The 1,153,433-nt window shown below is 39.2% G+C and overlaps 1 protein-coding gene, 1 long non-coding RNA gene, 1 other non-coding gene and 1 pseudogene across 4 annotated transcripts; 2 read left to right on the forward strand and 2 right to left on the reverse strand.

Moving 5' to 3' along the window:
• Window positions 1-60,284: 60,284 nt before the first annotated feature.
• Window positions 60,285-761,363, reverse strand: LSAMP (limbic system associated membrane protein). Of its 2 annotated transcripts, XM_055568267.1 has the most exons (9): window positions 760,715-761,363; window positions 377,632-377,864; window positions 290,553-290,678; window positions 106,767-106,901; window positions 96,792-96,912; window positions 96,179-96,327; window positions 85,539-85,574; window positions 66,879-66,911; window positions 60,285-61,328 (listed from the first exon to the last, which is right to left on the reverse strand). In XM_055568267.1, exons 1-9 carry the CDS (start codon window positions 760,867-760,869, stop codon window positions 61,231-61,233), a joined length of 1,086 nt encoding a protein of 361 aa, XP_055424242.1. In that variant the 5' UTR covers window positions 760,870-761,363; the 3' UTR covers window positions 60,285-61,230. The 2 variants fall into 2 exon arrangements, with proteins under 2 accessions (XP_055424242.1, XP_055424243.1); XM_055568268.1 differs by lacking the exons at window positions 66,879-66,911; window positions 85,539-85,574.
• Window positions 496,329-501,219, forward strand: LOC129643554 (uncharacterized). The gene is made up of 3 exons (XR_008710366.1): window positions 496,329-497,751; window positions 499,646-500,194; window positions 500,493-501,219. It is a non-coding gene; the product is annotated as an uncharacterized LOC129643554 (long non-coding RNA).
• TRNAK-UUU (transfer RNA lysine (anticodon UUU)) lies at window positions 515,289-515,361 on the reverse strand. Its single transcript has one exon. It is a non-coding gene; the product is annotated as a tRNA-Lys (tRNA).
• A 29,391-nt stretch (window positions 761,364-790,754) lies between the features above and the next one.
• LOC129644460 (small ubiquitin-related modifier 2-like) lies at window positions 790,755-791,082 on the forward strand (annotated as a pseudogene).
• Window positions 791,083-1,153,433: the final 362,351 nt, after the last annotated feature.

A 1,153,433-nucleotide genomic window follows, 5' to 3' on the forward strand; every position in this document is an offset into this window, starting at 1 on the left:
GCAAAATGGTGGCAGAGAAGGAGGGGAAAGGGTAAATATGGTATGATGGTTAATTTTATGTGTCAACTTGACCGGACTATGGTGCCCAGCTAATGTGTTTTAGGATGTGATTCAGTTCAGTTCAGTTCCTCAGTCGTGTCCAACTCTTTGCAACCCATGAACTGCAGCACATCAGGCCTCCCTGTCCATCACTGACTCCCAGAGTTTACTCAAGCTCAAGTCCATTGAGTCTGTGATGCTATCCAATCATCTCATCCTCTGTCATCCCCTTCTCCTCCTGCCTTCAATCTTTCCCAACATCAGGGTCTTTTCCAATGAGTCAGCTCTTGGCATCAGGTGGCCAAAGTACTGGAGTTTCAGCTTCAACATCAGTCCTTCCAACGAATATTAGTATGAGATTAGTATTTATTTATTTATTTATTTTCACACAATGGAACATGGAATATAACTCAACCATTAAAAGGAACAGAATTGGTTCATTTGTCGAGATGTGGATGGACCTACAGAGTGTCACACAGAAAAAAAAACAAATATTGTATGTTAACTCATATATGTAGAATCTAAAATAATGGTATAGATGATCTTACTTGCAAAGCAGAAATAGAAACACAGGCATAGAGAACAGATACATGAATACCAAGCAGGAAGTGGGGGTGGGGATGGGAGGGATTGGGAGATTGGGATTGACATATGTATGCTATTGATACTATGTATAAAATAGGTAACAATTGAGGACATACTGTCCAGCATGGACACTGTACTTAATGCGCTGTGATGCCCTGAATAGGAAGGAAGTTCAAAAGGGAGTGGATATATGTAAATATACCGCTGATTCATTTTGCTGTAGTGTTGAAAGTAACACATTATAAAGCAACTGTACTCCAATAAAAATTAATTTTAAAATAGAGATTAAAATTTAAATTGCAGGACTTTGAGTAAAGCAGATCACCTTTAAGTATGTGGTCAGACCTCACCCAATCAGGTGAAGACCTGAATAAAATAAGATTGATCCTTCCCCAAGTAAGAGAGCATTCTCCAGTAGATAGACTGAACTCAAACTGGAACATTAGCCCTTCTGGTTCTCCAGTCTGCCAACCCATTCTGCAGATTTTGGACCTGTTAGCCTCCATAATTATGTGAGCCAATCCTTATAAAAATCTCTTTTTCCTCTGTGTACATATACTATTGGTTCAGTTTCTCTAGAGAACACTAATACATATGGTATGGTTAATAAATGTATAAAGGAACATCATCACATTAGGTATATACATTTCTTAAAGAGGTATCTCATTTTAGGAATACTAACATATGAAAAATCCACATTTTAGGAATCAGGAAATATGTCCATACTCAATTTCAAATTGTCTACCTTCCAGGCTGTGAGTGTCCTAGCACTCCAGGACTGCCTGCCTCTCAGTTCAAAGCCATCTTCCAGGTTTACTTCAACTACTTTATATTCAGTTTAAAATGAAGTTGCTTAGAAAATTTGAGTAAATATAATGCCACCTGCAAAATGGTGTCTATCTTCACAACTTTGGCATCCTATTAGCTAAACCTTCCTTACCATGGATAAGCCCTTACCTGAGAGCAATCTCAAGTCATATAGGTAATAGCAAACTGAATCATGCATCACTGACAAAATTTCCAGATCATTTCTAATTGCTTGGTCTTTGTATTATAATTCATCACAAGTAAAAGAAAGAGTAGCTGGATTTTCTGCTGATGGCAAAATTTATAATGCCGATGACTAGAAAAAAGAAAAGAACGTGTGCTGATTGGTATGACCAGTTGAATAGTTAAGAGAGGGAGAAGAACATAAATCCAGAGTCCTCAAAATCTATATTAATACTCTACGCTTTTTCTTTTTTCATCTCTCATATTAAGTTGGCTCATTTAGCAAATGAAAATGGAACTTTTTTAAAAGACAAAAAACTTCCCTTACGTTTTTGTAAGGAACTGAGAGGGAAAGGTCTGCAGGGCAGTGCTGAATCATCATTATTGTAAGTAGGGTTCCCTTGGCCATTGTTCCGGCTTCAGCTTATACCTTCAGAAACAGGCATTCTCCCTGCACCAGATAGAGTTAAACCGGCACTTGCTGAATTTGGGTGAGAAAAGTCGCTTTGTCCTACTCCTACAATATTGACTCCAGCTTGGCTGACAGTGAGGAGACAGGTCTATTTCAGTGACTCGAGCAGATTGGAAGTCCATTATGACACCAGGCAACATTCTGCTCCTCCAGGAAACCCTCCGCTTTGGGATTTGGTCATGTAGTGGACTCCTGAGAAATAACACAGGGAAGAATTTATCACAAGTTGGGATGTAAAGGGTGAAAAAGAGAGAGAAATTGAAGGTGGCTGTTTGGTTGTGAGTCTGAGAATTTAGAAGGATGCTGGCGGCAAGGAAGACAGATGGAATTGTGTGATCGCAGGGACATTTGACATTAGATAAACAAGTTGGCTGTTTGCCTCTTTAAGCCCCATTTATTACTACTTAGACTGAATTGATTTTTGCATGGCAAATATTGACTCATCTTTCAAAAGTCCCAGCTAAAATGTCACCTCTGTAGAAAAGCCTTTCAGACAATCCCTAGGCATTTAGTTGCCTCTCCAGAGCCCACAAAGTGCTCAGTGCATGCACTGTTCATGCTGCTATATTTCCCATGCTGCGAATTGTTTCTTACACATTTTGTCTCTGTGACCAATGAGTCAGCGTGACACGGTAAAAAGAGCACTGCTTTGGTATAGACAGACATGGTTCCAGTCACAGCTCTGTCACCATAGAATAGAGAACTCAGAGGTAATTTGTTACATGTAACATGGGGACACTAGCAATTCTGTGGGACTGTGGTAAAGATTAAACTAGAAACATACCCCAGAGCTTGGCACAAATGTGGCACTTAATTCATGCTCTTCCTCTCTCTTTATCTTGTTACATCATGTGCCACAGTTAAGTGCAAGACTGATGGATCACCCAACACCAAAACCCAGAATGACCATGACAAGTGTTTAGGATGAGTTGCATTCAAGATCTGGAGAAGGAAATGGCAACCCACTCCAGTGTTCTTGCCTGGAGAATCCCAGGGATGGCAGAGCCGGGTGGGCTGCTGTCGATGGGGTCGCACAGAGTCGGACACGACTGAACCGACTTAGCAGCAGCAGCAGCAACATTCCAGATCACCATACATGCATAAAAGCAGTTAGGATATCTCCACAGAGTACATGTTGTGCCATCTGTCTTCATTTTATAACAGTCACACCTGCCATTCCAGAATTATGAGACTCTCTTGCAGAAAGGTGGAGTGGTACATGACACTGGGGTAGCAACACAATGCTCCAGATCATAGTGTTCCATGTCCTTCGAAGTAACTGCCTTTTGAACCATGCACAGTCACCAGACAGGGACTGCAAACACCTGATTCTCAACATGTAGGATGGGAGTCTTGTTTAATTTTTATGCGACCTAATTGCCAAGTGTCTAAAGCTTAATGTGCTGTGCTATATGAACATTTTGTAGATTTAACACTGGTTAGCTGTCATTTTGATGCCAGAAAAGTTTTAGGGGATAAAATGGTACCTGACCAACATCAAATGACTTTTTGACTGCAAGAAATTTGGCACGTGGAAAAGTTCTGTATGTGAAGAGGAAAAAGGAAAATAAAAGTGGATTTGAAAGATTTAAAAAAAGGAAGGAAGTGGGTTCTTGAGATCCCTGGTTCCTAGCACAGTATAGATCCCCAATAAATGTTTTTTGAAAGAGTAAATTGGTCCACTGTGTCTCTACGCTCTATGAAGTCACCTTTTCTTATAGTCACTGTGCAGTCTTTATGTGTCCATCTTTTTCACACTGTGAAATACTCAAAAACAGTAGACCATTAATATTTGGACCAACAGAATCTCCCTGCTACTCAGCAACCAACCCTTCATGGCTCTCTGCCTTCTGGCCACTTGCTGGGATGGGCTTCTTGTTCTCCTTGTGGCTGTTTCTGAGTCATGTGACTAGTTCTAGTCATAGAGTTATAAGTAGTAGTGGTTTCTAACATAAGCAAATACGTGCCCATGTGAGACCTCAAATTCTTTCTTTCATCATTGCAATTGGTAACACTCAAGATGGTCAATGGCTTGTGTCCTTGAGAGAATACAGAGCAGAGCTCTCATCTTCCACCTACAATCTAGGAGGGACAAGCTAAGTAGTTAAGAATTAGCTGATTTAAGCCACTAAGATATGGTGGATGTTCATTATTGTAGCCTAATCTCACCTGTTCTGACTGATAGAGGCAGTAATGGATAGAAATGTCTAGCACTATATTCAATAAAAGGCAATTATCAGAAGGCATGTTAAATAAATCCAATTTACAGTATTTTGCTATTTAAGAAGAGTTTCAAGTGTATTCTGTCATTAGCACTTCATAATCCCATGACATGGCCAAGAGAGGGATGTGATTGCTGTCTTATAGATGGGGCAACTAAAACTGGCAGTTGATATCCCTGAGAACTTTAGCAAGTCATACACAATTTTTCAGAGTAAGGAGAAGAATCCATGGGTTTTGCCTTTCAGATAGTTGACCTTTGACAAAAGCACACAGGAAATAGTAGAAATATATAATTCACATTGATAAAACTCCTACTCTTGAGAAGCTTACAATTTCACAGGGAGCAAAACGAATTGAAATAGTTGTAAAGCAGCATTGAAAGCTTTGGCTTTATTTAAGTTCTAAATTATAGGTATAAGGGAATAAACTATAGAGGATCAAAACCAGGTAAGATTAATTTGAAATACAAGAGTCAGGCAGAATTCTTCATATAAAGATGAGATTTGAGATCAGATATATAGCATTTAATCTGAGACAATTTGCTCTAATGAAACTACAAATTCTATATTGTATTCGACAATTAGTTAATTCTTACTCATATTTCAAGACTCAGCTCAGATGCCAGCACTGGCTGAGAGATCCTTCCTGACCGTCCCCATCTGCTTAGCGACTCCTCGTGCCATGGCACTTAACTTCTTCTACTAGCACTCCTTGCACTGTTGTTGCGGTTCAGTTGCTCAGTTGTTTCCAACTCTTTGAGAAGCCGTGGACTGGAGCATGCCAGGCTTCTCTGTCCTTCACCATCTCCAAGAGTTTGCTCAAACTCACGTTCATTGAGTTGGTGATGCCATCCAAACATCTCATCCTCGATGGTCCCCTTCTCCTCCCACCTTCAATCTTACATCAGGGTCTTTTCTAATGAGCCAGCTCTTCTCATCAGGTGGCCAAAGTATTGGAGCTTCAGTTTCAGCATCAGTCCTTCCACTGCAATAAAATTACCCATTTAATTGTCTACCAGTGTGTTGATGATTAGATCCTAAATTCAACTGTCTATTAGACCCTAGGATTCTAAGGGCAGGGACCAAGTGTTTGTTGCACACCCAGCATCTAATGCTGAGGTTGACAGTTCAGTTGTTACTTAGTTGCTAAGCACACTAGGCTCCTCTGTCCATAGGATTTCCCAGACAGGAATATTAGAGTGGGTTGCCATTTCCTTCACCAGCAGACCTTCCTGACCCAGGGATCAAACTCACGTCTCCTGCATTGGCAGACAGATTCTTTACCACTGAGCTACCAGATTTGGTAGTCACACAATAATATTTGCAAAATGGACTGATTGTGTCTCCCCAGAGTTTTTATGTTGAAGCCTAATCCCCGATGTGATGGTATTAGGAGGTGGGACCTTTGAACGGTGCTTAGATCATGAGGGTGGAGCCCTCATGAATGGGATTCGTGTCTTTATGAAAAAGGGCCCCACAGAGTGTGCTCAGTCTTTGCACCGAACAGGGAGAAGTCAGCAGTCTGCCATCCAGATGAGGGTCTTCCCCAGAACCTAACCAAGCTGGCATCTTGATCTTAAACTTTTAGCCTCCAGAACTGTGAGAGAGAAATTCCCACAGTTTATAAGCAGTTTATGATGTCCTATTACAGCAGCCTGAACTGACTAGGACAGTTATGAGTAGAAATTGCAGTATTTTTCAATGGCCCAGAGAAAAATCTGTTAATGTTGAGAATACTTTGCCGATTAACTGATCCCAAAACATCTTGGTCAGCGCCTACACCACCTCTGCCCTTGAGGAATTTACACAGAGCTTGTCAGTGGGAGAACAGAAGTACACCAATACTGCCCGAGTTCCAAAGAGACACCCACTTGGGCTCTGAGTTGATAATGACACACACATGTGGTCTGACAACTCAGAAGTGATTTTTATATTGGGTGGAAGTGGCTAAAGAGAGACAAGGGAAAGAGGCATATTTTCCCCCCAGACCAGAAAGCAGAAGGTATCCCCTATTATACCCCTTCTGACTAAACTGGTCCTGACAGTGCAGGGGCCATTAATAAAGGTTTTCTAGCCTGTCACATGCTTGTGTGGGCTTAAAAGCCCTGTTCCCCCAGGGCCATTAGAAAAAGGACTGGATCTGCTACAGCATATGCATCTGTCAGGCAGACGTTGGCTGCTTGCCACTGGAAATGCCAGGCCTGGCTGCTGACTTGACCGATGGGGCAGAAGCTGTGCACAACTGTGGTCTGGAAAGAAGTTGGGAGAGGAAGATAGTTCCTTCGAGCACAGGAAAAAGTGTGGAACAGAACAACTTAATAATAATTTTTTTTTTTTTCTAGTCAAGTGCAGTAGTGAGAAGGGGGGAAGAGTAGAACGAGGAATTCGATCTGTAACTGACTGTGAACAATCAATTGAGATAACTCACTACCTTCGGACCAACCTAATAATATTTTTAAAAAGGCATTTAATAAGTGATTCATCTGTGTTCTGAGATGCATGTGTTTTGCCATGCGTAATGCTCATCACTTTATTTTAAAGTGAGTGCTGTATCTCTGTCCCTGATCCTCAATTTCTTCATCTTGGTAAGGAATAAAATGCCTTTTGAGGTAATGCCAGTCAATGTGAGAACTCAGGATTCTTGGATGAGAAATGCTAATCTTTAACCACTTGCTCTTTGGCCTCCTGTGCCTTTTCATGGTGATGGCACAAATCTGAAAAAATTGGCCAAGAGAAGATAGAAAGAAGAAGGCTAGAGAGGGAGTGGAGATTTTGTTGTGCTGAGAAGCATTTTATTTCATCTCTGCCTGTTTTGCTCTGAAATCGTCTTTGTACCTCCTAACATTTCATTATTCAGCTCTTTCTGCATTTACAGAAGAGTATACAAGGTTTAATGGAGTCCCCTGATTTTTCCCTTTGAAATATTTATGGGTCTTTAGCAGTTTCTTTCATGCTCACCTTCTCCTCCATCAGGGAAGAGACCTTGGAGGAGACAGCTGAGAGGAAGCAGTGCAGGAGATGTGTGTGTGTGACAGGGGCTTGCTCCCAGCTCCAGGAGCAGAAAGAAAGTCCTCACCCCCAAGGAGCTTGCCTGCCTCCACCAGATCTGAAAGAAAGGCAGTGAGGAATGGCACATTCTGGGAAGTGGATTTTGACTATGTCATTTCTCTACCTATGTCTGCCCCTCACCCTGACCCCTCCACGAGACACGAGTCGCCAGGGGTCAAATAATGAGAAACTGCCTCCATGAAAAAGCTTAGTGAAGTCAGCAAACAAGATAAAACGGGAATGGGCCTCATGCTTCTCAAAATGGCATCTTTGCATCACCACCTTGGGGCCCCTGCTCCACCCTCAGACCCTCTCACCCAGCTCCATTTTCTACTTGCATCCATCTATTGCCTCTCAGTCACAGGAGTAACATAGCGTCACATAGTGACACAGCAGGGACCCTTGATGGTTTTAATCTTGGCTTACTGAAGTGAAAACAAGAAAAAAAATATGTATATGTTTATTGTTCAATTGGTAAGTCCTGTCCAACTCTTTGCCAACCCATGGAGTGCAACATACCAGTCTTCCCTGTCCTTCAGTATCTCCCAGAGTTTGCTCAAATTCATGCCCATTGAATCAGTGATGTTATTTAACCATCTTATCCTCTGTGGCCCTCTTTTCCCTTTGCCTTCAGTCTTTCCCAGCATAAGGGTCTTTTCCAATGAGTCAGCTCTTCACATCAAGTGGTCAAAATGTTTGCGCTTCAGCATCAGTCCATCCAGTGAATACTCAGGGTTAATTTCCTTTAAAAATGACTGGTTTAATTTTCTTTGCTGCACAAAGGACTCTCAAGAGTCTTCTCCAGCACCACAGTTCAAAAGCATCAATCCTTTCTTTGGCGCTCAACATTTTTTATAGTTCAGCTCTCACATCTGTACACGACTGCTTGAAAAACCATAGCTTTAACTATATGGACCTTTGTCAGTAAAGTGATGTCTTTACTTTTTAATACAGTGTCTATGCTTATCATGGCTTTCCTTCCAAAGAGCAAGTATCTTTTGATTGCATGGTTACAGTCACCATCCGTGTGATTTGGGAGCCCAAGAACATAAAATCTGCCACTGTTTCCACTTTTTCCTCTTCTATTTGCCATGAAGTGATGGGACTGGATGCTATGGTCTTCATTTTTTGAATGTTGAATTTTAAGCCAGCTTTTATACTCTCCTCTTTCACCCTTATCAAGAGGTTCTTCAGTTCCCCTTTATGCAGAGTGGTATCATCTGCATATCTGAAGTTGCTGATGTTTCTCCCAGCAATCTTGATTTCATCTTGTGATTCATCTAGCCCAGCATTTCGCATGACATACTTTGCATATAAGTTAAATAAACAGGGTGACAGTATACAGTCCTGTCGTACTCCTTTTCCAATTTTAAAAGTCAGTTGTTCCATGTAAGGTTCTAAGTATAGCTTTTTGACCTGTACACGAATTTCTCAGGAGATAGGTAAGGTGGTCAGGTATTACCATCTCTTTAAGAATTTTCTACAGTTTGTTGTGATCCACACAGTCAAAGGTTTTTAGCATAGTCAATGAAGCAGAAGTAGCTATTTTTCTGGAATTCCTTTGCTTTCTCTATGATCCAACGAATTTGACAATTTGATTTGTAGTTCCTCTGCCTTTTCTAGCTTGTACCATCTGGAAGTTCTCAGCTCATGTACTGCTGAAGCCTAGCTTGAAGGATTTTGAGCATAACCTTACTAGCATGTGAAATGTAATGCTACTGCCCGCCTATCAGACATGAATCCTTTTCTAGAGCAAAGTCTAGCTCTTTTAATAGCTGTCCTTTTCAGAGTACTTATTATGTTTCAGGTACCACAATTATCTTCTCAAACAAATCCTCTCTGAGAGAGGAGGAATTTGAGGATGGCGAAATCAAGTAACTTCAAGCTTCTTCTGGATGAGTAAGATTTGAACCTCACTCTAATTCCAAACTCCAGGCCTTCTTCATTTTTCTGCCTCTCTTGCTAAAAGTAGTTTGAGAGCTCAAACCCTTAGTATTATTAAAACAAACAAATGTTTTTCAAGCTTGGAGGATTCATGAATAACTCCAATTAAATAAGTTAAAAATAAAGATTATAAATTAAATAAAAACCATAATAATTGCTCATTGTAAGCTTATATAAATATCGTATAATCAGATATAAATCATCTTGAATGGAGAAATCCCTATGGGAAGGAATTATGAAACTGTATTTATACGCATAAAGGAAAAGATACATAAGACTTAGAGATGAAATAATATGCAAGATAAGAAAACAGTGTCTAGAAAAAATAGATTATTTATTAATACTGTTTTTTAGACCCTAAAACTGTCCTCCCTTTCCCTAGGAATTCTCCATTTAACATAATCTATAGTCAGATTACATGATATTAATGTAACATCTCTGTGTATTCACTGAATATGCATTTATTGAGCAATGATAACTAATATTTATTAAGTACTTATTATGGTTTCAGCACTGATCTAAGTATTTTACATTTATTGCCTCATTTAATCCTCACAATGATATGAAGTCCACATTATTTTATTCCCATAGACAGAAAAGCACAGAAAGGCACAGAGGTTATGAAACCTGCCCAAGGCCACTCAGTACAAGGCAGAAACAGAACTCAAACACAGGAAGTCTGTTTCCATACTACAAAAGATACATCTCCTAACATTTCTCCACACGTTCACAGATGTATCTTTTTGTAGGAAATGTATTTCCAGATCTCAACCTCTAATCCAGGATCCTTCACTACTTCTCAAGTGTCAGGCACTGACCATTAGATGACAAGGGTACACACAGCTCCCTCTTAAGGATCTCATAGTCTCAAAGGAAATAAAAACCTGGGATCAGACTTCTCACCCACGACCTCTGACCCAAGCCCCCCAAACATCCTGCATTCTGTTGAGATTTCAGTGAAGGCAGGTCCCAGAAACCCAGAAAAAAATACATCCACTCCCTAAAAAGAAGCTAATGTTGAACTGTTACAGAATTGTGTAAGAGATGCAAAATCAGTATAAAAGAGCATTAGAGTATTTTACACTATTCCCCTATAACACACCTCCTGAGGTAGAAAAGTAAAAATTGACATGAGGTATAAAACTGAGCTCTGATTTTATCTGAGAAACCATTTGGCCTGCTTGTCCCAATATGCTGAAAAGGCAGTTCTGCCTGGCCATGTAAAAATAGAGCTTTCCCCAACTCAGTTCTGTAGGGAGTGGGTAGGACTCCTGCCTTAACTACTGAGATAAGAGAAGCAGAAATGAGAAATGAAACAGCCGGTTAGAGGAAATTGGTGCAGGGCCAGAGGCAAAGTCCCTGTCCCTCATTGCTATGGATTCTTTTCCCCTTTAAAAAAGTTAATGTTCTTTGCAGGGGCTTTAAAACATAAAATGATATTACATAATCATCCCAGCTGGGATAGAGGTTTGATAGTCTTCCTTGCCACCTGAATTAAGTGGATCATCAGGCAATTTCTCTGCAAAGGTCAAATGAGTAGAACCCTCCAGTTTCCCCATCTCTTAAGGCCTGAGATAGAGCTGAACATAAGCATCAGGCATCCTCTGCATATGCCCCACTGTCAGAATCTGATAAAATACAACAGGATTAGGGTCCAAAAGAGGGCCATGAGAGTGAAACAAAACTGAATCCTGAATGCCAACCTCTTCCATAAAATATCTCCATCTCACAAAATCAGCACATTTACACTTCAATACAGTCTCACTGACAAACTGGTAATTAGCTCATCTTCTGCTCTCATTTAAGTTAAAATATTTATTGGCAAATTGTACCTGTAGCTTGTCCCTACATATCATTAGCAACCGTTTTATATCCTCTGGATCTCTCTGGTCCTTTGTTTTCAGTGAAATGTAGCTAATACTACATAGTTCCTTAGATTACTGTGACAACAACAGGAAATCAGATCAGATCAGTCGCTCAATCATGTCCGACTCTTTGCGACCCCATGAATCACAGCACGCCAGGCCTCCCTGTCCATCACCAACTCCCGGAGTTCATGCAAACTCACGTCCATCAAGTCAGTGATGCCATCCAGCCATCTCATCCTCTGTCGTCCCCTTCTCCTCCTGCCCCCAATCTCTCCCAGAATCAGAGTCTTTTCCAATGAGTCAACTCTTCGCACGAGGTGGCCAAAGTACTGGAGTTTCAGCTTTAGCATCATTCCTTCCAAAGAAGTCCCAGGGCTGATCTCCTTCAGAATGGACTGGTTGGATCTCCCTGCAGTCCAAGGGACTCTCAAGAGTCTTCTCCAACACCACAGTTCAAAAGCATCGATTCTTCGGCGCTCAGCCTTCCTCACAGTCCAACTCTCACATCCATACATGACGACAGGAAAAACCATAGCCTTGACTAGACGGACCTTTGTTGGCAAAGTAATGTCTCTGCTTTTGAATATGCTATCTAGGTTGGTCATAACTTTCCTTCCAAGGAGTAAGCGTCTTTTAATTTCATGGCTGCAGTCACCATCTGCAGTGATTTTGGAGCCCAGAAAAATAAAGTCTGACACTGTTTCCACTGTTTCCCCATCTATTTCCCATGAAGTGATGGGACCGGATGCCATGATCTTTGTTTTCTGAATGTTGAGCTTTAAGCCAACTTTTTCACTCTCCACTTTCACTTTCATCAAGAGGCTGTTTAGTTCCTCTTCACTTTCTGCCATAAGGGTGGTGTCATCTGCATATCTGAGGTTATTGATATTTCTCCTGGCAATCTTGATTCCAGCTTGTGTTTCTTCCAGTCCAGCGTTTCTCATGATGTACTCTGCATATAAGTTAAATAAACAGGGTGACAATATACAGCCTTGACGTCCTCCTTTTCCTATTTAGAAACAGTCTGTTGTTCCATGTCCAGTTCTAACTGTTGCTTCCTCACCTGCATACAAATTTCTCAAGAGGCAGGTCAGGTGGTCTGGTATTCCCATCTCTTTCAGAATTTTCCACAGTTTATTGTGATCCACACAGTCAAGGGCCTTGGCATAGTCAATCAAGCAGAAATAGATGTTTTTCTGGAACTCTCTTGCTTTTTCCATGATCCAGCAGATGTTGGCAATTTGATCTCTGGTTCCTCTGCCTTTTCTAAAACCAGCTTGAACATCAGGAAGTTCATGGTTCACATATTGCTGAAGCCTGGCTTGGAGAATTTTGAGCATTACTTTACTAGCGTGTGAGATGAGTGCAATTGTGTGGTAGTTTGAGCATTCTTTGGCATTGCCTTTCTTTGGGGTTGGAATGAAAACTGACCTTTTCCAGTCTTGTGGCCACTGCTGAGTTTTCCAAATTTGCTGGCATATTGAGTGTAGCATTTTCACAGCATCGTCTTTCAAGATTTGGAATAGCTCAACGGGAATTCCATCCCTTCTACTAGCTTTGTTCGTAGTGATGCTTTCTAAGGCCCACTTGACTTCACATTCCAGGATGTCTGGCTCTAGGTCAGTGATCACATCATCGTGATTATCTGGGTCATGAAGATCTTTTTGGTACAGTTCTTCTGTGTATTCTTGCCATCTCTTCTTAATATCTTCTGCTTCTGTTATGTCCATACCATTTCTGTCCTTTATCGAGCCCATCTTTGCATGAAATGTTCCTTTGGTATCTCTGATTTTCTTGAAGAGATCTCTAGTCTTTCCCATTCTGTTGTTTTCCTCTATTTCTTTGCATTGATCACTCAAGAAGGCTTTCTTATCTCTTCTTGCTATTCTTTGGAACTCTGCATTCAGATGTTTGTATCTTTCCTTTTCTCCTTTGCTTTTCACTTCTCTTCTTTTCACAGCTATTTGTAAGGCCTCCCCAGACAGCCATTTTGCTTTTTTGCATTTCTTTTCCATGAGGATGGTCTTGATCCCTGTCTCCTGCACAATGTCACGAACCTCATTCCATAGTTCATCAGGCACTCTATCTCACAGGAAATAGTATATGTAAAAATGTTAACAACATAGTTGCCTGGATGTGGTTGGTCTATTGCAAAAATGGTTGCAGTTTTTGAGCCCCTTATGTGCCTGTGTCCTTTGTAATATGACTTTGGAGCTTCTTCCCTTAAGAGGTGGAGACTATTTCCCAGTCTGAGCATCTAGACTGGCCATGTACTTGCTTTGGCTAATAGAATGTAACAGAAGAGATGGTGCATCTTGTAGGCTTTTGTTCTCTTTATTGTCCCCTGGCTTTTGCTGTAAATAAGCCTGGATGACCCTGTTGGAAGGATGTCACAGAAACATGAAGAAGAACCAAGGCTGTCTTAAACCACACAAGAGAGAGTCTACAGCCAGTCCCCAACCTTGAGGGACTCCATCCAACTTCAGCAGAGGCTTTACCCAGATGACTGCAGATGCATGACTGAAGCCAATTGAGACCAGAGGAAGCACCCATAGGCTCCAGAGCAATAGTAAATTCTTGCTGGACTTCCCTGATGGTCCAGTGGTTAAGATTCCTCGCTTTCACTGCAGGAGGCTCAGGTTTGATTCCTGGTTGTGGAACTAAGATCCTGGATGCTGCGCAGCACAACCAAAATAAATAAATAAAAAATAAATGGTTGCTGTTTTAACCCATTAGGTTTGAGGATGATTTATTATGAAGCAGGAGCTTAGCAATATCCTAAGTCTTACCTTGATCCTCAGGGTCAGAAGACACAGGAGTAAAGTCCAGGCTTCTGCAACTTCATAATATCCCAGCTTCACACCTGGGATGTTAGTTTAAAAAATGTACTTTTCTAGGACCTATCTTAGTTTTAAATCAGAAATTAGAAGTAAAGGGACATGAGATTTGCATGTTTAACAAGCTCCTCAGATGATTCTTAATCACCAGTAGGAACAAATGCTCTAAGACAGCCTTTTTCCCTCTTGAAAGTACATGCCACACTTTGAATAAACTTTTCTCTGGCTATCTGGAGTCATAGAACTATAACTTCAAATTTAACATCTCTTTCAACTGAGTTATGGAGGAAAACCTTTAAAACTATGCAATAGTTTGCAAACACACACCTTTACACACAAAATTTCATGAACCAGACTTTGGCAAGAGTGAGTGGCAAGGTTCAAAGGCCCTGTTGTAAGCTTGGCTGCATATTGGAATCACCTCAGGGAGCCTTAAAAACTGAGCTGAGTCTCAGTCCCAGAAATTCTAATTTCATTGGTATATGGTATGGACTCGTCACTGGAATTTTTTAAACATCATTAGATAACTCTAATGTGCAGCCAAGTTTGAGAATCACAACTCTCAATTCTGCTACGCAGCACCATTTCCAGTTAAATAAGAAAAAAATTTAATAAATCAAACAAAACAGGTGTGTGTCTCATGGCCATTAAGATTCCCTGTGATGGTCCAAATTACCTACTCTTCAGGAAGTCTTGTAGCTCAGTTGACATCATTTATCAGCAACCTGGAAGAAATCATGGGACATGGAAATCTGGCCAGATACTTCTTAAATTGCTAGTACATTAAATTCTCCCATGAGGTTGGATTATTTGGCCATTGATATTCTACACTTTTTTTTTTTTTACAAATATGCATTTATTCTAGGAGTATTTTTCCCAGTATATTAAGTGTATTGTCAATTACTGTGACTGGAGCACATATTTGGTGAGGAATCTTAGTTTGAACAAAGAGCAATCCTTCCATATCCTTGGATGGTTTTAGTCTTGGTTGACAATGGCCAGCTCTACAAACATCATCATGAGTAGATGCCTTGTTTAATTAAAGTGTTGATACTATCATTAATGTAGGATGCTAATGTGATGTGTGAACCATACAACCCCCTCCCCTTATTACTTGAAATCCAGATTAATATAATTTCTTAAAATAAGCAAGGATGGGAGGAGAAAAAAAATGGCACGTGGGTTGATGCTTAACATTTTTGTTGATTTGTTGTCTGGTAACTAAGCATTTTTAAAGCTATGATTTTAATTACTCAATCAAGCAGAACCTGAAACAGCTCTTCTTCTACTGGACTGGTTCTTTCCTGCTGAGTCTTGATTGTGAAATAAGAATTTAAAGAAATCAGTGCTCATAATTGCCTTACCTATGATGCTTATGTCAATATAACCACCAACAAATATAAGTATTGAACACTTACTATATTCTAGAGATTGTACTAAGGTCTTTATAAGCACTGGCTGTTTTATTTAATTCTTAAAGTTGCCTTGTAAGGCAGAGCTATTATTGTTACCATTACCTGTATTAAGGGAACTTTATGGACATTATTTACCTTTTTTGTTCTTTAGCTTCTTTGTACTTTATATAAGAAGAAGTTAAAGAATTAGAAAAGCTAAATAATTTCTACAAAGGTCCCTCAGTGAGTAAGTAAATAAATGCAGTGCAGTCAAGATTGGATCTTTGGCTGACAGACTCAACCACTAGACTATATTGTTACATGTGGCATGCAATGTAGTGTAATAACACTTACCAGAATCAGTATGCGCAGAGTGGGGTGTAAACGTAGAGAAATTTCCAAATCCTGTTTTGTTGCGTGGTTGAAAAAACAAAATCCCAGAAAGATAAAGTGATTTGTTTCAGGTCATGGAGCAAGTTTTTGGCAGCAATAAAATTAGAATCCATGATTCCTCAGAAAATGTTCTTATACCTCCACATTTTAAAAAAAAAAGAATCTTAAAATTTGAATTATCATCCATAAAACACAGTTTCCAGGAATGTTTTCATATTCTAACATATATGTGAAATGATTAGCTCAGTTCCTAGTACATAGTTGGTGCTCAAAAATATTAATACTTCCTTTGACATTTTCACTAAGATGCTTTCTCTCTTTATTAATTATTCAGAAGAATTAAAAAAATACACTTGACCTATATGCTACACACCCTCTTAAAATTCACTCTTCTTATCTTCTCCTGATTACTCTCCACCTCTGAAAAGATCATTTTCAGTCTTCTTTAAGTCTCCTTTTCCTTCACCTGATCCTTAATGATAATGCTTTCAGATTTTGTCTCCATTCTCATCTCTTCCCAGTCTATACATCCTCCCTGGCAATTTGTTCCTTGTCTATTGCTTCATCTACTTCCTGTGTGCCAATGATATATTTTTTAAAATGTACCTTAAGGTAAGATATCTCTCCTGAGCTACAGTCGTACAGTTTAAACTGCCTACTGTATACCTAAATGTCATCCTCTCTGAGGTTAAGGGATACATGATTCAGTGTAGAACATTTGAGGGGATGGCGCTGAACGCAAATACAGAAGTTCCACCTTAGTTGTCTGAAATGGATCACTGCCCTCCCTGCATTTAACAGCAAAGCAGACTAATTCAAGACTTCAGAGATTCCCAGTGGGTTAGCCTGCCCCTCTTACAGGTAGAATCCAGAACTTATCACTTCAAAGGTTTATTTTAGAACCTCTATTTTAGGATATGAGAGTCTTTTCTTTGTTCATTTTTTCCCTAGGCAAACTATATATTTATCTGGATGCAGAAGTATGTATTTATACATACTGATATACATACATATACATTTATATGCATAATAAACATTCATATACACATACATATAGATAAATAAACATTATCCCCTTCTCATAGCATGGTTGAAAGGTAGCTGGGTGGGGTGGGAGTAGAGGCCACAACATCAACATATTTATTCATAGCATGAAAATATTCATCCAATCGCCTACGCACTTTCCAAGAATGAAATGTTTATCAAAATGTTCACAGACTGTGCCATGCTGCTATGAAATCATCCTATCATGCCCAGAATTATTCCAATTACCAGGTATTCATACACCTCCCACAGATCTTTCTACAGGGGTATGGCATTGAGCGAGGGGTCTCTGTCTGCCTGCCTTCCCAGACGTAGAGCCATCCGGAAGCCGCCTGTCTGGAGCAGCTGTCTAGAGATGGTGGAGAGCAGGCAGAAGGCTGGACTTTCCTGGTGGAGATCAGAGTAAACAGCCATTGCTGCCACAGTGCTTTAGTCCACAGGGATGGAAATGTTCACTTCCAGGTGGAGTTTAGCACATAGATTTACTTCTATATTTTATGAGGGTATTAATTCTGAGTCAGACTTTCATTTTTACTCTGTGAGGGTGCATATTCCTAAATTCAATTTCCTATAAGTATAAAATATATTAACTTGGTTTTACTTTGAATATGAAAAAAAACATATAAAGGAGATGGACAATTTTCACTTCTACTTCCCACCTCAATTTATCAAGCCAACCTTCCCACCCTAAAATAGAATTGTCTTAATATTAGTATTATTTCAAATTCCCCCTGAATATGGATCATTGCCTATACAACTGAGGGCTTAATTAGTGCTATTATTTTATAAAATTCAGAAACATGCATGTATAAATTCTATAATTAAAGATCTCCATGAATTTCCATTTGTTATATGTATATAATTAAAACTTATCTCTTCACCAGGTTTTCAATTTCTAAGTATAAAATTTTATATTAATTTTAAAAGCTTGAAATCAGTGAAGCATAGTAGAAAAAGTAAGAGGCACACAATGCTTGGAATTTTACATTTCTTTTGCATTTAGTTACTGTGTGACCTTGGTCAAGTTACTTATCATCTTTTTTAGCTTTCGATTTCATATCTGTACATTGGGAATAACAATGCCTATGTCTCAGGATTAAACACCTTCTAGTTCTCACTTTCACTGTATAATCATAAGGGATTTGATTTAGGTCATACCTGAATGGTCTAGTCGTTTTCCCTACTTTCTTCAGTTTGAGTCTGAATTTGGCAATAAGTTCATGATCTGAGCCACAGTCGGCTCCCGGTCTTATTTTTGCTGACTGTATAGAGCTTTTCCATCTTTGGCTGCAAAGAATATAATCAATCTGATTTTGGTGTTGACCATCTGGTGATGTCCATGTGTAGAGTCTTCTCTTGTGTTGTTGGAAGAGGGTGTTTGCTATGACCAGTGCATTCTCTTGGCAAAACTCTATTAGCCTTTGCCCTGCTTCCAAGGCCAAATTTGCCTGTTACTCCAGGTGTTTCTTGACCTCCTACTTATGCATTCCAGTCTGAAGGAAAGTTATGACCAACCTAGATAGCATATTCAAAAGCAGAGACATTACTTTGCCAACAAAGGTCTGTTTAGTCAAGGCTATGGTTTTTCCAGTAGTCGTGTATGGATGTCAGAGTTGGAGTATGAAGAAAGCTGAGTGCTGAAGAATTGATGCTTTTGAACTGTGGTGTTGGAGAAGACTCTTGAGAGTCCCATGGACTGCAAGGAGATCCAATCAGGCCATTCTAAGGGAGATCAGTCCTGGGTGTTCTTTGGAAGGAATGATGCTAAAGCTGAAACTCCAGTACTTTGGCCACCTCATGTGAAGAGTTGACTCATTGGAAAAGACTCTGATGCTGGGAGGGATTGGGGGCAGGAGGAAAAGGGGACGACAGAGGATGAGACGGCTGGATGGCATCATGGACTCAATGGATGTGAGTTTGAGGGAACTCCGGGAGTTGGTGATGGACAGGGAGGCCTGGCGTGCTGTGATTCATGGGGTTGCAAAGAGTCGGACACGACTGAGCGGCTGAACTGAACTGAACTGAACTGAGAGGTTAGTTCTGAGTCCCTTACCTCCTCTAGGCCATGGGAGGGAGGGTGACATGAATCTTCATCCTTTTTGGTGTGGCTAGACTATGAGGGAAAGAGATGGCTTTCATGCAGATGAAGCAGGAACTCTGTGAGTAACAGTAATAGTCATTGCATTCAGCCTGGGTTCTTCGGGTCCTGCGCTTCCCCAGTAGCTCAGAGGTAAAGAATCTGCCTGCAATGCAGGAGACACAGAAGACTCAGATTCGATCCCTGTGTCAGGAAGATTCCCCTGGAGGAGGAAACCCACTCCAGTGTTCTTGCCTGGAAAATCCCATGGACAGAGGAGCCTGGCGGGCTATAGTCCATAGGGTCACAAAGAGTTGGACACAACTGAGCACGTACACATACATACATATTTCAGGTCCTAGCAGTGCTCAGAATCTCTCCTCTGCCAGTCTCTGAAGCTCTACCGTGCACTGACCCCTCTAGCACTGCAGCTGCCCCCTCCTCTCTGATCCCAGCCGATTACTCATTTTCAAGCATGATTTTGGATGAAGGTGAAGCGGCAGCTTTTTCCTTTTTCCAGGTATCCCCAACAGCAGGAGACAAAGATGACGCAGATAAAACCAATTTGTAATAAACTCACCAAAGCAATGGGGTTGTTTTGCTGCAAAGGGGTGTTTTTAATGTGAAAACATTGAAAGCAAACCCTCTCTAGACTGTAGCCAGAAGAGAGAAACAGCAGGCTCGTCCTCAGCTATTAATTTAGCTGTAAATTAATAATTGAAAAGCTGTCCTACAGAGAAGGAGGCATCCAATCACAGCTCTGGGAGTCAACCTCTCTCAGGTTTTGTCCTTCCTGGACAGGGCTGGAGGATGATTTTCATGGTAGCAAGACTAAAGAAATATAAATATATGGCTATGGCTTAGCTAACCTTCCTCCTTGACCACAAGGCACAAAAATGACCAATTCTTCAATGATTTAGAAGGCCCAGAAAAGGAAAAATCTGCAAAGGAAATTCTTCTGAAATAATGTAAAAAGATATATGTCTCTCTGTACAAAACTGATTAACTGTGATTTAAAATGTCTCTGTAGCACAAGGCTTTTGTTTTGGATGAAGTGGGCTATAGAGAAGGTGACAGATGACTCACACAGGCTGACAAACTGAGCTGATGACTCGCTATCCTGAAGTAAACCAGAAAAGATCAAAAGATGAGGAAGGTAAAGCCACAGTATTATACTGCAGGATGGAGGGGCCAAGATCTAAGAGGATTCTTTTTCTCACAGTTGCCACTTGAACCCTCCCTGAGCCCCAAGACCAAGGAGGAGGCAGATTAGAAAAGCGCTTTTTCATCCCACTCTATGCAGCATTAATGGCATAAAATCCCATTAGTGCACTCTGGGGGTTCATTTCAAAACAGACAATGGCCTCTGAATCAGTCTGCCATGCATAATCATTTGGCAATAGGGAAATTACACAATCAAAAATTTAGAGAAGCTTTATGAAAGGCAGCTATATGAGGTCATACCTATTCCTTCTTTTGTGCGGATGAGAGGAATCACTTTAAGGCCAGCCAAATAGTATTTACTTCCTAGCTGAATTTTTGTGATCAAGTCTGGAAAGAGATTCTATATTCTTTTAGAAGAGAAAGTAAGAGGAAGTAGTTTGACGATTATTTTATAAGCAGATAAAAATAATTCTACCTCCCACCACCTTAGATGCTCCTGTGACCAGCCCTTTTAAAGGGAACCCTCCCACATTCCCTTCTGTTACACTCAAGTACAGAAGAATTGTCCTTTGTCCCTGTCTTCCCTCTGTATTTGCTCCTCAGCTGGCTAACCCTGCTTTTCCAGTAGTTTGTCAGACTTTATTGCACACATTTCCTTCAAATGCATGTCTGATAGTAAAATATCATCATCATGTATCTCATCCTTTATTTTCAGATACATTTACTGTTCCATTTGTACAGTTCCTTTCTATTCTTAATGTGAATTCGTATAGTAGATTATCTCAATTCCTATAACTGGGCTGTAACAAATTCTATCAGAGTTCTCTCAAATCCTTCTTTCTCTTTCTATTCCCACTGCCATCACCCAGCTTAAAAATCTTATTATGCCAAGTGAAGGTTATTGCCATCTTTATTCTGGGTTTTGTATCTTCAGTTATTTTTTTCTTCAATTTCCCCTGCTGGTAGAGTAATCTTATAATAACAATTTCTGGTTTAACTCTCTTTTGCTTAAATGGCTTAAGTGATTGGCTTAAATAAAAGAATTAAATTATTTGTCATATAAAAAAGCCCTTCAGCCTAGCATTTATAGCCCTCCATGTAAAAGGCCCAAATTATCTTTAAAAAAAAAACAAAAACAAAAAAACACACAAATCTTTCCTTTATCCATCTTTTCCCACCCGCCTCTGGAAAATTCCTTCTGGAAAAGGTCTTTGAAGAGTTCACTAGGCCATATTTTCCTGAGTAGCCATGTGAACCCACCCATCTGGCTACATATGATTGAACAAGGGGTAGACAACTTGACCCAACTGGACCAATCAGATTTTCTCTTCAAGGAATTTGGATTTAGGATGCAACAGCTCAGTTGGTTATGTAACATCACTGGGCTTAGATGGAAATGTGGATGCGGGAGTGCATGGCTGTCATTTTGCCACAGCTGTTTGGAGCCTATGGGATGCTAAGAACTGTATGAGAGCACTCTGCAGAGAGAAGCACGTAAATGGAGCAAAAATCCAGAAAATAGTAAAAATAAGAGGCCCAGAAAGAGAGTTATTAAAAAGTAGATGCCTCAGTTCTTGAAGCTGTATCTGCTTTTAGTTCTACACAGATATGAGGTTTGGCTGGTCTTCCTGCGCTTGGGTTCCATGAAGTACTCTTCTACTTAGAATGCTGCTGCTGCTGCTGCTAAGTCGCTTCAGTCATGTCCGACTCTGTGTGACCCCAGAGATGGCAGCCCACCAGGCTCCCCCATCCCTGGGATTTTCCAGGCAAGAACACTGGATTGGGTTGCCATTTTCTTCTCCAATTCATGAAAGTGAAAAGGGAAAGTGAGGTCGCTCAGTCGTGTCCGACTCTTAGCGACCCCATGGACTGCGGCCCACCAGGTTCCTCCGCCCATGGGATTTTCCAGGCAAGAGTGCTGGAGTGGGGTGCCATTGCCTTCTCCAACTACTTAGAATAGAGCCTCATTAAGTTAAGATAGTTTGAGTGAATTTCCACTTCTTGTAAACAGCCCCTGACTAATAAATATTCCCCAGGGACAACCAGATTAGCCTTCCTGCTCAGCCTGAAATACATCTTGCCATTTCTCACACCATCTGTCAGAAAGGCCCTCAATTTTCATTTCTCACATTCTTTAGCATTTATTTCAATGCCATTTCTTTTATCTTTCATGATCACCCTCGTCTCAAAGATAGAACAACTTGCAGCAATTCTGCAATCTCAAAGTGTCAAGAGAATTTCAGGAAACGACTTGTGATCTATTGGATCTTTGGGCAAATAGTTCAAGAGGGAGAAAAAGTAGGACAGTTCTCTGTTTTTTTTTCAGAAGGAAAAATCTATGTCTCACTTCTCCTTAGGAACGAACCGGTTCAACGAGTTAAAAGACATTTGGGGCAGAGTTAAATCTTTCATCTTCAGTCCCCATTTGGCCAGTGCCTTGACCTTACCCCCTGCCTCTCTACCAAGAAACACTTTTTGTCTTATTTTAATGATGCAATCCCATACCTTGGGTTAGTGGTGGGTGATACAACCTCCCTGGGTATACTAAAGGGGCCCCCCTGTTCCCTTTCCTTCTGTGTTGTATAGCCCAAACTGGCCACTTCTGACTACCATCTGACACTGAATTTGCCACTCACAGTCACCTCAAGGTCCCTCTCGTTAGCATTCGTGTTCCATGGGCTCCTGCTCATTGAGTATGTAGTGCCTTGGCTCTTTTCCGCAATGGTTCACACTGAAACTCATCTTCCCCCTGTTTTCACAGATTCTGTTTTGTACTATACTGCAAAACATTTTTTTTTTTTATCTTGTGTGTTAGAGGAGCCTGATGAATTATGGGCTTCAAGCATTTGGTCCTGACTTTGCCCTGACAACTTTACAGTTAAAATGTGCACTGGTTTTGAAGTAGGTTGTTGTGATAATTTCTCCTTCATCAGAGGTCTCCATTGATGAAGTCTCATTTGCTAGCAAATATTATTTGAATTCTAAGAGTCACTGTATTTGGAACTTACTTTAAAAAAATCACTCACACATTTGTTAATTCAAGTTTTAATTTTTTCAGTCTCTTCAGGGTAAGTCTTTAATTCCACAGAAATCACACCACTTGTTCTATTGGGTGCTCTTTCCAGCCCTCATAGACCCTGACACTGCCAATCAGCTGATATATCATCCCTAAACACTTCTCCTTGACTTCCTAGACTTGGGAACCTACCTTTCTAGTCACATGGCACCTGCTAGTCTCTGTTCTTTATCAGAGCTCCCTTTTATGCTTCCTTCTAATCATCCTGCTCCTGAAATTTCCTATGCTCTCTTATAACCAAATTCTTTTCTGAAAAATAATCGTGTAATACATACATTAGTCACATCTAAGCAGACCTTTCTTCTGTAGTATTCTGATAGCCAGATTTCTATGACATGGCCTTGCTCCTTTCACTGTAGCTAGACATTCAATCCAAGGTCAACCATTCATGCTTTTTTCTTTTGGAGACTTGAACAGAAGTGGAAGCATCATGTTTCAGTGCCGACAGGAACAATTTAGTGAAGAGCAAACATTTGATAAATTAGTAGAGAGAAAAGGGAACTAGTTGGATCAATGTCTTTGAGTAGACAAGAATCAATGGAATCCAGTCCACAAATGGAGAAGTTAGTTTTGGATAAGAGTACGGGAATCATCTATTGTAACAGGAGGGAAGAGATATACATAGTTACAGATGCTGGTAGATGACAGAGTAGTTGGCCATTTTCTACTGACTGTTTCAGCTTCAAGGAAAGTGGGAAATAAGTCATGAGGTGAGGCAAGGAGATGTTGGAGGTTAGAAAAGAAAAAAAAAAATCTGAATAGTTGTAGAGGAGGTTGGGAGAGGGAAATGAATCACACAGATTGATTGCTTACTAGTGGTGAGAGCCCACTTGGGAGTCAAGATCATAAATTTGAAGTTAGTGTTGTTGTCTGTTTTTCTCCAATTATGTTCAATGGCACAGGTGCAGTTTGAAGCAAAAACAGATTCCAGCATGAAACTGAACTAAGCATGTACTAGAAAGCAAAAAAAGAAAAAACAAAAGAGTTAAGAAAATGATTTCAATGACTAAAGAACTTAGATGGGTAAAGAGAAGAGTGCAGGTACCAAGGGGGTAGGAAAAAATAACAGAACTGTAGGAGCCAAAATTTGGAGATTCACCTAGAGTCAAAGTATTGTACAGATTGGGATACTAGAGGGAATTGAGCCAGAAATTGAGAAAATGATGGACTGAGAATGGGAGGCAAGAAGATAAGCTTCTAGAGGATCTGCAGCTATTGGGGTGACCAATAATGTGAGAGTAAGTGACTGAGGTTGGGGAAGAACAAGATACCTGCAGAGAAAGAGTTTTAAAAAACTGAGAGGTGAGGGTACTGGAAGGATCATCTCAGTGCACATAAAAATCATGAAGAATAAAGGTAATCATACTATTAGATGAGCCAAAAGTTCAAAGTCAAGGAGGGGAGGGCAATTTCCCTGGTTAAGATTTCCAGTGGTTAAGAATCCACCTTTCAATGCAGGGAATGAAGGTTCAGTCCCTGGTCAGGGAATTAAGATTCCACATGCCATGGGGCAACTAAAGCCACACAGACATCCTGCATACCAAAACTAAGACCAGATGCAGCCAAATAAATAAATAAATATTTTTAAAAAGAAAGAAAGGAGGGGAAAAAATGGCTTAGGTCTTGGTAGATGTAAAGGGTCATAAAGGCTATAACTTAATGTCATGCGATTCAAAGTTGAGGGAGTTTCAGGGAGAAGGAACAGAGAATGGTCTAAAAGTGATGGGGAAGCAGCTCAAAATGATTATACAACCAGAGCTTATTGTGCTTATTAATTGCTGGAATATCTGCTCAGTTGCTCAATTGTGTCCACCTCTTTGTGACTCTCTGGACTGTTAGCCCCTCATACTCTTCAGTTTCTGGGAGTTTCCTGGCAAGAATACTGAAGTGGGTTGCCATTTCCTCCTGCAGGGCATCTTCCTGGTCCAGGGATCAAACTTGCATCTCTGGCATCTCCTGCGTTTGCAGGCAGATTCTTCACCCACTAAGTCACATGGGAAGCCATGCAGTAATTGCTGGGCTCGGTCTTAAGACACTAATATGTTTTAATTCATTTAATCCTTAACCATTCAGTGAAGTAAATACTATTATTACCCTTGTTTTAAAGACCCTGCTGCTACTGCTGCTGCTGCTAAGTCGCTTCAGTCATATCCGACTCTGTGCAACCCCATAAGACGGCAGCCCACTAGGCTCCCCTGTCCCTGGGATTCTCCAGGCAAGAACACTGGAGTGGGTTGCCATTTCCTTCTCCAATGCATGAAAGTGAAAAGTGAAAGTGAAGTTGCTCAGTCGTGTCTGACTGTTAGCAACCCCATGGACTGCAGCCCACCAGGCTCCTCCATCCATGAGATTTGGAGTGGGGTGCCAGACCCTAATGCTGGGGAAGATTGAAGGCAAAAGGAGGAGAATGGGGTGACAGAGGATGAGATCATTGGATGGCATCACTGACTCAACGGACATGAGCCTGAACAAGCTCCAGGAGATGGTGAAGGACAGGGAAGCCTGGTGTGCTGCAGTCTCTGGAATTCCAAAGAATCAGACACAACTTTGCAACTGAGCAACAACAATAAGGATGAGAAAATCAAGACCTAGAACTGTAACTTGCTCAAGGCCACACAAGTAGACTGGCTCCAGGGGATGTGCTCTTTTTTCTGAAAAATTTTTCTAAAACCTTTTCATTTATAAATAATTTTAGAATTACAGAGAGGAGGCAGAAATAGCACAGTGAGTTTCCATAGTCCCTTAACTCAGCTTACTGTAATGTTAACATCTTGCATAACCAGAACACTCATAAGAACTAGGACATGAATGTTGATACAAAACTATTAACTAAACTACAGAATTTAAGCAATGTTTATGCCTATGTCCTCTTTCTGGTCCAGGATGAATCCAGGATCATGTTATTGCCTTTAGTTTTGCTGCTTCTTTAGTTAACTCTAATCTGTGATAGATCCTTATTATTCCCTTTTCTTTCATAAACTTGATGCTTTTGCAGAGTCCTGGTCAGTTATTTCATAGAAAGTTTCTTAATTTTGGTCTGTCTAGTGTTTTCTCACAGTTAAATTCGTGTTGTGGCTTTGGGCATGAATATCACAGAAGTGATGGTGTGTCCTTCTCAGTACATCATTTCAGGGGGTCCAAAGGTTCATACATGTTATGCCTGGTGATGTTACTCTTGAGCACTTGGCTAAAGTGGTGTTTGTTAGACTACCCTACCATAAAACTGTTACTTCCTGACCTGCATATAGATTTCCCAAGAGGCAGGTCAGGTGATCTGGTATCCCCATTTCTTTCAGAATTTTCCACAGTTTGTGGTGATCCACAGAGTCAAAGGCTTTGGCATAGTCAATAAAGCAGAAATAGATGTTTTTATGGAACTCTCTTGCTTTTTCCATGATCCGGCGGATGTTGGCAATTTGATCTCTGGTTTCTCTGCCTTTTCTAAAACCAGCTTGAACATCAGGAAATTCACAGTTCATGTATTGTTGAAGCCTGGCTTGGAGAATTTTGAGCATTACTTTATTAGTGTGTGAGATGAGTGCAATTGTGCAATAGTTTGAACATTCTTTGGCATTGCCTTTCTTTGGGATTGGAAAGAAAACTGACCTTTTCCAGTCCTGTGGCCACTGCTGAGTTTTCTAAATTTACTGGTATATTGTGTGCAGCACTTTCACAGCATCATCTTTTAGGATTTGGAATAGCTCAACTGGAATTCCATCACCTCCACTAGCTTTATTTATTGTGATGCTTCCTAAGGCCCATTTGACTTCTCAGTCCAGGATGTCTGCCTCTAGGTGAGTGATCATGCCATCATGATTATCTGGGTCATGAAGATCTTTTTTGTACAGTTCTTCTGTGTATTCTTGCCACTTCTTCTTAATATCTTGTGCTTCTGTTAGGTTCATACCATTTCTGTCCTTTATCGAGCCCATCTTTGCATGAAATATTCCCTTGGTATCTCTAATTTTCTTGAAGAGATCTCTAGTCTTTCCCATTCTATTGTTTTCCTCTATTTCTTTGCACTGATCACTGAGAAAGTCTTTCTTATCTCTCCTTGCTATTCTTTGGAACTCTGCATTCAAATGGGTATATCTTTCCTTTTCTCGTTTGCTTTTTGCTTCTCTTCTTTCACAGCTATTTGTAAGGCCTCCTCAGACAGCCTTTTTGCCTTTTTTGCATTTCTTTTTCTTGAGGATGGTCTTGATCCTTTTCTCCTGTACAATGTCACGAACCTCATTCCATAGTTCATCAGGCACTCTATAAGATCTAGTCCCTTAAATCTATTTCTCACTTCCACTGTATAATCGTTAGGGATTTGATTTAGGTCATGCCTGAATGGTCTAGTGATTTTCCCTACTTTCTTCAATTTAAGTCTGAATTTGGCAATAAGAAGTTCATGACCTGCCTCTTGAGAAATCTGTATGCAAGTCAGGAAGCAACAGTTAGAACTGGACATGGAACCACAGACTGGTTCCAAATAGGAAAAGAAGTACGTCAAGTCTGTATATTTTCACCCTGCTTATTTAACTTATATGCAGAGTACATCATAAGAAATGCTGGGCTGGATGAAGCACAAGCTGGAATCAAGATTGCTGAGAGAAATATCAATAACCTCAGATATGCAGATGACACCACCCTTATGGCAGAAATTGAAGAAGAACTAAAGAGTCTCTTGATGAAAGTGCAAGAGGAGACTGAAAAAGTTGGCTTAAAGCTCAACATTCAGAAAACTAAGATCATGGCATCTGGTCCCATCACTTCATGGCAAATAGATAGGGAAACAGTGAGAGGCTTTATTTTTTTGGGCTCCAAAATCACTGCAGATGGTGATTGCAGCCATGAAATTAAAAGACACTTACTCCTTGGAAGAAAAGCTATGATCAACCTAGACATCATATTCAAAAGCAGACACATTACTTTGTCAACAAGGGTCCATCTAGTCAAGGCTATGGTTTTTTCAGTAGTCATGTATGGATGTGAGAGTTGGACTATAAAGAAAGCTGAGCACCGAAGAATTGATGCTTTTGAACTGTGGTGTTGGAGAAGACTCGTGAGAGTCCCTTGGACTGCAAGGAGATCCAACCAGTCCATCCTAAAGGAAATCAGTCCTGAATATTCATTGGAAGGACTGATGTTGAAGCTGAAACTCCAATACTTTGGTCACCTGATGTGAAGAACTGATTCATTGGAAAAGACTCTGATGCTGGGAAAGATTGAAGGCAGGAGGAAAAGGGGATGACAGAGGATGAGGTGGTTGGATGGCATCACTGACTCAATGGACATGAGTTTGAGTGAACTCTGGGAGTTAGTGATGCACAGGCAGGCCTGGCACGCTGCAGTGCATGGTGTTGCATAGAGTCGGACACGACTGAGCAACTGAACTGAACTGAAGCATTAAACCACTGTTTTTTTTCTTTTGTAATTGTTAGATACCTTGAGAAATATACTTCGAGACTATGTAAATATGTTTTTTCCTCTCAACAAAGGGTCTGCTCATAACTACCATTCTGTGTTTCCCCTAATCAAAGTAATTTTATTGGGGAATTAGGAATGCATTAATAGAAAAGAGGGCATTTAATTTTAATCAAAAGCTAGATTTTCATAGCAGAAATAAGAGGGAAGAGTGTTCCTGGCTGATGGGATAGAATCAGCAATGGCTCAGAAGTCTGAACGTGCATGTTGCAGTCAGTGAGACTAGCATGTAGGCTGATGTGGTAAAGCTAGAGATGAGACTTAAAAGATACCAGAGCACCATGCCTTGAATTCTCTGCTAAAGAATTTGTATCATTTTCCAAGTACTTCATTTTCTTCAGTTTCCAACAAACTGCAATTTTGGTGGTGAGGAGGGTGAGGGGGAGAAGTCCTACTTTTTAGAGTGTGTATCTTTATCTATAAAAGGACCTCAGACAATCTCTAAGGCACCTCTTACTCATGAAGTTTTATGATTCCATGAATTGGTAACATGTTGATTCTTTCCATGGGCTTCCCTGGTGGCTCAGCTGGTAAAGAATCCACCTGCAATGTGAGAGACCTGAGTTTGATTCCTGGGTTAGAAAGATTCCCTGGAGGAGGACATGGCAACCCACTCCAGTATTCTGGCCTGGAGAATTCCATGGCCAGAGGAGCCTGGCAGCTACAGTCCATGGGGTCGAAAAGAGTCAGACAGTATTGAGTGACTTTCACTTTCACTTTCTGATTCTTTCCATGCCATTGTACACATAGCTTGCTGCTGCTGCTGCTAAGTCACTTCAGTTGTGTCTGACTCTGTGCGACCCCATAGATGGCAACCCACCAGGCTCTCCCGTCCCTGGGATTCTCCAGGCAAGAATACTGGAGTGGGTTGCCATTTCCTTCTCCAATACGTGAAAGTGAAAATTGAAAATGAAGATGCTCAGTTGTGTCTGACTCTTAGCGACCCCATGAATTGCAGCCTACCAGGCTCCTCCATCCATGGGATTTTCCAGGCAAGAGTACTGGAGTGGGTTGCCATTGCCTTCTCTGATACATAGCTTAGTGGCTTTCAAAAAAAAATTTATCCTATGAAGCCACTTTCTCTTTTCCTTTCGTGAAACCTTACTCATAATCTGAGTTGTTTCAGTTGAAGAGGATGCAGGAACTTATTAGCCAGACTCTCCCTCCCTACCCCCAACCATTGCCTCCAATCAAAAAAAAAAAGGAAAAGAAAGGAAAGGGTTGATCAGGGAGAATGATGGACTCAAGTTTTGACATAGTTATATTGATGAGATAATAGGATTTTTTTAAATCAGATAGAAAATATAGGGGTAGCTGTGAGGATTACCTTGCTTTACTGTACAGTCTTCCATGGGTCGGTGGCAATACAATTAGAGACCAAGAACTGTTCCTTCTCCTGGAATCATGAATTTTAAAAAGTTCTGAGATGGCAGTGGGGGCTTCCCTGGTGACTCAGAGGGAAAAGAGTCTGCCTGCAATGCAGGAGACTGGGTTCGATTCCTGGGTCAGGAAGATTCCCTGGAGAAAGGAATGGCTTATCCCCTCCAGTACTCTTGCCCAGAGAATTCCATGGACAGAGGAGCCTGGCAGGCTATAGTTCATGGGGTCACAAGAGTCGAGTATGACTGCACACACACACACACACACACACACATACATGCACACGCATGCACACACACACACGATAGTGGTAGACGGAAAAGAGGAGAAAAACAACAAAGGATACTTGGAAAAGCAGGGCAGGATGTCAATAAATTGGCAGGAAATGTAAAAAGCACTGGTTCTGCCGTGAATTTAGAGACCCACCAGAAAGACCACCTTGATTCTTCCCTTAGGCATTGGGGAAGAAAAATAAAAGGGTACTCAGATCAGCAGTTAATAGGGTTTCCTAAATCCACTCAGTTCTATTAGCAAATGTGGCTTTGTAGCCAGGCTATATTGATAAAAATAATTTTACATTGCCTCCTTTTTATTACTGAATGCTGTTATGCTTTATAAGAGAGCCCCAGACTGATCTTAAAATTCCAGATCAATGAGAGACAAGCTATGATGGATTGTCACCAGGTTCTCGATGTTCTCTGTGAGCTTACTCTGTAATGACTCTCTGTGACTGGGTGGTGCCTTTGATGGCTCCCTGGTGCAGACATATACAGCAATTTTGAAACCTTGCCAATTTGCTGGACTTGTTACTTTAAATCACTTGTCTTTTTAAAAAACTAGCTAATAGTCTGTGTGGTATAACCATTTTAATTTTTTCAAGTATATTATCACAAATAACATCACAGTTTTTGCTTTCTGGGTTATCAGTATCAGGGATATTTTGTTTTGTGTCTGCATTATTCCAGGAAAGATTTAAGATGGCTTCAAGGGTACATGCCATATATCAAGATAACGTAAATTAGAAACAAATGAGAAAGAGAAAAGTTAAACATAGGGTCAGGACATAAATTAGAATCAGAAATGAAACTAATGCAAAACCAGATTTCCATTCTAAGCTTTTTAGCATCCATTTATATAAATTCTAAGACTATAAGGGCTTAGGAAACAAGTTTATTTCAGCGAGGAATAGATTTTTTTCTTAGACTCTAAAACCATTTCTCTTGAGGATTTTTATGAAAACATGCTACATTATCAGGAACGAATTCTTCAACAACATTCTTATGTTTGAGGCAATGCATATTGTAGGGCTGCTTCTTAAAAAAAATCCCTCAAAAAAAGAAAATGTTCATGGTATCAAACTGGATACATTTTGAAAAAGCTATTCTAGAAGTCTTGGAAAGGGGTTGGTGATAAAAAATCCATTAAGTTAGCAGTTCTGCTGGCTAAATTTAATCCAGAAGCAGAGTTTTACAATATCTGGAGAAATGGATGTACTGCAAACCATCAGGCTTTACCTGTTCTCTCAGCTAAGTTCATGAGGGCTATTGGGCAGCTATTATGCTACAGTCAGAGACATGGTTAGTTGGAGGGACCAGAGACCCACATTACTAGCACAAGAAAAGAATATAGGGATACAGAGAGGGCTCCCACAATTTAAATATGAGAAGTAAACGACAGCTTGGTTTTATTGGAAATGTATCTGGAAACTGCAAAGAAACAAAGGCTGCTGATTGACCTGTTTCTTTCTCTGGGCTTACCCTGTCATCTCCACCATTTTGTATCTGCTGTTTTCTTCTCACTAGAGAGGCTTTGCCACCATAGCCCAAAGCAGCTGCTCTAGCCCTCAGAATTCATAATTCAACATCCACGGATGATAAACATCATTCACTTGAATTGCCCAAACCCAAATTCCCAGGAAAGGCACCTGACTCAGCTCTTCTTTTTGACCACCATAGGCAGCTGTCAAGCATTAGAGAAATGACCTTTGATCAAGTGTTTCTTGGTCCAAAAAGTGTGTGTAGAGGTGTGGGATATTTGGTATAGATCTTAGGTGTGACACTTCCAGGATAAGAGTTGTAAGTGAGGACAGGACCATCACTCAATGTGGCGTGCCACCTGGCTAGCCACATTTCTTAAGAAAACAGCCTATTGCATGGTCGTGCGGGATGGGATATTTTCTAGACAAGGCAAGCTGGTCCAAATCAATTCAGAGAAATCTGTTGGGGGGAGGAAGATAGAATCATCTGCTGGATCCTTTCTATATTGTTTCTCCTTTATCAAAATTGGCCCCATAAAGCAGTAGCTACCACGCACTTTGTTCATGTCACTCAGGTGCTCCCATGCTCTGCAGCTTCATTTTAGTCCAAAAGCAGTGGGCGGAACCACAGTCCTAACTGACGCATGTTTTTATCATAAGTCTATCCTTAGCCCATTTATCCAGACTAGATGCCCTATTCATTGTCTAGTTATGTAAAGAGAAAGTGCCTAATAACCAAAGGGAATTTGTGTACTGTCTTCACACATCTTACCCTTTGTGCTAACCCTCTGTATTACCTGGGTTCGATCCCTGGGTTGGGAAGATCCCCCAGAGAAGGGACAGGCTACCCACTCCAGTATTCTGGCCTGGAGAATTCCATGGACTCTGTAGTCCATGGGGTCACAAAAAGTCAGACAGGACTGAGCAACTTTCCCTTTCCCTTTCCCTCTGTATTAACTGGGGTGTGCATAATAGAGGTGGGGGAGAAGACAAAGGTCACAGATCACTGCTCCTTTCTCATCCCTTTTCCTTGATCAAACTCAAATCCAAGACAAGTTACTTGCTTAACTGCACATTTTCTAGAATTTAGGATTACCTTTCTATCTATTAAAATATTTTAAGACAGATAGGTCTATTCAGCTAATCAGTGATCTCTGAAGAGTATATGTACAAGATGATTCAACAGAATGCAAAAAGAAAATATTAGGCTTTCTGTTTATTTTTATTTCACCCTTTAAAAAGATTTATTATTTCTGTGTGTTTTAAATCACATACAAAACATTAGTATAGAAATGCAGCTACATACTTTATAAAAAAAATACATATTTGAGGGTATATGCTCAAAATTATTTTTTCTGAATTGAGTACATGAACTAAAATTTGGAGCCCACTGGCATCAAATTCTCAATGAATGGACATTACAGTATGGTTTTTATATCTAGATAAAGATGAATAGTTCCCATTTTGGGCCTGTGGCCAAATCCGACTCTAACGTCCTCAAAAGGACTTGGACTCAGCACATTACATTATTCAGTGCATTAGGCTTTCAAACAGCTCACCATTTATTTAAATGTTTATTTGGTATGAAACACTTTATTTTGTATGAAACACAGATCAGGTTATGGTCATTTATTTATGTTTAATTTTGAATTAGAAAGTTTGAAACAACTAGTCCATGCTTAATACAGAGTGAGGACCAGCCTCTGAGTATCAGCTTTCCTCAATTTACAGGGTTCCCTGGGATCCTTGTTAGAACAGTGAAGTTTTGAATAGGGAACCAGAAAGTTAGGCATCTGTTTTTATGTGAGTGTGTGTGTGACCACTCCATTAGCTAATGCGTGCCTTATGTCCTACAATCAAACATATAGTCCCTCCACATGTATTATAATTCCTAATATATGTAGATAGTCAATGATTGTTTAACTGAGTGGGGCTGAGATCTAAGAGGCCTCAAGGATCACTATTTCAGTGGTGAACAAGGGGACAAAGACAGAAGGCTATGGGTGTGGGAAGAGTGGACAGGTCCTAAGGCTTAGGTGAGCACTTTCCATTTTATTCATAGAAAAATCCTGTAAAATTGGTGTCATTGTCATTAAACAAGTTGCTCCTTTCCTAAGAGCCTCAGGTTTCTCACTGAAATAATGTTACCTTGGAAGTAAGTGGTAGTGTTAAGATTTGAACCCCTGACTCTCTGCTGTGGCACCTTTCCTCTCAGTAATTTAGATCTGCTCAAGAAACCTCATGTTGACACCCAGGATCATACTAATAAATATAGATATTACAAACTTAATACTTAGGAGACGTTTGGAAGCGGCACAGACTGGGAAGGATTAGAGTGAAGGATGGAATTAAAAGTACAAGTTTTAACATACTAAATATCACCCAGCATCACTGTTTGTGGCTGGCCTTTTCTGAATTTGCTACTTGTGCCAGAGAGGTGAGAACAGGCAATTATTCTTCATATCTTTTTTTTTTTTTTTTTTGTAATTCTTGATATCCTGTTTATCTTGTAAGACCATAGTGAATCCTGCTTGTCTTAATTTCTGTTGAAAGGTCTGGGCTGTGTGATTCTATCTGAGTTGATGTGTCTTCTCCTCTGGAGTTCATACTCTAAAATCACCCACAGCACTTTCCTCTTTGCTGATCTTTCTCCCACTGAATCTCTACAGCCCCCAAATCAGTGGTGCTAGTGGTAAAGAATCCAGCTGCCAGTGCAGGAGATATAAGAGACACAAGTTTGATCCCTGGGTTGGGAAGATCCCCCGGAGAAGGAAATGGCAACCTACTTCAGTATTCTTGCCTGGAAAATCCCATGGACAGAGGAGCCTAGCCAGCTATAGTCCATGAGGTCACTAAGAGTCCGAGACAGATGAGTGACTGAGCACACACACCCACACACACAGCCCCCAAATTAGGAAAGTAGTCTGATGAGTACCTAGAAAGAATATTGCTGGGGCCCATAGATCTGTGATTTACTTTTGAATATTCAAAATACATTGCTTTCTCCCAAGTAGTGAATACAGTGACCTTTTTGCTACAACCATAAAGATGTCTATATATATCTGGTGGCTTTGTGCTATGTCTGCATGGCTAAGATGGAACCGTACTGCCAAGAATTCTTTGTTTCCAGGTTAGGGCCAGCCACAAGAGACTCTCTATGAGATATGGAAGGCAGGAGAAGAGCAGCCATCCTTCTTCCTTGAAAGGAGGCACAGGTCAGGTGTGGTTACAGCTCTTGCAGGTTGCTGCTGATTCACTGGCTCATGCATGTGGCTCTCATGCCTTCGTGGCAGAGACCATATGCCTTGCATGAATGATTTCTTAGTCCTTAAAAAATAATAGAGGCCACCTTTATAGTAGTCTAGTGCTTTAGTGTCCTATTGCCCATTTCATTCAATAATTTTCCATTCAACAGCAATCATTGAATACTTACAATGCTTCCAGATCTATGAATTTCTATGAGGGATTCAAAAGAAATATAAGACACAGTTCCTAGTCTCAAGAAATTTATAATCTAATAGTTTTTTTTTGTGCTTAATATAAATTTTTTATTTTTCATCAATTGTAAGTTTCTAGAAAACTTTGAGTTTAGTACAAAGCTATTTTTTTTCCTCTGAGCCAATAGAAAATGTTAGCAATACAACGCTTCATAATCCTTGAGCCCTTTATTGTGTGCATATATATATGTCTTCTATGTAACTTCACTATAATCATCAAATCAAAAATTAACATTGATTCTTTGCTCCTGTCCTATCTTCAGATCCCATTCAAGTTTCACCACCAACTATCCTAACAATGGTGTTTATAACAAAAAGAGGACATGAGTTGCATTTAGTGGTTATGTCTCTTCAGGTTTTCTTCAATCTGGAATAGTTCCTCAGTTTTTCCTGATTCATAATCTTGATAATTTTGAGGACTGCAGGCCAATTATTTTGTAGAACCCCCCTCTGTTTGAGCTTGTCTACATTTCCTCATGATTATGCTCATCGCAGAAGTGATGCTGTGCTCCTTCACTGCATCCTATCAGGAGCCCATGATTACTGATGATGTCCTCGTTAGATTTTCAACTTATGCATTAATTTATTTATGTCAGTGTGATTCACCTATTTTATTCAATAATTTGTAATCTGTTGCTCTCATACTTAAATGTTCAAATTATCCCAGATTTTTCCAGTGACAGTTCATACAAGCTTCTGTTCTTTTTCTATGCTTCTCTTATTCTCTGAGCTTTTTTTGGCTATGCTAGATCTTAGATGCTGCATGGCTCTCCTCTACTTGTAGAGATCGGGGGTCACTGGCTGTGGGCTTCTCATTGCGGTGGCTTCACTTGCTGCGGAGCGTGGGCACTTGGGTCTGCAGGCTTCCGTAGTGCAGCTCCCGGGCGCTAGAGCACAGGCTCAATGGCGGTGGCACAGGGGCTTAATTGCTCCAAGGCATGTGGGAGCTTCCTGGATTGGAGATCGAACCCATGTCTCCTGCACTGGAAGACAGGCTCTTTAACACTGAGTCACCAGAAAAGCCCTTGTGTAGCATTTAAAAAAACAAAACTTTTTGACACAGTATAAAGCTCCAGGTTTATTTTATACTTTCTCTGCTCTGACCCGGGATTCAGCCAAGAGCCTCGGTTCCTTTTATTGAAGATAGGTATTTAGAAAGCAGGTTCCAGGAACTGAGCTCATTACTTTGGGGTGTTACTGCTTTTATGGGACAGTGCTAGGATTATGTCTGTGTGCACACAGATGCATGGTGTACATTTAAATATACGGTTATCTGCTCTCACCTATCTGGTATCATCTATCATCTCTATTTATATCTGCCTCTATAAAAAAAAAGTAAATTCCCACCACTACCTCTGATTCCATCCTATCATGATAGGTTCATTCTATTTTCAGTATCCCCCCTTTCTTCTATGACAATGAGAAACATAGCTTCCATCATCCTCAATAACTTTATTTTTTTGGTTCATTTCCCTCACTGTTACTACTTTCCCACAGCCAAGGCCACACCATGACACTAAGCTTCAGGGCCTCTCACGCCCATGCTGGGACACCTATGAAAGCTGGGGTTCTAGCACCTTCATGATGGGAAGGGAAAGTCAGGTCATAATCAGCACAATTTTGCATGGAAGCATTTTTGATAAATTGCCTGAAAGTATCTCAGAAGAAAACAACCTGATTGTGGACTGCTTCTATTATTTGTTGGGATTTTCTTTTCCTTCTCAGTAAACATTTACTTTTAGTAGCTAGTTTTTTAAGCAATATTTTTTTTGTCCTGAGATAGGGTCCTCTAAATTGAATATGATTAGCCACCTCAAATTCTAAATATTTACTTTCAGCAGCTTCTTTGGTAAAAATTTATTATTCTTTTCCTTAGCTAGCTTCTCTAAACCGAAAGAAGTTTAGGCACCCCAAATTCTGGACTTGCCTGTCGATACTATGTATTTCTGGTGCATTTTCTTATTTAGAGCCAGGCCTATAGTTAACCTTTGAGGCAAACACTGGGACGGTCAAATAAAAACACTGAACCTCTGCCAACTTAGGTCATTTGCTCAAAATCACATAGCTTGGAACTTGAAGCCAGCTTTCTGACGTCAAGTCCACTGCTCTTTCTAATATATCATACTCCCTCATGGATTACAGCCTTGATGTAATGATGGCTTGGGGTTGAAGAGCTAGTCCTTCAGGGAGCATAGAGTTTTTCTCGCTTGTTGAAATGTGAGTAGGGAAAATGTCTGCTTTTTCTCCACTAGGCAGGAAGTGCCGGCAAAGTGTACAGATTAGTATAGACCCTAGGGAAGACTTGACAAACTATAGCCCATAAGCCAAATCCAGACTGCTAACTGCTTGTCTTCCCCTGCCTGTTTGTGTACAGACTGAGAAGTAAGCTAAGAATGGGTTTTACATCTTTTAATTGTTGAAGAAACTTTAAGAATAATATTATATGGCAAGCAGAAATTCACATTCCAGTGCTCATAAATAAAGTTTTATTAGGACACAGATATGCTCATTCATTTATATATTATTTCCTGCAATAATAGAGTAGTTGCAACAGAGACTATATGGCCACAAAGTCTATAAGATATCTACTATCTGACCCACGCTGGGAAAATTTGCTGACTCCTGGACTAGAGTCACACATTCATCTGCATTTAAGACTTGGTGCCACCTTTTACTAGTTGTATGACTGTGCTCATTTTATCTAAGTTCCCATGTCTTATTTTCCTCAGACAGAAAGTGGGAATAATGATGTCCACTTCAGTGGGTTATTATAAGAATCAAATGTAGCATAAGAAGCCCTCTGTAAATGTTTTTTTGTTATTTAGTCCCTCAGCTGTACCCAACTCTTCTGGGACCCTGGAATATAGCCCACAAGGCTTCTCTGTCCATGGGGATTCTCCAGGCAAGAATACTGGAGTGGGTTGCTGTTTCCAGGGGATCTTCCCAATCCAGGGATCAAACCCACATCTCCTGCACTGGCAGGCAGATTCTTTACCACTGATCCACCAGGGAAGAGGCCTGTAAATGTTAGTGTTACAAATATATGGAGAGATGAAAAAAATTACATCTCCTTATTTGTCTAAGATAATTTAAACGATGGCCCAGCTCTCACAGATCAACATTGACAGGTAAACTTACTTCCATCATTTTTTAGAGGGGATCCTTTCCACCTCCATTGGGATCATACAAGAATCCCAGGGGCTCAAAAGTATCCCTAAAGAGGTCACTTGTAGGTAATCCCTGTTGTTTCTTTGATCCAGCCCACCTGGCCTGGCCCCAGGCAGGGAGCTCTGATGGTGAATCCTCATCCTTCACTAGTACAAGAGACCATGGAACGTTCCCCACAGCTCCCATACCTAGGGCCCCAGGAATGACAACACTCTTCTCTCCCAAGCTTTGGCCACCTCTGGGCACTGGGCGGTAGCAGAGTTCTGATCCATTGTGACACCCTTTATGGGGCCATTTTTCCCAGGCTCTTGAATCCAACTCTGTCCTCAGATCACCCATTCCCTTCTCTCTATGGAGAAAGGAGCCTCCGCATGGAGCCTCCTTCTTGATAGCTCAGTTTTGCACTGCTATAAACCCCGAGTATACCAGCAATCCTGTTCAGATGCCTCACGAGGCCATGCAGGTGAAAAAGCTGAGTGTAAGACAATAGGCGGAGGCAAATACTGTGGCAAACTGGCCTCTGCTCCTCGGTTCCCACCCATTATCACCATTTAGGGCCAGCATCTCCAGATGTTCTGTTTGTTCAAGGGAAGCTGTGAATCTGGGTCATTACGTGAAAATTCCCAAAAACTCTCTGCAGGCTGAATCTTGCCTAAAGTTAGCCAGATAACCCTAGCTTCTCTAAATGTAAATAAACATAAGGCTGCTAACTCCTCTGGAAGTGGAAAGACCACAGACCTAGCTGCCTTCTTGGCAGGGAAAAATACCTCTCCTGCTCTCAATCTGAAACCATGGAAATATTGATAAGCTAGAATTAAATTCTCAATTAACTTTATTTTGGCATATTGCTATTAGTTATTATTTTACTACGGTTTATGTAAAACAGTTCATGCCTGGCACAGTTAGCTCTCAATAAATGTTTATTATTACTATTTTACTAATGGTATTACCCCCATTTTAGAATATTTTAGAAGGAGTGGAATGCCAGTGGGGCACCAGGAATATATGTGTGTGTGTGTGTGTGTGTGTGTGTGTGTGTGTGTGTGTCTGGGGGCTGACCTATGACAAACACATCCACAGAGCTCCAATTCCAGCCGGAGGAACCAGCAGGTTGACAGGTGCCGTTACCGCCACCTGCCGTCCAGCTCGCAGAACTATCACGGTTCACAGCCGCGCCCGCAGGGCTGGGATGCTCGCTGGGCTGGCCCTGTGAGGCTGCAAATCCATCTTCCCCTGCAACACACACACACACACACACACACACACACACACACACTCACACACACACACACACTCTGTAGGTTGTCTCCGTCTCTGCCTGACGAACACACACACACATACACTGTAGGTTTCACTCTGTAGGTTTCTCCGTCTCTGCCTTGGCGCACACACACACACACACACACACACACACACCCACACACACACCCCACACACTGTAGGTTGTCTCCGTCTCTGCCTGACGAACACACACACACTCTGGGTTTCTCCGTCTCTGCGTGGCACACACGCACACACACACACACACCACACACACTCTGTAGGTTGTCTCCATCTCTGCCTGGCCCCCAGATGGCCAAACACAACGCCGGCTTTTCGATTTCTCCTGATACACACACACACACACACACACACACACACACACACACACACACACGGCAGGCAGGCTCCGTCCCTGCCTGGCCCCAAGGTGGCCAAACATAGAACTCCTCTTTTTGGATTTCTCCTGACCTGGCGACACGGGTGATTGGTCCAGCTACCAGGAGAGGGGGAGTAGGAGAAGCGCCTTGGGCGCCGGGACCCCAGGGACCCAGACTGAGAGGAGCGAACAGGAACCCCGGGGAAACGCACGGCTGCGGGACCCAGCGGATTCGCCCAGCTCTGCCTCTTTTCCTTCCCTTATCAGAGGCAGCATGACTCACTCCTTTGTTTCTGGAAAAGAGGTATCTGTACTGGCCCGAGGCGGAATTCACCCCGCCCGCACTCATTAGGAATCGCTTGCTTATTCGCTGGGACCAGCCGTGCTCGCCGGAGATGCGGGCAGAATTCTTACGCGGGCTGACAGCCGCAGTGATGGGTGACACCGAACCAGCGACCCTCTGAGCCCGCCTCCCAGGCAATCCCGGGCGTGCCTGGCGGTGGAACTCGCCGGTCGGCGCTCATCTCTGCCCCCTGGTGGCTGGTGTGAGCATCGCAGCAGCGCCCACCCCACAACTCACCTGCAGCACCCCGCAACGTCACCTCTGGGTGTTTTTCCAAGGGAGCATTTTTACAGTTCCATTCAGCTGCTGGGGATAAGAGATGTGGTTCTCAGATTAATTACTAATGAATGAGAAGGTTGTGTGTGTGTGTGTGTGTGTGTGTATGTGTGTGCAGGAGAGAAACTCTAAGAGCGTGTTTGTGACGGGATAATGGAGAGGAGAGAGAGTAGAAAAAAGGAAGAAAATTAAGAAGCGAGAGAGGCAAAGTGACAGTGATGAGGGAATAGAATGACAGCAAAGGATGCATAAAGAATGTAGGGAGCAACAGTTTGATGAGAAATGGGAAGGGACTTACGCATGAAAAAGGGAGGAGGATTTGACATCTGCGAGAGGGAAAGTTTCATTTCGGTGAAGTGAACCTTGTGAACATCTCAATATACCTGTCTCCTATTTTGCATTCCATTTTGTTTGGCAGCTGCTAGAAATGAGTTTCCATTTTTCTGTCTTGTTTTAATATTCTTATGTCTCCCACGTCACTAGATCATTGGAGGCAGAAACAAGTATGCCATACATTCCTGTCTGACAGAGCCCAGGGTGCACGCAGGCTTATTAACGCCTGGCCTAGCCCAGCCACTACCAGCCACATCTGCTTTTGTTGTCTGATCCAGATTTCATGCTCATTCTCTCTCCACTGACCTCTATGTGCTAGCTTGTCCTTTGGGAAATAGACCAGTAGCTGCTCCGAATCCAAATGTACATGACAATCAGGCTCACAAAGGCTTCTGCCACCTAGTCTTCCACCAACAAACCAAGCAAAGCCCACCAGCAACATAGAGCTTCAAAAATGAGTTCTTTTGAATCACATCTGTAGCTTCTGACCTAATCCTTTTCATCTTCTCTAGAAGTACAACAGAAGGAGAGAGGTTTTGCAAGGTCTCTGCTAGCTATAGCTTATACAAGCCGTGAGAAGGTTGAAAAGGATTTTCCCTATCCCAGTCTCTGTTACTATTTTGTCAACATTACCCAGTCTGGTTCCAGATTTGAGGGAGGGGGGTCACATTTAGAAAGCCTGGAGAGGATGATAAAAACTGTTTTGGCAGGAGATAAATCAATGCATATGGGCGTGGGCAGTGATGCCCAAACTCATTCACCACAACAAATGGTCTCATGAAAATGTTTTGGTCAATACAGCTAATTTTGCTTATGAGGAGCAGTTGCCTATCTGCATGAGTGAATGGAGGTGGGATGGACATCTCATGGTCACTTGGAGGGGTCTCTCAGCAGAGTGGTCATCTTGGTGTTTGACACTTATTCTGGAACATTCTGGAGATATTCTAGGAATGTAGTTTGGAGATAAAATATTTCTCATTGAGGTGAATGGATTGTGATGCAGATAAGAAATAGGAAGAGAAAAACGTGTTGGGCCCTCAAAATGCAAAGCCTTTTTATAATATGGCTTCTATTATCAAGTGGGGAGACACATTATTCTTGTCAGTGTATGAGAGTTAAAGATGCTCCCCAGGGCCAGGGCAAGACAACACCATGGAGGAGAAGCATAGGTTTTTGCCATAGGCTTTTCAGAAACATTCAACAATCTAAATTCCCATTGTTGAATAATTCTTTAATTATCTTCCTAATGTTTGAACATTTACATTTCACTTCCTCTTTTTTGACAGCTCTTTCTGCTTGAATCTGCTTAGTGCATTTTCTTTATTTTTTAAATTAATTAATTTATATTAATTAAAGGCTAATTACTTTAGAATATTGTGGTGGTTTTTGCCATACATTGATGTGAATCAGCCACGGGTGTACATGTGTCCCCCACCCCAAAACCCCTTCCCACCTCACACCAGCTTTGAATGTCCTGTTTCATGCATTGAACTTGGACTGGTCATCTATTTCACATATGGTAATATACATGTTTCAATGCTATTTTCTCAAATCATCTTACCCTCGCCTTCTCCCAGGGTCCAAAAGTCTGTTCTTTACATCTGTGTCTTTTTTGCTGTCTCGTATATAGGATCATTGTTACCATCTTTCTAAATTCCATATATATGCTTTAATATACTGTATTGGTGTTTTTCTTTCTCACTTACTTCACTCTGTAATATGCTCCAGTTTCATCCACCTAATTAGAACAGATTCAAATGCATTCTTTTTAATAGCTGAGCAATATTCCATTGTGTATATGTACCACCATTTTCTTATCCATTTGTCTGCCGATTGACATCTAGGTTGCTTCCATGTCCTATCTATTGTAAATAGTGCTGTGATGAACATTGGGGTACACGTGTCTCTTTTTTAAGTCTTGTTTCCCTAGTGTGTAAGCCCAGCAGTGGGATTGCTGGGTCATATGGCAGTTCTATTTCCAGCTTTTTAAAGAATCGCCACACTGTTCTCCATAGTGGCTCCATTAGTTTGCGTTCCCACCAACAGTGTAAGAGAGTTCCCTTTTCTCCACACCCTCTCCAGCATTTATTGTTTGTAGACTTTTGGATAGCAGCCATTCTGACTGGCGTGAGATGGTACCTCATTGTGATTTTGATTTGCATTTCTCTGATAATGAGTGATGTTGAGCATCTTTTCATGTGTTTGTTAGCCATCTGCATGTCTTCTTTGGAGAAATGTATGTTTAGTTCTTTGGCCCATTTTTTGATTAGGCATTTATTTTTCTGGTATTGAGCTGCATGAGCTGCTTATACATTTTTGAAATTAATTCTTTGTCAGTTACTTTGTTTGCTATTATTTTCTCCCATTCTGAAGGATATCTTTTTACCTTGTTTATAGTTTCCTTCATTTTGCAAATGCTTTTAAGTTTAAGTAGGTCCCATTTGTTTATTTTTGCTTTTATTTCCATTACTCTGGGAGGTGGGTCATAGAGGATCTTGCTGTGATTTATGTCAGAGAGTATTTTGCCTATGTTTTCCTCTAGGAGTTTTATAGTTTCTGGTCTTACATTTAGATCTTTAATTCATTTTGAGTTTATTTTTGTGTATGGTGTTAGAAAGTGTTCTACTTTCATTGTTTTACAGGCAGTTGACCAATTTTCCCAGCACCACTTGTTAAAAAGATTGTCTTTTCTCCACTGTATATTTTTGCCTTCTTTGACAAAGATAAGGTGTCCATAGGTGCATGGATTTATCTCTGGGCTTTCTGTTTTGTTCCATTGATTTATATTTCTATCTTTGTGCCAAACTGTCTTGATGACTGTAGCTTTGTAGTATAGTCTCAAGTCAGACAGGTTGATTCCTCCAGTTCCATTCTTCTTTCTCAAGATTGGTTTGGCTATTTGAGGTTTTTTGTGTTTCCATACAACTTGTGAAATTATTTGTTCTAGTTCTGTGAAAAATATCATTGGTAGCTTGATAGGGATTGCATTGAATCTATAGATTGCTTTGGCTAGTATACTCATTTTCACTATATTGATTCTTCCGATCCATGGACATGGTATATTTCTCCATCTATTTATGTCATCTTTGGTTTCTTTCATCAGTGTTTTATAGTTTTCTATATATAGGTCTTTTATTTCTTTAGGTAGATTTATTTCTAAGTATTTTATTCTTTTCATTGCAATGGTGAATGGGATTGTTTCCTTAATTTCTCTTTCTGTTTCCTCATTGTTAGTGTATAGGAATGCAAGGGATTTCTGTGAATTAATTTTATATCCTGAAACTTTACTATATTCATTGACTAACTCTAGTAATTTTCTGGTGGTGTCCTTAGGGATTTCTGTGTAGAGGATCATGTCATCTGCAAACAGTGAGAGTTTTACTTCTTCTTTTCCAATCTGGATTCCTTTTATATCTTTTTCTTCTCTGATTGCTGTGGCTAAAACTTCTAAAACTATGTTGAATAGTAGTGGTGAGAGTGGGCACCCCTGTATTGTTCCTGAGTTTAGAGGAAATACATTTTCTTACCATCTTCCATCAGAGGTTCAGCCATGGAAGCCATATTTTAGCTGGGTTTTGTTGAAGCTGTGACAGGCTGAATCTATTGACAATTTACTGAGTGGTTGGTGAGTGCTTCTCAGCTCCATGCTCAGAGCTGGGCCATGATGAGAGCTCTTCTCACAGAATTCAGATAAATCTGTGGATCTATGCTGTGGAGCTGGGGTGGGACACTCTCTTAACTATATTCTATTGAGAATGGAAATGTAGTGTGCGTGTGTGTGTGTGTGTGTGTATAGTCTCACAATATGTTTATTAACCACCCTTCCCCAGTGGCTCAGACAGTAAAGAATTTGCCTGCAATATGGGAGACCTGGATTTGATCCCTGGGTTGGGAAGATCCTCTTGAGGAGGGCATGGCAACCCGGTGCAGTATTCTTGCCTGGAGAATCCCCATGGACAGAGCAGCCTGGCAGGCTACAGTCCATGGCATTGCAAAGAGTCAGACATGACAGCGATGAAGCACACAGCAGCTCACACACACATGCATACTAATGTTTCTTGTTTTTTTTTAATTTTTATTGGAGTATAGTTGCTTTACAATATTGTATTAGTTTGTGCTCTACAGAAAAATGAATCTTTTGTACTTATACATATATCTTCTCTTTTTTGGGATTTCCTTCCTATTTTGGTCACCACAGAGCATTGAGTAGCATTCTCTGTGCTACACAGTATGTTCTCAGTTATCTATTTTATAAACAGTATCAATAGTATATATATGTCAATCCCAATCTCCTGGTTCATCCTACCTCCCCATTTTCCCCTTGGTGTCCATACATTTGTTCTCTACATCTGTGTCTTTGTTTCTTCTTTGCAAATAGGTTCATTTGTACAATTTTTCTAGATTCTACACATATGGATACTCCTGCCAATGCAGGAGACATGAGAGATGTGGATTCCATCCCTGGGTTGGGAAGATCCCCTGGAGGAGGGCATGGCAACCCACTCCAGTATTCTTTCCTGGAGAATCTCATGGACAGAGAAGCTTGGCGGGCTACAGTTCATGGGGCTACAAAGAGTTGGACATGATTAAAGTGACTTAGCATATATAGTAATTGTCACCTAGGGTTGAAACATAAAAAACATTTAGCAAAAATCTCACATGGACCAATAAGCCTGCTTTCTGTACTAGATTGCTGAGACTACTGAAACAAAATACCACAGATTGGGTGACTTAATCAACAGAAATTAATTTTCTTATAGTTCTGGAGGCTGGAAGTCCAAGATCAAAGTGCCAGCTGGATTGGTTTCTCCTAAGGTCTTTCCTTGGCTCTCAAATGGCCACATACTTGCTCTGTCCTCATATAGTCTTTTTCCTCTGTGTTTGCATCCCTGCTGTCTCTTCTTTTTATAAGGAAACTATTCATATTGAATTCAGGCCCCGCACTTACGACCCCAGTTAACTTTGATTGCCTCTTTAAAGGCCCTATTGCCAAACACAGTCATATTCCAAGGTCCTGGGGGGGTATTTAGAACTTAAACTATAAATTTTGAGGGGACACTATTCAGTCCATAACTCCCTCCAAGCAGATTCACATGGGCTAGTAAAGCAGGCCATTAAGTGTTCTCTTCCAAGTTCCACAGGGAGTTCAGTTCAGTTCAGTCGCTCAGTCGTGTCTGACTCTTTGCAACCCCATGAACCGCAGCACTCCAGGCCTCCCTGTCCATCACCAACTCCCGGAGTTCACCCAAACCCATGTCCATTAAGTCAGTGATGCCATACAACCATCTTATCCTCTGTCGTCCCCTTCTCCTCATGCCTTCAACCTTTCCCAGCATGAGGGCCTTTTCCAGTGAGTCAGTTTTTCGCATCAGGTGGCCAAAGTACTGGAGTTTCAGCTTCAACATCAGTCCTTCCAATGAACACCCAAGACTGATCTGCTTTAGGATGGACTGGTTGGCTCTCCTTGCAGTCCAAGGGACTTTCAAGAGTCTCCTCCAACACCACAGTTCAAAAGCATCAATTCTTTGGTGCTCAGCTTTCTTTACAGGGAGAGAGGTCTAATATTAGACCAAAAGGCATAGAAATCAGGACCTAGGGTATCACTATTCTGCCAGCTCTGTGATGTTGGCCAGGCAGTTAATTTTCTGAGGCTTGGTTTACTTATCTATGAAACATGTACTAACTCTTATTATGCCACCTTTAATTATTATTGCATTATTACTATTTGATGCCCTGAGATAATTATGTAAAAAAGTTCTGTGAAATGATATGTGCTGCTTCAATATATGATATTTTATAGTGAATCTTCCGAATGGTAACTTTTCTTTGTGCTTGGAGATAATATTGTGGTTAAAGACAGTGCCTGTGGAGGTATACAATCTGAGTTTGGATTCCAGTCTATTCACTGCCTTTGGGCTCTCATTTAGCTATGAAAGATTCAGTTTCTTTCTATATACCATGGAAGGCATAATGTAAATAGTCATATAGAATTCATATGATGATTCAAGAAAAAAATGTGTATAAAATGTGTGGGCTTGAAAATGGTATATTTATCACCACTGTCAACAATGTATTCCCTTAAAATCTTTCCCTTTCCCACACTGTGTTCACCTCCAAATGGAATTCAGTCCTACTCTTGATTTGGGGTTCCTGAATAATCTTTATGACACCCTTCTGTGCCAATGATAGCAATTTATTTTTCAGTAAGGTCTTTTTCCTTTTCCTCCTTTTCCCTAACCAGCTTTCAGTGGGATGAAGCTCTGCGCCTTGGTAAAGATGGAAAAAAACACTCACGAAATTTCCTTTCAGACATATCATCTCCAGTTCCTTAAAGCAATCCCATGTCACATCCTGCATGAGCATCGTAAGCAGTTCTTCCGCTATGCAGTGCTGATTTACAGACACAATGGCATCTCACTTAACATCTTTCAAAACATCTCTCTCAACCTGAAGCTTGAGGAAGCAGCTGAAGATGAGGATCAAAAACAACAACAACAACAACAGTATTCCTCTTCACTCTCAAGGGCCTCCCAGCCCCTAGCAGAGCACCCAGCAAGTAGTGAGAGCCAACAAATACTTGGGTGATGAATGATTACACAAATGGTGTGCTGACAAGAGAGTAGCCAAAACACTAACCCTGTTTTTTCAGTGACAGATAATAAATGGGGAAAATTCCAGAGGGGATAATGTTGGAGGACAGCATGAAGCTTAAAGTTAAGGAAACATTGTGTGTGTGTATGAAAGAGAGAATGGAGCAGGAAGTATAGTTCAGAATCAAATAGTTTTTTTTTTTAATTGAATGAAAGATTTTTAAAAATTTACAGTGCTTTACAATGTTTCACACACACAATTTCATATAATCCTATAATAACCCATTTCTTCTCCTACCTTTCCCTTCACCACCCCTCCCCTTCCCTCTCCCTAAGAATCAAATAGTTTAAAAAGAAAAGGAGGAATCAGGACACAGCACATGAAAAAGAGTTCTGAAGAGCTGTGTCTTCTCTTCGTAAACCATGTTCACAGTCCCATCTCTTAGGGATCCCAGTTTAACTTGAACCCAGCTCTAGGCATTCATAGTCTGGCCAGATAGCAGGACTCTGAAAGGGTCATTAAAATGGCATATCTGCATCACGAAAGAATTGACTTATAAACCATTGTTAACTATCTGTCTTTCCAGCCAGATTTGAACTCCAGTGAATCCAAGATTGCCTTCAGGGAACAAGTGAATAACTGAGCATGGTGCCCGATCCACTACAGCCTCTTCATGAAGAATGAACACCACAGTGGTTGGTATCTTCGTATTTCTCCAGAGTGTTTTCCCACCACTCCTACTGAACCACTTGTTAATTACTAAGCAGTAACCTTGCATCTGTAGCTGCCACATTCTTCTGCACGCACCTCCCTTTCCAGGTTGAATTTTGCACCATGTCAACAAATGGTGGTTTTCTCTCTCCAGCTTGACTGGCCACAGATGTCTTCATTGGCTTTCCTTCCTTCTCACCACTACATCACACGTGTTGATCTCCAGTTAGTTCTTTTGTTATTTATGTGATGATATTTTAGGGCATATTCATTTCAAAAAGGATAATGTGCTTAGCAAATGTTATATATGCAGGAGGTTTTAAGTGGGACTAAATGCAGCAATTAATGCTAATGAGTCTGCTGTTAGCATGTAATATTCTTGGTTTTATAATCATGCATTACCGGATGTGGAGCCTCAGTTTGTTTAACAGATGCTGAACTTAATGGCTACATTCTCTTCCCATGGATAAGTTAGCTTTAGTTAAATGTACCATTAAAAATAACCATTTAAAATGCTAATGAAAACAGAGACTGTATCTATCAGGAATTTTGTTTTAACCTCTGGTTTTACTACTTCTTGTTTTCAAAAGGACTTTGGGAAGAGGAGGAGCTTTTTGTCTACTTAAGGTGCTTTAAACAGAAAAAGAAAAGTTCAGTTCATTGCAGTTCACATGTAGTGTCTGTAGGCAAAGTCAAGAAAAAGGGATTCACAGTGAAGGTCAATGTCACTACAGCCTGGGGACTTCAGGCCTGCCTTGTTAACACTGACCATACTTGGAAACTGACTCTCCTGTGGTTGGCATCTCTTGTTTCTTTTCAGTGTTCATTTCGGATGTGAGTCAAAATTGAACAGTTTGAGTTAATGGTAGTTCAACTGGTTAATATCCAAATACGGTCTTTGTGAAAGTACCATTATTCTATCAATAGATCTTTGATCTAGGATCAAAGAGGGAAAAATACCAGGATGTTGCTACTTAGGAATGAATACCTGATCCTTCCTGAACATCAAGAAGCCTAGTTTGGGCTTTCTCATGGGAAGATGGAGTTTGTCTAATGAAGGATTAATAGATGCCCAGGGAGAGCTCCATACCTTTCTTTATTGCATCTCTAGTGATGCCCTAAAACAGATTCTCCAGGTCTCTGAATGTGGCTGCATGGTGACCAGGATAGGGTCAAGGGATGTCTGTGTGTTGGGAGAGCCCATGTGTATTTAATGGTTATGACTCAGGCCTCCTGGACCTTCTAGTTTCTTGGCTCAGCTATATACCTCTCCAGGCTAAGTCAGTTCAGAGCAGGGTAGCTGGTACATGCTAGGAAGAGCTACATGGGGAGGGATTAGCCAGATGCAGTAAGCATGTTTATAAGGAGCTTTTTCAAGTGTGAAATCTAACTCTCTTGTTTGTAGGAAGTGACTTCATCCAGTAGGAATTCTCATTCCTTCCCCTAGTGAGTCCTCTTGGTTCTGGGAGCTTTTGTTTTCTCTTTTTCTTTCAGAATTTACTCAAATAATAATGTATCTGGGGGAGAACCGATGCTACTTGAAGGCAATGTAATCTCAGGATTGTTGGTTCAGAGCTTTGGAGCTTATATATTAAGGTAAAAACTCAGTAGAGCAAGTTAGGCTAATTATCTGGAAGCCAGAAAATAATGAAAGGACAGAAAGGCATCTTCATAGTCTGAGGATTTGGAGTCAAAGTGTTTACAGAATAGAGGTCTATGGATGGAGCCTGTGGTTGCTGCCACATTTTTTTCATTGACAGTTGCCCAGGAGCTTTTGAAGGCTTTTAAGATGGAGCTGCTGCTACTGCTAAGTCACTTCAGTCATGTCTGACTCTGTGCAACTCCATAGATGGCAACCCACCAGGCTCCGCCGTCCCTGGGATTCTCCAGGCAAGAATGCTGGAGTGGGTTGCCATTTCCTTCTCCAAGGATGGAGCTACTTTGAGCTAAAAGTGCACCATTTCTCTTAACCAGACCAGCATCCTTTCTGATCTTGAGGTTTTTGATCATGTTCACCTCTGGATTTGCTCCCATTAGTAGGAACATCTTCTCCAGGCATGCAGAACCTGCGGTAGAGGTTCTTTGGGAAATAGGAACCTTTGCTACCTGATCAGTGGATGTCTAGTCTGATCTGGGAGATTCAATAGGACAGGGTGAGCAGATAGAGTAATACAAAGTAAAGATAACATGGCCAGTGAAAATTTCACACTATCTTATGGAGTGAAAACTTAATGTCTTGTTTTAACATACATGCCAAATCAGCTAGCAGAGATTGTTCAGTTAGCTGGTGCATCATTTCCATGCATGTTCTCACATACAGCTCCCTGGGTTCACTATACCTCCTCAATAGTTTGAGATTCTTTGGTCAGGAAATACCTTTGACTGATGGAAATCTACCCTAACTGTTCAGTTGCCAGTCTGGGGAGTAGAAGTGAACAACTTAGGTAGAAAGTGGAAAGAGGACCTTTTCCTCTTCACAACAAAGACCATTTCAACTTCAGTCTTGGGACTCTAGGCAGCCAAGTTTCCATATTTGTGTAACAATTTTTGTGTATGTGTAAGGGAGGGATCTGCCTTTTGTTCCAAAGTTTTAAATTCAGGAATCTTCCACAGCTGTGGTGAGGTTATAGTGATTGGTAAAAAAGAATTCCATATGGACTAAATTTGTTGGTTGCATGGAACATGCTTCAGTTCTATTTTGACAAATGTTTGCTAAGCCATTGGGGCCTTTTACATGCCAGGTCTGAAAGAATCACAAGAGTGGAAAAGACATGGTCCTTTCCTTAAGAGATCATAGACTGACCTTTTCCCCAATCTCACCTACTGCTTTGAATGTAATTTTAAATAGATGGGTATAAAGGGGGTAGAAAATGGGAGTGAATAATAAGGAATTTCTTCTGGGTTACAAAGAAACTTCTGACTTGATAGCAAAGCCTACAGCTGGTGTTAACTTTTTAACATGAAGCTTCTGTGACTTAAAGGAAATAGAATCTCAAATCAGCTGGGGGACAATGCTCATTGAGACACAAGTGGTTTTTCACAAGATCAGTAAAGGGTGGTGTATATTAAAGACTTTAGCTAACCTTTGTCCCTACTTCCTGGGAGGTAACCTCTAAATCCTTGGAATTTTTCTAAGTCATAGGTGTTTCTCTGTCATTTCCTGTTGGGCTCTCTTGGACCACGCTTGATGAGGGGATTCATGGTGGGACCCTAGATGGTTTATGCTAACAAGAAGACTCAAGGTGGGGTTGGCTGTGCCAGAAAGACCCACCCACTATGTGATTAGAGCACTGGGGCAGGAGAGGGGACCTGGAACACTGAGGTCAACCAGTAGCCAGTGAATCAATCAATCATGCCTAAAAGCAATGAAAGGCCAGTTAAAAACTCTGGGCACCTCAGCTTGGGAGAACTTCAGCTGGCAACACTGTACTTCGTCACCCATCAACGCGCTGGGACAATGGACTCATGCTTGGGGCTCTCTCAGACGTCACTCTACACATCTCTCCCTTTGGCTGATTCTTTTCTTTTTGTAAACATTTTTACTGGGACAAATGTTCAGACAATATATTCCTAGTGGTCATCAAATACTTTTTCTTGGCCACATGGCATTTAGGATCTTAGTTCCCCACCAGGGACTGAACCATGCCCCCTGCAGTGGGAGCTGAGAGTCTTAACCACTGGACTGCCAGGGAAGTGGCTGACTGATTTGTTATCCTTCTGTATAATAAAACTGTGATCACAAGTATAACATTTTCCTGAGTTCTGTGTTATTCTAGAAATTATTAAGCCTGAGATGCTAATGGGAATCCCTGAAATTGTAGTCAGCTGATCAATCATCCTGGCCTGAGGATGCTGCATTTGTGTCTGACACCTGATGTGAGGGCGATTTTTCTTGAGAATTAAGTCTTAAGCTTGAGTTTGGCAAACTCATTGAAGAAGGGCATTATCAGGAGTTTTACATAAAATTCAGATTGGGGCGATGGGCCTGTAAACTGTCTCTTTAAACTGGAGGGGAACAGAGGTTTTGCTTCTGTGTGAGACCCCCTGCTGATTGTTGAAAGCAATCGTTAGTGCTCAGCTCCTTCGCCTCAGCCACCCACCCCAATTTGGGATCAGTTCTTTTTTTTTTTTTTTAACCCAATTTGGCAGCTCAGGGTCAAACCTCAGACCCTCCAGATCACTTCTGATGCACAATTAATCCGCCTCACCTGTTTGGATTGCTCATTTCTCATTTTCTGCCACCATCTCCTGTCTGTCCTGTGCAATGCTGCTGGGGTTCTATGGAGATTCTGAAGACATTTTATGAAGGTAATAATACCTCTCACCAAGAACAGAGAACAGCTTATTTCATAAGTTTAAAAAAAAAAGTGACTTTAGAAGAGAATTGATTTCCTCCTACTGCTATCAGGTTGGATCTTATTAAAACTAAACCTTAAAGGATGACCTTTATTATGGAGATTTTAAAGGAGTACACCCCCTAATGATTTTTCGTATCATGTCCAAAGGTCTCACTCAAATCTAAAACTCACAGAGTCTTAATGCTTTATCTGTAGCTTCTCAATGGTAATTTCTGCTTATTTCTTATTATCCCTTTAAGGGAGGAAAAGAAAAACTTTCAGAAACTCTCTTTGCTGAGATGAAGACAATTATTGTAAATACCACATTCCCTTCTGTGACAGAAAAGACACAGATAGAGGGCCTTCAAGGGATTCTTCAGTGTCTGGTCTACCCCTTCCTTTACATATTTTTCATTATCATTGGCTTCATTTCTATCTTATTCATGAAAAAATTCCAAGAAGCAGTGCAGTCAACCACAAGATCACTGACTCAGGTCAATGAAGACACATCTCCTTTTCACGTTTATTTCATTTTGTTTTAAGATCACAGAAGAGCAGAGCATTCATACGTGTAAAGTAACAGAAGAGAGAAACTGAATTCAAATACATTTAAAAAGAAAAGGAAAAAAGCTTTTTTAATTTTAATTTGTTTAAACACACATTTGCGCTTTTTATTTTCCTTCACAGAGCTAGTATCCAGGGAAAAAATCCCCCCAATAAACAAATATTAAAAAAACAAAACAAAACCTTGAACAACAAAAAACCCAAACAAAAAATGGCCATGAGTTTTTGTCATCAAGGAAAGTTTTGCTTATGTCTACAGGGATGAAAAAAGGAATATATTTATATATATATATTTATATGTATATAACACTGTTAATAAGGAGAATTCTAACCAAGAGCAGGATTTATACACCCTTCAGTAGAGCAGTGAGAAGGAAGGGGTGAACCAGTGCCGGGGAAGGAAGTTGGAGGTTTTCTCCCATGCCTTTCTCCTTCTGTAATTTCCACTTCACCCTTCTCTCACTCCCAGTAAATACTTAGGGAGCAGAACATGGTCATAATTCACCAGGATGAACCTTTAACATTCTCTAGTAAAGAACAAAGACTAAGTAAGGGAGTTTTTGCTTTTTGTAAAGGCTCCAAATAGCTTAGAATTACTGCTGCATGCCAGAAAGCGAGTGGTCCCAAGGGTTTTCTTCGTTTACAAGAAACAGATTTTCACTCTGTACCTGCCTTTACATAGAGAAGGCTTATGAAGAGAAGAACATAGCTGTAGGAGTTGGTCCAGGAGCATCACTCAAAGACGCCTCTGAAATCACCCTGGAAGTGGGGAGTTATCCATGGGCAGGTCACTTTCCCACTTAAAGAGAATTTCAGACCTACTCTAAGCACATTGCAAATTGTCATTTATATAAAGTGATACTAATGCTGGGAAGTTATGAATAATCCTTGCTTTTCAATGCACAGGAGACATATTATTTCTGTTCTCTTAGGCAATGCATGAAAAGCTACCATTGGACAGATGCTAAATTGAGCATCCAGGATAGTGTGGGTCTATACTTTGATGGGTCAAGACAAGTGCACCTGTGCTCAGGCTGTCCAGAACAAGGTGCATGATAGTAATTCCTCATCAACCACCTGAGAAACCATCCTATTTACCCTCTGCTTGGAGTATTTAACTTGTACATTTGATTTTGACCTTCACAACTCCTATTACATTCAGCTCTGTAACCTGCTAAAATGTGTTTATTTTTGTCTTGTTTTCAACTTGTTTCTTTAAAATTGTACTGACTTGTATTTTGTGAACGTGAGGTTTGTTTTCTCTCCATCCATTTACTTGACTACATAGCCTATAAGTCAAATTTAGAGAAACTTATGCCATGAGATGTTTCTTCCAAAACAAAATATATTATCTTGCTCATTTCTCCTAGAACAGACTTTTGAACCTACCTGGGATCACTTGCTTATGGCCACCTGAACAAGCAAAGAGGTTTCAAGGACAACCATTTACTATCACGAGGCACTTGGCCCAGGAGGAGAAGATTGATGTTTCCTTTCCCTTCACATGAACAACTTCCTCACTAGTTCTGTGACCAATACCTAGTCTGGCTATTTTCTCCCTATGAAAGATTATTAGAATATAGTCCAACAGTTAGATTTTATAACATTTCAATTAAAGAAACAACTCCAGCTCTCTCAACGCCATCGGTATAATTTGAATGCGTCCCTTCTCTATGTTACTAAGAAATTTTGATTAGGAGAGAATTATAGAACCAGTCCAGGGACCCTGTATTCTAGAAAGTTTTGGCTTTTGACATGGAGATGATGGAAGGATGGTTCCAAGAAGTGAAGATCAAACTAGATCAAAGAGATCAAACCAGAAACAACAAATAGCTGCTTAGAATGACAAGCTGGGCACAGTGCTACATGAAGATTCACTTCTTATTCAGAATCAGAGAGTTTGGAGATGGCAGAGGTTTTAGAGAAATCATTCGAATTTCTCACTTTCAGGATGAGAAAACCAAAACTCAGAAAGTTTAACTAATTTGCCAAAGGTCATATGACTTGCTTATAGGCCAGACCTGGGGCTAGAACTCATTTCTCCTGACTCCCAATCCACTTTCCACCTACTTTGCTTTATAAAGTTGTCATTTGTCTTGGGTAGAGGAGTATACTTTAAGCATAATATTAATTTGACCCAAATTCCTTTCGATAACAGTCTTTGCAAAAAATTCATGTGATCCCTGAAGAGATCTCTTTGATGACTCCTTATGTACCAGCTGTGCTGATCACAGAAGACATATATATGTCATTCTATTAAACACATCAGACACTTCAAAAAGACTTCAAGAGAACATGCTGAGAGAGATACTCCCAATGAAAATGATTCTGTCCTCATTTGCTATAGTCAGTATAGAAATATAGGTAATAGATCCACCAGATTAAGCAAGAGCAATTCTTTCCTAGAGTGATTTAGCAAGATATTTCTCAAAGACATAACATTTTTCAATATCCCTTAATTTCTTAGGATTGAGATGACGAAGAAACTATCCCAATGTTTCTGTTGAATGGAAAATAAAGACTGAGTAATACTGTGCTCATCAAGATATAGGTGACTTACTTTCCGTGGAGCTATTGAAATGAGACTTTAGGTTGTAAGTAAGAAGCAACAACAACAACAACACTTGACAGTTGATGTAACAGACACATGAGCCCTTCGGACTCAGTCGTCCCTGTCTCTTCATTTCCCTTGCTCTGGGGTCAGGTGGGACAGCTGTGGTAGGTGTTGGACGGAAGTCCTGACTTCCTAAGTCCTAAGAGGTCCTGAAGGAACATAGAGGTGACCTCTTGGGAACAGAGCAGGATGCGAGCCTATAACAGTTCTGTGGCTCTGCTTCCTTTTGCTGAGACAATCTTATGTTTGGGCCATTAGTCATCTTTCATCCCATTCTGACCTGTGACAGGCTTTGGTTTTTATTTATTTTTATTTGATTTTTTTTCCTTTCAGATTCATATGTTCAGCTGAACTTGGGCATTGCATGAAAAATGAAGTTTACATAGTTTATATTATGTACATAAACTACCGATTTACATTGATTTACACATGATTGGTGCCTAATTTATTAATCAGCACACAGAATGTAAATGCGCTGAAAGGAAATCAAGGTTTTAAAATAAATTTTCCATAATATCCATAAACATTTACGCTGGTGTAAATGTTAAACCAACACCTGACGTTAACACCAGCTAGCTTGTCAGCGGGTTAGTTGTGCACTGGTTGCTGTGATTGCTGGGTGAAGATAAAGTCTTCCTTGCCTATCACTTGGCCACATTTAACAACATAGCTGCGAACAAGAACGGTTTACTTCTCTTCCACTGTATGCACATAAATGTAAACTTCATTTTGCATTTAGTGAGACATTTACAGATATTATGCCAATTGCTATAGAAAATTTACTCCACTAGAGCAAATGCACTAGAGAAGAAATATTTTAAACATTTAAGAAAGAAGGAGACTTCCTAAATTGGATTTACATTTCTTAACTCAGGGTCTTCGCTGTTTCTGTGGTATATTTAATATTTGTCTTCAAAATATTAATTGTTTTGTAGGTCGGATAACAGCATTGCACTTATATATCTATAAAAATGATACTTATTAGAAATCAAGGCTAAATACAGGTTGAAAGTTTATGAAGTCGAAGAGCTAAAATAAGGTGATGGTTATTCCCATGGAACATGATCCATAAGCAAATTCCTTTCAAACAAATCATTACAGTGTGGAAAAATGGGGCTCCACGTCTTTCAAAATGAAGTATAGCTCTTTTTTAAAACCAAATTCAATACTTTTCTTCCTTTTAAGTTTAAATCATTATTCTAGATTTGGTTTATAATACATACAATATTGCAAATATAGCATCTGTAAAGATAAGGTTTAAAAAAAATACATACACATATATATATATTTCCACAAATAATTTAAGACCTTCAAAAAACAAAATGGGGAATTCTGGGATGCAAGCCAATAGACACATTCAAACCACAACCAACCTGGGGATGGAACCTATGATTCTGGAACAGTTAAGAAGCTAATAACTCAGTAGGTAACAACTGAGAAATATTTTCATGCTGAGGAGTTTAGTTTTTGTGTGCAAAGGAGGTAAGTCCATTTTTGGAGGAGAAACAGATTTTTGTTTCTGTCCTCCAATAACATGAAAATCACGAGTACTTTTACAAGGTCTCTATGGATAGCCCAAATTGTCTGAAGACGTAGTAAAAAAAAAAAATGCCCAGGGCAAAGGTGATGTCTGACTTGGAAGAGAAGGCAAAGGTCAGTGGGACAATTCTTCCCATTAGAAAAAGCAAAGACCTATCCCTAAGCCTTAGTTCTTTCAGGGCAGAGGGACGTTTTGTGCCCAAACTAGTAAGACTGTTCCTCCAATAGGGCAAAACCTTCTGATGAACAACTGCACAGAGGAAAGAATTTTGCAGTTGTAAAACCTAGGATAGTTTTCATTCTTCGGGAAGGACCCATCATCAAGGTCATTTCTGCTTTGGTTAACTGTAAGTCAGGTCTCAGGATTTTATTTTATGAAGAGTGGAGTTTCAGTTTGCATACAAAGGATATTAAATGTGTTAGCCATTCAGATTAATTGATGTATTTCACTCCTCTCAGTATATTGTTTCCAGCCAGTTGATTCTTTTCATTGCAGGATTTCATGCTTTGATTACCAACGGACAAAAGTCTTGAAGAAAGTTATCACATTGTGATGAACTAAATTCCAAGAAGTCCCATGTTTAAACTTATTATGTCCATGTCAGTAATCTGGCTTCTACCTTTTACCTGACCCTTTTCCAAACTATGTTCTCTTCCATTTTTCACATTGCTCAAAAACATCCTCAAACCTATGAAATTTCTGGGGTCAATGATTGCTCTGAAACGGGAGACAGGACAAAATTCCCAGATCCTACCAGAGATATATGCAAACACCACAATATTCAATACATGTTTAATTACGTTTAATATACGGACCATTTTAATAAAACTCAGGGAACAAATGGCGCTGACAAGGCAAAGACATTCCTTTCAATGAGAATCTCCTTCTATAAAGCCAAGACCTTGTCCTTAGGATAGGGTAGAGGCAATAAGAAATCGAGGTGTGTGATGAAAAATCCATGACATGCCATGGGGATCTGTTCCTGAAATTGATACTAAACTGAATTAACTCCTGTTACTTTTCTTTTCTTATGTATCTTTAAATTAGCATGCACTCCACTAAAGCTTCCACTTAAGGATGTGGTTGACTCTTCAATATAGGAAATATTGATCGTCAAGGATGATAAGATTTTATTCCTGTACTAAGAAGACTAAATTGTTAGAGAAATCCCTGATTGTCAATAAATTGATGCTGCCTAGGAACAAGGCTCACCTTCTCTATGTTTAAGTAGCTACCATCTTGGATAAGAATTTTGGTCCTATGCCAGGATCTGCCACAAATACTTTTACGCACTCCCAAGTCCAGTTTGTCCTTCTGTTTCATGTCTAAACTGCAGAATCATAAAAGAAGTCTGGTGATAAGCTTTTAAAATAATAGAATCCCCTAGAAGAGATTAAAAGTACCACTCATCAGGAGATCATTACCTTTAAAGACTCATTGCAAAGAGTCTTCAATTAATAAAATCTATCAAGATAAATTTCAGATTTATTATTTTCCTTCCTTCCTCTTCACTCTCCTTCTATACTCCTTCCCTTTCTTCCTTTTTCTCTTCCTCACTCCCTTTCTTTCTAGTTCTTCCTCCCTTCCTTCTTTCTTCCCTTTCTTCCTTCCTTTTCTGATTTGCAGTTATGAAGCTTCCTGTTTCACATCATATAACAGCCATTTTCCAGGTTCTAAGACTTGGTGAGGTACCATATTTGGCTCTGCTGCAATACATTCCACTGTGACCTCAATAACAATCCTATGTCTTCTCACTAATGAGCCATTTCCAATGCCTATTAGTCTAAGTAAAAGCAACGGTTGGTTTCCTGACAAAGATATCTACACACCGGGAGCTCTCTCTGTACGGCTTTTCCTAAGAAAATCCTTCTGGTGTGGTAGTGATGTCAAGATTTGTGGTATGTATATAGCTTTTGCCTAAATGATTACAAGTTTCTCAGCTGTTCTGGTTGAGAGCTAACTCATATTTCAGGGTTAACAATAAGATGTCTCTTGTATATGTAAACTTAAATATCATATCTCCCACTGTATCTTTTTCAGGAGACAAGAAGCCAAGAGTAAGTCGGAAAGATGGAATACAGCGCTGTTCCTGGTGGCCTGGTGCAGGATAAGGACGGAGTGCTATCAACAGCAGTGCTGTGAACACCATCCATGGATGAGAAAGGAGATGATGTGGGCAATCAAACCAAGTATTAGCCTAGAACACCAGGACAGAGCTGCAAAGGAGCACAAGGAGTAGATTTCTCCTTTGTTATGGACAATGCTTTGTATTGGGGCTCTCACAGTATTTCTGCCACATGAGTAGGGACCTGGGTATCTGTAGTTCTCTTGCCTTGCTCATGGCTCACTGTATTTTATCTGAAATATGGAAAAATCTCTGCTCAGGAAAATCCATGGGAGCAAATGCAGTGTTAACTGAAGATTGGAGAGGGGGCAAAACAGGGCTGCTAAGGATCTCCGCGTGGCTCAGCATCCTTTCACTAGGACTTAACCCTTGGAGACCTTCCCACTTCTGGGGATTTGCTCCATACCTGCTACTGCTGCGGCAGAGCAGGACCAAGTCTGCAAAAAGCTGGGAAGCACATGAATCCTTCGGACTCACTCGTGAAACAAGAGTGAAATCAGAAACTTCTGTCCTAGGTCACCTTATCCGCATCACTGATTCTTTCTACTGTTTGCTCACCCCATCAATAGTAGGCACTTTCATTGACAGTGATAATCTGAGTGACTCTGGACTGGGTTCTGATGACTGGACTGGGAGGAAGATGAGGATCTGCCCGTAGGTGGGGCACAGCTTGGTCTGAAATACACGCTGAGGTCCAGTGACAGCCATGGATGGGGGAGCGGCTCTGCTCCTTGCCTCCTTCCCCTCCCACGGCCCCCAGCACCTCGTCACAGCCGCATCTCAAGATTACAATGAGGGACAGTATCTACAGCACAATGAGTCTATGTACACGTGGACCATTCCCTCGGCATGCTTTAGAGAGAGGCGCACACGCCCACACACGTACACCCACGTTGTGTGAGAGAAAGAGAGAGAGAGAGAGAGAGAGAGAGAGAGAGAGAGAGAGAGAGAGAGAGAGAGAGAGAAAGAGAGACAGCACGCGCGCACAGTGGAGAGAATTAAAATGGCACTTTCTAGCATCTGCGGCATGACGAGTGCTGGGAGGTGGGGGTTAAGGGGTGGGAGTGAAGGGAAGCTGCCGGGGTGAGGATAAAGAGCAGATATCCGGCACGGATGCGGGGCAGATCGAACACGGAGATGGTCTTAAAAGTTGGAGGGAGAGTGGAAGCAGGAAAACCAGATAAAAGGTCAGGTAGGACTCCAGCATGGATTCCATTGATAGTCTGAATGGCTATGCGTCAGCTCAAATTAAAAAACAGAATAAAATGATGTTGGTAGTATAAACACCAAGGCAAGACCGTATTTTTTTCTTTCCCCGCAGATGAAAAAGGATGAAGGAAGGATAAAGAGTGTGTGTGTGTGTGTGTGTGTGTGTGTGTGCGTGTGGTGGGGGGTTAACACCCATCTGGTACTTCTTCACTTGTCATTTTTTTATAACATCAAATCTCCTTAATTGATGGAGTCTTTACACAGTCTACATTTGCTTAGATATACACATTTCTTGGTAGAACTTTTCCCACCTGGAATTATACTTCAATTTTTATTGATGGACTTTCAAATTGTTTTAAATGTTGTATTTTCTTCTTCATTTTCTTATTTCCCCCTTCATTTATAAACACACAAAGTTGTGAAAGAAACAGTCTCCCCCCATTTCACTCTCTCTCGCTCTGTATCCCGTGTGACGCATTTTTGTGTGTGTTTTTTTTTAATTATTTTTAAACTTTTATTCTATTAACATTTGCTGAGAAGGCAGAGCAGAGATGCTGCCAGCAGCCACAGTGGTACGGCCAGACTGATAGATCCATTTATTCCTCTCACCGACCCAGGTCCTGCAGTGCAAAAGAGAGAAAAGTAAGTCATTATTAATACATCCGGTCCACTCTGTGTCACAACTGACAGCTTCTTGTTTCAAAGGTAAGACTGGACCATGTACCAGCATCTCAAAGTCTGGGCACTTATATACAGTCTAAGAAGGACTCACCATCTTTTCTAAATCCTTCTGGTTGATCTATAAGTATCTTAGGGATATCTTGTATGATGCTGGATCAGTCTCCTCTCCACCCAGATTTATCCTGCACTCTCTGGTCTGCACAGCAGTGGGATGTCAGCACTCATTAAGATTCCAAGCATTGCTGAGGGTCCTTCAGCAGCCAGACACGGGCTCCTCCAGCTGATTCACCACAGTATCTCCATCAGTAAAATGTGGAACCAGTGGGCGATGCTCTCTTCTCAAGGGGGCGGGGGAGGGGTGGTGGTGGCGGCAGCGGCTATTTATTTGTTAGTGGGGAGAGGAATTGTTTTAAAGTAACGTTTTTGGCTGGGTGGCACCTTAGCTGCAAGGCAGAAAATAAGTCAACTCATGGTGGGATTTTAAGCAGCAGCAGGGGGTCATCTGGTCCAAACCCTTCATTTGATACTAAAAACTAATGATGACAAAAAAAAAAACAAACAAATCTAGCCAGGCAGGTCCAAACTGGAGCAGAGCTGAGACTTGCACTTGCCCAGAATTCATCCTGGAGGGGTTATCTGTGGGTTTCCCACTGCCATCCTGAGTTTTCCCAGTGTAGAAGAATTTGGGGGATGTGGGTGTGCAAATGGAGAAGAGAGTGGGGGAGGGATTTGTGTATTTACACAGAAAGAATTGAGGCAGTGAGTGTAGGTCTAAGCTTGCCTCCTATGCTTTGCCTGTTGCATTTCCTCCTTTTGTATAGTTCTGTTCATTTAGATTCATTACAAGAGGAAAACAGTTTTTCACAACAGAGACTTTTGGATTTAAGACTGTATGCTTAGACATGACATTCAAAAGGAAAAAATGGTGTCACTGTAACTATGGGTCAGTTGAAAGTTTTGAGGGCACTTAAGGAGATCAGTATGTATGAATGAGTGTGTATGTGAGTGTGGGTGTTTGTACTTGTGCAAGTGCAACGGAAGCATCCTCTGGCATGTGAACATTTCCAAAATTGTCTACAAACATACCAGGTCAGATATAAAATAACTGGGAAAATGTTGAATATAAGAATATTCTCCCATCTATGTTTCACATATCAATAAAAATACTATTATAGGAACAACAGCAATCAAAGACAACCAAGAAACAACTACATAGCACTTACGACACGTCCTGTTAAAAATGCTTCACAAATATAAGCACACAACCATGTTACAAGGCAGGTCCTCTAGTGAACCCTGCTTTCCAGTGAGATAAGGGAGCCACAGAGAGGGTAAGTTCACCACATGAGTTTACACAGTAAGCAGAGAGCTGGGCTTTCCCCCAGTGACTGACTCTAGAGTCTGTGCCTGTCACTGCTGCACAGTGAGGTTATGTGGTGAAGGGGTGCCCCGAGTCTCCTGTCAAACATTTGGCAAATGAAATCTGGGTTTGTTTAAAACAGTAGCCCAGAACCAACAAAGCAACAGGAAGGTATCCATTATCTTTGAAAAAAATGATTTTCAATAGATCTTTTTTTTTAAACTGAAATGTCTTATTGAGAATATTAAAAATGCTACTTAATATATAATATATATATAAAGTTTGAATAGCATAGTTACAGTATAAAATGAGTGTTTGAGTGTTATTATGTGTTGAGCTATGGAAACACAGAATAAACGATTTAAATATCCAGTCAATTCTTTAAGTTTTCTGAATGACTGTAGGATTATATTAATAAGACACTTTAGCTACCTTCAGGTTCATGCCTTACATGAGGAATTAAGGATCAAAAAGATTATGCATTCTGCATAAAGCGCCTGATTAGTAATGGTGACCAGGCACTAGAATCTAGATATTAAGTCAATGTTTTTCCTAATTCACACCCCCCCACACACACATCATTCTTTTTGGCCTTTGGGGACCTTTAAGCTCCCTTAACGGCCCCTCCCCAGGGCCCCCAGCCTGATGGCAATGCAGTCCCCTATCATTTTCATTTCTCTCCGGGCTTTAGATGTCATGAGTTCTGTGGCACGTTTGTCTGGATTAGTGTGTCAGTGATGCTTCCCAAACAGAGAGAGACTACACACAAATTGAGGCCAGACAGGGTTAAGCAAGGATGATTTTTGTTTTGCCCCAGGGATCCTTTGAAAACAGGTTTTCAGACTCAATTCTGCCTATTTCCTTAATCTCATTTTTAGTGCTGAGACAGGTTGGATTATCTTTCAGACATCTTGGAGTTGAGTGGTACCTGGGGGAACCTAAAAAGTCTAGTCTTAAACCATTTTATTTGAAGGATAGTAAATATGTGAAAAAACAAAAATGCCATCACTGAAAAATATGATATATGCATATATGAACCTAGATACACATGTTCACATATAACATTCTTGCTAATGTGTGTACACATACATATGCAGATACCAAGAGAAGTATATTTGTTATATGCATACTCATATACACATATGATAGACACATGTTAAAGTTATTTTAACACACAAAGTTGACAATTAGCTATTACTCTTACATGCTATTCTATGTTATACATGGGGAATCTTAGTATGACTCTTAATAATCTTTAATTTTATCTCTAATAGAATTGTTACTACATAACTGAAATATATTTTGTGGCTCTCTGAAAGATATTTTCCTCTCTATCAATTATTATTTATTAAGTGCATTAAGTGCTCTCATATAGCTATTTGATGTGCTTATATGACTTGCTCTTTTCATAATTGATTTTGAGAGTAAATAAATAGGCTTGAAAAAACAAGGGTAAACTGGTGATAGTTGGGGAATCAACACAAGTGTGTATACAATTACAGATACATGTATATACGACTGCATAGGAGACTACTTCAGTTAATGGCTATTTCAGGGAAGAATCATCAGCAAAATCATTAATTATGTTTTAGTTCATAGTTATGAAATTTCTGCTTATTTGTGGAAATGCAAATGATAAATCTTATTTCCCACACCAGATGGCCACACTCAGCAAGTGCTTTTATACACTGACAGATATAATGAAAGCAAGAGTCTGCAAACATAAATTAGTCTTAAGAATAGATGGGCAAATAGAACCACAATTCAAAAATTGCTACATGTTTTTCACATAACAGAAAAAAATCATATTTTGGTATTTAGCCACATCCTATATATATGTATGTATGTGTATGTGTGTTTATCTAGTAAACATTTAATAAGAGGTAGCAACAGAGGATTAGATGGTTGTATGGCATCACCAACTCAATGGACATGAGTTTGAGCAAAGTTTGGGAGACAGTGAAGGACAGGGAAGCCTGGCTTGCTGCATTCCAAAGAGTCAGACGTGACTTAGCGACTGAACAACAATAACAACAAGATTGTTGTTATTGTTATTAACTCTGGAAGTCTGTGTTACCGGATGGCATGAAATACCTCTGGATCAAAGACACTGTTTTGCGAACTGGGTCAAGGCTTTTAATGTTTGACATGAAAAGTGCAAAATTTAGCTGCAGCGGGAGTGGGAATCTTGAGTCAACACACCAGGTCAAGGTGTTCAACTCCAAAGGTAGTTGAGACTCTGTATCAAGGTGAAGGCCGGACGGCGCTTTGCCAGGACAATGCTTATCCAAGGGAATTGGTGATTAAGGGCAAGACTGATAGAACATAGTTCAGCCATACAAGAAAAGAAGGGCCAGGTGAATTTAAGCTCAAACTCTTCTTAGAATTATTAAGGACTGACAAAATGACTAAAATAAAAACATAAACAATATGCAAAACAATTGTTAAACAAAGGAGAAAAATAATCTACTAAATGTCTCTTAGATATTATCTAGATGCTCAGGCTGAGGCCCCCTCAGTGGCCTGGAGCCACATTTAAAAGGGAAAAAGACTGACTTTGGTGCCACCTGCTGATCATTTTCTGCCAGTACAGCTTCCTCTGCGTGAAAGAATCCACTGGGAAGGAGAGCCTGTAATTTCCAGGCTGGAGCAAATTATAAGAGGGGGTATACTGATGTTTTCTTTGAGCAGTGTGTCTTGAAAATAAATTTGGGTTCCATCTCCATAATGCTTTATGCATTATCTCCCTTTTCTATAAAGACGGTCTTGGGTAAGTCTGAAGTATTCTCACAATGAAGTTGGAATTATCACACTTTTTCCATCAAAACAACATCAAATATTTTGACTTGCAAAATCTTGAAACTTTAGGCCATTACTTTCCTTTGAGTGACACTATGAATTTTTCTCATTGATCTTTGAAATTAAAAAAAAAAAATCGCATGCTCTATTTTCCCCTCCACTCCAAAGCTCTGTGGTATCATTGTGTTCTAACAACACCAGTTACTTAAGATTCAAATGTAATGGACAATTGTGGCATGCAGAGAGAAGAAGGTATGAAGAGGACAGCAGTTTATACTTCTTGTCCCAAATAATCTTGATCCTATATACATATTTCTGGTCACGTCTTCCCTGCTGCATTCTGTGAGGGCTTGTTAGCACTGGTCATAAACTAGATGCTGGCCCTTTCCTGGGTGTAACCAACAAAGCTGGTCCACAGTCTCTGAGGCTCACTGCCTGGTTGGGTCTAAGGACCATAAGAATAGGTTTTCACTCTTGAGAGTGATCTTGGTAGCCTCAGCCCCTTTGACACTCAGACTAGAAGATGTCTTCATAGGAGACACTTATCAATCCAAGTGGGTGGCCATGAAAATTTATGCAGGGTGGTGCCTGCCACATAGATTTTTCCATGACTCTGGTATGGGAACAGACACTGTTAGGGATTTCTGTTGGTCTTGCAAAGATAACACATCAGAATTGGTAATTGTTTGAATCTTAGGGTCCATGTCATGAAGTGTTGACCTGACTATATTGTCTTTGTAGGGGAAAGTGTGTGAATCACGTGCCACGTGGCTGACAGAGCTACATGAGACAGTTTGACAGCACAAAAAGGCAGTTACCAGATGTCCCTGCAGCCTGGGTATAGGGTGGCAGGGCCAGGATATGGGAGAAGGTTCTGGCAGGAGGGAATAGGGAATGCTCAAGTTCTTCATTTTTGGAGACCCTACTCTATCTCCTTGAGCAATATATCTGCTTCAACAGCCAACGAGGGGTGATGAAGTGGACTCTCTGTCTCAACTGAGAGCCCTGACACTGGGAAGTGGACATTTCCAGAAGTGCAGCTCTGCAGGAATTAACCAAGGGAACTTAAGGACAATGGGAAAGGGAATAACTTGCTCAGTTCCAGAGATTAAAAAATGAATAACTCAAAAGCAATAGAGGGGTCATTGTTGGATCAGAGGCTTTTTGTAAATGAGAAAGTTCACAGTTTGGGAAAAATAGTGGCACATGTGTTATGGAAATTATTATCACAAATTATCAATAGGGAATAATCACGTGTAGAAGGCTCCAATGTATTGCTGCGGACTCTCAGTTTTAACACACAGAAGGGAATCAGAAATAAGAACCATACCTTTTTGCTTGAAGTGCACGGTGGTGCCAATTTCTAAAAAGGAAACATTTAGCAAAACAAAAACAGGTAAAAAATTCTGAATCAATTGAGAGTAAGCACAAAGGTCGTCTGGTACTCTCCACTGCAAGGAGAACGAGAGGAAAGGTGAAAGAGCACGCTCAGAGGAACACATGATGGTAGAGACTGAAAGAAAGGTACATGGAAAGAGAATGCTTTGTTGGAACAAATGTGTGGTTGGAGGTGGCAAAAGCAATTTGCAGCTTCAGGTACTTGATGTAACATGTGATGAGTGCAGACCAGTACGAGATCTCTGAGGATGGCAGATGAAAGGACTCTTGACTGCAATGTAGCCAAGGAGAGGTTGTGTCTGCCTCCCCACCCCCCACCCCATTCTACCCTTTTGCGTCTGCTTTGCTCTACTCACACCCGTTACCTTTCCTCCTTTTCCTTTCTACCATTTTTTCCTAATACACTAAATCCCTTCCCACATTACAACCTTTGCCCTCGCACCTGCTTGGAATGTCCCTCCCTAGACCTCTGCCTGGCCAGCTCAGTCACTTCATTCAGATTTCTGCTGAAATGTCAGGAAGGGTTCCCCCCATCATCTTCTCAAAACCACTATCCTCTGTGACTTCCTGTTATTTTACCCTGGTTTGCTAATATTAATAGTCCTGATCCCTACTTTTCACCATGTTACACATTTACTTACTTGCTTGTTCAGTTTCTCTCCTCCATGAAGGCAGCCACAGTGCATATCTTGTCACTCATTGTACCCTGGTGCCTAGATCAGAGCCCAGCATGTAGCAGGTATACAATAAATACTTGTTGAATCTACTAATAACTCTTAGTGTTGGGAGAGCTTCTATAGGTAAAATGCTTGGATTCCCTCTTAAGTATCTTGATCAATTAAAGCACAGCGCTCCTCGATATTTAGAAGTAAATATCAAAAATTTCCATAGGATACTTTGACTCTCAGGACCAACTGGATCACTGATCAGATATAGGAGTCCAAACCATGGAAGCTGGACATAGGTTTTCTTCTCTGTGAGGATCAGGACACAGCCCTGCATTCCTGAGTGGCATGCTTTCACTAAGGGCATAAAGTGACCTGGACTCTGAAGAGAAAAAGAAGCTTCAGATTTGGAACCCAGTCACCTCACCATCCTGCTTTAAACTGGCTTATGCTTTCTCATGACTTCCAGAATAAAGACCAAAATATTTAGCATGCCATCCATGGCTCTGCCCTTTCACCTTTCCAGCCTCATCTCATGCGGAGATGTTTATTATCCCTGTGTCCCAGCCCACAAATCTTCCTGATGGTCCATGGTACCCCGTTTTCTTTGTCGTGGGGCTATGGCCTGATGATATCTCTACTAGGAATCCCACTCATCCGTCAAAATTTAGTTACATATTCCACAGAGAAATCTTCCTTAGTCTCCTTGGTAAAATGAAGTCCCTCTATTATAAGCTCTGTTCTCCTTCACAACACTCATCTCAGTTTTAATTTCAAATGTATTTGTCTGGTGTTTTGATGAGTGCTTATTTCACTAGTGGGCTATGAGTTCCATGGAAGCAGGAACTGTGTCTGTTACTGCTCCCTTGTTGGCACAGCAAATGAATGACGGCACTCTGAGTACACAACGGACCAAAACAGCACGGGCCAAATCACTGAAATATGAGAAGAATAAAGATATGCCAGGCATCCTTCTAACAGAGGAGCTGACACTGTTAAAACAACAGAGAGTCTGAGTAGCTAAAATCTTTATCCTCTGATTTAGCACAAAGGGGTCCGAGCTTCAGAATCAGGTCTGCAAAGTTTTGGAGGTTCAGTGCAATCTAGGAATCCTCTCCCTCACAGATTTTCCTTTTGCATTTATGATTTGAGGAGATCACAAGGAGAAGTCTCAAACAGCCTGATGTTTTCTAGCATACTCATGATGGCTATAAGAAGGGCACCACTGTCCTAGCATCCAAAGTCTTGAAAATGTTTGGCTACTATTCAGCATTTGCTGGGCTGTTCATAGAGCAAACTGTGTCCACAAGTGAGGACAGATGTGGGGTGAGGCAGCTGGGGGTGTGTGAAGGTTCTTTTATACCATGATTGCTGGTACACTTCTGAAGACACTCAAAGCCATCAGCATCTGCCCTTCTGTCCTTGACGAGCTAGTCCATTATTTGCAGAAGGATGGAGGTCCATTCAGAAGATTGGAGCACGATTTCTGCTCCTCTTCTAGCAGAAGCCAGTTACTGAGGTCACTGTCATCTTAGAAGTGAAGTCAGATTCTATTAAGACTTAACATGCTGGTGTCCACCTGATCAGCATGATCCACAGATCACCTGACCAGCAATGTTTCATTTGTGTATTAAACATGCTGTCACCTGTTTTCTTTCATAATACCTGTTCTCACAACTTTTCTTTAAAATCAGCATATTGCTTTTAAACATTGCAAAATCTCTGTAGAGAACTGCTCATCAAAATATGAGGAAAATGAGGCCCAGACAGGTTAATCAGTTCCCCAAGGTCACACAGACAGCAAGAGGCAGAGCTGAGACTGAAATTCAGGGCTCCCACTTCTCCAGGCAGAACTCTGTCCATTATTCACAATACCCCTCTGGAATTTTTATGATAGCAGGGCTGAGTAAGTATAGCCTACATAACTCTAGGGTTATCACTGAGACATTTATATGATTCAATATTGACTGGGGAAACTTTGGCTCTGCTCCTGTGCAAAGTACAAGTTCTCCTCTTTCTTTGCTCAAATTCTTTGGTTTATCATTCTTTAGAATTTATAAGGACCTCTCAAGGTTCCAGGTGGTGCAGTGGTAAAGAATCCACCTGCCAATGCCAAAGACGCAAGAGATGTAAGTTTGATCTCTTCTCCCCTGGAGAAGGAAATGACAACCCACTCCAGTATTCTTGCCTGGGAAATCGCATGGACAGAGGAGCCTGGTGAGTTATAGCCCTTGGGGTTGCAAGAGTCAGACATGACTGAGCACAGCAGCAGCAGTAGCTCAGGGTCACAGAGTGATGCTCTTCACCCTAAGGGGTTTAGATTTCCTGATGGGATCATCTTCATGCAAAGAACCCCTTAGGTTTCCCATGGTCCATCCCAGGTCTCATAGAATAATTCCAAGCAGTTGTTCAAGAACCTGGGCAGGCAGGGACACCAACAGTTCTGCTTAACTAGAAATTATCACTTCATTTCTTTTTGCCTCAGTTTCATCAACTGTAAAGTCAGTTTAATTAAAAGCTTCCTGTAAGTTTGTTCTGGGGCTTCCCTGGTGGCTCAATGATAAAGAATCTGCCTGTCAATGCAGGAGACCCAGGTTCAATCCCTGGGTTGGCAGGATCCCCTGGAGAAGAAAATGGCAACTCACTCCAGTATTCCTGCCTGGGAAATCCCATGGACAGAGGAGCCTGTCGGGCTACAGGCCATGGCGTTGAAAAAGAGATCAACAAGACCTAGTGACTAAACAACAACAGCTTTGTTCAATCACTTAGATAATTATCACACTCTGCTTGGAATGCTGCCAGACACATGCTAATTGCTCAATAAATAAGAGTTGTTGTTGTCAGATTTATGGTAAAAATCGCTTACAGAGGAGACTGTCAGGAAAAGTTTTGTGGAAAAAGAGAAAAACAGATCTTCAAAGTCAGCCATGGCAGTACTGTTTCAAAAAAAAATTTTTTTTTTTAAATCTATAGCACTACGGATGAACAAAACAAGATTCTAGCACACTGAGGTGATAACGAAGCAGACTGATTAGGGAGCATTTTGGTCAGGAGAAAACTAGCAATAGGTTAACCAGTAAAGGGAACGGACTTGAGCAAAAGTCTGAATGTCCTAAATGGGAACAGACACTGCCTTACTAGTTGATTAAAAATAATTTAACAAAAGAATTCAAAAACATTGCTCAAACTTTACATTCTATGAAGAAAATATTTTAAAAAATCAGATAAAAAATATACTCTTGTTTAAGTTATCTTTAAAAAGCAAACTGCCAGTTAAAAGTCTAGGAAGTCTTCCCTATGGCAATGAATGACATAGTTTGTGAAATACCAACGATCTTAAGGCTTGGAATTCCATTTGTATTTAGAAAAAAGAGAATGTAACTTTTATTTTGTATTATTATGTCTTATTCATCCACTACTGTTGGAGTAGACCGTTCTCTTTTGAGGAGCAAAATTTTGAACATTTTTGAGGAGGGCTCTTTGAAAAGTTGGTTGTATGCTGCCATCTTGCGGTAATACTAAACATGTTCCTTTGCGTCGTCTAAAGTAATTACCTTTGTCCACCAGGTGGCAGTAGTGAGAAAAATTATCTTTGTTATTTTCAAAAGGAGTCTTTCCTATTACAGATCAAAAAAAACAAAAAACAAAAAACAAAAAAACTCTTGGTCCTTAACAACTGACAATAATTCTTTCTTTTCCAACATGAAGGCGCTCTCAAGTTCTTGAGTAAAACTGCCTTGCCAGGGATACCAATTCTGTAGGGATTCCTGGATATACTCATTAGAATATATCTGACACCTACCATTTTTATGCCTCTCCTGAAGACTTCTCCCCACACGTCAATTTTGCTTCAGCAAATAGACTTAACAAGTAAGCATGGTAGTGCCAGTCTGAACAATGAAATAAAAGGATAAATCTACAGCAGCAGTACAATGGACAAAATTTTAGGGGGTTCAAGTACAAAGAAAGTTCTAAAATTCTGTGAATACATTATTGTCATATGCTTAGATCTCAGCTCCTGATGAGGGTGTAGGAGGCAGCAGTGGGGAAAAGAATTTAATACTAGAAAAGGCAAGTGCCTTGATAAATTTATTTATGCCAATCTGTCTTTGACTTTAGACTTTCAGATTCTTTACAACCAGCTGTATTAGGCAAATGTCCCAGGTGGTACTAGTCATAAAGAACCTGCCTGCCAATTCAGGAGACAAGAGAGACACAAGTTCAGTTCCTGGGTGGGGAAGATCCCCTGAGGAGGGCATGGCAACACATTCCGGTATGCTTGCCTAGAAAATCCCATGGACGGAGAAGCCTGTTGTCCATGGGGTCGCAAAGAGTCAGACACGACTGAAGCGACTTAGCACACAGCACACACAGCGTCAAAAACTGCTGACTGGGCCCTGCTCATCGGCAGGACGTCTTCCTTGTTCACTAATGTAGCCTCGGCCTCACTACTTCTTCAGCACAGAGTCTGTATTCAATAGATTGGGTGATTAAGTGTCTGAGTACATAAATGAATAAATGAATGAGTAACTGAGTGAATTAATCCATCAATACCTTAAGAGCTGCCCTCTAAAATTCTAGGTAGGGGGAAATATTATTCTTTGAAACCACCATGCTTTAACACAAAGGCAAAATGACTGTTGGGAATTCACAGTCATTTAAAGAATAATAAGGGGCGAGGAGGTTCTTCAGAGAAGGCAATGACACCCTAACTCCAGTACTCGGCCTGGAAAATCACATGGGAGGCGGAGCCTGGCAGGCTGCAGTCCATGGGGTCTCGAAGAGTCGGACACAGCTGAGCGACTTCACTTTCACTTTTCACTTTCATACATTGGAGAAGGAAATGGCAACCCACTCCACTGTTCTTGCCTGGAGAATCCCAGGGACGGGGGAGCCTGGTTGGCTTCCATCTATGGGGTCGCACAGAGTCAGACACGACTGAAGCGACTTAGCAGCAGCAGCCGCAGGAGGTTCTTTCATTAGTCTCCAAATCCCTGGCAGGTAGAAAATTTTCTGGAGGACCGAGCTTTATTTATGAATATCCTCATGAAATTTAAACCTTAGAAAACAAAAACCCAAGCTTTTTTTTTTGTTTCAAAGTCCGGAAGATTTCTTCTTACCTTTCATCTGTCACTATGCGGTAGGACTAGGTCTCTTGCCATTAAAGTGAGTGTTGTGAAGGCAAGAGATGCTTCATTGGAAGCTCTAGAGTTTACAGTTTGGTAACTCCGTCACTGCTGCTGCTGCTGCTGCTAAGTCGCTTCAGTCGTGTCCGACTCTGTGTGACCCCATAGACGACAACCCACCAGGCTCCCCCATCCCTGGGATTTTCCAGGCAAGAATACTGGAGTGGGTTGCCATTTCCTTCTCCAGTGCGTGAAAGTGAAAAGTGAAAGTGAAGTCGCTCAGTTGGGTCCGACTCTCTCACTACCTGAGGAAAGTTCTGTATCTATATTTATGAAGAGTTACCGCATTTCGCCTTCTTTGAATTCTATCTGGGAGAGGAGGTGAGGGTACAACAAACCCATGAGGAGAAGAATTGATTTTTAGTGCTCTGACAGCTTACCTCTAATCCTCTGCTTATAAGCATTCATTCCAGTCCACAGGTAGGATATATAGAGTTTGAGGGTTTATATTGTTTGCACAGTTGCTCTAATTCCAGGGTATTTACTTGAACATAAATGGCTCACTTTTCAACCTGCCACAGTCACTGGAACAAAGAAACGTTCTCTGTTGCATATGGCACAACTCTTTTTAAGCTTTCTGATGAGCCCTGGGTTTTGAAAATAACATATTAGCAGACTTAACTAACTGGATTTTTTTTTGTTTCCTGTATCAGAATGAATAAGGATGTATGTTCAGCAGAAAGGGAAGGTCCGAATTCAACAGGGGATCTATCTTCCAATTGTCTGGGGAAAGTGAGAGAGGGATGGAGTTAAAATCATTAAGAAGTTTAATAAAATAAACATTTAAGAATATTCCCTGTGCCACTTCCTCCTTCACTGAGGCTGAGGACCTGAAGCATAACATCTCTAAGTGTCCTCCATGGGAATTTATGTGTTTTTGTGCTCTCTTTTTTTTTTTTTTTTTGCCAATATTTAAAAAAATAAAACCTTTCCTATTATATTGGCTTAAAAGGGGGACATTTTTATTAATTCAATTTTCAAAGCCACACTCTGAAAGTTGTTAATTTCTTTCTCAATGGTTTCTCCGCTCTATTTGGAGGCTTTAGGGATTAGCAGCTTCTACTTACTAGAATTATTATTATTTTTCCTTTTGACATAGAAAAAAACATGTCTGTGGTTTCTATTTGGATTGTTAGAGTTTTAATTTTCTTTTTTGTACTATATCCATATTGTATAAACTTTAATGCCTAATATTTATAGAGTAATGTTCTCTGAGAATCTCAGTGATCATTCTAGGTCTGGTTCTGGAGGAAAAGCCAACATAGAGAAATAGGTCTAATCCTCAACCTTAAGGTTGTAGCTGTTTTCTGACCTAGTTCATAGGCCAGTCACTATCCTGACAACTAGGGAAATATGCCAAACTGGCTGGGGAAACTAAAGTCTTAGCTCAGCATGTCATCAATATTTGAGAAGTCAAGTTGGCCTCCCCCTTAGCTAGATTTGGGTCAGAAAAGACTCCTACACTTCACTTTTAAATACTCCTAGGGGCTTCTGATCATTGATCATGACCAGGAATGGACTTCAGATAGTCTGATGCTGTTTCAAAATGAGTCAGAGACATGAATGATGTATCAAGCTTTTTGCCACCCTGGATATTCTGGTGATAATTCAGTGTTGAATGAATGAGTATATCCAAATCAAAATGAATGTTGATATAATGTCTCATTATATAATAGAATAATTGAGAAAAATGAATGTGGATACAATGTCTCATTATATAATAAAATAATTGAGAATCATTCCTTATTCTCATCAATTAGTGGACCAACCCTCCACTATGTTCTATACGAAAGAGAATCGGAGAAAATATTTTTAAAATAAAAGTTCATCTCATTAAAAAGAAGATAACTTTGTCTTATACCCCAATTTAGAGAGAGAAAGTAGGAGGTTAGGTAAGGGGGACTCTTACTGGAAACCCTGGAGGTGATTCAGTGGAAATGTCTTGTAGGGTGAGTCAGGTTTGACTCAGGACCGGGAAGAGCGGAGGGTGTGCTGGTCCCTGTGGAGTGGGCAGTGGCCTGGGGCAGGGACTCCTGAACCTGACTGTTCTGTGACCTTGAGCAAGACACAGGGCTAGGCCAGCCTCAGAGGGGCAGAACGCAGAGAACGGGTCAGGTGTTTTCACTCGAATATGTTATAATACACCGACAGCTCAAAGATTCAGACAAAACATTTGTTTCTATTATATTAATGGTGTTATCTCTGAGGAGAGAGATTATATATAATCTTTATTTTCTTCTTTATAGTTTCATATATTTTCAAATTCTTCCATAATGAAAATGCATAACATTTATTATCAGAATGGAAAGCTATTTATAAAAACAAGTCTGGGGTAAAGAAAATAATCCCCTAAATCTGGGGAAAAGAAAATAATAAATTTCTGATTCTTTAGCTTTGAGTTGACATCATTACAAGGAGACTGAATTTGCCCCGCCACTTTTTAGTTGGCTGGTATTAGTGAAACTAAAGAGAAGCTTAGATAGGTGAGGTCTAATTTCTATAAGGAACATTGTCTTTACAGCATGAAATGACAATGCAATAAAATATGTATTATATGGGTTTATGAGGTCCTTCTGACTGCACGCTTGAAGTAATTGCTCTGTGGAGTAAGTACAGGTACATGAATTGACTTTAACTGCTATAGGCTCTGCTCGATGGTGATACGGACTGTTCCAGAAAGTACAGGATCACTAAGCACTCCCAGCATAAAGGAAGGGTTTCATTAAGTCTCTTAAAGCAAGTCAGCCTGCTCAAATCCTGCAGGTTTCTTATTTAGTCTGAGAGGTTTAATTTTTAATAATCAGTGAATTAAAATGTTAGAGAATGCCCAATGGGGTAAGTTTAATAAAGGAATTTCCCTGGGTCACTCCACCTAAAAATACATATAAGATAGAAAAACTCCAGAAGTAAATTTTTTTGAATCAGTAAGTTATTAGGGCCAGAAACGAACTTTTTGCCTTAAAGAAGAAACAAATGCGTATCTCCTGTGCCTATAACACAGCCATTGCACCTGTGGGTAAAATCCTGGCATTTGGTCCTCACTGGAATGAAAGAACAGTCATCCAATTTCATAAAGAGCTACTTCCTAGCCCCGAATCTACTTATTGTTGGGGCAAAGTAGATTATAGTTGAAAAGACATAATTTCATGTACATTTGGAAGCCTTCTGTGCCTTCATGTATTTGACTGGCTAAAAAAGGATTTTAAAAGTACAGGTTTGTGTAGGTCTCTAGAGATTTGCCTCCTGTCTGGTTTTCTCCCTCTGTTTCCATGCTCTAAATTGTCAATTGCAGATCCGTTTCAGAATACATTTTAGATTTAAATTCTAAGGGATTCAAGACTGGCCTTAATCCGTGTAATATGTGTTTTCATTTCATATGTTTGAAACCAAAAACATTCAAATACCATGAAACAAGGTAACTCGCTGTGGAATTTGAATGCGGAGATAAGTGCATTTGTGAGATTTCCTGGGATTTTAAGGCTCTCACAAATAAGAAGATAAGGGATTAAAAAACAGTGGTACGCTCAGAGTTACCCCAGAGCCTGCGTCTATAGCACTGACTGCTGCAGGGCAGAGAACTTGGTGAAGGCGGTTCTGCTTTAGAACCTTGGCAGTGCCTTTACTACTGGGAGCGCCAGGACCCCTCAGGGATTTATCTGTAATTCCTGCTGTGTCACTGACTTGAAACATAATACACCTCCAGGTTCTAGAGCAAGCAGCTCCTGGAAAACACAGATGGCTCCAACTGACCTGACCATCCCTACAACTAACTTAAAAGCCTACTGTCAAACCTCCTTGTTGAGAGGCTGAAAGCTTTCTCTAGATGCTCTGATAGAGAATGGCTCTCAGCATCCTCCAGAAAACTCACGTCTGTAACACCACCTACCACATAGTATACCCTATCCACACATGCCCACAGTAGTCAGGTTGACAGCTGTTCTTTCTTATCTTAAATGTGTAACAGGTGGTAATGCCCATCTCTTCTAACTCCACTGATTTATCACATTTCTTTTGTTTTTAAACAGGCTAGATGCAAATGAGGAAAAGTAAGAAACTATTAGGAAAAAAATGTGGGTTTTCCCCCCATATTTAAAAAATTATTTAGACACTATTGTTGAGCTGTCTCTGGATTCTAATCCTCTTCAATCCTGGGATGTTCTGCTCCTTTCTCCCTTCTCTTCTTTCTGCCTTAATTTTAAACTTCACTTTCACTGGTCAGAGAACTGACTGGTCCAGGTTAGCTAAGATGTCCCTGTGCTGAGTTCTCCATAGACCACACAGGTCTCCTCAACTTAGCAAACTTTCTCGTAACTGCTCATCAACAACTACTGCCCTGGCAGGTCTGTAAGGTCTATTATTGTGGAGGTCGTGTCCGGCTTCTTTTCACAGCCCTTCCCAAGTATCTAGCTCGGAGCTAGAGCTTGACAAAGAAAGTACTAGGATGGTACTTTTTTTTTTTTTTTTGAAGGAATGGATAGTGTAACCAAAATACTGTGTATTGTCAAATAAACTTCGTCTGGGCCAGAAACTAGTTTTCACTGCCCACCAAGAATGAGGTTTCTTTCTGGTGTTCCTAATGGTTGAAAATCAGATGAAAAGGAAACATGAATAGAAAAAAAAGGAACTTCACAGAGCGAAGGCAAGTGGAGAGTACATTTAAAGACAGAATAGAAAGTGACGCATTCGTTTAATGACAGATGGGAAGACCAACCTCCAGTGGGTGAGAGCATGCCGTCTATTTCAGCACTGTGACATGAAGTAAACAACCTTCCACAATGAACTTACCTGTGTTCAGGAACTCCAGGGACGAGAACACATCTCCCAAGTTACTCTCTAAGTTGTGATTCAACAAAGAGAAGTGAAAGCTACTGCTTTTCTTGCGTTCCTTTTTTCCCTTAGTCATTTCTGCCCTCCAAACATTCACATGTACAATTGAGAAAGCACTTCAGAATGGCCAAGCAACTTTCCAACATAGCACATGGGTGGGGATGCTCAGTGTCCTGAGGGCTACAGAGGATGGGATGGTGCACGGGATGGGTACTCAGTCAAGGCACAGTTATCTGTTTTGTTTTTTTTTAAACCACAGGATGCTACGGTTGCCCCAAGCAAGATTCTCTTAAGTAGTTAAAAAAGAAAAGTCATACTGGAACTACAAGGTTTGGAAGGTAAGTGGTTAAAACAGAAGAATCTCCATTGTGAGTATGGGGCAGATAAAGTAGAGTGGACTGATAGCTGTGATTTATAGCAAAGATACTCTGTTAGTGGTAATGTCCAGCCATTAAAACGTTCATATGTGTTACAGAAACGTGGGAAGCATTTTATTTTACAACCAGCATTGTGATGAGTAAAATAGTGCAATAAACTATGGCAGTGTTCAGGTCCCCAGGGTCCAATTATGAAGCATGATAAATGACTTGTAAGGTCTCTCCTCCTACTGATTTGCAGTGGATATAAGCTGACGATTCTCGGTGGAGTCCTAGTGAGTGGTCTGCCTACTCCCATCATATATCTGGGTACAAATGAACACTTTAAATTGGAATTCCAAACTCATTATGCCACGCTGTGTCCTGACTTGGCAGGTGTGTTTCTTCACAGCAGTGTACAAGGGGAGATGTAAGGTGGGACCTCTTAAGCTGGGGGATTTTTCCCCTATGGCAGTGCTTGTTTAATTTAATGCCTACAAATGACTTGTGGTGATTAAAGACCATTGTGGGGACAGAGTGACTGTAAAAGGGAGGTTCTTGTGAAGGTTCATGTGTATCTAGCCTCTCCAGATAGATGGGATAATGGCTTTGTGGTGCTTCCCTGGGTGGTATCCAGTGTCAAGAATTGAATGCTAACACCATCAAAACCTTTTCTTTGGTTTTGTTTGAAGGATGTCAAAGAGAGAGTGTATAAAAAATGCAAGGTGAATTATGGTGGAAAATGTAGAGAAAAAGAAGATCAAGAAATACAGATAACAAAAATAAGAATTTCAGGTGAAAAAGAAAAAGAGGGAGCCAAGGGGCAGACTAAAATGAAAGATTATAGTTTTGCGGGGCTATCCTATGAAATTTGTCAGGAGCCAAGACTTTACTGATGATTGAATTCTTGGAAGAATATGTGTTCTTTCTTGACTTTTTTTCCTTTGAAACTTTCTACTTATTATTATTTTTTTTTATTTTTATTGTAGCATAGTTGCTTTGCAATGTTGTGTTAGTTTATATTGTACAAGGGAATCAATTACACATATACATACATCTTTTTGACTCTTAAATAGTGCCACTTCCTTTAAGGACTCTTGATCTTTTCTCTGAACCTAGAGCAAAACTTCCAAAGAAAGGACCATCATCTTGGCTACACTCAGCAACTCTCCTCAAAGTACATGGCTATTTAACCTTCAGCTGAGGGACTGAACCCAGGTCTCCTACATTGCAGGCAAATTCTTTACTGTCTGAGCTACCTTTTGGTACCTTTTGGTACCTTTTGATAGTGATGTACTGGAAGTTCCCAGCACATCACTACCCACCTGCTAAATGTCACACTTGATGCAAACACCAGGGTGAGCTCCCCTGGAGGTGCTCTCCAAAGACCAAAGGGACCTGTATAAACATTTTCTGTCCATTCAAGATCCTGGTCTTGTCACCCTTTGGGGCAGCAAGCCAGTATTTTTTGCTGCAAATCTCTTTGAGCTCTTCTTAGGCAGCTTTATTCCTTTTAATTAAAAAGACAAGACTGTCAATTACTTAAACTTAATCCCCACATGTAATTGTTACTTTGAAAGATATTTTTTCTCATAAAGCTCATAGAAGAGAAATATTTCCATCAAATTAAAATTTAGTGGGAGCTTGCATTTTCAAAAATTATGTATATTCATCTTTAAGTCCCTGCTGGCTATAGAAATCTAAATAGCACAGCAAAGTTTAAGTACGGGGATCACCATGAAAGGCTGCCTGATGCAGGCAGATCCAGACTAGGAAAACAGGAAAAGGCATTAGGAAAGAGTCCCAGTACTAAAAATTCTCCTACCTTTAAATTGATGCTATAGGATTTTTAGCCATTTCACTTGAAGCTAAATGTAAATTCTAAGAGAGGTTAAGATTTCCAAGCTTCTTTTGAACTTTTAAATAAGAGCATGAATAAATTCAGAATTATTCTGGCTAGAAAACTTTTATGAGGAGAGAATAAGAACTTCTTAGGAAATGGCAAAAGGAAGAATGAAACAGTAGAAGAGCAAAACAAGAAGTGGATTCAACAGAGAGAAGTGCATGTTACAATCAGTCCAAATTGGTGGTGTGGCCCACCTGTTACAGTTGAGTCTAAGTCACTGAATTGGTGGGTAAAGTATTGATTCTAGGTGAAGTATTGGCCAAACTATCCCCCTTGAGATAAACCAGGAGGAAGTTAGACTTTTGTTCCCGTGAAAGGAGTCAGGGGATTGTTGTCAGATATTCATGTCAACTCTCAGTTATCTTCATGTGAATTAATCAGGGCTTGTGATTCTACTGTAAATTCGTGTTGACATGGCTACCTAAGTTCTGTCAATAAAATCAAGGCCCTTATTTCCATTGGCTAGTGGGAAAGGAGCAATGCACTTAAACACTGAAGCCTTTCCTAGGACATGCTTTACACCTTTGACCAGAAAAAAAAGGGCAGGTTTTTTAGATTGATCATTATGGACTAGTCTGACAGGTGCTAATGCCCAATCGGGCATCCCCTGCAAGTGTGTGCCTCACAGTAGAGAACTGTGTAACCGTGGCTCCTCTGAAGTGGAGCGTTATGACAGTGTTGAAAAATAATGAAAAGTATACTTTGGCCTTAGGATACTTCTGTATTTAAACTGTTAACAGTGTGGGTATTTCAGACACCCCTAGAATCCAAAATACAGCCATCTATAACAAAGCCAAGGGTTTCCCTGGTGGCTCAGATGGTAAAGAATCCGCGTGCAATGAAGTAGACCTGGGGTCAATCCCTGAGTCAGGAAGATCCCCTGGAGAAGAGAATGGCTGCCCACTCCAGTATTCTTGCCTGGAGAATCCCATGAACAGAGGAGCCTGGAGGGCTACAGTCCATGGGGTCGCAAAGAGTTGGACACGATTGAGTGACTATGCACAAGCACATAATGAAGCCAAACCAAGTTTTATCAAATTAATATCTAGGCAACGTAATACTCGATACAAGTGCATCTTTAAAAAGTATAAGACAAATGTGTATCTGAATAGGATTATTTTGAATTCAATAAGCATTCTTTTGAGGAACTTGAAGCTCTCTTTTACATATTATTTAAAACACCACTTTGAGTTTGTAGGCATGAAAAATATAATTTCTTTCCCATTTCACAGTTGGAAAAACTAAATTAAAGAGAACAATGCTAGTAATTATCCATGATTAATAGAGGTGTGTATGTAAATCAGCCTGAATAAGTGTGTGAAATTAGATGTCCTGATGCCAGATAGCTCTGCTCATGTTTTTTAACGACTAAGCTTTCAAATCTCTATGTGTTGAGTGGGTCTGGAATGAACTTTGTAAAGGTGTATGGATATTAAGGCAACTGTATTGTTTATTATAAGCATTATAATACATAAAATAAATTAGATGAGTGTTTAAAATTCATTAGACAGATATATCTAATACATATCTAATGAACATGAATGCATACATAATGTCTATTTATAATGTGCTAGAGTTTATACATGTGCCTGGGTGCAACAAGGAGTAGACTGAAATTTGGGTGGAATTTGATGGTTAAAAGTGTGGGAGAAGGTGCATGTTAGTTTCTTAGGGGTGTGGGGATTAATTGGATTAGTACATGCCAAAGCTCTTAGAATTCTATTGCTACATGAGAATTCCACTATGTTAACGATTATTATTATTATTACTGTTATTACTAGACAAGGTGACACAGCTGTTATAATAAGGAGCTGAAAAGAAGCATCTGTCTTCAATACCTGGGAAAATATCCTACAGAAAATAAATGAAGCTGTAGGGGTGGTCCAGGCACCCTCACAGCCTGGGATCTTTGGAGGATTTTTCCCCCAGTTTTTCTTCCATGCCAGTGGTCTGACTTGAGAACCCATTCCTGGGAGTGCTGGGTGAGGGTAGGTCCATCTCTTCCTCTTTCTGGATACAGAATCTGGCTGTTCTGATGCCAGGCCTGCCCTGAGCCAACACTGGTCTCCCTGTGGGAGGAAGCAGACCAGGCGGACTGCAGATTTCTACAAGCCTGGTTTGTTTGTGGGCTGGATTTTAATTTTTTTTTAAACTTTAATTTGGGAGGGGGGGTTGTTTTGTTTTCAGAGTGAGCTTTAGACAGCTGTATTAATCATGCAAACCCAGCCATGTGCAATGCGTTTTATCAATGGAAAAACAGGAACGGAATGGCAAGCAGCTGTGAACAAACCCAATGCAGTGCCTGAACTTGGAAGATAATCTCAACATTTCCCAAACCCGCTCGCCACGTGGGGTTAGTGAATGGAAAGGCTGTTCACTTGGGATAAATAATCAGATGGGAGGCAAACAGAGGAGACAGATTCTAGGGTTATTAATTTTTTTTTTTTTTTTAAGTGGCAGCGATTACGACCAGAGAGCCTTGAGCTCACGGGAATTCTTCACTTGAGGGTGATAAACACACAACAATGGTGGTTTGTCCTTGGCCTTTTCTCTTCTTTCCCTTTATTTTTAACTTCCTGAGGCTGGTTTCCTCACCTCACTCTGCGCCTGCGGTCCTTCTAAAGGTGAGAGCCTGTCTGGTTCATGTCCGTCACGAGGGGCTGTTCCCAAGCGAGTTGATGGGGAGGAGATGGGAGCCCGGTTACCATGTCTCAGTATTCAGAGCCCTCAGGAAATGATTTGAGACTAACAAAGTGAGGAACGCTCCCTCAGATATTTAGAGTTGGCTCTTTCCTCATTTTACAATTCAGTGGATTTTCTGCAGTGATATAGTCAAGGATAGTTATGCAAATATATGCAATTCAGGACTCATTTCAGAATAAATAAGCCTAAATTAAAATTAATGGGAAAAACACCTATCAGAAACAGATCAAAAATGGAACACTATTTGTTTTATTTATTTATATGTGTCTCTTAAATTAAGGAGCAGGGAAGCACCCTGATTTTTGGGTTTTTTGTTGTTTGTTTCTGGTATAAGAGGAAAGGAAATTTGAAAATTTCTGATTGGCTGCAGACAATACAAATTATTCTTTGGTGTAATTCCAGTATTATTATTATCACTGCAGAAAATCAAGTTATATGATGAAGGGAACCCAAGGGAAATACATTTGATTTATTGAGCCTTGTTTTTGTTTAATCACAGCTTGAAGGGGTTTAGGACTGCATTCCTGCTGTGACTCTGCTGTTTATCCCCAGTCAGCTTGATGAGCCATGTAGAGTGGGGGTAAGGAGGGGAGACCCTCCAATGAGAGATATTAACAATGAAGCAGCTGAAATTAAACATATGTTTCTGTTACTGGAAAGTAGGAGGGAAAGTTCTTTTTTTTTATGACGGGAGGACAGAAAGAAGCTTTGGGACTTTATCCTACTTTCAAAACACCTTAAGGAAATTAATTGGCTCAAAATCCTTCAAGCCATTTGCATCAACCATCTGCTTCAAGACATCTTCACACTTTAGGGTGGGAAGGTAGGATTCCACATAGATGATGACAACATAGGATATTTAATGAAATGAAGGTGTCTTGTCCTAGAGCTATGACCACAGTGAAGCAGTCTTCTTTTCTTAGAGACTTCAGTACTCAAGGGGCACCAAAGATTAAGGATCCTGTGTGTTAGTATTTTTTTCCATAGGAAACTGCATTTCACATGGGCTGCCATCTTGATTGGAAAGAGGAGGGGGGAACAGATTTGATTCTAGAAATTAAAAGTCCTTATGAGACATAGAAAACTTAAGAGGGTACTTTCTATAACCACCTCTCTCACCAGCTACCCCAAGTCTCCATGAACAGCTTTTCAATTTCTACCAGCAGAAGCCCTAAGTATTAGTAGTAAGAGAAACTATATTCTCTAAAACTATTGGATCTAAAGAAGCTATATCTACGGTCTATCTACAACGCAAAATCAAACTAGGGTCATTCTCCAATCAGCAATTCCGTTTGTGGGAATATATCAAGTTCAACAAAATCCCACAAGCTCCATCCTGGTCCAGACTGTTTTTCAATATCAAACACTGTTACTTTGTGAACAGTGTGTGGCTTCATTTTGTTCAATGTTATATGTATCATAAAGAGTAATCAGATAAAAATATTTGGCTTTGGGGCTGCAGAACTGTTCTCATAAAGGATACCTTGAGTCCTAGTGACACTGTACAAAGCTCGTCTCGGATGGAGCACGACCTCTTTGAGAATGTTGTCCATTGGGACAAATGTGTATGTGCATGTTTGTCACATCAAGATACTTGCAAGATGGCAACATGATAAAATGGTGTCAATCTCTGCAGCAACAGTGGAAGATAAATGTCTTAAAATAATTGCGGCATGTCAGGAATTCAAAATGGGATACTTCCCATGAACACTAAGTCTCATGTCATGTCTAAAAAAACAGACACATTTTAACAGTCTTATTTTTAGTGGCTGGGGAAGAAAACGTATTTCATCAATGTAGAATCTTATTCAACAGAATTCTAAGAATATTTTGGACCTTACTTGAAATTTAAGAATAATTCTTTTATTAAGCTGTCTAGTTGATCCCTGAAACCTTGCGATTCTCATTTCTAATATAATGAAAATAAGTTTGTCTATATGTGAATATATGCATATGCAACACATTGCATTATTGACACTCTGCATATCTACACTCATTTCTGGCCTAATTTTTAGTTTAGACAAGTGTTAATGAAACATGATCCATCTTCAAACTTAGAAAACAGCAGCTTCCAACCTTTAATTCTGAGCACATTTCCTTTAGAGTGTATACGATAATCTTGTTTAATTGGATTTATTTTCTCTGCACGAGGCCCTGCATGGCCTACTTTCCATTTTTTTTCCTCAGGTCTTTGAGTGTTATTTGCAAATCACTTTTCTGGAATTTAATTTCAATGGTAGGTTGGTTTCATTTCAGATTTTTGTATTGTTTTAATTTTATTTGCCAATTTGCCTTTAAATAGCCTTAAGCTAGAAGGTTGGGGCTGTAACTTGCATCTAAATGTGCTGTAGGAAGCAAAATTTAATTTGAGTGTGTGGAAAGTTCTGTGAAAAAGAATACCAAATGACTACCTTGTTTTCTCATTTGTGTTTTCTAAAATAGTTGTGTTTAAAAGGAAAAGTCCCCAAATGAGCCACAATTTTAAGAAAAAGAAATGTCCTCATAATATGGTTGAGTTCAACCTTTGGTGATAGGTAAATTCATTTCTACAAGTGATACAAGTGATTTCAGATTTGGATAGTATAAGGTGGTCAGTTAGAAGATTCATATTTTTATGAGCTACAGAATTTAACTAGCTGTGTTCCAAATATGTAAGTTCATAGTTACCTGTAATATGTTTTAATTGAACAAAAAATCACTTTCTTAGCTTAGTACTATCTCCCCAGTTACTGACCAACTTGAAGTATAGACCAGTTTTCTGCCTTTCAATTCATGTGAGGACAATTGACTGACTTTTCTTTGAAGGTTTAAATTAAAAAAAAAAAAAAAGTTCCTTTTTGTATGTGTATGTGAATTTTGTGAATGTATTTATCCCTTTTGTGTTTTGAACATTACAGATGATGGAGAATGACCCAGCAATAGAGCTATGATGATAAAAACCATACTGACCTTGAAGGGGGTGGGGGATTGTGGGTGAAACACGCTCTAAAGGGGAAAAAATAGTAAGCATCATGGAGAATTTATATGGATCGATAAATAGATATAGATATATCTTACTCATGTTTAGCTACTTGGACAATTATAAAATAGAAGAGTTTTCATACCTAGGGGATCATATCTCCTATACAGCATTTGTCTGTCCTTCCTGCCAGTGCTAAATGATCAGAGAGCTGTTAGTAAAATTTTAAATCCAAAGCCTTAAAAAAAATTAGCTAGAGTAGAGGATAACACCCTATTGTGGTAACCTTACAAATAGAATCCTACCCTCCTCTGGAGAACCCACCAAGATTAGAGACTTTTTGGAGTGTTTAAATTAGTAGTGATCAGATTCAGGGCATATATCTTGGTCCTGGTGCTGGGCTCTTTAACTTCTGATGGATGAACCTGTGGTAACTAACAGCTCCTTTCCTCCCTCTAAGCCCTCCTGTTCATATCAGCTTTAGCCAAGCATCTGGAAAATTTATTTTGGTAAACACTAATTCAGATTTTCCTTCAAATTTTTCCTTCCACATTACTGATGCCAGGACAAGAGTTATGTTAGGATATAAGCTTCTTGCCATGATACAATTTGATTTTTAGTCTTTTCCTTAATCCCACACACTTATGATAGCACAATCTCATCTGAAGTTTGAAGTCAAATGTGCTCGATGACAACTACCAGTGAGTAGTAAGACATGCTTTTCTTTTAAACACAAGGGTCTCAGCTTATGAGTTTCTCCGAGTTTCATCCCAAAGCTACTAACCGTAAACTGAACATGCTGAAGGAGCTCAGGCTTTAAGGTATCCTCTATCTGACTCATTAAAACCCAGGTTTAATTAAACTCTTCTCTGAGGCTCTTTCAGAGAGAGAGAATGTTGCATTAAGGATAAGATGCTTTACTTGGTACCCCCAAACCCTATAATGTAAGTATAATCATAATGCTTTTCTACATTCCTCCTAGCAGCTTGGTTAGATACACACCAGGGATAAATGAAAATTAACAACAGTCTAAACCATAAAAAGGAAAGCATATTTACATATTCACATCTGTTCTGTTTGCCATCTCATATCATAAGCTCAGAAATTCTGACTAGATTTTTGGCTGAAATTTGGGCACTTGGTACATATGGACACTAAGAAAACCAAGTCTCCTTGCAGAGTGAGCTTTACTCTAACTTGGATGAAAGTTTTGGTTTAATGCCAAAGTTCTGTAAGTGCATTAAGATGGAACAGGTCAATAACAGCACAGTGAACAATTGTGTCTTAGTTCCACAAGTGTGGAGGAGAAAAATGCTTTAAACCTCCACCAGTTACTTGGTATTAAAGTTTCCAGCTTTGAAAATAAATAGCTAAACTGCTTTCAGCATTTATAGAGCAGTTGGAGACTACTGTTCCATATTATATTCTATACATCCTATCTTATTTTTATTATTACAATTATTATTCATCCTGTTTAAATGATTCAGCTTAATATTTTCTCATCACACTGTTCACAGCTGGATAAATGCACTCTGCTCTCATTTCAACAAGACCATTTATATTGCTAAACCATCTCATCCACCCTCCTCTTCACCTCTTCAAGTTTCCCAGCTTGTCATTATCGTCTCAGCTCCACCCTGTTATCATCATCTTAGCCCCATCACGGCCCATTAGTTATTCTCATTCTCTTAATTCCCTACTGACTTATCTTTCCTTAGATCCTTCCCCATCCCAACTTTTTAAACCTTATTCTTCCAACATCATTTCACTTTCATTTCATCCAAGAGTAGCTGGTTGAGAGGCTTTGCCAAGTCTTAACTAACATCATCAAGTGGTGTATACTTAAACACGGGGCCCCAGAGATAGTAAAATGGCTTCGAAAGAAGCAGGGAGGCTCTCATTTAAAGCGTTCCCTCCAGGGATGGGTTGCTTAGGTGGTACTTGAAATTTAATCAAGCATAGGTTAATGATTTTTTTTAATTAAAAAGAGAATTTTAAAACTTCCATACATTGATGTGGTACTGGCTCAGTGTAGATTTCTTTGTATTTTTATTCTTTTATACTCAGTCTCAAAATATTTTACTAATCTATGTATTTCTCTAAAATATAAGGTAATTGATCAGTAGAATAGTCTTTCTTTAATCTGTTGAATACTCCCTTCCTAAGGGTCAAAGGCTGAGTATAAGGCTGGACTCTCTGCTCAAAATCTCAAGGTACCAAAAACAAGCCAACAGTCTCACTAGTGTAGCAAACCCAGGCTGCTGAGAGTTAAGGAAAATAGGAGTGGGAGGTGTTGGAAACGTTGCCCCTGGGTGAGAAGAAAAAAAACAGTGTCTAGTCAGTGAAAAGACATCATTAGTGAAAAAGGGAGGAAGAAATTAGATGCCATTTTATCTCTGAACTACAAAAGATACATCTCCCAATACTTTCCCTATATCAGTTCAGTTCAGTTGAGTCCCTCAGTCTTGTTTGACTCTTTGCGACCTCATGGACTGCAGCATGCTAGGCTTACTTGTCCATCACCAGCTCCTGGAACTTGCTCAAACTCATGTCCCTCAAATCAGTGATGCCATCCAACCATCTCATCCTCTGTCATCCCCTTCTCCTCCTGCCTTCAGTTTTGCACAGCATTAGGGTCTTTTCTAATGAGTCAGTTCTTCACATCAGGTGGCCAAAGTATTGGAGTTTCAGCTTCAGCATCAGTCCTTCTAATGAATATTCAGGACTGCTTTCCTTCAGGATTGACTGGTTTTATTTCCTTGCAGTCCAAAGGACTCTCAAGAGTCTTCTCTAAAACCACAGTTCAAAATCATCAATTCTTCAGCACTTAGGTTTCTTTACAGTCCAACTCTCACATCCATACATGACTACTGGAAAAAACCATAGCTTTGACTAGACAGACCTTTGTCGGCGAAGTAATGTCTCTCCTTTTTAATATGCTGTCTAGGTTGGTCATAGCTTTTCTTCCAAGGAGCAAGCATCTTTTAATTTCATGGCTGCAGTCACCATCTGCAGTGATTTTGGAGCCCCAAAACATAAAATCTTCCACTGTTTCCATTGTTTCTTCATCTATTTGCCATGAAGTGATGGTACTGGATGCCATGATCTTAGTTTTCTGAATGTTGAATTTTAAGCCAACTTTCAACAAGAGGGTCTTCAGTTCCTCTTTGCTTTCTGCCATTAGGGTGGTGTCATCTGTGTATCTGAGGTTATTGACATTTCTCCCAGAAATCTTGATTCCAGCTTGTGCTTCATCCAGCCCAGCATTTTGCATGATGTGCTCTGAATATAAATTAAATAAACAGGGTGACAATATACACCTTGACTTACTCTTTTCCTGATTTGGAACCAGTCTGTTGTTCCATGTCCAGTTCTAACTGTTGCTTCTTGACCTGGATACAGACTTCTTAGGAGGCAGGTCAGGTGGTCTGGTATTACCATCTCTTTAAGAATTTTCCATAATTTGTTGTGAACCACACAGTCAAAGGCTTTGGCATAGTCAATAAAGCAGATGTAAATGTTTTTCTGGAATTCTCTTGCCTTCTAGATGATCCAATGGATGTTGGCAATTTAATCTCTGGTTCCTCTGCCTTTTCTAAATCCAACTTGAACATCTGGAAGTTCTTGGTTCATGTACTGTTGAAGCCAGGCTTGGAGAATTTTGAGCATTAGTTTGCTAGTGTGTTAGATAAGTGCAATTGCGCAGTAGTTGGAACATTCTTTGGCATGGCCTTTCTTTGGGATTGGAATGAAAACTGATCTTTTCCAGTCCTGTGGCCACTGCTGAGTTTTCCAAATTTGCTGGCATATTGAGTGTAGCACTTTCACAACATCACCTTTTAGGATTTGAAAGAGCTCAACTAGAATTCCATCACCTCCACTAGCTTTGTTCATAGTGATGCTTCCTAAGGCTCACTTGACTTCACATTCCAGGATGCCTGGTTCTAGGTGAGTGATACATACCATTGTAGTTATCTGGGTCATGAAGGTCTTTTTTGTATAGTTCTTCTGTGTATTCTTGCCACCTCTTCTTCATATCTTCTGCTTCTGTTAGGTCCCTACCATTTCTGTCCTTTATTGTGCCCATCTTTGCATGAAATATTTCCTTGGTATCTCTAATATTCTTAAAGAGATCTCGAGTCTTTCCCATTCTATTGTTTTCCTCTATTTCTTTGCATTGATCACTGAGAAAGGCTTTCTTATCTCTCTGTGCTATTCTTTGGAACTCTGCATTCAGATGCTTGTATCTTTCCTTTTCTCCTTTGCCTTTAGCTTCTCTTCTTTTCTCAGCTATTTGTAAGGACTCCTCAAACAACCATTGTGTCTTTCTTTTTCTTGGAGATGGTCTCGATCACTGCCTCCTGTACAATGTCACAAACCTCCATCCATAGTTCTTCAGGCACTCTATCAGATTTAATCCCTTGAACCTATTTGTCACTTACACTGTATAATCGTGAGGGATTTGATTTAGGTCATACCTGAATGGTCTAGAGGTGTTCCCTATTTTCTTCAATTTCAGTCTGAATTGGCAATAAGGAGTTCATGATCTGAGCCACAGTCAGCTTCTGTACTTGTTTTTGCTGACTGTATAGAACTTCTCCATCTTTGGGTGCAAAGAATATAATCAATATGATTTTGGTGTTGACCATCTGGTGATGTCCATGTGTAGAGTCATCTCTTGTGTTGTTGGAAGAGGTTGTTTGCTATGACCAGTGCATTCTCTTCACAAAACTGTTTTAGCCTTTGCCCTACTTCATTTTGTACTCCAAGGCCAAATTTGCCTGATACTCCAGGTATCTCTTGACTTCCTTCTTTTGCATTCCAGTCCCGTATAATGAAAAGGACATCTTTTTTTGTGTTAGTTCTAGAAGGCCTTGTCGGAGAAGGCAATGGCACCCCACTCCAGTACTCTTGCCTAGAAAATCCCATGGACGGAGGAGCCTGGTAGGCTGCAGTCCATGAGGTCACTAAGAGTTGGACACGACTGAGAGACTTGACTTTCACTTTTTCATGCATTGGAGAAGGAAATGGCAACCCACTCCAGTGTTCTTGCCTGGAGAATCCCAGGGACGGTGGAGCCTGATGGGCTGCCATCTATGGAGTTACACAGAGTCGGACACGACTGAAGCGACTTAGCAGCAGCAGCAGCAGAAGGCTTTGTAGGTATTCATAGAACTGTTCAACCTTAGCTTCTTCAGCTTTACTTGTTGGGGCATAGATTTTGATTACTTTGATACCGAATGGTTTGCCTTGAAAATGTACAGAGATCATTCTTTTATTTTTGAGATTGCACCCAAGTGCTGCATTTCAGACTCTTTTGTTGACTATGAGGGCTCCTCCATTTCTTCTAAAGGATTCATGCCCACCGTAATAGATATAATGGTCATCTTAGTTAAATTCGCCCATTCCGGTCCATTTTAGTTCACTGACTCTTGTTATCTTCTGTTTGACCACTTCCAATTTACCTTGATTCATGGACCTAACATTCCAGGTTCCTGTGCAATATTGTTCTTTACAGCATTGGACTTTACTTCCACCACCAGTCACATCCCCAGCTGGGCATTGCTTTCACTTTGGCTTTGTCTCTTCAGTTTTTCTGGAGTTATTTCTCCACTCTTCTCCAGTAGCATATTGGGACCTACAGATCTGGGGAGATCATCTGTCAGTGTCCTATCTTTTTGCCTTTTCATTCTGTTCATGGGGCTTCAAGGCAAGAATACTGAAATGGTTTGCCATTCTCATCTCCAGTGGACCACATTTTGTCAGAGCTCTCCACCATGACCCATCCATCTTGGGTGGCCCTACACAGCATGGCTCATAGTTTCATTGAGTTAGACAAGGCTGTGGTCCATGTGACCAGCTTGATTAGTTTTCTGTGGTTGTGGTTTTCATTCTGTCTGCCTTCTGTGGGATAAGGATAAGAGGCTTATGGTAGCTTCCTGATGGGAGAGAATGACTGTGGGGGAAACTGGGTCTTGTGATATGTAGGGCTATACTCAGGGCAGGGCTGTGTTCCCTCCCTGTTGTTGACCTGAGACCAAACTATGGTGGAGGTAATGAAGATAATGGTGACCTCCTTCAAAAGGTCCCGTGGATGCACTGCCTCACTCAGTGCCCCCGACCCTGCAGCAGGCCATCACTGACCCACGCCTCCACCGGAGACTCCTGGACACTCCCGGGCAAGTCTGGGTCAGTCTCTTGTGGGGTCACTGCTCCTTTCTCCTGGGTCCTGGAGTGCAAAGGTTTTGTTTGTGCCCTCCAAGAGTCTGTCTCCCCATTCCTGTGAAAATTCTGGTGGCTCTATGGTGGGGTTAATGGCAGTCTCCTCCAAGAGGGCTTATGCCACACCCAGGTCTGATGCACCCAGAGCCCCTGGCCCTGTGGCAGGCCACTGCTGACCCGTACCTCCTCAGGAGACACTCAAACACTCAAAGGCAGGTCTGGTTCAGTCTCTGTGGGGTCTGCTGGTGTGCACAAGGTGTTGAGCCCTCTGAGCATCTATGTATACACATCTAGATAATGTGTTAGTCTGGAGCCTGGACTCTGGAAGGAGGTTCAGTTCAGTTCAGTTCAGTTGCTCAGTCGTGTCCGACTCTTTGTGATCCCATGAATCACAGCATGCCAGGCCTCCCTGTCCATCACCAACTCCAGGAGTTCACTTAAACTCATGTCCATCGAGTCAGTGATGCCATCCAGCCATCTCATCCTCTATCGTCCCCTTCTCTTCCTGCCCCCAATCCCTCCCAGCATCAGGGTCTTCTCTAATGAGTCAACTCTTCGCACGAGGTGGCCAAAGTACTGGAGTTTCAGCTTCAGCATCAGTCCTTCCAATGAACACCCAGGACTGATCTCCTTTAAGATGGACTGGTTGGATCTCCTTGCAGTCCAAGGGACTCTCAAGAGTCTTCTCCAACACCACAGTTCAAAAGCAAGGAGGTTACCTGAGTTTAAATCCCATAAGTCTTATTTAGTAACACTAATTATTTGACCTCTTTGTAGAATGGAGGAATGTGAGTGCCTGGTAAAGTAAATCATCTTTCCTGGTGATTAAGCGAGATCACACATGTTAGGTGTTTGGCACGTGCACAGTATGTCCTATGTACTCGCTAGATAAGAAGTCATTATATTATGGATAAAATCATCTCCCTTATTCTTCCTCCCTAGTTATTTCTTTAAAAATAACTCCATGTAAGCACTGAAAGAAGATAGTTTCCCTTTGTGGGTATCTTGCAGTCACAAGTTTGGATACATGGGATCTGTTATTTTACATATGCTGGCAATAGAATATCTCTTGGCACCACCAGACCCAGTCTTCACCCATACGATGCATATTCCTACATCTGACAAAAGCTAAGGAGCTGAATCCTTGTCCATCCATGTTGTACTGCTGGATTAATGTGTTCAGAAAAGCAATACAATGTAACACTTTGCCCAGGATGAAGACAAAGCTATCAAAGGCATTACTTGGATAAATAGACTAAGGTATTATGGATCCTTAATAAACAAGAAGACTAGAATGAATGGAGGACAAGACAAATGAGAAAGGAATGATTCCACTGGCTTAGAAAAAATTACTATGAATACAATGTATTCTTGCCCTCTTGTTCAATTATTTTGACCCCTTTGGAGGTCAGTATTTGAATAGAGTATGGAGAAGTGTATGTCTGTGTGTGGTGGATATATCAGTGACCGCAAACTGACACTGCATACCCAGTCAGCGCACGTCACTGTGGTAGACATGGAAAATATGCTGATGCACCTGTGAAGGTGGATAATTGTGAACTCTTCAGGGGTTCTGGCTCGAGATTTACCTGCCGCTGCCTCTGGCTGGCCGCAGCTCACCAGCTGCCTCGTCTGTTCTGGACTGGCTGGGTCAGCAGAGCACCCTGCTGCCCACATGATGCTGTCTGTCACATGGGGCTGGCCGCGGCCACCCTCCCAAGCATCTGTCTCCTCCTGACCTTGTGCTGTGGGAAAGTACTGCTACCAGCAGTGTCTTCCTTCTTCCCAATAAACCTGTCTACTTTGAATCTAAGTAATGGGCAATATGTTCACACACGTACTCTCTTTTTCCTTGTCTTCTTTTCCTTGTGTGCTCTCTTCCTCCACCCCCACGTTTCTTTTGCCTGTGCAGAACTGGCTACAATAGAGTCATGTTCCTAAAATATCCAGCGATGAAGGCTTTAACAACATATCTCCCAAACCCAAACTGGGGTGGCAGGGTGGGCATGGTGGACTTGCTATTCCTCCTACAAGAAGCAGAGCTTTCCCCTTAAAATATTCACACTTGGGCCTTGGGTCGAAAAAACAGGACTGTAAATTTACTAATGTTTGGCAATTTTAATAGCTTCTTTTCACCTCAAAGCTCAGTGACCTTTTGCATCTGTTCTTCCATAAGGATTACACCTCCTAACATTCCCATCAAATGGGAAATCAATTCCAGGCCAAATGCTGAGACAGGTGTCTGTGTGCAGAGCAGGTGCCTGTGTGGGCGGCCCTGCAGAGGGTGCCCCGGAAGTGGCACATTAACCACAGCCCTGTGCACTTCTCAGATGTATAATGAGGGTGACTTCTACAAAACCATCAAGGACAATATGACCATGATACACTTGCCCGATTTCTTGATTCTTAGTTAACAAGCAGAAATTCTGTAAGATTCTTGATATTTCTTTACCTTACTGGGTGGAGTCCTTTACGTGGACTTTTGTGAACAGAACCATAGTATTTTAGAGCTTGAGATGACCTTTCATTACTACCAGTGGTATCTCTATTATCTTTGACCTAGCCTGTGCTCTTTTTCTCCTCTTCAAATGATTCTTTTCCTCTTTTTCTTTCTTTCATACCTGTGTAAAATAGGCTACCATGGAGCCTACACCATCTTTCTATCCTTCTTGCCCTTCCTCTTTCTCAGTCTATAGGTATCATTGTATTTATTATTTGAAATATGTCATAGCACAGTCCTTCTGAGTGGGAGAAGAAGATACTTTTATGCCAATTTATAGTTGCTCACTTTCTCTAACTAATCCAATCATACCATTTTCTCTTTTCCAATCCCCCTAAAAACCTCTTGTTATCTGTATGTTGTTCTACTTAATCAGCTCCCCTTAGATTTGTCAGAATCTCAAGTTTCAGAGTTGAGGCTGCTTTCCCCTCTATTTATGGAATCCCTAGTCAGGAATGAAACAGGTAAGTACATTTCTTAATAAATGTCTTCTCAAATGTTTTGAGATATCAATGTCTCCAGCTTAAGTCAAAAACACTGAGGTTTGGTCTTTGGAGACAAGGATATGAATTTTAAACTTCATATTGACACAGCATTTGTAGCACACCTGTATCCCATCAAACTTACAGACTGAAGTCAATGGGAGTTATGGATGAGAAACTGAAGGTCAAATTCAGAAGAGTTTGCAGTGGTGTTTTGTTTGTTTTTTAGTAAGTGGAGTTGGATCTTGAACAGTTTTAAAATGACTTTAATATTATGTTTCAAGGGAACTCTTAAATTGATTCTTCTCTTAAATATCTTTTCCTTGAAGGCTTATCTAAACTGAATAAAGCAAGATGAAGACATTTCTCCTGGCCCTAGTGTTTCTAAATTTTCCAATTTAGCCCATGAAGGAAACAACAACAACAAAGCTTCTGGTAGCTTGTTATTTCATAATAATAATAATAATAAATTTGTTGGACTTTCTCTGGCCAAATGAACTCTCTGGTCCAGCATGTACTAACTCTTTGGTTTGTTTTACTTATCCTGATAAACATTTTCCTATCCTAATTGTCCTCATTTACCCTGATCTCATGGATCATACTTCTGTTTTTCAGGAGGCATCTGATTCTACGCTCATATGCTCATAGCTGCCAGGCCAACAAGTCGGGGGGCAGGTATCTAACTATAACATGCTGTTCAAGGGAATGACTAGAAGGTGGGCTTTCCTATGAAATTACTGTTTCCAGTAACTTAAAACAACTTGCCCTTCCTTAGTCTGCCTTGAGGATCTTCTTTGGTCTTCAGAAGAATCTTTGCTTCTCTCTCTCATCATCCTATTTCTCTTCCAAAAAATCTATCAGATAAATAATGTTTCTTGCTGTCATACTGAAACCTTTCTGCAACCATTTCTCCTCCTTTAGATTTTATGTTTTAATCATTCATTCCACTCTACCTCTTGTGTTGTTAAAAATACACTTTCTTTCTCCAGCTTCTCCCTTCTCCCAGCACCTTATCCATCCTCCCTGAATACTGCTTCTTCAATCACTCCCATGCCTGCCATTTTTAAAGAGCCATCCACTTTCCAGGATCTTACATCATCTAGGCTCCTTAAAGAGACCATCACCAGAGAGATTTTTGTTGAATGAATATTCTTACAGTTTAACCAACCAGGAAAGAAAAACTAAAAAAATCAGACAAAGAAACAAGGCAGTTATCACAAGTAAGTCAGGGACTAGAGAGGGCAGGTATTCCATTTGTAAATTTTGTCTTATGATAGGGATTGAGAACTTGTGGTTTTGTTTCAGTGGTGATACTCTGATTTTTGCATAAGTTTATATTTAATAGTAAGGGAATGATGTTCAGATTTTCCACAGGAGAAACTTCGACTTGGTTCTCCTAAGTGGGCTCCCTCTTTGGCATACTTACTGAAAAGGACGAGGCTGGCGTTGGTCATCCCCAGATTGTTGGCAGCCACGCATGTATAGTTGCCATAGTGCTCCTCAGTGACATTGGTCACTGTCAGGGAAGACTGGCCCTCCGTGCTCTTAATCTCAAGGCCATTGGCACTATTTATCCTAAGGGTTCAAAGACAGAAGAGTAAAGAGAAACAACTATGAAGATTTGGCGTAGTCATTTATTTTTCATCTTTTAAATTGAAGAAAAGGGAGCGAAAGGAAGTAGTTAGAGCCTGTTGATCCTGCTCAATTCCTCATTTTAATGGCGCAGTCCCAAAGTATCAGAATAAAGTCTACTGATGGAGATAGCTCGGGAATGGATGAGTTTCACTGGGCTTTGGTTTCTGTTCCAGGCGAGAAAGACATGCAGGTGGAAACTGCCCACTCTGTGCATGTAACCTGCGTGCTTTGGGGCTGGAGTCCAAGAGCTACAGCTCCAAAGCACTAGGTAAAATGCCTTGGAAAAGGAATAGTCTAATTGGAAAGGCCTAGTAATTATGGCTGGGGTGGGTGTTTCATCAGGGCTTCTGGTTTCCCTCGCTGAGGAGTGAGACCCAGGAGGGCCCAGCAGATTGGGAACAAACCTGGTGTCATCTCGGTACCACTCAAAGTCAGGTGCAGGCACTGCCGAGGCCTCGCATTTGAGGGAAGCTTTTCGGCCGGTGGTGGCTTCGTTGCTCTTGGATTCCGTGATAGTGGGAGGATCTATAGGAAGGACAGACACACAGTTTAGTTTACATGACCTTTGGATGGTGCTCCAGAATTTCCATGCCAGGAGGAATTAGAAAGAATAGTGTGACTGCAGAGGAGCAGGACAATAACAGTCTTAAAGCTCCATTTATGTGAATGATGTGATCAGCTGAATGGGATTGATCACTAGAAAACTAAATGAAAATCAGAGATCAATGAAACTGTAGACTTGGTTTATTTAAATGTGGCACTGAAAAGGGTTTTATAGAAATGAAATCTAGGGTTTCTTTTTCTCTTCCAATAGATCATCCATTATTCCAATCACAGGTTATCATATTTACATAGTTTTTTTTTTTCTTTTTGTACATTAAGTGGTGATACTAAAGGACTTGGGATTTGGAATGTGTAATCTGAGCTTTTTTCTTTTTCACCTTCATCAGCATCATTATTATTGTTACCTTCAGAGATGGTAGTAAGAAATCTGACCAAAACCATAGAGCACTAAAGTCCTTTTATCTCAGGCTTAGCCTGATACCATTGCAAGAATTCAGGAAAACAAACTGATGCTAAATAATTGCTATACTGTTTTTCCTCCTCTGTGTTCCATTATTTCCATTCTCCAGGTCAGTTTTGCTTTTATGAGTGAGAGTGCAGTTTGAAGTCTATCATGGTACATGAATATCTTCCTGGGGTTCCATCTTCTCTCTTTGGCTGTTGCACACTTGATTTTTTCTGCTTAGTACTGGGCCTACAAAACTGACAGCCTTGAAATGAGCTCAGAAATACATTCTAATTTTCCATGATTCTCTCAAGCAATCCCATGGAAAGTGGAACAAGGGTTTACAGGATCACAGGACTCAGGCACAAGGGTAAAATTAAGCTCTAGGCTTGAGGATGCTGTGTTTGTGCAATTTATGGACTTTTCAAGGAGAAAAAATCTTCTGTCCAAAGGTCATTTGCCAGAAAATGGCAACTTGGCTGTGTGTACATGGATAAAATAGACCCAAACCACCTGTTTATATTTTACAGATGAAAAACCTTATTTAGGTAAATTAGTGAAGTGAACTTTAGTATTAAAAAATCATTGAATTCATCTCTGCTCTTTAGCACCTGGTTCAAGTCACTTTTTTTTCAGGGTTTTATCTTCATAATCAAAAACTATTTTCCAAGTTTTCTGCCTCTAGAAGATCTGGATTCTCTTAGTTTAAAAAGACGTACAAAAGCATCAGGTTAGTCTGCAATTTTCTCCCCCATTTCATTTTCACGTGAGCTTGGGCATCTTTAAATTACTGTCAGAGAGAGGAAGAGTTAGAGCACACCTGGAGAGCAAGGCCAGCCCATGCGTAAACACGTGCCAGAGAGGGAGGGGTTGTTGTTCTGTTTTAGATTGATCTCCTCATTTCTGTAGAGACACAGAAAGGCAACATGGAGAGTGGAAAGAACCCTGGACTAGAACCTAGGCTTGCTGGAATTTAGTCTCTGTTTGGTTGTGTGGACTTCCCATCACACACTGTATCTTTCTGAGGCTTGGTTTTATTATTTATAAAATGAAGGAACAATACATTAGAGATCTATAGAGTATCCCTTCAACTTGGGAAAAAAAAAACAAAAAACGGCCAATTCTAACCCAAACAGCCCATTCATCACAAATGGGTAGCATGAGGACCCAAGTGTATTTTCATACCTTTAATCCTTAAATTGCTAATTTCAAAATTGTAACTCATTTATCTAATATATGGGTTGAGGGGTCAGGATTAGCAACCAGAAATAGAAACTGGAGGTCTGATTTTGACTCTTAACCAGAGCTGTGGCCTGGTCAAATGTCTGTACCCCTTTGAGCTTTCTCTTTCTCATATTTTCAAATAAGAAATTAGTTTAAAATGATCACCAAGGTTCCTTTTAAAATTCTTTCATTCCATAATTGGTTATGTCGATTGTTAGAGCACATGAGTTCAGAGGTTAATGTAATGATTAGAGGTAGTGGTATGAGGGAGGTATTTGTACAGAGGTGGGGCATTGAGTAAAAATTAAGAGCTTGGATTTAAAGTTTGACAGACCTGAGCTCAAATTTAGTCTCTGTCCTTCATAATTAAGAGAGCTCATTACTTTGTCTAGAGTCCCACTGTTGCAATATTGTCATCTATAACATGCTGGAACCAGAGGCAGGGAGGATCATTTGGAGATTGCTGAAGGAACCCAGAGATAGCCTGCACTAGGTTTGTGATAAAAGGGATGGAAAGGAATGAACAGGGCCGATTTGAGATGGAGAGATATGGGCTGCAGAACGGACAAGATTAGATGTGAACAGTGAGGGAGGAGTATCAAAGATAACACCCAAGTTTCCAACCTGAGTACCCACGTGATGCCGTCAATGAATAATGTTAGTTTCCCATCTTCACCGCCTTGCTGTATTAGATTAGGTTCTTACATTGCTAATAACCCTACAATCTGTAGAATGTTGAGCAGAGGGCTGATCTTGTTTGTGAGTCTATAGGTTTGTTTAACTTCTTAATTTGTAAAATGAGTTTTCACCAGTGTTTGTGAGTTTCTGGACCACATGGTTAACAGTGTGATGACCAGCCCCAACCTGGGCCAGACTCCATGTTTTCCATTGCCACCACCCTGGAGCTCATAGTTGGAGCGCCTCAACATATTAAGAGTCCATGGTGGAGGTCTTCCAGCCCCTCCAGCATGGGACCAGTCATACAAGTCCTAGCTGTACAGTTTTACAGAAGTGTTTTTCCTCACTCTGGATGTTTCCTTCCGTGTGGTGGGTGGGAGCTTACTTAGTAAACCTCCTTGCTCTGGAACCCAGGGGGTGATTTTTCTACCAGAAAAATTAGGGAAGAACAAACTCGGTTTGTTTGCTTCATCTCTCTTCTTTCCTTCTTCTGGGACCAAACTTCTGGTGGGGATCAGAGGTTCTCTGCTTCTCTAGACTGATGTCTTACATAGGCTCTCTCCTTCCTGCTCTCATGTGGGCAGGCCTGTCCTGGTCCAGGACTGCCATGTCTGGGGAGGTAGATGGGGCACACCAAGTTACTACCTCTAACCATGTTGATTTCTCACAATAGGGGCAATTGGGCCTCCTGTATGTCTCTTTTACTCATTTCTCAGAACCTGAATAGCTAAGTAGTAAGCTATTTATTGGGCTTCCCAGGTGGGATAGTGGTAAATAACCTGCCTGTCAATGCTGGAGACATGAAACACAGGTTCAATCCCTGGGTAGGGAAAATTCCCTGGAGAAGGGAATGACAACCCACTCCAGTATTCTTGCCTGGAGAATCCCATGGACAGAGGACCCTGGCAAGCTACAGTCCATAGGATCACATAGAATCAGACACAACTGAAGTGACTTAGCACGCGCGCACACACACACACACACACAAGCTATTTATTAGCTCCCCAGAGATGCCAGCATGGTGAGGGTGGTGTTGAACTAGGGTTGAATATTTTTAAATGCATTGATCTTGGGACAGGATGAACTGGTCAGTTATAAAGGCCAAACACTTGTTCTTCTCCTTGAACATCTAGGAAGTTTCTCATACCAAGGTGTAGTCACAGAGAATGGTAAATGTATGAATAGTTCATTACTTCTAGTATTTCTCAAATGACACAATGGTGCAGGTCTGTTCTGTCCCACAGCTTATTGGAATGAACATTTCAAAATTCATTTATAATGAACTTTGTATAGGTGAGGCTAAGAAAGTTATTACAAATCATATCATGGCATGTCTAGTATGGTTAAAATAATAGATGTCCTTGTTCAAAATACAGTTATAATTAAAATGTGGCTTAATAAAAATGCTGCACAGAGGTCCATTGTTATTCTTTACCTGACTTTGCAATAGCTTACAATTGTCAGAGGGCTCTTCTGGTTATTACTTTAAAATTTGGGGTTCTGAAAATATTAATAAGGGTTTTCTTCTTATATCACCATCAACAAGACTCTTTCAATTAGAATGAACATGATAACAATGATAGTGGCCTGGCAAACAGAATATCATCCATTTAATCTTCCCAGTGTTTGGAATAATAGTATAAAGGAGCAAAATTCTTAATAAAAGATTCAATTTATAGACATTTACCATGTGTCAGCACTCCCCTAGGCTTTATTCATTCTTTTCATCCAAATAGTAGCCCTAGAAGTAAGGATTATTAACCCTATATTATGAATGAGAAGGCAGGTCTGCAGAGGGTTAGTTAATTCTGCAAATTCGCACAGCCAGCATTTGATGGAGTCCATATTTGAACTCATGTTCTGAAGCCCATACTCTGAACTTCTCTGTATTTCCATTTGAATGAGTTCTTTTGGAGAGAAATTGACTCCTAATATGGAAGAACACCATTTTGGAGAGCATGCTGGTAGCTTAGAAGGTAAATGTTACATATTCAGCTATTATAAAGCACTCAAAGTGGCAGAACATACACTGGAACAGTGGATATAAACCCACACTAGAAATCAGGATTTGTGGGCTCAATTGCTGCCTCTGCCACTTAGGTTGTTGCCTCTTGAGGGTGACATGTTAACTTCTTAGAGTCACTCACCTTTGAATGTAGATAATAAGACCTTCCTACCTGTCTCACAGGCTTGATGAAAAGACCAAATGAAGTCTCATATGTCAGAGCACATTTATTATCTGAAGTGATGACATTTATTATTATTATTATTTTTACTATTTGTCACATGATATCTTGGAAGGAAAGAGGGCTTTAGAGTTAGACCTGGGCAAAGTCCTGTCTCTACCACTCACAGGTTCTTTGGTCTTGTGGCAGACAATGCTTACGTTTTCTGAGCTCTGTTTTTGTCCTCTGCATGGGATGATTTGATTATCCCCCAGGTTAATGTGTGATGGTGGGCCAGCTGGGTGGGTGGGGCCATAGAACATCGGCAATAAGAAAGTCATTGTTTTCAGAGAATTTAAAAACAATAAAACTAACTAAAAGTTGTCTTTTTTTTTTTTTTACAGATCCATATGTTACCAGCAATACTAAAGCAAACATACCAAAAACTGTCAGTGATAAAGTAGGTCAATACTCCTTTTGTGGAGGCAGGCCAGGTCCCATACACTCTTTCCTTGGTTGGCCACTGTTGGTGAGGTGATTACAGTGAACTATACAAAATCTCCAATAGTCTTGGTACTCTGGAGGTACGCAGGAAATGATGGTTATTGCTCACATTTCAAAGTTCCAGTAGAAAATTGCAGTACTCTGGATTCTTACTGAATAGTTCATCTGACAATCCCATAATAGATTCACGGACATTAGGATGTGTCTTTACTGACATCATCCCCAACACAAGAGTAAAATTCAGGTTGTCATGGAGAATAGAGAGGTGTAGCCATGAAGTGTTAGAGAAGGTAGCCAGTCTGGTTCCATATTGAGCAGTTATTTTCCTCAACTTTTATCATTAGGTGATGAATCAAAGTATTGAAGAGTTCAGTTAAAATACAGATACATTATCTGGAGACAAAGGATGTCCCCAGTCACAGTTGTGGAAAATATGGTAGGTAACCTCACTTTCATTGGAAAAGACTCTGATGCTGGGAGGGATTGGGGGCAGGAGGAGAAGGGGACGACAGAGGATGAGATGGCTGGATGGCATCACCGACTCGATGGCCCTGAGTTTGAGTAAACTCTGGGAGTTGGTGATGGACAGGGAGGCCTGGCGTGCTGCAATTCATGGGGTCGCAAAGAGTCAGACACGACTGAGCGACTGAACTGAACTGAACTGATCGAATGTAAGGGTGAGCTTTAGAAACGCCAAGGTCCCATGTCCCACAGCACCTTGTTGGGTTGGTTAGCTCTGGACACCAGAGTGGAGGTAGACCTGAGTTCAAAGGGAGAAAAGAAGAAAATAAAAGTAACAGAGTGACAGTGTGATCATAGTTGGAGAGGTAGCCATGGAAAAGCTGAAGGCAGGAATATTAGCTGCTCAATGGGTTCGGCAGCAGGCCTGACAGCTGGGGGGCAGATTTTGAGAAAAAGTTCTCCAAGAATCGGAACAGCATCCAGTATAAGAAGAGTCCAGATAAAATTCAGTCCTCTGGCTGCCCACTCCATTGTTCTTGCCTGGAGAATCCCAGGGACAGGGAAGCCTGGTAGGCTGTGGTCTATGGAGTTGCACAGAGTCAGATATGACTGAAGCGACTCAGCAGCAGCAGCAGCAGCACTTGCTGAACACTTACTGTGCACTAGACATTATCCTTGGGATACTGGGCACTGGGCTAAGACAGATCCAGGAGTAGCTACTTTTAACTCTCCATGAGAACTGAAATTGAGGAATTACACCTAGAACCAGTAAATGGAAGGACAGTGGTCCCTAGGGTTGGTATCTGGATGAAATTGGTAGCTAAATTCTAAGATATGAGAAAATAGAAGTCCTGCCTATTAAATGAAATTTTATTAAGTTTATTTAGTTGAAGAGATTTCAGGTCAATAATTTAGCTTCTGTAAATTCTGGGACCTCCTACCACTTAGAAAATAGATTTTGCATGTCTAATGCAAATGGCTATGCACAGTGCTACAGACCAACTGTGGAGAAGGATTATCCAGTGAAGTCGCTCAGTCGTATCCAGCTCTTTGCGACCCCGTGGACTGTAGCCTACCAGGCTTCTCCGTCCATGGGATTCTCCAGGCAAGAATACTGGAGTGGGTTACCATTTCCTTCTCCAGGGAATCTTTCTGGCCCAGGGATGGAACCCGGGTCTCCCGCATTGGAGGCAGACGCTTTAACCTCTGAGTCACCTGAATTATCCAAGAGGAATAAAAAGGAGAGCTTGTAAGATCCAGTTTGTGAACTAAACAGAGGAACTGTTTTGACTCTCTTGTTTACTGCTTTAGCTTTCAGTGCCCTGCAACAAATATCTGTTGGCAACTAAGTAAATGAATCAATGAGATGCAAGTAGGAAAAAATTACCAGCACTGGGATTTTTTTTTTAAGTGGTACGCTGAATCAGTTTCATTATGATGATCTATTCAGCCATTAATTCTCTTAGTCATTCTGCTCCCCTGTCCTAATTGCAAACCTTGTGCCTTGAAAAGGAAGAGGAATCAGCTTAAAGAATAGGCCATTTTCACAGTACAACAACTACTCGTGCTCAGTCATGGCCAGCTCTTTGCGACCTCATGGACTGTGCCCACCAGGCTCGTCTGTCCTTGGGATTCTTTAGGCAAGAATGCTGGAGTGGGTTGCAGTTTCCTCCTCCAGGATATCTTCCCGACCCAAGGATCGAACCTGCATCTCCTGCATTGGTAGGCAGATACTTTTACCGCCTAGCCACCTGGGTAGGCAGGCTTATATGAGGTGATGAAGGTGATGCTGGAAATTTGTCAGTTTCGATGAATTTTGCTAACCAGACCTCGAACTGTAATTTCATCTTGGAGACTTCATCTTCTTAATACAACTGCACTTAAGTAGGGTGAATTGTTTGAACGGACAACAGGTGCAGTGCCTAGTTGTTTTAATATAATATAAACACAGCTTAATGAAGTGCTGGTAACAAGGTGTTTCCAAAGGACATTGACTTAGAATATGCTTCTTGATTTGTGACCAATATCAATTTGCAAAGTCTGGAGAAATGTTAAGAGAGCAGAATTTACCTGTGAGCGTGTGGGTCACCTATTCATTCAGTAAACATTTACGGAGAAATTTTTATGAAGCATGTGTTAGGTGCTGCCGTTTAGGACAGACTGGCTGACTAAGCTCATTTTAGTTTCCTGTGTAATTCCTTATGACATGTCTTTGTAGCATCTTGAGGCTCTGTACATATTCTTCTGTGGATCACTCATCATTTGGAAAAGCTCACATTTTTATAAAAGGCTTTTCTTGAAAATTCTCAGTATTTTCTTCTGTTCTAAGTTACACTTCAGGGACAGTCAAGAAGGAGCAGTGTCAGACTAATTACACTAATAATAATAGGACCCAGGCGGCTGGCTTTGATCTAGGGAACCATCTGCAACGCCGACCGCTTTGATGTTTCACACAATGGAAGCATAAATATTTTCAATGTACTCCATGATTGGACTTTCAGAAATCTAATTAAGATGAAGGTCAATTAAGAGAAAATAAAATCTTAACTCCAAAAGTCAGAGAAGAGGTGGAAGAGGACGGCATGGCTGTGTGTACATAAAAGAGGCTAGCTAACCTAATTATAAACTTATATCAACACCAGAGAAATTGCCTTTCATGTGAAAAAAGGTCCTAAAGCATTTTATAACATTGAGATCATTAATGTGTCTTTGAAACACACCCAGGACTGGAAAAGAATAGTAATACTGGAATTTCAAATCTCTATTACTTAAAAAAATGATCACAGACAGTGACAGCATAAAAACACTCTGGACCTTTTCAAACGCAGCCCCTTGCTTCTTGGAAATGAGTGCCATAGATGATACAGCAGCGTTGTATCTGTAGATCCGTCAAAGTCTGGTGTGAAGGGGATTTCGCTTTCTGTTTCAGAAGGCTGCCAGGCTGGAGCAAGGCCATGGGAAAGAGTGCAGCCCAGAATAGACCAGGTCACCTAAGGCAAATTTCCTTGGTTCTCTATGCCTCTGTTTCCAATTTTTTAAAATCAGACTAAGGATGATTATCCTATGAGTTTGCTGTGAGGATTAAAGCTCAAATATAAATCCCTTAGTACATACTAAGAGTTGAAAACACCTGTTCCTCTTTCTCCTAAGGAAAGGCATGGGCTTTAGAATCAGACTGGAGTCTGAATCCCTTTTCTCACCCTTGCTTTCTGTGTCACTTTGGAAAGGCAATTACACCTCCTTGGGCTTTAGTGTTTCAAACCCTGAAACAGAGTCACTGGTATCTACCTGGCTAGCACTTCATACAGAGCCAGCAGCACTTAGGTCAACTGCATGGAAGGCTTAAGATGGTGGAAAGCACCTTTTCACTGTCCAAAGCATATTTTCAAATATGGGTTAAGATGTCTACGCATGTGTATCTGTGCGCTTTTGGGCATGTGTGTATATATGTCATCTGTGCATATGTGTCTGTGTGGAGTATGTACTTGTGTATGTGTATGTGTTAAACACACAGGAGAGAAGAACTGTCAGGACACACTTTTGTCCCTGTAACTAGCCACAATTATGTGATGTGGAACTTGAATGACATGGAAAGTCACTCCTCGCTGAACAGGGTAAACGAATTCTCTTTATTCCTTTGCTGGGTGACACACATCATGTGGATCTGCCCCTGCCTCCCCCCTCTTCTCTTTTGAACTACATCTAAGGATCCTTTCATCTGAGAAGTTCAAAGTATGCCCACTTACCTATGCATCTTACTGAAATCTTCCTTTCTAATCTGCCCAACTTGGGGACAAATGCATAACCAATATTAACCTATCAGGTATCCCCAGTCGCCGTCAGGGACACATGGTATCTGACCACGGTGGCTTAAGTTTGTTCCCAAGGCCAATTAGCTCAATAGCCGAGGATAAAATATGATCTTGAATTATTCTCTTCTGACAAACAATCCATTAAGATGGAAATTCCAGCTAAAACAGATACAGATTGTTGTTTTTTCTAAAGTGGTATGACCTTGTCTTCACAAAGACCAGAAGAGTGATTGCCTGAACTGCTAGTGCTGTCTGATCATGTTTTCTTAATTCTATAGTCGGAGTCAAAGACAGAGTGTATTGTTGAATGCATTATGGGTTATATTTAGAATTGGTACAGTTGATTTATCAAATTCAAAGGCCAAGTCCTGCCCTTGGATATGTCCAATGTACAAATGTGCATCCCTGACCAAAGGAGCATCTGCTTGGAATGCAATGTTCTCTTGCTAACAGGATCTGTAGAACTCGCGGGACATGGAGGCGGGCCCTGGGCACATGGCCTCTGCCAGCTCCTGCCATACTCACAGTTCACAGTGACCTTGACTTGTTTGACATCCGCCGAGGAGACCTCATTGGCAGCTTTGCACTCGTATTTGCCTGACTGCTCCCTGGTGATGCCGAGGATCTCCAGATATTCTTCTTCTCCTTCAAATTCTCTTCCTGAAAAACAGAGGTTTGCATGATTTTTTTAAGTCTAAAATATGCAGCAGATCGCCTTTTTCTTTTTCTTTTTAGAAGCAATAAATCCACATGGCTTTTCAATAATTTGATAGTGTTCTTTGTCTGAGGTCAGGCTCTATGGATGCAGACTCCAAGACAAAAAGTCATGTGAAAATGATAAAGGAAACAGTGTTCTCAGGAAAAACTGGTAGGGGAGTGGGAAAATGGGATCTGGGAGAGAAAGGAGCCAAGCCAGGGAGCAGTGCCAAGTCTTGTTTCACAGCGGGCAGCCTGGCTCAGTCCCCCAGGGAGCTCTGGGCACAGCATGGAGCCCAGTTCCAAGTTGTCCCCATCAAGAGTCAAGAAACTGGAATGTTTATACATCACACTCATCAGTCACTGGTTAAAGGCTTAGAGCAAAGTGGGAGTTGTGGGGAGGGGCATGCCAGTCGTAAAGGGCTCAGAGAGGCAGCCCCAAAGGGCTGAATCATCCATTAGACCACATTGCAAATCACACTTTCCACTAAAGTTGTTATTAGGACAAGCTGCTTCCTTTTGAGAAGCTGTCAGTCTTCTCACCCAGCTTACATGGAATTCTATTCACAAAGGTCATGTCCGAAACCCCGTGTTGTAGTTATGGCTTCCTTCTTCAGTACCAAACTACATCATCCATGAGACTTTCAGGGCATGGACCAGATCCATGAGAATGTGCTGCTGATGGCTCATTTTGTCACATGGTGGGGTGGGGAGGGCTAGGGAGCTAAATATCATTGGCCTAATTCATTGGAACCAGGGGTCTGGAGGCCCATTTTGGAAAGCTGCACAAAGCTGGATGTGTCCATTTTTATAAAGAAATTTCAAGATATGCAGGTTTGTTGATTAAATGACTTTCTTTCTGCAGGTGCAGGGGTGAGACATGGAGGGGGAGGAAGAGAAAAAGGGGAGAGAGAAGGTGAAGAAGAATGGGGATTGAGTAGGGAAGAGTTTGGCCAGAAAGTCCTACAGACTGCAGCTAAATTCAACTTCCGTCACCCTCAAGTTACCAATGCCTCTGCTTTTGCATTAGAACAGAGTAGCTGGGAGGGTCCTAGAGGACACAGTCCTGCCACTGCTTCTGGTCCTTCTACACTAAACGGTACCAAATAATAGCTCTGTTCAGATACTACAAGCTGCTTTCCCTTTCTGGAAATTCTCTGAAGGCCAAATCAACATAACAGCCAGCCAGCAGAGAGACAAATTCACTGTCTAAATATGTCAGCTAACTCTGCTAACTAGGTTCCAAATAAAAGGTAGTGCCTCTTGATAACATCCTTTAACACAGCTGTCAGGAATTCTCTTAAGTTTCGCGTCTTCTGTTAATTGTCACTATCACTAGTTTTGAGGAAACTTTGAAATCCCAGCAACAAAAAGGGAATAGTTATAATAATTTGGTTTGGAGTCCTGCACATTATCAAGTACATGCTTCTACTGAAAATTTTATAGAATTAGTCTGTAAGTGCCTAGCTGCATATGGGCTTCCCTGGTGGCTCAGTGGCAAAGTATCCGCCTGCCACTTCAGGAGACATGAGTTCCATCCTTGGGTGGGAAGATCCCCTGGAGAAGGATATGGCAACCCATGCCAATATTCTTGCCTGAGAAATCCCATGGACAGGGGAGCTTGGCAGGCTACAGTCCATGGGGTCGAAAAGAGTCACACACAACGTAGTGGCTAAATGACAACACGTAGCTGCATATTACAGTATGCATATGAACAAGGTCCATTCCAAGAGCACGTTCCTAAGGCCAATTTGTCCATAAGTTCAACAAAGTTAGCTTAGGTACCCAACTAACATAATCAGCTATATAGTAATGTAATGTAATGTGTTTATAATACTTTTCACACAAATAATACATAAAAACAAACAGAAATAAAGAAAACATTTTTAATCTTATTGAACAGTATCTTGAAAAGTTATAGTACAACAGCTGGCATACATCTGTGTACAGGCAAGAAGAGTTACTGACTGGAGGAGGAAGAGAAGATGGGAGATAGGAGTTAAGAGTCATCAGCAATAGGAGATGAAGGGCAAGCTGCAGTTTCACTCATGCCTTACGTGACTGGACATGCAAGGGCACATTCACATCTTTGAAAGTTTGCAACTTGAAGGTTTGTATATAGGGGACTTACTGCATTTATAATACGCTATTTTTTTCTTCCTTCTGTTTTCACTTTTTCCCTTCTCCACACTCATGCAAGTAGTCAGATCTGACTTCTCATGTCACAGAAGTTGAAGGTGGTAAGAAAGAAAACAGAAATCTTGGAAAGGGTAACAGTCTACTTTACTGGATTAGCTGGGAAGAATTTGGGCTTGGAGGAGACAAAAAGATCTTTCCAGCATCCTTGCAACCATGAACTTAGAGTCATGCCAACTAAGTGATGCTAAGAATCTTCAAGCTAAATATAAATACTCTGAAGACAAATGGCAACACTGACAACTGCAGACTAAAATAGGACAAAGCTCATTAAAAATCTGAAGTGCAAAGTGGGATTTACAGTAAAGACAGCATTATTGATTTTGAGAATAATGGTGGATTATAATGAAAAAAGAATTGAAGATGAGTTCAGAATAGTTTGGGATTTCTACCCTGCTCTGCTTCCACATCCATCAACTTTATTCCTAGGTACAGAGTTGTTAGTAGAAGAAAGAGAAAAGGACTAGAGTTTTCTTATAAATGGCCAACAACACTGAATTCTTTTCCCATTCCATAAAATAACTAGAAATGCTGAGCAATGAATCCCTATCTTGCATTTTTCTTTCAAGTAGTCATGTAGGGATGTGGGAGTTGGACTATAAAGAAAGCTGAGCGCCGAAGAATTGATGCTTTTGAACTGTGGTGTTGGAGAAGACTCTTGACTGCAAGGAGATCGAACTAGTCCATCCTAAAGGAAGTCAGTCCTGAATGTTCATTGGAAGGAGTGATGCTGAAGCTGAAACTCCAATACTTTGGCCACCTGATGTAAGAACTGACCCATTTGAAAAGACCCTGATGCTAGGAAAGATTGAAGGTGGGAGGAGAAGGGGATGACAGAGGATGAGATAGTTGAATGGCATCACCAACTCAATGGACATGAGTTTGAGTAAACTCCGGGAGTTGGTGATGGACAGGGAGGCCTGGTGTGCTGCAGTCCATGAGGTCACAAAGAGTCGGACATGACTGAGCAACTGAACTGATCTTGCATTTTGAATTTCTGAAAGGTATAAACCAGTTCCAGGCATGAGAAAGATGATTTTTAGCAACAACCAAGGCCCTGTCCATTTGGGAGGATGGCACCTGTGAGAGTAAACACTGTGATGAATTAGAAAAAATAAAGTAACATTTATTGGGTTTGGCATCTGGGATTCTCACATGAATACTAATGTAGGTATTCATCATTTCATTTTTTTCCTGATAGTGTGTTAGTCACTGAGTTGTGTCTTACTCTTTGCAACTCCATGGACTGTAGCCTGCCAAGCTCCTCTGTCCATAGAATTCTCCAGGTAAGAATACTGGAGTGCGTTGCCATTTCCTTCTCCAGGGGATCTTCCCAACTCAGGGATTGAACTTACATCTCCCGCATTGCAGGCAGATTCTTTACCATTTGAGCTACCTGAGAAGCCATGATAAGCAGATAATAAATCAAATCTTCATGGGATGAATTTTCAATCTTATGTGTTTAGGAAGAATTCACTCAATACTCCCTCAGGAAAAAGGGGGAGTTTTCCTTTAAATGTCCTACCCATAAGGCAGAAAGGTCATTTTGCTTCTCCCATGCTAGCTCTCCTATGCTCTGAAGGCCACCTGTCTCTCTGGAACACAGTGTGCACAGCTGGTCCATCAGAGCAGGGGATTCTCAAGACGCTAACCAAATATAGTTAAGAGAAACTAGACAGTCTTCCCTCATTCAACACTCTTGACAAAAATTTAAAATATTAAACAATATCTCTGGGCCCTTCTTGTCATTCTTCCTTTATCTCTTGGATTCTTCAGTGGGACCTCTTATCCTGCCATTTTTTGCTAGTCTATTTCTCTTGTACCCACAGGACACTATGCCTACAACACACAATCTCTCACTTGATCATTTCTCATTAATCCACTGTGATTTGAGAGGAAATGTGCTTTTTTTTTCAGTTGCTAGAAAGTCAAAGAACCAGACTATAAATTCCTTGGAGACTGTGTCTTGCAATATCCCCATGCACAGCACAGGGTCTAATACAGACTGCTGCTGCTGCTAAGTCGCTTCAGTTGTGTCCGACTCTGTGTGACCCCATAGATGGCAGCCCACCAGGCTCCACCATCCCTGAGATTCTCCAGGCAAGAACACTGGAGTGGGTTGCCACTTCCTTCTCCGATGCATGAAAGTGAAAAGTGAAAGTGAAGTCGTTCAGTCCTGTCTGAGTCCTAGCGACACCATGGACTGCATGCAGCCTACCAGGCTCCTCCGTCCATGGGGTTTGCCAGGCAAGAGTACTGGAGTGGGGTGCCATTGCCTTCTCCGGAACACAGACTAGTTACTCAATAAACATTTGTTGAGTTAGCTTAACTGACTGAGAAAACAACAGCAGAAACTAGGGTCAGATTCAACACATCATCTCGCTTACGGGAACCAACTATTGGAAGGTAATTTCCATACCTTCTGTTCTTTCTGTGACAGAAGCTGATGTGTACATTCACTCCCTTTTAATGATGCTAACAAAGAACAATTTCACTGGGGAAGGATGGGTGTGCTGAGTATTCTGCTGTTGAAACGCTGGATGGGGCATCTCTGGCAGTGTCCTAAGGATGTATCTGCTGTGGGTATTTATTATTTCAGGAGAAAGTGCAAGGCCCCAGGTGGAAATGGGCACAATGCCATTTTTTTCATCTGACCAACTGCAGTTTCTTGTTTCAAGGCATGGACTACAACACATTTATCTTAAGTCGCAGAATTTTAAAATGCACTTAGATCTTCTTGTTCCCCTCCTTTGGCCCCCATGTGTCTGTACCCCTCAGGGCACCTATTTTCCCATTCTTTCAGTTTCGGCAGACTAGCTGCTCTCAACCCAGGGGTCCTGTCACCCTCTCGCTCTACTCTCTCAAAGGAAGACTCCTGGACCAGAGTCTGCCACTCCACCTGTTGGTAAATTCTCTGGTGGAATATGGGCCCTTCTCATATTAGCCATAGTGTGGCTAATATGGGCCCTTCTCTTGTTCCTATCATTTCAGCCCTTGTATAAATGTTTACTTGAAATGCAAATTTCAGTATTTTGGTATTTTAAACATCTCAACCTATTTCCACAAGCTTGCTCACGTCGCTGAGTGTTATATTTATTCTGGGATCTGGCGTTTAGTTTAAATCTCCCTTTGCTTGCTGTGCTTTTGTGTCTCCTGGCAATATTCAGCTACCAGGCTAAATAACTTCTCGTCCTCCTCAGTGAATGTACCTTTCAAACTCTTCACATAATTAGCATATTGCCCCTTAGCCACTGTTTACTCAAGTTGTACATATTAGTTCTTTTAATATTTCTTCATAAGTCAGAGAGAAGGGCCTCGAGCTGACGGCAGGAGGAAAATGTTCTCTTCTGTGTTCCCTGATGTAGAGGCAAATCAGTCAGGAATAAGACCAATTAAAGTATACCAGGTGCTACCTTCTGAGTACAGTACCTTCAGAGGATCGTGCTTTGGTGAAATCTGTAGAGTTCACATCCAAGATGTTGATTTATTTAGATTTCCAAGGTCAACCAGGCATTTGGAAGCAAGCAGCCATTTTAAATTAAACACATGGCCTTGGTGTTTCTCTATCTCCCCTTCTTTCCTTCTTCCCTCTCCTCTACCTCCCTCCCCTTCAATATGCATACATACAAAGGGCTATGTATTTACATATAACCATTTAACTTTTAGGAAAAGCATGCAAATTCACTAACACCCAAATATTTGCTCACTAAACACAGCAAGCCTATTGAAAATTCTCCATGGTATGACATCCAATACCCTATTTAAATTAAAAAAAAAAAAAAAAGATTTCTACCCTAATAATCATTGTATCTATCTTTCTTTTACCTTTATCTGAGATACAGGAAATAAAATTTAGAAAACTTTTTAAATTTGAGTGTTTTATGACTTTAAAATAAAATTCCAAGGATTCTCACGTTAGGAAATGGATGAAGCATTTCCCCCCACTATTCTGAGTTATATGTATCACATCTCTGTAGATCATTCTTTTACTGAAGCGAAGATGGGTTTTAAATGGGGTTGCCATTCCCATTATTAACCTAAATTGGAATATTTTCTAAGTAAGTGATTGTAAACCCATTGGCTGTAAATACAAACACATATACATAGATTAATGAAAGGCAAAGAAGTGGCACTAGTCTTTCAGGTATATATGTATGTATGTATGTGGGTGTTTGTGTGAGTCTGTGGTCAGAAAGGGGGGAGTGAGGAGGGTGAGCAAAACCCAGCTATGAACTTCTACCTCTAAAAAGAAAAGACAAAAAGGATCACGAATCAATGATGCCATTTGAAGTTCCCTGTGGTAACTTCAAATGCTGTAACAAGTTTCTGTTCTTACAGTACATTTCATGTTTTCATTTTTTTTTATCCTAAGGACATACCTGTTCCTGTTTTTGCTTCTTCCTTTTTTTTTATGCACATTACTTTCTGTACAGACATGCTAAAAAAAAAAAAAAAAAGAAAGGAAGAGAGAAACACAAGAAATCTAGGGAAAAAAATGCTTGTGATGGGGTTCTGTTTATATTTCCAGCCATGTCTCTAGATCCTTTGAAGTTTTTGTTTCTCTGCTTCACATTCTACCTGAGAGATCGTTCAGTATTTGACAACATTTCTGTCCAAAGGTGGAAACAGCTTCTCATTCCCACTTTTCATCACCCATCAAGGGAAGGGTGAAGAGTAGTAACCGATCCATGATTGAAAGAAGGGAGGGTAGGCGGCAGACACAGCTGCCAGAGCAGCAATCATAAGAGAATAAGGAGACACAGGGAAAAACAATGTATTGAAGGGAATGGGGGCGGGGGGGGGGGGCGCGGTGGGCGGCGCGGAGGGAATGGAGAGAACGGATACAATGAGGATGATTATAAGGAATAGTTAGAAGAATAGAAATGAAAGAATAGAGAGAATTCTCCAGAGACAGAGGCATCTGACTATTAAGATATTTGTACCTACATAGAAGGGACGGGGTTGGTTACTCTGCTGCAGAAATGCTCCCTCTTTGAATAGTAAGACACAACATGGTGTGGATTATGCAAATTGGCCCCATGCCTTCTGTGGCCCCAAAGGGTGTAGTTAGTACCCAGAAATCAGAGGCAAGCACAATGCCTGGAAAGATTCACAACGGGCTTTGACTCTATGAATGAGCATAGGGCAAATGAAGAAGTACACCCTGGCGTTATATTTCCTGGCATCCAGAGAGATCCAATTCATTACAGTTTGGGTTTTTGCTTTCATATACAAAACATCAGCTAGCTGACATCGTTTGAGCTCAGCATCCAACCAGAAGCTGCCTTCCACACATCCTTCTCAGGGCCATGTCGTTTTGTTATTGTGCTCACACTTAACCATCCCCTCCTACTTGGTGTCAGTTTACAGAAACCATTCAGCCCTTCTAAATGCTAGGCTTGGAATCAAGATCCTCTATGTTTAGTCCTCTGACGGGGAATTGTATTGGTGACAGCTAATCTTCCGCTGTAGGGACCATGTCTGGCTTTGCTCATCATTGTCCCCCTAGTGAACAGCACAATGCGGGATGCTGGAGTGCTCAAGAAATATTGCAGAGGGACTGTGGAAGGCGCTACCACTTGATAAACACACGTAAGATACTTTGCTAAGTGACTCAGACATTATCATATTTAATTCATAGTGATGACTCAGAGGATAAAGAAGCTGCCTGTGAAAGGTTGTTGTTGAATCACACGAATACACCGGGATTCTTGGCCCCCGGAGGAGAAGAATTCAATCCGGGGCCAGAGACGAGGCTTGATCGCTCAGAGCTTTTGTGTAATAAAGTTTTATTAAAGTATAAAGGAGATAGAGAAAGCTTCTGACATAGGCATCAGAAGGGGGCAGAAAGAGTACCCCCCTGCTAGTCTTCAGCGGGATGTTATATAGTCACTAGCAGTCTGTTAATGAAAGAAAGGAATGTTTTAAAATTTAGAATGGCACCAAATGGTTTATCTTGGGCCATAAAATAATTAACTTGAATCTTAAAGAAGGACAGACCACCATACAAATAGTTTCATTTACATAGATTAGGGGAACAATATCTGAGTATAACATACTGGTTTGTCAAGTAGGTTTTGGGCCAAGAGGCGAACCGACTTGGAGACTGAGTTTGGGGTAAAGGCGTAGTACATTAGCATAGCTTAAGACAAACATTTCCATAAGAAAAAGGCATTGGTTATCTCTAGGCTCAAGAATAGCTAACTTCAGGCGAAACCAGGTGTCATTATGGCAATACAGTATTTTAAGAGAAACCTCTCTTTAAATTTGTATAGAGAAGGGAAAAAATATTGCTAGTTTGTTTCCTCCTGCCGCTTAAGAGAGATAAAAATGTCTGACACTTGCAGGCTATGTCCTCTATTTGGAGACCCCTGGCCTTCTTACCTGTTACCCTCTCACCTGCAATGCAAGAAACCTAGGTTCCATCCCTGGGTTGGGAAGATACCCTGGAGAAGAGAATGGCAACACACTCCAGTATTCTTGTCTGGAGAATTCCATGGACAGAGGAGCCTGGTGGGCTACAGCCCATGGGGTTGCAAAGAGTCAGACACGACTGAGCTACTTTCACACTGACACCATTAAGATGAGGAATCCAGGTTTAGAGTGTACCTTTAAGGAAATTTCTGGAGTTTGTAATGATATTAAGGAAGAACGCAGGTTTGAACCAGGTCTGTGGACATTTGGAGACCGTTTTCCTATCTAGGCATGACTATTTTTATCAGTAAAGATTCTCGTTAGCTGAATTCTTAGCTCTCGGAATCTGCTCTAGTTCTGTCTTCTGAATATAAATATGAGGTTGAGAATGGGACACTTAGGAATTTCCAAAACAGTGGAGCTCAGTTATAGATAAAGAAAATAAAAAGACAGTCTTCAGTTTTTTCAAAGTTTCTGTACTTACTCACTCATCAAGAGAATCAAATAAAGCAATCAATGAGAAAAAAGCTGGTATTTACAAGTTTACACGTGCTCATTTACAGAGGTGCTTCCAAAAGCAGTATAAAGCCATTGCTGTACACAAGTGCCAACAGACAGCAAAGGGGCTGCGGGACAGTGTGCAAGTGGCAGTGAGGTCGCTCAGTCGTGTCCGACTCTTTGCGACCCCACACACTGTAGCCTACCAGGCTTCTCCATCCATGGGATTTTCCAGGCAAGAATACTGGAGTGGGTTGCCTTTTCCTTCTGTAGAATGCACTTATATTAGTAAAGATTTACTGGGAGAAGTGAGTTTTCAGGAAGTTGAAAAACACAAGTGGAGAGAATCAGAGCCAGCGAATTGTAAAAGGGTGTGGCAATCTGGTTATCCTGCCTGAAATAGAGTTCTCCACACAGGAGAAATGAGCAGCGTGATATGACAGCAATACATAGGCTGGGGTGTGAGGGGTGGTGTGAAGACTCTGAACTTGCCATGTTCGGTATCTCTGCATCTCAATGAAGGCACAGTGGCGCCTTCTGGCTCCCATAAGGCATTGAGTAAGATGACATTTCAAAAAATGATTTATTTTAAGCTTTCTTTTTTCCATTTTTCCTTCCTTTCTTTCTTGAGAAAACAGGGTATGTAAGTGGGGAACGTCATGGAAATTTTACTTGTCTGAAGTCCTTTGTATAACAACACCGCTTACTCTAGGTGCCAATTTCTTGGTGTGCTGAGTACCAAAATGTACAGTATTAAGCTGCCCTGTGAACTGCTGTGAGAGTGGAGATGTTTCTTCAAGGTTGTCAAACAGCCATCATCAACCCTGACAAACTGACAGTGGTTCAATACTGCGGAGGGTGCTGAGGCAGTCTAGACTCAGTGGGAAAGAGTGGAGATGTCTGTGAGGGCAGGAGAAGGGAATGCATGGCCCACCCTTGGAGCCTCACCTGCCCTGGGGACTCCTGTGGTCCACTTGAGTTTTCTACGGTGTGAAGAAATATATTCTAAATACAGCATGTTTTCATAGATTGAAAGCTAGTGAGTTCCTGGATTTGAAGGCTGTTGGTACCATTCAGGCAAGTAGGAAAGAGTGCATATTTGGGGATGAAAATAATGAGCTCCATTCTTGACAAGGTTGGTATCAGGTTGGACTATCCTGGGGATTGCATTTCACAGGCATTCAGAAATATATAGAACTGCTCAGAAACTAGGGCTAAATGTGATTAAACATGTAATATATATACTGGTAGTAATTCAAGCCTTGGTAGTAGGGACTATAGTACATTTGTATGATGTAGCATTATGTCATAAAGCAAGGAATCACTGTCTTACTTCTTTTTTATTATTCTGGGATGAGGGGAAGAAGAGGCAAAGAGGTAAAACTGGAAAAAAAAAAAAAAACCCAAACACTTAGAAGACTCCTTTGGAATAAAATAGACATAAAATTTTCCGCAGGTGTTGATTGTTTTCTAGACTATTTCCTAAGAAGGGGGGAGGCAGAGATTAGAGCTGCTGGTCAGAGGCAGCAACAACCAAGATCCTCCCACCCTTGTCATCAGAACTGCAGGGGTCTTCCATGACCTGTCATTAGTGACTCTGCCAAGGCTGAGGATTAAATATCAAGAGAGATGAGAGCAGTGGCTGCTGCTTTTAAGAGTCACATAAATCAATTGGCATTTTGTAAGTGAATGTGTTAAACTCAGCAGGGCAACTGCACTGTGGAAGGATTACTGGGCATAATTTTGTGGCTGCTGAGAAGTCTTTGAAAGGTAATTAAAACAAAGGAGGTCTTGGCCACATCTGGTCCTTGGTCCTGTCATCCCAGGCCCTGATGTTGCAGTCACATTACTGGAACTCAACCCCAAACTCTCAGTCTCCCTTCTTAATCTAGCCTCACTGCTAAATGAGCCCTTCTAACCAATATAGGAAAGTATTCTTGCTTAGAGTCAATAAGCAAGTAATGAAGAGGAAAGTAGTGGGTAGGGATGGGGGGAGGCCAGGAAAGAAAATGGTTTAACAGACTCACAGACAATAGAGAACAGATTTGTGGTTGCCAAGGGGGAGGGAGAGTATGGAGAGGATAGACTGTTTGGAGCAAGCAGATACAAACTATTATAAATGGAACGGATAAACAAGGTCCTACTGTATAGCACAGGGAACTATATCCAATATCCTGTGCTAAATCACAGTGGAAAAGAACGTAAAAAAGGATGGATGTCTGTATAACTTAATCACTTGGCTGAACAGCAGAAATTAACACAACATGGTAAATCAAGCATATTTAAATTTAAAAAATAAATAATTGAAAACCCAGTGAATAAGAAGAAAGTTTAAAAAAAATAAAAGAAAGAAAATAGTTTAAGCAGGTAAGAAGTCTGGCAAATTGCTTCTTGCCTTTAGACCGAAGTGAATGAATGAGCAATTACCCCATCAACTTTCAGTTTGTGTTGCCGCCCTCTGTGGACCAATGCCCCTCAGTCTTGGGGTTTTTCAGCCTCTGTGAGGCAGATGGATTGTAGTGGAAGTGAGGGTCTTGGCTGCAGAGTTGGGGCTACACTGGAGAGGTGGAGTGGGAGGGACAAGGAGCTCATGCCTACTCTGGACAGCAGTCGCCCTCCCAGGCTGGGCCCAGGCGAGGCTATGAGGCCAGTGGGCCAGCGCTTAATAACAAAACGGCAGTGATTTGTCTCCACCGCTATTTATGTTTCAAGTGCATGACAGGCTGTCGGTGCAAGTGAGGGTCGCTAAATTTACTGCCTTTCAGATTACTGCCACAGTCTCTGACTTGACAAGTCACTTCATTTAAAAAGCACTGTGTGAGGATGTTTCCTCCACTTCTTTTTAAATAAAAACAAAGGGAGAGGAAAAGGCCACCGCAGAGGTTTAAATGATTGAAATGAAGGAAGCCCCCAAGACTGCCTTCGCCTGATGGGAGGGCGCTGCCTTTACACACTCCACTGTAATTAAAGTGGCAAGTGAGGGAAAGGGGTGGCCTCGAAGTTCTTGGTTTGACTGATTTGTGGACTGGATGATATTTTTATGCAGCTGGGGTGGGGGTGTGTGTGTGTCATAAAATGAATTTTCATACCTTAAACATTCAAGTGGAGATTCCTTTTAAACAGCTGGATATTGTTGTTTAAACAGCTGGATATTGTTGTTTAAACAGCTGTTGTTGTTTAGTCGCTAAGTTGTGTCTGACTCTTGTGATCCCGTGGACTATTAGCCTACCAGGCTCCTCTGTCCATGGTATTCTTCTCCAGGCAAGAATACGGGAGTGGGTTGCCATGCCCTTCTCCACGGGATCTTCCCAACCCAGGCATTAAACTTGTGTCTCATGCTTTGGCAGGCCGATTCTCTACCACTGAGCCACCAGGGAAGTCCAAATAATTGGATATAGGTGAAGAATAAAACTACTTATTTTTTAATACTTTTATATCTGTTCATTTATTTTCTGAGCTCTTTATAAACAGAAGAAGATAACTACAGCCAAAAAAAAGTAATTAATCATCAGTGAGGTAAAGGGGATAGAGTTAGGGTGACTCCCAATGATGAATAAGAGTAACAATTCAAAATATAAAGTTTTGGCATAATAAGACCTAAATACTTAAAAATACATATGCTAGTGGATTTTGATCTGAACAGTAAAGCACGGTTTCTGTGTACAGTTACAAAGAGTCATTTGACAAATATCTATTGCTACCATGTGAGGCCAATATTTAAACCAGAATTACAAGACTTAGAGGAAGTATAAGAAATATATTATTCCTAACTCTATGGAATTCACACACTTATCAAGGATAGATACAATTAAATACCCCTGGAAGGCCCTGATTTTATTTCATATGAGTGGTGGTGGTTTAGTCACTAAGTCCTGTCCTACTCTTGAGACCGCATGGACCCCTGCCAGGCTCCTCTGTCCATGGGATTCTCCAGGTAAGAATACTGCTGTGGGTTGCCATTTCTTTCTCCAGGAGATCTTCTTGACCCAGGAATTGAACCTTCATCAATAAAGTTAATACATAAATATTAAGACTAAAAATGTATTTAAAATACATGACATAAAAGGGGCTTCCCTTGTAGCTTAGTCAGTAAAGAATCTGCCTGCAATGCAGGAGACCTGGGTTTCATCCCTGGGTCAGGAAGATCCCCTAGAGAAGGAAATGGCAACCCACTCCAGTATTCTTGCCTGGTGTAACCCCACGGCCAGAGTGGCCTGGCAGGTTACGGCCCATGGGCTTGCAAGGGTCAGACATGACTGAGGGGCTAGGCACACATGACATACAGTAGTGGCTTCCAGTTGGCGCTAGTGGTAAAGGATCTGCCTACCGATGCAGGAGACATCTGCATCTGGCAAGGATTGAATCCAAGGGGATTGAATCCCCATGGTCCATGGGGATGCCAAGAGTCAGACGTGACTGAGCAACCAAGCACACACGCACAAACATGACATAAAAGGGCCAAACTCCTCAAAAAGTTGAATTTTCAAAGTCAGCAGGCTCGACTGACTATTTGAGAGACAGTTTGACAATACCTACTAAAGCTGAGGACATGAAGGGATCCAACAATTCCACTACTGTGTGCAGAGATGTCCACAGCAGCATTGGAAGCACCCACATTGTGAAGAGATTAAATAGATTGTGGCATATTCATATAACAGAATCCTAGACAGCAAAGAAAATGAAAAGATGACAGCTCTATATAGCATGTGGGCAATCTCCCAAACAATATTGTGTGAAATACATAAAACAATCAATATAGTACATAAATGCCCTCCTATGAAAACTACAGATAAGCAAAACCTATTTTTTTCATGAATGCTGTGCAGTTGTAAAATTACAAAGCAAACCAATGAAAAGTTCATCACAAAGTATTTTTCACTGTTTTGTGTGTGTGTGTGTGCGCGTGCGCTTAGTCATTTAGTCATGTCCAACTCTTTGTGACCCCATGAACTGCAGCTCACCAGCACCTCTGTCCATGAAATTCCCCAAGTGGGTAGCCACTCTCTTCTCCAGGGGATCTTCCCAACCCAGGGATCAAATCCAGGTCTCCGCATTGCAGGTTTATTCCTTAATGTCTGAGTCACCAGAAAGCCTGCACTGTTATATCTAGTATCTATTATGTGCTTTTCATATAAATGTATTCACTTAAGAAAGTTTCATTCACATGCTATAACTCTATCTAGTCATTAAAAGATTGTTGGTTATAAAATACTATGTATATCTGTTTTGAATTTATATATATACATAAATGCATATATTTATATGTATACTTTTTAACACATTTGCTTGTATGTACACAATATCTACACAATATTACTTGCAGTCTGATTTATGGATTATGGAATCAGGAGAGGCAGAAGCATGTGGTCAGGAAATTTCTCTTCATTTTATGCTCCCTCTACTGCTTGAATTTTTGACATAAATCATATATTACTTCTATATTAAAAGTTTCTTAAAAATGGAATTGGATTTAGTAATTTCAGTCTGGGGGAAAGACTTACCCACCCTTGTGGCTGTTATCCTCAGGGCAGGTTTTTCATAATGAAAAAGAAAATCTCTGAGATTTTTCTATTTCTGGCATAAGGAAAGAATTAATGGGAAAATAAGATGCCATTATCAAATGACAGGAGGAATAGTAGCCAGGAAGTTGATACCACAGAAAATCAGAGCAATTCTCTAATTAGCATGCATTAAGGAGATCCAACCAGTCCATTCTGAAGGAGATCAGCCCTGGGATTTCTTTGGAAGGAATGATGCTGAAGCTGAAACTCCAGTACTTTGGCCACCTCATGCGAAGAGTTGACTCATTGGAAAAGACTCTGATGCTGGGAGGGATTGGGGGCAAGAGGAGAAGGGGACGACAGAGGATGAGATGGCTGGATGGGATCACTGACTCGATGGACGTGAGTCTGGGTGAACTCTGGGAGTTGGTGATGGACAGGGAGGCCTGGTGTGCTGCGATTCATGGGGTCGCAAAGAGTCGGACACAACTGAACGACTGAACTGAACTGAAGGAATTTTATACTACGTAGGCATTGTCTGCTTCAGTCAACCTCCTGTACTATGTCTATTAAAAAATTGTGACCTGCAGGCCCACTGTGCCCTGAATCAGTGAGACTCAAGCATGGCCAACTGTTAGAAGCTCTTCACCCACTATTGAGAGGGTTCTGGACTTCCGTGCTTACCCAGAATGTGGCAGGTACCTGTATGCACAGTCAGACACTTTTTCTCTTCCTGTTCTCCACCCTGCTGACCCGTTTGCTTGGCTGTTCGTTGGTCCATGTTGCTGGCACTCATATTTCACTCCAGTGCCCATCTGGGGCTAAACTATGAACTTGACCCATCATCTAGTTGTCAGTAACTCCATTCTTCTGAGGCTGGAGGCTTGTAAGTCCTCTCCTTTCTATCACTGATTAATAGCCTGCTAGCCTTGATGCAGCGCCACTACACAGGAATCTCTGTACCCTATTATCATCATAGCCACGGGACCTGCATATTCTGAGAACAATCTCAACTTGATTTTCTGTAATGATATGAACCAAGAGCCTTTCAGAAAAGGGGAGGAGGTCTGAGGTGTAGGTAGAAAGAATCCATCCTTTCTTTCTAGTGTTTTTCTTCTTTTATATTCCTTCAGCCCAAGCAAAACTCAACTTATCTTCCCCCTGCCCCCCTGCCTGGGGGACTTCTAAATTCACTAGTGGCTTAGGCCCCCTAGGATCTAACAAGCAAGAATCATGAAATTACTTCCTTAAAAGTATACAATTTATAGGATCTATATAGAGACTTTTTATGGATGGAGAGAGCAGGTACTAAATAATACCTGTCATACAAAAATATTAGGCTCAGTTTTTTTTCCCCCCACAGTATATAGCACAGAACTTTGTATCTCAACCAAGCACATAAATGTACTCAATCATTTGTTTATATCAGACAAGTTCCCAGGTCGGTGTTGAAGCCATTTTGTCTTACTCTAGGAAGCTGATCAATCTGCTTAGAAGGTTTTCCTTCTCATTCTTACCTTACTTCTCATTCTTACCTTATAAGGATCTCACTGCAACCATACAAATAACTGTATATATAGAGATTCAGTTGCTAATAGATTTCAATCTGTGCTGTGTGCTGTGCTTAGTCTGACTCTTTGTAACTCCATGGACTGCATCCTGCCAGATGCCTCTGTCCATGGGGCTTCTCCAGGCAGGAGTACTAGAGTGGGTTGCCATGCCCCGTTCCAGGGGATCTTCCTAACCCAGGGATTAAACCCAGGTCTCCCACATTGCAGGCAGATTCTTTACCGTCTGAGCCACCAGGCAAGATTTCAGTCTAGGACTGTCAAATACTTGTTGAAGACACTTGAGAATTGCAAAGCATACTGTTATAGACTGAATATTTGTGTTCTCCCAAAGTTCATATGTTGAAATCCATCACCCTCACTGTGATGGTACTAGGATGTAGGGCCTTTTGGAAGGTGCTGAATCCCTGAGGGTGGAGTTCTCATGAATGGAAGTAGTGCCCTTATAAAAGAGGCCCCAAAGAGCTCTCTGGCCCCTTCAGTCATGTGGGGACACAGGAAGGAGACTGCTGTATATGAACAAAGAAGTGAGTTCTCACTGGATACCAAATCTGCTGGCACCTTGATCTTGGATGTCTTAGCCTCCAGAACTGTGTGATGTAAGTATTTGTTGTTTAAACCATCCAAATTATGATGCTTTGGTATAGCAATGTGAACTGACTAAGATAACCTCTCTACTGAGTATGCTGTGTGTATGTGTGTTAGTTGGTCAGTTGTGTCCAACTCTTTGCAAAGCCATGGACTACAGCTCAAAAGTTCCTCTGTTCATGAGGATTCTCCAGGCAAGAATACTGGAGAGGGTTGCCATGCCCTCTTCCAAGGAATCTTCCCAACCCAGGGATCAAACCCAGGTCTTCCACATTGCAGATGGATTCTTTACCATCTGAGCCACCAAGGAAGCCCATTATCCATTTATTTAAGAGTCTCTGAAGTAGATCCAAGGACTGCATATTTAGAAAGCAGGCAACTTGGACTGTAATTATTTATGCATGTCCTAGAAATGGCTTCACTGAAGTGAGACCATGGACTTTTCTATAAGGACTATTAAAAATTACCATTTTGAGTACATTTTCTGTGCATTTGATAAACTTCAGTTAAATATTCTGTCAAATACATTACTCTATAACCTTTACAAATGGCCTCCATGCATCAGATATTTGAGGAGCACGTCACCTCAAATGAATTTTAAAACTTGCTGCTGTTTTTGAAATAAAAGGTAGCTGCATGAATCAGTGTTTCTTCCCTTTTGTTTTCACTTCAGAAAAATTATGCAAATATTGTGCCTAGGCATAGTGATCAGCTTATCTCAGGTTCCTGCCAGCATCTATTCCAGTGCCTCTCAAACTGTGATCCATAGATGACATGTGTAAGAACCACACTGGGAGCTTATACAAGCAGATCACTGGGCTCTTCAACAGACTTATTAATCAGAACTGCCTGAGGTGAGACCCAGGCATCCGTATGTTTATGCAGCTCCCTACTACTTGGGCATACCTACATTTGGTACTCATGCAGCTGATCTCAGTAGTCTGAGATTCAGAGGCATATCCCCTTTCTTCTCTCTAACTGCAGTTGGCAGGTTTAGCCTTCACCTGGGATTGGGGATCAACCCAGTTTTTAGGTTGGGGGAGATTGAAGGAGAAAAGTTAAATTATCAAGAGAAGAATCAATGTTCTCCATTGAACTTGACACTCAAGTCCCATCACTGAGCTAAGAATTCTTCTGTTTGTTAGTACCAATTTGTAACATGCAGGCTTCTTACATATACTAGTTCATCTATCTGCACAGGCTTATTCTTCTCTCTTTATTTAAAAATGAAGCTACTTAAGTTTAGTAAAATTAAGAAGCTTGCCCAACATCACACAGAAAATAAATAGCAGAGCTAAGATGTCTGTGTGACCCTATTCCTGGGACTAATCTCCATCTTGCCTACCAGTACTAGATACCATAACAGCCAATGCTGACTATCTGCTGGCCTGCCTGGGACTCTAAACAAAGCTTGGGTCTAGTTCCTAATTGTTTGCTGTCCTTTACTTTCCTTTCTCTCTCTTGCTCCTGTATTTCACTGTGTTTTGCTGGACATGATCACTAGATTTTTTTTTTTTTTTAAATTTTATTTTATTTTTTAAACTTTACATAACTGTATTAGATTTGCCAAATATCAAAATGAATCCGCCACAGGTTTACATGTGTTCCCCACTAGATTTTTATACTGTAAAAATCACCAAGAACAACTCATTTATATGCAGAGTTGGATAAGAACACACAAACTGCCTTTCCTACCTCCATTATGCATAAATTTTGTGACAAAAGCACCTTTGATCAGTAGATAAGCTATCTGTGAACTTGAAGAATGACAGATGGATGGCTGCTGAACTTCTCAAGAATTAGACAATTTTCTAAGAGTAAATTAATTTGTAAACAGATGGATATAATTTCCTCGGATCATGTGACATAGGATTCTGAGCTATCCTACCTCATACTCTTGCAGTGTGGCTGTAGAGTTTGCATGGAAATTACATGTGGCCAACATGAGGTGTAAGCAGATACAGTGATACAAAGCAGAGGCTGCCTGTGTCCCTGAGTCCCTGAGGGTGCCTGTGTGGTGAGATTTGACAGGTTGCCAGACAGGATGAGGGTGGTGGGTTTGGTTGCTAAGTCATGTCCTACTCTTGTGACCCCATGGACTGTAGCCCCCCCAGGTTCCTTTGTCCTCTTGTGGGATTTCCCTCAAGAATACTGGAGTGGGTTGCCATTTCCTTCCCCAGGAGATCTTCCCAACCCAGGGATCAAACCCGAGTCTCCTGCATTGCAGGCAGTCTCCTGCACTGTAGGTGGATTCTTTACTACTGATCCACATAAATTGCCTCAAAGATATCAAACTTTAAAGCTTAATTATTTTCCCATTAAGACTCCTTTAACAACGCAAATATTAATGCATATGGTTACACCTTTTATCAGCTAATGTCTTAATTGTCAGTGAACACCTAAGGGACTTGTCAGCCTGCAGGCAATCAGAACAGGGAGCTGTGGGAAGAGGTTCTGAGGAACGCAAGGACTGGACTGGAAGAAGACACTTGGAAAAGAGTGGTTGCAGCTCAATACCACACTGAACACACATCTAAATGTTGGAGCTAACAGTGAGACAGGAAATAATTCTCACTAACATCTAAGTTGTGGTGTGAAATTAATTACAGATAGGAATAAAAAGGTCATAGCTTATGATATTTATAAATAAATAAGTCTTGGAATAGGTATAAAACACACTAAAAATCTTTGGGTTCATTTGAGGTCATGGTAGGGGTCTTTTAAACTTGCTGATGCATGTCTTGATAAGAGCAATAATGTTCAGGTTTTCAGAAGATAATTGGGTAAACTCTGAGCAAGATGTCTTGGAATGTATTTAAAAAATCAATAGACTCTTAAATATCTTCAGCCTCCTCTTCTTTATCTATATTCTAAAATACTGCTGGTTTCCAGAATATGATTATATCAATATCTCACCATAACATGTACTGATGACCTTTTAGATTCCTGGTCTAACAAACCTTACTTGCAAAAAAAAGTTAAGCACCTCGAATCACTACCTTTGGACAGGTGGTTTCACCTTAAGGCAAACTTAGCAGTGCCTCTTTGACAGCAGCACTGTCTGACCTGCTGTGTTCAAGGGTGGAGGAGATCACAGGGAAAACGTGAACGCAGGAAAGCACAGGGAGGGAGCCATGCAGAAAACAATAAGGCAGCAGAGTGGGGCATGGAGATCATAGGGAGAAATCTAGCGAATCAGCCTGTGGGGAAGAAAAAGAGCCTGAAGTAGATTCATAGATACCTGCAAAATCAGCCTGTCGGCAGTCAGGGCAGCCAGCTTCATTTTGGTTGGTTGAATCTAAGCCTAGTCACAAACATAGTTCCTTTGTATGACATATAATCACCATGCTAAGAAGCGGCTATCTGTCCTACAATCTGAAAGTAAATGAAGAGACGAGCATATGACAGTAAAAGTGGCTAGGTATAGAAAAGCTTAAGGGTCACAAAAGTTTGGAGTGGACATTCCCGTCAACATAGCGATAACCTTTAGGCTTCTTTAAAAGACTGGAGGCTCAAACAATTTTTTTTTTTTTTTTTACCAACATCCCTGGTTTTGATATAGTTCCAGGTGATCTAAGGGCAGGTTGTCAAAGTACTCTCTGCACATCAGGGATAAGGATAAAGTTTTGTCCTTATGTTCAACACTTATTTAACGAAATCTACCTAAAGAACTGTTGAGTGCTGTCATGCATGAGAGCTATCAGCCACTGGCACAAGAAATGGGGGTTCTGTAAATTTTCCAAATTATAATCCAGGACACAGGTTCTCAAAATTTTTCAGGTAGCAGAGCACTGGATAATCATGGTGAGAGGGTAACAAGCAGGAAGGCCAGGGGTCTCCAAACAGGAAATAGGATGCAACTGTCAGATATTTTTTATCTCTCCCTTAAGTGGCAGGAGGCCTCAAACGGCAAGTGGCAGATTTTTTTCCTTTTTTATACAAAATTAAAAGGAGGTTTCTCTTAAAATTCTGTGTTGCCATGATGACACCTGGTTCCATCTGAACTTAACTCTTCTCAAACCTTGAGCTAACCAATGCATTTCTCTTATGGAAATGTTTTTCTTAAGCTATGTTAGTGAAACTATGCATTTGCTCTGGAATCTGACTTTCTTCAAAATGGTTCCACCTAAGACTAATTTTTTCTTTTCTCAAACCTTGGGCTGATACTAGCTCAACAAACCAGTATTCATATCAACTGTTTTATGGCTGGGGGATGACACACCTCGTGCCATCCGTCTCAAAAATGCACATTGTGGAAGTAGGGCCTGGTGAAACTCCCTCAGCCTTGAGGTGTCTCTCTTATCTGATTAATAGCTTTCTAACATACATAAACTAGCTTGCTAAAACTAGCAAGGGGGGCACCCTTTCTGCCCCCTTCTGATGTCTATGTAAGAAGCTTTGTCTATCTCTTTTACACCTTAATAAAACTTTATTACACAAACTCTCTGAGCAATCAAGCCTCACCACTGGCCCAAGATTGAATTCCTCCCCTCCAGAGGCCAAGAATCCTGGTGTCTTTCACAGCTCAGCAACAACCTTTCAGTAGTACTGTTAGTCTAACTCAAATACAAGAAGCTAAATATTTGACTATGTGATTTTGTTCATCCTATACCTGCATTGGATTGTTTGATTTTAATTCAGAAAAAAAAAATGGTATAGACATTAAAAAATTTGAGAATGTTTTATGGGACAACCTTCAATCAATAAAATCCTATTTTATTCAGTAATATTTTCCTTCTATGAATCAGTAAAAAAAATGCCAATGTTTGATTTTAGCAGCAGAACCCTAAGTTCAGTTTCTGGAATGCCAGGGTTCCTTAGCATGTAGTTTGAGAACCATCGAAGAGATTTTAAAGAACAAATCAGTGCAATCAAACTCAAGAGACAAACTAAAATCAAGTGATATAAAGGGATAGTAGATCAACTGCCAAGCTCCAAGTTTGATAGACATAAGTGGAAAGGTAAATGCAATCAGGTGATTGACATCCTTGGGTTCTTCACAAAGCTGAACTCTCTATCTCATGCTACTGAGACAGAGAGAGAGGAGTCTACAAGCACAGGAAGGGTGGCTCCCCTTTGTAATGAGTACCGGCTCCTCAGAATAAAAAGTATAATAGAGAATTTAATCTGACAACTATTATACTGCAAAGATAAAGCATAAGAAGACAATACTAAAATGTAAAAGAATATGTTATTACTTAGGAAATCATTATATTAATAACAACTAATTAATAATAAAATTGCTTTAACTGTCGATATTCATTACTTTTGAATATTCTGCATACATGCTAAGTTGCTAAAGTTGTGTCAGACTAACTGGGGTCCTCTGTCCATGGGATACTCTAGGCAAGAATATTGGGGTGGGTTGCCTTACCCTCCTCCAGGGGATCTTCCTGACCCAGAGATTGAACCTGCATCTCTTATATCTCTTGCATTGCTAGGCGGGTTCTTTACCACTAGCACCACCTGAGAAGCCCTTTGAATATTCTAGTTTCTTTCTTTTGAATCTAATGAACAGAGCATAACCTGCCTGATAACTGAACCACTTTTAAAATGTAAGATTAGAGATTTAACACAGATGTTTTTCCTGATTGAAAATCTTTCATTGATGGCATATATCTAGAAATCTATATTTATCCTATTATTTTATTGATAGTCAAAAATGTTCTTGAAAAAAGTATTTCCTGAGATTGAGCTTTATTTTTTTTCCAAGTTTGTCTTAAGTTGGAACCAATACAGGTGCAGAGATGGAGTTAGCAAGCTATACCCCATGGGCCAAATGTGACCTCTACATATTTTTGTATAGCCCATAACTAGGAGTGGTTTTGCACTTTAGAGTAATTTTAAAAAATTAAAACAAGAAAAATATCTGTGGCACAAGAATCTGTATTTTAACACTATGGGGATGATCCAGGGGTGCACCCTCACTGCAAAAGCTTCGCAAAAACCCCTTGGTTCACAGTCCCCTTTGCCCTGGACTCAACAAACTGGCCATGATATGAAAAAAGAGTTCAAAACTCTGGCTGCAGGTCTGAACTGTAATATTTTAGCTTTCATCCTGAGACTTTCTACAGAAGAGAGTTCTGCACTGGCCACGGCGTTGCTCCCAGGTGAAATACAGTCAAAGTTAGAATCAGACGAACAGCCTTACACTTGTTTCTTTCCAAAAAAGCCAAAAAGACCCAAGGCATTGCTTTTGCCTGCTGGAGAGACAGTGATCACAAACCCACAAGGTGCATAGCATTTGGGTTCTCACAGCAGAGAAAAGCCATTATATGAAATCACACACAAACACCCAACAAGATGGGAGAGAAACGCTCAAGAATTGTTCATGGAGCTTTCAAATTATGAAACGAGAAATTATATTTCCAAGAGTTGAAAAGTTTTCCCCACTGAGAATTGTGTTATCCCAAATTCACAATAAACCTCATTCTCATTTTATGCTGCCTGGGAGTTCTTAAAATTGATGGACCATAGAAGAAATGGCATGACATTCTCATAAGGACTGGCAGCCTGGAATGGCTAAATGGTTTAGACCCTGAAATGTAGAAATATTCATTCCCCCTTCCCCCTTTTAAATTGTCCTCTTTGTTCTGAGTCAAGGCTCAAGACAGTCTATACAGCACAGACAGAGAAAGAATGGCCACAGGAAATCAGAAGACAATCGGCCTTAAAAAAGTGCAGCCCTGGGAAATCAACCTTACCATAGAAGATTTCAAAGTCCCTAGAAGATCTTGGAAAAGGCAGTGAGTTAAAAGGAAAAATGTTAGTAGTGCAGTGCTGAAATAAAGTATAAAGAAAGGACAACCCTGTTAAAATTATTCCAATGTACAAACAGCAACCAAAATTGCTTTGCACATTATTTTAATGTACAAAGAAAACCAATCTGAAAGTAATATATGTGTGTGTGTATGTGTATGAGACAAAGAGATAAAAAGAGAGAAAGTGTCTCCAATTTCCTACTCGTTTACATTTTCCCCTCTTTGTCCCACCTGAAGGTGCCTTGATTTTCCTGGGATACTGTTGATGCTTTGTAAGATTCTAGGAAGAAATAAACATTTAAGTGAATAAGCAAAGCAGGAAGCAGCATCTGCTCTATACAGCTGGAAAAAGTATGATGTACACTGTCAATCCTTTTGCTTCAAGACATAAAGCAGTCACCAGCTGGACTCAGAAACATGTAGTAGAGGGCCTTGTGAGAAAGAAGAGTTATAAGCTGCTCAGAATAAGTGTGCAGCTTGGCTGATACAGTTAAGAGGATGCTAGTTCTCAAAGTATTAAAATGTTCATGACTAGTTGTTGTTTATATCGCAGCATCTCCTTTTTTATGTCCTTTTTTATTTCTTCTCAGATTTCTATTGGTTTACATACTTTATTTCTGAAGTCATGAAAACAAGAGAAGAAAAATTAAATATAAATGCAAAAATAAAAGGACTTACAAGAATGAGTAAAGAAGTGATCACATGAGTGTCTACTTCTTGAGTAGACTCGTGTGTGTGTGTGTGTGTGTACTTGAAAATATAGAAGGAGATGAATTGACGATCCTCATTGTTCAATAAATTTTGTTGCCTTCATTCTCCCAAATCAAAGACATTGAAATCACTTATTCTTCAGTGCTTAGAACAGCTTGAAAAATCCTCTGGGCAGGTGGGATTTCTCCCTCAGCCACCTTTAGACATCACCTGGTCTCTACTTCAGCTCTTGAAGAGTTGGCAAAGGTGAGTGGAAAGGCATCAGGAATTAAGAAGGGGGATAACGGAAGAGTGCGAGATAGAAAATAGGAGTAGAAATCTGAAAAGAAGAGAGTCAACAGTGCCAGGAGAAGGACTACAGTACAAGGTAGAAAAGTGAACAGAATTGAGATCCTTGAGAATTGATAAATGAAGAGTTTAAATGGTGTGCAGAATGAAAATACTAAAAGGAAGAGGAAAAATCACAAGTATTTATTGAGTGAAAACTATGTGCTAAGGACATGAATTCTATTACTCAACCTTCTTGAAAACTTTAATACAAGTACTATTATCTCTGTAGATGAGGAAACTGAAGCTCTGAGTTATTAAGTATCTGGCTTAAAATCATACAGATAGTGGGGAAGGAGAAGAGAACTAATATTAGTTCTCTAAACAAATATGTATTGAGAGCTTACTGTGACCCAGGCATGTACTAAGCAATTCCACACATACTAATTTATTAATTCAGGAAGTTTAACATCCATGCTAAGTCACTTCAGTCATGTCCGACTCTGTGCGACCCCATAGACGGCAGCCCACCAGGCTCCCCCGTCCTTGGGATTCTCCAGGCAAGAACACTGGAGTGGGTTGCCATTTCCTTCTCCAATGCATGAAAGTGAAAAGTGAAAGTGAAGTCGCTCAGTCGTATCCGACTCTTAGGACTGCAGCCTACCAGGCTCCTCTGTCCATAGGATTTTCCAGGCAAGAGTACTGGAGTGGGGTGCCATTGCCTTCTCCGTTAACATCCATAGATAACATATATAGTGTGTATATATATATATATATATATATATATATATAATTCATACATATTATATATAACATATAAAATATATAATACATAACATATGCATATATTTAGAGATGTGGTAAGACACAGAGAGACATCAGAATTAGTTTTTCAAGATTATAAAAATAAGTGACAGAATCAGGATTTGAATTCAACTCTGTCTAGCTCTGAAGTCCATGCTTTTTTTAAAAAAAAAAAAATATTGGAGTATAGTTTTTTTATAATGCTGTCTTAGTTTCTGCCATACAGCAGCATGAATCAGCCATATGTATATGTATATCCCCTCTCCCTTGGACTTCCTTCCCTTTCAGGTCACCACAGAGCACAGAGTACAGCTTCATGTGCTATGCAGTACGTTCTCATTAGTTATCTATTTTATACATAATAGTGTACATATGTCAATTCCAATCTTCCAATCCATCCCATTCCTCTTTCTGCCCTTAATATTCATACATTTGTTCTCTGCGTCTGAGTCTCTATTTTTGTTTTGCAAATAAGTTATCTATACCACTTTTCCAGATTCCACATATATGCATTAATAGATGATATTTGTTATTCTCCTTCTGGCTTACTTCATGCTGTATGACGGTCTCTATGTCCATCCACATGTCTGCAAATGGCACAGTTTCATTCTTTTTTATGGCTAAGTAATGTTTCATTGTATATATGTACCATATCATCTTTATCCATTCTTCTGCTAATGGACATTTAGGTTGCTTCCATGTCTTGGCTAGTGTAAACAGTGCTGCAGGGAACACTTGGTTGCATGTATCTTTTTGAATTATGGCTTTCTCGGGGTATATGTCCAGCAGTGGGATTTTAAGTCTGTGTTTTTAACTAGAGCAGAAATTCTATTTTAGAAATTGGAAAAAGGGACTAGACTGAAAAAGAGATCTATAGCTTGAGAGAGAAGAAATTTAGAAATAAAGAAAAAATAAAGACATGTATTCTAAGATAGGAGATATTTGGTGAATAGATCAAATATAGTTAGATCAGATTTTAAAACTTTCTGTTACAGCAAGAGAGTCAGAAAATTTACTTTAACATTTGCATTGGATTTTTCTGGTGATTCTACTTTATTTTACCTGCTTTGTTTCATTTTGTTTTACAAAATAAGTAAGCCTGTGTAGTATAATCGAATCTTGGAACTGAATTTAGGGATCCTGAGTTTATAGCTTTGCCATTAACTTTGAGCAAGTCATTGGCAGTCTCCAAAGTTCACTTTCCTCATCTGTAAAATAGAGGTTATAATACCTTTCGTGATGACCTTATAAGATGGCTATGAAGTTCAAAAAAGGTAATATATGCAAATTACCAAGTGCTATACATTTATAAGTAAATGCACACAGTTAAATTTCATAGCATTCCTGTCCTAGGCTATTGGAGAACCTCCAGCTTTCTCTTCCTTTGTCCCCTCTGTGGATTATCCCGGGATTCGACCTTCCATGCAGGAATCAGTCCATAAAACTGCATGCCCAAAGGAGCTGGCCACTACTCATTTGCATGGGTCAGAGTCTGCATGTTCTAAGAAATACTTTACACTATGAGCTCTGCCATCTTATAGGTTTATTCTTCCCTTTTGGAGCTATTCCAGAAATTTTATTGTATGTTTAAATCTAATCAAGACTTGACTATTGCCTTTGACTATTGCAAAACATCCGTTTGTTTTGTTTGGCATAATGAAGTTGGAACTTTAGATTTCAGCGTACAGATTAATGCAAACAAAACATGCCATTCCTCTTCCTCCAGAAAGACATTCCTCTCCTCTCTCTCTGGGCTTTTTCTAAGTCAACCTTCAAGAATCAGTCCACATGACAGCTCCTTTATGAAGCCTTTCTCAGCATCTTCCCTTCTGCTCCTCCTCCTACTCAAAATTACCCCTATTCTCAGCCTAAACTCTTTTGGTCTCCCTATAATTGCCAGTAATTTTGTTCACGCAGTCATGGCAGCCTTGATCAGGTTATTCTGATATTGTTTGTATATATTTCTGTCTCCCTGACTCGATGATGAAATTCCTAAGGTGAGATCTCCAGGTCTATTTATCTTTATATCCCTGCCACTGCATTTGTTCATTGACTAATCTATTTATGTCGTCAACTAAATATGTTATTGAGTGCCTGTTACATGTCAGACCCTGTGCTAGGTATTAAAGACAGGGAGGGGAATAAAACCAACCCATTTTCATGTTCATGAAGTTTGCCTCTTAAATGTGTGTGTGTGTATATGTGTGTGATTATTTGATTAAGTCTAAATTACAACCCTGATCAGTGCTAAGAAGGCAATATCACCTAAGAAAAAGTCACTTAAATTGTTATCTCAAGAATAAGTGCTTTATCAAAAAGTAAGGCATTCACAGAACATAGCAGATGATTAAACACACAAACAAACAAATGGGGGACTCTTCAAATAAAACATACATTCAATGGAAATAATTGTTATTTTAAAGTCTTTCTATTCATATCTATATTATCTCAGGTAACTCTTGTAACAACCGTATGAGAGAATATTATTGCTTTTCTTCCTTTCTATAACAACTTCATAATGGAGAGATTAGAAGTAACAGTGAAACAAATGTAAAACAGACTGTCTACTTTTAGTTCAAATCACAAATTTTTCTGGAGATTCTCTCCCAAATATTTTTCTCAGAAGAGATATTATCCTGTTCCTTTCTATCAGAGAAAACCAGCCAAGTAATCTTAATCTATCATTTGAATTTATTTTTTCCAATTTTATTTTTTATCTTCACTTCCCAAATAAGATGACTTCATACCCTCACTAAACTGTACTGAAATATTTAATTGAGTGAGAGATGAAAGTAGGGGCTTTAGAAGTGGCTGCAGTATTCCATTTTAACAAATTTGATAAGCTGTAACCGTATCTCTATAAATAGACATGTATTACTAGAGGGTGCAGAATAATTTAATATTATCCCAAATATCACTATGCCTGTCACTTAGTAGATACTCAATAAATGATGACTTTCTGATGATGAATCAGATGATTTGTCTTTGACAAGCCATTGCTGTTATGACTGAATATTTATTTGAGAGTTCACTGCCAGGGTTAAAGACTGTGGTCAGAGGACAAAGTAAAGCTTGCTAGGTTATGGAAACGGTGCTTGTTGTTCTGACCTCATCAGCATCAGTCCCAGGGGTCTTGGACCTAATACCAGAAATAAGTCTTATGACTGCATTAAGGAAAATTAGAGTTCCTCTCTATAGGATCACAACCAAGGAAAAGTGAAAATATGCATATATTTTGAAGTAACCTTACAAAATGTGACCCTGGCTGAGCTCTATACAACAATGTTGTTCTGAAGTTTAGGGACACTGCTGCTAATGCTGATGGTATATTTCTATAAAGGTAAAATCCTTCCCCTAACTTCCACACACAGGTGGATTGAGTTTTTCTTTTCCTTCTTTCATTAGAAAGAGCACTGAGGAATTCCTTTCTGTTCCAAACTATAATGAGGACTGTGTTTGGGAGATTTGTCTCTGTAGCTAATCTTTTATGCTAATCAGTCCTACGGTTATCTCCACACACCCCTACTGTTTCAGATCTTTTGTATGCATTATGTCTTAGCCTTGTAGAGGATTTTAAACAGTAATGTCTTGAGCTCCTTATTCACTTGTGCTCAAAGAAATAGTTCTGATAAAGAAAGCTAATTGTTTTTTGAAGCAACAAATGATATTCAGAGTTTCATAGCACTCATTCACTTTACCTTGAGGAAAGTTTAATTTCCATCAGTTTAATTTCTGTACTGACCAGTATAATGTATTCAGACTCACCAAACTGTACTGCTATGAAATGAGCGTGTGTTGGCACTGTGTTATTACAAGGAGGTCCAAGTAGAAAATGCTTTCTGCCACAGAGTATGAAGCTACTATTGATTTCTCCCTTATTCCTTTGCTCCATTGATCTGATTTCTGTTGCAATCCTGCCATAAGTCTATTGTCTGGACCAAGGCCTGTTCATCACAACCCTGTGCAATGACTTCGCCTGTGTTCCTGTCATCATGATCTCACTCTCAGGGTCTCACCCAGGACTTACCTGTTATCCTGTGCCGCTTATTTCAACCACCCCCGGAAGTTTTACTTATCCCTCTTCCATTCTCTTTTTCTCTTCCTTTGTGCTTTTTTCCTCTGTTGTGATCATAAACATGTGAGGAACAACAGGCTGGGATTTCATAAAATCCCTGAGTTATGAACTGAGAAGACATGGATAGTTCCCCATTATCAGGAGAGCAGTTTTAATTAGCTTTTTCCTAGAGTTCTTCCTCATTTGGTCCACCCTCTCTCCCCTCCCTAACTCACCCCTTCCTTTCTGGAAGCTTTCCAGCAATAAAGCAGAAGGAGGCAGTCTGAGAAAGGTTAGGCAAACACAACAATATTACTGGAATAAGTAACATATTGCTCATTAAACATTTAAAATCAACAGTTGCTCGCTCGATCTGCCAATATTTTGAGAAATGCCAGTTTTACTGCTAGGTGCCACTTGGCTTGAGCTGCTTAATTCATGATTTGTGAACTGACATCCAGGATAACAAAACCATATTCCAGTTAGGATTTTTTTTGCCGTCAAGAGGAAAGCTGAAATATCACAACACAAAGCTCCCTGACTGTTCTGCCTCTCCTTCCTGCCTCCCCCCTTCCCTCCCTCCCTCCCTCCCTCCTGCCTCTGCCTTCATTCCAGAAACAAATGGATGTGTTAAAACAGTGAAATGTGTTTGTGGAAGATAAATAGTTTATCTTAAATATACTGTTGTAGTGTCAAACCGAGTCTCAAATACATGTACATATTTTATTCACAGACATAACATTTCAAAATAAGTAGCGTTTTTTTCCTTTTCAAACATTTATACATGAGTGGAGGCCTGCAAAAAATAAGCAAGGAACGACAGTGTACCTCAGATCCTATCAGTGTTACGTGCCGATCTCATCAAGCACATGAGCCCAGAGCGCAGTGTTTTGTTCCATAAGAGGCGTCCCTTCCTGAGTGGCGGCAGAGAGAAGTCTCTAGATTTTTAACACATCTTGTTTCTTGCATCCATTGTGAAGTTTTGCTGTAAGTGTGTCACTTTGTGGCTAAGGCCTTCAATCCTATGGTCACACTCTACGTATACTTCAGCGAGGAAATCCTTCAGTCAGTTGGATCATTAGTAGCTACAGCCCAGACATTGCACTGTCCCAGGGAGAGGAATTGCAACAATAAATAGAATATGTGCTCCCCTACCCTTAGGCGGATCATATGTTACTGGAGAGATAGCTAAGCAAATGGATGGTGTTGACGTGCTATACACATGCTAGAACTGAAGTGTTTTGATCTTCTACTACAACTCAGGCTTTCAACACAACGGGCTAGGGTGTGTGCCATCAGGCCAGTGGGCTCCACCTCCCTGACCCATGCCCACAGGTGCCGTTTCCATCACAAGTATGAAGTGTGTGGCTGCCCTGGCTGAAATGTATTAAACGTACTAAAATGCAATTCTCCATATCTCCACAATGTCATGGGCTTCCCTGGTGGCTCAGTGGTAAAGAATCTGCCTGCCAATTCAAGAGACACGGGTTTGATCCTTGAGTTAGGAAGATCCCCTGCAGAAGGAAATGGCAACCCACTCCAGCATTGTTGCCTGTGAAATCCCACGGGCAGAGGAGTCTGGTGGGCCAGTCCATGGTGTTGCAAGAGTCAGATGTAACTTAGCAAGTAAACTACAACAACAGAGCCAGTAGGGGTGGTCATGAGTAGGAGAGAGAATGTCACAGGGACGTGGGACCCTTCATGAATGTCCTCTCAGAACACTGGTGTGTCTCAGCTTGAGATAATATAAAATGAAAGGGGAGCAAGGAAAAGATGATGGAGGGCACTCTGCACAAGCCTGATGCCATAGGGCATGGGACACAACTGTGCTGCTTAAACAAAGTGGGACAGGGGGCCTCTCTGTTGGCTCAGATGGTAATGAATTTACCTGCAATGCAGGAGAGCTGGGTTCAATCCCTTAGTTGGGAAGATTCCCCTGGAGAAAGGAATGGCTACACACTCCAGTATTCTTGCCTGGAGAATTCATCAATTTTGGTTAACAAGAGAGAACCAAAAGAATGCATTCTCCTTGTTCATTCAGTTCAGTTCAGTTCAATTCAGTTGCTCAGTCATGTTGGACTCTTTGCAACCCCGTGAACCGCAGCCCGCCAGGCCTCCCTGTCCATTACCAACTCCCAGAGTTCACCCAAACTCATGTCCATCGAGTCAGTGATGCCATCCAATCATCTCATCCTCTGTCGTCCCCTTCTCCTCCTGCCCTCAATCTTTCCCAGGGGTCTTTTCAAATGAGTCAGCTCTTCGCATCAGGTGGCCAAAGTATTGGAGTTTCAGCTTCAACATCAGTCCTTCCAATGAACACCCAGGACTGATCTCCATTATGATGGACTGGTTGGATCTCCTTGCAGTCCAAGGGACTCTCAAGAGTCTTCTCCAACACCACAGTTATTAATAACTGATAAAAAATTTACTCTATACTTTGAGAACATGTTTTTCTATAATAGAATTGTAATAGTAATAATGATGGTGGGACAGGTCAACAGGTCCAGAAGTAAGAAAGAATTACCTGGGAGTGAATCTACAAATATGGCAGCTAAAAAAGATTTGGGGACTCCATAGAGTTTTGGTGAATTACAGCATCAAATTGAGTAGTAGAGACTGATGCTCTGTATTTGCACTATCCACAGGATGAATGCATTATTCCAAAACTGTAGTTCCCATATCTCAAAATTTTGATGAAAGTTACATGACAGTATATTTATGACAGGCCTTAAATAACCACTCTCATGCATTTGGGACTGCAAGTTCAGTCAAGTTCACATCATTATTACCATTCCTTCGGTTTACAGAGGGCAAATTTTATGATCCAAGAAGTACAGTCCAGCCAAGCAGGTAAGTGGGTTCAGATTTATTGTGAATATGCACTATTCTACCCTTTTCTGTAGCCTATGATACAAGTCCAGAAGTGTGTGCATTTAATAAAATTAATGGAAATTGTCAATTTCAAATTACCCAAGCCATTGGATGCTCAGAGTATCATAAATGAGTAAATGAAACTCAAAGATAAAAGCCAAACTTTATACTGCTAAAAAATTTCAACTTCCACCTCCATCACTGAAGCATTTATTAGTTACCATCAGGTGGAAAATCTGACCAATATGGTCAGATTTATATGCCTCTTTAGAACTTGTACACACTAGTTTATATTGCTAATAATAAATAAAAGCTGATGTTATAAAGTAAGAAGAGGAGTTGTAGTCACTCATTCACTGACTCATTCAACAAACATGTCATTAGTGTTTAAGTCCATTAAGCATAGGACTATACAGATGGACGGAGAAGGCAATGGCACCCCACTCCAGTACTCTTGCCTGGAAAATCCCATGGACAGAGGAGCCTGGTGGGCTGCAGTGCATGGGGTCTCGAAGAGTCGGACACGACTGAGCGACTTCACTTTCACTTTTCACTTTCATGCATTCGAGAAGGAAATGGCAACCTACTCCAGTGTTCTTGCCTGGAGAAACCCAGGGACGGGGGAGCCTGGTGGCTGCCGTCTATGGGGTCACACAGAGTTGGACACAACTAAAGCGACTTAGCAGCAGCAGCATACAGATGGAGGGCAGGGCTTCTGTCCTGCCAGGGCTCACATTTGAGTGACAATTTTAAGGCTAGACAGGAAGCCCTGAGAAACTGAGAATTGGCTGATTGGCTAAGCTAACATGCAGATGTGAAATAAGATCATCTTATTGAGAAAGAGGTCAACTTTTAAAAAAGGAAGCCCTGATAAAACTAACAGCCATTGCTCTGAGCACTGGGATACCCCAAATACAGTCTTTCTTTTCTGATCCTTCATTAAAGAAGTCTTATGGCAACCCCTATATCACAGATCAAATGCTTAATTTGACTTTAAGATATGAGTATTAAACATAATCTTGGTAACTATGAATTTAAATTTATTTAATTTTATATTTTTTGAAACATCCTAACTAGGTGTAAATATTTAGGCCCATTAAAGAAACACATAAATAAAAATAAATTTAAAAGCTTCTACAGATCTTAACACTCTGATGACCACAGATAGTAAGGGACAAACTCTATTGCTTAAGCCACCATAGACTGGATGGCTGCCTGGACATCAGTGACTTTTCTGGTGACCATTTCTGTGTCACCAGCCTCTGGATAGGCTGACTGATCCCAGGGGGAGAAATGACTTAGGCTAGACTAATAAACTCTTCTAGAAATGCAAAACTTGTGTGGAGAGTCTTAGAATGAGAAGTTTCATTGATGGCATCATGCTACAGAGAAAGTCCCCAAACATCTCCTGCTTTAGGGTCATCTTATTTTTGCCATATCAAGGATATATTTTCATCCTTTCCTTCAAGTCTAGATTGGCTCCTGAAAATTCCTAATAAATTCTGTTTTGCCCTGTTAGGTCAGTTAGTTTCTGTTGCTGATCACTGAAGAACAGTACCAGAGATAAATACTCAAAAACCAACTTTTGCTCTTGAGATACTCAGAGTCTCTACAAAATACAGGGCCAAACTTAAAATTCTGTTTACTTACCAAACCTCAGTAGGATAATCTAAGTTCAGAATTATGAGTAAAATGTATGTTATCATCTAGCAGCAAACACAGAATATTTTTTTATGTTAGAAAATTACATTAAAAGATTATGGTCAGACTGAAGCCTAAACATTTGATATCTGCTGTGTTATAATAATGTACATGGTGCTTAATGTGCCATTTCCAGTGAGACTGTATCACCCTTACACCCAAAGTTATTAATGCCATACTTGAAGCTGTAACCTTTTAATAACGGTCTTACCATTTTCATTCATGTATCCCCAGGTGGCGCTAGTGGTCAAGAACCCACCTGCCAATGCAGGAGACATAAGAGGCACAAGTTTGATCCCTGGGTCAGGAAGATCCCCTGGAGAAGGAAATGGCAACATACTACAGTATTCTTACCTGAAGAAGCCATGGACAGAGAAGCCTGCTGAGCTACAGTCCATAGGGTTGCAAACAGTCAGACACGACTGAAGCAACTTAGCATTCATTTTCATTCACAGATGGTGTTGCTAAAGGTGGCTGTACACCTGTATTCAGGTAAAGATTTAACACATAACCCTCGTCTTGGTCAGTCTAGGCCCTCATTCTCTGTCAGTCTCTGCATCTTTGAAAACTTCCCTGGGGTCAATAAGTTGTCATGCCTGTGCTTTCTACCATTTGAGGCCCTGCATTAGGTATACTTAAAAAGAGCAATCCATACACCCAAGTGATTTGGGTGTCACTTGCATATCCTGCATTTCCAACTACTCTTTTTGCCTGGAATTATAGAGCCTTTCTGCATGGTTTAGGACCTTGCTTTACTGTGCTCTGCTAGGATGTCTTCCATTCACCTTCATGATCTCACCTACCCAGCTGCTTATTAGTCTTGTTCTCTTTATCTTGCCAATGAAAACTATCTTAAGAGCAAACATTCTTCTCTTGCTGCTTCTTGACTTGTTGTGTTCTTATATATATTCACTTGCTACTTAAATGTGGGTTCTATAATGCCACTGATTAAGCCAGGTGGGATGTGTGTAATAGGCTGAATGAGATTAATGGTCATAAAGAAAAATTGGAAAAATATTAAATTTCCATAAACTGTGAAGTTAGAGTCAGATTGGGCCATGCTCATCTCTTCACTCACCTAATAAATATTTGTTGATTATTGCAGTCTGTGCTTTGAGGAGCTAGTCCGGATTCCCTTTGCTAAGGGTGTACCTGTTTTCTAGCTGCTGTGAGGACGATGGTCAGCAGCTTATAGCTGTGGCCTTCTCTGAAGAATTTTTGGTGGATGGGAACTGATATGTCCCTAAATGCTGGGGTTGCAACTTACCTGCTCCCAAGTGATTACTGACATACTGATTCAGGATTAAGCCTAGCCCTTCTGTCCCAAGGTGGGACAACACTGCAGTACTATTTACAATCCAGAGCCTCCCCATGGGCTGGGATAAGGTAAGAGCTTCCTTGAAGCGCTATTCTTTTTGGATATTTCACCTTCTGCACCCCATTTCTCTTTTGCTTACAGGTGCTTTTCTGAGGAATACTCCTCAGTAAATCACACAACCCTAATCCCCTGTTGCAGTCTCTATGCCTAAGAAATCTGACCTAGGGCAATCACCTACTTTGTGCTAGGTACTAGGGCTAAATATTTGAATAAGACATCATCCCTTACCCCTAAGTGTTGGGTTATTTCTGTTCTGGATTCCTCTAGACACATTTTCTTCCAATAATTGCTGATCCAATAAATGATTTTCTTGATTATAATTTTCTGTTTTTTGGAACCCATAGCTTCTTGATACACTTAATCAAGACCCATGTTCCTAGAACATCATGTAATAGACTCTGTAAATAGAGTCATATTTGAAGTGGCATGATCAGATCAGATCAGATCAGTCACTCAGTCGTGTCCGACTCTTTGCGACCCCATGAATCACAGCACGCCAGGCCTCCCTGTCCATCACCAACTCCCAGAGTTCACTCAGACTCACGTCCATCGAGTCAGTGATGCCATCCAGCCATCTCATCCTCTGTTGTCCCCTTCTCCTCCTGCCCCCAATCCCTCCCAGCATCAGAGTCTTTTCCACTGAGTCAACTCTTCACATCAGGTGGCCAAAGTACTGGAGTTTCAGCTTTAGCATCATTCCTTCCAAAGAAATCCCAGGGCTGATCTCCTTCAGAATGGACTGGTTGGATCTCCTTGCAGCCCAAAGGACTCTCAAGAGTCTTCTCCAACACCACAGTTCAAAAGCACGAATTCTTTGGCGCTCAGCCTTCTTCACAGTCCAACACTCACATCCATACATGACCACAGGAAAAACCATAGCCTTAACTAGACAAACCTTTGTTGGCAAAGTAATGTCTCTGCTTTTGAATATGCTATCTAGGTTGGTCATAACTTTCCTTCCAAGGAGTAAGCGTCTTTTAATTTCATGGCTGCAGTCACCATTTGCAGTGATTTTGGAACCCAGAAAAGTAAAGTCTGACACTGTTTCCACTGTTTCCCCATCAATTTCCCATGAAGTGATGGGACCAGATGCCATGATCTCTGTTTTCTGAATGTTGAGCTTTAAGCCAACTTTTTCACTCTCCACTTTCACTTTCATTAAGAGGCTTTTGAATTCCTCTTCACTTTCTACCATAAGGGTGGTGTCATCTGCATATCTGAGGTTATTGAGATTTCTCCCGGCTATCTTGATTCCAGCTTGTGTTTCTTCCAGTCCAGCGTTTCTCATGATGTACTCTGCATATAAGTTAAATAAACAGGGTGACAATATACAGCCTTGACGAACTCCTTTTCCTGTTTGGAACCAGTCTGTTGTTCCATGTCCAGTTCTAACTGTTGCTTCCTGACCTGCATACAAATTTCTTAAGAGGCAGATCAGGTGGTCTGGTATTCCCATCTCTTTCAGAATTTTCCACAGTTTCTTGTGATCCACACAGTCGAAGGCTTTGGCATAGTCAATAAAGCAGAAATAGATGTTTTTCTGGAACTCTCTTGCTTTTTCCATGATCCAGGTGATGTTGGCAATTTGATATCTGGTTCCTCTGCCTTTTCTAATGCAAAGATGGACTTGATAAAGGACAGAAATGGTATGGACCTAACAGAAGCAGAAGATATTAAGAAGAGATGGCAAGAATATACAGAAGAACTGTACAAAAAAGATCTTCATGACCCAGATAATCACGATGGTGTGATCACTCACCTAGAGCCAGACATCCTGGAATGTGAAGTCAAGTGGGCCTTAGAAAGCATCACTACGAACAAAGCTAGTGGAGGTGATAGAATTCCAGTTGAGCTATTCCAAATCCTGAAAGATGATGCTGTGAAAGTGCTGCACTCAATATGCCAGCAAATTTGGAAAACTCAGCAGTGGCCACAGGACTGGAAAAGGTCTGCTTTCATTCCAATCCCAAAGAAAGGCAATGCCAAAGAATGCTCAAACTACTGCACAATTGCACTCATCTCACATGCTAGTAAAGTAATGCTCAAAATTCTCCAAGCCAGGTTTCAGCAATATGTGAAGTGGCATGAAGAGTATCCAAATAAAAGTGTTACTGTCAATCCCTTTAGAAATTGAATAATCATGAAATTATTCTACTTTGAAATTTCCTTACAGCACATTAGTATAAAAAGACTGTACTGATTTCCTGGGTAATGTATTAATGCCAGAGGAATTTACTACTGGCTTCTCCATTCCCACCCCTTCCCCTCCCCATTCTTACATTTGGACTCCCATTCCTGCCTTAATGGTTTTGATATTTTGGCCCCAGTCCTTCCTTCCTGCTAAGTTTACCTTATGCTGATCAAATCCAGTTATTTTCCCATATTTCTTTATGCTCGGCATGTGGGTGGAATGGCTTATAAGCAAGAATTTGTCATGGTATAGGGAGAATAAGGCAGAGAGACTGAATGAGGAGTAGAACTGAAGTCAATGCCTATTCCACTAAATTCCAAAGGATTACTCACATTTTTTTCAGTTTTTAAAACCCTCTTTCATCAATTGCTTCCCTGGTGGCTCAGACGGTAAAGTGTCTGTCTACAATGCGGGAGACCTGGGTTCGATCCCTGGGTCAGGAAGATCCCCTGGAGAAGGAAATGGCAATCCACTCCAGTACTATTGCCTGGAAAATCCCATGGACAGAGGAGCTTGGTAGGCTACAGTCCATGGAGTGGTAAAGAGTTGGACACAACTTAGTGACTTCATTTTCACTTTCCTTTTCCTTTCATCAATTGCTACTGGAAACAAGAAGACCACTGGCTAGCACTTGGGAATACCTTGATTAAACAGAAGATTTTGTTACACTGTAGTCTATTAGAACAAATTTGGATAAAAGAATAGAAAAGTGACCCCAAAAGGATGAGAAGTAAGAAGGTCAGGAGGCAAGAGGATAAGCATAGAGATAAAGGAAAGAAAAAGTGGTGGGGAGAAGAGTCATGGCGTGACTGTGTACTGATGGAACAAGGGCTGGGAAATACTCATTACAAGATTACGTGGGTACCCCATGCGGAGCTGACTGGCATATGACTGGATCTATAGTGTAGAAGCAAAGAGTCGGACACGAATGAGGGGAACTGAACTGATAGTGTAGAAGGCATAGGCAGTGCATGTGGATAGCATATGTATAGAATTCAGGTCCTCGGCGTAGCTGATAGGATCTCCAAGCAGGCCCTGGGTCCATCTCTTGGGATCTGTAGAAATCCTGGATCTGAATCAAATATGGGGCAGTAATCTTGGCTATTCTCTACTTACTCACTATTAAAGACACTGTTTACATAAAGAAATGCTAGGGTATTGTAAATTAGAAGAGAAACAAAAGAACACCAGAAGAGGAGAATGAGTCAGGGTTGGCTGCGGCTGCTGCTGCTGCTAAGTCGCTTCAGTCGTGTCCAACTCTGTGTGACCCCATGGACTGCAGCCCACCAGGCTTCTCCATCCATGGGATTCTCCAGGCAAGAACACTGGAGTGGGTTCCCATTTCCTTCTCCAGTCAGGGTTGGCACAAATGGTTAAAGCTAAAATGAAGTATTTTTATTTTTTTTTTAATTTTATTTTTAAACTTTACATAACTGTATTAGTTTTGCCAAATATCAAAATGAATCCACCACAGGTATACATAAAACACCATACAACAATGGAGAGAATAACAGTGAATGAAATCAAATAAAAATGAGAGACATGACATTTATGATAAGTCCAAATGGCTAAGAGACTCAATTAATTTCTTAAATATTGTTTTAATAAGAAAACAATTACTGTGTATGACTAGGACATAATTAAGTTTCTGCAAAAACAGGTCCTAAAAGCAGAGAATGGAGTAATTGGAAAATCCAGACCTTAACAAATCAGTGACACTAGGCATACGATACCTACAATTGACTTGATAGTTGTGTCACAGTGATTGAATTGGATTTTGCAAAGGTATGAAGAAAAGAGAGAGCTCTGTGTATGTCCAAAAGATGTGGTAATAATGGATGAATGCAAATAATTTTCATAATGGGTAAAGAGAATGATTTTGGAGGCTGACTACAGCAGTTTTTAAAAGGAACAGATGTTCATAGAGAACAATCTTAAACATCAAGATGACAGGTAAGCAATATTATCTTGAGAAGAATAAATGGTGGACATCATTTCTGATAGCTTTATGGTGGACGGAATCATAAGCAAGTATAAAAAAATCAACACAGGACAACTCATATAGTTGAAATTCAATAAATGTGAAATAGAGAGTAAGATTTTAATTCAGCTCAAATTCAATTCTAATTTAATGCTATTAATTTGTCAACTAGAGATTCCAAGGGAACATTTCATGCAAGATGGCCACAATAAAGGACAGAAACTGTATGGACCTAACAGAAGAAGAAGATATTAAAAAAAGGTGGCAAGAATACACAGAACTATACAAAAAAGGTCTTAATGATCCAGATAATCATGGTGGTGTGATCACTCACCTAGAGCCAGACATCTTGGAGTGTGAAGTCAAGCGGGCCTTTGGAAGAATCACTATGAACAAAACTAGTGAAGGTGATAGAACTCCAGCTGAGTGATTTAAAACCCTAAAAGATGATGCTGTTAAAATGTTGCACTCATTATGCCAGCAAATATGGAAAACTCAGCAGTGATCACAAGACTAGAAAAGGTCAGTTTTCATTCCAATCCCAAAGAAGAGAAATGTCAAAGAATGTTCAGACTACTGCACAATTGCACTCATTTCACATGCTAGCAAACTAATGCTCAAAATTCTCCAAGCTAGGCTTCAACAGTACATGAACCAAGAACTTCCAGATGTTCAAGCTGGATTTAGAAAAGGCAAAGGAACTCAAGATCAAATTGCCAACATCTACTGGATCATAGAAATAGCAAGAGAATTCCAGAAAAACATCTACTTCTGCTTTATTGACTACATAAAACCTTTGGCTGTGTGGATCACAACAAACTCTGGAAAATTTTTAAAGAGATAGGAGTACCAGACCATCTCATTTGCCTCCTGAGAAGTCTATGTGCAGGTCAAGAAGCAACAGTTAGAACCAGACATGGAACAACAGACTTGTTCTAAATTGGGAGAAGAGTATGTCAAGGCTGTATAGTGTCACCCTGTTTATTTAACTTACATGCAGAATGTGAATGTACATAATGTGAAATGCCAGGCTGGATGAAGCACAAGCTGGAATCAATATTGCCAGGGGGGAGAAATAGTGGTAACCTCAGATAGGCAGATGACACCACCCTTATGGCAGAAAGCAAAAAGGAACTAAATAGCCTCTTGTTAAAGGTCAAAGAGAAGAGTGTAAAGCAGGCTTAAAACTCAACATTCAAAAAACTAAAATAATGGCAACCAGTCCCATCACTTCATGGCAAATAGATGGGGAAACAATGGAAGCAGTCAGAGACTTTATTTTCTTAGGCTCCAAAATCACTGCAGATGGTGACTGCAGCCATGAAATTAAAAGACATTTGTTCCTTTGGATAAAAGCTATGATCAGTGTAGACAGCATATTAAAAAGCAGAGACATTACTTTGCCCACAAAGGTCTGTCTAGTCAAGGCTATTATTTTTCCAGTAGTCATGTATGGATGTGAGAGTTGGACCATAAGGAAGGCTGAACACCACAGAATTGATGCCTTTAAACTGTGGTATTGGAGAAGACTCTTGAGAGTGCCTTGGAGTGCAAGGAGATCAAACCAGTAAATCCTAAAGGAATCAATCCTGAATATTCATTAGAAGGACTGATGCTGAAACTGAGCTCCAATACTTTTGTCACGTGATGGGAAGAACTGACTCATTAGAAAAGATGCTGATCCTGGAAAATATTGAAGGCAGGAGGAGAAGGGGATGACAGAGGATGCGATGGTTGGATGGCATCACTGATTCAAAGGACATGAGTTTGAGCAACCTCTGAGAGATGGTGAAGGACAGGGAAGCCTAGCATGCTGCAGTCCATGGGGTCACAAAGAGTCGGACATGACTGAGTGACTGGACAACAACAATTTTGTCAATTAGTAAAGATTTATCATGAATGGCCAGAGATGTAGTTCTGATGACCTCTTTAGAGGGAGTATTATATGGTTCATTGGGGCTTCCCTGGTGACTCAGATGGTAAAGAATCTGCTTGCAATGCAGGAGACCCAGGTTCAATCCCTGGGTCAGGGAAGATCCCCTGGGGAAGGGAATGGCTACTCACTCCAATATTCTTGCCTGGAGAATTCCATGGACAGAGGAGCCTGGCGGGCTACAGTCCATGGTGTTGCAAAGAGTCAGACATGACTAAAGGACTACAGTTGTTGTTGTTTATAAGGTTAATCATTGTGTATAAGAATGACTATGGAGACATTGCAGATGACATAGATTTAAAGATATTACAAATGTCAGAGAACATAAAATAATGCAAGGAATGCCAACTCACAAATATAAACAGAAAGCATCTAAAATAAGATTGAGTTTGGAAAAAACAAATGTTCTAGCAGAGGGAAAAAACAATCTAACAGACACATATATTCAATTAGAAGATAAACCTGGAAATCAGTAACATTGAACAAAGAACAAGTATGAATGATTAAAAGAAACACAAGTATATTATGAGTACAGCAAATATAAACAAAGAGTTGTTCTTTTAGATGCTCAGCATAAGGAAGCACTCTTCAAAGGTCAGAGAAGCGCTTGTAGATATGACACAGGGAAATTAAAATTAAAAAATGTTATTTAACACTTAGGATGTGCAAAATACTAAGTAAGGTTCAAATTAATGTATATGAAACATGCAAAACAGAATTGAATATCTTTATGACACAAATATTTAAAAAATGAGAAAATTTATGGAAGAAAAGAGCAAGCCTGAGATGGAGATGCTGTAAGAACGCTGCAAACTTAACTTGAACAAGAACACAAATTTAACACCTGCAATGTGCAGTGCAATGTGCTTGGTGTTCTGAAACAAACAAATACAGCAGAATTTGTATTCATGTATTCATGTTCTCCAGTCTTTTAATTTTCTTTGGGAAAGAGATTTATATATAACATAACTTGCCATATTCAAGAACTTTAAAAGCTGTAAATATGGAATAATGAAAAGGACAGTAGAGTGAGCAGAGATCCAAGATCCATTATGATTATGAGATTAAGTGGTTGGATGAGATAATCTCAAATCCCTTCTCTATTTTACAATTCCATGGTTTTCCTAGAAAAGATTAGAAGACAAGAGAGGGAGTGAAGCTATATCAACCAAGGAAATAAAAGAGTGAATTGAAGAAGATAGGTTTAATATCAGCTATAGGCATGATCAGCTGGTCAAAAGCAAGGCTGTACTCATAAAGGATTTATGCTCTAACTAGCACAGGCCAAGTTTGAAAGATAAAACAACAGTTTGGGGGAGGGTACTGTTTGCCATATAATGCAAGATACTCCTTTATCTCAAAGGATATTGGAAGGATATTCCAAAGGACATACCAAACAGGATATTGGAAGCAATTTAGAAGAGCAAAGTCAAAGTTAGAACCAAGAATCATGCAGGTTGATGCTGCCAGGATCTGAAGCAGTACCATGGAGAGCTCCCACCAAGCCTGATGGCCTGAAGACAAGGTTGCTCTGTCATTCCATTAAAATTCCCCATCCACAAAGGGAGTGCTCGAGCTCATAAATTACCCAAAGAAGAGTAACTTTGGAGTTTTCATCTGTAACAGGGCTTTGTCTGCCCAAATATGGCTTCCAAAAGAATACTGGTTTCTCTAATTTTTTTTATTCTTTATGTCTTTTAGTCTCTAATAGAAAATTGCCTTTTTTTTTTTTTTTTTGAGAGCACAGATCCTAAGTCTTCTCCTTTGATTCACTCTCTCTTGGTAAAGGACTTATTTAAGAGAGCACAAAGGAATTACTGATGAACATGAACATCAGAGTGAATATGCAATATCTACCCATTCATTCCTTCCTTATTTTTATTGGATATTTTATAATATTACTATGTCCATATATTAAAATATTATTAAAATGAAAACTATAAGATAGCCTATTAATTTCTACCTTATAACACAAAATAAATGGTAAGGGAGAATCTTATTTTAACAAACATCAGGCAAAATATATGTAATTCAGATATGTACTATTTATGATATGTTTTGTGATGTCTTGCAGGCATCATTTTAAAAGGTTAGTATGGATAAATGAATGAAGAAAAGTTAAGGTGAAATATTACAAAAACATATTCAAAAGTCAAAAACATATTCAAAAGTCAAAAGCATATTCAATAGAATCAGAATGTTAATTATAGAAAGGACTTGGGGGATTTAAGTCCTTATTATACATTTGAGATAAATGAGACCAGAAAGATGAAGTTAGTAGTTGACAGTAGCTCCAATTAAAATTTAAATCTTCAGATACCTATTGGTTTGCAGTCTTTTTCTTAAACTACATGCTAATCATCACTATTATTCAAAATATAATTTATGAATTTCTTTTACTGGTTTACCAGGTAAGTGTACTTATTCAAACATTTACTCTCAATCTCTATATTTATCTCATAAATATATACATTTTTATATAAGTATAATGTATATTTATAGACAGTTAACATTTTACCAGCTGGCACTGGCTGGTGGACCATACGTTGAGCAGCAGTGATGTAAATGACAATACGCACCCATTTGAAATTAGAACAGCCAAAGATGATTATAGAGTGAAAAGACGCTATGTCCAAGTAATTGAAGGTTCAAAGTTCAACTCTAAATTGTCCTTTTTTCCCCTCTCACTTGAAATACTAGTGGAATTGTGTTCCTGTATTTCCTCCAAACAAAATTGTTAATGCTGCTTTTAGTTTTGACTTTCTGTGTGCCCAGTGCATCTATTCCTGGTTGTCAGAAACAAAGTGGGCACGTGGCACTGGCTGAATAGGCTAAAACTTCAACTCCACAAACATGCTTCATTTATGACCCAGGATGAAATGGAGCAGTTGTCTGAAGGGTGGGGCGCAGGTTAACAATGTGTTATCCTTTTGTATGTACTTTGGAAATTGGAAATCACCTTTAAATAGTAAGTTAACATTTTTTTTGCTCAAATTGCTGAATGTTCCATTGCTGCCTATGTAAGCAGAGTTCAGCAATAATGTTCCCTTGGATAAATATGCTCAACTTTAATCATTTTTAAAAAACCATTCTCCCATGTCAGAGGCCTAATACATATGCCAAAAAAGCATCAGCAATAATTAACATACAAGGAATTTTATATGTTCTTGCTATTAGAACAACAGGTTTTCTTTGAACCATTTTGACCTTAAAACATGGGGCAAAGTAACAGTCCATGCAGACAGGAATGGCCTTCATAAGAACCCAAATCATTTTTTTATCAAATGTTTTATCAGCAAATTCAATTAGTTTTTGAAGTAGCTGTTAATACCTTCTAACACTGAATACATACTCTATGGTAGAACTGACTAGGGTTAGTGTGCTGACTCTATGCAGCTGCCTTTCTCCTTCCCATTACATATATTATCAGTAAAGTTTTATTATGTCTATACATGTATGCAAGTATCAGAAAATCTAAGAACAGCTTATTGACTTTTATCTTAGAGCATACATCAAAGATAAGTTTTATTTTAATACATAGCATAAAGCAAGGTTCTGCATATATTAAGATCACTTCACTGCTCTTGATAAAAATGAATGAGATGCTTTAATAAATATCAGCCATCTAATAATTTCATTTGGGGCTTCACCCGTGGTGGCTCAGTGGTAAAGAACCCACTTGCCAATGCAAGAGATGCAGGAGATGTGAGCTTGATTCCTGGATTGGGAAGATCCATTGGAGGAGGAAATGGCAATCCACTCCAGTATTCTTGCCTGGAGAATCATAGGGGGTCACAAAGAGTTGTACACGACTGAGTGACTGAGCATGCATGCACACAATAATTTTATTTAACTCAGATGTTGCTCTTCTGGTTTTTCATTAGGTAGAAAAATTATATTAAATAAATTCATGTAGGAATATAAATATTTCTAATATTTTTATCCCATGTCTCCTAATAGCAGCCAATTTTGAGGGGTAGGGATAGGATGTGTTGTTTTTCAAAGCCAGGGATGAAAGCTGAGGCCATTGTCATTTAATGAATCATCAGTTCATTAAGTGTTTGGTACATATACACATCCACAGTATTTTAAGGGATGAAAGAGGCAATGGCTAGAAATAGGTAGTAACTTAGAGTAGGTGACCTCAGAAAGATTGGTGGATTATGTATTCTGCTTTGTGAATTGCATGTGAACTAAGAACTGTTTCATCTGGCTACAGTTAGCTTAATCATGCTAAAAATAAAAACAAAAACAAAAACACAGAGTGAAGTACTGACTGATATTTATCAGGTAGTAAGCACTGTTTTGGAGAAGGCAATGGCACCCCACTCCAGTACTCTTGCCTGGAAAATCCCATGGATGGAGGAGCCTGGTAAGCTGCAGTCCATGGGTTTGCTAAGAGTTGGACACGACTGGGCAACTTCACTTTCACTTTTCACTTTTCACTTTCATGCATTGGAGGAGGAAACGGCAACCCACTCCAGTGTTCTTGCCTGGAGAATCCCAGGGATGGTAGGGCCTGGTGGGCTGCTGTCTATGTGGTCGCACAGAGTCGGACACGACTGAAGTGACTTAGTAGCAGCAGCAGTAGCAAACACCATAAGATACTCTTTTTCCACTGAATCAAAAATCTTGACCTATTTAATGGTCAGTAAGAAAAGCCACATCTCCCACATCTTAAGGGTCTTCACTCTAGATGGAAGAGATAGATACCTGAAGCCTTAAGGTCTCACAGGTCAGAATTTATCTGGCATCCTTTTCGCTAGCAGCTGCAGCCATTTGATGCTGAGGGGGGCTATGGTGAGGTGAAAGATGCTGACTGCTCTTCATTGTCATATATTTTATCTGAGGCAAAGGGCCATGAATCCTCATGATCTATAAGGTGACTGCACCAAACCCAGAGAAAATCATGAGAGCAGGTTAGAAATTAGAATGTGACCATTAGGTAGTTCACTGAATCAAAAAAAATTCTATATTTAGGTTAAAAAGTAGTAATATGAAGAACATACAGCCAATCCTATTAAAAATTTAATGGTAAGTACCAAATGTTTATTACTTATAAAGAGTACACAGGTGTACTTCAGAGATATTGTGGGTTCAGTTCCATACCACTGCAGTAAAGCAAATTAAATACAGTTACATTATTTTTTTGTACATATAAAGTTACTTAAGTGCATATAAAAGTTATTTTTACAATATACTGTAGTCTGTTAAGTGTACAATAGCATTTTGTCTAAAAAAGCAAAGGACATACTTTAATTAAAAAAAAAATACTTTATTGCTAAAATTTGCTAACCATCCTCTTAGGCTTCAGTGAGTTGTAATCTTTTGGAAATAGTAACATCAAAAATCACTGATGACAGGTCACCATAACAAATATAATAAAAATGAAAATGTTTTAAATATTGTGGGAATTACCAAAATGTGACACAGAGACATGAAGTAATAAGAAAATGTTGTTGGAACCATGGCGCTGATAGACTTGCTCAAAGCAGGGTTGCCACAAACTTTCAGTTTGTAAAAAATGCAATTAAGCAAAGCACAATAAATCAGGTATGCCTGTCTTTATGCTTGTAAAGAGTTCTTGCTCTGCTTAACATCCTCTCAGCACCATTCTTCATGTAGTTTTCATGTAGTTCAGCTCAGTCTCCTGGGATTCTCCCACTTGTCCTGAGAATATGTCTTGTTCTTGAAGCCTGAGCTCCAGCAAGAACATATATAAAGTTGACCTGAACCCAAACTGCAGCAGGAAGCCAAGCCCATCTGACTTGCAGCCTGATGCATATTCATATGGCTGAGCCTCATCTAGATCGATTGTGTGTGTGTGTGTGTGTGTGTTGGTCGCCTAGCTGTGTCTGACTCTTTGTGACCCCATGAACTGTAGCTGGCCAGGCTCCTCTGTCCATGAAATTCTTCAGGCAAGAATACTGGAATGGGTTGCCATTTCCTTGTCCAGAGGAAATCAGTTGAAACATAGATCAGTTGAGACATGGTTAAGTTGAAAACCTATGAATAGAAGTGTGTGTGCTTAGTCACTCAGTCACATCCAATTCTTTGCAGTCCCATGGACTGTAGCCTGCCAGGCTCCTCAGTCCATGGGGATTCTCCAGGCAAGAATACTGGAGTGGGTTGCTATTTCCTCCTCCAGGGGATCTTCCCAGACCAGGGATCAAACCCAGGTCTTCCACAATTCAGTCGGATCGTTTACCATCTGAGCCACCAGGGAAGCATGAATAGGTGAGTGAAGGCCTATTTTTGAAAATTCAGAGTTTGAAGACTGTTTGTCACACAACATTATTGTGCCAAGAACTAACGGACGTAAGTATCAAGCCTGAATTAAGGGAAGCGATCACTGGCTAAATGGTAGACACTGTCTTAGGAAAGTACAGTGACATTCACCTCATCATTTGACTGAATTTAGATCAGGCACTGACGAATAAAAGAGAAAAAAAAATCCTTTCATGTAGGCATGCTAAGTTGCTTCAGTCATGTTCGACTCTGTGCGATCCTATGGACTATAGCCTGCCAGGTTCCTCTGTCCATGGGGTTCTCCAGGCAAAATACTGGAGTGAGGTGTCATGCCCTCTTCCAAGGGATCTTCCCCACCCAGGGATGGAAACTGCATCGCCTATGTCTCCTGCACTGGCAGGCAGGTTCTTTACCACTAGTGCCACCTCAAAATACATGTATGTGTGGGGGTGTGTATACAGCTCTTTATATAAGCAATCTGGTTGATTTAGAAAGCAGCAGCATAAGAATCCTTATTCCATTTTTTTTCTCATACACCATGAAATACCACAGCAAGACTTAAAAGAAATAAAAGCTCTTAAGTGCCAATTAATTATCTTTTTATTGACTTAGCTGTGCTAAGAGCTACTTCTCTTAGTACATTTGTGTTTGTTTTCCTATTACCACCCCAGGCCTTTTCTGAAGCTTCTAGTCCCATCTGTTCCAAAACCTAGCTTTTATTTAGACTATAGCTGTTAATTAACATTTTTCTGCTACCTCACACAACATCTGACCCTATGCCAGTATCTCAGTGTCTTTTGGTATAAATCCCTTTTGTCGTTCAGAGTTCCACATTTCCCCATTTTCTCTCTGAAATCAATACTCCCTAATACCTTTAAAGAGAAGTGGGGAATATACTCAAATTGATCTTCATGCACTCTTGAATCCCTGGTCCACTGTTTCACTGAAACCTTGCTCCCCTTGACAACCAGACTTCCATGCTTACTGCCTGGTCTCTTGAAGCTCACCATCTTTCTTTTTGATGTTTTTAAAAGTTCAAGCAAAAAATGCACAGGTTAAACAGATTTCTATTTTCTTCACAGCCCCTTCTTTACCACCCTTATCTCAGACTGTTGGGAAGGATAAGTTTAGAAAAGAGGCGAGTCAGTTCTGCGGCACAACGGGATTGTTGAGGTTATTTGGAATGGAAGCCTTGTCTGTCCTCTTTGGCTGGAAGGAGTGAATGTGGAAAAACAAGAGACAGCCACTCCATACTAGTCTTCTAAGCACTACAGATGTCAGTTCATCTCAGGGCTAGGCTCTGTCTTCCAGAACACAGAGCAGATAAACTGGTCCCCCTCTCCATTCTGCCTCGTAAGCGGAGTTAAAAGCTTGTTCCTGAGGATGGGCAACATTCTCTGTGTTGAAAACTGGAATGCAGTTAGCTGTTATTCTACTTAGTGGAAATCATGCTTTTTTGAAATTAAATGTAAAATATGAGGTTGAATAGCTGTAAAATCTAAATATCCTTAATGTTGTATTAGAGAATTTTCATAGCTCTATGCACTGCTAGGCATGTGTGTGTGTGTGTGTGTGTGTGTGTGTGTGGTGGTGGTGGTGGTGGTTTCTAAGGAATAAAACTTGGATTCTGGGGCTCAAACTGGGGTTATATTTGGATGGGTCTAGGAACTTCAGAAGGAGTTCAACTATAAAGTCTGGGTATAGATCCAAGTGCTGGAAAAACTGAGATTTCTCTATGAACATCATTGAATTAAGTCTCAGAAAGCCTGATTTTCAGCTCTGGTTTGGCCCCCTATTAGGTGTAACTCATAAATGGATAAGGTGGCATTCACGTATCAATGAAATAATCCTGGAGAGCAAAATGAGAATGAAAACTGGCAATGGGCTTATAGATTAATATTCTATAACTACATGATAAGCCTATAAGAATAATTTATTATATCTGAACTCTCTATAAATGGTATAATACCAGCAATTCTGTTTAGGCATCTCTACCAGGCTATTGCCTAAGATACAGTCTTAAAAACTGAACAGCATGAGAGAATCCCTGTCCATGTCTCCATTACTACTAAAAGAATGTGAAAAATGTACAAATCATATTAAGAGCATCTATATTGCATTTAAAACATAGTTGCAGTGGAAAAGATAATTCTAGGCACACCCACAGAACTGGCAAGAACATCCTCTTTCACATCTCTCTCATTTGTTATTGTTTGCAGACAGTATGTACGTAACACTTTATTTTATGTAAACAAATGAAAAAACTCAATAAACAGTATATCCCTTCATACTTTGTGACAGTAAACTTCTATTTTAATGAGATTTGGATTCAATAAAATGATTCCGATTTCTCTTCGAGTTGGTTAAGATAAGATTCTATCTGAATTCCTAAATCTTAAAAGCATCCATAGTCCTCAGACAGGCCCAATGCAGAAAATGTTAATGCACTCTCTTTCTGGGTCATTCTGCAAATAATCCCCTGAACTTGTAGACAGGATATGGAGTATCAACCCATAATGCTCCATAATTATTAATGACTTTACAGATTAATAGTCAAATAACTCTACTTGATAATCCAACAAGAATAATTTACTTTCCTACTACATCTAAACTCTATGAAACAATATGGCATGCGTAGTTCAGGTTAGACGTCTCCTCTAGGGTACATTAGTAGTTTGGCATGAGGATACTCTTCACTTTTCTAATAAAGGTTAAGATGTCCCAGGTAGAGGCAGTTGAATCCAAATTATGATGGCATTTGCTTTTTAAGTCCTCTCTCTTCTTCTTTACTTTTCTTTTTTTTAATTTATTTTTTTATTTTTTGGCCACATCACATGGTTTGTGGGACCTTAATTCTCCAATCAGGGATTGAACCCACAGCCTCGTCAGTAAAAGCATGGAGTCCTAACTATTGGATTGCCAGGGTTTCCCTGTATTGTTTCTTTTCTATATTTCCAGAGCAAATCTTCTGTTCTGGCCTGTGTAAAGCCTTTTGTAAGTTTATCTTTTCTTTTACCCACACAACAAAATGAATGAAAGTGAAATTTCAGTAAAAGAGAGTGACTAAGCCTTTACATATTCATGCACAAATGACTGATAAGCCTTATAGTATTACATCCCCCCCACAGAGATACTTCCATATGGAAAGAGTATCACACACCACAGGGATAAGTATGTAGCGGGGAAAGCCTGAGCAGTTTTAGTCTTCTCATTAAGTCCTTCTCAACTAGTGTGCTGGGTCATACAAATGTGACAGGAAGCAGTTTCAGGTATGCAGAGATATTGTTCTCCTTAGTCCTTGGAGAACTCACCCAACTCCCCCCTCATCATGAGAAGCCTGGTTTAGTACGTGGGAAGATGTCATCATTTTCCATTCATTTCTTGATGTGAAGTGTTTGTGGGAAGCTTGGTTGGGACACAGGTAGACATTTTGGATGGGCAAGGGGTATTTCCATCATGATACAGATTACACCATAGTGTGCCCTTTGTATACATTTCTCACCCTTCCCCAACTTACTCCTAAAGACACTCCCAGTTGTATGCAGAGGGAAGGCCAGGGACCAGAGGTGGATTTACTAGATACCTATTTGTCATGGAATGATGGCAGGAAAACACCCAATATTCCCCCTTTTATTTATCCACACTTACTGCTATGTTGCTATGAAGTTTTGTAGGCCCCTTCCATTTCTGACCCTGGGCTCAGCCAGATGACTTGCTTTGACCATTGAAATTTAGCAAACATGATGCATACTGAGGCCTGTTTTGCTCATGCCTTTTGCTACTGCCATGAGAAGAAACAAGCTTAGCTGACCTGATGAAATTTGAAGGGCATGAGAAGAGCTGAGTGATCCCAAGTGATGCCAGTCAAAGCCTTCTTAGAGCAGTTGACACCCTCAATACGCAAGTAATCTCAGCCAAGATGAGCAGAGCCACTTTGCCAATTATCCCACACACGTGGGCAAAATATGCTTATTGTTGAATGTCACTGAGTTGTAGCTGTTTGTTGTATGGCAGCACTCAACAGGTAATGGATAGGCTAATGAAGCTTAAGCTTCAGGGTCTCTTACTTGTCAAAGTCTCTTTTGAAGCCCATGGGAGAGGCCTTGGCCATTTGTTCAATTTGGCCAGATATTTTGTAAAATTTGCAAAAATATGATATTCTAAGCACAGCAGGTTACAACTGTTGCTTTCTTTCACCCCTCATCAAGACAGTATGGTACTGGCACAAAAACAGAAATATAGACCAATGGAACAACATAGAAAGCTCAGAGATAAACCTATGCACCTATGGGCAGCTTATCTATGACAGAGGAGGCAAGAACATGCAATGGAGAAAAGACAGCCTCTTCAATAAGTAGTGCTGGGAAAACTGGACAGCTCCATGCAAAAGGATGAAGCCATGATACTTCTGATTAAGGCTAAATAAGGACAAAAATCCCTCCTCCCCTTGGGAAGGTGGGAGCTGACATAAGAATCAGGAAATACAGCCCCAAACTCCTGCCTCTTTAATGAATATTCCACCCATTCATTTTCACACTGCATATGACCAACTCGTCAAAGAAACTCAGGGCAGCTACACAACTGGCCCCTCTCCCCCTGCGAGTGTACTATTGCTTAATAAATCCTTGATTTGCTCACTTGACCTCAATGCCTTATTTTTTTTAATGTAAACTGAAGGCATTTATTAGCAATCTTACTTTTAGGAAAGTAGTCTTTCACATTATTAGAAATACTGGGTGTGGTGGCATGGGAAGTTGTAAAATCCCACTGTATCACTGAATCAAGCAATATTTAAATTTCTTGTCAATTTTGCATAAAACATTAAAACCAACAAAGATAACATAAAATGTTTAGTTTGCCACCAGAATGAAAACACTGGTCAATAGAGTCAACTCTAAGAATATTTGAACAGTTACTGTATGAGAAAACTTGAAATGCATTTATTTGACAGCTCAAAGATGAGAGGATCCCAATAGAGGTTTCCTTTCCCCCAAACTGACAACATTCCAAAACATGTGCATGGTATTGCCAATAACAGATATGAAATTGAAAGGAATTTTTAAAATTATCAATGCTATAATATATCTTTGAACATTGGTAGCAAAGAAGAAATTAAATTATCTTTCTACATATTCTATAGAAAAATTATAAAAATGTAGTCTTATAAAGAAGCCATCAAAATATATACAACCAAAAAATGGAGGGATAAAAGTATTAGATGTATATCAGCAGTTAGTTAATAAAATGATAATCTCTAGATTTTGTTGTACTTCAGTATGGTAGCTTGGACTGTAAAGAGTCTGCCTACAATGCTGGAGACCCGGGTTCAATCGCTGGGTTGGGAAGATCCCCTGGAGAAGGAAATGGCAACCCACTCCAGTATTCTCGCCTGGAAAATCCCATGGATCGAGGAGCCTGGTGGGCTACAGTCCATGGGGTCGCAAAGAGTCGGACACAACTGAGTGACTTCTCTTCTTCACTTCACCAGTTTTTAAAGTTTTTAATTTATTGCAACATCTATTTTTACTGTAAGTAAAAATTGACTTTTATACCCAAAATGTATTCTTGTTTTTCAAAAGGATGCCCAAATTATGGAAGTTTTAAGCCTTAAGGAAGCTGGAGGCCCATGTTGGGAATCACCAGGCATACTTCGCAGTTGTCTCCTGCCAGGCAGGATGTCACTGCGTCACAGCCCCTTCCACCTTCTAACTCCTTCTATGCCGTAGTTCAGTCAGGTCTCATTTTCTGCTTTCCTACTTGCACTTTCACTTTCTGTTCTCTCTCACTCTTAATTTAGATGGCCCCATTATGCACTACAATCAGAATTAAAGTATGTATGGATACGTCTTTATTGCACCAGCCCTAGCCCAAGAATTTAGATGTCTCTTTTCTAGTGTAGAAGGGGAAAAAGTGGAAGAAGTGACAGATTACATTTTCACTTTAGTTCAGTTCAATTCAGTCGCTCAGTCGTGTTCGACTCTTTGCGACCCCATGAATTGCAGCACACCAGGCCTCCCTGTCCATCACCAACTCCCAGAGTTCACTCAGACTCACGCCCATCGAGTCAGTGATGCCATCCAGCCATATCATCCTCTGTCGTCCCCTTCTCCTGCCCCCAATCCCTCCCAGCATCAGAGTCTTTTCCAGTGAGTCAACTCTTCGCATCAGGTGGCCAAAGTATTGGAGTTTCAGCTTTAGCATCATTCCTTCCTATGAACACCCAGGACTGATCTCCTCTAGAATGGATTGGTTGGATCTCCTTGCAGTCCAAGGGACTCTCAAGAGTCTTCTCCAACACCACAGTTCAAAAGCATCAATTCTTCAGCACTCAGCTTTCTTTACAGTCCAACTCTCACATCCATACATGACCACTGGAAAAACCATAGCCTTGACTAGACGGACCTTTGTTGGCAAAGTAATGTCTCTGCTTTTGAATATGCTATCTAGGTTGGTCATAACTTTCCTTCCAAGGAGTAAGTGTCTTTTAATTTCATGGCTGCAATCACCATCTGCAGTGATTTTGGAGCCCCCCAAAATAAAGTCTGCCACTGTTTCCACTGTTTCCCCATCTATTTCCCATGAAGTGATGGGACCAGATGCCATGATCTTTGTTTTCTGAATATTGAGCTTTAAGCCAACTTGTTCACTCTCCTCTTTCACTTTCATCAAGAGGCTTTTTAGTTCCTCTTCACTTTCTGCCATAAGGGTGGTGTGCATATCTGAGGTTATTGATATTTTTCCTGGCAATCTTGATTTCAGCTTGTGCTTCTTCCAGCCCAGCGTTTCTCATGATTTACTCTGCATATAAGTTAAATAAGCAGGGTGACAATATACAGCCTTGACGTTCTCCTTTTCCTATTTGGAACCAGTCTGTTGTTCCATATCCAGTTCTTGCTGGGCTCCAAAATCACTGCAGATGGGAACTGCAGCCATGACATTAAAAGATACTTGCTCCTTGAAAGGAAAGTTATGATGAAGCTAGTGAAAGTGAAAGTTGTTCAGTTGTGTCCAACTTTTTGTGACCCCATGGACTATACAGTTCATGGAATTCTGCACGCCAGAATACTGGAGTGGGTAGCCTTTCCCTTCTCCAGGAGATCTTCTCAACCCCTGGGATTGAACCCAGGTCTCCCGCATTGCAGGCAAATTCTTTAACCAGCTGAGCCACAGTGGAAGCCCCATGATAAAGCTAGACAGCATATTAAAAAGCAGAGATATCACTTTGCTGACAAAGGTCCATATAGTTAAAGTTTTTTCCAGTAGTCATGTATGGATGTTAGAGTTGGACCAAAGAAGGCTGAGATCCAGAGAATCTATGCTTTTGAATTGCGGTGCTGGAAAAGACTCTCGAGAGTCCCTTGGACCACAAGGAGATCAAACCAGTCATCCTAAAGATAATCAACCTTGAATACTCTTTGGAAGGACTGATACTGAAGCTTCTATATTTTGGTCACCTGATGCAAAGAGCTGACTCCCTGGAAAAGAGCTGACTCATTTCCCTGATGCTGGGAAAGATGGAGGACAGGAGGAGAAGAGGGCAACAGAGGATGAGATGGTTGGATGGTATCACTGACTCAACCGACATGAATCTGAGCAAACTCCGGGAGACAGTGAAGGACAGAGGAGCCTGGCATGCTGCAGTCCATGGGGTCACAAAGAGTTGGACATGACTTAGCAGATGAACAACAACCTCTAGTGTAATCAGAGAAAGGTCTGTGGTGCACTGGCTTCACGTAGGGCAGTCATACCCAGATATCTGATTCATCCGCCCGAGCCCTAACATTTTCCTCAGCACCTACCATTCCTTGCTTCTGGCCACCGTCTATACCCTAATATTCCCTTCCGTACTTCCACTTTGTCCCTATTTACATGCTGCACCTAAAAATAAAAAGTGAGAAGCTGGGAAGTAAAGTATGTGCTAACCATATGTGAGTTTATCCAAGACCCTTTGGATGAAAGAATATCCTCACACTGAAATGCTATATGATATAAAGTGGGGAGAATAAGCTCATTCTGAGCTTTCTATGTTAGGCTATAATTTGGGGAGACAGAGAACACAATGCAAGAAAAAGTGAGGGCTTCGTGGCAGACCATCTTATTTAAAATACCATCTTCTGAGTTAGGATCACTAACTCAGCATTCAGATTTAATTCACTGTTCCTGAAAAATGAAACCATTGATACATATTTTTTTCACACAAGGAGTTCAGAAAAAAGTCTCAAGTCACTGAAAGAAGGATTAATTTGCCTGTAATGAAACTGACATGCAGGAAAAATTTAAAATCAATCTCGTGCTTAAAAGTGGAACAACACAGATAGTACTTCCATATTTTCTCCCTCTTCCTACTGCTAACTTGTTACCAGTGAACACATATTATGCATATTACCCACAAATCTTTCCTCTATTTAAATTAAAAAAAGAAACACCATGTTTTTAATCTATCTATTTGCACTTGGCTGTCAAAACTCACAAAAGCACTCTGATTTCCCTTCATTATTCTCAAGAGAACCAAATGCAGATGAATGAAAAAGAATGAAAGGAGGGGAAATCAAGGGTTAATACATCTTGCTAAATGCAGGAAAATGTAAAATAAAGGAAAAAGGAGAACTGAGTTTATTCATGGACTTTAAAAAATCTATGTTAGGTTTTTTCCAATGACAATTACCAGAATCATCAGGTATAAATACAGGCTTTGATTCTTTAACTATCAGATTGCTGTTCTACGATCCTTTTTTCTATTTCACAAGCAATGGCTCTTGACATCAAAGCAGTCCAATCTCTTGATTGGACTTACAGAGTCTTAAAGGCCAGGAAGGACCATCCCTAAGAACTCTGGGGATGTATCATTTTGATGTTGTTGGTCAAAGATCTTGGACAGCCAAGAGACCAAATGCTCATCAAAGGATCAGAGAGATGAAGTTGGATGACTCCTAGTAAGTTCTGGGTCCTGGGGGCAAGGTGTCTCTACAGGAACAGTACAATCTCCACTAGTTACACAAATCAACTGATCATTAGAACTTCATGAATGCAGTTTACAGGCTTAGCAAATAAAAATAAAGGATGCCCAGCTAAATCTCAATTTCAGATTAATAGCACATCAATTTTTTTAAACGGCAGTGTTTATTTTTTGTCTTTTTTTTTTCTTGCAAGGTATTTACTTTACAGTATTGTGCTGGCTTCTGCCATACATCAACATGAATCACATCAATTTTTAATATAAAACCCTGGATCTTCCCTGGTGGTCCAGTGGTTGAGAATCCACCTGCCAATAGAGGGGACACTAGTTCAATCCCTGCTCCGGGAAAATCCCACATGCCGCAGAGCAACTAAACCCAGGGGCCACAACTACTGAAGCCTGTGTGCCCTAGGGCCCGTGCTCCAAAACAAGAGAAGGCACTGCAACTTGAGAGTAGCCCTCACTCTCTGCAACTAGAGAAAGCCTGGGTGCTGCAACGACGACCCAGCACAGCCAAAAATAAATAAATATACAAATCTTTAAGGAAAAAAAAAAACTTTTTCTGGGAGTGGATCAAGGGGCTGTATATGTTCTTCAGTATGGATCTATGGACTGTGGGAGGAGCAGCTAGGCGGAAGTAGCATGAGAAGGGATGTGTGTGTGTAATACATAATAAGGACATATGACAAACTTGTAATTCCCTTTCAGTATATTTATTCCTGGCAGAATAAAATCTATCTGTAAGACCATATTTATCTAAGACTCTTTGGAAATGATTCCTTCTGGATAGCCAAGTTTTTTGTTTGTTTGTTTCTTAATAGCTGGGGAGTTCCATCTTTAGGCAGTAAGACATTTTACATTTTAGCTTCTTTGCTTGGAAATCTTCCTTAAATGTGTCACACATATATTCCTGCCATTTTAAACAGAAAACACTGCTATTAAGTAAATTTCTGGGACTTTTCTGGCGGTCCAGTGATTGATACTTCATCCTTCAATACAGGAGGTGTGGGTTCGATTTCTGGTCAGGGAGCCAAGATCCCACATGCTTTGTGGCCAAGATATAAATACAGAAAACAGAAGCAATATTCTAACAAATTCAATAAAGACTTTAAAAGAATGGTCCACATCAGAAAAATCTTCAAAAGATTCATCTTCTTTCCTTGAAGAGTCAGGGTTATAATCATGAGCATCTATTACTTCAATAGATTTTGATATCTTTAAAATTCATTGAAGGATCTGTTGAACTATTGGCTCTTTCACTAAATATAATCTCTATTCTGCTCTGAGTTTTAAATATTCATATCTGCTTTTGTTTTTCCTGTCTTCTCCTGGTCAGGCTATTAACTGTTATTCTTCCTCTTTTCTAATTTTTCAAAATTCTTTCTCCCTTCAATTTGTTTCTCTTTATCTCCTAAGGTTTAAAAATAAGACAGCAAGGCACTAAATTTTGCCCTTAAAATTGTATGAAATTTAAAAGATTCCATGCTGCTGCTGCTAAGTTGCTTCAGTCGTGTCCAACTCTGTGCAACCCCATAGATAGCAGCCCACCAGGCTCCTCTGTCCCTGAGATTCTCCAGGCAAGAATACTGGAGTGGGTTGCCATAAAAGACCCCATATTAAGATACTAATGGAGTCTCCTATGAAGAAAGCACATTAACAGGTAAAAAGTGACCATAAGCTGTCCAAATAGTTGCCACATAGATATTCTACTCAAATTGATTCCTAGCTAGTACCAGGTAGGTATTGTTATAAAGTGGGCACTATCTATCCCAGGTAGAAATGTAAGATGCAATATGCTGCCTCTGGATATATACAGAGTGGTACCTGAGGTAAAAATAATCATGGAGAAAAGAGGGTAGAAAAAGATGAGACCAGTAGCCTATAGGGTTGGTGATTTTTGGTCCAACAGACAGTAGACACCAGGGCCATCAGAAACAAAAGAGACCATCTGGTCTGCCATGCCCTAGTTTATGTGAAACTTTAGCATTCATTTAATCACCTGTACCGTGGTTTTCTCATTTGTAAAATGATGTTGATAGGTAATACCACTCTTGGGAAGTAAGGAATATTTCCTGCTGTTGTCATTTTTCTAAACTGCTCCTAAGGACACAGTGTCTACTATTTTTCCATGTGATTAGCCTCAGTGCAAGGACTTTCTAATGGAACAGAACCCCAGTCCTTATGGTCGTGATTTACAAGTGCAGAGTTTCTATGTCTTGAAGGTGGCACTTCTGTGCTTATGCATGGGCTGATCTCTTCTATTCCCTAGAAAACAAATCTTGAGCAAGGCCTGCCATTTGGTTTGGAACTCCATGTCTGTTTCTATTCCCACTCTTTGCCTCTGACACAGATTGGGCTAATGAAGACCTAGACTTTTAGATGTGTGTGGCGGGGAGAGGGTAGGGTGGGAAGTGAATAAATAAGAAGCCTTACTTATGACTCCAAGTTCAAGTTTCCTATTGGTACCTCTTACCTGAGAAACCTTGAACTGCATAGGGTTGGGCTATGGTGTTTGTGGGCAGAAGAGGGGGTGGTGGAGGGGCATTCCTTAGGTGTTTGTCCAGCTATTTATAAAGCCAACAATTTATTCCCTTATTTGGTTGGTGTCATTGTTGCATACAATTTTCTCTATAGCAGACTTGGAGGGAAGAGGGCAAAGCAGCATGAATCTAACTCAGCCCCATCCAGAAATCTTCTCACCCCTAAGGATTATGGTGACTACATGATATGAAAGCTTGACACACAGTAGGCCCTGTGTAAGAGGGAAGGGGACAGAGTAGAGGAGATTAAAATGGAAAAGTGGTAAATCACTACCTGTTAGGTAATGTTCTACCTAACAGGGAGCCTGTGAGGAATAACTGATGAATGATTGTAAAGCTTTCTGGAAAGATAAAAGCTATAGAAATGCAAAATAATAATATCAAGGAAGTAGAGATGTCAGTTGAATATAAAAGAGACAGCTTTTATTCCCATACAAATATCTTGGTCACTATCAGCAGCAGCGAAGAAGAAAACAGAAGAAGAATATGTGACAGTTTAATAGCGTTTTGTTAAAAATAGAACACGTTTTAAGAGTGTCTGGACTTTCTTTAAAATGAAAAGATGAGACCTGACTCACTGCCTGATGGAATAGATTCAGAAATGCCTCTGGCAAAAATCACTGGCTTTCCCACCTCTGATTTCTTACATTAATTAAACTGGAAGGGCAAATTTGGTTTATGAGAGGAACGACTCCAGGAGGCCACACTGGTAGGCAAAGTACCACTTCACATGGGGGCAGTTTGTGTGTCCAACTCTGAACAGCTCAGTCTTCCACCCTAGATTTAAATCTCACTTGAGCTTCAAATCTCTGGCCCATCATATTCCTCCTGAGGATGTCCTAGGGGTTTGAATAAATTGAAAAAACACCCACCAGCTTAAGGATTTACATTAAGGAAACTGGGGTGAGGGGGAGCTCTTAGCTCTTTCTATGAGTGTTCTGAGACTGCACTGCTATGCAAAAAATAGTTCATCTGGTAGAATGAATTTGGGAAACACTGTATTAAAAAAACCAGTTTATTTTTAAATGTAAAAGTCCCTACAACATTTAAAATGTTATATGTATTGTGAATTTCCAAAAGATAAAGGCAGTGTATTCCTCAGATTTATCTGACCATGAAACTGCTTTCCAGAGTGTTTAATAGAATAAGGCATAAGGCACACTTTGGGGAATATTGTTCTGGGGCCACCTACAGATTTTTCTTTTCGGCTTAGGCTTCCTAAGTATTTTCTAGAGAGAGCTGAATTTCCAGAAGAGCCAAGGAAACGGAGTTGAGGATTCCATTTCAGTCTGAACAGACTATTTCGGTTGCATCTCAGACCACTTTAGTAGCAATAGATGATTCTCTAAATTTGTTCTAGAGCCTGAAGTTTGCTGCATACATTCAGGCACCCAAAAGAGAGTTCTTTGAGCTTAACAAGATATAATTAGATGGAGATCCATCTAGTAACCAGCCAGCGGCCCATCCTCCCTCAATGTGCCTGAATCAGGTAGACCTCACGTAGAAAAAAAGCTCAAGATTTGGGCAGCATGAGGCTTTTTTATCTGAAGATTGTGAGAAATCTTCAGTTATGACCACCTCACTGAATAGCCATAAAGGGAGCTCAAACTAGGCAAGAGAGGAACTAGTGTGTGTAAAGTTCTCTTTGGTCACTCTGAGTGCACTTTGAGTGTGGGTTACAGAGGCCAATGAGCTATCATTTGAAGCCATACATCAAAATGTAGACAGCCATGGGCATCTCAGATGGTACCACAGTATAAATGTAGACAAATTAGTTCAGTATCTAGAACCCAAAGGATACAATTGTGCTGAAGTCATGGAAAAGGATAAAAGAAGCCTCATTTTAACATTAAACACACATGCATGTAACTAAGGCGGCCAATCTGAAGCCAAAGCAGATGAGTTCAGGGTACAAAGAAGAACATTTTTAGCTAGCTCAGCTTCCTTTCAAACAGTCTTTCTCAACAGTGAAAGCTTTCTGAGAAGTGCATTTATATAGGTACAAAGCATGTGTCTCCGTGACAGCAGGAGTCTTTATTTGCATCAGATTTACTTTAACACCTGTTTGTTTCAGAGGGCAGAGCCTTCCTAGGAAATCCTCCAGAAATGGGATTACATAAGGGAAGGATGCCTCACTTTGGAAAGAAGAGGCAGAGCAGAGCATTCACAGAGCATTCACTATAAGTCATTGGGCCTACATTCCTTGGTGAATAAAAGAAAGGTACTTTTAAAAAAATTATTATTAGGAGAGCTGTGATTACCCTTGTGTGCATAACTGCCTGATGCCTAATTTTAAACCACATCCTAGGAACACATAAGTATTCATCAGAAGGTGGAGAGTGAATTATCTCAATAACTCAATCTTACACATCCACTAAATCTTATTTGTCAAATTGCCATGAAATCTAAATGTGATGCTGTTTTATTCTGTTGATTAGAATGATCTGGTATCTGTCTCTATACATAGTCCAAACATCAACTTTGCACAGTCAGCAACACACTAGATTCTTAAACACACAGAGAAGGGGACATGGCATCTGGCTCTGCTTTAAATTGTGCTTACTATTGACAACAAAATGCTCTAAAAATGGCACTGGAGTCTATATTTATTCACATCTAATTTATTGCACAGGGACAGACCTAGTTTCCAAACTGAAATATGGTCTTCCTGATGACCATTAGGAATGTCCTGCTTTCTTAAAATGTGAATGGCAGAAAGACAATGAAGGATCACTATAGATAATAATCCTTTACTTCCTCACAGTTGTTCTCTAAGTATGATAAATAATTTGGATGTGGAATTACACTTAACTATTTACCCTTGGGATGTCTTTTTCATGACAAGCCTTCCCTAAGCTCAAAAGACTAGAGAATTTCAGTGTGGACTGTGATCTTGCAGATGCTACTTTCTAAAAAAGTTGAAGTAGGACAAGAATAAGAGCTTCATCTTAACTCAAATTGCTCTTGGATATCAGAGCCAGCGTTTCCTACAAACTTTGACCCTAAGTCTCAAAGACAGGCATTTGAGGATCATCTACATTTACCAGTTTTCTGCATAGTGTTAAGTTGGAAGGTAAAAGAGCAGATGCACAACCAAAGGGAGAAAAGTTGGCTGTCCCATTGATTTGACTCCTGGTTTTGTTTTTTTTTTTGTCTTCAGTATCAAGGGGGAAACTAAAAATAAAATAAAAATGGCAAATTAGAAAAAAAAAAAATTGTATTCTCTTGTTAGGTGCTTCACGGGCCCATGGCCCTAATACAGTGGATTCTGCATCAGATGAAAACAATTGATGTTGGCTTATGGCTATAGATCCTGTAGTCAAAACTGTCTAATGTAGTATAAACTATTTTCTTATTTATTTGTTAAAATTCTTCTTTACTGAAGTTTTTACCTTTTTCTTTCCAGATTTTGACAAGGTCAAAAAAATTTCCATATCTCCAACCCACACATATTCTCCTCATCCCTCTGTGTTCAGCTTTGCTCTGGTCGTGAGTAGCAGGTTCCTCTTTAAAGCTTAGTGAGAAAACTAAAGCAGCAAGAGCACATTTATGGACTGCCATCAGCTTCTCAGAACAAACCTTTTGGAGTCTCTGCTACAAGAAACATTCTGGGTCTGAGAGTCTGGATTTAAACTGTCAGTGATGGCAACTAAGAGCAACTTACATAATCACTGCCTTTTGCCAATTTAGCAGCAAAATACTAGCTGGAAGGCATATGAAGAAGGCATATGTATAATAATACATTTTTATAGGTTTCAAAGTGTGTCCTTGGCTGCCTTCTCTTCTCGTTCTACTTACTTAACTTAGGCTGCAATTACCCCCTTGATGTGGATACATCCCAAAATAGTGTTTTAAGGCCATGTCTCTCTGCTGAGCTACAGATACATTATTTTCAACTATTTTCTACATATATTAACCAGCATTTCAAAAGTAACATGTCAAAAGTCAATTTTCCATCCTATCGTCACAAACTAGCTTATCCCCTTGTATTTCCTCTCTCAATGTGCTCAGTTGCTCAGTTGTGCCTGACTCTCTGCAGCCCCATGGACTGTAGCCCACTAGGCTCCTCTGTCCATGGGATTCTCCAGGCAAGAATACTGGAGTGGGTTGCCATTTCCTCCTCCAGGGGATCTTCTTGACTTAGGGATTAAACCCGCATCTCTTGAATCAGCAGGCGACTTCTTTACCACTAGCGCCACCTGGGCAGGCCAATATATGGAATCTAAATCCCCTTAGTAACCTAAGTCAGAGTACTGTTAAATCATCTTAAAATTTCAACTTCCATAATATCAACATCCAATTAATGAAGTTAGCTCCCATACATCTTCCTTCTCCATTACAATGGCCTTAGTTGGACATGTTATCTTAACTCATTAAGGCAACTAATTTCTAGGCATATTCAGAGTATCATACCTAACAAGTAGAGAATACAAATTCTCCTAAATACATATGGATCATTTACATTAACTAGTCACATTCAGGAACAAAAAAGCAAGTCTCAATAAACAGGACTGGTATTCACAGATCACAATCTCTGGCCAAAATGCAATTAAAATTATAAGCTGGTGACAAAATTTAACTAGAAAACAAAATCCTGTCCATTTAGAAATTATAGATAACTCAGGAGCAATGGTATAAATCTTAATAGAGTAAGAATGAACAATAAAAGAAATACTGCAAACCAACTCCTCTGGGTTTCAGTTTTCAGAGGGTGACCTATGACATTAAGTGTTTACATTATGAAGAAAAAGATGTTGAAGATTAATGAGCTCGGCATATACTTTTAGAAGTTATTATATGCAGAGTATATCATAAGAAACGCTGGGCTGGAAGAAGCACAAGCTGGAATCAAGATTGCCGGGAGAAATATCAATAACCTCAGATATGCAGATGACACCACCCTTATGGTAGAAAGTGAAGAGGAACTGAAAAGCCTCTTGATGAAAGTGAAAGAGGAGAGTGAAAATGTTAGCTTAAAGATCAACATTCAGAAAATTAAGATCATGGCATCTGGTCCCATCACTTCATGGGAAATAGATGGGGAAACAGTGGAAACAGTGGCAGACTTTATTTTGGGGGGCTCCAAAATCACTGCAGATGGTGAATGCAGCCATGAAATTAAAAGACGCTTACTCCTTGGAAGGAAAGTTATGACCAACCTAGATAGCATATTCAAAAGCAGAGACATTATTTTGCCAACAAAGGTCCGTCTAGTCAAGGCTATGGTTTTTCCAGTAGTCATGTATGGAAGTGAAAGTTGGACTGTGAAGAAAGCTGAGCACCGAAGAATTGATGCTTTTGAACTGTGGTGTTGGAGAAGACTCTTGAGAGTCCCTTGGACTGCAAGGAGATCCAACCAGTCCATTCTAAAGGAGATCAGTCCTAGGTGTTCATTGGAAAGACTGATGCTAAAGCTGAAACTCCAATACTTTGGCCACCTGATGCGAAGAGTTGACTCACTGGAAAAGACTCTGATGCTGGGAGGGATTGGGGGCAGGAGGAGAAGGGGAAGACGGAGGATGAGACGGCTGGATGGCATCACCGACTTGATGGACATGAGTTTGAGTGAACTCTCGGAGTTGGTGATGGACAGGGAGGCCTGGTGTGCTGTGATTCGTGGAGTTGCAAATAGTTGGATATGACTGAGCGACTGAACTTAACTGAACTGAACTGAAAACAACAACAGAATAAACTCATAGGAACTAGAAGAAAATGACAACATAGATAAGACCCTGAATTATTGTAAAATGGAACAATATGACAAAAACACGGAAGAAAATGAACAAAATTATGTTTGTCCTTTAAAAAATTAAAAATTATCAAGCTTCTGTCAAGAGTAGTCAAAAAAAAAAAAGGAGAAAAGATACAAGTAAATATTAGGAGTAGAAATACTATCTAGAAGTATAGATGTTAGTCAAAAATTGAGTATCACTATAGCTGAAAAAGACAAGAAACGATCATGCATATTTTCAGAATTATTGTTGTGAAATTGCTTTAAAAATTTAGATGAACAATTATATATCCAAACAATATCACTTATCAAAACTGATTCAAGAAGAAATCTTAAAAGCTTACAGTTTTATACTCATTTTAGAAGTTACTCTTATAGATTCAAATTCCCCCATCCCTCCAACACACAAAAAACAGGCTCAGATAAAACTGTAAGAAACAAATTAGAAGAACAATTCAAATTTATCTTATCACTCCATGTTATTTCATTTTATTAGGCTAGCAAAACTGAAATTATTTCAAAAAATGTGTCCTAGTCTCCTCTCTCATTTCTCCCAGATCTACCCTTCATTCTCAGTGCAATTTTCCTGAAATGCAGATCTGATCCTGCAAATCTTTTGGGGATACACTTTAATCGTTTCTCATTACCACCAGGATAAACCATCAAAGTTCCTTCCTCTGGTACCCTGTCTCCTCATTCATCTCATCTCTTGCCTGCCTTTCCAACTTCATCATTCTTCATTCCGCACACATCTCTATTGCACTTTCCCAAAGATACTGTGCTTTTGCACTTCTCTGCTTTTTTACTCACTCTCTGACTTTACATTCTTTTCTTTAAAAACTAGATTTAGTTGTTTCCTCCTTTGCAATGTGGGAGACCCGGGTTCGATCCCTAGGTCGGGAAGATCCCCTGGAGAAAGAAATGGCAACCCACTCCGGTACTCTTGCTGGAAAATCCCATGGATGGAGAAGCCTGTAGGCTACAGTCTATGGTAGGCTACAGTCTATGGTAGGTTACAGTCTATGTGGTCGCAAAGAGTTGGACACGACTGAGCGACTTCACTTTCTTTGGACCCCAGGGCATTTTTGCATATCTTCCTCACAGCACCTATCTCACCATATTGAACCCTGCTTTCAAAAACAGTTTGTATTTTTCACAATAATGTAAATTTCTTAAGGGAATTTGTTTGTGGGTCTTCATGGCTCAGCACATGACTGGCACTTGACGGTTATATAGTATATTTCAGTGTATCATGGATGAAATGATTTTCTGTATGCTTGTCTTGCAATTAAATCATCAAGTAGAATCTTATTTCTGTGGGAAATAAGTACAAAGGGTACAGAGAACAACCAAAAATGCACTTTTGAAATACACTCCATTTGTAGGTTGGGATTGTCTCTATTAGTCATGAAAAGTTTCTCAAAAGTTTGGAATATGGGGAGACAATAAGAGCATCACCTTTCTCTCCTAAGTACTTCAAAGGGCAGGAAGCTCACTGATGAGATTGGGAAGCATTCTTTAGTGCACAGACACACGGCATCCTGAAAAAAAATCAATGTTTTACCTTCCTCCCTGCTGGGTTTCATTTCACAATACAGAGCTATCATTACAAGCTTCCAAAATATACCTGTTCAGTTTTTCATCTGTGAACAACATTGCACTCATTTCAATTAAATTTCAAAATAGGTACTCTAGAGTCCTGTCTAGAATTTTTAATATTTGGCCTTTAATATAAATTGATCCTTTTCGAGTGAGTCAGTAACACAAAACCAGGAAGAGGCTTTGAGAGTTATTAAAGTCACAGGCTGTGCAGCTGTATGGGGCTTACTTGGGAACATGTACTATAGGAAATTCAGCTCTGCATAGAGAAGTCACATGTTTACAAGACATCAAAGATCTGGCATGAGAACCCAGCAGGAGACACCAAGATGCTCATTTCCCTCAGCTGCACTGGCGCTTGCAGTTCTCGGCAAAAGAGGAGGCTTCATGCCGATTGCCCCTCAGGTGCATCCCTCATCCTAGAGTGTCAGCAAGTCAAGAGCCTATAGAATGTTTGTGAGGGGCTTCTGGGAGTGAGAAAATACCGGGCACTCCTGGTTTGCAAAATGCTGGGGAGGTGAGGTGAGGTCAGCCAGAATTCCCAGGTCATGGGGCTCTGGCAGAACTGGAAATAGCAAAAAAATTTGGCATTCTGTCTGTTCATCTGACCACTGGACCATGGAAACAGGTGCTGAAACCTTATGGAGAGTAATTAGAACTCCCATCCAGACTATAGGCTTTTGCCAATGTCAAAAGGAAAAAAGAGCTGATGAGGTTACCAGCCCAGGGAATTTCACTCTGAGGCTCTCGCCTTCAGTATTATGCCAGAACAGGATTCAGTGATGGAGTTCTGCCATTTATAACATGTGTCCCTTTGTCTTTGAGAGATCAGAAGTTACTTTTATTCACTCCATTTCGTCTATCTGAGATCAGTATTTATTAGGCATGGTACTGAGACTACACTTGATTTCCCCTCAGTTTTCTTGAATTGTTTTTCATATAAGTCTTGAGGAAAATAATACTGCTCTGGAGAGCAAAAGACTTAAATGAATCAGATGTTGTCTGGGGGTAGGTACTGCCATGAGATCAACTTCGTTATCATAGTTATTGCAACATGTAGCTATCTGCAGAGTAAACTTCAAAGAGCAAGCAGTTTACAGCTCTGTAATCCAAAGAGGGAGACAGTATGGAAGAGCAAAAAGATCTTTAACTTGAGAATCCCATTTCTCTCTCCTCCTAGCTGCATATCCAGGAGCAAGTCACTTCAACCATCAAAGGCTTAATTTATTCATCTGTAAAGTAAAGCTAATAGCTTTGTTTGCTGAAGGCTTTAAATAAATTACTATGTATAAAGAGTTTGGCACAGTTTTTGGCACACAGCAGGTGCTCCTTGCATGTTAAGTCCTGTTCCTTATTTTAGACATGCTTTTCCAAGAGAGCTCAGAGATGAGATGTGGTCCAATAATCAGGTATTACATATTAAACTGAATTAGGGTTGGCTAATTATATCTTTGCTAGTTTGATTTCAAAGAATGAGCAAATAACTTTTGGGGAACTGATCTGAATTCTTAGTCGGGTTCTATATAGAGAAACCAAGTAAGGAGGTAAACAGTTACCCTAATAATTTGATGTTATCACCAAGTCAGAATAATTGGGATATGGAAAACAAACTCCCTTTCCTTCAACAACAGCACAAGTGGGTTGGTTCCCCATCTCAGTCCTGAACTGTCAAACAGCCAACACACCCAATGGAATTAGCTACAGTTGCCTTCAAGTCTTGTTTCCTGCTTCCAGCTTGCTCCCACTTGGATCAATTTACTGCTCAGCTTATAAACCTTAGTTCTAACTCCCATTCCTGCTTCTCTAGCTTATCCATCTTCTGAGTTTCTGCTCTCCTTCAAGCTCACTGTAGGCTATGTCCCCAGTCAGATTTGCCTGACTCCACATCAAAGAAAATTCACAGGGAAGAGTAAAATAACAAAAGGCAGTTCCCAAATAATTGGGTACTTGTTTGTGAGCATAATATAAACAGTAAAAAAAATGTTTTCAATGAAATGGTTTAGTTTGTAATCAAAGCAAAATTACATATTTGTATCTGAAGCATTTTGCAGAAGCAAAGGAAAGGCTGCTGCTGTTGGCTAAGATGCCCAACCGCTGTTGGATAAGACGGGACAACTTGGGAGATACTCAAAGTCTTCTTATCATGAAGATCACCACGACACTTGCTGAGCAGTTTCCACTCAGACAACATAGTTTGTCTCATGTCACTGCTGACTTTAACAGTCTGCAGATGGATCTTTCACGTTAAAAGAGTGCTAGGAGAAGGCAATGGCACCCCACTCCAGTACTCTTGCCTGGAAAATCCCATGGATGGAGGAGCCTGGTAGGCTGCAGTCCATGAGGTCGCTAAGAGTCAGACACGACTGAGCGACTTCACTTTCACTTTTCACTTTCATGCATTGGAGAAAGAAATGGCAACCCACTCCAGTGTTCTTGCCTGGAGAATCCCAGGGACGGGGGAGCCTGGTGGGAGGCCGTCTATGGGTTCGCACAGAGTCAGACATGACTGAGCGACTTCACTTTCACTTCACTTTCAGTGACCTATACTTAACTCATGGAGAGATTTGAAGCCAGTCGGTGAAGTCCTGCTGCTTAACCAAAAGAGGACAATAAGAAAACTTTCCCTATATTTTCTTAAGAAAAAGAACCAACACTGGAAACCTCTCTCTCAACATCTGATCTAATGATTTTAGGTCACTCCACACCTTAGAAAATTGCTGTACCAAACTTAATCAATTACAGACTTATCCCTTATCTTATTGCTAATATGGATTCTCTAGTATAATCTGTCCATCTGTAAGGATCAGAATAGAACATTGCTGATGGGCAGATTTGCAGATCTCAAACATGGGAACTGATCTTGGTATTTAACTAAGTGAAGGATAAGATGAACTCCTATTTAAATCTTCCACAAGTCCAACTTTGACGCTCATAGCTTGACCTTTTCTCATATATTCTTCATATATTCAGCCTGTGATATTTATATAGAACTTATTTCTACTATGACCAGATCACAAAAGAGAAATAGGAAAATAAAAGGATGAGACAGCATTACTATGTGATTGCTGTTAATATATCCCTTTTAGTGCAAAAAAAAAAAAATTATTTTTGAGTCCTTAATCTACATCAGAGACTTCACAGTTTCCTTCCTGAAGTCCTCTCCACTTACAGCATGCCTGTCTTCACCACCAACCTACCTAGAAGATCAGTCTGGCCCCAGGCACTGAATCCCTCCTGCCCTCAGTCAAGAGGGACATAAGGTGCTCTAATTCACTTCTAGCGTTCCAAACCAGATCACCCTAGATGTTTGTTTTGTCTCCCATGACTTTATACTTGAATTTAAATAGTATAACTTTTATCTATTTCTGGAAGTCTCACTTTAGCTGCTAATTCTGGTAAAACCTGGATTCCTGTGTTGTTTGATATAATATATACACTTTCCTTATCTTAATGGCTGTGTAGATTCAGTATCTGTCTAGGACTGGGGAGTGACCTGATTTTAGACAGTCTTATTGCCTCCTCCCTCTTAGCCTTGATTTCCCTTTTGCTATCTCAATAACAACAGGTTTCTGATACCAACTGCATTCTGGAATTCCAAGTGTTTGGGGTCTAGATTTCTGACTCTCTGCTCACTTGCCAGATCTCATATTTCTGCTAGTTCCCCAGTTTGGCTTCTCTGAGTCTGCATAATCATGAAAATGGTCCCTTTTGGCTTGTTTTTTACACTTTTTTTTTTTTTTTTTTACATTCATGACATATGAGTGTAAATCAGTTGAAAGATATCCAAATGAATGATTCAAGTGTCAAATGCCCAGGTGTTTATTTCTGTTCTCTTGGTATAGTCATTCACTTAGCTTACAATAGTACTTGTTTTTATTTCAAGAGCAATATAAGATTCCACCACCATCATTGCCTACAAATACACTTTGACTTGGAAACTCCTATTTCCAGGTGCTGACTCAATCTGTATGTTTATATTTCCTAAATTTTTCTTTAAAATTAAGAAATATATCACTTCTTAGGATGAGCAGTATCTGTTTGATAGGTTGAAGGCCTCTCTCTGTTTGATTTTGGGGCAATGGTACCCAAGGATACAACTTGAAATGTTCTAAACAGCCACAGAGATATCATCTGTACTCCATCAACTGTGGGTGAAAAGTAGTAAGAGACTAGTCAAGATAAATATACTTTCATGAGAAATTTGTTATATTAGAGAGGAGGTAATTTTGTGTTCATTTAGCTCATTCTATATAAAATTTCTATTCTATAAAAAATTCTATATAAATGTACCCTTCTAAAAAGCCAACACGAATATATTTACCCTCCTCTTTACACTACTATGTTTAGCTTAGTTATTTTTTGCTTGTAAAGACACATCTAAATTCTTGATTCTGTGTGTTCATATTAGTGTTTGTCTTAATAATAACAATACTTTTCCCATTATATACATGTTCTCTCATTTGATCTTCTTATAACCCTGGGAAGAAAGTAAGAAAACATTTTTAATATACTTAGTTTACAGATGCTCAGAGAAATTAGGTAAAATATTTAAGGCCCTAGGGCTAGTAAAAAGTAAAATCCAGGTATTTCTCTAAATCCTCCTTCTTTCCATCCAGCAGTTCTCAAGACTTTTCACTTAAGAAAACTGGGAAACAGAGTCAAGCAGATTCTTGTTTCTAGAGATCTACAATATAGTTTCAAAAGTCTATTGCAAATGTAAGATGTCTTTGATGTTTCATGTTTTATAAAAATTCAGGTAAAATTTGCATTTTCTCTGTATTATATCAGTGTGTCTTTCATATAAGCAATGCCTACTCTAGCTTTTCCACCCCTCTTTTGATTTTTTTTTATGCATCTTTTTTATTTTGTCTCACTATTACCTAAATTAAATTAATATTAAGCAAAACTATATTTCATTGTACTTAATTCTATGTACATAGAACTTAAAAATAGAAACTTTTTAAACATAATTTTTGAAAGAAATTCTGGATGTAGGTTCAAGATATTTACCTTAAGCTGTTTTGATTTTTTTTTTTTTTTAACTGGAGTATAATCACTTTACGATGTTGTGTTAGTTTCTGCTGTACAACAGCATGAATCAGCTGTACATGAATCCTCTCCCTCTTGAACCTCCCTTTCATCCCTCTAGGTCATCACAGAGTACTGGGCTGAGCTCCCTGTGCTATACAGCAGCTTCCCAGTGATTTTTTAAACTTTAAAATTTTGAGTTAACTGTAAATTCACATGTAGTTGTAAAAGATAATGCAGAAATCACTGTGAACTGCCTAGTTTCACCATGGTAAAAATATGGCACAATACCACAGTCAGGGTGTTGGCATTGATTCGTTAAAGATACTAACATTCCGTCAACACAAGGATCCCTCACATTCTCTTTTACCGCCACAATACTGCCTACCCGTCCCCATCTCTTCCTTAGCCCGAAAAACACTAGTATGTTCTTCATTCCTATAATTTTTTCCTTTTCAGTGTTATATAAATGAAATTGTAGAGTATATAACTTCTGGTGTTGGCTTTTTCCAGTCAGTGTAATTCACTGAAGAATCACATGGGTTTCTGGGAGTATTCATAGTTTATTCCTTTTTATACCTGACTTGTGGCCCATGGAATTGATATACCACAGTTTAACTTTCACTGGACATTTGGGTTGTTTCTCCTTTGAGGCTATTATAAATAAAGTTGCTATAAACATTTGTGTACAGGCTTTTGTGTGAACATAACTTTTCATTTCTCTAGGAGAAATGCCTAGGAGTATGGTCACTGGAGCATATGATAGTTGTATGTTTAATTTTTAAAGAAAATGCCAAACTTTTTTCCAGAGTGGCTGTACTATTTGACATTCCCAATAGCAATATATGAGTAAGTCAGTTTCTCCACATCCACACCATCATTTGGTGTTGCAATATTTTTCTTAATTTTAGCCATTTTGAGAGATATGTAGTGGTACCTCATTGTGGCTTTAATTTGCACTTTCCTAATAGTTAATAATGTTGAAAATCTTTTCATCCTTGTTTGCCATCTATATATCCTCTTCAGTGAAATGTGTGTTCATTTGTTTTGTTCATTTTCTGAGTTGTTTTTATTTGTTTTCTACTACTGAGTGTTGAGAGTCTCATATATTCTAGATATCAGTCCTTTGTCAAATAAGTAGCTTCTCCCACTTTCTAATTTATTTCACTTTTTTCAGAGGTATAAGTTTTTAATTTTGATGAAGTCAAACGTCATTTTTTTCTTTTTATGGATTATATATTTGGAGTCAAGTGTAAGAGAACTCTAACACCTAGGTTGATTTTTTTCCTCTAAAATTTTATAGTTTCATAGCTTATACTCAAGCCCCTTTGTTGGTCCTTTGGTTAGAGAGAGCAAGCTTTAGTTGAGGGTTTTTGGTCTATATTCATTGGCATTTCCAGGTTGCCAGTTTCTACAACTCTAAGTCTGGGATATATAAACAAAACAAAACCACAGGGAAGTTACAGCCATCTTGATCCTTGCATCCCAAGGACCTGACCTAGTTTGTCTCTTCTCTCGAACTTTTAGACTCTTCTATGTTTGTTTTAAATGAATCATGTGCTGCTGCTGCTGCTGCTAAGTTGCGTCAGTCGTGTCCGACTCTGTGCGACCCCATAGATGGCAGCCCACCAGGCTCCCCCGTCCCTGGGATTCTCCAGGCAAGAACACTGAAGTGGGTTGCCATTTCCTTCTCCAATGCATGAAAGTGAAAAGCGAAAGTGAAGTCGCTCAGTCATGTCTGACTCCTAGCGACCCCATGGACTGGAGCCTACCAGGCTCCTCCGTCCATGGGATTTTCCAGGCAAGAGTACTGGAGTGGGGTGCCATTGCCTTCTCCCAAATGAGTTGTGTAGGCTTTTGTAATTTTATTTTTCTGGAGAAATAAGGATAAATAAGTTTACTCTGTCTTTCCATAAGTGGATGTTCCCCAATTTAACTTTTAAGTAGAACCTGATGGTTTAGAAAATATGTCATGTTTATTCTGGCAGGTGAACTATATGATTTTAATATGCTCTTCAAAGTCCATAGCACAAGACTATGGGGGGGGTGGTGGTGTGGGCACAGATACTTCAATAAGTTGCAGGATTTTCATGTTGATGATTTAAAAATGAGAGAGAAAAACCGATCTTCATCAGTTAATTACCTCTAGGGGAGAGCATATAATTGATACTATTTTTTTCTCTCTGACTTTACTTTCCTCTAGACTTAACAGCAACTCATTTTCCAGTGTTTTTACTCCATCCCACTCAACTGGTTGTATTGACATCTCCAGCTCACCGGCTGCATGACAAATCTACATCCTTATTGACCTACAGGCTTCTGTCAGTCCACAAATGTTTATTGAATGCCCCCTGGGGCAGAGACCTGTGCTGGGTGCCCAGCAAGCTAGCAGCAGCCAGTGTCCTTTGGCCTTCAGCCTCCCCAGAGCAAGGACTGTCAGACAGCTGAAGGGTGCACAGGTGTTTTAGGTTAAAAAAAACTGCCCTAGAAATGCCTTTCTTCAACAAAGCTCTTTTGAAGCTGTCTGAGTATAATCTTCAAAAAAAGGGGGAGGAGGGGAATATGTAAACTTCCACTGATGAGGGATCTCTCTTTGACATGGAAATTGAGGAGAAAAGTGAGTGATACATCATTAATATGGGGCTCTTCCATGAAACATTAGTTTTTCCATAAGGACAGTGTCTTCTTCATGCATGTCTCCTAGCATGGTCCCTGGCACAAAGCAAAGGCTAAAATCTACATCGCATTGAGCCACAATCATGTGTAAAGCTATGTAAAGCCACCTTGAGAAGGTAATGTCCAGGGAACCAAACTGCATAAATCACTATGGCAATTTTGCCAGAATCCTTCTACCCTGATCACCCTCAATATCTGATTAAATTCCTTATCCCCCATTATGCCACCCTTGATATCTGATCATGCTGGCCTGCCTTTAGCAAGAATACAGCTAGGTCAATTGCAAGGTTAAGAAATCCCTCTTATACTTGGATATCTCTTCCTATAGTAATTTTGATCGGCTAGCCTCCACCTCCCAACCCCAAGCCCCTGCCCTAACTTAGTCCTTGGCTATAAATTCCTACCTGTTCTTGCTGTATTGGGAGTTAAGCTTGATCTCTGGGCCCTACTGGAGTAGTCTTCATATTTTTCACAAGTCCTGAACATGCCTTCCTTACTATTTTGACAATGTCAGAATAAGTTTTCCTTTAACAATCTCTAAATCTAGGGGAGAACTTGAGAGGTAGCTTCTTTTCTCTTTCTTTCTCTTATCATATTTCTTTCTATTATCCCTAAGAGTTAGATAAACTGAAGAGATAAGCATCTCTCTTAAGCTATCCCTAGATCTATGCTTTTTAGCCGCATACCATATAAAATCTGACCTAGTGTCAGGAAGAATGGGGCCTTAAGTGCTCTAAGGCACAGAGACACAAAACTTATCCACTCTTCCTAACCTCTCGGGATTTTTCTGCATTGATGGCAAATTGGAACCTGGAAGTTTATTTTTATCCTTGAAAGGGCTGTATCCTGGGTTTGACTCGAAAGGGGATGAGACAACAATCACCTTGAAAGGGGCAAGGGTGGGGAGAGGTGCAGAAGGTAGGGACTGTTTATTTCTTTTATTTACCAGGAAGCCAGAAAGCAGTGAGAGGCTGATGTCTTGCTGTGATATAGAGACTGTCTGAAAAGGGTTTTCCTCTCACCCTTTTCCTGCTCTTATGTAAGTGAAGCTGGAATTGGGACACCCAGGATTTGCTACATCTTTTTACTCTCTAGTTCTTTTCAACTGCGACCAAACACCCGACTGAAAGTCTGACATCGCTAACTTGGCTGAGACAACTCCCACACTATTAAATATGGCTAAATCAGCTCTGTTCTATTGGGCAAAGTTTCATGACAACTCAAGTGATAAATTTAGAAGTGGAGAAATGAGATGGGGTTTTCTCAAGTGTCTGCTTGCCTACTTCTAAGTGGTTTGGCTGACTACAGAATTTTGCTGCTGGAAAAGACCTTTGAGATCAACTAGGTCAACTCCTCCCTTATTTTAAGCATGAGGACATGAAGTTTAGAAAGGTGAAACAACATGACTTAGATCCTGCAGCTAATTAACGGCAGGGGTGGATCTTGAATCTAAGTTTTCTCACTCCCAGCTTTTTCTTCTCCATCACTGAATGAAAAACTTCTGAGGTCACCTTGCTGCAGCCTTTAAATGTTAGTCTCAGAAAGTGATCTAGTCATGGGATGACCTTGTGCCAGATACAATCCCTAGAATATTATGTGAACTCTGGCCCAGAAGGGAGGGTAATTAACATAAAGTCACCAGAAATACCTTGGGAAGACAGCTGTGTTTCCAGTCATTGTCATTTGACAGAGAATGAATGAGATATGGGTTTGAGGCCTTGTTTTTACTTTACAGATGAATGAAGCACATCCTAAATGTAGAATATTAAAGCTTAAGGTCCACACCAATCATACAGCAGTGAAGTAGATGCAAGAAAATGCAAGAGGCATAGAGGATGCCTGACCCTGCTTATAGTTATGCCTCCTACCTGTTTTTTCTCTTCAAAACATACTGCTTAATCAACTGGGGCCTGAACTGTAAGGGATTCAGAAGAGAGCTCTGATATGGGGAGCTCCAAGGGGCTCAACAGTCATGAGACAAAATAAACAGATATTTTCAATATGGAAGCCAAAACATCTTAAATATACAATAAGCACTATTAACTTTATATAACATGTTTGGCAAATATCACCACTTCCTCTCAAGTATAAATTCCTATCATCTAATGGAACTTAATCAGATCAAGAGCATAAAGGCCATTCAATCATTCATAACATTGATGTATGAGATGTATCAAGCTAGGGAAAATCTCTCTAGTGTTTAGTGGTAGTCTTTTTTACCTTCTCTTACAATAATTTCATGTTTATCATATGTTTTTTGTCCAGCTTTATTGAGATATAACTGACATACAATATTTTTTAATACATTGTGATAGTTTGATACATGCATATATTGTGAAAAAGACAAAATGATCTTGATTTGTTTCCAAGGCAAACCATTCAGCATCACAGTCATCCAAGTCTATGCCCTAATGCTGAAGAAACTGAAGTTGAACAGTTCTATGAAGACCTACAAGATCTTCTAACATCAAAAAAAGATGTCCTTTTCATCATAGGGGGTTGGAATGCAAAAGTAGGAAGTCAAGAGATACCTGGAATAACAAGCAAGTTTGGTCTTAGAGTACAAAATGAAGCAGAGCAAATGTGAACAGAGTTTTGCCAAGAGAACACACTGTTCATAACAAACGCCCTCTTCTAACAACACAAGAGACAACTCTACACATGGACATCACCAGATGGTCAATACTGAAATCAGATTGATTATATTCTTTGCAGCCAAAGATGGAGAGCTCTATACAGTCAGCAAAAACAAAACCTGGAGCTGACAATGGCTCAGATCATCAGCTCCTTATTGCAAAATTCAGGCTTAAATTGAAGAAAGTAGGGAAAACCACTAGGCCATTCAAGTACAACCTAAATCAAACCCCTTACGATTGTATAGTGGAGGTGATCAATAGATTCAATGGATTAGATCTAGTTGATAGAGTGCCTGAAGAACTATGGACAGAGGTTCATAATATTATACAGGAGGTGGTGACCAAAGCCATCCCAAAGAAAAAGAAATGCAAGAAGGCAAAGTGATTGTCTGAGAAGGGCTTACGAATAGCTGAGAAAAGAAGAGAAGTGAAAGGGAAAGCAGAATGGGAAAGATACAGCTAACTGAATGCAGAGTTCCAGAGAATAGCACGGAGAGATAAGAAAGCCTTCTTAAGGGACATTGCAAAGAAATAGAGGAAAACAATAGAATGGGTTAGACTAGAGATCTCAAGAAAATTAGAGATACCAAGGGGACATGTCATGCAAAGATGGGCACAATAAAGGATAGAAACAGCAAAGACCTAACAGAAGCAGAAGATATTAAGAAGAGGTGGCAAGAATACACAGAACTGTACAAAAAAGATCTTAACGGCCTGGATAACCACGATGATGTGGTCACTCACCTAAAGCCAGACATCCTGGAGTGTGAGGTCAAGTGGGCCTTAGGAAGTGTTACTATGAACAAAGCCAGTGAAGATGATGGAATTCTAGCTGAGCTATTTCAAATCCTAAAAGATGATGCTATTAAAGTGCTGTACTCAATATGTCAGCAAATATGGAAAACTCAGCAGCAGCCACAGGACTGGAAAAGGTCAGTTTTCATTTCAGTCCCAAAGAAGGGCAATGTCAAAGACTGTTCCAACTACCTCACAACTGCACTCATTTCACACGCCTGCAGCAAGGTAATACTCTAAGATTCTTCAAGCTGGGCTTCAATAGTACATAACTGAGAACTTCTAGATGTACAAGTGGGTTTAAAAAATGCAGAGAAACCTGAGATCAAATTGGAGAAGACTCTTGAGAGTCCTTTGAACAAGATCAAACCAGTCAATCCTAAAGGAAATCAACCCTGAATATTCATTGGAAGGACTGATGCAGAAGTTCCAGTATTTAGCCACTTGATCCTAAGAGCTGACTCATTGGAAAAGACCCTGATGCTGGGAAAGATTGAGGGCAGGAGGAGAAAGGGGTGACAGAGGATGAATGAGATGGTTGGATGACATCACCGACTCAATGGACATGAGTTTGAGCAAACTCTGGGAGATAGTAAAGGACAGGGAAGCCTGGTGTGCTGCAGTCCATGGGGTTGCAAAGAGGCAGACATGACTTAGCAACTGAAAAACAATACATTGTGAAATGATTGCCACAGTAAGGTTAGGTAACACATCATTCACCTCACTACTTACCAGTTTGTTGTTGTTATGGAGAAAACATTTAAGATTTACACTTTTAGTGATTTTCATTCTTTTACATTAATTTCATTCATTCATTTCTTTAAAATCCAATTTTCCAGTTATTTTAAGTAATTTAAAAATGCTTCTAGGATGAGGTAATGATTGCATATACTTTCATTTATTTCTCATAACAATAATCTGATGAAATAGCTACTATTCTCATACTATAGGTGGGAAAATTAGAGCTCTGAGATTGTAATTTACTTGTCCAAGGACAGAAGATACATGCAGGTCTGTCTGTCATAAAAGAATTATATACCTTGCATATATACTTTTATATTTCTAGAGACCTGGGGAGGATAAGTATAGAAAGTAGAGAGATAGGAAAAATAGTGGTAATATTTGCCTTATAAATGGTAGCTTCACTTTTCTATGAATGAGATCCCCAATGTGTATATTATTAAAAACTCTTAAGTAAGAGACTCATAGTACTGCAAAATATAGAATAGAGGAACTAGGGGCTTTGTTAATGATTTCCTGAAACTTGCCTCGGGCTTGCAGCTGGGAAGAAGGAAATGATTGCATCCCAAGGCACACAGTAACTTACTGTGGATGGTTTCAGGTATTTCTCAGGTTGGGAAACATAGGGGAAAAATAAAATATTAAGGTAAGGGTTGAACTAGGACATTAAAAAATGGTCAGTAGCTGTGGGCAATCCCTGGATACTTGCTTCCATATTTCTAACTTGCAACCAAATCTTTGGTTCCACCTCTTTAGCTGATTGTTTATTACTCGCCTTGGCTCATATATTGATGCTCCCTCCTGAAATAAAACACTTCAATCCCGGGATCACAGCACCAGGACAAGTCTCTCAGTGATTTCTTCTTCATCACTTTTCTGGAGGTAGCTCCCAAGTTGTGTTATCACCACCTTCTCTTCCTTCCTGATACTTCTAAAACATATTCCAGTTTATTTTTTCCATCTTCAGAAACTACATAACCCATGTTTCTTTGTTGGGCACTATTAATAAAGGTCACTATATGTTTTTCATATTCTCATCATTTTTTTCTAATCTTCCTCATTCTACTAAACACTCTTAAAAACACATTTTCCAAGTTCATCATAACTACTAAATATCTGAAAGCTTGCTTAGTTTAAGAACAGTATCCCCAGTAGGATGAAGGGTTAATTTGCTATTTATTGGATATTCAAAATGGAATGAAATTTTCTTCACTTTTCCCATTTTTACAATTTGCCTGAACATTTATAAAACTATTTATTTTATTAGGTACAGTACATTAACCTTACAAACATGCTAATGACTGAAAATCTGCTGCCTCGGCAACTTCTCTGAATAGAAAAATTATTTCTCTTTATCAGAGAGATTTTAATTATATATTATTATTTCCTAAGAGCACCTCCTGTTCCAAACTGATGCAGTCTTCAAAATGCAAGGACTGTTCAGTGAAAAATAAGAAACAAAGTAGAACCTGTAGCTAACACCGTGGCTGCAGACAGAGGTCATGTTCAACTGCACATTTCTATCTGCTGACCTCTCCAGCTCTCTGATCCTACGGGTCAATGGTCATTGACTGTTAGCAGAGGACAAAGAAGCAGTTTTATTCTTTGAGTGCCATTAAGACCCCAGGTCTGATGGTGGATTCTTATGTAGGGATATTACCAGCACAGATCTAGGATAAGATCACTCTATTTCAAGCAATGCAAAGGTTAGGATTATTCTTCCTAGCCATGGCACAAAAAAAAAAAACAAACAAAAAAAAAACACCAAGTGAAATCAAATGCTCAAAGATTTCTCTCAAAGCTGAGAAATGAATGATGTTATTAGGTATGACATTATGTGTTCCTTCAGTAAAACAAATCCCAATTCAGTCATTCAAGGGACACTTTCTGAGATCATGATAACCTCTTAGGATAGCCTGCTTAAATTTGAGGTGTGGGGGAGGGCTTTTTATGCTGTGTCTGGCCAATACTTTCACCTACATTAGTCTCCTACTGGGATAGCTGTGATGAAGGGCATAGGAATAGCCCACAGTTGGAGCAATTATTCTGGCCCTGACTATGGCTTTGGCAGGGTGATGATGAACTGCCACTCTCAGTGGCTGCTTTGCTCAGAATAAATCCCCAGATGGCTTTATTTTTAGATTTGGGATGAGATTCCAAAAGATAGCATTTTGTCCCTATTTCCATGGTGCTTATGGCTGAAAGAGATGGGAGCAGGGTATTCTTAACTGCCTCAAAAGTTGTTTTGAATGAGTTAAATTTGACCAGATTAGATAAGAGCTACCAATCACTTAGTACTTTCTACATGTCAATCATTGTGTTAAACTCTTTACATGCATGATCTAATTTAGTCTCACAAACTTAACACAATCTACAGTGTCTCCCAAGACAGGCGAAAAGAGGTGAATTATCTGTCCCAGAAGAGTTGATGCATCTTTATTTCCTGTAGGACAGGCCACACAGTACTTAAAAATTTCTGCTATTTTTTTCCCAACTGTCCTGTTCGATGCTGGGCTGTCAATAGGACATTCTATATTTAGTTTTCTGAATCTACAAATTAAATGCCAACACAATCCATTCAGAGTCATGTTTCTATACACCTGGGTTTATTTAGCCTTGAGGGAAAAAGTTGCAGGTGACCTTTCTTTATTGTGCTTACCAGACTCAAAATACATATAGTTAAAGTAGCTTGACCAGATCAGCTCAGAAAGACAGATATAACTGCCTCATAACAGGCCAGAGTTATGTTGGCCAACACTTTGTTTTCCACTACAATTCTAGAGGGCCGTTTTGGGTTAAGTATGCACATGAGAGGTGTGTGTGTGTGTGTGTGTGCACATGTGTGTGTACCTATTGATGTATGTGAAGTATGTCTGTGAATGAGTGTGAATGGGGTGTCTGAGATGTGAATATTGTTAACATCTCCTTTGTTGACTTCTTTCTTTTCTGCATCTGAAAATGCTACAAAACAGGTTTTATTATTTCTTCCATTCGTTCACTTTCCACAGAAATCTCAGGTTGCAAGAGGGAGGTTCTGATATAGACTGAAGTTGGTGAATTCTCTGTAATGGTCAAATATGGATGAAAAAGTTGAATGTACTATAATAATTTATCTCTGAAAAATAAAAATGTCTCTTTCATATATATATTATGCATAATGTTCTCTCTCTGAATACACATGCATATATACATACACATATTACATATATATCAGTTAAGTTTGCTTCAACCTGAAGAGTCAATAATTCTGGAAAAATGCAAATTCCATAGTGAGGTATAGGAAAAGATTTATAATATAGATTTTAAGAATCACTTACAGGAAAGAGAGAAGAATAGCATGGTGGTCTAAAGCATCCTGGAGACTTAATTGGCTTTAGAACCCAACTTCATCACTTGCTAGCTATGAGACTGGAAAAATTTTGCCTAAGCCTCAGAATTCTCATATGCAATAGCAGAGACAGTAACAGTTGTTTATAGGGTCATTGTAAGTCTTTTTGGAGTAGTGTTAACTATAAGCACACTGTTGTACAGCAGGTCTCTAGAACATTTTCATCTTGCATGACTGAAACTTCATTCATTGAATACTATCACTCTCGTTCCTCCTTCCCCCAGCCACAGGCAAGCACTGTTCTACAGTTGACCCTAGAACAACATAGGTTTGCATAGCGTGGGTCCACATATATAGGAACTTCCTTCAATAGTAAATACTATAGCATTACTTGGGCTTCCCCTGTGGTGCAGTGGTAAAGAATCTGCTTGCCAATACAGCAGATGCAGGAGACATCTGGGTTCAGTCTCTGGGTCAGGAAGACCCCCTGGAGGAGGAAATGGCAACCCACTCCAGTATTCTCACCTGTGGAATTCTATGGACAGAAGAGTCTGGTGGGCTGCAATCCATAGGGTCACAAAGAGGTGGACATGACTGAGCATGCACACACAGCAGTACTACATGATCCATATTTGGTTGAATCGGTGGCTGCAGAACTGTGGACATGCTAGAACCACATATATAGAGAGCTGACTCTAAGTTATAAGTAGATTTTTTTTACTATATAGATGGTCACTGTGCCTAATCCCTGCATTAGGTCAAGGGTCAATTGGATATTCTGTTTCTATGGATCTAACTACTTCAGAAATGTAAGTGAAGCAATGTAGTACTCGTCCTTCTGTGACTGGTTTATTTCATGCTTCAAAATGACCTCAAGGTTCAACTATGTTGCAGCCTATGACAAGATTTCCTTCTTTTTCATGGCTGAATGATGTCCCATTATATATATGTCACATTTTCTTTATACATTCAACCATTGCTGAACATTAGATTGTTCCCATCTCTTGTCTACTAACAATATTACTGCAATGAACATGGGAATGCAAATATCTCTTAGAGATCTTGACTGCAATTCTTTTGGATGCATATCCAGAAATAAGATTACTGGGTCATATGGTAGTCCTAGTTTTAATTTTCTGAGCAACCACCACACTGTTTTATCATATTAGCTAAACCAATTACATGTCCATCAACAGTGCACAGGTTCCAGTTTCCCCTCATCCACGCCAACACTTGTTTTTCTAGTTTTGTTTCTAATCGCCAGCCTAATAGGCATCAGGTTATATTTCATTGCGTTTTGATAATAATGTTGATCATTTCACATACATGTTCACCATTTGTATGTCTTTTTTGGAGACATGCCCATTTTAAATTGTTTTTTGTGGGTTTCTTTCTTTCTTTCTTTTTTTTTTCTTGTGCTATTTAGTGAGAGGGGCATGCTGTTTCCCACCTCCATCACCCCCACCCCCACAACCTGGGGCATTTATAATCTCTTCCTCCTCCTGGCATCTTTCTGTGGCATTGCAAATTACCTTGTTTCATAGCACCTAATGCACTGTTCCGGAGAAGGCAATGGCAACCCACTCCAGTACTCTTGCTTGGAAAATCCCATGGGCGGAGGAGCCTGGTAGGCTACAGTCCATGGGGTCGCTAAGAGTTGGACACGACTGAGCGACTTCACTTTCACTTTTCACTTTCACGCATTGGAGAAGGAAATGGCAACCCACTCCAGTATTCTTGCCTGGAGAATCCCAGGGACAGGAGCCTGGTGGGCTGCCGTCTATGGGGTCGCACAGAGTCGGACACGACTGAAGCAACTTAGCAGCAGCAGCAGCAATGTACTATTCTTGTCAGCATTCACAAAGCATCCAAATTCAACTGGTTCCCATCAAGGCCCAGGGTCAAGAGAACAGATGTCAGTCACTCCCAAAAGCTAGAATGACAGATGCATTATCCACTCCTCTGCTTCCCTCCCAAAGAAGAAGTCCTGAGTTGGTGCCTTTTCCCAATCATGATGAGCTGTGCCAGCCATGGCAAGTCACCCCACCTCTTTGTTCTCAGTGCCCTTCAAGAATCCAAACCACATCTGTTCTGTGGGCACTTTAGGTGGACAGAAACAGAAACTAGTCCCTTAGGCAGCCTTCTAACAAGGTGGAGCATTGGATATACTCTACTCTTTTCATTCTGCTGAGGAAGAAGTTCCAAGGTGGTAGATTCTTTCCCAGTGCAGAGCTGGATCAGCTTGGGAGAAGGGCTGATGCAGATAAAATGGCTAATCTGTTTCAATGCCATGGCTCTTGGCTTTGTATTCACCTGGGGTGCTGAAATTTCTTAATTGGATTCTGGAATTCTCAGAAAGGTATTTTGGTTCATATATCATTGTTAAATCAGTATTTCCCTGGGGCAACAAGGACTGGGACTTCTTTATTCTGTGATCTTGCCAATATCATTTCTCTCTTTTATTGAGATAATCTATGTGAAGTGCTATGCATAATTCTTATATGTAGTATATGTCCAATATGTTCAATTGGCTATTACTATTATCAGAATCATCTTCTTTTACTTTACTGAACATTTGAACTATTTACTGAACATTTGTACTATTTACTGAACACATCATGCTTCCATGTCTTATAACTTATGCCTGGAATGGCTTTTCCTTCCCTTTCCACTCAGTGAACTTCTACTTAGCTTTCTAGGAGAAGTCTTAATGTCATCATTGTAAATCACACACACACAAAACCTTCTAAAATATTCATAGCACTTTTTTCATTTTTACTTTAAAATCCATACCACATAGTATCATCATAGATTTAGATTTCAGCATTACCTGTTTTAGAACTTCTTCAGGAGAGGGGCACAACCTAAACTGATCTGTGTTTCTATTCCTGACACCTATCCTTTCTGTTTTCTGTCCATATCCAGCAAGGTGACTGGCATGAGGTGCTTGTTAAAGGTCTACCAAATGAATTGTATAGGGTAGACATGCTGTTTTCCTGGAGTCTCCAGGAAACCTGATTTCAATTTTACATTAGCAAGAAATAATAGTTTTATTCTTTCTTAATTTGAATTTTTTCATCTTGACTAAAATTCTCAGCCAAAACGAAATGTCAGTGGATTTGTTCTGGATGGCTCTAAAACAGTGAATGTATAAGCATGGCAAAGACAATGTTGACATTGAGAGGAAACTTACTGATTGCCCAGGGGCTTCACTGACGACTCAGCAGGTCAAGAATCAACCTGCAATGCAGGAGATGCAGTTTGATCCTTGGGTCGGGAAAATCCCTTGGAGGAGAAAATGACAACTCACTCCAGTATTTTTGCCTGAAAAGTCCCAAGGACAGAGGAGCCTGGCGGGCTATAGTCCAAAGTGTCACAAAGAATCAGACACGACTGAGCAACTGAGTACACACTACAGACTGCCCAAGCATTGTTGCTTCTCATTTACTAGAGGAATAAACTGACTTATCCAAAGTCACTTGGCATTTTAGAAAGAGTGAAGATGTTGCCTCACTTTGGTTCAGGTGGAAGGCAATCTTGAAAGATTATTTCATTAAATATTACCTATGCTGATGAAGCAGGACACATTTTCTCTTGTTATTTTTTTCTAAAATTCTTCACTGAATCTCTTAAGAAGGTATAATAGGAAGTCTCTTAGGAAGGTATAGCACCTTTTAAAAAACATTAGAAATTACCCATGAATAAATGTTGGCTCAAATTGATGTTAACTAGAAACCCATTTTAATTTATTCCTTGCAACTAAAATCCTTCTAAAACATAAAGTCCTACTCCTTCTCTGTTAGTTCTGTCCTGCACATAGACTCAGGCTAGGGAATCCCCTGATGTGGGTCTTACACCTCAGCAGGCCCTATTCTGGCCCTTCTCCTTCTCATGAGACAAAGAATCCATGGGACTAATGGGGCATGTTTTCCCACAGCCAGTATCTACTCCACAACCATGTTCTAGGTGTATGGGACTCCCAAATCCCCTGCCACATAGCTCCTAATCTGCTCCCTGGCTATCCTTGGGCTTCCTTCCCAGTTCATTCTTTGGAGGGTATACCATGTCTCAGGTTTGCGTATTTGTAAATTCCGGCGGTAGACAAGAGATGACTGTTTATGGGGAGTACCTATGGATCTTGGACACATGCGCCAGGGTGTCTGCACACGTGTTCAGAAGGCTGCCTGTACTATTAGACAAAGCCAAATGTAGAAAGAAGAGGAATGGGCTCTGAGCCAGGATCCAGGATTCAGCTCTTAACACCACCATATTCTGGCACAGAATTCTGAGGTATTCAAGAACTTTAATTCAGACTTGGCTTTTAATGCCTTTAAAAATAATTTTATAAGTTAGAGGATAGGCTTTTTTTAAAAAGCTTGATTTGTAGCTTTATATATATATATATATTAGGTTATGGGCATTTTCACTTTTGCTCCAGGGCCCAGCATTAGGGGAGGGCTTGCCTTCCTTGATAAGTTGTCATGAAATTGACTAGATTTGTTTTGATAATTGCAACCTGTACAATATAGGCCAGAGACATTGCCAACATTATATAGGGTAGTTAATGTGAATTGACCCTGAAACATACCCTGAAAGTTCTTCTTAATTAAACTTTCAGTTATTTGTTCATTTATTTTAAATTTTGCTTTTTATTCTAAAAGTGGAATGCTGCTGATTGAGTGTTCCAATTAATTGGGTCAATCAACATTTTTCTGAATAATATTATTTATGAATTGATAGAAGATGTTGACAGGCATAGTGCAGAAAAACAGGAAGAGATGCTGAATCAATGAGAGGGTCTTCATAAGGCAAACCAGATGCATTTAATCAGGCTTTGGGGACAATGGTAGATCCGAAGGCCAAAATCATGAAAGAGAACTGGGCAACATACATTATGAATGCATAAGATACAAAGAAAATCACAGAGAAGTATCACAGTACATCCTAGAATTCATTAAAAGGAAAAACTTGTGAGGGAATGTGTTGAACGCTGTGTGAGATGTATGAAGAAATGAGGAAAACAGGTGCCTGGAGATGAGCAGGTGCTGCCTCCATGGCCATGGGCAATGCTGTGCTAATTCTGGGCACTGCACTTAAGAAGCAACATGAGCACTTGAAACATGTTTAAATGACAGTGACTGGGATGATAATGACATCATCTTTTATACAGAGGGATCAAGAAAAGGTGTTGTTTTCTGATACCTGGAGGACTGCCACATTCAAGTGCTACTGAACTTCTTCACAGTCCCAGAGGACATAAGGGCAAAGGACAGGGAGTCACAGGGAAATGGGTTTTGAACAAGCATATATATATATAAGCAAATACCTAGCACTGGGAGTTCACCTAACACAGTTCCATCAGGACAGAGAAAATGAGTGTTGGGTTTACAGCTGGATCACGAATGTAATGGTTCTTCAATATGGTTGAACATCTGGTGGAGCCTTTTGAAAAAATAGGCATATTTTAATTCCCATCACCAGAGATTTTGATTTAGAAGGTTTTGCAGAAGTATGCTCCTCTGAAGTCCTGAATTGTTCCACAGGGGTGCTGATGTGCATTACAAATCAAGAGCCATTGCCTTGCTGTGAAATACAAGCTTTGGTACATGCTAAAACTTAATAATTTATTGACTCTGGACCTTTGCACTTACTGTTCTCTCTGCCTAGAACATTATTCTCAGACTCCTGAAAGTTTTGCTGCCTCATTTCATTCAGATCTAAGATAGGTCCATCTCCCATTCTCCCATCACTTCTTTCTGTTTTCTTTTCTTTCTTTTTTGTATTGCTCTTTATGAAATTTTATTTGTTTATCTCTCTATGGGTCACTTTGCCACTAGAATATAGGTTCCATGAGAACTGTGACTTTGTCTTATTCTCTGTTGTCTAGTCATGGCTTAGAATAAAGCCTAGGGAATCATAAAGGTTCAACAAATACATGTTAAATTAATGAGGAGAAACTTCATGAATGAGGGCTTGTTGATGATTGATGGTTTGCTTGACAGACTGAATGACAACTCACCCTCCTCCCCACTGGAGAAGTTATTAAAACAGATGCTAGACCACATTTTTTGAGGATGCTTTGGGGTCAGTCACGTATCACATGTAAGGCTGATCTCTAAAGTTTCTTTCCAGCCACAAAGATGACATAGGGGATGGTGAAATGAAGAGAAGGAGAGGACAGGCATAGAAGACGGCAGAATTAAGGAGGAACTCGAGAGCACTGGAGTGAAACAGCTTGCTGAGAAGCTGGCAATGGCAGCTGACTTGTTGAAATATTCACCACACTCTGAAATAACAGATGTTATTTGAGGGATCTGTGTGAGCATTTGTAAACTGCTGCTTTCTATGCCTTTCTCCTTCTCCCTGCATCTCACACACAGCAGCTTGCTGCCTGTCCATCCACTCCTAGAAGGTATTTTTCTTCTTTCACAAAGACAGAACTAGTGCCCTTCTACCTAACCGTGGTCATATACTATCCCATTCTTGAAGAGAAGCATCTGCATGCCTCCTGCCCTTAATTATTTGTCTTCGCCTTGTTCCTCTCCTGCCACTCACCCTTGCTCACTCTTCTTGGGCCACACCAACCTTTCTCCTCTTTCTTAAACACACCAGGCATGTCCTGATTTCAGGGTTTGGCACCGGTTGCACTCTTTGCCTAGAAGGTCTTCCTCCAGAGGCCACCTGACTCCTTCCCTCCCCTACTTCAAGTCTCTGCTCAAATCTCGCCTTCTCAGTGAGTCTGATTTGACAACCCTGTCTATAACAGCAATCTCACCCTCTCCACATATTTATGAAACCATTATCCTGCTCCATATTTTTCACTGTTCCATGTACTCCTTGCCTGATAATATGTTTTTAAATTTTATTTATTGTATCTAATTAGCTATCTGTCTTCCCACAACAGCTCCTCCTATTAGAACATTTATGAGGAGAGCAAAGCATCTTTGTTTTGTTTGAAGATGTATTCCCCATGAGCAGAGGAGTGTCTAGCACATAGTATACAAAACAATACATAATAAACATATGTTACATGGCAAAATGAATGAATGATGTGTTAAAATTAAATAAATCCAGGAAAGAGTTCACTTAACAATTTTCATCCAATGAAGCAACTTGGGAATCCCTGATCCTTTGGACTTCATAGCTTGTGTTCACATTTGTTTTCCTTCTTCAATGATTAATTTACTCAAAAAGCATTTACCACTGTGTATAGAAGGCCTCAATGAGTTCTTGAAAGAGGCAAAATCAAGAGAAGATAGTCCTAACTAGCTCGCAGTGCAGCTATGAAAAAACAATGATAAGAACGTGTGCATACTTGCATGCTCAATTGTGTCCAACTCTTTGCGACCCCACAGACTGTAGCTTGCCAGGCTCCTCTGTCTATGGGATTCTCCAGGCAAGAATGCTGGAGTGGGTTTCCATGCCCTCCTCCATGGGATCTGCCTGACCCAGGAATCAAACCCACATCTCCTATGTCTCCTGCATTGGCAGGCAGATTTTATACCACTGCACCACCTGGGAAACCCCTTATAATAAGAATATCCTGTGACTAAAGACTGTGGGTTATCAAAAAGGCTTGCACCACATTTCCTTTGCTAATATGTAAATGTGAAACATAAAATAACTTTATCACATTATTATATTTGTTTAATGGAAATCGGAGATTTGGGGGAAGATGGGAGCTTCTTTCACAATGTTAAGTGCATATTGTGAATCTCTGGATTTGTTTTATAGGATTTCTTAAATCCTGTAAAGTGATAAGTCATAAGACCTTGGGGAAAAATAGACATTGTGGCAACAGAGGGATTCCGGGAGGTGGGGGTGGGAGGGTGAGGAGAGGTATAAAGGGGCTGTTGGGGAGAGGGGTGTACAGGAGAAGGGTGAGAGAAAGAGGAAGAATGAGTCCAGAATATTCATAAACTTGATCCCAGGACGTATCAGTCATACTCTGTAACCATGGATCTCAGATCACAGGCCAGTGAAAGGAAATGGAGAGAAAATGACAATCCTGAGCGAATGTTAACGTATTTTCACTGAGGTGTTTGTTAAAGGCAGAGAGAAGAATACAAAGGCAAGGATTTGCAGTGTGAGAAGACTATTGTCATGAAGGTTGGGATGTTAATGTGCCTCTGTGCCCTGGAGAATCCCATGGACGGGAAGCCTGGTAGGCTGCAGTCCATGGGGTCGCACAGAGTCGGACACAACTGAAGCGACTTAGCAGCAGCAGCAGCAGTGCTCTATTTCACTTAGGATTTATTGGGCAGATTTTTGAGATTCTGCTTGTATATGACAGGAACTTGAACATGGCCTCCTTTTACCTGTAATAATATTCTACAAATATCTTGCCTGATTAATGTGGACTATGAATATAACCAGATGAAGGGGTGTCCCTAAGCCCCACCAGGAAACCCTCTTAATAATCTAGTGCCCCTAGTGGAGAGTAAAGGTAATTAATTAACTAAGGAAAGCATGGCAGAATAGTAAAACAAAACGTAATCCTGATGTCTGGAGGAGAACCATAGAACCATAGAACCTTCAAGAGAAAGGAAGGAGAGTCTATAAGCATCGGTGAGGGCTATAAACATGGACAAATTAATGAGGCTACATGGGACTGTACTTGTGATATTATCACAGACCTCAGGCCTCAATCCTCACATAGGTGGTATTTCAACTAATGATATTCTGCACAGAAGAAGAGTGGGTGAAAATGCAAAGAAATCCTCTTCTTTAGTCACACGGTGGTGGCTCTGAGGAGGAAACATCTAGATGTACTGAGAAGGTAGGTGAAAATACACACATGGCATTTGTTGTTGTTCAGTGGCTCAGTTGTGTCCGACTCTGCGACTCCATGGACTGCAGGATGCCAGGCTTCCTTCACCAACTACTGGAGCTTGCTCAAACACATGTCCTTTGAGCCCGTGATGCCACCCGACCATCTTGTTCTCTGTCATTCCCTTCTCCTACCTTCCATCTTTCCCAGCATCGTGGTATTTTCCTAATAAGTTGGCTCTTTGCACCAAGTGGCCAAAGTATTGGAACCTCAGTTTTAGCATCAGTCCAATGAATATTCATAGTTGATTTCCTTTAGGATTGACTGGTTTGATTTCCATGCAGTCCAAGGGACTCTCAAGAGTCTTCTCCAATCTTGGTTGAGAGTTAAAGAATTTGGTGTTCTGCAGAAGCTCAGCCATTGACTAGTTATGTAATCATAGATAAGTAAATTTTACCTTTGAAATAGGTAGGTTATAAATTCCTTTCCTACTAAAATGCTATGAGATTCTGACTTTGTTACATAAAGAAAAGTAATATAATAAAAGCAGAAAAGAGCTCATTCTGAGATACACAGGGCTAGGTCTATGACTCTGCAGTAAAAGCACTAAACTTCAAGAGAAATTAAAAGGACTAAGTGGTCCTCCTACCCCATCCCTACACCCCCTAGTTTCTTGAAATTCTATCCTTGGTGTCAGTCTTTTGTGATTAAGTATAATTTTATTCCTTGGTGGCACAATTGGTAAAGAAACAACCCACAATGTAGGAGACCTGGGTTCAATCCCTGGGTTGGGAAGATCCCTTGGAGAAGAGAGTGGATAATATGTGGTTGATTTGCTACCAGAGCAAGGAGAGACTCTCTTAATTATGACAGTCTCCTGGTCAGTAGATTCCTAGGGAGATCAGATGGGGAAACCCAGTCTACAAGAAGTTAAAGGAGAAATATATGAAAGAAGAAAACCTACTCCAATTAAATGGATTAGCATTTCTTATCTATATTTCTTAACTTTCTGTCACTGAGCAGCACACATACCAATAAAATGTTATGAATCTTTTGGTTTGAAGGGCTTTGTATACATCAAAATATTTCACTGGTGGCTTAAATCTCAACTTTTGCATTTTCCACTATGAGGGATGAGAGGGGATTAACAGTTACCTCTGTCTTCGGAAGTTTCTCCCCTTAAACACCATGATACCATGGGGCTTTTCCTGGCTTGTTTTTCAGGAGGTCAACTGGTCCTCTAGGTCTAGATACATAGGTTGAGAATGTAAGCCTGAAAAATCTTAAGCGCATATTCTGAATTATTTGCCTTACATTTTATAAAGACAAGAAGACAAAAAAATTATATCTTAAATTGAAGTGAGTCTCAGGTTCTTTAATGAATACTTCTTGCAGAAAGTGCGATAAGGTCAACATTGACTGCAGATGATGACAGACCCAGTTGGGTGTTATTCTAAATACATCACTTCCAGTATCACCCTTGGCAGCACCCCACTTCCTCCTTCCATCCTGGATTTCCCATCAGATATGGAGAGAACTCATTACTAACCAGGATGGGAGAACTGATGCTAACACCCACTGCAGCAGTTCAGTCAACCCCTTCATTACTCTTCCTTCTGGCCAAACTCCCAGCAGCCTCTGGTGAAAACCTTGGCCATGGAACACTGCAAATCCCAGGGCTCCTCACTAACACTTCACTTTTCATGGAGGTCATGACTAAGCCGAGCAAGACTTTCTTTGCCTGCCCCCAGCTGAGTGACCTGCTTTCACAGCAGCACCATTTCTCTAATGAGATTGTTTCACAAAGAGAAGAATGAAATCAAGTGTCAGGGGCTTGGATCAAAGTGATTCTTATGCTCTGAGGCACAGGGTCAGACTGCAGGTAGGAATGAGCTCTTGGACTAGACAGGATCCTGTTGAGAGCACCACCCCACCACCCTCACGTCTCTCCTTTCTCCTTGTCAAGACTGACCTTTAAAATTTTAGGAAGGATCTCCCATGCAAATACTTGAATTTGTTTCAAGAAAAATTCCTAGAATATCAAACATACAGCTATTCTTCTGAGCATGTAGCTCAACTGACACAAATTCCCATGATGATTTCCATGAGGTAGGAGATACTATTACTTCAAGTTTATTAAAGGAGGAACTGAGGCTCAGAAATGTTGAGTAACTTGCCACCAAACCAAGTGCTAGTAAGTGGGAGAGTGGAGATTTTAAATCATTTTCATTCATCTCCAAAGTTTATAAGCTCAAACCCTAAGACACAGCAAGTAATATATACCTAACACTGAGGGGGGATATGTGGGGGTTGTTGAGATGAAACAGATTAGGTGTGGCTTCAAACAACTATATACAATGCATGCTACTGCTAAGTCACTTCAGTTGTGTCTGACTCTGTACGACCCCATAGATGGCAGCCCACCAGGCTCCCCCGGCCCTGGGATTCTCTAGGCAAGAACACTGGAGTGGGTTGCCATTTCCTTCTCCAATGCATGAAAGTGAAAAGCGAAAGGGAAGTCACTCAGTCATGTCCGACTCTTAGCGACCCCATGGACTTCAGACTACCAGGCTCCTCTGTCCATGGGATTTTCCAGGCAAGAGTACTGGAGTGGGGTGCCATTGCCTTCTCCAATATACAGCATATTTGAGACTGTATACAATGCACAGTATATAGAAATATACAGTGTATAGTTGAGACAGACATGAGTATAAATTATAGAAAGACAATATAAGGAAGAATGTGAAAATTGTGGGCCTGAGTCTTCTGACCACAGTGCCACATCTCAACTTCTGTGTGATTCTAATTGATGGAAGGGAAAAGTTTTATAGGGTAATTATAAATTTAGCTGGGCCTGAATTGGTACTGTTTTTTAATATGGATGTCTTTTTATTTTTACTTATTTTGGCCATGCTGCAGCATGCAGGATCTTAGTTCCTCAACCAGGGATCAAACTTATGACTCCTGCAGTGGAAGTGAGGAATCGTAACCACTGGATCACCAGGGAGGTCCCAAATTGATTTTTTTGAATATGCTTGCAATGCAGGAGACCCAGCTTTGATCTCTGGGTTGGGAAGATCCCCTGGAAGAGAAAATGGAAACCCACTCCAGTATTCTTGCCTGAAAAATGCTATGGACAGAGGAGCCTGGTGGGCTACAGTCCATGGCATCACAAAGAGTTGGACACGACTGAGTGACTAATACATTCAAAGAGTGTGTAGGTCATTCTAGGAAGCGAGAAAAACATGTAAAAATCTCAGATGTGGGATAAGATTGCAGAATTAATTTCAAAATCACTGAATAGTCAATTATGGATAGAAAGGAGAGATGGCTCATTGCTAAAGCTAAAGCCTAAAGAAGCCTCCCAGATTCTGTTTTGTACAAATGGTACAATTTATATATTATGAAGATCATAGGGCAGTCAATTTGGAGGAAAAATCAAAACACATGTAACATTTCTGTAGCTAATCTCTAGATATTCTATGTTTATTAATTCTTAGTCTTTTCTAACATGGAAGTCACTCAAAAATTGTACCTATTTCATGACTTCCTTGACTAGAGGAATATTCATCTAATTAAAAATGTTTTCTGATTACTAACAATGTACAAGTCACTGGTTAAATAAGAGAGCAGTGGCCAAGAAGCACATATTAAATTAAAGAAAGAGAAGAGATAAATGAAGAGATAAATAAAGAGATAGATTTATCTCAAATGAAGAGATAAAGCACTGGAAAATAAGTCTCCATGGTGAAGAATGGGCACACAGTGGAGACAGGAGGTGACGTGGCCGTTAAAGAAAGGAGGAGAAACTGAATTAGTCCTTGAGCAGTCCTTCAACAGATAATGATTTAGAGGAAGAAGGAGAAAATCAAGCGGGAGAATCAGGGTGAGTGAAGTGAGAGCTAGTAGCCAAGGAGGGCTAGAGCACAGAAGGGCATGATCTAAGTCTAGACAAGAATGGGGAAACTCATGGCTCTGCACGGCAAGCTGAGCTTGGACTCTACTAAGACAGCAGTGGGAAACCACTGAAGGTTGTACATCATGTAGTGACAATACCAGAGCATTAGAGACTCTGATTCTGCGGTGGTAAGCTTGAATGGTTTGGAGCTGGAGAGACTGGAAGTGTCAAAGACCAGGTGCAATTCTATAGCTCTGGCTCAAGTAAGTGGTCACAATGGTGACAATGGAAATGATGGGATAGGTTGAAAGTTGATACAGAGAAAAGATCAATAGGATTTGTGGGTGACGAAAGCTGAGTGCCGAAGAATTGATGCTTTTGAACTGTGGTGTTGGAGAAGACTCTTGAGAGTCCCTTGGATTGCAAGGAGATCCAATCCATTCTAAAGGAGATCAGCCCTGGATGTTCTTTGGAAGGAATGATGCTAAAGCTGAAACTCCAGAACTTTGGCCACCTCATGTGAAGAGTTGACTCATTGGAAAAGACTCTGATGCTAGGAGGGACTGGGGGCAGGAGGAGAAGGGGACGACAGAGGATGAGATGGCTGGATGGCATCACCAACTCGATGGACGTGAGTTTGAGTGAACTCCAGGAGTTGGTGATGGACAGGGAGGCCTGGCATGCTGCAATTCATGGGGTCACAAAGAGTCGGACATGACTGAGCGACTGAAATGAACTGAACTGAACTGAACTGAAATTTATGGAACAAAGGAGAAAGAAGAATCAAGGTAGTATCAATACTAAATGGGTAGAGGTAGAATTATTAATATTAAGAGAATCCAGTTGTCATAAAAAAAGATCTATTGACCATGTTGAAATTGAGGTATCCGTTAGACATACAGATAAAATGATTAGTAGGCAGAGAATTCATGTCTAGAGTTCAGAACAGCCTATTTTTAAGCTCTGGACTATATAGGCTTAAAAGCAGCCCTGGAGGAAAGAGAAAACAGTAGCAGAAAATCTGCTAAGAGATTTTCTTAGCAGATTTCTTATTAAAGAGATAAGAAATATCTCTATATTCAGGTGACAAGGAGATGAACAGCTATCTAAGGAGTTGGCAGAACTTTCTTTGGCAAAGTGTGACAGGACAAGAAGAGGAGTGTCAACAATGTCATAAACTGCAGAGTCATTAATGAGGATGTGCCATTTGGGGCTGGTAACTTTCTGGGTAGGAAATAGAGAGTGTGGGACAGAAGTCAGCAAGTAGAATTAATATGGGCCAAGGAAGCAGGGACAATAAACATAATCCATTCTTTTCACAATGTGGGCACTGAGAGGAAAAGGGAAAGATGGAGCAGTAGATTGAGTAACTAGCATTATGCTCATGGAAAGTTTTTACAATGGAAAGCATAATTCTTTCAATGTCTTTTGGATATGGCCTTGGAACTTAAAAGCTTAAATTTATTCCCCCAAACGGTTTCCTTAAATGTATAGTTTACATCATGTTTTTAAAAAGTATTGTTATTGAACTTAATGAATGCCCTATATAAGATACAAGTATACTACATTTTATTTGAACCTTTAGGCCATGAGAAATTTAGACAGTGTATTATGTAAACAGCAGGATTTAATGCACTAATAGTTTGAGAAGATAGAGTTTGTGTTCTGACATTAAGTCAAATAACTTCTTATATTTTCTGCACAAATTACTTAAGCCTGGCTCTGTTCCCATGTGTATAGGAACAATATAGTAATGGTCCTGGGTGTGTCAGTGACCAGCTGTGCAGCCTGGGACAAATTAATTGGCTTATATGGGCCTCTGCACCACTTTCTAAAAATAATGATTTTAGATACAACCTCTTAAAAAATTCCAGCTAGGAAATGTTATGTTTTCCCTGTCTTATTACATGGAAGGGAAGGTATATTTTGGGGAGGGTATTGAAAACATTCTGTATATGTGATAGATTGGCCTAGAAAATTGGTCAGGCTTTAAGAGAAAATGTTTCAAAAACTGAGCACCTAATGATTCATTTGGAAATAAGGACAAGGCATGGGTTGAGACCAAATACATATATTTCACCAATTGGGGGGTGGATGGGGAGAGAATGACAGTTTCTGGAATGTTAACTATAATTTTGAAAAAGAATACAGAAAGGTAATTCAATAAATAAAATATGGAAGCAAATTCTTTATGTGGTCAAACTATACTTCCAGACAAGTGTTTTCTGTTGGCTTAATGAATAAGAATCCTTGAAGTTGTCTTCCAACACATAATAATGTGGCCAGACTCTTTGGATATATCCTATTTGGGTGATGGGAAAGAACAGACTAGGAACGAGGGAGGAAAGAAACAGAGAAAGTAAAGTTCATTCAATACAGGCAATTTTGTCACCTTGCTCAGTTTCAGATGGAAGAAAGTCTTGATTCTGAGGATGATGAATGAACTGGAGGCATGAGAGGGCCCAAGAGATAATTTCTCTGCTTTCTGAGAAAGGGATGTGGGATAAAGAGCCTCTTGAGAAAGTCAAGTGGAAAGAACCACAGACAACGGCAAATTGCAATCTTACCTTCATGGTTTTCGAGAGGCAGTGGACGGAGCACGTGTGCTGTCCTTCACCTACTGTTGGTTCCTGCAGAATGGAAGTCCATTACCCATAGGAGGTATTACGGTCTGAATGTTGTACCCCTGCCCCCATTTGGATGCTGAAATGCTAACTGACAAGTGATGGAGTTTGGAGGTGGGGCCTCTGGGAGGTGATTAGGTGATGAATCAGCCTTCATTAAAATAATTAGTGCCCTTATAAAAGTGGTGCTAGAGAACTCCATCATCTTTTCTGCTGTATGAGGTTGCAATAAAAAGATAGCTATCTAGGAAACAGGTTCTCATCAGACACCAAATCTGCCAGAGCCTTGATTTTTGGACTTCTCAGCCTCCAGGACTGTGATAAATAAATTTCTGCTGTTTATAAGCCACTCAGATTATGGTATTTTGCTAGAGTGGCCCAAATGGACTCTGACAGGTGGCTCTGCTATTTTCTACCAAGTTCTCTCTTCATCTCCTTCTCCACTGCCTTGGGACGGGATGTCAAAAGGCCTCTCTCACTAGGAGTGGGTTGGATAGTTGCCACTTCATTCCTTTCTGATCCTGAGACATATCTCTGCATCTGCTGTATTCTATATGAGAAAAGACTACCATCTCAGAATGCCAGGATGGAGGATGTCTTTGGGGTAGTAGGAAAGGAGGATTTTTCACACTGTGATGATTTCAAGAAATAGCAAAAATGTTTTAGTATCTGTAAAAGCTAGCAAGGTGTCATGACACTTCTTGGCTGAAAATAGCACTCTTTCAGGACCCAAAACATAATTCGAGATGTCCTGCCAGTCTCCTCTCTATTCTTCTCGCCACACATGCTATAATGCCTGTCCCAGGCAATTCCATCAGTTGTGACTTTGTGATCTGACCAAACCTTCACTATTTTGGTATTAAATTGGATTTGAACTTGGGTCTCAATTCAATTCAGTTCAATTAACATTTATTGAACACCCACCAGGCAAGGTCTTCAACCTTCTCTGTAAGTCACATCCAAACTCTCTAAACAAGCAAATTGAACTGGAAGTCGGTAAGAACCACACTTTTCTAAAACACTTCCAGTATCTTTAAGTATTTTGCTTCTTAAAATATCTCAGGTTTGTTTTAGAGAGCAGTATTACTTGGTAACTGAGAAGGCTTAAAAGACTAATTTCATGTGAATCTTCACCTGCATCAGGAGAATGGCTTCTGCCAAAGATTCTGTAGGTCATATTTAAATGGTAAGTCAAGAATAACAAGGCCACAGATTTGAATTTCTGACACTGGCATTTCAGAAATCAAATTTGAGTGTTTCATGACTCTGTTTTGGGTGCTTTTTTCTTCACTATTTATTAAACCATTTTGAAAACAGGTGTCATGGAAAAAGAATCCTGGATTGGGCATACATTACTTGTGGGACTCTGGACAAATTACTTGATTCTCCCTGGGTTTACTTATTTCAGTAATATCTATTATCTGTCACACCATATCTAGTACATTAGATGAATAATTCTTCCTCTTATACATTGGTCTTTAAATGATGTCCTTTATATATGGAAAGAGAAAATCATTAAATGCAACAACTGGTTTTGTTCTATTCAAATGTGCTTTAAATGTTTAGTTTGGTTGAGATCATGACAACATTATTATCATAGCAATATTATTGCCAAAATAATAATATCTTCTTGCTTGAGGTTAGTTGTCAGAAAAACAACAGCTGATGTGTTAGACAGATTCCTTTTGATTTTGGTCTGGACAGACAATTGGAGTGATGATAGAAGGCCATTTTTGTTTTGATTTTTCAGGGAGTTGACGAAGACCTATTACTAGTCTCCAGAGTAGAGGAAGATAGGTGAGATCCCTAGGTGATAAGGGAAAGCAGCAAGAGGGAGATAGGGGTGAGGGGGAGATTTCTAAGCTACAGTAAAAGTCTTGTTCAAAATTAATGTATTCAACTTATTTAAAATTATTATATTAAAGCTCTACAATATTTCTGGGTACAGCTCTAGGTTCAGGTAATACATATAGAGTTGCTACATTAAAATTAGCTACCATAGGGAAATTCTGATCACAGGAAGAAAATTTGAGGAAATATGCAAACTAGATATGAGTAACTTCAGCATTTGTCAAACTGTAATTAATAGGTGTTGTCATTTAGTTCAGTACATAAACTATATTCAGAAATTTTAGTTAAAGCTTCTCATGTTATATCTCTTTCAGATATTCATGTATTATCCTAAGGATGCCACTAAAATAATATTCATCAAGATGTTTTAGATCACAAACATAATGTAAAATGAAAATGTGTGCCTTATCTATTTACTGACTTTTTATGTTTTTTTTTTTGTATAAAATTTTTCTTTGAGGAGACCCTACCACTTTTTCTACCAGACTATTAACAGCAGCTGGATCATCAAAAAAGCAAGAGAGTTCCAGAAAAACATCTATTTCTGCTTTATTGACTATGCCAAAGCCTTTGACTGTGTGGATCACAATAAATTGTGGAAAATTCTGAAAGAGATGGGAATACCAGACCACCTGACCTGCCTCTTGTGAAACCTGTATGCAGGTCAGGAAGCAACAGTTAGAACTGGACATGGAACAACAGACTGGTTCCAAATAGCAAAAGGAGTACGTCAAGGCTGTATATTGTCACCCTGCTTATTTAACTTATATGCAGAGTACATCATGAGAAAAGCTGGGCTGGAGGAAGCACAAGCTGGAATCAAGATTGTTGGGAGAAATATCAATAACCTCAGACATGCAGATGACACCACCCTTATGGCAGAAAGTGAAGAAGAACTAAACAGCCTCTTGATGAAAGTGAAGGAGCAGAGTGAAAAAGTTGGCTTAAAGCTCAAAATTCAGAAAACGAAGATCATGGCATCTGGTCCCATCACTTCATGGCAAATAGATGAGGAAACAGTGGAAACAGTGGCCGACTTTATTTTTTTGGGCTCCAAAATCACTGCAGATGGTGATTGCAGCCATAAAATTAAAAGATGCTTACTTCTTGGAAGGAAAGTTATGACCAACCTAGTCAGCATATTAAAAAGCAGAGACATTACTTTGTCAACAAAGGCCCGTCTGGTCAAGGCTATGGTTTTTCCAGTAGTCATGTATGGATGTGAAAGTTGGACTATAAAGAAAGGTGAGCACTGAAGAATTGATGCTTTTGAACTGTGGTGTTGGAGAAGACTCTTGAGAGTCCCTTGGACTGCAAGGAGATCCAACCAGTCCATCCTAAAGGAGATCAGTTCTGGGTGTTCATTGGAAGGACTGACGTTGAAGCTGAAACTCCAATACTTTGGTCACCTGATGTGAAGAGTTGACTCATTTGAAAAGACCCTGATGCTGGGAAAGATTGAGGGCAGGAGGAGGAGGGGATGACAGAGGATGAGATGGCTGGAAGGCATCACCGAGTCAATGGAGATGAGTTTGAGTAAACTCTGGGAGTTGGTGATGGACAGTGGGGCCTGGCGTGGTGCAGTCCACAGGGTCACAAAGAGTCGGACATGACTGAGTGACTGAACTGAAATGATTAAAAGCAGCTCCTGGGACTGACTTCTGGAATTTTAGGAACAATGAATAGAGAATATAATTTGGTGCAATATAATTTTATGTGAATTGCAATTTTGCCATAAAATATGGTAGTATAAAAATATAATGTTTTACATTACATACAAATTTTAAAATACGGTGGCTGGTCTCTTAATCAGATTCCACTTACCACCTTCATCTTACTTAATGCTCTTTTCATCCATTGAAAGGGATGACCACTGCATGCTGAATGGTATTGGCTAGTGCTGTATGGCTACCTATTTCTTCCACAGTTAAGTCATATGCTTATAATGACATGGTTGTGTTTATTATCAAACCTATTTCTCACAGTTGTATTAGTAACTATAATTAAGTAATTTAACTTAATATTGTATAGACCACTAAAATACATATGTGAAAGATATGCAAAAGAAAGAAGCCAGTCTGAAAAGGCTACATGCTGTCCATGAGTGGTATGATGCCAACTCTATGACATTCTGGAAAACGGCAAAACTATGGAGACGAAAGAGCATCAGTGATTGCCTGAGGGGTTGGGGGAAGGATGGCAAGGTGGAGCACAGAGGATTTTCCAGATAGTAAAACAATTATGCTGTAATGGTGTAAAGGTGATGCTGTGTGTTTGTCAGATCTATAAAATATGGAACACAAAGAGCTAACTCTAATGTAAACTAAATGGAATTTATTTAAAAAGAGAGAGAGAGATTGGAAACATTCACTAAAGGAAAGGTGCTTAAAAAGTATTGTTAAGTTGGATGTGGGCAAGACAACTGTAAAAGAAGAAAAGCAACTGTAAACATACAAAGGTCTCTAGGTTTTCACTGCACATAATATAAAACTGGAAACTGAGGAGGATCTATTATGGATGTGGTTTATGAGAGAAAAATGACACTGAACTCTAATCAGCAGACCAACACTCACAAAATACTATGATCCTAAATCAAGAGATAAGTGGATACATTTATTTGTATACATTTAAATACTGAAATGTCTACAGGATGTATATTTTTCTACGATTTCCATGTTTGAACTAACTTGTCCAATGACTAAACATTTAGATTTCCTTTTGTATCAGATTCCTTCAGTAATGAGTATCTTCCAAAATATTTTACAAAAAGCCAAGAACTATTATATCAGATGACATGTTGAATAAGCTGTAAATACTATTTATGCTCTTAAATCATGAATGTACCACTTTAGCTAAGCAAAATGTCAATATATGCCATATTTGGTAAAATTAGTCCTGAATAATATGAGTTATCAACTTATAAAAGGATTTAAAAGACCAAAAAAATGCAGGTAGAAGAAAGATGAATAATAAAAATTTAATTCTCTAGATATATCTTATTAAAAGTAGGCACGTAAATAGAGAAAGATTAATAGGGATTTTCAGCATGTGAACAACTGCAGTTACATAAGGCTACCAAAACAAACATCTGAAAAAACATCCATTCAGACTGAAATGCATTTTCTTGTTTCTGTAAATATATCCTGTCTGAGATGTTAAATCCATTCACTTCAGTACCATGCCTTTAAAAAAAATTTCTAGCACAAGGACAGCAGGCATTCAACAAATATTAATTCATTATAAGAACATGTAAACTTGGTAGTTTTCATTCTGTTTCATTGATTTTCCAATTTGGGGTCAATTTTAAGGGAAATCAACCCTGAATACTCGTTGGAAGGACTGATGCTGAAGCTGAAACTCCAGTATTTTGGTCATCTGATGCAAACAGCTGACTCATTGGAAAAGCCCCTGATGCTGGGAAAGATTGAAGGCAGAAGGAGAAGAGGGTATCAGAGAATGAGATGACTGGATAGCATCTCTGATTCAATGGACATGAATTTGGGCAAACTTTGGGAGATGGCCAAGGACAAAGAGGCCTTGTGTGCTGTAGTCCATGGGGTCACAAAGAATAGGATATGACTATGTGACATGGAACAACAGACTGGTTCCAAATAGGAAAAGGAGTACGTCAAGGCTGTATATTGTCACCCTGCTTATTTAACTTATATGCAGAGTACATCATGAGAAACGCTGGGCTGGAAAAAGCACAAGCTGGAATCAAGATTGCTGGGAGAAATATCAATAACCTCAGATATGCAGATGACACCACCCTTATGGCAGAAAGGGAAGAGGAACTAAAGAGCCTCTTGATGAAAGTGAAAGAGGAGAGTGAAAAATTTGGCTTAAAGCTCAACATTTAGAAAACGAAGATCATGGCATCTGGTCCCATCACTTCATGGGAAATAGATGGAGAAACAGTGGAAACAGTGTCAGACTTTATTTTTAGGGGCTCCAAAATCACTGCAGATGGTGACTGAAGCCATGAAATTAAAAGACACTTGTTCCTTGGAAGAAAAGCTATGACCAACCTAGATAGCATATTCAAAAGCAGAGACATTACTTTGCCAACAAAGGTCCGTCTGGTCAAGGCTGTGGTTTTTCCAGTAATCATGTGAGAGTTGGACTGTGAAGAGAGCTAAGTGCCAAAGAATTGATGCTTTTGAACTGTGGTGTTGGAGAAGACTCTTGAGAGTCCCTTGGACTGTAAGGAGGTCCAACCAGTCCATCCTGAAAGAATCAGTCCTGGTTGTTCATTGGAAGGACTGATGTTGAAGCTGAAACTCCAATACTTTGGCCACCTCATGTGAAGAGTTGACTCATTGGAAAAGACTCTGATGCTGGGAGGGATTGGGGGCAGGGGGAGAAGGGGATGACAGAGGATGAGATGGCTGGATGGTATCACCGACTCGATGAACATGCGTTTGAGTTGGTGATGGACAAGAAGGCCTGGTGCGCTGCAATTCATGGGGTTGCACAGAGTCAGACACGACTGAGCGACTGAACTGAACTGAACTGAACTGATTTGATGTGACTGAAACAACAACAAATGTTTCAATGAAGCCCCAGTCTTAGTTTTCCCATCGTAAAAAGATATATAGTAAAATTGAAGAGGATATATATATATATATATATATATATATATATATATATATACATACATGTAAAACCTAAAATAGAACAAAAGAAGCAGGCACTGACCTCATTGTCAGGATTCAGCATCATGTTCCTTTTACCATATCAGATTGCTTACTGAAGGATAATGTTTTATTTCTTTTATAAAATTATTTTATTATTTTTACATTACATTTTCCCTACTAGTTGTGCAGCAATTTGGTACTTTTTTAATAAATTCTTCTAAAATGAACATATTAGTACATTTTGAACTGCAAAAGAGAACCAGTAATTTGGCTAGTTGATGAAAGAAGAAGTAATAGATTTCATTATACAAAGACATAAATGGAAGGATAGGTTAAGGAAAGAAAAACAAAGTAAATAGCTTTGCAAACAAATTTAGTGTTGCATTTGATTTCTATCATGTTATCCAGTTTAAGCATATGTTTTTATTACTTTCTCCTTTATAGGAAAGCTTGTGTGTGTGCTCACTCACTTTTTAGTGTCCAGCCTTTTGTAACCCATGAACTGTGGCCCACCAGGTTCCTCTGTCCATGGGATTCTCCAGGCAAGAGTACTGGAGTGGGTTGCCATTTCCTTCTCCAAGGATCTTCCCAACCCAGGGATCAAAACTACATCTCCTGTGTCTCCTTCATTGGCAGGCAAATTCTTTACCACTTGAGCCATCTCAGAAGCCCCTTATATGAAAGCTTGGCTCCTTTAAAAAATTTTAATATTTCCCATCATCAAAGTCATAATTTTATTGGTTAATCCAGATGAAGAATTTCTAATGAGAAGTCAAAGCTGTAAAAACTCAGACAAGGCCAGACTATGAAGACTGAGTCACCATTTCTCCTCTATAAGCTGATAATTATCTCACACTGTCACAGAAGTAATTACATAGTGGAGAATATATATGTACTATAAGAGGGTGCAACATTCCGAAAAGTATTCCACTGTTTTCAATACAACATTTGAACTGTAATGTTTCTAGTTGCGCTCACATCTTTTGTCTTTGCTTCATCTTATCACCATAAACATGATTGATTCCATCATCTTAATACTAGAGTACTAGAAACTCTCAATGTGCTTGTTAAAATGCGTTTTCCAGCCTCCCCCCTCCCATAAGATTCTGATTCAATAGGTCTTCAGTGAAGCCTCAGAATGAGTATTTTTAAAATTGTCCAGTACATTTTCATACAAGTAATCTATAGACTGTATTTTGGAAACCTTGGATAAATACTATCTTGAACTTTTTGCTTTTATGTTAAAGATGAAAAGGGAATCATACTAGCATTCATGGCTTTAATAGCCTCCTTGTATGTAGTTGTCAACACTAGCATTTTCACAGATTGATTTATAGTCCAGTGGAAGGAGATGAGCATAGGTTCAAATGAGCGTAATGCAATGCAATAAAAAAGTACTCAGTGAATTGCAAGGATGAACAATGTAAGTTAAGAAGAGCTCAGACAAAGGAAAAATAATTTTCAGCTGTAAGATTCAAGAGAATTCATTTGAAATGAGATTTGAAAAGTGAGCATTTATGTGGGGGGAGAAAAGCAGCTCCATAACAGGGCAGGTTATGAAGAGACACCTAGAAGAAGAAGGTTTCACCTGTGGTACAGCAGGTGCACAAGTGAGGCAGGAGCACAGGATGTGGGTCAGACTATCAGATCAGTTCAGTTCAGTCACTCAGACATGTCCAAATCTTTGTGACCCCATGGACTGCAGCACGCCAGGCCTCCCTGTCCATTACCAACTCCCCGTGTTTACTCAAACTCATGTCCATTGAGTCAGTGATGTCATCCAACCATCTCATCCTCTGTCGTCCCCTTCTCCTCCTGCCTTCAATCTTTCCCAGCATCAGGGTCTTTTCCAATGAGGCAGTTCTTCGCACCAGGTGACCAAAGTATTGGAGTTTCAGCTTCAGCATCAGTCCTTCCAATCAATATTCAGGACTGATCTCCTTTAGGATGGACTGGTTGGAACTCCTTGCAGTCCAGGGGACTCTCAAGAGTTTTCTCCAACACCACAGTTCAAAAGCATCAATTCTTCAGTGCTCAGCTTTCTTTATAGACCAACTCTCACATCCATAAATGACTACTGGAAAAACCATAGCCTTGACTAGATAGATCTTTGTTGGCAAAATCTCTGCTTTTTAATACGCTGTCTAGGTTGGTCATAGCTTTTCTTCCAAGGAGTAAGCGTCTTTTAATTTCATGGCTGCAGTCACCATCTGCAATGATTTTGGAGCCCAGAAAAATAAAGTCTGACACTGTTTCCCCATCTATTTGCTATGAAGTGATGGGCCCAGATGCCATGATCTTAGTTTTCTGAATGTTGAAATTTAAGCCAACTTTTTCACTCTCCTCTTTCACTTTCATCAAAGGGCTTTTTAGTTCTTCACTTTCTGCCACAAGGGTGGTGTCATCTGCATATCTGAGGTTATTGATATCTCTCCTGGCAATCTTGATTCCAGCTTGTGCCTCATCTAGCCCAGCATTTCTCATGATGTACTCTGCATGGAAGTTAAATAAGCAGGGTGACAATACACAGCCTTGATGTACTCCTTTTGCTATTTGGAACCAGTCTGTTGTTCCATGTCCAGTTCTAACTGTTGCTTCCTGATCTGCATACAGATTTCTCAAGAGGCAGGTCAGGTGGTCTGGAATTCCCATCTCTTTCAGAATTTTCCACTGTTGATTGTGATCCACACAAAGGCTTTGGCATAGTCAATAAAGCAGAAATAAATGTTTTTCTGGAACTCTCTTGCTTTTTCCATGATCCAGCGGATGTTGGCAAGTTGATCTTTGGTTCATCTGCATTTTCTAAAACTAGCTTGAACATTCATGGTTCATGTGTTGTTGAAGCCTGGCTTGGTGAATTTTGAGCATTACTTTACTAGCTTGTGAAATGAGTGCAACTGTGCGGTAGTTTGAGCATTCTTTGACATTGCCTCTGTTTGGGTCAGAGTATAAGGAAGAGAATTTGGGGAGGTCGGCTAGGCTGAGAATTAGATTACTGGTCTATTCTCATTATTCCCTGATTTGGCTCTGACTTCTCATTAGAAATTCTTCATCTGGGTTGGCTCCTCCTCTAAACCAGTAGCACATACTCTTCTAGGGAATGTGGGAGCTTAAAGTCCCTCTTTTACTGGACAGTTAAAATGAACCCCTTAACTGAGGTGATGACCCCCAGTGAGAGAATAAGTTGAATGCTGTTTTCTTACCACTCTACTATTGTTAGACTGACGTATGCATGCTTGTTCAGTTACTCAGCTCTGTCCGACTCTTTGAGACCCATGGACTGTAGCCTGCCAGGCTCCTCTGTCCATGGGATTCTCCAGGTGAGAATACTGGACAGAGTTATTTTCTTCTGGGGATCTTCCTGACCCAAGGATCGAACCCACGTATTGCCAATCCTGTACTGGCAGGCGGCATCTTCGCTACGGTGCCACCTGGGAAGTTCATGAGACTATTATCCCTTAAAATCAGTGAGACTCTGAGCACCTGACAGGCAGTCTTCTCTTAACTCCCTATGATCTTACTTCCTGAAGTTCCCACTGAGGGGATTTTTCTCTAAGTAATAGGCAGCTGCAAATCCTGATTTGTAGCTGTTCTCATTTAAATGCCTGGAAGATGCTACTTCACCTTCTCAGGTCCCATCTGAAATCTGAACTATTAATAGGCTGCACATAAGGACCTTTAGAGTGTTCTGCTATTCCTGTGACCTCACTGCTGCCTCTGGGGAGCCTTGGGCAGGACCTGGGATTGTGGGTAGCTCTTAGAGGATCCTACTTTTTCAAGAATGCCTGAACTAGTCCTTAAACAAGCCTTTGGGGAAATTCCCAACTGCCTTCTAACTGCTTCTCTCTCTCCCCCTAAGGGAGAATGCATCTCCTTCTAACAGACTTATTTAGGAGCAAGTTCCCAGAAGCTCTCCTTCTGGTGGCTTAAAGTCTAGAGATTCCTGAAGAGGAAAATGATACATAACCAAAAGGACAGATTTCTAGTGCTGTATTAAAAACAGTCATTAATATCACTTTTCCGCAGTACTTAATGAGGGTGCCAGCTGGTGGTAAAGATGAATTTCTGACTGTATACTCTTACTCAGGGCCTCTGGAGAAGGGAGCTATGGCTGGCTGAGGCATTTAGAGTTTGTGCTCAACTCTTAGTAGGAATGTCCTTGCTGGTGCTGCTGAGGGGATGAAGGATTGAAGGTGAGTCATTAGTGCTCATTGAAAGTAAGACCATATCGACCACAGGCTATTAAAGACAATCTCTATGGATGCATGCATTATTATCAATAAAATGACAGTTTTGCCTATTTGAAATTCAGCCTCGTGCTTCACACTGAACCCTTGGGTGATTGTCAATTCAAACTTTAAAGAGGACTTGATCAACTAAGTTTCAGTCCCTGCAATTCCACCCTGTTATAGTTTAATTATTCCTGGTGGAAACAAACAAACAAAAAATGGTGGCTTCAGGGGCTCTGAGACCCCAGTGTACCTCTTTCTACCAATACTGAAGTAATCTTAGCTACCACTTACGGAGTGATTATGGGACCAATACTTTATACATTTTCTTAGTTAATAATCGTAATAGCTGTTTATGTTACTACCTTTATCCAAATCTTACAAATAAGGAAACTGAAACTCAGAGTTAAGGTATTGTCCAAGGACACATGTACGACAAGCAACGGAGTCAGAATTTGAACCCAAGACTATCTGATTCCATATCCAGGCCTTTTTAACCTCTGTAGTGCAGTGTGTCCTAGGGTCCTGGGCCCATCCATGGTCCCGTCCACTGTGCATTTGCTCAGATTATCTGGGTCACCTGAAGAGTTAGGTCCCCTGTCTGAATTCCCTTCCTTCCTCACATGTACCTGTCAAAAGAATATATATTTATTCAATTCAATCTTCTCTGTAAAGACTAGCCTAATTTCCTTTTCCTCTTTTTTACACTCCTGTAACCAGATATGGGCTCCATTTTTCAGTATCTTCAGCAACTTTCTTATAACTGGCTATTTAACTGAAAAATCTCAAATTCTGGCTCACACATAGACTTAATCAAATGTTTTTCATATGATGGATGTTCAATAAGTTATCTATAAAATGCAATTTGCTAAAATTATTTGTAGGATTAATATGGATCAGGGTTCAGACCAAGTATCTATCCTACGAGGTATGGAGGCTTTGGATTACGGGTCTTTGTGTTCCATGGGAGAACTGAGGGTCGTGATGAAGTTTCTGGCTCTATCAGGGTTGAAATAGAGTAAGGACATAGGGGATGAGAATCAAGAGAATGCTTAACAAAGGTTACACAACTTTGAAGCTCCAGGGCCACTGAGCTATGACTCATCTCACCTTTATCCTAGGGCAACTTTCTTTTTGCTACATTATGCTGACATAAACAGAATGACCAGAGATATTTCAAGTATCTTGCCATCAATATTTCTGGTCCTAGAGTGCAACAACTTTTCCCTAAAAAGGTGATTGGAAAGTTTAGAAAACAGTTTAAATTAATTGATTCTTTACTGTTATAGAAACCCTTTGCTCAAATATACACCTCTCAATTATTCACAGATGGATCATCAAGGACAAATTTTCCTTTTGAGTTCTTATTGACACCGCTGCTGCTGCTAAATCGCTTCAGTCGTGTCCGACTCTGTGCGACCCCAGAGACGGCAGCCCACCAGGCTCCGTTGTCCCTGGGATTCTCCAGGCAAGAACACTGGAGTGGGTTGCCATTTCCTTCTCCAATGCATGAAAATGAAAAGTGAAAGTGAAGTCACTCAGTCGTTTCTGACTCTTAGCGACCCCATGGACTGCAGCCCACCAGGCTCCTCCGTCCATGGGATTTTCCAGGCAAGAGTACTGGAGTGGGGTGCCATTGCCTTCTCCGCTTATTGACACTATCACTACTCAATTCACCTAAATCCTTTGTTAAGGCAAGTTTAGTGTACTATTCTTTGAAGTTTTTGAATACAGTAAGAGTTTGAAAATACTGTTTTAAAGTCAAACTCTTAATCAGAATGTTGTCTGAAAATTCTACTTACATATTTAATACATTTTGATTGAACAAAGCCAATTTTTCCAAACTAAACTGAGAAAATTTATCAGCAGGAGAGCAACACTAAACATTAAAAAATACAAAGAGGAGTTCTTCAGTAAGGAGGTGAACAATTCCACATAGAAGTACAGTAGAGCAAAAGAAATAAAGAGCATCCTAAAGGGTGAATATGTGGTCAGTCTAACTGAAAACCCATAGTTTAAAACAAAAATAACATCCTGCAGTGTTTGAGATATATGGTGCATTAAAATATGCTGCAACATATATTTCAAACACTATAGGATGTTATTATTGTGGGTAAATGGAATTGAAGGGTTGTTTTGTTTAATAAAAGTATTAATTTAAAGTAAACTCTAGTAAGTCAAAAATGTACATTGCCATGTTTATGGTAACCATTAAAAGAATGTTTTTAAAAGTGTATAGTGAACAAGGGAGCACTCTTCATAATGTTGGTGGGAATATAAATTGATATAACTACTATGAAGAACAGTATGGAGATTCCTTAAAAAAAACAAAAATAGAACTACCATATGAACCAGCAATCCCATACCTGGGCATACACCCAGAGAAAACTATAACTGGAAAAGGATACATACACCCCAATGTTCATCGCAGTACTATTGACACTAGCCAGAGCATGGAAGCAACCTAAATATCCGTTAAGAGAGGAATGGATAAAGAAGATGTGGTACATATATACAATAGAACATTACTCAGCCATAAAAAGGAATGAAACTGTGTCATTTGCAGAGAAGTGATGAACCTAGAGACTGTCACACAGGATTGAAGTAAGTCAGAAAGAAGAAAATCAAATATCATATATTAACATGTATATATGAAATCTAGAAAAATGGTATAGATGATCCTACTTGGCAAGCAGAAGTAGAGAAGAAAGCTATGGACACCAAGTGGGGAAGAGGGGGAGTGGGATGAATTGGGAGACTGAGATTGACATATGCACATTATTTATACTATAAATAAAATAGATAACTGATAAGCTGAAAGTCCTTCTTCTTTCATCAGAAAGTCAAAATGAGGCCTTAATTGAGGTGACCACTCTCAATGAAACAACAAATTGGATGCTGTCTAGCTCATGAAATTCTACTCAGTGCTCTGTGAGAAAGTGAAAGTCACTCAGTCATGTCTGACTGTTTGTGACCCCATGGACTGTAGTCCATGGAATTCTCCAGGCCACAACACTGGAGTGCATAGCCTTTCCCTTTTCCAGAAGATCATCTCAACCCAGGGCTCAAACCCAGGTCTCCCGCATTGAAGGCAGATTCTTTACCAACTGAGCCACAAGAGAAGCTGGCTCTGTGGGAAAAAAACCCAAAAAAGAGGGGATATATGTAGCTGATTCCCTTTTCTGTACAGTAGAAACTAATACAACATTGTAAAGCAATTATAATCCAATAAAAACTAGGAAAAAATCATGAAAAGGTAACGAGAAAAGCCCCAAATATGCCAAATCAAGCAACACTTTTCTAAATAAGCCATGGGTCAAAAAAATATTACAATGGAAATTAGAAAATTTTTCAGCAGTATAACAGTGAAAACAAGATACAAGCGTGCAGCTAAATTAGTATTTGAAGTAAATTTATGTCTTTAAATATATTAGAAAATTTTAAAAGACTAGAAATAATGATATAAGAATTCATTTAGAAACAAATGAAAGGCAAAACTGAAATAGAAAATCATAAATAATAGAAATTAATAAAGCAGAAGGCAGATATACTATAAAGAAAATAAAACTTTAGTTTAGTTTTTAGGAAAGAATAATAAAGTTGATAAATTCATGTGAAATTATTTGCAAAAAGAAATACACCAAAACTTCTGAATACTAGGAATGAAAAGGTATACAATAGTACAGAATTTATAGAGAATTAAAATATAAAAACTAAATGTAAATAACTTAGTGCCAAAGAATTTGAAAACTTGGATGAAAATAATGAATCTCTTGAAAAATAATTCATCAAAACTGGCATAAGAAGTATCAGAAAACCTAAATAGCCCAATATTTATTGAAGAAACTTAATGCATAATTAAAACCTTCCCACAGAGTAAACTATAGGCCCTTCATTGATGATTTTTGCAAACATTTAAGCCAGGGGAAAAATTCTTCCAGAGAATAAATAGAAAGGGAAATATTTCCAAAAGCATTTTTTGAAGTCATTAAAACTTTGATAACAAAACCTGACCAAAAAATGCAAGAAAGTAAAATAAAAAGCTAATTTTTAAATAAATGTAGATGTAAAAATAAAATATTAGCACATTGGAATCATATATATTACCTTATACAAATATAATAATATTTCAAACCAGGTTAGACTTTTTTTCTCAGAAACACACAGTTGGTTTAACATTTGATAAAAATCAATGAAATTCACTGTATTAACAGAGTAAAGAAGAAAAAATATCATTTTCTCTATATATGCACAAAATGAATTTTTTTCAATTTTATTACACATTCATTACAAAAACTCTGCAATTAAGATAAGAAAAAAATGTTCTCACTCCAATATAGGGGATCAACCAAACATCTACAGTAAACAATACATTTGATCATGAAATATTGAAAGTTTTCCCTTAGAAATAAGAAATGAGACAAGGATTTCTGCTGCCCTTCTAATCATACTACATGAAGCCCACAGGTAGGGCAATAAAGCAAGAAAAGTGATGAACGTTAGGAGAATTGTAAAGGAAGTACTAAAACTGTCATTATTTGCACATGACATTATAGTGTAACTAGCATGTACACATAATACTGAGTGAAAGACACCAAACACGAAAGAGTACATATGATGGCATCCCATTTTACTTAAAAAGAGAGAAAGAAAGCCTTCTTCTAAAAGTGAAAGAAGTAGTCATGACAGCTGTTACTCGAGGGAGTGGTAACGCTGAGAAAGGCAAGAGGGAGGTGTCGGGGTTTCTGGTTGTGTCTTTATTTCTTGATGTGGGATGTGGTAACACTAGTATGTCCACTTTGTGGAAAGTCATCAAAATGCATACGACTATTAATCTGTACTGCATGCACATTATAATTTAATTAAAAGTTTATAAAATAATTTTTAAACTAATTGCCTAATAACCTATGCCTATAACAGGCTTAGATTAAAACTGACAAGTTGACAATTAAGTGTGATACAAGTTTATGAATGAACTGGTGGAGAGTGGAATAAACTGAGGGAGGGGTGAACTTGGTATAAGACAACCTCAATAGGTTGTGCATTCTTGTCATGTAAGAGCTTACTCTTGTGTCTCTAAGCTGGGAGCTCCCTGATGGGAGGGCCACTGTCAGGGGTCTGTCAAAGACTATGCATTTAGGAAAGTGTTCAGGAGAGAGCTCAGAGAGAAAGTATATTTTTGTATAGGTAGGGCCTTTGATTAAGCTCTGCAGAAAGGCAATGCTCATCTTACTATGGAATTTGAGTGTTAAACAGAAAAAATCTTGGGCCTAGATAGTCAAATCTAAAAGCATTTCAATCTCCTCTGGACCAGTCTTAACAATAAAGAGGGCCTATTTGAAATGATATGAATTTTTAAATATACATCCTCATAAGTAAGAAAACATATTACAAAGAAGATTTTACTGAATGGAGATTTCATTCATTTGGTTTCCAGTTCATTTTCTGCTTACCTTCTTTTATGCTTATTCAAAACAACCTCGTGTTTTCTCAGGCTCAATAGGCTTACTTGGGGTCTGATCTCTTGCACAACAGATTTAGGTTGAGGGAAAAGCAGGATATGCAAAAAGCAACAGACATAATAAATTTGAAATATAAAGAAAACTATCATAGTAAAAACAATTGCTGAATACTTACTGTAACTGTGTAAAATACTAGATTATTTAATTTAATATTGACAAAATGTTATTGTGTTAGTCACTCAGGCCATATCTGACTCTGGGACCCCAAGGACGGTAGCCCGTCAGACTTCTCTCTCCATGGAATTCTCCAGGTAAGAATACTGGAGTGGGTAGCCATTCTTCTCCAGGGGCTCTTCCCAAACCAGGGATCAAACCCAGGTCTCTTGCATTGAAGGTGGATTCTTTACCATCTGAGCCACCAGGGAAGCCCCAGTCTTGACAAAAACACTATACAAAAGACATTGTTAACCCTACACTTACAGATGAGCAAAGTGAGGTTTAGAGATTGAAGTAATTTATCCAAAGTTAGATAGATGGATGGTAATTGGCAGAAAGGGGATTTGAACTTCTTTCAGTCAGACCCAGAGCCTCTTCTCAAGCACTATATTTCACCTATGTGGCAGTAGAGATAGCCACAGGGGATATTCCTTTTGTTTGGTTTTCAGAACCCTTCATTCAATTCCTGCCGATTTTTTCCCCCGTACATGACTATTTTGTTTTATCTTTGAAAAAAGGAGAGTAATCAACTTTGATTATTGGGTTGATTTTCCATGGCACATTTTAATCCTGAGTCATTTTCTATGCATCCTAGTCACATATGTATGTATGTAGTGGAATCAGACCAATGTTAATTAGCAAAACTGATCAGTGAGACAAATTTAATGAGATGAAACAATAGTGTAGCCTATTTTTATATATACACGTCTCCATGATAAGCCAAATAAACTCCCTTTTAAGCAGCACTGGGGGTTTCTGCAACACTCTCTCCAGTCAGGCTTACTCTTTCCCCAACTTTTCCTTTACTGGGCAATTCAGCTCAGTGCTCTAGCTAGCAAAATTCTGGTGCCAGCAGGGCTACCATAAATGTGACCTAAAAAAGACTTAAAAATTAAAAGGGTGTTTGTAAGGAGTGCCAATAAAATAGGAAGACCACAAAATGTGCAAAATTCCTTACCAGAGTCTACAAGTCCTTGCAGAATCTGGCCTCTGCCTATCTCTCCAAAGTCTTCTTATGGCAGGGTGGCTCTCTCTCACTGTGCTTACCTGCATTGTCCAATTTTCTCTTCCCCTAGTCCATGCCTGCTTCAGAGCCTTGCTTGGGCCTCCTGGTCCCCTTGCCTGGAATGCCCTTTGCCCAGTTCTTCCCAGGATGGGTCTATTCTTCTCTTCTAGGTCTAAGCTCAAATGTCTTCTTCTGTGACAGGCAGTCCCTGAGCTCTTTTGCTAAAGTAATCATTCCTGAGCCCTTGACCTCCTCTTACATCACCCTAGTGATTTTACTCCTTTTGGATCACATATAATAATCTAAAAATATCTTATTCATTTGCTTTTTAATTGTTTATTTTCAGTCTTATCCCCTAATCCCCTTTCCTTATTTCCAGGTGGCATGCTATATCCATAAGATACTTGATGAATATTTGTTGAAAGTTTGTTTGTTCCTTCCTTCCTTCATTCATTTAATTTTCTGAGTCTCCCTGTTTGGAGGGCCTGCAACTTTTCCCCATTCATTTCTGGCATTTGGACTGCCATAAGCAGCCAAGCTAGGAACACAGCTTTACTGTAAGACAGCCCACAGTGGGCCTTTGCTGAAGGACAGGGCCTTATCTCTACTGCCATACCCTTGGACATTCATGTACTTAGCTCTGAGATCTAGTGATGGGATGAAATCGACTTGCCTGCTCCTCCAGATATACAAGTATAGGGATACAGCATTGGGGAATGAGAAAAACCAAGTTCAAACTATGCAGGGACTTTTTAAAAGAAGAGGCCAGATAAGTTGAAATGGGTATGACAAATGTAGAGAGAAAGAGGACTGGAAAAAATACAAAGGTCTGATACATTCTTTTAGACACTCAGCTGCAGCACTGAGATAGAACACTCAACTGCACTAAAGCCAAGCTCTTTCAACATTGAGACTAAAAATGAACTAGAACAAAAGGGCAATGTGTTTTTAACAAATCACATTATTTTAGTATGGCTGGCAAGGAAAGGGTATTCTTTTGCCAGAGCCCAGCATGCATTAGATGCTACATTTAAGATAGTCTCTGACCAAAGAGGAAGACACTGACTCAGACTTTTACAGTAGTTCCATAAGTATTTCCTCCTCAATGTACCATATCCTATTACCAAATCAGTCGAGCTGGTTCCTGATCTTGTGGATCAACCTAGTCCTTGCCATTTTAGGCTAGGCCTACTCTACTCGACTTTGGTATTATCTTTCTATCTGACTGCTCTCTAATGTATCTGATACTTTATCTATAACTTGGAGGTAAATCTTGAGCTAAGGCTCAACCTTTGAATCTTGAATAGGATTTCTCTGTTTTCTTGAAGCTTCTCTAGAATTATAATTGTTCTACCCATGTTCTGGTTTAATCCTAACTTCTTTATTAAACCATGTTAACATCCCACAAAAATAGAGGTGATAGCATACTGCATTCATTCCTTTAATCCATTCATTTACAAATGCTTATTAGGCATCTACTGTATGTGAGACTGTGTACTACCAGTAAACAAAACCAGCATGGTATTTACCCTCAAGAAACTTATATTTGGGAAGGGGAGACAGATATTTTAAGAAGTTACTGTAATACTGCCAGTGGGAAAAGAAGGGGTGCTCACCCAGCACACAGCTGTAGGTGTGTATTATCACATTCAACTTTCTGGAAGAAACGCTAAGTTGAGGCCTGAGGCATACACTGGAATGAGCCAGGTACTTTGTAAGGACAACTGCAAAAGAAAGTCTCTCTCCTTGCTGCTCTTATGGCACCCACATCCTGCCTGCTTGGCTGGTCAGGGAGCTCATGTAACTCTGGAGTTGCCTTCAACACAAATCTCCAACATGAGTCCAGCTGATCCTGAAAGGATGAGTGGTCTCTTTCACTTAACTATTTGGACAGGTCAAGAGAGTGAATGCCTATGCATAAATCCCCAATGCCGTCATTAGGTCAGCATAAGATCTTTTTTCCCCAGGAGCTTTATTAAAAAATTTAAGATACTACCAAAGAGGAAAACTGAAACTGAGTCACACATCAGGGTCAACAGGGGTGTAACTCCATTCAAATGTAAGCTACTATGATGCACCTTGCCCAGAACCTCACCTGGAAATGTGGTACTTTCTATGATAAGTTTGAGGTGGCTATATTAAGAAGAGATGGCAAGAATACACAGAAGAACTGTACAAAAAAGATCTTCATGACCAGATAATCATGATGGTGTGATCACTCACCTACAGCCAGACATCCTGGAATGTGAAGTCAAGTGGGCCTTAGGAAGCATCACTACAAACAACGCTAGTGGAGGTGATGGAATTCCAGTTGAGCTATTTCAAATTCTAAAAGACGATGCTGTGAAAGTGCTGTACTCAATATGCCAGCAAATTTGGAAAACTCAGCAGTGGCCACAGGACTGGAAAAGCTCAGTTTTCATTTCCAGAGAAAGGCAATGCCGAAGAATGCTCAAACTACAGCACAATTGCAGTCATCTCACATGCTAGCAAAGTGATGCTTAAAATTCTCCAAGCCAGGCTTCAACAATACGTGAACTGTGAACTTCCAGACATTCAAGCTGGTTTTAGAAAAGGCAGAGGAACCAGAGATCAAATTGCCAAATCCACTGGATCATCAAAAAAGCAAGAGAGTTCCAGAAAAAACATCTATTTCTGCTTGATTGACTATGCCAAAGCCTTTGACTGTGTGGATCACAATAAACTGGAAAATTCTGAAAGAGGTGGGAATACCAGACCCCCTGACCTGCCTCTTGAGAAATCTGTATGCAGGTCAGGGAGCAACAGTTAGAACTGCACATGGAACAACAGACTGTTTCTAAATAGGAAAAGGAGTACGTCAAGGCTGTAGATAGTCACCCTGCTTATTTAACTTCTATGCAGAGTACATCATGAGAAATGCTGGGCTGGATGAGGCACAAGCTGGAATCAAGATTGCCAGGAAAAATATAAATAACCACAGACATGCAGATGACACCACCCTTGTGGCAGAAAGTGAAGAAGAACTCAAGAGTCTCTCGATGAAAGTGAAAGAGGAGAGTGAAAAAGTTGGCTTAATGCTCAACATTCAGAAAATGAAGATCATGGCATCTGGGCCCATCACTTCATGGCAAATAGATGAGGAAACAGTGTCAGACTTTATTTTTTTGGGCTCCAAAATCACTGCAGATGGTGATTGCAGCCATGAAATTAAAAGATGCTTACTTCTTGGAAGGAAAGTTATGATCAACCTGCTGCTGCTAAGTCGCTTCAGTTGTGTCTGACTCTGTGTGACCCCATAGATGGCAGCCCACCAGGTTCCCCTGTCCCTGGGATTCTCCAGGCAAGAACACTGGAGTGGGTTGCCATTTTCTTCTCCAATGCATGAAAGTGAAAAGTGAAAGTGAAGTAGCTCAGTCATGCCCATCTCTTAGCAGCCCTATGGACTGCACCCTACTAGGCTCCTCCGTTCATAGGATTTTCCAGGCAAGAGTACTGGAGTGGGTTGTCATTTCCTTCTCCGATGATCAACCTAGACAGCATATTAAAGAGCAGAGACATTACTTTGCCAACAAAGGTCTGTCTAGTCAAGGCTATGGTTTTTCCAGTAGTCATGTATGAATGTGAGAGTTGGACTGTAAAGAAAGCTGAGCGCCAAAGAATTGATGGTTTTGAACTGTGGTGTTGGAGAAGACTCTTGAGAGTCCCTTGGACTGAAAGGAGATCCAACCAGTCCATCCTAAAGGAGATCAGTCCTGGGTGTTCATTGGAAGGACTGATGTTGAAGCTGAAACTCCAATACTTTGGCCACCTGATGTGAAAAGCTGACTCTTTGGAAAAGACCCTGATGCTGGGAAAGATTGAGGGCAGGAGGAGGGGACAACAGAGGATGAGATGGTTGGATGGCATCACCGACTCAATGGAGATGAGTTTGAGTAAACTCCAGGAGTTGGTGATGGACAGTGGGGCCTGGCGTGGTGCAGTCCATGGGGTTGCAAAGAGTCGGACATGATTGAGCAACTGAACTCAGCTGAACTGATGATAAGTTTTGGGCCTCTCAGGATGTACTAGTGGTAAAGAACCTGCCTGCGAATGCAGGAGAGGTAATAGACCAGGTTCCATTCTTGGGTCAGGAAGATCCCCTGGAGGAGGGCATGGCAACTCACTTGAGTATTGTTACCTGGAGAAACCCATGAACAGAGGCGCCTGGCAGACTACAGTCTATAGGGTCACACAGAATCGGACGCGCCTGAAGCAACTTAGCATGTATGCATGCATAAGTTTTAGAAAGAGAGTTTCACCTCTTCCGTCATTATTCTCCAAATAGCTACATTGGAAAATTTACAATCTGGTAGAAAACGAAGATTCAGCAAACCCCTAGGGTATGAGATCAAGGACTTGGAGCCTGAACCTGTGCATAGAGTTCTGCAAGAGAGATCTGAACTAGTAGGAGTGAAATCCCCAAATGAGTGATTCTGCCTTGTTCTGAAAAACCAACCCTGAAACAGAGAGGCTTCTACTGCAGCTCAACTAGTCACTTCCAAATGACCTGAATGCACACAGGACAAAAGCTCTGGCTTGCCAGATTGGCACCATTAAATACCCACCCCCATTAAATTCACCTCTTCTGTACCATGGGCTTAAATTGACTCAACATCCCGCTGGTTGCCCACCTGTTTTCAGATAGGAAATACTTTTTGGTAGAAGATACTCATGTTCTAAAGATTGCTTTATGAGAGTTTCACTAAAGATTTGGATTTAGGTTCATGTCGCTTGTTTCCATGACAGAAGAAATCCAAATGGCAAGAGGGAAAGAAAATGCTGGGGACTTACATCAAAACTTTTGCAATTCTTTAATTACTTTCCAATAAAATATATCAGTCTAGATTTAATTCTAGCACATAAGGAGTTTCAAATGTTCCTTGGATTTAAGATATTTATCCCTTCATCCCCAATCTCCCCTTATACACTTCAAAGAAGTCAGTCTGGGCTTCCCAGGTGGTGATAGTGATAAAGAACCCGCCTGCCAATGTAGGAGACGTAAGAGCTGCAGGACTGATCCCTGGATAGGGAAGATTCCTTGGAGGAGGGCATGGCAACCCTTTCAGTATTCTTGCCTGGAACATCCCATGGACAGAGGAACCCGTGGGCCACAGTCCATAGGGTCACAAAGAGTTGGACATGACTGAAGCAACTTAGCACACATGCAAAGAAGTCAGTCTACTATTCTTCAGATACCATAAGCCTCTAGAACTTGCAAGCACACCTTAATTCAGAGACTTTTGAGAAACCGACCCAGTCTAAATGTACCCCTAACAAATACTTATAGTCAAAATTAATACCCAAGCATTTACAATTGTCCAACTTTGTTTTAAGGGCCCTGATGCTGTCTCCATTTTGTGTGTGTGTGTGTATCTTGTAGAAAGTTAACTCAAATTATCTGAATATGTTACGTGGCGTAAAGATAGTCATGATGGGCATTAGAAGTTTGACATTTTTATTTGAAAAAGTTTAGTATCTAAAAGACTTCCCTGGTGGCTCAGACGGTAAAGCGTCTGTCTACAATGCGGGACACCCGGGTTTGATCCCTGGGTTGGGAAGATCTCCTGGAGAAGGCAATGGCACCCCACTCCAGTACTCTTGCCTGGAAAATCCCATGGACAGAGGAGCCTGGTAGGCTACAGTCCATGGGGTCGCTAAGAGTCAGACACGACTGAGCGACTTCACTTTCACTTAGTATCTAAAAAGGGTCAAAACTCCTATCAACACATCAGAAAGCTCTACTAATGATAGATGCAGGAGTCCATTCTACATCACATTCATTCCCAAGGGCTACAAACAACTCTGCAAACGGCTTATGTTAGAAATAGAGCCGGTTTAGGAAGCTATCAACTTGAGCACTTTGTTGCCACTGACCCACTGAACATTCAGTGAGACTTTGTCAATTCTATCCTGGCCCCAAACTGCATCCAAAGTATCCAGAGGCCCCATCACCAATATATTTACTTTTTATTTTTAATCTCTTCTTTGGGAAGACCTCAGCTCAAATACACCTGTGACAACTGGATACAACCACCTGAATTGCAAAGGGGTACTGGGAACAATAGATAATTCACCAGTTTTTTTTTTTTTGTCATTACATGACTTCACACTGTGAGTTCTACATCAAGACAAAGGAGCTGAGGAATTTTTTTTCCATGTCAGTTTCAAAGCTTTTGTGATATTATATCAATGACCATAATGGCTCAGTTGCTTCCATCTCAAAGCCTTGGAACTATCCTTGTGGTTTTAGTCTTCAGAACAAGAATATATCTTTTTTTTTCTGGAAAACATGCTGACCCTCTTACAGTGGAGAGCTCTCAAAAATATGCTCTCCCAAACCATAGGATTTCCAGTTGTAACAATCATCACCTAATTATGGAACGTCTTTGTCTATTACCTCTGTGTTACTCATATCTCTTGTCCAGTGTTTTCTCGTATGTGCTGCTCAGGTTTCTCAAGAGTGGAGAGAGGGAGGGAGCTCCTCTGGTGCTCCAAAAGGAAAAAGTAAGAAAAATTCTACAATTGCCTGTGATGCCATGATAACCGTTGCCAAGCTTGTTACTTTTATTGAGATGAAAATAATTACATTTTTTGTTTATTTATTCCTATGTATACACACATATGTGTGGCTCACTTTATGAAGAATTTGAAGTGCTGCATAAATACATGCTTATCAGAATTGCACAATGCCTTCTTAATATCTTCTTCGTAGAATTTTACATGTAAGAGGGAAAATGACTATAAGTATTGAGATGTTATCACAAATCTTCCAATTACATGTTCTATTTTCCAACTAGATTACAAATGACTAAAAGGTAGAGATCATTTTTTAAAGGATCTTCAATGGACTCAGAACTGTGTTTTCAAAAGGGGGGCATTTGAATGCTTCCAAGATGTTTGTGAAATTCTCTGCTGACATTAGTATTTCTCCTCAGTGTGCTCAGACATTGTAAGTCATGTGTGATAAGTGAGGAGGAAGTTGAGCATAAATAGGAGGTTGATACAACTTACCTGAAGGTCAGCCAGCAAGCTGGGGTTTGGGGGAGGACAGAATTAGAACTCATACCCCTCCATTTTCCAGACTGGTGCTTAGCCCACTGAACCCTACTGCCTCTGACTCAGTGCATGAATATAGACTGTGAAACACAGATTGTCTGAACATATGGCAGAGAGGATGAGAAGATGATATTCCATAGCAGGATTCGTTTCTGCAGACGGGTGGCTGCAAAGGTTGTTTTTCTGCAGAGGATTCAGCAAGTGAAGCGTTAAGTGCTTTTCTTACTTCTGTCTCCAAATGAAACAACTTTTCCCCTTGAATGAGATCAATTTCTGGGCGTTCCTATTGTCAAGGGAAACTGGTAGAAGTGAGGCCAGGAGGGTTGCAGGCCTTCTCATAGGCTGTGGGGAATAGGCGATAAATCCCACGCTGAGCAGTCAGCGTTAGACCTGGAGGGGGGCCTGATAATTGTTCCCTCTCCTTTCTCAGCAAACCGTATCCTGTATTTAGGACATAGGTTCTAGAAATGTCTCTTGATCAAAATGCTTCTAATTCTCCTTAGCAGTAATCTATAATATCTATGCTCTTAATAAAGCCTACCTATTTATTTATAACTAGATGCCACTAATAATCTAGTTTAAGGGCTTCATAAAATATATTGGACAAGTTATTATGGATTTTAGCCCCAGATTCTTTCTTGAGCAGGATACAGAAATATAAAGTTTATAGAGAGGGGAAGAAAGTCAGAGATTAGACAGGGTTCAGGCTTTTAAGACAGAGAATCCAAAAGCGTTAAGGATTTAAGGTACAAATTAGGGTTGTGGTTTTCAGATTCGTGGAACCTCCAGGAAGAGGCAGTGGGGAGATTGAATGGACAGGGTTCTATACCCCTCTTCTTGATTTATACATTGTGTATCTGTGCTATCTAATAGAGCTCAGTGTCAGAGTTTGGTTGGAAAAATAGAGGGTTTTGTAACTCAAAAGACAGTTTTCAAAGCCTGATTTAGGAAATGGTTGGTTCTATACAATAAAACGTAGTAGTTAAAAGCATGGCGATTGGTTTAGGCAGAATATAGCTCTGCATCTAACTAACCCTTTGAACCTGGACCAGCTGCTTACCCTCTCTGAACCTTCATTCTCTCCTCTATAATAATTTTCTCTGCCTAACTGAGATAGCACATAGAAGTACTTGACGTTGAGACTGGCGCACAGTAAACATTCAATGACAGGTAGCTGCTGTTACAATTTTACCATTGATATTACTATTACTTTTGCTATTATTATAGATCTGAGAGAGAGATAAAGAAGGCTGAGCACCACAGAATTGATGCTTTTGAATCGTAGCACTGGAGAAGACTCTTGAGAGTCCCTTGGACAACAAGGAGATCAAACCAGTCAATCCTAAAGGAAATCACCCTGAATATTCATCAGAAGGACTGATGCTGAAACTGAAGCTCCAATACTTTGGCCACCTGATTCAAAGAGCTAATTCACTGAAAAAGACCCTCATGCTGGGCAAGACTGAGAGCAGGAGGAGAAGGGGACGGCAGAGGATGAGATGGCTGGATGGCATCACTGACTCAAAGGACATGAGTTTGAGCAATCTCTGAGAGATAGTGAAAGACAGGGAGGCCTGGCATGCTTCAATCCATGGAGTTGCAAATTCGGACACAACTTTTTGACTGATCAACAACCACAACAACCTCCAGAAATGTGAAAAAATAAATCTCTGTTGTTTATCCCACCCAGTCTGTGGCACTTTGTTGTAACAGCCTAGCAAACCCTGGAGATTTCATATTTTAGTTCAGTTCCAAAAGGTGGCCTTTCTTTACCAATCCAAATGCAGGCAAAACAGTCTGAGGCCTAGTGTTCCCCTGGAATTTCAGTTCTACTCCTCCTTTTTCCTAAATAGAATACTGTTAGTATATGGTTGATCTTTATGTATCCCCCAAATCAGCACTGAATTTTTTTTATCCAATATATTTCAGCCAACTTTTCATCTGGTACTCCCTCCCAACCCCATCTTTTCAGAGTCTTCATAATGACCCTGCCTTCCAACTACACCCTGGGACCTTGCATATCCAGGCCCACCTAGAAGAGGAGCTTAAAGAGTTAACAGTTAAGGTTTTAAAAAGATGATATAATGTCTGCCAAGATAATGCCTCTGGAATACCCTGGAATCAACTGTTAATAAAAGGCAAACAATTTTTTAAAAATTGTTTTTTTCCCATAAAGGAAAAAAATTATTTTTAATCCAGCTGCACCCAAAATGAAATAGCTATCAAAGAGAGCTCCCCCATCAGCTGTCAGCTCACAGCAACTTCAATCAGCTAATGTGTCTGAGCCTGCGGTAACATCTCCCCAGCAGCCTCCCACATGCCAAGCTTGACTGCTCTGTTCGAGCCACATTAAACCTGTCTGCCATCAATCCCCAGGTTTCCTCTGCAGCGGCAACTTAACTAGGTGAGGGAGCTGGCATCACCAAGAGGCAAATGCTATTTTAGAGGAACTGAGAGATGCCGAAAGAAGAGCGGTGGTAGAGAAAAGCTAGATATAGGCCATTAAGCAACAGGGTTTTTCTCCTAAGATCTTCCTGTATTGTCATTTCTATGCAGATGTGTTGTTTTAGAATTTTCCAACATCAGAACATACAGTGGAAGATGAGTTAGGAAGCACCAAATCACAGCAGGCTGGCTACACCTTCATGCTATTTTATCTTATGGAGAAACTGAAGGACACTGTCAGTTTCTTTCCACTCATCTCAGAGATGGAGACCCATCTTTTTCCAGGATGGGCTAGAGCTGCTTTCAGAATTCACTGCAAGAAACACTAAGAAAAGCATGTTTTCTTTTCACCCTTTCAGAAAAATCTGGCTTGAAGCTTACTCACAGTGTGTATCACCACTGGAGGAGCTGATCTAACTCCCCATTCCCCATCCCCACCAACAAAGATGCCAATGAAGGGGACCTCACCTCTCGCAGTAGGGCCAGAAAGAGAAGCAACTTAGTTACAAAAGAGAGAAACAGTCCCCAAAGCAATTGTCTGCACTAGCAACCAGAACACCATGTGGGCAGCTCCACCTTCTCCTTCACTCCCTTTCTGGAGGCCAGTTTCACAGACTGCTTGAAGACCACAGCAGGGCTGGATCTGGAGAGGCCTCTGAGAATAGAAGCTGAACTTCTATTTGAAATGCCTCCGTCCTGCTGTCCTTAAATAACACTGACTACAATAATGGGCATTTATATCGATAGGGTCCTTCAGAACCTTTATTAAATCCTTCCAAATATACTCTCTTACTTCTCTCCAGCAAAGATAATATGCTTTGTGGCAGGTGCCCAGAAGATGGATGCATAGCTCTTGGTTACTGGAGCCACCTGCTGTCTAAAATAACTCCCTTATTTGTGTCCAGATTCTGAAAAATGCCCAGCAAAGGCACTGGCCTGCAATTTTTTTTTTTTTTTTGACCCAGTAATGTGTGCCATGTTGTTTTAAAACCACAAAAACTCAGCCATGAGACTTTAATGATCCACTTGCTGGATCACACATTCAAATATGTGACATTTGAAGGAGCATTGCAATCAAGTAGCCATCCAGTCTGGCCTTGAAATACTGGGATAGAGAATTTAAAAGTAATAATCTCCATCATTCTGACTCTCATTGAACATCATTTCCCTCTTAAAAGGCTTAACCTTTCTTTTCACTAATTCCATTTAACTCACTCCTTTCCCCCAAAGCCATGAGTATAAAGGCAGTTCCTACAGAACATGACCAGTGTTGTAAGAGTAAAATTTTCTTCTTGTCTTGTATTATACAATTTGGGATAATTCTCTAAGGACACAAACTGGCATAGTGAAGACAGTTAAGACCTTGAGTAAGAAGATACAGGTGCGAGTTCCAGCTTGCTCAATTACCACCTTGTGAATTGGGAGGTCTATCAGTCTATCTGTTTATAAGAAGAGAATGAAATGGTATGTCCTCAAGAGGGTTGCAGAGAGAGTTCAATGGGGTAATAGATGTGAAAAGAATTTTTAAATGGTAAATTGTACATATTCATAAGTTGTTTATTCCTTTTTTAATTTTTCAACTTTTAGGTTATTCCTTGGAAATTTGTGCCAAAGCTGTAAGAAAGGGAGAAGGGCAAGAGTGTGGTGATTTAATTAGATCCACAGGACATTGCCTTCACAATGTAGTTGGAGGCCCCGGCCCTTTGGATTTCAGCTCGTTGATACGTGGTAACTTAACATGCAAACGAAAGGCCTCAGAGGACACCCAGTCTCCACATGTGCCAATTAATCAGAGGAAACAGTATCATCCTCTAATTCCACTAATTAGAGGATCATTCACAAGCTACTAGGCTTCTGCGCTAGTGAGGTTTAATACATTTGCAATAAATTATAAGTAATACTTTAGCCAGGGACTAAACTGCTGCTGAGCAATATGATAAGAGGAGGGCTCAGGTTACCTGTACATTTAAAGACATTTTAAAAATTAATTTCCTTTTTATTATTTTCCATCCTGAAGTGTTCTGAACACATTGGTTGTATGGGGCAGTAGCTCCCCATGGTTCAAAGTAACAAGGGTCCAGAAATAATATATTAAGTACAACTATTAACTACTGTGATTTAATTTTAACCATTTAAGCAAATGTATAATTTATCCAAATAGTTGCTTGCTTTAAAATAAATTGTGAATTTATATACTTGTTCTAATGATGCCACTATTGCTAAAAATCAAGGGATCCCTTGAGAATTGCCTTCACAGACTCCTTTATTCATTTAAATCTTCTCAAGAGTGGCAAATTTTCAGCTTCAATTTGAAGGCAGATAAAAGATGTTTGGACCCACTCTGACTACTAAGGTAGGTAATCAAGCAGAATAACCCTATGGTCATCACTTGAAGGACCTATCTCATCACCTATATGCCTATGTGAGGGGATTTTGCTAGAACAAAACTCTGGCTATTAGATTTGAACTCCATTACAAGACTGAGTTTGTTCGAGGGTAGATTGGATATATCTAGTTTAAATCTATTTAAAAGGATTCTGACTTAAAAAAAAAAATACTGTAGTTAAAAGCTTTCACACAGCAAAGGAAACCATAAATAAGTCAAAAACACAACCCTCAGAATGGGAGAAAGTATTTGCAAATGAAGCAACTAACAAGGGATGAATCTCCAAATTATACAAACAACTCATGCAACCCAACAGCCATAAAACAAATAACCCAATCAAGATTAGTATGGGAATAAGAGCTAAATAGGCATTCCTCCAAAGAAGACATATAGATGACCAAGAGCCATATGAAAAGGTGTTCAGTATCACTAATTATTAGAGAAATGCAAATGAAAAATACAGTGAAGTTCACCTCACTATGGTCAGAATGGCCAGCACAAAAAAATCTACAAACAATGAATGCTGGGGAGGGTGTTGAGAAAAGGGAAACTGCTACACTGTTAGTGGGAATGTAAAATTGGCACAGCCACTAAGGAGACCCATATGAAGGTTCCGTAAAAAAATAAAAATAGAACTGTCACATGACCCTGCAATCCCACTCCTGGGCACACATCCTGAGAAAATGATAATTCAAGAAGATACATGTACCCCAGTGTTCATAGCAGCACTATTTACAGTAGTCAGGACATGGAAGCAACCTAAATGTCCATCAACAGAGAAATGGATAAAGAAGATGTGGTACATATATACAATGGAATATTCAGTTCAGTTCAGTTCAGTTGCTCAGTCGTGTCCGACTCTTTTTGACCCCATGAATTGCAGCACACCAGGCCTCCCTGTCCATCACCAACTCCCGGAGTTCACTCAGACTCACGTCCATTGAGTCAGTGATGCCATCCAGCCATCTCATCCTCTGTCGTCCCCTTCTCCTGCCCCCAATCCCTCCCAGCATCAGAGTCTTTTCCAATGAGTTAACTCTTCTCATAAGGTGAACAAAGTATTGGAGTTTCAGCTTCAGCATCAGTCCTTCCAATGAACACCCAGGACTGATCTCCTTTAGGATGGCCTGGTTGGATCTCCTTGCAGTCCAAGGAACTCTCAAGAGTCTTAGCCATAAAAAGAGGCTTTTGGCTTTTAACCTCCCTCAGAGAATGAGTATAAGAATCGAGGCCTTTGCTCATGCTGTCTCTAAACCTAGGATGTTTTGTTATAATTCAAATCCTATCCATTCACTATTAATATAAAGTTTATGCATGCATGCTAAGTCACTTCAGTCATGTCTGACTCTTTGCAACCATAAGTACTGTGGCCTGCCAGGCTCCTCTCTCCATGGGATTCTTCAGGCAAGAATACTGGAGTGGGTTGCCATGCCCTCCTCCTGGGGATCTTCCCAACACAGGGATCGAACCTGCATCTTTTACATCTCCTGCATTGGCAGGCAGGTTCTTTACCACTAGCACCACCTGGGAAGTCCATAAAGCTCATATGCCATCTCAATTTAAAAGGTTTTTCTGATAGTCTCTAATCTGCAGATTTGCTCTGTTCTTGAGCTTTCATTTGTCTACTTGAACCTCTTTTATGGCACTTACTACTTTCTGTGTTTTATTGTGTTTGGTTTAATATAGTTCTTATCACTTCTTATAGATAGTACACATTTGAGAAGTAGGATTTATGTCTGATTCTTCTTTAAATCACACATAGCCAGCTTAAGCTTTGAATATTATATTTACCTAATTAATATTAGTTAAATAATGAGTTACTGAGCAGCCTGGAGATTTTATTTAGTATATTGCAAGAATGCCTTCTATCACCACTTCTATTCAGCATTATGGGGAGCTCCTGACTGGTACCATAGGACAAGAAGAAAAAGTGTAAGGACTAGAAAGAAAGAAACAAAAATGTCCACTATGCAAAGGATGATAAAATTGTTTATATAGAAATTCAATAAAAATCTGTACATTTGGGTTATTAAGAGAGTTTACAAAACCGGATGACTACAGAATGAAAAAGCAAAAATCGACTGCATTTCAATATACCAACAGATTCATTCTAAAAAGATAAATGAACAATAGCAGCAATACTGTAACACACTTAGGGATTAATCCAACATGTATGTGCTGGGCCTTTTTGCATAAAATTGTAAAACTTTACTAAAAGCCATTAAAGATCTGACAAATGAAAACTATACCATATTCATGAATAAGACTAGCTAATATTATAAAGATGTCACTTCTCAAATTGACCATTAGATTTAATGACAGTCTGCCAAGTGTGAATTGCATTTTTTAAAATTGTTGTTGAACTTCACAAACTGGTTCTAAAATTTATGTGCAAGGACAAAGAGCCTAGGACAACTAAGAAATACCTGAAGCCAAAAAATAAGATGAAGAGAGGATCCCAATTTAACAGATAGCAAGTCTGCTTATAAATGGCTTCTGTGGTGGCTCAGATGGTAAAGAATCCACCTGCAATGTGGGAGACCTGGGTTCAATCCCTGGGTTTGATCCCTGGGTTGAGAAGATCCCCTGGAGGAGAGCATGGCAACCCACTCCAGTATTCTTGCCTGGAGAATTCGCATGGACAGAGGAACCCGGCTGGCTACAATCCATGGAGCAAAGAGTTGGACATGACTAAGCAACTGAACACAGCGCAGCTACTTATAAATACAAGGCAAATATGTATATAGATATTTAAATACAGAGAGAAAATACAGGAATATAGAACTAGTTCTCAGAATCAGACTTCTGTTTGTAAGAAAACTTGTATATGACTGAGCTGGCATTTTCAAGTTAGTAGGAAAATGTTAGACTCTTATAATTGTGCTGAAACAATTTTAGTTATCCATTGGGAAATAAATAAAAGTGTAGTACCAGGACTTCCCTGGTGGTCTAGTGACTGAGACGCCAGGCTCCCAATGCAGATGGCATGGGTTTCATCCCTGGTCTGGGAATTAGATCCCGCATGCTGCAACTAAAGATCTTAGATACCAAGTGCCACAACTAAGACCTGAAGCAGCCAAATAAATAAATACATTTTTTTTAAGTGTAGTCCTACTCTAAAATATATAAAAAAAATCAGTTATAATCCACTGAAATGCATATGCTAAGATAAAGCTTCAAAACTTCTAAGAGAAATTGTATTAATATAATCATAAAGTGAGGAAGGATTTCTCAAACAAGATATAAAATGTTTAAATCATAATGGAAAGGACTGATGAATTCAGCTCCACTAAAGAACTTCTTTTCATCAAACATTTTGAAAAAATAAAAACCTAAGGCACCAACAAGATTTTTTTTCACAATTTTTATAACTGATGAAGGGTTATTATTCAGAATGAATCCAAAAACTCATAAAATCAATGAGAATAAGATAAACAACATAAAAACGGGAATACACGAACAGGCAGCTCAAAGACAAGGAAATCCAAAAGACTAATAAGCATATGAAAAGATGAAATTCTAGTATCAATTATATACAAATTTTTAATGGTCTTATATTAATACCTATCATTTTGACAAAAATTTAAAGTCTGATCATTTTAATTGTGACAAATAGAGAAACAAAATCTCTCTTAATTTTCAGATGGGGGTATAAATTAGTATAATCAGTGGGGAAGAGCCGGCTAGTTACCACCCAATATTTGTCTTTCTTTTCTTTCTCAGTAATAAGAACTCTATTTTTAGCTGAATTCCTGACCAGTTAGACTAAAGACTTCATTTCCAACTTTCCTCTGTAGCCAGATATGACCATGTAAATTCTGGCCAGGGAGATACAAGTAAAAGCGCTATGTGCATGTTTGGGGAAAGTGCTAGCAACTTCTTATTTCTTTCTCCTTGACAGCCAAAATGTGGATGTTCTGGCTGGAGCTTCAGAAAGCATTGGGACCTTAATTTGAGCTTGTGGATGAAAACAGCACATGGGAGGGGATCTACACACTAGAAGGAGCCTGGGTCTCTGACAGTGTGCCTTCTAACCTTTGGACTGACCACTCTCAGACTTCTGGAACCTAAGACAGAAATGCATAGCTCTGAACTACTGCAATTCTGGATTTTTTATTACTCACAGTTGCCTAAACTAATCCTAACCAATATAACCTCATTAAGAAAACTTGGGGCATTATCTCATGAAGTTGAAGATGTACAAATCCTATAGCCCAGCAGTTTACTCTACTAAGTATGTGCCTTGAAAAACTACATCCATATGTGCATCAGGAAGCATGTCAAAAAATGTGCATAATAACACAGTTCTAAGACTAAATATTGGAAACAATCTGAAAGTCCATAGATGAAAGAACAGATTATTCACTGTAGTGTTTTCATTCAATAAACTACTAACATACAGCTAAGAGTAAACTAAATCTCTAAGGAAACCATCAGCATGATATAATTTATAAAACTCAACAACAGGACTTAAACAATATATTCTTTAGTATTACATACATCAATATAATTTGTAGGTAAAAGCAATGGAATAATACATTCAAATTTAGACTAGCCATTACCTCTATTATCCTGGAGAAGGGAATAGTTACCCATTCCAGTATTCTGGCCTGGAGAATTCCATTAACTGTATAGTCCATGGGATTGCAAAGAGTCCAACACGACTGAACAACTTTCACCTACCTTTAGTATGAGGGAGAGGGGCTGCAATCAGAGAGGGGCATAGAGGGAGCCTCAAAATACTGAGAAGCTTCTTTTTATAAATGCTAGGCACTAAGGTCCGTCTAGTCAAGGCTATGGTTTTTCCTGTGGTCATGTATGGATGTGAGAGTTGGACTGTGAAGAAGGCTGAGTGCTGAAGAATTGATGCTTTTGAACTGTGGTGTTGGAGAAGACTCTTGAGAGTCCCTTGGACTGCCAGGAGATCCAACCAGTCCATTCTAAAGGAGATCAGCACTGGGTGTTTTTGGAAGGAATGATGCTAAAGCTGAAACTCCAGAACTTTGGCCACCTCATGTGAAGAGTTGACTCATTGGAAAAGACCCTGATGCTGGGAGGGATTGCGGGCAGGAGAAGGGGACGACAGAGGATGAGATGGCTGGATGGCATCACTGACTCGATGGATGTGAGTCTGAGTGAACTCTGGGAGTTGGTGATGGACAGGGAGGCCTGGCGCGCTGCGATTCATGGGTTCGCAAAGAGTCAGACACAACTGAATGACTGAATTGAACTGAACTGAACTGAAGTACAAGAATATTAATTTTATTATTTTTATTATTAGTTTAATACATGTTTTGACATTCTTTGAATTTTACTTTATAATTTTTTTTTCCCCTACAGTACAAGTGGGAAAAGAGTAAGGAGGACAAAGCAGTGCTTGGATTTTGAGGTGAGTGTGTGAAATCTACCTCTGAGACCACAGAGATTTAAGCCTGACCATGGTGGCTCAGTGGTAAAGAATGCACCTGCCAATGCAGGAGATGCAGGTTCAATCCCTGTGTTGGGAAGATCCCCTGGAGAAGGAAATGGCAACCCATCCCAGTATTCTTGCCTGGGAAATCCCATGGACAGAGGAGGCTGGTGGGCTATGGTCCATGGAGTTGCAAAAGAGCTGGGCACAACTCAGCAACTAAAAACAACAATCATAACTCTTAGGCTTATGCAAAGTTATGAGAGCAGAGCACTTCCATCTCTGCTTTTAACTATGCAAAAGTTTATTGAGGGTAGGCAAACTAAGTAGATGAAGGCGACTACCCCTCTGGCAAGGAGACTGAAAGCTCATGTTTAATCGTTACCACCATAATTGTCCCCTCAATGGCTACCACCTTCACCATTTTCACACCATCATTACTTTGTATTATCTTTTTTTTATCTTGGCATTTTACTAGGCTGTATATCATTACTGACCTGCCTCTTGAGAAATTTGTATGCAGGTCAGGAAGCAACAGTTAGAACTGGACATGGAACAACAGACTGGTTCCAAATAGGAAAAGGAGTGCGTCAAGGCTGTATATTGTCACCCTGCTTATTTAGCTTATATGCAGAGTACATCATGAGAAACGCTGGGCTGGATGAAGCACAAGCTGGAATCAAGATTGCCAGGAGAAATATCAATAACCTCAGATATGCAGATGACACCACCCTTATGGCAGAAAGTGAAGAGGAACTAAAAAGCCTCTTGATGAAGGTGAAAGAGGAGAGTGAAAAAGTTGGCTTAAAGCTCAACATTCAGAAAACTAAGATCATGGCATCTGGTCCCATCACTTCATGGGAAATAGATGGGGAAACAGTGGAAACAGTGTCAGACTTTATTTTTCTGGGCTCCAAAATCACTGCAATTGGTGACTGCAGCCATGAAATTAAAAGATGCTTACTCCTTGGAAGAAAAGTTATGACCAACCTAGATAGCATATTGAAAAGCAGAGACATTACTTTGCCAACAAAGGTCTGTCTAGTTAAGGCTATGGTTTTTCCTGTGGTCATGTATGGATGTGAGAGTTGGACTGTGTAGAAGGCTGAGCACCAAAGAATTGATGCTTTTGAACTGTGGTGTTGGAGAAGACTCTTGAGAGTCCCTTGGACTACAAGGAGATCCAACCAGTCCTTTCTGAAAGACATCAGCCCTGGGATTTCTTTGGAAGGAATGATGCTAAAGCTGAAACTCCAGAACTTTGGCCACCTCGTGCGAAGAGTTGACTCATTGGAAAAGACTCTGGTGCCAGGAGGGATTGGGAGCAGGAGGAGAAGGGGACGACAGAGGATGAGATGGCTAGATGGCATCACTGACTCGATGGACATGAGTCTGAGTGAACTCTGGGAGTTGGTGATGGACAGGGAGGCCTGGCGTGCTGCGATTCATGGGGTTGCAAAGAGTCAGACACGACTGAGCGACTGAACTGAACTGATATCATTACTCAATAATCCTCAACAGTCCAATGAGCCACATATTATCAACCTTTCATAAGATCTACTTAAGGTTAAGCTCAGAGTGATGAAAGAACAAGCCTTATCATAGCTAGTAACTGGCAGTGCCTGGGTTCAAATGCAAACTTGTCTGTTTCTAAAACATGTTCTTTCATACTGCTTCTCTTACTTCAAATATGGCTATTTTTTACTGTCATTCCTTCAGTTACAATAATGAGTACCAACAGCTCCTATGAAGCAATATTCATAGAGATATTTTAAAGGATTAAAAGAAAGGGAAGAATATAGTGAATATATGACTGAATAATGACAATATTTCTGAAAGGTAGAAAGATGAGACACTGAGAGAAAAGAAGCAAGGCATTCTGAAATACTGAGGGTGAAAGAACATAAATAGAAGACAAATTAAAGCCAGAGAAATAGGCAGAAAGAAGAAGAGATCAGGAGGATGAACAGAAAATAATAAGATCATCCTAAAAAATTTACTTTTTTCCTTTTCCTTGTCCCCAGAAGCCTCTCTCCTCACCTTGGAATAGGTGTTTCATCTTTTGAAATAAGTTGGATAAATAAGAAGCAAAGGTTGAAAAGTAATTTCAAGTCCACAGAGAAAACCTTAGGATAAATTGTTTTTTCCTCATAAGCCTTTCATCCAGATAGCTTTAAGATCTCATGGATTTGGCAATAATTATAGAAGTAATACTAATAATAATAATAATAATAATACTGTCTAGCTGGTGTTTTCCCCTTAGCAGCATATCTGTACCAATAGGTTTGTCACAAATATATCTTCAATTTTACACACTCATATGCATGAATCCATTTCTTAGTGTACAGAAGTAAGGGCTCTTTCATGCTCTTGGACCTCAGTGTATTTGGAATTTTCTATTTGGACATCTGTGTTAATGAGGTTCTTTCAGGTCAGAAAAAAGAAGTTCTTGATTTAACTTATTATGTATATTTGAATATTTTAGCTGTGCATTTGAATGTATATATCAAAGATATATGTAGAACTTTCTTTGGGGTGTGAAGACTCAGACTGTTAGGGCGAGAGTATGAAACTTTGCACTCGTAAAAGTTCTTTAAAAATAGGATATCTACCTGCTTATTAAAAAGGGTAATTTTGGTACTGCTGGCTAGCAGGGGGGATGTGTGAAAGAACTGTTCTTCCTCTAAATTCTGTGACTGTTGTGTTGTCATGAGACCTGTGAGCTGAATGTATTGTATGGTTTTAATAGCAATCACTGTACATTACAGTTCATTTAAACCTTCTTTTGATTTTAATGATGTTATAGGCGTTGAGGATATGAGAGAGGAAAGAGGCAGAAATAGTAATGGAAACAGTTTATTCAGATTCTTCAAGGCCTACCAGGGCAAGAAAATTCAAGGGTATAATCAGATAGATTTGAGAACCAATCCTATTATGGATAGATACTATATATGTGCTGGAGGGGAAACTGGGTCTGGAAGTAGTGGGTCTGGAGTCAGGAAAAGGGTGCAAAACAGGTTTTTCATTCTTCATTTTAAATGCTCAAAATTATGCCTGTACGTAAAGAGAAATATTGATGAGGAGAAATATAATTATGATGAAATACACCTGTTTTCCCCCAAATTTCACAATAAACAGAGGTTTATTTATTTCACAATAAACAGAGGTTAATAATGAAGTTAAAATCCAGTTGACTTTCTAAACTAACACAATGATGTGTTTAAATTACAATGACAAGAAAAAACTACTGTTAGAATTGAATGATAAAGCTCTTTAAAACGGCTTTATCTTATTTTCAAAAGCCCTAAAGCGGAATACTTTCTCATTTGCTTTCATATTACTAAAAAGACTCTTACTTTTATATGAAAACTAGTTCTCATTTTTAATATACTAATTGACTTAATACTACTGAAGCTTTAAACCCATTCTGGGCAGCAAGTCTTATTTTCCTAATTATTATTATTTCATTGCTACTGAGCATCAGTAATATACTAGATATTATCTTAGCTCTTCCTAAACGTTAATAAAATATAAAGGTTCTCTATCCTTTTGGTGATTCTAACACTTAATTATCTTAGCTATTAACTCTTGTCAAAGTCATCATCACTCTGAATTTCCTTTACATAGTACACATGAAGTTAACCAGTTAGAATATCTGTTAAATGGTAGGCTGTTTAAGAAAGACTCATGTTTTTTTCACAAAGAAAGTGCTTAATAAATGCTCACGGGATGAAGGAATGGATGGATCAATTATTTGTATAGGTTTAGCAGAAATTCAGCTTTTTGAAAAAAATGGATTCCATGCTTACAATTCCCCCTGTGATTTCATTCTGAATTGCACTGAACCATTCTTTGAGAAGATACATTTTCTAGTTTTTTGTTGCTCTGCTGCTGCTGCTGCTGCTAAGTTGCTTCAGTTGTGTCCAACTCTGTACGACCCCATAGATGGCAGCCCACCAGGCTCCCCCGTCCCTGGGATTCTCCAGGCAAGAACACTAGAGTGGGCTGCCATTTTCTTCTCCAGTGCATGAAAGTGAAAAGTGAAAGTGAAGTCACCCAGTTATGTCCGACTCAGCGACCCCATGGACTGCAGCCCACCAGGCTCCTCTGTCCATGGGATTCTCCAGGCAAGAGTACTGGAGTGGGGTGCCATTGCCTTCTCTGCTCTATAACAGTACAAATGTTACAAATTCTATATATCCACTAGATAAAGAAGAAATAGTTTTCAAGACTACAGATCTCACTAGGTTTAGGACACCAATAGGAAAGATCCAAAGGGAGAAAATTTATTAAAGCTGGTTATAATTATAGACTTCGCTTCTCATTCTATGAACAAATTACCTCAGTTCATAAAGAGGCGTGTGGAAGGGACTCTCCTGGTGGCCCAGTGGTTAAGAATTTGCCTTCCAATGCAGGGGATGCAAGTTCAATCCCTGGTCTGGGAACTAAGATCCCACATGCTTGTGCACCACAACTAGAGAGCCTGTGTGCTGCAATTACAGATCCCACGGACTCTGGAACTAAAGGGCCCATGAGTCTCAACAAAGATCCTGCATGCTGCAACTAAGACCTGGAGCAGCCATAAATAAATCAATAAATGGGTTTAGAGAATTGCTAGAAACTATGTGGACAATATCCAGCATTTCCACAGAAATACAGGGCTAAAGGACAACCAAAAGTTGTTGGAACTAAATCAAATTACTGCAAAAATAAATCATCTGACTTTAAATGGAGAAATTTGGAAAAAATAAAGGTATAAAATGCCTAATTAATAGAACTGTGCACTAAACCAGTTAAATTTTACTCTATGTAAATTATACGTTGATAAAGCAGACTAAGAGAAAGGCCTTTTAAAAGTATAATGTCATTATTAAAAAGTTTCCTCCATTACTATGGCTTCAGTAAAGTCATGGAATTTATTATCAGACGAAGGTGATTGTAAAACTTAAAAATATTTCTGTCAAGATTAAGAGAACTGACTGTGAGGCCTAACAAATAAGGAAAGCTGAATTATGATATTTTGGGCAAATTTAAAAACCACATATAAGCACTAGCTTATATATTGGTAAAACTTAGTAGATATGTGAGAGGGTTATTACGAGAACTTAACATGATAATGTATATAACACACCTAACATATAGCCCCAAATGTTTTGAATTATTCTGCCAGGGCAATCAACAAATGTTTCCCAGAGAAGTGTGAGTAGAAAGGACATTACTGACAAAGAGAGAAGAATGAACAAAGGGATTGAGACAGACAAGAAAGTCACTCTAGTTTGAAAGCAGTATTGGGTATCTGAAAGGGAAACATGGAAGACACATCTAGAAATGTGGGATATCACCAGATGGTGGATGGTGTTAAATGTTATTTTAAGGAGTTTGGATTTTATTCAATGGGTAATAAAAAGCAGCTAAACATTTTGGAGTAGTAGAATGACATGGTTTCAACTGTACTTTATGATGATTAGTTTGGCAGCAATCTGTAAGGACAGATAAGAGGAGAGAATCACTGGAAGTGGGAAGTTTGTCTAGGAGATGGAGTGGTGGTGTTTTAGTTGCTAAGCTGTTCCACTCTTGTGACTCGATGGACAGTAGCCTGCCCAGCTCCTCTGTCCATGGGATTTCCCAGCAAGAATACTAGAGTGTATAGTCATTTCCTTCTCCAGGGGATCTTCCTGACCTAGGGGTCAGATCTGCATTTCCTGCATTACAGGTGGTCTCGTGCATTGCCCAAATGGATTCTTTACTGCCGAGCCACCAGGGAAGCTTCTTATTTAGGAGATAATACCACACATAGTGACAGTAAGGTCTTGAATTAGAATGGCAGTGGTGGTATAGTACTAATGCAAAAGGTATGGATTTGGGGGCTGTTCTCTACGTAGAATTGATAGGAAGAAATGGAGAATAGTAAGGAGCAAGATAGATAAACAAGCCAAAGCTGTTTTTGAGGTTTGCAACCTGGACATCTTGGAGTGTTTCTGAGACATTAAAGATATTTTACTGGAAGATTATGGGTGTGTTTGAGATACAAACATGAGACATCTGAGTGGGCTTTTGGCTTATCTATTGTAAATACAGATCTGGAACTAATGAAAGAGACTGTGATATAGTTTTGTCATTTTTCTGATTTATAAAGATGATTGAAGCAGAGGACTGAGGATAGAACCTTGGGGGGGATTCTTGATATTTAGAAGACAAAAGGAGGAAGCCAATGAGACAGAGAAGATAATATTTTCTGAAAAACTGACTTCAATAATCTTTAAAGGCAGGGGCTTGATTAATGAAAGGTCCAGAGCATGAGAGAGAGAGAGAGAGGAGGTGACAGTGTGTAGACATAGGATCAGGAAAACTCATTCAAGAATAAACACAATTTTCTTGACTTCTGTACTTCTATTTCATGCAGTTATCCTCCCACTTTTCTGACCACAGAGATTTCTAACCACTAAACTATTGATTTTTACTTGGTCATCATTGTAGATAACCTCTCATACTATGTTACTGACCTCTTGATAGTCCTTAATTAATATCTTCTACGTGAAGCACATCTCTATTTCTAGTACATGTCTCTTTCCTAAATCCTAGCCTACATTTCTAACCATTCACATAGTCATAGTCTCATATCTGTCTACCTGATACTCAAACTCAGCATGACCCAATATCTCTCTTTCCAAAGCAACTTCTATTTTGGCTTTATTTCACCATTCTTTCAGTTGTGATGGTTGATAGTATATGTCAACTTGCCTGTGCCAGACTTGTGATCAAACATTATTCTGGATGTGTCTGTAAGGGTGTTTCTGGATGAAATTAACATTTGAGTTGGTAGACTGAGTAAAACAGAGGTCCTCCCTAATGTGATGGGTATAATTAACTGAAGATGTAAAAACAGAACAAAAAGGTGGAGCAAGAGGGAACTTGCTTGAGCAGGGACATCAGTCTTCTCCTTTTCTTGGACTGAAGCTTAAATCATCAGCTCTTCTGGCTGTCAGGTCATCAGACTCAGATTAGAACTACATCATTGGTACACAATGTTCTCCAGCTTGCTGACTGCAGATTTGGGGATTTCGCTCAGCCTCTAGTATCATGTGAGTCAATTCTTTCTATAAATCTAATTCCTTGGTTCTGTTTTTCTAGAACCCTAACTAATAGACCAAATCACTACAGTTTGAAAGCTTTCAAGAAACTTTGATTTTCTCTTCTCTTTCACGTTAATCATTAGTAAATTTCTCAGCTTCCGTCACCATGTTTAACACTCTTCTTCATTTCCTTTGATACCCCTCCAGGGGATGATTGAAGTCTTCTTCCAATTGCATTTCTCTTTCCCCTTATTTCAATCTGTTCTATTTTTGGCTGCCAGATTAGTCTAGCCAAAGAAAATGTTGATCATGCCAAATAATTTCTGTGGCTTCTCACTTTCTACTTAATCAAATGCAAATGCATTAGCCATTCAATAATACTGTCCATAAAATAGTTCCAGTTTAACCGAGGGAATAAAAACTTCCTTATTTGGATTCAAAACACTTAAGTACATAAGAAAAAGATTAGGGGAGATAGCAAGGAGAAAGGGGTAGAAGGAAGAAACTGGTTTAGCAGCTATAAATAAGCCAAGCCAACTAATTTTATTGGAGGCATACTATAGATATGACAAAAAACACAATCTCCTTAAAAGTGCTGAACAGAAACAATAATCAAGAAATATTACCACCATTGAAGGAACTGTGAAGAAAAAAATTTCAGAAGATACTAGAAAAAGATGATCTCTCAGGGATAGATAATACAGTATTACTTTATCCTATTTGATCAGGATTCATAGTGAATATTTTATTCAGTACTAGGTATTATTCTATAAGATGGATACAGAAAAAAAAAAAGAATTCTTAGGAGAGTAAGCATAATGTTGAGTAAACAAAATGAATTTTATGTCATTAAAGTCCATGTTATATATCATGTTACATGAGATATTGCTTAAGGAACTGATGATATTTTACAAGAAAATGAGAAAATTTAGAGGGACCTGAGATGTCTTTTAAATATATAAAGAATAATCAGGAAGAAAGGTAATTTAACTTGTATGGTATGGCCCAGACAAGCACATTAGGACCAGCGGGTGAAAGAAGATAGATTTGTGCTCAATGTAGAAAGAAGCTTCTTATAGTCAGTGTAGTCAAAAGGTGTACTAAGGTACTTCATCAAAAAAGCAAGAGAGTTCCAGAAAAACATCTATTTCTACTTGATTGACTATGCCAAAGCGTTTGACTATGTGAATCACCACAAACTGTGGAAAAATTTAAAGAGATGAGAATACCAGACTACTTGACTTGCCTACTGAGAAAGAAATCTGTATGCAGATCAGGAAGCACAGTTAGAACTGGACATGGAACAACAGACTGGTTCCAAATCGGAAAAGAAGTACATCAAGGCTGAATACTGTCACCCTGCTTGTTTAACTTATATGCAGAGTACATCATGAGAAACGCTGGGCTGGATGAAGCATGAGCTGGAATCAAGATCACTGGGAGAAATATCAATAACCTCAGATATGCAGATGATACTGCCCTTATGGAAGAAAGTGAAGAAGAACTAAAGAGCTTCTTGATGAAAGTAAAAGAGCAGAATGAAAAAGTTGGATTAAAGCTCAATATTCAGAAAACTAAGATCATGGCATCTGGTCCCATCACTTCATGGGAAATAGATGGGGAAACAATAGAAACAGTGGCAGACTTTATTTTTGGGGGCTCCAAAATCACTGCAGATGGTGATTGCAGCCATGAAATTAAAAGACACTTGCTCCTTGGAAGAAAAGTTATGACCAACCAAGATAGCATATTAAAAAGCAGAGACATTACTTTGCCAACAAAGGACCATCTAGTCAAAGCTATGGTTTTTCCAGTAGTCATGTATGGATGTGAGAGTTGGACTATAAAGAAAGCTGAGCACCAGAGAATTAGTGGTATTGAACTGTGGTGTTGGAAAAGACTCTTGAGAGTCCCTTGGACTGCAAGGAGATCCAACAAGTCCATCCTAAAGGAGATCAGTCCTGGGTGTTCATTGGAAGGACTGATGCTGAAGCTGAAACTCCAATACTTTGGCCACCTGATGCGAAGAACTGACTCATTTGAAAAGACCCTGATGCAGGGAAAGACTGAAGACGTGAGGAGAAATGGCCGTCATAGGATGAGATGGTTGGATGGCATCACCGACTCAATGGACATGAGTTTGAGTAAACTCCGGGAGTTGGTGATGGACAGGGAGACCTGGTGTGCTGCAGTCCATGGGGTCGCAAAGAGTCAGACTCGACTCAGGGACTGAACTGAACTGAATTGAGGGTACTTCAAGAAAGAGTGAGTTTTCTGTCATCAAAAGTTTTTCATTTATTCTGAGAAGAATATTACAGGGTTAATTGAAACATCACTAAAAGAGCCATATGACCTCTAGGGTTTCTTCCAAACTACCTTATCTAAAATCCTATCTTTCTAATGCAGATTTAGCCCAATCCCTTTAAGTTTACCATAGGTTCTTGTCAGACATGGCTACTGAGAATCTCTTATGTTTATATCTTCCCAACATAATTCCTTTACTCAGGTTTTGTCCTTTTCCTGAAATGATTCTTGACTAACACACTCAGCAGCTTGAATGCTACCTGGGTTATTCTTTATTGAATGTCTCCCAACTTAAGTACCTTCTCCTTATCATCCTATCTACTTGTTGTTGTTTAGTAGCTAGATGGAGTCTGATTCTTTTGTGATCCCATGGACTGTAGTCCACCAAGCTCCTCTGTCCATGGAATTTCCCAAGCAAGAATACTGGAGCTGGTTGCAATTTCCTTCTCCAGGGGATCTTTCCAACCCAGGGATCCAACCTGCATCTCCTGCATCTCCTGTCTCTTCTGCATTGCAGGCAGATTCTTTACCACTGAGCCACCAGGGCTTCCCAGCTATTAGGTATGATGAAAGAACTGGAATGAACATAACAGAACATTGAAAAATCTTTGTCTTATTTTTTCTCCTCCTTCCTCCCTTCCTTCTTCTCCCATTCCTCCTCCCTCTCCTCTCCTCCCCTTCACTCTCTCTCTCTTTCTCTCTTCCATTCAAGTTTAAACATAAATAGTTGATTGGGGCAAGTTCCAGTGGTTCCAGTTGTGAAAGAAGGAAAAAACTGAAATAGAAAGAAGATACCATTTTCATGGCCTTGAGGGGCTGAATGAATTAAATTCACTTTAGATTATTAACAACTTGGTAAATGTTATGACAGATGTAATAACTATCATATTTGAGTAGTCAAAGGTAAAATCCCCAAGGACACAGCTCTGGGATTTGGAAAGAATTTGAAAGGGCACAGCCTTCTGCAGTAAGTCTAGGAAGTTACAATCAACCCCTTCTTTGGCGGGGCAGCTATACCCCTATAAAACAGAATGGTAAAGGACAACTTTGATATTATGTGGACCTTTTAAACATTGGTTCCCAGGAAGAACATGATAGATTGAAATGGTATTTTAACATCTACAAGATGCTTTTATGTACAATTTGTCATCTGATTATCACAACAATGAGATAAACAGACATTTTAATCCTTATTTGCAGATAAGGAAACTCAAAATCCCTGAGGCTAAATCCTCAGGATCTTTAATATTCTATTCTTGGTAGCTCAGTGGGTAAAGAATCTGCCTGCAATGCAGGAAACCCAGGTACAATTCCTGGGACAGGAATATCTCCTGGAGAAGGAAATGGCAATCAACTCCAGTGTTCTTGCCTGGAGAATCCCATGGACAGAGAAGCCTGGCAGGCCACATCCATGGGGTCTTAGCGACTAAATGACAATGACAACCCCCATTTATAAAAAATGACCCATCAGCAATTTGCTATGAATTTTTGAAAAATTCTGGTGCCAAGCAAGAAATTTTCATCCTTTCATGATAGTGGTAAATTACAAGGAGAAAGTAAGCTCAGAAATGTGGTATTATTAATAGTGTTGCTACTAAGTAAAGCAACTTTACCCTTTGAAGATCTCATCCAAGGTAACAAACAAATCTCATCACATTTCACAGAAAGGAAAAAGAAGACAAGGAGTCAGTAAATAAAAGAGATGAGTGGTTAAAAAAAAAGAAAGAAAAAAAGAAATAGGGCTTAGCAGTGGATTGCTGATGGAGGCTTGGTTTTTAAGGAGGAGGGAACTACCATAAAACAAGAAGAATTAGTGTGATGCCAAGATTTGATTTTGCAATTAGGAACAAACTGGTGATTGCCAAATTTAAAGGAATGCAAAAGAGGTGACCAAGAAGATGAAGTTCACTATTTTTAAGGATCTGGTCCAAAAGACAGTATTTGTTTATTGGTAGAAAAGGCAACAATGTAAGAGGGTTAAAGTAGAATATTTAGAAGATAGGAAAAACAGCACAGAGAATAGGCGGAAAGAAGAGACTACGATAGCTGGTCTTATTGGAGCTCTTTCCTCTATCTTAGAACACTGTTTATCTTGTACTAGTATTTATTTTAGGAAGGATAATCTGAAGCAGAGAAAAGGGAAGATGAAAATGCTTATGCCCAAGGAATCAAGCTTATAAGGCAGAGGGAAATGAGAAGAAGCCAATGATATTTTGGGATTTACAAGCTTGAAAATAATGGGAAATTCTTGTCATATCCATTATGGAATGAATATGAGATATTTAGAATGAGTTAGATAAAAGTATTTGCCAGCAGCAGCAAGGATTCAGCTGATATAAGAAAGCATGGCTTTGATGGTTCTATGATTTTCTTTAGCAGTACCTTTGGGCTCAGGAATATAAACAGAAATTAGATAGTGGCTATTGCTCTGATCAGATGTTTAGAATGTAGTTTTTTTAATATAACCTTGGAATGAGCTTCCAGGGAAGACCAACAAATCTCCATTCTCTAAAATCTCTAGCAACAGAATAAACAATGATGTTCTTTTGAGTACTATGATCCCATGAAAAATAATTTTGATCACTCAGATATTTCTCCTCTAAATAGATTTAAAAAAAAGAGATCATTCCTTATAATCATAATGTATTTTCCATTAGTACAAGTATTAATCTCTGCATGTAATAGGTGTTTAATAAATATTTACTAAATTAGTTCTATAGCTTTAAAGCAATTGGAGCACTTTCAATGAAGCTTATGATTTTTCTGCTTATAGATGCCCTTTCATCATTAGTAGATTTGTTCACTATTTTCCTTCCACATTCTACTAAGCTAAATTTGCATACTCTTTGGCTCTAAAACCAATGTATATTTCACTTTCAGTAAGATATGGTACCTGTAATTCACTGCATCTTATTTTAAGTTAAGCCTGTCATACACAATACATAATCAACCTTGTTAGGCTCCAACATTTTATCCTAAATTTGGGAGAGGTTTTAATTTAAAAAAATATTCTCTTAAAATTTCAGACTACAGATCCTTTGCCAATTCATTTCCTTCTTAAGAAGGGATCATTTCAAACAAACAAAACAAGAGAAAAATAAATGATCACTTTATTTAAACTGTAAATTCATTACCGGTTTCATAATGATGCCAAAAAAAAGGTAGATTGTAATTTCTTTCTCCTGCTGAATTAGTGTTGAAATCTTCTCTTATAATTTGGAAATTTTCCACATTTCTCAAAACTTCTAAATAGATAATGTTTTACAATTTCTCACTATTTTTCCTCAATTTTCTTCCTGTATAAAAGAAAAATAAGCCCCATAGTGACCCCTATTTGCAATTTGCCTTTCTATTAGTGTAGGGGAAAAGTCTAAATTTTTACTTTGAGACACAGACAGTAGGAAATATTTCTGTGTTAATTTTCACACATATTCTCTTCAATCCTGGCTTTATAAAAGCGTAACGGAAAATACTGGAATACATCAAGCTGGCTGACACGTTTTGAAACTCTTAGATCCCTTGAATAATTATTGAGACCTTTAGGTTATTATGTGTACCAAGTCTTTTAAGGTTCATCCACCTCTATTTTCCATCTAAAGGAGACCTTGGTCCTTGTGACTTCAGAAAGGACAAGCCCCAAGGTCCCAGCTGTGTTCCCCTTTTATCCCCTAATCTGAGTCATCTCACTCACCTCTAAGGCCATGTAGCTCTTGCTGTTCTCTGTTGCATGAAGTGGCCTTTATGCTTCAGAAAATTTAAAGGTCATTTTCCTTTCTTTGAAACCTCACTACATTTTATTACTTAAAGTGTCAGTTTCAGTAAAAGAAAACAGAGAGGTGAATTGTTATTTTACTGGTGATAACCAGAGCTTTGGGGAGTACCCCTGAGAGTTGTTTTCAAACCTGGGTCATAATGCCAATGTCCCAGACTGAGTTCCCTTCCCTTTTAAACACCATAAACTATAACCCAACAATGGCACTGTATTCCTGGTGTGAAATGAAAGTTGTTCCATAAGAAATTGCTTCACCAAAGAAAACATTTATAAATAAGAAAAGAAGTGAGCTCACTGAATAAACAATGAACATTAAGAGAGGGCTAAATGATTTTGCCCTTAAAAGCTAGTTCTTTTAGAAGATTTTGTGAAATTAACATCCACTACAGCTTCATGGTAAGCTTCTAGGATAAATAATTAGATATTTACCTAAGTGGAGCCTTTTGTGGTAAATAGGAAGCAACAGGTAATACCTTACAAAGTCCCTTTTGTTTGTTTGTTTTGGACCTATACTGTTAATAGTAAGATCTTATAAACAATTGTTTTGTTGCTGCTCAGTCACTCAGTTGTGTCTGACTCTTTGTGACCCCATGGACTGCAGTAGGCCAGGTTTCCCTGTCCTTCACTATCTCCTGGAGTTTGCTCAAACTCACCTCCGTTGAGTCAATGATGCCATTCTACCATCTCATTCTTTGTTGACTGCTTCTCCTCCTGTCCTCAATCTTTCCCACTTTCTAAAGATGCAAAGTACATTTTCCAAACCTGTTAACACCGTAGCTTTGTAAACCTGCACTCTGATCCATTATTTTATAATCATTACATACCTGAATGCTGCCTTTACTCCATTTTCTGACATCAACTGGTTACTAATCACATGAAATGAATTCCGGTTAGATGGTTTATTTGCCATGAATTCTGATTGGCTAGTGGCTCAGATGCATGAAGGTCACTTACTGAATTGTTTTGTACACTAGTCAATAGTGTCCCATGTTCTCTAGCAGTCCCGATTTCTGACATTATTTAACAACAAAAAAACAACAAGAAAGAAATCCACACATCGGAATTCCGACCAAGAGCCCTTGTCTCCTCTCAATGTGGGAAGCAGAACTCCAGCTATGATAATTACATCACTCCTTTTCTGGCACTTTCCCAGTGCCACAGTCAGTCACATAACAAAATCTTCACAGAGATATCTAAAAACACCCAACTTTCATGTGACTAGGTGTGGAATGGTAAAGGTGTCACTAATGATGGGAAAGTGTAATTTGGAGGTCCAAAGTGTACTGGTTTCATTCACATTTATGCTTTTGATGAATTGGTGGTTTTTTTTTTCTTTAGGAAAAAAAGGAACATTAATGCCTTCCTGTGTTATTCCTCTTTGAAGGAGAGAAGCCATTGAATAAAGCTTCATCATCATTACCAATGTATTCTGCAGACAAAGGGATAGAGTTGAGACATTCCAAAGCTTTTATCAACTGCTGTTGGAGAAATAGAGGCAGTAACACCTTTATGCAACTGGTGGATGCACATGAAGGATGAACTCTGCATACAGAAGAAAACATTTACAGAAAGGAACACAGGGATGGGAGGGGACTGCAGGAAATGCAGATGGTATGACTCCTGTTCAGAAGATATGTTTGCCAAGTTCTCTAATTTCATATTTTAGGAACTGAGCTTCCAAATCATCTGGATGCCTTTTGTTAGCTCACACTGATTTTGGAACATTTCTCATAAGAGAGAGATTGCTTATTCAAATATTTAATTATTTATTTTAAATGAAAGGGGGGGAAAATCCTCCAAATGACCCATGATTCTTCTGGTACAGAAATTAATGAAACGACTCAGAAGTGAGACCGTCAGAGGTTCTTGGTGTCTTTCCATACTCTGGTTTCTCATTTTTCAGCTTCTTCCTGTGTTCAGTTTCCCCCTTTATTGTTCACTTCTTTCTTTGCCTCTCTGAGCTTCCATCCCCCATTCCTCCAGCCTCTCCAATTACCAGCAGTGCTGATTGTATTTCTCCTCTTTCTCTTTTTATCTCCTTCACTGTCTCAGCCAGAGCTTTTCACGTACCTGAGATTTTTTATTTTTAAATGCTTCTTCCTTTTCTGTTTATCTGCTTGTCACTGTCTTTGCTTGCCTTAGCCTCCTCCCGTGGGTGAATTTTTATCTCTTTTCTCTATCTTAACCAATCATTGCCCATGGAGGCTTTTTTTTTTTTTTTTTCCCTTTCTTCTTCACTTTTTTTTTTTTTTAATCCAGTCTAAGGCAAAGTATGAATAGTGTATCAAAGAGGTCATTTGAGATCCTATTTAAAAACAAAGATATGGAAAACAAAACTTAATATCCTTTTCTTGTTGCCCTCACCAAAACCAAAATACAACAAAAAACAAAACCCCAACTAAAAATATGACTTTCTGAGACACAAAAAGGAACACAGAGATGGATTATTTCAGTCATTATAGGAGGATCCTAACATCTAAGGTGACATTTAGTAGTATAAATAAATTAATGGCTAAATTGCAAATATATTGTTTTTAGATTTTGTGCTTTTCAGAGTTAAGGTTTCTGATGATCATATATTGAGTTAACACATATTTACAGAGAGGGCTGCCTATGAGTAGTGTTTTCCAAGATATGTAGTCAACATTTAGCCAGAGAATTATTTGGGGCCTGCAGGGAGAAGGCAGATAGGCAAGAGAAGTGTTCCCAAATCAGTAGCAGTAGAACCACAGCGCGTTCTCTGTGTCAGCACGAAGGTAGCAGTATTAACACGAAGGCAATAGGAAACGGCGGATGGTGTTTAAACAGAAATGGCACGTGGCTAATTTACGTGGGAAAGCAATCATGTTATAGCCATGCAGAGAACAAAGTGCAGAAATGTCAGAGAGGAGGCAGGAAAACCAGTCTGGAGATTCTTGCAGTATCCTATACAAGACATGATAAGAAATTTTTTAAAAAGGTAGAGAAACAAGAATAATTCAAGACAGGTATTAAGTCATAAGCACAGTGACAAGTTGGGTATGAGGAGTAAGAAAATAAGAAAAGCCTGGGATGACACTCAACCTTCTGTCTTGAGTAAACTCTGGTGCCACAATTTCACGCTAGATACTTTTGAAAAATCTTGGACCACCATGAGCAGAAGTTGAACTTTAAAAGTTGTATCGTTTCCAAAGAGAACATACGTCCAAAGTCCTACTGCAGATGTCAACAAGAAAACGGTGGGTGAGTGACGGCCTCCCCGACCCCTCACAGAGGGCAGATCTAGGAGCCACTGAGAAGAAAGCAGGCAAGCACACAAGATCAAAGAGGCTCAACAACCCCCAGGTTGGGGGCATGGGGCCCTCACAATATAACAGCCAGTGGAACTGTCCTGGATCCATGACCACGATGCATCTCCCATTTCTCCCTCTCCCGGTGGAAGTCCACTGTGATTATATCACCTCTGCTCCATCACTGTATGTTAGGGGTACACACGATGGGAAAGGGGAGGGGACAGGCAACTTATCTTTTTCTGTCCTCATTTGTTGAACTGAGAAGACCAATATCTGGATCTCATGGGTAAGGCTGTGGAATTTGAGGTGCACACGGTGACTGGGTTGTCTTCCTAAGGGAGGGGATCGTGGTATTCTGTGTGAAAAAAGAAGTCTGTGACTATCTGGAGGCTAGAAGAGTTGACTGTGGCAGGGAAAACGTTTTGCGTTTACTGTGTCTTCCTTCATTTACTTCTTTCTGGGTACAAATAAAATCACATGTTTAGTCTTCTCTGCAGTCAGGTAGGGTCAAAAGTGTGCATCTTGGCCGATGAATTATGAGTGGAAGTAAAGTTATGAGCTAGTGACCTACCGTGTCCCCGCCTCTCCCCCCATCACAGTGATCTTGGAGGCCACGTTTACAGCCATAAGGTGGCAGAGCTACACGATGAAGAATGATATACATGGGACTGTAATATTAGGGTGTGAAGTACCTTTTTAGTGTGTTACCTCACTGAGATTTTGGGGATTGCAAAAGAATCAGGCACAACTTAGCAACAAACAAATAACATAGAATCAACATCCTCATAGTTTAGAGACATTCATCAGATAGAATATAGTTTTACAAAGTTTCATTTAAAGCAAGGTTTCTTGGATGATTTATGAATTCTTCTTCATGCTATCATATGATAAAACATCAGGACCTATTTTATCTATATATCAAGTTCTGCATCATACCTACAAATGATACTTCTGATATGGGATCTTTAATACACATATATTTTGCAATAATGAAAAAAATGCTTGAATACAGAGCTTCTTTCTACCAAACAATTGCATGGAATGGCTCCCTTATCATTGTATACATAAAAATCTTCAAATCCTTCAAATTCGTCCACCAAGTCAGAACTCCTACTTTGCTTCAAAGTTTCTCTCTATCTAAGGGTAATAAGAAATTGTAGGTCTGTGATGTGTCTAAAACTAAATATGTATTTCCTCTCTAGTCACACTCTACCTGGATGCCTTTCCAATCTGATGTCTACATTGTCCTTTCTTCTCTACAAGTATGAGAAGATCCATCTTATCCAAAAGCTATCTAACTACAAGAACACCAGAAAAATGTAAACCACTGCAAGGGGTAACCTCTTTATTCCTTGATTTTAGTGATAACAAAGTCACATAAAAATTGTCACTTCAAATGCTCCCAAATAGATAATTTGTCATTCTTAGCTACTATATTTCACTTAAAATTACATCATTAATTATCTTATAGCATTTCATTTGGTTCCATGTACTCATGGAAACAACAAGCATACTTCAAAGAGTAGTAGCAAGGAAACATATCATATAGATAATTTATCTCTTAAAGGTAAATTTTTACATTAAATGAGTTGTTTTGAGAGATGAGAGTACAGCTCAAGATATGTGGCAAATAGAACTGAAGAAAGTGAAAGAAATTCACAGGGAGAGAAAAGAAGGAGGAAAAAAGGGAAAAGTGAATGCTTATGTTCTGTGTATAATATAAATAAACAGCAAATAAATGCTGGCTACATCCTTAGTGGTTTTCTATTCAAGGAAACAAAACCATCATAATTATAATTTTCATCATACTTCCTAAGAAGATAGTGGTAATTTGACAAACATCACTAGTCAATAAGTAGTAGTTTTAATTTGTACTAACGACAAAGCTTGAGACTTCAGATGAAGCTTGATACTGGACACTACATTAGTATTATATCTGGCTACTGACATCTCAAGTGAAAGTGTTAGTTGTGACCACATGGAGTATATAGCCTGTCAGGCTCCGCTGTCCATGGAATTCTCCAGGCAAGAATACTGGAGTGGGTTGCCATTTCCTTCTTCAGGGGATCTTCCCAGCCCTGGGATCGAATCCAGGTCCTCTGCATTGTAGGAGGATTCTTTACCATCTAAGTGACAAGAGCTGTCTGACATCTAAAAGGATACCAAAATCTTGTTAGAGTTCTTTTTCTCTTTGTCCATCAGTTAATAATTGAAAAGTATTCTATCAAGAAACTAGATCATATTAATGCAATTGGTCTCATTTGTAGTAGTAAAGAAAAAAAAAATCTTTGTGTGCTGGAATTCTTGGGTGCAGCCTGATATATTTTTATTGTCAGTGACCCAGGAATATTGTTCAAGGGTTTGTAGGATGTCTATTTCCAGAAGGAAACCATTGCCATTTTTGCAATATAGTTTGGCACTAGAATCATTTTCTTCAATTCTTAGATATAAAATAGACTGGATAGGACAGCTTGTTTTGTGGCCCCAGTGTTTAGCAGTTAATATTAGTGATGATAAATAGACTAAATCTAGGCTGCGGACACAAGTTAGAGTAACTCAGAAACAATCCAGAATCCTGTAAGAGGCATCTGATACCTAGCAAAATGATAGAAAAGAGTATCTCAGGCATCATTCAGGGCTATAATATAATCGGGGAGAAGTCCTTGCATAGGATGAACATTTAGGATCAGGCTTAAGATCTAGAGAGGTTTCTGAACTAAGTGTGTTGAGATGACACATAAAGAGATTTATATGAAGATCAAGAGAATCCAGTTCCTAAGCGGCTGACTGTGGTTTTAAAAACATCCCTGTACTGATTCCTCCTTGAAATGTAATCCAGTCAGTGAGATAGAAATCTCCTTACACTTGAGTCTTATTTGTCATAATTATGCATCTTTAGGGTTTCATAATGACCAATTTAATCACTCTGCTGTTTAGAGGACTATAACAGCCAATCATGATAATAGGTTTGGTATTTGGTAGGAACCATTTAACGCCCAAGAGCCCTTATTCTGAGCCTCTTGATGCTACTTCAACTTGACAGGCAGCTTCTGATTAGCACGCTTTGCAAAACCTTTGGTAAAACGCTCAATTCATTTAAATAAATTCTGTGACCTAGTAGTATGCATGTTGTCTTGCAAACAAGGTCACCATGTGTGAGAAGTTTTCTCCAAAATGCTTATTTTCTTCCTGGTCATCCGTTATAAATCTGAACACACCAATTAGCCTCTACTTCCTTAAGAATTCCAAGTGTAGCTTGGTTCTAACTGGTGGCTGGTAACATACCAGGACTTCCAAACAAGCCTTGCCATTGTCATTGAGCAATATTGCGAAAGTCATGAGCTATGTCCATCTAAAACTTACCATTTTCCTATCATCAAAGGCACTTTCCAATAACTTGTCACACTAACATGATGAAAAACAGCACAGGATGTTAGGATATTTGTTCTCCACCTTCAGTGGACATAAGGATAACCCAGAGAGTATGCTTTCAATGTAGATTCTCTGAATTTACCCTCAGAGACTCTTATTTATTATGTCCAGGATGCCTTCCAAAACCCCATTTAGCAAGCACGCCAGTGATTTTCATATAACTAGCACATGATCACATCTTGAGAATTATTGTATAAGGCTCATTACTGGTAGGTTGGCTACCATAGGTAAAGATATCTCAGAATTTTATCTAAATGCATTGATAAAATGATTTTCCTTTTTTTTTTTCCTGACTCTGCCCCTATCCCCTCTAAACTAAAGAATCTCTTTTCTAAATTATCTTGCAAATGAACATTTGAGTGCATTTATTTCCTTGGGGAAAAAAAGAAGGTAAGAAAATACAGAGCTCTTGCAATTACATTTAAAAGTGATTTTGGAAATCTTTGCCAAGATCATAACTCAACAGTATGGTATTTCATGGTAAGATGTGGGTTCAAGTACCATCTATGGTATTTACTAGATTTTAGTTATTTAACCCTCTAATCTTCAGTATCCTCATCTGTAAAATAGGAATAATGATATATTTCTTTTAGAACTCCATAAAAATTAAATACAATTTTACATATTTATATGTACATGTAAGATACATAAAAGATTTTACATAGACATAAAAGATTGTATATACATATAAGGTCAGGGCTTATATCAGGGCTTGCCTGATAGCTCAGTTGGTAAAGAATCCACTTGTAATGCAGGAGACCCCAGTTCAATTCCTGGGATGGGGAGACCACCTGGAGGAGGTATAAGTTACCCAGTCCAGTATTCTTGGGCTTCCCTTGTGGCTCAGCTGGTAAAGAATCCACCTGCAATGTGGGAGACCTGGGTTTAATCCCTGGGTTGGGAAGATCCCCTGGAAAAGGGAAAGGCTACCCACTCCAGTATTCCAGCTTGGAGAATTCCATGGACTGTATAGTCCATGCAGTCACAAAGAGTCAGACACAACTGAGCAACTTTCACTTTCTTTCAAGATTACACAAATATACATCTTAGTGAGGTGCTTGACCCAGGGTAATCTTAAAACTTTATTGTAATTAGTAAAGGACTAGAAAGAAATGTTAACATTTTAAAATATCTTTATCTGGGAAAAGGAAAATGTGGCTTCTAGTCACTCTCCCTAACCTAGCCTCCTGGTCCTCCTTACAAGTATAAATAGCAAAAAACCATAGAAGAAAAAAGTCCCATTTGAAGACCGACAGGCTGAAGCTCTGGATGGAATGCCACAGAATGCACTGCAGGTGGCTAAATGTGCTGAGGTCGGCCCATGCCCAGCAGGACTGCTGCAAGCTCAGATGGCAGGGATACAGCAATGCCCTGCTCTAGGGTAGAGCGGATCATCTGGAACTGTCTCCTTTTCCCCACCCATGTTTGCTCTTGCACATGCTACTAGATTTTTTTTTTTTTTTGCTCACTAATGACCCAGTTTTATTCTGAAAGGGGACAAATGAAGGTGGATGACATTAGCTGCAGGAACTAAGTTATCTTCTTTGCTGTCAGTAATAGTTTGAGAAGAAAATGTGCAGCACACATGATTTTGTTAGAACATCCTTTACCAAGCATGTCAACAGAAGAGCAACACGTTGGGTTGTTTTCCCCAGATCAGATGTCCTCGTCCCCCAGCTCTAGCTCCGCGCCAGCAGCAGCTTGGTGTGACGCAGATGGGGACCCGATCAAAATGGCTGCCTAAGCCCTCATTTTTGATGGCCGCTGTGGTTAACGAGGTCAGAAGGTGGGGGAGGGCGCCTACTGATGACTCAGAACTGCAACCACCCCCCACCCAGGGTTAAAACTTTTTGCTGCTGTGGCTGCTGGTCTTCTTGCTTTAGAGTCTTGGAGATAGATGTTTGGACTCCTATCAGTGAGTAAGATGGTCAAAAACATCCTCCTTTCTCTCCTATCAGGATTAAAGTCAGCATGCAAGCAGATGAAACCACTGAGTGGATTTAGTCATTTGAAGCCTTAGAGAGAAATCTTTTCATGTAATGCAAATAAATAACAGAAGATATCTTTTGCAAAATGTTTTCTTCATTGAAAACTTTGCAGAAATGCATTTATTTTGTGTATTGACGGGCTTCTTTCCTTTGCGGTGGATTGATGACGTGATGTCGACATAGTTCATAAAGATGATGAAAGGGTAACAATGGGATAACTTGTAGTAAAAGTAAATTTACAACAAGTCAAAGCTATCTAGAGGTGGATAATTAAGTCGTGCCTTGACGTGACTACTCGTAAATTTATCTGCTGCCTGAATTAAAACTGTGTGTCAGTTTAACACTGACTTCCTTCTTCAGTCATAGGACTCTGAGAACTCGGTGGAGATACTCTTCTCTGCCTCTCTTCCTGTCTACCTGGTTCATACTGGTTGTATGGATGGTGGCAATTTCTCTAGCTCTTAGTTTCAGATTGATATAACATGAAGATATCTAACCTCTAAGATATGCATGGTTTAGTGTTCTATTCTGTAAGCATGGAATAATTTAACATTTCCCCTGCACACAATATAGGGGTATTTTTATTATTTACAAGTCAATGTTTGTAGAGCACGAAGATTGTTGAGCAAAATTGTAATAAATGTTCACAAAAGGAAACAAACATTTCCTCTAATTTTTTTCAGTGGCCGTTTGAATATCTGACACAAACCTGGGCTCTCAGCTCCAGTGAAAAAAGCGTTAGGGAAAATCCCACTTTTGGTTTTCATTCCAACTGCTGTGTTACCTCTGGTCATGAGTTCCTCTGATCTGTGGGGCATCTAGGAGCTATAAGGAATTTAGTATTCCATAAAAGAATCAATCTGTCAAAAATTCTGACTATATTACATAGGTTCAGATAATCTTATTAACATTTAATGATTATATAAACTAAATTCACCTATTCCTCTTTTGAAATTTGCTAATAACTTGTCTCTTGAAAGCTTTCTAAAGTTATGACACTTCATGCTAATTTGATTTTTTATTTTCATGACTGTTTCCCCTGTGGTCTTAAAGGAACAGATTTTACTTTTCATTGTAAAGATTAATATACATTTTTTTTTTACCTTTCCCCTGAAAATTGTGACACTTTTGAAATGGTGGTATTTTTAAAAAATTTAATATAAAAACTGAGATATACCTTAAAATGTAAAATAATCATATTTCTCCCATCCTTTTCCCTTTTCTTATTGGTATGCAATATTTTTTATTCCTGACAAATGTATGAATCAAAATCAGAATGTTGATTTATCTCAGCAAAGGCATGCTATACTTGAAAAAAATGGTGCTGGTGGGTCATGAGCGCAGACCCTTAGAAAAAAATATTGCAGAGATTGTTTTCCTGGTTTGAGTTCTGTTTGAGTCTAACAAGTACAAGTTCAAGTCCCACAGTTTCCACATGGTGGAAGTTGGGACAAATAAACTTTTGTCATTTTCCCCCCCATTTCTCTGATATGAGCCTGGACTTTGGAAATGACCAGAGGCAGCCTAGCATTGCAGCAGTGACAATAAAAATCAGGAGAGTGACTTTCGGGATGTCAGAGTGGCTTCAGCTCCCAGATCTCCTGTTCATGATGGTGGCATATTCAGGGAGAAAAAAAAAGAAGTCAGCTTTAGGGAAAGAGAGAGGAACCAGGATGGAATTTCATGAGTCTGGGGACTTGTAAGGGTAATTCTCATGAGGAGAGAAGGATAGTCTATAGGCAAGAAGGGAGCTCCAGTCATTATGATAGAAACAAACACCACCCCCAGGATGCAGCCTTATTTGGCAACCCAACTTGGGAAGTGGGTCATATCACTTATCAGCTATAAAATTATTTAATTATAAAAGTATATGTCTCTTTCATAAGGCATACTTTCTCTTAGTATTATTTGAGTCTGTATCTGTAACTGATGTATTGTGCTATTGAATAATCAATAGAGGGGACACATTTAACTGCTGAAAGGCAGTTTCATTTCAGCACAGAGTTAGTGATCCCTACATACTGGTAGTGAAATGCTTTGAGATTTGTATGGTGAGAGGGAAAATAAGTCAATGGAGCGTTATTAAGATTGAATCCTCTTTTTGAGAGGCTTGTTTTATATACTAAACTGTCAAGTGAAGTTTGGCCAGAATGAGGCCACTCTTCCTTTAACTTCAATTTGTGATCCTGAAGGAACTATAGTCCAGTTTAGCTATTAAATCAGTGCATTCTACACGGATTCGGATTTGGTTAATAACAGGCATTTGCGTGGAGATGCTGGGGTGATAACATACTAGTGAATGTCTTTCTCCCCCATATCTCCCTGAAACAGATGTAGCAAGTGCGATAGAGGTGTAAGTGAGAATGGAGCTATCTGGGCATGGCATAGCGCCCATTTTCCCAGACAGGTGCAAATAAAAATTTATGTAAAGCATTCCCAGAAGCCTTCCTGTGTGCCTACCATTACTGGTCTTGCTAGTTCAAGTTTGCAAGATTTCCCTACACAGAAGTCATTAAAGGAGTTTCTCTCTCTCTTTTTTTTAATAAGGGAAGGAGACTGCACTGCCTTAGGGCCATCCATTTTCTGTGTGATGCCACCATTATTCTTGTCAATAGCAAATAATTAAATGTATACATGTCAACAGCTTGCCTCTTCAAGCGCTCACTCTATCTTCACCCCAAGGCCCAAAGGGCCTGTATATGTTTGAGATCAGTGCTGATCCCAGAGAAGGGGGCCCTTATTCCTTTTGTTTAATTTAGCATCTTCACTCTCCTCTGTATTCAGGACCCAGTTGACTTCTGGACACATGATACTGGCTGCTCAGGGAATACCTGTTGGTGATGGTGATGATTATTCCATACCTCAGATCATTAGCAGTTTCTCTGAAGAAAAGACACCAAACTCCTTAATTATTGGTTTTATGTTTTTGTTGTTAGTGAATTTAAGAAACTGTACACATTCCAGAGGGTGTTCAGAAGATAGTTAGTTTCAGGAACAGATTCAGATTTTTTTTCCCAATCATCTATTTAATAATCAATGTTGTACTAGGTTTACAGAGGTAGGGCAAAAGTAAAATAGGAAGGTATATGTTTTAGTTCACTGATTTTATATGTTAGTAACAGGGCAGAAGAGTCATTCAGTGCAAAACTGAGAAAAGTAATAAATAGTACTATTGATCACCAATGATTTATCACACAATTGGATTTTCCCATAAAATTAATGAGCATTTATTAGGAGCTGTTGGGGAAACCAGTATATTTTATTTATCTGTGAAGCATCAATGATTTATCTCTGGGGATATGTGAATAATTATCAGAGAAAGCTTAGCTTGAGACATAATATAGTAACAACCAGAACTCTGAATTGAGTAAATGCCTGGGTTGCATTGATTATTATTGCCAAACAACTGATTTGGAGTGGTGTAGAATATATTAGAATTTGAACAAAACATTTGAAATATGTGGACTAGACAATGGCAGAGTGAATTCATATCTAACTGAAAACTTCTCCCAGAAAATCAAAGGACTGGTGTCAATTTGAGGAACTTATAAAGAACATGAAAATCAAATTTACTGATTATAATCTGTTAAACAGATTAAAATAGCTAACCCACAGAATAACAGTAATAATAATAATCACACTTTGAAATTTACTACATGTTAGGAATAGTTACATGGTCCTCCATCCATGGATTTTCCAGGCAAGAGTACTGGAGTGGGCTGCCACTGCCTTCTCCGTGAATAGTATCCAAAGGGTGACATATTCTGGAGTGACATATGCAGATAAACTCCCATCACTTTTTATTTCAAGCAAAATTTTCAGGGTATGGATGTCTTGTTTAGACTTTTGTAACAAGAATTTCGAGATCATTTCCTTATTGTAATATTTCAACAATAAAACAAATCTACTCTGATTGCATGTAACAAGGATAAATGCAAAGATTTTCCCTGACATTAAAAAACAGTGATGTAAATTCAAGATGGGAAATAGATGGCTCATTAGACTTGTGTGTGAAATCACTGAAAAGCTTTTTGCTTGACTGTGATCTCACAGCCACTGGTATGGCTTTGGGCTAAAAAGAAATTCCATCAAAATCCTCATGAAACTCATGATAATTCATTTAGGTTAAATTCATATAGTTTTCCTTATCCTTTATTCATTCCTCACTTTATTGCAATTTTCTCAGGAAAGGTCATTTCATCTCCCCTTAGGGTTCCTTCACTTTTCAAGAAAAATAAACCAGGTCTATTCAACCTCAAGGTAAGAATGAATTGGATTCCAGGTCAGAGCCATACTCCAGACCTGCCTCCCCATTTCGTACCCACAGAGAAAACCAAAGACAGGACTCCTAGCCGTTTCCCCGCCTGATAGTAGAGAAGTGGGTCTGCTGGCGAGATACCCGTGCAGGCTGGGGAGCAATGCCTCCTTGTGAGTCCAGGAGTTAGTTACTCATTATCTACCCTGGTGGAACGCACACTCCAGTGTGTATAGGAATCGCAAAGAAAGCTTGTTAAAATCTAGGTTCCCGGACCCCATACTTAAGAGACTGTTTCAGTAACTTTGACGTGAGGCTTTAGAATTCTCCATTTTAAAAAACACATAACCAAGCAGATTCAGCTGTGTGTTCATTCATTTGCTAATTAATTCAACACATATTTTTGAGCAGTAAATATGCCCTGGGCACCCTTCTAGGTTACAGCAGGATTGCTGAGGATACAGCAGTGAACATGACGTACAAAGCACATGGTCATCGTGGGACTCACATTCTGCCGTGGGCTACAGAGTTTAGAATCTCACAAAGAAGCAAATCATGAACTTTCAAACAGTGACAGTGAGTAAAAAAAATAACACACACACAGTGGAAAAACAGTAGCAGAGAATGAATGCTATTTGAGCTACGTTGATTAGAACAGCTTTTCTTACAATGCTGTATTTAAACTGAAACCTTAAGATATAAAGAAGCATGTGTATATATATATATTGTATATATTGTATACATGTGGGTATATATATGTTGTACATTATATAAACACATTATATACATAGGCATGTATATACATATGTGTATATACATATGTGTATATACACATGTATGCATGCATAAACATTTACACACATGCATGTGCACACACACAATATGTGTATAAACACATACGTATATGCACACACATGTATATAATATGTGTATACATGTATGCATGTGTGTGTGTCTGTATACACACATATGTATATACACGCATATAATGAGTCTGAGGGTCAAGATGTACAGCAAGTGCAAAGGCCCTGAAGTAGGAAGAAGCTTGATGATCCTGAGTAATAAAAAGTAGTTCGGTGTGGCTAGAATAGGGTTTCTCAACAGTAGAACTACTGATGTTTGAGCTAAATAATTCTCTGCTATGTGGGCTTTCCTGTGTATTATTGGGTCTTAGTAGCATCCCTGACCTCTTCCCACTAGTGCTGGCCGTACCCACTCAGTTGCGACAACCTACAGTGTCTCCAGCTATTATCTCTCAACCTGAGTTGAGAACCACTTTATGGTTGAGCTGTTGGGAGAAGGAGGATGGTAGGAAATGAGGTGATAAAGTAGAGAAAGGCTAGATCACATAGGGCTATAATGATCACTGAATTTAATTCCAAAAGATTCTGGAAATCACTGGAGGATTTTAACTGTGATTGTTGAAGTTATATGGTCAACTTTTATTTTTAGAAGGACATTCTGATGCTAGGCGGGAAACAGGAGGTAAAAAAGCAGAAGCTAGGACTACTGAAGCAGTATAACAGAAAGATGGTGGGATTGAAATAGGTTTAGGAGAGAAGATTGTAAGAAGACAGTGGATTCAGAAAGTGTATTGGAAGGAGTCCTAATAGGTCTTTGGGTGGCTGGTAGACCACCCCTGGAGAAACAATAATCTTGATCTTTGCTGCTCAAAATGGGATTCACAGACCAGTAGCATGGTCTTCACCAGGGAACTCAGATGTACTATCCCAGATCCTACCTTCCCCAGACATGCTCAAACAAACTCTACACTTTAGTAAGCTCCCCCAGGCAATAGCTATGTATCTCAAAGTCTGAGAAAGCAGCTCCAGGCTAGCTTTTCATTATATTTATAAGAAAAGAGATGCTCTGAGAGGAAGGGTGGTCTGTCCGAGTTCACAGAGAGAGTCTTGGGGAGTCAGAACTAAAACCCACTTCTTCCATCTCCTGGTCCCAGGTCCTCACTAGCAGCTTGCTCCATAGGATAATGTCTCCTGTTAGAGTCCTTCCTTAGCCAGAAATTGCAATTTTTGTCCCTTAATTCTTATAGGACAAGAAAAAGTCACCCTTCAAAAAATAAAAGATTGAAATTCCTCCAGGGAAGAAGAACGAAAGACCCATGGTATCAATTTAGAGCAAAAAAGCGTTTAAAAACCAATTACCAAGCTGTGTTGCTGCTGCTCACAGGGCTGGCATCTTTTCCTCGCTCGGAGTGTTAACACTGCAAATACAAAACAAATCCCTTGAAAAATGATGCCAGGCTTGGAGTGTGGGCAACAATGATGAGGCTCTGAGATCAGACCCTGCTCAGAGAGCTGTTCAGTGACAGGAATCTTCTGGATCACAGGCAGCAGCAGGATTTGCAACTTGAACTATGCAAGGAGAGATTTTGGAAAACTGAGTATCAGTCCGTTTCCCTTGCCTTTATCATCCCATTCTCTGGCTGCCCAGACTGGCCACTTTCTCATCCCCCAAGGAAACGGACCATTTGTCAAATTCTCTTCTCCTCAAAACCTAAAGCACGAAATAGCTAGTGTCCTTCTTGGCAGCTCCTGCAGAGCTAATATGCTGTGCTTATCCCAATATGTGGGCCCCATCATATCATAAATTAGAGAGACTGCTTTGCAGGATGAGCTTAAGGCAAAATAAGGATAAGGAAAGTAATTCAAATCCTCAAGTCTGATTTTCATTTGACAAGATACTGATCTTTGTCTCTCAGCCCAGTGAGTGCGAGGGCAGTCCTGCCTCCTTCGAAGCCTGGGAGTGAAGGGGGAACCACTTCAGGAAGGAGGTTTTAAAGAGCGGATAGGAGGTTTATAAAGAGTGGATAAACCAACTGCTGAATGAGCACGGTGGTCAGTGGGCAGGGAGATGACCACAGATTCACAAGGGAAGGAAGACAAAGGAGTGCCTTTTTAGGGCTGAATGCAAAACTGCTCCTCTCTGTAGGGGTCTGGCCCCCAAAGCACATACTTCTGTCATTGTACAGCTGTCAGCTGCCATTATCAGGTTCCTGACAGAGACAGGCAGAGATCCCCTGTGCTTCTCCCCAGCAAGCGAAGCTAGGCAGTGATGCAGGGTGTGTGTGAGTGTGTGTGTGTGTGTGTGTGTGTGTGTGCATGCATGCGTGCTGGGAACAGACAACAAAGAAAAAAGAAGAGGGATTAAATATTAGTGCAAGCGTGCTCAGTCATGTCCAGCTCGACTCTTTGCAACTCTATGGACTGCAGCTTCTCTGCCATGGCTTCTCTGCCACCGCCAGGCTTTTCTGTTCATGGGATTCTCTAGGCAAGAATACAGGAATGGGTTGCCATTTCCTCCTCCTGGAGATCTTCCCAATCCAGGGATCAAACTTGTGTTTTCTGCATCTCCCTGTATTCGCAGGTGGATTCTCTACCACTGAGCCACCCAGGAAGCCGTTAGTTCTGAACACTCAGATATTTACACAGTACAGAAAGAGACTAGGATTTGAGCCAGATTTTCCATTCTGTTATTAGGACTGTAGGTAAGTCATTTTATGCCTCTGGTTTTCTTTATCCTTCTTCACCCACCGAGAAGAGCAGAAACCTATGATTTATGGACTCCTTAGCAAGTGCCAGGCCCCATATTAGAGCACATTGTAAGTGCCAGCTCAATCTTCACAGTAACCCAGGTAGGAACTATCCTTCCCCCCTTTTTTTTTTCTTTGCAGTTGAGGACACTGAAGCTTAAGGAGGTTAAATAAATTTTCTCCACAACACTCAGGCAGGGGATGATGGACCCTGGATTTCACCCAGGCTGTGAGTCTGGAGTCCTCAGGCTACAGACCCCTCAGGCTACACATCTTCAAACAAGGATGTCCAGCTCATTCAGTGTCTGGGTGTCAGCTGAGGCTTTGGTGGGAAAGCACATAGTACTCTGAGAGCTGCATGCATGTTGCTGTTGCTGCTGCTAAGTCGCTTCAGTCATGTCCGACTCTGTGCGACCACACTGGAGTGGGTTGCTATTTCCTTCTCCAATGCATGGAAGTGAAAAGTGAAAGTGAAGTTGCTCAGTTGTGTCCTACTCTTCGCGACCCCATGGACTGCAGCCCACCAGGCTCCTCCATCCATGGGATTTTCCAGGCAAGAGTACTGGAGTGGGGTGCCATTGCCTTCTCCGTTAGCCATAGTTATTTAAAGAATTCAGCATTAACTTACTTACTCATTGAGTACTTGCTGAGAACCTGGTTCTATTCTACAAAGTGTGGTCAGTTTTCCAATATGGAGGAGAGTGAAAAAAAAGCTGTTGGCTCTTTTGTCAGCTCACTTACATTTTATCAAGTGTTTGGAATAAAAACAGTGCTATCCGTACAGCAGGTTCACAACACAGGAAATCAAGGATACCCCACATGCTCACCAAGTGAAACAAAACAACTGCTACCTAATCTCTGTTCTACTGGAGGTCACTTCCAGTGAGTTCTAGTACCAAATGGCATTTAAAAGTAACTCCATAGTAAAGGACTGATGCTGAAGCTGAAGCTCCAGTATTTTGGCCACCTGATGCAAAGAACTGACTCATTGGAAAAGACCCTGATGCTGGGAAAGACTGAAGGCAGGAGGAGAAGGGGACGACAGAGGATGAGATGGTTGGAAGGCATCATCAACTCGATGGACATGAGTTTGAGCAAGCTCCGGGAGTTGGTTAAAGACAGGGAAGCCCGACGTGCTTCAGTCCCTGGGGTCACAAAGAGTTGATGTGACATGATGGAGGGATTGAACTGAACTGAACTGAACAGTAACCAGGAGTCCTCCTTCTGTGTCTCATTCTCTCTCTCTCTCTCTGGGAAATTTCAAAGCAAATACCTGAAATCAGTATTTTAATTCTGACACAGTTATACCGTATTCCAAAAGCTGTAGTTTAATAGACATAGTCTAGGTGCTACATCATAAATGATGCTTTATCTAGTGTTCATTACATGGAAATGTTACTATTAGCAGGTGCTTCTGTGTTTCAACGGTACAATGGTAACTGATGTTCACAATGATTATCCCAAGGCAATGCAATTTCCTAAAGTGCTTTGTAGATCACAAAAAGATCTACAAAGGAAGAAAAGAAAAAAGGCAAGAAAAAAGAAGTTTCCATTAGTATATTTTTGCATTATAGGTTATCATAATAAAATTCTTTGAATATTAGTAACCTGTTACAAAATGTGATATGAATCAGAGCATCTCCATTCCCCATCATGCCAAAACAGGTAATTTGATATAGACACATGCTTAGTATCTTTTTCTTTCCCCAAAGCTTAAGCCAATTTTTTATTACTGCATGTTGTCTATGAAAAACTCTTAAGTGTTGACTCTATGCATTATTGTCATATAACTGCTGTAAAAAAAATTGCAAATTTAGTGTTTAAAACAATAAGCCAATTCTTGAGGTGAGAAATCCCAAATGGGTCTCACTAGGCTCAAAATCAGTGTCAGCAGAGCTACCTCCATTCTGGAGATTTTAGGGCATAATCTGTTCCCTTGCCTTTTCTAGCTTCGAGAAGCTGCTGCTTCAGGGGAACCCTTGGCTTGTGGGCCCTTCCTCTTTTTTCATGCCAGCAGTGCAGCATCTCCAACTCTCTCTCTCTGAGCACAACCCCTGTTCTTGTCATCACACCTTCCTCACTCTGACCTCCTGCTTCCCTCTGATAAGGACCTTTGTGCTTACATTGGGTCCACACACTTAATTCAGAATAATCTCCCATCTCGAGGTTGTAACTTAATCACATCTTCAAAGTCCGTTTTGCCAAGTAAGATAACATATTCACAAGTTCTGGAAATTAGAATATAGTTATGGGGTGCATTATTCCGTATACCACATTCGGTTTAACAATGACTCATTCATCGCAATGTTTTCTTTCCCTATCATTTCTCTTTGGCTTTGAATATTTCAAAGCAGTAGCCTTTTCCCATATACGATGGGTAGGGTGACACTGACATGAAAATTAGCAAAGTTCACGAAGATTAAAAGAAGCAAGTTCATACGGAATCTCTTCTAATATTTTACCAATGGGGTGAAAATCAGCAAGAAAGGGGCAATGTGGACCACTATCCACTGAACCATGTCTGGCCTAATAGCCCTTGAAGTGAAGTGAAGTTGCTCAGTCATGTCCGACTCCGCGACCTCGTGGACCGTAGCCTACCAGGCTTCTCCGTCCATGGGCTTCTCCAGGAAAGAATACTGGAGTGGGTTACCATTTCCTTCTCCAGGGGATCTTCCCGACCCAGGGATCGAACCCCGGTCTCCCGCATTGGAGAGAGACGCTTTAACTTCTGAGCCACCAGGGAAGCCCAAATGAGAGTTTCTTAGACTTCTATTTCTTAAACTTTTAACTTAAAGGTTAGAACAATTTGAATTTAGGCTATGAAAGGAAGAAAGAAAATGATGGAGAATATTTTCCCGGTGCCAGACAGTAGCGAACTCAAGAGGAAATGAGGAAGGAGAAACGAGAAGGCAGACAGCCATTCTGAAAGAAGCTTTGGATGCCATCTGACAGGCCTTTTGAGTGTGCGGGTTTGGCTGCCTGCCCACTCACCATGTGCCCTACATCCCTCTGTGCGTTGCTGGAGAAGCAGGAAGGCACATCCTTGGAGAAAACATCCCAGCACACCCAGAGAATAGGGTAAGTCATAACTAAGGTGATGAGAGAGACACCAGCCGGGGGTAGTCGAGGTTACAGCTGTTGTGGACAAAATGTTCAGACAGCAAGGACATTTACACAGGTAGAGCCAGATGGGGTTTCTGTTTCTCAGCTGTAGACAAACATCCTCTCTGCTAACCTTCTGCCCTAAACTCATACTGGCTGCTTGCCTCTGAAGTATGTTGCATATGTCTTTTTTTACCTCAAGTTTGGGTATTTCATAATTCTTGCTATTTGCAAAACCATTATGGTTTAGACAGGACACGTGAAAGATCCACTATAAGCAATGCCTAAAGGAAAATATCTATTGTTGCAAGCCCAGGTGAAGCACAGAAAAAATCTTCTACTGCTGAAGCACTGGGGGCACAGGAAAGATGGAGATGCATCACTGTTTGCTGGATGGTTTCTCTTGGTTCTTCCTCCAGGCATGATCACTTGTGAATTGGTGTCTTTGCACACAAATCATGCCTTCTTCCATTAGAAATTCTAAGAGAACAACAATAACAGCAACTATCTTTATTAAGAGTTAAACAGGTCAGGTGTTATGGGAAGTACCTCAGGAACATTATCTCTTTTAGTGCCACAATGATAATGAGAAAGTCAGATGATTCTTCCCCATTTCATAAGAGGTCATTGCATGGCTTAAGGAAGTCATTTTGTCATGATCATACAGTCAGCAAATCATATCTAAAACTCAAACCCAGGTGAGCCTATTTTCTAATTTTTTCCTCTTAGCAACAATGCATATTTCCTTTATATTTTTCCATAAAGGCCTTTGTCTTCATAGGGAAGCTCATAGAATTATGCAATCTTTAAAATCTCTTCTCCTCAGGTTACTTGATAAAAAAGCAAGGTCTAATAACATTTAATTTGAATATGGCAATACTTGGAGATTCCCATATTTTGCCTTTCATAATTCATTTAGATAACACTTGAATTTCATCATTCTTTTCTAAGATAGCAGTGGGTTGAACAGTGGCTGCCAAAAGGACATGGCCAAGTCCTAACTCCCAGAACTACTGCTGCTGCTGCTGCTAAGTTGCTTCAGTTGTGTCCGACTCTGTGTGACCCCATAGACGGCAGCCCGCCAGGCTCCCCCATCCCTGGGATTCTCCAGGCAAGGACACTGGAGTGGGTTGCCATTTCCTTCTCCAATGCATGAAAGTGAAAAGTGAAAGGGAAGTCGCTCAGTTGTGTCCGACTCTTCGCGACCCCATAGACTGCAGCCCACCAGGCTCCTCCGTCCATGGGATTCTCCAGGCAAGAGTACTGGTGTGGGGTGCCATTGCCTTCTCTAAGTATGACCTTATTTAGGAAAAGGATCTTTGCAGTGGTACTTATTTAAGGATCCTGAGCTGAGGTCATCCTGGATTATGTTGGAACCTAAATCTAAGGACTGGTGCCCTATAAGGGAAAAGAAAAGGAGACTTGAGACACTCAGATACAGAGACACAGAGGAAAAGGGTATATGAGGATGCAGGTGGAGATTGAAACAATGTTACCACAGGCCAAGGAAGACCAGGAGCAACCAAAAGCTGGAAGAGGGTGGGAAGGATCCTCCCCTAGTGTCTCAGAGGGAAGGAGGCTCTGCTAACAGCTCAAGACAATGAGAAAATAAAGCCACTATGCCTGTGGTAACTTTCAGTGGCAGCAAGTTACCTAGAAAACTGACACACAGGTATGTTTTGATGATGCAGGTATCAAGGTAGTTTGGCAAATGTTATGAAGGGAAACTGTGACTACAACTGTGTCTTAGGAATGCAGCTTTGTACCTTAGTTTCTTACTGATGTAAACTGAGAAATCACAAGGTATGTGAAAGTGAAAATGTTAGTAGCTCAGTCATGTCCAACTCTTTGCGATCCCATAGACTGTAGCCTGCAAGACACCTCTGTCCATGGGATTTTCCAGGCAAGAATACTGGAGTAGGTTGCCATGCCCTTCTCCAGATCTTCCCAACCCAGGGATCGAACATGGGTCTCCTGCATTGAAGACAGATTCTTTACCATCTGAGCCACCAGGGAAAGTCCTATTTCTAAAACTTAAAAGATCCAATAATGTCAAATTCTATAAACAACATAAGCAAATCATGTTTTTATATATACATATATATACACACACACATGTATAAGCAAATGTATATGTATACACATCTGTAAGCAAATGTATACACACATGTATATATACTCATGTGTAAGCAAATGTATATAATATACTATAAATGTATAAAAAATCTGTGTCATTTGTTGTATATTTGATTGGTTTCTTGTTAAAGATCAACTTAGAGAAAAATTCATTTAGAGATGACTAATATCTGGTTTCCCAGGTGGCTCAGTGGTAAAGAATTCTCCTGCTAATGTAGGAGACACAGGCGATGCAGGTTCAATCCCTGGGTTGGGAAGATCCCCTGGAGGAGGAAATGGCAAACCACTCCAGTATTCTTGCTGGGAAAATCCCATGGACAGAGGAGCCTGGAGGGTTACAGTCCATGGGGTTGCAAAGGGTTGGATACGACTGAGCACACACACACATTTTTCTCTGTCCCTGATCAAAGCCAGGAATGCCCCTAGCAATGGTCTCAGGTCCAATTCTTAATTCATAAGTTATCACCTATAGAACTCTGGGCTTGAGCTGGGAATTGGTTCTGAAAAATTCATGGAATCATTCCTGAGTGACTGGCCAGTATCTCCTATAATTAGCAATTACAAATGTTGTATTCCTTGGAAGTGACTGGCAAGGGCTAGACATCCCATCATTAATAGCAGTAATTGAAACTAGTTAGGGTATTGGAGAAGGAAATGGCAACCCACTCCAGTGTTCGTGCCTGGAGAATCCCAGGGACGGGGGAGCCTGGTGGGCTGGTGTCTATGGGGTCGCACAGAGTCGGACACGACTGAAGCGACTTAGCAGCAGCCACAGCAGCAGCAGCAAGGTATTATTAGTGTTGATGATAGGCAACCCACTCCAGTATTCTTGCCTGGAGAATCCCAGGGACAATGGAGCCTGGTGGGCTGCTGTCTATGGGGTCGCACAGAGTCGGACACGACTGAAGCGACTTAGCAGCAGCAGGAGCAGGTGTAGTAATAATAGCAGTAACGGTATATGTGGTGAGAAAAGACTTAAATTATTTTTGTTTGTCTGAATCTCATGGAACTCTCTCATTTAAGATAGAAGGATCAAAGAAAGAGAACCAGTTCCAAATCTGGGTGTTTTAATGGATATTGAGAATCTGTTACATCCCAGAAATGTACCACCTTAGGTAGCTGAGATTTTAAAAACAGACTGTGTGGATCTGATAAAACAACTCCAAGGATGTATCCATAAGAAGACACTATTTAGAACCAGGTCAGAAGCAAGATGAGGTGCTTACAGGCTGCCATGGTAGTAGCTCTTTATAAGTCTTCCAGTTACCAATCATCCACCCTTACACAGCATGATAGAATAAGCTTGTGAGTTACCATTGCTGCCAGACACTTCCTTGGCAGAACCATACCATAGACAAGAAGCAGACCTTAGTGAGGATTCACACATATTCTTAAAGGCTTAGCAACACTGCACAGTAGACTCAGCAGAGCCTCTGATCCACTCTGACAGCCAGCAGTCAAATCAGACTGCTACAGAGACCTTAGGGTGCTTAAACGTTCCTGGGGAATTATCTCCTCTAGAGACAGTCAGCAACAGAACTGCCAAGGGCAGAAGTTAGAGCTACTCCTACATATATAAAACAAATTTTCCAAATTTTCCTTCCCACCTGGCTTCGTATATTATAGGAATTACTGAGTGGGACATGCTTTGAACTTCCTACAGTTTCTCTGACATTATGGGGTTTCCTCTATTGATAGGACATTTGGACTTAGAGAGCAGAGCCAGCAAGAGTGCTATTGCCATTCCCAGTTGGTCTCTGGATTATGGCTGTCGAGCATATGCAGCCCTAACCCCTATATGACAATATTTGGAGATGTGGCTTTGGAATGTAATTATGTGCATGTTCAGTCATGTCCAACTTTTTGCAACTCCATGGACTGTAGCCCACCAGACTCTTCTGTCCATGGGATTCTCCAGGCAAGAATACTGGAGTGGGTTCCATTTCCTCCTTCAGGGGATCTTCCCCATCCAGGGATCAAACTACATCTCCTATGTCTCTTGCATTGGCAGGTGGATTCTTTACCACTGCATTACCTTGAGTTAAGGTCATGAGGGTGGGGCCTTCATGTTGGGATTAGTGCCCTTATAGGAAGACACACCAGATATTTTGCTTGCTCCCTCTCTCTCAATCATGTACCCACCAAAAAGAGGTGCAGTGTGTACACAGAGAGATACTAGTTGTCTAGAAACTAGGAAGGGAGTTCTCACCAGAGTCTGAGCATGCTGCACCTTGGTAGTGGACTTCTTGCCTCCAGAACTGTGAGAAAATAAATACCTGTTATTTAAGGACCCTAGTCTATGGTACCTTTTTTTACGCAGCCCAAGCTGAATAATAAACTATGTGCATGTGTTCTAAGTCACTTCAGTTGTGTCTGACTCTCTGCAACTCTATGGACTGTAGCCTACCAGACTCCTCTGTCCATGGGATTCTCCAGGAAGGAATGCTGGTATGGGTTGCTATGGATCAAACCTGCATCTCTTACGTCTCCTGCACTGGCAGGCAGGTTCTTTATCACTAGCACCACATGGGCAGCCTGAATAATACACTACAGTGATTGTTTAAAAAAAAAAAAGTGGACTTACTTGATTTTTTAAATGAGTGGGCTTATAGAAGTCATTACAGAGGCAGCAAGCATAGTTACCATAATTAATTAGTTTCTGTGAAAATAAAAGATGTCTTCCTCTTCAAGGAACAAGGGAAACCACCTATCTTCTCTCACATGGCTCCAAAATTAAGCTGCCCAAATTCAAGAATTACCCGAAGAATTGTCCACATCTCTGTCCATACCAACTGATACTAATCTATGGGCAACCAAGTCCTCAATACCATGTGTTATATTTGGAATGCCTCTTGTTCTAAGGTGAAATTTTGGAATTTATAATTTGTTGCAATTTGTAAAGCAATTTTCTTGTGGCTTCCTTCCTTTCTTGGAGTGGTGAGGGTTTTTAAAAATACAAAATGTCTCTTAGATTGCCCCATGAAGGCTAACTTTCTGTAACTACTTTTCTGTTTGCCTTTCAAATCCCTCATTCCTTGATCTGGATCTGTCTTTCCACAGGTACAACATTTCAGTGACCAGGCCAAAAAGAAGATATTTTTGAAAAAGACTGATGTCATTCAAAGACTGACATTTCAGTTTTTATTACTAGAATACCTTGAAGAATTAGATCTGATTTGCATTGATATTTGCCAACTGAATTATTAAAGTTCTTTTTTTTTTCTTTTCCCTTTCCCTCATCAGATTTTAACACTTTAGTCAACAATAGACAAAGTCACAATTTAACAATCATATGACTTCACAGAGACTTCTGGGCTTTTGAACTGTTGACCAACTTGAGAAAAAAAATATCAGATTTGATGCATAAAATGAAGGTGATTACATATAAAGGAAATGGCAAGAGGGCTTACTTAATTTTTTAAATGAGTAGGCTTATAGAAGTCATTACAGAGGCAAAGGTTTTTTGTTGTTTTGTTTTTGTAAAGGAATCTGCTTCTCACATCTATTTCTTAAGTGACCTGGGGTAACTTCATTGACATGTCTTTTGTGGGCAATGTGACACCATTTGAGTTACCTATTGAGGTTTTTCTCTTTTATTAGAATTAATTGTAGACTCAGTGTACTGGAACATTTGAAAATGAACATGTATGCCTAAAGAAGGATGAGGGTTTCAGAAATGTGTGCACATTTAAAGTGATATATTAGCCTTAAATATCATTAGACTGTAGATGGAAAAAAAGTGGGAATTTCTGCGTAGTTTTTACTTCTAAACCTCTTCATCTAAAGTGACAGAACTACTAGTCATAAAAGTGCAATAGTGCACCTCTACATCAAAGTTTTAAACATATCAGACACACACACACGCAAACCAGGTCATCAGGTTATTAACATAGAATCTCAAATGGTTCCATACTCATGCTTGGTAAAAATAGCACATAATCCTACCTCAAAAAGATATATTTTCTTTACATCCTTTATAGTGCGGGAGTCCTATGAGTTTATGGCATATCAGAATCACCTGGCAGATTTGTTAAATTACAAATCCCTGGGGCCCCCTCTTAGAGTTTCTGATTCTTGTAGATCTGTCTGAGGTCTGATAATTTGCATTTCTAACAAGTCCTCAGGTGATGCTAATGCTGCTGGTTTGGTGACCAGACTCTGAAAAGCTCTGCTCTGGTTTTATTACTTATTTTGGTTCAATGGTGTGCGTCACAGCCTTGCAGTCAATTCTTTCTACTCTCTAACCAAAATAACTACTGTAATTTGAGTCTATGTTTGGCTCTGTAGAATCTAAGATAATAGTAACAGTAAGCATCCCTTGAATAATGCTTTATCATTAATAAATCATTTTTGCAAACACTATCTCATTTGACACAGCACAGGTATCCTGGTAGGTGGGCAAGTATTATATTATTCATATTTTACAAATGAAAGTAGAGAGCTTAATGAACCCACTCAAAATCCCTAAAAAGTAAATGGTGAAGAACAGAGATTTGAACTCAAGCTTTCTGACTCTTAAATCCTGCATTCTTTCTACCAAGTCACTCTTTCTCTTAATCCCTTACAGTTTTTAGACAGCTTTACCCTATTCAAACTACCTTCATATTCATTATCTAATTTGATTTCTCAAAGCAACAGCACAAGGCAGACAGAGCACATATTATTGTCTAGATTTTTTAGGTAAAGACATTATTAAAGATGATGAGAAAAGTGGCTACTGTCATTCAGACAGTATTTCTTCATACACAGGCTAAAATTTTCTTGTAATATTTAGCAGCAGCATCTGATGTAAAGCATCAGATGGTTCTCCTTTCCAAGTCATATTCAATGGTCCAGTATTCTAACCCCACCCCTAAACCTACACCAGTTTTTGCTTTGTTTTGTTTTCTTGGTAGGAATATATTTGGAGGGAATGCAGGTGGAGATGAAGTTTAGGGTTATCAGTAGAAAGGGAGGGAAAGTTCTTAAATTGTAGACTTTAAATACTAAAGAAAACAGTTTTATCTGCATACAAAGACTTTTTCACCTCTCATCTTGGGTTTTTCAAAGTTTAATGTGTATACAAACCACCTGAAGTTCTTGATGAAATGAAAATTCTGACTCAGTGCATCTGGAGTGGGGCCCAGCATTCTATAAAGCTCCAAGGTGATGCCAATCCTGTTGATCACAGTCCAACCTTGATAGGCAAGGGTCCATCCTATTTCTCAACACCATAATTATTTTTACTATTCTCTAAACTATCTATGAAGCTCTAGGGTGAAACAGAGAAATTCAATATAAAATACTGTAATAATATTTTGTGAATACTCTGTACATTGTGGGACTTCCCCAAATGCTATTTTGTGCTAGGCTATTTATAACACCCTTGTATTTTCCGACCTAGTCTCATCTCAAGATCTAGGATGATGCTGAAAATGTGGTCCATGGACTGGCAGAGCCAACATTACCTGGTCCTTGTGAGAAACATAGAATTTCAGGTCTCATCTCAGACCCCCTGAATTAGAATTCACATTTTAACATGATTCTTCAGATGATTTTCCAGTACAGTGAATTTAGAGATTCACTCCTTTAGATCTTTTTGCCCATGTGTACTTACACAGTTATTATGCTCATGTAGCTGGTCTTCTGGCTCACTGGGAGGATCTAATCCTCCAGAATCCCAGAATTCACCAAAGGAATTCAGCAAAAGAGATGATTTAAATGTGGAGTGAGGCAGGAAATCTGCATTTTTTTAAAACTTGCTTTGAGGTAATCCCAATGACTGGCCAGATGTAGAAATCTAATAGTGGAGATGAAAGTTATGCCACATATGGCTACAGCCAGAACGGATGGTTTATAGGTAGGGAATCATACGAGATGCTATAAAGCTTTCAGCTATGCAGCAGAGGTTCATTTTTCAGACTGACTCAACCTGTGAACTGTTCTCTACTTCTAAAACCAAGGTGGGTCTGAACTTCTGCCCCCCAACTCCCACTACAGCACTAATGCATCGGTGTGACAGTGCTGAGAGCTTTGTTACCACGTATTAAATTTTTTTCCCCAGATACGGAAACCTGAAGTAGGCATTTTAGTGTGTCTTACAGAAAGACAATGTCCTATATATTTGACACAGTAAAGCAAAAATACAGTTTCTGAAGATTCTATTCTTAAAGTCTAAACTTCAAGCAGATTCTAACAGAGTCTGACATTTAGCTAGCATAAGTAATTCATTTATTCATTCAGTAAATTTTTGCTGATCATTTACTCTGTGCTAGGCACTATACTGGCACCAAGAACATGTAGGTATTTGCTTTCATAAGGAAAATAGTAAAAACATAAACATTTAATTACTGAGTGTGAGACCTGCTTAGGAGAAGAACAACACGTTAGTGATAAAGAGAATGTCAAAGGATTTGATACAAGAATGTAAAGATTTCAGAGCATTCTCTGTAGTCCAATGGATAATAATGAGAATCCCATAGAAGCAAACCAGCACGTCAGGGCAACAAAGAAGAAATGGATCTGAACACGACCTAGAGAGCTTTCCTGAAATTTCCAAAACCTTCTTAGTAAGAGATTATCAAAACTATTAGTTGGAGAGCCTTAGTTAGATAATTCTATTGTACCATTTGCTGTTTGCTTTCCTACTCATCCATCCTTGAATTACTTGTCAATGTCTATGTAGTTTACACTTCACAATGTGAGTTATTTCCCAACAATACTATTTTTATAAAGCCTTTAATTGAATAACTCAATTGGTTGGTGGATTGATTGAGCACTTATATGCCAAGCAATGAACTAAGAATATACATATAAGTAGGATACAGTTTCTGCACTTTTATGGATCTTATAATCCAGAGATTGCACATAATTAAAATGAAATTTTATTACTTCTATTATGTGGCTTCCTGAAGGAAGTGTCATCTTGAACGCTTCAAAAGAAAAAGTTATACGGGCAAAATGATGATACAGGTGAGATGTGAAATCATGTTTGAAGAAGAAAACCAGGATGTGTGAAGGCCCCAAAGCAAGTGGACAAAACATATTCTTGAAATATAAGTAGTATTAATTTAATCTATCTACTACCTAAAGTAGAGTGATTAGGGGTTTAGGGATAGGAAAATAAATTGAATGAAGGATTCTGCCGTGCTTAGTTTGAACTTCATCCCAAAGGCAATGGGAATTCTAGCAGGAAAATTAACTCAATAATTTTAAAATTTAAAAATAGCATTTTTGTAGTAGGGGTAAAATCCCATGGACGGAGGAGCCTGGTAGGCTGCAGTCCATGGGGTCGCTAAGAGTCAGACACGACTGAGCAACTTCACTTTCACTTTTCACTTTCATGCATTGGAGAAGGAAATGGCAACCCACTCCGGTGTTCTTGCCTGGAGAATCCCAGGGACGGGGGAGCCTGGTGGGCTGCCGTCTATGGGGTTGCACAGAGTCAGACACGACTGAAGCAACTTAGCAGTAGGGATAAATACCTAGTAGCAAGAGGTCCAACTGGAAAACTGGGAGAAATTCTTGGTCATTTTTTGGTGTTGTACTACCATTGCCTGAAATATCAATTTTATTAAGAAAATAATCACTGTAATTTACAACCTATAGGTTTTCTACAGCTACGGTTAATAATGTATTAGCTGTTACATAGCCAGACTCCGGGAGAATGGTCCCCTAGGAGAAGACGCACGGACACATGAATAAAGCAGATCAGAAAATCTCTCCCTAACAAGTTGCTGTCATGCCCTTTTGAAAAATTAACACCTCAAATGAGTATGTTGAGATATAAGGCAATATAAGATGTGAAATATTAAGACTAGCCTTGGTGAGGAAATTCCCTAGTGGTCCACTGGCTATGACTCTGCGCTCCCAATGCAGGGGGCATGGGTTCAATCCCTGGTTGGGAAACTAGATACCACATGCTGCGGCTGAGAGTTTGCATGCCGCAACTAAAGATCCCGCGTGCCACAATGAAGATCAAAGATATCACAGGCCGCAACTAAGACCTGGCACAGCCAAATAAATAACTATAAATATTTAAAAAAAAAAAAAAGACCAGCCTTGGTAAGAGCATTTAAAAAGTTTGCCTGGCTGCTTGCTGGAATGGATAAAGATGGCATGGAAGTCGTCTACAATCAAATCATCAGCCTCCTCCAAACTTTCACTATGGAAAGCTGACATATGGATTAATAATAATTAAAATATATTGAAAATAAGGATATCAATAATAGCTAATGCCATACTAAAGACTTTGCTTACATGTTCTCTTTTAATTCTCATGATAACCTTTGGCAAAGATTTTATTTTTAGAGCTACTTTAAAATTAGAAAACACAGACTCTTTGGAATAATGGCAAAAATATTTGAAGTCATGAGACGCTGAGAGATGTGGACTCTATTTCTGTTCTACTAGGCCATGTGCAAACCCTGTGATTAAGCTATCCCTCTACCCCCTACATGGACGCAAGCTTCTAAAATGTCCTGGAGCACTCATAGCCAAGCTAGTGCCCCAAGGACAAATTTAGGACAGCTCATTTCTCTTCAGAAAGTTTTCTGGGGATCTGATGACAGATCTGGGGAGGCCAAGAGTGAGGTGCTGGTGGTCCAAGGGCATTGGTACAACGCTCATCAGAATGGCCAGCACGTCTGCTTGTGGAAATCCTCCCATGGCTTAAAGACTGCCCGTGTCAGTTGTTCTGAGTCTCTTAAGGATTTTTAAGGTTTGGAGGCCAGTGATCATGTAGCTACATTTTGTAGTCTTCATTTTCTAGATTACCCATTTGTTTTAATGACAAGGTTACTGAAAGGGTTTGTATTTACTTGATGAGGCTATTATGAAATTATATGCATGGGAAAAGAATATGTTTCTGACCTAAATTTAAGATTTTTTGTTGTTGTTTAGTTGCTCAGTAGTGTCCAACTCTTTGTGACTCCATGGACTGCAGCCTGCCAGGCTCCTCTGTCCATGGGACTTCCCAGGCAAGAATACCGGAGTGGGTTACCATTCCTTCTCCAGGGGATCTTCCCAGTCCAGGAATTGAACCTGCATCTCCTGCATTGACAGGCAGATTGTTTACCAATGAGCCACCGGGGAAGCCCAAATGTAAGATACTCACATACAAAAATAACTATCTATATACCTGTTATACTGGTATATACTACATTGTATATTTAAAATCAATATACAAGTAAGGTTCTGAAAAGAAAAGATAGCAAGAGTTTTCTATATTTTCCTGCTCTTTGAAAGGGGAAACTAAGAACGTTAAAAAGTAAAAGGAAATAATGTATGCTAAAGAAAGAGATTAAATGATTAAATTGTAAAAGAAAATCATCATAACCTAACACTGACATCATGGTTTCACATAAAGATGCTGGCCTGTATTCGTCAATGCATTGTTTACATGTGCTCTTTTGTTACAGAGTCCAGTCTTGCTTTGCTCACTACACGATGGGCCAGTGAATCCAAGAGAGGAGGGGTTGAGACAAGGAAGAGACTTAAATCAGGAGCCAGCTGACCAAGAAGATGGCACGCTAGCACCTCAAAATAATCCTCTTATCTGAGCCTGGATGCCAGGTTCTTTTATAGATCAGAAATGGGGGGAGGTGAGGAAGCAAAGTAAAAAAGCCATTAATCTTGTAAAAATCTCCTAGAATGGCAAGCCTCAGGCAGGGTATGTGTTAATTTCTTCCTTCCTGCCATCTACAGGTGGACAGGGTTCTGAACAAAGGCAATTTAGCTTAATAGTCAGGCAGAGGGGCAGGATTCTCTGAGGCAGCCCATTCTGTATGATTATAATAACAAAAGTAATGAAAAGCAAGTCAGAAAGAAACAGTTCCAACATGGAGTCAGAATTGGCTTCTCTGCAAAACCTTCTCTGCCAAGGATACTCTTCCCACCTCTATTTTCTTGCCCTGGTTCTATTTATCCTTGAGGTCTTAGCCTAAGCTTCCTGGAGCTTTGCTGGCCTTGCAGATTTTGCTATGTTGGCCCTGTTTTATGGTCTTATTGAATGCCACTATAATTTTCCTTTGTACTATATAAATCTATTTAAGTGGTTATTCACGCAATTATTAGCTTAATACTCTGCTTTCTTGTTGAACTATAAGTTCTACTTGTGCAGGGACCATGTCTGTCTTGCTTCTCATTTTGGCCTTTTACAGAGTGAGCATTCTATAAATATTTCTTTTCAGAAAAACAAAGTGTAATCAAGATCAAGATTAATTTGAATATAATTCTATATTGATGGAAGATATGCTTTAAAAACAATATATATTTTGGGGCTCCAAAATCACTGCAGATGGTGACTGCAGCCATGAAATTTAAAGACGCTTGCTCCTTGGAAGAATCAAGCTATGACCAACCTAGACAGCATATTAAAAAGCAGAGACATTACTTTACCAACAAAGGTCCATTTAGTCAAAGCTATGGTTTTTCCAGTAGTCATGTAAGGATGTGAGAGTTGGACTATAAAGAAAGCTGAGCACCGAAGAATTGATGCTTTTGAACTGTGGTGTTGGAGAAGACTCTTGAGAGTCCCTTGGAGTGCAAGGAGATCCAACCAGTCCATCCTGAAGGAAATCAGTCCTGAATATTCATTGGAAGGACTGATGCTGAAGCTGAAACTCCAATACTTTGGCCACCTGATGCAAAGAACTGACTCATTGGAAAAGACCCTGATGCTGGGAAACACTGAAGGCAGGAGGAGAAGGGGATGCCAGAGGATGAGACGGTTGGATGGCATCACCAACTCGATGGACATGAATTTGAGCAAGCTCTGGGAGTTGGTGATGGACAGGGAAGCCTGGCGTGCTGCAGTCCATGGGGTCACAGAGTCGGACACAACTGAGCAACTGAACTGACTGACAGGTAAGACAATAAAAAGAAAACATAGCAAGACTTTTCTTTGTTTTTCTGCTCTTTGTAAACAGAAAATGAGAATATTAAAAATTAAAGACTGCAAAAATAAATAAAAGTAATCAATAGAATATGTTGAACCAATATTGTTTAAATTATCACTAAATGGTCAAGACTCCTTACCTGCAAAGGTAATAGACTTGACTCTTTCATATCATTATATTGATACTACCAAGACTGTCTTAACAGAACCTTCTGGAAGGTCCATAAAAGAAATCCCAGAGAAAGACTTTTCTGAAACTTTAACTGTAGATTATATAATCTCTACGTTCTCTCTGTAAAATGTGAACTAAACTAATTCTAACATGCTAACTGAAAAGGCCAGATGATAGCTACTTGCAATATATGCTTCTGGAATTCAACTTAAAGAAATGAATTTAGTTTAACATTATGTATTTCTTCCAAACCCATGAAGGCAGAGTCTAGGCTGGACATATTAATAATTGGGTAAGTTATAAAATCAGAAGTAAGACAGATGGAGCTATAACATCAATGGAGTTTAAGAGCACTATTAGGCAAGGATTCAACTTGTAAATGAACTGAAAGAGTCTGGCTAAGTGATAAAACCCAACCTCCAATGAACAAGGGGATTTCAGACTCTTCAGAGTCCTGTTCTCCTTAGAATGTTTTCCCCACCCCATCAACATAGAAAATGCTTCTTTTTTATGGAAAGACAGTTGATGTACAACTATATTTATATAAGTTATAGGTGTACAATATAGTGATTCACAAGTTTTAAAGGTTATACACTGTTCATAATTATTATAAAATATTGGCTACATTCCCTGTGTTGTACAATATATCCTTGTAGCTTATTTATTTTACACATAATACTCTGTACCTCTTACTCCCCTACCTCTATATTGCCCCTCCCCACTTCTGCTTCCCTCTGCCCACTAGAAGCCACTAGTTAGTTCTCTTTATGAGTCCGTTTATTTATTTTTTTATATTCACTAGTTTGTTGTATTTTTTAGATACTACATACAAATGATATTATATATTTATCTTTCTCTCTCTGACACTTCACTTAGTATGATAATCCCTAGTTCCATCCATGTTGCCACAAATGGCAAAATGTAGTTCTTTTTTATGGCTGAGTAGCATTCCATTGTATAATTAAACCACATCTCTTTTATCCATTCATCTCTTGGACACATAGGTTGCTGCTGTATTTTGGTAATTGTAAATACTGTTGTTTGAACATTGGGATGCATATATCTTTTCAAATTACTGTGTGTTCTTTTGTTCTTTTATAAATATAAAATATTCCTTACATGAGCTTTCTATATGTGGTGCTGATGTTAAATCTGACTTAGGCAAGAGAATTATAAAATGCCTACTAAATTGCTCTCAGCCTGAGGGGCTAAGTTCTCAGTGTTCCAGGTATAGGAAGCTACTGAGGATGTAAAAACTTTTGTAGAAATGAAATATATAGAAAAACTATTGTTGTCATTGTTGTTTAGTCACTAAATAGTGTCCAACTTTTTGTGACTCCATGACTGTGGCCCACTAGGTTCCTCTATCCATGAGATTTCCCAGGCAAGAATATCGGAGTGTATTGCTATCTCCTTCACCAGGGGATCTTCCTGACCCAGGAACTGAACCCGCATCTTCTGCATTGGCAGGTGAATTGTTTACCACTGAGCCACCAGGGAAGCCCAGAAACTCTGTAACCATGAACAAACCTGACAAGGCATGAGGCACAGTTGAGAAAGATACTTCGTCTGGAATGTGAGAAGAAAGATTTAGAAACAAAGTTAAACGAAGATGGGAGCAGCTTAGCTCATAGAAGTGAGATCAAACACACCATAGAAAATACATGTTACAGTGCAATTGCCCTCTGGGAATTACAGGATTATGAAAGTCTAACTTAATTAAGGGAGAAAATAGGTCACATTTAACAACCGCATATGTGACACATCATTTTGACTATAGAAGAACTGAAGAGGAGAGAAAAATTAAGATATCAAAAATACAGGGAAGGGAACCATAGAATTCATCAATCTCTTCTCCTCCATCTATATCAAGTATGCTCTGATTTTATATATATAAAAAATTCACCATTGTTCTAATCTCCCTCATTAAAAAACACTTGAAGTATTCTTGAAAAAGAAATTTCAGGTGTCAAAAGAAAAAGAAACAAAATGATCCAACAATTTTTTTTTAAAAAAGGACTGAATTAAGAGGTAATAAATATTCTTCTTCTCATAAAAATATACCTTGCACCTACTTTCCTTTCTCCCCCTTGTGTCATCAAGTGACAGGTAATCAAGTACTTGTGAACCCTGTATGAAATCTCCCCCTTTTCAGGGCTCAATGTCCCTGTGGGGTCGAGCTAATTACAGGTACATTTCCTCTGCAAGGCAGTCACACTCTGTTCTATTGAAGGCACAATTAATTATTGAACAAAGCTAGCTGGAGATTTTTGCTCGTATGGCCATGGGTTGCAGGTAGCTTTGCTGTCACACAGGGAGCAGAGCCTCTTCTTTGAGTGTCTTTATGAAAGGCTTTGGATTATAGCTGAAAAGGATCAACCCCTGTTTCCAAATTTTGCAAAGGAAAACACACAAAACAACCCCCCCCCAATTTCCTGTATAGAATAGTAAAGACAAATTCTCTCATGTAATCAAAATATGATTATGATCAGGTGGTTATTTAGATCAGATGTGAAAAAGATGAAAAAGTAGACGGGAATTAATACCCATTGTAGAGCGAATTGGAGTCTGTCCTTGAGTCTGTGGGCTTCCCTTGGGCTTCCCTAGTGGCTCAGAGGTAAAGAATCTGCCTGCAATGCAGGAAACCTGGGTTCGATCCCTGACTTGGAAAGATTCCCTGGAGGAGGGCATGGCAACCCACTCCAGTACTCTTGCCTGGAGAATCCCATGGACAGAGGAACCTGGCAGGCTATACAGTCCATAGTGTCACACAGAGTTGGACACGACTGAAGCAATTAAGCAGCAGCAGCAGCTTGGGTCTGTGAATGGAGCAAGGAAGTAGTTTTGCAGGTGCCAGAGCAGGATTTGACCCAGAGAGAGGGTCTAGATAGATTATAGAAGAATAAAGTTCTTTCTCTTAAGATGTATTTAGGAACTTAATGGGAGATCTTCCCAAAGCCCTATGGAGTCATAGACGAATGCAGAAAATCCTTGTCCCATGCTTCAAGCCATAGTCTTGAGCAAGGGTCTATAAACTATTCTGTAAAGGGCCAGATAGAAAATATTTTAGGCTTTAAGGGTTAAACCATATCTGTTGCAACAAGTCTGCTGTCTTTTTTTTTTTTTAAAGCAGCCATAGACATCATATAAATGACTAAGCATGGCTGTATTTCATTAAAACTGTATTTAAGGGCGTGGAAATTTTAGTGTCCATATATTTTTTAAAATTCTTTTGATTTTTTTCTAACCATTTAAAAATTATTCTAAGCTTGCAAAAAAAAGTGAGGTGGGTTGAATTTGGCCCAGGGACTATAGTTTCCTGACACCACCCTCCCCCGACTATTGGGAATTCTTCTGTGTACACCAATTTTTCTATTAATTTTGAAGTCCCTCAGGTTCTCTGACTGTATGTAAATGGTCCCTTTATTCTGGAAGATCTAGCTTGTCCTTTGATCTTTAGATGACTTGAAATATCATGGATAACCAGATTATTCAGGGTTCAAACCATTTGTTTACTGTCATTAACAAGTTTACTAAAGTTAGCCATGAAAATCTACAGTTATAGAACAAGCCTGGGGAAGTCTTGAAACTGGTTTGATTTCATTACTTTTCTGAACTGAGGGGATAAAAAAGAATTATCTTTCGTTTCAGATCATCAATAGTATTTTTCCCTGAAAAAAAAAACAAAACAAAACTATTTACTAGTCAATAATGCACCAAAGGGATAAGGCATTTTTATTAATATTAATGCAGTTTATTTCTTGATTATAACTTGAATATAATCTATTTCCTCCTTTCTTCTTTTCTTTTATCTGCCATATAGTCCATAAAAATAAGAGATCATAAATACTATACAAACATTTAAATTAATTACAAAAGGGAGATGATATGAAAATAACTATAAGAAAACAAGATGAAAGCAAGAGTGTGTCTATATATGGATTTGATGCCATAAATCCCACACAGTTTGTTCAAAATCCATTTCATTAAGGTGTAATTTATATGATTTCCTCTATTCTTTTTCAGACTGGTTATAAATTTGGCTCTAAGTTTGGTAACAGTTAATACAATGAAGGACTCCTCATTATTTGTAAAAATTCATTGTGTTCATTTAAAAAAACAAACCATTGCTTAGAAATAGGACAGTAGAAATACTGAAATAAAAGAGGAACTTCCTCAAAGGGTCCTTTCAGAGGAAACTATGTAATGCAATAACAATCTTTCAAAGCAACATTACAGAAAACGCAATGATTTCAGAGGATATCTTCTATAAATCCTTAAATATGTGCCCCAAACTTTTATACCAAATTGTCACTTAGTAAAATCAATTTTACAGGAGAAAGGTAGGTATGTTGTGGGATTGAGGGTTAATATATGCAATTCCATTCAAGGAGAATGTGCTCTGGAGGTTAAATTTAATCCAGGGGAAAGGTATATGATAACCAGTGGCTCAAACTTCAGATAATCCTGCATTTGTATTTTTTTCCATGTGAGGTTTAAAATGAGAATGAGAGGATATGAGTTTGAAGTTCATCCCATAAATAAGTGCCTCATTTACTGCTTTTATATATTCTCAACAAATAACAAGCTGTAAGCATTAATAACAAGAATGAGTTTTGACTTAACATCATCTTAAGAAAATAGAAGCCTCTAATCAAACTGGTGCCTAAATAAAAGACTATTCCATAGGTTAGTCCAAACTTCACCTGGTAAATTAATTTGAGGGCTAATATGAAATGGAGGCCCATATTTTCACACCACAAAATACAAAATTATTTAAAGATGCTATAACTAAACACTACCCTAGTCTGGTCTTTCAGAAGTATATCAATATAGATCCCATTATCTATCTAGCTTTGCATAACAATATTTATGGTGTTCACTTCAAAATTAATATGTTGTATTTGAATCTGTAGATATTTATATGAGAAAATGTTAAGAGAATATCAGATATAAATGAGTTAAATGTTTGGGGCTAGTTACCAAAATAAATGATATTTTATAAGAAAAATTGATCCACAATTCCTCTTTCTGGAAGAACTAAATAGCAGACCCGATTCTGTAAATACTGTGTCATTCACAAAGGCATAGTTTTGTAGGTAAGAAAATTCAGTCTGTGGAGTAGAAGAGGACACATGCAGTTAATCCTAAATAATTCGGTAAAAACATTTAAATGGGATTTAAAAGGCAGTAGAACCTCAGAACCTAGTGACGGTTGTGGGAAGGAGGAGGGGAGAATGCAGACGACATTTCTGAGAAATGATTTTCCAACTTTTATTAAATTAGCATCAATAGCTGGAGATGCATAATGAGTTCATGAAGGTTAGTCCATGCCTGGTGCCCCTCCAGAGAGCCAGATGCTAAGGACAGGCTATTGCAAGTCACAACTTTGTATTATTCCTGAAAGATTCCTTCACAAAGTGCTACAGTATTAGGAAACTATATTTAAGAGCAAAGCAACACAAAAAGCACACAAAGAATTATGGGAATTTAATCCATACAAAATATTGTCCCAAGACATTCAGATACCGACCTGCTTTAGACATAATTATTAAGTCATTTAATGCATTTAATGTTTCTATATTGGTTGCCTTGGGGGAGTGGCCTATTAAAATGAAATGTACCTTATATATAAACCACAGAACTATATATATAGTATAATATATATATGGTATGGTTATAGACTTTATAGAGATGGACATAGAGATGACCCTAAACAAGTTAGCTCTATGCGACTATTCTAACAGTGTTTTTTAAAATTTATTTACTTTTTAATTGAAGGATAATTGCTTTAGAGAATTCTGTTGGCTTCTGCCAAACATCAACATGAATCAGCCATAGTTATACAAGGGAGGGAGGTTCTAATAGTGTTTTAATAACAATACACAGCCTTGCCTTTTGGATCCAATGGAATCACAGAAGCATGAGGATATTTTAAACGGTGTGTTGTATCTTGGGGCCTGGAGAGTTGCTTACCGGTTGGCGTAAGGTGTCTCCAGGTGATCACAGGTTCAGGACGGCCATTGGCCATGCAGACCAGGGTGACGTTGCTGCCCTCATTCACAGTGACATCCGAAGAGATGTTGGAGATCTTTGGTGGAACTGTTAAGACAAAAACAAATGGAATAAATAACCACATTATTAAAAGTAGGTTTGCAGTGCTGGTCCATGCAATTGGAAGTGGCAAATCTAAGCAAAGTACTTTTCTGACTTGAACCATTTGAATTTTTGTGTTAAGAAGATTACATACTTTAGAACTTCCTTACAGGTTCAGTGAGCAGATGTAAAGGATGGGTCTTACTATAAGGTGAGAATCTTTCCACTGTGGTCAAGCACTATAGGAAGTACACAGAGTAACAAAATGAAAATATCTTAGCTCTTTTATGATTCCAAGGGACCTGGTTTTGTTATTAGAGAGTGTGCACAAGTATAAGCATTAAGAATAGATTTTTCTTATCACTAGGTGCTACTTACATTTATTTTCTTATGTAGATAAAATGAATGTATTTCCTTCAAATGTCAGGAAAAGAAAAGCAATGTTATTTAATATCAGATTGCAAGTTGTGTTATTAAGATGCAGTAATCTGGTTGTTTACAATCTAGCCACATAATGAAATCCCTAGTTAATCACTACAACAGAAAGTCCTAAATATCATCTTGGTGACTGACAGGTCTGATGATGTTACCTCAGAGGTTAAACATGGAATTTATAAGGCCTATGTCACAGACAGGAGGGAGTGCATGTGTGCTAAGTCTCTTTAGTCACAACTGATTCTTTCCAACCCTAAGAACTGTGGCTTGCCAGGCTCCTCTGTCCATGGATTCTCCAGGCAAGAACACTGGAGTGGGATGTCATGCCCTCCTCCAGGGGATCTTTCAGACCCAGGGGTCTAACCTGCGTCTCTTGCATTGGCAGGCAGGTTCTTTACAATTAGCGCCACTGGGAAGCCCCAACTTCAGTTCAGTCGCTCAGTTGTGTCCGACTCTTTGCGACCCCATGGACTGCAGAACACCAGGCTTCCCTGTCCATCACCAACTCCCGGAGCCTACTCAAACTCATGTCCATCACGTCAGTGATGCCATCCAACCATCTCATCCTCTGTTGTCCCCTTTTCTTCCTACCTTCAATCTTCCCTAGCATCAGGGTCTTTTCAAATGAATCAGTTCTTTGCATCAGGTGGCCAAATATTGGCGTTTCAGCTTCAGCATCACTCCTTCCAATGAATATTCAGGACTGATCTCCTTTAGGATGGACTGGTTGGATTTCCTAGCAGTCCAAGAGACTCTCAAGAGTCTTCTCCAACACCACAGTTTAAAAGCATCAATTCTTCGCTGCTCAGCTTTCTTTAGTCCAACTCTTACAACCATACATGACTACTGGAAAAACCATAGCTTTGACTAGACAGACCTTTGTTGGCAAAGTAATGTCTCTGCTTTTTGCTATCTAGGTTGGTCATAGCTTTTCTTCCAAGGAGCAAGCGTCTTTTAATTTCATGGCTGCAGTCACCATCTGCAGTGATTTTGGACCTCCCCAAAATAAAGTCTGTCACTGTTTCCATTGTTGCCCCATCTATTTGCCAACAAGTGATGAGACTGGATGGGATGATGGGAAGACCCAAGACCTTATGTAAATTATATGTATTATCTCAATAACTCCTTATAATAAGTAAATAATATCCTATGAGGATTTTATTTATGGGTAGGAAAATAAGTTATAGAAGAGGCTAGGTGACAAGCAGAAAACAGATGTGAATCTAAAAAGACTCCAGGGCCCACAGTCTTAAGCCCCTACTTGAATGAAACTTCATCTTCACAATCCAGGCTACCAGATGGCCAAAAATAATGGGAATTATTTTTTGGTGATATGAGAAATAAGTCCCCAGGGGCTAGCTGTACTGCCGTCTGACTTCCTTCATTAGTGTTCAGGGCAGCAACATTAGATTTCATACTGGTGGGCTTAAGTGGAAAGTGAATTACTTACTCACAAATTTCATCACAGAGGTTATGCCCTGATTACAAATTGCAGAGTTTATGCTATGATGATGATTTTCCTTTTCCTATTTTTTTTAACTCTTAGTTGCTTGTGCTGTCCCTGAGAAACTATGTGTCAGGGGAGGGAAGAAGACAAGAAAGCATGAAGAAGTTCAATAAAAAACAAAACCAAAAAACTTTTTTCCCCCACTCTTCCTGCCCATTAGAGACTGTGCAGAGACAAATAAAACGGGAACATTTTCTGCTTGTAGAAACAGCTGCCTGACAACCATAAGATTCCGCAGATCTCTGTTAGCAGTTATTGATGGTACCTGGGCAACTGACCAGGGCAGAGTGTCAAAGGAGGAAGTGGGAGGAGAATTCTCTTGACTAGCATTCTTCTCACAATGGCATCTTATATGGCCTCTGGGTAGGAACCAATCATTCCAAACCAAACACAATGGCAGAAATAGAATGTAGTTGATTCCTGTTACTTATTAATTTCTATTGGTATAGTTTCTGTTTCCTCTTTGGGTTAAGAGTATTTTTCTCATATTCATACATTGACTTATAATATAGTATCTTAGACTTTTACAAGGAGGACCTGAAAAGTTATACCCATTTAATAGGGAAGAACTTGAGGCCCAGAGTGGAATAATGGCTTATCAAAGGTGATCCCATCAAGAAATATGGCTAGGCTTAGAATTCAGAGCTCCTGTATGTCCAATTGTTCTATTGTTTAATAGTCACACTTTCTCTTTCCCAATTGAATAAGCCATTGTTCTGATCATGTCCCATAACAAATACAATACTACTCATGATGGTGTTGGAGAACAAGACTTAGACATCCTAGGAATCTTTCCTCAACAACCTAAAACCTGCAAAAGGAAGCTGTATAGTAATTACAAGAGCTCACATCACTTAATTCATTGCTAATTCTGAATTCCAAGACAGGACACAGAGTACAGAAAACAAACAAACAAACAAACAAACAAACACAGATATGGTCTGATTTAAAAAGAAAAAGTGGAGGGGGAAAGACTCCATACCCCTAAAATATTGACTATAAAAACATGAAAATTAACAAAACAAAAATCTCCAATGGTCAAGATCCCTGAGAGCTTTTAACAATGATAACATTTACTATATTGCCTCTCCTTTATACGAGGAATATATATGTACTAAGGACTTTGATTTTACATGGCACAAAGCGGGGGGTGGTCACTTGTTCAATGTTATATAGACAGGTGGTGATAAAACTGAGAATAAAATAAAGAATAATTGACTACAGGGCTATGTTTCGGCCACCAACTATATTCCTTTTCCTAATTAAGGACAATATGTTCAGGCTCTGGCTCTCAGATACTGGAGACGTAGACAGCATTTGAGCTAAACAGTTAGAAATGTAATCATGCTGACATTGTATCCCATCCTGGGTCACTAACTAATAGTTTTTACTCCACTGTTTATCTTCCTATTTTATTGGAAGTTTTTTCCCATAAGCATTTATATATGATGTAGTCTTTCTGTTCTAGAAAGAAGACCCCCCCCCACAACCCTGCCAAATCCCATCTTACCTACTTTCAAACCTCTCTATCTCCACGTTCTTGAAGGAATTGTTCTATCTCATGTCTTCATTCCCTAATTCACATTTCATACTCCAACCTTCAGTGCAATCTAGACTCACTCATTAACTTCCAAAGAAACTGCTCTCAAGAAGCTCACCAATGTCCTTGAACCATATTGCTTTTAGTTCCAATGAAAAATTTTGTTATTATTCCCATTTTTCTCTGAAGTACTTTTTGTTGATAGTAACATCATTTTAGCGCGGGTGGCTGTGACCTGTGCATTTAGCGTGGGCGGATGCGACGTGCGCTACCCCACGTCCGAGGTTAGGGGCAGAAGCCGGGAGGACCCCATGCCCGAGAGGAGGCGGCCAAGAGGAGTTACCCCACATCCGAGGTCAGGGGCTGCAGCCGGGAGGAGCTACCTCACGTGGAGGAGTGGTGGCTGCGTGGGCGCAGAAGGGCCTAGAGGAGCTATTCCACGTTCAAGGTCAGAAGGGGTGGCGATGAGGAGATACCCCTCGTCCAAGGTAAGGAGCAGTGGCTGCACTTTGCTGGAGCAGCCGTGAAGAGATACCCCATGTCCAAGGTAAGAGAAACCCAAGTAAGATGGTAGGTGTTACAAGTGGGCATGAGAGGGCAGACACACTGAAACCATACTCACAGAAAACTAGTCAATCTAATCACACTAGGACCACAGCCTTCTCTAACTCAATAAAACAAAGCCATGCCCCTGGGGCCACCCAAGACAGGCGGGTCATGGTAGAGAGATTTGACAGAATGTGGAAACGAACAGAGATCATTCTGTCGTTTTTGAGATTGCAAAACGTTTTTGAGATTCTCCACTGGAGAAGGGAATGGCAAACCACTTCGGTATTCTTGCCTTGAGAAACCCATGAACAGTATGAAAAGGCAAAATGATAGGATACTGAAAGAGGAACTCCCCAGGTCAGTAGGTGCCCAATATGCTACTGGAGATCAGTGGAGAAATAACTCCAGAAAGAATAAAGGGATGGAGCCAAAGCAAAAACAATACCCAGTTGTGGATGTGACTGGTGATAGAAGCAAGGTCCGATGCTGTAAAGAGCAGTATTGCATAGGAACCTGGAATGTCAGGTCCATGAATCAAGGCAAATTGGAAGTGGTCAAACAAGAGATGGCAAGAGTGAATGTCTACATTCTAGGAATCAGTGAACTAAAATGGACTGGAATGGGTGAATTTAACTCAGATGACCATTATATCTACTACTGCGGGCAGGAATCCCTCAGAAAAAATGGAGTAGCCATCATGGTCAACAAAAGAGTTCGAAATGCAGTACTTGGATGCAGTCTCAAAAACGACAGAATGTTCTCTGTTCATTTCCAAGGCAAACCATTCAATATCATAGTAATCCAAGTCTATGCCCCAACCAGTAACACTGAAGAAGCTGAAGTTGAACGGTTCTATAAAGACCTACAAGACCTTTTAGAACTAAGACCCAAAAAAGATGTCCTTTTCATTATAGGGGACTGGAATACAAAAGTAGGAAGTCAAGAAACACCTGGAGTAACAGGCAAATTTGGCCTTGGAATATGGAATGAAGCAGGGCAAAGACTAATAGAGTTTTGCCAAGAGAACGCACTGGTCATAGCAAACACCCTCTTCCAACAACACAAGTGAAGACTCTACACATGGATATCACCAGATGTTCAATACCAAAATCAGATTGATTATATTCTTTGCAGCCAAAGATGGAGAAGCTCTATACAGTCAACAAAAACAAGACCAGGAGCTGACTGTGGCTCAGATCATGAACCCCTTATTGCCAAATTCAGACTTAAATTGAAGAAAGTAGGGAAAACCACTAGACCATTCAGATATGACCTAAATCAAATCCCTTATGATTATACAGTGGAAGTGAGAAATAGATTTAAGGGACTAGATCTGATAGACTGCCTGATGAACTATGGACGGAGGTTTGTGACATTGTACGGGAGACAGGGATCAAAACCATCCCCATGGAAAAGAAATGCAAAAAAGCAACATGGCTGTCTGGGGAGGCTTTACAAATAGCTGTGGAAAGAAGAGAAGCAAAAAGCAAAGGAGAAAAGGAAAGATAATAAGCATCTGAATGGAGAGTTCCAAAGAATAGCAAGAAGAGATAAGAAAGCCTTCCTCAGTGATCAATGCAAAGAAATAGAGGAAAACAACAGAATGGGAAAGACTAGAGATCTCTTCAAGAAAATTAGAGATACCAAGGGAACATTTCATGCAAAGATGGGCTCGATAAAGGACAGAAATGGTATGGACCTAACAGAAGCAGAAGACATTAAGAAGAGGTGGCAAGAATACACAGACGAACTGTACAAAAAAATCTTCATGACCCAGATAATCACGATGGTGTGATCACTGACCTAGAGCCAGACATCCTGGAATGTGAAGTCAAGTGGGCCTTAGAAAGCATCACTATGAACAAAGCTAGTGGAGGTGATGGAATTCCAGTTGAGCTATTTTCAAATCCTGAAAGATGATGCTGTGAAAGTGCTGCACTCAATATGCCAGCAAATGTGGAAAACTCAGCAGTGGCCACAAGGACTGGAAAAGGTCAGTTTTCATTCCAATCCCAAAGAAAGGCAATGCCAAAGAATGCTCAAACTACCGCACAATTGCACTCATCTCACACACTAGTAAAGTAATGCTCAAAATTCTCCAAGCCAGGCTTCAGCAATATGTGAACCATGAAATTCCAGTTGTTCAAGCTGGTTTTAGAAAAGGCAGAGGAACCAGAGACCAAATTGCCAACATCCACTGGATCATCATCAAAAAAGCAAGAGAGTTCCAGAAAAATATCTATTTCTGCTTTATTGACTATGCCAAAGCCTTTGACTGTGTGGATCACAATAAACTGTGGAAAATTCTGAAAGAGATGGGAATACCAGACCACCCAATCTACCTCCTGAGAAATTTGTATGCAGGTCAGGAAGCAACAGTTAGAACAGGACATGGAACAACAGCATGGTTCCAAATAGGAAAAGGAGTACATCAAGGCTGTATATTGTCACCCTGCTTATTTAACTTATATGCAGAGTACATCATGAGAAATGCTGGCCTGGAAGAAGCACAAACTGGAATCAAGATTGCCGGGAGAAATATCAATAACCTCAGATATGCAGATGACACCACCCTTATGGCAGAAAGTGAAGAGGAACTAAAAAGCCTCTTGATGAAGGTGAAAGAGGAGAGTGAAAATGTTGGCTTAAAGCTCATCATTCAGAAAACGAAGATCATGGCATCTGGTCCCATCACTTCATGGGAAATAGATGGGGAAACAGTGAAACAGTGTCAGACTTTATTTTGGGGGGGCTCCAAAATCACTGCAGATGGTGACTGCAGCCATGAAATTAAAAGATGCTTACTCCTTGGAAGGAAAGTTATGACCAACCTAGATAGCATATTGAAAAGCAGAGACATTACTTTGCCAACAAAGGTTCGTCTAGTCAAGGCTATGGTTTTTCCTGTGGTCACGTATGGATGTGAGATTTGGACTGTGAAGAAAGCTGAGTGCCGAAGAATTGATGCTTTTGAACTGTGGTGCTGGAGAAGACTCTTGAGAGTCCCTTGGACTGCAGGGAGATCCAACCAGTCCATTCTGAAGGAGATCAGCCCTGGGATTTCTTTGGAAGGAATGATGCTAAAGCTGAAACTCCAGTACTTTGGCCACCTCATGCAAACAGTTGACTCATTGGAAAAGACTCTGGTGCCGGGAGGGATTGGGGGCAGGAGGAGAAGGGGATGACAGAGGATGAGATGGCTGTATGGCATCACTGACTCGATGGACATGAGTCTGAGTGAACTCCGGGAGTGGGTGATGGACAGGGAGGCCTGGCGTGCTGCGCTTCATGGGGTCGCAAAGAGTCGGGCACGACTGAGCAACTGAACTGAACCGAACATCATTCTTCCTTTCTTAGTTTTTAGGTCACCAAACTCAACTGCTTTTCCTCTTATCCTTTTGGCCAGCCTTCCAAGTTTAACTTTTGGGCTTACCTTATCCCATTCCCTAAACATCTGAAGGTCTGATCACTGTCCACTTTTTTTTATATTATGCACTGTGATCACTCACTACACATATACTCTTTAGCTTCAGAAGCTACAGCCATGATACTGAAGACTTCCAAATCAGTATCTTCAGCCCATGTTTTTCTCATGACCTTTACATCTATACTTTCAATGAACTGACTATTCTATAGTTATCAACTGTTTCACAGAAATACAGGATTTAATATAGTCAGAATTGGGGTCATCATCTTCCTTCCCACAGAGAACTTGTAGTCTTGTGATCAGTTTTTTCTTTAAGTAATGGTGTTATTATGCAAACAGTTGCCCAAATCAAAAAAGAAGTTTATCTTCCTTGATTGCTCTCTCTCCTTTACTGTCCCCGCATAAAGTGGCCCCCCAATTATATGGCTTATGACTTTTAAATATCTTTCAGATTCATTTATCACTCTCAATTGCATTATAACTAGTTTTTTTTTTTTACCTCTAAGTGTTCTCTCTTCAATTCATTCACCATACTGCAATCACAATTTTCCCCTAAACTGCAAATATGAGTATTATATCCTTCAACCTCATTGCCCTCAAGATAAAATCAAAACTTCTTAATATGACTTAATAGGCCATTCATGGTTAGCCCCTGATTCTCTCTCCTGCCTTATTTCATATTCTGTTTGAGTTGTACCAACCAATCAGATCAAACAACTTTTGGTTCCTGGAATACACCATCTTTGTTTACTCCCAGGCATTTAACATTCTACTTATTTTTTTTCTAATGGAATAGTTTTCTTTCAAATTTTCATATGGTTGTTCCATTTCCTCCTTCGGGTTTCAGCTTGTCAGCTTGATTTCTCACTTGTTCCAGGAGACTGTCTTGTCATCATCCCGACCCCACTCCAGCCCACTCCTGATTCCATACTGGGTGCCTATCTTGTGTTTTCATATTGTACCCTGTATTTCTCCACACAGCACTGAACAATAATTGCTGGATTATTTACCTATGCCTGTCATTAAACTGAAAGAGGCAGATAAGGAGGGCTTTTGTTTTCTTGACCACTAAATCTTACAGAGCACAGTATTTGGAATATTAAGTGCTCACAGAGTGTTTGGAAAAAAAAAAAAAGAATGAAAATCTTCTCCCCAATTCTTTTCTGAGCTCAAGGAAGTCATCTCATTAAATTTTTCTCAGGAAAGAGCAAGCTCTTATTCTGAACAACTAAAACAACACAGCTTTTATCAGTATGTCTTTAGTAACCAATCCAGTTATCTATTTTGGTGTCAACTGGAAAAAAAATTAGCCATGGGGCAAAAAAATGTTCATATATTTTAGGAATTACAATAAACTTGATGTCCAGTTACCCCGATTATGGACATTTTGAGTTTTAATTTCTTTTTTCTTCTATTCCTCAGGAGTTTTATACATAACATACATGTATGTATATAAATATATATATACCTTTTTTGTTTGATGACTTGAAAGTTCCTTCCTAGTTTCCTATAGCAATCCATGCAGTCTACATTTACCCCATCACTGAAAACATTAAAGTGACAAATCAAAGTTTTTATTCTATTACCAGTGAAATTTTAATAAAGATTCTGAGAAGTAAAAAAGTGTTTTTATTATTATTGGCATTTTACACATGTGGACATAGGCACAAAATGGGGGAAACAAAATCACATTAGCTAAGGAATTATAGAGCCAGTCCCCAAACCAAAAGGCTTACAAATCTTCTATACTTAACTCCTCTCTATTACACTTGCTTTTGCAAAAGTGGTTCCAAATAGTTTTTAATCTATTTTAATTCTCAGTAAGGATGACTACTCAGGAAATACTGTTTAACATGTTAACCTTATTTGCATCAGCAAACATAAGTTATTTATCAAAGTCACTGAAATATTGATTTATGCTCAATTCTTGGGTTATTACAGTATCTGGGTAATTTGTTTTGGTTTTCTCTTTCTTGAGTATTTCCTAACAATTTTTATTCAAAGTATATTAGTACTTTTCAAATTTATTTTTATTTAAAAAATATTTTATTGGAGTATAGTTGCTTTATAATGTTAGTTTCTGCTGTATAATAAAGTGAATCAGTTATACATATGATGTATAAGATTAACAGCTGGTAAGACATCATGTGTGCTGTGCTTAGAGGCTCCATGGACTATAGCGCACCAGGCTGCTCTGTCCATGAACCTTTCCAGGCAAGAATACTAGAGTCGGTTGCACTTCCTACTCCAGGGGATCTTATATATCCCCTCTTTTTTAGCTCTCCTTCCTAGCTAGGTCAGCACTAAGTAGAGTTCCCTGTGCTATAGAGTAGGTTCTCATTAGTTAGTTAACTGTTTTATACATAGTAATGTATGTCCTGGGTGTTCATTGGAAGGACTGATGCTGAAGCTGAAAGTCCAATACTTTGACCACCTTATGTGAAGAGTTGACTCATTGGAAAAGACCCTGATGCTGGGAGGGATTGGGGGCAGGAGGAGAAGGGGACAACAGAGGATGAGATGGCTGGATGGTATCACCGACTCGATGGACATGAGTTTGGGTAAACTCCGGGAGTTGGTGATAGACAGGGAGGCCTGGCGTGCTGTGATTCACGGGGTCTCAAAGAGTCAGACATGACTGAGCGACTGAACTGAACTGAACTAAATGTATGTATGTATGTATGTCAACCGCAATGTCTTAATTTATCCTACCCCTTCTTCCACCCTTGGTATCCATAAGTTTGCTCTCTACACCTGTGTCTCTATTTCTGTTTGCAAATAAGTGGAAGCATGGAGTCCTATCCACTGTACCACCACAGGTGAGTCCCAATGTCTTAAATTTTTTGTTTCTCTTTCTCTTGTGCTTTCTTCTATTGCTTCTGGGTATATTAGATCCTTCTATAACATCAGATCAGTTAAATGTTTACCTCTGTTTCTTTTTTTGTTTTAATGATCTGTTTCATTAAAAAAATTGAACTCTTTACATCATATGTAATATACTTACGGTGTGAATTGTAACTAGATTTTCTCCCATATTTTTTAGCCAATTTCCCCAATAGCATTTACTAAATAATATAAAATGTGTACATCATTTTAGTTTCCAGAATTACCATACATAGTGTAACCTATTTGGCCAGAGTAATATTTTCTGGGAAACATAAATATAAACCTTACTTACCACGCCAAGTAATTTATCAAAATATTTGAAAATATAATTCAGTAATCTTTCAGACACCACATTATTATTAGGTGTTGCTTGTTTCAAAATTAATTGTTTATTAGAATAACCCCTCTTAAAATACTGAGTGAAAAACATAATTTAGATTTAGATACCCATCTTTCAGGACATTAGCAAAATACATTATTCAAAGTAATCCTCAGGGTTTCCATTGTTAAAAAAAATGTAGAGTGAATATGATGCACCATAAAGTTATTTTTAAATCTGAATTATTAAATAGGTAATATTTTTTCATTGAAATTCACATACAGTTGATGTTAAATGCATGTTTTTCCCCTTATATTCAGTACGAAGTGAATGGAAGTTTCTAAAATAATGCTAGCATCTAGTTGTTCTGGGATATATGAATTCCTTCAGCTGTGCAATGAATCAGCATTAAGTAAGATTAGGACACAGTCAATTAGACTCTGGCACTCATGGTTTTATTGTCCTGTGTCACTTTTTTGGTAATTTTCTTATCCACTATCTCTACTAGATCTCTAGGGTTTGCTCTGTTTTTTGGGGACTCAGAGCTGCCTCTGCATTTTTGTACAGTTTTCCAGGTTCAAACTCATTCCTTCTTCTCTTTTGTATGAGACTAACATTTCTCGTGTATGAACAAAGGTGGAAATGCAGGCAAAGTCAAGGATATAGTAGACTGTTTTACCTGCCCCAATCCGTGCCTTCTTCTTCTGGTAAGACACCCTAGTTTTCCTTTGGAGAACTACCTCTCATCTCACTGCCTTTGGTTTGCTGGGATTTTCAATCAGGTGACCGTTTTTTTTCCCCTCAGCCAATGAAAATTACCTAAGTTATATATTTCAGACCCTCTCTCTCTAGAACTGACTGGGAACAATAGCTATTGGGGACAATAGCTCAGCAGGTAATTATTCTGCCTATGATATAGGAGACACAGGAGATGTGGGTTCAATCCCTGAGTCAGGAAGACCCCCTGGAGAAGGAAATGGCAGTCCACTCCAGTATTTCTTGCCTGAAAAATGCCAAGAACAGAGGAGACCGGCAGGCTGCAACCCAAGAAGCTACAAAGAGCCTGACACAACTAAGCACACACATTCCCTAGAACTTGGTTTTTATAAAAAATAGATGAAGAAGTGGAAACCGATTGGCTGTGTTAATGTCCAGTTTTCCACTCTACCTTGTTTCTACAACCTGTGCCATGCCCGGGCCCTCCTATTGTGGGGGGTACACATTTTTCTGTTCCTGGAGCATGTTATTTATTTTGGCCAAAGATATCAGTACAGGTCATATAAGCAGAGTCTTGACAAGTGCTGGCACAACTGGACTCCCTTGGTCTTCTGCCTCTGCCATCATCAGGAGAAGAACATGCTCAACTGAGTCTTTTGATCCCAGGAGAAGGAGGATGGGAAGCGGCAAATAGGATTGCCAGATAAAATATGACATACTCAGTCAAACAGGAGTTTCAGATAAACAACAAATTTTTAAAGTATGTTCCAAATATTTCATGGAATATATTTATACTAAAAAGTTATTCATTATCTAAAATTCTAATTTAACTGGAATCCTATATTTTCACTTGATGAATCTGACAACCCCAGGAACACAGTCACCTGTAGTGAAGCCCAGCATAGAAGTGTCCTGACTTGTACACTTGTGAGAAACAAAGAATAATTATTATTGCTTTATGCCCATGAATTCCAGACTGGTTTGTTCATCGGCAATAGTTAGCTAAAACATAGCATGAAAGCAACCACCTGAAAGAACCATTATTTTTCACTAGTGTCTGCAACTTGCGTCAAGAGATCCAGGATTTTGCGGTTTCCAGGGCAAGATATTTCTGCTTTTCCTTTGGTTCTGTGAGCTATTCCATATTCTTCCAATGTATCATCCCCTTCTTACATAAAATTAGCCAGTCAATTTCTGTTTCTTAAACCAAAAAATCCTAATTGTTCCAAATTGAGAAGCAGTCATAGTAAGGGAAAATTTTGAAGGGGGTTCTTTCCATAGAGGAAAGGAAAATTGTCATCTCTGCTTAGGTCCTCGTTGTACTCCCACAGAACCAACTTAGTTGCATATCTACCATTGCATCTTATCTGCCAGCACGCATTGCTTTAAAAATACTCCTAGGTTTGCACAGCCATCTAATTTTGGCTGTGAATGTTTTACTGCCTTTATCCTCAGTTCCTAACTGACCAGCCTACAGAAGGAAAATAGTAAGTTTCATAATAGGGGAGAAAAGTGGTCAGTTGGCTCATTTCCCTAACCTCAAATAATTAGTGTTATTACTTGTATTCAATTCAAAATGTCATTCCTAATGGTACAAATTAGAAACAAATTGGTCTCAGTTATTGTTCATTTGAAGTTGGGGCAAGGTGTGTGTACCACTGTGTATGGCAGTGAGGGGGTGTTAAAAACACAACACTGTCAGCTTCCTAATTTCTACCCTTTCTTTCCTAAGGTTAGACAAACTTAAACCCTATCTTTTGCATAGATAACAGACTATGGAACAGTATGGCAGGTATATATAAGAATTGGTTTCAAAAATCTACAGGGATTTTTTGAGTAGCACTTGTTTTTAATAAGCACGATCAAAGAATTCAACAATAAGGATAAAAATACACAATATAACTCATAAATGCCATCTTGTGAAAAATCAATCATCCATCCAGCCTGGCATTTGCTTCTGAAAATGCCACTGAAGCACGTTTAGCTGCATGGTGTGGTAGTTTCTAGGATGGATGACAGGAATGGAAAATGTAGCACAGTGAACTAGACTGAGAGCCAGGGCATTCTGACCCTGCCCTGCCACCGGCTCATAAGGCGACCACACATTCTCTGATATGTGAGTTTGATTTTGAATCCCCATGATTAGGCACACTGTAGGCACTTAATATATTTTGAATGTCTAAAAATGAGCAAACTAATGACCGATTATTTAAATCTGTTTCCTCATCTGTTAACAGGAAGCAATGTGAAACATTGATATTAGGCTATGTTATGGGATTACTATTAGGGCCGAACATGAGTGAATGGAAAGAGGTTCTACCTATAGTGTAGCCATTATTTATTACATGCTAACACTAGTTAAAAAAAAGCAGTGTTGGCCTTATTCCTTCTAAGATAACATGATAAAAGAATTCTTACATTTCTATGGCCAATGGTATTCTAAATATAGTTTTACAGCCACCGTTATTGTCAAAAGGATAAAAGTAATTATTACAATTCATAATTGATTATTAATATCAGTATTAAAAATAAATTACCCCAAGGACATGCACTCAGTTTTTATCTATTAATGGACAGAGCTATGTCAATATGTCATATGTCAATATTGACATATATCAATATGTTAACCCTTCAGTTAATGTCTGGACACTTTATAACTACAACAAAAAGTGACATAAAAATATCATAGATATGATAGTGTAGAACCATAAGTTAAATAAGTTTTCCCCAAATTTTTAGAAGCTCCAGGGAAAAAGCAAAAGCTTTTTCCCCGACTCCAGGTCGGGGAGGGATCAATTAGAAGGCTGGGATTAACATGTGCACACTGCTACATACATACAGACATACACACACACACACATATATATATATATATATGGGCTTCCCTGGTAGATCAGTTGGCAGAGAAGCTGCAAATCTGACTGCAATGCAGGAGACCTTGGTTTGATTCCTGAGTTGGGAAGATCCCCTGGAGAAGTGAACAGCTACCCACTCCAGTATTCTGGCTCGGAAAATTCCATGGACTGTATAGTCCACGGGGTTGCAAAGAGTCAGTCGCAAAGAGTGACTTTCATACTGCTATATATAAAACAGATAAGCAACAAGTATAGCATAAGGAACCCTACTCAGTATTTTGTAATAACCTATAAGGGAAAATAATCTGAAAAAGGGATGTACACCTGAAACGAACACAACACTGTAACCAGCTATATTTTAATAATAAATAATGGATCAAAGAGGAAAACACTCCCAATAAACTTTTGTCACCCTGATATAATCTGTACTGTCTTGCAGACAACAGATATTGTCAGGGGTTTTGTGTCTGTAATTTGAGTCTCTGAGGCCTTAGACCTTGCAGTAGAATAAAATAACTCGCAATGGTAATTTCTTTCCATTAGTACTAGCTCCCACTCTTATTAGGATCCATTTGTAAGGCAAAAAACATCAGCCTCCAAAGCAGGTATTTGAAAAGGAGCACTCTCCAGGAACATGATTCCTTTTAGATACAAATTTCATGGGTGAATGGGAAAATATGGGTTCTCTGAGTGTCAGATGAGGCTGAAGCTAGGAGAAACTCATTATGAGCTTCAGTTACTCAAATTTCTCTGCCAGGAATGATTACAAATGCTGCACTTATGCATGTAGCAAACAATGAACAAAGTAACTTAAAGAAAGAGGACTAATATGCTAACAATTTTGAGAAAAAGATAGAATGTATGTATAAAACAAAGCAATACCAAGTACCATATGACTGATAATGTGGTAAGTCTAAGTCGCTTCAGTCATGTCTGACTCTGTGCGACCCATAGACGGCAGCCCACCAGGCTCCCCTGTCCCTGGGATTCTCCAGGCAAGAACACTGGAGTGGGTTGCCATTTCCTTCTCCAATGCATAAAAGTGAAAAGTGGAAGAGAAGTTGCTCAGTCATGTCTGACTCTTCACGACCCCATGGACTGCAGCCCACCAGGCTCCTCTGTCCATGGGATTTTCCAGGCAAGAGTACTGGAGTGGGGTGACATCGCCTTCTCCGATAATGTGGTAAAGTCAGGGAAACTGCAGTGAGGAAGTTTGTGAAAATGACATATTAAAACAATGGGCAGTCAAGAAAAAGCCATCCTCTTTTAATTTTTTTTTAATCCGGCAGGAGTAGTTTCTGAACTGTACATGCAACTAAAAGTGCCTGAAGCCTCACTCATTACAGTCCTCTGAGATGTAGCTGGCATTTGACTGTGTGGCCAAGCTGGGTAAGACATACTTTTCTCGGCTTTGAGTCCTACATTACATAGCATTCTCAAGTGGTGCCATGAGTTCCTGACACTGTTCTAGGCAGTCAGATTCATCCCCAAACTGTCCCTATAGACCCATCCAGACAGTAAGCACTACCAAAAGGGAGGGTTAATTTGGGTCAGCCTGCTGTAAATTACTCAGATCTAGTGGCCATGGGACAATGACTTTCTATGCATTCATTTGCATACCGCTCAGTGGTTGATGTGTGCTTAGGGTGTTACATGTATGGCATAGATACCTGCATCTAGTTGAGTTCCCTAGTCTACCTGAAAAGAAAGTACATTAAATTGGAATTTTTCTATATTTATTAAATGCTCACAATTTACCCTGGCATCTAAGTGTGTGGGCTGGTTTAAAAAGGGGACAAATTATTCAGACAGCAACATTTGCATTCATGCCCAGTTAAGGATGCCCATTATTGCTGTTTCAGCAATAGGTTTACTTCGTGGGATGTCAAATGGCTGTTTCCACGTACGGGTCATTGCCTTGCTAAATAAGAGCAAATGGATCTATTCTGACTCTGCTCACTGAGGCTGCACTTACTCAGCAAGTCAGCAGCTCCTCCAAAATCTCCTATTCCCAGATCTTTGTTCCAGCTGTTTGGATATTCATTTTTGCTAATCAGGGAAAGCATCCAGGAGTTGAATTAATGGATAAGAGGAAGGAAGGAATCTGCCCTCTTCCTTTACCTGGGCCAAATCACTTTCTTGTTTCTGGAACTTACAGAATCATCTTCAGATGCTGTCCAACCAGAGCAGATGGTTTTGTTATTTGGCAGCAATAGGGGTAATGAGCAGAGGGAAGCTCAAAAATACCAGGCTACCTAGGGTAGGTGGCAAATAGCAACTGGGCTGTTTCCAAGGTCTGAGAAATGGCGCCTGGAGACTTTACAAGAGAAGAGAAATGTATCTTTTCCCCCTTTGCACTCAAAAAGACATATTTTATATGATAAAGGTTGGTGTTCACTATAATAATAGAATAGGTGAAAATTCAGGCTATATTCCTGAATCTACTAAAAACCCACCCCTTCCTCCAGGAAAACCCTATAAGATTTAGCCTTAAATAATGAAAATGAAAGTGAAGTCGCTCAATTGTGTCCCACACTTTGGACGCCATGGACTGTAGCCTACCAGGCACCTTCGTCCATGGGATTTTCCAGGCAACAGCATTGGAGTGGGTTGCCATGACATATCCTTAAAAGCTACAAAGTACTTTATGGGCCACCTATTTCTTTTTCTGTTTTCCATTCAGTTCAGTTCAGTCACTCAGTAGTGTCCGACTCTTTGCCACCCCATGAACCACAGCATGCCAGGCCTCCCTGTCCATCACCAACTCCCGGAGTCCACCCAATACCATGTCTATTCAGTCGGTGATGCCATCCAACCATTTCATCCTCTGTATTCCCCTTCTCCTTCTACCCTCAATCTTTCCCAGCATCAGGGTCTTTTCCAATGAGTCAGCTCTTCCCATCAGGTGGCCAAAGTATTGGAGTTTCATCTTCTACATCAGTCCTTCCAATGAAAACCAAGGACTGATCTCCTTTAGGATGGACTGGTTGGATCTCCTTGCAGACCAAGGGACTCTCAAGAGTCTTCTCCAACACCACAGTTCAAAAGCATCAATTCTTCTGTGCTTAGCTTTCTTTATAGTCTAACTCTCACATCCATACATGACCGCTGGAAAAACCATAGCCTTGACTAGACGGACCTCTGTTGGCAAGGTAATGTCTCTGCTTTTTAATATGCTGTCTAGGTTGGTCATAACTTTCTTTCCAAGGAGTAAGCATCTGTTAATTTCATGGCTGCAATCACCATCTGCAGTGATTTTGGAGCCCAGAAAAATAAAGTCTGACACTGTTTCCCCATCTATTTGGCATGAAGTGATGGGACCAGATGCCATGATCTTAGTTTTCTGAATGTTGAGCTTTAAGCCAACATTTTCACTCTCCTCTTTCACTTTCATCAAGAGGCTCTTTAGTTCTTCTTCACTTTCTGCCATAAGGGTAGTGTTATCTGTGTATCTGAGGTTATTGATATTTCTCCCTGCAATCTTGATTCCAGCTTGTGCTGCCTTCAGCCCAGCGTTTGTCATGATGTACTCTGCATACAAGTTAAATAAGCAGGGTGACAATACAGCCTTGACGTACTCCTTTTCCTATTTGGAACCAGTCTGTTGTTCCACGTCCAGTTCTAACTGTTGCTTCCTGACCTGCATACAGATTTCTCAGGAGGCAGGTCAGGTGGTCTGGTATTTCCATCTCTTTCAGAATTTTCCACAGTTTATTGTGATCCACACAGTCAAAGGCTTTGGCATAGTCAATAAAGCAGAAATAGATGTTTTTCTGGAACTCTCTTGCTTTTTCCATGATCCAGCAGATGTTGGCAATTTGGTCTCTGGTTCCTCTGCCTTTTCTAAAACCAGCTTAAAATTCTGGAAGTTCATGGTTCACATATTGCTGAAGCCTGGCTTGGAGAATTTTGAGCATTACTTTACTAGCATGTGAGATGAGTGCAATTGTGTGATAGTTTGAGCATTCTTTGGTGTTGCCTTTCTTTGGGATTGGAATGAAAACTGACCTTTTACAGTCCTTGTGGCCACTGCTGAGTTTTCCACATTTGCTGGCATATTGAGTGCAGCACTTTCACAGCATCATCTTTTATGATTTGAAATAGCTCAACTGGAATTCCATCACCTCCACTAGCTTTGTTTGTAGTGATACTTCCTAAGGCCCACTTGACTTCACATTCCAGGATGTCTGGCTCTAGGTGAGTGATCACACCATCGTGATTATCTGGGTGTGAAGATCTTTTTTGTACACTTCTTCTGTGTATTCTTGCCACCTCTTCTTCATGTCTTCTGCTTCTGTTAGGTCCCTATCATTTCTGTCCTTTATTGAGCCCATCTTTGCATGAAATGTTTCCTTGGTATCTCTAATTTTTTTGACGAGATTTCTAGTCTTTCCCATTCTATTGTTTTCCTCTATTTCTTTGCATTGATCGCTGAGGAAGGCTTTCTTCTCTCTCCTTGCTATTCTTTGGAACTCTGCATTCAAATCGGTATATCTTTCCATTTCCCCTTTGCTTTTCACTTCTTTTCGCAGCTATTTGTAAGGCCTCCTCAGCCAGCCATTTTGCTTGTTTTCATTTCTTTTTCTTGGGGATGGTCTTGATCCCTGTCTCCCATACAATGTCAAGAACCTCCGTCCATAATTCAACAGGCACTCTGCCTATCAGATCTAGTCCCTTAAATATATTTGTCACTTCCACTGCATAATTGTAAGGGATTTGATTTAGGTCATGCCTGAATGGTCTAGTGGTTTTCTCCACTTTCTTCAATTTCAATCTGAATTTGGCAATAAGGAGTATATGATCTGAGCCACAGTAGGCTCCTGGTCTTGTTTTTGCTGACTGTATAGAGCTTCTCCATCTTTGGCTGCAAAGAATATAATCAATCTGATTTTGGTGTTGGCCATCTGGTGATGTCCATGTGTAGAGTCTTCTCTTGTGTTGTTGGAAGAGGGTGTTTGCTATGACCAGTGTGTACTCTTGGCAGAACTCAGTTAGCCTTTCCCCAGTTTTATTCTGTTTCCAAGGCCAAATTTGCCTATTATTCCAGGTGTTTCTTGACTTTCTACTTTTGCATTCCAGTCCCGTACAATGAAAAGGACATCTTTTGGGGTGTTAGTTCTAGAAGGTCTTGTAGGTTGCCATAGGACTATTCAACTTCAGCTTCTTCAGCGTTACTGGTCAGGGCATAGACTTGGGTTCCCGTGATATTGAATGGTTTGCCTTGGAAATGAACAGAGATCATTCTGTCATTTTTGAGATGGCATCCAAGTACTGCATTTCAGACTCGTCTGTTGACTATAATGGTTACTCCATTTCTTCTAAGGGATTCCTGCCCACAGTAGTGGATACAATGGTCATCTGAGTTAAATTCACCCATTTCATTATTTTTCCTAAAAAAATTAAACGTGAGACAAACACTGCTTGTATCCCATGGATGAATTCTTTAGCTGTTAAGAGAATATCATAAACAAGTCTGTATATTAAACGCAGAGAGAATTTTAAATCAGAGAGAAAGGAGCTGTAAGTGATCAGGGAAAAGAATCAGAAAGTATTAAGAGACCAATATACTGCCTATTCTGCTTAAGAATGATACAAATCAACGTTTATTGAGAGCTTACATGTGTAAAGGGCTTATGTGGGGCATGGCAGAGGTGAGAGGTAAAACAATGATGATTATAACCTAGATCGGCCAATTTTTATTGTTTCCACAGAAATGCCAGTATGAGCTTATGACACAAATACTAAGGCTATTTAACATTTTCAAATGGCTTACTGTTCATCTCTTTTCTTCATTTTATTTTGGGAAGCAGAATGCAATACACAGAGGTAACTATAGTGCAGGTGAGAATTCCTTGCACTTAAAAATTCCATACCCATATTACTAGCATAAATTCTATTTTTTTAGTTGCTTAGCCTTAAGCAACTAAGAAAAATAGCACATAGTTGTACGTAGGGAAGGAGGTAGATTCTAATAGAAACCAATTAGGGTGAACGAAAGCACGCCTAGATACAATGAAAATAATAACAGCTGTTTCCTGCCACTGCTCAAGAGCCCAGAAGATAGACTATTTAGACAAAGAATAGGTCTGACAGGAGGTTTTAAGAATTTCTTTCTTTACATTGCCCCTGTTCAAATCTTACCATGAACCATTACAAACAGAATGTGGAACATTCACATTATTTACTTCTAACCAAACAGAGTTACTATTGTAAATTAATACATTCAAGCTTATTATAATTTTTCAAACACTATATACAATGGTAGAAAACACAGTAATTATTTCAAGTGCTAAATGTAGCTAGGAGAAATAGAATACTTTCTTCAACTATAAGTAGTTTTGAAAATTCCAGAGAGGTAAATAGGTGTGCACTATTTATGGTGTGGAGAAAACATAAAAAACAAAACCTCAAGTTGATGAACATGAGGTAGTTCTCCATTTTATCTTTGCTTGCCCTACACTGGAGATGCAAATGAACACCAAGCAATGAAAGAATATACAAGCAAGTAGAAAAGTAAGGAAAAAAATAATAAAATGATAAAAGATAATTAAATAATATCTTAGGTAGTATTTACCCCTCACCTCTGCCGACATCCCACAAAGTGCCTCTATGTGCTCTGCATGCATGTGTTCCCACCTGTGTTCCACTCTTTGCGGCCCTGTGGACTGCAGCCCACGAGGCCCCTCTGTCCAAGTGATTTCCCTGGCAAGAATACTGGAGTGTGTTGCCATTTCCTTCTCCAGGGGATCTTTCTGACCCAGGGATCAAGCTCACATCTCCTGTGGACGTGGCACATAGATTCTTTAACCTGAGCCACCTGGGAAGCCTTCTTGCTGCTGCTGCTCCTAAGTCGCTTCAGTCCATAACGGCTTCCCTGGTGGCTCAGCTAGTAAAGAATCTGCCCAGAATGCAGGAGACCTGGGTTTGATCCCAGGGTTGGGAAGATCCCCAGGAGAAGGGAAAGGCTACCCACTCCAGTATTCTGGCCTGGAGAATTCCATGGACTATACAGTCCATGGGGTCGCAAAGAGTCAGACATGACTGAGCGACTTTCACTTCACTTCACTTCACTTCCCTAGTAGCTTAGTCAGTAAAGAATTTGCCTGCGATTCAGGAGACCTGGATTCGATCCCTGGGCCAGGAAGATTCCCATGGAGAAGGAAAAGGCAACCCAACCCAGTATTCTTACCTGGAAAATCCCATGGAGAGAGGAGCCTGGGCTCCTCCTGGACAAGTGGGTTATAGTCCATGGGGTCGCAAGGGTGAGACATGACTTAGCTACTAAACCACCAGTATATAAAACAGCAGTATGTCCCTTGCCTTATTTGATCCAAACCCTATCCCTGTGTGATAGCTTGACCAACTTTATTACTACCACCTCCCACCTAAGTATTGATTGGATAATTACTGAGCTTGAAGTTCAGTAAGGTCTCAAAGCTTTGGCCAAGGTCTCAAAGCTAGAAAAGGAAACCATTAAATTTATAACCAGCTCTTCTGATTGTGTTAAGATGATCCAGAAGACCTTGATATATCACAGACTACTTCTCAAATGGTAGATGCTGCCATGATGATTAAACAACTGTTTCCAGAGTAAACAAGAACAACTAGAGCCAGGATAACCTGAATAGATGAGCAGTTGTCCTGAGTACGGTGACAGAAATGCTGTTAAATGTATAGAGACTCTGGAAATTTTGTTTACTTTCATTTGTTTTCTCTGCATTATTCAATTCAATAATAAGATATAGTTAAGAATTGGGCTTTCTGATTTTTAAGGTATTTTTAAAATAATGCTGATAGTATTCATATCTGTAATTTGAAAGACTTCCAACAATTTTACAGTTGATAGTAGATCCATCCTCACATGCCTTATATACTGCCTATATTATATTTCCTCTCCCTTTGTTTGGCTGAGGGCTTCCTGGGTGGCATTAGTGGTAAAGAATCTACCTGCCAATGAAGGAGACATAAGAGACATGGGTTCGATCCCTAGGTCAAGAAGATTCCCTGAAGGAGGGCCTGACAACCCACTCCATTCTTGCCTGGAGAACTCCATGGACAGAGGAGTCTGGTGGGTTATGGTTCATAGGGCTGCAAAGAGTTGGACACGACTGAAGTGACTTAGCATGCATGCAGTTTGGCTGGTGCAAATGGGATTCCTCTCCTTAAAACTCAAGAGGCAGGCACGGTGGTGGCGGTGAGGAGAAAATGGTCTGTGTCTGCTTCTACAGATGAATCCTGAATGGGGTGAGTCTCATTAATCTTGAGTTAAATGTGAAGTTAGACATGAAGGCACCTCGGGTCCCACCTGTTTGTTCAGAGCCTTAGGCATGTTATGGAGAAAATGTCAAAGATTTCTATTCCCTTGTTTCTGTACCCTGCAGTGATGTTTTATTCAAACCTTCATGTCCTAAGGACACAAATGCTGCCTATTAAAATCTCCCCCACCTGGCTCCCAATCTCACACATAAACATGCACAACAGCCGTGTTTAGGAGACCTGCTGATCAATTCTTGCAAAAAGCAGTCTATTGGTAACATGCTGCGAGGCCAGAACACTCGGGCAAATGCTTTCTGAGGCAGTGTGACCCTCCATGACTGTATTTGTCTCCATCTCACAATGCCTGTCCTTATACAACATAAAGTGTCCATTGACCTTGTCTTCCAACAAGAGATAGTTTTAACTGTGAGGGGAACTCTGGGTTCATATTGAGAAAAACTGACTGCTGGGAAAATAGGGCAGGGTCAGTGGAGAAGGCAACGTGGATGTGACTGAGGACGAGTGAGAATGAGCAGTGCTTCCATGAGCGAAGGGGAGCAGGAGGAATCTCTCCGGCGTGGCTCTGCATCAGCTCTGTAGTTGGTATTGCCCTGGAGTCCAGCAAGGGTAGCAGCTTGTCCACGGGGCCCGGGCCCAACCCTATGGAAATGCATTGGAGTTTCTATAGAGACTGTATGGAAAGTAGGAGCATTAGAGGGGAAACGTGAGCAGGCCCGTGGTCTCTGTCCATCCTAGGTCTGTGACAAGCACACAGGGCAGGTGGTGGAGCAGAAGTCAGGTAAAGGTGGTCATGGTGATCATGCAATGGGATGCACACTGGCCCAGCCAGTCGTCTTGTCTACTAACATTCAACTGACCTAAGGCAGCTGTTATGGTAGCTGCTTCATTCTCTATATGCCACATACCTCACAGGGCAGAAGCATGCGGTAGCAGTAAGATTTCTGTGTCCTTTGTCAGTTCCAAACAGTTCCAGATGGACTGAGAACAAGGCTTCTTGGCCACCAGAATGATTCTTGAGTCTCAGCCCACATCTTTTCCTGTTCAATCCATGGGGAAAGTGCAAGTGCTCTTTCTGCCTGTTGCTTTACGCATTCTTCCTCTGGCCTCAGCCAAGGCACTTAACCTCATCTAGAAGGTGACTTGGTCCTGAGAGTCTTTGGTCATTGATGATCTTTGATTTGCAAGATTCACACTCACGCATACCTGTCACACCAGCAGGCGAGCACAGTGCCTAGCCTGAAGGGGCTTCTCATTAACTTTATATTAGAGGAGTGAAACAAATAACTTACTGCCTCCTCAATGCCATGTGTAAAATTATGGAAACAATTATACTCAAGACCACTTGTGATTACTTTGCTCTGTTAGCTTTTTGCTAATGCTCCCTTCCACTAATTATACAGCCATCACATCTCTCTTGATGGTAACACAGCCCAAGAGGCTCAAGTCCAAGCTGTACATTTTCAGCTATTTGCCCTTCCTCTAATGATGAGAGGCTATATGAGAGAAAATAATATTGCTTCTTTCCACGTCCTGTAAATTGATTGTATGCTCAGAATAGCTAAGGTTTAGTGAAAGTGTAAAAGAAAATCTTCTTCATCATATTTAACATACATATGTATATATAGTGTTACCAAAGACATACATAAGAATGTCAGACACCCCTGTTTTCGTGAAGCTCCATAACACATTATGCTTTGCTTTATGCTGGTCCCTCTGATGGCTTTGGGAGTCAGATCAGGTTTCAGCTATAAGCCAGCTGGTGCCATTCATTTAAAGGAAAACAGTTCTGTAAGTGAGCAAGATTCTAATCACTAAATCTAATTACAAAAGAGGGTAAATTATTATAAATGTTTTTAGAAGTGTCTTAAAACACTGTGAAAGAGAAAAATTATCAACCAAACAGAAATCTGCTATGCTGGTCGTTGATAGCATCATTAGGGATTAGGACATTCACATGTGTAAATGTTCTATGCTCTGCCTATTTCTGACGCCTGAATCTAGCATTCACACATTAAAAACTTTATAACCTTCCTCTCTTGTTCAATCAGATGCTAAACTGTTCGACTCAAAGTACACCTTAGTTTATAGATCCTAATGGGAGTCATAGGAACATTTCACCTACACAACACTGAAGGGAACCTCACATCATTCAGTTAAAATGGTAACAATTAGTCAAGGGAAGGAAGAGGTGGTGGGAAAAAGAGACACGTAAGATAGATATGTATATCATCCAGTGCAGATCCATCCTTTTCTATTTAATGTCCTTCATTAAATATTTCAAATGCCACACATTCTCCACATCACAATGCAAAACCAAAGACAAACACATTAACATTTAATCTCTGGCTTCAGAGCAGGCCGTCTGCCTGGGCATTTATTGCATCAGTCGTATCTGTGCGTTGTCAGGGTGTCACGGGCCTCATCCTTTAGCCCATCTGCTTCCTCACGGGATGAATGTGTGTGCTTGCCACGTGCAGAGCTCTTCAGAATGCTGTTTTCAATTCACTGTCCACTGTGCCCTTGGGAGTTGTGGGAGAGGTTATTAGTGCTCACCAGGTGTCTACATGTCTCTCTGCATTTTCCAACCACCTGTGGTTAGTATGGAACCATATACCTGGGGTCCAGCCAGTAAAATGTTAAAGAAAGGAAGGTAAGCCACAGCTGGGCCCTGGCCCTTTAAAAAAGTTGGTGTGTTGCTCCAGCTCTTTCTTGTCATGAAACTGGGGGCATATGTGATCCAGATGGCAGAGTTGCTATGCCAGGAGCCGCCCATCCTAGACTGGAGTTCATAAGCAAGAAAGAAGCCTCAAGAGTTCAGCAATATATGCTGTGGCAGCTAACATTAATTACTCTGATCAAGACGTCATTGAGAAGAGCAAAGTATAAAACTACTATTTAGAAGTATATTGGCCTAAAGTTGGAAACTGGATATGATATTCTCTTGAGGTCCCTCCTATTTTATGATGATGCCTGTTGAATGAAAATTCTCTTCTTCATTCAGTGAAGACTTTGAACATTGCTCACGACTACACGATTGATCTTCCAGTCTAAGCGTCCATTTATTTTGTTATTTTATGACCAATCGTTGCCTCCTGTCTGACATTGGCTATCACCTATAAGAGGTATTGGAACCTCTCCTCTGCTCTGTGGTATGGAGGCCACTGGGCAGAGTCAGAAATGGTGGTCTTTCCCCAATTCTGTGCTTTTCTTTTTCTTGCCACCTATCAGAGGTTTTCTGCCTTTACACCTTCCTCTGATGATAAGCCTCTGGTGTTAAGAATCTGAAGGTGCCTGCTTCCAGTCCCCTCTTCTGAAAGCCACAGATTATAGAAATTTGGTATTCTCAAGTTTGAATTTTATAATTTCATATAGGATGCAGATTGTGAAAACAAGTACTTATTAAAAATCTAAGCAAAGATAGTATAAAGGAATATTATTTGAATTAACAAAATAGTATCTCCCATCACGAGTCACAACCTCTATTCCCAGCTATAGAGATAATGAAACATTACCAGATATTTCTAGAAATTGCCTGAGGAAATATTGTACTGAAATGCTTTTTGTACTCTAGGTATTATAACCAAATCTCTCTTTATTTGCATATGCTTGCTAGTAAATAGCACAGCTGCCTAGAAATACGTGAGTCCTGGGTTATATTTTTGGTTTTCCCTCTGTTCTGGTATCTTTTGAACCTATAGGGTCAATGCTCTTTTTTTTCCCTTTCCTCCAGCTGAAGGAGGAGGACAATGCCTCAGGAATTATTTAAGGAAACTGTGTTACATAACCAGCACAAGGACTCCGGGACCTCTGTATTAGTTTCCCTTACTTAAATACCAAATCACACTTTATCAGAACAAATAAGGTTCGAACATGAGAGGAGCATGTCCTCAGCTTTCCTGTAGTGAAATGGTTCTATATTTGGCATTCCACAGGCCTCCTTATTATACAATCACTTCTTCATGGGAAAAACATAAAGGAATTTCAATGAATATGTTTCTAGTACAGGAGTTATTTTTAAGGCCAGCCAGGGAGAATTTCAGGATAATAGTGAGGGGGACATGCTGAAAATGTGTGACTCTGAATAGAAAATAAGATCTGACCCACATAAGTAAACAGAGTTATCTAAGAGCAGCTTCATTCACTAAATAGAAGGCTGCCAGGAGACCTAGATTTTGAGCCTTGTGCATTCGCTCACTCCCAGCAGGGCTCCTTCAGGCCACAAAACTTCATACCTCAGTGTATTCATCTCCAGAAATAGCATATGCTAATTTTCTAGGTTCCAGGAGGGATACAAGGATTAAGAAAATAATTTAGGAAAAGTATATTAGGTATATATGCTTACATACTTTAATTTTTTTCCTGGAAATCATTAAAGGAAGATAAAATTGAGTCAGGATTGTATGTTAATATGACCAATTTTCATGAGACTGTAGAGAATGTCCCATGACTCTGTAGTCATACTTGGCCTCATACGTGTTATAACATGACTTAGGGACTTAGGAATTGACATTTATAGTCTGTATATAAATCAACAATATCCTGTATAAAAAGATTTTACCCAATCTCAGTGATGTAAGCTTATTGTATAGAAAAGACAATTTTAGGAGCCAATAAGGAAGACTGCTCCTTGAGTTGGACCACCCAGCCCCATGGCTTAGGATTCCTTGTACCCATGAATGTAAGAGGTGAAGAGTCTAAGGTCAAGGTGTGGGTGTGATAAATGTTCTGGCCAAAGGAAGAACTTAGTAATGCTTGAAGTTGTATAAGGGTAGGGACCTTCTCTTTCAATACATATTTATAAAGTATAATTTAGTGTCTAGACACTGAGCCCTGAAGCCAGGCAGTTTCCAATTCCAGTTCCTCATCCATTAGATCTTGGGGAAATTGTTTAGTCTTTCCTGGGCTCGATCTTCTCATCCACAAAATGAGAATGTTAACCTGTCTCAGAGGATTTTCAAGTATTCGATGAGATAATTAATGCATGTGAAATACTTTAATCTGATGTCTTGAATATGGTAAATGCTTAGAATAAATGCTGCTGACCTTGGAACGTGTTGAAGCCACCTGATTAGGATGTTGTGGACAGTGGCTGAAAATATATTTTTGGACATGTGAAGGTATAAATGAATGAATCAGTGAAAGGCAGAAAACTTCTGTCTAGAAATGCACTTTTAGGCAATAATGGTGAACAGTACCTTCTATTTACTTTAATCTATGATATCTCTGAAGAACAGACTAAAGCATATACCTAGTATTTATTTTTCAACAATGTGATACACTGAATGCTTTCTTTCTAATATTTCTAATGTTTTTGTTCTCATATGAATCGAAGGAAGCCCAGCTATGTCTACAGTTTCCTAGCACTGCTGCTTTTAATTGAAGGCAGGTCTAAAATAAAGAAGTGCACATCAAAAAGGCAAAGGAGGACACCAGAATAGAAATATTGCCCAAATGCTTATTCTTTTTCCATATCATAAGCCTAATAGGGCTTCCCTGGTGGCTCAGGTAGTAAAGAATCTGCCTACAATGTGGGAGACCTGGGTTCGATCCCTCGGTTGGGAAGATCCCCTGGAGGAGGACATGGCAACCCACTCTAGTATTCTTGCCTGGAGAATCCCCATGGACAGAGGAGCCTGGTGGACTACAGTCCACAGGCTTGCAGAGTTGGACACGACTAAGCAACTCAGCACACAATGACTAAGATCATCTCTTATATTGGTTAAGACTTAAAGTTGATTGGGAAACCACAAATGGATAATTTCTCTTTTGTGCAATTAAAACACCAACCTTAAGGCAGCGTTACAATATTTTGCATACTATTTGCTTCAGGTTTTCATGAGAGAGGAAAAAAATTTATTTGATGCAGTTCCAAGGTCTTGCATTCTTTCCTGCCAGCGTTTGAAATAGCCTATATTTAAATGTATGGAGAGGTGTCTTCAGAGAACCACAGGCAGAGAATTAGAAGTCTGTAACTGGAAGAATCTTTTGGGGTTGAGAAATGTAAGCTATTGTGAAAGCTCAACAATACATGTTGAAATAATTAAATCTTTTGGAAATGATTGAACTAGAGGTTTTCAAATAAGCAAATCTACATTTGTCATGCACAATTTTGTTTATGGAAAGCTGGTGGGTCTCCTTCCTGTTTAGGTAATTAAAAATAGTCATCTGATAATCATTTATTATCAAACATTTTTGCACATGGAAAAGAAATGTTCAGGGGCTGAGACCTTGCTTGCAAAATTTCATCCTTCAAAGGAAGTCTTTCTCCAGAAGCTATTATTCCCTATCAGAATGGGATTAAAAGTGTCACTTCACACCTAAGTAACATGTTCACAGCACACAGCATCTCTCCCTTGGTGGCTGGGTTCCAGGGCCTGCATTTTATGTAGATGCCATGTGCCATCCTGAAGAGCTGGACCATTTCCAGTGGCATTAGTGTTTGGAGGAAGAGCTGTTGCTCCTCGGAACTTTACTTCTCTTATGAATATTATTGTCTCAGTTTATTTTAATGCAATGAGTGGGAAAGAAGGTAGGAATAAAATGCATGCACAGAAGCCTCTATCTAACCATCCTGCTGATTTGGACATCACAAGAAGAGGCACAGGAAAACCTTTGAGAGTTTGAAGCCTGCTGTGTGAGAGAGATAAAAGTAGAAACAGCAAATTGGCTGCAATATGAATGGCAGGTGCATTTGTTCACTGGAGGCAAGTTGGCAATTTTGTTTTCAATGACCAGCTTGTCTCTCGAAGATTCACCTTTCAAAGTCCTCCCTTTGCCCTCAACTTACATCGCCGAGCTCTGCCTCATCTTGAATCCCTATGCGCCAGGTAACGGTGACTCTACACTCTTTCTTTTTGGAGAAGAATGTCCTGGTCCTCTTTTCTGCTTATGAGGTATTGGACTTAAAAAAGAAAGAAATGGAAAACATGCTGAAGTTAGCACAGTGGCGCAACATAGCCAGAGAGGAAGCCAATGTGTTGTGTGTGTGGTTGGTTTTGTCTCATCTGGATAAACACAGACTCAGGGGAGGGCAACTCTCTTGCAAAACACTGGGCGTCTGACCTCCCTCCAACATTCCTACAGACAGCAGAGAATTCAAAGCCCTTGTTCTTACTGCCAGGATGGGGCATAAGAAATGCAGGTCAGAGGAGAATTCAGGATGGAGAGGCTGATGAGAGAAATCTGTCTTCACTAAAAGGAGATGGAGGGAGATGACAGTTGTCCAACTCCCTGCCACAGATAAGCAAGGAGAAATGACTGCTTTCTGGGTACAGCTCATCTGGACCAAAAAAAAAAAAAAAAAAAATCATCCATTTCCCCTTAACATAAAGGCACACATAACCTTGAAATGTATATGACATACATGCCAACCATTACTTATTTTTGTGCCTAGCAGTCTCATATATTGTTTGGTCCTTAACCTCTGTGTTTCCATCATTGTTAACTATCTTCCATCATTGTTAACTATCTTAGCAATTCCTCGTTTGAACATTTTTGGTAGAGATGGAAAAGATCATGGTAGGCTCATCCATGAGAAGTTCATATTAGGGATTCTAAAGTATATGGCATGAACAAGGCCACATGATTATAAGGCCTAGTCAACAAAATGGCAAATTGATCTTGGGCAACAATCAAAAGAAGGGTGTACAGCAAGTAAGTGATTTCTGAAATGCACAGTTGTCTGGCAATGAACATCAATTTATCAAAAATATTTGTCCCAGGGGTAGCTGAAAATTGATGAAACAACACTGTCTCAACATTGTTTCTCTCCTTTATGAAATCAAAGGCTTCTGCGTTTAGGCAGGTGAATATGATTCCTACTCAAAATTCAGTTTGTTTGCAAATGAATGACTAAACTAAATGAGTGTCCCCCAGGATGGGGCCTCTTCTACCTGCTCCTAGAGTGGAAGGAGAGGGCAAAAAACTCAGATGTTTCACTTTTCAAGTGGCGTTGATCGTGCCATAAACACGTGCACAATAAAGAATGAAACAGTAGAAATTGCAGTAGAAACTAGTGCTCGATACTAACAACAACAACAACAACAAAACTTGATATTCTCAGTAGACATAGCTCCTGGGATATCACTGCATTTTAATTTAGCAAGAAGGAAACAAAGTCATGCATATGTTTTGAGTGCCATTAAAATAAGTTAAAATACACATAAGTAAACCATGGCTTCCAAATGGAATACATCACTGGATATAGCAAACTGTTGTAAAACTTCTTGAAAGTAGGAACATTTTCTCCAAGAATATACTTGGAGCATCAGTGGTGATGGTTTAGTCACTAAGTCGTGGTCTGACTCTTGAGACCGCATGAAGGGTAGCCCACCAGGTTCCTCTGTCCATGGGAATTCCCAGACAAGAATACTGGAGTGGGTTGTCATTTCCTTCCCCAGGAGATCTTCCTGGCCCATGGATCGAACCCGGGTGTCCTGCATTGCAGGCAGATTCTTTACTGACTGACCTACTGGGGAAGCCCCGCTTGGAGCATTAAATTATGCTTTAAGTAAACTGTATTATCTTTTTTTTCTTGCTATAGACTTCTGCACACTGCTAACACAGAAACTATTTACATACACCCATGTGTGTGTGTATACATACATATATATATACACACGATTTAGTTAGATTTGTTGAAGTCGACTGTATATTAAGTTTATGGACAATGTCAGGTGTTGAGCAGGACCTTCAATGCCTGAAAACCATGTCTACTATTCTGAAGCGTGTGTGAGTCTATCAAGTTCAGGATTACCTTTACTTATGTTCCCTCTGTGAGAAGTTGTGAAGGGGCGGGATAAGAATACCTAAGATCTACCGAGCACTTACTGTTTCCACTTACGAATACATTGAATCCTCTTTATTGCACTAGGAGATAAGTACCATCAATATTTCCACTTTAAAGATGAGAAAACTGTTACATAGAGTTGTAAAAACAGCTATGTTCTGCTAGAAGCTCCAGGAGGATAGATCTAGTATCTGTTTTTCTCAGTCTGACCCTGATCTATTTGGAAAATTCATACTCTTCACAAATCTTTCTAGTGCAGGGCCTCTCAGACTGGCACTACTGACATTATGGGGTGGATAGCTTTTTTGTGTGAGTTGTTCTACTTATTTACAGAAGGTCAAGTAACACCTTGGCCACCAGTTACTAGGCAAGATGCTTGTAGCTCATCTAGCCCTACTCCTGCCCCCGCCCCCGATAGGTGTAACAAAAATGTCTTCAGACAGTAATAAACATCCCCAGGGACTAAAACTACCCCTGGTTAAAAATCACTGCTCCAGATGGTTGTATTGGGTAAACTAAGGAAGCATGTTAATCTACCAGAGTATAGGTAAGGGTAGATGGTGTGGCCTTTCTTTCCCAGAGACAACGGTAGCTCCTACAATAGAAGGCTTGCTTCTAAAATCAAATGACCCTTGTCTCTGGTCCAAGAGTAAACTTACCTATGGGGTCACGTTATTAACCAGCTCTAAAGAGTATATTATTTTCATTCTTTAGGATGGTGCTCATTTAATAAAAAGGAATAAAGGATAGTTTTACCTGTTATCATTACTTTTAAAACATGCATCTCTGGAAACTACATCTTTTTAAAATAACAAATTAATCAATTCTTTAAAAACCTCTTAATGTACGTTCTTGCAAGTTTCTTTGACAAGCATTGTTACCTTCTCCTATATTGAATGTGAGAGATGAGGATTCTGGCAGGCTAATACATAATTACTATCAGCTTAATGCTGATAGACGTGAAAAGGCAGCTGGTGATTCTTGACTCTGTTTAAGGGAGAACTGATGCCACCAGCTGCAGAACTCAGAGCAGACATCACCTCAGCCCAAGGCAACATAATGCCACTTCCTGGCCACTGACACAGCATCACAGTGTGTAACACAATCACACAAAACTTATCAGGAATGCCGCCATGTTATCTCGCTGCTCTGCAAAGCAGACTTGCCAATAGCACCTGGCCTGTGTGCAAATGGCTCTTTATGATTGGATGGCAAATGGAAAGAATCCATTGTTGATTTCTCTGATCCCTCTTTATTAACTTAAGACAGATTTTTTTGCAGGCAGATTCTTCACCATCTGAACTACCAGGGAATCCCACTTATGGAGAAGGCAAGAGCACCCCACTCCAGTACTCTTGCCTGGAAAATCCCATGGACAGAGGAGCCTGGTAGGCTGCAGTCCATGGGGTCGCTAAGAGTCGGACATGACTGAGTGACTTCCCTTTTACTTTTCATTTTCATTCATTGGAGAAGGAAATGGCAACCCACTCCAGTGTTCTTGTCTGGAGAATCCCAGGGATGGTGGAGCCTGGTGGGCTGCCGTCTATGGGATCACACAGAGTCAGATGTGACTGAAGCGACTTAGCAGCAGCAGCAGTAGCAGCACTATTCCTCTGTTAGTTCGGGTAGTATCAAGGACGAATGCCTTCGATACATGGATGGACAGCATGTACCCAAGAGAAATGCTCAGTGCTGATTCCCTGGTAGTGTGTGGTGTGCTGAGAGAAGTGATGCTCCGCTTTCAGTATGGAAAGCAACAGGAATAATAATATGTAAATTGATGCATCAAGATTTCTGAAAGCTCAGCATTATTTCCCCTTGCCCAAAGATTTCACCTCGCCTTATTAACTATTCTAACAACCCTGCCTTTTTTTTCCCCTGTTTGTTTGTTTGTGTAATTCTTGTTTCCTCCCATTTAGCACATAGAAAAAAGCATTAGTAACACTCTTGGTTTTAAATGAACCCTATTAATATTCGTCTTTGCAAGGGACTCTGGGATAATTTTGATAAATGTGGCCATGAATCTGATCCGACAGAGCTGAGTGTGATGTTTGTGTGTTCATGGGGAACTGCCTCGTGCACAAAACGAGGACAGACTGAGATGGAGAGTCTGGCAGGTCTCTCTTTCTGAACCACCGCTAGCAACCTAAAGAAGAAATGTAATTATACTTTTTAAAAAAGGCAAAACAAAATGAGCAATCCTTATGGAGACGAAACAAGCCCTACTACTTCATGATTAGTTCTGATAAGGAAGTTATTTACCCACTGGAATCCTCAGGTCTCATAGCCCTGACCAGCCAGACCCCAAAATCTGTAGGGGAGGGTAAGGAAACAGACTTTGGGTATACGGGAGAAAGAGATGAGCACACAGGACTCAGGCTGTGTTTCTCTCTTTCTCCCGACCAATGGAAGTTGACCCTTAGACTAGATGCCTTGCATGTGGTGTTACATTTCCAGTATGGAAGAGGAAAAAAAGTCAGGCTGCCATTTCTGAACAAGCTTTAGAGTGGATGACAGAAGTTCTTAGATATAGGATCATTCTATATACATGGATTGCCTGAAGATAGCCTCACGAAAGCTGTTAGCTTTAAAGTGGAATACATAAACAAACAGTATTGAAGGATCCTGAGCAGCATGCATCCTGCATGCTAAGTTGCTTCAGTCATGTCCGACTCTCTGTGACCTCATGGACTGTAGACCGCCAGGCTCCTCTATCCATGGGATTCTCCAGGCAAGAATACTGGAGTGGGTTGCCATGCCCTCCTCCAGGGAATCTTCCCGACACAGGGATCGAACCCATGTCTCTTACATCTCCTGCACTGGCAGGCAGGTTCTTTACCACTAGTGACACCTTGCTGCTGCTGCTGCTAAGTCGCTTCAGTCGTGTCCGACTCTGTGCGACCCCATAGATGGCAGCCCACCAGGCTCCCCCGTCCCTGGGATTCTCCAGGCAGGAACACTGGAGTGGGTTGCCATTTCCTTCTCCAATGCATGAAAGTGAAAAGTGAAAGTGAAGTCACTCAGTCGTGTCCGACTCTTAGCGACCCCATGGACTGCAGCCCACCAGGGTTGCATGGGATTTTCCAGGCAAGAGTACTGGAGTAGGGTGCCATTGCCTTCTCCGAGTGACACCTTAGGAGCAGCATAAAGACAGTTATACATTATGCTAAAGGATCTTTTGACCTAAGTAAGATGAAACTCCACATATGGGCACATAGAATAAAAGAGAGAAAATTAAACTTCTTTCTACAACTATGTCCAAATGTTGCCTTATTTCTCTTATACATTCTTTTATTAATTTTTATTATGAGATTTGGTTCTATTTGGGGAACCAGTGTCCATTTCTCAACACAAAAGTACATAGATAATCACAATGAGCACCTTTGAAGAGGACACTGGAAGGAAACAAGTAGGGAGTGAGATAATAGCGGTGGCGGTTTGGTGATCATCTTTCAGCAAGAGATAGCAAACCTGGGAGAACATGATAATAGGGCAAAACATGTGTAAAGCCACAGACAGCTCAGAAAGCTTATTCTTGGGGAGGGAGTAAAAAGGTACAAAATATGGGAATTGTTCACAATTTTGATAAACGTTTCTGAGAAGCAGAATGGAAAGGTTGATGATTACACAGCTATCATTGATTGAGTATATACAATAATAGCAAGCGGTGATCTAGGAACGTCTTATTTAATTACCAGATTCTTCTTGATATGTAGATATTATCATTAAACCCACTTTACACATAATTAAACTCAGGCTCAGAGAGATTAACGAGGCTGCAAAGTAAAAGCATTACTTTCACAGGTTCAAGTTTAGGGCTTCAAAATCCCAAAGCCTACAAGCTCCATTCCTGCCTAACCTCAGAGCAGAAGCTCTTTTTCTTTACTTGCTCCTGACAGTTTGACCCTTGTACTGGGACATGGGAAATAGAAATCCCTTTTGATAGGCTATAAGTAAGTGTGTTGCTACCCAAGCCATTCTTCATCCATATAATTGTTAATCTTTCTCTAAAGCCTCAAATAAACAACTCTATTAACATAACAATTCTTAGACTTGAAAAGATGCAATGGAGCTTGTGTGTGCGTGTGAGTGTGTGTGTGAAACTGACATGGCTCTTATCCAGGGCCACATTGCCTTCGAGCTGTTCTTAGCTTGGTTGCTGGGAGCCTGCACTTGGTAGAGGCAACTCCATCTGGTGGTCCAATCAGAACCCATTAAGCGCAGAGGTAGACTGCCTGGAAGTGGAAAATATGGAGCAAGGAAGCTCAGCTTGGACCACGTGACTTCACCTTTGAAAAAAAGAGACGGGGAAGAAAAACACAGCCCACACAGCCTATGGAGCAATTGTTCCCACACGGCAACTCTGGTCTAATCGATTTGGACACCACAGCTAATTTTCCCTCCGACATCTGTTAGCACACATTAGTGGATGTCGTTAGGTAGGAAGGCATGGAGTAGATGGGGAGCAGAGCTCAAAGGCCCTGGTTTGGGGTTACTGGAGCAGACCAAGGAATGACAGCAGATAGAGTCTGCCAACACCCAGATAGTCAGATGCTTCTGCAGTAGCAACACTGAAAGCGAACAGTCATGGCTGGAAAACCATGGCAGTTGTGCATAATAAGCCTGATCTTTTTGTGTGTGTTTGCCCAAATAATAAGTGTTTTCTGCACTTCCAAGGGCAAAAGAAAAGTGCTTCAGACATCAACAGAACCAAAACTAACATGAAATAAAGATAAGCATTGTGAATGCTCCCTTTCATCTTTCCCCAAGTCTCACTCATTCTTGGATTTCTGACACAGCACTGCAGTGATGATTCCAGGGTTCACTCACACGAGTCAGGCAGGTGATAAAATGCTAGTCAGGTTAGAGTTGTCCAAATCATCTCCCATGGCAAAGGGCTGAGAAATCAGTCCTGTTTTATTTATTCTTTCTTGTGTGGCTGTTCTCAGATACTTAACTGATGCCAGAGTGCAGTTTCTGTCCTTTGGGACATGTTTTGCAGTGGAGCAAGTCAGAAAAATCATCTGATGCCCTCAAGGAAATCCTTCCCGAGCTGGTCTATACTGATGACTACTTTCTCAACGAATACATTTAAAAGATTATGATCCTCTTTCAGAAGCAGTACAGTGTTCTGAATTGCAAATAAGCTGAAAAAAGAAAAGACTGCCACTCAGTCCAAAACAGAAAAATCCTACACGTAGGCAAATACTTCTATCAGTGATATAGACCTAATCTTTCCTTCACAGCTCCTGGCGTCCGTTGTAACATATGCCTCTAATCATTTCATTTCATTCCCCTCTGAAGCTTCACATCCCCAAATTCCTGTATTCCTCTTACTCCATTTACAATGGATGACTTGCTATTTCCTGAGCATCCCAGACAACCCTTCATCTATGTGTTTCTTTCTTTTGACCACCTGGACAACCCTAGCTTTTATTCAAGGCCCTGCCCCACATCTCCTCCTCAGTGAAACCTTCCTCATATTCCAGGGAAAGGGTCACTCCCTCTCATATGTCAACTAGACTTCACTCATGTTTCCATAGATTTTGTTATACGTTGTAATTTTTTGTTTGCATTCCTATTCTTCCTTCTCAACTTCTCACCCAGGCATCGACACAAACATTTGGCCCCTGATGGCAGGGCTATGATATTAGTTGTCTTTGAATTTCCAAAATCTAACACAGTGCTGGGCATATAGTAATAGTAGGCTGTTAATAAATATCTGCTGAAAGGATGAATTTATGACTCAACTTTGCTGCGGACTGTTTTGGCAGCAAGTAGTGGAATAACTCATGCAGGAGAAGAGCATTAATGATAGGACTTCTGAATGACAAGGTATCTTTTACTTGGTAGAGCTGACAAATGTATCCATCTTGAAAAACCTTGTCATGTGTCTGCATGCTTTATATAAGACGGCAGAGACAGACTCTCCAAGCATAACATCCTGGGTTTTCACCCAGTCTACGAGGGAGGGAGAATTTTGTGCAGTGCAGTTTGGAGGACTCCATTATGGTGGCTTCTATCTGAGACCCTGAAAAAATGATTAAATAAAGTGGGGTGACAAATGATAATGCATAAGGTACCCACGAAACCATATTTCTGATGTGTGACATAGCTATGGACAATCCACCAGAGGAAATATAAAATAGTCATATGACTTACATCGTGACTAGATCAAATAAATATAAATGTAACAATAGCCATTCTTGTAAGCTGCTTTGACTCCTGCACTATCTTAGGGATAGGAGAGGGTAGGACTAAATTAAAGTACTTATTTAGTGCTCATTACGTATCAGGCACTATGTCAAGTCTTTTCATGTTGCTTTAGACAGTTCTTATCTGATTTAATAGATTAGAAACTGAGGTTTAATAAACTGTTATGACTCACCCAAGTCACGGATCTCAAGCTGTAGTACCAAAATCGAACAAGCTCTGGTTTCAAGGTCATGACACTTCTCAGTATGTAATAACTTTCTACTTAGGTTCTGCATTATGACATGAGACAAAATATGGTTCAGAGAAGACACGGGAATTAAAAATAAAGATGGCTGAGGAGCTACTGAAATAGAAGAGGTGAAAGGTAGTGCAAGAATGGATGAGGTGAGGCCCACTGCTGCTGCTGATGGGGAGTTGATGCTATTCAAGTTCAATTGAACACAGTACCTCCTCTTGGTTCACTCTCAGACAATGATTAAGAGACGATAAATACAGTGCCTGAGTTATAGAGGACTGCAATGCCCTAGCGGAGCTCGAAGCCAGGGGTGTCCATCTGTCCTAGCTTTAATGGGATTGATCAGGCTTTGCTATCTTTGCTTTCTGCCAAATAGAATCAGAAAGCATCCATGTTAGTAATTTGGGAGCAGTTTTTGGCCACGTAAGTGGTTGTTAGTAGAATTTATGGACAGTAAAGCTTGATTCAGGGCCAGCCTCTAGCAAAACCAGGGAGTAGACAGTTCATCTTCTCTACCTTCCTAAGTGTTCCACTGTTCCCAGAGCCGATTAGTCAGGAAAGAAAGAATTTGAAACATTCCAGTACTTTGTAGCAAGGTATTGGTAGTATCAGCTATTTCTTTCCTCCACCTTCTCCCAACAAAAAGGTGTTTGCCTTTTAAATTGTCTTGTAATAGAGGTTTCAATAGGGTGGTCACTTCCATAAGCATCTGTGTGTGTGTGTGTGTAATAAAGTTTTATTAAAGTATAAAGGAGATAGAGAAAGCTTCTGACATAGGCATCAGAAGGGGGCAGAAAGAGTACCCGCTTGCTAGTGTTAACAATGAAGTTATATAATCCAAAGAATGTCTGGAGGTTGTAAAAGACCTCATCAGACCTACTCCCATAATTTCCATTTTAAGATAACACTGTCCTCAGGCAGGATACATGCTTGTAAAGACCAGGTCTACTCCCATAATTTACATTTTAAGATAACAGAAGGTTTAATCCAGAGACTGTCCTTAGGCAGGATACCTTATTGTTATATAATCCTAAGGAATGTGGAGAAAGAAAAAAAAAAGTTTGTCCTTTCTTCCTCCTTGAGAATTCCAGACCCCTCTCTCCTTGGGGACCCCTAGACTCCTTATCAACCTACCTAGGAACTGACTCTCTCATTCCCCCCTTTTCTTTTAGGAGAATTATGTTGCCTAGGGTAAAGGGGCGTCGTTCTCGTTCCATAACTGCTTCCGAGCTGACAAAGGGCGTTGTCCCTAAATTGGTGAGGCAACATATTCTCCTAATCCTCATATTTAGGATATCTGATCCAGGGGCCCCAAATAGTAGCTGGAGGAAGTTGCAACAGTAGCATCTTAACTGATTACTCATTAAGTTGTTATTTTCTTTTCTTTTTGTTGATTAGATATGAGGGGCCTCTAGCTGTCTCAGCTATTTCTAAATTTTATTTTATTGGATCAGTTAGCTATTTTTTTCTGAAGCAAAAGATCTCTGGATGTATAAAAATGGATTTTTAATATCAATGATCAGCTTTCAGAAATTAGGTAAAAATATCAGTGTTTTCACTTTCCTTTTCTATTGCATGCATATTTTAACCAACATCAATTGCTGAACCAGAGCAGACTGCAAGCTCTTATTTGAGGAAAAGCCAATGGTCCTGCTTATTTACCCTACTTAGAGAATCTGTCTCTTTAAACAAAAGATAAAGTGTTCCATGCAATCAGGGCTTACTCTTTGTGCTGGATAGCTTCCATCTGAACACCGCCTCCCTGCTCTGTACCCTGGAAAGCTGACCATATGAATTACATCAATGGCATCCTTGCCTGTGGCTTCCAGTTGGTATTGGCTGGTGAGGAACATTGCTGAGAGATTTGAAGGACTGAGGAGAGTGAGGTCTGGGCATGTATGGCCCTGGCTCCTAAACCAGTGTCTTTATGGGCTGCCTGCACTCTCCCACTACAGTCTCAGCTCTTGTCAGAGGCTCCCAGCACACAGCTCTCTCTTTTTCTGGCTTCTGTTAGCCTCTCCCTCCCATTTACCTTCTTCAGACCTAGAGGTGATTACAGCTTCCTGAGGTTCCTAGCTCTGGGGCACTGCACTATCCCCTGTCATCTCATTACCCCCTGCCTCTTGCCCAAATATTAAAAATATTCTCTATTAAACTCCTTTGAAATTATCCAGTTTGACTGTGCCATCTGTTTCCTGCAGGGACCCTGACTGATAAAGCCCTATAACTGAGATTTACCTTTATTTTGAAGCCTGAATATGGTCCTTGGGGAAAGTAGAAAAAAATGCATCCTCTAAGACACAGTGGAAAATAGGCAGTCCAGCCTAGAGAAGCACCAGGAAACCAGATGAATTTCCCATGCCAGAAACTGGCCGTTATAATGTGGCTCACATTTACCCACTAAAGTATGCTTCCCAGCCAAGGTTTTAATAGCAAAATAAAAGGTTTGGAGTCAGCTTTGCTTTCCCTATGCCAAGGGAATAGTTCCCAGTTACTTCTAAATGACTTTTCTTAAAAAATGATCCAAAATATGAGTCGCTACGAAATGCTGTCCTTTTCCCAACAGTCATAAAATTTATTTGTATCAATGTGTGATCAATGACATCTTGTGAAAGATAAATTGCACCTCGGAAGGCCACAGAGAAGGGCACTCTGGAGTCCAGAATTCCAACCAGACTCTAGTAACAAGTACAGAAATTCCAGGAAGGTGTCAAATAATTTTTTTTTTAAGTGCACAAAGTATTTTAAATGGTGACGTAAAAAAATGTAATTCCATGACTGACTCCAGCAGAAACCTGGTTGACAGCAGAAGGGACATATTTGGGAGCCTCATTTCCCCTCCAGAGGGATGGAATCTGTGATTGAAAAAAACAAGAGCTTCACACCTGGCACAGCTCAGAGTTGTGAATCATCAAGGCGAGACCAGGGGCAGCAAGGTGAATGGCAGTGACCCAACCCTCCCTTCCTTGTCAGGTTTTAGCCTCGTATACATTTGGCACAAAAACCAGGGGTTTAAAATAGCTTTCCTGCAGGTTCCATGTGACTCGTCACTGGACCCAGACAGCACAAAAGGGCTGATTAGTGAGGCAAAAAAAAAAAAGGATCTTCTCCTGAGATGACTTCCAAAAGCTGCTTCTTGCAGCACAAATCTCCCTTTGAAAATGCAGAACTTGCTGGGAAAGGCAGCAGCATCCTCCCCTCTAAATGACTGAATTTTGCTGGGAATTTTTTTTTAAATAAAGATCACCTTCCAGCTCCAAAAGTCTTCAGTTGAGAAGCAAATGAAAATTCAAAGGACATTATTTCCCCAAAGCCACTACCCTAGCCTTCTTTCCGCACTGGCCTTGAACAAAAATTTCAACCTCTTCTTCCCAGAGTTAGGCACAGTGGCTTCCTGGCCAGCTCGGGTCGCCAGCTGAATCACAGGGAGGTCACTCCTACTCTGGGTGCCCTTGACAAAGTGGCAAAGGCCCCATGCATGTGGGCCTGTCAGGTGAGAGGCACAGGAGGTGCTGATCACCAAGGTGGTGCAGGGGTTTGGGAGAGGGAAGGATTCCATTTTCCTCTCCTGATGAACTAAAATCCCTCCCTGCGGAGATACAAGTGAAACAGCTGCAGTCCTGTCACCAATTGCTTCAGAACGGCTTGCACCCATTGATTCTTTAAAGGTTGAGCAAAGCACAGGGAAACAAGAAGTGCTAAGATGAGAAATGAAGTAAAGAAAACAGATGAAGGTGGGATTTCAAAGAAGAAAAAGAAGTGGTGGGAGAGAAGCCATGAGCTGAAGAATTGCTGCTCCAGGCTGGTCAGCGATCCAAGTACTTCAGGATGGTGGCTGGAGGGCCAACAATAGATGCTTCACAAGGATACCCTGACTGATGATAGCTTATGGGTGTGGACAAAGTCTTCTATGCATAGAGCTGGCAATAAAGAGAAAGGAGAGAAAGAAGGTTCTCTTTCATAGGAGATTATAGGAGAGGATGAAAGATAATCAAAGAAGGAGAAGACAAAAGAGGAGGAAGAGGAGACAGAGATGGAGATAAAGTTGGGAGGAAGGAGAAAGAGAGGGAAAAGACAGAACATACATCATAATTAAAAACTTTGAGGGAGGTTCAAGAGGGAGGGGATATATGTATACCTATGGCTGATTCATGTTGATGGCAATAACCAAAACAATACTGTAATTATCCTTCAATTAAAAATAAAAAAAGAATAAAAAAAAAAAACTTAGAGGAAAACAGAGGAAACATTGCATGCGGGTTTTGTTTTACTTCCCTCTTACTCCATTGAACATTTTGGTTTAGAGCTTTTACAAATAAGTATTAAGTATTTATTTTAAATTCAGGAAACATTCATATAGAATGCATACTCTCTGTATAAATTTATTATAAGGATTGCTTCCTCTTAAGATCTTGTACAAAAAACTCTTGAATGGCTTTATGCCTCCAAGTCCCTGGCAGGTGGACACTGTGCCAGTGAGACCAAGAAGTTCAATGTTAAAGGATGCTGGAGCAGCAAGACAAGACATTCTGAAAGAGTTCTAGTGTTTAAACTCTCATTAAGAGGAAATTATTCACCTGCTGGCTATCAGTTCCTAAGCATTTGGGCTCCATTACCCAAGACACTGCTTGCAGAGAGGGTTCACACTTGAGCATTCTGGTAGCAAACAAGTCAGTGTGATGTTGTTTGGGTGCTCATGGGCTCCCAGACCTATATCACAGTCCTTTGCTTAGCTGGATGGGATTTGATTGTACATGCTCTTTGGCCTCGCTAACTCGATAGAGGGAGTCAACTGGTTCTGAAGCAAAACTGGTTTCCATTAAAGGCAGCAGAGTAGAATGCAGAGACTAGAAATGAGATTGGTGTAAGCATGTTTTCCTGGCTTTGACTCAGTGGACAGGGAAGGAAGGCAGTCACCCTGAAGCCCTGTGGCACTGTCCATTATCTGCTGCTGTCACTAAAAGTAAAAATTCTTAATTTATAACATCAAGAACCTATTTTCATATTATATTTGAGAATTATATATCCCAGTTTCTGATCTGCAGCCCTGACTGCAATAGTCAAGTGTTGTAGTCAATTAGATCATGGCTATTGAGCTTCTAGCTCAAGGCACTTAGGAGAGAAATAGGCAATTTACTCAGGACTTTTTCCTGCCCTCTGGTCTTACAGTATAGAGGAGAAAACAGGCATACAGACAGCTACAGAATAATGAAATGGGTGATAACCATAGGATAAAAGCAAAAACAGAAGAGTTTTGAGGAAGGATATATCACTTATGGATGCTGGAAAAGTCTCTTGGAAGAGACAGCAATTAATATGAACAGGAATATTGAAGAACATCAAAAGGGTGAAGAGGAAATTCTAGGCAGAGGAACTCTTTATGTTAAGGTTCCAGGGTGGCAAAGTTCATAAGTTTTACAGGGATAGTTTTCCAGACCAGGAGCTTGATAAGAGTGATACGCAGGGAATGCAAGTAAAAGTAATGAGAGACAAGGCTGGAGCATCAGGTTATAGGAAATGCAGGGAAAAGATGAATGTCAGGCTAAAATATGGCACTTTATTAACAGGTATTAGTACCGTGGAATCATTCAAATGTTTTTGCATAGGAGAGTAACAGCCACTAAGTGAAGTCTCTCAGTCGTGTCCAACTCTTTGCAACCCCATGGACTACAGCCTACCAGGCTCCTCCGTCCATGGAATTTTCCAGGCAAGAGTACTGGGGTAGGTTGCCATTTCCTTCTCCAGAGGACCTTTCCGACACAGGGATCGAAGCCAGGTCTCCCACACTGCAGGCAGATGCTTACCATCTGAGCCACCAGGGAAAGTCCACAGTCACTAGTGGGTTTTCTAATAAATTTATTTTTGGCTGTGCTGGGTGTTTCCTGCAATACACAGGTTTCCCGAGTTGTGGCAAGTGGGGGCTGCTCTCTAGTTGTGGTGCATGGGCTTCTCACTGTGCTGGCTACTCTTGTTGCTCCCCTAGTAGCTCAGCTGGTAAAGAATCCACCGGCAACGCAGGAGACCTCAGTTTGATTCCTGGGTCGGAAAGATCCTCTGGAGAAGGGATAGGCTACCCACTCCAGTATTCTTGGGCTTCCCTGGTGGCTCAGCTTGTAAAGAATCTGCCCGCAGTGAGGGAGACCTGGATTTGATCCCTGGGTTGGGAAGAACCCCTGGAGAAGAGAATGGCTACTGACTCCAGTATTCTGGCCTGGAGAATTCCACAGACTGTATAGTCCATGGGGTCACAAAGAGTCAACATGACTGAGTGACTTTCACGTCACTCCTCTTTTTGCAGACCACAGGCTCTAGGCACGCAGGCCCAGTAGGCAGCTCACAGACTTAGGTGCATCATGGAACATGGGATCTTTCCAGACCAGCAATCAAACCCATGTCCTCTGCACTGGCAGGTGGATTCTTAACAACTGGACCACCAAGCTAGTCCCCACTAGTGTATTTTTAAAGGCAACTTGAATAACAAGATAGATGGGAGGCTTTTAGAGACAATTGTTAAATTTGCTTTTCTTTCAGTCCAACACGTTTAATGCTTAGCTTTTGAACAGTGTGTTGACTTCCTATTGCTGCTGCATCACAAATTACCATAGACTTGGCAGCTTCAAGCAGCACAAATCTATCTTTTTGTAGTTTTAGAGGTCAGAAGTCCAAAATGGGTCTTGTTGATCTAAAATCCAGGTTCTGGCAAGGGTGTGATCCTCCTGGAGGCTCAAGGGGAGAATCCACTCCTTGTCTTTTCCAACTTCCTGCCCACACTCCTGGGATCCTGCTCCCTCCCTCCATTTTCAATATCAGCAGTGTAGCATCATCAAAAATCTCTCTCGTCTCTGACTCTCTTTTTCCATCATCACAACTCCTTCCCTGATTCATTTATAGACCTCGGTGATTACATTGGGCTGACTTGGATAATCCAAGATAATCTCATCTCAAAGTCCTTAACTTAATCACATCTGAAAAGTCCTTTTTGCTATGTGAGATAACATATCACAGGTTCCCAGGATAAGGCTGTGAACATTTTCAGAGTGTTATTCTGCCTACCACAGACACACTTATCTTACAGTTGTTGCTGTTCAGTCACTCAGTCATGTCCGACTCTTTGTGATCACATGGACTGCAGCACACCACGTTTCCCTGTCCTTCACTATCCCCCAGAGTTTTCTCTGATTCATATCCATTGAGTCTGTGATGCCATCTGACTATCTTATCCTCTGCCGCTCCCTTCCCCTTTTGCCTTCAATCTTTCACAGCATCAGGATCTTTTCCAATGAGTCAGTTCTTTGCATCAGGTGGCCAAAATATTGGAGTTTCAGCTTCAGCATCAGTCCTTTCAATGAATATTCAGGTTTGATTTCCTTTAGGACTGACTGGTTTGATCTTCTTACAGTCCAAGGGAGTCTTCTCTAGCACCACAATTCAAGCGCATCAATTCCTGGGCACTTGGCCTTCATACAGTCCAACTCTCATATCTGTACATGACTACTGGAAAAACTATAGTTTTGACTATACGGACATTTGTAGGCAAAGTGATGTCTCTTCTTTTTAATATGCTGTCTAGGTTTGTCATAGCTTTCCTTCCTAGGAGCAAGTGTCTTTTAATTTCATTGCTGCAGTCACTGTCTGCAGTTATTTTGGAGCTCAAGAAAATAAAATCTGTCACTATTTGCACATTTTCCCCTTCTATGTGCCATACTCACAGTATAAAGTATAAAAGGAGAGGGTGGAATGTGTGATGCTTTAAGCATAAACTCCCAAAGACCTGTTCTACATTTCAGCCAGTGAAACTGACCCTGTTCATAGTTTCTCATTGGCAGATCAGAGTAGTCTGGGAAGAAAGGGCTTCATTTGGAACTTTGCTGTACCACCTATATAATCAAACCATTTTGCAATAACACTTCTTATCAACACTGCACAAAGATTTAACAAGAATTCATTGAAAAAGTAGAAAAATAATTTTTGCAAAAAAAATAGGTTAAGTATCTGGAAAAACAAGATCATTTCTCTGCTTTTGCCTGAAAAATTGGCAACAAAGAGCCTGATATTTATAGTCACATCTACTGCCATGTGGTAATGCCCAGTTCCCAGATCACAGAACAGTAGTGACCTCTGTTTAGGCTACTCCTTTCTAAAGCCTGAAGCTTTGACAGGTTTAGTTATTTTCTTCTTATTCTGTATTCTATTTTAAATGCTCCAGAATATGAAAACATACTCTGAAATATAAGTATGACAATATAAGGGTATAGTGCAAAGATTTGTGACCTGGGATGTAGAGAAATACGATGATTGTCCCTGATTTGCTGATGATTAGGACCAGTGAACATTAGGACTAAAGAACACTACCATGCCTCAATTTTCCTTTGTGTCACCCAAGGATTAAAAAATATTAGCTCTAGGCATGCTATGGCGATGTTGTGGGATGAAAAGAGGTAGTGTGTGTGAAAGTCCTGTGAATAAAGTTAAAATTAATGGATGTTACTGTCTATTCATTGACCATATACAGTTTATCATGCATGGTGCTACACTGGGGATACAGTGATCAGCACATGTGGCTTAAAGCCAAGAGTGGACGAGCATAACCTGAAAACAAATATAGTGAATTGTGAACAATGCTATAAGAGAACACACACAATTGCGTGTTTATTTACCTTATTTGACAGCTGAATGGTTAGAGATGAATATGATAATTTGAGAAGTCTATTTAGAATGATGGGGACAAGTGTTCTCTAGAAGTCAAAGTGATTTCAACCTTGGGAATATAACAATATATCTCCCATTTTAAAAAAATGTAAATGACTGCATTTGACAGTGTCTTCAGCTCACAGGTAGACTAAAGGAGAGAAATGGGGCTCTTTGGAACTCACTGCAGACCACGTTTCTCATCCTGGCTCACTCTTGGACTTATTTCAGGATCAGTCATATTTGTCATTCTTCAAACGTGTGTGGAAGGAGTAAGGAGTGATTGGATAAAAGTGACAGTACATTCCATATGCTTCCTTTTTAAAATCACTTATATAGCAAATCTGCTTAGTCTACATGTCAAAAGAGGATTTTTCAAGCTAAGGTTGCAAATTCCAGTAGGTTCTGAAATTCTATCTGTTTTTACTTCATCACTATTTTCAAAGTGTTTGCTCTAAGAGTACATTTAACATTATAACTAAGCAAAAGATGGAAAAGGAATCCTGTTTTATGTTTCTTTTTTTCCTGTACAGCTTTTTTGATTTGATAGAATGCGTGAAGCAGCATTTATATTAAGCCTGGGGGCTTGCCATTTAGCAAATAATATTTCTTATTCTATGATTACAAAGAAAGATATTAGCTCTCCATCCTCATTATATTAATTTTATTTATTTATTTTCACCTGGGATGTATACTTGCAACAAGAAAGAATATAAACTAGAGTATAGAATTTTCAGCTAATAACAGTATAATGTTTTATATATTAATACAAAGATGTTTGACTAAATGACAGTCATTAGACTGTGTCTTTCTCATATTGTGGATGGATAAAATCAGATTATCTACTTTCCTGTCCATTTTCTTCCATGATCAAATATACATGGTGAACTTGTTTGGGATAAAGTGAAATCTGGCACAGAGCTAAGAAGTTTATGGAGGAATATGACCCATAACTAAAAATGTGATTCCAACAGAAGAAATGACCTGAGATATATCATAACCATACTTATTATTATTAGAAAGCAGAGAGTACAACATGCTATACAAACCTTCTTCAGAGAAGACTAGTTCTGATTAACTCTGTGTGTAAAAACTATTTTTTAATAACAAAGTCACCTTAAAGTTTAAAAAGTCAACTCTATAAAAATAATTTCAGCTGCCGTTGTCTCCACTCTCTGTATTTTCTATGCTCTGTCGATGTCTTCCTCATCTGCCAGAAAACTCAAGTGGGTACAACAGACCTTACTTTTCTGCTGTTGGAGGAAAGGTAACCAAGAAACAAGTCCTCACCAAGGCATTAGGTATCTAGATTCTCCATCCCCTGAATAGTTTTACTCATTGATTTGCAGATTCACTAAACAGATCTTTAGCATCTATTACATACTGAACAGTAGCCAAATATGGCATTTATTAAGTGAACAACAGAGAAACAACCTGATGTGCAATATAAAGGGATGCATAGGAAAACTGAGCTATGAAGAGTTTTGGGTGGAGCTTCTATAAAGTTAATATATATCACTAAAAACCAAAGCCTGACCTTGGCCATAGCACCTGATGAGAACTCTTCTGAATAGATTTCCAACTAAAGTCAGGATCCATTGACAGCCTCTTTTGTGAATGCTGCAGAACCACTGGTTCCTAGGAAACTTCATTTTGGACAGACCTTCACTTACTGACTTTTACTACTTTTACTGATAAAGATGAAACAGTTAAAACACTCAAATGTGTCAACAAGGTACTAGATTACAAGTAGGAGCACATCAGTACATAAAAGGTTATTTTGACATTTTTAGATAACACATGCATGTGTGATTTATCTTCCTGTAGACTTAGTTTCTGGAGAAGGAAATGGCAACCCACTCCAGTGTTCTTGCCTGGAGAATCCCAGGGGCAGGGGAGCCCGGTGGGCTGCCGTCTATGGGGTCGCACAGAGTCGGACACGACTGAAGCGACTTAGCAGCAGCAGCAGCAGCAGCAGCAGACTTAGTTTCTCCTTTTCATCTGCCTATCATCTTTCCTTTAAAGAACTGTATCCACCTGCTAGGGCTATCATGCAACTGATGACAGTGCCGGTCATCTGACTCAAGTGAGCCATCAGAGTACTGTTCCCTTGGAAAGAGGTCTGGGTTAATGCGCATATGACTAACAGGACACATCAGCATCTTCGTTTTCGTGGGCTGAAATGGTTGAAGAAAGAGAAACAGAGGAGGGGAGAGGACAGAGAGATAAGAGAAAATTTAAAATTCTCCTTCTGGGTCACTTTTTCATTATATGTAAGATTCCTGACTGAGAATAAGGTTAACATGGGAGAAATCATAGGCAAGAGGTAAGGAAAGGAATGGAGTTCTTAACACATCATTTGAACTTCTGGATCCAACAGTGCCTAAATTTATAAGCAGAGTTAATTATAAAAATGCCTAAAATTAAACCACCCCTATGTCTTCCAACAGTACAAGAGAAGATTCTACACATGGACATCACCAGATAGTCAATACTGATATTAGACTGATTATATTCTTTGCAGTCAAAGATAAAGAAGCTCTATACAGTCAGCAAAAACAAGACCAGGAGCTGACTGTGGCTCAGATCATGAACTCCTTATTGCCAAATTCAGGCTTAAATTGGAGAAAGTAGGAAAAAGCCACTAGACCATTCAGGTATGACCTAAATCAAATCCCTTATGATTATACAGTGGAAGTGACAAATAGGTTCAAGGGATTAGATATGATAGACAGAGTGCCTGATTAACAATGGATGGAGTTTCATGACATTGTACAGGAGACAGGAATCAAGACCATCCCCAAGAAAAAGAAATGCAAAAAAGCAAAATGGCTGTTTGAGGAGGTCTTACAAATAGCTGTGAAAAGAAAAGAAGTGAAAACCAAAGGAGAAAAGGAAAGATACACCTATGTGAATGCAGAGTTCCAAAGAATAGCAAGGAGAGATAAGAAAGCCTTCCTCAGTGATCAATGCAAAGAAATAGAGGAAAACAACAGAATGGGAAAGACTAGAGATCTCTTCAAGAAAATCAGAGATACCAAAGGAATATTTCATGCAAAGATGGGCTCAATAAAGGACAGAAATGATATGGACCTAACAGAAGCAGAAGATATTAAGAAGAGGTGGCAAGAATACAGAGAAGAACTGTACAAAAAAGATCTTCATGACCCAGATAATCATGATGGTGTGATCACTGACCTAGAGCCAGATATCCTGGAATGTGAAGTCAAGTGGGCCTTAAGAAGCATCACTAAGAACAAAGTTAGTGGAGGTGATGGAATTCCAGTTGAGCTCTTTCAAATCCTGAAAGATGATGCTGTGAAAGTGCTGCACTCAATGCCAGCACATTTGGAAAACTCAGCAGTGGCTGCAAGACTGGAAAAGGTCCGTTTTCATGCCAATCCCTAAGAAAGGCAATGCCAAAGAATGCTCAAACTACCACACAATTGCACTCATCTCACACGCTAGTAAAGTAATGCTTAAAATTATCCAAGCCAGGCTTCAGCAATACACGAACCGTGAACTTCCAGGTGTTCAATCTGGTTTTAGAAAAGGCAGAGGAATCAAATTGCCAATATCCGTTGGATCATTGTAAAAGCAAGAGAGTTCCAGAAAAACATCTATTTCTGCTTTATTGACTATGCCAAAGCCTTTGACTGTGTGGATCACAATAAACTGTGAAAAATTCTGAAAGAGATGGGGATACCAGATGACCTGACCTGCCTCTTGAGAAACCTGTATGCAGGTCAGGAAGCAACAGTTAGAACTGGACATGAAACAACAGACTGCTTCCAAATTGGGAAAGGAGTATGTCAAAGCTATATACTGTCACCCTACTTATTTAACTTGTATGCAGAGTACATCATGAGAAACGCTGGGCTGGATGAAGCACAAGCTGGAATTAAGATTGCTGGGAGAAATATGCAGGTGACACATATGCAAAGATATGCTTTCTTCCTTATGGCAGAAAGCAAAGAAGAAATAAAGAGCCTCTTGATTAAAGTAAAAGAGGAGAGTGAAAAAGTTGACTTAAAGCTCAATATTCAGAAAACTAAGATCATGGCATCTGGTCCCATCACTTCATGACAAATAGATGAGGAAAGAGTGAAAACAGTGGCAGACTTTATTTTTTGGGCTCCAAAATCACCACAGATGGTGACTGCAGCAATGAAATAAAAAGATGCTTACTCCTTGGAAGAAAAGTTATGACCAACCTAGACAGCATATTAAAAGCCGAGACATTACTTTGCCAACAAAAGTCCATCTAGTCGAGGCTATGGTTTTTCCAGTGGTCATGTATGGATGTGAGAGTTGGACTATAAAGAGAGCTGAGCACCAAAGAACTGATGCTTTTGAACTGTGGTGTTGGAGAAGACTCTTGAGAGTCCCTTGGACTGCAAGGAGTCCTAAATGAGGCTCCTAATGAGTCCATCCTAAATGACAGCAGTCCTGAATATTCATTGGAAGGACTGATGCTGAAGCTGAGACTCCAATACTTTGGCCACCTGATGTGAAGAACTGACTCATTTGAAAAGACCCTGATGCTGGGAAAGATTGAAGGCGGGAGGAGAAAGGGACGACAGAGGATGAGATGGTTGGATGGCATCACCAACTCAATGGACATGATTCTGAATAAACTCTGGGAGATGGTGATGGACAGGGAGGCCTGGTGTGCTGCAGTCCATGGGGTTGCAAAGAGTCAGAGATGACTGAGCGACTGAACTGAACTGATGTCTTCCAGTTACATGAGCTTTACTTTCTTCTTTCTACTTAACCTATTTTGATATATTTTTTGCTATTGATTTATTCACTCTAAAAATATTTAATAAACAACTATGACTATGGTTTGAACATGCACGTACACATAACATACACATAGACATATGCATATACATATATACAATGAATGAAATAAAATAGACTTGACTTGGCAAAATGAATTACTTTTGAGGAAAAGGGTATATCATGTTCATGTAATGTACCTACACTTTCCTGTGCCAGGTTTTTGAGAACGAAGAGCTTTTATTCCAGTGAAACTGTAATGGGATGACATGGTTACAGTGGGAACAACAGTCTACTGGGAGTCAGAATAGTCAGAGTCTGCTGAATGACCTATAGTGAATATGTTTTGCTTTTAAAATCAGAAAAGGAATGAAGCCAGCTCCATTTTGGAAGTGAAATGAGGAAGGTCTAGCTTCTAGTTTCAATTCTTCCAAAGCTGGGTCTTTGATTATAGCTTCCTTCCTTTGTAAAAGGGGGTGGGGGTAGGGGTGGAGCAGTGTCTTTCAAACTAGAATCAGCGATCCTGAGGTGGTTTGTGGAGCACCTCGAGGTGTGAAATGTGAGATGAGCCAACACACTAGGGCTCCCAGACCTTTCTCCTGTGCTTTCTAGTACCGCTCTAAACATATCTCTTTTATCTACTAAGTTTGAATATCAGCGTCAACTGAAGGGTTGGTGTGATTTAAAATCTGTGTAGGAAAAGTTTATAATCACTGAGCTTGATGATCCCTAAGGCTCTTTTGCTTTCAACACTCTTTGAAGTTAATTTCCAATTTAAATTTTTTACCAAAAATTTAGTACCCAATTCACAAAAAATAACCATTTTCTGTAACTGCCTTTACTCCAAGTGTATTGGTTACATTAGGATACTTAGAATTTTACCTCTTAGACTGTGGTATATAGAAGTCAAAACAGGAAACTTAGTGTGAGAGCTAAAATCAGTGTTTTAGATACTGTAGTCAGATACAGAACACTTAAGCAATAGAAAAAGCATGAACCCAATTTATATCACTGTGACATAAAAGATAAAGAAGCCTGATAAAGATGACTAAAGATCAATGACTTCTATGTTTCTGAGACACATCGAAGTCTTCAGCCACTTAGCCTCTCAGAAATGGACTAAACACAGATGAACAGTGTTCATAAATTAGCAAAAAGGGCTTTGTTTTATTTCTGGAATTTCAAATAAACACTGGCTCTGTCTAGTCTGTCCCCGACACCTTGGCAAATGACTGTAACATATAAAGGGCTATGACATGTTCCTCATCTAGTTAAGAATATGCATCCCATGCAATAACCCAAATGGGAAAAGAATTTGAGAAAGAATAGAAACATGTATATATATAACTGAATTACATTGCTGTACACCTGAAACTAATGCAACATTGTTAATCAACTGTGTCCCAAGATAAAATAAAAATTAAAAAATAAAAAACAGACATGAGCTTAAACATAAAGACAACCACAGTGGTGTCTGGAGATTAAATTTTCTACATCTAAACGAGAGCATAGCTCATTTAGCACCAGATTAGCTAAAGTTTCAGGGGTTTAGGTTTCACTCTAAAATATTATACTTCTTTGGTAGACTAAAGGGCTGAATTATTCTTACTAGAGCACGTTTAGTACACTACAGAGGCAAGACATCAGAAGAAACACTTGCCTTTTGCCTTACCAACTCTTTCCAACCGCTTATGCATTTCAAGGGACTAAAAGCATGAAAAATACAATTTGGAAAAGATACATTCCTTTACGTGTTTACCAAAGTAGAATTACTATAGGAGAAGTTATATAGCTCCTGAGCATTCTGAAAATGAAATAATGACTACCTTTGTTTCACTTGTTTGAGCTATCTCCCTTCTTTCTCCAGCATTTCCTATATCAAGCATCACAGTTCACGTGGGGAAAGGCACAGTATAGCTCCACCAGAGCAGTCAATGGGCTGAATCTTTTTCTTTTAACGGGCAGGGCAAGTGTTTTCTAACATAGCAATTTTCCTTCAGATCTCAGCTGTGATAGACTAGAGTTCTTGTACAGCCAAGTAACCAAACAGATGAAATGAGGTCTTTTAATTAGGTGTCTGTATTTTCACGGGCTCACCTGGCTGCATCTCAGCTTCAGATGATGAAAAATCACCTGAACCTTCTCTGATGAAAGGCCCCTTACTCGGTCAGTGGGTGCGCATGTGAATCACCAGGAAAGGTAAAAGGGAGCCCTCACTGATACACCTGAGCCTGCAACCCTCCTGCTGGAGGCATGGCTGCCCTGCCACACCCCCTGGGGTTCTTCCTGAGTTCTCCTGCCCCCAGCCTTGTTTCTAGCTGAGTAGAGCCATTCTGAGATTTATATTACATAGCAATGCCTCCAGGCAGAAAATGCTGCCAACAGCTACTTGCTATGGGGGACTGGGAAGATGCAAAGGCTTTCTTCAGATTTTCTCTGCCTCTCTCCTCTCTTCCCTTTTCCTGTCTTCTCTGCTTCCATCACTCCCCTCCTTTCCTTTCTCCCTTTCTCTCTTGCCTAAATCTTATCAGTGATACATTTCTTTACTAGTAGAGTTGTGAAAATAGCAAAATACAAGTAACTTGTGAATTTTTCTCTTTTCCTTCCTCTTAAATCAAAGTACAACGTTGGAAAAAATGCACAAATATATCAGATCTTTTTAAAAGAGGCAATTCAGATACTCAGGGAGTTAAAATAGCTAAGAAAGCTTGAGCACTAATGAAGGTAGTGAGAGATGGGATCTCTAAAAAGTAAGAATATTTAAAAAAAAAACACATTCAATTCATTAAATTTTAATACTTTTAATATCCAAGGCTCTAGGATATGAGAGATACCCAAATAAAATCCCATGATGAAAAATAAAAAAATAATAAATTCATAACATTTTGAAGTTTACTTTCTAGCAGACAGGAATATAGAGGAGACAGGAGACTATTCAGTCTCGAGCTGCAAGGGGAATGTAATCATTGAGAACAGAGTCAGGCTCTAGGAGAGAGCTTGCATGCTTCTTATACTTATTGCAGTAATATTGCAACCCCATGGACTGTAGCCTTCCAGGCTCCTCTGTCCATGGAATTCTCCAGACAAGACTACTGGAGTGGTCTGCCATTCCCTTCTCCAGGGAATCTTCCCAACAGAGGGATCAAACTCCGGTCTCCTGCATTGCAGGCAGATTCTTTACCATCTGAGCCACTAGGAAGCCCATATAGAACATATTAAACAGATATTTATTGAATATATTAATATTTACTAATTTTTAGGTAGTACATATAGTGGAAAAGCTGAAAGATATTACTCATATTGTCATAACCTATTTTATTTGTTCTCTTAACAAGCAATATGACGATATGAAATAAAATACCAGTGCAAAACTGATGACAGTTGTTTTTTCTGAGGAGAAAACTAGGCTTGGGAATTATGGTCAAGGGAGCTTCTAATTTATCTGTGTTGTTTGAACTCTTATAATACATATTCATGAACTACTTATAAAGTAGAAAAAAGATAAGTAAAGATAAGGCAATGAGATAGAGTCAGTTTCATTATTTTACTGTTATTACTGTTTTCCTTGATGGCATTTATATATGATTGGTACTCAATGAATTTAAAAAAATGAAAGATTTTTTATGGGACTTCCCTGGCAGTCCAGTGGTTAAGACTCTGCACTTCCACTGCACCAGGAACAGGTTTAGTTCTTTGGTTGGGGAACTAGGATTGTAATGTTATATGGTGCAGCCAAAAATAAATAAGCAAAATAGAAGTTTTTCTGCCAATAATAACGAAAGAGTAATGTGAGAACCACAAGACTTCGTTGGGATTAAAAATAGAAATATTGAGATAAAGGTTTGCTAGGATAAAACAAACTATTAGTATTTTTACATAGTATTTCTCTAAAATCCAAATGACATAAATATAGTTTCATTTATTCTCCAAAGCCCAAAATACAGGAAAAACCATGTGCTACTATTTTTCCTTCTCAGAGGACAATGAATTAATAATAACAGTAATAGTGATAATATTAATAGCTAATTCTTATTGAGTGCATATACTATATGAGGCATTGGATATTTGGATATACATATGTATCTGCATGTGTGTGTGTGTGTGTGTGTGTATATATAATATATATATCATTATATATATACGGGAATGGAAAGCAAAAGTAGGAAGTCAAGAAACACCTGGAGTAACAGGTAAATTTGCCTTGGAGTACAGAATGAAGCAGGGCAAAGGCTAATAGAGTTCTGCCAAGAGAACACACTGGTCATAGCAAACACCCTCTTCCAACAACACAAGAGAAGACTCTACACATGGACATCACCAGATGGCCAACACCGAAATCAGATTGATTGTATTCTTTGCAGCCAAAGGTGTAGAAGGTCTATAGAGTCAGCAAAAACAAGACCAGAAGCTGACTGTGGCTCAGATCATGAACTCCTTATTGCCGAATTCAGGCTTACATTGAAGAACTTTGGGAAAACCACTAGACCATTCAGGTATGACATAAATCAAATCCCTTATGGCTATCCAGTGGAAATGACAAATAGATTTAAGGGACTAGATCTGATAGACACAGTGCCTGATCTAACTATGGACGGAGGTTCATGACATTGTACAGGAGACAGGGATCAAGACCATCCCCAAGAAAAAGAAATGCAAACAAGCAAAATGGCTGTATGAGGAGGCCTTACAAATAGCTGTGAAAAGAAGAGAAGCAAAAAAAAAGGAGAAAAGGAAAGATATATCCATTTGAATGCAGAGTTTCAAAGAATAGCAAGGAGAGATAAGAAAGCCTTCCTCAGTGATCAGTGCAAAGAAATAGAGGAAAATAATAGAATTGGAAAGACTAAAGATCTCTTCAAGATGATTAGAGATACCAAGGGAATATTTCATGCAAAGATGGGCACAATAAAGGACAGAAATGGTATGGAACTAACAGAAGCAGAAGATATTAAGAAGAGGTGACAAAAATACACAGAAGAACTGTACAAAAACAATCTTCACGACCCAGATAATCACAATGGTGTGATCACTCACTTAGTGCCAGACATCTTGGAATGTGAAGTCAAGTGGAACTTAGGAAGCATCACTACGAACAAAGCTAGTGGAGGTGATGGAATTCCAGATGAGCTCTTTCAAATCCTAAAAGATATGCTGTGAAAGTGCTGCACTCAATATGGTAGCAAATTGGAAAAACTCAGCAGTGGCCACAGGACTGGAAAAGGTCAGTTTTCATTCCAATCCCAAAGAAAGGCAATGCCAAAGAATGCTCAAACTACTGCACAGTTGCACTCATCTCACACGCTAGCAAAGTGATGCTCAAAATTCTCGAAGCCAGGCTTCCGCAGTTCATGAATTGTGAACTTGCAGATGGTCAAGCTGGTTTTAGAAAAGGCAGAGGAACTAGAGATCAAATTGCCAATATCCACTGGATCATGGAAAAAGCAAGAGAGTTCCAAAAAAACATTTACTTTTGCTTTATTGACTATGCCAAAGCGTTGACTGTGTGGCTCACAATAAAATGGAAAATTCTGAGAGATGGGAATACCAGACCATCTGACTTGCCTCTTGAGAAATCTGTATGCAGGTCAGGAAGCAAGTTAGAACTGGACATGGAACAAGAGATTGGTTCCAAATCGGGAAAGGAGTACGTTAGGGCTGTGTATTGTCACCCTCTTTATTTAACTTATATGCAGAATACATCATGAGAAACACTGGGCTGGATGAAGCACAAGATTGCTGGAATCAAGACTGCTGGGAGAAATATCAATAACCTCAGATATGCAGATGACACCACCCTTATGGCACAAAGTGAAGAAGAAATAAAAAGCCTCTTGATGAAAGTGAAAAAGGAGAGTGAAAAAGTTGGCTTAAAGCTCAACATTCAGAAAATGAAGATCATGGCATCCGGTCCCATCACTTCATTGTCAATAGATGGGGAAACAGTGGCTGACTTTATTTTGGGGGGCTCCAAAATCACTGCAGATGGTGACTGCAGCCATGAAATTAAAAGACGCTTAGTCCTTGGAAGGAAAGTTATAACCAACCTAGATAGCATATTCAAAAGCAGAGACATTACTTTGCCAACAAAGGTCTGTCTAGTCAAGGCTATGGTTTTTCCAGTGGTCATGTATGGATGTGAGAGTTGGACTATAAAGAAAGCTGAGCACAGAAGAATTGATGCCTTTGAACTGTGGTGTTGGAGAAGACTCTTGAGAGTCCCTTGGACTGCAAGGAGATCCAACCAGTCCATCCTAAAGCAGATCAGTCCTGACTGTTCATCGGAAGGACTGATGTTGAAGGTGAAACTCCAGTACTTTGGCCACCTGATTCAAAGAGCTGAGTCATTTGAAAAGACCTTGATGCTGGGAAACATTGAGGGCAGGAGGAGAAGTGGACAACAGAGGATGAGACTGTTGAATGGCATCACCAAGTTGATGGACATGTGTTTGGATGAACCCCGGGAGTTGGTGATGGACCGGGAGGCCTGGTGTGCTGTGGTCCTTGGGGTCACAAAGAGTCAGACACGACCGAGAAACTGAACTGACCTGAACTGATTTATCTATCATTTATTTATTTAATTTGATCCTAGGTTTCTTGGATCTGAGATTTGTGTGTTTTGCTAATTTAAAAAAAATTCTTCACCATTATCCCTTCAAATATTTCTTCAGTCTTATTCTATCTTTCTCTCTGGAATTTTACCATTTCATGGTTATACAATGATTAAAATGCTTTGTTCTATATATATTTCAATTCTTTATTTTCTGTGTGTTTTTATTTGGATAATTCCTATGATCTGTCTTAATGTTTACTGATTCTATTCTCTCTTGTGTCTCGTCTGCTGATAAGACAATAAAATTAATTTTTTTATTGATGTATTTTCCACTTCTGATTTTCTCTTTTGGTCTTTTTATAGGTTTTACCTAAGATTTTCATTTCTTCATGTATGTTGCTGATCTTTCCCTTTAAATTCTTTAACATACATATCATGGTATTGAAGTCTTTTTTGATATTTCTAATATTTGAGTCATCTCTGGGTTTGTTCCTATTGACTATATTATCTCTTAATGGTAAATTCTATTTCCATGCTTCTATTGCCCTATAATATTTCATCACATGCCCCACACTGTGCATAACAGAGTAGAGAGTGAGATAAATGATGTGTTTACACTTAGACAAAGGCCAATCACTTTTACTTTTGGAGAGTTAATGTTGAGCATTGGATAAATCTAGCCTATAGCTGGTCTAAATTTGGACTTTGTTATTTTAGTTGTCTACACTACATCACTGAGGGTAAACTCTTCTAATAACAGATTGACATGCCTTGATTTTAATCTAAGATCTGGAATGCAGTTCTTTTTTCATTCATCTCCTCTGTTTTTGCTCAGATAGGACTTGTATCCTTTCTTATTGGTATTAGGGGGATGGATCTCAGCCCTCCTGCCCTTCCCTTAATTGTAGATGGCCAATGATTTAAACTCAGTGAGAAGCACAAAGTGCAGAAGAGTTTTGGTGGATTTTTTAAAATTTTATTTATTTATTTGGCTGTATTGGGTCTTAGCATATTCAAAAGCAGAGACATTACTTCGCCAACAAAGGTTCGTCTAGTCAAGGCTATGGTTTTTCCAGTGGTCATGTATGGATGTGAGAGGTGGACTGTGAAGAAGGCTGAGCGCCAAAGAATTGATGCTTTTGAACTGTGGTGTTGGAGAAGACTCTTGAGAGTCCCTTGGACTGCAAGGAGATCCAACCAGTCCATTCTGAAGGAGATCAGCCCTGGGATTTCTTTGGAAGGAATGATGCTAAAGCTGAAACTCCAGTACTTTGGCCACCTCATGCGAAGAGTTGACTCATTGGAAAAGACTCTGATGCTGGGAGGGATTGGGGGCAGGAGGAGAAGGGGACAAGAGAGGATGAGATGGCTGGATGGCATCACTGACTCGATGGACGTGAGTCTGGGTGAACTCTGGGAGTTGGTGATGGACAGGGAGGCCTAGTGTGCTGTGATTCATGGGGTCACAAAGAGTCGTACACAACTGAGCGACTGATCTGGTCTGATCTGATTGGGTCTTAGCTGCAGAACATGGACCCTTTCTAGCTGTGGTACATGGACTTCAGTAGTGGCAGCAAGTGGCCTCTCCAGTTGTGGCACACAGGGTCCTGAGTGCATGGGCTCAGTTGTTGTAGCACTTAGCTGCTCCATGGCATGTAAGGTCTTATTTCCCTGACGAGGAATCACACCTGCATCCCCTGGATTGCAAAGCAGATTCTTAACCACTGGAACACCAGGGAAAACCAGAAGGGTTTTGTTTGTTTGTTTCTTTGGCTTCTTCCTCAGAAATAGAATGGCTATGAATTTTTGCTGCTGGTCTTTCCTTAAGAATAGACTATTGTAGGCATACCTGACTTAGTGCACTTCATTTTACTGCATTTTTTAATAAATTAAAGATTAGCAGTAACCCTGCATTGAGCAGATCTATTAGTAACATTTTTCCAACATTGTTTTCTCACTTCATTTCTCTGTATCACATTTTGGTAATTTTTACAATACTTCAAACTTTTTCACTGTTATATTAGTTATGATGGTCTGTGATCAGTTATCTTTCATGTGACTACTGCAAAAAGATTATGACTGCTGAAGGCTCAGATGATAGCTCAGCAATTTTTAACAAGAGTTTTTTTTTTTAATTAAGTTATGCTCATTTTTTTTTAGACATAATGTTATTGCACACTTAACAGATTACAGGATAGCATTAACACAATTTCTATGCACTGGGAAAACAAAAATTTGTGTGACTTGATTTATTTTTATATTAACTTTATTGTGGTGCTCTGAACTGAACCTGCAATAGCTCCAAGGTATGTTTGTGTAGCTGTCTGGTATGTGGTATAAAGCCCGAAATGCCTTTCCCAAAACAACCCAAGGACCTTAGATTGCTTTAACTAACATCTCCTCATTCCCTTATCTTCCTTAGTAACATTGTATTAAATAGTTCTCTCTTATTTTTAATTCCCAATTTAGACATTGTTTTTAATTCAAAGTCTATTTATAATTACCAAAGTGTTTGCTAATAGCTTTGCTCATGGTTTCTTGTATTTTACTCCTTCCTTCTAGGTTTAACTTTTATCTTAATGAGAAACATTTCCCACTCAGGAGATGTATCAGTGAGGTGTATGAGTGTTACATCCTTGCAGTCTTTAATAGTGTGAAGTTTTTTTTTATTTTTTATTTTGCTGTCAATCTTGAATAATGCTTTGCCTGAATTGATTTCTAGGTAGCTGACAATTATCATCTCTCAAAACTTTAAAACAGTTATTCCATTATTTCCTGGAATCTACATCCTAAAGGAAATCAGTCCTGGGTGTTGATTGGAAGGACTGATGTTGAAGCTGAAACTCCAATACTTTGGCTACCTCATGTGAAGAGCTGACTCATTTGAAAAGACCCTGATGCTGGGAGGGATTGAGGGCAGGTGGAGAAGTGGATGACAGAGGATGAGATGGTTGGACGGCATCACTTGACTCGATGGACATGGGTTTGGGTGGACTCTGGGAGTTGGTGATGGACAGGGAGGCCTGGCGTGCTGCAGTTCGTGGGGTCGCAAAGAGTAGGACATGACTGAGCGACTGGACTGAACTGAACTAAACTGCTACTGGAGGTCTTTAATCAGCCTGACCATTTTTCCTCTGTAGGCAATCGCTTTTACTATGGTGTTTTGAGACTTCTTCCCTTTGTCTTCCATGTGTTTCAGTTGCATCATAATGTGTCAGAATTTCTAAATGTTTTTATTCTTGGTATTTTTGATTGAATGAGATTATTTAATATATGATTTATGTTTTAGGTTCTGGAAACATTTTCAGACTCAATTCAAGTAATATCTCTCCTTAATTTTTCTGTTCTTTCCTGAGACTGCTCTTAGATGTATTCTGCAATTTATTCAATGTCCCATATCTCATAACATACTATTTTTCAGATATTTCATATGTTACTAACCTGGGATTAATCCTTGGTGATTTATTTTGATCTATCTTCCAATTACTTAACACTCCTTCTACTGTGTCTAACCTAGAACTTAACTCTTTCATGGCAAGAGTTTTGTTTTTGTTCTAATGTACCTGTTCTTTTCTCAAGATATTCTGTTCTTGCCTAATGAATAACTTGTTTGAAAATTTAAGCATACTAATTTAAAGCCCCTTCTAGATTGTTCTACAATCAGTGCTTTCTCAAGTATAATCCACCCGTATATTGGACTCCCACAATATATTTAATGACATCAAATGATATCACGAGTTTACACATTTAAAATTTTTGAATTAATCTTAAATAGAACCTATCACCTGAAAGAAGCTCTAGGTTGAAGATATCCCCTATGAGGTACTCTCATGATTGTTTTTGCTAGAGATATATGATAATCATAGGTCTTGAATGTAGTTTCTTATATACACTTGAATGAACAATGGCAAAATGTGGTCAAAATGTGTCAAAATACTGAGCGCAATATCTATTCATTTTTCAAGTTTTATTTTTTTTTTAATTTGAAAGTAAGAGATTGAGAATTTGTGCAGATATTGGTATATTCCTAGTCTCAGGTGTTATTAGAGCCACTAGTTCTCTTCTGTATCCTTGGACAGGGAGAATTACTCCAGATCCAGCTCTCATAGTGACAAGTCTTTGCTGACTCCTAACTTAAAGTGTGGAACCCAGTTCTAGCAACTCCACTTTGAAGAAGATCTCACATCTTACTTAGTCCCAGCTCCCATCTTGACATTAACGTCTTGACACTTAACCAGTTCTGCTACTACAGTGAACTTTTACTTTTAACTTCTTTTCACTTCAGTGTATTTTCCTTTAATTTTGACATCTGAAAATTACAGTTAGTTAGAACATTCAAACATCCTTTACTGATGAAAGGCTTAGATTAACCTGAAACACTCCAGCTTACATATGTGTGTTTAGCTTTGGGCCATTGGTGGAAAATTATCAGGTACTTATTCTAGATGTCCAATTCAAGATTATACAAAATAATAATGATAATAGTAATAGTAAAATGTTGAAAAATTTTACCCTAAGCTGCTTTTTTCTGATGGCCACTTATCTCATACATAAGCAATACTTAGTCAGCCATTACTTAAAAGATGACTTTTCAAAAAGAAATCAATGTCTCCTGTAGACAGGTGGACAGCAATCTGTTTGGAGTTTGTGACTGAGCCAGCATAGGAATCTGTGAATAGCTGTTCACTGGGACTGACAGCGGGTCCAGCCTAGGCCCATGCCAAGCCAAATAAGAAGAGAAATTATAGTCAGTATAAAGCAATTCAATTCATATAGCATTTATTTTGTTATTATTATTATTATCGTAATCAAGTCATTTATGTACTCCATTGCTCAAATAGAGATTGTAGTCCCTAACACCACACATTATACAGGTATGCAGAGAACAAGCCCAGCAGGTATACTATCTAAGCAATATCTCCAGATGGCCATTTCCCTGCTAATTCAAATTAAATATTCCCAAGAGAATCATTCAGTGTTTTTTTTGTTTGTTTTTTGTTTTTTAATATGCCTCCTCTGTGTCCAAGGAAGCAACATTAGGAAAGCAAGCAAACAAACGAAAATGACCTCTAGAATCAGACAGACCTGAGCTTGAATCACAGAACTATCACATATTAGTTGTGTGAACTGGGTGACTTACTCAGTCTTTTCTGTCTCCATTATCTCACTTGTAACAGGCCTGATAATAATCACTCTCTAGGGTTTCTGTATAGATAGTGAGTGTGTGTCTGGTACACACAGCAGCTTCTTCAAAGGGGGAGGCCCCTGCGTTATCATGACACTCAGTGACAGTCTAGTGGAAACATGCTAGAAGAAACTTAGGTCCACTTTAAAGTTCTTTATTGTTTGCCTGATAATATTTGAATATTTCTGGTAGACACACAGTCTTAATTTAAAATAGTTAGCTCTCGCTTCTTTATCCATAGAATTGTAGTCTAGATATCTTTTTTCTGATACAATGTTTTCCAGAAACTGCCTTCCAAAGCACCCTATTTCAAATTATCTTTTCCATCACTGAAGATTCCACCACTCGTTTTTACCAAATTAACATCTTTTGACTTTAAGAAACTTTCAATCTCATAGTGAGTAAAGAGTAAGATTCTCATCAATTACCTTTAAAATTCTTTATATGACATCCTCAACCTAATATAGCTCCTCCTAATCACCTACCACTTTCTCTGCTTCTAAGATCATTTCCACTTATTTATGGTCTATTGTATGAAACTCCTGTTTCTTTAAATTTTTTTCCTCCAAAGCCCTCCCTCCCATTTTATATCTGATCTTCCAAACAACTGTGGAAGTTCCACCTGTTCCAGAAAGCCTATCATACTACTTTTTAAAAAGAGAAGTCTTAGCTGAGTTCATGTCTCCATTAGTAGAGCAATTCTCCTCTTCTTAAGTCCTCCCCAACTTAGGGAAAACATTAGTAACTCCCTTTAATATACAAATCCCACAACTCTCTCTTTAGGCTTCAATTTGACTAAATATATTCCTTTAATATCTTCCTTTTTATCTGTATATGATGTCTTAATATCTGAGCTTGTACCCTCCTAGAGAGTATATAATGTGTTGGCCTCAAATGGTAGCCCATGCAGAGAGATACTTCAAAAATATTACAAAAGTTGCTGAAGAGGGAGATGACCAAAAATGCAGCATTACTGGCTAACCTGAGAAATGCAAAACTCTAAAATTCTAATTTTACCCAAACCAATTCTACCATCCTATGCCCAGAAGCACTCAAGCAGGAAGGCTGCACAGCTTACACACACTGCTGTGAGATGCAGAACTCATACAGCAGCCGAGGTACATAAATATGCAAATCATAGATGTATACAGACACAGCCTTCCAATAGAGAACACCAGCTGTTATAGGCAGCAGAATCACTTCAAGGACTTGGCATTGGTAAACCGGCAAATACCCCCTGGTGGTTGCTGCCCCATCAATCATGGGCCATTTGGCCAGGCTGCATTCTTGAACAGGTTTTCTCCCCCTTTTTAACTGAGTTTAACTCAAATAACTTTTTTTAGGGTGATGAAATAAGCTGCTATAAAGTTTAATCTTAGTTGAATATAGGAAGTTTACTGTTCTCTGGACACATTCTTTCCTGTATTTTGCCATGAAAAAGAAATCTATACCCTCTTATCCATCCCCCTCCAAAGAAAACAAAGTTAAAACATCAAGTTAATGTTTTTGTTTCTCATTATTTAAGAACTATTAGGAAAGATTCTGCTGGGATTTGGGTAATGAGCAATGTGCAGGGTTTAGCAGTTTGTTCAGTTTTTGTTTTTTTTTTTCCCCAGAGACTATTGAAGACTATCATTCCAGAAAACTCTAGACCTTGAAGTTATCACAGTGATTATGAAATGAAAGTGGACTAGGGAGGAGGATGAAAATATATAATGAATATTGACAAACCTGTGGTACCCCCAAAGTCCATGGAAACTCTAGTTTAATGTGGAAATGAATAAGAAATTTATTTCTCAACAAACAACAAGAATGGTTTACAACCATAGAGGCATTCTGAGAGAAGTAAATATGCCATCAATTTTAAATAGCAGTATTATCCAGCAGAGAGCAGATCAATGAAAGTTGCACAGGTTTTCAGATGCTTCAGGATATTAAAGAACAATCCCATTTCCCCCTTCATAAACCACTCCATCCAGAAGCATAATTTAAAAAGTGCCATAAATCATTATCTGCTTGGCAACCAATCAGCATTCAAGAAGGTTCTATCTACCCCTCTTCTTCTGCCTTGGAACTATCTGAAATGTTCTCATTTTTGTTAACTTGTAAACCTGGTACAGTTCTTCTGACTGCATACTTGATAGAAAATAATGTTTTCTTTCAGATTTAATATGTTTTCATCATAGCAAAAGAAGAAGAAGTTATATTTTTATAAATTACTGGAAGAGTTATATTTATATAAGTTACTAGAAAAGAAACTTATATTTTTCTTTGGAAAACTTAAAGTACTCAATAATTATTAGTTGCGTGATGTTCATTACATGCTTGTAAAGAAGTTTTATTCCTTTAAAGAGATTTATTGCATTTTGAAAGATAGAGGGAACAGGGTACAGATAATAACAAAGATTTGCTCCTTCCATACAAAGGGAAGGTGATGAAGAATCACAATGAATAAAGACTAGGATTTTCATCAACTCTCAACGTCGTTTACATGATTTCATCATCCAATGTGAAGGGAGATGTTACTCCCTTGTGAACCTGGATATTACTGTTAGAAAGTAAGACCATCATTAGTCTATTATCCCATACTTTTGAACCTTTTATTTTCTGAAGTTCTGTGTGGTTTCAAAGAGAAACAGAGCACAGTCTGTGCATGCTGGGAGTATATACCTGTAAAGGAGATAAGACGTATATTCAAATAGCCATGTTATAAAGTGAAATGTGATATGTGTTCAAAGAGAAACAAAGTGCTTCCAGTGTTAGAAAGGAGAGAGCTTGCTGGTAGATGGTAAGATCAAATGAGCCATGATCTGTAGAAACCACCCTACATAGAGTGTGCAGGGTGATTTTTAACCCCTCATCCAGGACCTGTTATTCCCTAGCTTAAAATTGTCGATTGATTTTGAACACACCTGAAATATCTGCATTTCCCCCTGCAAAAGCCAAGCCTGACCACAGCTGCAAAACTCCATGCAACTCTGATGCCTCTTATTTCCCATCCCTCTTTTCTCACCAAAGTCTAGCTCAATGGCCACATACCCTAATTCTGCATGGAATCCCCTTCTCACATTTCATGACAGACTAATTCTACTTGCAAAACTTCACAGAAAAGTTTGATTTTCCAGGGATAGAGTATGCACAGAGGGAGAAATTTTCTTGGAATAATATGTTAGGAAAAATCATTCATAGGTAGACCGTTCTGTGTTGATGTTAGAAGTTGAAAGTTTTGAGACAAAGAATGCCAATATCAGAGCTCTAGTTCACAAATATCTAGAAGGGATAGGTAGGACAATTTAGAATACAGAAAAGTGGGAACAAGAAATACAACTTTTCTTGAAAAAATATAGGAAAGAGGTAATGAGGGTCTAAATTAGAAAAGGTAAGAAAGTATGACTCACACGGGGTGCAACTGATTGAATGAAAGAGACAGAGAGACAGATGGGGATGGGTCAGTAAGAAATAACCCTGCTTTCAGGGAGATCAATTATGCCATCATCAGATATAAGGAAATCAGAAGAAAGAGAAGGGATGCTTTGGAGGGAAAGATTAATTTTGATTTGACACAATAAATATGAAGATAGAAATGTTCATGAAGTATTTTACAGCAGGATTTCCCATCCCCTCCATCCCACTTAAAGAGCAAGGCTGGCAATGGAGACTTAGAATCAAATTATACAGATATTACATCAAAGATGAGGTCATCAAAGGATAGAACCTAGACCCAAAGAAGAAGCAAGGATAGGTCTCATGAAGAATACAGTGATATGAAGATCATACACCTAAAGGATTTCAAGCTGACATAATCTGAGAGACAGAAGGAACCCTAGAACAGGGTATTATTTCAGGAAATAAGGAGAAAAGAAAGTGCAAGAAAAAAGAGTCCTTAGCTGTATGCCTGAATAGAAGTCAAAGAGAATGACAGAAGAGGACTGGCTCTTGAAAAAGGAGGAGCAGTGGGAAGTCATAAATACAAAATAAGAAGACTAGCAAAAGTTGTTTTAAGCCATTGAGCTGAAAATCAGCAAGGGGTGTATGGGGAGATTTCTAAAAAGCATGAGAAATCAGCTAAAGTTAGGATGACTTTGTAAGGTACTCACTGAAATCTTATGATGTCCCATTTTCTAGATACCTTTAGATGAGAGCGAGAAAAGGAATATGAAAGTTACTGGAGAGGTCAAGAAGATCATAAGATCTTATGATAAGATAATAACAAGATCAAACAGATAAAGATCAAACAGATTTGAATTCAGGGTGCCAGTAAGGAAGCCACCAAAATGTCAGACTGTGGGCTCCAGCCTGGGTAAACAGGCCTCAGTATCAGTCAGTTCAGTCCCTCAGTCGTGTCTGACTCTGTAACCCCATGGACTGTAGCACGCCAGACCTCCCTGTCCATCACCAACTTCCAGAGCTCACGCAAACTCATGTCCATTGAGTCAGTGATGCCATCCAACCATTTCATCCTCTGTCGTCCCCTTCTCCTACTGCCTTCAGTCTTTCCCAGCATCAGGGTCTTTTCCAATGAGTCAGCTCTTCGCATCTAGTGGCCAAAGTATTGGAGCTTCAGCTTCAGGATCAGTTATTCTGATGAACATCCAGGACTGATTTCCTCAAGAATTGGCTGGTTTGATCTCCTTGCATGCAACGGACTGTCAAGAGTCTTCTCCAACACCACAGTTCAAAAGCATCAATTCTTCGGTGCTCAGCTTCCTTTATAGTCCAACTCTCACATCCATACACGACTACTGAAAAAACCAGAGCTTTGACTAGACGGACTTTTGTTAGCAAAGTAATGTCTCTGCTTTTTTACATGCTGTCTATTTTCGTCATAATTTTTTTTCCAAGGAGCAAGTGTCTTTTAATTTCATGGCTGCAGTCACCATCTGCAATGATTTTGGAGCCCCCCCCCCAAAAAATATCTCACTGTTTCCATTATTTCCCCATCTATTCATGATGCTGTGATCACTCACCTAGAGGCAGACATCCTGGAATGTGAAGTCAAGTGGGCCTTAGAAAGCATCACTACTAACAAAGCTAGTGGAGGTGATGAAATTCCAGTTGAGCTATTTCCAATGCTAAAAGATGATGCTGTGAAAGTGCTGCACTCAATATGCTACCAAATTGGGAAAACTCAGCAGTGGCCACAAGGACTGGAAAAGGTCAGTTTTCATTCCAATCCCAAAGAAAGGCAATGCCAAAGAATGCTCAAACTACCGCACAATTGCACTCATCTCACATGCTAGCAAAGTAATGCTCAAAATTCTCCAAGCCAGGTTTCAGCAATTCGTGAACCATGAACTTCCAGATGTTCAAGCTGGTTTTAGAAAAGGCAGAGGAACCAGAGATCAAATTGCCAACATCTTCTGGATCATGGAAAAAGCAAGAGAGTTCCAGAAAAATATCTATTTCTGCTTTATTGACTATGACAAAGCCTTTGACTGTGTGGATCACAATAAACTGTGAAAAATTCTGAAAGAGATGGGAATACCAGACCACTTGACCTGCCTCTTGAGAAATCTGTATGCAGGTCAGGAAGCAACAGTTAGAACTGGACATGGAACAACAGACTGGTTCCAAATGGGAAAAGGAGTACGTCAAGGCTGTATATTGTCACCCTGCTTTTTTAACTTCTGTGCAGAGTACACCATGAGAAACGCTGGGCTGGATGAAGCACAATCTGGAATCAAGATTGCCAGGAGAAATATCAATAACCTCAGATATGCAGATTACAGCACCCTTATGGCAGAAAGCGAAGAAGAACTAAAGAGCCTCTTGATGAAAGTCAAAGAGCAGAGTGGAAAAAGTTGGCTTAAAGCTCAACATTCAGAAAACTAAGATCATGGCATCCAGTCCCATCACTTCATGGCAAATAGATGGGGAAACAGTGGCTGACTTTATTTTTCTGGGCTCCAAAATCACTGCAGATGGTGATTGCAGCCATGAAATTAAAAGACGCTTAGTCCTTGGAAGGGAAGTTATGACCAACCTAGGTAGCATATTCAAAAGCAGAGACATTACTTTGTCAACAAATGTTTCTCATCAAGGCTATGGTTTTTCTAGTAGTCATGTATAGATGTGAGAGTTGGACTATGAAGAAAGCTGTGTGCAGAAGTATTGATGCTTTCGAACTGAGGTGTTGGAGAAGACTCTTAAGAGTCCCTTGGACTGCAAGGAGATCCAACCAGTACATCCTAAAGGAAATCAGTCCTGGGTGTTCAATGGAAGGGCTGATGTTGAAGCTGAAACTCCAATATTTTCGCCACCTTATGTCAAGAGCTGACTCATTTGAAAAGATGCTTATGTTGGGAAAGATTGAGGATGGGAGGAGAAGGGGATGACAGAGGTTGAGATGGTTAGATGGCATCACCGACTCAGTGGACATGATTCTGAGTAAACTCCAGGAGTTGGTGATGAACAGGGAGGCCTGGCATGCTGCGGTTCATGGGGTCGCAAAGAGTTATACATGACTGAGCGACTGAACTGAACTTAACTGATTTGCCATCAAGTGATGGGACTGGATGCCATGATCTTACTTTTCTGAATGTTGGGTTTTAAGCCAATTTTTTCACTCTCCTCTTTCACTTTTATCAAGAGATTCTTTAGTTCTTTGCTTGAAGCAAGCACACAGTTGAAGCAGCTTACAGGAAATCCAGATAGTTGGAGTTTTGTTTGATTATGGGGTTGTTTTTTTTTATTTGTTTGTTTTGAAATCAGGATGGGATTTATAAATTTTATAATGGAAATTGTTTATGCTACAATTTTACTTGATCTGAGGAGACTGACAAAGTCCTTCTCACATAAAATGTTTTGTTTTTCTTTTCCAAGAGTTTGTAATAAAATTCAACATTCAAAAAACTAAGACTATGGCATCCAGTCCCGTCACTTCATGGCAGATAGATGGAAAAACAATGGAAACAGTGACAGATTTTATTTTCTTGGGCTCCAAAATCTCTACAGATGGTGACTCCAGCCAAGAAAATAAAAGACTCTTGCTCCTTGAAAGAAAAGCTCTGACAAAACCTAGCCAGTGTATTAAAAAGCACAGACATCACTTTGCAAACAAAGATCCATATAGTCAAAGCTGTGGTTTTTCCAGGAGTCATGTATGGATGTGAGAATTGGACCATAAAGAAGGCTGAGCACTGAAGAACTGATGCTTTCAAACTGTGGTGCTGGAGAAGACTCTTCAGAGGCCCTTGGACAGCAAAGAGATCAAACCAGTCAATCCTAAAGGAAATTAACCCGAATATTCACTGGAAGGACTGAAGCTGAAACTGAAGCACCAATATTTTGGCCACCTGATGCAAAGAGCTGACTCATTGGAAAAGACCTTGATGCTGGCCAAGATTGAGACCTTGATGCTGGCAGGAGAAGGAGGCAACAGAGAATGAGATGATTGGATGGCATCACCGACTCAGTGAACATGAGTTTGAGCAAACTCAGGGAGATAGTGCAGGACAGGGAAGCCTGGCATGCTGCAGTCCATGGGATTGCAAAGAGTCAGGCACGACTGAGTGACTGAACAACAACAACACAGCATTATCTTTATAATATCTTTTTTAAAAAGAATATATGTCTTTGAAAGTATAAGAAATTAAGGCCTTATCATTTTAGAATAAACAATTTTATGACTGCTTCCACCATATAGAAAAGACAGAACACTTAGGTGAGAGAATAAAGGAGGACTGAAGGAGAAATGATAAATAAAAGGGAAAATAAAATGGAGGTGGAAATTGACAAAGAAATTCTGCTCTCTGAAAAATTTTATAAAAGCCTGTCCTTTCAATAATCATGACTTTATTATTTTGATGATTCATAAACAATTTTATAGATATAATACATGTACATATAATAAAACTGGAAACTAAGCAAAAACAACTTTACCCATAAAATCAATATTTGAAAAATTAATATAAAACTATTTTGGTATATTTCATTGCATTTACTTTTCCAATGAATGTACAAATGCACATGGTGTAAGCTGTATATTTATTCTAGTTTATAAAATTAAGGTTATGGATTATAGTGTTTTGTAATCTGCCACTTCAATTAACCATACATTGTAAATATGTTTATTACATAATAAAATGTCTTATAAATCATGTTTTATAAAGCATGGTAGTTAATGGTTGCTTAGATTCATAAGTCAGAGTTCTTAATTGGAATAAAGAGAAAGCATCTCTAGTTCTCCTGTGCCTGCCATTGCAACCAGGAAGCATGTAAAACCAGAATTAATACCAAAAAGTTTAATGAGGCAAGAATGACTGCTGTTGAATCTGAACATGAGATGACATAGCTCTCACCACTGACAGCATGGTTCTAGATGCGGGTCTTAGCAGAACATCAGAGATACAGCCACTACTAGATAAACTCCGGAGAAGGCAATGGCACCCCACTCCAGTACTCTTGCCTGGAAAATCCCATGGACGGAGGAGCCTGGTAGGCTGCAGTCCATGGAGTCGCTAAGAGTCGGACACGACTGAGCGACTTCACTTTCTCTTTTCACTTTCATGCATTGGAGAAGGAAATGGCAACCCACTCCAGTGTTCTTGCCTGGAGAATCCCAGGGACGGGGGAGCCTGGTGGGCTGCCATCTATGGGGTCACACAGAGTCGGACACGACTGAAGTGACTTAGCATAGCATAGCATAGCATAGATAAACTCACTTATGAATGTCACCAACTGCCTGAATAGATTCTCTTTGGTCCTGAGTTTCTTGTATCAGTAATTTGTACTAACAATTCTGAGCCTGAGGCAAGTGCAGTGGAGTTTCAAGGCTGAATATCAGGTTTAAGTCCTAGTTTTGAGGGTATCTCAATTTCATTTCAGCTTTCACTCTGGGTAGTAACGTCTATGCTATGCTAAGTCACTTCAGTCGTGTCCGACTCTGTGTGACCCCATAGACGGCAGCCTACCAGGCTCACCCGTCCCTGGGATTCTCCAGGCAAGAACACTGGAGTGGGTTGCCATTTCCTTCTCCAATGCAGGAAAGTGAAAAGTGAAAGTGAAGTCGCTCAGTCGTGTCCGACTCTTAGCTACCCCATGGACTGCAGCCTACCAGGCTCCTCCGTCCATGGGATTTTCCAGGCAAGAGTACTGGAGTGGGGTGCCATTGCCTTCTCTGGTATTAACATCTACATTCCAACAATACTGAAAGAGAAATTCCTAAACACAGGGAAGAGGTTTGAATGTCAGGCATTCTAATGTGCATTTTAATAGCATTTCTTTCTATGAAATGACTCAAGTTTACTTCCTCATTCCATATTCTGATATATTTCAGGTGCTTTCCAGAATTCATTGAAAAATAATTCTGTGATGAACACTTTGTACAAAAATCTGTACTTCCATTTCAGAGGATTTTCTTTTTACACATTTTCAGAAGTGGAGTTATTAGGTCAAATGATACAAACATAGTTGAAAACCATGATGGATAGAGCCCTACATTACTACATTACTCTAGGCCTACACTGGTGAAGTTTCTACTCATTTACACTCTCAGCAGGGAGCTATAAAAGTGTCAGTTTTCCTACTGACTTGCCAATTCTGGCTAGCCACATTCTATCTACATTAACCCTTTCCCAGTATTATGGGTGCAAAAATAATAATTTATTGTTGTTTTACTTTATATATTCTTGATTATAATGGCAGTTTTACAGTTTTCCAGATGTTCTCTATTTTCAATGATCCTTTTGTAAATTGGCAATTTATGTCCTTAAACAAACCTTAGTCATATTTTCTGTACTGATTTTTTCCTATTTATTGAAATTCTTATACTGATGACATTAAGATTTTATCTGTTACCTATTTTGTTTTAAAATCACTTTATTCCTCATCTTAATTTTAGATATTTATATATTTATAGTGAAATTTATTCTTTTTTTCCTTTATGCTTTTTTTTTTCACTTGTTTTTATGCTGCTGCTGCAACTTTAAAATTGCTTCTCATCCTCACTCAGCCTAGTCAGGAGGAAAGAAGAGAATCCACAGTTCAAAGGGGAACAAAGGGGTTTAGCTTCTTCCTACTTCTGTGAGAGTGTAATTGCCACTCAGGCACTGAGAAGAGAAACCAGCCTTGTTCTTGCAACTGAGGGTCCACATGTAATAGCCTTGCCTAGGAGGAACTCAGATGTCTGACCAGCAGATTGCAGCAGATCAGAAAGTACAACATGGACCTTTTGTTGTCCTCTGTCCAGGCTGACCTGAAGAGAGATCATTCTATCTGATCACAAGTGGTAAGGCATTCAAGGCCAGAGCTCCCTAGGCACATGTATGCCACAAATCCTCTAAGAAAGTTCCAGAGATGGCATTAGAGCCTCAATTTACATGGCTGCACTGTAACCATGCTGCATTATCCCGCTTTCAATTTCATACTTGCGGACTTTTGAGGACTGACTATCGTTCATAAGGACCAGACATAGGAAAACCTAGGCCCCCGAAAGGAGGTTTCCCAAGATATGCCTATTACTAAACAAGAAATTGAATTAAACAACAATACCTGGAGCTATCTGAATTTAGCTCCAAAATGAGATTTCTACAGGAAAATTTCCTAGATTCAAATTATGAAAAGTGATGGGCACAAAGATTTTTTAGGCTCTTCCAAAGCTCGCTCAATTCAGTTCAGTTCAGTCGCTCAGTCATGTCCAACTCTTTGCAACCCCATGAATCGCACCATGCCAGGCCTCCCTGTCCATCACCAACTCCCAGAGTTCACTCAGACTCACGTCCATCGAGTCAGTGATGCCATCCAGCCATCTCATCCTCTGTCATCCCCTTCTCCTCCTGCCCCCAATCCCTCCCAGCATCAGGGTCTTTTCCAATGAGTCAGCTCTTCGCATGAGGTGGCCAAAGTACTGGAGTTTCAGCTTGAGCATCATTCCTTCCAAAGAAATCCCAGGGCTTATCTCCTTCAGAATGGACTGGTTGGATCTCCTTGCAGTCCAAGGGACTCTCAAGAGTCTTCTCCAACACCACAGTTCAAAAGCATCAATTCTTCGGCACTCAGCTTTCTTCACAGTCCAACTCTCATATCCATACATGACTACTGGAAAAACCATAGCCTTGACTAGATGCAAAGTAATGTCTCTGCTTTTCAATATGCTATCTGCTGCTGCTGCTGCTAAGTCACTTCCGTCGTGTCCGACTCTGTGTGACCCTATCTAGGTTGGTCATAACTTTTCTTCCAAGGAGTAAGCATCTTTTAATTTCATGGCTGCAGTCACCATCTGCAATGATTTTGGAGCCCAAAAAAATAAAGTCTGACACTGTTTCCACTGTAGCTTGCTGCTGCTGCTGCTAAGTCACTTCAGGCGTGTCCGACTCTGTGTGACCCCATAGATGGCAGCCTACCAGGCTCACCCGTCCCTGGGATTCTCCAGGCAAGAACACTGGAGTGGGTTGCCATTTCCTTCTCCAATGAATGAAAATGAAAAGTAAAAGGGAAGTCACTCAGTCATGTCCGACTCTTAGCGACCCCATGGACTGCAGCCTACCAGGTTCCTCCGTCCATGGGATTTTCCAGGCTCAATCCCTGATTCATTTTCTCATCCAGTATTTCCTACTGCTACTGCTGCTGCTAAGTCACTTCAGTCGTGTCTGACTCTATGCGAACCCATAGACGGCAGCCCACCAGGCTCCCCATCCCTGGGATTCTAAGAAGGCTTTCTTAACCCTGTTTGATGGTATCATCGACTAAACGGATATGAATTTGAGCAAATTCCAGGAGATAGTGAAGGACAGGGAAGCCTGGCATGCTGCAGTCCATGAGGTCCCTAAGAGTAGGACACAGCTTAGTGACTGAACAACAACACAACAACTCTGTTTACATACATATTTATTGATGGTCCTTTTTGATTTTTCTTTTATTTGAAAGACATCTCTATGTTCCTCTATGCAAAGTTTACACTAATTTACACTCTCAACAGGGAGATATAAAAGTGTCAGTTTTACTTTTCCCTTTATTTTCTACTTTTAAATCTTTAAGGGATCTGGTATTAATTTTCATGAGTGGTTGTTCAGTAAGTACGAGTATTTACTTTTTCTTTAATTATTCAAAATCATCTGTTGAATAAGCATACTTTTTTCCATGATTTTAAATAAAGCTAGATCTAGTGTATGGTATCAGAGAAGGCAATGGCACCCCACTCCAGTACTCTTGCCTGGAAAAACCCATGGATGGAGGAGCCTGGTGGGCTGCAGTCAATGATGTCGCGAAGAGTCGGACACGACTGAGCGACTTCACTTTCACTTTTCACTTTCATGCATTGGAGAAGGAAATGGCAACCCACTCCAGTGTTCTTGCCTGGAGAATCCCAGGGACGGGGGAGCCTGGTGGGCTGCCATCTCTGGGCTCGCACAGAGTCGGACACAACTGAAGCGACTTAGCAGCAGCAGCAGCAGTGTATGGTATATGTTGTAGTGTTTATGCATTTCATTTATACCCAGCCACTTGGTCATTTATGAATAACTTTAAAATGATGTTAATACATAGAAGTAGAGCAGAATTCCTGTCCCAATAATACAATTTAAAAAAGTGTATTGACTATGTCCATTTATTCTTTATAATTAATTTGACAAATTAAGTATAATTTCAATCAAAAACTCCCCTAAGTAATTTTTAGGTGTATAAAATTTATATTTATCTTGGGGAAAATTGTCATTTCCCATTATTTGTGTTGCCATTCAAAAATGAAGTATTTTTGTATGGCTGTCCCCTTTACTTTTCACCTGAATCTAATGCGACATTGTTAATCAGCTATCCCCAATACAACATAAAAGGTTTACAAGAATGAAATAAAAGAACAAGGTATTTTCTTTCCAATTAAGTAGCAATACAAATGAAACAGACAAAGACAAAAGAACTTCTTTCCTGCCAAGTAAAATGATATCAATTTTTGCTTTTAGGTTCTCCACACTATTTATTTAATTTATTCTTAAATGCTTTTTATATTATTAAGGCTTTGTGAGCAGGCATTTTATAGTATATTTTGTAAACACTTATTATAACCAAATATAAAAATTAGTAACTTTACATGTTTCTTCAGATAATTGGACAACTTATCAAACTGCTATTAGTAATAATATTTTTAGTACTATTAGTACTATATAGAACTAATACTAGTACTAATATCTTTGGTCATTAGTTTATGAGGGTTTTCTAAAATTAGTAATCACTTTAGCTAGATTATAGTTAAGTTTCTTTCTTTTATTCCCCACAACTAAACCTTTTAATTTTTTTGTCCAATTGCATTAACTAAAACTTCCAGAATAATTTAAAAAAATGACCATCGGTATCCCCATCTTATTCCTGAATTAATTATTATCGAGGCTACCTATCTTTCTCATGTTAAAAAAGAGACCTTATTTAGTTCATATGTGTGAGTATTTAACAAAATCAATAATATAAGTTATTTGAATTATATCATAGGTATTTGTTTTGGTTATTGGGATTATCTTATAAAGTTTCTCCTCTGACTTTTTGATGTAATATATCTTATTCATAACTTTTTATAATGGTGTATGCTTAAAATCTTGTTTGATTATTTAATATTCAACACAGTATAATTTTGATTACATTTTTTATTTATTAAAATTTAATTTTAATTGTGATTTTGTAATTTTTAATTTATTCACTAATATTTAATCCTGATACCCACCTTAACAACTTAGCAAATGAGCACAAGGACAATATTAAATCCTGATACCCACCTTAAATATTATTGTGTCTGTTTTTAGTTTCTTTTAAAATAATTTCAAATTTGCAGAAAAATTACAGGATCAATACAAAGAACTCCCATATACTCTTCACACAGCAACTCTATCCAAGTTTTGTCAATTGTCACAACAAAGTCTTTTCTAGCAAAATGATCAATGTAAGATAGTATATTATATCCAGTATCATATTATGCCAGGCTGGATGAATCACAAGCTGGAATCAAGACTGCAGGAGAAATATCAACAACCTCAGATATGCAGATGATACCACTCCAATGGCAGAAAGTGAAGAGGAGCTAAAGAGCCTCTTGATGAGGGCAAAAGAAGAGAGTGAAAAAACTGGCTTAAAACTCAACATTCAAAACATGAAGATTGTGACATCCAATCCCATCACTTTATGGCAAATAGATGGGGAACCAATGGAAACGGTGACATTTTCTTTTCTTGGGCTCCAAAATCACTGCAGACAGTGACTGCAGCAATGAAATTAAAAGACACGTGATTCTTGGAAGAAAAGCTATGACAAACGTAGACAGCATATTAAAAAGCAGAGAAATCATTTTGCTGACAAAGGTCCATATAGTTAAAGCTATGGTTTTTCCAGTAGTCATATATGGATGTGAGAGTTGGACCATAAAGAAGGCTGAGCGCCAAAGAATTGATGCTTTCAAATTGTGGTGCTGGTGAAGACTCTCTTGAGAGTCTCTTGCTTGAGCTACAAGGAGGTTAAATCAGTCAGTCCTAAAGGAAACCCTGAATGTTCATTGGAAGGACCGATGATGAAGCTGAAGTTCCAATACTTTGGCCACCTGATTCAAAAAGCCAACTCACTGGAAAAGACCCTGATGCTGGGAAAGATTGAGGGCAGGAGGAGAAGCGGGTAACAGAGGATGAGACTGTTGGATGGCATCACAGACTCAATGGACATGAATTTGAGCAATGTCTGGTAGATGGTGAAGGACAGGGGAGCCTGGCATACTGCAGTTCATGGGGTCACAAAGAGTTGGACACAACTGAGGGACGGACCATATTATGATAAATTGAGTATTTCTTCTGTCTCTTTAGACTTTCACGACCTTGACATATGAAGATTACAGGCCAGTCTTTCTATAGAGTGTCCCCAACCCCCTTAGAAACATCCCTTGGATAGACCTGGGCACAGGCTGGGGCTGCTTTCCCACTATATTCAAACTTACTTAATAGTTTTTCCCACTAAAAAGAAGGAAAAAGGTCTTATCGTTTTTTGCGTCCTTTGTCACTGAGGCAGACCTCGGCTTTGACAAAATTTAAAGAAAACTCAATCATCTCATTGTTGCCTATTTATTGCAAACTGAAATGATGAAAATACACATATATTGAAAAATATATGTGTCATCTTTCTTGACTTTTCAGTTCAGTTCAGTTTAGTAGCTCAGTCGTGTCCAACTCTTTGCGACCTCATGAATCACAGCACGCCAGGCCTCCCTGTCCTTTTAGGTATATGATTTTTTTTTTTAATGTCTTTAAATTTTGGAGTGGGGATTTATTCTACATTAAGATGTCTGTGTGGTTACCAGCACAGAGATGTGCTAGTTTTTACACAGAATTTTACCTATTAAGATAAGGAAAACTACTATTTCAAGTATTTTCAAATAGTACTGTATGCCACAATAAATTATCATCATCTGTGGCATTTATGTTTTCTATACACTACCAAAAAGAATCCTCTCCCCACAAAAGCAAAAAACCCTGTGTACTAGTAACCACACAGATATTATGTAAATGCAAATAAAAATAACTGTGGCATAGACTGGATATAGCTAAACTAGCAGATGCAGATCTAATGTAGAATAAATCCCCACTCCAAAATTCCTCCTAATCACCATCAAACCTTGACCCAAAGTTATTAAAATTGTTATTGGTATAATGATTCAAGAATATATACTGCATCTTCGAATAGAGCTGAAAATTTATTGGTCTTTGTCGTCAAGTAGCTCTCTTCCTTTCGTGGAGTCTGGGTTTTACACTGAACCAAGGGAACAGCTACCCATTCCAATATTCTGGTCTGGAGAATTCCATGGACTGTATAGCCCATGGGGTAGCAAAGAGTCAGACATGACTGAGCGACTTTCACGTCACTTCACTTCAGCTCTGGGTACTAAATAACTTTTTCTCTCTTCTTTTACTTCTCTCAGCTTTAAGAAAGACAAAATATAGGTTAGAGCAGAAAGTATGTGGGTGTAAATAGTGGCTTTATTTTAATAACTAAAATGCATGCATGCTAAGGCGCTTCAGCTGTGTTCGACTCTTTGTGACTCTATGGACTGTAACCCACCAGGCTCCTCTGCCCATGGGATTCTCCAGGCAAGGATACTGGAGTGGGTTGTCATGCTCTCCTCCGGGAAATCTTCCCAACTCAGGGATCAAACTCACTTCTCATTTATCTCCTGCATTGGCAGGCAGGTTCTTTATCACTAGTGCCACCTGGGAAGCCCCAAAATATCTAAAAGATGGACTGCAAATACGTATACAGAGCTTGGAGATCATAATTAATTATGAGTGGGTGGGCCTGATTTAGACAAGACTTGAAGTTCTTCCTGCAGGGGAACTATCAAATTAAAACTACATGAGGTAATATTCCCAAATATTTTAGCCCCAAAATTTCACTTCTTCCCATTACACTGGCTCTCTGATTGCTGATGTGATTAGTGATGTCCTTAAAGTCTGATCCTGACCTAATAACAGCCAATCAAGAGGCTATTGTCTGAAAAATTAAGCTGAAGAGTAGGAAAATTAGTAGATTTCAGCACATAAAATCCAAATGAAATTCTAGTTAATCAGTAAGATTCAATAATCAACAGAATTATCCCTCAGATCAAATATAACTAAAAATGGTCTCAAATTCTTTATTTCATTAGAACATTTAAAAGATGTATTGAGCTCCAGGCTAAGTTGAATTGGAATGCAGTGGCAAACAGTTTGTGTAATATTTTGTAGGCAATGGTAAACTATTTAAAAAATAATCAGTGCAACATGATACTGATTAAGGAAGGGAAAGAGGGACGAAAGGGAAGGGAGAACAAAGGAACTAATGAAAGAAGGAAAGAAGAGAGCAATTAAAAGAGACCAAAGGATGGCTGCTTTGAGTTCTGGGTAATAGATATTAGTCAGAATTAGGAATGTTTGAAGGAATGATGCTAAAGCTGAAACTCCAGTACTTTGGCCACCTCATGCGAAGAGTTGACTCATTGGAAAAGACTCTGATGCTGGGAGGGATTGGAGGCAGGAGGAGAAGGGGACGACAGAGGATGAGATGGCTGGATGGCATCACTGACTCGATGGACCTGAGTCTGAGTGAACTCCGGGAGTTGGTGATGGACAGGGAGGCCTGGCGTGCTGCGATTCATGGGGTCGCAAGGAGTCGGACACGACTGAGCGACTGATCTGATCTGATCTGATAGGATTGCAAAATGCATCCACGAATTTAAATCTTAGGAACAATAAGTTCTATACTAGTATTCATGAAAACACTAAATGTTTCCCAACATTTGAATTTTCAATTATTAAATTAAGAGAGCATCTACAGACATGCAATTGCAAGCCAATATATGCTTGGATTAATGAGATACAGGAAATATGAAAATTTTAGTGTGAGGATAAAACACACAGGGTCTCACAAGAGTTAACTTTCATACTTTTTCCATAGTTATATTGGTTTAATTCAGGTAATTATGCAAGGAGATCAAGCCAGTCAGTCCTATAGGAAATCAACCCTGAATATTGGATTGATGCTGAAGCTGAAATTCCAATATTTTGGCCACCTGATACAAAGAACTGACTCACTGGAAAAGACCCTGATGCTGGGAAAGATTGAGGGCAGGAAAAGAAGAGGGCAAGAGGATGAGATGGTTGGACAGCATCACTGACTCAATAAGCATGAGTATCTTACTTTTACGTTTTAAAAATATTGTTGGGAGGAGAGTTTGGAGGAGAATAGATATATGCATATGTATGGTTGAGTCCCTTTGCTGTTGACCTGAAATTATGACAACATTGTTAATCGGCTTAATGAAATAAAATGAATATTTTTAAAAATGTTAATGAGAATAGCATAAAAAGAAAGCAAAAGATGCAACATGGAAATGATGATTCCAGTATGGGTAACAGACTCAAGAACAACGTAATAAATACATTGAAAACATGATAAATGTTATAAGGTACAATGAATGAGACATTTAATAAGTAAGATCTACATTTAAAAAATAACATCATGACAGGGTGTCCTTTGTATTCACATACACATGGAGATTCCTAATGTTACAGCTAAAAAACTACCTTGTTTTTGGAGCCATCTTTCCTAGGGCTCAAGAAGATGAGATTAATCTCTGTATTCAATGAGTCCACAGATTTATTTTTACTTTTAATTTTTCTATGACAAGGCCCTAGTACCTGCTTTGCAGAGTTTTAGATATAATTTGATGCCATGTCACACAGGAAAATGAACAGGCAGGCAGCAACAAACCCCTCTCACTGATTGCTTAGATTGCCAAGACAGTGGTTCTTGGTTTTCCCACAAGTATCTGAAGCACCTGCAGAGCGTAACACACTTGTAAATTTTGGCCACATTCCCAAGCCTTCCAATTCAGTTGTTCTGGGAGTGGTTCTCAGGAATCTGTATTTTGTAAAGTATAATAAACCAAATTCTTGATTTTTTTGCAGCTTATGCAAGGATCAGATAAAGAGAAATATTGCCTTAACACAAGTGTCTCCATCTCTGGCATAAGCAGAAAAAAATAGGAAATCATAGGAAGGAAGGTAACATTCAGAGAGAAATGGACATTATTAATTGGAAGGATGCCAAATAAATTTATTTATATTATTTAAGTGAAAGGTATTGTTTTCTCAATCTTTGAGTTTAGAATCTGTAAAGGAGGTGGTGTAAGAACCAAACTATCTGGCTTTAGAAGTGGGTCCCATCTTTTATTAAGTATCTCAAATGAATGTTTGTATTTGAATAGCCTGACTTCTACAGATGCAAAATTTAATTTCACTAATCGCAAGTGATCCCAAAGGTCATTATTGATTTGTGAATTTGCTGATGCAAAACTTTCACCTGTGTTCCTCATGAGGAAGATGTGTGGAGATGTCATTTAGCTAAAGATTGAGTTTAGCGAACCATGAAGCATATTTATTTCAACACAGGTTATTTTCTGTGTAATGACTCTCATGAACTGATTTTTAAAAAACTTACTTTCTCTCTGAAAAATAATCACCAAAATAGGAGAGAAAATGTTGGAGACGCTGAAAAGTCATTCACATTGTGGAAATATATATTAATTAAAGGAATATACATATTTCCAGGAGAAATGAAGGGATACAGGAGAAATGTGAGGGGGACAAACACTTAAACATTTATCAAGTTGAGATTTTTGAGGTCTAGAGAAGTTTGCATATCTCAACCAGTTTTTTTGTTGTTTGTTTGTTTTGTTTTGTTTTAGTTTTGATACATGAAATGGACAGTTTAGGGAGAGATTTTCTTTCCATAGGACTAGGCTAGGTAAGAAGCCTTAGAGGACCTAAGATGTTATCATGAAAGTCAAGTTATTTTCCAAGCTACTATTCCTATCTCATGTCCAAGAATAGTTTAAATATTAGGGGATGTAGCATTATTTGAAATTGAATGAAATTATGCAGGATTATTTCCCTAGATGTTCTTAATGTACATACTACTTTTAAAGTAGTGGCTCTTAAGGTGTGGCCCCAGTACCAGCAGCATCACTATCACCTGGGAACGTTTGAGAAGTGCAACTAGGGTATGAGGACGTGTGAGAGTGCAAATTATCAGGCCTGATCTCCAGAACGACTTAATCAGAAATTGTGGAGTGGGGTGTACCACCAATCAAAAATAGAACTTACCAAACTCTCTATGTGTTGTTGATACACGCTGCATGTTGTCCTCAGACATCCTTATTAAAAGTAGCTAAAAACTTAAAGGTGATGCTGGTCTAAGAAGCCCTTTAGAAGCCCAAAGAAGTAAAGTTCAAGACTAGATGCCAAGGGAAAGGACAACTGAAGAAAATACATCGAAGGAACCCAAATAACAGCTGAAAAGAGCCTACTCAAGGGTCTCATGCAACAAGTGGAGGGTGTTGTTGGACTCTGGGAAGCACCCAGGACAAAGAGAGCCTCATGAGAGTTACTCCAGCAGCAGCAGCCTGCTTGTTGTCACAGCGGTTATCATCCTCATTGGTATAATTATCACTATCACCACCACCACCACCACCACCATCATCATCACCTTATTTGGTGAGAACACATGATCTCCAGAAAACAAGCTAGGGGCTTACCTAGGTCACGTAATCTTTAAATTAAACCAAGCTTTAGGGCAACTAAAGATGGTGACTGCAGCTATGAAATTAAAACATGCTGGCTTCTTGGAAGAAAAGCTATGACAAACCTAGACAGCATATTCAAAAGCAGAGACATCACTTTGTCAACAAAGGTCCATCCAGTCAAAGCTATGGTTTTTCCAGTAGTCATGTGTGGATGTGATAATTGGACTATAAAGAAAACTGAGCACTGAAGAACTGAAGCTTTTGAACTGTGGTGTTGGAGATGACTCTTGAGAGTCCTTTGGACAGCAAGGAGATCAAAACAATCAATCCTAAAGGAAATCAGTCCTGAATATTCATTGGAAGGACTGATGCTGAAGTTGAAGCTCCAATACTTTGGCCACCTGCTGTGAAGAGCCAACTCACTGGAAAAGACCCTGATGCTGGAAAAGATTGGACACAGGAGGAGAAGGGGCCAAAGGAGGATGAGATGGTTGGATGGCATCACTGACTCAATGGACATGAGTTTGAGCAAGCTCCAGGAGTTGGTGATGGACAGTTGGTGATGGTGTGCTGAAGTCCATGGGATCACAAAGATTCGGACACGATTGAGTGACTGAACTGAACTGAGGCCTTAGAAGAATCAAGTGAAAGTGAAAGTCACTCAGTCATGTCTGACTTTTTGCAACCCCGTGCTCTATACAGTCTATGGAATTCTCCAGGCCAGAATACTGGAGTGGGTAGTCTTTCCCTTCTTCAGGGGATCTTTCCAATCCAGGGATCAAACCTAGGTCTCCTGCATTGCAGGCAGATTCTTTACCAGCTGAGCCACAAGGGAAGCCCAAGAATACTGGAATGGATGGCCTATCCCTTCTCCAGTGGATCTTCCTGACCCAGGAATCGAACCAGGGTCTCCTCCATTGCAGGTAGATTCCTTACCAACTGAGCTATCAGGGAAGCCCCAAATAGGTTACCCCAAAATTGATTTAAAGCAAGAAAGAAAACTGAGATATGAAGCCCCACTTTCTTAACTACTGTTCTTCAGTGATATCTCACAGCATCTTTAAGCTAAATATGACCCCACTGGGCAAAGAAAAAGAATACAGTATTTATTTAATAACGAGTTATGTGGGATTTGCAGGAAGCATGTATGGTGAGTAAGGAAGAACTTGAAAAATTCAAAAGACCCTTATATTTTGAAGGAAGGTGCTGTGAGATTGGAGGAAAGAAGGATAGCAGACATGCCTATAGGCAGAATCTTTGATGTGGTGAAAACATGTAAAATGGAGGCAAGGAGAAGGAGGCAGTGTGAATAAATAGCGGTAAAGGGGTGGACCCACTGACATAATCATAAAGTTGAATGTTCTAAGGGGAATCGAATCAGCCATCTGGTGCTAGATATCAAATGCCAACATCCATATAACTGTCCAAAACATCTCCCTTCATAACTCAGGTTCAAGGAGGAAGCAACCTTTCATCATCGCCCTTACAAGAACAGGCTTTGTTGCTCATTTTTTCTTTTAAAGCAGTATGGTTAAAAAGAAAATACTATAATATCTTGAATCAAACAGATATGGGTTTGAAACCCAGTCCTAAACCAAGAGGCAGCCTTGGGCAGCTCCTTATCATTTCTGAACTTCAAACTTTTTTCATATTTATAATAAAGTTATTAATAGCTACTTCATAATAACATTAGAAGCAAACAAGATAATGAATAAACAGTACCTCAACTGTATAGTTCTTTTCCATCTCTTAATATTAAGTTAAACTCAATAACTTAATAGGGAAGTATAAGCAGCATGATCTGACCTAGTTTTAGCTCTAATTCTCTCAAGATTGTTGTGTTAGTAGCTAAAATGTACGTACATGAATGAGGAAAAAGGAGGAAGGGCTTTGGGCACTTGGCACTAAGAACTCAAATAGGAATTTGCTGCTGCTGCTGCTAAGTCGTTTCAGTTGTGTCCGACTCTGTGTGACCCCATAGACAGCAGCCCACGAGGCTCCCCCGTCCCTGGGATTCTCCAGGCAAGAACACTGGAGTGGGTTGCCATTTCCTTCTCCAATGTATGAAAGTGAAAAGTGAGAGTGAAGTCGCTCAGTCGTGTCCGACTCTTAGCAACCCCATGGACTGCAGCCTACCAGGCTCCTCCATCCATGAGATTTTCCAGGCAAGAGTACTGGAGTGGTTTGCCATTGCCTTCTCAAAATAGGAATTTGGTAGTTCTTAAAAAGTCACAGCAAAAAAATTCCCATTCCAGTTGAATGTGCTTCAATTTGATTCCTTGTCTGCTTGGTTCCAAACTACTCCCTGAACTCTCTGTGTGACCTTGAGCAAGTAAGCTAAACCTAATTAACTTCTGTTTCCTCATCTAGAAACCAAGGGATGTAATCCTCAGATTGCCCAATTTTGTTCCCTGTAGGACAATATATTCTCTAGCTGTGGTCTCTAGTGAGTTTCCAATAACATTAAAGACTGTGAAGGTATTAAAATTGTGTAGGAATTTCACAATATAATGTGTTGCTGGTCATTAGATAAAATCTGTTCTAAGGGACCTTAAGTAAACTAATTATCCCCCTCTCTTTGCCATTAAATGAGGTAGAACTTTTCCTTTTGTTTTGAAGTGTGTGTTTGTGTGTGTGTGTGCGCTTGTGTGCAGGCCTGTGTTTTGAGGAAGTTGCTAAGTTAACCTTTTACATATTTACACATCTATAGTTATGTTTACACACTTAAATGGACTGCCTGACATCCAAACCCTCATGTCTCTTATTAAGGAACTCAAGTGCTATCCTCTAAACTACAAGGAAAAGACTCTATGCTGTGCTGTGATAGGCACTTCTCAAGTCAGTAGACATGCCTTTTACAAGTAATAAAATGAAGCTGTCAGCCATTGCAAATGGACCAAGATAGAGGTCACATGACTAAACCACCCCTGCACAGGTACTCTCTGATGTATTTTACTCTGGTTTCAATCTATTAATCAGAGGAGTTGGGAGAGCAATAATTTAAATGCTGCAATAATCAATTCCATAACACATTAATAGAAGCCACAGTCAAATTTTGCATACAACTAACTGCACTGGAATCTTGACAGGAGTCCTAGGGCCATGCCTAATTTGCATTAAATTTACATAACATTGTAAATCAAGAATACATGAACACAGCCCTAATATTTGTTAGTGCTTAGATCCTTCCTGGTAGATGGATTGAAACTGCTAGTGGTTTGACTCTGCTTGCAATAAAACTGTACAGCTGATCAGCTTTGTTCTCATTCTGCAATTATGGGGAAAGGGCCCCAGGAGAGCTATAGTTTTGGGGCTTGCGTATGCCATTTAAGGTTTTGATCCTGTAAAACCATGACTCAGATGTGCCCTTGGAAGCCCCAATCTGGAAGCAGATTATCCCCAATGATTTTGCAGATCTTCGTCACGGCACTTGCTCACAAATAACTTGCCGTGAAATAGAGATACAAACTACAAAGAAAGCCAGCCAGCTGAGAGGATGCCAAGGCTTCTGGAAATTTTTATTTTTCCAAATAACGTTTACTATCAGAAAAACAGATAATTAGTGATATTCTTTAAACTGAGGACAGACAGAAATCACACCTTCAGCAAAAGCATCCAGTATCTAACAGTGTGAAAAAATGGACCTCACATGGTTCCAAGCATTCTGTGTGTTCTTGTGTCTCTGTGGACAGCTGTGGTCTTTGCTGTGTGTTATGACACTCAGGGTTAAGAGAAAACATTCTCACCAAGGTTATTGACTCACAGTGGCAAGACTCCTTTTTCTTTTTCCTCCTCAGTTCTATTATTTAAAGTCTATACCCATTTAAAGTTTTTCTATGTAAAAAGAAAATAGATAGTAAAGTGCCATAATGAATTTGGAATTTGCCACAACGAATCCTTTATTCCAGAAAGGATTACTCGAGTATTTTGTATGTCATGATTATTTTCTGCCGCTCGCCTCTCCTTTACCATCTTCTCCTTACCTTGCACGATCAAGTAAACTTGGGAGGTCTTCGGCTCATGTTGTGTCTGCACTGAGCAAGTGTAGGAACCCTCATCGTAGACATCCACCTTCTGGATTCGCAGGCTGTACTCCAGAGAATGGCGTTTCTCCAGCTCAACCCGAGGGTCCAGAGACCACTTGTCATGCCCAGCAAAAATGATGCCAGAACGGTTCAACCAGGCCACCTTTGAGTTCTTATCTTCTACAACGCACCTGGCAAAGTAGAACAATGACATTAGAGCCTTAGTTACACCCGGATCTGCATTCATTCTTCACACAATTTGTCTCAACAAGGCCAATCAAAAGAAATGACTGTGTGCAGGATGAATCATGGCCATGCCATTTCTTAAGAGTCCCGAATAGTGTCATAATTTCTCCTTTAAGATCTAATCCCCATCCACTGGACGGATGTCAGTATATCACACTCAACGGGGCAATAAACAATCAGGGAGAGTAATGCAGGCAAAGTTAAATGGATATCAACTTCCCATTGGATTATATTCTTCTTGCCTAGGAAAAGGTCATTCCATTTGTTTAAGTTACTTTGAGAATTAGGCAAATGATAATATGACACATTTACTCAGTTTTGAACTGCATGTATTCTTTCATTCAGTTCAGTTCAGTTCAATCGCTCAGTCATGTCCGACTCTTTGAGACCCCATGGACTACAGCACACCAGGCCTCCCTGTCCATCACCCACTCCTGGAGCTTACTCAAACTCATGTCCATCAGGTTGGTTTTGCCATCCAACCATCTCATCCTCTGTCAGCTCCTTCTCCTCCTGCCTTCAATCTTGCCCAGCATCAGGGTCTTTTCCAATGAATCAGTTCTTCGCATCAGGCAGCCAAAGTATTGGAGTTTCAGTTTCAGCACCAGTCCTTCCAATGAATATTCAGGACTGATTTCCTTTAGGATGGACTGGTTGGATCTCCTTGCTGTCCAAGGGACTCTCAAGAGTCTTCTCCAACACCACAGTTCAAAAGCATCAATTCTTTGGCACTCAGCTTTCTTTATAGTCCAACTCTCACATACATGACTCTGTATGGGACTCTCTCTATACACGACTACTGGAATAACCATTGCTTTGACTAGATGGACCTTTGTCGGCTATACTAATTTTTTAGTATTTCTTAAAGGCTTATGTGAAGGTGGATTCAAATTATGCCCCACCATTGAATCAACAGGAATTAGACTGAATTTTAGAGTTTACTTCTGATCATTCCAAGTTCGGAATGCCCACCCCCAGGAATGAGAAGTGTGTGAGCAGATCTAGGGGTAAGTAGATAGGTATTGTAAACAAAATCAAAGCTCGTATCATCTTGCCTAAGTCTGGTTCCACCTTTTGAAGGCAGCAGGTTGTAGGCTGGGAAGACAGCTTGCTACCAGCATTTCTAGCACAATAGAATGAATTCAATCTTTTCTAGTAAATGAAAAACTAATTATTCCAAGGAATATGAAGGGAAAAAATATTGATTTGAATAACTACTTATTTTAGAAACCTAAAAGGGTTTAATGGAGAAAATCATACTACAATTGCAGCAAGAATCTGGAAATGGAAAAGTCAAGCCAAAAATCTTCTATATCTTTGGCAAGATTTATGTCTGCCCCACAGGGAGGTGGTCTCAGACCCTGTTCACAGCTGCAGAGCCAGCTGCTCAGTACTCTGGGGCACGAGGGACGGACAGAAGAAGCCAGGATCATGACAGCAGAACAATAAAATGCCATGTTCCCCTGTGTTTTCCAAACTAAGTCCAATCCAGATTTTCTGTCTGGTCCAAACAGCCATGTGTGGACAGGAAGCTGATACACTATCCACAGGTGTAACTACATAAAGATACAGAGTCCAATTCATCTCTTCTAAAAGAAGGAGAAATGTGGAATCTTTTAAAAATAACTCACTTATGGTACAAAAATCATTCTCATCCTATTATTTTGGGGTAAATTTCAAATTTTAGTAAAAATGAGATTTCATTTAATTACATGAGTGCATGATATAAAGGTTTTTCTTTTCCTCTTCGCTTATTTATTTTCAGAAACATAGGTAGATTAAGGGCGTCCCTGGTGGCTCAGTGGTAAAGAATCCACCTGCAATGCAGGAGCCACTGGAGATGTGGGTTCAATCCCTGGATCAGGAAGATTCCTTTGAGGAAAGCATGACAACCCATTTCAGTATTCTTGCCTGGTAAAATCCCATGGACAGAGGAGCCTGACAGACTACAGTCCATAGGGTTGCAAAGAGTCAGAAATTAATGAAGCGACTGAGCACAGAACACATGTGGATTAAAGTACCATTTAGTAGCTCCAATATATGTTTCTCTGCCATGCAGATATTATTGAGATCAATTATGCTTGATAATTTAAGACTCTTCTAAAGGGGAGGGCAAAGCTAACTTCATGAATGCTACTTGCTTCTCTCCTGACTCAATTTTACTTTCCCTCTTCCATTCCTTGGTGGTACCATGTCTCTGTCATTGGTGGCATTTGTAGCACTTCTCAACTTAGAATCAGTTATGAATCAATAAATAGATTATTTGCTATCTTCCTCTAGATCAGTAATAAAGTCTGATGTAGGTGTTCTGTGTTTTTCTTTTCTACTGAGAATAATGGAAATTTCTCTTTGCCAAACATTTTAATTTTCTATCACAGTTATTATTGGGTTGCTTTCATCATCTACACAGCTCAACACAGTAGTAACCAGTATGTTATAGCATAGAGGTGTACCTTAAATGGTGTTTAGCCTGGAGGAAGACTAGAATATGTTTATCTTGAGAAAATACATTATATATATATATATAACTATAAATAAAGAAATGGTATGGACCTAACAGAAGCAGAAGATATTAAGAAAAGGTGACAAGAATACACTGATTTATACAAAAAAGATCTTAATGACCTGGATAACCATGATGGTGTAATCACTGAACTAGAGCCAGACATCTTGGAGTGCAAAGTCAAGTGGGCCTTAGGAAGCATCACTACAAACAAAGCTAGTGGAGGTTATGGAGTTCCAGCTGAGCTATTTCAAATTCTAAAAGATGATGCTGTGAAAGTGCTGCAATCACTATGCCAGCACATTTGGAAAACTCACCAGTGGCCACAGGACTGGGAAAGGTCAGTTTTCATTCCAATCCCAAAGAAGGTTAATGCCAAAGAATGTTCAAACTACCACACAATTTCACTCATTTCACATGCTAGCAAAGAAATGCTCAAAATCTTTCATGCTAGGCTTCAACAGTACATGAACTGAGAACTTCCAGATATACAAGCTGGATTTAGAAAAGACAGAGGAACCAGAGATCAAATTGCCAACATCCATTGGATCATAGAAAAAACAAGAGAATTCCAGAAAAAAACATCTACTTCTGCTTCACTGACTATGCTAAATCCTTTGTGTGGATCACAATAAACTGTGAAAAATTCTTAAAGAGATGGGAATACTAGACCATCTTACCTGCCTCCTGAGAAACCTGTATGCAGGTCAAGCCACAGTTAGAACCGGACATGGAACAACAAACTGGTTTCAAATTGGGAAAAGAGTACATCAAGGCTGTATATTGTTACCCTGCTTATTTAACTTATATGCAGAGTACAGCATGCAAAATGCTGGGCTGGATGAAGCAAAATCTGGAATCAAGATTGCAGGGAGAAATATCAATAACCTCAGATATGTAGATGAAACCACCCTTATGGTAGAAAACAAAGAGGAACTAAAGAGCTTCTCAATGAAAGTGAAAGAGGAGAGCGAAAAAACTGGCTTTTAAAACTCAACATTAAAAAAACGAAGATTATGGTATCCGGTCCCATACTTTATGGCAAATAGATGGGGAAACAATGGAAACAGTGACAGACTTTATTTTCTTGGGCTCCAAAATCACTGCAGATGGTGACTCCAGCCATGAAATTAAAAGACACTTGCTTCTTGGAAGAAAACCTATGATAAACCTAGACAGCATATTCAAAAGCAGAGACATCACTGCCAACAAAGCTCCCTTATAGTCAAAGCTATGGTTTTTCTAGTAGTTATGTATGGTTGTGAGAGTTGGACCATAAATAAGGCTAAACATCAAAGAATTGATGTTTTGAACTCTGGTGTTGGAGAAGACTCTTGAGAGTCCCTTGGATACAAGGAGATCAAACTGCTGCTGCTGCTGCTGCTAAGTCGTTTCAGTCGTGTCCAACTCTGTGTGACCCCATGGACTGCAGCCCACCAGGCTTCTCCGTCCATGGGATTCTCCAGGCAAGAACACTGGAGTGGGTTGCCATTGCCTTCTCCAATGCATGAAAGTAGAAAGTGAAAGTGAAGTCTCTCAATCATGTCTGACTCTTAGTGACCCCATGGACTGCAGCCTACCAGGCTCCTCCATCCATGGGATTTTCCGGGCAACAGTACTGGAGTGGGTTGCCATTGCCTTCTCCGGAGATCAAACTAGTCAATCATAAAGGAAATCAAACCTGAATATTTATTGGAAGAACTGACACTGCAGCTGAAGTCCAATACTTTGGCCATCCGATGTGAAGAGCCAACTCACTGGAAAAGACCCTGGGCTGGGAAAGATTGAAGGCAGGAGGAGAAGGGGATGACAGAGGATGAGATGGTTGGATGGCATCACCAACTCAATGGACATGAGTTTGAGCAAACTCTGGGGGATGGTGAAGGTCAGAGAAGTCTAGCATGCTGCAGTCCATGGGGTCACAAAGAGTCAGGCAGGGCTGAGGGACAACAACAATACATACATATTTTGTCTTATTCATTAGGGTACCTCCAAGCACTAATACAGTATGAAAGAGACCCTGGTACATGCCCGTCATATGAACCAGCAGTGCCACATATGCTGAGAGAGGATATATGGTTACCTATATTCACTCCTCCCATCCCAAGCCCTTACAGCATCCACTAATGGACTGCGCAGATGTCCTTATTAGTGAAAGGCAGAGTTTCTAAGTTGAATCTTTTGGGTCCTTTGGACACTTTAGCAATTTTTTTTTCTGTGGAAAAGTTAAAATTAGCACATAGATCATGACTCCAAATTATTCTCTGAGAGTTCAGATCTATCTTACCTAAAGAAGTAATTGACTATTTCAGCAAAATTGCCAGACCTATAAAGATGCATCTACTGAAACAGTACAAAGTTATGTGGAAATTCTGCTGTAATGGTCCACATGGTATTTTATTTGTATATTGTGTTTTATTCAAATTTATTTTTCATAATTTCTCCTTTACTTCCAAATAAGTGAAAGGAACACTAGAATACATACATACACACATACACTCACACTTTTCACTAATCAATATCATTAGCCAACTCCACGCACCAGAGCACAATGTAGCATTTTTAAAAAGGAAATTGAGACTCCTCCAGATATTTAAGGCTTCTTCTTTTATGCAGCTAATGGTTCAGAGTAAGTGTGTTGACTTTATAAACTAGAAAATAATCTTTCTACAACATGGCTAAAACATTCACAATGAAAAATGAGCAAAAAAAATCATAATTTTAGAGTTAATTTAACATTAAGAATGTTTAAATCTTGATTTAAAGTGGCAACTATTTTAAACCATAAGATGTGCATATAAGAGAAAAGATGATCAAAGTAATAGTCTCAACTACAGAAAAGTGTAGAAGTTTTGTTTGTTAAATGAAAATAACTGGTCACATAGGATAGTCACAGATGCCTAGCTATTCGGAAATGAGGAAATGCCAATTAAAGAGAGCGCTGGGTCCCAGCAAGTGCTGACTGGCCAGTAAGCATCATGAGCTTGCATCTGAAGTTAAGTGGCTTAAATGTCTATTAGGCATGCCTGTGGAGTGAGTGTTCTCATGCCATACCACTGTAATATGGCAATAAATGATCCCCCACCCAGAATGCTGCTTCAGTACCAATCTAGTTCAAAAATAAATACCTAGGCACTTCATCTTCTAAATCGACTCTGGCCAAAGCAGGGAAAGAACAAAGAGACACATTTTTCAAATCTGTGTTATGTGTTGTTTGGATTTAATAGAATGTTTCCTTTAAAAGCTTAGGATACACAAATCATTCCAGGATTTAGAAAGGACTGCATGGTAAAGAGAGTAAGTGTTGGTCCCAAGAAGAGAGGGCAGGGACTGACCCTCCACTCTGGGTGGGATTTCTGGCAGGTGGCTGAGGCCATGAGGATATAATACAAAGTGTTGCCTTTCCAGGAAATCTTGATTAGCACCCCATCCTTTTACTTGGCTCCTTCTTATTACTCCCCAATGTATTTGAGTTATCTGTACTTATCTTTCTTCATAAGCTTATTAATGAGAGTGACCCTCAAGAAGTCACCTATGGAACCTTCATGGGGCCAACAGAATAACCCACCATGTATATAGTAGGCACTCGCTAAAATGTGGAATAAATAAACTGAATTTAACAAACTGCTATTAGATCAATTATCAAATATTTGTTAATTATTTAATAGGTACAGTATAGATGGTAACTATTTTAACTTTTCTTAACTAATAATTAAAATTTTCAGATACATAGGGAAAATTTAAAGAGAATTACTCAGTATGGAATTAACGTGAAATCAAGAGAGAAATAATTGTTATCAATGAAGAAAAATCATTCCTGGGAATTAAATAATCTATATCACACATTAAAAACAGTGAAAAGAAGTATAAAGCACTAGATAAACATTTAGTGAGTTGCCCACATTAACCACGAACCCACAAATTTCACATTATTACTTACCTTAACTATGAACCTATGATTTTTTTTTTCAAATCAGCTTTAAAAAAATAAAAAGGGAAGCAAACACATTTCCAACTTCCCTGTTCAGCATGTCTGAATCCATAAAACTGTCACAAAAAATCAATTTACCCATAAAAATTCTCAAGCATTGGATCTCTGCAAGTACTTTACACCAAGTATATTATGCACAGGTACATAAATAGGTACATTGACAATTCTACTCATACTGCATCAAGTCTGGGGATTACACTTCCAAAACAAAGAATTTAATTGGAGGCAGAAAGAAATGCTAAATTTGGTTTGAACCAATAGATGGCTTAATAACATATTTACTGACAGTACATCCTTGATGTAAGTGATACATATCTAACAGATATTAAGCCTGTTCAGCTGCTACTAGACACAGCTCATTTCTAATGAACATTACTGGCTGCTATAAATGGACCGAGTTAGTATTTATATTTATCCAGACTTTACTTTTGAAGAGTATAATTTGGTATTTATTCTACAATAACAAATAAATATATTTTACTTAGTTTCACACCAGTTATCTGCCTTCATACTTTCTAATTATACAGACTGGGGAAAGTGTAGCTGGATGGGTGAGAGAGATTTGTTTCTTAGATTAAGAAAGAACAGTGAGATGAGTGGTTTTTAAGCGGGGGCAATTTGTGCTTCCAGATGATATTTGGTAATATCTGAAGACATTTTTTTGAATATCACAATTGGAAAGAGGAGGCTGTTTCTGGTATCTGGTGGGTAGAGGCCAAGAATGCTGCTGAATCTCCTACAATGTAAAGGATACCCCAACAACAAAGACAAATCCCAAGGGAAATGTTGGCAGGGTTGAAGTTGAAAAAGTTGAGTTAGACCTTGGTCCCTTGGTTTAAAGATCTGGGAGCATAAGTCAAACATCTACAGTACAATGCTGTTTTTTTTCATAAGCTACTACTGCTGCTGCCAAGTCGCTTCAGTCGTGTCCGACTCTGCGCGACCCCATAGACGGCTGCCCACCAGGCCCCCCCGTCCCTGGGATTCTCCAGGCAAGAACACTGGAGTGGGTTGCCATTTCCTTCTCCAATGCCTGAAAGTGAAAAGTGAAAGGGAAGTTGCTCAGTCGTGTCCGACTCTTAGCAACACCATGGACTGCAGCCCACCAGGCTCCTCCACCCATGGGATTTTCCAGGCAAGAGTACTGGGGTGGGGTGCCATTGCCTTTCATAAGCATATACTCCTAAATTTATAAGCATTTAATTGCCACCGGCAAAGCCCTTGAATTATAAGTCACATTTGTGACAAGAGACACTACAATGAAGAGTAGTGATACTCTGGTTATAAGGTAATAGTTAAGGAATCATGCTGCTTTGTTGTTGTATTTTAAGTCTTAATTATACAACAGTGTAATCTTGTACATTGCTGATAGTACAAGAGAAAGCTATAACTTAGTTCCTTCCTAAATTAATGCTGGAGAAATCGTTTGACCTTAGTGTTTGTTTGTTTGTTTTTTAAATGGGTCAGTAATACTTAGGACAGGTAAGGGAGAATCAACTCAGTCAGGGCAAATTTGACTTTTTAAGGAAATAATTAGCCTTTATTCATAGAAGAACTATTTTTTAAAAATTAACTTCTACTATTTTTTTCACATCTGTAATGTTTTTCTCTTTTACAAGATGTGGGATGATTCCAGATATGGATGGGAAGTCTTTAGGAATGTGTTAGTCCTTTATTTTGATGCCTTCTGCTTTATAATTTTAATCCTACAAATGAAACCCTTAATGAAGCAACAAAATTATCTCATTTCCCACTAGAAAGAAAGACACTTGGTCTGGAAATTCATCTGGTTCATTCTCAGCATTACAGCGGGCCATTAGGAAATGCTCTAAGCAGAGGCAATAAAGTATCAGAAATATCCCAAATTCTCCTGTGTCAAAAGTCATTACTCTGGGAGTTTCCTGGTGGTCCAGTGGCTAAGATTCTATGCTACCAATGGAAGGGGCCTGGGTTTGATCCCTGGTCAGGGAATTATTAAAAATCCCACATGCAGCAACTAAGAGTTTGCATGGTACAACTAAAAATTCCACATGCCCCAGCTAAAGATCCCAAATGCCACAAATAAGACCTGGCACAGCCAATAAATCAAAATAAATATGCAAACAAAAAGTCATTAGTCTGATTTTATCCTATTAGTATAATGAAATCTAGCAACACATATGCAAACACATTTTTAAAAATACTAAATTAGTTAAAAGCCAAATTTAAAGAATTTTGAGTTATTAAACATTTTGGATCATCTCTGCTTTATTACCATATTCTAAGATTAAACTCTCAGTGGGTAAAGAATACACCAGCAATGCAGGAGACACAGGTTTGATCCTTGGGTCAAGCAGATCCCCTAGAGGAGGAAATGGCAACCCACTCAAGTATTCCTGCCTGAAAAATCCCATGGACAGAACAGCCTGGCGGGCTAGAGTCCACAGGGTCACAAGGGGTCAGACATGACTGAGCAACTGACCACACACACACACAAGATTAAACTCAGAAAGAAATAAGAGAATTGTGGTGATTCATTGCTGACCTTCAGTCACTCCTGCTTCCCTTGCCTGTGACAAGAAGTTTCAGTTTTCTAGCTGCCTTACTCCCATCTCTACTTCTTTCCGGTCTTGACTTCTGGCTTGACCACTGCCTGCACATTCTATTTTTCCTGTGCATATCTGCTCTATTAAACTTGATATTCTTTAGGTAGAAACTGATCTAGATTTATGACAGTTTATTTTCCTTGATTCATCCTGAATTTTTAGTCCAATTAACAATGACACCATTGAACCTTTGAATGACACCAACGAACAATGACAACATTTATATGATAGGATCATCTCCTCCCCCATAGGTTCTCTGTACACATTCATGCACAAGTCCCTGTACGCACATATGTATATGCACACACAGTAGTGATGGATGCTCAAAAGGGTGAGAATACAGAGGTAGTAAACCACAGGAATCCGATTCAGGTGAACCTATTGCTGGTCACAGTGATTCAGGAATCTGCATACTACTGATGGAATATGATATAAAAGACATGCACTGTTTAGTTCCTGAAGATAACTGATTTAAGTTCTGACCTGCAGTCTATTTCCTATTGCCAAACAGGTGAGTCATTTAGACTTTCTGTATCTTAGTTTTTTCATAAGTAAAATGAAGTTCATGATACTTTCCCTGATCTCTCGGAAGCAGTCTTACAGTAGCTCTATGAATAAAATGATGTGATGTACCTGGAAATATTTCATAAGGTGTAAAACAATATCTATGCTTATACTTTACCATGGTAACATATGGTAGATAAAAAGGAAATGGTCATATATAGGGATGACTATGGGACAGGGGAGTCTGGTGGGCTGCCATCTATGGGGTCGCACAGAGTTGGACACGACTGAAGCGACTTAGCAGCAGCATAAGGAAAATAATGATTTATACAAATCATTCAACAACTTTCTCTCTTTATAGCATGGTATCTACTAAATACATAAAATCAATAATGCCTTTCTTTAAAGTCTCAATTTACATTAGTTATTTGCATGCGCTAAGTGTTCTTGCCTGGAGAATCCCAGGGACGGGGGAGCCTGGTGGGCTGCTGTCTATGGAGTTGCACAGAGTTGGACACGACTGAAGCAACTCAGCAGCAGCAGCAGCATACTAACAAAGCATCCTTTCTGCAACTGAGTTATTATCTATTAGGATGATTATCATCCATGAGAACAAAAGAAAAAAAAAAATATCCACAGTGGCAAACAGTAAAGCCAGGCCAGTCTGCCATCCCCAGAGTAGTAAAAAGTCCTCCCTAGACATGCTTTCTGTCTCTTACGATCACTAGGGAGCATCTGGTCCAGCCATGAGTGCATTCTCACGTATGCATATATATGTGTGTGTTGCTCTATTTTCAGGTTCATATTCTTAAAGGAGCATAAATACATATTACATGAAGGTGGTACAGGTGAGGAGAAGGGCAAGCAGAGAAGGAGCAGAACCACCAAATTAAGAGTTGAGTACAGCGCCACAGTTCTAGAACAACCTGTGTTCCTCTGGTTGTCACATCAACAGTGTCTCTCTACATTTACATAAAAAATGAAAAAGAGGAAGACAAAATTTTTGAAAAGAAAATTTGAGATTGAGACCAGGAGAAAACTGATTTCTATCCCAGTCACAAGTGGAGTTTGGATCAGTCCCAGGAATATTTATATATGGTTAGAAATAGCTCCTCTTGGTTCGTTTGAAGAATCCTGGTCCCTTTAGAAAATAAATCATCACCTTAATCACACCATAATTCAAGATTCCCCATTTTCTTGTCACTGGTAGGGTGGAAAAGCCACGGGTTCTGTAGTATAGTAGCTTTAGGCAAGTTACTTAGTGACACAGAAAACAAGTTTAGGCCGAGAAGCCGGTTTCCTGCTCTGCATTTTCGTTCCATCACGTTCTCCACTCTGTGATCTTGGGACATTTGCTTACCTCTCTATGCCTGGTTTTTCTTATCTGTAAAATGAAAACTACAGTAGTATCTACTTCAATGAGTAGTTGTAATGCTTAAGTAAGGTTAGTTTGAAACATAGAGCAGTGCCTGGCCCTAAATGGGTCCACTCCTACTGAAAAGCTTCAGTGTTTTTCTTCAGCGAAACAGAAACAATTACTATGTCTCCATATTGTGATCATTAAACGGGATAAAGTATTAAGAGTACTTAGCGAGCTACCTCTTGCCTAGAAAATCCCATGGATGGAGGAGCCTGATGGGCTGCAGTCCATGGGGTCGCAAAGAGTCGGACACGACTGAGCGACTTCACTTTCACTTTTCACTTTCATGCATTAGAGAAGGAAATGGCAACCCACTCCAGTGTTCTTGCCTGGAGAATCCCAGGGACGGGGGAGCCTGGTGGGCTGCCGTCTATGGGGTTGCACAGAGTCGGACATGACTGAAGTGACTTAGCAGCAGCAGCAGCAAGCTACAGTGGAAACAGTGTCAGACTTTATTTTTTTGGGCTCCAAAATCATTGCAGATGGTGACTGCAGCCATGAAATTAAAAGATGCTTACTCCTTGGAAGAAAAGTTATGACCAACCTAGATAGGGTCACACAGAGTCGGACACGACGGAAGTGACTTAGCAGCAGCAGCAGCAGATAGCATATTGAAAAGCAGAGACATTACTTTGCATCTAGTCAAGGCTATGGTTTTTCCAGTAGTCATGTATGGATATGAGAGTTGGACTGTGAAGAAAGCTGAGCACCGAAGAACTGATGCTTTTGAACTGTGGTATTGGAGAAGACTCTTGAGAGTCCCTTGGACTGCAAGGAGATCCAACCAGTCCATTCTGAAGGAGATCAGCCCTGGGATTTCTTTGGAAGGAATGATGCTCAAGCTGAAACTCCAGTACTTTGGCCACCTCATGCGAAGAGCTGACTCATTGGAAAAGACTGATGCTGGGAGGGATTGGGGGCAGGAGGAGAAGGGGATGACAGAGGATGAGATGGCTGGATGGCATCACTGACTCGATGGACGTGAGTCTGAGTGAACTCCGGGAGTTGGTGATGGACAGGGAGGCCTGGCATGGTGTGATTCATGGTGTTGCAAAGAGTCGGACATGACTGAGCGACTGAACTGAACTGAACTGAGCGAGCTTTGGAAGAGCCTAAAAAATCTTTGTGCCCATCACTTTTCATAATTTGAATCTAGGAAATTTTCCTGTAGAAATCTCATTTTGGAGCTAAATTCAGATAGCTCCAGGTATTGTTGTTTAATTCAATTTCTTGTTTAGTAATAGGCATATCTTGGGAAACCTCCTTTCAGGGGCCTAGGTTTTCCTATGTCTGGTCCTTATGAACGATAGTCAGTCCTCAAAAGTCCTCAAGTATGAAATTGAAAGCGGGATAATGCAGCATGGTTACAGTGCAGCCATGTAAATGGAGGCTCTAATGCCATCTCTGGAACTTTCTTAGAGGATTTGTGGCATACATGTGCCTAGGGAGCTCCGGCCTTGAATGCCTTACCACTTGTGATCAGATAGAATGATCTCTCTTCAGGTCGGCCTGGACAAGGACAACAAAAGGTCCATGTTGTATTTTCTGATCTGCTGCAATCTGCTGGTCAGACATCCGAGTTCCTCCTAGGCAAGGCTATTACATGTGGACCCTCAGTTGCAAGAACAAGGCTGGTTTCTTCTTCTCAGTGCCTGAGTGGCAATTACACTCTCACAGAAGTAGGAAGAGGCTAAACCCCTTTGTTCCCCTTTGAATTGTGGATTCTCTTCTTTCCTCCTGACTAGGCTGAGTGAGGATGAGAAGCAATTTTAAAGTTGCTTTTGTTTTGATTCTTGCTATGAGTCCCTGTTTCTGTGAAAAATCTCTCTCATTTAGAAGGAGAAAAAAAAAAAAAAAACTGCCTTTAAGTTGTACCTTTGAAAGAATAAAATTAGTCTTGGAATCCTGGCTCCAATTTCTAGTTAAAATTTTCAGTCACTATGCAATTAAAAACAACTCCACAGCTATTTAAAGAAAATGTTGTTGCCTTCTGAGTCATTACAAAGTAAATATAAAAAATATGCTAAGTTCTCGAAGGGAAAAAAAACGGGCTTTGTACCACAAAGGGTTTACTCTTTATCTCCTTCCAGCAGTAAGGAAAATAAAAAGTGCTAACAATAAATTATAATGCACTTAGGCTGAGCATCCTGGTGTATGAGGCATGGATGAGGCTACAAAGTCAGGAGACTATTTTCCATAAGCCTGACTTGAAAACCCAGGCCCTTCCTCCTTTATAGTCTTATCATACCCAGCATTATGTAAATATTATCATTGGAGCAGAATCAAGTTAGAATATGACTCATCGTTACATGCATTTAGATATAATTTGGATCAAATTTATGCCCTCTAAGATATGACAATTAATAGATATAGCATGTTTGATATAACAGTTAACATATAGTAAGTATGTAAATAAATAGATAATGAAACTGTCTGCCAGCACTACCATTAGACAAGGGCTTTGTTATCTACATTGCTTTTATAGGTAGAGTAGACGTAAGAGAAATAAAGGCAGATAAATATAAAGAACAATAGAAGTCTTGATTTTTTAAATGTACTTTGTGGATTCAAATGTGAAATAGGGGACTCTAGCAGCTGCAACTTGTAGGAACACATGTGATCAAACAGATCCATCTCAGGTGAAGGAAATGCAGTGGTCCCCTCGCCCAGCTGACAAGAAGCTGATAGATCACTGATGCTTATAAATCACCAGAACAGTTCTCACATGGAGAATTATCATCATAGGGATTTTTCTGACTTCCATGGTTGCTTTTTCCATCACCCACTTTCTCCCTCACCTCAGAAGTTACTGAAAGAATGAGTATGAAGGTAAGAGCCGATGAGTTTGAGATGAAAGCCCGCCTGCCAGAGCTCTTGTAAGGTTCTCAGATGACTCAAACGGGAGAGTGGTACCTGCAACCTCAATCCCCAGCCTAATAAAGCACTGACCCTGGGAGGTCAATAAAGATGAGAAGTAACTGGTGTCTGGACTTAGGAGGGAGAAAAAGTCAAAGACCATCACTCCTGGGCTACTAAATTCACAGAAAAGCTTAATTCTGAAATTTCACAGCCAACCTGAGTTAAAAGGAGAGCCACAGATGCTGCAAGGTGAAGGTCATGTTCTGAGTTCTAGAAAGACCCAGAGGGATGGTATGGGGAGGGAGGAGGGTTCAGGATGGGGAACACATGTATACCTGTGGTGGATTCATTTTGATATTTGGCAAAACTAATACAATTTTGTAAAGTTTAAAAATAAAATAAAATTAAAAAAAAAATAGAAAGACCCTTATGATTCAAAAGCAGCATCCTTTAGCCTTAGAGCATCTGTGTTCCATTTCCACCCTCTCCCCCGCCCCAATCCCTGCAGCACTTTGACTGTATTATAGAAAAGGCATCTTCTCTCACAGTGACTCGGAAAATATGGCTGTTAAATGAAAGGACAGGCAGAGAAAGAGAAAGACCTTAATCTAATACAGCATTGTTTTTAAATACTTCCTTTATTTCTTCTGGATTATTTATCACTATTTTGACATGGCACCAGGAAATCTGTTGAAATTGGTATATGTGCTCAGGAACCTAACCTGAATAGCAGCCAGAAGTATATTGACTAATTTGATATTAATTATATTGTTGATATTAATAGTCAATATTACTTTGATTAATAGCCACTCTCCTTCACGAACATGTCACCTTCATCTGGCTTTCTCAAGACCACTTTCAGAGTGATGTTGTTAATCCACTAATTGCCAAACCCAGCGGATTTATTTTAAGTATCTGTCCTATTTAATCGCGTCATAGCTGTCAACACTGTTCACTGCCTGTTTTTCATTTTCTTGACTCTTTTCCTGAATCTGCTATTTCTCACTTTGCACAATCAGCACCTCTTTCTCCACTTACTTTTCATATATTGTTATCCAGGATTGTATTTTTCTTGTTTCTTGGCTTCATGGAGTAGTTTTCATACACTTATCAGTTTTTGGGTTTTAATTACACTTCATCAGATTGAAATTTAAAACAGCATACTCAGCTATTCCACATAGATTAACTGAAGGCACCTCAAATTTAGCATATTTTGAATTGAAATTCATTATCTCCTATCATTCTCTGTCCTTCCAAATTCCCAATCTTAGTTCCACAGAATCATAATCCATCTATGATGATGTAGTTAGTAGCCACAGAGCTATCCTTGTTTCCTTCTTCTCCTGCAGGTCATTTTTGTAATCAAATGTTCTTTTCACATTTTCTGGCCCTGAGATCAGCCTCTACTCTCCATCCTCACTGCCACCACGATTGCCTGGGACCTCTTCATCTGTGACCAACATCACTTCCTACTGGTGTTCTAGCCTCCAGTATTGTTCCTCTTACCCACCCCTACCCTACACCACCCATCACTCATACAGAACAGGACATTCATAAAGTTGGTCATGTTTAAATGCACTTCATCTTTGTATTTTAAACATTCACATAGATTAGTGTAAGTCAGTTCAGCCTATCTTTGTAGCCTGGTTTCTAGACGTTACATTCCCTGTGAGCTGCTACAAATCTTATTCTTTATTCAGACGCCAATCTAATTCCTCCTAGTTCTTGTCTACCTTTCATCTAAAGTACGTTTTGCAGCCTTATTCAATTGGCAAGTTCATACTGCCTATACAGAATCCATCTCAGAAGTGCCCTCCCCGTGAAGCGTTCACCAGTTTCCCTAGCTGCCTGCCTGCTGTGCTAGTATTAGAATTCTTTGTTGTTCTGCTTCTTGTGACAAGTTTAAGAGTGAAACAAGCCCAGGTCCTCTCAATTTTACATTTCTATTGCCATACAAAGTGCCTGACACATAAAAACTCTCAATAGTCATTCGATGGATGAATAAATATACCAAGAATCTCTCTCCTCTCATCCTACCTTCTTAGAGGTATCTTCTTCCTGTTATATCCCTGAACATGGAAGAATCTTACGGTTCCCAGTGGTTTTAAAAGAGGAAAATGGAGGCAGGATGAGGCCCTTTTGTCTTTTCTAAATAAACCATCTTATTTCCTTTCATTTGCTGCTACCACTACTATTTTCTCTGCCTCTCTTTGCCTGAAAAGATGATAATATCTTTTCAATGATATGACTGTGCTACACTACAATAAACATATAAATACAAAAGTGTTAAAAAAAAAGTAAAATATAATGGAAACTTTGCAACTCAATTTCTGAAAATAAGCTGCATACTGAAGACATAAGATGGTTTCAAATATAAGTGTCTCTCCTTTTGTCCTGTGAATCTGAATCTTGATATTACCTTGCTGGTGTCTCCTGTCCTAATGTTAATACTTAAGCATGCAAATGAACATATTTAATCCACACTCAGATGTTGCACTGAGAACTACTTACCTTCGGTAATATAACCTAATCTCTATGAGTTTATAGAGAGCCATAGCCAATTTTCTCATTGTTTATCTCTAGTGAAGTAGGTTCGGAGAGGGCAATGGCAACCCACTCCAGTACTCTTGCCTGGAAAATCCCATGGACAGAGGAGCCTGGTAGGCTGCAGTCCATGGAGTTGCTAGGAGTCGGACACAACTGAGTGACTCCACTTTCACTTCTCACTTTCATGCACTGGAGAAGGAAATGGCAACCCACTCCAGTGTTCTTGCCTGGAGGATCCCAGGGATGGGGGAGCCTGGTGGGCTGCCATCTATGGTGTCGCACAGAGTCAGACGAGACTGAAGCGACTTCGCAGCAGCAGCAGTGAAATAGGTTAATTTGACTTCACAGAACATGAACATTTTTTGTATCCCCACTATCTTTACTTTGAAATTAGCAATTTTTTGTTTGTTTCCTTCAAGATAATAATAGGGCCAAAAAGACAACCAGGAAGGGTGATAAAGAGACACATAGACTGGAATTTCTTCACTCATCCTGCCTGGGAGGCCACTGAATTTAGACATTCTACAGTTTTCTAGTCAATAAGGAGCACCATAGCTATTCATCTAAAACTATGTTCATTCTTTAATATTGGTAAATTTTGTCCCGCATTTCTTTTCTCTGATTATTCCAAGATATATTTTCATTCTGGATGTCAATGTCTCATGTCCAAATCAGCAGTCAAGCAAAACTTCCCCAAAAACAAAATGGGAGTGGGTAAGCATTAATAAAAATTTTTAAATGATTTAGAACTGAACTTATCTCAGTCAAATGGATAACAATATATCACTGCTTCTATATATCTTGCTCTTTGTTGTCCTCCAAGGAGAAATCTCCCAAAGTTCCTCAAACACTATTTTCTAAAAGAACTCTATTGAACAAAGGAACTCTATAGCTCATGAAGATATGCTCCTTCTATTCAAACTTCAGGGACAGCAGTGTGGATGGCTTTCCTCAGAAGTGAAATAGTCTCTACTGTCTTAAGCAGTATATTTATCCTGTCTTGAGACGAGACTATAGTAATCTCATAGGCATGGTACAAATCATTTATTTTTCTTCATATTTTCTGTGTCACTTCCTTTTTTCCCATCATTTTGCCATACTCTTTGCATTAAGAACATGAATCAATCTAAGAAAACAGCTTATTTATATGTCCTTCCCTTTTGTTCTACTGTAATGTGAATCCCTTAATCTTTATGAACATTCTTCTACCTGGATAAAACCTAATGCCATGTCACACGATGCTTCACATTAAAATTATATCTCTGCTAGACTATAAAATTACGGAAGTCAGAATCCCTAATTTCTCTGTTCTAAGTATATTAGTGCAGAAATGATTTGAGTTCATAAAAAGCTCGCAGGTATTTAATAAAAAGCTATCTAAAAATAAAGGTAATTTCAAATACATAATTTCCTATGGATCACTCTACCTCTGTTTAAAACACCTGTATCACAGATACTGTGATTGAGAGTAACAACACAGGAACTTTAGAAAATCCACCATTAGAGGTCAGAATCTGAGTATATGAGGGCAAAGAATGCATTGTTCATTAAACAGATACTCCCTCTAAGTAAGTTTAAGCTGATTTCTTCCTCAGTCCCTGAGTTCTACACAAGGCTTCTTGGTCCCCACAGAACTCAGTGTGAGCACTGGTTGATGAGTCCAATCTCATCATTTCAAACCCTTTGGCAGTTTTCACTTACAGATTTCTTCTAATCATGATGCAACAAAATGGCAAGAGGAAAATAAAGCAAGATCAAAAGATACATATTCAATGTAAAATAGCTCAGCCTGTTAGCCCGAAGCAACAAATAAGTGAAGAACATTCTCCATTGTGTAGTAAAGTGTGTTTCTGGGAGGCTAATGTTTGATGCAAATCTGCCTGAGGCAACATTAAAACAAAAAACAAAACTCAACAAGCCAACAAGAGCAAATCAGACTTGCATGTTTTGTTCTTCCATAGAGCTCATCTAATCTTACATCCATCATGTAGGAAATTTCATATTATTTTACAAAGAATATTAGAAGAGATTAACAATCTTACATAAATTATTAACCTCTTCTATTATATTAGCCTGCCCTAAATCTTTCACTTTTAAATAGCAAAGAGTGTCTCATACCGGGATTGCACAGGACAAAGATACTGTAGAAAATAAGTTTGTTACAGTTCTTTGCAGACCATGCAAAAGTTTAGTACTGAAATCACTTCTAAAATGGGAAAACACAATTAATTCTGTTGTGTTACTCTACAGTTCCAAGCTTCTTCATCCTACCTCTCCAGAAGGGAGGGTGTGAGATCAGGCCACAATCTCCCCAAAAGACCTCACAGCTAGCTATCCCATTCCTTCTCAGCAAGAGATGAATAGCTATAAAGAATATACTATAGGCCAGAATGACGCTTGACATAACAAACACTCTTGTACTTGCCATCCTCATAAAACATTACGGCCATAGTGGGAGCTTAGCTATAGAAGAGCTGTTACCTGGGTGGCTCAGGTACTTTCAGAGTAGATTCCACATTAGAAAAAGGTCAGGAAAAGTGCTTGAACATCAGGAGGCATAGATCTAGAAGAGCCATTTCTTTTCTAGAGGACTTTTGAAAGATGGACTAGGAACAGGATAGTTAGCACTTTGACAGCATTTAAAAGGCTCTTTGCTAACAGAGATATTCCTCAGTTTAACTGGGGAAAAATCTTTGGCCTCAGCTAGAGACTTCACTTTCACTTTTCACTTTTATGCACTGGAGAGGGAAATGACAACGCACTCCAGTATTCTTGCCTGGAGAATCCCAGAGACGGGAGCCTGGTGGGCTGCCGTCTATGGGGTGCACAGAGTCGGACACGACTGACGTGACTTAGCAGCAGCAGCAGCAGTGATACCAACATCCATTTGATCATTGAAAAAGCAAGAGAGTTCCAGAAAAACATTTACTCCTGCTTTATTGACTATGCCAAAGCCTTTGATTGTGTAGATCACAACAAACTGTGGAAAATTCTTAAAGAGATGGGAATACCAGACCACCTTACTTGTCTCCCACAAAATCTGTATGCAGGCTAAGAAGCAACAGTTAGAACTGGATATGGAAAAACAGACTGGTTCCAAATAGGGAAAGGAGTAGGTCAAGGTTGTATACTGTCACCTTGCTTATTTAACTTATATGAAGAGTATATAATACAAAATGCCGGGCTGGATGAAGCACACACTGGAATCAAGATTGCGGGAGAAATATCAATAACCTCAGATATGCAGATGACACCACCCTTAAGGCAGAAAGCGAAGAAGAACTAAAAACCCTCTTGATGAAAGTGAAAGAGAAGAGTGAAAGAGTTGACTTAAAACCCAACATTCAGAAAAGTAAGATCATGGCATCCTGTCCCATCACTTCATGGCAAATAGATGGGGAAACAGTGGAAACAGTGGCTGACTTTATTTTTGGGGGCTCCAACATCATTGTAGATGGTGACTGCTGCTACTGCTAAGTCACGTCAGTCATGTCCGACTCTGTGCGACCCCATAGACGGCAGCCCACCAGGCTCCCCCATCCCTGGGATTCTCCAGGCAAGAACACTGGAGTGGGTTGCCATTTCCTTCTCCAATGCATGAAAGTGAAAAGTGAAAGTGAAATCGCTCAGTTGTGTCCGACTCTTAGTGACCCCATGGACTGCAGCCTACCAGGCTCCTCCGTCCATGGGATTTTCCAGGCAAGAGTACTGGAGTGGGTGCCATTGGTGACTGAAGCCATGAAATTAAAAGATGCTTGCTCCTTGGAAGAATCAAGCTATGACCAACCTAGACAGCATATTATAATGCAGAGATATTACTTTGCCAACAAAGGTCTGTCTAGTCAAAGCAATGGTTTTTCCAATAGCCATGTATGGATGTGAGAGTTGGAGTATAAAGAAAGCTGAGTGCTGAAGAATTGATACTTCTAAACGTGGTGTTGGAGAAGACTCTTGAGAGTCCCTTGGACTGAAAGGAGATCCAACCAGTCCATCCTGAGGAAATCAGTCCTGAATATTCATTGGAAGGACTAATGCTGAAGCTGAAACTTCAATGCTTTGGCCACCTGATGCACAGAACTGACTCACTGAAAAAGACCCTGATGCTGGGATAGATTGAAGGCAGGAGGAGAAGGGGCCAACAGAGGATGAGATGGTTGGATGGCATCATCAACTCGATGGACATGAGTTTGAGTAAGCTTTGGGCGTTGGTGATGGACAGGGCCGCCTATCGTGCTGTAGTCCATGGGATCGCAAAAATTTGGACATGACTGAGCGATTGAACCTAGTGATACACAGTCAGGGTAAAGAACAAGTATCCCTGACCGATCCTTTGAGACTCTGTCCCGGCCACAGTAGAAGCATAATGTGAGAGGACTAACTGCCACAAAGACCTCCCAGCTTCTCACACAGTCTGCTAACTGCTGGACGCATCCCTCTCAATAGAAACAGTTCTGGAGCTGACTGTAGGACAGTTGGCTGTGAACTGCGGTACAGTCAAGCAGGCATCCTCATTGACAAATGGTAGCACAGGTAGTAACTGTCTTCCTTTGATCAATATGAAGTTTTATTCCCTCTGACTGGTACCAAACAGAAGGCAATTCCTGATACTTGTGGGTTCATGAATCTGCACTAAGACAGGAGTTAATTCTTCATTTTCATCAAGGCCATTAGAGCATCCACAATTTATTTAGAATCACTTAATAAAATGCTGATTTCAAAATGCCTCTACTTCGAAGCTGGTAACTATAATATCCTAGGTAAAACTAGATTTTCACAAAGTGATACAGCTTATGATCTTAGTAGCTGGTTCTTTTTTTCCCTTCCTTCTCCCCGCAATTTAACATCATTTTTTTTTTTGGCCAAAGGTTATGAAAATTTCGTATAGTGTGTTATTTGCAAGACTATTTCCTTTCTGTTTCATTAATTCTGCTAATTTTTCAATTAATTTAGGTAATGACATTCACTGTGCTTTTTTTTTTTTTTTTTTAACTACTCTCCTGATAAGCACTTTCTAATGGAAAAGGTATATCGGCTGGCTGTGTTTTCAGTGAAGTTGAGGCAGTCTCTGTAATGAATGTTGGTGCAAAATCAAGCAGACTCTAGCAACGAGTTGGCAGCTTGTAAAAGCTACTCTAGTTCTGCTAACAAGCACTGAATTTTCAGTGGCAAAGATAGGGAGAGGAATAGCAGGTTTAGATAATACAAGGCAGCTTTTCCACCAGTCTGTGAAAGATAATTACTCAGTGGGACTTATCTGGACAGAAGCCATGTGCCCATGATGAGACCTGCTTCTTGCAGTAATAAGATTTCCCTAGCTGGATAACAAAATAGAAAGTTACATTCTAACATGGATTGCTGAATAGCTAACACAGAGAAAGTAGAGGTCTACAAATGCTTTTAACAATGGAGTTCAGATTAGGATTGTGATAGGCTGTAGAAATGTAGATCCTGGAACCATGACAGAGCAAAACCAATCACTCTTTTAGTGATAGAGAATATGCAAATACAAGCATCTTAACAAAAGACTAAAATGTATGATTGAGGGCTAACTAGAAGAGGAGAACAGAGTTCAACCTGACTACTTAGTTTAAAATGGCTAGCACATCGTTGGGCTTCCCTGTTGGCTCAGTGGTAAAGAATCTGCCTGCAATGCAGGAGTCTCAGGAGATGCAGGTTCCATCCCTGGGTCGGGAAGATCCCCTGGAGGAGGGCATGGCAACCCGATTCAGTATTCTTGTCTGGAGTATCCCATGGACAGAGGAGCCTGGAAGGCTACAGTCCATAGAGTGAAACATGACTGAAGCGACTTTGTACACACAGACCCACCACATTCTTAGAACTCAAAGGAGGGGCATGGGATGGGCAGTGAGTGTCCAGATGACTATAATAAAAGAGCTAAGAGTTAGAATGGCTCACAGTCTGAGAAACAATCACTATTTTACAATTAAGTGTTATAATCCCTACTCAATTTTTTAGTATTTTAATGGATGGATCTTTTGATCCGTGGTTCATACTAGCTTCAAGTTTTCAGAAACACTGGAATCAGCCTAGGAAGTCTGTAATTAGAAAGGCTGCATCTGGTGGAACCCAAAAGGTGGTTTTGGGAACTCTTGGGATTGCTAGTAATTAGAGAAGGAAGGCAGGAGACAATCTGGTTTGAGAAGGGAATCATCAGAGGAGTTACCTATGCTTGTCTCTCTAGGGAATCTTCTTTCAACTTCCTGGACTAGACTCCACAATATCTACATCATCTACATCTGTATTTCTCTTCTACTTCCTGCAGGCCATTTCGATAACAGAAATTTACAAACTATTGTATTTACAAATAATTGCTTCAAGTGAAATGTTCTTTTCACATTTTGATCAATCAATACCGAAATGGTTGTCATGACTTTAGCTTTTGATATTTTAAATATGAGTTTCCATGTTACATACACACCCAGATAATTTGAGGTGCTGACAGAAGATTCTGAAACATTTTCCTAACAACTAATGAGCTTCCCTGGTGGCTCAAATGGTAGAGAATCTGCTTGCAATGTAGGAGACCGAAGTTCAATCCCTGGGTCAGGAAGATCCCCTGGAGAGGGGGCTGGCTACCTACTCCAGTATTCTTGCCTGGAGAATTACATGGACAGAGGAGTCTGGCAGGCTACAGTCTACAGGGTCCCAAAGAGTTGGACACCACTGAGTAACACTTTCGCTTTCCATGAGTTCCAGCTTCTGGGATTCTAGTGGCCAGATACCTTTTTGGGTAAATTTTGATTAATTAATCAATTTAGTGTACTCAGGCAGATAAAAGACTATATCTACAATAAAACATAAGAAAAACATGAGAGAGTGTGCTTGAGACAGAAAGGTGCACCCACAAACTGTGTGAGAAAGTGTGAGGAATAGAGAAAGAGTGGAGAAAGAAAAGCTGCAGAGCAACTATTAGAGAATCAGATTAAAGTGCTGATGTAAAAAATCAAAGGAAATTCTTCTATAAAAATTCAGAATGACCTTTTTAAATATAAAAGATATATAGAACATAAATAAAAATACTGTATTCAGAAATGTTAAGTCATGCTCTCTCTCTTCATCTTCTGTCCTACACGCCCCACCCCCCCCCTCAGTAAAACAGCAAACTTGAAAGATCAGTAAATGAGATTGGATAGAAAACTCTAGAAATTTATAAATATTTTCACTGTATGCTTTATGATTATAAAATAACATGTGTTTGGCATTAAAAGTTAAAAAATACAATATAGACAAAAATAGTCAGAATATTGACAACATTTATCTCTGGTGGTTTATAATTAAAGTTATACTCCAAGTCACACAGCTGTTTAACTGGAATTACATTGAGCTTACATTTTATTTATTTATACACTTAAATAAGTGCATATATCTTTAAACTTGCTTTACTGTATTAGACACATAGTGCATGTTAATCACTGAATAAATTAATTTCCCTCTTATCTACTTACCAAGTAGCTCTTCAAGGTGTTCCCATAAAATAAAAATTCTGGGACAACTCACATCAATGCCTGTGCATCCCACCACTTATGGGGCTGCTGCTGCTGCTGCTAAGTCGCTTTAGTCATGTCCAACTCTGTGGGACCCCATAGACAGCAGCCCACCAGGCTCCCCAGTCCCTGGGATTCTCCAGGCAAGAACACTGGAGTGGGTTGCCATTTCCTTATCCAACGCATGAAAGTGAAAAGTGAAAGTGAAGTCGCTCAGTCATGTCTGACTCTTCGAGACCCCATGGACTGTAGCCTACGAGGCTCCTCCGTCCATGAGATTTTCCAGGCAAGAGTACTGGACTGGGGTGCCATTGCCTTCTCCACTTATGGGGCTAGACTCTCATAACTCACTGTGCTTGGTAAAATTAAATTTATTTGAGAGAGTTGCTTCTGTAAACCAGCAATGACTCTCCCTCACTCCACTCTCAGGATTTGTAAGCAACTCCTAGGCTGTTCCTAACTAATGTTAGACTGTGTCCCTACGGAGTGTTTATTGCTGTGTGATGTGAGGTTCCAAAGTCAGTCTAGTGTAATCGGCCCATGTAGAAAGGAAGTTCAAATCTCAGCTCTACAAAACATCAGCTATAAAAATTTAGGAAAATTGTTTCAACTCTCTGAGTCTCAGTATCCCCATTAGATTGTTTTGGGGGCTTACTAGATCATTCCATGTAAAGACCTTAGAGTATTACCTGGTAAATGGGGAATGATCAATAATTGTTACATAGTATTGTTGGTGTTGTCATGGTTGTTGTTATTACCATTTCTGTTGTTATTATTATATTTACTAACCACAAAAATGGAATGAAGAAGGATGGTATATGAGACTATTTTTTTTCTGAATCAAGTGGGTCAGTAATTGCAAGATACAGGGAACAATTAGAAGAGACCCAGGAACAACCACTCTGAGGAAAACACTGATTGAGGTGTAAATTACTGAGCTGACCTTTTAAATCAGAAGAAAGAAAGAAGTTAAAGATCATATGAAAGATATTGAACTTTATTTAAGCCCTGTGCTCCCAGAAAGCAAGAATGATTGGGAAACCCCCAACCCCCAGGTTTGTGTTCCAGGCAATGGATAACCACAAGGGACCCTGGTGCCCTGAGATCTTATGGATTAAGACTCATCTGCATCCTTCCTTACGACTTTCATAAGGCTCTGATTTGATGAGTCCCTGACTCCATTAAACCTTGACTCCCTTCCCTCCCTCTGACTGCAATAACCTGAATACTGTTTTGTGTTCAGCAGCTCAGTTGTGTCCAACTCTTTGCAGCTCCATGGTTGTAACCTGCAAGGTCCTTCCATCTATGAGATTTCCCAGGCAAGAATTCTAGGGTGGGTTACCATTTCCTCCTCCAGGGGATCTTTCCTACCCAAGGATCAAACCTGAGTCTCCTATAGTCACAGTTGGCTTCTGACACTAGTGCTACCTGGGAAGCCGTATAACCCAAATACTATTTTCTGTTTTCTTTTGTCTTTAACACGTGTCACAAAGTTCTCCATGCTGGGTCACCTTTTGGAAGAATAGGCTGGAAGCAGTGCCCAGAGCAATCTTGGACAGTGCATGGGATGTCAGGAAGAAGGTAGAAAGAGAAGACTTTATTCCTGTTTGTGTGTGAGTCTATTCATTATACTATCCCTCATTTCACAAAATATATGCATTCCAGAAATGCACTTTTTCTACTGCCTTAGGGACTGCTATTAGAAAACCAGAGATCTCTGGGAATCATAAAATCCTGAGATGTAATAAAAGCAGACACTTAAGAAAGCAGTAGTACCACTTTTTACACTCGTGTATTTAAGAGAAATAACTCTGCTTTTATAAAACCCTAACAGTAACACTCTCAACTTTTATAGTCTTACAATACTCATCAAATAAGTCATACAATGCAAACACTGAAAGTGAACCCCTCAGGTAGATTTCAGACTCCAATGGTCTGCCTTCATTTTGGATCTTTTCTCCAGGTGGGCCATAAAGTTAGGAATTTGGCACTCTTTGTCTATTTAGTTCAGTTATTATGTCAGTGGGGTGCAGAGTCCCTATATTTTATTATGTTTTCCTTTTATTTTATGCCTCTGGGTTAACATTTGAGAAGCCCCACTTTTAGTATCTAGAATAACTTGCAAATATAGGTGCTTTTCAATAGTATTTTATGAAGTGGAAGGAATTGTTTTGTTTATTATCCATCTCTTTATAATTGTTTGCAGGTTTTGAAGATTTTTGGAAACATTTTAAATGGAATTTTTAGTCTTGCTCCAATTTTATAAACTGATACAATAGAAATAGTATAGCTTGCATTTGGAGACTTATTTTTTCTTAAAATAAGCCAATACATTTATGTTAGTTTTAATAGAACCTGAATGGGAAACACAGCCAAAAGCAGCCAATAAATTGTTTTTAAGCCAATATTGTTGAGCACTTATTCTGTGCCAGGCACTGCTCAACTATATGTATTACTAGCTTTAATTCTCACAGCCTTTGTAAGACAGATACTCTTGATTATCTCACTCTACAGAAAAGGAAAATGGTCACAAATAGGTCAAGTACATTGTTCAAGGAATCTGAGTTAATAAATGGTGCTAGGAATGGTATCTAGTCCATTCTAAACTGTTTACTTTCTACATTCACTGCAGGACTATAACCATGTTGATATTCTGTTTCTGTCCTGGGCTCAGGCTGTATCTCCTCTAGTCCATATTTTTCTCATTTTCTGTTTATTTAGTCATTTTCATGGAAAACATCCTCTGGTAACTTTTTGATTAAGATATGTAACATGTATATTATTTTACACATCACAAATATAATTAACAAATGTGACCAAATGTGTTTAAAAAAAAAAAAATCGGCTTTGTTGAGTAGAGAGCTCTAGATCAGAAATCATTTTCCTCCAGAATTTTGAAGATATTTCCCACTGAATTCTAAATCCCAGTTTTGCTATTGACAAGTCCAAAATCACTTTGATTATCTTTTCCTTTGAACATGACTTGCTTTTCTGTTCTTTTTCCTACTTGGATGTTTTAGTTCTTCTTTGTCCCAAGGTTCTGAAAGTTCAAAGTAAAGTGCCTTGAAACTCTTTCAGCCTGGAAATTCATATACTTCAGCTCAGGAAATTTTTATTAAACTATGTCATTGATGATTTCCTCCCTTCCTTTTTATCTCTTTCCTTTCCTGTAGTTACTACTATTTGAATAGTAGGTCTCCTGGACTGGGCCTGCAATGCAATTAGTTTCTCCTTTCTATTTTCCATGTTTTTGTCTTTTGCCTATACTTCCTGTATGATTGTCTCTGCTCTTAATGTCAGTACATTTATCGAGTTTTTCACTTCTACCATCTTCTTTCAAATTTACCAGACCTCTTGTGTATGAATGTGATATCTCCTCTTGTTTAAGAATATCAATAATATCTAAAGGTTTCTACTATTCAAATCTTCTTTCCCTCAAACTGCCTTATCTATTTGTTTCTTTTGGTTTCTCTCTTTGGTACTGGGGAAGATCCACTAGAGAAGGAAATGGCAACCCACTCCAGTATTCCTGCTTGGAGAATCCCATGGACAGAGAAGTCTGGTGGGCTACAGTCAATGAGGTTGCAAAGAGTCAGACATGACTGAAGAGACTTAGCATGCACTTTGGTATTAGAAGCATTCTTCAGATGTTTGGTAATCTCTGCAGTCCATGGGACTGCTAAAGAGTCTGACGTGAGTCAGCAACTAACAACAATAACAAATCTTCATATGTTATTCATATTTCAAATAAAACAATACAGTGAGTTCTCAGAAGACTCTCTCTTGGATCCCAGTCAGAAGTCTGATTACCATGAGACCAACATGCTGGAGAGTCTGTGTACAGGTACACTGGCCAAAATATGTAGCTGAGCCTGCCTTTCTAGTCATCCTGTCAAGGTGCCAGATGAGTGAGTGGAGCTCACCTTGGCTCAGTTGTGGGCTAAATAGCATGGAGCAACCTTGGTCAACACCACATGAAACAGAAAACTCATCTAGTCAACACTCTGGCTAAATTGCTAGATTTTGAGATATGATAAAGTAGTGCTGTTTTTGGAAATGAAGATTTGGATAATTTTTACACAGTAAAGGATAATCAAATATTAGATTCATATGGACTAATAAGGCAAGTGTTAGTCAATCAATCGTGTCTGACTCTTTGTGACCCCGTGGACTGCAGACCGCCAGACTCCTCTGTCCATGGAATTCTCCAGGCAAGAATACTGGAGTTTGCAGCCATTCCCTTCTCCAGGAGGTCTTCCTGACCCAGGGATCAAACCTGGGTCTCCCATATTGCAGGCAGATTCTTTACTGCCTGAGCCACCAGGGAAGCCCTGGTAATATCTAAAATACTGGTGTGTTAAAATGAATGAAACTTCAATAATGAATTAAAAAATGATGATTGGGAATTCTGAGTGTGAGTGGGACTCCTTGACTGAAGAGTTAGGGCAGGATGGTCTGGCTGTGCTGTTCCTCCAAGAAACAGTCTATTTTCCCCGAAAATTATTTATTTGGCCATTATTTTAAAAATAAGATTTATATTTTAGCAGTTTTACATGTACAGAAAAATTACAAAGTCAGTATAGACTTGCCATAAACTCCACACCAATATTTCTCATTATTAACATATTACATTAGTATGATATATTTGTCACAATTAATGCGACAATATTGATACATTATTATTAACGAAAGTCCATACATTATTCATATTTTCTTAGATTTGCCAACTATCCTTTTCATCTTCTAGATCACATGCAGGAGACCACATTAGTTGTCATGTCTCTTTAGGCTCCTCTTGGCTGTGAAATTTTCCCAGACTTTCTTTGGTTTTAATGCCTTTGCTAGTTTTGAGGGGAGAAGGCAATGGCGACCCACTCCAGTACTCTTGCCTGGAAAATCCCATGGGCGGAGGAGCCTGGTAGGCTGCAGCCCATGGGGTCGCAAAGAGTCGGACACGACTGAGCGACTTCACTTTCACTCTTCACTTTCATGCATTGGAGAAGGACATGGCAGCCCACTCCAGTGTTCTTGCCTGGAGAATCCCAGGGACGGAGGAGCCTGGTGGGCTGCCGTCTATGGGGTCGCACAGAGTTGGACATGACTAAAGCGACTTAGCAGCAGCAGCAGTTTTGAGGAATATTAGGTATTTTACAGAATGTCTCTTTACTGGAATTTGTCAGATGTTTTTCTCCTGATTATCCTGGAGCTGTAAATTTTGAGAAGGAAACTATGGCGGTAGAAAGCCATTTTTGTTAACTGCATATTAAGAAGGGTCCATACTGTCAACATGACTTGTCACTGTTGACACTGACCTTGATCACCTGCCCGAAGCAGTGTATGTCAGGTTTATCCACTGTACAATTACTTGTTTTCTTTTCACTTCCTATAGTCTCCTCTTTGGAAGGAGGTCATTATAAGCAGCCCGTACTTAAGGAGTGGGGAGTTATTCTCCACCTCTTGAAGGCACAGAATCTACATAGATCATTTTAGAGTACTTCTGCACAGGAGATTTGTCTCTTCCCACAATTATTTATTTACTCAATCACTTATTTATGTCAGTATGGACTCACAGATATTTATTTTATGATGCCCCCTCCTTTTCTTAGATCTTTCCTTGTACGTTAGTTATAGTCCCCAAGAAAGAGTTGCACATTATTCTGACTAGAAGATAAAATCTTGTTGTAAATACACTGCAGTCTCAGTGGAAAATGAGGTCTAAGGTTGGGGTCTTGCTATTTAATATGCAAATATTATATATCTGACCCTCAGCTGTATTTGGTAACCCCTAGTACAAAGACCCTGTTTTAATTTCTCCAGAGAATGAAATAAAATTATTTTGCTTAGTTTAGTCAAGGAGAGTCAGCCAGAGGCATGCAGAGAGGAAGGGATCTAGGGATTTAACTCACTTTTCATATCATTCAAACACGTTTTCTTATTTCAGTTGCTCCTTCACCTCAACCTTAATCTTTCCCCTACTTTCAATGGTATATGGTGCTGCCAATTCCTGAACAGTTTGTAAGAAGACTTGGCTTGTTTCTCATGTTTCCTTGTTAATGGCTTAGGCTTCAGCATTTTCACGTCTGCTAAATCAGTTTCGTCACAAAAAACTGTGGAAAATTCATATAGAGATGGTAATACCAGACCACCTGACCTGCCTCCTGAGAAAACTGTATGTAGACCAGGAAGCAAGAGTTAGAACTGGACATGGAACAACAGACTGGTTCCAAATAGGAAAAGGAGTACATCAAGGCTGTATATTGTCACCCTGCTTATTTAACTTCTATGCAGAGTACATCTTGAGAAACACTGGGCTGGATGAAGCACAAGCTGGAATCAAGATTGCCTGGAGAAATATCAATAACCTCAGATATGCAGATGACACCACCCTTATGGCAGAAAGTGAAGAAGAACTAAAAAGCCTCTTGATGAAAGTAAAAGAGGAGAGTGAAAAAGTTAGCTTAAAGCTCAACATTCAGAAAACTAAGATCATGGCATCTGGTCCCATCACTTCATGGCAAATAGATGGGGAAGCAATGGAAACAGTGACAGACTTTATTTCTTTTGGGGGGGGGGGGGGGCTCCAAAATCATGGCAGATGGTGAACGCAGCCGTGAAATTAAAAGTTACTTACTCCTTGGGAAAAAGTTATGCCCAATTTCAGTCAGTTCAGTTCATTTCAGTTACTCTGTCATGTCCGACTCTTTGCAACTCCATGGACTGCAACACACCAGGCTTCCCTGTCCATCACCAACTCCTGGAGCTTACTCAAACTCATTCATGTCCATCGAGTTGGTGATGGCATCCAACTACCTTATTCTCTGTCATCCCCTTCTCCTCCCCCTCTAGGATGGTCATAACTTTTCTTCCAAGGAACAAGCACCTTAGACAGCATGTTAAAAAGCAGAGACATTACTTTGCCAACAAAGGTCCATCTAGTCAAAATATGGTTTTTCCAGCAGTCATGTATGGATGTGAGAGTTGGACTATAAAGAAAGCTGAGCGCTGAAGAATTGATGCTTTTGAACTGTGGTGTTGGAAAAAACTCTTGAGAGTGCCTTGGACAGCAAAGAGATCCAATCAGTCCATCCTAAAGGAAATCAGTCCTGAATATTCATTGGAAGGACTGATGCTGAAGCTGAAACGCCAATACTTTGGCCACCTGATGCGAAAAACTGACTCATTGGAAAAGACCCTGATGCTGGGCAAGATTGAAGGCAGGAGGAGAAGGGGCCAACAGGATGAGATGGTTGGATGGCATCACAGACTCAATAAACATGAGTCTGAGTAAACTCCAGGAGTTGATGATGGACAGGGAAGCCTGGCATGCTGCAGTCCATGGGGTTGCAAAAAGTCAGACATGACTGAGCAACTGAACCAAACTGAAATCAGCTTGACTCATTCATCTCCTTTACAGCTTTCAAAATCGCATTTGCTGTCCTCTCCTATCTCCCTCGTATGTTGATCTTTAGAGACAAACAAAAATTCCTTTACAGCAGGTTTAGTAGAGTCTGGGGGAGAGTGAAATTGGAGGTTTGTTTAATCCACCATCTTTTCGCAGATATGCTCGGGATTATAGACTTAGCTCCATGAGACCAGAGGTTCCATCTCACTCATCCTTGTATCCTCATCACCCCCACATGTGCTTGACAAAAAAAAGGAGGTAAATACTAATTGAGTTTCTTAAATGAAAACAGGAAACAGAGTCGGGACTCAAATACAAATCTAAGTTCAAGTTAGTTTTTATTTTTTACATTGTACTAAACTTCTGCTCCATCTCAGTTATAAAGTTTGTATTTTCAACATTTAAAATGGAATTTGTCATGCATAAGATCATGCAGATCAGTACTTTTCAAATTTTTTATGTGTGTACAAATATCCTGGGGATTTCTTAAAGTGCAGATTCAATTTTAGTAAGTCTGGATGGGCTGTCTCTCTGCTGGTCCAAGAACCACTAACTTGTACAGCAGGAATATTTGGTAATGGATATATAGCACTGTGTATCCTGGCATTATAAAATGCTGCCGTTTCCCATTTCATTTCTTTGTAAAGTTAAATTTTGTCAAAATCTGGGCCTGGATTGCAAAAAGTTGAGTTTTCTTGGGGAAAGGAAGGACCAGGACCTCAAGTCAACCTACTAAAGTAGAAACTACTCAATAGATTCCATCAAATATGCATAAGATTGTGAACTGTGGAGAAATGGCTGGGAATCAGAATTATTACAGACTACATACATGTATGTATTCATATATATATTTTTATACCATATCTAATACCTTCCTTATACCAAGCTGATTTAAAATGGCTTATCTATGCATGCTAGTAATATTTATTAAGAGAGACAAGGAAATCAAGGCAAAGGGGAACGGATGATAAGAAATACAAAATTAAACTAATGTTGAGGTTAGTACACAGAATATATGCCATGGTTTCTGCAAACTAATGACAAGGGTATCATAAATATTTCTATGGGCATTCAGCACAAAAATGGATAGATACACAGTCATGTACATCAGTTGCTATGGCTAAGAAGACTTTTTTTTTTTCAGTTTACTTTCACAAAGAAGAGGCCACATAATGTTCATGCAATATTGTCAAGGACACCTTGAGAGTAATAATCTTATATGGCCACTCAGATAATATATACTTGTTCAGGCATGAATTTAGGTGCTGATGATGGCGAGATAAAAATAAATAACCTTTCTTAAAGAGTTCATGATTTTATGGGGATCCTAGGAAATTTTCAAGTAGGATGTGTCCAATAGAAGTACAAAATTTTCTGGTAGCTCAAATGAAGAAATTAACTCAGCCAGGGTAATGACAGGGGTTTGGACTGTTTTATGGAGTAAGAAATAAAATCATGCCTGAATCAAGTATATTAAATGTTGCCAAAAATCACTAAAAATACAAAATCTTAATCTAAGTGGGTTCTTCATTGTGGTCAGTAGACATAAAAGCAAACAGAAAAAGAAAAGAAATACAAGAAAATATGTGCAATTAGGGAGTTCTGGCAACGGACGTGTAGATATCCAGCTCTAGGAGACAGAAGTTCAAGGAAACCAATATCTCTTTATTTGCAGTATAAGTCAGGAACACAAGTTTCTGGGGACCCAATGTAAGGGCAGTCCTAGAAGCAAGGTTCACAGGAGTTTGGCTGCAGCTTCTGGAGCAGTCCAGCAACCTAGATGAGTGGTCATTACCAGTTTTGGTTCCTAGATATATTTGAAAATATGACTAATGTTATTTAACCTCTCCTGAGAAAAACCCCAGATGTACACACATGCAAAGTCTTAATTTGGACTTAGGGGTTATAAGAACATTACAGACCTTTTTAAGACTTCCTTAGGTCTAAGTAAAAAACAAATTCAATGTAATGGATGTATCAGGCTATCATTATAATTTGAGATTGGGAACAATTTAGGTATTATTGGAAACTTCTTTTATTTCCATTGTATGCTCATCAAATGACATTCTGATTATAGAATATCAACAAGTTAAGGCGGATGACAAATTCATGAAGCCCATTACGGGAACCTAAGCTTAAGAAGACTCAGGCTAAGGGCAATGTGGTGGCCGAGAGTTGCAAAGGTCACAACCTCTTCGATTTTTTAAAATCCCAATCACATTTCATTCGTGTGTACTTTTCTTATGACTTGCACTACCTACCATTTCTGCAGACACGTAAGGCCTCAAGCTAAAACGGAAATCTTGCACTCTTGCTTCACACTGAGACCGCAGTGAATAAAAGATAAACAAGTACTTTATCAATGTACAAATATCAGGCCCAGAAACAAGTCTGCAACTCTTTGCACCTTCCTAGGAAATGAAACCACAAACTTCATGGGTCATGAAGATCTATACATTCAATCAGTTTGACACAATTTGACCTCAGGTAAACTTACTTGCAGTTCTTTTGTTTCTTCTTGAATGGATCACAGACTTCTCTCACAATTAGAATAGTAGCTAATATAATATATGTCATTCTCTACCCAGTCCCCAGAATCTAAAAATGGTGGCTCACAGAGAGTGAGATGCTAAGTGGTGCCAAGCATTTCTCTGTACAATATTTGACTATTATCTCAACGAAACTGTCCCCATCTGATGCTATGAGGAAGGTGCTATTATGATGCTTATTTTACAGGAAGTCGCAGGTTATGTAACTTGCCCAAGTTCCTATGGCTGATAAATGGCAGAGCCAGGTCAAAACTTAGGCAGGCTGAAACTGCAGGCTGCGCTGTTCATTATTTCACTATACTCTCTTTCAGAGGCCCTCACTGGGCAAAGATAAAAATCAAGGTATTAAAAGAATGGATACACGATAAAAGTGGGAATAATGCGGGAAGCCAGTTACATAATATTACTTGAATTCAATGGGATTCTATGCTGTCATTAAAATGTAGGTTATAGGAATATTTTTAGTGGGGTAAAATATTCACAATATATTGCTCAAAGATCAGAGCAAATATAACTGCACAGTAAAACCCATTTATATCTACAGACACACAGAAACAGGAACTCACAAGCACGAATAAAGGATATATATCAAAATGTTAATCATGATAATTGCCAAGTGGTGGGTAAATAGGTAGTTTTAATTTATTTTCTCAAGAACACTTTGCTCCTGATCTTTGCACAGCTGGTTCCTCTTGTTTTTCAGAGCTTAGTTCAAATGTCACCTTATCAGAGAAGTCTCTCCCGACTTGTTGGTGTGAAGCAGACAGCCATCGGTGCTCTCTTTATATTTCTATATATGAGATCATGCTATCACACTTCAATATTTATTATCTTTCATTGGTAATTTTTATATTTTTTACTTTTCTATCATTTCCACTATAATAAATCTCCATGTCCCTCTTACTCACTTCTCTATATTCCCAAGATTTAGAAAGTTGTGTGAGAGCTCTGTAAATATTTTTTTATAAATGAGTGAAAAAATGATAAATGAATAAACAATATATCTACAATCTAACAAACTCAAAACATGTCATTTTACTAAAGTAAACCTCAACCTCAAATTTAACCAAGGGAAGTTCACAGATTCTCACCCTCCATGTATCCCTACATGGAGTATGTGTAACTGGGTAGCACAGAGCTACAGTAGCCATGCGTCACATGGAGGAGATGCTCCCTGCTCTTATATTACATCTAGTGAGCCTGAAAGACTTTTAAACAAGTTGACCTTTGAACAATGTGGTCCACTTATTCACAAATACTTTTCAATAAATACATATTAAGTACTACAATGCTCAGGCAGGCTTCCCTGGTGGTTCAGATGGTAAAGAATCTGTCTGCAGTGCAGAAGACCCGGGTTTGATCCCTGAGTCATGAAGATCCCCTGGAGAAGGGAATGGCTACCCACTCTGGTATTCTTGACTGGAGAATTCCATGGACAGAGGAGCTTGATGGGCTATACTCCATAGGGTGGTAAAGAGTCAGACACAACTGAGCAACTAACACACACACACACACTACTTAATCCAGGGGTGCAGAACCTCTCCTACATAACTTTAATGTTAAATTGTGGGTTTTCAACTGCATGGAGGGAGGATGTCCCTAGCTTTCACATTGTCCAAGGGCCAACTGTAACTGTGTAAAGAAAAAAGATACATAATATAAACCATAGGGACTCACAGGATGGGCCAAAGAACTAAATAGACATTTCTCCAAAGAAGACATACAGAGGGCTAACAAACACATGAAAAGATGCTCAACATCACTCATTATCAGAGAAATGCAAATCAAAACCACTATGAGGTACCATTTCACGCCAGTCAGAATGGCTGCGATCCAAAAGTCTACAAGTAATAAATGCTGGAGAGGGTGTGGAGAAAAGGGAACCCTCTTACACTGTTGGTGGGAATGCAAACTAGTACAGCCACTATGGAGAACAGTGTGGAGATTCCTTAAAAAACTGGAAACAGAACTGCCTTATGATCCAGCAATCCCACTGCTGGGCATACACACTGAGGAAACCAGAAGGGAAAGAGACACGTGTACCCCAATGTTCATCGCAGCACTGTTTATAATAGCCAGGACATGGAAGCAACCTAGATGTCCATCAGCAGATGAATGGATAAGAAAGCAGTGGTACATATACACAATGGAGTATTACTCAGCCATTAAAAAGAATACATTCAAATCAGTTCTAATGAGGTGGATGAAACTGGGGCCTATTATACAGAGTGAAGTAAGCCAGAAAGAAAAACACCAATACAGTATACTAACGCATATATATGGAATTTAGAAAGATGGTAACAATAACCCTGTGTACGAGACAGCAAAAGAGACACTGATGTATAGAACAGTCTTATGGACTCTGTGGGAGAGGTAGAGGGTGGGAAGATTTGGGAGAATGGCATTGAAACATGTATAATATCATGTATGAAACGAGGCGCCAGTCCAGGTTCGATGCACGATACTGGATGCTTGGGGCTGGTGCACTGGGACGACCTAGAGGGATGGTATGGAGAGGGAGGAGGGAGGAGGGTTCAGGATGGGGAACACAGGTATACCTGTGGCGGATTCATTTCAATATTTGGCAAAACCAATACAATATTGTAAAGTTTAAAAATAAAATGAAATTAAAAAAAAAAGAAAAAAACAAAGAAACAAAGAAAATAACTCATTTGTTGTTCAGTTCAGTTCAGTTCAGTCACTCAGTCGTGTCCAACTCCTTGCGACCCCATGAATTGCAGCACACCAGGCCTCCTTGTCCATCACTAACTCCCGGAGTTCACTCAGACTCATGTCCATCGAGTCAGTGATGCCATCCAGCCATCTCATCCTCTGTCATCCCCTTCTCCTCCTGCCCCCAATCCCTCCCAGCATCAGAGTCTTTTCCAATGAGTCAACTCTTCACATGAGGTGGCCAAAGTACTGGAGTTTCAGCTTTAGCATCATTACTTCCAAAGAAATCCCAGGGCTCATCTCCTTCAGAATGGACCGGTTGGATCTCCTTGCAGTGCAAGGGACTCTCAAGAGTCTTCCCCAACACCACAGTTCAAAAGCATCAATTCTTCAGCACTCAGCTTTCTTCACAGTCCAACTCTCACATCCATACATGACCACCGGAAAAACCATAGCCTTGACTAGACAGACCTTTGTTGGTAAAGTAATGTCTCTGCTTTTGAATATGCTATCTAGGTTGGTCATAACTTTTCTACCAAGGAGTAAGCGTCTTTTAATTTCATGGCTGCAGTCACTATCTGCAGTGATTTTGGAGCCCCCAAAAATACAGTCTGACACTGTTTCCACTGTTTCCCCATCTATTTCCCATGAAGTGGTGGGACCAGATGCCATGATCTTCGTTTTCTGAATGTTGAGCTTTACGCCAACTTTTTCACTCTCCTCTTTCACCTTCATCAAGAGGCTTTTTAGTTCCTCTTTACTTTCTGCTATAAGGGTGGTGTCATCTGCATATCTGAGGTTATTGATTTTTCTCCTGGCAATCTTGATTCCAGCTTGTGCTTCTTCCAGCCCAGCGTCTCTCATGATGTACTCTGCATGTAAGTTAAAAAGGCAGGGCGACAATATACAGCCTTAACGCGCTCCTTTTCCTATTTGGAACCAGTCTGTTGTTCCATGTCCAGTTCTAACTGTTGCTTCCTGACCTGCATACAAATTTCTCAAGAGGCAGGTCAGGTGGTCTGGTATTCCCATCTCTTTCAGAATTTTCCACAGTTTATTATGATCTACACAGTCAAAGGCTTTGGCATAGTCAATAAAGCAGAAATAGATGTTTTTCTGGAACTCTCTTGCTTTTTCCATGATCCAGCAGATGTTGGCAATTTGGTCTCTGGTCCCTCTGCCTTTTCTAAAACCAGCTGAACATTTGGAAGTTCATGGTTCACGTATTGCTGAAGCCTGGCTCAAAGAATTTTGAGCATTACTTTACTAGTGTGTGAGATGAGTGCATTTGTTTTTAAATTATCACAAAATTACAAGAGCAAGTCTCATGGTAAAGGCAATGATAGGAAAACAGCAATAAGTGATTAGGGTTGACCAGATCTCCTCTGTTGATTATAAATAGGTTATGAGCAAAAGGTGAGTGAGCCACCTTTGCATTTGGATATAAGTGATTTATCTTAACAGGAGTTTTGGGAAAGTGGACAATTTATTTAATCGTGGGGCATAGCTAAATCACTTTTTCCTCAGAGATACAGTTTTTTTTCTCTCCATATACTCTATATTTAACTTGTACTTCTGACAATGCCTATGGAAAGAAATAGCAAGGAAAGTCTAGGTGTTTCAACTCTGATGGCATTCTAACAATAGGCAAAGCTATTCCACATGGGAAACATTATGATGTGGAGGAAAGTTGGAAGATTAATAATAATTACTGATTTACCATTGAACTTGAAGAACAAAAGTATTCTGCTTTAATTGCTACACTCTTTCCTTTACCTCTTTCAATAAAACCATTGTGAATCAAAAGTGTTCTCTTGGATTATGTTTTGATTTTAAATGAATACATGTACCCAAGATACTAGGTCTGATATGTTAAACTTAAAAGATTAAAAAAAAAAATCACTCTCTGTACCAAGATTTTATTAGCATAGTAGAAACTAGTAAGGTTTGCCCAATTCACCTTTGGAATATGTTCTAAGTGCCTTCTCTTTAACACTGTGCAATAGTCCCAGAAATTTTGAAATGAATTAAATTATATTCCAGGTAATATAAGGTATAATGGGGAGAAAAGGTCTACTCATTAAGAGACTACAGGATTACAACTCTGGAACAAGGGGTCATATGCCTTCCTTAGCACAAAGATATGATTTGGAGAAAAACATCACTGCAACTGCATCAGGAACTACAAGAATTCAAGTTTGAGGCAAAGGCTGCCTTACAGCCTTACATGGTCAGACCAGTAGGCATAAAAGCAACAAACATGGAATTCTTTTCATGCATCTTGTGGGACACAAATTTCTCATCTAGAAAGAACAATGGAATCACTTAGCATAGACCACTAACATACAAAAATGAGAAGTAACTGAGCAAGTTCAATTAAGAAAGGCCCACAAAGGTCGTAAGTCTTTATCCAGTGAAACTTCTGAAGTTTGACTAGGAGACCTAACCACTCTCAAATCTCAGAGAACCAAAGATATCATTGCTTCTCATTCATGGAATTGACCTATGGGCTCAGAGGCCTTCCAAGGTGCTCCAGGGTCATACTAAAGTATTACACTCTTATCCTAAACTAATCCTGTCTTCAGGGAATCATCCAGGGTACAGTCTTTGTCTCAAACCTTGAGCAGTTTATTTGATTAAATCATTTGGGAGAACCAAATCTAAATATATATCTTCACATGTAAGCATTTTAAACTAATTAAAATGTAAATAACCTAGAAAACATTTTAGAGATTGATTTACCACCAACCATATTTATAAAAGCAAATTACAGTTGTGAACAAGTTTCTGGCCAAGAGAAATCTGAAAACACAAAATGAAAATGTAAAAACATGAGGGGAAAAACAGAGTCAATATTCACCATTTAACTCCACGACTACAGAATGGGTGGAGTTAGTTAAAGCAAAGAAGTTGTTTATAACAGCTACAGATTGCTGTAGACATGAAGATGACCACGAACACACTCAAGAGAAAAATATACAATTGGGGTAACAACTGAAAATTTTACAAAAATATTCATTTTGCACATGCAAACAAAGAGTGATTATTTTCATTTGAAAACTTTCCTCCTCATCTTTATCAGCAAAGACCTGACTGACTTTTACTAATTCTGAGGGGATAAATCAGATGACAGTCTTCAGAAGGATGCAGAGATTCTGGGTTTTGAAGGGCGAAAGTTAGAAAGAGGACTTCCTCCATGCAGCACGTCAGGGTCATTTACTTCCCATGGGCCTCTGACTTTGCCTTTGGTGTTCCCATTGCGTATGGTGTCCAGCCCCCTTTGTCTCTTTTCCACTTGAAAGCAGAGAATAGTTTCTCTTATTGGGAGCGAGATAGTGACAAACTTACTTCCATATATGAAGCCAGCTCTGGAATATCATCATATGATAAAGTTCTTATACAAACAAAATGAGACTTCATCTGTCGTGTGCTTATTTTTTCCCAGCAATAATCAAGAGGTTGCCATCTTTTGAAATATTGCATTGCTTCCCCATTCTCTACTTCTCTCTTTTACAGTTGTCAATTATTTGTTGAAGTTTTTGTCCCCTCCTACTCTTTCTCCTTTCTTCAGTATGTTCCTTTATGTTTCCTTAAGGTTCATTTTCATTTTTTGCAATTTGTCTTTCCCCATTAAGAGTCCCCCACACCCCAACCCGCCCCTGACAGTGGCATCTCTCTCTCATTCCTCTCTGCTTTTTGAAAACCTTTCCCAACTCCTTTAACTTCCTTCAACTTGACTTTCTTAAGTTCAATAGGAATTGGCTTCCCACAGATTGATTGTATTCATTTTCTGCTCTATTTCAGTTGGAAAAACAGTAAAATGGAGGATCATTTTGCACCTGAGTTCCTAGTAGTTTTGCTAGAAACTCACCTTCAGTCCAGTACTCATAATGGGCTTTATAAACCATGGCAGTCCAATAAATAATAGAGAAAAACAAACCAAAAAAATTTTGGCAAAGTATGTTTGATGGTATTTCTTCTGGTAACAGTGAAAACTGGGAATGATTTACAATTAGTAATCAAAGGCAAAAAGACTAAGGGTAGGGAATCAGCATCGATAGGTCAGGCTCATTCATTGTTTTTTCATAATAAATAATATTCCTTCACACAATGAGGAATACAAGCTGTGGGGAAAATGTGGATGATAGAATGTGGACTTAACCTTCATGATGCAGCATTTTACATCCATTCGCAGACAGGATTCTTCTTTAGACTCCAAGAATGAAGAGACAGTTTTTGTTTGTTTGGGACAGAAAGATTGAGAAATTGAGATAAACATGTCTCTGGACTTTGAATACAGAGATCTGAAGCTTCTAAGCTTTTACCTACATGAAAAGAAAAATCATGACGAAAACAGGGAAGCTCATACATGCAGCTGACACATCTGTACATCAGAATGTATCTTCTGTTTGTGCTTAGTTGCTCAGTCGTGTCTGACTTTTTGTGATCCCTTCGACTGTAGCCCACCAGGCTCCTCTGTCCATGAGATTCTCCAGGCCAGAATACTGGAGTGGGTTGCCATGTCCTCCTCCAGGGGATCTTCCCAACCCAGGGATCAAATCCAGGTCTCCCACATTGCAGGCAGATTCTTTACCATCTGAGCCACCAGGGAAGCCCAAATCTTCTGTTTAGCAATATATAAACTCAACTTGAATCTCAGCTGGATCAATATGAGTCATGACCCACTCCTGCTGCCTCAATGTAACTGGTGAGATTTTGTGGGTATATGGAGCCAGAAAGCCAGAGCCCAAGAACTTTCTCAAGACCACAGTCAATGAACATGCATAAAGAATACTAATCTCTCTATCAGATTTATCTTAGATGTTGGTTCAAGATCTAATGAATGATAGGAAACAGTAGCATGAATTACGTTTGTCATTTACATCTGTTAAGCATCTAAGTCCAGATGTACTATATGTAGCATGCTTGCAGATATGAATAGGATTTTGATCTACTCCTTAAGGGGTTAAAAATTCAGCTGGGAGATGAGGAAAGCCTGTCAACAAATCTTATTATTTGTACATGAGATGTATCTGTATCCCAACTTTTGCTCTGAGAAATTTAAGGCATTCCATGAAACAGAAATCTAGCTAGAATGAAAGGTGCTGCTTCAGACCTTAATTAATTATTTCTGTAAATTTTTCAGATGTTTAATTCACTTTTGTGATTTATTTACAGGGAATAACTCAAATGATATAGTAGGCAACTCCAGGATTTACTAAGAATTGTCTACTAATAAAATGAAAAATGCATATTTTTTAATTATTTAATTTCCTATATGAGTGTTCAGTTAATTTGGATACCAAACACATTTGGTTTACTTGTTGAACTACATAGTGGCTGATCTGATTGTTTCTGTGGATAACGACAATCAGTGTATCTTTTCTGTGTCTTTTGTATCTATAGAATTCACCTTAGTCAAATGGTAAGAGTTCATTATTTTTTTTTCAAGTGCAGTTCAGGCATTTTTAATGAAATGAAAGGATGCCCAACTGGTGGGGAAAGAACCAGAAACTACTGTTCAAATGAATACTACTGAAGTACATTTGGAAATCTTAAACGTTTTTATGAGATGTGGAAATTCACAAGTACAAAAATACTCACATTTTAAAATAAAGTTGAGAAAGAAAGTTCTTTTTAATATACCTCTTCTCAAAGTGGGAATTAGTGTCTCTAGAAAGGCAAAAAGTTGAGTAGGCAAATGTTTTCAGTGTTTGTGGATGTTACCTGTGCAGACACTTGCTCATGAGGTAATTAATAGTGAAATCTTCTGCTTTTCTTTTTTTAAATGATGGAGACATACAGAAACATAAGGCATTTTTATGTTTCTCTGGTTTATTCTTTAGGAGATTTAATTTAATTTTAAGAAACATGTTGTTTAGTTGCTCTGTCATGTTCTACTTTTTTTGCAATCCCATAGACGATGGCCCTCCAGGCGCCTCTGTCCATAGATTTTCCCAGACAAGAATATCAGAGTGCTGTTTCCTTTGGAAATGGCAACCCACTCCAGTGTTCTTGCCTGGAGAATCCCAGGGATGGGGGAGCCTGATGGGCTGCCGTCTATGGGGTCGCACAGAGTCGGACACAACTGAAGTGACTTAGCATAGCATAGCATTTCCTTTTCTAGGGGATCTTCCTGACCCAGTTTTGAACCCCCGTCTTCTCCATTGCTACATTTCCTCTAAAACCACTATTTTTAAAGATCAGCTTCATAGATCACACTTCTTAGCATCTCTGCCAGAAGTTTCAAAGCTTCACTGTCAATTGTTCAACAGGTTCCTCAAAACAGCTTTATCTTCATTATCACAACTGGGCCAATCAAGGTGTTTTAAGCTTGTGGACTATTGTTATTGGCTTGTTTTAGTTTTTAACTTGAATCTCTGATATGACTGTCTGCAACTGTCAAATTTTAACATTCGCTCATTCATTCAAAAAACATTTACAGGATATTTCAGGAAGTGTCGTAAATTTGAGGGGTCACAAGAGTGAAGATGGAATTGTCACCCTAACAAGATCATAGTACAGTGGAGGAGGAGTCATGTTGATTGAACAACTATGATCAACCAGACTTCTTTTTATAGACATTTCTTCATCATTTCTCCCAAGAAAACAATGAAGATGCTCAGAGAACTTAGTCAATTTCACACAGCTAGGAAAAAGTTTTAGTGAAATGCAAACACCTGAGTTTCTGACTCCAGAAATCAGACTTTTCTCCAACTACATGGTTTCCCTGTAAATTGGTGGAGCAGTTTCTTACTTTATGCTGCATGAATGTACACATTCCCACCATGTTCATGGGTAAGAGGTTAACTGTATTTGTTTATGTTACTTACCTTCAAAACAAATTCTCATAATTGCATTCTGATCTGTATCAGGTGATATAATGAACAAAGTTAAGAAACATCTGCACTGCCATCTATTCAGAATGAACATTGGAACACCAAAGAACAAAATTCTACTTCAATATTCCAAAGAACAACATCATCTAAATCAGCAGTCCCCAACCTTTTTGGCACCAGGGACTGGTTTCATGGAAGACAATTTTTCCATGTAGGTGGGGGCAGAGTATGGTTCAGGTGTTAGTGGGAGCAATGGGCACTATGGGGAGTGGCAGATGAAGCTTCGCTTGCCTGTCTGCTGCTCATCTCCTGCCATGAGGCCAGGTTCCTAATAGGCTGTAGGGTATGGGTCCAAGGCTGGGCATTGAGGAGTCCTGATCTAAATGACTATTGTCCCTGTATGTGAGGCCAATCCCATCATTATAATTGCATGAGGCATTTCTCTTACTTCTTGGCACAAATACTTAGACAAAATATTCAGACAGTATATTTCTTCAACTAAGATTAGGAAGTAGAATAAGAACACAATATAGAAAAAGAGGGAAAATTTTAATTCTCACTTTCCTGTGATACCTGCAAGAAAAGAACATTAAACAACATTGTCACTAATATTTTTGCTCAGTGCCATTCATATGTCACCCGAGTTAACTAAACACCTTTCAGCAATGTGACAACATTCCTGGGTATTTGTCAAAAACAAATGTTGAGGCTACTGAAAAATATAAAAATCACAGATTGAATTTGGTGGGTTCATAGATGTGCATGGAAAGGCAAGACTGTGTAAGATTATGTGACTATACTTATATTACATCCATGATATCCCTTGAAAACCTTAACAAAATGTGAATTCATAGGACCTTGATATTTGGCAATGGGAAGCGTTGATAAAAATTTACTTGGCAATTCAGAGGAGTGTCAGATAATAGAGTAGGTACACAATATAATTAGAAATACTGAACTTTCTTTTACATACACAACAGCCTGTGGCAAAGCTCTGGGTAAATCATGAACATCAGAGTGGAACCGCATTGCATTTCATGAACAGCCTCCAGCCAAAAAAGACAAATAGGAAAGGTCCTGATTAAATATTTGCTCAGAAAATACCCTCTGATAATATACTGCCAATTTCCTACCTTGGGTAAATAGCATCCCCCTCTTCCAAGGTAAGTAGGTCTCTGCTATATTAGATTTTATTGACAAAAAGGAACTCTGGCCACAGAACACATAGCAGTTATGTGAAGGGTATGGCGCAGCTTGTCTCAAAACAGTGTTGTGTGACCTTTGGCGAGGACCCAGTGGAAAATCACTCTCTCTAAAGGAAACCAACACCCTTTTCTCTATAATCCTGCTAGCATGATACGGTGTTACTGAAGCAAGCTCTGCTTCCAGTGGCCGCAGCACAAATTGCCTCATTTGGCTTGGTCACCGGAAGGACGAATGCCAGGTGGAGATACGCACACATGAGCATATGCAAGGTTTCCATGGAAATGCTACTTGTTCTGCCTGAACGGCCTTGGGGATGCATCCAGCCCTGCGGGGATATGCCATCTTTTTCTGGAGGTCAGCCCAGTGAAAAGTGAAACCTTAAGAAACGCACCATACTCTGGATTCTATGTGTTCGTCTGGAGGCTGATTAAAGGGACTGGATTATCAACCTCACTTTCAACATTTATTATATATCACTTCCTGATATTCTTGTATGGCAGAGTCCAAACATGAAGACGACAAGCTCTCCCAAGCATACTGGGGGAACACTCCCAGTAGTTTCAAACACCATATTTTAAGGAGACAAATGTTCTAGTCAAGTGTGCCCCAAACCATGGTTTCTGGCCCATCACATGGCTGCTTATCTAGCTGACATTCTCTTCCCCTTCACTTTGCATATCTGCCACTGCCTCCTCCTCGATACCTGTCTCCCGTACTTACAAAATGTATTGGTCTATGGTCCAGGGAATTACTTGGAAAATAATTTGGCTGATTAAGAGTCCTGCAAGCTGACATTAGCACACAAATGCCAATGTTATCAGTATCTGGATAGAAAGCTTAGGTTGACTAAATCTCAACAGTATAGGGACAAACATAGGTTGCAAAAGTTGTTACAGGACCTGCTTTGTACTTTTAAGTAGCTCTTAGTCACTTTACGACTGATTGGAAAGAATAACAATACTTATTCAACTAAAACATGTACTACAAATGTTTCTATTTTAAAAATAAAATTTCCCAGATGGGACAAGAGATACTTGTATTTTTTTTCTATATATCATTGAGTATGTTAGAAATACAATTTGAATAGGGGCATCTTTTTATGATAGGGCTTCCCAGGCAGTTCAGTGGTAAAGAATCTGTCTGCCAAGCAGGAAACATGGGTTTGATCCCTGGATTGGGAAGATTCCCTGGAGAAAGAAATGGCAACCCACTCCAGTATTCTTGCTGGGAAATCCCATGGACAGAGAAGCCTGGTGGGCTACAGTCCATGTGGTCACAAAAGAGTCAGACATGACTTAGTGACTAAATGACAATAAATCTGTTTAAGATAATGATGAAACTCAAAAATACTTTATTCTTATTCTTACTTTTTTATTCTCATTGTCCCTCTTAAGTGTTTTGTTAATATACATTCTTTTAAAGTTAAAATACATTAAGTATAATTTTTAAATATATAACATCTAGTCACAGGTTTCTTAACATAAATAATTAAAAACTACCTACTTAGAAATTCTACACATTTATCTAACTTCAGGTCATGTCTGTATGGACACTCTCTTTACCTCCCCTTTTCTCATCTCTATCATCCTTCTCTTTCCTGTTCTTTTCTTTTAAGTTTTATTGGAATGTAGTTCTTTGCAGTGTTATGTTAGTTTTAGGGTTACAGCATGATTCAATTATACATATACACATATTCATTCTTTTTCAGATTCCTTTCCCATATAAGTTATTACCGAATATTGAGTAGCATTCTCTGTACCATACAGTGGGTCCTTGTGACTTTTTAGACATAGCAGTGTGTGCATACAGAGAAGGCGATGGCACCTCACTCAGTACTCTAGCCTGGAAAATCCCATGGACGGAGCGACTTCACTTCCACTTTTCACTTTCATGCATTGGAGAAGGAAATGGCAATCCACTCCAGTGTTCTTGCCTGGAGAATCCCAGCGACAGGGGAGCCTGGTGGGCTGCCGTCTATGGGGTTGCACAGAGTCGGACACAACTGATGCAACTTAGCAGCAGCAGCAGTGTGTGCATATCTCTTTCAAGTTCTTCCACTTCTTGCACACAATTTTTCTCTAATAAAAGTGTACTTGTTATTTAGGCACTCCAGCTTCATTCACTTAACTTAGTTGAATATATAAAAACACACATTTTCAATCCCTTTGATTGTGTATGTTGGCTGAGACCCACTTGCTGACTGAAGGGAAGTTGCCCAGGGCCGAGCCAAGCAGTGTATCGAAGATAGGGATGTGACCCAATCAGAGACAGTAAAATGGAATGAGGATGTTTGAGGATTTGTTTGACTTCCAGGAAAGGCTTGCTCTTCCCAGGGGATTTAAAGCCCAAAGAATATAAGGTCTAGGGCTGCTATAGCCATGCTGTAACCATGAAAAGAGCGTTTCTCTGGAAATAAAGTCAACAGGGAAGCAAATAAGGCAAGACATAGATAAAGTGGTCAACTGATGCAGTTAGCTCTTCTACTGTTTCTCATTTATGTGAACCAATAAATAAACTCCCCCAATACTTGAGCCAGTTTAAGCTAGGTTTTCTGTGACTCATAAACTTAATGATACACTCACCCTATAAAAAATGCCAAACAGGTAAACAGAAACTAAGCTCTATCCGAGTAGCCCCCACATTTTCAAGTCCAAGGATCCCTTTGAACAACTGCTGCTTTAATCTTTTGTAGCTCAATATCAAGGTAACAATACAGCTGGTTAATGAAAAAATAGTCCAAAGGCCTCATAACTAATGTCCTTTGGGGACTTGAAAAACAAGTATCTTTAACCTGGTAGCATATATCATTCCTCACAAGACACTTGGCAGCTGTGATAAGCATCAACCAGCACACATGGCAATAAGGATTGGGATAAAGAGAATGTAAAAGGTTAGGTTACCTTCAACTCACTGCTCCACACCTGATGGATTATTTGTAATAAGACACAGTTGTTCTTATTTCCTTTGTGAAATAGGGACTGTAAGGACTTGAACAGAAGTGAAAAGTATAATTTTCCAGTACATTTAATGCATTATTTATCATGAAAATCTTACGACTGGACAGTCTCCAAATTTTTAAGAGGAAAAAAAAATTTCAGGTAGCTTTCTCTCTCATATTGTTTCCCTACAAATGCCCCCTTTTCTTCACCTGTCCTTTATTGCCTTCAGTTCAGATCAGTCGCTCAGTCGTGTCCAACTCTTTGCGACCCCATGAATCGCAGCACGCCAGGCCTCCCTGTCCATCACCAACTCCCAGAGTTCACCTAGACTCACGCCCATCGAGTCAGTGATGCCATCCGGCCATCTCATCCTCTGTCATCCCCTTCTCCTCCTGCCCCCAATCCCTCCCAGCATCAGAGTCTTTTCCAATGAGTCAACTCTTCACATGAGGTGGCCAAAGTACTGGAGTTTCAGCTTCAGCATCATTCCCTCCAAAGAAATCCTAGGGCTGATCTCCTTCAGAATGGACTGGTTGGATCTCCTTGCAGTGCAAGGGACTCTCAAGAGTCTTCTCCAACACCACAGTTCAAAAGCATCAATTCTTCGGCGCTTGGCCTTCTTTACAGTCCAACTCTCACATCCATACATGACCACAGGAAAAACCATAGCCTTGACTAGACGAACCTTTGTTGGCAAAGTAATGTCTCTGCTTTTGAATATGCTATCTATGTTGATCATAACTTACCTTCCAAGGAGTAAACGTCTTTTAATTTCATGGCTGCAGTCACCATCTGCACTGATTTTGGAGCCCCAAAAAATAAAGTCTGACACTGTTTCCACTGTTTCCCCATCTATTTCCCATGAAGTGATGGGACCGGATGCCATAATCTTCATTTTCTGAATGTTGAACTTTAAGCCAACTTTTTCACTCTCCACTTTCACTTTCATCAAGAGGCTTTTTAGTTCCTCTTCACTTTCTGCCATAAGGGTGGTGTCATCTGCATATCTGAGGTTATTGATATTTCTCCTGGCAATCTTGATTCCAGCTTGTGCCTCATCTAGCCCAGAATTTCTCATGATGTACTCTGTATATAAGGTAAATAAGCAGGGTGACAATATACAGCCTTGACGTACTCCTTTTCCTATTTGGAACCAGTCTGTTGTTCCATGTCCAGTTCTAACTTTTGCTTCCTGACCTGCATACAGATTTCCTTAGCTCTCTCCATTCTCTCCCTTAACTAGAATGACAACAACAAAAAGTTTCAATCAATGAGTAATTAATGATATGGAGTTATTCAACAAATCAGTTCACAGTTTATTTTAGCCTTAGGACATACATCCGCCCAAATACACTTTCTTGATGTATCATGTAAGAGAACCTTTAACCCATTCCTCAACCTATTTCCTATTCCCTCATGGCATCTCCTCCACCAGCTCCATGTTGGTATAAATATAGTACAGGGAAATGTTTGGTAAAAGAGAATGAGATTGTGATCATAAATGGTTCCTCAGATCATTAAACCAAAGTTTTAGAGCCAAACTTCTTCTCTGGGTCTGAATGAGGCCCGGACATTTTTTTAACTATAAGAAACCCCAGAATGGAGATTTCAAAGATTAGCCTGTGCCTTTTTGTCCAGTCAGCTGCAGAGAGTGCAGAAGAACACTTAATGAATTTAAATTCTGACTCAGTCACATAACTCATGAGAATCTGAGCAGTTGGTTTAAACTCAGTGAGTTTCAGTTTTCACATTTAAATTGAGGGTGGATGGTATCAATAATAACTACCTAATTAATTAATTCTACATTTTTTTAGCACGTAGCTAGGCATGATTCTAGGGGTGCATGATACACTTTGATTAAAATAGTCAAAATCCTATTTTAATGGAGTTTATATTTTACTTAATAGTATTATTGAATGAACTAAATGATATAATTTAAACAAATCCACAGCAGTGCCTGGGACACTGTAAAATACAACACGTGGTATCCAAGAGACTTCATTCCCAGTTAGGTTGTTATCAACTCTTTCATCTGTTATACATTCCTCTAGTCTTTGAAAGGTTTTTGAAAAACTTCAGTAGGAGGGTTAGGCTTTGGGATGAGCCAAAACATAATTTGAATAAGCCAGAACATTTCCTTGAATAAAATACTGGGGGCTATGAGCCAATATTGCTTTTAAAACAAGACAAACATTTTCTAGAATAAACTATTTTTTAAGCCATCCTTGATTTCTTTCTGCAAATTTTTCTTTGCAGCAATCCTACTCCCCAAACATACTGCATATTATTTCCCTTCCTGCCTTTCTACTGCTACTTTCCTAATATACATTTCCATAGTCCTAGTATAAATTACCACCATCTCTGTCTTCCCAGCAGCCAGAATTACTCTTAAAAGGGGAAATCAGATGATCCTCACCAGCTCTAAAAATCTTCTGATGCCTTTATGTTATTCTTACCATAAAATCCAAACTCTCCTCATTGATCGCCAAAGCCATTACATCACTTTCCCTCCAGCTCTCAAACTTTCTACTGTATCCACCCATCCGTGCTCACCAGGCTTCAGACACTCCTGCCTCACTTCTCAGGCATGTTTGCACCTCAGGGCCTTTGCATTTACGTTATGTTTGCTTAGGTAGGCATCCTCCTCTCCTACAGTTGTGTCATGTACTCTTTCCTAGTTCAGATCCTATCATTTCATAGGGACCTGTGCTGACCCATAACTTCTTCCCATCCTCCAATCACTCTCTTCTCCCATCCCTTTCAAGTACACTTTCCAGGAATGCAAGTCCCTCCTCCACATCTAGACTACAGGGTACTTAAGCAGAGATTTACTGACTTGTTCTCTGTATCTCCACTGTCTAGTGGCTGGAGGCACTAAATAAATATTTAAGTAAATGTATAAAATCTATGGAATTAACAATTATCTGGGCAGGCACATAGATATTTATTTCTAAAATTTTGCCAGGCTTTCAATCATTATATAAAATGTTATTGATGATATGCTTATGGTGTGTAAGGATCTACGAGCATATAGAGAGCATTCCACATACATCACTAATAAGCATTTTCCATGTGGTCTTTACAGCAGCTTTGAGGGTCTGGAGTTATTATAACCTGGCCATTTAAGGTTTAGGGGACTAAAAGCCAGAGAAAGCAAGTTCTACTCAAGTAAAACCTACTTAAGAATTCACAGGTCATAAGTTGCAGATTTAAATCCAACTGTCTGACACTATAACTGGTGTTCTTAATCTTACAAACATCATCATCAACTGTATCTTCTCATATCCAGAGTGATAACCTGTCAAAACTAATAATGTTAATAGAGAGCATTTACTGAGTGTTTACCATGCAGAGGGAATTATCGTCATTAATTCTCACAACAACTGTAAGATGTAGGACCTTTGTTTTTCAGTTGAGAACAACTCAGCGTAAGTCAGTCAGATGGAACTTGAATCCAGTCTGGTCTGACTCCTGAAACTGAGCTGTTAACTGCTATGGGGCGGCATTTCCAGACCCAGGGGAAGACAGTATCACTTGCCAAGTCACAGATGACAGGAACCACTAGTCTAGGCCTGAGCTACAAGCTGGGTGCAGCCCTACTGCATGACCAGCACATTCATCTTGGTCAAATGACAGATGCATTGTGTCTCTAACTGTGGAAACCAGGAATCACTCTGTTGGCCAACCACCAACTCTCTGTCAGGAGGGGAAAAACAACCAGGAGCCTGAACTTTCACTATTACATTAGCGGGGCCTCCTTCATTTATTTTGTAAGCAATAAACTCGTCCTTTGTTTCAATTAGGAAGCTTCAAATGAGATTGAAGATAACACATCCCATAATTTCTCATCCTTCCCTGTTTCACAGGCTCAGGCAGAACTGATTCCAGGGTGGAATTTGCACTCTCCTGATTGATGAGGCTAATAAAGCACCTTTATTGTGATATAAATAGCCTTAAAAATGTCCTACAGAGTCAATATTGGTGTTTGATGGCCTCACATAGGCAGGGCCCTTGTCTTAAGTAGCACTAAAGCCTGATGAGTTATGGTTTTGAAAAAGTTTGTCATTGAATTTGGATATTGATTTGTGGGGCTACAAGGTGGCAGTATCCACATTAGTGACACAGATGGAGCAAACTATTTAAAAAATACTCATTTCTTTCGCACACCTAATACATCAATAATTTTAACACCCTGCTGGATCATGCAGCTTTGACAAGGGAATGGAACATACATAAAACAAATCACAGAGGTATTCATTCAACCAGATCAGTGACTATTGCTCTATCCACACTTTAGTTGTGAAAGAGCACAGTACACTTCCTAGAAGGTAAGAATATGCTTTCAAATCCATCTCTCTATTATACATGCACTCACACACACACTCACTGGGATCAATGCAGGTATAATAAAAGAACAAAATGTTCTTACTCTAATTGACTTCAAAGCCCTTGGGTTAAACTCTGAGTGTTGAATTCCAGGGTAAAGGCTATTTATTAATTTCTTGGCATGCTGGGAATAGCATAAGCTAAAGGTTATGGCCCTTTATAAACAGTTATTTCATGTCTTTCTTTTAAACTTCTTAACAGTTTTAAAAGTTACATTAAAAATCTTTGCTTTTCTCTTTTCCTGCCCATCTCCTTATGCTTGGCAGTATCATTGCCTCCTGTCCACTTGTCTAGTTTTTACAGTTTCCTCAGTACATATCTGTGTGTGTATGTGTCTTGACTCTTGGGCATATGTATTTCTACACTTGCAGAAACAGGATCAGAAGATGATATAGAAGTAAGGTAAGGGTGTTATGGTGTCACGTAGGGAAGTTATAATGTCAAAGCTACTCACTCAGTCAGTACATCACTAGACAATGGATTTTTTAGCTCTTTATATCAGTTTCCTAGGGCTATTGTGGGGTCTCCTTCTAGCACAAGCTGGAATCAGGATTGCTGGGAGAAATATCAATAACCTCAGACATGCAGATGACACCACTCTATTGGCAGAAAGCGAAGAAGTAAAGAGCCTTTTGATGAAAGTGAAAGAAGAGAGTGAAACAGTTGGCTTAAAACTCAATATTCAGAAAACAAAGATCATGGCATCCGGTCCCATCACTTCATGGGAAACAGATGGGGAAACAATGGAAACAGTGAGACAGTGTATTTTGGGGGGCTCCAAAATCACTGCAGATGGTGACTGCAGCCATGAAATTAAAAGACACTTACTCCTTGGAAGAAAAGCTATGACCAACTGAGACAGCATATTAAAAAGCAGAGACATTACTTTGCCAACAAAGGTCCGTCTAGTCAAAGCTATGGTTTTTTCAGTAGTCATGTATGAATGTGAGAGTTGGACTATAAAGAAAGCTGAGCACCGAAGAATTGATGCTTTTGAACTGTGGTGTTGGGGAAGACTCTTGAGAGTCCCTTGGACTGCAAGGAGATCCAACAGTCCATGCTAAAGGAAATCAGTCCTGAATATTCATTGGAAGGACTGATGCTGAAGCTGAAACTCCAATACTTTGGTCACCTGATGCACAGAACTGACTCATTGGAAAAGACCCTGATGCTGGGAAAGATTGAAGGCGGGAGGAGAAGGGGATGACAGAGGATGAGATGGTTGGATGGCATCACCGACTCAATGAACATGAGTTTGCATAAGCTCCGGGGTTGGTGATGGACAGGGAGGCCTGGTGTGCTGCAGTCCATTGGGTTGCAAAGAGTTGGACACAACTAAGTGACTGAACTGAGGGCTGTTGTAACAAATTACTACCAACTAGATGACTTAAAACAAAAGAAATGAATTTTCTCACAGGTCTGAAAGTCAAAAGTCCAAAATTAAAGTGTTGGCAAGGCTCCAAAGGACCTAGGGGATCCACTTCCAACTTCTGGTGACTATTGGCAATTCTGGTTTTCTTGTTTCATAGACACCACTCCCACCCCTGCTTTCTTCTTCACATGGTCTTCTTTCCCATGTTGCTTTCTGTCTTCTCCATCTCTGTCTTTTACAGAGGTACTCACCATTAGATTTAAGGCTCACTCTAATCAAAAATGATATCATTTTGAGATCCCTATCTCAAATACTTCAGCAAAGCCCTTTATTTCAAATAAGTTGCATTTTGAAGGCCCAGGTCTTTTGCAGGGGTCACATTCAATTCACTATACCCATCTGTAGACTTTCAATTTGATTAAAATATACTGAGGTTGTCCCTTTTTTTAAACAAGTAATATATATTTTCTCTGGCAATGATGCATACTCTAAGACCAACCACAAGTATAAAAAATTGGCTAATAATTCCCTGGTGGCAAGCATGGTAAGAATCCACCTGTAAAGCAGGAGACTTGGGTTTGATCCCTGGTCAGGAAGATCCCCTGGAGAAGGGAATGGCTACCCACTCCAATATCCTTGCCTGGAGAATTCCACGGACAGAGGAGCCTGGCAGGCTACAGTCTACAGGGTTTCAAAGAGTCAGACACAACTGAGCAACTTTCACTTTCACGGAATCAAGATGCTATCTACACTTTCTACTTTTCTCTTTATCCTTCCAATAAAGTTGCATGTAACATTTACATCTTTTGAGGAAAGGCCAAATACAGTCTTCCATGTTGAAAAAAATATATATATCAAGGTTTACAGTGATTTTATAGATATCCCAGCTAATCAATTATTTTGGGATTACTGATTGATCTTCAGAAGAGTTTGAAACAAGACAGAAAAATCTTAAGTACTTATAAAATTCTAAATTCTAGTGAGGAGACCATTGTGCTTTATGTTAAAGAAAATTGGTTTCATAGTAACCTATATAATGATGTCCTTATCAATGGATAATGGAAACTCACAAAAGGGTGGGGGGTTTATTTGTGTCTACAGGCACTAAATATAAACAGATCATCTCTTTTTCAATTAAAAATCCCATAGGAATCAACATAAAACTAACAAATACATTCATAAGGCAAGAGCTTAAGAAAACAAAGCTTGACCATGTTAACAAAAGAATAGGACATACAAGAAGCAGTGTTTTCACATTTGAAAAACCTAGAGATCTTATTAAAATGCAGATTCTAGTACAGTATGTCAGTGGTAGGTCCTGAGATTCTTTATTCTAACAAGTTCTCAGGGTAATGACCAAGAACCATTCTTTGAATATGACCACAGTTTTAGAGAATCAAGCTATAACAACAGGGCTGGCAAATAATTATAATGTTACACAGGCTAAAGATTATAAGGCTTTTTGTCATTCAGCAGAAATTCACTGGGCTTCTGTTCTGTACCAATCATTTTGGTAAATACAAAAATAAATGGAATATAACGCATAATCTCAAGATTTTCTCTGCAAATTGTGAATTTTTTTTCTGGCATAAAATCTTTCATCTACCTTCTGTTTCAAAAACTATTAGGGTGTTAATAGAAATAAAATTTTATAAATAGGCAAAAAATAATTATATTTAGCAATTTTTTTCAGAGAAGGCAATGGGACCCCACTCCAGTACTCTTGCCTGGAAAATCCCATGGATAGAGGAGCCTGGTGGGCTGCAGTCCATGGGGTCTCTAAGAGTCAGATACAACTGAGCGACATCACTTTCACTTTTCACTTTCATGCATTGGAGAAGGAAATGACAACCCACTCCAATGTTCTTGCCTGGAGAATCCCAGGGATGGGGGAGCCTGGTGGGCTGCCGTCTATGGGGTTGCACAGAGTTGGACACGACTGAAGTGACTTAGCGGCAGCAGCAACTTTTTTAAATACTAGTGTAATTGGTCTCTATCCCAAAGGTACAGCCTGTCTGCAGTGAGGGCAGCATCCTTCCTAAGGAGTGTTCTCACAGAGATGACATGGCAACACACTCTTGGTAGGATTTGGGGATCAAAAATCAGAAAGGTACTGTGAGTTCTAGGTTGGAAGCAAATGCAATGATGAGCAGGGATGACTCACACAGAGATGATAAAACATTCACAGAAGAAAGCATTTAATTTCTAGAAAAATAGATAGGCTCTTGGTTTTGAATTAATTTAATTCTACACATTGCTAAAGGGATGTTCTAGAGGATAATGGCCCTAGAAGCTGAAATCTAAATTTATGCAATTGCCTCTTTTTTCACTTTGGCTTGAATGAAGATGATAGATTCATGAGTAGGTAGTAGCCAAGACAATTTGTTTATGATTGCTGTTGAGTCAAGGTTTCCCCCCCCCCCTTTTTAATTTATTTATTTTTAGTTGAAAGATAATTACTTTACAGTTTTGTTTTGGCTTCTACCAAACATCAACATGAATCAGCCATAGGTTTACTCATGCCATAGGTTTACTCCCACTTGAAACTCCCTTCTACCTCCCTTCCCATCCCACCCCTCTAGGTTGTTACAGAACCCTGGTTTGAGTTCCCTGAGTCATTCTGCAAACTCCCATTGGCTATTTATTTTATAAATGGCATTGTATATTTCCATGTTACTCTCTCCATACATCTCACCGTCTCCTTCCTCCCCCTGCAGCTGTATACCTAAGTCTGTTCTCAATGTCTGTGTCTCCATTGCTGCTGAGTCAATTTTAAATGAGAATCCACCAGGGACTATTCTAATCATGACAGCTGTCTAGATGTCTGCACTGTCAAGTAAACATATACAGTGAGCACTATACATACAGGCATATGTATTAAATACAACAGGGGGAGGGTTTTTAAGTGCTGGGAAGTGAAGTGAAAGCTGCTCAGTCATGTCTGACTCTTTGTGACCCCATGGACTGTACAAGTCCATGCAATTCTCCAGGCCAGAATATTGGAGTGGGTGGCTGTTCCCTTATCCAGGGGATCTTCCCAACCCAGGGACTGAATGCAGGTCTGCATTTCAGCTTTACCAGTTGAGTCACCAGGGAAGTCCAAGTGCTGGGAAACTTGCACTGTAAGGAATCTGCTCATGTTCCCTCTACAGTGGAAGACAGCAGTGACTTCCTGATTTTCTTCAGACCTGAAAACTCAAAGCAAGTTGCAGTATCATGACTTTTGACCCAGTAAATTCTCACAAAAGGGCAACTATTATGCTGGCAGAATCACAAACACAGCTCGTTTTGTGAACACTGTGAAAGGATGACTTCACATTTACACTTATTTTGATCAGAAATATTGAAGACTACAGACTACTCAGTTTTGACATGAGACATGAATTTTTGACCAGTTAGTGGACTGGGGGTTCTGACACCAACCTGCCATCACGGCATCAGTGAGGACGACAAATGGCTATTATAGCTGCTATCACCAAATCTCATGACATAAAGATTAAGTTCTGTCTTCAAAAAAGTTTAACTGTTATCTCTTCATCCCCAAAGCAGACGCAGTGGATTAAATGTTTGCGTTTGCTATCTATTAATACATTGATCAAACAAGCTAGCTAGATGTCAAATATATGCTCCACGATTTTATGTTCAACTATACTGCTTATGATCAACCTATGGGGTTTTATTTTCCTGGCCTATACTGACCAGTTTAAAACAGCACACATAGGGCCTATTTTTAGATCTATAATGCTTCCCACGATTTCTGCTTTTGGGGGATGGGAAAGATGCAGCCAGAGACAACATGGTTATCTGTTCTCTCCTCAGCCATGCATTCTATGACCCACTTCAGTACAGAAAGGGGAGCATTGTTTCTGCACACTGCGTTTTCTATTGGGTTACAGAAACTTGCCTGTGGTTCTTATAGAAAATATGTCCTACTTTTTGCCGGAAAATATATCCAGCAAAAGGGCATAGTGGAAAAGAGATGGTTTTATAAGTCCCAAATGTTACCAGGATTCCTTCAGGTCTGTACAAGTTACAACGCTTATGATGGAAGACAGGAGAGAGCTGTAAAGGATCCCTTAACACTGGGTTGGACTCTCAGAAGGAGGAATGGTCTTGAGTCTTCGAGTCTTCCAGTCTTACGGTGGCATGATGGGTTTGTGTAATGGGTGGGTTTGTGTAATAGGCTCCTTGTGTAATGAATGGGTTTGTGTAATTCTCACTCTGAACTATATTTGGCAAAATAAGATGTGCTGCTTAGTTTCTTAGAAGTTGATTCCCTTCTCCTATAGAGGTGGACTTTGAAAAACCTTGAGGAAAAGCCAAGTGCAATAACCCTAGTGTACCACCAGGTGACAGTGTTTCTAAAATTCCTCTATGATTCTAGAGCACCCAGGCCTGGTTTTGAAGGGACCACATTTTAACAGAAAGGTTTGTGAACAATCACATGATTGTTTTTAAACAGTAAATCAAATTAGTTACTGAATTTCTTTTCCTAATTCCAATTATTCAAATATGATGAGATCGCACACTCAGGTGACAGCAGGGGACGGTTAACCTTATGCTGAGTAGGCCAGAATGACTGGACCATCTTAGAAAAGTGGTTAAGCAGTTTGAAAAGCTGATTTTCAGCAATCTCCCTGAAAATGAGAATCCACTAAATTGAATTAGAGAATGCAGAAAGTGTAATTCATATGCATTATGTAATGGCAACAACATACAACAACAGGAGATCTTAAAGCAACTGGTAGTCTAGCCAAAAAAAAAAAAAAAAAAAAAAATCATGCAATTGCTCTCTCTATATCTAGGAGCATGCCCAACCATTAGAGCTGGTGGCTCAAGTCCCACTCATTTCTATTAAAGTATCTCTAATACATTGGCTGCCAAGCTGATTGAGATCCTGTTTATAGTTTACTTGAAAGTATATATACTTTATATTAAAACTTATCTACAGTAAGTGGCAGGGCTGTGATGTACATCTAGACCCCTGATTATAAACAGAGTTCTCCCTATTACATGCCATACCACTGCTGTCTACTACATCTATTTTTAGGCAGGTTGAAGAAACATGACTATAAGACGATGGTAGAAAGGTGAGAAATAGTGGAGGGAGAGATGCTTCAGAAAGGTGCATATTAGTAGAGAAGGGTGAAAATATAGGTGGAAAAAGATTAACATGCTCTCAGCCTTCTATTTCACCTCCCCCTCCTTCTCACCTCCATTTCTATTGCACTCTCCTATTCTCATTATTACTTCTACATCTTCCTTTTCTCATTATTACTTCCATAAATCCCAAGTTAAATTACAGAACAAGGCAGGAAAAGAAATGACTCTGTAATACTGCTGAGTGACTATGGCAATACACATATCCCATGGGTCTTCATGTGGCCCGTCTAGTCTACAAGCCATAAAAAGGGACACTAATAACCAAAGGGATCACCTTATGTTTTATGTCAGATTCCCCAGAAAACAGTCTCTGGAACTGAGATTTGCCTGCAAAAGCTCTGGAGTTGGAAGGGCCTTTCAAAGTTGTACAACTTTTGGGCAAAGGAAACTTAACACTCCTTAGTTCAGTTCAGTTCAGTCACTCAGTCATGTCTGACTTTTTGCGACCCCATGAATCGTAGCACGCCAGGCCTCCCTGTCCATCACCAACTCCTGGAGTTCACCCAAACTCATGTGCATAGAGTTGGTGATGCTATCCAATTATCTCATCCTCTGTCGTCCCCTTCTTCTCCTGCACCCAATCCCTCCCAGCATCAGGGTCTTTTCCAATGAGTCAACTCTTAGCATGAGGTGGATAAAGTATTGGAGTTTCAGCTTTAGCATCAGTCCTTCCAATGAACACCCAGGACTGATCTCCTTTAGGATGGACTGGTTGGATCTCCTTGCAGTCCAAGGGACTCATGAGTCTTCTCCAACACCTCAGTTCAAAAGCATCAATTCTTCGACGCTCAGCTTTCTTCACAGTCCAACTCTCACATCCATACATGACCACTGGAAAAACCATAGCCTTGACTAGATGGACCTTTGTTGGCCAAGCAGTGTCTCTGCTTTTTAATATGCTATCTAGGTTGGTCATAACTTTCCTGCCAAGGAGTAAGTGTCTTTTAATTTCATGGCTGCAATCACCATCTGCAGTGATTTTGGAGCCCCAAAAAACAAAGTCTAACACTGTTTCCACTGTTTCCCCATCAATTTGCCATGAAGTGATGGGACCAGATGCCATGATCTTTGTTTTCTGAATGCTGAGCTTTAAGCCAACTTTTTCACTCTCCTCTTTCACTTTCACCAAGAGGTTCTTTAGTTCTTCACCTTTTGCCACAAGGGTGGTGTCATCTGCATATCTGAGTTTATTGATATTTCTTCTGGCAATCTTGATTGCAGCTTGTGCTTCTTCCAGCCCAGCATTTCTCATGATGTCCTCTGCATTTAAGGTAAATAAGCAGGGTAACAATATACAGCCTTGACATACTCCTTTTCCCATTTGGAACCAGTCTGTTGGTCCATGTCCAGTTCTAACTGTTGCTTCCTGACCTGCATATAGGTTTCTCAAGAGGCAGGTCAGGTGGTCTGGTATTCCCATCTCTTTCAGAATTTTCCAGGTACAATATTCATATTTAATTCTTTTTTTGCATGCTACCCCTTCAGACATTTGAAGACAAATCATGACCCTTCTAATGTGAATTAAAATCCCCTCCTAGACAGCTTATTAAAAAGCAGAGACATTACTTTGCCAACAAAGATCCATACTATCTTATATTTGTATTTATTATATTTGCACTATCTTATATTTGTCAATGTTTTGGAGTAATTTGGTCAAATTTATCTGGATATAATATAAAACTTTCATTTGAGTACATACAAGCTCAGGTTTATTATATGTTGTTGATAAAAATCTATTTGTTACATATTATTGTTACTACATCATATTTCTTTTTATTTCAATTTGCCTGCTTTTCTCACTGTTTTGTTTTCAACCTTTCTATGCTCTAGATGTTCCATGGTTTGAAATAATTACGTACATATATACACTCACATACACACACAGAAACACACATATTCAATTTAAATAATCATATATAACTATAGTAGAGTTTTTCCAGTGGTCATGTATGGATGTGAGAGTTGGACTGTGAAGAAAGCTGAGCACCAAAGAATTGATTCTTTTGAATTGTGGTGTTGGAGAAGACTCCTGAGAGTCCCTTGGACTGCAAGGAGATCCAACCAGTCCATCCTAAGGGAGGTCAGTCCTGGGTGTTCATTGGAAGGACTGATGCTGAAGCTGAAACTCCAGTACTTTGGCCACATCATGTGAAGAGTTGACTCATTGGGAAACACCCTGATGCTGGGAGGGATTGGGGGTGACAGAGGAGAGATGGGGACGACAGAGGAGGAGAAGGGGACAACAGAGGATGAGATGGTTGGATGGCATTGCTGACTCGATGCACATGAGTTTGGGTGAACTCCGGGAGTTGGTGATGGACATGGAAGCCCGGCATGCCGTGATTCATGGGGTTGCAAAGAGTCGGACACGACTGAGCGACTGAACTTACCAACTATCTATAGTAGAGTTGGGAATAGAATTTTAGGAAAATAATTAGTTTCTTTTGTCACTTTGAAAAGAATATTTCCATGGTCTTCTGGGTTGTATTGTTGCTGTTGAGAAGTTTTCTTCAACTAAACTGATGTTTCTTTTTAGGCATTGTTTTATTTTGTTTGATTGCCTTCAAGATTACATGTGATAATTCTTTAGATTCACTACAAGCTGGCTTGGTGCAAATTTACTTCTGTTTATTCTGCTTGAGACTTTAGTTTCTTTAAATTCTTTAGACTTTCTTATCCATTATCCCTTTGAATATTTTTCTCCCAATTTTATCTATTCTCTGTTTCTGAAAATCTTATTAGACCTTTGTTGGAATTCTCATTCTGTATTAGTCAAGGTTCTTCAGAGAACCAGAACCACCCTTCAGTTATTTGAAAGATAGCTTTCATATCTGTCTCAAGTGAAGTCACTCAGTCGTGCCTGACTCTTTGCAACCCCATGGATAGTAGCCTGCACCAAGCTCCTCCGTCCATGGGATTTTCAAGGCAAGAGTACTGGAGTGGGTTGCCATTTCCTCCTTCAGGGAATCTTCCCAACCCAGGGATCAAACCCAGGTCTCTCACATTGTAGACAGATGCTTTACTGTCTGAGACACCAGGGAAGTCCCAATCTTTCTCAAGTCTTCTCCAAATAACTTCTGTTCTTAAAAACTAAATCTCATGTGCCAGTTGTTTTTTAAAAAATTTCAAATCCCACATATGCAATTGTGAATGAATTTTTCTCATTGAACTAATAAACAGAAAAAGAGTTTCTGCTTTTACTTCTATATTCCAGTACTTTTCACTACATATCTCTATTCCAAAACATGTTCATATAATGTGATATCTGATTTATATACTTCCATCTATTGCTAAACTCGTGATCTTAAGAGCAGGAATTGAGTCTAGCATATAATTGGTCCCTAAAAATGGTTATCTAAATTTACAAAATTTAAACAGCTTTAGTATTACCAGACCATGAAACATCTCTTTTTCAGTGGACTTGGAACTGAACTATTTCCATGGGTAAAACAGGCGAGACATAGGTTAGCTGCTGACAAAAAGCCCAATATGACTCAATCATATGTTGTACCATTTTAGACAAAATGCTGTCTTGAGTGCAGAGAAGTCTCATGTTTCCTCCCATCATCAATTCTAACACATCAATTGGAATAGTAATTATGTGTTGTATGAACGAATGGCAATCCTAACAGAAGAGATGCTGGCATGGTGGTGTATACTTAACAGGGAAACACAGTCTGGTGAGGGTAAAGAAAGAGGGATGCTCAGATACCTAAAGAGTTGTCAGAGAAGAAGGATTAGGACTTTTCTATGTGGTTCCAGTAAACAGGATTGTATCTACTCAGTAGAAGTTAAAGGCAAATCAATTTGGGCCTAAAAGAAGACATTTATGACAGTCTTAACCATACAAAAATAGAATGGACTTTCTGGTGTTGAAGAGATTGAAACACAACTTATTAGAAGTGTTGAAGGAAATTCAGGAATTTAGAATAATGATACATATCATATGAATCATTAAAAAAAAGAAAAACTAAACTTTTCAGGGTTCTGTCAAACTATGGATTTCAGTGTTTCACGGTCAAGAGGTAAAACTGGATCATTATCCCCCACCCCCCACCTGACTAATTCTATGGTGACCTGTTTGCCTTTATTTATTTATTTTTTTAACAAAACTTCAATCAGACTACTGATTTGAATTGAAATTGCAGTCAATTTGACAACCAAAGATTTTTGCACATACAAAAAATGGTAAACTTGACATAAACTATCTTTTTTTCCTGAGATTTGTATCATTATTCAAAATATTGAAAACATTTAAAATTCTATATCTACTATTTAGTATGTTATATAAGCTCATCCAGATTTCTGCTATATACCTAGTCTCTATTCTTTATATCCTTATATAATCCATTGACAGAAACACTGGTACTTACAATAAACCTTAAGAAATTCCTTCTAGGTGAACTGAGCCTTATTAAAATTTGATTCTTTTTTCTCTGTTCTGTCACCAGTGGTGTCATGGCATACATTCTCCAGTGTTTTGCTAACATTCATCTATGCTACATACACTCCATTCTTCTAATTAAAAGTTTTTCGTAAGATACAGGAGCACATTAGTTCAGTTAGACATAATTTTTTTTCAGTGATCCTATCTTAGCTCATAGTTATTATCACTATGTGATTATTACTTTCTTTTCTTACAATTAAGTTAGTCATCTCAGGCCCTATATCATATGGTTTGGGATATTTACTCATTTTCAAAAAATTGGGCCCCAATTTTAGTATGTCTAGTTCTCTAGTCCATTGTCTTTACTTTTTCAAAAATCCCCCAATGGGTTTTTTAAAAAATTTTATCAGCAGGCACTGGAGCATATTTATTTTCTTGGGTTTTTTTTTATTTTCTTGGGCTCCAAAATCACTGCAGATGGTGACTGCAGCCATGAAATTAAAAGACACTTGCTCCTTGGAAGAAAAGTTATGACCAACCTAGATAGAATAGGAAAAAGCAGAGACAATACTTTGCCAACAGAGGTCCATCTAGTCAAAGCTATGGTTTTTCCAGTAGTCCTGTATGGATGTGAGTGTTGGACTATAAAGAAAACTGAGCGCTGAAGAATTGATGCTTTTGAACTGTGGTGTTGGAGAAGACTCTTGAGAGTCCCTTGGACTGCAAGGAGATCAAACCAGTCCATCCTAAAGGAAATCAATCATGAATATTCTTTGGAAGGACTGATGCTGAAGCTCCAATACTATGGCCACCTGATGTGAAGAACTGATTCCTTAGAAAAGACCCTGATGCTGGGAAAGATTGAAGGCAGGAGAAGTGGAAAACAGAGGATGAGATGGTTGGATGCCATCACTGACTCGATGGACATGAGTTTGAACAAGCTCCAGGATTTGGTGATGGACAGGGAAGCCTGGCATGCTGCAGTCCATGAGGTTGCAAAGAGTTGTATACCACTGAGCGACTAAACTGAACTGCTCTGGAGCATATTTCATCTGGCCAAGGGAAATTGAACTAACTGAAGGTAGTTAGATGCTCTCATTATTTCTGTGTGTTTTGAGCTTCATCTTTCCCAGTTGGGAAATCTTTTTGTTACCCAATGGAAAATTCAAAATGGGAAAAAGTGGTTCTATTCTTCTCCTTTTGTTCTAGCCTCCCTCTCCTTTATTCTTACACTTAATTTGATAACACGAATATATACTTCTTTATCCTTATATATTTTCCCTACAGTTCACGTAATCCTGACTTCACACTATTAAGAGATTTGTGGCAGTTTTTGATATTTTCCCCCCATCATATATTGATACTTGATATTTTTTTCTGCAAAAACATATCCTTCTTCAGTTGTGTTCAAATGGTGTTCAAATTTGTACCCTCAGAGTTAACTGAGAAAACAAAACAATGACAACCACAACAGAAAACCAAGAATAAGGAACTGTATTTGATTGTATATTGATAGTTTATACAAATCAACCATTTATCCAATTTCCTTTTAAATGAAATGGGGACTCACCAGGCAGACCTGAAGTAGTGCTTAGATAATGTCACACAGGTGATTCCTGCTCTTCTTCTCTGGATTACGACTACTAGGAAGAGCTCAAGTTAGTAAAGAGAGGAACAATGAGAGAAATTTGCCTTCACTTTCCCTACATTTTGGTGCAAAAACCTTATATTTTGCTACAACATAAAGGATGTTGGTTATATTACATTTATAGTCACATCCAGTTCCAAATAAAAGAAGTTATTTGCAGGGGAGGGGGGGGGGCTTCAAACTAGTGTTTAAGAAGGAGATACTGAGCATCTAATAAGTCCACCGCAGTTTCTAACCATGTGGCGAATTTATATCCATAAGTCCTAGTGAGTTAATGATATCAGAACATAATGATAAGCCATCTAACATCTTTGTTGCACGTAATCTCCTTGCCTTTTAAAATGTATCTGTCACAGTAATTTAACATGTGACTGGTAAATAGATAGGGGTCTATTCCAAACGCAGAATAAATGAGTAACTGATATCAGACAATAGTCTCCAGTATGTTCCAAAAGAAACATGAAACAGATTTTGGAAAACAGCACTTCCTCTCTGCTATCTGCAATCACAGAAGTCAATAGAGAAAATAGCACAGGACATGAAAAGACCAGTTATAATAGGAGGCCCACTGCTATGCTGTGACGCAGCCCAGAGCAAATGACTGCACAAGATCATCAATTCACCCCTAACGAGCTGTTGCTAGTGTTCTGTTCAACCTTCCACTAGTCACCAATTATGCTTACAGTTAGCAGTTTGAGTACATATTTACTTCTCTGGAGAGTGGGTTAGGTGCAGAGTTGTGGTGAATGGATCACAACATGGCCCTCATGCCCTCAAAATGCAGGCTCTAAGAGACCCTGCAGTAGAGTTAGATCTGTGCTGGAAGAAAGGGAAAGGGAAGAAGAGGAGAAAACAGTTTGGTGAAAAGGGCTGCAAAGCAGGGTAGGAGTGGAGGTTGTGGACTGGCTTTGCTGTCCCTAACAGGAAATTACAACAAATCTGAAAGGCTTGGCCTGTGACTAAAGAAGCATTTGTTCCCGACCATTAAACCTGGCTTGCTCACCAGAAGGATTTTACAGTCCCTTTGACCATGTTGAAAATTTGAGGATGGAGATAATCCTTTTCACTCCTGTTTTTGTTGGTCTGCAAAACTGTTTGAGAGATTGCACCTTGGGCATTTGTCAGCGAGGTCTAATGCACATTTTGCTCTCTTTCAACGGGTATTCAGCAGACTTCACATCTCTAAAAATTCGACTTAGTCCCTGCCTATTTTCTCATCTATGGGGGCTGGGCAGCTCAGCGTTATCTGAGAGGTGGCAGCTGTTGCTATTACAGACAGTACTCAATGGTTCATTTATCTGAATATGTACTGTTACTCGGCAAGATCTCAGGGAAAGAGACTTTGTTGTGATGGTGATGCACTCGTTTTTTGATGGGGCTCTTGAATAAATATCATTTTTTAAAAGAGAGAGTTCTCTGAGTGACTGGAAGAATTTCTAATAAACATACTGACTTTAGCAGCTGAGAGATACATGAAAATACCTTGTATATCCACAAGGTTCCATATACATATATAGTGTTGAAAAAGCAAATATCATTCTAACTATAGCACTGAATATTACTCAGAATACATATGAAAAGAAATAACTACATTAATTAGCCTGGTTGCAATTAACATGTTCAATTATTAGGTGATATAAAATGTTGAATTGAAGGTGCAAAACTGATTCAAAAGTATGTAACTTCACTAAAGCCATTCAGTGTGCTTTAATTAGTAAATTACACTCTTCTGACCTCATGAGTGTCTTAGTGTTAATTTCACAAGCTTGCTTTTCATATCAGGGGCCTGGGCTTAGTCATCACTTTCAATTAAGCTAACACAAGAAATCAAGGCCTAGAATTTATTCAAGTAAATACATTCTTTTTAAAATTCCCAATGTATAAATTGATCTTTAATTCATAAAATAGTTAATTATTTTCCTCTATAGTAGACTCTATTCTATTGTTTGATAATTGTGTGTAATGTCTGTACCTGTTGACTTAAATATCCTTAGATATTTGGTTTAAAGAAATTTTAAAAGCCTCAAGTTAAATGAGGAGTATTTTTCAGCAATGCCATTATGACTTTTGAAACTGCAAATGAATGCTTTAAGTGAAATAAATTCAAAGACCAACTACATGGTAGCAGAAAGAAAAGTAAAACCAGTATCTATTATCAATAAAAAAAGACAAGCCAAAGAAAAGCTAGAGATGATAACAGTTTGAAGAGGGTTGAGGGCCAAGAAAAGGAGTTTGAAGATAAGTGATGCAGTTATAGAAGTCGGAATGATTAAAGATGTAATGAAAAGAGGCATATAGCTATCTATCTCAAGGGCTGAATATGCCCGAAGAGAGGGAAAAAGCAGTTTTAATTTGACCCCAAAATGTTCAAAGCAAGTTTTAAAATATAAAGGAAAAATATGAGGATGTAATGGTATAATAAAAATTAATTTGGAGAGAAGAGAAACTTGCTGAATAAGTAAAAAATCTAAATTGCAAAATATAATAAGAAATGCAATTTCACTACTTTAGCATATGTAAAGTAAACTGTCTTTGATTCATAAAGTATTTCCAGGTAGTGCCCCATTGGATCGGCTTTAGGGATTGAAAGGGGATTCTACAGAATCTCAGATGAGGGAGGGAATATGCCACAGCCTATTTTGCAGCCTCAAGTAGTACTTAAAGAGTTTTTGCCTTCCCACAGCCCATTTTCAATTCCGTTATTTCAAAATCCTTTCTCACAATGAGCAAAGACAGGTCCTGAGGATACTGAGCTGAAAGTCAAAGTCATCTGCATCAAGAAACTTACAACTTAATGAGGAAGACAAAAGAGCAAGAGTGGAATTTATGAGCACTGCAACAGAGGGTGATGATTATATGCATAGTGTGCCACTGAGTTTCAAAGGAAGGTTTCTGTTTATCTGAGCCTGAGCCGAAGTGAAGAGGACACAGAAAGAAGGGGTTTCTTAGAAATGGTACCATGTCAACTGAGTTTTTAAAATGTATAGGAGCTAACAGTGTAAGTCATGGAATGGGTATTCCAAGCAAAGCCAACACATTTAAAGGCCTAGAGCCTGAAGGGGAATTTGATGTTATCATGGAGCCTGTAGATACATGGAAAAGATTGAACAGGTATATATTCCTTTTTCAATGAGAGATCCAGAAGTGACACAAGACTCTGGCCATAATGAGACCAGCGATTAGTTGGTGAACAAAGAATAATTTCCTTATATTTCTGTTCCAAGTTTTCTTCTTTCCTTTCTAGTTTATCTGACCTCTGTGGACCTGAACTTGGGCCTACTCAACAACCATCACCTCTAGTCTAAGATAACTCTTGGACTTCATTCTTCCTCACCAAGCTTGGGAAATGGTCCAGTTGGAACTGGTTTATTTGGGAGCTAGTTCTTGTGGGGGTGGGTAGCCGAGTTGGAATTAGTTCATTTGTTCTATAGGGTACACACTCAAATCCCACCTTAGGTTTAATTTTTTCTTTTTTTGCTATACAAAATGGGAAAGAAGTGTCTAGTTTTGTGTATAGTATTATTTATTCATTTTCAGCATATGGGATTCTCTTTTCCTTTGGCAGACACTGATTCCAGCCCCTGTCCCCCAGGTCACAAAGATTTAGGGTATTTACCCTATCAATCAGGGAATTGGTTCATCTGTATGCATTGATGCTGGAATCTGTTTGTGCTGTTTTTGTTGGAATTTGTTTGCGTCTTTTACATTTTGGTGTTATAAAGCTTATAAAAATGGGAAATGTTTCATCTATCCTGAAAGAAAGATCTTTGGGGTGCATATTAGACATGTTAAGATCAGAAGAGCAATGCCGCTGAATGGCTCACAATTAATCTGGCGGTCAGAAGCGTTTTACAAAGAGGAACACTGGTAATGAACATGCCTGGGTGCTCCCTTGGACTTGAGGTGTCCAATTCTAATTTCCCCTACAGGAGACCTGGAGAAGGAAATGACAACCCACTCCAGTATTCTTGCCTGGAGAATTTCATGGACAGAGGAGCCCAGCGGGCTACAGTCCATGGGGTTACCAAGAGTCAGACACGACTGAGCAACTAAACACACATGCACCAAACTTGTTTAGTTCCCGGCCCAGATCAGGTCTGACATAAACTCTTGGTATAAGTTATTTGAATTTGATTATGTTTAAAACTTTTTTGGGGGGGGACTTATTTTGGGGGCTTAGTCTCATTCCCTAGACTTGTGATACACATTACAACACTGGCAAACATTTATTGAGAGCTTTACTCTGTGGCAGGCATACTCTAAGCGCTTCCCATGTATAAACTCACTTATTCCTAATAATTACTCTATTATTTGTCTGTATTGATTATCCATAGTCTGATATTTAAACTGTAACTTTTACACTAAGGAATGTACAGAAGGTCACAGCTAGTCGGTGGAGGAGCTGGTGCATTCACTCAGGCAATCTGCCTTCCAGGTCTGTCCTCTGAACCCTGACACGGCACTGCCTCAGTTGTTTGGCTACATTATGCCTTAGCTGGAGTAAATTAAGCTTGTATACCTTGGGTTATTGACTGCATCTCCACTTAAGTGCTTTATTGTAGCAATGGATTGATCAACGAATATTGAACGAGCAGCATCTATATGCCAGGCTCACTGTTCTAAGCATCTAGATACACGGAAGTGGGAAGGGGAGGAGTCATGTGGTCAATATTCTTATGTAAATTAAAGTCTAATGGTGGTTGAAATTATAGATCCTGTGAGATGGAACCTGTAGGGGGATCCAGAAATCATGAAATTTACTGATTTAGCAAAACAGGAAAGTATGATCCCAAACTAAGATTCATTATAAATACACACACACACACACACAAAATTAAAGCTATAAACACATAATTAGAAAAGTGTGAACTAAAATCCAATCTCTGTATTTCATCACCCTGGTTTTGTCTCACACTGTGAAACTCCTGAACAGTATCTGTGTTAAAGAAGAGCCTCTGAGCATGGTCTCGGATCAATGCACCAAACAATGCTTTAAAAAGATTAGGAGTACATTTGCCAAAATATTATCAGTGTTTACTTTTCCATGATACTATGAATAATTTTTTAAACTGTCTTTTATAGCTTAAAGAGGACGGACAGACACTGAAGATATATAAATAGGAAAATGTTTAAACTGAGAAAGATCCTTTTCTTAAAAAAAAAAAAAAATTCGGATCATTTAGAATCACTTTAACCACTGTTACAAAATTCCTTGAAGTTTGAGTTCTTACTCTGCCCACGTTCCTCTAAAGCAGAAGCTCCTCTGTTACTTTTCAGCCACTCTAAACCACCTGAGAACTCAAGGGATTTCTCAGACTGCACCTCCAATGACTTAGCTAATGACTCATCCCAACTATTGGAAAATGAGAGTGACTCCATATTTAGGAGCTCAGGTCTGCAGGATTTCTTCTGAATAATGGCTCTAAATTATGCCACATGCTTTGGAAGGCTTGCTTTTTCCTAAGAGATGATTTATCAAGCTGTGCTATCCCTACAGTAAATTGACTAGGCGAAAAAACTCAAAGGTGAAAACAGCATTGGAGCTGGAGAGGCCACACACATTTCCTGATAATGGTCTAATGATTAAGGAGAAAGAATAAGATTAACCTAGAATTTTCAAATTGTCCCATTTAACTAAATGGACTATAGTCCATTTTCCCAACTCCAATGCAGCAGTGTGTGTGTATATATATATAAATATAAAATATATTGATAGAGGAAATACATTTATATGTCAATGTTTTATATATACATATGTGCATAGACATTTATATATCAATACATTTATATATATACAAATATATATATTTGTATAGAATAATGATGGTACATAATACCAGTAGTGGGTTTAACAGAGAACCATAGGACTTTTCTCAGATGGTCCATCCTAAAGGAGATCAGTCCTGAGTGTTCATTGGAAGGACTGATGTTGAAGCTAAAACTCCAATACTTAGGCCACCTGATGCGAAGAATTGACTCATTTGAAAAGACCCTGATGCTGGGAAAGATTGATGGTGGGAGGAGAAGGGGACGACACAGGATGAGATGGCTGGATGGCATCACTGACTCGATGGACGTGAGTCTGAGTGAACTCTGGGAGTTGGTGATGGACAGGGAGGCCTGGCGTGCTGCGGTCCATGGGGTCGCAAACGGTCAGACACGACTGGGCAACTGAACTGAACTGAACCATAATAAGATGGCAAAATCATAGAGAACTATGGGTGGGCTGTCATACTATTTAGAGAAGAATTGGTATTGGGAAAATTAGATTGCCCTTCTCTCAGGTCTTGCTTAAGGTTGAGAATCAGTTGCAGAGTCAAAGAAGCACTCCACCTAGAAACCTCTTAATTTAATCTTATGAGATTTATTTAAGAGTAGTTTTGACACTGCCTTTAAATAAAACCTAGTCCAAATTTTAATGTTTACAGTAGTCAGCAACTACTCATTCATCACCTTGACTAACGAGATCTGGTAGATTTGCTCTACAAATAAGAGAAAGAAAAACAAAGATAGATTTTACATAAAATTGTTGTCAAATCTTTGTTTTGAGAGCATCAAAACCAACAGACATACTGGAGTTTCAACAATCTAAGCATTCTAAATCTGTGCTCGCTTATTCCAAAAAAATAGACAAATCTCCCAAAACAGCTCATATGCTAGAATAACCTATAATGATAACCGATAACATAAGCAGCTTAATAGTTTTCCTGGACTTATGTACCTCATAGTGTTGTGAGGATTACTAGAGTTATTGCAAGTAAAGCACTTACTCGCTGTTCTATTATATATTTTCAGACAATAAAGCAATATGCCAAGAGAGATGTGATCCAGATCTTGATGATGATAAGCACTGTCCTGATAACTGTCAATCAGAAATATACTCTGTTTTTTTTAATGGCTGCATAATACTCCGTTGTGTATATGTACCATAGCTTTCTTATCCATTCATCTGCTGATGGACATCTAGGTTGCTTCCATGTCCTGGCTATTATAAACAGTGCTGCGATTGAATCAGTTCTAATGAGGTGGATGAAACTGGAGCCTATTATACAGAGTGAAGTAAGCCAGAAAGAAAAACACCAATACAGTATACTAATGCATATATATGGAATTTAGAAAGATGGTCACAATAACCCTGTATACGAGACAGCAAAAGAGACACTGATGTATAGAATAGTCTTATGGACTCTGTGGGAGAGGGAGAGGGTGGGAAGTTTTGGGAGAATGGCATTGAAACATGTAAAATATCATGTATGAAACAAGTTGCCAGTCCAGGTTTGATGCACGATACTGGATGCTTGGGGCTGGTGCACTGGGACGACCCAGAGGGATGGTATGGGGAGGGAGGAGGGAGGAGGGTTCAGGGTGGGGAACACATGTATACCTGTGGCGGATTCATTTTGATATTTGGCAAAACTAATACAGTTATGTAAAGTTTAAAAATAAAATAAAATTTAAAAAAAAAAAAAAAAGAAATATACTCTGGCCAACCTTAAGAAACTGCCAGGCCAAAGACTCGACTACATGGGTTATGCCACTTGGTACATTATGTACCTTGACTAATTTAGAAAGGCATTTAAAAATATTCTTACTTTTACCAAGGTTTTAACACGAAAAAAATTTACACATACAGAAAAGTCAGTCTGTATAGTGAACACCTATATATCCACCACTCAGATTCTACAATTAACATTTTATTATATTTGCTTAGAAAGCCATCTTAATGTCAAAGCTTGGAACACAAGGAGTATTCTCAAAAATGATGCATTCACTGACAAAATCAGTTGCTCGAGGTTTAACATGCTCTAGTAAAATCCATTCTCCATAATTAGTTAAAATCTTTTCCAAACTCAAAAAGAATCTTCTCACCTACTGATTAAACTTTTCACAGCTTCCCACTGGGCTCAGGTTAATGACTAGCAACATGTGCAGCAATGCCCCGCCTGATCTGGAACCTAAGCTGTTCTTGAGTCTCACCTAATTAGACCTCTCCCTTTCATCTGTACAGGGCTCCTTTCCGCTCTTCGAATATGCCTTGTTCCCTCCACCTTCAAGGCCTTGACACATCTTCTTCCCCATCCCTACTTATTTTGCTTACTTAGCTTATCAATGGCCTCAAAGAGGTCTCCAAAGTAGGAGGTATGCACCTTATAAGGAAAGAAAGCCAGTTGTTTGGAGACTGGAGAGAGAAAAGATGTTTTATTTCTACTTGCTTTTACCTAAATTAAAGGTAAATTAAGCTGTGAAAATGTTGAAATATCCATAGGCAAGAATACATAGAGGTAAATCACACATAATAAATGCACATTTGGAGTATAAAAGTGTTTTCAGGTCACTGCCTCAGATCTCAGATCTCAATTGTTACCTCATCATAAATGCCTTCCCTTATTAGTCAGCCTGACACAAAATTCCCCCTGTAGACTCGGGGCATGATACATGTCTGTGAAGCTTTGTGGTAGTAATAATTTTACATTTATCTTGCATGCTAATTGATTACATCTGTTCTCATTCACTGGACATTTGCATGAGGGGCAGGCACTGAAGTTTAGTTTTGATCCTTTTTAAAAAAATACTGCTTAATTAATAGCACATTCTTGATAAACATTTGGTTAATACAGAGGTGTGTGTGAATAAGTGTGTACCCATGTGTATATGAAATGTATATATATATTAGAAACATATATGTATACATATATATTTGAAACATATGTATGTGCATATATATATATATATATATATATATATATATATATATATATCAGCTCTTCAAAGGGAAGGCTGAAGGTTTTTTCCCTTCTCTATTTGTAACCAATAAACTCTCCATTTCTCCAGTTCCTTTTTCCGCTGATTTCAGTGGGCTATCTCTGTGTCATATGTTTGTTTGCGACAGACTTGTCAGGACAAAGCTCAAACATCAGCTGGGTCCATGATGTTCACAGTAATTGCAAAACTGTTTGCTGTAAAACAGATTAAGAGGCCCTACTCAGCAAGCACTGAGCCAAGTTCTTCCCTGGCCACTTCAGGAACATGTGGCAGGACTCTGTAATGTGATGGATAACATATGAAGAGCGGAGGGCTGCCCATATGCTGCTGCAATTTTCCTGTACAGGATGTGCTCTTTGGACTTAATAACGGTGATTTAGGACACTGGTGAAAATTCCAGCTCTCCTTAGGTCTCATTCAGAGTTTCCAGGCAGGGGATAGCAAACCTATAATTCCTCACTGCAGGAAAGAAAATGAAAGAAGGGAAAGAGATCCCTAGGACTGACTTGTATCAGAACTGATTAGATGTTTTCCTTTCTACCTGTCACAGAAAGGAACATAATGCTGCTAAAATCCTGAAAGTTGAGTAAAACAGTGCAGGATGTCATATAAACCCCTTCTAATTTGGGTTGGGGTTCAAGAAAGAAATGCTGGAGATATGTATAAGATATACATATACCTAATATGTATAGTGTTAGTCACTCAGTTGTGTCCAACTCTTTGTGATCCCATGGATTATAGCCCTCCAGGCTCCTCTATCCATGAAATTCTTCAGGCAAGAACACTGGAGTGTTGCCATTCCCTTCTCCAGGAGATCTTCCTGACCTAGGGATTGAACCCAGGTCTCTTGCATTGCAGGGAGATTCTTTACCGTCTGAGCCACCAGGATATAATCAGTGGTAAAGGATTAGCAAAACATATGTTTGATGTTTGGGAGGGGTAACAAGATAAAAGAATACACATAAAAGGATGCTGAGGTCCTGGTGGGCAGGAAGTATGGTGTGATGAGAATATGGCTATTAAATATTTTAAGTTGAATCAACTTTACTTACAGAAAAAAAAAAATCAGAGTGCTACATTTTAAAAGGACACAGGAAACAGGAAATCTTTTGGAAGAAAGAGACCAATATGATGAGATGACACAAAATCATACCTAAAATAAAATGGTTCAAAAAAGCAAGTCATAGTCAGGATGTAACCAGGGGGAAGGAAAGCTCTAGAGGAATGTGATAGGTAGCATTAGGTGGAAAAGGGTGTTTCATGAAAGGAGTATTTGGTGGAGAATTAGGCATAGCCTATATAACCTTAAAAAGTAGCATTAGAACCTGTGGCTGCTGCTTAGTCGCTTCAGTCATGTTCAACTTTGTGCAACCCTATGGACTGTAGCCTGCCAGGCTCCTCTGTTCATGGGATTCTCTAGGCAGGAGTACTGGAGTGGGTTGCTATGCCCTCCTCCAGGAGATCTTTCCGACCCAGGGATGGAACCCAGATCTCCTGCGTTGTCAGCAGACTCTTTACTGCTGAGACACCAGGAAAGCCCAGAACATGTGGAAAGATGTCTTAAAGACAAGAGTTCAACTCCATTTTAGGAAAGGTATTATTAGAACTCTGTGACAATCAGGTAGCCAGCCTCAAGAAGGAGAGTGAATGTGGACCACTGGAAGTGATCAATCATAACCCAGATAATAGATTTCCAAATCTACCAGATTATCAGGGTCATCTGGGGAACCTTCCAACCACACCCAGACCCAATACAAGTGATTTTTTTGTCTAGGCAAAGTGTAGGACCCCAAGCTATGTGAGCATTCTGCGATGGTACAGATATAATTCAAGCAGGATTAAGTAGATCATTTCTAGGAGTCCCTTCATCCCTCAGACTTTGATTCTACCTGTCTTTTTACTTTTTAGTTATATAATAATCAAATAACAGATAAAAGGAGAAGGACATCAGAGAATATTTGAAGAATTTTATGATTCATGATTTTTTAGTGAGAATTTTTAGTTTCTCCAGCTGTTCTTATGCTTTGTCCCTTAGTCTCTGGTTATGTTTACAAATGCAGTCTTTGGCAAAAAGAACAGGTAATGATTCTTCTTGCAAATCACTTTTAAAAAATTTAGAAATTATTCTCCTGATGGGAATCACTTTATGACCCCTAAAACATGGATGAGAGATATAGTTCAGTGAAGAGAAAGAGAAGAAAAATAACGAAATAGAAACAAGCAAGGTTAAAACTATTAAAAATAAAATGTATTTGGTGACATTTTGCTGACTGATATGTGGATGTGTAACAGATATCTGGACATACTCTATGAAGCATTTTAAAACTTCACTGCAGGTAGAAAACATTTGAGAAGTTTGTTAATGTGCAGATTTGAAGGCTGCACCCAAGAAATTCTGATTTAGTGGGTCTTGAATGGGTCAAAATTTTGTGTTTTTAATAAGTAGAAGGAACAACTGCACAGACCAAATTTAGAAAAAGAATATTTTACAGTGCTCTTTGACAGAACATTCTGCAGTGATGGAAATACTCTACACGTGTGCTTTTAATGAAGTAGTCCCCAGCCACATGTGACTTCTGAGTACTTTCAAAGCATCTAGTGCAGGTGAGGAACTGTTAGATTTTATTTCATCTTAATTATTTTAAATTTAAATACCCACATGTGGCTAGTGGCTGTCATATGCGGTTTAGTTGCTAAGTCATGTCCAACTCTTGTGATCCCATGGACTGTAGCTCACCAAGCTCCTCTGTCCATGGGATTTCCCAGGCAAGAGTACTGGAGTGGGTTGCCATTTCCTTCTCCAGGAGATCTTCCCAACCCAGGAATTGAACCCAGTTCTCCTGCATTGCAGGCAGACTCTTGCACTGCTGGCATATTCTTTACCAACTGAGCTAGAAGGGAAGCCTGGCTATCATATTGGAGAATTCTATTTTAGAATATATGTACTTTGTTTTGGGACAAGGAACATGCAGTTGTCTTTTGTATTGTACCTACCACAGTAAGGAAGCAAGAGATACTATATTGAAATAAGAATGACATGATATAATTTTTGCAGGATATTTCCATTCAATCCATGAATAAACATAGCAGTATGATTTTATATTGTCAGAGTAAACATGTTTATTTGTATCCCAGTCTGTAAAGAGTGAGGAACGCCATTTTCATAAGGTGAACAAAATGAAACATCTGTGGTTAACTTCATTGATTTGTACTTAAAAATAACTGTACACTAGGAAGGAGGTATGTTATTGGATTATATGGCAATCCCACCAATTAACTTAACAATTTCTCTGCTGATAGCTGATAGGTCAAGCACAGAAGCCTTGACTAGGTGTTAGGAATGGCTGTACCATAGCTTATGACAGTCTCCAAATCCATAGACCTCCCTTTCTAAGCAAACACTAGGAATATCGACTGTCAAGAGAGTCACAACAGAAGAAACTGAGATTCCAAGTTATCTTATAGTGTTTAGTGCAATATAAATATTCTAAATCAAAGAGCATCAGGGTATAGTATTCACACAGCAAAAAGAGATGACACAGCAGACCATCCCTCCAAAATTAGCTGGATTCCTGTGTCAAGGTTAGCAGAGGTGTGAAACCTTATTTTCACTAGACCTGTGCTGAGAAATATTAAGCCAGAAAAGTTATAAAATGTACGCATACAAACACACACACACAGACAAACACACACACACATAGACTAAATAGATGGGGTTTGGCAGGCAAGGGAAGAGAATGGCGGATTGGGATGTTGGAATGAAAGTGCATAATCATGTCAAAATAACTCACCCCCAAGCAGAAAAGAAAATAAAAGGGAAGTAGGGCAGAAAAGAAAGAACACTAATGGATCCGCCTCCTTTGCCCCCAGAGACAAAGGTTCTTTCTGCACATTCACATTAGCATTTTGGCATATGAAAATGAATTCTAGTGCTGGTCTATAACAAATTACTGCTCTGCTAGCTGAAATCTTAGATAATCTCACGTGGCTGGCAATAAGTGGTTTTAAAGAATTGCTCTTAGTGTGTGATTGGCGAACATGTGTCTTGTGTATGAGTTGATATTGGCAATATTCCATGCAGCTTAGTGAAGGTGCCTGGTTCTTGACAGACCCTCTTCTGGAAAACTGGCTCTGGCCTGAAAACAGAGGTAGGGAGGGATTCTGAAGCCAGTGTCTCTATATCTTTCCCCAGTGATGCCAGAATATCATGAGGGCTTACTTTTAATCAGAGTTGGGAAGCTATTGCCTATTATAATGTTTTAAAAAGCTATCCTCTTCATGGCACATCTCAGCATCCCTTTGGGGCAATCCCTTGTGGGTTCAACTTCTTTGATCAGCACTGCTTTATAGATGCAAAAGAGGAAGCTTCTATCCCTAAAGGTCATTTAATAAATCAGTGTGTTTGGTTTGGGATTAAAATCCTGATTTTCTGATGCTTAGTCTCAGGAATATTTTACAATTCCATATTATTCCCCTATCTTAATACCATGCTTCTAAAAAAAATTTTTAGAAGAAGTTTACAGATTTCATTCACAAGACATAAAAAGATATGTTTGGCAAAACTAATACAGTGTTTGAGGTTTGAAAATAGAATGAAATTAAAAAAAAAAAAGACCTTATGTAACCTAAAAAAAAAAAAAAAGATTCATACCCATTGGTTGTGGGTATTAAACATTTGCACTTACAACTTTGTCTTTCTGTCTATCTAGGTGTGTATATATGTATGTATGTATATACTTTGCATTCCAAGGCTGTAATTTTGCTGCATGCCCTGCTCTTGATAAATCTCTGTGACCTACTGTCTGGCAGCAATTCTAGGCTTTGTTCTCCCTCTAATAGCATTTCCAGCACAGGTTCTGTTATGGCTGCATAGCATTTGGTGAGCCTACCTGTCCCCCACCCCCCACCCCACCCTGCCTTCTTGCTCTCTGGCCCACCAAGGAACAAGGGATGACTGGAAGTTCCTGTGGGGAAAAAAAAAGAGCTTCAAGGAGAGGGAAAACAACAAAATGAAAAGGGAAAAAAAAAAGTAAGAAGGCCACGCATGTATATTTTACAGTTTTCAAATGCTTTCACATTCGGAAATAAGATTCACACATGCATTCCAGGGAGTCTCTGAGTTATCTAGACAGATTCACTGCTAAGGTTAAAGCTTGATAGAAAAGGTTTCTAAGTATTACTGACTTTTGCTTTGCATTTTGAGATTGTTCCCACTAAATTCTCAGTTTGAATTGGGTCCTTTGAATCACAAATATACCAAATATTGTGCACATGTTAGATAATAGTGATTTTTAACTCAACTACACATAGTACTTCTAAAATCCCCACCCTGTTTACTTAGGCCATAAGCATCTGGTTTCCACAGTCAGATCATTTACCACCCAACAATGCCTGATTTTGATGGACAGAAGAACAGACGGTCTACTTAAATCCTTTGAAATTCTCAGCCCAGCTCCTTCCCTTTCATTCCTGACTCCAGCATCTAAGAATTATGCCAGATAGTAAGGAAAATGAGTGAGGATCAGGAAGAGCTTTTCAGGTGACGATGTAGATGTGGAGAAGATGTTTCACTGTAATTAATCTTGTTTCATTTGAAATCAACATGGGGTGGCTTATCCACCTTCATCCTCTTCTCATTGTTTCAGGTAGAAGCATGCATATGATGCTTCCTCTGACCTAAAGGAGCCTCTTTAGCTTAGTGAGAACAATAAAAGCAAAAGGTGTCTCTGCCCTGTGCCTATTGGTGTCAGGGGAACATACAGGAGCTGTTCCCACCTAGTAGTAGTTAAAGTGTTAGTCACTCAGCCCTGTCCAACTCTTTGTGACCCCATGGACTGCAGCCTGCCAGCCTCTTCTGTCCATGGAGTTTCCCAGAAAAAAATACTGGAGTGGGTAGCCAGTCCCTTCTCAAAGGGATCTTCCTGATCCAGGGATTGAACCCAGGTCTCCTGAATTGCAGGCAGATTCTTTACCATATGAGTCACCGGGGAAGCCAATACTGAGATATCAGCAATGGCTTACTGTAGGAAGAACAGCTAATTCTGACTATTACAAGTAGATGGCTTTTATCCACTATTGCCTCTGTCTCCTCACTTGTAGCTTTGATAAAGATCGCATGCAGTTCTAACATTACAGGGATAGTAGATGTAAACATTTGCTAAATCTACCCTTACTTGCAGATCACAATGCTTTGTCCAGGCATAAAGTTAGTATGTGTGAGCAGAGGTCAAAAACAAGTTGACATTTTGTACACTGAGCATATAAACCAAGTCTACCTACCTCCACCCTTTGGAGGGGCTCAGGTGCTGGTTTCAGAAGCCTGGCCCTAGCTCATCTGCAGTCACCACTGACTTCTCTACAGCCAGATCCTGGTTCCATACCACAGTGGTGCCCCATCATTGCAGCTTCCTCCTCTCGTGTTAAATCAATAGTTTATGACATGTACAAGGGAAAGCTGTAAATTTAATTTTGTTCCCTGCAGTGTGATTCCTATCTTGTTTGCTGGCAACATAATGAATATGTTTGCCCTCCAGACCCCCCACCCAGTGGAGCAATTGGAGGATACAGAAAGAGAAAACAGGAAAGCACAATTAGGTATATGGATTAAAACTGGATTAATCAGAGGCTCAGCTAAAGATAGGCATATGCCTTGCTTGTGTGTATGTGTGTGTATACACAGATATTTTTTCCCCAGAAATCCACTAAACAGGAGATGGTAATTAAGGAAAATGTGGGCTCTATCTGTGACTTGGAAATTTAAGGGTGGTTCAACTAGGTTGTTTTTAATTATGATGGAAACTGAAGCAGAACAGGCTGGCTCTACTGACGCCACAGGCTTCATCTGCTGCACCCCGTCCCCGGCTGCTCCACTTCTATGCTGCAAAAATGCAAGCTTCCTTATTACCAGGGACCCTGCAATGCTGATTCCCTGAATGTCTTCCCTTGCTCTATGCCTGACTGGCTTCCTCCAACTAAGTTCTCAGCAGCCCTCTCAGCCGATCCAGGCTCTCCAGATTCCTTTAGCCCCGCTGCATAATCTCAAGAGCCTTTCTCATCTGAAAACATCCTGTATAGAGATAGATCTATCTATCTCTTCATCTGTCTATCTGTTAATATCTATCTATAGAATAGGCACATGTTTTCTTTTTCTAAATTTTTCTTACTATAATGTACATTTGGGGCCAGGGGGTGGGGCAGAGAACTTGTCTATTTTATTCCAAAGCAGTTCTAGCAACCACCATAATACCTATCACATGTCATTGTTCAGTGGCATGCAGAACCAGTGAATAAATGGTATACTGAGCTAGAAGTTACTCAGGGAGAAAAAACTCATATTTTAAGCACCTTCTGCTATTATAACAACAAACCAATTGGTACCAACACAGATGCCCTTTAAATAGCACTCACCACATGTCAGACACTGTTCTATGCTCTTTGCATACAAACATTTTATCCCTACAAAAAACTTAGGAGGCAGGCACTATTATTATCCATATGTTTTAGATGAGGAAACTGAGGCATGGAGATCTTTAGTAATTTCCCCACATTCATAGAATTACCAAGTGGCAGCACCAGTATTTGGACTCAGGCATCTTGACTTCAGAATCCATGCTCTTAGGGACTCCACTAGATTGTCTCTCAACTAACATCATTATCACAAGCAATCACAGGCACTCAGCATAAATAAAACAATAAAAACAGCAAAAGGCCATATGTGTATGTGTGTCTGTACGTACATATTTTTTTATAATTGCATCAGTCTACTGGCTTCAAAACACAGAGTCATTGCTACCAGAAAAAAACAAACAAACAAACAAAAAAAACAATATAGACATTCAGAGTCCTGGGACTTGAAGTCACACCACTGAACCTATTAAACTTTGAACTTAAGCAATTTATGCAGCTGTATTGTTTACGAGTAAAGATATTTTTCTTCATAGCATCATTTGGGCTGAGAGGTTGTTACAGAAATCTACTCTTCAGAGACTGTAGAGAAAAAACTGTGGTGGAGTGTGTGTGTGTGTATGTATACACAAAGATTATGGAACTTGAGAAGAGGAAAGAAAGGCCTCAGAATCGTATTAAGTATTAACAGCCTTTGTAGCTGGTCCAAATGTCTCTCCGTTTATCATTCTATCTATCCATCTATCCATGGCAGCCACCAATGGCTGCCATGCGTCCATCACTGTGTAAGTGATATAAGCAGGGCATCTAAGCAGTGACCAAGGCCAACACTGCCCCTGACCCTCATGGAGATACATCCTGGCAGATCCTGTTCTTAGCACTCACCACCTCTCATCTCTATAGAGCTATTACGCAGGGCCAATTTGTAAACAGCACAGAGAAAAATCTGTGTGTGAGTGTGAAGACCAAATGCAGATCAGGAAGAGAAGTGCAGGGCATTAGAAGCAGCAGTGCTGGGTAATGAGAGGAAGGACTCTTGAGAGAAAAATAGCAAGTAGGAAAACAGGAAATGAAGGTGAGAGGACCTGGGGAAGGAGCAGAATTGAAGAAGGAATGACAGCTTTGTACCAATAGACTCAGCACGTTGATCCCACGTATGTAGGACAAGTCTAACTATTCAAGTTAAAGTGTTTTAAGATTATGGAAATATAAAGCTGTTTAAATTGTTCTTTTTTCTAAAGAACACAAAGGACTCCACCAGCCCATCACCACTGTGTTTGTTTTGGGAAGCTATCCTGAGAGCTCTTGTTTCTCTATAGATCCATGGGTCTGTTAGGGTACAGGAGAGAAAATCCCTGGGGAGGAGCTCTCTGTGCCATGTGGGTGGCAGACCCATGGCTACATTTCCCAAGAATCAAAGGACATTCATTTACATTTGAAACAAGAGGGGGAAAATAAAGCACCATCATTTCATTGTCAGTTTTGTTCCAATCAACCCAACCCTCACCATCACTGCCAAGTAGACCTTTGACAGAAATTCATCCCAGAAATAGGATGGAAAATTTTAATGAGATTATTTTGATGTTCACAACCTCTAAGAATGTTCCCCAAAAGTTATGTGGTGGGATGCATTTTCTTCTGTTTTTCCTGTGCATAACTCTGCTCCCTGAGGATGTAACTTGGCAAGTCCTGACAAGATCGATTGGAATATTCCTGGCTACACAATATGTGCTTGTCCCTGTGGGGTAAGCTGTCAGGGCACAGAATGGCCTTGATGACCTGAGCATCTCCCTCACTGATGCCTCCAAGTTCACTCACTGTTAGTGATAATGCTTAAGGGAAATCAGGGAGTCATTATGGACAAGATACTTGTAGATTCTGTTTCTTCACTTAATCACCAGAGATCACAGTACAATTCATTATATATTTTGAAAGTGAAAGTGAAAGTGTTAGTCACTCAGTCGTGTCTGAGTCTTTACAATCCCACGGACTATAACCCACTAGGCACCTGTATCCATGCAATTCTCCAGGCAAGAATACTGGAGTGGGTAGCCATTCCCTTTTGCAGGGGATCTTCCCAACCCAGGGATTGAACCTGGATCTCAAGCATTGCAGGCATATTTCTAAATATGAAATCTAATTATGCTGTCTTACAGGTATTTTTTTTTTCTAAAATGGAGATTTCCTCAAAAGGGACATCTGATTTGTTGATCAAATAGTTTTACTCCTTATACATATGAGATGGGGAAAAGCATATGTGAAAAAGTAAAAAGGCAAGAAATACTACAACTTAAATTGTTCCTTTACCCCTAAACTATCTAGTGAACCTTAAAGACCCTTTGCTATTTTGTGATTTACATCCAGACCAGAAACCAAAATTAGAGAGAGACAGGCTTAGGCAAGGGCTGACAACAGGGTTGGAGGTGTCCACCAGAGGTTAAGCTTCTAGAGTTGGTTTCCCTTCCAGTTCATCCACTTATCTCTCTCTGCCTCCTAGATCAAAGTGTAGCAGCGAACAGCACAGTCCTTTTGCCTGTTTTCAGGAAGACTGGAACCCAACAATGCCAACATGAACAGTGTACTGTTTGCAAAGAATGCCATCACCATTTAGAAGGAAGGCCTTCAAGAAATTAAACTTACCTTTTATAGCTTTGGTTTACATTTTAAAAGTAACTCCCCACCCCCTAAGATAACTCAGTTTCTTTATACTCACTCTATTCTTTGTAGGAACAGGAGAACCACTGATGATTTCTGCTAAATAGGTTTTAAAAATCTAATTTACTTCCCCCCACTTCTGTTGTTGATTACTGGCAGTGGGTCTTGCAAAACTAGACTCATCTATTTTTAATGTCTGCCACTCGGTACATTTTTAAAATAGATGGATGTGAGTTTGAGTAAACATTGTGCCTCTTGTTACGGGCTGTGAACATCCACAGTGGGTGCTGGAAATTTTCTGAGTCAAAGCTCACTGTTATTAATAATTGCTGGCCTTAAACCTCATCTATGAGAAGTCATGCAGCCTGGTCTCTTGTTAGTCTATAATCCATTTCTTGTGTTTCTTGCGTTTGTGTGCTTTACTATATAATGTTTAGATGTTTAAGACATCACATTTTTCAAGTTCCTCTTCAATAAGGCAATACAATAAAAAAGTATATATTTAAGATTTTTAGATATATAAATGTAAATATAATATATATTTATATATAATATAAATATTTATATATATTTAAGCAAAATTCAATTTGAACATTTTTTCAACCAACACTTAAAGCAAGAAAAAGTAAGAAAAGTATCAAAATTTTAGCTATCAGTTGCCTTAACTTGCTGTATAAGCCAATCAGCAGAGACCAGTATTTATGATTCAGTCTAATTATGCTGGTGGCTCAGAGGGTAAAGAATCTGCCTGTAATGCCAGAGACCTGGGGTCTGAATCCTGGCTTGGGAAGATCCCCTGGAGAAGGGAATGGCAACCCACTTCAGTGTTTTTGCCTGGAGAATTCTGTGGACAGAGGAATCTGGTGGGCCACAATCCATGGGGTTCAGCAAGAGTCAGACACGACTGAGCGACCAATACACACACACATAAGTAAAAATGCACTTGCTTTTGTGGCTGTGCTTTGACTTAGAGTCTTTGTAAATACAGACATAGATAGATATACAGATATAAATACTTACATCAACTTCTACAGGATTCATAGATATAGATACCTATCTATCTAGAGATAGACAGACAGATGACTTGCCTATTTTAAAATGTAAAACTTGCTTTGTGTTAAAAGCATTGGATAAAAAGTTTATTATTATGGAATAATTTTATGACTGGGGAAGACAGATGTGCAGAATGTTTAAAAACAGGAGTTCTCGAGTCCAGGACACTGACCTCCATCTCTTGCTTGCTGTATGACGGTGGCAAATTAGTTCATCTCTCTGACCCTTACTCTGGAGAGGAGTATAATAAAACCTATTTGAGCTGGTAAGAACAACATAATATGCAATGAATGCATTTACTATGTGACAAGAAGTGGGATTAGCATTCAATGTATTAATAACTACTTGGATGCTTCTGACTATAAAAAAGAGAAAATCCTGACATAGGATTTAAACCAGGAGACGTTTATTATCTCACAGAACAAGAAGAACAAGGTGAGGCAGGCTCCAGGACGGCGTGTTAAGATTGTTGGCTTTGTTTCTCTGGATTTCTATGTGGGTTCAGTTCTCAGGTGCAAGGAGACTCTCCAAGAAATTTCTAAATAAATTTTTTCTTACATATCATTGCCCAGAACAGGGTCATGTGCAGGATAAAATATTAAGAGTATGCAAACTAAAATACGATGGCTTGAGCTTGAATTCCAGCATGACAACTCATAAGTGTTGTCTCAATGATTTTATTTCACTGAACCTCAGAATCCTTATTAAAATGAGGATATCAATACTACTTTCCTCACTGGATTGTTGTGATGATTATTTGGGTTAATACAAAGAAAACACTTAGAAGAATACCCGGCACATAATGAATGTTTGATAAGAATTAATTATATTGAATTATAAACCAATCACTGAGAAGAGGAATGAAATTGCTGTTATTGGTTTAGATAAATTTGCTAGCTGGAGAAATGGTCACTTTTCACTGAATAATGTGGAAGAATAGAAATCTTAACTTTAATTGAGTTATATTAAGTAGGCAACCAAGTCTGATCACCACATTCAAAGTACCAATACTCTCACTACTTTTCCTGCTTTTTAAAAACATCACCATATTATATTTCTTCCCAAATGAAAACCCATTGGCTGAACTACAGGTGAGTCCTACTTGATGATTTGATTATTATCTATTATCTTCAACATAAAGCATGTATTTGTCAGCAAGTATATTTTAAAAATATATTTGTACAACTCCTTGTCACCCATGATATCACTGAACTAGGATTTCATTCTAGCCTTGAGTCATTTTAAGTCAACTGAGCCCAAAGGACCCAGAAACCCTGAACTTACCTTTCCTCTAGGAAAGTAAGGGGACATGAAAAGGGAATTTCTAGACGTAGGAGTGTAAGGAGCAGGTAGAGCAGCTGCTGGATGAGAGGGGAAGAGATTATTTATCAGTATCTCTTTGGAATTCAACACAGTGCCCAGTGCATTGTGTTTCCTCAAAAACTTGGCTAATGGAATGAATGGGCACACATGAATCCTTGATGAGGGGAGCATGCATTCATTCAAATACATTTTATTTATATAATAAAATTAATTTAGCTTGCATACAGTTCTATTAATTTTGGCAATGCATACAGTAATGTGGCCACCAACATAAGAAAGACATAGAACAGTTTTTTCACGTGTGTTTAGTCATTCACTCATGTCCAACTCTTTGTGACCCCACGGACTGTAACCTGCCAGACTCCTCTGTCCATGGGATTCTCCAGGCAAGAATACTGGAATGGGTTGCCATTTCCTTCTCCAAGTTTTATCATACTTTCCTTCTAAATTTATTCAATAAGTATCAATCATCAAGTACTGGCTAAGTATCTAATTATGAGTTGGTGAGTAAAGAAGAGATGACCTCTCACAATGTAGCATTGTAATTGATTGTATGTTCACAATCCTACATAACTAGATGGCAAAAAAGTTTACAATTTCACAATTCCAAATAGGTGAGAAGTAAAACTGGATGTTTTTAGCAATTTCAACATTTTACGGTTTTTCTTTCAAATTTTATTGAAAAATATTAAGTTCTTTCAAGCTAATTATCAGTGTCTCTGACTTCTGCTATAGGTAAGAACATCTATTGGAACCAGATATAAATACCTGGAATTTGTTACTGGGGCTTTCCAAACAACTGATATTTTTTCTATAAGAGTTTGTAATAGAGAAGAGAAAATGCAATGAGGAATAGAGGTAACTTTAAATCTAGGTTTTAAGAGTATCTGAAAATTTCCAAGAAAGATGGTAGCAATATTAAAGAGAGGATATGGGGTAGAAATGTAAGCACCTATCATAGCAACTCTCAATTTTTCTCTCAAGAAGGTCTGCTTCTGGAATCATTAGTGTTATTGATGCTATATATCATGATCCAAGCTTTGTTCAATAACCTAAAGGTTGATGATCAGTTTACTTTCATTGGCACTTCTTCCCTACCCCACATCATGACAGAAAACAGAATAAAGTTTCCACACCTACAGTGACTACTGGGAGATAGGTAGAAGTGACTGAAAGGAGATAAAAGAGCTCCACTTTCTCAAATAAGATACAGAATGAAATAAATTGCCAATAGTGCAATTATAATAGTTATGCATGGATGTGGGAGTTGGACCATAAAGAAGGCTGAACTCTGAAAAATTGATGCTTTCAAACTGTGGTGCTGGAGAAGACTCTTGGACAGCAAGGAGATCAAACTAGTCAACCCTAAGGGAAATCAACCCTGAATATTCACTGTAAGGACTGATGTTGAAACTGAAGCTCCAATACTTTAGCCACCTGATGTGAAGAGTCAACTTATTGAAAAAGACATAGACGCTGTGAAAGGCTGAGAGCAGGAGGAGAAGGGGGTGACAGAAGATGAGATGGTTGGATGGCATCATGGACTCAATGGACATGAGTTTGAGCAAATTCCGGGATATAGTGGAGGACAGGGAAGCCTGGTGTGCTGCAGTCAAGGAGGTTGCAAAGAGTCAGACATGACTTAGCAGTTGAACAACAACAAGCATAATCTACCACCTTCTCAAAAATCTTAATATCTACTTTTTTGAACATGCATAAATTTTAGGTTAGTTAAAAGAGCCAGGTCAGTTGTGCTAGATACTAGTTAAGCAAAGGAAGCTTCTCATTGGGAAAACCCCCACCTGCATTTATTTTCATTGCCTCGCCCAACTTTGGAACAACAGAGCAGGACATATGTACTGTGTCCTTCTCAGTGTGTCAATTAAATGGCTAAACACTGATCAACTTGTGGATAACAAAGATCCATTAGAAGAATATTAATGGTGACTCTAGAACTTTTAGTCCTGTGCATAATGTCTGCCAATATTTCAGCAGTTAAAAGATATATAAGCTATTTGCTGTTACCTTCTGTTACCATTTTCTTTACACCAGAAATAGGGCTTTTAATCTGAAAGACGGAAATCTCTCTTTCTTTCTGTCTCTGTACCTCCTGCTCTGTCTCCAATGTATATAGTATGTTTTTAATGTATCATCAAATATTTTGAAAATCTAGAAAATGGATTGTTGGATTATTAAATAAGTTTAAAGGCAAGTGTTTTAATTAAAGGTAAAGATAGAATTTATGTAACAGTTGATGTCAAGGGTGGCATAACAAAAGGAACAGAGGAAGTGGGAGAAACAGATTCTTTTTTGTAACCATTGGAAAAGCAATCTCTGATTTTTCTTGCCTTCTTCCTCTTCCATCTTTCCTAGTTCCAAAGATGCATTTCACATAGTTGCATTGTTCTTGGACAATCTATTTCCTACCCCTTTTGAAAAAGTATCTAGCACTTTGATTAAACAGTTTTCGGTCCTCACATTCCCATACTTTCAACTTTGACAGTTTAATTTCCAGACTCAGAACTTTTCCAAATCAGAAAATGCCAGATTTGTGCACTGTCACAGGTAAAAATCAAAATGGTCTTGGTTATTTCCAAAGGTTGTTCAGCTGCCTTTGGACACATTTAATATCATGACTCAAAAGATTGTTTCTTAGAGATTATGGCTGCAGTATGAGCTACCATGGCAATTAGTTCTTATAAACTTCCCAAAACAACAATAACAACCAACACTGTTATGACTATTGGTAATGACATCTTGCATTTACATGGAACTTTTTATTTGATCTGATTCCTAAATATTCTACAAGCCATATTCTTGGGTATCACTTCACCCATCTTCAGTATGCAGCCGCCTTAGGGTAAAAACTAATAGCTGTTAACTTAGCACTGGCCCACAAAATAACACATTAAGACGATTATTCTCTCTTTGGATCTAAGGGGATTTTATAATAATAGCAATCATAATAGCTGTGTCTTTTTTATGCTCATTTTCTTGCCCTACTCATAGACCAGAGGCATTATTCAGTAAAGAAAACACAAGGACTTCATTATAAAACACCTAAAGAATACCCTATGAAATTACTGGTCATCAAATCCAGTCATATCTCATATGTGTCCTTTCACTTCCACAACAGGGATAATGAACAACTTCCTGCAGTATAGGGGGATTTTTGAGTCTAATTTTCATATAACTTTCCTAGCTTTCTACTCCTCTTTTACATATAGCTAAGTCTATTTCAAATACAATATTCACTTAATCCAAATCATGCAGAGTGGCTCCCTGCTGTCTATCTCATCATATGCAAGCTCTATCAATTTCCTTTCAAAATTGCCCATCCACCTTTCTCTTTTCCATTATTGTCTTTGAATATGACTATGTGTATTATCCTTTGCTTTAACCCATTCCCCATCACCTGGCCTTATTTTTTGTATTTTGTCTTTCTGCATTGGCTCATGCCTCCCATCCTCTGCCCACAAATGGCTTCTCTATCAATATAAGGACAAGTCTAGACTCCAAGAATTCTTCCTTAATAAATAAATTCACCACTGGAACCATCCTTTAGTCTATGTGGTGATACTTTCTTATAGTATATCAATATTGTCCCAAGACATCTAAAATCATCATTCTCTAATTAATTTTTAGGTTTCCCAATTAAGACGATGGTCTGCAAGGCCAAGGACATGCCCTTTTGTTCCTTTGACTCTACCAAAGTATCTCGACCTGTGCTGGGAAGCCAAGGAGTACTCAATAAATACTGATTCAATAATTATATGATAGGTATACATCCAAGGAATATGAAGACAGAACAGACCTGTGGAGCACTCAAGCTAGCCTGAACAGAACCACAAGCATACACAACTTAGAATCAAACTTTTTGGGGTGTGGGAGGGAGGAGACTGGGTCAAAGTTGGTATCATAGAAGAGCAAACAGACATCTTTGCAGATGGGTCATGAAGAAAGCATTTCTGTGCTGAGAAGCAGAGCCACGTTTCCTGGCACTTTCAGTATAATGCAAAGAACATTGTGCTAATGGTAATTGTATATCCAACGAAGACTCAAATGGAAAGATGTGAAAGCCTAACACCCAAAGGCAAACATTTTTCTGTTTATAAAACTGCATCCTTCTGTAGTAACACGGAATCATAAAAAATTAAGAGGTAGAAGAAGTTTGAGGTCACACAGTTTAACTCTTTACTTATGCATAAATTTCTGATATAATATAAAGCTTGGCATAAGACTAAAGAAACTTGCACTATTTCAATCATCATCCTCACCAGTAGAGTCAGAAACACAGAAATATAATAACTGGTATATTCAGACATATTACTGAGTACCCTATATGTGCAAATAATTGCACTAGAGACAGTAGGAAATAAAACAGTTCACAAATGGATGAGAAATAATCTTTGCCCTCAAAAGAGGTAGGAAGGTATAAAGCTTGCAGAAAAAAATCCACAAGGGAAAAATGAAAGAAATATTAAGTATGGGACTGGTATAGAAGTTATTCTATGTTTTAAATTACAAAACAATGAATCATTGACAAAGACTGTCAAATATCTAAGAACAGTTAGTATCACTTCATGATCAAGCCCCATCTTAACTCATCCACTGCCATGATCTTATCTGTCAAATTTAATGAAGGATGCACCAACCAACCAAGCAAGTAAACAAATAACCAACCAGCCAAGGAAGCAAAACCTCTTCCTTAGTGACAGAAATGATGAATATCAAAATGTAATATCCACTAGATACTAAGGTACATGAGGTTGGTAACTAAGCTTATTCAGCTTCAGGCTGTGTTCGATGCACTATACTGGATGCTTGGGGCTGGTGCACTGGGACGACCCAGAGAGATGGTATGGAGAGGGAGGAGGGAGGAGGGTTCAGGATGGGGAACACAGGTATACCTGTGGCAGATTCATTTTGATTTGTGGCAAAACTAATACAATTATGTAAAGTTTAAAAAAAAAAAAATACCAGAGATTGGATGGCTTATAAATGACAGAAATTTATTTTCCACAGTTCTAGAGGCTGGAAGTTCAAAATCAGTATGCCAACATGAATTGGCTGAAAGCCCTTGTCCAGACCATAGACTTCTCCTCAAATCCTCACGTTGAAGAAGGGACAAGGAATCTATCTGAGGGTTTCTTTCATAAAAGAACAAATTCCATTAATCACTTCCCAAAGGCCCCCACTACTAATGCCATTCACCTTTGTGAATTAGGATTTCAACCTGAGGATTTGGGAGACACAAATAATCACTCTATAGCAGGAACCATAGGTAGCTTTTATTTGTATGATTGAAGTAGTTAGTTAGACCTAGCAACATACCTAATATCTGGTACATAGAAGGACTCAGTAAATACTCATAGAATCTTGAACCATATGATGAGAGGGAAGTGAGTATGAAAGAAAGTAATAACATTCTGCCTTCATAAGTGACTTCAGACAGGATGCGTATTTTAAAAAGTGAGAAACAGATATCAAAAAGCTTCTAATGTTTGAAGGATTGTTTAGAGTTGGACCATAAAGAAGGCTGAGCACTGAAGAATTGATGCTTTTGAAATGTGGTGCTAGAAAAGACTCTTGAGAGTCCCTTGGACAGCAAGATCAAGCCAGTCAATCCTAAAGGAAATTAACTCTGAATATTCATTGGAAGGACTGATGCTGAAGCTGAAGCTCCAATCCTTTGGCCACCTGATACGAAGAGCCGACTCACTGGAAAAGACTGAATCTTTCTTGATACTGGGAAAGACTGAAGGCAGAGAAGAAGCAGGGTGATACAGAGAATGAGATGGTTAGACGGCATCATGGGACTCAACGGACGTGAGTTTGAGCAAACTCTGGGAGACAGTGAAGGACAAGGAAGCCTGGACTGCTCTGTGGTACATGGGGTCGCAAAGAGTTGGACAAGACTTAGCAATCAAACAACAGTAAGGTTAGTATCAGGTCTGCATATATTTCTATTTATCCCTAGTATAGTTGATTTCGCTTATTTTATTTTTTTTAGTTTTTAAAATTTTGTTGTTTTGTGAATGCTGTTTTCCAAAGTAAAATCTCACTGGAAATGCAAGTTATACAAAATAATAAAAGCAAAGTTGGCAAAAGCTGAAGCTTTTCTTATTAGAAAACATCTTTAGAAGTAGTTTACAAATGCTAGAAATCATTGGGATAAGCTTTAAAAGCCACTGCCCTGAAAGATTCAAGAAGTACATTGCAATTCTAAGGTATAATGTCTGTGTACTTACTTGTGTTGTAGTTTTGTATGTAACACTGATTATAAGACAGAATTGTAATTCCCAAGACTGACATTTCTGAATTGTGGTATGCCTCAGAGATTTGGGATTAGGAAATGTTTGGTTCTTGCATTTCATAAGTGACAAAGGAACCTTCCCAAAATCAAAGGAGAGATATCTTACCTTCTGATTGACGTTAATAGGAATCCACATACTATAAAGAATATAAATACATAAGGCAGCCATGATACAGCCCTCGTGAGGTTCAACAATTGTAAAATAGGTTTGGAAGTTTTCACAATGTGGCCAAAGAGGGTTTGTGTATATTTTATAACGTGAAAAGTGAAATGAAAGTCTCTCAGCCCTGTCGGACTCTACCACCCCATGGACTATACAGTCCATAGAATTATCCAGGTCAGAATACTGGAGTGGGTAGCCTTCCCTTTTCCAGGGTATCTTCCCAATGCAGGGATAGAACCCAGGTCTCCCGCATTGCAGGCGGATTCTTTACCAGCTGAGACACAAGGGGAGCCCAAAAATACTGGAGTGGGTAACCTATCCCTTCTCCAGGGTATCCTCTGAGGCATACCAGGAAAACCGGGGTTTCCTGCACTGCAGGTGGATTCTTTACCAACTCATCTATCAGAGCAGGATCCTATAATGTGAAATACCACATTATGAACAAGATCAGAAGCAAGTATTATATAAAAGAGGAATGTTTTAAAAAGTAATTCCTTCAGAATTATCCAGGAATTAGAAGTATAACAGATCTCATAGAAGTGTTTTGTAAAAATTCATCTCTCAGAGAGAAAAAAAGGGGAATGGTGGTGATAATTGTATCACTGTTTCTTATGGCCTAAATCATCTCATATTCAAAATAAGTATAGGCAGTCACCCATTTATTCAGCAGGTAGCTACTGAGCACCTACTATGTGAAACCTGTATCCTAGCTTTTTATAGGAATGAAGAGCTTGATAAATGCTGACTTGTGGACTTTCACAATCCAGATAGAGAGACTAATGCTTCCATCACACAGCTGCTAGGATACAAGGCAAATCATGCTAAATTTTATCAGAGATATTGGAGCTAAGTCAGTAGAGAATTCTGTAAGTAGGAATGAGGAGTTTAGATTTTGCATGAAAAAACAGTGGAAGCAGGGTGAGTATGTGGTGATCTCTTTCTGATAGTCCTATGCATACGTGTGTGTTTATGTGGGCTTGCACATACTTGCACACACACACACACACATGCAAAATGGCAGACGTTAAAGCAGGCAGATCAGTTAGGAGGCTGCTCTAAATGTGGGCCTTATTATCTAAACCAGAGAAATGGTAAAGAGGGTGGGAAGTACAAGATGAATTAGAGGCACATACTACAGTAAAGAATCTGCCCACAATGTAGGAGACCCAGGTTCGATCCCTGGGTCAGGAAGATCCCCTGGAGGAGGGCTTGGCAACCCACTCCAGTATTCTTGCCTGGAGAATTCCATGGACAGAGGAGCCTGGCAGGATACAGTCCATGGGGTCGCAAAGAGTCGGACAGGACTGAGCAACTAACACTTTCACTTTCACTATGAGTGCTAGAAAGGATTAGGGTAAGTGCAGGTGATGAATATTCTCCTTCCCTACAGAAGGCTACCACTGAAAAAGAAACATATTCTTGTCACCTGGGGGCCCAAGATAAACCAAATCTACCTTCTGACTGTCTATTTTAGCCTCTAAGACAGATAATAACAAAAATTTTAAATAATGAATAACAAGGCATGAAGTGGGTATTTTTGGATAACACTGCAAGCTCTTTCTTGGTAAAAACCTCTTACCCGAAGCTCCTTCAAATGCAATCTCGTCTTACGGTCTTTGCTTTTCATCCTCCTCCTCCTGAAACAATCTGAACACTTGGAGTTTTGTCAAATTGAGTTTTAACGACTTCATAGTGCCATGAAAAGATGTTGCATTTCAGTAAGGGTTTCAGATCATCAAGTTTTAAAACTTTCTTAAACAATTGCCTCTTGACAGCAGTGGCTTCTTCCCATTTTCTGAAGAATGAAGTCTGTGCTTGTATCACAGTTTAAATTTCTCCAGGAGTAAAGAATCTGCCCACAATGTGGGAGACCTGCGTTCAATCCCTCGGTTGGGAAGATCCCCTGCAGGAGAGCCTGGCTACTCATTCCAGTATTCTTGCCTGGAGAATCCCACGGACAGAGGAGACTGGTGGGCTACAGCCCATGGGGTCGCAAAGAGTCAGACACGACTGAATGACTAATTACACACATAGTCGAACAAGTTGAAAACAAAGACATAAACCAAGACTTCTTCCTGGCAGCTCCTGCTGCTTCAGGCAGCAACCTCAATTCCCACAAACCACAAAAACCTTTGCACGACATCTCTTAGAAACAGATTCATCTGCAACACTTCCTCACACAACTCTTCAGCTCAGCGAACACTCTAGTGAGAGCACTGGGGTGCAAACTTCTGTACTCCGCCACCTCCCAGGGGAAATCCCTGTCTACACTTGATACCTGAGCGCTGGAAGATAAATTTCAGTAGATGGAGGTGCTTAGAGAGGGAACAATTGATCACATGGACATGTTTGACAGTCCCCAAGGATATCAGTGTCAGAAAAATGTGATAAAATTGTACCTTACCAATTGCTACTAGAAAAGCACACTTCTGACCCCGTGGTCTCTTTTGACGTTTTTTTAAATAACATGCTTGCACCTGACCAAAGAAATAGTATCTGTTCTAAGTATACCTAGTATGTTTATAACAGCACTATTACCAAAAGTTTGGGCTCAGATTTCAAGATATGTATTCATTTTCAGTCAATCTTTTTTTTTTAATATGACAAATATTTTTTAAGATTATAGCCATATACTTAGTCTCCAGGACATTAGAGGGGCTATGTATAATAAACGTATGTCAGAAAGCATGTTTTTGCTAAGGACATATTTCTGGGTTAGATGGACATAGTCCCTGCCCTTGAGGAATTCAGAGCTCACATGAAGCAGGGGACACGCATTAAATAAATAACTATTTGATTGAACACCTGATTACAAGGATGATAAGGGAAAGACAGGCAACAAACAAGATGCTATGAGAATGCATTAGCAGAACTCGGAGACATGAAGATTTGGATATTTAGATTTCTTGTCCCTGATACTGTGTATCATACTTTCTCTTAAGAGTTAGAGCATTAGACATGGTACTGAGTTCAGTATCTGTCATAGTTAAGAAAAGCGCCGCTCCACAGGGAAGACTTCTGGAAGGGTGAAGAACATGGGGGGTGAAAGCTGGAAACACTTCTGGCTGTTATAGAAAAGAATGGTCACAAAACCCCTTAGGGTGTAATAAGTTAATCACCCTCAACAAGGGTTGAGGAAATGAAGGAGAAGAAGCAAATATAAGATATGACAAGATGTGATGACCAACAGTTTTATGGGCTAATCCCTTTGGTGCTTAAAAAAGTTATATGTTTTTGTTACTAGATTATGCTCTGGTATATGCTGGCAAAGCAACCAGCACAATAAAATGCATAACTATTATGATTATTATTACTATAAATCCCTTTAAAGATCTGAACAGAGAATAATGTGTCGATGTGGTACTTTGTGGCATGTTAAACGTCTGCTAATTACTTGTTACCCCAGTGTTGGCTGCATCCTAAAAATGGGTGGAGTGATTCTATCAATAATGATTTACAGAATATTAAAATACTAAAAGATTTTTTTTCACACAAAAGACAGCAAATGGGTGCTGCTGAAAATTAGAACATCTGGCTCAGTGGTAAAGAATCTACCTGCCAATGCAGGAGATGAAGGTTTGATATCTGGGTTGGGAAGATCACTTGCAGGAGGAAATGATAAGCCACTCCAGTATTCTTGCCTGGAAAATCCCAGAGACAGAGGAGCTTGGCAAGCTACACTCCACGGGGTCAAAAGAGTTGGGACTTGACAGCATGCACCCCCACCAAAAAAAAGATAAACTTGATAGTGTTTTATACTTCAAATAGTGAAATACTTTGTCTGACATTTATGTAGGAGTTTCCCAGTTAGTCGACTTCATTCAGTTATAACTTAACTGTAAAAATAAGAACACTGTCCAATAACAAGTACCCTTATTTGAATCATTATTTTTAAACTTCTTTGATAACTGCCTTCAGCAGAGCTGTGCCAAAGTGGTAACAAAGGACAGATTTCCAACACAAAGTGAAAGGTGCTATTCAACATGTAGTTCACCTGTTGTCAGCCTCAAATACAAAACCCTGATGCAAGGGACCCTGATAATGAGTTTTGAACTGACACAATTATTGTTAAAATACTTGATTTAACATCTACATAGAAAGCTTATCTCTGTAGTGATTTACAACATCCCACATGCACCTCCTCAGTTCCCTGAGCATGCCCATCATTCACAGAATCAAAACCTCTTGCAGATAGTATTTCATAATGATGATATAAGTATAACCGATGCAAAGTCAAGGTATTACCATAGTTTTAAATACCTGGAATTTGTACTGCCCACTTACTTTCACAAAGCATGCTCAGACAAATTATTTTTACTACTCATGACAATGTTATGAGGCAGATAGCCACTGTCGTTCATCCACCAGACTCCCAAACTCAGAGCTACTGGGAATCGAGACTGTAATTTCCTGTCTATGTATCTGGTTTCCTAAAGAGAAGGAAAGAATACAGAATGGGGAAAAGACAACCTCTTCAATAAATGAGGTTGGGAAAACTGGACATTTACATGCAAAAGAATCAAACTGAACTACTTTCTCACACCATATACAAAAGCAAACTCAAGATGGATTTAAGGTATAAATGAAAGACCTGAAACTATAAAATTCCTAGGGGAAAAAAAAGGGTGCAGTACACTCTTTGACATTGTTTTTTTGTTTGTTTTTTTATTTTATTATTATTTTTTAAATTTTATTTTATTTAACTTTACAATATTGTATTGGTTTTGCCAAATATCAAAATGAATCTGCCATAGGTATACATGTGTTCCCCATCCTGAACTGGGATGAACCTCTGGGTCGTCCCAGTGCACCAGCCCCAAGCATCCAGTATCATGCATCGAACCTGGACTGGCGACTCATTTCATATATGATATTATACATATTTCAATGCCATTCTCCCAAATCATCCCACCCTCTCCCTCTCCCACCGAGTCCAAAAGACTGTTCTACATATCAGTGTCTCTTTTGCTGTCTCGTATACAGGGTTATTGTTTTTAACAATATTTCTTGAGCTATGTCTCTTCAAGCAGGGGGAACAAAAGCAAAAATAAACAGATGGAACTATAGAAAACTAAAAAGCTTTTGCATAGAAAAGGACACTATTACCAAAATGAAAAGTCCTCCTAACGAATGGGAGAAGATATTTGGAAACAATATCTGATGAGGGGTTAATATCCAAAATATGCAAATAGTTCATACAGATCAATATCAGAAAACCAAACAACCCAACTGGAAAAAGGGCAGAGGGCCTAAATAGGCATTTTTTCCAAAAAAGACATATAGATGGCCAACAGACACCTAAAGATACTCAACATCCCTCATCATCAGCAAAATACCAACCAATACTATGAGATATCACCTTACACTTGTTAGAATGGCTATTATCAAAAAGACAACAAATACAAACGTGAGCGAGGATGTGGAGGAAAGGACTCATCTCATGCACTGTTGGTGGGGAGGTAAATTGGTGCAATCACTACTGAAAACAGTATGGAGGTTCCTCAAAAGATTAAAAATAGAACTCCCATGTGTGTATGTGTGTGTGTACTCAGTCGCTTCAGTAGTGACTCTGTGACCTTATGGACTGTATCCCCCCCGGCTCCTCTGTCCATGGGATTCTCCAGGCAAGAATACTAGAGAGGGTTGCTATGCCCTCCTCCAGGGGATCTTCCCCACAGAACTCTCTAGCGGTCCCACTTATGGGTATTTAAAAAAAAAAAAAAAACCCCATACATATGTCATTTGTGACAACAGATTAATCTAGAGGGTATTATGCTAAGTGAAATAAATCAGGCAAAGACTAATATTGCATCCTTTCACTTGTATGTGGAATACAAGAAAAAAACAAGTGAACAAACATAAAATAGAAATGGAGTCACAGATGCAGAGAACGAATAGGTGGTTGTAAGATGGGAGGAGGGCAGTGAGTGAAACAGGTAAGGGAAATTAAGATGTACAAATTTTCAGTTACAAAATACATGAGTCATGATGATGAAATGTAAAACATGGGGAATACATTCAATAAAAATGCAATTTACATACTATAATAATTCAACAGAAGTATACTGACAGATAGTAATAGGCTTATCATGGTGATCATTTTATGATGTATAGAAATATGACATCATTATGTTGTACACCAGGAACTAATAGAGTGTTGTAGGTCAATTATACTTCAACTTATAAACAAACCCATAGAAAAAAACAGATCAGATTTGTGGGATCAAAGGCAGGGAGTGGCATGAGGAAGAACTGGATGAAGGTGGTCAAAAGATACGAACTTACAGTTATATGATACATATATACTAGGAATGAAATGTACAACATTCCTGGTATAATTAACACTGCTATATGTCACCTATGAACTGTTGTTAAGAGGATAAATCCTAAGAGTTGTCATCACAGGAATATATTTTTAAAATGTTTCTTTTATTTTGTATCTATATGAGATGATGAATGTTCGCTACAAGTATTGCAGTAATCATTTCATGATGTATATAAGTTAAATCATTATGCTGTACATCTTAAGGTCATATGGAGCTATATGTTAGTTGTATCTTAATAAAAGGGGAAGAAAATATAACAGATTTGCAAATCCAAAACCACAGACTTTTCAAATGAGAATCTCCTGTGAGGGACACAGTAATCTGTATTTGTGTAAAGTTCCCCAGGTGTGTATGTTTTAGTCTATCCAGTCCATTTCAGTTCAGTTCAATTGCTCAGTCATGTCCGACTTTTTGCAACCCTGTGGACTGCGCCACGCCAAGCTTCCCTGTCCATCACCAACTCCTGGAGCTTGCTCAAACTCATGTCCATAAAGTCAGTGATGCTATCCAACCATCTCATTCTCTGTCATCCCCTTTAGTCCATCCAGTGATTGCATTTAGGAACTATTGATGTGGAATAGTCATGGAGATAAGCTGAATATAAGTTACAAATTTTATAAAAATGAGTGGAACATGTGTTTCAGCTTCTGTGAGAATGGCCACCCTGCTTGGTATCGGCAGGCCTTGAGTGTGTTTTGTTTGAAATTTCTTTTTATTTAAAGCAGCTGGAAATCATTTTCCCATGGAAATAGCCTGGTAGATACTAGTCAATTCCAAGAACATTCAATAAAACCTCTGTAGCCAATGACGCAGACAAATACCAATGCCATGAGTTGCTACTTCAGTTATTCCTTGGGTTCTTTTCATAAAAGATATTTTCTGCAAGTAAACAGATATACCATCATCTAGAAATCAACTGCCTCATTTATTTGTTCATTCAATTCTATTTAAAAATTATATATCAATATATATGTAACTTCATATATGTTAGGCATTGTGCAAGGCAGTAGAGATAAGATAGAAACAGCCTCTGTCCTCATGACCCCTGCAGTCTTAGAGAAGAGTCTGCCATTAAAATAAGCCACTAGAATAAGTTATCTTAAGTGCTATGACAAAATGCTACAGAAATGCCTGGGGATGGCACCTGATTCTTTCAGCATAGTAGTTTCTGCACGTGTAAAGGGAGAGTAGGGGAAAAATTAGAGAAGACAAGAAAACCATGGGAAGCTAATCTTGCCTAACATCATTTTTTAAACAGAATGAGGAAAAAGGCAGTAAAGAATCACCTGGGGTTTTGTTGTTGTTATCTGTCTGTTAATACAGATGCCTGAGTCCCCACATTAAACACAGCTAATCTGAGTTTTGGGAGGGGAGAGTTGAACCTGGTGACGTCTGTTTTTAAATATTCTAACCATAAAATATAGAACATTTTTCTTGAGTCTTTCTTATACATAGGCTCTGTGCTCTACATTGATAATACAAAGAGTAAAGGCTCAGACCTTATTATCACACTGACTATTGTTGACTTACTGAGAGAGATCTATAAACAGCAAGGAACACTGGATAAGGTAGGGTCCATAGTCACTATTAATCATAATTGTTGCTCTCTGAATATTTACAAGTTCATACAATACAGCACCTCTTTTGATCAGTATTTCCCTTGAGTTTCCAAGTTTGCTTTCAGAATTGGACTTCAGACTGAGGTAAATGCGTGCTCTTAAGTTTGATTATTTTGAAATTGGGGCTATCCACATGTGACATGTAGGGTAAGAATGCTTGAGTCCATAGAGGTAAAACTAAACTCCTAAGCGGATCTCCTCTTTAAGGAGACCCCTTAATTTAACACAGAAAAACACACAACGCAGTTGCATCCTACCCTTCCAGCTTGGCCGTGCCTATTTGACTGCACAGGGAAGGTCAATTCACTTCACCATGATCACATGCTTATTGGGCAAAAGGCACAACATGAGATGTTACAAAATATGTACAGGTAAGACACTGGCCTTGGAGAGATTTTAATTTGGGGTAACAGAAGAGAGTATTAAATGGGAAATAAACACATGCACAGGTGTCAGGAGAGTGTAATGTGTTAGTGAGGGCATATATGGGTTCAGAACTCATAAAACTGAGTCTTCCCAACTTATTGGTTGGGTGATTTTGAGCAAATTACTCTACATTCTAGAGCATAAGTTTCCTTTCCACCAAAATGGTGATAATGACAATACTGACTTTACTAGATAGAGTTCCTGACACCTTGTTAGCATTCAATTAATAAGCAGTAGTTGCTGATTTTAGTATTAACAGTGTGACTATCTTTAGATTTTAGTGAATCAACATTTCTAACTAGGCCATATGGAGGGGATTATAAAAGACAAAGACTAGAGGGGGAAAGTATTCCTGATAATCATAATAAGAAGAAAAATAAAGAGATATCAAACTCAGGACACATTTGAGAAAGGACAAGTTAGACACTGGGGTGGGGACGGAAATGGACACATATAAGCAGAAAGCAAGTATAGGATAGGATACTACACTGATTGAGTCCCAGTAGAAAAGTACCTTAAATACCATGTTAATAGGAATAGGAGACATTCTGTAAGTCATAAGGCCTTGAGCAGGAGGGAAAACCCTGGTCAGATATTCTGGTAGGATGCCAACTCTGAAAGAAGTATGAAGACTGAACTTTAGAGAATAGAGAGTGGAATCTGGGAGACCCATTAGAAGATTGTAAAAGATTAGAGGGCTCTGAAATCTACATCTTCATCATCAACATCACCATAATTACAAGTGAATTTATCGAGCACTGCATATACCAACTAATTTAAATTTGAACACAATCCTATGGTGTCATTTACTATATTCCTAGTTTACAGGTGAGAAAACCAAATTACAATGAGATTCAGCAATCTGCCCAAGATCACAGATGTAGTTAGTGGAAAGACAAGAATATATAAGCAGTGGACTCGAGAGCTTGCACTCCTCATCTCCACATTACACTGAATCTTAGAGGAAAGAGAAGAGACACAAAGGGTGATAGGCTCAAGATGACAGAACCAATATGACCAGGTAACTGAATTGGGCATGGAAATTAGGAAAAGGGGGATGTCAAAAATAACCCAGACATTTTGAGCTGGGGTAACTGGGATTTGGAGGCACCCTTAAAATATGACATTTGGCAGAACAGTTCCCTTTTTGGTGAGGAGGTTTGAAGAATGTGTTGCAGGTATCTGCAGGGGCACCTGCGTAGATGTAAATGTGTAGCATTTGGAAGCATTTTGAAACAGAGATCTCTGTGTTAGAAGACAGGAAAGAAGTGAAGGATGTAGGTGGAGTACATCTGTGGGAAGGACAAACAGACGTAAAGAAGAAATATGGACCTCAAAGAAACCAATCCAAAAATAATCTTGTAGAGCTGAGCTGAATCAATAGACTTTTGGTTCCCCGATGTCTTTTTCTGTTGTTAGCCTTCCACATTATCTGAAATACCACCACTGCCTTTTAACCATGTAAAATCTATCTATTTATCTACCGTGATCCATCAAACATATATTGCAGTATCACATTTATTAAATTATAGAAAAAGTTAATAGCATTTTCCCCCCTGTTTTAGTTGGCTTTCCTGTTACGATAAAGCTAGGGAGATGACCAAAATTATTTTCTAATTAATAATTTACAGAGACTGGAAATTTAAGAAGGGGCTGTCATAGGACTGGAAGAAGTACATAAAATATTTTCACTTGTTAATGAGTACTATCATTTTCATAAAGTGTACATTTGAAGCTTTATAGTGTTAGTCATCTGACCTCTTGGTTTTTTTTTTTTTTTCTCCTTTGGGAATTCAAGCCCTATAAAAACAAAAGGGAAATCCTGTGCCTGTAGAAAATATTTTTCAATTGACAGAGGGGCCAGAGACTCTGAGAGGGTATGGTTTACAATCTTACAGTAAATTGTGAACATTCACATTCTTCCACTTCTTACTAAAATCCATTTGGAACCAGCATTCTTGAATACATAGACATCCTTTATTATGCTATTCATATATATAGCATTTATCACTTTTAGACTAAAAAGTTCTACAAATTTAAAATCTACCAAAGTGGAGAATCTTTTCATTTGTCCTGAAAATTACCTTTTTCAAATTTCTAGGGGTGTCCCATAATGCTGTTATATCACACTCTTATTAACAAGTGGTATCCTCACGAAGCACTTTCTGGTTTGATCTCAAAGTAGGCTTTTGAGTCTCATTCTTCCTAGCCTGGGCTCCCATGCCTTTGGTCCTTTAAATCACTTAATCTCCACTTTCTGTGGCTCTATTTTGCCACGTGCAGTTCAGCTGAACAACAGCAGTGTTGTGCTGTGTTCAGTTTTGAATTCCCATCTGATGATACCATCTAATGATACATGATTTTACTAACATCAAGTTCAGATGGTGTCAGCAGGAAATAAGATATAATGACTTCCAGTCCTCTGTTATACTCTTGTTGGCCTCCTAGCTCCCCACACACATCCACACAGTGTACTCAGTCACGTCTGACACTTTGAGACTCCATGGACTCCAGAGGCGACCAAGCTCCTCTATCCATGGAATTTTCCAGGCAAGAATACTGGAATGGGTTGTCATTTTCTATTCCAGGGAATTTTCCCGACCACGGGATAGAACCTGCTTGCATCTCTTTGTGTCACCTGCATTGGCAGGCAAATTCTTACCACTGAGACACCCTTTATACTTGCCTGCATTGGGTTTTACCTATCCCTTCACTGAACTAATCACAGTTTCTCTTGAGAGGTTATTTCAGTTTATTCCCTCTGAGGTGGTATCTCACAGCCCTGAAAATACTGGCACAATATAGAAGAATTTACTAATTATTTCCTTTTTTGGATTTTTCACAAGAAGTATAATGTGTATAAATTTGTATTAAGCCAATTTTGTGAATTATCTTTATGTTTGATTTCTTATTTTTAAGTAAACTTCATATCAAAGAAACAAATTTTTCCAGTATGAATTTTAAAGTTTTTTTAAAATATTTTCAAATGTCGTAAGAAAGATCTTAGTAGTTTTTTTTTTTTATTATTTCCATTTATAGAAGCTGTGTTACCTTTCTCTCAACAATGAGGATTTGTAAATAATAACTAATTCTTTTCATTATATATGTCACTAGTAAGACCAATGTTAAAGTGATTCTATCATGTTATCTAGCTATTCTGAATGGAACACTGGTAGTGCTCAGAGATTTACTCACCCATTTTATAAATAAATGGAACCAATATTTTGATCAGTTTCTCTGATTTTGCTTTTTTCCTCTAAGCCTGCTATTCATACACTGATCTTCAAGTAATGCTTCAAATTCCTTAAAAGATTCTGTCCCTAGGAATACAGGTATGGTTGAGTTACATATAGACAATATCAGAATATCGAAATCAGATTGATTATATTCTTTGCACCCAAAGATGAAGAAGCTCTATACAGTCAGCAAAAACAAGACCGGGAACTGACTATGGCTCAGATCATGAACTCCTTATTGCCAAATTCAGACTTAAATTGAAGAAACTGGGAAAACCACTAGACCATTCAGGTATGATCTAAATCAAATCCCTTACAATTATGCGTGGGAGTGACAAATAGATTCAAGGGATTGGATCTGATAGACAGAGTTCCTGAAGAACTATGGATGGAGGTTTGTGACATTGTACAGGAGGCAGTGTTCAAGACCATCCCCAAGAAAAAGAAATGCAAAAAGGCAAAATGACTGTCTGAGGAGGCCTTACAAACAGCTGAGAAAAGAAGAGAAGCTAAAGGCAAAAGAGAAAAGGAAAGATATACCCATCTGAATTCAGAGTTCCAAAGAATAGCAAGGAGAGATAAGAAAGCCTTCCTCAGTGATCAGTGCAAAGAAATAGAGGAAAACAATAGAATGGGAAACACTCAAGATCTCTTCAAGAAAATTAGAGATACCAAGGGAACATTTCATGCAAAGATGGGCTCAATAAAGGACAGAAATGGTATGGACCTAACAGAAGCAGAAGATATTAAGAAGAGGTGGCAAGAACACACAGAAGAACTGCACAAAAAAGATCTTCATGACCCAGATGATCATGAAGGTGTGATCACTCACACTCACCTAGAGCCAGACATCCTGGAATGTGAAGTCAGGTGGGCCTTAGGAAGCATCACTACAAACAAAGCTAGTGGAGGTGATGGAATTCCAGTTGAGCTATTTCAAATCTTAAAAGATGATGCTGTGAAAGTGCTGCACTCAATATGCCAGCAAATGTGGAAAACTCAGCAGTGGCCACAGGACTGGAAAAGGTCAGTTTTCATTCCAATCCCAAAGGCAATGCCAGAGAATGCTCAAACTACCACACAATTGCACCCATCTCACACACTAGCAAAGTAATCCTCAAAATTCTCCAAGCCAGGCTTCAACAGTACATGAACCATGAACTTCCAGATGTTCAAGTTGGATTTAGAAAAGGCAGAGGAACCAGAGATCAAATTGCCAACATCCACTGGATCATTGAAAAAGCAAGAGAGTTTCAGGAAAACATTTACTTCTGCTTTATTGACTATGCCAAATGCCTTTGACTGTGTGGATCACAACAAACTGTGGAAAATTCTTCAACATATGGGAATACCAGGCCAGTTTACCTGCCTTCTGAGAAATCTGTATACAGGTCAAGAAGCAACAGTTAGAACTGGACATGAACAACCGACTGGTTCCAAATTGGGAAAGGAATATATCAAGGTGGTATATTGTCACCCTGCTTATTTAACTTATATGCAGAGTACATCATGAGAACTGTTGGGCTGGATGAAGCACAAGCTGGAATCAAGTTTTACAGGAGAAATATCAAAACCTTAGATGTGCAGATGATACCACCCTTATGGCAGACAGCAAAGAACTAAAGAGCCTGTTGATGAAAGTGAAAGAGGAGAGTCAAAAAGTTGGTTTAAAACTCAACATTCAGAAAACTAAGATCATGGCATCTGGTCATCACTTCATGGTTGAATAGATGGGGAAACAAATGAAACAGTGACAGATTCATTTTGGGGGGCTCCAAAATCACTGCAGATGGTGACTTCAACCATGAAATTAAAAGATGCTTGCTCCTTGGAAGAAAAGCTATGACCAACCTAGACAGCATATTCAAAAGCAGAGACATTACTTTGCCAACAAAGGTCCGTCTAGTCAAAGCTATGGTTTTTCCAGTAGTCATGTATGGATGTGAGAGTTGGACTGTAAAGAAGGCTGAGCGCCGAAGAATTGATGCTTTTGAACTGTGGTGTTGGAGAAGACCCTTGAGAGTCCCTTGGACTGCAAGGAGACCAAACCAGTCCATCCTAAAGGAAATCAGTCCTGAATATTCATTGGAAGGACTGATGCTGAAGTTAAAATTCCAATGCTTTGGTCACCTGATGCGCAGAACTGACCCTGATGCTGGGAAAGATTGAAGGCAGGAATAGAAGGGGACGACAGAGGATGAGATGGTTAGATGGCATCACCAACTAGAGAAAGCTCTGGGAGTTGATGATGGACAGGGAAGCCTGGCATGCTGCAGTCCATGGGGTCACAAAAAGTCAAACACGTCTGAGCAACTGAACTGACTGACTGAGCTTCAGGTGGGCTCTTAACAGGGATCAGGGTACCTGTCTGAAATATACTTTTACTATTACATTTTGAGTACCTCTTAGGAAATCTTCCTATGATTATTATTTTTTTTTAATTTTATTTTATTTTTAAACTTTACATAATTGTATTAGTTTTGCCAAATATCAAAATGAATCCGCCACAGGTTTATTGCATGTATGGTGCTTGCTCTGGTTGGTTGATTATCCAATTTTTCTAGTTGCTTTCTCTCTCCCAAAGATGCTTTTTTTTGTTCCTTCCAACACAGACATTTTGACTTAGCTGGTTCTTCAGTTTTGCTTGGTCTGTTTGATCCTCTAAAGGCACTTATCATGAACTTCCAATGAGGTATTTTTAAATGTTTTAAGGTTTCTTGTGGTTTATTTAACTAATTAAAATAAATAAATTTAATTAAAAAATTATCTGAAAAGCAAAAAAAAAAAAAAATAGTCATCTATTCTATTTGGAAATCTTATCATTCCCTATTTTTCCCCAATGTGTGCATTTAGACACTCCATATCTTATCCTTTAGATATGGCAAATTCTTATCCTTTATTTATCACTACTTGTTCTTCTTCTATAGTTTCTCTCTATCCCTACGTAGTTTAAAGTTAGGCTCATTTTTGGGGGGAAAGACTATCTCGAGCATGTCCTTATAGACACATTTGTTATTTGAGTATTTCCACACACTGGAATTCTCTTGTGTTGCTGTTGTCTTTGTACTACAGGGTTTTTACTCTGCTTCTGTTTATACTCCCCTTCATATACAATGCTTCAGACCTTTCTGTGTAACCTTCTTATAGATTTCAAAGGCCAAAAAGCACCATACTATCTTGGTTATCTATTCTCCTCAACACTACCAGATTTTTAAAATAGCGATCTCAACCAGTGTTTAAAAGAATGTGAAATATAGTGCAATGCTTTAAAACATTCTAATTATCTTTCATCATTGTTTAGCAGTAAATGAATGTTCAGGCTTTTTTATTCACTACAGTGCCATAAGTACTTCCTAGGAGGCTATTTTTTCTCTAGCCCATTCCTGCTCTGTAACCAGTGTTATTTCTTACTGTTGAAAGCGGGAGAGTTGGGGTGAAGGATGGAAATGGGGGAAAGGCAGCAGAAAAATCTCTCTAGTGTCTTCTTTAAAGAAAAGTAATGACTTTCTCCCAGAAGAAAATCAAAGGCTGCATGAAATTCTGCCCCTTTAAAAAATGTAAGCTGATTTTTTTTTTTAAATGCCAGGCACTTTTATCCTTATAGCTTAAAGGCAAAGAATGAATGAAATGTAGAAAATGAAGAACATGTGACAGCATCAAAGAAGCAAAGCAAAGCTGGAGAGTGTGTCTGGCTATGTCAGGCCAGGGTGGGTCTTTCTAGGCAGACCATTAAGGCAATCTGGCTGCCAGATGAAGTGTTTATGAAAGGGCAGAAAAGATCTATAAAGACTTTTTGATGTTTTAAAGGAACCTCTCCTTTATACCTCCTCCTCCCTTTCCCCCTGCCTCATCTTGTCCCCACCAATGCCATCCCACTTGTGAGGCAAACCACAACCATCTGTAGAAGTGTTTTATATTTTAAAGCATTTGGATCGTGGCTTGATCTCTACTGTGAGGGATACTGGAGCATTTTTCACTTCTGCTGGGAGAAAATGGTGAAATGCTGGGTAGATCGGGTAAATGCTTCTGGGAGATAGTGAGAGGTGGTGGTTAATCAGAGTGGAATTAATCAACTCCTATTTACCTAATCAAGATAAGGATTATTTCTTGAATAGACTTAATTACATCACGTTGGCACCATTAGGACATCATGACAAATCCACTCATTTTATAAAGAGGAAATCGAGCTTCAAGGGCTCACAATTAGTCCAGTGAAATTACAGGACTGTAATCCATTTCTCCACATTCTTGCTTCTTATACCATATAATCTTTCTTTACTCTCAGAAGACTTCAATTGTAATCTCTATTCCTGCCTTTGTCATCCTTTAGTCTGGGAAAACTACTTTGCCAGCAGAATTTGCATTGGCTGGATACACATCCGTTTGTATTCAAGCCTATAGCATTGACCAGTGGTGGGTTAGCATAACAGGAAGGTTCCATTTTCCATGAGAGTATTCCTTGGCGGGGACAAGGAGGACATGGAGAAGGGCAACACTGGTGAGGGGATGTTTGTGAGGAACAATGACCATGTTCCCTGGGACAATAAAAGATACAACAGAGGGTGAGCAGTTGTATCATGCTCTTACCCTGACCACTCTGACATTCACAGTTCTTCCAAATGTCCTAACCCTCTTATCTTCTATATCTACATCAACTCCTTGGCCCATTTCACACTTTCTCCGTATTGCACTTGTATATAGGTGGCATCTTGATAGTTTAGCTGGACATCATAGTGAAGTACAGTGAAAAGTGTACTTAGGGGAAACCCAAGACCTCCTGAATTCAGGCCCTAATTGTCAATATCCATCTCTGTAGCTTTGGGCACATTGCGCTAAGTCGCATCAGTCATGTCTGACTCTTTGTGACCCCATGGACTATAGCTCTCCAGGCTCCTCTATCCATGGGATTCTATAGACAAGCATACTGGAGTGGGTTGCCATGCCCTTCTCCAGGGAAACCTCCTGACCCAGGGATCAAACCCACATTTCTTATATCTCCTGCATTGCAGATGGTTCTTTACCACTAGCACCACTGGAAAGCCCTCATTTCTTACTTCTCTGACCCAGTAATAAGAAGTAAAATGAAGAGAATAGCTTCACTGCTAACTTTATCTAAATACCAGTGGGTAAGAAAGCAGCCTTTCCTTACTTCTTTGTCTGGTCCCTATCCCTTCTTAATTACTATAATGTTTCTATTGCCTAAAAATGTTCAGCAGTACATTTTGCAAAGTATCAAGGACTCAGCAGAACATGAAAGCTTTGCATACTTCCCATTCCTTTCCCTCTTGAGAGGAAACCTCTTCCTCCATAATTAGTACACTGTAAGTTACTGAGTCAGGAAACTTCCCTCGAATGCATTCAGCATCCTTCTTTGCCCAGGACACAGCTTCTCCTCAGTACCTCCTCACATGCACCAAAAAAGGCATATCATACATGGATTTTTTTCTTACATAGTTACAGAAGTCATACTCTTACCTCTGTATACATCTCTCTATGCAAATAATCCTAACACATAAAAACAACTGTATTTTTACAGGTGTGTGGAGTTCCTTGCTAATGTCAAACATCATACTCACATGTCTGTAAATGCCCTCCCTGTTCTGGACACTTATTAGGGGAGTTCTTTGCCTCATTTAGTGATCCAGCTATGTATGAGGAAAAGCAGATGTGAAATATCCGTAGTCTCAGGCTCATGCCCTCTTCTGAAAGACTCCTCAGGAATAGTTAACCTTGAGACTATTATAGGAAGCTCAATTGAATAGAGGTCTAATATGACATCTTATAACTTATTTATGGATGCCTGGCATCTCTATGTTTTCTGGGGCTCACATGGGAGCCATTCATCTGTTCATCATCATGGTTGCTTCTTCTTTGCTCTGAGACCCCAGGAATTTCAACTGTTTCTCATTGGCAACTGCCAAAATTCACTACATCCTGTGACTCTCTGGTCTCCCTCCCTGTTTGTGGAGTTCTCACTGGCCCTGACAGATGCACACAGACCCCTTTTACTCTAAACTACAAATTTTGTTGAGACAGAACATAAGAAAAATAGAAAATATGAGTTCATTCTCTCAGTCTGCACATATTCATTGAGCTTCTCTTCTATCCCAGGCATAGGAAATTCAAAAGTAAGTGAGAGGGCTTCCCTGGTGGCTCAGAGGTAAAGAACCCCCCTGCCAATGCAGTAGACACAGATTCAATCCCTGATCCAGGAAGATCCTACATGCTGTGGAGCAACTAAGCCCATGAACCACAACTATTAAGCCTGTGCTCTAGAGCCCAGGAGCCCCAACTACCGAGGCAGCACATGCGCTCCACAAGAAGACAAGCCATTGCAATGAGAAGCCCATACCCCATAACGAAGAGTATTAGCCCATTCACCACAACTAGAGAAAAGCCCACACAGCAATGAAGACCCAGCACAGCCAAAAATAAGTTAAAAACTAAAGTAAGTGAGAAAACACTGCCTTCCTCCAAGAGGCCCCCAGTCTAACGGACAAAACTCACACATACTCAGTAGAGACTGTGAGAGAAAGAAGAAAGCAGAATGGGGAAAACAAAGGAAAATGGACAGTTCTTGTTATATTTAAAGTTTAAAAAAAATTCCCAAATTGCACAAAATTTTGCAGTCTCATCTCATGACTACTTATTAATCATATAATTTATTTATTAATTCAAGAATTATTTCTGAATATCTGCTACATGTCAGCTTTATTCTAGGTGCTGGAGTTACAATAATGAAGAAAGCCAACTAACTTCCTAGTTTATATACCAGTGGAGGAAACTAATAAAAAACAGGTCAACGTACAGTTTCACATCATGGTAAGTGCTATGAAGAAATAGTGGATAAAAATTAATGTCAATGAAGACCTCTTTGAGGAGGTACCAGTGCAGTGGAAGCCTGAAGGAAGAAGGTAGAGAGAACTAGGCCGGGGTATAAGGGAAGAATTTTCTTAGTATAAGGAGGAACAGTGGTAAAATTTCTGGGGTGAGAATGATGTTGACCGTTTGGAATCACGACAAGTCTCTCAGATTGCCATGATGGTAGTATTAAACCATGGAAATTGGCAAACACTACAAATTAGGGTTTCCCCAGTAGGGGCCACATTTAGGAAGTATTCTCTCTGGGCATTGCTACAGATACAGGAAAAAAAAAAAAAAAAAAAAAGCACTTCTCACAGAAGACCACCAGAACCAGCTCTATTCCAGACAAAATCTCCAACAGAGATGGAGGGTCATGGGGGCTCAGCCCTGTAACCCTAAGTAAGGCCTGGAAACTTTTAAAGCTATTTGTGTCCAGGCTGAAAGCTCAGAGGTGTTTTGATACAGATTTTTAAATGGCCTAAATTATTGTCGAAAAAGCCATGGCATACACACTCCTTTAACTCAATGTAGAACCCCAGTTTCCCTCTCTATTTATTGTCCTGTGAGGTTACATCGGACATATCAGATGTAAATGCTAAATACAAGAGACAGTGACCTATAGAAGAGAGGGGACCCAAAGAAGCTGAATAAAGAATGAAATAATTATTTCGTAATTTAAAAATATTGAGAAGGGTTCCTACAGAGAATGTGTATTAAGTAATATGAGATTAAAAACCAATCACCAGGTTGAGCCTCAGGTGCAACAGTAGAAGCATGCACACACACACACACACACACACACACAATGCATTAATAAATCCCTACTTTATAAATCTTCGTATGTCTGCTAGAAGATCTCCCTACCCACAACCCAAATTCCTAGACTGTGCAATTGTTACACAAGAAATTAAAAAATTATATGTGATACTTAATTAAATATCTATACTTTCAGTGAGTGAGGGATTTACCTTCTTTCCCCCCTTTTTGTTAAAGACAGCCCAGAGATAAAACCTTCAAGTTATGAGTAATTATACCCTGCTGAGAAAAGTGATAGAGTGCTACACTCAGAAGGACTTATCAAACCCTGAAATTGTGAAGTCGACACTTAAGACTTTTCTTATTATTATTTTCCCTAACACCAACAGTTTCCCAGCTTGCTCCCAGAGGGAGATAAACAAACAGTATGTACCCGCATTTTAATGGGACTAAATAGAACTGGTTCATTCACTTTTTTTTTTTTTTTTTACTACACTGGTTTCATATTTCCAAACAGAGGGATATGGTACAAAGTGCACTTTTCATGGACAGTGGAAAGCTACAAGATAGGAATATTTTCTGTTACTATGGATAGGGTTTTGGCACAAATGGGATTGTAACATTTTGTCAACAGAACCTGTCGGCTTAGAATACTCTTTCAGATGGTGCTACGAAATGGGGAAGCCACTAGATGCCTTCTGAGGCTCATGTTAAATGAGATGCTGTTCTATCTTGGGTACCTTCTATGGAAAAGAATACAAGAACTAAGAACCAAGGGTCTTTGCAGAGCAGTGTCCACCATAGCATCACTATTGGGCAACATTAAGGTTGGAGCAGGAATGACTGAGTTTGTGAGGCAGCCTCAAATTTATTTTTCTAAGATGCATGATTTTATCTGGGCTCAGTGTATACCTTCAACATGGATTCTCAAACTTTGCATAAAAATCAGCTGTAGGACTTGTTAAAATGAAATTCCTATCCTTCACACACAGAGACTGTTTTGATGGCTTTGGGAGAAGAATCAGGAATTTGCATTTTAGTAAGCTAACACCCTAGGAGATTCTGGGGAAGTGGTCCAAGACACGCACATTGCGAAACAGTCTGCAAACAGGTTTTAGGAAGTCTGTGAATGCCTGATGTTGAGCGCAATAGTTATTGTGTGAATTTCTATGACAACACATTTTTCGGGATTCCTAAATGAGTCTGCAGTCCACAGAGGGTTGAGAACCTTGGCCCTCCAGATGATTTGAACACCAGGGATTCGATTCAATCTTTGGATCCCCACCAGCCTCACTGAGTCCCAGGGGCTTAGCTTGAGAAAGGAAACTCATTTCTCTGTGGTCTATTTTCTTGGTTTAGCTGCTCTGGTCTGAATTTGGCTTTCTGTGCTTTGTCCCAGCATTCCTGCATGATGTTTCTGCTGTTAGCCAATGATATGTTTCAGGGCTTATCAGGGGCATCTAAGGCCCTGTTTTCTAAACTATGGAAGGTTTTAAAAAGAATGGTAAATGTTAAAAATGCCCAAGCAACAGCTCTGGATCCTATTAAACCACATCATAATTATTTGGTTTGGGAATCAGATTCATCTCTTCCAATACTGAGTTGTAGATTACAAACTTGATGAGTGATATCCAGGTACTTAATAGCCACAGGTGTTAGCTTTTTAATCTCTAAAACAGAGTCAAAAGTATCTGTTTAAATTTCTGAGTTACCATGAGGAAAAATGAGATAATAGACATCAACAATTTTTTTTTAACATTCTATTACAGCAAGGTATTTTTTGGCAATGAAAACTTTAGCATGGCTTCTGTGACTCAAAGAATGTTAGATCCATGAAAATGCATGGCATTATACTAAATATTAATATAACGATTCATCCGCTTTAACAGAAATTTCTGATTATTCTTATCTGTCAGAGGTGGCTTGAAAATCACATTTTTGAGATGGGAACATAGGAGTAACCCTGAGTTGGAAGAAAATGGAACAAGAAAGGTATAGGAGGAAATATCAGACATCTGCTTTTTTACAAGTTTATATTATTGTAGTTGATTTACAATCCTGTGTTAATTTCTTCTGTGATTCAGTTATGTTGTTGTTGTTCAGTCTCCCAGTCATGTCTGACTCTTTGTGACCCCATGGACTGCAGCACACCAGGCCTCCTTGTCCCTCACTATCTCCCAGAGTTTGCCCAAGTTCAGTTTCATTGCATCGGTGATGCCATCCAGCCATCTCATCCTCTGATGCCCTCTTCTTCTGCCCTCAGTCTTTCCCAGTATCAGGGACTTTTCCAATGAGTCATCTGTTCACATCAGATGACCCAAATACAGGAGCTTCAGCTTCAGGATCAGTCCTTCCAATGAATATTCAGGACTGATGTCCCTTAAGATTGACTGGTTTGATCTCCTTGCTGTCAAAGGGACTTTAAGAAGTCTTCTCCAGCACCACCGTCGAAGGCATCAATTCTTTGGCATTCTGCCTTCTTTACAGTCCAGCTCTCACAACCATACGTGACCACTGGTAGAACCCCAGTTTGCCTTCTCTACTTATTGTCTTACGAGGTTACATCAAATATATCAAATATAAATGCTAAATACGAGAGACACTGACCTACAGAAGAAGAGGGGACCCCCTGATTCAGTGGGTGAGTGTGACCACTGATTCACTTTTACATATGTATATATTTACCTTTTCATTTTCCTTTCTATTATGGTTTATCACAGGTTATTGAATACAGTCCCCTGTATTATAAGTAGGACCTTGTTGTTTATCCATTCTATATATACTAACCCCCAAACTCCCAACCCATCTCTCCCCTGTCCTCCTTCCCCCTTGGCAACCACAAATCTGTTCTTTATGATAAAACATCTGTTCTAAATCCTAGTATTCAAACTACTTTTTTAAAATCATCTTTCTTTCTGCCTAGCCATTCTCATTACCTTTTTGCATTCCATTGCTCCCTAAATTTTTCCAGTTTCTCCAGTAAAACTTTCCTTCTTTTACCTTCTCTCTGCCTGAGTCTTCTACTTTCCCAATTTTACTCTCTTTCTCTTTATTTGTCAATATGCTAGGAGGATAACATTAAATAGAATGAGTTAGAACATATAAAGGCATGTGAAAATATTATCAGTAAGTGACACCTGGAAAGATGGAAAATTAAAGAAGAAAATTAAGTGAATGAGTTAGCAAATGCAGACAAATAGAGATTTTGTCTGCCACCCACGTCTCCTACAACTTTGGTAATCGTTAATGCTATGACATTCTCCCCTGGTTTACAGGGAGTTTTCTTATGAAGTAATTAAGATACTGGAGCAGATGATCACTAAGAACCTTTTCAGCTCAGAAAGGCTGGCTGATGAACAAAGCTGTCCAAGCTACAGGCTAATTGCCAGTCTAATTTCTTTTACCTGTAAATGTAATAGGCTTATATGAGTACCAGAGGTGTTTCCACTACCATTTAATTAGATGACTGCTGTAGTGATATACCAACCACTGCACGTGACAGAACAACCCCATGGTAGATAATTCATTTCTTGAGCAATTAGAAATGAGGTTTGAAGGTGATGTTAAAATATTTTACTTTTATAATGCTTTAGCATTTACAAAGCACTTTCATACACATGAACTCACTGAGTCCTCATTAAAATCATGAGCTATATATATGAGCTATTTTCACATTTTACAAAATAAAAGAGTTCTGAGCTTGTGGTAACTTGATTTGTTCTAGGTTGACCAGTAACTGTAAGGAGTTCTTCTATCTGCCATGAAAGGTGAAGTGCAGTTTTTCCTCTATAGTTCAGGTAACTGTAGGTTTGAATTCAGAAAATCACTTCCTCAAAGTTCCCATCTATAGAGTTATTTGTCACAAGAGGCGTAAAGCTAGAAATCATTAATCGCCTTGGAAAAGCATGGTATCATTAGTCTTTTAATGTGATGATCTTTTCAGATTTAAATGAAATCTTCCTCATCTGAAAGACTTGATGAACCTTGTAAAAAGATTTTTATATTTATGAAATGAAGGCTTACTACAAGGCAGACATTGTGCTAGATAAAGGTTATCCATTTTGAAACAATATACTTCATCTGGGGATTGGAACTAGCTCAATCTCATATTAAAAGCAAAACCTGGAGAAGACTTCAAAGCCTGGCCACCAGAATGTAGGAAAATATACCTAAATCTTTTCACTCTTCAGTCCACATCATCCAACCATTATGGTGAAAGGAAGAATACAAAACCATGAAAGCAAAATGTTATAAAAATCTTGCTAAAACAACAAAATAATAACTGTAATACTCTTTAAGGATTGGATTACATGCCATATTATCACCAGCTACATAATATTCTCTTTCCCGACCCCAGTTCAGAACTACATCCACTCCTTTAGTGGTGCACAGCAAATTTCAGACAGAAAGCTGAAAGACTTTTTTGTAGCTGCATTGAGGTTGCAATTGGAACTGGTCCTTCCTAAAGCTTACCAACTAAAGCAAACTCCCTCCCACTAGAAAGAAGTCAGCATAAAGAAATGCTCACACGATGAAGAAGTAGAGGAAATGAGACAGATAGGGAATGAGAAGTGATGATAGCCTAACCTTTAGGAAATGGGTACAAGATCTTGATGTTTAAGTCAGGGTATATCAAGTTGAAAATGGCCAGATTCACATGGCCACCACAGGAAACTGAGAGAGAAATGCAGAGAGCAGTCCAGGAACAATTGTCAAGACACGTAGAGAAAAGCTGTTTTCTTTTTCAATTCTGTGGATCTGAGGTACCACACTCTCAAGGAATCAAACTGCAGCACTGGTGTGGGGTAGACTTAAGTGACCTGCTCCTAACCATTCTTCCACCATTTGTTGCCTTATGCTCAACAAATCATTGCTTAAGGTTCAGATTCGGTACAATATAAAAAGGAGCTTATAAAGAATATTAGACACAATGTTCTTGGCATTCAAGTGGATTTGGGGGAATATATACCTCTCTGCAGTTTCTTGGCTCTGTTACTCTGTAAATTAATTAAACAAGGAGGCCATTAGACTGAGGTGGCTCTAATGCCAAGCTGTTTGAGTTTGGTTTGGTGACACATCAAAATCTAAGGCTATAAATACCTCAAGGTTAGGAGACTGAAACCTAAGGACAACTAACTGATCACAAGCAGCACCAGGTTTCAAGCTATAGCCAATCAATAATTTCCTTACTTTGCTTGTCTTTTCTCTATATAAGTTTTTCCCCAGCTCAAATATATTCTTAAAATTTTAAAATGTCTCAGTTATCTGTTAACATCTATGAGTCATCCCTCATTCTTCCTCTTCTCTTCTGAGTCGTTGTGGAGTGACTGGTTCAGGCTGTGTTTTCCCAGGCTCCCATGTCAGCTAATTCATTCATTCATTGAGAAGCACTGGCAGAAAATGAGAGACCAGGGGCATGGGAGAGGCCGGGTGTCTCTCCACTCTTGTCTCTGCACTGGTCCCCCTCTTTGGCTGTGACTACATCTCCTATGGAGATCAATCCGTTGGTCCTGGTAACGCCAATTCTTCCCACTGACTTCAGCTGGTTCTCATCTCTGGGTGCCTCTGCTCAGCTTCTTAGAGTTCTGTAACGTGTGTAACAAATTTGGGGGATTTAATTTCCTTTAAATGCTTTGAGGGGGTTTATGTTTCCTTGGTTGTGCCTTCACTGATTCAACCATCTTCCTTTTCAGATTTTCTAGTATTAAAATGTTTTAATATTTCTGATTAAATCATTCTGTCACATTGGTATTAGTTAGTTGAACACAAATATAATTAAATAGCCAATATATACAATCTAACCATCACGCTAAACAGATTTTGCTACTAGTAAGTGGTGGTGGTGGTTTAGTTGCTAAGTTGTACCTGACTATTTTGACCCCATGGACTGTAGTCTGCCAGGCTCCTCTGTCCATGGGATTTCCCAGGCAAGAATACTGGAGTGGATTGCCATTTCCTTCTCTAGGGGATCTTCCTGACCCAGGGATTAAGCCCATATCCTCTGCACTATAGGAAGCCTCCTGCATTGTAGGTGGATTCTTTACCACTGAGCCACCAGGACATCTAATAAGTACTCAAGGAGAAAAGATCCATCCATAGTGGCAGTGGTGTTAGGCTCCATCTTATCATAGTGACTAGAATAATTTCTGGCTCTAGGAAGTCCTCTGTAAATATTTGATTATGACCTTGTCTTATGCATCTTATCCACAGAACCTAATACAGTGTCCAGCTATCAAGAAGTATTTGTTGACATGAACTGAATTGACAATAATTCTACTAAACCTATTTATTTCATGCACGTTTACTAATGGGCAGGTGGAAATATTTGAGTACTGTTTCAAGTGGCTCATAATTAGTAAGAGCATCGGTTTTATTTTTTCCCCAATATACTACCTAAGCCATCATATTCATTTTCAGGGATTTTTATTTCAGCTATTGTTGCCAGGATAAAATTTCAATTTTCTATGATAATTATATTGGGTTGCAAAGAGAATTTAGGAACAAAAACTAGAAGATTTTCCTTTTCAGCAATCTACTTATGAAGTCAAAACACAAAGCCAGTGCATGCTTCAGGTAAAATTTAAAGGGGGTTAAGTGTGTCTTTTTTCTCTCCCTTTTTTCATCCCTTCATCCCAGTTGTCTTCTACTTTAGATCTCTCTCTCTCTCCAGGCACTCCCCCTCAGTCAAGATCTCACCTTCTTCTTGGGCTCATATACCCATTCTGGCCACACCTCTACTATCTTTGACTAACTCCCCAAAGCCTTCCATTGCCTGGGCTTTTCATTGTCATCATCTCTTATTCTGTTACTCTCTTCACCTGGGGGCAAGCTGTCAGCACCTCCTAAAAGGCCCATTCAATTAAAAACGGACAAGGCCATCCAAATTCTGTTTCAAATAATGAGTGCTTTTAAGCAGTTGCTGCTAAGTCACTTCAGTTGTGTCTGACTCTGTGTGACCCCATAGACGGCAGCCACCAGGCTCTCCGGTCCCTGGGATTTTCTAGGCAAGAACACTGGAGTGGGTTTGCCATTTCCTTCTCCAATGCATGAAAGTGAAAAGTGAAAGTGAAGTCACTCAGTCGTGTCCGACTCTTAGCGACCCCATGGACTGCAGCCCACCAGGCTCCTCCATCCATGGGATTTTCCAGGCAAAGTACTGGAGTGGGGTGCCATTGCCTTCTCCCGCTTTTAAGCAGTAGTCTCTGATAAAACTACCACCCCCCCACAACACACACAACTGGTTTCATCACCCACCCCTGAAGCTACTACTCTTGTCTCTGCCTTTCCCATCCTGAAAAGAACAGGAGAGATGCAAATGGACTGCATGAATGCAGAGTCTAGGCATAGAATTTATAATTTTGTCCTTGTCACTCGTCCTTCCAAATGTCTCACCTCCGATATTCACATAGAGCCAGCTGCTTCAAGTTGCAGACAGCATCATTTTTTTTTTAACTACAGTGCCAAGCAATCATGGTTTACAAACTAGTATGAAGTATACAAACTCACCTTACTTAGCTAAATCGGCTAAGTTACAACGCTCCAGACTCAGCGTATTAAGTTAAAGATTGCTTAAAGCTCTGTGCCAACTCGTCAAAGCCTTCCCTATTTCACTTTCTAGACAGGGCAGCAGATTTTTGTAACCAAATGATTTGGATTGTTCTCTTTACTTCTCAGTACAACCTTAATTTCTCTCTACCAATATTAAACCATCTACTTTATTTTTAATAATGAGAATCTCTGGTTCTTCAGAATACTAGGAAACTGAGAGCTAGGGGAAATATAGTTTCCTTCTACATATGCGCATATGGGCATCTCTTGAGCACTAGTATAAGCTTGTGTGTGTGCTAAGTTGCTTCAATCGTATCTAATTCTTTGCAACCCCATGGACTGTAAACTGCCAGGCTCCTCTCCAGGCAAGAATTCCGGAGTGGGTTGCTAGTCCCTTTTCCAGGGGATCTTCCTGACCCAGGGATCAAAGCAGCAACTCTTACATCTCTTGCATTGGCAGGTGGGTTCTTTATTACTAGAGGCACCTGGGTAGCCCAAGTACAAGACCCAGAACTTTTTCTCAAGTAGATGCAGTCTAGTGGGCAGACATAGGCTTGGCCAGCTTTATTATAAGATGATGCATGCTCTTGTTTTAATATATATATAGATGGATAAATAGAAGTATAGCTATATTTTTGTATGTATTTACCCATCTCTAACTGCTTAGGAAGTAATTAATTCTTCCTAGAGAATTACAGGAAGATGGCATTGAAACTAGGACATGAAAAATAAATTAAATTTCACCATCAGAAAAAGGAGGAGGTTATTATACAAATAGGAACACTGTGAAAAATAGCATGGAGATACAGACAAAAATGACTTATGCAGGTGAGCAGAAGCCATCCGGTATGGGTGAAATGCAAGTCAGGAATGAAAGAATGAGAAAAGATGATGCTGAAAAGGTAAGAGTGGGGAATAAAATGTTTAAAAAACTGCACAGACTTCCTTCGTAAGCATTTCCATGAGACTAAATTCAGGGAGATAAGATGGGAATTCGTTACTATTCATAGGGAGATTTGATGACAATTGTGGCTGTGGGCTAAAAAGGAAAAAAAGGAAAAAAAATACATGATATTTTTCTGGGAGATAAAGGCTCCAAATGTTAGGGACCAATGTGTTTTGCAGTTTAAAGCAGAAGAATGAGAACCTCAAAACGCCTCCACAGTTTCAAGTTTTAGTGGCTCGCTGAGAGTGTTATCAAATTGGACTGCGTACTCTGGCCAAAAGGACGCTATATGGGTGGGGTAATGTTCAGATGTGCTATTTAGAGAAGTTTCCACCAAGATGTTCGAAATCCGGGTGGAAATTTCTCTTAGAAAATCAAAGCTTACTAGAAATTACTGTTGAGATGTATGCTAGTGAGTCATCCATGCTTTTCCAGGGTTAAAGCCATAGGAAGTGTGGAGCTGAGTGGGAAGAGGGCTGAGCAGGGAATCTTGGGGAACATTTACTTTTAGAGATACATGGTTAACTCGTTCTTTAAAACTTCAAACTCAACTCAATTGCCAGTTGTTTCAAGATGCCTTCCTTGATGCTCAATCCCACAGGTTGTATGTCCTTTCTCTCTGCCTCCAAGCACACCCCATTTGCACTACCATGACACAGAACTTGCTATATTATGTTAATTTATTTGCATTTATTGTATCCCCATAGACATAAAGCTGGGACTGTGTCTTCACAATGTTGTAGTCTCAGAACATACTACAATTCTCAGCATAGGGTGGAAATGCAATGCATGTCTACTAGAATAAATGAATAAGGAAATCACTGAATGAACATACAGAATGAAGAACAGTGAGAAAGAGAATTAACAGAAAGATGAGTTGCAAGCAAGTCAAAGTTTCAAGAAGGCTAATAGGGTGCAATGCTGTAGAACAATCAAGGAGAGTGAGATCAGGAGAAGGACTTGATCTACTTAGGCCAGTAATATTCTGGATATTTGGATTTTGGATATCCAATAATACATTAGATGTTTGTTTTCTTTTTTAAGAAAATTATTTCAGGGAGCAGGGATCAGAATTCCATTTTTTGAGGTATGTATGGAAGGGAGGAAGTGGTTCCAGCAACCACTGACTCTTCTCAGATAAATCTGGAGAACTAAGGGAAAGTGAGATGTTGATGGTGGGTGACAAGGATTATACTTTTAGAAGGAGGAATTGGGAAAAGATAAAGATTGCCATGAGAGGGAACCTGAAAAGTTGTGTATAAGGAACCAGAAGTGAGGGATATGGTAACAGAATAATCAAGAATAATGAGAAAGACATCTTTTATTTTTACTATAGTTCACAATCTCACTTTCTGTCTCTGTCTCTCTCTCTCTCTCTCACACACACACAGAGCTAAAGGCATAGTAGGTATTTTCTAACCGTTTATTGCTCAATGAATGAGAGGCTTAACACTTATTAAATGCCAGGTATTTATTATGAGAGTGAGTATCCTTTTCTCCTGATACTCTTGACATTTTGGGAAGCCTCAACCATGCTGCTGGGAGAAGGGAAATATTCATAGTTATATACAGGGACTTCAGTAAAGGATATTATAAAAACTATCTCTGGGAAGCTGTAAGAGGGGGTTTTTCAGCCATGTGCTCAAGCTAAGCACAGCATTATCTGGGTATCGTTCCCGTAAGTACAGAAATGTGGAATGTGCTATCCCCAATTAAGAGTCTGATGCATCCTATCTGGTTTCCTAATGACAGTGGATTTTTCTGAGGAAAATGATTGTGACACTCTCATCTATTGCACACTGTGGTTTATTGAAGACCAAGTCCAGGTTTCTGATCCTGTTTCTCTGTAGCTGCAGGACAACCAGCTCATGACCCCAAACAGAGGACGGAACCACATTGGCTTCAAATGTTATTTGTCGTGAAATCACTCAGTCCCCTTTAAAATCTGCCAGAACACTTTATTCCATGGCCTTCTGAAGCAAATTCAACAGGTTAACTCTATATCTTGTGAAAAGTGTTCATCTGTTCTAAATTTACCACCTGCTAATGCTGTGGAGTGACCCTTTGTTCTACTGTGAAGCATCTGAAGAAAAGAAAGTCAGTAGCACAGCTCAGGTGAAGAATAATACTGCTGTGTTTTCCCTTGTCTTGTTCCTCTTCTATTTGTAGGTAAATAAGCATCCAAGCTCCTGTCTATAAAATTCAGTCCAAGCTCCCACCACCTTGTCAAACTCTTCAAGGGAAACATTATTGCCTTAATTGCTTAAACCCAATTTGCATAATATGGAGTTCTGACAGCCACAAAACAGGGATGCAAAAAGGAGATTAACAAGTGAGGTGCACGCTCAGCCAAGCCTGTGCAGTTTGGAATCGAGAGCAGAGAAGAATGCATCGGATGGGTGGGTTGCCTGTTTCATCTACTCCCTGGCCCTCCCCGCTGCACCTCCTTCTTTCCATCCCACCTTTGGGTTTGTTTGTTTTTCATTTGCATGCATTGGCTCCTAGCTTGTGCCTAGACTGTTAATAGACGTTCCCAGCAGAGCCTCCTCAAGTCCTGGTAAAGCTCAGGCAGCACCAAACAGTGCAGTTTTAAAAGCAGGCTGGCCTCTTTACAGCAAGCTCATCCAAACAATCAAAATATTAACACTTCCTGGGAAGGCAGGGACTGTGTCTTTTCTCATTTTTTGTGTGTGTTAGTGTCTTTTCAGATGACTAAATTGCTTTTTCTTTGGAAGAGTCATGGATGGTCAACTCCTCTCTGTGGTTCCCATCAGGATGCTCCTCTGCATGCCCCCAGCCCCCACGGCAGAAGTCTGTCTGTGCCAATCTCTTCTCGGTGCATTTTGGGGGCTTCCTGTTGTCTACAGGCTAACAGACCCTTAAAATGGCTTCCAATCTAGATCCAGTCACTCTGCATTACTTTTGAAAAAGGAAAATGTTCCATCGACTAAGGCACATGCCCAGGAGATACAGCAATCAAATGCTCCTTTATTGCACTCATCTAACCAGCTGGAACTGCTAACACACCATGAACACTGAGACTCCACCAATCTCAAGAGCTTTATCAGACCAAACTGAAGACTCATTCCTGACCAATGAAAAGTAGGGCTTATTTTAATCAAATGTGTAGACACCAATGGACTCATTCCAGGGTCCTAGATTTTCATTCTCAATTAGCATCACCTTGTCTCATTGGAAAAGACTCTGATGCTGGGAGGGATTGGGGGCAGGAGGAGAAGGAGACGACAGAGGATGAGATGGCTGGATGGCATCACTGACTCGATGGACGTGAGTTTGAGTGAACTCCGGGAGTTGGTGATGGACAGGGAGGCCTGGCGTGCTGCAATTCATGGGGTCACAAAGAGTCGGACACGACTGAGTGACTGAACTGAACTGAACTGTCTCTTTGTATGCTCGGTTGTTCAGTTGTGTCTGGCTCTTTGAGACCCCATGAACTGTAGCCCACCAGGCTCCTATATCCATGGGATTCTCTAGGCAAGAATACTGGAGTGGGTTGCCATTTCCTTCCCCAGGGGATCTTCCCAATGCAGGAATCAAACCCAGGTCTCTTGCACTGCAGGCAGATTCTTTACTTTCTGAGCCACCAAGGAAGTCCCCTCAATTAGCATAAACACCATGAATTCTCATCTTCTGTTATTTATAAACATTTTATATTTCCCTTCAGTGAACTTCTCAGTGATTCTCTTCACTGGTGTTGGCTAGCAAATCAAACTCACCTCCTCCCCTGAGGCCTTTGATTATTCCCTGTCTCAGAAGGTAAAGAATCTGCCTGCAATTTGGAAGCCCCAGTTTCTATCCCTGGGTCAGGAAGATCCCCTGGAGAAGGGAATGACAACCCACTCCAGTATTCTTGCCTTGAGAACTCCATGGACAGAGGAATCTGGTAGTCCATGGGGTTGTAAAGAGTTGGACACGACTGAGTGACTAACACTTTCAACACTAATATGTGGAATTATGTGTTGGTCCTGGCCTCCATCTCTATATTATTGTACATATCACTTCAGCCAAGACTACCCTGGTCCCACCCATCCACATCCTTTTCTTGACCCATTTCTACCCATACTGAATAGTTCCAATGACTAGTTCCAATGATTCCTGCTCCAGGATAGCCTTTCCTACACCCAAATAAACTCCCTAATGTGCTGCTACTTTGGCTTCCTGCCCTGGAAGTCCTCATCTCTTTGCAAGTTAAGCATCCAAGCCCCAGTCACTGTTTGCAAACATCACTAAAGTTACCTGAGGAGAAATATAGAAGTGTGTTTTTTGTGAAGTATACAAACACAATTGATTTTTGTATTCAACCATTTTTATATTTTATAGTTCTCATAGTATATAAATCCTCTTATTTTATGTAGACAATCATATTTTCTTCAAATAATAAAAGCTTTATTTCTCTTTCCAATCTTCATGCCTTTTATTCTCTTTTTTGCCTTCCTGTACAAATTATGAGGCTTTTAATGTGAAATTGGGTTATGAGGAATCTTCATCTCATTACTGGCTTTCAAGGCAATGCTTCACCATTATACAGTTTCCTATATTTTTAGTGATTTCCTTTATGAGGTTAAAAAGTTCCTTTTAATTCTAATTTACAAAATGTATTATGAATGTATATAAAATCGATCAATTTTTTCTCAATTATTTTTATATAAATGCCTCTTTAAATTCTACTCTTTTTAGAAGCATGTATACTTTTATTTGTTTTTCCCCATACATATAGTTTTCCATTTTTTTTCATACATGTGGGATTATTTAAGGCAGTAAGCTTCAAACTGAGCTGTCTTTGGCATCCACTGAGGCTTCAGTGTGTGTATATGTTCTAATGTGTTTCAGGGAAGGGGACTTTAATTTTGGAGAACTAATAAGAGTTTAGTTGGAGTCCAAAGGAAAGAAAATGGGATCAATGAACTGGTATTTAGTTCTTAGTCTAGAGTCTCAAACTGAACAGATAGATCTGGGGATTTTACTTTTGACTACTCACTTAACAGGAAATTATTTAGAAATAAATACTATGTATCTAGCTTCAGTGTCCCATGTTTTATGTGATGATGTTGATGGTGATCATTATCATCTGTAAACATAAATACATGGTTTACATCAGTAGTACAGAAAACTTCTAATAGTGAATGACTGAATGAAAAATCCAAGATGGATGATCAAAAAGCAATAATCAAGCTTATATTAAGCTAGACTGACTTTAAACTCTGCCAACCCCAAAACATGGGGAAGCCAAGGGCTCTTAGGGTACTTAAAATAAATACTGAGAATCCGAGAAGAGGATAATGTGGGCTGATTCATTATTCACAGATTAAATATGGTAGTGGGCAGTGATGTGCTGACTTTATGTGTATGTGATTGACTTCTTATTAGATGTTCCAGATTTGAGTCCTGGATTTACAAGAACTAGTCACTTTAGAAACAATGACAAGTAATTTGGGGTCTGAATTTATCTAATTTATCTTGAAGGAAGAGGTCCATCTCTCTCTTTGTTTAATGAGGATTCTCCCATCTATCAGCCCTTATTTTCAGACATAAACAAAATGTGCAGATAAGGATAGAGAGACCACAGCAGGAAACCTTGGTGTTACATGTTAAAAGTTTTTGTCAGTATTCTGATTGTGCTTCCTCACATGTAATAGAAGACAGAAGTCAAGTTACAATTGGATTCTGTGATAAAGACTATGAAAAGAATGCCAAAGAAGCAGACTTTTACCCAATCCAGTGACGCAGGATTTTATTGCTTGACACAGTTTGTTGAGCAGCCATGAGGCAATTCACAGTCTAGTACTTCTGAGAAATAATGAACCGTGTGTGCTGTGATATCAAATAAATGGAAGTTGGAATTGAAAGAATGCTTATGATCAGTCAATCGGAAAGATGCACAAAGTTCAGTTTTAGGTGCAAAATGATTCAGGAGTGATGACAAAGTTACCTTTGAGCAAATTTTAAAGATGTGAAAGATGAAGGTTTTCTTTCCATTTATGGTAATACCATAATATTTCCTGATAAACATCAGAACAGAAGGAAAAGCCAATTTTAAACAGCATAGAGGAGGAAGTAATTGAGAAACTAATCCATCCAGACTGACAGTTTTTTAAGCATATTCACTATGCAATTTCACTTTTACCATTTACCCTATTAAGGCAGAGATTTAATTTAGAGAATTTTGTTTAGAGACAAAATAAAACTTCAAAGAAACTACAGAAGTAAAATTAACTTCAAAGACACCCTTCTGAGTTGATTAGATACAACAAATGTTTACTTAAGCATTTAATAACCATCTAACTAATGTTTAAAGCTTATAAAAGTCATGCAAACAGGCTTTGGAGTTGCAAGTTTCTGTAAGTGCTAGTTCCATGTAGCACTCTTCCCTTTTCATCAGTTGGATGGGTGCAACTGCAGGCAGATACACTGGGGAGGAGCACTTTGCAGAGAACCTGACTAATTTGTTCCTTTAAGCACCAAATACTGTTGCTTTCATGAGCAAATAATGAACCTGTGTGAAAATGTGAAGATTTCAAGTCTCATCAGTAAGCCAGGAGTACTAGGAGAATTGTCAGTGTATCACTTTGCAATTTGTACATTTTAAACCGTGTACCTTGGGGTGCACAGTTTAAACCATGCCACCTTGGGGCTTCCCAGGCGACATAGTGGTAAAGAAGCTGCTGGCCAATATAGGAGATGTGGGTTCCAGTGTTCTTGCTTGGAGAATCCCATGGACAGAGGAGCCTGGCGGGCTACAGTCCATGGGGTTGCAAAGAGTCAGACATGACTGAGCACACACAAACACACAAACTATATTCACAGATTCTGAAGGTTCACTGTCTTTTGCCAATTCTCTTTTTAGAGGAACTATGGGACATTAATTTTAAAGCACAGAACCTTCATGCTGAAAAAGGACAATGTTAAAATTACTGATAGATCTAAGACTGTAAATTTTAAACATGAACCTATTACTAAACTCTTAATAGAATCAGTGGCAAATTATTATTCTGAACAGCCAAATGTACTGTTATAAAAAAGGTAAAAAATAAAGCAACAAACCCTCAAGTAAATAATTCTGAGAGGTTGTTGTTCAGTCGCTCAGTCATGTCGGATTCTTTGTGACCCCATGAACTATGGCACACCAGGCTTCCCTGTCCTTCACTGTCTCCTGGGGTTTGCTCAAACTCATGTCCATTGAGTCAGTGATGCCATCCAACCATCTCATCCTCTGCTCCCTCCTTCTCCTTTTGCCCTCAATCTTTCCAAGCATCAGGGGCTTTTCCAATTCTGAGGGGTGACCCTCATCAGTTGTGGGATGTTCTCCAAGATCTATTCTCCCTTTCATTGGCAATGGAATATAAGCTGGTCCCTGGCCACTCAAGGAAGTCTCTGCTCCCTAGTCTTCCTTACAGTCAGTGCAACCATGAGACTAAATTCTGGTTAAGGCAATGTGAGTGAAGGTGATACATGCAACTTCCAAGTTTGCACTTTAAATTATTGATCATGCACTGCTTTGCACCTTGCCAAGAGCCTACTGTTGCAAGAAGGTGAGAAAAGGAAATGTTTCCTGGGCCAGACACAGAAGCCATTTATTAAACATGCAAAACCACCCTCATCAAGACGGCCTGCTTCTGAGCTATTACCCAAGAGAGGAATGACTTTCTTTTACATTTCCGCCACTGTCTTTTGTTTGTTTGCTTGTTGATCTTTTTCCCTAGTACATTTGCTACAGATTCTTAGCCTAAACCCTAACCAATTCAGGTACCAACCAACTAGAGAGGTGAGTTTAATTTGAGGACACTTTGAGCTGACTTTGAGGGAGATACAGATGTAGATTGTCCAGTATGGATGTGCAATGATACATCAGTCAGGAGAAACCATGGTAGGTGGGGACAACTGAATGGATTAAAGCAAAAATAATTCACTATGAAAGTGATAAATAGCAACTGAGATGTTCTTCAGTTGGTGAAAGGACAATTAACTGGAGTACATCTAGACAATGGAATATCATTTGACATTAATGGGAAATGAGCTATGAAGTCATGAAAAGACATGGAATAACCTTAAATGTGCATTACTAAGTGAAAGAAATCAATGTGAAAAGGCTATATACTATATGAATCCAACTATATAATAATCTGGAAAAATAAGAAGCCTCCAACTTTAAGGTACTCTTATGGCAGAAAGCAAAGAAGAACTGAAGAGCCTCTTGATGAAAGGGAAAGTGAAGAGTGAAAAAGTTGGCTTAAAACTCAACATTCAGAAAACTAAGATCAAGGCATCTGGTCCCATCACTTCATGGCAAATAGATGGGGAGACAGTGGAAATACTAACAGACTTTATTTTCTTGGGATCCAAAATCAAATAATGACTGCAGCCATGAAATTAAAAGACACTTCTTGCTCCTTGGAAGAAAAGTTATGACCAACCTAGACAGCATGTTAAAAAGTAGACATCACTTTGCTAACAAAGGTCCATCTAGTCAAAGCTATGGTTTTTCCAGTAGTCATGTATGGATACAAGAGTTGGACTATAAAGGAAGCTGAGCGCTGAAGAATTGATGCTTTTGAACTGTGGTGTTGGAGAAGACTCTCAAGAGTCCTTTGGACTGCAAGGAGATCCAATCAGTCCATGCTAAAGGAAATCAGTCCTGAATATTCATTGGAAGGACTGATGTTAAAGCTGACACTCCAATACTTTGGCCACCTGATGCAAAAAACTGACTCATTTGAAAAAACCCTGATGCTGGGAAAGATTGAAGGCAGGAGGAGAAGGGGATGACAGAGGATGAGATGGTTGGATGGCATCACTGACACAATGGACATGAGTTCTAGTAAATTCTGAGAGTTGGCGATGGACAGGGAGGCCTGGCATGCTGCAGTCCATGGGGTCACAAAGAGTCAGACACGACTAAGCAACTGAACTGAACTGAAGGCAGCGAAAATAGTTTGTATACTATAATGATGGATACATGTCATTGCACATTTGTCTAAACTAATAGAAAGTATACCAAGAATGAACCTTAAGGTAAACTATGGACTTTGGGTGATTATGTATCAAGGTAGGCTCAACAACTGTAACAAAAGTGCCACTCTAGTAGAGGATGTTGATAATGGGGAAGCCATTCATGTGTGGGGACAAGAGGTACTTGGGAAATCTCTGTGCCTCTCAATTTTGCTGTCAACTTAAAACTTCTAGGAAAGTCTTGAAAAGCTCCAATGTTAGTGATTTTTATATGTAAAATCCACCTCAATAAATCTGTTTATAAAAACAAACAAAAAGTGTAAAAGAAAGAAAATGGTGAATAACAAGATTCATATATGGAAGAATCACAATCATTTAGCATTGCAGATAATCCAAGAGGTCATGCAGTCTATTTGCCTTCTCTATAACTGAATACATCCTACAAAATGTGAAGTACGTTTTCAGGCACTCGCTTCTGCTACAGGAAAGTCACTGTCTCACAAAGGTGTGCATCACTTTTTATAGAGATCAAACATGAGTGGTTTCTTCCTTAGATGGATCTGAAATCCAACTAACCCTAGTCTCCCGTCAGTGGTTTAAGTGTTATTCTTGCAAGTGACAAAAAAAAAAAAGTTTACTCCTCCTATTACGTAACATTCCTTTAACTCTTAGTTTGTCCTGTTTTCCTTTAGTGTTTCTGTTTTCAAATGAACTCCCTCAGGGTTTTTAATTTGGCTCTTACCTCTCATGACATCCAGGCCCACTGCCATCTGGGTCACCCTGTAATGAGTCTTCTTCAGTTTGTTGATGTTCCTTAAATGTGCCCAGAATTGAATGTGCTACTCTAGGTATGCCCTGATGAGGACAGGGATGAAAAGCGACATTCACTGCCCTTGTTTTGGGCACTGTACATCTTGTAATAGGGCACATGATCAAATTATCTTTTTCTTATTTTTTTTCTGATAGCCCTGCTTTATTATCTGAAACCAATTACTCTTCCATCTTTTCTGAGATGGCATGAACGTGGGAGAATCTAGAAGCAGGGAAACAGAAAAGATGTGTGTAATAATCTAATGATGAGATGATATACTAGAGACACGAGGCATTGTTTAGAGAAAAAATAATAGGCATAATAACGAATTAGCTGTGAATAGTAAAAAAAAAAAAAAAAAAAAAAGGAGGGAGGAGGCAACCACACTGAAATAACTACTAGTTTAAAGCAAGAGATTTAGGAAGGAGGAGTTTGGGAAGGAGCTATTAGAAAGAAGTGAAGAAAGGGCTTCATTGATGGCTCAGTGGTAAACAATTCACCTGTCAATGCAGGAAACGTGGGTTCAAGCCCTGATTCAGGAAGACCCCACATGTCATAGTGGAACAACTAAGCCTGTGCACCACAACTATTGAGCCTGTGCTCTAGAGCCCGGCAGCCGCAACTACTGAAGCTTGCCCCTTAGAGCCCATTTGTAGAAAAGGAAACCGTTGCAGTGAGAAGCCTGGGCACTGCAACTAGAAAGTAGCCCCCACTTGCTGCAACTAGAGAAAAGCTTGCACAACAATGAAAACCCAGCCCAGACAAAAATAAGTAAATAGATTTTAAAAATCAATTTAAAAAGGAAAGAGGTGAAGAAGATTCTTTCAGTTCTGCTGAAAAGTTCACAGCTAGCTTTGCTTTTCATGATGGAGAAAGGAGGAAAATAAGCTACTTTGGAAATAGATCTTGTTCGGATGCAAAATGGGACAGGGAGAGGAACGCTTGCTCTTATGTACAACAGCACATGGAACCACGACGGGAGAAGAACAGATGGTTTGGTGGTTAAGATAAGCACTTAAAGTGAGGCTGTTCTTATCCTAAACTTATTCCAAACACCCAAGTTTCTTGAATCCGCAATATGACATTGGAAATATCACAATCAGGAAGCTTTCCGACTAGATTTCTGGCACTTCCTGAGGCAGTTGTATTCTCCAAGGACTGTTTTAATTAAGGCTCAGGAGATGAGTTCTCACTGCTGGTGGCTGTTGTGGTTTGAGCCCACACCTTCACCAAACAGATAAATTCATGCAGGTAATTGTGCCAAAACCCTTTACAATCAAGTCCCCGAGATTTATGGCTGTTTTTATCACCAAGCCTGTAAAGCTCCAGGAATTGTGCTTGAAAAAGCAAGGGCTTATCCTCCATGAAGTAAAGAAACTAAAGAAAGCATTTATGTTACAGAAGACTGACTAGTAAGTAGTACACAATAAAGTACTTTTAGCTTCAACGCCAGCTCTTTTAATAATGGATGACTTTGGGCAAGTTATTTGATCTTCTGAACTCTAGTTTTATGATTTGTTCATAAATGCATGCATTCTTGCACTCATTACTTCCAAATTAATTAAGTGCCTACTATGTTCTGCACAGATACTTACATAGTCTCTGCTCCAAGGAGTTTATATCTAGTGGGAAGAAGCCCAGTGGATTTCAGTTTTCTAGTCATTTGCTTTAAAATGATACCACATACAAAGCACTATGCTAAACATTTTATACAGTATTTGCTTATTTTGCACAAAAATTTTATGAGGATATTTGTATCTCCAATTACAAATGGGGCAACTGAGAATTAAAAAGTTTAAGTAATTCACCCAATTAATGATTTAAATCAAGTATTTCTAATCCTGGTGCTTTTGTTCCCAACCTCCATATCACACTACTCATATCTGCCCATGTGCTGCTATGGGGATGAGAGAGGACCATGGGAAACCCTAAAGGGTTTCCACCACAGGCCATAACCCAAAGGATAGTGAAATATTTAGTTCATAGGTTTGGAAGAGGCTTTTATTTCCACAGAGGTTCAGGTGAAAGGACAGCACAATTTTAAAATGGACACAAAGCAGTTCAAGTCTTAAAATCAATCAGCATGTGAAGACGCTACCGAACAATCTGCCAATGCAAGAAAGAATAGTGGATGTGGAACCTTTGGTCATGGTGCTCAGGAGTGGGAGGCAAGTGTGGGGATTTGGGGAGGGGATAGAGGAGAAGAGTGGGATCCATCCTTCCATATAGTCACCTTCCAAGAGCAAGAGGGCCATGAGATGGTGGAAAAAGCAGACTTATAGACTAGATTTAAAACTAATGCACTAGCCCCAAGCAGTGCATTAGTTTTAAATCTAGTCTATAAGTCTGCTTTTTCCACCATCTCATGGCCCTCTTGCTCTTGGAAGGTGACTATATGGAAGGATGGATCCCACTCTTCTAGTGCACTGGGACGACCCAGAGGGATGGTATGGGGAGGGAGGAGGGTCCAGGGTGGGGAACACATGTATACCTGTGGCAGATTCATTTTGATATTTGGCAAAACTAATACAATTATGTAAAGTTTAAAAATAAAATAAAATTAAAAAAAAAAAAACAAAACAAAAAATAAAACTAATGCAGACTAATGATGCAATCCATCCCAGGAGGAAATAACACGGACCACAGTCAACATATTACCTATGGAATGCAATGGATCTTAAAAGGGTTTATCTGATGAACTTTGTTTTAGAAAGTATAAAAAGAGTGGGTTTCTCCTAGTTATTTGTCACCAGAACATACTCACAGTTTCACTAATTTAAAATGCTTCTTGCCACCACTGCATCTCCCTTATCCCACTGTGTTCCCCACCTGCCAACAGTTTGACACAGATTTGATGAATTTGCTTCCCAATTTTACAGCACTGAGGTCTTCTCTGTACCCAGCAGTACTGCGTGGAGTTCACTGATAATCTCCCACGACCAGGTGCTTCTCTTTTAAATGGGCTGCCTCTCTCCCCGTTCTGCTTTAATTTTTAGTACCGTGTAATCAGTCTTCAGCTTTTTAACTTGACTCTGAGTGGGCTCAAATTTTTTATTGGTAACAGCTTATGCTTCTGCCCTTGAGCCCTAGTAGCAAAAGAACTACATACATTTTAATAAAGTATCTTGCCATTCTGCCCTGTCATTTGCATACCTGTCTGTGTGCATGGTATGCACATATATGTGCAAACAAATACATATTGTGTGTAATACACACACACACACACACGATTGTTCCAAAAGGAACAAAGAACCAGAGGAGGAGGTGCAATGACAAGAGATGAAAGAAATTGAGGTTGGAACAGAAGCTAAATATGGGAAAATGTATAATAGAGGATAATTTGTCAGTCACTAAAAAAGAGAGTACTGTGACTTAGGGACATTTTGTGCTACCAGCATTGGAAGAGGTGGACAGTTCAAGATGCCAGTTTCTTATTCCTATCATTTCTCAGAATTTGTTGTGATATGGAGCAGCGATTATGGGTTCGCAGGCACCATAACTTTAGGAGTTTTCAGGATTTCTATTTCTCAAACTGGAACTGAGGAATGAGATAAGGGATGTGGGGCCCACATAGCTCCTACCAGAATCAAGCACCAGGGATTGGAAACAATTCTGACACGAGCAGGATGACCAGCCATTCTGTAGTCAAAAGAGTATTCAGTGGGATGCAGAAAGCATGGTTCCAGCCCTGACCCTGAGACAAAGAAATGGGAAAATGACAAAAACAATCGAAACATTTTTTTCTAATACTGAAATTACCAGTTTACACACACACACACACACACACACTTCATTTCATTTTAAGGTACTATCCTATAGAAAAAACGCAGTTCAGTTCAGTCGCTCAGTCGTGTCCAATTCTTTGCGACCCATGAACCGCATCCCATTTCATAAACAAGAAAATAGAGACTCATCAAGTTAAATAACTGGTCCGAGTTAACAAATCTGATAAACTAACAGAGGCAGGCTTCGTACTAAGAACCTCAGGATTTCTGATTGTAGCCCTTTCCCTTCTCACCTCCTAACAACCAGGGAGGTCACACAGCCATGCCAGCTGTCTTGAGCCTCCAGGGATTTGCTGGTAAAATTAGATAACTCATCTAGATCAGTAGCTTCCAAATGTGCATACATATGGGCACATACATGTGTGCCTATATGCTTGAGAGAGGCAGAGCCTTTCTGAACACAAAACCTTACAGAGTTTGCTAGATGTTACAGACACTGGCAGAGCCGTGCTGATTAAAGACTGGTGTCTCACTATCTCCGTCCTCACTGTGACCCTCAAGAGATGCCAAGGAATACACAAGTTTTTAGAGAATAGCTTGAAAACCTCTGTGTAACATTCTTTGAACAAGTGTGTGTGTGTGTGTGCGCGCGTGCATGTGTGCGTGTGGTCACAGGGGTGGTGGTAAACCCAATGACATGGTCTTTTTCTATTGTTCATCTTCGAAAGACTTTTTGGTCACAGTTTCAGAGTGTTGGAATTCATATGAAAGATACTTATTAAGCATCTATTAAGAGCAGAGCCTTAAAAGCCAGTTTCACCTCCGTACTTGAAATTGGCTGCTGCTTCTCTTCCCAGAAGACAGTCCCATAAAGATGAGGTTGTGCAAATTCACTGCTCTGGGTTCTAGCTCCAGCTCCAACGCTAAGCTCCATGATTTCTGGAATGTCACCACTCTCTGAATGTGGCTCCTCATTTATAAAATGAGGGTGATCTCTAGGACCTCTTGCAGCTTTAACATTCTATGATATTATGCCAATTTTATGACTTCAAAAAAACAATTAGATACTTTTTTTATTTCCACAGCACTACATCCTATGGGCTGACAGTTGCCTGCCATGGATGAAATTACTTTTTAATAACTACGTATTTGGTGCTCATTTTAAATTTTTAAAGTATCCCCTTCAGGGCATAAACACATTTCTATATCTAGCTATTTAACTGTGAGGGAGGAAAAGGCTTAAACTCATAATTTTGCATTCTAATTTTGTAGGTTGGACTTTCAGTCTGGGTGTGAAGTCTGGGCAGTAAGAGCTACATTTGAGAGCTGTGCTCCTTGAGCAGAGCACAAAGGGGCTTGGGGACAAGAAGATGAAGAAAAGTGATGTGCCCCACTTATAGAAACTAGGGGTGGGCTCTGAGAAGGAATTTAACATCGTCCTTACCTCGGCTCTTTCTTCTCATGTTTCACCATCTCACCCATTTTCTAAACAGATCTCTGTAATTTTTCCACACAAAAAAATCCTCTTTTAAAAAATATAAGAATTACACAAAGGGTAAAGTATTCTTTAGTATAACAGACACAATGCATGCAAACTAAAGGAACTATTAACCTAGATTCATTTTATTTATTTATTTTTTTAATTTTATTTTATTTTTAAACCTCAAACACTGTATTAGTTTTGCCAAACATCAAAACGAATCCGCCACCAACAGGGTAACAAATACTGGAGAGGCTGACAGTAAAAGGTACTCACATAATTTGGTCACATTGTAAAATGTACAAATCTTTGGATAAGGAATTGAGATTCCAAAATCAGAATGACATTCCTGACAATACTAGCCAAGAAAGTCTCATCACCAAATATTTATTAAGCACTTGCTTTATACCAAAACTATTTAAATTGGTTAAAAAACAATTGAAATTTATCTATAGTAATCAAAAATTAGACCCAATATAAACATCCAAGTATAGGAGATTGATCTAGTATGGCTTATTAATTCATTTGAATATTATAAAGCCACTGAATCTTAAAATACATAAGCTGCTTAACATTAAAATATGGTGGTGGTTTAGTCACTAAGTCATGTCTGACTCTTGCAACCCCATGGACTGTAGCCCACCAGGCTGCTCTGTCCATAGGATTTCCCAGGCAAGAGTACTGGAGTGGGTTGCCACTTCCTTCTCCAGGGGATCTTCCCAATCCAGGGATCAAACCCACTTCTGCTGCATTGCAGGCAGATTCTTTACCGACTGAGCCACGAGGGAAGCCGTATGTTTAGGCTATCATGTTAAATAGAAAAGCAAATCAGAAAATGGTTTGTATATTAATATCTCAAACTATGTAAAATATCATTCATATGGTCAGCAATTTGAAAGAAATATGAAAAAGTGAAATGAGTTTTTATTAAAGTGATGATATTGTGTGTGATTCTTTTGAAGATGGTGTTAAATGACGATATTAGAGTACCTTTGTCCAGCAACAAAAAGGGGCTGCATTCCCTAATGACACCTTGTGTGAATGTGATAGCATTTAGCTACAGGAGAGACTTCTTAAGGTTCATGGTGATTCCAGTTCCACAATGTGGCCGCCTGAGGTCTGACCATTCATGCCGCCAACTACATAGAAGATTATATAACCTTTTGCAAACTTTCACAGCTCTAATTCTTTCTCGAGGGGAATACTGGAAAGCGGCTCCTTTGCAGATTTCATAAATTTTCATTTTCCAACTCCCCCCCTCAGTCTCTTCTAATGAATTTTCTTAAAAAAAAAAAAAAATCCTTCTGGAAGTTTCATGCCGTAGTACTACCTGTGGGTATGATTCCCCATGTGAGGATGTCAAATTTAATTAGATTTTGCTCTCTGTTACTTAATGACTCAACTAGGCTCACAAGTCCAAGATCATAACCTCCCTACTAGGCGTCCAAGTTAGCTATTTCAAGGAACCACTATTTGTGGTACCCAACCATAATTATTTTAAACCATGCCCAGAAAATAATAAAACTAGTAAAACTCGCTTAATTATATTATATTCTTCTTCTGTGGATAATCAAGCATTTCACAAGATTTCTTCACTCCGTCTCACATATAACACAGGCAAGAAACTTCTAAGGGCTTCTTTAACAAAAAAAGACTCATCCTCAATTACCTCCTTTTCCTATAAGAAATTTTCAGTGCACTGAGCAGATTCCAGTGATATCTGACAAAAGCATAAGGAATCCAGAACTAGATAAAATAAATATTTTTTTCTTAAGGCAAACAAAGAGGATATATTTTTCTGGGTGCAAAAATGTTCTGTTCTTCTGAAAACCTTTGGAGCCTGTTCATTTTCTAGGTCTTCATTGATCACTTTGGTCTATAAAGTGCCAATAAACATGTAACGAGTAAACAACATATAATAAAAATGTTGAGATCTGAGGAAAAGCCTTATCAACTCTACGGAAGTCAAAAGGCACACAGGAAAAGGCAGCCTCATATCCTTCCTGAGGGTCTCACGCCATCAGCCCATCTGGCCTGAAGCAACACTGATCAGATAATGATGCTCTGTGCGAGTGCTGCCAGCCCTAGAATGAACTTCTGAGTGATTCCCTGTCTTTTTTTGTTCGCCATTGTCATTCAGCACCTGGGACAGCATATCTTTCCTATAGTGAGTGCTTAGTATCAATCCATACTTGTTAAATAAATGAATCTACACTGCTTTTGATTTACTGATCAGGAACAAATTTTCCCCGCTGTAACTGAAACTGTGCAATAAATGGACTTTGATAGTAATTTGAACAAAGAAAGTGAAAGTCGCTCAGTCATGTCCAACTCTTTGCAACCCCATGGACTATACAGTCCATGGAATTCTCCAGGCCAGAACACTGCAGTAGGTAACCGTTCCCTTCTCCCGAGGATCTTCCTGACCCAGGGATCGAACCGGGGTCTCCTGCATTACAGAAGATTCTTTACCAGCTGAGTTAGCAGGAAAGCCCCAAATGAGACCTTGTCACCTGAACAGGGACTTGAACCCTAGGCACTCAGATTAAAAATCTGATGCTCTACCAAATGAGCTATCCAGGCTCCCTAAGCCAGCTGTAAAGAGTCTTTTGGGGAAATTTGTGATACAAATGACACCTCTGCAGCTGCTCTTGCATTGCTCTTCACAAAAGTAGAACTCTTTCATCTTTCTGGCCTCACTTTAACCACTTCTTGGGCTTCCCTGGTGGCTCAGAGGTTAAAGCGTCTGCCTGCAATGCCGGAGACCTGGGCTCAATCCCTGGGTTGGGAAGATCCCCTGGAGAAGGAAATGGCAACCCACTCCAATGTTCTTGCCTGGAGAATCCCATGGACGGAGGAGCCTGGTGGGCTACAGTCCACAGGGTCACAAAGAGTCGGACACGACTTAGCAACTTCACTCCACTCACTCACTCTGGAGTGGTCTGACCAGATCACCCAATCTAAAGACCTATCCCTCCAGGCATAATTTCACTATAGCATTAATCAGAATATGCATTTATATAGTGCTTTGGGGTAAACAGTTACTTCCCTCTCTTGTCTCCAAGTTGCATGTCCATTTTCTTCATCACCATAAATTAGCACAGTACCAGATTCATATCAGATGCTTAAATGAGTGCATATAACATACATTCAAAGTCCATTTTTACATTGTTTAAATTGTGTCTGAAAATACATTTTTAGACTCAAGTTTGTCTCTTAGAACAGAATTTTCCCTTCTCTTCAACGTCTCCATTTTCCTTTTCATATTAGTCACTCAGTCGTGTCCTACTCTTTGCGATTTTATAGACTGTAGCCCACCAGGCTCCTCTGTCCGTGGGATTTTCTAGACAAGAATACTAGAGTGTGTTGCCATTTCCTTCTCTCGGGATCTTTCCGACCCAGGGATCGAAACGGGGTCTCCTGCATTGCAGCCATATCCTTTATCATCTGAGCCACCAGGGAAGGCTTTTCCTCTCCTCTCTCTCCTCTTATTTCTATTATCATTTCACCACCCTCCTTCTTCTTCTAGTCTCTCTTCCCTGCCACCGTATTTATGAATTTTATGAATGACAGCTCACACATGGAAGATATATTCCCACTTACTGTCTATTAGGTAATGAGCAACAAAAATGAGAGATGACTCATATTTTAAAGGGTCATAACTTTCAATCACATAATTTTGCCAAGCATTCCAACAGCTGTGATTTTAAAAGTCATCAAAATTCAGTCATGCTGGTACTGCTTCAAAATAGACTGAAGATAAAGCATTCTACTAACTCATATTAACCATATACAAAGATGTATCTAATTAAACACATGCTATATATTTGTACATAGGGAGCACAAGCTGTTTTTGTTTTGGTTTGTTTGGAAAAACTAGTCCAAGCCAGACATAAAATGCAAAATATAGATGTGCAAGGTAAGTAAACTGTGTTAGTCATTCAGTTGTGTCCAACTTTTTGTGAGCACACGTACTAGGTGTGGCCTGCCAGGCTTCTCTAGCCATAGAATTCTCCAGGCAAGGATACTGGAATGGATTGTCATTCCCTTCCCCAGCAGATCTTCCTGAACCAGGGATCAAACTCAGGTCTCCTGCACAACAGGCAGATTCTTTACCATCTAAGTCACCAGAGAAGACCAAGGTAAGCCAAGTTCAGTTCAGTCACTCAGCTGTGTCCAATTCTTTGCAATCTAATGGACTGTAGCACACCAGGCTACTCTGTCGATCAACAACTTCCTGAGCTTGCTCAAACTCATGTCCATTGAACCGGTGATACCATCCAACCATCTCATTCTCTGTCATCCCCTTCTCCTCCTGCCTTCAATCATGCCCAGCACCAGGGTCTCTTCCAATGAGTCAGTTCTTTGCATCAGTTGGCCAAAGTATTGGAGGTACAGCTTCAACATCAGTCCTTCCAATGAATATTCAGGATTGATTTCCTTTTTTTTTTTAAATTTTATTTTATTTTTAAACTTTACATAATTGTATTAGTTTTGCCAAATATCAAAATGAATCCGCCACAGGTATACATGTGTTCCCCATCCTGAATCCTCCTCCCTCCTCCCTCCCCATACCATCCCTCTTAGGATTGATCTTCTTGCAGTCCAAGAGACTCTCAAGAGTCTTCTCCAACCCTACAGTTCTAAAGCACCAATTCTTTGGTGCTCAGCTTTCCATATAGTCCAAATCTCACATCCACACATGACTACTGGAAAAAACCATAGCGTTGACTAGACAGACCTTTGTGGGCAATGTAATGTCTCTGATTTTTAATATGCTGTCTAGGTTGGTCATAGCTCTTCTTCCAAGGAGCAACGGTCTTTTAATTTCATGGTTTCTGTCACCATCTGCAGTGATTTTGGAGCCCAAGAAAATAAAGTCTGTTACTGTTTTCATGTTGCCTGATCTATTTGCCATAATGTGATGGGACCAGATGCCATGATCTTAGTTTTCTGAATGCTGAGTTTTAAGCTAACTTTTTGACTCTCCTCTTTCACTTTCATCAAGAGACTCTTTAGTTGCTCTTTGCTTTTTGCCATAAAGTTGGTGTCATCTGCATATTTGAAGTTATTGATATTTCTGCTGGTAATCTTGATTCCAGCTTGAGCTTCATCCAGCCCAGGATTTTGCATGATGCACTCTGCATTTAAGTTAAATAAGCAAGGTGACATTATAAAGCCTTGAGGTACTCCTTTCCCAATGTGGAACCAGTTCATTGTTCCATGTCCAGTTCTAAGTCTTGCTTCTTGACCTGCATACAGATTTCTCAGGAGGCAGGTCAGTGGTCTGGTATTCCCATCTCTTTAAGAATTTTCCACAGTTCCTTGTGATCCACACAGTCAAAGGCTTTGGTGTAGTCAATCCAGCAGAAGTTTTTCTAGAACTTTTTGCTTTTTCTATGATCCAAAGGATGTTGGCAATTTGATCTCTGGTTCTTCTGCCTTTACTAATTCCAGAGTCATCATATGGAAGTTCACAGTTCATGAGCCATTGAAGCCTTGCTTGGAGAATTTTGAGGATTACTTTCCTAGTGTATGAGATGAGTGCAATTGTGTGGCAGTTTGAGCACTCTTTGGCATTGCCTTTATTTGGGACTGGAATGAAAACTGATTTTTTCCAGTCCTGTAGCCACTTCTGAGTTTTCCAAATTTGCTGGCATATTGAGTGCAGCACTTTCACAGCATCATCTTTTAGGGTTTGAAATAATTCCACTGAAATTTCATCACTTCCATAGCTTTGTTCGTAGTGATGCTTCCTAAGGCCCACTTGACTTCACATTCCAGGATGTCTGGCTCTAAGAAAGTGATCACATCATCGTGATTATCTGGGTCATGAAGATCTTTTTTGTACAGCTGTTCTGTGTATTCTTGCCACTTCTTAATATCTTTGCTTCTGTTAGGTCCATACCATTTCTGTCCTTTATTGTGCCCATCTTTTCATGAAATGTTCCCTTCAGTTCAGTCGCTCAGTCATGTCCGACTCTTTGCGACCCCATGAATCGCAGCACACCAGGCCTCCCTGTCCATCACCAACTCCCAGAGTTTACCCAAACTCATGTCCATCCATATATGAGTACTGGAAAAACCATAGCCTTGACTAGACAGACCTTTGTTGGAAAAGTAATGTCTCTGCTTTTGAATATGCTGTGTAGCTTGGTCATAACTTTCCTTCCAAGGAGTAAGCATCTTTTAATTTCATGGCTGAAATCACCATCTGCAGTGATTTTGGAGCCCAAAAGATAAAGTCTGACACTGTTTCCACTGTTTCCCCATCTATTTCCCATGAAGTGATGGGACCAGATGCCATGATCTTCGTTTTCTGAATGTTGAGCTTTAAGAAAACTTTTTCACTCTCCTCTTTCACTGTCATCAAGAGGCTTTTTATTTCCTCTTCACTTTCTGCCATAAGGGTGGTGTCATCTGTATATCTGAGGTTATTGAGATTTCTCCCAGGAATCTTGATTCCAGCTTGTGGTTCTTCCAGCCCAGTGTTTCTCATGATGTACTCTGCTGCTGCTGCTAAGTCACTTCAGTCGTGTCGACTCTGTGCAACCCCATAGATGGCAGCCCACCAGGCTCCCCCGTCCCTGGGATTCTCCAGGCAAGAACACTGGAGTGGGTTGCCATTTCCTTCTCCAATGCATGAAAGTGAAAAGTGAAAGTGAAGTCACTCAGTCGTGTCCGACTCTTAGTGACCCCATGGACTGCAGCCCACCAGGCTCCTCTGTCCCTGGGATTTTCCAGGCAAGAGTACTGGAGTGGGGTGCCATTGCCTTCTGCATATAAGTTAAACAAGCAGGGTGACAATATGCAGCCTTGACGTACTCCTTGTCCTATTTGGAATCAGTCTGTTGTTCCATGTCCAGTTCTAACTGTTGCTTCCTGATCTGCATATAGGTTTCTCTGGTTTCTCTAATTTTCTTGAAGAGATCTCTTGTCTTTCCCATTCTATTGTTTTTTTCTTTGCACTGATCACTGAGGAAGGCTTTCCTATCTCTCCTTGCTCTTCTTTGGAACTCTGCATTCAGATGGGCATAGTTTTCCTTTTCTCCTTTGCCTTTAGCTTCTCTTCTTTTTTCAGCTATTTGTAAGGCCTCTTCGGACAACCATTTTGCCTGTTTTTTTCTTTTTGGTGATGGTCTTGGTCACTGCCTCCTGTACAATATCATGAACCTCCATCCATAGTTCTTCAGGAACTCTGTCTATCAGATCTAATCCCTTGAATCTATTTGTCACTTTCGCTGCATAATTGTAAGGGATTTGATTTAAGTCATATCTGAATGGTCTAGGGATTTTACCTACTTTCTTCCATTTAAGTCTGAATTTGTCAATAAGGCATTTTTGATTGGAGCCACAGTCAGCTCTTGGTCTTGTTTTTGCTGATTTATAGAGCTTCTCCATCTTCGGCTGCAAAGAATATAATCAATCTGATTTCAGTATTGACCATCTGGTGATGTCCATTTGTAGAGTTGTATGTTGTGTTGTTGGAAGAGGGCGCTTGCTATTCCAGTGCATTCTCTCAACAAAACTCTGTTAGGCTTTGCCCTGCTTCATTTTGTACTGCAAGGCCAAACTTGCTTGTTACTCCAGGTATCTCTTGACTTCCTACTTTTGTAATCCATTTCCCTATAATCAAAAGGACATCTTTTTTGGTGTTAGTTTTATTAAGTCTTGTAGGTCATCATAGAACTGCTCAACTTCAGCTTCTTTGGATTAGTGGTTGGGGCACAGACATGCCTTACTGTGATACTGAATGGTTTGCCTTGGAAACAAACTGAGATCATTCTGTCATTTTTGTGACTGCACCTAAGTATTGCATTTCAGAGTCTTTCATTGACTATGAGGGCTACCCCATTTCTTCTTCAAAGGGATTCTTGCCCGCAGTAGTAGATATAATGGTCATCTGAATTAAATTTGCCCATCCTAGTCCATTTTATTTCACTGTTTCCTAAAATGTTGATGTTCACTCTTGCCATCTCCTGTTTGACCACTTCCAATTTACCTTGATTCGTGGACCTAACATTCCAGATTCCTATGCAATATTGTTCTTGAAAGCATCCAACACTACTTCCATCACCAGTCACATCCACAACTGGGTGTTATTTTCACTTTGGCTCCATCTCTTTATTTTTCTGCAGTTATTTCTCCACTCTTCTCCAGTAGCACATTGGGCACCTACCAATCTGAGGAGTTCATCTTTCAGTGTCAGATATTTTTGCCTTTACATACTGTTCAGAGAATTTTCATACTGTTCAGTGAGTTTTCATACTCTTCAGAGAGTTCTGACAAAACGTGCTCCACTGGAGAAGGGAATTGCAAACCACTTCTTGCCTTGAGAACCCCATGAACAAGGTAAGCCAAGCCTGCCTTCAAAAGGAAGAAAACATTATTCCTGATGGTTTCTCTAAACTTCATTTGTTTGCTTTTTTAATCCTTTTTAAGTGAGCCATAGTTTTTCCCACACTCATCAAAACTCTTCTTGAAGATGGTGCAAAGTATCAGAGAAGACATCCCTTCATAAAGCCTCCTGTGACAATTGTTCAATTGCTAAACTGTGTCCTATGCTGTGACCCCATCAACTGCAGCACACCAGGCTTCCATGTCCTTCCCTATCTCCCAGAGTTTGCTCAAATTCATGTCCACTGAGCTGGTAATGCCATCCAACCATCTCATTCTCTGTTGCCCCCTTCTTCTTCTGCCCTCAGTCTTTCCCTGCATCAGAGTCTTTTTCAATAGGTCAGCTCTTCATATCAGGGGGCCAAAGTATTGGAGCTTCAGCATCAGCATCAGTCCTTCCAATGAATATTCAGCATTGATTTATTTTAGCGTTGACTGATTTGATCTCCTGGCTCTCTAAGGGTCTCTCAAGTGTCTTTTCCAGCACCACAATTTGAAAGCATCAAATCATTGGTGCTCAGTCTTCTTTATGGTCCAACTCTCACAGCTGGACACGAATACTGGAAAGACCATAGCTTTGACCATACAGACCTGTCAGCAAAGTGATGTCTCTGCTCGTTAGTACTCTGTCTAGGTTGGTCACAAGGAGCAAGCATCTTTTAATTTCATGGCTGCAGTCAACGTCTGCAGTGATTTTGGAGCCCAAGAACATAAAATCTGCCACTTTTTTCACTTTTCCCCCATCTATTTGCCATGCAGTGTTGCGACTGTATGACATGATCTTCATTTTTAGAAGGTTGAGTTTTAAGCTAGCTTTTGCACACTCCTCTTTCACCCTCATCAAGAGACTCTCTCATTCCTCTTCGCTTTCTGCCATTAGAGTGGATTATCTGCATATCTGAGTTTGTTGATATTTTTCCTGACACAGTCTTGATTCCAGCCTGTGATTCATCCAGCCCATCATTTTGCATAAGGTATTCTGCATGTAAGTTAAATAAGCGGGTGACAATATACAGCCTTGATGTACTCCCTTCCCAATTTTGAACCAATCTGTTTTTCCATGTCTGGTTCTAACTGTTCTTCTGGACCTACATACAGCTTTCTCAGGAGACAGTTAAGGTGGTATGATATTCCCAGCTCTTTAAGAATTTTCCACATTTTGTTGTGTTCCACACAGTCAAAGGTTTTAGCATAGTCAATGAAGCAGATGTTTTTCTGGAATTCCTTTGCTTTCTCTATGATCCTGTGACAGAATGTGATTATAAATCAATGTTGTCAAGGTTAAACAATATATTAATCATTCTTAAAGGATACATAACTGTGAAAGAGGAAACATACCCAAATGCAGAACCTCACCTTTAGCATCAGTAGAATAGTTACAACTCAATCTCTGCAATTAAGACAGACCGAGCTTTGATTTCAGGCTTCACCTTTATTGATCGTGTCACTTTAGACAAAGCACTGGACTCTCTGCGTCTCACTTTTCTTATATGTAAAATAAAGGTATAATAATGTCTACTAAATATGGTGATTAAATGGGCCTGAAAAATAATGTGTAATACAGTAGTAGGTACATGGAGTAAGTACTCAATTGTTTTTGTTTAATTGCAAAGTCATGTATTACTCTTTCATAACACCATGGACTGTAGCCCACCAGGGTCCTCTGTTTAGGGAATTCTCCAGGCAAGAATACTGAAGTGGGTTGCCATTCCCTCCTCGAGGGGAAGTTCCTAACCCAGGAATAGAACCTGGGTCTTCTGCATTCACAGGCAAGTTTTCTACCACTGAGTCACCAGGGAAGTCCAAGTACTCAATTAAATGATAGTTATTACTACTACTGTGATTCTCATCAGTAGTGCTGTTGTTTCGGTAGTGGCCGTGATTACTTCATTCTTGTCAAATGCTAAAAGAATGTGGCAAAATAAGGGAAGCCAATTCTAAGTGCCATCATGTGGAAAATATATCAAGTAAAGCAAATGTGGGTGCTATAAGAAAACTAGCCTGGACTCTCAAAAGGAGATTAACTTAATCCCCCATTTACTCATGAAGGAAGGTGAGAGCATTAGGGTCAGCAGATAGCCTCTTCAGGCTTCACTTTTGGTTCAACTGGTAAAGAATCTGCTTGCAATGTGAAAGACCTGGGCTCAATCCCTGATTCATTTTCTCATCCAGTATTTCCTACTGCTACTGCTGCTGCTAAGTCGCTTCAGTCGTGTCTGACTCTGTGCGACCCCATAGACGGCGGCCCACCAGGCTACCCCGTCCCTGGGATTCTCCAGGCAAGAACACTGGAGTGGGTTGCCATTTCTTTCTCCAATGCATGAAAGTGAAAAGTGAAAGTGAAGTCACTCAGTCATGTCCGACTCTTTGCGACCCCATGGACTGGAGCCCACCAGGCTCCTCGGTCCATGGGATTTTCCAGGCAAGAGTACTGGAGTGGGGTGCCATTGCCTTCTCCAGTATTTCCTACAGGCTTTTCAAATAAGGACTTGAAGAAGCATTTAGGTAACATCAGCTCTATCATATTACTCTAGGAATCAGTGAATATGTCTGAATTTAAAAAGTTATAAAAATGTTTGACAAATTTAAATCCAAACACATATTTAAATTCAAATAAAAATTTGAATAAATCCCACAATTAATTTTCTCCAGTTTCATTTTCATTATTTGTAAGTTAGCTTTATCATGGAAATTTCACAAACAAAAATATCAAAATTTCTTTTGAAAGTGTTTTCTTTGAAAGTATTTTCTTTATAGTTTTAGTCTACCAAATTAAGACATTTAGAGAAAAATGAACAGAAACATTTGCATTTTTCTCATATCCTCAAATAATAACACATGATCAATTACCTATGTAAAGAAAACAAAAGGAAATCTAGAAGTTACAAAATATTCTAAGAGTAGTCATGAATAAAATCTAAATTCAGATGTTAATACCACAAATAAACTTAGCTGAAAATTCCTGTTTATTTTAGATTTTTATAGGCTAGACATAAATTTGCTATTAATATAGAAAGACTCATTGGAAAAGACTCTGATGCTAGGAGGGATTGGGGGCAGGAGAACGGGATGACAGAGGATGAGATGGTTGGATGGCACCACTGACTCGATGGACGTGAGTCTGAGTGAACTCTGGGAGTTGGTGATGGACAGGGAGGCCTGGCGTGCTGCGATTCATGGGGTTGCAAAGAGTCGGACACGACTGAGCGACTGAACTGAGTTGTACTTGAGAATACCAATAACTACAGGCAATTGCCAATATACAAAGCATGCATTCCAAAATTTCATTTATAATTCAGTCATTTGGAACTTGCAACAGCTTTTCCCATATAAATACTTACAATTTGTGGTTAAGTTCATATGTAAGGCCACATAGGCTACTTTTACATGAAATCATTGTAAAACATTTATATCTACAGAAGGAAACTAATATATACTTTCATTAATAAAACATAAACTAAAATAATACAATGTTAAACTGAGATAAAGTTTATTATTATATATTTATTAAAAACTCTATGCATTGGTGAAAAGAATGGCAAAACTCAAAAGGGAAGAGGTGTGGTATGTTTGGTAGAATTCCGGAAGAAAGCTTAAGAGTATCTTCAAGGACTTAGCTATTTTCGGCCAAATTCTCTTTTTTCCTAAATCATTTCAGATCTTACAAAAGGTACAGGTAGATTTTCAGAACCATATTTAAATATTATCAGTTACTGACTAAAAAAGGTAAATGAAAAGAAGAGATGGTAAGTGAATTATAAGGAGCTATGGGGGAGGTAAATTTGAAATAAGCAAGCAGAAATGTCTGGAAACAAAGGAGACTGCCTGGGAGGAAATCCGAGCTACATGCAGAGAATGCCAGAGGTGCAGGATTGTGTATAATCCTTTGGTAGCAGATTAAGAAAGTGTTGGAGCAGAAATCCGGCCAACTTGTCCTATGAGCTGACTACAAAATGGCAGGGGTGCTTCTTCATGACATTTTGGTTGCCAGAGAATGTGCACAAGTTGTAAGAAGGTAAACACTTAGCAGGCTCTGCTGTGATGCTCTTATAGAGCCTTTCATGCTTGTGGATGGAACATTTTTCTGTCTTTACCAGGTTAACATGCAAACCTTATGATCTTAGAAACACTCAACATTGATTGGTCTTCTCTAGCCATGTGTTGGGTATTGGGTTTTAGCTTTTAAGCACATTGTGATACTGCTTCTTAATTAGTGGAACAAAAACTAAATGGGTGGTAGAAATAAGGACATTTGATATTACAGTCATACATACTATAGTATAGTGCTATGCTCTTGCAGCTATTTTCATATATTACAAAATGTGTTTGATTTCTGACTTCCCATCTGACAATAGACCCAGCGAGAAGTCCAGACAGACTCTATGAATAACCTTTTGCCTGTAATGCAATCGTGCTGTCCCTAGTCTGTGGGCTATGTCACCTCCAATTAAACAGTGGCTCAATCAGTGTGAAGACAGCCTTCATATTGTTACCATAGAAAGGTTTCTCCTCTGTGAGTAAGCCTTTTCCAGCTGTCGAGATGTTCACCAATTGCTGCCTCAGCTCCTTGGAACCTGCTCGGCTTGTGAGCGCCGATGCATTTACTGTACTAGTAATTAATGCCGTTAGCATTGTAATTAAAAAGAAAAAAAAAACTTTTTGCCTTTATACTCAGGGTGATAATTCTGCAAGTAAAAATTAATTAAAATGAGATGAATTGCCTTCAGTTAAACGAAACGGAAAGAGAAAAGGAGGGGTTGGGGGAGGAGGGACCTGACATAGAGTTTGCAGCCTTATTAATGAAGCAAACTGAGGAGGCCGGGCTTCACATTTTCCCCTGATTCTTCTTCCTTTGTGTTACAGTCTGGGTTAATGGAGCCCAAAGCTATCAGTTGGTGAGGCAATACAAAGAAGGTCCATTTTTGCTCCATTTGGCTATGGGTCACTATGAAGACAGCAAACATGAGCGCCCATGTTTGTCAAGCCCCGCTTTAATTTCCCCTTAGCGGTCTGTTTGAAGTAATGGGCTGTGAAATTGACTTCTATATTATTATTAATTAGATATGATGCCTGATTTTACTTAACACTTGATACAGTGAAAAGGTCTGGTTCTTTGTATAGGACAAAATCCTGACCAATTCAATCATCGATTAAAACAGAGCTTGAGTGGGAAAGTCTGACCTCTTCTCATCCTGAAAGCAAAGACCTGGTGATCATCTTCCAGTCTCCTGATTTTTCTGAATTTAGCCTCCCAGTTCTGACTGAAGGACACAGATCCTTTAAATGAAAGTAATACATTAAAAATAATACATTTAAAAGTAATACATTTAAAAGCATTCTAAATTTCATAAAGGAACAACAATCAATTAATCAATAAATACATGCTTAATGAGATCCTGGTGTGTACCTTAGGATTATGTCAGTGCTCCAGGGGATACAGAAACAGTGAAAAAACAACCCTTGTCTTCGAAGAATTGATAAACTCACTAAAAAAAAAAAAAAAGCTTAGTTGCATAAACCACTTATAAGTGGGTAATTGAAGCCTAAAGGCTTTGACACTCTGAGTGAAACAGGTTGGTATAAAAGAAGGGGCACTGGTCTGGAAGTCAGTAATAACTGCATGGTGAGTGAGTGAAGTCGCTCAGTCGAGTCCGACTCTTTGCGACCCCATGGACTGTAGCCTACCAGGCTTCTCCATCCATGGGATTCTCCAGGCAAGAATATTGGAGTGGGTTACCATTTCCTTCTCCAGGGGATCTTCCTGACCCAGGGATCAAACCCACATCTCTTGCATTGGAGGCAGACGCTTTAACCTCTGAGCCACCAGGGAAGCCCTGCAAGCATGGTAGAATAAGCCAAAGAAAAAGGAGAAGATAAAAGGACACAGTTAAAGAGGGAAGAATTTACATTACAGCTCACAGCATATAATTTCTATATATCTCAAGTCATTGGTCAAGAAGGGAAAAACTACCTGCAGCAGGTAAATTTCTGCTGGAATTTCTGCTGGAATTTCCAGTAAATTTCTGGAATTTCTCTAGTGCTCCGAGAGGCTTCTTTCATACTCTAACAATTACTGACTGACTCCTCTGGTTCTGTTTGGTGTTCTATGGACTGTCACACATTGGACATTCTGCCCTTTTAAGCCTTGATTCTCTGACATACCTTCGTTCCATTTTCAGGCAGAAACATATTCCCACAGCTTAGAGATGGGAATACATGGTTCATCTTTTAGAGTTAGGGCCTGACACCTGGTGCAGGAACTGAGCTCATTTAGAAGAACAATGCGATGAATCAACAGCTCTCAGCATGGGTTTTAAAATTTGTACAAGAGATTCTGGGGAGCCTTCAGATAATCTCTTGAAAGTACTAAATATAGTTCTTCAAATTCCACAGTCATCTCATGTTTGGGGCCACTTCACTAGCATCGCCAGGTAACAGCTTTCCAAGAAAACGGTAGTAAGTGTGACCATATGACTTACTTTTTCAACGTCTGTTCGTGGATGTTACAGATTGTAAAATTAGAATCTTCAGATTTAAGAACAAAGTTGATATTCTCTTTGTGAAGCCATCTGTATTTGTGCAAAGGGAATTTCTTAAAGTCCCTTCAACCAAAGACATTTCGAGAAAAATGTTCACTTGCTCCATTCACTATCTAGATGGAAAGCCTGATGACTGTCTGTTGTGCCCTAGAGAAGCTGCCCAGATGCTTTATAAAGGCCATGGCTTGGCTGCAGAACATCTGCAATTTCCAAATAGGGGAAATCAATCCAAGCTCCAGCTAGTTCAGCCTGAGAAAGAGGCAGTTTGAGAAGCTTTTTTTTTTTTTTAATTTTTTAGCAGCAGGGTAGATTTGCTGCCTGAGGCAAAGAAGGTCTTGAGTCTCAGATGTGCACAGGTCTTAAACACCAAGAAAGTAGAGCTATTAGGGTAAATGAACCTAGCCGGGCCTTGTGGATGTCAAATGGGCTCAGAGAAGCTGCTGAACTACCCAAACTAGAGAGAGGCCTATACCAATCAGAAGCATCCTTTTGCTACACTAGTCAGAAATTAGCAAGCAGGGGAAATGTATTTAACCCTGCCCCCTCTCTGTGACGGGCTGCGAGTGTACTATCAAGCTGCGTGGCATTGACAAAACTGAAATACAGTTAATTCTTTCTCTAGCTGCTTTTAATCATTGCTTAGAACCTTATAGAAAAAGCAACTACAGTTTAGAATACCAGAGAGCCATAAGAAAAAAAGATGAAGCCCTACTTTAATTAAGAAATGATGGACTTGATTATACTTGTGTGTGTATTAGTTGCTCAGTTGTGTCTGACCCTTTGTGACCCATGGACTGTAGCCCACCAGGCTCCTTTGTCCATGGGATTTTCCAGGCAAGAATACTGGAGTGGGTTGCTATGCCCTCCTCTAGGGGATCTTCCCAACCCAGGGATCGAACCCATGTCTCCTGTGTCCCCTGCATTGCAGGCAGATTCTTTACCCATTGAGCCATCAGGGAAGCCACATGATTATACTTATGACACAAGAAAAGACAGACCTTGAAGTAATGAAGCAGTGTGGGGGAAAATGGGCCATGGAAAGAAACAATGGTAAATTACTAGTTTATGGTACATTACTGATTTCCTGTGACCTCTATGAATTCCACATTGCAGTTCAGTAGGTAATAGTCACATGGTTTACTTGATTCTCCCTTCCTAATTCCAGAAGGCATAGCAACATGCTCTGTGAGCAGCAGAAAATTCTCCCGCTGACTGGTTTGCAGACTCTCCACTTGAAGTGCTGGACTTACAATCTGGTTGCAGCAAAGAACTGCTGACTGGCAGCTGGCACCTGTACAACTACTGGCTTGCATACTTTAAGGTCTGGCTCTTAAAAACAAATACAGTGAGCTCTGGGATCTTGGAGTTGGCTGCACAGGGCACAGTCTATCTCTATACATACTCTCCCTGTGGTAGTACAATGTTCTGTTGTATATATTGAATGGGGGCTTTTCTTAGGTTTTCACAGGTCTAATTACAGATCCCATGGATTGGAAAATACAGGCTCATTCATTTTTCCTTTTAACTTCTCTTGGGATATGAGAGTGGATAAAGAAGAAGGAATGAAAGGGCATACACAGAGAATAATTCATGAAATGACCAAATGCTGTCTGATAAATAAAAAGGTGGAATTTGGCAAAAGACAGACAGAGTGAAGAACACTATAGCCAACTTCGAGACTTCATCTTTTCTCTCCCACAGCCCCCATTCCTGTCTCTCTACTACCTATCATTGTCTCTCTCCTCTCTCTCTCTCTCATTATCTCTCCATCTCTCCATATTTCTATCTAAAAAAGAATCTTATTCCACCCAAGGAAAATGATAACTTGTTTAAAACCTCAACCATAAAATTAGCATCAGAGCTGAATGTATTAGTCCTGACAGAGTAGGTTATTAGAAAAGAAATACATTTTCTTCTAAATGTGTTAACTGAAAGATAACAAAGACAAGGCCTCTTCTGAAAAGTAAAATTTATCTTTTCTTCCACATTCCAATTTTTAATTCTCTGTTTTTGTATTCGGCACATGAGTACTTGGACTTCTTGATACTGAAAATGAAAACAGCTATTTTTATAGACCTTTGCTCTATCACTTTCAATTCTGAAGTGCAGTGAACCTCACAATATGGTGTTCCATGTAACATGTGGGTTCTTTGGGAAATGTTTGAGATACTTTAGATAATAATATGCTTTTTAGAAGTCTACAGCCCATATAAATATACTAAAGGCTATGAGAAGTTCTGTAAAAAGAAAGACTTTAAGTCAAAATTCACCAAATTTTTTTACCAAGAACATTTTTTTTAACACAATTATTTCTGCTACACAATTATTTCTACAGAACAAATATTCTAAAAGACATGATTTCGGACATGACATTACAGTGCAAAAGCTGACACACAAATAGGCCAACATTCAAATTTTTGCTTTCCTGCTAAAGTGTGTTCTTATTAACTTTGAAAATAACAGTACATATGCATAAATACAGAGAAGGAAGGGAGGCAGAGAAGCACAGAGATGGAGAAGGGAAAAAAAGAGAAAACAAAGAGAAATTAATTTTGCCCTAAATTTTAAATAATTGAATCTCCAAATCTTAGTTTTTGTATGTAATAGTAAGAGTACTGTTATGTACTAGTACAGAAAATGGAAATGACAATTGAATACCTACCATGTGTCATTCACTTTTAAAATATACATTATATATGTTCTTTCATGAAGCTATCAAAATTATTGCAAAGATCATCTTGTATGATGACATCAGGGTAAATCTAAGAGATGGCCTTACTATGTATAGAAAATAATATACTTTCTCAATTTCTGTGACTACATTCTGTTCTTGGATTAAATAAAGGACTGAAAGATAAATCTTATCTGGATAAGATAAGGATATTCTTTTAATCTGGGTGCTACATGGGATTTAGACTAAAGTGAGTCTTTCTTTCTAACTTTTATATCTCACTTCCAAACATTACTCTTTCCCATATGTGTCAATAAACATTTTAGGATTACTTGAATTATTATTTTTCTGTGAAAAATGCTGTTGGTATTTTATCAGGGATTGCATTGAATCATTAGATTGCCTTAAGTAGTATGGTCATTTTAACATTACTAGCTCTTCCAACCCATAAGCATAGTATATTTTTTTTTCATTTTTGTGTCATCTTCGATTTCTTTCATCAGTGTCTAGAAGTTTTCCAAGCATGGATCTTTAACCTCCTTAGTTCGATTTATTCTTAGTTATTTTATTATTTTCAATGGCATTATAAATGGAATTGTTTTCTTAATTTCTCTTCCTGATAGTTTATTGTTCATGTATAGAAATACAATGGATTTCTGTATATTACTTTAGTATCTTGCAACTTTACTTAATTAATTGATAAGTTCTTCTAATTTTTTGATGGCACCTTTATATAGTATCATGTAACTGCAAACAGTGATGGCTTTACCATTTCCCTTTCAGTTTAGATGCCTTTCATTTCTTTTTCTTGTCTGATTGCTGTGGCAAGGACTTCCCATACTATGTTGAATAAAAGCTGTGAGAATGTGCATCCTTGTCTTATTGTGATCTTAGAGGAAATGCTTTCAGCTCTTCACCACTGAGTATGATGTTACCTGTGGGCTTGTCATATGTTCTTTTTACTATAATGAGGTATGTTCCCTCTTACTCTGTTGAGAGATTTTATCACAAATGGATGTTGAATTTTGTTTAAAAGCTTTTAAACAAAAGAGCAAGTCCCAACAGTTTCCAATAGACACCCTAGGATTAGTAAATGGATTTTCCTCATGGATAGTCTAGATACCCTTCAAACCACTGTTTATGGAAGCTATTTAATCAGTCCTTAGTTCAAGAGGAATCACTCTAAATGTACATGCAGATTCAGTGTGCATATTCAAGGAGGTGTGTTCAGAGTCTTCCTATACTGTGGTCTGGGACAGCTTTCAATTTTTTTGTAGATTATTTATTTGTAAAGCAAAAGAGCTATACTAGATGACTTATAAGAACATTTCCATACTCCAAAATACTATCTCTACAATTTAAACAATATATAATAGCCCTACCCATCAACACAAAATTGGATTAAAGATTTATGAGCATGGCCCCGCCCATCAGAACAAGACACAGTTTCCCCCAGTCAGTTTCCCCCACAGTCAATCTCTCCCATCAGGAAGATTCCATAAACTGTTTACCCTAATCCCTCAGAGACAGAATGAAAAACACAATCACAGAAAACTAATCAAGCTATTCACATGGACCACAGCCTTATCTAACGCAATGAAACTATGGGCCATGCCATGTAGGGCCACCCAATATGGACAGGTCATGGTAGAGAGTTCTGACAAAATGTGGTTCACTGGAGAAGGGAATGACAAATCACTTCAGTATTCTTGCCTTGAGAACCCCATGAACAGTATAAAAAGGCAAAAAATATGACACTAAAGATGAACTCCCCAGGTGGGTAGGTACCCAATATGTTACTGGAGAAGAGTGAAGAAATAACTCCAGAAAGAATGAAGAGATGGAGCCAAAGCAAAAACAACACCCAGCTGTGGATGGGACTAGTGATGGAAGTAAAGTCCAATGCTGTAAACAGCAATATTGCATAGGAACCTGGAATGTTAGGTCCATGAGTCAAGGTAAATTAGAAGTGGTCAAACAGAAAATGGCAAGAATGAACACCAACAATTTAAGAATCAGTGAACTAAAATGGACCAGAATGGGCAAATTTAATTCAGATGACCATTATATCTACTACTGTGGGCAGGAATCTCTTAGAAGAAATGGAGTAGCCATCATAGTCAACAAAAGAGTGTGAAAAGCAGTACTTGAATGCAATCTCAAAAATGACAGAATGATCTCTGTTCGTTTCCAAAGCAAACCATTCGATATCACAGCAATTCAAGTCTATACCCCAACCAGTAATGCTGCTGCTGCTGTTGCTGCTAAGTCGTTTCAGTTGTGTCTGACTCTGTGTGACCCCAGAGACAGCAGTCCACCAGGCTTCCCCGTCCCTGGGATTCTCCAGGCAAGAACACTGGAGTGGGCTGCCATTTCCTTCTCCAATGCATGAAAGTGAAAAGTGAAAGTGAAGTCGCTTCAGTCGTGTCCGACTCTTAGCGACCCCATGGACTGCAGCCTACCAGGCTCCTCCATCCATGGGATTTTCCAGGCAAGAGTACTGGAGTAGGTTGCCATTTCCTTCTCCAACCAGTAACACTAAAGAAGCTGAAATTGAATGGTTCTATGAAGACCTACAAGAACTTGTAGACTAACATCCAAAAGAGATGTCCTTTACATGATACCTGGACTAACAGTCAAATTTGGCCTTGGAGTACAAAATGAAGCAGATCAAAGGCTAACAGAGTTTTGCCAAGAGAACACATTGATCATAGCAAACACCCCCTTCCAACAACAAAAAGGAAGACTCTACACAAGGACATCACCAGATGGTCAATACTGAAAACAGACTGATTATTTTCTTTGCAGCCAAAGATGGAGAAGCTCTATACGGTCGGCAAAAACAAGACTGGAGGTGACTGTGGCTCAGATCATGAAATCCTTACTGCCAAATTCAAACATAAATTGAAGAAAATAGGGTAAACCACGAGACTATTCAGGTATAACCTAAATCAAATCCCTTACAATTATGCAGTGGAAGTGACAAATATATTTAAAGGATTAGATCTGATAGAGAGTGCCTGAAGAACTATGGATGGAGGTTCATGACATTGTATAGGAGGCAGTGTTAAAGACCATCCCCGAGGAAAAGAAGGGCAAAAAGGCAAAATGATTGTCTGAGGAGGCCTTATAAATAGTTGGGAAAAGAAGAGAAGCTAAAGGCAAAGGAGAAAAGGAAAGTTATACCCATCTGAATGCAGAGTTCCAAAAAGAGCATGAATGGGAAAGACTAGAAATCTCTTCAAGAAAATTAGAGATACCAAGGGAACATTTCATTCAAAGATGGGCACAATAAAGGACAGAAATGGTATGGACCTAAGAGAAGCAGAAGATATTAAGAAGAGGTGGCAAGAATACACAGAAGAACTATACAGAAAAGATCTTCATGACCCAGATAACCATGATGGTGTATTCAGTCACCTAGAGCCAGACATCCTGGAATGTTAAGTCAAGTGGGCCTTAAAGGGAAGCATCACTATGAACAAAGCTAGTGGAGGTGATGGAATTCCAGTTGAGCTATTTCAAATCCTGAAAGATGATGCCGTGAAAGTGCTGCAATCAATATGCCAGCAAATTTGGAAAACTCAGCAGTGGCCATAGGACTGGAAAAGGTCAGTTTTCATTCCAATCCCGAAGAAAGGCAATGCCAAAGAATGCTCAAACTACTGCACAATTGCACTCATCTCACACGCTAGCAAAGTAATGCTTAAAATTCTCCAAGCCAGGCTTCAACAGTACGTGAACTGTGAACTTCCAAATGTTCAAGCTGGAAAAGGCGGAGGAACCAGAGATCAAATTGCCAATATCTGCTGGATCATCGAAAAAGCAAAAGAGTTCCAGAAAAACATCTACTTCTGCTTTATTGATTGTGCCAAAACCTTTGACTGTTTAGATCACAACAAACTGTGGAAAATTCTCCAGGAGATGGGAATACCAGATCACCTGACCTGCCTCCTGAGAAATCTGTATGCAGGTCAAGAAGCAACAGCTAGAACTGGACATGGAACAACAGACTGGTTCCAAATTGGGAAAGGAGTATGTCAAGACTGTATATTGTCACCCTGGTTATTTAACTTATATGCAGAGTACATCATGTGAAATGCCAGGCTGGATAAAGCACAAGCTGGAATCAAGATTTCCGGGATAAATATCAATAACCTCAGATACACAGATGACAACATTCTTATGGCAGAAAGTGAAGAGGAACTAAAGAGCCTCTTGATGAAAGTGAAAGAGGAGAGTGAAAAAGCTGGCTTAAAACTCTTAAAACTCAACATTCAAAAAATGAAGATCATGGCATCCACTCCAATCACTTTATGGCAAATAGATGGGGAAACAATGAAAAGAATATAGACTATTTTCTTGGTCTCACTGCAGATGGTGACTGAAGCCATGAAATTAAAAGACTCTCACTCCTTGGAAGAAAAGCTATAACCAACCTAAACAGCATATTAAAAAGAAGAGATATTATCTTGCCGACAAAGGTTCATCTAGTCAAAGCTATGGTTTTTCTAGTAGTCACATATGGATATGAGAGTTTGACTATAAAGAAAGATGGGTGATGAAGAACTGATGCTTTTGAACTGTGGTATTGGAGAAGACTCTTGCGAGTTCCTTGGACTGCAAGGAGATCAAACCTAAAGGAAATCAGTCCTGAATATTCATTGGAAGAACTGATGCTGAAGCTGAAACTCCAATATTTTGGCCACCTGATGCAAATAACTGACTCATTGAGAAAGACCCTCATGCTGGAAAGACTGAAGGCAGGAGAATAAGGGGACGACAGAGGATGATATGGTTGGATGGTATTGCCGACTCAACAGACATGAGTTTGAACAAGCTCCAGAAGTTGGTGATAGACAAGGAAGACTGGCATGCTTCAGTTAATTGAGTCGCAAAGATTCAGACATGACTGAGCAATTGAACTGAACTTGTATTTTTTTCTGACACAAATCTCCCATTTCAATAACCATTTCAAAATCTAAAACCTAAAACTGAAGACACTAGAACTCGTTTCTCGTGATGATGTTGAAAACATGCCTGTATAAGTATGATTTAGTTAGATTACGAGGTCTGTGTTGTGCTTAGTCACTCCATTGGGTCCCACTCTTTGTGATCCCACAGACTATAGCCTGCCAGGCTCCTCTGTCCATGGGGAGTCTCCAGGCAAGAACACTGGGGTGGGTTGCCATGCCCTCCTCCAGGGAGATTACAAGGTCTAGTCCTATCTTAAAGTGAAAGGTGAAGTCGCTCAGTCGTGTCTGACTCTTTGCGACTCCATGAATGGTAGCCTACCAGGCTCCACCGTCCATGGGATTTTCCAGGCAAGAATACTGGAGTGGGCTGCCATTTCCTTCTCCAGGGGATCTTCCCAACCCAGGGATCAAAACCAGGTCTCCTGCATTGCAGACAGATGCTTTACTGTCTGAGCCAGCAGGAAAGTCCTATCTTAACATGCTACTAAAATCCACTCTTCATTCTTTACATTCTTCAAAGAGCCACACAAAGGTTAGCCTAACATCATTATTAGAAACAACATAGATTCTACAGGCAGTGTGTTCTTTTCATCTTAAAAAGTGCAACTCTTTGTTCAATACGCTAATAAGAAAGTGCAGCATCCAAATCATTAGCAAGTTGATAACTTTTATCCGTTGTTTTCTCTCTTCTTTTGCTTAGACTCTATGGTAGCAAAGCAGAGCAGGAAAAAAAGAGAGCAAAAAGTTTTGCCATTATATATAAAGTAATGAGGGCTTCCACGGTGGCTCAGCAGTATAGAATCTGCCTGCAATGCAAGAGCCACAGGAGACGCAGGTTCAATCTCTAGGTCAGGAAGATTCCCTGGAAGAGGGGCACGGGAACCCACTGCAGTATTCTTGCCTGGAGAATCCCATGGACAGAGGAACTTAGCAGGCTACAGTGTAGAGGGTAGCAGACATGACTGAAGCAACTTAGCATGCACACATAAGGTAATGAAGTATAGAATGGAAACCTAGTACAGTTCTACGGAGAAGGCCATGGCACCCACTCCAGTACTCTTGCCTGGAAAATCCCATGGACGGAGGAGCCTGGTGGGCTGCAGTCCATGGGGTCGCTGAGGGTTGCACACGACTGAGCGACTTCACTTTCACTTTTCGCTTTCATGCATTGGAGAAGGAAATGGCAACCCACTCCAGTGTTCTTGCCTGGAGAATCCCAGGGACAGGAGAGCCTGGTGGGCTGCCGTCTATGGGGTCGCACAGAGTCGGACACAACTGAAGTGACTTGGCGGCAGCAGCAGCAGTACAGTTCTAGGTACATGAACTTCATACATGCCTTTGAACCCAATCAACACAGAGGTATTGCAGCTACAGGATATCTACGTCAATCTGCTTCATTTATTTTCACCATCATTTACTAAATATTCACACTAACATTGAGTCTTCACCAAAAAACCTAGAGATACTGTGAGCCCTATTTTATGTATGAAAAATTGAGGTTTAAAGAAAATTCTAAGGGGCCAGAAGTCATAAAACTCACTGACTGGGACTCAAGCCAGGCCATTTAACTCTGAAACCCATGTTTTATATCTGCACAATTCAACAACACACTAAACCAAGTTCTCCTGTGTGTCTCAGAAAGATGTTTGACAGAGAGAAAGTCTATCAATGGGCTGACATACAAAGGCCAATCCAAATAAATTTCTTGAGCAGGGTTTCTCAGCCTTAGCACTACTGACAATTTTGGAAGAATACTACTTTAATGTGAGGGACAGCCCTGTGCATTGGGGGATATTTAACAGGCTCTCTAGATTATATTCACTAGATATTATTACATTCATATCTTCCTCCACCAAGATGGGACAACCAAAACTGTCTCTAGACATTGCCAACTATTTCTCTGGGGGATTAAAAGCACCCCAGATTGAGAAGCTCTATTCTAGAGAAAAGATGTCTTTACCATGACCACCTAAGTCATCAATCCCCACACGGGTTTCAGTTCTGGGGCTTGGACCTTCCTGGTTCTCTCCTACCAAGGGACTGACTCCCTCAAAGTTTCACTAAACAATATGATCATTTTAGCCTTCACACACTAATTAAGATTTTTCGGGTCACTGCATCATTGTTTTGATCCTGCCTGACGTTTCTGAGAAATGTTTAAGATTCTAAATTAAAGCATAAATTAAGGGCAATTTTGAAAGCATTTTTTGTGGTCTTTTTACTATCCCTGTATAATTATCCCTGCATAATCCCTGAGTTCTGCTTAAATACCTGCCCTGACTGCTACAGATCGTTACTCATGTTTGGGACCATAGCTAAGCAGACAGTTGTTTCTGAGTCCATGTCTAGAGTACTTACTCCATGACCCATAATTCAGGCACAAGATATCCAAGAAGGGAAGGTCCAGAGAAGAGGAAGGAAATAACTGTGTCTAATACCTTTATCAGTTCAGTTCAGTTCAGTTCAGTCGCTCAGTCATGTCCAACTCTTTGTGACCCCATGAAATGCAGCACGCCAGGCCTCCCTGTCCATCACCATCTATCGGAGTTCACTCAGACTCACATCCATCAAGTCGGTGATGCCATCCAGCCATCTCATCCTCTGTCGTCCACTCTTCCTCCTGCCCCCAATCCCTCCCAGCATTAGAGTCTTTTCCAATGAGTCAACTCTTTGCATGAGGTGGCCAAAGTACTGGAGTTTCAGCTTTAGCATCATTCCTTCCAAAGAACACCCAGGACTGATCTCCTTGCAGTCCAAGGGACTCTCAAGAGTCTTCTCCAAGACTACAGTTCAAAAGCATCAATTCTTTGGCACTCAGCTTTCTTCACAGTCTAACTCTCACATCCATACATGACCACTGGAAAAACCATAGCCTTGACTAGACAGACCTTTGTTGGTAAAGTAATGTCTCTGCTTTTGAATATGCTATCTAGGTTGGTCATAACTTTCCTTCCAAGGAGTAAGCGTCTTTTAATTTCATGGCTGCAATCACCATCTGCAGTGATTTTGGAGCCCCCCAAAATAAAGTCTGACACTGTTTCCACTGTTTCCCCATCTATTTCCCATGAAGTGATGGGACCTGATGCCATGATCTTCTTTTTCTGAATGTTGAGCTTTTAGCCAACTTTTTCACTCTCCTCTTTCACTTTCATCAAGAGGCTTTTTATTTCCTCTTTACTTTCTGCCATAAGGGTGGTGTCATCTGCATATCTGAGGTTATTTATATAAAACCTATTTAATGGGTAGTACTAGTGCCCCTTTACCACGTTGTCATGTCAGTTTTCTAATCTCTCTTCTCTGTGCCCAAAATAATCAGCCCATAAGATTCCAGTCCACCTGCTCTCTTCTAAAGTTAGCTAAAAAATACTAACCTTGTATTAAGCCATTCCATATGTATTAGTATTTCCTGACTTGAGTAGAAAATGTGCTTGCTTAATATAAAATCAAAATGACGACTTTTTTTTTTGAAGTAGCAATGCTAACCCACTCTGCCTGCAGTCTTAAAAACAGACTGAATGTTGTGCTTCTATTTTTCCTCTCACCTCATTCATCAACATTGCATTTTCTAACCACAACCCAACTGACAAGGTTTTGATGATTCACAAGGTGAGAGCGAGTTTAGCTTAGTTCTCCCTATGTGGCAAGGTACAGTTATGCTGTTAGAAACTATGAGTAGTAGCCCTGCATTTGTGTCATGTCATCTGTGATAGTCCAAGTCTAGAATAAAGGGAATCTACTCCAGTCGCTCTTCTGTGAGGGTTGCTGACCTCACCACAGGAGTGTGAAATATATATATAGTCCTCTACGGGGAGAGTAAAGTAGAAGACTTGGGGTTCCAATCACATGTTCTGCTGAATAAATGGTCAAGTGGGAGCACACACATATGCACACAGCCATATGTCTCTGTCTTGATAAAGTTCACTTACTGAACTAGAGAAAAGTGAAGTGACTTCCTGGCTTACTGGGCTTGAGAATTACAACTTTGAGTTCCAAAAATTCTAGGTATGCAATCTGAAAGGTATTTTTGTTTGTTTGTTTATTTGCAAAGGAGAAAAAATATTGGTGAAATCAAGACCTATTGAAGGCCAGGAATCCTATTCTTAAATTCCTGCTTAAATTTAAGACATGGTACTATATTAAGGAATGTGTTATTTGATTCATTGAATAAATTAATATGTCACATAGATAAGAAATGATTAACTTTTTAAATGATTGAAGCAGAAAAGATAAATCTGCAGAATAATCAGGAGGGACCATTGTGTGTGTGTGTGTGTGTGTGTGTGTGTGTGTTTTCCAATTAGCAGTGGAATATAGGGAATATAAGAGTTCTGTAAAAGAGTCAACACTTTGGATTTAGAATAATTTTCAAACTATAATTCTTATTTTACCCATATGTAGAAGACCCTTAATAACTTTCCTAACTAATGGTCATCTACTCTCTGTTCGAACACTTTCAGGGCTAGAGAGCTCACTGTTTTAAAGATCTAGATTCTTCTGGTGGATGCATTTACTTGTTTAGTCATTTTAATATTAATCTGATATCTTTCTATCTCACCCCCTCCACATATCTCATTCTCACTAGCCCTAGTTCTGACTATGAAGAATTAGTTCTACTAATTCAGAATTAATATAATCCTTCTTCCCATCCCAGTCCTTTATGAATTTGGAGAGAATAATGTCTGTCTCTCTGCTCAAGGTTAGATTTATTCATGTAGGTTACATTCTTTGCATAAACAAGTTTATGATCTGCAGATTTTGACATTTGAGATTCCCTCAATTGAACATACTCTAGTTGCTATTGGGCGCTTCAATTTTTTTCTCACTTTTGTGATCATGGTGTATATACAGTTAGTTACATATAAGCCACTAAGTATCATATCACAACCATTTTTTCATGTTTTTTAAAGATTTTGTTTTTAGAGCAATTTCAGGTTTACAACAAAATCAAGCAGGCTTCCCACATACCCTCTGCCCTCACACATGTATAGCCTCCCCCATTACGGACATCAGTCACCAGAATGGTACATATTTTTAACCTATGATGACATGTCATAAGCATCCCAGGCCCAGAGTTTACCTTAGAGTTCTCTCTTGCGTTGAACATTCTATGGGTTTTGACAAATATATAATAACAAATATCATTAGAACATCATGCAGATTATTTTCACTGCCCCCAAAATCCTCCATGCTCTGACTATTCATCCTATCACTCCCCTCTGGAAACCACTGATTTTCCTGTTGTCTCCAGCTTTGTCTTTTCCCAAATGTCATACAGTATGTAGCCTTTTCAGCTAGCTTCTTTCACTTAGCAATTGCATTTCAGATTCCTCTATGTCTTTCCATGGCTTGATAGCTCATTTCTTTTTAGCACCGAATAATATTCTATTGTCTGGATGTATCACATTTATTTATCCACGCAACTACCAAATGACATCTTAGTTGCTTCCAAGTTTTGGCAATTATGAATAAAGCTGCTATAAACATCCATGTGCAGGTTTTTGTGTGAATATGAATTTTTAACTCTTTTGGGTAAATACCAGGGAGCACAACTGCTGGGTCATATGGTAAGAGTATGTTTAGTTTTATGAGAAACCGCCAAACTGTCTTCTAAAACGGTTGAACTATTTTGCATTCCCACAAGAAATGTCTGAGAATCACTGTTGTCCCACATGTTCACCAGCATTTGGTGGTGTTAGCGTTCAGGATCTGGGTCATTCTAACAGATGTGTAGTGATATCTCACTGTTGATTTTAGTTTGTATTTTCCTAATGACATATGATATGGAGCATCTTTTCATACTGTTAATTTTCAATCTGTATATCTTCTTTGGTGAAACATGTGATAAGGTCTTTGGCACAGTTTTCAATTGGGTTGTTTTCTTATTGTTGAGTTTTAAGAGTTCTTTGTATATTTTAGATAGCATTGCTTTATTATATGTGTCTTTTACAAACAATTTTTCCCAGTTTGTGGCTTGTCTTCTAATTTTCTTAATATTATCTTTTGCACAGTAGAAGATTTAAATTTTAATGGAGACTAGCTTATTGATTTTCTTTTTCATGGATTGTATCTTTAGTGTTGTACCTACAAACCCGTCATTTACTCAAGGTCACCTAGATTTTTTCCTTATATTATCTGCCAGAAGTTTTACTGTCTTCTATTTTACATTTATGCCTATGATCCATTTTGAGTTAATTTTTTTGTGGAGCGTATAACGTCTCTACACTCATTTTTTTATATGTGGATATCCCAGTTGTTCCAGTACTTGTACTAGTGCTAAGTCAATTCAGTAGTGTCCTACTCTTTGTGACCCCATGGACTGTAGCCTGGCAGGTTCCTCTGTCCATGGGATTCTCCAGGCAAGAATCCTGGAGGGGGTTGCAATGCACTTCTCCAGGGAATATTCCCAACCTAGGGACTGAATCCATGTCTCCTATGTCTCCTGCATTGGCAGGTGGTTTCTTTATAACTAGTGCCACCTGAAAGCCCAGTTGTTCCAGTAGCATGTGTTAAAGAGACTATCTTTGCTGAACTGTGTTGTCCTTGCTACTTAGGCAAAGATCAGTTGAGTTTATTTATATGTGTCTATTGCTGGATTCTCTGTTCTGTTCCACTGGTCTATTTATCCATTTTATTTCCAATACCACACTGTCTTGATTATTGTAACTTTATAGTAAGTCTTGAAGTTGGTAAATGTCAATCATCCAATCTTCTCCATCAATACTCTATTGGCTATCCTGGGTCTCTTGCCTCTTCATACAGACTTTAGAATTAGTTAGTTTGTTGCACAAAGTATTTATAATGAAAAAATATTCTCAAATTACATAATTAATAGTTGTTACAAGGAAGTGTTTTCTGAGAACAAGTCAAGAAGCTCTACCAAAACAAATATCCTTTAAAATTCTCTTTATGAAGGGGATGTTCATAAATGAGCGCTGAAATGAACAAAAATAATGTCTCTCATGAGTGATATTTATAAAACAAGAGGAGTGCAGGTCTCTTGAAGCTTTTAAAAGACCCATAAGTCTCCGTAAGGTCTTCCATTAGACCTTAATGAGAAAACCACATCACTCAACCTGGATTTGTTGCTTTGGGGATATCAGAACAAAACCTTGCCACTTAGCTTCAGGTAGGGTGGGGCTGAGGGGTGGGGAGATCCCACAGTAAGAAGATCCAAAAAAAAAAAAAAACTTTGTAGAGAATTTCCTGGTAGTCCAGTGGTTAGAACCCCACACTTTCACAGCTGAGGGCCCGGGTGTAAGCCCTAGTCAGGAACTAAGATCCCATGTGCATTGCAGTGTAGCTGAAAAATTGAAATTAATTAATTAATTAAATTTTAAATATATATATGTAGTAAGTAAGAAAGTTATATGGGATTCCAAGGTAGCTCAGTGCTAAAGAATCCGCCTGCCAATGCAAGAGACACAGGTGAGGCTGGTTCAATCCCTGGGTCAAGAAGATCCCCTAGGGGAGGAAATGGCAACACACTCCAACACTCTTGCCAGGAAAATACCACGGACAGAGGGGCCTGGTGGGCTACAGTTTGTGGGATCACAAAAAGTCAGATACAACTGAGCAACTGAGTGCACACACACAAATGCTGTATTATTAATTTATGTTGAGAAATATTATCTGTCAAGTAAACCAAAAATTTATATTAGATCTGGCTGGCATAATCTATCCCCTAGAGAAAACACTGTAGAAGAAGGAAAATTGAAATTAGAAGCTCAGTTGATGAGCATGAGATCAGCTGCTGCTGCTGCTGCTGCTGCTAAGTCACTTCAGTCATGTCTGACTCTGTGTGACCCCAAAATGGCAGCCCACCAGGCTCCTCTGTCCCTGGGATTCTCCAGGCAAGAATACTGGAGTGGGTTGCCATTTCCTTCTCCAATGCATGCATGCATGCTAAGTTGCTTCAATCATGTCTGACTCTGCGTGACCCTATGGACAGCAACCCACCAGGCTCCTCTGTCCACGGGATTCCCTAGGCAAGAATACTGGACTGGGTTGCCATTTCCTTCTCCCATGAGATCAGAGTAAAGTCAAAATGAAAAATGATCTATATAACTTGCAGCACCAATTACAGAAGTTGCATTCTTAACACATGTCCATAGACTCTCTAGATTTTAAGGCATGTGTGAAACCCAAAATGTTGTAAGGGAAAAAAAGTGTCCTTAGAGGCAAATGTTTATTTTTCAGGAGTGAAAAAACAATGGTTTCATCAGATCCTCAAGAGAGTCCATAAAACAAACAATGTTAACCATTAAATAATATGTCCTGCCAAGTGAACAGGAAATCTTGTCATCTGTACAGAAATTTATTTTCCTAACACAACTTACAGACACACACATTTTTCCCTTTCACTCACTTTGTTCCAGGTTTTTAGCAAGCCACCCTTTTTGCTAATATGTTCTTAATGTACACAATTTCTTGATGTATAGTCTTCTTTATATTAACAAGTGCCCATAAAAATATGTAAGATGATGATACATATCACAGCATTTGGAGTACACTTGCTTCCCAAGTTTCCTAGTTGCATATATTAAGGACTGTTTCTAAGGGGTAGCTGTGTCCACAATCTATAACATGTCATCCCCTGAATATCTCCATGTTCTAAGGGCATCATAGGTATGTGTTCCAGCAGCCTTTAGAGCAGCAATATTTGCAAAGGCATATCTATTGATGTTGGGGATATAAACTATGCAAAGAACAGTGGATTTGTATTCACCGCTTTTTACCTTTACACATTGTATTTGGTAACTTGAGAGTCGGAAATTTGACACAACTATATGATTACCATAAACGTAAGACTTTTAGACCCAACTTTGGGGGCTTCCCTGGTGGCTTAAATGGTAAAGAATCTGCCTGTAATGAGGGAGACCTGGGATTGATCCCTGGGATAGGAAGACCATGGCTACCCATTCCAGTATTCTTAGAACTTCCCTGGTGGCTCAGGTGATGAATTTGTCTGCAATGCGGGAGACCTGGGTTCACTCCCTGAGTCAGGAAGATCCCCTGGAGAAGGGAATAGCTACCCACTCCAGTATTCTTGCTTGGAGAATTCCATGAATTGAGGAGCCTGGTGGGCTGCAGTCTTTGGGGTCGTGAAGAATAAAACACAATTGAGCGACTTACACTTTCAACACTAACCACTCAGATAGGTGTTCCCCTCCTCTCTCAAGCATTCAGACTGCACATTTCCTCTCATGTATTATTTGGCTCAGTGGCTTCTATCTCTGGAACATGGGAGCCGAAAACTACCAAAGACAGAAGAGTGAAATAAAACAAACTGCCAAGGAAAAAATATCCAAAAACTCATCACAGAGAAAAGGGAAAAATTGAGGTCTCCACAGATGAGTGCTTTTAATTAGGAAGAGGGCTGAACGGCAAAGAGCTTATGCTAATAAGCAGCCTCTTTTAATCAGCTTATTAAAAAGAAACATTTTTAACAGCCAAAATAGTTTCAAAAATGGTAATTATTAGAAAAACATTAGCAGGCTGATGGTGGGGGAAGGAAAGAACTGGTCACGAACTGAAATTAAAAAGCTTTTCAGATACGCTGGGCAGGACCGGTAGTCCTGAAGGAATGGGACAGTGCCAGTGTGGGCATGTTCCCTGTCAGCGTCATCATTTTTCTTTTATAAAACACTAACTCTTCTCTTTTCCAGGTCCCCTGGTTTCCCATTTTCCTTTCTTTTCATTTTTTTCTCTTCCTGCCCCTTTTTCATTTCTAACATGTTTCTTCCCAATATTTTTCCTGCTTTTTTTGTTCAAGGCTTTGGTCCCACTTTCTTTCTCCTTATAAATGCTTTCCTTGTATACGATCTCTGCAGTCCAAACTTGTTCAACCTATCCAACTTGAATTTTAATATGAAAACCAATCTATTAAGATTTGGCTTGTAAGAAATATTTCCAGCACTTTCACTCTGTTCTGCATCTAGTTAGAAAAAAATTTGAAATAGTTACTGAATTATATTCCAATATGGATTAAAATATCAGGATATCTTCCCCTAATGTCAGTTCCTGTCCAACTCTTTGTGACCCCGTGGACTGTAGCCCACCAGGCTCTTCTGCCCATGGGATTTTCCAAGTAAGAATCCTGGAGTGGATTGCTACTCCCTTCTCCAGGGGATCTTCCTGACCCAGGGCTGGAACATGCCTCTCTTGCATTGGCAAGCGGATTCTTTACCATCTGGGAAGCCCTTAAATCTACAGTACTAATTTTAGTGTTAGTTAAGGTATAACCAGAAAACATAATTCTTTGAGTCTTTAAAAGGAAAGGAAATTAATGTAGGGTCTCGAGAAACAGATGATGGATGAGAATCAGAAGAGCACCAGTGGTTATAAAGACAGTGGAGATGGTATTACTTGACCCAGGGGGCAAAAGCCAGAACTATACAGGCCCGTCCTAGGGATGGGGAGTCACAGAGGATCTCAGCAACTTCCCAAGATACCAAGGGCACCAAAGAGAAGAGAGAGGGAGATACTTCCACTGTTCCCTTTCTCTTACTCTCCAATTTCTCACAATGCCTCCCACTGGCTGAGCCCAGCAAGAGGCCAGCTTAACAGAGGAAGCCTTGGAACCAAAGTCTTTGCAGGCCAGACTCCAGCTACAGAGAAGGGAACAACGCAGTGTGAGGACTGGACTGGAGGAGCAGCCGGCCTGGGGCCAGCACACTCCAGTTCTTTAGTACAGGAAGGAAATGGAATCTTCTCTTTTTTCATGTTTCATCTTCCATATGTTAGCAAATTGTCACTGTCTGGGTCAACATAGAATTCAAATACCAAATACCTATAAGACCCCAAATATGAAATATTTGGAAATATCTTAAGTTCTCAAGATCTTTACTACTTAATGCATGTTTTAACTTTGAAGTTGCAACCTTGAAACAGTGAGGGTTCAAGAATTAGCCTGCTTACAGATAGAAATTTCCCCTCTTTATTCATATGTTCTGTGCTTAGTCGCTTAGTTGTGGCCTGCCAGGCTCCTCTGTACATGGGGATTCTCCAGGCAAGAATACTGGAGTGGTTTACCATATGGGATGAGAAAAACAACTTTTGCTGTCTAGGCAATTTGATGTTGTTCAGTTGTCAAGTCGTGTCCAACTCTTCATGACTCCATGGACTACAGCATGCCAGCCTTCCTGTCTCTCACCATCTCCTGGAGTTTGCAAATGCCCAGGCATTTTATAATCTAATAAATCTGCTCACACCCAGAATCTGGACGCTTAAATAAGGACTGGAGTTGAGGGTGCCCACTGTCACTTCACTTTTACCTGGGCACCTTTTAGAGTAACCATTAAGAGTTAAGCCCACAAAAAGTTAGTGACCTCCATCCCAGTCACCTTATAAAGCCATATGTGCTTGCTACTCAACCTGCTGTTCACTGGTGACCTAGTTTGGAGGACTGCCCTTCCCCCAGCCCACAGCGCCCCCTCGCTTCTGAGATCTGTAAGTAACAAACCTTGTGGGTGTTGAAGGGTATTGAAGATGCACACCTTCAATCAAAACAGTCCTGTGGGTTCATGTCCCCAGAATGGGACTCAGATGCCGAGGGAGCTCCCTGCTGCCTCTGTGTGAGTGTCTCATTGCGACTTTCTCGTTCAGCAGGTCATAATCTGCATATTCCTAAATCAACACACAGATCCAGCTTCTCAGCACAACTGGCACCAAGGAGCATGGGACTGTGGGTATAGTTTGTATTCCCTTACAACTCCTGAGAGCTGGGAAAAGGCCTTATAACTTCCTCTCAGTCTCTCTGGAAAGGAGGCAGGCCTTGCTGGTGTTGCTGGACATCACTGCCACCAGATGCCACTGGGAACCCCCACCCTAAATTTTCGCTGTCATAAAAAGTCAGATCCCTTGTAGAGACCAACCAGCGGGCCTCAGTCTGAGATGGATGTGTTTCCCATTAGTCTCTAAATGAGACCCATTCTGGCAGGGATGGCTGAAATCATATGCCCCTGCACTGAGCCCAGAGAAGCTCACCAGGATGCTAAGGCTCTCAGGTCCTGGGAGCCAAGAAGAGTTGCTCCACATTAATGTCAATCAGGGAGGGTGGTGGCTGGCTCCAATGTGTCCCCAGGTGTTGAGTTTGGGGAGCTGGTCCTAACCCATGACAGGGGAAACTCCATCATGGCACCCCAGGTAGGCAAACCCTGCTGAAACAGGTGCCTCCTATGTTGCTACATTCCTTGCTGCTGTTGCAAATTTCCCCCTGACCCCCAGGGATATAAGGAATCTCACCCCTGGCATGGTAAGCAAGACAAATACTTGTTCACAGTAGATACTTGCTCGTAGCACCAGATCCTTTCAAGTTCCCAGAGGAGGTCAAAAAACCATTGGTCAAATGGCTTGGGATTTCCTGCACATGGTGGCACATCAACATGTCAAATCACAGGTGCTACATTCTTGGGACTTTTAGTTTCCCAAATACATTACCAAACACCATACTGGTAGAGGTGGACCGTGGCCCCTCAGAGGTTGGTTTGGACAGCCTAGATTGGGAGGCAGCAACATATGAGTTGGGGATGACCAAGAGTCTGCTTTGTATGGGCAGCTCCAGAGACCCTGGGCCCCTAGTCACTCCATCTTAGGTCGGCCAGGGCTGAGCTATTAATAGAAGCTTTTGCTCAAGTGTTGCAGGCTCTTCAGGAAACTGCCAACACAATGAGGGCAGATGCTGTCCCCTCTTGGAATGCCCCTGCCCTGGCAGCAGAATCCAGGATTTCATACTGTGATTTTAGAGTGGTGGTTACCAAGGCCTCTGACCTAGGGACCAGGGTGTTCCCTGGAGGTCATCCCTCCTTCAGGAGACACTTTTGGATGCATGCATGTTAAGTTGCTTAGTCGTGTCCAACTCTTTGTGATCCTATGGACCATAGTTCCCCACGCTCCTCTGTCTATGGGATTCTCCAGGCAAGAATACTGGAGTGGGTTGCATGCCCTTCTCCAAGGGATCTTCCCAACCCAGGGATTGAACCCATGTTCCTTACATCTCTTGCATTGGCAGGCAGGTTCCTTACCACTAGCACCACACATATACTTCTCTTAATATCCCTCTGGACACACAAAATAGACAACATTTTAAGCTCTCATTGACACTAGAGCCCAAGTTAGAGTGCCTCCTGGGAACCTGTCCAAAAAATCCAGGAACACCCTCTAAATTACAAGGCATAGCACATAGAATCATAGAGGGCTTCCACTGGATTTCACTCTTGGAACAATCCCTACTAAAAAAAACTTTTAGTGGCTGTGGTCCCTTTGCCCTACACCTTCCTGTTAGAGGTGTGAATGCCTTGATGAGCCACCATGCCATCTGGAGCAAACCTTGATTCCTGGTGGGAGCTGCACATTGGGAACTCATAAGACTGCCGCACCCAATTAAGACTTCAAATACACCCCAATGTCACTTGTGACAGGGGCCTGAAGGACTGTGGCCCATAATTCAAGATTTATTATAGGAAGAAGTCATTAAACACACCATTTCTCCTTTCAATTCCCCTATTTGGCCAGTATTAAAGCCCATTCCTAATGAGTGGTGCCTTATAGTTGACTGCCCAAATGTAAATGGTCAGGTGCCCCCATTAAGGCTCCCATTCCTAATGTTGTCTGGTTAATTGAGAACATCCAAAGGGCTCCAAGGGCTATTTTGCCATGATCAATCTCACTAATATGTCCTGCTCAGTACTGATCATCAAGGAGTCTCAGCTACAATTGGCCTTCACATTCAAAGCCACTCAATATACCCTTACGTGGCTGCCTCTGAGCTATCTTAAGAGCCTGGTTATTGCCCATGATCTTTGCCAGCAAGACCTGAGGCCCTTACAGTGTCTGCCTTGCACCATCTGGCACTATACTGATAACATTCTAACCGGGGGTCCTTGGAGGATGCAGCGTGTGAGACCCTAATGCTGCTGGTGATGCACCTGAAATATACAAGTTGAGCTATTGTCTCATCTAAAACTCAAGGGCCAGCCACCACTGTTACATTTCTGGACATTAATTAGTCCTGTAACAGCTAAGAAGTTCCACTTACAGTTAAATGTCGATTGTTAACTATTCAGTCTCACTACGGCAAGCCTAAGTCTTAAGTGTCTTCACATTATGGCAACACATACAGCATTTACCCATCCTTCTTGGACCATTTATGCAGTCACATGCAAATCCTCCACATCTACTGGGCTGGGGGAGGCTCAACAGAAAGCTTGATGGCTGGCACAGAGGTCCATGCCTCAAGTCTTCTCCCTGGTTCCCCTGGCTCCTCCTTCAGGTTGAGACACTGGCCACCATGGACTGTGGTCCAGGAGGCTATGGACTAAACACAGCTCCTCCTGGCTGCCTATGGGCTTCTGGACCAGGTGTCTGCTCTTCACAGTCACCCATCACAGCCCCACAGAACATCAGGTTCTGGTTGCTTACTGATCTTTGTTAGAAATAGAGACACTCCCAGGAGTGTAGCCTCTGGAGGCATAACATTCCCATGAAGATGTGAATATGGGATGCCTCCCAAGAGCAGCTCAGCACAGTGAGAAACACCTCTTTGCTAAAATGGAAATGGTACCTTCAGGAACAGGCTCACCTGACATGGTGGGTCTTTCCAAATTGCAGGAGGATGTGACTTCCCCGCTTGTCAGCCCCCTCCCATGGGCCTTGAGGAAGTGGTGGTGGTACTCACTTTGTGTAAGCCTCTGGAGACCTGGGGTACCCCTGGGAAGAGCTGATGGAGCAAGATAGGAAGTCTGTGTACTTCTCAGATGGCAGTGCTACCATCATCAGTGGTGATGCCTCCTGAAGAGCAGCAGCTCAGCGGACCACCCTGCCAGCGGCACCACACGCATCAAAGCCAGCAAGTCAGGGCTGACTCAGCTCCCGAGACTGTGACTGCTCAAATGGTTGGGGAGACCGCTGCTGAGCACGAAAAGCCCCTTGTCAATATTTTTACTGACTCATAGGTGGCTGCTAAAAGCTAATCCTTTGGTTGAGTCAATGCAGCATGATTTTCACAATCAAGGTCATCCCCTTCGGGGTCCCCCACTTTGGAGGCACATCACCTAGGCACTAGTCACAACTGAGATGACTCACGTTTCATCACTCACAAACGCTACCATACCAGAGGCTGTCTTTAACCACAAGGTGGATGCCCTTGCCCAAATCCAGGTCACCAGCCTTTCAGGGTTCTCAACCACTTCACCAACAGTTTTGTGGGCTCCACCCATTACCACAAAACCACAGCCTTCACCATCAGTCAGTCCTCGGTTCTACCAATCTGGCCTTCCTTGGTCACCACTTTCATATTCCTCATTCCCTGGCAGAATGGTCCCATATCTCATATGGTTATGGAGAGTTGCTGCCACCTGGGCCTCCTGTTGCAGGGATGTCCGACTTATGGAAGCCCTTTTAAAACACATCGCTTGAATTGCAAATTATGCTCCCAAACCAAATAGTGGAAAGTGCCCCACCACACTTTGGTTCTGCTCAGGAACAATCCTTTTAGCCCTCTGATTTCACAGGGCTGCTTCCTCTCTTGGCAGGCACTACCCACTTTGCTATTACATGTGTGGGTACTTTTAATGGCTTGCTGGTTGCTGCAGTCACCAGGAATGCTTCTGTGGAATAAGTGATCTCTTTCCTTTCTAAGTATATAATTTTCCCATCACTCCTGACACCACTCACTCAAATAAAGTATCTAATTTTACCCACATAACACAGCACTGGGCTCTCCAACAGAGCATCCAATGGAATTTCACCTCCCTTACCAGCCAGAGACCTCTGGCATTACTAATCCTCACTATAGTCATATAAAATCCTTGTTCCTTAAGTTATAACGTGGTAAACGGACTTCTTTGTGCCAGAGGCACTTACTACTTTAAACTCTAAGCCATATGGCCACCACTCTCCTTATACCAACTCTTATACCAGCTCTCCTGGTCACAGAGCCTATGACTGCTACCATGGAGGTATCTGATGCCTTCATCTTACAGGACAATATTATTTACATTTTCCCCTTACAGATTTAAAATGTCAATCATCTCACCTTCCAGTATTCAATGGTGATCCAATTAGGAACGAGTGGTTAGCTGTGAGCCCCTGGCCCATTAGAACACAGACCCACCATGCTGCTTCTGGAACACACTTACCTGCTTGATTCCAATGTACAGTGGCTTTAGTGGATGGCTCCTCACCATACCTCCCCACAGGAAGCGGAAATAACTGTACCTGGACCCACTTAGAAACAGTATGGATCTCTAAAAGGGGATAAGAGGTACTCAGGCTGAGTGACATTAGGAGATAGCATGGCAATATAACGACAACACTCAGATCTACTCCATTTTAGAGGAGACCACCACTGAGCTAGTGACCCACAAGGGCCCCATAATAAGTGTTCAGTGGGCAAGCAGAAAACTGCAGAATACAAATGCTCACTGCTTTGGGCCTTACTCTGTGCTTTTGTATGATATCATCTGGATCATAGAGCTTCTCCTCCACCCTAGAAAGTCAACTCTAGACAGTTGCTAGAATTACACAGCAGTCACTTGCAATTGCAACCCAGGATGTGGGGCTGGGGCAGGGTGGGGCTGCGGGGCAGCAAATGCTGATAGTCAGCTCTAGAGGGGCTGTGCTCAAAATGCCACCAGTGTGGATCCTAGGCAGCTGAATCAAGCCTAAATGGGACCAACAGTATAAATGCTTAAAGGTCACCAGCCCTGCCCAAATGGTCAACAACATCCTGATCTCTGGCTGTTACATTGCTCTAATTTCAACCCCAATTGGCCTTATGCAGTTAAGGCCCACCTCTGGTAATACAAGGCCAAACAGTAAATTATTGGGAGTGTAAAATTGTATTTTCATTAAACCAAGGCGACATATGTGCCTCCAATTTTACTATTTATGGACGGAAACCTCCTAGGCTTCAGAGGGAAATAGTGCCCAGTCATCTGCTAAGTGACATCTACCCCAGAGAACTCCAAAATTTACTGACAATCTTTGATACCAGTGAATGCTTCTGACAGATCAAAAAAAACTTTAATGAAGACATTCAAAATCTATGTGACCCTGTTAAACCTCTTGGCCTCTCACTCAGTTCCTCTCCTGGGTGGTTCCCTCCACCTGTGACAACCCTGAAGATGACAACGTCCCAGACGACGATGTCATAGGATACAGCCGCATCCTGAATGGCGCCTCCTCAACTTTCCACTGCAGGGGCCATGACACCAAGGAAGACCGCAGGGATGATGGTGAGCACTTCCCAGGACTTGTTTGTTTATCTAAATTCCCTGCTGGGGAGCCCCTTGAGAAGCATTTGGCTGGGTTAACATGTTTATTCAAAGTCCTCTTGCTTCAGTTCAGTTCAGTTCAGTTGCTCAGTCGTGTCCGACTGTTTGCAACCCCATGAATCGCAGCATGCCAGGCCTCCCTGTCCATCACCAACTCCCAGAGTTCACTCAAACTCACGTCCATCGAGTCGGTGATGCCATCCAGCCATCTCATCCTCTGTCGTCCCCTTCTCCTCCTGCCCCCAATCCCTCCCAGCATCAGAGTCTTTTCCAATGAGTCAACTCTTCGCATGAGGTGGCCAAAGTACTGGAGTTTCAGTTTTAGCATCATTCCTTCCAAAGAACACCCAGGACTGATCTCCTTTAGAATGGACTGGTTGGATCTCCTTGCAGTCCAAGGGACTCTCAAGAGTCTTCTCCAACACCACAGTTCAAAAGCATCAATTCTTCAGCACTCAGCTTTCTTCACAGTCCAACTCTCACATCCATACATGACCACTGGAAAAACAGCCTTGACTAGACGGACCTTTTTTGGCAAAGTAATGTCTCTGCTTTTGAATATGCTATCTAGGTTACCACTGATATAAAGTTTGCTGCCCAAGTGTGCAGAGAAGGCAATGGCATCCCACTCCAGTACTCCTGCCTGGAAATTCCCATGGACAGAGGAGCCTGGTAGGCCGCAGTCCATGAGGTCGCTAAGAGTCAGACATGACTGAGCGACTTCACTTTCACTTTTCACTTTCATGCACTGGAGAAGGAAATGGCAACCCACTCCAGTGTTCTTGCCTGGAGAATCCCAGGGGCAGAGGAGCCTGGTAGGAGGCTGTCTATGGGGTCGCACAGAGTTGGACACGACTGAAGCGACTTAGCAGCAGCAGCAGTAGCAGCCCGAGTGTGAGGTGATAGAGTGACTGGCAACCTGCTTGCTGCTGCACCTCTGAGGTGTGGAAGGCCCAGGTGTGTATCAAATTCATAACCTTACAGGGGCCCCTTGAAACACCCCACTTAGCTGCTTGCCCTCACACCCACTAAACTGGGTGTTTAATGGATGTGACACACTATGTAGGACACACTAAGTGTCCCACTGAGTTGGTGAAGTTAATTACTGAACCACTCCTTAGCTGCAGATGCTGCCACCACACAGGACCCCCCCCACCCCCTCCCAGGACCAGAGCTGCAGGGTCACCTCCCCCCACTGCCCTGAGAGGACACTTCCCCACCACCACTATTCAGGGCTCCACAACCCTCTCATTCAAGCTCTCCAACAGTCCGAATATTTTTATACACCAGGTAGAAACAGGAGCTCATTTTGGTGGTGCCTGTAAACGGAGACATTTTACTGAGCTCAATAAAGAGTGGGCTGCTGCTGCTAAGTCACATCAGTCATGTCCAACTCTGTGCGACCCCACAGACGGTGGCCCACCAGGCTCCCCTGTCCCTGGGACTGGGACACTGGAGTGGGTTGTCATTTCCTTCTCCAATGCATGAAATTGAAAAGTGAAAGTGAAGTCGCTCAGTCGTGTCTGACTCTTCGCAACCCCATGGACTGCAGCCTACCAGGCTCCTTCGTCCATGGGATTTCCCAGGCAAGAGTACTGAAGTGGGCTGCCATTGCCTTCTCCGAAAGAGTGGGCTACCCCGCCACTTTACTGACTCGGTCCCCATGTGCCCAACAGAAAACACACCATGCATCTCGGTGGCTCACCTGGCCACCTTCTATGGTGCTCAACTACTCCCATGCAGGAAACTCTGCAATAAAGTATGTGGCACCCAGCAGGAACCCTCATGTTCTTGGGCCATGCAGCCCAGCCATCTAGAGAGAACTCCGACTTATTTCAGTTTCTCTGATCATGTAGCTGGTGTCCACAGTGGGCCCAGTGCCCAAGGGCATCACATGTACATGTTTCTCCATATGTGCACTTCTCCCCCCTCGACCTCCAATGCACTTGCCTCCTTGTTGGTCCCTGGGGAGTGCAGTCCATTCATACCAATGTATTTCAGTCTTCCAGGGACTACCCTTATAAATCACTGAACAGGACTGCCATTGGGCTGTTACATCAGAGCCAAACCTCAATGAAACAACAAAATGATTCTTCAGCACGGATGGTTTTGGATAACCGTTTAGCTCTAGATTACTTATTAGGCTGGGAAGGAGGTGTATGGGCTGAAAGGGCACCATGTGCTGCATGTATATTAATAATTCTGCACAAATTCAGACAAATTTACAAAAGATGACTCAACAGGTAAAGTATTCCATAAACTCACCCAAGTTTATAATCAAATACATACTTTAACTCTTATCCAAAGTCTTTTATTTACTTTTTTAGCTGAACCCCAACAAATGGTGAGATGGTTATGGACATTTTTTCGAACTGTTGTTTGCCTATTGATACTGCAGATTGCCATTTTTGCTTTGCTTAAATGTTTGATGTGTGGGGTGACCAAAACCCTGCTGGGAGCTTTTAAGAGTTCCATTGTCCAGACAACGTCTATGATTTTCCCTTAAGATTAATGCCTAGGCATTATGGGGTCATGTGTAATCGAGAAAAATAGCTTTTGGGGAAAAAAAAAATCTCTGCTTCTCCGAGTTGCTGCCTAGGTATGTTACAATATGGAATCTGGATATTTAGATAAGGACTTGAGTATATGATGACCGCCATAAGTTCCTGCTTTATCTTTCCCCAGGCACTTTTCAAAACACTCACTTAGGGACTTCCCTGGTGGTCCAGTGGTTAAAAACTCCATTCCTACTGCAGGGACCCAGGTTTGATTCCTGGTCAGGGAACTAGATCCCGCAGGCCAAAATGAAGATTGAAGATCCTGCAATAAATAACGCAGGTGCAGCCAAATAAATAAATTTTTTTTTAAGTTTTTTTTTAAAATACCCCCTTAGAACTAAAGCCTAGAAAGTTAGTGACCTCTGCCCCAACCACCTTATAGGCAATAGGTGCTTGCTACTATTTCTCTATCTCCTGTTCTCTTGTGACCTGAGATGGAGGGCTGCCTTCCATTACTCATTATGTACCCTCACTTCTAGGATCTGTAAGTCATACATCTTGTGACTCTACTTCCTTGCTGTGGGTGTACAATATTGAAACTGTGTCTTCAATCAAAACCACCCTGTGTGCTTCACTTCCCCAAAGTGGGAGCTTGGATGCTGAGGGAGTTGCCTGCTGCCCCCACGCAGGTGGCTCATGCCTCCTCATGCAGCAGGTCGTAATCTGCATATTCTTAATTCAATACACCAGCTCTAGCTTAGCATACCATACAATTTGGGGAAAGTCGGGGCTAGCAAAAGATAGGGTATCTGTGCAGCTGCAACCTCCATTTATTCCACAAATCATATGCTGCTAACAAACTAAATGTGTATAGGGGTGTGGTAAGAAGATGTGAAGAGTAGACAGAAATAAAATTTATGACAAGCGTTTTTGATTCAAATGCCAAACTTAGTTTATTATAAATTATCTGCAGATTCACAATTATGAAATTTTTATTTCTATATTATTAACAGGGTAAGTGGCAGAAAAAGCAGAATCAGGTAGTCTAACTTCAGTGGAATAGTCAATGTGCTTGGTAATTTTTTCAGTTTGTTCTCAGTGAGTTCTCTTGTGCATGAACTCCTTATGGTTGAACTTCTTAGTTCAGTTCCAGTTCAGTCACTCAGTCGTGTCCGACTCTGCGACCCCATGAACCACAGCATGCCAGGCCTCCCTGTCCATCACTAACTCCCGGAGTCTACCCAAACTCATTGAGTCGGTGATATCATCTAACGATCTCATCCTCTGTTGTCTCCTTCTCCTCCTGCCCTCAATCCTTCCCAACATCAGGGTCTTTTCAAATGAGTCAGCTCTTCGCATCAGGTGGCCAAAGTTTTGGAGTTTCAGCTTCAACATTAGTCCTTCCAATGAACACCCAGGACTGATCTCCTTTAGAATGGACTGGTTGGATCTCCTCGCAGTCCAAGGGACTCTCAAGAGTCTTCTCCAACACCACAGTTCAAAAGCATCAATTCTTCAGTGCTCAGCTTTCTTTATAGTCCAACTCTCACATCCATACATGACTACTGGAAAAACCATAGCCTTGACTAGTCAGACCTTTTTTGACAAAGTAATGTCTCTGCTTTTTAATATGCTGTCTAGGTTGGTCATAACTTTCCTTCCAAGGAGTAAGCGTCTTTTAATTTCATGGCTTAAAGGTTCCTAAATTTTTGCCACTGTGCTTTAAAGTCCATATCCCAAAGACGTTAAAAATAAATTCCTCTAGCTGAGACAGTCCTTAATTTCCCTTCCCACTGCTTTAGAACATAGATTTATTCATCTTTACTTATTCCCTATCATAAGGGAAGCACTCTGTCCATTCTTTCTGAAGTCCTATGCTACCCTGGGCCATAGGTCCTATCTCCTCAGCTCTCTGGCAATTGTTTATATACTTAGGTTCTTTCTTTGAAATTGTCTCCTTTATCTCCTTCTCAACCACAATCATCACTTGAATTTTCCTCTATAATTTGGTTATACCCAAATATATGCCCATTGATGTACTCTCTTATCATGCATCTCCAACTGCCTACTAGACAAATCCATGTCCTCATTCGATAAGTCCTCTATGCAGTTATTACCCGTTCCAAAAATTCTCTGCTTCCTTTATGCTCATCTATTTAAATTCCAAAACAGAAGTCCATACCTGCCCCTGGAATATTTTTCCTCCCAATCTTTATGAGTCTGGACCTTTCCTATGATTCTCCTCTTTGCTTCCATGAGACTTTCCTAATCACACCAACTGAAAATAGCTGTCCCGTTGGTCTGACACAGCATCCCACAGCCCTGTATGGTGTGGTAATGATCTGCAGAGCACCACCATCACTGGATAATGTCGTTCATTTGTTCTTGTTTTGTCTATCCCCTCCTCTTTAGAAAATATGCTCCCAGGAAACAAGGATTCAGTGCTATTTATTGCTCACATATTACAAGTGTTCAATAAATATGTATTAAATTAATTAATAAACAGTGATGACCTGATTCCATTAGATACACAATCAAGAACCAAATTTTGTTGATCCTACCTCAGAAATATATTCCCAAGACTCTTTTAATTGAGATTCTTAGTACATTTTCCCAGACTACTTCAAATGGTCTGAAATCCCAGCCTCTCTTCAGGTAAAACATCCTCTAAATTACAGTCAAAATCTTAACTATTATAAAACAAGTGATCTGATCATGATACTTGGTTTTGTACATAAAAACCTCTGTTTCCTTATTTCTTAAGGAGTAAAATTCTTTTTTTTTTTTTTTTTAAGATAGGAGTACAAAGCCTTCAAAATCCAGTCCACATTTTTCTCTTAACCTTGAATTCCTGTTTTTCATCTAAATCCTATATTTAGGCCATATAAAATGTCTCACTCTTCTCTAAACATATCTGACCTTTTCATGACCCGCAATTCTAATGTATACTGTTCTTTCTGCATAATGCATTTTTCTTTGTTCATTGGAGAAATTATAACAGTTTCTCTAAAACCCAGCCCAATGCAGTCCCTTTGTGACATGTTTCCATATCTTCTTAACAAAATTGGTTCTGTCCCCTGTGTTTTATTTTGGCACTTAACATCACTCAGATATATGCAGAAGGTATGCTCCCACTAGACGGCCAATTCCTATAGGGCAGGGAACCTCCTTACCATCACTGTATCCCTATAGCCTAGTACTCGCCTGCAACAGAGTTTGTTGAATGAATTAATACATGAATTTATTAATTCTAACACATGAGAAACAACAGCTATTTTCATGGAAGTTGCATATTTTCTCAAAGGAAATCAAAACTGAGGCGGAGAAGTATTGATTCTAAGGGGAGAGAGAAAGGGAAGAAAAGTGGAATGTACTTCAGGAATAAAATGCATCCTGAGTCCTGAGGTCATTTTCATTGTGTTCTCCCACTTTTCCCTTCATTGTTCACTCTTATAAATAAATAAATTTTAAAGCACACACATAGGCCAAAAGGTATAAAGGTGGCCTGAATTATTGTTTCATTAGTTTGCACAGAAATACCTAATCAAATAAAATTAGAATTAGAAAAACACCTGAGCAATCACCCAGTCCAAACTCTTTTACTTTACCAGTGAGAAAAACTGTATGTCAAATAGGTTTGAATTGTTTAAAGTTACCCAGTTAATAAGTAGTATAACCTTAATTTGAATTTTATAAAACAAAGATTAATGATCCCTTCATCACCTCATATTTTTCTTTTAGACATTTGTTAGTTTCCAGAATTTAAAACACATTCTAATTCTGCCACCGTTATTATTTCTACTTGTTTCACACACAGTCTACATGCTTAAATGCAATTTTCTGACATCACTAACCAAGAAGATTTATGGGAATAAATAGGAAGATGAATACAAAAAATCCCAGTCATATACAAAATTCTGCTTAATAAAGAATGTCAGAAGTTCAGCTATGTTATATGCACATAACAGGAGCCTATAGCACCTAAATGAATGTAATTTAAAATCTCAATGCCTTTTCCACAAAAGTACCTTGTTTTCATTGTTATGTTTTGATGTGGATGACTACAGCAGGCAAAGCCAGTATTCACAGTCCTAGTTCTAGTTTGTCTGAGAAAATTATGCCAAGCATGCAGTGCCATCTGCTCCTGTGGCGATGCCATCCTTCCATTTTTCAGCACGGTGATAAACAGACCAACTGCAGTCATTCTCTGAGCTCCACAAGCACCTCAGGGCAGGAGAAGGGAGTGGATGCGGGCCCCTACATCAGATGCAAAATGATGCGTATGAAACAGACACAGACTTGAAGATATAGAGAACAAACCAGTGGTTACCAGTAGGGAGACGGACCAGGGGACAGACAAGACAAGGGGATGGATTTAAGAGGTACAGACTCCTATGTATAAAATAAGACACAAGGAAATACAGCAGAGGGAATAAAGACAATGTTTTACAATAACTTTATTTCTTTTTGTTTAGCTGTTTTTGGCTCTACCACAAGGCACATGGGATCTTAGTTCCCCAACCAGGGGTCAAACCTGTGCCCCTGCAGTGGAAGTGTGGAGTCTTAACCACTGGATGGCCAGGGAAGTCCTTATAATAACTTTAAATGGAGTATAATCTATGGAAATACAGCATCACTATTTTGAACACCTGAAACTAATATAATATTGTAAATCAACAATGTTTTTTTTAAAGTGATGCCAATGGCAGGGTGGAAAGGAAGAAGCGGTGAGGGAACACTAAAAGTGATGAGAGAGGGCAGTCCTAGAAATACTAAAAGAACCCCAGCACAGAAAGATTCTCTGCTACTTTGCAAGTGTCCTGGAGGAAGTGGTGGTGGTAGGGTAGAAAGGCGGCAGAGTCGGGATGGGGGTGATGTTCATTTCAGAACATTTTGAAATCAACAAGCCTCATGTCCACTTTTCCATTCATAATTCTTTTGTGACTCTGGTCATCTTCTAACTAATAAGCAAATCGTCAAGAAATGGATATGTAATTAGAAACTAAGCTGGTGAAATTGATTATAATGGGGTAGTGTTAACAATTCATGCAGAGCTCATATATCATTTTCAGTGAGGCACTGAAGTGAGGTCATAGAACTCTGATCTCAACAAAATGATGTGAAAGATGAGAGAATGGCAAGTCTGAGAGTGGCCATTATCTAACATTTAAATTGCTTCTGCAGTGTCCCTACCTCTGTATTGAGTTCTTTCTGTTTGTCCACAATCAGGGATAAAAAACTTATTACCTCATTCTATCAGACCAGGACCTTTGTTTATATTCCAGACTTTCCAGATCTTTTTTTGATATATATCAGTCACACAGTCTCTTCGTTTGTGAATAAAGTAAATTTTCATATGGTATCAATGTCATCCTCTAAGACACTAATAAATAAGTTGAAGAAATTTTTAAGAAAGGTAATACATCAAGAGATATTTTGCTTATTTAAGAATGAAAATCCTATAAATATGACATAGAAGTATTTGAAGATTTCTTTGGAGAAACTGTGGGAAAAAAAGTATACACTTTTGGAAAGAAAGAAGTTTGAGGACTAGGATGAGATTTTTGGTTGTACTCAAGAGAAAAATGTGTCTCTATAATTAGAAACCATGAGGAAATATGAAATGGAATTTTGTCCTTAAACCAACATGGGGTCCAGAAAGAAGAGTCTTTAGCAGTTAATGCATATGCCCGGGCTTCCCTGGTAGCTCAGATGGTAAAGAATCTGCCTGCAGTGCAGGAGACCCCGCTTTGATTCCTGGGTTGGGAAAATATGTAGTCTTTGACTGCTTAAAGTACAGATGAATTATGTAGTTAAACTTAAAGTGACAATACAAACCAACCAACAGGAATTTTTATCAGGCCAACTTGACCCATCTGAGAGAATTTACTGTGATTTACTTATTTTCCCCTGAAATTATAATGAAATAGCACATGTGTACCTTGAGACCTAAAGAACATGGTGGGTTTGAGTCCACACAGTATAGTAGAGAAGTCACAGGAGAAAAACAAAAAGAATGGTGACCCCAAGAATATATTCTTTAAAAGTGGCACTACTGATCACCTGAATAGTGACAGTTACCAAACTGTGCCAGGATTTTGAAAGATGAGTGTGGTTTTAACAGTTACAAATGGAGAAAAGGGCACCTAGTAGCTGTGATATAGGGATAAGAACTATGAGGCACAATAAGCTATTTGGTCTATATCCTCCATTCTGCAAACATTAGCTTGACTTGGAAAAAGTCAGGCAAAGGAGATAGGGCTGTCTTCCATATCATGGCCTACCTATTCAATTTCCAGGCCAGTCACTTCGGACCTTTTTGATCTCAAGCTCTCCTCTACCCTAGCCTGCTCACACCCCATCAGGCATGCTTAAGTAAGAAGCCAAGCCAAAAGATGCCTGGGTATGTATAAAAGGCAGGCATTTACTTCTTAGGCTGATAAAATCCCCATTTGAAGAACTTATAACGGACTAAAGTTTAATAAGACTTTTGATACTAATAGAATCAGGGGATGCATTGACCTAAGGTATGTCCAAACTATTGTATCTGGACTTTAGGATTAATGAGTCATCAAGTTCCTTTATCGGATATTATTTTTGCTTTGGTGCCTAGATGACACAGCAAGCTTTCTGTCCACTTCTGGGAGATAATAGTGCTCAGATGCTTCTGGAAACTAATAGAAGATCCTCTAATGTCTAGCCTTCTGGGCATTGCACACCCAGGAGACTCCCAGAAAATACTGCTGTTAACAAGCCCTTTTAGCTTAAGTTTGTCCTTAGCCAAAGGTATGTTCATATATCCTACTATACTACTCTATGGCATAAATTTATTAGTGTTATTATAATTTTGTCAATGATAATATCATACTTTCAATAACACCTGCCATTAAAATGATCATTTATAATTTATAAAATATGACTAAATGCATTATCTCATTTAAGTCTCCCCTGAGGCCTAAGATTGAAAATTATTATGAACCCCTTCTACAAAAAGTAGGCTGAGATCCAGAGGAATAACTGACTTACCCTGAATCACTCAGGTATTTGGTAGAGTTGGCTCTTTCACTCTGACTTCCATTCATTTTCAACGCATCTCTCTCAAGAAAATACCCAAAGAAGAACCAGATGTGGTCGAGATTAAATACAAATTAGTACCAACACTGGAGCAGCCATTTCCTACCTCCTCCTTTGGAAATCTGTGATGGGACCAACTCAAAGTTGTGATGGACAAAAGAGAAAAGGGAAAGCAAAGAAAGCAAGAAAAGAGAAAGAAAAATAAAACACTGCTGTCAATACGCCCACTTACAAATTAGAAGTGGGACAAAATATTCAAGCAGAGAATGGATGACCAGCTCGTTCTTCAGGTGGGATTCCTTCAAGGGACAGAGGTTAGCTGTCCAGGTGCTCACCTCTATTTTGCTGCCATGTGTTCAGTCCCCTCCTTGCTAAGACACTTTACCCCCTTTCAAACACATGTGGCCACAAGCAACAGTTTCCATTTTTATAAAACATGTCCCTGCCTCTTACATGGATCAACTGAAAAAGCAAACTATTAGAAAAACATATTGTTAATTTCAGGTAGAAACATCTGGCTTCAGGGTCAATTTGACTTAACAATTTCTCTGAAGAAATCCTCATTCAAATTTTATAAACTCTAAAATCCAAAATTACCATTTCAGTTATAAAGCTTAGTTTCCATTTTTGAGGAGCATATGGTTCATACAAAAGGTAGAGATAAGAAGGAGGCAGTAAACACATGAATATCATGAAAACCTTTCTAACCACTGTGGACCGTGGGAGGCAAAGCCAACAGCAGGTGCTTTACCCATAAGGTAAAACACAGAATCCAGGTGGATTCATCAGCAAAGGAAAGGTTGTAGATACAGATACAGGTAGGTGAGAAGAGATAGTTTAAGTCTGATGGGTCATTCCTTTCATCTCAAGACTGTAGAGGGCAGCTCTTTCAAAGAAACTGAACTAGGTAGGGCAAAATGTTCAGCAAGAATAGACGGTTGGGCCATTCCTCAGGAGGAATTCCTATAAGAGGTAGGAGCTCAGGCTGAATGACATTTAAGAACAATTCCAGGGCTAAGATACTATGAAAGACTTGGATTTGAAAATACCTTAATTCCACCTTATGGGAGCCTAGCTGTTTTTATCGAAATTCAGAGCTTATCACTTAAATCATATTGTACCTTGAAATTTAAATGGATGGTAAACAGCATTATTTGTTAAGCCTAAATCCTCAAAGATGGAAAAACTCATTCTGCTTCTCACGCATTTGACCAATAGTGACAAATCACCAGCTGTAGGCAGCCCAAGCAGCCAATGTTTATTAAATGTCTCACTCAACCCCAAACCTCATGAATTGTTTAACATACAAGAGAGACAAAAAGCCAGTATTTTTCCTTGTGTCAGCTCTTGTTAGGAGCGTCTCTGCTCTGCTCCTCTCCCTGCTGGCTAGCAACAACATTAACATTCATTGTTCTTAAACACACGGGGGCTTTGGGGGCCTCTGTATACACAGCCAATCCTTGTGCCAAGTGTCTATAAATGCACACCCAATGTGCAAGCACAGAGAAGCGGATCTGAGGACCACACTGATGATATACATTTAGGAGGGCAGGGCAGTGGGCAGAAAGTTCTGTCACCACCAAAGACAATTCAGATATGCAAGAGAAAGAACCTAGTAAACTCACACCAAGAAAAATCCCTTGTTAAATCAACAGAGATAAAATGAGACTCTTCATGTCACCCTTTTAAAGTTAGCAAAAGGGGACCTGGGTTAGGTAGCTGGTGACCCGCAAGTCTGAGACTCTCATCCAGTCTCAGGGACAGCTAAAGAATCTCACCAATTTTGCTTTTCCCCCTTGCTGCTACCTTCCATAGTTGGTGGGAAAGAATGGTGATGCTAAAGAACCCGCCTGCCAATGCCGGAGACACAAGACACGGGTTTGATCCCTGCGTCAGGAAGATCCCCTGGAGAAGGAAATGGCAACCCACTCCAATATTCTTGCCTGGGAAATCCCATGGACCGAGAAGTGGCAACAGTCCATGGGGTTATAAAGAGTCAGACACAACTAAAATGACTTAGCACTGTTTGGGTGGTAGGTCATTTATTCAGAAAATCTCCAGGGGCACTCGTAATCATGAACCTCTGGGATTCAAAGTAGCTGGACAATTTTAATAAATAACTTGGATTTTTCTCTGAGAATACAATATTCTAGCATTATAGATGTGAAAAGTTCAAGGAAAACTTTATTTCAATAAATGTCTGCTTAAGAGTCATTCGATGCTACCATGTCTATAAACAGGTTTCAGCTGGCCCCACAAAAGTCACCATTAAGTTAATCTTAAAGGATTTTTTTTTTTAAAGCTTTGTAACAGCCTCCAGGATGGCCAATTATATGACATTCATCATTAAGAATCAGGGGACAACTCAAGTAAGTTGGAAACATAAATTCTGATCAACAAAAACAGAGTTCTCTTTGGTCTACAATATTTGACCCTATTAAAATGGACCCTGAACACTGAATAAGTCTATCTCTTTCTGGAGTTCTTTGATCAATGAGATTTTGAGCTCAAGCAGCAGCCCCAGAGCAGCTCTAGATGGGAGCACAGCGCACGGCCTCGCTTTCTCTCTCCTCTTCTTTCCTGAAGGGAGAGCTAGGGGTCTTCTTGTTATTACTTCCTATTACTATTGCAAAAGGGTCTAAGGGATGAATACATTTTCAAACTGAATAAATACAGAAATAAAACAATTTACCATCTGCACATACCAACCAACTATATAACATAATTTGTAGTAATCAGAGGTCATCCACAGAAATACAGAAAGCTGGAGGTGGTATTTTCCATTCATGACATCCAATCCCCAAGCAATGATTTTCTCTGGTGACTGTAAACAGCAGCTGAACTCCCTGGAGAAACACATTTTTCTGGAACACTGCATATATGTGGTTCATACAGCATGTTTTCATTACTACTGTTTGTCTCTTATCTTCCACATATCTTTGCAGATGAAAAGTCACAAAGACCCAAAATAAGACTGCAAAGGCAAGGGGAAAAGAGAGTCCTAGACAATGGTAAATGTAATAAACTATAATAATTCTCTCTTGCTTGTTCACATAGCTGAAGCTAATCTTCAAATATAGAATTTTTTCATTTTTTTGTTCTACATTGGACATCAGCAGCTGTTGTGCTTCAGTGAACTCAAAAGTTTTAGAGTAGCAAGAAAAAAGTGAAAAAATAAAAAACAAAGCTAGAAATTTAAGAGTGGAGCACAATGCCAGGAAAACAGTAGAGTGACATGATTCAAGCTGCTGTATGGGTCAGGCTGATAGCTCTTATTTCTCAAGATTGTTCTCATTCTCTAATCATTATAACATTTTATAAAGTGCTCATTTATTTTCAGGCCATCAAGTCCTTCCCAATTTAAACACTATGTGCTTCACATTACTTCCTTTCTCTACAATTCCATGATGATCTTCTATCCTCTAAAGGCCTTTAGCACTGACTGCACTTCACGGGGAACATTTAACATGATAACCTGTAGTTTCTCTTTTAATACAATGATTAAATATGAAATATTCCCTAATGACCAAGACCATGATATATCATCTCTTCAGTTCAGTTCAGTTCAGTTCAGTCGCTCAGTCGTGTCCAACTCTTTGCGACCCCACAAATCGCAGCACACCAGGCCTCCCTGTCCATCACCAACTCCCGGAGTTCACTCAAACTCACTCCATCGAGTCGGTGATGCCATCCAGCCATCTCATCCTCTGTCGTCCCCTTCTCCTCCTGCCCCCAATCCCTCCCAGCATCAGGGTCTTTTCCAATGAGTCAACTCTTCGCATGAGGTAGCCACAGTATTGGAGTTTCAGCTTTAGCATCAGTCCTTCCAATAAACACCCAGGACTGATCTCCTTGGTATCCCCAATTCCTATACCATCCATTCAACACAGAGACAGAGGTAAAAAATCACCAATTGATGATAAAAGTTTCTGTATTCATTTTGTAACCAGCAGTCTGTACATTACTTACAGCTGGACTCAATACTTCTTATATTCATTCATGCAACAAACAGATTTATAGAATTTCACTCACTGCTGCCTACTTGCTTATCAGAAAAGGACAATGACATCATGTGGCCAGAGCACGAATGAGAATGTAATAGACTATTAAAAACAGAGTAAAAGATTAAGAAAAGGCAGCCTAACATGCCATGGTAAAAATGCCTGTTGCCTCCATCTCTAGTGGGTAAGCAAAACCAGTTCCTCTATTAATACCTTCTCCTGTCAGTAATGTCATAAACATAACCCTTCTGGACTCAAATTTTAAGCAAGTGCTAGAACTTCATCAGGGAGAGAAAAAAGCCAGCATGTGGCTTTACACAAATCTCTGACTACAATTTGTTTAGCGATTTGACTTGTTAGTTTTAATCTTCTTGGAAGAAACTATAACAGTTGGCACTATTTCCCAAGCAATTTCCCAGAATCCAAAAACTGCTCCATAATGTACTTTTTACAAACCTCTCTTGATAAAAACTCATAATTTTTCAAAAATATTCACTTTTGCACTGGGTGTTTGTTATCCAGGCTCTCAGACCACACCTTTCTGTTTCCCTGGGGAGAATATCTGATAGGAAATCTACCCCCTGTACCTCTTCCAGTTGGAAGGGCCTCTATACCAACTGCTGAACAGGACATCAGAAAAACACCTTGCTCCTTGGCTTTGTGGTCTTAATATGTCTTTCCTTATACAATACAGTGTGAAACTGAATTTTCTTTGTTTCCATCTAATTCTAAAGAATAGCTCTATTCTAGGTTTTTATACACATGACCCTCCTCTTGGTGACCCACCCACAATCACTGTGGTGATATTTGTTTCAGTAACATACTTATGTACTGACATGACAATTATGGAACTAAAATGAAAAAACAGAATAACTGAGTGAACTAGATTTAAAAAGAAAATCTAAAAGCATCATTATATTTTAACACATAAGTTAAGAAAAGGAAAACTGACCAGAGAGATGCATATGAATCCAAGAGAGAGAGAAAACTTGGGATGCTTTAAACATGAATTTATTGACAAGATTGCTACAGGGTAAAAGTCTTCAACTGGAGCAGACACAGTGTGGGAGTATACATGCTAGAGCAGCTTGGTTATGTGCCAGAAGGCTTTTTCAACAGCCACTTTGAAACATGTATATTTATAGACAAAGAGAACCATAAAAATTGCATACAGTCTCCTGACCGCTTGAGCACTTAACTTCAAATAAAGAAGTGAAGTGGAAGCCAATTTAATCTTTATTTCCCAATTTTTTAATACTTTGGTGGCACAATATTACACCTACAGTTACAATTTGCTACTCATAGTTAAATCCCTGAAGGCCATGCTCTGAGATTCCTAAAACAAGAATGTTATAAGGGGAAGACTTGAGCTTCCATGACAATTCAACAAGACGTTCCTCTAGGAATCCAAATCAGCTTGGGCTTTAGGAGGGAAATACATGCTTTTAGGAAAAAAGAAGAGATTTGTATTACCCACATAGCAGAGTGGTGAAACCATACTTAAACAGGAGAGGTTGAGAGGTTAATGTGTTTATTTTATTTATTTATTCAGTGACATATTGAATCAAAATGGAAACAGACACCAACGGGTTATTGACATGACCATTTTCCTTCTTTCCTGGTTTTCCTTTTTCTTGCTGGTGCTTCCCTGTTTATCCGATCTAATGCAATAAAATGCATAATTAATTTCTAAACGCTTCTGTTGAGCAGTGCAATTTGTCAAGTCAAGTTGTTAATAGAATTAAGCTTTTTATCAGTGATTAGCAAAAGAAGGTAAAAAAAATTAATTATGGAATTGTATGCCTCCCTGGTTCAAAGCCAGGTTTTGGATTAAATGTTCAATAAAGGTTTCTTGACACGTTATAAAACATTTAGCAAAAGCTGCTTTCCTCTAGTGTGTTTAGAACCTGTCTCTGTGCAAAAACAACCAGCAAGGAAAGAGCATTTGGGTAGACCTTTGTGCACACCAAGAAAATCACCCACACAACCTAGTGAATAGGAGAAGATATTTGCAAATCCCATATCCAATAAGGGGTTAATATCTAAAATACATAAAGAACTCATACAACTCAACAACAACAAAACAACCCACCCAATTTTGAAATGGACAGAGGATCTCAACAGACATTTTTCCAACAACAACAACAACAACAACAACAAAAGCAGATGGCCAACAGGCACCTGAAATCAAAGGTGTTCAACATCACCTATTATTAGGGAAAGCAAATTGAAATCACAGTGAGATACCATCTCACACCTGTTAGAATGGCTTTCCTCAAAAAGACAAGAAACCAGTTTTGGAGAGGATGTGGAGAAAACAGTCCATATACTGTTGGCTGGAATAAAATTTTGGTGTAGCCACTATGGAAACAGTATGGAGATTCCTCAAGAAATTAAGAAGAGAACTACCATTCAATCCAACAATTTCACTTCCAGGTATTTATCCAAAGAATTTGAAAATAAAGATTTGAAAAGTCATGTGCACCCCTATATTCACTGCAATATTATTTAAAATAGCCAAGATATGAGAACAAACTAAGTATCCATTAATGGATAAAGAAAAAAATTATATACATGTATATCAGTTCAGTTCAGTCACTCAGTCGTGTCCGACCCTTTGCGACCCCATGGACAGCAGCACACCAGGCTTCCCCGTCCATCACCAACTCCCAGAGCTTACTCAAACTCATGTCCGTCGAGTCAGTGATGCCATCCAACCATCTCATCCTCTGTCATCCCCTTCTCATCCCGCCTTCAATTTTTCCCAGCATCAGGGTCTTATTTTCTAATGAGTCAGTTTATTGCATCAGGTGGCCAAAGTATTGGAGTTTCAGCTTTAGCATCATTCCTTCCAGTGAATATTCAGGACTGATTTCCTTTAGGATGGACTGGTTGGATCTCCTTGCAGTCCAAGGGACCCTCAAAAGTCTGCTCCAACACCACAGTTCAAAAGCATCAATTCTTCGGCACTCAGCTTTCTTTATAGTTCAACCTCACAGTCATACCTGACTACTGAAAAAACCATAGCCTTGACTAGATGGACCTTTGTTGGCAAAAAAAAAAAAAGTCTCTGTTTTTCAATATGCTGTCTAGGTTGATCATAGCTTTTCTTTCAAGGAGCAAGCATTTTTTAATTTCATGGCTCCAGTCACCATCTGCAGTGATTTTGGAGCCCCCCAAAATAAAGTCTCTCACTGTTTCCCTTGTTTCCCTATCTATTTGCCATGAAGTGATGGGACTGGGTGCCATGAGATCATTAGTTTTCTGAATGTTGAGTTTTAAGCCAACTTTTTCACTCTCCTCTTTCATTTTCCTCAAGAGGCTCTTTAGTTCTTTGCTTTCTGCCATAAGGGTGGTGTCATCTGCATATCTGAGGTTATTGATATTTCTCCTGGAAATCTTGATTCCAACTTGTGCTTCATCCACATACAAACACACACACACACACACACACACACACACACAGTGGAATACTATTCAGCCATAAAAAAGAATGAAATTGTGCTATTTGCAACTACCCAGATGGACCTCAAGGATATTATGTTAAGTGAATAAGTCAGACAGAGACGGATAGACACCATCCTATTTCATTATACATGTCATCTAAAAACAAAACAAACAAACAAGTAGAACAAAACAAAAACAAACTCATAGATACAGAGAATAGACTGGTGGTTACCAAAGGGAAAGGGTTTGAGGGGTGAATAGACTGGGTGATGGACGGCAATTAGACCTTCAGTGGTAACCACTTTGCAGTGTATACAGATGCTGAATTATTATATTGTACACCTAAAACTTACATACTATTATACATCAATTTTACCTCAATAGAATTAATCACTTTTACAAAATACTAAGGAAAACACTGGTTTCCCTCACAGTACTAAAGAGAATAGACAAGCTATGACCTCACAGGTGTAAAACCAAAAATCTTTAATGTTCGATAGTGTGATTCGTAGCTGGAGCAAAGCTGAAGAATTGGTTGGATTGAGTAATAGAACAGTGCCTTGATGACATGAGTAATATAATATGCCTGCACTTGTAGTTATATATCACATACCCACCAAGGTTATTACATAAAGGGCTAAAAGTGAAGAACTGAAAGGTAGCTCAGAATACGTTGTTGTTGCTGTTCAGTTGCTCAGCCATGTCCACCTCTTTGCGACCCCATGCATGCCAGACTTCCCTGTCCTTCACCAAGCTTACTCAAATTCATGTCCATTGAGTTGGTGATGCCATCCAACCACCTCATGCTCTATTGTTCCCTTCTCCTCCTGCCTTCAACCTTTCCCAGCATCAGGGTCTTTTCTCAAGAGTCTTTTCCTCTTTGTATCAGGTGGCCAAAGTATTAGTGCTTCAGCTTCAGCATCAGTCCTTCCAATGAATATTCAGGGTTGATTATTTTAGGATTGACTGGTTTGATCGGCTTAAAGTCCAAGGGACTTTCAAGAGTCTTCCCTAGCACCACAGTTTGAAAGCATCGATTCTTCTCTAAATCTCTAGTTTATCCCCTTCTTCTATGCTTGTTATTCTATTCTCTCTCCTGTGAACCTGTCACCTCATTTTCCTATAAAGTTGAATAATTCAATCTATTTCCTTCTCCCACTTTCTCCAGTCCACGTGAGAAGGAAGGAGAAAGGATGAATCTGATGGGTTAGACGTGACTCCACTGAGACACTTGTACCACTTATATAAGTGGTACAAGTTACTGTTCCCCAGTAGCAGGGAAGTGAAACTGTTAAGTCACTCAGTTGTGCCCGACTCTTTGCAACCCCATGGACTGTAGCTTACCAGGCTCCTCTGTCCACGGGATTCTCCAGGCAAGAATACTGGAGTGGGCTGCCATTTCCTCCTGCAGGGGATCTTCCCAACCCAGGGATAGAACCCGGGCCTCCTGCATTGCAGGCAGATTTTTTTATCAGTACCAGGAAACAAGCCCCAATTTACCTTGATTTGGCTGCTTCTACTCAGGAGCAGCAAGCACTTCTGGCCTGCTCTTTCACATCTGGAGCTACCATGCTCAGGCTGTTTACTTCCAAATTGGATGCTGGGGGCACTGTGGGGCAAGGTCAGGGCATGGTTTCCAAAGGAAAGTTTGTGCTCTTCAAAGAAGGTGCACTCATTGTAGAAATCCCAAGCACCAGATTCCAAATTTAGAATGGAAGGTCAGTGGTTGCCCTCTAGCCTGAAAGTGAAGTTATGTTCTCTAGTCCCTCTTATAGTAGCAGAGAGGCAGGGAAGTTACTGATCTTTTACAGACCAATAAAATGGGCACACATTTACACACAGAGTATATGCAATATATACATGATATATATGTGTGTGTGTATATATATATATATATATATATATATATATATATATATATATATGTACACCATCCCTCAGAAACCTGGGAGGAGAAGGAGTAAGTGGCAGGCACCAAATACACAGTACGTAAAGCTCTCTGCTTCTATTGTGGGCTCTCTAAGTTCAAGGTGCTATAACAAAAATACCAGACTGAATAGGTTAAGCAACAAACATCTATTTCTCAACAATTCTGGAGTCTGAGAAGTCCAAGATCAAGGTACCAGCAGATTTAGTGTCTGGTGAGAGTTCCTGGTTCATAGTTGGTCATCTTCTCGCTGTGTCCTCATGTAAGAGAAAGGGTAAGAGCCCTCTGAGGTTACGCTATTACAAGGGCAGTAATCTCATGTATAATAATCCCATCCCCATGAACTAATCACCTCCCAAAGACCCTGTCTTCTAATACATCACACTGGGGCTTAGGATCACAATTTATGAATTAGGGAGGGGGTAGTGAAGCACTCGGAGAAGGCAATGGCACCCCACTCCAGTACTCTTGCCTGGAAAATCCCATGCACAGTGGAGCCTGGTAGGCTGCAGTCCATGGGGTCGCGAAGAGTCGGACACGACTGAGCGACTTCACTTTCACTTTTCACTTTCACGCATTGGAGAAGGAAATGGCAGCCCAATCCAGTGTTCTTGCCTGGAGAATCCCAGGGACGGGGGAGCCTTGTGGGCTGCCGTCCATGGGGTCGCACAGAGTCGGACACAACTGAAGCGACTTAGCAGCAGCAGCAGCAGCAGTGAAGCACTCAGTCTGTACCAATGTTTACTTATTTCTTCTGTTTTCTTAGTCCTCTTTCTTTCCTTTTATACTCTTCTATATTTTCTGCTTTCCAACATACTTTAGATAATTTCTTGACTACACATGCAGGACTTGATTTTAAGAAGCATTCAGAATAGCATAGTAAGACTATTTTATACAACAAATTTGAATTCTAGGAAACAATGGTGTTATTTTACTTTTCTATATAAATTATAGATTTTTTTCTAGATAATTGCTGCTAATTATAAAATAAACAATAACAAAACAACACAGAATCAGCTTAGCTATCTGGTTGAGAATTATAATGAGTAACGTGATTTTTCTAGTTATTTGAGCTCCATGAACTATGGAGACGTTTTTAGCCTTGCTTATTGATATTATCACTGTAATCTCATTACACAGAGTTTCTGATTCAAAGCAGGTTCTTCATAAAGATCAGTTAAATCAATGAACAGTTAAGTGACTGTTTTTCTTTGTGTCTTTTTCTTATTTCAAATCTTCTACTGAAATGTTTTAAAAAATATTTCTTTGCTTGCTTCCTCAGTAAACATGGAGACATACTTTGACTCTCCCTAATGACTCAGAATTTTGCAGTGCCTCATTAAGTACAAGTAATATTAATTAGTACTATAAAATTAATAACCTGACAGCTATCAGGTAAAATGGGAGAAATTAAAACAGATCCTCACTGACCCTAACTTGTCAGCCTGCTTGGTTTCTTTGACTGATTTCTTTATTGCAACTTGTTTTCTTGTACTTTATCTCATTCCCATAAAAGAATGAAGAATGTTCAATTCTATGGCCTTTTGAACTGAATTTAACACAGTTGCCTTTCTACAAAATTAATGAGTAAATCTAAGCATGAATCTATCTTCTCCCAAATTGGTTTCCAACCTTCATTATCTTTCTTGCCATTTGTATGTCTCCTTTGAATTTTGTTAGCTTTAAAATATTTTTATTAGCTAAGCATTAACAGTAACTTAGTTAAATATGAAAGCTTTACCCACTCTTTTACCCATTCTAGAGTAAGAATACACTCTATTTAAAAAATTAGTATATTTGAGAATATTAATCCTTACTAAACAGTGTCAGGGACATTTTTCCAAGCTTTTCTTTCTTATTAAAATTTAGTAGAACTCTAGAAGAAAACAACATTGTAAAAAAAATCCTATACTATAATGAAGTGACAAAAATCTCTTTTACAGAAGTGTACCATATTCTAAGTAACATGTAAGTCCATACTTTGAATGAAGAAAGCAGCAATCACCAACAGGAAAATGATAAAATATTACCTTAGCTCTGCTTTTAAAAATGAGCACAATCGCCTAACAATAAAATAGTATTTTCAGCCAAGCACATGCTGTTACAATGGTCCCTTTGCGTTAATATACAGTGATTGCATGTGTAACAAAACAAAGGGATCCCTCAACAGAGAAAAGAAAGAGAATCACATTTATGCATAAATTTGTACTTCATTAGCAAATGGTTTATGTATAACATCCTTGAAAACTATTGTAATGATTTTTCATTAATAAAAAAATTTTTTTTTAATTTTGTTGTTCTGTCTTTAACCTAATCTTTAGATGTTCAAATTTGGCTTGACCCTACACAAGGACTGAATTTTCTTTTTAGCAAAACATATCAGTTCCTTCATGCTCTAATACTGTTCAGCACATTTAGTAATCAAGATAACAGAAATTCAAAATTCTGTAAAATTGTGCAGTTGCTAAGCATTCAGCTGATAAATTTTCACAATGTAAATTTAGCTATCCAACAACATATCAATCTTAAAATGCCAACAGTATCTTCCCAGCAATGCGCATGCCTCAGTCAGTCAGTTCAGTGAGTCAGTCGTGTCCAGATCTTTGCAACCCCATGGACCGAGGCACGCCAGGCTTCCCTGTCCATCACCAACTCCTGGAGCTTACTCAAACTCAAGTCCATCAAGTTGGTGATGCCATCCAACCATCTCATCCTCTGTCATCCCCTTCTATTCCTGCCTTCGATCTTTCCCAGCATCAGGGTCTTTTCCAATGAATCAGTTCTCATCAGGTGGCCAAAGTATTGGAGTTTCAGCTTCAGCATCAGTCCTCCCAATGAATATTCAGGACTGATTTCCTTTAGGATAGACTGGTTGGATCCCCTTGCAGTCCAAGGGACTCTCAAGAGTCTTCAACACCTCAATTCAAAAGCATCAATTCTTCGGCACTCAATTTTCTTTATAGTCTGACTCTCACATCCATACATGACCACTGGAAACACCATAGCTTTGACTGGATGGACCTTTGTTGGCAAAGTAATGTCTCTGCTTTTGAATATGCTGTCTAGGTTGATCATAGCTTTTCTTCCAAGGAGCAAGCGTCTTTTAATTTCATGGCTGCAGTCACCATCTACAGTGATTTTGGAGCCCCCCAAAATAAAGTCTCTCACTGTTTCCATTATTTCCCTATCCATTTGCCATGAAATGACAGGACCAGATGCCATGATCTTCGTTTTCTGAATGTTGCTTTTTCACTCTCCTCTTTCACTTTCATCAAGAGACTCTTTAGTTCTTCTTCACACATGCCTCAATCAATTATATTTACTTTAAAATATTTCTTTTATTTTATTCCAGATTCATTGGTCTAGAAAACGCAGTTGAAAACATTCAAATAAAATACAGTCTGTATGTTCTAATACTGCTCTATGAGTAAAAGACAGTACACAATAGTTACATTTGCTCCCAAATGGTAAAGAATTTAGATGGGCTCATTTTTGCTCTTGATAGTCTTCACTATAGACTAAAATTGGAAAAGGCTGTTCAAGTTTTTCCTTACCTTCATTATTCCTTAAAATTATATGTGCATTTTCCTATTTTAAGGCTTATACCATTTTGATAGGTTACTTTTCAATCTTTCACAACTAGCGGCCAATTTACCAGTGATATATATGGAACTAATACTTTATTAAAAAGCACTGTCTTATGTGTAGTTGTGGTGCTGGTGGGTTGGTAGTGATGTGCAATGATGTGGTCTTGTCACCTGCAGTAATTGCTTGTCTTCCAGTGACTGAATGTATAAGTGACTGGGAAATTCTTCCAGTAACAAATGTCCTTAGATAAAAAAGAGTGTTTGATTCTCCTACTTCACGCCTTGCCATTGTAATTGCTAGCCTTATCCTCCAAAATAACACTGTGCTGTATGCACCCTTTTTCTCATTTTGCTTCATCTCACAATATCTTTTTTTCTCCTCAGTTTTCTACCTGAAACTCCCCAGGTATGGATTGGTGCTTGAGAGGTTATATTTCCAAGTGTAAGTATTTGCCTCACAAATAGGTTCACATCTCTGGTTTGCATTCAGGAAAGGAAGATGTTGTCAGGTGATTGATGGAATCACCAAGGAAAAGGATGCCAAACTTTCCTTCCTTCTGAGTCTTTTGGTAAAGACCCTTCTTTACATGTGCAGCACATTTAACTTTCCCAAGGAATGATACAAAAACACTTCATTTCACGTGATATTTACTGAGACGTCCTGGTTGTAAGGAGGGTTCTAACCTCTAAGCATCTCCCTCCTTTCCAGTAATGCACAGATTAAGAAATAATAATCATTAAAGCACATGACCTCAATGTATACATATTTATTTGTTTTAAAATAATATACCAAAACTTCTTTCCTAATATATTATAAGCCATACTAATATAAGAGCTTTCCCAGGTGGCTCAGTGGTAAAGAACTTCCTGCCAGTGCAGGAGACATGGGTTCAATCCCTGGATCAGAAAGATCCCCTGGAGAAAGAAAGGTCAATCCATTCCAGTATTCTTGCCTGGAAAATCCCATGGACAGAGGAGCTTCGGGGGCTAGAGTTTATGGGATCACAAACAGTCAGACACAGCTTAGCAACTAAAGAACAACATATTATAAATGCAAAATATATTAAAATAGAAATAAAAATATAGAATTTCTAACCATTTCTTTAAGACCTCAGTGTATAGTCTTGGGACTGTCTCAGAGCACTGCATGATCTGCCAAGCCAGCAGCAGCTGCATTTGGATCTTTAGAGGGAGCACAGATCACCAGGGGAGCCTCCTGGGAGGCGTAACATTTGTAATGCCACAGCAGCAGAATCCCTAGGTTCCTACCTCTGTTCCCATTTTCTCTGACCTGAGCCAGATGAACATTTGTGAGACTTACAATAGTGGAAGCTAACTGTGTGCATCTGTGCCTTGGGAGGGAGAACTTGGGCCCAAGGCCCAAATCCAAGGCAGAATTTCCTGCGGAAGATTCAGCCTCCCTGCAAAGAGCATCTCCTTGAGTGTTTGCTGGTGGGGGCAGAGTAGCAGAGGGCTTCCCTGGTGTCTCAAGGGTAAACCGCCTGCAGTGCGGTAGCAGCAGAAGACAAGGGCTCAATCCCTGGGTTGGGAAGATCCTCTGGAGGAGGGCATGGCAACCTACTCCAGTATTCTTGCCTGGAGAATCCCATGGACAGAGGAGCCTGGTGGGCTACAGTCCATAAGGTTGCAAAGACTTGGACACGACTGAGTGACTTTGCACACACACATGTAGAGGTGCAGATAGAGACAGCACATCACCTGGGGAGGGCGCAGCTGATTACCATTCTGGGCATGTGAAACTGTGTAAAATCACCTTTCTGAAGCATATCCCAGAGCTTTTAAATTATGTTTAGTGTAGTGTAATTCTATCCTGTTACCCTTAGCCACCCACACCTTGGTATCATGATATTGTAAATTACTCCTTTGCCTCCATAGCGTTTACAACTTTCAGATAAAACACTTGTAGATAGTGATCATGCATATTCCATCCTAGTTATCACACCACAAGTAGAGCTATTTTACTCTTCTAATCTTTCTTCATGTGTCCTAAAGTTCTTTAATCATTTTTGTTGTTGACTTCATCTTTCATTTCTAGTTATCAGTATCTTTCTGATCCTGGGGCACTCAAACTTAGAAAGAGGATGCCAGCTAGAGTCTCACCTTACTGTATAAATAGGAGCCCTGGGCTACAGCATTCCTGTTCTGTGACAGAGTGTCTGTTTATTAAGTTGGTGCTCTTATACATTTTTATTATCGTAGCATCAGGGTGAATTGTCAACATGTCACCTTGCTATTTAGAAAGCTGTCATCTGATTCCCTCTTCTTCATGGCATCCTCTACTTTAGCTCAGTCTTTCTCATAGCTTTGAATTCCATTTCTTCCAGTTTTGTTTTGCTCAATATAGTGATCTATGCATGCATGCTAAGTCACTTCAGTCGTGTCCAACTCTGCAACCCTATGAAATGTAGCCCGTCAGCTCCTGTGTCCAAGGGATTTTCCAGGCAAGAATACTGGAGTGGGTTGTCATGCCCTCCTCCAGGGGATCTTCCCAACCCAGGGATCGAACCCACATCTCCCTCGACTCCTGCGTTGCAGGCAAATTCTATAGCTCTGGGCCACTGGGAAAGCCCCCATAGTGATCTATGGTTTGCCCCATATTCTGCTTAATAAACAACTGCCTACCTAGGAAATTAGCATCCTATCATACTATCTTGCATCCTATCATTCTGAAGACTAGGTTCTTCAGAAAATTCTTGGCCAACTGTGAGCAGGTTTGCAGAAAGTACTGATCTTGGAAATCTCCTTTCCAAAATGTGCTATCTTTGATCTGTCTCTTTACCACTAGAATATTTGTTATTCTCCATTTGTGTATATTTACATTCACATATTTTTCTAAATTAAAGGAAGAGAGGATTTAACAAATATTTTAATACTGTATTTGGTTGATGTATACAACTGAAGAATAATTTGAGAATGTAATAAATACTAAATCACTTCCCTAATGAACCTAATGAATCCTCCTACCATTTTCTTATTATTTTTCTGACCTAAATAGAGGTTGAAATATGCATCCTTTATTTGCTATTTTAGGTTTTTCACCCAAGTGTAAGGACTTGTGCTAAATAATAATAATAATAAAGATATTCCAGTGTCTCCCACTGGCTATGGAAACAGAACCAACGATTACCACCTGTTATGCCTTTCACTTGGTGATATTGAATCTACAACTTGATTTTTAACATCAAGAAGTAGCAGACAAAAACTATAGATCCTACACTGTGGCATGGGAAGACTTCAGTCTTCTTGGGCATCTAGATTTTAGAGGATAAATGACATAATTGCTGACAAATTTCCCTCCTGACTCCATATAGAGGTCTTAAGTAAGTCCTCCCCAAAACACATCTTTTTGTGTTAATGTTCTGGACACTTTTGACTATCAGAATGTTCACGGTACTTTCTGAGATTCTAGGTTTTGGGGCTGAAGTCATATGACTTTCTACTCACTCTGATATTGTCTGTACCAGAGAGGTGGCGGGCACTTTTTGGTACATGCAAATTACAGTTGCTAAAACTTGTGTAGACTACCATATCAGGAAAGCTACAGTGGTAAAGAGATGAATGCAGTAAAATTCTGATCAGAGATCACATAATACATCTTGTTAAGGAAGCAGGAAAAGAGTTTAAAAAGATATCTTGTGATTCAGAGGGTAGTGAGAAGAAAGAAAAGGATCTTTACTGGGGAAGCATGAAATCATCAAAATCAAAGCAAGCCACATAATTTCTGATCTTCCATGCTTGGCAACCTCTTCTAGGTCCCTCATGAGGCAGGGGTAGGGGTTCAGATACATTCAGAGAAACTAGAATGGTGAGTGCCCAATGAGTAGAAAGCACACTGACCTTGTTTTGAGGCTCCTAGAGCAAAGGTTTGGTTAGGGAGATGTTCTAGGGTTGGGCTCCATCACTCCAGCCATCCTCACTGGGGAAACTTGTCTGCTCTCTAACAGCCAGAGAGAAAATAACACGAGGTAGAAGAGGGAGAAAAAGAACATTGGCATAAGGCAGCTTGTTTAAATTATGATTATGAAGACACAAAGAATGTGCTCAGGACAGAGAAAGGAAGGTTATCACGATAAACTATGTATGCTGTCAATTGTAGGTACTGATGAATCTGCTATATAAAAGGATGGATTTTTTTAGTCATAGTTTTGGTAAGAAAGTATATATTGAGTTTAATATTTTCTGCTTCACATCTATGAAATGAAGCATACTTCTATGTAACATATATCAAAATCACAACAGTTTTTATATTGCTTCTCATTAGATCAGTGGTTATATGTTTTTAAGTACAGAGTTCCAGAAGTGTGAGCTTGTATTTATAAGACTCAATACAATTAATGACTTGATTCCTTAACATCACTAATATTTATCTACATGGAAAATATATTACTTTGCTGCATCTTTGACTTCTAAGGAATTATGGCAGCATGGTTTTGAGGCCAGGATTCTTCCTGAAAGTAGAAGGGAGTCATCTGTAGCTTCTTTAGTCAGATAGGAATGGAGCATACTCAGGTGCTTGGAAGAATAAGAAGCAAGAACAAAGTGTAGATCAGTTCCAAGAGGCTCCCTCTGAAAACGACAGTGTGTTTTCAATGGTAGCGTGACCATGTGCAACAGTTGTGTGTTGCTACCAGGCAGAATGGCAGTGGAACATTCAGACTGCATTTGGCTAATACCACCTGCCTAACTTTAAGGGAAAGTGCCACCTTTTAGTATTAAGCCATCTGCTAGTTCTGCAGAATGCTAGTTAGGTATAATAGCTCAGCAAATTAAAGTCGAAAATGCTCAGTATACTCTCAGCCTCCTTGGTCTCTTCCTCTGTATTTGGTAGAGCCCTAAAAATTCACTCTTTTGTGATGAAGAGAAGAAAATTTTTCCTCTGTTTTTTTTTTTTTTTTAGATTTTATTTTTAATCTGGACCTCCAATCTGGATTTCATTTGGGGCCAAGATGGAGAGTTAGCTGAAATGGACTGCCTGCCAAGCTAGGACAATTCTGAAATGTCTTTGTGATATTTCCCAAAGAGGGGAAGGGGGCGGCTTTGCAGACACTTAAACCATAGGTCTAGTGCAGCCCAGTTGAATGCTGGCACAGTTCTGCTTCTGATGTCAGACTCTTTGGGAGGCTCACAGGAGCTAAGGGAGATTCTTCAATGTTTCTGCTTTGCTGTGAATAACAAGGGATACAGAAGAGTTAGATAAAATAGAGGTGGGGATAGGTAAACATTAAACTCATCAGCCATATTCTATTTATGTTTAATCCACTTATTTTCCAAGTCTCCATTTTAGAGTCATCTATTTCTTTGACAGACTCTCTAGTGATGTGACAAGTGCTATCTAATGTCCACATATTACATGTGCATTATTATCTCTCTCTATATATTGATTTTCGGTTGAAAGAGGTTGGTTAGAGATTACACTGTCATTTTAAGCAGGTTTATAATGCTGCACACACTTTACTGAAAACCATCTTTGGCCTGAAAAAGTATCTGCTCAGGAGCACCAAAGCTGACAATTGCTTTTTCCTTCCTGAAGAAGGGTCACCTACAGAAAAACTAAAGTTTATGTTGGGAAAAAAAATTAAATTGGGAATTTGGCACTTGTGTGTAGTAGTTATGACTTCTAAGAGATTACATGACTGCATTACTATTAATGTTCAATGCAGAGTTGCATTTGGTATTTTATATCATAACAGGTTTACATCTGTCCTTTTGATGATATGGTAACTTCAAATCCACATATAGAGGGCTCAGAGCACTGCCATCTGCTTCCCCATAGAAGAAACACAACAGTTTACACTTTGCCAGAATATGGCTCTAGTTTATATGTCCTGCTGCTCTGGCCATAGTGATTTAAATAATTGTTCCAGAGTAAGGGAGTCCTTATGAGGCGAAATTTCTCCCCCCAACGCTATGCTTCATATCAATGTCGTAACAACTATCGAGAGAACAGACACATTATCTTTCTGCAGGTGAGAGAAGAACGTATTACAGCCAACAGCATAACTACCTTGGTCATTCTTTGGGGCTTACATATAGGCCTGCTCAAATGCTTCTGTGCTGAACAAATAAGGCCGCACTAAGGTTCCTTTGTCAGCTTGTGATTTGGGCACTTATTTCCCCTTGTCCTCTTCCTCTGACCTGGGCTGGCGCTATAAAATACACTGCACTCTCATATCAAAATCTCATATCTTTGGTTTAAATTTTTAAACATTTTTCCTTCAAATATCAGCATGAACAGAGAGCTGGATGATTTTTTTTTTTAACACAAGGGAAGAACGTTATTCTCTCCTCTTGAGAGTTTGCTAGCTGTTTTCTCCAGGGTCACAATTACCTAAAACTTTATACTTAGCATTTAGCACCACTTCCACCAATAGCCAACCTCTTCCCTCCCTTTTTCTCCCCCACACAAGGGAAAACTGCAGAGAAATGCTACTTAATTATCACACCACGTAACTAATTAAAAGCAGGATGCTTGTGTATGGTATGCTAATGAGCTATTAGAGATCCAGCATATTTTAGTGACAAGACATGGGTTCCTATTCTGCCCTTAACCTGGCTGTGGATTTCCAGTTGACAGTTAATGATGATGAAATGGGAATTTATTATGCCACTTGCAAGCCAAGAACTTTGGAAGAGGGCAGAAAGGTCAGAATCACTCAGAGGTGAGATGAAACCAAGAGACAAGAAAAACCCGAGGATTTCATTTATAGAGAACCATGGTATGTGCAGAGCACAAGATAGAGGGTGTAAAATAAATAGGAAAGTTTCTCTATTATTTTCAGTGGCAATGGAAGATGAACACATTTGAGGTGAACTATTGATTATTTGCTTGTATGTGCGCCTTCAGTCCTGATTTGAGTATATTAGTTTCAAAGCTCTCCAAAAACACCCTAAAAAGACTGGCATTTCATAAACAGGTGAGTTCAGAGGCGTGCAGAGAAGCATACAGGGAGGAGAGAAAGAGGATACAGGGAGAGAGGGGAAATGGGAAGAATAAGTGTTTATAATTACTTTTGTCTGATGTGTGAGGAAAAGATTACAAATGGAACAAGCAGGGATGTTAGCAGGGAGATAGCCACACTAATGCTACCAATAATGATAATCAACACTGGGTGTTCCTTTCCTGGAGGCAGGTACCTGCTAAGCACTTTAAAGCACTATTTCACAGACACCCCATCTTAGTCTATGGTAATATCAGTTTAGGGGTCTGAAGCAGAGTGTCTCTGACCACTACCTCTACATAGAGAGTCAGGACTAAGAACTTCTGCAGTACATCGAGAATGGACTCCCACTGTGTACACTCAGCCAGAATGCAAGGCAGGTGCTGCATCTTTTAAATGTCCATATTCTCTGCATCCAGAATATAACAGATACTCATTTAAGTGGAAAGAAACAGTAGAACTTTAACAATGTAAGTGAACTTTGAGGAGGTCCATCCCTTTTTGTTAACGAATAGAATAGGTCAGAGAAGAAGAAATGGCTTTTATGAGTTGATGCTGGCGCCACCACGTATTTTGGATCTATTACTTAACCTCTTGGAGAAAGCGATGGCACCCCACTCAAGTACTCTTGCCTGGCAAATCCCATGCACAGAGGAGCCTGGTGGGCTGCAGTCCATGGGGTCGCTAAGAGTTGGACACGACTGAGCAACTTCACTTTCACTTTTCACTTTCATGCATTGGAGAAGGAAATGGCAACCCACTCCAGTGTTCTTGCCTGGAGAATCCCAGGGACGGGGGAGCCTGGTGGGCTGCCGTCTATGGGGTCACACAGAGTTGGACACGAATGAAGTGACTTAGCCACTTAGCCACTAGCCACTTAACCTCTATTAAGAAAAATACATTTTGAAGCAACAGAATTAACATAGCAAGGAACTGTATTTTGCTGTCTCCCCAGTGTTTGCACAATGTTACTAAAGTGCTTCTGTCACTGTCTCCTTTAAGTCACAAAGAACTATTTCCTTTCTATTTAAGTTTTATTATCAACTCAAGGTAAAGCAGCAGCCAGAATTTACAGGGAAGTCCCTACTTTGCAAAAGAGAGAAGACACTATGCGAAGCTCATTTCCGCCTCCAACCCCTGGAACCCCAGAGTTAAGCTGGCAGAGACATTGTCCCTAGAGCAGCAACTCCCCTAGTGAAGGGCTCATAAAGGTAAGGAACCTCTGTTTTCTTGTCATCATGTGCACTTTAATAATAAAAATGCAATGTGTTCTCTCCAATATTTATTCTTCCCATCCCCCTCCATGAGAAAATATCTGTATTACTGCCAATTAGTTCAGTTTAAAACCTCCATTCTACAGCCTCCTTTGCAACTAGAGTGGCCCCGGGAGACATAAGTAAAAGTCAGTGTACAGAGGCTTCAGAACGTTCTCTGCAGAGAGATGAAACATAAAGGTGGGCCCTCCAAAAATGCCCTTGAACCTTGAGGATGCAAACTGTACATTAAAGATGGCAGAGCCAAATGACAGGCCCAGAGCAGTTCTGATATAACTTCAGCCCTGGATATCTCTTCTGGACTATTTCACATTAAAGAAAACCAAAAGTCCTCATTTATTTAAGCTGCTTTATTTGAGTTTGCTATAATACGCAACTAAATCTCACCTGAACTCATCCTTTTTCTAGTTCTTACTATTCCTAGACTAATAAGAATGGCCATTTCCAATTTTTCTTTGTGGTAGGTAAGACACCACCACCCCCATTACTTTAGTTTAGAAAAAGGATTCCTTTTGGTAAGCAGAATAGCCATGTCGGCTTTGAATGTGTCTCTTGCATGGCTAATCAAAACTCCTTTTCATTGCTATAATTCAAAGGCTAGGCATAAATCCATAACATTTATGTAAGGCATAACATTTTTTTCTTCTTTCTTTCTTAGCTGTATCTGAGGAAGTTGTGGGGGTTGGTTGAGATGTGGAATGAAAAGACAACCAGCTTATTTATATGCTGGTATTGCCAGATGGGATTCTTGGAAGTTCATGGCATCTCTTTAACATCCATTGGACCCTGTAATTTCTGAAAGAAAGTGAAGTCGCTCAGTTGTGTCCAACTCTTTGCGACCCCATGGACTGTAGCCTACAGGCTCCTCCATCCATGGGATTTTCCAGGCAAGAGTACTGGAGTGGGGTGCCATTTTGTGGGAGTACCACAAAGAAGCATTGCTTTTTGGAAACTTTACAAGTGTAAAATCCCTTTGTTTTTGGTTTGATTTTAATATTGTGTGTGTGTGTTTCAAGATTTCTAAAGATCTTTCTTTTCACTGTTTTTTTTTTTTAATTCTTTCTGTTTTGTTTCTTCTGGACTTTAAAAATTTTAGAAACTGTTGCACATTTAAAGAAATATTCTTCCTCTTTTGAAGGATAAAGAACAGAGTTGGTAAGGGGGTAAGGATTCCATGAAGTAAAAGAGGAATTAACTTTTGGGGGTATTGCACAGTAAATAAAATGCATCCGACCAGATGGAAGAATCTATGGAACAGCAGACATTTCTGTGAGATTGACAGCCATGCTCTCTCTGTCAGTGTATCCACATGGGTCTCAATTTCCTTATCTAGGTAGGACCTAGACATGCTCTCCCATTGGGTGGTCCCAGCAACTCAGGAAGCTGCTGTATTGAGGAGGGCTCTACCCATTCCTTTTTCATCATCACCTCTATCTGTTTTTACCCATAAACTAAGCACAAGATTCTTTCATGAATCTCTCAATTAAGCCTAAAAGGTAAAATAATAGAGAGATAAGTACAACATTTTAATAATGAATGGCTATAAATTCCAACTTTACCATACATGAGTTGGGTAGTAATAAGCAAGATATAAAATCTCTAAAAACCCTTTTCCTCATTTATACAGTATGAATTGCAACCTCTCTTATGAAATGTTAAATGAAATATAAAATGTATATTTTATATATTTTGCTTATTTAAAAATCACATTTGAACCTCTGGCATCCTATATGCTGCTGCTGCTGCTGCTGCTGCTGCTGCTGGTAAATCGCTTCAGTGTCTGACTCTGTGCGACCCCATAGATGGCATCCCACCAGGCTCCCCCATCCCTGGGATTCTCCAGGCAAGAACACTGGAGTGGGTTGCCATTTCTTTCTCCAAGCCATGAAAGTGAAAAGTGAAAGTGAAGTTGCTCAGTCATGTCTGACCTCTAGAGACCCCATGGACTGCAGCCCACTAGGCTCCTCCATCCATGGGATTTTCCAGGCAAGAGTATTGGAGTGGGCTGCCATTGCCTTCTCCAATCCTATATGCAATGTTCAATAAATTGTTCAAAAATATTTATTGGCACACAATGCCCAGGAAATACTTGCTTAAGTTTGAATAATATATAATGAACTAATGAATAAATGTCTTAATGACATTGCTTTGAGTCCTGGCTGAAATTTACATGTGTAATGCCACTCTATTTAAGCTAACAATGATCTTATTCCATTGTACAGCAACTCTAACATTAAGGTGACCATGTAATCCAAACCAGGACACGTTTGAGGATGAAGGGAGACACTGTTAGCAATTACTTCAAAACAACTGATATAAACTGGGACTGTCTTGGGAAAATAGGGACATATATATGATCACCTTCTTAAATCACTTATAACTCGTTGTTTTATCCCTTGGTCAGAATCACAAGTGAATGTGTAATTGCGAAAGTATGCACAAGTTTGATTCCCTCAAAGTTTAAAGTTAATAGAAGTCCCCAAACATTGTACAAATATGTCTTACTCTGCACAGTGGACTGCTTCCTGAACAACTCTATCAGATTTTTAATAAGTGAAAGCACATATATACTTTCCCATGAACAGTCTATAAAGAATCTCAGTACTGAACCATTTTAAAAGTGATAAAATTCTAAAATATGAATAATCAATCCTTACTGATTATAAATTACTTAAAATTATGGTTTGTTTTGTTTAGTTTTATATTGAGTTTTCCAAAGTATGGCATACCTTTAGATGACTCTTGTATGAAACATCATAATAATGTGTGATCCGTCAATTAGTCATCCAGCACGCTAAGTTGTAGTGTGACAATTACTGTGATGAAAGTTGCCCACTTAATGGGTGATAGAAATAGTAGGGAATTATCATTGAGCAATGTGAAAAGACAATTCCCTCCAAGATAGCACCCCATGTCCCTGGATGGCCACAGAACTAACGTATTTTGTGTCCCATGAAATTCAAGCAGGGTTGACTGCAATTGAGGTTGTGGAATTAGATGGATTACAAAGCTTCTTTATCACATTTGAGATCTAGATTGTGATTATCTTAGCAGAACAATTTCAGTAACCCCAGAGATGGCTCTGGTGCCGCCACCAGCAGCCTTGGCCCTTCAGTGGCCAGCAAGGGCCAATTAAGAAGTGAAACATTGGTTAACTTGCTCTCACTTAGGTCCAAGATAATGTATTCCTGGAAGCACCTGGGCACTGTGATCACTAGACCCTGAATAACTTTGACTTGCTAAGGGAGCTCTAATGTTTAACATATATTGGAGGTTTACTGAAAACCTTTCAGCTGTGACTTTTATCAGGGCTCTCAGTTTATCCTGTTTTAGCTGCAAACACAGAATACCACTTTATGAAGATGTTAAGTAAACTTTAACATGCTAAACCCACACTTTTCATACTCATCCAATACCCACTTGAATAGTTCTATACAATAAGCAGTAATAAAACCATAACTTAACGTCAAGAAAATTTCAAGTGCAATCTAGATTGTGTTAGTCATTAGCTCTGAGATCTAGACATAGCCTGTTTACTTATTCAAACTAATTACTTCATGAGTAAAATTAGAGAATTTGATCCATGTATATTAAGATTCGTTTTATAACTAATAATTTAGGAGTAATTTGTTGAAGTTTCAGATAGAAGCCTAGGATATAACAGAATGAAATAATGATTTTCCATGGCTCCATGGCCAAGAAAGAAATTAACTCAAGACTTAAGCCAATAAAAAACAGAATTCAGCCTTTCTGATATGATATAGGTCATTTCCAGCATGTAAAGGTAAGATATCCTGCTATTACTACCATAATATGTTTTTTAGTTTAAAAATTACTCTCTAATACATAACTGTACTCCTTATCTTACAGAAGAGGAAAAAGACCTAAAGATACTTAAAGAAGTTAAGTATCTTCCCCAACTATGCTAGAACTTGATATAGTCCAGATTTGCTTATTCCCAGCTAGTTTGCTTCATATTTTAGATTTCTTCAGGTGCAAAAGAACAACAAAACTGGACTATGTTAATAACCAGCTGGCACAATTTACTCTAGGATTCTGAACGAGAATATTCTACTTTACCAACAGTAGGAAACAAATGGAAATATTTTTCTTTAAATCTCCCATCTTATACCATAGAAGTACTTTGTAAACAGAATAAAATGCAAATTGCTGAGGAGTAACAAGCCAGCTCACAGTTAGTCTAAAAGAGAAGCTGAATTTTTATTCCTGTTTTGTGGGAGAAGTAATCCAATAATGATACCCAAACCTGGGCTCCTTTCTACTACAGAGAAGAGCTAGAAACTATGAGAGAAATAAAACGTGCAATGGAGTATTTTCCTATATATGCTATCTGACGTGAGTTCAGCGGTGTAGGGATGGACTGAGATTCCGTGCTGAAAGGAAAAAAAAAGCAGTGGTGAAATGGAGATTGCTTTTTAGAAAAGCAAGTAGAGTGAAAGAGGAGATAGATATAAAGATGAGAGAATTTCCAGAAGCCCTTTATCTCTCTTTGTCTTTGCATTGACCACCTAAACATATGCTTTGTGATCTATAGAATCACAAACAAACATGCACATAAAAAAAAAAAAAAACAGAGAAACCATACATGTGTTAATAACATTTCTGTCTAGTGATACGTTTGTGCATGGACAGAGGTTTATCATGAATCTCATTACAACATGGGAACACAAGCCATTAATTACTTGGAGAAAGGCAAAAATAACACTAGAAAACAAAAACTAAAACCTACATCAAGATTTTCCATTGATATTCTTTCAGTGGGCAAGGTAAGTCCCACTGTTAGATACAAAAACCATCTGGTTTCGTCTTCTTGAATTCACTGAATGATTATTCCCAAGCTAACTGTATGATAATGGCCACAGGTAGTTCAGTATAAATCCTCAAATATGTTGTATGATGGCCTACTGGCTAATGAGAAGATGTATTTTCATGAAGAATTAACCTAATTTTTGTCAGCTTTCTATTTTGAATCAAAGCCTCTGAACCATATTGATGTTCTATGTTTCCCTTGGTCATGTTTTCTTGTTTTTTTCATTCAAAGACAATAGGAATAACTGTTTATCTCTGGTAGAACCATTATTTTCTGCATGATTTTGGCCCCTACAGATGCAAGGCACAATCATAAAATGTCATCCTCTCTTTACAGGGATCTGTTCTAAGTAGGTGACAGAGAAGTTGATTAATATAAAAAAAGTTAAAAATTTTGGCTTGATATTTAAATGTTTTAGCTGTAATGAACTTTTTTTGATTTTCTGTTCTTTCATGGAAGAAGTACTTTGAGTATAAATAGTGTCTGAAAATCAGGGCTTTATTTCTAGGGCTTTATGACATGCTAATGTGTTCCCTTGGACTTCCTGAGTCCCTCTCAGGTGTTATTAAGTGCTGTCATTCATTGTTTGAACATGACTTCGAATTGCACACTGTTCCCCAAAAGGTCATCAAAGCACTTAATAATTTTAGAAAGAGATAAGCAGGACAGAAGACCTTAATTATATGTCAAATGTGAGGTCATGTGTGACCCGCTGCACCAGCCATTCTGCTGTCCCTGTCAATCCTGTCTCCCCCTCATCCTACCCCTGACCAACACAGAGCTGAATGCAGACTCCACAGTTCCCCATGCCGGCATCCAAACTGACGTACTTCATAGCCTCTGAGTGGTCGCAGATGGAAAACTATCCTTGTGTTAATATAAAAAGAAGGCGGAGAGGAGTAGAATATTTCATGGAAAATGTATTCAGGAGAGAGGGAGGACCAGAACTCTGGTCTATAAAATTTATTAAGTCCAAAAATTTGGGGGGGGGGGTTGTAATTTCAGTTTCATATAGAAATTAATTACCTCTGTTTGGAGAAATATTTAGAATTAGGACATTTTATATTGAATTGCATATATGTTTAATGCATTCTCTCTTTCCATCTCTTTGTCTACATCTCTTTCTGATTCTTTGTGTGTGTGTCTATGTGTCTGTCTGTCTGACTCTCCAATAAAGCCTGGATGGCCACTTATTTGACCATGGACTACAATAGCACCAGATAACTAAGATTCCTTCTCATTTTAAGATTCTCCTTTGGGCTTCCCAGGAGGTGCTGTTGGTAAAGAATCCACCAACAATAAAGAGATCCAGATTTGATCCCTGAGTCAGGAAGATTCTCCCGGAGAAAGAAATGGCAACCGGCTCCAGGAGTCTTGCCTATAAAATTCCATGGACAGAGGAGACTGGTGGGCTACAGGCCATGAAGTCACAAAGAGTCAGACACAACTGAGGACACACACACACACATCTGGCTCTTCTCTGTCACATTCTATCTACTTCCTTTCTCTTTTCTCATTAAATTTAACCTCTTCATTGTGAATCATCTCAAAAGACTTTTCCTGTCTGGCCTGCCTCACATTTAGTATATTAGTTTCAAAATTTACATGTTCTCTTCAGACTGCCTTTGAACTTTGCTCTGAGTTTCCATTCTTAGCCCATGTATTAGAATTTGAAAGACATAGAGGTTGTACTGGAATATGATTAAAAATAAGTTGTTACTATATTGTGTAGCCTGTACTTCTGCTTCATTTTCTCATTATTATCTTACTGATCCTTTAATCAGGATTTCAGTACTGGAAGAACAGATACTTGTCAGGAGCTTTTAAGAACTGGGAATATAAAGGAAAGAATGTTAATACAACTGATGATTTTCTATGTAGTTAGTGTTCTATGACTGAAATCTATACCACTGTTTTGTTTACTTTTAAGAAAATTTTTTATCCTTAAAAATATTCGTCTACATGAAATAAACTTCCTTGATACATGTACTAGAATTTCAGTAATTAATTCAAAATATATGTATTGACCACTTACTAGATGCTGAAAAAAGTTTTTTCTCATATCTCAAGCACTTAATACCATACCTACTGCTGCTGCTGCTGCTAAGTTGCTTCAGTCATGTCTGACTCTGTGCAACCTCAGAGGCGGCAGCCCACCAGGCTCCCCCATCCCTGGGATTCTCCAGGCAAGAACACTGGAGTGGGTTCCCATTTCCTTCTCCAATGCATGAAAGTGAAAGGTGAAAGTGAAGTCGCTCAGTCGTGTGTGACTCGGCGACCCCATGGACTGCAGCCTACCAGGCTCCTCCATTCATGGGATTTTCCAGGCAAGAGTACTGGAGTGGGGTGCCATTGCCTTCTCCAAACATACATAAGGTTAAAAATGATGAAGCAGTGAAACAAAAGATATTTGTCACTAGAGTTGCCAGGAAGTTGTTGTTTGCTTGTTAACTTTTTGTTTGTTCTTACCATTTTATAATTAAAAGATTTTTACAGGAGAGGATGACATTTATTTGCATGCTGTAGTCTTTTTTCTAAGCATTAACAAATTAAATACACAAAACTCAGTTAATTCATCATGTACTGGCATTATATCCACATCTATATCTATCAGTTCAGTTCAGTCACTCAGTCATGTCTGACTCTTTGCCACCCGATGGACTGCAGCACGCCAGGCTTCCCTGTCAATTACCAACACGCGGAGCTTGCTCAAACTCATATCCATTGAATTGGTGATGCCATCCAACCATCTCATTTTCAGTCCTCCCCTTCTCCTCCTGCCTTCAATGTTTCTGAGCATTAGGGTCTTTTACAGTGAGTCAGCTCTGCACATCAGGTAGCCAAAGTATTGGAGCTTCAGCTTCAGCATCAGTCCTTCCAATGAATATTCAGGACTGATTTCCTTTAAGATTGACTGGTTTGATCTCCTTACAATTCAAGAGACTCTCAAGAGTCTTCTCCAACACCACAGTTCAAAAGCATCAATTCTTTGCTGCTCAGCTTTCTTTATAGTCCAATTCTCACATCCATACATGACTCCTGGAAAAACCAGAGCTTTGAATAGATGGACCTTTGTCAGCAAAGTAATATCTCTGCTTTTTAATATGCTGCCTAGATTGGTCATATCTTTTCTTCCAAGGAGCAAGCATCTTTCAATTTCATGGCTGCAGTCACCATCTGCAGTGATTTTGGAGCCCAAGAAACTAAAGTCTCACTGTTTCCATTGTTTCCCCATCTATTTGCCATGAAGTGATGGGACTGGTTGCCATGATCTTACCTTTTTGAATGCTGAGTTTTAAGTCAGCTTCTTCACTCTCCTCTTTCAGTTTTATCAAGAGGCTCTTTAGTTCTTCTTTGCTTTCTGTCATAAGGGTGGTGTCATCTGCATATCTGAGGTTATTGATATTTCTCCCGGCAATCTTGATTCCAGCTTGTGTTTCATCCACCCTGGCATTTCACATGATGTACTCTTCATATAAGTTAAATAAGCAGGGTGACAATATACAGCCTTGATGTACTCCTTTCCCAATTTGGAACCAGTCCATTTTTCCATGTCCAGTTCTAACTGTTGCTTCTTGACCTGCATACAGATTTCTCAGGAGACAGGTCAGGTGGTCTGGTAGTCCCATCTCTTGAAGACTCTTCCACAGTTTGTTGTGATCCACACAGTCAACGGCTTTGGTGTACTCAATAAAGCAGGAGTAGATGTTTTTCTGAAACTCTCTTGCTTTTTCTATGATCCAAAGAACATTTCTGTGATGTTGGCAATTTGATCTCTGGTTCCTCTGCCTTAGATTTCTAAACCCAGCTTGAACATCTGGATGTTCTTGGTTCATGTAATGTTGAAGCCTTGCTTGGAGAATTTTGAGCATTACTTTGCTAGTGTGTGAAATGAGTGCAATTGTGTAATAGTTTGAACACTCTTTGGCATTGCCTTTATTTGGGATTAGAATGAAAACTGACCTTTCCCAGTCCTGTGGCCACTACTGAGTGTTCCGAATTTGTTGGCATATTGAGTGTAGCACTTTAACAGCATCATACCTGAGTATACTTCCATGATAAATGGAAATAGTCAAGGATTAATAGTATCATCCAAGAAACTGTTGCTCACAACAGACTTTTCTTTTCAATTGCTTAAAACACTTGTTGTTTTATATACATGATCACATAGGAATTTTTGTTTCCTGTCTTTTTCTTCATAAAATAACATCTGAAAAACATTTATGTTTAACCATCTCAGTCATTTTTGTGGAAAAGTCCAATGTATGTCTGTAGGTGGGGGTGAGGGGAAGCATTTACAAGTTAAAGAAATGTTATTTATCTAGATAAGTATTTAACAGGACAGCAACAGAAAAAAATCACATAGGATGTCACTGCATTTTCTATTCTTTTAGTCTCATTTTTTAGGCTTTTATTTATTTAAAAAATTTTTTTATTATTATTATTTTTTTTTACTTTACAATATTGTATTGGTTTTGCCATACATCAACATGCATCCGCCACAGGTGTACACGTGTTCCCCATCCTGAACTCCCCTCCCACCTCCCTCCCCATACCATCCCTCTGGGTCATCCCAGTGCACCAGCCCCAAGCTTCCTGTATCCTGCATCAAACCTGGACTGGCGATTCGTTTCTTATATGATATTATACATGTTTTAATAGGCTTTTAGACTAATGCAGAAAAATCTTCAGGACAAAATAATACTCTTCTTAGACTTCTGAAAGAGGAATTGTGGGTAAAAGTTCAAAATCAGCTTCTTAAGAGGATGAAAACATCACTAGCAATAATAACGAGTAAATCTTCCCATCTCCTTCTCTCTATGTACATCTCTTACTCTTACCTCCATGATTCCAATCTGGAACCTATATATCAATTAATTTTATTCCCATAACAGACAAAGAGGAGGAAGTCAGGACAAGTCGTAGGATCATTCTTCACTTAACTGAACACACCCAAATTGGGCAAAGGCACAAAGGTGAACTTATATGAATTTTAAGTTCTTGAACTATTTATGAGCACATGTGGAAGGAGATTAAAAAAAAAAAAGAAGGTGAAGGCTATAGGTGTTAAGGGCAACAAAACTTAGAAGTGGTTATTTTTTAATATTGGAGCTAATTGATTTGATGGATCCAAAAAACTATTCCTTGGAAGCATAAATAACAGATATCTCAGGGAAATATTTCTTTATACAGTCAGACCTCTAAAATTGCAGGTTCCACATCTGAAAATTCAACCATAAATAAAAAATATTTGGGAAAAAAATCCAGGCAGTTCCAACTGCAAAATTTGAATTTGCCACATGTAGCAACAATTTATATGATATTTACATAGTTTTAGGTATTGTAAGTGATCTAGTAGTCACGTAGTCATGTAGTCAGATTCTGCTGAGTGCAGAAGAATTGATGCTTTTGAACTGTGGTGTTGGAGAAGACTCTTGAGAGTCCCTTGGACTGCAAGGAGATCCAACCAGTCCATCCTAATTAGTCCTGGGTGTTTATTGGAGAAACTGATGTTGAAGCTAAAACTCCAATACTTTGGCCACCTGATGAGAAGAGCTGACTCATTTGAAAAGACCCTGATGCTGGGAAAGATTGAGGGCAGGAGGAGAAGGGGAAGACAGAGGATGAGATGGTTGGATGCCATCACCAACTCGATGGACATGGTATTGGGTGGACTCCGGGAGCTGGTGATCGACAGGGAGACCTGGTGTGCTGCGGTTCATGGGGTCACAAAGATTCAGACACGACTGAGCGACTGAATTGAACTGAAGTCATCCAGAGATGATTCAAAGTATACTGGAGGAATTGCATAGGTTATATGCAAGCACTACACTATTATATAAATGGGAATTTTACATCTCTGACTTTGGTATTGCAGGGAGATCCTGGAACCAAATTCCCATGGATGCTGAGGAACAACTCTATAGAGTATAAAAATTTAATATAACTGCCCTACAGCTTAGGATATTTTTTAATCTTGTGAGAAGGTGGTATAAGAACATTACCTATATCTGGGAATATTTGGATTGCAAAGTAAATGCATCTACCTTCTTTCTTTTGTGAGGGTTGGATATACCTCTTAAAGTCTTCAAAAAGATACGTTTGAAATGTAAAGAAATACGTTATCTTAGTCATGATTACTCAACATAAGAATTTAAGGGTTAATTTCAAAAGTTAGTTAGGCTGGAAATAAAGATACCTCAAAAAAGAATTAAGTTTCATAGGTAATAGATATACATGATATTAAGAGAAGAGGATCTTTGTGGTAGATACTAAGATTCAAAGATTTAAGTCTCTGATGAAATCCCAAGAGGAACAGAATCTGAGTCCAAAAACATGGAGCTGGCCTGGAGGAGCAGTTCTTATTGAGAACATCCTAGAAAACCTGCTGAGAAAGGCAGCCAGGCAGAGTGTGCATTATTGAATGGGCTGACCACCAATGGCTGGTCACCAAGGAGGAAATCTGGAATGAAAAGGATACCAACGAACAGGATCTCAATGCATTCATGTTCCCCACATTTGTTCATGGTCAGTCATGGCAGATGCTGTCAACCCACAAATTAATACACAGGGAGCAGAAGACATAGAGCTCAGTGAATGAAAAGAAAAGCCAGTAGTGGCAGTAGGGCTTGCAGTTTTGGATACTAGGTCTATGCATCTGTGAACACTTGAATGATCATCAAGCAACATGCAACAAAACATGATCCCTGATAAGGAAGGTCAAACAATATTACATCTATAAACATAAATAAACCTTTATATTCCAGAGGGAAATTTCATATGGTTAATATGTGGCTAATATTATCAGTGAGCACCTGTCCATTCAGGTAGTATACTAAACTTTCTAAGGAGGTAGCATCATTGTAGATAAAAGAATTTCAGATTATTTGTTCAACATCTGTTCTAAATGCAGTAATTTATTTGTTCTTCTTGTGCCATTTTTTATAATCTGCAAAAGAATGTAACCATAACCTGCCTACCCATGCAGACATATGTCAGAGTTGTATCAGTCACCTGGCATATGGCTTGCAAATGTCCTAGGAGAGATATACCATCTGTTTAGACAGACATGATGGACTCAGCCTATTCTTATTTTCATCACATCAAAGAAAGTCATGTTTACTGCTTCATATAGGAAGTTGTCCTATCTTTTGGAAAACCTAAATGATATTGGTACTGTGATGTACGAGATTTCACTGCAATGTTTAATAATCATTGTAACCCTATTTAATGTTATTTACCTGTATGAGATATTGTGCTGACAAAACCACACATTTAAGAGAGGGGCTGAGAGCAGTAATCCTATAATAAAAGTGAAGTGTATTAAAGATGGAAAGCACCATTACCGCAGGTAACATCCTCTGAGGGCGCTGAACGTTCCCCTTATTTATAATTTAGTCCCAGCAGGGTAACTCTTCTGTGTGCTGATTATCAGAGCAATTCTAGCTTTGGGGTGCAAAAAAAGTCACACGCAAACCCAGAAGCTGAAATAAGCTTTTCCCTTCGTGTGATTTAAGAGCTACTGTCACTCTGTGGAACTCTGCAAATTATTCCATTCGAAAATAATTCAGCTCCTAGATTATATATTGTCTATGTTTCCTCTTCCTGCTCTTTACTACTGAGGACACTTAAATGAAACTATTAGCTGATTTTTTTTTTTTTTTTTTTTTTTTGCTGCTTATTCTCCACCTGAAGTTATTATCCTCACTTCACGATATCCTATTCAACTGTGAAACAACCAAACAAGAACATGAATTTAGTGGGGGGAAATAAAATGAATGGAGGGATCTATAAGGCAGAGTCAGGAAGAGGGGGTCCCTGAGGAGACATAGGGACATCTATGTCTTTTCACCTCTAAGTTGCTGTTTCAACTGTACCTGGGTTTGAAGATACCAAGAATTGTTTTTTATTGTGATGTAATAGTGGTCATGGATAAAGTAAGAAACTCATTTCCTGTTGAATAAATGATCTACCATAATTAGCTCCTAGAATGGCAATGTTGTCTATGTTTAATACAAATCAAGTTACAACTCAACATCCAACAGCTAGCCCAGAAAATGGCTGTTTCTCAATAGATTTTTGTTGACTAGATACTGAATAAACACATCTTTATTGAATTAGACTGTACATCTGCCAAACTGAATGCTTTGTTCATCTTTCTGTTTTAACTCATCTGGTTTAAACAAGATGGGTGGCTCTTCTGACCTAAGGTTACCTTCCAGGGACAGCTGAGGAAAGCTCTATTCTGCCACTGCCCTGGGAGGGTGTATGTGATGCTTCATTCTACAAAACTGTCAGCAAGTCTTTGCACCTGTTTTTGGCTTTTTACTGTAGGAGGGTTTCCATTAAGATTCATTTTGCTAGTACTCATCACTTGAGTAAAATTCAGATGTGAGTCACAGGAATGTATTCACCTTTTTTTGTCCTGTTTAAAATTATCTTAAATGTTATGTGTCCTCAGGAAAAGAGAGGTATAGAGGAAACCCTGAGAGAGTGGAAGAGTCTTCTGCCTTGCCCTCAGATAACTGTCACTCCTTAATAAATTACTGATCACAAGAAGTCTGCCTTCAGGAGAAAGTAGAATCACTCAAGAGCACCACCTAAAGAATGGTCTTCTCACAAAAAGCTTGATTTCAAGTTGAGTTTTTCTAAAATGATGGCATCCCTGATACTAGCTTTCTTGGTTGCCCAGAAATTATACTTCAATCTCCAGACCAATATCTCTTCTTTAGTTTAACTCTTGTCTCTGACTAAAATCAGAGGTAGAAGGGGACTTCCCTGGTGGTCCCATGGCTAAGAATCCACCTTGCCATGCAGGGGACACAGGTTTGAACCCTGTTTGGGGAGCTAGGATCCCACATGCCTTGGAGTACCTAAGGTACCTAAGGCACCACACCTACTGAGCCAGCAGGCCACAACTAGTGTGTGAACCACAGTGAAAGATACCACATGCAGCAACTAAGACCTGATACAGCCGGGCGAGTAAGCAAATAAATAAATATTTTTAAAACATTTATTTTAAAGGGGTAGAGAGCAGGAAGCTTATTAGTGAGTGTCTGTGTCACGTGAAAGAGTCTCTGCTGACTTTTGCTTGTGCTAGACTCAAATCGTGGAAAATAATGTAAACGTTTCATATTTTTTAAAGAATTATGTGCTTGCCTAAGTAAAATACACTCTTGGTTATTATATTTTATTGCTTATAATTATTGAAGAAATAAAATTATGTTCAATAATACTGCTACTTGTATATTGCTGACTGTTATATATTATCTGTACTGAATTTTGGAAATCTGGTATAGAGTATATGAAGATTTCATCTAAAATAGTAAGCATTTCTGGAGACACATTTTCCCCAAATTCTACAAGTTAATGATTATTGAACTCTGTTGTAAATGAGTTTTGCATATACTATGATAGATTGGCTGCATTTACCCTTTTTACAATATCATCTGTTCTGATAAATGTCAGGAATACATTCCAAGCACTTAGTATTATTTATAACCAGTCCTAGTAAGGAAAACAGTAAACTGAAAATCTGAGTTTGCACCAAATATGGAGCCCGTGATACAGGCATTTACAGGGACATCTTTATATTTAAAGAAGACATCTTTATGTATATGTTTAAAGAAGACATCTTTATATTTAAAAACATTGGTGGCTTTAATTACTGAATGAACCTTGTAAACTTTCTGTTTTAGTGTAACTTAAGCCATGACAAAATCTGACAAGAAACATCTATACCACAAAAGAAAAAACAACAAAAAGTGATAATGATATTAAACCAATACATAACATTTCTTTTTTAAACTTCATGTCAGTTCCCCATCATGACAACTGAGTGAGGAAGGCACAGCCATTCAATTCACTGCAGAGATGACAATGCAGAGGCTTTGAGAAGTGAAGCATCTCCAGGTCACATGACCAGTGAGTGGACCCGAAGGGACCCGGACCCAGCTTCCTGAGCCCCAGTCTTCTGCTTTATTCCCTGTACTAAACTGGAAAGAAGGGCATTTTCAGGGACTGGGTGACTGGAACTTTCCATTTATATGTGCCAAATTGTTCTCCTTTCCTAAAGTAGCTTGGCTGTGGGTCAGAATTCAATAGACTAAAGAAAGAGTTCCAGTATTGGCATCTGTTTTCACAGTGCTGGCCAGAAATATTTTAAAATTCTGTGCTGCCGGATGATGCTTAGGGGCTGGGGCTTCTAAACAAACTTGTATAGACTTGGAAATAAACATCTTTTGAGAATGTGGTTCACTTGCAGGAGGAGGCAACTGACAGCATTTGCTAAGTGACTGGCTCTTGTCCTGTAGCTCCTTTTTATTGCCAAACGTCTCATGTCTATCCTTTCTGATTCTCTAGCCAGGGTAAATGATCACTCAGCACAAACATAAAGAATGGAATAAGAATGACATGCTGCTTGGGAAGTGTATTTTTTCTTCCTGATGAAATATCTATCTAATAAATAAAAGAAATCATTCCATCCTCAAGAAACTGAAAGACATCAAACACACAAGTGAAAGGAAAGGGAAGAAAGGAAATGGAGGGAAGGAAAATGCAGGTGGTGGAATAAATATGAAGGAAAAATCAGTAGTCACATCTGAAATAACAGTCCTGAGACGTCTGAGATTCCTCAAACGGGAGAAGACAAGAAGTGCAGGAAGTTAGACTGAAGAGGCTTTGTGGAAGAGAATTTTAAAGAGGTTTGAGGAGGGAAAAAAGAAGGATATTAAAGATGCACAGCAGTGAAGTAGAGCTTCCCTGGTGGCTCAGTGGTAAAGAATCTGTCTGTAATGTAGGAGACCCAGATTCAACCCCTGGGTCGGGAAGATCCCCTGTAGAAGGAAATGGCAACCCACTCCGGTACTCTTGTCTGGAGAATTCCATGGACATAGAGGAGCCTGACAGACTACAGTCCATGGGGTCACAAGAATCGGACACAACTTAGCAACTAAACCATCACCACCAGTGGCAGTGGAGTAGGGGAGAGGCAGGGGAAGACAACTTGCAACTCCTTTGAAACTCTTACAATCTATTTTTAAGCTTCACATCTGTTGACATCTTGCTGTTTTCAAAAAGGAGTGCATGTTAGGAAGGTTGGTGAGACAGTGCATTTCCTTTGGTTACTGACAATTATCCATTTTTTAATTAGATGAGAAAGAGTTACAGCTATCATAACTCGTAAATGTATACAGAAGAGTTGAACTTTAGCTCTACAATGGCCAGATTCACACATGACTGAGTGTGCATCAAACTCCATCCAAAACACGGGCACAAACATGGTATCTTACAGGACGTTTCTTTTTCTTACAGGACCCTTGTGAGAACTAAATTTGAATATGAAACTATTTTATAAAATATAAGATGCTACACAAATAATAAAATGCTATTACTACTATTATTATTAATGTGAATGTATTCCAAGGACCTGTTTCTTCAAGTCAGGTAGATGCTCTGTTATATCTAAAGAACTAGCAACATCTTTTGAGAGGAAGATGATTTCGTTTAGAATATGACTGCAATCTGAAACAGATTTAACTGAATTTTCTATGGCTATTGGGTATTTACCTATATCAACATAATATTTTTTTAAATGTTAGCTATATACTTAGACCTGAGAGGTGTATATCTGAAATGAAAACATCCTTCTTCACATTAACGGTCTTATTAATTAACCTCTGTTACTGCCAATAAGAAGGTTCACTGCTGTTATGGAAAGAAATGATATTTAAGTGATTATGCATGTGCTGCCACTTTGTTTATTTTCAATAAGAAAATCCAGATGCTCTTTAAAAACATCTTTAGTGTCTACTAAAAGGGAGCATAAGTTTGATAAATTCTGATGCTTAGAACACAGACCAGGTTCATGCTGAGCAGAACTTAATTGAAACAGTGACAATTTGGTTTGATGTAATGGAAGAGATGTAGAGAGAAGGGGTCAAAAGTCAGGATCAGAGCCAGCTGCAGCTGGTTTCTTCCATCCCCAGTTTTACAACAATGAAAACTCCAGGTAATACCCAAATATATATCCTGGGGAGTTAGCCTAAAAATAGAAAATCCAAAACAAAGCTCCACAACTCTTGTTTCAGTCAATGGTAGAGATAAGCTCTTCTTAAAAGTTATTTAATTGGCTGTCTGTCATTGTAAGATTCTTTTTTTCTTCTCCTAATACATTCTTTCCTTTGTTGCTGTTGTTCAGTTGCTTAGTTGTGTCTGATTCTTTGCGACCCCATGGATTGCAGCATGCCAGGCTTCCCTGTCCTGGAGCTTGCTCAAAGTCATATCCATTGAGTCAGTGATGCCATCCAATTATCTCATCCTCTGTCATCCCCTTCTTCTCCTGCCTTCCATCTTTCCCACCATTAGGGTCTTTTCCAATGAGTCAGGTCTTCGCATCAGGTGGCCAAAGTATTAGAGCTTTAGCGTCAGCCCTTCCAATGAATATTCAGTTCTTTCCTTATTCATTATGAAATAAGTCATGACATAGCAGGAATGAGGGTTACATCTTACATATGCCATACATAGCTGTTCTATAAACCCTGCTCCCATGCTCCTTAATCGGTACATCTGTGCATTTTCAGGCTCTGAAACTTATACATTCTGGCACGTGGGCATGTAGATCTGGACTCTGTGCTAGCAGTCAATATACGGCAACCGGGACAACAACAACAATGCTCTGCAATGTAAGTAAACCAAGGATGTTGTGACTTATTGTTCTCACAAAGAGAAGACTTCTCATTAAGTCAGGAATTAAAATTATATTTCTAGGAAGGAAATATGAGAAGCAAACATCTATGGCCCACTTTACAGTTGACAGTGAGATCTAAAGTGAAGCCAGTGTCTATCACAGACAAAACAAACCTCAGCAAACTCGTGGAAGGGTTTGGCTTAGACTCTTCACCAGTTTTGATTTCCATGCCTCTTACTCTCTCTTCCATTTCCTCTCTTCCAACAAGCTGCTCATTGCCCTCATCCTGCTTTTGGCTATCCGTGGTCCCACAGACAGTCTATAACACTTTGCCCTTCCATGACAGCTAGCCACTGCTGCATGCACCTCTCTGCTCTCCTCTCACACGTGGACTGTGATAGTCCTGATGGTGCGGTAACAACAGCAGCGGCAGTAGCAGTCAGAGCGATTTACATTTGATGAATACTTTAAGCTTGTACTGTCCTTAAACAATCATGGTCTTATTTAATCAATATGACAAGCCTGTAAGAGAGATATTTACAACCACATTTTGCAAATGAGTAAATTAAAATTCAGAGAAGTTATATCTTGCACTACTAGCAATAAAATCCTATAGGTGTTGAGTGAAGAAATGGAAATGGTTCAAGCTTAGGTTTTCTGACTCTAATTCAAAACAAATGCTCTCATGCTGGACTTTCAAAAACCATGTAAGTTATTATTAGAGGTAGAGAAGACAGTTATTAAAAAGCATAAAGGTCTTCTGGGTTATTAAATTATGCCACAGAGATCAACTGCCTATAAATATCAATAAAACTGTGCATACTCAGGCTATCTATTCAGGTACATTAGGTGAACTAAAATAAATATTTTCCAAGTACACACTTGGATAAAATTTAAAGTCTATATTAGAATCTATACAAGGCTTCTTAATAAATGATGCAATAAGGAGAACAACTTCCTAGGTGGATATTAATGAAGACATAGCCTGCTACATGTAATAAGAGGTGCTGAGAATATTACAGTATAAGTTTTGATGGAGAGAGATATCCAATACCAATGGGATTTCACTTAGGGAAAAAAAAATACCAAAGGGATTTCATTTTACACTAGAAGATTTTAAATCTCTCACCAACATAAAAAATAAATAAATAAAAGGTTTGAAAGCTACAAGGTATGAAAAGAGAAACTCTTAGGAATAAGCTGTGCTATGAGCCAGTTGCCAATTGATTGATGGCTCCCCAGTCATTTCAAGAGTGGCTTCAACAGGACTCTCGGAGAGCTTTTAGGCAGTTAGGGGTTACAAGGGACTTGCATCTGACTTTCATCTGAACATTCAGAAGGGCAACAGCTAGACTGAAAGTGGAGCCAAGATAAAGTGATTATTTGGTCTTCACTTCCTAGTTATTTCCAAGAATCTTGGAGTATTTCCTATACTCTAGACACATTCTTTATGTGGCAGAGAAGCAGGATGAGGCCCCATCAGGTCCTTTTCAATATGAAAAGGTGAGTACTTTCCAGAGATGGATGGGGTCTCCTAAGAATCCTAAAAGGTATCCATTAAAGGTAACAAACCTTTCCCAGGATTAGCGAAAGCAAAACTGTCTTATGATAGCACCAGTCAGGTAAGATGCTTCTTGTTCTCCTTATCCTTTCTCCCTCCCTAAAGCACCAATCCCAAATAAAAAGGAAAGTAAAAAATACTTACTGACTTACTGAGTGGGATGGAAAGGGATAATAAGCTGGTACCCCCTTTCCCTGTTTAAAGTAGTCTTTAGATGAGAGAGAAAGCTTTTAAATTGTTCACTTTAAAATTGTTGACTGTCAATAGGGCTTGATAGTTTATTTTTTAATCAAATCTATGTTTTTTACTTAAAATGCTTTGTATTATCTGAGTGACCATCAGGATCTTGGTCAAATCATTTTTCCCCTAAAAAATACCCCAGTAGATAAATTTTGAAAAGATTCTAAAATAAAAAACAAAGATGATTTATAATGCAACATATAAGTCTTGTCTTTTCACAGTCCAGATAAAGGGTGTGATTGTATGAGGAGTTTACCCAATAGAAAATGGCATTCCTGCCTCTACCTTCTCTAGTTTTAATTTTTCTTCTCATTATAATTGTCCCAGCTTACTCAAAACATTTTATTTATATATAGGCTTGTGATTTTACATGTGGTCAGAAAAGAAGGTTAGAAAAATGGGACAAAATGTATATGAAAAGCATTGTTATTATTCTGCCTTCCAAAAAATATAGATGGAAAAGGTGATTGAAAGTCTTACTAGAGCTTCAGCACTGTGAAGGTAGCGTTCCATTTCCCTCACCCCCTTTTTTAAAGAAAGCCAGACTGCCGTAGGCAGCACTTCATTTGGATGTGTCTGTGGTCTTAGAAGCTTAACCACCCTATGTTGTCCTACAAATAGACCTTGAGAGCTTGTTTGGCAAGTTCTAGCAAGAAAGCGCATATAGGTTTCCATTCCGATGGCAGCACAGGGCACTGCACATTTGGTACTGAAGCAAGGATAACTACTGAGTTTATTTCCCTCATGGTTGCTACCCTGCTGTATAAAAGACAGCCCAACAGCAGCCTTCCTTCCTTTTCATTAGCTCCCAAACCAAAGAATACAGTGGACAGTTTCCAAACTTCAGAATCCCCCTAAAATTATCAACTTCCTCTGAAATTTAAACACTTGCTTTCTGAAATGACCAAGTCCACCCATAATTCCAAATCATCTGCTCATCAGTGGTATTTGGAGAAATATGAAGTATGCTACAATTGCTACTTTCAAAGATAGAAACTAGAAGGAACAAAGAGAGTAAAGGTCTTGATCTCAACGTTGAGACCAAAATCTTTGATCCCTGAGGCAGGCGGACATGAAGCTGGAGCTATAGAGTTGGCTCAGCCTCAAACGAGCTAAGTGCTTTGGGGAACTCTCTTCAATTTCCCAACCCTTAGTTGTACTGAGTTACCTTACAGAATGTGAGTTATCTCATTTCACTCTTCTGTACTGATCAGTGGGTTTACTTGCCACCGGCCTGTGCTCTACTCTTCCTCCTCTAGATATACTGGCAACCCTGCCATTCTCAGGCAGCCCAGTCTTTTGGGTACCATTGCCATTGCCATTTCTTTTCTCTTGAATGCTCTGCCTCCAGACTTTTGTATGGCTCATTTTCTCTTTTTCTAGGACTGTGTTCTAGTGTAACTGCTCCTTGGAAATGTGTGATTAATTAAGAGTATATTATTTTAAATATCTGCTATCCCTCTAAAAATCCACTATGCTGCTTCAGTTTTCTTCCTAGAATTTATATAAAAATCAGGGGAGGGGAGTTGGTATTGTGAGCTATTTATTGTCTTATCTCGCTTCCCTGGTGACTCAGATGGTAAAGAAACTGCCTGCAATGTGGGAGACAGTTTGATCCTTAGGTTGGGAAGATCCCCTGGAGACACAGATTGGCTGCCCACTCCAGTATTATTGCCTGGAGAATTCTATGGACAGAGGAGCCTGGCTCTATGGTCCATGGTGTCCCAAACAGTCAGACACAACTGAGCAACTAACACACATTGTCTTATTTCACTAAAATATAAGTGTTATGAAAGTAGTGACTGCTTCCACACCAGGGTATTCCCTGCCTCTAAAATGGACCAGGTGACCAAGGGTGTAGTAGGTACACTTTTTGCGACCCCATAGACTGCAGCCTGCCAGGCTCCTCTGTCCATGGAATTCTCCAAGCAAGAATATTGGAGCGGATTGCCATTCCCTTCTCCAGGGGATGTTCCAGACCCAGGGATCAAACCTGGGTCTTCTGCATTGCAGGAAAATTCTTTACCGTCTGAGTCACCAGGGAAGCCCCCAATGGATATCAGTCCCAGGTAAAAATAAACAGCCTCTTTCTTGCTGCCATTCTTTTCCCCACACTAGCATCAGCTATAAAACACTTAAAAGGGACACTGCATTTGTGTGAGTCTATTGATGGGAGAATGGGAGAGAGGGAGGTTATGAGCTACTCTGGAGTAGTTCTCTTACAGAAAAGAGCTGAAAGGGGTAGAGCTCTTTTAAAGAGGACAGAAAAGCAGTCTTCATCTCTTGGGCTTACAAAAAGGAGGGCAAAGACTGTGAGGGAGCCAGCCTAGGTTCAAGACATGCCCCAGAGGGCTGAACCATAGAAAGTGTCCTGTGGTTCACAGCAGTCCTAGCCCATGCTTTGAAATTCCAAGAGGAGGAAAGGGCATTTGAGGCAATGTCCTCTTCATGTCCTAGGAAACAAGGGATTTTTACAATGCATATGGAATCTACTCTGCAGCCCTGGCAGACATCCTGCCTTGGGAATGACTTTCTTACTTCAGCCAAAGACCTTGAAATGGAGATCTCATGTGTAAATATGTGCAAATGTTGAACTAAATTTATCCCATAAAATTTTTAGGAAACAACCTTGCCATGGATACAAGCTGTTGAATACATTATCTGCTGGGGTTAAGAGGGTTTCCTTCTGCAGAAATAAATAAATTAAAAGGAAGCATTGAAGGGTTCACTACTCCAGATTTGTCTTTAATAACATCCCATTAAAAATGATGGAGAAGCACAGCTCTCACTGTAATTCAGGCTCAGAGCGCCACTGTCCTCTTTCAGGCTCATGTCCTCAGATGAAGCTTCTGTGGTTTTAATCACTGCTCTTCCTCGAACTCGCCCCCCTTCAACTTTTTTTTCCTTTCATTTTTTTGGTGTATCTTTCCATCTATCTGACCATGGCTCATTTACCTTGATTAGCAGAGGGACTGCTATCACATTTTTCAATAAGGACTAGTAATTTTTAAACTATTTAGACCAAAAGTTACATAAATCATCTCTATCATGCAAAAACAAGAATCTATGATTAAAATATGTGTTTAGCATCAAGCTAGTTTTTATCAGTACAAGAACCTAATGTTGAATATTAATGCCAGAGGCTCTTCCTAGCTCCACATTTCCTACTTTTGTACAATGTCTATCATCTCCAAAGTTAAAAAACAGAAGGTAAGTAGGGCCTAAAAGTTCTGTAAAAAGACACTAACACCACCAGCTCTGACTATTTTATTCCTTTACATCCATGCCCATCTTGATATAAGATGAAATATTCCACTCTAGTCTCTCATTGCTTGCCTCCTAATAGCCACTTAGGGTATAACCAGAATTGGTTTAAATTTGTAATGTTTTCTTAAATGTTTATATGGAACTTGTTCTTTTTTTAACTTTTAAAAACTTTTTATTTTATATTAGAGTAGAGCTGATTAACAATGTTGTTAGTTTCAAGTAAACAGGGAAGGGACTCAGCCATATATATACATGTATACATTCTCCCCCAAACGCCCCTCCCATCCAGGCTGCCACATTACATTGAGCCGAGTTTCCTGTGCTATACAGTAAGACCTTGTTGGCTATCCATTTTAAATGTAGCAGTGTGTACATATTGATTTCAAATTCCCTAAGTTAACTGTTTATGGGTTGGCAATGTGTGTGTGTGTGTGTGTCTGTGTCTGTGTTTGTGTCTGTGTCTGTGTCTGTGTGTGTATGCAAGTGTGCATGCAGAGTGGAGTGGTATCACACACAGAGACCCAAAATTGATCTTTGCACACAGACATTGGTGTGGTACTGTTTGCATCCTGGAGATGAGGTCAGAACTGCTGCGCACTCACCTACAGGCCTCACCACGTGACCCTGTAATAGGAAAAGAGGCACTCCCAAGCACGAAAGCTTAATTTACAATCCACATGAATCCCTGAGTCAAAGTGGGTTAAGGGCATACTCATCAGACTTTCATCCAGGGCTGTGTGCTTGTGCACACTGGAGAAGAGAGGCTGCCTGGGAAATGTTTATTCCTTCCTGTGTGTGTTACATCTAGCTCCATTGCTTAGTGAGGCTTGACAGAGTTAACAGTTTCCAAAGACAAAGAGGTGAAGATTTAAAATATTAAGGACTTTGAAAGCAAAACCCATTTTCAATGGAAAAATCAACCCCAAAAAATGAATATACGAAAGGGAAGAAATTTTTAAAACATTGCGTCCTTATCAGATGAAAAAGAAACAGAAAACAATGCCATTTATCTAACTTTACTGTTCTCATCACGGGCAAGTCCCAAAGCCGCACCACCAATCTGATTATTTCAGGCTCCAAACACTAACCTGTGATTCAGATTTTTCTGCTTGTTCTTATAGAGCTTTTAGTTTGCCCTCGACCACAAGTATTAACAGTCAGCTTCCCTAAGAACTCTGCACAAGACCTAGACTTTATGTAATTCCAGACCAACTGGCTTAGACTCAGGAAGCATGATATTTCCTCTTCATTTCTAATAACTTTGACCTTGGAAGAGAACAAACAGTGCTGCCTCCTCCAAAGAAAGGCAGGAGAAAGTTATATAGATTACTATGACCATATAAAAAAGGGCAGGGTATGTTTCTTTATTTTAAAGGAAGGAGGTGGGAGCTTATGATCCTGGTGGTTCTGGGGTTGCTGTTTATCTGAGGTGGAGGGAATGGGGGAAAGAGCAAGATAAAAATGCCTAATGAACACAGGTGGGCCAGGTGACACACAGTGCCCTCTTAGGGGCGGATGGAAACTACCATTGAGCTCATCCCTATTGTCTTGCCCTTTTTCACCATTTGCTTTTTCTGTTTTCCTCTCTGTATGGATTCCTCAAAGAAAAGACAGAAGAAAAGAGGCATGTTTAAATGTGGGCGACATGATATAGTTGTTGGCAAAATGACAGAACTATCATTAGCCTGAGCCGTCCTCCCACCATGACCATTACAAGCAGTGAATTAAAATATGGGTTCACTGGCGCACATGGCATTATTCTCATATTGTTGATTTTCCACTAGGGACCTATAGTGTAAGAGTTCTTGAAATTTCTAACTCATTAAACTTTAAAAAGGCAGGTGAAAACTGCTCTCCATTTTATTTTTCTCTCAAAGTCTGAAGTTTTGGGGTTTTTTTGTTTGTTTGTTTTTTTGATGAGCCTCTACAAATATTGAGAGTTTCAATTTGCCAACTTCCCCATAATATGAACCAGTTGTTTTTTTTTTTTTTTTTTTTTTCAATTCATCCCCGTCTCTTGGGTCTTCAGCACAGCACTATTCATTTTCTTGGTGTAAAGCAGTGAGAAATTTATTTTGCTCTCAAATTATCTGGTAGAATATTTTTCATAAAGTGACCTCAATAACAACCGGATTCTGGTATTAACCACCCTAGTATTTAAGGCATGCCAAGACCAGGAAAAGACAAACAACAAACTGAAGTCCAATTCATTTGAGAATAAATGAAGTAAAGATCAAGTTTCTATAAATGTTTAAGCCATTTCACACATAGTAAAAAAAAATCTGTGCTTTTCCAGTCTTGAATCCCATGGGTTTATTAGACTGGCTTGAAATGATTTACCTTAAAATACAGTGCATGCTTAGAGTTAAAAACTAAACACGTGAAACTCTGAGTTGTTTTTTGCTATTTGTTTATCTGTTTTGTAAAGTTCCATGAAAGAAATGATCAGTAGTACCTACACCAAATAACACAAAAGAGAACACACCAATTTATGAGAGACAGGATCTAATCAAGACTGATATTCCCCTGAGATATAAACATTTTCTCCAAATGTAAGGGCAGGGGTTTGCATTGTCAACTACAATGAAAATCACTGCACATTGTACCATTATTTAAAGGTATTCACAATGGACCATAACATAAAAAAAGGTTGAAAAGTCCTACTTTTCCAAAACCTCATTAATTTGGTTAAACTGTTAAATAGCAATTCCTATCTGTATTTAACTTAGAACATACTTTTGCCCCCCCAGGAAAATGGAATACTCACAATCATTTATAGGATGGCCCGGGCTGTGTGTGTGCTAAATTGCTTCAGTTGTTTCTGACTCTTTGTGGCCCTTTGAAATTGTAGCCAGCCAGGCTCCTCTGTATGTGGGATTCTCCAGGCAAGAATACTGGAGTGGGTTGCCATGCCCTCCTTCAGGGTAGCTACATCTCCTGCATTGGTAGGTAGGCTCTTTACCACTAGTGCCACCTGGGCTGCCCTAGTTGGTTACAACTCAGGGAAATGATCAGGTCAACAGCTCAATCAGTTGAGCTACTGGAATCTTAGTCCACTATTTCCTACACAGTAAGTTTTTAATTATCAACTTGATGACATAAAAATTAGCTTAGTATACTTATCAGTTTGCTGCACCTGGACACTCAGGCTACTTTAAGAAAAGAGGATCTACTGTAAATACGTGTAGCCTGAAGTGAGACCCGAACAAAAAAATTGTCACACTGCAAGGAGGCTGTATGAACTAGTTACTCGTCCCATTTCTCTCCCTCTTTGGATTTCTTCTGACTTCTCTTTTTATTATCTACTGATTCATCCTCTCATATTTCCTAAGACAAATACCTGAGGCAGCTACTTGGATTGATTAGCAAGTCATGAGTTACCCTATTGTGCAGAATTCTTTATATCAACGGATCTCATGCACTCTAAAGATGGCACCTTTGCATTGGGTGTAAACTCCCTCTTTTAGTCAAAAAGGCCTCTGTTCAGGCAGCCTAAAGTGACTTTGAAGAAACTGAGTTGATGCTGCTGCTGCTGCTGCTAAGTCGCTTCAGTTGTGTCCGACTCTGTGAGACTCCATAGACGGCAGCCCACCAGGCTCTGCCATCCCTGGGATTCTCCAGGCAAGAACACTGGAGTGGGTTGCCATTTCCTTTTCCAATGCATGAAAGTGAAAAGTGAAAGTGAAGTCGCTCAGTCGTGTCTGACTCTTCGCGACCCCATGGACTGCAGCCTACCAGGCTCCTCCGTCCATGGGATTTTCTAGGCAAGAGTACTGGAGTGGGGTGCCATTGCCTTCTCCAAGAAACTGAGTTAGTGATGTTTTAGTTCATGACAGACAGTATACGTGGCAATTTCCTTAAATGTCCTGTCCGTGTACACTGCCCCCTGCTACAATGATGTCAGGAAAATAGTAAATTTCACTGCTTAAGCTATACCACATTCAAAAAACAAGTGGACATCAAAAATTGGAATCTTTATATTGAGGAGTTTCCCCCAAGATATATATAAAATAACCTAGACATAAAAATACTTTCCTACTTGCTCTTTATACCTATAAGTTTTCCCTGATATAGTCAACTCTATTTTCTGCTATTACATTACTCTAAATTAATAATGGGCCTTTCTGGTGGCTCAGTGGTAAAGAATCTGTCTGCAATGTGGGAGCAGAGAAGGCAATGGTACCCCACTCCAGTACTCTTGCCTGGAAAATCCCATAGACTGAGGAGCCTGGTGGGCTGCAGTCCATGGGGTCACTAAGACCCCATTGGACACGACTGAGTGACTTCACTTTCACTTTGCACTTTCATGCATTGGAGAAGGCAATGGCAACCCACTCCAGTGTTCTTGCCTACAGAATTCCAGGGACAGGGGAGTCTGGTGGGCTTCCGTCTATGGGGTCACACAAAGTCGGACACGACTGAGGTGACTTAGCAGCAAGCAGCAGCAATGCGGGAGACAGGAGACATGGGTTCCATCCCTGGGTTAGGAAGATCCCCTGGAGCAGGAAATGGCAATCCACTCCAGCACCCTTGCCTGGAGAATCTCTAGGACAGCCCTGGTAGGCTACAGTCCATAGTCTCACAAAGAGTTGGACACAACCAAAGTGACTTAGCATGCAATCAATGGTTAGGCAAGCCACTGTTCTCTTCAAAAATTTCCAGTTTCTCTCCTTATACTTAGGATTCCACTTAAATTCTGAAATTTCCCTGAAGATTCTCTCTATATTCTAACCCTGAACAATGTCTCTAAATTTATGTGTCCCTTTAGTCTAAAAGGAAGCTGTTAGTCTTCACACTGGTTGCTAAGGACACCAGCCAAATTCTCACATGTAAGTCTTTTCTCAGGTCCCTCTCCCTGCTGGGCATGTTCCTCTCTGCCTCTTTACCCTAATTCAGCCTACTTACTCTTTTGCACATACATGGTCTAAATTATAAGCTTGTGCCTTACTAATGAGGTTGACACATACGGGTAGGTGAATTAGAAACAGAATTTAAAAGGAAACAATGACCAGCTTAGATTTTCTGGAGGCAGAACTAGATCTTTGAGGACTCTGCCATATGGCTTGGCCATATGGACAGACTATATTGAATCTGACCAAAAGCGCTGGCCTAGTAGTCATGAGATTTGGGCTCTAATCCCAGATATGGTACTAACAAGCTATTTAACCTTGGGCGAGACACTTAACCTCCTTGGGTTTCATTATCTTCATCTGCAAAATAAGTGTTTTGGCCTAGATGATACTGGAGTGTTTTCAATTCCTCATAGTCTATGACGTTGCCCTGATAGATGTTTTTATTCTAATATGAGTTAGCTTCATTGGTTTGCCATAACTAACATTAGATTAGGAAATTACCTAGGGTAAACTGGGAGATGGGGATTCATCCCAAAGCCTCATTTCAGGTATACAATCAAGCTTGAGTGGCTTCTTTCTTTCTTCCTTTAAAGCCCAGGTATTTCTCAAGCCCTGCAGCAACTTCCTGCACCCATCATGGCTTTAGAAAGACGCAGGTACTGGGAATTTTGGCAGACTCCCCAGTTGTGAAACAGACACAAACCACTTGCAAACCAGACTTCAGGAGTTGTATTCATCTACAGTTCTTTTGGGAAAAAAAAATAGCCCTTGATTCACACATGAAAGCACCTGGCAGAGCTCCCATTGTTATGGAGCAATCAGCCAGACAACCGTTCTTTGGAGTTTGTTTTTTTTTCCTTCTTCTTACTCTCTTGCACAGCCTACAAATTTTCCCAGCTCTAAGGGCACCACTCAGCACTCTTTTTCAAAGTTAAGTTGTGTAACAGCAACTCTAGTTTAAAAAAAAAAAATCCTGGAAAGACTCAAATGAGTCACTTTTTTAAACAAACTCTTTATGAGAACACCATCCATATAAAATGATGCCCCTCACACACACACACACACACACACACACACACACACACACCGAAAAGAAAAAAAAAACACACAGGAGAAGGTATTTTCTCTTCTGGCCTACAGAGTGGTGAGTTAATTTAAAATTTATATTTGATAATCTCCCTTACTTCTTTTATTTATTTCATTTCTGCAGTCTAGATGGAATGTATATTTTATAATTAAATCCAAGTAGGAAATAATATCACACTGACAATGCTCCTAATCTCCACAAGATATTAATAGTCAGTACATCAGGTCAATCCATCTTTAATCCTGGATCTCAATATGAAAAAGCAGCATAGGAGAATGAAAAGATGAGATCAACCATAACTTCTAAAACCGTGATGACAGAGGACTGTGTGTATATGATAGAAATGAATTGTGGATATGGAAAAATACATCATGTGCCTTATGTGTTGTCTACCTCAAAGGTTAAGTGAGAAAAAATTTTCTACTATGAAAGAAGAAATCAGGTTTCTAATCTCAGCCCAGCCACTATTTAACTGCAAGATCCTAGGCAAACGCACCCAGTGCATTCTCAGGGTTTCCTGAGAAATCAATAAGACAAGGCCAACATTTGAGTTTATAATTTGTGGTGTAATTTACAAATGTGAAATGCTGTTCATAGATCTTTTACTTAACCTCAGTGTATCTTGATATAGCCTCCTGACTTCTGATTCATAGTATAAAATTTATAGCAAAAAATGACTGCACAAATGACCGTGTTCCCACCTTTATTTTCCAGAGAAGATAACTGAAGCTTACAAAGTTAAATGGTTTGCTCATACAGTTTTTTTCTGTTGTTCTAAGAGTGTTTGTTTACAAGATAGTGAACTTAAGGCCAAGTGAGGGCAAAGCTCAGAATAATATAAATGTGTAATAATCTAAAGGCTATCACATTAACCTTTCTTAACTCTAGAGCCTATGGGAGGGTTGCCTCTTGAACCTTATCCTGTGAACCTTAACAAAAAAGACCAAACACAATTTATTTCCCCATTTATTTTCTTTGTCATCAATACCAACCCAGAGGCCTTCATTAGTAACACCCTCACTTTCTTTTTTTTTTTTTTTTTTAATTTTATTTTATTTTTAAACTTTACATAACTGTATTAGATTTGCCAAATATCAAAATGAATCCGCCACAGGTATACATGTGTTCCCCATCCTGAACCCTCCTCCCTCCTCCCTCCCCATTCCATCCTCACTTTCTTATACCCACCATCATTTTCTTCAAAGAGTGTTCATCTTGAATCTTTTTTACTTTTTTCCTGTGAGGTTCAAGACACCTCCTCTGAATGCTCCTTGTTACTGAATGTCCCTCTGAATGACACCTCCACCTTGTCCCTTGCTGCCACCAAGGTGACATCTCTTTGAAACGACTCGATATTCAGTACCGTCTCCAGATTGTAATCACATCAGAAAACCTTAGGAAGGATGTGGTTCATAACTATATATAGATACCCCTCATTTCAAATTCTACTAAAGGCTATCAGTAGTCCTGAAGATCACCTCCTAAATCTGAACATTTTGCAAACTATGAGGGTTATACAAATGTTAGGTTGGGGCAAAAATAATTACCATTTTGCATTGTTGAACTTTGCCATTTATATTTGAATACACTCTTAAATAAATGTAGCAATGTTATACATCATTTTAATGCACATTTCTTGCTTTATGTTTTTTGCTAATGAATTATTACTTGCTATTTATTTTACATGCATTTTAGACTATGGAAATGATGTTAAAAAGCAAATTTGAGCAATTTTCTTATTCAAGTTCAAAAATGGGTCATAAAGCAGCAGATACAACTTGCAACATCAACAAATCAACAATGCATTTGGCCCAGGAACTGCTAATGAATGTACGTACAATGATGGTTCAGAAGTTTTGCAAAGGAGGTGAGAAACTTGAAGATGAGGAGTGGAGTAGCTGGCCATCAGAAGTTGACAACGACTGATGATTCAGCAATCACTGAAGCTGATCCTCTTACAACTACACTAGAAGTTACCCAAGACTCAACATTGACCATTCTACAGTCATTTAACATTCAAAGCAAATTGGAAAGGTGAAAAAGTTTAATAAGTGGGTGCCTCATGAACTGACTATAAATGAAAAAACTTGTCATTTTGAAGTGTTGTCTTCTCTTATTCTACGCAACAACCAACCATTTCTCAATAGGATTGTGACATGTGATTAAGAGTAGATTTTAGACGGCAACCAGTGATGACCAGCTCAGTGGACAGACTGAGGAAAAGCTCCAAAGCACTTCCCAAAGCCAAACTTGCAACAAAAAAGGGTCATGATCACTGTTTGGTGGTCTGCTGCCTGTCTGATCCACTACAACTTTCTGAATCCTGGCAAAACTATTATACCTGGGATGCATGCTCAGCAAATTGATGAGATGCACTGAAAACTGCAATGCCTGCAGCTGGCATTGGTCAACAGAATGGGCCCAATTCTTCTTCACAGCAATGCCTGACCACACGTCATACAACCAATGCTTCAAAATTTGAATGAACTGGGCTACGAATTTTTGTCTCAATTGACATATTCATCTGACCTCTTGCCAACCTACTACCACATCCTCAAGCATCTTGACAACTTTTTGCAGGGAAAATGCTTCCACAACCAGCAGGATTTAGAAAATGACTTCCTTGAGTGCACTGAATCCCAAAGCACAGATTTTTATGCTACAGGAATAGATAAACTTATTTCTCATTGGCAAAAATGTGTTGATTGTGTTAGGTAGTTAGAATAGGAAAAAGGAGTCCAAAATGGCAGTGGACTTTTTGGTGATGGCCATTCTGACCAGTGTGAGGTAATGGGAAATTGCTGTATAGCACAAGGGGCTCAACCTGGTTATCAACCTAGGTTATCATAACCTCGAGGGGTGGGAGGGAGATTCCAGAGGGAGAGGACCTATGTATACCTATGACTGACTCATGTTGATGTATGGCAGAAGCCTCCACAACACTGTAAAGCAACTATCGCCAATTAAAAATAAATTTAAAAAAAAAAAAAAGACAAAAAAAAGCCTGTGAAAATGGCACAAAAGAAAATCCAAGGACCAGAGTGAGAACCTCGAGTGAAACAAACAGCCCTCCTGGCTAGCACAATTTGCATAGGGCAGGCCCAGCAAGGAGGACACAAATGAATAAAAGGAGGAAGCCAAGATGGATTGAGGCCTCTCCTTTGAGGTCTCATGCCTCAAGAATGTACTATCCTTTGCTTGCTGAATAAAACTCTGAGCTGTAACCAAACTGTAACATGGGTCTGCCATTTCATATCTTTGCTGTGGCGAGACAGAACCGAGTAATGGTTCCTATTTTGATTTATAAAGGTATGTTTGAATCTAGTATAACGATTTAAAATTCAAGGTCCAAAACCACAGTTACTTTTTCAACAACCTCAGACAAAGTGAAAGTGAAACTGTTAGTCATTCAGTTGGGTCTGACTCTATGAGATCCCATGGGCTGTAGCCCAACAGGTTCTGCTGTCCATGGGATTTTCCAGGCAACAATACTAGACTGGGTAGCCATTCCCTTCTCCAGGGGGTCTTCCTGACCTAGGGATCGAATCCAGGTCTCCTGAACTGCAGCCAGATACTTTACCTTCTGAGCCACCAGGGAAGTCCCTATTACAAGGTAAAAATGCTTCATTTTCTGTTTCCATTAAAAGACATTTCTGAGATGAGAAAGAAATTCAAACATTCTTAATTTACAAAATAGACGTTAAGAAGTATTATCTATGCTCCATAGAACAAAAAAATGGAGTTTTTAATCTGACTATAAATAGTTCATACAGAAGTGACCAGTAAGAGAAATGAGGATATTTTTATAATCAAACTGAGCTGAGGAAAGTAGGGGATGGTTTGAAAAAGTAAAATTGTTATATAACATAAAATCAATAAATAATATCTAAAATTGATAAATCATTAACACAATTATAACATTATAGTGAGGTATATGGAGTTAATAATCAACATAATTAAAACAAATTATTTTTTAATTTGTTTTATTTATTTTTTTTAATTTTAAAAAAAAAATTAAAAAAAAAAAAAACAAATTATTTTTTAATTTGTTTTAAAAGCAGGATTGGGGAATGGATAAGGCAGGAGAGTATTCTATACTGTTTTTAGCTACGTGCATGTATTACTTCGGAGAAGGCAATGGCACCCCACTCCAGTACTCTTGCCTGGAAAATCCCATTGGCGGAGGAGCCTGGTAGGCTGCAGTCCACGGGGTCGCTAAGAGTCGGAAACGACTGAGCGACTTCACTTTCACTTTTCACTCTCATGCACTGGAGAAGGAAATGGCAACCCACTCCAGTGTTCTTGCCTGGAGAATCCCAGGGACAGCAGAGCCTGGTGGGTGGCCGTCTATGGGGTTGCACAGAGTCGGACACAACTGAAGCGACTTAGCAGCAGCAACAGCAGCAGCATGTATTACTTTGAAAACATATACACATATGAAAAAACACAATTTTTTCCTTTGCAGGTGATTTACAACATAAAATATATACACAATGAACTCAAAACTTCATTGGTTGCTCAGTTATCTAGTTTGGGGTTGAATAAATAAATAATTGAATTAACTGAATGCATGATAGAAGGCATCATCATTATCATCATCTTGAACTTATACCTTCTACATATACACCTACTAACTCCACAGTATAAGAATCCAGACCATGGTAAGTACCTGAGGAACAGCCACTTGATGTTGAACAATGGTTACAATCAGTTCATCCAATGTATTCTTCACATAAAGATGACCAACTATTAATGTTTGTATTTCAAGAAAGAGGCTGGAAGGACAATGCTTGGGGAACAATATTTCTAGGCAATTTTGAGTTCTGATTTTACTATAGTTATTTCAAATGTTGATTTCTATGTCTTACCGCAGTCTACTAAAGCATTTGAATATTCTAGGATTCAGAAATAAGGAGCAAAACAAATAATCACTTCTATTTCAGAAAAGTAATTTTTTACAAAATGAATAAAAGCATGTAGAAATCAATCTGAAATATAAAGAAAACCTTTAACAGACTCATTATAACAAAGAAAGGATTTTCTTTTTTTTTTTTTTTTGGTTACCATAGTGGCAATGATTTTTAAATACTACTCAGACAGATTCAGCATTATAGTAATCAGTGTTTCCTATTGTGGTTCAAGGTATTAAAAGTAACATACGATGTTAGAAGCTTAGACTGCTGTTACCTTTAAATATTAAGAAATGTTATGAATCAAAGGTTAATTTATATGTTGTCTGGATAATACCTCATGTGGGATATTATAGGCCTAGTCATTTCGCCATTAACATCAAATAACATAAGCAACCTGCACTTAACTTTCAAGCCTGCAGTGATTAGATATGGGGGGCATGTAGTGAGGCAGGATGACAAAGCATATAAAAATTTTACTTTTTGCTAATAGTACTCATAGAATTTACACTGACTTCAGGCCTAATCAGATATAGCCATTGCACAGGTCTTCCTGCAATCTTTACCCAAAGTTCAATTAAAATTTATTCACAAAGGAACACAATATCAGAAACTAATAGGAATGATTTATCTCCTGGCCTTGGGGGAAGGGGTGGGGGGTAATAAGCATTCCCCCGTATGAATCACAAAAGATTGATAAAATGAAGGTGATAAAAGAGGACATGAAAATTGTATTTTATAGTTGAGCCACATAGAAAAAGTGGCCAGAATTGATATCGCACAACTGTCCTCCTCTTAGGGAGTCATACATCTGACCAACACTAACTGGATTTTTAATTCTGAATAAAAGTAATGCTGAGGAGAGCCTCCTTTCCTTGGTTTCTACCATCCAGCCAGAGGGACTGCCAGTACAGGAATACCCTGGTCTCTGACTCTCTAAGACAGAGTTATCTGAATATCAGGTGACATCCATGGATCCATACTTCTTGACTAGATGGAGCCAATCTCCATTTAAAAGTAGGCTATAGAAATTTATTTATTCTTTCTTCATCTTGAAAAGCATTCAGCTATAATTCTAGATGAGTGTGACTGTTCTATAGGGGTAAACTTTCTATTATGTGGTCTGTTCCAAGGTCTAGATACCAGGGACGAAGGAAGTTGGAGGGAAATAGAGGGGACAGAAAGTATTATCACATCCTTTTAGAACAATTTCTAGAGCTTTAGTCTCCAGTTGGCTTTATCAGTAATAAATAAATCATTATTCCATTATATCAGAGGATGTACTTATCTTTTGTATTAACTGGATCAGAACTCAGAAAGGCAACAAAAGGGATACTATAATATTGACACCCCCCCAAAGCTCCAAAAAGATAGATCCTATAACTATTTTGCTGTTAAAATAAATGCATTAATGAGACATTATCTGAGGAAATACACATACTTTTAAACTTTCAGGCCTTAGATTAAAAGAGAGACTAGAGTGGTTTTGTGCCTTCATAGTAGCATACTAAGAAACCACATACTTGATTACATAAATTTGGATGGGATATTAAAACCTAGCTTAGAATCAGGTACCACTGAGCTTCCAAGGTATGTGTCTGTGCATGCTAGATGCACTGTGCCATTCTGGCCACAGAATGCAGTGAGTATGTGTATGTAAAAGTATGGTCATTGCAGACAAAGCACATGTAAACAACTAAATCAACTGATAAAGAACCTGAAATAGACACATATTGTAGCTGTCACCTACACCCTTAGTTAATCACCTATTGAACTTTGAAGACATAGAAGACTTTCTTCTTAGGTTTTGAACAAAACAAAGTTGCTACACTCTATGGATTATTTAAATCCTAAAAGTTTCACTTTACTGTAAAACATATCCTGCAAAAAACCCATACTGAAAGGGATTTGATAAGAATAGCCCAGAACTACATTGTTTGACTACAGCAGGTTTTGCTTTGTCCAAAGGAGGTAGTTTCATGTCCAGAGAGTTCTTTAGATGTTAGTCTTATACCTGAATAAGGATTTTTTTTTAAGAAATCCATAAATATCTACCAAAAATCCACTCCCATAGGTAATACATAGACCAAGTTCTGTGAGGAGTTCAAAGAAACTGTAAAACGTAGTCCTCGTGCCATGAGGGTCCCTAAAATCTATAACTGAAAGAACTGTGCAAATAGTCCAAGTTCCTGATTTTACTCAAACTCAAATGACAAGAATCCAGAGGACTGAAATGAAAAGCCCCAGAGCCAGCAGGGATAGACCTGAGCTGAAAGCCCCATGTCTTAAATACCCTCATCTAATTCATAACTTTTGTCTCTGTAGATGTGAAAAGTAGAACAAGAAAGATGTCAGGACTCTGAATACCTTGATTTACATGCTTTCCAGATTTTCTGCAAAACCTACAAATAAAACAGAATGTTATGACCGGATCTCTTGTGGGTCTTAGTGAAGAGATGGAATTCTGTATCTAAACTGAAAATAGGTGAAAGAGAGATGAGAAGACACACAGAAAACATGCAAAGAAAACTATAAGACTATGTCCACAGGAGTTTTCAATACTCTTCTAATCAGAGCACTAAAATCTCAAGGAGACCACTGAACCTCCTCAGGATTCAACATCATTGACATGGTCAAAGAAATATGTCCTGGGTAACACAGGGTAATGAGTCCCTCTAGCTGACATCAGAAAGATGAAATACTATTCCATCTATAAGAGAAAATACTGCTTGATATTTTTTTTTAAATAAAGTCTATTTGATATACTATTGTTGTTCAGTTGCTAAGTTGTGTCCGACTTGTTTCAACTCCATGGACTGTAGCACGCCAGGCCTCCCAGTCCTTCACTATCTCCCAGAGTTTGCTCAAACTCAGGTCCATTGAGTTCCTCCTGCCCTCAACTTTTCCCAGCATCGGGGTCTTTTCCAATGAGTTAGCTCTTCTCTTCATGTGGCCAAAGTATTGGAGCTTTAGCTTCAGTGTCAATCCTTCTAATGAATATTCAGGGTTGATTTTCCCTAGGACTGACTGGTTTGATCTCCTTGCTGTCTAAGGGACTCTAGCCTTTGTGTTATTCACTGGGAGCCAAAACCAATACTTGTTCTTATACAGGTGATGATGTTGTCTATTTTTTTTCTTAATTTACTAAAATCCTGGAAGATGATGCTACAAAAGTGCTGCACTCAATATGCCAGCAAATTTGGAAAACTCAGCAGTGGCCACAGGACTGGAAAAGATCAGTTTTCATCCCAATCCCAAAGAAAGGCAATGCCAAAGAATGCTCAAACTACTGCACAATTGCACTCATCTCACACGCTAGTAAAGTAATGCTCAAAATTCTCCAAGCCAGGCTTCAGGAATATGTGAACCGTGAACTTCCAGATGTTCAAGCTGGTTTTAGAAAAGGCAGAGGAACCAGAGATCAAATTGTCAACATCTGCTGGATCATGGAAAAAGCAAGAGAGTTCCAGAAAAACATCTATTTCTGCTTTATTGACCATGCCAAAGCCTTTGACAGTGTGGATCACAATAAACTGTGGAAAATTCTGAAAGACATGGGAATACCAGACCACCTGATCTGCCTCTTGAGAAATCTATATGCAGGTCAGAAAGCAACAGTTAGAACCGGACATGGAACAACAGACTGATTTCAAATAGGAAAAGGAGTTTGTCAAGGCTGTATATTGTCACCCTGCTTATTTAACTTATATGCAGAGTACATCATGAGAAACGCTGGGCTGGAAGAAGCACAAGCTGGAATCAAGACTGCCGGGAGAAATATCAATAACTTCAGATATGCAGATGACACCACCCTTATGGCAGAAAGTCAAGAGGAACTAAAAAGCTTCTTGATGAAAGAGAAAGAGGAGAGTGAAAAAGTTGGCTTAAAGCTCAACATTCAGAAAACGAAGATCACGGCATCTGGTCCCATCACTTCATAGCAAATAGATGGGGAAACAGAGTCAGACTTTATTTTTGGGGGCTCCAAAATCACTGCAGATGGTGATTGCAGCCATGAAATTAAAAGACGCTTACTCCTTGGAAGGAACGTTATGACCAACCTAGATAGCATATTCAAAAGCAGAGACATTACTTTGCCAACAAAGGTCCATCTAATCAAGGCTATGGTTTTTCCAGTGGTCATGTAGAGATGTGAGACTTGGACTGTGAAGAAAGCTGAGCACCGAAGAATTGATGCTTTTGAACCGTGGTGTTGGAGAACACTCTTGAGAGTCCCTTAGACTGCAAGGAGATGCAACCAGTCCATTCTAAAGGAGATCAGTCCTGGGTGTTCATTGGAAGGACTGATGCTAAAGCTGAAACTCCAATACTTTGGCCACCTCATGCGAAGAGTTGACTCATTGGGAAAACCCCTGATGTTGGGAGGAGCTGGGGGCAGGAGGAGAAGGGGACGACAGAGGATGAGATGGCTGGATGGTATCACCGACTCGATGGACGTGAGTCTTAGTGAACTCCGGGAGTTGGTGGTGGACAGGGAGGCTCGGTGTGCTGTGATTCATGGGATCTCAAAGAGTCAGACACGACTGAACGACTGAACTGAACTGAACTGAATCATTCAGTCGTGTCTGACTCTTTGAAATCCCATGAATCATAGCACGCCGGGCCTCCCTGTCCACCACCAACTCCCGGAGTTCACTAAGACTCACGTCCATCGAGTCGGTGATACCATCCAGCCATCTCATCCTCTGTCGTCACCTTCTCCTCCTGCCCCTAATCCCTCCCAGCATCAGAGTCTTTTCCAATGAGTCAACTCTTTGCATGAGGTGGCCAAAGTATTGGAGTTTCAGCTTTAGCATCAGTCCTTCCAATGAACACCCAGGACATAGAGAATAGATTTATGGACATGGGGAGGGGGGAGGAGAGGGTGAGATGTATGGAAAGAGTAACATGGAAACTTACATTACCATATGTAAAACAGATAGCCAATGGGAATTTGCTGTATGGCTCAGGAAATCAAACAGTGGCTCTGTATCAATCTAGAGGTGTGGTTTTGGGCAGAAGATGGGAGGGAAGTTCAAAAGGGAGGGATACGTGTATACCTATGGCTGATTCCTGTTGATGTTTGACAGAAAACAACAAAAGTCTGTAAAGCAATTATCCTTCAATAAAAAATAAATTAATTAAAAAAAAAGTAACTCCCCAAAATAAATAAATAAATAAATGCTAAGTTTGCGTCTAATCACTCAGAATGCTACATTTCAATCCCTTTATTCTTTTCAGCCTTGTCCTGAGAAATGTCATTCTGGAAATGTCTTTTCCAGGGAAATAATCATGAGATTACTGTTGGACATACTAAGCAAACTGATAAAGTTAACTAAACTTTTCCATACAGTGGTTTCTTCATATACAATATAAAAGCCAGAAATTATCTTTTGGGAAAAAGTATGTATCCTTTGAGCTCATACAAGGGTAAAAAAGCATAGTATTTCAGTTTGGCTCATGTTGTCTAATTTTATCTTCATTATTCTTTGGTGATACCCCTACTTTCACCTTTTCTTTTCTTCCAGAATCTACCAACCTGTACTCATAATAGATTTCCAGCTTATTGGCTCTCTCTCTCCTTTATCTTCTTTATGTGTGGCATCTCTGGCAGCCAAAGAATCTTCCGAAGGCATTCTGTGACACAGTTCCTCAATGCACATTCCATTTCTCTTTATCACCCATCTACGTATCTATCTATAAATCCATCTAGCCATCCATTGTGCTTTTGTTGCAGCCGCAGCTACCTAAAATATAATGCAACAATTGACTTACTATCTCTTGGAAGCTAAAGAAACCTTCTGTCTGATTCTTCTCTTCTGGCTCCAACAGAAATCCCTGCAGAGCCGTGGACAGAAGGGAGAGACCCTCCTTCTGTTCTCCTCTCTAATTTTCTGCCCAAAATCATGCCCAGTTTTAGCAAATAAATCATGGGCTTAAAATCAGCAGCTTTATATCTGCTGGCTCCAACATGTCTGATATGTTTGACAGATATGTGTGTGTTCAGAAGTTAAAAAAAAAAAACAAAAAAGGAGATACGAGGCTTTTCTCTGATTTCTGAAGTTTGTGAGAAAGAGAGAACATTGGAGAAGGGTGCAGAGGCACAAAGAAATCTACGCAGTATTGTTCACTGGAAAAATGCATTTAAGTGTTTTCTTCTCAGTCTCAAAAGATGCAAATCATTAATCTACAGCATTTGGCGGGGGCAGGGGAGGGGAGAGGAATCTAACTCATAAAATTATTTCCTTATCTATCAATTAAAGTGTGTTATATATGTTTTGAGAACTAAATTCAAGGGGGCAGTTTACTTTATTTCCTGTTCTTCATGTTGTGGGCAGAAATGATTTTCCAGTCAGGCTTAATTAAGCACTTGGAATTTCTAAATCTGTAAGAGCCTGCTTAGTGACACTGGTTTATTTCCTGGTATATTTAGAGTTCCCTCTCCTTTGCCACATTCTTGGTACAAGGAACAGAAATAGATACAACCTATCTTTGTAGAGCTTTTCAAAGCTAAGCAGCAACTACCCTTAATCTGGTACATATCTGCCTAACACTTAGGGACTTTGGGAAAAAATGTGTGGGGAGTAGAGGGAAAATGGAACCAAAACAGAAGGACAGGATAATAGAGCCTTATTCAAATGACAGGGAGCTTACCTAGCAGACTATAGACTGCCTTGTGTTTTGACCATCTAAGTATTCTGCCCTTTTGCATCTCTAGGGAATGACCACTCATAAGCCTTTAACTGGTGGAGTGGGTGAAGTACAGACACAATGACTAACCTCTTCCAAAACAGGAGCTGTGGAGGGGAAAGGATTACTATCAATATGCTAAAAGGTCACTGATGTATATAGGCTGTGACAGGTAGAACCTCCAGGAGACAGCATGCCATGTAATGAGAATGGTATAGATGAAGAGCAAATTCTTAGCAAATATTACAAAAACATTATGAGAAGACTGTGAAGAACCACTCAGGACTTGGGCCATTCCTTCAATATCCATTTGATTGAGAAAGTGCACAGCGATGAGAAGTTGCTATAATTCAGAACTAATTTAAATGAACTCAAATTTTACTCACTATAATATGCAATAGTTGCATCGGGAAACAAAAGCAATACTTATATGAGTTGAGTCTGTTCTTCATTCTACTTACAGATGTTTCTTAGCATGTGTATGTTTTGAGGCTCTGCAAAATTTCTCTGGCTCTCCAGGTATCTGCAACCAGTAGACCATGGGAACAGCTCAGAACTGGGCCCAGCTTTAGGGGCAGAGATTCAGAGATCTCCACTGTGGCTAGTTGTATATGACTCAGGAAGTGCTATGAAGCAGCCTACAGCTCAAGAAAGAAAAAAATGGTCTGTGGAAAGGTCCAGTCCTGTTGGGAAGGCCTAGAGAGACTGGGCTGTTAGAATATCTCAGGAAACCAAAAGCCAGTGGGGAAGCCGATAGCTTGCTGCAACTACAGCCACAAGTCAAGTAAGCACCGAGCCCGACAGCTCAGGAAAATGACCCACTTCTTGCCGACTCAGACAAAAAGCTTCACTTAGGCCCAGGGAAAGTGTCTTTAATAAGGCCATCCGTTAACCGCGTCGCCTGAGTCCCTTGCAGCAATTCTTCATTCCCTCCCTTCTCACCTCCCACCTGAAGCCAGCCATTAATGCAGCAGGCACTGAGGAAAATGAAGCTGTTGGGCTCAGTAAATATTACTGAGCTCCACAAGGAAACACAGCTCCATTATTTAGGCACCCGTGTCTAAGGCACACGCTGATCACATCCATTTAGCAGCGAGGTGAAGGGAGGAAGCAGGCTGGCTGTGCAGCAGCCCTCAGTCATCCATCCCCTTGGTCAGCAAAGCCACAAGGCAGCAGAAGAATACGCTCAGCCACAGATCCCAAGGCTTTGAACCCAGAGCGCATATGATACAAGGAGCCACAGAATCACATGGAAGGGGTTCTGGGCAAGTGTTCAGGGGTCTTGTAATTTGTTCTTTTGTTCTCCCGCTGATTTGATTTGTATCATGCATAGAGTTGCTTAAATGTGTAGCAATAATCTATCTTTCACATCTATGATGGAGATATTACTTTTTATTCATGACACACATGATATTCATAAAATAAAATACCAATCTAATATTTAGAGGGCATCCCAGGTGGCGCTAGTGGTAAAGAACCTGCCTGCCAATGCAGGAGACCTAAGAGACATGGGTTTGATCCCTGGGTTGGGAAGATCTCCTGGAGGATGGCTGGCAACCCACTCTACAATTCTTGCCTGGAGAATCCTATGGACAGAGAAGGCTGGCAGGCTACAGTCCATAGGGTCTCAAAGAGTCAGATATGATTGAAGCAGTTTAGCACACACACACACTAACATTTAGAAATAGGATACTCATTTTGGGGAAATGATTTAACTCTTTCAGATCATCTGTGCTGTCTTAATAAAAACAAAAATAAATAAATAATTTTTAATACCTGGTTTCTAACCTAATGTCTCTGAATATTATTTCACTTGAAAATAAGAAAAGTTAATATATTAGACATATTTAAATGTCTTTAATATTTGAAAATGAAAGACAAAAAAATTTTGATATCACCATAACTAAAATTATTTTAGTTTAAATATGTCTGCTGAAATGAAAATCTAGGACTAGAAATAGGCAATTAAAATGTCACACCCATATGCTTGAGACTTAATAGTATTTAACAAAGGCTGAAGGATAAGATCATCAAATTACAGGTAGGCTACAATTGAAAAATGTCCCTCTGATAACCAAATGTTGTTAATGACAACTGACACTGAACAAAAGAGAAAAGTTAAATCAATGTCAACAAACAAATAAAACAAAATAAAATGAAACCAATAATAAAGCCTTCAACAAACAGGAGCAGACAAGGGAAGATGACAGAAGATTATGTCTATAATATTTTTTAATATTCTTTTATCTTGGAAAGAGGTAAATTGTCTGCTGATATCCAAGATATACCTATTCTCCAAAATGATTTCTTGAGAGAGCTGTCCACCATGAAGGTTGGGGAGCTATTTTCAATAATGGCCTGAGATTTCTGCATTTCATCAGTTGAGTCACTGGAGATATGACTGGGCCTCATTCTTCATATATATATTCATAGTAAAAAGTATTCCTGTCAAACTATGAAATGGAGGCTTTATAAAGTAAGGGGGATAGTTAGAATAAAAGTATACAGTTATAATTTTAGAAATTATAAAGACAGCAAGTAAAATATTTCCTTGACCCAAAGCCATCATGATACAACTTGCAATTTGATTCTAATTGGTATGTCTCTTTCTCAGTGAGAGATCCCCTGGTGGCTCAGTCAGTAAAGAATCTACCTGCAATGCAGGAGACCTGGGTTCAATCCTTGGATTGGGACAATCCCCTAGAGGAAGAAATGGCAACCCACTTTAGTTTTCTTGCCTGGAAAATCCCATGGATAGAGGAGCCTGGTGGGCTGCAGTCCATGGGGTCACAAAGAGTCAGACATGACTGAGAGAATAGCACTTTCACTTTCCTCCTCAGTGAAGAGTTTCCTAAAGAAAAATGGTTGATTGTAGCTATGTGGACAAGGTGAGAATGTACCCACTTATCCATCACCAAGAGCAGCCCTGCTGGACAAAGACAGGCAGATTCTCCAGCTCAGATATCTTCTTTGTAACAGACACTGCCCAAGGGCTACAAATATTAATTCTACACTCATTTACTGTAGAGACCATGGCAATCAGTTAAGAAGGAAGAATGTGATTTGAAATTAAGGCACTGATAATTGTGACCCAATAATGGAACAGAAAGGTTCCCTTGTTATGGTAATTGCCAGTGGCATTCTAAATAATGTGTTCAGTTTGTTATCATGGCACATTTTCAGAAAATGTTCCTTTCCAAATAAACATGCCTAGGCTAGCTCTAGGCAAAATTATATGTGAGTAACTTTTTTCCCCTATAATTCACAACCCCTCTATAAGCATGCTCATTTTACCTGCTCCTTCTTCCATTACCTAGTTCTCAGCCTTCATCTTTCTAAGCTCCTTAAATAATTTTTCCCAACAGTTATTTATAACAGCAATCACTTCTATAAACTTCTCCTTACACAATCCATTTTATATAAAGACCATCTGCATTCTGCTAACTTTCTACAAGTTAGCTTTCTACAGCACATCAATGCTAAATGCAGCGCCTGACACATAAGAGGTACTCCATAACTTTTGTGGACTGCTGAATAAAGACCTCTCACTAAAAATATGAACAGTACTTGATTTATAAGTCTGAATGGTTATCAGGTTTTACCATGTGTTTACTTTGATAAAACATAATAGCATTCAAACTTAAGAGTTTTGCTTTTTATTTCTTTAAGTGATTTTTCTAAAATGCTTTTTATGCATGGAACACACTAGGAAGTAAATAACTAGTTGTGGGATCAGAAGAATATATAAATGGATGGCTGGTTAGATGGACAGCCGATAACACTATAGGGAGAAAGCTGACCTTCCAGTAGCAGCTAGATTCCATTGTTTCATTATATATTCCATTAGGATATACAACGGAGAAGGCGATGGCACCCCACTCCAGTACTCTTGCCTGGAAAATCCCGTGGATGGAGGAGCCCAGTAGGCTGCAGTCCATGGGGTCGCTCAGAGTTGGACAGGACTGAGCTACTTCACTTTCACTTTTCATCTTCATGCACTGGAGAAGGAAATGGCAACCCACTCCAGTATTCTTGCCTGGAGAATCCCAGGGACAGGGGAGCCTGGTGGGCTGCTGTCTATGGGGTCGCACAGAGTTGGACACGACTGAAGCGACTTAGCAGCAGCAGCAGCAGCAGGATATACAAGACGGAAAGCACTAGTCTACAGGGTAGTCACACATGTATTTGTCAGTCTATCAAGTAAATACACAAATCTAAATCAGAGAATCCAGAATTTTAAACTATTTTGACATTTGGCTCTCCATAGTCCTGAGTTCTAAATCACACATATCCTGAGTTTGGTTTGGGTTTTAACTTCATTTTTTCATGAACTCTGGAAGTCCATGGCTTCCCTGGTGGCTCAGCTGGCAAAGAATCCACCTGCAGCAAAGGAAACCTGGGTTCGAAGTTCAGTCCCTGGGTTGGGAAGATCCCCTGGAGAAGGGAACAGCACCCACTCCAGTATTCTGGCCTGGAGAATTCCATGGACTGTATAACCCATGGGGTCACAAAGAGTCAGACATGACTGAGCAACTCTCACTTCACATGAACACTGAAAAATGAAACAACTAGATAGCCCTTTTCAATCTCATGCAAGTGTCTGGCTTCATTTTGAATGAGCATAAATAGCAACTGAAGTGTCAAGTTGTCTCTGACTTGAATCAAGCAAACTGCAGAAGCCATGCCTCTTGTAGAAGACATTTGGGAGAAATGCAGATTCTGAAAAAAGTGCCATATGTCATTAAAGTTTAGAAAAATATAAGAGAGGTCTGCATCATTTTGTTTCTTTCAAATCAAAAACATTGAAGAAGTAGATTTTAAAATGAGTGGCTAACCTGGAATCAAAGAATTGGATGCCCATCTAGAAATAGATATATTTTGGCATGCAGGCATAGCATAAGTAATTTCTACTGGATCTTTCTTTCTCTCTGATTTGTAATTCAATGTCCATTATGTCTGAGACAGAAACAAATAAAACCAGAAAAATGTGCTGTTTTGATTCTCCTTGAGTTTGAGGAGCACTGCATTATTCCACACTAGTAAACATTATACCAATAGATATCCAGCAGCATCTCGGTGATTCAGGACATCTTCACAATCTGAACAGGACCCAGAGTAAGTGCTTGTGAAGTGTACAGAGAGGTTAATCAAAAATGTTACAGTCACTAACCCTGCAAGAGAATAATCTGTATGTGCAGACTGGCATGAGCATTACCCAGAGCACAACAGATTTAACAACTGGATGCACAGAACAATCTTTTACACGGTGTGTGATATTTGGACTGCTATCTCTTATATCATTGTGAAAAGCAAGTGTGAACTGATGGAAGTGTTAAAACAGTCAAAGGAATTTAAGGGATGGCATCACTTGAAGGTGGGTAAAAGGATCTTAAATGACAGGGCTGGAGTTATACCTCTGAAGGAATGAGATTAGGGGGCAAAGCAGGTTATGAAGCCTGAATAATTATGCTGCTGCTGCTGCTGCTAAGTCCAACTCTGTGCGACTCCATAGACGGCAGCCCACCAGACTCTCTCATCCCTGGGATTCTCAAGGCAAGAACACTGGAGTGGGTTGCCATTTCCTTCTCCAATGTGTGGAAGTGATAAGTGAAAGTGAAGTCACTCAGTCGTATCTAACTCTTAGCGACCCCATGGACTGCAGCCTACCAGGCGCCTCTGTCCATGGGATTTTCCAGGCAAGAGTACTGGAGTGGGTTGCCATTGCCTTCTCTGGAATAATCATGAACAGGACACTAATACTTCTTACTCTACTAAACATGGCTTGGTCAATAGCACCTATGTTCTCTCATTGGTTGTACTAACAGACTGGTCTGCTTTTGTGGTAGGATGTTCTATGCAGTTCCACACATATACTGAGCTACTGCTACCTGCGGTATCCTGGGGACTTGGGGACAACTAAAAGACAACTTTCGCCTCAAAGAATCAAGAGTTAATTGGAAGGATGCAGACATGTAAAAGTTTCCATCCAATATGTTTATAATCATAGAAAGACTGATGAGATACAGGAGTATATAGAAAAAAGGTTAAGTAACTGAGGTGGGGCCTGTGATTAGAAGGGAAATTCATAATTAGAACAGCCTATCTTAGTAGGTAAAAGCCAACTGGATATCCAGACCAGAAGAAGTTACAGACAGAAAATACTATAGGGACAACACTGTGAAACAACCTGGAGTCCAGGCAAAAACAAGTGAGTCACATTTGTGGAGAGATGAATATTGGAGGGGGGTGGGATGCTGTGCCGGAGAAGGCAATGGCAATCCACTCCAGTGTTCTTGCCTGGAGAACCCCAGGGATGGCGGAGCCTGGTGGGCTGCCATCTATGGGGTTTGCACAGAGGTGGACATGACTGAAGCGACTTAGCAGCAGCAGCAGCAAGGGATGGAGGGCGGGAGGTGGTGGAGCTATGGGAGAAGAAATTAAGAAATTGAGCAGGGAGGCATGGGTCTGTATGACATGCCTGTAATCATCCACGATGAAGACAAAACAAAGGATATTAAGCAGGTGAATGAGAAGGTCAAACACAGATTCTAGAAAAGAGTTCTCTAGCAGCAATTAGGGGAAATAAATTTTGGTGTGAGTATGGGGTAACACAAAGGACCCTATAATAACAATCCTGCTAATTGCTGATAAGAACCTAAACTTAGGCAATGGTGTGGAAGGTACCTACAAGAGGGACACCATATGATGCTGAAGTAGAATGAACTGAAATCTATGCTGGGATGTTACTGATGGGGAAAGGTGACAATGGAAAAGAAAGACCATGTCACTTTTATACTGCTGAATAATTTCCTCATGGATAAGGAGAAGAAGGTCACAAGTTGAATTATAGAATCCAGGATAAAGATCATAGAGAGAACTTAAAGTCATAGACTTAAGGTGTTTTTAAGGCTTCAGGATAGTCATAGGCTGCTGCTGCTGCTGCTAAGTCGCTTCAGTCGTGTCCAACTCTGTGCAACCCCATAGACAGCAGCCCACCAGGCTCCTCCGTCCACAGGATTTTCCACACAAGAACACTGGAGTGGGTTGCGATTTCCTTCTCCAATGCATGAAAGTGAAAAGTGAAAGTGAAGTTGCTCAGTCGTGTCCGACTCTTCGCGACCCCATGGACTGCAGCCTACCAGGCTCCTCCGTCCATGGGATTTTCTAGGCAAGAGTACTGGAGTGGGTTGCCATTGCCTAATTTGATATAACAAGCTTGTCTTTTAAAGAAAGATCAGAAACAAGGCAGTCTTCTTTTGCTTAAACACATTGTTCCAATGTCCTGCCTATTTTTATGGTAGTGCCAAAATATTATAGACATGCATGACGATATCATAGCTCCCTCATAATATATCCTGATTATAGCTTATAGTGTTTATTGTAATAGCAGAAACATTTCATTATAGGACTAGCTCTTTTACACAAATAGGTTAATAAAAGTAAACAGGATTACTGGGTTAAAAAAAGAGATGAGAGCAAGAGGACAGCCATAAATTTTCTATGGTTCTATAATCTAGGACCACAGCATTGTAGCATCTGCTGCTGCTGCTGCTAAGTCACTTCAGTCATGTCTGACTCTGTGCGACCCCATAGACGGCTTCCCTGTCCCTGGGATTCTCCAAGCAAGGACACTGGAGTGGGTTGCCATTTCCTTCTCCAATGCATGAAAGTGAAACGTGAAAGTGAAGTCACTCAGTCGTGTCCAACTCTTAGTGACCCCATGGACTGCAGCCCACCAGGCTCCTCCGTCCATGGGATTTTCCAGGCAAGAGTACTGGAGTGGGTGCCATTGCCTTCTCCAATTGTAGCATCTGCCCTATCCCAACTCTTTGTATCTTGAATAAAGAAGTCCTAGAAACCCCCAAAGCCTGAATCAAGATGCCCTTAAATCAAGAAGGATCTGACTCAAGCACAATCTATCATCCCTAGTCTCATTTCCTTCTTATTCTTCATCTCCTTCAGGTTAGAATAATGTATGGGACAGCTCACAAGAAAAAAAAAAAAAGAAGGGGTGGAAAAAAAATACAATACTATTCAGAAAGTATAAATATCAAAGCCCAATGAAAACAAATGCTTCTTAATTTCACAAAAATAAGTATACTATGTATATCCATCACAGTTCTGCAATTATTCTCAAAGTCCCTCATAATATTCATTCTGTAATAGGACACTAAAAAATGAAATGTCCAACCTATTTGAAGTATAACCACATTAAAAAAAAAAAAACCAAAAAAACTTCTCTCGTTTCTCAGCTTGAAGGAATCTGAACTTCTGAAGAATATTTTTCCTGTCTCTCACACGAGCTTATTTCTTCAGCATTTTTTAATCATATATGTATTTTTTCTTGAGTTAATATTTTGAGTTTTTATTCTGTGACCAACACATGCCTAAGCTTCTCTATATTAGACTATTATCTCCCTGGTTGCTCAGAGGGTAAAGAGTCTGCCTGCAATGCAGGAGACCTGAGTTTGATCCCTGGGCTGGGAAGATCCCCTGGGAAAGAAAATGGCAACCTACTCTAGTATTCTCACCTGGAGAATCTCATGGATGGAGAAGCCTGGCGGACTACAGTCCATAGGGTCGCAAAGAGTCGGACATGACTGAACGACTTCACTTTCACTTTCCTTTGGAGTGATATTTATTTAATTAACAAATATTTATTGTTAGTCTTGACAGACTATCAAGTACCAGAGTTTGTGCTAGACCCTGAAAAAACTATGGTTTGTAAATGAGGTTACACTCTTTAACCTCAAAGGGGAAGGGGGTAAGGAGAAATGAAAGGATTATTCTTCTTACACAGAAGAGGGCATCCCATACCCGCTTCTCCAGGCTCCATTATAACAGGAAATGGAAGGTTGAAGGGATTAGTGGAGGTGTAGTCAAATTAGAATGCTTAAAGTCAAGAAGGGGAGAGTGTTCTCATATGAAAAAATCTACAAGGCAAGATCATTTGTTGAGGGAGCAGGAGAGGGCAGGGTCAGAATCTTTTATTCACATGTATATTCTTGGCAACACTACCAGGACTCTTAGCACATAACTAGTACTCCTGAAATGGTTATTACATAGAGGTTTTTAAATAGGAATGAAAGAATGAAGAATTGAATGATTTTATTGCACTTGTACTTAAAGTGCCTGATTGGTCAAAAATTAATAAATCTCAGGGCTGCAAAAGTGCCTATCAAAGTAGATATTACTAGGTCTGTAACCTGGGAGTAGGGCTTCCCACGTGGCTCAGTGGTAAAAAATCCTCCTGCTAATGCAGGAGACACAAGAGACTCAGTTCAATCTCTGGGTCAGGAAGATTCCCTGGAGTGAGAAATGGAAACTCATGCCAGTATTCTTGCTTGGAAAATTCCATGGACAAAGGAGCCTGGCGGGCTACAGTCCATAAGATCGCAGAGTCAGACACAACTGAGCACAGGCAGAGAGAGAGAAAGAGAGAGAACCTGGGGGTCATCCCTGGGCTCAGTGGAAGAAACGTCCAGGAGAGTTTACTGTCCAGATTCCATAGCTGCTGGGAAAAGAGATGAGTTGGAGACGAGAACTATAAAACAAAACTTACAATAAACGATAATAGGATCATTGTTTTCTGCATGTCTCTTGTTCTATTTTCTGAAAGCAGGCACATTTTGAGTGAAAACAGGTTTTATATCCCAGCAATAAAGAGGTATAACTATAAAAATATATGTCATATCAGCAAGCATGTCTCTAAGTAGAATGCTTTACCAAGTTTCCCAAGAGGCATCTGAGGCCCTTTAAATTATAGGGTATATAAGCTTCCCTACAGGGCAGCCTTTGAACTACAACTCATTGTAAGTCTAAAGCAGGGGTGGGAAATGAACCTTTAGGAAATGAGGAGTGTGTTCTCCACTCAGCATTCCTAGGTTTCTCTCTTAAACTGGATGCCATCACCAAGCAAGAAAAGAGATGTAAAAGCAGTATGGGTCAAGTAAAGCTTAGTAATTTTAATTTGCATTCATTTAGGGGAAAAAAAAAAAAAACCTCACATCTTAACCTAAACCTTCACATTTCTCTCTGCCAAATTTGACTTAGGGCAAAGCAATAAAAAACTGCCAGCGTTCACTTAAATGGACAAAGCGATGTAATAAGTTATTCAGAAGAGCAGATCACTCAAAGATCACCTCTATTTGGGTTTATAATAACAATTTTCAGCTGATTTACTTTCTTAATTATATTTCTCTTAGGTTATTAAATTTGCAACTCTTCAGAATATACTAACTGGGTGGCAGAGGCCTGGAAAAAATCAGCTTTTCTGAAGGAGCCAACTCAGGTCACATAATACACTGGGGGGAGTTTCCAAAGAGAATAACCCAAAATAGAGTGCATCGAGTGTGTGCTCCAGCCTTCTAGAACTGCTTTCCCTTTTGGTGACAGTCTAAGGAAATCTCACACGGCTTTCTCCTTTAGGTTGGGCCTCTAAAGAAAATCCTGATTCATAAAAATTGTCATGCAGTGTTATTCAAAATAGTAAAAAATTGGAGACAACTTAATATCCGACAGTAAAGGACTAGTTAAACAAATTATAATATATCAATAAGATGGGTTCTTATACTATTAAAATAGCATTTATGGAGAATTTTAATGACTTGAGAAACGGCTTATGATATACCATAAAAGGGAAGAAAAATCAGGTTATAAAATTGCACAGAATCATCACCACTATGTGGTTAAGAGCACAACTGCAGGAATCTGGCTATGAACATCTGATTCCTGATTGTAGCAGTTATTAAATATTTGACCTAGAGTAAATTACTTCACCTTTCTAAGCCTCAGTTTCTTTACAAACACAGAAAATAACAGTACGTATCTCATAGTACTTTTATGAGGATGGAAAGATACTTAATGTATTTATAAAATGCCTGAAACATAGAAAGCACAATTAAGAATACTATTTTTACTTGCTTTAAAACAACATAACTCCGCTCATGCTGTTCATTCTACTTAGAAATACTTCCCCTTAAAAAATTTAACCTATAGCTCTCCCTTTCCATCTTAAGGTCCAGCCACGTCACTACAGAGAGTATGGAGCTTTCTCTTACGACCAACCCCCTAGTCAGAATTAACCACCCCTTTCTTTTCAACTCCAGACCATTTTGTAATAAACTCTACCCCTCATCTATGCTATAGGATGGTAATCAATGTGTCTCTCTCTGTCAGAATATGGGCTCTGCCAAGATTAGGGGCATGTCTCATTCTTCCCTGTGGAAGACAGAGGAGCAATACTAGTCTCCAGAGTCTCACCAAGTGCCTGGCATAGGCGAAGTCCTAGGTTCAGCCTGGACTAATGAATGAATGCAACCTAAGTTCCACATGTGAAGCAGGAAGGAAGGAAAGGTGAAACAGCGGTTTCTTTCCCTGTGACTTCCAAAGGCTCAGGGGTACTCTTTTGAAAAAAGAGGAATATTTTCAGTCTATATTTTATGATTCTAAAGCCTCAACATTTCTATTCTCTTTCTATTGTTGTCTTTCCTAAATTATAATAAGGAGGGCATGGCAATCCACTCCAGTATCCTTGCCTGGAGAAACCCATGGACAGAGGAGCAATACTACTCCTGGATATCTGGAAACGGGGTGGTAAACAGAATCAAAAGTGAACTTAAGAGTCAAAAGCCTGGGTTCTGTTGCTGACACTCAAATCATCTGACCTTGAATAAGTAACTCAACCTCTTTGAATGTAAAATAGGAATGATAATATATACACCTTGCCCCTAGCTCCTTCGGTGTTATTGCAAATATCAATTAGAGAATGCATGTGAGAATATTTGGAAAAAGATGATATACAAATATATGATATCATTATTCCTTTGCTGGTAAAGCTTTGGTCATTTAGTTAATATCAAACATTTTAGATATTTACAGTAGTCTATAATTCTCTGACAAGATGAGATAACCTTTCAGTATTTCTTTTTGCTGCATTTTACAGAGAAGTTGTTGGAAGTATGATAAGGTTTAAAACTGTTAGAGTTCTATGGAATATACCTAAAATGAGGAATGTGATTCACATTAGTATTTAAATGTATACTACCCTTTGCTCTATTTATAAAGCATCAATTAGCAATTACATTAAAGTGCCCCATAATTCCTACTTTGTTGACATCATCCTTTCCCATTACATGGACAAACTGAAACACAGCTGGGTCTAGGAGTGTTACTGTAGATAACCAAGTATGATCTGTCACAAGAATTGAGAATTCCTTTCTAACTCAGAGCTGCCAATAGAATTGTCTGTGATCAAAGAAATGCTTGATAGTCTGCACTATTCAGTAAGTAGCCACTAGCCATATGTGGCTTTTTAGCCCTTGAAATGTGGTTTATATGATGGAGGAGCTGAATTTTTAATTTAATTTTGATTAATTTAAAGTTAAATAGTTGTATTTGGCTAGTGGTACTTACTAAATTAAATGGCACAGTTTTAACCAGTCACTGTATTTAGCATGAGGATTTGCTCATTAGCCAAATGAACACTTAAAAAAGAATGATGATATGTTATTTTATAATGTGAAGGAAAACTCCCTCACAGACTGTCAGCATGGCCAGAGTCTTTTCCTCATTGGAAGAACATTATGATGAGAGGTTAGTGTAAGGGGCATAGAATCAGAATATGAAGGTTTATTCTGATGATTAGATGATTCAGAATAGTTATAAAAACCGGGCCAACAGAACAAACTTGTTTTATTGCTAGAATACTTGGTCTACCAGCCAAGACTTTCCTTGGATATTGCTTTGGCAGGTATTGCTACCCTTGCTCTGGTGACTCTCCTTGTCAACCCCCTTTCTGGTTGACAAGTCCTTCCTGCTCTTTTTCTCCAAACTCACACTTCATGTGTACTGGCAGAGAGAAAAGTCTGTCTCATCTTTTTGGCTTTGCTCCCCCATAACTCTCAGTCCTAGAAACAGATCTCCCCTTTCATCAGCGAGAGAAATGCTGGGAAGGCACAGAAGGGAAAGAATATTTATTTTAACCCTTCTGATAAGGAAAGAACTCAACCTGTCTGGGAAGCCATTCCTTCTTTTCCTTCAGACATACCGTCAAGAACATCTTAAGGTCAGACTGTAAATCATGTAAAATATCTTTATCTTTTCAAGGCGCAGTTTTTCACCTATATTATAATCAAGGACAAGAAAGGTCGCAGATTTTTGGCAATACAAGTCCTTGCAGTGGCAGGTGGGAGGGAAACTTTTAGTACTGAAACTGCTCTCACATAATGAAGGCAGGTTCTGGGAGGTGCTCCTTCTCAGTCAAGATAAGGTCTTTGGCTTCCCAATTTGGTGTGTAAGAGATTCTGATATTCATTAAAATGACAGGCTGACAGAGTGAGGCAGAGGCAACCTTTACCCACTTGTCAGCTGTCCAGTCCTGAAAACTCTGGGCTATTTCGATCCTCTAGGCTCTGTGTATATATAGCATTTCAGACACAAGCCTCAAATCTGCCCAGCAAGATTCCTAGTTATCCCAGAGCTGACCTTTGAAGTAGTGATTCTGTATTTACTGAATTATAAAGAAGTTTCCCAATTTGAAAGAAAATTGTCTCAAGATAATTGAGTACTGATGACTGACAACCCAAGATCTCAATTTCAAGGATTTCCATAACTTTGAGTTTACTTAGTTTACTTACTAATGTCCCCTTTAACATAGATGAGGGATTTGGGTCCAGAGAGGTGAAACGAAATATACAAATAGTGTCTAAGCAAAAATGTTAACAGTTATAGCTGAAAATAATGATGTCTGATGATAATATTTTTTTACTTCCATAGATATGGTAACTACATTAGGAGAATAAGTAAACTGAAAGGTGAGAAGATCAAATTAAGGTACTGAAGTACATCAGTTTAAGTGTACTTTAAAACATAAGATCGATTCAAGCCAGTGAGGGTTAAAGCCAGTCATTTCTAGAATTAGTGGGTACTAGTGTAAAGCTATTGGAGAAGGAAATGGCAACCCACTCCAGTGTTCTTGCCTGGAGAATCCCAGGGACAGGGGAGCCTGGTGGGCTGCCGTCTATGGGGTTGCACAGAGTCGGACACGACTGAAGCGACTTAGCAGCAGCAGCAGCAGCAGTGTAAAGCTACTGACAACTAATTTTCACAAATCATATGATTTCTAATACTTAAATATCCTCAGAAATTATAATCAACTAAACAACCTCAAATAGTTTTCCCTAATCTCCACTTCTTTTGGTTGGATCTATGTAAACTCCTTATAATAAGGGGTAACGTATTGCTTTGGCTATCAGCAGTTCTCAAAGTTGTCTGGACGCTGGAATCAATGGAGATTTTTACAGTTGCTTTTTTATTTTTTAAATTATAGATTCCTTGGCCCCAACCCAAAGCTCCTTGATTGCAGTCTCCAATATGTATTTTTAATAAATTACCCCAAGCAACTCTGATGCACCATTTGAGAATCACTGTTCATTCAATTCAACATTCAATACTATTTACACTGAATTAGAGTTATTTCTGAATCTCTTTTCATCCACTAAATTATAAAACAGTGGGCAAGAATTAATTTTATTCCATTTATTTATTTGTCTGGTCGCTAACCTTATTCCTTGCCCAGTGATCTACACAATGGGTTAGAACCAAAAACATCTCAGTTTGAATTCCAGCCCTACCACTACTAATTACATGACCTTAAGTAAATTATAAAATGTCCATGAGCTCCTGTTGCTTGTATATCTATGTACACATCAAAGTAAAATATAAATAAGATGATGTGCCAAGCAGGTCAATGATAACAATATGAGTTTTTGATAAATGATAACTAGAGGTTATGGGTCCCTCGTGGCTCAGTGGTAAAGAATCCATCTACCAATGCAGGAGATGATCCCCAGGTCAGGGGTTCGATCCCTGGGTCAGGAAGATCCCCTGGAGAAGGAAATGCCTCTCCAGTATACTTGCCTGGGAAATCCCACAGACAGAGGAGCCTGGCGGGCTACAGTCCATGGGGTCTCAAAGAATCGGACACTACTTAATGACTAATGACAACAACAACTAGTGGCTATTGTAATGAAGGACAGTGGTATTAGCAGTAACAGCAGTTACTAAAGGTAATATTAGTAGCACTTGCTCAATAATTATCTTTTGATTTAACTAAGGAAAAAATAAAACAATCTATATATCAATAATCTAGAAGAAATAAGACCCACTGACAACTAAGACCTATATAAGAAGTAAACCTAGAGCCAAGCCATTTAATTTTCATCTCTGACAGAGCAGTAAGCCACTTAGAATGGAGAAAACAACAAATGCAACCTGTTAATCAATAATGGTTTTGATTCACTTCCATTTGGCATTCTTGTAAGATGGTAAAAGGTGGTAAAGATCTGTCCAGCTAAAACTCTTTTATTACATCACTCTAAACCTCCCTCTACATTCTCACTTTTCTTTCTGCACCACTCTTCGAGAAAAGCAAAAATTTTCAAGGAAAAAAAAAGTCATTGTGTCAGATAGTGAAAGATACATTTATATGGGGGTTGGGCACAGATGATAGAAAAGGAAGTCCTCCTGAGAAATATTGGCTAAGCATCCTTGATGGTCTCTGAACTTCTTTGTCCTCTCGAAAGGATATGACAGACCACCTAAGTATTACTCTCCTAAGATCCAGTCTAGGAACCTGCCTCAGTCAGTCCCCATGTAGCACCCAAATCGACAGGTGGTGGCACGTACCCTCCTGGACCACACTCACTTCCTTCTCTTTCTCTCTTTTCTACTCTGAGCTCTTATTTGCTCTCTCCTTCACTTCCTTGCATCTTTTCATAATCCATTCCACTTCCCCTTCTCCATATTTTCTCCCACTTTCTATGCCTTTTAACCTATACACAATTCTCACATGCATTTCTCAAGTATACCAGAGCACACAGGGCCTAGCAGCTGTCCATATTCCTCACAAGAAGCGGTAGGGTCTCCAGACACACACACACACACACACACACACACACACACCGCCCCAGAGGATTCCTCTCAGGAACCTGAGGTTATAGCAAGGATAAAGGAAGTCACAATAATACCACAATAGGAGAATAGTAAGGTTATTAAACAAAAGATATATTTTTTTAAAACACCAACATGTGTCTTTGCAAGCATGTGTATGTCTTTTGATTTGCAGACACATAACTGACTCAGAAAACATGCATTTCACTCACGCCATTGCTCCCCAACACAATTTTCTCTAAAATGTGACTTCCCTCTTGATTTTGCAGTGATAGCCTTAGTCAACTATTAAGGACTTAGTAATATAAACACAGACTCTGAGTTCCTTGAAAGAAAAGTGTATTCTAGTGAGGTGTGCATAAGTGCTCAGTTGCTCAGTGGTGTCTGACTCTTTGTGACCCCATGGACTGCACCCACCAGGCTCCTCTGTCCATGGGATTTTCCCAGCGAGAATACTGAAGTGGGTTGCCATTTCCTTCTCCAGGGGTTCTTCCCAATCCAGGGATCAAACCTGCATGTCCTGCATTGGTGGGAGGATTCTTTACCACGGAGTCATCTGAGGACCCCATAGCTAAAAACAGCTTCATGGGTATTTTTTTTCTAACAGTCTCAGCTGTACTCCTTAACATCCTGCTTTGCTTAACCCATGGAGGCCTGGCCATGGGGGCAGCCTATTACTCCATGGCTTTCTAACTTGTCCTTCAATTCATCACTGCAGCTTTATAACATCTCACAGTGCTCTGCTGGAGTCACATGAAACAAAGTGTGCTCTTCTGCTGACAAAACTTTGCTGTCTGTGGCGATATTTCAGCCTGCTGCCTGGATAATTACACGTGTAGCTCACATTAGTAATACAGAGTGATTTGAGGCGAGTGCGTGCAGCCTGGCCACACAAGGCCCTGCACAGATGTGATGGCCCCTTGGCATCAGGGGTCACTGAAGTGGCAGCTGCGATAACCTCACCCAGCTCTGCCCTCTCAATCATTGTCTGGCACTGTCTGTGCTTCCCCTCCTGAAGGGGAGGGCAAGCACCTTCTGGCTGATGGGGGTTGGGCATAGATTGAGACAGGATGTCATGTGCCTTAGCAAAGTCAAGATTGGTTCACAGCCCTCTCAGGGCAAAGAAGGGTGAGAAAGCAAGGAGAACCAGCACTTATAAAAACTGCAAAGGGAGCAGGCCTTGTGCTAAGCACTTAGACACACATCATATAACTTAATTCCCACAACAGTCCAGTAAAGAAATGAGGCTCAAAGAAGTGAAGAGAATTGCCCAAGGTCACTGAGCTAGTCTGAAGCAGACCTGTGACTAGAGATCAGGTTTCCTAGTTCCCTATCTCATGTTCTTTCTACCAAAATGTACATAGTAGCGTTTGCCCCCTTTATTCACACATTCAATCAGCAAATACTCATTTTGGTATGTTTGATATTTAAGACATAGGTTCTAGAGTTAGATGGAGTTCAAATCCTAGCTCTAATGTCTACTCATTACACAACTGGATGATTTCCTTTCCCTCCACATACACCAGTTCCTTATTTGTAAAGGAGAATTAATAATATCTACCTCATAGAATTGTTATGGAGGCTAATAAATATCCATGTAAAACCCTTAGCATACTACCTGAGACATGGCAAAGATTTCACGAAACTCAGATAGAGCTTACAGGCTCATGGGGAAGACAGGTGTGTAAACAAATAAATTACCCTACAACATGTCAAATACTGAAATAAAGTTTAAAAGAAAATGCAGTGGGATTTTAGAGGAGAATCCCTGCCTAGCACTTCCTATCCTATAAAATCTGAAATGAACCTACTCTAATAAAAGGAAAACACAACCCACAATGGGTGTCTATGGAAACTGGCTGTGCCAGAAAATAGAGGTTTAACCAGTAAGGTCAGATAAGGTAGTTCCAGGGGCCACTTTTTACTCAGAACTCTCTGGACTGTTTCTGGCAGCCCTCTGGGGTTGCTGTATCAAATAGTTAGCTTGACCTTTAGTACTGCGGTTTTTAGAGCTGTCAATGTTTATAAAAAGCTGAACTCATCTTATTCAAACATGCCATATATAAGACTTAAGAATGAATCATTTTCCCTTAAAAAAGAATCTCACAATTTTCCCAAAATGGAAAGCAATATGAATTGCTAGGTTTCTTTTTTGTTTGTTTCAGCTACAAAATGATGATATTTAAGCAACATAAATCAGATAAAAATATCACTGACCCTTAGAATGATCCTCAAGTATTTCCTTCTAATTTTCCAATTGTCTATCGAATATTCTGCTATACCAGCTAAACTGAATGACTTGTAATTTCCCTGAACAGGTCTTCATGTTTCCTGGCCTACAGACTTTGCTCATTCCATCCCTCCATCTGGGTAGATCTTGACCACATCCTAATCTCTAGCTCTCAAACTCTATTTACCAAGCCCCCAGGATTCACCCAGTTGCCTACTCCTTCCTAAAGTGGCTTTAAAATGTCAAACATTTCTCCAGATGTAACAGGGGCCCAGTCTCATCTACATTACGTTTTTCTAAAGCCCCCTGGCTCTGTACTAGTTCTAGACAGCCTCTTAAACCGAGACCCACAGCACATGGCATATATTTTTAAAAAGTAGGGGAAGATGATCTATTGTCTATGTTAGGTCAGGGACAGAGTCAAATGGAAATATATATATATATATATATATATATATTTTAAATTTATTTATTAAATACCTTAATCAATCTAGTTTCCATTATAGGTCAAGGACCACAGAGAGTTCTTCCATTGGCTACAGAAGAAATAAAAGATAGCATTTCTGCTTTTAAAGAATTTATGCTTAAAGAAAGGAGATGTATACCAAAAGAACAGTTAATTTCAAATGTACATGTGAAATAATAATAGCCTCTAACATTTGGCTGATTGTTTACTTTGAATCAAGAACTGTTTGTTCTAAGTGATGAAGTGACATCTCGCTCCATCTACCTATCTGTCTTTCTAGCTATCATTTATCTACTTGCTTATCTATCTCCTCGTTTTATCCTCTCCAATAACTCTAGGAGGTTGGTGCAATTACTATCTCCATTTTACTGAGGAGAAAATAGGAACATGTAGCCGTCACTCAATTGGTAAATGATAAAAACACTGACTCCAAAATTCATGTCTTTGATGTACTGTCTTTGGTATATGACAAACAGTTACATTTTGGAATTCTGAACACAGGTCAGAAACTGCTGGCATTCTGAGGTGGATTAAGTCAATATATTCAAATAAGAATCCACGTGTTCAGAGAGAAGGGCATTAAAACAGAAAATACTCCTTGAACAGTTGGAGAAGATGAAGTGAAGCTTTAGGGATAGAGAGAGAAACATCTACAAAGTCACAGAGATGAGAGCTACTTTGGTTTGTGTGCAGAGAATGAGTGACACATAAGGACCAATAGGTGAAAAAAAAAACCACGATGCAGGGCCCTAACCACAAGTTAAACAGCTGAGATATGACAACTCAAGTAATATGGAGCCATCACAGGTCCTACCGAAGCAGCATGATGCTAGATTGAACCTACTACTCATTTAAAATTATATGCTTGTAAATAGGATTTCACACTGTATTACACAATCCTATATTATTTCCAAGATTCTCTCCTTATAATGCTTCTTAGGTTGTTTTAAGAATCATTTATTATTCATCAGTGTACCCTCCATGCCTAGCAAAATCCCTGGCAAGTGGCAGGTGATTATAAATGGTTGTTGAATGAATGTATGAAAAGAAAGTTGGGAGAAAATAAGATAGGACAGTATGGGAAAGCAAGAAAAATAAGTGCATGCTTCAAACATGAGGAGGTAAGTCTAAGAGTTAAAGCCAAAATGAAATAAAGGAGGATGAGAGCTAAGGAGAGGTCATTTAATTTGGCCAGAGGGGTATTTGCGTGATATTCAAGAATACTGTAATGACAGAAAGAGCACAATCAAATCTGCATGTTAAAGGAGAAAATGAAGGCAACAGGACAGTCCATAATTTTTTATGTCAATGAGTAACTTAAAAAGAGATTTGTTGTAAGTTAGCAATTGGATCAAGCATCCATTTCTTTTAAGAAGCCAGATGTCTCTTCATTTAACCTGTTAATGCAAATGCCCTCTGTGAACTCAGTGATTAAACATTCCCTCTCACCTCTGATGGCTATAAAGATGCATCAAACCCTTGAGGTCCCTTGGACAACCTACATGATACTGATAGAAAGTTGTAGCTTTGACAATAAGTTGTATGAACCAGATACTGAGAAATTAAATCATTCATCTAAAGAATTCCTAGCGAGTCACAGACAGATGTAGAACCTCATCTTATTTAGTCTCCATGTGAGAAGAAAGGGATTGGGCATGACCATCTCTGAAGCTCTGCCAGTCTGACATTCTCTGTCTACGCAGATTCTGTCTCCTCACTGCCATCCATTACCCATGAAGCCTCCTGCTTCTCCCCAAGCCAATGGCCAAACTGACCTTTGCAAATGATTTTTACTTGTCTAATTAGCTCCAAGTGAGATTTCTATCATCCCATGGTTATAATTTTAACTAACTTGAAATTATAAGAAAAGTTAAATAACAAAAGTAATTAAACATATTGCAGTTAACATTCAATGTACACATACAATTATTTCCAATACCCACATGAAGACAAAATTCATGAAAACAAAACCCAATGCAATATATTTTATTTGGATACTCTAACAAAGGGCTTCTTTAAATATTTTCTCTAGAAGTGGAACATTAGGGGATGATTAAAGATAATTAAATGCTGTAAGAGTAGTGATCCATTTGACAGAGGGAATTAAAGCTATGAATCATTTCTAATAGAAATGTGATCTCCCAACCTGTATTCTACCAGGCTGGCACCCTTTATATGAGAGGTAGAAGCAGTGGAGAAAAGGGAAAGCCAAAGGAGTTAAAGGCCAAGTTTAAGGCTCAACATTTATGTCCTAAGATAGTTATAAGCTAGTTCCTTTGCAAGACAAAATAGTGTTGTATAGGACTGGTGGTGGGGGGGGGACTGGGGAATAATGCAAACAGTAATTTGTGAACTGAATTCATGGATTATGCCAATGTGTTTTACAGAAAAGTCACATGCAAATTAGACTAAATTTACTACACTTCTTTTCCATTATAAAAGAGTGAACAGATTAAAGATTGAGGTTTCCCTATAATTTGATTTGAAAGTGTTAGTCGCTCAGTAGTGTCTCACTTGTAGCAACCCCATGGACTATAGCCCACCAGGTTCCTCAGCCATGGAATACTCCAGGCAAGAATACTGGAGTGGGTAGCCATTCCCTTCTCCTGGAGATCTTCCTGATTCAGGGATTGAACCTGGGACTCCTGAATTGCAGGCAGATTCCCAATAATTTGGGTATCCATATTCCCAGCTGCACAGAGTATGCTGTTGGCCATGTTGGTTGTCAGACATCACCCAGACTCCGCATTCAGGAGGCCCACTATGGAGATAGATATGTGATTTCTCTTTCTATTGTGTATTTTAAATTGGCACCATCACCATTCATATTACATACGGCAGTGCAGCCATACAAGCTAGCAAAACACTGGAAAAGACTTGCATGCCTCTAGCTGATTCACGAAACACAAACATTAAGGAACAAAGTTTGTTTTTAATCAAATTTTTTTCCATTTAAATAAATATAAAAAGGAGATTAGGTGGAGAGTGTACATGAGAAAGAAAAGGGATATGTGTTCAATTCCTCGTCTCCCTGTGGATTGGCACCCCTCTAAAGGTCAACTCACTAGCCTCAGGTTTAATTCCCTTTCTTGCTGCTACTGTTCAGAGGTAAATGCTTGCTTTTTATTAAAAATCAAAAGCACAGGAGCTTGTAATCCTCTAGACAACGTTTCTCTCTCTTTTTTTTTTAATAAAAATGGAAAGTTTAGCTCAAAGCAATAGCAGCTAAAATTAGAGTGAAATCAGCAGCTGCTCCCCAGGGAAAATGAAAAACCAAACAAAGGTTTGTTTTTTCTGACTATACTGTATTTTTTCCTCCTTTAAATTTGGAAGATTTTCCAAAAATTTGCATGTGTCAGCCAAACAATATTTTATGTTTGTAACCCCTCAACTGTACACCTCCCAAGTAATGTCAGTCACAAGCCTTTCAGGTAAAATGTATTAAAAAACCCACTATTGTGTTTTCAATGTCATGGCCCTTAGAAACAATTGCAGCAATTAATAACATTACCAAGGCATTAATCTGCACCTCCAGCTAAACTTTCCTACATTTCCCCCTCAGTACAATTATGTCAATACACATGACAGCTGGCACAAATCTGAAGGACCAGGTTCTCTGAGGATGGTGTTGGCATCCAACTGGATGCACTGCTCAAAAATTGTGGTCAGAATGAGACATGAAACAAAGACAGACACTGAGCTTAAATGCCATTTATCCTCATTCTCACCTGCCTCTCTCCACCCTGTTCTCTGCAACATTCTTTCCACTGTTGTCTTGACATTGGATGTTAACGAAACTTACAGTGGCAATCATTTTCCAATAAATACGTATATCAAGTCATTATGTTGTACACCTAAAACTAACACAGTGTTGCTGTTGTTTAGTTTCTAAGTTGTATTTGACTCTTCTAAGACCCCATGGACTGTAGCCCACCAGGCTCCTCTGTCCATGTGATTTCCCAGGCAATAAAACTGGAGTGGGTTGCCATTTCCTTCTCCAGGGGATCTTGTCGACCCAGACACTGAAGCTGTGTTTCCTGCATTGGTAGGCAGATTCTTTACCACTGAGCTACCAGGGAAGCCCAAAACAAATATATATGTCAATTATATCTCAATTTAAAAAAATGATATATTTTTTCTCCCTCTCACCATTTACCACTCCAAACCCAACACTTATTATAGTGGCAGCCCTAGTACATGCCTGACATATCGTAAGTAAACAGTAAATAGGATCCCATGCTTGGGTAAACTTGCTCTCAACATTTTTTTCCTTCATCTGCCTTCAGAGTCTTCTCTTCCTGCCTCCAGGATCATGGTAGGGCATTTTTCTTCCAATCTTTTTTATAAAAGTTTCCTGGCCCAAACCTGCCCCTTTCTCCTCTTAATCACTTCTCTGTAGGTATGTTTTTCATTCAGTTCAGTTCAGTTCAGTTCAGTCGCTCAGTCGTGTCCGACTCTTTGCGACCCCATGAATCGCAGCACGCCAGGCTTCCCTGTCCATCACCAACTCCCGGAGTTCACTCAAACTCATGTCCATCGAGTCGGTGATGCCATCCAGACATCTCATCCTCTGTCATCCCCTTCTCCTTCTGCTCCCAACTCCTCCCAACATCAGGGTTTTTCCCAATGAGTCAACTGTTTGCATGAGGTGGCCAAAGTATTGGAGTTTCAGCTTCAGCATCAGTTCTTCCAATGAACACCCAGGACTCATCTCCTTCAGGATGGACTGGTTGGATCTCCTTGCAGTCCAAGGGACTCTCAAGAGTCTTCTCCAACACCACAGTTCAAAAGCATCAATTCTTCGGTGCTCAGCCTTCTTCACAGTCCAACTCTCACATCCATACATGACCAATGGAAAAACCATAGCCTTAACTAGACGGACCTTTGTTGGCAAAGTAATGTCTCTGCTTTTGAATATGCTATCTAGGTTGGTCATAACTTTTCTTCCAAGGAGTAAGCGTCTTTTAATTTCATGGCTGCAGTCACCATCTGCAGTGATTTTGGAGCCCAAAAAAATAAAGTCTGACACTGTTTCCACTGTTTCCCCATCTATTTCCCATGAAGTGATAGGACCAGATGCCATGATCTTAGTTTCCTGAATGTTGAGCTTTAAGCCAACTTTTTCACTCTCCTTTTTCACTTTCATCAAGAAGCTTTTTTTTTAGTTCCTCTTCACTTTCTGCCATAAGGGTGGTGTCATCTGCATATCTGAGGTTATTGATATTTCTCCAGGCAACCTTGATTCCACCTTGTGTTTCTTCCAGCCCAGCATTTCTCATGATGTAGTCTGCATATAAGTTAAATAAGCAGGGTGACAATATATACAGCCTTGACGTACTCCTTTTCCTTTTTGGAACCAGTCTGTTGTCCCATGCCCAGTTCTAACTGTTGCTTCCTGACCTGTATATAGGTTTTTCAAGAGGCAGGTCAGGTGGTCTGGTATTCCCACCTCTTTCAGAAATTTCCACAGTTTATTGTGATCCACACAGTCAAAGGCTTTGGCATAGTCAATAAAGCAGAAATAGATGTTTTTCTGCAACTCTCTTGCTTTTTCAATGATCCAGCTGATGTTGGTAATTTGATCTCTGGTTCCTCTGCCTTTTCTAAAACCAGCTTGAACATCTGGAAGTTCACGATTCAGTATTGCTGAAGCCTGGCTTGGAGAATTTGAGCATTACTTTACTAGCGTGTGAGATGAGTGCAATTGTGTGGTAGTTTGAGCATTCTTTGGCATTGCCTTTCTTTGGGATTGGAATGAAAACTGACCTTTTCCAGTCCTGTGGCCACTAGACATTTAAAAACGAAATCTCTCTACTTATAGGAGTAGACTTAACCACTGCAACTACAGGAAGAGCCATGGTCGTCCTTACTATTTTACCTTCATTTGTTGTTGTTTCTCAGTCACCAAGTCGTGTCTGACTCTTTACGAACCCACGGACTGTAGCACACCAGGCTTCCATGTCCTTCATTATCTCCTGGATTTTGCTCAGACTCCTGTCATTGAGTTGGTGATGTGATCCAACCATTTCATCCTCTGTCACCCCCTTCTCCTTCTGCCCTCAATCTTTTCCACCATCAGGGCCTTTTCTCATGAGTCAGCTCTTTGCATCACGTGGCCAAAGTACTGGAGCTTCAGCATCAATCCTTCCAATGAATATTCAGAATTGATTTGCTTTAGGATTGACTGGTTTGATTTCCTTGCAGTCCGAGGGACTTTCAAGAGTCTTCTCCAACATCACAGTTGCATCACAGAAAGCATCAGTTTACACACACACACACACATTCTTAGGGCCTGGAGAAGAAAAAGTAAATTACTTCTCCAAAACCAAATGATTGGGTCAAGGCTGGGGCTGGTGGTGAGAGGGTTTGGACTGTGAATTTGGCCCCAGTTACTTTCAACATGTTTACCTGATCTGATGCCTCAGTCATTTTTAAAATTTGTTTTCTAAAATCCATTCAGTCTATAGGATTGGTGATGTCCAACTAATATGTGAAATGATGACACTAGAAAATAAATTGAGGAAGACACATGATGAATGCAATACAATTTTAAGGGAAGACATAGTATTTATAGGACAATAAAAGAGATCTGCAGTTACATTACCCACTGAAGCCAAGTTATGCTGTAAGGGTCATCCACCCATATGTTTTATAACATAAACTGATCAACCAAAAGGGTTAGGAGAATATTTCCCTCGGGCAATACAGTTTGGGATAATTAGACACATTTGAGGGATTTTAACACCTTTCTCAGTTGCATCCTACACTAGCCATTTTGAAAACTGATAAACTGTCAGCCACTTCTGGTATTTTAATTTTATGATCCAATATCAAAATAAATTTTATTGTGTTACTGCAGTGGCCATAACCATTCTATTGAGTTGTTATATGGAAATATGCCTGCCTCCTTTATACATATTCAACCAGGGATATCCACATATTTTTCTTTAATATATTTTTGGGCTCTGTAAGTAGGCTTATGCTTTTTTAAAAAAGAAAATATTAGTAGTAGATGGAATCTTGGTACAGAAGTCACATGCAAACATCACCCCTGTATTAACACCATTTGGCTATGTTTATTTTGTGTTATACTTACAGGCATATTGTTTACTCAGAAGATTTAAGCCTTATATATTTGAGCATTCAAAATTTTTGAAATTGACTCTCTTATTTCTTTTGACAGATGGTAATTTTAAAAGACTTATTATAGGTCCACAAACCTTCTTACCTCCAAACACACATAGGGGAATTTGCTAACTACTTATTGGACCATATTCCTTCTATCCAGATCTTTCCATCTTTATTTCTGTGAGTCTTCTTTTCCCACTCCTTTTCTCTCTCTGTCCTACCCTTCCTTCTTCTTTGCTTCCCCTACCATCCTTTGTCTGTTCTTCTCTTGCCCCATTCTCTGAAAACTGAATCAGGCCAGCTAAGAGTACAGCGCTCATATTCTCAAATCATGAACAGAACCAACTTCACTAGCTGTATGTGAACAATGGGTATTCATCTAGAGTTGAATAATGAATCAAATATTCATCAAACATCAAGACTGTGCCAAGGAAAACTGGTTGTTCATCATATGGGGTTTAATCTGTATACTTTGTTCATATAGTAGGTTTACCACAAAGAAAAGGGTTTTACTGTAAAGATATGCTGTCTAGTGAGCTAGGAGAGTTGGAAACTCTCAAACTCAGCAAGAGCAGTAATTATAATAGAACAAGAGTGTAGCAGGAGCAGAAATTGGTTAGTAGGGAGCTACCACAAATTTGACTTAGCTACTCTCCATAAATCTTCATCTCTGAATGCCCATCTCTCTTCCCAGTGCCAACTGGACTGTGAGTTCTCTCCTCTTACCTTGGTGCACCTTTTTCTCAACTTCACAGCTGGCTGATCACAGGTTGTGTTTTCTCACAACTTGAGCTACTTAGGATAATAAACCTATGGATTCTATTCATGATTCAGTTCAGTTTAGTCACTTAGTTGTGCTCGACTCTTTGCAATCCCATGGACTGCAGCATGTGAGGCTTCTTTATCCATCACCAACTCCCAGAGCTTGCTCAAACTCATGTGCATCTGACCATCTCATCCTCTGTCATCCCCTTCTCCTCCTGCCTTCAATTTTTCCCAGCATCAGGGTCTTTTCCAAGGAGTCAGTTCTTCCCATCAGGTGGCCAAAGTATTGGAGTTTCAGCTTCAGCATCAGTCCATCCAATGAATATTCAGGACTGATTTTCTTTAGGATAGACTGGTTAGATCTCCTTACAGGCGAAAGGACTCTCAAGAGCCTTCTCCAACACCAAGGTTCAAAAACATCAGTTCTTCGGTGCTCAGCTTTCTTTATAGTCCAACTCTCACATCCATACATGACTACTGGAAAAACCATAGCTTTGACTAGATAGACCTTTGTTAGCAAAGTAATGATTAAGTTTCAATTTTCTTTGCTAACTAAGCCATTCTATAGTAACACTCCCAATATGAAGTCCAGACCAAGTCTCTTTAGCCCAGTTTATTATTTTGCATGGGCTATACCTTAGGCCAACTTATATATTCAGATCCCAGTTGGCAGATACCCACTGCAGTCAGTGAATTATGGCATAGTTGAAATGAGAGCAGTTTGGACTAGAGGAAAAAACCTGATAACTTGGTTTCTCAGCAGAGGCAGTAGGTAAAGGGTGGGGCAGTTCTCTTCAGATGGGGTTGTGTTCACCACAGGCAGCATGATGGAAATGTTTAACTGGAATATTATAAACCAACTATGGAGAGAAAGCAATACTTCCTACCACCTTTTCTTCAGATTACCTGATCTGGATATTTCTGCATCTGTGTGAGTTTTCTTCCTTCTTGATAACTTTCCTTATTTCTACTGTCATTAAGGGACAGAGCTGTTTATCTCAGGTTCTTAGGTTCCTGGAAAAGCAGTCTTTTTCCATCTAAGGTCTATTCCACTACCTCTTTAGGTTGAGACGAACTCTTCCAACAAGTACGTAGACTCACTATTAGACTTTGATCATAGCTCTCAGAAAGTCTTAGAACATACTATCCTGCTTTCTGAGTACAGAGACCACTTAACTGTTTCCATTAGAACACTCTCACAGCTTTGACTTCACCACTTCTTGCTTGCTGCTGCTGCTGTTTAGTCACGTAGTCATGTCAGACCCTGTGCGACCCCGTGGACTGTAGCCCACCAGGCTCCCTGCCTGTTTGATTTCCCAGGCAAGAACACTGGAGTGGGTTGCCATGTCCTTCTCCAAAGATTTTTCCAACCCAGGGATCAAATTCGTGTCTCCTGCATCTCCTGCTTGGCAAGCAGATTCTTTACCATTTACTGCTTCAGTTCAGTTCAGTTCAGTTCAGTCGCTCAGTCATGTCCGACTCTTTGCGACCCCATGAATCGCAGCACGCCAAGCCTCCCTTTCCATCACCAACTCCCAGAATTTACTCAAACTCATGTCCATCGAGTCGGTGATGCCATCCAGCCATCTCATCCTCTGTCGTCCCCTTCTCCTCCTGCCCCCAATCCCTCCGAGCATCAGAGTCTTTTCAAATGAGTCAACTCTTCGCATGAGGTGGCCAACGTACTGGAGTTTCAGCTTCAGCATCAGTCCTTCCAATGAACACCCAGGACTCATCTCCTTCAGAATGGACTGGTTGGATCTCCTTGCAGTCCAAGGGACTCTCAAGAGTCTTCTCCAACACCACAGTTCAAAAGCATCAATTTTTCGGCACTCAGCTTTCTTCATAGTCCAACTCTCACATCCATACATGACCACTGGAAAAACCATAGCCTTGACTAGACGGACCTTTGTTGGCAGAGTAATGTCTCTGCTTTTAATATGTTATCTAGGTTGGTCATAACTTCCCTTCCAAGGAGTAAGTGTCTTTTAATTTCATGGCTGCAATCACCATCTGCGGTGATTTTGGAGCCCAAGATGTAAAAACTGAAGATCCAAAACAATCTTCAACCCTTCTTCACAGGGTCAGACTGCAATTGTTCAAAGAACCATTGCATGGTCTTTAGGCTGAGACATTGTTCTTGTCACAGAACACTAAAACAGTTCAACTAATAATGACTTATCTGCACTGAGGTCACCTTATTCTTATAAAGGCCAGGAGAACTGAACTCCTGCAATTAACATACAATGAGGTATTTCAGTATTGTTTATTTGATTAATTTTTGGTATGTTTATCTTATGGGAAATTGCTATTGGAAAGTAGACACAATTGATGATAGTTCTTTCTGAAGTTTTTTTTATGAATAAAAGTGACAGTTTTCTTTCTAGGGTGAAAGTGAAAATCACTCAATCATGTCCGACTCTTTGCAACCCCAGAGACTATACAGAACATGGAATTCTCCAGGCCAGAATACAGGAGTGGGTAGCCTTTCCCTTCTTCAGGAGATCTTCCCAACCCAGGGATTAAACTGGGGTCTCCTGCATTGCAGGCAGATTCTTTACCAACTGAACTATCAGGGAAGCCCTCTTTCTAGAGTAGAGGAAGAGTATTCTTCCTAGAGGCAATAACAGATTTGAAGGTGTCACGGCATTTAATGTGCTCCCGAAATTCTACAATTTCCTGGTTTGGGAACTGTGAATAGAGAAAGATACAATTCCCATTTCTGACCTCACAGAACTTAACAGCACAGTCTGACTATATTTTTTCTTATTTTTAAATATATCAATAGCCACTCTACAGTTATTTTGCCTAAAATATCACTAATCTCCAAATCCACCTTAAAAGATAATGAAATCTTCATTGTATAGGTGAAAAAAGTGAGGTTCAGCTAACACGCCGATTAGCTTAAACCCCATAGGACTGGAAAGTTGCAGGGTCAGCATCCAAACCAGTTTGATTTTAAAGACCACACTTTTTCAATTCATTGCACAGACTTCAAGATTAGTGAGGATCTATTATTTGCATATGTGCTAAGAAATAGGGTTCTAAAGAGGTATAAATAATTGCCTCCAATCTTAAGATATTTTATAATCTAATTGGAAAGCATATTCTTTCTAACACTGATATTTACCTAAGTGTCATTTGAGTGACTGAAACGAAAGTGTTGCTTTAAGTCAAATCTCATCTTCAAACCAACACTATGAATCACTACTCAGGATTAATACTCTTATATCTGAATTAGGCAAGTGAATGAAGTTACTTGTGGAATGAATAATTAAGTATTTTGACATCTTTGAAAAAAACTACTGGTCTATAAGCATATTAAACTCAATTTCATTTTTAACAAACAAGTATATACATTTAGCAACTGCCATCATTAAACAAAATTCCATTCCTTACAGTAGCCATTCTTCGTTAAGTAACCACCATGCACATAGCACTGTATTAAAGACAATTCTTTGAATTCTGTTGGGACTGAAACTAGTCTTTAAAGGGCTACAAAGTCCAGAGATGTTTTTGTTATGCTTAAGAAACACTGCCAACTCTAGAAAATAGAGATACGTGACCTTCATGGACTCATAAGGAAAAATTGGCAATTTCTGTTTTTGAGAGAGAGACAGAGATCAAGAGAAAGTCTCTCTTTAAAAATTTCAGGACTTTGCCATGTTAGCAAATTATTTTTTTAATCTCTGATCTGCATATTCTGAAATAAACTAGGTATTCCTCATCTTCTGCTATATGTACGTATGTTGCTGACATAGTATGGCTTCTTCTCATCATAGGTTTCAAATGACAACACAAAGAGGCCTTTCCAGACCACCTCATATAAGCAGTCTATCTTCTTTATCTTATCTAAGCTATGAAATCTCCATAAAGCCATCTTATTTTCTTTCCACATAGGAATTTCGCCATCTGAAATAATCTTGTTTAGCATTTGTTTTTGTTTTTAATGTGTCTTTCTCTACTGGTCTATAAGCTCCATAAGTGCAAGAATGGGGTCTGTGTGGTAACAACCGTGTACTTAGTACTCAGAACACTTGCTGGTCATTAACTAGATATTTAAGTGTTGTTTATAGAATGAATGAACACACAAATGAATGAATGAATGGACAAATTAAGTCGATGATAAACAAGGTGGCACCACAGCTCATATTCCAGGGCTTTTCCTATTTTTTTAATAATTGTTATAAATGTGTCAAAGCATAGGCTTCAACTGACAAATTCAATTTATCTTCTAAACTTGTGACTCACCATACTCTCAGCTCTGAGCTGCAGCAGGCTTTTTGGCTTACTTCTGTCTAGGTGATATTCAGCCTATCCAAGACCTTTCTAAATCTTAAGTTTTGCCTTTGGAATTAAGCAGACATAGTCCACAAAATATCACTCTTAGTTTTTAACTGAAATCAGACACCAGAAATTTGATCATTTTATATTACATTACCAGATCAATATAGACATCCATATACTATGTAACTAATAAACCCTTTCATGAATAAACTAATGTCATAGTCTACTCATTCTGAGCTCTTAGATACCTGACTACAACAAGACCTTGTTTTCCTCTAGATGTCCTCCTTTTGATTTCCTTGAATTCATCTTCTTGCTGCACATCACTTTGGATGCCCATAGCCCCTGTGTGAATAGCATTTTCCATTTCATTGAACTTATTTTCCTCTTCTGCAGCTTGTCTTCTCTAAGCTGGCCCACACCAACCAAGTTACCTCAGCATTACCTATAGCATTTGAGGTTTTACAAGCAATAACATTCTCTCTTAAACACTTCTTCTTTTTCAAAGATATAAACTGTCAATTTATTTTTGACCCTTCCAAGCTTAGACTGGGCCCCTCAGCCTCTCACACCTTCCACTGCCCTTCTTCATAGCATTTCCTGATAGTAAGGTATTGATCAACACCTATGTTTGCTGATATAGTCCAAGACACTGACTCTTTTTTAAAATGTTTCTTGACTATTTCTAGACGATCTGACCTCAGATGACTATGTTAGCACATAAACTAGTTAATTTTTTTAACAAGGAGTCATTACTTGTCTTCCAGCTGCCCTCTGCTCTAATGCAATCTCACCTTAGTCAAACGTACTTGTTCCCTGTCTTAGTGGTGCTCCCAAGCTTATGAAGTGAATGACAAAGAAAGAAGGGAAAGTCATCTTTCCCTTAAAGGTTAACATTTTTTATTTCAGTGAAGGCATAGATGTCCCTCAAATCTTGAAATAAATCAAAGAGTTGTGTGTTTTTTTTTTTTTTCCCAATAGGAGGTAGAATTTCCAAAGCTGGGGGAAAAAAAACTAATATATAATAAAAAGAAACCATCATATTTATATTTTCTTAACTTTACCTCTCAAATATCCTTTCCCTCTGTGATTTCTGCTTTCTGAATTTATAACAGTTGTATTCCTTCACATGCATATTAGATGCAGGATTTTAGGGTTCAAGCAACACTATTTGCTTCTGAGCTGAAGGTATCAAAGAACTGAATACAGAGCTAATTTGAGCCCTCGATGATCAGAGTATTATTTGGGGACCCCCACGGCAGAGCACTTCTATTTTGATAATACGAAAGCATATATATATATATATATATATATATATATATATATATATATGTTTTCTCTCTACCAGCCAAAGAGAGGTTTAGACCCAAAACTCTCAAAGGAAACAGAGTGAAGAGAGCACAAGCAAATAAAAAATACTCATGATTTTTCCCATGGATCTCTTATCCTCGCTTTCAGTTGATGAACACAGGCTGAACAATTGAGGAATGGGAAATTTTACTCTACCTACGTTTGAACATTCAGATACATCTCTGTAGAATCTTTATTTCCAGTTTAACTATATGAGTAATGGCCGATCTCAATTTAATCAATCAAATCATCTTTGAAGACATTTCAATTCAATCATTAAGATGAATTCTAAATCTTAGACTGGACATAATTCAATGGAGTGGTTTTATTCTAAAGACATGATCTTTTGTACTCTTGAACAGTGAAAAAGGAAAGGAAGGCGACTTTCATCAGAATTTGATTCTTGTTCTTAATCAGAATTAATCTAAAATTAATTAAAATTTTTTTCCTGCCTCTGTTCTGCCTCCCTTGGTAACTGCTTAGAGAGTAAAAAGAATGACATTGCTTTAACATTTAACTAAATCCCAACTCCTCTGAGCAGGTGAAAACAACCATCCTCTAACAGACCTCTGCCCTGAGTGTCCCCCAACTCCCATTATTCTTGGATCCTCCATTGCAAAACAATGGTAGAATACAGTGCAGCACCAAGGACCAATCAGGCCAGGGCTCCATGAGCTCACAGGCTAGGAGAGCAGCTTAGAGAAGAGGAAGACTCATTAAACTTCACATTAGAAAACCTGGGTTTAGTCTGCATTTTGCTTCTTCCTCAGCCACGTGACTTTCAACAACTGAAATCACTGTCTCAATTATTTCATCTGCAAAATTAGGAAGCTGATTGTGATCTCACAGGGTTGATATGAGGAAAATGTATGTGAAATATTGACAACCATGATGCAGTGAAAGAATATTAGCTGTTAACATTAGTCTTCAAGATTTTCCATGGTGTATTTGCCAACTTCCTTTTACCCTCATATACTCAAGATTTTCCTTGCCCAGGTTTTCACTGGTCAGGGTGGAGGATGGGGTAGGTCTCGCTGAAATCAAGCAGCAGAAAGCAAGAGTTCAAGGGCTAAAGTTACTCTAAGGAGTTCATTCTTGGTGATGAAGGAAAAGAAAAGGTAGAGACTGGCTGAGAAAAAGTTCTAGTTCCTAGCTTCCAGTTATGTTTTCCTTAGATCTGTCCACATCTGCTATACCAGTGCTTTTCATGCTTTCCTGTGTAAACAGATCACCTGGGGATCTTGTTAAAATTCCGATTTTGATGTAGTAGGTCTGGCTAGAGTATTTTCAACAAGGTCCAGCCAAAGTCAATACTGAGGGTGATGGATGATAACATTTGGAGTAACAAGGTCCTACATGACCCTCCATGATTTGTTGTCTGCTTCTGCCACCACATGTCTTACCCATCTTCCTGCACTTTACCCCATGGTAAGACCAAACCATTGTTGCCAGGAACACTCTAGTGATTCCTTACTCTGTACTTTGAAAGTGAAAGTGTTAGTTGCTCAGTCATATCCCACTCTTTGCAACCCCATGGACTGCAGCCACCAGGCTCCTCTGTCCATGGAATGCTCCAGGCAACAATGGAGGGGGTTGCCATTTCCTTCTCCAGGGGATCTTCCCAACCCAGGGATTGAACCCAGGTCTTCTGCACTGCAGGCAGATTCTTTACTGTCTGACCCACCAGGGAAGTCCACTCTATACTTTAGCTCATCCTAATTTCTCTGTTTAGAATATATTTTTAACGTCACTTTTAGACTCTGCCAAAAGATTATCCTCTCCAGGATTTTATCCTATAAACTACCAATCTCAATTGCTGCCTTGTTCTCTATTCTACGGTACCTTCATATCAAGGTTTAAGGTCATACAGCTATTTCTCCCCAAGTTAAGAACAAGAACTCCATATGAGTTTCTATATCCTAGGCTTGTAATACTCATTGTTGTACACTAGAAAACTATAAATACTTGCTCACTAAGTAGTGTATAAAGAGTACACTGAATTTTAAACCTGTAACTGACTAATCAGAAGTTGATGACCATGAAGAATGTCAGTCCTTAATAACAGCCTACTATGCTGCTTACCAGGAAATAATTTCCCGTCAGCAATGAGTGTGATTGTGACAGAAGTCAAAAAAAGAAAAAAACAGAAAGTCCATGTTTAAAAAATTTAAGCGGCAGAGTGGATTAGGTTAGCATTTGCGTGATATGTCTTGAGGACATCAGTGATTTCACACCCATCTTATTTGTGCAGAGACTTTACAAAGGTCAGGATGCTCCAAGTACAGTTGTGCCACCAACCCAATCAGTTACTGAGTTCTGTTCCTCATTTACAGGGCACTGATTCCCTTATCTCCATTCTTCTTGTATTTTTCTTTCCAATGCTTTCTCTGTGGTCCTCTTGATGCTCATTAGCCAAGAATCGAAGGGTCTAGGCCTGCTTCTCTGCTCTCATCTTTCTTTCTCCAAGCTGGATAGAAGGAAGGGTGGTAAATCATCACATAAAAGAAGTGACCTCCCACAGTCACTGGGGCACAAAAGAGATGCCAGGCCAAGAATATTTCCCTGCATCACATTCTCTCTTTACATTATGAATTCCAGCTACTCTTCTCTGGGCTTAAGAGATCGTTCCTGCAAGCCAGACACTGCTAACAGAAAATCAGATTTAGAATTCTTCACTGACACAGATTAACAGACATAAGATTGAGAGGTCAAGAGGTGTATCTGTGTTCCTACTGTGACCTCTAAATAGCACATTCTATTCCCAACATACAAAAGAAACTCAAATTAGAGATGAACACTTTAGGTAATATATTTTGGCATTATGTGCCTAATATGCTTCTATAAACATTAATTATTAGGATTGTCATGTAAAATGAGAACCATTTGTTAACATTTAATATACTGAACATGCGGGGAATCAGAAGTAATAAATGAAGGTGGCTAGGAGGTAATGAGAAGAGCTAAAGAGTAATAGGAGCATCATCATTAGTACCTTGTCAACAAAGAAGGCCCATCTGTACACAAACACAGCAAAGCAAAATGGGGAAGGGATGGTGCTTTTATACACAGTTGATGAAAATAAGCTAATTATCTTCTTTCAAAGATTTTTAAATCATTTTTAATCTATTTTTTTAAACTAATGTATATTTTTCTGTATGCTTTTAGTGAAAAATCATTGTTGTTTTCTAGTCACTAAGTCTTGTACAACTTTTTTGTGACCCCATGGACTGCAGCCCGCCAAGCTCTCTGTCCATGGAATTTCCCAGGCAAGAATACTGGGATGTGTTGCCATTTCCTTCTCCAGGGGATCTTCCCGACCCAGGGATCAAACCCGAGTCTCCTGTATGGCAGGAGGATTCTTCAGCACTTCAGCCCCATAGTGAAAACTAAGAGTATATTATTCTTACTATTTACCATTGAAATAAATCTCCACAATAAAAATAAATAAATCTCTACAATATAGTACGACAGCTTGACATACATAGAAATAAAAGCAAATGAGTTTGAATTTCCAGATCTTTATAATGTAGAATTTCATTGTCAGCAAGATAGTTTCATAATTATGATTATGTAAAACATTACCCAATTCAGAGTAACTTGGGGTAGAGAACTGTCAGCTTACTAAAATGTATGAACCATAGGGTAGTTTTTAATCAGACTAGACTACTGCATGTAAGTAGAATTTAATATATGTTATAAACTTGTCTGTTTAATTAATAATTGGAAGCATGAATCTAACTTTAATAAGCTCCGTGCTAAGTACTGAATGTATATTTTCTAATTTAGTTTTCACAACAGCCCAATGAACTTGATCCTTTGTTCATTTCTATTTTAGGGTTAAAGAAACTAAGGCACAGTCACCCAAGGCATATCAGCTATAAGTGAAGAAATCTATACATAATGTCTTTTAACATTCAGTCAATTTTTTATGAAAATTGCTAAACCAAAGTAATATTAGTCATTTCTGGCTTTATGAAATACGTTGAAATTAAAGTAATTTCCTTATTAAACATAAGAATAAAAATTGTTATCAGGAAAAACATATTTAATAAAATGACTTTTGGATTTTGGCTTCTTTATCTAAAAAGTGTCTTAATCAAATCTAAAACTCTGTGGTACTATATATGCAAATACTTAACTATCAAAAGAAGTCACAAATGTAGTGGTATCTAAATTTTCAAGATTCAATAGTAATTCTGCCAACACCAGGTGTTCAGATATTTTCCAAATATTACGGATTACGATTTTATGATATAATGGTGAAAACTGGACTAGAACAAATGACCATTTAACTTCAATTCAAATGTTCAATGGCATTAGATCTAAATCCTTTCCCCATCATTTCCATTTTACTTTCAGTGATCTCTTTCGGGGGAGGATAATTAGTGTCATGCATAATAAATAAGCAATAAGAATCTACTTAACTTATTTATACTGATATATATATATATATATAAATACCCAAACATATACATATATAAAGCCTACCTGCATTGGATTAAAGAAAATTTGTAATGTCAATAACCTAACACAGTGCTTGGCACATATCAGGTGCTGAATAATTATTACTTTCCTTTTTTTTTTTTCTATATCTCTCTTCGAAGTTCAGTTCAGTTCAGTCACTCAGTCGTATCCGACTCTTTGTGACCCCATGCTGCAGCACTCCAGGCCTCCCTGTCCATCACTAAATTCCAAAGTTTACTCAAACTCATGTCCATTGAGTCGGTGATGCCATCCAATCATCTCATTCTCTGTCATCCCCTTCTCCTCATGCCTTCAATCTTTCCCAACATCAGGGTCTTTTCAAATGAGTCAGTTCTTTGCATCAGGTGGCCAAAGAATCAGTTTCAGCTTCAGGATCAGTCTTTCCAATGAATATTGAGGACTGATTTCCTTTAGGATGGACTGGTTGGATCTCCTTATAGTCTAAGGGACGCTCAAGAGTCTTCTACACCACAGTTCAAAAGCATCAATTCTTTGGCACTCAGCCTTCTTTATATTCCAACTCTCACATCCATACATGAGTACTGGAAAAACCATTGCTTTGACTAGACAGAACTTTGTCAGCCAAGTAATGTCTCTCCTTTTTAATATACTATATAGGTTGGTCATAACTTTTCTTCCAAGGAGCAATCATCTTTTAATTTCATGGCTGCGGTCATCATCTGCACTGATTATGGAGCCAAAAAAATAAAGTCTGATACTGTTTCTACTGTTTTCCCAGCTATTTGCCATGAAGTGGTGGGACTGGATGCCATGATCCTAGTTTTCTGAATGTTGAGTTTTAAGCCAATTTTTTCACTCTCCTCTTTCACTTTCATCAAGAGCCTCTTTAGTTCTTCGCTTTCTGCCGTAAGGGTGGTGTCATTTGCCTATATGAAGTTATTGATATTTCTCCCAGCAAGCTTGATTCAAGCTTGTGCTTTATCCAGTCCAGCATTTCTCATGATGCACTCTGCATATAAGTTAAATAACAGGGTGATGACATACTCTTGTCATACTCCTTTCCCGATTTAGAACCAGTCTGTTGTTCCATGTCCAATTCTAACTGTTGCTTCTTGACCTGTATACAGATTTCTCAGGAGGCAGGTCAGGTGGTCTGGTGTTCCAATCTCTAGAAGAATTTTCCACAGTTTGTTGTGATCTACACAGTCAAAGGCTTTGGCATTGTCAATAAAACAAAAGTAGATGTTTTTCTGGAACTCTCTCTTTTTTGATGATCTAAAGGATCCTGCCAATTTGATCTCTGGTTTCTCTGCCTTTTCTAAATCCAGCTTGAACATCTGGAAGTTCACAGTTCACGTACTGTTGAAGCCTGGCTTGAAGAATTTTAAGCATTACTTTTGGGGGCTTCCCTGGTGGCTCAGAGGATAAAAGCATCTGTCTATAATGCAGGAGACCTGGGTTCAATCCCTGGGTCAGGAAGATCCTCTGCAGAAGGAATTGGCAACCCACTCCCGTACTCTTGCCTGAAAAATCCCATGGATGGAGAAGCCTGGTAGGCTACAGTCCATGGGGTTGCAAAGAGTTGGACACGACTGAGCGACTTCAGGTTTACTAGCATGTGAGATGAGTGCAATTGTGCGATAGTTTGAGCATTCTTTGGCATTGCCTTTCTTTAGGATTGGAATGAAAACTGATGTTTCCATGTCCTATGGCTACTGCTGAGTTTTCCAAATTTGCTGACATATTGAGTGCAGCACTTTCACACCCATCATCTTTCAGGATTTGAAATAGCTCTACTGGAATTCCATCACCTCCACTAGCTTTGTTTGTAGTGATGATTCCTAAGGCCCACTTGACTTCACAGTCCAGGATGTCTGGCTCAAATATACTTTGTGTGCACCAGGACCCAGACACTCCACAGAGACTAAGACAGAACTGTGTTTGGGTGTCTCCTGAGGAAGTACGGATTAGCAGTGGACTGCTGCAGGGGCAGAGTCTCTGGATGCAGTAGACCTGGGTGTGGCATAAGCCCTCTTGGAGGAGGTCGCCATTAACCCTACCATAGAGCCACCAGAACTTACACAGAACTGGGAAAACAGATTCTTGGAGGGCACAAACAGAACCTTGTGTGCACCAGGACCCCGGAAAAAAGAACAGTGACCCCACAAGAGACTAACCCAGTCTTGCCCATGAGTATCCAGGAGTCTCTGGCAGAGGCATGGGTCAGTGGTGGCCTGCTGCAGGGTTGGGGCACTGAGTGTAGCAGTGCATGCATGGCACCTTTTGAAAGAGGTTGCCATTATCTTCATTACCTCCACCATAGTTTTGCCTCAGGTCAAACAACAGGGAGGGAACAATATAGCCTGGTCCATCAACAGAAAATTGGATTAAAGATTTACTGAGCATGGCCCTACCTATCCTATCAGAACAAGACCTAGTTTCCCCCTCAGTCTCTCCCATCAGGAAGCTTCCATAAGCCTCTTATCCTTCTCCCTCAGAGGGCAGACATATGAAAACCACAATCACAGAAAACTAACCATTCTGATCACATGGACCACAGCCTTATCTAACTCAGTGAAACTATGAGCCATGCCATGTAGGGCCACCTAAGATGGAAGGGTCATGGTGGAGAGTTCTGACAAAATGTGGTCCACTGGAGAAGGGAATGGCAAACCACTTCAGTATTCTTGCCTTGAGAACCCCATGAGCAATATGACAAGTTAAAAAGATAGGACACTGAAAGATGAACTCCCAAGGTCAGTAGGTACCCAATATGCTACTGGAGATCAGTGGAGAAATAACCCCAGAAAGAATGAAGAGATGGAGCCAAAGCAAAACAACATCCAGTTGTGGATGTGACTAGTGGTGGAAGTAAAGTCTGATGCTGTAAAGAGCAATATTGCATAGGAACCTGGAATGTTAGGTCCATGAATCAAGCCAAATTGGAAGTGGTCAAACAGGAGATGGCAAGAGTGAACATCGACATTTTAGGAATCAGCAAACTAAAATGGACTGCAATGGGTGAATTTAACTCAGGTGACCATTATATTTACTACTGTGGGCAAGAATTCCTCAGAAGAAATGGAGTAGCCATCATGGTCAACAAGAGTCCAAAATGCAGTACTTGGATGCAATCTCAAAAAAGACACAATGATTTCTGCTCTTTTCCAAGGCAACCCATTCTACATCACAGTAATCCAAGTCTGTGCCCCAACCAGTAATGCTGAAGAAGCCGAAGCTGAACGGTTCTATGAAGACCTACAAGATCTTCTAAAATTAACACCCCAAAAAGATGTCCTTTTCATTACAGAGTACTGGAATGCACAAGTAGGAAGTCAAGAAATACGTGGAGTAACAGGCAAATTTGGCCTTGGAGTACAGAATGAACCAGGGCAAAAGCTAATAGAGTTCTGCCAAGAGAACACACTGGTCATAGCAAATGCCCTTTTCCAACAACACAAGACAAGACTCTACACATGGACATCACCAGATGGTCAATACCAAAATCAGATTGATTATATTCTTTGCAGCCAAAGATGGAGAATCTCTACACAGTCAGCAAAAACAAGACCGGGTGCTGACTGTGGCACAGATCATGAACTCCTTATTGCCAAATTCAGACTTAAATTGAAGAAAGTAGGGAAAATCACCAGACCATTCAGGTATGACCTAAATCAAATCCCTGACGATTATACAGTGGAAGTGACAAATAGATTTAAGGGATTAGATATGATTGACAGAGTGCCTGAAGAACTATGGATGGAGGTTCATGACACTGTACAGGAGACAGGGATCAAGACCATCCCCAAGAAAAAGAAATGCAAAAAGGCAAAATGGTTGTCTGAGGAGGGCTTACAAATAGCTATGAAAAGAAGAGAAGTGAAAAGCAAAGGAGAAAAGCAGATATACCCATTTGAATGTAGAGTTCCAAAGAATAGCAAGGAGAGATAAGAAAGCCTTCCTCAGTGATCAATGCAAAGAAACACAGGAAAACAATAGGATGGGAAAGACTAGAGATCTCTTCAAGAAAATTAGAGATACCAAGGGAACATTTCATGCAAAGATGGATACAATAAATGACAGAAATGGTATGGACTTAACAGAAACAGAGAATATTTAGAAGAGGTGGCAGGAATACACAGAACTATACAAAAAAGATCTTCATGACCCAGATAATCACAATGGTGTGATCACTCTCCTAGAGCCAGACATCCAGGAATGTGAAGTCAAGTGGGCCTTAAGAAGCATCACTATGAACTCTTCCAAGAAATATAATCAAAAGGACAATTAACTCAACATGATCTCTGTACATTAATTTATTAACCCACCTCACATTGTTTTTATCTGTTGGGTTTTCATATTGATTAGAATGTTATACTACCTCTACTAGTTCTTCCATGGCTGAAGAAATCTAGTAGTTATTTGGACAAGCAACTTTACTGAGTTCAAATACAGAAAATTATATCTAACTTTTATTCAAAACCCAGAGGCATCTTTACTGTATTGTGTACCATAGGTAATTATCCTTTAGAATGTTTGCTGACATAATGACAAATTAATATCAAAGAAGATTCTAACTACTTCATAAAGGTCAACTAGTTAATATCAAACTTCAAAAAACCTCCTAGTGCCCTTGAGTCCCCTTGAGGGACAAGTACAGAGATAGAGTGCGCTTGTTAATAAAGACCTATAGCAACATTGCTGACTCTCCCAACATTGCCAGTCACAGGATCTACATTAATACTTCAACTTGAGTATGTTTCGGAATCATTGAGCAACTTGCTACTATTATTAATTCTGATTCCAGGGTCCTACCCCCAAGTTTTTTGACCAGTAGATCAAAGGTGGCTTCTAGACATCTTCATTTTTTATAAAATTCCTAAGGGATTCCAATGCAGACTCATCAAGAAATACTTTTTTGAAGATACAGATGGCTGGACCCAGTCTGAAATCACTAGAGAGGAAGGAAGAAAAAAAACAAACCTATTTGCTTTTTGCCCTCCACAACCTTACCCAACTTCTGAAAAGAATATGACATGGTTTTCATTGGTTTTTGCTTGTTTTATCTACTTCTAAACACTCTCACCTCTATGAAGGATTTGGAGAACATGATTCTAATTGATCACATCTCTTTAGCCTCTGTCAGGTATAGTTATGAAATAGTGGCTGAGATTTATAGATTAGTGGTCCAGTAGGCTTAGCAAGCTGAGTTTGACTTTTCTGCCCCACGGATGAATGCAGCAGGGTTCTCTTCATAGCCTCTCTAATTGAATTGCAGGCCAATCTCCTTAATAACCTGTCTCTTGCTCAAGATAACTACCAGGTGCCTTTCAGACTCAAAGCTACAAAAGCTCTTATTGCAAGCACTCTTTCCTCAAATCCCTTCATCCTCCCCAGCGAGTCTCTTTAGTCTCTTCTCTCCCACTCCATGCATGGATGTTAGATGTGTGAAACTACTGACAATCTGAAGACTGGAAACCAGGCAGATAAAACAGAAGCACCCTTTCTCTTTTATTCTTAATTTGAGCAGTGCTCAAAGTACCATTGAGGGGACTGATTGCTGATACAGCTATGAGATATGATGTCAAAGGGGAGAAAAAGTTCACAGATTTCATCAGCCATTCCTCCAGAGGTGTGGACTGCCACCTACTCTCTGGTTCTAAACCACACAAAGAAAAGCTGAAGAATGCTGACAAGGCTCTTTGAAGATGTTTTCATTGGAATGGAGCTGCTGCAGTGGCACCCCGAAGTGGCACTTCTGTGCACATGTCAAGTTATAAATATGCAAATCAAATCACTGGGTGCTACCAGCCCAACCATTCATAGTAGAGTGATTATTAATTGACAGCTTTAAACTGGTACACCTCTTGCCATGATAGCTTCAGCAGAGATTTTGCTTAAAGTCCTGTCCTCTATCCCTGATGAGATGGGATCAGGACTGCTTTTGTAAATCTAGAGGAGGTACTCTGTGAAGCTTCAGGGGCCTCTCCAAGGCAGGGAGAAGAGATGAGAATGACGAACAAGCAGCCATAATAGCAGAGGCTGAGGAATTTACTAGGCTGGGACAGCCCAATCAATAGTGGGCCTGGCTGTAGGCTTTTGAAAACATCTTCACCTATAGAGGCAGTGTAAGTAAAATTTAGTCCTAAGATTAGGCCAACTTTCTAAGAATCACGAGAAGCTTGGTAAAACTGCAGACTCCCAAGCTCCCCTCCCCTTCAGAATCTTTGGAGTAGAGTTCAGAATTTGATAGGTTTATCAACCAATGTTGATGAATTGCAACCATTGTTAAGAATATACTATAACAACCAAAGCCATAAGAAACATTTCTTTAAGAACTCACATCAAAACTTGAATTATAAAGGTTTTAAATATGTCTGAAAATGAATACTTTCCCAAGGGGAAGGGAGGTCTACATCCTCTCCCCTTGAACCTGGGCTATCTTAGGAAACAGTTGACCAAAGGAGCACAGAGGAAGTGACACTAAATGATTTCCAAGTGCAGGTCATAAAAGATGATACAGTTTCTGCCTGATTCTCCTAAGACTTCATTTCAGAGCCTTGATCCACCTACCAGGTGAGAAGTCTCAGGCTGCTACACTTCACAGAAGTCATCACTGTAGGCATTTTGCTGACTGCCCCAGCTGAGGAGCCAGTCAACAGCAAGCGTCACTGGTTATACATCTAAGTACAGACGCCTCCAGATAGTGAGTCACTCCAAGCCACTGAGTCACCCCCAGCTTTGGATCTTCCCAACTGAAGACCCAGATATCATGAAGCATAAAAACACTGTCCATATTAAGCCCTACTCAAATTCCTGATTCACAGAGTCTTGAATAGGACATGCATCATGGTCAGAAATCATGCAAGGCACTGTGGGTGGAGCAAGGATTACAGAGTCTGATGTCCCGGCTCTGTCATTCAATTATCTTTGTCATTCAATTAAAATTTGTGTCACTTTGGGTAATTTGCTCATGCGCTCAGAAGGTCAAATTTATAATATGTAAATTGGAAAGAAAAGTATATCTCAGGACTAAAGAGGCAATGTGTAGGAATGTGCCTATAACATGGTGAGAATTTAGTAATTATTGCTATGATCTTTGTTACTGTTATAACTAAATATAAAAGATACTTAGATATCTCAGGGGAGATCAAAGCCATTACCCTTAATTATTGAGGGAAATCAATAGAATGTATCCAAGTCACAGCAAATAAATCTTATGGTAGAAAAGAGGATTCTAAAATCTGTCATTCCCTACATACTGCTTTCACAGTTGAGATACTGTGTTGAAATGTTTTATTCCAGATCAGTGAAACCAACACTTTCCAACATGAGGATCTTTTTTTAAATGTTTAAAAAAAAAAAACAAAAAACACACACTGGACACTCATGACAGTAGTATTTGTCCTAGGGGAAAAAAAATCATATTTTGTTACTAACCATAACTTCTATGCTTCTTGGGGCTTCCCTTGTGGCTCAGCTGGTAAAGAAATCATCTGCAATGCAAGAGACCTAGGTTCAATCCCTGGGTTGGGAAGATCCCCTGGAGAAGGGAAAGGCTACCCACTCCAGTATTCTGGCCTGGAGAATTTCATGGGGTTGCAAAGAGTTGGACACAACTGAGCAACTTTTACTTTCACTTTCTTTCATAACTTCTATATATATGTTTAAAGTAGCAGTGTATATTTGTCATACAACCTACAGATTATACTCTGGAAATATTGATTGAAGGCTCTATCAGAATAATTGTCTTTACCATTCAGTAAACATCAGAATCTAGGGACTCTTATGACAATTCAATGTCCTTTTCCATTTCCCCACTCTCCAAAAGTGATACTACACAAGTACACCCAATTAGGAGCATGCTTTAAAGTTGTCTTTGGCTCTTTCAACTAAATAGAAGGGAAATATTTCTGATAAGCTCTGTATACATCATTAATCCTCCTATAAGAGGAGAAGCTGATGTGATTACTTGTGTGGCATATGGAGGAAAGGGAAGCTAAAGGATCCTTTTAGGAATCCAAATGTCCTCCAAGTAACAGAGATAGTGACATTTAAATACTTTCAACAGTGATTTTTGTTTTAACAACTCCAAATCGTGCATAGGTAGAATGTAGTCTCCACAAAAAATACATATGAGCGCACTGTCAAGAATCTCCATTAAGAAAATAATCATAATTAATTCACATAATTCAAAAATGGAAAGAAGTAGAAAGAATATTCTTGTTATGTATGAAAATAGTGCCAAACAGTATTTTTTTTTGTAGGGGTATGCTTAGCTCAGGTCCTAATAAATCTCTTTTAAAATGACCTGAAAGAAGAGTTATTTTCATTATGTTAATGATCTCCTGGGTAAGGAAAGGGTAGAAATAGCTCATTAATGGAACTTGCAGGTGATAAGTTAAGATGTATGGCAGGCACTACTGAAGTTCCTAAGATGTTATATAAATGGATCCAGAGAGGGTAGGGTTATGACTCAAAAATAACAAAATGAGATTCAGCTGAGAAAAATGAAAACCAATACATCTTGAGCAAAATAATTCAATGGCCAGGAGAAACCTGGAGAGAAGTAACACTGATGGAGACCTGGATCTAATAACAGAGGACAAATTAGATATCAGTTTGCAATGTGATATGGCTGCCAAAGGGGTTGATGGCATTCTGAACTGAATACAATGATCCATTATGTTGGGGAAGAAGAAAATAGAGAGAAATGACTCCTACCTTCCTTGATTCTGGTTAGGCTAAACTACAGTCTCAGACCTCTTGACACTTGAAATATGGTGAGAAACTGGACTGCGTACAGAGGATAGCAGAAGATGATTAAAGAAATGGAATGATGTACTTATGGGAAAAGATTAAAGGAACTAACTATATATTGTCTGGATAAGTAATAACAAACAGAGCTAGAGTAGCATTAAGTCAACTTTTGAAAGGTATAATTCTCCTCAGGTGAGAGGGCTATATAAATGTAAAATAATAGCAATGCTATTAAAACACTATGAAAAAAGTGTCTAAGGGGGATGGCATAATCTTAGCATATGGTTAGTGTTTGAGATTATTTTCTTACTGGAGATCCTTGAGAGTTTGCTCAGATATATTTTTTGTGGAGACTACATTTTACTTACGCATGATTTGGAGTTGTTAAAAATCACTATTCAAAGTGTTTCATTATCGTATCCGGGAGATGGTGAGGGACAGGGAAGCCTGTGTTGCACAGTCCATGGGGTCGCAAAGAGCTGGACTTGGCAACAGAACAACATTGATATCAGCAACACGGACAACAATCGTTCCAGCTGCCATGTTGCTACTGGTGATCACCGGACAGAGCCTCTTCTCAGTCTCACGGTAGAGAAACTTGAGCAGTTGGGAATTGTTAACCAGGAACAATTAAATTCTGTGTACTGTGGTTTTAGTGCCTTTCTTAACACTCGTCTCCAATACCACACTCTTCAGTCAAAATTTAATCTCCTCATCCTTGCCTCCAGAACCCACATCAAGCCTTGCTCTTAATGACCCATCTCTAGCAACTTTCTCCTTCTAAGTGAAACAACGGAGGAAAGAAAATGGAGGATCTGAACCAATTTATACCAAGATACTAATCTGTGAGGCAACAATTTAATATATTTCTCAAATACATGCATATGGGACAATATCTCCTTCCTCACAAAGAGGTCTGTGCCCAGTGGATGTGGACCATCTCTGTGTCCTTCAAATCACATTCTCTAAGCTTTCACGTGGCAAATGCTCACATTTGGAAGTGCCCTCAGCACCATTTCAAGCTGCTAGAATAGCAGCATAGTCTTAGAGATTGAATGGGCTCGATTTAATAGATGTTTTGGGTTCTGCATTAAAACCCTAAACATCAAGAGCATGTGACATGCTTTATGACATATGAAGCTGCGTGGGGGAAATTTTCATGCAGCTACAACAAGCCAAGACATGCTCTATTGGAAGTACGGATGCAAGAGAAATATAACTTTGCTCCCTTCCAGCTCTAACATTCTATGACTCTATAATTCAGTGACTGGAGGATCATTTTCATGATTCAGGAGTCAATATTGATGAATTTCTTCCAAAGTGAAAATGTGAGAAAGAGAGTGAAGGAGAAATGAAAAGTTGTTCCATTATGTGTTAAGTATTCACAATATCAGGAAGATACAATTTGGGAACAGAGTGAGTGATGAAATATGTAGGATTAGCAAACAAAAGGGGGCGGGGGCGCGTATCTGAAGGAAAAAAAAAAAAGAAACTGCAGTGAACATCTATCACCGATCTCTGGAGTGGAAGGGAAGAAAATGTGAAATTCCTGCACCTACTTGTGATGTATTTGCAAAGACAGAATATCTTGCTCAGGGGAAACTTTAAAGAGTCAGACATCTGCTATAGAGCAAACACAGTGAAACATGGGTCACTAAAGAGCCCCTAAGTTACAGAGAGGACAGGTTTGTGACCCTGAAAGTAGGCAGTGCAGGCAGAGCAAAAGCCTACCCTAGATTTGCCACTGACCAACCTGAAGGGATCGATGTGGAATGTGAAAGCAATAAAATAATCAGCAGGGTCTACATGTTATTTATATTCTAATAGTAAAGAAAACGATTTCTTAGGTTTCAGGTAATTTCCTAATACAAGTGCTTTAATGGAAACAAGAGAGTCACCTGAGGCAGCCAGTTTAGCTCCACATGGTCAGTAGAATGCATCATGCCATGTAGAAAGTGACCTGTATTGCTGGCCACAGGCAGTCTTTATGATAGATTCAGGTCACTCGGGGTTTACTGAAGGCATGGCGCTCTGTGTTGATTAGTGGCCGAGCATAGGAACTATTTTTGCCATGTCTCATAAATTTCTTCAGCTTCCAAGAGGCACAACCCAGATCAACACAACAGAAGCTGAAGGCAGAATGCAGGTCACTCTGAACTGCATAGACAGGCAGGACAAGCCAGCCTGCTGAGTCTGTTTTTGCTTCAGCCTCATTCAGGTAGGGATTATTCAGCTACCTGATATCTTCAAATGAACCTGGATAGTTATCAATTATAGCATCACTCTATAGACATTGTGAGAGTGTAAGTCTATTCTTTATGAGCAAGAGGGAAGTTACATAATATGTGATGATCTCCTTGCCATGATTTTAAGGCAACAGTTGTGCAAAAAGTAGTATTTCAAGACTTACAAAGATATGGTCTATAGCCTGATAAGCTCATCATGGAGCTCATGACCAAAAAAAAAATAAACAAAGAAAAATTTAGCAGGAAACTGTGACTGCATTTGAGTAGTGGTATCACTCAATGCCAGAGGAGTTTTGCCATATGGATTAGCTACAAGTATTAGGTCACAGGGCACTGTGCTCTTGCTTTTAGTCCAACTTAGCTGTGATTTCACAGATACAGACAAGTTCGGTTCAGTTAGTTCAGTTGCTCAGTCGTGTCCGACTCTTTTCAACCCCATGAACTGCAGCACGCCAGGGCTCCCTGTTCATCACCAGCTGCTGGACAAGAGACATACATAAAGACTTGAGTGGAGAAAAAACTGTGAAATTCTAAAAGGAAAAGCAAAAAACCCAACATTCCCCTAGTAATTCATGGCTGTGGGACAAGGAAAATCCAAACGTAGAGTGGACTGATATCAGTCAGTCATTTGGCTATCAAGCCAAAGTGGAGTTAAGGGGAGACATTATATTTCAACTCAGTGAAAGTTTGCAAAGATATTTGAGAAGTCCTTCACCATACCATATTTACTAAAGAAATCTCTACCTCCAGCCTCTTCCATTTCATCTCTCTTAATAATCATATCTGAAATGCACTTAATGCCAACATCTAGAAACCCCCTACAAGTGACTCCAATTCCAATTTTCATGCAGGCTCTATAATATTATGATTGAATAATGACTATTTATCTAGACACAAAATGTGTCAGGGGCTTCAAAAATATATTTAATCCATACAACAATCCTATGAGATAAATGTTATTACTCTGATGTTAAAGAAAACTAGGAAGATATATATTTAAACAATCAGTTTAATACTCAAGGTTCAAAGTTAGGTCTGGCTAACTCTAAAGTTGCCAGCAGAGAAACAATGAAAAAGAGATAAATAGGTTTCCTTAAATTCATTTAGATCCCACTCTCTGATTTCTACATCTGCAGGCATGTCTTAAAACTTGCTTTAATTTCTTTTAGGCTAAAAGTAAATAGCTTGTGGTTCCTATGAATGTGTGTCTGTGTGCACACACATGCCTGTACCTATTTTATTTGTTCAATAAATATCTACTGAACACATAATTCTGTGCTAGGCACTGTGCCAAGTACAAAAATGGATAAAACAATTGGCATGGTCTCTGCTCTCACAAATAGTACCATCTATCTGTCTGTTCTGCTTGATGAGGTAAAGTTATTTAAAACCAAATAGCAGCTGACTGCATCAAAATATGGAGGAAGTTGATTCCTAGTGACTTATAAAAGGAAATATGAAGCTCTGTATGGGATCAACCATATGTGAAAGACTGGCCATCTCATACTATTGTTGTCATCACCATCATCATTACTATAGATATAAACTAATTTTACTATTGTAAAACTGGAGACATTAGAGTTCTGCAGGGCTGCAAACCCTCAGAGCAAGAGTCACCCGGAGAAACAAGAGCAGCTAGACACCTCCCCCTCAAAGTTCAGGACTCAGAGTATGTCAATCTTCTCTTTTCTGCAAATGAACAGAAAATTGACTACCTTATATGAATATCAATCATTAAATTGTCTCCCAAGACTTCTAGAAACAGGCAAATGGGGATGGTTGCTTAATTACATTCAGTAATAAAACTGTGCTTTAAATTTCATTGATTTCCATAATTTCAGTTTTAAAATTTTTAATTTCCCCTGATTTCCTTACTTTTTAGGCCTTATTTTTTTTTCTTTTCTTTGATTGATCTGAGGAAGAAAATAATGTTTTGTTAATACCTAAAAATTACCCCAGGAAGACCAGCAAGTGTTCCCTAAAATTCAGCATCAGTTACTAGTCCAGCTACTAAGCCTAGATGAACTGGTATAACTAGTTGATGAAAAAGCAAAACCAAACAGAGAAGCAGAAAACAGAATTAGGGATATTAATAACTACTGATTGCTTCCCACTAGACTGTTTCTTTACTATGAATGCCATACTTGGTAAATGAAAAATATGGTATGCCATATACATAATCTAAAGGAAGAATGCATTTTGAAATAAGATGAAGGAAGAAACTAAGAAGTATTCTACAAATTAAAAAAGCCAAGTGTAAATTATTAAAATTAACACACACCGTAAAAGAGACTCTGGAACCTCAGGCAAAACTTATGAAAAAGAAAATTACCTTTTAATTGCAAATAATCATATTGCCCAGATAAGCATTTCTTGGAGATGAGTACTACTATGCATTGTCAGATGTTCCTGTTAATGAGATTTTTAAATTCTAGGTGCCCCATGTATGTCCAGTGAATATCCCCCACCCACAACCAGAACAAATGATTTCTTTTTCTAAGGGTTAGTTGTGTCTTATCAAATAGAGTTCTAACACCTCTCTGTAGTTTGCCTGAGTATCTGTGACCCTTTGGAGCTAATTCCTATTTTTATTTTCATTGTTATTAATTATTATGATCAATCACAGAATCTTAAGAGATGAACCAACCCATTTGGATGATTGTCTGATATCTTGGTTCAGATGGTAAAGAATCCACCTGCAATGCAGGAGACCTGGATTTGATCCCTGGGTTGGGAACGTCCCCTGGAGAAGGGAATGGGTACACACTCCAATATTCTTGCCTCGAGAATCCCATGGACAGAGGAACCTGGTGGGCTACAGTCCATGGGGTTGCAAAGAGTCAGATACAATTGAGCAACTAACACTTCGAATTTTGAATTTTTGAACTTTGAATTTGAATTTTGAACTTTCATTTTACAGAGGAGAATACTGAAAACCATGTATTGCCCCATGTCACACAAGTATTTCAGGCAGGCTTGGAAATTTATTCATTCAACAAAGATTCATTAAGTATCGGCCATGTGTTGGTTTTAGTTCCACACCATTCTCCTACAACAGTGCCTCCTGACATAATCATTATCGTATTGTCTCCTCTCTCCCAATATCCTTAAATTTGTATGCTCATTTAGTTCCCAAAATAAGAATAATTTATACAACAAATCCCTCTACCCATAAAATCAGTTCCTTGACTTGGTAAATAAACTAATAAAGATGATTTATTTGTGCAGTTTTGGAAAATATCCAAGTGATGCTTTTAATTTATGTTAAAAACAATAACACAAGAAATCAACTTTCCACAAAAACAGAAAACATCCAAAATATTGCTAGAAGAATATAATCTTGCTTAGAGTTATGCACTTAGCACTGAATTGCTGATCATTTTATCCATATAAGATAGAACAAAGTGACAATAACAACAATCCACCTTCCTCATACTCATTCGTCATGAAATGAGTTTTGATAAAGGTCAATCTTTTACTCTTGTACATAGAATTTGCCTCTTCTTCCCTAACCTGATCCTTAACTTGAAGAAGTATTTTCACAGTTGGTAGGTCAGTCAAATAATTGCTTCAAAAACAAATAATGGCTCTCTTTACACTTATAGGCAAATTCATAAAGGTCTAGTTTCACATGGTCAGGCAGTAACAATGCACGTGCAGAGAACTGACACTAACTGACACCGTTGAAGGATTTGATCGTTTATATCAGGGTAGCCTTCTCACCCCTTCCTCCTCTGACTCTCTAGGTCAGTCTCTGCCTTTTTCTCTCTCAGCCTCTCTTTTTCTCTCTTTTTATATTCGACTACATTTGTTTTCATGGATTGCAAGAGTTTCATTTTAAAGATGACCTATACAATGGATTTTAAAAACAGGGATTGTAGGTAATGAGACAGTAGCACCAAAAGGGCAACTATACAGTCAAAACTGACAAGACCATTGCCCCATGGCCCACTGGAACCAGAACCCAAGAGATTCACAGTGAATTTCAGGTGATCTTTTATCCCACTCATAATCTTAACAGTTAGAAATAGATACACCATATTTTGAAGATAAAGGAAGATAACAATGTGAAAAAATAGAAAAAAAAATGAGAGTCAGAAAGAGGGACAGATATATAGAAGTAAAAAGATGGAAAACATTACTGTCCATCACTTATTCCATCCTTTTTTCACAAATGAACTCTAAAGTATGTACATGGGAGAAGTAGAAAATGAAAGTCGAGGACATGCCGAGTGATCATACACCACAGCCAGCTGGTACACCTGTTACCACAGCATCATTATTGGTAGCACTCCTTCCACTCTCAAAAGTTTCACAGGTCAAACAATAAATTATACAGTCACCCTAAGGATAGAAACTACTCTCAACAGTTTGGATTTTTCTACAAGTGAATAAAATTTATCTCATTTCCCATTTATAGCCCATTGTTTATTATACAAAGAATCATATTCTCTTCATGCCTGAATACAATGAATTTGATCCCAGTCAGAATAAACTCAGTCACAGCTGTGTTCTTGGAAACCTCTGGATGGTGGACTAGGTAAATCTCTAGCCTAGCACCAACACACCAACAGCCCAGTGTACTTGGCATTATGACCTCACTGTCATGTGTTCAACTTCCTTTCTTTTTAACAAGGCACCTGACATTCAAGGTTTGGTTCATGGAAAGGAAAGGGTGGTGGTAATTAGAAATAGCATTATTAGGAATAGGCCTTCTCTAACCCCTGTGTCCTTGGTAGTAAATTAAAGGTACATGACTGTGAAACCAACATCAATTACCCTTCACTCCCACTGTATTGAAAGCATTAGTTATAGACATTTTCTACTAGTGAAGTAATATAACCACCAGTATTCAATCCCAATCACAGGATTAATCCTCATTAGAAGCTATTTTTGAAAACAGCTTTTCTTTTAACCCATTGTGTCTGTAAAAATTTAAAAGTCAATAAAATGACAAACAAAAACATCAAAAACTTCCTGATGAAGATGGGAGAAACAGACTCTAATTCACTGCTAGAGATGATAACTCTAAAACCTGTTTGGAAATTAATTGGCAACAACTTTACATTTCAACATGTACTGCTTTTGAGAAGCTGATCCCAATTTAGTAATTAGCATAATGGTTAAGAGAGCAGGCTCTGGATGCAGACTGCTGGGGTGTGAACCTGGACTTAACCTCATAGCACAAGTGTGACTTTGAGCAAATTTCTTAAAACCCCTGGGCCTCACTTCTCTCCGCTATCCCATGTATGGAGATAAAGACTAACCTATGGTATACAACTGCAGAGGATGAATGTAACATGCTTAGAAAAGTTCTGACCCAAGAGCAATCAATAATAGCTATTATTTTTATTATGATTTAGAAATGGTGGAAAGCGAAGAAGAACTGAAGAGCCTCTTGATGAAGGTGAAAAAGGAGAGTGAAAAAGTTGGCTTAAAACTCAACATTCAGAAAACCAAGATCATGGAATCCAGTCCCATCACTTCATGGCAAATAGATGGAGAAACAATGGAAACAGTGACAGACTTTATTTTCTTCAGCTCCAAAATCACTGCAGATGGCGACTGCCATCATGAAATTAAAAGATGCTCCTTGGAAGAAAAGCTAGGGAAAACCTAGAAAGCATATTAAAAAGCAGAGACATCACTTTGCCAATAAAGTTGGTCAAAGGTATGGTTTTCCTAGTAGTCATGTATAAATGTGAGAGTGGGACCATAAAGAAGGCTCAGTGCCAAAGAATTGATGCTTTCAAACTGTGGTGTTGGAGAAAACTCTTGAGACTCACTTGGACTGCAAGGAGATCAAACCAGTCAATCCTAAAGGAGATCAACCCTGAATATTCATTGGAAGAACTGATACTAAAGCTGAAGCTCTGATACTTTGCCCACCTAAAGCAAAGAGCTGACTCGTTAGAAAAGACTCTGAGGCTGGAACATACTGAAGGCAGGAGGAGAAAAGGACAATGGAGGATGAGGTGGTTGGATGGCATCACCAATTCAATGCATATGAGTTTGAGCAAGCTCCAGAAGATGGTGAAGGACAGGGAAGCCTGGCATGCTGCAGTCCATGGGGTCGCAAAGAGTTGGACACAACTGACTGACTGAACAACAACAAAGAAATAAAGTACCAACACAAAAGGATAACATTTAAAGTATATTATATTGTTTCCAATGCGGTGAAAAAATGGAAACAACTGGATAACTATCAAGATGAGAATGGTTAAATATATAAGTTATAATGTAGAATATTATATACTTTATTTTTTAAAAGACTTAGAAATACATCTGTTGTTTTTGCTTGGGTTGTTTCATATGAAAAGCAAACTGCAGACTTTTTTGCTCAGTATCCTCTCACTTTTTAAAAAACAAAATAACCATTTCCAAAGAAATACTCTACATGTATAATATTCATTATACCAATAATTTTTGAGCACTATCAGACTTTGTTGTAGGACTGAGTTATAGCAGTAATAAAAACACACAAAATTTCACCCTAAGAAGTTTATATTCTAGTGGGCAGGGGCCAACAAAAACAACAACAACAACAAAATAGTATCTCCTATGGTAATAAATGCTTTAGGGAGAAAATCAAGCAGTGTCGCTGCACACAGGGAGACCCTTAGAAGGCAGTGGTGGTTGGGGGAATCTTAATTTTAAACAGTGTGTTAGGACATGTCTCAGGATGGGAAAAAGATACTTCAGCAAAATTTCAAAAAAGAGGTGAAAAGGTAAAGTATACTTCTCTGTTTCCTGATGAGGCACATATGTTTACATATTTTATATGAATATGAAGAAACATAAAAGAGTATACCAAGGTATTAAATTTAACAACTTCAGGAAAGACATAATAGGGGAGGGGTCAAGACTGAGGAAGGTTATAAGTTTTATTCTCTCTATATTTTTTATTGGTACAACAAATACTAATAATTAAGTAAATTAGAGGAATTTAAGGAAAGATGTAAATGAAGGAATGAAAAACATTAAAAACTCAGATTAATAAATTTCCAGTCACAGCACATAGGAGGTGCTCAGAAAACACAGGGGGAACTGAAATATAAATGTGTCCTCATATCACTCAAGGACTCTCTAGGCTTTGGCAGAGAAGGCAACTGAGGCCAACAGAGGGTGCATGTTGGTTAAAGACACAAGTTTTAATTGTCTTTATGTACTCTACACCAATCTGTCTTCAAGGAATTTACCTAGAGAAAATCCTCAGTACTTTTTGTAAAGAACTTTCCAAAGGCTGCCTTAGGGGCTATTAAACAGGTCCCCCAAGAAAAAAGGAGGGATGTGGGAGTCTGGGGCTGGTGGAGGAGATAAGAAGACTGCGCTGCTGACAGCAAAGGTAAGGTAGCACACCTGTTGGGTCCCACACACAATATAACTGATTTGTTTGAATTTTGCCTTTGCTTCTTCTCCATATCCTACCTTCCAGTGGAGGTGTCCTGAAACAGGAAAAACGATCAAAAGCTAAACATCTGAAGGGAGAAGAAACAGGATAAGGATGCTTCAGCAGCATCAGTCCCTGAATACTGGCCTGAGCAACTGACAGGGGGGCTGCAGACAGGGCTGGCCTTTGCTATGTCAGGAAAGAATCCTGAAGAACTTTCCAGAGTCAGCAGCATATTTTCATATGCACACATCCATCCTTGCTCTCACATTACATGTAATTATGTCCCTTCTCAACTGAATAAAGTCAGAGCTCCTCAGGCTGGACTAAACATGCTTTTTCTATTGATTGGGCTTCCCTTGTAGCTCAGTTAGTAAAGAATCTGCCTGCGCTGCAGGAGACCTGGGTTCGATCCCTGGGTTGGGAAGATCCCCTGGAGATGGCAACCCACTCCAGTATCCTTGCCTGGAAAATCTCATGGACAGAGGAGCCTGGTGGGCTGCAGTCCATGGGGTTGCCAAGAGTTGGGCACAACTGAGCGAATACTCCACTGAAAACTAAGAATGAATAGTAGTGATGATCTATTAATCATTAATAAATAAAAGCATAGCCCCATAAGCTGTCGTCTGTTTATCTGGATTGCTGCTGAAAATGTGAAAGACGTTATTGCTCTCTGATACCATTTCCTTCAAACTGTCTGCTCTGGCTCACTCAGGATTTGGGTAAACACATTTCTTGAAATGTTCAAGGACAGTACTAACCAGAAGACAAAGGCATTATCTCATTTCTGATAATGCCAACTATTTCCTTATTTAAACATATCAATATCGGCAATCTGTGAATATTATCTTCTTTCAGTTAACAGAGTGAAAATACGGGTGGTGACTTCAGAGATAACTTTAATCCTTCAGACATTGTGACGTGATTTTTCCATCAGCTCCTGTAATTTAGTTAAAAGGTTAATCAGGCTTCACTATATGCACAGATAGAGAACAAATACACCTACCCTAGATATTTAAGCAGAAAGCTCCACTTGTCTTAAAAATTCTCCCTGACTTCTCTGACATTTCCATCATTAAGGTTAATTGTCAACAGAGGTTGACAACAGAGGTTTTAACTGTTAAAACCACTTAACAGTGTGAGGTTGGTTATCAAAGTCTCTGGAAAAGAACAAGGTTCTCATAGGTAGTCAAGAAAAGAATTAGGATGGGAAAGGAGAAGATGAGACCATTTCAGAGGGTGAGACTTGCCGGTCAAGGCCAGGTGCAAAAGGAGCACTTTCACAGGGAGCCAGGGACCTCAGAGGGAGACTAGTGCAAACAGAAACTGAGGAGCAGCAAGCGAAGGCAGAGGTGAAGACAGGAGTAGAAAAGGCAAACCAGCCTTGTTTACAGCATAGGCTAGAGACGCTCCAAAGGAGGGTCCTTAAATAAGTCTCCTTTGAAGTTTTAAGCTCTAATATGGAAATATTCTGGTAGATAAAACTATGGTTGTAGTCCTTTATCTCGCCTCTCTAGAGATGTAGCGTGCCTCAAAGTAACATATTCAAATAACTGAAACATTCAAAAAATATTCAAATGACTATTTCTTTAATCTCTAAAACATGCTTTCATTTTAAGTTTTTCTTGTTGTAAAATATATTGATTCATTTTCTTTAATCCACTTATATTCCATTCCTGCAAGCATCAATTGTTTTACTGCCTTACATGATACAGTTAAATTGGGCTTCCCAGGTGGCGCTAGAGGTAAAGAATCCCACTGCCAATGCAGGAGCCTCAGGTTCAGTCCCTGGGTCAGGAAGATCCTCTGAAGACCAAATAGCAACCCACTCCAGTATTCTTGCCTGGAAAATTCCATGGACAGAGAAGCCTGGTGGGGTACAGTTCATGGGGCCACAAAAAGTCAAACACAAATGAGCACACATACATATGATGCAGTGAAAGAACTTTCTTGGAGTCTCTTAGTATATGTACATAGGTTATTTGCCCCAAGGTGGAATGCTTCAAACACTGTCCTAAGTTTCTTTAGCTTCTTTCCTTTGTCATTAGTTGCCTATACACAGAAATACTTGCACCTTTTTATAGGATTTGGAATAATTTTCACATCCAACCTTAAAATGGTTAGTCCCCTTCTTCTAAAACGCATTCAGCTGGGCTCTGTTCCCTCAAAATCTTCACTACTTGTTCTTGTGTTCAATATACCTTCTGGAAGATAGTAATTAGTTCTAGTCTGACCTCTGGTTAATCTGCATATGAGACTTAAGTAAAAATGTAAGAATCATGAGACAGAGATGTAGCTGCAGGCAAACCAAGAGGAAACGGGGGTTAATAATGCCACATGCCTAGGAATGTGACTAAGTTAGAAAAAGGGTTGGGTGACCTAACTGGGAAAATTCAGACAAAGATAAATTATATTCCTCTACTCTTCCTGAATTATTCAAAATGATCAATTAACTCAGGCTAGTTTCTGCCCATAAGAGTTAAGAGTTTGAACCATATAATTATGGTACTTGATGATATTTAATTCAGCACTTTATAATAAACTATCTTGCGATTGTTATTTAATTGCTTTGTGTTCACACGTTTTATATCCTTACCAAGACTACATACACCTTGAAGGCAGGGGTCAAGTCTTACCACCACGTGGGGTTTTTCCATAGCTATTTAGATAATCCAGTGCATGTAGAGAACATGCTACAACTCTGCACTGAATTGAATTGTTATATACGAATATTTAAAATTAAGGTGAAATTAGAATAACATAACAGAGAAGGGAATGGCACCCCACTCCAGTACTCTTGCCTGGAAAATCCCATGGATGGGGGAGCCTGGTAGGCTGCAGTCCATGGGGTCGTTAAGAGTCAGACACCACTGAGCAACTTCACTTTCACTTTTCACTTTCATGCATTGGAGCAGAAAATGGTAACTCACTCCAGTGTTCTTGCTGGAGAATCCCAGGGACGGGGGAGCCTGGTGGGCTGCCGTCTATGGGGTCGCACAGAGTCGGACACGACTGAAGTGAGGCAGCAGCAGCAGCAGCAGCAGCAGCAGCAAGATAACATAAACCTCTTTCTGCTACTATCCAGCCCAGTGACAATACCAAAATGGGACAAAAGTGTCTAGGTGTGGGTATCTGGATATTATGTCATAAAAGTAATAAAATTCATTTTCTATATCATATTTTAATATAATGGAATGGCTAAATTATGTAAATTACATTGAAAGTTTACAGATATGTGCATATTCATATAAGCAGTAGATTATACATAATAGACTTTAGGAAATAATAATATGAGTCTAATAACAGAATGATTCAATTAAGAGAAAGTTCATAAAACTTATTGTAGAAGAGCTTAGTTCTAAGATACCTGAAATATATATCCACTCAATGGTTTATTTTTGTTGATAGCTAGAGTATCACTGATAAGAGTGTGGCTGAAAAGAATATTATCAGGATCTGCTAGCACCCTTCCCACCCTTTTCTTTTAACCTTTGACGCTAGAGCCACTAACACCCATGTATGTGCTCAGTCAACCAGTCATGTCCAACACTTTGCAACACCATGGGCTCCTCTCCATGGGATTTTCCCAGCAAGAATACTGGAGTGGGTTACCATTTCCTCCTCCAGGGAATCATCCTAACTCAGGGATCAAAACCACATCTCCTGCTTCTCCTGCATTGCAGGCAGATTCTTTACCACTGAGCTAACCAGGGGAGCCCAATATTTACATTTAACACTGGTCAGGGAACATTTCAAGGCAGCTAAGCTATTAATAACAGAATAGTTAGTCTTGCTTTGCCTTTACACCCAAATTCTGAAATTAACTGATAATCCTATCCCTTCCAGCCATACATCCCTGATCCTTTTTAGACCATCCTTGGATCAAAACCCAAAGCAGGTATTCCTACAGTCAACTGAAAGTGAAAGTGAAGTCGCTCAGTCGTGTCCGACTCTTTGCGACCCCATGGACTGTAGCCCACCAGGCTCCTCCCTCCATGGGATTCTCCAAGCAAGAGTACTGGAGTGGGTTGCCATTTCCTTCTCCAGGGGATCTTCCCGACCCAAGGATCAAACCCAGGTCTCCCACATTCCAGGCAGACACTTTAACCTCTGAGCCACCAGGGAAGCCCAACTACTTGGATGCAAACTGCAGACTTTGCTGATGCTGTCTGCCTCTCTACCCGTATCCTATTTACAATCATCATTTTAGAAACATCTTGACCACCAGGCCTAGGCATTCCAGGTTTGACTGTCTCCACTACAGTCTGAGCCATGGTTCTGCTAATTACCAAATACCTTGCCTTTGTTGCATTAACCTTTGTTGAGTTGAGAGAATCTTAGATCCCCTGGCTTTTCCTTGATGGTGAAGGAGCTTAAGTATTTCCTTGTACCTATTTAGAATCACCGAATGATAAACAGTTTCAGAGCTCAGAGGGACTGAAGAGATGCTACAAGTTTAAACCTGAATTGGGCAGTTCCTGTAAATGCAAAATTTTATGGCAGGTTTCCTTAGGGTCTGCCAGAGGAAAGATAAAACATCTATCTGGCACCCATGCATTCTCCTAGGAAATAGAATAAGGTAGACACTGGGGGCACCATCAATGATTTTGTAATTCTGTAAGAAACTGGGGGAAAGCCACAGAGTCTAAGGCTGCAGAAAAAAGTGCTGTTTGTGTTGTGTGTCTCTGTCGTGTGTGTATGTGTGTGTACAATATTTTCTTCAGGAATAGGGAACTCATAAGACTACATAAATGTACACAACACTTACATCTAAATAGCATGACTAATTCCCCAGCACTCCCCTATGGATGTTGTTTATTTCTTATATAATAATACACAACTGGCTTTTATCTATTAATTCAAATAAGAAGCTGACTCTGTTAGCTACTGATTCTGTAAAATGAAACCCACTGTGTAAAGATAACTTGGGTTCAGCACATATTTGATTTCCATATATATATATGTGTGTGTGTGTGCATAAATTCTGAATTTTAAGATTTGAGTAATATCTGTAATAAGATATTACAGTAATATCTGTAATAAGGAAAACAAGCAAATTCATACAGTCTGCTTTGCATTTTCTTTTAAGATTTTTTTTTAAATAAGCTTTCCTGCTGATTAGGAATTACTGTATGAAAATATCTTTAAAAAAATTTTTTTCCATAGAAAGCCAGTTTTTTTAATAATTATAGACCTAATCAAGAGTTAGGTCCTTAATTTAACCTTACAGCAAGATCATCAAATTACCAAACACGATCTCTAGGTTTGACTACCCTGATATTACTTTTTTGAGCTAATTTTGAAAACTATAATTTTATAATAAGATAAAAGCAGATTTCACTCATTTAATTAATCTCTATGTAATTAAATTGGAAAATTGGTTATATTTTATTAAAAAGTAATTATTTTCAACATTTTCCCTGAAAAGTAAAGTACCAGAATTCTCTTTGACAAAAATGAATCTTTTGTGAAATAAGTGGAGACTTTATGGAATCAAAGTCTTTTAACTTTATGGAATCAAAATCTTTTCAAGTTCAAAAAAGACAATGACTATCCTGTTAAGATTACCCTGAATACTACCAATGGATGACACCTATAGGTTTAATAAGTAGATAATCCAAAACTATGCACAATGGTAACTAAATCATTCATGAAAGCCTGGTCTAGGAGACTTAAAACCATAATTCACCCTGTACATTACGAGACAATAAAACAAAATGTTCATATACAGAGTATAAACCTCAAAGAGATGGCCAAGTATGCAAACTGACTGGTATTTTTAAAGACCAATTTTATGTATATGCTGCATGGATTTTTAGATGAGGTTTACAACCACTGGGCCCAATTATCTTGTTCCAAAGCTAACACAAATAAATAATAAATAAACTCTGAAAACATACATTCAAAAAAAAAATGTTTTATCAGTTTGTGCTTTATTGAAAGCAACAGAAAATTTCTACTAAGGTTAACATAAGGGGGGGAAATGGAACTGATTGGCTTTACAAGGTAAGACAGAGAATCAAAAAAAAAAAAAAACACACAAAAAACAGTTGAACACTCAGGTTTTAAGAAAATAAAATACCAGGGAAGCTTCAAAGACTGTGGAGGTAGGATCCCACAGAGCATCTCCTTAGTTTCATTTCCAGTTGTATGAGTTCCAATCACTTCCCATCCTGCTCCATGTTCCAGCACCTTCAAATGCTGAGAAGACTTGCTCAGTCCAATCCCCCTAATCCACATGGAGAAGGCTTCATGGTTGATAGCCTAAACAACAGGTGGAATGCAGGAGTAACAGTTTCCCAAAGGAAAAGCTAGCTGCTTTTATAAGAATAGAGAAAAGTGGATCCTAGCAGGCCAAACTCCTTCACTCTACGTGGGCCTTATTCAGGGTAGGCATTTGCTGCTATTTGCTGGAGCTAATGTCTGAGGACGTATGAATATAGGAGAGTTGTTGGATGACAACAATCTAGATGCCTTAGGAATAAGGCATTAATTTCAACTGCAAGAAAACACCAGAGGGAATGCTACAGAAGCCTAAAGCCCTCCCCATATTTGGAAGGAAAGTAAGCTTTGCTATGCCAAGTTACATCTGACATGAGAATAAAAAAATGAAGCCCATTAGTTATACTCAGTGCTAAAATACAATAGTAAATTTACTAGCTGTAATGCTTTTTTTAAACTTTGATATGAGTGATCTATTAAATGAAAGACATTTTGTCTTTATGTAGACCTGTTTCTATAGAAAAATGCTGACTGAATAAAAACCCTACTACAAAACAAAAATGTGAGATGTTCATGTTATATTTTAATAATAGGTACTGCTGGTTTCAGTATAATTTTTAAAAGAGTACAAACAGAGAAGGCAATGGCACCCAACTCCAGTACATTTGCCTGGAAAATCCCATGGATGGAGGAGCCTGGTAGGCTGCAGTCCATGGGGTCTTTAAGAGTTGGATACAACTGAGCGACTTCACTTTCCCTTTTCACTTTCATGCACTGGAGAAGGGAATGGCAATCCACTCCAGTGTTCTTGCCTGGAGAATCCCAGGGATGGGGGAGCCTGGCGGGCTGCCGTCTATGGGGTCGCACAGAGTCGGACACGACTGAAGTGACTTAGCAGTAGCAGTACATACAAATAAAAAGCTAAGAATTGTTAATAAAACAAACATGGATTTGAAAAATGTATTTGGTAATTATTCTTCCCTGTCAAAGAGCACTTCTGGAGTTATTAGAATGTAAAGAAATGAACAGTCTTGTTAAAAACTTTGGACTATTTTTAAATATCTGCCCATCTTCTATGATATCTTTATCATATATGAAATCTCTTTTGCAATACTAAATAAAACCTAGATTCCATGAAAGAAATTTTGATTTATGTGAGCCTTTCAATGGTAGTTATTATAAAATATCATATTCAAATTATATTTTAAACTTATTGAGAATGGAGACTATGAGTTTAGTTTTTTTTTAAGCTAAGGTATGTTTATACTATGTATATAATAATATTTTAATTAGTTAATCCATCAATGTGTAATGATTATTTCCCCTTGAATTAATCAGTCCTTAAAAAAATAATTTTTTTTAGTGTGGTATAAACACATAGGTTCAAGATGCTGAAGCCTTTCAAATGGCAAAAATTATAAAGATATATACTTGTTCCATCTTCAATACAACATTATGAAATCACTTTGTATCAGACCAGTCATGTCATCTTGGTAATCTAGAATGGGATCAGAGTTCAACATAGCTTCAGGTATCTACATTGTGCAAACACTGCATAGCCTTTAGCAGCTTTTGGGTGGCACTTGAACATTAGGAAATTAAACACAAGGGAACAGAACTTGAAAGCAGGAACTCAATCAGAGTTGAGTTCATTATCCTTAGGAGGATGTGTTCCAAGACAATATTCTAGAGAACAAACTACAGTTTACCTTAAGGAAACTTTTTGTTGCTGTTGTTCTAGTGAAGTGGGCCAAGAGAAACGTGGATTTCCTTGAAGTCAATATCTTACTTCTATCAAAAGCAACTCTTTTTATGACTCATCAACTTTTCATAAACGTGAAGACCAGGATTGATAAGCAGTAAGAATCAGTGCATTTTTTCCAGCAATAGCTTTTGGTATTGACCACTCAGATTAATTTATCACTATATCTTTAAATGGCCATTCAAATTTGTCTGCACATAGAATTGCCATTCAGGATCTTCCCACACATACTTTAACATAATTGGATAAAAAGTTTCAAGGAAACATGGAGAAAAGTTCCAAAGGATCAAAGAAGTCCAGGCACATGATCTCCAAGGAGTTCTGGAGGAAGTGCCTGAGAAGCCATGCATCTGTTCATTTATTACTTTAGAAAACCATGTATTGAGTAGCAACTTGGTGCTTAGGGCTGCTGCTGCTGCTGCTAAGTCACTTCAGTCGTGTCCGACTCTGTGCGATCCCATAGACGGCAGCCCACCAGGCTCCCCCGTCCCTGGGATTCTCCAGGCAAGAACACTGGAGTGGATTGCCATTTCCTTCTCCAATGCATGAAAGGGAAAAGTGAAAGTGAAGTCGCTCAGTCGTGTCCAACTCTTAGCGACCCCAAGGACTGCAGCCTACCAGGCTCCTCCATCCATGGGATTTTCCAGGCAAGAGTACTGGAGTGGGGTGCCATTGCCTTCTCCAGGCTTAGGGCTGGAAATGGAGAAATACTAGATCAATTCTGTACTCTTAAGGTTTACCATTTCTGCTTTGCTTTATTAATGGTGGCTGAGATTAGGGAATAATTCTAGGTACCAAAGTCAAAGACCTATTTATTTTGCCCTATTTTTCAAAACAATTTTTTTGAATTTTTATCAATCACACCCCACCTAGTCTTGAGGCACTTTCTAGCCATTTGTATTGCCTAGCCCATCCCAAAATAGATTGGTAGGAGAGGGGATGAATTGACTTGCCATACTTTGGGAGAAGGCAGTTGGCATATCTTGTATCTGGAACAGTTACTCCTATGCCTTATCTAAACATTTCCAATTGGCACATTAGACACTAACAACCTGTTCAGTAGCAATTGATTAGATTAGTGGTAAGATACTTGGATCCTTTCATTAGAAGAATCCAAGGTATGAACATAGCCCAATAAGATCCTATATTTCTTGAATATGTGTATCTAAGAACTTAAACTAGGGAAATCACAAACCCTGCCATCTTCAATATGTTGATCTATTTCCTAAGTTGGGCATGGAGTATGTGTGTGCTGAATACATCATAAAACCCAAAAAGAGAAATCAGACAGCCAACCGTTACAAAGACATGAGGACTTAAATATACCTTATGTTTGTATATCCCTTCTATGGCCTCACTTTCTACCAAGTGTACTTCTTTCTGACTTAAGTCTCTTGATGTCTGAACAGGGTATTTCTTTCCATTTTTTACATGTATTCATTTTCTTACTGTTCCTTTTATGTCAAATGAAACCCACTGCTTAAGAGCAACAGTAATTATTTTCACTTGTCCTCTTACCTTTGTTTCCCCACACATTCCTTTTAGGCCTAATGCCTGTGACTATATGCCATCTAAGAATGTACTGGTCTGTAAGCACAAATGAACATTCTTTTAACCTCAGAATGTGAGTGGCAGGTGAGTAAGTGGGAGCACAATTGCTTCTGGTAAATGCAGGTGGGTGGAAAATGTTAGCTGCCTGATATGTTCTTTTAAATGCTGTAATAATATTTCTGATTTAATTAATAGTGTGAGAAGAGCACTGGTAAAGGCTCAGAGGGATGCCTACAGCATTCAGCCATGCACAAAGAAGGAGGAAAACCTCTCCTGACAGGTTAAAACCACGCTAACACACAGAACACAGGACTAAAGGCAATCTGATACTCATAACTCCAAAAGAAGAGACTGCTAAGCATGGGCAGAAATCATACGAATTCTTCCATAAGCCCTCCAAAATACTTTCATTACTATACATGTAGCCTACCTGTATCTCAGAAGACATATTTTTAAACACAGAAAAAGATTGAGTAGGAAGTTGCAACTAATCTTTGTAACTGACAGTGATTATTTAGATTCTACATAAAGCAATGAGACCAATCTGAGGCTAATTTAAACTTGTTCAATAAAACATGCTCAAAGTTAGGTGAAAGTAGTTAGCCTGGTTCTGAATGTACTTTATTAGCTACCTCTGAAAGAGGACTCATTTGGAAAAGCTGGCTCTAGTCCAATAGGCTTCTTAGCACTCAAATCCAAAGGAAAAACAATGTCTACAGTCACGTTAGACACTTTTAAAAGAATTTCCTGTCTGTGAGTATGACATGTTGAAGGAACCATTAGTGACTGAATGCTTCATCAATACAAGCTATAATAGAGGTCAGTACTTCTATTAATTGTGGGGCTATTTTTCAGAGAAATAACAAAAGCTTGGGCCATCATACACAGAAATCAGAATATAAGAAATGCAATTATTCCTAAACAAAAAATTTGTATTAATATTTCTAAGACCTAGGTAATATTTGTATAATTGTATGTATATATACATACACACAAGCATGTATGCATATTGTATGTATATACATATATGTGTACATATATATGATTTAACTGAAAAAAATCATCTAAGGTTGGCTATAAATTTACCCTATATAAAATTTCAAAAACAAGCAGCATTTTAAAAGATGAAACATAAATTCATAGCCAACTAGAATTTTCTCTCCTTAGGAAAAAAAAAGCTTATATTTAATAAATCTAAGTAGCTATGAGATATAACAACAACAACAAAAAAATCTAGAATATAAGGTAATCTGTGCTAATGGAAGTATACAGGTACTGTTTAAGGGCAAATTCAAGAATGATATTTAATATCCAATGTGTAAAATTTAGCCTAAAATTTTAAGGAAGAAGTAATTTTATTAAGTATGTAGCACTGAAATTCACAGCTTTTCCACAGGCATAAGAACAAAGTTAGAAAAAAGGAGGCAGATCCTATCATATGAAGGCTTTCACATGGAGGTTGTGAGGAATACAATAATAAAGACAGAACCTTTGCCTACAAAGACCTTACAACCTACAGGCTGAGGCAGATGGATGCAGCAGTTTTAATAAATATCTGGACATGATACACAGAGAGCAGTCAGAAGAAAAATATTATTTACAACACTAGCTGCAGTCTGAGCCAAAGGATAGCAGCGTTCATTCCCATGAGAGATTTACTCTTATCTTCTGGAAAACCTCTTTCTGGAATTCATTGGTTGTACTCCCTCTCCCCAACCTGGTAGGTCTATCAAAAAAAAGGGAGATCAAGAAGTAATGAAGAACTGAGATGTGGGCTTGCCTTCTAGCAGCTCTAGAATGCACGATTGTTTTAGGAAGTGGTACAGGAATCTAGAGAAGATTGAGAGAAAAATGGTCACATGCGGAACATAAAGGTATTCTGGAATCTTAGGGGAAATACGTTGTTATGGGTTGAATTGTTGTAATTGTCTAGTCACTAAGTCATGTCCAGCTCTTTTGCTGTGACCCCATGGACTGTAGCCCTTCAGGCTCCTCTGTCCACAGGATTCTCCAGACAAGAATACTGGAGTGGGTTGCCATTTCTTAGTGCCACCCAAAATTCATAGGTTGAAGTCCCAACCCCTTGTATCTCAGACTGGTTTTTGGAAATGCATGCGTGTGTGCTAAGTTGCTTCAGTCATGTCCAACTCATTGCAACCCTGTGGACCATAGCCTTCCAGGCTTCTCTGTCCATGGGGTTCTCCAGGCAAGAATACTGGAGTGGACCAACGTGCCCTCCTTCTTTCATTATTAAAAAAGTATTTTACACACATTTTTAAAGAATATGAATGCACTAAGTTTAGCAAATTCATAAAACACTAAAAATGAAAATAGTAAATATAAAGACCCTTAGTTCCACCATTTAATGCAGAACACTACTAAACATTTACTATTTTTTCTTGTGTGGATTTTTGCGTGTGTGTGTGTGTGCACACAAGTTTGCTTTTGTGTTATACTGTGAATATCAGAATATACATAAAGTGTTGCATCTTTCCTTTTTACTCTTCTTTTTTTTTTTTCAATAAAAATCACTTTTTGTTATTTATGATAAAACCACTGTTTAAGGGCGGATTTCATGTGAGACGCCTGTAAGTCATGGTATTAACTTTTAGAGTTGAAGAATATAACATCATCCTGAAATTAAGAATTGAGAAGAAACTGAGTAAAATCAACAATTTATTTTGAGAACATTCTAAATTATTACTTTAGTAACTGAATCCTCTAGTGTTTTGAGGATTAAAATCACAACACACTTTTCTATACACTAAAGTCTTTTTTTTTTTTATAAAAACACTTCAAAATATATACATTCATGTGAACTTTTATCATTTGTGACTACTGTCTTTGTAGGATAACTATTGTACATATTTTTTATTATGTATAAATTTTACATTTTTATAATTTTATCTGACTGCAACAATATATTAAGTTCATTAATGTTCAGGGAGTTTTGCTGCCAATATAGCAAGATTTACTCTTCAGAACTTTAGAATAATTAGAACAAAGTTTGCCAACAAACTTTTAAAACATAATCTGTAAGTAGGAAATGTGTGGTCATTAAATGTTCTGTGTCTTATCAATTCCTTACAAAGAATACTCCAAATTCTACAATCATAAAAAGGTAAAATACCCAGTGTGGATTAGTTTTAAATATTGATGATAAACTACTCTTGAATTTCATTACCTATTCCTCTAATGTAAAAATCTTGTGTATCTCATTTTAGATAAAATGTGTGATGAAGAAGAATTCTTTCTTATTACAATGACAAAATATTTTCTCTTCACAGACCACACCAGAGCTTGACATGATGTTTCAAAAACAAAAGACAAAAGAAACAGCAACAACAGCACTTCTTACATTAGGAGTCTGTAATGGGATTGGAGTTTTATCCTTGAAACTACATAAACACTTTATGAAAACCATAGTTTAATTTTTGTTGTTAATGGTACTTTGGGTTCATGCAAATAAAGAACATTTCTTTACTATCAATCTGTCTTTAAGCATTTATTCTTAACACAGGTCTTAATTTAACAAGAGCAATGTTTTGATTTATAAATTCAGATATCTCCAGATTAGGTATTTTTACTGATGCCAAAACAAAACTTAAAGGAAATTAAAGATGGAGAAAACATTACAAAGATGTCCCTGTGAGGTCAATTAGCACCTATTAATATTTATGTAACCCATCACTTAATGCCAAATCAATCTTCCTAAAATACTTTTTGTCAATCAGTTCCATAACCTCTCAACAGATATTTTAATATAAAACCCAACTCTTTAGCTCTATATTTTAAGACAACCATCAACATAATTCATCTTCTCTACTAGAACTATTTCTAAGAAAACAATTTCAAGCATTTCACCTTGTATCCATCCTTTCTTCACCCTACCAGTTCAAATACTATTTCCTCTATCACATACAGACTCGCTGTCGAATGTATTGGCCACCACGCTACTTTTTGTTCAAACTCATAGCCCATTCACCTCATTTATTTTCACAATTTTCATGACTGCCAGTAAAATTTAACTTCTGAAGAACCCTTATTCTTTTTTTTTTTTTTTTTTTAGAACCCTTATTCTTTATAAAGGATACAGGCACCTGTAACATTTGAACACACATATACATACAATATTTATATATTAGAAAAACATCATTAGCCTCCTTTAACCAATACAGTAACAGAATGCAGTTGGCTTGAAAATAACTTGCTTATGGGGGGGTCAGAATTAGAGCCAGCAACTCAATTTAGCACATCTCTCTGAGTGTATTATGCTCCAGGTACCAACACTACTTGCTCTTCTACTCCAGACCCTAGAAAGTAGAACCATGACCAGGTTCCTATTCTGAGAGTTGGGGGTGGGGGTTAAACTTTGGAGTGCCTTTCTGAGAATGTTTGTTTCTGTCTAGGGCCTAAAACCAACCAGAGCTATACCTCCCCTTCACAGTGCCCAACCAAATGTCCTGAAGGGCACCAAGGACATTCATCACTATAGAGTCAACCTGAGGTTCTATGACCAGGCTCAGCTCCAGGTGAGTGGTCTGGTTAGTGAATCGCTCCTGGTGGCTGATATGGTATTTCCTTCAAGAGATATATGTGATTAAACTACCAGAATGCTGCTGATTCACTAATTTGGGGAACTTTTCATAGTCACATGATAGATAGAGGCCTCTATAAAAATATTTTCTTGTTATCCACTTACCCTCTGGGTGGGTTTCTTTCCATGGGTTTAAAGAAGAATGAGAAGAGGTTATAATAGTGCAGAGAATAATTTAATTCTGTACATTTGCAGTGGATGTTAAAATTCATAATATTTGATACTCAGAACTTAAGTAATTAATTCAATAAATATTTATTGAGGGTCCTCTGTTTAGGCACTTAATTTGCTGCCAAGGATTCTTAGACATACAAGATAGTTGATATCTTTGATGTCTTGAGACTTGCAGTTAAGCAGTATAGACAAAAATTTAACTATAGAAATAAATAATCATTGTATAAAACTACAATAATGTTGACTTGAGAACTCCCTGAAACCTCTCAATTAGAAAACCATTTCACCTAGTCTGTATGGTAGATATGGCCATAAGATAATTAAATGATTTACATTAACAGCTGATTGAATTGAATTTGACAAAGTTAAATTAACCTTGGTCAAGGTCACATAATATGTAGATGGCAGAATTAAAACACATAACACAAGTTATGTTTGGCCTGTTATTTTTCTATTAGTAATTGCATAGAGCAAGAAAAAGTGAGTCCTACCAGATTTAAATGAGTTCATTCTTATTGAAAAGAGCATTTGTGTGTTTGCAGGAATTTCAAATGTTGTTATTATACAAGGTAGATTTTAAAGACATAAAAGTCACCATCAATGAACAATTCAATTGTATTACTGACTGTAAGTTTAATTTCTATAGTAATTATAAATAAAGATGATCACTTTTATTGATCAATGATATATCCTTATATGTTCTCATACACAGAAATAAAACAGTCTGCTGGAGCAGAAAGTGACTGGGTGGCCAAAGCTACCTGAGAAGGTGAGAAAGACAAGGAAGACCCAGACACAGAGATCCAGGGATGGCCATTTCAATAAGTGAGTACAGCTAGTCTGAGTCATGTAAAATAAAATATACGTTATTGGAAATGACTAAAAGGCCAGATCGTGTGTGGCCTTTGTAGGCTGAGGCGGGAATTTAGATTTTATCTTAAAAGCTATGGGAAGACTGTGATGAGTTCTAAGAAGAGAAATGGCATGGTATAACAAACTTTCAGATGATTGTTCAGATCAAGTGGGTATGTGGAATAGAAATGAAAGTTCATACAACTGGAAATGATACTTAAGAATCCTCTAAAGAAAGTCATAAGATATTGAATGGCATTGAAACATGTAAAATATCATGTATGAAACGAGTTGCCAGTCCAGGTTCGATGCACGATACTGGATGCTTGGGGCTGGTGCACTGGGACGACCCAGAGGGATGGAATGGGGACGGAGGAAGGAGGAGGGTTCAGGATGGGGAACACATGTATACCTGTGGCAGATTCATTTTGATATTTGGCAAAACTAATACAATTATGTAAAGTTTAAAAATAAAATTAAATTTAAAAAAAAAGTCATAAGATATTGGAGGAAAAAAAAAAAAAAAACTGACCATGAGTAGATGCCATAAGAATCAGCACAATCAAAATGATTTGTGATAAACAGAAGAACCAAGGTAGGAAGAAATATTTCTGACAAGCAAAGAAAAGGGTGATACATAGATAACCTGAAGCAATGTCATAATCTGGGTTAATGTATAGGCAAATATAGGATTAAAAGAGAAAAACCTAATCATCCTCATAAACTCACAAGCCTTCTGTGTTTAGAATTTCTGATTCAGCAATTATATAGTCACTGACTTTCCTATGTGTAAGACTCTATATACTTGGAGCCTTTTTAGGGCACCACCATACACTTTTTATAATAGCAAGACTTAGCTGAGAACAAGGACTTTAGATGAGCAACTGATTCAACCTCATGGATCTTCTTATTGGTAAAATGGGGTCATCAATAGCATCAAACTCCTAGGTTGCTCCTAGGGTTACTATGGGTAGAAAAAAGATAAGCAATATAAAGTGCTAAGCATAGTACTGCTGCTGCTGCTGCTGCGTCGCTTCAGTCGTGTCCGACTCTGTGCGACCCCAGAGACAGCAGCCCACTAGGCTCCCCCATCCCTGGGATTCTCCAGGCAAGAACACTGGAGTGGGTTGCCATTTCCTTTTCCAATGCATGAAAGTGAAAAGTGAAAGTGAATTTGCTCAGTGGTGTCTGACTTTTAACGACCCCATGGACTGCAGCCTCCCAGGACTCCAGCCTCCGTCCATGGGATTTTCCAGGCAAGAGTACTGAAGTGGGGTGCCATTGCCTTCTCCGAGCATAGTACTAGAACCACATGAAATTACAGTTAGCTATTATCATTATCTATGTGTCAGATTAAAGTTATAGAATCTATGATTATTAAAATCAATGTTTCTTATATTTTGGTTGGCATATAATTGATGTATACCTCATTAACTGGTATTATCTAAGATTAATTATAGATTCATGTAATTATACCTTATATTTCCTTTACCTTTGTGCTTTTGCCTATCTTAATTGTCTTTGCTAAGTTGATGAATAAAGAAAAAATCACAGTCTCTACCCTACTGGACCCTCCTAAAAACCAATTTAAACAGCCATGATGTATGCTATATTCTTCCATGCTCCTATTAACCTGTATACCCATTAAGGGGGTCATGTTTACAAAGTGGGGATCACACTATATAAATGACTCTGTGACTTAGCAACACATTGTGGACGTTCTTCTGCATTAATAGATTCAGATCAAACTCATTCCTATCACAGATTGCAAAATATTTCATAATACGAATATACATATCAACTTCAAGCATTCTTCTATTGATGGATTTTTAGATTGCTTATAGCTTTATTTTGTGTTTGCTTTTATCTCTTACAACTATGATTATAGTTGGACTTTCAATGCATCAAAATCGGAATGCTAAATCAAAGGTTGCTTCTTACTTATATTCTTCATTGTACAAAGATATAATATAGGTACAATTGACCTGAATTCGGACAAAATGGACTTAGGCTTTTAGTCTTCATTAGCACTCTTTTGGAAACGTATGCTTGCTTTATTTTAAAGGAAATATTTACTCCCATTTTGTTTCCATCACCTTTTTGGTGTCATCAGATTTCAATGCGTAAAGGATATTAAAACGTTGCTGGGTTCTTTCATATAAAGCATTTCCTTTGGTCTCTCCCTACTAAGGATTCTCTTTGGCAAATGTACAAGCTCTCTGGGTCACTGGGAATACCTGATGAAACAGGTATTAAGTACTTGACATATTTAGCACTGTGTGTTTGTACATGTACACATACACATGCATGCATTATACATGTATGAAGAACTGTGTATTTTGGTTGCCTCTTGACTAACTTTTCACAGGCAGTATTGTGCAAGAGAACAAAGTGAATACAATTGATCATTACTGAAAATGAAGAAAATATTAGTATTATAAAGGTCATATTCTTCATCATGTCTTACAATAATATATTTTTCCCCCTAAGAAGCCCTTGTTGAAGTTAATATGGGGAAAAAAAGGAGAGAAAAAAAAAAAGATTCACTCTGCAATATTCAATTTTAGCACTACTTTTCAGAAACACATCACTTGTATAAACTGGAGATGCCTTGGACAATGAGCTATACTTGGAGGCCAAGAAGCTTTTGACAGAATTTGAAGATCTGCTATTTAAGATTTCACATTGCTTATTGGAAAATATATTCTTTGTAAGAAATGGGTCTTGTTTTTGGTGGCTGTCAAGTTGACTACCACAGAGATCACCTCTTAGATGCCAATTTAATCAATCTTGATGTCCCTGAATGAGCACCTGAATGTGAGCATCAGTGTTCCTCTTGGCCTAAGTGTCTCAGGACTACACAATATGGGCAGGACTCTAAGGCGGGGGTTGGTAAACTATGACCCAAGGGCCAAATCTCGCCCATGGTCTGTTTTTTTAAACTCTTCAGGAAAAAATTGTTTTTCATTTGTAAAAGGTTGCAATTAAAGAAAAGAAAGAATATGTTACATGTAGCCTACAGAATCTAAAATACTTACTCTATCCTTTTATAGAACAAATTTGCTGACATTTGCTCTAAGGTAATGTTTAAATATTTTTTAATTTTTAAAAAATATTTTTTAATTTTTAAAAATATCTCCAAATTTGCTGTTTATTACAGCTTTTGCCTCTTTGGGGAGTAAAAAGTGCACTCTTTCTCAATTTAACTTGAAGGTGAAAAAGGATATAGTGCCTTACTATGCTGAGTTACATTTGCTGAGAAAGTAAATACACACACACACACACACACACACACACACACACAAGGACAGTCTTGAAGGAAAGATTGCTTTAAAAGGTAAACATGCATTATGCAAGTTCACTTTGACTATAAATGTTATTAATCTCCTTTTGCCTGCTTCCCATCAACAAAGAAGGGATAGTTATTAGCTGCTCCAACTATCTCACAGGGATGTTAAAACTGAGATGAGAAGAGATCTGAGCTCATCACTAGAGGCTATACTGATCCATGGCACTGCTATGATGATACACTGTTTAAGAGATTATTAGTGAAACATTATTCCACAAGAATAACTATCCTAGGAGAAAGTTTGGAGGTGGCAGTGTCACCTTGCTATGTACTTGGGAGCATGTTTTCACTGAAATACTCCCAAGTATCTGAAAGTTCTATTTTCTCCTTCCTCTGCTAAGTCTCTATAGCAGGTAAATTCCATTTCCTGTGCCATTGATTACTAGTAGATATCTGGCTTACTTACATGTCTCATGGTTCAAAAATGAGTCATCACGGTGAAAAAGTAAAAAAAAAAAAAATGATGCCATGGACACACAGAGCAGACATACAAGGGAAATCCAGAATGCTATGATTTTAAAGCTAAAAGGACATTGTCATCATTTACCTAGTTCCTTTATTGTGGCTTATCCGGTTCCTTAATTCCTATAAACAGACACAGAGAAATGAAATGGCTTGCCCTTATGGTAGAACCAGGATTAGATGTTGAGGCTCTTGAGTTCCCATCCAGTATTTTTTGCAACAAAAGGAACAGGAAATAGGAAGAAAAGATGAAACATGGAGCTTGGGAAAGAAGAAGATGATAGAAAAATATAAATACATATTTTAAAGTATAGAGAAAATGTCATGTAGGATCTTTATGTGAGGACAAATATTAACTGAAAGAAAGACTCAAAGTAGGTGATAAACTGGCAATGTATGTTCTTGTTCACCAATGCCAGGATCATCCCCGTGAATCTGGGCCAAAATGCCATGACAATAATTAACTCCGGTACTTTGACAGATCATTATGAAAACATTAGCAGGGCATTAGTGAGAATCACCCATTTTTCACACATTGATTACATGCCACAGTTGGCTCATTAGGGTATTGGTGCCTAATAGCTGCTCTCTAACTAGCACTTTCCTCCTTCAACTGAGATCTACATATATTAAGCTCAGACCACATCATGTGAAGGGACTTTGTTAAATAAGTACAAATCCATTTCACTTCTGGTTAATCAAACCAGAGAATTATTTGGCTCATCTCTGCTTAGCAATGCACTGTAATCTACCACCTTCCTCTTTAAAGTGATGCATCATGTGTTTTGAGGCCAAAACCCAGTAGCACCATGTTCCATACTCTATCTGCTTACTTCCTAAGCTGCTGCTGCTGTCCCAGGTCTCAATTCAGGATGAGATTGCCTCTCACTTTATTGTCATTATTCCAAGGTATAGTCCTATATTTCATCCATCTCAGTCATCAATTGTCTTGACTCATGGAACCACTAAATCAGTTGTCCTCAGCATCCTGTACATTAGAATCACCCAGAAAGATTTCAAAGAAATACTGACATATGATCCACATCTCAGCCCAAATGACTCAGAATTTCTGGAAGTAGGACCTCAGCATCTGTGTTTGCTTATTTGTGTTAGGCTCACAAGATGAGTCTGATGCACAGTCAGGGTTGGGAGTGACTGCATTTTCAAATATATATTTAGATTCATTAACCTGGAGGAACAGGTGACATGGGATATACAGAGGGATAAAGTTAACAAATCAGCTGGATGATTCCCAATATTGATGACAGATGGTGCATTGTTCTCAGTACATGTGAACAATATAAAATTCCTAAGCAGAGAAAAGTTAACTTTGAGGGGGCGTTTTGTGATTTTTTTCCCCCTTTTCTTGCATAGCACCACCTGTCCACCCACACAGAAAACACATTTATTTCTGAGTCATATATTTTAGAAGGTGCAATCCTCTCACACAATTTTAAAGTGATTATCTTTGGCTAATTTGAAGAAGTCCAGCATGCCTACCCAGGGCAAAGCTCCCTCTCCTCTCCCTTTCCTTCCCTTCACTTTCAAAAGCTGTACGTCAAAACAAAACTGACTAGAATACGTGAAATGAATCATTGAGATGCTTGGAGCTAAGCAGTCTCCGAGGCTGGCTGGAGTATAGGACAAGCAGGAATGTGTATAAGTCACTGAGCTGCACTCAGTAACAGGGTCACAACTTGGATCCTTTTATATCCATGCAAAACTCAAGAAGGAGGAATACTACAAGATAAAATCAAAGAGAAAGAAGGTGAGGAGGAAATACTCTGCTTATGTGTGTGTCTCTCTCTCACTAAGAGTCTAAAAAGGAAGAGTGAAATTAGGTAAAACTGAAATGAGCTGCACAACTTTGGCCAAGATATTTCCTATCTTATGGATTCAGTTTCCATGTCTACTGCACGAGAAAATTGATTAAAATTCTTCTGATCCTCAGGTGTTACGATTCTATGAGAAAACTTCTTAGAGTCCCAAATAGTAGGGGGCACATAGCTGCCTTCAGCAATGTAAGGTAGATCTTTGGCATTGCAGGATTTTTTTTTTTTTAGTCCCAACCACATGAGAGGACTCTTAAAGGTACAAGAAATAAAATAAAATGTGACCTGTTGAGGATCAAGTTGAATCTCAAGTCCAAAGAGGCTGTGCTGTAGGCAAGCTGTAAGCCGATCCAGCCTGAACATCAAAGTGTGTTTGTATGTGCGTTTGCTGTCTGACTCCCTGTGACTCCATGGGCTGTAGCCCACGAGGCTCCTCTGTCCATGGAATTCTCCAGGCAAGAATAGTAGAGTGGGTTGCCATGCCCTCCTCCAGCAGATCTTCCCGATCCAGGCATCAACCCTTCATAGGGCCAAACTACTCATCTCTGCAAACTTGAAGATTCACCAGGATCTCAGGCTCTGTCTCTCACCATTATTAAGAGACTCTTGTAAGTCTCTTTACAGAAATGCCTTTACTTAATATATTTGACTATTTTAAGATATCTATCCTGTCCAATTATCATGTGAGGCAGAATGGAGTAAGTAAAAGATAATGAATGCCTTGGGAACTGTTTGGGGTATGTATTGGTTTTCTAGTGCTGCTGTAGCAGAGTTTTTAACTTAAACAACACAAGTTTTCTTTCTCACAGTTCTGGAGGCTAAAACTCTTCTATCTAGGTGCCGGCAGGGCTGGATTCTCTGAGGGCTGTGAGGAAGGATCTGTTCCAGGCCTCTCTCCTTGGCTTGACCATGGCCATCTTCTCCCTGCACTTTCATATCACCTTCCTTATGTATCCAGGTTTCCTCTTCTAAGGATAACACTCATATGGATTAAAACCTACCCTAATGACCACATTTTAACTTGATTATCTCGATAACCTATCTCCAAATAAGGTCAAATTCTGAAGAACTATTTTGTTTTGTTTTGTTTGGGTAGGGGGGGAGAGGAGGAGGGGGTGGAACACAATTTAGCCCATAGTAACAAGTGTTTTATACAGGCAAAGAAAGTCTTAGCAGTGGGTGATTTTAGTCAGTGTGTGTACATTGATCTTATTGAAATGTGAAGTACAGAAATCAAGTAAGGAATATTTATTATTATTGATATTAATACTACTATAAATAGATATCAATTACTGAGTACTTACCATAGGATTACCTTACATATATCATTTTATTTAACCCTCAAAAGAATTTTGTGAAATTTTTAATATGGTATTTCTCATTTTACAGATACGGAAACAAACTCTGGGAGAGCCCCAGGATCACATGGTCAAAAAAGCAGCAGACGTGGGTGTATAATTCAGATTTGCCTGAGTACACTAAAGCTCCAGCACACAGGAAGAGCCAATGACACAGTGGTTGGTTAGTGTGGCACAGTGGTAAGATAGTAAAAGGATTATCACAGAGATTTTTTTCTAGTAAGTCTTTTATTAGCCACAGAATTAATTTCCCTAGTGTTCTGTTCTAATAAAGAATATTATCATGATTTTACATCTCTTACCTCCTAAGTTCTACAGCCTTGAGCAGACACTCAAGGTAACCCACCATCTGGTCTACAACCCACATTGCCACTCTTCATGCCCACTCACCCGCCACAGGTATTCCAGTATAGTCATATGGTGTGCATTCTTTTTCACTTCCTCTAAAATGCCATCTTCCAGCCTGGAGCCTCCAGCTAATGGGATCAGAGAAATATTAATGGGAGAAGTAATATTTACACTGAATCTTGAAAGCTGACTAGAATACTGACAGGTGGAAGCTGAACCTTTGGAGGAAGGAGGTGGACATCTAAGAAGAATAGGTATGAAACAGGTGTCGTAGCACAACAAATGTTGCAGAAGCATCAAGAAAAGATGTCAGGTCACTTGACTAAGAAATTAGGACGTCATTAGAAAGATGCATACACTGACTCTGCTTTTCAGAGTTTCAAGTAATCTTCTGGTCAATTCACCTGAAGGTAGAGATGGGACAATGTTGACTATTTCTTCATTTAGCTATTGATTCTCGATTACTGTTGCCATTTTATGGCTCTGGACAATTTACACCAACAACCATCTCTATCACCCAAAAGGCACATTATTTTGCAATTGGCTGGATCTAACAAAAGGACTTTTCTACTTTTATAAATCTTTTTAAAGATGAAAATAAGGGCTCTTTTACTAGATGCCAAGGGAGGGCTTAGAGAAGAGAAGGCAGACAGAATACACACACACACACACACACACACACACACACACACACACATGCATACATGTGTGTGTGGTGGCCCAGCAATCTGGGAAAGGTTCTAATTTTCAGCTTCACTGTCTTCTTTCTCTGTTCCCAATCTCCAATAATCAAAAAAAAGAGACAGATGAATACAAAATTTTCTTCTGAAGATAATGCCAAAATGATTTGGCAAAAGACAACTGTAGGTCTTTCACCAGCTTTAATGTTCACCAGAACCAAAGTTCTGAGCACAAGCACATTTGAAGGTAAATCAAGGCTGTCAGCAGTCATCTTTTCAAAACGATAAGCCTAATAGAAAACACAAAGAAGAAATAGGAAGCCAGACCACAGAAAGAAGAGGTGCTCTTGTGAATTTCCAGGAAGGGTTGCTAGGCAATAGCCAGAGGAACCAGTCAAGGGACCCAAGTTCTTATTGCAGATGTTACATTCCAGTCTTGCAGAGATGGGGAAGAGAGTTTCAACTGTCAAACAGGATGCTGAGACTTCTCTCCTGACCTCAGGCCAAGACAATCTGCTTTTTAACTGGAGGCAACTGTAATCCATTCTGTGAACAGATGGCATAGGGAAAAAAATGAAAACACAGGCTCTCTCGTTTCTATTCCAAAACCAGCCAACTTCCAGCTGTGGTAAGATAGGCAAGGGATGATAGAGGTCCTGTTGGGTGGGGAAACGTTGTGTAAAGAACATAAAAGATACTTTCTAACATAAAAGAAGGATGACAGGCAGAGAGGCCTGCTTTGGTTACAGTGATGCTGGATAAATTCACATTGTAGTCACTTTTATATCAATTATACTTCTTAACTCATCTAGATCATCCATAATTTCTGTCTTTAAAACAGGCCTGTGTCTTGTTCAGAGTCTACATTCTTTGTCCTTCTGAATATAACAAAGCATTGTTCATTATTATTTATTTTTCATTTTCTCTTCACATCAGACTATTGAAAGCCACAAATTGTATTGTTAAAGTTTGGCCATATGATTTACAAACGTATTACAGGGTCACAGAAAAGACTCAGCAAGAGGATACCCTTTCCTTGACATAATCGGTGAAAACACACAAGCAAGAGTGAATGTTCATGCTCCTGGAATGTGCAGTGATGGGATAAGGTCAACTGTGCACGTGATCTGCGTATAGATTTTTGTGTTGATAGTCTCCTGACTTCTCAACCTAGATAGTGTTGATCATCAAAAGCACTAGTAAGTCTATGAAAATTTAGCTTAAAGTTCTAAAAATAGAATTTCAGGCATAATATTAACTCTAATTACTTAGGGAAGAGTGTGGAGGTTTTGACCCCAAGCAGCAAGCATTACCACAGCAGATTATTACTGCTGAACCCTGCCTAAACAAAAAGGTGATAGTTTTAGTTAAAACATTATTCAATATAAAAAAGAACAAATATCCACTAGTGTGAATTCAACAGATAGAGATTTTTACACTAGGTAGGAACTTGGACATGATTACTTCAAAAGAATCCCACAAGTCAAAAATTCCATGTGTCTCCTAATATTCAATTTTTTTAATATACATTGAGATCCAATCAGCAACATTTCCTGATGCTGTGTGTTAGTCACTTAGTCGTATCCAACCCTTTGCAACCCCATGGTCTGTCCATGGAATTCTCTAGGCAAGAATGCTGGAGTGGGTTGCCATTCCCTTCTCCAGGGGATCCTCCTGATCCAGGGATCAAACTAGGGTCTTCGGTATTGCAGGCAGATTTTTTTTTAACCACCTGAGCTACCAGGGAAGCCACTGATACTACCACATACCAAACGTGGATCAGGGTTCTAAGTTTTCAAAGATAAATAAAAATGTGGATAACATAACCTAAGTAAGCAGTTATACAAATTAAAAGTTACAATATAGGATATGTCCTGTGTTAGAGAGTAAAGGTGCTACAGTTTTATGATGAAATAAGTATCTATTCCTTCAGATTCCATTAAAGAAGACATCACAAAGAAGGTAAAGCTTTAGTAGGGTTTTCAAGGATGGGGCAAGAATTTGTCAGCCAGTCAAAGAGAGGAGGTGAGTTAAGGGCACTCCAGAGAAGGAAAATCATGTACAAAGACAAGGAAACATGAAACAGCATGGTGCTTTTCAGATAATGAGGCAGTTCTCTGAAGTTGGAAGGGAACAGGGGAGGGAAATGGAAAAAGAAAAAAAAAAAAGCAAGGAATGTACTAAGAAATAAGGGCGATATCCATATTTTGTAGGCAACAGTGCTATCCTCTCTGAAGTACATTCTATCAGTGCTCGGCCCATATTGCTTCACATCCCCTACCATTCTCATGAATATTGTCTCCAAATGAGGTGCACTTAGAACAGCCAGTACCTGAGGACACAACTGAAGCGACTTAGCAGCAGCAGCAGCCTAAGATATCCTTTTAATTTATAACTGTGAGCTATTAAAGTGAATCTGTAGAGAAGCTGTCTCATTGATAAACCATAAAGCCATGGTGGAATGGGAAATCTGTTTCTAATTAGCTTAAGGTGTAGTGCCAGGTTGGTGGCAATAAGAATAGATGAGACTATACACTTATATATTCACCTAGAACAGCAAGGAAGTGAGGCTTTAGTTGTTTCATTTGCACTGGAGCGCTGCTTCATGAATGTGTCCTGGGTTGAAAATGATGCTATTATGGCTGGAGGACTGGTGAATTCGGTCCTCTGACTCCAGGTACTGAGGGCTCTATGTATCTTTATGCAAATGTTTCTGTTTCCTTTCTACATTCCTCTCTTTATTCAGAACAGGTCATTTTAATCCCACATATATGAGGTGAGAGGACAGTCATATAAGAGGGAAGCTTATTACAGGGGCAAACATCCAGGGTCTGTGTTTATCAACAACATCTCCCTAGTCTCAACCCACTCTTTCCCTTATGGTTATTTCACTGTAAGTCAGAAAAAGACTCGAATTCCTCAAGAATGAGAGGCAACTAAATGATCATTTGTATACAACACTGATATATGTACACAACACTATCCATGATTATAATAGTAACATGGAGAATAACAATCATAGAGTCAATTAATGCAACTAAATCCTGTGTTTCCTCTGCTGCTACTGCTACTGCTAAGTCACTTCAGTCATGTCCGACTCTGTGCGACCCCATAGACAGCAGCCTACCAGGCTCCCCCGTCCCTGGGATTCTCCAGGCAAGAACACTGGAGTGGGCTGCCATTTCCTTCTCCAATGCGTGAAAGTGAAAAGTGAAAGTGAAGCTGCTCAGTTGTGTCCGACTTAGCGACCCCGTGGACTGCAACCTACCAGGCTCCTTTTCCTCTGCTACTCCTGGCCTAACCCAACACCAATTTTGTCAATACACCTAGAGCTTTGTTCTCCCCTGAAATCTGACACCTTGCCTTCTGCCCCGCTACCACCGCTACACCAAAGTCTGCCTGTTGTAATTCTGATTTATCAAAGCATGACTCAGACCAGCTCCCTCATTATGATCACTTTCTAATCACCAGGACTGGTCAATTTTAGACAGAAAACACACACACACACACATAGTGAGATCTCTGATGCTTGATATTGAGTGACTTTTTATTCTGGTCATGACTCTGCCTTCTTGCTGCTCCTCACCCCATTCCAACATCCTCAGTTTTCTGAACTAGTTTGTGTTTTTCTTCCCAAATCCATAGCAAGGAGACATAATCCCTCAGCAAGATTTAATATGTAAACTCTTTCCCCCTCATTCATCCTTTCCTTCATCATTAGCTGTTCTAAGCCCAGTGGCTGCCAACATACAGTTGCATTTTTATCAACTGACAATGACTTAGCAAAGAGATCTCAAATCCACTTATTTCCAAATGTTACTGAGTGCTAGGTACCAGCTTCCTACCAGGCAGGCCCTCTGTCCTCTGTCCTCTGTCCTCATTTCTATAGCTCCTTTCCTCTTCATAATCACTATTTCCCTCTATTTTATATTCCTTCTGTCATTCTGTTTTCTTTTCTTTTTTTCCTTTTTCCCCTCACTTCTACCCTGCTTCACATGTAGTGACTTGTAGATTCATTTTCTTTCCTGAAAATAAAATAAGAACTTCAAAGAGGTATGAATGATCTTTCCTGTTTTAATAATTAAAGATGAATCCTCCACAAAGCTCGCTCTGCTGTTCCCAGTGTTCGCATTAGATCAGAAATGGCATTTTTTAGCCCCAAAAGAAATAGATCAGAGTAGTTCCTACCCTGAAATACATGGCACAAAGCCCAGCTTTTCCCTGGAATCAGGGGAAACATACCAATGGGTCTGTTTCAAGCAAGTGGAGTCGGAATATGGGAAGGAGGACTTGATAGTGTTTGATAATTCACAATTTAACAGCTAAGGAAAGGCGACTTATTATTAAATGCAAATGAAATGAAGTCCAGCTGTCTGGGTGCAGATAGAAATTACACAAAACCCATAAGCCACTGTGGAGATCCTAACAACTAGACAGAACAGAGCTTTGGGAGCTGCCAGCAAGTACAAATCCCTTCTTTGAAGGGGCCTGCACCCTGTATTATCTCCAGAGAAAGACTCAGATTATACACTCCGCATGGAAAACTAAGGTGCGACTAGAAACTGCGTAAGTACAGCCACTTCATGGAAGGCAAATGTGTTCTGGGTTTCAAAGTATTTTTTACCTTCTTAGTTCCTGTTGTTACCTTTCCTTCTACAAGGTGGTTTTTGCTAGCCAATGGAAAATTGCCTTTTTTCTTACAGGGTGGAAAGACAGCCTGCCTAGAGCAAAAAGATGCATATTGCACCAGACTATTCAAAATCATAACATTAATATGACTGCTTCCCCATGGTCCTAAGTAATAGTCTTGAGAACATGATAATTTCACATAAACTGCACTTACATACTTTTGCTACGTCTATTTATATTTTAAAACAATGGAAATATTTCAAAGGTATAGACTTAGATACATCTTTTTATTTTTTTTATCAGTTAGGCTTTAGGACTCTGATGGATTTTGGAGGAAGTACTAAAGCTGGATTTGCAAAGCTAAATAAATTCAATGTGGCTACGTGATTCATTTACTGAAAACAACCCATTGCATATATTATTCACTAACTCAGAAAATCTCAAGAGATATTTTTCACCAGGTCAAGTCCACATCACTTCTTCAGCAATTCTATATTTTGTGACCTAGTTTGGGATTTCCACACATACAACTTAGACACATGGGAAGATCTCCCTATGTTTCAAAAGTTTCCTGTTGTTCTTACTTCCTAACTTATGGGCCTGGAATACCTCTGTTTTCTGAAACCACTAAAAGTCAACAAATGTTGCAAAGTTACTTCAAATCCTGTCTTCCCTCTGGACATCTCCCTCTACAGTATATCTCCCTTCTCTCTAAGGAATTATTGTACCTACTTTCACCATGACTCATTTTGATATCACACTCTGTATAAATAAGCTACGTCTATTGCTTTGCATTTCTCGTTAATTACTTTTATGTATCTATCAAGTTCCAACCAGTAGATTATACATTTCTAGAGAGCAAAGATGGCATTTTAGAGCTACTTTCCATTTCCTGTATTATCTATCATCACATCCATTCTGGACATCAGCCACTGGACTTCAGACTTCTTTATACATCCATCTACTCAACATCCCCACTTGGAAGTCTAATAGGTAATCAAACTTACAATATCTGAAACAGAATGTTCCATCTTTTCCCTTTAAAATCTGCTGCTGCTACTGCAGCTAAGTCGCTTCAGTCATGTCTGACTCTGTGCGACCCCATAGACGGTAGCCCACCATGCTCCACCGTCCCTGGGATTCTCCAGGCAAGAACACTGGAGTGGATTGCCATTTCCTTCTCCAATGCATGAAAGTGAAAAGTGAAAGTGAAGTCGCTCAGTCGTGTCCGACTCTTAGCGACCCCATGGACTGTAGCCTACCAGGCTCCTCCGCCCATGGGATTTTCCAAGCATCTACCCCCACACAATTGTTTTATCTCAATTTTTAGATGCTCCATCCTCTCAGTTTTCATGCAAAAATATCTTGGATATATCCTTCTTTCATACTCCACATCTCATCCATTATGAAATTATATCACTTCTATCATCAGAACAAATCCTAAATATAATCACTTCTACTTCCACCACTATCACTTTTGCCAAGTCATCAACATCTCTCTCTTATTACAATACTACTATTATATGTGAATTGGTCTCCTTGCTTACATCCTGCATGCTGCAATCCAGTATCAACACAGAAGCCAGGAGGTCCTTTGGAAACAGAAGTCAGATCACATCACTCATCTCCCCCAGTCCCTCTAATGGCCTCACATTTCAGAGTTTACATCAAAGTCTTAACAGAGTAAGTGCAAAAGTCTTAACAGTGACCCATAAAGCATTGTCAGAGAAGGCAATGGCAACCCACTGCAGTACTCTTGCCTGGAAAATCCCATGGACGGAGGGGCCTGGTGGGCTGCAGTCCATGGGGTCGCTGGGAGTCGGACACAACTGAGCGACTTCACTTTCACTTTTCACTTTCATGCATTGGAGAAGGAAATGGCAACCCACTCCAGTGTTGTTGCCTGGAGAATCCCAGGGACGGGGGAGCCTGGTGGGCTGCCATCTATGGGGTCGCACAGAGTCAGACAGGACTGAAGCGACTTAGCAGCAGCATAAAGCATTGTAGAGTTAGGTAGCACTCCATTATCTCTTTGATCTTATCCCCTTCTCTTTATACCACTCCCTCCACTCCAGCATACTGGCCTCCTTGCTATTTCTGGAATACTCCAGGCAAGCTGATGCTTCAGGGCCTTCTCATTTGCTGTTCCTTCAGCCTGGAGTGTTTTCTCTCTTTAAACTGCACCCACATACAAACACCTTTAGCAATAAGTATATCTTTGGATACTTCTTTCAACTTAACAGTGGTTCTCCCAGTACTTATGACTATCTAACACAAGTAAATGTTTACTTATTTATTTCTATTATTATCTGTCTCCCTTCACTAGAAAATAAACTTCTTGTGAACAGGTATTTCTATCTGTCTTGTTCACTGCTCTAATGCCCAGTGCTAGAATAATTCCAGGCAAGAAGTAGATGCTCAAAAATTATTTTGATGAAGACATGAGTGAATAAATAAACAGATAGGAAATAGAGTCTTGCTAATTGAGCAAGTTCTTAATAAATGAGCACAGTACAAACTAAATTTGCTTTGAAAATAAAAATAAAAAATAAAATGGCTCTGAAAAAAATCTCTGAGACAGGCATTACTCAAAGAAAGTCCATTTCATTGGTCAGGGAAGGCTTCTCCAAGGGAGTAAAAGCTGGGATACAGACTGAAGAGTTGGAGTTAGACAGAGTAAGGGTTGGAAAAAGAACTGCAAAAGAGAAAATGGCATATTGGAAGATATAGAAGAAGGCCTATATAGAAGAAGATATAGAAGAAGGTGTAGTTGAATTTCAAATGCATTAGAAAGCAAGAAGAAGGCAAGGGGGAAAGAAGGAAGGCCAAAGATAATTTAAAATGAGACTGGGGAAATGGAAAAGTAGGAACAAGATTACAAAGAATTTGTTTGCCTTTCTAATTTTACTCTAAGAATAATAGAGAACAATTGAAGTGTTATAAGAAAAACAATGATATAATTAAAGTAGAATCTACATTTAGAAATCTCTGCCTACAGTATGTAGAATAGATTAGCAAGACAATACCGAGCACTGAAGCCAGCTGAAGGCTCTTTCAATGATACAAGCAAAAAATATCAGAGATCTGGGTTTGGGTACAGAAGACAGTGGAGGAAAACAAGGGTGGCAGATTTGAGAGATTTTAAAAAAGTGAAATTGGTGCAACACTGCAGAAAACATCATAAGAAAGAGGAAAAGTAATGAGGCAATGTGTTTAGGATCAGATGGAGAGGAGGAGAACTAGAAATGGGCAATCTGGCAAAATCTCAGATAAGGACCAGTGACAGAACAGAGGCTTTGTGAGCATGGAGGGGGGAAAAAAAAAAAAAAAACCAGCTAGTTATAAGAAATATTGTGTGGGTCTTCCTTTCCGACTCTGAGAGTTGAAGTCACATATGCTATGGAGTCATGGAGAGAAAGAATTCCTTCTGATTCACAAGTTTGTACCTCACTGAATAAAATCTACTGATCAGTAGCCCCAAGTCAATGTGAATTACCAACTCTGACATCCCATTACAATTCATGTCCAAACTCCATCTTGGACTCATTTCTGTAGAAAGAATAGGCAAGATATGGCAAGAGACTGTGTATTTAGAGTGCTGGGTATATGTGTTCCTTGCTGGCCAGAAGAGAGAAAAAGAAATAGGAAAGCAAAGAAGAGATGCAAAATTAAACTATTAAAGCAGAATTTGGCTCAAATCATTTTTTCTATGTTTCATTCCTTCTGAATTATTCAGGAAAACCTGCAGACTAAAGACTAATGCTGGGCTAATACTTTCCACAAATTTCAAAAGAGCTCTTCAATTTCTCTGCTTTCCTCATATATTCCAGAAGAAACTAGCTGGTTAATTTATTTTGTTCTTACTTTGCATTGTTGGCCTATAATCTTCTAGTGAGAAGACTTTCCTTTCTTCCAATAGCCTTAGTTCACCACTGGGGATGTGTCAACCTTTGGCATTATCTTTAAGTATCTCAAAAGTTGGATGCTCTTTCATACCTGGCTTGTCAGCATCAATACCACTTTCAGCAACTTGTGACCTTGTTGCTTTTAGATACCACTTTTTTCTCGGTGTACTTTCTTCATGTTACATTTCGGACTCCTTCTTTAGTAATTTATTTGCTTTCCTTTAGATCTCTGCAATGGTTGATCTTATTATTGTAGTCACCTGTGTATCATGGGATGAACCCACAAGTAAGTAATGTACCATCTCCTCACTCTCACCTTTAGAAAAGAATTCTATAAGTATAGGTCCTCCAAGAGAAGGTGCCACAGTTCTGCTCTAACTTTATATTTTTCTTGGCCAACCCTGGCCCCCAGGACATTTCGGACATGAGCAAGGTAAGGACTTAAAGTATTGATCACCTAATATTCCTCTGTACTTTGTGTGTGCATGCTAAGTTGCTTCAGTCTTGTCCAACTCTTTGCAACCCCATGGACTGTAGCCTACCAGACTCCTCTGTCCATGGGATTCTCCAGGCAAGAATGCTGGAGTGACTGCCACCCCCTCCTCCAGGGGATCTTCCCAACCTAGAGATCAAACACACATTTCTTATGTCTCCTGCATTGGCAGGTGTATTCTTTACCACCAGCACCACCTGAGAAGCCCTCCTCTGTACTTTACCACATGCTAAATAACTCAAGAGCTTCTATATAAAATTCAAGAAACACTTGTTAGGTGTACTGGTTGCATTGTACTCTACATCTTTATATCACCCTAACCCCTCCCTTGCTGACTTGATCACCCTTCTAATCCTTCAAGACTCACATCTAATCTTCTCTTGCAAATCATACCTAACCAGGTTCTCCTGATTCTTTTTTTGTACAGGATTAGGTTTTTCTTCTTCTGAATAGTTCAGAATAAAGCAGCTCATACTAATACTTAATTCACTAAGCAAGGACAAGAAACCACATAAAGGTTATATATGTTATCCCGTATATCATATGGGCTTCCCTGGTGCCTCAGACAGTAAAGTGTCTGCCTGCAATGCAGGAGACCTGGGTTCAATCCCTGGGTCAGGAAGATCCCCTGGAGAAGGAAATGGCAACCCGCTCTAGTACTCTTGCCTGAAAAATTCCATGGACTGAGGAGCCTGGTAGGCTACAGTCCACAGGGTCACAAAGAGTCAGACATGACTGAGCGAATTCACTTCACTTCACTTCATATCATATATGTATACATATATATGGGCTTCCCTGGTGGCTCAGATGGTAAAGAATCTGCCTGCAATGTGGGAGAGCTGGGTTCAATTCCTAGGTCAAGAAGATCCCCTGGAGAAGGGAATGGCAACCCACTTCAGTATTCTTGCCTGGAGAATCCTCATGGACAGAGGAGCTTGGCAGGCTACAGTCAATGGAGTCGCAAAATGTCAGACAAGACTGAGCGACTAAGCACTGCATATATATATATATATATATATATATATATATATATATATATACACACACACACACAGACACACACAAATCTGTTCATTCTGTAGACTGTGATCCTGAGATCACAGGTTTGATATTATTTCTGTGTTAATATTTTTATGAAAAGAATTAAACTGCTTACCACTCCATGAAGAATCTTATTTCATGCTTCCATTGCCCAATATAGAAAACCAAAATAGCAAATTCAACCACTGTCATTTTTCAATAATACACTTCACTCTGTCATTGCAGAAAACATTTGGTGACTCATAACCTAAATATATTATAAAAACAGCTGATATTATGCTATTTTAAAGTAAGAATTATATATTTTATTTGTGACTGTGCATGTTAGAGCTAAAAAATCAAATTTAGGCTAATATCTCTAAATAGTAGATAGACATTAGCGTATCTATTCATTAAGGTACTGTCTGCATTTCTATCATGATGAATAATCATTTTCATTTAAGAAAGATCTTGACTCTTTCTTAAAACTGTTATCCCATGGAACAGCTGACAGAGGACAGGCTTTGGTAGTAAATGCAAAATGTGTATACATTACTTATACCACTCTAAATTAAGAGTAACTTATCTTAAAACCTCAATGACTAAAAGGAGAAAAAGTTTAAATATATACAAATAATGCCTAAGATACTTGTTTAGGCAACAAAGTCATTTTATTTGCTTACATTAATAGAAATATAAATATAACCATGATCCTAAATAAGATTTTAAATAATTAGATTATTATTTATCAAATCAAGGATATATGTGTGTGTGTGTATATGTATATATACAACAGATGGAGTTGATTTATTTATAGTATGTACTATGATTATCTTCAGTTCTAAAAGATAAATTGATTATATGATATACTAGATGCTACTGAACCTTGTGTAACTGTGCTTACTGTGCCTCTATTCAGCATTCCTTGTGTAGGCCTTGCACTCCGTCCTGACTTAGTAGACATAATGTGTGTGTCCCCTGTGCATTAAGTACATCTTTATGCTTTTCATCTGCTTTTTGCCTTTAGGGACTCTTTCTTTCTCATCCACCTGTGTGGAAGATGCCAAACACATTACTCCCAGTCTCTGGCCTCAGTTGTTAGCATAGGATTCAGATATGGCTAATCACTGTATCTCATTCTTCTAATCACAGTGATTTCTCCAGAGAGGGCATAAACCTAAACTTCATCAGTCTGCTCCAAGACAGGGTGATTAAACAAGTTATTGCCCAAACTGGGCTTATGAGAGTGAAAGACAGTGTTATTAATAGCTATGGGACAAGAGGCTTGTGGACAGTTTCTTGGGCCGCAAACAGAGACTAACAGTACCTTTCTTCCCAGAGATTTCCAGGATGGTGTTGGCATGGAAAGTTGTCTCTCCTTTATGGTCATAACTCTGTAAGTATGGGTGTAAGTGCAGCACTGCCAGTAATTCTATGGTTCTCTGATATAGAGAAAATGTCAATGAGCAACCCAGAAGAAAAAAGCCAAAAATGAGAAAAGGTAAAGATAGGAGGTAGAGAGAAAGGAAATAAGAGACAGTGCACACAAGTTAGAATATTAGATCCCTCTGCATCCTAAAGCCATTCTCATTCATATCCCTGGAGACCATTATTCTTCCTTAAGCTGGAAGGGGTTGGGTTTTGTTACCTGCCAAACTCTAAATAAAAGAGGTATTGTAGGCCATAGAGCTCAAGCCCTTTATTTTATATATAAGGAGACTAATAAGGCCCATATAGGTTAATTATATAAGGGTCTTCAAATGTACACAAGTAGGCATATAACTCAGGTCTTTATCTTTTTGTCTATTTTTTTATATATGGAACATTTCTTCTAGATCAGAGTTATGATTTTATTATTTTATGTTGTGCATATAGTCATTATTCCAAGAGAAGATTGTGGTTCCTTTTTTTAATCTTTCTTTTTTTGAATTAATTTTTATGGGAGTATAGCTGATTTACAATGTTGTGTTAGTTTCTGCTGCACAGAAAAGTGAATCAACTATACATATCCATATATCCACTCTTTTTTAGAGTCTTTTCCCATATAGGTTACTACAAAGTGTAACTGCTTTAAAGAAAACTCCTTGACACAGTTCCTACGTCCCTAATACAGTGAAAATTTAATAAATACTTCTAAAATTAATAAGTGATAAATGAATAAAATTCAGCACTTCATGGTCTGCCTCTGAGTTTCCTTTATAGTGACAAAAATGGACCAAAATAATAATTTTATACCATACACCAAAGAGTAAAGTTTTCATTTCAAAGTTCGAATGCCTCCAGAAACATACCTCTCTGTAAGTATTAAGTATGTGCATATGTGAATGATTATGAAATTATAATAACAAGAACAACCAGTCTCCAAGAGATATTGGTGCTCAATTGGGAGATGAAAGATATTTCATCTAAGGGATTGCAATGTAGAGTTTAAAGAATAAAACATGTAACAGAATGAAATCTCCATGAGTATAGATATCATTTTCATCTCAATCACTACTGTCAGTGATTGAGAACTACATTTGCTTGAATGGTAAAAAGAGGAGTAGCCAGGTGAGTTAACACGGAAAGTTGAAAGTGAAAAAAAAGGAAGTCTAAACTTGAAGAGTCAGGGTAGCCATAGGACAATGGGTGGGGGATTGATAAAGACTTGCAAACAATGAACAGTGGATTTTCACTTCCATAAAAACCACTACAAACACATTTAGACATCTAGATATGCACCCTAGAGTTTGTTTTTACAATTCATGTTTATTGAACCCTTATGTATCAACCACTGATGCTAGATTAATCTGAAAAAGTCTGTGCATTTTCAAAAACTATTAAAAAAATCCCTTGGTCCAAATATAATCAATCCATAGCTTGGAAAGCATGCATTAAACAAGTTCACATTAATAAAATTTAGCTAAAACTCTGATTGAAATGATTATATGTGCTCTCAAAAAAATCTGTCTTGAATACACATGGGTTTACTATTTTATATATTTTTTCAAGCTTGATGCTGTGAATGTCTCTCATGCATGACTGATTAAACATTTGAACTGATTAAACATTTGAACATGAAAAAGTTCAAAATTTAAGTTTGGCTTAGAAACATTTACCTGTTAAAAATAAGAGATTTAATATGAAAGTATTTTTCTTCAAACATTTTAATTCACAGTGGAAAAAATAAAGAAATAGATGGTAAAAGCTTACCACTGAAAATGTTCTTGTGGATTTTTAACAGCAAGAATGGTATAGATAGTCTATCCATAGTTATATTGATAGCAAGTTTTAGATTCAGAGTGCACAAAATCAAATTTAAGTGTCTAGTTCTTATAACCTAATGGTGAAAGCTGAAATTCCCTCAATTTCTTTTATGTCAGACAATATTAACTTCTGCCTGTGCTGTTGTAATTTCTAATAATGTAAAAATAAGTGAATTATTAATGGACTCAACTGGCTTGAATAGACAGTCAATATAAACTTCTTCATAGCAGCTCCAGACTCCTTACACTGTGCTTCATACAAAGTGTATGCACAGAAAACACGTGAGAAACTAATGGGTGGAGGAATAATAGGTTGATGAATACAAATTGTACAAAGGAAAATATTCTGTCATTATTATTACAACAATAATGGTGATGAGTGGGAGGAGGAGGAAAAGGACAAGGAAGAGGAGGAGGAGGAAGAGGACCACTCATTATCCCTATAGGTCACAAAAGAAGTACTGTAATTTAGTTGAATAAAGTACACTTTTTTCTTATCAGCTGACCTCAGATCACATGCTTCGAAGGAAGGAGACAAACGTATTTGTTGGATTAACTAGCAAAAGCCATGCTCAGAATTCACAAGAGAAATATAGATCATACTTTCTGTAGACATTTTCTTCTTGTATGTCATATTTATGCTAAGTCACTTCAGTCGTGTCTGACTCTGTGCGACCCCATAGACGGCAGCCCACCAGGCTCCCCCGTCCCTGGGATTCTCCAGGCAAGAATACTGAAGTGGGTTGCCATTTCCTTCTCCAACGCATGAAAGAGAAAAGTGAAAGTGAAGTCGCTCAGTCGTGTCCGACTCTTAGCGACCCCATGGACTGCAGCCTACCAGGCTCCTCTGTCCATGGATTTTCCAGGCAAGAGTACTGGAGTGGGGTGCCATTGCCTTATGGCAATTCCAGTTTTCTCTCTCTTACTCTCTCATTCTCTAGAATGAGGTTGCTGTAACAATGCATCTCAGGACTTCAGATACATTAACAATGTACAAAACAGGGATTTGTTGAAAAGAGAGGAATCAGTGGAAGATAGTAATAAAAATAGCCCCAAACCATTGAACTAAGGGGCCAAGAGTTCTTAAATTAGACTACCCATGAAATATGTATTTTAAAAAGCAACATATTTACTACTTAGAGGTAGGCAGCTCAAAAGACTCAAAAAGCAAGCAAAGCTGAGTAGTGCTGACCATGATTCTTCTGTGAGTAGGAGACCAGATCACTTTACCACTTTTAACAACAGGGCTGTCTGGGTTGAAGTGTGGGGGTGTCTTATTTCCTATTACATTACACTATCAAAATTGCAGAAATGGCAGATGCTATGTCATTACCTTCTAGACAGACAAGCTACTAAATTATTTGTGTGGGGAAGATGAGCCATTTACTTATCTTCCTGATATGGGCAGAAAGATAGGTGGGGACTGTCTAGGAGACAGACAGTGGTGGGGACTCCTCTGTCTGGGTTTTGAAAATGCCACTCTTTGAGATGTTCTATCTGACACTGATAGTAACAAACATATCAGCAATCTGAAATGTTTCCAATATGATAAATCGTTAGAGGTGACACTGCTTCTTCTTGACTGTAAAAGACCAAGTAAAGAACATACAAAACTCCATTCAAAGGAGCACTGCTTGTGATCACGGAGAGTGCTGAGTATAAAATAAGAGGAGAACATTTTTAATGAGTCTCAAATATTTAGATCTATAAGGCTCATTAGAGGTGATATAGAAGAATCCTTTTTCCCCCTCAAGTGAAGAGACTAAATCCACAGATGTGGAATCTGCAGGAGCTCACACAGTTCATTAAAAACTGAGATGGAGTAGAATCCACCTTCTGATCTGTCAGAAAATACACAAGTGTGAATCATGGTGGAGAGGACAGAAAGAACTATATAAAGTTGGACAAACTAAAAACAAGTGACATTTGAGTTTCTTATTGTTACAAGAGCCTAAAACATTATCTGGACTCCTGAGCACCAGATAATTTATGAGGTTTCTGGGTTGTTGCTATGTACACTTGGCTGCAAGTTCAAATGATATAATTTTCTCATGGCAGTTACGTTTCTATCTTTTTATATTCTTTTTTTAGTTCTGGTTAAAATCTGAAAGTGTATATCTGCAAAAGAAATGAAAGGTCAACAAACAATATGGTACCCAAAATCCTTTCCTACTTGGAACATTTATTTGAGGTTGGTGGACCCGCTGGATGTATTTCATGAACCAGGACAGGGCACAGATATCAATGGTGAATAAATTAACATACAGAGAGATGCATGCAAACACCCAACCCTTTCCATACCTTGGAAATCACATTATAGATATATAGGTTAAAGTTTACAATATAGAGTCTGGTACCAGTAAGTGACATCAAAATAGTTATTAGCTTTAAATTCTTGAAGCCATGACTTGCTTTCAGGAGAAATAATATACATATTATCATGAATCCTTCTTTGGCTCTTCCTTCTTGATTAAGCCTTACTGAACCCCATCTATTACTCTGCTGGCATACATTGGTTTCCTGCCTTTTCTATATATTGAAAGTGAAAGTCGCTCAGTCATACTGGATTAGGTAGCCTTTCCCTTCTCCAGGGGATCTTCCCAACCAGTTTAAATCAAATAACTCCACTTGAACTTCCCATTTCTCTGCATCTTCTTCTCCTTCTTTGATTAGGAGTTAGGTAGAAAATGCTTTCTATTGCAAGAGAGAGGAAAAATGGGAAATTTAGAAAGCACTCATATTTCTTCTCTAAAGGCCTACCTCCCTCTGTTTTCCATTCTGCAGTTCCATGATAAAAAGCAAAAACTAAAATAAATGTTTGGCCATTTTTGACAGACATTAGGAGGCAAAAAAACTGAGAGAAATGGGGAGACTGCAAATAAAGATTAGCAAATAGGGGAGTAGAATACACAAATGTGAAGAAAAGCAAGATACAGGCTAGAGAGAAGTAAATAAAAGGGGGAGCACAGTTAAGAGAAATTATGAAAAGTAAAGAATATAAGGAAAGAAAAAGACGAGTTATAGCTCTTTTTAGTAATTCTTAAGCCACCTGCCTTTGATTCTCAAAGCATCTGCTGTGAGAACATGAAGAAAATTTAACTTTCTGCCTTCACTAATTGAATATTTTAAATTAAAATTTCAAGTTCTTCAAGAAGACTGATTAACACAATAGCCAAGCAGATCTGTCAGTGAAGGGAACACATAGTACATTCCCACCAGTTCATCATCCGTTCATGTATCCCTCTCTCTATTCATCTTCCATCTGCTTGTCTACCAGTATATTATTTATGTATGTGTCTTTTCAACCATGCATCCATCAAACACCTATGTGAAGCAGATACAGAGGTGAGGCTATTCTGAACAAGGCAGAAAGAGCTTTGTTATTAGACTCAGAAATGTGAAGGTAATTAAAATTAAAGTCAAATTCAAAAGACCTTAGTCAATAGAAACTGATGACCCTTTGTTGAGTCCCAAGACCGATTATTTGATATCTTAAATAATAATTCACAATGGTAGCAAGCCTTTGAATCATCCCTATGCCACTTAGTTTTGTTTAGTTTTGCTTTTGTTTTTTTCCAGTAAGGAGAAACCAAGTTATATTCCCTATCTTCAGTACAGCTTGAGGATTTGCACAAAAGCAAATGGCACTGCATGGAGGCAAGCCTGGGCTTGTTCAGTCTTAGGATATTGCTGTTTATTGTTCATGTATCATTCTTTCTGACTGTGGTGCAGATTTACATGCCTGATCTGCCCTGTCATGTAAAATGATGAATTTACAGGCTAGGCCCTGTAAATTGAGCATGACAGGGGCAATCCAGAGGCTGGTGCCTACTTAAGCCCAACTTCCCAGGTGGCCAACAAAGGTATTTACTCTTAATTCCAGGTCCAAATATCATTTAGCAAGGAGACCCATTCTAGTGACACTCTGCCAAGCATAAGCTTCTAGGAACTCAGACTCTAAGTTTTATTATATTTACATAATACCAAAATATAATATACTAATACCCGCACTATGGTGGATAAGAAGTTAACATTAGAGCCTGATGTGAATTTATTGGGGAATAACCATTGAGGTAACCATCACATAAACTTCTTATCACAGTATTTATTAAGGACAAAACATGGAGTCTTTAAGAAGTATGTTCATGGAAACTATCTTGAAAGAGAAATACCAAATACTATTAATGTTTTCCTTCTTTATACAAATCTCTGTCATTCAGATTTGATATAATGAGTATATATTCTTTATAATTAGAAATGTGATTTCTATAAAAAGTTACAATGGAAAATAGTAAATGTTACTGTAAATAAGTAAATGGATGGATAGACCATGTGTTTGTTCTACAAGTGCAGGAAAAAAAAATCTGTTTCTTCCTTATGAGAAATTCACTAGAAAATTTGTTTGACATGGGCAAACTCACAGTGTGTAACTTCAGAAAATGAAATCTGAATAAGGAATGATATTTAGCATCCTTCCATATTAGCCATCTTACACTGATAAGCCATGAAATTAAAAGATGCTTACTCCTTGGAAGGAAAGTTATGACCAACCTAGACAGCATATTAAAAAGCAGAGACATTACTTTGTCAACAAAGGTCCGACATTACTTTGTCAACAAAGGTCCGTCTAGTCAAGGCTATGGTTTTTTCAGTGGTCATGTATGGATGTGAGAGTTGGACTATAAAGAAAGCTGAGTGCCGAAGAACTGATGCTTTTGAACTGTGGTGTTGGAGAAGACTCTTGAGAGTCCCTTGGACTTCAAGGAGATCCAACCAGTCCATCCTAAAGAAGATCAGTCCTATATGTTCATTGGAAGGACTGATGTTGAAGCTGAAACTCCAATACTTTGGCCACCTGATGCGAAGAGCTGACTCATTTGAAAAGACCCTGATGCTGGGAAAGATTGAGGGCAGGAGGAAAAGGGGACGACAGAGGATGAGATGGTTGGATGGCATCAACGACTCAGTGGACATGGGTTTGGGTGGAATCCGGGAGTTGGTGATGGACAGGGAGGCTTGGTGTGCCGCGGTTGATGGGGTTGTAAAGAGTTGGACATAACTGAGCGACTGAACTGAACTGATACTGATAAGAAGCAGTGGGCATTGAGTTTTCCTGCCTAGGAATTTAATCACACCTGGATGACCAGTACAAACTTTACATTTATGGTCAACACATTGAGAAACATCCAGTCCTGACTATGGCCATAGCAAAATAGGCATGTAATCCTTGCAGCCACCATGCATGATAGATAGTATCTCCCCAATTTTACTGGCTCAGACAGGTTGGAGAGATTGCACAACATCTCACAGCTAGTTAAAAGTACCTAAGTCTATCTGACTCCAAAGTCAATTGTCTTTCTATTATAGCAGAAACATAATAACGACAAAAAAAAAAAAAAAAGGCATTACAACTGGCAGGATGAAAATGAGCTGGCTTACTGACACTCAGATATACAACAATTACAAAAGCACAAATACTTCTTTACTTTAGTTGTAAACAGATTCTTTCTCACAGAAAATTCCTCATTAAGTATGTGGTCCTATGCAGACAGACTATAGTCAGGAGATGTATGTTCTATTCCCAGGGCCACTACTCAGTTATAATGCAGAAATGAAATAAGCATTTTTGCCCATCTTCTACATCAGTTTCCCCATCTGTACACCAGAAATTGTAGTTGTTCCCTAGTTCCTTCACAGGACTGTTGGGAGCTCTAATGAGTTATCGTACCTAGAGCTTTCTAAGTTTCTTAGATGAGAGATGCCTTCAAGTGCAAAGCTTTAGTTTATCATTGACATTGTTACCAGACACAGTAAAAGCTTAACTACCAGCTGTTTGCTCAGTATTTTCCCTCTGGACCCCTCAAGCACACTGTATGACAGGTATGGACAATGCATAATTTTTCAGGCCAAATTTGGCACAAAGGCGCTTCACAGTGACCTCAGTCATCTTCCTCTTTACGGATGAGGGAGATCTCAATGAGATGAAACATCTCTTTATACAGTCTTTTTTTTTTTTTTTTTGATTAGCACTAGGAAGTTGTTTTGCATGATGGGGTCTATAGTTTTTACTTCCCTTTTAAAGATAAAAGGCAAGGTCACCTGTTCTAAATTATACATATGGGAAACCGTCCTGGTCACGTGAAAAATAAAGGCCACAGGTGAAATCAACTCTCTCCATTCTACCCTTTAGCTGCTGCTGCTGTTTTAGTGGTTTCAGTCATGTCCGACTCTGTGTGACCCTATGAACTGTATAGCCCGCCAGGCTCCTCTGTCCATGGAATTCTCCAGATAAGAGTACTGGAGTGGGTTGCCAGGCCCTCCTCCAGGGGATCTTCCCAACCCAAAGATCCAAAGGTCTCCTGCGCTGCTGGCAGATTCTTGACCACTGAGCCACCAGGGAAGCCCACCCTTTAGAAAAAGCACTAATTAAGGCTGGAAGGGTGAGCAATAAATCCATTGTTGTGCCGATACCATTGGTTAGCTCAGAGGCACTTTTCCTGCCATTGTTTAATTACCACATATTAATGTATAAATGCAGGCAGACAACCAAAGATGAGGTAGGTAGAGAAGGAGCTATGCTTATTTAGTTAATTATTAATTACTAGGAATTTTCAACAGTGGGACATTAAGCACTTACTCTTTTAAATGGTAATAAATAGCAGACATATGTCTAATTAAGGAGCTGTAAATGCTCTGGAGGAGCTGAATGGAAGGAGAAGGACACTTATTTACAGACCTATACTGAATAATTTCCTTCTCCAATACTGAATAAAAAAGAGAATTATTGTTGCATTTAAAGGCAGCTCTCACATAGTAACTGCTCAGATTCCTAACTCTCTCTGCCTTCTGTGCCAGGACATTTCTTGCTGAGGCTGGTGTCAAGGTAAAGAAGACTCAGGGTTCTTTAAATGGTGTCTTTCAAGAACAATCTCTCAGTGAGCCTCACATCTCAATTCTTCCTTAAGTTTTCATTAGTAGGATATGATTTTCATCACATGAAGTCAGTTTCTTCTGCATCTATCATAATTCTAAGTAATAGGATTCTTAGCGCTCTTCATAGATTGTTATACAAAATCTATGGAAGGGCAGATTTTTTTTTTTATCAGACCCTTGATTCTTAGCCCGCATCCACGCAGATTGAGTTAAACACTGAAGTGCCTGGATGAGATCATAAAAGGGAGTTTCACACAAAGACTTCCAGTGTCAGGTTAATCCAATGGACTCTGGCAAAGCTGAAGGACAGAGCAGAGCTGAAGGATTAGTGTTAGAGGAAAATCTCTGAACCTTCCTTCATCACCTGTTGGAATTCACCTCTAAAAGTAACTGCTGATTTGTAAAAATCTATGTAGGATTACCGAATTAGTCAGTTTTTTTTTTTTATTTTATTTTATTTTTAAACTTTACATAACTGTATTAGTTTTGCCAAATATCAAAATGAATCCGCCACAGGTATACATGTGTTCCCCATCCTGAACCCTCCTCCCTCCTTCCTCCCCATTCCATCCCTCTGGGTCATCCCAGTGCACCAGCCAGTTTTTTCTTACTTTGGCACAAGTTTCCTTTGCTTTCTTCTATTCCTACTTTCTGTTTTGAAATACCCTCCCTAACTGCTTTTTATACCAAAACTTTTCAAAGCAAATTTCAGGTCACAGCAAAACGACACGTGGTCAGAGAAGTGCATGATGGTTGCCCTTTGGTCCACCCAGGGACCTCTGAGCCAACAGCCCTATCCACGTCAGCTCTCTGCTCTTCACTCCCCAGCCCCCAAGCTTGGGAACCCTGCCAGAAGAGATGGGGTTTTGGCCAGGCTTTCTTTCTCTGGTCTGACTGGTATTTCCAAGGCATGAGCAGCAAATGCTATATAATGACTTATAGTAAATGCTATAAATGACTCAATTTATCACAGGGCCTTCCTCCATGCAGTGACCCCCCTCTCATAATAGCTGCTATATCCCTTCAAGCCATAGGTGGTTGGCCATCTGTAAGGGTATATTACTGAGACTATTATTACCACTGATTTGCTCCCCTAGAGCTGTCCCTGTGCATGAACACAGCTGGAAGTCCTAATTGTTCATATATGATCATACTACCCCAAGCCAGAATGGACAAAAAAACACAAAATGAACGGGGAGCCTAGGTGATAGAGTATATTAAGTTTAAAATATACACTCTCTAGGAAAAGTCACAGAGGATTTTCTTGGCTCTGCTAGCCTGGAACTCCCTTAGGACATACAGTACTAATACTGCAGGCTCTCACATCAAGGGCATTGCAAATACTTGCTTTACGGATGGCTACATCTCTGGCAACTCAGTTAAACTCTCTTCCTCCTTTATAGGAAATGTTCTGAGAAACCAAGGACCTGCCTCAAACAAGTTTTTAATGGGAACATAACCTACTGTCAAGCAAGAAATAAGCACTTGACCGCAAGTTCCTAGTTTAGTAGCGTCTTTAGTAGAAATCACAAGTTATAATTCAGCTTGGATCAAAAGAAGCAGTCACACCACTGAGAACCTAAGGGGTAAATACCCAAACAATAAAAAACAAAAACAAAAAAAAGGAAATTTTATTGTTTGACATTATTTTTTGCCCAATTTTACTGAAATAATTGACATACAGCTAACTTCATTATTTAACATCATGAGTTGGTAACTTTCTAAACATTACAGAAAATGAGATAAACCTAAATATCAGGAGAAAATGAAAGTCTTTTATTATTCTCAACATGAAGGAACAAACCTGAATATAAATCTGCAGTGCAGACACTTAATAAACTGTTGGTAAGGAAGCAGAAATTCACTCTTTGAAGTTAATACTAAAATCGTTTCCATGTACCAGGTAGGAAAAATTAAAGTGACTGAATATCAGGGAGTGTTGACCATCAGCAGTGACTAGAAGTGATTCTCAAAATGTGGTTCCCTGGATTGCCCCTTCAGCTTCACCTGGGAACTTGTGAGAAAGGCAAATTACTGGGCTCCACCCAGAGTTACTTAATAAGAAACACAGGTGGTGTGGCTCAGCGATCTGAGTTTTAACACATCCTCCAGGTGATTCTGATGCAAGCTAAAATTTGAAAATCACTATAGTAGTTTCAGTGACCTTAGGACTATCCCATTATAAGTACTGATTACTAACAAAAGAACAAATGATCTCAAATTAATAAGCCTTTGGCAGCAAATGCATAATTTTGATATATATATATAATAACATATTATAAATATACAGAGATGCATAAAATCACATTTCTTTATTTCATTTACAATAAATTAGCTTCTTCTAAAGAATAAGCAATTTACTTGGAAAACCTGAAAACTATTTTAATGCTTTAAAAATTTTCATTTTTAAACAAACACTTCCTTGTTTATTGAGCACGTACTTTACACTCGGCACTATCCTAGTCTTTACAGATATTCTATATCATCCTTAAAATATTTATACAAGATATTCAAGTGCTCTCTCCACTTGCTTACATGCCCTCTTACTTGCTTGCCATGAAGGATGGAGAGGTTTAATCTGATTGTTCATAGATTAGACATTCACTGAACCAAATAATTCTGTCACCAACAGCAAGGTCACTATACTTTAAATTGGATCAGCACAGTTGCCCTGCACTTTCTCCTCCCCTGCTTCCTGTTTCCACGCTGCAGGCAGGAAGAGATTACTCTGCACCAAAGAGTGTTGGTACACACAATCCACAGAAAGTCTCAGCCATTAATCATGGTTCCGGATATTATAGGTAAGTAAACACAGGAAAAATGAAGAGAAAAAAAATGTCCAAAGAAAGAGGCAAAGGCTTCTCTAGCAAACTGGGAGCTCTGGTCAGGCTATAGAAAGGACAGAAAAGCTTTTTGGAAATAGTCACTTAGTAACCTCACAGAAAAGAAAAAAAAAATTTGAAAATGGTTTTGGAAATTACTCCTTTTTATTTCTTTGTACTGCATTCATGTCTCTAATATTTCATCAAATATAAGGAGGTTGAAAAAGGCAAGAGGTAGGGAAGTGGAATGGAGTAAAAAAAATGTCCAATAAAAAGAATATACATTATTCTTTTTAAAGAGAACTTTCTTCATTTTAAACTGACTGTTGTACACTGTCAGATCATCATACCAATTTCCATTTTGGGGAATTTATATTTTTGGAAGGTGAATTTTATAGCTCATCTGGAGACTGTTATTACTGTTTGATATGACACAGTGAAAGCAGAAGTGGCAGAAGTATTCACAATAGAAAAAAAGTCAGTGGAATCTTTATCTTTCCCTAAAATATCTCCTACTCCCTTGGTAGCAGGTTCCTCAAAATGTTCCACCTCGCAGTACAGTGGATTTCAGTACTGCATGCATCCTCTGTGGTTTACTACACAATTCCTTCAGCCCTTCATAATGCTGTCTGGCCTGTGCCTTCCAAGTTAAGTGGTTCATTCATTTGTTCACTCATTTATTCACTCATTGATTCTTCATTCATTCATCAGACATGTATTAAAAATATAGGTCTTACCTCAAAACCTTACATCTCAACTATTTGGAACAACCAGAGCAATCATCCAGCTCTGAGGCCTTCTCAAATCATTGGGAATTATATTTCAGCAAAACCTAATCTAGTTCACAAGAAAGCCTGACTAGACTCTACAGTATGCTGTGAGGTGCTATTAGGCATCGGAGTCAGTGAGGAATCAGACTAGATCCTATTTCTACTGACTTGTGGAGCTTCAGTGAGGTCTGTGAATTCTACTCTGCGAAAGTGTTAGTCACTCAGTCGTGTCCAACTCTCTGTGACCCCATGTGGACTGTATCCCACCAGGCTCCTCTGTCCACAGAATTCTCCAGACAAGCATACTGGAGGGGGTTGCCATTTCCTACTCCAGGAAATCTTCCCAACCCATGGATCAAACAGGTCTCCCGCACTGCGGGCAGATTCTTAACCATCTAAGCCACCAGGAAGCCCTACTCTGTAGGCTTGGCTGCAAAACTCTCCTCTGTGGTTGGCTGCAATCACCCTGCTTGCAAGGCCATTCAATTCCCCTGACGGTCCTCAGCAGAGGTGAGCAAGTGTCCACAACTGCCCATTTTTTGTCCTTCAATTTTGTCTGTTTCCAACCCATCTTTAGTCAAGTTTCCCTTCTTCCCACAGGTCTGAGATCTGCTTACCCCCAAATCTGAGCAGCACTTAAAAAGCAGAACTTGCCCCCTCATCAGTTTTTCCTGGGAACTGGCTTGCCACAGAGGGGTACTTTCCTACTAGACCACAGTGGTCATTTCCTCTGGCTTGTCCAGCATCCCCTCAAAGATTTGGCTTCTCTCTGCTTGCCCTCTTTTACCCTATAAAAGAAAACCTTTTTCTGTTTGACTTTTGAGAACCTGCAGATTTTCAAGACCAGTGTTCTCCCTACTGTGACAGTCCTGTTTTTAACTAAAGTCTCTCCCCATCTAAATCCAGATAGATTTTTATTTGGCTACTGTAGTTATTACCATGACCACTTTACAGATGAAGAACGTGAAGCTCTCAAAGGTCATAAAATGGTCATCTGAGGTCATAAATAATAAAGTAAGGAAATATAGAGAGATGTGTCCAAAAAATAGTTGTTGAAGAAGGTAATGACAAATATTTCCTGCTTCACAATATTACTGAGTGAGAGCTATAGCTATATCGGCCCAACCTGACAAAGGTTAGAGGGCAAAGTTAAATTTTCTATAATATATACGGTTAGGTCAATGAGCTTGAGACCAAGAAACAGGTTCCTTGGTGCTGTTCAGTATGTATAACTAAATGACCAAGAAGTGTTTTTTTTTTTTTTGGAACTGTGGCAGGAAGAGTTACCCAGATTGTCTTACTTTTCTTCTTCTATCTTGGAGAGAGAGCTGACGTGCCCTCAAATTCTGTGTACAGATGATTACTGCAGACTGGCATAATGCAGGTATTTGAAACTTCCCACAGGTAAAGTATAAACTCAAAGCATCATAATAAATAATAATAGTGTTTTACCCTTCATGCTGCACTGTAATGTTGCTGATGTCAAATTAACATAGGCCCTTGCAGAGAATGCAAATGAAAGACTTTGAAATATGTCAACAGGGCTTTGGGCAAAGGATGAAGTGAAAAAGCAGCCAGAGGAGGAAAACAGGTGGTCTAGTGGGGGATGGGGGTGAAAGGAACAGGGCTGGGGGAAATGCACTCACTATATTTTGTAAATTTTAAAACAAGACGTTTATTCCAATTCATACACTTTCCATAAACTTATGACATTCACAAAGGCTTCACTGTATATTCTTGGAATTCTAAGCATAGAAGTCATACATAAATTCAAAGAGGCAGTGTTATAATTCACAAGGGCTTTATTTCCATAGATTATAAGTTTACTTTATTCTGTAAAACTGAGGTAGTGTGGGAAATGGTTCTCACCCATTTGCCTTCAGTCAGCATTATTGAAATAAATGATTCAACAAGCACAAATTGAGCGCTTCGACATGCCAGAAATTGTGCCGAGGCTGTACAAGACGAGGTCTCGAGCAACTCACATTTGTAATTTAATCTATTTGTCTTTCCTGTTCCTATGCATGGCAACTCCCTCCAGTATTCTTGCCTGGAGAATCCCAAGGACAGAGGAGCCTGGTGGGCTACGGTCCATAGGTTCGCAGAGTTAGACGCGACTGAAGCAACTTAGCACGCAGGCATGTCTTTCCTGCTCCTAGCCCTCTCTACAAACCCCAGCATAGTGCTGGCTTCATTTCCTTCCTAAGATCCATCCTGGGCAAGCCTTCTTAGACTTTTCCATAGTCATGTTCCTCTTTTCTTTCAGGACCCAACCCCTCTAACTACTTGCTTTCCAAACTGCTCACAGTTCCTCCCTGGTGCTTGTCCCAGGACTGGAAAAGGAGTGAGGCATTTTTACCTACAGTTGTGGTCACCTGTAACTGCTAAACAGAGGGTGCTGAGGAAGCACCAGGACTAGAGTGGAGTAAATAGAACACTGGATCACTAGTGAGATACTACATTTGGAAAGATGTATAGAAGAAAAATATCAGTAACCTCAGATATGCAGATGACACCATTCTTATGGCAGAAAGTGAAGAGGAACTAAAGAGCCTCTTGATGAAAGTGGAAGAGGAGAGTGAAAAAGTTGGCTTAAAGCTCAACATTCAGAAAACTAAGATCATAGCATCCAGTCCCATCACTTCATGGCAAATAGAAGGGGAAACAGTGGCTGACTTTATTTTTTGGGGCTCCAAAATCACTGCAGATGATGACTGCAGCCATGAAATTAAAAGATGCTTACTCATTGGAAGGAAGGTTATGACCAACCTAGACAGCATATTAAAAAGCAGAGACATTACTTTGGCAACAAACATCCATCTAGTCAAGGCTATGGTTTTTCCAGTGGTCATGTATAGATATGAGAGTTGGAATATAAAGAGGGCTGAGCGCAGAAGAATTGATGCTTTTGAACTATGATGCTGGAGAAGACTCTTAAGAGTCCCTTGGACTGCAAGGAGATCCAACCAGTCCATCCTAAAGGAGATCAGTCCTGGGTGTTCATTGGAAGGACTGATGTTAAAGCTGAAATTCCAGTATTTTGGCCACCTGATGCGAAGAGCTGACTCATTTGAAAAGACCCTGATATTGGGAAAGATTGAGGGCAGGAGAAGAGGACAACAGAGGTGAGATGGTTAGATGGCATCACCGATGCAATGGACATGAGTCTGGGTAAACTCCAGGAGTTGGTGATGGACAAGGAGGCCTGGTGTGCTGCAGTTCATGAGGTTGCAAAGAGTCAGACATGACTGAGCGACTGAATTGAATTGATAGAAGAAAAATGGCAATCAAAAAACAGTGGAGTTAAGTGATTGAATGTTAGCAAGGCAGGTGGTGGTGACTCTGCTGCAATTGTCAAGGTGGAACACATGCTGACTTTGACCTGGTTATTTAGTGGGGCTGGAATTTAGCTAACACACTACCTCAAGTACACCATGCTCCTGCACATGCTGACTTCTCTTTAGAATGCTCCTTTCCCTGCCCTGGTGAACACTTTCAAGGCCTAGGACAACCTGCTTTCATACACGAAGCCCCCCATCACACCAGTTTCCTTTTGTTCTCATGGCAAACATTACTTTGTTCTAGACTTCTCACATTGCTGTTATGTGATTTATCTACCTCCTGGATCCCCTGCTAAGTTAATGGTATGCCCATGATACAGACTTTTCTTGGTCTCCTTGGCATTTAGAGAGTATCTTAATAACAGATAATAAGTACTGTTAAACAGAATCAAGAAGGAGATTAGAAGGAATGAAGAAGAAACAGGCAGGAAGGAAAGATGAAAGTAGGGAAGGAAAAGGCAAAGGAAGAAAGGGAGAGAAGCCGAGAAGAAAAAGGAGGGAAGGAAGGAATCTCTTTTCCCCTCCTTCATATTTGGGAGCAGTCTTATAATTATATGCTTTTCTATTTTCACTTTTTAAAATCCTATCTTCTCTACTGCCTATATTTTTTTCTACTACAAAAACGTCCATCCCTCAATTCTTGAAATTCAAGAGGGAAAGGTCCCCCTCTTTTCTCTTTTTTCGGTTCAACTAAAAACTCATAAAAGAGACATTTCTATGCCTTTAGTCTGAGTGCCATAAAGTAAGCCTAGAATCTGGCCTTCTGCTACAGTGGATTTCAAATCAGAGGGAGGCAAGCTGGGGTTTAATTTCTTTCTTCTCAGAAGGAAGAGATTCTATTGCGCTTTTAACAGCATTGTTCCTCTGTACCAGCCCCAGTCACATGGAAACCTATTTGGGATGCAGCCAAGGGGCTATGCTGTCCATGATGGAGGATGGCTACACCAGAGAGCAAGCAAAGATTAATCAATCCAAGACAACATCTGTCAGGATATTGAGTCTGGCTCTTGTTATCAGCTGCCTGCACTTCAGGCGCTGTGTAATATTCAATTTGATTGTCTCTCACCTGCAAAGAGAAGGATTCTCTCTTTGCTTAAAAATCCCTGGCACAAGATGAAGAGGAATCGATCCGTTGGAGAAAATGATGACAAGAAAATCAAATCAGAAACAGGACAAAGGGATGAGAAAAGAAGGGAAAGAGAGTTTGGCCTACATCCTGGCCTGTTTTTTTGTTTGTTTTGTTTTGATTTTTTTTTTTCATAGCCAATATGTCTTTTTTTTATTTTATTTTATTTTATTTTTTTAATTTTATTTTATTTTTAAACTTTACATAACTGTATTAGTTTTGCCAAATATCAAAATGAATCCGTCACAACTGGTTTGTTTCCTGTTGCTCTAAGGGAATGAGTCTCTTTGTTTCACTTGTCAGTCCTGATTATGATAAATAAATGATGCCAAGAGGGTAACACGACTCTTTTGTATTTCTTTTGAGGTTTCATTAGTAAAATAGTTGTGCCCTTTGTCTTTGAGTACCAGGACCCTTTGGGTCCTGTGGATTTCCTGCTACAGGGATCACAGCAAGAACCCAAGGCACTTTTGTACAGAGGGGAAGAAAATATTAGATCCTAGAGATGTGAGTGACCTATTTGAGACTAATCACAGTGGTTCTAATAACTCAACTCCCCTGAGATAATACTGATGCAATCTTGAAAAGCTGTACCATCTCTAGAGTATCTGTTTCATAAATATGTGTTTATTCTCTCTCTCTCCCTCTCTGGTACCTGGATTTTCACTTGGTCATTTTCCTGTACAACCGCAGAGAAGTCAATGTTTGTTTTTGTTTTTTTTTATGCCATTTATATTTATTTTAAGTTAGGACTTCCCTGGTGGCTCAGATGGTAAAGCATCTGTCTACATTGTGGGAGACCTGGGTTCGAGCCCTGGGTTGGGAAGATCCCCTGGAGAAGGAAATGGCAATCCACTCCAGTACTATTGCCTGGAAAATCCCATGGACAGAGGAGCCTGGTAGGCTACAGTTTATGTGGTCGCAAAGAGTCGGACATAACTGAGCAACTTCACTTTAACCACAGAGAAGTCAATGCTTTTTTTATGCCATTTATGTTTATTTTAAAGTACTACTCCTTCTTCCACTGCATGTAAAATTTTCCAATCTAATATTTATCACTGGTCTCGCTCATGAGAGTTAGTCATTTATCTTAGTTCACCAGTTGAAAAGCTTCATAGATATGTTAATGTCATCTCAAACTCAGCAGGTCTGAAAATCAAATTTATCACCTTTCTCTCACCAAAAATACTCCCTTTTCTTAACATTCCAATTTAAGCAAGCTTGAAATTTCAATGACATCTTTGACTCCTCATTAATAAATCAACAAGCCACAATGCTTTTGATCATTTCTTCAAGATATTTCTGATGTCTTATTATTTATGGCAGTGTCACACTCACCAGTTTATCCCTTCATCATTAAACCTCTACCACACTTGCAGATGTTGCCCCTGTTGCCAGGCGCTCCCACCTTCAAGCTATCCCACGAGCCACAACTATAGCAGTGTGTGTTACCAAATCACTTCCCCTAGGCTGAAAAAATTAAAATTAAATTCAGACTCCTAAATCTAGTACTCATAGTGATTCACAATGGATGTATTCTACATTTCCAAATATATCTACTTCCTTCTCTTTGCAATCTTCCTATTTGCCCAGAGTCACCATTTCCTAAAAGCACTTGTACCCCATCACTCATGTTAACACTCATACTACGCTTCATCCATACCAATGCACTTTCAATTCCCCGAATTTTTCATATATCTTTAAGTGTGTCCACCTGTGCAGGTTATGTCCTCATCCTGAAACATCTGTCCTTCTTCCTTCTAACCACAATGGGTTAACTTTTACTTAAATATTAAAAATTCTATAATGATGTCATCTTTCCAGCAGTGTTTCCCCCTGTCTTCCAGTCTGTGTAGATGACTCACAAGGATTCTCCAAAAGCACTCTGTTTTCGTTTTCTCTAGCATTTTGCCTGGTAATAAATGAATGGATGAATGATAAATAAATGAAACTATATTATCTGGAATTATGTACTTTTCTATTCTTCCCATATCTGTACAAAGTGTTAATCTTACCATCCTCTGAGTATCTTCATTTGCCACATATCTTTGAAGCCTTTCTTGACCATCCCAGATACAAGTGATTCCTCTCTTTTTAAATCCCCTGAATACTTATTCAACAAGTTTTGAAGTTATACTAAGTAAATTATTTCCTATGTTTCTGAGAGGTTTAGAGAGTACGTTAACGAGATTTTGAGTTAACATAATAATTATTTTAAAATTTTTTGCTAGAAAATCAATAGTCTAGGAGTCAGGTCTAGACAATGGTACTAGTAAAATACTGCTACTGCTAAGTCACTTCAGTCGTGTCCAATTCTGTGTGACCCCATAGGAGAGGAATAAACTGAGGCAGATTGGGTCAAGATTCAGAGTACAAAGGCAAGCAGGATCTCAAAGACACTTAACTGGGAAAAAATAGTACTCTTTAAACAATCCAAAACAGGCAACAACAGGCAAAAGGTAGACTACAGGAAACCCAGATTTGTAAATTAACAGGGCACAAACAAACAACATCAAGGTAAAATGAACCATTTTGGGCCACAAACAGTAGGGTACGTTGCTTATTGTCCAATATGTAGATGGACAGAACTCTCAGTATTCATCTACTTGTAATGGCCATTTAAAAATTAGAGGAAAATATTTTGGATACACAATTGAACAACCATTAACATATTTATCAAAGTGAATTTTATTAAAATAACTCCCATATATCAGCTTCTTTTGACTTATAATTCTAACTTTTCTTCATTTTGCTCTTTATAACATCTGAAAGTAATACTGTACCTACTTTTGTTGATATGTAGGTAAATTCATATATATAACTCCCACATTAAAAACTTTTGAGAACAAAAAGGGCCTCATATCTCTTTGTACATAATATAGTACCTAATCAATGAATGAATTCCATCTTGTACAACTCTTAGAAAACCAAGCAGTAACAGGCATGGAATACCAGATGTCAGGCATGCTATGGCAATGACTGAGCTAGGTACAAACTAACAGGTTTCAGCTTCATATGCTCCTATTCCCTCCTGACATAGAGCAATTGAAAAATAGATTGGCAAAGGTACAAAATCAATTGTATAGGGATAGGAAAGTCTTTTCAATTCTATAGGGATAGGATAATCTTTTCTGAACCAAGCAGATATATTCATATTGAAAAAAAATGAATTTAGAACCTACTTCATACCATATATATAAATGAATGAAAAGTGAATCACAGACCTGAATATAAGAGTTAAAACTATACACATTTTAGAAAAACAACTTAGAATAAATTCTTGTAACTTTGGGCTAGGTGAAAAGGTTTTAGATCTGATACCAAAAGCACAATTCATAAGAGAAAAAAAGTTAATAAACTAGATTTAGCAAAATTTTTTTAAAAATTTATACTTCAAAATAAAAAAGATGAGCCATACACTATAAGAAAATATTTTTAAGTTCATACACCTGATAAAGGACTTGTATCCAGAATATATTAAAATTTCTTACAATTCAATTATAAGATGGACATACCAATTAAAAAGGGGACAAAATATATGATTAACATATTACCAAAAAATATATACAAATGTATATTAAGCACTTGAAAAGATCAATGTTAGACTTCAGGTTAGTACAAACTAAAATCACAATAAGGTACAACTATATACCCAAACAAATGGCTATATCAAAAATACAAACATTAATAAAGATGGCAAAATGTTTTGAAACTGGAACTGTGTACACTGCTGGTATAAATGTAAAAAATTATAGCTATACTGAAAAACTATGTGATAATTTTCTAAAAGTTAAATATAAATTTTCCATACAATTGAGCAATTCCAGTTTTGGTATGTATGGAAGACAAGTGAAAATATATGTTAGCACTCAGAATGGTTAATAAATGTTCACAGCAACATTGTTCTTAATAGCTGCAAAGCGTCCATCAACTAGAGAATGATTAAATAAAATATGGTATATCTATATAATGGATCATCATTCTGTCATAAAAAAAGAGGAAACCAGTGAAGCATGCTACAATATGAATGATCCTCAAAAGCATGCTAAATGAGAAAAGGCAGGTGTAAAAAATTTCATATTGTATATTTCCATTTATATGAAATGTACAGGCTGCTGCTGCTGCTGCTAAGTCGCTTCAGTCGTGTCTGACTCTGTGCAACCCCATAGATGGCAGTCCACCATGCTCTCCCGTCCCTGGGATTCTCCAGGCAAGAACACTGGAGTGGGTTGCCATTTCCTTCTCCAATGCATGAAACGGAAAAGTGAAAGTGAAGTCGCTCAGTCGTGTCCAACTCTTAGTGACCCCATGGACTGCAGCCTACCAGGCTCCTCCATCCATGGGATTTTCCAGGCAAGAGTACTGGAGTCGGGTGCCATTGCCTTCTCTGGAAATGTACAGAGAAAGCAATTAAATAGAGACAAAAAGTAGACCAGAGTCTGGAGTGGGAAGGGGGATTGACTAAAATGGGAATGAGGGATCGTCTGGGGATGAGGGGAATGTTCTAAAACTACATTGTGGTGATGGCTGCAAAACTCTGTACATTTACTAATAGTCACTGAATTTCATAATACATGTTATACCTCATTAAAACTGCTAAATATAAATAGTGCTGATAAGCTTGTAGAAGCAGCTTTTATGTCTCAGTCTCAATATTACTCCTTCAGAGGGGCCTTATCTAGAAACATTATCCAAAGTACCCCCCTTCATGACTTCTGTTATTATATCCTGTTGATTTTCAATCATTGCACTAACACAAACTATAACTCTTATTTATATGTTGAAATATTTATTATCTTTTCCTTGATTAAAATGTAAGCTCCATGAGGGCAGGTACTTTTTTTTATCTCATTTACCATTTTACTCTCACAACTTAGGTTAGTATCTGGCACAAAGGCAAGCTTAACAGCCATTTGTCAAATACAGGAATAAATAAACAGATGGACAAATAGATAAATGGCTAAGTAAATGGGTGATCAACATTTTCTAAGCAAATTAGTTTTCTGTAATTTTAGAAGACACAATAAATAACCTCCCATTTCCAGAGGGAAAAAAATATGCAACAGAAAGGAAGTGATATTTCCTGATGATCAGGAAAGTAGAATCCCTTCCACAGATCAGGCATCTGAGACTTTTATTCCCAAGGAGTTTAAGTTGCCAGAACTCCAGAACTGAGCACAGCCAACTTCCACCTCTCTTTTTTCTTTAATCATCCCATTAACAAAGTGATTTTCTCCAGAGTCTAGATCCAATTAAGAGCAAGGGCAGCAGAGAGGAGAACACTGAGTGAAGCAATGTTAAAGACTTTTACGCACATTCCTCTGGGGGATACAGGAAGCTTTATTGGTATTCCTCCTCCTCCTGTTTCGTTTCACCCTCCATCCCCCACCTCTTAAAACTCCTTTGCAGAAGGCATCGGGACAAAGAAGCACCCAGCATTCAGCTCAGGAACAGAAAATAAATACACTGGGAATACTCCATGGTCCCTGGCTGAATACAGAGCAGTGATTCAGCAAAGAAGCTGTAGCCTCAGTGAGAACAGAGAGCCTGCACTGAACACAGCACCAGGAATAGAGAAAGAAGATAGAGAGGCAGGGAGGGACAGAGAGAGGGAAAGGAAGAGGGGAAGAGAGACAGAACAGCAGAGACAACAGCTAATGGCTTTACCATCTTTCCTTCTTGCAAGATCCCCCTCAATAACACATTTAAATGCAATCGTAAGTTAAAGCAGAAAGTGAATAGGAAATGGAGTGAAAACAACATTGCACAAATGAAGAATATACTGAGATTTTTTAAAAAAATCAGCTTTCTCTAAAATGTAAGATGAGAATGAACTAGGATCTAAAACAGGTGGCAAAAAATAGATGATTTAAAAAGGGAAAACAGAGAAAAATAAGTAATATCACTTATTGGTTAGATCAGAATGAATCAGGAAGTTGTGTTCCGTTCATGTTATATGACCACTGACTTCAGTTATCTGGCTTAAAGAGTCTGAGCTTTATTTGCAATGTGTGTGGTGGGGACAATGTGCATGTCCCCTCTTCCTTCTTCACCAGGGTCTGGTGAGTACTGATGAAAGAAAGGACATGACAGGTCTTTAGAACTTTGGAGTGCTAGGTAAACAGAATGCTCTTTTGAAGTGGCTGTACATTGTTGGTGCTGAATAAACATTAAATCACACTCCAGTTTTGAGGCCGAGCAAGAGAGAGCAGTTTATAGTTCATTGGGGAAAGATTTAAATTTCATTCCAGCATTTCTAAGCTAGTGACAAAACAGTACTAATTTTCCACAGTCCTACTTCTCCAAGGGGCAATTATCTGTTGCGGGGGTGGGGGGGGGGCAGGAATCAAGGAAAGCTCTTACTCATGAAAGCAGAGTTTTATAATCCAGTGCGGGTCACAGGAAGATGCAGAGGACAGCAGTATATGGGTAAAAAGTAGAACTCAGAGGAGTACAGGGCAGAAATTATAAGGACTATATCTAGACTTTCTAGAGATTCAGTCTTACACAGGGAAACAGAGGAAATATTGTGGATTAAATATTACGTTATTTACCTAATAAAATCTACAGAACCTAGTTAAGTCCAATGCCCTAATAAGAGTCTTAGAAATCTAGGCTTTCCATTCTTCTGATTGATGGAGCTCTGTATGCAGCAAATAAGGCTGGGTGCCAGGTTAATACTCTACATATTAAGACAACTTTCGGGAGTGTGCCATTTTATTATAATTTCATTTCTCCTGTATGCAGACTTCCATTTTTCTTGCCTTTCAACTAGATTAAATACTGTAAATCACAACTTTATTGATAGGAAAGGAGGTATTTGCATTACTCTTGAGAATGCCTGGCCTAAGAGGCCAACTTCACTAATGAAAAGAAAGAGAGTGAAGTTTGCCCAGCCAAATAAATTACTTCCTATGAGAGGGCTGGGCACTGAGATCCGGTGGTATCTAAGTCAAAAAGTTTTTGCCAGGGCATCAACTCTAGAAATGCAATTATCACCCATAATCAGCATGAAAGTAATTTCAAAACCATTGCTAACCTTTGGTATTTTCACTGGCCCTACAGGTCAATTGGAGAAGGGAATGGCAAACCACTTCAGCATTCTTGCCTTGAGAACCCCATGAACAGTACAAAAAAGCAAAAAGATATTACACTGAAAGATCAAACCCCCAGGTCGGTAGGTATCGAATATGCTACCGAAGAGCAGAAAAATAGCTCCAGAAGGAAAAAAGAGGCTGAGCCAAAGCGGAAAACAATGCATAGTCATGGATGTGTCTGGTGGTGAAACTAAAGACTGATGTTGTAAAGGACAATATTGCATAGGAATGTGAAACGTCAGGTCCAGGAATGAAGGTAAATTTGAACTGATCAAATAGAAGACGGCAAGAGTGAACTTTGATGTGGTAGGAATCAGTGAACTAAAATGGACGGCAATGGGCGAATTTAATTCAGATGACCATTATACCTACTACTTCGGGTAAGAATCCCTTAGAAGAAATGGAATAGCCCTCAGAGTGAACAAAAGATTCCAAAATCTTGAATCTCTTTGTCATTACTTGGATGCAATCTCAAAAATCAACAGAATGATCTCAGTTCATTTCCAAGGCAACCCATTCAATATCACAGTAATCCAAGTCTATGCACCACTAATGCCACTAACGTCAACCACTAATGCCAGAGAAGCTGAAGCTGAATGGCTCTATGCAGACCTACAAGAAAGACCTAGTAGAACTAACATCAAAAATTAAGCTGTCCTTTTCATTATAGGGGACTGGAATGCGAAAGCAGGAAGTCAAGAGATACATAGAGTAACAGGCAAGTTTGGCCTTGGAGTACAAAATGAAGCAGGGCAAAGGCCAACACAGTTTTACCAAGACAACAACTAGTCATAGCAAACACCCTCTTCCAACAACACAAGAGACAACTCTACAAACGGACATTACCAGATGGCCAATACCAAAATCAGACTGATTATACTCTTTGCAGCCAAAAATGGAGAAACTATACAGTCAGCAAAAACAAGACTGAGAGCTGACGACTGTCGCTCAGATCATGAAATTCTTATTGAAGAATTCACACTTAAATTGAAGAAAGTAGGGAAAACCACTAGACCATACAGGTATGACCTAAATAAAATTCCTTATGATTATACAGTGGAAATGACAAAGAGATTCAAGGGATTAGATCTGATAGAGTGCCTGAAGAACTATGGACTGAAGTTCATAACATTGTACAAGAGGTGGTGATCGAAACTATCCCAAAGAAAAAGAAATGCAAAAAGGCAGAACGGTTGTCTGGGGAGGCCTTACAAATAGCTGAGAAAAGAAGAGATGCAAAAGGCAAAGGAGAAAAGGAAAAAATATATCCATCTGAACACAGAGTTCCAAAGAATAGAAAGGAGCGATAAGAAAGCCATCCTAAGTGAACAATGCAAAGAGAGAGGAAAACAATAGAATGGGAAAGACTTGAGATCTCTTCAAGAAAATTAGGGTTACTGAGAGAGCTTTTCATGCCAAGATGGGCACAATAAAGGACAGAAACGGTATGGACCTAATAGAAGCAGAAGATATTAAGAAGAAATGATAAGAATATATAGAAGAACTATAAAAAAGAGATCGTAATGACCCAGATAACCACGATGGTGTGGTCACTCACCTAGAGCCAGACATCCTGGAATGCAAAGTCAAGTGGGCCTTAGGAAGCATCATTACAAACAAAGTGAGCAGAGCTGATGGAATTCCAGCTGAGCTATTTCCAATCCTAAAAGATGATGCTCTTAAAGTGCTGCACTCAGTATGCCAGCAAATTTGGAAAACTCAGCTGTGGTCACAGGACTGGAAAAGGTCAGTTTTCGTTCTAATCTCAAAGAAGGGCAATGCCAAAGAATATTCTAACTACCACACAATTGCACTTATTTCACATGCTAGCAAGGTAATGCTCAAAATCCTTCAAGCTAGGCTTCAACAGAATGTGAACCCAGAACTTCCACATGTAAAAGCTGGATTTAGAAAAAGCAAAGGAAACCAGAAGGGAAAGAGACATGAGTACCCCAATGTTCATCGCAGCACTGTTTATAATAGCCAGGACATGGAAGCAACCTAGATGTCCATCAGCAGATGAATGGATAAGAAAGCTATGGTACATATACACAATGGAGTATTATTCAGCCATTAAAAAGAATACATTTGAATCAGTTCTAATGAGGTGGATGAAACTGGAGCCTATTATACAGAGTGAAGTAAGCCAGAAAGAAAAACACCAATACAGTATACTAACGCATCTATATGGAATTTAGAAAGATGGTAACAATAACCCTGTGTACGAGACAGCAAAAGAGACACTGATGTATAGAACAGTCTTATGGACTCTGTGGGAGAGGGAAAGGGTAGGAAGATTTGGGAGAATGGCATTGAAACATGTAAAATATCATGTATGAAATGAGTTGCCAGTCCAGGTTCGATGCACGATACTGGATGCTTGGGGCTGGTGCACTGGGACGACCCAGAGGGATGGAATGGGGAGGGAGGAGGGAGGAGGGTTCAGGATGGGGAACACATGTATACCTGTGGCGGATTCATTTTGATATTTGGCAAAACTAATACAGTTATGTAAAGTTTAAAAATAAAATAAAATTAAAAAAAAAAATAGAAAAAGCAAAGGAACCAGAGATCAAATTGCCAATATCCATTGGATCACAGAAAAAGCAAGAGAATTCCAGGGGAAAAAATCTACTTCTGTTTCATTGACTACACTAAAGTTTTTGACTGTGTGGATCATAACAAACTGTGGAAAATTCTGAAAGAGACGGGGCTACCAGACCACCTTACCTGTCTCTGGAGAAACCTGTATACAGGTCAGGAAGCAACAGTTACAGCTGGACATGGGACAACAGACTGGTTCAAACTGAAGGCTGATTGAAAGATTGAAGGTAGGAGAAGGGGACAACAGAGGACAAAACAGTTGGATGGTATCACCGACTTGATGGAAATGAGTTTGAGCAAACTCCATGAGATGGTAACAGACAGGGAAGCCTGGCATGCTGCAGTCCATGGTGTCGCAGAGTTGAGACACAGCTGAGCAACTGAATAACAACAACAACAGGTTTTACCACCTCATGTTTACTTATGACAGAGAAAAATGTCCCAGAGATGTCCTGTAGTCACTCCATAGCTTTGGCCATATAAGATCCCACAGAATGCAGCACAGAGACAAACACACTCCACTCTGTATCTACCATTAAAATTAATTACTGAGCACTTTCTACTTGTTCAGCTCTGTTCCAGGCAATATATGGGGCAAAGAAAAAAAGGCTTTATGGAAATAGCAGCGATCTAAACTGGGATCTGTTAATAACTAGCTGTTTGACCATAGGAGACTCCTATATTCTCCCCAGAGTTTTATATCATCTCCTTTAAAATGCAGACAATGTGATATACTTGAGTAAGTACATCAATACGAGTACTGATGGAGAGATTACCCAGACCAAGGTACTTGTATGGTCTCTAACCTTCCCTGATTCTACGCTTTAGGGAGTTCTCATTCTAGTTGAGGATACAAGCTAAAATGCAGAAAACCATTAGCAAATCCTTAAGCATGGAACTGTTGGATTTACTGAGAGGTTCCAAAATATACAGACAAATAAATAAACAAGGAAAAATAATAAATTAAGGGTGGGATAATTAATAATTGCTTAAAGGAAGAAGGGCTTAGGGTGAGTAGAGTTTATGTAGGTGGAGGGGATAAACTAAACCACGTAACCTGAAGGAAAATCAAATTTAATATAAAAAGGAAGGGCACACGTATCAGGAAACATTCTGACAAAAAGAGGATGAGTATTACAGACAGAGGCACTAAGGCCTGATGGTTGGATACCCTGAGGGCTTTAAAATTGAGGCCAAGGGGACACACACTAGAAGCTGATCACAGTTTATTGAGAAAAGTAAGGGACTGATGAAAACCTGTGTTTGCAGAAGAATCCAAACAGAGGTGAAAATCTACAATGTTAGACTACAGGCTCTACATTATTTACTTTTCATTGCTGGTACTCAATCCAGGGCCTAGCATGAAGTAAGAACTCAATATATGAACAAACAAAGTCAGTTATGCACTGACAAAGCTGAGGAATCGAGTGACAGCAGTAACAAGAAGTCCCTTTACTGAGACAGCTTATGAAATTTACCAAAAAGAAAAATAAAAGAAAGCATAATAATAACTGTAACAGCACTGCAGCCCAATTGGGAGACCACATGTGAAACATAAACATATCTTCTGTGACCACCCTGTGTCTTCTTTATTCACCCTGAACCCCAGAGTCATCATCACCATCTTTCCTAAATTTGAAGCAACATAACAGCTGTCAACATCTATAGTAAGGCTGTATCTTGTAGTGAAGAATGATGGGCCAAAGGAGTCTACAGTACGGTGGGCCATGATTATAATTACTCATCTTCCTAGAAGTAAAAAAGTGTGCCAAAAGTTTGAAAACAAAGATCCCCTGGGGTTTTCCTTCTAGCACACAACGTGAGATTGGCTTACCCTATTTAGCTTGCCCTCACTCCCTTACTGAAGTGCCTGCCTTTCTATTTTTTCTCTCTGCCCCCATTTCAGTTTCACCACAACACTTAAGACTCAGTTCTTTCATTAAAAATGTCCACAGTAACACACCAGCCCACAGCAATTTTTGAAAAGCCATCTGAGCCACCATTAGGAATGTATTCCTTTCATTGTTACTTAACTTCTCCTAGGTACAAGTTTCTTGATGGATTAAAATAATATGGATACATATTTTTGTGGAGCTTAAAACTTATACAGTATGAAGTCTTTCTTTAAAAAAAATAAAATTAAAAATTAAACACAAAGTTTCTGAGTAACTGGACACTGTAAGGGAAGAATCCTAAAGCTTAATATTCACTATAAATTTACTTTTTTTTGACATTTATTTAATCCCCATAGAATATATAACACAGGGTTATGCATACTATAGTAACTACCCATGTTACACTCTTTCCCTTATCAATTTCATCTACAGTTTAAACTATTCCTAACAGGAAAATAGTTGGTTATCCTCAGTAACTCAGATCTTGTTTGAACACTATGTTCTCATATTTACTTGCCAATGGGCAACTCTGCCTGAATAACAGTGGACCTATCCTTACCTAGTGTAGAATAGTTTGCAACCTTTCTAAATAAGAGGATCCTTTTGTTATCAAATACATTTTCTTACCTTTTTTTAATTTAGGAAATGTCTAGCAAAAAAAAAATTCAAAACTCTCATATATTCAGAAAATCTTTAATAAATTTTTCATTATAATAGTCTACAATTGATCTGAAAGAATATGTTTATTTACATGTGAGATATAGAATGTTTACACATAATGCTTCAGGTATATATGGAAGTTTGGACACTTTGCAATGATTTTGTAGCTTCCTAAAAGACTAGGGCTTGGGAATTGGATTGCATAAACCTTTCCTCTTAGGACTAAGATTGAATTTAACTGAGACTTTATCCACAAGGAATTAACTCTGACATATTTAGGACTTTGTTAGGTAATTCTTAGGATCTCTTGTCATTATCTTTTAACGAGCTCCATATTTATTTTAGCATCCACAGACTTTCCATCGGGAAACTGTGACATTCTTGGAAATATTTTCAGCTTTACACACAGATAACCCACTTTGAAATGGGGCTATCTGTGTTCTACTGAAATCCTGACACCTGATCCTTCCCTAATCTGCTTGCCCCTGACCTGTCCCTGTTTTTTTCCTTTCTCCCTTGAAATCTCCACTTTTGTTTGCTTGGACTTTCAGAACTCTTTCCGAACTATTACCCAAAATGCCACACTCTGTATTTAAAAGTCATCTGGTTCCACAGACAGAGCCAAGCATCAATGCTTCTTTTACCGTGAACACTGCTAAGGTGATGACAAGGCAATTGGCTAAGTACCTGTTGGCTCAAAAGGAAAGAGACTGGTTTCATACCCTGATAATTGCCATTTCTAAATTTTAACAGCTGAGCTTTGGGGTAAATTAAAGTCATTTTACAAAAAAAAAAGAAGGATAAAATAAGGAAACATGCCTATGAAAAATAAGAAAACAAAAATGCTGAAGTTGGAGAGAGATGGAAGTATGGAGGAGGTGGAAGTATGGTTTATCTGGATACACTGAAGGACACAATTTGTTGGGTGACCTCATATTTAGTGAGAACAGAGGTTATCTGAATAGTAAGAAGAGGAAATAAGACCTTCAAGTTCTGTTACTTCATTTTTTATGGAGAAGGCACTTGATATGAAAAATAAGGGAAAGGAGTACAACAAGGTTGTATATTGTAACCCTGCTTATTTAACTTATGCAGAGTACATCATGCAAAATGTTAAGATGGATGAAGCACAAGCTGGAATCAATATTGGTGGGAGAAATATAAATAACCTCAGATATGCAGATGACACCACACTTATAGCAGAAAGCAAAGAGGAATTGAAGAGCCTCTTGATGAAAGTGAAAGAGGAGAGTGAAAAAGTTGGCTTAAAACTCAACATTCAAAAAATGAAGATCATAGCATCCAGTCCCATCACTTCATGGCAAATAGATGGGGAAACAATGGAAACCATGACATACTTTATTTTCTTGGGCTCCAAAATCACCACAGATGGTGACTGCAATCATGAAATTAAAAGACACTTGCTTCTAGGAAGAAAAGCTATGACAAACCTGGACAGTGCATTAAAAAGCAGAGACATTACTTTGCCTACAAAGTTCCATATAGTCAAAGCTATGGTTTTTTCCAGTAGTCATATATGGATGTGAGAGTTGGACTATATAAAATTGACCAAAGAATTGATGCTTTCAAACTGGAGTGTTGGAGAAGACTCTTGAGAGTCCCTCGGACTACAAGTGAATCAAATCAGTCAATCCTAAAGGAAATCAACCCTGAACATTCACTGGAAGGACTATGCTGAAGATGAAGCTCCAATACTTTGGCCACCTGATATGAAGACCCAACTTATTGGAAAAGACTCTGATGCTGGGAAAGACTGAAGGCAGGAGAAGGGAATGACAGAGGATGAGATGGTTGGATGGTATCACTGACTCAATGGATATGAGTTTGAGCAAACTCCAGGAGTGGGTGAAGGACAGAGAAACCTGCGTACCATAGTCCGCAGGGGTTGCAAAAAGTCAGACACAACTGAATGACTGAACAACAATAATAAACAAACCACTCCTCAGTGTAAGAATAACAGATTTACCCACTGCCTAATAAAAATAAAGTCCATGGCCACTGCTGCCCCACTTCCATTCTACTGGAGAACATCCCTGATAATACTTCAGGGTCAGCAGAGGGAAGGTTCTTACATCAAACTGTAGGGAGGTGACTGAGTCCTTTCAGGTCTCAGGCAAATTGAGAAGTTCAAGGCTTAGGGCATCTAAGGCCTCTGTATAGGAAGAGAGTCAACAGGAAGCACAGACTTGGAGGTAGCATCATGTTTTACTCTTTGTAAACTAGGTAACAATTTCAGCCATGTTGAACAAGAGTTTGAAATAGGGTAGAGATTTGAAAGTTAACATAAAAAATCTTGCTTTCAAAATTTAGTTTTTTATACTAAGTCCTTGTTGGTTATCTATTTCAAATATAGCAGAGTGCACACACATGTCAATTCCAAACTCCCAATCTATCCCTCCTCCCATCATCCTTCCTCCATGATAACCATAAATTCATTCTCTAAGTCTGTTAGTCTGTTTCTGTTTTTTAAATAAGTTCCTTTGATTTCATATTTTTTAAATTCAGATGGCAGCAAGATGGCCATAGATTGGATTTCAGGCAAAATTACATTAACATGAGTGCTGAAGTAATAGAGGGAGTCAGAAGATGTAAGTGATGAACTCATCATTTGACCTGATCAAACTCTATGAAGCTGCATAAATATAAAAGTATCTTTCTGAGATCAAATTTTATTTTGATATTCTTCTACATAGGACGATACAACATCTAAATAGATATTCTGTTTTAATTCTACATAGCCCCTCTCTTGACATGGTTGCAAATTCTCCAGTGGGAAGAAAGTATTAATAGTAAATGTATGAATTTTAAAACTTACTAAAAAAATGAGAAGATCCAATTCTGAATGGAATTCTTTATAAGCAATCAAAGTTACAAAGGGATATGAGCAAGAACATACATAAATGAGAGTAGAAATTCAGAGTATCACAGATAGTAGTAGTAGAGACATTGAGAAATCAACCTTCTAATAAAGGTTTTGTGTTTTTTTTTCCTAAATAACATTTCTCAGTAGTGGTTACTTGGGCTCTACTTAAAAATGAAATGACTAACAACTTACTTCTTCACAAGGAGATCTATTACACTTAGCAGAATAGCAAATGGCATTTATAAAATAAATACACACATACCTGCAGATAAGTATATACAGTTGACTCTTGAAAAACATGGAGAAGGCAATGGCAACCCACTCCAGTACTCTTGCCTGGAAAATCCCATGGACAGAGGAGCCTGGTAGGCTGCAGTCCCTGGGGTTGCTGTGAGTCGGACACGACTGAAGTGACTTAGCAGCAGCAGCAGCTTGAAAAACATGTATTTGAACTGCACAGGTCCACTTATACTTGGATGTTTTCAATAGTTAATACAGTACCACATGATCCTTGGTTATATGAATCTGAGTTGTAATTACAGAGATATCTAGGATACAAAGAAACCAAGCACACAAGAGGAAGATTTTCAAACTGCGCTGAGGTTCAGGGCCCCTGACCCCTACATTGTTCAAGAGTCAGCTGTATATAGTCATCCCTAAGTATCCACAGAGGATTGGTTTCAGGACTTCCATCCCATGGATACCAAAATCCACAGATGCTCAAAATGGTGTCATTTTATGGTGTCATACTTGCATATAACCTAGGCACATCTCCCCATAGACTTTAAATCATCTCTAGATTACTTAGAATACCAAATACTATACAAATGTTTTGTCAATAGCTGTAAACACAATGTAAATGCTATGTACATAGTTGCCATCACTCTAGCAAATTCAAGTTTTGCATTTTAGAACTTTTGAGAGATTTTTTTAAGAAGTATTTTCAACCCACAGTTGGTTGAATCTATGGATGCAGAACCCACAGATATGGAGAGACAACTGGAATTGTAGATCCTTCTTATTTTATTCTTATAATAACCTACTGGAATAAGAAGGTAAATAATACTATTGCCATTTTCATTTTATAAATAAAGGCCTTGAGGCTCGTAGGGATAAGTGATTTGTCCATGTTTGCAAAGCTGGACATGATACTTGGAGCTAGGCCTCCTGGTGAGAAGCTGTGCTATTTCCACTAGGTCATTAAAAAATGTTCATCTTTTAAAAATTACTCAAATTGATTTGCTTATTTAAATGATGCTTTGTTTAAATTATAAACTACCCTAAATTCTTTGCCTCTCTTTTCTCTTTTTTTGAAATGAGATACGACATAAACACACACAAACATATAAATAATGTTCTTTTTTATGTATGTTAGTTGCTCAGTCGTGTCCAACCCTGTGGACTGTAGCCTACCAGACTCCTCTGTCCATGGAATTTTCTAGGCAAGAATACTGGAGTGGGTTGTCATTCCCTTCTCCAGTTCTCTCTATATAGGGCTACATTTGCCCCCCTACAGCTAGCACCAATTTTCATCTCATAAACTTGTCAACAAAGAGAATCCTTTTATTTTTGTGTCATACACATGGTAGAAGTTTTGCCTCCTGCTTTCTTTTTATCTGAATATTGAACATGGCCAAGGACAGACTGAGAGAATCCTCAACCACCATCAATCAGTTTCTCTGGCTTGACTGTTCAAGCCAAAACAAAAATCTAGCTCATTAGAGATCCATAATCTGTTCATAAGTATATCAGGAGAAATCTGTCAAGATACAGATACTGAGAGTGAATGGCATTTCCCTAATTTACTGGAATTTTGTTTGTTTTAAAGAAATTTATTTCCCTTATTATAGTTTGTTTCTAGGGAACCCATGTTGGCATCTAGTGATTGCTGCTTCCTTTTCAAAATATTCTAGCATTTATATTTTTGCTGTTGTTGCTGATTTAATATCATTTGCCCCTTTTATTTATAACAGGACAATATTGTATGCCACCAATAGAATGAAAAATTTCTATTTTCTACAGGTTTTTAAATGTTAGCAATAATATTTCTACAATCATGCTATTAAGTTATTTTAGTGACCTAGGTGTAATACATATGAGACTTATAGCTGAACTTATTTATACTACTCAAATCATTTCTTCACATGCCTTGAGTGTTTAAGATTGAAAAGGGTATAAAAGCATAAATATGATCATTTGACTTGATAAATTGAAATTTAACTTAAATTCTTATTCTTCTCTTTTAGTGGCCAGTTTCTCATCTTCAGGAAGATAACGACATTTTGGTGACTGAGATGAAAGAAAATAGAAATTTAGTCTAGCATTGGAATCATATATTAAAAAATTGACTATTTTTTAAACTATTTTTCATTTAGCTAAGATAGTATTAATTTCTACTCCATAAATTACATAGAAAAAATATTATAAGATTTCACTTTACTTTCTTGGAACTCTATGATAACCAACATGTAATAGAAACAAGAAATATTAAGTATGACTTCTTTTTCAAAATAATTCTAGAACTTGCATAATTACTAATTACAAATAAAACATATTAACCAAAACAAATTAAGAAAGCCAGCATGTGATGCTTCTTATATACTGTATATATTCACATCCTTGATAACCTGGAAAACTTGGTTGTTTGCCATAAACTTCCCCAATCATTAGTGCACCAAATTAATTAAGTTCCTATTAGAGTGTGCTATGATCCATGTTCACAATAATATTCACATTTACACTTTGTGTATGCAAATTTTGTGTACATATAAAAGGTACATGTATGCTTTTTCTTTTTATATATAATTATAAATATATGTTGAAGAAATTAAAAATAAAAATGTGTTTAAACACATCTATACAGTACAGATTAATAAGTATATCTGTGACACAAATTGCTTAAACATAACAGATTCTGTATAAACACTTATTATTTTCTGAATATCTATATTTTGAGCTGTTTCATTTTTATATAAGAATTAAGGCAGTAAAATGTGAAAATATTTTTATTTCCTACACTATGACATTTATGGCTTCCCTAGTGGCTCAGTTGGTAAAGAATCCGCCTGCAATGCGGGAGATGTGGGTTCAATCCCGAGGTTGGGAAGATCCCCTGGAGAAGGAAATGGCAACCCATGCCTTGTATTCTTATGTATATGCCAACACTCCTTGTTGGCAACCCAACTCCAGTATTCTTGCCAGGAGAATCCCATGAGCAGAGGAGCCAGGCATGCTACATGGGATCGCAAAGAGTCAGACACAACTGTGAGACTAACTTTCCGTTTCATGATATTTATAACACAGGAGTTTATTATTCTTTTTAATTTGAGCATATCATCATCCAATTTACAACATCATGCATTTCATCTGATGTACTCAACCGTATTCAAAAATATAATGTCACTTTACCAGACCAACATCTTTGTTTAATAGGCAAGTAGGAATTATACCAGTTTTGGAGGTGAAACTATGGAAACTAATTTCCAACTTTCTACAGACAATAGTTTTTGTCGGACTAAAGTCTAAATCTCTTGATTTTCAATCTAGAATTTCTCTAATCTAGTAATATCCTATAGACTTTAGGCAGTTCCTTGTCATGGTGATAATATTAGATATTAATTCATCAGATTAGACACCAAAGATACACAGAAGAATAGAGGTCAAAAGAGAGTTAAATAAAAATCCATTCATATGCTCAGCTCATGATTCAGCAATAGAAAATGCTGATCTTAAGATATGCTCATACAATTGCATCATGAACATACACAAGATGACAACAATCTTTGGTTATCTCAAGATGAAAGTCAGCCACAAACTGGCAGCCATATGTGATTCAAACTCCATAAAATAAACAGCCCTGATGCAGTATGTTAGAATGAGATGAAGAAGCACAAAAATTAGGAGTAAGAAAACCAATTATTTTTCACAATCAGTATTTTCACATGTATTATGGTTACTTATGACTTAGTACTGAACTGCATCACTTTCATTGTTATCTTTTGTTTCTAGAAGGATAGTGTGACAAACAGTAACATGTCTAAAGCACAGCTTCAGAAAGGATGTTATTAACTTTCAAAAACTTCAAGATACAGACATTCAATATAGAAACACATCATCAAAGATTACAACAGGATAAATATTAATGCATTATTGTATGAGAATCTGGGTTGCATTTTCCCTCTGACCTAATACAAACAATGCCCTTGAGCATTATGGCAAGATGTACAAAAGGGAATTTGGGATTATTACAAAGCCCACTGTACATTCAAGCTGGAATTTCTCCAGGAGTGAGTAATGAACCCTACACTGCAAAACTCAGGTAGGCATCATTGTTCAGTGTGAATAATTACTTTGAGTCAAATGAGTATGAGTGTTCTGCCCCTTGCCTCATTTCACACCAAAGGAGAACAGATGAGGTGCACAACAATCCTGCTCCCAAATCCCCAACTTAGTCCCTGAAAGTTCATGGCCACCACTAGAGGGAGAAAGTCTCAGCGGTTTCCAGAAAGTATATCCTTTAACAGGCAGCTGCTGCGAGGCTGAGCTCTTCAGATTGTGGATAATGCACTGAAGGTCTCTTGGCTCGGTCACAAGCTGCTCATCTATCAGAGGAAACTGCGTAATTGTCTGGGCCATGTGACTTAAGTTTTGCAATTCTCCTAAAATACCCTATTTGACCTTCTCTAGAGAGCTGTCCTTGAAAATAGCTGCAATGAGAAATGTTCAAAGTATTGATATTTCTAGCAAAACCACCTAATCTACCTCACTAATGATCAGAAAACAATCAATTTCTTATTTTACTACATCTTCTTCACCACACATCCATGATCACTCTAGGGCTGGATGATTCCACCACTAACATAACTTGCTTCACCCATGTCTCCTTCTAATTTGTTTCTTTTTTCATAAACCAATATCTGCTCGGCTTGATTTACAGTATGACTATCCCTCTCTGCTCAATTCAGTGAGCAAATATTTATCTGAGCACCTATGGGTTATAGGCTTAAAATACTGGAATGAAAAGGTAACGTAGATGAGACACGTGACTTTGAAGAGCTAATAGGACACTGGAAGCAAGATACAAGTGAGTATAACTTTTAAGTGTAGTAAATGCTACACTGAGATATGCATATACTGAAGTGATCCCACTTCTGGGTATATATCTGAAGGCAACAGAATTACTATCTCAAAGAGATCTCCACACTCCTGTATTCTTTGCAGTATTATTCAAAATAGCTAAGTCATGGAAACAAACTAAGCATTCACAGATGTAAGAATGGATAAAGAAAGCAGGAGACCTTTATCTACATACACACAGTGGAATATTATTCAGCTATTAAAAAATAAGAAAATTTTGCCCTCTGTGACAATGTGAATAAACCTGGAGGACGTTATGCTAAATGAAATAAGCTAGACAGATAAAGATAAATTCTGCATTGTCTTACCTACATGCAGAATCTAAGAAAGTCAAAGTCATAGAGGCAGAAGGCAGCATGGTGATTGTGAAGGGCTTGAGGGGCGGCAGAAATGGGGAGATATTAGTCAAAGGGTACAGATTTTCAGTCATAAGATGAGTAAATTATGGGAATCTAAAGCACAGCATGGTGACTATGGTTTTTATATTGTATATATGAAGTTTTATAGGTAAGTCAATCTACGGTGTTCTCTCTCTCTCTCTCACACACACACACACACAAAGATAACCATATGAGGTGATGAATGTGTCAATTAACTTGATTTTAGCCATCTTTTCACAATTGATACATATATCACATCATCCCTTTGTATACCTTAACTGTATGCAATTTTGTCAACTACATTTCAGTTAAGCTGGAGGGCAGTGTAGAGAGTGGCTGTTGGTGATAATAAGTAAGGTACTGAGGAAAATTAGGGAAGATTACCTGAAACAGACAAAACCAGAACTAACCTGGAGCCTACAAAGAGCAGCATAGAGGCAACCCAACAAAGAAGTGTGAAGGGAGGGGTGGAGAGGGGGAAGAAGAGGTTCCAGGCAGGGAGAGCATCATGAAGAAAGGAAAGAACCAGCACTGTGCGTGCATACACACCAGCGTGCTCAAGGGCACCGACTGTGAGTGGTTCTGAATTAGTGGACACAGTGAAGTAGCAGGTCATGGAGCATCATCCAGACCAAGGAGCTCTGACGTTACGTTGTGAATGATGAGAAGCCTCTGAAGGATCTGGGGACATTTCTAGATTAACACTGAAAGACAATAGGCTTGGGCTAGTCAGGTGAGCTCAGATCCATGGTTCTGCCAACTATCTGGAGTCTGGAAAGTCTAAGTAGACTAAAGAGGTAATCCAGTAAGGTTACCTATGGCAAGGAGAAGCAAGTAGTGTCATTCCTACTTCATTGCAGACCTTTGTCTTCATCTTTACCCCACCAAGCTGGACCGGGTTTACGATCCTGAACTTATATAGTGAAAGTATAAAAAGATGGGTTTCAGCATTCTGAGATGAATCTCTGTGTCACCCCTTGTTACAACAACTTTGACACAGAGCTTCAGTTCTAGAGATTACATCCTTCTCTTTTACTCCTTGAGGAAATTACTTATCTTGGCAATATGTCTGGAGAATATCCCTTATTACTGAGGACTCTGTCCTGTTCAAGCCAGTGTTTAAGCCAAGGACTCTTGGTGCTTTTCTGAGCTTCAGTCTATAGAGACTAAGTCTCTACGAGGAGCTGAGAGACCTCACTGTAACACTGCCTGCCACCTGGGGGGTCTCACTGAAAGCTGCTGACCCGCTATTTTCCCCTTACTGTGTGCTCTGCCCTTTTCTTGGTGTTCCATGTTGTACCTCCCGTGGCTCTGCCGCTTACCAGGTAAGAAAGCTTCATAAGACCTTGTCCTCATGCCACACCAGAAACTCCCTAGGCACCTGCAGCAGGGCATAAGTGCCTGCAGTGCCTCCACCATCCCCAAAGACAGGTTTAGATCTATTTCTAGTTCCTCCAGTTTACCACCATCAGTCCCAACTGTTAGCCCAAAGTAACTTTTGTACAAATTAGAAAAAAATAAAATAAAAAATCTACCTTCACTGAAAGAATCTGATACAAGTAACAGTGTCTTCAAAGACTGAGTACCCTTGGAGACTGTGCAAAGGAGAGCCTGCCAACTGAGGCCACAACCTTACTGCAGCCATCCTAGTCGAGTCTCCAAGAAGGACAAATCATAGGAGACTTAAACCAAGCAGAAGGTCATAAGTGGCCATTAGAAGGTAGTAGAGCTTAGGAACCCAAGAGAAGTACTGGGCCAAAGAATTTTCAGATAAGAAAGAAATCAGGTAAGAATTCAAATAAGAATTCTGAGTAACAGGTAGGGGTATCAGAAGCAGGAAGGAAAGGCTTAAAAACAAAAGGAAACAAAAGTTGTTGAGGGCAGGAGATCTCTGCAGAGTTTCCACCAAATATAAGAATAGCTTTGAGAATATGATACAATGGAGGCTACACAAAAAGAAAATCCATCTGGCTCAGATAGACAGCAAACGTGGGAAAGATGCATTTCCCGAAAAGTCCCTCCGTGATCAGCACTACCTGGATGATCCTCTGCAGGTAAGTTCAGTTTTGATATGCAGGGCTGAGAAAGTGAAGAGAGGACAGTAAGGAGGAGAGAGAGAAAAGGCGGTGAGAAGAGAGACCGGTGGGGCAACAATAGAGAAGAAAGGAGGCAAGGGGAGGGGAAGGGAAGGACAGGGAGAGGAGGAAAGAGAGGGCAGAATCAGGGAAGGAAGGGAAAGAGGAAGAGATGTTTTAACAATTTTTAGAGGGGCAACAATGGCATATCATGGTATAACAATAAAACAATTTCAGGGGTACTGTGGAATAAAGAACTCTGAAATGAGAAATAGGAGACATCTATTCTAGTTCTCAAATAGTCACTCAAATCTTTGGACAACCAACTAAATTTTTCTCTTCTCATTTATATCACTTTAAAAGGAAATGGTAGACTGCCTAATCTCCAAGGCCTTTCCTAGTCTAAATTTCTACAAATTTACCCAGAGTAATTAACAAACTCTGAAGCAATGTGTTTTCTTCTGAAAGGTTAATCACTCATTAACTTGAGATTATGTTTTGATTACAGGTGACTACAAAAATGTGTTCACTCATCCTGCACTCCTGATAGCAAGCTCATCTATACCCTAAGATACACATTACTTTATAGGGCTTGAAAAGAATTGATACAAACATCTTAGAGCAAATGGCCAACTTTCTATTTTTAAAAGAATACAAATAAAAAGCTTAGTTTACAGTTTTCTAATTTTATAAAAGTTATTTCCTACTGTGAATATAATGATAAAAATTTTACTAAGAGATTACATTTTATGCCATTTTACGGTTTACAAAACAGTTGGATACATAGTATCTCATTTGATCATAGGAATAGCTTGCGTAGTAGGTCAAGTAAGTGTCATTTACACACATTTAATAGATCTGACTCTTTCAGGATGTTTAGATCTTGGTCTTCTGACTACAGTTGGCCCTCTGTATCCATAGATTCTGCATCCATGGATTCAACCAACTGAAGATTGAAAATATTTGGAAGAAAAATTCCAGAAAGTTCCAAAAAAGCCAAGTTTGAATTTGCCAGGGCACTGGCAACTATTTACATAGCATTTACATTTTATTTACAACTATTTACATAGCATTTACATTATATTAGGTATTATAAGTAATCCAGAGATGACTTAAAGTATACTGAGGCATGTGCGCATGTTACATGCAAATACAATTCTGTTATATATAAGAGACTTGAGCACCTGCAGATTTAGGTATAGAAGGTGTTCTTGGAATGAATCCTCACAGATATCATGAGACAACTCTATTTTCTGAACCTTCTAAACTTATACCCTTGATAACAAAATTCTTTACCTTTGACATAAACATTTGCCTATCAGTTTCAGGTCGACTGATCACCATGTAAAGTTGAGATGAATTCTGCAAACATCTAGCTATTATTTTGTAGATCATATTTGTGGCAAACATGACAACAGAAGTACACAGAAGTAAGCCTATTTGAATAAAACCAAAGACATTTTCCTTGACTAAATAAAGTCTCTTTTCTGCCATTTAAAAAAAAAAAATCTAAAACCGTTTTGTATCTTTTGTGTCTTGGCTAACATAAATGAAAGAGAGGACACAAGACAACAGACATGAAAAATCAAGCTTTAATGCTATTTCAGGAGATATTATATAAATTGGATCCATATTAAATAAAATCACTCTATTTTCCATGACACTGTAGGGATGAGATTGTGTGGTGAAGAAATGGATCTATGATGATCTCTTTCCTCTCTCTCAATTGAATTTGTACATCTATGCTGTTGAAATACTTCCCAAACTGCACACGTGACTATACTTTTTCCTACATATCTAGAAAGTGCTGCCCTGAACATGGTTTGTAAAAAATTTTTCAACCAGTAAAGCAGTAGTTCTCAACTCTGTACACATCAGATCATTTTTTTAAATACCTACACCCAAGCCCCATCTCAAACTAATTCAATCAGGATTTCAGAGAGTAGGGAATATGTGGCTTCATTCTTTTTAAAAAGGCTTCCAGTAGAATATAATGTTCAGCCACGGTTATGAACTCTCTGCAGCACCATTTCTCCAACTCTAACGTGCTTATGAATCACTTGGGATCTTGTTAAATGCAGATTCTGATTCAGTAGGCCTGGGACAGGCTCTGAGATTTTGGAATTTAGCAAGTGACTATCAGATACTGAAGATGCTCATCTACAGAAGACACATGTAGCAGCCAGAGTGGGTGGTTCTCAAAGTGTGGCCCAGTCCTGCAGCATCTGCACTATCTGAGTACTTGCTAGGAATGCAGACTTCAGCCCCCACCAGAGACCTACTGAAATCAGAAACTCTGAAGATGGGGTCCAGGTAGTCTGTGTTTTTAATGAGCACTCCAGGTAATCTGGGCTTCCCTGGAGGCTCAGCTGGTAAAGAATCTACCTGCAATGCAGGAGACCTGGGTTCAATCCCTAGGTTGGGAAGATGCCCTGGATAAGGGAACAGCAGCCCACTCCAGTATTCTGGCCTGGAGAATTCCATGGACTATATAGTCCATGGGGTCACAAAGAATCAGACACAACTGAATGACTTTCACTTTTTCACTTTCCAATTTGGATACACCTTCAAGTTTGAGAAACATTGGTCTAAAAAAGAGCTCCCTAGAGTCTAAACGATTGGCTACATGTGGTTAGAGAACAACTGACACTTTCTGCTTTATGTAGCAGTTTACGATTTACCAAACTGAACTACTTTATCTCTTGCGGGGTCTTTAAAACAACCCTATATCTGATCTGATCTGATGATAGAATAACTAAAGCAGGTAATTTCATCATTTTATAAATGAAACCAGCAACTCAAAATATTTAAGAGATGTTTTCAAAGTCACGTAGCATACAGGAGAGATCCAAAGTTATAGTCCAACACTCCTGAGTTATACAAAGTAACAGGCAGGATACTCACAGAAGTGCAAGACCAATGGTCATAAGGGTACCTGAAAGGGTAGGCTTTTGGGGCTCCGGTGATAACAGCAAGGGGTGCCAGGACACGTTCAGGAAACCTCCTACCAGCTGAGTCACAGACATTGGTACTTGGAGCTCTCAGAGACACACTAACGCACTAATTTTTTTTTTTTTTTTTTTTTTTTTTGCCTGAGTTTGCTATTATGCCCACATAATGCCCACCGGCTTCAAGAAACACAAATGTTTAACCCTCACCAACTGATTTAGTAGATGAGTCAGTCATCTTTGGTTGTTTATACCACAGTTCTAAAAATAATTCATTCAAAGTCAAAGTGCACAGGACAATTAGCTTAACATGTGTTGTATGTATGTGTTTCATACTTACAGAAACACAAATTACCACAGTTTGCATTTGTCACATGAGATTTGCTGCTGTGTTCCTCAGGACATAAATGAACAGTAAGTGATATAAATGCATAAACATCTTTAATGATGTATATGGGATTTCTTTGGAAGGAATGATGCTAAAGCTGAAACTCTAGTACTTTGGCCACCTCATGCGAAGAGTTGACTCATTGGAAAAGACTCTGATGCTGAGAGGGATTGGGGGCAGGAGGAGAAGGGGGACAACAGAGGATGAGATGGCTGGATGGCATCACTGACTCGATGGACCTGAGTCTGAGTGAACTCTGGGAGTTGGTGATGGACAGGGAGGCCTGGCATGCTGCAATTCATGGGGTCGCAAAGAGTCAGACACTACTGAGCGACTGAACTGAACTGAACTGGTGATATGTTATATTTTTAGACAACAAATATTCCCTCCACTATTTACTAAATATATTTGAGGACAGGACTTAATGGGCAAAATGATCAGTCCTTAAAGTATCAGTAATAACCCATACATTTTGATTACCTTTAGTGAGTTAGCTACAGAAAAAGAAAACTTTCTCAAACTCTTCTGTATAAACATAAAGTTTGTTTTCAAATAATGAATAATTTTAAGTGGTAGAAAAATCACATATTATGTCAGGAGTTTGTTTGATTGTTGACAGTTTCTTTGTGAATGTAGGCGTGCCAGATGCTTTATAGAAGAGAAGCCATTTTTTCCCTTGAAATTTGCACAAAATTTTTACATTTTGCTGTCAAATAATCACATCTTTTTAATGTTTCTTCTTTTTCTTTTACTGTAGAAACAAACAAGGAAATAAAGACCAAGAATTTTGAAAAACTAAACATTTAACTATTTTAAACATAGATACTTAGTTTCTTATACCTAACACCTACTAGGTACATTTACATTTAAATGGGAAAAATCTTATCACCATGGAAAGTATTATAATATCCTGAAAGCATCAAATAGGGTCAGACTAGTGAAATAAATGCAATTTCAATACCCCCAATTTTAAATATTTAAAGTCACAACACAAATGTGTACCCTCTGCATCTCACCATACATGTACTTAGGGAATATGTCCAGATATGCATATATGTCATTCTACAAAGTTACCTTATGAGCAGATATATTGGAATTAACTATTTTATAATTATCTTTCCAGACATATGCTGCTAATATTGAAAATACTGTTTGTGGGACTGTTAAAAATGAAATTTTAAAGGCCAGATTGGAACATTATTTCCACTCTTCCTTTAATTTATCAAAACGCCTGCATGGTTTCAACCTGCCAAGAGTCATCAGGAAGTGAATCCCTATGGGAGCCTGAGTACAAGGATGAGGGTTGGAAGGACCAGGGCTAGAAACTCATCCAATCATTGATGAACTCTTCCACTTGTGGGTAGTGGTAGTGAGGTGGCTTCAGAAAAGCAACCAAGACTTCTCAAATGGACATGAGTCTGAGCAAACTCTGGGGGATGGTGAAGGACAGGGAAGCCTGGGGCGCTGCAGTCCATGGGGTTGCAAAAAGTCGGACACGACTGAGCGACTTAACAACAACAAGGTCAGGTGGGTAAATGTGCCTCATACTTTACTGCGCAAACCAATGTCAATGCAGATTCTGGTCCAGTAGGATTTAGGAAGGCAACCAGGTGCTGCTGCTTCTGCCACTGGTCTCTGACACACACTCTGATCCTTTGCCTTTGAGATGGAAGTTGGTGCTGTGGTTTCCTTTCATTCTCACAGGCTCTTATAGAGGTGCTAAGAAAGATCTAGAATTCCTTCTGGGAAACAACAGGGTTAGGCAGGTATACATGAATTCTTTCTCTTTCCAACTAGTTTTGTCACCTTCATTCTATAGTCTTTCTTTTATTTTTTACAAAAGATAGAAATTAGAGAACAAGACACCAAGACTTGTATATGCTCTCCTATCAAGACACACATTTATATCAAAGACCATAATTATACAAAAATATGCATCAATTACGCCCAAAAAAACACTTGTTCATGGAAGGAAGGCAGTGAAGGTAGATGTTTTGGGGACAGTCAGCCAAGCTCCCGTCACTGGACCACCAGAATTACAAACTTCCCTTGTCTCTTGTTGCCATTTCAGATCATTCAGGGCCACAAACTCACTGAGAGAGGACCTTTTTTCCCTTTGCCATTTCACTTTCTCTGTGCCAAACATCTACTGTGGCTTCCAATGAATCAAGTTCTCCTTCCTCTCCTCCCCTGGAGGCTCATGCTCCCAGTAAAATGTCACAAATAAAGTGGAAGCAAGCCTTTCCCAGGCTAGACTTGTAAACAGAAAGCAAGAGTCCCATTCTTCAGCAGGAAACTGACCCACAAAGCTTACTGGACTCAGTTAAAGAGATTGAGAAGAAGGTCAGCTAAGAAAACAAAGGGAACTCTCTCCATAGTTACTTCTGATAGAGCTCCACGAACCCAAAAATAAAGCCTTGTCCAAAGCAAAGGAAATAAAAAAGAGGGCACATTAGGTGAGGTCTGAGAAAGCAATGGACTCTCTCAGGTGACTTCTTTACATGCACTATTTGTCTGCCTTCTCTCTCCCAGGGAATAACTGCTTCTATATTTATTCTCTATTCTCACAATCTACCATTTCCACATTGCAATGTCTACTAAAGTATAGTGCTTAAAGAAAACTCTATTTCTTTTGAGACACAGAAGTATGTACATATCATATATAGATATTTATGTAGCGAGACTGCCTCTCATAGACATAGATTTCTATGCATACAGTGCACAAAAATATAAGAATTCCTTTTTTTCCTTCTAAATTAGCATTGACATGCTTATCTAACTCTTAGATAACTGTAGCTTAAAACATAGGTGATGCTGAATTACAAAGACGTTACAAAGTTCATGGACACATAAATAAAAACCTATACACCCAGAGTATTCACTTTTCCCATATTCATTTTTAAAATCAGTGAAAACAAATCTTTCTAAGAATAGCATAAATTTACAGAGAATGCTTCACTTGTAAAGGGTTAATGATGTTAGGAAATATGAATGCTAGCAGTTAAGGTGGCATGCTTATGTGTTTGCAAAAACATTTTCTGCATTATGTCCATATCCCTTTGCAAACAGATAAAATTACTCTATAAATCTTATTACTCCATGTGGATAAATCACACTTGCAGGTTTTACAGGGCTGGAGAGCTGGAAGGGAAAATATGCTTTGGATAGTAGGATCTTTGGGATTCATAATCTAGTGCTCAGGAAATGAAGAAAGGGATACTTACACATTAGGATTTTCTTAGTTTTTATACTCCACAGCAACACACACACACACAACACAACATGCACAATATACACATTCCTCTCTAACAAGGCGAGCGATCCCAAAGCAGGACACTGTGACAGCCAACCAAATTTATTTCTGAGGAAAGGAAGGAAAACTTTGCTGCTCTAGGCAGCTCTGCTACAGAACTGCTCCCTGATGCCCCAGGGTTTATGCACTATCAGCTCCTTGCACACAGATTAGAGGCTTCTTTTCTATAGGATACTGCTTTTTATTGCCACAACAAGCAATATTAGCCAGCCAGACAGACTGACACTAGGTCATTTCATTTGGATGAAATAAGATTTTAAAGGATCTCCAAGGAGAACATTTTCTTTCATTCTTTTTTTCTTTTTTAATGTTTTTAGTATCTGATAGAAATTCAAGGAAAGCTATAAAAAGAGAAAAGGGATATATGCAGTAGATAGAGAAGGGAAAGAGAGAAAAGAAATGCAGGAAAACAGGCTAGGAGCTTTTTAGAAACAGAATTATGGCTAGGTTCCATCCGAGTTTCTCCAGCTCACTGTCCCTTATAGGGGTCAAACTCCAAGGACTTGGGACTCTTCCTTTACAAATTTCAATCCCAAATTATATTTCAGAGTTTGGCAGAACTGCATAGAGATGAGATGTTGAGGTCAATAATCAATTTGAAATATCCATTTTATGCCAGGTTAATTATTTCCTAACCTCTGTGCTTAAGACTTCTATTCTTAAATAACAGCAATTTGGCAAGTTCCTTTTTTTCTCCTCTTCATTCCTGTGTTGAAGGCTACATACCAGAAAAGGCTCAGTAACTAACCAAAGTTCTAAAGATTGATTTACTGCCCTCCATGTCAATTAGAAGATCCTTAGGAAAAGTCTCCTAACCAAACTACTGCTGGGGCAGAGTGAGAGCCTTTATGTACATACCCACACGCACATACACACAGATACCACGGAGAATGCAATCCTGTGTACACTCTCTAAAAGCCAGAACCAACAACTCTTCTTTCTCAATTAAGGAACCCTAACAAAACTCTTATGCAAAGCATCTCCAGTCACAAAAGCAATAACGCCCTAATGTCACTAATACCATAGATGAAGTTATGCTTTCTCAGTAAGAGAAACAAGATACGAAGAACCAAACAACATTTCATCAACCCTGCTGGTCCTGGACAGGGACCAGAATCCCCTTGAGATTTGTTGGCAGATATTTCGACCCGACCGTAAAAGGCGCACGAAAGCGCGCGCGCGCGGACACACACACACACACACACACACACACACCCACACCCTCCACAAGCCTGCAGCATCAGCAGCTGGAGTTCAAGGAGAACACACATCCACACACACTTAAGCGCCTCAGAAAAGTTGCCCGAAAGCCCTACCTGAGGATGGCCGTGTCCCCCTGCCTCACGGTGATGTTGTCGGTGCCTCGGTTAAAATCCACGCTGCGGACGGGCAATCCTGTGGGAAGAAGGCAGAGCAATCTCAATAGGACCAGAGGCAACTGTTTCCGATCAGGCTGAACTCTGGCGACCATGGTGGCCACGCCGAGGTGCGGGGTCGGGGCTACTCTGGAGGGCGTGTGTGTGCGCGCTGCTCGCCGAGCGGGCTTTACCAACGGAGGGCTTTCATCCACAGCAGAGGCGGAACGCTCTCTGCCAATCTGTGGTCCTTTCCACTTTGCCTCTCTCTTTCCCTCGCTCAGTCTCTTCTCCCTCTAAGACTTCACAAAGCCCTCATAAAACCCGAGCTGAGGTGGGAAAAAGTCAAAGGAACACAATTTTAAAGGTGAGAATACAAATATAAAACCCTCCAGGAAAGATGGAGAGAAGGCGGCAAAAAGGAAGGTGGTCTCTGGTCTCTCTGGCTGGATGCTCCTTGGCCAGCGTCGGAGAGGAGCTTCTTCCCTCCGTAACCCACTTTCCCGGGCGGGTAGGCGAGGGAGCCGGCACTCAGCCTGCCAGCGAGTGTAAAGAAACCCACACAACAGCGGCAGAAGCCGGGAGTCTCCCTCCTCCCCCTCCTCCCCTTCCTGTTTCTCCTTCCAGTCCCTCCCTCCCTGCCTCGCTCGGCACCTCCCCCGCCCCCCGCGGATTTCAACAGCCCCTCCACCCTCCCCTCAGCGTGGCCCCTCGCTTTGCACAACTGCCCGCTTCAGCAGCAGCCAGCCTCAATGAAAGCCTGATGCGCCTTTAGGTTGTCAGGACAACAGCTCCATCTGAGGCCTGGCTGATTTCCTTAAGAAGAGGGGATGGAGCTTGGAGGTACTGTGCAAGAAAGGGGAGAAGGAGAGGGACTCGAGCGATACAAGACTAGGAGAAAGAGTCCAGGGAAGGAGAGGCGAAGAGTGGGGAAAGAAGGAAAAGGGACTGGGGAAGGAGAGAGCACCAGGAGAAGGCAAGCCTTGACAGATGGAGGGAGGGAAGCAGAGAAGGGCAGGAAAGACTGAGGGGTGGAGGGGGACCGCTGCTGAAAGATGGGATGAGGAATGCAAAACAGAAGAAACTTGACAGTGGAGTCTGAAGATTAACAGCCAAAGTGGATTTCAAAACTAAATATTCCTGGCAACTGGCTTTTCATGCTCACATCTGTTCCTTCTTTCCTCTCTCCTGCACTGTCTTTCACAGGATTAATAAGGTTTATTTTCTCTCCTTCCTTTATCCCCTCCCCCTCTTGGAGCCCCCTTATGAAAGATGGATTGGACACAATGCTGGTATTGAGTTTTCTGGAGTGTGAATGCTTGGTTTGTCTTTTCCAAGTGCCAGCCTCAGCAGCTGATCCCTGATCCCTCACTCTCCAGGAAACCCTTACTCAGTCCCACACGTGAGGAATGGTACTAAGGACTATTGTTTCAGGGTCACGTTGCTGTGGCTTCCCAAGTTTTTACTGGTGCTTGCTTCTCAAAACGTCCTTAGGCAAGGAAGGAGATGTGTGTTTCAGAAAGCTTGTCACTTACAGGGTGACACTGGGGCCGCATCCAGCACTGCAGTGAATGGAAGATAGCTTACCGTCATTTGTCATTCCTCCTACTCCAGGAGGCAATCCAAGTGATAAGGGCCAGAAGGAGCCTACAGTGTTAGTCACAGTGATAGCCCCAAACTATTAGCATCTCCCTAGGTACCGATGCTGAGCATAAAAGGTGGAAATGCACCTACCAAAACTTGTTTCCTTTTAGTTTTATCTATTCAAATAGTTAAGGCATTCACATGGTGCCAAAATCAAGTGGTACAGAACGCTGTAGAGTGAGATGCAGTTATCTTTCCTATCCCTGTCTTTAGACAATCCATTTTTCCTATTTGGAGGCAACAAAAATTTCCAGGTCCTAACTTTCCCTAAATATTCCATGTACATACAAGTAAATGTACAAATATACACATACACACTGATATATTATGCTTACTCCTCTTATTTACACAAATGATTAGCCAAGGATATTTGAAACAAAAGAGATATGTTTAGGAATCCTTATCAAACTCTGCTAAAAAAAAGTCTATGGAGGTGATTACTGTGCTGCTACCTGCCTTGTCCCCCCCGACCATTCAAAGAATTTATCTGCTATATTTTATCAACTGCAAAGTAGATTCATTCTTATGGATTATGTGAGGAAAGGAAGGAAGACCTTTTGCTTTTATAAGAAAAGAACTTGGGAAGGACTGGAATCTAAACGGTCACAAATTCAAGATTGATGGAGTTCAATTAGTTTTGTTTCTATTTTACATTAAATTTACGTGAATCAAGTTTTCCTATATTAAGGATAATAGTAAACCAGATAGTAAACCAATGATGCTTTACCACTAATTTGGAACTGAGCTATTTAAAACTTGAAACCCATTTTGCCAAGGCAAAAAAAAAAATGGTTAAGCCAAGTGGAGGTTGAACAACAAAACCCATAATCCTGTGGTTCCCAATATCAATGGGAAATGAGCTTCAAGTACCAACTGCAGATGGAAGGATTACTTAACTCTATGCCAAGAGTGCAAGGAAAAGAGTACCAACCCCCATCCTCTGCTGCCAACAAGCTGCATGATCCCTGGCAGGATGCTTCTGAGTTTTCAGAGACGAAGTGTTGGCTGACACAAGTGTTTAGATATAACCTTTCTTTGAGTGGGTGGTGTTTGTCCCATGTTAGGAAGAAGAAAGACACAGAGGACTGGAGCTTCTAGAATATCTCTTTCCATTAATGGTGATAGGTGAACGATGTGACCCTACAAGGAGAACTATCAATAGATACTGAGGGGAAGGATCAGATATATCAAGGGTATGAAAATTCTCTTGCATCAGTGGACTACATTTTGAATAAAGAAAGAAGGAGTTTTTTCCAGGGTAGGAGAAAGTATGGTGGGGTGGTAGCATATCACTTGCAGAAGATGCCTAGACATGAGTGTTGACTTGTCTATATCAGTAATCTCAAGTTATTTATAAGACTTGTCAAGACCTAGGACAATGAATAAAGATGAACATATTGGGGTACAAAATAATTCACACCAAAGTTATTGGAATGTGGACTCTGTAGCAGATCAATCAGATCTGGAGTTCATCTCTCTAATCACTTTGAGAAAAGGATATATATGTTGATCAAGATTATAATCAGAATCGCAATAGACCTATTCCTAAGCACCCAAGAAAATAAAATCCTAAGTACATATTTATATGAAGAAAAATCATATAATGCAATTATTAAATACTTTCAATATATTTTCAATATTTTAATATTTTCAATAGATAAAGTTCATTTCTTGGCAACTTTTATTGAATTAAATTGACTTACCATGTGCACTGGAAGTAAAATACAAAAAGAGGACAATATATTTTTTTAAATAGATTTTTTTGATATGGGCCATTTTTAAAGTCTTCATTGAATTTGTTACAATACTGCTTCTGTTTTGTATTTTAGTCTTTTGGCCATGAGGCATGTGGGATCTTGGAGCCCTGACCAAGGATCGAACCCACATGGCTTGCATTGGAAAGTGAAGTCTTAACCACGAGGCCTCCAGGGAAGTCACAACATTTTAAAAATTCTCTAATTTAGGTAATTTGATAATTTTGATATTTGATAATTCAGATTGAATTTCTGAACAATTTCAAAATCATGAAGTTTATTATGTAAGTTTTTTAATATTTATCATTTATGTCCAGGTGGCACTTCAAATACAGTTTTCTAACCCAACCCATGGCCTTAGCAGGAACATTCTATAATTAATGAATATAAGAGAAAAGAATGATTGAGTGTCCAAGCCCACTCAGGTGGTTAATCTCATCATTTACACAATAATAAATCTATTTGTGGGTATACTATAAACTTGTTTCAACCTTATGTTCTCTCAGAGTGCTTCCCCTTTGCAGTCCCTCATGAGCGCCTTCTGATTTTCTGTCCTCTGTGATCTCTCACTGAGATCTAATAGATTCTAACAAATCTGATGGTCTGTATATAGTGATCTCATCCTAATGGTCACTCCTCCACATCTACTCCAATATGAATTCCTCTGCTCGCTTTCCTTAGAAACGCCTAGTAGGAAACACATAGATGAGTTACTGAAATTTATGCAAGCTACTTTTCTTCAAAGTACTATATACATTCTTCCACAAGGGCTGGCAAAAATGAACATTCTTTCAGGTTATTTGTGAGGCAAGTATGGTGTTAGCCATGTGAAACAGCCATCATCACCCAAGTAAGATGATCTTTACTACTACTTTTAAATAACATAGTGCCTTTCTTTAAAAAAAAAAAAAAAAAAAAAAAAAAAGGCTTTAGAAGATTCTGGCACTCTCTAGGGACAAATGCTGCAGCAAAAACCAAAACTGGCTAATGTCTGAGAACCCTAAGAAGCATGAAAGGTTTATTCTTCTGTTCAGCTTTGTAAGGTAATAGGCTCACAAGAAGTCCAGATGCAGCCTGGAATGTACAACTAACTTAGTTACATTGGTTGCATTTTATGCTAAACATGTCTATAATATTATTAATACACCACTCTACATTTCTACAGTTGTAAAGTCTTAATCATAATAACAGCATGCCTGTGCTTTACTTACATAAGTGGAATTAGCATTTCCATATGAACTGGAAATGCAGAATTGTTAATACTTCTCCTTAGGATTCCTGTTTTGACATCCTCAATGATTTCATCATAATTTAGCCATATTCAAGTATCTTGGTTTATGCTCATAAGCATGGCACTATCTCGTGTGAATTCCCTTCAGAACATAGCTCCTTTGAATACAATAACTTCATTTGCATGTATCTCTGTGCCTAACAAAATCAATCAGCTTCAAGTCAGTTAAATATTTTTCAAATCTTTACTATAGAACCCTCAGTAGTTAGAGCATTCAAGCCATATTCTGCACAATTAAAAATCGTTCTTTCATGGTTTGCTTTTAGCTCATGCCTTTGTGGTTCATTTGTCTTCTGCTTATTTTTGCACTCATTCTCTTTTGGTAGGTTAGTGCTTAGATTTGTCCAAGCTTGCACAAGGTCTTTGAGATTCTTGAGCAGCTGTTTGGGTCCTTCCTCACCAACAAACTAACTTTCATAGATAAGCAATTACTTCATAGACACATACTCACTAGCCCTTGGACCTTCCTGTTTTTGAGACTACCCACTCTGCCACTATGCACAAGGAGGGTGGCAGTTGCCAAGTAAAGCTGCATCTACTCTTTTTGATCTACCCCTCACATGGGAAGAGCACTGCAACATCTGGAAAGATGGTGGTAGCCGCACCTTCAATACAGCAAGATGATGTTAGTAGGAGCAGGTAACCAGGCAATCATTTCCTCTATTTGTGGTTGTGGCAATGACTAGATTCCTACAACCAGAGAATAGGTCAAGGAGAAATGAGGAAGAGTGGAGGCAGGTGTGTAATCCCATATACTGACATGGCCCTTAAGTTTATGATCCATTCATTCACTCAGTACACTTTTATTGACATAGTAGTGAATCAAGAGAGACCAAGACTCTGTTTTCATAGAACTTTCACAGAACTTACATCCTTGATGCAGAGACAGACACTAAACAAGTAAATACATATTAATGTTATTTTGGAGAGTAAATGCCATGGACAAAAATATTTGTGATAGACAGAAAATGGCATGAAGGTGTGGTGAGGGGAACATACATCCTGAAATGTAAGGAGGCAGCCATGCACAATCAGCAAAAAGACCTTTCTCAATAAAAGAAATGGCATGTGCAAAGGCCCTGAGGCAAGAATGGGTACCTCATACACCAGGAACCAAAACAAGAATAATAAAGTGGCCTGCACTTTGTGTGTATGTTATGGGAGGGAGCTGGAAAAGCAGATGAGGTTAGAAATTGAGGACAGAGCATCCTGAAGAGATTGCAAGGTTAGAAAGTTAGGTTTTTGTTCCAGTGACTTGATTGATCAGTAAAAAGATTTTAAGCAAGGGATTGCCATGATCTGGTTTACATTTTAGTAAGATTGCTCTGAATACCGTATGGACAAAGGACTGTAGAAGGACAATAATGGAAGCAAGGAGATACACAGAAGGAAATCTTAGTCATCCAGTGTCAGTTGGCTTGGGTGAAGATAGAATAAGAATGGAGAGAAGGCTGAGTTAACCAGTATTGCTCATAATGGTAAGACTCCCCCCAGTAGGCCACGTTCCACCACAAGTGATCAACAGTTTCCACATACCAGCCTTCTCTGTTGCTGTACTAGAGCAGTTCTGGTGTTCCCATGCAGGAAGCTGCCACTCATCCAATAAGAACTGACAATACCAAGCAGATTGTCATTGATACCAAATAGAGAAAAAAATAAAAACCGTGTCCCAGTTGGTGCTTTTCTTCAGATATAAACTTTACTTCCCCTTTATATGGTTATTAGATGTTAATTGTCAGTGTAAGAAAATATTTTTTTACAGATTAAGAAGTGCCTAACAAGATAAGCAGACGCTATTAAATTGCTAAACTTTGCTAAATATTCTCTTCCAAACCTAATATCTCTATTTATTTGGCAGGCAATAGCTATCCTGCTAAATCTAAATGGAATGACTAGTTAAATATCTCAAGGCTGTAAATCATGTAAATAACACTAATATGTTTTCTCAAGAGTTTACTGACAATATTGAGCTGCAGGGCAAGTCTAGTGTTAGGGCATTACATTATTCAAAGGGTCCCAGAAGCTTGCCTACTTAAAGGTATCTTTCTTTACTGTTGTAAATCACATTCTCAGCCCTCTTTGCTTTTAGTAGTGAAGGTAGGAGCACTGCTTCTATGAGAAGAGGATTCATAAGATGTGTCTCATCAGTCATGTTATCATGTACAAAACAATTCATTAAAATAATCAATATTTTTTAGGTCTGCCATATGACAGGCACTGTGCTAAGCTCCAGGGAAATAATAATGTCCCAAATTGACTCGCTGCCCTAACACAATCTAATGAAGGGTATGCCACTGAAGGGCTTCCCTGGTGGCTCAGTGGTAAAGAACCCACTTGCCAATGCAGGTTTGATCCCTGGGTCAGGAAGAATTTCTGGAGAAGGAAATGGCAACCCACTCTAGTATGCTTGCCTGGAAAAATCGCATAGACAGAGGAGCCTTGGTGAGCTACAGTCTATGGGGTCGCAAAGAGTCAGACATGACTTAGTGACTAAACAGCAACAATGCCACTGAAAGCCCCTCCTAGAGCAGGGCCAAACGTGATCACTGTACAATGATAAGGCAGGCCTTTCAAATCTGTTCTCCACTATAAAGAAGGGACCAAAATTAGTCACCACCTATGCCCAGTCCTCTCTGGGGTTGAGAAATAATGCAAAATAGTAAAATTCAGGGTTCTTATCTTCACAAACCCAGGAACTCACACCCAAGATGGAGAAGGAAAGTGAGTGCGCATTGAACAGAGAATAATATGGATCAGTGAGTAATTGAGAACTGCGTTATAAGAGAGCAGAATCTCAACACAATGGTGGTTCAGAACAGGTGATCAAGAAGGAGGCTTCCTGGAGAAAAATTGGCATTTTAAGTAATCTTTGGCACACATGTAAGAGGAGGGTGGAGGAAGGCCACATCTATGCATGGCCATGAGAACACATGTAAAACAAAGAATGGAGGTGGAGGAAGACTTGCCTGACTAGCAGGGACGAGGAGACGAGGAGAGAGAGAGGTTGGAGAGAGACACTGAATCAGGAAGAGTTCCAAATGCCTGAGTGAAGAGTCACACCTCACCTTATCATCTACTACTTAGAAGCCTACTTTAGACTGTAGAGGAGGGAGATGAGATGCTGATATCTTTGGGAGGTAATTTTCCCAATGGGAAATTAGAGGTCAGAAGGAAAATGAAGTCGAGAAACTAGACAGGAGACTAATAAAGTTGCTAGTGTCAAGATGAGAAAGGGATTATTGATTATATAGACTATTGCTCTCTAATAATGATGAGGGATGAACTCCTTTCCTTAGAGACTTTACATTAGTGGGAAAGATAAGTTGTAGGAAAGTATGTGGGGGTAAAGATAGAAAAAAGAATGAAAAATGACTGATTTTTTTGTAAGTTGGGGTCAGTAAGGGTCTTGACAGACATGATAATGAGTGTGTCTTTATTCTATATGCAAAGAAGAGCCATTAAAAGCTTTGAGTAAGCGAGTGACATAATCAGACCTGTGATTTAAAAAGATGACTAACTGGCAATGGAGTCAAAGACGGTTTGGGACAAGTCAAAGTCAGGAAGACCAGTTATAAAGTTTCTGAAATAAGACAGGCAAGAGATGATAAAAGCAGGCCACAGAACAACAACAGTAGAGAGACGGAAAAGGGTGATGATTTTCAGAGAAAGTTCACAGCGGACTGATGGGATTTGCCAACTGTTTGGTTATGGAGGTTGAAAAAGGACAGGCAAAATATTCTTCTACTTTTTGTTGTTGTTGTTGGAAATCCATGCTGATAACATGGGAAAGTTGAGTTAAGAAGCTAGTTTGGGAGAAAATTTAGAAATTCTACTTTTAGACTTCTGGATTGGTTCCTAAACTGGTACTCAAATAGCCTATACCTCCAGATGGACATGCTTAGGAAATTGTCACATGAGTGACATTCTTCACAATGAGAGCTCTCTCTGAGTTCTGTAATAAACTAAGCCCCCAAATCAAGATCCTCCCCGCATATTTTTCCTTGTGTTTTCTTTCTTTTTCTCCTAACTGAAATATGCAAATGTAGCACTGAGTAAGTAACATTTTCTAATAATATGAATCTCATTTTGATTTTTGAAAACATGTACACATAGTAGCTAACTGATTCTGTTTCAAGAAGAAATATGATCTGAACTTGTCTCCCTCTGCTGGTGGCACATTGAGGTATCATCGGTCTTTTTAAACCAGAATAATACTAGAAAGAAAAATGTCTAATAATAATTTGAAATGCACAAATCTGGGACTTTGCGGTCCACAATGCATAGTGACACACATAATTTTACACTTTATTTTCACTGCAACCCTGTGAGATATATAGTACAAGTATTATTACACCACTTGTCAGAAAATGCTTTGAGACTGCAAGCCATTAAGCTCTCATATGAAATTAGAGATATTAAAGGAAAATCAGGAAGTATATGTAATTAAAATAATTGCATAATGTTATAGCTGCAAAAGACCCAGAAGATCTTCTTGCACAGTCCCCCCATTTTGCAGCTGAAACACAGAAACTTATTAGAGTTTACACGGTTATTTAGGATCACTGAGATTAGTATTCAGACAGCACAGCTCTCAAAAAGTGCTCTATCTATTGTACCATGCTGCCTGACTAATAATGTCAGGATGTTAATCCTTTACATCATAGCTGAAACATGTACACAAATAGATGAGATTAGAAATGCCTATTTCTCTAAGGCCAGCTGCCCATTGTATCCAAGCAATCCACAGCTATGCTAAACTTATAAGCAAGTAAGAAACAAAAACAAAATTAATGTCCATCAGTTGGATAAACAGATAATAAGCAAAGACCAATCCTCAATTAGCTATTTCAATAGATTTCTGCTCAGTCCAGTCTGGAGCTCTAAACCATAGGCAAGGCTTGAGATGAATTTTTAGGGGTGCCAGAATATTATAGATTGTCAGCAGAAGAATTGGAGTGGAGTTCCTTACCCAGTAACTTCCTGGGGCATTCTTTTCGTCTTTGTATGTCCTTAATAAACACTCTACCACAGTTCTCTGGCTCTTCACCTGACAGCACACTTTCCAAACTTATGTCCATTCTTAATGGATATTCCCATTCTCTCTTGGCAGAAAAGACAAAAGCTAATTAAGATAATTTATACCTGTGTGTAAGTGACTGGTAAATTCCAAACTCCAAAGGAACATTGTACAAGAGTAGCTTCCCAAACCCAATTAATCTCTAATAGGTGAAATATGTAGAAAAGATATTTTTGAATGGGAGAGTACTTTCATAACTCTTATTTCTTACTGGCAAAAGATAATGACCTTTGGGCCAAAACTGTGAAAGTACCTTAAAAGATCTAAAATTAAAATTAAAAACATAATCCACATGATCTTTATCCATTAAATCATAATATTTCTCCATACAGGAGAAAAAAAAGCTTAGACCACTGTGCCTATTATGTATCTGGTCCCATCACTTCATGGCAAATAGATGGGGAAACAGTGGAAACAGTGACAGACTTTACTTTTAGGACTCCCCTGGTGGCTCAGAGGTTAGAGCATCTGCCTGCAATGTGGGAGACCTGGGTTTGATTCCTGGGTCAGGATCCCCTGGAGATCCTGGCAACTCACTCCAGTATTCTTGCCTGAAGAATCCCATGGATGGAGAAGCCTGGCAGGCTACAGTCCATGGAGTCCATGGGGTTGCAAAGACTTTACTTTTGGGGGCTCCAAAATCACTGCAGATGGTGACTGCAAGCCATGAAATTAAAAGATGCTTGCTCTTTGGAAGAAAAGTTATGACCAACCTAGATAGCATATTGAAAAGCAGAGACATTACTTTGCCAACAAAGGTCCCTCTAGTCAAGGCTATGGTTTTTCCCGTGGTCATGTATGGATGTGAGAGTTGGACTGTGAAGAAGGCTGAGTGCCAAAGAATTGATGCTTTTGAACTGTGGTGTTGGAGAAGACTCTTGAGAGTCCCTTGGACTGCATGGAGATCCAACCAGTTCATCCTAAAAGAAATCAGTCCTAACTATTCATTGGAAGGACTGATGCTGAAACTCCAATACTGTGGCCACCTGATGGGAAGAACTGACTCATTGGAAAGGACCCTGATGCTGGGAAAGATTGAAGGCAGGAGGAGAAGGGGATGACAGAAGATAAGATGGTTGGATGGCATCACTGACTTGATGGACATGCATTTGAGCAAGCTCCGAGAGTTGGTGATGGACAGGGAAGCCTGGCATGCTGCAGTCAATGGGTTGCAAAGAGTCAGACACAACTGAGTGACTGAACTGAACTGATTGTGCCTATTAAAACATTTTATGCAAGTAATAGATATTGGATGAAAACAGAAAAATGATAATACAGCAAAAATTGTATATAATATACATATACAAATATAAACAATATAGAGAATTCCAAATATACACAATTTCCAATATACTTGGTAAATATTCCCATTACCCATATCCAACAACTTATCAGATAGAATTTTCATATAACATTTTTCTTCAGTAACAAAATCAAAATGAGAGTCTTTTTGTCTTCAGTAGTGTTCTCCTTTTCTACTGCAAGAAAGCATGACAGAGTATTGATCTTAGGATAGAGTCAGGTTGGTTAAGTGGCTAAAGGAGCATTTTATGATATTTGGAAGCACTGAGAATGAGTTGATACCAGTAATATTGGCTGTTTCAGGAAAAACAGATTATACCTAGAGATGTGATAGAGGAAATATCTAGCTTGGATATAAAGGCCAGGTGGTGTTGGTAGGAAGGATGATAGAGAAAATGATACACAGGTATGAAGACTTGGATTGTGACAGCCCTAAGTAAAAAAGAGGGAGTGTGAGCCAACATTGACAATGAGAGAAGAAAATGTATAAGGAAGTAAAGGGAATCTTGCAAGGTGAGCTATTATCTCTTAAATAGGATTTTTATTCACCAGTGGATATGATACAGTTTACTGTATATAGCAATTGAGTAAAATTATGTTTCTTGGGGGAAAAAATGATCACTTTTAAGGAGTAATGCTGCTGCTAAGTTACGTCAGTCGTGTCCGACTCTGTGCAACCCCATAGACAGCAGCCCACCAGGCTCCCGTCCCTGGGATTCTCCAGGCAAGAACACTGGAGTGGGTTGCCATTTCCTTCTCCAATGCATGAAAGTGAAAAGTGAAAGTGAAGTCACTCAGTCGTGTCCAACTCTTTGCGACCCCATGGACTGTAACCCACCAGGCTCCTCCATCCATGGGATTTCCGAAGCAAGAGTACTGGAGTGGGTTGCCATTGCCTTCTCTGTAAGGAGTAATACTACATGATAATTCACTTCTTTGTACCCCTAACAACCTGGGTTACATTAGTTTTGGTTTGCAATATTATTAGCAATGACTTTTTATTATTGAATTAAATACAAATTTATTGATCACCTACTATGTAACTGGGCATTCTGAAAGATCTAAGAGAACCATTCAGTATGGTCTCTATAATAAGATGCTTTGTAATAAGAAATTTCAACCTTGTTGGGAAAAGATCATCAAATGGACTGGTGAATGATTCAAAAATTGTATATAATTAAGCCTGTAATTTTGAGAACAGTGTCCTAAATACAAAGACATTCAAACATAAGAAGATCACTTTAACCTTCTATGCATCAATCAGGATGTTATGCAGTGAGGTCATAAAGAAGCCCAGGGAAAGATTCTGCTCTCAAAGAGTGAACAGCTGGGAAAGAAATACAAATAGCTAAGCAATGACAATAATTAAAAACTATACAGGCACCTCCATTTTACTGTGTCAACACAAAATACACCATCTAAACCAGACTGGCAAGAAGGTTTTCTGAAAGAGATGGCACCTGAGTTTGTCCTAAAAGAGAAGGTAAGACTTGGGGATGGGTCCTTAGGGATACTTTGGATGTATACAGTTAGAAATGAGTGTAGGGTAAAATTCAGGAGGGCTAACCAAAGGATAAATGACAAATTAGGAGCCAACATCTGGGAACAAAGCACTTGGGCAGGGAAAAATGTGTCCCCAAGCAGAGAGGAACCATGCTGGGAGTAGTAGGAAACTTAGTGATTCAAAGGTTTTAAAAGAAAAGAAGGGGGAAATCTAAACTTAATGCATTTTATTTGGGAGGAAGCAAGTTCTTGAAAGTGGCATTTGGTATAGCAGTTGTAAAAAATAGAGGGCCCAGATAGATATTATTAATATCTCAGCAATTCAGGTTTGAAAGGTTACGACCTTTCATTGGAGTGGAAAAGAAGGATAAATGTGAGAGATATAAAGAAAGAGTCAAAAGAAATTGTTAAGTAAGTGGATATATGAAATGGATAAGAAGAAGATATTCAAAACGAGACCTGTGAATCCCCCTGCGTTACTAGAGGATGGGATCATCACTGTTAGAGAACACAGAGTTGAAACAGCAAAATGGTGTGTGCTGGGGACAGGAGTGGGTGAGGGGACTAATTCCTGCTAATCACCCGGTCTGCCATTTGGTTAGCTGTCCCCGGTGGCTCAGGTGACAAAGAATCTGCCTGCAATGAGGGAGAAGATTGAGGGTTGGGAAGATTCCCTGGAGAAGGAAATGGCCACCCATTCCACTATTCTTGCCTGGAAAATCCCATGGACAGAGGAGCCTCGCAGGCTAAGTCCATAGGGTCACAAAGAGTTGGACACAACTGAGCAACTAAGCCCAGTACAGCACTGGAGGGAGTGTGCTCCTTAATGGATTTGGCTGCATCAGCGCAATCAGTATGAGTTTCCCAGATATGCATAGTTAAGAAGGAAAAATTCCGGAAGGAAACCATATGATCCTTTTAATATTAATGCTTATATTTAAAATTACTCATAAAAACACCATTAATTGTTCTCTAATGTCCACTCTAAAAATGTGATTTGCACTTTGGAACATATCTAAAATATACATAACACCTGGGCTAAAGTGGACTTTACTAAAGTTTGTCCTAAATTTCTGTTTAATATAACCCTATTTTTTTTTAACTAGTTCTCACTAGATCTCATTTTCAAAGTCTTAGAGAGTCCAAAATATTCCAGCCTATTCTATACTCACTGAATTTGATTGTTCATCATGACCCTTTGCCCTTGATTTTCTTATACCTTTATTCTAATCTATTTCTAGCTCAGATCAGACCATTAAAAAAAATCTGTACTTTCAAAATGCATTCTGAATATCAAATAAAGTGATAGAATAGTTTTTCTAATGATAAATAAATAATGAGCTTTATGTTGGGAATGCTAGATTTGTTTAAATATTAAAGAAGAAATTTACAAAAGATAGTTATAAATATGGAGCAGGGCTTTAATAAAGGATCCAGTAGTGAAACACAGATTGGGGGCATAATCAGGATATAGGTGAGAGTTGAAATGCATGTGCCTGAGTGTGTGGGGAAAAAAAAGAAGAGAAGGGTCTAAGAGCTGCACTTTGGGTAAGGTTTGCCATGTTGGAGCAAGCAAACAAGGAAGAAGCAAGGAAAGTTGTTCCTGGAAAAGAGCAGGTCCGAAATGCATCTCCTTTCATCTGTAGAGCACAAAGTGCTTTCATGTTCATTTGTCTTCACTTGACACCCTATTGCACTCCAGAGAGCTCTTTGGGAGAAAGTTATTATAAATGGCAGGTATTAAGATAATAAACATAAAAATAATAACAGATATTTAAGATCTTTAAATAGAAGGAGAGTGCTGCTTGTATTCATCACTAAGTGGTTTGGATCGATATCAAAGGATAATGAGAACTCAGGGTAGAGAAAGCTTAGGATATCTCTATGTATGCAATGAGGTGATAAACACCCTGAAGGAGAGGGGTGGTCTCCTCTCCAAATGTTCCCTCTGCCTTATCCAGAGCTCCATTAGGCCTGACACTAATTCAACAGATGATTAGAGAGATTCATCAGCAGATGAATAGAGAGACGATTGCTACATGTATAATTGGACTTCCATGTTCCCAAGAGAAATTCTAACATCACAGGCCCTAACTTCATCATTAGCAGATGATGGACCTTTATGAAAGGAATGGTTTAAATACATGTTTGATGTTTTATGGTAAACAAGTGAAATGAAATCTATTCCCTAAAATGCCATTTTATAATAGTTACTCCAATGTGCAAATATAGTTTGAGATTCTGCTGTTACTCAAGCATTTCACAAATGAAAAAAATTACCTTTGGTAACTAGCACTAAATCATTTTCCCCAAGAAGCATTTAAAATATAATTTGAAAAGCTATGGAACATTAGACACACCCCCCTTCACACATACAGACACACATGCAAAAATATTTCCACCACAAAACTGGACAGTTGATAATTTATTAACCAGATACCTTTTAGTCCAATAACTCAGTACTAATGCAACTATGTAATTGGCAGAATTTAAATTTCAGGTTTGCTTCTCAGTCATGCTCAGGTGCCTCCAGGTGAGGCAAATGAAGTACCAGGGAACTGAAGATTGAAACCTTGAACTCCAAGTCTTGGAGCGATGTTTACAGAAGGAAGGCTAACATGTCTGGTGCTATCTCTGGAATTACATGTGGTTTCTGAGCTCAAGTTTTCATATTTGACAAATGCAAATCCTACAGATAATCAGATATGAGCATGAGATTTAGTACATCCTTACTGTATTTTTAGCCATTTCATTCTGTCACCTGGAACTCGGGGCTCTGTGCAACACTGATCCTTTATCATCTCCTCTTGCCTAGGCAAAGCCAAACAGAGTGTTATAATGTACTATATGTCAATGTCCCAACTCTTATCCATACCTTTCCTTGCCTGAATTTTAAGGGGAAAAAAGTGTCTTTAGTTTTTAGAAAAAAAAATTCAAATTTACAATCCAAGATTTCTGTGTTACCAAGTAGTAAACCAATTCAAAGCAAAGAGATGTTTAACTTGCTATTATTTTTCCCATTGATGAGACTCTAAAATGTTTCCTTTTTATAAAACAAAAAACAGGCTAGCTTAGATCGCTTCAATAAGCTATTCTTATATGCCCTAAGTCATGATTTGAGATCACACAGGTTTAGCTGTAGCTCCCATTTTCATTAGATGGGGCCATAGCCAGCATGAATCCAGTCCTTTTATCTTACAAATGGAATAACTGGGATCCAGATATTTTAAAAGTCTTGTGCAAGGTCACACAATAGATCCTAGGAAATCCAGGATGAGAACACAATTTCTTATTCTCACTTTAAAACTTTGATTGACATATGCTGAGAGTACAAAAGGGAACATATATGAGTGCATAAGTGAATGTTCGTATGTGTGCATGCCTTTGTTTAGTCTGTTTCCTTGGGTAGAATATCCCTGCCCCCTGCCCTCACTCCCTGCCTCTGATTTTTCTTCATACTGCAAAGCCTTACTCCTTAATCAAAACCTAGTTCAAACACCATCTCTTTCCACCTTTCTGATTCATCTCAGGAAGTGCCCACTGCTTTACCTTCCCAGAAAGCAGTTGAGTCATTTGGGTAGTACAACTTCAAACACAACGTCCATCAGTTCAGTTCAGTTCAGTCACTCAGTCATGTCTGACTCTGCGACCCCATGAATCGCAGCACACCAGGCCTCCCTGTCCATCACCAACTCCTGGAGTTCACCCAGACTCACGTCCATCAAGTCAGTGATGCCATCCAGCCATCTCATCCTCTGTTGTCCCCTTCTCCTCCTGCCCCCAATCCCTCCCAGCATCAGAGTCTTTTCCAATAAGTCAACTCTTCGCATGAGGTGGCCAAAGTACTGGAGTTTCAGCTTTAGCATCATTCCTTCCAAAGAAATCCCAGGGCTGATCTCCTTCAGAATGGACTGGTTGGATCTCCTTGCAGTCCAAGGGACTCTCAAGAGGCTTCTCCAACACCACAGTTCAAAAGCATCAATTCTTTGGCGCTCAGCCTTCTTCACAGTCCAACTCTCACAACCATACATGACCACTGGAAAAACCATAGCCTTGACCAGATGAACCTTTGTTGGCAAAGTAATGTCTCTGCTTTTTAATATGCTATCTAGGTTGGTCATAACTTTCCTTCCAAGGAGTAAGCGTCTTTTAATTTCATGGCTGCAGTCACCATCTGCAGTGATTTTGGAGCCCAGAAAAATAAAGTCTGACACTGTTTCCACTCTTTCCCCATCTATTTGCCATGAAGTGATGGGACCAGATGCCATGATCTTCGTTTTATGAATGTTGAGCTTGAAGCCAACTTTTTCACTCTCCGTTAGTTTGCTACAAATAGGTCACCCTATTCACTGGAGTAGATTATGAACTATTATCATTACATCATGAATTACTTAAGGATAGGAATCATAGCCTCCTTGCCTTGGAATGCATGGTGCCTACAGCTAGTACTTAATGATGATAAGTGCTTCATAGGTGGTTGTATTGATAGAAATGGCTTGATTTAATTTAGACCAATGGAGCAAAAACCTTAGTCTTCAGAGTAAATTCTCTAACTAAGAGTTGTACTGTTACTGTAGGCATCATACTACACTTAACCCACGTATAAGGACCTAATTTTAATAAGTACTTTGTGGGATGTTGGGGGTAGACCAGGTACTGTGGTTTCAGAAGCTACACTGGTCTATGCCCACAACTTTGATAACCTAGATGAAATGGACCACATCCTTTAAAAAAAGAAACAACAATGGCATGTCCATTTCGCACCATGTCTTATTTCTGAAGAAACAGCAACTTCTCATAAGCTATTGAAACCTTCTTGTGTGAAGATATTTCTCAGCCATTTATAGGTATTCTGCTAAAGCCATCAGAGATAAACTGAAATTCCGGGCCTCATCATAAGTGGGTGATGCTTCAGTAATGATCTGTTCACTAGCCTAAAGTGATGCTGCTGCTGCTGCTGCTGCTGCTGCTAAGTCGCTTCAGTCGTGTCCGACTCTGTGCAACCCAATAGACGGCAGCCCACCAGGCTCCCCTGTCCCTGGGATTCTCCAGGCAAGAACACTGGAGTGGGTTGCCATTTCCTTCTCCAATGCCTGAAAGTGAAAAGTGAAAGGGAATTCGCTCAGTCGTGTCCGACTCTTAGCGACCTCATGGACTGCAGCCTACCATCCATGGGATTTTCCAGGCAAAGTACTGGAGTGGGGTGCCATTGCCTTCTCCGATATCTATTTCTATGAGACCATAAATAGATTATTTAGAGAAGGCTACAATTTTGGAATATATGAACAAGACCTCTGAGGACAAGACAAAAAAGAGCTAGCTATCTAGTTCAGCTATGTCTCCAGAGACTGACTGTGGCAGTTCATTCATGCTAAGCTCTATGTCCAGACCTCCTCAGACTGAAATACGACAGATATTGACCAGAGGAAATTAGAGGATCACTCACAGTTTGCCCTGTTTTAACAAGTAACATCATGTCTGTCTTGTCTATTGTCTGTTTCCACATTTTCTCTCACCTTCCCTACACTTTCAATTCATATTCAGTGTAGTTCCTAAAATGTCCCTTCTTTGCATCCCTTTATCTGTTTAAAAACTATACCATTTTTTCCCCTTAACTTTACCTCATATCCTCCAATGACCATAAAAAATGGAACTTGAAAGTTAAGCATCCAGTATATGTACTAAAAACCTTTTCTATTTTTCTGTTGTTGCTGTTGTTCTTAATTTCCCATTTCAAAGGTTCCCAAGCACTCTTATTGGGATTGTTCAAATATGAAAAGAGTAAACTAATCCTAAATATTTACTTTTGAAAAATGGAACAAAAAAGGAGCCAGGTACTATGCTAAATGCTGGGGCAATTTTTGAAAAAAGACAAAGGCCCTGTCCTCAAGAATACCATATTGTAGCCAGTAAGACACACAAATTACTTTTTTGCTTACACGTGATCTTAGACTGAATTTCAAATTTTGTTCTGTAAGTCCCTGGCTCATGGAAATTCAAAGATTCCCACTCTGCATTTTGAAATATTAAATGAGACAAAGAATGGGATATTAAATAGGAATACTAAATTGGGAACATAAGGTAATCCTTCTAGACCTTTATTAAAATTGGCATAGACTCTGAAGACTTGAGAAGTAGTGAGAAGGAGGAGATTTGGAGAGGTTCTAAAACAGAGCCCCCAAAATGATTAAAGCAGTTAGAAAAATTAGCAGATGTCCATGAGTTTGGAGCCAAGCAGATATTGTTGGATCAAATCAGGATCTGCCCAAAGGCCTTAGGAAAACAATTCTGTAATGTTTTTAAACCACGAATACTACCACAACTTCATTTTATTGACATTGCCTTAATCAGCCCCAGGTTAGCTCAGTTCCCTTCTGAGCCCCCTTCTGTAAGGTCGGGTTTGCCTCGTTCCTAAGACCATCTCAACAGAGAAAGGATGTGATCGTTGGTTTCTTTACTGCCATTCCTTCACCTTCTAGACTCAGTGGCCCACCCATGAGTTCTGTCCTTCCATTAGATCTTCTCTCTTCTCCCTGCTTTATACTCTCAAGAGTAACTTCACAGCCAGCCAGTCCTGAAATCCAGCGTATCACATGCAGAACGCAATTAATCTGCCACTAAGTATATGCTTTGAGCCTTCTGCAAGATGGAAATTTCTCATAATATTGTGTGTTTATGTATATATATTCTAATAGTACTATAATATTTTAAATAGCACTGTGTATATATACATATATTTTATTTATATATAAAACCAGGTGCCAGATGCTAGGGATACGAGAAAGAATTAGATATAACTCTACTCTCATAGTTTAGTAGAACAGGATATATTACTCAAACTAACACATTAGCACACTAGAAATCTGGATGCTGCAATAGTCATCTGCAGGAGGAAGAGTGAAGACACAAAGGTGGGACTGATTAAGTGTTCTCAAGGTTGCTGAATAGGGCAAATAATTTCAAGAAAAACCTCTGGTTAAAGGGATTGAAGTGAAAGTGTTAGCCACGCAGTCGTGTCTGGCTCTGTGTGACACCATGGACTGTAGCTTGCCAAGCTCCTTTGTCCATGGAATTCTCCAGGCAAGAATACTGGAATGGACAGCCATTCCCTTCTCCAGGGGATCTTCCTGAACCAGGGTTCGAACCTGGGTCTCCCCCACTGCAGGCAGATTCTTTACTGTCTGAGTCACCAGGGAAGCCCAAAAGGGATGCTGGAACTAAATATTTTAAAAAATTAAGAAGAGGAAGGAGAAGAAATACATACATTGTTCTACTCGGTTGGTACCACAAGCTGTTTACTATGTCCAGAAGGAAGCTTATCTATAGAAAATCTAGAGGAAAACACAGGAGTCAAACACAAAGGGTTTGTCCTGACTCTTATCAGCAACCAAACATGAACAGAGTGATGATGTTAGGAAACTACACACACAATCATATAGGCTGCACTTCTGCAGACTCATCATACACACTCCACATATACCATACACTTCATTTTCTTCCTAGATTGTTGTTATTCAGTTTCTAAGTTGTGTCTGACTCTTTGTGACCTCTTGGATGGTAGCCTGCCAAGCTCCTCTGTCCATGGGATTTCCCAGCCAAAAATACTGGAGTGGGTTGCCATTTTCTTCTCTGGAGGATCTTCCCGACTCAGGGACCAAACTCAGGTCTCCTGCATTGCAGGTGGATTCTTTACCACTGAGCCAGCGGGTAAGCCCCTTTCTAGATTACAGAGGTGTAATGTCACTTATTTGTCCAAAATAAATACTCATTTTAGGGTCTGGCTCAGTTCTGGCCAAAGAACCTGAAATAATAAAAAGTAGAATTGAAATGCTTCCTTCTATTTTCTCCCCAAATCTCTAAACTTAGTACCTATTCTTTTCTTCTCTTGCACCTCTTCATAACACACACAGACACACACACACACACACACACACACACACACACACACTAAGAAAAGTCAAAGGGAGGCTAGAAAAGACAGAAGGACAGAAAAAAAAAAAATGGGGAGAGACAAGCCATGAGACCTTCAACTGCTTAGATAAGAAGGAGCTGAAAAGAATTAGAAGTCCAGTTCCTCTTACTCATTATTTGTTCCTTCAGATATTAGCCTTAAAATAAGCTGACTCTCCAAGATTATCAAACACACTAAGTGAGATTTCAGCTAAATGTCTAATTTACAGCCCTGAGCCAGGGCATCTGATCTGAAAACCAACAGAAACTTTTCAAGATTAAAAAATCATTTGAACAATAAGTCGCATGGGCTTGTTACTGTATCAACAATATACGGATGACAGCTGTCAGAAGTCTGCCATATAAATGTGTTTTCCCACCCAAACAAGCATTTCTCCATTTGTTGTCTCAACTCTGTAGCCCATCTAGCCATGCATTTATAGACCTCTGGGATAATTCAAACTTGGAAATTTAAATTTCAGCCTTAAATATAAAGTGAAGTATTCAGGATTTTCCCAAAACGTTTAAATGTCCAACAGTAGCAATCCTACTCTGAAACTCAAGAAAGAGTTGTGTGAACATTTTTGGAAAAGTACTGTTTTTGTTTTTAATTTTTATTGGAATATAATTGATTTACAATGTTGTATTAGTGTTAGGTATACAGCAAGGTGAATCAGTTATATGCGTACATATATCCACTCTTTTCTAGATTCTTTTCCCATATAGATCATCTCAGAGTTATAGAGTTCCTTCTGTTATACAGTAGTTACTTATCAGACTGGGATTGATAATAAATTCATAGGAAAGGAAGGGGACTCCCTCAGTACCTAGCCCTCAAACCCACCCTTTACCTGCTGTTGCAAAAGGTTGAATGAACCTGGTCAGATGTCTGTCAAGTATCTCTTGTTAGGAGTGGGTCACTGAATTCAATATTTCCCACTACAAACTTCACTGGATCATTGAGGAAAGGGAGATAGAATGGAACAAAGTTAGAGTGAAAAAACCAGCAGAAATTAAATCCCTCACAACATGTTGCTGGGGTATGTTGGGGTGTATTGCCCCTCTAGGTTGTAAACTTGCTCAGACTGCATTGGCTATCAAGGAATATATATAGTTCTGTCTTCTGATCCAAGTTATTTTCATGCAGTATTGTCACAGTTCCTCTTCCTACTCTATTTATATAACTGTTTTTTAAAATAGTATTGATTTTGGGGACATTAATTCCCCATGAACTAATCTTTCTTTTACAGTGAATATTGTTTCTAGATTTTGTTTTCAAACCAGTCAGTCAACAATAAGCTTAGTTGACAATCACCTACCTTTTCCATCAGAGTAAATCTTTAACATCCAATTTAATTCTCTTCTCAAGGGAATTCAAACTTCTCTAGGAATGTCTGAATCTCAAACACAAAAATGATACCATTAGAAAGACCATAAGATGCCGTCTACTTCCCTGGTTTTCAAACTAGAATTCTCCAAATTCTTGGATTTTTAAACAGGTGACCCAGGGCCACAGTGTGGAGTGGGAGTAAAGATAACGTCAAGAAAGATTTCAACAAAAGAAACATGACTCTAAGCTGCTTTCATACACTGAGGTTCCACTTTCACTTTTATCTGATAAAAATCTTTCTGTTAGTGGATGAGAAGTTCCAGTCTAAGAGAGATTCAGTAGCTTGTTGCAGATCACTCAGCTGGTGACAGAGCCAGGATCTGAACCACGTCTCCAGAGGAGCCCTCATCTATTCATCAGTCACTCTACACCCAACTCTTCTAATTCCTCTTTCCATCCCGTTGGCATCTACTTATTCTCTTTTAAAAATTATCCCATTCTTCTATCTTTGTTCAAGGACTTTATAGTTGTGTTTAGAGCAGTCAATTTCTCTTTATATTTTACTCAATATTGTTTTCTCCTCAATTCTGAGAGTCATAGTCTACCACCAGAAGACAAAAGGGGCCATTAATATCCCTAGTAATACTACATCTTCCACACTAATAATATTTTATTTAGAGATTTTCAACTTTAATAGATTCACACACTAACAATATTGGTATAAACTCAAATATCTTTATGAAGCACACAAAGAGGGTATAAAAACTCAGACCCAGAAACAAGCAACATCATGTCAAATGGTGGAGTCCTATTTCCCAGTCTCCTCTCTTTCCACTTGACCATGCCAAATAAAGAGGATTGGGTGAGGGGTGTAAATTCCCACCTGCATGGGAGATTAGTCTGCTTTTCCTTGACATTTCAAATGACTTGGTTTCTTATTAAGTCAGTCATGCATAAACTTACAAATTACTCCTTCACCTTCCTTGCCAACCTCACCACCAACCCACTGAAGCAAAGCCAAAGGGCCTTAAGTTCCTTCATAAACTTTTCTCCACAATTCATATGGATGACTGCCCCTTCGTCTAGGCATTTCTGCAGTGTTTAAATTTTGACAATGTTTTCAACACAGTTGATCTTTTGAGGACCTCTCATCAGTCCTACATATTCTTTTCCATTGAATTATTACTCACATAGTCATTCTGCTCTTGCCAGACTAGAATATTTGATTTTGGGGATGTAAGTAAAAGTGAAAGTCACTCAGTTGAGTCTGATTCTCTGCGACCCTATGGACTATATAGTCCATGGAATTCTCCAGGCCAGAATATTGGAGTGGGTAGCCTTTCCCTTCTCCAGGGAATCTTCCCAACACAAGGATGGATCCCAGGTTTCCCACATTGCAGACAGATTCTTTACCAGCTGAGCTACCAGGGAAGTCCATTTTGGGGATAACCCTGTGTAATATGCCACCAAAGCCTTTGACATTACTTTTTCCCCTTTGTAAAGATTCTAATTCCAATCTGAATATTCAAACAGCAAGCATAGGAGACTGGAATAAGGACTAGTAGAGGCCAAATAATGGAGAAGGAAATGGCAACCCACTTCAGTACTCTTGCCTGGAGAATCTCATAGACAGAGGAGCCTGGTGGGCTACAGTCCCTGGGGTCTCAAAGAGTTGGACACAATTGAGCAACTAACAGAGGCCAAATAAAATACATACTCTACATAGTAAGTAACCAAAAGAAAAAGCAAAAAATAAACAAATGGGGTTATATCAGACTAAAAATGCTTATGTACAGCAAAGAAAATCATCAACAAAATAAAAAGGCAATCTACTGAATCATAGAAAATATACATAAATCATGTATCTGATAAGGGGTTGTATCCAAAATACATAAAGAACATATAAAATTCAACAGCAAAAAGCAAAACAAACAAACAAACAAACAAATAATACCATTTAAAATGGACAGAAGATCTGATTTTTCCAAAGAAGACATACAGATGGCCAACAGGTACATGAAAAGATGCTGTACACTAGTAATCATCAAGGAAATTAAAACTAAATCCACAATAAGATATCATCTCATACCTGTAATGGCTGTTACCAAGGAGACTAGAAATAATATGTGCTGGTAAGGATGTGGACAGAGAAGGCAATGGCAACCCACTCCAGTACTCTCGCCTGGAAAATTCCATGGACGGAGGAGCCTGGTAGGCTGCAGTCCATGGGGTCGCTAAGAGTCGGGCACGACTGATGCGACTTAGCAGCAGCAGCAGCAGCAAGAATGTGGAGAAAAAGGAACCCTTGTGTACTATTGGTGGGATATTTAAATTGGTGAAGTCACTATGGAAAACAATATGGAGGTTCCTGAAAAACTTAAAAACAGAACTACCATATAACCCAGAAATTCTACTTCTGGGTATTTATCAGAGAAAATGAAAATGCAAATTCAAAAAGATATATGCACTCCCATGTTCACTACAGCATTATGTACAATAGCCAAGATATGGAAACAATTTGTGTACATTGGCAGATTAGTAAATAAATAAATTGTAGTACTTTCACTTTCACGCATTGGAGAAGGAAATGGCAACCCACCCCAGTGTTCTTGCCTGGAGAATCCCAAGGACGGGGGAGCCTGGTGGGCTGCCATCTATGGGGTCGCACAGAGTCGGACACGACTGAAGTGACTTAGCAGCAGCAGCAGCAGTACTTAAATACAATAGAATATTATTCAGCCATAAAAATTAAATCTTACCATTTGCAACATCGTAGATGAAACTCAAGGGCAATATGTTAAGTGAAATAAGTCAGGCAGAGAAAGACAGATACCACATGATCTCTCTTTCATGCGGATATCATCTCCAAGGTCAGAGATGCAGAGAACATACTTGTGGTTGCCAGCGGTTGGGGAGGCTGAGAGGTGAAAGAAATGGGTGAACTTTTGTTTTTCAGTTTAAATTAGTTGAATTTTTAAGTGCTACAAAATTAAAGATGATGAACCACAAATGGTATAAAATGCCTTTTTAAAAATAAAGATTTTTGATGCTATACTTCTTAGAAAAAAAAAGAAAAGTAACAATGGCAGGAAAAGGTAGTTCCCTAGCACTGGCATATGCATAACCCCAAGGTAAAATGTGCATATAAGCAATTAGAAATATGAAAGTGAAAGTTGCTCAGTTGTGTCCAACTCTTTGCGACCCCATGGATGATCCAGGCCAGAATACTGGAGTAGGTAGCCTTTCCCTTCTCCAGAGGATCTTCCCAATCCAGGGACTGAAGCCAGGTCTCCCACATTGCAGGCAGATTCTTTACCAGCTGAGCCATAAGGGAAGCCCAAGAATACTGGAGTGGGTAGCCTATCCCTTCTCCAGGGATCTTCCTGACCCAGGAATCAAACTGGGGTCTCCTGCATTGCATGCAGATTCTTTACCAACTGAGCTATCGGGGAAACCCAAAGATATGAAAGAAATAGATATATTACATAAATCTCATGCAGCCTCTGAACCCTTACTTCTCTATACTATAATGGATGTAGAGACCAGAAAAATAGCCCAAGCTAGAGGGAGTAACATATTCCCACCACTGCCATGATTTTCATCATAATCTAAAGAGTTACCAAGAGATTCCTCCATTTCCTCCATCCTCCAGACGAGGAAAGGCACTTAAATTGTAGCAATACTAATAAATCTTGATCTAAAGCTCATATTCTTTGCCCTACACCAGGCAGTTGAGAGGTTAAAGGTATCAATTCAAACACCTGCTGAAGGGTGAGAAACTTCTTTATGGTATCAGTAATTCAGCTATCTATTGAAAACTAGCATCTCACAAAAGTTATAGAAAAAGGCATTTCTGGGTCAGTCACGGCAAATGATTACAATCATATTTCTCTATAGCTTGATTGGGCCACTGTTCACTAATGCCCTGTAATGATCAGCTTCTTTGAGCTGTCATCTCATACCTGATACAAACTGTGATGAACTTCCCTAGACCCAGTTTGGAAAGCCAGTTAAAAACAGAAGGTGGTTTTCTTTTTCTACTCTAGAGTTTTGAGTCATGGGTGGTTGCCTTCCCACTGTGCTTTTAAAAGAAAGAAAATGCCTTCAGTTTGCTGGGAGCCATTTCTTGCATCTCACTAAATATTACTAAGCATCCCACAAGTAATTTATCATCTATTTGCAACAGCACACTGAATGTATTAAGAAAACCTGTTCAGAGTGGTAGAGCCAAGCAGCCCAGGAAGCTTTGGGGAATAAAATATCTGACAGCAGGTGGCCAGGGTAGACCAGCTGTATGGCTGGACATAGGCACTGTCACTTAACAAGTTAGGGCAGCTTGTTTCTGTAGCTTGTAAGAAGTTGGGCACAATTCTATGCCCTTTAGACACTCTGAGCCACCACGGGAAAAGCAGGGATTTCATCATGTCCTGTGCCTCCTTGTTCACGTGATTTTAGTTTGTACTTGAACAGAACAGCTTCATGTGCAGGAGTATAAACATCAGTCCCAGGAGATACTGGACTATTGACCCAGAGTCCATATGTCAGTAGCCTCCTTCCCTTTTGGGACTGGTCAGTTACCATGGTAACTGGCAGCTAAGGCTTATTAGCGCTTGTTAGTATTTAAAAGATGATTTATAAGCATATAAATAATTGGCAGCTCATTACCAGGTGGGGCTCCTGAACTCAGCTGCCTTTGGCAATTATCTACGGGATTGGAGTGTTGTGCTCCTTCCTGTCCTCTATGGCTGCCTGCTATCCGCCTCAGAGAGTATCAACCTTGAAAATAAGGCAATGAGGAAACAATCCATCGGTGGCATGGATGGACCCGACTGTGTGACCAATGGTGTTGCTCACCTAGCTGAGGGCACACGAACAGATGGGAGGAGGACAGGCTGCCCGCTTTCAATTTTTCCTTCAGAAAATATACAAACTGTATCCTGCAGAAAGCCTTTATCTCTTGGCAAATTCATTAGGAATGGAGCCAGGCTTACACATAAGTTGTTGTTTATTTTGGAAGAGCCCCTAGCCCTGCTAGCCCTCCCTGAACTAGCAGTCACAAACCCGACAGTGCATAGAATAGGCGTATTGCATTACTCTCAGCTGTGTGTGATGCGGTGGAGTTGAGGGGCGGCTAGAGAGAGAGGAGAGGGCAATGGCACCCCATTCCAGTACTCTTGCCTGGAAAATCCTATGGACAGAGGAGTCTGGTAGGCTGCAGTCCATGGAGTCATGAAGAGTCGGACACGACTGAGTGACTTCACTTTCACTTTTCACTTTCATGCATTGGAGAAGGAAATGGCAATCCACTCCAGTGTTCTTGCCTGGAGAATCCCAGGGACGGGGGAGCCTGGTGGGCTGCCATCTATGGGGTCGCAGAGAGTTGGAGAGGCTGGGAGATAAACGAAGTAGTTCAATACTTGCAATAGGAATAAACACAATAACCTTGCACCTGATCACATTTTGAATAACTGGAGAAACCCAGGACAGCCTGAGAAGATCTAAGAAAACATAGCCCTGAATGTCAAGAATTGCAAGTCTTTGTTGATCAGAGCCACAGTTTTTTCAAATTACAATTCTGATACGTTAGACCTGACTTAGATAATTCTAAGGTTTGGGAGTTTTGTTTTTAATTTTCAAGGACTTCTTTCAATGTGTAATATGTTCAATGGTTTTGTAGTCCTGAATAATCAAGAAAATATACTCATGGAAGAACATAATGCATTCATCTAAGAAACAATATATTATTATTGCTGTTGTTTTGGCTTGAAATATAAGAAAGGAGGAAATGGGAAGGTAACTGGAAAATACTACAATGGTAATAAGAAATAGAGAAATTTTGAAAGAAGGAAAGACTTTAGAGAAGACACTAAGAAGAGGAAAAAAATGGATGCTAAAAAGATGTTCCATTTGAAGCTTTCTTTCTTTCATTTATAGGGGATCTCAGGAACCTAGATCTAAGCATAGCCAGGCATTGCTGCTTGAGGGATGACACAAGAAAAGGTGAGTATCAGCCGTGCATTGCTCTACAGGGCATTCCAGCAACTCCAGGAGGAACATAGACCAGCAATGATGATATGTTTCTCAAAGCCAGAGAGACTGATTAACCCTTCAATTATTTTAATTTCTATAATAGCATATTTTCTCCCCCACTCAACTAAGTACCTAATTCCACTGATGAAGCACCTAACTTACCAGCAACTAGAAAGTGTTATTCAGGTTGATTAAATACTATTTATGGAAATACCCTTTGTTTTAATAATTGGTAATGGTACCCTCTACAAAGTGGGGGTTAATTTTCTTGATCCTCTTTCTATCTTGCTGAGATTTTTTTAACACATCACAATGCTTTCTGAACAAAAGCAAGAAGTAAATGAGAAACAGACCTTTGCTGTATTCCAAATAAAAATAGAAATAACAAGCATTTATATAATTTTAACTATATTTTAGATATCATCATAACTCATTTAATCCTCTCAAAACATTTATAAATTAGGCATTCTTTATCTTCCTCTTTTTACATTTGAGAAAACAGAGATGTTAAAAAAATTATTTAAGAATTCAACAAGGAGTAGTAAATCAGAAATGGATCTGGAACTTGAAAACTTAACACATGAGATACTGTCTTCCTGTTTCCCTTCAATCCATCAACAAATGTATCAAGAAATGTTTCCATGCCCAGTTATGAAGCAGAATGCTATAAGAAAGCATAACTCACCCCATAATAAACAAACGAAGCCAACTAAGGTACAAAATCTGTTTTCCTGAATCCCTCAGAAAAGTGATATTTCAAAGAATCTCTAAATAAATTCAATTCCAGGGATGAACACTTCATAGGAGAGAAAACACACAAAGTTGCTCCCTCCCTGGATGACTAGGAGGAAAAGAAAAATTTCCCCATAGACAGGAAATCAGCAGAATTTTAAACAAAGTGTTAAGGCCTGCTGGGATAGATTTGAATTCTGAGCTCCCAGTGGCAGAGTAAATCTGGATTTGCTCACCAACTCTATTGCTTAAGTGCTTACTGAGCATTCAGGGGCAGTTTACCAAAAGCTTGAAAGCAGGAGAGGGATCGATTTCAACTCAGAATTTCAGCTTCTAGGAGTTGGAGACAGACAAGAGTTCTGAGAAAGAGAGTGCTTTGAGGCATTCTGGGCAAAAAGATGGCCCTAAGTATAGTGGGACCAAAGGAGAACGCAGAAAATTTCCCCAAAACACAAAGAGCTGGGAGCCAAGCTGCGAAAGCTGAGAGATCTTCATGTTTCAGAAAGCTAGTAGTAGGACAAAGAGGCAAGGGGATCTACGAATCTCACTAGTGCTCAGATCCTAAGCCTTGTTATTGTTGTTGTGTCTGACTCTGTGTGATCCCACAGACGGCAGCCCACCAGGCTCCCCAGTCCCTGGGATTCTCCAGGCAAGAACACCTGAGTGGGTTGCCATTTCCTTCTCCAATGCATGAAAGTGAAAAGTGAAAGTGAATGTGAAGTCGCTCAGTCGTGTCCGACTCTTCGTGATCCCATGGACTGCAGCCTACCAGGCTCTGCCGTCCATGGGATTTTCCAGGCAAGCGTACTGGAGTGGGGTGCCATCGCCTTCTCCGAAGCCTACCATAGGTAAATTCTAATTCCAGTTTCAAGACACTTAAAGCCTGTGGTCAAACTGAAATTGCAACAAAATTCAAATATCTCAATGAAAGATCAGATTTATTTAGTTCTTCACTCTAGATATTTTCTAAAAATAAATAATATTTATATCATTTCTGCTGTGTTTACATGTCTAGTACCATAAAATTTACAACACACAAAGAAGAAAATGTAAATCATAGTTATGAAGGAATATACAAAGAGGGAAGACCCAGACATGACCCAGAGAGTGGGGTTATCAGTCAGAGACTTTAAATAAAGATAAAATAAAATAAAAAAATAAAAGGCTAAGGGCTCTAGTAGAAGTAGGCAACATGAGAAAGAGATGGGGATTCTGACAGAGATATGAATAATATATTAAACAAAAGGCTACTGATGCTTTCAGAAAAAAGTCAATATCATAAATACACAGCTCATTAAGTGAATTTAACAGCAGACTGGAGTCAGAAAAGTATCCTTGAAGAAAGATAAATAGGACATCTCATTAGGTAAGGACCTGGTACCCGTTTCATGAAACAGCAACTGAAAAGGATTCAGCACTCACCAGGGCCTGAAGAAAAGCCCAAGGAAGGAGTTAAGATTGAGAACAATGATATGGTAACTTGAAGCTGGCTGGACTGGATGGTTCTTTGGTGCACTTCAAGATTAAGAGGCATACAGCACTTAGCAAACTAACAAAGCCTATTGTGAATGACATGGTTTGTCAGTGAGGCAGACTAGATTCCAGACTGCTAGGTAACCAATCGATGAAACAGATGTACCTGCTTTATACCAGCTGGAAATGAAAGATGAAGGTGCAATTGATGTGTTCTGGCAGCAGACAGGAGATGCCTACTGAAAGGGGAATATCCTGCTGTTGCTGCTGCTAAGTCGCTTCAGTCGTGTCCAACTCTGTGCGACCCCATAGACGGCAGCCCACCAGGCTCCCTGGTCCCCAGGATTCTCCAGGCAAAAACACTGGAGTGGGTTGCCATTGCCTTCTCCAATGCATGAAAGTGAAAAGTGAAAGTGAAGTCGCTCAGTTGTGTCCGACTCTTCATGACCCCATGGACTGCAGCCTACCAGGCTCCTCCATCCATGGATTTTCCAGGCAAGAGTACTGGAGTGGGGTGCCACTGTACTCTAGACAACATTGTTCACAATTAGAAAACCCAAGTTGGTCCTACCACATCCTAACTACTGCAAAATATTTTTCTCTATGCTTTCATTTTCCTCTTCCCCATTCTTTTATTGTACATAGTTACTGGTGTATATACTCAAGCATACTGCACTAAAAAAAAAAAAAAGTAAATGGCCAGTGTTATGCTTTGATCAACACCAAATGGAGATGGGATGGGGGAAATACTAGTTCTGTGAAAATACCCACATTTCTCCATTAGTGGCATGTTCATTCAGCTCTTATCTTTATATTCCAGTAAGTTATTTCATACTCACTGTTCAACCAAAAAGGAATAACATAAAAATCCTTATACATTTGGCTCAGTTGGGGAATTTTAATGCTCTTCCTTTATCATTGTAAAATCAAGAATAATATTATACATTTTTTGTATATAGAGCAATCTGCCTTTAAACAGAAGTAAATTAGCCTGAAATAAAAGAATCATAGTTTTCCCTTCATGTCAAGCATCTTGTATTCCCCAACTAGGAATTGAATCCAGGCCCCCCAGCAATGAAAACAGAAAGTCCTAACCACTGGACCACCAGCATATAGCCAAGCATCTTGCTGTTTAAATACACTTCTTGCTTAAGATGGAAAAAAAAAAAAAAAAGTCAGTAGAAAGTATTCAAACTGAGGCAAAAATAGTGAAAAAAGAGAGAAGTGCTTGAGATCTGTGGGACAACATCAAGCCTACCACGAGTGTAGAAAGAGAAGACAGAGAGTAGGGTAGGAAAAAAAATATTTAAAGAAACATGGCAGAGAATGATTGAAAATGACTGAAAGACATTAATTTACATATCTAAGACACTCAGTGAACTCCAGACAGAGTACTATAAAGCAGTACTATAAATACAGTTAAGTTCTTCATAGTCAAATTACTGAAAATAAAATAAATTTTAAAAAAAGCAGCCAGTAACAACAGATACATTAATTACTTGCAATGAAACAACAATATGCATGATGGCTGATTTCAATTAAAAATAATTGTATAATACATTACTGGACAAAGCAATAATACAAATTCTTAAAAAGTCAACCCAAGAGTTTTATATATAGATCTATCTCTCCTCTACAAAAAAAAAGAGGGAGCAAATAAAGTCATTTCAAAGAACAAAACTTGGGGGAATTTGCTTCCAGCAACCCTGTACTATAGGACATGGTAAAAGTAGTTGTTCAAGCTGAAGAGAAATGATACCAGTGGAACCCCAGATCTGTAGGAATGAATAAAGGGTCTGAAAGAGAGTAAACATCTGGGAAAATATAAAACAATTCTCAATCTGCATCTATATTATATCTATCTATGTGTATCTTTAAAAGAATACAGAGCATTTCAGAGAAAAATAATAACATTTAGAATGCATCCGGGATTTTAGCTTATGTGGAACTAAAGTACAAGAAACAAAGTGGTTAAAGGGCAGGAAGAAGGCAAAAAGAAAAACAAACTATACGGTTCAGAGGCGAGCATATTATTTGAAGGTGGGCCACAATGAATCAAGATTCATATTGTAATCTCTAAATATATATGTTCAATAGTCAGTAGCTACATGTCCATATTTAAATTTAGGTAGAAAATAATAACAATAGATAAAATTTAAAACTTACATTCTAAATTGCACTAGCCACATTTCAATTATTAAATAGCTACATACGTCTAGAGTCTACCATATTGGGTTGAACAAGTAGAAATTATTTCCATCATTGAAGAAACATATTTTAGACAGTACTGCTCTAGATAAGCCATTAACATACAACACAAACACAGATATTTGAACATTAAAAATAGGAGTAAAAAATGTGAAGAAATCAGATTTAAACTTAACGATATAACTAATTATATTAAATATCAATAAATTAAAAAGTCCATATAAAAGCCAAAGATAAGATTCTAAAAAGAAAGAAAAACATAATTCTATAGATTTTGCATAAAGACAGAGAAGTTGAAAGTAAATGTGTAAAATTTTATAGCATTCAAACACTAAGATTAAGAAATATTTTTAAGGTTAAACTTTGCTGTGTTAAATACACCATCTAAACACTAAGATTAAGAAAATGGTGACACAGAGAATGGACTTGTGGACACAGCAGGGGAAGGAGAGGGTGGGATGGACTGAGAGCATTGACATATACAGACTACCATGTGTGAAATAGCCAGTGGGCAGTTGCTCTGTAGCACAGGAAATTCACCCTGTGCTCTGTGATGACCTAGAAGGAAGCCTGGTGTGCTGCAGTCCATGGGGTCACAAAGAGTCAGACATGACTGAGTAACTGAACAACCCCAGAGGGGTGGGATGGGGGTGGGTGGGAGGGAGGCTCACGAGGGAGGCGGTATATGTATACCTGTGGCTGTCTCATGTTGATGTATGGCGGAAACCAATACAACATTGTAAAACAATTATCCTCCAATTAAAAATAAATTAAAAAAAAAGAAAACGGTAAATAAAAGAACATTTCATAATTTTAAGGAATTGATTTTTCAGGAAATTGTAACAATTCTAAATGTGTATGCAACCAATAACAGAATTTCAAAATAAATGAAACGAAACCTGACATTAAATGGAGACATAAACCAATCCACATTTGTAGTCAGATATTTCATATACCCATTATCTCATACCTCTATGTATATAATTCCCTAAAACTATACAGTCTTACACGTGCACATGAATCATTTACCAAAAACAGACTATGTAGAAAATCCTAAAATGTTTGGGATTTAACCACTGATTTGTAAGTAACCCATGGATCAAAGAAGAAATCACAAAGGAAATTATAAAATATTACAAAATGAATTAGAAACATAGTATTTACGTTTCTGTTTGATTCAGCTAAAGCTGCACTAGAAGGACATTTATAATAGAAAACATGAATGATTTAAATGATCAAAAACTCTACTTTAGAAGCTAGACAAAAAAATTAAGCTCAAAGTAAACAGAAGAAATAATGAAGACGAGCAGAAATCAATCAAATACGAAACAACAGATGATCAAAATATCAAAAGTAAAATCATTAAAAAGATTAATAAACAAATTTCTAGCAATATTTATGAAGAAAAAAGATGGAAAATTAAAATTACCAACACTAAAAAGGAGGATTTCATTAGAGATTCCACAGAAAATAAAAGAGTAAACAATATTATGTCATTGAATTGTATAAGTTAGATGAAATATTATCAAGTATTTAAGTAAGGAATAATGCCAATTCTACATAAATTATCTCATGAAATGAAGGAGGAAGTTACATTATTTAATCAATATAATTTGATACTAAAACTTGGCTAAGATGATATAAAAAATATAAACCAGTATCAATTATGATCACAGATACAAAATTCTTAAAAAAATAGAAACAAATTGAGTATACATACATACACAGTGATACAGAGTGATGCATCATGAACAGATGTATTTTATCTCAAGTCTGCAAAGGTTGTTCAATATTTTTTCAAAAACCAATTAATATATAATTCACTGTACTAACACAGTAAAGAACAAAAAATATATATGTAATCATTTAAACTGATGCAGAAAACTATAACTGACAAAATTGAATACACATTCTGAATAAAAACTCAGCAAATTAAGAATAGAAGGAAACCTCCTCAACTTAATAATATACATCTAAAATAATCCTACAGCTAACATGATCCCTAATTGCAAAATTTTATATGCTTTCTCCATATTCTCCCAAAGAAGATAAGAACATATTCTCATTATTTTCATTTACTATTTCCTGGACTTTCCCTCCTTTGCAATAAAATAGGAAAAATAAATAAAAGCTTGATGATCTAAAAAAAGAAGAATTAAAACTGTTATGTGCATAAAAATAATTACATATGTGGCAATCCTCTCGACTACAAAAAGGGAGTAGAGCTACTAATTTTGTGAAATTGCAGGATTCAAAGTCAATAACACAGATCAAAAGTATTTGTATCTACAGCAATGAAAAATTAGAAAAACTAATTTTCAATATCATCAAAAATATTAAATATATAGGGGGAAATCTATTGAAAAATATACAAGATCTTGACAAGGAAACTACAAAACATTGGTGAAAAATTTAAAAGGCCCAGATCAATGGGGAGTCATTCCTATGCACATTGACAGAACTTGGTATCTTAAGGATTTTGTTTCTACCTTAACTGATCTATAGATTTATTATAATATGTGTCAAGTTCCCAACAGGCCATTTTGAAAATAATGGCAAGCTGATTCTAAAAGTTGAGCAAAGAATAAGGATCTAGTGTAGCTAAAACAATCTTTTAAAGAAAGTGAGAGAACCTAACACTTTACTTCAAGATTTAATATAAAGCTACAGTTAACAACACAGAGCGAACATGGACTTAAATACATAATATATAGATAGATCAATGGAAAAGAACAGAGTCCAGAAATAGACCCATAGATATAAAGTCAGCTGATCTTCAGATAAAGCATTCAACGGGGGGAAAATTAACAAAATTAACAAATGATGCTGAGACAACTCAACTTTTATACTCCACAAACAAAATATTACTTAGAGATAAATCTTAGACTTAAGCTCATAAAGCACAGAAGAAAAATAAAGAGTAGTTTGTAACCTTGGGAGTAAGCAAAGATGTTTTCAAAAGGGCAACAAATCAGTAGCTCTAAAAGAAAAATGTATAAATAGAAATTCATCAAGGTTAAAATTTACATCTCATTAAAAGAAACATTATTAAGAGACTTAATAAGCAAAAAACAGATTGGGAAAACATTTCCATAACATACATATTTGACAAAGATACATACATCCAGAATACATAGAAAACTCCTATAAAACAATAATAAAAAGGCAACAAACAGTTACAAAATGGGTAATGATTTGAACAGATACTTCATAATGAAGAAATACAAACAACTTATAAGTATATGAAAATGTGTTCAAAATGCTCCTCTACCAAATTGTAAAAGACTGTTCATAGGGACTTTTGTACTCATAATTACACAAACATCCTTCTATAGGAGAATGAATAAACAAAATGTTATTACCATGAAATATAATTGTTCTACATAATATAAAAGGGGAAACTACTGATAAACACAATATCATGAATAAATTTCAAGAACATTGTGAGAAGTCAAAGAAACCAGACACAGAAATATATTGACTTATTTAATTTGTATAATTTCTATGAAAATATAAATATAATCTATGGAAACAGACATTAGAAAGTAGTCACTTGTGTGGGTGCGTAGAATGAATGGGAGGTTGGCCATCAAATAGCATGAGGAAATTTTCTAGGATAGTGTAAATGAAATGATAAAGAAAAAGAATAAGTGAGCCACAGACTAGGAAAAAGTTTTCATAATATGCATTACTGACAAAGCACTCATATATAAAATAGTGTCCATCTGGTCCATTCAGAATAGATGCTCACAGTGTAGTCTGTTCACGGTTATATTGGAGAAGGAAATGGCAACCCACTCCAGTATTCTTGCTTGGAGAATCCCAGGGATAGGGGAGCCTGGTGGGCTGCCGTCTGTGGGGTCACACACAGTTGGACACGACTGATGCGACTTAGCAGCAGCAGCAGCACAGTTATGCACATATAAAATTGCTAAGATTCATCAAACTGAATGCTTAAGTTCATATTACTGTATGTAAGTTACATCTCAAAATATATATACTGACCACCTACCAAGTGCCAGATTCTGAGCAACTCACTGGAGACATAGTAATGAACAAGATTCTGCTCTTATAAAACTAAAATATCCAATAAGTAGCCTTTTTTAGGTTATTCAAGGACTTAGAACTCAACTACATCCTTCTATTTATTGTCAACATAAGCAACTATTTTTTTTTTCTCAATACATAATATACTGAAAATGTGCTACATAAAGAAATCAGGAGTTCGGAGTTTTACTTACATTTCTGTCACTGACTAGTTTTATGATTCTGGGCTGCCTTTTTATCACTAAATATCCTGATCTGCAAAGCAAGCATTATGAGTCCAATATCCTTTTAAGTCCTAGATTTTTACTGACTTTTATTTTTGTTCAGTTCATTTCAGTCGGTCAGTGGTGTCCAACTCTTTGCGACCCCATGAATCGCAGCACGCCAGGCCTCCCTGTCCATCGCCAACTCCCGGAGTTCACTCAGACTCACGTCCATAGAGTCAGTGATGCCATCCAGCCATCTCATCCTCTGTCATCCCCTTCTCCTCCTGCCCCCAATCCCTCCCAGCATCAGGGTCTTTTCCTATGAGTCAACTCTTCGCATGAGGTGGCCAAAGTATTGAAGTTTCAGCTTCAGCATCAGTCCTTCCAATGAACACCCAGGACTGATCTCCTTCACAATGGACTTGTTGGATCTCCTTGCAGTCCAAGGGACTCTCAAGAGTCTTCTCCAACACCACAGTTCAAAAGCATCAATTCTTTGGCACTCAGCTTTCTTCACAGTCCAACTCTCATATTCATACATGACCACTGGAAAAACCATAGCCTTGACTAGATGGACATTTGTTGCCAAAGTAATGTCTCTGCTTTTCAATATGCTATCTAGGTTGGTCATAACTTTACTTCCAAGGAGTAATGATGATATCATCTATTTACCACGAAGCTACAAATGTGAAGGGGAAACTGTTCATTCTGGAGGGAGACAGTCCCAATTTGTTGACCACAATATGGTAACTCTTATCACTTGCTATTCTATGGCACTCCCACTGAGCCAGTTCTTGTGAGTTAAATCAAGGAGTCTGGAATTACTGAGCTCTTGGAGAAACTGAGTTCTGATTAGTCCTGACTTTATTCAAACTCTAATGGCCTTTTTTTAAAATCAGATTTTTCAATTATGTTAATTTTGAGAAAGAGGGACCAACCCAGAACTCAAATATTCAAATAAAAGACCTCAGTTGTAGAAAATCTTTTCAGTTTGCCAGGGCTTGAAAGTTGTTTTGTTTTCCTAAGTGAATTAGTTAAGACTCAGAAATGGGAGGGAATCTAAAATCCATATGTTCATAAAACATTCTCTCTTGTACACATTTAGAGAACATTCAAGAATAAATTGCTCTTTTATGAGGTCTGCAGAGAAACATAATATATAACTTGCTTTTGTTGTGATTTTTTGAAATTTAACCTTTCTCTAAAATTGCTTAAACACTTTTTGATCAGAGAAAATAAACCTCAATATTGCCAAAACTTTACACAAAGACCGCTTTCCACACCCAGTGTTGCTCACTTCCTCCTGGAATCTGTAACCTCTTCTTCCATGTCCACCCAATGTCTTTTCTTTCTTCCTGAGTGCAGTCTCAGCTTACTCCTTTCAATCCTTTTCTCCATCCTCCTACACAAATAACCCCTTAACCTTCTACATCATTCTTAACACCTCTTTCCAATAGTCTTAAGTCATTCATTTAACTTATTCCACAAAAAGTGACTGAAGAACAAATAATGTATGCAAGGTGCCTCCTGGGTCCAAGGATACATGGGTGAAGAAAGTCCCACCATCCTGGAGCTTATAATCTAAGAGATACTAAGAAAGAATTGTACGTGTGGTTGTTCTTCTTTATTAAGTCCTCTTGCAACCGTTTAATTTGGTCTGTGAGTGTGTGCTTAGATTTACTTCTCAGTGGCCCCTGAGTCAAGGTGTCAAAGTACAAGTTTCTGTCTAAACTGCTAACTGTCACTACAAACCTCCAATTGACATATTTCTTGCTTAAGAAATAATTTCTCAACATTCTAAAAATATATCTTCCCAAGATCTCTCTAAACAGCCAAAAGAAAAACACTGACAAAGGAAAGACAAGTATAGTCACTATTTTATTTCTTCTGAGACTCTGCTTCTAACATTTTGCCTTTTGCCTTTCACTCTGCCACTTATACATTCACTTACTGATTCATTGATTTACTTAAAAATATGTATTTAGTGCTTACTATGAGCCAGGGACTGTGGTGGATAAGTAATCCTTAATCTATGTCAGGGAGGAGCTCAGAATCAAAATTACTATGTCAAATTATCTTGGTACAACAAACAATAACTGCCTTTGCCAATCAAAGATGTGGACTTTTCTCACTCTGTTCAAATACGTGTTATAAAAAGAAAGAATGTTTAAAGCTGAAAGTGCTGCACTCAATATGCCAGCAAATTTGGAAAACTCAGCAGTGGCCACAGGACTGGAAATGGTCAGTTTTCATTTCAATCCCGAAGAAAGGCAATGCCAAAGAATGCTCAAACTACTGCACAATTGCACTCATCTTACATGCTAGTAAAGTAATGCTCAAAATTCTCCAAGTCAGGCTTCAGCAATACGTGAACCATGAACTCCCAGATGTTTTGCTGGCTTTAGAAAAGGCAGAGGAACCAGAGATCAAATTGTCAACATTCGCTAGATCATTGAAAAAGTAAGAGAGTTCAGAAAAACATCTCTTTCTGCTTGATTGACTATGCCAAAGCCTTTGACTGTGTGGATCACAATAAACTGTGGGAAAATTCTGAAAGAGATGGGAATACCAGACCACCTGACCTGCCTCTTGAGAAACCAATATGCAGGTCAGGAAGCAACAGTTAGAACTGGACATGGAACAACAGATTGGTTCCAGTTAGGAAAAGGAGTATGTCAAGGCTGTATATTGTCACCCTGCTTATTTAACTTCTATGCAGAGTACATCATGAGAAAGGCTGGGGTGGAAGAAACACAGGCTGGAATCAAGATTGCTGGGAGAAATATCAATAACCTCAGATATGCAGATGACACCACCCTTATGGCATAAAGTGAAGAGGAACTAAAAAGCCTGTTGATGAAAGTGAAAGAGGATTGTGAAAAAGTTGGCTTAAAGCTCAACATTCATAAAATGAAGATCACGGCATCTGGTCCCATCACTTCATGGCAAATAGATGGGGAAACAGTGGAAACAGTGTCAGACTTTATTTTGGGGGGCTCCAAAATCACTGCAGATGGTGATTGCAGCCATGAAATCAAAAGACGCTTACTTCTTGGAAGGAAAGTTATGACCAACCTAGATAGCATATTAAAAAGCGGAGACATTACTTTGCCAACAAAGGTCCATCTAGTCGAGGCTATAGTTTTTCCAGTGGTCATGTATGGATGTGAGAGTTGGACTGTGAAGAAAGCTGAGTGCTGAAGAATTGATGCTTTTGAACTGTGGTGTTGGAGAAGACTCTTGAGAGTCCCTTGGACTGCAAGGAGATCCAACAAGTCCATTGTGAAGGAGACCAGTACTGGCTGTTCATTGGAAGGACTGATGCTGAGGCTGAAACTCCAGTACTTTGGCCACCTCATGCGAAGAGCTGACTCATTGGAAAAGACCCTGATGCTGGGAGGGATTGGGGGCAGGAGGAGAAGGGGATGACGGAGGATGAGATGGCTGGATGGCATCACCAACTCGATGCACATGAGTTTGGGTGAACTTCAGGAGCTGGTGACAGACAGGAGGCCTGGTGTGCTGCGATCCTTGGGGTCGCAAAGAGTCGGACATGAGTGAGCGACTGAAGTGAACTGAACTGAACTGAAAGGTAAAAAAGACACTTTCTGTGGCTATACATTCTACGAAATAGTATTTGATGTCTGAGTGTCTATGATTGTGTGTGTATTTATATGTATACACGGAGAAGGCAATGGCACCCCACTCCAGTACTCTTGCCTGGAAAAGCCCATGGACAGAGGAGCCTAGTAGGCTGCAGTCCATGGGGTCGCGAAGAGTCAGACACTATTGAGTGACTTCACTTTCACTTTTCACTTTCATGCATTGGGGAAGGAAATGGCAACCCACTCCAGTATTCTTGCCTGGAGAATCCCAGGGACGGGGGAGCCTGGTGGGCTGCTGTCTATGGGGTCGCACAGAGTCGGACACGACTGAAGCGACTTAGCAGCAGCATATATAAATATGTTTACCTTACATTTTTCTTAGTATCATATTCCTACAGAAGTCTTTCAAATTACCATTGATGCAAAAGTATTTTAAAACAGCCTTTAAAATACACACAAAAAAATGAGGTTAGAAGATAATTTTTAGATGATATACTGCATGAAAATTGTAATGCATAGATTAAAAATATCTTTAGTACATCTTCCAAAAAGCCAAAATATAAATGATGACAACATACATACACACAAACATTCATTGAGTTTAGAAGAGAGTGGCAATAATTTTGATTTCCCTAATTCATATAACACACAATTACTGTTATAAATAGTAAGGGCTATTCCTATTTCTCAGCAAGTATTTGTTATGGTTGAAGTTCTTTTAGGATAACAATTCATTCAATCAACACTATTCTAAGAGCCTCTCTACTTTATAGGTAAGAAATCTTAAGGAAATAGAGGTGAAAACCTTGGTTAAATAATGAGTATAAAATATCATACAAGACAATAAACTCTGTTAGAAAAGACAAAAAACCTGCCCAAAATGATCTTTAATAATAGATAACAATTATTTTAAAATAACGAATTATAGTACAAAGTTATGGAATGTTGGTTTAAGGATACTACTTTTTGTCCTGATTGAAACATGCTTTTGGGAAAATTTTATCTCTGTGCCTTCATCTTCTTTTTGGCATTTCATCAAGTCTGAGTTTCTCTTTGCTTTTTTCCTTTTCTTCTGCAACTGAAAAGGTTTAAATGACTGTTGAAGAGCCCAAATGCATTCTGTATACCAGAAGGGTTCAAATATAGCATTTTAAGCTTTAAAAAACCTCTGTGTCTCTAGGAGAAATATAGCATGCTGGAACCATTTGGAAGCATAAAAGGAACTCCTTTTTTTAAAACTTTTCTGTAATTATAAACAGTTCTCAAATGTTTTTATTATTAACTGAATGTATAAAATTTTTAATATCATAGCAAGCTCAGCTGTTTTTCCATAAAGCCCCACAAGTATCTTATTTTGCCTTCCCTGAGATTTCTGTCTTGTGTTATCTGTGAAGATTCCTTCCGCCTTTTGTCATTTTTCCATGGTGTCCTTATCTACTTATGCTACACATTCCTTTCTCCTAATCCTCTTCTTATACCCATTATTTTTCAATATTATTAGCCTGGATCCTTTTGACATAAAGGCTTAAATGCCATTGCCCTTTTCTGTCTGTGTTGCCAACTTTTCATGTCCCTGTCATAGTGACACCTTAAATCTCTGACAGCAAATGTCAGAATCTCCCAAACTGCACTGTAGACCAGCTTCAGCTAAATTTCATAAAGTATTGGGTAATTCTGATTAAAACAATTGGTACCTCTGGGAATAAATTACATTGGAGTCCAAATCCAAGATACTGGCTATCTCAAAATATAGCCAGATTTTGCAAACTATGTTCAAAATCAGTTAGTTAATCCTTAGTATTCTGATCCACAATTTCAGGGGCTACCTCCAGGTGAATTGGGGACAGGCTTGAGTAAACTCTCCTAAAAGTTTTAAGTGTTTTTCCATAGCTTTATAGTAAATAATAGAGCTGTGATACAAAGGTTAGAAAAGGTTAGAATTTAAAAAGTAGATAAAAGGCCTTAGTCCTCATACTCCACCAGTTACCTACAAACTTTTGACTTTTAATTTCTGATTTGATATACATACCTTGGAGGAAATGCTCTCATCACTCTTGTTTTTTATCCTCATGGCATTTAAAAATATTCTTCTTTTCAACACTTTAAATGTGTATTTGTTTATTTTTGGCAGTGCTGGGTCTCTGCTGCGTCACTGGCTTTTCTCTAGATGTGGTCAGCGAGGCCTACTCTCTAGTTGCAGAGCATGAGCTTCTCATTGCGGTAGCTTCTTCTGTGTGGAGCACAGGCTCTAGGGCGCCCAGGCCTCAGTAGCTGCAGCACGTGGGCTCAGCAGTTGCGGCCCTCAGGCTCTAGAGCACAGGCTCAGTAGTTGTGGCGCACGAGCCTGGTAGCCCCGTGGCATGTGGGATGTTCCCAGACAAAGGATAGAACCTGTGTCTCCTGCACTGGCAGCTAGATTCTTTACCACTGAGCCCACAAGGGAAGCCCTCTCTCTTTGTTTTTAATTACTAGTAAATATTTAATGAATTTTCGTTTGGACTAGGGATCACAGCAGATTTGTACAATTTAGCCACAAAAGCTCAAAACAATCTTCTGAAATGTTATCTGAACCTTGGTTCAAAAATAGATTTTTTCCCTCCCTAACCTTTAAAAATGGTTTGAAATGTAAAAGGACAAAGCGATTCTTAAATACAGTCACCATGACATTCAGCAAAAGCTAAAAATACCTCGTTGGTTTCACAGGACAAATTTGTGGCCACTATGAAGTCCTAATGTTATTGTAAATGCCCTATGATGGGCTACACGGGCAGAGTAATGTGTTTGTAGAATTATATGGCAACTCAAAGAGACACTGATAAGCTATATTTTACACTTTTGTTCCAGAGGCAGGAAGGAAACATTTAATCCATCTGATTTGATCTAGAAAACTCTTCTAATGACATTTGCAGGGACTTAATGACATTTTCCCTGGTTCCAGCTCTACTATTCAGCCTTACTCCATCTTATATGATTAGGATTTGTCTTTGCAGATAGTCATGGGCTCTCCTGATAGCTCAGCTGGTAAAGAATCTGCCTACAATACAGGAGACACCAGTTCAATTCCTGGGTTGGGAAGATCTGCTGGAGAAGGGATAGGTTACCCACTCCAGTATTCTTGAGCTTCCCCTGTGGCTCAGCTGGTAAATAATCTGCCTGCAATGCAGGAGACCTGGGTTCAATCCCTGGGTTGGGAAGATCCCCTGGAAATCAGAAGGGCTACCCACTCCAGTATTCTGGCCTGGAGAATTCCATGGTCTGTATAGTCTATGGGGTCTCAAAAAGTCAGACACAACTGAGTGACTTTCACTTTCACTTGCAGACAGTCACAGTGCCTAATCCACCAAGTTCATGATTAGAACACACAGAAAAGTTCAATTTTGCAAGACACTCCTTTCCAAATAATCATGACTAGAAATTCTCTCTCTGTTCCCTGCGGGGCCCTGATCTGTGAACAGTTGCTTAGACGGGGGCCATCTCAGACGTGACCACCCTAGGATCTGTGCTAACTGCTCTCATCTTCCAGATTCCTACTATGATTCAGAGTTTACAAGATGTTGCATAAAGTAACAGAAGTATAAGAATGCAGGACTCAGTGGTTGCAAAGTAAATAATAGGAGGCCATAACTAGAACACTGGATTAAAAACAGGCAGTGCTATGTGTAGGAATGTGTCCCCTCAAAATTCGTATGTTGAACTCCTACCTCTCAGTACCTCAGATATGACCATATATATGAATACAGTCATTTCAGATGTGGGTTAGATGAGGTCATTGCTGGGGAGGAGCCCTAATGCAACAGGACAGGTGTCCTTGTAAGAAGGGAGGATTTGAAATAGACATATACACAGGGAGAACATCATGTGACGATGAAGGCACTGATCGAGGCAAAGCTTCTAAAAGTCAACAAATGACAAAGATTTCCAGAAAACCATCAGTGGCTAGGGGCAATGCACAGAAGCTCCCTCACAGCCATAGGAACTGATCCTGCTGATCACAGACCTTGACCTTCCAGAACTGTAAAACAGTATATTTCTGTTGTTTAAGCCACTCAGTTTGTGGTACCTTGTTATAACACCCCTAGCAAACTCAAACTTGGGAAAATGGCTTGTAGACAACTGGTGTAGGTACAGAGGAGAAGGAAGGATAGCCTGGTATAAAAGCAGAGACCAGCCATGCTGACTGTCCTTTCTGACCTGTGGCAGGGAAAAGACTGAATCCCAATTACCTAGAAATCAAGGATCTCACAAGGTGAGTGCAAGGCTCAGACACTGGCAAGTTGATGTCATGTGGAGAGACAGCAAGAGAAGAAGGCAAAAGCAGCTGGTTCCTGTGACAGAGTGGAGGCCAGTGAGGCAGCAGAGCAGAACTTTGACTCCAAGATCTCAAATCCATCACATATTTATACTGCCTGTTGCGGGGGTGGGGGTAGTCATTGGAAAGAGTCAGTAAGGAGTTAAATACTGATCAAAGCACTATGTAAGAAGGTTTCTCTGGCAACTGAGTGCAAAACCTATATTTTGAAAAGATGAGATGCAGAAATGATTTGAGCATGAGCTTGTTACTTATCTCTAGCTATTTTGTCTGAAAAATAAAACCAAGCATACACTCACTGGATTTTGGCAAGAATTAAGTGAGATATCCCCCACACAATGCCTGCCACAGTAGCCCGTTGATAAACGTCAGAAGCTGAGTCAGATGTGTACACAGGTATAATTCACATATTTCTTCAAATTAAATGTGGACATTAACATTTCTCCTTGTTCCTTCCTGTCACTTCCTTGAAAACACTACCTGTAACTCATGCTTGATTCTGTGTCAGGCAACACTCACCCAATTATTACACAAAATGAAGAAATAGACATTTAAGGTATGGGTGAATTATAAACGATGGAGAAGGGATAGAGTGTCTGCTGAGTTCCCGCCATCACTCCCCAACCTCTACCATCTTCTCAACATAAATCTGAGTTCCAGGCTGATTCCATCACAAGAGAGTCAAAACTGCTTGTAAATTCAGACCTCATTTGCTCTAATGAGATTTCACTCTTCCTCCATTTTGGGGGAATATAGAGCACTAAATGGCACGATTTGGAAAGAAAACACCTTTTTAATATCTCTCCACATGCTGACCTATTTAAATACTGTATACTTCTCAGAGATGAGCAGTTATGCAAAGTCTAGAAGAAAAAGATGCGAGATGCATTCCCACCTCCTCCTGGGAATGTTTCAGCTTTTCAAGATTCTAGGTCATCCCTCTCCCTGATATTTGGAGTTCATTCCCACTGGGAGAGCAATCTGTTCATATAGCTTTTTCTTTTTCTTTAAAAAAAAATATTGTTTATCCACAATCTAATAGAAACCACTTAAAAAAAAAAAGCCTTATAGTTTTTCCTTTTAAATTTCATCAGGTAAAATGAGTAAGATGCATTAAGGCAATTTGATTAACTATGAGTTAAATTAATTGAGCCACCTGAGAAAAGAAGCATTTAACTGTTTACAAATAGCCAAACAGGGAAACTGATGTGATTGATGACATATGTCAGGGATGGGTACATTTATTTAGGGACTGAATGGTATACTGTGGTGATAGGATGACTGACTAGGAAACATTCCTAGCCTCTGGTGGGCTAGTAACTTCCTGCTGCAGAGAAAGATGCTCCCTGAAATGACTAGATGTGAATTTCATCATGACCTGCCTTCAAATGTCAGGGAACCTCCTCTTCATAAGTATACCAGGGAAAAATATAGGAAAATATGAATTTGAGACTTGTTAAGGTCAGATGCATATTCATTTTGATGTGTTGTCTTTTATGTGAGATAAGTGATCAAGCACGGGTAGGATATCTGGAGACAGGAAACTCTCTTCCTAGATTAGCTTGTTTTATAGGCATTTCAGTTATAATCCTAAACAGTCTTTATGGTTCTCAGTCTTGCCACACTCCTGCATCAAATATGCAAGTTTCCTAGAATGAGAGATTATGTTCTCTAGGCAGTGGCCTCAATAAAACTACTTTTCAAAGTTTTTCAAAGTTACCTAGTTTTCAAAGTTTGGAAGAATGAAGCAGCTTCAACATATGGTCTCCAGTCTGCCCATGAAGCGGAGAAGGCAATGGCACCCCACTCCAGTACTCTTGCCTGGAAAATCCCATGGACGGAGGAACCTGGTGGGCTGCAGTCCATGGGGTCGTGATGAGTCATACGCGACTGAGCGACTTCACTTTCACTTTTCACTTTCATGCATTGGAGAAGGAAATGGCAACCCACTCCAGTGTTCTTGCCTGGAGAATCCCAGGGACGGGGGAGCCTGGTGGGCTGCCGTCTATGGGATCACACAGAGTCAAACACGACTGAAGCGACTTAGCAGCAGCAGCAGCTGCCCATGAAGTCCTCTTCTCCCACTTAGTTTTCTTTCCCAATTTCTTTTCTAATTGGAGTGTTACGTGTGGTGTGTCTTTGTAGGCGAGTATCTTTGTATGCAGGTGTGTAAGTGGTGGGATTGTATACTTGGTGTGTATGTGTATGTACATGCCTGTGTTCATGAACAGTATCACTGGCTCTTTCCAGACAGAATTTCCTAGGAGGGTACTACTTTTTTCTAAACCACCATATGACAAGATGGTTCCTGACGGCTATCTGCACTTGCCATTTAACTTTCTTAATTTTAATAACTACCTCCTCACCCCTTGATGCTCCATTTCAGACCATATCAAATGGGATTAATTTAGAAATTGAGATTAGTTATGACACCACTTGCCTCATTTTAACTTCCAACAGTTAGCATTCTCGCCATTTGGTTTTCTGGAGGGTCTATAATTCTTTTAAAATAAGGGAGAGCTGACCTCAGTGCAGTTTGCAAAACTTGTATCAATCAGCATATACAAATGCACACAAAACTGCAAAAGCTAGTTTTTGCAACTGGATAGCAAGTGCTGTGATGGTCCACGTATTCCCCCTGCTGTGCACTGCTGCTGCTGCTGCTGCTAAGTCGATTCAGTCGTGTCTGACTCCGTGCGATCACATAGATGGCAGCCCACCAGGCTCCCCCGTCCCTGGGATTCTCCAGGCAAGAACACTGGAGTGGGTTGCCATTTCCTTCTCCAATGCATGAAAGTGAAAAGTGAAAGTGAAGTCGCTCAGTCGTGTCTGACTCTTAGCGACCCCATGGACTGCAGCCTACCAGGCTCCTCCGTCCATGGGATTTTCCAGGCAAGAGTACTGGAGTGGGGTGCCATCGCACAAATAGTAGGGGTACAGTCACTGTTCATCTGAAGACAGAGCTTCGCAGAAAGACTGGCAGAATTTTCCATAAGAACACAAAGGCTAACTTCCTCCAAGATCAAACAGTTCATGAAAGACGAGATATGGTGGGTTGATTAAACTGGAAAACCTGCAGCTTCCCAAGATCCTACATTTCTTACCTCCACAAAGAGATCATGGAGAAAGAAACTGCTTCAAGGTGGATGAATGTTAAAACACCCCCAATGTAGCAGGGTTCTCAAGAGGTAAAAGGGGTCTGGTAAAACAAATTTATGTATATAAGTGATAACAAGGGGCCTGGGATATGAAATAGCCTGCAAGAAAAGAGTGATGAAGAATATTTTAAAGTAGGAAAAAATGACAACAGAACCTCAGTTACTGTTTCCTCAGAAGGCATGTGCAGTTCAATGGCATCTACACAAAGGAGCCAAGCCCCGCTACCCGTGCACCATGAAGTCCTTGACAATCCAGCTGCCCGCAGAGGCCTGGATGATCCTGGAGTTCTCCAGCTTCTCATCTTCACTGGGAAACTGTTCAAGTAGCTGAACCTATGCCTAAGTACAGACTTAGGGCACGGAACTGGGCCACTTCACGAGTTGTTTTTTCTGGGACCTCTCTGTCTCCTTGGGAGTGTGCATCTGACTTTATGTGCAGTGGCTTTGATTCCTGGATGCATTTCATGTAAGGCTAATATACTTTTATAAGAGCATAGCTAATAATAAGTGATTAATGAAAGAAAAAACAAATGTTTCCTAGTGGTAAAAACAGAGTTATCTAGGGCATAAGTCTTAAGTCCCTGGGTCTCAGGTTGAAGTCTTTCTTGGTCTGTGGCCTACTTAAAGGAGAACAAAGCTGTATTTAAAAACCAGAGGCCACATCTTGCAAATCTAAGGTTTTTCACAATCATCTGGGCTTTTAAAAATGTCTGTCTATTCTTGGTGACTTTGCAAATCATTTTAAGAAGATAGAAGAAGAGAAGGAAAACAAGTTTGAATATTGTTTTTTAAAAACCTTGCAGCTTGGGAAGGTAGAAGTTATGCTTATTTTAAATTATTTGCATTGTGTTTGTTTAAATTGTGTTTGCCATAATTACACGTCTCAAATGATGTAGGTTATTGTAGATTACAGTATTTCAGGGTCATAGTTCACTTTTAGCCTTTTTATTTATGTTTTATTGGTTTATATGTGTGTGTGCTTAGTCGCTCAGTTGTATCCGACTCTTTGCGACCCTATGGACTGTAGTCCTCTATGCTCCTCTGTCCATGGAATTCTTCAGGCAAGAATACTAGAGTGAGTTGCTATGCCCTTCTCCAGGGGATCTTCCTGACTCAGGGATCAAACCTGAGTCTCTTATGTGTTCTTTCAGTGGCAGGTGGGTTCTCTACCACTCGTGCCAGCTGGGAAGCCTGCAGGTATCCCTAGCTCCTCTCAGAAGCAGCCCGAGGTCACCTCCCTTCCCCTTTTGAGGTCATCCCAGGTCTAGTGCAAGGCTGTGATGTGGAGTGGTGGGGCCAGATCGTTCACTAGGTTGGTTTTGGGGGGCAGGGTGTTACAACTATAGAAATGAAGCAGATGCCCTGCCATCAGAGATCTGGGTTGCTTCTGGAATCCTGATATAACTAACACTATCACTGTTCTACCTGGACCACACCCCAGGCCCCCAGGCTATCTCTGTAACTAGATGAACCTATTCCCTTGGCTTTGTTGGCCCAGATCCTGGGTGGTGCGGTGGGGTGGGTTTGGGGTGGGGGGTGGTGGTGAGAGTGGGGCCAGGTATTTGCCACACTTGGGTTCAGGAGCTCAGCAAGGGAGCAGCCACCACGGCAGAACTCTCTCCACCCTGTTTGTTAGCAAGCCAGCACCCCCTCATTCTTTGAATGGAGCCTAGGCCTCTCCAGCCCTTTTGTCTGTTCCAGTGGTTCTTCCAGAATCCAAGGGGGCTTGTCTCCTTCATATAAGACTCGAGGACTGGGATGGTCAGTCTGTGGCTTGACCTGCTCGCTCCCCAGCTTTAGAGTCTTCCCGTGTGAACCTTTTCTTCATTTCGGATTGCTCCTTGAGGCAGAAGTTTTGACCCTTTGACTTTTCTTCATTGTACTTGGTTACATGTAAGCCTTTCGTACAACTTTGGTTGTACAGCTGTTCTTTTTGCCAGTTTCCAGTTTTCCATGAGAGTTTTTCTACACATAGAAGTATTTTTGATGTGTTTGTGGGGGAAGGTAAGCTCCACATCTTCTTATTTTGCCATCTTGATCCAACCCCTCCAGAATTCTTTATTATGTCTCAGCTTTTCCCACTGTTAGCTGTGTGATTCTGAGCAAGTCCTAACCTCAATTTATTAAGTCATAAAGTTGTACATGTATGTTTGTGTGTATATATCTCTTTCTCAAAAAGATGGGAGAGGGTCAGGAAGATAACAAAACTTTTAATTGGTGCGGGCAGTCAAGCAGTTCACCAACAGAACATTAATTTTTATTTTAATAATGTGATCGAATTGAATACTTTGCTAGTGCTACACTAAATTGGGTCTGTTATTTAAAATTAAGAAAGATCATCCCCCTTCTACAACTAACACCACCCCACCCACACTCCCAAATAACATGTTATCCATTTGGGAACAGGCAGAATTTAAATCACTGTTCCTTGAGGGAATTTTTTTTTAAGCAAAAGTGAAGTAGGTGTCAATAGACTAAAAAGTTATTGTTTTAGAGTAAACAAAAATGCAATTGAAGTACAGATTTTTAAAAAAAAACACACTGTGGCAATGATCTCTCACTGTCCATTGAATTCTATTGTTTTCTCCTCCAGTAATACAGTTGTAACTAGGAACCTCCCCTTATAGCTAGGTGTATCTGTATGACTATGTCTTGCCAATAGATATGAGAAAATGTTATGTGGGTCACCGTCAGACCAAGACTCTTATAAAATGTGGTGTGTCTCCTTCATGACTGCTTTTTTTATTTCTCTGCCTGGATATTTATTATGACATGGCTCTATGAGATGGTGAAACAAGATAGAAGGAATCTAGTCCCTTAATGAATACTTGGAGTAGTTTTTCTGCTCACCTGAATACTTATCCAGGCATGTCTATTGTGTTATTAAATTTTAAATCTATTAAAATTTAGGTGTGTACTATTTACAATAACATGCCCTATCTATTACATGTCTCTCTTTAGTTTGGTTATATTTCTTAATAAATGTAAAAAGCAGGAAATATTCATTGGGTTATCTGTTTCTTCTGACATTTTCAAGGAGAGCTGGCTTTTAATAGGGAGCTTGTATTAGCAGCTTATCATTCTGTTAGTGATCATTATGTCCAAGATTTTGAATATCAGAATTTTTTCATGCTCATAACCATTTTTTGAAGACTATGTATTTTGATCAAAGGAAAAATAAGATGAAGACAAAGGAATGTAATATAGGTTTATAAACAGCAAATTAACTTAAAAAATGAGTGAGCAAGTAGTATGGATAGATGAAAGAGGGAAGTCCAGCATGTAGGTGAGGATGCAAGAGGACCAGCTCCTTTCTCAGCTTAGAAGTGCACACGTTGCCATAATGGTGCATCCTCCCAAGAGGGAGCACAAACAGCGTAGAATTTATAACCGCACAGATGAAAAATGGCATTTGTTGAACAAGCACAATATGTCATGCACTGTTCTAAGTATTTTCACATACAGTTTGGACTTTCACATGCATGGTTTCATAGAAACCCTGCAAGGGAAAAACTATGCTATACATGTTTCACAGGGAGAGACAACTGAGGCTCAGTTTTACCATCCCTGAATTATATTGCAGGTATGTGGATGAGCTAGAATTAGAGTTAAGTATTTCTAATTTTAGGGCTTGTGTTATTCATATTTTACTATGTATGGGGACTTGGTAGGTAATTAACATTGACATAATAGTGTACACATACTTAACGGTATTATTAACATTCAAAGTGATTATTCTTATCAGTACATTGAGTGAATTTTATTGTATCTTAGAAACATCAAGTCTTCTGTGTTTCATAAGAAAGTATTTTAGATTAGGCAATAATATATCAATTTTAAGAGAAGTAGAGGGAATAGAAAATAGGAAAGGAAGTAAGTCTGTACTCCAACACCTTCGCCTTGCTGACTTTCCAGAACTCAGTAACTACACTGCCCGCAAGTTCTATTCTCTTCCATCTTCCATTTCTGTTCTTGACTTTCTATATCCTTCAACCTCATCTTTTTTCTCTGCTTTTTGTCATTACTTTGTGTCCATGTGCAAAGTGAAGTAAAATCAGCTATTCTAATGAATTAAACCACATTAGTTGAGTGATACTGTATTACTATTCAGTGATTTTCTTTTTTACATGTGGTGTGTTAAGCCTAAGAGTTATATATAGAAAATATTTGAAGTACTAAAGAAGGCTCTGAGAAACTTGTTCTGGGACTAGGATGTTGGGTATAAATAATAAGTACTCTTATGGCAGCTGCTGCTAAGTCGCTTCAGTTGTGTCTGACTGTGTGACCCCATAGACGGCAGCCCACCAGGCTCCTCTGTCCCTGGGATTCTCCAGGCAAGAATCCTGGAGTGGGTTGCCATTTCCTTCTCCAATGCATGCATGCATGCTAAGTTGCTTCAGTCGTGTCCAACTCTGTGGGACCACATGGAGCACCTCTTTAAGAATTTTCCACAGTTTGTTGTGATCCACACAGTCAAAGGCTTTGGCATAGTCAATAGAATGAAACAGATGTTTTTCTGGAACTCTCTTGCTTTTTCAATGATCCAAAAGATGTTGGCAATTTGATCTCTGGTTCCTCTGCTTTTTCTAAATCCAGTTTGAACATCTGGAAGTTCTTAGTTCATGTACTGTTGAAGCCTGGCTTGGAGAATTTAGAGCATTGCTAGCATGTGAGATGAGTGCAATTGTGCAGTAGTTTGAACATTCTTTGGCATTACCTTTCTTTGGGATTGGAATGAAAACTGACCTTTTCCAGTCCTGAAGCCACTGCTGAGTTTTCCAAATTTGCTGGCATATTGAGTGCAACACTTTAGCAGAATCATCTTTTAGGATTTAAAATAGCTCCACTGGAATTCCATCGCCTCCACTAGCTTTGTTCGTAGTGATGCTTCCTAAGGCCCACGTGACTTTACATTCCAGGATGTCTGACTCTAGGTGAGTGATCACACCACTATGGTTATCTGGGTTATGAAGATCTTTTTTGTATAGTTCTTCTATGTATTGTTGCCACCTCTTCTTAATATCTTCTGCTTCTGTTAGGTCCATACTATTTCTTCCCTTTATTGTGCCCATCTTTGCATGAAATGTTCCCTTGGTAGCTCTAATTTTCTTGAAGAGATCTCTAGTCTTTCAACCTTACCTGCCTCCTGTGAAACCTGTATCCAGGCCAAGAAGCAACAGTTAGAACTGGACATGGTTCCAAATTGGGAAAGGAGTACATCAAGGCTGTATATTGTCACCCTGCTCATTTAACTTATATACAGAGTATACTGTGCGATATGCTGGGCTGGATGAAGTACAAGCTGGAATCAAGATCGATGGGAGAAATATCAATAACCTCAGATATGCAGATGACACCACCCTTATGGCAGAAAGTAAAGAGGAACTAAAGAGCCTCTTGATGAAAGTGAAAGAGGTGAGTGAGAAAGTTGGCTTAAAACTCAGCATTCAGAAAACTAAGATCATGGCATCTGGTCCCATCACTTCATGGCAAATAGATGGGGAAACAATGGAAACAGTGAAAGACTTTATTTTGGAGGGCTCCAAAATCACTGCAGATGGTGACTGCAGCCATGAAATTAAAAGATGCTTGCTCCTTGGAAGAAAAGCTATGACCAACCTAGATAGCATATTAAAAAGCAGAGACATTATTTGCCAACAAAAGTCTGTCTAGTCAAAGCTATGGTTTTTCCAGTAGTCATGTATAGATGTGAGAGTTGGACTATAAAGAAAGCTGAGCACCAAAGAATTGATGCTTTTGAACTGTGGTGTTGGAGAAGACTCTTGAGAGTCCCTTGGACTGCAAGGAGGTCCAACCAGTCAATCCTAAGGGAAATCAGTCCTGAGTGTTCATTGGAAGGACTGATGTTGAAGCTGAAACTCCAATACTTCGGCCACCTGATGTGAAGAACTGACTCACTGGAAAAGACCCTGATGCTGGGAAAAATTGAAGGTGGGAAGAGAAGGGGACGAGATGGTGGATGGCATCATCAACTCGACGGGCATGAGTCTGAGTAAGCTCAGGGAGCTGGTGATGGACAGGGAAGCTTGGGTTGCTGCAGTCTATGGGGTCACAAAGAGTCGGACACAACTGAGTGACTAAACTGTTAGAGAACCTAACATGTATCAGGCTCTATACTATTTTACAAGTATTATCTCATTTAATGGAGAAGACAATGGCACCCCACTCCAGTACTCTTGCCTGGAAAATCCCATGGATAGAGGAGCCTGGTGGGCTGCCGTCCATGGGGTCACTAAGATTCGGACATGACTGAGCGACTTCACTTTCTCTTTTCACTTTCACGCATTGGAGAAGGAAATGGCAACCCACTCCAGTGTGCTTGCCGGGAGAATCCCAGGGACAGGGGAGCCTGGTGGGCTGCCGTCTATGGGGTCACATAGAGTCGGACATGACTGAAGCGACTTAGCAGCAGCAGCATCTCATTTAATGTAAATAATAATTATGGGAAACAGTACTATTGCGGAAGGAATTGGAAGTCAAGTATTTTGCTCAAAGTAACATATGTTGTAGAGAACAGTGGTGAATTATGTGGGTAAACTAGTCAAGGATTATTTTCTATGTGGTGGGATTAAAAATAGGCCTCTCAAATACTTTGAATGTAAAGAAACTGTCTTAGGTGGGAAAGGGGTAGGAGATTTGGCTACTGAATCTTAAATCCAGTGAATGAACCCTAAATAGCAGTAAAGTATCTGCATACTAAGAACTTCTGTGATATTCAATAAGGTATCCAAAGGGACAGTAATAAAAAAAATGGTTGGTTTGTTAATGAGACTTAAATGAAACCAAATGAAACTTAATGAAACCAAATCTTCAAATGTAGGAGCAGTACTATATTCTGAGGGAACCCCACCTTGTGCTTACTTATAATTAAAGATAAACATGGTCTCTGCCTTCTAAAGGAACAAAGATCACCACTGAATTTGTGTGCCAAGATCAAAGAACTGTACTTTTTAAACATCTACATGTGGAATATTTGCATCAGGTAGTACTTGTGTCAACTTCTGAAAGTAAAAACAAACCAAACATCCTGTACATTTTTGCTTTTTTTTTAATTGAAATATAGTTCTGCACAACAAAGGAAACTATAAGCAAGGTGAAAAGACAGCCTTCAGAATGGGAGAAAATAATAGCAAATGAAGCAACTGACAAACAACTAATCCCAAAAATATACAAGCAACTCCTGCAGCTCAATTCCAGAAAAATAAACAACCCAATCAAAAAATGGGCCAAAGAACTAAATAGACATTTCTCCAAAGAAGACATACAGATGGCTAACAAACACATGAAAAGATGCTCACCATCACTCATTATCAGAGAAATGCAAATCAAAACCACTATGAGGTACCATTTCACACCAGTCAGAATGGCTGCGATCCAAAAGTCTACAAGCAATAAATGCTGGAGAGGGTGTGGAGGAAAGGGAACCCTCTTACACTGTTGGTGGGAATGCAAGCTAGTACAGCCACTATGGAGAACAGTGTGGAGATTCCTTAAAAAACTGGAAATAGAACTGCCTTATGACCCAGCAATCCCACTGCTGGGCATACACACTGAGGAAACTAGAATTGAAAGAGACACGAGTACCCCAATGTTCATCCCAGCACTGTTTATAATAGCCAGGACATGGAAGCAACCTAGATGTCCATCAGCAGATGAATGGATGAGAAAGCTGTGGTACATATACACAATGGAGTATTACTCAGCCATTAAAAAAGAATACATTTGAATCAGTTCTAATGAGGTGGATGAAACTGGAGCCTATTATACAGAGTGAAGTAAGCCAGAAAGAAAAACACCAATACAGTATACTAACGCATATATATGGAATTTAGAAAAATGGTAACAATAACCCTGTATACGGGACAGCAAAAGAGACACTGATGTATAGAATAGTCTTTTGGACTCTGTGGGAGAGGGAGAGGGTGGGATGATTTGGGAGAATGGCATTGAAACATGTATAATATCATATATGAAATGAGTCGCCAGTCCAGGTTTGATGCACGATACTGGATGCTTGGGGCTGGTGCACTGGGAAGACCCAGAGGGATGGTACGGTGAGGGAGGAGGGAGGAGGGTTCAGGATGGAGAACACATGTATACCTGTGGCAGATTCATGTTGATATATGGCAAAACCAATACAATATTGTAAAGTTAAAAAAAAAAAAGAAATATAGTTGATATGCAATATTCTGTTTTAGGTGTACAACAAAATGATTCTCAATTTTTAAAGTTCATTTTCTAATTTTAGTCATAAAATGTTAGACATTTTCCTTATGCTATACAATATATCCTTGTGCCTTATTTATTTTACACATAATAGTTTGTACCTCTTATTCCTCTACCCCTATCTTGCCCTTTCCCTCTACCCACTGGTAACCACTAGTCTGTTCTCCATATCTGTGAGTCTGTTTCTTTTTTGTTACATTCCCTAGTTATTCATTGGAGAAGGAAATGGCAACCCACTCCAGTATTCTTGCCTGGAATATCCCATGGATTGTGGAACCTGTTAGGCTTCAGTCCATGGGGTCGCAAAGAGTTAGACACGACTGAGTGACTTCACTTCTAGTTATTCATAGTCTATTTTTGATTCCACATATAAATGATATCACACAATCTTTCTCTCTCTGACTTATTTTACTTAGCTTAATACCTTCCAGGTCCATCCATGTTGTTGCCGAAGGGAAAATTTCTTTCTTTTTTATGGCTGAGTAGTATTGTATTATGTATATATACCACATTTCTTTATCCATTCATCTGTCAGTGGTCAGTTAGTTTGCTTACATATCTTGGCAATGGTGAATGATGCTGCTGTGAGCTTTGGGGTACACATGTCTTTTCAGTGTTTTCTTTTTTTGTGTGTTTTCAGACAAATACCCAGAAGTGGAATAGCTGGGTCATATGGTAGGTCTATTTTTAGATTCTTCAACAGACTTGCATACTGTGTTCCACAGTGGCCACACTAATTTTCATTTCCACCAGTGGTGAACGAGGGTTCCCTTTTCTGCACATCCTACCCAGTATTTATCATGTGTGGTCTTTTTGATGATACCCATTCTGACAGGAGTGAGGTGATATCTCATTATGGCATTAATTACTATTTCTCTGATGATTAAGTTTGTTAAACATCTTTTCATGTGCCTGTTGGCCATCTTTATGTCTTTTTTGGAAAAATTTCTATTCAGTTCTTCTGCCCATTTTTAATCAGGTTGTTTTTTGATGCTGTTGTATGTACTATTTATATATTTGGAATAGAAAGTGAAAGTGAAAGTAAAGTTGCTCAGTCATGTCTGACTCTTTGCCACCCCATGGACTGTAGCCTATCAGGCTCCTCTGTCCATGGGATTTTCCAGGCAAGAGTGCTAGAGTGGATTGCCATTTCCTTCTCCAGGGGATCTTCCCGACCCAGGAATCTGACCTGGGTCTCCTGCATTGCAGGCAGACGCTTTACCGTCTGAGCCACCAGGGAATATTAACCCCTAATCAGTCATTTTTTTTGGCAAACATTTTCTCCCATTCAACATGTTGTCTTTTTGTTTTGTGTTTCATGTATTCTGCAAAATTTTTAACTTTAATTAGGTTTCATTTGCTGCTTTTCTTTTGCCTTAGGAAACAGATCCCCCAAAAATGTGCTACAGTTAATGTCAAAGAGTGGTCCACGTATTTTGTTTTTCTGGGTGTATTTATGGTTTCCAGTCTTATGTTTAGGTCTTTAAGCCAGTTTGAGTTATTTTTGTGCATGGTGTTAGACCATGTTATAGTTTCTTTACATGCAGCTATCCAGTTTTCCCCGCACCATTTATTGAAGAAATCCTCTTTCCTCCATTCTATGTTCTGACCTCGTGCTTGTAGATTAATTGCTCATAAAGGAATAGGTTTATTTCTAGGCTGCTTATTCCATTAATCTGTGTGTCTGTTTCTGTGCTAGTATTATGTTGTTCTGATTACTGTAGCTTTGTACTGTAGCCCGAAGTCAGGGAGCCTGATTCCTCTGGCGCGGTTCTTTCTCAGGATTGTTTTTTGCTGTTTGGAGCCTTTTGTTTTCCATGTAAATTTTAAAATTATTTGTTCTTTTTACTTGAAAAATACTCCTGGTATTTTGATAGGGATTGCATTGAATCTGTAGATTGCTTTGGATAATATGGTCCTTTTAACAATATTCTTCCAATGCATGAACACAGTTTATCTTTTGACCTGTTGTGTCATCTTCAATTTTTTTCACCATTGTTGTACAATTTTTCAAGTACAGGTCTTTTACCTTATTAGGTAGGTTTATTCCTAGGTATTCTTTTTGATGTGATGATAAATGGGATTGTTTCCAAAGTTTCACTTTCTGATAGTTCATTATTAGTTTATAGAAAGGCAACAGATTTCTGTACTAATTTTGTATCCAATACCAAATTCGTTAATGAGTCCCAGCAGTATTTTTGGTGGCACCATTAGGATTTTCTCTCACATCATCTGTGAATAGTGACAGTTTAATTCTTCCTTTCCAATTTGGATGCTTTTTTTTTTTCTTTTTAATGATCGCTGTGGCTAGGACTTCCAGTACTATGTTGAATAAAAGTGGTAAGGATAGGTATCCTTGTTCTGATCCTGATCATAGATGAAATGCTTTCAGCTTTTCACCATTTACTGTGATGTTAGCTGTGACCTTGTCATATACTGCCTTTATTATGTTGAAGCATGTTCTATGCCCATATTGTCTCTATGTCCACTTTCTGGAGAGTTTATCATAAATGGGTGTTGAATATTGTCAAAAGTTTTTTTTGCATCTATTGAGATGATTGTGTGTTTTTTTATTATTCAGTTTGCTAACATAGTATATCATACTGACCAATTTGCAGATTTGGAAAAATTTTTACATTTGTGGGATAAATCTTGCTTGATTAGGGTGTATGATCCTTTAGATATATCATTGGATTGGTTTTGCTGGTATTTTATTGAAGATTTTTGAATCTGGGTTCATCAGTGATATTGGCCTGTGTTTTTCTTCTAATATCCTTTATTTGTTTTGGTACAGAATAAGTTTGGGGGCATTCCTTCCTCTGCAATTTCCTGGAAGAGCTTGAGAAAGATAGGTGAACTCTCCTCTAAATGTTTGGTAGAATTCATCTCTGAAGTCATGTTCTCCTGGACTTTTGTTTGTTGGTAGTTGTTAAGTTACTGATTCAATTTCACTACTGGTAATTAGTCTATTCATAATTTCTATTTCTTCCTGGCTCAGTCTTGTGAGATTGTACCTTTCTAAAAATTTTTCCATTTCTTTTAGATTGTCCATGCTTTTAGCAAATAGTTCTTTGTAGTTGTCTTTTATGAGCCTTTGTATTTCTGTGGTGTCAGTTTTAACTTCTTTTCCATTTTTAAATTTTATTTATTTGGGTCTTCGCCTTTTTTTCCTTAATGAGTCTGGCTAAAGGTTTGTCAGTTTTGTTTATCTTTTTAAAGAACCAGATGTTAATTTCATTGAACTTTTCTAGCTGTTTTTAGTCTCTGTTTCATTTATTTCTCTTCTGATATTTATAATTTTTTTTTCTTCTATTGACTTTGGATTTTGCTTTTTCTTTTTTCTCTAATTCCTTCAGGTGTAAAGTTAGGTTGTCTATTTGAGATTTTTCCTATTTCCTGAGGTAAATTTGTTTGACTATAAACTTCCCTCTGAAAAAAACTTTTGCTGCATTCCATAGGTTTTGGATTGTCGTGTTTCCAGTTTTCACTTCTTTCTAGGTATTTTTTAATTTTTTCTTGATTTGTTCAGGGATCCATTGATTGATTGGTAAAATATTGTTAAGTTCCCATGTCTTTGCTGTTTTTGTAATTTCTTCTTATAATTGATTTCTAGTTTCATAGCACTGTGGTTATAAATGATGCTTGATGTGATTTTAGTTTTCTTAAGTTTACCAAGGCTTATTTTGAAAGAATGTGTATTCTGCTTTTGGATGAATGTCCTATAAATACCTCCCAAGTATATCTGGTCTAATAAGTCATTTAAAACCAGTGGTTTTTGGTTCTGTTTTCAAATTTTATTGAAATATAGTTTATTTAAAATGTGTTCATATCTGCTGTACCAGAGTGATTCAGTTATATGTGTGTGTGTATGTGTATGTGCAGTTCTATTTTTTCCATTATGAATTATCACAGGATATTGAATATACTTCTTTCATCTGTATAGTTTTTGTTCAGTCACAGTTGTGTCCGACTCTTTGTGACCCCTTACTATATCCCAGAGTTTACTCAAACTCAGGTCCGTTGAATCAGTGATGCTATCTAACCATCTCATCCTATGTCATCCCCTTCTGCTTCTGCCTTCAATCTTTCCCAGAATAAGGGTCTTATTGAGTGAGTCAGTTCTTTGCATCAGGTGGCCAAAGTATTGGGGCTTCAGCTTCAGCATCAGGGTTGATTTCCTTTAGGATGGACTGGTTGGATCTCCTTGCTGCCCAAGGGACTCTCAAGAGTCTTCTCCAGCACTACAGTTTGAAAGCATCAGTTCTTCAGTGCTCAGCCTTCTTTGTAATCCAACTCTTATATCCATACATGGCTACTGGAAAAACCATAGCTTTGACTAGATGGACCTTTAAGGGAAAAGTGATGTCTTTGTTTTTAAGATGCGTCTCGCTTTGTCATAGCTTTTCTTCCAAGGAGCAAGCATCTTTTAATTTCATGGCTGCAATCACCATCCACAGTGATTTTGGAGCCCAAGAAAGTAAAGTCTGTCACTGTTTCCATTTTTTCCCCATCTATTTGTCATGAAATGATGAAACCAGATGCCATGATCTTCGTTTTCTGAATGTTGAGTTTTAAGCCAACTTTTTCACCTCTTTCACTTTCATCAGGAGGCTCTTTAGTTCCAATTCACTTTTTGCCATAAGGGTGGTGTCATCTGCATATCTGAGGTTATTGATATCTCTCCCAGCAATCTTGATTCCAGCTTGAGTTTCATCCAACCAGGCATTTCACATGATGTACTCTGCATATGAGTTAAATAAGCAAGGTGACAATATACAGCCTTGACGTACTCCTTTCCCAATTTGGAACCAGCCCGTTGTTCCATGTCTAGTTCTGCTGCTTCTTGACCTGCATACATGTTGTTTTTTTTTTCAGGAGGCAGGTAAGTTGGTCTGGTAGTCCAGTCTGTTTCAGAATTTTCCACAGTTTGTTGTGATTCACACAGTCAAAGGCTTTAGTGTAGTCAATGAAGCAGATGTTTTTCTGGAATTCCCTTGCTTTTTCTATGATCCAAAGGATGTTGGTAATTTGATCTCTGGTTCCTCTGCCTTTTCTAAATCCAGCTTGTACATTTGGAAGTTCTTGGTTCATGTACCGTTGAAGACTAGCTTGAAGGATTTTGAGCATTACCTTGCTAGCATGTGAAGTGAGGGCAATTGTGCAGTAGTTTGAACATTCTTTGGTATTGCCCTTCTTTGCGATTGGAATGAAAACTGACCTTTTCCAGTCCTTTGGCTGCTACTGAGTTTACTGGACTTGCTGACATATTGAGTGCATCAGTTTAATAGCATTATATTTCAGGATTTGAGAGTGCAGGGCTGAGATTCCATCACCTTCATGAGCTTTGTTCATAGTAATATTTCCTAAGGCCCCCTTGACTTCACATTCCAGGATGTCTGGCTCTTGGTGAGTCATCACACCATTCTGGTGATCCAGATCATTAATAAATTTTTGTAAACTTCTTCTGTGTATTCTTGCTATCTTTTCTTAACACCTTCTGCTTCCTTTAGGTCCATAATGTTTCTGTCCTTTATTATGCCCATCTTTGCATAAAAGGTTCCCTTGGTGTGTCTGATTTTCTTGAAGAGATCTCTAGTGTTTTCCATTCTAGTGTTTTCTTCTATTTCTTTGCACTGTTCACTTAAGCCTTTCTTATCTCACCGTGATATTCTTTGGAACTCTGCCTTCAGATGGGTGCGTCTTTGCTTTTCTACTTTGCTTTTTCTCTTCTTTTCTCAGGGATTGTAACGTCTCCTCAGACAACCATTTGCCTTTTTGCATTTGTTTTTCTTGGGGATGGTTTTGATTGCTGCCTCCTATACAATGTTACCAAATGTTGCTTAGCCTTTGAGGACTCTTGAAAGTAAGCCCTGCTGGCCTTCAAAGAAAAATGCTCTGGGGGCTTGTCTTCTTGGTGCAGATCCCCAGGCTAGGGAGCCTGATCCGGGCTCAGATCTCTCACTCCTTTGAGAGAGCCTATGCAGTTGCAGTTATTCTCCTGTTTGTGAATCCCCCTCCTCGGGGTATGGAATTTGACTGTTAAGTAATTCCACCCCTCCTAGTACTTGCTTCTTTATATCTTTAGTTGTAGGAGATCTTTTTTCATGGTTTTCTGACTTTTTCATCAATGGTTTCTCTGCAAATAGTTGTGATTTTGGTGTGCCTATGAGAGAGGGTGAGCTCAGGGTCTTTCTACTCTGCTATTTTGTACAGTAATCCAGGGATAAATATTTTTGATAGTGTGCTGTGTGTCTTTAAAAAGACTTCACATTTGCCTGTGGAAGTAGACATTGGAAGGGTCAGAGCTCCACGTCCTTTTGGAGTCCACCCTGTACATTTTTGTTTGATTTGTATAAAAGGTATTGGTGTATTACGGGCACTCAGAATATGTACTGAATGAAAATACAGTATTTAGAATAAAATAGAAGATAAAAGCAATCCTGGAAGGGGTGGGACAAAGGTTAGAAATGACAAATCAAAAATAAATCTTTCATTTTTTTAAGACTGCTTACATGGGTAATAAAGAAAGGGAACAGTATTTAAAAACTATTAGGTTTTCTCTGGGTATATGCACAATAATGGGGTTGCTAGGTCTGTGGTAGTTCTGTTTTTAGTTTTCTAAGAAACCTCTAGGCTTCCCTCATAACTCAGTCAGTAAAGAGTCTGCCTGCAATGCAGAAGACTGGGGCTTGATTCCTGGGTCAGGAAGATCCCATCGAGAAGGAAATGGCAACCCACTCCAGTATTCTTGCCTGGAGAATCCCAGGGACAGAAGAGCCTGGCAGATTACAGTACATGGGGTCACAAGAGTTGGACACAATTTAGTGGTTAAACCACCACCATACTGTTATCTATAGTGGCTGTATCTGTTTATATTCCAACCAGTAGTATGTGAGGGTTACTTTTGCTTCACACCCTTTTCAGCATTTATTGTTAAAATTTAAAAATCTACAATTTTTAATTGAAGGCTAATTGCTTTACAGTTTTGTGTTGGTTTGTACCAAACATCAACATGAATCAGCCGTAGTTAACCTATGGCCCTCCTACTTGAACATCCCTCCCACCTCCCTTACCATCCCAGCCCTCTAGGTTGTTACCAAGCCCAGTATGAGTTCCATGAGTCATACAGCAAATTCCCATTGACTATTTTACATATGATAATGTATATTTCCTTGTTACTCTCTCCATACATCCCAGCCCCTCCTCTCACCCCCCAGCTGTGTCCATAAGTCTGTTCTCAATGTTTGTATCTCCATTGCAGCTCTGCAAGTAGGTTCACTGGTACTATATTTCTAGATTCCACAAACATGCATTAGTATATGTTATTTCTTTTTCTGACTTACTTCACTGTGTATAATAGGCTCTAGGTTCATCCGCCTCATTAGGACAGACTAAAATGCATTCCTTTTTATGGCTAAGTAATGTGTGTGCTATGCTCAGTAGCTCAGTGTATCCAACTCTTTGTGACCCCATGGACTGTAGCCTGCCAGGCTCCTCTATTCCTGGGGATTCTCCAGGCAAGAATACCAGAATGGATTGCCATGCCCTCCTCCAGGGGATCTTTCCAACCGAGGGGTCAAACCCAGGTCTCCTGCATTGCAGGTGGATACTTTACCATCTGAGCCACTAGGGAAGCCCCTCTATTGTTTACATGTACCAGAGCTTCTTTATCCATTCTTGTTTCAATGGACATGTAGGTTGCTTTAATGTCCTAGCTATTGTGAATAGAGCTGCAATGAACACTGGCACTGAAAGATGAACTCCCCATGTCAGTAGGTGCCCAATATGCTACTGGAAATCAGTGGAGAAGTAACTCTAGAAACAATGAAGGGACAGAGCCAAAGCAAAAACAACACCCAGTTGTGGATGTCACTGGTGATAGAAGCAAGGTCTGATGCTGTAAACAGCAGTATTACATAGGAACCTGGAATGTAAGGTCCATGAATCAAGGCAAACTGGAAGTGGAGATGGCAAGAGTGAACATCGACACTCTAGGAATCAGTGAACTAAAATGAACTGGAACGGGTGAATTTAACTCAGATGACCATTACATATACTACTGTGGGCAGGAATCCCTTAGAAGAAATGCAGTAGCCATCATAGTCAACACAAGAGTCCTAAACTCAGTACTTAGATGCAATCTCAAAAACGACAGAATGATCTCTGTTCATTTCCAAGGAAAACCATTCAATATCATGGTAATCCAAGTCTATGCTCCAACCAGTAACGCTGAAGAAGCTGAAGTTGAATGGTTCTAGGAAGACCTAAAAGACCCTCTAGAACTAAGACCCCCCCAAAGATGTCCTTTTCTTTACAGGGGACTAGAATGCAAAAGTAGGAATTCAAGAAACACGTGGAGTAAAAGGCAAATTTGGCCTTGGAGTACAGAATGAAGCAGGGCAAAGGCGAATAGAATTTTGCCAAGAGAATGCACTGGCCATAGCAAACACCCTCTTTCAACAACACAAGAGAAGACTCTACACATGAACATCACCAGATGGCCAACACCGAAATCAGATTGATTATAATCTTTGCAGCCAAAGATGGAGAAGCTCTATACAGTCAGTAAAAACAAGACCGGGGGCTGACTGTGGCTCAGATCATGAACTCCTTATTGCCAAATTCAGACTTAAATTGAAGAAAGTGGGGAAAATCACCAGACCATTCAGGTATGACAAATCAAATCCCTTATTATTATACAGTGGAAGTGAGAAATAGATTTAAGGGACTAGATCTGATAGACAGAGTGCCTGATGAACTATGGACGGAGGTTCATGACATTGCACAAGAGACGGGGAGCAAGACCATGCCCAAGAAAAAGAAAGGCAAAATGGCTGTATGAGGAGGTCTTACAAATAGCTGTTAAAAGAAGATAAGCCAAAAGCAAAGGAGAAAAGGAAAGATATACCCATTTGAATGAAGAGATCTAAAGAATAGCAAGGAGAGATGAAGAAAGCCTTCCTCAGTGATCAGTGAAAAGAAATAGAGGAAAACAATAGAATGGGAAAGACTAGAGATCTCTCCAAGAAAATTAGAGATACCAAGGGAATATTTCATGCAAAGATGGGTTCAATAAAGGACACAAATGGTATGGACCTAACAGAAGCAGAAGATATTAAGAAGAGGTGGCAAGAATACACAGAAGAACTGTACAAAAAAGATCTTCATGACCCAGATAATCACGATGGTGTGATCACTGACCTAGAGCCAGACATCCTTGAATGTGAAGTCAAGTGGGCCTTAGGAAGCATCACTTCCTAAGTGATGCTAGTGGATCCACTAGCATCCACAAGCTAGTGGAGATGATGGAATTCCAGTGGAGCCATTTCAAATGCTAAAAGATGATGCTGTGAAAGTACTGCACTCAATATGCCAGCAAATCTGGAAAACTCAGCAGTGGCCACAGGACTGGAAAAGGTCAGTTTTCATTCCAATCCCAAAGAAAGGCAATGCCAAAGAATGCTCAACCTGCTGCACAATTGCACTCATCTCACATGCTAGCAAAGTAATTCTCAAAATTCTCCAAGCCAAGCTTCAGCAATATGTGAACCATGAACTTCCAGATGTTCAAGCTGGTTTTAGAAAAGGCAGAGGAACCAGAGATCAAATTGCCAACATCTGCTGGATCATGGAAAAAGCAAGAGAGTTCCAGAAAAACATCTATTTCTGCTTTATTGACTATTCCAAAGCCTTTGACTGTGTGGATCACAATAAACTGTGGAAAATTCTGAAAGAGATGGGAACACCAGAGCAACTGACCTACCTCTTGAGAAACCTGTATGCAGATCAGGAAGCAACAGTTAGAACTGGACATGGAACAACAGACTGGTTCCAAATAGGAAAAGGAGTACATCAAGGCTGCATATTGTCACCCTGCTTATTTAACTTATATGCAGAGTACATCATGAGAAACCCTGGACTGGATGAAACACAAGCTGAAATCAAGATTGCCAGGAGAAATATCAATAACCTCAGACAGGCAGATGACACCACCCTTATGGCAGAAAGTAAAGAAGAACTAAAGAGCCTTTTGATGAAAGTGAAAGGGGAGCGTGAAGAAGTTGGCTTAAAGCTCAACATTCAGAAAACTAAGATCATGGCATCTGTTCCTATCACTTTATGGCAAATAGATGGGGAAACAGTGGGAACAGTGGTTGACTTTATTTTTCTGGTCTGCAAAATCACTGCAGATGGTGATTATAGCCATGAAATTAAAAGACGCTTACTCCTTGGAAGGAAAGTTATGATCAACCTAGACAGCATATTAAAAAGCAGAGACATTACTTTGCCAACAAAGGTCCATCTAGTCAAGGCTGTGATTTTTCCATTGGTCATGTATGGATGTAAGAGTTGGATTGTGAAGAAAGTTGAGCGTCAAAGAATTGATGCTTTTGAACTGTTGTGTTGGAGAAGACTCTTGAGAGTCCCTTGGACTGCAAGGAGATCCAACCAGTCCAACCTAAAGGAGATCAGTCCTGCATGTTCATTGGAAGTACTGATGTTGAAGCTGAAACTCCAGTATTTTGGCCACCTGATGCAAAGAGCTGACTCATTTGAAAAGACCCTGATGCTGGGAAAGATTGAGGGCAGGAGGAGAAGGGGATGACAGAGGATGAGATGGTTGGATGATATCACTGACTCAATGGACATTGGATAGACTCTGGGAGTTGGTGATGGACAGGGAGGCCTGGCATGCTGCAGTCCACGGGGTCACAAAGAGTCAGACACAACTGCATGACTAAACTAAACTGAACATTGGAAGATACATATGTCTTTTTCAGTTTTGGTTTTCTTAGGGAATATGCCTAGTAGTGGGATTTCTGGATCATATGATGTTTTTTATTCCTAGCTTTTTAAGGCATCTCCATACTGTTCTCCATAGTGACTGTATCAATTTATATTCCCACTAACTGTGCAAGAGGGTTCCCTTTTCTCCACACCCTCTCCTGCATTTATTCTTTGTAGATTTTTTGTTGATGGCCACTCTGATTGGTGTGAAGTTATATATCTCATTGTAGTTTTGATTTGCATTTCTCTAATAATGAGCGATGTTGAGCATTTTTTCATGTGTTTATGATTCATCTGTATGTCTTCTTTGGAGAAATGATGTCCGTTTAGGCTTCTGCCCACTTTTTTATTTATTTATTTATTTTTTATATTGAACTGCATGTGTTATTTGTATGTTTTGGATATTAATCCCTTGACTGTTGGTTCATTTGTAAATATTTTATCCCATTCTGAGGTTTTTTTTCATCTTGTTTATGGTTTCCTTTATATTACATATTTACAATGGAATACTACTCAACCATAGAAAGGAACAAATTGAGTCATTTGTAAAGATGTGGATGGAATTTGTACTATACAGAGCGAAGTCAGAAAGAGAGAAACAAATATTGTATATTAACACATTTTTGTGTAATCTAGAAAAATGACATAGATGATCTTATTTTCAAAGCACAAGTAGAGACACAGACTCTACTCACACAGATTGGGACTGACATGTGTACACTATTGATACTATGTATAAAACAGATAACCAGTGATAACCTGGGCTTCCCTGGTGGCTCAGAGGGTCAAGTGTCTGGCTGCAATGCGGGAGACCTGGGTTCTATCCCTGGGTTGGGAAGTTCCCCTGGAGAAGGGAAACTCTTGCCTGGAAAATTCCATGGATGGAGGAGCCTGGTAGGCTACAATCCATGGGATGGCAAAGAGTTGCACACAATTGAGCAGCTTCACTTCATGAATGATAACCTACTATGTAGCACAGGGAACTCTACCCAGTGCTCTCTGGTGACCTAAATGGAAAGGAAATGCAGAAAAAAGGAATGTAGGTCTAGCTTCTTCACTTTGCTGTACAGTGGAAACTAACGCAACATTGTAAAGCAACTATACTCCAATAAAATTAATTAAAAAGAAAGAGTGAGCTTAAAAAAAAAACTCTCAGGAGTAGAAATGTCTTTTTATTATTGGTTCAATGTCATATTGTGACATTTTTCTTCCCCTCTGCAAAGATGGCTAATATTTACTTTGAAATATAAGCATATTAATGTTAGGATGGTAACTACATGATTTTCCATTGTATGACTTGTCTTTTTTCCATGAAAACATTTGACTCCCATTATTCCTGTAGGACCTAGAGTCTAATTGTAAAATACTTTTATTACTGTGCCTTTATATAGTTATGGGATGCTGGACAGTCATCCCACTAGAGATAATTGAGGGCAGTTCAGCACAGAGAACCAGGGTAATATTAGGAGCTTGTAATCTGAGCCAAGAAAGACCTAATGATTAAGTGGAAAATAGCAATCATCTCTGCTTTGCAAATAAACAGGGATATAGGAACTATTCAGATAGGACAGTAAAACATGATAGACACACAATAAACTAATGATTGTAAATATACAGTGATTTTTCCCACTAAATTTTAGCACTCTGAGGGCAGGCACACCATGTTAGTTGTGTCTGTGGCCTTAATACCTGGTTCTTAGGAGTCAAATTCTTGCATTAGATGGGAACTTGGTAATGGGAATGAGAGGTGGATGGGAATATAGGACGATGATATGAGACCAACTTACCCCCAAGAAAGTAAGTTGATCTGTCTTTAAAAATAGGACTCCTACAGATGACTGCACCATAGTAGGACTAGTTCTACCAGTAGGTTAGGTAAATCAGATAGGAAAAACGACAATGAGCAAGGGCTTCCAAGTAGAGAGAACCACAGGGGAACAGATAGCTTGATGTTAGGGAAATAATGATCAGTGAGGTCAAAGCCTGGCAAAAAGCATGAACTTCCACCTAACCTAGAATGAAAAATATAACCCTGGGGTCTCTACCTGTAGATGAAAATGTAATCTAGGTTATGAGAGAGGCTGAAGACAGAAATCCTTATTGTTAAACCAAATGAACCTTGAGGTAGTTGTTCAAGTGTCTCAGTCATCTGGATATTCCTTTACATTAAAGTCTCATATATTTGACATGAAGAAAAATAACAATTTTCTAAGACAAGCAAAGTCTTTTTTTTGTTAATCATTCATATGAAGTCTTGCTTCTCATTGTTCTTTTTGTTGTTTTTATTTAAACTCACTTTTCTAATCAACTAAAACATAGTTGTATTTTAGTTAAGTGCTAGGAAAACTTAACTTTTCCACACACTATTTAGGATATGTAGAGGGATTGATTGGCCTTTGAAAGTGAGACATGGGATATGGCAAGGAAAGGACAGTTAATCCGGGCAGAGAGTACCCGGAGAATGAAAAGAGGTGTTTGAACACGTCTAAAACTTTTGGGAAACAACTAGAATGCACCTAAAAGAAGAGTGAGAATCTGGGAAGGAAGACATTGCTGAGAGCAAACTCCCAGGAAACAGAAGCAATCCATGTTTTTCTGCAGTTGTTATCTGGACATTGTAGACTGACACTTTATATTATGCATTAAAATGTGCTGCAGATGAACTCACTGTGTTTAAGATGATGAGGCAAAGAGGGGTAAGAATACACAGAGGGAGAGTTAAGACTGTGAAATTCATGATTAGTAGAAAAATTTCAGCTAGGATTCTGCCATTTTTATCAAAAAACTGATATATGGCCAAAAAAACAAGGCTGATTCACAGACTGAACAAAGTCTAACACTTCTTTAACGGACGCAGATTTGTACACTTTCCATCATCACTTGTTTAAATTGATAATCAAATCACCAACATCATAATATGCAATAGATAATAGATATTAACTAAACACAGTTGGTTATAGAAAACAAGTACTTCTGCCTTTTTCTTGACACTATTATGAACTGAATGTTTGTGTCCCCTATAGCCAAATTTGTATGCTGAAATCCTAACCTCCAATGTGATGTTATTAGGAAGTGGGGCCTTATGAGATCATTAGGTCATGAGCCCTCATGAATGGGATTAGTGCCTTTACACAAGGTGCCCCACAGAGCTCACCTTCTTTCTGCCATGTGAGGATACAATGAGAGGTCAGCAGTCTGCACCCTCAGGAAACAGCTTCCACCAGAACCTAACCATGTTGGCACCCTAATCTAGCATTTCTAACCTCCTGAAGTGTGAGAAATAAATTTCTATTATTTATAAACCACCTGGTTTGGTTTGGTTGGTGGTTTTAGTTCCTAGGTCGTATCTGACTCTTGTGACCCCATGGACTGCAACCTGCCAGGCTCCTCTGTCCTTGGGATTCTCTGGGCAAGAATACTGGAGTGGGTTGCGGTATCTTGTTCTAGCAGCCTGCACTAAGATACTAACTTAATAGAAAATATTTAGTAATATAGGCAAATTCATTAGAGTCCTAAATTATATACATGTATACACATGTATATATATAATGTATATACATTTATATGTATATGCAATATGCATATACGTATATACATGTATATGGCAGTATTAAATTCAACAAACATTAAAAAATTTTTTAATTTAGAAAAATGAATGTCTTTTGGAAAAATATTTTTTAGCCATATGAAAAATACCCTATATACCATCTTTGGATAAATTCTTTCCTACATCATGGGCTCTCTTGCCGCATTTTCTTTACCTCTCCTCACATTGCCAGCTCATTTAAATGAATATAAAATGGATAAAATGTAGGTTCTTATAGTCACTTATGTGAACTGACTTCTTTTTAAAGTATCTTTTCTCTTCTCTTACAGTCTTGCCACTGTGCTGGCCTGATTTTATTACCTCTGTATCAATTATCTTTCCCCTTACTCTCCTACCAAATGCTACCAAATTAATCTATGAAATTAAATCCTTTGCTTAAAAATCTTCCATTAGTTTTCATTGACTCTGAGAGAGCAAATACCTAAACCTTCCTTTCAAGGTCCTCCCTAACCTACCTTTCACTCTTCTTAGTTTTAATTCTTACCTCATCTGTACCCTTTCCCTGAATATAAAGTGATTCATTAATACGCTTTCACCTTTGCCAATTGGTTCCATTAATGCACATTCCTGTTCCCCCAAGTTCATGTCCTCGGTTTTGCCATTCCTTTTGCATGGAATGCTAATTTCTGTTCCACACATCTGTATCTGTTAAATTTATACACTTAAAAACACAGTTCACTGCCATCTCCACCAGGATTGCTTCTCATCCCTATAGCTAGAGGTAATTTCTTTCTCTTTTTGCTGCTGCTGCTGCTAAGTCGCTTCAGTCATGTCCGACTCTGTGCGACCCCATAGACGGCAGCCCACCAGGCTCCCCTGTCCCTGGGATTCTCCAGGCAAGAACACTGGAGTGGGTTGCCATTTCCTTCTCCAATGTATGAAAGTGAAAAGTGAAAGTGAAGTCCCTCAGTCGTGTCCGACTTAGCGACCCCATGGACTGCAGCCTACCAGGCTCCTCTGTCCATGGGATTCTCCAGGCAAGAGTACTGAAGTCGGGTGCCATTGCCTTCTCTTTTAGGTGTTTTTAAATGTATTGATTAGAGCAGCAATAGTACTATGTGTATGATGTTTATCACATGTTGCTTTGTACCACAATTCTTAGTGCATTTATTTTATTTCTTCAGCTGGTTTACAACCTACTTAAGAGGAGCCATTTTCACTTCTCATGTTTGACCCCACCATATTATACATGAGAAATACTTAGTAGAGACTTATTGAATAAGGAGATCTTTATGATCTCTAATAGTGTCTAAGACATGGTATGTGACACCTGGTAGTTAAGAATTTAATTGAAAGTTGGACGTGAATTGAGTGGAGACCTTCCAGAAAATAAAAATAAGTGTTCATTTCTCTGTTATAAAATTAAGAACTATGGAAGGGGCTTCCCTGGTGGCTCAGCGGTAAAGAATCCACCTGTAATGCAGGAGTCATGGGATCGATCCCTGGGTTGGGAAGATTCCCTGGAGAAGGAAATGGCAACCTACTCCAGTATTCTTGCCTAGAAAATCCCAGGGACAGAGGACCCTGGTGGTCTACAGTCCATGGGGTCGCAAAACAGTCAGACATGACTTAGATGTGACTAAACAACAAATAACTATAGGAACAGATGTCTTAAAACTGTTGCATATAAACATGTTACTAATTTTTATCATTTTGTTTTAGTGGTCTAACATTGGTATTTCAACTCCTTGGTTAAGTTTATTCTTAAGTATTTTATTTTGTTGGGCCTAAATTTGAACAGAATTTAATTTTTTCTTTCTCGTAATTTGTTGTTAGTGTAAAGAAACACTGCAGATTTCTATATATTAGTATTGTATCCTGCTACCTTGCTAAATTCATTTATTCGTTCTTACAGTTTTTGTATGTAGTCTTCAGGATTCTCTATATAGGGTATCATGTCATCTGCAGATAGCTTTATGTCTTCTCTTCCAATTTGGATACATTTTATTTCTTTTTTCCTGTCTGATTTCTTTGGCTTGAATTCCCAATATTATGTTGAATAGAAATGGTGATAGTGGGCATCCTTGTGTTGTTTCTGAATTTAGTGGGAATACTTTCATGTTTTTGTGGTTGAGTATTATATTAGCTGTGCATTTATTGTAAATGGCCTTTACACTTTGATGGGAGGTTGTTTTTTTTTTTTTTTCTTTTGTAAATGGAAGTTAAATTTTGTCAAATGCTTTTTCTGAGTCTATTGAAATGATCATGTGGGTCTTGTCTGTTGTTAACGTGGTATGTGAAATTGATTCATGTATGTTGAACCATCCTGGTGACCATGGATGAATCCAACTGGATCATGGTCTGTGATCCTTTTTATGTATTGTTGGACTTGTCTTGGTAATATTTTGTTAAGGGCTTCTGCATCTACATTTATCTAAAAATACTGACCACACACTTTATTTACCTATGGAGTCTCTGTTTGGTTTTGGTATCAGGGTAATGGTGGCCTCATAAAACGAATTTGGGAGTATTCCTTCTTTGTAATTTTTTGGAATAGTTTGAGAAGGATAGGTATAAGTTCTTCTTTATATGTTTGGTAATAGTCCCCAGTGAAGCTGTCCAGTCCTGGACTTTTGTTTGCAGGGACTTTTTGTTTATTTATTTTTAATTATAGATACTGTTTCACTTCTAATGATCAGTCTTGTCAGATTGTTTCTTTTTGACTATGCCACGGCTAACTGTGTTTCTAGAAACTTGTGCATTTCTTCTCTATTGTTGACATACACGTTCTTCAATAATTTTTTTGTATCTATGTTATTGGTTGTTATTTCTCTTTTTTCATTTCTTTATTTAAATCTTCTCTTCTTCTTGGTGAGCCTACATTGAGGTTTGTCATGTTATTAGTTTATCTTTTCAAAAAGCCAGCCCTTGGGTTCAACTGATCTTTTAAACTCTATTTCCTCTTTGAGCTTTATTCTTTCCTTTTTTTTTTTTTTTTTTTTTTTTTTTACTTTGGACTTTGGTTGTTCTTTTTCTAATTCTTTCAAGTGGTAGGTTAGATTATTTGAGGTTTTTCTTGTTTCTAGAAGAAGACCTGTATCATTACGAACTCCTGTTTTAGAACTGCTTTTGCTTCAGTGCATAGATTTTGTAAAGTTGTATTTTCATTTGTCTTGAGATATTTTCTGATTCATTATTCAACTTCATCATTGACCCATTGGGTTTTTCAGTAATATGTTGTTTATTGTCCATGTGTTTCAACTTTTCTCATTTTTCTAGATTCATACTGCTGTATTCAGAAAAGATGTTTGAAATCATCGCTATCCTCTCAATTTTGTTGAGGCTGTTTTTGTGATAGTATGTGATCTGTCTTAGAGGACATTCCATGCATTCTTGAAGTGACTTTGTATTCTAGTTTGGGGGAATGTAGTGTCTTATAGATATCAATTAAGTTCAACTGGTCTATTGTGTCATTTAAGACCTATTGCCTTATTGATTTTCTGTCTGTATGATCTGTCCATTGATGTCAGTGGGATGTTAAGTCTCTTATTGTTATTATATTATTGTCAGTTTCTCTGTTTATATCTCTTATTATATGCTTTATATACTTTGGTGTTCTATACTGGGTGCATAAATTGCATAAATGTTAATAAGTATATATGCTCTTCTTATATTGAGAGTGTTTTATAATGCCTTCATTTTTTTCTTATGACCTTGTTTTAAAATCTGTTTTATGTGATAGGAGCATTGCTACCCCCACTTTTGTTGTTTCTATTTGCATGAAATAGCATTTTTCATCTTTTTATTTCAGTGTATGTATGTCTTTCATCCTGAATTGAGTCTCTTATAGGTACCATATTGCAGGTTCTTTTTTTTTTTTTTTTTTTTAAATCCTATCTACCACTTCTATGTCTTTTGATCAAAGCTTTTACTCCATTGGGATTTAATTATTGATAGGTATGTAGTTAGTGCCATTTAATCCTTATTTTCTATTTTTTTCTTCTTTCTTCATATCTTTTATATCTCTTATATTTTTATAATTTTCTTTTGTAATCTGCTTGGGTTCCTTTCATTTTATTTTTTTGTGAATCTATGGTATATTATTGATTTGTGGTTTCCATGGAGTTCAAGTATGTTGACCCATAACTATATCTATGTGTTTAAACTGATAGCTATCTAAATTCAGTCACATTCTAAAAAATCTGCCTTTTTATACTCCCTTCCTCTATATTTTGTGATTTTGATGTCCTATTTTTAAACCTTAATCCTATCCTTATTATTTATTTAATTTATTTAATACCTTTATAATTTATATTATAATAATATAATACCTTATAATACCTTAAATAATTTATTTAAACCTTAATCCTATCCTTATTATTTATTGTAGTCCCATAGTTATAAACACTGTCACAATTTCTCTTGATTTTTTAAAATCTACATATTGGTTTTTTAAGTGATCTTTAATCCTTAGTGTATATGTGCCTTTCCTATTGTGATTTTCCCTCTCCTATAGATTCTTACTTCTATTTAGAGAAAAAAAACTTACAATGTTTATTTTAGAGTAGGTTCAGTTTTCTTTTAATTTTTCCTTGTTTGAGAAATTATTTATCTCTTCTATTCAAAGTGATAATCTTGCTGGGTAAAGTATCCTAGGTTACAGATTTTTCTATTTTAACTCTTTGAGTATATGACTGTAGTCCTCTGTTCTGCAGAGAAGTCAGCTGATACCCTAGTGGCTATTCCCTTGTATGTGATTTTCTCTCTTGCAGCCTTTAGAATCCTCTCTTTGTCTTTAAATTTTGCCATCTTAATTATTGTATGTTTTGGTGTGGATCTGCTTGGATTCATCTTGCTTGGAATCCACTGTACTTCTTATACTTGGTTATCTGTTTCCTTCTTTAGATCTGAAAATGTTTCAGCTATAATTTCATCAAATATATTTTCAATCATCTTCTCTCTCTCTCTCTCTTTTTTTTTCCTGGAATCCTATTATGCATAAGTTGGGACATTTTATATTATTCCATAGATCTCCTATTTTTCTTTTAGTTTTTTAATTTGTCTTCTATCTGCTATTCTAATTCACTGATTTCCAGTATTCTATCTTCAAGATCACTTATTTATTTTTCTGTTTCATTATTTGGCTATGCATTGCTTCTAGGTTGCTTTTGATTTTGGCAATTGAATTGTCTTTTTTGTATGGTATGTTATATTTTCTACTTCCTTCTTACATTGATAATTCACTTTTGTCGATCAGTTCAGTTCAGTCACTCTGTCATATCCGACTCTTTGCAACACCATGGACTGCAGCACACCAGGCCTCCCTGTCCATCACCAACTCCTGGAGCTTGCTCAGATACACATCCATCGAGTTGGTGATGCCATCCAACCATCTCATCCCCTGTCATCCCCTTCTCCTCCTGGCTTCAATCTTTCCCAGCATCAGTGTCTTTTCCAATGAATCAGTTCTTCACATCAGGTGGCCAAAGTACTGAGGTTTCAGCTTTAGCATCAGTCCTTCCAGTGAATATTCAGGACTGATTTATCTTAGGATTGACTGGTTTGATCTCCTTGCTGTTCATGGAACTCTCAAGAGTCTTCTCCAACACCACGTTCAAAAGCATCAATTCTTCAGCACTCAGCTTTCTTTATAGTCCAACTCTCACACCCATACATGACTACTGGAAAAACCATATCTTTGACTAGATAGACTTTTGTTGGCAAAGTAATGTCTCTGCTTTTTAATATGCTATTTAGGTTGCTTACAGCTTTTCTTCCAAGGAACAATCACTTTTTATTTCAGGGCTGCAGCCATCATCTGCAGTGATTTTGGAGCCCCAAAAAATGAAGTCTCTCACTGTTTCCATTGTTTACCCATCTATTTGCCATGAAGTGATGGGACCGGATGCCATGATCTTCGTTTTCTGAATGTTGAGTTTTAAGCCAATTTTTTCAGTCTCCTGTTTCACTTTCATCAGAGGCTCTTTAGTTTTTCGCTTTCTTTCTGTCATCTGCATATCTGAGGTTATTGATATTTCTCCTGCCAATCTTGATTCCAGCTTGTGCTTTATCCAGCCCAGCATTTGGCATAATGTACTCTGCATAAGTTAAATAACAGGGTGACAATATATAGCTTTGATGTACTCCTTTCACAATTTGGAACAAGTATGTCATTCCATGTCCAATTCTAACTGTTGCTTCTTGATCTGCATACAGATTTCTCAAGAGGCAGGTCAGGTGGTCTGGTAGTCCCATCTCTTTCAGAATTTTTCACAGTTTGCAGTGATCCACACAGTCAAAGGCTTTGGCATAGTCAGTAAAGCAGAAGTAGATGTTTTTCTGGAACTCTCTTGCTTCTTTGATGATCCAGGGGATGTTGCCAATTTGATCTCTGGTTTCTCTGTCTTTTCTAAATCTAGCTTGAACATCTGGAAGCTCACAGTTCACATACTGTTGAAGCCTGGATTGGAGAATTTTGAGCATTACTTTACTAGTGTGTGAGATGAGTGCAATTGTGTGGTAGTTTGAGCATTCTTTGGCATTGCCTTTCTTTAGGATTGGAATGAAAACGGACCTTTTCCAGTCCTGTGGCCACTGCTGAGTTTTCCAGATCTGCTGGTATATTGAGTGCAACACTTCACAGCATCATCTTTCAGGATTTGAAATAGCGCTTATGGAATTCCATCACCTCCACTAGCATTGTTCATAGCACTGCTTCCTAAGGCCCACTTGACTTCACATTCCAGGATGTCTGGCTCTAGGTGGGTAATCACACCATTGTGGTTATCTGGGCGATGAAGAACTTTTTTGTATAGCTCTTCTGTGTATTGTTGCCACCTCTTCTTAATATGGTCTTCCCTTATAGCTCAGCTGGTAAAGAATCTTCCTGCAATGCAGGAGACCCTGGTTCAATTCCTGGGTCAGGATGATCCGCTGGAGATGGGATAGGCTACTGATTCCAGTATTCTTGGGTTTCCCTTGTGGCTCAGCTGGTAAAGAATCTGCCTGCAATGCAAGAGACCTGGGTTCAATCCTTGGGTTGGGAAGGTCTTCTGGAGCAAGGGAAAGGCTACCCACTCCAGGAAAGGCTACCCACCCATTCTCTGGCCTGGAGAATTCCATGGACACAGTCCATGGGGTCTCAAAGAGTCAGACACAACTGAGCAACTTTCACTCCTTAATATCTTCTGTTTCTGTACGATTTCTGTCCTTTATTGTGCACATCTTTGCATGAAATATTCCCTTGGTATCTCTAATTTTCTTGAGATTTCTAATCTTTCCCATTCTATTGTTTTCCTCTATTTCTTTGCACTGATCACTGAGGAAGGCTTTCTCATCTCTCCTTGCTATTCTTTGGAACTCTGAATTCAGATGGGTATATCTTTCCTTTTTTCCTTTGCCTTTGTCTTCTCTTCTTTTCTCAGCTATTTGTAAGGCCTCCTCAGACCACCATTTTGCCTTTTGCTTTTCTTTTTCTTGGATATGTTCTTGATTACTGTACAATGTCATGAACCTCCATTCACAGTTCTTCAGGCACTCTATCTTTCAGATCTAATCCCTTGAATCTATTTGTCATTTCCAATGTATAATCATAAGGGATTTGATTTAGGTCATACCTGAATGGTCTAGTGTTTTCCCTACTTTCTTCAATTTGAGTCTGGATTTGGCAATCAGGAGTTCATGATCTGAGCCACAGTCAGCTTTCAGTCTTGTTTTTGCTGACTATATAGAGTTCTCCATCTTTGGCTGTAAAGAATATAATCAATCTGTTTTCAGTATTGACCATCTGGTGATGTCCATGTGTAGAGTCTTCTCTTCTGTTGTGGAAAGAGGGTGTTGCTATGGCCAGTGCATTCTCTTGGCAAAAGTCTGCCTTTGCCCTGGTTCATTTTGTACTCCAAGGCCAAATTTGCCTGTTACTCCAGGTGTTTCTTGACTTCCTACTTTTGCATTCCAGTCCCCTATATCGAAAAAAGACATCTATTTTGGGTGTTAGTTCTAGAAGGTCTTGTAGGTCTTCAGAGTACTATTCAACTTCACCTTCTTCAGCATTACTGGTGGGAGCATAGACTTGGATTACTGTGACATTGAATGGTTTGCCTTGGTAATGAACAGAGACCATTCTGTCATTTTTGAGATTGCACCCAAGAACTAAATTTCGGACTCTTTGTTGACCATGAGGGCTACTCCATTTCTTCCAAGGGATTCTTGCCCACAGTAGTAGATATAATGGTCATCTGAGTTAAATTTGCCCATTCCAGTCCATTTTAGTTCACTGATTCCTAAAATGTCGATTTTCACTCTTTCCATCTCCTGTTTGACCACTTTCAGTTTACCTTGATTCATGGACCTAACATTCCTGGTTCCTCTACAGTATTGCTCTATAGCATCAGACTTTACTTCCATCACCAGTCACATGCACAACTGGGTGTTGTTTTTGCTTTGGGTCCATCTCTTCATTCTTTGGGGAATTATTTCTCCACTTTTCTCCAGTAGCATATTGGGCACCTACTGACCCGGGGAGTTCATCTTTTAGTGTTAGTTATCAACTTTTATTGATAATTTTTCTTAATTCTATTAATGTTTGCATAACCCCTTCTTTGAGTGCTGGTGTGCTCTGTTTCATTATTTGTTCTTTCTTGCAGTTTGTCTTGCTCTTTTAATTGGGAGTGGTTCCTCTACTTTTTCATTTTACTTAACTGTATCTCTATGAATTTAGGAGAAAATAATCTACTGTGGTTTTGAAGGGGTATTTTTATGTGAGGATGTCCCTGTGAATCTAGACTTTCTGTGTCCACAGTCTTTGGTAAGAAGGTTGATTTTGATACACCAGCCATATTTTTCCTCAGAGTGTCCTGGCCATTATCCTCTTGATTATGGTTGATGTTGGGGAATTTACAGCCTTTTCAGAATGTGAGGAGGGTCTTCCTCTCTGCTCTGTAGTGTCACCTCTTTCTCAAGGTTGGGGTTTGCTCCTGAGTTGGAGTAGAGGCTCTTACTGTCAGGCTCAGCCAGGCTCCACTGCCCTTTGGTGCATGCCCTGCCACAAAGGAGGAGGCTGCTCACAGAGGATCTATGCTTTCCCTATGTAGACACCCAGAGCTCTACTCAGAAGCAGCCCAGGGTCACATCCCTCCCCCTGGTGTGTTTGTCCCAGATCTAGTACAGTGCTTTGGTTTAGAGTAGACTGAAGCTAGGGGTTGGAATGTTGTGACTGCAGGAACTGAGGTGGCTGTGCTGCCACCAGAGTTCTACACTGTCTCTGTGGTAGATTTCTCCCAGGACCTGTCTGTTTCAGATCTAGAACAAGCTGTGGTATGGAGTGGGCTGAGCCAAAGTGCTCTTGCTGGGAGACAAAGCTCTGCATGCTCCTGAGAGTGATGACACCACCCTACCTAGATTACACCTCAGGCCATCTAGTACACTGTGTGTAACTGTTGTTGATCAGTTGCTCAGTTGCGTTGAACTCTTTGCAACCCCATGGACTGCAGCATGCCAGGCATCCTGTCCCTCACTATCTCCCAGAGTTTGCCCAAGTTCATATCCATTTCATCGGTAATGCCATCCAGCCATCTCATTCTCTGATGTCCTCTTCTCCTTCTGCCCTCAATCTTTCCCAGCATCACAGACTTTTCCAATGAGTTGGCTGTTTACACCACGTGACCAAAATACTGGAGCTTCAGTTTTAGCATCAGTCCTTCCAATGAGTATTCAGGGTTCATTTCCTTTAAGATTGACTGGTTTGATCTCCTCGCTGTCCAAGGGACTCTCAGGAGTCTTCTCCAGCACCACAGTTTGAAGGCATCAGTTCTTTGCTGCTCTGCCTTCTTTACGGTCCAGCTCTCCAAACCCTATGTGACCATTGGGAAGACCATAGCCTTGACTATGCAGACCTTTGGCTAAGATCAAGTGTTGTATTGTGTGTGTGTAACTAGACCTTGTCTTTTTCCAGGGCTGGTTGGCCCAGATCCTGCATCAGTCTGTGTTGTGGAATGAGTGAGTTTAGGGAGTTCACCTCTTTCAGCTAGGGGAGTGCAGGTGGGTGGCAATTTGCAATCTAAGGCACTCTCTCTCTGCCCTGGTCGTTGGCAAGGCACCATGTGTGTACTCCTAAGGAGTTAAGTCTGGGCTTCTCCAGCCCTCTCTCTGTCCCAACAGTCCTCCCAGGGGCTCTTTTCCTCTACATAGGACCCTAGGACTTGAGTGACCAGATTGTGATTCCATCTGCATGCTCCCCAGGACAAGTGTCTGTCCATGTGTACTCTTCTTTGCAGTTCCCTCCCAGGGATGCACCAATTCTTCAGTGCTAAGCTTTCTTTATAGTCCAACTCTCACATCCATACATGACTACTGGAAAAACCAAAGCTTTGAATAGACAAACCTGTGTTGGCAAAGTAATGTCTCTGCTTTTTACTATGCTGTTTAGGTTGGTGTATAGAAATGCAACAGATTTCTGTGTTTTTATTTTGTCTCCTGCAACTTTATCAAATTCATTGATGAGCACTAGTAATTTTCTGGTAGCATCTTTAGGATTTTCCATGTACAGTATCATGTCATCTGCAAACAGTGACAGTTTTACTTCCTTTCCAATTTAGATTCCCTTTATTTCTTTTTCTTCTCTAATTGCCATGCCTAGGACTTTCAAAGTTGTGTTGAATAAAAGTAGTGAGAGTAGACATCTTTGTCTTATTCTAGACCTTAGTGGAAATGCTTTTAGCCTTTCACTGTTAAGTATGTTCATATATGGCCTTGATTATGTTGAGGTAGGTTCCCTCTATGCCCATTTTCTGGAGAGCATTTTTTATCATAAATGAGTGCTGAATTTTGTCAAAAGACTTTTCTGTATCTAATGAGATGATCATATGGTTTTTATTGTTTAATTTGTTGATGTGGTGTTTCACACAGATTTATTTGCATATTCTGAAAAATCATTGCATCCCTAGGATAAATCCCATTTGATCATGGTGTAGGATCCTTTTAATGTAGTTTTGGATTCAATTTGCTAGTATTTTGTTGAGGATTTGTGTGTGTGTGTGTGTATGTGGTCATCAGTGATATTAACTTGTTATTTTCTATTTTGTGTTATCTTTGTCTGGTTTTGGTAGCAGGGTTATGGTGGCCTCATAAAATGGGTTAGGTAGTGTTCCTTCTGCAATTTTTGGAAATAGTTTTAGAAGGATAAGTGTTAACTCTAAATGTTTGGTAGAATTTGCCTCTGAAGCCATCTGGTACTGGACTTTTGTTTGTTTTTAAATCACATTTTCAGTTTCACTGCTTGTCATTGGTGTGTTCATATTTTCTGTTTCTTCCTGGTTCAGTTTTTGGAGATTGTACCTTCTAAAAATGTGTCCATTTCTTTTAGGTTGTCTATTTCATTGGCACATATAGTTGCTTTAGTAGTCTCTGATGATCCTTTGTATTTTTGTGGCATATTTTTAATTTCTAATTTTATTGATTTGAGCCCTCTCCCTTTTTCTCTTAGCTAAAGATATATCAGTTTTGTTTATCTTCTCAAAGAAGATCAGTGAAATTAAAAGCTGGGTTTTCTATAATTGTTTTCATTGATATTAATTTCTGGTCTGATATTTATGATTTCTTCTGCTGACTTTGGGTTTTGCTTTTTTATTTCTCTAGTTCTTTAGGTGGAAGGTTCAGAGAAGGCAATGGCACCCCTCTCCAGTACTCTTGCCTGGAAAATCCCATGGACGGAGGAGCCTGGTAGGCTGCAGTCCATGGGGTCGCTAAGAGTCGGACACAACTGAGCGACTTCACTTTCACTTTTCACTTTCATGCATTGGAGAAGGAAATGGCAACCCACTCCAGTGTTCTTGCCTGGAGAATCCCAGGGATGGGGGAGCCTGATGGGCTGCCGTCTATGGGGTCGCACAGAGTCAGACACAACTGAAGCGACTTAGCAGCAGCAGCAGCAGGTGGAAGGTTAGGTTGTTTATTTGTGATTTTTGTTGTTTGCTGAGGTATGATTGTATTGCTGTGAACTTCCCTCTTAGAACTATCTTTGCCATGTCCCATAGGTTTTGGATTGTTGTTCTTTCATCTTCATTTGTCTCTAGGTATTTTTTTAAATTTCCTCTTTGATTTCTCCAGTGATCCATTGGCTGTTTAGTAGCATATGGTTTAGCCTCCATGTCTTTGTGTTTTTTTACTTTTTTCTTATAGTTGATTTCTAATCTCACAGCATTGTGTTCAGAGAAGATGCTTGATATGATTTAAGTTTTCTTACAGCTTCCCTTGTGGCTCAGTTGGTAAAGAATATGCCTGCAATGTGGGAGACCAGGGTTCAATCCCTCGGTCAGAAAGATCCCCTGGAGAAAGGAAATGGCAACCCACTCCAGTATTCTTGCCTGGAGAATTCCATGGACAGAGCAGCCTGGTGGGCTACAATCCATGGGGTCTCAAAGAGCTGGACACTACTGAGTGACTTAACACTTTCTTAAATTTACCAAGGCTTACTAGTGACCCAGCATGTGATCTACCCTTGAGAATGTTCCTTATCACTTTAGAATAATGTATTCTGGTGCTTTCTGATGGGTTGCTCTATACATGTCAATTAAGTTCTGGTGTAGTATGTCATTTAAGGCCTGTGTTTCCTTATTGATTTTTCTGTTTGGATGATCTGGCCATTGATGAAAGAGGAGTGTTAAAATCCCCCACTGTTGCTGTTTCACTGTCAATTTCTTTTTTTATGGGTGTTTGATTTGCCATATATGTTGAGGTGCTCCTAATTTGGGTGCATATATATTTACAATTGTTCTCTTTTTTCCTTGGATTGATCCCTTGATCATCCTGTAGTTTTCTTTTTTGTCCCTTATAACAGTTTTATTTTAAAGTCTGTTTTGTCTGATATGAATATTGCTACTCCAACTTTCTTTTGATTTCCATCTGCAAGGAATACCTTTTCCATCTGCTAACTTTCAGTCCATCTGTGTCCCTAGATCTTGCAGACAGTATATATATGGGTCTTGTTTTTGTATTCATTCAATCAGTCTGATTCATTGGTTGGGGCATTTAATACATTTACACTTAAGAGAATTATTGATATATATATTTTTTATTGCCACTTTGTTTAGTATTGGGGATTTATTTTTGTAAGATTTTTTTTTCTTCCCTTTTATGTTCTCTTGTGATTTGATGACTACCTTTACTATTGGGTTTGTATTCCTTTTTATGTTCTGTGTGTGTATTCTAGCTTTTTGGTGTGTGGTTACCATGAGGTTTTTATATAGCCATCTGTACACAAGATTGCTTTTTAAGTTGTTGGTCTTTTCATTTCAAATGCATTTCCAGTCTCCTACATTTGTATTCTCCTCTTCCCACACTTGCTGGTTCTGCTATTGTATTTGTGTATAATTTCCTACCTATATTGTATGTTTGCCTTTACTGGTGAGCTTTTCCATTTGTAATTTTCCTGTTGTGAGGTTTTCTTTTCCACCTAGAAGTTCCTTTAGCATTAGTTGCAAAGCTGGTCTGGTGGTATTGAATTCTCTTATCTTTTGCTTCTCTGTAAAGCTTTTGACATCTCTGTCAAATCTGAATCTAAATCTTGCTGGTAGAGTATTCTTGGTTGTAGGTTCTTCCCTTTCATTGCTTGAAATATATTGTGCCACTCTCTCCTGGCCTGCATAGTTTCTGCTAAGAAATCAGCTGATAACCATATGGGAGTTCCCTTGTATGTTATTTGTTGCTATTCCCTTGTTGCTTTTAATATTTTTTCTTTGTCTTTCAGTTCAGTTCAGTTCAGTTCAGTTGCTTAGTCGTGTCCGACTCTTTGCAATCCCATGAATTGCAGCACGCCAGGCCTCTCTGTCCATCACCAACTCCCGGAGTTCACTCAAACTTACGTCCATTGAGTCAGTGATGCCATCCAGCCATCTCATCCTCTGTCGTCCCCTTTTCCTTCTGCCCCCAATCCCTCCCAGCATCAGAGTCTTTTCCAATGAGTCAACTCTTCGCATGAGGTGACCAAAGTACTGGAGTTTCAGCTTTAGCATCATTCCTTCCAAAGAAATCCCAGGGCTGATCTCCTTCAGAATGGACTGGTTGGATCTCCTTGCAGTCCAAGGGACTCTCAAGAGTCTTCTCCAACACCACAGTTCAAAAGCATCAATTCTTCAGTGCTCAGCTTTCTTCACAGTCCAACTCTCACATCCATACATGACCACAGGAAAAACCATAGCCTTGACTAGACAGACCTTTGTTGGCAAAATAATGTCTCTGCTTTTGAATATGCTATCTAGGTTGGTCATAACTTTCCTTCCAAGGAGTAAGCGTCTTTTAATTTCATGGCTGCAATCACCATATGCAGTGATTTTGGAGCCCCAAAAATAAAGTCTGACACTGTTTCCACTGTTTCCCCATCTATTTCCCATGAAGTGATGGGACCAGATGCCATGATCTTCATTTTCTGAATGTTGAGCTTTAAGCCAGCCTTTTCACTTTCCTCTTTCACTTTGTCTTTAATTTTTGTCAATTTAATTGCTGTATGTCTCACTGTGTTCCTTCTTGGATTTTTCTTGCCTGGCACTCTCTGTACTTCCTGGATTTGGATGACTGTTTCTTTTCCCATATTAGGAAAGTTTGTAGCTAGTATCTCAGGTTCTTTCTTCCTCTCTTGGAGTCTATAATGCAAATATTGATGCATTTAATTTTGTCCCAGAGATCTCTTAGACTGTCTTTATTTCATTCTTTTTTCTTTGTTCTTTCCCACAGTAGTGATTTCCACCATTATGTCTTCCAGATCACTTATTCCTTCTTCTGCCTCAGTTATTCTATTGATTCTTTTTAGTGTATTTTTTATTTCAGTTATTGTTCATCTCTGTTTTTCTTTAATCCTTCTAGGTCACTGTTAAACATGTCTTTATCCTCTTGATCTATACTGCCATCTTTTTCTGAGATCTTTTGTCATCTTTACTACCATTATACTGAGGGCCTCCTCAGTGGCTCAGTGGTAAAGAATCTACCTGCAATGCAGGAGACACAGGAGACACGGGTTCAGTCCCTGGGCTGGGAAGATCCACTGGAAGATGGCATGGCAACCCACTCCATTATTCTTGCCTGGAGATCCCATGGACAGAGGACCTGGTTGGCTACAGTCCATAGGGTGGCAAAGAGCTGGACATGACTGAAGCAATGAAGCATGCACTCCATTACTCTGAGTTGTTTTACAGGTGGATTGCCAGTCACCGAATTGTTCTTCTGGGGTTTTATGTTTTTCCTTCATCTGGAACACATTCCTCTGCTCTCTTATTTTGTCTTAATGTTCTGTGATTGCAGGTTCCATTCTTCAGTCTGCAGGGTTGTAGTTCTTGCTTCTGCTGTCTGCCCCTGGTGAATGAGGCTGTCTAAGAGACTTGTATAGGCTTTCTGGTGGAGTCGGGGGGGGACTGGTGCCTGCCCCTTGGTGGGTAGAACTGGGTCTTGTCCTCTGGTGGTCAGGGCCACATCAGGGCAAGTTTTTAACTGGCAGCTGTATGCTTAGGAAGACTTCAAACAGCCTGTCTGATAATGAGTGGGGCTGTGTCTCTTCCCTTGTGGTGTTTGGCCAGAGGTGTCCCAGCACTGGAGCTTAATGGGCGGGGCCAAGTATTTGTGAGAAAATTGTGGCCTCCAGGAGAGCTCATGCCAATGAGTATTCCCCAGAGCTATCGATGTCTTTGTCCCTGCAGTGAGTCACAACCACCTCCTGGCTGCCAACCCTCCAGTATCAGCAAGTAAATCTGGCTTAGGCTCTCTGAAGTCATTGCTTTTTTCCCTGAGTCCTGGTGTACACACGACCTTGTGTTTGCCCTCTAGGAGTGTAGTTTCCATTTACTCCAGTCTTATGGAATTCCTGTGAACCAGCCCAACTGGCAATCAAAGCCAAATTCTCTGGGGGTTTCTCCTCTTAGTCCTGGACCGCCAGGCTGGGGATTCTGACATGGGTTGCTGAACTTTCACTTCTGTGAAGAGAAGTTCTGTGATATAATTATTTTTCAGACCCGGTAGATATGGGATTTGACTTTATCATGATTGCACCCCTTCCTACCATCTAGTTGTGGTTTCTTGTCTTTGGATGTAGGATACTTCTTTTTCACTTGCTTTTGGTCAATGTAGGTTTCACCATTTTTTGGTCAATGATTATTTAGCAGTTATTTGTGATTTTGGTGTTTTTGTAAACAGAGGTTAGCTCGTGTACTTCTACCCTACCATCTTCAAGACAGTAAATATTTTTTTTTTTGTCAGCCATAGTGCCTTTGACCCAGCTATTCAGTTCTGTTGTGGCAGCATAATCACCCATGGACAAATATGTAAATAAAACTATAGTTGTGTCTAATAAAAGTATTTACAAAAACAGGTGGTGGGCTGTATTTTGCTTTCTCCTGTCTAAAGCAGATGATAGTGGATCAGATTTTAACAGCAGTCTCATTATTTCATTTTCTGCCAATAAAAAGAACCAGGAAAATGAATCCTTTACATTTTAGCAAAGTGAATAAATAACTAATTTAGTTCATTCATTTTACATAAAGAAATGTGGTATTTGGTTTCACAGCTTATCTGTATGATAGCACTTAATGTGATCCATGATTATGAGATTGCCAGCTAACTTAGAAAAACTTAGCAAGAAAAGCAACAATGAACACTATAATACTTCCTAAAAATATTTGAACTTTTTGCTGAGTTTCTTAAGTCTTAAAGTAATTAAGGATAAAATTACAAGATTCAGTAAAACTGTAAACTAAAATGTGCATATTTCTGACATAAATGGCTTGCTTATTCATCAGATATTGTACCAGGTCAGATATTGTGAGATTACAAATAATGACAGATTGTTTTGTTAGGTAGTTGTTAAAAATTTAAATTTAAAACTTTACAGCTGGCATAGGGAAAAGCTCCTATCTTCAGTGGTTTTGCAGAATGAATATATCATTGTACTCCAAAGTTGGAAGTGTCCTTAAAGTAATGGAAACTAAAGACAACCTTGTCTAGAGGTCTTTTTGTACAACTGCGTTCATTGAGGTTTTTCTTTTATAGAGTGGGAATGGAAGCATTAAGGCAGTATGTCTGCTTGATACTTTGTGGAAGAATTTGTTCCACTGGCCCATAAAGAACCACAGACATGCTTAATTGCTATGCTAATCCAGTTTGTTAACTCAGAAGGAAGTTTCTCATTATTTTATAAAAAGAAAAATAGTCATTCCAAAGTCATGACTCTAAAATCAGCTAAATATCAGGTACTCTGTTAGGCACTGCAGAAAGCATTTCAGCCTTGGCTACATGGTGACAAAAGCAGGTGAAAAACTAGGACAATTGTTTATCTATGATCAGGAAACTTTCTGTTTGGTGCAAGTTAATATAAGCACTATTCAATAAAACTAAGGAAAAGCCATCACATCTACTTATGGTTAGTCTAAGGTCTCACTCATTGATGTTAGTCACAAAATTATAGACATTACTACATCAACCTCAGCTTAAGTAACTTTTTTTTTAACACTTTTCAAAGGACTTTCAACTTATTCTCAAAATACTATGATAGGCAGTGTATCCTATAATTGTTGATAAATAAGTTCAACTTATTAATCACAGCAAACTTGCTTTTTTATCTTGTTTTTTATGAGTTAAAAATATTAAATATGGAAAAAATAAGCAAAACTTGATAACTTTTAAACTGTACTTACACTTGCCCTTCATCTTTCCTTCCTTTTAATATTTCTGTATTTTATAGTCATTTATATTTGATTTACATTTCTCTTAATAGAGGAAGAACTTTTAGATTTTAGCTAGAGGGAAAGGATTGTGATTGATTGAAGATCAGGAAGTGTGAGTATAAGACGTAAGCTCTGCTATTAACAGGGAGTGTCACCTCAGATGTCTGGGCCCTGGGTTTTTTATCTGTAAAATTAAACTTCTTAATGTCTTATAAGGAGCCTTACACTTCAGAGTGATATGAAATACTTTTGATATTGATATCCCTGAGGTCTCACATGGAGTAAAGATGCTGAAAACAGGTTAAAGTAGTCTCTCTGTGTATCTCTCCATTTCTGTCCCTCTGACACACTATGTCCTATAGTAGAATCTGCAGGAATTCATCCTACGTCTAATAGAGCTTGTGCCACAGTTAATGCCAAATTTTGGGGGTCCTAGATTTATATGCATATTACAGAATACTCACAATTGATAGATCATAGCTGGGGTCTATACATAGTTGATGGATAAATACACAGACATTGATGGAAGGGGAGAGGGAAGAAATAGAAAACAGGGAAGTTCAAAGAGACTGTTAAACTTTTGGTTTGTTAGACTGTTAAACTTTTGGTTTGTTAAACTAAAGCTCTTCTACCCATGATGCTACATAAATAGCAACCTCTCCATGATGACTCTTCAGTGGTTCCAAACACTGCTGCTTTAAATTTAGGACTTAATATAGGACTAGATAGTTGAAGCCACAAAGCTAATCTGTTATTAATACTACTAAGACTGTGTGTCTAGAATACTTTCTGGCTGTGCTGTTGGAAAAGGCTTCCTTGGTGGCTCAGATGGTAAAGCATCTGACTGCAATTCAGGAGTCTCAGGTTCAATCCCTGGGTCAGGAAGATCCCCTGGAGAAGGAAATGGCAACCCACTCCAGTATTCTTGACTGTGAGATCCCATGCACAGAGGAGCCTGGACGGCTACAGTCCATGGGGTTTCAAGAGTCAGATACAACTTAGTGACTAAACCACCGCCACCATGCTATTGGTACATAGAGAAGAAGAGAAAGGTTATTCTGTTATGTAAACTAATATCAATGTTTAATTGTAGGATAAACATAGCATCTCTTGGTACATTTTGCATTTCTTAGTTGTTGGCCTTGATGATCAATTAGAATGATGCACCAAGAAAACTGAATGAAAACTAAAATTGGAATGAGGTGCAGCAAACATAGTAAATACTTGTAATTTGTTCTCTGTAAGTTCTTAGGGGAAGATGCATGTGATTAAAATGAAAGTCGCTCAGTCATATCCAATTCTTTGCGACCCCATGGACTCTATAGTCCATGGAATTCTCCAGGCCAGAATATTGGAGTTACAGGTAGCCTTTCCCTCCACCAGGGGATCTTCCCAACCCAGGGATTGAACCCAGGTCTCCCGCATTGCAGGTGGATTCTTTACCAGCTTAGCCACCTCAGAGCAAAAAACAAACAAACAAACAAACAAAAAAACTTAGAGACTCTGGTAAAAAGAATTTTCTGTAAAAGGAAAAACAACGACGCAGAGCTAGAATAGCTCTTTTTAACAAGTGAAACCATGAATAGTAAGGATAAGAAACAGTGGGAACCTGCCTGATTGAATCTACCTCACATTTGTGAAATCTAGTTGCAAAAGAAACAAAGTATCTGAAACTCTTGAAGACAATCCTCATTTAGACATTTCCATTTGTCTCAAGTAAGGAAATACTTATCCTATAATATAGATCTTTCTTTGGCTATGCTATACTTTTATTATCATAATCTAATAGAGCAGCACTGTTATCTCATCAGTGATGCACTGTGAGATATTCTACTGCATTCTGAGTATACTTCCAAAGTTTCAGTCTGTATCATTTGCATAGTTTGGGTCCTAAATTTTGTATATATATACACACACTGTGGCAAACAAACAGGCATAGCTAATTGTGTATAGATTAGAAGACCAGGGTAGGGGGCAGTTAATTTTCCACAGAGATCCCAAACCTCCCCTCCTAGCATGATAAAAGCTATTTATAGTTGTTTGATCTATTTGTTTAACTTGGTTCATTTTCTTGTGTTCTTTTTTTTTCTTCCTTATTATTAGTCTTTACACCATGAAGTTTTCTAATGGTTGCCCAGTCATCTGGAAAATATAATGAAAGAGGGAGAAAGCTTGTGCCACATCAAAGGTAAATGAGGTTAAACTACTCCAAGGAAACAAAATAATAAAATCATGTACTAGGTAAGACCTTGAAAGATACTAATTTTTGAAGGCCATTGCCCTTCAATCCAAATTACACCTAAATCATTTCTAGGTTAGTAATATGATTTTGAAAGTCTTAGTAGGAAAAAAAAAAACAAAAAAACAGAGGCTTACAACCACTTCAAGTGTGTAACATTTTTAGAAAATGATAATATATTTCAGCATGGTAACAAGCCATGGTGTCAAGACAGTCTTCCTTATGTTCAGCTCAATTCTGACAGTGTGTTTTCATGTTCTTTCTTAGTAAAGCCAGGGTATATTTAGAATTAATACTTTGGCTATATGTGGTTTTTTCAGTGTCTCCTATCATATAGGAGCAGAGAAGTCAGAGAAGACTTGTTTCACCCTTACAGATACATAACGGAAGGCATTCAATGCCTTAAGAAGAAAAGGTATTGGAACCTTGGGTTTCTTGACTCTTTACCTTCTCAATGGGAGTCTGAAAAATCAAGGGTTCTGTTCCTCAAACATAACCATGGTTCACAGGCTTTGTGAAGGGTTACCTCCTGTTAGATTTTTAGATCCTGGGCTCTCAGTATCTCATGAAGAACTGATATTTTAATTCATAATAATTATTGGGAGTCAAATAAAGGGGAAAAAATTAGACCCTTTATATTAGGAACTTTCAAAAAACTTTGTTATAGACCAGTTGGCCTATTGAAAGGTCGTAGTTAATTCCAATGCCATCCTTTGAGAAAAAGTTATATTACTGGATTGATTATATTTTGAGAACCAAGATACAGAGTTTATATCTTATTTCTCTAGTGTCAACTGTTTTTGTAATAGTTCTAGTAGTTTCATGTTAGTTTCATCATTATATATGCTAATAGTGATCCCACAACCTTCTGCATGCACCACTTCTCTCTTCATTCTGTTCTTAATCAGATAATGCCATCAGCTTTTAGGCTTCTGTTGTTGTTGTTTAATTGCCTCAGTCATGTCTGACTCTCTGCGACCCTGTGGACTGCAGCCCGCCAGGCTCCTCTGTCCATGGGATTTTCCAGACAAGAATCCTGGAATGGATTGCCATTTCCTACTCCTTTTAGGCTTTAAATGCTATCTAATGAATCCCAAATGTATATGTCAGCACAATACCTCTTCCTTTATCTGGACTCTTCTAACTGGCTACTGCCATCTCTATATGAAACAAGTGTTTCAAAATCAGTGTGTCCCGGAGAGAACTCATGCCAACCCCTGACACCATTCAACCTGATCCTTCCAATCTCAATAAATAGCATTTCTATTATTCTAGTTGCTTATGCTAAAAACCACGGGAAAATTCTTGAGTCCTGTTTCTTTTTACACCGTATGTTCAACCAATGCACAAAATGTTGTCCTTTCCCTCAAAGTATATCCCCCAGACTGGCCACTTCTTACAACTACCATAGCTACAAGCCTTGTCCTGGACAGTCTCTCATTTGTCTGGATTATTGTGGACTCCCTAGCCCAGAGTCTGTTTTCTATTCAACAACCAGAGTAATCCTTTAAAAATATGTCAAGCCTCAGCACTCTGTTTAAAAATACCCACTAGTTTCCCATTTCAGACAAAACTCCCGTGTTATTCACCTCCTACTTACCTTTCTCTGACTTCATTTCCTATTAATTTTCTTCTACTTAATATCTTTCAATACACACCAGCCTCTTTGCTAGTCATTGCCTTCTGCCTCAAGGCAGTTTTATTTATTTATTTATTTTTTTCTTAATAAGTGCAGTTTGTTAAAAGTTCTGTTAAAACATATGGGTCAAGGGGAAGTAAAAATAATCAGAGGATCACTGTAGGAAAAACCTTTAGGTCTGGCACTGGGAGACCTCTGAAGAAGAGCAGTGGGAGAAACTTCATGTTCTGAAGGGTAGGAGCCCCCCAACTCCCTTCTTCCCTCTCACCCGCTTAATCCCACCAGAAACTACCAAGACGCCCAGAATAAAAGGTTTCAAGTTCAATAGTCACACTCTCTCCAAATACAAAAAGCAGGTACAATTCAACTCAACACAGAAGCTTGTGTGCAAAGTTATGGGAAACTGAGACATTGTATAAAAAGTTAGGTTAAAGATGATTCTGTGGTTTTGTTTTGTGTGTGTTTTGAGGGTGTGGTTCTTCCTCTGTCACCTGAACTCAGCAAAGAAATGGTTATCCTGATGAAATATCAACAGCCGACCCACAGTAAAAACGGACAAGTTCTAAAAATTAAAAAAAAAAAAAAAAAAAAAGCATAATTACCAAAAAAATATCTGTCACTGCTTCCTCCCTCTGCATTTTGCTTTTTAAAACTTGTGTTTTTTTAAGTTTTTGATTTTTTTTTTTGTTTTAAATCCTGAAAAGTAGACAGTAAAACAGCTCCTGGAAGAATTTACAACCAACTGCATGAGAGTCTGGGAAGCTGAGGGGCTAGAGCAGGGCTGGGAGGAGAGGACAGGAAGGGGCCCTCCCCTCAGCCCTGTAGCCTCACTGTACGACCAAGGCAAGGGATGGGGGTCTTTAGTCAAAAAGGAGGAAGGGAGGAAGAGGAGGGTAGGGGGACGAACAGAAAATAAAAGGTCATTGTTGTCAAGGCAGTTTTACCTACTATTTTCTCTCTCAGGAAAACTCTTCCCAGGTTATCTTGAAGGGCTTGTTTCTTTACTTTCTTTCAAGCTCAACTCATGTAACTGGTCGAAAACCCTTCCCTGAACATCTTATTATAGATATGCTGTCCCTTCACTAGCTCCCTGATCACACTTTTATTTTTATTCAAAACAGTTTTACACTACATGTGATTTTATCTAGAGTTCATTAACTCTTTTAAGACATATTTTTTAATTTGCTTACTACTGTGTCCACAGCACCTACAGCAACACTTGAATGAGTGAAATGTTTTATGTGAGATTTTCTCAGGTGTGTTATCTCTAAAACAGAAATGGCTATTTTCTGGGCTGTAGTTACTACAGAACATTCTGTAAAATTATTAGCTAATTTATCAGGACAAAGCAATTCAAGCAACAAATGGATAACATTGTCTAGGCTAATGATTTTACAGAATTCTAAACTTGTAATTTTGGAAGTTTGGAGAAGGGGTACTTAAAAGTTGGCAAGGATTCTTTGTTGCATGCACTGGTGAAGTAATTTGACTTGTCCATTCATTCACTATTTGACAAATGTTTCCAAGTCTCATTCATACAAAATGACCTGCTCTGGAATAATGTGAGGTTGATTCAAAGATCAATCAGGATGGCAGAGTATGAAGACATGGAACTCACTTCCCCCGAGGGATACATCAAAACTGCACCTACATGTGCAACAATTCTCAGTGAAAAGTAACTGGAAACTGGCAGAAAAACTCCTCTACAACCAAGACTGTAAGAAAGATCCACGTGTAATGGGGTAAGGGTGGAGAAACACAATCTGGTCAGAAAGGGAGAATACACGGGTGGGGAGTGAGTGGTGAGAGCCACAGAGCGGGTGCTCTGGTCCTGGGGTCTTGTACAGGGGATTTGAACCCCCTTGGCTGGTTAAAGGACATTTGGGAGTAACAGGAGAGCTGTGGGAAGCCTGGACTTCTCTCATAAGGAGTCTGCATATGTTGGCTTGCCCTCAAGGCGAGGCAGAGAGGCAGGACTGAAGACTGCTCCACCGTTTGCCAGGTTCCCTGCATGCGTCTCAGCGTGCGTGCCAGCCCAAGCTGAGTGAGAACTCTAGCCCCATTTATTCCACAGCAGAGCACAGCACTGGATTGAGAGCTGCCATGATCAAGGAAAAGACTTTACTTTGGGACACAGAGGTTACCCTGTCCTGAGGTGGAGCCTGGGTGAGGTAGTAGCAGCTTTGGTTGGCACTTACTCAAGCAGCACACTGGAAGCAGCCTGGATCTCTGACAGAAGCTGCTCCCAATAGCTCACACATGGTACATACTACGAGTCCACACATCCCACACCCCTCACTCTGAGTGTGACTCCACAACACGGCAAGGGTAGTGGTGGCTGGAGGCAGTGATCGACAGAGGAACAAAGACTTGGACCCAAGGCTGCATCTGAGTGGAGTGAGGGAAGCGATTGCTGGCACCTGCACAGGCAGCACTCTGGAGACAGCTCAGACCTGTCTGAAGCCAACACAAGCTGTGAGCACCTGTACAACCTCCTACCCCTTGCTTCTTTACTCCCCACTCTGAGACAAGGGTCCTGGTCCTGGGAGAGGAGAAAACACACACTTAAAGGGAACAGTGCCAGCTCAGAACTTCTACTCTAGCAACTTGGGACCAAACCCTGCCTCTGACAGGGCGGTGACAGCCACTGAGAAGAGGGTAGGTCCTGCCTTAATCCAACTCTAGCCCCGTCTTTTCCCAAAGTGATAGTTGCCAGCTCACCCTGAGGAAATGGTGACTTGTGTCCATGTCACATCTCTCTCTCCCATCAAAGGCATTGGGCACACACAGTCTACACAGGGGTGCTCCCACATAAAAACATCTTTTAAGATCACAGTAGGTAATTATTTTACCTAAACATACAGAGGCAGAAAAAGTTAAGCAAATGAAAAGGCAGAGGAACTGGCCTCAATCAAAAGAGCAAGAGCAAAGTCATGAAAAATAATGAAACAGGAATAAACAACATACCAGATAAAGAATCCAAAGAATTGGTAATATTTATGTTAACTGAATTAGGGAAAAGACTAGATGAACACAGTGAGAATTTTAATGAGGAACTAAGAAAGACTCAATCAAAAATGAAGAATTCAATAGCTGAAAGGAAAAAAAAACCACACACACACTGGAAGAAATGAACAGCAGCCTAAGTGATTCAGAAAAACTCATATGTGATCTGAATGATAGAAAATGGAAATCACCTAATTGGCAAGAAGAAAAAAAGCCTGTTTAAATGATAATAGTTAAAGAGATTTCTGAGATAACATTAAGCATACCAATGTTAGCATTATAAGAGTCCCAGAAGAAGAGAGAAGGGGATCAAAAGCATATTGGAGGAAATTATGGCTGAATACTTCTTAACATGAAGAAGGAAACAGATATCCAGATGTAGAAGCACAGAGGGTCCCAAAAAGACCCACACCAAGACACATTATAATTAAAATGGCAAAAATTAAAAACAAGGAATCATATACAGTCTAATCCCCATAAAGATATCAGCTTGAAAACTGAAGCCAAAAGTCTTTCTCCTAGGTTTAGAAACAAGAATGTTCACTCTTGCCACTTCTACTTAACATAATATTGGGAATCCTAGCCACAAAAGTATTTGCAGGTGACACGGTGCTATATACAGAAAACTCTCAAGTATCCACCAAAAAAAAAAAGACAACTATATATATATTAGAATGAATAAATTGATTCAGTAAAGTAGGATACAAGATTAATCTACAGAAATATGTTGCTTTTCTATGAAGTAATGTACTATCAAAAAAGATATTTTTTATAACTCCAATTTAAATCACACACCTAAGAAGAATAAAATATCTAGGAATAAACTTAACCAAGGAAAGGAAAGACCTATACTCTGAAAGCTATAAAACATTTAGGAAGGAGACTGAAGATGATACAAAGAGATAGAAAGATGTCCTGTGCTCTTGGATTAGAAAAAATTAATATTATTTAAGTGGTCATAAATAACTCAAAGCAGTCTGCAAATTTACTGCAATATTATCAAAATGCCCATGACATTTTTCATGGAACTAGAAAGAATAAACCTTAAATTTATATGGAACCACAAAAAGACCCAATATTGCCAGAGCAATCTTGACAAAAAAGAGCAGAGCTGAAGTTATTATCCTTTCTGACTTAAGAGTATACTACAAAGCTACAGTTGCCAAAACAGCATGACACACAAAAACATAGTTCAATGAAGCAGAATAGAGAGCCACAAAAAAAAGCCACACTTCTGTGGTCAATTAATCTACAACAAAGGAGTCAAGAATATACAGTGGAGAAGACTGTCTCTTCAATAAGTGGTGCTGGAAAACTGGACAACTACATATTAAACTATGACATTAAAACATTTGCTCACATCATATACAAAAATAAACTCAAAGTGGATTAAAGACCTAACTGTGATACCTGAAACCATGATACTCCTAGAAGAGAACACAGGCAGAACATTCTTTGATGTAAACTGTAGCAATATTTTTTTTGGATCAGTCTCCTAAAGCAAAAGAAAAGCAAAAATAAACAGGACCTAATTAAACAAATGCTTTTGCACAGCAAAGAAAACCATCAACAAAATGAAGAGATAACTTGTGAAATGGGAGAATATTTTTGCAATAGGACCAACAAAGAGTTAACATCCAAAATATATAAACAGCTCATACAAATCAATATAAAAACAACAAACTCAATCCAAAAATGGTCAGAAGATCCAAATAGAAATGTTCCCCCCAAAAAACAGATAGCTAATAGCCATATGAAAAGATGTTCAACATCACTAATCATTAGAAAACTGCAAATCAAAATGAGAGATCACCTCCCACCTATGAAAGTGGCCATCATCAAAACGTCTATAGATAAATGTTGGTGAGTATATGGAGTGAAGGGAATCCTCACACTCTGTTGGTGGGAATGTAAAAGTGGTGCACCTACTATGGAAAACAGTATAGAGGTTTTCTTTAAAAAACTAGAAATAGAACTACCATATGATCCAACAGTTCCAATCCTGGGTATTTATCGGAAGAAAAAAATGAAAACAAAATTTGAAAAGATACACCTACCCCAGTCTTCCTAGCAGCACTCTCATACAATAGCAAAGATGTAGAAACAACTCAAGTGTCCATCAGCAAATGAATGGATAAGGAAGATGTGGCATATATATATACAATGGAGTATTACTCAGAGAAAGACAAATACTGTATGGTATCACTAATATATGGAGCCTAAAAAATAAATACATAGAGAAAAGTAGAAACAGATTCATAGATACAGAAAACAAATTAGTGATAACCAGTGGGAAGAGGGACAGGGAGAAGGGCATGATAGTGTATGGAATTAAGAAATACAAACTACTAAGTAAAAGATAGATAAGCAATAAGAATATATGGTATAACATGGGGAATTATAGTCATTATTTTATAAGAACTTTTTTAAAATTTAAATTTATTTATTTTAATTGGAGGTTAATTACTTTACAATATTGGTAAAGTAATTACCCATACATCGACATGAATAACTTTTAGTTGATTATAATCTGTAAAAATACTGAATCACTATTCTGTACATCTGAAACTATATTTCAATATATTGAATAATTTATAATAGGAAAAAAATAGTTGATTCAGAATTTGCCCTCAGCTTATTCATCTAAAACAAAGGTTGTGATTTACAATAACATGCTTTCAATTCACAGTGGCTACTTATGTTCTAGACATTCCCAATGCAAATTGGTACTCTAGAAATAATGAAAACCCAATGTATTTCATTAGAAAATAATAGCAAGAATAAAATTATTAAGCAATTGGAATTCAGAACTGCCTGAAAACCCAAACCTTATTATGCTCTTTGCCTAGACTTCTAGAATGACATTCCTTGAAATTGCTTAGTATTTCCATTTATCATTTTACTAATCAAAATCTGAGAGTTGTATCAAATACATAATATAGAATATTACTGTTGGTTCCCTTTTTACAAATAGTCATGTTATATGATTTTATTTTAATTGGAAGTTGACTACCATACCTTTAGAAACTTCCAAACCCAGGGATGATGAACTATTTGTGCAATTTGCTATTGTACTATAGGACATCAATATGAAAATTACTTAGCAATAATTCAACTATGAAGATGTAGGAATTTATATTTCAAAATTAGAAATCAAACTGTAATTAAGATTGCAGAAGTGGGCCAAGTAATCTTGAATTGTAAACATAAAGACATATAAATTACTTTAGAATGGAAATCATATCTAATAAATATTGAAGTGAACCATTTAGAGAGATGAGACCACTAAAATATACTACATGGCAATTAAAATAAGATAAACATTTATTAAATGTACTAATTTATTAGGCTGTGTTGGACTAAAATATAATTTGATATCTTATTTTTCAGGCTTATTTAATGACAGCTGTATCATATCTCATTCTGATACAGCCTTCATTAAATCTGAAGTCTTGGATTCGAACAGGGATATCATATGTTCCCTTCAGTTTTTAATCTCCTTGAAATATCAGTTTGAGTCTTGGGAAGGCTCTGAAAGTCAAAGACTGAAGTCTCCTGATTATCAATGAGGATGTTCTACCAGTAGTGGCCAGAGAACACAACCTGTGATGAGGAATATAAACCCGTATAAGGGCAGAGATCTTTGTCATTACCAAGTACCTAGAATACTGCATGGCACTGCAAGGCACAAGGTAAGGACTCAATATTTATGTCTGTATCTGAGTTACCCCTTAATTTATTCACTTGTAAAATTAAGTGATTTAATTATATAAAAATTTCCTTAAATGGGATCCTAAGAGTCAACAGATATTAAAAGGTATTATCTATGTCTCAGATATGTTTGGGAATCAGGGGGTTAAACAAAATTAGTAGGATTTCTTTACTGAAAGACTTTTATATGCAAATATGTGAGAAGAAAAGCATGTGTAATAGTTCTCAACCTTTCTTTTTCCTATAAAGCATCTATAAAAATCATAATACATACATTACCATATTTCCTCCCATCCACTGGCTAATGAAAGTGGTCTCTGCTCATTGTTCAATATTGCTCCATTTCAGAAGTACTAATAATATCCTTTCTTACTTCCTCTACAGCTACCTGGATTACATAGCAAAAGAAAGCCACTTCGTTTTTGCTGTTGCTCTGTTCCTACTAACATAGACAAATTAAAGCTGAGATTTGAAACATTTCTTAAAGTAAATTTAATGCAAAACTTCATGAAAAGCAATGGGCTTAATGCTCCATGTCATGTAAGCATTGTCTGGGTGGCTAGCCCTGCTCCTTAGTTGTCTTACCCTCTAAGAAGTGTGACCACAACTCAGAAACAATCTAATGATGTTGGAAAAAATAAAAGACCTAGTCTCAGTGTAGGTTGTTCTTAAGTTTCTAATGACATCTGGGAAATCTATTCATAAGACACTAAACAAGTATCTGCAAGTATCATCTCTTAGTTGATGTAGGTTTTTTTGAGTAACCAACTTTGATGCCTAGATGCGAGTCATTTCTGTTCCAGTATTTATCTTCTTTGGGTTCCTGGGAAATCTCTTCTGTGATAATGTAGGAAATTCTGGAAGTGTTGGAACCCAGCATCATTCTCTCCTCAGACCTTGATTTCTGAAAAGTTCTAGATTTTTCTTTCTCTTCTTTCATTTTGTAATGAGCTGTCCATCAATACACTCACCTGACTCCCTAAACATGGGGGCTTTATTGAGACTGTTGGTTCTATAGTGAGTCTGACTTAAAAATTACAACTCTACCATTTACCCCTTGACAACTAATTTCTCAACCTCAATTCCTTCTTTTGGAGGGGACAATGACATTTTTTTTAACCTCAAAATTATTGTGAGGATTAAGCAATGAATGGCGTTAGGGGGCTTAGTCGTGAGTTTAACCCTAAAATAAGGTTTTCAGTGAATGTATGTTATTAATACAATCCTGTATAACAGTCCTCCTTCTTCCCAACATTGTGCTGCCCTCCATCCCCAGGGACCTGCACTCTTTTAACCTGCTTCTTTCTAAGATTCTAAATGATACTGACTTGCCTAAATTAGATAAGCAACTGTTGTTTCTCCAATAACGTTTAGCTATAGTGTTTACCATATGTAAGCAAACTGACAACTTTGGTATCTACCAAACAGAGCACATTTGAGATGTGTGAAAAGGAGGATTTTTGGGGTAGGGAGAGCAGAGAGGATAGTAAGTGTTGAGAAATACTGAATTTTCTTCACTGGTGGTTTGTTCTGATTAGTCACCACTTAATTATTCAGCAGTATATTTCTAGTCTATAAACTCTGGTTTTTCTATGTCTGTATGACATGTCTAATCTGCAGTAGCATAGCTGATTCTCCCCCCCGCCACACACACACTTTTTCCCCTGCCATATTAGCAAGTGATAGCCAAACAATTAATCACAGCTAGACTATGGTGCTCTGAACAAGCTGTCAAAGAAGCTAAAATAACTAGATCAACTAAGACACAATCTGCTTATTTTCAGTTGTCTTGAGCATGGCCTGAATCTCTCACTTCATTCAATTCTGGGTTAACTCTTACTCTCCTGGAATTTAGTTTTCCTGATTTCACTGAATAATGAGGGGGTAGTGACAGAAACAGGGATATAAAAAGTTGAGCACAGTTACGTGCCACAGTTGTATGGGAGATGCGTGGAAGACATGACAGCTGGTTGTGTCCAAGGGCAGCAAACAAAGAGTGGACTATCACTGTCCCTCAGGCTCCTAATCAAAACTTTCTAGGTACATTAATGAAACGTCTGGCTTAAGTATTCAATATGTCAGCACATCATCCTTTCCTTTATTATTTTTTTTCTTTTCCCAGGAGAAAACAAAAGAGAGCTTGCTCATCTCCACAGGGATCATGCATGACAAATTTTATTCAAAAAGGTAAATTTACAAGGAAAATGTGTGACACCAAATGTGTGGAGAGACTTGGAAAGTAAGCAGCCAAAACTGTAACAAGTAGCTAACAAGCACCAACTTTCTAATGAGTACAGCCAACCACAGTGACAAAAGTAGATGAGGACTGGGCTGAAAATGGAATGGTAGTCAGGTTAGCAAGGATAGAAGAACCCTGGACTTCCTTGGAGGTTCAGTGGCAAAGAATCCACCAGCGCAGGAGACATGGGTTCAATCCCTGTTTGGGAAGATCCCACACGCCACAGAGCAACTAAGCCTATGTGCCAAGAAAAATAGACGGCACTAATGGCATCTGGTCCCATTACTTCATGGGAAATAGATGGGTAAACAGGGGAAACAGTGTCAGACTTTATTTTGGGGGGCTCCAAGATCACTGCAGATGGTGATTGCAGCCATGAAATTAAAAGACACTTACTCCTTGGGAGGAAAGTTATGACCAACCTAGATAGCATATTCAAAAGCAGAGACATTACTTTGCCAACAAAGGTCCGTCTAGTCAAGGCTATGGTTTTTCCAGTGGTCATATATGGATGTGAGAATTGGACTGTGAAGAAAGCTGAGTGCCGAAGAATTGATGCTTTTGAACTGTGGTATTGGAGAAGACTCTTGAGGGTCCCTTGGACTGCAAGGAGATCCAACCAGTCCATTCTAAAGGAGACCAGTTCTGGGAGTTTACTGGAAGGACTGAGGCTGAGGCTGAAACTCCAATACTTTGGCCACCTGATGCGAAGAGCTGACTAATTCGAAAAGACCCTGATGATGGGGGGGATTGGGGGCAGGAGGAGAAGGGGGTGACAGAGGATGAGATGGCTGGATGGGATTGCTCACAGGATGCACATGACTTTGGGTGAACTCCAGGAGTTGGTGATGGATAGGGAGGCCTGGCATGCTGTGATTCATGGGGTTGCAGGGAGTCAGACACGACTGAGCGACTGAACTGAACTGAACTGAATGGTAAAGAACCTGTCTGCCGGTGCAGGAGACATAAGAGATGCAGGTCTGGTCCCTGGGTCAGGAAGATCCCCTGGAGGAGGGAATGGCAACCCACTCCAGTATTCTTGCCGGGAGAATCCCATGGACAGAGGAGTCTGGCAGGCTATAGTCCATAGGGTGGCACAGAGTCAGACATGACTGAAGAGACTTAGCATACATGCATACACACACACCCACACACACAAAACAATAATCCTAATCCTAATTTATAATTAATTCCAATTCAAAAGTAGGAAGCTTTTCTATTAGTAAATGGACTAAATAATGTTTCTTTCTCAGAGTCTTTTCATAGTGAGAAGACACTATGGTCATAGGAGTCAGAGACATTGCCTTATCAGTGTCATCAAAGATATTATTTCATACATTATCCTCTGCCCACTTTAGGAGTATCCAAGAATAAGCTTTTTTCAGAATAATATTCTTCCTGCCATAATGGATTATTTTATCCTTGTCATGTTTGGAATCTCATTTTGATGTGTGTGGATCACAATAAACTGGGAAAATTCTGAAAGAGATGGGAATACCAGACCACCTGACCTGCCTCTTGAGAAACCTGTATGCAGGTCAGGAAGCAACAGTTAGAACTGGACATGGAACAGACTGGTTCCAAATAGGAAAAGGAGTACATCAAGGCTGCATATTGTCACCCTGATTATTTAACTTATATGCAGAGTACATCATGAGAAACACTGGGCTGGAGGAAGCACAAGCTGGAATCAAGATTGCTGAGAGAAATATCAGTAACCTCAGAGACCCAGATGACACCACCCTTATGGCAGAAAGTGAAGAAGAACTAAAGAGCCTCTTGATAAAAGTGAAAGAGGAGAGTGAAAAAGTTGGCTTAAAGCTCAACATTCAGAATACTAAGATCATGGCATCCAGTCCTATTACCTCATGGCAAATAGATGGGGAAACTGTGGCTGACTTTATTTTTCTGGGCTCCAAAATCACTGCAGATGGTGATTACAGCCGCTTACTCCTGGGAAGGAAAGTTATGACCAACCTAGGCAGCATATTAAAAAGCAGAGACATTACTTTGCCAACAAAGGTCTGTCTAGTCAAGACTATGGTTTTTCCAGTGGTCATGTATGGATGTGAGAGTTGGACTATAAAGAAAGCTGAGCACCGAAGAATTGATGCTTTTGAACTGTGGTGTTGGAGAAGACTCTTGAGAGTTGCTTGGACTGCAAGGAGATCCAACCAGTCCATCCTAAAGGAGACCAGTCCTGGGTGTCCATTGGAAGGATGTTGAAGCTGAAACTCCAGTACTTTGGCCACCTGATGCAAAGAGCTGACTCATTTGAAAAGACCCTGATGCTGGGGGGAGGGGATTGAGGGCAGGAGGAGAAGGGGACAACAGAGGATGAGATGGCTGTATGGCATCATCGACTCAATGGACATGGGTTTGGGTGAACTCTGGGAGTTGGTAATGGACAGGGAGGCCTGGTGTGCTGCGGTTCATGGGGTCACAAAGAGTCAGACACAACTGAGTGACTGAACTGAACTGATATATATATATATGTTCATTTTATTTTGACTTTCCCAGGAAACTCCCTCAGAGACAAGGATTCAAATAAAAGTAGTATATTTGGGAAGGACAAGCAACACTAGCAAAGAAGTGGTGAGGTAATACACAAAATGGAAGGACATGAAAATCTATCAGAGTGAGGCTGCTAAAATTTAATCTCACAGAGAAACTCTGGGAAAGGATAAAAACACACGCCTTTGAACAGTCACTCCGAAGTGGTGGGGGAGTAGAGATATTTATATACCACCTATGGCCAGTCTTTGGTTGAGGCTGCTCTGGGATGTTACTTTCTCCACAATTCTCTCTGCTTCTGATGTTTTGGGGAAGAGTCCTAGGCACAGATGTAGGTAAGGTCACCTGAATGCTGGCTGTAACATACAAAAAGGGCTGACAATAGGGGCCAAGCACTGATAGTATTTATTACAGCGTTACTGGTTTGGTTTTGTGTTTCATTTCAGTATTGACATCTATAGAGTACCAAATGAAAAGCAGGCCCATATCTAACAATTGTACAAGACAGTATTTCAGTATTTTTGTACAGTTCTCTTACCCCTTATTCCACTTATTCTTTGTACCCATTTTCTCCTTGTCCTATTTTTAATACATTTACTTTTACTTTTATCCATTTATGTTTCCTTATATCACTTTTAGAAAGAGATTCAGTGTAATCCAACCAAAAAAACTCAGTGATTAATTCAACAAAGTGGTTGCCAAAATATGTATGGTATCTATGTTTACTGAAGGTATAGTCTATAGACTATTTAGATTCTCTCTGATGAACTAGAGGAGATGACATAATTGATTTAAATAAAATCTGTAAAGATCTGTATTGTGTTCTCAATATCTTCTAAGAAGGAGATACTAAAAGTTACAATCCTTTCATTTCCTTCTTGGTAATTCTAACTAGTTAGTATTATAAAGTTACATAGAGATTTTAAGTATGAAGAATATATCAGATATCCACTGTCCATCCAGACTCATTAGGGAGTCTTTGATACTGCTTTTAATTAATTCAAATAGTATGAGAACCTACTTTGTGCAAGGCATTAAGATAGGCTCTTGGGGTACAAAGATTAAACTACCTTCAAGGAGCTTACAAGCTGTCTGGGAGAATGACAAACGAAGAGACAAGGACAGTGACAGAGCCAGGGTGTGCAGTGAAACATCACATGACCTACATGGTTATTTCTATACTATCAGATACTATTTCTGTCAGCCCAAATTTGGGGAGGCAGTATTTAAAAGCAGAAATATTTACTACCTTAACTGCAGTTGAATTGAACTAGATATGATATGACTGTGTTCAAAATGACATGGTCCTGTCAGAATAGTGATTGATAACCCCCTTTATCTCACTCGGTAAAGAATCTGCCTACAGTGCAGGAGACCTGGGTTCAATCCCTGGGTTGGAAAGATCCCCTGGAGAAGGAAATGGGAACCCACTCCTGGAAAATCTCATGGACAGAGGAGCCTGGTGGGATGCAGTCCATGGGGTCACAAAGACTCGGTCACGACTGAGTGACTAACACTTTTAAACATCTATCTGTCCAATACAGATATAACAACTTGTCCCTACTCTGGTTGCACAAAACAATTCAAAACTGCCATAGTCCTGCAGCCTTACCACAAATCATTCTGCCTAACAAGTCTTTGGTATTGCACTTAGATGTAGAAAGATTGGGTAAAACTATCTGCTACACATTCACCCAAAACTATGATCTTCATTTAGAGAGTCTAAGCTAGGGTCCAAGACTGATAATGTCAGTAACTCAACTATGGAACATCATTTAATTAGAAAGAACTCTGCTTCATCAGTTTCACTTCTGGGAATCTAGAAAAGAACCATGCCCTTCCCAGAAAAGTAGGCTTTAATCTGTTTTGGAAAGTTCAAAATAGATATGGGATCAGTTTTTAGGCCTGCTTTCAGAAGTTAGCTAATTATTGGCAATATACCTTAGGCAGAACACTTAACCCAAAATTTGTCACATATGTTTACATCCTGAGGTCCCTGGATAAAATCTAACAAAGAACTCTTAGCATTTGTATAGATGTGATGTGGAAATTTTGCCTCCCTTTAAGATCTGAAAATGAGTATATAAATACTGGTTTTCATAACAGGCACAGGAGTTGAAGAATAAGGAGAAACTAAGCTCAGAGTGAAGTCAGCATCATGGCACCATGAATAGCTCCCTTTTTCTCTCCCCTTTTACAACTAATTGGACATTCATAGCTAGAAAAAGAAGAAAAAACCACCTCTGCACATCATACCAGGACGATCAAGAGATACATCCGTCTGTGTACCTGAAAGGGGATAGACTAGACCGGGGAGGAGGCGACAGAGTGGCGTAAGCAGCAGTGCGGCTGCCGTCAGAAGAGACGACAAGAAGGGAGAAGGCGGCAGCTAGTCCAGCGGTAAGCCAGCACGGCCCTCCTGGCAATGGAAAACAGTGGCCACGCAGGGGCTGGGGCAGAGGTTACAGTGATGGCATTTAAGGGTACAAACCTGTACCAAGTAAATAGGCCGTAGAGACCTAGTGCACAGTATAATAACTATAGACAGTAATGATACACTATGGCTTGTAATGTGATAAATATCACTCTTAAACAGGCAATCATATTACCGTCTGTAAATATCAAAGTAACATGTTGTACACTAACTTTACACAGTGTTACACATCAAACATACTCAATTAAAATAAAACAAGTCGTAAAAGAAACTAAGCTCTAGATCTACCTAACAATTTGGGACTTTGGCCTAGTCAAAAAAAAAACAAAAACAAACCCTGTGAAGACTGAAAATGGTTGCTAAGATTTCTTCTGGCTCAAATAATTTATTTCTTGCTGATTTTTCAATACAAAGACAAAACTCAAGATGACGTGTGTTCATATAGAAGAGAGCAGTTTTCCTCAAGAATAGTATTAATAGAACCCATATTAGACCTAGGGTTTCCCAAGTGGTGCTAGTGGTAAAGAATCCATCTGCCAATGCAGGAGACATAAGAGACATGGGTTTGATGTGTGGGTCTGTAAAATCCTCTGGAGGAGGGTGTAGAAACCCACTACAGTATTCTTGTCTGGAGAATCGCATGGACAGAAAAGCCTGGCAGGCCACAGTCCATAGTGTTGCAAAGAATCAGACACGACTGAAGTGGCTTAGCACACAGCACATACACATACCGGACCTGACTTAGGTGAAGGCCAGTTAGGAAGGACCCAAGCACTACAGCTCTCTGAAGGAGCCAACGAGGGATTTCCGAGTAGCTGCAGGAAACAGCCTTTCTTAGGCCTCATAATCAAAGGGTAGAATAAGAAAATGACATACCAACCTCTGTGAGGTATTTTATACAGAGTATCTCATTTCATCCTCAAAATGATGAATTTGTTATCTCTGTTTTACAAGTAATAAAAATCGAGACAGAAAAGTCAGGTAATTTAATCAGTATCACAAACTAATGAATTCTGGAACTAAGATTAGCAGTGGTATTCAAAATCCCACTCAATACAACTAAAAACTTTTGCCTAAACAGAACAAAAAAGCCCAGTTATCCTAAGAGTTGAAAACTAGATAAAAGCAGGAAGAATGTGAAGGAGCAGCAAACCCTGGAGAGGAAACCTGCATGGAGATAACTTCTTGTTCTTTTTTTCCCTTGTAGTTCCCTTCCCTCAGAAATCTGCCTCATTTGGAGGATATTACAGGCAACTAATACTTTGAAAAAGATCCAGCTATCTTTCTAGTCAGAGAAAGCACAGAATGGGACCTGAGCACCTGGAGAGGAAGGAGGAAATCCTGGAAGGATTAGAACAACAAAAGGGGGCCCTCAATTTCTATACAGAAATCCATCTAAATCTTACTCTAGACCATGAACCATGCATGCTAGCTATCACGAAATAAGATAGGCTGAGAGAATTCAGTTGTGACATGACAGCATCCTGTGAAAGTAAAGACAAATCTATAGTCAGTCTAACCTGATTGCTGGAAAAATAAAAACTAGAACATTCTCCAAAGGATTATAACAAGACCAAGAACTTACACAACATCACATTCAAACTTACTCACCATATAAGTAACCAGAAAAATTCCATCCATTCTTAAAAACATGGCAGTCAAACAAGGTAAGAATGAACCACTCTGAAAATAAATGATCTAATGGTGAAGAACAGAAAGAAAAAATGTTTGTTTGCTTTTTTAAATGAACAGATACTTAAGTTGATAGATAACTATAAGAAAGATTTTAAAAATATAACTGGAGTTCCAGTACAGAGTACAAGAAGATTAAGCCTTCCCTGTTTGTGAATGCCATACATTTATACACTCACTTAGCTCCTTAACCCTAGATAGGTTAAATCTAAGAAAATTATGTCTAGGAAAATAATAATCAAACTGATGATAAACAAACCTAAATAATATCTTAAAAGTAGAGAAAACTGTCATGTTGTACACAGGGGAACAGTATTTTCAAAACCCACATATTTAATAGTTACATTTTTAGAAATAATGGGGGCCAGAATGCATCTTTTTATAACGAAGGTAAAATGAATACATTTCATCTAGAGAAATACTTAGATAATTTGATTCAAGCAGAACCTACTCTACAATAAATTCTAAAGAGAGTTTTTCAAACTAAAGGAAAATGATGTGAGGGCAACTTTAGGAACAAATGAAGATTATCATACTAAGTGAAGTAAGTCAGAGAAAGACATATGATGTCACTTATATATGGAATCTAAAAAATGATACAGATGAACTTACTACCAAACAAATAGTCACACATAGAAAACAAAATTATGGTTACCAAAAGAGAAACGGGGCAGGGGAGGGATAAATTAGGAGTTTGGGATTAATAGACACAAACTACTATATATAAAATAGATTACCAACAAGCATTCACTGCATAGCACAGGGAACTATATTCAATATCTTGTGATAACCTAAAATGGGAAAGAATCTGAAAAAGAATAAATATATAACTGAATCACTTTATGCCTGAAACTAATGCAACATTGTAAATCAACTATCAGTTCAGATAAGATCAGTCACTCAGTTGTGTCTGACTCTTTGCAACCCCATGAATTGCAGCATGCCAGGCCTCCCTGTCCATCACCAACTCCCGGAGTTCACTTAAACTCATGTCCATTGGGTCAGTGATGCCATCCAGCCATCTCATCCTCTGTCGTCCCCTTCTCCTCTTGCCCCCAATCCCTCCCAGCATCAGAGTCTTTTCCAATGAGTCAACTCTTCGCATGAGGTGGCCAAAGTACTGGAGTTTCAGCTTTAGCATGATTCCTTCCAAAGAAATCCCAGGGCTGATCTCCTTCAGAATGGACTGGTTGGATCTCCCTGCAGTCCAAGGGACTCTCAAGAGTCTTCTCCAACACCACAGTTCAAAAGCATCAATTCTTCGGCACTCAGCCTTCTTCACAGTCCAACTCTCACATCTATACATGACCACAGGAAAAAACATAGCCTTGACTAGATGGACTTTTGTTGGCAAAGTAATGTCTCTGTTTTTGAATATGCTATCTAGGTTGGTCATAACTTTCCTTTCAAAAGCAAGTGTCTTCTAATTTCATGGCTGCAGTCACCATCTGCAGTGATTTTGGAGCCCAGAAAAATAAAGTCTGACACTATTTCCACTGTTTCCCCATCTATTTGCCATGAAGTGATGGGACCGGATGCCATGATCTTCGTTTTCTGAATGTTGAGCTTTGAGCCAACTTTTTCACTCTCCACTTTCACTCTCATCAAGAGGCTTTTTAGTTCCTCTTCACTTTCTGCCATAAGGGTGGTGTCATCTGCATATCTGAGGTTATTGATATTTCTCCCGGCAATCTTGATTCCAGCTTGTGTTTCTTCCAGTCCAGTGTTTCTCATGATGTACTATGCATATAAGTTCAATAAACAGGGTGACAATATACAGCCTTGATGTATTCCTTTTCCTGTTTGGAACCAGTCTGTTGTTCCATGTCCACTTCTAACTGTTGCTTCCTGACCTGCATACAAATTTCTCAAGAGGCAGATCAGGTGGTCTGGTATTCCCATCTCTTTCAGAATTTTCCACAGTTTATTGTGATCCACACAGTCAAAGGCTTTGGAATAGTCAATAAAGCAGAAATAGATGTTTTTATGCAACTCTCTTGCTTTTTCCATGATCCAGCGGATGTTGGCAATTTGATCTCTGGTTCCTCTGCCTTTTCTAAAACCAGCTTGAACATCAGGAAGCTCACGGTTCACATATTGCTGAAGCCTGGCTTGTAGAATTTTGAGCATTACTTTACTAGTGTGTGAGATGAGTGCAATTGTGTGGTAGTTTGAGCATTCTTTGGCATTGCCTTTCTTAGCGATTGGAATGAAAACTGACCTTTTCCAGTCCTGTGGCCACTGCTGAGTTTTCCCAATTTGCTGGCATATTGAGTGCAGCACTTTCACAGCATCATCTTTTAGGATTTGAAAGAGCTCAACTCGAATTCTATCACCTCCACTAGCTTTGTTCGTAGTGATGCTTTCTAAGGCCCACTTGACTTCACATTCCAGGATGTCTGGCTCTAGGTCAGTAATCACACCATCGTGATTATCTGGGTCGTTAAGCTCTTTTCTGTACAGTTCTTCTGTGTATTCTTGCCACCTCTTCTTAACATCTTCTGCTTCTGTTAGGTCCATACCATTTCTGTCCTTTATCGAGCTCATCTTTGCATGAAATGTTCCTTTGGTATCTCTGATTTTCTTGAAGAGATCTCTAGTCTTTCCCATTCTGTTGTTTTCCTCTATTTCTTTGCATTGATTGCTGAGGAAGGCTTTCTTATCTCTTCTTGCTATTCTTTGGAACTCTGCATTCAGATGCTTGTATCTTTCCTTTTCTCCTTTGCTTTTAGCTTCTCTTCTTTTCACAGCTATTTGTAAGGCCTCCCCAGACAGCCATTTTGCTTTTTTGCATTTCTTTTCCATGGGGATGATCTTGATCCCTGTCTCCTGTACCAATGTCACGAACCTCGGTCCATAGTTCATCAGGCACTCTATCTATCAGATCTAGGCCCTTAAATCTATTTCTCACTTCCACTGTAAATCATAAGGGATTTGATTTAGGTCATACCTGAATGGTCTAGTGGTTTTCCCTACTTTCTTCAATTTAAGTCTGAATTTGGCAATAAGGAGTTCATGGTCTGAGCCACAGTCAGCTCATGGTCTTGTTTTTGCTGACTGTATAGAGCTTCTTCATCTTTGGCTGCAAAGAATATAATCAATCTGATTTCGGTGTTGACCATCTGGTGATGTCCATGTATAGAGTCTTCTCTTGTGTTGTTGGAAGAGGGTGTTTGTTATGACCAGTGCATTTTCTTGGCAAAACTCTATTAGTCTTTGCCCTGCTTCATTCCGTATTCCAAGGCCAAATTTGCCTGTTACTCCAGGTGTTTCTTGACTTCCTACTTTTGCATTCCAGTCCCCTATAATGAAAAGGACATCTTTTTTGGGTGTTCGTTCTAAAAGGTCTTGTAGGTCTTCATCGAACCGTTCAACTTCAGCTTCTTCAGCATTACTGGTTGGGGCATAGACTTGGATTACTGTGATACTGAATGGTTTGCCTTGGAAATGAACAGAGATCATTCTGTCATTTTTGAGATTGCATCCAAGTACTGCATTTCGGACTCTTTTGTTGACCATGATGGCTACTCTATTTCTTCTGAGGGAGTCCTGCCCGCAGTAGTAGATATAATGGTCATCTGAGTTAAATTCACCCATTCCAGTCCATTTCAGTTTGCTGATTCCTAGAATGTCGACATTCACTCTTGCCATCTCTTGTTTGACCACTTCCAATTTGCCTTGATTCATGGACCTGACATTAAGGTTCCTATGCAATATTGCTCTTTACAGCATTGGACCTTGCTTCTATCACCAGTCACATCCACAGCTGGGTATTCTTTTTGCTTTGGCTCCATCCCTTCATTCTTTCTGGAGTTATTTCTCCACTGATCTCCAGTAGCATATTGGGCATCTACTGACCTGGGGAGTTTCTCTTTCAGTATCCTATCATTTTGCCTTTTCATACTCTTCATGGGGTTCTCAAGGCAAGAATACTGAAGTGGTTTGCCATTCCCTTCTCCAGTTGACCACATTCTGTCAGATCTCTCCACCATGACCTGCCCATCTTGGGTTGCCCCACAGGCATGGCTTAGAAATAAACTATACTTGAATTTAAAAAAGAAACATTAAAGATATAAACATAAACATAAAGATAACATAAAGATAAACATAAATATAAACATAAAGATATAAAATATATAATTTTTACTTTGTTCTTTAAAGTACAAATTACTGCTTAAAGCAAAAACTATAATGTTGTCTGGTGGTGTTTTCAACGTATACAGATATAATACATACTACCTCAGTAGACAGCAGAGGAGTAGGACAGGACATTTATCCTTTATGGTTACAAAATCTCTACATTTTACATCAACTAGTGTAATATTAACTCTAAGTAGACTGATATTATAATTTTGAAAGAACTGTGTGCCCTACCAGTTTTGTAGCAATGACATCTACAGTTGGTCCTTGAATGATGTGGGGGTTAATTTGCATATAACTTATGATCAGCCCTGTGTATCCGCAGCTCCTTTGTTCCCACAGATTCAGCCAACTATAAACCATGTAGTACTATAGTATTTACTACTGAAACATCTCCACATGTAAATGGACCTGTGCAGTTCAAACCTGCAGTGTTCAAAGGTCAACTCTGTGTGTGTGTGTGTGTGTATACACACAACCTTTCTTTGCATGATTTAAATACTTTTATAATTACATGATAATTACTAGATTTTGGTTGTGTGTGTATATCAGTTCAGTTGTTCAGTCATGTCCGACTCTTTGTGACCCCATGAATTGCAGCACACCAGGCCTCCCTGTCCATCGCCAACTCCAGGAGTTTACTCAAACTCATGTCCATCGAGTTGGTGATGCCATCCAGCCATCTCATCCTCTGTCGTCCCCTTCTCCTCCTGCCCCCAATCCCTCACAGTATCAGGGTCTTTTCCAATGAGTCAACTCTTCGCATGAGGTGGCCAAAGTATTGGAGTTTCAGCCTTAGCATCAGTCCTTCCAATGAACACCCAGGACTGATCTCATTTAGAATGGACTGGTTGGATGTCCTTGCAGTGCAAGGGACTCTCAAGAGTCTTCTCCAACACCACAGTTCAAAAGCATCAATTCTTCAGCGCTCAGATTTCTTCACAGTCCAACTCTCACATCCATACATGACCAATGGAAAAACCATAGCCTTGACTAGATGGACCTTTGTTGGCAAAGTAATGTCTCTGCTTTTGAATATGCTATCTAGGTTGGTCATAACTTTCCTTTATATACATATGTAAAAAATATATTTTAAAAGAATGGCATTGAAATATGTATAATATCATATATGAAATGAGTTGCCAGTCCAGGTTCGATGCACGTTACTGGATGCTTGGGGCTGGTGCACTGGGACAACCCAGAGGGATGGTATGGGGAGGGAGGAGGGAGGAGGGTTCAGGATGGAGAACACATGTATACCTGTGGTGGATTCATTTCAATATTTGGCAAAACCAATACAATATTGTAAAGTTTAAAAATAAAATAAAATAAAAAAAAAATAAAAGAATGAAACACCAAAAATATTCTCTAACCACATTTGGAATTAAGTTAGAAATCAATAATAAGATATCTAGGTAATCCCAACTATCTGCAAATTAATAATCCCATGGGTTAAATAAAAAATCACAAGATGAAATATTTTGAACTAAATGGTTTTAAAAATACAACACGACAGTTTCTGAAAGGCAGCTGAAGCAGTACTTAGAGGGACATTAATAAGCTTCAATATGTATTCTAGTGGAAAAATGAAATGACCTAAATGACCTAATTCCTTATAAACCAAATAAGTCAGAAGAGTAAATTAGCCCAAGGTAAGTAGAAGTAATAAAATAATGTAATGAAAAGTGAATACAGAAAGCTTCCCAAAGCCAAAAGTTGATCTTTTCAAAGAACCATCAAAATCAACATAGCCCCAATTGGAATAAACAAGAAAAAGGAAGGAAGACAAGTCACCAATAACACTAAAAACAGAAGCTATCACCACATAGAGAACAGACTCAGGGACACAGCAGGGGAAGGAGACGGTGGGACACATTGAGAGAGCAGCACTGAAATATGTATATTACCATATGTAAGGTAGACAGCTAATGGGAATTTGCTGTATAGCACAGAGAGCTCATCCTGGCGCTCTGTGATAACCTAGACGGGTTGGATGGGGTGGGAGGGAGGTTCAAGAAGTGAGGGACATTGTGTATACCTATGGCTGATTCACATCGATGTATGGCCGAAACCAACACGACACTGTAAAGCGATTATCCTCCAATTAAAAACAAATTTAAAAACAAGTTATCCCCAAAGTCCTGTACACAAAAATGATACTAACAACATAGTAATAATAACATGCAACAAATTAAATGAAATGGACAAATGTGTTAAAAGCAGAATTTATTAAAATTAAGAGGATAAGAAATAGAAAATGTGACTAGCCTTATAGCTATTAAAGAAATTCACATTATTATCAAAAACCTTTCTTAAAACTCCAGACTCAGGTATTGTTTCACTAGTGAATTCTGTTACTCTGGGAAGAAAAACTTTCCTTTACATGTATTTTTCTAAAAAATAGAGATGGAATACCACTTGTTTTATGAGGCCAGTATAAACCTAATGTAAACCTTGACAAAGACATAATGAAAACAAAAATGAAAACAGCCCTACAGGATTTTTTTATCACTCATAAATATATCACTCATATAAATATATTTATCACTCATATAAAATTCTTAAAGAGTATTAGCAAATTAAATTCTATATAACATACACACATCTATATATACATGTGTATAGATATTTTGTTGTTGCTAAGTCTTGTCCAACTCTTTTGTGACCCTATGGACTGTAGCCCGCCAGGCTCCTCTGTCCATGGGATTCTCCAGGCAAGAATACGGGAGTAGGTTTCCATTTCTTTCTCCAGGGGACCTTCCCATCCTGGGGATCCAGCCTGCATCTCCCACATTGCAGGCAGATTCTTTACCTCCGAGCCACCAGGGAAGCCTGTGTATGTATGTATGTGTATGGGTATGTATGTCAACATAAGTGAGGTTTATCACAGAAATGGTAAGTTATGGAAGCAAATCAATCAAAGCAGTCTCTTGTATTAAAAGTATAAAGAAGAAAGATTGGATAGAAGCAAGTAACACTACTATTTGCAGTTGGTATGATTTATCTTCATAGAAAATTCCAAGAAATTTACAAAATAATTTCCATAACAGGTAATGAATTTAGCAGTATCATAGGGGTTCAAAGTTAATATATAAATCAGTTCCTATAAATTAAGGACAATGAGAAAGTAATTTGCTTTTAAAATTCCATTTATAGTAGCACCTAAAAATAGACACTTAGAAAGGTGTTCAACCTTTCTCTACACAGAAAGCTATGAAAGATGTATTAGAAAATTTAAAGATCCAGATAACAGATAAACCTACCATGTTAATTGGTTAAAAGATTCATATTTTTAAGACAGCAGATTTTCCCCAAATTTACTTTTAGAGTTGACACGATCTCTATAAAAATACCAGAGACTTTTTTTTTAATTGACAAATCAACTCTTAAAATTTAGATAGAAATGCATTGGCCCTAGAACAATTTTTAAAAAGAACTATATTGAAGGATGTGGCATACCTCATTTCAAAACTAATTTTAAGGCTAATAGCAATCCACATAGTTTGATATTTGTGAAAAGATAGACATATATACTAATGACATAGAAAGTCCAGACATGAACCTACACATTAATAATTAATGATTTTCCACAAAGATGCCAAAGCAAGTTGACCAAGAAAGATAATGTCTTTTCAGCAAATAGTGATGGGACAGCTGTGTATATGTGGAGGGTGGGGGATTAACTCTTACTTCACACCATCTACAAAAATTAACTGGAAATGGATCATAACCCTAAATGTAAAATCTAAAACCATATTAAAGTGATAGGCTTTGTAACCTTGGAGTAGTTAAAAAAGTATATTTAAGAACACAAAAAGCATAAAACATGAACTAAAATTTGTTAAATTGAACACTGAAATTGCAAACTTAGTCTTCAAAAAATTTCATTAAGAGAAAGAAAGTAGAAGCCCCAATTTGGGAGAAAATATTTGCAGCACATGTATCAGGCAAAGAACTTGTATGTGGAATAGATAAATCTTAACAACTCACTAAGTTGAACACACTAAAAATAGTTAAAAGATTTGAACATAGCCATTAAGCACATAAAACTTTGCTCAACATCACAAGTTGAGAACTAGTGATGAGAACATCAGAGAACTACAAATTAAACCCACAGTGAGATACCACTACACACTTACTGATTGGCCAGGATGTGGAGCAACTGGAAGTTTTCATACACTGGTGGTGGAAAATACAAAATACTAAAATCATTTTGAAAAATGCTTTGGTAGTTTCTTAGAAAATTAAACATATACTTCCCATTTGATCTTCTCATTCTACACATAGATATTTTACCCAAGAGAAATGAAAACATAGGGCCACATAAAGCCTCATACATCAATGTTCTTAGCATTGTAATAGCTTAAAACTGAAAAAAAAATTTCCATCAAGTGATTATTTAAACAGATTATAGTATATCTACATGTAATGCTACTCGGCTATAAAAAGTTACTGATACAAAAACACAGCTAAATATCAGCATCATTTTGTCCAGTAGAAAAAGCCAGACAGAAAGTATACATTCTGGATGAGACCATACAAATAAAATTCTAAAAAAATACAAATTATAGATGGCAGCCCAGTGGTTGCCAAGGATGAGGTTGGGTGATGAATGGGCTACAAACTGGCAGGAGGAAACTTGAGGGTAATAGAAAGATTGATAATCTTGATTGCAGTGATGGTTAGTATACATGTGTCAAACCCCAACAAATTGTGAACTTTAAATACGTACAATGTATTAAAAATCATTTACACACGATAGTTATCCCTATGAATTCAGAATCAATATGTCTACTTTGTTTTTTTGCTGAAGTTAAATATGCACCATTTTCTGAAGTTTCATGCTCTCAAGAAATAATTTTTATAGAAACTCACTCAAATATTGTGGCATTATTTCCATTTTTAGAATTAAGTATATATTTTATACAATTTAAAAAATGTAATCCAAATTTTTTCCAAGCAGATAATTCTTTATAATTAGTCTCTTAAAGAGTTGGAAATACCAGAACACCTTACCTGCCTCCAGAGAAATCTGCATACAGGTCAAGAAGCAACAGTTAGAACTGGACACGGAACAACAGACTGGTTCCAAATCGGAAAAGGAGTACGTCAAGGCTGTGTATTGTCACCCTGCTTATTTAATTTATTAGCAGAGTACATCATGAGAAACGCTGGACTGGAGGAAGCACGAGCTGGGATCAAGATTGCCGGGAGAAATATCAATAACCTCAGATATGCAGATGATACCACTCTTATGGCAGAAAGCTAAGAGGAACTAAAGAGCCTCTTGATGAAAGTGAAAGAGGAGAGTGAAAAAGTTGGCTTAAAGCTCAACATTCAGAAAACTAAGATCATGGCATCCAGTCCTATTACTTCATGGAAAATAGATGGGGAAACAGTGGCTGACTTTATTTTTCTGGGCTCCAAAATCACTGCAGATGGTGACTGCAGCCATGAAATTAAAAGACACTTGCTTCTTGGAAGGAAAGTTATGACCAGCCTAGAAAGTAGATTAAAAAGCAGAGACATTACTTTGCCAACAAAGGTCCATCTGGTCAAAGCTATGGTTTTTCCAGTATTCTTGTATGGATGTGAGGGTTGGACCATAAAGAAAGCTGAATGCCAAAGAATTGATGCTTTTGAACTGTGGTGTTGGAGAAGACTCTTGAGAGTCCCTTGGACAGCAAAGAAATCCAACCGGTCTATCCTAAAGGAAACCAGTCCTGAACATTCATTGGAAGGACTGATGCTGGAGCTGAAACTCCAATATTTTGGCCACCTGATGGGAAGAGCTGACTCATTTGAAAAGATGCTAGGAAAGATTGAAGGTGGGAGGAGAAGGGGACGACAGAGGATGAGATGGTTGGATGGCATCACCGACTCAATGGACATGAGTTTGAGTAAACTCCAGGAGTTGGTGATGGACAGGGCGGCCTGGTGTGCTGCAGTCCATGGGGTTGCAAAGAGTCGGATGTGACTGAGTGACTGAACTGAACTGAAGTCTCTTAAAAGATTCATAATACAAATCTGCATTTCTTCTTCCTAATTCTGAAAAATTTATTTTAATGAACTTGGCCATCTGTCAACTCATAAATAGATATTTATGAGAATACTCCTTCTCAAAATTTATCTAAAAATAAATTATTGTAGTGACTGCAACCCCTGCCTTTCTCAGCTTCTGAATTACAAGCATCAGAACTTCAAGTGGCCTCTAACTGTTGGGTTTTACTTTCTTCTTAAAGGGGATTATTCTGCTTATCCTCTGATCCATTAAGAGCCAGGTAAGAAACATACAAACAGGATAGAGAAATATGAAGACACTCAGAAAATTATTTAGAGAGAACTGTCAAATAATTAAATACTAGGTATTTTTGACCTGTGCTTTTGAGGTTTTATGGTGTTTCCCTTAGTACACGCTGGAGACCCTAAAAGTATGACTTATGTACTTCCACTGAAACTAGTAGCTTTAAAAGCTTCCCTAGGCCAGAGTTTCTGCTCTTTCCCCTTTAATTTACTCTGTAGTTTTTCTTCAATATATATGTTCTTCTGATTATATAAAAGTTATATATAGTTTAAATGAATATGCTATGTATTATGAATAAAGAAGGTGATATAGAAATGTATAACATAGAAAACATACCAATGTTTATTTCACATACCAATATATAGAAGAACAGCCAAATTAGATATTTCACATAAAAGTACATAGGTCCACTCAATTACCTTGAATTTTCATCCTCACACCTTTTGACATACAAAAAAACAAAGGATTCAAGTAGTGTTATTTCATCAGCCTCTCTGCTGGGCAAAGATGTGTTTGCTGATGGAGCGGAAACGCTTTGCCAGCCCATATTCCATTGTCTTCAGAAGCTATTCTGAATGGGAGCCACTACCATTATGTGAATAAGTCATGCATGATCCCTGGGTATATTATCAGTCCCTTGTGGAACATTTTTACCAATGATGAAATGTTATTGTTGTCAGTGTCAGACATTCAGTCTTTATCAGTCTCCTTCATGACAGCCCTCGTTATTCAGGCAGACTTGGGACAACTTCAAGGTGAGAACTTTCAATACAAGGTCAAGTGGACCGAATTTCTTTCCTATCCACTGCTCAACCATTTCCCTTTCCTTTCATCATGACTCACAGATCAACCCCTCTGTCTTAAGGTCTGCAGTGGGAGGAGTGCAATGGCAACCTCATTCTGGTAAGAACCTAGAACCATTTAAATAACGGAAATTTACATTGCCTCACTGTGTCACTCCTAAAAAAATTTAATTATGTCCTTAAATGTTGACACACATCCTTATCTACAAAATTCCTTTGGAATCAATGTTATACGTTAAAAACACTCAAGAGCTTCAGAACCAGAAATAATTTTTTCAGATTTGAACTACAGGAACTTTGGCCAGCTGCTTAACATCTCTGGGCCAGAACTCTCCTCTCCAAATGGATCAAATGCAACCTTTCATGCAGAACTACTGTGAGATTTAAAGATGATATAAAAGCATTATAAGAATAGAGTAGAAGCAAGAAGTAAACATCATCCTGGATGATTATAGGAGTCCAATAAATGTTTGCTTCTTGCTTCTACTCTATTCTTATAATGTTTTGTTGAAAATAATGTCACAACATCTTTACACTTATCTTGACCCCAAATTAAAATCTTTGGTAATGGGAAAATAACATAATCTTAATACCCGGGTATTTCTTGTAGTTACCTAAAACCTGAAGCCTACATATTAGAGCTTTGACTCCAGTGTAATTGTTCCTTTGTCCCTTACTCCTATAACCTTTGCCCACTAATTCTGACTCACAGCTGTTTATGGATTACTAACAGCTGTGCTGGGGGGGGAGGTGCCCACAGGGCTTAGAGGACTGTCTGGATTACACAGGTCAACATGTCAGAATGTCAGCTCTCCACACTAAGACTTCAGAACTGGGCATGCATTATGTGTAATTAGGCAAGTATTAGAATGATGATGACAGCCCTTCAGTCTCAGAGGAGCAAAGCAGAATTGATGGGGTTCACAAAGACAGTGTGGGACTGAATGGAAACAGATCTTCCATGGCAAAAGATCCTTCATGGGAAAACACAGGGCCAGGAGAAACATATTTTCTCATACTGTGTATGTATGTATGTATCTACCATTTTGAACTCTTCACCATCAAAAATAAACACATCATAAACCTAATGGTACTTGGAGCTATAGTCTCTCCAAGAAGCTTCTAATCAATGACCTGATGCATATGCCAACAAAATTCTGTATCAAAGAAAATATTTAAAGCTGCTGCTGCTGCTAAGTCACTTAGTCATGTCCAACTCTGTGTGACCCCATAGATGGCAGCCCACCAGGCTCCACCATCCCTGGGATTCTCCAGGCAAAAACACTGGAGTGGGCTGCCATTTCTTTCTCCAATGCAAGAAAGTGAAAGTGAAGTTGCTCTGTCATATCCGACCCTTAGCGACCCCATGGACTGCAGCCTACCAGCCTCCTCCATCCATGGGATTTTCCAGGCAAGAGTACTGGAGTGGGTTGCCATTGCCTTCTCCAATATTTAAAGCTAACACTAGTCAAATTTAGTGAATAAAACTATATTTTAAGAGCATATGGACTATGAGGGAAAGGATTGAGAGAGCATATCTAAGAGCAGTTATTGTTACTACTATTGAAGAGTGACTTATAGAGTATAATGTTATGCCTACTATGTGTGGGTAGTGCAATGAGCACTTTACATGTATTATTTCATTTAATTCTCACAGAAACTCTTTGAAGTAGCTACTATGATCATTCATGAATGGACAATGAGAAAACCGAGTCTGGTGGAAATTGATTGTCCACTATTACCCAGTTGGCAGCCATGAGTTTGGAATCTACATTTATCTGATTACAATTTTTTTTAATTAAAAAAAAATTTTTTTAATTTTTCTAAATTTACAAATTTTTTAAATTAAAAAAAATTTTTTAATTTTGCTAAATTTAGACATATGATGAAATTCATGCTTCAGCAACAGCTGCGTTATCTCAGAAGGCAAAGGAGATAGGTTTCCAAAACAGAAATCACTGAAATAATGAAAAAAATACTGTTACTTATAAAATTCATTCATTCCTGAGAAAACTCTTGAGTACCTAGTATACAAAAGACCCTAACAGACATCTCAAAATTAGAGTCAGAAAAAAAATCCAAGACTAACAATTACAAAGTCTTAGGAGGCATAATTAAAATATTCTTAATGTTTAGGTATTTAGGTTTTATCATGTGTCTTTCACTGAGTTAAAAAAAAGATCTGTTGAGGAAAATATCAATGTAACTATTACATGATAACTCCTTTATAAGTGAAGCCCTCCGATTGATCACATAGAAACAAGTCTCTGGGACTCAATAGTCTAGCAACAAAGAAACAGTCAGCATTAAGTGTCTCATTTCTCCCCTGGTAGAAATAAAAATGAACTTTTCTGTTTCATTCAAAGGTATCTGTATAAAGAATATATTCTCAGTTCCACCATATAAAAATGAGCTGGGAATCAGGATCACTAAATGGTTAAAAGTGCAGGCTCTAAAACCAGATGCTCTGGGTTTCAATCCTGACACTACCATTGACTAGCTGTAAGACTCTCTTCAACCTTTCTGGGCTTCACTGAAGGTTGAGGAGAAGATTAAATGATTTACTACATTTAAAGTGCTTAGAAAACACGTTAAATAATAGGGACACACATGAAAAACACACAGACGCTAGCTAGCTGTTGTTACTACTGTTATCATTACTATTAAATAATTTTCTTGCTATGGTTTATATTATTGCTCATTATAAAATACCTCTTCTGATTTTAAGAAGAGAGAGCAAACTAAAGATGTATCCCAAATGCAATACCTGTTGGAGTGTAGAATCACTAAGAAGGTAAATAACCATATGATGAAAGAAAAATCAGTAACATTTATTTATATATATTTTCTTAAAGCCTCTTATAATAATTGCTAGTTAACTGTAAGTTTTAAACCAACAACAACGTCTAAAACAATGGAATGATGATGAAAGGCAGGTATCAGTAAAATGAAGATAGAAAACAAACCAATCATATATTTCAGTGAAAAAAATAGAGTGGACCTGCCCATTATAAGTCCTATTTTAACTACTGTTATTATAAGTTTTGGAATATGGGGTAAACAATGAAATTTCAGGTTTACAGGTTACTCTGAGTTCTTCATTGTATATGAAGATGCAGAAGTATCTTAAAGATTATGTGTTGATTTCACATATATACAGTATTTGATAAATAACTTGTACTTGACCATGTTCAAACACCTTTAGGGGGAAAAATATTCAGAAGGGGACTATGGGCCTTTCACTAAGCATAAGCCTAATAGGATAGTACAACCCAGAAAGCAATATGGGAACCTGTTCTGACATGCTCATATGGGACACGCTCAGTTGTGTCTAACTCTTTGCAACCCATGGACTGTAGCCTGCCAGGCTTCTCTGTCCATGGAATTCACTAGGCCAGAACACTGGAGTGGGTAGTCCTTCCCTTCTGCAAGGGATCTTCTGAACCCTGGGATTGAACCCAGGTCTCTCGCATTGCAGACAGATTCTTTACCCTCTGAGCCACCAGGGAAGCCCCTGTTCTGATTAATCCTTGAAAAATCTGAACTATTGTTTCTGTAGGATAAAAATATAAGCAACAGGAGAATGATCTTCATTACGAGGGAAATTGCAAATAACATCCAAATCATAATCTTATATATAACAAAATCACATTTTTTTCTCATTTAAACTGGCATACTAATTTTTTGTCATCTATTCTTTTCAAGAAATAAAACACACTTATGTGGTTAAAATTATCAAGGGAATGGCAGCAAGCAATAATGCACTCTGTGATCCAAACTCTAAAAATTCTTCATGCTGCTAAGATGAGGTCACTGAGGGATATGAGCCCCAAACCAATGAAAGTTATGGATGGGATGAAAGTGAGCTTACCCACAAAATTCCTTTATACTCAAACAGAGCATCCCCTTTGAGTCTTGAAACAGTTTGTCTTTTCTTACAAAGATAATAGTAAACATTCCAACTTACATCAAAATGAGATATAGGTTAGAAAAGTTTAGATAAATAATGAATGACACTCATGAAGTGTTTTTAAGAGTGGGGTTAAACTAAAGAAAGCGGGGAAAACCACTAGGCAAGTCAGGTAGAACTTATCAAATCCCTTATGAATATACAGTGGAGGTGATGAATAGATTCAAGGGCTTTGATCTAGTAAAGAGTGTGCCCGAAGAACTATGGAGCGAGGTTTGTAATACTGTACAGGAGGCAGCAAACAGAACCATCGCAAAGGAAAAGAAATGCAAGAAGGCAAAGTGGTTATCTGAGGAGGCTTTACAAATAGCTGAGGAAAGAAGAGAAGCAAAAAGCAAGGGAGAAAGGGAAAGGTGCACACAACTGAACACAGAGTTCCAGAGAAAAGCAAAGAGAGACAAGAAGGCCACCTGCTATGAACAATACAGGGAAATAGAGGAAAACAACAGAAGGGGAAAGACTAGAGAGCTCTTAAAGAAAATTGGAAATATCAAAGGAACATTTCATCCAAAGATGAGCACAATAAAGGACAGAAAGGGTAAAGACCTAATAGAAGCAGAAGAGATCAAGAAGAGATGGCAAGAATACACAGAAGAACTGTACAAAAAAGATCTTAATGACCTGGATAACCACAATGGTGTGGTTGCTCACCCAGAGCCAGACATTCTGGAGTATGAAGTCAAGTGGTCCGCAGGAAGCATTACTACAAACAAAGCTAGTTGCAGTGATGGAATTCCAGCTGAGCTATTTAAAATCCTAAAAGATGATGCTATTAAATTGCTGCATTCAAGGTGTCAGCAAATTTGGGAAACCCAGCAGTGGCCACAGGACTGGAAAAGGTCAATCCTCATCCCAATTCCCAAGAACAGTAGTACCAAAGAATGTTCGAACTACTGCACAACTGCACTCATCTCCCATGCTAGCAAGTTTATGCTCAAATTCCTTCAAGGTAGGCTTCAGCATTATGTGAATGGAAAACTTCCAGATGTTGAAGCTGAGTTTAGAGAAGGCAGAGGAACTGTTGATCAAACTGTCAACATTCATGGGATCAGAGAGAAAGCAAGGGAATTTCAGAAAAAAAAAAAAAAATCTACCTCTGTTTCATTTACTACACTAAAGCCTTTAACTCTGTGGATCATAACAAACTGTGGAAAACTTAAAGAGATGGGAATACCAGACCATTTTACCTGTCTCCTGAGAAACCTGTTTGTGGGTCAAGAAGCAACAGTTAGAACCTTATATGGAAGAAATGACTGGTTCAAAATTGAGAAAGAAGTTTGACAAGGCTGTTTATTGTCACCCTGTATATTTAACTTCTATGCATAGCACATCATGTGATATGCTGGGCTGGATGAGTTACAAGCTAGAATCAAGATTGCCAGGAGAAATATCAACAACCTCAGATATGCAGACAATACCACTTTAATGGCAGAAAATGAAGAGGAACTAAAGAGCTTCTTGATGAGGGTGAAAGAGGAGAGTGAAAAAGCTGGCTTAAAGCTCAATTAAAAAACTAAGATCATGGCATCTAGTCCCATCATTTCATGGCACTTCCACTTCATGGAAGCAGTGACAGATTCCTCTTCTTGGGCTCTAAAATCATTGTGTATGGTGACTGCAGCCATGAAATTAGAAGACAGTTGCTTCTTGGCGGGAAAGCTATGACAAACCTAGACAGTATATTTAAAAGGAGAGACATCACTTTGCCGACAAATGTCCCTATAGTCAAGGCTACGCTCTTTCCAGTAGTCATGTGTGGAATTGAGAGCTGGATCATAAAGAAGGGTGAGTGGCAAAGAATTGATGCTTTTGAACTGTGGTGCTGGAGAAGATTCTTGAGAGTCCCTTAGAGAGTAAGGCGATCAAACCAGTCACTCTTATAGGAAATCAACCCTGAATATTTATTGGAAGGACTGATGCTGAAACTGAAGCACCAATACATGGCCAGCTAATGAAAACAACCTATTCATTGGAAAAGACCCCGATACTAGGAAGGATTGAAGGCAGGAGGAGAAGGGGGCAACAGAGGATGAAATGTTTGGATGGCATCACTGATTCAATGGACATGAACTTGGGTAAACTCTGGGAGATTGTGAGGGACAGGGATGCCTGGCATGCTACAGTCCATGGGGTCACAAAGACTTGGAAATGACATGGTGACTGAACAACAACAATGACGACAAGTATTTAGTATCTGTCACACTTTGAAACAAACATAGTTAAAAACAATTATTATATTCTTCTACCTCATAACATTTTTTTAAACCACCATTAAAAATAAGCACTGAGATAACAATATTTTTATCCACTGTGGCGTTTGTTATATTGCATTCCTTGTTCTTTCATTCATAAATCAACCCATTTTAAATATTGAGTTGTCCAAAAAGTTCACTCAGGAGCTTCTTATGGAAAAACCCAAAAGAACTTTTTGGCCAATCCAATACTTGCTATATGTAAGCAAGCTAACCAAAAGATTACAACGTGAAATGGACAAATATCTGTTCTCTAGAACTGCATATGTTAGTGGGAAAGAGGTAAAAATAAGTTGCAAAATGATAAGGACTAACACAGAAGTATGGTAAATATGGCATAGACATATAAAACATTATATTGTACTTTTTTTTTCGGAGATGGGAAGTAGAGTAGATGTTCATCAAGCATGCTATATAATCGCATGAGGGTTAAGGAGTCTGAATCATGGAAAGAAACCTCTAAGAGTGCCTAGCAAGAGGGATAGATGACTGGAAGGCTAAGACTTGGCCAGTATTATTTATTCACTATGAGAACAGGAGTTAAACAACCCGGAGTTATTTTGTAAGATTTTAGTGGAGAAACTATTTTAAGGCTGTAATAGAATTCAGGTGTAAATTACTAGACTATATTTTAATTACAGGGTAAATGGCATCCATATTCATGACCAATAAGTAGAAAGCAAGTGAATGATATACTACAACATTTGCATACCATAAGTCCAGGCTATGACAATATCTCCCTATTTAAACAACAAATATAAACCAAGGGAACTATGAAAAGCCCAATGCTTACAGCATCTTTTCTTCTGAGTTTTCTCCTCTTTTGGTTATTATGGTGTTCTCTGCAATGTCCATTTGTTTAAACTTTCCTCCAAGTAGATATTAGCTTCTGATTAGACTTCATGTCTTGAAAGAAAGTGTGCTTGATAAAGTTGAAAATAGAAAACAAACTTCTTTTCCAAAATATTTTCTTGACATACTTTTCATACTAGAATTTAGAAGACCACAACTTTGAAGAGGAAGGAAAAGACTAAGGAAATTAGGGAAGGCCTAAATTTTGTTCTGGCCACTTCATCACTTTAAATAAGATGGCTTTTTATAAAAGATTTACCAAATAGTGTTAAATATTAATAAAAGCATAGGAGCTTAAATATATATGTGGATAGGGTTTCTACTCAATAGGCACATCAATATAGTCCTCAGTTCAGTTCAGTTGCTCAATCGTGTCCGACTCTTTGCGACCTCATGAACTGCAGCAAATCAGGCCTCCCTGTTCATCACCAACTCCCGGAATCCACCCAAACCCAAGTCCATTGTGTCAGTGATGCCATTTAACCATCTCATCCTCTGTCGTTCCCTTCTTCTCCTGCCCTCAATCTTTTCCAGTATCAGGGTCTTTTCAAATGAGTCAGCTCTTTGCATCAGGTGGCCAAAGTATTGGAGTTTCAGCTTCAACATCAGTTCTTCCAACGAAAACCCAGAACTGATCTCCTTTAGGATGGACTGGTTAGATATCCTTGCAGTCCAAGGGACTCTCAAGAGTCTTCTCCAACACCACAGTTCAGAAGCATCAATTCTTTGGTGCTCAGCTTTCTTTACGGTCCAACTTTCACATCTATACATGACCACTGGAAAAACCATAGCCTTGACTAGACAGACCTATGTTGACAAAGTAATGTCTCTGCGTTTTAATAGGCTGTCTAGGTTGGTCATAACTTTCTTTCAAAGGAGTAAGCATCTTTTAATTTCATGGCTGCAATCACCATCTGCAGTGATTTTGGAGCCCAGAAAAATAAAGTCTGTCACTGTTTCCACTGTTTCCCCATCTATTTCCCATGAAATGATGGGACTGGATGCCATGATCTTAGTTTTCTGAATGTTGAGCTTTAAGCCAACTTTTTCACTCTCCTCTTTCACTTTCATCAAGAGGCTCTTTAGTTCTTCTTTACTTTCTGCCATAAGGGTGGTGTCATCTGCATATCTGAGGTTATTGATATTTTTCCCGGCAATCTTGATTCCAGCTTGGGCTTCCTCCAGCCCAGCGTTTCTCATGATGTACTCTGCATATAAGTTAAATAAGCAGGGTGACAATATACAGCTTTGACGTATTCCTTTTCCTATTTGGAACCAGTCTGTTGTTCCATGTCCAGTTCTAACTGGAAAAATTAGAGATACCAAGGGAACATTTTATGCAAAGATGGGCTCAATAAAGGACAGAAATGGTAGGGACCTAACAGAAGCAGAAGATATTAAGAAGAGGTGGCAAGAATACACAGAAGAACTGTACAAAAAAGATCTTCACGACTCAGATAATCACAATGGTATGATCACTCACCTAGAACCAGACATCCTGGAATGTGAAGTCAAGTGGGCCTTAGGAATCATCACTACGAACAAAGCTAGTGGAGTTGATGGAATTCCAGTTGAGCTATTTCAAATCCTGAAAGATGATGCTATGAAAGTGCTGCACTTAATATGCCAGCAAATTTGGAAAACTCAGCAGTGGCCACAGGACTGGAAAAGGTCCGTTTTCATTCCAATCCCAAAGAAAGGCAATGCCAAAGAATGCTCAAACTACTGCACAATTGCACTCATTTCACATGCAAGTAAACGTACTCATGAAAGATCGCTAGAGCCCAGTCCAGGAGCTTCTGGTGTGCATTTCTAGGGAAACACTATTTCTTGTTAATCTTCCCATCAGCTAGTGGCTGATGGGAGCAACAGAACTTCTGGAAGTACCTAGTATCCTATCTGATGCTCATCCTCCCATCTTTGAATTAGACTCTGGAAAAGCCAAGAAAGAAAGGGAGAGCAGGTAAAAAGGAATAATGTGAGTTTCTACAGGCACTGACTTGTTTCAGACACTAATGTATTTAGCCAACACTCCAACAATAGAAGTTGAAAGAGGAAGAGGGGACTGATGTTAAATTAAGCTTATCTTCAACAGTTCACAGGTCATACAATAGGTTTTCTTGAGTTTTCTGTAAGCAGATTCTTTAACCTAGTTATCATCTATTTATCACCTTTCCTAACCCAGACTTGACCTCAGAGGTCTTACTCTCTCCTGGAATTCCAACACAAACATGGAACAATTAAGGTAACTTTTTCAGAACACTTCTAATTGTCCTGCTTCCTCCTTTTCTCTCCCCATCCTTACTTTTCCCAAATCACCCATCCATACATACACATCAATCAAGTAAACAAGGGGAAAAAGAAAAGGGTCTGTTTTAAGGGTGTGTCTCACCTACATGAGTAGAACATTCTACAATGTGATACACATGGAAGGACAAAATTGCCCTTCTCCAGAAGAGGCTCTTCTCAGAAGATTGCCACTTAAGGGGTCACCTTGGATTCAATTTTATATCTGACTGGTAGCATGTTCTCATTCTCTCCAATTAGAATCATAACATATTCAAATAGCCTGAATTGTCAATCCTATTTTCCCTAGAAAATTGTGAACTTACGTAAGGAGACAGCAGTGGAAAGGCAAGGTTATACCTTATTTCTCCTTCCCAGCCTAATAGAGCAGGGGTCCTCCTCTGAATTTGTCTAAAGGCCCCTGTTTTTTCCCAGTTCACCCAGGACACAACAAGAGTGCAGGTAATTAAAAGATAACACTTACATAGTACTCCCGATATGCCAGGCACTGCTTTAAGTTGTTGTTGTTTAGTCACTAAGTCATATCCAACTCTTTCATGACCCCATGGACTGTAGCCCCCAGGATCCTCTGTTCATGGGATTTCCCAGGCAAGAATATTGGAGTGGGTTGCCATTTCCTTCTCCAGGGGATCTTCCTGACTCAGGGATCGAACCCGCGTCCCCTGCATTGGGAGGCAGGTTCTTTACTGCTGAGCCACCTAGGAAGCCCTGCTGCTTTAAGTCCTTCCTAATTATTCACTCACTAAATTCTCACACAAACTCATTATATGGCTTCCTCATACAAGCTCATTATATGGCTTCCTCACATAAATTCATTATATGGCTTCTTCACACAAACTCATTATATGGCTACAGCCGATACACACACCTGAATAACTTGCTCAGGGCCATATTCTAATCAATGGCATAACAGGGATTCAACTGCAAGTGGTCTAGTCACAGTCCTTAACCATTATGCTATAGTGAAATGGGCCAGAGAAAAGGTCTAGGCCAGACAGAAGAAATTAGATCCAGTCTGAACCCTTTTCATTGCTGGGTTGAGCCCAGAAGTTCCCAGCTGTAAGAATCATAAAGCATGCCTTAACTCTCATGTCATTGCTGGTTACAGTGAGCCAGAACCTCATCTTATCTCAGCATTGAGAAATTCCTTAGGAATTCAGCAATCAAATTTTCTCCCCTTTTAAGAATCTGTAAATAGAGGGGTTTTAATAAAATCTTCTTCAGTGTGATATAAGAATTCGCTAAGAGGTTGGGGGGTGGGTTGGAATAATGCATCTATATCATGGTGGCTGACATACAGATGGTGTCTGTGTATGGTTATTTATCATCACAAAAGCAAATGAGTATGGATGACGGCACAAACCTAAGCATTTAGGAACTATAGAATGTGATATATGGTTCCTGCCTTTAGGAAATTCATAGTTTCACAAATCTGAAGAAAATCAGAGGACAAATCTTTTGAAAGCTAGAGAAATGATTGTTAAATAGAATCAGAGAACTATATGGCAACTATCTTGGAATCAGACTTCTAACCACACCTCTATATTATCTCTCTCTTCTGTATTGTTTATAGTCAATGATTACATCAATTCACTGTAGGTTACCATAGTGTCAAATGCTATTTTCACACTCCTCTCATTGGTGGGTGTTCCAAATCCTTCTAAGAATTTACACCTCTCGTTGCTAGTTCAGAGCCATTTTCAGATGGATTTCTTATCCATAGCAAGCTGTTTATTTTTTAATAATAATTCTTAATTTAAATTTATATAGAGCCTCTCATAAAATTCTATATACAAAAAGATGATTACTATTAGTAGCAGTTATAAGCATTATACTCTGACAATTCCAAATGGCTTATAAGTTAATTTATATTAAATACAGCAGTGTTAATACAGCATATTATGTGTATACTTTTATTTTCTTGATATTTTATACTATAATTTTTTATTATATACCTTTATTAGATTTCTAATTTGATTTTCTTTCAAGTATATTGTACATGTATGAAGCACTAGGATATGGAGTGAAAAAAAGAACAATTATTGCTGATAAATAACTTCTGGTTACTAGCACACTCAAGTCCGGTGGTGGGGGCATGGGAGATGGCTATACCGTTTGGGTCTTTAACACCTAAGGAATTCACTAGAGAATTATGTAGGTGCTCATCTCATTACTTCCAATGAAAATCTATTTTCTTCCTCCAGGGGTTTTCAGTGGATTTTGTAGAATAGGGGTTTCCTAGTCTTTCCTATTTATGAAAGATACTGTACTGATAGATTTCCATGATGAATTCTCTCACTTCTGAGTTTTGAGTGATTTTTAACACCTGATATGGAAATGAAGAAAGCAAGTGAGGAAGAATTTTGAAAAAAAGTTATGGAAATAGCTGGGAGTCTTCCTGCTGAGCCATCCCAGAACTAGAGTTTTGAATAATGTATGTTCCATAAATCTAAGTGTCCCACTATGCCACATTTTAGAAAAGGGAGAGAAAATAATAGCTACTGTCCACACTTATCACCAATAATAAATTGCAGGGCTCCTGTGTGTGTGGCGATTAATGCAAAATGCAACCCAAAACACATAACTAAATAAATAGATAGTTTGACTTTCGCGGGGGTTATCTTTCTTCCTCCTCCTTTCTCTCTCTCCTCTCTAAATAGAAAATACATTTTTAAAAAATCTATGGAACACCTATGCTATTCTCTTTGAGACAGACAAATGGGTTCTTTTTTTCCCCAGGTAAAAGTAGGTATGTGTGTGTGGGTGTGTATAAGAGATAGAGGCAGAGTTTCTACGAGAAAGAGAAACAGAGACACAGAGACTGAGAACTCAGTGGATGGGGGTCTCAGTCTGCAGAATTCATGTATATTAGTGAGATGCAAAGGGAAAGTGTGTAGAGCAGCTACCTAGCAGTGGGAATCAAACATAGTCATGCAATAAGCAAATTTTTAGAGGATGAATTTGCAAAGGAACATTGACTCTAATTGATTTCAGTTAGATTCTGAAATATTTTACATAGAAAACTCCCCTACATCCTTCAGAATTTAAGACTATATCAACATTTACATGAAATCAGATACTGATCATGCATCTAGACAAGAAAACCCTTTCAGAAAAGTTTTCAAACTCTATCATAAATCATTGTTATCAGTTTTTATGGGACCTCCTAAATACTTCCCTGATAGCTCCGTTGGTAAAGAATCCACCTGCAATGCAGGAGACCCCTTGATTCCTGGGTCAGGAAGATCCCCTCAAGAAGAGATAGGCTACCCACTCAAGTATTCTTGGGCTTTGCTTGTGGCTCAGCTGGTAAAAGAATCCACCTGCAATGCAGGAGACCTGGGTTTGATCCCTGGGTTGCAAAGATCCCCTGGAGAAAGCAACTGCTATCCACTCCAGTATTCTGGCCTGGAGAATCCCATGGACTGTATAGTCCTTGGGGTCACAAAGAGTCAGACATAACTGAGTGACTTTCACTTTCTTATCTGAATACCGCTGTACCCTAGATGAAGCCATCATTTATTGAGGCCCTTCAGTTAATAGGCATTTTACACATGTGAAAATGTGTTAGTTACTCAGTCATGTTCAACTCTTTGCAACCCTATGGACTGTAGCTCTCCAGGCTCCTCTGTCCATGGAATTCTCCAGGCAAGAATACTGGAGTGGGTTGCCATTCCCTTCTCCAGGGGATCTTTCTGATCTAGGGATTGAACCCAGGTCTCCTGTATTGCAGGCAGATTCTTTACCACCTGAGACACATAGTTCATATCAGTTTATTTAATCTTCTCACCAAGCTTGTGATACTTTAGTACTATTATCTTTGTTGTTCAAAGGAAGAAACAGACTCAGAAAGACTAAGTAAATTTCCCAAAGGCACCCATCTACAAGGTAGCAGAAGTGGAATTTGAATTCCTTTTCTGGTAAACCACAAGATTTTTCACTCTGCCATTATGGGGTTGCCAGACAAAATAAGGCCATCCAGTTAAATCTGAATTTCAGATGAATAACAGATTTTTTTTTAAAGCATAGCTGTGTCCTACATATTGCATATGATATATTTATACCAAAAATGTACCTTATTTATGCACAATTCAAATTTGGATATTTCCTATTTTTATTGTTATACCTGGCAACGCTTGTCATATGTCTTCTCTGGAAACATCTGTATCTGTCTTTGAAAGGGAGCAAAGCAATGAAAGAGAAAGCTGTTCTTGGAAGAGAGGAACAGAGTACTGAGGCACCTACCCCACTAAGTGTTAACATCAGTTCACTTCAGTTCACGCACTCAGTTGTGTCCAACTCTTTGCGACCCCATGACTGCAGCATGCCAGGCCTCCCTGTCCATCACCAACTTCCAGAATTTATTCAAACTCATGTCCATTGAGTCAGTGATGCCATCCAACCATCTCATCCTCTGTTGTCCCCTTTTCTTCCTGCCTTCAATCTTTCCCAGGATCACGGTCTTTTCCAATGAGTCAGTTCTTTGCATCAGGTGGCCAGTGTATTGGAGTTTCAGCTTCAACATCAGTCCTTCCAATGAACACTCAGGACTGATTTCCTTTAGGATGGAATGGTTGGATCTCCTTGCAGTCCAAGGGACTCTCAAGAGTCTTCTCCAACACCACAGTTCAAAAGCATCAATTCTTCGGTGCTCAGCTTTCTTTATAGTGCAACTCTCACATCCATACATGACTACTGGAAAAACCATAGCCTTGACTAGACGGACCTTTGTCGATAAAGTAATGTCTCTGCTTTTGAATATGCTATCTAGGTTGGTCATAACTTTTCTTCCAAGGAGTAAGCATCTTTTGATTTCATGGCTGCAGTAACCATCTGCAGTGATTTTGGAGCCCAGAAAAATAAAATCTGTCACTGTTTCCACTGTTTCCCCATCTATTTGCCATGAAATGATGGGGCCGGAAGCCATGATCTTCGTCTTCTGAATATTGAGCTTTAAGCCAACTTTTTCACTCTCCTCTTTCACCTTCATCAAGAGGCTCTTTAGTTCCTCTTCACTTTCTGCCATAAGGGTGGTGTCATCTGCATATCTGAGGTTATTGATATTTCTCCCGGCAATCTTGATTCCAGCTTGTGCTTCATCCAGCCCAGCATTTCTCATGATGTACTCTGCATAGAAGTTAAATAAGCATGATGACAATATACAGCCTTGACATACTCCTTTTCCTATTTGGAACCAGTCTGTTGTTCCATGTCCAGTTCTAACTGTTGCTTCCTGATCTGCATATAGGTTTCTCAAGAGGCAGGTCAGGTGGTCTGGTATTCCCATCTTTTTCAGAATTTTCCACAGTTTATTGCGATCCACACAGTCAAAGGCTTTGGCATAGTCAATAAAGCAGAAATAGATGTTTTACTGGAATTCTCTTGCTTCTTCAATGATCCAGTGGATGTTGGCAATTTGATCTCTGGTTCCTCTGCCTTTTTGAAAACCAGTTTGAACATCTGGAAGTTCACGGTTCACGTATTTTTGAAACCTGGCTTGGAGAGAATTTTGATCATTACTTTGCTAGCATGTGAGGTGAATGCAATTGTGCGGTAGTTTGAGCATTCTTTGGCATTGCCTTTCTTTGGGATTGGAATGAAAACGGACCTTTTCCAGTCCTGTGGCCACTGCTGAGTTTTACAAATTTGCTGGCACATTAAGTGCAGCACTTTCACAGCATCATCTTTCAGGATTTGAAATAGCTCAACTGGAATTCCATCACCTCCAGTAGCTTTGTTCATAGTGATGTTTTCTAAGGCCCACTTGACTTCACATTCCAGGATGTCTGGCTCTAGGTGAGTGATCACACCATTGTGATTATCTGGGTCATAAAGATCTTTTTTGTACAGTTCTTCTGTGTATTCTTGCCACCTCTTCTTAATATCTTCTGCTTCTGTTAGGTCCATACCATTTCTTCCCTTTTTGTGCCCATCTTTGTATGAAATATTCCCTTGGTATCTCTAATTTTCTTGAAGAGATCTCTAAGTCTTTCCCATTCTATTGTTTTCCTCTATTTCTTTGCACTGATCACTGAGGAAGGCTTCTTATCTCTCCTTGCTATTCTTTGGAACTCTGAATTTAAATGAATATACCTTTCCTTTTCTCCTTTGCTTTTTGCTTCTCTTTTCACAGCTATTTGTAAGACCTCCTCAGACAGCCATTTTGCTTTTTTTGCATTTCTTTTTCTTAGGGATGGTCTTGATGCCTGTCTCCTGTACAATGTCACGAACCTCCGTCCATAGTTCATCAGGCATTCTATCAGATCTAGTCCCTTAAAGTGTTACCTGCTTCTGTGTAAATGGACTTTAAAATGGAACTGGAGGATGTGAAAGGGGGAATATCATACTCACACCCTCAGAAGAATAGAACTTAAGAGATTAGATACTTATTTCCATTAATTTATGATTTAAAAGAGACCAATAAACATCTGCCAACAATCTCTCCCCATCCTCATATCAGTGAATGTACTGCTAGGACTCTGGCTGGACTTTTGCCTCTTTGCATTCTTTGCCTACAAATAAAGCCCACCCCTAAACCTTCAAGAAATAGCCCACAGCTTGCTACACCATGCATTCGCCCAATTGCCATTCCTCTGCTGCTGCTGCTAAGTTGCTTCAGTTGTGTCCGACTCTGTGCGACCCCATCGACGGCAGCCCACCAGGCTCCCCTGTCCCTGGGATTCTCCAGGCAAGAACACTGGAGTGGGTTGCCATTTCCTTCTCCAATGCATGAAAGTGAAAATTGAAAGTGAAGTTGCTCAGTCGTATCCGACTCTTAACGACCCCAAGGACTGCAACCTACCAGGCTCCTCCATCCATGGGATTTTCCAGGCAAGAGTACTGGAGTGGGTTGCCATTGCTGAATAAAAGCAATTTCTGGGTAATTTGAGTTTGCCTCAGTTTACCTTCTTTAAATTGGCAGCACCAAGGTACCTGGTGCTCTTGTGAAGATTATCAGAGTTTGTGGGATCATATCTGGCATCAAGGGCAGCGAAAATGTGGCAGTTACACCATGAACTGACAAGAGTATCTCTGCCAGTCACTGGAGGGAACTGGGTGGTCTCTAAGTTCGAATATTGTCTTATCTTCTCTACTATACATGTAGCCAGTCAAGAAAGAAATCTGTACCCAAAGATTTCTGATTCCATTCTATCTTACCCCTTCAGTTTCCAATTAATGGAAATTTATTATTCCATTTCCAATTCAGTTTCCAGCATCCCATTCACAGGAAAGAAAAATGGTGGAACCGTGGAGGGGGAAAAAAATCCTAGAATTGTTTCCTAGTAAATATGTTTGAGTGCAATATTTGGCTGTGCAGCTGAGATGTCAGCATTATCCTTGCCCACACCCCCTGCCCCAGGCACCGCTGCCTTACTTGGCCTGCTACAGCCCCTAAGGTGTGGACGTTCTACCCAGTTTTCTTCCTTCCAGAATTCTACCTGTTATAACCTTTTTGTTCTTTGCCTCACTGGCCTAGCATTCAGTCTTTTTGCTCTCTGCTAGGGAACTGATAAATGTAATATAAGCTAATCTGTTAATGACCATCAAAGGGCTTATCCCTTCCAGATAACATCTGTTGCCTTAAATGCTGTTCACACCAAGGCATAAGTAGGCTGGTAGTGGAAATATTTTAGATCAAGGAGATGTTTTCATATCACTTCTATATTACATCAAATCAATGATCCCCCAATCCTCCACCCTCACTTCATGCAATTGATTATATCTGTTTCCCTCACTCCATCACACTTTTCCATTTATTTGAACATGGTATATTAGGAAAATCAATATTTCCCCTGATTAGTCATTGAGGTGTAGTTGATTGAATGGAAGTAACTAAATCTGTTGTACAGAAGCCTTGTTAGTAAAACAGACAAACAAAAAAAACATTAACAAAAATGACCATACCAGGTAAGTAAATTGCTGGCTCTTTTTCCTCATATCCCTACCCTCATTCATACATATTATTTTGAAAGAAGTGACTCAGATTCTTTCTCTCTTTAGGATACTTTTTCTTGTCCCCCAAACTTCCCTCATTTATGTGCCCATTGTAGCTCCTATCTTTCCATTCTAGCACTGTGGTTAAACTTAGAAGTCAGGAGCTTCTGCCAGGTGTAAATCCTGACTCCATTTAATAGCTGTGTAACCTGGGACAAGTTAACTTAATCTATGTCTAAAGTTCCTAACTGAACTGGGATAATATGCTTCCCTCCTCATAGGGTTGCTCTGAATGAATGTATATGTATGGGAAGCAAGAGAGATATACAGTGCATAGAATGGGTCTGGCACAGAGCAAGCCTATCATGTGTGCACACTGTTATTTATTCTATATGTAGCTTTATACACGTGCCTTCCAAAAGTATAATGTTTTGAAGGGCAAGAAATTTGTCAGCACTCAATAAATGCTTGTGTAACACATAAACGCACACATATGGTTTCAATAAACAAAGTGAAAATAGGCTTGGACTCTTGATTTCAGGGTTAGAATACCAAGCAACTGGCAACAGAACTCAAAAAAATAACTTTTTTTTTTTTTTTTTTCTGTACGTCTCAAGGGCGGGCTTTCCTGGTGGTCCAAATCAATGTGGGAGACTCAGGTTTGAGCCCTGCTCCAGGACGATCTCACATTCCCTGGAGCAACTAAGCCCCCGCATCACAACTACTGAGCCCACATGCTGCACTACTGAAGCTCCCCCTCCTAGAGCCACATTCCACAGTAAGAGAAGCCACTGTGATGAGAAGCCTGTGCACCACAACTAAACAGCAGCCTCTGCTCGCTGCAACTAGACAAAGCCCACACAGCAACGAAGACCCAGCACAGCCCCAAATAAAGAAAAGTCTCAAGGGCTATTGAAACCTCCAGACTTCAAGAATGAAAAATAGGTATTTGGCTGATTGATTTGCTTATTTATCTATGCTTATGCAGTCTATGGGGTTGCAAAGAGATGGGCACAACTGAGCGACTGAACAACAATGTAGTGTCTGGCCCGAAATGACTGATTTTGATTGTGAGTCTCTTTCCTTCCATATAGAAAATCCTTCTCTAATCAAGCATTCTCATGTTGTCATTTCATTTTTCAGTTAAGTTCTCATTTATTCAAAATATTTTGAGCTAGTCATTGCCTATTCATGTGTGTATATATCTTTTATATTACATATATATGTTACAGGTATGCATGTATGTGTGTATATATATATATATGATGGGCTTCCCTGGTGGGTTAGTGGAAAAGAATCTGCCTGCCACTGCAGGATACACACATTGATCCCTGGATCAGGAAGATCCCTTAGAGAAGGGAAGCCACTCCAGTATTCCAGTCTGAGAATCCCATGGACAGAAAAGCCTGGCGTGCTACAAGTCCGTGGGGTTGCAGCGTTGGACACGACTTAGCAACTAAACAAAATATATTTACATATATCTATATAAAACAATCTTTGTCTGACTCATGTTTTCTCCCCAATGTTTGCTATAAAAAAACATCATAATATAGATTCAAGTTTCTATATTCCCCAAAACTGAGTCCCCAGGATGCTTGCCTGCAGTATAATTAAAAACTAGGTCACATCTGTTTTTCCTTCTCCCTTTGTAGCCAGGCTTTGTACCAGTGGGCACCAATGGCCTTCATACTTTCTTTCTCTTTCCCCAGTCCCTGTGCCTACCAGCTGCCTCAGCTACCACTGCAGTAGGCCAAGATCATTGTCTTTTTTGCTTTACTCCTTGGGGGTTTCTTTTTTTTTAAGAGACCTAATCCACTCTTGTGAGCTAATGTGTTTACAGCTGACACTGAATGAGTCTTCCCAGATAAAGGACACATTAAAGTTTACATAACATCCAATCACATTTCCATTACAAAATGGCAACAGAATTTCCCCCTGAGGTGGGGGGCGGGGGGATGGAGGAGTAAGAAAGGAGATGAAAGCCTTCTTAAATTCCCTTACATTTCAGCAAATCAGTTTAGATTCAACACATACGTTTGTGAACTACACCATGAGAAGAAGCGATGGTCCCCTGTTCTCCAGGGGTTGGGTGCCTAGTGGGAATCCATGGCTGACCTGGTCTACTCAGGCAGCCACTGAGCTCCAACCCAGAGTGAATGACAGCACGTGAATGCTTGCAACCGAGGAATTCAAACTCACATCTGAGCATCCTACTATATGTATTATTCCTTTTAGGGGAGAATGGCAGAGGGCAAGGAAAGACGTATTGGACAAGCTATCTACAGTATAAAACATGGGGCATTTCTTTTATGAATATCAAGTGTGATCTATATTAATATATCCTAGGTTTAACTCAATTCTCCAAGGTCAGAAAATTGAATAAAATACTGCAAGTACTTATATAAGGCTCCCAGAAAAGTACCCTATGAATTTATGATAAATAGCTAATCTGTTTGCCCAACCTGATAGGGTCATTCACACCCCATCTGGGTCTTTCCTGACCCCAGCACACTCCATGTAGAACATAGTGATGCACAGTGCCCTACTGGTCACCACCACAGAGAGATTTTGTTGTGTTGTAAAAACAAACTCAGCTGAATGTTAGAACTGTCTTTTCTTTTCCAGTGAATAGGAATGAAGAATCAATTCACTCTTTGTAAGTTTCAAGGGGTGGGGACCTTTGGTGAGATAAAATGAATAATGAACTTCTCTCATTACTAAGGACTAGTAAGTAACAGTTTACTCCTGAAAAACATCATCAGTGAGTGAGCAAATGTATAAATTTCCAAAACCTAACAATGAGAAAAGGATAAAATGAGAAAAGATTCAATATAAAAGGAAAACCAAATAACTCTCAGCCTGTTGTCATATTTCTCAGGGAGCTGACTACAGATAATTATGCTGGGTCCTGAACACATTTTATACTCCTGATTTAACCTCCATCTGGGCAAACTTCAACAGCTTTACTTATCACAATTATAGAAACCTGATATTCCCTAATGCCTAGCTTGGCACTAGAAAAAAATTCCAACATTTCTTTTAATACTGAAATACTTTGAGTCATTTCCAGGTAAATGAGCAAACAACCCAAGAGTTATCAATGAGATTTTTTTCTCTTCAGCAACAGCCCATTCTTTTTTTTTCTGGTTCATGTACTGTAATCAAAGATACCACTCAATTGTGCATGGTGTGTGGAGAAGGAGACAGAAGACGGACGGAGCATGAATGCAAGCACTTTTTTTTTTTTTTTAATTTTGCCCAAGAGAAGTATAAAGTCATTTGTCAGACCAGTGATTTTGCCCTGTCATGTAGTATGACTCTCAAGAAACGCACACACACATACACATTCTACCATTTCAAGGTCTTATGAGGCAAGTGAAAGAAATCTGAATTTTTCTCTTCCTTTTAAGATTTTTACTTCTTCAGATGCTAGGTCCTATCTTCCTCTAAAGGCCACCCCATAGGAATGAAAGTTAAGCTTGAGACACTATTTTGAGAATGGTGACCGTTTTTAAGGGCTGTGACTGAGTAGGGATATTGGGGAAAACTATTTCTTTAAAAGAAGGATACATGGTAACACGCCTGCTTGATGTTGTATCAGCCTGTAGTACTTACTCAGTTCAGCTCTACAGTGGAACTGCTGGGTGTGTTTGCTGAAGCACAGTACTGTAAATATATAAATTAATTTTTTACAATAAAAAATGCATTGGAAGAGTTCAAAAAAAAAATAAAAGAAGGATAAACATTTAAACTTATATTTCAGGTTATAGTAGCTTTTTAAGAGGGAATGGGTAAGGATTTGTTGCCACGTGCACCTTGAGGTTTATAATGAGAATGTTTTTTTAAAAGCTTTTTATTGTTACGATTTTCTCTCTCTTCTCCCACCTTTTGTATTTTGAATATTCTTGCTATTAACATTATTTGCACTTAGTTTGTAATTGATTTTTTAAAAGTTTCTAGTTTTATTAGAAACAAACTTTCATTCATATTAGTACATGAGCCTTGCTTAAAGCATATTAAGGATGAAGAAAATCATGGAAACTGAGAGGCAAGATTGAGCATAAGAGAGAGACTGAAACAAACAGAGATAAAGAGATTTGAAAAATTATAGTATGCATGTTTATTTTATTTGTCTTTTTCAGGTTTTTAAAATTGTACTACAAACTGCACTTTGAGCAGGGCAGTGTTTGGCAACAACTACCATATGTCTACATCAGTTCAGTTCAGTTCATTTCAGTCACTCAGTCGTGTCCGACTCTTTGTGACCCCATGAACTGCAGCACACCAAGCCTCCCTGTCCATCACCAACTCCCAGAGTTTACCCAAACTCATGTCCATCGAGTCAGTGATGCCATCCAGCCACCTCATCCTCTGTTGTCCCCTTCTCCTCCTGCCCTCAATCTTTTCCAGCATCAATCTTTTCCAATGAGTCAACTCTTCACATGAGGTGGCCAAAGTATTGGAGTTTCAGCTTCAACATTAGTCCTTCCAATGAACACCCAGGACTGATCTCCTTTAGGATGGACTGATTGGATCTCCTTGTAGTCCAAGGGACTCTCAAGAGTCTTCTCCAACACCATAGTTCAAAAGCATCAGTTCTTCGGTGCTCAGCTTTCTTCACAGTCCAACTCTCACATCCATACATGACCACTGGCAAAACCATAGCCTTGACTAGATGGACTTTTGTTGGCAAAGTAATGTCTCTGCTTTTGAATATGCTATCTAGGTTGGTCATAACTTTTCTTCCAAGGAGTAAGCGTCTTTTGATTTCATGGCTGCAATCACCATCTGCAGTGATTTTGGAGCCCAAAAAAATAAAGTCTGACACTGTTTCCCCATTTATTTGCCATGAAGTGATAGGACCAGATGCCATGATCTTCGTCTTCTGAATGTTGAGCTTTAAGCCAACTTTTTCACTCTCCTCTTTCACTTTCATCAAGAGGCTTTTTAGTTCCTCTCCACTTTCTGCCATAAGGGTGGTGTCATCTGCATATCTGAGGTTATTGATATTTCTCCCAGCAATCTTGATTCCAGCTTGTGCTTCTTCCAGCCCAGCATTTCTCATGATGTACTCTGCATATAAGTTAAATAAGCAGGGTGACAATACACACCCTTGACGTATTCCTTTTCCTATTTGGAACCAGTCTGTTGTTCCATGTCCAGTTCTAACTGTTGCTTCCTGACCTGCATATAGGTTTCTCAAGAGACAGGTCAGGTGGTCTGGTATTCCTATCTTTTTCAGAATTTTCCACAGTGTATTGTGATCTGCACAGTCAAAGGCTTTGGCATAGTCAATAAAGCAGAAATAGATGTTTTTCTGGAATTCTCTTGCTTTTTCAATGATCCAGAAGATGTTGGCAATTTGATCTTTGGTTCCTCTGCCTTTTCTAAGACCAGTTTGAACATCTGGAAGTTGATGGTTCACATATTGCTGAAGCCTGGCTTGGAGAATTTTGAGCATTACTTTACTAGCGTGTGAGATGAGTGCAATTGTGCAGTAGTTTGAGCATTCTTTGGCATTGCCTTTCTTTGGGATTAGAATGAAAACTGACCTTTTCCAGCCCTGTGGCCATATTTATCCCTATTTTCCATTTAGAAGATGGAAATCTATATGGATGCTATCAGTGTCACTAGTAACATAACATTCGTGTATAGCTTATATGTTTTGGTTGCACCATTAAAAGCATTGATAGTTTTTTAACATTAGAAAGTGTAGGTGGCATTTCTAATATTTACTGGGGAAGTCACCTCTGGTGTGCTGATATTTTCACTCTAATTTGGGTAGGCAAAAGGAAGAAGACAGTCACATCTCATGCAGACTACTATAGTCATCAGAAAACTTCACTAGTCTTTATGTCAACAGCCCATTTTAGGAAACAATAGTGGGAAATCAACAAAGTAAATTAGAATCTAGAGCTCGTTAACACTACCCTTCAGTAATTCCTTTAAATCAACAAAGTGTAATATAGAGAGTTCGTCTTTTTAGAGAAAGTCTCTTGCGGTGGGAGGGAATGATTTACAACTGATGACAGATGGTGTTTACATTTATAATTTCCTTATTTTTCATGCTTGGGAATGGAATCAAAGGGAAGAGGGATCAGGCAACAGTTGCAGCCCCAGGTATCATTTATGGCATCTTTCCTGGACATGTGGAATACATTTTCAGAACAATTATCCTGCTCACCGGTGAAACGAGGTCACTGGGGGGCAGAAACCAGAATGGTGGGCGCAAAACTGCAGTGTTCTGCTTAGTAGTCCTGGAACTGGCCTTCTTGGGGTTTCATTGCCTTAAGTAAATACTGTGTGTAATGTGACTCTCATTGATTACTAGATGATTCCATGGAATTAAGGCTGTAAATTCTAGATTTAAAGCTGGCTAGTTGAATTGCCTATGCAGGAATACATAATTTTGGGCGGGATGAAATAATTTGAATTTAGGAACCAAAGCTATGTGTTTTAAAAAGATTAATGAGTTTTTACCTTAGAGCACTACAATCTTCAGAGTCTTGAGCATCCATCGTATCTACACATCTGGTCAGCCTCCAAGTGACTAGGTTGTTTGACACTCAAATGCTCTCCTCTGGCAAGAAAAGATTATACCATGCTGACGCTATGAAAAATGGGAGATCTGATGGTTTTTCTCCAATACAACCTGAGGTAAATAGATGCATACTTGGAAAATGCTACTGCTATTCTAGGCTTCCCAGGTGGCGCTAGTGTTAAAGAACCTACTTGCCAATGGGGGAGACATAAGAGATGTGAGTTCAGTCCCTGGGTTGGGAAGATACTCTGGAGAAGAGGATGGCAACCCATTCTAGTATTTTTGCCTGGAGAATCCCATGGACAGAGGAGCCTGGCGGGTTACAGTCCATGGGGCTGCAAAGAGTCAGACACGACTGAAGCAACTTAGCATGCATGCAGTGCTATTCTAACAGGCTGGGACCCTAAACACTTCGTTTGTTTCCTCTGACTTGTGGTCAAGGGGTAACTCTCTGAGAACTCTTGGATTCCTTAACATTATCGTGCACTGTCCTAGACTAGAAAGAGACTGTAATCCTTAGTGTCAGTTAAAGCAAAGATTTCTCCATGTCTTTTCTAAAGGAACTAGGATATCAAGAGGCAGCACTGAACCATGCTTTGCTTTTTTTCACTCCTCCATTACCTGGGAGTAAATGTCTCAGTATAAACATAACAGAAAATGACTTGTTACATATTGTATTATACTTGGTATATTAAATAACTTATTATATAATAAGTTGTTCTACACGTCATTTTAAGTTATTTATATAGCATACAATACATACCATACAATTTACCCACTTAAAATTATAATTCAATGGGTTTTAGTATATGCAAAGATGTGTGCAACTGTTACCATAGTCAATTTTAGAACAGTTTTATCACCACAGAGAAACCCTGCAAACTTCAGCCATCACTGCCTGTCTGTAATTCCTCACTCTAGCATTAAGCAATTACTAATCAAATTTCTAGTATAGTATTGACAATTGCATATTCTGGATACTCCATTTAAATGCAATGACATATGTGTTACTTTGTGACTGGCTTTTTACACTGAGTATAATGTTGGCAGGCTTTGTCTATGATACAGCAGATAGGTAAACAGATAGATACATAGATAGATATCAGTACTTCATTCCATTTTATGGCCCAGTAATTCATTGTATGGTGAAATAACATCTTGTTAATCCATTCATTCATTGATGAATAAATGGGTTGTTTTCAGCTTTTGGATACTGAACATAGAGCTGCTCTTAACATTCATATACAATTTTTTTGAATACTTATTTTCAGTTCTTTTGGGTATATACCTAGAAGTGGAATTATTGAGTCATACCAAGTTCCGTATTTAACTTTTTGAGGAACTACCAAACTGTTTTCCACAGTGGTGGACCACTGTCCATTCCCACCACAAGCTCCATTTTGAAACTAGAAAATTAGTCTTTATTCTTATTATTGGAGGTAAGTTTAAAATACTGGCTCTTCTCTTTTCCAGTCTAGGCCTTGGAATATGTACATTACATATTCCATTACATATAATCCAAGAGAGAAAATGGTCAACTGACAGAATTGATGATAAAGCATGACTTACAGAAGTTCTCTGAGAAGTTCTGGTAGTGCAGGCTTCATGGGAGAAGAAAAAGGTTTATGTTCAATGTTTTTAAGGAAAGGGAAGAGGTAGGAAACCCAGACCTTGAGTACACCATGAGCAAAATCCAGACGGCAGTGGGTGAGGATGGAATGTCCAGGAGACAGGCCATACAACATTCTACATAAAGAAGAATTCATGTAGAAAATTAATACAATGAAAGATTGGGGAAAAAAAGCTGTGGTCAAATCTGGGCCTTAAATGTCCCATTAAAGCTTTCTACCAAAAAAAGGCATCCCCTAAAAAGTTTTCAGTGAGGTGAGTTATCATCAAAATATGATTTTAAAATGCCATTTAACTGTGGGAGCAGGATAGATTGAAGACCTCATGAAAAAGAGAAAGAGATGGGGGATCTAGGGACAATTGTAATAATTCAGGACTGTGGTAGTGAGGGCCTACTTTATGGAGATAGAAATGAAAATGATGGAAGAAGCAGAGAAATGGCAGCAGTTGGTGGTTAGATTAGACATAGTGGGTAGAAAAAAAAAGCCAAAATAAATTTCAATAATGTTTAATAAGAAAAGTATGGTGGTTATTTTGAAATTGTAGAAGAAAACTGATCACAAGTCATCAAAGATACAATATCACTGCAAAAGTATTTCATGAACCAATGGCATGAAAAAAATAGTTTTTAAAAGCATCCCTCTGCTATTTGTGTCTGAAATGCATAAGCAAAAAAACCCAAAGGAGAAAAGATATGGTGTCAACCATTCCAGATTAAATTTTGTGGCAAAGGCAAAAGTACTGGAGTGGGTTGCCATTTCCTTCTCCAGGGGATCTTCTGGACCCAGGCATCGAACCCAGGTCTCCTGCATTGCAGGCAGACGCTTTACCCTCTGAGCCACCAGGGAAACCCCATATATATATTCCTTTAAATACTAAATAAATAAAACGTGTACATTTTCTCAAGGTAAATAAGGTAAATAATGACTTCAGTGTGCTGATATCCTCAAACAAATAATATAATATTTCTCTATAGATCTATTTAAAATAATGTCAGTGTTTCTAGCAGTTCTTTGCTGGTGGGTATTATTTTAAGTTTCCTTGTCAAATCTTCTGGTAATTCTTCAGAAAATACTGTGATATTCCTGGAAGGTTGGAATTTTTCAGGATAGTCAGTCAGAGAGTATCTAGGATCATTCTTCTTTACATATTGGCAGTGGGCTTTAGTAGTGTAAAGAAGCTTTATGTTCAAAACCACTCCAGCTATGAAGATAATGGAAGGGTTGTGGTTAAGAAGGAGGGATAGCACCAAATTTTTAAGGGAAAAAAAGAAAAGTTTAGTCTTTGAAAATATTCACCACCTTTTCCATGTCCTTAAATAGATGTTTCCTGCGTATTCACCCACATTCATTTTTTGACACACCAGGAAAAGGACAGTGGGTAGTATTTAAAGAAAGGGAAAAAGCAGAATTTTAAGACATTAGAAAACCTCAGGGTGGGGAGAACAATTTTAGCCAGTGTCCTGGTGCAGTTAAGGATTAAGCAGGTACAATCTCAGCTTCACTGGAATATCTGACAGCGGGTAGGAGGATACGCTTGCTCCCTTTAGTAGCATTCTAGGATATTATTTTGTTTTCCCTTTTCATGAAGGACAGACAAATTGAAACTGATATATGAAACATTCCTGCAGCAGAATCAGTGAGTCCCTACCACTGATATAGTAGTTGTGATCACTTGAATACCTTGAACTAAGTATTGTAATCCAGTGTTACTTAACATTATGAGTGTAGTCATAAAAGAGCTAACTTTTTTCTTTTTTTCTTTGGTTCTGAATTCAAACTGATACAGTAAAATCTGCACATCTCAGTGAGTAAAATTATCTGATTTTCTAATTGTACTTTGAATATTTATGGATTTAGGGAATATTTGCATTACTTTCTATCTTTTTCATTTTAAAAATACTGTAGAAACTAACAGTGAATAGTGTAACCAACTGAGCATCGGCTCCAAGGCATGCATGTCAAATTAACCTTCCAAATTAACTTCTATCCCGTCTCTGTCTACCTTTCTTTCCCATTCTTTTAGGCACCTCTAAACTAACTCGAAAAAATTCACACACTGTTACTAAATACGCAATTCTAAACTTTTTTTTTTTCTCTGTTAAAGGGTATTTGGCTCTAAATCTAAAGTTGTTGTTTTGCTTCTGGACCAAAGAGAGAGATACAAAACTGTCATTCCTAGGAGTGGATGGTGAGACTGCCAGAAGTACTTCCATGTTGGTGAGAATCTGACATAGTACCAAATATGAAGGAAGCAGTGCTCCAAATCTTTCCCCATCCCTGATATCTTTACTACCTCAGAAGACTACATGAAAACAACCTTAAAATGCGCCAGTCTATCATAAGACTTCTGATAACTATTTTAGTTTATTAAGGATATAGAAACACAAAGTACAAATTTAGGGGTAGGTTTTTTTTTTTTAATTTTATTTTATTTTTAAATTTTACATAATTATATTAGTTTTGCCAAATATCAAAATGAATCCGCCACAGTTATACATGTGTTCCCCATCCTGAACCCTCCTCCCTCCTCCTTCCCCATATCATCCCTCTGGGTTGTCCCAGTGCACCAGCCCCAAGCATCCAGTAGCATGCATTGAACCTGGACTGGCAACTCGTTTCATATATGATATTTTACATGTTTCAATGCCATTCTCCCAAATCTTCCCACCCTCTCCCTCTCCGGCAGAGTCCATAAGACTGTTCTATACATCAGTGTCTCTTTTGCTGTCTCGTACACAGGGTTATTGTTACCATCTTTCTAAATTCCATATATATGTGTTAGTATACTGTATTGGTGTTTTTCTTTCTGGCTTACTTCACTCTGTATAATAGGCTCCAGTTTCATTCACCTCATTAGAACTGATTCAAATGTATTATTTTTAATGGCTGAGTAATACTCCATTGTGTATATGTACCAAAGCTTTCTTATCCATTCATCTGCTGATGGACATCTAGGTTGCTTCCATGTCCTGGCTATTATAAACAGTGCTGCGATGAACATTGGGGTACACGTGTCTCTTTCCCTTCTGGTTTCCTCAGTGTGTATGCCCAGCAGTGGGATTGCTGGATTATAAGGCAGTTCTATTTCCAGTTTTTCAAGGAATCTCCACACTGTTCTCCATAGTGGCTGTACTAGTTTGCATTCCCACCAACAGTGTAAGAGGGTTCCCTTTTCTCCACACCCTCTCCAGCATTTATTACTTGTAGACTTTTGGATAGCAGCCATTCTGACTGGTGTGAAATGGTACCTCGTAGTGGTTTTGATTTGCATTTCTCTGATAATGAGTGATGTTGAGCATCTTTTCATGTGTTTGTTAGCCCTCTGTATGTCTTCTTTGGAGAAATGTCTATTTAGTTCTTTGGCCCATTTTTTGATTGGGTCGTTTATTTTTCTGGAGTTGAGCTGTAGGAGTTGCTTGTATATTCTCGAGATTAGTTGTTTGTCAGTTGCTTCATTTGCTATTATCTTCTCCCATTCTGAAGGCTGTCTTTTCACCTTGCTAATAGTTTCCTTTCATGTGCAGAAGCTTTTAAGGTTAATTAGGTTTATTTTTTTTGTTTATTTGTTTATTTTTGTTTTGTTTTGTTTTGTTTATTTTTGCTTTTATTTCCAATATTCTGGGAGGTGGGTCATAGAGGATCCTGCTGTGATGTATGTCAGAGAGTGTTTTGCCTATGTTCTCCTCTAGGAGTTTTATAGTTTCTGGTCTTACGTTTAGATCTTTAATCCATTTTGAGTTTATTTTTGTGTATGGTGTTAGGAAGTGGTCTAGTTTCATTCTTTTACAAGTGGTTGACCAGAGTTCCCAGCACCACTTGTTAAAGAGATTGTCTTTAATCCATTGTATATTCTTGCCTCCTTTGTCAAAGATAAGGTGTCCATATGTGCGTGGATTTATCTCTGGGCTTTCTATTTTGTTCCATTGATCTATATTCCTGTCTTTGTGCCAGTACCATACTGTCTTGATAACTGTGGCTTTGTAGTAGAGCCTGAAGTCAGGTAGGTTGGTTCCTCCAGTTCCATTCTTCTTTCTCAAGATCACTTTGGCTATTCGAGGTTTTTTGTATTTCCATACAAATTGTGAAATTATTTGTTCTAGCTCTGTGAAGAATACTGTTGGTAGCTTGATAGGGATTGCATTGAATCTATAAATTGCTTTGGGTAGTATACTCATTTTCACTATATTGATTCTTCCAATCCATGAACATGGTATATTTCTCCATCTGTTAGTGTCCTCTTTGATTTCTTTCACCAGTGTTTTATAGTTTTCTATATATAGGTCTTTAGTTTCTTTAGGTAGATATTTTCCTAAGTATTTTATTCTTTCCGTTGCAATGGTGAATGGAATTGTTTCCTTAATTTCTCTTTCTGTTTTCTCATTATTAGTGTATAGGAATGCAAGGGATTTCTGTGTGTTGATTTTATATCCTGCAACTTTACTATAGTCATTGATTAGTTCTAGTAATTTTCTGGTGGAGTCTTTAGGGTTTTTATGTAGAGGATCATGTCATCTGCAAATAGTGAGAGCTTTACTTCTTCTTTTCCAATTTGGATTCCTTTTATTTCTTTTTCTGCTCTGATAGCTGTGGCCAAAACTTCCAAAACTATGTTGAATAGTAATGGTGAAAGTGGGCACTTAGGGGTAGTTATTAAGATAAATATTCACTTCTTCCTGGATGTGAGAGGGCAGTTTATATTGAATCCAGTGGTCCAAAAAGTCCCGCAGTGAAAGAACCTCTCCACCCACCACTCCATCTATCATGAAGGCAGTCTACCTTTACGGTCTTTTGTTTAGCAGATTAAAGCAGTTTGAAGACATCCAGGACCTTTATCTACTTGGTGCTTTCGAGATCCCCTCTCTAGATATTGGAGAAAGTTGGAACTTTTGCAGAAATCCTTCATAAGCGCCTGTGAGAGGATTTAAATTTTTATTCCCAAGAAAGGGAAATTGTCTCTGGTGAGCTTTAATGTGAGGTAACATCAATCTTAAGAAAACTAGAAGAGGAAACATAGGAGCTGGTTCTATTTCAGAATCCTGACTTAGATATAGTGAAAGCTTATCACCCCTAGTGGCTCAGACAGCAGAGAGTCCGCCTGCAATGTGGGAGACCCAGGTTTGATCTCTAGGTCGGGAAGATTCCCCTGGAGTAGGAAATGGCAACCCACTCCAGTATTCTTGCCCTGAAAATCCCATGGATGGAGGAGCCTGGTGGGTTACAGTCCATGGGGTCACAAAGAGTCAGACATGACTGAGCAACTAACACATACATACATACAGAAAAGGATGTGTGAGCAACAGTGAGTGTTTATTTTTTAAATCATTAAACTACCATGCATTCTTTCAACATGGGCACTGTACTAGATAGAAAGTATTGCTATAATATATTTTTATGCCACTGGGAAATTTTAGTTAGTTGGAAATCTGAATTGATTCTGCTTCTAAGTGGGGGAGGGAGGAATGAATGCAAATGAAGTATTACTCTAAAACATTTGTTTTTACATTTCTTTTTTTTTAATGTACTTTTTTTTTGGTCTTCTGCCAATTGAAAGGCCTTCTCTGTCAGTGCCTGGAGGAGGCTGGTAATGATTAATTGATTTAGCTGTCAAATCAAGGCAGTGTGTATATAAGCAGGAGAATGGTGTGAAGGGCACAGGCCATATTTTTATGGATAAACTATGTTTGGGGCCCCTTTGTAAAAAAGAAATAATGGGAGTTGGTGATGAAGAAGGAAAGATAAATGACTATACAAATGACTATGTGTCCACAAAGAAGTGCATTATTAAGGGACATTTTAAGCTTCTGCTGCTGCTAAGTCACTTCAGTCGTGTTCGACACTGTGCGACCCCATAGACGGCAGCCCACCAGGCTCCCCCGTCCCTGGGATTCTCCAGGCAAGAACACTGGAGTGGGTTGCCATTTCCTTCTCCAGTGCATGAAAGTGAAAAGTGAAAGTGAAGTCGCTGAGTCCTGTCCAACTCTTAGCGACCCCATGGACTGTGGCCCACCAGGCTCCTCCATCCATGGGATTTTCCAGGCAAGAGTACTGGAGTGAGGTGCTTCTAAATATCTCCTAATCCTTCTAAATGTGAGCACAAATGTCCTTTACCTTTTAGATACTCCCTGTCAGCTTACAAAGTATCACTTTACATTCTTTATCTTTTAAATTTAAGATTCATTTATTTATTTATTTAGCTGTGCTGGGTCTTCGTTGCTGTGTGGGCTTTTTCTCTAGTTACAGCGGGCGAGGGCTGCTCTCTGGCTGCAGCATGCGGGTTTCTCATCGCTTTTCTCTTGTGTAGCATAGGCTCCAGCGCACAGGCTCAGTAGTTGTGGTGCATAGGCTTTGTTGCTCCAGGGTATGTAGGATCTTCCTGCACCAGGGATCGAACCCATGTCTCCTGAATTGGGAGGCAGATTCTTTACCAATGAGCCACCAGGGAAACCCTATCAGTTTACATTCCAACACTGCCCATTCGAATCTTTCCCTGCTTTGGCTGTCCTTGGAGTTTCGGGAAGTTACTAAGTTTACCATATTCTTATTTTTTCTGAAAATGAAAGTAAAACCCATCACAGAGGAGTGCTCAGAGGAAACATACAATCAATAATCTGACAAAAAAATATGTAGTCATACTAAAATGGGGACTGTGTAAGATTTTGTTCTCACATTGTGGGAGGTAGATCTTTGTAACATAATACTATTTCAGTCAGTCAGCTCTCCACAATACATCAGGCTTGGAGTTGTTCAACCTTCTTGATCAAGTGAACACTTAAAATGATTGAAGACAAATTTTGTTGTTTTTGTTAGTTCAGTCCCTTGAACTTATTGATAAGATTGCTGATGAAACTATGTTAATTCCTCCCCTAAAAATAACCTTATTATTAAAAGTTGAAATGCTAATTCTGTATTTATTGATATTCTGAAACTCTTGGACTTTTCAAAAACATTATTCTTATTTACTGTCTCGGATCCATGTGGTGGAAGGGAAGAATGCAAATAAATCATAAGTCCAATGTTTTCTAAAGTCATCATCATAATTCAAGAGTCTTATCAACGTTAAGAGGGACAGTCAAATCTTGACAATGTTCAAACTTAATCATAAGTTGAGTTGCATGTGTCTGTGTTCACATAGAAGTTAGTTCACTATGCATATCCACTGGTAATGGAAAGAGTGGTATTTGCTTGGTTTTAACCTTTTCTTTTAAAATATCAGTGAGCTATGGATCTAGAACCTTATCAATTACATAATTATTAGAAACTTAAAATAGAAAATATCTACTTCTTACATTAAATTTCATTAAAAAATAGTTCATTATTTTATTATGCCATTAAGTCACTGTATCTGACTTATTTTTTCTGCACTAAAGATACTACTGTCTTAAAAGTACAAATTATATGCAAATATAAATAGGTATACAGTGAGAAAAAAATGAGGTGTATACAAATATCAAGTATGTAGGTGCATAAATTGCAGTAGCACCTCTAAACAACAGTTTTAAAACAAAGTTCTGTGGATTTAGTCCTTAAGAATTTTGCTGATTTAAATTGTTAAAATAATAATCATATAATTACATTGCTTCCACTAACAAACCTTCTATGCTAATGATGATAATAGCTAACCTTTATTTAGTAGTTACTTATGCCAAACATTTAAGCTCAGGTTACTTAAGCCTTATAGCAGCATTCAGAGGTAGGTTTCATTTTCCATATAAGGAAACCAAGGCTAGGAAAGGATACACAAATTTCCTACAGCCATTGACAAGTTGCTAAACTGCAATTAGAAACCAAGTTCATCTGATCCTAAAGTTCATCCTCTACCATCCCTTGCCTCAGACACTCTTGTAACTGCTCTCTGACTTCTGCTTCTAAGTGTAGTTTTCTATGAGTAAACACATCTAAAGGTTTTTCTGCTTTTTGTCATTTGAACTCTTTGCATAGATAATAGAATTACTAAAGAGTGCTACACATCTCTTCCAGGAGATAGGCTTCATTCACTGTTCTTTGCTTTATATGTTTTCATTTTCTTTCCTAATATACTGTTAGAGTTTTTCTTATCAATTTTGGATTTATGATCTTGGTACTCTATGTTTGATTCCCTGTTCAAAAACTCTACAACATTTTTATAAATGACTTTAAAATTCGACAAAATCTAAACACACAAAAACAAAATGAGAACTTTGGACAGTTAAAGTACATTAGAAACTAGGCTGGGAAGTTGAGGATAAGGGACTTATTAGAGTGCAGTCCACAAAGTAACTAAGACAAAAGGAGACAGGCATGTAAACAAATAAATTAGAACACGGGTAGTAAATGCAATTGTAGGAACGTGAGTAAGTTGTGGATGATGTTTTGAGAACTGATTAATTTTATGGAGGTGGAGGTAGAGGTGGAAGAACAGAAAATTAGAAAATGACACCTGAGTTGAGTTTTGAAATATGAATAGTTTTCCTCATGGGGAAGTGAAGGCTTGAAATGGTTATGGGAGGAGGAAGGGATTCTGGGCTAAGGGTAGATATATCATGAGTGATCCAATTACCCAGAGCATAAGTTTGAACTACAATTTCCCAAGGATAACTTTAAAAAAACGCCTCTTTCCAAAGCCATCATCCTGAAAATGCCAACACCCAACACGTCATGTCGAGAGCTCAGAATACTGTAGTGGCAATTTAAATACAAGTTACACCTCCAGTCTGTAGGTGTATGCTCTCCAAAGATCTTATTTGACCGTAATTATTCATGTTTCTGTTATTTTATACACTAATGTTCCTGGATCTGCTTATATTAACAGGATTCATCATTAATATCAGTCTACAGAGAAAGGAGCATGAGACACTATTAGTATTATTAATTTCTTTAAAATTTAAGAAATTATTACTTCTTTATTAATAAGAAAAGGTCTAGAGAAGAGTATGATTATTCTAACCATCAAAAATGAAAGCTAAAAACTATCCAACTGGACTACAGTGCTTGAGAGCAAGATATATTGACAAATATAGTTTAGCAATTCTTGCATATCTGGCTTTTTTCTAATAAGTGGTTTATAGCACTAACTCAATTTAATCTTCACACTATCCCTGTGAGGTGGGCCTTATGGCAATTTCCATATTATAAATGTGTAAACTGAGACACAGATAAGTTTAGTAACTTGGCCAAGTCACACAGCTCATTGGCATAGAGTTCAGACTCAAGCAGTTTGGCCCCAAAGTCCATGTTCCTAACCACTGACTGTATAAAGCTGCTTGCTGCTGCTGCTGCTGCTGCTGCTGCTAAGTCGCTTCAGTCGTGTCCGACTCTGTGCGACCCCATAGACGGCAGCCCACCAGGCTCCCCCGTCCCTGGGATTCTCCAGGCAAGAACACTGGAGTGGGTTGCCATTTCCTTCTCCAATGCATGAAAGTGAAAAGTGAAAGTAAAGTTGCTCAGTCGTGCCCGACTCTTAGCGGCCCCATGGACTGCAGCCCACCAGGTTCCTCCGTCCATGGGATTTTCCAGGCAAGAGTACTGGAGTGGGGTGCCATCGCCTTCTCCGATAAGGCTGCTTACTGAATACAATAGAAAAATCTTGTTTATTTTAAGGTCATTTATCAAATTATTACTCAGCTCAACTTTTTCAGTATTGTACACAATTGAGACAGAAGAATAGAAGTCAAAATCTCTGCCATAAAGGAGCGTACAACTTTTCTTTAAAGATAATATTAATATACAAAGCAATCAGACAATATAGCAAGATGAATTATAGAAGCAGTAAGCAAAAAAGCAAAATAATGATAATAGAAAAATAAGAATAAAATAAAATTGACTTCATTATTTAATTTTGTGATGACACCTTTGGTTATCTACTAAGTACAGAGCTTTACAAAAGTGTTAATCTGCAATTTCAGGGGCTTCATAATCCAGGGAGCTTTTTCTAATACCAATGTGAAAACAAACAGTGACACAAGGAATAGACCATTAGGAAAGTGAGAGAATTAGTTAAGAGATAGTTGTCTAACCTATATGGGGAAAAAAACCTGAAAAAGAATACATACATGTATATGTAGAACTGAATCACTTTTTTGTATGCCTGAAACTAACAGAATATTGTAATTCAACTATACTCCAATATAAAAAAATTAAAAAAGATATAGTCATCTAGTGTCTTTTATGCATAAAGTCCTATACTAGGCATAGAAAAATGCAAAATCACTTTGTAAAGATCAGCAATAAGCATTTATTTATAATTTAAAAGGAAAAAAAGAAAACAGTTTACAGAATTCCTCAAGAAAGACTGCTAAGGTAATGGAGGAAAAAAAGAAAGCTGGCCGTTATGTTGACACATAAAGTAAACTAATGCAAAGTAGAATATATATTAAGGTATATGACAATCTTCAGACTCTTGCAGGAAGGTGAGAGGTTTGAGCCACTCCTAAGGAAATGAAGCCCATGCACTGGCTGGGTGCTGACAGGACAATCTGTCCAAGGACTCCAAAACACCAGGAAGGAAATGAGTCAGTAGTCTGAGGGGGTATGAGGCCATAGGCGTTGGCTATAGCAGAGGCAGGTCAAAAGGAAGGATAACAAGTAATGCCACTGGGGAAGAATGGTGGGGGCAATCGACAGAGGGTCTTCAATTCTAGGCTTGGAGAAGAAAATGTGACTTATCAGACATTCAGGAGCCATGTTGGTGGGTGAGGGTAGAGAGGGAAAGAAAAGCTTGTCTGGAAGCAGTGTGAAGGGTAAATTGTATGTAGGAGAGGCTACGGTTAGCAACTCAAAGTGAACGGACTGCTAGGCTGAGGGAGAGGCTGTAGGATTGGAGACAGAGCTGAATTTGAGAGAGATGGAGATGGAATTTGAAGCAAGGGACTGATTACAAGTTATTAAGATAGTCCCAAATTTGCTATTTGAAATGATTTTTAAAACCATTAAAGGACCAAGAAAAAAGATAGCTATCAGAAAAGGAAGCTAAAGTAAGTTAGAAGGAGGAGAAAGGGGATGAGAAAGGTGGGATAGAAAAGGAAACGTGGGTGCGTGCGCGCATGCGTGTATATGTTGTGATTCATCTGAAAGAATCATCATACTCATAAGTAGTGTCAGTAAATCAATTCTACAATATTTTCTTATATCTTTCAATTACTACAGTAGTAGGGGCTTGATCTTTATTGTACATCCACGTGTCTTCAGTGGTGGTAGGCAGATCTCTCTTCTGCTGTCACAGGATGTGTGTTGTACATATAGAACCAGCAGGGACTAAACAATAATTGGGCTTCATGGAACAAGATAAAATTTTTACTGCACATATTTGCTTCCATAATACCAAGAACATGCAGATTTTTACCACAGTTATTGCAGATAAATTTTTTTTAAAATATGTGTTGTCTACACTTAGCATTTCTCATGAACATTTCTAATACTCATTCACAAGGCATGCAAGTGTTAACTACAGCTTAATAAATGCACAGGTGGCCAGGAGAACACTGTTTGTAATCATCACCTTTGTAGAATGCCTGTATTTTTCAAGGCCCTGCAGCATTGAGAACGAGGCAGGGACACTCTGCTCCATCCCTCTCTTGACAATGCATCCAAGTAAAATAGAAAATGATGGCCTCCCAAATCTGCACATTAGTGAACACAAACTCAGCCACACAGTGACATCTTTCTCCTTAAAAATAATGATGCAGGCTGTCTCCATGACTTAAGGAAGCCAGAGCTCACACTGAAAGGTGTCAAAAAAACACTGTATTATCCCACTTTGCCTGGAGCTGCCTCGACAGCACCTTTCCTGCCATAAAAGTGGATTACAGGCAGGGTAGTAATCAGCCAAGAAGTTAGTAAAAAAAAAAATAGGCTCTTTTAAGAGCAGGGTGTGAACCTGCGAACATCATAAAAAGAGTTTACCACCACACTGACTAAGGGAACAATTAGCTCCCTGCAGCCTTAAACTAACCAGGAACAGCATGGCCCCTTGCTACAGGTTGGTGAAGGGCAGCAGGGAGTTAATTGGTCCTTTGATGAAAACAATGATGAATGCTCTGCAAAGCCTACTAAGTAACAACTATGCTGAGCTCTAAGGATCTTTGGTAAAAGCTGCCATAGGAATGTGTACAGAAAAACCAATATGAGGAAAAAGTGAGAGACAGATGGGAAATCAAAGGGAGAGAGGCAGGAGAGGAGCTAGATGATACTCAGACAGGCAACAGAAGGAGAAAGCAAGAGTCAAAGACAGAACAGGAGAGACAGCAAACTGAATTCAAAGAGTTTAGCTCAACAAATTTAACCCAGTCGGATTCAGCAGGAATTCTCTGAGATGTCCAACAACTGTGCACAATTACAGCAAAGCATGATTCCAGATGAGCACTAAAGAGGTCCCCTAAGGACCCCACAAAAGCAGGTGTTATATTATTTCTCTAGGTTTTCCACCTACTGCCCTAATTAACTCAGTGAACTCTCACCAGCTATCACTGAGATTCTAAGGCGACACAAACTCAAGACAGACCCTAGACTAAGGGGAGTCAGTGTTACCATGTGAGTCATAGCAAGTGCTGTGAGGGGAAAAAAAACCCAGACAGGAATAAAGAAAAAACCACGTAATTGAAACTCTTCCTCATCTCTTCTCTTGAAGAGATGCCTGGAGTTGGCTTGGTCTGTCTATAGGAGGCCAGCAGTTGGTTGGTTCTCCAACTTCAGAGGATAACTGTTGCCACCATGTTGGTCTCCAGGACACGACATTTTTCTTTCCATCTTTGTGCCTTTATATTACAAATAATGATGATAGCTATTTAATGAAAACTTACTACATACCACTCAGTGTGCTAGATGCCAAAACTGTGATCTTTAATTCTCACAGTGATCCTATAAGGAAGGCATTTTTATTAGCTTCATTATTCAGAGGTTGATGCTGGGAGTTCAGAGAAGTTAAGTACATTTCCCATGTCCAGGTTACCTAAAGGCTGCAGCTGACATTCAAGCCCAGATGTGTGGATCCCAAAGTTAAATTTGTTTCACTCATCTGCTATGATCCCTTACTTTTCAATAGTTAAAAGCTGGAATTTTGCTAAGCAACATAGTCTTGGGAGCAATTATAAAAATCAGTTAAATTTTTTGATTTGCCAAGCAGACAGTTCATAAAACAGTGTGGACTGGGATCACCAATGTGACTGGATTAAGATCCTGGTCAAATCTCAAAACTTTTCCTCAATCAGTTTCAACTGGCTCCATTTTCTGCAGTATATTCACTATTTAGGCCCACAGACTGTTCTCACTCTCCAGGTAAATTCTGCTTCTTAACCCATAGTTTTTAGCCAGTATCTATGCCCATTTGGAGAATTCTTCTGAGCTTCTTCACCAGAGGTCCTACAGTTGACATCTTGTTTCTAAATTCTGCTTCTTCCTTGGATTTTCCATTAATTTTATCTTTCCTGTCTAAGAAATGCCCTTAGATACCAGCTCAGTTGTATAACAGACATGACTGGCATCTCTAAAGAATAGTACATTCTTTTAAAAAATTGGGTTATATAGCTTCTTGCTCTTAAGGACTGTAGCACTGGAATGCATAAGAATCTGACCACATCTTGTGAACTTTAGGACAACATACACATTCGTCAAAGCCACCACTGACTCTCGTATGCATGATTCCATCAGCCTCTTACCATGTTGTTCTGCTTTCACTACTTTTCCCCTATTTATTCTCCCCAGAGTAGAGAACAGCTGGAATTATTTTTTGACATCCTAAATTAAGATCATATCCCTCCTCTGCTCAAAACCTCCTCTGGCTTTCCTTCTCACTCGGAGTAAAATCTAAATTCCTTATGATTGGCTCAGTCTCTAAGGGGTCTGTGCCTTGCCTGTCCCCTCCCATCCACACCAGCCTGCTTGCTGTTCTTCAAACATGAGCATTTAAAGCATGTCCCTACCTCAGGAACTTTGCATCTGCTAGCCCCTCTGTTTAAATGTTCTTCCTCCAATAGTCATACATCTCTTACCCTCAAGTCACTTGAGTCTCTGCTTAAATATCACTTGATTAGTAAAGCTTTTCCTGACAACCCACTGCAGACACTATTTCTTTGATTTAAGATGACCTTTTCTTTTTTTAACTTTAACATCTCTGAGAATTAGACATGTGTTACAATTAATGGCATCTTATCATTATAATTGGAAGCTTTTCTCTTCTTATCAGTGGATAAATATAGGGGCATATTTGCAATTACTCATGTCTTTGGTTTGATGAAATACAGTATTAGAGCCTCACTTACTCATTTCCACATCACCGCTTTTTACGCCCCATTTTATTTTCTATCATCCTATGGTACACTATATATTAGTCTATCTGCTCTTTTTCTCCCCTTCTTAACTAGAATGTAAGCCCCATAAGAAGAAGAACTTTGCTGCTTTGAGTCATATTGTACTCTGGATTGTAAACTCACACCCAGAACTCTGCTTAGCATGTATTAGAAACTCCATAAAGCACCTGTTGATTAAAAATTTCTCTCTTATATTTCATTCAAATATAAGCCTGCTGCAATACTCACAACCACCATATCCTTCATATTAAGAAATAGTTAATAGACACTAGATTCTCATAGATAGTAACAGGAGAATATAGTCTTTCCCAAAACCATATGCATAAAAAAACTGGAAGCAAACCATTAACCATCCAGTGAAAAGTCATAGGCATATTTCATAATGATAAAATCTTAAAATATTTCCACAGTCCAAAGGGGAAAAAAGTAAACATCCATCAAACATCCTAATAGAACTCTTAGCTGATAATCCTGGCCCAGACAAGGGACTCTGTCAGATCATGGAAGCAGTTTTTTCCAGAACTATTGATAGTCATTCATTCAGAAATCTGAAGAACTCTACTTTAATAACTGGTTTAATGACTGCTTGCAACATTTTCCTAAAGATTTCTGGACTTTATTCAGAACACCAGCAACGCCAGAGTGCAGTCCCTCCCATGTCTGTGTATCTACCAGGAGGAGAGGAAGAGCTGCTAAAATGCTGAAGCTGCCCAAGCACATCCATTAGCAGAAGATCTAGTCTCTGCACAGCTTTCCAAAAGGTGTGAAATATTTTATTCCATGTATATTTTATAGGTTTTTAATGGTTTTTTGTCATAAGCCCCTGTAAATAAATGATTTACCAGTGTAGCCAATGAACCACAAGATCATTCCCTTTATTTTTGTAACTCAGTGAAAACTTTAAAATTCTATGACTGGGGTCTCCAGGGAGCAGCTCCCAATTTGTTCAAACACATGAATTTGCTGAAAATTCCATGAACTCATCTCTGAACAGTCACCAAAATGTGGTTTCATATGTTCTTCTACGGACATGAGCGTTTCGGTGCTTTGTGGACCACAGACTTGCCTGTGGAGGAAATGCAGCTGCTTTGAGTGGCAGATATCCCTGTGAATGTATCTCCCTCACTAAGGTTAGATTTGCTGTCTTCTAACTTAATAGCCAGACCAATTTTAAGGAAAATTGGGTTGAGAGAAATATTTTGAGACTGAAGCTTTCTGTGTCAAATACTGCACCCTGGGGCCAATTTATACAGCAGGGAGACAGCGGGCATGGAATATGATGACTGACAGGCCCTTGGGAGGGAGCGTGCCTTCGGGTATCACAATCAACTTCAAATATTTAGCCTTGGCCTCAGAGACCCTTAATAGAAGCTACCCAACCCCAAATGACATATTCGTGGTGATTCCAGAAGATACTGGTCTCCTTTGACAATAAAACAAAAAGCCATGCTGCTCTCTTTCAACTCTGGGTCCTACCTTTCTGGCATTTGCACTTGAAGGTCTTCCAACACGTTTGAAGTGAGAGACTTGAAATTTTTCTGGTTGCTTGGAGTACATAGTTTGGTAGATCTCAATGTTCCTAGGACAGCTGAGATTTTCCTGTCTTTTCTGGCCACAGGAAAAGCTCCTGTGTTACCACTCAGCACCATGTCAGAGAGATACTGTTCTGCACCTTTCCTACTGCTCACTGGCTGGTCAGAATCTGGTCAGACCAAGAGAATGGCTTCTATTGTCTCTTCTGTCTCAAAGGGTGCCCAGGAGGGATACTGGAAAAAGTCTCCTTTTTAAAATAAACATCTCTGTATCTGTATTAAATTTCTTTCAGGGAAAAGGAAAATTACTAGAAATCAAGTTGCAAATTAATTAACTAGCCGTCCAAAAGCAGGCAGCTAACTGGAGCAGCTGGGCCAGTTTGCATTCCTCATCAGTTGTGGAAAAGGTATTATGTAGACCAAGACAAGAAAATGTTATTTGACCCTATTCCAGGAAAAGAGCCCTTTTAATGAATAGATGATTCCCTACAGGTCACAACTCCTCTACTCTTTCATGCAAGATGCACACAAACTTTTTCAAGTTGCTGCTATGCTCATCCTTGAGCAAACTGGCCCTAACATCCCTCATGGGAAATACCTACTAGTGTTTAAAACTAGTAGTAATATTTTACAGACTGGGGTCAATAATTAACTCTAGCAGTGGACATCAAACTATAGTGGGCTTAAGATTCTACTAAGGATCTTGTTAGAGCAACTGAATCAGAATCATCTAGTGGGGTCTAGGAGTCTGAATTCTGGTCATACGTGTTGAATGATTTGGACACAAGTAATCTCTTGGCCAGACCATTAGTAGTCCTGGCTCACAGAGGTGGCTTCTCCATGGGAAGTTTATGGAAGAAACTACTAACTTAAATGTGTCTTCCCCCTTAGGTTTACCATGTTATCTAATAGAAAGCCATTTTTTTTTTTTGAGGTATTGGAGGAGCACTATCTGTTGAAATATGAGTGTATTAACTTGAAAAATAAGCATATTTAATGCATCAAGGACTATTAATATACTGAGCATAGAAAAGTTTGCTAGACTTCAACCAGGAGAATTCTGAGAGACTGAAACAGGAAGTCATGAGTCACTGCAACAGGGCTCAAGCACACCAGGGAACAGAAGGAGGTCAACCAAGAGTAGGAAGAGCAAGGTTTCTACATTGGAGGAAAATAAGACATCAGCCATGTCTACGTATGACCTGGGGGTTTACAAAATGTTTTCATATGCACATTTAATTGTATGCACATTTAACAACCCTTGTAAAGAAGTTGGTAGTATCAGAAGTTCCTTGGCAAAATATGTCCAAAGTTAAATTTTTTAGGTTTAGGTCTGCTTCACTACTTTCTACCTTTGTGAATTCAGACAGAAAATTAATCTCTCTGTGTCTCAACACTCTCTTCTGTGTAGAGGCTGCATCAAAGCTCAATAAGATGAACACAGATTTAGTTGTCACAGTGTCTGACACATAGCAAGAGATCAAATGTTAACTCTTCTTATTTTTAATTTGAAATGGAAACTAAGACTCAGAAAACGAAGTGGGTCAAAATAGCTTGCCAAGCAGTCTCCCAAGTCCTTACTGCTATGCACATAGAGAATATATGTATGTGTGTATATATATATATATATATATATATAAAATAATTAAAAGAAGAAAAAGCTGTGGCAATGTTATCTGTTGATGCCAAATCAGAATGTATAGATTCTAAAGCAATTTGTGACAAAAAAATGCCACTGATCTACAGAAACTCTCTGGCTCTGTAACAACTAGCCTTCTACTCACCCCCTGCCAACTCTTACACCAATTCTGACACTTCCTAATGCACTGGCCACCTTTCTCAAGGGAAATAAGCTTGAATAGAAATAAATCACCTCCAGCCACTCCTGCAAGAGCAGAATGCACCAAAGTAATGATTTCCTTAAAGCATTTGATCTAAGTGTTAAACAGCAATGGTTAAAGCATAACGTGAGATTTTTCCTTCTCTCACCCTCCCAAGTACTGAACTCCAAATTACCCAGTTAGCCCTTGGAGCATGTACTCTACATTATGTATGGAGGAGAAATATTGACAGTGAGTGCACTTAACAAAGCCGACTCGATGCTCTGACGTTCAAGCCAGAGAGTATCCATGATCAGTGCACTCAGCGCACTCGTGGAGCAGTAAAAAAGCCAATGTGTACAAGACTGCGGTCTCCTGATGAGCCCCACAACATACTTATTAAGTAACAAAACCACTGGACTAATGTGTATCAAGTAGCTAGGTGCGAAGGGAACCTGATCTGGAAAGGATTTTAACCTCTTTCTGTCCTTTGACAGAGAAGTAAAAAAAAAGCTTTGACAGAGAAGTAAAAGTGCTGTGAGTCATCTTTTTTTCAATGAAGTAGAGAGTTTGATTTTTCCTTCAGCTTTGTTCCATATTCACAATTTAGGATTCCCATTAATCTCATGCTATTTGCACCTAAGTCATTAAACCCAGGACTGCTGATGGTTAAATGGTTGGGGCAGAGAAGCAATGGTACAAGATTAAATTTTAGGCCTCTGAGCTAAATACTGCCAAATACTTATTCACCTCAAACTGGAGTCCTCAGGATAAACAGGAAATTTCCTGCCTTAAACCAGGGGACAGAGCAAAATTTCATTGTGGCATATATACTGTGACCATTAATCTCATGCTGGTTGAATTTTCTTTTTCCTATAGCTGTAACTTCAGTTCTTTGTATTTCCAGCAAAAGTAATTGCAATCTCTAGCTACAGACATAGTCCTGCTCATTTCCGTATTTGCCTGGTTAATGTTACCACTCTCCTGGCCTCTGAGTTCAAATCACCATGAGAAGTGTTCCCCTGCCAGTCATCTGACCACATGGTGGTGATGAGGTCAAATACAGCTGCAGGCCTGGTTTGAAATACTAGTGATGACATAGCTTTGAGAGCCAGGCAGGACAGGATTTGCGGCCCCAGACACCAATTCCCACGGACGGTGCAGCCAGGCTACTGCTAGATCAGCTTCTGGTTTGGCATGCTGTATGGTGACATGTTGGCTGTATTCTGAAAACCTTTCAAATGACAAGCTAGTTTCTGGAATTCATTGTCATTTTGAGTTTGTGTATCTGACAGTATATTCACAGTTTCAACTGAGGCAATCTCAACTTAGACTAGCTTAAGAAAAAAAAAATTCTTCATAATGAAAGTCCAAATATGGATCTAAAGTCAACTACAGCTAGGTCCAGCTCCTCAGAAGACTGATAATCAATCTTTCTTTTTCTCCATCTCTCTGTCTCTTTCCTTTTCTCCTTCTCTTCTTCCCATCTTCCATCCTTCAGCTTTGATTTTTTTCTCTACTAGTTTTATTCTCAGGCACATTTTCTTTCCCCACAGAGGGCAAGTTTGTTAGGTACAGTTCTCAGAAGCATCTCCCTCACAGCTTTCATAAATGGCTCAGTGAGGACTCCAAGTCATCAGGCTGGGTCCTGTCACCACTCCTGAACCAATAGCTGTGGTCAGGGCGGGGGTATAGTGTTCTTCTCATTAGCCAGTTGTGAGTCAGATACCTTCTCCTCGGCCTCTGGGTGAAGGCAGAGTTATAAGTGAATAGGACATGATGCTTTTCAAAGAAAGGAGCAGGCAGAAAAATTAGATTTCACTTTATTGGCCATGGATGGACAGTTTATAACTGTCCAGCACTCTGCCTTTGTATCTCAAACAGGAACTATGCTTTGTACCTTTTTTCTCTTAAGCAGGCTAGTGTACAACCTCTATTTTCTTCAGTTATGCTTTGAACGGTCTGCTTGTTTGCACGTTGTGGTGCATGGAAACTACTAAAGACTTCTTCTGTTTATAGACTCCCCTGGCAAAATATCTCAACAAATGTCTAATGTTCCTCATGACTGTACTGAGCTCAAAGGCTTTCCAGCTGCACAGGGAAGCATTCCTGTGCTGTCCTCCAAGCTTCTCGTGGCTTGCAATACTGTGGTGTAAGGACTAGCATACTAACGGGTCTACCGTGGCAGTGTTCCTCCTGACCGATTATGGGGACAAGGCAGGCTGGGCATCGGTGGTGCTGAACGAAAACCCATCAAGTAGGCTGGGTGAGTTTCTTGGGGACAACTAAGCTTGTAGTTTTCTAGAGCTTCTAAAGCTCTCAGAACTTTCTAAAGTGAATTAGCAGAGTGGATTAGTCCTTCCAATTTTACTACAACTGAAATTTAGGAAAAAAAAAGAATCACATAGTAAATATTAGCTGAAATTATTCTGTCATTCCATGAGTTTCTTTTTTTTAAGCTTTTTATTTCGTATTGGAGTATAGCTGATTAATGATGTTGTGATAGTTTCAGGTAGACAGCAACGGGACTCAGCCATAGACATACATGTATCCATTTTCCTTCAAATTCCCCTCCCATCCAGGCTGCCACATAACACTGAGCAGAGTTCCCTGTGCTATGTAGTAGGACTTTGTTGGTTATCCACTTTAAATATAGCAGTGTGCACATGTCAACCCCAAACTCCCTAACTAATCCTTTACCTCCATGAGTTTCTGATTGATGATGTCCTATAGATTATAAGATGCTAACCGAGATTTCCCACGATATCCAGTTAGGACACGATTTCAATCAAATTAATGCACTAGGTCAAGCCATGTTGCCGATGTTGCTTTGGTGTTGATTATTAAAATGAAAGGGTAAATATATTCTAATATTACATGCCTTCAGCTTGGGGAAATTTTTGACATATTTTCCTGTTTATGAATCTAATTGCTAAGAGATAGTTCACTTTTCATAGAGATGAACACCCAAATACTTTGAGACAAGTAGGGCCATGCATGTCCATGCTCCGTATCAAGAACTCTCAAAATGTAATAGTCTAACTTCTTTGTGATTCCAAAGCTCAAGCTTCATTCAGTGTTACTCCTTCCATTCTACACCAATGTAGAAGACTGATGAAGAAGGGAACTAGAGAAATACAGTCTAGAACTATGGGTGATATAGTTGATTTTTCCTGTTCCAACATGTCTCGACACATTCTTTTTCCCCTTTGAATTCTTTCTCTCCTTTGAATACTAGTTCCTCCTCAAAATCATCCTTTAAAGTTTGCATTAGAGCAGAATCCAGATCATGCAAGCCCTGTGCACTGACCACATGGATGCTACTGCATTTACCTCTATGGATACAGATAGAAACCATCAAATTCACGGATAAATGCAGGGCATTTATATGAAGGGCATATTCATAAATATGAAGGGCATGACTCTATTACCTTCATCAAATGTGCAAACAAAAAAAAAATGCATACAAGTTAGCATGTATCTTTCTCTTCAGACCAGTAAGAAACACAAAAGTCATTCTTGCCATATTTATGGATGCAACTAAAATCAGCTGCCTGAATGGAGCCACAGTCGCTAATTTGCCATGTTTTCAGCATTTATAATTCATCTAGATACGACTACTAATTAGCTACTGTTGGTAAACTTAGATTTCTGCACAAGTCAATGCCTTGATAATCTGGTTCCTCCTCTTTTCTGATGTATCGGGGGAAAAAATGGTTTCTGTTCCAAGAAGCTGAAAGTTCCTCAATTAAAGTAAGTATTTAGAAAAGCCAGTTTAACACCAAATGCAGCCATCCTGTTTGAGAACTGGCATATTTGGGTAAATGGAAATATTTTACACATGCTAGATGTTGTTGACTGAAATCTCAATGGAAAGAAAACACTGGTACTAGACTGGAGAAAATAATTCACTTATCAAGTATTTCATTGAGGTTTTACTTTGTGGCAGTTGATTTATCTATTACTCAACTGTCTAATGTTCCTTCTCTCTTCCTTCCTTAAAAAGTCCTAATTAGATTGAGAGCATCACAGTACTTAGGTAAAAAACAAACAAAAAAAAAAACAAAAAAAAAAACAAAAAAACTTTTCAGCATTAAGAGACAGTCATAGCACCTCTTTCCATCTCAATGAGGTGGAAGTGGATATCTGCTAGTGGTTCCTGGGAAAGTTTTTTTTTTTTTTTTAACTGATGAAAGTGAATATTTGTGACTGGCTCTTCATCCCCCATACCTCCTTTCCCACCCTGCTTTTCTTTTTGCCTTGAATAGAACTCAACTCAGTATCTGAGGTAGAGGCCAACATCCTACATCATAAAGGAAAGCCCCAAATATTATATATATGTTAACACTGGCAACAATGAAATATTGAACTACGAGCTACAACCTCATACCTCTAGCCTTCTAGAAAAGAAAAGAAAAAGGAACTCTTGTTTTAAAAATCACCAAAAAATGGGATTTTTGATACCTGCAATTGAATCCATGAAATTGACATGTGAACTTCACTTTCTCTTTAACTGTTCAAGAGCACCACTCAAGTCTAATCACTAAGTGGAAAGGTTCAGCATTATCTAAGACAGTCACAAACATATCCTCCAAATTCCATTTTATTTAAACTGATTACAATTACAGGAACATGTGAATTAGTTTTCATGGAGTTTTCTGATATGCATTATACACTTGTAAGTTGTTTCCTTAATATCTACAAGCTGTAATTAAACTCTCTTTCCAAATAAAGAAAACTGTGGGTCTAAGAGGACAAGTAATGTTTTAAAGGACACAAGACCTAATAAATGGCTAAGTCATGACTAAAGCTCAAGGTTTCTGATTCCAGGTCTGGTGTTTGTCTGTAATACACTGCACCTAGGTCAGAGAGGAAGGACAGAGATAATGCAGTCCTGGTTTCAATACCTGCTGCTGCTGCTGCTAAGTCACGTCAGTCGTGTCCGACTCTGTGCAACCCCATAGACGGCAGCCCACCAGGCTCCTCTGTCCCTGGCATTCTCCAGGCAAGAATACTGGAGTGGGTTGCCATTTCCTTCTCCAGATTTCAATACCAGCAGTAGAAAATTCTATCTATTCCAAACCTGGAGGTAATGCAAGTTGCATGTAGGGTAGACTGAAATAAGAGGTGCTGGAATCCAGGTAGGGGTGCAAGTGTATGGGTGCAGGTGATGGTGAACACGTTTCTTATGTCAGGAGCCCTGTGGTATCACTGTGAGTCCTGCTGGTTTCATGCTGTTTCCAGGACTGTGATCTCTTCCATGTGTGAATCCTGCTCACTGGGGCAGTATAGAAAGCACTAATGATTTTCCATCTTGTTTATAACATGAGCTGAAAAAATATGCTCCATATTTCTCAGTTTCTTTTCTTTTGAGTCATTATTTGTTATTTGGAAGTTAACTATCTTCTTGAACTATGGGAAGCAATTGAGAGAGCTACTTTATGCAAATGTATAAATAAACTGAGATACAGCAAGTTATGTTAGAATTTTTAGCACTGGTGACCAAAATCATCAACAGATACTAGAAAGCATTTATTGTGAGCAGCAGTTAGGTGCTGTAAGCTTGGTCCTCCTGTCATGTCCAGACGTTTTAAAATCATGATTCTTGATTTATAATACTTGAGCTTTATGCCAGAGACAAGTGAGGTTCTAAGGATATTTTCAGTGTGTTGTGTCAACTCAGTGGCTCTTCCAAAGACAGATCATTAGAGGTCATGTTATCAAAACAGGAGGGAAGAGGAGAGGACACAACTTTTAAAAAAATGACATAGACAAAAGACATGACAAAAACTGTTTAGAACCAACTACATCCAAGATGGCAGAATATTCAACTTCCAGTGGACCTTGGGCCTCATCAGTTAAGTTCAGCTCAGTCACTCAGTCGTGTCTGACTCTTTGTGACCCCGTGGACTGCAGCACGCCAGGCTTCCCTGTTCAAAACCAAATCCTGGAGCTTGCTCAAACTCATGTCCATCAAGTCAGTGAGTTTTTCCAAGAGAATGCACTGGTCATAGCAAACACCCTCTTCCAACAACACAAGTGAAGACTCTACACATGGACATCACCAGATGATCCATACCAAAATCAGATTGGCTATGTTCTTTGCAGCCAATGATGAAGAAGCTCTATACAGTCAGCAGAAACAAGACAGGGAACTGACTGTGGCTCAGATAATGAACTCCTTATTGCCAAATTCAGACTTAAATTGAAGAAAGTAGGGAAAACCACTAAACTATTCAAGTATGACCTAAATCAAATCCCTTATATAGTAGAAGTGACAAATAGATTCAAGGGATCAGATTTGATAGACAAAGTGCCTGAAGAACTATGGATGGAGGTTCATGACATTGTACAAGAGATAGTGATCGAGACCATCCAAAAGAAAAGAAATGCAAAAAGGCAAAATGGCTCTCTGAAGAGGCCTTAAAAATAGCTGAGAAAAGAAGAGAAGTGAAAGGAAAGGAGAAAAGGGGAGATATATACCCATTTGAATGCAGAGTTCCAAAGAATAGCAAGGAGAGATAAGAAAGCCTTCTTTAGTGATCAATGGAAAGAAATAAAGAAAAATAATAGAATGGGAAAGACTAGAGACCTCTTCAAGAAAATTAAAGATATCTTGGGAACATTTCATACAAAGATGGGCACAATAAAGGACAGGAATGGTATGGACCTAACAGAAGCAGAAGATATTAAGAAGAGGTGGCAAGAATACACAGAAGTACTATACAAAGAAGATCTTCATGACCCAGATAACCACTATGGTGTGATCACTCACCAAACACCAGACTTCCTGGATTGTGAAGTCAAGTGGGTCTTAGGAAGCATCACTACAAACAAAGCTAGTGGAGGTGATGGAATTCCAGTTGAGCTCTTTCAAATCCTAAAAGATGATGCTGTGAAAGTGCTACACTCAATATGCCAGCAGATTTGGAAAACTCAGCAGTGGCCACAATACTGGAATAAGTCAGTTTTCATTCCAGTCCCAAAGAAAGGCAATCCCAAAGAATGCTCAAACTACTGCACAATTGCATTCATCTCACATGCTCGCAAAGTAATGCTCAAAATTATCCAAGCCTGGCTTCAACAGTACGTGAACTGAGAACTTCCAGATATTCAACTGGATTTAGAAAAGGTCGAGGAACCAGAGATCAAATTGCCGACATACGTTGGCTCATTGAAAAAGCAAGAGAGTTCCAGAAAAACATCTACTTCTCCTTTATTGATTATGCCAAATCCTTTTACTGTGTGGATCACAAGAAACTAGGGAAAATTCTTGAGCCTCATAAGCTCATTGTAATTTATTAGCATATACTAAATGACCCACCAGTCCATGACAGTTCTCAGACCAACCATAAAAGGCCAAAAAGTGGGCACTGACCCAGTACCTGGAAATCCCTGCCATTTGCCTCCTCCCCTAAATAGTTGGAATAATCCTCCTGTTCACTGACCTGTGAAATTACCCAGCCCATAAAAACTAACCACTCCAACTTTCAGGGCTCTCTCACCTTTTGAAATGGCCAACACACTGTCTGTGGAGTGTTTCTCTCTAAATAAATAATTCACTTCCTACCTATAACTTTGTCACTAAATTCTTTCAGTGACATCAAGAACCTCAGATCCACCAGGAATATTATTAAGGCCATCTCTCTCTCTCTTTTTAAAATTGTGGTCTAATCATTCACAGGCCAGCTTTGTGGTTCTCAGCTGTGCATAATTTGGCAAATACCCTTCCACTGTAAACTGGTACTATCATGCCAGAAACACAGTACCATCAGCTATTTCAATCACAAATGCTTCTCTGGAGAAGGACAACATCTATACTCTCCTCATCTTCCATCACCTTCCTCACAGTGCCTTGCACAGAGTAGGCCTTAAGAAAAGGAGGAAACCTCAACAAGAGGAAAGGGATATAAAACGATGGAAACCAAAGATCAACTTCGGATTTCAATTGTTTTACAGTTTTGCCTTCTGTTAACTTGGCCTGGGAGAAAACACACAGGCCGCTCACTGAGCCACGGCAGTCCTGCGTTTTGCCTGAGGCACAGCACGGTCGGTTCTTCCCTTTGTAAGTCAGTGACCTCTGTGTGTCTGGCACTGACCTGAAGGCATAACAAGGATGTCAGGGATGGTGTCTGTCTTGTAGAATCACATCCCTCGAATAAAAGAGAGAATGCCTCAAGGTATCAGGGTGATGAGAATGAAGACAACATAGCTGCAACACACAGGAAAATATCCCTGCTGCAAACATTTCCCTATCAGTCTATTTATCACCACTTCTGGTCCACTTGGCCCTATTCCTATACTAAGAGAGAAAGCAGTTGGTTGGAGGAGGAGTGCTCGAGAGCATTAGCCAAATCCCAGTTTGAATGCTTAACAACTGACAGTGTTTACTAAAAGTACTTCATTCACTACACAAAAGCACATTAACTAGACATCTCTGTTGGTGATGTCACCCCTAATCCCCATGACATTTGAAGTGGGCATCAGATCCTTCTTCCATTTCATGTGAAGCATTTATGTAGCTGTGTATCTGTTAAAGAGAGGCCATGTTGTTTCCTAGAACTGGCTGCATGTCAGCGATGTCTAAAATCGTACATAGCAAATCATCTTTATCACTTAATGAACAGTGTGTGAATCTAGCTTGGAACACAATTTGGCTCGGAATCTTTAACATGATTTCTCCAACATAATGAGTGATATGGCATTAATAACATTGTAACTAATACACAAGAAATGGATTCTATTTATTCCACTCATTACCCATCCATGAAACATTAACTTTTGGATTATCTTTAAAAATGTTACCCTTAATTTGGAGAAGGCAATGGCACCCCACTCCAGTACTCTTGCCTGGAAAATCCCATGGATGGAGGAGCCTGGTAGGCTGCAGTCCATGAGGTCACGAAGACTCGGACATGACTGAGCAACTTCACTTTCACTTTTCACTTTCATGCATTGGAGAAGGAAATGGCAACCCGCTCCACTGTTCTTACCTGAAGAGTCCCAGGGACGGGGGAGCCTGGTGGGCTGCCGTCTATGGGGTTGCACAGAGTCGGACACGACTGAAGTGACTTAGCAGCAACCCTTAATTGGCTATACTCCAATATAAAATGAAAAGTTAAAGAAAAAAAATATGTTAACCCTAGACTGAATCCTCTTACCACTTTCTTGGCCTTTAGGTCATAATTTCTGCCTTCCCTTGTCTCTTCTGAAAAAATACCAGCTCTTTAGCTTTGACTACTGAAAGCTGAATGAATGTGAGCAAGATTCATTGTAAACATCCAATGACATCATGCATGTGAAGATGTCCTATAAGATATAAGCATTGTGCAAATGTGAGTGATTATTACTATTACTGCTAACTTCTGTAATTACATGGTGTGGTCCTCAGGTAACAGGCATTGTCCTGTTGTTGTTCAGTTGCTACGTTGTGTCTGAATCTTTGTGACCCCACGGACTGCAGCATGCCAGCCTTCGCTGTCCTTCACTAACTCCCAGAATTTGTGCAAATTCCTGTCTGTTGAGTCAGTGACGATGGACTCATTGCCCTGAGAGCTTTGCATATATTATCTCACTTAATTCTCACAATAATCCTGTCAGGTGAATACTATCATTACTGTAGTTATACAGAAGAGGGAAACAGAACCTAGGGAGGCTAAGTAACTTGGCTAGCATGATAGTAACTACCAAATGTTGAAGAGGTAATGAAACCAAGTCCCCCTAAAACTGAGTTCCCATGATGAGCTTGTGATGAAACTTTCTGTCCAAAACTTTACTCCCTTTCTTGTATACTCCCAACCCCCATTCCCCTAAGGGTTGAGGAATATCAAGGAAAGGGGGGATGGAAACCAAGCAGGACCATGTGGTGCCCTCCCAGGTCCAAAAGCCATTCTGTGTCCCCATTTCTTTTTTATAGGAAAAAGCTACAGCTTCCTAGGGCTTCTATTGAGATTCAAGCAGTTGCTAGTTAGGGAAGTGAGGGAATGCAGAATCAAAGGAAAAGCAGTCAAGAAACAGTAGTTCAGTGATAAAACAGAGTCCTAGTTCTTCCTCAAGGGATACACAGGGCAATCTGACACAAGTCTGAATTGTTCTGCAGGAACTGAGACCCCCTTCCAGGTGGAGGGTGGTGACTACATGCACAAGCACAGACTCTAGACTGGGTGAAACCGGAAGGCTGATGATTGAGATTCCTGGAGCACCACCTTGCCACTTCACCACCAACCAATCAGAAGAAAGTCATGACTCCGGCAATCCTCAAATGTAGCCTTTAAAAACCTTATGCCTTGGCTATTCAGTAAGACAACCTTGCTTGGTTCTAAACTCTAATGTTTAGATTTGCTTGGTTTCAGAGTGCATTGGCCATGCAAGCTTGGGATCAGCAACAGTAAAACCTGATGTGAAACCAAACTAATACTGTTAAAAAACAAATATAAATAAAAATTGTGAATAGTTGCTGTTTGAGATTATCACTATCACTGTTTCCCTCTAAAAGTACAGTGAATGGAATTTTCTTAAATTCCTTTTACTCTGAGAAAGCTTCAGGAAAAATTCATTCTGGGACTTCCCTGGTGGTCCAGTGGCTAAGACACTGAGTTCCCAATGCAGGGGGAAGAGTTTCAGTTCCTGGTTGGAGAACTCGATCCTGCAGGCCACAACTAAAAGGTCCTCTACACTGCAACAAAGATCAAAGATCCTACGTGCCACAGCTAAGACCCACTGCAGCCAATTAAATATTTTTAAAAAAGAAAAAAATAAAAGATTGTTTGAATAATAAAAAAAAAAAAGGTAAGTGCATTCTGCACTGATTAAGAAATGGAGAGTGTATCTGTTTCCTGGTCTCTTAGTAAAACTGGAGTCTACCAGCTATTAGCACACACTTCTTGGGGTAAGGGCACAGTAGGTTGTTGGACCCTGACCTACTCCAGGGCCATCTGGAGCTGGAAATGGTGATACAACATCTTCAACCACAGCCCACCCCTCCCCTAAATGATCTCACAATTCCCCATTTATTTGCTCTAGACCTTTTAGCTAAAGGGCTTGAGCAAAAGTTCAGTTTGCGCTAAGGCTAAATGACACAACTATTCTCTAGGATCAGTAACTCAGCTTGCTTCATCCCTGCATACAATTACTTCCCCTCTTCCAATGTATCTTCCTGTCACAGATGCAAAATAAGCATGAAATTGCCAATGGTGGAAGTCCTCATCTCAGCCTATCATTCCAACACACAGTGGCTTTGCAAATGTTCTGACGTAGCTCATACCTCTGTCTCACTGCTGCCTGTGTACCCTGGTCTTCCTTCTGCTCTTCACATGAATCAATCTCTTCAGGACTTTTGTATCTATACTCTGCAGGGGTAGTGTGTGCATTTCTGCATCTGCATCTCATGAATTGTTAGAATCCAAAGGAGCCCCCAGACCAGCACACACATTTGTGTGTACAAATGCCTCACAGGCTTGGGCATCTTCCCGTTATTATCCAAAACTCAATTCTAATGGTATTTTATCTGAGAAGCCTTCCTTGAATGCATGATCTAACTATTCCCCACTGTCTCACAGGAACCTCTTCAGGAGCTTCACTCGCTGTCTCACACTTCCCCTTGGCTTTGCTGTTATCCTCCAAACACTTATCACTACCTGAAGCTACACTGTTCATTGTCTGTTCAACACTGTATTATTTGTCTTTTCCTTTGGGATTTACACTTCTTGAGAGCAGTGTTTCATTGACCACTGTATCCCCTACGTCTAAAGCAATGCTTCGTAATTTAAGCGCTCAATATATATTTGTCAAATGAAGTAACAAACCGGGTGACACAAGTACTTCAACTTCTAGCACCGAAAGATCAATAACTTGCCTGAATCACTGCAGTATGAGGTTGGCCATATGCATGTTACGTTACGTGGAAGGGAGTAAGTGGGAAATTGTATTAGCTGTTTTTGCCTCTCTAGCTGTTTTTGCCAACATCCAGAGCCCGAGCTTTAGCATTCAGTTATAGCAGTGTGCTGCATTAAAAGGAGATTGCCTTTGAGCATCAACAATGTCTCATAATTGCTCCTTTAATAAACCTCAATGTAAAAATTGGGGGCCACAAAATACAAAGTGAATTCACAACATAATGTACAGGGAAAAGATATTTAAGGATGACAGTGTTAAAGCCCTGTTAAAATAACTACTCTTAACAACTTTGGAAATAAAAGTCTTAAAGTTCCTCCAATATTACAGCATTCTTGTTATATTTAGTAACTGCTAATTAAGGAAGAAACACCAGACCTTAGAGTGTGTGTGTGTGTGTGCTCAGTCATGCCTGTCTCTTTGTGACCCCAAGGACTGTATTCCAACAGGCTCCTTTGTCCATGGAATTTTCCAGGCAAGAATACTGGAGTGGGTTGCCATTTGCTTCTCTGATTCAAAGATTCATCCTTTAGTCTGAAGGAGGCAAGGCAGATACAGAAAAAAAATATAGGAAGATACAGAAGCTCGAACAACACTTCAAGGGTTTGAGGAAAAAAAAGTGCGTGGCAGCTGAATCAAGCTGAAGAAAAGGAGAAAGAAGAAAGTGATGTCAAAGAGGGCACAGAGAAAAATCAATACTATTAATAAGTTAAGAACAAAATGAAGAATCAAAAATTTTGAGTTAATAATGGTGAGACCTCGAGGGAATATACAAAAAAAAGTGAAGTTTGTTAATACTGTGTATTGATTGATATTGGTGATGACTCCCTTTCTACACTGTGTTCCCCATTTCTTTGGTATCTAGAATAATAAGGAAGAATATAATCTTCATGAAAAAAGCATGCTACTAGAAGAAAATGGATTCTATGTGGGAGTTTCTCAAGTTCTTCTGAGCTCTATGATGATATAGCATTTGAAAACATCTAACCTTTGAAAAATCCAAAAACAAAAATGATATACTCCATAATTTTATCATATTTCTCAAAGAGTAATCACATTAAAATCATGAGCAGGGGAGTTAAAACATAAAAACATGCTCATGCACACATGCACACACTCATATGGCATAGAAGTCATAGTACATATGAAAACTCTAATAGACGCTATAGGGTATTCCATCAGTGGCAACACGAGATGGATGCATAATAATAAAAATAATTCTGTTTTCTTTTAATCACTATTTTATTTTATAACTTTAAAAGGATTTTTCAAGACAAAACTGCTGTCAAACAGGGGAACTGTTTCTTTCCTGAAGAGAAGTTTCTTGGGCCTATGAGTAATGTTAGAGCCAGGCATTGGTTCTTTCTGTAGAAGGATGCCCTTCATCTACCTCCCAAAGTCCTCAGAGAGTAAATTAAGTGATGTCCTTAAAGTTCTCTTAGCTGGCGGTATTACAAATGTCAAGATTGTTAATCTGCAACAGCTATAGAAGAAGAAGTACAGTTCCTATTACATGGCCGCCCCTTGGAGGCAGACAGAGCCATCTGGCTGCTTACCTTGAGTGGATAAGTTGGATTCAGAACTGAAAGAGAAAAGGGTCCCTGGAGGAAGGAATGACCTGGGAATCCACCCAAGCCAGTGAGGCATTTGTACACTCAGCCACATGTGCTGTTCTAGGGGATCCTTTGGATTATGACGATGCAAGGAAAGCAGGTGTGTAAGTGCACACACTACCGCGAGGACACGACACCACAACGTAAGAGGGACTCAAAACACAGCGTCCACAAGAGGCAGCTGATCTCACGTGAAAAGAACAACTTTAAAGGCATTTACTTAAAAAGAGATCTTTAAGGTAATGAAAAACCAAAACCAAAAACTCCCTGCCTACCTTGCCATAGCCAAGAATGGAGGGGCTCATTCCTTAGAAATTTAGCCCTGCTATTCTTAAAAATTTTTTTTTCTTTTCTTTTTTTAATTTAATTTTATTTTTTAACTTTACAATATTGTATTGGTTTTGCCATATATCAAAATGAATCCACCACAGGTATACATGTGTTCCCCATCCTGAACCCTTTCCCTCCTCCCTCCCCATACCATACCTCTGGGTCGTCCCAGTGCACCAGCCCCAAGCATCCAGTATCGTGCATTGAACCTGGACTGGTGACTCGTTTCATATATGATATTATAATTTTTAAAAACTAATTTCAAACTTAAAAAAGTTTATAAAATATAGAGAACTTCGGTATACCCTTTCCTAGTTTTAGTGATTTGTATTACTTTGCCACCATTTTCTCTCTCATTACATTAACTAACTTAATGTTGGCATATATATTATATATGCATACTGTGGATACATATGTATCTCAAACTCACAAAATTTAACAATGCAAAGCTTATCTAATCGATAGCCTATATATTCCAGTTTTATTAAATCACCCAGTTATGGTCTTTTAGCTTTTCTTTTATTTCTCTTTAGTATAGGATCCAACAGTTCATGGTTATTTATTGCATTTAGTTGGCACATCTGCTCTTTCCTTTTATTTCCATTTAAGTAATATATGCCCAGTTGGCATACTCCAGAAGTGATGTGTCCTTCTTAGGGTGTCATATCTGAAGTCACCATGTCTATCTGCCACTCATTAGTGATGTTAATTTTGATCACCAAGTCCAAGTTTTGGTCCTTTCTTCCACTGTACAGTAACTATTTTCCCCCTTGCGACTAATAAGCATTCTGTGAGGAAACAGTTGGAGATTATGCAAATATTCTATTTTTCAAACTTTTCCTCTAGATTTAGTATCCATTGATAATTATTGTCTAAAAGAATTTGTTCTCTCATGGTTGCAAATAATGTTTTCCCAAATTCACTATTTTCTCCACAGTGATCAGTTTGGCATCAATTAGGAAGAACCATCCTTTCTTCTCCATTTATTTAATTGTTTGTTTACCTATTATTTATAATTATGCATTCATGGATTCCCATTTTATTCACTGTGTTATATTACATTATGCTTCTTAAATTTGGATGCTGAAATTATTCCAGATGCATACAATGGGAGCACCTTCAAGCTGGCTCCTATTTTCTTTAAAAATGCTTCCTTTCTCTCTCTCTCTTTTTTTTTTTTTTTTTTAAAAAGCACTTCTTCAACAATGTTTCAGGCTTATCTTATACTATCCCTGCCCTAGACCTGGACTTACCCATGTATTCAATTAGACCTAATATTTTTAGTAGGGAATGACATTCAGAAACCAACATCTAGATTTTAAGCATGCTCATTATTCCCACGGAGAAGGCAATAGCACCCCACTCCAGTACTCTTGCCTGGAAAATCCCATGGATGGAGGAGACTGGTAGGCTGCAGTCCATGGGGCCTCAAAGAGTCGGACACGACTGAGCGCCTTCACTTTCACTTTTCACTTTCATGCATTGGAGAAGGAAATGGCAACCCACTCCAGTGTTCTTGCCTGGAGAATCCCAGGGACAGCAGAGCCTGGTGGGCTGCCGTCTATGGGGTCGCACAGAGTCAGACACGACTGAAGTGACTTAGCAGCAGCAGTAGCATTATTCCCAAAGTGTCATTGCTTCTTGTGCTTTCAATGGAAATTATATGTTTCTATGATATTTGCAATTCCAGTCTAACCCAGAAAGTTTCTTCTTCCCTCCCCTCATTCCATATTCCCTTTATCACCAATATCACATTTACTGATTTTTTCAGTCCTGCAATGCACACAAATTAATTTTTGAGTTGTTAAACCCAAGAGTTTAAGAAATCATTTGCAGTTTTCCCCTCCAGATTGAGGAAAATCACGGTACTCTTCAAAAGATAGGTGTAGACACTTAAAACGTAAATTGAATGTAAATTATATCTTGGTAAATGTATGCTGCTGCTGCTAAGTCATGTCAGTCGTGTCCAACTCTGTGCGACCCCATGCGACCCCACAGACGGCAGCCCACCAGGCTCCCGTTCCCTGGGATTCTCCAGACAAGAACACTGGATCGGGTTGCCATTTCCTTCTCCAGTGCATGAACGTGAAAAGTGAAAGTGAAGTCGCTCAGTCGTGTCCGACTCTTGGTGACCCCATGGACTGTAGCCTACCAGGTTCCTCTGTCCATGGGACATCCCAGGCAAGAGTACTGGAGTGGGTTGCCATTGCCTTCTCCAACAGTAAGTGTATAATTATATTAAAATAATTGCATTAGTTCTTTGTTTTTTTCCTTTAAGTGTGACTGTGCTTTTCTTGAGATTATTTGTTTCTGGTTGGAGCTAGTTATTGGTTTTTTTCTTCCTTTCATTCCTGATTTTTTACTTTTGAATACTTAGAACATTAACAAACTTCCAAAAGCCCAAACTGTACAAAAAATTGGACTCAGAGAGTTGTTACCTACTCTACCATTCTAACTTGCTGTCCTGCCATTGTTGCAGAAACTAGTAATTGAGAAACCAAGCACCACACTCGCAGAGTTGGAGAACTCAGGTTTATTATGCCAGCGGGCCCAGAGGAGTAACACTCTAAGCTCTGAGTCCCGAACAAAGGGGTTACAGGGTTTTTATAGACAGACTATAGTGGGCAACACTAGTTGCTAATAGGCTGGTTTAAATTAAGGGGTTTCGCAAGTACAGGAATAGCATTCAAGATGGGGAGGGGGATGCCTGGCCTTTAGATGGACAGGCATGATTAAGCAGTTTTGAAGGGGCTGGGCAGTTGCAAAGAGTAGGACAAGGGTGAGTGAGATAAGCTCCAGTTCCTACTATTATAAGTCCCCACTTTCTGAGACTACGTGATGTACATGATCGAGACTTTGCAAGGAGCAAGCTGAGTTACAGAGGCAGAAGGAGCAGGAGGATATATAATATTTTAGCTTTTCCTCTTCACCATTGCCTTGTAGATGTAAGTTATTTGGGTTAAGTCTACTGTATTTCTTTTGTAAAAGTAAGTGGATACACGTTTATTTTCTTTTTATACTTTTCTCCTTAAATAAAATTTAGTATGTGATATATATACTTGTATAGTAACCTACTTGTAAATAAGACAAAAGTCAAGAAAGAAGATAAAAGATATCCTACTATTATGTAATTATTTTTACAAATACCCATTAGATGCATAAAAACACAAGATGAAGAGAGTTTTCCTTGACCTCCTCTTTAATTCTGGAGTCTTTTATCCAGTTGTTCAACTCTAGTATATTTGTAGATTATTTTATTAATAATTAGATAAGTAGACTATATGTTACTTTTTAGTAACTCTTCAACTACTGTTCAAAACCTTCCCAGTTTCATTAATGAAATGGTCTTCTCTAATTTCCCCCACCATCTTTTTTTTTTTTCCAACCTTCAGCAACAACAAAAAATGCAATCCTGGGTTGTTTCTTTTGAGTTAAGTTCTATATAGAATTTTTCTCTCTACTCTTTAGTCCTTTCTTTTTAATAATAGATTTCTCCTGATTTATTAGGCTCCTGCCCTCACTTGGAGGAGGTCATGGTATGCCTTCAGGTCTAAAATCAATAATTACCACTATTTCCCTATACATTTTGGATACATTTTCAAGATACTTTACGGTAACAGCAGCTATAAAGTACATTGCCTCTTAGGTGAACATTTTGCATAGTGAGATAAAAAAATTCTGGACAAGAAGCCAGGACATATTACCTTGATATCCAGTTCTTTCCTTGAACTTCCTTAAACCAAATCAGCAATCTGGGCTATGCATGTGTAGGTGTAGCATTTGTGCTCAGCTAAAGAGAGATCTAGTCTTTGCCATAGCTCCTAGGAGGCAAGCTCTAAAGCCATGGAATTTCCCAAGTGGTAGATGTGTCTTTATTATTGATGGTGACCCTTCAACCACATCTGAAAGTTTATGCTAACAAGGGGACAAGTAGAGGGTCCCTAGATAGTTTATGCTAAGAAGGTGACGCATGATGAGGGCTAGCCACTCCAGGATGTGACTGCAGAGTTTGTGCTCAGGGAGTATAGGTGGGAGGCTGGAGACTGAGTTTAACTACATAAGCAATAATTCAATTGATCATGTCTATGTAATGAAACCTTAATAAAAACACCAGAACTCGAGTGAACTTTCCTCATTGCAGTACTCCATGTATAGCTATGCACTAATGTTGGGAGTGTAACAGGTCCCTGAGGACAATGGAAACTTCACACCTGGAAACCTCCTAGATTTTTCCCTACACATTTCTTTCTTTGGGTGGTTCTAAATTATATCCATTTACTCTAATAAAACTGCAGTCATAAGTACAACACTTTTCAGAGTTATGTGAGTCATTCTGCCAGTGATCAGACTTGAGGTTGGCCATGGGAATCGTTGAACTTAGAGGCAGCTGCACTGCAATGAGAGGGGCCTTTGAACTATGACTGGTTGTCTTCATTGATGGCAGTATCCTCACTGAGGGATGATAACTATTGGCAATGTATTTTTAAAAAGGAGTTAAAATATGACTTTAAACTCCTTTACACCCCTAAAATTCCAATTCTGTGCTACTTTCCATTAAATTCCCATTTTTCCAATTTCATGGTTCATTTTGAACCTGAGGGAAACAACCTATTGAAATACATACATACATTGGCAAATGAGGAAAATAAACAAAATACCCATATAACACAATCTTGCTAATGGAGACAGGGACAAAGAATTACAGAAAAGAGGCTTTCCTTCCAAATTATGCTTACAGTTTATGAATGATCTAAAATGGTAAAACACATGCCTTTTAAGCATGCAATTCCCTGTGTCTATTAAGTGACATCACAGCTGTTTCTCCAAAATTATGAATCTTTAATTATTCCTATCCTAAAAGCAAGGGTCCGCTTTCTGTCTAGTTATGACCTGCCTGTGTTAAACATTGCCCAGGAACATACTCTGTTCTGCATAATTACCTCACAGTGAAAAGTTAGCAGATAAAAACAGAGATCTGCTTTTCTCCAAGCAATTCAAAACCTGAAAATTAGATGTCAACGTTCACTCAGATCCAGCTCTGCTTGGTGCAGTGCAGTAATTACTAAATGAAAAAAAATTAATTCATTGCATTTTTTATTTACTGCCTTGTGCCTTTTTGAAAATAAGCCATCACCCAGGCAAAGGAATAAAGCAAACAATGGGAATATATACTAGATAGTGGGTAGTAGCTATACAAGAAGACCTGCCTTGCTAATTCCAACCCCTGTCCCAGAGAAAGCCTTGCTAAGATGCATCCAGGTTGGCTCCATCAGGTGGGTCATGTGTCCAGTATGACAACCACCTCCAGGAAAAGAGGCTGAGTAAAGGAAGCAGCAGGATGTGGGAAAACATTACTGAATAGTGTAGGAAAGTCTACATAAAATGCTTTTTCCTTAATGTGACCCCATAGACAGCAGCCCACCAGGCTCCTCTGTCCCTGGGATTCTCCAGGCAAAAATACTGGAGTGGGTTGCCATTTCCTTCTCCAATGCATAAAAGTGAAAAGTGAAAATGAAGTTGCTCAGTCATGTCCGACTCTCAGCGGCCCCATGGACTGCAGCCCACCAGGCTCCTCTGTCCATGGGATTCTCCAGGCAAGAGTACTGGAGTGGGGTGCCATTGCCTTCTCCATAACTAAACAAGGTTTGTGCAAATTAATGCTAATTTCTGATCTTTTTCAAGTTAATGTCAGTTCTAGGAATGAGGAAGGAGATGACCAGCCAGCACAGAATCAGTACATTTCTGAAGCTCATTCATTCATTTTTCCTTTCACTTATATGCAATATTTATTGAACATTTACTAAGTTCTAGGCATGGTTTAAGTAATGTGGCTATATAGTGTTTTGTTAGATAGATATGTTAATATCTGCAGACTACGTAACTAACTTACGGAGTGTTGAATGCATAAGCACCCACAAGTGAACGGGACCAGGGAAAAAGGAAATAAATAGTTGACCCTTGAAATTCACCCTGGTATATTAAGGGTAGAGAACTTCAGTTCTATATGCAACCTCAGAGAATGGACAAGAAATTTATCATTTCAGTACCTGAGAGGGTCTCTATCACAATAGTTTACTTTCATGAGATGTCCTAATAATGCACAGGCATAGTAAAAAAAAAAAAAAAAAAAGAGGATTATTTCTCTACAAGCAAAGTATCTTTAAGGTATCCTAGTAGAAATAATACAGAGGGAAAATATAAATAACAATCTTGCTGAACAGTTCTGAAAACAGACATGAAGGCAGAGACAAATTCTGTCTTATTCACTCTTTTATGCCCAGTGCCAAAGAAAATGGTCAGAATGCATTAGAAGCTCAACAATCTCTTGTGGAATGAATAAACAAATGGGAGATTTAGAAGATGGATACGACACAGACAATAGGGAGAAAAAAAAATCTGTATTTCTTAAAATGAAGTCATCCTGTCTTTTCCCACAGCAGCTGAATAAGCAACTACATCCCATGAGCCACATTTTATTCAGGAGGAATTATAGGCACTAATAAATTCAAGACACCTTATCACAGACCTTAGAAGAAAGACGTGAGCATAGTCACTTACAGAAGTATCTTTATGTAGGTTGACAGGGCTGATTGAAGACTTTATTATTTTCCCAGAGCGCTTCTCCAAGGGTGATGCTGTGCCTCCCAAGACTCATCAAACCCACCATTTGCCACCCACTTTGTTGATTCAAGTGAGAACAAATGGTTGAGCCAGAGGAACCCTGGAATGTATCTGTAGCGACTTTTACCTTGGACAAGTCATTTCCTATTTCCAGTCTTCGTTTTTGTTATTGTCAAAAGAAGAGGGTTGATGTCAATGGTATTTAGGTTCCCTTCATGAACTCAATTCTATGATTTTCAAGACTAGAAATTATGGATGCAAGTGGAATTTTCATCTAAATTTAAAGATTATGACTTTGGAAGAGATTTTTGCATGTAGATATTCAGAGTGAAGATAACGCTGCAGTGTCTCAAATGAAAACATGCCAAATGATGGCTTTTAATGCCAAAAAATATGGATTTCTAGAAAGTATACAGTACATATCACAGAATGGGAAAGAATGCTGGGCAGAAGACATGAAATCTTAAGAGGATGAAAAAGAACGCTCATACAACATCAGATATAATAGAGAACTACAGAGCTGATGGAGAAAGGAGAAAAAAAATGTGTGTGCACGTGTGTGTGTGTGTACTTTTCACTGTGATTCTCCAAAAATAAAAAGTGACAAATCTATGACTTCAGGTACTATAAATCAATGCACAACATTTGGGAAATTACAAGAGGCCTTGGATTTTTAATGGATTTAAATATGACCTTGGTTTTTAGGAAATAAGAACTGTGGTGATGGTATAGAAATGCAAAAGAAATTTTCTGATCTCACAACATAGTGGAAAGTATTTTGGTGAAAACAGTTAAGATGATTCATTGGAGAAATATTCCACACATATCTCTATTATGGTCTCTGTTACATTGCATTGTAGTGACTGTTCAAATATGTTTTTTCCACTAGATTGCAAGCTTCATGGGGGCTGAAACTTTCTCCTCAGGACTTACTGTAATTGCAAGAACAGAGTAACTCAACTTATTGGAATTAATTCTAAGCCAGTGTTAACTACATATGAACTATTTGAATAAAAACACAAAGATAGGCAAAATACTGTATGATTCCACTTATCTAAGGTACTTAAAGTAGTCAAACACATAGGCCAGAAAACAGAATGGAGGTGGCTAGGGGCTGGAGGCTGGAGGAAATGAGTTCTTCAGTGTTAGTTTTCATTTTTGCAAGATGAAAAAGTTCTGTAGATCTGTTGCACAACAATGTGAATATAGTTAACACTACTATTGAATAAAGCTATAAATTCTATGTCATGTGTTTTTTTTTAAACATAGCTAAAATTAAAAAAATAAATAAAAGCACAGACCATAATCTATAACAAAGATACTTGACCAAGATAGCAAAGTATATTAAAGATACAGATAGACAGCTGGTCTTAGAAGCCAGGGAAGAAATTACTTTTCAGAAAGTCTATACAGTTTTTACTATAAACACTAGGGGAGCAAATGTTTAAAGAATGAGTAGTAATTGGCTAACTAGACTCTCAAGTTCATCCTGGAAGCACAGCTCCAGTGTCTCGCTGCTCAAGGACTCCTGCCATCTGACCCCATCTAAGGAGGCATGGGCAATCTCCATGAATAATGCTCCTCTCATCCTCCACTACACTGGTCTCCATAGCCATGAAGGGCAATGTGTCCGTTTATAATTCCCTTGTGACAACTGGACTCCCTTGTGTGAAAGAAGCTGAAACTCCATTAAAGAGGATGTGGCACCTGCAATCTTTCATTAAGGGCTTTAGCAGCAAACACAGCTATAGACATTCCTTTCCCCCTCCGCAAGAAGCTCTTCCTGGATTTTAATTCTGAATAAGGAGGGATGTAGGGGATTCTTCAGAATTCAGTCCTGAGAAACAACTTCTCAGATGGAAATTTAGAGAATGTCAGTAAGCAACCTCATGCTCTTGCAGGAAGATAAGGAAGAATGGATCTGATTGCATTTCCTATCAATACTGTTAAGGAGAAGGAGGGGCAGGAGAAAGGTGGTAAGTTTGACAGTAATAGTTTTCAGCAGCTCTGACAAGCCAAGAAACTTCATCCGTTCATCACACTTTCCCCTCTCTGCTGAATTTAAATGCAAACCCTTACTTCAAGCCTGACTGACTTCTCTCTTGATTCAGAGTAATTGGGATCCTCAGAGTCTTCCCAGAAGGAAACATGTGCTGGTTGTATCATCTCTGGGTATTAACACTAGATAGTGGTTTGGCTTATGTTCAACATCTTTGGATACACGTTGGGGACTGAGAGTGTTGGGCTGCTGAAACCCAAAAAGCCCCAAAATGGGGGAAAAAGTCACTGTAGCAGCTTCTCCTTTCTTACCTGGATCATCACCCATTTCAATTATATTGTGTAATAGAAACCATGATACAGCCTGAAATCTTAAGTGATAAAACCATCCTGAAATATCTCCAGTCTCTCTGAACCATTCTACATGTATGCATGCGTGGAAATACGAAAGCATTAAGCACATACTCCAATCACATTGATTACCACTTGTCATCATTACAGATGGGCCTGATGGAGTCTAAGATTTTAATGAGCCCGTATGGATTTGGTGTTCTACTTTTGGGCTGAGAGACAGCAGTAGCTCCTTTCAGTGGAGACTGATTCCAAGTCTGAAATTTTAAGGTCAGTTGTTTCCCTTTGGTTTGGACTCTTATTTTACTAAAGGGGCAAAACACAAGAATCAGATCTTTCGGAGAAAGTAGAAGGAAGAAGAGAGTGATTTTCTAGGCAATATGATTTATTAGAGAGTTAGCATGGATAATTCAGAACTTTTTCATCAACAACTTTCAATATCTAGCTGCTTCAGCTCTTCCTTCACTTTGCCTAATAAAATATTGGAAAAAGCATTACTTATAATATCCTCCAGTCTCTAGAGCACATTTTCTTTGAACTTAGCAGAGAGTTTATCTTTTTTCTTCACTTATCTGATCACATTATTTTAACAGTAATATTCATAAGGATATCATTGTGTACACTTGATGGGAGAACATTTTGTAGATGTAAAAAATCATTATTTTTGTGACTGTTCAGTAACTCTTCAGCCAAGATTCCGACCACTGCCAGCTTGGTGAGAATGTACTCTCTCATGACTCCTTCCCCCTGTTTTTTTTTTTTTTTGGTAAGTAGTTTTGTTGTTATTGTTTAGTCACTCAGTCATTTCTGACTCTTTTGTGACCCCACAGACTATGGCCCATCACGCTTCTCTATCCATGGGATTTCTAAGGCAAGGATACTGGAGTTGGTTGCCATTTCCTTTTCCAGGGGATCTTCCCAATCCAGGGATCAAACTCAGGTCTCACGCATTTCGGGTGGATTTTTTTTTTTTAAACCTACCGATTAGCCACTGGGGAAGCAAGTATTTAGTAGAATTGACTAATACTTCCTCCTCTCTATAGTGCTACTGTACGCCTGATTCTTGGAAATGCTTGAGTTGAGGAGGGAATACTTGATAAGCTAAACTCTTTGGCTATAGGTCATATGAGTACACAGACCCAGAACTGTCTCTCTCTTCTCAAAAAATGAGTCCACAGAGGAGATGATGCTAAATTTCCTTTTTTTTTTTTTTTTTTAGGAGGCTGAGCGAATATAACTTTGTGAGTCAGGAATCTGCAACCATTTGCATCTCCCTGGTCCTGGCAGCTTGGAATCTGGGAAAGAAGAGCTCTGTATTAAGGATGCAATTGTCACAGCAAAATCAATCCATCAAGAGGCTCTGCTTTTTCCCAAGGGGAATAGAAAATGATATGAAACTTCTGAGTGAATGTAGGAGCAGCTGAGACTTGAAAACAGAAAACCTGTTATCAGTCAGTTGTCCTGTATTTTGGTCAAAGCTTGCATACCTTTGGATTCTATTTCCTTCTGACTTTCTCAATCACCATGTGTTCTGATTTTTGCCTCTCCTGTCAAGTCAATTTGTCTCTTTTTAAATGTATTCTCTCACTAAAACAAACTCTTCTTGCCTTATCTTTTCTCCTCCCATTTTCCAAGCACCATTTAAATTAAGGTGGAAATGTATAGAAATATCACATCTCTTACAGAAACTATGGAGAGAGCAGATGCAAATCAAAAGCCCTCAAGACAAGTGTACTTATCAATAAGCTTCAGAGACTGTCAGAAAAAAAAAATGCCTTAGAAAAACAGTCATAATAGTTTACTTTCTATTTCACCTTTGATTCAAAATAGGAGACAAAGGGTTCCATTTGACAGCAAAATAATATTTTCCTTTCTAACTGATGATCTAACTTTTGAAATAGAGCTTTTAATAAAAGCTCAGCAGAAGAATTTGGGATGAGGGGTAGTGAAAAGATAAGGTTAGCAACAATATTGATTTAACCATGAAAGGCAAGAGTGTGTGTGTGTGTGTATGTGTGTGTGTGTGTGTGCGTGCGCACATGTGCTCACAGTGTGTGGCATATGTGTATCTGATTCTGAGGCATAATGAGGGAGATAGATAGAACTGACAGCTGTAAAAACATCTCCCAGTAAGTGTTGATTTCCTACCATCAGTATGTTTGTGATCTTTGTTTCTAAACTGATTTCAGAATTCCAGTAGGCATATTTCTCCTTGCATTACTCTGAGATCTCTATAGGCATTTTCTTCTTCCCATCATTGCTCACAGACCTCCCCCACTCCAGCTTCTAATTCAGACCCAATCTTTCCTGTCATGCTACACACTCCAGAATTCTGAACCTCTGCATGAACATTTGCTTATCTATTGTCTCATGCATGTTTTCTAAGGCAGGTTTGTCCAATAAAATGAGCTAGATTATAAAGTACAAGATATTGCAAGGAAAAAAGATAGATCTAGATGAAATTGCTTAACTAGACAGTGCAGTTTTCACCATTTGCTTAGATCATCACCAGAATTTCAGCTGAAAAACTTGGGCATCTGTACTCAACAATAGCAACTCTAATGGTGAATTGTATTAAGTACAGTGAATGTACAAATAGGCCAGGAATGTGTCATGGCTTGCTCGGAAGTGCAATATTACTAATTTGCATATTTTGCAAGTTATCACTGAGATTTGATGATTTGTCCAAGTAAAAGTGCTTAAAAATATAAAACTTTAATGGGTTCATAGTCCATTGCACTTTCTGACATTGCCTGTTGACATATCCTAGCATATTTTAATGCTTTTTCACACTTGACATAGTACTACTGTACAGTAATTAAGTTCCCATAAATATGTTCAGTAATGATTGTTATTTAAACTGATTAGCCATTGATTTGTTCACATCAATTCAACGACAACTCTGTTTCTCAAATTAAACAAGTCAACAAGATTATGACAGTCTTAACTTACATCATTTAATTTGAAGTAGAAGACTAAGAATAGACCAGGACAATATGCTTGGCATTGATCACTGTAAATTCATTTTTAATAACTGTTGATTTTTATACAGCATTTGTACTTATGTTTTCTTACAAGGATGAAAAATAGGGATTCATGTGAAAAGTACTCAATTTACAAAATATCTCTAGGAATCCAGAAATAAATTGTAAAATAAATATGAAGGGCTTATCACACATTAGCTTCATCTCAGAATATTCACCTTGGCTAAATTGACCAGATGAGTTTATGTTGTTTTTTTCTTTCTTTTTTTCTTTTTTATTTTTTTTTAATTTTATTTTTAAACTTTACAATATTGTATTGTTTTGCCAAATATCGAAATGAATCCGCCACAGGTATACATGTGTTCCCCATCCTGAACCCTCCTCCCTTCTCCCTCCCCATACCATCCCTCTGGGTCATCCCAGTGCACTAGCCCCAAGCATCCAGTATCGTGCATCGAACCTGGACTGGCGACTCGTTCCATATATGATATTATACGTATTTCAATGCCATTCTCCCAAATCATCCCACCCTCTCCCTCTCCCACAGAGTCCAAAAGACTGTTCTATACATCAGTGTCTCTTTTGTTGTTTTACATGTACATAACTCTTAAAATTAAAAAAAAAAAAAGTGAGTATTCTGCCTGAAAGCATCCCCTAACTGCTTACTTTCACTTTGAATTCTTCTTAAAATTCTCTTCCATCTCAGATTTCTTCATAGCCCAGGGACAATATCCAAACTATATAATCTGGCATTTCAAGACCCAAATTTGATTTTTCCAACTTCTCTCCAACATGAGCTCTCTTTCAGAGAATTTAGTCTACTCTCTTTCAAACCAAAACTCCCCAGAATCTCCTGTACCACTCTCCTCCAGTCACCAATTCCCTTGCCTTGATTTCCCTGAGAAATACATATTTTATTTTAAACAGCACAAAAGGAGAAGAACAAAATGAATGAAGAAAATATTGACTCTATCTGTGTATCTGCCCAGGTCAGAGAATCTTCTGTTCATGATCAGTTGCCTTGTTTCTTTACTTGTTTTTCTGAGTGTACATTGGGAAAACCAATTTATAGAACAGTTTGGCAAAGCTGAAGATCCTCATACACAGAAAGTCTACTCCTGGGTGTACACCTTGGGGCGACATTGGTACATGTGCATAAGACCGGTACAACATCATCACCATTTGTTGTGTTTCAAGTGGGGCAAATGGTGAGCTTGGTTGATAGGCAGAAACAGAGTTTGGTATTTAGATCCTCCTCTTGATCTAGGGGAGCTATCTTGAAACTGGGAATTTGACCTCAGTTATCTTTCCAGGCTGTGACTTTACACTGACAACAACCTCATGCCAAGCTCTTTTGTTGGTTATTTGTATGATACAACAAAATTTGATCTCTATTTTCCAATATTCCTGAATAAAAAAAAAAAAAGCTTTTTTGAAACATTTTCCTATTTTGGCTTCTCAGATATTCTATGGCATTGCCCACCTCCACTCACCAGTCCCGTGATCACTCTTTCCTCTGCTTTTTATTTATTTTTTAATAATCCTTTTCTGATTTCTATTCTCTTCTTTTTCCTCCAGTGGTCATGCTTTAAGGTTCAAATCTCTACCTTCTGTTTTTCACTCTATACTCTGTCTCAGATACCTCATTTAATTATCACATTTCCTGATCATCTCTTTGTAGAAGAAGAAGAAGAAAGTCAGTTTATTCATATATTCCTGACCTTTTCTCAAGCTTTGTGCCCGTATTTTCAATGCCCTATTGAACATGATCAATGGGGCATGCTGCCATCCAACAAAATTTAATGTGTCTAAATAAACCTTGGGCTTCCCAGTGGCTCAGCGGTAAAGAATCCGCCTACCAATGCAGGAAACGCAAGAGACGTGGGTTTGATCCCTGGGCTGGGGAGATCTCCTGGAGAAGAAAATGACAACCCACTCCAGTATTCTTGCCTGGGAAACTCCATGGATAGAGGAGCCTGGAGGGCTACAGTCCATGGAGGGGTCACAAAGAGTCACCCACAACTTAGCAACTAAACAACAACAACAAATAAACCTTATTCTGGTGAATCCTTCCTTCTCTGAAACTGTTAATGTACTATCAGTCTTCCTCCCCTCAAGGATTAAAACCTTGAAGCTATCTTTTTAATTTCCTTCTACTTATCTCCCCTAAACCCCTAATCATCAGTAATCAAGGGGTGCTAATAATTCATTCTAAATTACTTCCCACATCTGGCACTTTCATTACATTCATATCATTCTCATAGTACATGTTCTTATTACTTTACATCTGGATTCAGATTACGATGCAGGAATTACTTAGTGAGCACCTGCTAGGTGCCAGATTCTGCTAGCTGCTTTCATAAACTTAATGTTTCTCTAGACTGGCTTTCCTTCAGACTATTCTCAACCTAGTTTTTAGATTAATATTCATAAAATACTAATTTAGTCATTTCTCTTTTCTGCTGGCAAAATACTTCCAGTGGCAACTATATTTCTTCACTGCTTTTCACTACTCCACTGAAGCTACATCTTTGTTCATTTCTTTACATACTGTGACATTTGGGGACGAAAAAAAAAGACTGTTAGACTTTCCATCCTCACATGAATACCACTTTGTAATGTGAATCTGTTCTTCCTCCAATCAAAATATGGCATCTATTTTTCTACTTTGTCTTGTGACTAGCTTTGGCCAATGGTGCAGGAGGAAATACGACTCAAGCAGTGACTTGAGAAGTGGACTTGCATAGTTCACTTGCCCATTCTTCTTGCACTTGGAACCTTGAGAACACCATGTTGATAACCCTAAGCCAGCATGACAGAGGAGCATGCTAGTTTAGAGTGGAAAATAGCCAGAGATGGAAATGAGGCCTTCCTTCATTAGCCAGCTCCCCAGCACCCACACTGCATAAGAGAACCTGCAGAAATCAGTAAAACCTGCCTGCACTAGAACAACTATTCAGCCATCTACAAAATCATGAACTAAATAAATTGGTTATTTTAAACCACTAAGTTTTGGTGGGGATTATTAGGCAGCAAAAGCTAATTAATAACTAGACTTAGTTGCCTTCCTTTTGATGTCTTCTTTAATTTTACACTGATTCTATGCTCCTCTTTTGTTGACTATACAAGAGGTCCCTGAGACCCTGTTACTTTTCTCATGCAAGCTTACCAGTGCCTCTTTCCTGGGAACAACTGGTCTGTACCACCACTGATCAGGCACTTGACAACATCCTGTTTGATTGTTAACATTGCATGAGACTAAGTTTGTTTTCTCAAAGTAGATAACATTTCTGAGCTATCTTCTTAGAATTTTGGTATCATTCCAAAATTTACCAGCATCCCATGACCAAAGTAAGCATTTAATAAATAATTATTGATTAAACAAAAGGCCCCTCCACAATTAAAAAAAAATTAAACATTAAACCATTTTAGTGCAAAAGCAGGTTGACAGTTTACATGACCAAAAATACCATATTCAACAAGCTTGTACATTTGAGCACAGGTATCTGTCCTCCTCTTGCACTCATCTCAGAAATCCAACTTAAGCACTCCCTGCCCAGAGAGATCCACAAGAACAAAACACAGGAAAGGGTAAGACCCTGACTCGCCCTTCATAGGTTTTTCTAGCCCTTCATCATAAGTAGTACAATGAAAGTGCTTTATCTCATTTATCTTTCAGCTTTATGTCAAATGTTCATTGTAATATGCACAGGATACACAATGAAGCTGAGAGTTTTCTTTCGCAGGATCATTAAGTTAGAAATTTCTGGCTTTTATTTTCTGGAGTGTCTACAGCATTTTTACTTCAGTGCTGCATTAAAGTAATTTTTACATTTAGGATGGAATAAAGGCGAAGCTGTCTCACAGTGCCCTAACCACAGGTATGTGGGCGAACAGTTGTCTACAGATTATAGCTTGGAAACGGATTCAAAGGAAAGCTAAGAAAGGCAAAACAACTCAATTTGGAATGTGAATCGGCCTTGGAATTGGCATGCTTCAGTGAGAATGGTGTGTTTTCTTTCCTGCTTAAGAGATGGTTCCCCAATACAAATTCTGCTTCCAAGATATAAAGGGTATAGTATTCCAATCTGGAGAGGTTCTGAGACTCCTTAAGCACAGGATTTCTTTAAAAAGGAATAGCAAATGCAAATAAATGCTGACATATAGTTATCATCTCTAGGTATTTTATCTTCTGAGTACCTATAACTTTCATACCTTAAAGTCCTGGTCCATGAAAGTCCAGAAACGGGAAACTTTATAGCATCTGAATTAAAAATACAGTAGTTATAAATTTTTGCAATTATTTCTGATGGCTGTATGTTTGATTTTTCTCTTTTATGTCGAAAGGGCCTTATTCATAATATTCTTTAAGGAAAAGAGTATAATGATACAGTCTTCTTTGGTTTTGGATTTTGGATTAATTCTATGCTATGTATAATAAATTCACAGAATTTTCTTTTTGCTTCAAAAGCTACACTCCTCAGTGATAAGCAGTTGGAATTACATTTCTGGTTAAGTAGGCAGGGTGTTGGCAAGGAAGAAAGAGTCAGCAGAGAAGTTGAGGTTGAAAGAAATGAAAGGCCTTAGATTCTTTCCCTGTTCTAAATCTTCAAGATTTAGAAACAATCTGAAGATATTGTTTTGTTCACTCACATATTCCATTATTTCACTGATAAAAACAAAAACAAAACAAAACAAAAACAACTGTGCCAGAATTGGAAACAACAAGATCTTTCTTCATAAGTGAATAAAGAAAGTGTGATATGGCCATATCATGAAATATTATTCAGAAATAAAAAGAAATGAGTGATTGAGTGATAAAAACACATGGATGGATCTTAAATGTATATTGCTATGTAAAATAAGCTTGTCTGAAAGGCTACATATGGTATGATTCCAATCATATGACATTCTGGAAAATACAAAACTTATAGAGACACTAAAAAGATCAATAGTTTCCAGGGATTCGAAGCCTGGGTCGGGGGCAGTGAATAGGTAAAGCATGGGTTTTCTTCCATATGATATAGTAATAATGGACATATGACACCATTAATCTGTTAAAACTCATAGAACTTTTAAGCACAAAACATGAACTAACTTAATACATACAAACTCAAAAAAATCTATGAAGTCAAGGATCTCAGATGGAATAAAGAATGTGAAATACAAAACAAATTAATTATATCATAAATGTATGAAGCCATTTATGAGGGTGGGGGAAAAGGTAACCCAGGTAACTTTGGAAGTTGATGAAACTGCTTCCCATGGAGGGACAGATTAACAATTCTCAAACCACTTTAGATGTATAGTGAAGCCGAAGTGGGAAACTTAATGCAAGGTCAATGAAAACTTTCTATACCATCTTAAAAATTGTTCCATAAATCTAAAGCTGTTCTAAAACTAAGTTTTTTACAAATATTGTGCATATACTTTGTTATATGCTATTCAAGACTAAAAATGAGAAACTGGGAGTTTATAATCTAGTGAAAGGATATTGTAGAGCAGTGAGGTTTATTGAACATCTAATATATTTTTATAGATGCTATATGATTTAATCCACAATGTTATCTCCATTTTACACATGATAAAAGTGATTCTTAATTAAATTATAGACTTTTCCAAAGGATAAATAGCCAAGACTAAGATTGCAAGTCTATATGCCTCAAAGCTCATGCCTCTTGAACCACTAAGAGTTCCTCCCACCTGAACAGATAGAATGGACACATGCTTAGACCATGGGATTCAAAACAGCTGTTATCAAGTTCCATGAGTGCAACCGAAAAGATAGTGCTGGTTCAAGGAGGGTGAGATCCACTGGGATTCATTGTAGAAAGAGCTTTTGAGTTGGGCATTAGAGGCAAGTAATATAGGTGAGGAGGGCTTCCCTGGTGGCTCAGATGGTAAAGAATCTGCCTGAAATGCAGGACACCTGGGTTTGGGTCGGGACGATCACTTGGAGAAGGGAATGTCAACCCACTCCAGTATTCCTGCCTGGGGAATTCTATGGACAGAGGAGCATAGTGGGCTATATAGTCCACGGGGTCGCAAAGAGTCGGACATGACTGAGTGACTAATACTTTCACTTTCAAGATAGGTGAGGAGAAGGGAAAGTAATTTCACAAGGAGGAAATGGATGGAGTTGAAGCCCCATAAGACAATATCTGGAAATGAGAGCTGGTCTAGTTTAGATAGAAAGTAGTGTTTATCTATGCCAATACTGGGACAAAACCGATGAAAGAAGGTTTCTTCCCTTTCATTGTCTTTCTTTCCCAAAGTCCAGACTGAGCCTCATCAAAATATCATTACATGGAGATCCCTTAATCCCTCAGTGAACATAGCCAAGTCCTTTATGAAAGACCTAATAGAACTGTCATGTATAGATACACACACACAAAGCTTACACACATTAAGTTTCAACTCATCAGTAATAAAGTGAAAGTGGCTGTTTATTAGACCTCATTATTGTCAACCAGTCCATTCTGAAGGACATCAGCCCTGGGATTTCTTTGGAAGGAATGATGCTAAAGCTGAAACTCCAGTACTTTGGCCACCTCATGCGAAGAGTTGACTCATTGGAAAAGACTCTGATGCTGGGAGGGATTGGGGCCAGGAGGAGAAGGGGACGACAGAGGATGAGATGGCTGGATGGCATCACTGACTCGATGGACATGAGTTTAAGTGAACTCCTGGAGTTGGTGATGGACAGGGAGGCCTGGCATGCTGTGATTGATGGGGTCGCAAAGAGTCGGACATGACTGAGCGACTGAAATGAACTGACTGTCAGCCTTATACTAGGTCCTTTTAAATTCATGTAGCAGATAACTACTATGAACTAGACAGTATTCTAGACAATGATGGCACACCAACATAATCCTTTCTCTTTCTCAAGGTAGTATGACTGTTCATTTATATGTCTACTTTTCCTGCTAGATTATGAATTCCTAATGTGCAAAAGATCACGGAGGAAGGCAGCTTCCTTCTCTGACTTTAAAATACCATTTCCTTCTATTGTTTACACTGAAATAATCAGGTTGAAAGCAATGATTTTATAGAGAAGTAAAACTTCTTTTTTTTTCTTCCTTAAAACAAAATATTTTAGTCTTGGTCTAATTATCCCTACAGACAAATTATTCCTGGGGGCTGTTTTCTTGGCCTAAGAATGTAGAAAAAAGTTGGGTTTCAAGAAAATTTTGGAAGAGAAAAGAGAGTATGTGTTAACCTTGCATTTTACCCTCTTGAAAACTATAGATTATATGTAAAATTTTTCATTTACTGAAAAAAATATTTATGTCCCATCAATCATGTGTCAGGCACTGTGCTTCATGCTTGTTGCCTCACTGATAGAAACATACCTGGTCTGCCCTCAATGAGAGTGCAGTCTGGTGGAGAACAGACACAAATAATACTCAACAATAATTATATCAGTATCGTTAACTTTTAATTGAACATCTTCTATGTACCAAGCATTAGCCTCGGCAGTGAAAATCTGTTGCTAAACAAAATAAACCCAATATTTCCTTATGAATGGTATAGTTTAGAGGAGAAGACAGAAAACAAATCATTATATCTTACCAAATATAATTACACACTCTACACCAGGGTTTCACAACTTCAACACTATTAACATTCTAAGAGGAAAAGTTCTTTGTGTATTATAGGATGTTTAGCAGCATCTGTGGTCTCTACTCCCACTAGACGCCAGTTGTACTCCTCTCTCCCATTGGTTCCCAAATGCCAAATGGCCCTGGGAGGGATATTGCCCTAGGTTGGGAACATGTATTATATTGGTGGTGGTTTATTTGCTAAGTCGTGTCCAACTCTTGTGATCCTATGGACTGTAGCCCGCTGGGCTCTTCTGTCTATGGGATTTTCCAGGCAAGAATACTGGCATGAGTAGCCATTTCCTTCTCCAAGGAATCTTCACAATCCAGGATCTAATACCAATCTCCTGAACTGCAGCCAGATTCTTGACTGACCAAGATACCAGGGAAGAAACTGTATTTGTATTAGCACTGTAATACAAAATGCTGAGAAATCATGGAACTAAGGGATTTAACCTAGCCCCAGGGCCCAGGGCCTGCTTTCCTAAGGAAGGGATATTTAGGTTGAGCATTGTATGGGAGAGATGTCATTAACTGAAGAGTAGTGAGAGGGACCGGAGAAGGCAATGGCACCCCACTCCAGTACTCTTGCCTGGAAAATCCCATGGATGGAGGAGCCTGGTAGGCTGCAGTCCATGGGGTCGCTAGGAGTTGGACATGACTGAGCGACTTCACTTTCACTTTTCACTTTCATGCATTGGAGGAGGAAATGGCAACCCACTCCAGTGTTCTTGCCTGGAGAATCCCAGGACGGGGGAGCCTGGTGGGCTGCCCTCTATGGGGTCAAACAGAGTCGGACACGACTGAAGCGACTTAGCAGGTGCAGCAGCAGTGAGAGGGACTAATAGGGATAGATACCATTGTAACTTGGATGTCAGCAAGAGCCTTCATATACTTTGAGCTTTAAATAAAGTGAACCTGAAACCCTCCCCCAGCATTCCCTACCTCTGTATTTGAACTTCCCTTTCTGTATATGTTGTCTCTGATTTACACGGAATTGTCTCTGGTGTGAAAATCAGTCCTTCCTTGATTGTTCCAAAACTCCCGCCCACCCCCACTTATCTACATGTATACAAGACAGAAAATTAGCAACTTCTTGAAGACTTAAGGAGGAGGCAAAAGAGAGGTTCAAGAAATGCAAACAATTTCACATTGAACATTTAGCGCATCTGTTCTCAAATGCCCTTCAGCCTCCCCTATAAAAGTGCTAGTCTACTGATTCATCACCCTCAAAGTCCCTAAGCACACACTGGCTCCTTTTCCTCAGAACCCAATTTCAAATAAAAGTCAGTTTCTCAGCAGAGAAGTTTTAAAGCTCTTTGTTGCTTGGGATCCTATTGACATGTAGACACTCATTATTGTTCCTTCTACTGAGGACAGCTGCCTAATGTTTTTCCCCCAAATAAGGGTCATGTGCAAAAGCAAACACTGGTGCCAGCTCTTAAGATAAGAACTTCATCTTGTTCTGCTGTGGCCATCATATGAAGGCTACAAAGGAGGGACACATGAAGGAGAGTATGCCCAAGTTGGTTTGTTATATTATCCAAAGAGAAAAAAACTTAGAGAATTTTGCAGAAAGAGACAGAAAGAGACAGTTTGTTAGGATAAGGAGAATGGAGAGGCATTTGTAAGTACCTGAATGGAGCAGTGTGACTTGAGTGTGGGAGGAAGTAATAGGAAACGAGACTGGATGAGGATGAAGGAAGGACTGGCAAGAGAGGAAAACAGTAACACAATGTGACAAATAACACACTCTGTGATTTGGAACTTATCATACAAGCAATGTCGGAGTCACTGTAGGATTTTTATCTAGCAGAATCAGTTGAACAGGTTCGTGTGTTAGAGGGGAAAGAAACAATCCCTAACAGAGTCTGCCACCTGGTTCAGGGAGGCCAGTTAGGAAGATAGGGCAATGAGTATTCCAAGTGGGTGATGGTGATGCTGAATCTAAGGGGAGGTGCTGGTGTTTCATGCTTAAACATAACGAAAATAAGCGCTAAAGAGATAGCATCCATGGAATACCCTATGCCAAGAGCTGAGCTCTTTATACTTACAGACTAATCTACACAATGATCCTATGAGGTCATTATCAATGTTGTCTTCATTTTACAGAAATGGTTTATAATTTGGTTGGTCATACAGCTTGCAAGAGAACACTGATTCTAATAGAAGTCTGATTCTAACTTAGGCCACCCTATGCCAACTCTTTGTGATCCCACGGACTGTAGCCCGCCAGGCTCCTTTGTCCATGGAATTCTCCAGGCAAGAATACTGGAATGGGTAGCCATTTCCTTCTCTAGGGGATCTACCCAGCCAGCAATTGAACCTCGGACTCCTGCATTGCAGGCAATTTCTCTACCTTCTGAGCCACCAGGGAAGCCCATTACTATTCTTCAAGGGAACCAGATTTTCTTAATGAATAAAAACAAATTTAAAGGATTTTTTATGAATGTGGTTTCAAAAATTCTTAGGCAAGAGTGAGAAAAAAAGATATAACTGAAAGGTTATTTTCAGTGCATATTTTAAATATAAAGGTTGCTAGGGATTGGTGCATGATGACTTAGATATAATAGTAAGAGAGAGGGAAGCATCTGGAATGACCAGTTTTTGACTGACTTGAACACCATCCAACCATGAAAAAAATTGTGGAGAACAAGGATGAAATGAGGTAATAAGTCTCATTTTAAACATAGCAGTCTTAGGATACTTAAGTACATTTCAGGTAAAAATGTCTAGCAGGCTGTTGAACACAGGAATCTAGATTTCCTTGAAGATTTCTGAGAAAACATTTTTAAAACATTACTTAACAGCCAAATCACAAATAGCTTCCAAAAAAAAAAAAAAAAAACCACCAAAAAAAAAAAAACCCCAAAACCAAAACAAACAAACAAACAGAAAAATAGATTACTATCTTGTTTTGACTACTATTCACATCTTTAAGTGTCTCCACTTGGAGACCAAATACACATATATGTTATCTCTAGATATGGCCAGTCAAAGTTATCTGAACAGTCTTCCTCATTTTAGTAAATAGCAACTCTGTCTTTCCATCTTTCTATTAGTTTGTCAAGCCAGAAAACTTACAGACTTCCTTGATGTCTCTTTTTTTGTCATATGCTATGCTAAGTCGCTTCAGTCATGTCCGACTCTGTGCGACCCCATAGACGGCAGCCCACAAGGCTCCCCCATCCCTGGGATTCTCCAGGCAAGAACACTGGAGTGGGTTGCCATTTCCTTCTCCAATGCATGAAAGTGAAAAGTGAAAGTGAAGTCACTCTGTTGTGCCCGACTCTTAGCGACCCCATGGACTTCAGCCTACCAGGCTCCTCCGTCCATGGGATTTTCCAGGCAAGAGTACTGGAGTGGGGTGCCATTGCCTTCTCCATCTATTCTCATAAACCACATCTAATCTATTAACAAATCTTGGTTTACCTTCAGAACAAGTCTAAAATTAGACCTGCTTCCACTGTTGTTCAAGCCTATTACTTGAATTATTTCAATAGTTTTTTAACAGTTAACTCTCTTTCTTTCCTGCATTTCCCATGGTATATTGTCAATACAGGAAGCAGTGATCTTTTTAAAATAGAAGGCTTGTTTGGTAAACTGATGTTCAACCAAGCCAATGAATAAGGAAAGTCTTTTTAACACTTGGATTTCTATATGAGAAAGAAAGAAACAAAAAACAGAACCCTTCAATTCTATTTTATTTTATATACAAAAATTTAATTTGAGATACAAAATAAAGCTCAATGTAAAAGGCAAAATTATAAAACTTCTGGAAGAAAACAGAGAATAGCTCTGTGACCTGTGAATATGTACTAAACAGGACATATAAAGTACAGATATGAAAAATTTAAAAAAATTATTAACTAGATTTCTCCAAATATTAAAAATTCTGGTCATCAAAACTTTCCATTAAGAAAGTGACATAGGAAAAAATTAAACGCAGGGAAAAATATTTGCAGTACGAACATATGAAAATAGCCCTTTAGGGTTAATATGTAAAGAATTGCTACAAATCAATAATACAAAGACAAGTGGCTCATTTACAGAAAGGCAAAATGTGTGAAACTGCCAATCACAAAGGTGTAGGAATGGCCAATAAGCATAGAAAATGTGCTCATCATCTTTAGCAACAGACAGATGTGAATTAAAAAACAAAGACAGACCACGTCATACTTACTTGTATAAGTAAAATTTTTTAAAAATACTAGCAATACCAGTGGAGAGCAACCACAACCCTTATACAATGCTCATATGAGCATAAAATGATACAATCACTTTGGAGAAATCTTTGGCAGGTTTTTCCTAAAGTTGACCACAGCTCCACAGCTATGTATATACTCAAAAGAAATATAAACATGCACTCACAATCTTCAGATAAATACACAGTACTAAACTTTTGGTGATGAGCATGCTGTAGTATGAACAGAAATATAATGAAATATAATGTTGTATACATAAAACTTATGTTATAAACCAATGCTACCTCTATAAATAAAAAATAAAAGAAATAAAAACAAAACAAACAAAAATACATATACTCAAAAGACATCACAGCAGTCTTATTCATAACTACTTAAATTGGAAATAGCCCAAATTTCCATCAACAGGAAAATGTATATATAACCAATATAAACAAACATTAGAATACTACACAGCAAAAAAAGGACTATTAACTAATGTAACATCAAGAATAAACTCTATAGACATTATGTTCAGTAAGAGATACCAGCACAAAAGAATTCAAACTATATGATTCCATTTATAAAAAGCTCAAGAATAGAAAAAGGAGAAAACTGACTGGAAAAATGTATGAGGGGATTTCTGATGTGATATGTCTTGTTCTGGATGGTAATTATTCAAATATATACCAATACCCAATTGTCAAGGCTCCTGTTAAAAGCTGAAAATTTATAACCAGTGCATTTTATTTATTGTAAATTATACTTCAGTATTAAATGAAAGAAAGGAAGAAAGCAAACACACACACACACACACACACACACACAAGGCAGATCACGTCATCCTGTGAGGAAGCTAACATACCTTAGCAGTCCGAACATGATCTTCCTGCCTTCAGCCTCACTCTGTTGCATTCAGACCTCATCTCCTCCACAACCCTTCCCTTCATTCTGTCCTAACCACTCTGGCCTCCTTGATGTTCCTTGACCATATCAAGCAAAGTCACCCCTCATACCCTTTATATATGCAGTTTTCTTCTGGAAAGCACTTCTCCTAAGCTTCATAATTTGCTCCATTGGTTCCTTTAGTATCTACCCAAATGTCATCATGAGACTTTTTCTGCCAACTCTTTTAAAAATAACTTCACACACATACACACATGCGCACGAGCATGCGTGTACATACACGCATGTACGTACATGCATCTACACAGTATCACCTTCATCAGAATCTGCTTTCCTCATAACTGCTTTCTTTCTCACTGCAGCACTTTAAAACATCCTGCTTACTATAAAATTTACTTATTATTATTATTATTTTTTACCAAATATTTCTCCTAAGTAAAATGAGTGCTTATTAGGGCAGGGACTTTGTATTTATACTTCTTCATTTCCAGTATCTAGAACAGTGCTTTATATAATAGGCTCTTGAAAAATATTTGCTGAGCAAATATTACTTCAACATAAATGATTCTTTTAAACCTTAAATAGGCTATTAAATCTGGGGAAAAAAAAGACTGCATGGCCAAGGAACAGAATGGATAAATGAAAAGATAAGTAATTACACAAAGTGAAAGTGAAGTGTGAAAGGGTTAGTCACTCAGTCGTGTCCAACTCTTTGCAACTCCATGGATTGCAGCCTGCCAGGCTCCTCTGTCCATGGAATTCTCCAGGCAGGAATACTGGATGGAATTAATAATAGGGCAGCTAGAGTTTTGTAAAAGCTTGTGTGTCAGGTAGTACTCCATGTAAAAGTTTAAATAAGCTAAATTCATGCACAGTTACAGATATTTAGCTAGAGCACATTTAGCTATTTAGCTTCATCATAGCCTTGCAAATGACTGTATTCAGTGTTATTAAGAGACCTATTAATTGTATCCTAATGAATTAAGAGGTAGTAAAGCATGTGGAGCTACTGAGGGAAAGTGCTTTTTTTTTTTTTTTAATCCATCCAAGCTTTATTCGTGTTTGTAACACAATAAAATAATAATGCTTGTTTTAGTGAAATAAAATATTTTGGATCTGAATAGAAAGTACATTTGTCTATTTAGATCTTTATTTTTAAAATAATTAATCCTGAATATTCATTGGAAGGACTGATGCTGAAGCTGAAGCTCCAAATACTTCGGCCACCTGATGCAAAGAGGTGACTCATTGGAAAAGACCTTGATGCTGGGAAAGATTGAGGGCAGGAGGAGAAGGGGATGACAGAGGACGAGATGGTTGGATGGCATCACTGACTCAATGGACATGAGTTTGAGCAGGCTCCTGGAGCTAGAGAAGGACAGGGGAGCCTGGTGTGCTGCTGTCCACGGGGTTGCTAAGCATTGGACAGAACTTAGCAGCTGAACAACAACAATGTATTATCTTAATTCTCTATATTAAATTATGACTGTTAGACTGTAGCTAATTCATCATTCTTTAAGAGTTTAGCAAGAAGTGGGTACCTTTCACCTCAGCTCCACTTTACAGTGTGCAAAATAATTGACCACAATAAAGATATGAATTAAATTTAAAAAAGGCTCTTAGGAAGAAGATACATAAAGACAAGAAACTGGAACTTGAAAAAGAAGGTAAAGAATATTATGGAAACACTTTGTAGAAATGTTGTGAAAACACTGAGACAAAAGAAGTTCTTTCGCATGCTTCTAGTTTATTCAGAAACCAAAAATAAAAGAAGTTTAGCTCAGAAGTTGTAAGGATTGAATTAGAAACTCTCAATACAGGAGGAGGGAAGAAGTAGTCACTGAAAAACACAGTTTCAAACAGTTTAAAATTAGAAGGAAGCTTACCCAAATGAAGGAAGGCTGGGTGACCTACCAAATTTTACACACCATAAGTTATATCCAAGACCATCCCTGATTCTAAAGTCAAAAGCATATAGGGGAAAGGTCACCAGCTTCTAAGAATTGTTACTGGAAATAATGAAGCATTATAGGAACTGAATGCATGAGATATTGCTCTCCATTACATATTTCATCACGCAATCTAGGTCACAATGTACTGATCCTCACCTCAAAGTCTGGAATTCATAAAGTCATATCATATGACACATGCAGATCATTAAATATCCTAAGATTTCAAAACAAAATAATTATAATACCTTAAGTACAAATACTTAAGTAGATTTTAAGTATCTTAATCACACACACACACACATACAAAGAGAGAGAGGGGGAGAGGGAGGGAGGGAGAAAGGAAGCTGAGGGTATAGAGAAGTCACAAACATAAAAATGAGAAGGTAAACTAATATTTACTGAGTGTTTTCTATGTGCTGTTCTCACATGTACTTGCATTATCTCATCTGATAAATATAATGATAAATCTAAGTCTATCCCTGGGATTCTGATCATGAAACTTCCTTGCAGGTAAGACTATGTTTCCTTAAGGGGTTTTAGTATTTTTAAAACAATGAATATACTTTAGCTACAGTCATATATGTGGTCATTAATACCAAATTATTTTTATTGTGAATTATGAATTAAAGTTCTAGTGTATATACTAAGGAAACCAGAATTGAAAGAGACACATGCACCCCAATGTTCATCGCAGCACTGTTTATAATAGCCAGGACATGGAAGCAACCTAAATGTCCGTCAGCAGATGAATGGATAAGAAAGCTTTGGTACATATACACAATGGAGTATTACTCAACCATTAAAAAGAATACATTTGAATCAGTTCTAATGAGGTGGATGAAACTGGAGCCTATTATACAGAGTGAAGTAAGCCAGAAAGAAAAACACCAATACAGTATACTAATGCATATATATGGAATTTAGAAAGATGGTAACAATAACCCTGTATACGAGAGAGCAAAAAAAGACACTGATGTATAGAACAGTCTTTTGGACTCAGTGGGACAGGGAGAGGGTGGGATGATTTGGGAGAATGGCATTGAAACATGTATAATATCATATATGAAACGAGTCGCCATTCCAGGTTCCATGCACAATACTGGATGCTTGGGGCTGGTGAACTGGGATGACCCAGAGGGATGGTATGGGGAGGAAGGAGGGAGGAGGGTTCAGGATGGGTAACACATGTGTACCTGTGGTGGATTCATTTTGATATATGGCAAAACCAATACAATATTATAAAGTTAAAAAATAAAATTAAATTAAAAAATAAAGTTCTAGTGTATATAAAGTGAAAGCGAAAGTTTCTCAGTCATGTCTGACTCTTTGCAACCCCATGGATTATAGAGTCCATGGAATTCTCCAGGCCAGAATACTGGAGTGGGTAGCCTTTCCCTTCTCCAGGGGATCTTCCCAACCCAGGGATTGAACCCAGGTCTCCCGCATTGCGGGCAGATTCTTTACCAGCTGAGCCACCTGGGAAGCCCTATAAGTACCTCAAAAATGCACTGATGACAGCTTCTGATAATATATATATATATATATATATATATATATATCTGGCTCAGGATGTGTCTTTTTTCACAAAGTGAAAAAGCAGAACAAATAAGTTATCTGGTGAGTGAGTAGTTTTTCTTTTTCTTTAGTTTCAAGCCAGAATCAATGTAACACTTGGCTTAGGATTTGGGAAATGGTAAGTTTAGGAAGTGAGGAATTCTTGTAAAATCCATGCTTGAGAAGAAGTTTAATTTAGAAAAAAAAATTAAAGACAAAAAAAAGTATAGCCCAATCTGAAGAAAAAGGGATGGAGGCAGATTTGAAAGAGGAACTTTTTAACCTTATTAACTTCTTGGCTTTGAGTATAGATGTCATTGGTCAAATGATTGATCCCTGGGGACATCAGTCAGGAAAATGCTAAAAGAGCATGAGGAGAAAAACATGTGTTTGGGCATGGGGGTGCCCTGTACCGTCTGAGTACAGGCAAGAGGGCAGTTAAGGAGAGCTGTGAAAGTGAAAGTCGCTTGGTCACGTCCGACTATTTGCAACCCCATGGACTACACAGTCCATGGAATTCTCCAGGCCAGAATACTGGAGTGGTTAGCCTTTCCCTTCTCCAGGGGATCTTCCCAACCAGGGATCGAACCTAGGTCTCCTGTACTGCAGTCAGATTCTTTACCAGTTGCACCACCAGGGAAGCTCAAGGAAAGAGGAGTCATGAAAAGTCAGGACAGTAATAGTGTTATTGTGCTGAAAGCAGTATGTACCTCAGGACACTTAAAAAGATAAGGAAAACCTTAAGGCAAAAGTGGAATAGGACTGCTGAACCCAACTGCGTAAGCGACCCACATACATGAATTGTGACACCATTACATAGGTCCATCATTTGTACTTTAAAGAGGAATTACATTTTAAAGCTTTTCTCTTCCACAGTTATCCTATAATTAAGTAGTCACAATGAATAGACTAGTCTCTGGTCTTCAGTTTTGGCCTACTTAATGCTGGTAGATCACAAAATCTTGTGGTTTAGCCAATGCCCAGGTATATATTAGATGATCAATAAATATCTGCAATTTGACATCTAGGTTATGGCAAAAGTTTCATAATAGAGTAAAAATTTCATTTCTAACATAGTGTTAAAGGATTCTTTATTTCAGGTGGGCAGAAAATATAAAGAAAAATCACCTGAGTTGAAAAAGTGCACAATTTATTCCAATTAGGGAACCATTAAATATGAGGAGAAAACTCAAAGATCTCAGAAGTCAGTCCTGCTCTATTTGACTCCATCTTTATAAAGAGTGCTGTGTATATTCTCAGAGACAGAAAGGAAAGATTATCTGTCATGTAGGATACAAATCATGCTTACTCAGGAATGCTGTCTTAATAGTAAATCAGTAGAAATTACTGCCTAGAAGAAGATATTATTCATTTTCAACAAGCTATCATTTGCAGGTGGGAACATATTTATCTTATTAATATGTACGGTACAAGTGTAATTCACCTTACCAAAGTGTTTATGTTCAGCCCTAGACAAAATGGGCTTCTTCATAGCTCCCTCTTTCTGTTCGAACACAATTTTCATGTCGTCTTCTCTCTTTAGGTCACCAAACCCAACCATCTTCTGTTCTAAACAACTCTGAGTTTGCATTTCCACATCCAGGCCTGCCTTCAAGTCTAATATGTTGTCCATCTGTAGCTAAATACATTGCTCCTAATTGATCTTTTCACATGTCAATCCACTACAGTTTATGTCTGCTGTCTCCTTTGGTAGGAAGGAAATCCCGGGATATGAGGACTAGATCTAGGTTAAGCACATTAAGACCTGGTAATGGAAGCTAGTGCCATTCTAAATATTTTGATGAGGGAATAATTTCTTGTCTGAAAGGTGGAACTATAGCTATCTGTGGCAACTAGCAAGGCAAACTTGCTGTTGCAGAACTTTAGGAAAGAATGTGATCTTTCTCAAAGAGGGTACCTAGAGGAACCAGAGATCAAATTGCCAACATCCACTGGATCATGGAAAAAGCAAGAGAGTTCCAGAAAAACATCTATTTCTGCTTTATTGACTATGCCCAAGCCTTTGACTGTGTGGATCACAATCAACTGTGGAAAATTCTGAAAGAGATGGGAATACCAGACCACCTGATCTGCCTCTTGAGAAACCTGTATGCAGGTCAGGAAGCAACAGTTAGAACTGGACATGGAACAACAGACTGGTTCCAAATAGGAAAAGGAGTACGTCAAGGCTGTATATTGTCACCCTGCTTATTTAACTTCTATGCAGAGTACATCATGAGAAACGCTGGGCTGGAAGAAGCACAAGCTGGAATCAAGATTGCCAGGAGAAATATCAATAACCTCAGATATGCAGATGACACCACCCTTATGGCAGAAAGTGAAGAGGAACTAAAAAGCCTCTTGATGAAAGTGAAAGAGGAGAGTGAAAAAGTTGGCTTAAAGCTCAACATTCAGAAAACGAAGATCATGGCATCTGGTCCCATCACTTCATGGCAAATAGATGGGGAAACAGTGGAAACAGTGTTAGACTTTATTTTTTGGGGCTCCAAAATCACTGCAGATGGTGACTGCAGCCATGAAATTAAAAGGCGCTTACTCCTTGGAAGGAAAGTTATGACCAACCTAGACAGCATATTCAAAAGCAGAGACATTACTTTGCCAACAAAGGTCCCTCTAGTCAAGGCTATGGTTTTGCCAGTGGTCATGTATGGATGTGAGAGTTGGACTGTGAAGAAAGCTGAGCGCCAAAGAATTGATGCTTTTGAACTGTGGTGTTGGAGAAGACTCTTGAGAGTCCCTTGGACTGCAAGGAGATCCAACCAGTCCATCCTAAAGGAGATCAGTCCTGGGTGTTCATTGGAAGGACTGATGCTGAAGCCGAAACTCCAATACTTTGGTCACCTCATGCAAAGAGTTGACTCATTGGAAAAGACCCTGATGTTGGGAGAGATTGGGGGCAGGAGGAGAAGGGGATGACAGAGCATGAGATAGCTGGATGGCATCACCGACTCGATGGACATGAGTTTGGGTAAACTCCGGGAGCTGGTGATGGACAGGGAGGCCTGGCGTGCTGCGATTCATGGGGTCGCAAAGAGTCGGACATGACTAAACGACTAAACTGAACTGAACTGAACTGAGGGAGCTGGTGGTACATCTCCAAGGGATACATTTTTAAAAAGAGTAGTGAAGGCAGTGGTAATTGTGTTTCAAATGTAAGGCTGTATTCTATAATCATCTGGAAGTAAACTCAGTAGTCATTAGCAGTTTAACCATTTAAGCAGAAATTGTGGGTTTCTTCCTATGTTTGTATTGGCAAATATACTAATGCATTAGTCAAGTTACTTTCTGTAGTTTCTTCACAAACATACACTCCTGAAAAAAAAAAAGTGAGTGTGTGTATATTCACACACATATATATTGTTTAGCTGCCAAGTCGTGTCCAACGCTGGTGACTCCATGGACTGTAGCCCATCAGGCTCCTCTGTCTATGGGATCTCTCAGGTAAGAATACTGGAATAGGTTGCCATTTCCTTCAGCTATACATGAAGAACTTTAGGGATATAAGAGAATATATTATATTTTTTAATATAAATTTATTTATTTTAATTGGAGGCTAATTACAATATTTTATTGGTTTTGCCATACATCACCATGAATCCACCACGGGTATACACGTGTTCCCCATCCTGAACCCCCCTCCCGCCTCTCTCCCCGTACCTTCCCTCTGGGTCATCCCAGTGCACCAGCCCCAAGCATCCTGTATCATGCATCGAACCTGGACTGGCAATTCATTTCCTATATGATATTATACATGTTTCAATGCCATTCTCCCAAATCGTCCCACCCTCTCCCTCTCCCACAGAGTCCAAAGACTGTTCTATACATATGTGTCTCTTTTGCTGTCTCGCATACAGGGTTATCGTTACCATCTTTCTAAATTCCATATATATGTGTTAGTATACTGTATTGGTGTTTTTCTTTCTGGCTTACTTCACTTTGTATAATAGGCTCCAGTTTCATCCACCTCGTTAGAACTGATTCAAATCTATTCTTTTTAATGGCTGAGTAATACTCCATTGTGTATATGTACCAAAGCTTTCTTATCCATTCATCTGCTGATAGACATCTAGGTTGCTTCCATGTCCTGGCTATTATAAACAGTGCTGTGATGAACATTAGGGTACACGTGTCTTTCAATTCTGTTTTCCTCAGTTTGTATGCCCAGCAGTGGGATTGCTGGGTCATAAGGCAGTTCTATTTCCAGTTTTTTAAGGAATCTCCACACTGTTCTCCATAGTGGCTGTACTAGCTTGCATTCCCACCAACAGTGTAAGAGGTTTCCCTTTTCTCCACAGCCTCTCCAGCATTTATTGTTTGTGGACTTTTGGATAGCAGCCATTCTGACTGGTGTGAAATGGTACCTCATAGTGGTTTTGATTTGCATTTCTCTGATAATGAGTGATGTTGAGGATTTTTTCATGTGTTTGTTAGCCATCTGTATGACTTCTTTGGAGAAATGTCTGTTTAGTTCTTTGGCCCATTTTTTATTTGGTCATTTATCTTTCTGGAATTGAGCTGCAGGAATTGCTTGTATATTTTTGAGATTAGTTGATTGTCAGTTGCTTCATTTACTATTATTTTCTCCAGGATATAATAAGAGAATCTATTAGAATTCCACTTTGTCATAGGTCTCAACATTCCTGCCTTTTAATTTTTATTTATTTATTCATTCATTCATTCAACTGACATTGAGATCTTATTATATGTCCAACAATCATCTTTGTGCTGAATACGGAAAATTTTTTAATAGAGCTATTTTATAGGTCAAAGTTCGGGTGATTAAGGAATGGGTGTATAGATGAGGGTGAGAGATAGTCATATAGTCACATGGGAAAGGAACTAGCAAATGATAGCCAAAAAAAGAACCATTCTAAGAGCACAGTCTTCCTTTGGCAAACATGGGAGATTGGTTCCAAGACCCCTCTAAATACTAAGCAAAATCCATGGATGTTTAAGTCCCCAATATAAAATGGTGGAGTATTTGCCTAAACTATGCACATCTTCCTATATACTTTAAATCATCTCTGAATCACTTATATTACCTAATACAACGTAAACGCTATGTGGAAGTTAGTCACTGAGTTGTGTCCAACTCTTTGCAATCCCATGGACTGTAGCCCACCAGGCTCCTCTGTTTGTGGAATTCTCCAGGCAAGAATATTGGAATGGGAAACCATTCCCTTCTCCAGAGAATCTTCCCAATCCAGGGATCGAACCCAGGTCTCCTGCATTTCAGGCAGGTTCTTTACCACCTGGGCCACTAGGGAAGCCCGAAGGCTATGTAAATAGTTGTAAATAAAATGTAAGTGCTATATAAATAGTTTTTTTTTTTTGGAACTTTCTGGATTTTTTTCCCAATATTTTCTACCCACAATGGTTTCAATCAGGAATGCAGAATCCATGGATATGGAGGCCTGACTGTATAGCAAAATATATAATATATATATTTTTTTCCAAAAAGATATACATAGGATGGAACAAGAAAATATAGAACAAGGTAAAGGACAACATCTGTTTTCTAAGATAATATCTAGGTTAGAGTTTTATTTCAAAATCCAAGTACAATTTGGGGAGAATAGATTTTAACATGATTTCTAAATATTGTACCAACACATTTTTAGAGTGATCTAATGACATTACTCATTCTGGTCTTTCCCAAGTAACTTGTTTATGCTTTGCATCAACTGAAGAATTCAGTTCAATACAATAACAGTTCAGTTCAGTTCAGTTCAGTCACTCAGTTGTGTCCAATTTTTTGCAACCCCATGAACCACACCACACCAGGCCTCCCTGTCCATCACCAACTCCCAGAGTCCACCCAAACCCATGTTCATCGAGTTGGTGATGCCATCCAACCATCTCATACTCTGTCATCCCCTTCTCCTCCTGCCTTCAATCTTTCCCAGCATCAGGGTCTTTTCAAATGAGTCAACTCTTTGCATGAGGTGGCCAAAGTATTGGAGTTTCAGCTTCAATATCAGTTCTTCCAATGAACACCCAGGACTGATCTGCTTTAGGATGGACTGGTTGGATCTCCTTGCAGTCCAAGGGACTCTCAAGAGTCTTCTCCAACACCACAGTTCAAAAGCATCAATTCGTTGGCGCTCAGCTTTCTTCACAGCCCAACTCTCACATCCATACATGACCACTGGCAAAACCATAGCCTTGACTAGACGGATCTTTGTTGGCAAGGTAATCTCTCTGCTTTTTAATATATTGTCTCAGTTCAGTTCAGTTGCTTAGTCATGTCCGACTCTTTGTAATGCCATGAATCGCAGCATGCCAGGCCTCCCTGTCCATCACCAACTCCCAGAGTTCACCCAGACTCACATCCATCGAGTCAGTGATGCCACCCAGCCATCTCATGCTCTGTCGTCCCCTTCTCCTCCTGCCCCCAATCTCTCCCAGCATCAGAGTCTTTTCCAATGAGTCAACTCTTTGCATGAGGTAGCCAAAGTACTGGAGTTTCAGCTTTAAAATCATTCCTTCCTAAGAAATCCCAGGGCTTATCTCCTTCAGAATGGACTGGTTGGATCTCCTTGCAGTCCAAGGGACTCTCAAGAGTCTTCTCCAATACCACAGTTCAAAAGCATCAATTCTTTGGCACTCAGCCTTCTTCACAGTCCAACTCTCACATCCATACATGACCACTGGCAAAACCATAGCCTTGACTAGAGGGACCTTTGTTGGCAAAGTAATGTCTCTGCTTTTGAATATGCTGTCTAGGTTGGTCATAACTTTCCTTCCAAGGAGTAAGCGTCTTTTAATTTCATGGCTGCAGTCACCATCTGCAGTGATTTTGGAGCCCCAAAAAATAAAGTCTAACACTGTTTCCACTGTTTCCCCATCTATTTGCCATGAAGTGATGGGACCAGATGCCATGATCTTCGTTTTCTGAATGTTGAACCTTAAGCCAACTCTTTCACTCTCCACTTTCACTTTCATCAAGAGGCTTTTTAGTTCCTCTTCACTTTCTGCCATAAGGGTGGTGTCATCTGCATATCTGAGGTTATTGATATTTCTCCTGGCAATCTTGATTCCAGCTTGTGCTTCTTCCAGCCCAGCGTTTCTCATGATGTACTCTGCATAGAAGTTAAATAAGCAGGGTGACAATATACAGCCTTGACGTACTCCTTTTCCTATTTGGAACCAGTCTGTTGTTCCATGTCCAGTTCTAACTGTTGCTTCCTGACCTGCATACAGGTTTCTCAAGAGGCAGATCAGGTGGTCTGGTATTCCCATCTCTTTCAGAATTTTCCACAGTTGATTGTGATCCACACAGTCAAAGGCTTGGGCATAGTCAATAAAGCAGAAATAAATGTTTTTCTGGAACTCTCTTGCTTTTTCCATGATCCAGTGGATGTTGGCAATTTGATCTCTGGTTCCCCTGCCTTTTCTAAAACCAGCTTGAATATCAGGAAGTTCACGGTTCACATATTGCTGAAGCCTGGCTTGGAGAATTTTGAGCATTACTTTACTAGTGTGTGAGAAGAGTGCAATTGTGCGGTAGTTTGAGCATTCTTTGGCATTGCCTTTCTTTGGGATTGGAATGAAAAGTGACCTTTTCCAGTCCTGTGGCCACTGCTGAGTTTTCCAAATTTGCTGGCATATTGAGTGCAGCACTTTCACAGCATCATCTTTCAGGATTTGAAAGAGCTCAACTGGAATTCCATCACCTCCACTAGCTTTGTTTGTAGTGATGCTTTCTAAGGCCCACTTGACTTCACATTCCAGAATGTCTGGCTCTAGGTCAGTGATCACACCATCGTGATTGTCTGGGTCGTGAAGATCGTTTTTGTATAGTTCTTTTGTGTATTCTTGCCATCTCTTCTTAATATCTTCTGCTTCTGTAAGGTCCATACCATTTCTGTCCTTTATCGAGCCCATCTTTGTATGAAATGTTCCCAAGATATCTTTAATTTTCTTGAAGAGGTCTCTAGTCTTTCCCATTCTGATGTTTTTCTCTGTTTCTTTGCATTGACTGCTGAAGAAGGCTTTCTTATCTCTTCTCGCTATTCTTTGGAACTCTGCATTCAGATGCTTGTATCTTTCCTTTGCTCCTTTGCTTTTTGCTTCTCTTCTTTTCACAGCTATTTGTAAGGCCTCCACAGACAGCCATTTTGCTTTTTTGCATTTCTTTTCCACGAGGATAGTCTTGATCCCTGTCTCCTGTACAATGTCACGAACCTGATTCCATAGTTCATCAGGATTGTCTAGGTTGGTCATAACTTTCCTTCCAAGGAGTAAGTGTCTTTTAATTTCATGGCTGCAATCACCATCTGCAGTGATTTTGAAGCCCCAAAAAATAAAGTCAACCACTGTTTCCACTATTTCCCCATCTATTTGCCATGAAATGATGGGACTGGATGCCATGATCTTCGTTTTCTGAATGTTGAGCTTTAAGCCAACTTTTTCACTCTCCTCTTTCACTTTCATCAAGAGGCTCTTTAGTCTTCTTCAATACAATAACATATATTCTCTAAATGTTTTATATACAAATTATATATACATATATTTTATATAGAAATATACTATATACATGCTTTATATACAAATATATATATACACACACATATATATATTTGGCTTTAGGGAAGAAATTGCAAAAGAACCTGAAGTTGGGTAATAGGATAGTCAGTGTAAAATGGAAGCCACTCAGATGAATAAAGTGAGTTCTAGAAGAGGAAAAGATAAACAGTGATTTTTCAAGTATAAGTTAAGTCCAAGCTGAAACAGAGGCAAGAAAACTTAAAGTATTTATATGTAAAGACAAGTGACAAGCAATCACCATAATGATTTTTCTGGAATGGAGTTCTGCTAATCTCTCCTCTAAGTCTCACACCAACTGTTCTGGCTCTTGTAATGCTCTTTGAAATGGTATGTGTGTGAGTACAAGCAGCTGAATTGTCAAGAAGAAATTTTTTCTTATGTTTTTAAAAACCCAAAATGACTTTTGGTTAGTCATGATTAATATTCAGAAAGAAAAATATTTATGCTTTCATTGTTATTTATGATTCAACTAATGTATCAGACATGGATAGATTTGTTTGTATGCTGGGGGATGGGGACAGGTGCCTCCAAAGTAAGACTGCAAAGCCCCTTATCTCTGACTCAGAAAAATGTGCTTCTGGAGAGAAAAAATCTATTTCATTACAGATTTTATAAATGGCTTGAAACAACAACAAAAATAAGAATTTAACTACCAGTCTTCTGCTTGCTCCCTTTGAGGTCTCTCTCAGAATCAAAAAACAGTAAATGAATTTTTAACCCAATTATTCTGAACAAATGCGTCTCTTATATCCAGAGTCTCAGCTATAGTTGCCATTTTGCTGACCTCACTCTTACTTCCTGACAGGTGATGGCAGGTCAAATATATTCAACTATGATCACATTTCCTGTCTCTCTCTACTTCCTTGATTCTTTATCATTAAGCAATCAGTTTGAGTCATTCAAGAGTCAGCTCAAATGTTTCCTGCTGTGTGAAGCCCTCTGTGACACCCCCTCCCTAGGTAGAATCAATTTCTCCCTACTCAGAATCCCCATAATAATTTGCTTGTATGTTTCCTCCTCCCCTGATGCCACACTCAGCAGCTGGAGGATAGAAATGATCCATTACTCTATTTTTCTATCTCAAGGAGCCTAGAAAAGGGGAGAGGATGAAGAAGGAACTGGGGGAAGAAGAAAAGGCTAAGAAGCAAATCTTAATAACAGCTAAGATATACTGAGTGCTCATCCATGCCAAAATATATAGTATCCGTAGTCTATGTATTCATTTCATTTAATCAAACAGTGGGCCAAGCACCACACATATGCCATTGTTTTCAGTCCTCACAGAATCCCATAAACTAGTAGCTATTCATATCACCATTTTATGGCCAACGAAAGGAAGATTCAGAGAGGTTAAATAACCTGCCCAAGGTCAAACAGCTAGCAAGTTACACAAAGGATGTAAAGCCATGTCAAACCAATTCTCAAGTCTGTGATCTAAACAGCCATGAAATGCTATCAATTTGTGGAGATTGAAGGAATCTGGCAAATGTAGTTTCATTGTTAAAAATATACACTCTTAGGAGAGATGGTAATGGTAGCAGGTAGGGTAAAATGCCTAGCCTGGAGACTGAGGAGATAAACCGCAGCAATGAGAAAAATTATAGAAGATGCTGCATAGACAGTGACAAGATGGAGAGGTTATTGCCATATGTGATAATAGATAATAACTCTGGGCTTATGGATTATGACTCACAGTTCATTCTGGTACAAAGCTTAGTTCCCAACCAGATGTAATTGCACTTTCTCTATGCCCTAATCAGAATGGTGGTTAACTTGAGATATGGTCCTGCTTCCACATGGGCCTGCAAGTTGTGACAGTATCAGAATCTCCAGGGCCAGCTTCGGCCTTATCAAGTCAAAGGAAAAGCCACAGGTGAGCACCACTGGGATGTCTCCTAGTAGCCTATTCTCTGAATCCTGCTAATACTTGTCCAGACTGAAAACCCATCCTCCACTGATAGTGCTTGTTCACAGATCAGTAGAGGGTTATATATATTGGTTCACATTCTGAATGGCCTGCAGCGGCTTACCTGGAGACAGCATCAGAAATAGAGCTGTCAATCACAGAGGAACCTTCTAGAGTAGAAGATGCCAGCCCCTGAAGCACTGCTGTCTGGGGAAGAGTTAGTGAGGGTGTCTGCTGGTGTGTCATACTCCAAACTAAGAGCTGCTAATTACACATGTTCCCTTCAAACTATGGTCCATACTTCCCTAGGAGGGTTATTGTGTTCTGTAACAGCTACAACAAAATTACAAGTTGTAACAACAATAACAACAAAAGCAGCAAAAATCAGCAGTTATTAAACAGTTTCAGTGGACTATGAACTCTCATGTGCTTTACATCTGTTAACCCATAAAATAAAGATAAATATATAAAGATGTGAAGATATAAATTCAAACATCAGCCATACATAGCTCAAACTCAATCAATCCTCATACCTCTGTCCAAATCACCCAATTATCAGTCAGAATCCAGGAAACTTGAACCCTGGTGTCCTCAGACCCCAGGTTAGGGGATGTTTATGCCAGTAAACAGTGACAAAACCTAGTGTAGAATGGTAGCAAACCTTTAACAAATTTTCTAACGTTGGATTGGGCATGAATCTCTTTAATTTAGAGAAGGGCATCCATGAGTAGAATTTGAGACCATAAAATCCAAGATCATCTTTAACCTAAAAGTAAATTTTGAGGGAAAATTGTTGGTAAAGCAGTTACAGTCATCACTTTTTGCTGGAAGGATATTTAAGAAGACTTAAAGTTAATAAAACAAATTCAAATAATGGATGTTTGTGAACAGGAAACAATTGCCCAGTTATTTGACAAGCAAGAAGAGTATCCTGGCAGCTAAAAGAAATGTTTTATTGGCCTCTCATCCATGCACCAACCAATATCTTTTCTTGTATTTAATGTCACCCACTTCCAAAGAAGTCATCTAAAAATACTATTTGATTCACATCCAAGTAGAAAAACGTGTCCTTTGGATTCAGACATAAAGGATCTAATGCTCTAGGATATGGCTCGAGAGGAAAGGAGACAACACTTGACTGTGGTATCAGCAAAAGTTTCTTTGCAACCCCAGTAAAAATTAAATTGTGCCAAAGGCAGTCTTCTAATTTCTCTATCAACAGAATATGCTTTGTATTCTTATTCTCACTCCCCAAATCTCTACTCTGATATCTTGTAAGGTCAAATTTATTTGCAGCTTACTTTAAAAAAATCCTAATAAAAAACTTGCCACTTATTACCTATTTTAAGATCAACCTCATTTTTTAGATACAGTTTCTGATCTACATGCACCTATTTACAATGTGGCCTCTGAAATACCTCTTGCTCATTATTATATTTTTGAGAGAAAAATATAAGGTAATGTTAAAATGAAGTTAGACTATTAGCTCATGTGTATGGATGTTACATCTTCCTGCTTCACCAAAACTCTAAATCCAGACAAGTCTTTAGAAACAAGATGGCAATGCTAGAAATATCAATATGTTTACACATATTTATATAAGACATACGAGATTTTCATCTCTTTATTCATCACAGTTAGATTTTAAAATGGGAATAATTTTTGTCTTATTTTGTGTATGTATTTTTATTATGTGTATATATATATATATACACATATATAGGACATATACATGTGCATTCAGTTCAGTTCACTCGCTCAGTCATGTCCGACTCTTTGAGACCCCATGAATTGCAGCATGCCAGGCCTCCCTGTCCATCACCATCTCCTGGAGTTCACCCAAACCCATGTCCATTGAGCCAGTGATGCCATCCAACCATCTCATTCTCTGTCATCCCTTTCTCCTCCTGCCCTCAATCTTTCCCAGCATCAGGGTCTTTTCAAATGTCAGTTCTTCCCATCAGGTGGCCAAAGTATTGGAGTTTCAGCTTCAGTATAAATCCTTCCAATAAATATTCAGGACTGATTTCCTTTAGGATGGAGTGGTTGGATCTCCTTGCAGTCCAAGGGACTCTCAAGAGTCTTCTCCAACACTACAGTTCAAAAGCATCAATTCTTCGGTGCTCAGCTTTCTTTATAGTTCAACTCTCACATCCATACATGACTACAGGAAAAATCATAGCCTTGACAAGTCAGACCTTTGTTGGCAAAGTAATGTCTCTGCTTTTGAATATGCTGTCTAGGTTGGTCATAACTTTCCTTCCAAGGAGTAAGCGTCTTTTAATTTCATGGCTGCAGTCACCATCTGCAATGATTTTGGAGCCCAGAAAAATAAAGTCTAACACTGTTTCCCCATCTATTTGCCATGAAGTGATAGGACCAGATGCCATGATCTTCGTTTTCTGAATGTTGAACCTTAAGCCAACTCTTTCACTCTCCACTTTCACTTTCATCAAGAGGCTTTTTAGTTCCTCTTCACTTTCTGCCATAAGGGTGGTGTCATTTGCATATCTGAGGTTACTGATATTTCTCCCAGAAATCGTGATTCCAGCTTGTGCTTCTTCCAGCCCAGCGTTTCTCATGATGTACTCTGCATAGAAGTTAAATAAGCAGGGTGACAATATACAGGCTTGATGTACTCCTTTTCCTATTTGGAACCAGTCTGTTGTTCCATGTCCAGTTCTAACTGTTGCTTCCTGACCTGCATACAGGTTTCTCAAGAGGCAGGTCAGGTGGTCTGGTATTCCCATCTCTTTCAGAATTTTCCACAGTTTATTGTGATCCACACAGTCAAAGGCTTTGGCATAGTCAATAAGGCAGAAATAGACATTTTTCTGGAACTCTCTTGCTTTTTTGATGATCCAGCGGATGTTGGCAATTTGCTCTCTGGTTCCTCTGCCTTTTCTAAAACCAGCTTGAATATCAGGAAGTTCACGGTTCACATATTGCTGAAGCCTGGCTTGGAGAATTTTGAGCATTACTTTACTAGTGTGTGAGAAGAGTGCAATTGTGCGGTAGTTTGAGCATTCTTTGGCATTGCCTTTCTTTGGGATTGGAATGAAAAGTGTCATTTTCCAGTCCTGTGGCCACTGCTGAGTTTTCCAAATTTGCTGGCATATTCAGTGCAGCACTTTCACAGCATCATCATTCAGGATTTGAAAGAGCTCAACTGGAATTCCATCACCTCCACTAGCTTTGTTTGTAACGATGATTCCTAAGGCCCACTTGACTTCACATTCCAGGATGTCTGGTTCTAGGTAAGTATCCATGCCTCTATATGCACACATGTTTATATTTATATGTATATCTCTATTAAAAAAAAACTTACAAAACTGAATCAAATTGGTAGACATCTAGTAATTGCTAAAAAAAAGCAAAGAATAACCTCAGTGTTCAGAGAAGGCAATGGCAACCCACTCCAGTACTGTTGCCTGGAGAATCCCATGGACCAAGGAGCCTGGTAGGCTGCAGTCCATGGGGCTGTGAAGAGTCGGACATGATTCACTTTCACTTTTCACTTTCATGCATTGGAGAAGGAAATGGCAACCCACTCCAGTGTTCTTTCCTGGAGAATCCCAGGGATGGTGAAGCCTGGTGGATTGCTGTCTATGGGGTCACACAGAGTCAGACACAACTGAAGTGACTTAGCAGCAGCAGCAGCAACCTCAATATTTACAATCCCTGGTCTGAAAAAAAAAAAAAATGGTTTCCATAAGAAAGAAATATTTTAAAGTTTGACCTGGAAAGATGCCACCACTCTACAAGGATATTTTGAGGTATTATATATTATTTGGAGGAAAAGAGATCTTCAGTGTCTGAATTCACAATGGCAACCTGTCTTCCTACACGTATAATAATTCAAGAAGTGTAGGATATCAAATGAGTTCAAGGACTAAGGGATTGGGTTGACAGCTGTCATTTCTAGTTGTTTCAACCAAAACCCAATTTAAATTCCCAAATGCAGCTTAGCTTTTCCACATTCTAGTTTTTTAATTTGTAAATTGGGATTTAAAGTCTTTAACCTCTTTGGAGCATATTTAACAATTTCCAATGACATAAGAGCACAGTAATTTGTATTTGTAAAGAGATATGGGACTTTGGATAAAAACAATTATAAAAGTACAAAATACTAGTATTCCTGTATATCATGAGACAACCTTAAACAAACAAATAAACAAAAACTAGGACAACGCCATAATCTATCAAGAAATCACATGTACATTAAGCTTTCACCTTAACAACAACTGTATTTTTTTTTTCCTGTGGTTTTCAAGCAGGGTTTACTTTAGCAAATATTAAAAAAAATATATCGACTATATTAAGTCAACATTTTGGTACATAGATACATGTGGGCTTTTTCTTTTTCTTCCCTGAAAGATGGGATTAGGCTGAGCAGCGGTAGCTGTCGAAGCTCAAATTCCCTGCCTCCCAGAATGGGTACTTGTAATTAAAAGCTTAGCTCACCTTATCCTTCCAGTTTCCCAGGCGAAAAGTCAAAGCCTGCATTTAATTGCATATATATGTGTGCATGTTTCTAACACAAAACTCCAAAGAGAAGCAGTGCTTAGGAGGCAAGGCTATACACAGACAGATATTTAACACAGAGTCAAAAATAAAAGAAAACAGAGGAAAAGGGATGATGTGACAGAAATGTGGTGCTCTGTTCCCTTGTGGTTTGTTACCAGCCAGAATAGGCAGTGCTTGTGGTTTGGCATTTCTATTTAGATAAGCAGCAAAAACAAACCAATCCAAGTATGCTGAATTTGCCTGATGATTTACCATAAGCATCTGGTTGGCATATTTAATCAGAGTTCGGTCAGAACTCTGACTGATTAGAATGTAGCAGAATCATTCTGTTGAGAGAAAGCCAGCACTGAGTGTACCCAGTGGAGCCTCTCTGTAGCAGAGAAGTCAGGCCAGGTGGTTTATCATGAGGATGGCCATTCAGGGATCAAGATGCTGACCAACTTACCAGGATGGCAGGATGCAAAGCTCAAGAACTCTGGGCCAGAGGCCAAAGTGCTTTCTAGTTTTTTTTTTTTTTTTTTTTAAGTTTCCAATAGCAGCTAATACAGGATCAAGGTGGTCAGGGCAGAGTAGTAATGGTCATGGGAGGGCTGGAAATTAAATAGCACAAATTTAGTTTTTGAGAGGGTTGGACAGCACTCATTTTAAAATACGGAACTTTTTGACTGGCTACACAGACCATATCATGATCCACAGCAGCAAGTTGAACTCAGTGATGAGCCTTGTCCTGGACTAAAAAACAAAGCCTGAGGATTATAGAGCAGAAAGGGAGATCAGGATTATCTAGAATCACAGTGCCCAGTGAAGACAGGTCCTTAGGAAGCTACTGCTTAATAAAAATGAATGAATTCTTCCAGTACAAATGGAGAAACTCAGTCCCGGAAGGGAGGAGTCACCGGTCGATGTTGAAGTGTTAGACAGTGCATCATCACAGCTAAAATCCAGCTTCTTTCCAAGGATACAGCACTTAACACAGTTCTCTGCTACCTAACCCCGCGGAGCAATATGGAGATTTCCTGGGGCAGATAGTCAAGTATGTGCGGGTGCTGAGGTCGATGGGAGTCAGCAGGCCCGAGCAGGCTTTTATGAAACTGTCACAGACAGTGCAAGAATGACAAAGCAGTCACCCTTTGTATCAAGACAACTGTGAAAAATGCTCTGGTAATTACTATTTGTGTGGCAATTATGATTGGGGTTTTCTATGGTGTAGTTTCAGAAAAGATGATATTCAAGAGGCTGAACCACTGAGAAATAGTTAAAAACATTGGTAACTAGGGGTCTCTGGGGTGGAATGTGCCTTTGGAGACCACAGTGACAGAGCACTCACTCTATGCCACAGTGGCCAGCACAAACTGGCCTCCAGGTTGCATATCTTAATTCCATTTTTGGCCTCTCAGACATTACATGATCCTTAGAGGTCTGGCCTGATTGACCTCTGGCCAAATTGCTGAAGTAAGTAACCTATTTCCCCTCTCAGGGTCTTAACCCTCATCTAAACATTCATCTTACTGAGGCTCCTGCACGCAACTAATTCCTCTAAGGCATTTGCTGATAAGACTGAAGTATTACCATTTACTGGGGTCCATATTGCCTCCTTACCTCCCTCTCTTCCTTCCTTCCAAATGGCGTGCATTTAACACGTCAGTTTTTTAATAGGCAAGGACGTGAATTGAGGAAATTCAGGGAAAGATAGGATGAGTGAGAACAAAAACATGAAGAGCAGTGTAGTCCTTTTACTGCTCCTAAATCATACAATGGAGCTAAAAACCTCCTTAAGTTTAGCCCTAGACTATGGCACTAAAAAGGGAAGCCATACACCAAGGCCCAGCAAACAACTGGTTTATTTCTTCAGGGGTGGAAATGAAAAAAATTTTCATTGGACTTAGAGGAACAGAGGAAACTGGCTCCAGTAAATTACCATACGAGACGGGGTCCTTCTTTCCTTCACAGCACCACGGTTTAGACAGAAAAGCATCCTGTTAAGATGCTCTAAACCCAAAACCTCACTCATCTCCTCTTGTAAAACTTTTATATAGCTTTATAGAAAGCAATTTCTTTTTTTTAATACTAACTCTCACTTTAAGTTCTGCCTGAAACTCTAGTTTTCTATCTCATCTCAGAAGTTCCTGCTTCAGAAAATCATCCTTGTTATTCTGTTTTCTCTCATTGTGTTAAGGACTAGGAGATCTTGTCTCTGAGTATTCTGTCCAGCTCTCTATAGTATATTCTCTGCTGCACAAGGACACACTATTCCTCTATTTCCAGGGAACATAAGACCACAGGTTTATTGATTTATAGTTGTTTAGCTAGTGTCTCCTAGCAACTGTTTAAGATACAGAGAGAAAGAGGTTTTCAACTCATAGAATCCCTTAGTACACAAAATAATATAGAACTTTAAGTCCTTTCTTGGAGCAAATAAAAAGGAAATAACATCAAACATTAGAAAGAGGTTGAGGGAGATAAAGAACAAGAGTAGGGCTGGAAGGTCTTTCTCTCCTAAGCTCTGTATGGGTTTCTCTCCTTTTGTTGTATGTGTGTCCTGATGGCTGTGTTATATAGAAACATGGCTATTCTTCTGTTGTCTGTGTAGAATCAGGGCATTGATTGATTAAGGTCAGGGAAGAAACTATCAAGTCTGGGGAGGGGGCCTGAATTTGTTAATAATACATGTTGGCCTGTCCTGATCTATACTTTAGAGAATCTAGGTAAATAGAAACGCAGTGCTGAGTGCTGGCTATTAAGATGAAGAAAAGACCCAAGAAAGAACAAGTTTTTTGGAAGAAATAAGCAGTAACCCAAGAAAGTAAGACATGGTTTTTCAATCACATTATCTCCACCAGACATGAGTGTTTATGTGTGGTTTAATCAGTAAGAGAACCCATGGTTTATATTAGATTCTCAAATGTCTATAATAGCACATCAATGAGACATGAACTCTCTGTTGAGTTTCCCTTAACAGTATGTTGCTTGATTATTCCAGACTTGCTTAAGTAATGGTATAGGCATTAAATGAAGGGTTATTTATCTGGGCTATGACCAGGGTATTAAAAGAGAAATCAAGTCTCATGGGCATATTTGCAATGGCAGCATTAACAGTAAGAAAATCTGTGGGGAAGGTGGTCCTTAGAGGCAAAGTGGCATTGAATAGTTCAGTTTCTCTTTCTGTGTAGTAAAATATCTCAACAGTGCTGGCCATAGAGGTGTGAGTGTTACCTTTACCCCAAATGGTGTTTTTTTGATAATAAGGACTAAGGACTTTTGTATACAATGATATCCACTGAACTACATGTAAATTATATGCAAATGAAAGGCCAGTTGGCACTAGCAGTCTTCTTGTAACAGATATCACAGATTTTTAAATAATAGATCCAAACTATAAATACACTTATCCTGCCTTATCCTTACCTCTTATCCTACCTCCACAAAGAGATGGTAATGAAAGGCAAACTGAAGAGGCACATGTTGGACCATCAGGGAAGCACATGTCTTGGAGTTTCTTGGTTTACTCAATGTATTAATACATTATAGCTGTCCTGCTTATCTCACAGGATAGTTATAAGAGCCAAATGTTCAGTGAATGTGAAAGCATTTTACAAACACCAAAGGGTGTTTCATTATCACTGTGTATATATATATCAGTGCCTGATCCATTAAGCATTCCCCTAGTGAAAAGGAAAATATGGCCCAAACATCAGGCAGTCTGAAAAATTGAATTGTAACTCTAAATATGTGTTCTCTTAGATCCAATGATTCAATGAGAAATATAATACAAAATTATATATCAGAATATAACCAGATTTATATTAGTTATATTTTTAAGAAGGTTCATGAGTGTTGTTTATAAGAACATAAAACTTAGTTAGTTCCTTACATACAAACCTTTAAGTTGCAAACTTTCAAAGATGCAAATTTGTGTGCCAGCCACTATATGTCAGCCGTTGTACTATACTACTGTGGTTTTTAAAGTACTGATGTCGTTTAGTTGCTAAGTTGTATCCAACACTTTTGTGACCCTATGGGCTGTGGCCTGCCAGGCTCCTCTGTCCAAGGGATTTCCCAGGCAAGAATACTGGAGTGGGTTTCCATTTCCTTTTCCAGGGGCTCTTCCCAGCCCAGGGATCAAACTCATGTCTCCTGCACTGCAGGCAAATTCTTTACTGCTGAGCCACCAGGGAAGCCCTCGAGATACTGCACTATAAGATTGAATTTTTTGTTTTTTGCGTTTGTTTGATTTTTATGTATTATTTGTGTGAAAAGCATTAAAAACCTATTATAGTACAATACTGTAGCTGATCCTGTCAGCTGAGTACCTAGGCAACTTTGCTGGACTTAGAAATGCACTCTTGTATGGTACAAACCAAACTCATTTGTATATAGGGCACTTGCGGTAACCAAAATGCTCCTTAATAACAAAAATGTTTGAACAAATAATGATATTAACACACAATAGAAATCTATGCAGCCATTAAAAAGGATGATGTAGTTCTATGTTGATACAGAAATCTCTGGATGAGAAGAGTACCCTCTTTAAGGTTTTTAGCTCCTCAAAGGCCCAAACAACTAGGCCCAAAATAGTTCCTACCTACCACTGTCAAGATTCAATCATGAAAAAAAAAAAATAGTAACTATGTATGGTGATGGATAATAACTGGATTACTGTGGTGAGCATTTTGCAAGATACACAAATGTCAAACTATTACATTGTACACTTGAAACTAACAAAGTTATGTCAATTCTACATCAGTACAAAAAAAAAAAAAAAAAAAACAAAAAACGATTGGACATGAAAAAGCAAAGCAGTGCAAGGATAAACATCACCCACTTCACATTTGCCCGGCAGCCACAGTACTTATCATCAGCATTAAAGCATCTCCCATAGACCATCAAATTTCTAATGGCTCAGTGGGTAAAGAATCTGCCTGCAATGCAGGAGACACAGGAGATGTGAGTTCGATCCCTGGGTCAGGAAGATCTCCTAGAGAAGGTAAATGGCAACCACTCCAGTATTCTTTCTTCAATTAAGCACGATGAAGTCAACATTTTTCCTTTTTTCTTTCCCCTCCCTTTTCTGCCTACTTACTTTTCCTGATGCCAGGCACATTCTCTTTATGCCTTTACATCATAGAAAAGAAAAGCTGTTTGCTGGAAAGATTGGAGAGTCATATATTAACAACTTTCTCTTACTCAAGACTTAGATTCCATTTCCTACCATATCCATGTAGAGGGTATGGAGGGAATAAAGAAGTTACATGTTTTGAGACAGCTCTTAAAGTAAGTTCCTTTTTATGTAAATTTCAAAATTACCTTTTTCTCCATTATTAAAAATTATCCCTCTCTCATTTAAAATTACCTGCTTTTTCTCCCTCATTTTTTTTTTCAGATGCTAAAACCAAAGCACAATAAAGTTGAAGAATTTGTTAAAGTCACAAAATAAGACACGGCATGGCATTTTTTGATCTTAGATCTATATGCCTTCAAAGCCAAAGTAATTCAGCAATGTCTATTACTTATTGAATGACATGCCAATCACTATATTAGGTGCAGGTAATATATAGCCATGGTCTTTGCCTTCAAGAACTACACACCCTAGAAAGATAATCTGTGAGGAAAAACTGTGACACAGTAATTTGACCAGATTCCTTACACAATCTTCTAAAATAATTTGGGAGTAGCAGTACTTGTCTTGTTATATTTTTATTTTACAAACACACAGTCTCAGAAAAAAAGCAAAGAAATTCTCTGAGGTCACAAATCTGGCCCTTGGGTCGGGAGGCCCTAAGTTAAGCAATGCATGTAAACTCAGATTATTGGAACAACTTTACACTGCATGCAAATTGTTGTGCTAATTTGTTTTTTAAGGTAAATGTCCATAAATCTGATATTAATATTCACTTACCTAAAATTCAAAATATGATTTAAGGAAGTAGGTTTGAAGTGCTGCCCCTTCTTTTTTTTTTTTTAAAGAAGCAAACCTTTAATCAGAGGAAATTTGGAGATTCAGGCAATGTGTTTTAATTAAGGCAGTAAATATATTAGATATATAAACACAATTTTCAAGTGGGATCATGGCAACATGGACCATGCTTACTACACTGCTACAGATTAGTTATAATAAGTCCTCATTGCAAATAGGCAGCTTGGATTTCCTGGTCATTCATAACAATTCAGAAAAATGCTACTTATTTATATGTGTCTTTCTTAAACAACAGAGTAAAATATAAGGAATGGATAATTGTGTCACATTTAGCTATATTTTACATGATGTCAATTTCTTTTATTTTTGTGGTGATATTTTTGCATTTTTGTACCTGCTATCCAAGTAACCTTGATGAGAAGATATGAGATTTCCAAATACAGGAAAGACATTCATTCTCATCTATGTATAAGTGAACAACTAGACATGGAAAAAGAATAAGGAAATAAAAGCCTAGAGGTACTCATCATTTTCTCTTTTTCAAGGCTTATTGTACAGAGATGAAATACAAATGAAGAGGGGGACCTGGGTAGCACCCTCCCCTCCTGGGTTTGTAGCTGCCCTCCACAACTGCCTGTCATGTCATTCAGGGGTCCCCACTGTGAAAGTGCTGGACTGAATATTAATGGTACTCAAAACGCAAGTCCATTGCCTTTTCTTTTGCTTCTAAGTTGTGAATACATTAGCATCTCTGGCTGACTGAGTACCCATCAGCAACCTCAAAATATATCCAAGGCTTAAATTAAAACACAAAAAAGTGCTTTCAAATGCTATGTCGACAATGCTGCCCATATGAATGGATATTAGAAGTGGCACTTGGAAATATTATTCAATATTTCATTTTCCCCTTAAATGTACGGTGTCAGTCAGAATGAAAGCTGCTGACTTTTGCTTAAATTTCTTACCATTCACTAAGGGCAGCGTGGAGCCTGACACAGGAATCAACATAGACCAAGAAAGCACCAGAAAGGGCAGAAGGGCTTCGCAGCTGCTTTAAGATAAACTCTTTACTTACTTCATAGCACTTCCTAAATCTAAACTGCTAGCATGATGTCTCTAACTGCTCGGTGTCAGTGCATTGTCAAAACGAAGGGTACCGTTTGGCATCTTTTTAATTTGCAGCTTTCTAGTGCTATTTGAGAGTTGGGATGCTTTTAATAGTATGCAGTCATTTTCTCATAACAAACTAGTTTTAATTTCATGCCAGGAGTATACAGAGTGGAAACAGGGGAAATGTGCCTTGGGGGCTCATGAACTGGGGACTGACATCCGGCAGGGTATGGTTTAATCGCCAGTCTCCAAGTCAGCAGTCTATCAGACTAGTGACTTTCCAGCTTCCAACCATTAGTCTGCCCAGCTTTTACAAAGGCAGAGAGGAAAGAGGGGTACATGCTGCAGGATGATTTATTGGAGTTGTAATGCTGGAACAGCACAAAAACCCCATAAATATTCTTCTTAATGTTTTACTTTATATGACAGCCTGCGAGTGATGTATTGTCTGACAATTTTCAAGATGGCTATATAAACACATTTTTTGCTGCCACCTAATATATGATGAAGTCTTCACAAGCTAATATATGGAACCAGGGTGTGTTCTGGTGTGCACAGTCCTGATAATAGAGATTTCTAAATCTAAAAAATCTATCTTGACTTTGTACTATGGGTTTCTTCTCAGCATCTCAAAAGCAAAAAAAAAAAAAAAAAAGGTGAAAGCAAGAAGAAAACAGTCAACAGTGCAACATGACATGTGTTTCCATTCTTATGAGAATCTGATTTTCTACATAAACACAACTCACAGCATTTGAATCTCTTTTCTCATCTCTATGAGGCCCTATATATAGCTAATGTTTTGATAGTGCCTTTTAAACAAGATATTTCAAATTAGATAAATGATTAATGTATCTTGGTAAAACAAAGTCACTAAAAATATAACAACCTTGCAGAAAGACTCCTAGTACCCACTGAAATGAGACACTGTATCACAAACCAGTATTTATTATTCTGTTTCTGAAAACTGGCCAGAGTCTGACACTTTACATAACTTTTGCCTGAACCATGCTATGCCTTGCAGCAAAGGAGTAGGGAGGAAGCTATCTGGAAATAAGGACATTCAGGCTTGGACGAATAATCCTAAGGCAGATGTGATAATTCCAAGGGAAGAGAATTTGAAGTCCAAATTGCTAGATTCAGAATAACACTAGGAATCTACTAGGTTTAGGTGACGGTTCCAAAAGGTCTGATTTAATAGAAGAGAAACAAAGGAGGACAAAAGAGGGACTGACTTGATCCCTAGCAATAGGTAAAGCAACTGAGTTGTACTGGCAGGGGGTTTCCCTGGGGTTTAAGCAGGGCAACAGCCAGTGACTAAGGCTGCTGGGAATAGGAGCTAGACCTGGAAGAAGAGATCTGCAGGAGCTAGAAGTAGGCAACTGGGCTTCGGCTCGGAGGTCATTGCTAGGGGCCCAGAAGGGCAAGCAGCTCAGGGGCATGCAATGGAAATGCAAAAGGAAGAGAGGGAAGTGTGAACAGATAAAGCAAGCAGAGCTTGGTGCTGATGCAGTCCTTGGGAGAAAAGGGACACCTGGTGTAGGGCTACAGACTAATGTTCTTATTCCTGCTGGTAGAGATTTAGTTTCTAATATACCACCAGGCTTGAATCTTAATGATTCAGGAATTAGACGAAGCCAAGCAATCTTTCGGGAGCTCTTCAGGAACCACAGCTGGGAGTACAGTAGCAGGAACTAACAAAGAAGTCCATACATAGCTGGGATCTTTTTTTTTTTTTTTTAGGATATTTTAAATAAATGGGAGAATCCATTTAAAGAGACACATTCGTTGCTTCAAGAATACATAAAAATTAACTATTTAGAGGAAGAGAATTTGTACAGATGTATATTTTGGTCACTTGCAAAAAACAGGAAGCCCTGGTGGCTCAGTGGTAAAGAATCTGTTTTCAATGAAGGAGATGTGGGTTTGATCCCTGGGCCTGCAAGATCCCCTGGAGAAGGAAATGGCAACCCACTCCAGTACTCTTGCCTGGAAAATCCCATGGACAGAGGGGCCTGGTGGGCTACAGTCCATAGGGTTGCAAAAGAATCAGGCACGATTTACTGACTAAACAACAACAACAAAATAAATATATAAGCCACATGCCCAAGAATTATTCTACAGGGGTATAGTATGCATTCAGTCTGGTCTGACCACACTTTGAAAGGAAATGAGCTTCTAAAGCAAGGTCTCGGTTCTTGCTATCAGTATGGAAAGAAATGTAGTATTATGACTACTTCCTTACTAACAAACTAAAAACTTGGGAGAGGAGGGCATGGAAGCATGAATAACATGGTAGTTAAGGTCCCTTCCAACCTTAACAGCCTATGATTCTATGACTCGTTCTTTCCTGTAACACACTGATGCTATTGAGGGCTGTATCTCTAAGAAACAGTAGAATTCCATCTGCACAAGGACTATTTTGGAGAGGAGAGAAATTCTCAATGCTTGTTTGCTTCCTGAATGTGATTATCCAGTAGTGAGGAGCCTGCATTTCCCCAGTCCCTCTACCAATCCAGACCATTCACCTGTCGGGGAGATGGTAAAGTTTACTGAAAAGAAGACAAACTGCTCTAATACCAAATCAGATGAATTCTGTATTCATCTATACTCATTGAATCTGGAAAGGCAGAAGTTGGAAAGCCTGGAGTATAGCAACTGAGCCTGATTTGGTCACAATGCTTCCTAATCCCATCTAACACTGCTCAAATTAACATGGCATCATTTCTCTTCATGAAAATGAGCTCACTTTCTCAAAGGCCTTTGAAGAGAAAAAAGATGACTTTTCTAGCAGCAAAACTGACAAACACTACATAGGCACTGCTGATTTTTATTTACTGGGTCAATTAAATATTCTTTAAGAAATTCTTGAATATTCTATGACTAGTTTGATAGATGTTCTCATTTTATATATAGTTTCAGCTCAATAACCATTGATTGAGCCAGAGATGAAACTAGAAGCAAGTAACAGTATCTAATCTCATGGCATTTACTATCCATTCCTTTACTGTTCAATATAGTAGTCAGTGCCCAAATGTGACTACTGATCACTTGAAATGTGACGAGTCTGTATTGAGATTTAATGTAATGTTAAATACATATCAGGTTTCAAAGATTTGGTATGAAAAAATAGAAAATGAGACGTCATTGATTTTTAAATTTTTTATGTAGATTACACATTGAGTGATAGTATTTTGGATACATCGGGATAAAAACACATTAAAATATACTTCTTCCTTTTAAACATTTCTTAATGTGGCTAATAGAAGATTTTAACTTACACATGTGGCTCACAGTAGTGGTTTACATAATATTTTTATTGGATGGAACTCATCTGTAACCTGACAGAGATAGAACCAGGAAACTTAAAACCTCTGAGACAAATGTTTGTGTGTGTGTGTTAGCTGCTTAGTCCTGTCTGACTCTTTGTGACCCCGTGGACTATAGCCTACCATGCTCCTCCATCCATGGAATCTTCGAGGCAAGAGTACTGGAGTGGGTGAGACAAATGTGGCAAGTGCTAAAAAGAGGCCACAGTGAAATATTATGGAAACCTGGAAAGACTATAAGCCATAAGCGATTTTGCCCAGCTCCCTGCTCTTCAAATCTATACATTACTGGGAATCCACATCTAACTTTCTGTCTTTCCTGCTACTCAGTTCAGTTCAGTTCAGTTGCTCAGTCATGTCTGACTCTTTGCAACCCCATGAATCGCAGCACGCCAGGCCTCCCTGTCCATCACCAATTCCTGGAGTTCACTCACACTCACGTCCATCAAGTCAGTGATGCCATCCAGCCATCTCATCCTCTGTCGTCCCCTTCTCCTCCTGCCCCTAATCCCTCCCAGCATCAGAGTCTTTTCCAATGAGTCAACTCTTTGCATGAGTTGGCCAAAGTATTGGAGTTTCAGCTTTAGCATAAGTCCTTCCAATAAACACCCAGGACTGATCTGCTTTAGGATGGACTGGTTGGATCTCCTTGCAGTCCAAGGGACTCTCAAGAGTCTTCTCCAACACCACAGTTCAAAAGCATCAATTCTTTGGTGCTCAGCTTTCTTTACAGTCCAGCTCTCACATCCACACATGACCACTGGAAAAACCATAACCTTGACTAGACGGACCTTTGTTGGCAAAGTAATATCTCTGCTTTTGAATATGCTATCTAGGTTGGTCATAACTTTCCTTCCGAGGAGTAAGTGTCTTTTAGTTTCATGGCTGCAGTCACCATCTGCAACCAATAATTAATTAGCCTCCTGTCTAAGGCCAGCACTTTGTGTGCTTTCCTTGCTTCTCGGAGACCTACTGAACAAGAGTATTTTAAATTTTGATCTTTTCTACTGGACCTTTTTCTGTATGTCTTTCATAACTAGAAACATTTTTTTTCCCCAACATACTTTTACCTTTAGCTACCTTTGTCCTTCTTTCTACTCCTTCAGAGCCAGTTTCCTTATAATAGTTCTTACTCGCAGTGTCATTTTGCCTCCCATTCACATCTCAGTTCAAGGCAGTCTTGCTCTGCCACCCATGGGTCTGCTGAAGATTCTTTTGCCAGCGTTCCCCATTATTTTCTTTTGGCTAAATCCAAAAGGAACTTCTCATTCTTCATCTTACACAATTTCTTAGGAGCATTACTTCCTGTTGATCACACTTTATCTTATTTCTTGCTGATGTGCTATCACACTTCTGTTTTTTTTCCTCCCACTTCTCTGGCCATTTCTGTTAGACTTCTTGACCATTCCTTAAATACTGGTATTTTTCAGGGTTATGGACCTTCCTGGTGGTGCATACTGTAAAGAATCTGCCTGCAATGCAGGGGAGCCAGGTTTGATCCCTGGGTCAGGAAGTCCCCTGGAGAAAGGAATGGCTACCTACTTAAGTATCCTTGCCTGGAGAATTCCATGGACAGAGGGGCCTGGCAGGCTACAGTCCATGAGGTCACAAAGAGTCAGACACAACTGAGTGACTAACACTAACACTTTCAGGGTTTTGTTTTAGGTTCTCACTTTTGCATATTCATCTTGGTGATATTGTGCTCTGTTACTGAGTTAGTGACCATCAGTTTATTGAAGATGATCAAATCTCAGTTTTCAAATTATCTCTCTCCCCTTTCTTGTTCTGTAACTCCAATATCCTATTGGATAAACTCTCCTATCATAATAGGATAGCTCAGTCATAACTATTGTAAGTCCTTACTCTCCTCCCAGTATCAGCTTTCATCACTTCTTTGATTTGTTCTATGCTCAGATCATTGGGAAATTCTGTGTATTGCTTAAATATTCTCTGCCTTTTCTCACCCTTAGGCCTTCACATATCTTTTCCATCTGTATTGAGCCTTCTCCCCTTTTCCTTATTCATCATCCTGACGTGTGGTGAATTTTTATTCCAGCCTTAGCATAGATGTCAGTTTTGCACAGAATTCTTCCTTCATTGCTCGAGTCTTGGCTAAGTTCAATTTCTATGGGTCACCACAGAAACCTGTGGTTCCTCCATATACCTTGGCACACTGCTGTGCTTGCTTGTCTTTAACCTCTCCTTGGCTTAGAAATCCTAAAGGCAGGAAATTCCTATTGATAAATTATTCATCATGTATTTCTAGCAACTAATGCTGTCCCTAACTAACATATGGTAACTCATCAATAAAAGTGTATTGTCTATGCAAAGAGGTATACAACTTCAGATGGACAGAATGAATGGTTTTCTGGCAGAAATAGCATTAGAGCTGGATCTTGATAGATGATGAAATTTTATCAGCTGAGATGTTATTTTACATAGTAGAAATAACAAAAGTAACTGGCAAAATAGTGATAGAAATGTAAGAAACATATTATAGGCCAGTTGGGAAGCAGATGAAATAGATGTGGGAGGGATAGTATAAGGGGAGATTAGAGAGAACTTTTGTTATGAAAGACCTTGAATACCAGGCCAAACTTGTACTTCGAGTGAATGAAGGTTAACAGGAGATCATGAAATATTTTTGAGAAGGAATTAAATGATTGGTGATGTTTACAAAAAAAAGTAGCAGTATTTTGTAGGATGAATAAGAGTAAACATTTTGATATTTTAATAATACTAAAAGTTAAAATTTCTTACTATAAGATATATGGAGTGATGTAAAGTAGAAAGAAAAGAAAAAATGAGTGGGTGATAAGAGAAACTACGAAAAGGCTTACCATCTGAATGAGGGAAGGCAAGTAGAAACAATTGAAATCAAGCCAAAATAGGCCTTGACTATAAGCCTTAATTATCTTCAAGCATAAATGATCACTAGGAACCTCATAATCCTGCCAATGTATAAATATGGCCACATGTGCTTGTGAAAGCAAACACCAAGGCTGGTACATAAGTAGCTCCTACAGTTGAATCAGCAGAGATAGGAGGAATTTTTTTTTTTTTAAATCATTTTACAGCATAGAGATCAGTCCAGAAGGGTAAACTGGACTTTACATTTGGACTAGATTGATGGATTCTCAGAAATTAGGAAGTGTCCCTTGAAGAAGGAAGGGAAAGATGAAATGGCATCATCAAGGACAAACCATTTCCTCTTTATCCTCTTAAAAATCAAGCCATTATGTAGGATGGTACATAGGAATTACTAATTTGAATAAGAATAGTGTAGACTGGCAAATGGAAGAGACTCTCAAGGGTCATTCAAAAACTTTACTTTTCTCAGTTAAAAAGTTGGGCTGTCCTTTTTGAAAAAAACATGCATTACGTATGCTTCAATTCCTCTATTCCTATCAACATGTTTACCTATAAGAAGCCACCTCTCCATTCTGATGAGGTAAGGGGTCTTCTGGCTCTTAAATAGAAAGGTAGACAAGAAGAGAGAAGGCTCAACCACATATTTAATTACTTTGTTCTTAATTTCAAATCAGCTATTTTGATATACAGATGATAAAGACCACTAGTGACATGAGATGTGAGAAGCAGAAGACATGGTAGGCAGCCACAGAGCCTCTGTTCTTGGGCTCATTCTACTTCTGCCCCACCGGTTTTGTGATCAGGGGGAGCTAACACTTTTATAACTGCATAGTATTTAAGATCCATTTAGATTTGACATTTTTTGGTGGGAGAGGAAGGTTTGGTCTTTGTCATGGGTTCTGGGCACAAAGCTTCTAAAATCCCTGGAATTTCCCAAATGATACAAGTGTCCTTTTTATTCAGGAGCCCCTGGAGCTGGGAGGGATTGGGGGCAGGAGGAGAAGGGGACGAGAGAGGATGAGATGGCTGGATGGCATCACCGACTCGATGGACATGAGTTTGAGTGAACTCTGGGAGTTGGTGATGGACAGGGAGGCCTGATGTGCTGTAATTCATGGGGTCTCAAAGAGTCGGACAAGACTGAGTGACTGAACTGAACTGAACTGAACTGCGGCCATACCTGGAATAAACTGATGATACTCATGGTGGCCCCCACATAGCTTCAGGGTGGGACCAGGCACCAGAAGAAGACCAACCGCATGCTTAGAGAGTTGGGATTTTGATCCAGCCTGACCTCTGGGGGAAAGGAGGCTGGATATTGAGTTCAATCATAAAATCAATTATTTAATCAAGTGTGTTTATTCAATAAAACCCGAATATCCAAGGAGGATGATCATCCTGATTTCATGAAGAAAGGGCCACTGAAGCTCTGCATTTTGGGCTCTCCCAAACATTTCCTGGTATGTCTCTTCATTCAACTGGCCCCAATTTGCATCCTTTATAATAAAACTCTAATATAACCACAATACTTTCCTGAGTTCTGTGTGATATTACAGTGGATTACTGAAACTGAGGGGGTCCTAAGAACCCTGGAATTTTTTGCCCATCAGTCAGAAGTGTGAGGCTGGAAAGCCCTTATGTGCAGCTGGCATCTGAAGTCAGGATAGCCCTGCTGGAGACGACAGCCTTAAACCTGTGAAGTCTGACACTAAGTCTGAGTGTTTAGTGCTGGAACTGAATTGCAGTACATCAGCTGGTGTCAGAATAAACAATATTTCTTTGTGCAAGGTCAGAGATAATTAATGCCAAAAAGAGGATGGAACCATTCTTTAACTCAACTTTTAGAACATATGCTTGAAGAGAAGTATGATTGGCATAAGACTGCTAAATTCTAACAAGTTTGGGTGACAGGCATGAATCTGGTGGTTTTTCTGACCTTAGTGAATTATAAAGAAAAAAGAGTATCATGGTAGCCTTGTAACCTTTTTGCCCTTTTAGTCCTCAAAAAGGTTACTTGTTGTTAGTGCAAGCATTAGAAATATGTTAAGTAGACTATGGGTCAAGCTTGTCCCATATAGCATCTCATTTGTGTCTCACAGAGAATTTGAGACTAGTAACCGGAAGCTATACTTGACATCGGATAAATACTTCCATTTTTCTCTCTCATATAAAACCTGCTGAATCATATTTCAAATTTGCAAGGCTACATTCCCATTCTGCCTGGAGCCTTTGGGTGGAGGAAGGGAAAGAGAGAGGGGAACGGGGATGAACACAGTATTAGGTTCCTACTCTCATGCTACCTACCTCTCAAAAGGCTCCTACATCAAACAGCAGTGAGTGATGAGAGACAAAAAAGCACCATCAGGTCTCCCTCTCTACTAAAGAAGTTTAGACTTTCAACATGATGAATTCTCTTTGATAAGAGAATAAAGAGAAATGTTGTCTCTAGAGGAAGCTGCTGGGGTTCCCATGGTCTTCACAATAGGCAAAACACCCGCCGTCCGCCTCTCCTGTCTCCTTGTTTTGTCTCTTCCACATGGCTAAAATGAAAGACACAGATGTCCGATTCTACTCAAATATTTTCTTTTAAACTACAGAGATAGACTGCTACCTCCCTCCATTTGAAGGATTGAGCTTTTGGGAGAAAAGAAACCACAAAAGGACATTTTCGTTAGAGGCTGCTGAATAATGAGGCCATGAAGTATGGACGGGACATGTGGTCCTTTTAAAGCATCGTCAGAAGGATCAGTGCAGCACTCATTCAGCCATTTGCCCAAAGGAGCAAACACGAGGTCCTCTGGTGACACCGTGCTCTTTCTTCTTTCCCTGTTTCTCTAACATTTTGATTAAATATTTAATCTTTAAAATTTATGTCAGGAGCTTGAGAAAAATTAATCTTGGGCCAGTCAGTATTAGATTTTTGAGTGAGAAAATGAGTTCCCCTGCCTGCTTCTGGATCCAGCAGGATCATGAGTGATTTCAGTGCTTTAGAGGAAAATTGCTTATATCCTGAGAGCTGAACTGTCCTTGGAATCCCAGTTAGTGTCACTTTAAGATTAATGGAATCCTAAAAAATGGAAATTTAGAATTTAAATCATCTGGCTGCCTTTTTGCTCAGCAAGTAGAGCTATTGTTTGAAAAATTTGACCCGTTCCAGTTTTCCCGTTCTTCCTTCAGCCTCTTTTTGTGCAGAGAAACACAATTCCAGATACATGCAGATAAATTCACACCTCCTAGCCAGCCAAGGTCTGCTAGAAACTACATTCACACTCTCATCCTTTACCCATTAAGTTTCAAAACATTTATAGCATTTGTGAAGTCACAGTTCCTAGATTCTTGTTTATACTGGAAAACCCCAATTCCTGTCTTGTATACATATTAAAACTCATGATTACATCATTTTATTGGGTGATTTATTGTGACTATAAATCTATCAGAATGTCCAATGATGGAAATTTAAGGCTCAGACTAAAATTCCACAGAGTGGCCGGAGCCTCTATGCATGTCAGGTTGATGTTATCTGTGTGCTCTTTCCAGTCTGCACAATATTTATGTATTTTATTCTGGAGAGTATCCATGCTGATGATTGGGAGTCATTAAAAGAGACATGACAACTGAGTTTAGTCTTTAACTGTGCTCAGACACATGCTCCCGCACAGAGCTATTGGCCATTCCTGAGTCTTTATCTGAGTTATGGTTCTCTCTTCTCCTGTGTGGTGACGACAGCCCATCATTTAAGCATCAGACAGACCTAGTCCTTCATTGTGCACTTCCTCGTCAGTGATTTTTGGTGTGGTAATATTGGATATATCTTATCACCATGTTTTAGTTTCTTCATGTGTAAAAATTAGGATAATGATGCCTACTTCAAAATATTATTGGATAGATTAAACAAAAAGTTATATTTAAAAGCTCAGCATAAAGTGTGACCCATAGCAAGGCCTAAAAACATGCTAGATTCCTACTCATGAAGAAAGGTCACAAAGCCTAAAGCATCATCTGAAAAAAGAAGGAACCATTTAGAACATTTGAGCCAAGGTCAGGAATGTTTTCTTTCCAAGGCAGAGAATCGGTATTCCATTGTGTATGAACCTGTCCTAAATCTTCAACTCCTCATCCAAAAAGCTATAAAACTGTTCCCTGGATACCCATTCAAAAGGGAGAGAATGGGGAAGAAAGGAAATAAGTGTGCTCCTCCCTCTTCTAGGACACTGTCATTTTGGTTTAAATATCATCATTTGCATATTTTTTATCTGAACTGAGAAAGGCCACTTTCTTATACCTAATCACCAGGAAGCAGCAGGCAGCAGTCTTGGAAGCTTTTATCAATATGCCAATTTTTATTTTAGTTTATAATTTAAAGAGTGAGAGTAAAGTGACATAGATGTATCATTTCAAATATGATTTTAAACATATTAAAAAGTTCCCTCTCTCTGTGTGTCTCTTGTGAGACTCGGTAGGAGGAGGATAAACGTGGAAATTTGGTAGAAAACTAAAATGAGAAATAACCAGGATCTAGAGAAGGAAAAAGTAGCAATATCAATCACCCCCTCTTCCTGCATTTATTAAAATTATCAGCATGGCAAAAGAACATAAAGGTAGATGAAACAAGAGAAAAAATAACAATGAGGCAGCATACACTGGAAAAGATAACATCAATACCCCCATCGCTTTAGTTAAAATTATCATTCGTTTGCTGAACTATGGACGGAGGAGCCTGAAAGGCTGCAGTCCATGGGGTTGCTGAGGGTTGGACACGACTGAGCAACTTCCCTTTCACTTTTCACTTTCATGCACTGGAGAAGGCAATGGCAACCCACTCCAGCGTTCTTGCCTGGAGAATCCCAGGGACGGGGGAGCCTGGTGGGCTGCCGTCTATGGGGTCGCACAGGGTCAGGCACGACTGAAGCGACTTAGAAGCAGCAGCAGCAGCAGTGTACACAGAGATAAACTGGACATTAGAAAATTGCATAGAACTGACTTCAATCTGCTTTTTTGGGGAGCAAATACTTCCAATGTGAATAATAATAATATTAATAATAATATATTTAATTTAAAGTATAACAGAAAATATTTATCTGAAAGTTGAATTTGAAGTATGTGCTTAGAACTTTAATGGGGTGAGGTGGGAGTGTGATGCTCTTTCACCTAAAAAAACATATGTTAGAATGAACACATCTAACCACAATGTCCATTTTTTTCTACAATCTGTACATGTGTTCAGAGTGACAAGGCAGAATTTCCTCTTCACTTTACTTCCTTTCGTCCTTCCTTTATCACTTCTTGAGTAAGAGGTGCCTTTGGTAAGACAGAGTAGGAGTCAGACATATTTAAGCATAATAACACATCAAAATCATGCTATGTGAGTTGGCCAGTATTATCAAGAGGAAGAGGCCTTTGTCCATAGATGTACTTGCTCTGAGGAAAAGATCTTTCAGAAATATCACCAAAGTTGCACAATAAAAAATTGACACTCCCTTCCAGGACAATCTTATAGACACAAAGACCTTGGGATGTGCTTAGAGCTGCACAGGTTGGCAAGAACTGGGGAATCAAAACAAATGACCAAGGCAAACATGAAGGGGTATATAAAAAGAAAGGATGGTCCAAGAAGACATTGTGGATGCCCTTTGTCTCAATGGAAAAATTAGAAGGAAAGGAAAGGAAGATCTTCCCACATCTTCAGGTCTCTCTACCAACCCAAATCTAATTCTATTCTTATCTGGCTCCATGTCTTAGTTTAAACTGCTCCAGCTTCACAGCTTCAGTGGCATGCCCCTTTCTGGCTGCTCTTTTAAAATCATGTTATTTAAAACTGGTAAATTTCCTGTACTTATCCTTTAAATGTTGGTGTTTCTCAAAGTTTGGTCTGGTTTCTTCTGTTTTTCTTACTCTTAGAAACTTCACAGGACAATTCTTTCTAATCCCACGGTATCACACACACACACACACCCCCAGGCACACACACCAGATGTCTCCTGTACTCTAGGAATGAATATCCATCTGGCTAATTAAGCACTTATACACATGCACTTCTGAAAATCAGTGTGTCAAAGCTAAAATCCTTCCCCCAACAAATTTACTTCTACTTATCATGGTTCCAGCGATTGCTCAAGTATGATATTTAGTTGTTATCCTTGACTCTACTCACTTTGCAAGCCCCTCAATCCAATCAATAACTCAATCTCATAGAATCTAGCTCATAAATCTCTTACTCTTTCTACTTCCTTCCATTGTTACTGTCACCACTGTCATTCAAGGCAACATAGTTCACCAAGAACACTACAATACCCTCCTAATTGGTCTCTTTAGGACTGTGTTAGTCTCCCCAAATCCATTTTCTACTTTGTAGTTAGAGCAATATTTTAAAAACAATTTCACATGGCACTTCCCTTTGTTTTCTTTCAAATGTGGTTCAATCTCCACCGCACCCTCCTCCCAACACACACACTACTGCCCCGCTCACTTTTCCAGCTCTGTCTCTAGCTTCTTGACTAGCAATCCATTCAAGCCATAATAAATGCATCCCACATCTTCAAAAACCCATGTAGTCTTTTTGTTTGTTTGTTTAATGGGAAGACTCTTCCCCTCTCAGCTGCTATTAGTGTAGTATTCAAAAATGATAAAGTTTATCCAGAGAGACACACAAATGACCAAGAGGTACATGAAAAGGTGCTCAATATCACTAATAACAAGGGGGATACAGGTCAATAACACAAGATATCACCTCGCACTTGTCAGAATGACTATTATCAAAAAAGACAAGAGATAACATATGTTGGTGAGGCTGTGGAGAAAAGAGAACCCTTGTGTACTTTTTTTTGGGAATGCAAATTGGTGCAGTCACAATGGAAAAGAGTATGGGGGTTACTCAAACAGTTTAAACTAGAACTACCATTTGATCCAGTAACCTCACTACTGGGTAAATGGCCAAAGGAAATAAAATAGGATGATCTTGAAAAAAAAATCTCTAGTCCTTTGTTCACTGCAGAATTATTCACAATTGACACGACATGGAAACAACTTACATGTCTATCAGACGAACAGATAAATATTATGTGGGATGTGTGTGTGTGTGTGTCCCTTGAGATTTTTTTCAGCCATGAGAAACAAGGACATCCTGTCATTTGCAACATGAATAGACCCTGAGGGTATAAGTGAACTTAGCCAGATGGAGGAAGATAAACACAGTATGATATCATTTATATATGAAATCTCAAAAAGCAAAACTCATAGAAGCAGACAGTAGAATGCTGGTTACCAGGAGTGTGGGAGTAGGGGAACTGGGGAGATGCTGGTCAAAGAGCACAAACCTCCAGTCTGTAAGATGAGTAAATTTGGGGGATCTAACATACAACATAGTGATTGTAGTTAATAACACTATTTGTATTATATATTTTCAAGTTATTGAAAGTAAACCCTAAATGTTGTCACCACAGAAAAGAAACAGTAGTTATGTGATGTGATACAAGTATTCACGGGCTTCCCCAATGGCTCAGTGGTAAAGAATCCACCTGCAATGCAGGAGACATAGGAGATGCAGATTTGATCCCTGGGTCAGGAATATCCCCTGGAGGAGGAAATGGCAATCCACTCCAGTATTCCTGCCTGGGAAATCCAGTCCATGGGGTCACAAAGAGTTGGACATGAATGATGGATTGACAGGTATTAGCTAAAGCTATGGTGTTCATCTTGTGACATATAAATGTATCATATCAACACATTTTACACCTTAAGCTAATATAATTTTATATATCAATCATATTTTAATAAAGCTTGGAAAAAATGATGGTTAGAGATGAGCCTTGGTTCTGGCCCTTGCTAAATATGCGATTCTTTGCAAATGTACTGGCCCTTTCTGAACCTCAGTTTCCTCTTGAGTTATTCAGAATGATTAGTAGCTATATTAGCAGCATCTATCTCGTGGCATAACATTAATAGAGCAAGTATTTAGTATTATAATTTACAATTAATATCACTGAACTTCCATTTTTGTAGCTGTCAGTGAAGGACAATGCTATGGAGTGGTTTAATTGATGTGAAGATTAAAATACATAATGTATATTAAAAATGTTCTATAGACTTCACATATAATTCTTGCTATTCAATATACATAACAATATTAGCTATTACTAATTTCTCTGTATTATAATAAACAAATAATATTTACTCAATAAATAGTCCTAAATAGATTTATGAATTAAAGAGAAATATGTTACTTGTCAATATCCTACAAAAACTACCTGGTAGTCAAAAACTACCAGAAACATGTGCACTAGAAAAAAATCTGGATTTATCAATTCACTCTAACAAAAGAATAAAGCCATGAGGAACTATGGGGTGTTTTATTGAGCATGTCAGGAAGGACTTGTTGTAAGAACCAGGCTTGTATTGGGTGATTTGGGGAAGATTTAGACAAATAGAGCTCACTTGGAACTAGATGCTATAGCCCAGATGGTAAAGAATCTCCCTGTAATGCAAAAGATTCGGGTTCAATCCCTGAGTCATGTAGATCCGCTGGAGAAGGAAATGGCAACCCACTCCAGTATTCTTGCCTGGAAAATTCCAAGGACAGAGGAGCCTGGTGGGCTATAGCCCATGGGTTGCAAAGAGTTGGACATTACTGAGAGACTAACACTTTCACTTTTCAGAACTAGATGCTGTCAGGAAGCATTTGATTTGTCTAATTAATTGTCCTTTTATCATCTCATTAAAAGTATTCACAAAAACACATACATTGTGTATTGTGTACTGTTTTCATCTTGCTTTACACAAAGAGATGCAGTGGAGCACAGAGAAGACTTCATCAAATAATAATTTAAGAGCTAGAAACAAAAAATACCTTTTAAAATGATTCAGATAAAATAATTAAGTTTATTTTCTGTTAAAAACAATATTGATATTCATACACTGCTCTATGTCAGTTTTATCACAATAAAATTGGAAAAAACAATACTAATGAAAATTACTTGCACAACTAACACACTATAAAAGTCAGGTTGAAGATGGCAGAATAGGGACCATTATCTGTTCTCCATAGAGCCACCTCAAAGCTGTAACACAAATGAAAAGTAGAGAAGGAAACTCCACCTTCTCTGAAATTAGCAGATGGCAACAATTTTAGACAAGATAGGGTTCATTCAGGGTGGTATGGCCGTAGATGAGAGCAACAAAACTTATGAAGAATAGTTCATAGATGCAGATTTGGGACCAAACCAAGGGAGGTTTACTGTAGCCGATCTAGTGTTCTATAAATTCCAAGTCTATAGACTCCAAAAATGCTACAGCATTTTTCAGAAGCAGTTGGCATGACCCTGAAGATCAAACAGCAATCTCTCATTGGAATATCTCACATGTGGGTGCCAAGAGCATCTTGGGTCCCTCTTATTAGGGCTGAGGGAGGCAAAAAGCAGCTAGACAACACTCCAGTGGTTGGTATACTCCATCTCTTCAAGAGACAGGTAGGATGAATTTCAGGTTGGACTGTGTACAAACAAAAGATGGGTAAGAGGCAGCTAAAAACAGCTGGGTAAATGCTATACCACCATACAGAAGGCCTGTGCATCTATCAAGCTTGATTGGGAGCATGTGCATCTCCTGCTGATGAAAGAGGCAGAACCTAAGAGAATGAAGACATGCCACACTGGCAGGGAACTTGGTAGATTCAATGAGAAAAAAATCGTCCAAGACAACCCACCTGAATTGAAGATCTTATGTCCCTAAATTATTCTGTCCACCACACTATTTTTAAACAAACACTTGCTTTATAAAATAATAATTATGAAAACATTATGTATTCTATCCAAGGGATATGAAGAAAGCTGTGCTTGAAAGAATATTTGCATAATTAAATTCTTACACCTTTAAAAAGAAAGAATGAAAATATATGGATTAATTATTCAACTCAAGAAATTGGAGCAACAAAATACAATTAACAGAAACAAAAGGGATGTATTAATAAAGATAAAAGTCAAATAAAATTAATAAATTAAAAACTACAACAATAATATATCTAAGGGCCACATTTCTGAGAAAAAATATATCATGGATATGATGCTAGTTAACCTAGACAATAAGAGAAAAAATCATAGAAATTCAAAATTACAAGGATGGAGAACCACCCAGATCTATCAGACACTGAGAATTATATAAAAAGCATAATAAGAGGCTTTTTATTAAATGTATATGGATACTTGCAACACTTGGATGCAAGATAAAGCTGATGCAGAATAAAAGCAGCAACAAAAAAGAAAAGAAATGATACACATCCCGGCAAAAGAGGATAAAATGGCAACTTACAGAGTGAGAAAAGATATTTGTAATACATTTATAACAAAGGGTTCAGAAATTGTGATGATAATATATAAGTAACTCCTAAAATAAATAAGTAAAAGACAGGCAATTCGGCCAAATGATTTAACAAAACTTCACAGAAAAGGATCTCCAAATGGCAAAAAAAAAAAAGTATGAAAATGTGTTCAATTTCATTAGCCACTCCTAACATGCAAAGTAAAACCTCAGTATATAACAAGACCCACAACACAGAATGACTAAAATGAGAAAGATAGAAGTTACGATGGGTTGGTAATCCCTTAAACTGGTACCCATTAATCAGCCACTCTTAATTCCCACCCCTCACTACCAGCCTCTGGTAACCACTAATTGCCACCTGTCTCTATAGATCTGCTCATTCCATGTACTCTATGTAAAAGAGATCTCACCATATGTGATCCTTTGTATCTGACTCTTTTTGCTTAGCATGTTTTCAAGGTGCATCCATGCTGTAGTATGTATCAGTTATTGCTGTTCAGTTGCTCAGTTGTGTCTAATTCTTTGCAATCCCATGGATTACAGCATGTCAGGCTTCCCTGTCCTTCACCATCTCCCAGAACTTGCTCAAACTCATGACCATTGAGTCAGTGACACCATCTCATCCTCTGCCGTCCCCTTCATTACTTTTCAGGCTGAATAATATTCCATTGTATGGACAAATCATATTTTGTTTATCCATGTACCAGCTGGTGGACACTTGTGTTGTTTCCACCTTTTGGCTATTATGATTATTGTTCCTCTAAACATCATGTACAAGTTTTGGTGTAAACATCGGTATTAGTCTGCTAAGACTGCCATGTCAAAAACACCACAGAATGGGTGGTGTTAACAACAGTAATTCATTTTCTCACAGTTCTGGAGGCTGAAAGTCAAAGAGGTGATGGCAGGGTTGGTTATTTCAGAGGTCTCTCTCCTTGGTTTGCAGCTACTGTCTCACTGTGTTCTCACATGGCCTTTTCTCTGTGCATGTGAGCCCCTATTACTGCTCTCTTCTTATAAGAACACCCATCATGTTAGAGTGAAATCATATTGTTATAACCTAATCTAATCTTGATTACCTTCTTAATGTCCCTATGCCCAAATGTAATCCCCACTGGGGCTTAGGGCATCAACATGTGAATTTGGCGTGGGAGGGACACAATTCAGTTGATAGTAACATCTTTAGGTTGAGATATATACCTAGGAGTAGAACTGCTGAGACATACATTAATGCCATGTTTAATTTTTTGAGGAACCACCAAACAGTTGTCCACAGTGCTGCACCATGTTCAGTTCCCACCAGCAATATATGAAGCTTTCAATTTCTCCATATTCTCACCAACTGATATCTTATCAGCACTTATATAATAACCACACATATACATTTCACACAGATTTCTCTCTCTCAAATGAAAAGTGAGTATCATGATTAGGCACGGGACATTTCAATGTATTCCCATTAAAGTTATTACCCAAAATAGAATGTCCAATGTCACAAATATTTAACATCATTCTGTAATTAACACTACAAATAGACAAGGTAAAGAAATAAGGTATGCACCCACAGAAAAGTAACGACACTGATTATTTAGAGATAGTATATCCAAACTTCCCTGGTGGCTCAGACAGTAAAGCGTCTGCCTACAATGTGGGACACCCAGGTTCAATCCCTGGGTTAGGAAGATCCCCTGGAGAAGGAAATGGCAACCCACTCCAGTATTCTTGCCTGGAAAATCCCATGGATGGAGGAGCCTGGTAGGCTACAGTCCATGGGGTCGCAAGAGTCAGACATGACTGAGCGACTTCACTTTCACTTTCTTTTTTTCATGTCTAAAACCAGAGGTGGGGGGAGAAAAAGCATTAGATCAGTAAAGAAATTTGATAGTCTGAGTGAAAAGTTAACATATAAAAATCAATAGCTTTTCTATCACAATAGCCAAGACAAGGAAACAACCTGAATATCCATCGATAGATGAATGGATAAAGAAGATGTGGTACATATACATGATGGAATATTACTCAGTCATAAAAAAGGATGAAATAATGCCATTTGCTGCAACATATAGACACAGAGATTATCATACTAAGTGAAATAAGTCGGAAAGAGAAAGACAAATACCATATGTCATTTATACGTGTAATCTAAAATATGACACAAATGAATTTATCTATGAATAGATTCACAGACATAGAGAACAGACAGTGGATGCCAAGGAAGGGAATGTGGGGGAGGGATGGATTAGGAGCTTGGAATTAGCAGATGCAAACTATTATACACAGGATGCATAAACAACAAGACCCTACTGTATAGCACAATTTCCTGTGATAAACTGTAATGGAAAATAATATGAAAAACAATGTAAATGTATATATTTTATATAATTATATATATATATATAACTGAATCAGTTTGCTCTACAGCAGAAATTAACACAACATTATAAATGAACTATACTTGAATAACACAAATTAAAACAAAAACAATAGCTTTTCTACATACAAGCAAATGGCCGTGTAAATACAAAGGAAGAAAATATCTCACTTACAGCAGAATCATGATGCAGTAGAATTAGACTTCCAAAGCCATTAACCAACCTTAAGGTTCAATTTCCTCATCTATAAAATGGGTATAATAATCCCTGCCTATTCTATCCCACCTCATAGTTACAATGAGGATGAAATGAGCAGGAGCTGGCTTGGCAAGAGACAGAGGACTACCCAAATAGTGCTGCCACTGGCACACGGCAGAGCTGGCCCGGCTGTGTCCACTAATACTAACTTCAGTGGGCAAACACACATGCACTTGACCTTTTATAAAATCTTCAGAAGCTCCCGACTCAAGAGATAGTTTCTGATTCATCTCACCAATTAACATGTTGTTTTCTTCCCAGGTGGCTGTGCAGCCGTTCAAAAGAACTAAAAATAGGATTAACGGCTATGACAAGATTTAAAATAGTTGGGAATTATTGTAGTTCTTACAAAAGAAAGGCAATGCAATATAGAAACAACCTAAGAATACTGTTTATTATATATATGAAAAGAAAGTAAGAATGTCTTGGAGGAAATAGAGTGCATGGTTATGAATTTTAGGTTAAGCTTAATTACATAGAGTTTATGTGTTTGCATTATCTTCTCCCAAGGCATTATCTTATCTTCTCTAAGGTTAATACTGTAACACTGAAGGTTGTTAGGGATACTGATCATTGAGTCACTTGAGATAGGGATTTTATGAGGGTACTCAATTCTGACTATGGAGTAGAGTCACCCAAGAAGTATCCATGCTCAGGTTCCCCCTCCAGAGATTCTCATTTAAATAGTCTAGACTGTGACTGGGGTATTTTTTTTTTATTTTAATTTTTTAAAGCATCACAGGCAATTGTAATCTGCAGCCAAGGGATGAGAGCCATGCAGTCATTGGACCCAAATGAAAAACCCATTCTACCCTTTCTCCATTTAACTTCCCTCCTATATCAAAGATCTTTTTTTTTTCCTTCAAGCAAACTATGAAATGCTGGACTTTTATACCATCTTTCCATTAAGTGATTCAAACATCTTTTTTTTTTTTTTTAAAGTGTGAACTACCTTAGTGTGTGTATATATATATATATATATATATATATATATATATATATATGTAAGTGAAAATGGTCAGGGTACATTAAGTCACTCTTTTGATAGGCTTTAGCCATTTGAAGGCAATGGCACCCCACTCCAGTACTCTTGCCTGGAAAATCCCATGGACAGAAGAGCCTGGTAGGCTGCAGTGCATGGGGTCGCGAACAGTAGGACACGACTGAGCGACTTCACTTTCACTTTTCACTTTCATGCATTGGAGAAGGAAATGGCAACCCACTCCAGTGTTCTTGCCTGGAGAATACCAGGGATGGGGGAGTCTGGTGGGCTGCCGTCTATGAGGTTGCACAGAGTCGGACACGACTGAAGCAACTTAGCAACAGCAGCAGCAAGATGTCATGAGTTACGGGCGTCCCAGGGCGTGCTAGTGGTAAAGAACTCACCTTCCAATGCAGGAGATATAAGAGACACAAGTTCGATTCCTGGGTCAAGACCTGAAAATCACATGCCTAAAGTAGATCTTTAATACTGGAAAGCCACTTGGATCTTGACTTTATGTATAATCAAAAAATCAGTGTACCCTTAGAAAACCAACTATCCCTGTAAATGAAAGGAGTATTCATTTCTTCACATACGTTACAGCCTTAAGTGTACTGTTTATGCTAGGTCTTCCCTGATGGTTCAGACAGTAAAGAATCTGCCAGCAATGCAGGAGACTCAGGTTCGATCCCTGGGTCTGGAAGATCCCTGAAGAAGGAAATGGGAACCCACTCCAGTATTCTTGCCTGGAGAATCCCACGGATAGAGGAGCCTGGCAGATCCCAGTCCATGGAGTTCCAAAGAGTCAAACATGACTGAGTGACTATCAGACACTTAGGCTAGTTACACAATAATAAAGTGATCCACTCAGAGAACAGTTCTGTAACGGCACAAATTGCTGGGAAATCAGATATCTCGTCATCTCTCAACCAAACCAGAAAGAATTTTAATTTACTGTAATTACAAACCAGGACCAAAGTTGTCATACACATAGACACACCCACACACCCACTCTCCACAGATACCCTTTGGTTTTCTTCAAAACCAATCTAAAATTTAAAGTTTATCCTAAGAACATAATATTCATATTAAATGTTTTAAAGAATTCCTCATGGGGCAGATTGTGATAGGGAGATATGGTAACTTCCCAGGAGAATCTTTACCTCTTTCTTCCCTATTTTACTCAGTGGCTGGGGCTTGATGCCCTTTGAGTTTGGAGACTTAAAGGCTTTTGTCACAAATCTGCATCCACAGTTGCAGATTTAAATTAAAATTGGGCACCCTCATTCAGATGAACCTAGAGAGTGTCATACTATGTCAGACAGAGAAGGATAAATATCCTATGACAGCGCTTATATGTGGAATCTAAAAAGAAACAATACAAATGAACATACTTACAAAATGGAAAGAAACTCATAGACTTATAAAACAAACTTATGATTGCCGAGGGAAAGGGATAGTTAGGGAATTTGGGATGGTCATGTACACACTGCTATATTTAAGAAGGATAATCAACAAGAACCTATTGTATAGCACATGGAACTCTGTTCAATGTTATGTGGTGGCCTGGAGGGGAGCGGGGTTTGAGGAAGGAGGGATATATGTATATGTATGGCTGAATCCCTTTGCTGTTCACCTGGAGCTATCACAACATTGTTAATTGGCTCTACAAAAGAAAAAATTCAACAGAAAAAATTAGGCACACTTTACCCCTGCCAACCCAGCCTCTTCTGACACTCAGGAGTTAGAAATATGAACCTCCCTTTTCCTTATCAACAGAAGCAGCCCTGTTAAGGATCAAAGTGGCTTTCAGTTAGCAACCCATCTCAGTACTTTCTATCATTCTGGGGCCCCTGAGCACAGGCATCTTGTGATGTTAGGAAGTTTGGGGAATCCTGATCATCTAGAGCAGTCCCTCAGAATCTACGCCAGGTCGGAGTTACCTCTGGCCCTGGGGTTCCCTCTAGTGAGTATGCTGGCTTTATGGTGAACCTAGGAATGCTGGTTCTCAAGAGGAGGACAGGATATAATCACACCACCAGGACCCAGACCCTTACACATCAGACAACCATGTAATCTCACAGGCAAACACATTGCCTACCATCTAGTCAATGCAGCCACTTTGGCCTTAGAGTAGTCTTTACTTTTAATCTTGTCTCACTGAGATCCCATGGACAACAGGTCCCTGGGGAATTATAGGTTGCGTAGTGCATTCATCAGATTTCTTGGGTTGTAAACAACAAAACTTGACTTTGGAACACTTCAGGCAGTGTTCAAGCTTAGAACAGTATGTATTGTTTTCACAAATATAACTTAAAAAAAGACAGGGACTCAGGCATGCCCCAGAATTTGATTTGCAGAAATTTATAAGATATCTCATTAGGGCCTTTCCATCTAAACCACTGATCTTCAGCCATTTATGTCTTTGGGCCAATTAGATGGCGATGGACATCTTTAAGTAGTCTTATTTTAATCTTTCCGTAACCCCAATATCCTATGGATATTATTATATCATTTTACATTCACTAAGAATTTGCCCAGATCTGACTAGTTGATGCTACAGCTATTCTCAAAACCATATTTCCTAAGTCTAAATTTTATGTTCTTTATCTTCTCATATTACTTTCATGACTTAGAAGACAATTTCTAGAAAGGTACTGAAGTAAATATTGTAGTGCTATTCTCTTCACCCAGGAGAGTTTGCTGTGAGATACTGGGAATGCCAGAGTGAGGTATAGCAGAATGAGGAAAATGCATGGCTTTCTTTAGAGGCAATATCAGATACAAAAACCAAAACAAACAAACAAAAAAAACACATAGTCTTTGTAATCCTATAATCACAAGTTAAATTCTGGCTTTTTCTCCTATTACCTACATGACCTTGGGCAACTTGCTTGCACTTGCAATATAGGAATAGAAATCCTACTCATAGATTCTTGAAAGAATTAAATGCAATAATGTAAGAAAATCTCCCAGCAGCGTGAACTCAAGAGATTTTAATAGAATAGGGAAGAAAGAGAAGTAGAAAATAAGAGAAAGAAGAATGTGTGTTACTAGCTCAGTCATGTCCGACTCGTTGCGACCGCACCAACTGTAGCCCTCCAGGCTCCTCTGTCCATGGGATTCTCCAGGCAAGAACACTGGAGTGGGTTGCCACTTCCTTCTCAAGGGGATCTTCCTGACCCAGGGGTCGAAACCGGGTATCCCGCATTGCAGGCAGATTCTTTACCATCCGAGCCACCAGGGAAGAAATAGGGAAAATCAGATGGGAATAGAATAAACCCATCTAGGGAACATATGTCACTAAACCAGAGGCTGGTGTAGCTGGAAGCTGATACATAGCAGAGATAACAACAGGGCTTTTAGGGTTTGATTGTAATTCCATCTTTTGACTGGCCTGCTATGAAGCAGAGGATGCATAACTTACGCCATTTTAAGAAGCAGAAGATGTCTGATGGGGATTCGGCACCGTGATTATTCACCAAGGAGAAGATGAGATTTTGTGCTATGCCAGAGATGGAAATATCACCTTAACAAGCATGGACAGCCCCCAATGGACTATAAAATTCATTTGGTGGCTGTGATAATTCAAAAGAGCCAGGTGGCAAATCAGTAACAAGGGAAGACATAAATTTTAATTCATGAGGCTCATCAGTGTCCTGGTCAGAAAGGGACAAACCCACAACTCTCTGGCTCAATAATCCAATCTAATGGGAAGAAAAAGCATTTTGAAGTGACACTCATTACATTAGAGAACCCTCTTTAAAAATTACTTCATATGGGTATGTACATGGAATTGGTGGCTAAATCCTTGAAGGGTGTAGTATGAGTGGGAAACAGTCAATTTTTGATTTATCTATAAGCTAACACTTCTCATCCTTAAGGCAATTGTTTCTTTACTGAGAGTCTGATGACTTTATTAACTACCTTCAGTCAGTAGGGCTGACCAGGCTTTGTGTCCTGCAGGGAAAAGAAGACTTGTTTATGTAATACTGGCATGACTTTAAATTGAAAATATATTTTCTTTTACTAACACACTCTAAACATAATTATCTCTTTTTTGAGAAAACACACAAAATGTGACAGGCACAGTTCATGAATTTGCTAAGTATTCTCTGATGTAGACACATGTTGTTTGACACATAACAGACCTTCCTATGTAAAGTATTGTGCACCCACACATGTGTATTGTGTGTCTAGCACATTGTCCAAGTTAAGCAGCTGCCCAACAGACTTAAAAAGGGACCAAGTCCTGTCCAGTCTACTTTTTTTATTTTGAAACATGGCTCACAACTTCTCTATTCAGTCTCTTCCTCTTCCTAAATATACAGATAAATACAACAACACATATTGATATAGAGGCTTCCCAGATGGTGCTACTGGTAAAGAACCCACCTGCCAATACAGAGGATGCAGGAGATGTGGGTTTGATGCCTGGGTAGGGAAGATTTCCCTGGAGGAGGAAATGGCAACCCACTCCAGTCTTCTTGCCTGGAGAATCCCTTGGACAGAGGAGCCTCGTATAGCATCACAAAGAGCTGGACACAACTGAAGTGACTTAGCATGCACATATTGATATATAGTCATACATGTATATGATACATAATTATACACATATAGACCTATCCATTTACTTATACTCTTCTTTACCTCACTGTCAGCCCCTTCGCACAATCATTGCCAACTCTGCCCTGTGCAATTACAATGATACCTAACCAGCAATCCCTATCTCACCGCCATACAAATTAGCCATCATATATATCACCAGAACTATGTTTCTCAGCACAAAACCACCCCTGTGGTTATATTTCCCTTTGTTTCATCTCAGATTCATCTCCATACCCCTACCCCTGGCTCCATTCCACTTAACTGGCTTTATTTGTCATTGTAGCACTTGCTGGCACCTGGCGATATTTGTGTGTTTTTGTTTTCAGTTACTTGCATATTATCATCCTCCGTTCATATTATGCAAACTCAGTGGAAGCAGGAAATTTGATGTATTTACTTCTCTATTATTAGTACTTGAAAAAGAGCCTGGCACTGGTAGGGACTCAAAACAGAACTTTTCAATAATAATGAATGAATCCCTTTGTTACCTAGGTAGAACATAGCACCTAATACAGAGCAAGCATCAGATGGTCACAAGAGCATATGAAAATTGAAAACACATCGAAGTTTTCAGATTTGTGAAGTCAAGGCTAGTTTTGACTAAAGACTAAATCTCCTCTTGTTTGTATTACCTTCCTCTCCATCCTCACATTCATCCTTATAATTTTGCAGTTAATGATAAAGTCTGCATGAATTCTCAGGTTGAGTAGGGCATAGTAGAGCTGATTGAAACAGGTATAGGGCCTCTTCTGCCTATTTAACCAGCCTATTCTGGGCACAGCATGCCTTTATTCTCCACCCCCTTAAAATTGGCATGAACCAGAAATTGATAAATTAACATTATTCTGCTTATACGTGTAATCAATTAACACTCTGCCTACTCATTCATTTCTTTCTGGGCTTCCTCCAAAAGCTCTAAATCTAACAGACAGTGGGGGAACAACTGTGAGACTATTACCCAAATGATTCAAATGAGAATAAAAAGCTTCCAAAACCAGAAGCAAAATATTCACATGTCCCCCCCTCCTCTTAGGCTGTTATATGCATATTTCCAGAACATATTTCACAAGAGTATAACAACCCTTTAAATCTTTTAAAAATTCATTTTTTCTAAAGCTAAGAATCATGATTTACCTTAAATCTATGTTTGAATCAGATTTCTCCCTTAAAAAAAAAAGTCAATGGAGATCTTCTAAGATCAACTATTTAAGATATTTTTCAGCATTCTTAATATGGTAGTCCTCCTAGTCATAATTTTATGGTTATACAATGATTTTAGCACATTTTAAAATATAATAATAAGTGATGACAACAAATTTCTTAGAAAAAAATATTGAGATACAAATATCTCTAAAACAATTGACCACTCACTTATTCAGCAAATATTTATTGAGTGTTTACCATCTGTCAAGCACTGTTCTAGAGACTGCAGATGTAGCAATGAACCAAATAGACACACATCCATGCTTCAAGGAACCCCACATTCTATTTAGGCTGGGGGAGATGCACATAGAACAAAGTAAAAATGTTAAACATGTAGGTTGTTAAATGGATTTAAGTGTCATGGAGTCAAATGAAGTAAGAAAAGAGAATGGAGGGTGTTGAATTGGGTAGTGGGGCACTTTTTAAATGGTCAGGAAAACCTCCTGGTTTTATTTACTTCATGGTGTCATCTAAGAAAAGATTGTTCAGAGGTAAGGGAGGAAATCAAGTGAACATCTGAAGAGGAAACTCAGATACCACACCCTATATTTGATTTCATAGGCATGCTTATAAAGCCTATCTATGCATACTGTATTACTTATAGCAGGAGTTTTGACTAAAGGGGGAAATTATCTAAAGACATTAAATTCTATTCTGGAAGTACACCTTCTTTTCTCAAATTTGTATTTCCCCTCTTTTGTTTCTGGGCAGTTCACTTCCCTAATTTTATCTTATTACATTTTTTTTTTTTAATAACGAGGAAATTTAATTTTTTGGATATTTCTGTCATGGGATTGGTTCTCCTACTGCATAATTGTTAGCACAATCAAAATGCTCAAATTGCTTACAGCTCAAAAATAGGTAGTAAGCTGAACATCACCTGCTTTTTTTTTTATCCCAGGGCCCATTCCATTCCTTCTCTTAATCTTTTTAAAGGAAATACACAGTAGAATTGGGGTAGTTATTAGCTTTGGGAAATTTGTCCAGGCTTAGATGCTCCCATGTTGGATCCTTTCTGTATTAAACTTCCTGTATTAAACTGATATCAACCAAGGAATAGCAAATCATTTGCAAAGAGAAGGTCTGATATGGGTAAGTAGCATTAAAAATCCAAGAATTACGGAATAAGAGACTGTTTGGGTTGGAAGAGACTGTGTATGTATCTCTGATGCTAACATTTAGCCTTGTGACTTAGGGAAACTAAGACACAAGAGATAAGTCTAATGCGAAAGTCACAACAGAAAGCAAAGGAAAAGTGCAGATCTTCCAAAAAAGGGGAAAAAACTATGATGAGGCTGAATGAAATGGGACACACACAAAAAGGCACAAAAGTTCATAATGTTAATATGATAGAGCAAAAGCAGCTTTCATTTAGAAAGAATTGAAAAGTATGGGCTACTAAATGAAAGATGGTAATGCAATGTTGCTCAAGACTATTTTATTTATGTTATTATTGTCTGACATCATCCTACCCTATTACATGGTATGTGTGTGTGCTCAGTGGTGTCCAACTCTTTGAGACCCTATGGACTGTAGCCTGCCAGGTTCCTCTGTCCATGGGCTTTCCCAGGCAGGAATACTGGAGCGGGTTGCCATTTCCTACTTCAGGGGATCTTTCAACCCAGGGATAGAATCACGTCCTCTGCATATCCTGCATTGGCAGGTGGGTTCTTTACCACTGAACCACCTGGAAAGCCCTATTACATGGCATTTCTCTTCATTTATTTCTTTTCCTCCTTAAAGCACTACTTCTCCACTTGCCCCTCTCTTGGCAAACACTATTGCCATCTACCCAGCTGCTCAGGCAAGAAAGAAGAGTTAGCTTTCACTCTTCCTTTTTCTTTGCATCTCACCTCCACACCTCCCCTTCTCTAGACAGCCATCTTCTGAATTCTGAAACCTCTCTTATTGATGTCCCTGCTTCCAGTTTGCACTATTCCCCAACATCCATCAATCTTCCATCATGCTCTTAGAGCCATCTTTCTAAAACCCAAGTCACATTATGTTTTGTTTTTCTTAAAACTCCCCAATAGCTGCCTGTGAATTTCAGGTTAGAACCCAAACTACCAGTGTGTTATACCAGGCTTTTCATGCTGACCCCTTTGTTGTTTCTTAATAACTCTTGTCACTCCCATTCTACACACTGAAAACACCATTCCTACTCAGCTTTCCCACTTCTTAGCATGGCCACCTTCTAATCCCCATTGCTTGGTTTGGCTACCTCCTCCTTCCTTTCGAGCTCAGCTCAAGAATTCTCTCTTTCAGAATATGTTCTGTTCTTCCCCTGGCTAGGCAGTGACTGTCCTACATTGTCCCGCAACTCTTTCTATATATTTCTGCTTAAAAGAGTGAATTGAGATATTTATTTCTGTATTTCTAGGCTGTACAACAGTTCAGATAAATAGCAGGCATTAATGTTTGGTAAATGGACAATTAAATGAATATCAATCTACTGGGCTCCTGAAAAGCAAAGAAAAATAAAATGAGATGGCTAACTTCAGAGCTAACACGCCATTATATTTGGTTGTGGATTTCACTAATAGATTCTACAATGATTTAGGTTCCTTAAATAAAGATGCTTTTGAGTTATGGTTTGAACAGCCCTAAAGCTTCATTTGTACTTAAATTTGAAGGAGCTTGTTTATTTCCGAGTTGGATTTGAATTTCATTTCATACCATGTTACCAAATTCAAATGACCCAACCTGCCTTTCAATTAAGTGAAAGGAGCAGTGACTTACAAGAACTGTCAGTGTATTAAAAATGTTGCAATCACTTTATTTATAGAGCAACATAAAAATGTAATTCAGGTACTTAAAAAAAAAAAAAAATTGACACAGACTAAGCAGAGAAGACGAGCCAGAGGGGATTACTTAGTGATCTAAAACTCCTCTCTGCAGTATCGTGAACCTCAGCTTCAAATCCAGCCTGGGTCAAGACAACCTGTCATTCTCCTGAGACTGAGCACTGCCTATCTCGTGGTTCACTGTGTGTGTTTTTCATATTGCTGGAGGACTCCATGTACTTAAAAAAACCTCATGGATTTTTCTCATAAATGATAATGCTATTCCTAATAAGCTTAGCCAAATTCAGAGAACTCCTTGATATATAACTGGCAGCTCTGGATAATGCCCTCGAGTTGTTAACTATTCTACAAAAATCAAATTCAGTCAACACTGCAGAACTTGACTTTGCCGAAAATTACCCCATGCCACTTTTCCCCCCTCACTTAGTGCCCCTAATAAACTGAGTGTCTAATGACTATTAACTGATTTTGCATGAGTGACAATGTTTCTTAAAACCAGTGAGAAACAAGTCTTTGACTTTTCAAGTACACGGAGGAAGTGACCCGATTAAGAGTCTCGCTTCTATACTTCTTTTTTTTCTTCTTAAATGACAATACAAACAGAATAGAAGGAGACATCTGCATAACTTGGGAATTTTATGGATTGATAAGGCATTATCTTGTCAGCCAAAGACAGTAGCATGACAATATTTATGATGGAAGGCGGTTCCTGGTTATAAAGAAAGAGAGTTTAGTCTGATAAAGGACTTTCAAGATTCTAAACACCATCCCCTTCAGGGCAAGAGGATTAGTGCTGCTATTTCAGAACACAGTCTTATTACAGTCTGAATTCAGCTAAGTGGGGAGAGACAAGGCATTTCACTCTCAGGATACCAACACACATACATGCACAAGTGTACAACAGACTTTAGAGAATATAGAGTGAAAGAGAGGACTGCTGAGTTGGGACAGGGAGGACCCTGAGGTCTCAAGGGAAAAGAAGCAGAGCCATTTCAACAGTTGTCTGACTGACTCCCAGCTGAAGGTGTAACAATGGCATCAAAGAAGCTTTCAGTTGTGCAGGAACAAAACTGTGTTTAAAGTTCAGACACAACCTGTGACCTCAGAGGAGTGACAGAGAATCTTAAAGGCAGGCATAGATCAATGGGCAGGTTGAATTTCAGGCTATGAGTCTTGGAATCAGTCTGACAGAGTTTTTCCTGAGGCTTTTCAAAGGAAAAACAAAACAAGAAACTCTTTGGAAAATCACAACCATCTCAAAGCAAAGATGTTCACATTCTTCCCTCCAGTGCTCCAACTGAGTTTTGAACAGTAGAGATCTGAGGGTGCCTCGCCATGTCAAGAAGACTGAAGTGAGCTTGAGAAACAGAACTTTTTTACCCTCATGAGCCCTTTTGAGTGGGCAGAAGCTGAAGCAAATCACCTTCATCAGGCACCATAACACATGAAATCAAGCTGAGGTTCATCTTCAGAAAAAGTTTCTCAGAAAAAGCACAAGGGAAATGTGGAGTCTAGTGAGCACAGTGGAAGGCCTTGACTTGGATCAGAAAAGACTGGCTATGAAGGGGCCGGCAGAAATACAAGCATGCCCCCCGTGGGCATGCGTATAAGCCTGTGAATTTGCCTGTGAGCCCCAGGTGGTCTTTGTAGGTGTATCTCTGATTTCTTCAGTAGCAGCCATTTCCTCCCTACAAGGTTACTTTCCATCTTCCTTTCAAAATTGGGCCTAAAAGTATTTGTCATATCAAGACACGGTTTAGTCCAGGGGATGGTGGCAGTCAGAATGATGGTTCCCCCAACAATGCTCACATCCTTAGCCCTGGAATCTGTGAATGTGCTATTTTACATGACATCAAGGATTTTGTAGGTGTGATTAATTAAGGACCTTGAGATGGGGAGACTATCATGAATTACATTGGTGGGATCAATATAATCATGAGGTATGGGAGAGGGTGATAGAAGAGTCAGAGAGGAGATGTGACAATGAAGTAGAAGTCAGTGATGTGGGGCCACAAGCCAATGATAGCAGGCAGCCTCCAGAAGCTGGGAAAGGCAAGTAAACAGATTCTCTATAGTCTCCAGAAGGGATGCAGCCCTACTGACTCATCTTAGACTTCTGACTTACAGAGATGTAAGATGATACGTTCATGCTTTTTTAAGCTACAAAGATTGTGCTAATTTGTAACAGCAGCAATATAAGACTGATACACTGGATGAGCCCATTGGAAGATATTCTTCCATGAGAGTATCACATTTGGATCATTCATTTTCTTAGCACATGTTTGTCATTTATGCTCTCATTTGCCTTGTGATGAGCCATTGCTAAATTCTTTCACTCTTCCAGGAGACAGACAGACCAATATCTGGATCCTGACTTTAGGGGCTTACAATCAAATGGAAGTAGATACAGAAGGAACAAGGATAGATGCATGCCCAATCTACATGGAACTCAAGGGTGAGGAAGGTCAATACTATTTAGGAAAAAGATAGGAAGGTACTTTCTTAAATGAAAATTTGAAAGGTGATTTGTTAGTTGTCAAATGGAGAAAAGATGAGAAGGGGGGATGATTTGGGAGAATGGCATTAAAACATGTATAATATCATATATAAAAAAAGAAAGATCATTCCAGGCAGGGGAGCAGGATGAGTAAAACTCCAGACGCTGAAACAGCTGGATATGTTCTGGTGGGAATGCAGGGTGTAAGTGTCTATGCTGATAGAAACAAAACAGGGGGTCTAAGTTTAGAATATTGGGCCTGAACTCTTGTGAGTAACAGAGAATGCTAATAAGAGCACCATCAATTTTAGATCTATGTTTTAAGAAATTGCTTAGGTAGAAATTCAGAGTCAGAGAAACCAGTTAAAAAGTTAAAAGGGTATTGCAATGGTCTAAGCCAAAGGTAATACAGGCCAATTTAAAGTAGTAGCATAGTGATAGAAAGAAAGATGTTGAATAAAGATATAATATGGAGGAAGGATCAACTGGATGATGACAGACTGGGTCTAGTGGGAAGACAGAGGGAGGAGTTAAGGATAAAACTAAGTCTGAGGATTGCATAGCTACTGTGCTCTTTTCTAAAAGAAGACCTGCAGGAGAACCAGCTTGGTACAAACAGATAATGACTTAATCTTTAAATGCAAGGCTCCATCTTATGTATTCTTTGAGATTCTATTTCATGGAATAATAAATATGCTGTGTAGAGAGAAGGGGCCATATTTTCTATCTTCAGCATTTCCCTTGCCTAACATAATGTTGGGCACATGATAAATTCCTGTTGAATCGAAAAGTATATTGTGCTCAGCAAGAAAGATATGTGTTTTGATTCCAATTCTGATGTGGAGCTTTGGGTTTAAAATTACCCTGAAGGTCAATCAACATACTTCTAAGCAAAGGCATAGCTCTTAGAAATGGATTAAAGAACTATTGATGTTAGAATTTTTCTTCTGGCATGATGCATTATCCTCAATATTAAGAAAAAGAAACAATTCCCCTTGTACTCTCTTTCCTTCACTTTACACATAACTACTGATCAGGGTAGAATTTTAGTGTCTTTACTGAAAATCTAAGAAATAGAAGGTATTTTTGAGTACCTACTGTATTCAGAGAGTTCCCCTGATATAGAGAAAGAGGTATTCTTTATTCTGTTAAAAAATGATTCAAATTTCTGCGAGGCTGATCAAATCCTCTGCTGTACAATTAATGACTAAAAGTTAAAAAAAATATTGAATTAGGGCCACCACAGCTAATTCAGTCACAGTGGTAGACATGACAGAGTGAAAGAAATTTTAATTCCCCCAGAGTTGAATCTACTCAAGCAAAATGGATTTTTCTTTTGATTTGAATCAAACACTATCCCAATTCACCAGTTAATATACTTTATTTTTGCTCTGCAGTCAACTGGGTAGGAAAAAATGTCCTAAGGTTTTCCCATTTTAATATCAAATGGGAGTCAGGACTTCAACAAACAAGCTTCTGAAACTGAATATTGAGAATAGTATGCTAGCAAGACCTCAACACCACAGCAACAAACTCAGGGACCAAAGCAGGTTTGAATATTAATTATATGGTAATATGCAGAACAAATCTGGTGTCATGGCACTTTGGGAGAACAACTCTTGAGAATTTTCTAGATACTTTCATTGTGTTTTCTTCACATAAAGCAGTAACAAAATGAAAGGTAAGACTGTAGGAGTTAATTATTAATCCATGGTAACTGGCAGAGAAAATGGTGGCATTTTCTGGCAAAGAATGTATCAGTAAATATCATTTCAGAGGTTTAATCTTACAACCAGAGTCAGTAATTGCTTTACTATTCCTTGAGCATGAAGGACTCAGAGAGTAAGTGATTTATAGTTCTGACAACATAGAACAAATTTTAATATTTTGAAAAAAATTGAGACCTATTAATCCTGGAGTGTGTTACTCTTAAACCCAAGGAAATGAAGAAACATTGATCTAATTTCTGCCTTTCAGAAATGAAATTATATATTAACCACAGAGCGCCCAGCAGCATACACAACCAGCATTCCCAGAGATAGTTAGCCTGATATCAGAATTGTGTTTTGCTAGCTAAATACTGATCCGCTGCATGGCATTATACAATTTATTACAAACAGGCTGCTTGATCTAGCAGCCAAGAAATCAAATCAGAATTCTCAGGAGGACATGGTGAAATAAAGGGGACAGACACAAAAAGGCAGAAGCCTTTCACAGTGCCTAAGTTACTTGGAGTTCTTTTCAAATGCATATTTTGATTCAGGAGATCTGAGGTGGGGCTGAAGATTCTACATTTCTGACAAGCTCATCAGAGATGTTGCTTACCCTAGGAACCTACTCTGAGTAAAGGGTAGCACTTTTCTCTGTTTAACAAAGTTTAAACACCCAAATAATACCTACATTACATATATGTCCCCCCAATTTTCCCTTCATATCCTCTTTTATGGAATTTCTTGCATATCATCTCATTTGCTTTGTTTATTGTTTTAGCCCGTTAGGCTTTCTATGTTACATAGTGACTTGTTTTCCAAACAAAGAATAGCATCCGTTCCTTTATCACTGCTTCCCAGTTAGACTATGAAGCAAGCATTGCATCTTTGTGTTACTGTCTCTTTTGAAAGACACCTGCTTGATAACCTTGAGTGGGACTTCCTACTTGCCCTCAAAAAAGAGGATAAGTAAATGGCAGAATTCTGCAAAACTCAAGCTAGTGAAGGGGAAAAAAAACACAAGACTGTCAGTCTCCAAGGAAGAGACTACTGTGATTATTAAAAATAATTTCTAAACCTTTGAAAAACATCCTTCATGCTTTGGTTTTCTCATGTGAAAGACTAGATCAGACCAGAAGGTCTGCTGTGGGTAGGGGATTCAAGTCTGTCTCTGCTACTGTCTAAATATTTCCTCAGCTGAAGAAAAAACATTTCCTGTAAATCTTATGCATGAAAGCCAGACACTCTTGCCAACTAGGAAGACAGGGGGAAAATAAGGAGTCAGGTAAGGGAGAGGAAGAAAAGAGGCACTTCACCACCTGTTTCCTCCTTTAAGAAAAGAGGCACTCCTCCTATCAGAAGAAAAGCATCCAAGTCAGCTCTTTACTTTGCCTTTACACCATTTCTGCCAGGAAAAAACAAAACAAAACTAGAAATTAAAAAAAAAAAAAAAGGGAAAAGGAATTAAATAAATATAACACTACACAGAAGGCGAGAGAGTAGTATAAGATAATGACATTAAGTTTACCCAGATATGTAGTGATGTTCTAAACGTTTGACTTTGTTCAGAAAAATTCTTATGTACTCTTGGATAAATGCTGTTGTGGGTCACATGATTAATCATGTTAACAAAATAGAGTATGATATACTTCCTAAAGGGTGTCAGTCTCCATTCACTTTGACAAGGCAGCACAGGAAGAAGGGGTTTTGCCAGTGTCTGCTTCATGGTCACCATCTGTGAAATGGGGACCCTAATAGTGAAAGCATTCATAGCTCTCATGGAGGAATTAAGCTGATGCAGTTTGTGAACAACAAATATCACTACCATCATTATTACTATCACCACCTATCCAAACAATTTTAGACATATGAGGAGACAGAAAACTGGCTCACATAGGATAAATCTTTTTTTCTCAATTCAAATTAACTACTTAAAAATATTTATTAAACACAGATGACTGATACTGAATCAGACACTCCAAGAGAAACAACAAGCATAAGACAGAATGCCCATCTTCATGCAGCCAACAACCTTGCTAGAAGAGAATAAACTAATATATATGAAGTGACTTATGAAGTCATTTTAGAGTAGCCTAGACAGTATAGAGGAGAAGGAAATGGCAACCCACTCCAGTGTTCTTGCCCGGAGAATCCCAGGGACGGGGGAGCCTGATGGGCTGCCGTCTATGGGGTCACACAGAGTCAGACACGACTGAAACAACTTAGCAGCAGTAGCAGCAGCAGACAGTATATAATTGAATATTACATTACACACAGTCAGGCATAAGCACTAAGAAGGGAAGGGAAGGGAAAGATCAACACGTGCTAAAATGGAAAGACAGTAACATTTTGTGCAAAGGGCATAATGTCAAGCAATCAGAATACCTAGTAGTTCAATGCAATGTGGGGGGCCTGGGCTTGGTTTTGTCACCTGTGAAATGGGAATGACATTAATATATACCTCATAGGGCTATTTCAAGAATTAGATGAAATGTGAAAATGAAAAAAAAAAATCTGACGTTGTAAAGCAAGTTTTCTTATTGATGATTAGCCTATCTTTTAGGAAATGAAGAGGCTTTATACTGTTCTTGAAAGAAATATGAGCTAGAGGAAAGGGAGGATAGTTATCTAGGAAAAGAGGAAGAGGGGAAGAAAAAGCAGAGGGGGGACATGCACTGGGCATAAGAAAGACAAAGCCTAGGAAAGAGGGCAATAAAACCACAGGTAGTTGGCTTCATTTTTAACGAAAAGTAAATAAATAGATTCAATTGAAGCTGGAGAATGCCAGGAGTGGGCAGCAGTCATCAGGAGTTTCCTCAATCCTGCCCACCCCTATGTTGCTTTCCTGCTCTCAGACTGTCAGGCTCAGGCTCTTTCATCATACATCCCTGGTTCTCAGTCTTCCACAAGCTGACAAAATAAAACAAGGCAAGAGAAAAGAAAACAGGGGGAAAAAAATAATTACTCTTAGTACTTTGATACACAGGAAAGCAGAGGAGGGGCACAGGGGAAGAAGAGAGTAGAAACCATATTAAATTTTCCCCTTGCCTCAGGGATGGTGTTTCTGCACATTACCTGACTTGCTCCCCAGCCAGAGAATGTACTTTACCCCACAGTCACAAGCAAGGCGGGCTGGGTAATAAGAATAATAGGAGATGGCAATTCTGCAGATATAAAAGGCATACATTCAAAAGAAGGAAGGAGAGAAAAGACAGCAATGGAGAATAAAATAAAGGATTAGCAAGAGCCAGAGAAAGATAAAAGAAAGCATAAGAGAAAAATGGTTCATTTGTAGAACTAATACATTAGGTAAAACTCTAAAACATTGTCCCAGGTTTCAAAGACTTCAAGGGGATTTTAAAAGAGGACAAGACTACCCAGGATCTGAGTAGATTATACAATATGCAAAGCTGACATGCAGAGGAAGAATAAGATTTACCATGTGTTCAGCTCCTACTATGTACCAGGCATTCTGCTGGGGCTTTACGTTCCTTAAATCCATGAATGTTTGTTGCTGTCATCTATAGGATGTGGCTGCTCAGAAAGCCTGAATTTCCTAATGTTACATTCCCATCCTCCACAGCAACCCTCAGTTTCACTACAGCTTGAAATTGCAATTGGAAATTAGTCTTTGATTTCTTCGATTGCAATACAGGCATCTTAAATATAAGGCCACCATTTAAAAAATAATTTAGCCTGGGTTAGCCATCTCAGGTAACTGAAAGGAGGTAATAACAGGGATGAAGAGGAGAAGAGGGCAGAGAAAAAAGATTCTGGGAAAGAGACACAACATTGTCGTAATTCAGGATCCAGGCTTCTGAAAGAGGGGAATCTATACCTGCAGCCAGCTGTCTCCTGTTTCCTATTCCAGCAGCTTTTTTTTTTTCCCTTTTTTATTCCTGGAGCAGGTACCAATGACTGGTGTGCATGGGAGGATTTTAGAAATATTTCTATCCATAAATATGTGTGTGTGTCTATATAGAACTCTACTTTTTTGAGAATTCAGAATATTTCTAATATTCTGAAAGAGTGAGGCAGTCAGATATCTTAAAGTAAAACTAATTTAAACAGACCCATTCCCTGAGAACCTGGTTTTGTTGAGCTACAAGGGTGTTACAGGTAATGAAGCCAAAACTCATCTCATTTCACAGGTGAGGAAACCAAGGCCCAGTGAGATCACATGACATGCCTAACCACGCCATGAAGCCAGTTAGTATCAGGCTTGGAATTGATGTCTGATGTTATTCACCTCCCTGGTGGCACAGAGGTTAAAGCGTCTGCCTGCAAAGCAGGAGACCTGGGTTCGATCCCTGGGTTGGGGAGATCCCCTGGAGAAGGAAATGGCAACCCACTCCAATATTCTTGCCTGGAGAAGCCCATGGACAGAGGAGCCTGGTGGGCTACAGTCCACTGGGTTGCAAAGAGTCGGACATGACTGAGCGACTTCACTTTCACTTTCATACTGTACATAACCCCAGGATGTTATCTGAGGGAGGTGTCACCACGTCAAATAGAAACTCCATTTTTAATTTTTAAAAATTAAATGCCAAAGTATGGACTTCTCAGTGGCAGAGTGGTAAAGAATCAGCCTACCAAACAGGAGATGCAAAAGATTGCATCCCTGGGTAAGGAAGATCCCTTGGAATAGGAAATGGCAACCCACTCCAGTATTCTTGCCTGGAAAATCCAAGGACAGAGGAGCCTGGTGGGCTACAGTCCACTGGGTTGCAAAGAGTCGACATGACTGAGCATACACACGTGATTTGGATTGAAATGAAACAGAGCTCAGCAAACACAGATCTGTAAGACAGCTGTTAATGAGGTATGGTGAACCTTACTTAAGACGCAGTGGGAAATTGTGGGCTTCCTAGTCAAACAGGGGCAAAAGATTCATAATCTAAAATTATACTTAAATTATGTGGGTTTTTTTGCCAGTAAATATTCTTATTATTTGGTTGCATACTGTGAAAATTAAATGAAATAATATATATAAGAGGTTCAGCAAAATGTCGATTCTCTTTTCTTCCCCCAATTATTAACAAATCATTCTTATTGGGGAAAAAAGTGATTTTCTTGTTAGTTTCCCTGAATGCCCTCAAGATCTCCTCCCCATGGCCTAATTCTTCTTAAACTCTTTTCTCTTTTTCACAGATGATGATCAAAAGAAGATATACAATGTTTTTTCTTGATTAATCACCCGCCCCCATCCTCACTCCTAGTGTCTAGGAAATTAAGAGGCAGGAGATGCCTATTCTGCCTTACAATGTTATGTGAAGAAACAATGACAGAACAAAAGTCTGTGATATTTTCCCAGGAGCCACAGAAAAAATCTAAAATAGAAGTACTGTTGGATCCACTTCTGTATTATATACAGAAGAGATTGCATATGTTGTCATGAGGAAGTGTGTAGTGGACAGGAATAAATAAAACAATGCAGCGATGAATAGCAACTAGCAAGGCCTCCACATTGAAAGAGTGACAGGGACCAGTAGAGACTGTGGTTGAATGAGGACCACAGGTCCTGCTGAGTTTAGACAAATTTTGCCGTGCAGAATTGTTGGTTTACTGTATCTGAATCTTACAATGTTCATTTTAAAAGTCAGAAACTGGAATTTTTAAATGAAATATGCCCATTTTCAATACTGGCTCAACTTTTAAAAATAAAAAACATATAGGCCGAATAAAATTTGTTTGCGGACTGAGTTTGGTAGGGGATCACTTGTTTGAGAACTCTCACTTAGAAAGATCAGTCTCTGATGGAAATTCCCTGGCTGTCCAGTGGTTAAGACTCCATACTTCCACTGCAAGGGACACTGGTCCTATCCCTGGTTGGGGAATTAAGATCCTGCATGTCATGTGGCAAAAAAAAAAAAAAAAAAGAGAGAGAAAGAAACAAAGATCAGTCTCTCAGAATTAGTATTTTCTCCTTGAGCAAGCAGAGTGTATATCTGTGTGTATGTTTGTGTGTATCTGACTTAGCAACTAATTGCTACACACACACACACACAGAGGAGCATATTGACAAAATTTTCTGTGACTTAATAGGAAACACAAATGGAGTTCCCTCGACATCCTGGACTGTTCAGTCTACCATGGGTTGTCTCTCTGGAAACAGATTTGACATTAAAGACTTGGAGAAGTATCCTGGTAGGGGCTGGAAGATGGTTAAGATCAACTCCTGTGGGAGGAGGATAAAGTGTCCTAAATGTGGGTAGAGATATGTTTCAAAGCAAAAACAAGAAAGGCCCCTCCTAAAGGCAGAAAAATCAAGGAATAAGAGTGATGCTATAAACCCATCTGCCACACAGATTTACCCCAAGCCAACGCTAGTATCTTGAGTATGTGTCTCTTAAAACAGTGAACACTCTATTTGATACACAAGTTAAAATTTTCTAGTTTTTAAGTTTAAGATAGTTTTCTAGTGTTTAATTGGTATAGGATACATGTTCATGTAATCTTTTTTAGAATACTCTTGTAGGTGGAAAGTCATTGACAAGGGCATAACTAAAGAATATCTAGCTTGCTTTCTCCTCCATCTCAGTGGAGGCACTTGGAGAGCAAAGGGCTCTGCTTCCAGTGACCTCTCTGACATGCCAACAAGTGTGCAGTAGGCCATGGCCCAGCAAAATATGACAGAAAAGAGAAAATGTCATCCAGACAAGATAGTGGAGCTAAAGAAGTGGGAAAGGAGATGACACAAATGCCTCTTTGTCCCAAATACATTAAGGAAATACGTGATCAGAAGCGTGATGGTAACCACATCCATGGCTAACAACCACACAATGAAATAACAGAGCCCCATCTGGGATGGAGCAATTTTCTGTCCCTAAATTCTCTAACTAAAAATTTTTAAAATTCCAAATACAATATCTCTTATGAAAGAAGATTCTCAATGTAAGTACTGCATTTCATACAATGCAAGCTATTTCCCCATTCTTTACTCTGAAGCTCACTAGCAACACTGTTTGCAGAACTGAATCCTTTTTTAGACTAACATATTTTAGGAATGAACCCAGTAGTGAAGATGAAAGAAATGTAAGGAGATGTGATTACCTTTGTCACACAACGGAAAACAATAATCAGGTATTCTACTTTTCTGTACTACACTTCTCTTTGCTATTATCCCATGAAATAATCCCCTTGGATATTCCCAGTTACCCCGGGAGTTAAAGAGAGCATGGATAATTACTCCATTTACAGGCTCAAAGGCATTGCCCAATGTCACATTCCTGGGTGAACTGAACCTAAACCTTGATTCCTATGAAACCAATTATGGAGCATTGTTAATTGGGTCAATAAATCTTGACCTTACATTCTCATCTATCAAACCGTCATTTTAAGATAAAGGTATCAAAGAGAAGATATGAATGAATAATTAAACATCACACTCTGACTAGGCCTGTATCTAAGGAGTACCACTGGTGAAAATGTAAATGGATAGTATGCAGGCCAATACAACTTTAGACATGTTCTCAGGGTACTAAGTACAAAGATCATGTTTTATTTTCTCTGGCAGCTATAATGCTAGACAACGTACATGCTCTAAAGTAACCATCTCTCCCTCCCTCCTCCTTACAGCAAAAAGTAACAGATGGGCCATCTCAACTAAAAATGTCAGCACTTTATTGACCAAACTTCTGCTAAATTTCTTAATAGCAATTTGTGAATTATGATTTCTCCTTTCAGGGACTAAGGGGACATAATTATTATTCAGGAAAACCTGTTTTTTACAAAAAATTCTCCCAATTCAAATGTTATTCTATGTTTAAGACGTTTGTATTTTTCTCATTTTAAAATAGAGTCCTATATAAGAAGTATTTCCTTTCTGACTCATAATTCAGTCCTCAGACTATTAGACCATACCACCTGCTAGAGGGTGACATGCATCTCATTAAAGATAGCTGCCATTATTAATGATCAAGCACAGTTCAATGAGTACAGTAAAACTTTAAACATAAGCATAAAGCAAAGCACAAAAGATAAATAAGGGCGGCAATGAAATGCAGCTTCAATAAAGCATCTGTCTGAAATATCTATACTCAGCTTCAGTCTAATACACTAGAAAATATTAACTATGGGCATTCCACATAACAAATATTTGTGCTTTAATCTCTCATTCATGCTATAAGTAAACCTAAATCTAAATCTTGAAAGACAACCTAAAAATCTTTCACGGAAATTCTATATGAATATAAATTTACAGAATTTCTTTCTTTTGTAGGATATTTAATGAATTTGATATTATCTGCATTAGCATGGTACAAAGAATGTGCTAAAAGTTTTAAATTACTCAATCCAAATATCCCATATGCTTTCATATTTGATTGAAACATTTCTCAAAATAATATTGTTCATAGATTAGCATTGTTTACCAAATGTGAGGAAGAGTCTAATTTATGGCATTATGCTACTATGTTTTCTTGTCTTATTAAATGATGCCATTTTCTGCCTTTTTCACCCAAATAGCATCTGCTAGCCACAAAACTAGAAACACGTCTTTTAATTAAATGCTTATTTTATTTTCCCTAGGGACAACAAATTGTAGAATCACTTTCTCAAGATTTACTGTTTCCTTTCCCTTTATCTCCGGCCCCAATATACATTCGACATGTCCTCTGAAGTAACAACGTCCCATCTGGCTGAGAAGTGATGGACACGGATCCTTAATCAGGCTGTACACTCCATTCTTAGCACCCCTATACCCGAAAGATATCAACAAATTGGATGGAATTCGGAGAACAGCAAGAAAAATGATTAAAGAGATGGAGGCATTGACTTATGAGGAAAGATGAAAGGATGAAATCTGTATAGCTTGGCAAAGCAACAACTGAGTTGGCGTATGATAACTGTCTATGAGTGTTTGAAGAATGTAAACACTGAGAGAAGAGAGGAAACTTTTCAGAATAGTCTAGGGAATAAGCCAAGCAAGAGGACAGAACTGAATAAATGAGTGGGGGGGACTAAGATGGGGTGTTCGCTCATCAATTGCAGTTTCTGATAAAGTTACAAAGTGAAATGTAAAGAGAAAAACTGGCATCTCAGGTTTGTAGGTTACCTTCAGAGTTGACCTACACTGAGAAAAGAATAAGGGAGAGAATTGGGCTCTTCTGGTGGCTCAGACAGTAAAGAATCTGCCTGCAATGTAGGAGACTTGGGTTTGATCCCTGGGTTGGGAAGATCCCCTGGAGACGGGAATGGCAACCCACTCCAGTGTTCTTGCCTGGAGAATTCCATGAACAGAGGAGCCTGGCAGGCTGCAGTGCATGGAGTCGCAAAGAGTTGGACACGACTGAGCGACTGAACTGAACTGAGCAACTAACAAGGGAGGGGATTAATATTATTTGTTTGTATGTGTACATACAATGGGTGTGCTGTTGTTTTCAGTTTACCAAGTGCTTTTGCATGCATTACCTCATCAAAATATCACAATGATCTTATGCCGTTGTCAATTCATCTTAAATAAGGACATGATAAAATTTACATATGCATAAGCATTGAAGCAAATAGGAAAAACAAAAGTAAAACATCTCTAACATTGAGTTTGTAATATCTTTGCTATCACAGCACTCTTATATTCCAGAATTTCAATATAGGTGCTAAGTTGCTTCAGTAGTGTCTCACTCCTTGTGACCCCAGGGACTGTAGCCCACCAGGCCCCTCTGTCCATTTTGTGTTGCCATGTTCTTCTTCAGGGGATCTTCTCGAGTCAGCGTTCAAACCTGTGCCTCTTACGTCTTCTGCATTGGCAGGCAGGTTCTTTACCAGTAGCGCCACCTGGGAAGTTCAGTTTGGACTGTACTCATACACAATTTAGATAAAGAATCTAAGGTGATGATATAGATAATGGTTTGTCTTCATTCTACCTGTTTTCTTGCTGTCCTCTTCTGGAGGAGATTAGCTATAAGTGCTCTCAGGGGAAATTTTTGTGGTCAGTAATCTCTCAATGCTATAGATGACCCAGTGTGAAAATGATCTCTGCTTCAGGTGTCTGGTTACCCCTTTCTCTTGGATGATGGATTTCACTGTGGCTTCACATCCTAACTCAGCTAACTGAAGACCTTAATCATTCATTAATACAAAGGGTTGAGATGTACTTAATATGATATCCCACTCCTTGCAAGGATATTTATTGCATAAACAGAATCAAATTCTTAATGAGATGGAGCTCTAATGTGCTAAGAGATGTTATTTGTGTTTTGTTGACAGGTTTCAGCTTCCTGAATCCTTTCAACCACCTACCACATGCTGTCTGCAATGGAGATCTCCGTGGAGAATAAACCCAATGTGAATGCTACTGTTAGTACCTAGAGATTGGTTATAAATCCATTGATAGTTTCTAACACTGACAAATTGTTCTGGAATATGTACAAGCTATGAAGACACTTTCTGTATAGAGTCTGGCCTATATTCTCCTTTTTCCTGGTCCATCCAGTAATATCCTATTAGCCTTTTCTAAGTTCTTGCTAGTGAAAAAAAAAGGACATATTTCTTATCCATTATGAAACTCCAAAGTACCTGTACTATTGACAGCTATGGGGAAGAAGTGAAAGAATTGATTTCAAAGTACATAATACAATGAAAACCAAAGATCTCCCCCACATCAGGAGAGTTGTCTTGTAGAATTAAGAGTTTTTAGAAATTTTGCCCTGGAATTTGTGGACCTTTGCACAAAATGTGTGTCCTTGATCTAGAACATATAAAATCCTGTTCTTAGAGAATATACAGAAATGGGGAACACTGGTCTTCACTCTAAAATCCATAATATTTGTCCCAAATATAAGGAAGAGGTTAGCAGGTATGGTTTTGGCATGACAGTCCTTTTGAAAAACTATCATTAAAATAGTTAAATCTACTGTATAGCCACCTCAGCCTGTTAGATGACTGCAAGTTTTTGGGTTTTGATATAATAATTCAAGGCTAGGGCCTGGTATTCCAATTTTCTAATAAGTTCCCAGGTGATATTGATGCTGCTGGTTCACGTACTACATTTGGAATTGCCAGATTCCATGGGGCATTTTCATTCTGGCTGTACAACATAGCAGTGAAAAATGGCTACAAACCGGTCATATACAGCTCAGGGAAAATTTACTTTCGATTTACATTCTCCATCTCACAGGGCGTTAATGGAACACATTCAGGTAATCAAGCAGGCCCAGGTATTTGTAGTTTTATTTACACACAATAGTTGAAACATTTTCCTTTTAATTCAAAGCTCAATTTTTATAAATGTGTTTCTAAATCCATGCTCTTATGAAAATACTATTTTTGAAAATGGACCTGTAGAAAAATAGCCAGAAGGGTCAATTTGTCATGTCCATCCTGGCAAAGTCCTCAAATGTAGATCACTGATGCTTTCACCAAACAGGATTAACATCAAGCCAGTTTATTTGTTTCTGATGAAAGAATTTCTAGAACATAAAGTGACAACATTTAGCTTTCTTCCTTTCGCCATATAGAAAGCATCTCAAAAAATAAAAATAAAAAAAAGAAATTAAAACAAAAAACAAAAACAAGGGGCTCTGGCCTGTCTTGACCTCTGAGAGACTTTTTGCAAGGAATTTTTAAGCTTCAGTCCAAAAAGTGGTCTTCTGTACTTTTCCCTAAAGGCTAAAATACAAACCAGGATGATGTACCTATCAGTGGCTCTTTTGTGGGTGGAGGAGGGGCCACCCAGACCCAGTGAATCACCAAGGAAACCTGAGGCCTATTTTTCTGTGAAGCTGAACTTCAAAAACACAAGCCAAGAGATACAAAGAGAAAAGTGTGACTGCTCTGACAGCAAAAACAAGCAAATATCTCCAGAGGGGATTAGTCCCTCTGCTTCAAAGTAACCAAAACAAAGAGAGCTGAGCCAGCTTCACTGGGAACAATTTCTATCCATCAAACCAGAATGAGCTCAGTAAACAGAGCGGTTGTCGCGACTCAACAGCCTGGACGCCTATTACCAAGTAATACACTTTCACTATTAAGATGGAACTTTTCAAATTCAGTTCCCTCTTATGGAATCATAGGGATGTTAGAGACTTTTCAACCCACCTCCTATTGAAAGCCACTGGCCAATTGCGTCCAACCTACTGGCCTGTCTTCCAGGTTCTGTTCTAGCAGGAGTATTCCTGGTTTCAGAAAACAACTTTGCTGAAAATATATCCTCAAGTTGGGACCAAAATTTAAGTTTACTTTATGAAGAAAGTTTTGGCCTTTGGAGAACAAGTCCAATATTACTTCCATGTGGGAACTCTTCAAATAAAAGGACGGTCCTCATACTCCCATGGCATAGCCATTTCCCCAGTTTAATCATCTCATATGGTGGTATACAGATTTTTTTTTTTTGGTAACCATCCAATACCACTTGTTTCCAATGGCTCTTTTATAGCCAAACATAAGACTGCAGATTTCATCTAATCAGTTCAGAGTTTGTGGATTTTTATCTCTCACATTCTCAGGCTATATTTCTATTAACTCCGTGTAAGATTGCTCTACTTTTTATCATAAGTTGTGCCAATAATCGATGTCTGTTTTTACATAAAATGATATTAAATCATATTTCCCCAATCTACCATAGAAATATTAATCTAAGTGTGGGATTTCACATTTATTTCCATTGATTTTAGCTTGTTCACTTTAGCTCACTATTTAAGCTGACAGTCTTCTGAATTTTTATTTCGTTATTCAGGGTATTGTATAGCCCTCACAAATTCCAACTTTTGAAAATCTGATAAGCAAGCCTCTATTTTGTTATCCACGTCACTGTTGAAATTACCAAATAGGCCCTCTATTTTGTTACCCAAATGACTGTTGAAAGAGACCCAAAACAGATATAAATGTAGATGGGTAGGGACTTCTGCATATTTCATAAATCAAACAGGTTTTCTTAAATGCTCCATCGTTTCTTATTTTCAGTCTTCCATTTACTGGCCTTAAGCAAGGCTCTTGTGTTTGGAGGAACAAACTGGACCTGAAAGAATTCTTACTTCAACTATGGTTTCTCACTCTTCTAATTTCCTCCACCTAGAGATGAGATCATACCCCAAACTCAAGATAATATTCAGGTAAGACTCAGGCCTAAGTAGCATGCGCTTTAAACCCCCTAAGTCTTAGACTACACTGTACTACTTCTCAGAACCTAGAGAATTCCACTGGACACTCAAGGAGATCAGATTAGAGAGTCAAGTGACTCACACTTTGAAAATTTAAACAATAATTGAGACCAGCTATGGCAGTAAGAGACATTCCTTATGGATGGACTTGGAGGTATGTTCCTACTAAAAATAACATAAAATACAGTTTAGAGAGTTGATTACTTAAGGGACAATGCAGTATCACAGTAAGTCAGCAGTTTAGGTTTTTGATCTGTCCACAGAGTTAGATTTTGTTGAAGGCGAAACACTTAGCATGGTAACTAATCAGCACACTCTCTCCAAACATCCCCTGCCTTTATTTTTGGTTGCTTGTTACTTCAATTCACACCGATTTATACTCCCTCACAACTCAACCCACAACTTTCTCACTGCCTGACCTGAGGCATGGATAGCAATTTTCAGTGTAATCAGCCAGAGGATGTAATCAGTGCAGTTAACAGATGGATTGGGAATACTACATGAAAAACCTAAATTAAAATCCCACTAAAATCACTGTACTGTATCTGTATATACCCACACTAAACAAATATTTCTTAGGATACAGTTTCTGGCAGTGAGATGATAATTTTAATGTAAAACTTTAAATGAATTTAAGCCCCTATCTACATCCTCACTACACTGATTTGGTATACTTTATTGAGCAGCTACAGTATGCCTATTTTTATTCTGGAGCAAAATTAAAGTAGGATGTGGTGTCTTTCCTCAAAGAAGATTGGAGTTTTGAATAAATCAGTCTTAAAGTCATGAAAATATTCTGAAAACACTAAGAGATGGTGGTAGGCTAGAAATGCACATAAAAAGAATATTAGGTTGGGAAGAAATTTTTTATGTTTGGCTCTGCTGTAATCTGTCTGGAATTCCATGGGTCATCATTATAGTCTCTTGTAACTCCTTCCCCTCTCCTCGATTTTACTTCACATAACCTCCCAACCCCTTGCTGAACACATCCATCTCCTGTGCCTGGTTTATGCAGGTGCAGTTAAATGGTGTCAGGAAGGAGAGGGGAATAAAAACATACAGGCAGCCTGACTGGTTTCACTTGAATTCATTACCATAAACTTATGTAGACCCTAATCACTGCCAAAATACTATTACTTTCTTAAATAAGTATGCTTCCCCCTCAAATATATTGTTTCATATCTTTTCACTGTCCCCAAATCTCTCATTCCTTTTCCCTCCTTACCCTAAGTTGATGACCTGCCTTAAACTTTGTTAATAAGACAGACTATAAGAGGAAATTCTTTCAAATTCTCAGTAACAGATTGGAAAAACCAAATTCCGTCTTTGTCCCTCCTCAGTTCAGTTCAGTTCAGTTCAGTTGCTCAGTTGTGTCCGACTCTTTGCGACCCTATGAATCGCAGCACGCCAGGCCTCCCTCTCCATCACCAGCTCCAGGAGTTCACCCAAATTCATGTGCATCGAGTCGGTGCTGCCATCCAGCCATCTCATCCTCTGTCGTCCCCTTTTCCTCCTGCCCCCAATCCCTCCCAGCATCATGATCTTTTCCAATGAGTCAACTCTTTGCATGAGGTGGCCAAAGTATTGGAGTTTCAGCTTCAGCATCAGTCCTTCCAATGAACACCCAGGACTGATCTCCTTTAGAACAGACTGGTTAGATCTCCTTGCAGTCCAAGGGACTCTCAAAGTCTTCTCCAGCACCACAGTTAATTCAGCATAAAAACATTTCTTCTCTAGAAGAGGGAACACCGCTCTATCTGGATACTGAGTTCCACCCTCATATAATTTCTCAAGGCCTTTACCCCTTCGTTTATTTTTTCTCAACTTCTTAATAAATCTTTCCTTCACCACAAGATTACCTTCATATTCAAACATTCTGAGGATCTCTCATCTTTAAAGAGAAGAAAAGAAGAAGGAAAGAAGAAAGGAAAGGAAAAAAAGGAAGGAAGGAGAGGAGGAAGGAAAAAGGAAGAAAGGAAGGGTGTTCTAATCTACCACCTTCAGGGCTTCTTCACTGTGTTCCTAATTTCCTTCATAATCTCACTTTCTCATCCTTTTTTCACCATTTTGCCCACTCTACTCTGGTTTTGAGGGCTTCCCTGGTGGCTTAGGTGGTAAAGAATCTGACCACAATGTGGGAGACCTGGGTTCGATCCCTGGGTTGGGAAGATCCCCTGGAGTAGGAAATGCAACCTACCCCAGTATGCTTGCCTGGAGAATTCTGTGGACAAGAGGAGCCTGGCGGGCTACAGTCCATGGGGTCGCAGAGAGTCAGACATGACTGAGTGACACATACTTTCACTTTCAGTCTGGTTTTGAACTTTACACTCCAACAAAATGGTTTTTCACTAATTAACTTACATGTTCAATATTCCAAGAATGTGTTCTTATTCTGTCATAGGCAGAATTCCATGCCATAGACCACACTTTCTCTTTATCAAACACTTTGCTCAACTCCCATGATACTACTTGCCTCCTGGTTTCTTTCCAGCCCATCATTCACTTCTTCTCTGGCTCCCCTGCTGACTTCTCCTCCATCAGACTTAAAATTATGATAGTATTTCAGTATTCCTTCCAAGCCCATTTTTCTTTATCAACACCTTCTCCTCATTGATCTCATCCAGACTTATGTCTTTAAATGTCATGTCTATGCTAAATATTCCCACAATATATCTCTTCAGATTTATCCTGTGAGCTCTGAAATGTCTATGAATATCTATCTTTAGATTTTTACAGGATTTTCTCAGTTTTAACATGTTTACATTGAGATTTCTGATTTCTTTTTCATCTCTAAAAAGCTTTAGAGAGAAATGGATATATTAAGGAAAGAGAGTAAAATCAAATGAAAAATAATATAAGTGGAGTAAGGGAGGAAAGACAGTTGGAAGGGTTAATTGTGGTTCTAGTTAGAAAATGGGATTTTTAAAGTTTAACAGCTAATAAATGAACATTTTTAAGTGATGACAAAGTTGAATCCATTATTAATGTGAGTATAGAGAACTGAAGAAAGCTGAGTGGAAAATTACAAGAGTCAAAGAAGCCAAAGTATTCAGAAATCAGAATGTCATGCTAATCAGCCACATGAAACTGAGGTAGAAATTTCTAGGCATTCAGTGTAGGACTCTGGGACCTTGGTTTTGTTTTCAGTAAACAGCTCATTCCTTTAGCCTAAAGTTATACTCTTTGTCCTGGATTCCTGGGATGGATAATTGGTCTGAAAAATTATCAGCACTCAGATTTAGGGAAGGTCAGTTCAGTTCAGTCTCTGAGTCCTGTCCAGATCTTTGTGACCCGATGGAATGCAGCACACCAGGTCTCCCTGTCCATCATCAACTCCTGGAGCTTACTCAAACTCATGTGCATCAAGTTCGTGATGCCATCCAACCATCTCATCTTCTGTCATCTCCTGCTCCTCCCGCCTTCAATCTTTCCCAGCATCAGGTCTTCTCCAGTGAGTCAGTTCTTTGCATCAGGTGGCCAAAGCATTGGAGTTTCAGCTTCAGCATTAGTCCTTCCAATGAACACCCAGGACTGATCTCCTTTAGGATGGACTGGTTGGATCTCCTTGCAGTCCAAGGGACTCTCAAGAGTCTTCTCCAACACCAAAGTTCAAAAGCATTAATTCTTTGGCTCTCAGTTTCTTTATAGTTCAGCTCTCACATCCATACATGACTACTGGAAAAACCATAGCTTTGACTGAATGGACCTTTGCTGACAAAGTGATGTCTCTGCTTTTTAATATGCTGTTTAGGTTGGTCATAGCTTTTCTTCCAAGGAGCCAGCCTCTTTTTCTTTCATGGCTGCAGTCACCATATGCAGTGATTCTGGAGCCTCAAAAAACAAAGTCTCTCACTGTTTCCATTGTTTCCCCATCTATTTGCCATGAAGTGATGGGACTGGATGCCATGATGTTAGTTTTTGGAATGTTGAGTTTTAAGCCAACTTTTTTACTCTCCTTTTGCACTTTCATCAAGAGGCTCTTTAATGCTTTTTCACTTTCTGCCATAAGGGTGGGGTCATCTGCATATCTGAGGTTATTGATATTTCTCCTGGCAATCTCGATTTCAACTTGTGCTTCATCTAGCCTGTCATTTCGCATGATGTAGTCTGCATATAAGTTAAACAAACAGGGTGACAACATACAGCCTTGACGTACTCCTTTTCCTATTTGGAACCAGTCTGTTGTTCCTTGTCCAGTTCTAACTGTTGCTTCCTGACCTGCATACAGGTTTCTCAAGAGGCAGGTCAGGTGGTCTGGTATTCCCATCTCTTTCAGAATTTTCCACAGTTTATTGTGATCCACATAGTCAAAAGCTTTGGCATAGTAAATAAAGCAAAAGTAGATGTTTTTCTAGAACTCTCTTGCTTTTTTGATGATCCAACGGATATTGGCAATTTGATCTCTGGTTCCTCTGCCTTTTCTAAATCCAGTTTGAACATCTGGAAGTTCATGGTTCACATACTGTTGAAGCCTGGCTTGGAGAATTTTGAGCATTATTTTGCTAGCATGTGAGATGAGTGCAATTGTGTGATAGTTTGAACATTCTTTCCATTGCCTTTCTTCAGGATTGGAATGAAAATTGACCTTTTTCAGTCCTGTGGCCATTGTTGAGTTTTCCAAATTTGCTGGCATTTTGAGTGCAGCACTTTCACAGCATCATCTTTTAGGATTTGAAATAGTTCAACTGGAATTCCATCACCTCCAGTAGCATTGTTCCTTGTGATACTTCCTAAGGTGCACTTGACCTTGTATTCCAGGAAGTCTGGCTCTAGGTGAGTCACACCATTGTGGTTATCTGGGTCATGAAGGTCTTTTTTGTGTAGTTGTATGGACTCCTGCCACCTCTTCTTAATATCTTCTGCTTCTGTTAGGTCCATACCATTTCTGTCCTTCATTGTGCCTGTCTTCATGTGAAATATTCCCATGGTATCTCTAATTTTCTTGAAGAGATCTCTAGCCTTTCCTATTTTATTATTTTCCTCTATTTCTTTATATTGATCACTGAGGAAGGCTTTCTTATCTCTCCTTGCTATTCTTTAGAATTTTGCATTCAAATGGGTATATCTTTTCTTTTCTCCTTCACCTTTAGCATCTCTTCTTTTCTCAGCTATTTGTAAGGGTTCCTCAGACAATCATTTTGCATTTTTTCATTTCTTTTTCTTGGGGATGGTCTTGATCCCTGCCTCCTGTAAAGTGTCATGAAACTCCATCCATAGTTCTTCAGTCACTCTGACTATCAGATCTAAACCCTTCCATCTATTTGTCACTTTCACTGTATAATCATAAGGGATTTGATTTAGGTCACACTTGAATGGTCTCTTGAGAAACCTATATGCAGGTCAGGAAGCAACAGTTAGAACCGGACATGGAAAAACAGACTGGTTCCAAATAGGAAAAAGAGTACATCAAGGCTGCATATTGTCACCCTGCTTATTTAACTTCTATGCAGAGTACATCATGAGAAATGCTGGGCTGGAAGAAGCACAAGCTGGAATCAAGTTTGCCAGGAGAAATATCAATAACCTCAGATATGCAGAAAACACCACCCTTATGGCAGAAAGTGAAGAGGAACTAAAAAGCCTCTTGATGAAAGTGAAAGAGGAGAGTGAAAAAGTTGGCTTAAAGCTCAACATTCAGAAAAAGAAGATCATGGCATCTGGTCCCATCATTTCATGGGAAATAGATGGTGAAACAACATCGGGCTTTATTTTTGGGGGCTCCAAAATCAGTGCAGATGGTGATTGCAGCCATGAAATTAAAAGATGCTTACTCCTTGGAAGGAAAGTTATGACCAACCTAGATAGCATATTCAAAAGCAGAGACATTACTTTGCCAACAAAGGTCTGTCTAGTCAAGGCTATGGTTTTTCCAGTGGTCATGTATGGATGTGAGAGTTGGACTGTGAAGAAAGCTGAGTGCTGAAGAATTGATGCTTTTGAACTGTGGTGTTGGAGAAGACTCTTGAGAGTCCCTTGGACTGTAAGGAGATCCAACCAGTCCATTCTAAAGGAGATCAATCCTGGGTGTTCATTGGAAGGACTAATGTTGAAGCTGAAACTCCAATACTTTGGCCACCTCATGCGAAGAGTTGACTTATTGGAAAAGACTCTGATGCTGGGATGGATTCGGGGCAGGAGGAGAAGGAGACGACAGAGAATGAGATGGCTGGATGGCATCACCGACTCGATGGACATGAGTTTGAGTAAACTCTGGGAGTTGGTGATGGACAGGGAGACCTGGCATGCTGCGATTCATGGGATCACAAAGAGTCAGACACGATTGAGTGACTGAACTGACTGACTGACTGGTCTAGTGGTTATTCCTACTTTCTTCAATTTAAGTCTGAATTTGGCAATAAGGAGTTTATGATCTGAGCCACAGTCAGCTCCCGGTCTTGTTTTTGCTGACTGTATAGAGCTTCTCCATCTTTGACTGCAAAGAATATAATCAATCTGATTTAAGTATTGACCATCTGGTGATGTCCATGTATACAGTCTTTTCTTGTGTTGTTGGAAGAGGATTCTGCTATGACCAGTAAGTTTTCTTGGCAAAACTCTGTCCTGCAAAGCAATCCTTTTTTCTTGCTTCATTTTGTACTCCAAGGCCAAATTTGCCTGTTACTCTAGGTATCTCTTGACTTCCTACTTTTGCATCCCAGTCCCCTATAATGAAAAGGACATCTTTTTTGGGGTGTTAGTTCTAGAAGGTCTCATAGGCCTTCATAGAACTATTCAACTTCAGCTTCTTCAGCTTTACTGGTTCAGGCATAGACTTGGATTACTGTGATAGTGAATGGTTTGCCTTGGAAATAAACAGAGATCATTCTATCATTTTTGAGACTGCACCCAAGTACTGCATTTTGGACTCTTTTGTTAACTATGAGGGCTACTCCATTTCTTCTAAGGAATTCTTGCCCACAGTAGTAGATATAATGGTTATCTGAATTAAATTAGCCTATTACAGTCCATTTTAGTTTACTGATTCCTAAAATGTCAATGTTCACGCTTGCCATCTCCTGTTTGACCACTTCCAATTTATCTTGATTCTTGGACCTATGCAATATTGCTCTTTACAATATCTGACTCTACTTCCATCACCAGTCACATCCATAACTGAGCACTGTTTTCATCATGGCTCCGTCCCTTCATTCTTTCTGGATTGGAGTTGTTTCTTCACTCTTCTCTAATAACAGATTGGGCACCTACCGATCTGGGGAGTTCATCTTTTAGTGTCCTATCTTTTTGCATTTTCATACTGTTCTTGGGGTTCTCAAAGCAAGAATACTGAAGTGGTTTGCCATTCCCTTCTCCAGTGGACCATGTTTTGTCAGAACTCTGCACCATGACCCATCCATCTTGGGTGGCCCTACATGGCATGGCTCATAGTTCCATTGAATTAGACAGGCTGTGGTCCATGTGATCAGTTTGATTAGTTTTCTGTGACTGTGGTTTTCATTCTGTCTGCCCTCTGATGGATAAGGATAAGAGAATTATGGAAGCTTACTGATGGGAGAGACTGATTGAAGGGGAAACTTGGAAAGTGAAAGTGAAGTCACTCAGTCCTGTCTGACTCTTTGCAACCCCATGGACTGTAGCCTACCAGTCTCCTCAGTCCATGGAATTTTCCCAGCAAGAGTACTGGAGTGGGTCGCCATTTCCTTCTCCAGGGGATCTTCCCAAACCAGGGATCAAATCCGGGTCTCCTGCATTGCAGGCAGAGGCTTTACTGTCTGAGCCACCAGGGAAGCCCAAATCCAGATCCAGGGAAGAGCAGTAATTAACTTCTGTTCCACATGCCTGAGGGAAAAAAACTGGTAATCATTAATCTTTAGTCCATACATCTGGTCCATTGTAAAATGGCCAGGGGGCATGAAAAAGGATAGTGACTTAATCCAAAGATCAAGAGAAGCCATAAAGATGTTAAGTTATGCATCTTGACTTTTAAACTGATTGGTTAAAAATGACATATCTGAAGGACAGAAGCCAACCAAAAATGTACAGATTAATACTGGTAAAAATATAAAACTGCTGTAATCCCTGCCTTTTTGGGGACTCTCTACCCCCCTCAGTGTTGCTGGTGAGAGCATTGTACTTTCCTTCCCTTTGATAAATACTATTTGCTTGCTACAGTGAGTATTTGCATGTTCATGAAGCTCAGTCTTTGGCTCTGCAAACAAGAACTCGGAGTCCCATTTCGGAACCTGAAATAACACAGATTGATGACACGTTTTGGGTGGAACAATGTAAAGGAAATAAATTGGAAAGGTACAGACCATGAATGGTAGAAAATAGATGGTATGAGAAACAATTTTTAAAAAGAAGATTGCTTTTATTATATCAGAGAATGTTGGTTGATAATAATCTATGGTGATCATAGATAATATGAATTCACTGGCAAAACATCATTCTCCACTTTTTGAAGGGTTTCCCAGGGAAGCAGTACCCTTGGGAGTGAGTCAGCGTTCAACTAAGTTAAGTGGTGGAGGGAAGGAGTTGAAAATTCTGAGTTAAATTATCATTGGTCAGACATTCCAGAATACATAGAAGGAAAAGCTGAGGGTTATAGAAAGATAGCTTAGGTGAGAGAAATTAGATCATTAAAATAGGAATGAAAGTGTTTGGGAGAGAGCAAATGACTAAAGACCTGACATAAAGACTTTAATCAGTGATTAAAGATGGCAAGGATATGAAACAAAGTGATTGAATTTACTTAAAGTTTACAAATGGAACTTCAAGGTTATTGTCTTCTCTGATGTAGGTACAAAATTTTCCAATGGCTTTGCAACAGTGATGCTCAAAATTCATCAATGAAAATCACGTTGCAAAATTTTTCTTGTTGGACTTTACAAAAGATTTTAAGCAAGAAACACATGGTGTAGATAAATGTAGTAGATTTCATTATTAGCTCATTTTTCTTAGTGGACAAGTTGTCTCACATGATATCTGCAGTAAAATAGATTCATGAGAACTATAGATGGAAAAGATACATAGGATGTGTTTTACTCTATCCATTATTTGTCATCTGGACTATCATTCAAGCTGGTTAACTAAATTCACATGGTTATTCTAAGATATCCTCATTCCTATTTCCAGTTATCTCCTTTTAAATAATCAGTATAAAAATACAAATGAGCATTTATGAGTGCAGTTGATTTGGAAAATATAAAATATACTTTCAACTGAAAAATAAAAAATTTTTAGAATTTGTTCTGCAATGTAATTTTTCTGAAGATTAAGTTGAGTTAATGTTTCTAATATATCCAGTGAGTTAATTATCTCTGCTGCTGCTGCTAAGTCGCTTCAGTCATGTTCGACTATGTGCGACCCGAGACAGAAGCCCACCAGGCTCCTCTGTCCCTGGGATTCTCCAGGCAAGAACATTGGAATGGGTTGCCATTTCCTTCTCCAATGCATGAAAGTGAAAAGTGAAAGTGAAGTCGCTCAGTCGTGCCCGACTCATAGTGACCCCATGGACCACAGCTCACCAGGCTCCTCCATCCATGGGATTTTCCAGGCAAGAGCACTGGAGGGGGTTGCCATTGCCTTCTCTGTTAATTATCTCTAGGATGGGATAAAACAGATAAACATATAATAGAGAGTTGGCTTCTGAGATATCTTCCTGAATGTCAGTACTTAAAATTCTTTTACCATCTCACAGTCCTAAACAAAGAGACTAAATGGTCTCTAGATTTAGCTCTCTAGCATCTAAATCTACATCAACTTGATTCCACAGTTCTTTTCTCAATGCCATATGACACCCTGCTCTCCAAGATCTTTAGAAGATTGAGCTGTCATTGAATGGTTAGCTTCCTTTAATATGCCCAACACCATAAATTTGTTTTGCTTGTTTTTGTACATTGTGTAATGAAATCATATGGGTTTCATGTACATTGTTGAGTATTTATAATTATGCTGACAAATATAAATTTAGAAATGTAAGACTATTTTAGCCAAATTTTACAAGGAAAAATGCCAAAAAAATGCCCATTTTTATTTCTTTCAATAAAAATTTTTTCAGTTGAAAACTGATAACAGTATGATAGGAGAACAAGCATATTATATTCATTAGGCTACAGGCTAGGCTGTGGTGACAAATAAAAAAATACAGTGATATACAGGACAGAGAAACTTCTCTTTCATATAAAAGCCGAGGTAGATGTCTTAGGTATGTTCTGGTAGTTGGATTTGTTATGTTTTTGTATGATTTGGGTTTGAGGGTGCTGGGTATTTTCAGTCTGCCATTTTCAATATGTGGCTTCCATTTCATGATCTGGGCTTCCCTGGTGGCTCAGAGGTTAAAGCGTATGCCTCCAATGCAGGAGACCTGGGTTCGATCCCTGGGTCGGTAAGATCCCCTGGGGAAGGAAATGGTAACCCACTCCAGTATTCTTGCCTGGAGAATCCCATGGACGGAGAAGCCTGGTAGGCTACAGTCCACGGGGTGGCAAAGAGTCGGACACGACTGAGTGACTTCACTTTCACTTTCATTTCCCAAGATGCTTTAGGTTGCATCATTATGAATATATTTCTGCCAGAAGAAATGAGGAAGGACATAGCTCTTGCTCCTAAGAGCCCCAAACCTGAACATAACCATTCCTGCTCATTTTCTGTTAACTAGGACTTAGTTACTAGATCATACCTTTCTGCATGGGCAGCTTGTGAATGTATTCTTTATCTGGGTAGCTGTGTGCCCAGGGAAAAGTTCTATTATTGCAAAAGAAGGGAAAAGAACAGATATTGAAAAACAACTAACAGTTAGTGCCACATACACAAAATTTCATTCTAAAAAAAAAATAGCTGGATGTATCCTAGGTATCTTAAAAAAACTATGTATAGCTAGTACAGTTAGTACAATTGATGATTATGTGAGTATTTTAGGCTTCCCTCATAGCTCAGATGGTAAAGAATCTGTCTGCAATGCAGGAGACCTGGGTTCAGTCCCTGGGTTGGGAAGATCCCCTGAAGAAGGAAATGGCAGCCCACTCCAGATTCTTGCCTGGAGAAGCCCATGGATTGAGGAGCCTGGTGGGCTACAGTCAATGGGGTCATGAAGAGTCAGATATGACTTAGCGGCTAAACCACCACAATCATACATTTAAAAACATCATTTGTTGTTCATCTTCAATTCACAGTGGGCTCCCCTGGTGGCTCAGATGGTAAAGTGCCTGCCTGTAATGCAGTGAGTTTTTATGTGTTGTTTTAATGCCTATCACTTTCACCAGATTCTAAATTCCAAAAGAGTAGGGGATCATGTCTATCTTGTTGAACATTTTGTAATTCCCTCATAGCTCAGTTGGTAAAGACTCTGCCCACAATGCAGGAGACCCATCTTGATTCCTGGGTCAGGAAGGCCCCCTGGAGAAGGAAATGGCAATGCACTCCAGTACTCTTGCTTGGAGAAATCCCATGGACAGAGGAGCCTGGCTGGCTACAATCCATGGGGTTGCAAGTTTCAGGCATGACTTAGGGACTAAACCATTGGTGGCTCAGATGGTAAAGCATCTGCATGCAATGCAGGAGACCTGGGTTCAATCCCTGGGTCGGGAAGATCCCCTGGAGAAGAAAATGGCAACCCACTCCAGTACTCATGCCTGGAAAATTCCATGGATGGAGAAGCCTGGTGGGCTACAGTCCATGGGGTCGCAAAGAGTCAGACATGACTGAGTGAATTCACTTCACTTCACTTCATCACAAATAATTATCTGTTCAATAAATAACTATGTGAAGGACTCCTCATTGAGCAGTGTTAACCCCTAGCTTCTTTACTAGGATCCATGGGCTCCCAAAGTTGGTGGTTATGAAAAGAAGTCAAAATGGTGGTTAGTATAATATTATAAGCCAAGTTTTTACCCACCATGATCTACAGTTGATCAAGAGTTCTAGGACAAAGTGTGCTCAGAGGAAAGCCAGATTCAGTCTGGTCATATGGAAGCTTGTGACTTAGTCTGTGCCTCATATGTGAAGCTGGTTCCTGTGTCCTATTTCTACCACATACTTGTTTCTACTAATTTCAGATTCCTTTTTTAACTGAACATTCCCATTTGCTTATGAATCCACTCCTGAGAATGAAAATATCTCTGTGTGCATTTATAAGCCATAATGTTTTATGAGGATAAGTTTCCTTCAAAGCAGAAAATAAACCAAAAACGTGCACATTGTGTTTTGCTTTTTTTTAAAGTGTTTTAAGACAGTCAAGCACTTAAGCTTAGAGAGAGTAACATAAATGGGGTTATCTTTTATAACAATTTTGTCATAATTTTGCAAGACATATATTGTGTCCACTGCATGGGTGAGGAGAACCATATGAGAATGCTACCTAGTGTATTCACTTCCATTACTTCTAGTCCAGGAGTCTCTGGTTTAGCTTAGAAATCATCCTTGTATGTCATTCAGACAGAGGTGGAAGCACTGATGAATGGGAGAAAGAGACAGAGACAGAGAATGCAAGGATAATTGTCTTGCTACATACCATTGACTAGAGTCAGACCAGCCCATTTATATACAGTGACACCGGATCTATTCATCAGCCATTTCAGTGCTATGTGATATAGAGAGGTGAAACAACAGCACTGGAAGAAGCTTCAATCAGGCAGTGACTCAGTCACTGTTTTTTTGTTGTTTTTGATCTAGAAATTTTCCTTTTCTGCTTCAATATCTATCTGAATGCATTTCCTCTTCCCTAGCATACATTTGGTCTCCTCTCTGAGAGCCCAGGTAAGATGGCGGAAGCACTGCTTCCACAGCCGCAGCTGGCTGTGGTTTCTGGACCCATAATCATGCCAATCAGTGCTTCCTACACAAAACTTTTTCAGCAACCCCAAAGCCAAAGGCCCAGTTGATGCCACCAGATTTCTCTTTCAGCTCAAGTCTTACAATTAGGCAGCTTTGTGTTTTTTCACACTTATGCATTATGAAGGTTATTGAGGCTTTTCACAATAGTCTCCAAGAATATGCTTCCCCAATGCAAGCCTTCCTCCTACTTAGCAAAGTTGCTAAAAAATGCAGAGATATCCAATGAAGGTCACAAGCAATGCTAGTCATTAAGGCAACAGGCAACAGTTTATCTTCCTGCAGCTTTTTACTGGAAGAAAGCACAGCATAGAAACCTCCATGGAGCTTCATGCCCTCCTTTGCCTTTATAGCCTGGTTCCTTATCTTGATACACAAAGAATCTAAGCGTTTTGCTTCTTTGGCTGTGCCTTCAGAGAAATTGTGTGATCAAATCCACCCATTACAAGACACAAATTCCACCCACTTTATGTGGTTAAAAAAGAAGTGGTCATTTCTGTTGTAACTGTAAAAGTAGAGATTTTATTGTAACTCCTTATATTGACAGCTATACAAAATGTGTATGGACACTTTAGACAAAAGTAAAAGCTATGATCATCTTTTTTTCTCCATACAAAGCAGTTCTCAAAAGCACCAGCAGTCAAAGTGAAAATAAAAACTCAAAATTAAACATAAACTTATGAATCTCTCATTCTTGATGGAAGAATGATGTTTCAAGATTTAACACAGAAAGTATTATTGCATACACATTTCTGCTCAGTGGGGGTGAGTCAGAAGAAATAAGGATTTGTGTTTCTGTTGTACTCCAATTAAGAAATGAAGGTTTTAGGTGTCAAGGTAGAAACATAGATAAAAAAAGCAAGACAAAGATTGCCAGGCATCTTTAGGGAAACGTAAGGAAAAACAAGGTATTCCTAGGATGTTAGGTAATACAGACAATCAACATTTTGCAGAATATTGGAGAGTGCAAGTATCTGTAAGAATCAATAGAAAACAACTCCACTTAATGTGAACTTTTAGCATTTGAAGACAGTTCTGATTAGGCTGATATATGCTATTATGGACTCAGAGATTAAATAAACTGTCTTCAAAAATCCATCTGACAGACTTGATCCTCTCAAGAGTTTAGTGAGTAGACAGAGGTAATGTAAACAGCCTCCAAGAATGTGTAAATTGGTTTACCTGCTGTGACTGAAATTAGCAAGAAGCTACACAGACTAGAAGAGATTAGTTATCTGTAGAAGTGAAGAAGAAGAGAGTTATACAATGTGAAGCTAAGCAGATTTTTAAGTACTCAAGTTTAAGTAAGATGGCTTACCAAAACAGGACTAGAAAATGAACGGTAAAATCCAATCACATGACTTTAATCAACCCGAGAAAAAGAAGAAAATGGTTTGCATAGGTACACAAAGGAAGCCAAGTCTCAAGGTAGTCATGCCAGTGTATCTTTGGCCTCAGAGAAGTCAGAGGGTTCCTTGATGAGCAAACATGGATTGCTGGTTGGTGCATTTATGTCTAATGGAATGGAGTGAAGGTTGTACTGTTATATCTTGATGCTCTTCACCACCAATAAAATCTACCTAAATTGCATTGCATTTGTTCCATGCTCTCCTAGCAACTTTCTGATTAAAATAACTGGCTCCTCACGTAGATGTTCTAATAGAGGAGGAGATGCGGTAGCAAGCTGACATGAATTTTTGGTCAGCCTGAGACTTCCATTAACTTCTCTGTGATTTAGTTTTCACCTCTAAAAAGTGGTGTTAATGACAGTGTATGTGCCTGAGAATTAAATTAATACATGTAAAGTATTTAGAGTAGTACTAGAAACACACTAGAATTCCAATTAAATGTAAACTTTATCATTATTGTTACATATTATTATGCTGACAAGAAGCTGATTTAGGACAACGTGGAAGAAATGGACAAATTCTTAGAAAAGTACAACTTTCCAAAACTGAACCAGGAAGAAATAGAAAATCTTAACAGACCCCTCACAAGCACGGAAATTGAAACTGTAATCAGAAATCTTCCAGCAAACAAAAGCCCAGGTCCAGACAGCTTCACAGCTGAATTCTACCAAAAATTTAGAGAAGAGCTAACACCTATACTACTCAAACTCTTCCAGAAAATTGCAGAGGAAGGTAAACTTCCAAACTCATTCTATGAGGCCACCATCAGCCTAATACCAAAACCTGACAAAGATGCCACAAAAAAAGAAAACTACAGGCCAATATCACTGATGAACATAGATGCAAAAATCCTTAACAAAATTCTAGCAATCAGAATCCAACAACACATTAAAAAGATCATACACCATGACCAAGTGGGCTTTATCCCAGGGATGCAAGGATTCTTCAATATCCACAAATCAATCAATGTAATACACTGCATTAACAAATTGAAAAATAAAAACCATATGATTATCTCAATAGATGCAGAGAAAGCCTTTGACAAAATTCAACATCCATTTATGATAAAAACTCTCCAGAAAGCAGGAATAGAAGGAACATACCTCAACATAATAAAAGCTATATATGACAAACCCACAGCAAACATTATCCTCAGTGGTGAAAAATTGAAAGCATTTCCCCTAAAGTCAGGAACAAGACAAAGGTGCCCACTTTCACCACTACTATTCAACATAGTTTTGGAAGTTTTGGCCACAGCAATCAGAGCAGAAAAAGAAATAAAAGGAATCCAAATTGGAAAAGAAGAAGTAAAACTCTCACTGTTTGCACATGACATGATCTTCTACATAGAAAACCCTAAAGACTCCACCAGAAAATTACTAGAGCTAATCAATGAATATAGTAAAGTTGCAGGATATAAAATCAACACCCAGAAATCCCTTGCATTCCTATACACTAATAATGAGAAAATAGAAAGAGAAATTAAGGAAACAATTCCATTCACCATTGCAATGAAAAGAATAAAATACTTAGGAATATATCTACCTAAAGAAACTAAAGACCTATATATAGAAAACTATAAAACAGTGGCAAAAGAAATCAAAGAGGACACTAATAGATGGAGAAATATACCATGTTCATGGATTGGAAGAATCAATACAGTGAAAATGAGTATACTACTCAAAGCAATCTATAGATTCAATGCAATCCCTATGAAGCTACCAACGGTATTTTTCACAGAGCTAGAACAAATAATTTCACAATTTGTATGGAAATACAAAAAACCTTGAATAGCCAAAGCTATCTTGAGAAAGAAGAATGGAACTGGAGGAATCAACCTGCCTGACTTCAGGCTCTACTACAAAGCCACGGTCATCAAGACATTATGGTACTGGCACAAAGTCAGAAATATAGATCAATGGAACAAAATAGAAAGCCCAGAGATAAATTCATGCACCTATGGACACCTTATCTTTGACAAAGGAGGCAAGAATATACAGTGGATTAAAGACAATCTCTTTAACAAGTGGGGCTGGGAAAACTGGTCAATCACTTGTAAAAGAATGAAACTAGAATACTTTCTAACACCATACACAAAAATAAACTCAAAATGAATTAAAGATCTAAATGTAAGACCAGAAACTATAAAGCTGCTAGAGGAGAACATAGGCAAAACACTCTCTGACATACATCACAGCAGGATCCTCTATGACCCACCTCCCAGAATATTGGAATTAAAAGCAAAAATAAACAAATGGGACCTAATCAACCTTAAAAGCTTCTGCACAACAAAGGAAACTCTAAGCAAGGTGAAAAGACAGCCTTCAGAATGGGAGAAAATAATAGCAAATGAAGCAACTGACAACTAATCACAAAAATATACAAGCAACACCTGCAGCTCAATTCCAGAAAAATAAACAACCCAATCAAAAAATAGGCCAAAGCACTAAATAGACATTTCTCCAAAGAAGACATACAGATGGCTAAGAAACACATGAAAAGATGCTCAACATCACTCATTATCAGAGAAATGCAAATCAAAAACACAATGAGGTACCATTTCACGCCAGTCAGAATGGCTGTAATCCAAAAGTCTACAAGCAATAAATGCTGGAGAGGGTGTGGAGAAAAGGGAACCCTCTTACACTGTTGGTGGGAATGCAAACTAGTACAGCCACTATGGAAAACAGTGTGGAGATTCCTTAAAAAACTGGAAATAGAATTGCCATATGACCCAGCAATCCCACTGCTGAGCATACAGACCGAGGAAACCAGAATTAAAAGAGACATGTGTACCCCAATGTTCATCGAAGCACTGTTTATAATAGCCAGGACATGGAAGCAACCTAGATGTCCATCAGCAGATGAATGGATGAGAAATCTGTGGTACATATACACAATGGAGTATTACTCAGCCATTAAAAAGAATACATTTGAATCAGTTCTAATGAAGTGGATGAAACTGGAGCCTATTATACAGAGTGAAGTAAGCCAGAAAGAAAAACACCAATACAGTATACTAATGCATATATATGGAATTTAGAAAGATGGTAACGATAACCCTGTATGCGAGACAGCAAAAGAGACACAGATGTGTAGAACAGTCTTTTGGACTCTGTGGGAGAGGGAGAGGGAGAGGGTGGGATGATTTGGGAGAATGGCATAGAAACATGTATAATATCATATAAGAAATGACTCACCAGTCCAGATTCGATGCAGGATACAGGATGCTTGGGGCTGGTGCACTGGGATGACCCAGAGGGATGGTACAGGAACGGAGGTGGGAGGGGGGTTCAGGATGGGGAACATGTGTACACCTGTGGTGGATTCATGTTGATGTATGGCAAAACCAATACAATAGTATAATTAGCCTCCAATTAAAATAAATAAATTTAAATTAAAAAAAAAAAGAAGCTGATTTAGAGAGATGGGAATTGGTCTCCAAGATTTGATCATCTTTGAGTATAGCAGCAAAGATATAGAGTGCTGGGGAGCTGAAGTAGTAACCTTTGCAAGTTACTTCCACTTTGTGAAGCCTGAGCCAAACTGTTTCCTTACTGCATCACTCCAAAATTGTTCATAGTTCGTAGGATGCCATTTTGTTTTTTGTTTGCTTTTTTTAAAGTAAAACAGAGGAGGGAGTGAACTTCTACATCCAGATTTGGAACTCATAGTATATAAGATCCTTATCCTGAATAACTTTGCATTTCTAATAAGATGGAAATAACTTGGGGGAACCACAGATTAGGAGTCAGAAAGCTTTTACTGCCCAAGGAGAAATAGTGAATATTTTTAGCTTTGGAGGTGATATAATCTTGGGTATAACTACTAAACACCAAAACTACATCATGAAAGAAGCCAGAGGAAACACATAAAGTAATGTTTCAATACAGTTTTAGTTGGCTCATAGGCTATTGCTGCTGATCCCTACTACTGATCAAGAATCTGAAGATATATTATCAACCAATTACAATAGAGATGGGAATGACAGAACTTAATTCAGACAAGCTTTGATTATCTAGCTATTTATCTATCTACCTATGTACCTCTTTATGAAGTAGAGAAATACAAATACTGACTGCATGTTTGATATTAAGGAATTATTGTTAGTTTACAAAGTGATAATGGTACTAAGGTTATATTTTAAAACATTCCTATCTTTCAGAGAAATATACTGAAATATTTTCAGATGAAATGATCTGAATACTCATTTCAAAATTATTGGAAGAGAGATGAGGTGGAAATATAGGTGAAACAAAATTACTAAGAAATTGATAATTGTTGAAATTTGATGAATATAAATGTTCTGTCTACTTTCAAATGTTTTACATTTTTCCAAAATAATATATTTATTTCAAGTATAAAAATATATAATGCAGATTCCCTGTCTCTCTCACACACACACACATGCATGCACACCCACAGATCCATACAATAAAATGCAGGTTGACAGCTCAAAGAATGGAGGCAAAAAAACAGTTTGAGATAGAGCTACATGGATGGGATATATGACATAGAATGTATTGTGCTGACTTCAAAATTATTGCCTCAAGTTATCTAAAATTATAGTTTAACAAGAGGTGCAATGTAATGCAATTCTGCTGAAAAATGAAGATTTTGGTCATGGACCTACTAGATAGGGTAACACTTTCTAACTTTGGGCAAAGGGATTAACAGAAGATAGGAAAAATAGGCATAATTTCCCCTAGAGGGCTTCAGTGTTGGAATCCAGCCCACGCAAGGAAAACCAATAATGGAAGTTGGGTGTAAGACCTGGGATCCATTTTTAATTATAGTTTACAAAGCAGAACTCCAGGCTTTTTCACATGCTGTTTTATCACCTTGGAATGTTTTCCTTCAACTTCCAACCCTCCCCACCAATTTAAGCCTTGTTTAAATGCCACTTTGTATAGTTCTTCTGTGTATTTTTGCCACCTCTTTTTAATATCTTCTGCTTCTGTTAGATTCATACCATTTCTGTCTTTTATTGTGCCCATATTTGCATGAAATTGTTCCCTTGGTATCTCTAATTTTCTTGAAGAGCTCTCTAGTCTATCAATAACCTCAGATATGCAGATGACACCACCCTTATGGCAGAAAGCAAAGAAGAACTGAAGAGCCTCTTGATGAAAGTGAAAGAGGAGATGAAAAAGTTGGCTTAAAACTCAACATTCAGAAAATGAAGATCGTGGTGTCTGGTCCATTACTTCATGGCAAATAGATGGAAAAACAATGGAAATAGTGAGAGACTTTATTTTTGGGGGCTTCAAGATCACTGTATATGGTGACTGCAGCCATGAAATTAAAAGACACTTATTCCTTGGAAGAAAAGCTATGACTAACCTAGACAGCATATTAAAAAGCAGAGACATCACTTTGCCAACAAAGGTCCATCCAGCCAAAGCTATTGTTTTCTAGTAGTCATGTATGGATGTGAGAGTTGACCTATAAAGAAATTGAGCACCAAAGAATTCATGCTTTTGAACTGTGGTGTTGGAGAAGACGTTTGAGAGTCTCTTGGACTGCAAGGAGATCTAACTAGTCAATCCCAAGGAAATCAGACCTGAATATTCATTAGAAAGACTGATGCTGAAGCTGAAACTCCAATACTTTGGCCACCTGATGCAAAGAACTGACTTATTGGAAAAGACCTGATGCTGGGAAAGATTGAAGGTGGGAGGAGACAGGGATGACAGAAGATGAGATTGTTGGATGGCATCACCAACTTGATGGACATGAGTTTGAGTAAGCTCCAGGAATTGGTGATGGACAGGGAAGTCTGGCATGCTTCAGTCCATGGGTTGCAAACAGTCAGACATGACTGAGCGACTGAACTTACCTGAAATGCCATTTTGAGGCAGGATTTTACTCCCTAATGCTCTGAATGCTTTTATTAGTCATATATGGTTGTATCATAATTTATCTGTTTACTAGCCTATTATTTCACCCCAACTATGATCAGAACCCATTTAAACAGAGACAGCATCTTCCTGGGGTCTTGAGTAGACTACATAGAGACTAATTCATTATACATCATCAAAAAATGTCTTGAGTGACTCCATGTTTATTAATAGAGGAGAAGCAGTACTAGGCACTGTTGATCCTAAACAAACCCACAAGGTCACATCTAGTCCTCAGAAGGTTATATTAGACTCTTCTCTTTCTCCTTGCAAAATTATGTCTATCAATTCTTTTCCAACCATCCTTTCCATTCCCTTTGAATATCCCCTTGGAGAGAGAGAGAAAGAAAGAGAGGAAGAGAGGGAAAGTTTGAGTGTGTGTGTGTTTGAATAGAGCACTTTTAGATCACAGTTGAGGATATTTAGCTAGTTGAGGATATTTCTCTTGCTTTCACTGAATTCTGATCTTTAGAGGGTGGGGGCTATGCTTAGCACAGTATCTTACGTGGTATCAATTCTCAATAAATTTGTTTGAGTGAATGAATGCATGAATGAGTTGGATTGTTTTATCCATACAGCTCAAACTTCAAATTGATGTCAAGTTTCCTAGTAAACCTTTTAATCAATTTTTCAAGTCTATTTTCTAGAACCTGCCTGGCCTGAATAAAATTCCCTTAGGAGGTTTCTCTCCATTTTTAAGACATTTTCAATCTATCTGCCTGTTGGTAGTTAATTCCTTCCTCTCCTGCTATCTCAATAATAATAAAATAATTCCAATGTCTCTTTCCAAATTGCTCACATTTCCCAACTTTCTGCTTTTCTAATAACTACTACTTTTCAAATTCCTTATCTCTGCTTTTGCCCCCTGAGCATATCTCTATATTTGTCACCTCGGCCTTAGATACAGCTAGTCCACCATAACCCAGTAAATATTTTATGTTCCTAAAATCAAATGTGCTTTATTATTATACTCACCAAAAGCAGACTTGCAAGAACAAATTCATTTAAAAGATGAATGCTTTTATTTTCCCAGGGCTGATGAAAGTGCTTTTTGTTTGTTTTCACTTTTCTTTCCAGCACCTCCAGTCCCATAATCTTCCTTTTCCTTATTTTTATGATCCAGGGTTTCTGTGAGATTTCTGTATTGAGTTTACTTATTTGGAAGTCTTTTCAAATAGTTTGCTGCTTTTCAATTTTAAATCCCTGCTTTTTTAATGCTGAAGAAGGGAAATCCTAGTGTCTGGAGTTCAACTTTCTAATTTTTATAGCCTAAGGATGATATTTTTGTTGTTGAATTAAAAAAAGGGGGAAGGGGGAGAGAAAAAAAAAAAGGAAGCAAGCAGTTGATAGAGTCCACTGCACAGAGTCATAATGGCCAGTAAATTACCTGATACCCAGACATTAAATTACCAATGAGTTATACTGCTAGTTATTTATCCCCAATCTGTTCTGTCATAGTACACAGCAGTATGTGTTGGGTCCAAACTACTGTGTAATAAAATTTAGAGCCTCCAAGACACTCCTGCATGGTTGTACAAATATGAGCTGTGCAAAAGCTTTGGTGGGAAGAATGTGACTTCTGAGATTAAACAAAGCTGAGATGCAACCACCATTAAAATCAATAATAGAGCATCAGCAGGGCTCATTTTAGACTTGAAGAGAGGCTGCTATAGTATAATGTTTAGAAGCCAGGCTGCCTGGGTTGAAAAGCCAGATCTGCCACTTAATAGACATGAATTCATTACTGACAAGACTGACTCTCAGTTTCCTCACCTATGAGATGGGGGTAATGATAGTATGTATCTCATGAAGTTATTGTGAAGATCAGTTGAGGTAATATTAATATAAGTAAAACACTTAGCGTAGTGTCTCCCAGAGCAAATGTTAATAATGTTATTCAATAGTATATTGACCGATTTGTGTATTTGGGTCATGTACACAGGAGGTCAGGTAGCATTGCCTAAGGATGCTTCCATATGAGCTGCTGAAGGGTGTCTGCTGCAATAAATAATAATTGTTACTTGCAGGTTTTGTGATCAAATTATTCCATCCAAGGCAAGACTCTGTATAATTTACTGTAATTCAGTTGCATGATGTTCTCTCCCTAGCCAGCTATTGTTCTCAAATTATTCTCATATTGGTTTAGAATAATCCGATTTGACCCTTACTTAACTGTTGCCAGGAAGATTAAATTCTTTGGCAGCCAAAAATGCAAGAGCTCAGACCAACAGTCCTGGACTAATCCCTGTCATCCATTGCCTTAGGGCAGATCTGTACCCTACCCAAGGAACACCTAGATAGGCACTTGGCCCAGTTGCTTAAATACTCCGTGACTAGGCTGTGAAAGGTTATCGCTCAGGAGAACAGAAGCTCAAGGCACCACTAAATTCTCACTCCAAAACAAATCCTTGGCTAGATGAGTTTATTTCTGGTTTAACCCCCTGAAGTGTCTACAGGTTGAAGTTCTGAAAACTGTAGGTATTAAAACAAAGCTTTTTAACCACTGAAACTTAAGATGGTATATTACCAAATGTCTCTAAAGCAAACATAGAGCCACGGTAGTTCAAGGAAGATGTGGGAAACATAGAAGCTTTTGCAAGACATGGGGAAAATATAATGCTAGCAACTTTGCAGTTTGATACTTTAGGGCAAGCATTGGAAAAACATGCACACCTGTGAACTCTGAAGCATTCCATACTGCACATAATGTTTGATTAATCACCAAAGTGATTACACTAAGTGGCACCCACAGTAATTTAAGCAGATATATAAATGGTTTGTAATTACAGGATATTGGGCTCTATAATTCACTGCTTAGCAAAGAGGTATTTGTTGTATAATTACTGTATCTTTGAGAGATATTTGCCGTACAGTTATGGTGTAGTTTATCCTGAGCTTGCAGACTACCGGCTGTCTTTGGTTTTCTCATGCCTAAACTTAAGAATTCTTTAGTAAAGGGTAAAGCCACAGTTAGCTTGGCAGATGAAGCACTCTAAACTACTTGAGAAGGTTGAGAACGTGAAGAGATTTATGATAACAATATTCAAAAGGCAAATACAGTTAATGTTTGTTACCCACTGAAGGGTAGCATTGGTGTAGCTAATATGGCAGGTCAGACACTATGGGTAGTTTAATTCAAGTCATGGTCTGCATGGACTCATTCTGTGGGCTCCAGGAGTGTACCTCGAAAATGGCTTGGTAGCAGGAAACTATGCCCAGTGTACACTGGAAAATACCTATATACCCCACCCCCCCCCCCCATACATATAATGGTACAGAGTTGAACTGAAATGAAAAGCTGACAGGGAAGAATGAAAAGTTTTTTCGTTTTTTTTTTTAATCTAACTTTTTCCTATACCCTATACGTACAATGAATAGATTTATTCGTGCCTGTGAAACCAGCTACTAGGTAATTGCGTCCAACTGTCTACTACCACTAATTAGAGAGCAAAAAATAAGTGTAATGTGAAAGAGAGGGAGGGAGGAGAGAGAAATAGCAAAAGGGGGGTTTAAACAGAAAGATAGCTTTAGAGTACTTGAGAATTTTTTTTCCCTTAATAATGAATAACAGTAGCAGATCCACATACAAATAATCCAGTTAACAGAAAGAAATAACAGCTAAGTAAGAGATCTACATCTGATGGTAAATGGAAATTTACAGATTTCTGGATTTCCATAATAATGACAGCCCTGTAGACAGAGAAAGTGTCTGTGGGTAGAAGAATGCGGGGCTCTAGAGAGCAAAAGTGGCCTGGGTCCTCTTGGGGATATTTGGTATTGTCTCTGAGAAAGATAAAGGTGATGGGCAGTCAATCTCTTCTAATTGTGAGTACATATGCGATTCAGACCTGTGCTCATGCTCAAAAGTCAGTTATTTCAAATACTTTGAGGAAATTAGGACCTCCAATTTAAATAATAATAAATATCTAGATATTAGTAGGAAAGGAATGCAGTTAACAAGAATGAATAACGTATAATGAATGCTTTCAAGCAAGAAATATAAAGGTATCTGGAAAATCTTCTCTTACATCAAGAAATTGAATTTGTCTGGGTAGGACAGGAGGTACAGTATCTGTGCATATTAAAATAATACCACATTGGGCATTCATAATCTCAGTTAGACACATGCAAAAAATATGTAAATAAATAAAAAAGGTTGACTCTCTAATCAGGCTCTATGGACATTACAAATGATCACGAATTTTGCTTTTGTTACCTAGAAGATCAAACTACATCTGCACAGTTTTTAGTAAACATATATCTAAAAGTGAAGTTTTTGATAAAAAGGCACATAGAAACATGAAGGTGGTGGAGACAGTATACTTTAGAAATCTCTAGGCATGTCTTCAATGATCTTTCTGTCTCAGTCCTTGGGGAGTAGATAGCTCCCTAATATGACAGCCTGATCATGGCAAGGGATCATTGCAGACTTGGTAGAGACTCAGAATATGAACTTAAAGACATGATTCAAAGGTATCTGAACATGTATGTAGATGGAAAAATTACATATTTAGATATAGAAATTAAAAATAACATGCTAGAATGATCTTCTAAAACATCTCAATTTCAAATATCCTCTCTCACAGTTAAGTAAACCTCCAAAATTTGTGGTAATCTCCATTATTCTACCAATTCATCTACATTTTATACTTACGGCATAAAAATATTTTAAGATGACATTTCTATTTTAAATTTAAAAGCAATACCATACATATAGTGCAACTCCATAAAAATTTTTTTGAACATTTTTTAACTTCAAAAGAGACTTGCAAATGCACATTTTTAGGTTTTCCTTCTCTCTTATAGTTTGAATGTTACTCTCTTTACCCACGACTATAGCAGCTATTTCCTCTCTTTTTGTCTTTGCTTAAACATCACCCTGTCAGTGAAGTCCTCATTGACTGCCCTTAAAAAACTGCAGAACTTTCTGTGATTACCACCCCTGTCCTCTGTCCCCTCTTCCATGCTCTATTTATCACCAGTTGATACATTACACATTTTACCTACTTACTACTATTGGGCTCCCTCTGCAAAAATTCCAGTTCTATAAGTGGTTGGAATTCTTTTGCATTTTGCTCACTCTAAATCCTCAGCCTCTTGAAGACTCTGTGGCCTATAATTGGCTTCCACTGAATATTTGTTGAATAAATGCATTTACTCCCATGATTTCAATTGCAATTTTTACATAGTTTTGAAATTTGTTTCCCTAGCCTAGGACTCTTTCCTAGGTTTAAAATCCATATATTCAACAGTGTGTTTGAATTACCCAAAGCATCTCAAAGTCATCATACCTAAGACTGAACTCAGTATCTTGCCTCCCCATATCTCTGCATCACCTCCCCTGTCTCCTATGACTCTTTTTTAATCTCTCCTATAGTGAGTATCAACCATCCATTCATTTACCAAGTGAAAAGGTTTGAAATTATGCCATAAGTTCTTATTGCTAGATCCTCATCTGCTCTTATATCAGTCTCCTTCCTTTATTAACTTGTCTTAGTATCTTTGTTGAAGTGTATTAGTCGCTTTATGGACTGTAGCCCACTAGGCTCCTCTGTCCATGGAATTCTCCAGGTAAGAAAACTGGATTGGGTTGCCATTCCTTCTCCAGGGGATCTTGCCAACCCAGGGATCAGATCCTGGTCTACTGCATTTGCAGGCAGATTCTTTACTGTCTGACCCACCAGGAAAATACCCTTGTCCAAATAAACATAGTAGACTCCTAAGTAATCTTGTTTTTCATCTCCACCTCTAAATGATCTTTATTCCATCAGTTCAGTTCAGTCACTTAGTCATGTCCAACTCTTTGCGACCCAATGAATCACAGCACGCCAGGCCTCCCTGTCCATCACCAACTCCCAGAGTTCACTGAGACTCACATCCATCGAGTCAGTGATGCCATCCAGCCATCTCATTCTCTCTCGTCCCCTTCTCCTTTTGCCCCCAATCCCTCCCAGCATCAGAGTCTTTTCCACTGAGTCAACTCTTTGCGTGAGGTAGCCAAAGTACTGGAGTTTCAGCTTTAGCATCATTCCTTCCAAAGAAATCCCAGGGCTGATCTCCTTCAGAATGGACTGGTTGGATCTCCTTGCAGTCCAAGGGACTCTCAAGAGTCTTCTCCAACACCACAGTCCAAAAGCATCAATTCTTCGGCATTCAGCCTTCTTCACAGTCCAACTCTCACATCCATACATGACCACTGGAAAAACCATAGCCTTGAATAGATGGACCTTTGTTGGCAAAGTAATGTCTCTGCTTTTGAATATGCTATCTAGGTTGGTCATAACTTTCCTTCCAAGGAGTAAGCGTCTTTTAATTTCAGGGCTGCAGTCACCATCTGCAGTGACTTTGGAGCCCAAAAAAATAAAGTCTGACACTGTTTCCACTGTTTCCCCATCTATTTGCCATGAAGTGATGGGACCAGATGCCATGATCTTAGTTTTCTGAATGTTGAGCTTTAAGCCAACTTTTTCACTCTCCTCTTTCACTTTCATCAAGAGGCTTTTTAGTTCCTCTTCACTTTCTGCCATAAGGGTGGTGTCATCTGCATATCTGAGGTTATTGATATTTCTCCCGGTAATCTTGATTCCAGCTTGTGCTTCTTCCAGCCCAGCATTTCTCATGATGTACTCTGCATATAAGTTAAATAAGCAGGGTGACAAAATACAGCCTTGACGTACTCCTTTTCCTATTTGGAACCAGTCTGTTGTTCCATGTCCAGTTCTAACTGTTGCTTCCTGACCTGCATACAGATTTCTCAAGAGGCAGGTCAGGTGGTCTGGTATTCCCATCTCCTCTCCCAAATCCAAATCTGGTCATGTTACTCTCCTTACAAACATTTAGTAGAAGTCAGTGACTACAAAATACTTAGTATAATGTGCGTGCCTGCTAAGTTGCTTCAGTTGTGTCTGACTTTGTGTGGCCCTATGGACTGCAGTTCCCTAGGCTCCTCTGTCCATGGGGATTCTCCAGGAAAGACTACTGGAGTGGGCTGCCATGCTCTTCTGCCATGCTCTTCCCGACCCAGGGATAGAACCCATGTCTCTTATGTCTCCTGCATTGGCAGGAAGGATCTTTACCACTAGGGCCACCTGGTAGCCCACTTAGTATCATAAGGAGACCTTATTTTGATGTAGCCTTTATTCATCTCCACAGCCTAATTTTTCCATGTACTTTGAGCTAAATCTCAATGTCAGTCTCTTCCAATTTGTATGTTGCTCCATTTATCTATGTTTTTACTCATGTTCTTCCTTCAACAAAGAAAGCTGCTCTTTAATCTGCAAGCTCCATCTTGTTTTCTTCAGATTTAACCTCTTCTATTAGTTTTATTGTTTTGCTCAGTAAGAATTCATAACTTCTTCCTTCATACTGTGTCGTGTATATACTCTGACTACTGTTGCTGCTGTTAAGTTGGTCAGTCGTGTCTGACTCTTTGTGACCCCATGGACTGCAGCATGCCATAGCATTATACATTTATTGTACTCATTTTTTACATATTTCTACTCAGTATTACCGGAACATAAGCTCTTAGAGACAAGGACTATATTTTACTCATCTTTCTAACCTCAGTGTTCCTTGTAGTAGAAGCAAGTACATTAGCTAAATAAATGAATGAATAAAGAACTATGCGTTTGGATAGAAGTGTGAAATAGAGCATGGAAGGAACTTAACAGTTTAAATTAAGTATAAAAGAGAATACAGAGTCATTGTAAATTCATAAATAAGAAAGTGATAGAATGCAATTCTTTTTTAGAAAATTTGAGTCAATTACCAGCATTAAAGTGATTCAGGTGGAATGAAGACAAGGTCTAGCAATTAGGAAGTCACTGAAGGAATCTAGCAATAAGACAGGGGGAGAAAAACCCACAACCTATTCACCTGTCTGAAATAGTTGCTACAATTGTATCTCTCCATGTCATTACACCTAAATTGGTGAAGAGTACCTGTTTGCTTCTCCAACTCTCTCATCAGACTACAAGCTTCCAAGGTCAGGACTGTGTATTATTTGTCACCATGATGCAAATATTTGCCACAATATCTTACAAATAGCAGGTAACACAAACATTTTGCATGAGTAAGTGGAGAAGAAAAGTAACGACCCAGATAAGGGTTATGACAGTGAGAAGGAAAGAAAGGAAGACAAAGTGCGGAGTTTCACAGGAAGATCTTTGCTGAGGTGTTGCCTCCTGGTGTTCCGGTCATGATGTTGCAGGCAATGCTCACTCATTACACATTACCTCCTCATCTCATGAGGATGGCTTTTTTTCTTGCTCTTGATTGCTAAATCTCCACTTAAGTGCTGGCTAGTTGTTTTTGTTTTTTGTAAATAAACATTCAATAAATCTTGACTGAACTATATTCTAAGTGTAGGCTCTGACAGCCTAGACTTCCTACTAATCAATCCAAATTGTATCCTTAAAATTAATACTTCTTATCCACTTTCTTCATGTCCCACTAAAATGCCCCCTCAGCTCATCTATACTCCATCCGGTTGTACCTCTTTGCTACCAGCACCCATTACCACATACTCCACCCTCATATGGTTCCAATGCTCTTTCACTCAAGCCATGACTCAAGCCAGACTCTACCTGGTCACTCTCTACTCAGTGTCATCTAAGAGTGTAACATCTAAGAGTGTAACTCCTTGAAAATGTGGGCCTTACATCCATGATCCTTGGACGCCCACCCAAGTGACTTTACGTAGGACTCTATTTTTATTTGTGGTGGATTAACTGCTGTGATCTGGTGCAAAAACAAAGGCTCAGGTGTTGAATGGTGTGAGTTTTGACCACATCCTTGTCTGTGGCTGCTGTGTATTTGCTTTAAAACAGTGAAAGACATCAGATCAGGCATACATATCTGTGTATACATTCTTATGTATAATGCATACACACATAGTTTTTAAAAGCAAGTTAATTAATTTTTCTGATAATATAGTTACTGGAAAGATTAAAACTGTACAGATAAAGAGAAAAATAAATATTATCTGAAATTCCATTACTCAGAGATAATCATTGTCAATGTATTAAAGATATTATTCCAGACATTTTTTCAAGTTCTATATAAATAGAACAATATACATGATTATGCACATGCCCATATTCCCAAATTAGATCATGTTATGCATTCAGACTTTGAAATTTATATTTTTCTTATTTAACAATGTATTATGGAATGCTTCTCATGACACATTATAAATATATATTTAAGTTAAGATTGTTAAATGTTGCTTATTAAAGTTTTGTGTCAACAGTTAACCAGTCTTTCCTAGATAGCATATTAAAAAGCAGAAACATCAGTTTGCAGACAAAAGTCCATATAATCAAAGCTATGGTTTCTCCAATAGTCATGTATGGATGTGAGAGTTGAACCATAAAGAAGGCTGAGTGCCAAAGAATTGATGCTTTTGAACTGTGGTGCTAGAGAAGACTCTTGCGAGTCCTTTGGACAGCAAGGAGATCAAGCTAGTCAATCCTAAAGGAAATCAACCCTGAATATTCATTGGAAGGACTGATGTTGAAGCTCCAATACTTTGGCCACCTGATGTGAAGAGTCAACTCATGGGAAAAGACCCTAATGCTGGGAAAGATTGAGAGTGGGAGGAGAGACAGGTGACAGAGAATGAGATGGTTGGATGGCATCACTGACTCAATGGACATAAATTTGAGCAAACTCTGGGAGATGATGAGGGATAGTGAAGTCTGGCATTCTGCAGCCCAGAGTCAGATACAATTTTGAAACTGAAGAATGACGACAACAACTTTATTACGTGGCATTTAGTTCATCTCTCTCTCTCTCTCTTTGTTTTTCATTATAGTGTATGCTGTGATGTTCATTTTTGCACATATACCTACTGTACTTGTCTGATTAGAAGATTTGAGCAAATTTCATGAAGTAGGACTTCTAATCCAATAATTCATAAGGTTGTTTGATTCTAAGCACCAGATTATTTTAGTAACTTCCTTTCCCTCTGGTTCACTGATGGTAAGAGAATATGGTCAGGTATCCCTGTGGGTCACTTTCTAGTACCAATGAACTGATATGGAATAATACCATTAAAAACCAGAATTCAGTTCAGTTCAGTTGTGTCCAACTCTTTGCGACTCCATAGACTTCAGCATGCCAGGCATCCCTGCTCATCGTCAACTCCCAGAGTTTACTCAAACTCATCTCCATTAAGTCAGTGATGCCATCCAACCATCTCATCCTCTGTTGTCCCCTTCTTCTCTCGCCTTCAATCTTTCCCAGCATCAGGGTCTTTTCAAATGAGTCAGTTCTTTGCATCAGGTAGCCAAAGTATTGAGTTTCAGTTTCAGCATCAGTCCTTCCAATCAAGATTCAGGACTGATTTTCTTTAGGATGGACTGATTGGATCTCCTTGCAGTCCAAGGGATTACATGGATTTTTATAGTGACTAATACTGTTTATTAATATCCCTTTTTTGCTTTTGTTTCAGATTTTGGTTATATAGAATGAAGATATATTAGAGCAGTTAAAAAGTATATCCTAAAGTAATTTAATAGCTGAAGTGCTAGCTGTGTTTGTCTTTCTTAAGTAACTACATTAGGACATGGGCTGTGAATATTAACAATCACAAACTTCAGGGTGATTTCTTCCAAATACCACTTTCAAACAGAGAAACTACAGACTCTGATATTGAACTTAATCAATGTTGATTGATGGTTCTTAGGCCAGGTAGGAAGCTGCAAACTGCAGGACAATGAAGGAGCACAGAATTGGGCTTTACACGTAGCATGTACCTAACTTATGCACAAAGGAACTAATCACTGTATCTTTCCTGACATATCTATTGCATCATAGCTCAAGCTCAAGCTCAAGGCTGAAGGCAATGGTAATATCTTCAATATTTTAAAATATAATTCTAAAAAGATGAATATAATATAAAAATAGCAAGAAGAAAGAAAAGCACCACTGAATCTTGAATTCTCAGGTACACAAATGTCAAGAATTTCACATTTCTGGTGCTCAGGGTGACTGTAATTGGGGCCCTTTGAGCGCACACAATCATTTAGAGTTAAGTGCATATTCGGTAATATAAATTGTTACATATGGTCAAGGGGAGAAGAGTTATGGTTGCTTTGGGAAACAGAACTCTGAATTTCCTGATTTTTGTGTTGTGAAATCTCAGATATCAGGTTGCATTAGCATCATTTTCTACATTTAATAACAGATTGCTCCACTGTCACTTTTAAGAGAGAAAAGCTTCCCCCCTTTCTCCTAATATATTTAAAGTGATGAGATTTATTTTAAATTGAATTAACCAGAAAACACAGGTTCTTTATCAGATATAAGTGACAAGCAATAAGCCTGCATTCTGCCTCCAATTAAACAATTTAATTGAAAGAGTTAGAATGTTCTTTAAATTTTTAAAATAGTAAATGTGTATTAACTGGGTTGACAGACATAACACCTATAAATTATCTTATTCCAAAAATATTTAAGCATATTATTAAAAAAAAATCTTTCACACAGAACCCTCTCGCCTTGTGGCCACCCACAGCACCAGACCCTGCAGTAAAAAGTAGGCATTGTCTGATTTCTCTGTATAAGGGAATCTACTATGGCAGTGATTGCATTTCAAATCATCACCATTGCCTTCTTTATTCTCAAGGCAGTATTTCTACATTGAGGCAATCGGGACTTAAAAAGGTTAAGTAAATCACTCATAATCAGAGAAAAAGCTGAGAAAGAATACAGTCAGGTCTGAGGGATGCCCAAGTCTGTACACTTTCTATTATACCCTGTGGCTCCTGGCCTGTCTTGACCTAATTCAAGTATCTGTACCCACCTAAGGACAGATAATAATGGCACTAACAATGATCATCAGCAAAATAATATGCAAAATCCTTAGTAAAATCAACAATAGTGAACTGGACACAGATTCTGTATGCAGGAAGGTAGCAACTTGGGGGCTTTGTACACAGACTCAGTAGAGTTGGACTGAGGAAAGAACTGGTCTGTTTTGTATTGCAACAATGGATTGGCGTGGATGGATATAGCTTAAATCACTGAGGGCTTACTGCATGCCAGGCACCATTCCAATCACTTTACAACATTAACTCATTGAATTCTCATGACAATGCTATGTGGCAGCGATTATAATCATCCCAATTTTACAGATCAGAATTCTGAAGCACAGAGAGGTTAGGTAACATGCCTAAGTTAACACAGCCATTAAGTGGTAGAAACAGGACGTGAACCATGCTGCTTGGTTTCAAAGTTGTGCTTGTTCTTAACCACTATGGAAAAAGACAAGAGTGTTGTGAAGTACAGTGAGAGGGCTGCACATAGAAAGGTGTGTGTTTTACTCTGTTGGTGCTTGGTCAGGCTTTTACACCACCCCACAAAGAAATATTGTACCATCTCAAGATGACATAAGATCTTGAAAAAATAAAAAGAAAGCCATTACAAGCTAATTTTGACCCTCATTCTTACCTATGAAGGTCAATTTTTAAAATATCAGGTGCTTAAAAAAAATTAAAGCATTTACAATGTTATCTTAGTTTCTAGGATTCAGCAAAATGATTCAGAGATATATATATATGTAAATTATACAACGTATATAAAATTTTCACATTCTTTTCTACTATAGTTTATCATAAAATATTGAATATAGCTGCCTATGCTATACAGTAGGACCTTGCTATTTATCTATTTTATATATAGTAGTATATATAAATTCATAATTTATCCCTCTTCTTCCACTTTTTCCTTTGATAATCATAAATTTAAATAAATAAATAAATAAATTTGTTTTCTATATCTGTGAATCTGTATCTGTTTTGTAAATAAGCTAATTTGTGTCATATTTTAGATTCCACATGAAAGTGATATCATAGGACACATGTCTTTCTCTGACTTACTTAACTTAGTATGATAATCTCTAGGTCTATCCATGTTGGTACAAATAGCACTAGTCTGTTCTTTTTTATGGCTGGGTAATATTCCATTGTATAGATGTACCATATCTTCTTTAACCATTCATCTGACAATAGACACTTAGGTTTTTTGCATGTTTTGGCTATTATAAATAGTGCTGCTATGAACATTGGGGTGCATGTATCTTTTCTTTTAGAGTTTTCTACAGATATATATCTGGGAAGGGAATTGCTGGATCATATGGTAGCTCTGTTTTCAGGTTTTTTTTTTTTTTTAAGGAATCTCCTACTGTTTTCCATAGAGGCTGCATTAATTTACATTTCCACCAATAGTGTAGGAAGGTTCCCATTTCTCTATACCTTCTCCAGCTAAAATATCTACTTTTAAGTCTTTCTGTTTTAAGTGATTCCATGAGCTATTCCCAAACTCCATTTAAAGAACACTTTTAAAAAAATTGAAGTATAGTTGCTGAATAACATTATATGTTACAAGTTACAACATAGTGATTTATAATTTTTAAAGGTTATACTCCATTTATAGTTATTATAAAATATGGACTATATTCCTTGTACAGTACAATATATTGGTGTAGCTTATTTTATACCTCACAGTTTGCACTTTTCACACCCCTCCACCTATATTGTCTCTGCCCCTTTCCTTTCCCCAGTGGCAATCACTTGTTTTAAAACACTTATTCTCTAACAACAGCTCATCTGTTTCTCTTACATGAGCAAACCTGACTATATATTCCCTTGTTCTGCCTTCCTAGAGACTGTGACTGTCTTATCAACATCTCCTTAAACCAACCTACTACATGTCTTCACTGGAATAGTATATTGTGCCTCAGCCTTCTCTTCTGTAGCTTTTAATGTCCCCTTTGATTTTTAGTTTCAACAATGAGACATATACCACAGAGATGTCCCTGAGTATTAGAAAAAGATAATGGCAAACTACACTAATGTCAAATTGTATCATGATCTTAGAACTAAAGAAGACTTTATTTTCCCTGTTGCATATACAAATCCACCAAATCCTAGAAAGCAGGAAGGGAGGAACAGAATTTCATTTTTTTTTTTTAAATCTTAATTTTAAAAATCCTGAAGCAGCCTCAATCTCTTTTCTCCACCCTCCCCAATTTTCCAATTCATCACTTGAATTAACCTCCTAAGCACAGAAGCCATCAGATAGCTGAGCCCCTGTCTGGTCCATCAGCAGAGCCCAGCCACTCCACCGAGGCCGCACTGAGCCAGGGGCGCAGGGCCCCGGCTGTGTGAGCTTTGATAAGCTGAGCGGAGCCTCCTGCAGACGCTGCAAAGCAATTAAAACCGCAAAAGGGCTTTTCTCCCTCCCTTTTCCTCTTTCTTCTCCCTCCAAAGTTGAATAAAAATGATTTGATATAGTATTCTTTTCAGAGCTAACCACTCGAGGGAAAAAAAGAAAAGAAAGTAAAAAGAAAAAAAAAGGGGGAGAAAGTCACTCTTGAGAACTCATTATTAGCATGAATTCCCAGCACTCTAGCAATCAGTACAGATCCACACAAGAGGGAAGGCAGTGGAATAAAAGGACAGACGGAGTTTTATCTCAAGGCATGCAGGAAAGAGGGAAGCATTCTCCTCAGGCTTGGAGCCCTGGAGGTGGTGGAGGCCATGTTAGACCTTATATCTTTGAAAGGCAAACCTCAAACCCTAAGAGTTAACTCAGATTTTGTGGAAGGAAGAAGCATCTATGTTCTCCATCAAGGAAAGGGGGGTGCCCTGAAGCCTGGCTGGGTGGAAGCTTCAGAGTGGGTCAGAGTCACAGAGGGCAAGTCAGATAACCGGGACACCCTTACAAGGAAAAGGAAAGAAGCTCTCGAGAGTGTAGCAGGGCCTCCAGGGAAGGCTGGGAACTACCAGACAAGAATGTCAAAAACACAAACAACAAACATAAATAATAAGAAAATAAAAAATTAAAATTAAAGACAGTAATCAAAGCACACATTTAGAAGGTACTCCATAGATACATTTTGCATGAATGAATAGCTTTCTTGCTAAAATTTGCATATAGGAAAGTTAGATTTGTGCAGTCTCCATTGTGTGAAGATGAAGCAGAAATGCCTCAGATTCCAAAACTATTAGGGGTACCATAACAATCACTAAAACCATGAGCCGTATTTGAGGAGATGAAGAATGAAGGATGAAACTCCCCTGGCCTCTGAAAGGCAACGTGGAGGACAACCTTTAGACGCTCATCTTAACTCAGGGAGCACAAATCCTGATGGGCTGCTAACAATCTGAGCCACTCAGTCAGCTAGGGACTTAGATTCATAAATAAGATATAAAAGCAAATGACAATTGTCCTGTGACAACCGTGACACATTATGACATTGTGCCACAAAAAGGAATCTTTCCCCCCAAGCATTTCTTCTCCCCTGTCCTCAACTGCACTTTACCTCACTAATGCCGTCACTCCTCTGTACTTGAAGCAAATAAAATATTAAAATTATATTGCTTTCTCTGGTCCAGTGGAATTGTGACACTTTGTGAAATAGTGATAAGAATGTATTCCTCAAGTAGCCCGGTTTGAAGTGTGAGGGCAGCATACTCTGTGGGCCAAGCATGAGGGAGAAACAGGGCATGTGAATGGCAAATGTTACTGGGGAGGCCTGATGCAGAAGGAAGCGGAGGTGTATAATCAGGGATACTTTCCCCTTACGGCAGAATAATAAGTTCTAGATGGCCAAGTTAGGGAGACATCCAGTGTCTCTTGGAGATTGATATTCTTCCTAGCTTCTTACCACATGCATTCAACCCATCATGCTGTTTCAGTGGCCTCTGCAGCCTGAATATTTGCTATATCAGTCATTAAAGAAGCACCTGGCCTGTGTCACGGCTACAGACATGGATACAACACCATAGCTTTCTTTAGGAACTTTTAGCTTAGTTGACAAACTAGTTATATAAATAAGAAATTTCAATAAACCAGTAGGGTGGAAGTTCACAGAGGTGGCATCTAAACCAAACCAGAAAACAGATAGGAAGACCAAAGAGACGGAGATCTTAAAGCTGAAGATACTGGAGTGGGTTGCCATTTTCTTCTCCAGGGGATCTTCCTGACCCAGGGATTGAACCCAGGTCTCCCGCATTGCAGGCAGATGCTTTAACCTCTGAGCCACCAGGGAGGCTGAAGATAATGAAAGGAAGGCTATTTCCTACTAGGGGAGCAGAAGGAATAAAAGCTCAATAGCATGCAGTAACACAACACAACTTCAGCCACAACTAATATGATTAGTGTAACATTTCAACAAGTGCAATACATAAGGCTAGAGAGGTAAGTAGGGCCAGACTACTGAGTAAAAGCTCTGCACTTGGAGATGATCTTGACTTGCACACATCACTTCCATTCATTATCCCACTGTCCTGTGCTTAAAGGGCCATCTGTAGCTTAAAGAGATGCTGGGAGATGGTACAGTTAAATAGTCAGTATTCCATGATCAAGGGAAAGATGGCTATTGAGAGCATAACTGGCAGCCTATAACATATTTACCCTGACTTTAGAGAGTTATTGGTGAATCTAAGCATGGAGATTTCTTAACTATATTTGAAACCCCAATAAAGCATTATAGAAATATAGAGAATGTACTATATCATATAATGGAATCAGGGAACCCAGCCAGCAGAATGAATAAGGTGCTGATGGAAATCTGACCAAGATGGCAAGCTTGTGACCTAGAGGTGAGATTAAGTTCATTTAATGGAAGAAAAAATAAAAGAATCATTTTTTGTATGCTTTGTTGACTAACATTTGGTCACACATGTCTCCATCATTTCAAATTATTTTTGCCAAATGAAACTCATTTTATCAGTGAGGGCTCCAGGCAAAGGCATGACTTACATAATGACCTAGACAAAAGATGGAGAGAATGGTTCTTGTTGAAGAATGAAACATTCCACTGCCTGTGCAGATAGATTTTAGTGAGAAAAGACTGGAGAGTGGTAGGTAGGTTACAGATTTGACAGCTTCTCTCAGGCTACGCTACTGATTTGGGACTTGATCTGGTAATGCAGAACCAATTGATAAGGGTAAACAAGGAAGTTGCATTCTCAACATTTTTGTTGTTGAAAGATCACCTAGCTGCAGAGCAGGAACTGGATCAGAGGTGAGCAGGGTAAAACTGGGAGCAAGGAGACTGTGCATGATGAGGATGATGACTGAAATCAGAGAGCCCGTGATACACTTCTCTCCCCAGGAGGAGAAACAGGCAGAATTACACCGAGAAGTAATTAACGGGGAAGGTAGAAAGGCAGACAGAGTTCACTGAAGAAAGCAGATATCCTATCCTGACTCAGGAGCCTGCAGAAGGAAGATTATCAGAATACTGCGTGAAGGGAGCAGTTGCGAAGGGGCAAGCCAAGGGTACTGTTTTAAAGACAGACTCTGTAGGGCCATCCATCAAAAGTAGCTCAGCCGCTCAGTCTCACTGCTAACAGGTGATGAAACCTGATCCATAAAACATTCCCAGGATGTCACTGAATTGAAACATTGGAGGGTTTTACTCACCCTGAATAAGAAATCACTTTCAGGGATTGAATTTTAACAGATTATCTTTTTCTGCTGCTTGTCTAACACGCACACATATACCCCTTTTTAAGTGTATGGTTGTATTAACTATAGGGCTTTCCTTGGGACTCAGATGGTAAAGAACCTGCCTGTAATGCGGGAAACCTGGGTTTCATCCCTGGGTTGGGAGGATCCCCTGGAGAAGGAAATGGCTACCCACTCCAGTATTTGTCCTGGAGAATTCCATCGACAGAGGAGACCGGTAGCCTAGACGAGATGGGAAAGGCAACAGACTTCTCATTGTACGTGCTGCTGTTATGATGGATTCAATCATTCATTTATACATTCATGTTCAGAATTCACAGAGTTCATTTAGGGAGGTTTAGATACTGTGGTGGAAACAAAAGGAGTAGGTGCTCGAGGATCTCTTCTCAAAGCTCATAGAGCTTAAAATCATCAAATCGCAAGTAAAATTCCACTCTTTAAATCATGTGTGAAATTTCACGACAGTATTCGGTTAAGTAGTGGACCAGCCTCTGAACCATGCCTATCATAATAGATTTCCTACCATCAGGGGGCTTATTAAGCGTTGTTTAGTTCTTGAATACAGCTAGCTTCTAAATTTTATCTGGTAAACTAATTTTTGTCATTTATAATTTTTAAAAAAATCAATCTCTCTTTCATATTGTAGCAATTCAAGATTTTTAAAACTTTCTAATCCCCCCCCCCTCTAATTTCTAGGTGAAATAATCAATGATTATTTCAACATTTCCTCATATGTCATGAATTTCAGACATCCCAATCCCTTTTTACTTTTATCAACATGTATTCTACATTTGTTAATGTATCATTTAATTATGCAAAGAGAAACATATACATAAAACTGAGTCTAATACTTAAGCTGTGGTCAAAGTAACTGGAGTAGAGATATGCTTTTGCCTCTATAATTCAATAAATTTTACTTCAAGAAATTCTACTTATGGCAGTACGGCAAACCAGACACTGTGAGAGAAATGCCCCACCCCCACTACAATACAACTACATTCCAGATAAATGACAAGGTTACCTTTGTAGATGTGAGCTAAATGACCAGGTGGAAGTATAGAAAAAGAGCATCAGAATAAACCCAAAGAAATAGAAAAAAATAAATTTAGTAGAAAATTAATAAAACAAGAAATAATGGTAAAATAAAGACATCCAATAAAGGCAAAATACTACTAAGAAAAGACAAAAAAATAGACAAAACTTTGTAAAGAAACTGCTTTAGAAAAATAGAGAAAATAGACATACAAGAATTAAAATGATACAGAAGTATGTGAAAACCTTTATGCTCTTAAATTTAAGAAAGCTGAACACATCCTACACAAATACAATATATCAAAGCTGATTCAAGAAGAATTAGAGAGTTTCAAGAGTCCTATAGGCAATCACTAAAATATAGAGTGACCAGTTAAAAATCTTTCCACAAAGAAAAGATTTAGTTTCACAGAAATTTCTATCAAACTTTCAAGAAAGAGGTCATTCAAACCTATTAAATACTCATTTTCTAGTGAATTTACATAAATATTTTTTCTAGTAAATAGAAAAAAAAACACTTCTAATTTCATGTAGCTGGGATAACACTGATACCAAAAGCAAGCAAGGATTTTATTAGCAAGGAAATTATATAAACCAATTCCAATCATAACCTTAGATGCAAAACTCCTAAATGCAATACTAATAAAATACTAATTAAAAAATTCAAAGTGTGTGAAAAAAATAATAAAGTACAACCTAGTTGATTTCATCTCAGGTGTCAGAAAGTAATACATTGTTAGAGAACCTATAAACTTAATTTAATCCACTCACAGATAAAGGATAACAAATACATAATTATCTCAAAAAATATGGTAGATGATAAAATTAAGCATTCCAAAATAAAAAAATTTAGCAAGTGAGGAATAGAAGGCAATTAACTTTTTTTCAAAAGCATCTACCCCCTTTATTCTCACTCCCACCCAAAATGCCTAGTGGGCAGCTGCATCTGAAGAACAGGAGCTTATGAGAGAACAAAGCTGGAGATACAGCTTTGTATTCCTCTGGGTAGAAGTTATTTTTGACTATACAGAAACAAATGCATTTATTCCATCATATGCCCAATTTCATTCTGATTTCAACACCAGTTAAAATCTCTACATGTTACCCATACCTGGTGCTTCTAGCCTTTTCTCCCTCCAGGGTATTTATCCTAAACTTCCCCAATTCTAGAAAGCAAAAGTCAGGAAAAGACACACTTTGAGGGTACCTTCTGACCTCCTCACTGCCACAAACCTCCCCTGAGACAAGGGAATACAGAGTCTGGCTACTTGCTTGAAAGAAGAAATGGAGCAATAAGAACAAACTGGGAGAAAGAACAAAAATCTCAGAGAATTGGCCACATTAATAAATGAAGTTAGGTTCTTTAGGCAATGCGGAACAATTAAAAAGTTTCTATTTTGCTTTGTTTTGAACAAAGTGATAATGTTGAAGTAAAATTTGGAGAAAATTCCCTTAAAGGAATGGAGGAGGTAGAAACTAGAGGTGAGGAGATAACTGTATTATGATCAACAGGTAGAATATAAATCAGCATTTTCCAATCTTTTCCTACATTCTAGGCATTTTTGTCTCTAGTTGTTCACACTTTTGCAAGCTTTTGTCAGATTATTAAAAATAATACAATCAGTTTATGCTAATTCATTCCCTGCGATGGTTGATCTTATTTTTAAAATGTTATTCATTTATTTTTGGCTGTGCTGGGTTTTCATTGCTGCACACGAGCTCCCCGTAGTTGCTAAGAGCAGAACTACTCTCCACTTTCCGCGCTCAGGCTTCTCATTGTGGTGGCTTCTCTTGTCGTGGAGCACGGACTTGTGAGCTTTAGTCATTGTGATGCACGGGCATAGTTGCCTCATAGCATGTGGAATCTTCCCAGACCAGGGGCTGAACCTGTGTCCCCTGCATTGGCAGGTGGATTCTTAACCACTGGCTCATCAAGGAAGTCCTGGGATGGTTAATTTTATATGTCAACATGACTGGCCTTTAGGTATCTGGATTAGACATTATCTCTTGTTGACTGTGAGGGTAATTCCAGATAGTTAGCATTTGAATCAGTGAATTCAGCAGGGCAGATTACCGTTATCCTACTTGGGTTGGCACTATCCAATTCATTGAGTGCCTGAATAGAACAAAAGGCAGAAGTTTGCTTTTGCCTTACAATTTGAGCTGGGTCATCTCATCCAATCTTCTTCTGCTCTCAGACGGGGATCTGAACTATTGATGGGCTCCTCTGGATACCAGGTTTTAGGACTGAACTATAGAACTGGCCTTCCTGGGTCTCCATCTTTTAGGCCACAGATCATGAGACCTCTCAGCTTCCATGATTATATGAGTTGATTCCTCATAATAAATGTTAAGTAAATAGATATGCAGACAAACAAGTATTGGTTCACTTTCTCTGCAGAACCCTGATAGGACACACTTGCCAACTCTATGAAAATGCAGTTTATGTGATACTGATGAGGAAGGTACAGGCACTGCTTGGGATGGGAATGTGAGAGCTACAGGGTAGCAATGAGCAAAGAATTGAAAAGAGCTTATATAAATTAGAATTTAGCAATACATCTAGAGGGGCTTCCTTGGTGGCTCAGATGGTAAAGAATTCACCTGCAATGCAGGAGACCCAGGTTAGATCCCTGGGTTAAGAAGATCCTCTGGAGAAGGGAATGGCTACCCACTCCAGTATTCTTGCCTGGAGAATCCCATGGACAGAGCGGCCTGGTGGGCTACAGCCTATGGAGTAGCAAAGAGGTGGACACAACTGAGCGACCAACATACAAATACACAATGCATCTCGAATATCAAAATTTAACCTCTGCCTTAAAATTTTTGTTCCATTTTTCTGTAAAGTGTTTCCAATGCTAATTTTTTATGTATCAGAAACCTCCTCACCTACCACAAAATCCAAATAATCATTTTATCTTTTACCTTTTTTTTTTTTGACAAGTGGTTGGTCTTATTGTGAAAAACAAAGTTGAAAAAAGAGAATAAAAGCAATGCTTTGTGTAACTGTCTGCAATTATTAATGTCTTTCAACTTTACATATAACAGCCTTGGAATGAAGTCCCATACTGAAGGAAAACAAGACAGTTTCAAAATCCCCCATCATTGTCGATGGCATATCTATCCTCCAGATTCCACCAGTTCAAAATTCTATACTTGAATTCTTTTCTTTCCTACGAGCACCATATTAAATAAGCAAACTAACCCTTCTTGGTCTTTCCCACATTTCAGTGACTTGCCCATTCTCTTCATTTCCACGTTTCTTATTTCACGTTTAGAGTCCTGCACACAGTCCCCAGTCAGTTCTCCCTGGGTTCGTTCTCCATCCCACCCATGACAACAGACAGCCAACCGGATTACATTGCTCAATTTGTTTTTCCAAAAACCAATCTATGGACTCAGATCCAAAACTTTCTGGTTAAACGACTCTTTCTTTATCGATCCAAAATCACCGCTGTCTTATTCCTCAAAAGAGTCCTTTCCTTTCACGAAACGAGATCCAATCTGCTTGGTGCTCTTCACTTGTTAACTCACACATCTGTGTCTTCTTCCTTCATAACAGCACCTTCTCTACTTTCTGCCAATATGTTGTTATCTTCCTTCAAAACCCATCTCCAGGGAGACTTTCCTGCTTCTTTTTGTGTCAGCTCTTACAATCCACATCCGTGTATGTGTGTGTGTAAACACACAGATGCACACATATACTATTAGTCACATGTTGTATTATGATTTCCCTCTAGCTGATTCACTCAGATCTCTTCAAATCTTAACAAAATATTTTGTTAATGTTTTTATTAACAGTTTCACTCGATACAGTTTCAAAGCTGAGATGGACAGTTATCATAATAGATGGCAGACTCATGATTGAATACCATTTCAACAGGATTAGACAATGGTGAGGTTTTCAAAAGATGAAATTATGTAAACAGACGGAAGTGCTGCCTGTGGGGAGCGCTGGGAAGAGCCCCGGTGTTGTCATTAAACAGTGTGCAAGCTTGGCAGGTTTATTCACTACTGAACTTTGACTTTTTCTACTTGGAAAACAGATTGCACCATGTGGTCCCTAGCAGTCTTCCCACAGTCCCCTGGTCTTTCTTTCTTTTTTCTTTTTTTTATGGTAGCATAGTTAACTTAAAAAATTTCAGGTATACAGCAAAGTGATTCAGTTATATATATACAAATATATATACACATACATATATACATGTTTTTTTCCAGATACTACTCTATATAAAATAAACAAGGATCTGCTGTATAGTACAGGGAACTATATTCAGTATTTTGTAACATAATGGGAAAGAACCTAGTGTTCTTTTCAGCTCTATTCTTCTGTGTTAAAGGTGGCAGACGTGTTTTCAGTGATGGTTTTTACAGGAAAATTTTTGGCTCCCTATAGAATCGCCACTCTCATCCCTGGGATTGTGAATATATTACCTTACATGGCAAGGGGGACTTCAAAACTGTAATTAACATTACAAATGAATAGGCCCTGAAATAGGGTGATTATCCTAGATTACTGTGTTGGGTCCAAGGTAGTCACATGAACCCTTAAGAGCAGGAAATGAGGTCAGAGAGATCAGTAGCATTGTTGGCTTGAAGATGAAGAGGGCCACCTGGAGAGCGTAGTAGGAAATGGATCCTTCCACAGCCAGTGAAGCTGGAAGAAGTCCATGAGCCCTGGATGAGAACCACAGCACAGCAAATACCTTGATTCTATCTGAGTAGGACTCGAAGCAGAGACTGTTGTCAGGCTGTGCTGAATTTCTTACCTACAGGACTGTGAGATAGTAAATTTGCATAGTTTTAAGCTGCTAGGTTTGTTATAGTAGCTATGGAAAAATAATGCACTAAGAGCAGGGTACTGCGTTTCTTGTTTTTCTAAACCATACTGTAACACAGAGTAATCCTAAAATGTCCAGAGGGTAACTGGATGTAAAAAACTGGAGCTCATAAGAGAAAACAAAGCTGGAGGTACTACCTTAAGTCATCTAGACAAATGCAATTGTTGACTCTACAAAAATGGATGCACTTACTAAAACATCTGTGTAAAGCTGGGAGAGTAGAAGCATTTATGCCTAAGTCTTTAGAATTGGCCACAATTTAGTGATGAGAAAATGAAGGAGACAGAATTAAGGAGACAGAGAAGAAATGATCAGATATTAAGTTGATAAAAGTTCATGTATATATACACACATGTATACACACACAGACACATGTGTATTTATATATAAACACACACATAAACACAAAACAAAGATGGTGAATTATTAGAAAGAAATTATGTCACACCAGATGCCCCCCATCAATTCAGGAAGGAGGAAAATGAATATGTTGAAAGTGCTGCTTATTGGAACATTGACATGGAAGTTCCACAGCAGTCTTTACAAGAAGATTCTAGGACATCTATTCAGTTCAGTTCAATCATGTCTGACTCTTTGTAACCCCATGGGCTGTAGCATGCCAGGCTTCCCTGTCCATCACCAGCTCCCACAGCTTGCTCAACCTCATGTCCATTGAGTTGGTGAGGCCATCAAACCATCTCATCCTGTGTTGTCCCCTTCTTTTCCTGCCTTCAATCTTTCCCAGCCTCAGGGTCTTTTCCAATGAGTCGGTTCTTCATATCAGGTGGCCAGAGTACTGGAGCTTCAGCATCAGTCCTTCCAGTGAAAATTCAGGACTGCTTTCCTTTAGGACTGACTGGTGTGCTCTCCTTGCAGTCCAAGGGACTCTCAAGAGTCTTCTCCAACACGACAGTTCAAAAGCATCAATTCTTTGGTGCTCAGCTTTCTCTATGGTCCACCTCTCACACCCATACATGACTAATGGAACATCTATTAGAGCTATCTATTAGGACATCTATTAGAGATAATGTAATGTTGCCTCATTGACAGCAGGGCCAGAATGATTTGAGCCAGGAGTATAATGGTGTTTGCATCTCCTTCCAGGGTACACTGTGATTTAGAACCAGGAGAGTACCTGTGACAGACGATTGTGTTCCTAACTTGGGCAATGATACACTTTGTACAGCAGAAGATTAATGAAGGAACATTCAAGCTAGAACAGTAGGGAGAACAAATTTTGGAGAGCTCTTATTACAACAAGGAGCAGGCTGTGTGCCAGGTTGAAGTAATTGAGATCCCTTCAGGAGGGGTGACAAGGCTTTGTGGTGCTGGAGAATAAAAGAAGTGACAAGCAGCCTTTCTTTCCAACTGCAGCACTTTTTCCACATAGATCATCATATTCAACCTTGTCAACTTTAAAGTAGGTACTATTTATGCTCATTTTCCAGATACAAAAATAGAAACTCAAAAGTTGATATTGTTTAATCAAGATCCCAGAGCAGATCAGAAACAGAACTTGGGTTTGCAGCCTTTACATCTGCCCCTAAGACTGCAGGAGGCTAAGTGTCTGGAAAGCAGTGTAGCAGGAACCGGAATCTCTGATGGCCATGCCTATGCCCTTTTGACTTCACGCCATCTTTCAAAACCACATTCTTAATAGTGCAGGGGACTCTACTCAGTGCAGGGGCCTATATGGGAAAAGAATCTGAAAGAGAGTGGACACATGCATATGTATAATTGATTCAGTTTGGTGTACACCTGAAACTAACACGATATTGTAAATCAATTACACCCTAATAAAAATTAAACAAAAAACTACACTCTTAATTATATCTGAGTTCCTTAATAAGCATTCTTATATGTATTGCTCATTTTAGTCTCACAGCACACCTGTGGGGGTGAAGAGTTTTATTCCCATTATGTAAATAAGGAAACTGAGGCTGAGATAATGTAACAGACCTAGCTAAATAAGAGTTAGTGAAGAAGAGTTAGCACTCTTAGAGTAGCTTTAACCTTACTACCAGGGTTGTTTTTTTTTTTTTTTTTTTCACCACTAGATACCAGACACCTACATTCTTTGCATCTTTCTCTCTCAACTGTTTCAGCCTCTCTTTCTGTCCTGGTTTAAGTACCTCAAATTCTAGCACCCTGTGTCCATTTCCTGCTTTGCTCAGTCAGAGGCAATGCAAGTGACCCAGCCATCGCCTGGGAGGAGTACCTGAGTTCAGAAACTACTAAGCCCTCTTAGAGATGTCTTCTGTGGGACAGGAGGGGGCATTGGGGTATGACCTTCCTCACACTATTTTAAATCATACGGAACCCATAAAGCACAATGAGGGTGCTTCCAGAAGACTGGCACCTTCTATAAAAGAGCTGGCTCAGTTAATTTGTCTGTGAAATGGTAGAACATGAACCTGTTAGATAAGGAAAAGAAGAAATAACAGATGTCTTAGAGAAGAAAATGGAATAGGGAAATGGAGAGGGAACAACAACAGAAATTCAGAGGAAAAGATAGGACTAGGACTGTGTCACAAGGAAATAAATTCTATGAAAACTGCTAGATAACAACAACAGTAACATCCCTTTAAAATGCAGCCGACAGAGACTGTATTATATCTCTTTCTTTCTTCTACTTCCTCATTTCATTTATCAGAGAATTTTCTAGCTAAATTGCAACTAAAAAGTTAAATAAGGCAACATTTATTTTTTCTACCTGAACTTAGGATATCCCTTTATAGCCAGGTTTCCACCCAATAGGTAACTGTGTGCATTTATTATTTATTTTAGTTCTTTTCCTGATCTATCTTACTCCCTCCATTAAGAATCAGATGAAATGAGAATAGGGGAAGAGGAGACCCATGGAAGGTTAGTTGGTACCTTTAGCCACTATATTAATGAGGCCAGGAGATGCCACAGCACAACCTGGGGAACAAAATGCCTCAATAATTTCCACCACAAGGGTGGCCATTTCTAGGCTTTGAAAAATACGTGAATCAGAGGCAGCATCTAACACTCCATTGGATTTCAGTAACTTTAATTTAGGTAATGAGCAAATAATTTTATGCATTTCTCTTTGTATCTAGGCAGTGACCAGCTTTAAAACAGGAGTAATTTTTCCCTCAAATACACTTGAAGATAATTTGTTTTCCCAGACCTCTCAGAACCCCTGCAGAAAACAGGATTTTGTATCTTCTGTAGTAGGAGACTCGATTGTGAGACGGAGGCTCCCTCTACTGGCTATAGTGTTAGTTGCAGACATAAATTTTAATGTGCTTTGAGTTGCTCATGCCTTGTGACTAGTGTTTGATTACGGCTAATGTACTGAGCACCAAGGATAATATCTAATTAACATGCACACACACTATTCTTCTCTGAAATACTAGAATGCAACAATATATTATGAATAATTTAGCATTTATTCTCTAACTTCTTTGTACTTGTTCACTGTCACTATCTAGGATTTTTCCCTTCTTATTTCTATAACTAGACTTCACATTTAAGAATTGGGTTTGCACGTCATACTGACCTCAGGTCAAATGAAATTTCCATTTATGTAATTGGAAGCACGGTTTTCCTATTTACTATAAATATTAGCTTGTGCAAGTCTATTAACTTCTCAGAGCCTTGGTTTCTTGACTGTGGGAAATAAAGTAACAGGCTTTCCTAGGCTTTTAAGAATTAAAGAAAATACATGTCGATATATACATAACTTTTGCTGACATGGTAGAAAAGTATTCTCTAAGCAGTTGATACATGTTAATTTCATTTTCATTCCCTAACCTCCTCATAAGGCCAGGCCAATGGATTTAACTAGAAACATGTGACTTGTAGTAACTAAAACACATTGCATTTCTCTTAATTTTGAAAAATTATGCTGAAATGAACAATCTATCTGCTACCTTTTCTGATCAGGCAGTATATTAGAGGCAAAGGCTATGAAAAGGACTGAAATAATAATACAGGGTCCTTCTCTCATCCCCCCCTTACCACCCCTATCCCAGATCACATGGAGGAGAGAAAGCTCTAGTCCCTGTCTCTGTCTTGGTTCCTGCTTTGAGGCATCGCTGGTGCTGCTCATTGTAACTGCCCGATGGATGCTGACTGCACTAATCTTCAGCTGTCTGTCTTGGCCTCTACATTCCCCTTTGTGGAGTATAAAACATACTTCCCATCCAGGACAGCCTCCCATTCAGCACATACTTATTTTTCTCCTCCACATCTCTTTTCCCCCGCTCCCTTCTCTCAGTGCTTTGAAGATGCTGTGATGGTGCTGCTCTCTCGTTCTCTACCTTTCATGTTGGGAGTTCAATAGCTCCTCTATTGTTAATCCATATATTCTATTGTTAATGTTTCTCCCTTCTGGACCACCTTATTCCTCAGCAAAGACTACTACCTCCTAATACAGAGAAATACATATGTGAGATTCAGATTCACTTGAACCTAGAGAACACAGTTCATGCTCTTAATCTGCCTTGAACAATGAGCACCAAGTACACTATATCTGTAGGAAATGAAGAAGAAATCTCTGGATTAGTCTGTTGCTACTGGAATCCCGGAGTTTGTAAAATCTGGAGCAATCAAAAGCATGATATGCAAGTCTGACACACATTCCATTCCTAGTAGCTTTAAGTTCTACCATAAACTGCACTTTAGAAAAGCACATGTAACAAGGTGCTGTAAAAACAAAACAAACTGAGAAAAATTCAATGAAAATTAAATAAAATGCAGACTCTGTCATACATCAGAACATCTCTTCATCCATAACAGCCTTTAACAAAACAAATACGTTTCTGCTATGGACTGAATGCTTTTACCCCTCCAAGATTCATGAAATGTTGACTCTAGAACAACAACAACAAAATTCATGTACCATTGACTCTTGAATTGTGTGGGTTCAATTTTATGTGGATTTTTTTTTGATAGTAAATTTACAGTGATAAACAGTTTGCAGTTGGTTGACTCCACGATTGCAGAATTAAGGATACAGAAGGTTAACTATAAGTTATATGCAGATTTTCAACTGGGCCAGAGGGTCAGTGCCCCTATTCCCTGCATTGTTGAAGGTTCAACTTTATTGAAATCCTAACCCCCAACGTGATGGCCTTAGGAGGTGGGGTCTTCAGGAGGTGACTAGGTCAGAGTGGCACTCTCATGAATGCAATTAGTGCCCTTACAAAAGAGACCAGGAGAGGTCTCTTTCAACATGTAAGGACATCTCAAGAAGACCGCTGTATGAACCAGGAGCTGAGCTCTCACCAGATAATGAATTTTCCAGGGCCTTGATCTTGGACTTCCCAGCCTCCAGAACTATGATCAATAAGTATATGGTGTTAAAGCCACCTAGCCTATAATATTCTGTTATAGCAGCCTGAATGGACTAAGTTTCTTTTCCTAGAGCTTTAAGCATGACAATGTGAATTATGACTCTCCAGGAGAAGGAAAAATATATAACAGTTATTAATTTAATAAATCCTGGAAACATTTTTATTTTACAGTTCATCTAGAAAATGGCAACCCACTCAAGTATTCTTGTCTGGAGAATTACATGGACAGAGGAGCATGGCAGGCTATAGTCCATGGTGTTGCAAAGAGTTGGATACATCTGAGTGATTAACACACACTCCCTTGAGTTGAATTTTCTTCTTTGAAAACATAAATCTCTCTAGAAATTACATCTTAAATGTTGTCTTGCAGACTGGACCATAAGCTCCATGAAAGCAAGGATGGTCTTAGCCTTGATCTCTGAGGCATCCCTTGTATTTATTGCAATGCCTAATACACAGCAGGAGCATTAACCATGTGTGCTGAATTCAATTCAACTAAATTGAGCATTTTTCCATAAAATATTTTTTTAAATCCAGGTACATCTGAAAGATTGTTATTAAAAGCAAGATTCTGAAGTGAATCAGTAGAAGTAGGGCTTTAAGAATATTTAAATCTATAAAAGTTACTAAGGTTTGGTTTAAAAATGGTTGGCAGGGGAGTCTGGGGTAGAGGGGTGGGATTCACTACCATAACGATTTTCTGCCATTCCCTCTCTACTGTCTTTTTCTCCCCTTGCAGCTCTTTGAGTTTTTATATTTGTTTTTCTTAGTCATAGGTAATAACTAAAAGAGAACAATTGAGTCAGACATTCTCTGCCACAGTTAGAATTTCAGCACAGACATGCTTTATATATGAATCCCGGTAAAGAGGAAAACACTTTAAACCCACAGTCACTCTTAATATCCATCTAAGTCTTCACCTAGCTGTACTTCCGTAGATTGACTATGTGTCGGTTCTGATGTATCCACCTAGTAACCTTGCTTGGCTGGAGACTATTATATTTTCTGATATTTTATCACTGCACTGAAGTCACAAAGTATCTTCCTCACTTTCTCCTCACTTTAACAAGGATGAGATTTGGAACTAGGAAAATCAGGGTGGGGGCCAGTCACCCCACAAGAATATCTGCCATGAGAAATTGTGAATTAAAGATCTAGGTAGGATGAGGGACCCTGCTAACATAGAAAAGCCACAAGCCCAAAGCTAATCTAAGAGCCTTGCCAAGACACATGCTTAGTGCTAATAAGGCAGGATGCAGTACCCTCCAAATAGCAAGGAATCTGAAAGGACCTATTCTAAGCTGGGACACCAAGAACAGAATTAAGAGGGTGGCATCTCAAATCCATTTTGACTCACACCAACATTCTGTTGGTCTTTCCACTGATATGTTACTTCTCCTTCTCTGGGAGGTTTTGGCCTCCCCAGGTTTTGTAATTTCTATAGTCCATGTGGCCCTTTTCTCTCCTCCTCTCCCCTCCTCTACCTTTTTCTCACTGTTTCCTTTCCCTTCTCCCTCTCATATTCCCTCCACTCCCCTCACATCTAAGTCTCTTGTGTGATTATGTCTGTGTGTGCCTGTTGTCGGAGAGGCCTTTGTTCTCAGTTTTACCAATATATTCTCCCTTCTGCAGTAATCATTGTCAAAAATACTATGCCAATACCATCCTCAGGGTGATGGATCCTCAGAGGCACATCCCAGTACTTCCTTAAGAAACATTCAAATGGATAAAATATCCATGAGTTTAAAAAATGATCAAAATAATACAACCTCTGATAATTAGGAAGAAGAGAGTATGAACTACAAGAGATACACTGCTATTAGTTGGTCCATTAACTATGAAAAAAATCCATTAGCATCATAGCTGAATATTATGAAAAGGAAGAAGAAAAAAAGTAGAGTTGCATGAAGGAGAAAACCATTCTCCATTTATTCTCTATCATAAGTCACTGTTATTTACTCCCAGAATAACACGGTGCTTCTAGCTATCTACCTGCAGTGGAAATCTTCAATTATCCAAAGAGTTCTGAGCATCAAAACTCATGCAGTTCACGTGGTTGCTGACGGAAGCAATATTAAAGGGATTTGCCTATAATCTACAGCTGAGCCCCTGGAGCTCAGTGGCCAGGTCACAAAACATCTGAAAGTGTGAATCTGGAGCTTAGAATGGAGCTGAAGAAAACCCAGTGCCTTGGCTTACACATGGTCTCTCAAATTGGAGAGGTGGGTGAGATGGCCTGATAAGACTCTATGATAAGGAAACGAAAGAGGATTCTGAATTCAGGTTTGAGGCACTCCAACATTTAGAAGTTGGGAGGGGGCTTCCCTGGTGGCTCAGCCTGCCAATGCAGAAGACATGAGTTTGATCCCTGATCCAGGAAGATTCCACATGCCTCAGAGCAACTGAGCCTGTTCACCACAACTATTGAGCCTGTGCTCTAGAGCCTGAGAGCTGCAACCAGTGAGCCCATGTGCTACAACTACTGAAACCTGTCTGCCCTAGCGCCCACACTCTGCAACATAGCAACTGCGATGAGAAACCTGTGTACCACAACTAGAGAGAGGCCCCCACTCTCCACAGCTAGAGAAAGCTTACTCAGCAATGAAGACCCGGCACAGCCATAAACAAATAAATAAAATTAAAAAGAAGAAGTCTGGGAGAATACAAAGCAACCTACAAGGGAAACTGAGACAGAAAGATGGGAATACTACCCTGAGAACCCAGGAAATGAAAGCCAAGTGGACAGAGTGTTGCAAGAAGAAAGCAACTGTGCTGAAAGCTACTTAGATGTAAAGTAAGATGAGGGCTGCAAAGTGTTTCTTGAATTTGGCAACATGTGGGTCACTGGTGAATTAAGCAAGAAATGCATCCATGGACAAGAAACACATCCTGGGAAAGCAACCTGGAATGTTAGGTCCATGAATCAAGGCAAATTGGAAGTGCTCAGACAGTAGATAGCGAGAGTGAGCATCGACATTTTAGGACTCAGTGAACTAAAATGGACTGGAATGGGTAAATTTAACTCAGATGACCCTTATATCTACTACTGTGGGCAAGAATCCCTTAGAAAGAATGGAGTAGTCATCACAGGTGACAAAAGAGTCTGAAATGCAGTACTTGGATGCAATCTTAAAAAGGACAGAATGATCTCTGTTTCCAAGGAAAACCATTCAATATCACGGTAATCCAAGTCTATGCCTTGACCAGTAATGCTGAAGAAGCTGGAGTTGAATGGTTCTATGAAGACCTACAAGACCTTTTAGAACTAACACCCAAAAAAGATGTCCTTTTCATTATAGGGGACTGGAATGCAAAAGTAGGAAGTCAAGAAACACCTGGAGTAACAGGCAAATTTGGCCTTGGTGTATGGAATGAAGCAGGGCAAAGGCTAATATAGTTTTGCCAAGAGAACACACTCGTCATAGCAAACAGCCTCTTCCAAAACACAAGAGAAGACTCTACACATGAACATCACCAGATGACCAACACTGAAATTAGACTGACATGTTCTTTGCAGCCAAAGATGGAGAAGCTCTATATAGTCAGCATAAACAAGACTGGGAGCTGACTGTGGCTCAGATCATGAACTCCTTATTGCCAAATCAGACTTAAATTGAAGTAGGGAAAACCACTAGACATTCAGGTATGACCTAAATCAAATACCTTACGATTATACAGTGGAAGTGAGAAATAGATTCAAGGGACTAGATCTGATAGACAGAGTACCTGATGAGCTATGGACAGAGGTTTGTGACATTGTACAGGAGACAGGGATCAAGACCATCCCCATGGAAAAGAAATGCAAAAAAGCAAAATGGCTGTCTGAGGAAGCCTTCCAAATAGCTGTGAAAAAGAAGAGAAACAAAAAGCAAAGGAGAAAAGGAAAGATATACCCATTTGAATGCAGATTTCCAAAGAATAGCAAGGAGAGATAAAAAGCCTTCCTCAGTGATCAGTGCAAAGAAATAGAGGGAAACAATGGAATGGGAAAGACTAGAGATTTGTTCGAGAAAATTAGAGATACTAAGGGAACATTTCATGCAAAGATGGGCTCAATAAAGTACAGAAATGGTATAGACCTAACAGAAGCAGAACATATTAAGAAGAGGCATCAAGAATACACAGAAGAACTGTACAAAAAAGATCTTCATGACTCAGATAATCACAATGGTGTGATCATTCACCTAGAGCCAGACATCCTGGAATGTGAAGTCAAGGGGACCTTGGGAAGCATCACTACGAACAAAGCTAGTGTAGGTGATGGAATTCCAGTGGAGTTCTTTCAAATCCTAAAAGATGATGCTGTGAAAGTGCTGCACTCAATATGCCAGCAAATTTGGAAAACTCAGCAGTGGCCACAGGACTGGAAAAGGTCAGTTTTCATTCCAATCCCAAAGAAAGGCAATGTCAAAGAATGCTCAAACTACCTCACAATTGCACTCATCTCACACCCACTCCAGTACCCTTGCCTGAAAAATCTGGATGGAGGAGCCTGGTAGCTACAGTCCATGTGGTCGCAAAGAGTCGGACATGACTGAGCTACTTCACTTTCACACGCTATTAAAGTAATGCTCAAAATTCTCCAAGCCAGGCTTCAGCAATATGTGAACCATTAACTTCCAGATGTTCAAGCTGGTTTTAGAAAAGGCAGAGGAACCAGAGATCAAATTGCAAATGTCTGCTGGATCATTGAAAAAGCAAGAGTGTTCCAGAAAAACATCTATTTCTGCTTTATTAACTATGCCAAAGCCTTTGACTATGTGGATCACAATAAACTGTGGAAAATTCTGAAAGAGATGGGAATACCAGACCACCTGACCTGCCTCTTGAGAAATCTGTATGCAGGTCAGGAAGTGACAGTTAGAACTGGACATGGAACAACAGACTGGTTCCAAATAGGAAAAGGAGTACATCAAGGCTGTATATTGTCACCTTGTTTATTTAACATATATGCAGAGTACATCATGAAAAATTCTGGTCTGGATGAAGCACAAGCGGGAATCAAGATTGCTGGGAGAAATATCAATAACCTCAGATATGCAGATGATACCACCCTTGTGGCAGAAAGTGAACAAGAACTAAAGAGCCTCTTGATAAAAGTGAAAGAAGAGAGTGAAAAAGTTGGCTTAAAGTTCAACATTCAGAAAACTAAGATCATGGCATCTGGTCCCATCACTTCATGGCAAATTGATGGGGAAACAGTGGCTGACTTTATCTTTTGGGGTCCAGAATCACTGCATATCTTGACTGCAGCCATGAAGTTAAAAGATGCTTGCTCCTTGGAAGGAAAGTTAGGATCAACCTAGACAGCATATAAAAAACCAGAGACATTACTTTGCCAAAAAAGGTCTGTCTCATCAAGGCTTTGGTTTTTCCAGTGGTCATGTATGGATGTGAGAGTTGGACTATAAAGAAAGCTAAGCGCTGAAGAATTGATGCTTTTGAATTGTGGTGTTGGAGAAGACTCTTGAGAGTCCCTTGGACTGCAAGGAGATCCAACCAGTCCATCCTAAAGGATATCAGTCCTGAGTGTTCATTGAAAGGACTGATGTTAAAGGTAAAACTCCAATACTTTGGCCATCTGATGCAAAGAGCTGGCTCATTTGAAAAGACCTTGATGCTGGGAAAGATAGATGGCAGGAGGAGAAGGGGATGACAGAAGATGAGATGGTTGGATGGCATCATCAACTCAGTGGAGATGAGTTTGAGTAAACTCCAGGAGTTGGTGATGAACAGGGAGGCCTGGCATACTGTGGTCCATGGGGTCATGAAGAGTCGGACACGACTGAGAGACTGAACGAACTGAATATCTATGGAACTGTGGTGGATATAGGCCAAGTTGGAGAGGGACAAATAATGGAAAAAGGGAGAAAATCATTCACAATTCAATTTTAAAATAAAGAAAGAAAATTGATGATAGTGAATGGGGAATGACAGAGCAGGGGACAGTATGGACTTTCTGTGAAAGACAAGAAAGAGGTAAGACTGTAGCTTGAAGACAGGGCATCGTAGTCTCAAGTCTCATTGTGTTTGCTTGCTGTGTGTGTTAGAGTTTATTTAAATGCTGATGGTGAGGGTATAGTAAAAAGAGAATAAGTGAAGATTTGAGAGATTCTGTGTGTTTATGTGTATATCTGCCCAGATCAGCGTGTAAGCTGTGTGCTGTGCTGTGCTTAGTTGTGTCTGACTCTTTGTGACCCCATGAACTATAGCCTGCCAGCCTCCTTTGTCCATGGGGATTCTCCAGGCAAGAATACTGGAGTGGATTGCCATGCCCTGTTCCAGGGGACCTTCCTAACCCAGGAATCAAATCCAGGTCTCCTGCCTTGCAGGCGGATTCTTTTACCGTCTGAGCCACCAAGGAAGCCTGAGTGTATGTGTGCATGTGTGTAATAACAGATGGAATAGTACCTCTCAGAAAGAGGAAGGAGTTAAAATTCAGAAAATTTGAAGAGCTGTACCTTTGGAAGCGCTTCCCTGGTGGCTCAAATGGTAAAGCGTCTGCCCGCAATGTGGGAGACTCGGGTTTGATCCCTGGGTCAGGAAGATCCTGTGGAGAAGGAAATGGCAACCCACTCCAGTACTCTTGCCTGGAAAATTCCATGGACTGAGGAGCCTGATAGGCTACAGTCCATGGGGTCGCAAAGAGTTGGACACGACTGAGCAACTTTACTTTTCACTTTCACCTTTGGAATGAGGCGGGAAGCTTTCTCCATAGTAACGAAAGAGAAACAAGATTGTAAGTAAAGGCAGATTTGTAGATTAGGTAATGGGAAGCAGACAAGGAGAGCTGTGCCATTTGCTAGCTGATATTTTCCCTACTGAGAAAGTTGGAATATCAATGTATTTTCCCATGAAAGCACATGCCAGCACCTTCAATATAGGTAACAATGCCACATGAATAAGCAAAATAAGTGTACTGGAAAGTGTTGGTGGTTGGAATATGAGTAATTTCAAAATTTAGTTTGAGTATGTTATCAAAAGACATAGCACTAAAAAGGGACATACAACACTACTAAGAGATATTTAGCAGCTACACTGCAGTTCAGTGTTGGAGTTTCAGAGTATTTATTTTTGAGTCCAATCTATCCCAGAGCAGTTTCCCAGCACTATGTCAGGGTTTCTTTTGGAGGTATTGTCAAGTGCTGTGCTAGTAATTGCCATTTAACCGCACTGCCTTTTGGTTTAAGCAAATAACAACCCCCAGTGAGTATGTGGGTGTATGCCTTTATTTAACCATGTGCTGATGTTTCAGCAAATAAAATTTCAGCACCTGGAAAAATATAATCATAATGTAATAATTCCTGATTATAGTGTATATTCATAGATGAACAAATGCCTACTTTTTTTCAGATTTGCTCAATTTTTTAAAACTTGTAATTTATTAAAAAAGAACAAAGTCACATTACTGCTTATATACAATAAGGAAGCCGCTATTTCATTGTTAATGTTTTTACATTTTCATGTTTGATGATATCATCTCTTTATCAGAGGACTAAGGCATTATTCAAAATATCCAGTATTTTTATACATAATATTTAATAATGCTAACATTGTAGTATCTTTGAAGATTCATCTTCAAGTGTTGGTTAATGTCCAGAATTCTATTTTAAATTGAACATTAAATGACAGGAAAACTACTGGGTCTCATGTTTACAGGTTATTCTGATGAAGGTGGTGATGGTGCTGGATTTGTATAGCTAGTGATGCTTAGATCGACGGTACAAGCCAGGGTAAACATTTTCCCCAAACACTCTCATAAAAATGCCCAATGGACTGAAGACACTCTTCTTTCACATACTATCTATAATGCCCAAGCAAAGGAGACAGAGGAAGGAGCTGATGGCCCTCCATGTGCTCTGTAGATTTATAGATAATAAAAATATTTTCATGCTGGTGAAAAAGGACTATTGCTGGCCCAACCAATAAAGAAGAAGGGTATTTTTTCCCCTAGATCAAAAAACATCTCTTAAAAGAAAGATGCTTTGGTCTTTGATTTAATGCATCATTCTCTAGGAAGGCTGCCCTATATACCATGAAAGGTGTTCTACAGCGTCTTTCTTTACTCCACAAATATGGGAATAAGTGATGGCTGGACAGAAGGTCAGCTGATAGGAGAACTATTTCCAGGAAGGAAAGATAATAGGTCAAAAGTTAGAGTCCGTTCTGAAGTAGAGTGTCACTATCTATACCTACAGAGAAATAGATTCAATCTAGACTCTGTCGCTTTAGATGATGAAAATGAGAATAATTAATTATCTATAAAAATGCAATTAAGGCATTTTCACAACATTCATACTGGAACTGTTATAATTTTAGTGTCCACTGACAAAAGAATAGGTAAATAGATTGTGGAATATTTGCACAATGGAATATTACATACTGATGAGAAATAAGTAAAATGCTAAGTAAAGACAAGGTCCCTGAAAACTATATTTATATTTAATATTATTTTATAAATCTTAAAAACAAGTAAATCAAAGTAATTTATTATTTCAGCATATGTATATATTATATATATATATTCAGTATATATTCAATATATTTTTATATATATTCAAATGCATACATGATCATTTGCTTCAGTCATGTACAACTCTTTGCAGCCCCATGGACTGCAGCTTGCCAGACTGCTCTATCCATGGGGATTCTCCAGGCAAGAATACTAGAGTGGGTTGCCACGTTCTCCTCTAGAGGATCTTCCTGACCCAGGGATCAAACCCGCATCTCCTACATTGCAGGCAGATTCTTTACCACTGAGCCACTAGGGAAGTCCCATGTATTCAAATATATATGTATATATAAACATACCTATTTTATCAAAAAGCAAACCAATAACAAATACAAATTTATTATATTTTTATAATAGGTAAAATGGGTAAGCTTAGTGGTTATCTTTATGGTTATCTTTATTTTCAATGTTTTTTCACCTCTACCACCAAAAGTCTATCTCTCAAATTTTATGGATTGTTGCTTAAATTCTACTGGGAAAGTCATGAAAATTATAATTGCTTTTGCAGAGTTACAAATCTGCTACATTGATTTTAGTCAAAAGATACACATCTCAAAAAATCATTTCTCTTCTATGTGAAGCCCCGATCTAATTATGTAGGAAGACTGGGTTTCCTGAGGTTTGGTGTTAGACACTAGAGAAACTGCCTCAAATCAGGCTTCTAGGGCAGTAAATGTGAAATGTAGATGTGAAGTATTTGGTGGGCAGAGGGATGTCTTACATCTTTGATAATATTTTATCCCTATCTTTTCAGTGAAGTGTACATACCCACATGCACCAAATTTGTTTTCACTTTCTAGGGCTTATATACTCCTGAAGCCCACTCTGTGAGCTTATATTGTTGTGGATTATATGTTTTATGCCTGCAATTTCCTTGAGTCAACAAGATTAATAAGGATGAGATTTAGATAGCTTGTCTTCACTTGCTTGAATTACTATCACAATTTCCTATCTGGTTTCTCTACTGGCAGCTCCATCAACCTCTGTCCTCTACATTGCTACAGTAAGGTTCTTGAAAGTGAAGAGTTAATCATTTAACATACACATACACCCACCACTTCCCACTGGGAAAAAAATAAAAAGGTCTTTATCACCATTAGGAAAAAAAAACCCCAAAAAACAAAAAATCCACAACATGGCTTTGCAAAGCATCCAAGACCCTTGATCTAGTTCCAATCTACATTTTGAGATTCATCTTTCAGTATGCCCATCAGACCCTTCGTCCTATGCACTTCGCCATACAATCTCATACTGAGCCTCTGCACAGCTGTTCATGTCTTAAGTAATAACCCACGGCTTTATTCTCATGTACAGAATTATTATTTAATTTTCAAAGATCCAGAGTGGATTTCCCCTCTTTCAGGAAGTCTCCTCTAGCCCTCCTACTGAGTGCCAGATGCTCTTCTATTTTGCTCTTATAATAACTTAAGCAATCTCCTATTTTACCATTTAACAAACTGCCCTAGAGCAGGCAGTCTCCTTGTCTAGGCTGTGAGGTTCTTAACAGCATGGACTGGGTTTTTGTTAACTGTATCCACAGCAACTGCAAAGGAATGCTGGGCATAGTAGAAAAAAAAAATGTATGTATGTATGTATGTGTGTGTATATATATATATATATATATATAAAACAATGTTTGTGTGGAATGGGTAAGTGAAAACAGTGGCTGTCAGGAACAAAGTAGTTTAAAGGAAGAAAAACTGAAAGGGATGCCTGAAGATTTTCTAGTCTGGGATCTACCACTAATTCAGTGAAAACCCTTGATAAAGTAGTTTTCAGTTTTCTATTCCTTTATGGAAAAATGAGGTGGTTGGCATAGCTGTTTTCAAAGGTCCCTTTCAAGTGCAAATTTCGATTTTTATAAAGCTTTCTGTTTAGTTTCTCCATCTACCCCAAAATGTACCTTATTGGTACATTTTATGATTTGAAGAGAGGTGGAGTAAGAAAAGTTTGAATCACATGCACTCAACCAGAAGACACCAGCCACGGCCTCTGGTAACACTGGAGATAAGCTTTCTCTTCAGATACGTTTTTCTACTGTAAAGCAAAGATAAAAATATTTTTTCATGGCACTCTTTGTCAATTTTAAGTTAGAAGGAGATGACCAGATGATAGAAATGTAGATAACCAGTTTACATTCCATAATTCTTTTTTAAAGAGTTCTTTACATTCCTAAAGTGGTATTTAAAATAGAAAAGGCATATTCCCAGCACAAAACTTAGAAATGAAGACAAAGATCTTGTCTGATCTGCTAACCTTAGTTTCCCGTGTGCCAGACGCAGATTGATAACTCAGTAAATATTTCTTGAATGACAAGCGTCTCACCACATTTCTATTCAAATGTATCAAGAAGACCACAGTTCAGGCAAGAAATACAGAAGAATTTTACTAATTTGATATCTAATATTGTAATATGTGTGTCTGAATATAGGCTGAATGCAGTGTTTATAAAGAAAGAATCTTAAGCTTACCTGGCTGTTCTTAAGTTTCAGAATGCGGGTTTAAAAACAATCAAGGAAAAAAATTCCAAGTGTTATTTTTTAAAGTATATATTTACTTACAAATGGTCACTATATTAACTTTGATTCTAACCTGTTCACTGGAGCAATCGCCCTAAAGTATTTCCTTAGGCTGTGTAAGATGCTAGTATACTCTTCTTTTAGCAAGGTGTTTAATTGAAACTCTTGATTTATACAAAGCAAAATTTTAAGTATAGGTATTTTGTTTAAAAGTGCAATTTTATCTAAAAATAAATGTTCAAAATAGACATATGTTCCAATTACCAAAAGAAATAGCTATTTCAGATGTGCATGCATACACGCATGCTCAGTTGTGTCTGACTCTTTGCAACCCCATGAACTGCAGCCACCAGGCTCATCTGTCCATGGAATTTTCTAGGCAACAATATTGGAATAGGTTGTCATTTCCTTCTCCAGAGGATCTTCCCCACCTAAAGATCAAACCCATGTCTCGTGCCTTGGCAGGTAGATTATTTACCACTGAGCCACCTGGGAATCCCCTATTTCAGATGTACAGAGTGCTGAGTGTTTAGATGCTTGATAGAACACAGGATGAATGAGTTGTAATGATGACTGAGGCTCCAAACACCACATAATCTAGGAAAATAAAAGAGAAATATATTCAAAGTAGAAAATATACCATATGCACAGCATGGCAAACACTACCTTTTTTTGTATAGAGAGCTGCATGGGGGAACTATAGGATCTCTTTCTTGGCTGGGCATTCAGAGAAACTATCATAAAAGATGTAGGACATAAGTGTGGCCTTGAAAGGTGGATATAGTTTGAAAATGTGAAAGGTGAGGGGAAGGCAGAGAGAACTACATGCAAAAGTCTAGAATCCAGCTAGCAAGAAACATACGCAAGGGACCTGCTCATGACAAGTGAGAACATAGAGTAGGAGCTTCTGCGGCAAAGACCAGAGGCAGGCTCTAGAACACACTGAAACCATGGTAGGGATATGGACTTTCCTCCAGTGCTTGGTGAACATCCGGTGAGAATGGACCACAGACGGAGACCCTATCTCACACCCCTGTCATATAACCTACCCACATATCCGGACGGAACTACAGGGGTGGCATGTGAGTGGAAGAACAAGAAAAGGGAGAAAATTTAAGAAGGATCAAGGTAGCACAGAGATTTCTCTGGAAAATAGATGCATGAAAGAAAGAGTAGTGAGAAATGAAACCATTACTGAGACAACGATGCTGTCACAGAGAGAAAAGACAAGTTGGGATGGAGAGTGGATTTACTGGGAAGATGACAAAGCTGTTTCGTTCATTTTTAAGTGTTCATTTTCAAAGTACAAAGTCCTGACTTTCGGGTAACAGAGGGTGAAGAAAAAAAAAAAAAAGCCCGTTGGAGGTTGTGAATTTGTGTCTAGGTCAGAAGAGGGGAGTTCAGAGCTGGGTATACTGGTTCTTCAGAGATTCCTGACAGTGTACTTATTATCACAGCCTTAGGACCAATCTGTCTTGCTAGGAAATCAGCTCTAATTGGGGACCTATCCCTCCATACATCTACTACCACATTTCTCCCCTTGGTCACCGGAAATTTGCCTCAATTAGTTGGAAATGCTGTGCGCCCAAATCAATGCATTGAGATTCAGCAGCTTGAGTTAAGGTATAAGTGCAACATCTGAAAGTTAACATTGTGAACGGCTTTTAGAAAAACAATCAGCAATTGACAAGTGACTTTGGTGTAAATAACTGAGACTCTGAATGCCTGGCTGCTGTTAATAACAACCCAGTTACACCCAGTTAGCTCAGGAAGACTGTGCGTGATGCCCATTCCAAAGTAGCCTGATGTCATAGGCAGAGAGCTGGTTTCTGCCTCTGATGTAACTCCAAATCCCCTGGAAAGAATGTGGCTCTTTTCCTCTTTGGAAGGGAACCATTTGGTAGCTTATGGTCCCTCAGCTTTTTTTTCCCTGTGACTATAGCTAGGCTCAATTCCTTTGAGAAAGGGCAGAGAGGAGTTGAGATCTGCTAAGGGTATGGGGGTGGGGAGAGGAACCCACATTGGAAAATGCTCTGTCCACCCAGGGCCTCAGTTTCCCTGTGAGTCCCTGAGGGGTAGCTCCAGTGGTCTTTGAACTGACATCTATGGATGCCATCCTCACCCATCCACAACCAGGAGCAACTGGTGGTCTTGCCATTCCCACCACCCTTGTCTCCTGGTCACCCTCTGCTAACCGAGTGTCAGGATGCGGGATATTTTAATCTGGGGCTTGCTACAACCCTCGTGTCCATGCTGGTGGGACCCCGAGCTGCTCCTCAGAAGTCTGAGAGGGTGTTGAGGTCCTGTCCTCTCCTAACATCAGGGACAACGGAGACACACGGCAGAGAAACTGAGTAGAAAGGGCTAGGATAAACGGTTGCAGCCGAGGGGAGCTGAAGAATGAGGGTTAGGGTCAGAGGCCCGCCCCAGGCTCAGGGTGGCTGAAGCACCCTCCGAGGCCACCAGCAGGGGGCAGAGATGCAGACTCAGGGTTTCCGTCCCACCGTCAGTGTGCTCAGCATCCCGCCCGGGCCCTGGAAAAGGATGTCCTTGCTTCACATTCAGTCTGAGGAGTTCAGGAGGGAACATCAGATGCTTATTTCCATCTTTAGATTTAGAAAGTACTAAATCAGTTTAATGCTGATTTCCTCCTAAAAAGCAGACAGGTGGATTAGAGAGACAAATGAAACATAGTTATGAGTCACACACTTATCCTTTCTAGAGATTTTTATCACAGGCCTGCGACATGCCTCGTCGAACTTAAACTTTTGTTGACTCCATTTAGCTGGCAGTCTGGAAAATGCCAGTGATAAGTAGTGCTCCTTGAGGAGCTCGGCGTACATTCTTCTCCCTTCCTTGGTAATTCCACTAATGCCATGGAAGGGGTAATAATACCGACAATAATGAGTGTGCCTTGGGAAATCGCTAAACTTTAGAATTCACAAGAAAGCACAGCTTCCTGTCTCAAAATAGATTCATGTAAACTCCCTGGGTTGCTCCCCTTAACTCAGGGAATCTCAAAATGCATCCATTTCTCTGACCAGCTGAGGGCGCAATTGCTCTGCTTTTGCGAATATATCCCACCTAATGATGCCTTCGGAGAAAAGAGCCATCAAGCCATCTGCAGAGAAGAAACACACAGAGCAAGAGGGGACCAGGTGGAGGAGAGAGTGGTCCTGACAAATCTAAAAGCTGTAACACAGAGCAGCCTCCAAACAGCTTTTAGAAGTATTGGGGGAAAAATGACACCTTCACATATAAAACTTAAAAACTTCTGAAGTGTAAGATTTACAGAACAAACCAGGTGAATTTTCAATTTCGTCAGTGTGTATGAGTAGGGTCAAAAAAAATTTATTTCTGCAAATTTTAATAAAGGTGTCCCTGGTGGTTCAGTGGTAAAGAATCAGCTTGCCAATGCAGGAGATGTGGGTTCGATCTCTGGGTGGGAAAGACCCCCTGGAGAAGGAAATGGCAGCCCACTCCAGTATTCCTGCCTGGGAAATCCCACGCAGGGAGGAGCCTGCTGCTGCTGCTAAGTCGCTTCAGTCGTGTTCGACTCTGTGTGACCCCAGAGACGGCAGCCTACCAGGCTTCCCCGTCCCTGGGATTCTCCAGGCAAGAACACTGGAGTGGGTTGCCATTTCCTTCTCCAAAGCATAAAAGTGAAAAGTGAAAGTGAAGTCGCTCAGTCATGTCTGACTCTTGGCGACCCATGGACGGCAGCCTACCAGGCTCCTCCGTCCATGGAATTTTCCAGGCGAGAGTACTGGAGTGGGTTGCCATTGCCTTCTCCTGAGAGGAGCCTGGTGGGCTACAATCCACTGGGTTGCAAAAAGAGTTGGACATGACAGTGACTAAACAACAACACAATTTTTAATAACTTATTTCCACAAATGTACATTAATTTTAAAAACAAAATAATCCTATAAGGCTGAATTTTAGTTTCTCAACCTGGCAATACATTGATGGAAGCTATACTGGTTTTGTAATTAATTTCTCACCTTAGTTTAGGTACAAAATAATGTGAAAGAATAATCATGTTTTCTGAGAGTAGATATTTTTCTCTCACTTTGAATGCATAGCCTGACCCTTCAAAATTCATTAATATAAAGCTAAAACAGCAGCTCTCCTGATCTTACCCAACAACTTCACGATATAAAATATCTAAAATATTTATGTGCTGGACTCTTTCACCATAGGAGAGTCGAAGGTTATCTGCAGGATGTCAATATTTACGTAGAGCATACTTAATTTCTTCCACTCTCAGGCAGTTTAGACTGCAATCTGAAGCAAGTAGGCTATTGAAAATCACCTCTGCTATTGAAAATGACATGTTTCTGCAGAGTACTGACACTCTTGCCTTTTGTCTCAAAAATTTTTGGAAAGCATGATATACCTGTTGAGTCATGGAGTATACATATACATGTAGCTGAGTCATAGGCTTTCTTTCAGGAAGTTTGCCTATTTAATCTGCTCTGTAACTCTCCAGACAAGTCTTTTCACTAAGGCAGACATGGATCCTAGAACCCTTTATTTATTTGAAAAGTAACACTGCCCAAGAAATCCCTCTAAGTCTCAAAGTTTAGGAGAGATAAAGGTCCATAAAGACACCAATTCATCAACATCATAGATGTAAGACCAGAAGGGAGATTATAGATGATTCAATTTATATTCTATTGCCAGACTAATCTTGTTAAAAGTATAGATTAATTCCTTTCACTTCCGTTCTCATTATACATAGCATAAACCTATTCTCCTTGGCCTAAAGGTGACAGCCCTCCTTGAACTGGCACCAGCAGAACTTTCAGCCTTCTTCATATCTCCCCATCTTCACATTCTTCCATTTTCACATTCCTCCATTTTCATATCCCTTCATTCCTGGTAGGTACCTTTTTCCAGAATTCAACTGGCATGAACAGTGGCCAGATTTAGTAAAAAGCAGTTTTATTTCTCCAGCTTCACATGTCTATCTGCATGTTTGCTGACCCAACTAAACACAGCTTCTGCAGTAAAGCTTCCCTTCATATTATCTGGAGACTTTGTACTCTTTCTTAATATGTATTGCATCTACCTCTCTTATGACACTTAATTCTTTATTCCCAAAATGTAGCTCTTTAAGGACATATATTTTCTGCCAGGCATAAACTGACTGAAAGTAGACTCCATATCTGATGCACCTTTCTATCCTCTAAAACATTTATTACCATGCCCAGCACTCATAGGTGCCCAGTGAATGCTTACTGAATGAATTAACAAATGAATTAATTCAGTTTCTACTAAACCAAAGTGACTTTCTAGAGAGAGATCTGAAACCTAATAGTGTTCAAGTAATTCCATTCTGTACACAATTAACTACAAGCCAACCATCTAAATACAGAGGAATTGGTGCTTATTGAAGAGAAGTTGCTTAATTCAATGGGTACTTGTTTATACATCTCTTCTGAAAGTAGAAGTTTCAAAACATGAGAAAAAGATTGAGGAATCCCTTATTAGAAATCTTCAGCTTTCTAAAAAAAATATATGGAGAACTTAATGAAACACTGCATGGTGGCCAGAAATCCTGATAGTACTTTAGGCCCCAGTGATGGAAGCAACAGTATAAGCTTCCTTGAATTATTTCTCTCCAGGTCTTGTGCTTGATTTTAACAGTAAGACACAGAGACAGAACTCCAGGGAAGCAAAACAAAGCCTCTATATCATTTAAGTCACATATGTATATTTCACTAATATTAACTACATATAATATATATTTATATTAAATATTTATAATGAAAACATGAGGTTCAGCTATGCAGTAAGATTTGAGATTCAGAATACTCAGACTTAAAAAAAGCACATTTTAAGCTGGCAATAGATTTGAGTTTTAAAGTATTGTTTTCAAGTCTCCCTTTAGTACTTTAATTATTTGCACTCACCATCTACCTTCTTATTACCCCAATTTATAGCTTATGTTTCTCTATAAACTTCATAGTAGAGGCATATTTTGGCACCTAAATGCAAATAATCTATCCCCTGCATTCAATACTTATTTTGAACATTGTGATGCACACAACAGATGTGCAAGATAAAGCCTTAGCCCTCCTCATTTAGATGGAAAAACAATTTTTCTAAGGAAACTAATTTATGTCAATATATAATAAAAATTATTATTTTTTCTGATTTTCCTGAATCAACGTGTATTCAGGAAAGAAAGAATTAGTGATGACTTCAAAGTTTTTAAGAAAATTGATTGGGATTTTACCTTTGTCAAGGTGGATCTGAATAAGTGAAGATTGGGTAAAAATAGATTTATAAAGTGTGGGTAACTAAAAAAGGACAGGGTTGAAAATGGAATATTTATTGGACAGTTAAGAAACTGAATTGATACAGAGCAAGTATTTACTAAGTATTTACGGTGTGACAGGCACTGTAAAACCTCTGAGTGAATGGGTCATACTAGGGTTGCTGCTGCTGCTGCTGCTAAGTCGCTTCAGTCGTGTCCGACTCTGTGCGACCCCATAGACGGCAGCCCACCAGGCTCCCCCGTCCCTGGGATTCTCCAGGCAAGAACACTGGAGTGGGTTGCCATTTCCTTCTCCAGTGCATGAAAGTGAAAAGTGAAAGTGAAGCCGCTCAGTCGTGTCCGACTCTTACTGACCCCATGGACTGCAGCCTACCAGGCTCCTCTGTCCATGGGATTTTCCAGGCAAGAGTACTGGAGTGGGGTGCCATTGGGTTAGTGGTACCTAAACTGTGGTGTCTCCAGGCCAGCAGCATCGGTAGGACCTAGAAACTTGTTACAAATGCAAATTCTTTGTTCCCACTCCAGAACTCCTTAATCAGAAGGAGGTGCTTAGGAATCTACCTGTTAGCAAGCCTTCCAGGTAATTTTGATGCTCCCCAAAGTTTAAGAACAGCTCTACTGGAGAAAAGAAAGTAATGATCCTGCTGACCAGGTGGAAAAGACCTAGAATTCCCAGCAGAACAGCATTAGATGGACTAGAAACAGGAAGTCACAGACAGATTTTTACAAGACCAGTGGCATCGAGAAAGTGGTGTTTGTTTTGTTCAGGTCACTCAGAAGAAATATCAGCAGAGGCTAGGAGTCTGAAAAGAATTATTTTCAGAATGTCTGAAATCTCTATAAAAGTTCCCTTAAGCCATACAGCTTCTGAAAAACAAGACAAATTTAAAGAAACAATTTCATCTTTTAAGAAAAATAAGTCACTCTCCTTAAAGAAGTTTCAAATAGATACCTATCTAATTTCTTCTCTGTGACGCTCTGTTTTCTCTCCCTTATCTAGAGCTGAATTTGGCCGAGTCAAGAACTCTGTACTTTACCTGGAACTACTGGGTAGAACTTGTTGTCTATCATCATTTGAAAGTTTTCTTGTTTTTTTTTACATCAACCTCAGACTTCCCTGGTGGCTCAGTGATAAAGAATTTGCTTGCCAATGCAGAAGACACAGGAGATACAGGTTTGATCCCTGGGCTGGAAAGATCCACTGGAGGAGGAAATGGCAACCCACTCCAGTATTCTTGCCTGGAAAATTTGATGGACAGTGGAGCCTGATGGGCTACAGTGCATGCAGCTGCAAAGAGCTGGACACGACTGATGGAAGCATGCACGCATCAGCTATTAAGATGAGGAGAAAGAACTGCCATAATGCCAGTATTTTATATGTCTTTATCATAAAATTCAATATTGAAATAACTCCAAATCTCAGAGCTATTTATTGCAAATATAACTCTTCTCTTGAATACACATGCATACGTTTGTATGTATGTTTCTAGGTATGAGTATATACATTTTAAGTGTGTATATTCCATTTAGAAATGCTCTGAGGAAGGACGAACCTGTGCACTGGGCTCAGGTGCCAAGACTACTGGGGCTGGGAAGGGTTAGAGGCAGCCAAGGGTGAGGTGCTTGTTGGTTACTTCAGGTAGGAAGGCAAAGCAAGTTTGAGGTAGCACTAGGCAAAGTCTGAAGTGCAATGATAAGCAAGATTTTAGACAGTTAAGCACTTTTTGAAAGTTAAGTCTTTTAAAAATAATTTTAAAAAGCTAAAAGCCAAATGTTATAAGAATCAGATTAAATCAAGGCAGCCACAGAACAATGGGTAGTTCCAGGTACACTGTCATCTGTAATACTTGAAAAACTTCCTTTATTAGCCCAAAGCTCTTTGGAGAAGACTCTGCGCCTTGGAAAGGTTTTCTGGAAGATAAAGGAGATTGACCAGAATATGGAGGGCTATGGGCTGGGAACTATCTGTTCTCTAGAAGTCTGCATCATCTGACCCTTCAGTCTAAATTAAAAATTACAGTTGATTTTCACTATTTGGGTATTCCATCATTTGTGAATTGGGCTACTCACTAGAAATTACTTGTAACCCCCCAAATCAATACTTGCTGTCAATTGTGGACATGCACAGAGCAGGGAAAATTTTGAGATGGTCAACACATATGCACTTTCCCAGCTGAGCTGACTTGTTGATTCAGCTCTCATACTATAAATATGTGTTCTTTTTGTGGCCTATTTAGTGCCACATTTTTTACATTTTTGTGTTTTTTATTGGTGATTTCACTGTTTAAAATGGACCCCAAGTGTGGTGCTGAAGTGCTGTCTATTGTCCCTAAGTATAGGAAGGCTGTGATGTGCCTTATGGGATGTGAATTAGGTAAGTTTCATTCATGCATGAGTTATGGTGCTGTTGGTGTGAGTTCAGTGTTAATGAATCAACAACATACATTCAATATAGTGTCTTTAAGCAGAAACACATAAAACAAGATTATATATTGATTTGTTGATGAAAACATTGTGACCAAAGGCTTGTGGGAACCTAATCCTGTATTTATTCTAGGAGCAGTGGTTCAATATTCACTAATTCTGTGTTCATGGCAATTTTATAGACTGCGACAAATGAGAATAATGAGAACCAACTGTATCTTACATGTAATTTTCAATAATAACTCAAACATTAAACTCCCTATTTTTATTTGCCACTGATCCTATATATGTTTGCTGTTATGGTTCGCAATTTTGGGGAGAAGGGGGTAGAAAATGCTGTGTAAAGAGTGACTGCCTGACTTCCACCTAAGTGTTTTGAGCATTAAGAATGAAAATTTTGCCATTATGACTGGAATGACACGGAGACTCAAATTATGATTTACATGTGCCTATATTTATAATTAACATCTTAAAACTTCAAGCAACATTAGTATTGAGGAGCCTCTAGGAGTTTTCTGATTAAGAAAGAGGCAAAACTTCGATACATCATTGCCTAGAGAAGAATTAAACTCATTGTCTTAAAAGTTTACCCCACATAGGCCAGTTGGGACACTCAGTATCATAGGGAATATTGGAGCAGCACCTTTAAATGCTTTCCTGTGTGCACCAAACAGCATCTCATAGTTTGTCTCTGGTTCAGAAGAAATACAGAGGGATGTAAGCATAGTCTTACCATGAGTAAGTGCAACAGCCAGAGACAAATTCGGCTTAGTTCTGCATCCAACACACAGAGAGCTCCCCTGAGTTCTGTACTGATCAGCATTTGAGCAAATTAGAGCATGGCAAGCAGGCAGGAAAAGGCATTACACCCAAATCCTTCTGCTGAGGCACCACCTACCACCATGTGAAGGCCTCTGGGAGCTAACCAAAGGACGTGGATTGGAAAAGCCTGATAAAGAAAGGCAACTAAACAAAACTATATCCTGTGTCTATAATACAGTTCACTCCTCCTATTCATGACAGGTAAGAAATTATAAAAGGTAATTTTATCTTTCTTCCTGTATTACTTTTTTGCCTCCATGCAAACAGGTGACAGTATTAAAATCCAAATAATTTCCCTCTGTTTCCTTACTCTTTCGACTTTCTAAAGGTCTTGAGAACCAGAAATTGGTAAGATAGGTCTCCATCTATCATCACACAATGTGTGTGCATGCTTCTTTGTCTCTATCTCGATCTCTCTGTTCTCCTCCTCCTCCCTCTTCTCCCTCTCTCACACACATAAACACACACACACTTCAGACCATCTTTGCAATCAGAACTCTGTAGACCTAAATCAGCAAAATATCATTAAGAATAAGGTTCAGTTACTACTGTGATTTAGAACGTGTGTGTAGAATGGTGTTGTCTTTTCTGATTAATCAATGAAAAGAAACTTTTTAAAGGTATTAAACCATATAATCAGAGGGCTCCCTTACATTAGGAGAGTTAAAGAGTGGTTGTGAGGGTTATTGGTGCTCTGCCTCCTCTTGCTCCATTCTGCATCAAGGGCGTTGAGATAAGAGGACTTTAGGGCTCATGCTATCTATTGATGATCCACTGTCAAGGGGATTGGAAGAATGACATAGATAAGCAGACAGGGTTTCAGGTGTTTATTTAGGTTGCCAGGTCATTTTATATTGAGCTGAAACTCTTAGGATGAAAATATACTTTTGGAAATGATTAAAGAGTGATTCTCTACTGCCAAAGCCGCTTCTCATTGCATCGCTAGACTATGTTGTCGAGTCTACTCATACTGACTGTGCCCTGAAAATTTCCAGGACAGAAAGTTAACCTGCCAATAGTAAGTAGTAAGAAAAGAGGAAGGATTTCTGACTTTAGAAGAGGTAGTGACTCACCATATGGATTCCACTGTCTATGGAACAGTGACTGCTCTCTGAGGTACAGAAAGGGAGCCGTATAACCTGACAGAACACTGCAGCTCAGAGTAATTTGCCCCGCAGGAGGCAGAGGTATCACCCTGGTTGGAAAAAATGAAAAATGAGAGAAAGCCATTTCCCATGACGGCTCTGGGAGAGTGGAGCTTTGAGGTGTCCCCGATAAAGGGAAGAGTCTGCTCATTAAGTGAAGGTGGGGAGAGACAGAGACCCACTTGAACAGCTGCAGAAGCAATTGCGTCCCTGGTGAGGAAGCCAGGCTGCCTCGTGGGGCCACCCCAGCTTATTAATAGGGAGGAGCCACAGGAGAGGGCTTGGCCACCTACGTCTGTCTCAGAAGTCAGGCTAGTGTTTTCCAAGGAGTAGCAAAAAGATCTGGATTTGGAAAAGGGTGCAGTGAAAAGTGTCCCTGAGACAAGTCTTTTCTAAATCTGGTAGGTTATCCACAGTGACAAAACAAAAGAAAAGGCAGAAATGGCTTTTCCTTCCACTCTACAAATGAATTCTCTTTTTCCAGAATATTATCATCATGTAGATCGACTTCTTTGAAAATACATTATTGATATTCACAAAATTATAGGTGATTTTACTTTTTGGAGAAAGTGACATAATAGAAAAGAATTAAGAAGCCTTATTTGAGAATTTTTAAACTGTATTTTACTTTCAAGCACTTCTAATTCCAAACCAGGCGTCTCCTACCTCTTGTAGTTTAAATTTGATTCCTTTTAGACACAGAACGCTATAAATGGACACATTCCCATAAGTGATTTATGTATGCTAATTTATGCAGTAGTTAAAACAGACATAAATTTAGTCCTCAAGGAACTTGTATTCCATAATCAATATGACTTATAAAATAAAGAGACTTTTCTGTAAAAAAGTAAATGTGAACAATAATTTTATTTTCTATTAATGAGGCTTATCATGACAGGATATTTTGACCTATGAGTAAAACATAATTGAAGTAATAAACATTGTCCCTTAACTAGTCAGATGGAGTTGATTTTATAAGCTGTGCCTAATTTGTAGAGTATTTTAAAATACAAATAAAGAGTAAAGAATTTCAAGGTCTGCGGAGCAGGTAAGAAAAGCAAGATGGCGTGAGTGACTGATTATCAGTGTGATGCATGGGCACACAAGAGAACCAATGAGATAAAAGGTGTTGGTTGGTACAGAGTCCCTTATTAGAGGTTTTGAAGGTAAGGATAAGAAAAGTGCCATTAAGACATTAGACTCTGGAAAATAAGAGTGATTTTTTTAAAGGAGAGAGAGAATTTCAGGCTCTATACTCAAAGTGGTGAATGAAAAAAGAAAATTTAACTCCAATATTCAAAAGAAGATTCAGATCTTTAAGTATAATACATGGATATAAACAGATTCACTGATCTAGAGTTACAAGGGACTTTGATCTCATCAAGTCCAAAGGATTGAACTCACAGATTAAGATACTGGGGCTCAGATGAGGAACCTTGTGGGGGCACAAAGTTAGCTAAAGACAGAGGCAGGGGTATTACCAACATTTCCTGTTTAGACATAGGATTGCTTCTCGGCTAAAGCCTATTACACATTTTAGAACTACAGATATTTTCTATTGCATAAGAAAAAAAAAAGCTTATACCAAAATCCAAAATGTAAACCAGCTGACATCTTGCTTTGTTTAAAGAGGTGAGATGCATATTAGGGGCTCGGGGTATGTGTGGAGGGTTATGTAGAGCACCCCAACCCCACTGCCTCTTTCAGGGAGCCTCAAAGGGCTCCCCAAGTAGCTAAGACAATTGAAACTCCCTGAAATACATGACCTTTTCTCTGTCTTTTGTTCAAATGAAGAGTAAGCCAGAATATCTCAAGTAATATCGTCTAAAAAGTATAAGCCCTTGAGAAAGTACAACTGTGTTAACAATTAATAATTAAGTTGCACTGCATCATCTTGAGGAAAAAAATATACAAAATTTATCTTTTATCTTTCATTCTTTAAATTTTCAGTTGGTTATATTTAATCATTTATTCTTTAGCTGATTTAACAAACACATATCTAACATTTATTACATGCTAAATGTTGGGCCAGATACTTGGAAACACACAAAAAAGGTACTTTTGCTGCCAAGAATCTTAAGGTGAAACGAAATTATCATACAGGGTGTTAAGGGCTAGGCTTCAGGTCAGAAGAGGGTGTTTTGGGAGCAGAAAGAAGAATGAAAATCAGGGAGGCTTTCCTTGAAAAGGTGATGCTTGGAGAAGGATTTGAAGGATAAGGAGGGGGCAAGGAGGAAATAGTTTACTGGGAAGGGGGGAAAGTCAGGACAGTAAGTGACAAGACCTAGAGGTAGAGAAGACACTTTGCATTTGAAGAACTTGTGAATGGTGGAGTACAGCGCCCGTGGTTCAGCACTGACTACAATACTGAATACAATAGGTTAAGTGTTGACACCTCTCTGAATAAATTAACCAATGTTAAGAGGTCATCAAATTAAATTAGACAGTGTCTTGACTCAGTTTCCTCCATACAAAGGGGTGAATAACAATAGTACCCATCTCCCAATCATTCTGGAAGATGATTGCACAGGTTCTCATTTTAGATAACCTCCTTCAGGCAATAAGAAACACAAAATTAGACTACAAGGTGCTACTATTTTTCATTCATCAGAGTAGGAAAAAATCAAGAAGTTCATGTTGATAAGGGGATGAGTAGAAAGGCAGTTGTATATTACAAGTATGGATATAAATTGTACAACATCTACAGAAGATAATCTGGCAATATATTTCTGATTTGTAAAATCATACGAACCCTTTGACTGAGCAACATCTTTTAAGAACTTATCCCATAGACAGACTTAGACATGTGATAAAGAACATAGTTCTTAGCATATTAGATGGGTAAATCTTGTTATTATGTAATAGTATTTCAGACTGAAACTGAAAATACACTGGAACACTGATTGATGTTTGTCTCTTGGTGATCTGACTCGAACAACTCACTCCTTACGTTAAAGGATGCAAGTTAGTCCTAAAACCTAAAGCAAGGAAATGGTAAGTCTTCAATGAGCAAATTCATACGGAAATATCTAGTATGGTGTCTACCACATAGGACAGTGATCAATAAAGAGTATTATTGTTAGAAAAAAAAAACTCCCACATTAAAAAAAGAATATTATTGTCAGTTCTTATGGACTAGCTAAAGCTATTAAGAATCACTTAGTGATTTTAGGCAACGATTCAATAAGATTAGGGCTTTAGAATAATCACTTGGGCAGTAGTAAAGGGATAAGGTGGAAAGAGGTGACCCAGGTAGTAGGGAAACTAGTTGGAAGGCTATTAAAATTGTCTAGATAAGATACTACAGGACCTGGGCTACAGCATCAGGGACTGAGAGAAGACAACAAATTAGAAAATGCTGAAGATAAAAAAAATTCAATATGTGGAACTGCCTGAATAGAAGAGAAAGTAATTATGAGACATTTACATATCCTACAAATAGTTTGTAGACAACTTTAACATTAAAACATGGGGGATAAAATTGCATCAAATCAAGGGAGGGACATCTTTGCCAGCATTTTTTTTTTTAACCTAGGCAGGAAACCATGAAACACACACCCACACACGCATGTACACACACACAGGTGCTCGCTCACTCACAGAATGTATTTTTTCCCTCAGGACTAGGATGGTTCTAGTGTCATAGCACCCCAGGGTCAGTATCCCTGCCAAGAGATGCCATCTCCACTCATAACGGCAGTGGAAAGAGGCTCTGCGCTTCCAAAGAGCGACACACTTGTGACATTCAGTCATCAGACCTAAATTCATAAGCCAAGCAATTCAGGGAGGTGTGTTCTGCCAATATCACCATGGGTTCTTAAGCAATATATTTTTATTTTGAGTCCTCTATTCCTAGCATATTTCCTATGATAGACATCAGCTATATTCACTCACTGTGACAAAAACAATTCCTTAATGTTCAAAAGAAAAAAATAATACATGTGACTTAACATGGGACTCCAACGTACCCTTAGAACCATTCCAGATAATTAGGAAACTGTATTGGTGATTTTATGAAGGAAAAAAGAGGCTGATTCATATTTATTTCTGTTTCAACCATGATTTTAACACTACTCTCAGAAAATGTTGCCTTGATTGCTTTCTACCTCTTACATTTCCATACGCCTCCTCAAGCAATTTTTCTGGCCTTTAACTGACTCCAGATAGAGTATATGTGACAAGAAGGCAGTGCTGGTCTCCCAACCAACCTACCCTGGGGACGCCTAAATCAGCTTTTAACCCATAAACATTTGCATTCAAACTGAAAAACCTCCCTGAGCTGAGTCATGTCAGGAAAAGTATGGCTCAGAAAAGAGTACAGAAACTGCAACCAGACCAGGCCTCAAGAGGGCAATGCACTCAGGGGTGTTTAATAAATACTTGCTGGTTGACTGATTACTGGCCAGTTTCCAGTGCTGAGGACTTGCTGTCATCTCTGAGCACACAAATAGAGGAGAAAATAAACCATCTAGAACTCTGAACAGCAGGGCTTGTCTCCCAGGCATGTGGGACAGGCATTCAGCCTTGCAATCTGATGAGAGGAGGGCTGCTCAAAAGACCACTGCCCCCAGGTAACTTCCCCATCAGCCTACCCCTGTGATGCTTCTTCACTAGAAATGTCTAGTTGTTAGGTTGCGTATCTGGGCTCTGGGAGTTTTCTGTCATAATGCGACATCGCTGCAGGGATGCTGCCTGCAAAGACTCCTGCATACCTTAAAATGGGCACCTATCAGATTGCTTTCTAATATGACTGCCACTTGGCTCCAGTCAGACACTGAAGATGCTGTCGTATTGGAGGTGGGAGTGGGGAAGGATGGACAGCAGCTGTTACTCAGAAAGTGCAAACCAGTTGGAGACCCCGGAAGCAGGGACTCAAGGGTTGTCATCTGCTTCATCAGTTTGTTTTAACAGGATAGTCCTGCAAATTGAACCTATGCGCAAACACATCTAGCAAACCAATTTGTATTTAAGGAAGAGAAGGGGTTACATTCATCTCTCCCATTATTTTTCCTAGTATAGTAGGGTCACATTTGTATTTTCTGGATTTAAGATGTTATAGTAGGAGAAATTAAGTACTTTAAAAAATTATCTAATGTCTTTGAAGTTGCAAAGAGTCAGACACGACTGAGTGACTGTACAATAATGTCATATAATTTAGGAATAGTGTTTATAAAGAAATAACACAGGACAAATTGACATCCATGCTTCTCTCTTCCAACCCTGTCTCTGATACTTATATACAAGTGCTTTTCCCCTAAAGAAGAAAAAAAACACTCAAGGCTGCCTTTAAGGGAAGAAAGTCATAAAGAATACGAGCAGACAGAGAAAGAGAGGTCACAGGCAGCCTAGTCCTGGTAAATGCAGTCTACTCAATTACAAACTGGCCTTGGAGTGACTGCAGGGTCTTCAGCACTGAGATAGTTTCCCCTTAACAAGTGGAGTTGTAGGGAATTTCTTCCTGATACATCGAAGATCAGGCCTTGATTCAAGTCCACTTCCCTTGGCTATTGCACTAGTCTAGCCACAAACACATCATGTCTGGACGTGGTGAGACAACAGATGACTATTTACTGATATCCACATTGCCGCCTTCTCCCCTTTTCATCTGAGAAAATGACCTTCTAAATATACATATATATATATATATATATATATATATATATAAATAAAACAAAAACAGATCTTGCTATTCTCTGGCTTGAACCCCTTGAAAGGGTCCCCAGATCTCTTAGGATAAGATTCTGTGTCTCTCTAGTATCCTACAGTGACCTTCTTAGATTTCTCAAAGTCCCCAGGCCACTCTCCACATGCCCACAGCATTCCAGACACTTCAGTTTCCTTTCTTTCCTCAAATATGCCAGGTCCATTTCATCCTCAGAACCTACTTGTTCCTACAAGCTGCAAGCTACCTTTCTACTTTTCTCATGGCCAAGTTTTCATCTACTATTAGGTCTCATCTCCTCAGAAATAACACTGATTCTTTATTAAGTGGCTTATACCATCCCCAGCCTTATTCTCTGCCAAGGTTCCCTGGTTGTTCCATTCAAGTATTTATCAGAACTGTAAGTAGAGAAACAAAAAGACAAAAAACAAATAAACAAAAAAGAACTATAAGTAGATATTCATCTACTTGTTTCTTGTTCAGTTTGATCTAGACTGTAGCTCCTGGAAGGCAGAGAGTCTTCTCTGATTAATATACTTCTGCTCAGTGTCCTACACAAACCCAGCACATCTTATTTATTAATTTTTTGGCAAATGAATGAGTCAGCTCTGATTTTCTAAGCAGCTCTTCATCCTGACACTTGGTCAGGATACAAAGTGTTAACAGAGAACAATCATAGTATATTGCTCTCCACAAACTAACCAAGGAGCTGAGATGCTTGGGGTTATTTTCCCCAAATTTTGCAAGTTACAGTCAATTTAAGACAGATTCTTATTAACTTAAGCTTCCACACCCAAGCACAGAAATTTGTATTCTGCTCCTTTGTTCCAAGTTTTGATCTGTGACAGTTTTAGATAAAGGAAAAAAAAAAATTAAGAGACTAGAAGAGGCTTGGTGAGAGAACATAAAATCATCTTTCTTTACCCGTCAGCAGTTCACAGATACCTTATAAATGCATGGTTTTTGAAAGCTCTTCATTTAAAAAGTACAAACAATATAAGGTGATGTCAAATTTTCTAAATAAGTGATATAATTCTTATATATAGGTGTATATATATATATATGCCAATATGTCATATTTGAAATTTATATGATATTTTGTATAAAAGTGCATTTTCATGGATCAGATTTGTGTGAAGTGGAGAATAAAAGCAATCCAAACCCAAGATAGACTTGGGATTTTACTTAAGCGTGTCAGGCCATTGGGTCTACCCTGCTGCTTGACAGCTATAGAGCAAATAGGTTTTGGATATCTGTGCAGACTCTTGGGTTCCTGGGCCATAACAGGTGAGAGTTTCCATCTGCCTCACACAGTAATTGTGGAGTTTAGGATATATGATAATGTTGAAACATCCAGAGCAATATCTGGCACATTGTGGGTGCTTACTAGTGGCTAATTCAATTTAAATCTCTTCCCACTTTCCAGGAGATTTTAATTGGTCCCTCTGCTAAAAATCACCTCCATCTCTTAGTAAATCCAGTCATGTGTTTGGATTCGTTTGAGCTTCTATATTCTTAATTGGATAGTTCAGCCCAGGGTTTATTATAAAAGCCTGGATTCTACAATCAAATTACAGATCAATCAACAATTACAAGAAAAACAATTAATGGCCGGCAATGGTTCTGATTATATAATTGCGGCCCTGGCTTGCTTTGCTTTCCCTGGCCTCAGACTTTTTCCTCCAGAGGCTGCAGGTGCTCAGAAGGCCTCCCTTCTTTTCTAAATTGATCAACTGTGCATGTTCACCAATGAGAGTCTTTTACAACGTATTTCTTCTACAAATGAGTAGGAGGGGAAAAAGATTTCTGCTTTCATTGTTGGGTGTTTTGAATAAAAGAAGAGCTTCAGTGATGTGCTGTGTCCCTTGAAAACATGCTTTCTCAAAAGGGGCAGTCTCAGCCCCAAGGGGGTGGGGAAGATCTTAGCTATCACAGTCATTTGTGGTCTCCCTAGGACCACAGTTCAAGAAAAGGGCATACTGTGTGTGATCATACGAAAATTTCGTGGGAAGGAGGGCAATTAGAAAAATTATTGTTTAAAAAGGCTCTTGGGCTATGATAACACTGACACATGTTGGGAAACACTGTGATAGTAAAAACCCCTCTTAGAATTCTCCTTTTCCTAAAGCACATGCATTTAGAACACAACTACTTAAAGGGAGTGGAAAGATACCAAAGACATGTGGGTTGCCCTCACTCTTCTTCTGAGTCATGGGCAGAATAGACTTTGAGTCAAGCTGACCTATATTCCAATCCTGGGTCAGCCAACTTCCCCACACACACACCATGCAACCTTGCACTTGTTATTTAATGTCTGTACAAAAATATAGATTATCAAATTATCATTGGATCAATTCTGTAAGAGTTTGGGGGGCGGGTGGTTAGAGGGCACAGTGTACCAGGCTTGGCCTAGCTTAGACATGTAGTAAATGGGTACCATTGCTATTCTAGTAGCAATGAAACAGCGCATCGGGGGTGATGAGTGGGCTAGGAACAGCAGCTCAGAGTCCTGTAGGGGGAGCAGCCTTGGGCAACATAAGTTGGGAAAAGGGATAAAAACCTAAGATTGTCTTGCCTCTTTGATGTTTTCCCTTGTGATTTAGTCTTAGCATCATTCAACAGCTTTAGGTCATGGAATTATTTTGGTACTGACAGATAATTACATTTTACCATTCTTTCCTCTGGGCCTATAACCTTGCTACCATGCTAGTTCTATATCTGTAGTGTTGCTGTATATTGCATGAGGAGATTATTTGAAATGCTTGTTCCCATCCAAGGCTGGAACACAATAGCATTTCAACCAGGAAAGGCTCTCATAGTAGCAAGGGAGCTGCTGCCAGCATCCCCGACTAGTCACCTGAGGATTGGAACAGCACATCTCTCAGGCTTCGTCCACAGAATGATTTACAGAGAACATGCAGAGCATAGCAAAGAGATAGATTTCATGCTTAAAAGGTTAATTCTTGATTTGATTTGTTTTAGAAGTCCTGGAGATTCAGTGGAGGACAAGACAGACAAAGAGAGAAATTACAGGGCTCCTGCTCTTCAAAGAGAGTAATGGGATGAGATAAAGAAATGCATAGAGAGAATTATTTGATGTTTCTCTAAATTTATCTATTTAATTTTCTCATAATCCTCCTCCAATACTGCTTCCCTTTTGCATGTCTTTCCTGCTCAGGTACTAGCTATCCTCTTATTTCTCTCATTTCTCTCAAAATACATCCATTTTCACAAGTGTATCTTGTTTAAGGGTGAAAGAAAAGGAAGGCAGGAACAGGAAAGTCAGAAAAAGTGTATTTTTTATATGTAATATAAGGAAGGTATCCCACAATGACAACCAGATAGTTTAAATGCTTTGCTTTAACTTTCAATTAAGGTTGATGATCACACATTTCCTGCAGAAAGAGGTATGCACAATGCCTTCGGTGAATTTCAAAATGCACTGCTCCAGCTACTAAAAGTGATAACAAACTTCAAAACAAAACATGCTGTTACAATCACCACTAACATTTTATTTATGTGTTTACTTCCTTGTGTTGGAAGTAATGGCACCACTGGGTATTTTGAGCACCTTTTTCCCCCCTCAAAGGCCAGAGGTCGGGCTATAGATTTTCAAAGAAATACAGCAGTAACCCCACATCACTACAGAATCTTTCAAACCCTTGGCTGTCAAATATATTTCTCAACAAGTATATTTTTTGCCTCCCTGCCTGTAAATGAACATAGTGGGCCAGGCATTCACACTTTCCTGAAAACGGGATGAAGAAGACTTTCTGGCCTAATTGAAACTGTAGAAAAACTAATTTTGGAAGTCTAATAGAATTTCCTGGGCTGGATGTAAGCCAAATTGGAGCACATTTCTTCCATCACCTTAAGTTTAGAAAAAAGGACAACTGGGAGGAAAAAGACAGGGTGAAGTTTGACATCATACTTGAAAGCTCACTGTCAAGAATACTTTTTTCAAACCTTCTTATAAAAATGTACTTTCTAATATTAGTGAACCCAAATGTCTCTATCTATCTGCCATGTCTCTCACTGTCCTCGATGGCTTTTATTAGTTAGCAGGCGCCATCCCACAGTTCATCTTAGCGAGGGAGGCTCAGGCAGCTGTCTGCAGCCAGCTTTTCTGTTTGGGCACCAGGATGTCAATGGCAGGGCCTGAGGGAACAGCCTGGAGGCTCATCTCCAGTGAGCAAAGACAGTTCATTAGCAGAAACCCCTGCAGAATCACCTGAGCTCTTTTCTTCAGGACTGCTTCAAGGGTAGTTCTATCCTCCAAACTCCAAACGCATGCTTCCCTATAACCCATGATGAAATACACTCTCATTGGATGGTAGTTTCTGAAGTCTTTATAGTTGGAAAAAGTTTCTTGTTCATTCTCTCTCTCTTTCCTCCATCTTCCTCCGCCTAATCTATTGAATTATCATTGCAAATATTCTCACTGGCTTAATTAAGTTTTTGTTGTTCAGTCTCTCAAGTCATGTCAGACTCTTTGTGACCCCATGGACTGCAGCATGCCAGGCTTCCCTGTCTTCCCCATTTCCCAGAATTTGCTCAAACTCATGTTCATTGAGCTGATGATGCCATCCAACCATCTTATCCTCTGTTGTCTTCTTCTCTTCCTGCCCTCAGTCTTTCCCAGCATCAGGATCTTTCCAAAGAGTCAGCTCTTTGCATAGGTGACCAAAGCATTGGAGCTTCAGCTTCATCATCAGTCCTTCCAATGAATATTTAGGCTAATAAGTTTGGACTTCTTTTATTTATTTATTTATTTTAGAAAAAAATATTTTTAATTGTAGGATAATTCCTTTACAATATTGTGATTCTGCCTTACACCAACATGAAGCAGCCATAGGCATACCCATGTCTCCTCCCCCTTAAACTCCCCTCCCACCTCCCTCCGCATCCCACTCCTCTAGGTGTCACGGAGCCCTGGCTTTGGTTTCTCTGCATCATACAGCAAATTCCCACTGGCTGGCTATTTTACAAAAATCTTCTTCTTTGAGAGCTTCATGATGACAGGCTGACCAATGCTATGTGTCATTGATATATTGGGTTGGTCAAGATGTTCGCTTGGGATTCTGTAATACGTCACAGAAAAACCTGAAATAATACATATCAGCCTTATGCTGCTGCTAAGCTGCTAAGACACTTCAGTCGTGTCCGACTCTGTGCAACCCCAGAGATGGCAGCCCACCAGGCTGCCCCATCCCTGGGATTCTCCAGGCAAGAACACTGGAGTGTGTTGCCATTTTCTTCTCCAATGCATGAAAGTGGAAAGTAAAAGTGAAGTCACTCAGTCATGTCCGACTCTTAGTGACCCCATGGCCTGCAGCCTTCTAGGCTCCTCCTTCCATGGGATTTTCCAGGCAAGAGTACTGGAGTGGGGTGCCATTGCCTTCTCCAGTCAGCCTTATACACTCCACTTATTTTTTTAAATACCAAGTCTGGTTCTAAATCCTATTTATGTCATATGCTATCCTGAGGTCCTGGCCAATCATTTCATTTACTGGATCTTAGATTTTTCTTCTGTTAAATGCTAATCATGAGACTACTTCCATCCTATGGTTGTGAGGATTAAATATATAATACATTAATATATAACATATATAATATGCTTAACATACACCTGGTGCATAGTATGTTTAATTTAGTATTGTTTATTTATAAATTACTTTTGTTATTAACATAAATATGTAGATCCCCTTGCTCTTGTTCCCACAAGATGGTATGCATATAATCCTCAGGAAGTTTATGGGTTACTTGCAACCCACTCCAGTATTCTTGCCTGGAAAATCCCATGGACACAGGAGCCTGGCAGGCTGCAGTCCATGGGGTCACAAAGAGTCAGACACGACTGAGCCACTTCACTTCAAGGTCTATTTAACAATGTTATTGAAGTAACAGTCATTTAAAACCTACATGAATACTGCTGAAGAAACGTCAAGGACAATCAGATGCTTTGAGCTATGTGTGAGCCATCAACAAATTCAATGTAAGAATTACAGTATCCTAAGCTGTTTCTCCTCTGCCACAATTCTTCCACATGCCTGTTCCTTTTTCAGAGTGGGAAATATTATCATTTCCAATAGCCCAAGCTCCAGGTTTCATTTGCCATTGAATCCAAATTGTTCACTGAGTTGTGGTCCAAGTCCTCCCATTTCTCCTCCCATATCATCTCCCTCCAGTCTCTCCCTTCTCTGGCCCCAGTATGATGGCTTTAGTCCAGCTTGAAAAAGGATTGCTTTAACGTCACAAAGTGCTTTTGTATACCTTGCCACTTAGACGAGTCCACCCCTTCAGCACAGAGATGCAGGTGAATTACATCAATGCCAACTAGGTTCTGGAAGTGCAGTGTCTCAGTCTCAGCCTACATGGAAGCAAACTGAAGAAAGGGACATAGACCAGCTGCTACTCACATAGATCAGATGCTAGAACATGGTGGCCTTTGGAATTGCCTTAATCTAAAAACTTAACCAGATCACCTGTCATCACAATTGAATTCTAAACTCCTTCTCAAGACATGTGAGGACTTTTAAAAGCCACCTCTCCATAATTCTTTAACCACAACTCATGCCACTGCCTCAGGTAGGCATGTTGCTTTAATCACACCAAACCATTTGCCTTGGACATGTCATGCTTCTTCACAGGGTCATGAACTGGTATATTTTGCTATCTAGAAAGACTCCTCTTCCTGAATTTACTCTGTGATTTCATTCTGTGGGACTCTATTTATGCATCTCCACCTCTAGGAAAACCTTTCAGTGTTCCTCAGACATAGTCAAGGTCCCTTTTTCTCTGCCTTTGAAAGACCTGAATTGCCATCTCTTACTATACAGAGTTCATTGTCTTATTACTGATATGTCTCTCATGAAAGGCTGCTGCTGCTGCTGGTGCTGCTAAGTCGATTCAGTCGTGTCCGACTCTGTGCGACCCCATAGATGGCAGCCCACCAGGCTCCCCTGTCCCTGGGATTCTCCAGGCAAGAACACTGGAGTGGGTTGCCATTTCCTTCTCCAATGCATGAAAGTGAAAAAATAAAGTGAAGTCGCTCAGTCGTGTCTGACTCCTAATGGTTCAAGTTTATAATTATCTTAATATTAATTATATGGTGTTCATGGTTTACTGAACAAAAAATGAAAGATGGAATAAAACAAGGAATGAACTTCTCTCTTTTCCAGACTTCCTGATGATTTCACTCTCTTGATATTTCCTTCTCCACAAATCATTCTGACTTGAAATTCATGTATGACCTGCCCAAACACCTATCAACTGAGCTAATGTATTCCTACAACTGGTCTGACTGCCTTACTGATTCACAGGAGGGAGAGACAATGAGACAGGATGAATGACCCACACATAACATGGAGAAGGACTTTCAAATGGATCTAGTTCAACCTTCTACTTCCCAGTAGGACAAACGGAAGGAAAGTTTCAATTAAGCCTTAGAAGCAGCACTCATGACTATTTAAGTCTTTTGTTTTTCTGCCTTGGGGAGATGTGTGGAAGAACAAATCCAATGCCTCCACTAGCTGAAGGTGTTTATCTCATTTTTCAGAGAGCAGATAGTGTATTCAGTTCAGTTCAGTTCAGTTGCTCAGTCGTGTCTGACTCTTTGCGACCCCATGAATCGCAGCACGCCAGGCCTCCCTGTCCATCACCAACTCCCGGAGTTCACTCAGACTCACATCCATTGAGTTGGTGATGCCATCCAGCCATCTCATCCTCTGTTGTCCCCTTATCCTCCTGCCCCCAATCCCTCCCAGCATCAGAGTCTTTTCCAATGAGTCAACTCTTCCCATGAGGTGGCCAAAGTACTGGAGTTTCAGCTTTAGCATCATTCCTTCCAAAGAAATCCCAGGGCTGATCTCCTTTAGAATGGACTGGTTGGATCTCCTGGCAGTCCAAGGGACTCTCAAGAGTCTTCTCCAACACCACAGTTCAAAAGCATCAGTTCTTCGGCGCTCAGCTTTCTTCACAGTCCAACTCTCACATCCATACATGACCACTGGAAAAACCATAGCCTTGACTAGACGGACCTTTGTTGGCAAAGTAACGTTTCTGCTTTTCAATATGCTATCTAGGTTGCTCATAACTTTTCTTCCAAGGAGTAAGAGTCTTTTAATTTCATGGCTGCAGTCACCATCTGCAGAGATTTTGGAGCCCAAAAAAATAAAGTCTGACACTGTTTCCCCATCTAGAAAAAGTGTAGTAGCTGCAGTAAATGGTAAAAGACAGTGATTTAAGCTTGGAAAAAATGGAAAAAAAAAATGGCTGAAATGATCCAAACTAAATGGCAACCAAATCTGCTTGTGATGTGTGTTTGAAGCTTGATGAAGAAGAAGAAGAAAAAAAAAAGTCTGAAAACACTTTGCTTAGCTATTAAACACACTTGCAGCATTTTTCTCCTTCCTCTCATTATGGCAGTAAATTACAGCAAGGTGGGAGCCCATTCTCAGCCTCATAGAACTGGCTTCCTGCTACCAGCCCAGTCACAGCCACTCCAATTAGTCACCAGCTGAATGACTATGCAACCACAGATTTAGATCAAAAAGCGGTTTTCATTTCAAGACTAATTCACAGCAAGAAATGTTCCTTCCCTCTCCCCATGACCGTTCAGAATGCCATTGCTACACAGAGAATAACACAGGATGGTATCTGTTCTTGGTATTCATCTTATTCTGGATGTTAGAGCAAAATATGAAGGAAGGTGAGGTTAGGGGTGGGGTGGTAAAGTTCTTCCCAGTTTTCAGGTCTTTCCTGGTAGCTCAGCTGGTAAAGAATCTGCTGCAATTCAGGAAACCCCAGTTGGATTCCTGGGTCGGTAAGTTCCCTGGAGAAGGGATTGACTACCCATTCTAGTATTCTTGGGCTTTTCTGGTGGCTCAGATGGTAAAGAATCTTCCCAAAATGTGGGAGATCTGGGTTCAATCCCTGTGTTGGGAAGATCCTGTGGAGAAGGGAATGACTATCCACTGCAGTATTCTTGGGCTTCCCTGGTGGCTAGGCTGGTAAAGAATCTGCAATGGAGGAGACCTGAGTTTGATCCCTGGGTCGAGAAGACATCCTGGAGAAGGGAACAGTTACCCACTCCAGTATTCTGGCCTGGAGAATTCCATGGACTGTGTAGTCCATGGGGTCCCAAAGAGTTGGACATGACTGAGTGACTTTCACTTTCACTTTTCACTTTAGGTCTTCATTCAGTGCATATGAGCTTTGCAACATTGTTCTTTGTGGAGGCTGGAAGAATTGACTAGATGTGGAGAACACAGAAGAGAGATGCTGAAAAGAAGGTGAATATTTAAAAGTCTGTTTAAATGTAACCCATCCAAGAAGAGAGACATGAATAAACTCTTCACCATGCAAGATGCAGGAACACAGAGTTGAAAAACAGGGTGTTAGTTCCAGCTTTCTAAATATGTGATCTTGAGAAAGTCATTTAACTTCTCTGATGCTACTATTTTCCCATATACAAAAGAAAGGTATTATATCTCTCCTGTCTTCCATATAGGGTTATTATGAGGACTAAAAGAGAATATCTGTATACATAATCAAAGTACACATTTAAACTATCAAAAGCTGTGCAAGTGTCAAGACTTTTCATGATCCTTCAATATAATGCTTCTCTGCCTACCACTACTTGGACTGTTAAGACTCGTAAGAGACCTCGGAAACCACCTAGCGACACACCAATGCATGGGCCCTCCTCTAAGATGGATGTGCAATGGGTATTAGTCTCTGGACACACCCTGGCAGCAATGGGTAATTCACCACCTTGTGAAATAGCACTTCGATTATTAGACACTGTAACTATTGAAAGTGGCTTGATTTAATTAAGAAATGCTTTCATTTTCTTACACTTACTATATACCAAGACAGGAGTCTACTAAGCAGTTTACAAAAAGGAACTACTGCAGTCCTCTCAACAATCCTAATAAAGCATATTGTTTCCACTACTTTATATATGAGGAAACTGAGATTTGGAGACAAAAGTATTCACCTGAGATCACACATTAGTGAGTGTTAAGCCACAATCTGGTAAGCTTTTTGGATTGTGACAAGTTCAACAAAAGAAATAACACTGTAGCTGTGGGAGGTCTGGTAAGATGTTAGGGGAAGCATGTAATTGTTTCTTCCTCTCCCTGTCCCTCTTTTTCAGTGTGGATTTAGGAAAATGTGCCTACATTCTCTTTCTCCCTTTATAAACTGCGGAAAATAATACTTTCTAGGAGTCACAGAGAGATGCCACAGCAAATTAATGAGTTAATATTTGTAAGCAGCATTGTGACTCTTTAATAAAAGAATGTCCTAACTGGGAACCAAGTATTACATTACCTAAGGGAGTAGGCAGATAGCTCAATAGTAACACTATAGCCTGGTTTTAAGTTCAGTTTTAATAAAAGCATTGTATTAGGTTAACAGAGAACAGAGCACCCCACAGGAACAAAATCAAAGCAATTAGTTAATGCAGATCTTAGGGAAACTGAAACAATAGAACCACAGGATTCTGTCTGTGATTTGTGCTGTTTACAGGCTCCACTGATGATCACACAGATGGCTTTTCAGACCCGTCATTATCTCAAGTTGTATACTAACTAGGGAGTTCCAAGAGGAATGCATGCAAACACATGTGCTGCTTGACCTTTCGGTACAGCCATGACTGAATTCTACCCTGCTCTGGCTCCCCAGCTTTCTACTGGCCTTGGAAGATGTCATGAGGCCAGCCCATTATAGTCACATAGCCAGCAGGCTTAAAAAGAGTATGGAGAACTGGAACATGATCTATATTCAAAAACAGGACTTTCATTTCATGTCAAACTGAGATTAGACTGTTTTCTAGCTTTTAACTTCTGGGTGGAAAGAAGCCATTGTATCATTTGCTCCCAACTATAGCTTTAAAACACAGAACGCTTGTCATTTCAACTATGACAAACTATGTTAAGGAGGATTGCTTCTTCCATAGTTAACCATGATTCCAGATACTTTTCTGTTCAATTATCCCACTGAGTATAGAAAATCATTTTAATGCCAAGTCTTCCAAGCTTTGAGAAACTTTAAAATTAAGGCATTATCTATTTGGGTAGATACCACCAAAGCAATTTAGGTATCATATACTTTGGCCACCTCATGTGAAGAGTTGACTCATTGGAAAAGACTCTGATGCTGGGAGGGATTGGGGCAGGAGGAGAAGGGGACGACAGAGGATGAGATGGCTGGATGGCATCACTGACTTGATGGACAAGCGTTTGGGTGAACTCCGGGAGTTGGTGATGGACAGGGGGGCCTGGAGTGCTGCAATTCATGGGATCGCAAAGAGTTGAACACAACTGAGCGACTGAACTGAACTGAGGCAGGTCTGACTCTCATATTCAAGGCATAACAATAATAATAATAATGAGGAAGAGGGAAAAGAGAAGAAGAAAGATAAATAGAAGAGTCATCACCATCAGGTAAGGGTAGTATAAGGAGTAATTACAACCATAGGGTTTGAGAAAAAGGGAAATGGAAATATGTAAGCAAGAATATGAAAAAGTAGAAAATTCTGTGTCTTTCAGTGTTTTAAATTTTATGCCTTTTTTCTTCATGTTATTTAGAATCCCAGATGTTAAAAATTAGATGAAATATAAAATAGAACAGAATCAGAGGTAACAAGGATTTTTAAAGGCACTAGAAAGTAACCTATTCTAATTCTTTCAAATTAGAATCAGTAAGTTTGTTAAACAAACATCCATCATATGCCCAGCAAATAGCACAAACTATAAACATTTAGATTTATAGAAACAAGCATGAGGCTACAGATAAGTTGTTTTTTTAAAGGGAATAGGAAAAGAGAGCATTACTCAATTTATAAAGTTTTATTTATAAAAGAAATTTGAAATAAATATGACAATGTTAATATTTATTAATTCTGTGTGGTGTTATAAATTCGTGATATTAATATAAACTTGGCAATATATCATACATAACTGGAAATACAGAATGAGAGCTCAGTTGGAAATTATGAGATAATTCCATTTCCTATTATCCTAATTTCTTTACCAATATAGTACTCACTGGTATGTAATTCCTAGGATTTTTCAAGCCAAAGAAATGGCTGTTCATGACTGAAAATCATATATTTTTCCTCTTCTTGAATTTACTCCAAACTCACACATAGTAGTCATAAAATTATATGACTTTTCCCAAGACTGGAACATTTCTCAATCTAGTATCTTTTGACCTGTTTTTTCTAATGGGCAGTTTGAGAGAGAGACTTCTCTCTTAACTCAGCCTGTAACAAAGGATCACTAGGTTTACCAGTCTTCTTTTAGTCTATGCATTTTTCTTTTGATATATTATCTAAAAGATTTCTGAGTGCAAGAGTCTAACAAGGTACTGATCAACAGAATTTGGCACAAATAAAAGTAGAGTGAGTAATCCTATTTTTCTGTGCTTGCAATTAAGAGAACTGAATTCTATTCCTGACTCATCTGCTACCTTGCTGAGTGACTGTGTGTGGACAAATTATTTTATTTATGTAAACCATAGCTTTATTATTTGTTTTAATGACAATATTGGATGTAAGGAAGAAAAAGTCTTCCTAGATATTTTTCCAACTCATTATTTGATTTCCATGATAGTACCAATATTACTTTGATAGCCTTTCTAAGTTTTATCATATATGGACTATAATATATGCATATACTATAATTTGAAAAGAAAACACATTGAGAGTATTACTCACTTAAAATTTGAATTTCACTTGTACTATTTCCACAACATGACTAGAAGCATCATGTTCACTCAATTTTTTTTTGATCTTGATTAAATACTTTCAGAATATATGTACCAAGTGTAATTCTATAATAAGAGACCCTAAAGAGATAGATTGTTTGTAGGCAAAAATAATTTTTAATGTCAATCAGGCCACAGACAATTCTTATTTAGTAAAAACCAATATTCTTATCATTGACTGGCTGTGCAGCATCTAAAGGGATGCTTTAGCATTGATAAATTATGTCTTTTATCCAAAATGAACTATAAGTATTGGATACACTTTGTCAAAAATATGAAAAAAAAATGCAATTGGCTTATCTTTAAATAAATTAGCATATGACATTGAGCAAAAACAAGACTGGGAGCTGATTGTGGCTCAGATCATGAACTCCTTATTGCCAAATTCAGACTTAAATTCAAGAGAGTAGGGAAAACCACTAGTCTATTGAGGTATGACCTAATCAAATCCCTTACGATTATATAGTGGAAGTGAGCAAAAGATTTAAGGGACTAGATCTCATAGACAGAGTGCCTGATGAACTATGGACAGAGGCTCATGACATTGTACAGAAGGCAAGGATCAGGACAATCCTCAAGAAAAAGAAATGCAAAAAAGCAAAATGGCTGTCTGAGGAGACCTTCCAAATAGCTGTGAAAAGAAGAGAAGCGAAAAGCAAAGGAGAAAATGAAAGACATACCCATCTGAATACAGAGTTCCAAAGAATAGCAAAGAGAGATAAGAAGGCCTTCCTCAGTGATCAATGCAAAGAAATAGAGGAAAACAATAGAATGGGAAAGACTAGAGATCTCTTCAAGAAAATTAGAGATATCAAGGGAACATTTCATGCAAAGATGGGCTCGATAAAGGACAGAAATGGTATGGACCTAACAGAAGCAGAAGATATTAAGAAGAGGTGGCAGGAATACACGAAAGAACTGTACAAAAAGATCTTAATGACTCAGATAATCACAATGGTGTGATCCCTCACCTAGAGCCAGACATCCTGGAATGTGAAGTCAAGTGGGCCTTAGAAAGCATCACTATGAACAAAGCTAGTGGAGGTGATGGAATTCCAGTGGAGTTCTTTCAAATCCTAAAAGATGATGCTGTGAAAGTGCTGCACTCAATATGCCAGCAAATTTGGAAAACTCAGCAGTGGCCAAGGGCTGGAAAAGGTCCATTTTCATTCCAATCCTAAAGAAAGGCAATGCCCAAGAATCCTCAAACTACCACACAATCACACTCATCTCACACACTAGTAAAGTAATGCTCAAAATTCTCCAAGCCAGGCTTCAACAATATGTGAATCATGAACTTCCAGATATTCAAGCTGGTTTTAGAAAAGGCAGAGGAACCAGAGATCAAATTGGCAACATGTGCTGGATCATCGAAAAAGCAAGACAGTTCCGGAAAAACATCTATTTTTGCTTTATTGACTATACCAAAGCCTTTGTCTGTGTGGATCACAATGAACTGTGGAGAATTCTTCAAGAGATATGAATACCAGACCACCTGACCTGCCTCTTGAGAAATCTGTATGCAGGTCAGGAAATAACAGTTAGAACTGGACTTTGAACAACAGACTGGTTCCAAATAGGAAAAGGAGTACATCAAGGCTGTATATTGTCACTCTGCTTATTTAACTTATATGCAGAGTACATCATGAGAAATGTTGGGCTGGATGAAGCACAAGTTGGAATCAAGATTGCTGGGAGAAATAGCAATAACCTCAATATGCAGATGACACCATCATTATGGGAGAAAGCAAAGAAGAACTAAACAGCCTCTTGAAGAAAGTGAAAGAAGAAAGTGAAAAAGTTGGTTTAAAGTTCAACATTCATAAAACTAACATCATGGCATCTGGTCCTATCACTTCATGGCAAACTGATGGGGAAACAGTGGCTGACTTTATTTTTTTGGGGTCCAGAATCATTGCATATGGTGACTGCAGCCATGAAATTAAAAGATGCTTGCTGCTCGGATGGAAAGTTATGATCAACCTAGACAGCATATTAAAAAGTAAAGACATTACTTTGCCAACAAAGGTCCATCTAGTCAAAGCTATGGCTTTTCCTGTAGTCATGTATGGATGTGAGAGTTGGACTATAAAGAAAGCTGAGCACCAAAGAATTGATGCTTTTGAACTGTGGTGTTGGAGGAGACGCTTGAGAGTCCCTTGGACTGCAAGGAGATCCAACCAGTCCATCCTAAAGGAGATCAGTCTTGGGTGTTCATTGGAAGAACTGATGTTGAAGCTGAAACTCCAATAGTTTGGCCACCTGATGCAAAGAATTGACTCATTAGAAAAGACCTTGATGCTGGGAAAGATTGAAGGAGAGAGGAGAAGGGGACAACAGAGGATGAAATGGTTGGATGGCATCACCAACTCAATGGATATGAGTCTGAGTAAACCCTGGGAGTTGGTGATGGACAGGGAGGCCTGGTGTGCTGCAGTCATGGGGTCGCAAAGAGTCAGACACAACTAAATGACTGAACTGAACTGATTCCCCTAAGCTCCACACACTCATAGCCTGTTCTTACTGGTCTTGGACTTTTACAGTGTGTTTGTTACCATATCCATTTTTCCACATTCTTTTTCTACTTAGAAGGACATTTCCCATCCATGTGACACCAACCGTTCAGGTAATATTGAGACTTAACCTTCTCCATGAAAAAAGTAAAATATTTTAAAATTTCAAAACCTTTTCCATCTGTAAACTCCTTTTATTAGGTTGATGTAAAAGTAATTGTGGTTTTTGCTTGTTGAAATTTTGCATTTGATATTAGAATATATTCTTAAATAAATGTGGTATGTTATATACCATTTTAATATGCACTTCTCATTTTATGTTTTTTTTCTAATGACTTATCACTTGCTGTTTATTTTATATTTATTTTGGGTTATGGAAATTATGTTACACAAAAAGGAAATTCCAGCTATTTTCTTATTTGAGTTCAAAATTGGTTGTAATGTAGTGGAGACACCTCCAACATCAACAACACATTTTGCTCAGGAACTGCTAATGAACATACAGTGCAGTGGTGGTTCAAGAAGTTTTGCAAAAGAGACAGGAGCCTGGAAGATGAAGAGTGTAGTGGCCCGCCATCAATGAAAGCCATTATCGAAGCTGATCCTCCTACAACTACATGAGAAGTTGCCCAAGATGGCATTTGAAGCAAATTGCAAAGGTGTAAAAGCTCAATAAGTAGGTTCCTCATGAGCTGGCTGAAAATAAAAAAAAACGTCGTTTTGAAGTGTCATCTTCTCTTATTCTGGACAACAATAATGAACCATTTTTTGATTGGATTATAACTTGTGACAAAAAGTGAATTGTATATGAAAACTGGAGATGACCAGCTCAGTAGCTGGACTGAGAAGAAGCTCCAAAGCACTTGCCAAAGCCAAATTTGTACGAAAAAAAAAAGGTCATGCTCAGGGTTTGGTGGTCTGTTGCCCATCTGATCCACTACAGCTTTCTGAATCCTGGTGAAACCATTATATCTGAGAAGTATGCCAGTAAATTGATGAGATGCATCAGAACTTCAATGCCTACAGCCAGCATTGGTCAACAGAAAGGGCTCAATTCTCCACAATAACACCCAACTGCATGTTGTACAACCAACGTTTCAAAAGTTGAATGAATTGGGTTGCAAAGTTTTGCCTCCTTCTCCATATTTACCTGACCTCTTGCCAACTGACTATTGCTCTTTCAAGCATCTCGACATTTGCTGGGAAAACACTTCACAACCAGCAAGAGGCAGAAAACAGTTTCCTAGAATATACCAAATCCTAAAGCACAGATTTTTATGCTATAGAAATAAACAAACTTATTTCTTGTTGACAAAAATGTGTTTATTGTAATGGTTCCTATTTTGAATAATAAAGATATGTTTGAGTCTAGTTATAATGATTTAAAATTCACAGTCTAAAACTGCAATTACGTTTGCACCAACCTAATAAAATTTAAGTCAATATTATTGTTTGGAATTTTTAAAAAAATTTTTTTAAATGTTAATTAATTCGCTTTAAAATCTATTTTTAATTGGAGGATAGTTGCTTTACAGCATTGTGTTGATTTCTTTAATACAAAAACATGAATCAACCACAAGTACACATATGTCCCCTCCCTCCTGAACCTCTCCCCCACCCACCCTTCTAGGTTGTCACAGAGCTCTGCGTTGAGTTCCCGCTGTCCATGCAGCAGCGTCACACTGGCTATCTATTCTACACATGGTAGTATATATATGTCAATACTCCTCTCTTAACTCAGCCCACCTTCTCCTTGCCCTGTTATGCCCAAAGTCTGTTCTCTACATTTGCATCTCTAATCCTTCCCTGAAAATCAGCTCATCAAAGTACATTAGCAATTTGCTCCTCCAATCAGGTTGGCACTTGTAATGAGGTATAAGATTGAGAGCATTTCTGGGTTTGCTTACAAAGGTGCAAGGCTAACGTGAACATATTGGAGGTGAAGCCATGCCTTGTGATACAAAGATCTAGGAGAGTTTAGTCAGATACTCTGGTACCTGTGTGGTGGCTTACTATCCATTTTAAAGGTGGGATGGTCATGAACTCCACTGAAGCAGACTCAAAATGCTAAGCCCAACCTTTAAAATCAGTATAAATATAGTCGGGAAAACAGAATCCATGGCAGATAGTTCATTAGAAGGAATTTAATCCAGGAAAGAAGTTACATGATGATGGAATTGCTGAAAACTAAACAGAGGATGGCAAACCACTTCAGTATTCTTGCCTTGAGAACCCCATGAACAGTATGAAAAGGCAAAATGATAGGATACTGCAAGAGGAACTCCCCAGGTCAGTAGGTGCCCAATATGCTACTGGAGATCAGTGGAGAAATAACTCCAGAAAGAATGAAGGGATGGAGCCAAAGCAAAAAGAATACCCAGCTGTGGATGTGACTGGTGATAGAAGCAAGGTACGATGCTGTAAAGAGCAATATTGCATAGGAACCTGGAATGTCAGGTCCATAAATCAAGGCAAATTGGAAGTGGTCAAACAAGACATGGCAAGAGTGAATGTCGACATTCTAGGAATCAGCGAACTGAAATGGACTGGAATGGGTGAATTTAACTCAGATGACCATTATATCTACTACTGCGGGCAGGAATCCCTCAGAAGAAATGGAGTAGCCATCATGGTCAACAAAAGAGTCCGAATTGCAGTACTTGGATGCAATCTCAAAAACGACAGAATGATCTCTGTTCATTTCCAAGGCAAACTATTCAATATCACAGTAATCCAAGCCTATGCCCCAACCAGTAATGCTGAAGAAGCTGAAGTTGAACAGTTCTATGAAGACCTACAAGACCTTTTAGGACTAACACCCAAAAAAGATGTCCTTTTCATTATAGGGGACGGGAATGCAAAAGTAGGAAGTCAAGAAACACCTGAAGTAACAGGCAAATTTGGACTTGGAATATGGAATGAAGCAGGGCAAAGACTGATAGAGTTTTGCCAAGAAAATGCACTGGTCATAGGAAACACCCTCTTCCAACAACACAAGAGAAGACTCTACACATGGACATCACCAGATGGTCAACACCGAAATCAGATTGATTATGTTCTTTGCAGCCAAAGATGGAGAAGCTCTTTACAGTCAACAAAAACAAGACCAGGAGCTGACTGTGGCTCAGAACATGAACTCCTTATTACCAAATTCAGACTTAAATTGAAGAAAGTAGGGAAAATCACTAGACCATTCAGGTATGACCTAAATCAAATCATTATGATTTACAGTGGAAGTGAGAAATAGATTTAAGGGCCTAGATCTGATAGATAGAGTGCCTGATGAACTATGGATGGAGGTTCGTGACATTGTACAGGAGACAGGGATCAAGACCATTCCCATGGAAAAGAAATGCAAAAAAGCAAAATGGCTGTCTGGGGAGGCCTTACAAATAGCTGTGAAAAGAAGAGAAGCGAAAAGCAAAGGAGAAAAGGAAAAATAAAAGCATCTGAATGCAGAGTTCCAAAGAATAACAAGAAGAGATAAGAAAGCCTTCCTCAGTGATCAATGCAAAGAAATAGAGGAAAACAACAGAATGGGAAAGACTAGAGATTTCTTCAAGAAAATTAGAGATACCAAGGGAACATTTCATGCAAAGATGGGCTCAATAAAGGACAGAAATGGTATGGACCTTACAGAAGCAGAAGATATTAAGAAGAGGTAGCAAGAATACACAGAAAAACTGTACAAAAAAGATCTTCATGACCCAGATAATCACGATGGTGTGATCACTGACCTAGAGCCAGACATCCTGGAATGTGAAGTCAAGTGGGCCTTAGAAAGTATCACTACGAACAAAGCTAGTGGAGGTGATGGAATTCCAGTGGAGCTATTTCAAATCCTGAAAGATGATGCTGTGAAAGTGTTGCACTCAATATGCCAGCACATTTGGAAAACTCAGCAGTGGCCACAGGACTGGAAAAGGTCAGTTTTCATTCCAATCCCAAAGAAAGGCAATGCCAAAGAATGCTCAAACTACCGCACAATTGCACTCATCTCACATGCTAGTAAAGAAATGCTCAAAATTCTCCAAGCCAGGCTTCAGCAATATGTGAACCGTGAACTTCCTGATGTTCAAGCTGGTTTTAGAAAAGGCAGAGGAACTAGAGATCAAATTGCCAACATGTGCTGGATCATGAAAAAAGCAAAAGAGTTCCAGAAAAACATCTATTTCTGCTTTATTGACTATGCCAAAGCCTTTGACAGTGTAGATCACAATAAACTGTGGAAAATTCTGAAAGAGATGGGAATACCAGACCACCCGACCTGCCTCTTGAGAAATCTGTATGCAGGTCAGGAAGCAACAGTTAGAACTGGACATGGAACAACAAACTGGTTCCAAACTGGAAAAGGAGTACGTCAAGGCTGTATATTGTCACCCTGCTTATTTAACTTATATGCAGAGTACATCATGAGAAACGCTGGACTAGAAGAAACACAAGCTGGAATCAAGATTGCCGGGAGAAATATCAATAACCTCAGATATGCAGATGACACCACTCTTATGGCAGAAAGTGAAGAGGAACTCAAAAGCCTCTTGGTGAAAGTGAAAGTGGAGAGTGAAAAAGTTGGCTTAAAGCTCAACATTCAGAAAACTAAGATCATGGCATCTGGTCCCATTGCTTCATGACAAATAGATGGGGAAACAGTGGAAACAGTGTCAGACTTTATTTTTTTGCACTCCAAAATCACTGCAGATGGTGATTGCAGCCATGAAATTAAAAGACGCTTACTTCTTGGAAGGAAAGTTATGACCAACCTAGATAGCATATTCAAAAGCAGAGACACTACTTTGCCAACAAAGGTCTGCCTAGCCAAGGCTATGGTTTTTCCTTTGATCATGTATGGATGTGAGAGTTGGACTAGAAAGAAAGCTGAGCACTGAAGAATTGATGCTTTTGAACTATGGTGTTGGAGAAGACTCTTGAGAGCCCCTTGGACTGCAAGGAGATCCAACCAGTCCATTCTGAAGGAGATCAGCCCTGGGATTTCTTTGGAAGGAATGATGCTGAAGCTGAAACTCCAGTACTTTGGCCACCTCATGTGAAGTGTTGACTCATTGGAAAAGACTCTGATGCTGGGAGGGATTGGGGGCAGGAGGAGAAGGGGACGCCAGAGGATGAGATGGCTGGATGGCATCACTGACTCGATGGACTTAAGTCTGAGTGAACTCCGGGAGTTGGTGATGGACAGGGAGTCCTGGCGTGCTGAGATTCATGGGGTCACAAAGAGTCGGACACAACTGAGTGACTGAACTGAACTGAAACAGAGGATACTAAAGAAAATCAGGAATTATCAGAAAGATGTGTTATCCCTGGACTTCCCTAGTAGCTCAGTGGTGAGGAATCTACCTGCCAGTGCAGGAGATGTGGGTTTCATCCCTGAGTTAGGAAGATCATTTAGAAAAGGAAATTGCAACCCACTCCAGTATTCTTGCCTGGAGAATAACAAGGATAGGGGAGCCTGATGGGCTACAGTCCATGGGGTCACAAAGAGTTGGACGTGACTTAGAGAGTAAACAACAACAACTGCCATACCTAGAATCAAAGGAAGGATACGTTGTTATCACAGAGTCTGGCCACTCAACAGGAACTGAAATCACAGCAGAGGCTGTCCTGTGACTGTGGAAGAAATGTAGAAGCATGCAGAGATGACAGAATTAGCCTGGCTTATTTGCTCTCACAGCCAGTCTCCTACCACTGTCTCCCATTTGCTAAACTTAGTAGCAGCCAGTTGTCAGCAGCACTAGGAAAATACAGTTTGTAGGGTCAGGGACCAGTGATACAGAGCAGAGCAAGGGGAAGTGTGGGGAATAAATATGAAACAAAATGAACGACTGATTACATACTATGTGCTACAAATACATATACCCATGCACACACAACAATTTTGAAATATAGTCAAGGTATAGTCAGCAAAGGACTGTAACATCTTGAATTGCAAAACTTAGGTGAATGTCACTATTAAATAACAAACTCTAACAAAATATTTTATGTTTGTATGCATAATTCTTGATAACCCCGAAAGATTTTTATAGCTAGTTGCCTTGAGAAAATAAATCCCAAGCTTGAAGTGTATAATGAAACCCTATCTCTACATATTACTCAATTAGAAGCCAAGGTAGGAGGTGGGGGGAAGCGGTTGAGTTCTATGCTTGTTACAGGCTACACTGTCTCTCCCCCAGTGGTCATCTTATCCACACTGATACTTAGTGTTCTTCTAAGCTATTCTTTACTCTTGGCTCTAAATTATTTTCTGCTCTATGGACTAACTCACTTCTTCTAGCAAATTCTGCTTCAAACACACATTCTCCCCTCATTCTCCAAAGTAAAGGGAAAGGCAACTGAACTTCATTAAATGCAATCACAGTGTGTACTTTACCTCTGATTCAGTATTTGATTTTGTGTACCTTGGACTATAAGTGAAAGTGATTGTATCATTCTTGACATATTCATGGTCTTCACAATCCAAAGACTAATAATAGTGCTATTTAGAAAAATAGCGGTACTTCTAATAAAACTGCTCATAAAAATATGAAACTTTACTGAATTGTATTATTCAATATTTTCCTGCTATTACATAGCGGAACAGAGAAACAATATCAAAAAGACTCCCATTAGAGTCCTTGTTTCTTCTGGAAAAGTGTGTTCTAAAGGAAAATTCACATTTCCATATTTTTGTGGATCAGTCTTTCCTTCTCACTCAAGTGTTGCCTACTACACAGCTCATTCCAGAGTGCTGTCAAGGTTTGCATCATTACACTGCAATAGATACAAATAAAATAGCCCTTGAGACAAATGAAAACAGCAATACCTATTATTACCAAATACACTTCTCAGTTATCATTGCAGAATGAAATCCGAAAAAAAAAATCTGGGTGATACACGACTGTTTGTTAGGAATGACAATATAAGTATAAATAGGAGGCGTCAGAAGAGAATTAAAGATGATAGGTTTGACCTCGTTGGTAAGATTTCTGGTACCAGGAACAACTATGCAGCAAATTAACTAAGAACAAAATGCTGAGTTATAAGGCAGAGGTACAGCACCTAAAATTTCTCCAGTTTCAGATTTATTCTTTGAAAATGACTTCGGAGATAATTCTACATAAAATAAATCTTTTTATATGTACATATTCTCAATGATTGTTAAAATGGTCTATAGGAGCACGGTCTATAGTATGAGTTTCATTAACTAAATCCAAGAAATAATTATAATTATATTGAATTTTAAGAAAAGACCCTCTACTGCATCTAAATTAAAGCTGTTTTTCAAATACTTCAGCATTCAAAGATGAACATAATAAGCACGTCAAGTTATGAGCCAGGCATATTTCTATCTTTTTAGATATACCAATGACTTTTATTTTCAAAACACCTATGAATTTTCCATTCCTATTTTAAAGATGAGGAAACCAAAGCACAAAGATTTTAAGGAACTTGTCCAAAACTATACTGCTGGTAGTGGTGAAACAGATTCAATCATAAGCAGACAGGTTTCACGGTTTCTACTCTTAGACAACATTACCTTAGGTTATATATTTGTAGGGTTCAGCTGCTCTGTTCTAGGGCACATGGTCAATAATTTGGGGACCCAGGGAGGAATGTACAAGTTGTAGCTTCATGAAGTAAGAAGTCAAGACAATGAAAAACAGTCTTAATAAGACAATGAAACACGTTTGTCTAAAGTATACTATATGCAAATATCTTAGCTAAAAGATGAATGATTTGTCCTTAAATTTACAATCTCCTTTTCAATGAATTTATAAACCAAAGGAGGAACTTGTATTTTTTATAGACAATTCACTCATTGTCAAGCATTTATTGCAAAACTCCTATGAAATGTGCAGCATTAAATTAAAGAGAATGTCATGAAATCAAGATTCTTATAATCTCAAAGCCACATACAGTCAAAAATAGTAATTCTGGAGACTTAAAAATTATTTCATCTAATTTGTTTTTTAATAGACAGTTATATCTTCTAAAAGCTTTCTTAAAACACACTGGGCTCCCCAAAATGACTTTTCCTTTCCTGGATCTTGCTCATGGGTATGATTTTAAACTTCAACAAATTTCTATCTTCCAACCCTGTCATAAAAGTAATCCTTTCATAAAGTTTTCTCTTAATTCTCCATCTAAAATATTAATTTTCTTGCATTTATATCACTCTTATTTCAGTTGATATATATTTATATTCTATATTACACTATTTTTATATCTGACTTTACTTATCATGACTATGCTATTAAGGGCTACACGGGGAACACCATTTTTATTTTGTTCATTTATCTATTCTCAACAGTGTTTAGTCCCCAATAATAAAAGATGTTTATTAAATTATTATTGAGTTGGACCTTCCCGATTAAAAGGTGGTCTACAACTAAATTCATTTTTAATGTGTAATTTAACCAGTCCTATATAAACAGGATTAAAAACTATAATTGTTTACTAACTTGAAACAATGTTAACCACTGACAATTTTAGCCAGTTTATTTCATATGTGTGCATATCTGTTATACATATAGTGACATATTCCATTCTTACGCCAAGGTTGCTTATGTTTAGGAATTACCTAAGTTATATGGCTTTAGATTTCCCACTCAAGACTGTATTATTATAGTTTTGCATTTGTTTATAAAATTGGATGCAAAAATATGCTAATATATCATAAGATTGAGATTAGAATTACATAGGAGTTAGAAAACTCTAAGAGTTCCCAAAACAATTAAAATTCTTTTTTTTAAATATCAATGAAAATATATATTTAAAAATTTTGTTCTCTTGTAGTTAAAAACCTAACACAAAGGAAATTTGAGGTTGTATTTGAGAAGTATGTAATAAAGTAAAAAACCTAAATATGGAGAAATTTCACTAAAGTTAAAAAGTTTTAAAGAGCAACAAATTATGTAACTGATAAAAAGCCCATTTGAATATAAACTGTCTTGAAGTTCCAATAATGTAAGGTGTTAATAACTGAGGAAAGCATTTCTAAGATATATAATTTGGGTCTTGCCAAAGACCCTCTAGCTATAGAGTTGCTATAGCAATGCTACTAAAGAAAATTAATGTTTGTAATTAGACCAAAGCTTTAATACCATAAATCCCACTACAGCTATTTATTTTCAAACTGTTAAGGATCTGGGGCTATTTTCAGGACTCGGTGATTTACATTTGTATTTCCCCTGTTTCAGGCCCACCATTTTGGCAATCTAGAAACCGTTCAGTTAACTCCACTTAAGATTTTGATTTGATTGGATCCAGTCTCAACATACACACACACACACACACACACACACACACACACACACAAACTCCTCTAATAAAATGTGTTTGGGGGCTCTGTACTTGGAAAAACAGCCATGAATATTGTAGCTTGTTTAGGGAATGATACATTAGAGCAAATAACAGGACATTAAAAATCCCCAGTGGTTAGAAAATAAAATCCATACAAATTATAAATCTCTATCCTTTGCTCTGATTTTTATGATATTTTAATAATAGCCATAGTTTTATTCCTTATTATCCAAGCGAAATGTTTTCTTTCTTTCTTCCCTTCCTTCCTTCTTTCTTCCCTCATCCTTTTCTTCTCTTTTTCTTTATTTACCTATCTATCTACCTATGTACCATTGAATCTTATATTTATGAAAGCCTAATGAAATAACAGGAGGAAATCAGAAAAGATAATTTAACTTGAGATTTACAAAGAAAAGGATTTCTAAAATGTGTTACCTATATTTGTGCCAGACCATAATCATGTAAGAATTTATGATGAATCAACATAAAGCACAATAATAACATAGCTGTGTAATGTTGATATAGAGAAATGAACTATATTGAATACCACAGTTTTGCACAACTGAGTGTTAGGAGAAGGAGCCTCATGTAGTTTTTGAGAACTCATCCAGATCTTTCAGACAATACCCAGCAAGAAACTCACAAAAAGCTGAGTAGCAAACATAAATATATAAACAAACATTGTAGTCCTTGTATAACAGTCTCCCAATGACCATTTGGCTTACATAAGGTTATTAAACCACCAGGTCCTTGAATATATGAAAACTCTGAACTCTGTAATTAGATATCTAGCCAAGTAAAAATACACAAAGAGAAGCTGTTACTTGAAGATGAAATGTTGAAAAGCCGGAATACAGTGCTTACCTGCCCCATACACATGACTTTTTCTGGAATAATAGAATTTTAAAAGCAGGAACTGCAACTTACCTAAGGAGAGATGGAGAAAAAAAAATAGGTTACTTATGAGAGAAGTTCAAAAACATTTTAAGGATGGCATATGTTGATAGGCAGAGCTGGATCTGTACATATGGAGAAATCACCTAACTCCACTATGTATTACTACTATAATTTGCCATTTTCTAAATCCCTTTAAATGTCCCTTGTTTTCCCATTCCTGGCCTGCTTTCTCCTATCCACACTCAATTCACACCAATATTTGTAGTCATATCCTTCTCAGGCTGGTGAACTCCACTACCACTGAAATGTCCCTCAGAATGTGTAATTTCATCCAAAAATAAAGAATCAGAAATTTAGTCTGGATTCCAGACTTCTTCCTAGAGTACCACCTTTTGGAGAAGGCAATGGCAACCCACTCCAGTACTCTTGCCTGGAAAATCCCATGGGCGGAGGAGCCTGGTGGGCCGCAGTCCATGGGGTCACTAGGAGTCGGACACTACTGAGTGACTTCACTTTCACTTTTCACTTTCATACATTGGAGAAGCAAATGGCAACCCACTCCAGTGCTCTTGTCTGGAGAATCCCAGGGACAGGAGAGCCTGGTGGGCTGCTGTCTATGGGGTCGCACAGACTCGGACACGACTGAAGTGACTTAGCAGCAGCAGCAGCAGCAGAGTACCACCTTTATCAAGACAAACCACATGTGAACTGAAGGTGATTAAATCATTGAATTTAAATCTGCCTCTAGTTTCAGAATTCTAAGCCACCACGGGAAGACAACTGGAGTTACCTAAATCATTTATAAGTAAAATATTAGATTTAACAGCTTTCAGTTAGGATAAAATTTGGGGGGTGGGTAGGCTTTTTCCATGCCAATTGCTTTATTTTAGTCCATGGCAACCCATTCCAGTATTCTTGCCTGTAAAACTCCATGGACTGAGGAGACTGGTAGGCTACAGTTCATGGGGTCGCAAAGAGTCGGACACGACTGAGCTACTTCACTTCCACTTTGGGACTTCCCTGGTGGCTCAGTTGGTAAAGCATCTGCCTACAGTGCGGGAGACCTGGGTTCGATCCCTGGGTCAGGAAGATCCTCTGGAGAAGGAAATGGCAACCCACTCCAGTACTCTTGCCTGGAAAATCCCATGGACGGAGCAGTGTAGTAGGCTACAGTCCATGGGGTCACGGAGTCGGACATGACTGAGCGACTTCACTTCACTTCACTTCAGTAGCAGTAGTGTTCAGCTGTGTCTGACTCTTTGTGACCCCACGGACTGTAGCCCACCAGGCTCTTATGCCCATGAATTCTCCAGGCAAGAACACTGGCATGGGGTACCATTTCCTACTCCAGGGATCTTCCTGACCCAGGGATCTAACCTGCCTCTCTAGCGTCTTCTGCATTGGCAAGTGGATTCTTTACCACTAGCACCACGTGGGAAGCCCAATTTTAGTCCCTAAGATTAGCTATTCAGTGCATGGGTGAGGCTGATTTGACAGCCAAGGCCCTGAGCGTATAGAAGGCTGTAAACCAGGATTTATACAACTCCAATACCATCTGTGAAACAAAGAGTTGGGATTGGAGGTAAAAGAGGGGATTGTGGGAATGAGCTGAGATAGCTTGGTAAAATGGATCTAGGTGCCCCAAGATGACTTTCAAACTTCTAAGTCCAAAGCCAATACTGCTCAGTGCACTTGTCAAATGGAATATCTATCAGCACAAGAGGAAATATGAATGCCCAAAAGAACATGTAAATCGATGTACGCTGGCTCTCTGAGAAGGAAGGTTCTGCAGTGTTTGCAGAGCACCTAGTATGACCTTCATTTCCTTGGGAACCAGCTTGGAAAATTCTCTAGGTGCACAATCTAATGTTTTTCCTACTGGAAGCTGAAGTGTTCATTTTATGCATTGACTAATTTATGAGTTTGGTGAGAAATTCTTTGTAAAATAAATTCTACAGAAGAGAGAGAACCTGAAAATGAATTCCCTCTGCACAACATGTGTGTATGGTCCCATTAGCAGTCGCACAGTGGGCAATCGATTAGGGAGGGAAAAATGGCTTTTTTTATGGTAATGGATTTTGAGCCTCCTGGTGATAATTTATTTACTAGAAATTTTGCAGAGCTGGCTAGCACGCTGATGAAAACCCTCTGAACATGTTCATTTAAAAAGAGGAAAAAGTGGCTTGGCTTATTTTTGAGAAATATTGTTATTAAATCATTGGAAACATATTGATAAAATATGCCTGAAAGCTACAGTCCTGTAATTTATAATACAAATTACATTTCTATTGACAAATGGCAATTTAATCCTGCAATTAACTTTAACAATCTGAATTTCTCTGCTACATTTTTTTAAAAGAAAAACCTTGAAAGACATGCTGGCTTTCTTTAAAAGCAATCCCATCTCCCTCTTATTTCCTTTTGTAGAGTCATTCTATCCATCTACAGTATATGTGTGTGTGTTCAGTTGCTCAGTTGTGTCTGACTCTTTGTGACCCCATGGACAGACAAAAGTGTAAAACTGGGATATTTTCACCCTGATTTTCAACTCTTAGATGATCCTGAGATGAAAGGGACTCCCCTACCTCAAATTTCCTTAATACAGAATGAGAGTATAGCAATTTCCTGGTTCAAAGCATGTGAACTTCAGAATCAGAATGGCCCTGTTTCTGTTTTACTTTCCTTATTTATTAGCTCTGTGAGATTGAGCAAATGCAGTTTTTTTCACTGAACCTCAGTTCCTTTATGTAAAATGGAGAAAAATAACCTCTATTTTGGAAAAGGTGTAGAAAAAATGAACATGCATATGCCATATGTGTATGCTTATACTTGCTATCCATTAGCCCATGTCCTACATCTCCCTTCAAACAATGAGACCTCCAGGGGCTAGCATCCTTGTCCATTTTCACCTGGGCGGAACTTCTCTTTTCCACTCTACTCAGATTATGGGAGTGAGATGCTCATTAGCAGGGGCAACTCAGTATTCATTTATTCAGACACATTTACATAATCCTCTACCTGATTTAGGAAGCACATGAACAGTGAGAAACAGGAAGAAAGAAGTTAGGGACAGTTACTCATAAAGGTGCTTCTCTGGTTGGCCTTGCTAATATCTGCCTTGCTAATTTGAAACCATTATAGGAATAGAGCTAAGGAGGGAAAAAGTATAATAAAGACTTCTGACTTTAGATACAGGGATTTTGTGCAAATGAATATAATGAACCTATCAAAAAGAAAATTGAAAAAATAGATTACATAAAATACATCAAAAAGATAAAACAAGCATGAAAATATATGAACTTAACCACACAGTCCCAAAATATATAATGCAGTCCCAAAATATATAACAACTGACTGAAATATGAGAATTACATAAATCAAATATTTACATTTAACCTAGACTCCCCAGAAGTAACAAGATAAGCAGGCAAAAGAACAAAATGAGAAAAGATATGGACTATATTAAGAACATGATTTGAATAGTTTGATTCAATAGACAAATATAGAGCTTCACCTCCTATAACCAAGAGATACATATTCTTTTCAAGTACATAATATAGAACATTCATAAAAATTGACTATATACTAGTCAAAGAAACCGAAAATAAATTCCAAAGATTATTACTAAGACTCTGACAAAAATACAATTAAATCAGAAATTATTCATAAAAAGATAGAGCTAAGATATCAGTTTGTCTGGAAATGATAAAAAACCACAGTTATTTCTAAACAGGTCCTTGGCTAAAGATTATTATTTGAGTTTTCAAAAATAATTGCTTAGAAAATAACTATTCAATCATAAAGAAAGAATAACATTTGCAGCAACATGGGTAGACTCAGTGGCTCAGATGGTAAAGAATCTGCCTTCAGTGTGGGAGACCTGGGTTCCTCCCTGGGTCAGGAAGATCCCTGGAGAAGGGAATGGCAATCACTCCAGGTTTCTTGCTTGGGGAATTCCATGGACAGAGGAGCCTGGTGGGCTACAGTCCATGGGGTCTCAAAGAGTCGGACACAACTAAGCCACTAACACTAACACTAGGATTGTCTTGGAGGGCATTATGCTAAGTGAGATAAGCAGTCAGAGAAACACAAATACTGTATGATATCAATTATATGTGGAGTCCAGAAAATACAACAAACTGGTGAATATATCAAAAAAGATGACTCACAAACATAAAGAACAAAGTAGTGGTTACCAGTGTGGGGGAGGGGCAACATAGGAATCGGGGAGTGGGCGGTACAGACTACTGGGTTTAAGATAGACTCCAGGATGTACTGCGCAACACAGAAAATACACCAAAGATTTTGTAATAACTGTAAATGCAAAGTAACCTTTAAAAACTGCATTAAAAGGAAAAAAAATGAAAATAGAAAAATGATAAAATCTTAACAAACTAGAGTATACTTAAGTGGCATTAAAAACAGTACATTCAAATGTACATGTAGAAATAGTACATTCAAAACTGTTGGGCACAGATAACTTGTAAATTAGGAATTTACAGCTTTAAGTGCTTTATTTGAAAACAAAAAATATTGAAAAAATAAACTAAACATTTAAGGTCAATAATTTAGTAAATCCAAATATATAAAAATTAAGAACATATTAGAACAGAAATCATTTAAGTGAAAACAGATATAATTAATAAAAACAAACACCCAGTTTTCTAAGAAAAATTATAAAATATGGAAAGTTTTCACAATAGGTAAGAAAGATAAGTCAGGAAGGTTCCCTGGAGAAGGGCATGGCAACCCACTCCAGTATTCTTGCTTAGAGAATCCCATGGACAGAGGAGCCTGTGGGCTACAGTCCATAGGGTCGCAAAGAGTTGGACACGACTGAAATGACTTGAGCACACACAGACGAGAGAGGGAAACTGACAGAATGTGCCACTGATAGAAAATGAGAAAGAGAGACAACAGAGAATGAGAAAAATAATAAAATGTTTATAAAGGACAACTATATGACAAGAAATTTCCAAATCTAAACAAAAAGCATATCAAAAAAGTAGAAAATGTATAAATTAAAGAATAGAAAAATTAATAGATAATTATAACCATGGAAATCAAAGATTTTCTTAAAAAAAAAAAAAAGCTATATCCAGGTGACTTTACAGAAAAATCTTGCTAAAATTTCAAGTAATAGATAATTCTCAAATTAAAAAAAAAATTTTACAAAAAAAAAATAGTAACTTGGTTTATTCAAAGAGTTAAATAAAAACAGTGCAAGAAATGGAAATTATAGGTTCATTTAAATTTTGAATATAAGAAAATTCTAAATACTCTTAGCTAGCTAATCAAATCTGTGAGTGTATTAAAAGTCTATATTCTGATTAGGAAGTATTTATCCCTCAAATTAGAGATGATTTAACATCAGCAAGGTAGCAGTGTAATTCAATACAATAATGGGTGAAGGAAAATAATCATGCATCTTAATAAATGATGAAAAATTATTTGCAAATATAACCTATCAATTAAAACTTAGAAAATTGGGAGTAGAGAACATCCTCAATAGGAAGAAGAGTATATTCCAAAAACTTATAGAAACTTTATGCCAAATACAGAAAACTCAGAAAAAAAGCAAGATCACAGGATCTTTACAAACTTAATTGTAAAAACTCTCTTAACATATTAAAAGATACATTAAGCTCAAGGTATGCATTTCTATTATAAAGATATTTTTCCTAACTTTATAAACTAAAATCCCAACAAAAAATCTAGTATTCTTTGCAGAACCTAGCAAACATACATATACACACATGCAAAGGGTGAAAAGTAAATAAATAAGGCAAATTTGTTTACAAAGAAAATTAGAGATGGATATTCTCACACCAGATAATAAAAAGCACCAGAAAGTTAATATTGTACTGACAAAACAGATTTATACCCCTGCAATAGAAAAGAAAGTTCTTAAGTATGCAAATTTTGAAGTTTCAATATTATAAAGGTGGTTTTACATATCAACAGGAAAAAGAACTCATTTTTAGTAGATGGTATTGAGAAAACTGATTCACAAATATGGAGAAAAATCAACCTGGATTTCTTCCCCATATCATGTTGAAAAATTGACTCAAAAATGTGTTAAAATCCTAAAGATAAAAGGTAAACATAGAAAGCTAAATGAAGAAAACAGAGGAGAATATCTCCATGTCTTAAGTATGGAGAAAGACTTCCTAAGTAAAATCCCCAGTGCAAAACAATTAGATTAAAAAAAAATGGTTTTGAGTATGACAAAAAGTTACTTGAAATTTTCATTTAACATGGAGTGCTATTTGTACACTTAACAATTAAAAGACTGGGAAGAGATCATTGTTCTATATAAAATGACACATGATTAACATTTTGCTTATCAAAGGAACTCTTTAAAATCAATAAAAAGACAGGGAAACCACAAGAAAAATGAATGGGGGATGAATCCTAAATGGTTAAAAAGAATATGAAGACACACGCAGACTCTTTCACAATGAGAAAAAAATGAAACTAAAAGCTTGAGCCATCAGTTAACATCCATGAAACTGGCAAAATTTAAATCTGAAGTATTCCATGTGTGGAGTGAGTAAGAAGTGGGAAAAAAAGAATCCCAAGCATTGCTGCTAGGAGTATAAACTAGTACAATGTAATGGACAGCAATTTAGCAGTACTTAGAGCAATCAATTAAACATATGGCTTCTGACACAGCAACTCCTGGACATATATCCGAAGAAACTTTTTCACAGATCTAGGAGGAAATCTGAACAAGTATGTTTATGCTGCTGCTAAGTCCCTTCAGTCATGTCCGACTCTGTGCAACTCCATAGACGGCAGCCCACCAGGCTCCACCGCCCTTGGGATTCTGCAGGCAAGAACACTGGAGTGGGTTGCCATTTCCTTCTCCAATGCATGAAAGTGAAAAGTGAAAGGGAAGTCGCTCAGTTGTGTCCAACTCTTCGCAACCCCATGGACTGCAGCCTATCAGGCTCCTTCATCCATGGGATTTTCCAGGCAAGAGTACTGGAGTGGGTTGCCATTGCCTTCTCCAAGAATGTTTATACCAGTATTATTTATGTTAGTGATGTGAGAACAGATAAGAAAAATGCATTGAAGTCATCCAAATCCAGAGTCATGAAGTTATGAGAAGAAACAAATTAAATGTAAATATAAGGGAATGAATGGATCCTAAAAACTATACTTAGGAAAAATGAACTTTTTAGTACAACATCATTTATGTAAAATATCCTGCAAACTCAGCATTATATATTTAAGAATATATATCTAACATACTAGCCTAACTCTGGTAGGAAAAAGGGAAATGAGTAAGGAGAAAAAAAGAAATCAGAGAGGCCATGCACAAAGGAAGGTGGACTACAATATGAAATATGTGATTAACTCAATAATCTGCTCCCATGGATAACAAAGTGTTAAGAAAAATCAAAGTGGAAGCCACAGTTTGAAGATAGCCCTGGATCAAACATTCAATCAAGTAACCAGAACTTAAAACTGCCCAGATTTCCCTAAGTGCTGTCTGCATGACCTTACAGGGTCCTAGATCATCAGCTATGAACAAGTAAGCTTATTCAGTGAAAAGGAATGAAAGTTTCTAGTAACTGATCATTAAAATACACATAGCAACTTCATTCATGCTTCATTCATGAACTGAGCTATAGCTACTGAGAGCCAAGCTTCTGGACCACTCTTGGTTGGAAGTCTCCCTGTTCTTGAATAGTTCACATTTTGCTCAAACTACTCACATCAAGTAATGCTCTCTGAATTTTCTTTTGACAGAAGAAAGGAAATAACAGCAGGAAGAGAGAAAAAGAGGAAGGGAGGGTGGAAGAAGGAAAGGAAATGAAGAAACAGTAATCAGTTATATAAAAATAGCTCATCTATGATTAGACAAGTATTTTATATATGATGTGCTGGTTAAATATAAGGACTGAGCTTGGTCAAGAAGCTCAAGATTTCTAGTGTAACTATGGTCAGATGAGAGGGTCCTAGAGTTTTGGAATCTGGATGACCCATTTCTGGATCCCAGAGACTCAGTGTGTGATCTAGGTTATTCTTCCATGTTTTTGGGCCCCAGAGCCCTTCTCAAGTTTGGTGAGGAACCAGAGTCATAGCCAGGTCTTGTCACTGCTCCCCTGCAAGCAGATGTTGAGAAAAATTCTGAAAATGTCAAATACAAAGAACTAAGATCATTTATTTTAATGATTCCCAACCCTGTCTCTTGCTCAGTGTTCACACTGCACATGTCAAAACCCTGCATCAACTCTGTTGAGAGAGAATCTCCAGTGATGCAGACTGTAAATCTGTCTTTTGGTGAGCTCTGTGGGTGACTGTAATATAGCCAATTGGAACAAGTAGCTGGACTGGCCATTGGGATACACCCATCCATTTTAGCTTCCATCCACTGCAAACAATCTTCCCAATAGCTGTCCAGCTCCTTCTAGAGAAATTAAAACAAAATGGAAGACTAAGATGCTCATAGCCTGAGAGGAGGGTGCAATCTTATATTCTTGCTACATATGCTTTCTTCAAGCCCTTCCATGATTAGGTTGCTACTAATGGAGCTTTACTGCTGCTGCTAAGTCACTCAGTCATGTCCGACTCTGTGCGACCCCATAGACGGCAGCCCACCAGGCTCCCCCATCCCTGTGATTCTCCAGGCAAGAACACTGGAGTGGGTTGCCATTTCCATCTCCAATGCATGAAAGTGAAAAGTGAAAGTGAAGTCACTCAGTCATATCTGACTCTGTGCGACCCCATGGACTGCAGCCTACCAGACTCCTCCACCCATGGGATTTTCCAGGCAAGAGTACTGGAGTGGGGTGCCATTGCCTTCTCCGAACGGAGCTTTACTAACTGCTGCTTTTCTATATAACTGGGGATTCCCTGGTGGCTCAGAGGTTAAAGCGTCTGCCTGGAATGCAGGAGACCCGGGTTCTCTCCCTGGGTCTGGAAGATCCCCTGGAGAAGGAAATGGCAACCCACTCCAGTACTCTTGCTTGGAGAATCCCATGGAGGGAGGAGCCTGGTGGGCTACAGTCTATGGCCTCGCAAAGAGTGGGACACGACTGATCAACTTCTCTATAATGTGTTAATTACAAATATAACAAATAACCCTTAGGGAGAGGAGTAAATAGCCCTTTGGGAGTATCTGAATAGGAATAAATGCTAGGTTTGCCCCTTCTTGTCCTTAACATGCTAGTGACATTTTGTCTAATACGGGTATTGGCTTTTTAAAAGACATCAATAATATGAATAATAGATTTTGAATATTTAAAATCCACATGAAAAATGAAACTATTTTGACGGATTCACTGAAATTGTATGCAAATATGATGCATATTTAATGCAAATATACATGTGTTTCTCTTAACTATTTCCTATGCTTCATTGTGCCTCTCAGTAAAATACTAATAGCTTATCTGTGCTTCTTTATTCTATTCAGTTCAGTTCAGTCGCTCAGTCGTGTCCGACTCTTTGCGACCCCATGAATCTCGCACGCCAGGACTCCCTGTCCATCACCAACTCCCGGAGTTCATTCAAACTCATGTCCATCGAGTTGGTGATGCCATCCAGCCATCTCATCCTCTGTCGTCCACTTCTCCTCCCGCCCCCAATCCCTCCCAGCATCAGAGTCTTTTCCAATGAGTCAACTCTTCCCATGAGGTGCCCAAAGTACTGGAGTTTCAGCTTTAGCATCTTTCCTTCCAAAGAACACCCAGGACTGATGTCCTTCAGGATGGACTGGTTGGATCTCCTTGCAGTCCAAAGGACTCTCAAGAGTCTTCTCCAACACCACAGTCCAAAAGCATCAATTCTTCGGCACTCAACTTTCTACACAGTCCAACTCTCACATCCATACATGACTACTGGAAAAACCATAGCCTTGACTAGATGGACCTTTGTTGGCAAAGTAATGTCTCTGCTTTTTAATATGCTATCTAGGTTGGTCATAACTTTCCTTCCAAGGAGTAAGCGTCTTTTAATTTCAGGGCTGCAATCACCATCTGCAGTGATTTTGGAGGCCCCAAAAATAAAGTCTGACACTGTTTCCACTGTTTCCCCATCTATTTGCCATGAAGTGATGGAACCAGATGCCATGATCTTAGTTTTCTGAATGTTGAGCTTTAAGCCAAATTTTTCACTCTCCTCTTTCACTTTCATCAAGAGGCTTTTTAGTTCCTCTTCACTTTCTGCCATAAGGGTGGTGTCATCTGCATATCGGAGGTTATTGATATTTCTCCCGGCAATCTTGATTCCAGCTTATGCTTCTTCCAGCCCAGAATTTCTCATAAGGTACTCTGCATAGAAGTTAAGTAAGCAGGGTGACAATATACAGCCTTGACGTACTCCTTTTCCTATTTGGAACCAGTCTGTTGTTCCATGTCCGGTTCTAACTGTTGTTTCCTGACCTGCATATAGGTTTCTCAAGAGGCTAATCAGGTGATCTGATATTCCCATCACCTAGAGCCAGACATCCTGGAATGTGAAGTCAAGTGGGCCTTAGAAAGCATCACTACTAACAAAGCTAGTGGAAGTGATGGAATTCCAATTGAGCTATTTCAAATCCTGAAAGATGATGCTGTGAAAGTGCTGCACTCAATATGCCAGCAAATTTGGAAAACTCAGCAGTGGCCACAGGACTGGAAAAGGTCAGTTTTATTTCCAATCCCAAAGAAAGGCAATGCCAAAGAATGCTCAAACTACCGCACCATTGCACTCATCTCACACGCCAGTAAAGTAATGCTCAAAATTCTCCAAGCCAGGCTTCAGCAATATGTGAACCGTGTGAACTTCCTGATGTTCAAGCTGGTTTTAGAAAAGGCAGAGGAAGCAGAGATCAAATTGCCAACATCCGCTGGATTATCGATAAAGCAACAGAGTTCCAGAAAAACATCTATTTCTGCTTTATTGACTATGCCACAGCCTTTGACTGTGTGGATCACAATAAACTGTGAAAATTCTATTAAGTAATCAATTGTTAACGCAATTTCTGTAGGTACCACACAATGGCTAGAATAAAAGAAATGAAAGAAAAGGTCCCTGACATTGAGAATATTATATTTTAGTTGGGGAGAGAATGAATGCATTCCAATCACCCAAACAGACTCATGTTTGTAAATTACCTGGCTTGCTTAATAGCACCACTCACAGACTTGTGAGGACCAAGAGGAAACTCTGGGAACTATCTCAGACTCCAGTATCACCTCATAGTCATGTCCAATAAGCCACCTAATACCAGTTATCTTTCAAATCCACTCCCTTCATCCTATTCCAAGACTTCTTTCTTGGTTGAGCTCAGTAGGAAAAAATGACATAACTTTAAGGGTATCTCACTGTTTTTTCTGCTTTCCCCCTTAATCTGTCCTCTATTCTCTTTCCAGAATGATTTTTTCAAAACTCATGGCTGACCAACCCATGCTTAAAATTCTTCAGTGAATTTCTAAATAATATCCTAAATCCTTTACATAACATTTAAACCTTTCATGAATTTTCCCTAATTGGCTCTTCACACTTTTAACTTTCATTCTGTTGTCAAGTCATAAGCAAAGGTTTGCAATCCCCTCGTGCACCAACAATGGAACTTCTATTAATGACAGCACTTCCCTTGTAACAACTTTCCCTTTTATCTTCTCCCTTTTTCTTATGTGTTTGGTGAACTCCTATTTATTCTCCTGGAGTCAGCTCAAATGATTATTCCTCTCCAATACTGAGTCATTCTCACACCCCCGCATTACATAGGTGCTGCTTCTATATATTTCCAAAAAAATTCTATGAATGTTTTGTATCATTTTTCTCCAATGGGGACAAAAAGGAAATCATGCATAATTAATAATGTGTACATTCCTTTATGTATGTCCCTTTCTTTAGTAACAAATTGAAAGTGAAAGAGCAAAACTAATACAATTTTGTAAAGTTTAAAAATAAAATAATTAATAAAAAAAAAAAGAAAAAAAGGAAAAAAAAAAAAAAAAGAAAGAAAGTGAAGTTGCTCAGTTGTGTCCGACTCTTTGCATCTCCATGGACTCCTCCCACCAGGCTCCTCTGTCCATGCGATTTTCCAGGCAAGATTATTGGAGTGGGGTGCCATTTCCTTCTCCAGGGGATCCTCTCAACCCAGTGATTGAACCTTGGTCTCCTGCATTGTAGGCAGACACTTTACCATCTGAGCCACCAGGGAGGTCTCCCAGGTAAAAGTAACAAGGCCTATTCAACTTCTACACCATCCAGAATAATATGGGGAACTACTTTAAGCCACACATGTGCCCAAATACCTCTGAGTAGCAAACTCTTGATAATGTCCCTATTATTCTATAACTCAGCTGTTAGGATTATAGAGCAGGAGAGAATATAGTTTGCACTTCATTTCTAAGCTGCAATTAATGGACCACAAGTCACACTAACACCACTCCCACCACCGTATCACCATTGCTATCACCACAACCACTAACATCATCCTTGGGGAACTTTACCACGGGGAAGCAGGGTTACTGATGGAATTGTTTTCTGTCCTTTGTGTGAACTGGGGGCTGAGGCGGGGTATGATGGGAATATCTACTTCCTATGCTTCCTCATTAGACTACACAGTTTTTCAGCGCATACGCCTAGCTCTGTTTCTTTTTTCTGCTTTCCCAGAATCTAGCAGAAAGTCTGGCACATTCTAGGTAGTCAGTGATAAATGGATGGATAGGCATTCAGTGATAAGCGGATGGATAAATGAACGAATGAACAAATAAATAAGAGTGAGTAAAGCATAAAGCAAGTAGAAAACAGTCCCAAAACTCCAGATATAAGGGATTTTTTTCCCCCTATGTTAATGGAGTCATATTGCTGAGAGAGTTGAGGATTAGGGAAGGATCACTGTGGCATACAGAAATTAACAAAAGATTTAAGTGAGATTTGAGCTGGATCTTACCAAAAGAAAAAGATAAACAGGTGGAGAAAATTTTTAATAGCATGTTAATCTCAATATATAGAGGGGTATAATGTTGTGAAAGGCAAAGGCAAAACTGCCACAGACAACTGTACAGGATCAAGAGAAACTATGAGTAAGTATCCACTGCTGGATTGAGGAATTTACATTAAGCGAGAATAGGTAACCCATGTAAGATGATGCCAATATTTGAAGACTTAATATATAAATTTCATGTTTCATTTCTCAGATGAAGGGAGAAAGAACTACATTAAGTCTCTTATACAAGCATAGAGTAACACCCTCAGTTCATCATAATATACTATTAGATACCTCAAAGGTTCTGAAGCTCTTTTTGAATTCTGTACACTAGATTCCTTTACTGGTAATTGAAATGGGGACATTTTGAGTACATTATCAGTTCAGTCACTCAGTTGTGTCCAACTCTTTGCGACCTCATGGACTGCAGCAAGCCAGGTTTCCCTATCCATCATCAACTCCCAGAGCCTACTCAAACTAATGTCCATTGCATTGGTGATGCCATCCAACCATCTCATCCTCCTGCCTTCAATCTTTCCCAGCATCAGGGTCTCTTCCAATAAGTCGGTTCTTCACATCAGCTGGCCAAAGTATTGGAATTTCAGCCTCAGCATCAGTCCTTCCAGTGAATATTCAGGACTGTTTTCCTTTAGGATGGATCTCCTTGCAGTCCAAGGGACTCTCAAGAGTCTTCTCTAATACTACAGTTCAAAAAGCATCAATTCTTCGGCACTCAGCTTTCTTCACAGTCCAACTCTCACATCCATACATGACTACTGGAAAAACCATAGCCTTGACAAGACGGACCTTTGTTGGCAAAGTAATGTCTCTGCTTTTTAATATGCTGTCTAGGTTGGTCATAACTTTTCTTCCAAGGAGCAAGCATCTTTTAATTTCATGGCTGCAGTCTGCATCTGCAGTGATTTTGGAGCCCCCCCAAAATAGTCTCTCATTGTTTCCATTGTTAACCCATCTTTTTGCCATGAAGTGATGGGACCAGATGCCATGATCTTAGTTTTCTGAATGTTGAGTTTTAAGCCAACTTTTTCTCTCTCTTCTTTCACTTTCATCAAGAGGTTCTTTAGTTCTTCGCTTTCTGCCATAAGGGTGGTGTCATCTGCGTATCTGAGTTTATTGATATTTCTCCTAGCTATCGTGATTCCAGCTTGTGCTTCATCCAGCCCGGCATTTCACATGATGTACTCTGCATATAAATTAGATAAGTAGGGTGACTATATACAGGCTTGACGTACTCCTTTCCTGATTTGGAACCAGTCTGTTGTTCCACGTCCAGTTCTAACTGTTGCTTCCAGACTTGCAAACAGGTTTCTCAAGAGGCAGGTCAGGTGGTCTGGTATTCCCATCTCTTGAAGAATTTTCCACAATTTGTTGTGATCCACACAGTCAAAGGTTTTGGCATAGCCAATAAAGCAAAAGTAGATGTTTTTCTGGAACTCTTTTACTTTTTCAATGATCCAGTGGATGTTGGCAGTTTGATATCTGGTTCCTCTGCCTTTTCTAAATCCAGCCTGAACATCTGGAAGATTATGGTTCACATACCGTTGAAGACTGCCTTGGAGAATTTTGAGCATTATTTTGCTAGTGGGTGAGATGAGTGTAATTATGCAGTAGTTTGAACATTCCTTGGCATTGTCTTTCTTTGGGATTGGAATGAAAACTGACAGACAACAAAAGCTAGTCTGTACAATAGGGAAGAGCAAAAATTGAAGGTTCTCTAAAAAGTTGAATTTATAAGAAAATATAGAAAAGTGATATATATTTTCCTAAAGGGAAATGGTAGGGGACAAACAGTTCAAAGCTGAACATCATGTAATCTTAAATGGCCATAAATGATTATCTTGATGTACATTTTATTTGAAAGAAAATAACTTGAATTACCTCCTAATCCTGTATCTTAGATCTAGTTCAGAAATAACTCATGAAAACTTCATTGTTAATTTAATTACATTTACATCTCATAGAAAAGGTTTGTTTTTTTTTTTTATTTAAAGGTATGATCTGCTGACGTACCAATACCAAGCAGGATGTGGACAGAAACACATTTGAGAACAAGGATTATGCTTTATTTTTCTTGGTATCATTAGTTCTTGGCATTTATCCAGCATAGAATGAACATTTGCTGAATGCATAAATCAATAGTAAGAGGACAACAGGGATCTGAACAGACCATAGGGGAAATTTAGTTTAATACTGACTGACCGATTAGCCATAAACTCAGTATAAGAAAATCTGGAATAAACCTATCTATAAAATGTGAAGAGTCTCTTTATATGCAATTATCTATACTTATAGAGAATAAGCTAAAGAGTCCAGAAGGAACACATATAAGGAAAAGAAAACTCCTTATTCAGTTTAAACAGTGATAATTTTCAAGATCACTGTAACTCAAATAAGTTACATTTGGGGTTTTCCTACTTTATATATCACAGAAAGACCTGCTAACTGCTTATGACAAACATTCACTGTACATCCATTTCCATCTTACAATTTAGACCAAGTCTTTGTAGAAAATGAAAGCAACATAAAATATGCAGAGAACATCCGTATCCCTCAGGCTCAGGATGAGTTGAGCATCCCTGAAAATATTATGCAAATACAAAAACATTTTCTGTGGCAGAGGCTACTTAGCTGGGACTTTCAATACCTTTAGATCTTGGAGCAAGTCAAAAGGATGAATAACGGAATCAGATTTACTTTCACTAGGTGCCGAGTAAGGGTTCAGCTAATTCTATCAAAGATACTCTCTCCTGTCCCTCCCCACTGGCCGCTCATATTTTCAATTTTAGTAACACAGCAGTATTATACAGTATGTTTGTGTTATTCTTGATATTACACTAGGCTCCACTGAAGAGCACAGCGGGCTGTGCCTGTGCTAAGACGGGTCAGTTGTGTCCAAATCTTTGCAACACAATGGACTATAGCCCAACAGGCTGCTCTGGCCATGGGATTCCCCAGGCAAGAATACTGGAGCGGGTTGACATTCCCTTACCCAGGGGATCTTCCTGACCCAGAAATCTAACCCATGTCCCTCACATAGGCATTGGCAAGTGGGGGTTCTTTACCACTAGCGCTACCTAGGAAGCCCAGTCATGGCCTGGGATATAGCCTATTCATTTATCTCAGTTTCCACAATCATTCCTGGTCACTAAAACCCAGTTAATCATTTTATGATATGTACTGACTGGTAAACTAGACACCATTTATTTTTTTAAAAGTAGGCAGGGCCACAGGCTCCTTTTCAGTCTAGGCAAATAATGAAAAGACAACCTCCTCAGAGGAGATGGTTTTTGCATTTGTTTCACCAGATTGTCTTAACTGTCATTCAGGCTCACTAAGGTGTTTAGATACTTCATTGTGCCAGATAATCATGATCTTGCAGGGCATATTTAAATTAAATTATATTAAAATGCTTCCCATCTTAATATGCTGCAGCCTCTATGGTACAGGAAAATAAGCACCAGTATTCTTCTCTCCTATAGGAGAGAAAGGATTAGAGATTTATATTCCCTATATTTCTTATTAATCAAAGAGTAGGGGGAAACATCACAATCCTGAGGACTCCAAACTTAGAGAGCTGAATGCACCCTCCATGGTCTCCACTGTGTCCCCACTTCTGCCAGACATTTTGGACACTTACAAGAACTAATTAAAAGATGTATGAACTTCAACATCACTGTGAAAATTTAAAACCCTAAACTGAAGAGTTGCAGATCAGTTTTTATCATGCCAGGAAGAAGTGTTTTATGATAGCAGTGGCATATGGCTTTATTTGTCCCTTAGGTGCAACTGTTCTCAAATCAGAGCTAATATCAGTTCTCAAATTATCCCTATCAGGAGTAGCTTTGTTTATAAGATCCAGGAGAATATCATCTCACTGTGAAAAATTTCATCTGACCTCATCGGTAGGTAATAGCTTTCCTTATACACTTCCTTGTGTAAAGTACATGAATGCTCTTTTAAAAAGAAAAAAAAATAATAAGCAAGTATTTTTCTTTACACTCTGTATAAAATTCCTTTTAGGGAGACACATTTATTACAGATTACAATTATTTCATTATGTTATTTTAGGTTTGGGGGTTTTGTTTTTGTTGTTTTAGAAAATGACTTACTCTAAATTGCATCTAGTAAAGACTACTTAATACAATTAATCATTTGTCGCCAAGAATTATTTACTTAAAACCAGAATTTGCTGAAAAGCATCACATCATTTTTTACTTGTGCCACTAGAAGTAATTGTGTAATTAGTAACCGGTTTACAGAAACGTGTTTTTCACATGCTGCTGATAACCCAGGTTTAAATTGCCCTTTCCATCCAGGATCCAAAGGCACTTTATAAATCATTGTATTTAAGTCTCTATTCACACCTGCTCATGCCCACACATAAACTGCAAATGGGGTGTATTTAAAGAGGCCATTTAATACTAGGATAACTACTGCAAAGAATTCTCCACTGGAGTGAAATGCAGCAAAGTTTTAACAGATGCTCAGCAACAATAGATACCAGTAGAGGGAAAGAAATAAAAAAAAGTCATCTCCAATTAAAACTACAGGAAAGGTTTAGCAGGGAAGAAGGTAATTACTCATTTGGACTTTGGCCAGGATACCAGAGCTAATACCCTTCACTTTGGGGAAACTTTCTCTAAAGCTTTTAAAAACTCATCCATATAACAACTGCATGTTAATATCTCAGTTAAAAATAGAATTTTCAGAGAATAAAAGACAAATAGAAATGGTCCTTCGCACCACATCAGCTTCATTATGGTATAATCCATAACCCAATTGAAAACACACATGTTTTCAGAGGTTACGAATGGGAAGGGTCAGAAAGACTAGACTATGGGCAGTGAATTAAAGGACAGAACAAGAATAGGTGCTCAGAATTAGTGGGTTGACATAGAGAATAGAGGCTGCAGGAAAAAACTTTGAAATCCAGTTTAAATAGTCAAATATCCTTTTGTTTTCTAGTCTTATACGTCCTCCTTACTTCGAGCATTATTCTATTATTATAAAGATGTGATTGTTTAGTCACTAAGTCGTGTCCGACTTTTGTGATCCCATGGACTGTAGCCCACCAGGCTCCTCTGTTCATGGGAATTCCCAGGCAAGAATACTGGTGTGGGTTGCCATTTCCTTCTCCATGGATCTTCCTATGGAACCCCTGTCTCCTGCATTGCAAGCTTATTCTTTACCACTGAGTCACCAGGGAAGAACTATTATAAAGATGACCTACTGACAAATGAGCTATAAAAATAATAATGGCGTGCCTGGAAAGGGATTTAGGGATTATTCCTGGTTTGCTGAAGGCCTAGAGAATGTTCCGTGATACATTCAGACATTTGCATTTGGAAAATAACATGATTATGACCGAGGTCCTTGCACACTTCAGATAATTCTAACCTTCATCAAATGTCCGCAATTGGTTGGCCCTGCAGGGCAGAAGCCAGGGAGATTTGTGTGCATGTGTTTATACGGTTTAATGGTAATCACCTTTCCACCTTATTATTTGTAGAATCAAAAACCCCTCTCCATACCTTCAACTAGCAGATGGTGGGGAGAACATGAAGCACAAAGTGACATGAGGAATAAATTGGAAAGGAACATTCATAATAACTATGATTAGAAGAATTGAGCACGGTCCATAGGAAAATACATGCCTGCCAAATCCAATTCCACTTTCACTTCCACCTCCCTAACGATAACACCCAGGGTCCTTAAACACTGACTTGGAATTAAAATGGATTGTTTGCAGCTGCTCACATGCAGGCTTGTTCTGTTGGCCCCGCCCCGTGTTTACATGTGGCTTGCCTTCCCTGCCTCAGTTCTTGCCAGGGAAGGCCATTTGAGAAACAACAGGACTGCAAGCTGAACAGAATGCATTTTATGAGTCAGCTTGATCCTCATCCATGGGCTGAGAGTTCGTGGCGTTAAGCCATTAGCCCTGTTGCCTGCTTTTAAAAGGAACTTGCTCTCTTTGGTTTCCCCCCTAACAGAGGGAGCTGCAGGATTCAGGCCTTTTTGCTTCTTCAATTTACTTTCTGTCAAGTTCCCCTTTCCCTCTGCCCATCTTGTATAAATTTTGTGATGGTTGAGTAACATTTTAAACCTGAATAGGGATAAAGAACGACATTATATCTGACTGCAGTAGCTAGCAGTAATTTTCAAAACCCTGTTTTTAAGCAAGTGGCAATGAAATTGTTTTTGCATCTGGCCAAGTGAAGCCAGTGGGCGAGTCAGTGAGATTAGGTTGGAATAAGACATGAATGTGGGCACTGAGGTGCCTCAGGTGATGCAGATCTAAACCGTGGGGAAGGG

This window comes from Bubalus kerabau, chromosome 2 (assembly GCF_029407905.1).
Source record: "Bubalus kerabau isolate K-KA32 ecotype Philippines breed swamp buffalo chromosome 2, PCC_UOA_SB_1v2, whole genome shotgun sequence".
NCBI classification, from domain to species: domain Eukaryota; kingdom Metazoa; phylum Chordata; class Mammalia; order Artiodactyla; family Bovidae; genus Bubalus; species Bubalus kerabau.

Excerpts from the sequence above, each read along its gene's own strand:
- LSAMP (XM_055568267.1), bottom strand. The coding sequence starts at position 760,869 with ATGGTCGCCAGAGTTCAGCCTGATCGGAAACAGTTGCCTCTGGTCCTA. Across the intron at positions 106,902-290,552 it reads GAGACACCTTACGCCAACCG|GAAGAGAATTTGAAGGAGAA; the intron begins GTAAGCAACTCT and ends TCTGTTTTTCAG. Across the intron at positions 96,328-96,791 it reads TGGTACCGAGATGACACCAG|GATAAATAGTGCCAATGGCC; the intron begins GTTTGTTCCCAA and ends TTGAACCCTTAG.